This window comes from Ranitomeya variabilis, chromosome 3 (assembly GCF_051348905.1).
Source record: "Ranitomeya variabilis isolate aRanVar5 chromosome 3, aRanVar5.hap1, whole genome shotgun sequence".
Taxonomy (NCBI): domain Eukaryota; kingdom Metazoa; phylum Chordata; class Amphibia; order Anura; family Dendrobatidae; genus Ranitomeya; species Ranitomeya variabilis.
In genome coordinates this window covers 271,728,132-272,881,564 of record NC_135234.1, presented here as the reverse complement: position 1 = coordinate 272,881,564, position 1,153,433 = coordinate 271,728,132, and the positions used below count along the sequence as shown (strand labels likewise).

At 45.6% G+C, this 1,153,433-nt stretch overlaps 1 protein-coding gene and 1 long non-coding RNA gene across 2 annotated transcripts; both read right to left on the bottom strand.

The window, feature by feature from the left end:
- Positions 1-442,696: 442,696 nt before the first annotated feature.
- Positions 442,697-446,965, bottom strand: LOC143818162 (uncharacterized). Its single transcript, XR_013224350.1, has 4 exons — positions 446,857-446,965; positions 444,493-444,542; positions 443,013-443,085; positions 442,697-442,712 (listed from the first exon to the last, which is right to left on the bottom strand). It is a non-coding gene; the product is annotated as an uncharacterized LOC143818162 (long non-coding RNA).
- A 23,874-nt stretch (positions 446,966-470,839) lies between these two features.
- GRM4 (glutamate metabotropic receptor 4) lies at positions 470,840-1,060,901 on the bottom strand. The gene is made up of 11 exons (XM_077295492.1): positions 1,060,206-1,060,901; positions 970,523-971,157; positions 744,173-744,389; positions 743,699-743,834; positions 737,531-737,685; positions 737,283-737,423; positions 734,803-735,003; positions 715,622-715,758; positions 712,130-713,083; positions 504,956-505,202; positions 470,840-474,733 (listed from the first exon to the last, which is right to left on the bottom strand). The coding sequence occupies exons 2-11, from the start codon at positions 971,012-971,014 to the stop codon at positions 474,684-474,686; spliced, it is 2,730 nt and encodes a 909-aa protein (XP_077151607.1). The 5' UTR covers positions 971,015-971,157; positions 1,060,206-1,060,901; the 3' UTR covers positions 470,840-474,683.
- Positions 1,060,902-1,153,433: the final 92,532 nt, after the last annotated feature.

The following is a 1,153,433-nucleotide window of genomic DNA, read 5'->3' as shown; positions in this document are numbered from 1 at the left end:
GCATTTGCAGGGCTCCTGCTTGTAAATTATTTTAACCCCTTCAGATGGATAACCTCGTGGGACATGACGGTTCAACAGAGGGTATGTATCTTGTGCATTTATTGTTTTGCCAAGCGAGGGTCTGCAAATGGATTGAGAGAGCAATAAAATATTAAAACAACCACTGTGTTTATTTCATTAAAATACTTTTAAATCATGTGTGTGTGTGTTTTTTAACCCTTTCAAACAATTGGATTAATAATGGATAGTTGTCATAATTGACGCCTCTCCATTAGTAATCTGGCTTAATGTCACCTTACAATAGCAGAGTGACATTAACCCTTCATTACCCCATATCCCACCGCTACACGGGAGTGGGAAGAGAGTGGCCAAGTGCCAGAATAGGCACATCTTCCAGATGTGCCTTTTCTGGGGTGGCTGGGGGCAGATGTTTGTAGCCAGGGGGGGCCAATAACTATGGACCCTCTTCTGGCTATTAATATCTGCCCTCAGTCACTGGCTTTACCATTCTGGCGGAGAAAATTGTGCGGGAGCCCACGCCAATTTTTTCCGCCATTTAACCCTTTATTTTAGCAGCTACAGCGCCCAAATTTTGCATACACACACTACTAACATTAGTAGTGTGGAATATGCAAAAAAAATGGGGATATGAGATGGTTTACTGTATGTAATCATGTCTCATATCCTGTCGGGTTTGGGAAGGAGAAATTAAAAGCCGGCAATTGAATTACCGGCTTTTCACAGATATCGCGCTGAAGTAAATATAAATACAGAATATATATATATGTGTCTCAATGACATATATATATATATATATATATATATATATATATATATATATATATACTGTATATATGTTTTCCCGAACATTTGAGCACATAAATCCATTAGATGTCGGTTTTGCAAGCCTGCGAGAAAATCTCGCAGTACGGATGCCATACGGATTACATACGGAGGCTGCCATGCGCAAAATACGCTGACACACCCTGCCTACGGATCACTATTTTGGGAACATTTCTCCGTATACGGCCGTTTTACGGCCGTACAATACGGACCGTATTGTCTTACGCCAAGTGTGACGCCGGCCTAAAAATACAAAAATTATTGCTTGGAAATTCGGAGACGTTGTCAGAAGTTTATAGAATAAATGAACAATTTACATTTTACTCAAAAATCTAATATATAAAGTTGAGTGTATGTGTGTGCGTGTGTCTGTGTATTGGCCACATCCACTCCACATAGCCCCAACCAATCACTAAGCATCTTTCATTTCAGCAGAGCTGTTAAACGAAGCTGAGCTGTGATTGGTAGCTATGAGCAACAGTTCTCCTTGTAGACAGTTGTGGTAGCTGATGCCTATTAATCGTATCATTTCTATGCTGTTATAGTCCTTCTGTAGAGCTGGAAATAACACAATTTAAAAAAAAAAAGAAAAAATTGAGTCCGCACCAACAGCACGCTAGATAATCAGCACATACTGATCACAGCTGACTTTGCGTTATATTGCCAATAGCGGAATTCGGGTGCTCATTCAAGTAAAAAGTAAGTCCAATCAATTATACTGGTATAGAAGAAGAAGAGCACTCACCCTACGCAAACTTTTTTTAGTCTTTATTCTGGCATCATATAAATAGCAGGACCATATAGGGAGAGCAGTGGATCCAAAAGATAACGGCCATTTCGCGCTGCCACGCTTCTATGGGTCTAGATGGCAATTAACAGAGGGGGGGGGTTACTGTCCAACTTTTTGGACGTGGACTCCTATTTTTCAGAAGTTGAACAACGAGATGAGATCTATTCCCTCAGCACAAAGATTTGGAGCACAAATTATTCAACTTAGCCGAAAGAGAGGTTAACCTCTTCTGGACCAATAACTCCCTGAAGTCCTATTCAGATTGTGGAAGAGTTCCACGGGGACTGAGAGTATACAAGGAAATATCCCAATTCAAGGATAATGTACAATTCGTCAAAGAGTGGGAGACAATTCTATTAAAATGTTCTCAGGACCTCTTACAGTTGGTTTTGCAACAAAACATTAAGAATTATGAAATGGTTAATTCTGAACTGATAAAAACTAAAGAAGAGATTAAAACACGTTTGACGGATAATCAATGGACATTATTGGATAAAAAGTTGGCCATTTGAATGGTTGTTATCCAGTCTGATATAAATAAAAAAAAAGTGACAAATTCATATGTGGCAAAACTGACTTTGATTTAGGACAAGTGTTTTCATGGAACAAAAACAAGAATGCACATACTTTTTGTAAATTCTCAAGACCCAGGTATTATAATAAGAATAGGAATCCCAGAAGGCAGTTTAAGAAAGATTATCTTACTACAGACTCTGACTCTAGTAACAATGAAGATTCCATACCTACAGCCAGCATGCCAACATGTGATCCTTCTTCAGACAGTGCAGTCCCTTTAGGAGGAGGACTCGCCGAGGCGGCAGGAGGAACAGAGCCTGACAATCAGCGGAAAAGGAAGCAAGTGTCCTGGAAACGGACTCCCCAGGAGATGCGCCGATAACTACAATCATTTATCTTTCCTCCCATGAACTGAGCGCGGCGCATCGATCGGTTCTGTCAAAGGGATTGAATTTTGGTTTACCAGAAGACGTTGATCTTGTTGACTTCAAAATAGATTTGTTTAAAGCAGTGAGAAAGATTCACTTGTATAATTCTTTTTCTTCCTTTGCAGGTACCGATACAGGTAAATGTCCAGGTGAGATCCCTTACACAATAGGTCCTCTTGGTTTCTTGGTTGATCATGACAGTGATTCTGATATGCATGACGAGGTCCTATTATTACTTGGCCTCACAAACCCTGAAGGCACTCACAAAGTACCTCATGCTCCACCTGTTGCGCCTTTCACGAGGGGTGTGCAATCGACATATATGCCTCCTGTCACTCCACTTAACCTTATAGATGTGTTTGAGAACCAAGTTATTAAGGATGTGGAAGCATTATTATATCGGAAATTACCGCCTAATTTATCAATGGTAGAGAAATGAGCATTGTTGGAGATAAAAAGTTGGCCCAATGTCATAATTCGCACTGGAGATAAAGGTGGTAATACGGTTTTGTTATCTAAAGATTTTTATATGTCGGAAGCCAATAGGCAAAGACAGAAACATATTTGGAATTAAAATCGGATCCCACAACCAAGTATAAAAATGAATTGCATTCGCTATTAAGATCATATGTAGAAGGTGGGGTTCTATCAATAAAACAGGCAGAAAAATTATTTCCAAGTTTCCCGAAAAAAAACGTATTGGTACCATGTACCAAAGGTCCATAAGTCATTAACAGAGCCACCGGGCCGCCCCATTGTTTCGGGGGTGGGATCACTAACAGAACCGTTGTCCTGCTACCTTGACTGGTTACTGCATCCTTTGCTCCCTGACATTCCCTCCTATATACAGGACACAAAAAACTTTTTGGAAGTTCTTAAGGGGTTTACATGGCAGGAGACTTTCTCTTTAACTTCAGTAGATGTAGAGAGTTTATATACTCGCATCCCGCAGCAGTTAGGAGTGGAAGCAGTAAGAGAAATCCTGTCCTATACACAAATGGACAGGAACACCATTAGTTTCATTTGTGACGGTTTAAAATTTGTGCTCACACATAATGCTTTCCGTTTTGCATCTTCGTGGTTCCTACAAACGGAGGGAACCGCCATGGGTACACCGGTCTCTTGTACCCTGGCTAATCTTTATTTGGCGGTCTTTAAAAATCGATATATATATATATATATATGCTGACAATAATTCCTTCATGAAACACATAAAATTATACATCAGATTTGTGGACGTTGTTTTTATGGTTTGGGATGGCGACCAAGAAACGTTCCGACTTTTTGTTGAATATTTGGGACAGATCAATACCATGAATATGAGCTTCACGTCAGTTTTTGGTGGGTCAAGTTTAGAATTTTTAGATGTCAAGGTATGGATCAGTAATGGGTCAATACAAACGGAGGTGTTTCGAAAATTTTCCACCACCAATTCCTTACTGCATTCCAACAGCGCACATCCACAGTACACTAAAAACTCTCTTCCCTATAGCCAATTTTTAAGAGTTAAAAGGATCAACAGTAGCCAAGAGGGCTGTCAGAGACAATCTCAAGAACTATATAATAGATTTAGGGCAAGAGATTATCCTTGCACTGTATTGGACAATGCCCTGGCTAGGGCGGGGAATCAGTAGAGGTGGATCAAGGGGTTGGAGCATTGAGTAAAGAATCAGCGCAAAAAAGGTTCACGTTTAGTTTTACATTCGGACCCGTGGACAGTTATATAAGATCGGCCATTAGGAAAAGTTGGCAAATCTTGGAAAAGGACCCGGCCTTATCAGAGGCCACTAGCAGGGGCCCGCTGTTTGCTTGCCACAGAGGTAAAAATCTAAAAGATGTTTTGGTGCGTAACAGAGTAGACACTAAGTGCAGCAACTGGCTACAAACGGGGTTACCACAAGGGAATTTCAAGTGGGTCACTGTAATTATTGCACGTACCACATAACGGACAAGGTAATTACAATTGGCCCCGTTCAACATAAAGTCCGGGATTTTATATCTTTTAGGACCACTTATATAGTATACGTATTATTTTGCCCGGGTGGTTTCTACTATGTTGGTAAAACCATCCACCCCTTGTTCGTCAGGTTCAGGGAGCATTTTGAATCAATCAGTACGGGTAAAGGAGTTCCCCACCTCATTAGTCACATGCGGGCATATCATGAAGGTAATGCGTCACTGTTGTGAAAACAATGTAGGTAGAGGGCACCATCAACAGCAAAATTCGATGTGTTCAACCTGCAGCATGTCACATTTTAAACAGTACAAAAAGGACTAAGAAGACATGCAAAAACGCAGGGATCAACAAGAAAAATTATCAAATTTTATTTATCCAATGTCATTAAACCACACACCGCACACAAATTTTTTTAAAAATATTTAAAACCACAAATCCCATAATAAACCCAAGAAAAGAATAAGGCTACTTTCACACTATCGTCGGGCCGAGGTCACCGACGCTAGCGTTGTCTCCGCCGCACAACGGGGGCAGCGGAGGCATTTTTCTAGCGCATCCGCTGCCCCATTGTGAGGTGCGGGGAAGTGCGGGGAGGTGGGGGCGGAGTTCCGGCTGCGCATGCGCGGTCGGAAAAAGCGGACCGTCGGGAGCAAAAAACCTGACATGTAACGTTTTTTGCTCCCGGCGGACCGCCACAACACGGCGCAACCGTCTCACGACGGTTGCGACGTGTGGCAATCCGTCGCAATGCGTCGCTAATGTTAGTCAATGGAGAAAAAACGCATCCTGCAAGCACTTTTGCAGGATGCGTTTCTTCTGCAAAACGACGCATTGTGACGGATTGCAGTTAACGCTAGTGTGAAAGTAGCCTTAGGGAAAAAGGGGAATAGGGAGCATGGGTCCAGTCCAACAACATATTACAACAAAAGCAATATAGTATCTTGTTGCTTAATTTCCTTTCACACTGTAAAGGAGAAAAATAATAACACTCCTATTATAACAGATTGGTACCCAATATAGATAGAAAGTGCAGAGTGCAATCTCTATAGCAGCCTATAAGGATTAAATATCCTACATGCACCAAGAGTAATCAATGCTCCAAAAATAGAGACATTTCAACAATAGTATTTACAATTGGTAAATGAGCCAAATATTTGTCAAGCAAAGGGTATCACAATAAATACCTAATGAACAAGCTCACAGTGTGCATTTCTGCTAAAGAGGAGTACACAAGGAAGGTCAGGAACCAGCTCCCATATCACCCACCCACTGTTGTGGTTTGCTGGGTTGGAAAGAGTTAATCTTTCAGAGAAAGGAGGGGATCACAATAGAATGCTGTTGAGAAGAGAAGGCAGGTGGATCTTAAGGGTTAACACCATGGGACCCATGGGATTGAATGAAAGAATTGACATGTCAGTGTTTTTGTGATGTTAATCAGTTATCACAGTGCAGAGTGTTTTATTGTTATTCTTGTTGTTCACACATTGTTGTTACATTGCAATGTTTTTACCATTATTTTTATCTGATTAGTAGGATGTTTTATTATGTGGATGATGCAGATAGAGGGGTGGTAACTTTGGGGCAGATATGTTTAAAAGCCCCCCCCCCCTCTGTTAATTGCCATCTAGACCCGTAGAAGCGTGGCAGCGCGAAACAGCCGTCGTCTTTTGGATCCACTGTTCTCCCTAAATGGTCCTGCTATTTATATGATGCCAGAATAAAGACTAAAAAAGTTCACGGAGGGTGAGTGCTCTTCTTCTTCTATACCAGTATATTTGATAACACAATTTATTCCTGTGCCGACACAGACCACCCTCTGCCACAAACTGCAGGGGAGCCCAGAATTAGGAACTTCTCTTTGTCTGGCATGACGCATGCTAATTAACTTAAAACTTCAAACACAGATTAAAAAAAGAAACGCAAGACGAATTTCTCCAACCCAGGTATCATTTTAATCGGTGTAACAGCGCCAACCTGATAATGTTGGCTCTGATGGGATGATGTGGGATATTAGGGGTAGTAGTCCGGTGGCTCTGGCAGGTGGGATGATGTGGAATATTAGGGGTAGCAATGCCGTGGCTCTGACGGGATGATGTGGGATATTAGTGGTAGTAATCCAGAGGCTCTGACGGGATGATGTGGGATATTAGGGGTAGTAATCCGGTGGCTCTGACGGGATGATGTGGGATATTAGGGGTAGTAGTCCAGTGGCTCTGGCTGACTGGATGATGTGGGAAATCTGTTCATCTTTGCATCGGAAGGAAAAACCAAAAATGTTGTTTACCAAAAGGCTCTTGAATGAGATGAAAATAAAATACTATCAATGTTTGGGTAATCATTTAGTTCATTGGTTCATTTGTGTTGCAAAAATTAAGAGATAACCACATCAAAACCCTGTCATGGGCAGCCCAATCTCCAGCCCTGAACCCCATTGAAAACCTCTGGAATATAATCAAGAGTATGATGGATAGTCACAAGCCATCAAACAAAGAAGAACTGCTTAAATTTTTGCGCCAGAAGCCGTGTGAAAGACTGGTGGAAACCATGCCAAGACATATGAAAGTTGTGATTAAAAATCATGGTTATTCCACAAAATATTGATTTCTGAAGTCTTCCTGAGTTAAAACATTAGTATTGTTGTTTCTAAATGATTATGAACTTATCTTCTCTCACTATTTGAGGTCTGAAAGCACTGTTTTTTTTTCTTGTTTTTTTTCTTTTGACCATTTTTCTTTGTCAGAAAAAAATACAAAAATTATTGCTTGGAAATTCGGAGACGTTGTCAGAAGTTTATAGAATAAATGAACAATTTACATTTTACTCAAAAATCTAATATATAAAGTTGAGTGTGTGTGTGTGTGTGTGTGTATTGGCCACGTCCACTCCACATAGCCCCAACCAATCACTAAGCATCTTTCATTTCAGCAGGGCTGTTTAAACGAAGCTGAGCTGTGATTGGTAGCTATGAGCAACAGTTCTCCTTGTAGACAGTTGTGGTAGCTGAGGCCTATTATTCGTATCATTTCTATGGTGTTATAGTCCTTCTGTAAAGCTGGAAATAACACAATTTATTCCTGTGTAGTGTTGAGCATTCCGATACCGCAAGTATCGGGTATCGGCCGATACTTGCGGTATCGGAATTCCGATACCAGGATTCCGATACTTGCCGCGTATCGGATACCGGAATCGGAAGTTCCAAGATTCAAAATGCAGAAATTCAGCCAATGAGAATGATTCCAAGTGTGGGCACATCCTGTTTAGCATGGAGGGCATGAAACTACTGGCAAGGCTGTGATTGGCTGCTGAAATGATGTCATGATGCAGTTTAAAAGTCGCTGGCGCCATTTTGCGCTCACTCTGCTGTGAATTCAGTTAGTGACAGGACGCTGTTTGCTGACTGAGGGACAGTTTAGAGATAGCGATTAGCTTCTTTGTGCTTTCCAAAGGCTAATTTAGCAACCGCTGTGTTCACCTACTATTCACCTTGCTTTTGCCTTGTAGCGCTGTTTTCACAGCGATCTGCAAGGTCTGTGTGTGTGTGTGTGTGAGTGCAGCCCACTCTCTAGTCTGAGTGCAGCCACATAGGCCATCCATAGCTGGTTGTATTCAGTTCAGGGAGGGTGGTTCATTGCCTCATACTGTTCTTTTTTTTTTTTTTTTTCAAGTAGTGTAGTCTGCTGCTAATTTATTCAAAAAAATCCTATTAGTGTCTTTCCACCCGTCTCCAGCTAATTTGTGGAAAAACACTACATAGGATAACGTAGAGGAGGGTTTTTGGGCCTTGCAGCGCCATTTACGGCTGTCTGCACGGTCTCCGTGTGACTGCAGCTCGCCCTGTAGTCTGTGAGCAGCCGTAGCCTGGTTGTCTCCAGCTCAGGGTTGTTCACTGCGTCATACCGAAAAATCAATTTTCATTTTGTTTTAAGTAGTGCAGGCTGCTGCACATTTTTTCAAAAAATTCCTATTAGTGTCTTTCCACCCGTCTCCAGCTAATTTGTGGAAAAACACTACATAGGATAACGTAGAGGAGGGTTTTTGGGCCTTGCAGCGCCGTTTACGGCTGTCTGCACGGTCTCCGTGTGACTGCAGCTCGCCCTGTAGTCTGTGAGCAGCCGTAGCCTGGTTGTCTCCAGCTAAGGGTTGTTCACTGCGTCATACCGAAAAATCAATTTTCATTTTGTTTTAAGTAGTGCAGGCTGCTGCACATTTTTTCCAAAAATTCCTATTAGTGTCTTTCCACCCGTCTCCAGCTAATTTGTGGAAAAACACTACATAGGATAACGTAGAGGAGGGTTTTTGGGCCTTGCAGCGCCGTTTACGGCTGTCTGCACGGTCTCCGTGTGACTGCAGCTCGCCCTGTAGTCTGTGAGCAGCCGTAGCCTGGTTGTCTCCAGCTCAGGGTTGTTCACTGCGTCATACCGCCAAATCAATTTTAATTTTGTTTTAAGTAGTGCAGGCTGCTGCACATTTTTTAAAAAAATTCCTATTAGTGTCTTTCCACCCGTCTCCAGCTAACTTGTGGAAAAACACTACATAGGATAACGTAGAGGAGGGTTTTTGGGCCTTGCAGCGCCGTTTACGTCTGTCTGCACGGTCTCCGTGTGACTGCAGCTCTATCCGTTGTCAGTTCAGCCCCCAAAAAATAAATAAATAATAAAGTTCACCAAACACACCAGTTACACCACTTTACATTTGTGTAGGCCACATTAGCTCATATTAAAGTCTAGTCCACACTTTAGAAAATTAGTGTTTCTTATACCTGTTAGGAGGAGTTGCTCAGGAATAAGCGCACAAAGCCGTTAGTACTTTTCTGCTTATCTTTATCAGTCAACCAAGATGAAGAAGGCAGTGAGTAAGGCACGTGGGCGTGGGCACGGAGCAGGGAGGGGACGTGGGGATTCTGTGCCTGCTGCGGGCACCGGTGACTCATCAGCACCCACATTCACCAGGCAACAGTCGTTCATGCGCAGCTTTGTGTCAGAGCGCCGTACACCGCTGCTGCGTGAAGAACAAATTGAAGCCGTTGTCGGATGGATGGCAGCTAATGCATCAACTTCAATTAGTGCCACATCCTCTCAGACACAGAGCACTGGAGAGCAGCCATCTGTCTCTTCACCACCTGCCAAATTGCCCAGGCAGACAGAGAGCCCAGGACAGGAGCCGTCTCTACTTCTGTTCTCTGAATCTCTTGGCTTGGAAACAGGGGGCCAGCCAAGCAGCATTGGAGAAATGGAAGAAGAGGCAGGGTGCAGTGATGCCCAACAGCTTTTTCTCTCTTCCTCTGAAGAGGCGGGTGGGCCAGTGGCTCCGGTCACCACATCGCAGGCCGCATCAGCTGATGATGACACTCAGGTGCCACTTACTGGTGCGTGCTCTGCTGCTGAGACTACCCAGGAGGAGCAGTTGGGGGCAGAGGGTAGTGTAGATGATGAGGTCCTTGACCCATCTTGGCGTGAGGGACAGGAAGGTGGTGGGAGCAGCTCTGAGGAAGAGATTCCCCGTACGGCCCAAAGAGGGAGAGGGAGGGGGAAGACTGCGGATCCTGCAGCCTCCGCTTTGGCACCCGTTAGGAGCATGTCTCTTCCAAAAGCCAAAAAGGGCGCTCCCAAGACTTGCAGTGCCTGGTCCTTTTTTGACACAGTTGCAGATGACATTTGCTATGTCAGATGCAAGGTGTGTCATCAAAAAGTCAAAAGAGGGAAAAATGTCAGCAACCTCAATACCTCCAACATGTGGAAACATGTGCGCAACAGGCACCCGGCGGAGTTAGAAAAACACACTGAAGAGCTAGGCCAACCAACAGCGGCAGCTACCACCTCTTCAGCTCGTGTTGCCTCTTCCTCTAGCTCACACGCAGCTGGTTCGGCTTCCTCCCAGGATCGCCGTGGAAGAACCTCTGGCCCTGTTGTCCAGAGACCCGCTGTAATTCCACCCGCAGCACCACTTTCCCAGTCATCCACACACTCCCAGCCCAGTCTACAGCCATCGGTAGTACAGGCATGGGAGAAAAGGCGGCCTTTCTCGTCAAACCACCCACGAGCACAGGCTCTGACTGCAGGCATTGCCAAACTTCTTTCACTGGAAATGCTGTCATTCAGGCTGGTGGAGACTGACAGCTTCCGTGACTTGATGTCATTGGCAGTCCCACAGTACAATGTGCCTAGCCGCTTTTACTTCAGCAGGCAAGCCGTCCCTGCCCTGCACAAGCATGTGGAGGGACACATAAAACACGCGCTACTGAATGCCGTCAGTAGCAAGGTCCACCTCACCACCGATGCGTGGACCAGTCAACATGGACAGGGGCGATACCTTTCCCTCACTGCCCATTGGGTTAATGTCGTTGAGCCGGGTACAGACCGTGCGAGTGGCGCAGGACGTGTCCTGCCCACTCCAAGGATTGCAGGAATCCATTCTGTACGCATTGACTCCTCCTCTTACACCAGTTCCTCAGAATCATCGCTGCAGGAGCCGTCACAGTCCACCTCCACATGGACCCGTGATGAACGTGTACCTGTTACGACCGACATGAGCACAGCCGTGGCCAAACGTCAACAGGCCGTCTTGAAATTAATTTTTTTGGGGAATCGTAGCCACACAGCGCAGGAGCTCTGGAATGCCATCAAGCAGGAGAGCGATGTGTGGTTTGTGCCAGCGAATCTCCAGCCAGGCATGGTAGTGTGTGATAATGGCCGAAATCTGGTGGCAGCTCTGGGCCTCGGCAACCTCACTCACATCCCATGTCTGGCACATGTGCTCAATTTGGTCGTGCAGAGCTTTTTGAGGGACTATCCGGATCTTGATGCACTGCTGCACAAGGTCCGCCTAGAGTGTGCTCACTTGCGGCGTTCCAGCACGGCAAAAGCGCGCATTGCGGCTCTGCAGCGCCGACACCGCCTGCCGGAACATCGCATCATATGTGACCTACCTACCAGGTGGAATTCCACGTTACATATGTTGGAGCGGTTGTGTGAGCAGCAGCAAGCTGTAATGGAGTACCAGCTGCTTCAGGCGCAAAGAAGTCGCAGTCAGCGCCGTACAGACTTCACAACCACAGAGTGGGCCACTATGAATGACGTCTGCCAGGTTTTGCGTCCCTTTGATTATTCCACGCGGATGGCGAGTGCAGATGATGCACTAGTCAGCATGACTGTCCCCCTTATCTGCCTGCTTGAAAAATCACTGCAAGCGCTAAGGGATGATGTTGTGGAAGAGGTGGAGGATGAGGATTCACCATTTCCATCATCTTCTGGACAGTCAGCGCCACGTGGTTCCTCACAAACGCATAGGCAGGGGACAGTTTGTGAGGAGGATGAGGAGGAGTCAATGGAGGAGTAAGACATCCGTCCAGAGGAGGGAGTTACCGAATTGTCCAGTACTCAGTGTGTACAGCGAGGGTGGGGTGATGACGAGCGGGCAGAGACCACGCCTCCAGCAGGGGACAGCGTTTCTTGGGCAGTTGGCAGTCTGCAGCACATGGTGGATTACATGCTGCAGTGCCTGAGAAACGACCGCCGCATTGCCCACATTCTCAACATGTCTGATTATTGGGTGTTCACCCTCCTCGATCCTCGCTACCGGGACAACGTAGAAAGCCTCATCACACCGTTGAACCGGGAGCGAAAAATGCGGGAGTACCAAGACACACTGGTCAATTCCATCATCTTCTCCATTCCAACTGAGAGAAGTGCTGCTAGTGCATTCCAAAGCAGCTCAGTGCGTCCAGGCAGTGGTGGAGGCTCTGCACAAAGAGGGAGCAGAAGCAGTGCCTCTGCCCAAGGCAAGACCAGTATGGCCCAACTGTGGCACAGTTTTCTGTGCCCCCCACAAAAGTCTACACCATCACAGACGGCTCCAGTCAGCAGGAGGCAACGGTTCCGTCAGATGGTGACAGACTACATGTCTTGCCCTCTTGCTGTACTCCCAGACGGCTCTTCCCCTTTCAAGTTTTGGGTCTCAAAGCTGGATACATGGCCAGAGCTAAGCCAGTATGCATTGGAGGTGCTGTCTTGCCCTGCGGCCAGTGTATTATCGGAACGTGTCTTTAGTGCTGCAGGTGGTGTACTAACTGACCGTCGCATGCGACTATCCTCCGATAACGTTGACCGGCTTACTTTCCTGAAAATGAACAAGGCCTGGATCTCGCAGGAATTTGCCACTCCTCCTCCTGATTAAATAATTAGGTCACTGTATACGTTATCCAGGTCTCCTGTTGTGTTCATCTTTCTACCACCTGAACTTAAATTCCTGGGCTCCAACACCGCCAGTTGAGGCTCAGAAGTGCCGTCTGCACAGTCAAAACATACGACCCAGTGTTATTGGGTTTCAGTAACGTCAGCTGATCCCCAGCTGTGTAGCCGGCAATGTGTCATGCGACCGCCACGCTGACACAACAACTGAAATGTAAGGGAATCTGTCCCCCCCCCCCCCCAAGGCGTTTGTTACTGAAAGAGCCACCTTGTGCAGCAGTAATGCTGCACAAGGAAAAGGTAGCTATTTTGGTTTAGCTCCTTGCACACGCAGAACTTAACACTTATAAAATGTGTCCACTGATACCGTAAAACCGTCCCGGAGGTGGGACTTTCCTTCGTAATATGACGCAGCACAGCCGTCATTCCTACCCCCCCGGCGCTGCGCCCCGGCTCCTCAGCGTTGTTTTATTCCGTCCCGGAGCCTGCGCTGTTATGTTATCCCGTGGCCAGGCACACTTAGCGCTGCCCGTCTTCTGGCATCATTTGGTGTCAGGATGGCTGCGCCTGTGCGGCCGCGCTGGCCGAGAGCCCGCCTCGCAGTGTCTTCTGATTTAATCCCACTGGGGGCCTGGGATCCATGGACATGCGCATTGCATATCTGAACCTCCACCTCTCACTCATCTCCCTATGGCTTCTTCAGACTGTTCGGTGTCAGCTGGTCCCTAATAGCATGCCACGGTCGTGACACCGCACAGTCTTAAGAAGCCGTAGGGAGGGGAGTGAGAGGCGAGGATATGCACTGCGCATGGCCATGGATCCCTACGGCTTATTCAAACTGTGCGGTGTCAGCTGGTCCCTAATAGCATGCCACGGCCGTGACACCGCACAGTCAGAAGAAGCCGTAGGGAGATGAGTGAGAGGTGGAGGTTCAGATATGCACTGCGCATGTCCATGGATCTCAGGCCCCCAGTGGGATTAAATCAGAAGACAGTACGAGGCGGGCTCTCTGCCAGCGCGGCCGCACAGGCGCAGCCAGCCTGACACCAAATGATGTCAGAAGACGGGCAGCGCAAAATGTGTGCATGGCCAAGGGCTAACCTAACAGCGCAGGCTCCGGGACTGATTCAAACAACGCTGAGGAGGCGGCGCACGGCGCCAAGGGGGTAAGAATGACGGCTGTGCTGCGTCACATCACAAAGGAAAGTTCCACCAACCGGACGGTATCACGGTAGGAGGGGACACTTTTTATAAGTGTTAGGTTCAGCATGTGCAAGGACCATAATTAAAAGAGCTAAGTTTACCTTTTCCAGCATTAGTGCTGTACACAATGGCTCTTTCAGCTACAAACGCCTGGGGGGGGGTTAAAGTTTCCCTTTCAACTTGCTCCAGTGCAGGCTTCGGCCTACACTCTGCTCCCTCTCCTCCTCCTGCTGACCCTGGGCTCTAACACCGCCAGTTGGGGCCCAAATGTGCTAGCTGCACAGAGCCAAACACCAGCCAATGTGTCAGTGGGGTTCAGCACCGCCAGCTGTTCCCCTGCTGTGCAGCCGGCAACGTGTCCTGCAACAGCCACGCAGGCACAACAGACCCAAAGCTGCCGCCAGTGCAGGCTTCGGCCTACACTCTGCTCCATCTCCTCCTCCTGCTGACCCCAGGCTCTAACACCGCCAGTTGGGGCCCGGTACTGCCAGCTGCACAGAAAAAAACACCAGCCAATGTGTCAGTGGGGTTCAGCACCGCCAGCTGTTCCCCTGCTGTGCAGCCGGCATCGTGTCCTGCAAAAGCCACGCAGACACAAGAACTGAAATTGAAGGGAACCTGTCCCCCCTCCCCCAGGCGTTTGTACGTTTTTAAGGCCACCTTGTACAGCGGTAATGCTGCATGTGTGCAAGGTGGCTCATAAACGTATTCTCCTCGCACATGTGGAACTGAAAACACGTCTGAAATGTGTCCTCTGTGTGACCATTTAACCGTCCCGGTGGTGTGACTTTCCTTTGTAATGACACGCTGCAACCCCCTTGGTAGCGCTGCCCGTCTTCTGGCATCATTGTTTGGCTGCCTGCGCCTCTGCGGCCGCCCTGACCCACACAACGCCCCTCGGTGTCTTATTTCTTGGGACTGCGAGGGTGTGATTGATGGGCATGAGCAGTGCATCAGTTCGCCTGTCCCTCATCTCCTTCCGCCTTCTTCAGACTGTGCGGCTTCATGGCCGTGGCATGCGATAAGGGATCAGCTGACGCCGCACAGTCTGCAGCGGGTGTAAGGACCCGAGTGCGAGAGGCGAACATATGTGCTGCGCCAGGCCATGAATCACAGCCCCGCAGTGTTTTAACAATGTTAAGACACCGCGGGGCTGGGATTCATGGTCATCGCGAACCGCAGCGGCCGACATTAAATGAGGTCAGAAGATGGGCAGCGCTAACAGCGCTAGGCCAGGGGATAACACGACAGCGCAGACTCCTGTACAGCAAATAACAACGCTCAGGAGGCTGCACCCAGCACCAAGGTGGGATTCTTGACATCTGTGCTGCGTCTCATTACAAAGGGAACTCGCGCCTCCAACACAGTTTGACTGTATAAAGGGCTAAATGTTATACGTGTTTCATTCAGCGTGTGCAAGGAGCAAAATTAAAAGAGCAACCTTTGACTTGTGCAGCACTACTGCTGCATAAGCTGTGGCTCTTCTACTTTGTAACCCCTGAGGGGGGGTTAAAGGTTACCTTTGAAATTGGTTCAAGTAGGCTTCGGCCTACACTCTGCTCCCCCTGCAGAGCCCGGGCTCCAACACCGCCAGTTGGGGCCCGGTACTGCTAGCTGCACAGAGCCAAACACCAGCCAATGTGTCAGTGGGGTTCAGCACCGCCAGCTGTTCCCCTGCTGTGCAGCCGGCAACGTGTCCTGCAACAGCCACGCAGGCACAACAGACCCAAAGCTGCCGCCAGTGCAGGCTTCGGCCTACACTCTGCTCCATCTCCTCCTCCTGCTGACCCCGGGCTCTAACACCGCCAGTTGGGGCCCGGTACTGCCAGCTGCACAGAGAAAAACACCAGCCAATGTGTCAGTGGGGTTCAGCACCGCCAGCTGTTCCCCTGCTGTGCAGCCGGCATCGTGTCCTGCAAAAGCCACGCAGACACAAGAACTGAAATTGAAGGGAACCTGTCCCCCCTCCCCCAGGCGTTTGTACGTTTTTAAGGCCACCTTGTACAGCGGTAATGCTGCATGTGTGCAAGGTGGCTCATAAACGTATTCTCCTCGCACATGTGGAACTGAAAACACGTCTGAAATGTGTCCTCTGTGTGACCATTTAACCGTCCCGGTGGTGTGACTTTCCTTTGTAATGACACGCTGCAACCCCCTTGGTAGCGCTGCCCGTCTTCTGGCATCATTGTTTGGCTGCCTGCGCCTCTGCGGCCGCCCTGACCCACACAACGCCCCTCGGTGTCTTATTTCTTGGGACTGCGAGGGTGTGATTGATGGGCATGAGCAGTGCATCAGTTCGCCTGTCCCTCATCTCCTTCCGCCTTCTTCAGACTGTGCGGCTTCATGGCCGTGGCATGCGATAAGGGATCAGCTGACGCCGCACAGTCTGCAGCGGGTGTAAGGACCCGAGTGCGAGAGGCGAACATATGTGCTGCGCCAGGCCATGAATCACAGCCCCGCAGTGTTTTAACAATGTTAAGACACCGCGGGGCTGGGATTCATGGTCATCGCGAACCGCAGCGGCCGACATTAAATGAGGTCAGAAGATGGGCAGCGCTAACAGCGCTAGGCCAGGGGATAACACGACAGCGCAGACTCCTGTACAGCAAATAACAACGCTCAGGAGGCTGCACCCAGCACCAAGGTGGGATTCTTGACATCTGTGCTGCGTCTCATTACAAAGGGAACTCGCGCCTCCAACACAGTTTGACTGTATAAAGGGCTAAATGTTATACGTGTTTCATTCAGCGTGTGCAAGGAGCAAAATTAAAAGAGCAACCTTTGACTTGTGCAGCACTACTGCTGCATAAGCTGTGGCTCTTCTACTTTGTAACCCCTGAGGGGGGGTTAAAGGTTACCTTTGAAATTGGTTCAAGTAGGCTTCGGCCTACACTCTGCTCCCCCTGCAGAGCCCGGGCTCCAACACCGCCAGTTGGGGCCCGGTACTGCTAGCTGCACAGAGCCAAACACCAGCCAATGTGTCAGTGGGGTTCAGCACCGCCAGCTGTTCCCCTGCTGTGCAGCCGGCAACGTGTCCTGCAACAGCCACGCAGGCACAACAGACCCAAAGCTGCCGCCAGTGCAGGCTTCGGCCTACACTCTGCTCCATCTCCTCCTCCTGCTGACCCCGGGCTCTAACACCGCCAGTTGGGGCCCGGTACTGCCAGCTGCACAGAGAAAAACACCAGCCAATGTGTCAGTGGGGTTCAGCACCGCCAGCTGTTCCCCTGCTGTGCAGCCGGCATCGTGTCCTGCAAAAGCCACGCAGACACTTGCTCTTGTACCTTCTGCTCCCCATCCTGGTTCCAGTACCGTCAGCTGGTTCCGGGCAGAGCCTTTGGCTTAGGTGCCTCCCTCTGGGTATCCGAGTTCCACCAACGTCAGGTGGTCCTTGGTAGTGCTTTCAGGCACGGGTACCTCCTGCTTAGTAACCGGGTTCCAGTAACGTCAGCTGGTCCTCGGTAGTTCCATTGGCTCTTGGACCTTCGGGTAGCCATCCGAGTTCCAGTTCCATCAGCTGGTTCTCGGCATTTTCTCAGCCTTCTTGTACCTTCTGCTACATTTCCAAGTTCAAGAGACTAAACACGATGACCCGGAAGACCACCCCTAAGATGACGACGACACCAGAGACGACAACCACCGTGAGGACGACGACCCTGGAGACGATGACCCCGAAGACCACCCCGATGACGACGACCCCGGAGACGACGACCCTGAAGACCACCCCGATGACGACGACCCCGGAGACGACGACCCTGGAGACGACGACGACCTGGAAGACCGAGAAGCAGAAGAACAAGAGGCTGCAGAACAAAGAGCAGAAGAACATTAAGCATAACACTAAATATCAGAGCAAAAAATATTATCTAAATTATAAGCAGAAGAAGACTAAGCAGTGTATGGGGGTGAGTCCGTTCCTCCTCGTGGTGCCCCTGGATAAAGCCTGATGCTGCAGGCCAAACTGAACGCGGACAAATGTAACTGTTTTGTGACAGGCAGAACGGAAGGTGTAATCTTCAAACTTTTATAGATAACAACTACGGGAATGCCTGTCACAAATAAGAATATGATGAAGAAGTAGAATATGATGAAGATAATAGTAAAATAAAAAGAATATGAACAATGTAAGAAAAAAAATAATAGGTAGAAGATGAAGAAGAAGATGAATAAGGTGAAGAAGTTGATGTCAAAGAAGCTGATGATGAGGATAACGAAGAAGAAAGTGTGGGAGAAGTAAAAAAGAAGGTGAAGGGCGTGGAAGTAGTGAAACATCAATATCTGACAAAATAAAAAAAAATTAACATAGTCAAAATCTTTCTACCGCCGAACGTCATAAAAAAAAACAAAAAACCTGCTATTCTATTACATTGGGCTAAACCTCTGTGCCTTTAATGTCTCCGCCACGTCCCCCAATACATCCTACATTATTCTTACTTGTTTTCCTTCATGTAGAATGAACCTACAAGTTTATAAAGGGTTTATTTTAATTCCGATATTTTCGTCCCATTGACTTGCATTGGGATCGGGTATCGGTATCGGATTAGATCCGATATTTTTACGGTATCGGCCGATACTTTCCGATACCGATACTTTCCGATATCGGAAAGTATCGCTCAACACTATTCCTGTGCCGACACAGACCTCCCTCTGCCACAAACTGCAGGGGAGCCCAGAATCAGGAACTTCTCTTTGTCTGGCATGACGCATCCTAATTAACTTCAAACTTCAAACACAGATTGAAAAAAGAAACACAAGATGAATTTCTCCAACCCAGGTATCATTTTAATTGGTGTAACAGAGCCAACCTGATAATGTTGGCTCTGATGGGATGATGTGGGATATTAGGGGTAGTAGTCCGGTGGCTCTGGCTGGTGGGATGATGTGGGATAATAGGGGTAGTTATCCAGTGGCTCTGGCTGATGGGATGATGTGGAATATTAGGAGTAGCAATGCCGTGGCTCTGACGGGATGATGTGGGATATTAGTGGTAGTAGTTCGGTGGCTCTGGCTGACGGGATGATGTGGGATATTAGGGGTAGTAATCCGGAGGCTCTGATGGAATGATGTGGGATATTAGGGGTAATAGTTCAGTGGCTCTGGCTGATAGGTTGATGTGGGATATTAGGGGTAGCAGTCCAGTGGCTCTGGCTGACTGGATGATGTGGGAAATCTGTTCATCTTTGCACCGGAAGGAAAAATAAAAAATGTTGTTTACAAAAAGGCTCTTGAATGAGTTGAAAATAAATTACTAAAATACTATCAATATTTGGGTAATCATTTAGTTCATTGGTTCATTTGCGTTGCAAATCTGTAGTGTTGAATATATGATGTGAAATTTGTTTATGTGCAATATAATCATTATAATTTGTTATAACTAGTGTTGAGCATTCCGATACTGCAAGTATTGGGTATCGGCCGATACTTGCTGTATCGGAATTCCGATACCGAGATCCGATACTTTTGTGGTATCGGGTATCGGGTATCGAAACAACATTAATGTAATAATGTGTAAAAGAGAGAATTAAAATAAAAAATATTGCTATACTCACCTCTCCGACGCAGCCCGGACCTCAGCGAGGGAACCGGCAGCATTGTTTGTTTAAAATTCGCGCGTTTACTTGGTTACGTGAAGTCCCGGCTTGTGATTGGTCGCGGCGGCCATGTTGCCGGGACGCGGACCAATCACAGCAAGCCGTGACGTAATTTCAGGTCCTTGCAGGATTTTAAAATTACGTTCCGGTGTTGTGATTGGGCGCGTCGTGGTCACATGGGCGACGTAACCAATCACAAGCCGGGACGTCACGGGAGGCTGGACACGCGCACATTTTAAAATGCGCGCGTGTCCAGCCTCCCGTGACGTCCCGGCTTGTGATTGGTCGCGGCGGCCATGTTGCCGGGACGCGGACCAATCACAACGCCGGAACGTAATTTTAAAATCCTGCAGGACCTGAAATTACGTCACGGCTTGCTGTGATTGGTCCGCGTCCCGGCAACATGGCCGCCGCGACCAATCACAAGCCGTGACGTCACGGGAGGCTGGACACACGCACATTTTAAAATGCGCGCGTCCAGCCTCCCGGCTTGTGATTGGTTGACCGCGATGCAACCAATCACAAGCCGGGACGTCACGGGAGGCTGGACAAGCGCGCATTTTAAAATGCGCGCGTCCAGCCTCCCGGCTTGTGATTGGTTGACCGCGATGCAACCAATCACAAGCCGGGACGTCACGGGAGGCTGGACAAGCGCGCATTTTAAAATGCGCGCGTCCAGCCTCCCGGCTTGTGATTGGTTGACCGCGATGCAACCAATCACAAGCCGTGACGTCACGGGAGGCTGGACAAGCGCGCATTTTAAAATACGCGCGTGTCCAGCCTCCCGTGACGTCACGGCTTGTGATTGGTTGCGTCGCCCATGTGACTGCGGCGCAACCAATCACAACGCCGGGACGTAATTTTAAAATCCTGCAGGACCTGATATTACGTCACGGCTTGCTGTGATTGGTCCGCGTCCCGGCAACATGGCCGCCGTGACCAATCACAAGCCGGGACTTCACGTAACCAAGTAAACGCGCGAATTTTAAACAAAGAACGCTGCCGCTTCCCTCGGTAAGGTGCAGGCTGCGTCGGAGAGGTGAGTATAGCAATATTTTTTATTTTAATTCTTTCTTTTACACATTAATATGGTTCCCAGGGCCTGAAGGAGAGTTTCCTCTCCTTCAGACCCTGGGAACCATCAGGGATACCGTCCGATACTTGAGTCCCATTGACTTGTATTGGTATCGGGTATCGGTATCGGATTGGATCCGATACTTTGCCGGTATCGGCCGATACTTTCAAGTATCGGACGGTATCGCTCAACACTAGTTATAACTAATCACAGTTTATTACTATGCCCAGGCAACGCCGGGCTCTTCAGCTAGTATACATATAAAGAGAAAAATCAGACAAACTGAACATTTTGCAGTGGTCTCTTAACTTTTGCCAGAGCTGTATATCCTTCTCAAATCCTCATTGTTCGAATCTGTTTAGTTTGTGACTATCCGTCATTTTCTTGTGGAGTTCTGGCTGCTGGTCTTTTTCCTCTGGTGCTGGGTTTGTCTTGGTTTAGGTGTTTGTATCACTCTATATTAACCAGCACCTGCCTCCCAGTCCTTGCAGGACAACAGTGTTAATCTGCTTGAGCTCTAGCTTGGTGCTTTGAGTTGTGTTCTGTGTGTGTTATTTGTGCAGTGCTGGTACCACTGGTTCTACTAGCCTTAGTTTCTGTTTTCTATTGGTTTCTGCAGCTTTCTCTGTGTTTTCTATTAGGAGGTGACCCGTTTTTGTACCCAGTCCTTAGTTCTTTTAGGGAACCTCTTCCCCTTATCTATAGGTCTTCGCTTGAGATTAACTTAGGATTGTCGGTGGGTCTATTCGCAAGGAATGGGTTGCCCACTCCATCGTAGGATTTCAGCCTAGTCATAGTGAAGGGTCAGTTTCCCCCCTTCTACCTTAGTCCTGTGTTGCAGGTCCGTAACACTCATAGCAGTACACTATCTCTGACTCTTGCAACAAATAAAATTTAAGGACAAATTCAATGAAACCGCAAATTTAAATTTCAAATGATCCACTCATCTCTAGTTACGACACATACAACACATTCTAAAGTCAGAATGTAAAACTGAATTGCTCTAGTGTTATGAAGAACTCTTGATATAGGTAATGCTATTTTTTCCTTATAAAAATGTTTCATTTATTATGACAGATATATCTAAAGCTTTTTCTCACTATGAGAATCCAGATTAAAAACCTTACTTTTTAGAAAATATGAACAACTCAGCTCATAATTTCTCCTTTAATGGTGTCAGCATCCTTTAAATAGAGATTTATCTTTTATTAAGCAAGTGCCTGCGGCCCTATGAAAAAGCAAGCACATACTCTTCTATATATAAGATATTTATAGGATTCCCATTGGATTATTTCCTTTGAAATGCTAAGAGGTGTAAGGAAACAGGAAAGGTTTTCATTTAAGTGTCAAATCTAAAAGTGCAAAGTGGGATATGTTATGGAATTTTTTCTACATGTGCTACATATTGGATTTGGAAATAACTTCAACTGCAATTGACAAATGCATTTATTTCTTGTTACTTATAAAGTGTGAACATATTCCACAGCAGTGCACTGTGAAGAAATAGTAAAAACTCAGTCCCAATGGGAATCACAAGCTTCAGATACGCTCACTCACAATTTCGAGGGAAGACAATTAACCTGCCTGTATGTATCTAGAGCATTAAAGAAAATAGTATTGCCTGGAGAAAACTCACAGAAGCATAGGAAGAACATACAAGTTCTATAAAGAAGACACCATTGGCCATATTCAAACCTAGAACCATCTTTTTCTTAGTAACACTGAATCCAGCAATAGGAAAATTTAAAAGCTGTTTCTGTAAGGTAAAAAAAAATGAGAAAAAAAACCTGAAAGAGAGAAAATGCAGCCATACTTGCAATACCATGTCCAGGCACAAATGCACAGCAGGATGCAGCAGGTCCCCGTGATAAAGGTGGGGGCAGCACTTTTGCAAAATACTGAAAACAACCTCTTGATAACAGATTAAACATCCGTGGGGTGGCTGCCTAGTATTCTAATTATACATTGACTTAGTGGTTGTTTTCAGTATTTTTCACCTGTGCTGCCCCCCCCTTTATCATGGGCAACCTGTTGCATCATGTTAGTGCATTTGCATCTGGACATCCAAGCAAGTATGGCTGCTGTTTCTCTCTTTCAGTGATATTTTTATTGAGACAATAATCAGAACTACATAAGTGTTACAGCTTCAACACGTTATTTGCAGATTTTTTAATTCTCGCACGCAAGCTCGAGTCCCCGCCCTGCATATTTAGCGCTTTTTAGACAACCAATAAACATGCGAAATTGCCTGCCAGTCACTGTAATGCCATAACCATCTTGGTTGTGGCATTACTGTGATTGGCTGGCTGCATAGTGTCACTAGGTCTGTTTAAGACCCATGGTGCCATACTCTGCACAGTGTACCAACGGACACAGGCAGAGTAGGGAGAGGTGCTGCAATGCTGAGCAAGGGACAGAGTTGTAGCTGCGCATAGGCAGGGAATAAACATGAGTAATATTTCTTTAAACTGCAACAACAGCCCTTATTAGGGCTAATTATAATCAAAATTCATACTGCTGACAGCAGCATGTAGGGAGAGATTGTGCAGAAGGGATATTCTGGCACAGGATAGGGTTAACTGCATGTCCTTTCTGCTGTAACTCATACCAAAAGCTCTTGAACTTCTCAGGGCTAATATTATTCTTTTTGCTCTTAATCCTGCAATTTGTTCTCTTCACGAATATATTATATGTAATTTATACTGCACCAGTTGTGCAACAAAAGCATACAGCCAGACTTGATTGGTTACTAATAGCATCACTATATTGCTCTTGCACTGTAACAAGTCCATCTGAGGTAGGAACATTTTCCTGTGATAGTATTCCTGCAAAGTTTTTTTCAGCAGGGAAATATTGTAAGACATTTATACTACACCAGTTTTGCATCACAGGCATACAGCCAGACTTGGTTGGTTCGCAATAGCATCGCTATATTGCTTGGGCACTGTAACAAGTCCATCTGAGGTGGGCAAACTTTCCTGTGATAATATTCTTTCAAAGTTTTTTCAGCAGGGAAATATTATATACCATTTATACTATACTAGTTGTTCATCAAAAGCATACAGACAACCTTGGTTGGTTAGCAATACATCGCTATATTGTTCCTGCAGTGTAAGAAGTCCCTCGGAGGTGGGCAAATTTTCCTGCCATAGTAACAGGCTCGGACTGGCCCACCGGGGAATCGGTGGATCCCCCGGTGGGCCCAGGCACTGACACCTGCTGGCAGGGCTCCCACTGCTCCAGGGGCCCCCACTGCTCCGGGGGCCCCCCTGGCCGCCCCCCACCCACCCACCCTCCTTGACGATACTTACCCTGCTCCAGCGATGGTCTCGGCGTCTGCTCTGCACTGCATCTTCTTCCTGCTTGTGCGGTCACGTGGTACCGCTTCATTAAGGCCATGAATATGCGCATATTCATGACTTTAATCAGTATCACATGACTGCACAAGCACAAGCAGGAAGAAGATGCAGTGCAGAGCAGACGCCGAGACCATCGCTGGAGCAGGCAGCAGGGTGAGTATCGTCTTCAAGGAGGGTGGGAGGGTGGCGGCCGGGGGGCCCCCAGAGCGGCCCCCGGAGCGGCGGGTGCCCCTGGAGCAGTGGGGGACACTGGAGGGGGGGGGGGGCAGAATGCTGGACACCCACTGGGGGCAGATTGCTGGAGACACACTGGGACAGAACGCTGGACAGACTGGGGGCAGAACGCTGGACAGACTGGGGGCAGAACGCTGGACAGACTGGGGGCAGAACCCTGGACAGACTGGGGGCAGAACGCTGGACAGACTGGGGGCAGAACCCTGGACAGACTGGGGGCAGAACGCTGGACAGATTGGGGGCAGAACCCTGGACAGACTGGGGGCAGAACGCTGGACAGACTGGGGGCAGAACGCTGGACAGACTGGGGGCAGAACGCTGGACAGACTGGGGGCAGAACGCTGGACAGACTGGGGGCAGAACGCTGGACAGACTGGGGGCAGAACGCTGGACAGACTGGGGGCAGAACGCTGGACAGACTGGGGGCAGAACGCTGGACAGACTGGGGGCAGAACGCTGGACACACGGGGGTAATATGCTGGACACACTGGGGCAGATTGCCGGACACACTGGGGCAGATTGCCAGACATACTGGGGCAGATTCCTGGACACACTGTCTGGGGGCAATGCTGGACATACTGGGACAGATTGCTGGACACTGGGGCAGATTGCCGGACATACTGGGGCAGATTGCTGGATACACTGTCTGGAGGCAATGCTGGACACACTGGGGCAGATTGCTGGACACACTGAGGGCAGGACTGGAGGCATGGGCAGAATGTAGATATGGGGCATGATTGGAGACACGGGGCAGAATGAAAGACATGGGGCAGGATTGGATCATGGGGCAGGATGGATACGATGGAGACAGATGGGGCAGGATGGGGAGATCATATGGGGTAGAATGGATACTCATGAGGGCAGGATGGGAGAACATATGGCTGGAGCCAGGAATGAGATAAACGGGGCCAGGGTGGGGAATATTATTACCATAGGGGCTAATTAAGGGATATTATTACTGCAGTGATGTATTTATTTTATTTTTTGAGTATACTGTTTTAATTGGGGGGGGCGGTCCTGTTACTGTGTAGAGTGACACTATGTCGCCTCTTTTTCTTCATGTGGTGTAATGCAGAAGTTGTGAAAAATTAAGTAATGTGTTCTGCAAGTGGAGCTCGAGATAACTGTGTTATTTCCTGCAGAAATGAGTCCTGGCTGGAAGAAATGATGGCGGTCTGTGCGGGATGAAAGACGAAGGACTTCACCTAGAGACGTCACTGGTGAGTCAGTGTTACCTATACACTGACACTATACACTGTATACTATATACAGAGCTCCTGTGTATAATGTCACCAGTGATCACTGTATTACCTATACACTATATACAGAGCTCCTGTGTATAATGTCACCAGTGATCACTGTATTACCTATACATTATATACCGAGCTCCTGTGTATAATACCACCAGTGATCTCTGTATTATCTCTACACAGACACTGCATACTAAGTACAGATCTCCTGTGTATAATGTCACTTAGGCTGCCGTCACACATTCAGTATTTGGTCAGTATTTTACATCAGTATTTGTAATCACACGTAATTGCTCTATGTTTTTACAAAGACAAATCCCTTCAAAACGAAGGGTATATGTACCACCCAGCAAAACTTCCACATATAGTGGGATCTATGCAATAAAGCGATCTCCACTATGGTACTAATATAAAATAAATTTTATTGAACATAATGTTAAAAACACAAATAGGATAAAATTACTACATGTAAGAAAGGTACACAGTCCAATAAAAGGGACTATACTGCCATGGGAGATTGCAAGATGGCTCAGGCTGAATGCAGTATATATATAATGAGAAATACCTATGCTATGATATGAGAGTCCATGGATGGAAAGCTGCCTCTATCAACGATACCTAGCTTAATAATATGGTGTCCTAAATCAGACCCCTCAAAAATACATGGCATATGCTAGAGGGACGCCGGGGTCATTGCAGCAGGCGAACAGTAAGGTAATATCCTTTTACTACCTCTAGCATATGCCATGTATTTTTGAGGGGTCTGATTTAGGACACCATATTATTAAGCTAGGTATCGTTGATAGAGGCAGCTTTCCATCCATGGACTCTCATATCATAGCATAGGTATTTCTCATTGTATATATACTGCATTCAGCCTGAGCCATCTTGCAATCTCCCATGGCAGTATAGTCCCTTTTATTGGATTGTGTACCTTTCTTACATGTAGTAATTTTATCCTATTTGTGTTTTTAACATTATGTTCAATAAAATTTATTTTATATTAGTACCATAGTGGAGATCGCTTTATTGCATAGATCCCACTATATGTGGAAATCAGTATTTGTAAGCCAAAACCAGGAGTGGGTGATAAATGCAGAAGTGGTGCACATGTTTCTATTATACTTTTCCTCAAATTGTTCCACTCCTGGTTTTGGCTTACAAATACTGATGTAAAATACTGACCAAATACTGCTAGTGTGACAGCAGCCTTATGATGATAGTATTGTGTTTTTTTTTGTTTTTTTTATTTCTGATCAGTATTGTAGTATTCAGTCACTATGTGGTGGTAATATGTGGTCTGGAAATGGTGTTGTGGTATTTGTCCCTTGTATGTGCTATTTGGTCACCAAGTGGTGGTAATATGTGGTGTTGACACGGTGCGGTGGTATTTCTCCCTTGTATGTAGTATTATTCGGTCACTATGTAGTCTGGTCATGGTGTGGTGGTATTTCTTCCTGTATGTGGTAATATTGGTCTTGGTATAGTGGATGGTGTTGTGTATGGCGGTCATTTGTTCTCTCTGATATTAATTAGGAGAAGATTCTTTATTTCCATTAGAGTTTTAATGCTTTGTACACAGCGGCGGAGATGCACTTACAGGGGTTTCCTGTGGAAAAAAGTAATCACCTCTCCACAGGATAAGTGATAACATATTGATTGGTGGGGGTCTGACTGCTTGGACCCACTCAGCAAAATGTGGAACTTTTCATCCCCATTAGACTGGAGTGGCATGTCCGACTAGATCACTGATCCATTCATTCCCTCAGTGGCTGCTCTTGTTTTTTTCTGGAAGCCCCAAAGAGAATGAATGGAGCTGCGGTCAGAAATCCCACCTGCCGCTGCATTTTAAAATAGTGATAAAAGTGTCCTGTCAGGGATAAAACTTCCCCAGTTTCTAATGGTCGGATCTAAGCGATCACCTATCCTGTGGAGCCCATGGATCAGTGATAACTTGTTTTACCTAGAACCACATTAATGTAAACTACCGTAATTATACATCCCAGTTATTGGGGCACACGGTAGATGTGCAGCAGCCGCCGGTGTTTTACAGCCGATGCTCCACTATAATGACAGATATTTGCATATAGCTGTAGGGTGGGCCCCTAGAGTCCATTCCTCTGGTGGGCCCCAGACACCCCAGTCCGACGCTGCATAGTAATCCTACAATTTTTTTTCAGCAGGGAAATATTATGTGCCATTTATACTGCACCAGTTGTGCATCAAAAGCATAAAGACAGACTTAGTTGATTAGCAATGGCATAGCTATATTGCTCCTGCACTGTAACTGTGCATCTTGGAGGAGGAAATCTTTTTTTCTTCTCTAGAAAGATGGCTCCGCTAGTGCCTGCACAATAGCAGCTATTGGATCTCCATACACACCAATAGCTTCTACTGCACAGGCGCCATGTACAAATTGCCTTTTTTTGTTTTCCTTGCTCAATTAAATAAGCAAAAGGGATTAAGTGCACAGTAAACATGCGATTATGCTGCAGTGCAGGTGCCACAGCTGGCTCCTGCCTGCAGAAGCATTTTTTTTTTCATTCAGTACGTGCTGCTGGTACTCATTATGCAAACTAAGGGGCAGGTCACTGAGGGATTAGTGACCTGTCAGAAATCTGAATTATGAATATATAATCAGAGCACCACATACACCAACCCCGCCACAAGGGCACGAGAATATCATTAACACAAAACTGAAAATAAAGATTAACCCCTTTCTGACATCTGACGTACTATCCCGTCGAGGTGACCCAGCCAGTATGACCATCGATGGGATAGTACGTCATATGCGATCAGCCGCGCTCACGGGGGATCGTGGCCTGGTGTCAGCTGATTATCACAGTTGACATCCGGCACTATGTGCCAGGCACATTAACCCCCGGAACACTGCGATCAAACATGATTGCAGCGTTTCGGTGGCATAGGGAAGCACTGCGCAGGGAGGGTGCTCCTTGCGTGCTTTCCTGAGACTCTCAGAACCACACGATGTGATCACGTTGTTCCGAGGGTCTCCTCCGTTCTCCTCCCTGCAGGCCCTGGATCCAAGATGGCTGTGGGGTCCTTCTGGGTCCTGCAGGGAAGTGGCTTCTCAGTGCCTGCAGAGAGCAGGCGCCGGCAAGCCTCCTGCACTGCCTGTCAGATCACTGATCTGACACATTGCTCTGCAAAGTGTCAGATCAGCGATCTGACAATATATAGTGATGTCCCACCCTGGGACAATGTAAAAAAGTTTAAAAAAAATTACACTGTGTAAAAATAGTTAAAAAAATCCTAAATAAAGAAAAAATAAATATAAATATTTTCCAATAAATACATTTCTGTATGTAAATAAAAAAACAATAAAAGTACACATATTTAGTATTGCTGCATCCGTAACGACCCGATCTATAAAAAAATTTCACTAGTTAACCCCTTCAGTGAACACCGTAAAAATAATAAATAAAAAACGAGACAAAAAAACAATGCCTTATCATCATACCGCTGAATAAAAAGTGGAATAACACGCGATCAAAAATACGGATATAAATAAACATGGTACCGCTGAAAACGTCATCTTATCCCCCAAAAACGAGCTTCCAAATAGCATCATCAGCAAAAAAAAAAGTTATAGCCCTCAGAATAAAGTGATGGAAAAATAATTATTTTTTACATAAAATAGTTTTTACTGTATAAAAGCGCCAAAACATAAAAAAATGATATAAATGAGGTATTGCTGTAATCATACTAACCCGAAGAATAAAACTGCTTTATCAATTTTACCACATGCAGAACGGTATAAATGCCCCCCCCCAAAAGAAATTCATGAATTGCTGGTTTTTGGTCATTCTGCCTCACAAAAATCGGAATAAAAAGCGATCAAAAAATGTCATGTGCCCCAAAATGATACCAATAAAAACATGAACTTGTCCCGCAAAAAACAGGACCTCACATGACTCTGTGGACCAAAATATTGAAAAATTATAGCTCTCAGTTTGGCATCAAAAGCATACTACTACATAATTAACTAAGCAAAAGGGATTAGGAGCACAGTAAACTCGCGATTATGCTGCAGTGCAGGTGCCACGGCTGGCTCCTGCCTGCAGAAGCTTTTTTTTATTCATTCAGTACGTGAAGCAGCATGGGCAGCATGGTGGCTCAGTGGATAGCACTACAGCCTTGCAGCGCTGTGGTCCTGTTCAAATCCCATTAAGGACAACATCTGCAAGGAGTTTGCATGTTCTCCCCATGTTTGCATGGGTTTCCTTCGGGTTCTCCGGTTTCCTCCCACATTCCAAAAACATACTGATAGGGATTCTAGATTGTGAGCCCCATCGGGGACAGCAATGACAATGTATGCAAACTGTAAAGCGCTGCGGAATATGTTAGCGCTATTTTAATAAATATGTTAAAAAGAAGAGGGTCCAATACTGACCCCTGTGGTACCCCACTGCTAACCGCGACCCAGTCCGAGTGTGCTCCATTAATAATCACCCTTTGTTTCCTATCCCTGAGCCAGCTCTTAACCCACCTACACATATTTTCCCCTATCCCCATTATTCTCATTTTATGTATCAACCTTTTGTGTGGCACCGTATCAAAAGCTTTTGAAAAGTTACAGGATGCAATAACATGAATAACAGAGATTACAGAGGTAACACAGAACACAGCATGAGGGCTGTCCCACACGTCCAGATAATTCCGGTACCGGAAAAAATCGGTACCGGAGTTATCCGTGTCCGTGTGCCCGTGAGCTCATGTAAGCCATACGTGCGGCACACGTGTGCTGCCCGTGTGCCGAGTGGGTACCACACGGAGCGTGTGGTACCCACGCGTGTGGTACACTGCATCATGCTGAAGCCGCGATTCATATCTTCTGTGCAGCAGCGTTTGCTGCATAGAAGATATGAATAATAGTGTTTAAAAGAAAGATCTATCTGTCCGCCGCCCTCCCACCCCCTGTGCGCCCCCCCGCTGTTCTGAAAATACTCACCCGCTTCCCTCGTTGGCTGTCGATGCTTCCTGTGCTGGCCGCCCCTTCTACTGTATGCGGTCACGTGGGGCCGCTCATTTACAGTCATGAATAGGCGGCTCCACCCCTATGGGAGGTGGAGCCACATATTCATGACTCTAATCGGCGGCCCCACGTGACCGCATACAGGAGAAGCTGAAGCCAGGACAGGACACTGCGAGGGAGGCGGGTGAGTATTTTCAGAACAGCTGGGGGGGCGCACAGGGGGTGGGAGGGCGGCGGACAGATAGATCTTTCTTTTAAACACTATTATTCATATCTTCTATGCAGCAAACGCTGCTGCACAGAAGATATGAATCGCGGCTTCAGCACCATGTGGGGGGGACAGCGCTTACTGTAGCGCTGTCTCCAGCACGCCACACGGACTGCACATGGAGAAGGTCCGTGTGTGGTCCATGTTTTACACAGACCCATTGACTTTAATGGGTCCGTGTAATACGTGCGCTCCCACGAACACTGACATGTCTCCGTGTTTGGCACACGGAGACACAGTCCGCAAAAAATCAATGACATCTGCACAGATGCATTGATTTTAATGGGTCTACATGTGTCAGTGTCTCCGGTACGTGAGGAAACTGTCACCTCACGTACCGGAGCCACTGACGTGTGAAACCGGCCTAAGACAGATACACTGTTATCATGGCTATCTTAGGGCAAGTTCAGGTTGCCCATTGTACTACTTTATACAGGCAAGCATCTATCTGCATACAGAGAAACACCAATATGAAACAAAGCACAACATGCCTAACTACACACTCTGCTACACAGTGGCTGCCTAACTGTTCTAACACAAACATGAAGATACATTTGTGCCTCACCGGAATCTGCTTATCAAGAGCAATGATCTGCAGGAAGAGAGTGCCAGGAACATGTGTGTAAGGCTACTTTCACACTAGCGTTGTTTTGCCTACGTCGCAATGCGTCGTTTAGGAGAAAAAACGCATCCTGCAAAGTTGTCTGCAGGATGCGTTTTTTCCCCATAGACTTACATTAGCGACGCATTGCGACGTATGGCCACACGTCGCATCAATCGTGCGATGGATGCGTTGTGTTTTGACGGACCGTCGGCACAAAAAAAGTTACATTTAAGGTTTTTTTGTGCGTCGTATCCGCCATTTCCGACCGCCCATGCGCGGCCAAAACTCCGCCCCCTCCTCCCCGGACATTACAATGGGGCAGCGGATGTGTTGAAAAACTGCATCCGCTGCCCCCGTTGTGCTTTTATTTCACAGCATGCGTCGGTACATCGGGCCGACGCATGGCGACGGCCCCCTACCGACGCTAGTGTGAAAGTAGCCTTAGACTCAAAGGTCCGGCGGAAAATGGCTACAACCTTCTTGCCTGGGAAGCTAAGGAGGCCGTTCTAATCAGAACACAAGGCTTAAAGCAAAATGCGCCTGAATAAAGGAACAGGATAAATGTGTACCTAATGACCTCTATTGGTGACAACTGGTACTACATTGTGAATTAACTTGCTGCACATTAATGGGCAGAACAAGTATTATAACTTATAGGCGCACTCATCTGTCAACTGAAAATGCAGGCAGGGTGACTCATCAAAATGAACAAGGGCTGGATTAGCCCAGACTTCTCAACACCAGTGGAACATAAACTCAAATCCAGTGTTTGTTCATTTATTTTCTGGTCTATTTGCATGCACCCCTTCCCACCCAAACATGGGTGTATGCTTCAGGATTCCATAATTTTTGTCTTGTCCTCCTCCATCGCTGTAATATCAACAGGGTGATCATGCTATCCTTGCTATACATTTTTTAAGGGTGTTTAAGAATTTTCAGAGGCCTACCTCTAACATTCTTTGTTATATATATGTATACCCCCTAGGGGTAAATGTTTTCCAGCCCATGCACTTAGTGCATGTGCATTACTAATCTACGATACCGACTCCTTAATAATGGGGAAAAAGTGTATTCTGAGGCCCTCTACTACGTCTCTTCAAAGGGGTATTGGAGTGACTCCTTCTAATTTTTATAATAATAATAATAATATTTTTTGGTATGCCTTGCACTTAGTGCATACACTTTACCAGTATAGGAGACCCACTCCTTAGTAATGGAAAAAATGCTTTTCTGGGGCTCAACCTTCTAGTTGAGGGAACATTTCTGAAAACCAAAAGAGCTGGTGGAATCTATTAGTACATGATCCAGTGCCTTGTTGTGGACAGGCAGGTGGTTATTACAAAGGGAGCTCTCACACTGCATACAGGATTTCACAGTCATGACATGAGTAGAGATGAGCGGTGTCCAAGTCGAACTGTTCGCCAATTTCAAATTCGAGCTGTTTTGGGCGGTGTTCGAGTCATTCGACGAACCCGAACAATTTGCTTAAAATTTGGCTGTTCGCGTTTCTGTTCGATAACTGTTCGTTCACCAAAAGCCTAGCTTGATTTGCACATTAAAACTGTTTATCATTGTTAATGGACTGTTTCAGTGTATAGTGGGGGGGGGGGATAGATCTGTGCTGAAATAACACCGATCTCCTTTTTTTTTTCTTTACCGCATTTACAGAGGGGCGGTGCAGTCTCTCAGCCTATCAGCAGTGCACACACACACAGAGCAATGTGCATGTGATGCACACAAGCAAGGGCATGTGTCATTGGCTGTGTATGTCACATGTCCTTGCCCTATAAGAACCAGCCATTTGCCCCATCGCCACCATTTCCTCACTGCTGCAGCTTAGTGTTAGACGGCACCGCTGCTGCTGTGGGCGCTATACAGACTAAGAGTGTTTTTTTGGAGCGAATTGTCAGAGAGATAGGTTTAGGAAGTCGGGAGGAGTCGGGACTAGTTGTAATATCAGCCCTTTTCAGGGTAGGTTACAGCAGTTCATAGCACTGTTTGCCAGGCAGGTCTGAGCCAATGATGTACAAGTGTTAAGGTACCTTCACACGAAGCGACGCTGCAGCGATAGCGACAACGATGTCGATCGCTGCAGCGTCGCTGTTTGGTCGCTGGAGAGCTGTCACACAGACCGCTCTCCAGCGATCAACGATGCCGAGGTCCCCTGGTAACCAGGGTAAACATCGGGTAACTAAGCGCAGGGCCGCGCTTAGTAACCCGATGTTTACCCTGGTTACCAGCGTAAAATGTAAAAAAAACAAACAGCACATACTTACATTCACGTCCCCCTGCGTCCACTTCCTGACTGACTGAGCGCCGTACAGTGAGAGCAGAGCGGTGACGTCACCGCTGTGCTGCTTTCACTTTCACTTTGCGGTGCTGAGTCAGAGGAGGAAGCAGACTGCAGGGGACGCAATGTGAGTATGTGCTGTTTGTTTTTTTTACATTTTACGCTAGTAACCAGGGTAAACATCGGGTTACTAAGCGCGGCCCCGCGCTTAGTTACCCGATGTTTACCCTGGTTACCAGTGTAAAATATCGCTGGTATCGTTGCTTTTGGTGTCAAACACAACGATACACAGCGATCGGACGACCAAATAAAGTACTGGACTTTATTCAGCGACCAGCGACATCACAGCAGGATCCTGATCGCTGCTGCGTGTCAAACTAAACGATATCGCTAGCGAGGACGCTGCAACGTCACGGATCGCTAGCGATATCGTTATAATGTCGTTTCGTGTGAAGGTACCTTTAGTCACAGCATTTGGTGTAATCTAGCTCAGCCAATCCTTTTGGGCTAGTAGCATTGTCTGATAGTCATCTGAGTAGCCCGCCTGTGAAGCTAGCTACACCGCCTGTGTATCTCAAATTTTACTGCATCTAACCCAGTAAATCGTTTTGGGGTTTTGGGGTTTTGGGCTTAGTAGCAGTGTCTACACGTCAGCAGAGTAGTCCACCTGTGAAGCTAGTTACACCGCCTGTGTATCTCAATTTTTACTGCATCTAACCCAGTAAATCGTTTTGGGGTTTTGGGCTTAGTAGCAGTGTCTGCACGTCAGCAGAGTAGCCCGCCTGTGAAGCTAGCTACACCGCCTGTGTATCTCAATTTTTACTGCATCTAACCCAGTAAATCGTTTTGGGGTTTTGGGCTTAGTAGCAGCGTCTGCATGTCAGCAGAGTAGCCCACCTGTGAAGCTAGCTACACCTCCTGTGTATCTCTATTTTTACTGCATCTAACCCTGTAAATCGTTTTGGTGTTTTGGGCTTAGTAGCAGTGTCTGCACGTCAGCAGAGTAGCCCGCCTGTGAAGCTAGCTACACCGCCTGTGTATCTCAAATTTTACTGCATCTAACCCAGTAAATCGTTTGGGGGTTTTGGGGTTTTGGGCTTAGTAGCAGTGTCTACACGTCAGCAGAGTAGTCCACCTGTGAAGCTAGTTACACCGCCTGTGTATCTCAATTTTTACTGCATCTAACCCAGTAAATCGTTTTGGGGTTTTGGGCTTAGTAGCAGTGTCTGCACGTCAGCAGAGTAGCCCGCCTGTGAAGCTAGCTACACCGCCTGTGTATCTCAATTTTTACTGCATCTAACCCAGTAAATCGTTTTGGGGTTTTGGGCTTAGTAGCAGCGTCTGCATGTCAGCAGAGTAGCCCGCCTGTGAAGCTAGCTACACCTCCTGTGTAGCTAGCTACACCTCCTGTGTATCTCTATTTTTACTGCATCTAACCCTGTAAATCGTTTTGGTGTTTTGGGCTTAGTAGCAGTGTCTGCACGTCAGCAGAGTAGCCCGCCTGTGAAGCTAGCTACACCGCCTGTGTATCTCAATTTTTACTGCATCTAACCCAGTAAATCGTTTTTGGGTTTGGGGCTTAGTAGCAGTGTTTGCACGTCAGCAGAGTAGCCCGCCTGTGAAACTAACTACACCGCCTGTGTATCTCTATTTTCACTGCATCTAATCCAGTTAATAGTTTTGGGCCTAGGAGCAGTGTCTGCAGGTCAGAAGAGTAGCCTGCCTGTGAAACTAACTACACCGCCTGTGTATCTCTATTTTCACTGCATCTAATCCAGTTAACAGTTTTGGGCCTAGGAGCAGTGTCTGCACGTCAGCAGAGTAGCCCGCCTGTGAAACTAACTAGACCGCCTGTGTATCTCTATTTTCACTGCATCTAATCCAGTTTATAGTTGTGGGCCTAGGAGCAGTGTCTGCACGTCAGCAGAGTAGCCCACCTGTGAAATTAACTACACCACCTGTGTATCTCTATTTTTACTGCATCTAATCCAGTTAATAGTTTAGGGCCTAGGAGTAGGGTTGAGCGAAACGGATCGGTCATTTTCATAAGTCACCGAATTTTGGCAAAGTCGGGTTTCATGAAACCCGACCCGATCCCAGCGTGGGATCGGCCATGCGGTACACGATCTTTGCGCCAAAGTCGCATTTCATATGGCGCTTAAAGCGCCATTTTTCAGCCAATGAAGGTGCACGCAGAGTGTGGGCAGCGTGATGACATAGGTCCTGGTCCCCACCATCTTAGAGAAGGGCATGGCAGTGATTGGCTTGCTTTCTGCGGCGTCACAGGGGCTATAAAGGGGCGTTCCCGCCGACCGCCATCTTACTGCTGCTGATCTGAGCATAGGGAGAGGATGCTGTCGCTTCGTCAGAAGCAGGGATAGCGTTAGGCAGGGTAAATTGACCCCAAAACCGCTTGTGCTGTAGCGATTTCCACTGTCCAACACCACCTTTTCTTTGCAGGGACAGTGGAGGCTAGATTTCTCTTCATCAGCTCTGTAGGTTATAAGGCTCCCTGATAGCTGCGTTGCTGTGTGTACGCCACTGTGCAAACCAACTGCTTTTTTCAAAGCACAAATCCTGTTGCTCCTTCCTTTCTGCACAGCTATCTTGTTTGTTTGTCCACACTTTTGACTTTTGTGTGCAGCACTCCTTTTTATTGCTGCCTGCCACACTTTTCTGAGATTACTGTAGGGAGATAGTAATTGTAGTACTTTTTTTTTTTTTTTGTTATATCTCTTCAAGCCACTTTCTGCCACAGAAAACCAACTGTATAACAGTGTGCCTGATTTCTTCCTAATTCTCCCATAAAACGAAAAAAAAGGGGGGAGATTAAGACTGGCAAATTTGCATTAGTGCCAGTCCTGTGTGTGGCATCTGTCTTTTTTTTCTGCCACAGAAAACCTACTGTATAACAGTGTGCCTGATTTCTTCCTAATTCTCCCATAAAACAAAAAAAAAATGTGGGAGATTAAGACTGGCAAATCTGCATTAGTGCCAGTCCTGTGTGTGGCATCTGTATTTTTTTTCTGCCACAGAAAACCTACTGTGTAGCACTGGGCCTGATTTCTTCACAATTCTCCCAGAAAAAAAAATAAGAGTGGGAGATTAAGATTGGCAAATCTGCATTAGTGCCAGTCCTGTGTGTGGCATTTAATTTTTTTTTCTGCCACAGAAAACTTACTGTGTAACAGTGGGCCAGATTAAATCACTTGTCTCACATATCCCCCCAAAAAATTAAAATAAAGGGAGAATAATCATGCCAAACCTGTGCATGTGTGCGAGTGCTGTCTGTGGTATCTGTCAGTCATTTTGTGCCACAGGAACTATACCGTGATATAGTGGGCCTGATTCAATCCCTTGTCTCCCATATAAAAAAAGAGGGACATTTCTATTGCCAGTGTGTGCATCTGCGTCAGTCCGGCTAGTGCCATATCTGCCAGCCTCTTTCTGCCAATCAAACTGTCTAGTGTAATACAGTGGGCCTCATTTTTCCCTGCATTCTCCAACACATAAAGAGGGACATTTCTATTGCCAGTGTTTTTATCTGCGTCAATCCTGTTAGTGCCATATCTGCCAGCCTCTTTCTGCCAATCAAACTGTCTAGTGTAATACAGTGGGCCTCATTTTTCACTGCATTCTCCCACACAGAAAAAAGGGAGATTTACATTCCCAACAAGTTCACGCACACCTTGTACCTGGTTTTACAGGACCACATAACGGTTGTTAGTTTGGTAACATTTTTCCAAGAATGAGGAAGTCTGGTGAAAGAGGTCGTGGCCGTGGGCGGTCATTGGCAGCTGGTAATGATGGTAGTGGTGGTGGTCATGGGAAAAGCAGTATAGCCCCTAAGTCTCGAGTTGTTGAGCCAGCGTCATCGTCTGGCTGCACAAGGCCTCGAAGGCTCCCTTTTCTGGGAGTAGGAAAACCGCTTTTGAAGCCGGGGCAGCAGGAACAAGTTTTGGCTTTCCTTGCTGACTCAGCCTCTAGCTCTTTCGCCTCCTCTTCAGAAAGTTCCAAATTTAAAAGCAGCGAGTCGTCAGTGGATGCTCCCGGTCAGGAACAAGTCGCTCCCTTGTGTCCTTCACCCAGAACAACAGTGAAGGATGCGTCAGGCGACACAACTGGTTACTCCATGGAGCTCTTTACACATACCGTGCCTGGGTTAGAAAGGGAAATTGTTAACAGGCCATGCCCATTACAAGATGAATCGGACATGGAGTGCACAGATGCACAGCCACAGCCAGATTATTATGCTGTTCCTTTGACTCAGATCAGAACATTGCCCTCGCAGTGTACTGATCCAGAATCTGACCCCGATGAGACTATGGAGCCCCGTCACGAACGCTATAGCACCGGCTTACACGGTGACCCAGAGGAAGGTGCACAGAACATAGAAGAGGAGGTCATAGATGACCCAGTTGTTGACCCCGATTGGCAGCCATTGGGGGAACAGGGTGCAGGCTGCAGTAGCTCTGAAGCGGAGGAGGAGGAGCCGCAGCAGGCATCAACATCGCAACAGGTTCCATCTGGCAGGCCCATATCTGGCCAAAAACGTGTGGCAAAACCAAAACCAGTTGTAGGACAGCGTGGCCATCAGGTTAAGGTAGCTCAGTGTGCAATGCCTGAAAAGGTATCCGATAGGAAGAGTGCAGTCTGGAATTTTTTTTAACCAAGATCCCAATGATCAGCGCAAAGTCATCTGTAAGAAATGCTCAAGGACCTTCAGCAGAGGTCAGAATGTTAAAAATTTAAATACAAGTTGCATGCATAGACATTTAACCACCATGCACTTGCAAGCCTGGACAAACTACCAAACGTCCCTTAACGTTGTAGCACCCTCTCACAATGAAGCTAATCAGCAAGGCGACATCCCTTCCCTCACTGTAAGCCCACCGTTTACCACACCACCTGCAGGTAATGTTGCGGTTTCGTCGCAAGGCCAAAGCATTCAGGGAATCACCATGTTCGTGGTCGGAAAAACTGTATGTACGGCACCATCAAGAATACCATCACCAACCCTCTCTCAGTCACCCATGTCCACCGCCACCCCCGCTAGTTCCACCGTATGCAGCTCTCCAGTCCAGCTCACCCTACATGAGACTCTCGTTAGGAAAAGGAAGTACTCATCCTCGCATCCGCGTACACAGGGTTTGAACGCCCACATTGCTAGACTAATCTCGTTAGTGATGATGCCCTACCGGTTTGTTGAAACCAAAGCTTTCAAAGCCCTGATGGACTACGCTGTACCACGCTACGAGCTACCCAGTCGACACTTCTTTTCGAGAAAAGCCATCCCAGCCCTCCACCAGCATGTAAAAGACCGCATTGTCCATGCGCTCAGGCAATCTGTGAGTAGAAAGGTGCACCTGACAAAAGATGCATGGACCAGTAGGCATGGCCAGGGGCGTTACGTCTCCATCACGGCACACTGGGTTAATGTGGTGGATGCAGGGTCCACAGGGGACAGTAATATTGGGACAGTTCTGCCTAGCCGATGGTCTAGGAAACAGTTGGCTGTAGGTGTTCGTCCCCCCTCCTCCTCGTCCTCCACCAGAAGCGAGAGCTCGTCCACAGACTGCAGTCGCACGACCACTCCATCCGCAGCTGCCACTGTTGCACACGAGGTGTCCAATTATGGAACAGCTAGTGGCAAGCGTCAGCAGGCTGTATTGGCAATGAAGTGTTTGGGCGACAACAGACACACCGCGGAAGTTCTGTCCGAGTTCTTGCAGCAAGAAACTCGGTCATGGCTGGGCACTGTACATCTTGAGGCAGGCAAGGTAGTGAGTGATAACGGAAGGAATTTTATGGCTGCCATAGCCCTTTCACAACTGAAACACATTCCTTGCCTGGCTCACACCTTAAACCTGGTGGTGCAGTGCTTCCTGAAAAGTTATCCGGGGTTACCCGACCTGCTGCTGAATGTGCGCAGACTTTGCTCTCACATCCGCCGTTCGCCCGTACACTCCAGCCGTATGCAGAACCATCAGCAGTCTTTGAACCTTCCCCAGCATTGCCTAATCATCGACGTTGCAACAAGGTGGAACTCCACACTGCACATGCTTCATAGACTGTGTGAACAGAGGCGTGTTGTTATGTATTTGTGGGAGGATACGCATACACGGGCAGGCAGTTGGATGGCAGACATGGAGTTGACAGCTGTGCAGTGGTCGAAGCTCCAAGACCTGTGTCAAGTCCTTCAGTGTTTTGAGGAATGCACACGGCTGGTTAGTGCAAACAACGCCGTAATAAGCATGAGCATCCCCCTAATGCATCTGCTGATGCAAAGTTTGACGCACATAAAGAAACAGGCGTCTGCAGCCGAGGAGGAGGGAAGCCTTGATGACAGTCAGCCATTGTCTGCTCAGGGAAGTCTACAGGACGAGGTGGCGGGTGAAGAGGAGGAGGACGAGGAGGATGATGGGGATGACTATTTTTTGGATGAGGAAGCTTCTCAGGGGGCAATAGAAACTGCTGACGGTGCAAGGCCAGGTTCAGGGTTTTTGAGGGAGACAAGTGACGTTGATTTGCCAGAAAGTGCTCCTCAACCCAGCATATGCACTGACTTGACAACTGGAACATTGGCCCACATGGCGCATTATGCCTTGCGTATCCTCAAAAGGGACCCACGCATTATAAAAATGAAGACAGATGACGATTACTGGTTGGCCTGCCTCCTTGATCCTCGCTATAAAGGCAAATTGCAAAATATCATGCCACATGAGAACCTCGAACAGATATTGGCAACCAAACAAGCTACTCTTGTAGATCGTTTGATTCAGGCATTCCCAGCACACAGCGCCAGTGATGGTTCTCACACGAGCTGCAGGGGGCAACAGGGCAGAGGTGTTAGAGGTGCACAGATCAGAAGTGGCGTAGGACAGAGGGGTTTTTTGACCAGGTTGTGGAGTGATTTTGCAATGACCGCAGACACGACAGGTACAGCAGCATCCATTCAAAGTGACAGGAGACAACATTTGTCCAGTATGGTTACTAACTATTTTTCCTCCATTACCGATGTTCTCCCTCAACCGTCATTCCCCTTTGATTACTGGGCATCCAAAATAGACACCTGGCCTGAATTGGCTGAATATGCATTGCAGGAGCTTGCTTGCCCAGCAGCTAGTGTGCTTTCAGAAAGAGTATTCAGTGCTGCTGGTTCAATACTGACCGAAAAAAGGACTCGTCTGGCTACCCAAAATGTGGATGATCTAACCTTCATTAAAATGAACCACTCATTGATTTCAAAATATTTTGCCCCACCTTTCCCGGCTGACACCTAGCTTTCCTGTAAAAAGGTCTTGCTTTGGGACTGGTGTTACTGACTGTTCTAATCTCTTAATTATAGTGCTTTGGAACAAAGCACTATACTGTTATTCCACCGTGGTAAACTTCTTATTCTTATTATTATTATTCAGTCCGCACGTAATGCGGCCCGAACCGCTAAACTCACAGACTCCAGTGAGGTGTCATTTCGAAGCCAGCGTTCCTGAGAGGTGTGCTAAGTATTTTTCGTGTCGATTGGATTTGTAGTTTTGGCGCAATTTGCGTTTGAAAAAAGTGTCTCAATGCATTTCAATAGGGAAATTTTCCAATACGTTTATAATGGGCCTGATTTCTGAGGCAATTTCTAAAAATAACTGCCACCTGGCTGATTACCTCATTGATATGCGCAGTGAGACCCAGTTACTATGCCAACGCCTATAAACTCTACCAGCCCACCAGGTCACAAGTTTTGTCAGATAATATCAGCTCTTAAAGTGACAGTACAGCACAATTACAAAGCACTATCTGTAGTCTTATCATTATTGCCCCGCTCACCAAATCGGACCCAGCCCACCAAATCGGACCCAGAGTGGCGCCGCCCGCCAAATCGGACCCAGAGTGGCGCCGCCCGCCAAATCGGACCCAGAGTGGCGCCGCCCGCCAAATCGGACCCAGAGTGGCGCCGCCCGCCAAATCGGACCCAGAGTTGCACCGCCTGCCAAATCGGACCCAGAGAGGCGCCGCCCGCCAAATCGGACCCAGAGTGGCGCCGCCCGCCAAATCGGACCCAGAGTGGCGCCGCCCGCCAAATCGGACCCAGAGTGACCCGGGCCACCAAATCGGACCCAGAGTGACCCGGGCCGCCAAATCGGACCCAGAGTGACCCGGGCCACCAAATCGGACTCAGAGTGACCCGGGCCACCAAATCGGACCCAGTGACCCGGGCCACCAAATCGGACCCAGAGTGACCCGGGCCACCAAATCGGACCCAGAGTGACCCGGCCCACCAAATCGGACCCAGAGTGACCCGGGCCACCAAATCGGACCCAGAGTGACCCGGGCCACCAAATCGGACCCAGAGTGACCCGGGCCACCAAATCGGGCCCAGAGTGACCCGGGCCACCAAATCGGGCCCAGAGTGACCCGGGCCACCAAATCGGGCCCAGAGTGACCCGGGTTGACCAAATCGGGCCCAGAGTGACCCGGGCCACCAAATCGGGCCCAGAGTGACCCGGGCCGCCAAATGGGACCCAGAGTGACCCGGCCCACCAAATGGGACCCAGAGTGACCCGGCCCACCAAATGGGACCCAGAGTGACCCGGCCCACCAAATGGGACCCAGAGTGACCCGGCCCACCAAATGGGACCCAGAGTGACCCGGCCCACCAAATGGGACCCAGAGTGACCCGGCCCACCAAATGGGACCCAGAGTGACCCGGCCCACCAAATCGGACCCAGAGTGACCCGGCCCACCAAATGGGACCCAGAGTGACCCGGCCCACCAAATCGGACCCAGAGTGACCCGGCCCACCAAATGGGACCCAGAGTGACCCGGCCCACCAAATCGGACCCAGAGTGACCCGGCCCACCAAGCCTCAACCCTGAGGGGCTACAACTACCAAACCAGCGCCTGAGGGGCACCCAAGTGTGAAAGTCTTGCAGGGGCAGCCCGGGCACCATTCCAAAGCACTATCTGTAGTTCCTTCAGGAAATACCCATCTAGTTCTCTCTGTTATCAGCCAATGCCCGTCCTGCTGTCAGTCTATTTCTCTCTGTTATCAGCCATTCCCTTGTCCTGCTGTCAGTCAGAGTGACCCGGGCCACCAAATCGGACCCAGAGTGACCCGGGCCACCAAATCGGACCCAGAGTGACCCGGGCCACCAAATCGGACCCAGAGTGACCCGGGCCACCAAATCGGACCAGAGTGACCCGGCCCACCAAATCGGACCCAGAGTGACCCGGCCCACCAAATCGGACCCAGAGTGACCCGGCCCACCAAATCGGACCCAGAGTGACCCGGCCCACCAAATCGGACCCAGAGGGACCCGGCCCACCAAATCGGACCCAGAGTGACCCGGCCCACCAAATCGGACCCAGAGTGACCCGGGCCACCAAATCGGACCCAGAGTGACCCGGACCACCAAATCGGACCCAGAGTGACCCGGGCCACCAAATCGGACCCAGAGTGACCCGGGCCACCAAATCGGACCCAGAGTGACCCGGGCCACCAAATCGGACCCAGAGTGACCCGGGCCACCAAATCGAACCCAGAGTGACCCGGGCCACCAAATTGGACCCAGAGTGACCCGGGCCACAAAATCGGACCCAGAGTGACCCGGGCCACCAAATCGGACCCAGAGTGACCCGGCCCACCAAATCGGACCCAGAGTGACCCGGGCCACCAAATCGGACCCAGAGTGACCCGGGCCACCAAATCGGACCCAGAGTGACCCGGGCCACCAAATCGGACCCAGAGTGATCCGGGCCACCAAATCGGACCCAGAGTGACCCGGGCCACCAAATCGGACCCAGAGTGACCCGGGCCACCAAATCGGACCCAGAGTGACGCGGCCCACCAAATCGGACCCATAGTGGCCCGGCCCACCAAATCGGACCCAGAGTGACCCAGCCCACCAAATCGGACCCAGAGTGGCTCCACCCCCCAAATCGGACCCAGAGTGGCCCCGCCCACCAAATCCTCAACCCTGAGGGGCTACAACTACCAAACCAGCATCTGAGGGGCATCCAAGTGTGAAAGTCTTGCAGGGGCAGCCCGGGCACCATTCCAAAGCACTATCTGTAGTTCCTTCAGGAAATACCCATCTAGTTATAGTGCTTTGGAACAAAGGACTATACTGTTATTCCACCGTGGTAAACTTCTTATTATAGTGCTTTGGAACAAAGCACTATACTGTTATTCCATCGTGGTAAACTTCTTATTATTATTTTTCTTATTATTAGGCTTTTTTTCGCAGTTAATGCGGCCCGAACCGCTGAACGCACAGACTGCAGTGAGGTGTCATTTCGAAGCCAGCGTCCACGAGAGGTGTGCTAAGTATTTTTCATGTCGATCGGATTTGTAGTTTTGGCGCAATTTGCATTTGAAAATTGTTTCCCCCTCATTGGAAAGCATTGTTTCAATGCATTTCAATAGGGAAATTTTCCTATACGTTTTATAATGGGCTGGTTTCTGAGGCAATTTCTAAAAATAACTGCAAACTGCCACCTGGCTGATTAGCTCATTGATATGCGCAGTCAGACACAGTTACTATGCCAACGCCTACCAGGCCACAGTTTTGTCAGATAATATCAGCTCTTAAAGTGACAGCACAGCACAATTCGAAAGCACTATCTGTAGTCATATTATAATTATTGCCCCGCTCACCAATTGGGACCCCGAGTGGCGCCGCCCGCCAAATCGGACCCAGAGTGGCGCCGCCCGCCAAATCGGACCCAGAGTGGCGCCGCCCGCCAAATCGGACCCAGAGTGGCGCCGCCCGCCAAATCGGACCCAGAGTGGCGCCGCCCGCCAAATCGGACCCAGAGTGGCGCCGCCCGCCAAATCGGACCCAGAGTGGCGCCGCTCGCCAAATCGGACCCAGAGTGGCGCCGCTCGCCAAATCGGACCCATAGTGACCCGGGCCGCCAAATCGGACCCAGAGTGACCCGGGCCACCAAATCGGACCCAGAGTGACCCGGGCCACCAAATCGGACCCAGAGTGACCCGGGCCACCAAATCGGACCCAGAGTGACCCGGGCCACCAAATCGGACCCAGAGTGACCCGGCCCACCAAATCGGACCCAGAGTGACCCGGCCCACCAAATCGGACCCAGAGTGACCCGGCCCACCAAATCGGACCCAGAGTGACCCGGCCCACCAAATCGGACCCAGAGTGACCCGGCCCACAAAATCGGACCCAGAGTGACCCGGGCCACCAAATCGGACCCAGAGTGACCCGGCCCACCAAATCGGACCCAGAGTGACCCGGGCCACCAAATCGGACCCAGAGTGACCCGGCCCACCAAATCGGACCCAGAGTGACCCGGGCCACCAAATCGGACCCAGAGTGACCCGGGCCACCAAATCGGACCCAGAGTGACCCGGGCCACCAAATCGGACCCAGAGTGACCCGGCCCACCAAATCGGACCCAGAGTGACCCGGCCCACCAAATCGGACCCAGAGTGACCCGGCCCACCAAATCGGACCCAGAGTGACCCGGCCCACCAAATCGGACCCAGAGTGACCCGGGCCACCAAATCGGACCCAGAGTGACCCGGGCCACCAAATCGGACCCAGAGTGACCCGGCCCACCAAATCGGACCCAGAGTGACCCGGCCCACCAAATCGGACCCAGAGTGACCCGGGCCACCAAATCGGACCCAGAGTGACCCGGGCCACCAAATCGGACCCAGAGTGACCCGGGCCACCAAATCGGACCCAGAGTGACCCGGGCCACCAAATCGGACCCAGAGTGACCCGGGCCACCAAATCGGACCCAGAGTGACCCGGGCCACCAAATCGGACCCAGAGTGACCCGGGCCACCAAATCGGACCCAGAGTGACCCGGCCCACCAAATGGGACCCAGAGTGACCCGGCCCACCAAATGGGACCCAGAGTGACCCGGCCCACCAAATGGGACCCAGAGTGACCCGGCCCACCAAATGGGACCCAGAGTGACCCGGCCCACCAAATGGGACCCAGAGTGACCCGTCCCACCAAATGGGACCCAGAGTGACCCGGCCCACCAAATGGGACCCAGAGTGACCCGGCCCACCAAATGGGACCCAGAGTGACCCGGCCCACCAAATGGGACCCAGAGTGACCCGGCCCACCAATTGGGACCCAGAGTGGCCTCAACCCTGAGGGGCTACAACTACCAAACCACCGCCTGAGGGGCACCCAAGTGTGAAAGTCTTGCAGGGGCAGCCCGGGCACCATTCCAAAGCACTATCTGTAGTTCCTTCAGGAAATACCCATCTAGTTCTTCTTATTATTCTTATTATTATTAGGCTTTTTTCCGCAATTAATGCGGCCCAAACCGTAAAACGCACAGACTCCAGTGAGGTGTCATTTCGAAGCCAGCGTCCACGAGAGGTGTGCTAAGTTATTTTCATGTCGATCGGATTTGTAGTTTTGGTGCAATTTGCATTTGAAAATTGTTTACCCCTCATTGGAAAGCATTGTTTTCAATGCATTTCAATAGGGAAATTTTCCTATACGTTTAAAATGGGCTGGTTTCTGAGGCAATTTCTAAAAATTACTTAACTGCCAAATGCCACCTGGCTGATTAGCTCATTGATATGCGCAGTCAGACACAGTTACTATGCCAACGCCTATCAACTCCACCAGGTCACCGTTTTGTCAGATAATATCAGCTCTTAAAGTGACAGCACAGCACAATTTCAAAGCACTATCTGTAGTCTTATTATTATTACAGTATACAGCGCAGAGCCCCGCAGCATACAGCGCATGGCCCCGCAGTATACAGCGCAGAGCCCCGCAGTATACAGCGCAGAGCCGAGCAGTGTACAGCGCAGAGACGCGCATTATACAGCACGGAGCCGCGCAGCATACAGCGCAGAGCCGCGCAGCATACAGCGCAGAGCCGCGCAGCATACAGCGCAGAGCCCCGCAGCATACAGCGCAGAGCCCCGCAGCATACAGCGCAGAGCCGCGCAGCATACAGCGCAGAGCCGCGCATTATACAGCGTGGAGCCGCGCAGCATACAGCGCAGAGCCCCACAGCATGCAGCGCAGAGCCGCGCAGCATACAGCGCAGAGCCCCGCAGCATACAGCGCAGAGCCGCGCAGAATACAGCGCAGAGCCCCGCAGCATACAGCGCAGAGCCGCGCAGCATACAGCGCAGAGCCCCGCAGCATACAGCGCAGAGCCCCGCAGCATACAGCGAGAGCCGCGCATTATACAGCGCAGAGCCGCGCAGCATACAGCGCAGAGCCGCGCAGCATACAGTGCAGAGCCGCGCAGCATACAGCGCAGAGCCCCGCAGCATACAGCGCAGAGCCCTGCAGCATACAGCGCAGAGCCCCGCAGTATACAGCGCGGAGCCGCGCATTATACAGCGCAGAGCCGCGCAGCATACAGCGGGGAGCCGCGCAGCATACAGCGCAGAGCCACGCAGAGCCACGCAGCATACAGCGCAGAGCCCCGCAGTATACAGCGCAGAGCCTTGCAGTATACAGCGCAGATCCACGCAGTATACAGCGCAGAGCCGCGCAGTATACAGCGCAGAGCCGCACAGTATACAGCGCAGTCAGACCCAGTTACTATGCCAACGCCTATGAACTCTACATGAGTCCAGCACACAAGTGTTGTCAGATAATATCAGCTCTTAAAGTGACAGCACAGCACAATTCCAAAGCACTATCTGTAGTCATATTATAATTATTGCCCTGCCCGCCAAATCGGACCCAGAGTGGCGCCGCCCGCCAAATCGGACCCAGAGTGGCGCCGCCCACCAAATCGGCCCCAGAGTGGCGCCGCCCGCCAAATCGGACCCAGAGTGGCGCCGCCCGCCAAATCGGACCCAGAGTGGTGCCGCCCGCCAAATCGGACCCAGAGTGGCGCCGCCCGCCAAATCGGACCCAGAGTGGCGCCGCCCGCCAAATCGGACCCAGAGTGGCGCCGCCCGCCAAATCGGACCCAGAGTGGCGCCGCCCGCCAAATCGAACCCAGAGTGACCCGGGCCACCAACTCGGACCCAGAGTGACCCGGGCCTCCAAATCGGACCCAGAGTGACCCGGGCCACCAAATCGGACCCAGAGTGACCCGGGCCACCAAATCGGACCCAGAGTGACCCGGGCCACCAAATCGGACCCAGAGTGACCCGGCCCCCTAAATCGGACCCAGAGTGACCCGGCCCACCAAATCGGACCCAGAGTGACCCGGCCCACCAAATCGGACCCAGAGTGACCCGGCCCACCAAATCGGACCCAGAGTGACCCGGCCCACCAAATCGGACCCAGAGTGACCCGGGCCACCAAATCGGACCCAGAGTGACCCGGGCCACCAAATCGGACCCAGAGTGACCCGGGCCACCAAATCGGACCCAGAGTGACCCGGCCCACCAAATCGGACCCAGAGTGGCCTCAACCCTGAGGGGCTACAACTACCAAACCAGCGCCTGAGGGGCACCCAAGTGTGAAAGTCTTGCAGGGGCAGCCCGGGCATCATTCCAAAGCACTATCTGTAGTTCCTTCAGGAAATACCCATCTAGTTTGCAGCTGCTGTTTGTCCGGCATACGACATGTTTACACCTCCCTAAATGGCCTAACTCCCCCCACGGGGCCGTGGTCTCGCCACTTGTCGCAAGCACCCGTCAGAGTGACGTTTGTCTGAAGAGGTGGGTGTGCCCACTTTTGGTCGACGGCACTGGCACTGGGTCCCTCATAGTACAACGAAGGGTCTCTGGCGGTGGTGGCGCGCACCCAACGTCAGACACACCGTTGTAACATAAGGGGCCCTGGGCTTGTACCGCCGGCCAGGAGAGAGTGTCCCCCCCAAGGTAAAACAGTGCTCTACCACTTGCAAAATTATCTGTCGCTGCTCCACCACTGTTTAGTCTATGCGCTGAAATCCTTCCATGCCTGGCACAGACAATAACAATTTGTTGACATGTATGATGCTAGTTAAAATAGTCAGGGGCCCTGTCCTACATTTACACCAGTAAATACTTTGCGCCAAATTACAATGTCTGAAAGTCAGCATAGGAGCACACCCCTGTACCTAAGTATACCACCCTTTTTTTTTGGGGGGGGGGTTTGGTTTTGTTTGGGATACAGTAACATCAATTTAGGTTTTGGGACTCGGAGTACTTACTGTGTCAGACACTCCTTCCAATTGTCCTCCGCTGACCACACCAATGCTGCCTGTTTACCTCGGTTACCAATTTAAAACTGCATTGAGCCTATTTTAGTATTTTAGGCCTAGGAAGTCTGTCTGCGGTCCCTCCTTCCAATTGTCCTCCACTGACCACACCAATGCTGCCTGTGTACCTCGGTTACCAATTTAAAACTGCATAGAGCCTATTTTATTATTTTAGGCCTAGGAAGTTTGTCTGCGGTCCCTCCTTCCAATTGTCCTCCACTGACCACACCAATGCTGCCTGTGTACCTCAGTTACCAATTTAAAACTGCATAGAGCCTATTTTATTATTTTAGGCCTAGGAAGTCTGTCTGCGGTCCCTCCTTCCAATTGTTCTCCACTGACCACACCAATGCTTCTTGTGTACCTCGGTTACCAATTTATAACTGCATAGAGCCTATTTTATTATTTTAGGCCTAGGAAGTCTGTCTGCGGTCCCTCCTTCCAATTGTCCTCCACTGACCACACCAATGCTGCCTGTGTACCCCTGCCACCTAATGGAAGCTGCATAGAGCCTATTTTACTATTTTAGGCCTAGGAAGTCTGTCTGCGGTCCCTCCTTCCAATTGTCCTCCACTGACCACACCAATGCTGCCTGTGTACCTCTGTTACCAATTTAAAACTGCATTGAGCCTATTTTACTATTTTAGGCCTAGGAAGTCTGTCTGCGGTCCCTCCTTCCAATTGTCCTCCACTGACCACACCAATGCTGCCTGTGTACCCCTGCCACCTAGTGGAAGCTGCATTGAGCCTATTTTATTATTTTAGGCCTACGAAGTCTGTCTGCGGTCCGTCCTTCCAATTGTCCTCCACTGACCACACCAATGCTGCCTGTGTACCTCTGTTACCAATTTAAAACTGCATTGAGCCTACTTTATTATTTTAGGCCTAGGAAGTCTGTCTGCAGTCCCTCCTTCCAATTGTCCTCCACTGACCACACCAATGCTGCCTGTGTACCTCTGTTACCAATTTAAAACTGCATTGAGCCTATTTTATTATTTTAGGCCTAGGAAGTCTGTCTGCGGTCCCTCCTTCCAATTGTCCTCCACTGACCACACCAATGCTGCCTGTGTACCTCGGTTACCAAATTAAAACTGCATAGAGCCTATTTTATTATTTTAGGCATAGGAAGTCTGTCTGCGGTCCCTCCTTCCAATTGTCCTCCACTGACCACACCAATGCTGCCTGTGTACCTCGGTTACCAATTTAAAACTGCATAGAGCCTATTTTATTATTTTAGGCCTAGGAAGTCTGTCTGCGGTCCCTCCTTCCAATTGTCCTCCACTGACCACACCAATGCTGCCTGTGTACCTCTGTTACCAATTTAAAACTGCATTGAGCCTATTTTATTATTTTAGGCCTAGGAAGTCTGTCTGCGGTCCCTCCTTCCAATTGTCCTCCACTGACCACACCAATGCTGCCTGTGTACCTCTGTTACCAATTTAAAACTGCATAGAGCCTATTTTATTATTTTAGGCATAGGAAGTCTGTCTGCGGTCCCTCCTTCCAATTGTCCTCCACTGACCACACCAATGCTGCCTGTGTACCTCGGTTACCAATTTAAAACTGCATAGAGCCTATTTTATAATTTTAGGCCTAGGAAGTCTGTCTGCGGTCCTTCCTTCCAATTGTCCTCCACTGACCACACCAATGCTGCCTGTGTACCTCTGTTACCAATTTAAAACTGCATTGAGCCTATTTTATTATTTTAGGCCTAGGAAGTCTGTCTGCGGTCCCTCCTTCCAATTGTCCTCCACTGACCACACCAATGCTGCTTGTGTACCTCGGTTACCAATTTAAAACTGCATAGAGCCTATTTTATTATTTTAGGCCTAGGAAGTCTGTCTGCGGTCCCTCCTTCCAATTGTCCTCCACTGACCACACCAATGCTGCCTGTGTACCCCTGCCACCTAATGGAAGCTTCATAGAGCCTCTTTTATTATTTTAGGCCTAGGAAGTCTGTCTGCGGTCCCTCCTTCCAATTGTCCTCCACTGACCACACCAATGCTGCCTGTGTACCCCTGCCACCTAATGGAAGCTGCATAGAGCCTATTTTATTATTTTAGGCCTAGGAAGTCAGTCTGCGGTCCCTCCTTCCATTTGTCCTCCACTGACCACACCAATGCTGCCTGTGTACCTCTGTTACCAATTTAAAACTGCATAGAGCCTATTTTATTATTTTAGGCCTAGGAAGTCTGTCTGCGGTCCCTCCTTCCAATTGTCCTCCACTGACCACACCAATGCTGCCTGTGTACCCCTGCCACCTAATGGAAGCTGCATAGAGCCTATTTTATTATTTTAGGCCTAGGAAGTCTGTCTGCAGTCCCTCCTTCCAATTGTCCTCCACTGACCACACCAATGCTGCCTGTGTACCTCTGTTACCAATTTAAAACTGCATTGAGCCTATTTTATTATTTTAGGCCTAGGACGTCTGTCTGCGGTCCCTCCTTCCAATTGTCCTCCACTGACCACACCAATGCTGCCTGTGTACCTCTGTTACCAATTTAAAACTGCATAGAGCCTATTTTATTATTTTAGGCCTAGGAAGTCTGTCTGCGGTCCCTCCTTCCAATTGTCCTCCACTGACCACACCAATGCTGCCTGTGTACCTCGGTTACCAATTTAAAACTGCATAGAGCCTATTTTATTATTTTAGGCCTAGGAAGTCTGTCTGCGGTCCCTCCTTCCAATTGTCCTCCACTGACCACACCAATGCTGCCTGTGTACCCCTGTAGCCAAATTTAAGCTGCATAGAGCCTATTTTAATATTTTGGGCCTAGGAAGTCTGTCTGCGGTACCTCCTTCCAATTGTCCTCCACTGACCACTCCAATGCTACCTGTGTACCCCTGCCACCTAATGGAAGCTGCATAGAGCCTATTTTATTATTTTAGGCCTTGGAAGTCTGTCTGCGGTCCCTCCTTCCAATTGTCCTCCACTGACCACACCAATGCTGCCTGTGTACCCCTGCCACCTAGTGGAAGCTACATAGAGCCTATTTTATTATTTTAGGCCTAGGAAGTCTGTCTGCGGTCCCTCCTTCCAATTGTCCTCCACTGACCACACCAATGCTGCCTGTGTACCCCTGCCACCTAATGGAAGCTGCATACAGCCTATTTTATTACTTTAGGCCTAGGAAGTCTGTCTGCGGTCCCTCCTTCCAATTGTCCTCCACTGACCACACCAATGCTGCCTGTGTACCTCGGTTACCAATTTAAAACTGCATAGAGCCTATTTTATTATTTTAGGCCTAGGAAGTCTGTCTTGCGGTCCCTCCTTCCAATTGTCCTCCACTGACCACACCAATGCTGCCTGTGTACCCCTGTAACCAATTTAATACTGCATAGAGCCAACTTTTTTAGTTAACACATACTACCTTTGTCTGTCTGCGCCACTAAATCACGCTGTCCTCCACTGAAAAAACTGAGCTTCAACCTTCAGGCTCTCATTAAGTATTTTTAACTGTAACACTTTTGTTGCCCTACTACTTGGGTTGGGGCCTAGTAACGGTGTCTGCCGCTCCTTGGTGTTCTCCTCCTCCTTGGTGTTCTCCTCCAAGTTTCCTTGTCTGAGCTTCAACCTTCTGGCTCTCATTAAGTATTTTTAACTGTAACACTTTTGTTGCCCTACTACTTGGGTTGGGGCCTAGTAACGGTGTCTGCCGCTCCTTGGTGTTCTCCTCCTCCTTGGTGTTCTCCTCCAGGTTTCCTTGTCTGAGCTTCAACCTTCTGGCTCTCATTAAGTATTTTTAACTGGAACACTTTTGTTGCCCTACTACTTGGGTTGGGCCTAGTAACGGTGTCTGCCGCTGCTTGGTGTTCTCCTCCACTGAACAAAGCAGTGCCGCCTGTTTCCTACTGTTAGCAATTTAGAACTGCATTTAGCCTAGTTACTTATTTGGGCCTACTCACTGTGTCAGCCTCTCATTACAGTTGTCCTCCACTGAACAAAGCAATGCCGCCCGGTTAGTCCTGTTACCAATTTTGGACTGCATTTAGGCCACTTTATTATTTGGGCCTAGATCTGTGTTTCCTCCTCATCCTGCCCATTGCCCAGCCACTGCTAGATTAGCCCGCTGGTACATTGACCCAGACCACTACATTCCCCTTGCACTCTACACAGCTTGAATCTGATCCTGCTGAAAGTCTGGTTCCTGTTCCTGCATACTATACCACCTTACACGGGGACAAAGAGGAAGGTGCAGGTGAAAGTGCAGGTTCCTTCATCAGGTGGGGGGGCCCACTCGTTGGCGACATCACTGGCACAGGGCCTCTCATAGTACGCAAAAGTGTCGCTGCCGGTGGGAGGCGCCCCCGCCGTGCAAACACACCGCCGTACTGTGAGGGGCCCTGTGCCAGTGCCAATGCGAACGAGTGGGACCCCCTGCTTGCTCAGGATCACAGCACTTGCAACGTTGCAATACTTACCTCTAACTGCTCCACCGCCGTGACGTAGTCCACGTTTTCTGGGCCCACTAAAAACTTGAACCAGCCCTACCCCCCACAACTTTAGCCAAATGACCCCCCAATTTTCAATGACTACCTATTATTGTAAGGTAAATTAAGATTGACAAGCTTAAGTAACAAGAATTTATGTTTTTGGCATTAAAATGGGCACTGTAGGTTTTTTCCGTGGCCTCCACTCACTGCCGACTATGCTTCCCCATTGAGTCACATTGGGTTTCGTGTTTCGGCCGAACAACGACCGCGACTTTTCAAGAAGATCGGCCGATTTCACTCGACTCGACTTTTGACAAAGTCGGGTTTCGCAAAACCCGACTCGACCCCAAAAAAGTAAAAGTCGCTTAACCCTACCTAGGAGCAGTGTCTGCACGTCAGCAGAGTAGCCAGCCTGTGAAACAAACTATACCGCCTGTGTATCTCAATTTTTACTGCATCTAATCCAGTTAATAGTTTTGGGCCTAGGAGCAATGTCTGCACTGTCCGACGAGCCCTGGTGCAATACGTTATGACTAGGGTTGAGCGACCTTTACTTTTATAGGATCGGGTCGGGTTTCACGAAACCCGACTTTTTCAAAAGTCGGGTCGAGTGAAATCGGCCGATTCTATAAAAAAGTCGGGGTCGGGGTCGGCCGAAACTCGAAACCCAATGCAGCGCATTGGGTTTCCAATGGTTCCCAGGGTCTGAAGGAGCGGAAACTCTCCTTCAGGCCCTGGGATCCATATTTAAGTGTAAAATAAAGAATTAAAATAAAAAATGTCGCTATACTTACCCTCTGACGGGCCCTGGTACTAACCGGGAACCTTCCTTCCTTAGAATCAGCCTTCCAGGACCTGGCGGTGACGTCGCGGTGACGTCGCGGCTTGTGATTGTGGCCGCCCATGTGACCGCTCGCGCGACCAATCACAAGCCGCGACGTCACCGTGACGTCACCGAAGGTCCTGGAAGGGCTGATTCTTAGGAAGGAAGGGTGCCGGAACGAAGCCGAGGGTGAGTATATTCCTATTAGGTATATACTCACCCTCGGACACGCCCTGCTTCTTTCCGGCAGCCTTCCATCCTAAGAATCAGCCCTTCCAGGACCTTCGGTGACGTCACGGTGACGTCGCGGCTTGTGATTGGTCGCGCGAGCGGTCACATGGGCGGCCGCGCGACCAATCACAAGCCGCGACGTCACCGTGACGTCACCGAAGGTCCTGGAAGGGCTGATTCTTAGGAAGGAAGGCTGCCGGAATGAAGCCGAGGGTGAGTATATTCCTATTAGGTATATACTCACCCTCGGACACGCCCTGCTTCGTTCCGGCAGCCTTCCTTCCTAAGAATCAGCCCTTCCAGGACCTTCGGTGACGTCACGGTGACGTCGCGGCTTGTGATTGGTCGCGCGGCCGCCCATGTGACCGCTCGCGCGACCAATCACAAGCCGCGACGTCACCGCGACGTCACCGCAAGGTCCTGGAAGGCTGATTCTAAGGAAGAAAGGTTCCCGGTTAGTACCAGGGCCCGTCAGAGGGTAAGTATAGCGATATTTTTTATTTTAATTCTTTATTTTACACTTAAATCTGAATTCCGATACCAATTCCCGATATTTTAAACATATCGGGAATCGGTATTGGAATTCCAATTCCAGATTCAGAAGATCGCCGACTTCATGGCCGACCCCACACAGGGGTCGGGTCGGGTTTCATGAAACCCGACTTTGCCAAAAGTCGGCGACTTCTGAAAATTGCCGACCCGTTTCGCTCAACCCTAGTTATGACATATAGCCTGGGCCCACGAGCTCAAGAGGTGGGGAAAATCACACTGCAGGAGTGGTCTTAGATCAGGGACCTTTGCACCCTTCTGCACAGTTTTGAAATAGCAACGAAGATGTTTAGTGCGTGATCATTCAGGTGATTTACATGCTGGAGCACACCTTACAGAGTGTTCGGAGTCAGGTGGTGGAACAAGAGGGGGAGGAGGAACAGGAGGAGTCATATGCGGAAGGGATAATATCTCCAAGGTCAAGAAGGTTGGCAGCACCAAGGGGGCTGGCATTGGAGGCTGGGGGAGAGGGATTACCGAGGGCGCATGGTAGCAGCCAAACTGTTGAGGAAGGTGCAGGAGGCGAGGACGAGGAAGAAGTGGAGGACGAACTGGCGCTGGGCATGGAAGACTCATCAGATGAGGGAGACCTTGATCAAATTTCTGTTGTGCAAGGTTGGGGGGAGTGGGCAGACGAAGGAAGCATGATTCTCACCTCACCACCACAAAGACAACAAGGACTTGGTCCTCCTGGATGCGCAAGACACATGAGTGCCTTCTTGCTGAACTACCTGCAACATGACCCTCGGATTGTCAGAATCCAAAGTAATGCCGACTACTGGGTTGCCACACTCTTAGATTCCCGGTACAAAAGCAAATTTGGCGAAATAATTCCTACCATAGAAAGGGATTCACGCATGCAGGAGTATCAGCAGAGACTGTTACAGAATCTAACATCTGCTTTTCCACAAAACACCAATGGTGCACGTAGTCAATCTCTGAGTTCTAACTTGCCAACCGTGGGACTATCGAGTCATCACTCTAACCGTAACAGTAACATTGTATCTGGTGGTAACAGCAATTTTTTAAAATTGTTTCAAGATTTTTTTAGACCATCCTTTGCAAGGCCACAGGAGACAAGAAGTCTGACGCACAGCCAATGCCTAGAGAGGATGGTACAAGAGTATCTATAAGTTAACATCGATGCCATGACTGTGGAACTGGACTCTTGCTCATTTTGGGCTTCCAATCTTCAAAAATGGCCTAAGCTCGCTACTCACGCCTTGGAGATCTTGTCGTGCCCCGCAGCCAGCGTTCTCTCTGAACGTGTGTTCAGCACTGCTGGTGGTGTGCTGACAGATAAGCGCACGTGGCTGTCCAGAGACAATGTAGACAGACTAATGTTCCTCAAGATGAACAAATCCTGGATCCACAAGGACTTTTCTACCCCTGTGTCATCTTGGGGAGACAAAAAGCTTGATGATTTTTGAAAATCACCTCACCAACCGTTTTAAAAAACTCTGGCATAATTGATGCCACTTTAGTGGTGTCTGTGGCCGAATTTTTTGAAAAAAATGGAGACTCTTTTATTTAGTCCCCTTGCTGAGTTTTACATGACGTTGCCATCGTCAATTCCAGGTGGGTGGGGTCATCTGCAGAGTGGTTTACTCATACTATGGCCTGGGATTCAGAGGTCTGCTCCAAAGCTTCAGTGTCTGCTAGTCAGCAGAGTAGCCCAACCACCCACCGCCTGTTTACCTAACTACTATTTTTAACGGCATCTGGCGCAGGAAATGCTTTTGGGCCTACTTGAATTTAGTGCTACTCAGCAGCGTACCCCACCCATGAAGCAAGCTACACCGCCTGTTTACCTATCTACTATTTGTTAATGGCATCTAGCCCGGGCAATCCTTTTGGGTCTAGTAGAATTTAGTGCTACTCAGCAGCGTACCCCACCCATGAAGCAAGCTACACCGCCTGTTTACCTAACTACTATTTTGTAACGGCATCTAGCCCAGGAAATCTTTTTGGGCCTAGTAGAATTTGGCGCTACTCAGCAGCGTACCCCACCCATGAAGCAAGCTACACCACCTGTTTTCCTAACTACTATTTTGTAATGGCATCTGGCCCAGGAAATCCTTTTGGGCCTAGTAGCAATTTCTGCTACTCAGCAGAGTACCCCACCCATGAAGCAAGCTACACCGCCTTCTTTCTTTCTCAATCTAACCTCTCGGCTCTGGGGTGTCAACTCTCCCTCCAGCTCTCTCCTTCTCACAGGTGGACTACCACGTGTTTTCACACTGTGGCGAATCTTTTGGGCCCAGGCATAAGAAGTCGTCGAGGTAATGGATAATATGTGCCGCCTTACAAACGTCCATGACGACACATTTGAGGAAGCAACTAAACGCCTCAAATAGTGAGCAGGATATAGAGCACCCCATGGGCAAACAGCGATCTATGTAGTATGCTCCTTCACAGAAGCAGCCCAATGGGAGGACACTATTCGGAGGCACAGGTAGTAACCGGAACGCCCTCTCAATGTCTGTTTTGGCCATTAGGGTGGCCCTTCCCAACTTCTTGACCCGCCTGATTGCCTCGTCAAAGGAGGTGCAGTACATAGCACTGTACTTGGTTCCGCGTCGATGTTGTCGTTTACTGACCTGCCCCTTGGATATGACAAATGGTGGATTAGTCTGAATGTATTAGGTTCATTTTTTGGCATAACTCCCAAAGGAGGTACCACTATGTCGTCTAAGGAAAGTGTTCTGAATGAATCCGCCTCCATTCTACCTAAAGATATATATATTTTTTTTTTTTTTCGTCAAGACGTCTGGGTGTTGGTAGAGTGAGTTTAGATTTTTACTCCAGCCTTTCTTGATTTTAGAAGGGCATGACATGCCTATATCTGTCTCCTCCTCCTTTTACTCCTCCACCTCTTTTCTTTTCTCATGACTATATGTAGTTGTGACTTTTCCATGTGTTTGTTGTGTCCTCTGAGCAGTTTGTCAGCTTTTGGACACCTTTTAAGGTGTTTTCTATGTGTTTTCCATGTGTTTGTATGTGTTTGTGTTTGCCTGCCATTGGTTTCAATGGGGTTCGACGGTGTTCATCGAATGTTCGATGAACAGTTCGTCGAACATGTCCCTGTTCGACGAACAGACCCCGAACACTAGGGAGGTGGCTCATCTCTAGTCATGAGAGGAAGCTTTTGTACAGTAAGTACAGAAGATGCTGGTCTCCTCCATATCTGGCTGAATAGATGCGAAATGCTCTACTATATTTCCCAGCAGCATTAATGAATTAACAGTCCTCGATGCTGCTATGTTAAACAAATAGCTTTTTTTCAGGGCTAATTCAAATTGATTCTATTCTCTTACAATCCCTCTCTTATCTGCAATTTGTGTAGAGTGAGCTGTTGCAGTAGGGATAGTGAATTACAGGCATCTAGTTAGGGTTTATAGCCTTAGAAAGAAATTGTATTCCTTGCTGCTGCTATTTCCATACACTCTTAGACAGAGCTTTTTACGGTAATCTGTACTCAGAAATTCATCAAAGCTGGCAGTGTTGCTTGTGTCCCCCCATGGCAGTGTTGCTTGCGTCCCCCCAAAGTTTATTACTGTCACGTACAAGAAAACAATCATTTCAGGCCAGTTCAAATCCCTTCTATATTCTAAAATAATACCACTCTTATCTGCAATTCGTCGAGGTTGAGCTGTCGTAGTAGGCAGGGCCGTATTTGCCACTAGGCACGCGAGGGCACCTGAGCAAGGTTTTTTTTTTTGTTTGTTTTTTTAGTCCCGGGTCACAAACACGACCGACCGCCCCGCCCCCCCCACCTCCCGCCCCCGCCCGCCTCCGAGTCCCACCCTCCCTCCTTGAAGACGATACTCACCCTGCTCCAGCGATGCCTGGTCTCAGCATCTGTAGCGCGTCCTGAGTGAGCGGTCACTTGGTACCGCTCATTAAAGGTCATGAATATGCGCATATTCATGACCTTAATCAGACCGCTCACTCAGGAAGAAGGCACTGCGTCGGGACAGAGCCAGAGGGAGGATGTTGGCGCAGCCTCGCGGTGTGTGGGACAGCTGACAGGTGAGTATGGGGGATGGGGGATGGGGGACAGGGGGCGGGAGAATGAAGGAGGGAGGTAAGCCGCCCGAGCCATGCAAGATGGGAGGAGGAGCGGGGGAGGGGGTGGAGAGATGAGCCATGCATACCGGGGAGTATGAGCCATCAGCCATGCATATGGGGGGGAAATTATGAGCCATGCATACAGGGGAATATGAGCCATCAGCCATGCATATGGGGGGGAATTATGAGCCATCAGCCATGCATACAGGGGGGGGTGGAGAGATGAGCCATGCATACAGGGGGGGTGGAGAGATGAGCCATGCATACAGGGGGGAGGTAGAATATGTGCCATGCATACAGGGGGGAGTGAATATGAGCCATGCATACGGGGGGGGGGAGTATGAGCCATGCATACGGGGGGGAATATGAGCCATGCATACAGGAGGGGGGGTCATTATACAGTATGGAGAACTGTGTGTGGCCATTATACAGTATGGAGCATCATGTGTGGCCGTTATACAGTATTGAGCATCATGTGTGGCCATTATACAGTATGGAGCATCATGTGTGGCCGTTATACAGTATTGAGCATCATGTGTGGCCATTATACAGTATGGAGCATCATGTGTGGCCATTATACAGTATTGAGCATCATGTGTGGCCGTTATACAGTATGGAGCATCATGTGTGGCCATTATACAGTATTGAGCATCATGTGTGGCCATTATACAGTATGGAGCATCATGTGTGGTCATTATACAGTATGGAGCATCATGTGTGGCCAATGGCCATTATACAGTATTGAGCATCATTTGTGGTCATTATACAGTATGGAGCATCATGTGTTGCCGTTATACAGTATGGAGCATCATGTGTGGCCATTATACAGTATGGAGCACTGTGGCCATATTGTTTCGTTTATAATTATTGTATATAAAACAGTGTGATCAGCAGTGCTAAATGGCTGTGGTTGGGACGTGGATATGGGTGTGACTAGTTGTGAAATGGGTGTGGTCAGAGGCGTGGCCTAAAACTTGCCACTGCGCGCGTAGCGCGCCGCGCACTTTGTACCTCCTTCCCTTCTTCAAAAGTTGGGAGGTATGATACCGCATTTGCCAGATCATGGCAAGTGCCTCAAATCCCATAGGGAATGAATGAGGCCGAACGCAGTGTTGCTGTAAGTGATCCGTTACACGTCACATGCAGAAAAACTGACGGATCTGCTGCAAAAGGCGACTTTCACATCAGCGATTCTTGCTAAAGTCACTGCCGATAGTGTCATACTCACCAAAGGGGGAGGCAGCACTAAAAGTGCCTAGGGCAGCAGAAACCCTAAATACGGCCCTTGTAGTAGGCGTAGTGTATTACAGGCATATAGTGATGGATTATTGCCCTATATAATATAATCCTTGCTGTTGCAACCTAAAAAAAGAAATATTAAGGTAATGTATTCTATTCCCTATTAATGCCACTGTTAGCTGTGTTTAGTGTAGGGATAGGTGCTAGGTATCATTTGCTTGACTGTGTACGGCCAATATGGCTCCTTCTTACCCATAAAAACATCACCCACCACCCCGTGCGCTCAGAAACCCAAACTGCAAATAAAAACGAAACACAATAGCTTCTTTTGGATAATTTTGGCCACAGCGGCCAGTTTATTAACAAACAATAACAAACATTTTCTTTAAGCATTAACATACATTTTATGCAAAATTTGAGGGGAGGGTTCTTGGAGCCCACCGGGAAAAAATTCTGGCTTAAAATATTTTGGCAAAACCAAAAACAGAACTTAAACACCTCAAATTGCCCTCAGCCATACCACCAGCTCGAGGGCACCATAATTCCCATTCCGGGAACAAATTAACCACCACCAGCTCCCAGGGTAAAAACCCCGTCCAGAGCCTGTAACCAAAATGCCAGAACAACCAACCCATTTAACTGTCCGGAATTTCCTTCAAATACCTTCCCCGCTTAATCCGCATCAACTCCAAGAACCCCACCCCCTGCCACAAGCCACTGTGACAAATCAATCACAAGCCTTTACAAAATTGTCCGCCACCATCCGTTCCTAAAAAACAACCCATGTTACCACTACCAACTAAATATGTGTTTCAATATATACATATATATACACTACAACCTGTCTAAAGGGAGGGTGGGTGGGTCTCTTTACTCCGGCTTGTTCCGGTGTCAAGTGACACCTTTTCTGCACTTTTCCCCTTTTATACCCACGCCCCCCCACTACCAAACCCCTCCCTATGCTCCCCTTTTACCCAATCATCCTACTCAGGCCCAATTTCAAATAATGCCTTATGTCCAAGCACAGTAATGGGGGGCCTACATTGAGCTGTGCCTATTCCTGCCCCCTCCTTGACCGTGTATGGCCAATATGGCTCCTTCTTACCCATAAAAACATCACCCACCACCCCGTGCGCTCAGAAACCCAAACTTCAAATAAAAACGAAACACAATAGCTTCTTTTGGATAATTTTGGCCACAGCGGCCAGTTTATTAACAAACAATAACAAACATTTTCTTTAAGCATTAACATACATTTTATGCAAAATTTGAGGGGAGGGTTCTTGGAGCCCACCGGGAAAAAATTCTGGCTTAAAATATTTTGGCAAAACCAAAAAGAGAACTTAAACACCTCAAATTACCTTCAGCCGTACCACCAGCTCGAGGGCACTATAATTCCCATTCCGGGAACAAATTAACCACCACCAGCTCCCAGGGTAAAAACCCTGTCCAGAGCCTGTAACCAAAATGCCAGAACAACCAACCCATTTAACTGTCCGGAATTTCCTTCAAATTCCTTCCCTGCTTAATCTGCATCAACTCCAAGAACCCCACCCCCGCCACAAACTCACAGCCCTGAACACCTCAGGTCTGTGAGTGCCCCAACGCCATCATAGCTCTCTCAATTCCTTCCTGTATTGACAGGGCCCACAAATCAACACCAATCTCATTCAGGTGAACACCGTCTTCCCTCCAAAAATTACCAACACCCACCTCCAAATCAAAGTGCCGCACACTTGTACCCCCATTCCTGGATACAAATTTTGCTACTGCCCTGTTCAACGTCACCCTAACCCTATTGATCCCCTTAAAAGATCGAGCTAACCTCCACTTCTTACAAGGAACAATATCCGACCCGACTGTTAACACCCTCGGGAATGCCTTCCACACCCGGAGAAAATCAAAACGAATGTCTCTTATCAAGTCTCTGACCGGTTTGGAGTCGTTCCCTCACAAATGAACCAGCAAAATATCGGGTGCTCTATCCAAACGGGCAGCCCGTGAAAAATAAGAAATCACCCTGCTCCAAACCATTCCCCGAAAACCAAGCCACCGAACAACAACTTGTTCCCTACTGAAACCCAACTGCCTACCGTCCGGCCTGGCATCCGCACGAAGCACCCCCCAATAGACAAACGAATGTCCAAAAATCCAGGCAAAGTATGGGCCCCGACCTGAAATATAATAACAACAATAACCGTTAAGCAAGGACCAGTACACTGCAAAGCTACTGCAATTAGTGCCGTACATAAGACAAATAATGGCCTGAGCTCCAGCGCCCAATCCGCTTGATCACTTCTGACCCCAGGCCAAGGCTATCAGCCTCCGACGCTGCCCCGATCCTGAACGAATGCGATCCGAACTCATCCCGTGGAAAACCCAAAACCCTTAAACTTTTGTGAAGAATCGCAATAAACTGAAAACAGGACAGGAAAACTCCGTCTTGATGGCACAACAATGGGCCCGCCCGACTGGACCACAAACTCCAATAAGCCTTTAAACATCGTTCAGGGCACATCAATGACCCAGCAACTCTGCCCAACACTACCCGTTTCCCCACCCCGGCTTGATCCATCTTGGAACGCCGGATCCAAAACACGATACCACCAGTCCAAAAATCAATGTCTTGAGCCAATAATCCCCCCGCACTAACTCTGCTACGAGACACCAACTCCCCTATTCGTAAAGCCCCGAAAAAGGCCAAAGAAAAAGCCAAACGAAACAATACCATTTCAAAATGAGAGCAGCAAATACCTTCCAATATGCCGCCTAAACGCTCAAGGATATTGAACGATATAGGCCAGGCGTCCGTCAACGCTCCTACTACCCCTCCGAAAACGTTTTAATGCTTGCCGCACCAAAATTTTTTTGTCACATCCACTGAGCCCTCTAGCTTAAAACCAAAAGCTAAGCCAGCCACCAATTTGTTCACCTTAGAGATAGACCATCCGGAATCCGCCGCCCTACCAACCAAAACACAAAACGGCTAACAACTTGTCTTCCTCAGACCCTAACACACCCCACTGCAACACCGAACTCTGCCAAATATTCCATGATGCTTCATATGCCGCCCAAGTCTGACTCGTAACTGAGGCCCAAACCAACCGTCAAGCTCCTCCGTAGGAATCTCCCACAAGTGCGAAGGGCATACCGCTCCTGCTGCATCCGCTTCTGGTGCCAGCTCCCGGAAACGCTCTCACTGTAAACGAGATAAGGCATCTGCTAACGAATTTTGCACGCCAGGTACATGCACCGCTGAAATCCAAGCATTGATCTCCAAACATCGCAAAACAAGTTCTCTCACCAACTTTATCAAGGGAGGCGACGATGCTGACAGCGTGTTGATCACTGACACCACGCTCATATTGTCGCAATGAAACCTAATTCTGTATGAAATAGAAAAAGGAAAAGGAGCACTCACCATCCATGCAAAATCCTTTATTCGAGTGGCATTACATTAAAATAGCGGAGCATTGCAGGGAGGAGATGTGGAAGAGGACGACGGCCGTTTCACGCTCACTGCGCTTCTTCGGACCCGTAGAAGCGCAGTGAGCGTGAAACGGCCGTCGTCCTCTTCCACATCTCCTCCCTGCAATGCTCCGCTATTTTAATGTAATGCCACTCGAATAAAGGATTTTGCATGGACGGTGAGTGCTCCTTTTCCTTTTTCTATTTCATTTTGGACACTGTTTTTCTAAGTGAGCACCCAAGCCTGCAGTGACGCAAACACGCTTCTTATCTGTGAAGGGGTGAAACAGGAAGATCAGGCTGGTTGTGCGCCCTTCTGTCTTTGTGATTGTGAAACCTAATTCTGTGATTTGCAAAAACGTCACCCCAAATTAAAACTGCCACCACAATGGGAAACAACTCCAACAAAGCGAGATTTTTTGTGAGACCACTCTCATGCCAAACGTCCGGCCACGTTCCAATGCTCCATCGGCCTGCGCAATAGGCCCCGTAACCGAAGCTGCCTGCTGCATCTGTGTAGATCTCACAATCAAAATTGTTCACCAACTGCTGCTGTATCAGAGAGCGACCATTATAGTGCATCAAAAAACTCTGCCACACCAACAAATCGTCCCTATGTTCTTGACGCAGTCGAATGAAATGATGCAGGGCCCGTACCCCCGCCGTCGCCCTGGACATCCTATGGCAAAAAATTCGTCCCATGGGCATAATCCTACATGCAAAATTCAAGCGACCGAGCAAAGACTGCAACTCTTTCAAAGTCACCTTTTTGAGCCTGACAATGCGACCGACCTCCTGTTTCAAAAACAACAATTTTTCCTCTTGCAACCGACATTCCATTTTTTCTGAGTCTATCAGAATACCCAGAAAACTCAAAACAGTGCAAGGGCCAAGCGGACACCAAAAAGCTCCGCCACCCACTCCGTGGTGGCCAAAGTATTGCTACACACATTAGAATCGGGAGGACCTATAAACAAAAAATCATCCAAGTAATGAATGACAGACAGAACACCAGCCACCTCCCTGACCCCCCATTCTAGAAAGGTACTAAACGTCTCGAACAAGGAACATGAAATGGCACAACCCATCGGCAGACATCTGTCTAGATAATAACTGTCATTCCAAAAACAACCCAACAGCGGAATACTGTCCTGGTGAATCGGAAGTAATCTAAAGGCCGACTCCACATCCGTCTTCGCCAACAAAGCTCCCGTGCCGTAACTGCACACCCAGTGCACCGCCATATCAAAAGATGTATAAACCACCGAACATAACTCTTGCGAAATGCCATCGTTAACAGACAACCCCTTCGGGTACGACAAATGCTGTATTAGGCTAAATGTATTCGGTTACTTTTTTGGGACCACCTCCAATGGTGAAACAATCATCCCTTCGACAGGTAAACCGGAAAAAGGACCAGCCATTCTCCCTAACTCCACCTCCTTTTTTAACTTTTCACTAACCACTGCTGCATGTAACGCGGCCGACCTCAAATTCTTAACTGAAAAAGGAACCGAATGGTCCGGGGGGGGATGCGAAAACCTTCCGCAAAACCCATACTAATAACTCCCGCCTTCTCCCGGTCAGGGTACCTACTTAGAAAGGGGGCCATCTTTTGAAGCCTCACCGGCGTCTCCCCCTTGACCGGCACCCACTGCCGGCTTACCTCTCGCTTTCTTAAAGCATTTAGAGGCCCCATGGGAACTTCCATTACAGTGGGAGCACACATGTTTGAACTTGCAGATATTTCCGTACTTGCACTGGCCCTCGTTAAATTGCCAGCACGTTCCTGATTTTTCTTTTGCTCCCTGTGACCCCTGACCACTACTGCCATGTCCTGCCTGCTGGGTGCCACTCCCCCCACTCCCGTGAAAGGACTGCCCGTACCTGACTGGCGCCATCACTTTTAACCAAAGTCCTATGTCTTTCTGGTCCCACCGTATCTCAGGCCTGACCGCCTTCCTCTGCCTGCCTAAACTGTTCATCATAACGCAACCAGGCCTGCTTGCCATAAGTACGGTGCACTTCCCCAATCGCATCAAGATAACAGAATAAGCCGGAACAATTTTCAGGAGACTTCTCGCCTATTACACTCGCTAAGAACGCAAACGCTTGCTACCAATTAGTAAACGTCTGTGGGATAAGTCTCCACCTCCTCTTTTCTTCATCCTCCTTCTTACTGTCATCCTTTTTTCCCTTGTCCAAATTAAACTTCTCTAATGGGAGTAGGGAAAAAATCTCCACATAGTCGTCTCGCCAAATTTTCTCCTTAACCTCCTTCTTCAAATGAGCCCCTAACGGCCCTTCAAAACACACATACACCTCACCCTTAGCCCTATCATCCAACTTCACCGTGTCTCCTTTATCTTTTTCCGTTTGCACGGATACGGACACACCGGACACCGACGGCGACTGTTCAAGCACTACCGGTCCACCTTCATCAGTTATCTGCTGCACCGCAACCCCCGCCCCCGGGAGCCATGCCCCGACCGGTGGTGCCACCGCCTCCCTCGCTGCCCCTCTCTGCAATCTGCTCAAAAGTTGCGACACGCTAACCAAGACGTCTCGCCGCCTGGGCTCGGCCGAACCGCCGTTACCTCCTAACTCCGTCACCCTCCCACTCGAAGCCTGATGACCCCTAACCTCCGCTGCTAAAACCCCTATGGGCAACAAACTGGACATGGATTGATACTCACTGAGCTGCGCAGGTGCTGTGTCCCTGCCAGCCGTACGTCCCGAATCCCGCCGCTCCCCATCGACCTCTGGATCATTGTCAGAAGAAGAGTCTTCAATGCAGCTGCGCTGCTCCCGGCCCGCGCCCCTGGCCTCCACATCACCAGGGGGGACCGGAGCGTCTGCCGTGCCTCGTCCGACCGACCTCCTCCTGGATCTGGATCGCGCTTGCTCTGCAGGCCGTGGATCCCAAACTGGCCCTCGTCCTCTGCATCTGCCAGGCAGTGGGGCCCCACTGCCAGCCGCGCCCCCCATCCGGTGCCCATCCTCTAAGCCTTGCTGCCGGGACGTCCCCTGTGCCACTGTAGCCGCCGGAGTCCTCCTGCCCACGTTCCTGCTGACAGGCCCTGATGCTGCGGCCACGCTGCTGGTGCCCGCCGCTCTGGTGCCAATGCGCCCGGTATCCGCCGCTCCAGCCCTGCTCCTGCCTGACCGCTGTGCAGCGGTGACACTCCTGGAGTCCAGTCTCCTCCCAGCACCTCCCCGGGTCCTCGGTGCGGCCTGCTGAGGTGCCGCAGGCCTCACTTCTGGTGCGGCCCTTGTTTCCTGCGCAGCCCTCTCCACCGCTGCGCTCCTGGGACCTGCGCTAGCTGGCCGGCGAGGAGGATTCCTGCCGAAGGGGGCACAGCGGGGGGACGCCGCGCCGTGCACCCAGCCTCCGCAGGGTCCCTGGAGGGGCTCCTAGGCCTGCGCCTGCCGCGCGTGCTCACCTCCGGTGAGAGTCTCTGAGGGGGCCTCGTCGGTCTGCTGCGCCTGCTGCTGGTGCCCTGGCCTCCTGCGTTACCGAGCAGCGAGTCGAGCTGCTCCTCCAACCATCCTCCCCTTCTGGACCTGGCGACTTCTCTCAGGCGCCCCACCGAGTCATCCACCGACTCCATCACCGAAAAGCAGGTAATCCGACAGGCTGTGCGGTCAGGGGGGAAGGGGCTTCTCTCTCTCTCTCTTTACTCCGGCTTGTTCCGGTGTCAAGTGACACCTTTCCCGCACTTTTCCCCTTTTATACCCATGCCCCCCCACTACCAAACCCCTCCCTATGCTCCCCTTTTACCCAATCATCCTACTCAGGCCCAATTTCAAAAAATGCCTTATGTCCAAGCACAGTAATGGGGGGCCTACATTGAGCTGTGCCCCCTCCTGGAAATGAGTGTTCATCCTGGTCACACACATCTCTTCCACAGTCCATAACTTTATTGCTTTTTTTCCATACACTGTGATCTGTACTCCAAAAGTCATCAAAGCAGACAAAATTAACTGATTCAAAGTGTCCATTCACAGTTTTAGTGTAGCAGCTCTATGTAAGAGGTAGTGGTGAGAGACTTTACACTACTAAAGCTGCAATTGCCACTTCTGAACTCTCCAGTGCTTTGTTTCCATCCATTTCTGAGTGCTTCTTGAAGTATGTTTGGGGTTATTGTCCTGCTGCTAGATCCATGACCTAGGATGCAAATCCAGCTGACACTAGACACTACATTGTGACCCTAATTCCTTTTGGAATCTTCACATTTCTTGATGATTTTCACACAGTCAAGGCACCCTGGGCACAGGCAGCAAAAGAACCCAAAAATATCTTTGAATCTTATTTGTAGGCCTCATCCCATTTACAGTAAAAGTCTGGCAGAGGAGGCTCATCACTGCCAACTAATAGAAACTGCTTGTGTCATAGCAGTATCCCAAACTGATTGAAAGCCTTCTTCTATCCAAAGAAGTACAATACAGAAGCATATTTCTCCTAATTAGGGTTGAGCGAAACGGATAGGACAAATTCAAAAATCGCCGACTTTCGGCAAAGTCGGATTTCATGAAACCCGACCCAATCCTAGTGTGGGATTGGCCATGCGGTCGGCGATCTTTGCGCCAAAGTCGCGTTTCATATGACGCGTTCAGCACCATTTTTCAGCCAATGAAGGAGGACACAAAGTGTGGGCAGCGTGATGACATAGGTCTCGGTCCCCACCATCTTAGAGAAGGGCATGACAGTGATTGTGTGACGCTGCACGAGGAAAATAACGTAAAGTGGACCCTCTGGACCGTGATGACGAACCCCTCATGGACGAGCTGACCTGGTGGACCGCCCCCTATACAAGGAGAGTTAGGGGCAGGCCCGTGAGGGACTATCGCCACGGAAGCTGGGAAGGGCTATACAGAAAAGGACCAACAGACGTAGTGGAACTAAAAGGAAAACCTGGAGAGACACTGAGTGAGTTAGGTAGAGACAAGGAAGAGAGGGCAGGGGTGAGGAGATGCAGAACTGTATAGACAGAGGCTACTGGGACTCAGGACCATAAAGGAGCCAGACTACAATGATAGATGGAAAACAGGGAAGGACTAACAGAGACCCAGAGAGGCACTGGACAGGGAGTACAGGACGGAAGGAGACCAGGTACGGAGGAACCCAGGGGGGAGGAAAAGACACAGGTATGGCGCCAAAGGCAGAGGAACAAGATCAGGAGGAGGAAGGGCTACACGGAAGAAGCGGGGACCAGGGGCACATGTGAAACACAAATGATCTACTGGCACAGAGGAAAGGAGGAGAGCTGCTTAAGTATCAACGCGAAGCAGCACTTCCAGGTGAAGATCCTCCAGGACAATCGAGAGGAGGAGAAGGAGCGCCGGCAGTGAAGATCAACGGTGCGCACACGCAGTGCAGAAACTGGTGTGCGCGCGCGCCCGACGGGCAGGAGCGGCCGGGAGCGAGCACAGAGAAGAGGACACCGCAGGAGAGGAGGTGTGCCGGAACGCCGAAGACTGGTGAGTAAGGAGAGGCGGCGGCGACAGCGGCGTGACAGTACCCCCGTCCTTACGTCCCCCTCCCTTCTTAAGGCTGGAAAAAAACCTAGCTAAAATACGAGGAGCCTGAATGTTCTCCAGAGGCTCCCAGGACCTCTCCTCAGGACCAAAACCCCTCCAGTCCACCAAAACCAAAGTTTTACCCCTATGTTTCTTCATAGCCAAAATATCCTTTATGTCGAAGACATTATCCGTAGATACAGGGGAAGGAGAAGACAAGGTCGAGGCATGAAATTGATTGAAAACTACAGGTTTGAGGAGGGAGACATGAAAGGAATTGGGAATACGAAGAGAGACTGGTAACTTTAGCTTGTAAGACACATCATTAATACGAGCCAGAACTTCGAAAGGACCAATGTAGCGAGGACCCAATTTGTGCGAAGGGATTTTAAGGCGAATAAATTTCGACGAAAGCCAGACCTTATCCCCTGGAAGGAATTTAGGAAAATCAAGGCGCCTTTTATCTGCATGTCTCTTCATCCTAAGCTGAGCTGATTCGAGTGCAGACTTGGTCTCCTGCCAGATCCTGGAGAATTCCCTAGACAGAAGATCCGCCGCTAGCACAGAAGAGACAGGAGGAACAGGTAGAGGAAGTCCAGGATGTTGTCCGTAAACGATGAAAAAAGGAGACTTGGTAGAAGCTTCGCTTGTATGATTATTATAGGAAAATTCGGCCCACGGTAGTAAGTCGGACCAATCATTTTGATGAGCGTTGGAGAAGTGCCGAAGATAAGTCACCAGAATTTGGTTAGTACGTTCCACTTGACCGTTGGACTGAGGGTGATAGGCCGAAGAAAAGTCTAGCGAGATGTTCATGGACTTGCAGAGAGACCTCCAGAATCGAGCGGTGAACTGAACTCCTCGATCAGAAACGATATGCAGAGGCAGACCATGAATGCAAAAGATATTTTGAACAAAAATCTTCCGCAACACCGGAGCCGAAGGTAAACCTGAGAGAGCCATTTTGGAAAAACGATCTACGACCACGAGGATGACGGTGCAACTGGAAGAACTGGGAAGATCAGTGATAAAATCTATTGCAATATGTTGCCATGGAGTAGAAGGCACAGGAAGAGGATGCAGAAGACCAGAAGGCAACTGCCTTGGTACCTTGTTCTTAGCACATGAAGGACATGACTCAATAAATCCTCGGACATCCTTAGAAAGAGTTGGCCACCAGTAATAGCGGGATAAGAGATTGAAGGTCTTCTTGACACCGACATGACCCGCCAGCTTAGAGGCATGTCCCCAAGATAGAACACGACTCCTGTTCCTCTCAGAAACAAAGGTCTTACCCGGCAGTAACGAGGACAAAGCGATTGGAGCAACCGTGATGACTCTGGTTGGGTCAATGATGTGCGCGGTCTCCTCCACAGTATCCACCAGCGAGAAGGACCTGGATAGAGCGTCGGCCTTGAAGTTTCTCTCTCCCGGCAGAAAGCGAAGTTTGAAATCGAACCAAGCGAAGAATAAAGCCCACCTGGCTTGTCGAGGGTTTAATCGGTGCGCCGAATGGATGTACTCCAAATTCTTGTGGTCCGTATAAATTACAAAGGAATGTAGGGCTCCCTCCAGCAGATACCTCCACTCCTCCAATGCCAGTTTGATGGCCAAAAGTTCTCTGTCGCCTATGGAATAATTCCTTTCTGAAGAAGAGAAGATCTTAGAGAAGAAACCACAAGGCACAAGATGACCAGAAGAGGACTTTTGAGAAAGCACGGCTCCAGCTCCGATTGCAGAAGCGTCGACCTCTAGGAAGAAGGGTTTACTTGCTTCAGGATGATGAAGTACAGGAGCCGAGGCAAAAGCTTTATTGAGAGAGAGGAAAGCCTCTTCAGCCTCAGTTGGCCAATGATGAGGGTCGGCACCCTTCTTAGTCAGAGAGGAGATAGGAGCCGACAGGGAGGAGAAGTGAGGAATGAACTGCCGATAATAGTTCGCGAATCCAAGAAAACGCTGGATTGCCCTCACTCCGAGTGGACGTGGCCAATTGAGCACGGCAGAGACTTTATCAGGATCCATACACAGCCCAGAATCAGAGATGACGAAACCCAAGAACGACAGAGAGGATTGTTCGAAGGCACATTTTTCAAGCTTTGCATACAGACGATTTTCTCTTAGACATGGAAGAACTTGCTTGACATCTCTACGATGAGAAAGTAGATCAGGTGAAAACAAAAGAATGTCGTCCAAATATACCACAACACAGGTGTAAAGAAGATCCCGAAAAACGTCGTTCACCAACTCTTGAAAGACTGCAGGAGCATTACATAGGCCAAAAGGCATTACCAAATACTCATAATGGCCGTCACGAGTGTTAAATGCAGTCTTCCATTCGTCTCCCGTGCGGATTCGGATCAAATTATATGCGCCTCTGAGATCCAATTTAGTGAAGACGCGTGCTCCCCGTAGACGGTCGAAGAGTTCCGGGATGAGAGGAAGTGGATACTTATTTTTAATTGTGATGTTATTGAGGCCTCGATAATCAATGCAGGGTCGAAGGGAACCATCCTTCTTCTTAACAAAAAAGAAACCAGTCCCCGCAGGTGAGGAAGACTTTCGAATAAAGCCTCTGGCCAAATTTTCTTGGACATACTCAGACATGGCTAAAGTCTCGGAGGGTGACAGAGGATATATACGACCTCTGGGAGGAGTGGAACCAGGAACGAGGTCAATCGGGCAGTCATAAGGACGATGCGGTGGTAAAACCTCAGCCTCTTTCTTGTCGACGACGTCCGAAAATGAAGAATAGACCGAGGGCAGATTCGCCAGTCCTGGAGCTGATGGAGGGGTACTAGTAGGCTTGACGGGAAGAAGGCATCTGTTCAGACAAGACTGTCTCCAGGTAAGAACTTCTCCAGATCGCCAGTTGAGGGTTGGTTCATGATTCCTAAGCCAAGGAAGTCCTAAAAGAAACGGATGGGACAAAGAAGGTAGAACATAAAAAGCCAACTTCTCATGATGAAGAGCTCCAGTTTGAATCTCAACTTCCTCGGTGACTAAATTAACGGACTCCCGCAAAGGCTGACCATCGACAGAAGCTATTTGTTTAGGAATCTCCAAGGACCTGACAGGAATTCTAAGTCTCTTAACAGTCTCAAGTTGAACAAAATTCTCAGCCGCCCCAGAATCTATGTAAGCCTCCAGAGAGAAGCGACTAGAGCCTAAGTGTAAAATAACAGACAAAATTAGAGGGGGAGAGGAATCATCACTACCTAGGAAGACCTCCCTTACCTGTCCTAGGCGGAGGCGTTTCCCGGCTTCAGAGGACAGGAACGCAGAAGATGAGAGGCACTACCACAATAGAAGCATAAGCCCTGTGCAAGTCTCTCCTTACGGCGAAGCTCGGAGGACTTAAGGCGATCCCCCTGCATGGGCTCTGGAGATGAAGAGGAAGAAGCAGTAGTGGTTTGAGGAAAAGGAGTACCCCGAGTAGCAGAGACCAGACGGCGAGACCTCCTCTCTCTGACAGCCTCACGAGAGCGCTCTTGGAACCGCAAATCAATGCGAGTAGTCAAAAAAATAAGGTCATCCAAAGTAGTAGGAGTATCACGCCCCGCCAGCTCATCTTTAATTCGAGAAGCTAGACCTCGCCAAAACGCCCCAACCAATGCTTCATTGTTCCACCCTAAATCAGAAGACAGAGTCCGGAAACGGATGGCGTACTGAGCCACAGTAAGGGTACCCTGGTGAAGGTTGAAAAGAGACTCTGTGGTAGAAACCAGATGACCGGGTTCATCAAATACCTTGCGAAAAGGTATCTAAAAAAAGTTTGAGTTGGGAAACCACCGGATCATCCCTCTCCCAGAGGGGGTTTACCCAGGCCAAAGCCTCGCCTTCTAAATGGGAAACCACAAAAGCTACCTTTGCTCGATCTGTAGGGTATAGCAGCGGAGACAACTCAAAGTGTAATTGACATTGATTGAGAAACCCACGACAAAATTTAGGATCTCCACTATAGCGGGGGGGGTCTGGCCAAACGAGGTGAGGGCTGCGGAGCGGAGACCTGGGTAGGAGCCAAAGCGGCACGCTGAAGGGAGAGAAGTCGATTGTCGACAGAGGCCATAAAATTCAGGATATGAGCCTGAGTGTCCCGTTGTTGGCTAAGCTCCTGCTGCAGAGCCGCCAGCTGAGAGGAGTTAGAAGGGTCAGAGGACTGTAAGGCCACGAGACGAGACTCCATATTCTTTAAGAAGGACATGATCCTAGTCTGGTTCTCTCGCAAAAAAAGTAACTCCTTTTGGGTAGCGGAGACACCAGCGGGGTCCATGGCCAGTAGATACTGTGACGCTGCACGAGGAAAATAACGTAAAGTGGACCCTCTGGACCGTGACGACGAACCCCTCACGGACGAGCTGACCTGGTGGACCACCCCCTATACAGGGAGAGTTAGGGGCAGGCCCGTGAGGGACTATTGCCACGGAAGCTGGGAAGGGCTATACAGAAAAGGACCAAAAGACGTAGTGGAACTAAAAGGAAAACCTGGAGAGACACTGAGCGAGTTAGGTAGAGACAAGGAAGAGAGGGTGCAGGGGTGAGGAGATGCAGAACTGTATAGACAGAGGCTACTGGGACTCAGGACCATAAAGGAGCCGGACTACAATGATAGATGGAAAATGGGGAAGGACTAACAGAGACCCAGAGAGGCACTGGACAGGGAGTACAGGACGGAAGGAGACCAGGTACGGAGGAACCCAGGGGGGAGGAAGAGACACAGGTATGGCGCCGAAGGCAGAGGAACAAGATCAGGAGGAGGAAGGGCTACACGGAAGAAGCGGGGGACCAGGGGCACATGTGAAACACAAATGATCTACTGGCACAGAGGAAAAGAGGAGAGTTGCTTACGTATCGACGCGAAGCAGCACTTCCGGGTGAAGATCCTCCAGGACGATCGAGAGGAGGAGAAGGAGCGCCGGCAGTGAAGATCAACGGTGCGCACGCACAGTGCAGAAACTGGTGTGCGCACACGCCCGACGGGCAGGAGCGGCCGGGAGAGAGCGCAGAGAAGAGGACACCGCAGGAGAGGAGGCGTGCCGGAACGCCGAAGACTGGTGAGTATGGAGAGGCGGCGGCGACAGTGGCGTGACAGATTGGCTTGCTTTCTGCGGGGTCACAGGGGGTATAAAGGGGCATGCACGGCCTACCGCCATGTTACTTCTGCCGATCTTAGCATAGGGAGAGGTTGCTGCAGCTTCATCAGAGGAAGGGATATAGTTAGGGAGGGAAGATTAACCCCCAAACCGCTTGTGCTGTAGCGATTTCCAATGTCCAACACCACCTTTTTTTTGCAGGGACAGTGGAGGGTATATTTTTGTGCATCAGCTCTGTAGCTTATTAGGCTGCCTTATAAGGCTCTCTGATAGCTGCATTGCTGTTTGCACGCTGCTGTGCAAACCAACTGCTTTTTTAAAAGCAAAAATCCTGTTGCTCCTTTCTGCACAGTTATCTTGTTTATTTGTCCACACTTTTGTGTGCAGCAGTCCTTTGTATTGCTGCCATACTTGTCCTGAGATCATTGTAGGGAGATTGAAATTGTACTACAGTCCTTGTATTTTTTCATATATCTTCCAGTCACTTTCTGCCAGGAAAGTCTGAGGAAGTCTGGTGGAAGAGGCCATGGGCGGTCGTTGTCACCTGGTACTGACGGTGGTGGTGGTGGTGGAGCATCTGGTGGTAGTGGGAAGAGGAAAATAGCACCTAAGACTGGAGGTGTTGAGCCAGCGTCATCATCTGGCTACACAAGGCCTTGAAGGCTCCCTTATCTTGGAGTAGGAAAACTGCTTTTAAAGCCGGAGCAGCAAGAAAAGTTTTGGCTTTCCTTGCTGACTCAGCCTCTAGCTCTTTCGTCTCCTCTTCAGAAAGTTCCAAATATAAAAGCAGCGAGTCGTCAGTGGATGCTCCCGGTCAGGAACAAGACGTTTCCTTGTGTCCTTCACCCAAACCAAAAGTGAAGGATGCGTCAGGCGACACTACAGGTTACTCCATGAAGCTCTTTTCACATACCGTGCCTGGGTTAGAAAGGGAAATTGTTAACTGCCCATTACAAGATGAATCGGACATGGAGTGCACTGATGCACAGCCACAGCTAGATTATTATGCTGTTCCATTGACTCAAATCACTACATTGCCCTCACAGTGTACTCAGCCAGAATCTGACCCTGATGAGACTATGGTGCCCCGTCCCGAACGCTATAGCACCTTATAAATTCATATGAAACAGCCGCACTGCAGCCGCTATAGCACCTTACACGGTGACACAGAGGAAGGTGCACATGATTTTGAAGAGGAGGTGATAGATGACCCAGTTGTTGACCCAGATTGGCAGCCATTGGGGGAAGAGGGTGCCGCTGCCAGTAGCTCAGAAGCGGAGGTGGATGATCCGCAGCAGCCATCTACATCGCAACAGCTGTCATCTGGCAGGCCCGCATCAGGCCAAAAACGTGTATCAAAAACAAAAACAGTTTTAAGACAGTGTGGCCATCCAGTGAAAGTAGCACAGCATGCAATGCCTGAAAAGGTATTCGATAGTAGGAAGAGTGCAGTGTGGCAATTTTTTAACCAAGATCCGAATGATCAGTCAAAACTTGTCTGTAAGAAATGCTCAAAGAAACTTTAGAAGAGGGAAGAATCTTCAAAATTTAAATACAACGTGCATGCGTAGACATTTAACCAGCATGCACTTGCAAGCCTGGACCAACTACCAAACGTCACGTACCATTGGTGCACCTGCTCAGAATGAAGGTAGTCAGCAACGCTACATTGCTTCCTTCACTATAAGCCCACCGGTTAGGACACCACCAGCAGCAAATGTGGAGGTATCGTCGCAAGGCCAAAGCAGTCAGGGAATCACAAGGTTATTGGTAGGAAACACTGTATGTAGGCCAACATCAAGAATACCATCACCAACCCTCTCTCAATCCGCCATGTCCACCACCACCACCACCGCTAGTTCCACCATATGCAGCTCTCCAGTCCAGCTCACCCTACAAGAGACTCTCGAAAGGAAAAGAAAGTACTCATCCTCACATCCGCATACACAGGGTTTGATCGCCCACATTGCTAGACTAATCTCGTTAGAGATGATGCCCTACCGGTTGGTTGAAAGCGAACCTTTCAAAGACCTGATTACCTATGCAGTACCACGCTATGACCTACCCAGTCGGCACTTCTTTGCGAGAAAAGCCATCCCAGCCCTCCACCAGCATGTCAAAGACCACATTGTCCAAGCACTGAGGCAATCAGTCAGTGGAAAGGTGCACCTCACAACAGATGCATGGACCAGTAGGCATGGCCAGGGACGTTACATGTCCATCACGGCGCACTGGTTTATTGTGGTGGATGCAGCGTCCACAGGAGACAGCCATAGTGGGACAGTTGTGCCCAGCCCACGGTCTAGGAAACAGTTGGCTGTAGGCGTTCGCCACCCCTCCTCCTCCTCCTACTACAGAAGCGAAAGCTTGTCCACAGAGCACAGTAGCACGACCACTCCATCCGCAGCTGCCAGTGTTGCACACGAGGTGTCCCATTATCGAACAGCTAGTGGTAAGCGTCAGCAGCCTGTGTTACACATGAAGTGTTTGGGCGACAACAGACACACCGCGGATGTACTGGCCGAGTACTTGCAGCAACAAACGCAGTCATGGCTGGGCAGTGTACAACTTGAGGCAGGCAAGGTAGTCAGTGATAACGGAAGGAATTTTATGGCTGCCATAGCCCTTTCTGAACTGAAACACATACCTTGCCTGGCTCACACCTTGAACCTGGTGGTGCAGAGCTTCCTCAAAAATTATCTGGAGTTACCAGCCCTGCTCCTGAAGGTGCGAAGACTTTGCTCGCACATCCACCGGTCGCCCTTACACTCCAGCCGTATGCAGAACCATCAGCGATCGCTGAATCTTCCCCAGCACCGCCTAATAATCGACGTTGCAACAAGGTGGAACTCCACACTGCACTTGGTTCAGAGGCTGTGCGAACAGAGGCGTGCTGTAATTAATTTGTGGGAGGATAACATACACGGGCAGGCACTTGGATGGCAGATATGGAGTTGTCTGGTGTGCAGTGGTCGAAGCTACAAGACCTCTGTCAAGTCCTTCAGTGTTTTGAGGAATGCACACAGCTGGTAAGTGCAGACGACACCATCATAAGCATGAGCATCCCATTAATGCGTCTGCTGATGCAAAGTTTGACGCACATTAAGGAGCAGGCGTCTGCAGCCGAGGAGGAGGGAAGCTTTGATGACAGTCAGCCATTGTCTGCTCAGGGAACTCTCCTGGACGAGGTGGCGGACGAAGAGGAGGAGGAGGAGGATGATGGGGATGAATATTTATGGGAGGAGGATGCTTCTCAGGGGGCAATAGAAACTGGTGGCGTTGCAAGGTCAGGTACAGGGTTTTTGCGGGACACAAGTGATGTTGATGTGCAAGAAAGTGCTCCTCAACCCAGCACAAGCAGTGAATTGACACCTGGAACATTGGCCCACATGGCTGAGTATGCCTTGCGTATCCTAAAAAGGGACCCCCGCATTATCAAAATGATGACGATTACTGGTTGGCCTGCCTCCTGGATCCACGATATAAAGGAAAATTACAAAATATCATACCACATGAGAACATTGAGCAAATACCAAACAAGCAACTCTTGTAGACCGTTTGGTTCAGGCATTTCCAGCACACAACGGCGGTGATGGTTCTCACACGAGCCATAGAGGGCAACATGGCAGAGGTGTTAGAGGTGCACAAATCCGAAGTGGCGTTGGACAGAGGGGTTTTATGACCAGGTTGTGGAGTGATTTCGCATTGACCGCTGACACGACAGGTACTGCTGCATCGATTCAAAGTGACAGGAGACAGCATTTCTCCAGTATGGTTATGAACTACTTTTCCTCCCTTATCGATGTTCTCCCTCACAGGTCATTCCCCTTTGATTACTGGGCATCTAAAATAGACACCTGGCCTGAATTGGCAGAATATGCATTACAGGAGCTCGCTTGCCCTGCTGCTAGTGTGCTATCAGAAAGAGTCTTCAGTGCTGCTGGTTCAATACTGACCTAAAAAAGGACACGTCTGGCTACCCGAAATGTTGATGATCTAACCTTCATTAAAATGAACCAATCATGGATGTCAAATTATTTGGCCCCACCTTCCCCTGCTGACACGTAGCTTGCCTGAAAAATGTCTTGCTTTTGGCCTCCTCTTACTGACTGCTCCAATTCCTCTATTTGCAGCTGCTGAATGTCCACCATAGACCATTTTTATACCTCACTAAATGGGCTGACTCCCCCCACAGGGCCGTGGTCACCACCTGGCGCAAGCACCCATGCGAGTGGCGTTTGCCTGGACAGGTGGGTGTGCAGTCTTGGGCGACCGCCCTGGAACAGGTTCCCTCATAGTACAATGAAGTGTCTCTGATGGTGGTGGTGCACAACCAACGTCAGACACATCGTCGTAATATGAGGGGCCCTGTGCCAGTACTGCCGCCCACGAGAGAGTGTTCCCCCCCAGCTCAAACAGTGCTCTACCACTTGCAATACTTACCACTCCCTGCTCCACCACTGTGTAGTCTGGGCTGTTAAATCTTTCAATGGCACTGCCAATACAAATTTGTTGAAATGGTAGTTAAAATATACAGGGGCCCTGGCCTCCATTTAGACCAGTTAATACTTTGCGCCTACTACCACTGTCTGCTATGTTGTGAACTATACTTATTGGCTCCCTCTTGTGGTCACTAGTGATTTGGCTTTTGGATTGTCTTTTACCAGGTTGGTGCTCACCTGCTTCGTTATGCCTGGGGTGTTGCTAATTAGACTTCCTGGATTCTCAGTCCAGTGCCTGGCATCGTTGTAATCAGTTCATTTCTGTTTGCTCCTGTCTTCAGGTCCTGGTTCTTTGCAAGATAAGCTAAGTCCTGCTTTCTTATTTTTTGTTATTTTGCTTGTTCATATTTTTGTCCAGCTTGTACAAAATGTGATTCCTGATATTGCTGGAAGCTCTAGGGGGCTGATATTCTCCCCCCTCACCGTTAGTCGGTTTGGGGGTTTTTGGATATTCAGCGTGGATATTTTGCAGGGTTTTTTGCTGACCATATAAGTCATCTTACTATTTTCTGCTATTAGTCAGTGGGCCTCTCTTTGCTAAAATCTAGTTCATTCTTACGTTTGTCTTTTCTTCTTACCTCACCGTTATTATTTGTTGGGGGCTTGTATTACTTTGGGGTCTTTTCTCTGGAGGCAAGAAAGGTCTTATTTTCCCTGATAGGGTTAGTTAGTTCTCCGGCTGGCGCGAGACGTCTAGGATCAACGTAGGCACGTTCCCCGGCTACTGTTAGTGTTTGTGCTAGGATCAGGTATATGGTCAGCCTAGTTACCACGTCCCTATGAGCTGGTATTTATGTTTGCAGACTTTTGCTGTAATCTCTGAGATCCTTGCCATTGGGATCATAACAGTATGCCAGGCCATGAATAGTTAATGCATTGCAGAAGTGGGATTAAAAGAAAAGGAGTTCTGAGTTTTGTTTTTTTTTCTCCTCTTTCTTCCTTCCCCTTTTTCTCAGAGTGGCTGTAAGCTTTGCTGCAGACATGAATGTTCAGACCTTGATTACTAGTGTGGATCAGCTTGCTGCACAAGTGCAGAGCATTCAGGATTTTGTTGTTAGCAGTCCTATGTCTGAGCCTAAGATACCTATTCCTGAGCTGTTCTCTGGAGATCGATTTAAATTTAGGAATTTTAGGAATAATTGTAAATTGTTTCTATCTTTGAAACCTCGTTCGTCTGGAGATTCAGCTCAGCAAGTGAAAATTGTTATCTCCTTTTTGCGTGGCGACCCTCAGGATTGGGCTTTCTCGTTAGCGCCAGGAGATCCGGCATTGGCGGATGTTGATGCGTTTTTTCTGGCGCTCGGATTGCTTTATGAGGAGCCTAATCTTGAAATTCAGGCAGAAAAAGCTCTACTGGCTATCTCTCAGGGCCAGGATGAAGCCGAAGTGTACTGCCAAAAATTTCGGAAATGGTCCGTGCTTACTCAATGGAATGAATGTGCTCTGGCCGCAGGTTTCAGAGATGGCCTTTCTGAAGCCATTAAGAATGTGATGGTGGGTTTCACTATTCCTACAAGTCTGAATGATTCTATGGCGCTGGCTATTCAGATTGATCGGCGTTTGCGGGAGTGCAAATCCGCTAATCCTCTGGCGGTGTTGTCTGAACAGACACCTGTTTCAATGCAATGTGATAGAAACCCCGATCCAGCAATGCAATGTGATAGAATCCTGACTAGAACCGAACGACAAAATTATAGACGACAGAATGGGCTGTGTTTTTACTGTGGTGATTCTACACATGTTATATCAGCATGCTCTAGACGCCTAACCAAGGTTGTCAGTCCTGTCTCCATTGGTAATTTGCAGCCTAAATTTATTTTGTCTGTGACTTTAATTTGTTCATTGTCTTCCTACCCTGTTATGGCGTTTGTGGATTCAGGTGCTGCCCTGAGTCTTATGGACTTTTCGTTTGCCAAGCGCTGCGGTTTTGTCCTGGAGCCTTTAAAGATTCCTATTCCTCTCAGAGGAATTGATGCTACGCCACTGGCGGAAAATAAACCGCAGTTTTGGACAGAAGTGACCATGTGCATGACTCCTGAACATCGGGAGGTGATTCGTTTTCTTGTTCTGCATAAAATGAATGATTTGGTCGTGTTAGGTCTGCCATGGTTGCAGACCCATAATCCTGTTTTGGATTGGAAGGCAATGTCCGTGTCGAGTTGGGGTTGTCAGGGAATTCATTGCGATTCTCCGCCGGTGTCTATTGCTACTTCTACTCCTTCAGAGGTTCCTGAGTATTTGTGTGACTATCAGGATGTATTCAGTGAGTCCAGGTCCAGTGATCTTCCTCCTCATAGGGACTGTGACTGCGCTATGGATTTGATTCCTGGCAGTAAGTTTCCTAGGGGACGATTATTTAATTTGTCTGTACCCGAGCATGCCGCAATGCGTTCTTATGTCAAGGAGTCTTTGGAGAAGGGGCATATTCGTCCATCCTCTTCCCCTCTTGGTGCGGGATTCTTTTTTGTGGCCAAGAAGGACGGGTCTTTGAGACCTTGAATAGACCATCGGCTTCTGAATAAAATCACTGTTAAGTTTCAGTATCCCTTGCCACTATTGTCAGACTTGTTTGCTCGGATTAAGGGTGCCAAGTGGTTCACCAAGATAGATCTTCGTGGTGCATACAACCTTGTGCGCATTAGGCAGGGAGATGAATGGAAAACTGCATTCAATATGCCCGAAGGTCATTTTGAATACTTGGTGATGCCCTTTGGGCTCTCTAATGCTCCTTCAGTGTTTCGGTCCTTTATGCATGATATCTTCCGGAAGTATCTGGATAAATTTATGATTGTTTATCTGGATGATGTTCTGGTTTTCTCGGATGATTGGGATTCTCATGTGAGGCGGGTCAGGATGGTGTTTCAGGTTTTGCGTGATAGTGCTTTGTTTGTGGGGGGCTCAGGGTGTCTCTTTGGAGTGCAGAAGGTTTCCTTTTTGGGTTTTATTTTCTCCCCTTCTGCTGTGGAGATAGACCCAGTCAAGGTCCGAGCTATTCATGATTGGACTCAGCCCACGTCTGTTAAGAGTCTTCAGAAGTTCTTGGGGTTTGCTAATTTCTACCGTCGCTTTATCGCTAATTTTTCTAGCGTTGTTAAACCTTTGACGGATATGACCAAGAAGGGTTCTGATGTGGCTGGTTGGGCCCCTGCAGCCGTGGAGGCCTTCCAGGAGCTGAGGCGCCGGTTTACTTCGGCGCCTGTTTTGTGCCAGCCTGATGTTTCACTTCCCTTTCAGGTTGAAGTGGATGCTTCTGAGATCGGTGCTGGGGCTGTTTTGTCGCAGAGAGGCTCTGGTTGCTCTGTGATGAGACCATGTGCCTTTTTCTCTAGGAAGTTTTCGCCTGCTGAGCGGAACTATGATGTTGGTAATCGGGAGTTGTTGGCCATGAAGTGGGCATTTGAGGAGTGGCGTCATTGGCTCGAGGGTGCTAAGCATCGTGTGGTGGTCTTGACTGATCACAAGAATCTGATGTATCTCGAGTCTGCTAAGCGCCTGAATCCTAGACAGGCTCGTTGGTCATTGTTTTTCTCTCGTTTTGACTTTGTGGTCTCGTACCTGCCTGGTTCGAAGAATGTTAAGGCTGATGCTCTTTCTAGGAGCTTTGTGCCTGACTCTCCTGGAGTCTCAGAGCCAGCTGGTATTCTTAAAGAGGGAGTAATCGTGTCGGCCATATCTCCTGATTTGCGACGTGTGTTGCAGAGATTTCAGGTTGGTAGACCTGACTCTTGTCCACCTGACAGACTGTTTGTTCCTGATAAATGGACCAGCAGAGTCATTTCCGAGGTTCATTCCTCGGTGTTGGCAGGGCATCCGGGAATTTTTGGTACCCGAGATTTGGTGGCTAGGTCCTTTTGGTGGCCTTCCTTGTCACGGGATGTGCGGTCATTTGTGCGGTCCTGTGGGACTTGTGCTCGGGCTAAGCCTTGTTGTTCTCGTGCTAGCGGGTTGCTTCTGCCCTTGCCTGTCCCGAAGAGGCCTTGGACACACATTTCCATGGATTTCATTTCTGATCTTCCGGTGTCTCAAGGAATGTCTGTCATCTGGGTGGAGTGATCATTTTTCCAAGATGGTCCATTTGGTACCCTTGCCTAGGTTGCCTTCCTCTTCCGATCTGGTTCCTTTGTTTTTTCGGAATGTGGTTAGTTTACACGGCATTCCGGAGAATATCGTGTCCGACAGAGGATCCCAGTTTGTGTCCAGATTCTGGCGATCTTTTTGTGCTAAAATGGGCATTGATTTGTCGTTTTCATCTGCCTTCCATCCTCAGACTAATGGTCAAACGGAGCGAACTAATCAGACACTGGAGGCTTATTTGAGATGTTTTGTTTCTGCGGACCAGGATGATTGGGTGACCTTCTTGCCATTGGCGGAGTTTGCCCTTGGTGATCGGGCTAGTTCCGCTACTTTGGTTTCGCCATTCTTCTGCAACTCTGGTTTTCATCCTCGTTTCTCCTCGGGTCATGTTGAGTCTTCTGACTGTCCTGGGGTGGATTCCGTGGTGGATGGGTTGCAGCGGATTTGGAATCATGTGGTGGACAACTTGAAGTTGTCACGGGAGAAGGCTCAGCATTTTGCCAACCGCCGCCGGTGGGCCCCCGACTTCGTGTTGGGGATTTGGTTTGGTTGTCTTTTCGGTATGTCCCTCTGAAGGTTTCCTCTCCTAAGTTTAAGCCTCGCTTTGTTGGTCCTTATAGAATTTTGGAAGTTCTTAACCCGGTTTCTTTTCATTTGGATCTTCCGGTGTCGTTTGCCATTCACAACGTGTTCCATAGGTCTTTGTTGCGGCGGTACGTTGTGCCTGTGGTTCCTGCTGTTGAGCCTCCTGCTCCGGTGTTGGTTGAGGGCGAGTTGGAGTACGTGGTAGAGAAGATCTTGGATTCTCGTCTCTCTAGACGGAGGCTTCAGTATTTGGTCAAATGGAAGGGCTATGGTCAGGAGGATAATTCCTGGGTGGCCGCCTCTGATGTTCATGCGGCCGATTTGGTTCGTGCCTTCCACGCTGCTCATCCTGGTCGCCCTGGTGGTCTTGGTGAGGGTTCGGTGACCCCTCCTTAAAGGGGGGGTACTGTTGTGAACTATACTTATTGGCTCCCTCTTGTGGTCACTAGTGATTTGGCACTTGGATTGTCTTTTACCAGGTTGGTGCTCACCTGCTTCGTTATGCCTGGGGTGTTGCTATTTAGACTTCCTGGATTCTCAGTCCAGTGCCTGGCATCGTTGTAATCAGTTCATTTCTGTTTGCTCCTGTCTTCAGGTCCTGGTTCTTTGCAAGATAAGCTAAGTCCTGCTTTCTTATTTTTTGTTATTTTGCTTGTTCATATTTTTGTCCAGCTTGTACAAAATGTGATTCCTGATATTGCTGGAAGCTCTAGGGGGCTGATATTCTCCCCCCTCACCGTTAGTCGGTTTGGGGGTTCTTGGATATTCAGCGTGGATATTTTGCAGGGTTTTTTGCTGACCATATAAGTCATCTTACTATTTTCTGCTATTAGTCAGTGGGCCTCTCTTTGCTAAAATCTAGTTCATTCTTACGTTTGTCTTTTCTTCTTACCTCACCGTTATTATTTGTTGGGGGCTTGTATTACTTTGGGGTCTTTTCTCTGGAGGCAAGAAAGGTCTTATTTTCCCTGATAGGGTTAGTTAGTTCTCCGGCTGGCGCGAGACGTCTAGGATCAACGTAGGCACGTTCCCCGGCTACTGTTAGTGTTTGTGCTAGGATCAGGTATATGGTCAGCCTAGTTACCATGTCCCTATGAGCTGGTATTTATGTTTGCAGACTTTTGCTGTAATCTCTGAGATCCTTGCCATTGGGATCATAACACTGCTACTCAGCAGAGGAGCCCACCCCTGTACCTAGCTATGCCACCTGTTTATTTTTTGGCAGACATTTAGCCCACTTTATTATTTGGGCCTACTAACTGTGTCTGCCCCTCATTACAGTTGTCCTCCACTGAACAAAGCAATGCCGCCTGTTTAGTTCTGTTACCAATTTTGAACTGCATTTAGCCTACTTAATTATTTGGGCCTACTAACTGTGTCTGCCACTCCTTACAGTTGTCCTCCGCTGAACAAAGCAATGCCGCCTGTTTAGTCCTGTTACCAATTTTGAACTGCATTTAGCCTACATAATTATTTGGGCCTACTAACTGTGCCTGCTCCTCATTACAATTGTCCTCCACTGAACAAAGCAATGCCGCCTGTTTAGTCCTGTTACCAATTTTGAACTGCATTTAGCCTACTTAATTATTTGGGCCTACTAACTGTGCCTGCTCCTCATTACAATTGTCCTCCACTGAACGAAGCAATGCCGCCTGTTTAGTCCTGTTACCAATTTTGAACTGTATTTAGCCTACTTAATTATTTGGGCCTACTAACTGTGTTTGCCACTCTTTATAGTTGTCCTCCGCTGTACAAAGCAATGCCGCCAGTTTAGTCCTGTTACCAATTTTGAACTGCATTTAGCCTACTTAAGGATTTGGGCCTACTAACTGTGTCTGCCCCTCATTACAGTTGTCCTCCGCTGAACAAAGCAATGCCACCTGTTTAGTCCTGTTACCAATTTTGAACTGCATTTAGCCCACTTTATTATTTGGGCCTATATCTGGGTTTCCTCCTCATCTTGCCCATTGCCCAGCCACTGCTAGATAAGTCTGCTGGTACATTGACCCAGACCACTACATTCCCCTTGCACTCTTCACAGCCAGAATCTGACCCTGCTAAAAGTCAGGTTCCCCTTCCCGCATACTATACCACCTTACACGGGGACAAAGAGGAAGGTGCAGATGAAAGTACAGGTTCCTTCATCAGGTGGGGGGGGCATACTCGTTGGCAATGTCACTGGCACAGGGCCCCTCATAGTATGCAAAAGTGTCTCTGCCGGTGGGAGGCGCCACCCGCCATCAAACACACCGCCGTACTATGAGGGGCCCTGTGCCAGTGCCAATGCCAACGAGTGGGCCCCCCCTGCTTGCTCAGGATCACAGCACAAGCAAAATTGAAATACTTACCTCTCCCTGCTCCACCGCCGTGACGTATTCCACGTTTCCTGGGCCCACGAAAATCTTGAGCCAGCCCTACCCCCCCACAACTTTAGCCAAATGACCCCCAGTTTTCAATGCCTAACTATAATTATAAAGTAAATTAAGATTGACAAGCTTCAGTAATAAGAATTGATGTTTTTGGCATTAAAATGGGCACTGTAGGTGTTTTCCTGTCCTCCACTCACTGCCGACTTTGATTCCCCATTGACTTGCATTGGGTTTCGTGTTTCAGTCGGCCCCCGACTTTACGCAATAATCGCCCGATTTCATCTGACCCGACTTTTGACAAAGTCGAGTTTCGCGAAACCCGACTCGATCCGAAAAAAGTAAAAGTCGCTCAACTCTACTCCTAATAATGCCGCAATAGTGAGATATCAATAGCAAAGGAAATAATAAACCCTGATCTATAGAAATGTGAAACTAAAGTGAATCATCAATTATCTCAGGAACAAACTGTGCCAAGCATCCAGAATGGGGTTTCAATGCATAAAACTAACCCGGTGGTATTTATGAAGAACAAAGACAGGTCCATGTTGTATATACAATTGCCATGGCAGTCTTTGTGTGCCTCTGACAGACAACTGGTAGGAATGGTAGTGGTTACGTTGACTCTGGTTCTCTGCTATTTGTCAATTTTCCGAGAACCTTGATTGGTCTGAATCAGGTATGTTTGCTGTGACTTAGTGAAGCAGTTTAATGGATGATACTTGATACCTTTACAATTTACACATTCACATAGGAAATTGAATTGCTTGATGCAGTGAGAGAAGCTGGATTGTCCAGCCTTTATATGTTGCGGGTTTGGCCGCTGAACGCAGCCAGCAATTTTGCCAATATCATCATGTATTACAAATTATCACTATAATCATGAAATACTCCTATGAATCAAAGCAGTAATCATAGTTTGAGTAAATGCGTAGGACTATCTCTGCATTCATAGGGCTATGATTTTTTAAGACTGGTGCTGTTAGATGTCAAGTAGTTCCTTTACTAATGAGGCATAAATGGTTGTTAATTGTGCAACAACCATGTGGATGGAGCACCGGCCAGGGCCTAAGGGTACTCGGTTCCAGGTTCGGTGGTCATTAAAGGGGAAGTCACAGTGGCAGCGACACATCCATGGCCCTTGGAGTCTAAACTATAGGAAATATCTTTAAAGGGGTTATTGAAACGATGATTCCATTCATTCATGATGCCACCTGTGGTATTCGGTCAGGGGTGACCGACGCTGCTTAAAGGGGTCCTCTGGGGAGTGGTGGCACTGCAGCAAGGATGGTATGGCTTCCCTCAGGTGAAGCTGGGTCTCTAGGGCTCCCGGTGTATTTGGTAAAGATAGTGTGGTGCCAGAAATAAACAGAGGACACAAGGTTGCAGTCTCTTTACCTGGTTTACTGATGGTTTATGGCCACAGTTTAGGGTACCAGCAACAAGTAACGGTGGAGTCCAGGCAGCCTGAAAACGAGTTGAACTCCCCTTGTCAGGTCAGATTGGGAGCCTTCCACTATGCACTGTATAATAGTCCCTTGCTGCCTATGACCTTTTCCAAGGTCCTCTCTCACTCACTGTCCTGAGACCATTCCTGCATGGTAGGCGACACAAGCCATTTTATAGGGGTCTTTTTCCACGGTGACTCTGGGCTCTGTATGTCGCTGTACTTCAGGGTGTAGATGTGGACAAGTTATTTTTAATATCCTGCCCTCTGGTTTTTGCTTATGCATACAGTCCCTCACAGCCTCGGGCTCCCAGTGCCGGGTTCCTGCGCTTCAGTTTGGAAAGGAGCCCAGTCACAGCTCCCTTCCAGCTCCTCACTTCTCCTGTGCTCCTTCCTCTTTCATGGTCTCTACAGACTAACTAACTCCTCCTCCAAGCCAGAATATATATATATATATATATATATATATATATATATATATATATATATATATGTAAGCTCCCCTGAAACTGGGTCCAGAGATCCCCCTTCTGGCCTGGAGTCAGAATGTTTTGCATGTACAGATTACCTGTCAAAGGGATCCGCCTCATTTACAGGCATGGCATCACCCTCCCTGAGAGGAAGGCAGTACCACTGTGGTACCCGAACTCCTGGGGTGCCACATTCCCCCCCCCCCCTGTTAAATCCAGTACTTCTGGACTGGGAAAAGAAACAAAAACAGTACGGGTTAGATATGTGCAACATTTTTTAAATACATTTCAACAGGTTAAGCAGGTATTACACTTTTTCTTCCCTTTACAGGGGGCAATTTTCTTTAAACGTTACATAACATATTTACAAGATCGCAACAGGGAGTTCTTGTTCATCAACAACAGCACTGATGAAGGGGACCCATTCTAAACCCTCAACGTAGGATTGGGCGGGCTGCAAGGCATAACATCCAGACCTTGTCTTTGGCCACTCCAAATGGTTTTTCTTCGGTCTTTGAAAACAAACAGGGTTCTACTCACGCTGCCAGGGCGTGGTAAAAACAATAGATGCACCTTAGGAGGTGCCAACTATTTACAGGGAAAGTTAAACGTTCAACACAGAAAGATCAACATTTTTAAACAGGTAACAACAATTTTTAATCCCTGTAATGGGCTGGTATCTGACCTCTGGTACTACGGGTAGATCGACACAGTACAGGGATTGATAGTGACTTGACAAGATTCTCGATTCTTGCTACCACTGGTGTAGTGCACTCTCTTATGGCTATGCTACTGGTGATTCTACGTAGCACAGGTATACCGGATTTTCTACTAGTACTTCTGCTCACTGTGGGCATGACAGATTTGCCGTTAGCAGCGGGTGGATTCTCTTGTTCCACTGCTGGTGTGACATCTCCTGCTTGAGCCTGCTGGTGTAGTCTCTTCTGGTTCAGATTGATTTTGAGTCACATCTCTTTCTGGTATTTCCAACTGGGGAAAGGTCAAAACAGGCACCACTATGGCTTGATTTACTTGAGTCCATGACTGGGGAAAATCTCTAAGAACGGTATGGATTCTCTTTTCCTCTTCCTTCATGGGTTGAGAAGTACCTGGGTCTTTCTCTCTGTCTCTCAGTTGGTCAGGGCATACCTTAAGATGATCTCTAGATAGTGCAGTTGAGATTTCTCCTCCATCTTTGCTTATTAAACACACCTTGGTGTTGTCAAAGTTTGACTGGTGTATGGTGTATGGTTCTGCCTCCCACTGATCATCAAGATTGTGCATTCTTCTTTTCTGCTTTAGAACTTGTTCACCTGGTGACAATTGAATTGGAGGGGTGTGCTGGTTATAGTTTCTTTCCTGCCTCTGTCTTGCCTGGGACAAACGTCTTTCCACGCATTCTTGTACTTGTCGTTATTTCTGCTGCTGCTCTGTATCCCAATCTGCATCTGGTGAAGTTGCTTCTGGTGTTAGGACTCCCATATCAAGGTCAACAGGCAATTTGCTAGATCTTCCTCCCATTAAGTAGGCTGGAGTGCAGTTGGTGGAATTCACTGGGATATGATTGTACAGATCTACCAGATCCGGCAACTTCTCTGGCCACAGGTTTCTCTATTCCAAAGGCAAGGTCTTCAGTAAGTCAATTACTGCCTGGTTCATCTTCTCACACAAGCCATTTGTCTGTGGGTGGTACGGCTTTGATCTGAATTTCTTGCATCCATACAGGTTACAGAACTCCTGGAACACTTCTGCATCAAAGGCTGGGCCTTGGTCGGTAAGTACCTTTTCAGGGTAACCATGTGGTCGACAAAAGTGTTGTTGGAATGCCTTGGCTGCCGTCTTTGGTGTTTGGTCCTTGACAGGCATGACTACCAGGAACCTTGAGTAATGGTCCACTATGGTGAGGGCGTAGACATAGCCTGATCGGTTTGGGGTTAGCTTCACATGATCCAAAGCTACCAGTTCAAGTGGCTCTTTGGTGACTATGGGCTGTAGGGGTGCCCTCTGGCTGTCATGGTCCTTTCTGCACAGGTTGCATGGGCCACACTCTCGGCACCACTTTTCAATGGCTCTTCTCATGCCAATCCAGTAGAACCTCCCATGAAGTAGGACTTCCAACTTCTTCCATATGAAGTGTCCTGCTCCATCGTGATACCCTTCCAAAACCATTGGCGCATCTTGTCTTGGGACTACCACTTGGCAGACCAGCTCGTGAGTACATGGGTCGATATTCCTCTGACACAGCTTACTGTCATAGATAAACAATTTGCCCTTCTCCTTCCACAACTGTTGAGTCTCTTGTGGAGCATCTGGATCAGGGTGTGAATCGGCTTGTGTCAGCAGCTCTTTTACCAGATGGACTGCTGGGTTGCTATCCTGCGTTTCTGCCCATCAATGGTGGGGCAATGGGTTCAGCGTGGCTTCTTGCCTGTCATTGCACTTGTTCTTCACATAATGGGAGTACTGGGTCGCCTCAGGGTGGTGGAAGGCTGGTAACTCAATCTCTTCAAGTGCTTCTGGATCTTCTCCCACTTCATTTAAATGGGGCATCCTGGAAAACGTATCGGCATTTGCGTTCTTGTGCCCTGCACTGTACTTGATGGTAAACTCGTAGTTGGACAACTTGGCCATCCATCGCTGCTCCAATGCACCTAGTTTTGCCATCTCCAGGTGAGTCAGTGGATTGTTGTCTGTGTAAACGGTGAACTTTGCCAAAGCCACATAGTGCTTGAATCGCTCTGTTACCGCCCAGACTATGGCGAGGAACACCAGCTTGAAGAAATATAGTTTTCGGGGTTCCTTTCAGTGGGACAAAGCTTCCTACTGGCTTAGGCAATTACTAGTGTTGAGCGATACCTTCCGATATCGGAAAGCATCGGTATCGGATTGGATTGGCCGATATTCCAAAAATATCGGATACCGCTGATACCGATACCCGATACCAATGCAAGTCAATGGGACCAAAATATTGGAATTAAAATAAACCCTTTCTTTCCTTGTAGGTTAATTCTACATGAAGGAAAACAACTAAGAATAATGTAGGATGTATTGGGGGAGGTGGCGGAGACATTAAAGGCATAGAGGTTTAGCCCAATCAAATAGAATAGCAGGAATTTTTTTTTTTTTTTAAGACGTTCGGAGTTACAAAGATATTGACAATGTTAATATTTTTTTATTTTGTCAGATATTGATGTTTCACTACTTCCATGCCCTTCACCTTCTTTTTTACTTCTCCGACACTTTCTTCATCATCCTCAGCAGCAGCATCTTTGACATTAACTTCTTCTTCACCTTATTCATCTTCTTCTTCATCTTCTACCTATTATTTTTTTTGTTACATTCTTCATATTCTTTTTATTAAACTATTGTTCTTCTTCATATTCTACTTCTTCATCATATTCTTATTTGTGACAGGCATTCCTGTTGTTGTTATGTATAACAGTTTGAAGATTACACCTTCCATTCTGCCTGTCACAAAAGAGTTACAACAGGATTTCTCCGCGTTCAGCAGCAGGCTTTTTCCAGGGGCACCACGAGGAGGAACGGACTCACCCCCATACACTGCTTAGTCTTCTTCTGCTTATAATTTAGATAATATCTTTTGCTCTAATGTTTAGTCTTATGCTTAATGTTCTTCTGCTCTTTGTTCTGCAGCCTCTTGTTCTTCTCTTCTCGGTCTTCCGGGTCGTCGTCTTTAGGGTTTTGAACTTGGAAATCTAGCAGAAGGTTCAAGAAGGCTGAGAAAATGCCGAGAACCAGCTGATGGAACTGGAACTTGGATGGCTACCCGAAGGTCCAAGAGCCAATGGAACTACCGAGGACCAGCTGACATTACTGGAACCCGGTTACTAAGCAGGAGGTACCAGTGCCAGAAAGCACTACCAAGGACCACCTGACATTGGTGGAACTCAGATACCCAAAAGGAGGCACCTAAGCCAAAGGCTCTGCCCGGAACCAGCTGACGGTACTGGAACCAGGATGGGGAGCAGAAGGTACAAGAGCAAAAGACACTGCCGAGAACCAGCTGACGGTACTGGAACTCAGATGGGTAGCCGAAGGTCCAAGAGCCAATGGAACTACTGAGGACCAGCTGACGTTACTGGAACCCGGTTACTAAGCAGGAGGTACCCATGCCAGAAAGCACTACCAAGGACCACCTGACGTTGGTGGAACTCGGATACCCAGAAGGAGGCACCTAAGCCAAAGGCTCTGCCCGGAACCAGCTGATGGTACTGGAACCAGGATGGGGAGCAGAAGGTCCAAGAGCCAATGGAACTACAGAGGACCAGCTGACGTTACTGGAATCCGGTTACTAAGCAGGAGGTACCCATGCCTGAAAGCACTACCAAGGACCACCTGACGTTGGTGGAACTCAGATACCCAGAAGGAGGCACCTAAGCCAAAGGCTCTACCCGGAACCAGCTGACGGTACCAGAACCAGGATGGGGACCTATTCAAGATTGTCTTCCTAGAGCCCCAACTAGCGGTGTTGGAGCAAAGGGACAGCAGGGGGAGCAGAGTGTAGGCCGAAGCCTGCACTGGAGGCAGCTTAGTGTCTGTTGTGTCTGCGTGGCGTTTGGAGGACACGTTGCCGGCTACACAGCAGGGGAACAGCAGGCGGTACTGAACCCCACTGACACAGTGGCGAGTGTTTTTCTCTGTGCAGCTAGCACTTCTGAGCACCAACTGGCGGTGTTAGAGCCCAGGGAATCAAGGAGGAGCAGAGTGTAGGCCGAAGCCTGCACTGGAGGCAGCTTTGTGTCTGTTGTGTCTGCGTGGCGTTTGCAGGACACTTTTCTGGCTACACAGTAGGGGAACAGCTGCCGTTACTGAACCCCACTGACACATTGGCAGGTGTTTTTCTCTGTGCAGCTAGCACTTCCGGGCACCAACTGGCGGTGTTAGAGCCCAGGGAATCAAGGAGGAGCAGAGGAGCAGAGTGTAGGCCGAAGCCAGCACTGGAGGCAGCTTTGTGTCTGCGTGGCGTTTGCAGGACACGTTGCCGGCTACACAGCAGGGGAACAGCTGGAGTTACTGAACCCCACTGACACATTGGCGAGTGTTTTTCTCTGTGCAGCTAGCACTTCCGAGCACAAACTGGCGGTGTTAGAGCCCAGGGAATCAAGGAGGAGCAGAGTGTAGGCCGAAGCCTGCACTGGAGGCAGCTTTGTGTCTGTTGTGTCTGCGTGGCGATTTCAGGACACTTTGCCGGCTACACAGCAGGGGAACAGCTGGCGTTACTGAACCCCACTGACACATTGGCGAGTGTTTTTCTCTGTGCAGCTAGCACTTCCGAGCACCAACTGGCGGTGTTAGAGCCCAGGGAATCAAGGAGGTGCAGAGGAGCAGAGTGTAGGCCGAAGCCAGCACTGGAGGCAGCTTTGTGTCTGCGTGGCGTTTGCAGGACACGTTGCCAGCTACACAGCAGGGGTAAAGCTGGCGTTACTAAACCCCACTGACACATTGGCGAGTGTTTTTCTCTGTGCAGCTAGCACTTCCGAGCACCAACTGGCGGCGTTAAAGCCCAGGGAATCAAGGAGGAGCAGAGTGTAGGCCGAAGCCTGCAGTGGAACAAGTTGAAAGGGAACCTTTAACCCCCCCCCCCAGGCGTTTGTTGCTGAAAGAGCCATCTTGTGCAGCAGTAATGCTGCAAAAGGAAAAGGTGGCTCTTTTAATTATGCTCCTTGCAAACGCTGAACTAGACACTTATGAAATGTGTCCCCTTACATCGTTAAACCGTCCCGTAGGTGGGACTTTCCTTTGTAATGTGACGCAGCACAGCCATCATTCCTACCCCCTTGGTGCCGTGTGCCGCCTCCTCAGCGTTGTTTGATTCTGTCACGGAGCCTGCGCTGTTATGTTATCCCTTGGCCATGCACACTTAGCGCTGCCCGTCTTCTGACATCATTTGGTGTCAGGCTGGCTGCGCCTGTGCGGCCGCGCTGACCGAGATCCCGCCTCGCAGTGTCGTGTAATGCAATCCCACTTCTTCAGACTGTGCGGCGTCACGGCCGTGGCATGCTATTAGGGATCAGCTGATGGCGCACAGTGTGAAGAATGTGGAGGGAGATGAGTGAGAGGCTGAGGTGAAGATATGCACTGCGCATGCCCATGGATCCCAGGCCCGGAGTGTGATTAAATCAGAAGACACTGCAAGGCGGGATCTCGGGCAGCGCAGCCGCACAGGCGCAGCCAGCCTGACACCTAAATAATGTCAGAAGACGGGCAGCGCTAAGTGCGCATGGCCAAGGGATAACATAACAGCGCAGGCTTCGTGACAGAATCAAACAACTCTGAGGAGGCGGCGCACGGCGCCAAGGGGGTAGGAATGACGGCTGTGCTGCGTCACATTACAAAGGAAAGTCCCACCTACGGGACAGTTTAACGGTGTGAGGGGACACATTTCATAAGTGTTAGGTTCAGCGAGTGCAAGAGCACAATGAAAAGAGGCAACTTTTCCTTGTGCAGCATTACTGCTGCACAAGGTGGCTCTTTCAGTAACAAACGCCCGGGGGGGGGGACAGGTTCCCTTAAATTTCAGTTGTTGTGTCAGCGTGGCGGTCGCAGGACACATTGCCGGCTACACAGCTGGGGATCAGCTGACGTTACTGAAACCCAATAACACTGGGTCATGTGTTTTGACTGTGCAGCCTGCATTTCTGAGCCTCAACTGGTGGTGTTGGAGCCCAGGGATTACAGTTCAGGTGGTAGAAACATGAACGCAACAGGAGACCTGGATACTGTAGCCAACCAATTATTTAATCTGGAAGAGGAGTGGCAAATTCCTGCGAGATCCAGGCCTTGTTCATTTTCCGAAAAGTAAGGCTGGTTTCACACTTTTTTGTTGTTTTTGTCTGCAGCGTTTTTTGCACAAAAAACGCATGCGTTTTTTTCCCTATATTTAACATTGAAAACGCATGCGTTTTTTTGTACGCGTTTGGTCGCGTTTGTAAACGCATGCGTTTTTTTCCTGCATGCGTTCATTTTCAAAAATGCAACCTGTAGCATTTTCTTGCGCGTTTTTTTTGCCGCGAAAAAATGCATGCGTTTTTTCGCGGCAAAAAAATGCATTGCTGTCTATGTAAACGCATGCGTTTTTAAGCACATTCGTTTGTTTACATTAAAAACGCATGCGTTTTACCGCGTTTACATGCGTTTTTTCACACATGCGTTTTTTAAAAAACGCATGCAGATAAAAACGCAAGTGTGAAACCAGCCTAAGCCAGTCAACGTTATCGGAGGATAGTCGCATGCGACGGTCTGTTAGTACACCGCCTGCGGCACTAAAGACGCGTTCCGATAATACACTAGCAGCAGGGCAAGCCAGCACCTCCAATGCATACTGGCTTAGCTCTGGCCATGTATCCAGCTTAGAGACCCAAAATTTGAAGGGGGAAGAGCCGTCTGGGAGTACAGTAAGAGGGCAAGACATGTAGTCTGTCACCATCTGACGGAAATGTTGCCTCTTGCTGACTGGAGCCATCTGTGATGGTGTAGACATGTGTGGCGGGCACACAAAACTGTGCCACAGTTGGGCCATACTGGTCTTGCCTTGTGCTGAGGCACTGCTTCTGCTCCCTCTGTGTGCAGAGCTTCCTCCACTGCCTCGGCGCACTGATCTGCTTTGTAAAGCACTAGCAGCACTGCTCTCACTTGGACTGGAGAAGATGATGGAATTCACCAGTGTGTCTTGGTACTCCCGCATTTTATGCTCCCGGTTCAACGGTGTTATGAGGCTTTGTAAGTTGTCCCGGTAGCGAGGATCTAGGAGGGTGTACACCCAATAATCAGCTGTGTTGAGAATGTGGGCGATGCGGCGGTCATTTCTCAGGCACTGCAGCATGTAATCAGCCATGTGCTGCAGACTGCCAACTGGCCAAGAAACGCTGTCCCCTGCTTGAGGTGTGATCTCTGCCCACTCAGCATCACCCCACCCTCGCTCTACACACTGACTACTGGAGAATTGTGTAACTCCCCCCTCTGGACCGATGTCTTCCTCCTCCATTGACTCCTCCTCATCCTCCTCACAAAGTGTCCCCTGCCTAGGCCTTTGTGAGGAACCACGTAGCGCTGACTGTCCAGAAGCTAATGGAATTGGTGACTCCTCATTCTCCACCTCTTCCACAACATCAACCCTTAGCGCTTGCAGTGTTTGTTGAAGCAGGCAGATAAGGGGGACAGTCATGCTGACTAGTGCATCATCTGCACTCGCCATCTGCGTGGAATCATCGAAGGAACGCAAAACCTGGCAGACGTCCTTCATAGTGGCCCACTCAGTGGTTGTGAAGTCTGAACAGCGCAGAGTGCGACTTCTTTGCACCTGATGCAGCTGGTACTCCATTTCTGCTGGCTGCTGCTCACACAACCGCTCCAACATATGTAACGTGGAATTCCACCTGGTGGGTAGGTCACATATGATGCGATGTTCCGGAAGGCGGAATCGGTGCTGCTGAGCTGCAGTGCGTGATCTTGCCATGCTGGAACGCCGCAAGTGAGCACACTCTAGGCGGACCTTGTGCACAGTGCATCAAGATCCGGTTAGTCCCTCAAAAATCTCTGCACGACCAAGTTGAGCACATGTGCCAGACATGGGATGTGAGTGAGGTTGCCTAGGGCCAGAGCTGCCACCAGATTTCGGCCACTGTCACACACTACCATGCCTGGCTGGAGATTCAATGGCACAAACCACACATCGCTCTCCTGCTTGATGGCATTCCAGAGCTCCTGTGCTGTGTGGCTTCAATTCCCCAAAGAAATTAATTTCAAGAAGGCCTGTTGACGTTTGGCCATGGCTGTGCTCATGTCGGTCGTAACAGGTAAACGTTCACGGGTCCATGTGGGGGTGGACTGTGACGGCTCCTGCAGCAATGATTCTGAGGAACTTGTGTATGAGGAGGAGTCAATGCGTACAGACTGGATTCCTGCAATCCTTGGAGTGGGCAGGACACGTCCTGCGCCACTCGCACAATCTGTACCCGGCTCAACAACATTAACCCAATGGGCAGTGAGGGAAAGGTATCACCCCTGTCCATGGTGACTGGTCCATGCATCGGTGGTGAGGTGGACCTTGCTACTGACGGTGTTCAGTAGCGCGTGTTTTATGTGTCCCTCCACATGCTTGTGCAGGGCAGGGACGGCTTGCCTGCTGAAATAAAAGCGGCTGGGCACATTGCACTGTGGGACTGCCAATGCCATCAAGTTACAGAAGCTGTCAGTCTCCACCAGCCTGAATGACAGCATTTCAAGGGACAGTAGTTTTGCAATGCCAGCATTCAGAGCCTGTGCTTGGGGGTGATTTGCCGAGAACGGCCACCTTTTCTCCCATGCCTGTGCTACCGATGGCTGTAGACTGGTCTGGGAGTGTGAGGATGACTGGGAACGTGTTGCTGCGGGTGGAATTACTGTGGGTCTCTGGACAACAGTGCCAGAGGTTCTTCCATGGCGATCCTGGGAGGAAGCCGAACCAGCTGTGTGTGAGCTGGAGGAAGAGGCAACAACACGAGCTGAAGAGGTGGTAGGTGGCGCTGTTGGTTGGCCTAGATCTTCAGTGTGTTTTTGTAACTCCACCGCGTGCTTGGTCCGCACATGTTTCCACATGTTTGAGGTATTGAGGTTGCTGACATTTCTCCCTCTTTTGACTTTCTGATGACACACCTTGCATTTGACAAAGCAAATGTCAGCTGCAACTGTGTCAAAAAAGGACCAGGCACTGCAAGTCTTGGGAGCGCCCTTTTTGGCTTTTGTAAGAGGCATGCTCCTAACGGGTGCCGAAGTGGAGGCTACAGGCTTCGCAGTCTTCCCCCTCCCTCTCCCTCTTTGGCCCGTTCGGGGAATCTCTTACTCAGAGTTGCTCCCACCACCTTCCTGTACCTCACGCCACGATGGGTCAAGTGTTATGATCCTAGTGGCAAGGATCGCAAGTAGGACTAGCTAAGTAACTAAACCGACTACAAACTCTGAGGAAGTGGTAACTGAATTGACCGCAACCTGATCCTATCCGCAAACAACTATAGGCAGCCGTGGAACGTTACCTGAAAATCCTAGACGTCTCTTCACGGCCTGAGAAACTGACTATTCCTAGAGGGAACGAAAGTCCTCACTTGCCTCAGTGAAATGACCCCAAAGATATAGAATAGCCCCCCACAAATATTAACGGTGAGTTAAGGGGAAAGCACTAACGCAGAGATGAAATTAGATTTAGCAAATGAGGCCCGCTAACACTAGAAAGCAGAAAATAGAAAGGGAACTGTGCAGTCAATTAAAAACCTTATTCAAAATATCCACGCAGAGATCGCTCGAGCCCCCGCACCAACTAACGGTGCGGGGAAAGCAACTCTGTACCCCAGAGCAAACCAGCAGAAGAAATCACATATTAGCAAGCTGGACTAAACTCATCATACACAGAAATCATATTGCAGACTGATGAGCAAAAAATAATTAAACAGAACTTAGCTTCTCCTGAAGAGACTGAAACCGAAGATAATCAGGAGTAATCAGAATAGCACTGAGTACATTGACAGCCGGCAACAAGTGGAAGTGAAACAGAGCTAAATAGGAAACTCCCAAGTGAATAATGAGGCAGCTGATCAGCCACAGACCCGCAGGATAACAAACAAAGCCACCAGAGGGAGCCCAAAACAAAAGTCACACAATACCACCTGTGACCACAAGAGGGAGCCTGAAAACAGAGTTCACAACAGTACCCCCCCCCTTGAGGAGGGGTCACCGAACCCTCATCAAAACCCCCAGGGCGATCAGGGTGAGCCACATGGAAGGCACAAACCAAATCGGCCGCATGAACATCAGAGGCGACAACCCAGGAATTATCCTCCTGACCATAGCCCTTCCATTTAACCAAATACTGAAGCCTCCGTCTAGAAATACGAGAATCCAAGATCTTCTCCACCACGTATTCCAATTCTCCCTCAACCAGCACAGGGGCAGGAGGCTCAACCGGAGGACCCACAGGCACCACATACCTCCGCAACAACGACCAATGAAACACATTATGAATAGCAAACGATGCTGGGAGGTCCAAACGAAATGACACAGGGTTAAGGACTTCCAAAATCTTATAAGGACCGATAAACCGAGGCTTGAACTTAGGAGAGGAGACCTTCATAGGAACAAAGCGAGAAGACAACCACACCAAGTCCCCAACATGAAGTCGGGGACCCACACAGCGACGGCGGTTGGCAAAGCGCTGAGCCTTCTCTTGTGACAGCTTCAAATTGTCCACAACATGATTCCAAATCTGATGCAACCTATCCACCACAACATCCACTCCAGGACAGTCAGAAGGCTCCACCTGACCCGAGGAAAAACGAGGATGAAACCCCGAATTACAAAAAAAAGGAGAAACCAAAGTAGCAGAACTAGCCCGATTATTAAGGGCAAACTCGGCCAACGGCAAAAAAGTCACCCAGTCGTCCTGATCAGCAGAAACAAAACATCTCAAATAGGTTTCCAAGGTCTGATTAGTTCGTTCGGTTTGGCCATTCGTCTGAGGATGGAAGGCCGACGAAAAAGACAAATCAATGCCCATCTTAGCGCAAAAGATCCGCCAAAATCTAGACACAAACTGGGATCCTCTGTCGGAAACAATATTTTCAGGGATCCCATGCAAATGAACCACATTTTGAAAAAACAGCGGAACCAACTCGGAGGAGGAAGGCAACTTAGGCAAGGGCACCAAATGGACCATCTTAGAAAAACGATCACACACCACCCAGATGACAGACATTCTCTGAGAGACAGGGAGATCTGAAATAAAATCCATGGAAATGTGTGTCCAAGGCCTCTCCGGGACAGGCAAAGGTAACAGCAAACCACTGGCATGAGAACAGCAAGGCTTAGCCCGAGCACAAATTCCACAAGACTGCACAAAGGAACGCACATCCCACGACAAGGAAGGCCACCAAAAGGACCTGGCCACCAAATCTCTGGTACCAAATATTCCAGGATGGCCCGCCAACACCGAAGAATGAACCTCGGAAATAACTCTGCTGGTCCATCTATCCGGGACAAACAGTCTCTCCGGTGGACAATGGTCAAGTCTATCTGCCTGAAACTCCTGCAGCACTCGTCGCAAATCTGGGGAGATGGCAGACAAAATCACCCCTTCTCTGAGAATACCAGCCGGCTCTGAATCTCCAGGAGAGTCAGGCACAAAACTCCTAGAAAGAGCATCAGCCTTTACATTCTTCGAACCAGGCAGGTACGAGACCACGAAATCAAAACGAGAGAAAAACAACGACCAACGAGCCTGTCTAGGATTCAGCCGCTTGGCCGACTCGAGATAAATCAGATTCTTGTGATCAGTCAAGACCACCACACGATGCTTAGCTCCCTCGAGCCAATGTCGCCACTCCTCAAATGCCCACTTCATAGCCAACAACTCCCGATTACCGACATCATAATTCCGCTCGGCAGGCGAAAACTTTCTTGAAAAGAAAGCACATGGCTTCATCACAGAGCCATCGGCACTTCCCTGCGACAAAACAGCTCCCGCTCCATTCTCGGAAGCATCAACCTCAACCTGGAAAGGAAGAGAGACATCTGGCTGACATAAGACTGGAGCCGAAGAAAACCGGCGCTTCAGCTCCCGAAAGGCCTCCACAGCCGCAGGAGACCAGTTAGTAACATCAGAACCTTTCTTGGTCAAATCCGTCAAAGGCTTAACAACACCAGAAAAATTAGCGATGAAGCGACGGTAAAAATTAGCAAAACCCAAGAACTTCTGAAGACTTAACAGATGTAGGCTGCGTCCAGTCATGAAAAGCCTGAACCTTGACTGGGTCCATCTCAATAGTAAAAGGAGGAAAAATGAAACCCAAAAAAGAAACCTTCTGGACTCCAAAAAGACATTTTGAGCCCTTCACAAATAAAGCATTGGCACGCAGGAACTGAAACACCATCCTGACCTGCTTAACATGGGACTCCCAATCATCAGAAAAATACAGAATATCATCCAGATACACAATCATAAATTTATCCAGATATTCGCGGAAGATGTCGTGCATAAAAGACTGAAAGACAGAAGGAGCGTTAGAAAGTCCAAAAGGCATCACCAAGTACTCAAAATGGCCTTCGGGCGTATTTAATGCAGTTTTCCATTCATCACCCTGCTTAATACGCACAAGGTTATACGCACCACAAAGATCTATCTTGGTGAACCAACTAGACCCCTTAATGCGAGCAAACAGATCAGATACTGTAACAATGGCAAAGGATACTGAAATTTGACCGTGATTTTATTTAGAAGGCGATAATCAATACAAGGTCTCAGAGAACCATCCTTCTTAGCCACAAAAAAGAACCCCACACCAAGAGGGGAGGAGGAGGGGCGAATACGTCCTTTCTCCAAAGACTCCTTTATATAACTCCGCATGGCAGCATGCTCCGGCACTGACAAATTGAAAAGTCGTCCCTTAGGAAACTTACTACCAGGAATCAAATTTATAGCACAATCACAATCCCTATGAGGAGGTAGAGAACTCAGTTTGGGCTCATCAAATACATCCTGGTAGTCTGACAAAAACGCAGGGACTTCAGAAGGAGTGGATGAAGCAATTGACACCACAGGAGCGTCGCCATGAATTCCCTGACAACCCCAACTTGACACAGACATTGCTTTCCAATCCTGGACTGGATTATGAGTCTGCAACCATGGCAGACCCAACACGACAACATCATGCAAATTATGCAGCACAAGAAAGCGAATCACCTCCTGATGAACAGGAGTCATGCACATGGTCACTTGTGTCCAGTACTGAGGTTTATTCGTAGCCAATGGTGTAGCATCAATTCCCCTTAGTGGAATAGGGAATTTTAAAGGCTCCAAAACAAAACCACAGCGCCTGGCAAATGACAAGTCCATCATACTCAGGGCAGCTCCTGAATCTACAAAAGCCATAACCGGGTAAGATGACAAGGAACAAATCAGGGTAACAGACAAAATGAACTTAGGCTGTAAAGTACCAATGGTGACAGATTTATCAACCTTTTTTTTGCGCTTAGAGCATGCTGAGATAACATGAGCTGAGTCACCACAGTAAAAGCACAACCCATTTTGCCATCTATAATTTTGCCGTTCACTTCTGGTCAGAATTCTATCACATTGCATAGACTCAGGTGTCTGTTCAGAAGACACCGCCAAATAGTGCGCAGGTTTGCGCTCCCGCAAACGCCGATCAATCTGAATGGCCAGAGTCATTGACTCATTCAGACCTGCAGGCGTAGGGAACCCCACCATGACATTCTTAATGGCCTCAGAAAGACCTTTTCTGAAATTTGCAGCCAGGGCACACTCATTCCACTGAGTAAGCACCGACCATTTCCGAAATTTCTGGCAGTACACCTCTGCTTCATCTTGCCCCTGAGAGAGGGCCAACAACGCTTTTTCAGCCTGGTTCTCAAGATTAGGTTCCTCATAGAGCAATCCAAGGGCCAGAAAAAAAGCATCAACACTGAGAAATGCCGGATCCCCTGGTGCCAATGCGAAGGCCCAATCTTGAGGGTCACCACGCAAGAAAGAAATTATAATTTTAACTTGCTGAACGGAATCACCAGAGGAACGAGGTTTCAAAGAAAGAAACAATTTACAATTGTTCTTAAAATTCAGGAACCTAGATCTATCTCCAGAAAACAACTCCGGAATAGGATTCTAGGCTCTGACATAGGACCGTGAACAACAAAATCCTGAATACTTTGTACCCTTGCAGCAAGATGATCTACACTGGAGGCCAAACTCTGAATATCCATATCAGCAGCTGAGTTCAGAGCCACACCAAGATTAAGAGGAGGAGAGAAGCTAGACACACAGCAAAAAAAAAAAAAAAATTCTCAAGGCTTCTTTTCTCCTGCTTCTGCCATGCAATTAACACTTTACCGGCCGGCTGTACTGTTATGATCCTAGTGGCAAGGATCGCAAGTAGGACTAGCTAAGTAACTAAACCGACTACAAACTCTGGGGAAGTGGTAACTGAATTGACCGCAACCTGATCCTATCCGCAAACAACTATAGGCAGCCGTGGAACGTTACCTGAAAATCCTAGATGTCTCTTCACGGCCTGAGAAACTGACTATTCCTAGAGGGAACGAAAGTCCTCACTTGCCTCAGTGAAATGACCCCAAAGATATAGAATAGCCCCCCACAAATATTAACGGTGAGTTAAGGGGAAAGCACTAACGCAGAGATGAAATTAGATTTAGCAAATGAGGCCCGCTAACACTAGAAAGCAGAAAATAGAAAGGGAACTGTGCAGTCAATTAAAAACCCTATTCAAAATATCCACGCAGAGATCCCTCGAGCCCCCGCACCAACTAACGGTGCGGGGAAAGCAACTCTGTACCCCAGAGCAAACCAGCAGAAGAAATCACATATTAGCAAGCTGGACTAAACTCATCATACACAGAAATCATATTGCAGACTGATGAGCAAAAAATAATTAAACAGAACTTAGCTTCTCCTGAAGAGACTGAAACCGAAGATAATCAGGAGTAATCAGAATAGCACTGAGTACATTGACAGCTGGCAACAAGTGGAAGTGAAACAGAGCTAAATAGGAAACTCCCAAGTGAATAACGAGGCAGCTGATCAGCCACAGACCCGCAGGATAACAAACAAAGCCACCAGAGGGAGCCCAAAACAAAAGTCACACAATACCACCTGTGACCACAAGAGGGAGCCTGAAAACAGAGTTCACAACAGTCAAGGACCTCATCATCTACACTACCCTCTGCCACCAACTGCTCCTCCTGGTTAGTCTCGGCAGCACAGTACGCACCAGGAAGTGGCACCTGAGTCTCATCATCAGATGCGTACTGCGGTGTGGTGACCAGAGGCACTGGCCCACCCGCCTCTTCACAGTCAGAGAGACTGCACACTGCCTCTTCTTCCATTTCTCCAATGCTGCTTGGCTGGCCCCCTGTTTCCAAGCCAAGAGATTCAGAGAACAGAAGTAGAGATGGCTCCTGTCCTGCGCTCTCTGACTGCCTGGGCAATTTGACAGGTGGTGAAGAGACAGATGGGTGCTCTCCAGTGCTCTGTGCCTGAGAGGATATGGCACTAATTCAAGTCGATGCGTTAGCTGCCATCCATCCGACAACAGCTTCAATTTGTTCTTCACGCAGCAGCGGTGTACGGCGATCTCCTACAAAGCTGCGCATGAAGGACTGTTCCCTGCTGAAACTGGGTGATGATGAGTCACCGGTGCCCGCAGCAGGCACAGAATCCCCACGTCCTCTCCCTGCTCCACGCCCATGCCCACGTGCCTTACTCCCTGCCTTCTTCATCTTGGTTGACTGATAAAGATAAGCAGAAAAGTACTAAGGGCTTAGTGTGCTTATTCTTGAACAGCTCCTAAGAGGTATAAGAAACACTAATTTTCTAAAGTGTGGACTAGACTTTAATATGAGCTAATGTGGCCAACACAACTGTAAAGTGGTGTGTTGGGTGAACTTTATTATTATTTTTTTTTTTTACTTTTTTGCAGAACTGACTACATGAGTGAGCTGCACTCACACGGAGACCGTGCAGACAGCCGTAAATGGCTGGCCAAAAAAAGCTCCTCTATGTAATCCTATGTAGTGTTTTTCCACAATTTAGCTGGATACAGGTGGAAAGCCACTAATAGGAAATATTTGAATAAAAGTGCAGCAGGCTGCACTAATAGCAAAAAAGGACAATGGATAGAACGGTATGAGACAGTGACGCACCCTGAGCTGAATACAACTGGCTGTGGCTGCACACAGACTGCAGAGCGATGTGCACTCACACGGAGACCGTGCAGACAGCCGTAAACGGCGCTGCAAGGCCGAAAAAAGCTCCTCTATGTAATCCTATGTAGTGTTTTTCCACAATTTAGCTGGATACGGGTGGAAAACCACTAATAGTAAATATTTGAATAAATATGCAGCAGGCTGCACTAATAGCAAAAAAGGACAATGGATAGAACGGTATGAGGCAGTGACGCACCCTGAGCTGAATACAACCGGCTGTGGCTGCGCACAGACTGCAGAGCAATGTGCACTCACACGGAGACCATGCAGACAGCCGTAAATGGCGATGCAAGGCCAAAAAAACCTCCTCTATGTTATCCTATGTAGTGTTTTTCCACAATTTAGATGGATACGGGTGGAAAGCCACTAATAGGAAATTTTTGAAAAAACAGTGCAGCAGGCTGCACTAATAGCAAAAAAGGACAATGGATAAAACAGTATGAGGCAGTGAATCACCCTGAGCTGAATACAACTGGCTGTGGCTGCACACAGACTACAGAGTGAGCTGCACTCACACACACAGAGACCTTGCAGACAGCTGTGAACAGTGCTGCAAGGCAATAGCAAGGTTCTCACACAGCGGTTGCTAAATTAGCCTGGGTAAAGCACAATGAAGCAAATCGCTATCTCTAAACTGGCCCTCAGTCAGAACACAGCGTCCTGTCCCTAACTGAATTCACAGCAGAGTGAGCCCTAAATGGCGGCAGCGACTTTTATAGTGCATCATGACATCATTTCAGCAGCCAATCACAGCCATGCCAGTAGTTACATGCCCACCATGCAGAACAGGATGTGCCCACACTTCTAATCAGTCCTCATTGGCTGAATTCGTGCAGTTTGAATTCTGGGAACTTCTGATTCCGGTATCCGATATGCGGTAAATATCGGAACTCGGTATCGGAATTCCGATAACGCAAATATCGGCCGATACCCGATACTTGCGGTATCGGAATGCTCAACACTAGCAATTACTCTTTTTCTGCCTTTTTGCACCTGGAACAATACTGCTCCCAATCCCACATTGCTGGCATCTGTGCAGAGTACAAACGGTTGGTCATAGTCAGGGTAGGCCAGTACTTCATCTCCCGTGAGAGCCAACTTTATCCGAGCGAAGGTTCCCTCCATCCTGTCATTCCACTCAAACGGAGGACCCTTATTCTTGGTCTTCTTGAATTGGCCTATTAACAGGTCTTGCAACGGTGTGGCTATCTTAGTGAAATCCTTGATGAATCTTCGGTAGTAGCCTACCAACCCGAGGAACTGCCGCACTTCATAAATGTTGCTGGGTTTCGGCCAGTCCCTGATAATGGTGACTTTGTCAGGGTCTGGTGCCACACCTTCGGCGCTTACCACATGGCCCAGGTACTGCACTTTGGGCTTCAACAGGTGGCACTTGGACAGGCTGACTCTGATGAAATTTAACAAGGACTGGATTTTGCCACAGTTTTTAAGCCCAACCTAAAGTCACACAAAATGTTCTTTTATGCTACTTATGATCACGTCCATCCCTTCCCATACAAACCCCTTTCCTTCTTCTTACATGTGTATCCTACTCCTGCTTCTGCCACATGTACCTCATGGTCAACAAGCTAGAAACAATGTTCCATTCATTAATATTTCACATGGGAGGCACTTGTAATGAGACCTCCATCCTGCCTCAATACAGCCATGATACAGCCACTTAGGCTAATTTTTTGAGACACTATGCCTATGCCTACACATTGGGCACTGGAACTACTGTGCTAGTAGTCCTAGCTTCATAATTGACTTTGCCATTAAGGCCTCCTTCCTGCGTCAACCATGATACAGCCCCTAGGGCTAATTTTTGGGAGACACTATGCCTACACATTGTGCAGTGGCAGTGGAGCAACAAGGATTGCAGTCCAACCTTTATAATTGTGAAGCCCTTGTGATGATGATGATGGGTGACATCTTCCTGCATTAACCAACACACAGCTTTTTACCACCTGCTTTTAAACAATCATGCACCCATTTCAGCTTTTTCCTCAGGCCCCCAGACCACTTTGTAGGGTCTAGCAGAAAATTACTTGCATTTCCCATTGATTTGCATTGGACTCGCTACTCGTTACGAATACCCAAGTATTTGGATCTATTTGTTACGAGTATACCGAGTCCGAACATTTGACTACTCGCTCATCCCTTGGAGTGATAGGTCTTCCACTACACTCAATCCAGCAGATGGACACCCAATCAGGAGTGCTCACATTTAAACAAATGAGGGCCATACACCACAGGAGTGGCATCAATTTCATGAGAGTAGAAATAGTATAAAAGTGACCGATAGGTCATCCACTACACCCAATACAGCAGATGTACACTGAACCAGGAGTGTTCACGTTTCCAAGAATTATTGGCAGACACCACCAATGTGGCATCAATTTCACCACAGTAGAAATAGTATAATAGAGACCGATGTAATGGGCTGGGTAGTGGAACCACTGTGCCAAAGCCCAAGGAAGACCTGGAGGGGCGTGACTAGGAGCCTCACCCACTCCGACCATGGAGACGTAGCAGATAATCTTACTGCAGTCCATGGAGAGACAGGTGCAACTCCAAGACTGACCTTCGTAGATGGCGGCTGAACCCTCGGAGCAGATAGCTGGAATGGCCCAGGTTAATGTCCAACAGATGCATGCTGGCAGGTAAGATGGCAGGAACCACAGGTGCAGACAGGACAGTCAGATGGAGAGATAAGCACTGCTGGGTGCAGCTGGCTCGGCTGCCGATGAAGTGAGCACTGGCGGGTGCAGCTGGCTCTATTGCCATTGAGACGAGCATTGGCGGATGTAGCTCGCTCTGCTGCCGTTAAGGTGAGCACTGGCGGGTGCAGCTGGCTCTGCTGTCTTTGAGGTGAACACTGGTGGTCGGTGGGTGCATCTGGCTCTGCCTTCGTTAAGGTGAGCACTTGTGGATGCAGCAGATTCGGATATAAGTACAGGGACCTGAGAACTGACAAGCGTGTTAGGTACAAACTTAACATTGCACAGGCACCTCCATGTTGGAGGAGGTGTTTTAAATAGAAAGATCTCCAGCTATTGGCTGGGGACACTTTAGAGGAATGTGCGGAGACTCTTTAAGAAAGTGAAAGGGTGTGCGTGTGTGCTCTAAGCATAGTACCTGGAGACCTGCTAGGAGTGCGTGCACCCAGGGCAGCAGCACACCCAGAAGGGGCAGGACAGGAGCCTTGGTGGTGAGGTACACTGATTTCTCTGCAGGGAGAGAGGTACTGCAGTAAGGCTAAGTTCACACTAGCGTTGTGCGCCGCTGCGTCGGCGACGCAACGCACAACGCACTCAAAAACGCAGCAAAACGCACGCAAAAACGCTGGTCCGACGCTTGCGGCAAAAAAGACGCATGTGTGGCACAACGCAACAAAAAAAAACGCATGCGTCCCCCATGTTAAGTATAGGGGGCGCATGACGCATGCGTCGCCGCTGCGTCGCCGACGCAAACCCGACGCACATTAGCTTAACGCTAATGTGAACGTAGCCGAAGCGATATGGGCGCTACAACAAATGGGTTTTCCACTACACCCAATCCAGCAAATGGACACCCAACCAGGAGTGTTCACATTTAAACAAATGTGAGACTTACACCACAAAAGTGGCATCAGTTTCATCACAGTACAAATAGTATAATAGGGACCGACAGGTCTTCCACTAACACTCATTCCAGCAGATGGACACCCAACCAGGAGTGTTCACATTTTAAAAAATAAGCGCCTGACATCATTGAAGTGGAATAACTGTCAAGAGAATAGAAATAGAATAATTGGGACCGAGACATCTTCCACGACAGCTAACCCAGCAGATGTAGACCAACCATGACCGTTCACATTTCCACAAATTTGTGTTAACATCAGCAGCAGCAGGCACAGAAGTCGCAATAAAGATATCACAGAGTGCAGTTATGTGACATTAATGCATCACAGTAAAGAATGCAATATCACCTAGTCTGTATAGTCTGTGATTGGGGTGCAAAAGTCCTTGGAAATCCATGACTTGTTCATCTTGATGAAAGTTTGGTGGTCTACACTTTCAGGGGACAGCTGGCTGCGCTTATCCTTCACAACACCACCAGCAGCACTGAAGACATGTTCTGAGAGAACACTGGCTGCCGGGCATGATAAAATCTCCAAGGCGTGTGAGGCGAGCTCAGGCCACCCATCCATTTTGGAAGACCAAAATGTGAAAGGGTTCAAACCCTCCCTGACAGTATTTATATTCAGTTTTTAGAAACTCCTGCACCATCCTGCCTATTCGTTCACCTCATGTATGACTTGGACTTTGTTGTGCTGGTGCATGAGTTGGTCTATAAAAGTGTCAAAGGACTCACAGATATTGCTTCTTCCACTTCCACCACTGCTGCTGCTGCTAATGTTTTGGCGTTGATGAATTAATGGGCCGGAGGAAGGAAGTGTAGAGCTGCGATGCGAACTGTGTGCTTTACTGCTCTCTTGAGGAAAAGATCTCTTAAGGTTGTTTTAAAGCGTGTTTCGGTACTCCAGCATTCGTGTGTCCCTTTCTAGGGTGGCAATCATCTGGCAAAATTTGTTTTTTTAATGTGCATCTAACAGAGTAGTCCACATTATTCCTAATCATAACTATACGTGGATCATGTTGCAGACTGTGCAGCAAGAAGGCACTCATATATCGGGCTCTACCATGAGGTCCAAGCCCATGCTGTGTTGGTAGATGGGTAACAATGAGGCTCAACAACAGAGAGGGGAGGATTATCCTCTTCATCTGACGGCTCATCCTCCATTTGTTCTTCAGATCTTGCACCTTCGATAACAGTTTTTTAATTGCAGTAATCCACCCTCCCTTGGCACCCGCCTGTGTGACAACAGTCTTGAACTTAGAAACAATGTTAACCCTTCCGCATCCTCCTCTGCTTCCTCCTCTTTTTCTGGGACCACCATCTCCTCCAGCAGGCTATTCAAAGTCTGCTCCAGCATATAGATGACTGTAATAAGTGATGCTGATGATGGCGTCGTCAGCGCTAATCATCTTAGTAGCCCACGCTGTAAACGTGCTATGCGCCATGTCCGTGCTGCATTGGCTCAGGCTATATGACATGACATACTGTGTAAGGGCTTGTTGCTGCTGCCACAGTCTCTGCAACATGTGCAGAGGGGAATTCCACCATGCCGGCACATCAAATATCAACCTGTTAAATGGCATGGACAAAGACCTCTGTATCGATGCAGGTCGATAAGCAGAGGGGTGCGAATAGCGGAAATTAGCACACAGCTTACGTGCTTTCTGGAGCAGCTCACCCAGGCCAGGATAGTGGAGGACAAAACACTGTACCACCAGGTTGAGGACGTGAGCCATGCAAGGCACATGTGTGAGCTTGCCTGGCTGTAGGGAAGCCAACTGGTTTGCACCATTATTGGACAAGGCCTTCTCTGGATTCAGGTTCAGCAGAGACAACCATTGATCAAACTCAGCCTGGAGAGCTGTCCACAACTCTTCAGCTGTATGACTGCGATCTCCAAGGCTTATCAATTTTAATACTGCCTGATTTTTGTGAGCTCTGGCTGCGCAGTACGGAGGTGGTGGGGATTCGTTCTGCACTGTTGGAATGCGTGTCTCGTTAAGGCAGAGATTGAGGGCGCAGGTGGAGCCCCTAGAGGAGAAAGAGAAGGCAGAAGCAGTGGAGGAAGTATTAAATGTAAAGGTTTGTCCTGCATGCCTTGAGATATCCAAGACAAGTGGAGCAGTGCCTGTCCCCACAGACACCAGCGTCACCCAGTGCCCAGTCAGTGCCTTGGACATGCTTATTCATCCAAGTATCTCTGGTGAAATGCACCCTGGCAGACAGAGATTTAGTCAAGGAATGGTTGATGTTTTCTACATCATGCTGGTGTAGCGCAGGCACAGATTTCTTAGAAAAGTAATGGTGACTGGGTACTTGTTACTGGGGGACAGCTTTCAGAAACCATCTGTATCTACCAGGCAGAAAGGTAGCATTTCCGTGGCCAACAGATTGGAGATGGTGGAGTTCAACCTCTTAGCTTTGTCATGTGTAGGAAGAAACAATGTTTTACGCGACCACTAGTGTTGAGCGATACCTTCCGATATCGGAAAGTATCGGTATCGGAAAGTATCGGCCGATACCGTCAAAGTATCGGATCTAATCCGATACCGATACCCGATCCCAATGCAAGTCAATGGGACGAAAATATCGGAATTAAAATAAACCCTTTATACACTTGTAGGTTCATTCTACATGAAGGAAAACAACTAAGAATAATGTAGGATGTATTGGGGGACGTGGCGGAGATATTAAAGGCACAGAGGTTTAGCCCAATGTAATAGAATAGCAGGATTTTGCGTTTTTTTTTATGACGTTCGGCGTTAGAAAGAATTTGACTATGTTAATTTTTTTTTTAATGTCAGATATTGATGTTTCACTGCTTCCACGCCCTTCACCTTTTTTTTTACTTCTCCCACGCTTTCTTCTTAATTATCCTCATCATCAGCTTCTTTGACATCAACTTCTTCACCTTATTCATCTTCTTCTTCATCTTCTACCTATTATTTTTTGGGTTACATTGTTCATATTGTTTTTAGTTTACTATTATCTTCATCATATTCTACTTCTTCATCATATTCTTATTTGTGACAGGCATTCCCGTAGTTGTTATCTATAAAAGTTTGAAGATTACACCTTCCGTTCTGCCTGTCACAAAACAGTTACATTTGTCCGCGTTCAGTTTGGCCTGCAGCATCAGGCTTTATCCAGGGGCACCACGAGGAGGAACGGACTCACCCCCATACACTGCTTAGTCTTCTTCTGCTTATAATTTACATAATATTTTTTGCTCTGATATTTTGTGTTATGCTTAATGTCCTTCTGCTCTTTGTTCTGCAGCCTCTTGTTCTTCTGCTTCTCGGTCTTCCAGGTCGTCGTCGTCTCCAGGGTCGTCGTCTCCGGGGTCGTCGTCATCGGGGTGGTCTCCGGGGTCGTCGTCATCGGGGTGGTCTTCAGGGTCATCGTCTCCAGGGTCGTCGTCATCACGGTGGTTGTCGTCTCTGGTGTCGTCGTCATCTTAGGGGTGGTCTTCCGGGTCATCGTGTTTAGTCTCTTGAACTTGGAAATGTAGCAGAAGGTACAAGAAGGCTGAGAAAATGCCGAGAACCAGCTGATGGAACTGGAACTCGGATGGCTACCCGAAGGTCCAAGAGCCAATGGAACGACCGAGGACCAGCTGACGTTACTGGAACCCGGTTACTAAGCAGGAGGTACCTGTGCTGAAAGCACTACCAAGGACCACCTGACGTTGGTGGAACTCAGATACCCAGAGGGAGGCACCTAAGCCAAAGGCTCTGCCCGGAACCAGCTGACGGTACTGGAACCAGGATGGGGAGCAGAAGGTACAAGAGCAAAAGACACTGCCGAGAACCAGCTGACGGTGCTGGAACCCGGATGGGTAGCCGAAGGTCCAAGAGCCAATGGAACTACCGAGGACCAGCTGACGTTACTGGAACCCGGTTACTAAGCAGGAGGTACCCGTGCCTGAAAGCACTACCAAGGACCACCTGACGTTGGTGGAACTCGGATACCAAAGGGAGGCACCTAAGCCAAAGGCTCTGCCCAGAACCAGCTGACGGTACTGGAACCAGGATGGGGAGCAGAAGGTCCAAGAGCAAGTGTCTGCGTGGCTTTTGCAGGACACGTTGCCGGCTGCACAGCAGGGGAACAGCTGGCGGTGCTGGACCCCACTGACACATTGGCTGGTGTTTTTCTCTGTGCAGCTAGCACATCTGGGCCCCAACTGGCGGTTTGTTAGAGCCCAGGGTCAGCAGGAGGAGGAGGAGCAGGAGCAGGGGGAGGGGAGTGTAGGCCGAAGCCTGCACTGGCGGCAGCTTTGGGTCTGTTGTGTCTGCGTGGCGGTCGCAGGACACGTTGCCGGCTACACAGCAGGGGAACAGCTGGCGGTGCTGGACCCCACTGACACATTGGCGAGGTGTTTGGCTCTGTGCAGCCAGCACTTCCGGACAGCAACTAGCGGTGTTGGAGCCCGGGCTCTGCAGGGGGAGCAGAGTGTAGGCCGAAGCCTACTTGAACCAATTTCAAAGGTAACCTTTAACCCCCCCTCAGGGGTTAGAAAGTAGAAGAGCCACAGCTTATGCAGCAGTAGTGCTGCACAAGTCAAAGGTTGCTCTTTTAATTTGGCTCCTTGCACACGCTGAATGGAACACGTATAACATTTAGCCCTTTATACAGTCAAACTGTGTTGGAGGCGCGAGTTCCCTTTGTAATGAGACGCAGCACAGATGTCAAGAATCCCACCTTGGTGCTGGGTGCAGCCTCCTGAGCGTTGTTATTTGCTGTACAGGAGTCTGCGCTGTCGTGTTATCCCCTGGCCTAGCGCTGTTAGCGCTGCCCATCTTCTGACATCATTTAATGTCGGCCGGTGCGGTTCGCGATGACCATGAATCCCAGCCCCGCAGTGTCTTAACATTGTAAAAACACTGCGGGGCTGGGATTCAGGGCCTGGCGCAGCACATATGTTGGCCTCTCACACTCGGGTCCTTACACCCGCTTCAGACTGTGCGGCGTCATCTGATCCCTTATCGCATGCCACGGCCATGAAGCCGCACAGTCCGAAGAAGGCGGAAGGAGAGGAGGGACAGGCGAACTGATGCACTGATCCTGCCCATCAATCACACCCTCGCAGTCCCAATAAATAAGACACCGAGGGGCGTTGTGTGGGTCAGGGCGGCCGCAGAGGCGCAGCCAGCCAAACAATGATGCCAGAAGACGGGCAGCGCTACCAAGGGGGTTGCAGCGTGTCATTACAAAGGAAAGTCACACCACCGGGACGGTTAAATGGTCACACAGAGGACACATTGCAGACGTGTTTTCAGTTCCACATGTGCGAGGAGAATACGTTTCTGAGCCACCTTGCACACATGCAGCATTACCGCTGTACAAGGTGGCTGGATAACGTAAAAACGCCTGGGGGAGGGGGGACAGGTTCCCTTCAATTTCAGTTCTTGTGTCTGCGTGGCTTTTGCAGGACACGTTGCCGGCTGCACAGCAGGGGAACAGCTGGCGGTGCTGGACCCCACTGACACATTGGCTGGTGTTTTTCTCTGTGCAGCTAGCACATCTGGGCCCCAACTGGCGGTTTGTTAGAGCCCAGGGTCAGCAGGAGGAGGAGGAGCAGGAGCAGGGGGAGGGGAGTGTAGGCCGAAGCCTGCACTGGCGGCAGCTTTGGGTCTGTTGTGTCTGCGTGGCGGTCGCAGGACACGTTGCCGGCTACACAGCAGGGGAACAGCTGGCGGTGCTGGACCCCACTGACACATTGGCGAGGTGTTTGGCTCTGTGCAGCCAGCACTTCCGGACAGCAACTAGCGGTGTTGGAGCCCGGGCTCTGCAGGGGGAGCAGAGTGTAGGCCGAAGCCTACTTGAACCAATTTCAAAGGTAACCTTTAACCCCCCCTCAGGGGTTAGAAAGTAGAAGAGCCACAGCTTATGCAGCAGTAGTGCTGCACAAGTCAAAGGTTGCTCTTTTAATTTGGCTCCTTGCACACGCTGAATGGAACACGTATAACATTTAGCCCTTTATACAGTCAAACTGTGTTGGAGGCGCGAGTTCCCTTTGTAATGAGACGCAGCACAGATGTCAAGAATCCCACCTTGGTGCTGGGTGCAGCCTCCTGAGCGTTGTTATTTGCTGTACAGGAGTCTGCGCTGTCGTGTTATCCCCTGGCCTAGCGCTGTTAGCGCTGCCCATCTTCTGACCTCATTTAATGTTGGCTGGTGCGGTTCGCGATGCCCATGAATCACAGCCCCGCAGTGTATTGACATAGTTAAAACACTGCGGGGCTGGGATTCATGGCCTGGCGCAGTACATATGTTCGCCTCTCGCTTGGGTTCTTACACCTGCTTCAGACTATGTGGCTTCAGCTGATCCCTTATCGCATGCCACGGCCATGAAGCCGCACAGTCCGAAGAAGGCGGAAGGAGAGGAGGGACAGGCGAACTGATGCACTGATCCTGCCCATCAATCACACCCTCGCAGTCCCAATAAATAAGACACCGAGGGGCGTTGTGTGGGTCAGGGCGGCCGCAGAGGCGCAGCCAGCCAAACAATGATGCCAGAAGACGGGCAGCGCTACCAAGGGGGTTGCAGCGTGTCATTACAAAGGAAAGTCACACCACCGGGACGGTTAAATGGTCACACAGAGGACACATTGCAGACGTGTTTTCAGTTCCACATGTGCGAGGAGAATACGTTTCTGAGCCACCTTGCACACATGCAGCATTACCGCTGTACAAGGTGGCTGGATAACGTAAAAACGCCTGGGGGAGGGGGGACAGGTTCCCTTCAATTTCAGTTCTTGTGTCTGCGTGGCTTTTGCAGGACACGTTGCCGGCTGCACAGCAGGGGAACAGCTGGCGGTGCTGGACCCCACTGACACATTGGCTGGTGTTTTTCTCTGTGCAGCTAGCACATCTGGGCTCCAACTGGCGGTTTGTTAGAGCCCAGGGTCAGCAGGAGGAGGAGGAGCAGGAGCAGGGGGAGGGGAGTGTAGGCCGAAGCCTGCACTGGCGGCAGCTTTGGGTCTGTTGTGTCTGCGTGGCGGTCGCAGGACACGTTGCCGGCTACACAGCAGGGGAACAGCTGGCGGTGCTGGACCCCACTGACACATTGGCGAGGTGTTTGGCTCTGTGCAGCCAGCACTTCCGGACAGCAACTAGCGGTGTTGGAGCCCGGGCTCTGCAGGGGGAGCAGAGTGTAGGCCGAAGCCTACTTGAACCAATTTCAAAGGTAACCTTTAACCCCCCCCTCAGGGGTTAGAAAGTAGAAGAGCCACAGCTTATGCAGCAGTAGTGCTGCACAAGTCAAAGGTTGCTCTTTTAATTTGGCTCCTTGCACACGCTGAATGGAACACGTATAACATTTAGCCCTTTATACAGTCAAACTGTGTTGGAGGCGCGAGTTCCCTTTGTAATGAGACGCAGCACAGATGTCAAGAATCCCACCTTGGTGCTGGGTGCAGCCTCCTGAGCGTTGTTATTTGCTGTACAGGAGTCTGCGCTGTCGTGTTATCCCCTGGCCTAGCGCTGTTAGCGCTGCCCATCTTCTGACCTCATTTAATGTTGGCTGGTGCGGTTCGCGATGCCCATGAATCACAGCCCCGCAGTGTATTGACATAGTTAAAACACTGCGGGGCTGGGATTCATGGCCTGGCGCAGTACATATGTTCGCCTCTCGCTTGGGTTCTTACACCTGCTTCAGACTATGTGGCGTCAGCTGATCCCTTATCGCATGCCACGGCCATGAAGCCGCACAGTCTGAAGAAGGCGGAAGGAGATGAGGGACAGGCGAACTGATGCACTGCTCATGCCCATCCAACACACCCTCGCAGTCCCAAGAAATAAGACACCGAGGGGCGTTGTGTGGGTCAGGGCGGCCGCAGAGGCGCAGGCAGCCAAACAATGATGCCAGAAGACGGGCAGCGCTACCAAGGGGGTTGCAGCGTGTCATTACAAAGGAAAGTCACACCACCGGGACGGTTAAATGGTCACACAGAGGACACATTTTAGACTTGTTTTCAGTTCCACATGTGCGAGGAGAATACGTTTATGAGCCACCTTGCACACATGCAGCATTACCGCTGTACAAGGTGGCCTTTAAAACGTACAAACGCCTGGGGGAGGGGGGACAGGTTCCCTTCAATTTCAGTTCTTGTGTCTGCGTGGCTTTTGCAGGACACGATGCCGGCTGCACAGCAGGGGAACAGCTGGCGGTGCTGAACCCCACTGACACATTGGCTGGTGTTTTTCTCTGTGCAGCTAGCAGTACCGGGCCCCAACTGGCGGTGTTGGAGCCCGGGGTCAGCAGGAGGAGGAGATGGAGCAGAGCGTAGGCCGAAGCCTGCACTGGCGGCAGCTTTTGGGTCTGTTGTGCCTGCGTGGCAGTTGCAGGACACGATGCCGGCTGCACAGCAGGGGAACAGCTGGCGGTGCTGAACCCCACTGACACATTGGCTGGTGTTTTTCTCTGTGCAGCTAGCAGTACCGGGCCCCAACTGGCGGTGTTGGAGCCCAGGGCTCTGCAGGGGGAGCAGAGTGTAGGCCGAAGCCTAATTGAACCAATTTCAAAGGTAACCTTTAACCCCCCCTCAGGGGTTACAAAGTAGAAGAGCCACAGCTTATGCAGCAGTAGTGCTGCACAAGTCAAAGGTTGCTCTTTTAATTTCGCTCCTTGCACACGCTGAGTGAAACACGTATAACATTTAGCCCTTTATACAGTCAAACTGTGTTGGGAGGCGCGAGTTCCCTTTGTAATGAGACGCAGCACAGATGTCAAGAATCCCACCTTGGTGCTGGGTGCAGCCTCCTGAGCGTTGTTATTTGCTGTACAGGAGTCTGCGCTGTCGTGTTATCCCCTGGCCTAGCGCTGTTAGCGCTGCCCATGTTCTGGCATCATTTAATGTCGGCCGGTGCGTTTCGCGATGACCATGAATCCCAGCCCCGCAGTGTCTTAACATTGTTAAAACACTGCGGGGCTGGGATTCAGGGCCTGGCGCAGCACATATGTTCGCCTCTCGCACTCGGGTCCTTACACCCGCTTCAGACTGTGCGGCGTCATCTGGTCCCTTAACGCATGCCACGGCCATGAAGCCGCACAGTCCGCAGAAGGCGGAAGGAGATGAGGGACAGGCGAACTGATGCACTGATCATGCCCATCAATCACACCCTCGCAGTCCCAATAACTAAGACAACGAGGGGCGTTGTGTGGGTCAGGGCGGCCGCAGAGGCGCAGGCAGCCAAACCATGATGCCAGAAGACGGGCAGCGCTACCAAGGGGGTTGCAGCGTGTCATTACAAAGGAAAGTCACACCACCGGGACGGTTAAATGGTCACACAGAGGACACATTTTAGACGTGTTTTCAGTTCCACATGTGCGAGGAGAATACGTTTATGAGCCACCTTGCACACATGCAGCATTACCGCTGTACAAGGTGGCCTTTAAAACGTACAAACGCCTGGGTGAGGGGGGACAGGTTCCCTTCAATTTCAGTTCTTGTGTCTGCGTGGCAGTTGCAGGACACGATGCCGGCTGCACAGCAGGGGAACAGCTGGCGGTGCTGAACCCCACTGACACATTGGCTGGTGTTTTTCTCTGTGCAGCTAGCAGTACCGGGCCCCAACTGGCGGTGTTAGAGCCCAGGGTCAGCAGGAGGAGCAGGGGGAGCGGAGTGTAGGCCGAAGCCTGCACTCGAGCAAGTTGAAAGGAAACCTTTAACCCCCCCCCCCCCCCAGGCGTTTGTAGCTGAAAGAGCCATTGTGTACAGCACTAATGCTGGAAAAGGTAAACTTAGCTCTTTTAATTATGGTCCTTGCACATGCGGAACCTAACAGTTATGAAATGTGTCCCCTCACAGCGTAAAACCGTCCGGTAGGTGGAACTTTCCTTTGTCGTGTGACGCAGCACAGCCATCATTTTTACCCCCTTGGCGCCGTGCGCCGCCTCCTCAGCGTTGTTTGAATCTGTCCCGGAGCCTGCGCTGTTAGGTTAGCCCTTGGCCATGCACACATGTTGCGGTGCCCGTCTTCTGACATCATTTGGTGTCAGGCTGGCTGCGCCTGTGCGGGTGCGCTGGCCGAGATCCCGCCTCGCAGTGTCGTCTAATGTAATCCCACCGCGGGCCTGTGATCCGTGCCCGTGCGCAGTGCATATCCTCGCCTCTCACTCCCCTCCCTACGGCTTTTTCAGACTGTGCGGTGTCACGGCCGTGGCATGCTATTAGGGACCAGCTGACATCGCACAGTCTGAAGAAGCCGTAGGGAGGGGAGTGAGAGGCGAGGATATGCACTGCGCACGGGCACGGATCACAGGCCCGCGGTGGGATTACATTAGACGACACTGCGAGGCGGGATCTCGGCCAGCGCACCCGCACAGGCGCAGCCAGCCTGACACCAAATGATGTCAGAAGACGGGCACCGCAACATGTGTGCATGGCCAAGGGCTAACCTAACAGCGCAGGCTCCGGGACAGATTCAAACAACGCTGAGGAGGCGGCGCACGGCGCCAAGGGGGTAAAAATGATGGCTGTGCTGCGTCACACGACAAAGGAAAGTTCCACCTACCGGACGGTTTTACGCTGTGAGGGGACACATTTCATAACTGTTAGGTTCCGCATGTGCAAGGAGCACCACGAAAAGAGGCACTTTTTCCCTTTGCATCATTACTGCTGCACAAGGTGGCTCCTTCAGTAACAAACGCCTGGGGGGGGGGGGGGGGACAGGTTCCCTTAAAGTAAACTTGTTGTGACTGCGTGGCGGTCGCAGTACACGTTGCCGTATACACAGCAGGGGAACAGCTGGCGGTGCTGAACCCCACTAACACATTGGCGAGGTGTTTGGCTCTGTGCGTACAGCACTTCTGGACGGCAACTGGCGGTGTTGGAGCCCAGGGACAGGTGGAGGAGGAGGAGGTTGGAGGAGGTAGGAGGGATTGCCACACACACAGCAGGGGAACAGCTGACGTTACTGAACCCCAATAACAGAGGAGGGACTGTTGACTGTGCGTACAGCACTTCTGGACGGCAACTGGCGGTGTTGGAGCCCAGGGACAGGTGGAGGAGGAGGAGGAGGTTGGAGGAGGTTGGAGGAGGTAGGAGGGATTGCCACACACACAGCAGGGGAACAGCTGACGTTACTGAACCCCAATAACAGAGGAGGGACTGTTGACTGTGCGTACAGCACTTCTGGACGGCAACTGGCGGTGTTGGAGCCCAGGGACAGGTGGAGGAGGAGGTTGGAGGAGGTTGGAGGAGGTAGGAGGGACTGCCACACACACAGCAGGGGAACAGCTGACGTTACTGAACCCCAATAACAGAGGAGGGACTGTTGACTGTGCGTACAGCACTTCTGGACGGCAACTGGCGGTGTTGGAGCCCAGGGACAGGTGGAGGAGGAGGAGGAGGTTGGAGGAGGTAGGAGGGATTGCCACACACACAGCAGGGGAACAGCTGACGTTACTGAACCCCAATAACAGAGGAGGGACTGTTGACTGTGCGTACAGCACTTCTGGACGGCAAATGGCGGTGTTGGAGCCCAGGGACAGGTGGAGGAGGAGGAGGAGGTTGGAGGAGGTTGGAGGAGGTAGGAGGGATTGCCACACACACAGCAGGGGAACAGCTGACGTTACTGAACCCCAATAACAGAGGAGGGACTGTTGACTGTGCGTACAGCACTTCTGGACGGCAACTGGCGGTGTTGGAGCCCAGGGACAGGTGGAGGAGGAGGAGGTTGGAGGAGGTTGGAGGAGGTAGGAGGGATTGCCACACACACAGCAGGGGAACAGCTGACGTTACTGAACCCCAATAACAGAGGAGCGACTGTTGACTGTGCGTACAGCACTTCTGGACGGCAACTGGCGGTGTTGGAGCCCAGGGACAGGTGGAGGAGGAGGAGGAGGAGGTTGGAGGAGGTTGGAGGAGGTAGGAGGGATTGCCACACACACAGCAGGGGAACAGCTGACGTTACTGAACCCCAATAACAGAGGAGGGACTGTTGACTGTGCGTACAGCACTTCTGGACGGCAACTGGCGGTGTTGGAGCCCAGGGACAGGTGGAGGAGGAGGAGGAGGTTGGAGGAGGTTGGAGGAGGTAGGAGGGATTGCCACACACACAGCAGGGGAACAGCTGACGTTACTGAACCCCAATAACAGAGGAGGGACTGTTGACTGTGCGTACAGCACTTCTGGACGGCAACTGGCGGTGTTGGAGCCCAGGGACAGGTGGAAAAGCAGAGGAACACAATGTAGGCCGAAGCCTGAGAAAGTCGAAAGGGAACCTTTAACCCCCCCCAAGGCGTTTGTAGCTGAAAGAGCCAGCTTGTGCAGCACAAAAGATGCAAAAGGAAAAGGTGGCTCTTTTCATCATGCTCCTTGCACACGCAGAACTAAACACTTATAAAATGTGTCCCCTGCAACCGTAAAACCGTCCCGGAGGTGGGACTTTCCTTCGTAATGTGACGCAGCACAGCCGTCATTCCTACCCCCCCGGCGCCGCGCACCGGCTCCTCAGCGTTGTTTTATTCCGTCCCGGAGCCTGCGCTGTTATGTTATCCCGTGGCCAGGCACACTTAGCGCTGCCCATCTTCTGACATCATTTGGTGTCAGGCTGGCTGCGCCTGTGCGGCCGCGCTGGCAGAGAGCCCACCTCGCAGTGTCTTCTGATTTAATCCCACTGGGGGCCTGGGATCCATGGCCATGCGCAGTGCATATCCTCGCCTCTCACTCCCCTCCCTACGGCTTCTTAAGACTGTGCGGTGTCACGGCCGTGGCATGCTATTAGGGACCAGCTGACACCGAACAGTCTGAAGAAGCCATAGGGAAATGAGTGAGAGGTGGAGGTTCAGATATGCACTGCGCATGTCCATGGATCCCAGGCCCCCAGTGGGATTAAATCAGAAGACACTGCGAGGCGGGCTCTCTGCCAGCGCGGCCGCACAGGCGCAGCCATCCTGACACCAAATGATGCCAGAAGACGGGCAGCGCTAAGTGTGCCTGGCCACGGGATAACATAACAGCGCAGGCTCCGGGACGGAATAAAACAACGCTGAGGAGCCGGTGCGCGGCGCCGGGGGGGTAGGAATGACGGCTGTGCTGCGTCACATTACGAAGGAAAGTCCCACCTCCGGGACGGTTTTACGGTTGCAGGGGACACATTTTATAAGTGTTAAGTTCTGCGTGTGCAAGGAGCTAAACAAAAATAGCTACCTTTTCCTTGTGCAGCATTACTGCTGCACAAGGTGGCTCTTTCAGTAACAAACGCCTTGGGGGGGGGGGGACAGATTCCCTTACATTTCAGTTGTTGTGTCAGCGTGGCGGTCGCATGACACATTGCCGGCTACACAGCTGGGGATCAGCTGACGTTACTGAAACCCAATAACACTGGGTCGTATGTTTTGACTGTGCAGACGGCACTTCTGAGCCTCAACTGGCGGTGTTGGAGCACAGGAATTTAAGTTCAGGTGGTAGAAAGATGAACACAACAGGAGACCTGGATAACGTATACAGTGACCTAATTATTTAATCAGGAGGAGGAGTGGCAAATTCCTGCGAGATCCAGGCCTTGTTCATTTTCAGGAAAGTAAGCCGGTCAACGTTATCGGAGGATAGTCGCATGCGACGGTCAGTTAGTACACCACCTGCAGCACTAAAGACACGTTCCGATAATACACTGGCCGCAGGGCAAGACAGCACCTCCAATGCATACTGGCTTAGCTCTGGCCATGTATCCAGCTTTGAGACCCAAAACTTGAAAGGGGAAGAGCCGTCTGGGAGTACAGCAAGAGGGCAAGACATGTAGTCTGTCACCATCTGACGGAACCGTTGCCTCCTGCTGACTGGAGCCGTCTGTGATGGTGTAGACTTTTGTGGGGGGCACAGAAAACTGTGCCACAGTTGGGCCATACTGGTCTTGCCTTGGGCAGAGGCACTGCTTCTGCTCCCTCTTTGTGCAGAGCCTCCACCACTGCCTGGACGCACTGAGCTGCTTTGGAATGCACTAGCAGCACTTCTCTCAGTTGGAATGGAGAAGATGATGGAATTGACCAGTGTGTCTTGGTACTCCCGCATTTTTCGCTCACGGTTCAACGGTGTGATGAGGCTTTCTACGTTGTCCCGGTAGCGAGGATCGAGGAGGGTGAACACCCAATAATCAGACATGTTGAGAATGTGGGCGATGCGGCGGTCGTTTCTCAGGCACTGCAGCATGTAATCCACCATGTGCTGCAGACTGCCAACTGCCCAAGAAACGCTGTCCCCTGCTGGAGGCGTGATCTCTGCCCGCTCGTCATCACCCCACCCTCGCTGTACACACTGAGTACTGGACAATTCGGTAACTCCCTCCTCTGGACGGACGTCTTCCTCCTCCATTGACTCCTCCTCATCCTCCTCACAAACTGTCCCCTGCCTAAGCGTTTGTGAGGAACCACGTGGCGCTGACTGTCCAGAAGATGATGGAAATGGTGAATCCTCATCCTCCACCTCTTCCACAACATCATCCCTTAGCGCTTGCAGTGATTTTTCAAGCAGGCAGATAAGGGGGACAGTCATGCTGACTAGTGCATCATCTGCACTCGCCATCCGCGTGGAATAATCAAAGGGACGCAAAACCTGGCAGACGTCATTCATAGTGGCCCACTCTGTGGTTGTGAAGTCTGTACGGCGCTGAGTGCGACTTCTTTGCGCCTGAAGCAGCTGGTACTCCATTACAGCTTGCTGCTGCTCACACAACCGCTCCAACATATGTAACGTGGAATTCCACCTGGTAGGTAGGTCACATATGATGCGATGTTCCGGCAGGCGGTGTCGGCGCTGCAGAGCCGCAATGCGCGCTTTTGCCGTGCTGGAACGCCGCAAGTGAGCACACTCTAGGCGGACCTTGTGCAGCAGTGCATCAAGATCCGGATAGTCCCTCAAAAAGCTCTGCATGACCAAATTGAGCACATGTGCCAGACATGGGATGTGAGTGAGGTTGCCGAGGCCCAGAGCTGCCACCAGATTTCGGCCATTATCACACACTACCATGCCTGGCTGGAGATTCGCTGGCACAAACCACACATCGCTCTCCTGCTTGATGGCATTCCAGAGCTCCTGCGCTGTGTGGCTACGATTCCCCAAAAAAATTAATTTCAACACGGCCTGTTGACGTTTGGCCACAGCTGTGCTCATGTCGGTCGTAACAGGTACACGTTCATCACGGGTCCATGTGGAGGTGGACTGTGACGGCTCCTGCAGCGATGATTCTGAGGAACTGGTGTAAGAGGAGGAGTCAATGCGTACAGAATGGATTCCTGCAATCCTTGGAGTGGGCAGGACACGTCCTGCGCCACTCGCACGGTCTGTACCCGGCTCAATGACATTAACCCAATGGGCAGTGAGGGAAAGGTATCGCCCCTGTCCATGTTGACTGGTCCACGCATCGGTGGTGAGGTGGACCTTGCTACTGACGGCGTTCAGTAGCGCGTGTTTTATGTGTCCCTCCACATGCTTGTGCAGGGCAGGGACGGCTTGCCTGCTGAAGTAAAAGCGGCTGGGCACATTGTACTGTGGGACTGCCAATGACATCAAGTCACGGAAGCTGTCAGTCTCCACCAGCCTGAATTACAGCATTTCCAGTGACAGAAGTTTGGCAATGCCTGCAGTCAGAGCCTGTGCTCGTGGGTGGTTTGACGAGAAAGGCCGCCTTTTCTCCCATGCCTGTACTACCGATGGCTGTAGACTGGGCTGGGAGTGTGTGGATGACTGGGAAAGTGGTGCTGCGGGTGGAATTACAGCGGGTCTCTGGACAACAGGGCCAGAGGTTCTTCCACGGCGATCCTGGGAGGAAGCCGAACCAGCTGCGTGTGAGCTAGAGGAAGAGGCAACACGAGCTGAAGAGGTGGTAGCTGCCGCTGTTGGTTGGCCTACCTCTTCAGTGTGTTTTTCTAACAACGCCGGGTGCCTGGTGCGCACATGTTTCCACATGTTGGAGGTATTGAGGCTGCTGACATTTCGACCTCTTTTGACTTTGTGATGACACACGTTGCATCTGACATAGCAAATGTCATCTGCAACTGTGTCAAAAAAGGACCAGGCACTGCAAGTCTTGGGAGCGCCCTTTTTGGCTTTTGGAAGAGACATGCTCCTAACGGGTGCCAAAGCGGAGGCTGCAGGATCCGCAGTCTTCCCCCTCCCTCTCCCTCTTTGGGCCGTACGGGGAATCTCTTCCTCAGAGCTGCTCCCACCACCTTCCTGTCCCTCACGCCAAGATGGGTCGAGGACCTCATCATCTACACTACCCTCTGCCCCCAACTGCTCCTCCTGGGTAGTCTCAGCAGCAGAGCACGCACCAGTAAGTGGCACCTGAGTGTCATCATCAGCTGATGCGGCCTGCGATGTGGTGACCGGAGCCACTGGCCCACCCGCCTCTTCAGAGGAAGACAGAAAAAGCTGTTGGGCATCACTGCACCCTGCCTCTTCTTCCATTTCTCCAATGCTGCTTGGCTGGCCCCCTGTTTCCAAGCCAAGAGATTCAGAGAACAGAAGTAGAGACGGCTCCTGTCCTGGGCTCTCTGTCTGCCTGGGCAATTTGGCAGGTGGTGAAGAGACAGATGGCTGCTCTCCAGTGCTCTGTGTCTGAGAGGATGTGGCACTAATGGAAGTTGATGCATTAGCTGCCATCCATCCGACAACGGCTTCAATTTGGTCTTCACGCAGCAGCGGTGTACGGCGCTCTGACACAAAGCTGCGCATGAACGACTGTTGCCTGGTGAAAGTGGGTGCTGATGAGTCACCGATGCCCGCAGCAGGCACAGAATCCCCACGTCCCCTCCCTGCTCCGCGCCCACGCCCACGTGCCTTACTCACTGCCTTCTTCATCTTGGTTGACTGATAAAGATAAGCAGAAAAGTACTAACGGATTTGTGTGCTTATTCCTGAGCAACTCCTCCTAACAGGTATAAGAAACACTAATTTTCTAAAGTGTGGACTAGACTTTAATATGAGCTAATGTGGCCTACACAAATGTAAAGTGGTGTAACTGGTGTGTTTGGTGAACTTTATTATTTATTTCTTTTTTGGGGGCTGAACTGACAACAGATAGAGCTGCAGTCACACAGAGACCGTGCAGACAGCCGTAAACGGCGCTGCAAGGCCCAAAAACCCTCCTCTACTTTATCCTATGTAGTGTTTTTCCACAAATTAGCTGGAGACGGGTGGAAAGACACTAATAGGATTTTTTTAAATTAATTAGCAGCAGACTACACTACTTGAAAAAAAATTAAAATTGATTTGGCGGTATGACGCAGTGAACAACCCTGAGCTGCAGACAACCAGGCTACGGCTGCTCACAGACTACAGGGCGAGCTGCAGTCACACGGAGACCGTGCAGACAGCCGTAAACGGCGCTGCAAGGCCCAAAAACCCTCCTCTACTTTATCCTATGTAGTGTTTTTCCACAAATTAGCTGGAGACGGGTGGAAAGACACTAATAGGATTTTTTTAAATTAATTAGCAGCAGACTACACTACTTGAAAAAAAATTAAAATTGATTTGGCGGTATGACGCAGTGAACAACCCTGAGCTGCAGACAACCAGGCTACGGCTGCTCACAGACTACAGGGCGAGCTGCAGTCACACGGAGACCATGCAGACAGCCGTAAACGGCGCTGCAAGGCCCAAAAACCCTCCTCTACTTTATCCTATGTAGTGTTTTTCCACAAATTAGCTGGAGACGGGTGGAAAGACACTAATAGGATTTTTTTAAATTAATTAGCAGCAGACTACACTACTTGAAAAAAAATTAAAATTGATTTGGCGGTATGACGCAGTGAACAACCCTGAGCTGCAGACAACCAGGCTACGGCTGCTCACAGACTACAGGGCGAGCTGCAGTCACACGGAGACCGTGCAGACAGCCGTAAACGGCGCTGCAAGGCCCAAAAACCCTCCTCTACTTTATCCTATGTAGTGTTTTTCCACAAATTAGCTGGAGACGGGTGGAAAGACACTAATAGGATTTTTTTAAATTAATTAGCAGCAGACTACACTACTTGAAAAAAAATTAAAATTGATTTGGCGGTATGACGCAGTGAACAACCCTGAGCTGCAGACAACCAGGCTACGGCTGCTCACAGACTACAGGGCGAGCTGCAGTCACACGGAGACCGTGCAGACAGCCGTAAACGGCGCTGCAAGGCCCAAAAACCCTCCTCTACTTTATCCTATGTAGTGTTTTTCCACAAATTAGCTGGAGACGGGTGGAAAGACACTAATAGGATTTTTTTAAATTAATTAGCAGCAGACTACACTACTTGAAAAAAAATTAAAATTGATTTGGCGGTATGACGCAGTGAACAACCCTGAGCTGCAGACAACCAGGCTACGGCTGCTCACAGACTACAGGGCGAGCTGCAGTCACACGGAGACCGTGCAGACAGCCGTAAACGGCGCTGCAAGGCCCAAAAACCCTCCTCTACTTTATCCTATGTAGTGTTTTTCCACAAATTAGCTGGAGACGGGTGGAAAGACACTAATAGGATTTTTTTAAATTAATTAGCAGCAGACTACACTACTTGAAAAAAAATTAAAATTGATTTGGCGGTATGACGCAGTGAACAACCCTGAGCTGCAGACAACCAGGCTACGGCTGCTCACAGACTACAGGGCGAGCTGCAGTCACACGGAGACCGTGCAGACAGCCGTAAACGGCGCTGCAAGGCCCAAAAACCCTCCTCTACTTTATCCTATGTAGTGTTTTTCCACAAATTAGCTGGAGACGGGTGGAAAGACACTAATAGGATTTTTTTGAATAAATTAGCAGCAGACTACACTACTTGAAAAAAAAAAAAAAAAAAGAACAGTATGAGGCAATGAACCACCCTCCCTGAACTGAATACAACCAGCTATGGATGGCCTATGTGGCTGCACTCAGACTAGAGAGTGGGCTGCACTCACACACACACACACACACAGACCTTGCAGATCGCTGTGAAAACAGCGCTACAAGGCAAAAGCAAGGTGAATAGTAGGTGAACACAGCGGTTGCTAAATTAGCCTTTGGAAAGCACAAAGAAGCAAATCGCTATCTCTAAACTGTCCCTCAGTCAGCAAACAGCGTCCTGTCACTAACTGAATTCACAGCAGAGTGATCGGAAAATGGCGCCAGCGACTTTTAAACTGCATCATGACATCATTTCAGCAGCCAATCACAGCCTTGCCAGTAGTTTCATGCCCTCCATGCTAAACAGGATGTGCCCACACTTGGAATCATTCTCATTGGCTGAATTTCTGAATTTTGAATCTTGGAACTTCCGATTCCGGTATCCGATACGCGGCAAGTATCGGAATACCGGTATCGGAATTCCGATACCGCAAGTATCGGCCGATACCCGATACTTGCGGTATTGGAATGCTCAACACTAGTGACCACGAATGTGAAACCGCGGGCTGGTAGCAATGCTGAAAGAGGGTGGAGTACAGTGAACCACACAAACTACTGGACTGTGAGAGAGATGCAGGCGGAGATGTTACGGTGGATTGAGAAACTTGTGGTGTGCTCGTTCTCTGAGATTAGTCAAAAACAGCAAGCATGTCCACTTACATTACAGCTGAAAGTGGGCTCTAAAGTCAGCGGGTAAAGACTGGAGTGGGTAAAGAACCCGAGGTTATGCGGTTGAAGACCTGGTTCTCAATAGTTGGCACAGTAACAGAGAAGGAGGAAGAAGCAGCAGATACGATTGACGGGGTGGCTGATGGTTGATGAAGTCCGCTGGTCCGCATTTTTGCTCAATGGGATTCCCAAAGTAAAGCATGTTGCTTGCACATGTGAAGGTTCATACATGTAGAAGTAAAAAAAAATTGCACTTTTTACGTCGACTCAGTTTTTTTGCAAAGTTGGCAGATTACGTGAGGTGGCTCATCCTTTGCAGTGTCAAAAAGGCCCAGGATAGGTAACCTTTGCCACTCCTGTGAGCTGCAGACCTGCAGATGCTGCTGGTCACACTCACAGTTGTGGCTAAGGATGCATTGCTCGTCGTGGCTGTATCACTACGTGTCTGTGACATATGGCGCAGCATAACCTCCTCGTCTTCCTTCTCAGATGACCTACTGTCATGGGAGACCTAGGCAGGAAAGAGCAAAAACCCGGGCCCCTGCGATTTCCCTCAGACTAGGGAAACCCTGACTGACCCTCTCTCAGAGTTTACACTAATGGTGTGCATGTCTGAGCCTCCACCCTCGCCCTATCTCCTGTTTCAACCCTAGGCTGAAACTACCACCCACCACCCAGTGAAGAGTCCACACTCCAATACCCACAGTTAGCACAGACAAGGTTAACGGAAAAGTAAGCACCACGCCGCAGTCACTCAGGAATACACTATAAATGCAAAGGGCAAAACAAATACAAATATAGGAAGGAGCAAATAAGACAAAGGGAAATACACCACCAGCAACGATACTCCAACTACTAGCTCACCACTCCAGACCGAGATAATCACGCACAAGACAGAAGCTATAATCGGTGACGCCCAATGTTCAGGAGAACTATTTAAAGGCAGTGGGCATGGCCCAGCTTCCAATCTGAGCACCAGGTAAATTAACCCCGGACCATCTAGATAAAACCTAGCCGACGCCAATGAGCGCATAGTGGTCAAAAGCGGAATTACCGCTGTCTGTCGAACGACCTGGTCTGAACAGCGTCCGACATGACACCTACTCAGTTGTGTGCCTCTATGTTCATGCCAACTGGGATCTAACACCTCATCATCATCATCATCTGTGTTATCACATTCCTTGCCCTTGGAGTCACCCTCCTCCTCTTCTTGCCCTGAGAGCACAGTACAAGCCGCGTGAGCCTCAGATATCTGAATTCCCCCAGGGGTTAACTTCTGATGACGATGGTAAGGATGTTGTTTGGACCATACTTCGTCCTGCCCCAGATCCATGCTAAAAATATTTGGTACAGGAAAGAAATATATCTTGGTACCGTGTTAGCCAGTAGATAGAAAAATATTTAGAATTGAGAGTCCTCAGTGGTTGATACCTTTTAATGGCTAACTGAAAAGATGGTAACAAATTGCAAGCTTTCGAGACTACATACGTCTCTTCATCAGGCAAAGACTAAAACAAATTCTGAAGAATCACATATTTATGCACAACATAGTATAGGGGAAAAAAAAAGGGGGAAAAAAACCATGGATAAGCCGGGTGACATGAAGCAGAATTACCATGGGTGATAAACAGTTATGTCCATAAATATTGGGCCAATTCTTAGATAAGGATTGTTTTATTGTCCTGTGATTAGGGTCTCTGTTCTGATGACCCCACATGGTCTGATGGGCAAGTTCATTAGTTGATGTAAAAAGACATAAATCCATAAATCCATGTGACACATTCATTCCTGCAGTTAGAGTGTCAAATGTCGCCATCAGTTTATATTCCCAGACTCTCCTGTCTTTCTGCGATTTGAAGTTACCTTTTAGTACAAGTAATTTCATGTCCATAATGTTATGATTTGGGAGACAAAAATGTATTGCCACAGGTAGATCCATTCTTTTTTCTCTTATTGTATGGCGGTGAGAGTTCATCCTTGTTCTCAGTTTCTGCCCTGTCTCCCCCACATACAGACCCCCAGTTGGACATTTAGTACAAATAATTAGGTACACCACATTAGAAGTGACGCAGCTGAATGTACCTGGTATCTTGTAGTCCTGATGTGAGTTGGGAATCTTTATCTTGTCCGTGGTCATTATAAATGGACAGGTTTTACATTTTTTCTGGTTGCAAGGGAAGGTACCTGCAGCTGCTGGAGAGGACAGGGAGCTCTTGACAATGCTGCTTCTTAGATTTGGGGGCTGCCTAAAACACAGTAGTGGGGGGTCTGGAAAAATGGATTGTAAGCGGGCATCTTTTTGCAGTAAACGTTGTAATTTCCGTGCAGCTCCCCTTAGCGCCTCCAGATATGGATTGTAGGTAACTACTAGAGGTACCCGGTTATTTTCTTCTTTAGTTTTGTAATGTAGCAGGTGATTCCTTGATATTCTGGTGGCTCTTGTGATCTGATTTTCAATTGTTCTTGGATGGTAGCCCTGATTCAAAAAGGTCTTTCTGAGGCAACCCAGATTATAAACCCAACAAAGTGGAGCTGGCCGTGCTTTCCAGAGGACTCTCATTTTGTCCTACTAAGGCCCTGGATAAAACTGAACTCTGCAGTGATATAGAACATTTTTTCAGGAGACTGCGTCTGAGGGAATATTTCAATGATACAGAAGATTCAGAACCCACCTGGACTGAAGGAAAAGGGATCCTAACAACAAAGAAGAGGTCAGACTGGACACCTCCACCGGGACGCAACCCTCATTTGTATAACTATATAGACTCCTTCAGACATTTGATAACATCCACCATCATAGATACTAACAGGACACAAGCATCCAACATCAGTGCCCAGGAGAGAAAGGCCATATAGTCTCTGAAAACCAACAAAGAAATCATCATCAAACCTGCTGACAAGGGTGGTGCAATAGTCATGATGAACACATCAGACTATATGAGGGAAGCAAACAGACAACTTATGGACACACTCTACTATAAAAAATTGGAGTCGGATCCTACACAGGATTATTACAAGGAACTAAACAAGTTGGTATCTTGTCTGCCCGACGTATCCATAAAAGCCAATGACTTGATACCAGAAAGTCCAAGAACAGGGACATTCTACATGCTTCCCAAAATCCACAAATCTGGAAATCCAGGAAGACCAATTATTTCATGTGTGGGCACTAGTGTTGAGCGATACCGTCCGATACTTGAAAGTATTGGTATCGGAAAGTATCGGCCGATACCGGCAAAGTATCGGATCTGATCCGATACCGATACCCGATAACAATACAAGTGAATGGGACTCAAGTATTGGAAGGTATCCCTGATGGTTCCCAGGGTCTGAAGGAGAGGAAACTCTCCTTCAGGCCCTGGGATCCATATTAATGTGTAAAATAAAGAATTAGAATAAAAAATATTGATATACTCACCTCTCCGACGCAGCCTGGACCTAACCGCTGTGAACCGGCAGCCTTCTTTGCTTAAAATAAGCGCGTTTATGGCCTTCCATGACGTCACGGCTTCTGATTGGTCGCGTGCCACTCATGTGACCGCCACGCGACCAATCACAAGCCGCGACGTAATTCTCAGGTCCTAAATTCCTAGAATTAGGAATTTAGGACCTGAGAATTACGTCACGGCTTGTGATTGGTCGCGTGGCGTCACATGAGCGGCACGCGACCAATCAGAAACCGTGACGTCATGAAAGGCCATAAACGCGCTCATTTTAAGCAAAGAAGGCTGCCGGTTATCAGCGGTGATGTCCAGGGGCCTCTGTTGTGAATTCCGTTCTCGAACTCCCTCCTGTGGTCATGAATGGTACTTCGGCGAGTTCTGTCCGTGGACTCCCTCTGGTGGCTGTGAGTGGAACTGCTGGTTCTGAGGTTGTTTCCTCAGCTGCCCTCGTTTGCGGTTAGGCTGGCTTCTCTATTTAACTCCACTCAGATCGTTACTCCATGCCAGCTGTCAATGTATTAGTACTGGTTCAGATCTCTCTTGGATCTTTCTGATGACCTGTCTACTCCAGCAAAAGCTAAGTCCCTGCTAGTTCATTTGTTGTTCATTTTGTACTGAATATGTTTCTTAGTGCTTGCTAAGTTCTAGTCCAGCTTGCTAACATGATATTGCCTTGCTAGCTGGAAGCTCTGGGTTGCAGAGTGGCACCTCCGCACCGTTTTTGCACACTCTGCGTGGCTTTTTGTAGTTTTTTGTGCTGACCGCATAGATCCCTTTCCTATCCTCAGTCTATCTGGTAAGTCTGGCCTCCTTTGCTGAAACCTGATTCATCCCTGTGTTTGTGACTTTCCTCTTAACTCACAGTTAATATATGTGGGGGGCTGCCTTTACCTTTGGGGAAATTTCTCTGAGGCAAGGTAAGGCTTATTTTCCTATCTTTAGGGGTAGTTAGCTCTTAGGCTGTGAAGAGGCGTCTAGGGAGAGTTAGGTACGCTCCACAGCTATTTCTAGTGTGTGTGTTATAGGATCAGGATTGCGGTCAGCAGAGTTCCCACTTCCCAGAGCTTGTCCTGTCTTTTAGTTTAACCATCAGGTCATTCCAGGTGCACCTAACCACCAGGTCTATAACAGCTGGCCCACAAAGTGTTAATGCATTTCAATAGAGGGATAAGAGAAGTTCTGAGACCATTTTTTTTTCTCTGCAGTGTGTTTTGTCTTTCTTTTCCCCTTAACCTCTGGGTGGTTCAGGACTCAGGTGTAGGTATGGACATTCAAGGTCTGTCCTCTTGTGTTGATCACCTCACTGCGAGGGTACAAAGCATTCAAGATTATGTAGTTCAGAATCCTATGTTAGAACCTAGAATTCCAATTCCTGATTTGTTTTTTGGAGATAGATCTAAATTTCTGAATTTCAAAAATAATTGTAAACTGTTTCTTGCTTTGAAACCCCGCTCCTCTGGTGACCCCATTCAGCAAGTAAAAATCATTATTTCTTTGTTACGTGGCGACCCTCAAGACTGGGCATTCTCCCTTGCGCCAGGAGATCCTGCATTGCTAAATGTAGATGCATTTTTTCTGGTGCTTGGATTGCTTTATGACGAACCTAACTCTGTGGATCAGGCAGAGAAAATCCTGCTGGCTTTGTGTCAAGGTCAGGATGAAGCGGAGGTATATTGCCAGAAGTTTAGAAAGTGGTCTGTGCTTACTCAATGGAATGAGTGTGCCCTTGCAGCAATTTTCAGAAAAGGTCTTTCTGAAGCCCTTAAGGATGTTATGGTGGGGTTTCCCACGCCTGCTGGTCTGAGTGAATCAATGTCCTTGGCCATTCAGATCGATCGGCGCTTGCGTGAATGCAAGGTTGTGCGCCATTTGGCGGTGTCCTCTGAGCAGAGTCCTGAGCCTATGCAATGTGATAGGACTTTGACCAGAGCTGAACGGCAAGAACACAGACGTCAGATTGGGCTGTGTTTTTACTGTGGTGACTCCACTCATGCTATCTCTGATTGTCCTAAGCGCTCTAAGCGGTTCGCTAGGTCTGTCACCATTGGTACTGTACAGCCTAAATTTCTTTTGTCCGTTACTCTGATTTGCTCTTTGTCGTCCTACTCTGTTATGGCATTTGTGGACTCAGGCACTGCCCTGAATTTGATGGACTTGGAGTTTGCCAGGCGCTGTGGTTTTTTCTTGGAGCCCTTGCAGTATCCTATTCCATTAAGGGGAATTGATGCTACGCCTTTGGCCAAGAATAAACCTTAGTACTGGACTGAGTTGACCATGTGCATGGCTCCTGCACATCAGGAAGATGTTCGCTTTTTGGTGTTGCATAATTTGCATGATGTGGTCGTGTTGGGTTTGCCATGGCTACAGGTCCATAATCCAGTATTGGATTGGAAATCAATGTCTGTGTCCAGTTGGGGTTGTCAAGGGGTACATGGTGACGTTCCTGTTATGGTTCTCAATGGCAAGAGAACATAGCCCAGCATACATAAGAACTAGCTCTTGGAAGGATGGAAACTAAACTGACCATGAACTAAACCTGCCGCACAACTGATAGTAGCCGGGTAGCGTGCCTACGTTTTATCCCTAGACGCCCATCGCCAGCCGGAGGACTAACTAATCCTGGCAGAGGAAAATACAGTCCTGGCTCACCTCTAGAGAAATTTCCCCGAAAGGCAGACAGAGGCCCCCACATATATTGGCGGTGATTTTAGATGAAAATGACAAACGTAGTATGAAAATAGGTTTAGCAAAATTGAGGTCCGCTTACTAGATAGCAGGAAGACAGAAAGGGCACTTTCATGGTCAGCTGAAAAACCCTATCAAAACACCATCCTGAAATTACTTTAAGACTCTAGTATTAACTCATAACATCAGAGTGGCAATTTCAGATCACAAGAGCTTTCCAGACACAGAAACGAAACAACAGCTGTGAACTGGAACAAAATGCAAAAACAAACAAGGACAAAAGTCCACTTAGCTGGGAGTTGTCTAGAAGCAGGAACATGCACAGAAAGGCTTCTGATTACAATGTTGACCGGCATGGAAGAGACAGAGGAGCAAGGTTAAATAGCGACTCCCACATCCTGATGGGAACAGGTGAACAGAGGGGATGATGCACACAAGTTCAATTCCACCAGTGGCCACCGGGGGAGCCCAGAATCCAATTTCACAACAGTACCCCCCCCTCAAGGAGGGGGCACCGAACCCTCACCAGGACCACCAGGGCGATCAGGATGAGCCCTATGAAAGGCACGGACCAGATCGGAGGCATGAACATCAGAGGCAGTAACCCAAGAATTATCCTCCTGACCGTATCCCTTCCATTTGACCAGATACTGGAGTTTCCGTCTGGAAACACGGGAGTCCAAGATTTTTTCCACAACGTACTCCAACTCGCCCTCAACCAACACCGGAGCAGGAGGCTCCACGGAAGGCACAACCGGTACCTCATACCTGCGCAATAATGACCGATGAAAAACATTATGAATAGAAAAAGATGCAGGGAGGTCCAAACGGAAGGACACAGGGTTAAGAATCTCCAATATCTTGTACGGGCCGATGAACCGAGGCTTAAACTTAGGAGAAGAAACCCTCATAGGGACAAAACGAGAAGACAACCACACCAAGTCCCCAACACAAAGCCGAGGACCAACCCGACGCCGGCGGTTGGCAAAAAGCTGAGTCTTCTCCTGGGACAACTTCAAATTGTCCACTACCTGCCCCCAAATCCGATGCAACCTCTCCACCACAGCATCCACTCCAGGACAATCCGAAGATTCCACCTGACCGGAGGAAAATCGAGGATGAAACCCCGAATTACAGTAAAAAGGAGACACCAAGGTGGCAGAGCTCGCCCGATTATTGAGGGCAAACTCCGCTAAAGGCAAAAAAACAACCCAATCATCCTGATCTGCAGACACAAAACACCTCAAATATGTCTCCAAGGTCTGATTCGTCCGCTCGGTCTGGCCATTAGTCTGAGGATGGAAAGCAGACGAGAAAGACAAATCTATGCCCATCCTAGCACAGAATGCCCGCCAAAATCTAGACACGAATTGGGTTCCTCTGTCAGAAACGATATTCTCCGGAATACCGTGCAAACGAACCACATTTTGAAAAAACAGAAGAACCAACTCGGAAGAAGAAGGCAACTTAGGCAGGGGAACCAAATGGACCATCTTAGAGAAACGGTCACACACCACCCAGATGACAGACATCTTCTGAGAAACAGGAAGATCCGAAATAAAATCCATCGAGATGTGCGTCCAAGGCCTCTTCGGGATAGGCAAGGGCAACAACAATCCACTAGCCCGAGAACAACAAGGCTTGGCCCGAGCACAAACGTCACAAGACTGCACAAAGCCTCGCACATCTCGTGACAGGGAAGGCCACCAGAAGGACCTTGCCACCAAATCCCTGGTACCAAAGATTCCAGGATGACCTGCCAACGCAGAAGAATGAACCTCAGAAATGACTTTACTGGTCCAATCATCAGGAACAAACAGTCTACCAGGTGGGCAACGATCAGGTCTATCCGCCTGAAACTCCTGCAAGGCCCGCCGCAGGTCTGGAGAAACGGCAGACAATATCACTCCATCCTTAAGGATACCTGTAGGTTCAGAATTACCAGGGGAGTCAGGCTCAAAACTCCTAGAAAGGGCATCCGCCTTAACATTCTTAGAACCCGGTAGGTATGACACCACAAAATTAAACCGAGAGAAAAACAACGACCAGCGCGCCTGTCTAGGATTCAGGCGTCTGGCGGACTCAAGATAAATTAAATTTTTGTGGTCGGTCAATACCACCACCTGATGTCTAGCCCCCTCAAGCCAATGACGCCACTCCTCAAAAGCCCACTTCATGGCCAAAAGCTCCCGATTCCCAACATCATAATTCCGCTCGGCGGGCGAAAATTTACGAGAAAAAAAAGCACAAGGTCTCATCACGGAGCAGTCGGAACTTCTCTGCGACAAAACCGCCCCAGCTCCGATTTCAGAAGCGTCGACCTCAACCTGAAAAGGAAGAGCAACATCAGGCTGACGCAACACAGGGGCGGAAGAAAAGCGGCGCTTAAGCTCCCGAAAGGCCTCCACAGCAGCAGGGGACCAATCAGCAACATCAGCACCCTTCTTAGTCAAATCGGTCAATGGTTTAACAACATCAGAAAAACCAGCAATAAATCGACGATAAAAGTTAGCAAAGCCCAAAAATTTCTGAAGACTCTTAAGAGAAGAGGGTTGCGTCCAATCACAAATAGCCTGAACCTTGACAGGATCCATCTCGATGGAAGAGGGGGAAAAAATGTATCCCAAGAAGGAAATCCTTTGAACCCCAAAAACGCACTTAGAACCCTTCACACACAAGGAATTAGACCGCAAAACCTGAAACACCCTCCTAACCTGCTGGACATGAGAGTCCCAGTCATCCGAAAAAATCAGAATATCATCCAGATACACAATCATAAATTTATCCAAATAATCCCGGAAAATGTCATGCATAAAGGACTGAAAGACTGAAGGGGCATTTGAAAGACCAAAAGGCATCACCAAATACTCAAAGTGGCCCTCGGGCGTATTAAATGCGGTTTTCCACTCATCCCCCTGCTTAATTCGCACCAAATTATACGCCCCACGGAGATCTATCTTAGAGAACCACTTGGCCCCCTTTATGCGAGCAAACAAATCAGTCAGCAGTGGCAACGGATATTGATATTTAACCGTGATTTTATTCAAAAGCCGATAATCAATACACGGCCTCAAAGAGCCATCTTTCTTAGACACAAAGAAAAAAACGGCTCCTAAGGGAGATGACGAAGGACGAATATGTCCCTTTTCCAAGGACTCCTTTATATATTCTCGCATAGCAGCATGTTCAGGCACAGACAGATTAAATAAACGACCCTTAGGGTATTTACTACCCGGAATCAAATCTATGGCACAATCGCACTCCCGGTGCGGAGGCAGTGAACCAAGCTTAGGTTCTTCAAAAACGTCACGATAGTCAGACAAGAATTCAGGAATCTCAGAGGGAATAGATGATGAAATGGAAACCAAAGGTACGTCCCCATGCATCCCCTTACATCCCCAGCTTAACACAGACATAGCTTTCCAGTCGAGGACTGGGTTATGAGATTGCAGCCATGGCAATCCAAGCACCAACACATCATGTAGATTATACAGCACAAGAAAGCGAATAATCTCCTGGTGATCCGGATTAATCTGCATAGTTACTTGTGTCCAGTATTGTGGTTTATTACTAGCCAATGGGGTGGAGTCAATCCCCTTCAGAGGTATAGGAGTTTCAAGAGGCTCTAAATCATACCCACAGCGTTTGGCAAAGGACCAATCCATAAGACTCAAAGCGGCGCCAGAGTCGACATAGGCGTCCGCGGTAATAGATGATAAAGAACAAATCAGGGTCACAGATAGAATAAACTTAGACTGTAAAGTGCCAATTGAAACCGACTTATCAAGCTTCTTAGTACGCTTAGAGCATGCTGATATAACATGAGTTGAATCACCACAATAAAAGCACAACCCATTTTTTCGTCTAAAATTCTGCCGTTCGCTTCTGGACAGAATTCTATCACATTGCATATTCTCTGGCGTCTTCTCAGTAGACACCGCCAAATGGTGCACAGGTTTGCGCTCCCGCAGACGCCTATCGATCTGGATAGCCATTGTCATGGACTCATCCAGACCCGCAGGCACAGGGAACCCCACCATAACATCCTTAATGGCATCAGAGAGACCCTCTCTGAAATTCGCCGCCAGGGCGCACTCATTCCACTGAGTAAGCACAGCCCATTTACGGAATTTTTGGCAGTATATTTCAGCTTCATCTTGCCCCTGAGATAGGGACATCAAGGCTTTTTCCGCCTGAAGCTCTAAATGAGGTTCCTCATAAAGCAACCCCAAGGCCAGAAAAAACGCATCCACATTGAGCAACGCAGGATCCCCTGGAGCCAATGCAAAAGCCCAATCTTGAGGGTCGCCCCGGAGCAAGGAAATCACAATCCGGACCTGCTGTGCAGGATCTCCAGCAGAGCGAGATTTAAGGGACAAAAACAACTTGCAATTATTTTTGAAATTTTGAAAGCAAGATCTATTCCCCGAGAAAAATTCAGGCAAAGGAATTCTTGGTTCAGATATAGGAACATGAACAACAAAATCTTGTAAATTTTGAACTTTCGTGGTGAGATTATTCAAACCTGCAGCTAAACTCTGAATATCCATTTTAAACAGGTGGACACAGAGCCATTCCAGGATTAGAAGGAGAGAGAGAGAGAAAGGCTGCAATATAGGCAGACTTGCAAGTGATTCAATTAAGCACACTCAGAACTGAAGGAAAAAAAAAAAAAAAAAAAAAAAATTTCAGCAGACTTCTCTTTTCTCTCCTTTCTCTGCCAATTAATTTAACCCTTTGTGGGCCGGTCAAAACTGTTATGGTTCTCAATGGCAAGAGAACATAGCCCAGCATACATAAGAACTAGCTCTTGGAAGGATGGAAACTAAACTGACCATGAACTAAACCTGCCGCACAACTGATAGTAGCCGGGTAGCGTGCCTACGTTTTATCCCTAGACGCCCATCGCCAGCCGGGGGACTAACTAATCCTGGCAGAGGAAAATACAGTCCTGGCTCACCTCTAGAGAAATTTCCCCGAAAGGCAGACAGAGGCCCCCACATATATTGGCGGTGATTTTAGATGAAAATGACAAACGTAGTATGAAAATAGGTTTAGCAAAATTGAGGTCCGCTTACTAGATAGCAGGAAGACAGAAAGGGCACTTTCATGGTCAGCTGAAAAACCCTATCAAAACACCATCCTGAAATTACTTTAAGACTCTAGTATTAACTCATAACATCAGAGTGGCAATTTCAGATCACAAGAGCTTTCCAGACACAGAAACGAAACAACAGCTGTGAACTGGAACAAAATGCAAAAACAAACAAGGACAAAAGTCCACTTAGCTGAGAGTTGTCTAGAAGCAGGAACATGCACAGAAAGGCTTCTGATTACAATGTTGACCGGCATGGAAGTGACAGAGGAGCAAGGTTAAATAGCGACTCCCACATCCTGATGGGAACAGGTGAACAGAGGGGATGATGCACACAAGTTCAATTCCACCAGTGGCCACCGGGGGAGCCCAGAATCCAATTTCACAACACGTTCCGTTGTTGTCAATTTCTCCTTCTACTCCTTCTGAAGTCCCTGAGTTTTTGTCGGATTACCGAGATGTATTTGATGAGCCCAAATCCAGTGCCCTACCTCCTCATAGGGATTGTGATTGTGCTATTAATTTGATTCCTGGTAGTAAATTTCCTAAGGGACGGCTTTTCAATTTATCTGTGCCGGAACACGCCGCTATGCAGAGTTATATAAAGGAGTCCTTGGAGAAAGGGCATATTTGCCCGTCGTCGTCACCGTTGGAAGCAGGGTTCTTTTTTGTGGCCAAGAAGGATGGTTCTCTGAGACCTTGTATAGATTACCGCCTTCTCAATAAAATCACGGTCAAATTTCAGTACCCTTTGCCTCTACTGTCTGATTTGTTTGCTCGGATTAAGGGGGCTAGTTGGTTCACCAAGATAGATCTTCGAGGGGCGTATAATCTCGTGCGTATTAAACAAGGCGATGAATGGAAAACAGCATTTAATACGCCCGAGGGCCATTTTGAGTACCTGGTGATGCCATTCGGGCTTTCTAATGCTCCATCTGTGTTTCAGTCCTTTATGCATGACATCTTCCGAAAGTATTTGGATAGATTTATTATTGTATATTTGGATGATATTTTGGTCTTTTCGGATGATTGGGAGTCTCATGTGAAGCAGGTCAGAATGGTGTTCCAGGTTCTTCGTGCTAATTCTTTGTTTGTGAAGGGGTCTAAATGTCTCTTCGGGGTTCAGAAGGTTTCCTTTTTGGGCTTCATTTATTCCCCTTCTACTATCGAGATGGATCCTGTTAAAGTTCAGGCCATTTATGATTGGACTCAGCCTACATCTGTGAAGAGCCTTCAGAAATTCCTGGGCTTTGCTAATTTTTACCGTCGCTTCATCGCTAATTTTTCTAGTGTTGTTAAACCATTGACTGATTTGACCAAGAAAGGTGCTGATGTGGTGAATTGGCCCTCTCCGGCCGTTGAGGCTTTTCGGGAGTTGAAACGTCGTTTCTCTTCGGCCCCTGTGTTGTGTCAGCCAGATGTTTCGCTCCCTTTTCAGGTCAAGGTTGATGCTTCTGAGATTGGAGCAGGGGCTGTTTTGTCTCAAAGATCTTCTGATGGCTCTGTGATGAAGCCATGTGCTTTCTTTTCTAGAAAGTTTTCGCCTGCTGAGCGTAATTATGATGTTGGCAATCGGGAGTTGTTGGCTATGAAGTGGGCGTTCGAGGAGTGGCGACATTGGCTCGAGGGAGCCAAGCATCACGTAGTGGTCTTAACGGATCACAAGAATCTGACTTATCTCGAGTCTGCTAAGCGGTTGAATCCTAGACAGGCTCGATGGTCGCTGTTTTTCTCCCGTTTCAATTTTGTGGTTTCTTACCTTCCAGGTTCTAAGAATGTGAAGGCCGATGCCCTTTCAAGGAGTTTTGTGCCTGATTCCCTGGGAGTTCCTGAGCCGGATGGTATTCTCAAAGAGGGGGTAATTCTGTCTGCCATCTCACCTGATTTGCGGCGGGCGCTGCAGGAGTTTCAGGCTGATAGACCTGACCGTTGTCCAGCAGAGAAACTGTTTGTCCCTGATAGATGGACTAGTAGAGTTATCTCTGAGGTTCATTGTTCGGTGTTGGCTGGTCATCCTGAGATTTTTGGTACCAGATATTTGGTGGCTAGGTCCTTTTGGTGGCCTTCCTTGTCACGGGATGTGCGTTCTTTTGTGCAGTCCTGTGGGACTTGTGCTCGGGCCAAATCCTGCTGTTCTCGTGCCAGTGGGTTACTTTTGCCCTTGCCAGTCCCGAAAAGGGCTTGGACGCATGTTTCCATGGATTTTATTTCAGATCTCCCTGTCTCTCAAAGGATGTCAGTCATCTGGGTGGTTTGTGATCGCTTCTCTAAGATGGTCCATTTGGTACCCTTGCCTAAATTACCTTCCTCCTCTGATTTGGTTCCACTGTTTTTCCAGCATGTGGTTCGTTTGCATAGCATTCCAGAGAACATCGTGTCGGACAGAGGTTCTCAGTTTGTTTCAAGGTTTTGGCGGTCTTTTTGTGCTAAGATGGGCATTGATTTGTCTTTCTCTTCGGCTTTCCATCCTCAGACAAATGGCCAAACCGAACGAACTAATCAGACTTTGGAGACCTATCTGAGATGCTTTGTTTCTGCTGATCAGGATGATTGGGTGACCTTCTTGCCATTGGCTGAGTTCGCCCTTAATAATCGGGCCAGTTCGGCTACTTTGGTTTCGCCTTTTTTTTGTAATTCTGGTTTTCATCCTCGTTTTTCTTCAGGGCAGGTTGAGCCTTCGGACTGTCCTGGTGTGGATTCTGTGGTGGACAGGTTGCAGCAAATTTGGACTCATGTAGTGGACAATTTGACATTGTCCCAGGAGAAAGCTCAACGTTTCGCCAACCGCCGTCGCTGTGTTGGTCCCCGACTTCGTGTTGGGGATTTGGTTTGGTTGTCGTCTCGTCATGTCCCTATGAAGGTTTCTTCTCCTAAGTTTAAGCCTCGTTTCATTGGTCCTTATAAGATTTCTGAAATTCTCAATCCTGTGTCGTTTCGTTTGGCCCTTCCAGCTTCTTTTGCCATACATAATGTGTTCCATAGGTCGTTGTTGCGGAGATATGTGGCGCCTATGGTTCCCTCCGTTGACCCTCCTGCTCCGGTGTTGGTCGAGGGGGAGTTGGAGTATGTGGTGGAGAAGATTTTAGATTCTCGTATTTCGAGATGGAAACTTCAGTACCTGGTCAAATGGAAGGGCTATGGTCAGGAGGATAATTCCTGGGTTGTTGCCTATGATGTCCATGCGGCCGAGTTGGTTCGTGCCTTTCATTTGGCTCGTCCTGATCGGCCAGGGGGCTCTGGTGAGGGTTCGGTGACCCCTCCTCAAGGGGGGGGTACTGTTGTGAATTCCGTTCTCGAACTCCCTCCTGTGGTCATGAATGGTACTTTGGCGAGTTCTGTCTGTGGACTCCCTCTGGTGGCTGTGAGTGGAACTGCTGGTTCTGAGGTTGATTCCTCAGCTGCCCTCGTTTGCGGTTAGGCTGGCTTCTCTATTTAACTCCACTCAGATCGTTACTCCATGCCAGCTGTCAATGTATTAGTACTGGTTCAGATCTCTCTCGGATCTTTCTGATGACCTGTCTACTCCAGCAAAAGCTAAGTCCCTGCTAGTTCATTTGTTGTTCATTTAGTACTGAATATGTTTCTTAGTGCTTGCTAAGTTCTAGTCCAGCTTGCTAACATGATATTGCCTTGCTAGCTGGAAGCTCTGGGTTGCAGAGTGGCACCTCCGCACCGTGAGTCGGTGCGGGGGTCTTTTTGCACACTCTGCGTGGCTTTTTGTAGTTTTTTGTGCTGACCGCATAGATCCCTTTCCTATCCTCAGTCTATCTAGTAAGTCTGGCCTCCTTTGCTGAAACCTGATTCATCCCTGTGTTTGTGACTTTCCTCTTAACTCACAGTTAATATATGTGGGGGGCTGCCTTTACCTTTGGGGAAATTTCTCTGAGGCAAGGTAAGGCTTATTTTCCAATCTTTAGGGGTAGTTAGCTCTTAGGCTGCGAAGAGGCGTCTAGGGAGAGTTAGGTACGCTCCACAGCTATTTCTAGTGTGTGTGTTATAGGATCAGGATTGCGGTCAGCAGAGTTCCCACTTCCCAGAGCTTGTCCTGTCTTTTAGTTTAACCATCAGGTCATTCCAGGTGCACCTAACCACCAGGTCTATAACAGGCCTCCGGACAGGTGAGTATATCAATATTTTTTATTTTAATTCTTTATTTTACACATTAATGTTGTTTCGATACCGATTCCCGATACCACAAAAGTATCGGATCTCGGTATCGGAATTCCGATACTGCAAGTATGCTCAACACTAGTGGGCACCCTTACTGAGCAGGTATCTGGATGGGTAGAGGGTATTCTTAAACCCCTGGTAAAAGATACACCCAGCTTCATTCAGGACACAACTGAACTGAATATTGAATAAACTATCAGGAATAGGTCCTCTACCAGAAGGAACCATCCTGGCCACCATGGATGTGGATTCTTTGTACTCCAATATCCCACACCAGGATGGATTAAATGCCTGCAAATTCTTCCTGGAAAACACAGGGACTGATGCAAATTCTGTGGTGAAACTTATAAAATTCATCCTCACCCACAATTACTTTGAGTTTGACAAGAAGATCTATCTACAGGAGACTGGCACAGCAATGGGAAGTAAAATGGCCCCACAGTATGCAAATCTTTTCATGGCAAAGCTTGAAAGCGACTTTTCGTCCTCATGTCCCATCAGGCCTCTGGCGTACTACAGCTACATTGATGACATTTTAATTATCTGGACGGAGTCTGAGCCACAGCCAAAGTCGTTCCATAAACAGTTTAATCAATTTCATCCTACCATCAACTTGACACTCAACTACTCCTGCACTGAAATTAACTTTTTGGACACCATCATTAAGCTGCAGAACAATAAAATAGAGTCATCCCTGTATCAGAAGCCAATCGACCGTCCAACATACTGTACCTTAAATGGGACAGTTTCCATCTAAAACACATAAAAAACTCTATTGTCTACAGCCAAGCCATCAGATACAATCGTATATGTTCCAACCCAATGGATAGAGATGAAGACCTGGGTTGCCTCAGAAAGACCTTTTTGAATCAGGGCTACCATCCAAGAACAATTGAAAATCAGATCACAAGAGCCACTAGAATATCAAGGAATCACCTGCTACATTACAAAACTAAAGAAGAAAATAACCGGGTACCTCTAGTAGTTACCTACAATCCAAATCTGGAGGCGCTAAGGGGAGCTGCACGGAAATTACAACGTTTACTGCAAAAAGATGCCCGCTTACAATCCATTTTTCCAGACCCCCCACTACTGTGTTTTAGGCAGCCCCCAAATCTAAGAAGCATCATTGTCAAGAGCTCCCTGTCCTCTCCAACAGCTGCAGGTACCTTCCCTTGCAACCAGAAAAAATGTAAAGCCTGTCCATTTATAATGACCACGGACAAGATAAAGATTCCCAACTCACATCAGGACTACAAGATACCAGGTACATTCAGCTGCGTCACTTCTAATGTGGTGTACCTAATTATTTGTACTAAATGTCCAACTGGGGGTCTGTATGTGGGGGAGACAGGGCAGAAACTGAGAACAAGGATGAACTCTCACCGCCATACAATAAGAGAAAAAAGAATGGATCTACCTGTGGCAATACATTTTTGTCTCCCAAATCATAACATTATGGACATGAAATTACTTGTACTAAAAGGTAACTTCAAATCGCAGAAAGACAGGAGAGTCTGGGAATATAAACTGATGGCGACCTTTGACACTAACTGCAGGAATGAATGTGTCACATGGATTTATGTCTTTTTACATCAACTAATGAACTTGCCCATCAGACCATGTGGGGTCATCACAACAGAGACCCTAATCACAGGACAATAAAACAATCCTTATCTAAGAATTGGCCCAATATTTATGGACATAACTGTTTATCACCCATGGTAATTCTGCTTCATGTCACCTGGCTTATCCATGTTTTTTTTCCCCCCTTTTTTTTTTTGTCCCCTATACTATGTTGTGCATAAATTTGTGATTCTTCAGAATTTGTTTTAGTCTTTGCCTGATGAAGAGACGTATGTAGTCTCGAAAGCTTGCAATTTGTTACCATCTTTTCAGTTAGCCATTAAAAGGTATCAACCACTGAGGACTCTCAATTCTAAAAAAATTTGGGGCATCAGTGCATAGTTCCTCCTCTTGACTCTGCAAAGCTTTTGAGTACACTTCTGATGAACATGGCATGTGTGAATGTGTGAACAGCTCATCAGACTCACCCATCTGTGGTTCCGTACAGTCAGTTGAGTGGTTGGATAGTTGGGACACAGTGGAAAGCAAGAGGAATTTGGGTGCCAGTGGAATATACTGGGTGTGATGTTGAGGTGTTGGAAGAGAAGGCGAGGCCACTTGAAGCTGTGCATGCCATCCACTCGAGTAGATGCTCTTTCTTGGCATCATCGACAAGGCGTACTGCTGTGCATCTGCCAAAGAAAGGTAGTGGTGTAGCCTATCCAGTAACATAAGTTGTCAGTTGTCTTTGATTAGGACATGACGTTGCTTCACTAGTGCTTTCACAAATATTACCATCTACCCCACGTACACCTTAAACACGAAGCCTAACTCCCCTTCCACCTCAGCCTCACTTTTTCTCAGTCATGTTACTCAGATAGTGTGGTAGGAGCACAGTATTAGTAACACAAAATTAGATTTTAAACGCTGCACCGCCTCTGCAAACAGCTGAATTTCAGCAACAGTAAATTAAAAGTTGAAATATGGCGTGCTGTACCATGTCAGTTACACAGAAAAAAAAATTGTTTGAGTGTGGATGAGGTATATGACTTAGAAGTTATGCTACAAACAACTTGAAAGTCAGGTCCCCTACTGTATGACACTAGGAACAAAATAATTTTTTGTGGCCTCTGGATTAAGCCTCTATAACAGACTAGATGCTACAAACTATTTTAAAGTCTGGTCCCTTACTGTATAATGTTAATAAAATACATTTTTGTAGCCTTTGGATCAGGCCTCTATAACACACACTAAGGCTGGTTTCACATTTGCGGTTGTGGCCGCAGCGTTTTTTGTTCGCGTTTTGCCGCGTTTGACGACGCGTGTGGAGCGCCCCCAGACGCAGGGCCGCGGGGTACTCAATACCGGGCCTGTTGTCCGGGTTGTCACGGTGGCTAGACCCGGTCCGTGACCCTGCTAAGGGGCGTCCAATGAAAGGTGTGATGGTGGTGCGTGGTGCAAGTCACGGTGAATAACGAAGACACAGGGTTGCAGTCTCTTTACCTCTTTACTGAAGGCTTCAGGATCCACAATCCAGAGTACTGATAACAGGGCTGGCTGAGACCGGCCGGTCCGAAGGCACATCCAGAGTTTCCTTTGCAGGTGGAAATCAGTGCCTACCTTCTAGCACCTGTGTTTTGTGGTACCTCCCTGCTGAGCACCACGGGATAGTCCTCCCAACTGTTGTGTCTGTTTCTGATGTTCTTCTCTCACAACTCGTATCTATTCTGATGTTCTTTCTCCGTCCCCCAGATGATATGGATAGGACGCACCCGTATGACGGGTAGGCCTGGAGTTCTTCCGGGACCCTAGCGTCGCCCCTCTCCCACAATTGCCCCCTATGTCTGCTTAGGTGATTTAGGTGAGGCTGCCAACCTATAATTAACTGCCCTGCCACTGTTTGAAGTAATGCTTGGAGCCAAATACTTCCTCGGCGTTCCGGCCACCGGCTACGCGCCTCAGTAGGATGTTGCCACGATCTTAAGGCACGACTCCTACTGGCTTTATCTCCTTTTTGCTGCGATCTCGTTTCTCACTTCTCCACAGTAAACCTCGCTTCGTTTCCTTCCTTAGGATGCCACCGCATTCAAGTGCAGGCGCGGCTCCGTAACGTTCTGTTCTGTTCGCTAGGCCACTGTCAGGATTCCACCCCTGACAGAGACCCCCCTGAATCTTCCCCTGCAACACCCTCTGCCACAGTATGTTGCCTGGATCCAACCCAGTCAGCTTCTGACTAACTTCCTATCCGGCCCCCAGTTTTACCAGATTGTGAGGAGTGGCCTAATACATAGAACCCTTTGCTCCCCATGGTGGCCAGAATGTGATGTGTAATGTGTGACTGTGATACCTGGTCAGGTGAACTCCTTAAGTGCCATCAGACATACCATCACTCGCTTTAGTGGCGGAGCGTCAGTACTACAACGACCACGACTCTGGGGCGCTGCACATGCTTCGTCTCGTCGTTTGCGGCTTGGCCCGGAAATGCAACATGTAGTAATTTTTAGAGGCGTCTATTTGCCGCCTGGAAACACATGTGGTCGATTGCGCAAGAATTGCGAAAAAAAAAAGCATTGCTGTCTGTGTAAACTCATGCGTTTACAAGCACATGCGTTTGGTTGCGTTCTTGAACGCATGCGTTTCAATAGAGAAAAACATGTCTAGACACTGATAAGCCACCCCCCACCATCAAGGTGATAAAGGGAGGGTGTGGACAGTTGCAGGTCACTTCTCACCAGACTCTGAAGCAGACAAGACACAGGCTACATCTTGGAGGAAAACAAGACCCTGAACAATGTGAGTATATCCTAGCCAATGCCTTTATTTTCTATTTTCTGTCTCTACATGTCCTAATTTCTGCCATTTCTTTCTTTCTACATGCATCAGAATGTCTTCTTCGGATTCTTCATCTGGTGAGGTGTTGTGAATTTGGATTCTGGGCTCCCCCGGTGGCTACTGGTGGAATTGAACTTGTGACATCATCTTCCCTGTTCACCTGTTCTGATTAGATCTGGGTGTCGCTATATAACCTGGCTTCTCTGTTAGATGCTTGCCGGTCAACAATGTTATCAGAAGCCTCTCTGTGCTTGTTCCTGCTCCCAGACATCTACTAGATAAGTTGGACATTCGTCCATGTTTTGTTTTTGTATTTTGGTTCCAGTTCACAGCTGCAGTTTCGTTACTGTGTCTGGAAAGCTCTTGTTGATCAGGAATTGCCACTCTGGTATTATGAGTTAATGCCAGAGTCCTAAAGTAATTTCTGGATGTGTTTTGTTAGGGTTTTCTACTGACCATGAAAGTATGCTTTCTGTCTTCTGCTATCTAGAAAGCGGACCTCAAATTTGCTAAAACTATTTTCCTGCTGCGTTTGTTGTTTCATCTCATATCACCGCCAATATATGTGGGGGGCCTCTGTCTCCTTTTTGGGCATTTCTCTAGAGGTGAGTCAGGTCTTATATTTCCCTCTGCTAGCATTATTTAGTTCTCCGGCCGGCGCTGGGCATATAGGGATAAAAAGTAGGACATGCTACCTGGCTACTTCTAGATGATGCGGTAGGTTTAGTTCATGGTCAGTATAGTTACATCTTCCAAGAGCTTGTTCCTATAGAGGCTTATGCTAGTTCTCTGGCCATGGAGATCATGACAGTTTGACCGGCCCACTAAAGGGTTAAAATCCTTGGCTGAGAAAGGAGAGAAATAAGAAGTCTGCTGAGAGTTTTTTTTTTTTTTTTTTTTTTTTTCTCTGTGCTCTTAATTGGATCACTTGCCAGTCTGTCTATGCTGCAGTCTTTCTTTTTTTTCTCTCTCCTTATAATCTTTGAATGGCTTTGTGTTCACCTGTTAATAATGGATCTTCAGAGTGTAACTGCAGGTTTGAATAATCTCACCACGAAAGTACAAAATTTGCAAGATTTTATTATTCATGCTCCGGTATCTGAGCCGAGAATTCCTTTGCCGGAATTCTTCTCAGGGAATAGATCTAGCTTTCAGAATTTTAGAAATAATTGTAAGCTATTTTTGTCCCTGAAATCTCGTTCTGCTGGAGACCCTGCACAGCAGGTTGGGATTGTGATTTCCTTGCTCCGCGGCGACCCTCAAGACTGGGCTTTTGCATTGGCACCAGGGGATCCTGCGTTGCGCAATGTGGATGCGTTTTTTTTGGCCTTGGGCTTGCTGTATGAGGAACCTCATTTGGAACTTCAGGCAGAAAAAACTTTGATGTCCCTATCGCAGGGGCAAGATGAAGCTGAAATTTACTGCCAAAGATTCCGTAAATGGTCTGTGCTTACTCAGTGGAATGAGTGTGCCTTGGCGGCTACTTTCAGAGAGGGTCTCTCTGATGCCATTAAGGATGTTATGGTGGGGTTCCCTGTGCCTGCGGGTCTGAATGAGTCCATGACAATGGCCATTCAGATCGATAGGCGTCTGCGGGAGCGCAAACCAGTGCACCATCTGGCGGTGTCCACTGAGAAGACGCCAGAAAGCATGCAGTGTGATAGAATTCTGTCCAGAAGCGAGCGGCAGAATTTTAGACGGAAAAATGGGTTGTGTTTCTATTGTGGGGATTCTACTCATGTTATATCAGCATGCTCTAAGCGTACTAAAAAGCTTGATAAATCCGTTTCCATTGGCACTTTACAGTCTAAATTTATTTTGTCTGTGACCCTGATTTGCTCTTTGTCATCTATTACTACTGACGCCTATATCGACTCTGGCGCCGCTTTGAGTCTTATGGATTGGTCCTTTGCCAATCGTTGTGGGTATGATTTAGAGCCTTTGGAAACTCTTATTCCTCTGAAGGGGATTGACTCCACCCCATTGGCTAATAATAAACCACAATACTGGACACAAGTGACTATGTGTATTAATCCGGATCACCAGGAGACTATTCGTTTTCTAGTGCTGTATAATCTACATGAGGATTTGGTGCTGGGATTGCCATGGCTGCAGTCTCACAACCCAGTCCTTGACTGGAGAGCTATGTCTGTGTTGAGCTGGGGATGTAAGGGGACTCATGGGGACGTACCTTTGGTGTCCATTTCATCATCTATCCCCTCTGAAATCCCTGAGTTCCTGTCTGACTATCGTGACGTCTTTGAAGAACCCAAGCTTGGTTCACTACCTCCGCACCGTGAGTGCGATTGTGCTATAGATTTAATTCCGGGTAGTAAATACCCAAAGGGTCGTTTATTTAATCTGTCTGTGCCTGAACATACTGCTATGCGAGAATATATAAAGGAGTCCTTGGAAAAGGGACATATTCGTCCATCGTCATCTCCCTTAGGAGCCGGTTTTTTCTTTGTGTCAAAAAAAGACGGCTCTTTGAGACCATGTATTGATTATCGGCTTTTGAATAAAATCACGGTTAAATATCAATACCCATTGCCGTTGCTGACTGATTTGTTTGCTCGCATAAAGGGGGCCAAGTGGTTCTCTAAGATTGATCTCCGTGGGGCGTATAATTTGGTGCGGATCAGGCAGGGGGATGAGTGGAAAACCGCATTTAATACGCCCGAGGGCCACTTTGAGTATTTGGTGATGCCTTTTGGTCTTTCTAATGCCCCTTCAGTCTTCCAGTCCTTTATGCATGATATTTTCCGCGATTTTTTGGATAAATTTATGATAGTGTATCTGGATGATATTCTGATTTTTTCGGATGACTGGGACTCTCATGTCCGGCAAGTTAAGAGGGTTTTTCAGGTTTTGCGGTCTAATTCTCTGTGTGTCAAGGGTTCTAAGTGCGTTTTTGGGGTTCAGAGAATTTCCTTTTTGGGATATATTTTTTCTCCCTCTTCCATTGAGATGGATCCTGTCAAGGTTCAAGCTATTTGTGATTGGACGCAGCCCTCTTCTCTTAAAAGTCTTCAGAAATTTTTGGGCTTTGCCAACTTTTATCGTCGATTTATTTCTGGTTTTTCGGATGTCGTTAAGCCATTGACCGATTTGACTAGACAGGGTGCTGATGTTGCTAATTGGTCCCCTGATGCTGTGGAGGCCTTTCAGGAGCTTAAGCGCTGTTTTTCTTCTGCCCCTGTGTTGCGTCAGCCTGATGTGACTCTTCCTTTTCAGGTTGAGGTCGACGCTTCTGAGATCGGAGCTGGGGCAGTGTTGTCGCAGAAAAGTTCTGACTGCGCCGTGATGAGCCCTTGTGCCTTCTTTTCCCGTAAATTTTCGCCCGCTGAGCGGAATTATGATGTTGGGAATCGGGAGCTTTTGGCCATGAAGTGGGCGTTTGAGGAGTGGCGCCATTGGCTCGAGGGGGCCAGACATCAGGTGGTGGTATTGACTGACCACAAAAATTTGATTTATCTTGAGACCGCCAGGCGCCTGAATCCTAGACAGGCGCGCTGGTCATTATTTTTTTCTCGGTTTAATTTTGTGGTATCGTACCTACCAGGTTCTAAGAATGTTAAGGCGGATGCCCTTTCTAGGAGTTTTGAGCCTGATTCACCTGGCAACTCTGACCCCACAGGTATTCTTAAGGAGGGAGTTATCTTGTCAGCCGTTTCTCCAGACCTGCGGCGGGCCTTGCAGGAGTTTCAGGCGGATAGACCGGATCGTTGTCCGCCTGATAGGCTGTTTGTTCCTGATGATTGGACCAGTAAAGTCATCTCTGAGGTGCATTCTTCTGCGTTGGCAGGTCATCCTGGAATTTTTGGTACCAGGGATTTGGTGGCAAGATCCTTCTGGTGGCCTTCCCTGTCACGAGATGTGCGAGGCTTTGTGCAGTCTTGTGACGTTTGTGCTCGGGCCAAGCCTTGTTGTTCTCGGGCTAGTGGATTATTGTTGCCCTTGCCTATTCCTAAGAGGCCTTGGACACACATCTCGATGGATTTTATTTCAGATCTGCCTGTTTCTCAGAAGATGTCTGTCATCTGGGTGGTGTGTGACCGTTTTTCTAAGATGGTTCATTTGGTTCCCCTGCCCAAATTGCCTTCTTCTTCCGAGTTGGTGCCCCTGTTTTTTCAAAATGTTGTTCGTTTGCATGGTATTCCTGAGAATATCGTTTCTGACAGAGGAACCCAATTTGTGTCTAGATTTTGGCGGGCATTTTGTGCTAGGATGGGCATAGATTTGTCTTTTTCGTCTGCTTTTCACCCTCAGACTAATGGCCAGACCGAGCGGACTAATCAGACCCTGGAGACATATCTGAGGTGTTTTGTGTCTGCTGACCAGGATGATTGGGTTGCTTTTTTGCCATTGGCGGAGTTCGCCCTCAATAATCGGGCCAGCTCTGCCACCTTGGTTTCCCCGTTTTTCTGTAATTCGGGGTTCCATCCTCGATTTTCCTCCGGTCAGATGGAATCCTCGGATTGTCCTGGAGTGGATGCGGTGGTGGAGAGATTGCATCATATCTGGGGGCAGGTGATGGACAATTTAAAGTTGTCCCAGGAGAAGACTCAGCTTTTTGCCAACCGTCACCGTCGTGTTGGTCCTCGGCTTTGTGTTGGAGATTTGGTGTGGTTGTCTTCTCGTTTTGTCCCTATGAGGGTCTCATCTCCTAAGTTTAAGCCTCGGTTCATCGGTCCGTATAAAATATTGGAGATTCTTAACCCTGTTTCCTTCCGTTTGGACCTCCCTGCATCCTTTTCTATTCATAACGTTTTTCATCGGTCGTTATTGCGCAGGTATGAGGCACCGGTTGTGCCTTCCGTTGAGCCTCCTGCTCCGGTGTTGGTTGAGGGTGAGTTGGAGTACGTTGTGGAAAAAATCCTAGACTCCCGTGTTTCCAGACGGAGACTCCAGTATCTGGTCAAGTGGAAGGGATATGGCCAGGAGGATAATTCTTGGGTCACTGCATCTGATGTTCATGCCTCTGATCTGGTTCGTGCCTTTCATAGGGCCCATCCTGATCGCCCTGGTGGTTCTGGTGAGGGTTCGGTGCCCCCTCCTTGAGGGGGGGGTACTGTTGTGAATTTGGATTCTGGGCTCCCCCGGTGGCTACTGGTGGAATTGAACTTGTGACATCATCTTCCCTGTTCACCTGTTCTGATTAGATCTGGGTGTCGCTATATAACCTGGCTTCTCTGTTAGATGCTTGCCGGTCAACAATGTTATCAGAAGCCTCTCTGTGCTTGTTCCTGCTCCCAGACATCTACTAGATAAGTTGGACATTCGTCCATGTTTTGTTTTTGTATTTTGGTTCCAGTTCACAGCTGCAGTTTCGTTACTGTGTCTGGAAAGCTCTTGTTGATCAGGAATTGCCACTCTGGTATTATGAGTTAATGCCAGAGTCCTAAAGTAATTTCTGGATGTGTTTTGTTAGGGTTTTCTACTGACCATGAAAGTATGCTTTCTGTCTTCTGCTATCTAGAAAGCGGACCTCAAATTTGCTAAAACTATTTTCCTGCTGCGTTTGTTGTTTCATCTCATATCACCGCCAATATATGTGGGGGGCCTCTGTCTCCTTTTTGGGCATTTCTCTAGAGGTGAGTCAGGTCTTATATTTCCCTCTGCTAGCATTATTTAGTTCTCCGGCCGGCGCTGGGCATATAGGGATAAAAAGTAGGACATGCTACCTGGCTACTTCTAGACGATGCGGTAGGTTTAGTTCATGGTCAGTATAGTTACATCTTCCAAGAGCTTGTTCCTATAGAGGCTTATGCTAGTTCTCTGGCCATGGAGATCATGACAGTGAGGAGTTTCGCCCAGGACAGTCAGAAGTGGAGCATGTCAGTGAGGTGAGTACTTGCCTCGTCAGATTGGTAAGTATTCACTGTCACATCGACACATGTGACAATTTGATTTTTTCTTTTTTTTAGAGCTCTTCTACTGCGGCAGAGACAGGGCAGGAGCAGCGGAGTCAAGGTCCGGTGGGAAGACGGCAGCGGGTACGTATACAAGGCTGACAGTCCTCAGTGTAATATTCTTGAATCTTCCTTTCTTTCCACTCGCATTTCTTTACTTTTTTCTTCTGGAATCCTTTTGTATGCTGACTTTCCTATTCATGCCATTTCTCAGCATCTTTTTTCTTTCTTTTTAATTGAGCAAACTTTAATGATTTTCTTTAATTTTTAGGTTTCACAACAAGAGGATGACCTAATCGAGAATGACCTCCTTATCACCCTGGTCCAGGAGCGAGTCCCGTTGTGGGACACCCGGGATCCACTGCACTCGAACAACATCACGATCCGGCGGTTATGGAATGAGGTGGCCCAAGCGATGTGGGATGGCTGGGACAACCCCTGACACGGGTCCGAACTGCATTTGGTAAGTATTGCACTGCAGTGTGAAGCAGCAGAGACCTTGGCCGTGCTCACTCAACTGTGTGTGATGAAAGAAACTCTCAGGAGTTTCTCTAATCACACACAGTTGTGTGAGCACGGCCAAAAGTCCTTTTTCCGACCACAATTTTTTTTTAACAGTATCCAAAGTCAAAACACATTGGCGTTCGATGAAGGACCGCTTCAACAAGGACCTGCGTCAAGAGAGCTGTGTTCCCAGTGGTTCAGGAGCAAGGATCAGACGCTACAAACACCATCGAGTACTGTCATTTTTTAAGACCGGTCCTTGCACAGAGAACATAAGTATTTATCACGTGCATTAGGTTGTATTGTATTGCCATAATCTGTATTTTTACATTCCACAGGATTTTGCGTCTGGTAAATTTTTTATAGTAATTTTCTTTTTCCTTTTTTCACAGCACATACAGCACTACTGTTGGCCCAGGTTCTGGAGCGGTCCTTCATCCGACAGCCACGGACCTGTCCCAGCCATCAAGCAGCGCAGCAGCAAGTGGGCCTTCCACACTAACTGGAGACCAGGGAGCTGGTCTATCAGGTCTTCCCCTTTCGCAGTCCTCTTCCACTGCCTCCTTTTTTTGGGGCTCCTCCCGGCAGCGGCAGAGGGCTTCGGACAGGTCACTCATGCCCGAGTTTTTGCACTTGAGCTCGATTTTACACGACGCAATCAAGGCTTTGGGTGACCGAATGGATGTTTCACATAACCTCTTGAATGCACGTATCCAGGAGGTCAGCAAAAGCCTTGATCAAATGATGAAATCAGATGAAAGCTGACCTCCAGAGGCCAGCACATCATTTTTTTGATCAAATTGAGCAGGGCATGTCGGAACACCTTACTCCTGATCTCCAGCTGAGTGTCATGCAGGCCTGCAATGCTGCTTACGTGTAGGCTATGCAGCAGAGTCGGTATTTCCAGCAGACAGTGGGGGCATATCCACCTGTGCCTTCACTGTCATGATTGTCCTCAATGCTGACCTCTGCTGCATCCCACTGCATGGCCACCTCAATTCCTTCCACAGCCGGACACCACTACAGCACCACCACCATGCCGAGTGCAGTTGGACATCCCACCGCCACCACCATGACATCCGCTGCTCTTGCTTGGACCTCCTCCACTGACACCACGATGCAGCAGGACCCTGGCATGGCCTTCCGTACTGCCACCTCCACGATGCAGCAGGACCCTGGCATGGCCTTCCGTACCGCCACCTCCACGATGCAGAAGGACCCTGGCATGGCCTTCCGTACCGCCACCTCCATGATGCTGCAGGACCCTGGCATGGCCTTCTGTACTGCCACCTCCACGATGCAGCAGGACCCTGGCATGGCCTTCCGCTCTACAAGCGCTATGGACTCTGGCATGACTTTCCACTCTACAAGCGCTATGGACTCTGGCATGGCTGCACGATCTACGAGCACTATGGACTCTGACACAGTGCAGCCGGACCCTGACAGGTCACCCGCCACCACGCCACATGAGCCCACCAAGACCTCCCACAACCAGGCAAACCAAAAAAAAAACACAGAAAAAAAAACAGAGGACTCTTAGCATTCCTCCCCCTTCACCTCCCAATGTGTCTGTAATGTCAGGTTTGTCTCACCCTTCCAGTGCATCTCAAGCCTCTCATGTGTCAAGCCCCATCCCCGAACTTCCAGACCCTTCTAGTTTCATTGCTCCTTCTCCTGCCACCTCTGCGTCTTCCACGGTTAGCCAGGCCTCAGTTCTTCACACACCACGTTTACATTACTCTACCCCAAGCCGGCACAGTAAATACATTTTTTAGTTGTTTACAAAATAAAAAAAGTTTGATTTGCCACAATTATGTTTGGTTTATTGTGACTTCCGCCGCCGGCAACACACACCGTGCGCCAAGAAACTTCGCCACACACTTAATTTTTGGGCCACATCATATCTCCATTAGTTAAAAATAAAAAGACTGCAGCTTTGTGTGTCTTTAGTATACAGATATGAGGTTGGCCAAAAAATATTACACGTATCTCCATAATCTCTTTTTGTCTGTGCCTAGTGTGGCAGTCTGAAGAGAAAATGGTGGAAATACAGTGCAGACCTCTACTGAACAGGTCAGGTGTCAAAAAACTCATTAGTTATGACACCTGACCTGTTGAGTAGAGAACTGCCTTGTATAACCACCATTTTCTCTTCTTTATACATAATCTATTACACACAAATTGAGGGACAATGGTGGTCACACACTACATATCTATGCTCACCTGCACAGGTGTCAGAAATAGTGAATTCATGAGCCTGTATATGTTTATCATTAATTCATTATTTCTGACACCTGACTTGATGAGTATAGATAGTGTGACAGTCATTGTCTCTTCAGTTTGTGTCCAATGGATACAGGAGAAGAGAATCATGACACAATGACGTCAAAAAGCTTACCAATAAAGCAACATGGCTGTCATTACTAGCAGTATGTGGCCAGTGTTTTATATCAGTATTTGTAAGTCAAAACAAGGAGTGGAACAATTAGAGGTAAATTATGATATTAACATAATAACTAGCACCTCTGCTTTTATCACCCACTCCTGGTTTTGGATTACAAAAACTGATATTAAATACAGATCAAATATTGCCAGTTTTAGGACAGCCTTGGTTTGGAGAGGAAAAAGATAGGAGACACGGTCAACATAACCAAAACTAAAGTTTATTAATGAGAAATATTATTATCATTGTAGAAAATTACTGGTACAGATGTAATTACAACAGGACATTTACACAACATTGTCCTGCCATGATACACGTCCAATATCTGAATAAAAAAAGGCAGCAAATTGGTCCCGCATGTGACTAACGGCTGCAGTTGACCGCATCGGGTGATGATGGAAATCGGGTAGTGGGTGTGCAACTGGTTCATCCAGTTCAATGTTGGGTTGCTCCTTAACCATTATATAATTGTGCAGAACCACACAGGCTTTGACCACCTCGTCGACTGTTTCCACGTTTAGATTAATGGCTGATGCAAGAATGCGCCATTTAGCGACCAGAATGCCAAAGGTACACTCAACTGTTCTTCGGGCCCTGGTCAGTCTGTAGTTAAAGATCCTTCTAGTGTGGTTCAAGTCCCGACTGGAATAGGGCTTCAGTAGGTTTTCACACATCTGAAAGGCCTCATCCCCAACCATAACAAATGGCATCGGTGGACCTTGAGTGTTGGGGAGAGGTTGTGGTGGGGGAAAATTGAAATTTTTGCCATACACACGGCATCCCATATCCGAGTTCTTGAAAGTCTGGGAATCGTTGCCACGGCCAAAAGCTCCAATGTCCACGGCGATGAAGCGACAGTTCGCATCGGCTATTGCCATGAGCACAACAGAAAAATATTTTTTGTAATTGAAGTACTCCGATCCTGTTCTGGCTGGTTTGATAATGCGAATGTGCTTTCCATCCACCGCTCCTAAACAGTTGGGGAAATCACACACACTCCAGAATTTTTCTGCAATTTCAAGCCACATGTCCAAGGTGGGTAGGGGTATAAACTCATCCCGGAGTACATTCCATAAAGCCCGGCAGGTGTCCACAACTATTCCGGACAGGGTGGATATTCCAAGACGGTATTGGAAGAGGAGGGATGATAAACTCTCTCCGGTTGCCAGAAATCTGGAAGAAAAACAAACACAAAAAACATTACAATCTATTCTTTTTATGGTGTGGTTACGCTGAAGAAAGAAAGGAAAATACCCAAAAAATACATGTCAGAAAACACTAAATTTGGACTGTCATTGGTTTAGATTTTGAACGTACCTTAATGTAACCAGCAGACTTCCTCCGGTGGAATCGCTCTACGGAGCTGGGTGTCCTGTCGCCGTATGGCTCCTTAGACACGAGAAAGCAAGTCCCGGAACAAGTCTTGCGACATCCTGGTGTATTCCTGGAATTTCTCCGGGTTGGCATTAAGCTCGGCATAGAGCGTGTGATAGGCTCCACAGCTCTCACGTAGTTCGATAATGGGGTGCCTCCAAAAACGCCTACGTTGTCTCCTTCTCCATCTTTCGCGATTTCTGTCTTGCTCCCAAGCAAAAGCACAGGCAAGAAACATTTTGAAGCTGAAATCCAGGTTGAAATAAAAGCTATCCATGCGAAGATCCATCATGACACAGGATACAGTAGCAAACTGTTAAAATTTCAGTAGCCCTAGGGTCTATATATAGAGATCCCATAATACACGCCCTCTGTATTCCCATTGGCGGTGTCTGGTTATCTTGATTTTTCTCTTGTGAAATTTCTCATCATGCACACCAAAAACGCAAACGCAGGAAAAAACGCATATAAACGCGTACAAACGCGGCGTTTTTTAAAACGCATGCGACAACGCATGGGTCTAAAAAACACCGCATTTGTATGCGTTTATATGCGTTTTTTCCACCACTTGCGGATGCGTTTTAAATGCTGCGGATTTAAACGCTAATGTGAAACAAGCCTAAATGCTACAAACTATTTTAAAGTCAGGTACCTTAGGCTAGTTTCACATTAGCGATACCTTCCGATACTTGAAAGTATCGGTATCGCATAGTATCGGCCGATACCCGAAAGATATCGGATATCGCCGATACCGATACCCGATACCAATACAAGTCAATGGGACACAAGTATCGGAAGCTATCCTGTATGGTTCCCAGGGTCTGAAGGAGAGGAAACTCTCCTTCAGGCCCTGGGATCCATATTCATGTAAAAAATAAAGAATTAAAATAAAAAATATGGATATACTCACCCGTCCGGCGGCCCCTGGACTTTACCGATTGTAACCGGCAGCCTCCGTTCCTAAGAATGAGGAGTTTAGGACCCTCGATGACGTCGCGGCTTGTGATTGGTCACGTGAGCGGTCACATGAGCGGCACGCGACCAATCACAAGCCGCGACATCATCGAGGGTCCTAAACTCCTCATTCTTAGGAACGGAGGCTGCCGGTAAGGTCCAGGGGCCGCCGGACGGGTGAGTATATCCATATTTTTTATTTTAATTCTTTATTTTTTACATGAATATGGATCCCAGGGCCTGAAGGAGAGTCTCCTCTCCTCCAGACCCTGGGAACCATACACTGGGAACTTCCGATTCCGATTTCCGATACCACAAAAATATCGGAACTCGGTACCGCAAGTATCGGCCGATATGTGGAAGAAAGATGCGGCCGCACTCTCCGGTCTTGAAAAACAGGTTATTTTATTGTACGAACATACCTTCACGGCACGGGGGTGTATCTACAAGAAAGGTACAGGCAGAACGACGGCCGTTTCGCGCCCGTATGGCGCTTCAACGGGTTCTCGTGAACCCGTTGAAGCACCATACGGGTGCGAAACGGCCGTCGTTCTGCCTGTACCTTTCTTGTAGATACACCCCCGTGCCGTGAAGGTATGTTCGTACAATAAAGTAACCTGTTTTTCAAGACCGGAGAGTGCGGCCGCATCTTTCTTCCACATAACTGCAAGTGAGTCTTTATTCACGGCCTGAGCACCCGACGTCAGCGGACCAGCTGGAGTGAACTCAATCAGGAGGCTTACACCAAACCATACCGGTAGTGCAGGTACCTGGTTTTTTTTTGTTTTTTTTTTTCTTTTTTCGCATAGTATCGGCCGATACCCCGATACTTGCGGTATCGGAATGCTCAACACGAATTATGTATAAAGAAGAGAAAATGGTGGTTATACAAGGCAGTTCTCTACTCAACAGGTCAGGTGTCATCATAACTAATGAGTTTTTTGACACCTGACCTGTTCAGTAGAGGTCTGCACTGTATTTCCACCATTTTCTCTTCAGACTGCCACACTAGGCACAGACAAAAAGAGATTATGGAGATATATGTAATATTTTTTGGCCAACCTCATATCTGTATACTAAAGACACACAAAGCTGCAGTCTTTTTATTTTTAACTACTGGAGATATGATGTGGCCCAAAAAGTAAGTGTGTGGCGAAGTTTCTTGGCGCACGGTGTGTGTTGCCGGCGGTGGAAGACACAATGAACCAAACATAATTGTGGCAAATCAAACTTTTTTTATTTTGTAAACAACTAAAAAATGTATTTACTGCGCCGGCTTGGGGTAGAGTGATGTAAATGGGGGATGTGAAGAACTGAGGTCTGGCTAACTGTGGAAGATGCAGAGGTGGCAGGAGAAGGGGCAATGAAACTAGAAGGGTCTGGAAGTTCGGGGATGGGGCTTGACACATGAGAGGCTTGAGACGCACTGGAAGGGTGAGACAAACCTGACATTACAGACACATTGGGAGGTGAAGGGGGAGGAATGCTAAGAGTCCTCTGTTTTTTTTTTCTGTGTTTTTTTTGGGGTTTGACTGGTTGTGGGAGGTCTTGGTGGGCTCATATGGCATGGCGTGGTGGCGGGTGACCTGTCAGGGTCCGGCTGCACTGTGTCAGAGTCCATAGTGCTCGTAGATCGTGCAGCCATGCCAGAGTCCATAGTGCTCGTAGAGCATGCAGCCATGCCAGAGTCCATAGCGCTCGTAGAGCGTGCAGCCATGCCAGAGTCCATAGTGCTCATAGAGCGTGCAGCCATGCCAGAGTACATAGCACTTGTAGAGCGGAAGGCCATGCCAGAGTCCATGGCGCTTGTAGAGCAGAAGGCCATGCCAGGGTCCTGCTGCATCGTGGTGGTGGTGGCGGTACGGAAGGCCATGCCAGGGTCCTGCTGCATCGTGGTGGTGGCGGTACGGAAGGCCATGCCAGGGTCCTGCTGCATCATGGAGGTGGCGGTACGGAAGGCCATGCCAGGGTCCTGCTGCATCGTGGAGGTGGCGGTACGGAAGGCCATGCCAGGGTCCTGCTGCATCGTGGTGTCAATGGAGGAGGTCCAAGCAGGAGCAGCGGATGTCATGGTGGTGGCGGTGGGATGTCCAACTGCACTCGGCATGGTGGTGGTGCTGTAGTCGTGTCCAGCTGTGGAAGGAATTGAGGTGGCCGTGCAGTGGGATGCAGCAGAGGTCGGCATTGAGGACAATCGTGACAGTGAAGGCACAGGTGGATATGCCCCCATTGTCTGCTGGAAATACCGACTCTGTTGCATAGCCTGCACGTAAGCAGCATTGCAGGCCTGCATGACACTCAGCTGGAGATCAGGAGTAAGGTGTTCCGACATGCCCTGCTCAATTTGATTAAAAAAATGATGTGCTGGCCTCTGGAGGTCGGCTTTCACTTGATCAAGGCTTTTGCTGACCTCCTGGATATGTGCATTCAAGAGGTTATGTGAAACATCCATTCGGTCACCCAAAGCCTTGATTGCGTCGTGTAAAACCGACCTCAAGTGCAAAAACTTGGGCATGAGTGACCTGTCCAAAGCCATCTGCCGCTGCCGAGAGAAGCCCAAAAAAAAAGGGGCAGTGGAAGAGGACTGCGAAAGGGGAAGACCTGATGGACCAGCTCCCTAGTCTCCAGTTAGTGTGGAAGGCCCACTTGCTGCTGCGCTGCTTGATGGCTGGGACGGGTCCATGGCTGTCGGATGAAGGACCGCTCCAGAACCTGGGCCAACAGTAGTGCTGTATGTGCTGTGAAAAGAGGAAAAAGAAAATTACTATAAAAAATTTACCAGACGCAAAATCCTGTGGAATGTAAAAATACAGATTATGGCAATACAATACAACCTAATGCACGTGATAAATACTTACGTTCTCTGGGCAAGGACTGGTCTTAAAAATGACAGTACTCGATGGTATTTGTAGCGTCTGATCCTTGCTCCTGAACCACTGGGAACACGGCTCTCTTGATGCAGGTCCTTGTTGAAGTGGTCCTTTATCGAACGCCAACGTGTTTTGACTTTGGATACTGTTAAAAAAAAAATGTGGTCAGAAAAAGGACTTTTGGCCATGCTCACACAACTGTGTGTGATGAGAGAAACTCCTGAGAGTTTCTTTCATCACACACAGTCGAGTGAGCACGGCCAAGGTCTCTGCTGCTTCACACTGCAGTGCAATACTTACCAAATGCAGTTCGGACCCGTGTTGGGGCGTTGTCCCAGCCATCCCACATCGCTTGGGCCACCTCATTCCATAACCGCCGGATCGTGATGTTGTTCGAGTGCAGTGGATCCCGGGTGTCCCACAACGGGACTCGCTCCTGGACCAGGGTGATAAGGAGGTCATTCTCGATTAGGTCATCCTCCCGTTGTGAAACCTAAAAATTAAATAAAATCATTAAAGTTTGCTCCATTAAAAAAAAGAAAAAAGATGCTGAGAAATGGCATGAATAGGAAAGTCAGCACACAAAAGGATTCCAGAAGAAAAAAGTAAAGAAATATGAGTGGAAAGAAAGGAAGATTCAAGAATATTACACTGAGGACTGTCAGCCTTGTATACGTACCCGCTGCCGTCTTCCCACCGGACCTTGACTCCGCTGCTCCTGCCCTGTCTCTGCCGCAGTAGAAGAGCTCTAAAAAAAAGAGAAAATCAAAGTGTCACATGTGTCGATGTGACAGTGAATACTTACCAATCTGACGAGGCAAGTACTCACCTCACTGACAGGCTCCACTTCCGACTGTCCTGGGCGAAACTCCTCACCAGATGAAGAATCCGAAGAAGACATTCTGATGCATGTAGAAAGAAAGAAATGGCAGAAATTAGGACATGTAGAGACAGAAAATAGAAAATAAAGGCATTGGCTAGGATATTCTCACATTGTTCAGGGTCTTGTTTTCCTCCAAGATGTGGCCTGTGTCTCGTCTGCTTCAGAGTGTGGTGAGAAGTGACCTGCAACTGTCCACACCCTCCCTTTATCACCTTGATGGTGGGGGGTGGCTTATCAGTAGTGTTGAGCATTCCGATACTGCAAATATTGGGTATCGGCCGATATTCGCTGTATCAGAATTCCGATACCGAGTTCCGATATTTTTGCGTTATCGGAAATCGGAATCGGGATCCATATTCATGTAGAAAATAAAGAATAAAAATAAAAAATATGGATATACTCATCCACCGACGGCCCCTGGCTCTCAGCGGTGCAACCAGCAACCTCCGTTCCTAGGAATGCAGTGAGTGTAGGACCTGCGATGACGTCGCGGTCTTGTGATTGGTCGCGTGACCGCTCATGTGACCGCTCACGTGACCGCGACGTCATCGAAGGTCCTTCACTCAGCATTCTTAGGAACGGAGGCAGACGCTTGCAGCGGTGACAGCCATGGGCTGTCCGAGGGTGAGTATATCCATATTTTTTATTTTTATTCTTTATTTTTTACATGAATATGGATCCCAGGGCCTGAAGGAGAGTTTCCTCTCCTTCACACCCTGGGAACCATCCAGGATCGCTCCCTATTACGTTCCGATATTTGTGTCCCATTGACTTGTATTGGTATCGGTATCGGCGATATCCGATATTTTTTTGATATCGGCCGATCCAATCTGATACCGATACTTTCAAATATCAGAAGGTATCGCTCAACACTACTTATCAGTGTCTAGACATGTTTTTCTATATTGAAACGCATGCGTTCAAGAACGCAACCAAACGCATGTGCTTGTAAACGCATGCATTTACATAGACAGCAATGCGTTTTTTTTGTCGCAATTCTTGCGCAATCGACCACATGCGTTTCCAGGCGGCAAATAGACGCCTCTAAAAATTACTACATGTTGCATTTCCGCGCCAAGCCGCAAACGACGAGACAACGCATGCGTTGTCAAACGCGGCAAAACGCGAACAAAAAAAACCGCATGCGTCGCTAATGTTAAATATAGGAATACACAACGCATGCGTTTATATGTGGTCCAAACGCTGCGGTCACAACCGCAAATGTGAAACCAGCCTTACTATATGACGTTAAGAAAAGAATAATTTTTTGTGGCATATGGATCAGGCCTCTATAACACACTAGATGCTATTTTAACGCCAGGTCCCTTACTATATGACGTTAATAACAAAATAATTTTTGTGGCCTCTCCACCAGGCCTCTGCAGCTTAATTTCAACCCAACCAAATGACAAAGTGTGATACGGCGGGTTGTCTAATTTTTTGCAACTGAAATATTATATATTTTTTTAATGTGCCTTAGGGTACTGTCACACAGTGCCATTTTGATCGCTACGACGGCACGATCCGTGACGTCGCAGCGATCGTATGATTATCGCTCCAGCGTCGTAGACTGCGGTCACACGTTGCAATCACGGCGCTGGAGCGATGCCGAAGTCCCCGGGTAACCAGGGTAAACATCGGGTTACTAAGCGCAGGGCCGCGCTTAGTAACCCGATGTTTACCGTGGTTACCAGCGTAAAAGTAAAAAACAACAAACCGTACATACTCACCATCTGATGTCCGTCAGGTCCCTTGCAGTCTGCTTCCCGCTGTGACTGTCTGCCGGCCGGAAAGTGAGAGCAGATCACAGCGGTGACGTCACCGCTGCGCTCTGCTCTCACTGTACGGCCGGATCTCAGTCAGAGCAGGAAGCAGACGGCAAAGGGACCTGACGGACATCAGATGGTGAGTATGTATGGTTTTTTTTTTTTTACTTTTACGCTGGTAACCACGGTAAACATCGGGTTACTAAGCGCGGCCCTGCGCTTAGTTACCCGATGTTTACCCTGGTTACCAGCGAACGCATCGCTGGATCGCTGTCACACACAACGATCCAGCGATGACAGCGGGAGATCCAGCGACGAAAGAAAGTTTCAAACGATGTGCTACGACGTACGATTCTCAGCTGGGTGCCTGATCGCAGTAGCGTGTCAGACACTGCGAGATCGTAACGATATCGCTACAACGTCACGAATCGGGCCGTCGTAGCGATAAAAATGCCACTGTGTGACGGTACCGTTAGGTCTGAAGACAGTTTTATATCACCACAGCACTAAATGGTGGGATACAGCAGGCTGTTTCACATTTAGCTAGTGAAGAAATATTAATTAGAATGCTATACTCGTGCACTGCTTCTATTGTGCTCCATGCACAACACGTGCCCTGCTGGCATTCTTAGTGGACCTCAGTAATATCCAAAAAAGAAAAGAAAAGTGCTGGAAGATAAATTTGACAGCCACATTTTACAATAGCTAGCTACACTATCTAACTGATATACACCCACCTAACTAACTAGCTAAAATCTTGATGTTTAACAGTGCTAGCGTCAGGAGCAGCCTCTCTGCGCTGTTGCAGTGTCGAAATGGCGCTAAAACAAGATGTCCGCTATTTATATGGAGAATGACATGTGATTTTAGCAGCCAATGACAAAAGTGTCAGGACATTGTGGGTGTTTCCTGTGCCCTGATTGGCTAGCCGCAAAGTGCGCACCTAAAGTTAGTAAAAAAAAATGACTGTTTTACAAGAACACCGTGCCTCTGAGCTTTGCAAGCTCCCTCCCCTCATCAAACACGTGCCAAACACTCATGATACACCAAAGTTATCGTTGCTAAAGTTCTAAAAATACTTTTGTATACACTAAAACTATTATTGCTAAAGTGCTGAAAATACTTTTGTGGCAACACAAATATTTTCTAACACTTTTACCGAATATTACCGATTTTTTTCCGATTTTATAAAATTTTGCTCGTGTTTCTGATCACGAATCCGAATATGCCGTATTTGTGCCGAATTTATGTTTGGGTATCATTTTCTGATCAAATTAGCTCATCAGTACTAGTGACACCTTGGTTTCTAGTGCTTTAGTTCTCCATCCCCTGGTGTGTGCTAGTTTATTTCTCCAACCCAAGCTGTTTTGTAGTTTAGTTCTCCAACCCCTGTTGTCTATTATTTTAGTTATCCATTGTATGGCTTATAGTGGTTTAGTTCTACAACCCTTGCTGTTTAGTAGTTTAGTTCTCCAACCCTGTTGTCTGTTTAGTTATCCATCGTATGGTGTGTTGTGGTTAATTTCTCCATCCCCAAGCACCCTGCAAGCCTTGGGGATTGCAAGACTTGTGGAGCAGCCCCTTCCCCAACTGTCCCTACAGCCACCAGAGTCACCTAGTGCCCAGTCATCTAGATGTAACTACCCTGTCCGTGCTTGCTCGTCTAGGTGTCATTGTTGAAATGCACCCTGGCAGACATAGAATTTTTTAGGGAATGGGTGATGTTGTCTGTGACTTGTTGCTGTAGTGCAGGTACATTTTTCTTAGAGAAGTAATGGTGACTGGGCAACTGGTACTGGGGGGCTGCGACGGCATTCAGCTTTTGGAAACCATCAGTATCCATATGGCATAAAGGCTGCATTTCTGAGGCCAACAGATTGGAATGGCCATGCAATAATCACAGAGATCACAGGTCATGAGTCATACAGAAACAAGCTCTGTGATCTTTATAGTGAATAGCTCTCAGCTGGCCCCTATCGTCCACACAATAATATGACTGGGCGACGAACTATCCGAGGAGGCCGCAGGCTGTTCACAATAATTATTTCTCAGAAAAGTAATAGTGAGCGTACGGCTTATTCACATCCAAATTAGAACACATGGAATATGTGTCTATCCCGCCGTACAATCACTGCTAACTTCACGATAACCATACACACCTCTCTGCCAACAACAATCCTCTTTTTAACTCACTAAATAAATACAGGCCAATTGGATGCCATTCTTTTTTTGAGGTTCACACCATCAGGGTGTTCCATCCCCTCTCCCTCAGAGTAGCAGTCATATACCGGCCCCTAGGCTCACCCACCCACTTCCTTGACCACTTTTATGCATTGCAGCCACACTTCCTGTCCTCAGAATTGTCAACCCTTATCCTAGGAGACTTCAACAGCTCCACCTCCCCAGCTGCATTCCAGCTTCTATCTCTAGCCAATTCTCGCAGAATCTCACAACTTTCAAACTCTGAGACACACAAAGACGGTAACACCCCTGATCTGGACTTTGTCCGGGTCAGTTCAATCTCGTACCTAGATGACTCACCTTTTAAACTTTGTTCGTCATTCAATTAGGAGTATAACCACAACTTAGACATTTTTAGGTGCTCCCTAAAAGCATCTGTTTAGGGAGGCCTATCACATTCCCTAATCAAAGTCCTTTTTGTATATATAGCATATTCTCTACTTCTCTGAACATAATTCACCATCAAACTCAATTGTACCCAAAAGGCTCATGGAGCCTTTATCTACCCCCTATTTCCTCAAGATGGTTGTACCATCATTGTAAATAAGCACCTGTGGTGGGTGTCACGGCCACTTCAAACTTGGTAACTTTTGACTACTTTATATGACTTGCTGACTTGTAAAGCTATGCGGAATGTGTTTGCGGTATATAAATAAAGGTTATTATTATTAGTAGCTTGAACTTGGTGAAATTCAAGCTGTTAACTTTGGCATGTGTAGGATTATAGAATCTTTTACATGTTCACAACTGCACAAACGAGGGTTTGCTGCTGTGATGACCAAGGGTGGAGTAGGGTGAATATGACAAGCTGCTCGACTGTGAGAGAGGTGCAGGCGGAGCTGTTACAGTGGATGAGAAAGATGGGGCGTGCTTGGTATGTAAGATCGGTCAAAAACAGCAGGCATGTCCAATTCCATAGCAGCTGACAGGCTCTCAGTCATCACAACTGTAGGGGAGAAACAAGTGGAGGTTCTTCGGCCAGAGACCTGTGTGATAGCACTTGCCACTGTGAGGGAGGAGGAAGAACCAGAAGATGCAGTTGATGGGGTGGACGGTGGTTGGCGAGACCCGCTAGTCTGCATTGACATTACCAGATTAACGCATGTTGATCGCGCAGGTGCCAGGTATGAAGTACTGAAATTAGTTTATTTTTTAAAAAGTTGACAGATAGCATATCATACCTGTCTCACAACCCTAAACAGCTATTCAGTACTTTCAATTCTTTCCTGCGTCCACCAGTTCCCCCTCCCTCTCCTCTCATATCACTGAATACTTTGCCTCACCACCTGTGAACTTGACAAAATAACGTCCCACCTCATTCCAACCTTACCACAGTCTTCACCACAAGCTTAACCCACCTCTTCATCCTGTCACTAACAAATGGTGTCTTCCACCCTGATTGAAACATACCTCAATCACACCCATCCTAAAAAACCCACCCTTGACCCATCCTCTGTGTCTACCTATCGCCCAATATCATTTCTCCCCTATGCCTCCAAACTACTGGAACAACACATCCATTTTGAACTGTCCCCCACTTCTCCTCTTGCCCCCTCTTTGACCGCTTACAATCAGACTTTACACTGCACCATTCCACTGAAACTGCCCTAACTAAAGTCACCAACGACCTACTAATCGCCAAATGAAAGTGACTCAAGTTTGTCCTCCTCCTTCCCCTGGACCTGGCATCTGTTTTTGACACAGTGGACCATTCCCTCATACTACAGGCTTTCTGATCGGTTGATATTACAGACATGGCCCTTTGTTGGATTGCCTTGTACCTAACAGACAGGACATTCAGTGTCTCCGACTCACACACCACCTTCTCATCTTGCCCCCTATATGTCGGTGTCCATCAAGATTCAGTTGTAGGATCAGCAACTTTGCTTAGAGGGCGCACTGAAAAGATGGTAACAAATTGCAAGCTTTTGAGACTACTCAGGTCTAGTGTTGAGCGATACTTTCCGATATCGGAAAGTATCGGTATCGGAAAGTATCGGCCGATACCGTCAAAATATCGGATCCAATCCGATACCGATACCCGATCCCAATGCAAGTCAATGGGACGAAAATATCGGAATTAAAATAAACCCTTTATACACTTGTAGGTTCATTCTACATGAAGGAAAACAACTAAGAATAATGTAGGATGTATTGGGGGACGTGGCGGAGACATTAAAGGCACAGAGGTTTAGCCCAATGTAATAGAATAGCAGGATTTTTTTTTTTTTTGATGACGTTCGGCGTTAGAAAGAATTTGACTATGTTAATTTTTTTTTTTTTTTGATGTCACATATTGATGTTTCACTACTTCAACGCCCTTCACCTTCTTTTTTACTTCTCCCACGCTTTCTTCTTCATTATCCTCATCATCAGCTTCTTTGACATCAACTTCTTCACCTTATTCATCTTCTTCTTCATCTTCTACCTATTATTTTTTGGGTTACATTGTTCATATTCTTTTTATTTTACTATTATCTTCATCATATTCTACTTCTTCATCATATTCTTATTTGTGACAGGCATTCCTGTAGTTGTTATCTATAAAAGTTTGAAGATTACACCTTCCGTTCTGCCTGTCACAAAACAGTTACATTTGTCCGCGTTCAGTTTGGCCTGCAGCATCAGGCTTTATCCAGGGGCACCACGAGGAGGAACGGACTCACCCCCATACACTGCTTAGTCTTCTTCTGCTTATAATTTAGATAATATTTTTTGCTCTGATATTTAGTGTTATGCTTAATGTTCTTCTGCTCTTTGTTCTGCAGCCTCTTGTTCTTCTGCTTCTCGGTCTTCCAGGTCGTCGTCGTCTCCAGGGTCGTCGTCTCCGGGGTCGTCGTCATCGGGGTGGTCTTCAGGGTCGTCGTCTCCGGGGTCGTCGTCATCACGGTGGTCTTCAGGGTCATCGTCTCCAGGGTCGTCGTCATCACGGTGGTTGTCGTCTCTGGTGTCGTCGTCATCTTAGGGGTGTTCTTCCAGGTCATCGTGTTTAGTCTCTTGAACTTGGAAATGTAGCAGAAGGTACAAGAAGGCTGAGAAAATGCCGAGAACCAGCTGATGGAACTGGAACTCGGATGGCTACCCGAAGGTCCAAGAGCCAATGGAACTACCGAGGACCAGCTGACGTTACTGGAACCCGGTTACTAAGCAGGAGGTACCCGTGCCTGAAAGCACTACCAAGGACCACTTGACGTTGGTGGAACTCGGATACCCAGAGGGAGGCACCTAAGCCAAAGGCTCTGCCCGGAACCAGCTGACGGTACTGGAACCAGGATGGGGAGCAGAAGGTACAAGAGCAAAAGACACTGCCGAGAACCAGCTGACGGTGCTGGAACCCGGATGGGTAGCCGAAGGTCCAAGAGCCAATGGAACTACCGAGGACCAGCTGACGTTACTGGAACCCGGTTACTAAGCAGGAGGTACCCGTGCCTGAAAGCACTACCAAGGACCACCTGACGTTGGTGGAACTCGGATACCCAGAGGGAGGCACCTAAGCCAAAGGCTCTGCCCGGAACCAGCTGACGGTACTGGAACCAGGATGGGGAGCAGAAGGTACAAGAGCAAGTGTCTGCATGGCTTTTGCAGGACACGATGCCGGCTGCACAGCAGGGGAACAGCTGGCGGTGCTGAACCCCACTGACACATTGGCTGGTGTTTTTCTCTGTGCAGCTAGCAGTACCGGGCCCGAACTGGCGGTGTTGGAGCCCGGGGTCAGCAGGAGGAGGAGAGGGAGCAGAGTGTAGGCCGAAGCCTGCACTGGCGGCAGCTTTGGGTCTGTTGTGCCTGCGTGGCTGTTGCAGGACACGTTGCCGGCTGCACAGCAGGGGAACAGCTGGCGGTGCTGAACCCCACTGACACATTGGCTGGTGTTTTTCTCTGTGCAGCTAGCAGTACCGGGCCCCAACTGGCGGTGTTGGAGCCCGGGCTCTGCAGGGGGAGCAGAGTGTAGGCCGAAGCCTAATCGAACCAATTTCAAAGGTAACCTTTAACCCCCCCTCAGGGGTTACAAAGTAGAAGAGCCACAGCTTATGCAGCAGTAGTGCTGCACAAGTCAAAGGTTGCTCTTTTAATTTGGCTCCTTGCACACGCTGAATGGAACACGTATAACATTTAGCCCTTTATACAGTCAAACTGTGTTGGAGGCGCGAGTTCCCTTTGTAATGAGACGCAGCACAGATGTCAAGAATCCCACCTTGGTGCTGGGTGCAGCCTCCTGAGCGTTGTTATTTGCTGTACAGGAGTCTGCGCTGTCGTGTTATCCCCTGGCCTAGCGCTGTTAGCGCTGCCCATCTTCTGACCTCATTTAATGTTGGCTGGTGCGGTTCGCGATGACCATGAATACCAGCCCCGCAGTGTCTTAACATTGTTAAAACACTGCTGGGCTGGGATTCATGGCCTGGTGCAGCACATATGTTCGCCTCTCACACTCGGGTCCTTACACCCGCTTCAGACTGTGCGGCGTCAGCTGATCCCTTATCGCATGCCACGGCCATGAAGCCGCACAGTCTGAAGAAGGCGGAAGGAGATGAGGGACAGGTGAACTGATGCACTGCTCATGCCCATCAAACACACCCTCGCAGTCCCAAGAAATAAGACACCGAGGGGCGTTGTGTGGGTCAGGGCGGCCGCAGAGGCGCAGGCAGCCAAACAATGATGCCAGAAGACGGGCAGCGCTACCAAGGGGGTTGCAGCGTGTCATTACAAAGGAAAGTCACACCACCGGGACGGTTAAATGGTCACACAGAGGACACATTTTAGACGTGTTTTCCGTTCCACATGTGCGAGGAGAATACGTTTATGAGCCACCTTGCACACATGCAGCATTACCGCTGTACAAGGTGGCCTTAAAAACGTACAAACGCCTGGGGGAGGGGGGACAGGTTCCCTTCAATTTCAGTTCTGGTGTCTGCGTGGCTTTTGCAGGACACGATGCCGGCTGCACAGCAGGGGAACAGCTGGCGGTGCTGAACCCCACTGACACATTGGCTGGTGTTTTTCTCTGTGCAGCTAGCAGTACCGGGCCCGAACTGGCGGTGTTGGAGCCCGGGGTCAGCAGGAGGAGGAGAGGGAGCAGAGTGTAGGCCGAAGCCTGCACTGGCGGCAGCTTTGGGTCTGTTGTGCCTGCGTGGCTGTTGCAGGAGACGTTGCCGGCTGCACAGCAGGGGAACAGCTGGCGGTGCTGAACCCCACTGACACATTGGCTGGTGTTTTTCTCTGTGCAGCTAGCAGTACCGGGCCCCAACTGGCGGTGTTAGAGCCCAGGGTCAGCAGGAGGAGCAGGGGGAGCGGAGTGTAGGCCGAAGCCTGCACTGGAGCAAGTTGAAAGGAAACCTTTAACCCCCCCCCCAGGCGTTTGTAGCTGGAAGAGCCATCGTGTACAGCACTAATGCTGGAAAAGGTAAACTTAGCTCTTTTAATTATGGTCCTTGCAGATGCTGAACCTAACACTTATGAAATGTGTCCCCTCACAGCGTTCAACCGTCCGGTAGGTGGAACTTTCCTTTGTCATGTGACGCAGCACAGCCGTCATTTTTACCCCCTTGGCGCCGTGCGCCGCCTCCTCAGCGTTGTTTGAATCTGTCCCGGAGCCTGCGCTGTTAGGTTACCCCTTGGCCATGCACACATTTTGCGCTGCCCGTCTTCTGACATCATTTGCTGTCAGGCTGGCTGCGCCTGTGCGGGTGCGCTGTCCGAGATTCAGCCTCGCGGTGTCGTCTAATGTAATCCCACCGCGGGCCTGGGATCCGTGTCCATGCGCAGTGCATATCCTCGCCTCTCACTCCCCTCCCTACGGCTTCTTAAGACTGTGCGGTGTCACGGCCGTGGCATGCTATTAGGGATCAGCTGACACCAAACAGTCTTTAGAAGCCGTAGGGAGGGGAGTGAGAGGCGAGGATATGCACTGCGCATGGACACGGATCCCAGGCCCGCGGTGGGATTACATTAGACGACACCGCGAGGCTGAATCTCGGACAGCGCACCCGCACAGGCGCAGCCAGCCTGACAGCAAATGATGTCAGAAGACGGGCAGCGCAAAATGTGTGCATGGCCAAGGGGTAACCTAACAGCGCAGGCTCCGGGACAGATTCAAACAACGCTGAGGAGGTGGCGCACGGCGACAAGGGGGTAAAAATGACGGCTGTGCTGCGTCACATGACAAAGGAAAGTTCCACCTACCGGACGGTTGAACGCTGTGAGGATACACATTTCATAAGTGTTAGGTTCAGCATCTGCAAGGAGCACCACGAAAAGAGGCACTTTTTCCCTTTGCATCATTACTGCTGCACAAGGTGGCTCCTTCAGTAACAAACGCCTGGGGGGGGGGGACAGGTTCCCTTAAATTTAACTTGTTGTGCCTGCGTGGCGGTCGCAGTACACGTTGCCGTATACACAGCAGGGGAACAGCTGGCGGTGCTGAACCCCACTAACACATTGGTGAGGTGTTTGGCTCTGTGCGTACAGCACTTCTGGACGGCAACTGGCGGTGTTGGAGCCCAGGGACAGGTGGAGGAGGAGGAGGTAGGAGGAGGTAGGAGGGATTGCCACACACACAGCAGGGGAACAGCTGACGTTACTGAACCCCAATAACAGAGGAGCGACTGTTGACTGTGCGTACAGCACTTCTGGACGGCAACTGGCGGTGTTGGAGCCCAGGGACAGGTGGAGGAGGAGGAGGTTGGAGGAGGTAGGAGGGATTGCCACACACACAGCAGGGGAACAGCTGACGTTACTGAACCCCAATAACAGAGGAGCGACTGTTGACTGTGCGTACAGCACTTCTGGACGGCAACTGGCGGTGTTGGAGCCCAGGGACAGGTGGAGGAGGAGGAGGTTGGAGGAGGTAGGAGGGATTGCCACACACACAGCAGGGGAACAGCTGACGTTACTGAACCCCAATAACAGAGGAGCGACTGTTGACTGTGCGTACAGCACTTCTGGACGGCAACTGGCGGTGTTGGAGCCCAGGGACAGGTGGAGGAGGAGGAGGTTGGAGGAGGTAGGAGGGATTGCCACACACACAGCAGGGGAACAGCTGACGTTACTGAACCCCAATAACAGAGGAGCGACTGTTGACTGTGCGTACAGCACTTCTGGACGGCAACTGGCGGTGTTGGAGCCCAGGGACAGGTGGAGGAGGAGGAGGTTGGAGGAGGTAGGAGGGATTGCCACACACACAGCAGGGGAACAGCTGACGTTACTGAACCCCAATAACAGAGGAGGGACTGTTGACTGTGCGTACAGCACTTCTGGACGGCAACTGGCGGTGTTGGAGCCCAGGGACAGGTGGAGGAGGAGGAGGTTGGAGGAGGTAGGAGGGATTGCCACACACACAGCAGGGGAACAGCTGACGTTACTGAACCCCAATAACAGAGGAGGGACTGTTGACTGTGCGTACAGAACTTCTGGACGGCAACTGGCGGTGTTGGAGCCCAGGGACAGGTGGAGGAGGAGGAGGTTGGAGGAGGTAGGAGGGATTGCCACACACACAGCAGGGGAACAGCTGACGTTACTGAACCCCAATAACAGAGGAGCGACTGTTGACTGTGCGTACAGCACTTCTGGACGGCAACTGGCGGTGTTGGAGCCCAGGGACAGGTGGAGGAGGAGGAGGTTGGAGGAGGTAGGAGGGATTGCCACACACACAGCAGGGGAACAGCTGACGTTACTGAACCCCAATAACAGAGGAGCGACTGTTGACTGTGCGTACAGCACTTCTGGACGGCAACTGGCGGTGTTGGAGCCCAGGGACAGGTGGAGGAGGAGGAGGTTGGAGGAGGTAGGAGGGATTGCCACACACACAGCAGGGGAACAGCTGACGTTACTGAACCCCAATAACAGAGGAGCGACTGTTGACTGTGCGTACAGCACTTCTGGACGGCAACTGGCGGTGTTGGAGCCCAGGGACAGGTGGAGGAGGAGGAGGTTGGAGGAGGTAGGAGGGATTGCCACACACACAGCAGGGGAACAGCTGACGTTACTGAACCCCAATAACAGAGGAGCGACTGTTGACTGTGCGTACAGCACTTCTGGACGGCAACTGGCGGTGTTGGAGCCCAGGGACAGGTGGAGGAGGAGGAGGTTGGAGGAGGTAGGAGGGATTGCCACACACACAGCAGGGGAACAGCTGACGTTACTGAACCCCAATAACAGAGGAGTGACTGTTGACTGTGCGTACAGCACTTCTGGACGGCAACTGGCGGTGTTGGAGCCCAGGGACAGGTGGAAAAGCAGAGGAACACAATGTAGGCCGAAGCCTGAGAAAGTCGAAAGGGAACCTTTAACCCCCCCCCAAGGCGTTTGTAGCTGAAAGAGCCAGCTTGTGCAGCACAAAAGATGCAAAAGGAAAAGGTGGCTCTTTTCATCATGCTCCTTGCAAACACAGAACTAAACACTTATAAAATGTGTCCCCTGCAACCGTAAAACCGTCCCGGAGGTGGGACTTTCCTTCGTAATGTGACGCAGCACAGCCGTCATTCCTACCCCCCGGCGCCGCGCACCGGCTCCTCAGCGTTGTTTTATTCCGTCCCGGAGCCTGCGCTGTTATGTTATCCCGTGGCCAGGCACACTTAGCGCTGCCCGTCTTCTGGCATCATTTGGTGTCAGGATGGCTGCGCCTGTGCGGCCGCGCTGGCCGAGAGCCCGCCTCGCAGTGTCTTCTGATTTAATCCCACTGGGGGCCTGGGATCCATGGACATGCGCAGTGCATATCCTCGCCTCTCACTCCCCTCCCTACGGCTTCTTTAGACTGTGCGGTGTCACGGCCGTGGCATGCTATTAGGGACCAGCTGACACCGAACAGTCTGAAGAAGCCATAGGGAGATGAGTGAGAGGTGGAGGTTCAGATATGCACTGCGCATGTCCATGGATCCCAGGCCCCCAGTGGGATTAAATCAGAAGACACTGCGAGGCGGGCTCTCGGCCAGCGCGGCCGCACAGGCGCAGCCATCCTGACACCAAATGATGCCAGAAGACGGGCAGCGCTAAGTGTGCCTGGCCACGGGATAACATAACAGCGCAGGCTCCGGGACGGAATAAAACAACGCTGAGGAGCCGGTGCGCGGCGCCGGGGGGGTAGGAATGACGGCTGTGCTGCGTCACATTACGAAGGAAAGTCCCTCCTCCGGGACGGTTTTACGGTATCAGTGGACACATTTTATAAGTGTTAAGTTCTGCGTGTGCAAGGAGCTAAACAAAAATAGCTACCTTTTCCTTGTGCAGCATTACTGCTGCACAAGGTGGCTCTTTCAGTAACAAACGCCTTGGGGGGGGGGGGACAGATTCCCTTACATTTCAGTTGTTGTGTCAGCGTGGCGGTCGCATGACACATTGCCGGCTACACAGCTGGGGATCAGCTGACGTTACTGAAACCCAATAACACTGGGTCGTATGTTTTGACTGTGCAGACGGCACTTCTGAGCCTCAACTGGCGGTGTTGGAGCCCAGGAATTTAAGTTCAGGTGGTAGAAAGATGAACACAACAGGAGACCTGGATAACGTATACAGTGACCTAATTATTTAATCAGGAGGAGGAGTGGCAAATTCCTGCGAGATCCAGGCCTTGTTCATTTTCAGGAAAGTAAGCCGGTCAACGTTATCGGAGGATAGTCGCATGCGACGGTCAGTTAGTACACCACCTGCAGCACTAAAGACACGTTCCGATAATACACTGGCCGCAGGGCAAGACAGCACCTCCAATGCATACTGGCTTAGCTCTGGCCATGTATCCAGCTTTGAGACCCAAAACTTGAAAGGGGAAGAGCCGTCTGGGAGTACAGCAAGAGGGCAAGACATGTAGTCTGTCACCATCTGACGGAACCGTTGCCTCCTGCTGACTGGAGCCGTCTGTGATGGTGTAGACTTTTGTGGGGGGCACAGAAAACTGTGCCACAGTTGGGCCATACTGGTCTTGCCTTGGGCAGAGGCACTGCTTCTGCTCCCTCTTTGTGCAGAGCCTCCACCACTGCCTGGACGCACTGAGCTGCTTTGGAATGCACTAGCAGCACTTCTCTCAGTTGGAATGGAGAAGATGATGGAATTGACCAGTGTGTCTTGGTACTCCCGCATTTTTCGCTCCCGGTTCAACGGTGTGATGAGGCTTTCTACGTTGTCCCGGTAGCGAGGATCGAGGAGGGTGAACACCCAATAATCAGACATGTTGAGAATGTGGGCGATGCGGCGGTCGTTTCTCAGGCACTGCAGCATGTAATCCACCATGTGCTGCAGACTGCCAACTGCCCAAGAAACGCTGTCCCCTGCTGGAGGCGTGATCTCTGCCCGCTCGTCATCACCCCACCCTCGCTGTGCACACTGAGTACTGGACAATTCGGTAACTCCCTCCTCTGGACGGACGTCTTCCTCCTCCATTGACTCCTCCTCATCCTCCTCACAAACTGTCCCCTGCCTACGCGTTTGTGAGGAACCACGTGGCGCTGACTGTCCAGAAGATGATGGAAATGGTGAATCCTCATCCTCCACCTCTTCCACAACATCATCCCTTAGCGCTTGCAGTGATTTTTCAAGCAGGCAGATAAGGGGGACAGTCATGCTGACTAGTGCATCATCTGCACTCGCCATCCGCGTGGAATAATCAAAGGGACGCAAAACCTGGCAGACGTCATTCATAGTGGCCCACTCTGTGGTTGTGAAGTCTGTACGGCGCTGACTGCGACTTTTTTGCGCCTGAAGCAGCTGGTACTCCATTACAGCTTGCTGCTGCTCACACAACCGCTCCAACATATGTAACGTGGAATTCCACCTGGTAGGTAGGTCACATATGATGCGATGTTCCGGCAGGCGGTGTCGGCGCTGCAGAGCCGCAATGCGCGCTTTTGCCGTGCTGGAACGCCGCAAGTGAGCACACTCTAGGCGGACCTTGTGCAGCAGTGCATCAAGATCCGGATAGTCCCTCAAAAAGCTCTGCACGACCAAATTGAGCACATGTGCCAGACATGGGATGTGAGTGAGGTTGCCGAGGCCCAGAGCTGCCACCAGATTTCGGCCATTATCACACACTACCATGCCTGGCTGGAGATTCGCTGGCACAAACCACACATCGCTCTCCTGCTTGATGGCATTCCAGAGCTCCTGCGCTGTGTGGCTACGATTCCCCAAAAAAATTAATTTCAAGACGGCCTGTTGACGTTTGGCCACGGCTGTGCTCATGTCGGTCGTAACAGGTACACGTTCATCACGGGTCCATGTGGAGGTGGACTGTGACGGCTCCTGCAGCGATGATTCTGAGGAACTGGTGTAAGAGGAGGAGTCAATGCGTACAGAATGGATTCCTGCAATCCTTGGAGTGGGCAGGACACGTCCTGCGCCACTCGCACGGTCTGTACCTGGCTCAACGACATTAACCCAATGGGCAGTGAGGGAAAGGTATCGCCCCTGTCCATGTTGACTGGTCCACGCATCGGTGGTGAGGTGGACCTTGCTACTGACGGCGTTCAGTAGCGCGTGTTTTATGTGTCCCTCCACATGCTTGTGCAGGGCAGGGACGGCTTGCCTGCTGAAGTAAAAGCGGCTGGGCACATTGTACTGTGGGACTGCCAATGACATCAAGTCACGGAAGCTGTCAGTCTCCACCAGCCTGAATGACAGCATTTCCAGTGACAGCAGTTTGGCAATGCCTGCAGTCAGAGCCTGTGCTCGTGGGTGGTTTGACGAGAAAGGCCGCCTTTTCTCCCATGCCTGTACTACCGATGGCTGTAGACTGGGCTGGGAGTGTGTGGATGACTGGGAAAGTGGTGCTGCGGGTGGAATTACAGCGGGTCTCTGGACAACAGGGCCAGAGGTTCGTCCACGGCGATCCTGGGAGGAAGCCGAACCAGCTGCGTGTGAGCTAGAGGAAGAGGCAACACGAGCTGAAGAGGTGGTAGCTGCCGCTGTTGGTTGGCCTACCTCTTCAGTGTGTTTTTCTAACTCCGCCGGGTGCCTGTTGCGCACATGTTTCCACATGTTGGAGGTATTGAGGTTGCTGACATTTTTCCCTCTTTTGACTTTTTGATGACACACGTTGCATCTGACATAGCAAATGTCATCTGCAACTGTGTCAAAAAAGGACCAGGCACTGCAAGTCTTGGGAGCGCCCTTTTTGGCTTTTGGAAGAGACATGCTCCTAACGGGTGCCAAAGCGGAGGCTGCAGGATCCGCAGTCTTCCCCCTCCCTCTCCCTCTTTGGGCCGTACGGGGAATCTCTTCCTCAGAGCTGCTCCCACCACCTTCCTGTCCCTCACGCCAAGATGGGTCAAGGACCTCATCATCTACACTACCCTCTGCCCCCAACTGCTCCTCCTGGGTAGTCTCAGCAGCAGAGCACGCACCAGTAAGTGGCACCTGAGTGTCATCATCAGCTGATGCGGCCTGCGATGTGGTGACCGGAGCCACTGGCCCACCCGCCTCTTCAGAGGAAGACAGAAAAAGCTGTTGGGCATCACTGCACCCTGCCTCTTCTTCCATTTCTCCAATGCTGCTTGGCTGGCCCCCTGTTTCCAAGCCAAGAGATTCAGAGAACAGAAGTAGAGACGGCTCCTGTCCTGGGCTCTCTGTCTGCCTGGGCAATTTGGCAGGTGGTGAAGAGACAGATGGCTGCTCTCCAGTGCTCTGTGTCTGAGAGGATGTGGCACTAATGGAAGTTGATGCATTAGCTGCCATCCATCCGACAACAGCTTCAATTTGTTCTTGACGCAGCAGCGGTGTACGGCGCTCTGACACAAAGCTGCGCATGAACGACTGTTGCCTGGTGAAAGTGGGTGCTGATGAGTCACCGGTGCCCGCAGCAGGTACAGAATCCCCACGTCCCCTCCCTGCTCCGCGCCCACGCCTACGCCCACGTGCCTTACTCACTGCCTTCTTCATCTTGTTTGACTGATAAAGATAAGCAGAAAAGTACTAACGGATTTGTGTGCTTATTCCTGAGCAACTCCTCCTAACAGGTATAAGAAACACTAATTTTCTAAAGTGTGGACTAGACTTTAATATGAGCTAATGTGGCCTACACAAATGTAAAGTGGTGTAACTGGTGTGTTTGGTGAACTTTATTATTTATTTCTTTTTTGGGGGCTGAACTGACAACAGATAGAGCTGCAGTCACACAGAGACCGTGCAGACAGACGTAAACGGCGCTGCAAGGCCCAAAAACCCTCCTCTACTTTATCCTATGTAGTGTTTTTCCACAAATTAGCTGGAGACGGGTGGAAAGACACTAATAGGATTTTTTTAAATTAATTAGCAGCAGACTACACTACTTGAAAAAAAATTAAAATTGATTTGGCGGTATGACGCAGTGAACAACCCTGAGCTGGAGACAACCAGGCTACGGCTGCTCACAGACTACAGGGCGAGCTGCAGTCACACGGAGACCGTGCAGACAGCCGTAAACGGCGCTGCAAGGCCCAAAAACCCTCCTCTACTTTATCCTATGTAGTGTTTTTCCACAAATTAGCTGGAGACGGGTGGAAAGACACTAATAGGATTTTTTTAAATTAATTAGCAGCAGACTACACTACTTGAAAAAAAATGAAAATTGATTTGGCGGTATGACGCAGTGAACAACCCTGAGCTGGAGACAACCAGGCTATGGCTGCTCACAGACTACAGGGCGAGCTGCAGTCACACGGAGACCGTGCAGACAGCCGTAAACGGCGCTGCAAGGCCCAAAAACCCTCCTCTACTTTATCCTATGTAGTGTTTTTCCACAAATTAGCTGGAGACGGGTGGAAAGACACTAATAGGATTTTTTTAAATTAATTAGCAGCAGACTACACTACTTGAAAAAAAATTAAAATTGATTTGGCGGTATGACGCAGTGAACAACCCTGAGCTGGAGACAACCAGGCTACGGCTGCTCACAGACTACAGGGCGAGCTGCAGTCAAACGGAGACCGTGCAGACAGCCGTAAATGGCGCTGCAAGGCCCAAAAACCCTCCTCTACTTTATCCTATGTAGTGTTTTTCCACAAATTAGCTGGAGACGGGTGGAAAGACACTAATAGGATTTTTTTGAATAAATTAGCAGCAGACTACACTACTTGAAAAAAAAAAAAAAAAAAAAAAAGAACAGTATGAGGCAATGAACCACCCTCCCTGAACTGAATACAACCAGCTATGGATGGCCTATGTGGCTGCACTCAGACTAGAGAGTGGGCTGCACTCACACACACACACACACAGACCTTGCAGATCGCTGTGAAAACAGCGCTACAAGGCAAAAGCAAGGTGAATAGTAGGTGAACACAGCGGTTGCTAAATTAGCCTTTGGAAAGCACAAAGAAGCAAATCGCTATCTCTAAACTGTCCCTCAGTCAGCAAACAGCGTCCTGTCACTAACTGAATTCACAGCAGAGTGATCGCAAAATGGCGCCAGCGAATTTTAAACTGCAGCATGACATCATTTCAGCAGCCAATCACAGCCTTGCCAGTAGTTTCATGCCCTCCATGCTAAACAGGATGTGCCCACACTTGGAATCATTGTCATTGGCTGAATTTGTGCAGTTTGAATCTGGGAACTTCCGATTCCGGTATCCGATACGCGGCAAGTATCGGAATCCCGGTATCGGAATTCCGATACCGCAAGTATCGGCCGATACCCGATACTTGCGGTATCGGAATGCTCAACACTACTCAGGTCTCATCATCAGTTAGCCATTAAAAGGCATCAACCACTGAGGACTCTTAATTCTAAATATTTTTCTATCCACTTGCTAACATGGTACCAAGATATACAGTGCCTACAAGTAGTATTCCACCCCCTGCAGATTTAGCAGGTTTACACATTTGGAATTAACTTGGCATTGTGACATTTGGACTGTAGATCAGCCTGGAAGTGTGAAATGCACTGCAGCAAAAAAGAATGTTATTTCTTTGTTTCTTTTTTTTTTAAATTGTGAAAAGTTTTTTCAGAGGGTCATTTATTATTCAACCCCTCAACCCCCCAGAATTCTGTTTGGTTCCCCTAAAGTATTAAGAAGTAGTTCAGGCACAAAGAACAATGAGCTTCACATGTTTGGATTAATTATCTCTTTTTCCAGCCTTTTCTGACTATTTAAGACCCTCCCCAAACTTGTGAACAGCACTCAAACATGGTCAACATGGGAAAGACAAAGGAGCATTCCAAGGCCATCAGAGACAAGATCGTGGAGGGTCACAAGGCTGGCAAGGGGTACAAAACCCTTTCCAAGGAGTTGGGCCTACCTGTTTCCACTGTTGGGAGCATCATCTGGAAGTGGAAGGCTTATGGAACTACTGTTAGCCTTCCACGGCCTGGACAGCCTTTGAAAGTTTCCTCCCGTGCCGAGGCCAGGCTTGTCCGAAGAGTCAAGGCTAACCCAAGGACAACAAGGAAGGAGCTCCGGGAAGATCTCATGGCAGTGGGGACATTGATTTCAGTCAATACCATAAGTAACGTACTCCACCGCAATGGTCTCCGTTCCAGACGAGCCTGTAAGGTACCTTTACTTTCAAAGCGTCATGTCAAGGCTCGTCTACAGTTTGCTCATGATCACTTGGAGGACTCTGAGACTGACTGGTTCAAGGTTCTCTGGTCTGATGAGACCAAGATCGAGATCTTTGGTGCCAACCACACACGTGACGTTTGGAGACTGGATGGCACTGCATACGACCCCAAGAATACCATCCCTACAGTCAAGCATGGTGGTGGCAGCATCATGCTGTGGGGCTGTTTCTCAGCCAAGGGGCCTGGCCATCTGGTCCGCATCCATGGGAAGATGGATAGCACGGCCTACCTGGAGATTTTGGCCAAGAACCTCCGCTCCTCCATCAAGGATCTTAAGATGGGTCGTCATTTCATCTTCCAACAAGACAACGACCCAAAGCACACAGCCACGAAAACCAAGGCCTGGTTCAAGAGGCAAAAAATCAAGGTGTTGCAGTGGCCTAGTCAGTCTCCTGACCTTAACCCAATTGAAAACTTGTGGAAGGAGCTCAAGATTAAAGTCCACATGAGACACCCAAAGAACCTAGATAACTTGGAGAAGATCTGCATGGAGGAGTGGGCCAAGATAACTCCAGAGACCTGTGCCGGCCTGATCAGGTCTTATAAAAGACGATTATTAGCTGTAATTGCAAACAAAGGTTATTCCACAAAATATTAAACCTAGGGTTGAATAATAATTGACCCACACTTTTATGTTTAAAATTTATAAAAATTTAACTGAGCAACAAAACTTTTTGGTTTGTAAGATTTATGCATCTGTTAATAAATCCTGCTCTTGTTTGAAGTTTGAAGGCTCTAACTTATTTGCATCTTATTAAACCTTTTAAATCTGCAGGGGGTTGAATACTACTTGTAGGCACTGTATATCTTTCCTGTAGAAAAGAGTCAGGAATAGTGTTGAGCATTCCGATACCGCAAGTATCGGGTATCGGCCGATACTTGCGGTATCGGAATTCCGATACCGGGATTCCGATACTTGCCGCGTATCGGATACCGGAATCGGAAGTTCCCAGATTCAAACTGCACAAATTCAGCCAATGACAATGATTCCAAGTGTGGGCACATCCTGTTTAGCATGGAGGGCATGAAACTACTGGCAAGGCTGTGATTGGCTGCTGAAATGATGTCATGCTGCAGTTTAAAATTCGCTGGCGCCATTTTGCGATCACTCTGCTGTGAATTCAGTTAGTGACAGGACGCTGTTTGCTGACTGAGGGACAGTTTAGAGATAGCGATTTGCTTCTTTGTGCTTTCCAAAGGCTAATTTAGCAACCGCTGTGTTCACCTACTATTCACCTTGCTTTTGCCTTGTAGCGCTGTTTTCACAGCGATCTGCAAGGTCTGTGTGTGTGTGTGTGTGAGTGCAGCCCACTCTCTAGTCTGAGTGCAGCCACATAGGCCATCCATAGCTGGTTGTATTCAGTTCAGGGAGGGTGGTTCATTGCCTCATACTGTTCTTTTTTTTTTTTTTTTTTTTTTCAAGTAGTGTAGTCTGCTGCTAATTTATTCAAAAAAATCCTATTAGTGTCTTTCCACCCGTCTCCAGCTAATTTGTGGAAAAACACTACATAGGATAAAGTAGAGGAGGGTTTTTGGGCCTTGCAGCGCCGTTTACGGCTGTCTGCACGGTCTCCGTGTGACTGCAGCTCGCCCTGTAGTCTGTGAGCAGCCGTAGCCTGGTTGTCTCCAGCTCAGGGTTGTTCACTGCGTCATACCGCCAAATCAATTTTCATTTTTTTTCAAGTAGTGTAGTCTGCTGCTAATTAATTTAAAAAAATCCTATTAGTGTCTTTCCACCCGTCTCCAGCTAATTTGTGGAAAAACACTACATAGGATAAAGTAGAGGAGGGTTTTTGGGCCTTGCAGCGCCGTTTACGGCTGTCTGCACGGTCTCCGTGTGACTGCAGCTCGCCCTGTAGTCTGTGAGCAGCCATAGCCTGGTTGTCTCCAGCTCAGGGTTGTTCACTGCGTCATACCGCCAAATCAATTTTCATTTTTTTTCAAGTAGTGTAGTCTGCTGCTAATTAATTTAAAAAAATCCTATTAGTGTCTTTCCACCCGTCTCCAGCTAATTTGTGGAAAAACACTACATAGGATAAAGTAGAGGAGGGTTTTTGGGCCTTGCAGCGCCGTTTACGGCTGTCTGCACGGTCTCCGTGTGACTGCAGCTCGCCCTGTAGTCTGTGAGCAGCCGTAGCCTGGTTGTCTCCAGCTCAGGGTTGTTCACTGCGTCATACCGCCAAATCAATTTTCATTTTTTTTCAAGTAGTGTAGTCTGCTGCTAATTAATTTAAAAAAATCCTATTAGTGTCTTTCCACCCGTCTCCAGCTAATTTGTGGAAAAACACTACATAGGATAAAGTAGAGGAGGGTTTTTGGGCCTTGCAGCGCCATTTACGGCTGTCTGCACGGTCTCCGTGTGACTGCAGCTCGCCCTGTAGTCTGTGAGCAGCCGTAGCCTGGTTGTCTCCAGCTCAGGGTTGTTCACTGCGTCATACCGCCAAATCAATTTTAATTTTTTTTCAAGTAGTGTAGTCTGCTGCTAATTAATTTAAAAAAATCCTATTAGTGTCTTTCCACCCGTCTCCAGCTAATTTGTGGAAAAACACTACATAGGATAAAGTAGAGGAGGGTTTTTGGGCCTTGCAGCGCCGTTTACGTCTGTCTGCACGGTCTCTGTGTGACTGCAGCTCTATCTGTTGTCAGTTCAGCCCCCAAAAAAGAAATAAATAATAAAGTTCACCAAACACACCAGTTACACCACTTTACATTTGTGTAGGCCACATTAGCTCATATTAAAGTCTAGTCCTCACTTTAGAAAATTAGTGTTTCTTATACCTGTTAGGAGGAGTTGCTCAGGAATAAGCACACAAATCCGTTAGTACTTTTCTGCTTATCTTTATCAGTCAAACAAGATGAAGAAGGCAGTGAGTAAGGCACGTGGGCGTGGGCGTGGGCGCAGAGCAGGGAGGGGACGTGGGGATTCTGTGCCTGCTGCGGGCACCGGTGACTCATCAGCACCCACTTTCACCAGGCAACAGTCGTTCATGCGCAGCTTTGTGTCAGAGTGCCGTACACCGCTGCTGCGTCAAGAACAAATTGAAGCTGTTGTCGGATGGATGGCAGCTAATGCATCAACTTCCATTAGTGCCACATCCTCTCAGACACAGAGCACTGGAGAGCAGCCATCTGTCTCTTCACCACCTGCCAAATTGCCCAGGCAGACAGAGAGCCCAGGACAGGAGCCGTCTCTACTTCTGTTCTCTGAATCTCTTGGCTTGGAAACAGGGGGCCAGCCAAGCAGCATTGGAGAAATGGAAGAAGAGGCAGGGTGCAGTGATGCCCAACAGCTTTTTCTGTCTTCCTCTGAAGAGGCGGGTGGGCCAGTGGCTCCGGTCACCACATCGCAGGCCGCATCAGCTGATGATGACACTCAGGTGCCACTTACTGGTGCGTGCTCTGCTGCTGAGACTACCCAGGAGGAGCAGTTGGGGGCAGAGGGTAGTGTAGATGATGAGGTCCTCGACCCATCTTGGCGTGAGGGACAGGAAGGTGGTGGGAGCAGCTCTGAGGAAGAGATTCCCCGTACGGCCCAAAGAGGGAGAGGGAGGGGGAAGACTGCGGATCCTGCAGCCTCCGCTTTGGCACCCGTTAGGAGCATGTCTCTTCCAAAAGCCAAAAAGGGCGCTCCCAAGACTTGCAGTGCCTGGTCCTTTTTTGACACAGTTGCAGATGACATTTGCTATGTCAGATGCAACGTGTGTCATCAAAAAGTCAAAAGAGGGAAAAATGTCAGCAACCTCAATACCTCCAACATGTGGAAACATGTGCGCAACAGGCACCCGGCGGAGTTAGAAAAACACACTGAAGAGGTAGGCCAACCAACAGCGGCAGCTACCACCTCTTCAGCTCGTGTTGCCTCTTCCTCTAGCTCACACGCAGCTGGTTCGGCTTCCTCCCAGGATCGCCGTGGACGAACCTCTGGCCCTGTTGTCCAGAGACCCGCTGTAATTCCACCCGCAGCACCACTTTCCCAGTCATCCACACACTCCCAGCCCAGTCTACAGCCATCGGTAGTACAGGCATGGGAGAAAAGGCGGCCTTTCTCGTCAAACCACCCACGAGCACAGGCTCTGACTGCAGGCATTGCCAAACTGCTGTCACTGGAAATGCTGTCATTCAGGCTGGTGGAGACTGACAGCTTCCGTGACTTGATGTCATTGGCAGTCCCACAGTACAATGTGCCCAGCCGCTTTTACTTCAGCAGGCAAGCCGTCCCTGCCCTGCCCAAGCATGTGGAGGGACACATAAAACACGCGCTACTGAACGCCGTCAGTAGCAAGGTCCACCTCACCACCGATGCGTGGACCAGTCAACATGGACAGGGGCGATACCTTTCCCTCACTGCCCATTGGGTTAATGTCGTTGAGCCAGGTACAGACCGTGCGAGTGGCGCAGGACGTGTCCTGCCCACTCTGTCATGATCTCAATGGCAAGAGAACATAGCATAAGCATATATAGGAACTAGCTCTTGGAAGATGGGAACTGAGCTGACCATGAACTAAACCTAACGCACAACTAGCAGTGGCCGGGTAGCATGCCTACGTTGATTCTAGATGCCCAGCACCAGCCGGAGGACTAAATAAAGCTAGCAGAGGAAAATATTAGTCCTAGCTCACCTCTAGAGAAATACCCCGAAAGGAGACAGAGGCCCCCCACATGTATTGGCGGTGAGTTGAGATGAAATAACAAACGTAGTATGAAAATAGGTTTAGCAAATTTGAGGTCCACTTACCACATAGCAGAAGACAGAAAGGACACTTTCATGGTCAGCTGAAAACCCTATCAAAAACACCATCCAGAAATTACTTTAAAACTCTGGCATTAACTCATAACACCAGAGTGGCAATTCCTGTTCACAAGAGCTTTCCAGACACAGTAACGAAACTACAGCTGTGAACTGGAACAAAATGCAAAAACAAACATGGACAAGAGTCCAACTTATCTAGTAGTTGTCTAGGAGCAGGAACAAGCACAGAGAGGCTTCTGATAACATTGTTGACCGGCAAGCAACTAACAGAGAAGCAAGGTTATATAGCGACTCCCACATCTTGATGGGAACAGGTGAACAGAGAAGATGATGACACAAGTTCAATTCCACCAGTAGCCACCGGGGGAGCCCAGAATCCAAATTCACAACAGTACCCCCCCCCTCAAGGAGGGGGCACCGAACCCTCACCAGAACCACCAGGGCGATCAGGATGGGCCCTATGAAAGGCACGAACCAGATCGGAGGCATGAACATCAGATGCATTCACCCAAGAATTATCCTCCTGGCCGTATCCCTTCCACTTGACCAGATACTGGAGTCTCCGTCTGGAAACACGAGAGTCCAAGATTTTCTCCACAACGTACTCCAACTCACCCTCAACCAACACCGGAGCAGGAGGCTCAACGGAAGGCACAACCGGTACCTCATACCTGCGCAATAATGACCGATGAAAAACGTTATGAATAGAAAAGGATGCAGGGAGGTCCAAACGGAAGGAAACAGGGTTAAGAATCTCCAATATCTTATACGGGCCGATAAACCGAGGCTTAAACTTAGGAGAAGAGACCCTCATAGGGACAAAACGAGAAGACAACCACACCAAATCCCCAACAGAAAGCCGAGGACCAACACGACGGTGGCGGTTGGCAAAAAGCTGAGTCTTCTCCTGGGACAACCTCAAATTGTCCACCACCTGCCCCCAGATCTGATGCAATCTCTCCACCACAGCATCCACTCCAGGACAATCCGAAGATTCCACCTGACCAGAGGAAAATCGAGGATGAAACCCCGAATTACAGAAAAACGGGGACACCAAAGTGGCAGAGCTGGCCCGATTATTGAGAGCGAACTCCGCCAATGGCAAAAAAGCAACCCAATCATCCTGGTCAGCAGACACAAAACACCTCAGATATGTCTCCAGGGTCTGATTAATCCGCTCGGTCTGGCCATTAGTCTGAGGATGGAAAGCAGACGAAAAAGATAAATCTATGCCCATCCTAGCACAGAATGCCCGCCAAAATCTAGACACAAATTGGGTTCCTCTGTCAGAAACGATATTCTCAGGAATACCATGCAAACGAACAACATTTTGAAAAAACAGAGGAACCAACTCGGAAGAAGAAGGCAACTTGGGCAGGGGGACCAAATGGACCATCTTAGAGAAACGGTCACACACCACCCAGATGACAGACATCTTCTGAGAAACAGGCAGATCTGAAATAAAATCCATCGAGATGTGCGTCCAAGGCCTCTTAGGAATAGGCAAGGGCAACAATAATCCACTAGCCCGAGAACAACAAGGCTTGGCCCGAGCACAAACGTCACAAGACTGCACAAAGCCTCGCACATCTCGTGACAGGGAAGGCCACCAGAAGGACCCTGCCACCAAATCCCTGGTACCAAAAATTCCAGGATGACCTGCCAACGCAGAAGAATGAACCTCAGAGATGACTCTACTGGTCCAATCATCAGGAACAAACAGTTTATCAGGTGGGCAACGATCAGGTCTCTCCGCCTGAAACTCCTGCAAGGCCCGCCGCAGGTCTGGAGAAACGGCTGACAATACCACTCCATCCTTAAGGATACCTGTGGGCTCAGAGTTACCAGGCGAGTCAGGCTCAAAACTCCTAGAAAGGGCATCCGCCTTAACATTCTTAGAACCCGGTAGGTATGACACCACAAAATTAAACCGAGAGAAAAATAATGACCAGCGCGCCTGTCTAGGATTCAGGCGCCTGGCGGTCTCAAGATAAATCAAATTTTTGTGGTCAGTCAATACCACCACCTGATGTCTGGCCCCCTCAAGCCAATGGCGCCACTCCTCAAAAGCCCACTTCATGGCCAAAAGCTCCCGATTCCCAACATCATAATTCCGCTCAGCAGGCGAAAATTTACGGGAAAAGAAGGCACAAGGCCTCATCACGGAGCAGTCAGAACTTTTCTGCGACAACACTGCCCCAGCTCCGATCTCAGAAGCGTCGACCTCAACCTGAAAAGGTAGAGCAACATCAGGCTGACGCAACACAGGGGCAGAGGAAAAACGGCGCTTAAGCTCCCGAAAGGCCTCCACAGCATCAGGGGACCAATCAGCAACATCAGCACCCTTCTTAGTCAAATCGGTCAATGGCTTAGCAATATCCGAAAAACCAGCAATAAATCGACGATAAAAGTTAGCAAAGCCCAAAAATTTCTGAAGACTCTTAAGAGAAGAGGGCTGCGTCCAATCACAAATAGCTTGAACCTTGACAGGATCCATTTCAATGGAAGAGGGGGAAAAAATATATCCCAAAAAGGAAATCCTCTGTACCCCAAAAACACACTTAGAACCCTTCACACACAAAGAATTAGACCGCAAAACCTGAAAAACCCTCCTGACTTGCTGGACATGAGAGTCCCAGTCATCCGAAAAAATCAGAATATCATCCAGATACACAATCATAAATTTATCCAAATAATCGCGAAAAATATCATGCATAAAGGACTGGAAAACTGACGGAGCATTAGAAAGACCAAAAGGCATCACTAAATACTCAAAGTGGCCCTCGGGCGTATTAAATGCGGTTTTCCACTCATCCCCCTGCCTGATTCGCACCAAATTATACGCCCCACGAAGGTCAATCTTAGAGAACCACTTGGCCCCCTTTATGCGAGCAAACAAATCAGTCAGCAACGGCAATGGGTATTGATATTTAACAGTGATTTTATTCAAAAGCCGATAATCAATACATGGTCTCAAAGAGCCGTCTTTTTTTGACACAAAGAAAAAACCGGCTCCTAAGGGAGATGACGATGGACGAATATGTCCCTTTTCCAAGGACTCCTTTATATATTCTCGCATAGCAGCATGTTCAGGCACAGACAGATTAAATAAACGACCCTTTGGGTATTTACTACCCGGGATTAAATCTATGGCACAATCGCACTCTCGGTGCGGAGGTAACGAACCAAGCTTGGATTCTTCAAAGACGTCACGATAGTCAGACAGGAACTCAGGAATTTCAGAGGGAATGGATGATGAAATGGAAACCACAGGTACATCCCCATGAGCCCCCTTACATCCCCAGCTCAACACAGACATAGCTCTCCAGTCGAGGACTGGGTTGTGAGATTGCAGCCAAGGCAATCCTAGCACCAAATCATCATGTAGATTATACAGCACCAGAAAGCGAATAATCTCCTGGTGATCCGGATTAATACGCATAGTTACTTGTGTCCAGTATTGTGGTTTATTATTAGCCAATGGGGTGGAGTCAATCCCCTTCAGAGGAATAGGAGTCTCCAAAGGCTCTAAATCATACCCACAGCGTTTGGCAAAGGACCAATCCATAAGACTCAAAGCGGCGCCAGAGTCGACATAGGCGTCCGTGGTAATAGATGACAAAGAGCAAATCAGGGTCACAGATAGAATAAATTTAGACGGTAAGGTGCAAATGGAAACAGATTTACCAAGCTTTTTAGTGCGCTTAGAGCATGCTGATATAACATGAGTAGAATCACCACAATAGAAACACAACCCATTTTTCCGTCTAAAATTCTGCCGCTCGCTTCGGGACAGAATTCTATCACACTGCATACTCTCTGGCGACTTCTCAGTGGACACCGCCAGATGGTGCACTGGTTTGCGCTCCCGCAAACGCCTATCGATCTGAATAGCCATTGTCATGGACTCATTCAGACCCGCAGGCACAGGGAACCCCACCATAACATCCTTAATGGCATCAGAGAGACCCTCTCTGAAAGTCGCCGCCAGGGCGCACTCATTCCACTGAGTAAGCACAGACCATTTACGGAATCTTTGGCAGTAAATTTCCGCTTCATCTTGCCCCTGAGATAGGGACATCAAAGTTTTTTCTGCCTGAAGCTCCAAATGAGGTTCGTCATAAAGCAACCCCAAGGCCAGAAAAAACGCATCCACATTGAGCAACGCAGGATTCCCTGGTGTCAATGAAAAAGCCCAGTCTTGAGGGTCGCCCCGGAGCAAGGAAATCACAATCCTGACCTGCTGTGCAGGGTCTCCGGCAGAGCGAGATTTCAGAGACAAAAATAATTTGCAATTATTTCGAAAATTCTGAAACCCGGATCTATTCCCCGAGAAAAATTCCGGCAAAGGAATTCTCGGCTCAGATACAGGTGCATGACAAACAAAATCTTGCAAATTTTGTACCTTCGTGGCGAGATTATTCAAACCTGCAGTTACACTCTGAAGATCCATTACAAACAGGTGGACACAGAGCCATTCAAGGGTTAAGAGGAGGTAAGAAGCAGCTAGACAGCAATTAAGGGCTAGGCAGCAAAACTCTGAGGGGGAAAAAAAAAAAAAAAATTTCCCTTCAACACTTCTTTTTCTCCTGCTTCAGCCCAAACAATTAACACTTTGCGGGCCGGTCAAACTGTCATGATCTCAATGGCAAGAGAACATAGCATAAGCATATATAGGAACTAGCTCTTGGAAGATGGGAACTGAGCTGACCATGAACTAAACCTAACGCACAACTAGCAGTGGCCGGGTAGCATGCCTACGTTGATTCTAGATGCCCAGCACCAGCCGGAGGACTAAAAGCTAGCAGAGGAAAATATTAGTCCTAGCTCACCTCTAGAGAAATACCCCGAAAGGAGACAGAGGCCCCCCACATGTATTGGCGGTGAGTTGAGATGAAATAACAAACGTAGTATGAAAATAGGTTTAGCAAATTTGAGGTCCACTTACCACATAGCAGAAGACAGAAAGGACACTTTCATGGTCAGCTGAAAACCCTATCAAAAACACCATCCAGAAATTACTTTAAAACTCTGGCATTAACTCATAACACCAGAGTGGCAATTCCTGTTCACAAGAGCTTTCCAGACACAGTAACGAAACTACAGCTGTGAACTGGAACAAAATGCAAAAACAAACATGGACAAGAGTCCAACTTATCTAGTAGTTGTCTAGGAGCAGGAACAAGCACAGAGAGGCTTCTGATAACATTGTTGACCGGCAAGCAACTAACAGAGAAGCAAGGTTATATAGCGACTCCCACATCTTGATGGGAACAGGTGAACAGAGAAGATGATGACACAAGTTCAATTCCACCAGTAGCCACCGGGGGAGCCCAGAATCCAAATTCACAACACCACTCCAAGGATTGCAGGAATCCATTCTGTACGCATTGACTCCTCCTCTTACACCAGTTCCTCAGAATCATCGCTGCAGGAGCCGTCACAGTCCACCTCCACATGGACCCGTGATGAACGTGTACCTGTTACGACCGACATGAGCACAGCCGTGGCCAAACATCAACAGGCCGTCTTGAAATTAATTTTTTTGGGGAATCGTAGCCACACAGCGCAGGAGCTCTGGAATGCCATCAAGCAGGAGAGCGATGTGTGGTTTGTGCCAGCGAATCTCCAGCCAGGCATGGTAGTGTGTGATAATGGCCGAAATCTGGTGGCAGCTCTGGGCCTCGGCAACCTCACTCACATCCCATGTCTGGCACATGTGCTCAATTTGGTCGTGCAGAGCTTTTTGAGGGACTATCCGGATCTTGATGCACTGCTGCACAAGGTCCGCCTAGAGTGTGCTCACTTGCGGCGTTCCAGCACGGCAAAAGCGCGCATTGCGGCTCTGCAGCGCCGACACCGCCTGCCGGAACATCGCATCATATGTGACCTACCTACCAGGTGGAATTCCACGTTACATATGTTGGAGCGGTTGTGTGAGCAGCAGCAAGCTGTAATGGAGTACCAGCTGCTTCAGGCGCAAAAAAGTCGCAGTCAGCGCCGTACAGACTTCACAACCACAGAGTGGGCCACTATGAATGACGTCTGCCAGGTTTTGCGTCCCTTTGATTATTCCACGCGGATGGCGAGTGCAGATGATGCACTAGTCAGCATGACTGTCCCCCTTATCTGCCTGCTTGAAAAATCACTGCAAGCGCTAAGGGATGATGTTGTGGAAGAGGTGGAGGATGAGGATTCACCATTTCCATCATCTTCTGGACAGTCAGCGCCACGTGGTTCCTCACAAACGCGTAGGCAGGGGACAGTTTGTGAGGAGGATGAGGAGGAGTCAATGGAGGAGGAAGACGTCCGTCCAGAGGAGGGAGTTACCGAATTGTCCAGTACTCAGTGTGTACAGCGAGGGTGGGGTGATGACGAGCGGGCAGAGATCACGCCTCCAGCAGGGGACAGCGTTTCTTGGGCAGTTGGCAGTCTGCAGCACATGGTGGATTACATGCTGCAGTGCCTGAGAAACGACCGCCGTATCACCCACATTCTCAACATGTCTGATTATTGGGTGTTCACCCTCCTCGATCCTCGCTACCGGGACAACGTAGAAAGCCTCATCACACCGTTGAACCGGGAGCGAAAAATGCGGGAGTACCAAGACACACTGGTCAATTCCATCATCTTCTCCATTCCAACTGAGAGAAGTGCTGCTAGTGCATTCCAAAGCAGCTCAGTGCGTCCAGGCAGTGGTGGAGGCTCTGCACAAAGAGGGAGCAGAAGCAGTGCCTCTGCCCAAGGCAAGACCAGTATGGCCCAACTGTGGCACAGTTTTCTGTGCCCCCCACAAAAGTCTACACCATCACAGACGGCTCCAGTCAGCAGGAGGCAACGGTTCCGTCAGATGGTGACAGACTACATGTCTTGCCCTCTTGCTGTACTCCCAGACGGCTCTTCCCCTTTCAAGTTTTGGGTCTCAAAGCTGGATACATGGCCAGAGCTAAGCCAGTATGCATTGGAGGTGCTGTCTTGCCCTGCGGCCAGTGTATTATCGGAACGTGTCTTTAGTGCTGCAGGTGGTGTACTAACTGACCGTCGCATGCGACTATCCTCCGATAACGTTGACCGGCTTACTTTCCTGAAAATGAACAAGGCCTGGATCTCGCAGGAATTTGCCACTCCTCCTCCTGATTAAATAATTAGGTCACTGTATACGTTATCCAGGTCTCCTGTTGTGTTCATCTTTCTACCACCTGAACTTAAATTCCTGGGCTCCAACACCGCCAGTTGAGGCTCAGAAGTGCCGTCTGCACAGTCAAAACATACGACCCAGTGTTATTGGGTTTCAGTAACGTCAGCTGATCCCCAGCTGTGTAGCCGGCAATGTGTCATGCGACCGCCACGCTGACACAACAACTGAAATGTAAGGGAATCTGTCCCCCCCCCCCAAGGCGTTTGTTACTGAAAGAGCCACCTTGTGCAGCAGTAATGCTGCACAAGGAAAAGGTAGCTATTTTTGTTTAGCTCCTTGCACACGCAGAACTTAACACTTATAAAATGTGTCCACTGATACCGTAAAACCGTCCCGGAGGAGGGACTTTCCTTCGTAATGTGACGCAGCACAGCCGTCATTCCTACCCCCCCGGCGCCGCGCACCGGCTCCTCAGCGTTGTTTTATTCCGACCCGGAGCCTGCGCTGTTATGTTATCCCGTGGCCAGGCACACTTAGCGCTGCCCGTCTTCTGGCATCATTTGGTGTCAGGATGGCTGCGCCTGTGCGGCCGCGCTGGCCGAGAGCCCGCCTCGCAGTGTCTTCTGATTTAATCCCACTGGGGGCCTGGGATCCATGGACATGCGCAGTGCATATCTGAACCTCCACCTCTCACTCATCTCCCTATGGCTTCTTCAGACTGTTCGGTGTCAGCTGGTCCCTAATAGCATGCCACGGCCGTGACACCGCACAGTCTTAAGAAGCCGTAGGGAGGGGAGTGAGAGGCGAGGATATGCACTGCGCATGTCCATGGATCCCAGGCCCCCAGTGGGATTAAATCAGAAGACACTGCGAGGCGGGCTCTCGGCCAGCGCGGCCGCACAGGCGCAGCCATCCTGACACCAAATGATGCCAGAAGACGGGCAGCGCTAAGTGTGCCTGGCCACGGGATAACATAACAGCGCAGGCTCCGGGACGGAATAAAACAATGCTGAGGAGCCGGTGCGCGGCGCCGGGGGGGTAGGAATGACGGCTGTGCTGCGTCACATTACGAAGGAAAGTCCCACCTCCGGGACGGTTTTACGGTTGCAGGGGACACATTTTATAAGTGTTTAGTTCTGTGTTTGCAAGGAGCATGATGAAAAGAGCCACCTTTTCCTTTTGCATCTTTTGTGCTGCACAAGCTGGCTCTTTCAGCTACAAACGCCTTGGGGGGGGGGTTAAAGGTTCCCTTTCGACTTTCTCAGGCTTCGGCCTACATTGTGTTCCTCTGCTTTTCCACCTGTCCCTGGGCTCCAACACCGCCAGTTGCCGTCCAGAAGTGCTGTACGCACAGTCAACAGTCGCTCCTCTGTTATTGGGGTTCAGTAACGTCAGCTGTTCCCCTGCTGTGTGTGTGGCAATCCCTCCTACCTCCTCCAACCTCCTCCTCCTCCACCTGTCCCTGGGCTCCAACACCGCCAGTTGCCGTCCAGAAGTGCTGTACGCACAGTCAACAGTCGCTCCTCTGTTATTGGGGTTCAGTAACGTCAGCTGTTCCCCTGCTGTGTGTGTGGCAATCCCTCCTACCTCCTCCAACCTCCTCCTCCTCCACCTGTCCCTGGACTCCAACACCGCCAGTTGCCGTCCAGAAGTGCTGTACGCACAGTCAACAGTCGCTCCTCTGTTATTGGGGTTCAGTAACGTCAGCTGTTCCCCTGCTGTGTGTGTGGCAATCCCTCCTACCTCCTCCAACCTCCTCCTCCTCCACCTGTCCCTGGGCTCCAACACCGCCAGTTGCCGTCCAGAAGTGCTGTACGCACAGTCAACAGTCCCTCCTCTGTTATTGGGGTTCAGTAACGTCAGCTGTTCCCCTGCTGTGTGTGTGGCAATCCCTCCTACCTCCTCCAACCTCCTCCTCCTCCACCTGTCCCTGGGCTCCAACACCGCCAGTTGCCGTCCAGAAGTGCTGTACGCACAGTCAACAGTCCCTCCTCTGTTATTGGGGTTCAGTAACGTCAGCTGTTCCCCTGCTGTGTATGTGGCAATCCCTCCTACCTCCTCCAACCTCCTCCTCCTCCACCTGTCCCTGGGCTCCAACACCGCCAGTTGCCGTCCAGAAGTGCTGTACGCACAGTCAACAGTCGCTCCTCTGTTATTGGGGTTCAGTAACGTCAGCTGTTCCCCTGCTGTGTGTGTGGCAATCCCTCCTACCTCCTCCAACCTCCTCCTCCTCCACCTGTCCCTGGGCTCCAACACCGCCAGTTGCCGTCCAGAAGTGCTGTACGCACAGTCAACAGTCGCTCCTCTGTTATTGGGGTTCAGTAACGTCAGCTGTTCCCCTGCTGTGTGTGTGGCAATCCCTCCTACCTCCTCCAACCTCCTCCTCCTCCACCTGTCCCTGGGCTCCAACACCGCCAGTTGCCGTCCAGAAGTGCTGTACGCACAGTCAACAGTCGCTCCTCTGTTATTGAGGTTCAGTAACGTCAGCTGTTCCCCTGCTGTGTGTGTGGCAATCCCTCCTACCTCCTCCAACCTCCTCCTCCTCCACCTGTCCCTGGGCTCCAACACCGCCAGTTGCCGTCCAGAAGTGCTGTACGCACAGTCAACAGTCGCTCCTCTGTTATTGGGGTTCAGTAACGTCAGCTGTTCCCCTGCTGTGTGTGTGGCAATCCCTCCTACCTCCTCCAACCTCCTCCTCCTCCACCTGTCCCTGGGCTCCAACACCGCCAGTTGCCGTCCAGAAGTGCTGTACGCACAGTCAACAGTTGCTCCTCTGTTATTGGGGTTCAGTGACGTCAGCTGTTCCCCTGCTGTGTGTGTGGCAATCCCTCCTACCTCCTCCTACCTCCTCCTCCTCCACCTGTCCCTGGGCTCCAACACCGCCAGTTGCCGTCCAGAAGTGCTGTACGCACAGAGCCAAACACCTCGCCAATGTGTTAGTGGGGTTCAGCACCGCCAGCTGTTCCCCTGCTGTGTATACGGCAACATGTACTGAGACCGCCACGCAGGCACAACAAGTTAAATTTAAGGGAACCTGTCCCCCCCCCCCCAGGCGTTTGTTACTGAAGGAGCCACCTTGTGCAGCAGTAATGATGCAAAGGGAAAAAGTGCCTCTTTTCGTGGTGCTCCTTGCAGATGCTGAACCTAACACTTATGAAATGTGTATCCTCACAGCGTTCAACCGTCCGGTAGGTGGAACTTTCCTTTGTCATGTGACGCAGCACAGCCGTCATTTTTACCCCCTTGTCGCCGTGCGCCACCTCCTCAGCGTTGTTTGAATCTGTCCCGGAGCCTGCGCTGTTAGGTTACCCCTTGGCCATGCACACATTTTGCGCTGCCCGTCTTCTGACATCATTTGCTGTCAGGCTGGCTGCGCCTGTGCGGGTGCGCTGTCCGAGATTCAGCCTCGCGGTGTCGTCTAATGTAATCCCACCGCGGGCCTGGGATCCGTGTCCATGCGCAGTGCATATCCTCGCCTCTCACTCCCCTCCCTACGGCTTCTAAAGACTGTTTGGTGTCAGCTGATCCCTAATAGCATGCCACGGCCGTGACACCGCACAGTCTTAAGAAGCCGTAGGGAGGGGAGTGAGAGGCGAGGATATGCACTGCGCATGGACACGGATCCCAGGCCCGCGGTGGGATTACATTACACGACACCGCGAGGCTGAATCTCGGACAGCGCACCCGCACAGGCGCAGCCAGCCTGACAGCAAATGATGTCAGAAGACGGGCAGCGCAAAATGTGTGCATGGCCAAGGGGTAACCTAACAGCGCAGGCTCCGGGACAGATTCAAACAACGCTGAGGAGGCGGCGCACGGCGCCAAGGGGGTAAAAATGACGGCTGTGCTGCGTCACATGACAAAGGAAAGTTCCACCTACCGGACGGTTGAACGCTGTGAGGGGACACATTTCATAAGTGTTAGGTTCAGCATCTGCAAGGACCATAATTAAAAGAGCTAAGTTTACCTTTTCCAGCATTAGTGCTGTACACGATGGCTCTTCCAGCTACAAACGCCTGGGGGGGGGGTTAAAGGTTTCCTTTCAACTTGCTCCAGTGCAGGCTTCGGCCTACACTCCGCTCCCCCTGCTCCTCCTGCTGACCCTGGGCTCTAACACCGCCAGTTGGGGCCCGGTACTGCTAGCTGCACAGAGAAAAACACCAGCCAATGTGTCAGTGGGGTTCAGCACCGCCAGCTGTTCCCCTGCTGTGCAGCCGGCAACGTGTCCTGCAACAGCCACGCAGGCACAACAGACCCAAAGCTGCCGCCAGTGCAGGCTTCGGCCTACACTCTGCTCCCTCTCCTCCTCCTGCTGACCCCGGGCTCCAACACCGCCAGTTCGGGCCCGGTACTGCTAGCTGCACAGAGAAAAACACCAGCCAATGTGTCAGTGGGGTTCAGCACCGCCAGCTGTTCCCCTGCTGTGCAGCCGGCATCGTGTCCTGCAAAAGCCACGCAGACACCAGAACTGAAATTGAAGGGAACCTGTCCCCCCTCCCCCAGGCGTTTGTACGTTTTTAAGGCCACCTTGTACAGCGGTAATGCTGCATGTGTGCAAGGTGGCTCATAAACGTATTCTCCTCGCACATGTGGAACGGAAAACACGTCTAAAATGTGTCCTCTGTGTGACCATTTAACCGTCCCGGTGGTGTGACTTTCCTTTGTAATGACACGCTGCAACCCCCTTGGTAGCGCTGCCCGTCTTCTGGCATCATTGTTTGGCTGCCTGCGCCTCTGCGGCCGCCCTGACCCACACAACGCCCCTCGGTGTCTTATTTCTTGGGACTGCGAGGGTGTGTTTGATGGGCATGAGCAGTGCATCAGTTCGCCTGTCCCTCATCTCCTTCCGCCTTCTTCAGACTGTGCGGCTTCATGGCCGTGGCATGCGATAAGGGATCAGCTGACGCCGCACAGTCTGAAGCAGGTGTAAGGACCCGAGTGTGAGAGGCGAACATATGTGCTGCGCCAGGCCATGAATCCCAGCCCAGCAGTGTTTTAACAATGTTAAGACACTGCGGGGCTGGGATTCATGGTCATCGCGAACCGCACCAGCCAACATTAAATGAGGTCAGAAGATGGGCAGCGCTAACAGCGCTAGGCCAGGGGATAACACGACAGCGCAGACTCCTGTACAGCAAATAACAACGCTCAGGAGGCTGCACCCAGCACCAAGGTGGGATTCTTGACATCTGTGCTGCGTCTCATTACAAAGGGAACTCGCGCCTCCAACACAGTTTGACTGTATAAAGGGCTAAATGTTATACGTGTTCCATTCAGCGTGTGCAAGGAGCCAAATTAAAAGAGCAACCTTTGACTTGTGCAGCACTACTGCTGCATAAGCTGTGGCTCTTCTACTTTGTAACCCCTGAGGGGGGGTTAAAGGTTACCTTTGAAATTGGTTCGATTAGGCTTCGGCCTACACTCTGCTCCCCCTGCAGAGCCCGGGCTCCAACACCGCCAGTTGGGGCCTGGTACTGCTAGCTGCACAGAGAAAAACACCAGCCAATGTGTCAGTGGGGTTCAGCACCGCCAGCTGTTCCCCTGCTGTGCAGCCGGCAACGTGTCCTGCAACAGCCACGCAGGCACAACAGACCCAAAGCTGCCGCCAGTGCAGGCTTCGGCCTACACTCTGCTCCCTCTCCTCCTCCTGCTGACCCCGGGCTCCAACACCGCCAGTTCGGGCCCGGTACTGCTAGCTGCACAGAGAAAAACACCAGCCAATGTGTCAGTGGGGTTCAGCACCGCCAGCTGTTCCCCTGCTGTGCAGCCGGCATCGTGTCCTGCAAAAGCCACGCAGACACTTGCTCTTGTACCTTCTGCTCCCCATCCTGGTTCCAGTACCGTCAGCTGGTTCCGGGCAGAGCCTTTGGCTTAGGTGCCTCCCTCTGGGTATCCGAGTTCCACCAACGTCAGGTGGTCCTTGGTAGTGCTTTCAGGCACGGGTACCTCCTGCTTAGTAACCGGGTTCCAGTAACGTCAGCTGGTCCTCGGTAGTTCCATTGGCTCTTGGACCTTCGGGTAGCCATCCGAGTTCCAGTTCCATCAGCTGGTTCTCGGCATTTTCTCAGCCTTCTTGTACCTTCTGCTACATTTCCAAGTTCAAGAGACTAAACACGATGACCCGGAAGAACACCCCTAAGATGACGACGACACCAGAGACGACAACCACCGTGATGACGACGACCCTGGAGACGATGACCCTGAAGACCACCGTGATGACGACGACCCCGGAGACGACGACCCTGAAGACCACCCCGATGACGACGACCCCGGAGACGACGACCCTGGAGACGACGACGACCTGGAAGACCGAGAAGCAGAAGAACAAGAGGCTGCAGAACAAAGAGCAGAAGAACATTAAGCATAACACTAAATATCAGAGCAAAAAATATTATCTAAATTATAAGCAGAAGAAGACTAAGCAGTGTATGGGGGTGAGTCCGTTCCTCCTCGTGGTGCCCCTGGATAAAGCCTGATGCTGCAGGCCAAACTGAACGCGGACAAATGTAACTGTTTTGTGACAGGCAGAACGGAAGGTGTAATCTTCAAACTTTTATAGATAACAACTACAGGAATGCCTGTCACAAATAAGAATATGATGAAGAAGTAGAATATGATGAAGATAATAGTAAAATAAAAAGAATATGAACAATGTAACCCAAAAAATAATAGGTAGAAGATGAAGAAGAAGATGAATAAGGTGAAGAAGTTGATGTCAAAGAAGCTGATGATGAGGATAATGAAGAAGAAAGCGTGGGAGAAGTAAAAAAGAAGGTGAAGGGCGTTGAAGTAGTGAAACATCAATATGTGACATAAAAAAAAAAAAAAATTAACATAGTCAAATTCTTTCTAACGCCGAACGTCATAAAAAAAAAAAAAAATCCTGCTATTCTATTACATTGGGCTAAACCTCTGTGCCTTTAATGTCTCCGCCACGTCCCCCAATACATCCTACATTATTCTTAGTTGTTTTCCTTCATGTAGAATGAACCTACAAGTGTATAAAGGGTTTATTTTAATTCCGATATTTTCGTCCCATTGACTTGCATTGGGATCGGGTATCGGTATCGGATTGGATCCGATATTTTGACGGTATCGGCCGATACTTTCCGATACCGATACTTTCCGATATCGGAAAGTATCGCTCAACACTAGTCAGGAAGCAGTGCAGAGTCCAGAAAAAGTCAAATAAACTGGCACCGGATACCAAACAAGATAAGCTGTAGCAAGCAGAAGAATTCAGAGAAATGCAGGCAAAACAGCTTGTAGCAGGAGCACCACTGCAAGCTGGGAAGGTTTGCTTTAAAGACGGAGCCGGAGTATCTGAAGAGGGAAAAGCCAACTGCAGCACAAGGCAGGAATTCTAGCAGAATATACAAGCAAGGACTGGGAGGGGAACCAGGGTTATAAACACAAGGAAGGCGGATTACATGAGCAGAAGTGAGGCAGCAGACGCCATCTTGGAAAAGGGCAAAATGTACCACAGGTGAAACAGGGAATCCAGAGTCCCGCATGGTGCCACCTCTTTGTACCTCCTTGGGTCACAGTTTTCACCTGCTGCCAGTTATGCCCCTTCCAGGCTTTCAGAGCGATATGGAACAATGATTCCATCACCTTGCCTGTTACAGTCTCCATCTGCTGGGTTGGTTGTAGTGGAATCTGTTTCGGTCCCCGCTATACTAATTCTAATTTATTGAAATTGATGCCACTTTGTGTCTGAACTAATTTTTGTAAATGTGTAGACTCCTGATTGGGTCTCCTTCTTGCGTGTTGCCTGTAGCAGTAGGCCTCCAAGACTCCAAAAGTAGTCTACGAAAATTATATGATATGTGTGGCTGAGTATGAAAGCAGGTTGAGCTATTGCATATGGTATCAGGGCTCCCAGCACAGGAGGCCTACAGCGTTCCCTCACCCACCTCGTCTTACTGTGACGTTCAATTGAAAGCTGAAAATGCTGTCCCAGAACCCGATACCGCATGCCTGGCTGATTGCTGCAATGCCATGCTAAAATCTGTACTGTGAGTGATGTGAGGCCACTTTCCTGGAGTCTGCCCCTAATTTGATTTGTTTTGGCAGCATTTGGGGCCATTATGAGGTGTTGTGCATGCGTTTGTTTTTGCCTCCCATTGACCTGAATGGCGGCTGGTTAAGTTCGGCGAATTTTCAACTAATTAATTGGCAAATATTGCAAATCCGGAGATCATAATCCAAACCAAACATTGAAATATTTGCTCATCTCTGGTCATGACATCAACTGCTCCTTAGCTGACTGCAGCTGACTGACTGTAGACTGTAGACTGACTGTAGACTGACTGTAGATCTTCCCCTAAAAGATCTGCTGGCAGGACATCGGCATTTATCTCCAATACCAATTCCTTTTCCACTGATGGCATGACCTTCTTAGTACACTGTTCTGATTTCCAATTAACATCAACTTTATGCATGACAGTTTTCTTAGTGTCTGAATTCCTTACCCCCACCATTACCTCGTGTTTTATGCTTTCAGATTTGCACTGGTTCAGAGAGCCATTACCACTGCCAGAGCCCCAATCACCACGGCTTGCAGCATCAACAAGATAGCCATGCATTTGATTCCTCTCCTCCATCTCCAGTGGCCTCATGTCAATTGAATACAAAGGTTTTCTTCCAACAAGTTTAAAAGGTCCATCTCATCCAATCAATCAAAGACAGAAGTTTTAATGAAATATCTTCCTTAGCAGTCAATGTTGTGTTGGTTAAGAGATTAATGGGTTGATTTAAAAGTGGTGTCACTGATAGAAATAAAAGTCTGCTATGTAAAAGATTAAGTATTTTAGTGTCAAAACACGTTAAGTGTACAGAACGCATACTCAAACTGACTGTGTCGCTGTCAGAGGTATTATCATACTGCTGTCACTTCGAAACCAAGTGGTGTATTTATTCCATTATGCCCTCTACTTTCTCCTTAGTAATTCACTTGCCAAGGTCAAAGTAGGCTGTTTGTGACTTCCATTTGGTTCTACTGCTGCAAGGACAGCGGCTGCCAAAAGTGTTCCTGGTTCAACTGCTGCTTCTAGCGGCTCCACATTTTTTGCTGCAGTATTTTATTTCCTTAATACTACTGCGGCGCCCCCACACCGCCGCAGGGCCGAGGGGTACCCGGAGCCGGGCCTCTGAGATCTCAGTCCTGGGGTTGTCACGGTGGCTAGACCCGGTCCGTGGCCCTGTTCGTCAGTGGGGGACGTCCGGTGAAATAAGTGGTGCTAATGGTGGTGTAGCGGTGCAGTTGTGGGGTGCAGGTCGCGGTAAATAACGAGGACACCAGGTTGCAGTCTCTTTACCTCTTTACTGGAGATCTCTGAGTCCTCAGTCCAGAATACGGTTCACCAGGCTGCGCAAGTCCGGCCGGTCCAATGGCACTTCCAGAGTTCTCCTCTCAGGTGGAAATCTGTGCCTTCCTTCTTAGCGCTTTGTGTTGTAGTCCTTCCCTGCTGTGCTTACGGAAAGTACCCCACAACTGTTGTGTCTGTTTCTTAAGTTCCCTCACAACTCGATTAACTGGTCTTCTGCTAATCTTCCGTCCCTTCCTGATGTTACAGTAAGAACGGCACCCGTTTGTCAGGTAGGCCTGGAGTTCTTCCGGGACCCTAGAGACGCCCCTCTCCCGCAATTGCCCCCCAAGACTTCATAGGTGATATGTGGTAGACAGCCCGCCTGAGACTGACTCTCCTGCCGCTGTTTGGAGTATGGCTTAAAGCTGTATATTATTCCACTCCCTCGGCGTTCCGGCCACCGGTAATGCGCCTCAGCAAGGTGCTGCCTCTTTCAACAAAACCCCTGCTGGTATTCTCCTTCTGCTTGATCTCGTTTCTCACTCAGCACAATCTGTCTCGCTTCTAGTCCCTTTCTTGGGCACCGCCGCTATGCTGAGCAGGCACGGTCCCGTTACGTTCTTTCAATGCCAAGCCTCTGCCAGGATCCCACCCCTGGCAGAGACCCTACCGTCTCTCCCTTCACAACACCCTCTGCCACCAGGTGTTGCTCCGTTCAATCCCGTCAGCGTTCTCTCTAACTTCCTGCCTGACCCCCAGTTTACCCACTATGGTGGGGAGTGGCCTAATGAATAGCACCCTTAGCTCCCCCCGGAGGCCCTGCTGTGAAACATATTGGTGTCTGTGATACCTGATTGGAGGAACTCCTTCAGTGCCATCGAACGTACCATGGCTCCCCTTAGTGGCGGAGCCACAGTACTGCAACGACCAGGACTCTGGGGCGCTGCACTACTATGTCTGTTCCCAGTGTAACTTTTTAATTTACCAAAAAAATAGAAAAAACAGCACAGTTATGAGGTAGGGTGCAGACCAGTGATGAGCGAGCACTAAAATGCTCAGGTGCTCGTTGCTCGGGTCAAGCAGATTGGTATACTCGGGTACTCGGCCAGAACAATGAGCCCAATGTAAGTCTAAGGGAAACCCGAATATTTTTACCGCAATTCCCCCCGGGGCTCCTTTTAAGATCTAAAAACGTTGGAAAATCATGGAAACACTGCTCAAATAACACAGGAACATCATGGGGATCGCCCCTGGAAGCATTCCTGACTCTTAGTTCACAGCTTTAAACTATTTTTTCCGAGATTCATGCCATTTTTCCCGGTCCCACAAAAAACACACTAAAACGAAACCATAACGGATTTTGCTGGAAAATAATATGTTAAGGTACATCCTTTGCAGGTTAATGACTTGCCTGTAAGGCCAAATAATTAACCCCAGACCTAAAATTTCCTTCCCCACTTAGGCTTAGTTCAGACGCAGGGTTTTTGAAGCGTTTTTCTACTTTAACATTGCTTTCAACCACTACAAATGCATTCACTGGGAAATGTCATTGTAACATTTAACAACCCTAGCTGGCCATGTGGTGTGTGACACATAAGCAGACTCATCTTGTTTCATTTATGAAGGAGGGACTCTTAAAGTCACAGAGCCTATTTTTACTGGTGCATCAGGCGGCATTAATCTTCTTAAAGGGCCATTATTAAACACTGGGTCTCCTAAACTGTTGTAGCCTATGCTGTGAGTAGATGGGCAGCCAAGAATTATGACGCACCACAAGACCCCTTTCATAAGATGTCCAGGAGGGCCTCCTGAAAAAATGTTGCATTGAATGGAAGGCCTGCCCTGCTACCTATTCATATGCACCCCATTACATAGTTACATAGTTATTAAGGTTGAAGGAAGACTGTAAGTCCATCTAGTTCAACCCATAGCCTAACCTAACATGCCCTAACATGTTGATCCAGAGGAAGGCAAAAAAAACCCATGTGGCAAAGAGTAACTCCACCATGGGGAAAAAAATTCCTTCCCGACTCCACATACGGCAATCAGACTAGTTCCCTGGATCAACGCCTTATCAAGGAATCTAGTGTATATACCCTGTAACATTATACTTTTCCAGAAAGGTATCCAGTCCCCTCTTAAATTTAATTAATGAATCACTCATTACTAGGGTTGAGCGAAACGGGTCGATCATTTTCAAAAGTCGCCGACTTTTGGCTAAGTCGGCGTCTCATGAAACCCGATCCGACCCCTGTGCTTGTCGGCCATGCGGTACGCGACTTTCGCGCCAAAGTCGCGTTTCAATGACGCGAAAAGCGCCATTTCTCAGCCAATGAAGGTGAACGCAGAGTGTGGGCAGCGTGATGACATAGATCCTGGTCCCCACCATCTTAGAGAAGGGCATTGCAGTGATTGGCTTGCTGTCTGCGGCGTCACAGGGGCTATAAAGGGGCGTTCCCGCCGACCGCCATCTTACTGCTGCTGATCTGAGCTTAGGGAGAGGTTGCTGCCGCTTCGTCAGAAGCAGGGAGAGCGTTAGGCAGGGTCCACTAACCACCAAACCGCTTGTGCTGTAGCGATTTCCACTGTCCAACACCACCTTCGGTGTGCAGGAACAGTGGAAGCTATTTTTTTTTTTTTTTCCTCAGCGCTGTAGCTCATTGGGCTGCCCTAGAAGGCTCCGTGATAGCTGTATTGCTGTGTGTACGCCACTGTGGAAACCAACTGCTTTTTTCAAAGCACATATCCTCTTGTTCCTTTCTGCACAGCTATCTTTTTTGTTTGTCCACACTTTTTATTTAATTTGTGCATCAGTCCACTCCTATTGCTGCCTGCCATACCTGGCTTAGATTACTGCAGGGAGATAGTAATTGTAGGACAGTCCCTGTTTTTTTTTGTTTTTTTTTTGTGGGAGATTAAGATTGGCATTTCTGCTACAGTGCCATCCCTGTGTGTGCCATCTCTCACTGAGTGGGCCATAGAAAGCCTATTTATTTTTTCCGTGATTTGTGTTCTAAATTCTACCTCAACACAAAAACACTACATCAATCAGTGGTAGAAAAATATTGGCCTCAGTCAGGGCTTGTGTGCCACTGCTGTGTGTGCTATCTCTTATTCAGTGGGCTATAGAAAGCCTATTTATTTATTTATTTTTTTTCTTATTATTTGGTTTCTAAAGTCTCCCTGAAAAAAAAAAAAAATAAATAAAAAAACAGTGGGAGAGTAATATTGCCCTTTCAGCTTGTGTGCCAGTCTTGACTCCTGGGTGTGCCACCTCTCTCCCTCTCATTCAGTGGGCCATAGAAAGGCTATTTATTTTTTTGGTTTTTTTAATATTATTTGGTTTCTAAAGTCTCCCTGAAAAAAAAAAAAAAACATAAAAAAACAGTGGGAGAGTAATATTGCCCTTTCAGCTTGTGTGCCAGTCTTGACTCCTGGGTGTGCCACCTCTCTCTCTAATTGTGGGCCATAGAAAGCCTTTTTTTTTTTTTTTTAATATTATTGGGTTTCTAAAGTCTCCCTTAAAAAACAAAACATACATAAAAAAACAGTGGGAGAGTAATATTGCCCTTTCAGCTTGTGTGCCAGTCTTGACTCCTGGGTGTGCCACCTCTCTCTCTCATTCAGTGGGCCATAGAAAGGCTATTTATTTTTTTGGTTTTTTTAATATTATTTGGTTTCTAAAGTCTCCCTGAAAAAAAAATAAATAAATAAAAAAACAGTGGGAGAGTAATATTGCCCTTTCAGCTTGTGTGCCAGTCTTGACTCCTGGGTGTGCCACCTCTCTCTCTAATTGTGGGCCATAGAAAGCCTTTTTTTTTTTTTTTTTTTTTTTTTAATATTATTGGGTTTCTAAAGTCTCCCTTAAAAAACAAAACATACATAAAAAAACAGTGGGAGAGTAATATTGCCCTTTCAGCTTGTGTGCCAGTCTTGACTCCTGGGTGTGCCACCTCTCTCCCTCTCATTCAGTGGGCCATAGAAAGCCTATTTATTTATTTTTTTTAAATATTATTGGGTTTCTAAAGTCTCCCTTAAAAAACAAAAAATACATAAAAAAACAGTGGGAGAGTAATATTGCCCTTTCAGCTTGTGCGCCAATCTTGACTCCTGGGTGTGCCACCTCTCTCTCTCTAATTGTGGGCCATAGAAAGCCTTTTTTTTTTTTTTTTTTTTTTTAATATTATTTGGTTTCTAAAGTCTCCCTGAGAAAAAAAAAAAAAAAAAATTAGGTGGGAGATTAAAATAGACATTAGTGCTTGAGTGACAGTCCTGCGTGTGTGTCATCTCTGTGATTTTGTGCCACAGAAAACAGAGTGTGTAACATTGTGCCTGATTTTCCTTGTGGTCTCACCAACCTGTTAAGGGATATTGAAATCATACTGAAGTTATAGCTCACCGTGTAAGTTGTTTGACAGCAACAAATAAAGTTACTTTGGTTAAGATTTTAAAACAATGAGGAAGTCTGGTGCAAGAGGTCGTCGTGGGCGTTCATTGTCAGCTGTTAATGATGGTAGTGGTAGTGGAGCATCAGGTGGTCGTGGGGATAAAAATATTCCACGTAAGTCTGGAGCTGTGGAGCCAGTTTCGTCGTCAGGCTACACAAGGCCTCGAACGCTCTCTTTTCTGGGAGTAGGAAAACCGCTTTTAAAGGCGGAGCAGCAACAGCAAGTTTTGGCTTACATTGCAGACTCAGCCTCTAGCTCTTTTGCCTCCTCTTCAGAAACTGGTAAATGTAAAAGCAGCGCGTCGCTTGTGGATGTTCACGGTCAGGGACAAGTCGCTTCCTTGTCCTCCTCAGCAAAAACTACAACAAGAGAGAAGGATGCAGCAGGCGACACAACGGGTCACTCCATGGAGCTCTTTACACATACCGTCCCTGGCTTAGAAAGTGAAACATTTAACAGGCCATGCACATTACAAGTAGATTCTGACATGGAGTGCACTGATGCACAGCCACAGCCAGAGTACTATGCTGCTCCTTTGACTCAGACCACCACATTGCCCTCTCAGGGTACAGATCCACAATCAGACCCTGATGAGACTATGTTGCCCCGCCACGAACGCTATACCACCGACCGACACAGTGACACAGACGAAGTTGCACACGAGCTCGAAGAGGAGGTAATAGATGACCCAGTTATTGACCCCGATTGGCAGCCATTGGGGGAACAGGGTGCAGGCGGCAGTAGTTCAGAAGCGGAGGTGGAGGAGGGGCCGCAGCAGGCATCAACATCGCAACAGGTTCCATCTGCCGGGCCCGTATCTGGCCCAAAACGCGTGTCAAAGCCAAAACCTGTTGGAGGACAGCGTGGCCATCCGGTTAAAGCTCAGTCTGCAATCCCTGAAAAGGGATCCGAGTCTAGGAAGAGTGCAGTCTGGCATTTTTTTAAACAACATCCAACTGATCAGCGCAAAGTCATCTGTCAAAAATGTTCAACTAGCTTAAGCAGAGGTCAGAATCTGAAAAGTCTAAATACTAGTTGCATGCATAGACACTTAACCACCATGCATTTTCAAGCCTGGACTAACTACCAAACGTCCCTTAAGGTTGTAGCACCCTCGGCCAATGAAGCTAGTCAGCAACGCAACATCCCTTCCGTCACTGTAAGGCCACCATTTTCCGCACCACCGGCAGTATCTGTGCAGGTTTCTTTGCCAGCCAAAAGCAGTCAGGGTCAGGGAATCACCAGTTTTGTAGGAGGAAATATTGCATCTAGGGCACCGGCGGAAACAATACCGTCTCCAACCGTCTCTCAGTCTGCCATGTACACCGGCACACCCGAAAGTTCCACGATCTCCAGCTCTCCAGTCCAGCTCACCCTACATGAGACTCTGGTTAGAAAAAGGAAGTACTTATCCTCGCATCCGCGTACACAGGGTTTTAACACCCACATAGCTAGACTAATCTCGTTAGAGATGATGCCCTACCGGTTAGTTGAAAGCAAAGCTTTCAAAGCCCTGATGGAGTACGCTGAACCACGATACGAGCTACCCAGTCGACACTTTTTTTCCAGAAAAGCCATCCCAGCCCTGCACCAGCATGTTAAACAGCGCATCGTCCATGCACTCAGGCAATCTGTGAGTACAAAGGTGCACCTGACTACAGATGCATGGACCAGTAGGCATGGCCAGGGACGTTATGTGTCCATCACGGCACACTGGGTGAATGTGGTGGATGCAGGGTCCACAGGCGACATCAATTTAGGGACAGTTGTGCCTAGCCCACGGTCTAGGAAACAGTTGGCTGTAGGCGTTCGCACCCCCTCCTCCTCCTCCTCCTCGTCCTCCTGCAGAAGCTACAGCTCTTCCACAGAACGCAGTCTGCCAACCACTCCATCGGCAGATGACACTGTTGCACACCAGTTGTCCCATTATGGGCCAGCTACTGCCAAGCGTCAGCAGGCTGTATTGGCTATGAAGTGTTTGGGCGACAACAGACACACCGCGGAAGTTCTGTCCGAGTTCTTGCAACAAGAAACGCAGTCGTGGCTGGGCACAGTAGATCTTGAGGCAGGCAAGGTAGTGAGTGATAACGGAAGGAATTTCATGGCTGCCATCTCCCTTTCCCAACTGAAACACATTCCTTGCCTGGCTCACACCTTAAACCTGGTGGTGCAGTGCTTATTGAAAACTTATCCTGGGTTCTCCGACCTGCTCCTCAAAGTGCGTGCACTTTGCTCACATATCCGACGTTCGCCTGTACACGCCAGCCGTATGCAGACCTATCAGCGGTCTTTGAACCTTCCCCAGCATCACCTAATCATAGACGTTGCAACAAGGTGGAACTCAACACTGCACATGCTTCAGAGACTGTGCGAACAGAGGCGTGCTGTTATTTATTTGTGGGAGGATACACGGGCAGGCAGTAGGATGGCAGACATGGAGTTGTCAGGTGTGCAGTGGTCTAAGATACAAGACATGTGTCAAGTCCTTCAGTGTTTTGAGGAATGCACACGGCTGGTTAGTGCAGACAACGCCGTAATAAGCATGAGCATCCCCCTAATGCGTCTGCTGATGCAAAGTTTGACGCACATAAAGGAGCAGGCGTCTGCACCAGAGGAAGAGGAAAGCCTTGATGACAGTCAGCCATTGTCTGGTCAGGGCAGTGTACAGGACGAGGTAGCGGGCGAAGAGGAGGTGGAGGACGAGGAGGATGATGGGGATGAGTATATTTTTAATGCCGAACCTTTCCCGGGGGCACAGGAAATTGGTTGCGTGTCACGGCCGGGTTCTGGTTTTTTGAGGGACACAAGTGACGTAGATTTGCCTGCAACTGCCCCTCAACCAATCACAACCGGAGATTTGACAACTGGAACTTTGGCCCACATGGCGGATTATGCCTTACGTATCCTAAAAAGGGACACACGCATTACGAAAATGATGAACGATGACGATTACTGGTTGGCCTGCCTCCTTGATCCACGCTATAAAGGCAAATTGCAAAATATTATGCCACATGAGAACTTGGAACTAATATTAGCAACCAAACAATCAACTCTTGTTGACCGTTTGCTTCAGGCATTCCCAGCACACAGCGCACGTGATCGTTCTCACACGAGCTCCAGGGGGCAGCAGACTAGGAGTGTTAGGGGTGCACACATCAGAAGTGGCGTTGGACAGAGGGGTTTTCTGACCAGGTTGTGGAGTGATTTTGCTATGACCGCAGACAGGACAGGTACTGCTGCATCAATTGAAAGTGACAGGAGACAACATTTGTCCAGTATGGTTACTAACTATTTTTCATCCCTTATCGATGTTCTCCCTCAACCGTCATTCCCATTTGATTACTGGGCCTCCAAATTAGACACCTGGCCAGAATTGGCAGAATAAGCATTGCAGGAGCTTGCTTGCCCGGCAGCAAGTGTCCTATCAGAAAGAGTATTCAGTGCTGCAGGTTCAATATTAACCGAAAAAAGGACTCGTCTGGCTACCCAAAATGTTGACGATCTAACATTCATTAAAATGAACCACAACTGGATTTCGAAATCTTTTGCCCCACCTTGCCCGGCCGACACCTAGCTTTCCTATGAAAAGCTCTTGCCTGTGAATTACTTTTCTAATGTCTAATTTGCTGCAGCTGATTGTACAGCATACGACATGTTTACACCTCCCTGAATGGCCAAACTCCCCACACGGGGCCGTGGTATCGCGACTTGGCGCAAGCACCCGTGAGACTGCTGTTTGTCTGAAGAGGTGGGTGTGCTCGCTTTTGGTTGACGGCATTGCTACTGGGTCCCTCATAGTACAATGTAGTGTCTCTGGCGGTGGTGGTGCGCACCCAACGTCAGACACACCGTTGTAACATGAGGGGCCCTGGGGCGGTCCCGCCGGCCTCAAGAGAGTTCCCCCCTACCCCAGCTCAAAATGTGCTCTACCACGTGCAAAATTATGTCGCACAGCTCCACCAATCTTTAGTCTATTCGCTGACATCATTCAATGTCTGGCACTGACAATACAAATTTGTAGACATCTATGATGCAACTTAAAGTAGTCTGTGTCTGTGTCCTATATTGGCACCATTAAATAGTTACTGCCAAATTACTATGTCAGAAACTCAGTAGATGAGACCACCCCTGTACCTAAGTATGCCACCTTTTTTTTTGTTTTGGTTGTTTTGCGAGACATTAACATCTATTTATATTTTGGGAGTACTGGGACAGACACTCCTTGCACTACTCCTCCACTCACCACCAAGCTGCCTGTGTATCCATGTAACCGCTGTAAAACTGCCATGAGCCTATTGTTTGTTATTTTAGGCCTTTGATAGCCTGTCTGCGGTCCCTACTTTAAATACTCCTCCACTCACCACCAAGCTGCCTGTGTATCCATGTAACCGCTGTAAAACTGCCATGAGCCTATTGTTTGTTATTTTAGGCCTTTGATAGCCTGTCTGCGGTCCCTACTTTAAATACTCCTCCACTCACCACCAAGCTGCCTGCCCGTGTATCCATGTAACCGCTGTAAAACTGCCATGAGCCTATTGTTTGTTATTTTAGGCCTTTGATAGCCTGTCTGCGGTCCCTACTTTAAATACTCCTCCACTCACCACCAAGCTGCCTGCCCGTGTATCCATGTAACCGCTGTAAAACTGCCATGAGCCTATTGTTTGTTATTTTAGGCCTTTGATAGCCTGTCTGCGGTCCCTACTTTAAATACTCCTCCACTCACCACCAAGCTGCCTGCCCGTGTATCCATGTAACCGCTGTAAAACTGCCATGAGCCTATTGTTTGTTATTTTAGGCCTTTGATAGCCTGTCTGCGGTCCCTACTTTAAATACTCCTCCACTCACCACCAAGCTGCCTGTGTATCCATGTAACCGCTGTAAAACTGCCATGAGCCTATTGTTTGTTATTTTAGGCCTTTGATAGCCTGTCTGCGGTCCCTACTTTAAATACTCCTCCACTCACCACCAAGCTGCCTGCCCGTGTATCCATGTAACCGCTGTAAAACTGCCATGAGCCTATTGTTTGTTATTTTAGGCCTTTGATAGCCTGTCTGCGGTCCCTACTTTAAATACTCCTCCACTCACCACCAAGCTGCCTGTGTATCCATGTAACCACTGTAAAACTGCCATGAGCCTATTGTTTGTTATTTTAGGCCTTTGATAGCCTGTCTGCGGTCCCTACTTTAAATACTCCTCCACTCACCACCAAGCTGCCTGCCCGTGTATCCATGTAACCGCTGTAAAACTGCCATGAGCCTATTGTTTGTTATTTTAGGCCTTTGATAGCCTGTCTGCGGTCCCTACTTTAAATACTCCTCCACTCACCACCAAGCTGCCTGCCCGTGTATCCATGTAACCGCTGTAAAACTGCCATGAGCCTATTGTTTGTTATTTTAGGCCTTTGATAGCCTGTCTGCGGTCCCTACTTTAAATACTCCTCCACTCACCACCAAGCTGCCTGTGTATCCATGTAACCGCTGTAAAACTGCCATGAGCCTATTGTTTGTTATTTTAGGCCTTTGATAGCCTGTCTGCGGTCCCTACTTTAAATACTCCTCCACTCACCACCAAGCTGCCTGCCCGTGTATCCATGTAACCGCTGTAAAACTGCCATGAGCCTATTGTTTGTTATTTTAGGCCTTTGATAGCCTGTCTGCGGTCCCTACTTTAAATACTCCTCCACTCACCACCAAGCTGCCTGTGTATCCATGTAACCGCTGTAAAACTGCCATGAGCCTATTGTTTGTTATTTTAGGCCTTTGGTAGCCTGTCTGCGGTCCCTACTTTAAATACTCCTCCACTCACCACCAAGCTGCCTGCCCGTGTATCCATGTAACCGCTGTAAAACTGCCATGAGCCTATTGTTTGTTATTTTAGGCCTTCGAAGCCTGTCTGCGGTCCCTCCTTCCAGTAGGCCTCCACTGACCAGACCACTGCTGCCCGTGTACCCCTGGAACCAATTTTAAAGTGCCTACAGCCAGCCCATTTTATTGTGTTAGGCCTTCGAAGCCTGTCTGCGGTCCCTCCTTCCACTAGGCCTCCACTGACCAGACCACTGCTGCCCGTGTACCCCTGGAACCAATTTTAAAGTGCCTACAGCCAGCCCATTTTATTGTGTTAGGCCTTCGAAGCCTGTCTGCGGTCCCTCCTTCCACTAGGCCTCCACTGACCAGACCACTGCTGCCCGTGTACCCCTGGAACCAATTTTAAAGTGCCTACAGCCAGCCCATTTTATTGTGTTAGGCCTTCGAAGCCTGTCTGCGGTCCCTCCTTCCACTAGGCCTCCACTGACCAGACCACTGCTGCCCGTGTACCCCTGGAACCAATTTTAAAGTGCCTACAGCCAGCCCATTTTATTGTGTTAGGCCTTCGAAGCCTGTCTGCGGTCCCTCCTTCCACTAGGCCTCCACTGACCAGACCACTGCTGCCCGTGTACCCCTGGAACCAATTTTAAAGTGCCTACAGCCAGCCCATTTTATTGTGTTAGGCCTTCGAAGCCTGTCTGTGGTCCCTCCTTCCACTAGGCCTCCACTGACCAGACCACTGCTGCCCGTGTACCCCTGGAACCAATTTTAAAGTGCCTACAGCCAGCCCATTTTATTGTGTTAGGCCTTCGAAGCCTGTCTGCGGTCCCTCCTTCCACTAGGCCTCCACTGACCAGACCACTGCTGCCCGTGTACCCCTGGAACCAATTTTAAAGTGCCTACAGCCAGCCCATTTTATTGTGTTAGGCCTTCGAAGCCTGTCTGCGGTCCCTCCTTCCACTAGGCCTCCACTGACCAGACCACTGCTGCCCGTGTACCCCTGGAACCAATTTTAAAGTGCCTACAGCCAGCCCATTTTATTGTGTTAGGCCTTCGAAGCCTGTCTGCGGTCCCTCCTTCCACTAGGCCTCCACTGACCAGACCACTGCTGCCCGTGTACCCCTGGAACCAATTTTAAAGTGCCTACAGCCAGCCCATTTTATTGTGTTAGGCCTTCGAAGCCTGTCTGCGGTCCCTCCTTCCACTAGGCCTCCACTGACCAGACCACTGCTGCCCGTGTACCCCTGGAACCAATTTTAAAGTGCCTACAGCCAGCCCATTTTATTGTGTTAGGCCTTCGAAGCCTGTCTGCGGTCCCTCCTTCCACTAGGCCTCCAATGACCAGACCACTGCTGCCCGTGTACCCCTGGAACCAATTTTAAAGTGCCTACAGCCAGCCCATTTTATTGTGTTAGGCCTTCGAAGCCTGTCTGCGGTCCCTCCTTCCAATAGGCCTACACTGACAAAGGTACACCTGACAACAGACACATGGACCTGTAGGCATGGCCACGGAAGGTTACGTGTCCTTTGTGGCTCAATGGGTTAATGTATTGGATGCATGGTCCACACAGGGGACAGCCTGCTAAGTCTGTCTGCAGTCCCTAATTCAAGTTGTCCTCAACTGAATAAAGCTGAGCTTCTACCTTCCGGCTCTGATTAACTGCTGTTTTTAAACACATTGGTGGTCCCGGCCTACTAACGGTGTCTGCCCCTGCCTGGTGTTGCCCTCAACTGAATAAAGCTGAGCTTCAACCTTCTGGCTCTCATTAAGTGTTTTTTAAAAAACAAAATGGTGGTTAGGGCCTACTAACGGCTTCTGCCCCTCCCTGGTGTTGCCCTCAACTGAATAAAGCTGAGCTTCTACCTTCCGGCTCTGATTAACTGCTGTTTTTAAACACATTGGTGGTTCCGGCCTACTAACGGTGTCTGCCCCTGCCTGGTGTTGCCCTCAACTGAATAAAGCTGAGCTTCAACCTTCTGGCTCTCATTAAGTGTTTTTTAAAAAACAAAATGGTGGTTAGGGCCTACTAACGGTGTCTGCCCCTCCCTGGTGTTGCCCTCAACTGAATAAAGCTGAGCTTCAACCTTCTGGCTCTCATTAAGTGTTTTTTAAAAAACAAAATGGTGGTTAGGGCCTACTAACGGCTTCTGCCCCTCCCTGGTGTTGCCCTCAACTGAATAAAGCTGAGCTTCTACCTTCCGGCTCTGATTAACTGCTGTTTTTAAACACATTGGTGGTTCCGGCCTACTAACGGTGTCTGCCCCTGCCTGGTGTTGCCCTCAACTGAATAAAGCTGAGCTTCAACCTTCTGGCTCTCATTAAGTGTTTTTTAAAAAACAAAATGGTGGTTAGGGCCTACTAACGGCTTGTGCCCCTCCCTGGTGTTGCCCTCAACTGAATAAAGCTGAGCTTCAACCTTCTGGCTCTCATTAAGTGTTTTTTAAAAAACAAAATGGTGGTTAGGGCCTACTAACGGCTTCTGCCCCTCCCTGGTGTTGCCCTCAACTGAATAAAGCTGAGCTTCTACCTTCCGGCTCTCATTAAGTGTTTTTTAAAAAACAAAATGGTGGTTAGGGCCTACTAACGGTGTCTGCCCCTCCCTGGTGTTGTCCTCAACTGAACAAAGCTGAGCTTCCACATTCTGGCTTTCGGCCTATACTATCAGATATTAAACTGCATTTGGCCTACTAGTGTGGTTAGGCCCTTGAAACAGTGTCTGCTGCTCTTGGGTTTGCTACTCCACTGAACAAAGCAATGCCGCCTGTTTAGTCCTGTTACCAATTTTGATCTGCATTTAGCCTACTTTATTCTTTGGCCCTATATCTGTTTCCTCATCATCCTGCCCATTGCCCAGCCACTGCTAGATGAGTCTGCTGGTACATTGACCTAGACCACTACATTCCCCTTGTACTCTACACAGCCAGAATCTGACCCTGCTGAAAGTAAGGTTCCCCTTCCCGCATATTATACCACCTTACACAGGGACAAAGAGGAAGGTGCAGATGAAAGTGCAGGTTCCTTCATCAGGTGGGGGGGCATACTCGTTGGCGACGTCACTGGCACAGGGCCACTCAGAGTACGCAAAAGTGTCGCTGCTGGTGGGAGGCGCCCCCGCCATGCAAACACACCGCCGTACTTTGAGGGGCCCTGTGCCAGTGCCAATGCGAACGAGTGGGCCCCCCCTGCTTGCTCAGGATCACAGCACTTGCAACGTTGAAATACTTACCTCTCCCTGCTCCACCGCCATGACATAGTCCATGTTTCCTGGGCCCACTAAAACCTTGAACCAGCCCTACCCCCACAACTTTTGCCAAATGACCCCCAATTTCCAGTGCCCAACTATTATTATAAAGTTAATTAAGATTGACAAGCTTCAGAAAACAAGAATGGATGTTTTTGGCAGTAAAATGTGCACTGTAGGTGTTTTCCTGGCCTCCACTCACTGCCGGCTATGCTTCCCCATTGACTTGCATTGGGTTTCGTGTTTCGGTCGATCCTCGACTTTTAGCGATAATCGGCCAACTTCACTCGACTCGACTCTGGACTAAATCGGGTTTCACAAAACCAGACTCGATCTTAAAAAAATGAAAGTCGCTCAACCCTACTCATTACAACATCATACGGCAGAGAGTTCCATAGTCTCACTGCTCTTACAGTAAAGAATCTGCGTCTGTTATTATGCTTAAACCTTCTTTCCTCCAGACGTAGAGGATGCCCCCTTGTCCCTGTCTCAGGTCTATGATTAAAAAGATCATCAGAAAGGTCTTTGTACTGTCCCCTCATATATTTATACATTAAAATAAGATCACCCCTTAGTCTTCGTTTTTCCAAACTAAATAGCCCCAAGTGTAATAACCTATCTTGGTATTGCAGACCCCCCAGTCCTCTAATAACCTTGGTCGCTCTTCTCTGCACCCGCTCCAGTTCAGCTATGTCTTTCTTATACACCGGAGACCAGAACTGTGCACAGTATTCTAAGTGTGGTCGAACTAGTGACTTGTATAGAGGTAAAATTATGTTCTCCTCATGAGCATCTATGCCTCTTTTAATACATCCCATTATTTTATTTGCCTTTGTAGCAGCTGCCTGACACTGGCCACTGAATATGAGTTTGTCATCCACCCATATACCCAAGTCTTTTTCATTGACGGTTTTGCCCAGAGTTTTAGAATTAAGCACATAGTTATACATCTTATTACTTCTACCCAAGTGCATGACCTTACATTTATCCCCATTAAAGCTCATTTGCCATTTATCAGCCCAAGCTTCTAGTTTACATAAATCATCCTGTAATATAAAATTGTCCTCCCCTGTATTGATTACCCTGCAGAGTTTAGTGTCATCTGCAAATATTGAAATTCTACTCTGAATGCCCCCTACAAGGTCATTAATAAATATGTTAAAAAGAAGAGGGCCCAATACTGACCCCTGTGGTACCCCACTGCTAACCGCAACCCAGTCCGAGTGTGCTCCATTAATAACCACCCTTTGTTTCCTATCCCTGAGCCAGCTCTCAACCCACTTACACATATTTTCCCCTATCCCCATTACTCTCATTTTATGTAACAACCTTTTGTGTAGCACCGTATCAAAAGCTTTGGAAAAGTCCATATACACTACGTCCACTGGGTTCCCTTGGTCCAGTCCGGAACTTACCTCTTCATAGAAGCTGATCAAATTAGTCTGACATGAACGGTCCCTAGTAAACCCGTGCTGATACTGGGTCATAAGGTTATTCCTCTTCAGATACTCCAGTATAGTATCCCTTAGAATGCCCTCCAGGATTTTACCCACAGTAGAGGTTAAGCTTACTGGCCTATGATTACCGAGTTCAGTTTTTGCCCCTTTTTGGAATATTGGCACCACATTTGCTATACGCCAGTCCTGTGGTACAGACCCTGTTATTATGGAGTCTTTAAAGAGTAAAAATAATGGTCTATCAATGACTGTACTTAGTTCCTGCAGTACTCGGGGGTGTATCCCATCCGGGCCCGGAGATTTGTCAATTTTAGTTATTTTTAGACGCCGCTGTACTTCCTGCTGGGTTAAGCAGGTGACATTTAATGGGGAATTTTTATCACTAGTCATTTTGTCTGCCATGGGATTTTCTTTTGTAAATACTGATGAAAAAAAGTCATTTAGCATATTGGCTTTTTCCTCATCCTCATCCACCATTTCCCCCAGATTATTTTTAAGGGGGCCAACACTGTCATTTTTTAGTTTCTTACTATTTATATAGTTAAAGAATATTTTGGGATTATTTTTACTCTCTCTGGCAATGAGTCTCTCTGTCTCAATCTTTGCTGCCTTGATTTGCTTTTTACAGAATTTATTTAATTTTCTGTATTTATTTAATGCCTCCTCACTACCTACTTCCTTTAATTCTCTAAATGCTTTCTTTTTGTCCCTTATTGCGCCCCTTACAGCTCTATTTAGCCATATTGGTTTCCTCCTATTTCTAGTATGTTTATTCCCATACGGTATATACTGTGCACAGGTCCTATCCAGGATGCTAATAAACGTCTCCCATTTTCTTTGTGTATTTTTGTGTCTCAGGATATCGTCCCAGTTAATTGCACCAAGATCCTCTCTCATCCGTTGGAAATTTGCCCTCCTGAAGTTTAGTGTCCTTGTCACCCCCCCTACTACCCATCTTATTAAAGGTTACATGAAAACTTATTATTTTGTGATCACTATTCCCCAAGTGACCCCCAACCCTTATATTTGATATGCGGTCTGGCCTGTTGGTTAATATTAGGTCTAGCAGTGCCCCCCTCCTTGTTGGGTCCTGAACCAGTTGTGAAAGGTAATTGTCTCTCATAGTTGTCAAAAACCGATTACCTTTGCTGGAACTGCAGGTTTCTGTTCCCCAATCTATTTCAGGGTAGTTGAAGTCCCCCATAATAATGACTTCTCCTTGAGTCCCAGCTTCATCTATTTGCTTTACGAGGATATTCTCCATTGCTTCCATTATTTTTGGAGATTTATAACAAATCCCTATCAGTAATTTATTATTTTTTCCCCCTCCCCTTATCTCCACCCACAGGGACTCTACATTTTCATTAAATTCACCTATATTATCACGCATGATGGGTTTTAAGGAAGATTTTACATATAGACACACCCCTCCCCCTCGCTTATCTGTACGGTCATTTCTGAACAGGCTATAGCCCTGCAAGTTAACAGCCCAGTCATGGCTCTCATCCAGCCATGTCTCAGATATCCCCACCATGTCATAATTATGCTCCAACAACATTAGTTCTAATTCATCCATTTTGTTGGCGAGGCTTCTGGCATTAGTATACATGCACTTGATGTTACTCTCTGTACCTCTATTCTTTCTTAAATTACTAACTGTTCTAACCCCACCCCCCATGCCACCGCCACCCCCAACTTCCTTATTTGTGCCCAGGTCTCTATCTGCACTATCTTCCCCTCCTATAAAATGAATACCCTCCCCCCCAATCCCTAGTTTAAACACTCCTCCAACCTTCTAACCATTTTCTCCCCCAGCACAGCTGCCCCTTCCCCATTGAGGTGCAGCCCGTCCCTAGCGTAGAGCCTGTAGCCAACTGAGAAGTCGGCCCAGTTCTGCAGGAACCCAAACCCCTCCTTCCTACACCAATTCTTGAGCCACTTATTAACCTCCCTAATCTCCCGTTGCCTCTCTGGCGTGGCACGTGGTACAGGCAGTATTTCGGAAAATACCACGTTGGAGGTCCTTGCTTTCAGCTTGCAGCCTAATTCCCTGAAATCATCTTTAAGGACCTTCCACCTACCTCTAACTTTGTCATTTGTGCCAATGTGCACCATGACCGCTGGGTCCTCACCAGCCCCTCCCAGTAATCTGTCCACCCGATCAGCGATGTGTCGGACTCGAGCGCCAGGTAGGCAGCACACCGTCCGATGATCCCTGTCTTTGTGACAGATTGCCCTATCTGTTCCCCTAATAATTGAGTCCCCCACTACCAGCACCTGTCTGGCCTGCCCTGCTCTCCTATTTCCCTCCTTAATGGAGCAGTCACTCCTCCGGCTTTCAGAGGACATGCCTGGCTGCAGCAGTGCTACCCCTGTACTGGCACCTCCCTCATCTGCCAACTTAGCAAACTTATTGGGGTGTGCCAGATCAGGACTAGCCTCCCTGGCACTCTTCCCTCTACCCCGCCTTCTATCTGTCACCCAGCTAACTGCCACACTGTCCTGCAGCTCCATCCTACCATCCCGCTCCTCATCTATCCCATTGAGCGTCTGCTCTGTGAGCAGAAGACTCCTCTCCATATTGTCTATGGATCTCAGTGTTGCCAGCTGCACATTTAGATCCAGTATCTGGGTTTCCAAATGCACAATGTGCTCACATCTCGCATGACGGAAGGAGCGCACACGTATGACTCAACATTACGCCTTGGAACCCACATACTGATGGGCCCATGCAAATCCATTTCACAATATTCATTTTGAACGCCCGTACTCCTTTGTTTTACATATTGGCAGGAAGGCCAGCCCTGCTGCATAGTCAGTCATATGCACCCCATTACACCTTGTAACCCACATACTGGATGGGCCCATGAAAATCCACTTCACAATATTCATTTTGTACTCCCGTACTCCTTTGTTTTACATATTGGCAGCAAGGCCAACCCTGCTGTATAGGCACCCCATTACGCCTTGAAACCCACATACTGGATGGGCCCATGAAAATCCACTTGTATTTTTTAATGGTATGATGGTTCCCTCTTTGCAGAATTATTTACAGGAGAATTTGGCAAATTTTATTTGCCATGTTTTTAACACTAAGGTTCAGATTTGGCTTTAAATAAGGCTAATACTTGCAATGCAACACAATTTTATTGCAAACTACAAAATTCAAAGAATACTATGATTGAATAGTGTGAGTGCGTACACTTTTGTATATGTTAACATACAAAGGTTAATAAGTACACATAAGGATTAAATACATATAGTGGTTACATATATATATAAAGATTAACTACATACAGTATACTTACATCATTCACAAGAGGCTTTTAAACATCATCCATCTGGAATATCAGAGAAGCAACAACAAGACAGAGAACCCCTGGGAGATTACCTACACTGCATGGGCATCCCCAATTATTCAGGTATCAGCACACTGTACATGTACAGGTACCCCAGTTTTGGCATCTGTCTTAGTCATGTTTCTCTGGTCTTATATAGTGATTTACACTATGTAGTAACCCTAGTTTCACCCAGACTTTCAAGTGGCCACTTTTCAAGGTTGGAGGAAATTGAGATATCATGGAGTCATCAGACGAGGGGACATAAACCCCTAGAAAATAAAAGTCACAAGGATTTAGATCAAACCACTACAGGCAGAGTTTCAGTAAACCTTAATGTTTTACATTGACAAACAGCAAACATGTAGAGGCTTAGAACTGTTTTTGAAATGAATAAACAAACATTTCTCAAGATTTTGTCACTATGAGCATTGTCTGTCACATCTGTAAATCCATTTCCTATACAGTATTTTAATCTGGATTCCAAATCGCCATTTGTACATTCGCCATTTGTACATTTGATGCAGCCAAGTTATGGCTCTCAAGGAGAGAAACTAATCTAGTGGACATAGAAATATTTGTAATGAACTACTGAGCCAAACTAACAGCATTGCTTTATCAAATTTATATGAAGTGTATTGTGTCCAATGTGTGCAACCAGGCAACACAAAAAGGAGCTTTTCAAGTGAGCTCTTTAAGGTAAACAGATGTCATGAAGTCTTTGCCAACAAGGATGTGGTTTCACCAATGGGGGGTACTTTTGTAAAAAAATATATTGTTGCCATCACAGCCCCCCTTGCCCAAAATTCTGTGGCCTATAAAAGTACAGAACACGTTCATCCAGGTCATGTCGTCCGAGAAAAGGAAGAGACATTGCAGGAAACAGAGTTAAGAAGTAGGCCCAATGTAGGGGTGTGTCTCTGAGACTTGTAATGGAGGGCATGAGCTGACAAACAATTCCCCAATGTGGGGTTATCTTTTTACTAAATAAAATAGTGCCATCACAGCCCCTGTACAGTGCACGTTCACCCTGGTCATCTAGTGGCAGTTAAAGAACACATTGCAGGAGACAGAGTTAAGAAGTAGGGAGCTGACAAACAATTCCACAATAGGGGGTCCTTTTTTAAAAAATAAACTAGTGCCATCACAGCCCCCTTGCCCAAAATTCACCGTACAGAGCACATTCACCCTGGTCATCTAGTGGCAGTTAAAGGACACATTGCAGGAGACAGTTAAGAAGAAGGGAGCTGGCAAACAATTCCCCAATGGGGGGGGTCCTTTTTTTAATAAATAAACTTGAGCCATCACAACCCCCCTGCCCAAAATTCAGTGGCCTATAACAGTACAGAGCACATTAACCCTGGTGATCTAGTGGCAGTTAAAGGAAACATTGCAGGAGACAGAGTTAAGAAGTAAGCCCAATGTAATATACTGCATAATTCCCCATTGTGGGTCCTTTTTTTACTAAATAAAATAGTGCCACCACAGCCCCCTTGCCTAAAATTCACCGTACAGAGCACTTTCACCCTGGTCATCTAGTGGCAGTCAAAGGACACATTGCAGGAGACAGAGTTAAGAAGCAAGGAGCTGACAAACAATTCCCCAATGGGGGGGTCATCTTTTTACAAAATAAAATAGTGCCATCACAGCCCTCTTGCCCAAAATTCACCGTACAGAGCACGTTCACCCTGGTCATTTAATGGCAGTTAAAGGACATATTGCAGGAGACAGAGTTCAGAAGAAGGGAGCTGACAAACAACTCCCCAATGGGGGTCCTTTTTTTAATAAATAAACTTGGGCCATCACAACCCCCTTGCCCAAAATTCAGTGGCCTATAACACTACAGAGCACATTAACCCTGGTGATCTAGTGGCAGTTAAAGGAGAGATTGCAGGAGACAGAGTTAAGAAGTAGGCCCAATGTAATTTAATGCCCAATTCCCCAATGTGGGGTCCATTTTTTACTAAATAAAATAGTGCCATCACAGCCCCCTTGCCCAAAATTCACTGTACAGAGCACTTTCACCCTGGTCATCTAGTGGCAGTCAAAGGACACATTGCAGGAGACAGAGTTAAGAAGCAAGGAGCTGACAAACAATTCCCCAATGGGGGGTCTTTTTTTAATAAATAAAATAGTGCCATCACAGCCTCCTTGCCCAAAATTCACCAGCCCATAACAGTAAAGAGCATGTTCACCCTGGTAATCTAGTGTTTTTGGATGATGAGGATAAGGAGGAGGATAAGAACAAACAGACCAAATCTGGGAGCTTATACCCATGTGTGGTTGTGAAGAGGTGCATGAGAATACACCTCCCCAAAACAGAGAATGTATTTGAGGTTATGTTTCGCTTTTTTTACTTGGTGGTGTACAGAAGTCTTTCCCAGTCCAGCCCTTGTTCATTTTTATAAGAGTCAGCCTGTCAGCATTTTCAGTTTGCAGGCAGATGCACTTATCTATTATAATTCCACCAGCATCACTAAAAACCCGCTCTGACAGAATGCTAGCAGCAGGGCACGCCAGAATCTACAAGGCATAGAGAGCCAGTTCATGCCACGTGTCCAGCTTGGATACCCAATAAGTAAAAGGCACAGAGGAATCACGGAGGACGTTTGTATGATCTGCAAGGTACTCCCTCACCATCTTCCCAAACATTGCACTTCTTGTGACAGCACCCCTTGCCTCTGTGCCTTCACGATGAGAGGGTCTGAGAAAACTGTCCGAGAACTTTGCCATTGTTCCCCTGCTTGAGCTGGATTGTACTTCTGCCTCTCTCACTTGGACTCCTTGGTTGTATAACAAACTCTGACGTCTGCTGCCAGCGTTCTCACATGAGAATTTTCTAAGTAATTCTGCTACAAGGGCCCTCTGGTACTGCAACATTTTAGTACACCTCTCTGCCTCTGGCAGAAGAGATTGAAAGTTCTCCTTGTAGTGTGGGTCTAGAAGTGTCACCAACAAGTAAAGAGTGTCACCCAAAATTTTTATAATGCGAGGGTCACGTGAAACGCAGCACAACATATAGTCAGCCATGCGTGCCAGACTGCTAACAGGCAACAATTCCGTGCCCTCACCAGCGGACGGCTGACCATGCTGTCCTCCTCCTCCTCATCCTTCTCCTCCCTGTCCTCAGGCCATCCACGCTGAACAGACGGTATGACAGCTGTGGTTGTAGTACTGTTTATAGCCCATTAAAATAGTTTCTGTTCTTCCTCCTCCTCATTACCTACCAATCCACGTTGAGAAGACATGAGGCTGGGCTGAGTGTAATCCCCCTGTATGGTTTCTTGCTCCATGTCCTCGTGCTCTGCCTGCAATGCATCCTCCTTAATTGTGAGCAGAGAGGTTTTCAGAATGCTGAGAAGCGGGATGGTGAAGTTAATTATGGCGCCGTCGCCGCTCACCATCTTGGTGCAGTTCTCAAAGTTTTGGAGGAAGGTACATATGTCTGTCATCCATGTCCACTCCTGAGGTCTTATGTGTTTTGTCTGAACTGAATATTGATGGCCTTGTTGATGTTGGTAGTCAACAACTGCCCTCTTCTGCTCACAAATCCTTTCCAACATATGCAGAGTAGAGTTCCAAAATGTGGGGACATCACACACCAGTCGGTGAGCTGAAAGCTGCATATGCTGATGAAGCACGGCAAGGGTGACTGAAGCTGTAGCTGACTTTCTAAAATGGGCAGACAGACAGCACACTTTCACTAGCAGATGCGGCAGCTCCGGGTAGCTTTTCAGAAAATGTTGAACCACGAGGTTAAGCACATGGGCCAAGCAAGGTACGTGTGTGAGCTCACCTTGCCTCAGAGCTGCCACCAGGTTACAGCCATTGTCACACACGACCATGCCTGGCTGTATGTTCAGTGGTGTCATCCAAATATCTGACTGCTCTTTCAGCGCTGTCCACAACTCTTCTGCATTGTGCGGTTTGTCACCTATGCAGATTAGCTTCAGCACATCCTGTTGCCGCTTGGCTGAGGCAGTGCTGCAGTGTTTCCAGCTTCTGACTGATGTGTTGATTTCAGACTGATTTCAGACATGGAGGAGGAAGAGGAGGAGGAGGAGGTGCAGGAGCTGTAGACAATGGGGGCAACTCTGATTGACGTAGGGCCAGCAATCTTCGGCGTGAGGAGGATGTGTTCCATCCCAAGGTCCGACTGGGTCCCGGCATCCACTATGTCAAGACAGTGTGCTGTTAGTGAGATGTACCATCACTACCCACAAGCACTTGTCCATGTGTCCATGGTTAGGTGGACTTTCCCTGTAACAGCATTGCTGAGGGCACGGGTAATGTTGTGGGACACATGCTGGTGTAAAGCCAGTACGGCACACCGTGAGAAATAGTGGTGACTGGGGACCGAGTTCCTTGGGACGGCTGCCGCCTTCAGGTTGCGGAAAGCTTCCGTCTCAACGAGCCTAAAAGGCAACATTTCGAGCGCGAGCAGAAGAGAAATGTTTGAATTTAGGACTGTGGCCTGTGGGGCATTGGATGGGTATTTCCACTTCCATTCCAAAGACTGGGGTATAGACAACTGAAGACTGTGCTGGGACAAGGATGTGGACGGGCTTGATGATGGTGCTGCTTGACTGTGGGCAACAACAGGTGCAGGGCAGGAGGCATCTTCACATGCATGGTGCACTGAGGATTGGCTTCTACGCAAAACAGTGGAGAATCAGTGGTGTGACCTGCAGACAGTGGTCCTGGAGCCTGGGGTTCAGTCCACAAAGTCAGGTGCTTTGCTGCCATGTGCTTGATCATGCTGGTGGTGGTCAGGCTAGTTGTTTTGCTACCCCTGCTGATGCAGGCATGGCAGGTGCTGCAAATGGCCTGTTTCGGGTTATTGGCAGAGTCTTTAAAAAATAATCATACTCAGGAAGATTTAACAGTTGGGATGACAACTCATGTTGGTGTTATGGGGAAAGGATGCACGCCTCCTCTCTGTGGCCACCACACTGCTTCTTCCTGCCTGTTGTGGTCATATGCCTCCTTCCCCATGTGTGCTGCTGCCCTCACTCTGCATGTCCTCCTGCCAGGTTGGGTCAGTCACATAGTCATCCAACACCTCGTCTTCCACATCCGCACCCTGCTCCTCCTCCTGACTTTCTGGCAATTGTATCTCATCATCGTCCACCTCTTCTGACACTTTCCCACCATTGCCTTCATGTGAACGGGGCTGGTCAAAGCTTTGGGCCTCTCTACATGCAATCTCAGCTGTCACCACTTCAAGTTGACCGGCCGAGAGTCCGGAATCTTGAAATGGTGGGAGGAAGGAGGATCAGGGTGGGGAATATCCGGGCCACACCCTCGGCTACTCAGACTTGACCATGTGGAAGACATGGTGGTGGTGGTGGCGGCTAAGTGACTGGAAGCATTATCCACTATCCAACCAACAACCATTTCACAATGCTCTGGCTTCAATAGTGGTGTGCTGCGGTCCTCTAGAAACTGGGACAGGAAGGTCGAGCAGGAAGATTTGGGTCTTGGTTGTGGCTCACTTTCACCTTGGCCTCTGCCTCGTCCTCTGCATGCACCATAAGCATCACATCCACTTTCCCGTCCCTTGGCCCTTGCTTTGCCCATTTTAAATGCACTACTGCACTTTTTCAAAAGCTCAACACAAATGTATTTATTAGGAGTAGTGTTGAGCGATACCGTCCGATACTTGAAAGTATCGGTATCGGAAAGTATCGGCCGATACCGGCAAAGTATCGGATCCAATCCGATACCGATACCCGATACCAATACAAGTCAATGGGACTCAAGTATCAGATGGTATCCCTGATGGTTCCCAGGGTCTGAAGGAGAGGAAACTCTCCTTCAGGCCCTGGGATCCATATAAATGTGTAAAAGAAAGAATTAAAATAAAAAATATCGCTATACTCACCTCTCCGACGCAGCCTGGACCTCAGTGAGGGAACCGGCAGCGTTGTTTGTTTAAAATTTGCGCTTTTACTTGGTTACGTGAAGTCCCGGCTTGTGATTGGTCAGGGCGGCCATGTTGCCGGGACGCGGACCAATCACAGCAAGCCGTGACGAGATTACGTCACGGCTTGCTGTGATTGGTCCGCGTCCCGGCAACATGGCCGCCATTAACCAATCACAAGCCGTGACGTCACGGGAGGCTGGACACGCGCGCTTTTTAAAAAGCGCGCGTGTCCAGCCTCCAGTGACGTCCCGGCTTATGATTGGTCACGGCGCCATGTTGCCGGGACGCGGACCAATCACAGCAAGCCGTGACGTAATCTCGTCACGGCTTGCTGTGATTGGTCCGCGTCCCGGCAACATGGCCGCCATTAACCAATCACAAGCCGTGACGTCACGGGAGGCTGGACACGCGCGCTTTTTAAAATGGGCGCGTGTCCAGCCTCCCGTGACGTCCCGGCTTGTGATTGGTTGCGCCGCGGTCAACCAATCACAAGCCGGGAGGCTGGACACGCGCGCATTTTAAAATTTTAAAATGGGCGCGTGTCCAGCCTCCCGTGACGTCCCGGCTTGTGATTGGTTGCGCCGCGGTCAACCAATCACAAGCCGGGAGGCTGGACACGCGCGCATTTTAAAATTTTAAAATGGGCGCGTGTCCAGCCTCCCGTGACGTCACGGCTTGTGATTGGTTGCGTCTCCCATGTGACTGCGACGCAACCAATCACAAAGCCGGGACGTAATTTTAAAATCCTTAAGGACCTGAAATTACGTCACGGCTTGCTGTGATTGGTTGCGTCGCCCATGTGACTGCGACGCAACCAATCACAACGCCGGAACGTAATTTTAAAATCCTGAAGGACCTGAAATTATGTCACGGCTTGCTGTGATTGGTTGCGTCCCGGTCACATGGGCGGCACGCAACCAATCACAAGCCGGGACTCACGTAAAGGAAAGAAAAGCGCGAATTTTAAACAAAGAACGCTGCCGCTTCCCTCGGTAAGGTGCAGGCTGCGTCGGAGAGGTGAGTATAGCAATATTTTTTATTTTAATTCTCTCTTTTACACATTTTTACATTAATGTTGTTTCGATACCGATACCCGATATCACAAAAATATCGGATCTCGGTATCGGAATTCCGATACAGCAAGTATCAGCCGATACCCGATACTTGCAGTATCGGAATGCTCAACACTAATTAGGAGCGAAATAATATCTGATCAGTATGCCTGCAAATCTACGATTTTTCATACACAAGCACCAGGCAGGCCTCAGCCTGACATAACAGACTGTATTACATTTTTGGGGGCTTCTTTGTGAAGTTAATTTATGCAAAATAGTGCTTTATATACAGTAAGTAGAGTAACAGTCAGCAAAAACATTGGCAAAATGCTCCACAATGCCCAAACTTGGAGCACGCAGATATATGAGGCCTGTCAAGGAAATTCCACACTGCCAAATATGAGGCCTGTTTTTTTGAAAATGCAAAACAGTGCTGTATATAATTAGAGTAACAGAAAAAAAAGTGGGAAACCGGCCTGCAATGCCCAAACTTGGAGCATGCAGATATAAGAGGCCTGTCACGGAAATACCACACTGCCAAATATGTGGCCTGTTTTTTTTTTAAATGCAAAATAGTGCTGTATATAATTAGAGTAACAGACAGCAAAAAAAGTTTCAAAACGGGCTAAAATGCCCAGTCTTGGAGCATGCAGGTATATGAGGCCTGTCACGGAAATATCACACTGACAAATATGGGGCCTGTATTTTTTTAATGCAAAATAGTGCTGTTTATCAGTTGAGTAACAGACAGGAAAAAAAGTGGGAAACAGGCCTACAATGCAAAACTTGAAGCACGCAGATATAAAAGGTCTGTCACGAAAATACCACACTGAAAAATATGTGGCCTGTTTTTTTTAAATGCAAAATAGTGCTGTATATAATTAGAGTAACAGACATCAAAAAAAGTGGGAAACCGGCCTACAATGCCCAAACTTGGAGCACTCAGATATATGAGGCCTTTTTTGGTGAATTTAAAACACACAAAAAAAAACAGTGGCACAAGGCTAACACACAACTATGCTATGTATGCCTGACAAACTATGATTTTTAAACAGGCCTCCGTCTGACAGAACAGACTGTATATTTTTTGGGGGGGATGAAATTTTGGGGAAAAAAAATGCAACTAGGTATATAGTAAAGAAGCTGCACCAGCAGCAGCAGACAGTTACGGAGCTTTGGGAGGGATGCAGTGGGAGCAATGTATGCACATACAGTGCCTGCAGGCCTTGCACTGATGTGGATATGCTGTGCCCTGCCTACCTAGTGCTGCAATATCGGGACCCACGAATTAGCCCTAAAAAGGACTGTTGGTTTTTCAGGAGTTGTGGATTTAACAGTTGCAGACCTACACTAACTATAAAAACCACGATTCTGACCCTATCTCGGCAGCAGCTTTCCCTACTCTCGCTGAATCTGGAGCTGAATGCGGCGAGCAGGGTGGCGCCAGGTCTCTTATACTTGGGATCAGCGTCAGACTGGAGCACCTTGGGCCCACCAGAGAAAATCATTATTGGGGCACACTGTGTGGCTACATAGAAATAGATACAAGACCACCAATTGTGCGGTAAAAAGCGCTAATATCAGGGTATAATATAAGGTAGTTCACGTCTTAATTATGTAGCAAGGGTTGGGGTAGCCCCCTCACAGAATATAATGTAGCACCCTCATAGGGTATAATGCAGCCCCCCTCATATAGTATAATGCAGCCCCACCACAGAATATAATGCAGCTCCCCGATAGAGTATACTGTAGCCCCCTCATATAGTATGATGTAACCCCCATAATATAATGTAGTACCCTGAGAATAATGCAGTCCCCCACAGAATATAATGTAGCCCCCTCATAAAGTATAATGCAGCCCCTCTCCACCCCCATCATTGTCCTCATTACCACCTCCATCATTGCCTTCTCCCCCTCCACCCCTATCATTCTCCCCCACCACCTCCATCACTGCCCATTCCACCACCTGCATCATTGCCTCCCCCCACCACCATCATTGCCCATTTCATCACCTACATCATTGCCTCCCACCACCACCATTGCCCATCACCTCCATCATTGTCTCCCCACCATCATTGCCTATCACCTCCATTGCCAATCACCTCCATCATTGCCCATCACCTCCATCATTGCCTCCCCCACCACCATCATGGCCCATCACCTTCATCAATGCCTCCCCACCATCATTGCCTATCACCTCCATTGCCTATCACCTCCATCATTGCCCATCACCTCCATCATTGTCTCCCCCCACCACATCATTGCTCATCCCCTCCATCATTGTCTCCCCCACCACCATCATTGCCCATCAGCTCCATCATTGTCTATCCCCACCACCATCATTGCCCATCACCTCCATCATTGTCTCCCCCCACCAATATCCTTGTCCTTCAGCACCACACACACACACACACCTCACCGCAGCAGCAGCTCATCACACACACACACACGCAGGCACACACACACTCTCACAGCTGCTCTGTGTGAGTCTGTGTGCCTGCATGTGTGTATGTGTGCGGTGCTGTGTGTGTGCGTGTGGTGGTGGGGCTTTACATGCGGGCAGTGTCAGCTGCAGCCTGCAGCTAACACTGCCCGCTATTAAAGAGAAATGGTATTCACACCTCTCCATGCCCATAGATCCTGTCTCCAGCTGCTGATACTGGCACAGGGCAGGCTCCCTTGACTCAAGGGCCCCATAGCCACTGGCTGGGGGCCCCTGAAGCAGTGGGAGCCCTAGGCAATGGCTGGCCAGTATGCCAGCAGGTGTCAGTGCCTGGGCTCACCGGAGAATACTCCGGTTCTCCGGTGGGCCAGTCCAAGACTGCTCGGGATGATGCTATGCAGCCAAGCCAATCACTGCATGAAGACAACAAAGATGGCAGTGGCATTTCATGGCCTGGCAGACAATCCCTGCAGCGTGATTGGGTCTCTAAAGTCCGCCAAAAATGCTGAGTGGAGACACCAGTTAGCGCTGAATAATCCCAGAAATACTCGGTGCTCGGCGAGTACACCGAGTACACTGATACTCGGGTGAGTAACGAGTAGTGGCGAGCACGTTCGCTCATCACTAGTGCAGATGCCTCATAGGTACATACCAGTCCTAGTAAATGCTTATCCAAACAATTTGAGGCAGCACGCCAAATCCAAAGTTATAAAGTGCTTTTTAAGAGCCCATGTGGCAATGTTTTGGTCCAGAAAGGTCTGTACCCAGGGCCGAAACGTCGCCACATGGGCTATGAAAAAGCACTTTATAACTTTGGATTTGATGTGCTGCCTCAACTTTTTTGGAAAAGTTTTTAATTTACCATATATGAACACAAATATAAAATTTACAATGTGTGCAAAAAACAATATTACCACACAGCAAACAATGTAAAAATATGAAATCAACCAGAAATGTTAGGTAGTGTGTACATGTGATAAAATAGGAAGTCAAATACAACAGTCTGTTCATCATATTGATGTGGCATTTACCGGTCTCCAATTTTACAACTTAAAGAGGTCTGCCAAAACAGATCTGTCTGAATTTAGTATGATAATATATTTTAAGATTTTTGATTATGCAGATTAATTACTCATCACCAAAAAGGAAGCATACAATAGGTGAAAAAATATATTGTAGCATTTGTTAACATACATGCATACATAAAACAGAACAATAAAAAATGCATCCAATGCATAAGAAAAAGGTTAGAGAAAGGATAATAAACCAATAGCCCAAAACCTCTTACTACCATGCATTCAAATAGATTTCCTGAAATAAGTGGTCCTAAAGTGTTGTAAAGAGATCAAATATCCACAATAAAACAGCAAATATGTTTATGATCACAAGTGTGACATGATTCAAAAAATGTAATAAAGTGAATGTGCTATTTATAATGGTCAGTTGACAAAAAGGAGAGTGGAATCATCAATACCAAAGATATAGAGATACAGTGGGTACGGAAAGTATTCAGACTTTGTTTCATTGGAGCCATTTGGCAAATTCAAAAAAGTTCATTTTTTCTCATTAACCCCTTAACCCCCAAGGAGAGTGGAATTATTATTATTTATTATTATTATTATTATTATTATTTATTTATTTATATAGCACCATTAATTCCATAGTGCTGTACATGAGAAGGTGTTACATCAAAATACAAATATCACTTACAGTAAACAAAACTAACAATGACAGACTGGTACAGAGGGAAGAGGACCCTGCCTGTCAGGCTGCTGCAGTGCAGTACAGTGCAACCTCCACCAGGGGAAGTCTGAGAGGAAAGAGACTGCACACACAGGACAGCAGAACAGATGCCACCTAGTGACGAGAGAGTGGTCAGGCAAGCCGAGTCAAAAGCACGAGATTGAACGACAGTATTTATAGAATAAGACAGATGGATAGTCAGAACGTAGCCAGAGATCAGTAAACCAGAACGGGCAATATACGGTACAAAAGGGACAAACAGCAACAGCGTAAAAAAAACAAGCCAGGGGATCAGAACCGGAGAATCAAGCTGACAGACAGAGGAACACTGGGAAAAGGGGAGACAGAGGGAGTTAACAGACACAGGACCAGTCAGGGCTCACAGCAGGGCAAATCAAGAGCTACCAGCAAGGTCAGGTTAACACGCCGAAGGCAGACATATAGCTGACACTGCCAGCAAGATTCATGGGAGCTAAATAGCAAACCTGAACCCAGAATGAGGCAGAGCACAGTTAACCCTTGACATGATCCATCCAGAAAAAAGGGCAGACACTAATAAACCCTGGAATGGATCATGACAGTACCCTCCTCTCAAGGGGGGGCCCCCGGACCTCCAGGTTTCCCAGGATAACGTGCATGAAATGCCCGGACCAATCGATCAGCATGGACAGATCGCGCCAGGACCCAAGATCGATCCTCAGGACCATAACCCCTACAATGGACCAAATACTGAAGAGAACTACGGACCATGCGAGAATCCACGATCCTTTCTACTTCAAACTCGGTCTGACCATCCACAGAGACAGGAGGCGGAGGGGATGGAGGCCCAGCGGAAAATGGTATAAAGGACTTAAGGAGGGATTTATGGAACACATTGGGGATCCGAAGCGACTAAGGAAGGCGTAAACAAAAGGCAACTGGATTGACCACCTCAATGATCTCATAAGGACCAATAAACCTGGGACCCAGCTTAGCAGAAGGAATCTTTAGACGAATGTTCTTGGTAGACAACCACACTTTATCTCCCACCAGGAACTTAGGTCCTACAGACCGTCGCTTATCAGCAAAAAGTTTATGTTTGCTCTGAACCTTCCCAATGCTCTTCTGGACCTCCCTCCACACCTCCCCCAACCGTTGCACTGCTATATCAGCCCCTGGACATCCTGAATCCAGCCTAGAAAATTCACCAAAATGGGGATGAAAACCGTAGTTACAGAAGAATGGAGAGTTGCCGGTGGACTGGTTAATCCGATTATTAAATGCAAATTCAGCCACGGGCAACAAAGAACACCAATCATCCTGCTGAGATGTAGCAAGACACCTCAAAATCTGTTCAAGTGACTGATTGGTCCTCTCCGTCTGCCCATTGGTCTCAGGATGGTAAGCAGAGGAGAAGGTCAAACTAATACCCAATCTTTTCCAAAATGCCCTCCAAAATTTGGACACAAATTGTACTCCTCTATCAGAAACCATACTCAAAGGCACACCATGCAGCCGTACAACGTGTTCAACAAACAATCTAGATAGTGTCTCAGCATTAGGCAATCCTGCCAGAGGTACAAAATGCGCTTGCTTACTGAATCTGTCAACCACTACCCAGATTACAGTTTTGCCATTGGAAGAAGGGAGATCAGTGATAAAATCCATGGACAAATGAGTCCAAGGTCTATCTGGAATTGGCAATGGCACCAATTCCCCGGCCGGCCGGTTATGGGAGCTCTTTGCACGGGCACAGATATCACAAGCAGACACAAACTCAATGATATCAGAGTTCATGGAGGGCCACCAAAACAGCCTAGCAATAGCTTTCTGGGTGGCAGAGATCCCCGGGTGACCACTAAGAGCAGAATCGTGGAACTCCCGGAGAATCCTCAATCGGTACTGAACTGGGACAAAAAGCTTATTGTCAGGCAAAGAGGGAGGAGCAAGAGACTGAGCCTTTCGAATCTCCTGCTCCAATTCAGAGGATACCCCCGCAACAACCACCCCGTGCTGAAGAATGGAGGAAGGAGGTTCGGGGGGTGATACCGGATCAAAACTGCGAGATAAGGCATCAGCCTTGACATTCTTGGAACCAGGCCGAAAAGTGATTGAAAAATGAAAACGAGAGAAAAAAAGCAACCACCTAGCCTGTCTAGGAGTTAACCGTTTGGCGGTTTCAATATAAGACAAATTCTTGTGGTCAGTAATCACCGTGATCCGATGAACCGCCCTCCATTCTTCAATAGCCAATTTTATGGCCAATAACTCCCGGTTCCCAACATCATAGTTTCTCTCAGCAGAAGAAAACTTACGGGAGAAAAAGGCACATGGTCTCAAGTTGGTCAAAGTAACGGGTCCCTGGGACAACATCGCCCCTACTCCCACCTCTGATGCGTCCACCTCTACAATGAATGGTCTAGATGGATCGGGCTGAACTAATACAGGAGCAGACATAAAACATTTTTTTAGTGTAATAAATGCTTCAACTGCCAAGGATGACCAAACTTTGAGATCAGCCCCTTTGCAAGTGAGATCAGTGAGTGGCTTGACAACCTGAGAAAACCCTTTGATGAATTTCCGGTAATAATTGGCAAAACCCAGAAAACGCTGCAACCCCTTGAGGTCTCTGGGTTGCACCCAATCAACAATGGCCTGTACCTTTCCGGGATCCATCCGAAACCCATTTGCAGAAAGGATGATCCCCAGAAAAGAAAGCTCCTGGACACAAAACAAACATTTCTCTGGTTTAGCAAACAAAGAATTTCCCCGTAACCGGTGAAGAACAGCACGTAAATGACCAATGTGAGATTCCTTGTCAGGCGAAAAAACAAGGATATCATCCAGGTATAAAATCATAAAGCGCCCGATAAAATCAGAAAAAACATCATTCATGAAGTTGTGAAACACTGCGGGCGTGTTTGTGAGACCAAAGGGCATGACCAAATTTTCAAACAGGCCCTCGGAGGTGAGAAATGCCATTTTCCACTCATCCCCTTCCTGAATGCGGATAAGGTTATATGCTCCCCTAAGATCGAGTTTGGAAAACCACTTAGCCCCAGACAATTGGTTATAGAGATCAGAAATGAGTGGGAGAGGGTAGGTATTTCTCACCGTAATTTTATTTAGTTCCTGGAAATCGAGGCATGGGCGTAAACCATTATCTTTTTTCTTGACAAAAAAAAAACCGCGGCCACAGGTGAGACAGAGGAACGGATGTGACCTTTGCGTAGACTATCAGAGATATAGTTTTTCATAGCAGTAGATTCCGGGCCAGAAAGATTGTGCAAACGGGCTTTGGGCAATTTAGAACCCGGAATAAGGTTGATGGTACAATCATAAGGACGATGGGGTGGTAAGACCTCAGCCTCTTTTTCGGAGAACACGTCCCCAAAGTCCTGTAGGTACTCCGGAATACCCTCCGGACTAATAGTGGACACAAACACAGCAGAAAGACAACCATTGGAACAATTAGGACCCCATTTAACAATATCACGAGATCCCCAGTCTATAACAGGATTATGCCTCTGCAACCAGGGGAACCCCTACACCAGTCCCGCAGGAAGATTATTCATAACATAACATGAAATTCGTTCCTGGTGCAAAGAACCCACCTTGAGGAGGAACTTCTCAGAGACAAATTTAAGGACATTTTGAGCCAACGGTGTCTTGTCAATGGCAACGATATGGATGGGAGTCTCTAGCCTAACTGTCCCTAACTTTAACTTGGACACCAGACTATAGTCAATGAAGTTCATGGAAGATCCACAGTCCACAAACGCTGAAGTGGATGCAAAAACACCTCCATAACAAAGTTCCACCTCTAACAAAACTTTTTGAAATGACGAAAATGGTACCTGTGAGTCTGGATGACCTCCAAAACCATCACCCAGACTCGGCAGCTTGTTACTCGATGGACAAGAGGGGCAGTCCTTCTTCCAATGTCCCGGATCTCCACAGTAAAAACATAATTTCCCATCACATAGCCCTTTCCTCTCCTTCTCCTTGAAATTGATGGCACCAACTTCCATAGTCTCCTTGAATGACATAACCTCAGACTTGGCAGGCAAAACAGGAATCTCACGCTGGATAATTCTCTCCCATAATCTCCGGTCCATACGAATGGCCTGAGTCATGGCCTCCACCAGGGAACTGGGAGGCGTGTGAAGGGCCAGTGCGTCTTTGAGATGATCAGAAAGTCCTCTCTCAAACAAGTGCCTCAGAGCAGAGTCACCCCAAGACACCTCAACGGACCACCGCCTAAACTCAGAACAATACTGTTCAGCTGTGAGTTCATTCTGGGAGAGACTCATGATCATGTCCTCTGCAACCCTGACCCGGTCCGGTTCGTCATAAATAAGTCCCAGAGCCTCAAAGAATCTATCCACAGACACACGTTCAGGGGCAGAAGCAGGTAAAGAGAAAGCCCATGATTGAGGTCCCTCCCGCAGTAAGGAAATAATTATCCCCACCCGCTGACTCTCATCTCCAGAAGATCGAGGTCTAAGAGAAAAAAAAAGCTTGCAACTCTCCTTAAAAGTATGAAATCTCTCCCTTTCCCCAGAGAAGGTATCTGGGAGTTTGACAGTAGGTTCAGGAGAGTGCAAAGAGACATCAACAGTATCAGAGTGCTTACAGTCAGTCTGCAAAAATTTAACTGTGTCAGAAAGCTCCCTTTGCAGGTGGTTATGAGACGAGGACAAGGCCCTCTGTTCCACAAACAGGTCTTGTATCATAATCGTCAAACTATCCACTTGATCCACCAAGCTATGGAGCGGATCCATAGCAAACAGAGCAGGGGAAAAAAAAATGCAGAAATCCCTTTAAATGTATTGGTCAGCTATAATGTCAGGCTGCTGCAGTGCAGTACAGTGCAACCTCCACCGGGGGAAGTCTGAGAGGAAAGTAAGACTGCACACACAGGACAGCAGAACAGACGTCACCTAGTGACGAGAGAGTGGTCAGGCAAGCCGAGTCAAAAGCACGAGATAGCACGACAGTATTTATAGGATAAGACAGATGGATAGTCAGAACGTAGCCAGAGATAAGTAAACCAGAACGGGCAATATACGGTACAAAAGGGACAAACAGCAACAGCGTAAAAAAAACAAGCCAGGGGATCAGAACCGGAGAATCAAGCAGACAAACAGACAGAGGAACACTGGGAAAAGGGGAGACAGAGGGAGTTAACAGACACAGGACAAGTCAGGGCTCACAGCAGGGCAAATCAAGAGCTACAAGCAAGGTCAAGTTAACACGCCAAAGGCAGAACTATAGCTGACACTGCCGGCAAGATTCATGGGAGCTAAATAGCAAACCTGAACCCAGAATGAGGCAGAGAACAGTTGACCCTTGACATGATCCATCCAGAAAAAAGGGCAGACACTAATAAACCCTGGAACGGATGATGACACTGCCCTTGCGGGCCTGCATTCTACAGGATTATGGGGAAGGAGACAGTAGGTCAAAGGATACAGTAGCTCCGATGCTGTTGAGGTGGCCGTGTGGTCATTACAGGCTGTAAGCTTCTTTGAAGAGGTGAGTTTTCAGGTTTCTTTTGAATGATCCAAATGTGGTGGATAACAAGATGTGTTGGGGCACATAATTCCAGAGAATGGGGGATATTCGGGAGAAGTCTTGGAGGCGATTGAGTGAGGAGCGAATAAGCGTGGAGGAGAGTAGGAGGTCTTGAGAGGACTGGAGATTATGTGAGGGGAGATAGTGAGAAATTAGTTTGGAAATATATGGAGGAGAAAGATTATGGATGGCTTTGTAGGTCAGTATTAGTAGTTTAAACTAGATACGCTGGGAAATTGGGAGCCAGGGAAGGGATTTGCAAAGAGGGGAAGCAGGAGTGTAGCGAGGAGAAAGATTATTTAGGTGGGCAGCAGAGTTAAGGATGGACTGAAGGGGTGTGAGAGTGTTAGAAGGTAGGCCACAGAGGAGGATGTTGCAGTAGTTGAGGCGGGAGATGATTAGGGCATGCACAATCATTTTGGTAGAGTGAGGGTTGAGGTAAGGACGGATTCTGGGAATATTTTTGAGCTGGAAGTGACAGGAGGTGGCGAGAGCTTGGATGTGAGGTTTGAAGGAAAGGGCAGAGTCAAGGGTTACTCTGAGGCAGTGGATTTTGGGGACAGGGGAACGTGTGATTTCATTTATTTTGATAGATAGATCAGGTAGGGAAGATATGCAAAATGGAGGAAAGATAATTAGTTCAGATTTGTCCACATTGAGCTTGAGGAAGCGAGAGGAGAAGAAGGAGGATATGGCTGATAGACGCTCTGGGATTCTGGAGAGTAGAGAGGTGACATCTGGGCCAGAGAGGTAGATCTGAGTGACATTAGCATATAGATGGTACTGGAAGCCATAAGACCATATGAGTTGTCCCAGGCCGAGTGTATAGATTGAGAAGAGTAAGGGCCCTAGGACAGAGCCTTGAGGGACACCAACAGAGAGGGGGCGAGATGAAGAGGTAGTATGGGAGTAGGAAACGCTAAATGTGGGGTTGGTAAGGTATGAGGATATCCAAGATAGGGCAAGGTCTTTGACACCAAAGGAAGAGAGGATCTGTAGTGGGAGGCAGTCATCAACTGTGTTGACAACAGAGGACAGGTCTAGAAGGAAGAGTATAGAGAATTGTCTGTTAGCTTTGGCTGTAAGTAAGTCTTTAGTAATTTTGGTCAGGGCAGTCTCAATGGAATGGTGGGGACCGAAGCCAGATTGTAGGTTTTTGAAGAGAGAGTTATAAGCAAAGTGAGAGGAAAGTTCAGCATGGACATGCTGCTCAAGGAGTTTGGAAGCAAATGGGAGCAAAGATATGGGGCAATAGCTGGACATAGTGCTTGGGTCAAGGGATGGCTTTTTGAGGATAGGTGTGATGGTGGCATGTTTGAAAGCAGTGGGGAAGATATCAGAAGTTAGTGATAGGTTGAAGAGATGGGTTAGGGATGGGATTAGTGTGGTGTTGAGGTCGGGGAGGAGGTGGGATAGGATGGGGTCAAGTGCACAAGTGGTGAGGTGTGATTTGGAGAGAAGATAAGCAAGCTTCCCTTCAGTGATTTTGGAGAGAGAAGTTATGGGGTTTGGGCACTGGTCTGGTATGCAAAGGGGTTGTGATGGTTTGACAACAAAGATTTGCCTTGTTTGGTCTATCTTATTTTTGAAGTGCGTGGCAAAGTCCTCAGCAACGATTAGGGAACTCAGATGGGCATTGGTGGACGGAGGAGGGAGTTAAAAGTGTTGAACAACTGTTTGTGATCATGGGATAAAGAAGATATGAGGGATGTAAAATAGGCCTGTTTAGCAGAGGTGAGAGCTGATTTGAATGCGAATGTTGCTTGTTTGAGTGCAGTGAAATCATCTTCAAACGCCGTTCTGCAATTCTGGATACTTGCCGATGCTTTTTAGTGATGTCATTGTGCCAGGGTTGTCTATTGATTTGTCGCACTCTGCTATGCATGACAGGGGCGACCGTGTCAATAGCTGATGCAAGAGTGGCATTGTAGAAAGCAGTGGCAGTGTCTGTGTCGTGGAGTGAGGATATGGATGCTAGTGGTAGGATAGAGTCAGAGAGTGTGTGGGTGTCTAGGTGTGCGAAGTTCCTGCATGAGTGCACATGTTGCTGGTCATGGGTGACAGGTGAGGAGGACAGGGATGAGAAGGTGAGTAGATGGTGGTCAGATAGAGGGAGAGGGGAGGTTGTGAAGTTAGATAAGGAGTAGAAACGGGTGAAGACCAGGTCTAATGTGTGTCCCTCTGTGTGGGTGGCTGAGGAGGACCACTGAGTAAGTCCAAAAGATGAAGTAAGGGACAGAAGTTTGGAGGCTGCTGTCTAGTGGGTGTCAATGGGGATGTTGAAGACACCCAAGATGATGGTGGGAAGGCCAGCAGAGAGAGAGAGTGAAGGAGCCAGGTGGAGAATTGGTCAATAAAGGCAGTGGTCAGGCCCGGAGGTTGGTTTATGACGGCCTTTTGGAGGCTGTAGGGGAAGTATAACTTTGGATTTGGTGTGCTGCCTCAACTTTTTTGGAAAAGTTTTTAATTTACCATATATGAACACAAATATAAAATTTACCTTGTGTGCAAAACAAATATTACCACACTTAGCAAACAATGTAAAAATATGGAATCAACCAGAAATGTTAGGTAGTGTACATGTGATGAAATAAGAAGTCAAATACAACAACAGTCTGTCCATCATATTGATGTGACATTTACCTGTCTCCAATTTAGCAACTTAAAGAGGTCTGCCAAACAGATCTGTCTAAATTTAGTATGATAACAAATTTTAAGATTTTTGATTATGCAGATTAATTACTCATGACCAAAAAGGACAACATAACAATAATAGCCAGGTGGTAGGTGCATACAATAGGTGAAAAATTATATTGTAACATTTGTTAACATACATGCATACATAAAACAGAACAATAAAAAATGCATCAGAAAAAGGTTAAAGAAAGGATAATAAATAGTGTTGAGCGATACCGTCCGATACTTGAAAGTATCGGTATCGGATAGTATCGGCCAATACCCGAAAAATATCGGATATCGCCGATACCGATACCTGATACCAATGCATTTCAATGGGACGCAAAGTATCGGAATGGTTCCCAGGGTCTGAAGGAGAGGAAACTCTCCTTCAGGCCCTGGGATCCATATTCATGTGTAAAATAAAGAATTAAAATAAAAAATATGGATATACTCACCTCTCCGGTGGCCCCTGGATCTTACCGCTGTAACCGGGAGCCTCCGTTCCTAAGAATGAGCGCGTGAAGGGCCTTCGATGACGTCGCGGCTTCTGATTGGTTGCGTGACCGCTCATGTGACCGCTCACGCGACCAATCAGAAGCCGCGACGTCAGCCGCGACGTCATCGAAGGTCCTTCTCGGGCTCATTCTTAGGAACGGAGGCTCCCGGTTGCAGCGGTAAGGTCCAGGGGCCACCGGAGAGGTGAGTATATGGATATATATGGATATACTCACCTCTCCGGCGGCCCCTGGACCTTACCGCTGTAACCGGGAGCCTCCGTTCCTAAGAATGAGCCCGTGAAGGACCTTCGATGACGTCACGGCTGACGTCGCGGCTTCTGATTGTTCGTGTGAGCGGTCACATGAGCGGTCACGCGACCAATCAGAAGCCGCGACGTCATCGAAGGCCCTTCACGCGCTCATTCTTAGGACCGGAAGCTCCCGGTTACAGTGGTAAGATCCAGGGGCCACCGGAGAGGTGAGTATATCCATATTTTTTTATTTTAATTCTTTATTTTACACATGAATATGGTTCCGATACCGATTCCCGATACCACAAAAGTATCGGAACTCGGTATCGGAATTCCGATACCGCAAGTATCAGCCGATACCCGATACTTGCGGTATCAGAATGCTCAACACTAATAATAAGCCAATAGCCCAAAACCTCTTACTACAATGCATTCAAATAGATTTCCTGAAATAAATGGCCCTAAAATGATGTAAAGAGATCAAACATCCACAATAAAACAGCAAATATGTTTATGATCACAAGTGTGACATGATTAAAAAAATTTAATAAAGTGCCTGTGCTATTTATAATGGTCAGTTGACCAAAAAGAAGAGTAGAATCATCAATACCAAAGATATAGAGATACAGGGGGTACGAAAAGTATTCAGACCCCTGTAAATATTTCACTTTGTTTCAATGGAGCCATTTGGCAAATTCAAAAAGTTCATTTTTTCTCATTAACCCCCAAGGATGGTTTGCATGTTAATGACCGGGCCAATTTTTACAATTCTGACCACTGTCCCTTTATGGGGTTATAACTCTGGAACGCTTCAACGGATCCTGATGATTTTCCAAATTTGAATATTTATGCCCTTAAATCGCAGAGATATGTCACACAAAATACTTAATAAGTAACATTTCCCACATGTCTACTTTACATCAGCAGAATTTTTGAACCAAATTTTTTTTTTGTTAGGGAGTTATAAGGGTTAAAAGTTGACCAGCAATTTCTCATTTTAACAACACCATTTTTTTTTAGGGACCACATCACATTTGAAGTCACTTTGAGGGGTCTATATGATAGAAAATACCCAAGTGTGACACCATTCTGAAAACTGCACTCCTCGAGGTGCTCAAAATGACATTCAATAAGCTTATTAACCCTTCAGGTGTTTCACAGGAATTTTTGGAATGTTTAAAAAAAAATGAACATTTAACTTTTTTTCACAAAAAATTTACTTCAGCTCCAATTTGTTTTATTTTACCAAGGATAACAGGAGAAATTGGACCCCAAAAGTTCTTGTAGAATTTGTCTTGAGTACACTCAGGGCTGGCCCGAGAGATTACGGCGCCCTAGGCGAAACTATTTTGTTGCGCCCCTACTACTTTTAACATATCTCCCAACTTTTGAAGATGGGAAAGAGGGACAAAGTTTGCGTCGCGCAAAGCGGCAAATTTTAGGCCACGCCTCTGACCACACCCATTCATAACTAGCCACACCCATATCCACGTCCCAACCACACCCATTTAGCACTGCTGATCACACTGTTTCATAAAGAATAATTATAAACAAAAAAATATGGCCACACAGTGCTCCATACTGTATAATGGCCACACATGATGCTCCATACTGTATAATGGCCACACATGATGCTCCATACTGTATAATGGCCACACATGATGCTCCATACTGTATAATGGCCACACATGATGCTCCATACTGTATAATGGCCACACATGATGCTCTATACTGTATAATGACCACACATAGCTACTCCTACACACGCGGCTGCGCTCCGTACACCTCGTACACATTTAGCTCCGCTCCATACACCTCATACACACACGACTCCGCTCCATACACCTCATACACATGGCTCCACTCCGTACACCTCATACACACACGGCTCCGCTCCGTACACCTCATACACATTCAGCTCCGCTCCATACACTTTTTGCCTTTTGAAAAGATTTTTTATAATTTTTTCTATTTTTTCTCTGGCGCCCCATTAGCGTCGGTGCCCTAGGCGGCCGCCTAGTTCGCCTATACGTTCGGGCCGGCCCTGTGTACACTGATACCCCATATGTGGGGGTAAACCACTATTTGGGCGCATTGAAGAGCTCGGAAGGGAAGGAGCGCCGTTTGACTTTTCAATGCAAAATTGACTGGAATAGAGATAGGACACCATGTCGCGTTTGGAGAGCCCCTGATGTGCCTAAACATTGAAACCCCCACAAGTGACACCATTTTGGAAAGTAGACCCCCTAAGGAACTTATCTAGATGTATGGTGAGCACTTTAACCCACCAAGTATGCAGCACCCCAGAGTCCTGGTCGTTGCAGTAATGTCGTTCTTCCACCAGGGGGAGTGATATTACGTCTGATGGCAATAAAGGAGATCTTCCAACCAGGTATCACAAACCATACACCACACTTCACACTCCAGTCCACCAGGGAAAGCCTTGCTCCTATCTACTAGGGCACTCCTCACAATAGAGTAAAACTGGTGGGCTGGATAGAAAGTTAGTCAGAAGCTGACTGGGCTTTGCCCAGGCAACACCTGTCAGGCAGACAGGGAAAGGAGGAACATCTGAACTGCAGACAGAGGGTCCCTGACAGGGGTGGGATCCTGTCAGAGGCCTAGACAGAAAGCTACGGAGCTGCGCCTGCCCCACGTGCGGCAGCATCCTAAGAAAGGACACGAAGGGATTGTATTGTAACGGATGAGAAACGAAGTCATAGCACAAGTTGATAAAATCAGAAGGAGTTCTGCCCTGTAGAAGGCTGCCTCCTTCTGAGGCGCAGAAGCCAGTGGCCGGAATACCAAGGGAGCAACCGTCTCCAAGCCTTGCTCCAGAGACTGGCAGGACAGTCAATTCCACGTTGGCTGCCCGATCTTATACCCAGGAGGCACAGTGGCAACTTGTGGGGGCCGGGGCATCTCTAGGGTCCCTGTAAAATGCCTCAGGCTATCAGTCATACGGGTTTGTCCTATCCATACAATCTGGAGGACAGAGAGGAAGACATAACATCCAGAACATCTACAAGAGTTGTGAGGACTTTACCGAGAAGCTCAGCAGGGAGGTACTACAACACACAGGCGCTAGAGGAAGGCTACTGATTTCCACCTGGATAAGTGGACTCTGGATTTGCCTTCAGACCGGCTGGACTCTGCCTACCCTGCGGTCTGTACCCTGGACTGTGGATGCTGAAGCCTTCAGTAAAGGTAAAGAGACTGCAACCTTGTGTCCTTGTTATTCACTGCGCCTCTTACCATCCACCATCTACACTCTGGGAAGCCCTAGGGACACACTTCACCTGTGGGAAGGTATACCATCTTGCTGCCATAACATCACCCCAGCGGACCCCTAAGCGGCGTCGGTCACCCTAACCGAATACCACAGGTGGCGTCACGAACATTTCCCCTTTAAAGACCTTTCCCAAAACCATAAAAACTCTTTTCCTTATTGGACGTCCCTCAAAGGGAAATGGACCGGGTCGGGCCACCGTGACATCCCCAGAACCGAAGGACCCAGTACCGAGTACCCCATTGCCCTTCTGTGGGGGCGATCCAAGTACTTCACAGAAGTTTATAATGTAGAGCCGTAAAAATAAAAAATCATATTTTTTCATAAAACTGATATTTTCGCCCAAATTTTTTATTTTTCCAAGGGTAACAGGTGGCAGAGCTCAGAAGGGAAGGAGCACCATTTGGAATGCAGACTTAGATGGAATAGTCTGCAGTAGGGTTGAGCGAAACGGATCGGACATTTTCAAAAATCGCCGACTTTTGGCAAAGTCGGGTTTCATGAAACCCGACCCGATCCCAGCGTGGGATCGGCCATGCTGTCGGCGATCTTCGTGCCAAAGTCGCGTTTCATATAACGCTTTCAGCAGCATTTCTCAGCCAATGAAGGTGGATGCCGAGTGTGGGCAGTGTGATGACATAGGTCTCGGTCCCCACCATCTTAGAGAAGGGCATGACAGTGATTGGCTTGCTTTCTGCGGCGTCACAGGGGCTATAAAGGGGCGTGCACGCCGACCGCCATCTTACTTCTGAGCATAGGGAGAGGTTGCTGCAGCTTCATCAGAAGCAGGGATATTGTTAGGGAGGAAATATTAACCCCCAAACCGCTTATGCTGTAGCGATTTCCATTGTCGAACACCACCTTTTCTTTGCAGGGACAGTGGAGGCTAGATTTCTGTGCATCAGCTCTGTAGCTTATAAGGCTCCCTGATAGCTGCACTGCTGTTTGTACGCCGCTGTGCAAACCAACTGCTATTTCAAAAGCAAAAGTCCTGTTGCTCCTTTCTGCACAGTTCTATTGTTTATTTGTCCACACTTTTGTGTGCAGCAGTCCTTTTTATTGCTGGCTGCCATACTTGTCCTGAGATCATTGTAGGGAGATTGTTATTGTAGTACAGTCCCTTTTTTTAATATATTTCCAGCCACTTTCTGCCACTTATACTGTGTAGTGTAATACAGTGGGCCTGAATTTTGCAGCAGTATCCCACACATAAAAAGGGAGATTTATATTGCCACTAAGTGCATCTGCGTCCGTTCTGTTTGGCACATATCTGCCAGCCACTTTCAGCCACTTATACTGTGTAGTGTAATACTGTGGGCCTGAATTTTGCAGCAGTCTCCCACACATAAAAAGGAGATTTATATTGCCACTAAGTGCATCTGCATCAGTTCTGTTTGGCGTATATCTGCCGGCCACTTTCTGCCACTTATACTGTGAAGAGTAATACAGTGGGCCTGAATTTTGCAGCAGTCTCCCACACATAAAAAGGGAGATTTATATTGCCACTAAGTGCATCTGCGTCCGTTCTGTTTGGCGTATATCTGTCAGCCACTTTCTGCCACTTATACTGTGTAGGGTAATACAGTGGGCCTGTTTTTTTTTGCTGCAGTGTCCCACACATAAAAAGGGAGATTTATATTGCCACTAAGTGCATCTGCGTCCGTTCTGTTTGGCGTATATCAGCCAGCTACTTTCTGCCACTTATACTGTGTAGTGTAATACAGTGGGCCTGAATCTTGCAGCAGTCTCCCACACATAAAAAGGGAGATTAATATTGCCACTAAGTGCATCTGCGTCAGTTCTGTTTGGCGTATATCTGCCAGCCACTTTCTGCCACTTATACTGTGTAGTGTAATGCAGTGGGCCTGTTTTTTTTGTAGCAACAGTCTCCCACACATAAAAAGGGAGATTTATATTGCCACTAAATGCATCTGCGTCAGTTCTGTTTGGCATATATCTGCCAGCCACTTTCTGCCACTTGTAACGTGTAGTGTAATACAGTGGGCCTGAATTTTGCAGCAGTCTCCCACACATAAAAAGGAGATTAATATTGCCACTAAGTGCATCTGTGTCAGTTCTGTTTGCCGTATATCTGCCAGCCACTTTCTGCCACTTATACCGTGTAGTGTAATACAGTGGGCCTGAATTTTGCAGCAGTCACCCACACATAAAAAGGGAGATTTATATTGCCACTAAGTGCATCTGCGTCCGTTCTGTTTGGCACATATCTGCCAGCCACTTTCTGCCACTTGTAACGTGTAGTGTAATACAGTGGGCCTGAATTTTGCAGCAGTCTCCCACACATAAAAAGGAGATTAATATTGCCACTAAGTGCATCTGTGTCAGTTCTGTTTGCCGTATATCTGCCAGCCACTTTCTGCCACTTATACCGTGTAGTGTAATACAGTGGGCCTGAATTTTGCAGCTGTCACCCACACATAAAAAGGGAGATTTATATTGCCACTAAGTGCATCTGCGTCCGTTCTGTTTGGCACATATCTGCCAGCCACTTTCTGCCACATATACTGTGTAGTGTAATACAGTGGGCCTGAATTTTGCAGCAGTCTCCCACACATAAAAAGGAGATTAATATTGCCACTAAGTGCATCTGCGTCCGTTCTGTTTGGCGTATATCTGCCAGCCACTTTCTGCCACTTATACTGTGTAGTGTAATACAGTGGGCCTGTTTTTTTTTGCTGCAGTGTCCCACACATAAAAAGGGAGATTTATATTGCCACTAAGTGCATCTGCGTCCGTTCTGTTTGGCGTATATCTGCCAGCCACTTTCTGCCACTTATACTGTGTAGTGTAATACAGTGGGCCTGAATTTTGCAGCAGTCTCCCACACATAAAAAGGGAGATTAATATTGCCACTAAGTGCATCTGCGTCAGTTCTGTTTGGCGTATATCTGCCAGCCACTTTCTGCCACTTATACCGTGTAATGTAATACAGTGGGCCTGAATTTTGCAGCAGTCTCCCACACATAAAAAGGGAGATTTATATTGCCACTAAGTGCATCTGCGTCAGTTCTGTTTGGCGTATATCTGCCAGCCACTTTCTGCCACTTATACTGTGTAGTGTAATACAGTGGGCCTGGTTTTTTTTTGCTGCAGTGTCCCACACATAAAAAGGGAGACTTATATTGCCACTAAATGCATCTGTGTCAGTTCTGTTTGGCATATATCTGCCAGCCACTTTCTGCCACTTATACTGTGTAGTGTAATACAGTGGGCCTGAATTTTGCAGCAGTCTCCCACACATAAAAAGGGAGATTTATATTGCCACTAAGTGCATCTGCATCAGTTCTGTTTGGCATATATCTGCCAGCCACTTTCTGCCACTTACACCATGTAGTCTAATACAGTGGGCCTGAATTTTTCAGCAGTTTCCCACACATAAAAAGAGAGATTTATATTGCCACTAAGTGCATCTGCGTCCGTTCTGTTTGGCGTATATCTGCCAGCCACTTTCTGCCACTTATACTGTGTAGTGTAATACAGTGGGCCTGATTTTTGCAGCAGTCTCCACACATAAAGAAAGGGAGATTTAAATTCACAACAAGTTTACATACACATTCTACCTTGTTTTACAATACCATATAATGGTTGTTAGTTTGGTTACATTTTCCCAAGAATGAGGAAGTCTGGTGGAAGAGGTCGTGGCCGTGGGCGGTCATTGCCAGCTGGTAATGATGGTGGTGATGGTGGTGGAGCATCTGGTGGTAGTGGGAAAAGCAAAATAGCACCTAAGGCTCGAGTTGTTGAGCCAGCGTCATCGTCTGGCTACACAAGGCCTCGAACGCTCCCTTTTCTGGGAGTAGGAAAACCGCTTTTAAAGCCGGAGCAGCAGGAAAAAGTTTTGGCTTTCCTTGCTGACTCAGCCTCTAGCTCTTTCGCCTCCTCTTCAGAAAGTTCAAAATTTAAAAGAAGCGAGTCATCAGTGGATGCTCCCGGTCAGGAACAAGTCGCTTCCTTGTGTCCTTCACCCAGAACAACAGTGAAGGATGCGTCAGGTGACACAATAGGTTACTCCATGGAGCTCTTTACACATACCGTGCCTGGGTTAGAAAGGGAAATTGTTAACAAGCCATTACAAGATGAATCGGACATGGAGTGCACACATGCACAGCCACAGCTAGATTATTATGCTGTTCCATTGACTCAGATCACAACATTGCCATCGCAGTGTACTGAGCCAGAATCTGACCCTGATGAGACTATGGTGCCCCGTCCCGAACGCTATAGCACCTTACACGGTGACACAGAGGAAGATGCACAGGACAATGAAGAGGAGGTGATAGATGACCCAGTTGTTGACCCCGATTGGCAGCCATTGGGGGAACAGGGTGCCGCTGGCAGTAGCTCTGAAGCGGAGGAGTATGAGCCGCAGCAGGCATCAACATCGCAACAGCTTTCATCTGGCAGGCCAGGATCTGGCCAAAACCGTGTGTCAAAACCAAAAACAGTTTTAGGACAGCGTGGCCATCCGGTGAAAGTAGCACAGCGTGCAATGCCTGAAAAGGTATTCGATAGTAGGAAAAGTGCAGTCTGGCAATTTTTTAACCAAGATCCGAATGATCAGTGCAAAGTTATCTGTAAGAAATGCTCAAGGACCTTTAGCAGAGGGCAGAATGTCAAAAATTTAAATACAACGTGCATGCGTAGACATTTAACCAGCATGCACTTGCAAGCCTGGACTAACTACCAAATGTCCCATAACGTAGGTGCACCCGCTCAGAATGAAGCTAGTCAGCAACGCTACATTGCTTCCCTCACTGTAAGCCCACCGTTTAGGACACCACCTGCAGCAAATGTGGAGGTATCGTCGCAAGGCCAAAGCAGTCAGGGAATCACCAGGTTGTTGGTAGGAAACACTGTATGTAGGCCAACAGCAAGAATACCCTCACCAACCCTCTCTCAATCTGCCATGTCCACCACCACCCCCGCTAGTTCCACCATATGCAGCTCTCCAGTCCAGCTCACCCTACAAGAGACTCTCGTTAGGAAAAGGAAGTACTCATCCTCTCATCCGCGTACACAGGGTTTGAATGCCCACATTGCTAGACTAATCTCGTTAGAGATGATGCCCTACCGGTTGGTTGAAAGCGAAGCTTTCAAAGCCCTGATGGCCAACGCAGTAACACGCTATGACCTACCCAGTCGACACTTCTTTGTGAGAAAAGCCATCCCAGCCCTTCACCAGCATGTCAATGACTGCATTGTCCATGCACTCAGGCAATCAGTCAGTAGAAAGGTGCACCTCACAACAGATGCATGGACCAGTAGGCGTGGCCAGGGACATTACGTGTCCATCACAGCACACTGGGTTAATGTGATGGATGCAGGGTCCACAGAGGACAGCCATAGTGGGACAGTTCTGCCTAGCCCACTGTCTAGGAAACAGTTGGCTGTAGGCATTTGCCACCCGTCCTCCTCCTCCAGCAGAATCGAAAAGTCATCCACAGAACGCAGTCGCACGACCACTCGATCTGCAGCTGCCAGTGTTGCACACGAGGTGTCCCATTATGGAACAGCTAGTGGTAAGCCTCAGCAGGTTGTGTTGGAAATGAAGTGTTTGGGCGACAACAGACACACCGCGGAAAATCTGGCCGAGTTCTTGCAGCAAGAAACTCATTCATGGCTGGGCAGTGTACATCTTGAGGCAGGCAAGGTAGTCAGTGATAACGGAAGGAATTTTATGGCTGCCATAGCCCTTTCACAACTGAAACACATACCTTGCCTGGCTCACACCTTGAACCTGGTGGTGCAGTGCTTCCTGAAAAGTTATCTGGGGAGACCAGCCCTGCTCCTGAAGGTGCGAAGACTTTGCTCGCACATCCGCTGGTCGCCCGTACACTCCAGCCGTATGCACAACCATCAGCGATCGTTGAAGCTTCCCCAGCACCGCCTAATAATCGACAAGGTGGAACTCCACACTGCACATGATTCAGAGGCTTTGCGAACAGAGGCGTGCTTTAATGTATTTGTGGGAGGATACACATACATGGGCAGGCAGTTGGATGGCAGACATGGAGTTGTCAGGTGTGCAGTGGTCGAAGCTACAAGACCTCTGTCAAGTCCTTCAGTGTTTTGAGGAATGCACATGGCTGGTAAGTGCAGACAACACCATTATAAGCATGAGCATCCCACTAATGCGTCTGCTGATGCAAAGTTTGACGCACATTAAGAAGCAGGCATCTGCAGCCGAGGAGGAGGGAAGCCTTGATGACAGTCAGCCATTGTCTGCTCAGAGAACTCTCCTGGACGAGGTGGTGGACGAAGAGGAGGAGGAGGAGGAGGATGAGGATGATGGGGATGAATATTTATGGGAGGAAGAAGCTTCTCAGGGGGCAATAGAAACTGGTGGCGTTGCAAGGTCAGGTACAGGGTTTTTGCGGGAGACAAGTGATGTTGATTTGCCAGAAAGTGCTCCTCAACCCAGCACAAGCAGTGATTTGACACCTGGAATATTGGCCCACATGGCTGATTATGCCTTGCGTATCCTAAAAAGGGACCCCCGCATTATCAAAATGATGACCGATGACGATTACTAGTTGGCCTGCCTCCTGGATCCACGCTATAAAGGGAAATTGCAAAATATCATGCCACATGAGAACCTTGAACAAATATTGGCTACCAAACAAGCAACTCTTGTAGACCGTTTGGTTCAGGCATTCCCAGCACACAGCGGCGGTGATGCTTCTCACACGAGCTGCAGGGGGCAACATGGCAGAGGTGTTAGAGGTGCACAAATCAGAAGTGGCGTTGGACAGAGGGGTTTTATAACCAGGTTGTGGAGTGATTTCGCAATGACCGCTGACACGACAGGTACTGCTGCATCAATTCAAAGTGACAGGAGACAACATTTGTCCAGTATGGTTACAAACTATTTTTCCTCCCTTATCAATGCTCTCCCTCTCACGTCATTCCCCTTTGATTACTGGGCATCTAAAATAGACACCTGGCCTGAATTGGCAGAATATGCATTACAGGAGCTCGCTTGCCCAGCTGCTAGTGTGCTATCAGAAAGAGTCTTCAGTGCTGCTGGTTCAATACTGACTGAAAAAAGGACTCGTCTGGCTACCCAAAATGATGATGATATAACCTTCATTAAAATGAACCAATCATGGATTTCTAATTATTTTGCCCCACCTTCCCCTGCTGACACGTAGCTTTCTTGTAAAAAGGTCTTGCTTGTGGACTCCTCTTACTGACTGCTCCAATTCCTCCATTTGCTGCTGCTGAATGTCCACCATAGGCCATTTTTACACCTCCCTAAATGGGCTGACTCCCCCCATGGGGCCGTGGTCACCACTTGGCACAAGCACCTGTGCGAGTTCCGTTTGCCTGGACAGGTGGGTGTGCCCACTTTTGGCCGATGGCACTGGCACAGGGTCCCTCATAGTACAATGAAGTGTCTCTGGCGGTGGTGGTGCACACCCAACGTCAGACACACCGTCGTAATATGAGGGGCCCTGGGCCAGTACCGCCGCCCACGAGAGAGTGTTCCCCCCAGCTCAAACAGTGCTCTACCACTTGCAAAACTTACCTCTCACTGCTCCACCACTGTTTAGTCTGTGCTGTTAAATCCTTCAATGGCACTGCCAATACAAATTTGTTGAAAGGATTGATGATAGTAAAAATACAAGGGCCCTGCCCTCCATTTAGACCTGTGAATACTGTGCGCGAACTACCACTGTCTGCTTCTCAGCAGAGGAACCCACCCCTGTACCTAGCTTTGCCACCTGTTTATTTAGGAACATTTTTTTTGCAGACATTTAGCCCACTTTACTATTTTGGCCAACTTACTGTGTCAGCCACTTCTTCCAGTTGTCCTCCACCGAACAAAGCAGTGCCACCAGTTTTCTCCTGTTACCAGTTTAGAACTGCATAGAGCCTACTTTTTTATTTTAAGCTGCATTGAGCCTACTTTTCTATTTTAGGCCTAGTAAGTCTGCGCCACTACTTGCAATCGTCCTCCGCTGACCAAACCAATGCTGCCTGTGTACCCCTGTAACCCATTTTAAACTGCATTGAGCCTACTTTTTTATTTTAAATTCCAAATGGTTGACATGTCACTCCTTATGTAGATATGGTGCACAGAGAAGGGTTGCCAGTCCCAATATTCAAATAATTACAAAAAATCACAAAAAATTAAAAAAAATTACAAAAAATCCAGCACTCAAAAGAGAATTTCTTTATCCATTATTTTATTTAATCATGTGTTCCCAGTATATTTTAATGTAAAGTTTTGGTCTTTACGACCTTCATCAGACTAGGGTACAAACAAAGAAAAAAACTTAATATCATAACAGCCATATATAATCCATTATAAACATATTAATACATAATCTTCATCTCAACATAAACAAAAGAATGTTATTATTTTATCTCTCCAGATCAAAGACATTTTTATTATAATTAAATCTGTTTATTTTTATGTACTCATTTATTTAAGAGATCAACCTCACATGAGAAGTCTTCCATGTATAATCGCCTTCATAGAAAAAGAAAAATCACATACACCTAATTAATCATGTAGTCAATATTGTGCGCCTAAACACCCATCCGTACACCATAGAAAAATTTATAAACCTAATGCCAAATGCCTGAGGGATCGTCCCATACTACATATCTAAAAATATTATAAGTATATTGTCAAAAAAATAGAGAAAAACTCGCTTACCAGATAAATGTGAAAACTGTGAATAACGCTGTAGCTGGAATAGACCCACCTATAAGGTAAATAACTCCTATAGGAGTACTGAAACAAAGGACCAAAATACAGATATGACACTGATACACGGATGACACGACTAAGAAAAACTCCCCGCTACACATAAAGTGAGCTTACCGATATAAACTCCGGTGATAGGTAACACAGCTGTGACTGGAATCGACCCACCTATCAGGCAAATGACTCCTATCGGAGTACTGAAACAAAGAGCCAAAATAAAAATATGACGCTGACAAACAGATGGCACTACTGAAAAAAGTCCCCGCTACACAAAAAGTGAGCTTACCAGTATAAAGTCCTGTGGTAAATAGTACAGCTGACCGCACGCAGAGCACTGGGAAGTCTCCTGCATGTTTGCTGCAAACCGCGCTCCCATTTATGGTTGCCCGCCCGGAAATAACCTGTAAACAAAAGTGCCTGGAACGCTCGGTGAGACGCAAGAGGAGCCGGCGCAACCGGAAGTACGTCACCCTGATGTGTCCGAGTTTAATGCACCTCGGTGGAACGCAGCGGTGGAACGCGGAAGTGCGCTGTCCATATGTATGTATGTGAATGTATGCAGTGAGGATATTCAGCGCTGGAGCGTGCGGATCAGGTGAAGTGTGGTGTAAAGGAAAGGAGGAGCGTTCAATTGGCTGCCTGAAAGAATGAAAAAGAAAATCCATAAAGTACAAACATCATCTCACTATGCTGCCGTTATATCTTATGAAGAACCAACAGTATTAGTTGATCTATTATTATTATATATCCCATGGATGGAATATAAGGGATATCCTCAGGAAAAACGCTACCCACCACAATATAATTGATCTACAACAAATAATGGTTATACATATACCGTATATACTCGAGTATAAGCCGAGAAAGTGCCCCTCTCGGCTTATACTCGAGTCATGATCGGCAGTGGGGTCGGCGGGTGAGGGGGAGAGAGGACTGTAGCATACTCACCTAGTCCTGGCGCTCCTGGCGCTCCCCCTGCCCGTCCCACGGTCTTCGGTGCCGCAGCTCTTCCCCTGTTCAGCGGTCACGTGGGACCGCTCATTAAAGTTATGAATATGGACTCCACTCCCATAGGGGTGGAGCCGCATATTCATTTCTCTAATGAGCGGTAATGGTGACCGCTGACAGAGAAAGAGGCTGCGGCACCCGGAGACCAGCTGTCCGGGAGAAGGAGCCAGGGACGCCGGGAGCAGGTAAGTATGTCATAGTTACCTGTCCGCGTTCCACACGCCGGGCGCCGCTCTGACTTCCGCGTCCTCTTGCAGTGACTGTTCAGGTCAGAGGGCGCGATGACGTACTAGTGTGCGCGCCGCCCTCTGCCTGAACAGTCAGTGCGGAGAGACGCCGAGACGGGACGCTGAGGAGCTGCGGGCAACAAGAGAGGTGAGTATGTGTTTTGTTTTTTTTATTGCAGCAGCAGCATTATATATTGCACAGATTTATATGGAGCATCTATGGGGCAACAATGAACGGTGCAGAGCATTGTATATGGGGCACAGCTTTCTATGGCACATCTATGGGGCAACAATGAACGGTGCAGAGCATTATATATGGGGCACAGCTTTCTATGGCACATCTATGGGGCAACAATGAATGGTGCAGAACATTCTATATGGCACAGCTTTATGTGGAGCATCTATGGGGCCATAATGAACGGTGCAGAGCATTATATGTGGCACAGCTTTATGTGGAGCATCTATGGGGCCATAATGAACAGTGCAGAGCATTATATGTGGCACAGCTTTATGTGGAGCATCTATGGGGCCATAATGAACGGTGCAGAGCATTATATGTGGCACAGCTTTATGTGGAGCATCTATGGGGCCATAATGAACGGTGCAGAGCATTATATGTGGCACAGCTTTATGTGTAGCATCTATGGGGCCATAATGAACGGTGCAGAGCATTATATGTGGCACAGCTTTATGTGGAGCATCTATGGGGCCATAATGAACTGTATGGGGCATTATATGTGGCACAGCTTTATGTGGAGCATCTATGGGGCCATAATGAATGGTGCAGAGCATTATATATGGCACAGCTTTATGTGGAGCATCTATGGGGCCATAATGAACGGTGCAGAGCATTATATGTGGCACAGCTTTATGTGGAGCATCTATGGGGCCATAATGAATGGTGCAGAGCATTATATGTGGCACAGCTTTATGTGGAGCATCTATGGGGCCATAATGAACGGTGCAGAGCATTATATGTGGCACAGCTTTATATGGAGCATCTATGGGGCCATAATGAATGGTATGGAGCATCTATTTTTATTTTTTAAATTCACTGGTAGCTGCTGCATTTTCCACCCTAGGCTTATACTCGAGTCAATAAGTTTTCCCAGTTTTTTGTGGCAAAATTAGGGGGGTCGGCTTATACTCGGGTCGGCTTATACTCAAGTATATACGGTAATAATAATCCCAATAATAATAGTTATATAATACCATTTGATATTTATGAGTCATATAGTAATGGTCCTAAAATACCGGACTCAGTACAGGGAGAACAATCAATATATAGTCTTAATACGTATCTATTACTCTATTTTCTCACCAAAGTATACCTCACGTACTTAGTGGAAGAGACCTGTCAGGTTATAATCCCTGTTTAACCCTTTGGGTTCTAGACTCTGCAAAAAGTGTATCCAATACACCTCCCTAAGTAAAAGTTATTTGTTTATATCACCTCCTCTCCTACTCAGAAAAACTTGTTCAAGAACCAAGAACCTCAATTGTGTAACTGAATGCCCTGCTTCGTGGATGTGATACGGAATGGGTAGATGGTATTTTCCACAACGTATATCCGATTTATGATGTGAAATGCGGTCTTTTATAGCCTGGGTAGTTTCCCCAACATAAGTCTTACCGCAAGGGCATTTTATCGCATATATTACTTGTTTGGAATTACATGTGAAAAAACCCCATATCGGGATGTCGGCCCCTGTTTGAGGATGGGAGATTTTTGGGCCCTTTAGTACGTTCGCACACTGTGCACATTGTAGGCAGGGGAAGGTACCTTTCTTTTGTGTTTGTAAAAAGGTCTGCTGGGGCATAATTAACCGAGAGCAAATATCCGCTCTCACAACCTTATTCCTCAAGTTACTTGGCTGTCTAAAACATGGCAAAAAAGGTACTTGAAACTCTGATATCTCAGGAAAACTATACCGTAAAATGTGCCAATGTTTACGGACCTTATTGTGAAACTTATACATAAATGGATGGAAAGTGTGTACCAGGGGAATTCTTGAAGGAGATCTAGAATCTCTGTTAGAGTTAGTAACATTCCGGCATTGCCGCAACATGCGTGGTGGATAGCCCCTCAGTGTAAATTTCTCTTCCATCTCATTTAGACGTTGAGAACGTACTATAGGGTCGCTAACAATTCTACGTACTCTCTCAAACTGTGAGCAGGGAATTGATTTCTTTACTGCTCTCGGGTGACAACTCTGATAGAGTAGGAAGTTATTCCGGTCAGTCTCTTTCACATAGAGATCCACCGTTAATGTACCGTCCGACTGTTGAATGACCATAGTGTCCAAAAAATTAATTTTTGAAGTACTGTAATTTAATGTAAAGGAAAGTTCAGGCCAAACTGAGTTAATATATTCCAAAAATCTAATCAAAGTATCCTGTGAACCCCTCCACAAACAAAATACATCGTCGATATATCGATGCCACAATAAGCAATGTGATTGATATAGCTAATTATTGTATATGTAATCGGATTCAAAGGTGGACATATAGCAATTGGCTTAGGGTGGGGCCACTTTGGACCCCATTGCCGAACCCTGTACCTGAACATAAAAAGTGTCTTCAAATAAGAAAAAATTCTCCGTTAGTACCAATTGTAACAAATTTAATAGGAAAGATACTACTTTAGGATCTTTTTGGGAGTCTTTAAGTAGACGTTCAGTTGCCCTTATCCCCTTCTCGTGCTGGATAGAAGTATATAAATTATTAACATCTAAGGTCACCAAGAGTGTGCCCTCTGGGAGTTTGCCTAAGTCCCTAATGATTTTTAAGAAAGCCCCTGTATCTAATAGGAAGGCCTGTGTATCCTTGATCAAAGGTGTCAGTACTTTTTCTAATAGAATCGACAACGGCGACAAAATAGAATCCGTTGACGCTACTATCGGCCTACCTGGGTTTTTTTTTAATTCTTGTGTATCTTAGGCAACACATAAAAAACAGGAATAATTGGATATTCCTTAGTCAAAAATTCTTTGGTCTTTTTATCAATGATTTGTGATGATATGGCTTCCTCCAGAACTAATGTTATCTTTTCCTTAATGGATGATGTGGGATTATTACTATTTTAGGCCTAGTAAGTCTGCGCCACTCCTTGCAATCGTCCTCCGCTGACCAAACCAATGCTGCCTGTGTACCCCTGTAACCTATTTTAAACTGCATTGAGCCTACTTTTTTATTTTAGGCCTACTACCTGTGTCTGTCTGCGCCACTCAATACAGCTGTCCTCCACTGAACAAAGCTGAGCTTCAATCTTCAGGCTTTCGGCCTATGGGAAATTTTAAACTGCATTTGGCCTACTTGTTTGGTTGGGCCCTACTAACGGTGTCTGCCGCACCTTGCTTTTCTCCTCCACTGAACAAAGCTGAGCTTCAATCTTCAGGCTTTCGGCCTATAGGAAATTTTAAACTGCATTTGGCCTACTAGTTTGGTTGGGCCCTAATAACGGTGTCTGCCGCTGCTTGTTGTTGTCCTCCACTGAAAAAAGCTGAGCTTCAATTTCAGGCTTTCGGCCTAGATCAGATATTAAACTGCATTTGGCCTACTTGTTTGGTTGGGCCCTACTAACGGTGTCTGCCGCTCCTTGCTTTTCACCTCCACTGAACAAAGCTGAGCTTCAATCTTCAGGCTTTTGGACTATAGGAAATTTTAAACTGCATTTGGCCTACTAGTTTGGTTGGGCCTACTAACGGTGTCCGCCGCTCCTTGCTTTTCTCCTCCACTGAACAAAGCAGTGCCGACTGTTTACTCCTGTTACCAATTTTGAACTTCATTTGGCCCACTTTATTATTTGGGCCTACTAACTGTGTCTGCCACTCATTACAGTTGTCCTCCACTGAACAAAGCAATACCGCCTGGTTAGTCCTGTTACCAATTTTGAACTGCATTTAGCCTAGTTACTTATTTGGGCCTACTCACTGTGTCAGCCTCTCATTACAGTTGTCCTCCACTGAACAAAGCAATGCCGCCTGGTTAGTCCTGTTACCAATTTTGGACTGCTTTTAGCCTAGTTATTTATTTGGGCCTACTCACTGTGTCAGCCTCTTATTACATTTGTCCTCCACTGAACAAAGCAATGCCGCCTGTTTAGTCCTGTTACCAATTTTAAACTGCATTTAGCCTACTTTATTCTTTGGGCCTATATCTGTGTTTCCTCCTCATCCTGCCCATTGCCCAGCCACTGCTAGATGAGTCTGCTGGTACATTGACCCAGACCACTACATTCCCCTTGCACTCTACACAGCCAGTATCTGACCCTACTGAAAGTCTGGTTCCCCTTCCCGCATACTATACCACCTTACACCGGGACAAAGAGGAAGGTGCAGATGAAAGTGCAGGTTCCTTCATCAGGTGTGGGGGCATACTCGTTGGCAACGTCACTGGCACAGGGCCCCTCATAGTACGCAAAAGTGTCTCTGCCGGTGGGAGGCGCCCCCGCCGTCAAACACACCGCCGTACTTTGAGGGGCCCTGTGCCAGTGCCAATGCGAACGAGTGTGCCCCCGCTGCTTGCTCAGGATCACAGCACTTGCAAAGTTGAAATACTTACCTCTCCCTGCTCCATCGCCGTGACGTAGTCCGCGTTTCCTGGGCCCACAAAAAACTTGAGCCAGCCCTCCCCCCCCCCCGCCCACAACTTTAGCCAAATGACCCCCAATTTTCAATGCCTAACTATTATTATAAGGTAAATTAACCCTGCTATTCTCCTGGTTACCACTATACACTTGTTATCTTCCGGTCATTTTTGACCGGACCTAATAAAGTCTTGATTTTTAGCTAATTTAAGTGTTTTAATTGAATAATTTTTGCAGTATTATATTGTATGTGAACCTGGTTGTTTATAAACAAATGAAAAATGGAAAGAAAAACATATTTTTTTTTTTTGTCAAAACATTTAACATGGCTTTATTGGAATATTTATGCATATTGCACATTTGCACATACAAAAATAATGATTCACGTGTAAATCTGCATGGACCAAAAGAACCTAAATAAATTAATAAATAGTAGTAGATGTAATATATAGTCCAAAATGAGATTATAGCTCCTTTATTTTACTCATAAAATGGCTGGAGATCACTATAAAAGGCTATCAGTCATTTTTTACCTAAGAGTACAAGTGTATAAAAAATTGTGGAGCAAAAAGTAAACATAAAAAAATATATATAAAAATATGCACAGTAAGAACCCCTCAAATGAGGAAAAGTCAATCAACCACAAGTTTCAGAACCGCATCTTGAATTTTTTAAAAAATATTAAAGTTCAAAATCGTTCGTTTTTGACCGAAGCCAACAGCAAGGGTTAAGATTGACAAACTTAAGTAACAAGAATTGAAGTTTTTGGCATTAAAATGAGCACTGTAGGTGTTTTCCTGTCCTCCACTCACTGCCGACTTTGCTTCCCCATTGACATGCATTGGGTTTTGTGTTTCAGTCGGATCCCCGACTTTTCAAAATAATAGGCCGATTTCAACCGACCCGACTTTTTACAAAGTCGGGTTTCGCGAAACCCGACTCGATCCTAAAAAAGTAAAAGTCGCTCAACCCTAGTCTTCAGACTTCACACTGCGTTTGCAGAGCCCCTGATGTACCTAAACAGTAGAAACCCCACAAGTGACGCCATATTGGAAACTAGACCCCCCAAGGAACTTATCTAGATGTCTTGTGAGAACTTTGAACCCACAAGTGTTTCACTACAATTTATAACGCAGAGCCGTGAAAATAAAAAAATCCTTTTTTTTCCACAAAAATTATTTTTAGTCCCAGTTTTGTATTTTCCCAAGGGTAACAGGACAAATTGGACCCCAAAGTTGTTGTCCATTTTGTCCTGAGTACGCTGATACCACATATGTGAGGGGGAACCACCGTTTGGGTGCATGGCAGAGCTCGGAAGGTAAAGAGCGCCGTTTGCAATGCAGACTTAGATGGAATGGTCTGCAGGCGTCACATTGCGTTTGCAGAGCCCCTAATGTACCTAAACAGTAGAAACCCCCGACAAGTGACCACATATTGAAAACTAGACCCCCCAAGGAGCTTATCTAGATGTGATGTGAGAACTTTGAACCCACAAGTGTTTCACTACAGTTTATATAGCAGAGCCAAAAAATAAAAAATCCTTTTTTTTGCCACAAAAATGATTTTTTAGCCCCCCCAAGTTTTACTTTTCCAAGGGTAACAAGAGAAATTAGACCCCAAAAGTTGTTGTCCAATTTGTCCTGAGTACACTGATACCCCATATATTGGGGTAAACCCCTGTTTGGGCGCACAGGAGAGCTCAGAAGGGAAGGAGCAAGGTTTTACTTTTTCAACGCAGAATTGGCTGGAATTGCGATCGGACGCCATGTCGCGTTTGGAGAGCCCCCGATGTGCCTAAACAGTGGAAACCCCCCAATTCTAACTGAAACCCTAACCCAATCACAACTCTAACCCTAATCCCTACCCTAACCATAACCCTAACCACACCCCTAACCCGAACACGCCCCTAACCCTAATCCCAACCTTACCCCTAACCCCAACACACCCCTAACCTGAATCCCAACCCTAACCACACCCCTAACTCCAACACACCCCTAACCTTATTTCCAACTATAACCCTAACCATGACACACCCCTAACCCTAATCACAACCCTAATCCCAACCATAATAGTAATCCAAACCCTACCTAATTACACCTGCAACCAAGCGCTGCATACATCTCTGATCTCTGATGTGAATCATACACACAGAATTTCCCATATGCCTCCTGAGGAACTACATCATGGGAGGGAAACGCGTTGAGGCGAGACTACTGTTATCATGATATGAATAAAGATAAGTTTACCAGTGTTTACTGGACTTTTTCACCATATGTGGACTTATGTCTGGTTTGGGCATGGTGCAATAAGTGTTTACAATTTTGGGACACATATTTTATAGAGGACATGTTGCGATAATTATATATCTGGTATGTGCCTTTTTTTCGGGGGTCTATGTTTTTGCTAAGAACATAAGGATGAATGACCTCGGGGAGATCAAAACATCCAACACTGCGGAGACACCATCACGTGTTTCTCAACGCAGTGATCCAGAACACTGCCCCTATCACTAAAGGGAATAATAATAATAATAATCTTTATTTATATAGCGCCAACATATTCCGCAACGCTTTACAGTTTAACAGTTTCAAACAACAATCATAGGTAACAATGTTAGCAATACAATAATAATGCAAAATAAGACGACCCTGCTCATGAGAGCTTACAATCTACAATGAGGTGGGGGAGATACAAAGTACAGGTATGTATTTACAATTATGTATTTACAATGATGGTCCAGCCATCTTCAGGGGGTGGGGGATAGATGGAGATAGTGAAAGGGCTGCACACACACAAACATAAAATGACGCAGCTCTGAACAAATGTGTTTTGAGGGAGCGCCTAAAACTATGCAAGTTGTGGATGGTCCTAATGTCTTGTGGTAGAGCATTCCAGAGGATTGGCACAGTACAGGAGAAGTCTTGGAGTCGGGAGTGGGAGGTACGGATTAATGCCGAGGTTAGTCGAAAGTCATTTGCAGAGCGCAGAGGTTAGGCCGATGGACCGAAATGAGGGAGGAGATGTATGGGGGTGCCGCACTGTGGAGAGCTTTGTGGGTGAGAGCAAGAACTTTGAATTGTATCCTGTAATGAATGGGCAGCCAGTGTACTGACTGGCAAAGAGCGGATGAATCTGAGTAACGATTAGCCAGATGGACAACTCTGGCTGCTGCATTAAGGATGGACTGGAGAGGGGAAAGTCGAGTAAGGGGGAGGCCAATTAATAGAGCATTGCAGTAGTCCAGGCGGGAGTGGATCAGGGCGACAGTGAGGGTTTTTGTTGCCTCCATGGTAAGAAAAGGGCAGATTCTAGAGATGTTCTTTAGGTGTAAGTGTAAGGAGTTAAAAGCACTAGAAGAGTCTGGGGGCGGTTACCTTCTCGGCTCTGTGCCCGGAACCTTTGAGCTGTGCCGCAGGTTCCCTAGGGGAGAGACTTGTAGACTGGGACAGGAGGGAAGCAGCCAGAGAGCGGGAAAGGGATGCATGCAGGAGAGAGAGCAGCTTGCAGAGCAGCGTGCAGAGCTGGGTGCAGCTGCGCTCCAGAAGAGAGAGAGAAAGAGACTGCCCAGAAAGACTGCATCTTGTAGAGACTGCCCAGAAAGACTGCATCTTGTAGAGACTGCCCAGAAAGACTGCATCCAGTGAGTACTTAAAGCAGACTCTGCTGTGACTTTAGGGGGGCACTTTGAGACCCATTGAGAGACTACTACACCCTGGCCCCTGACTCCTGGTACAGAGACTTAACAGTGCAGAGCCCCCTTGTTTTCCTGGTACTGAGACAACCGTGCGGAGCCCTGATTTTCTGGCTGTGCTATAAAAGTTAAAGACTCAGAGCCTGTGCATACCACATTAACTCCTGAAACCCCAGGCAGCAGGCTCTCAGAGACTACTCTGCTCACGGACCACAGAGGGACGACAAGTGCCGCTGATTCTCGGCGCCTACGTTGGAGAAGACGACCCTCCAAGCAAGTCCTCATGAGACTGATAAGTGTTCTTTTCTCAAGAAATCCTGCTTAATTCTGTTTTATTGTTTAACTTCCGTATTTTTGCATTGTTTTATTGCTAGTTATTTTCCATTGCTTCCTTCCTGCAAGGAGAACCTAATTCCTGTTATTAAACCCCTTAACTGTTGGTCTGCCTGTTCCGTGGTGACATACTCAGTACCTGCATGCTATTACATAAGCGGCACGAGCGGGCCAGAGATTGTATATGGGATGTGAAGGAGAAATCGGAGTCAAACAAAACACCCAGAAAGCGTGCCTGCTGCCAGGGTGTTATTATGGTGCCACCCACGGAGAGGGAAATGTCAGATTTAGGGAGGTTAGAAGATGGCGGGAGCAGAAGTAGTTCAGTTTTGGAGAGGTTGAGTTTCAGATAGAGAGCGGACATGATGTTGGAGACTGCGGACAGACAGTCAGTGGCGTTCTGTAGTACAGCAGGGGTAAGGTCATGGGATGACGTGTATTGTTATGGACCTGGTGGTTAGGTGCACCAGGAATGACCTGATAGTTAAACACGGAATCGGGACGAGCTCTGGGGAAATGGGAACTCTGCTGACCGCAAACCCTACTCCTATCAACACAACTAGAAATAGCCGTGGAGCGTGCCTGACTCTGCCTAGACGCCTCTTCACAGCCTAAGAGCTAACTACCCCTAAAGAAAGGAAACAAAGCCTCACTTGCCTCAGAGAAATTTCCCCAAAGGTAAAAGCAGCCCCCCACAAGTATTGACTGTGAGTTAAGAGGAAATCACAAACACAGGATGAAATAGGCTTTAGCAAAGAGAGGCCAGTCTAACTAAACAGATTGAGGATAGAAAAGGGATCTTTGCGGTCAACACAACAAACTACAAAAACCACGCAGAGTGTGCAAAAAATACCCCCGCACCGACTCACGGTGCGGTGGTGCCACTCTGCACCCCCAGAGCTTCCAGCTAGCCAGGCAGTTTCATGATAGCAAGCTGGACTAGAACTTAGCAAGAAAAACCATAAGTAACAAATGAACAAGCCGGAACTTAGCTTTTGCTGGAGTAGACAGGTCCTCAGAAAGATCCAGGAGAGATCTGAACCAGTACTAGAACATTGACAGCTGGCATGGAGTAACGATCTGAGTAGAGTTAAATAGAGAATCCTAGCCTAGCCCTAAACGAGGGCAGCTGGGGAAGGAATCTCAGAACCAGCAGCTCCCCTCACAGCCACCAGAGGGAGTCCAAGGACAGAAATCACCGAATTACCATTCATGACCACAGGAGGGAGTTCGAGAACGGAATTCACAACAGTACCCCCCCCCCTTGAGGAGGGGTCACCGAACCCTCACCAGAGCCCCCAGGCCGATCAGGACGAGCCAAATGAAAGGCACGAACTAAATCGGCAGCATGGACATCAGAGGCAACAACCCAGGAATTATACTCCTGACCATAGCCCTTCCATTTGACCAAGTACTGAAGTTTTCGTCTCGAAATACGAGAATCCAAAATCTTCTCCACCACATACTCCAACTCCCCCTCGACCAACACCGGAGCAGGAGGATCAATGGAGGGAACCATAGGTGCCACATATCTCTGCAGCAACGACCTATGGAACACATTATGGATGGCAAAAGAAGCAGGAAGGGCCAAACGAAATGATACAGGATTAAGAATTTCAGAAATCTTATAAGGACCAATGAAACGAGGCTTAAACTTAGGAGATGAAACCTTCATAGGAACATAACGAGATGATAACCAAACCAAATCCCCAACACGAAGTCGGGGACCAACACGGCGACGGCGGTTAGCGAAACGTTGAGCCTTCTCTTGGGACAAGGTCAAATTGTCCACCACATGAGTCCAAATTTGTTGCAACCTGTCCACCACAGAATCCACACCAGGACAGTCCGAAGGCTCAACCTGCCCTGAAGAAAAACGAGGATGAAAACCAGAATTACAAAAAAAAGGCGAAACCAAAGTAGCCGAACTGGCCCGATTATTAAGGGCGAACTCAGCCAATGGCAAGAAGGTCACCCAATCATCCTGATCCGCAGAAACAAAACATCTCAGATAAGTTTCCAAAGTCTGATTGGTTTGTTGGGTTTGGCCATTTGTCTGAGGATGGAAAGCTGAAGAAAAAGACAAATCAATGCCCATCTTAGCACAAAAGGACCGCCAAAACCTTGAAATAAACTGGGAACCTCTGTCAGACACGATGTTCTCCGGAATGCCATGCAAACGAACCACATGTTGGAAAAATAATGGAACCAAATCAGAGGAAGAAGGCAATTTAGGCAAGGGTACAAAATGGACCATTTTAGAGAAGCGATTATAAACCACCCAGATGACCGACATCCTTTGAGAAACAGGAAGATCTGAAATAAAATCCATGGAAACATGCGTCCAGGGCCTTTTCGGGACCGGCAAGGCCAAAAGTAACCCACTGGCACGAGAACAGCAGGGCTTAGCCCGAGCACAAGTCTCACAAGACTGCACAAAAGAACGCACATCCCACGACAAGGAAGGCCACCAAATGGACCTAGCCACCAAATCTCTGGTACCAAAAATCCCAGGATGACCAGCCAACACCGAACAATGAACCTCAGAGATAACTCTATTAGTCCATCTATCAGGGACAAAGTTTCTCCGCTGGACAACGGTCAGGTCTATCAGCCTGGAACTCCTGCAGCACCCGCCGCAAATCAGGGGAGATGGCAGACAGAACTACCCCCTCTCTGAGAATACCAGCCGGCCCAGGAACCCCAGGAGAATCAGGCACAAAACTCCTTGATAGGGCATCAGCCTTCACATTCTTAGAACCTGGAAGGTACGAAACCACAAAATTGAAACGGGAGAAAAACAGCAACCAACGAGCTTGTCTAGGATTCAACCGCTTGGCAGACTCGAGATAAGTCAGATTCTTGTGATCTGTAAAGACCACCACGCGATGCTTGGCTCCTTCAAGCCAATGTCGCCACTCCTCGAATGCCCACTTCATAGCCAACAACTCCCGATTGTCAACATCATAATTACGCTCAGCAGGCGAAAACTTTCTCGAAAAGAAAGCACATGGCTTCATTACAGAGCAATCAGAACTTCTCTGAGACAAAACAGTCCCTGCTCCAATTTCAGAAGCATCAACCTCGACCTGAAAAGGGAGCGAAACATCTGGCTGACACAACACAGGAGCCGAAGAGAAACGACGTTTCAACTCCTGAAAAGCCTCAACGGCCGCAGAGGACCAATTCACCACATCAGCACCCTTCTTGGTCAAATCAGTCAACGGTTTAACAACACTAGAAAAATTAGCGATGAAGCGACGGTAAAAATTGGCAAAGCCCAGAAATTTCTGAAGGCTCTTCACAGATGTAGGCCGAGTCCAATCATAAATAGCTTGGACTTTAACAGGATCCATCTCGATAGTAGAAGGAGAAAAAATGAAGCCCAAAAAGGAAACCTTCTGAACTCCAAAGAGACACTTAGATCCCTTCACAAACAAGGAATTAGCACGAAGGACCTGGAACACCATTCTGACCTGCTTCACATGGGACTCCCAATCATCCGAAAAGACCAAAATATCATCCAAATATATGATCATGAATCTATCCAGATTAGTGTTGAGCATTCCGATGCTGCAAGTATCGGGTATCGGCCGATACTTGCTGTATCGGAATTCCGATACCGGGATTCCGATACTCTTGTGGTATCGGGTATCGGGTATCGCAACAACATTAATGTTAAAATGTGTAAAAGAGAGAATTAAAATAAAAAATATCGCTATACTCACCTCTCCGACGCAGCCGGGACTTCAGCGAGGGAACCGGCAGCGTTGTTTGTTTAAAATTCGCGCTATTACTTGGTTACGTGAATTCCCGGCTTGTGATTGGTCAGGTCGGCCACGTTGCCGGGACGCGGACCAATCACAGCAAGCCGTGACGAAATTACGTCACGGCTTGCTGTGATTGGTCCGCGTCCCGGCAATATGGCCGCCCTGACCAATCACAAGCCGTGACGTCACGGGAGGCTGGACACGCGCCCATTTTAAAATGAGCGCGTCCAGCCTCCCGGCTTGTGATTGGTTGACCGCGGCGCAACCAATCACAAGCCGTGACGTCACGGGAGGCTGGACACGCGCCCATTTTAAAATGAGCGCGTGTCCAGCCTCCCGTGACGTCACGGCTTTTGATTGGTCAGGGCGGCCATATTGCCGGGACGCGGACCAATCACAGCAAGCCGTGACGTAATTTCGTCACGGCTTGCTGTGATTGGTCCGCGTCCCGGCAACATGGCCGACCTGACCAATCACAAGCCGGGAATTCACGTAACCAAGTAATAGCGCAAATTTTAAACAAACAACGCTGCCGGTTCCCTCGCTGAAGTCCCGGCTGCGTCGGACAGGTGAGTATAGCGATATTTTTTATTTTAATTCTTTCTTTTACACATTTATATGGTTCCCAGGGCCTGAAGGAGAGTTTCCTCTCCTTCAGACCCTGGGAACCATCAGGAATACCGTCCGATACATGAGTCCCATTGACTTGTATTGGTATCGGGTATCGGTATCGGATTGGATCCGATATTTTGCCGGTATCGGCCGATACTTTCCGATACCGATACTTTCAAGTATCGGACGGTATCGCTCAACACTAATCCAGATACTTTCGGAAGATGTCATGCATAAAGGACTGAAACACAGAGGGAGCATTAGAAAGGCCGAATGGCATCACCAGGTACTCAAAATGGCCCTCGGGCATATTAAATGCTGTTTTCCATTCATCACCCTGTTTAATACGCACGAGATTATACGCCCCTCGAAGGTCTATCTTGGTGAACCAACTAGCCCCCTTAATCCGAGCAAATAAATCAGACAGTAGAGGCAAAGGGTACTGAAATTTGACCGTGATTTTGATAAGAAGGCGGTAATCTATACAAGGTCTCAGAGAACCATCCTTCTTGGCCACAAAAAAGAACCCTGCTCCCAATGGTGATGACGACGGGCGGATATGCCCTTTCTCAAAGGACTCCTTTATATAACTCTGCATAGCGGCGTGTTCTGGCACAGACAAATTGAAAAGTTGTCCCTTAAGGAACTTGCTACCAGGAATCAAATTAATAGCACAATCACAATCCCTATGAGGAGGTAGGGTACTAGACTTGGGCTCATCAAATACATCCCGGAAATCCGACAAAAACTCAGGGACTTCAGAAGGAGTGGAGGAAGAAATTGACAACAATGAAACATCCCCATGTACCCCTTGACAGCCCCAACTGGACACCGACATTGATTTCCAATCCAATACTGGATTATGGACCTGCAGCCATGGCAAACCCAACACGACCACATCATGCAGATTATGCAACACCAAAAAGCGAATATCCTCCTGATGCGCAGGAGCCATGCACATGGTCAACTGGGTCCAGTACTGAGGCTTATTCTTGGCCAAAGGTGTAGCATCAATTCCCCTCAAAGGAATGGGATGCTGCAAGGGCTCCAAGAAAAAACCACATCGCCTGGCAAACTCTAAGTCCATCAAATTCAGGGCAGCGCCTGAATCCACAAATGCCATAACAGAATAGGATGACAAAGAGCAAATCAGAGTAACGGACAAAAGAAATTTAGGCTGTACAGTACCAATGGTGACAGACCTAGCGAACCGCTTAGTGCGCTTAGGACAATCAGAGATAGCATGAGTGGAGTCACCACAGTAAAAACACAGCCCATTCTGACGTCTATGTTCTTGCCGTTCAGCTCTGGTCAAAGTCCTATCACATTGCATAGGCTCAGGCCTCTGCTCAGAGGATACCGCCAAATGGTGCACAGTTTTGTGCTCACGTAAGCACCGATCGATCTGTATGGCCAAGGACATTGATTCATTCAGACCAGCAGGCGTGGGGAACCCTACCATAACATCCTTAAGGGCTTCAGAAAGACCCTTTCTGAAAATTGCTGCCAGGGCACACTCATTCCACTGAGTAAGCACAGACCACTTTCTGAACTTCTGGCAATATACCTCCGCTTCATCCTGACCCTGACACAAAGCCAGCAAAATTTTCTCTGCCTGATCCACAGAATTCGGTTCATCATAAAGCAATCCCAGCGCCAGAAAAAACGCATCTACATTACGCAATGCAGGATCTCCTGGCGCCAGGGCGAATGCCCAGTCTTGAGGGTCGCCACGCAACAAAGAAATAATGATTCTCACTTGCTGAATAGGGTCACCAGAAGAGCAGGGTTTCAGAGCAAGAAACAGTTTACAATTGTTTTTGAAATTCAGAAATTTAGATCTATCCCCAGAAAACAAATCAGGAATTGGAATTCTAGGCTCCAACATAGGATTCTGAACTACATAATCTTGAATGTTTTGTACCCTTGCAGCGAGTTGATCTACACTAGAGGACAGACCTTGAATGTCCATATCCACACCTGAGTTCTGAACCACCCAGAGTTTAAGGGGAAAAGAAAGGCAAAACACACTGCAGAGAAAAAAAAATGGTCTCAATGCATCTCAATAGAGGGAAAAGAGAAGTTCTAACACTTTGTGGGCCAGCTGTACTGTTATGGACCTGGTGGTTAGGTGCACCAGGAATGACCTGATAGTTAAACACGGAATCGGGACGAGCTCTGGGGAAATGGGAACTCTGCTGACCGCAAACCCTACTCCTATCAACACAACTAGAAATAGCCGTGGAGCGTGCCTGACTCTGCCTAGACGCCTCTTCACAGCCTAAGAGCTAATTACCCCTAAAGAAAGGAAACAAAGCCTCACTTGCCTCAGAGAAATTTCCCCAAAGGTAAAAGCAGCCCCCCACAAGTATTGACTGTGAGTTAAGAGGAAATCACAAACACAGGATGAAATAGGCTTTAGCAAAGAGAGGCCAGTCTAACTAAACAGATTGAGGATAGAAAAGGGATCTTTGCGGTCAACACAACAAACTACAAAAACCACGCAGAGTGTGCAAAAAATACCCCCGCACCGACTCACGGTGCGGTGGTGCCACTCTGCACCCCCAGAGCTTCCAGCTAGCCAGGCAGTTTCATGATAGCAAGCTGGACTAGAACTTAGCAAGAAAAACCATAAGTAACAAATGAACAAGCTGGAACTTAGCTTTTGCTGGAGTAGACCGGTCCTCAGAAAGATCCAGGAGAGATCTGAACCAGTACTAGAACATTGACAGCTGGCATGGAGTAACGATCTGAGTGGAGTTAAATAGAGAATCCTAGCCTAGCCCTAAACGAGGGCAGCTGGGGAAGGAATCTCAGAACCAGCAGCTCCCCTCACAGCCACCAGAGGGAGTCCAAGGACAGAACTCACCGAAGTACCATTCATGACCACAGGAGGGAGTTCGAGAACGGAATTCACAACAGTGTATAGTTGTGTGTCATCAGCATAAAGATGGTACTGAAAGCCAAATCTGCTGATGGTCTGTCCAATTGGGGCTGTGTAGAGGGAGAAGAGAAGGGGACCAAGGACTGAGCCCTGGGGTACCCCGGCAGTGAGAGGAAGAGGAGATGAAGTGGAACCAGAGAACAGAACACTGAAGGAGTAATCAGAAAGATAGGAGGAGAACCAGGTGAGAGCAGTGTTCTTAATGCCTAGTGACTGGAGCCTAGAGAGTAGGAGAGGGTGGTCAACAGTGTCAAAAGCTGCAGAAAGGTCGAGAAGAATGAGCAGAGAGTGGTCACCATTACATTTTGCTGTTGGAAGGTCATTGGTCACCTTGATGAGTGCAGTTTCTGTCGAATGTAGGGGCGGAAAACGGACTGTGAAGGGTCTAGGAGGGAATGAGTGGAGAGGTAACGGGTAAGGCGGGAGTAGATCAGGCGCTCCAAGAGTTTAGAGATGAAGGGGAGATTGGAGACCGGTCTGTAGTTGTTTGTGCAGGATGGGTCGAGGGTGGGTTTTTTAGTAATGGAGTAATGATAGAGTGTTTGAAGGAGGAGGGGAAAATGCCAGAGGAGAGGGAGAGATTAAAGATTGTGGTTAGGTGAGCTGTGACAACTGGAGAAAGAGACTGGAGGAGGTGTGAGGGAATGGGGTCGGTAGTGCATGTAGTCGGACGAGAAGAGGAGAGGAGCTTGGAGACTTCTTCTTCTGTGATGGGATCGAATGTGGAGAGTGAGCCAAGGGAGATGTAGGGAGGGATGGGAGTCATTGCAGTTGGTGTCTGGGAGCGGATTTCCTGATGGATATTGTCTATTTTCTCTATAAAGTGGGAGGCCAGGTCATCAGCACAAATGTCTGTGATAGGATCTTGTGCTTTTGGCCTGAGGAGGGAGTGAAAGGTGTTAAAACGTTTCTTGGGGTTGCTGGATAGTGAGGAGATCAGGGTGGTGTAGTAGGTCTGTTTGGCAAGGTGAAGGGCAGAGTTATAGGTTCTTAACATAAATTTGAGGTGTGTGAAGTCTTCTGGTGTGCATGTTTTCCTCCATAAGCGTTCAGCACTCCTAGAGCATCGCTGAAGAAATCGGGTTTGCGTTGTGAGCCAGGGCTGTTTCACTCTGTGTTTGGAGGTTCTGAGGGTGAGGGGAGCTACTTGTTCAAGGGTGCTTCTAAGAGTGTCGTTGTAGTGATGTACCGCCAGATCAGGACATGAAAAAGAAGAGATTGGGGACAATGATGAGTGTAGGGAGTCTGAAAGTGTATGAGGGTTAATGGCATGTAGATTTCTGAATGTGTTGTAGGTAGGAGAGTGCTGGGGTGGGGGAGGAATTGTGAGTGTGAAGGAGAGAATGTTGTGGTCAGAGAGGGGAAGCGGTGAGTTATCTAGGTAGGAGATTGAACAGAGCCGGACAAAGACCAGGTCCAGGGTATTACCGTCTTTGTGTGTTTCAGAGGTTGAGAGCTGTGAGAGGCCTAGAGAAGTGGTTAATGATAGAAGCTGGGATGCAGATGTGGAAGTGGGGCTGTTAATGGGGATGTTGAAGTCTCCCAGGATAAGGGTTGGAAGGTCTGAGGACATGAAGTGCGGCAGCCAGGCTGAGAAGTGGTCCAGGAAGTGGGTGGGTGAGCCTGGGGGCCGGTATATGACCGCTACTCTGAGGGAGAGGGGACGAAAGAGCCTGATGGTGTGGACCTCAAAAGAAGGGAATGAGAGTGATGGAACTGGGGGGATGACCTGGAATGTGCATTGTGGGGACAGGAGTATGCCGACTCCACCACCAGGTCTGTTTGTGGGTCTCAGGGAATGGGAGAATTGTAAGCCACCATGAGAAATGGCAGTGGGGGAGACAGTGTCAGAGTCCTGGATCCAGGTTTCAGTGAGGGCCAACAGATTTAGAGAGTTGTTCAGATAGTAGTTGTGCAGGAAAGGAAGCTTGTTACATACAGACCGTGGATTCCAAATGGCACAATTGAAAGAGAGAGGCGAGGGAGTGCAAGTAATATTAGTAAGGTTAGTATGGTTTTGATATGAGGTAGGGTAGCGGTTGAAGTTGGGGGATGAGGGACCGGGGTTGGGGGAGATGTCCCCCAAAATCAGTAGGAGTAAGAAGATATAAACCAAGTAGTTTTTGGAAGTGTATGAAGTTTTTTTGTGCGGTGTGTTTGGGCAAGATCGGCTGAGGTTTTGAAGGAAGGTGAGAAGTGCATGGGAGCTGTACATGGGAGAGGGAAGGAGAGAGGAGCTGATGTATACGAGTTGTGGTGGAGGGGGGATTGGGTGGTGAAAGTGGATTGCAAGGGAACACAGGAGGATAGGAATTAAGCACATGGATAGACAGGAGTGCAGAGTGTGGGTTACCTGACTCCTGCCCTGACTAACTGCCATGGAATAACTGCTGTATCACGATGCTTATCTTCGTGACGCTTTCCTTCTGGGACGCTTGCGTGCACCCCTAAGGATGGTTCTTAATATATAGTCCAGACTGCTGGGTCAGGAGAGATGGATTGTGGGACCAGGGTGGGGATAATTTGTCAGCTGGGGCCAGCACACCAGGGGGTTGTTAAATGATCAAACACATTGTGGCTGGCAACATGCTATAACACCTTCACCTGATAGTATCTAGAGTGGCCACAGTAATGGATATACTGTACATCAAACAGTGAGTAAATCGTACAATGCAACAAATGAAGTATAACAATCATTAAGCAGGCACATTAAAATATGTTGCTAGATGGTAGAGTGGCAGATGACAGACAGCAGACAGAAAGCAGAGGGACTTTATACCATTAGAGTCTATAGCAGCAGATGAGACAGCAATCAGAGGTAGGAAGTTGCACCATTTGAATATGTTGCAGGAGACAGCAAGCAGAGGGACTTTATACCATTAGAGTCTATAGAAGCAGATGAGACAGTAATCAGAGGTAGGAAGTTGCACCATTTGAATATGTTGCAGGAGACAGCAAGCAGAGGGACTTTATACCTGTATAAAGGGAAATATGCAAAGTGATATCATAAGTGATTGAGAAACATGTGATGGTGTCTCCGTGGCTTTTCTACATGCATTTGCATATTTCCCTTTAGGGATGGGGCAGTGTTCTGGATCACCGCGTTGAGAAACACGTGATGGTGTGTCCGCAGTGTTGGATGTTTTGATCTCCCCGAGGTCATTAATCCTTATGTTTATAGTCTTTTCACTAGACACTGCTCCTAATAGCCAGTTTCCTACTCCACAATGATGAGGGGCAAATACCCCGAAACAGCTGTCTGTGGATGGATGCCATGTTTTGGCATAGGTGGTTTTCCTTTATTGGATGCTGCCCTTTCCGTGGTTGTTCCTTCCCGGTGAAAGACCTGGCTATCCATTGCTTGCGTTGAGAAACACGTGATGGTGTCTCCGTGGCTTTTCTACAAGCATTTGCATATTTCCCTTTAGGGATGGGGGCAGTGTTCTGGATCACTGTGTTGAGAAACACATGATGGTGTCTCCGCAGTGTTGGATGTTTTGATCTCCCCGAGGTCATTCATCCTTATGTTTATAGTCTTTTCACTAGGCACTGCTCCTAATAGCCAGTTTCATACTCCACACTGATGAGGGGCAAATACCCCGAAACAGCTGTCTGTGGATGGATACCATGTTTTGGCTTAGGTGGTTTTCCTTTATTGGATGCTGCCCTTCCCGTGGTTGTTCCTTCCCGGTGAAAGACCTGGCTATTCATTGCTTGCATTGAGAAACATGTGATGGTGCCTCCGTGGCTTTTCTACATGCATTTGCAAATTTCCCTTTAGGGATCGGGGGAGTGTTCTGGATCACTGCGTTGAGAAACACGTGATGGTGTCTCCGCAGTGTTGGATGTTTTGATCTCCCCGAGGTCATTCATCCTTATGTTTATAGTCTTTTCACTAGGCACTGCTCCTAATAGCCAGTTTCCTACTCCACACTGATGAGGGGAAAATACCCCGAAACAGCTGTCATGAGTAAGGTTTTCTGGAGGAATCCAGACTCTTTTGCAGAGAATTCAGTTTTTTTTTTTTTCTTTGGTAGTTTGTACCGACAGCTTTAAAGATGAGTTACGTGAAGAACACCATCTGAGTGACGTTTTAGCCATCTATCCGGGCAAGGAACAGCGTGGCTTTTATCGTTCGTGACCTTATTGAGGAAAAGGCTGGAGGAAAATGGGAGAACATCTATAGTATCAATGAGTTCCCTAATCAAGGTAACTACGACGTTACTTTTATGTCGAAGCATTATTTTGGAATCATGCCGGAGATCCCTGTTTGAAGGGAGTCAAATGTGAACCACTGTTTGGTCTTCAGGAAAGGCAGGTGACTATCACTGTCTATAACCCCTATACTGAACCTGCATTGTTGGAGAGCTTCCTCTCACAGTACTGTGACTTTGTTTCAAAGGGAGAGAAGCAAGTGAACTGTTTAGGAATCTTCAATTGTCGATACAAGTATCGTGTAAGGTTCAGAAGAGATCCTGGCAGTGTGGGTGGGTTCAGACACCCTCCGGTGAACTTTTCTGTGGTAGGGCATAGGGGTTTCCTCACATACCCTGGGCAGCCTCTGTTTTGCAGGAGATGTTTCTCTTTTGGACTTATTCAGGCAGACTGCCAGAAGGGGCAGTGTTGCTGAAACTGCAAGAAAGAGGGGCATATGGCTGGTGATTGCCCGATACCTAAGACCTATGACGTGTGTGGTAGTGGTGACCACATGTATAAGGATTGTCCGCGGAGGGCGCCTAGATGCTCAGAGAGTGAATGGAGAGAGGAGGAGGAAAGAAGGAGGAGGTTGGCAATTATCAGAAAGGAATCTGAAAGAATGGAGAGAGAGGAAAGGAGGGAGAGGGAGAGGGAAAGGCGCTCTGTGACTCCAGATGACATTGTGCTAGCACCCCGAGGTTCTATGAGTGATGCACAGAAGGAAGATAAGGAGTTTTGGTCGGCGGCAAAAAAAGTAGAGAGGGGGTTTAATAAGGAAGAAGATCAGGAAGAAGATGAGGAAGAGGATGATAACTCTACTGTGCCTGAAATGTTTTCTCTTGAGGAAGCAATGGATGCAACAGAGTAAGACGTGCACATTTCTGAAGCTGAGAGCCCTGTGCACTCCTCAGATCCTCAGAATATTGGAGGGTTTTCTTCAGATGAGGACAGGGGTGGGAAGAAGTGTCAGAGGGCGGAGGATGGGGAAAGTGATGAGGCATGCAGTAGTATGCCTCAGAGGAAAATTGGGCCAGCTAAAAAAAAATGGAGTGTGCACGAAGGGGTTTGTGATTCAGAGGCTAGTTGTTCAGTCCAAATGGCGGAGGAGGGCAATGGTGATACTGGGTAGAATGAAAGCTCAGTGGATCTGTTTTTTTTTTTTTTTCCCTTTCTGTGAGTCTTGACCTTTGTCAAGGGCTTTTTGTGTAATGTGTGTAGTTTTGTGGTAATTTTTGCATTGTGTTTTTTGTTTTTATAGTATGGGCTTTTCTATAGTTTCTCAAAATGTGAGAGTTTTTTAGAAAGCGAGTAGGAGAGCAGCAATTTTGGATTTTTTAGCTATACAGAGTGCATCTATTTTTTGTTTGCAAGAATGTGGGATTGTGGATGGTGTGAAAGGGGATGAGTGGTCTTATGGTGCGTCTGTATGGTCTGGTAGTGCAAATAATAGAAATGATGGTGTGGGTATTTTAGTTAAGGGGCAGGAGGTTGTTTTGAATAATTATTTGGTGATGGAGGTGGGGAGGTGTATCTTAGCAAATTTTGAATATAAAAATGCTAAGTTTTGTGTTATCAATATTTATGCGCCAGTAGAAAAAAATGAGCGCAAGTTATTATTTGAAAAAGTGAAGCTTTTTGTTCCAGGAAGAGTGCCTGTGGTGATTGTGGGTGATATGAATTGTGATGTGGGGGGAGTGAATGTGAATGTGTCTGGAAAAGTTTTGCTGGAGTTAAGGTACCTTCACACTAAGCGACGCTGCAGCGATACAGACAACGATGCCGATCGCTGCAGCGTCGCTGTTTAGTCGTTGTGTGGTCGCTGGAGAGCTGTCACACAGACGGCTCTCCAGCGACCAACGATGCCGAAGTCCCCTGGTAACCAGGGTAAACATCGTGTTACTAAGCGCAGGGCCGCGCTTAGTAACCCGATGTTTACCCTGGTTACCATTGTAAAAGTAAAAAAAAAAAACACATACTCACATTCCGGTGCCCGGCGTCCGCTTCCCTGCACTCTGGCATCTCCCACAGAGCAGAGCGGTGACGTCACCGCTCTGCTTTACGGCCGGCACTTACACAGGATGCAGGAGGAGTGCAGGGAAGCGGACGCCGGGCACCGGAATGTGAGTATGGTTTTTTTTTTTAACTTTTACAATGGTAACCAGGGTAAATATCGGGTTACTAAGCGCGGCCCTGCGCTTAGTAACCCGATGTTTACCCTGGTTACCAGTGAAGACATCGCTGGATCGGTGTCACACACACCGATTCAGCGATGTCAGCGGGAGATCCAGCGACTAAATAAAGTTCTGGACTTTCAGCAACGACCAGCGATCTCACAGCAGGATCCTGATCGCTGCTGCCTGTCAAACACAACGATATCGCTATCCAGGACGCTGCAACGTCACGGATCGCTAGCGATATCGTTTAGTGTGAAGGTACCTTTAGTTACTGACTTTGATTTGAGAGATATGCAGCGTGTGTGTAAGGTTAACCCTTTGTTAGATACCTTTTTTTCTGATAGTGGAAGAGCACAGTCCGGGTTGGATTATTGTTTTATTTCTAAAAATATTATTCCTGTTGGATGTAAGCAGGATAGGGTCGTTTTTTCAGACCATGTTTGTGTGTTGTGCGAGTTAGATATTAATGTTAGTGGTGTGTTTGGAAAGGGTTTGTGGAAATTAAATGTGAAATTGTTGGAAAATGAAGCTGTGAGGAAGGAGTATGTGAGAAAGTATGAACAGTGGTGTAAGAGGAAAATTTTGGGAATGTTTGTGAGTGGTGGGATTGGGTTAAGAGGCAGACAAAAAAGTTCTTTAAAAGTTTGGGGTATGAATTTGCGGCAATTAAGAGGGAAAAATTTGTTAACCCCTTCACCCCAAAGCCTGTTTTCACCTAAGTGACACGGCCAATTTTTAGAATTCTGACCACTGTCATTTTATGAGGTCAGAACTCTGAAACGATTCAACGGATCCTGGTGATTCTGACATTGTTTTCTCGTGACATATTGTACTTCATGATAGTGGTAAAACTTCTTCGATATGACTTGCATTTATTTGTGAAAAAAACAAAAATTTAGCAATTTTCAAACTTTTAGTTTTTATGCCCTTAAATTAGAGAGTTATATCTCTAATAAACAACATTTCCCACATGTCTGCTTTACATCAGCACAATTTTGGAAACATAATTTTTTTTTTTGTTAGGGAGTTATAAGGGTTAAAAGTTGACCAGCGATTTCTCATTTATGCAAGAAAATTTGCAAAACCATTTTTTTTACGGACCACCTCACACTTGAAGTGACTGAGGGGTCTATATGACAGAAAATGCCCAAAAGTGACACCATTCTAAAAACTGCACCCCTCAAGGTACTCAAAACCATATTCAAAAAGTTTATTAACCCTTCAGGTGCTTCACAGGAATTTTTGGAATGTTTAAAAAAAATTGAACATTCAACTTTTTTTTCACAAAATTTTTACTTCAGATCCAATTTGTTTTATTTTACCAAGGGTAACAGGAGAAATTGGACCAAAAAAGTTGTTGTGCAATTTGTCCTGAGTACGCTGATATTTCATATATGGGGATAAACCACTGTTTGGGCGCATGGCAGAGCTCGGAAGGGAAGGAGCGCCATTTGACTTTTCAATGCAAGATTTGCTGGAATTGAGATCGGAACCCATGTCGCAATTGGAGAGCCCCTGATGTGCCTAAACAGTGGAAACCCCCACAATTGACACCATTTTGGAAAGTAGACCCTCTAAGGAACTAATCTAGATGTGTGGTGAGCACTTTGAACCTCCAAGTGCTTCACAGAAGTTTATAATGTAGAGCCGTAAAAAAAAAATTCATATTAATTTTCACAAAAAATGATCTTTTTGCCCCAAATTTTTTATTTTCCCAAGGGTAACAGGATAAATTGGACCTCAAAAGTTGTTGTGCAATTTGTCCTGAGTACGCTGATACTTCATATATGGGGATAAACCACTGTTTGGGCGCATGGCAGAGCTCGGAAGGGAAGGAGCGCCATTTGACTTTTCAATGCAAAATTGGCTGGAATTGAGATCGGAACCCATGTCGTGTTTGGAGAGCCCCTGACATGCCTAAACAGTGGAAACCCCCACAAGTGACACCATTTTGGAAAGAAAACCCCCTAAGGAACTTATCTAGATGTGTGGTAAGCACTTTTAACCCCCAATTGTTTCACTAAAGTTTAGAATGTAGCGCTGTGAAAATTAAAAAATCATTTTTTCTTTCCACAAAATGAAGTTTTAGCCCGCAATTTTTTTTTCCCAAGGGTAACAGGAGAAATTGGACCACAAAAGTTATTGTCCAATTTGTCTTGAGTACGCTGATACCCCATACATTGGGGAGAACCACTGTTTGGGCACACGGCAGAGCTCAGAAGGGAAGGAGCGCCGTTTGAAATGCAGACTTAGATGGATTGGTCTGCAGGTGTCATGTTGCATTTTCAGAGCCCCTGATGTACCTAAACAGTAGAAACCCCCCACAAGTGACCCCATATTGGAAACTAGACCCCCGGAGGAACTTATCTAGATGTGTTGTGAGAACTTTGAACCAACTAGTGTTTCACTACAGTTTATCACGCAGAGCCGCGACAATAAAAAATATTTTATTTTCCACGAAAATGATATTTTAGCCCCCACGTTTTTATTTTCCCAAGGGTAACAGGAGAAATTGGACAACAAAAGTTGTTGTCCAATTTGTCCTGAATACGCTGATACCCCATACATGGGGGGGAACCACTGTTTGGGTGCACGGCAGAGCTCGGAAGGGAAGGAGCGCCGTTTGAATTGCAGACTTAGATGGATTGGTCTGCAGGTGTCATGTTGCATTGGCAGAGCCCCTGATGTACCTAAACAGTAGAAACCCCCCACAAGTGACCCCATATTGGAAACTAGACCCCCCGAGGAACTTATCTAGATGTGTTGTGAGAACTTTGAACCAACTAGTGTTTCACTACAGTTTATCACGCAGAGCCGCAAAAATAAAAAATATTTTTTTTCCACGAAAATGATATTTTAGCCCCCACTTTTTTATTTTCCCAAGGGTAACAGGACAAATTGGACCCCAAAAGTTGTTGTCCAACTTGTCCTGAGAACGCTGATACCCCATATGTTGGGGGGAACCACTGTTTGGGCGCACAGGAGAACTCGGAAGAGAAGGAGCACTGTTTTAGTTTTTCAAAGCAGAATTGGCTGGAATTGAGATCGGAAGCCATGACGCGTTTGGAGAGCCCCTGACATGCCTAAACAGTGGAAACCCCCACAAGTGACACCATTTTGGAAAGAAAACCCCCTAAGGAACTTATCTAGATGTGTGGTAAGCACTTTTAACCCCCAATTGTTTCACTAAAGTTTAGAATGTAGCGCTGTGAAAATTAAAAAATCATTTTTTCTTTCCACAAAATGAAGTTTTAGCCCGCAATTTTTTTTTCCCAAGGGTAACAGGAGAAATTGGACCACAAAAGTTATTGTCCAATTTGTCTTGAGTACGCTGATACCCCATACATTGGGGAGAACCACTGTTTGGGCACACGGCAGAGCTCAGAAGGGAAGGAGCGCCGTTTGAAATGCAGACTTAGATGGATTGGTCTGCAGGTGTCATGTTGCATTTTCAGAGCCCCTGATGTACCTAAACAGTAGAAACCCCCCACAAGTGACCCCATATTGGAAACTAGACCCCCGGAGGAACTTATCTAGATGTGTTGTGAGAACTTTGAACCAACTAGTGTTTCACTACAGTTTATCACGCAGAGCCGCGACAATAAAAAATATTTTATTTTCCACGAAAATGATATTTTAGCCCCCACGTTTTTATTTTCCCAAGGGTAACAGGAGAAATTGGACAACAAAAGTTGTTGTCCAATTTGTCCTGAATACGCTGATACCCCATACATGGGGGGGAACCACTGTTTGGGTGCACGGCAGAGCTCGGAAGGGAAGGAGCGCCGTTTGAATTGCAGACTTAGATGGATTGGTCTGCAGGTGTCATGTTGCATTGGCAGAGCCCCTGATGTACCTAAACAGTAGAAACCCCCCACAAGTGACCCCATATTGGAAACTAGACCCCCCGAGGAACTTATCTAGATGTGTTGTGAGAACTTTGAACCAACTAGTGTTTCACTACAGTTTATCACGCAGAGCCGCAAAAATAAAAAATATTTTTTTTCCACGAAAATGATATTTTAGCCCCCACTTTTTTATTTTCCCAAGGGTAACAGGACAAATTGGACCCCAAAAGTTGTTGTCCAACTTGTCCTGAGAACGCTGATACCCCATATGTTGGGGGGAACCACTGTTTGGGCGCACAGGAGAACTCGGAAGAGAAGGAGCACTGTTTTAGTTTTTCAAAGCAGAATTGGCTGGAATTGAGATCGGAAGCCATGACGCGTTTGGAGAGCCCCTGATGTGCCTAAACAGTGAAAACTCCCCAATTCTAACTGAAACCCTAACCCCAACCCTAACCCCAGCCCTAACCCTAGCCCTAACCCCAACCCTAGCCCTAACCCTAGTCCTAACACTAGCGCTACTTTCACACTAGCGTTTTTTTGCATACGTCGCAATGCGTCGTTTTGGCGAAAAAACGCATCCTGCAAAGTCATCTGCAGGATGCGTTTTTTCCCCATAGACTAACATTAGCGACGCATTGCGACGTATTGACACACGTCGCAACCATCGTGCGACAGTTGCGTCATGTTGTGGCGGACCGCCGGCAGCAAAAAACGTTACATGTAACTTTTTTTGTGCCGACGGTCCACCATTTCCGACCGCGCATGCGCGGCTGGAACTCCGCCCCCACCTCCCCGCACCTCACAATGGGGCAGCGGATGCGTGGAAAAACAGCATCCGCTGCCCCCGTTGTGCGGCGCTTGCACAGCATGCGTCGGTACATCGGGCCGACGCAGCGCGACGGCCCCTTACCGACGCTAGTGTGAAAGTAGCCTAACGGGAAAATGGAAATAAATATATTTTTTAAAATTTTATTATTTTTCCCTAACTAAGGGGGTGATGAAGGGGGATTTGATTTACTTTTATAGCGTTTTTTAGCGGATTTTTATGGTTGGCAGCCATCACACACTAAAATACGCTTTTTATTGCAAAAAATAGTTTTTGCATCACCACATTTTGAGAGCTATAATTTTTCCATATTTTGGTCCACAGAGTCATGTGAGATCTTGTTTTTTGCGGGACGAGTTGACGTTTTTATTGGTACTATTTTCGGGCACATGACATTTTTTGACCGCTTTTTATTCTGATTTTTGAGAGGCGGAATGAACAAAAACCAGCAATTCCTGAAATTCTTTTAGGGGGGGCGTTTATACCGTTCCGCGTTTGGTAAAAAGGATAAAGTAGTTTTATTCTTCGGATCAGTACGATTACAGTGATACCTCATTTATGTAATTTTTTAATGTTTTGGCGCTTTTACACAATAAAAACTATTTTATATAAAAAAATAATTGTTTTTGCATCGCTTTATTCTGAGAGCTATAACTTTTTTATTTTTCTGCTGATGATACTGTATGGTGGCTTTTTTTTTGCGGGACAAGATGACGTTTTCAGCGGTACCATGGTTATTTATATCCGTCTTTTTGATCGCGTGTTATTCCACTTTTTGTTTGGCGGTATGAGAATAAAGCGTTGTTTTTTGCCTCGTTTTTTTTTTTTTTTTTTTTTACGGTGTTCACTGAAGGGGTTAACTAGTGATATAGTTTTATAGGTGGGGTCGTTACAGATGCGGCAATACCAAATATGTGTACTTTTATTGTGTGATTTTTTTTTTATTTAGATAAAGAAATGTATTTATGGGAATATTTTTTTTTTTTTTCTTTATTTAGGATTTTTTTTTTCTTTTTTTTTTTTTACACATGTGGAAATTTTTTTTTTTACTTTTTTACTTTGTCCCAGGGGGGGACATCACAGATCGGTGATCTGACAGTGTGCACAGCACTCTGTCAGATCACCGATCTGAGAGGCACGTTCCAGAGGCTTGCCGGCGCCTGCTATTAGGAACTCTCTGCAGGCGCCGGCAAGCTAGGGCATCTCATGACCCGGAAGGAGTTCCGCGGCCATCTTGGATCCGGGGACTCCTTCCAGGTCACCGGAGCAGCGCGATCTCATCGCGCTGCTCCGGTGGGAGAGCGCAGGGAGCCCCCGTCCCTGCGCGATCCCCCTCTTTGCCGCTGTCACTATTGACAGCGGCATCAGAGGGGTTAAATGCCCGCGATCGGCGATAGCGCCGATCGTGGGCATTGCTGCGGGGTGTCAGCTGTCATATACAGCTGACACCCGCACCCGATCACCGCGGCGCTCAGCGTGAGACCGCGGTGATCGGGGTGCCGTACTAGTACTGCGGCTGGCACTAATGCAGTGCCGGCAGCGCAGTACTAGTACGGCGCATGTCGGGAAGGGGTTAAGTTGAATGCCCGTTTATGTTTATTGTATAAATTGAGGGAAGGATGAATGGAGGTGGAGGAGGGGATAAAAAAGGTTAAAAAAGAAATTAATGAGTTTTTGGAGGAGAAAGGGAAGAGTATTATTTTTAGGGCAAAAATTGATAGAATGGAGCAAGGTGAAAGGTGTTCGAGGTTTTTCTTTAAAAAGGTTTTTTGGAAAAAGCAGAGTATGGGTGTTTTGAATGCAATGGATGGAAGAGAGGTAAGTGGGGAGGATATGTGTGAACAGGTGGCTAAGTTTTATGAGGAGCTGTATGCAGTGAAGTGAAGGGATGAGGCTTTGGAGGAGGATGTACTAAGTGTATTAGAAAATAAATTGAGTGAAATGGAGAGAGAGAGAGTGATGGGTGAGGTGACAGGTGATGAAGTATGGAAGGTAATGAATAGCATGGCGTTAAATAAGACTCCAGGAGAGGATGGTCTTCCTATAGAGTTTTATAGGGTGATGTGGCATGTGATTGGTAAGGATTTTGTGGATGTGTGTAAGTATATGTGGTCTAGTATGGAGGTGGCTGAGAGTATGCGTGCAGGGATGGTTGTGTTAATACATAAAAAACGAGATTCGAAGAGTTTAAAAAATTGGAGACCGATAACGTTGTTGAATTGCGATTATAAGATCTATGCGAAAGTAATGGCGAATAGGATGCGTGATGTGATAGAGAGTGTGATTGGGGATGAACAGTGTTGTGCGGTGCCTGGGAGACGTATACATGAGTGTGTGTGTATGTTGAGAGATTGTTTGTGGGACTGTATGAGTCGGAAGAAGAGTGTATTTGTTTTGAGTTTGGACTTTGAGAAGGCGTATGATCGGTTAGCACAGGGTTTTCTGTTCCGGGTATTATTGAGAATGGGGTTTTCACCTGATTTTGTTTGGAGGGTGAAGAGCTTATATAAGGACATTTAGGCTAAGTTCACACGTTGCAGAATTGCCATGGAAATTTCCGCAGCAATTCTGCGCCTCCTGCCGCGGGTATATCGCATGCAGAATTAGCATGCATATACCCGCAGAAAACTAGCGTTTTGAAAGCATAATTAGCTTGCAGAATGCTAGAGTTTTCCAAGCGATCTGTAGCATCGCTTGGAAAACTGACTGACAGGTTGGTCACACTTGTCAAACATAGTGTTTGACAAGTGTGACCAACTTTTTACTATAGATGCAGCCTATGCAGCATCTATAGTAAAAGATCGAATGTTTAAAAATAATAAAAAAAATAAAAAACCTGGTTATACTCACCTGCAGACCTCTGCGGCGTCTGTTCCTATAGCTGGAGTGCAGTGAAGGGCCTGCGATGATGTCACTGTCTTGTGATTGGTCGCGTGAGTCACATGAGCGGTCACGCGACCAATCACAAGACAGTGACGTCATCACAGGTCCTGAACCACATCATCTATAGGAACGGAAGAGAGATCATGCACCGGAGAGGCGGGAACACTTCGGGGGCCATCAGAGGGTGAGTATAGGACTATTTTTTATTTTAATTCTTTATTTTGTACCAATTATATGGTGCCCAGTCCGTGGAGGAGAGTCTCCTCTCCTCCACCCTGGGTACCAACCGTACATGATCTGCTTGCTTCCCGCATGGTGTGCACAGCCCCGTGCGGGAAGTAAGCAGATCAATGCACTCCTATGGGTGCAGAATCGCCGCGATTCCACAATTTTAATGAACATGCTGCGTTTTTTTCTGGAATGCGATTCCGCTCAGGAAAAAAATGCAGCATGTGCACAAAAAATGCGGATTGCATTCTATTACATAGGATGCTTAATGTAAGCATTTTTTTTGCGGTTTTATAACGTTTTTATAGCGAAAAACCACGAAAAAAACTCGAAAAATATGCTACGTGTGCACACAGCCTCAGGGTATGTGTCCACGTTCAGGATTGCATCAGGATTTGGTCAGGATTTTTCATCAGTATTTGTAAGCCAAAATCAGGAGTGGAACAATTAGAGGAAAAGTATAACAGAAACATATGGTCCACTTCTGCATTTATCACCCACTCCTGGTTTTGGCTTACAAATACTGATGAAAAATCCTGACCAAATCCTGATGCAATCCTGAACGGGGACACATACCCTCATAGTTGTGTTTTGATGAATGGTTATGTGGGTAGAAGAGTGAATGTTTTTTCAGGTGTGTGACAAGGTTGTCCTTTGTCTCCTGTGGTTTGTATCTGTGCGATTGAACCACTGCTTTGTATGTTGAGGAAAGATAAAGTGATTAGAGGTGTACAAGTGCCTGGAGGTGGGGGGAGGGAATGGAAGGTTAGTGGTTATAGGGATGACGTGTGTGTGTGTGTGTGTGTGTGTGTGTGTGTGTGTGTGTGTGTGTGTGTGTTGTGTGGATTCAGAGTATTCTGTGAGGCGGGTGATGTTATTAGTGTCTATGTTTTGTGGTGCGTCAGCATTTAAGGTGAATTGGGAGAAGAGTGAGTGTAAGGTTTTTGGGGGAGGGGTTTTAAGTAAGGATGTAGGAGTGAATGAGGTGACTGGGTCTATTAAGGTTTTGGGAGTGAAATTTTCAGAGAGTTTGGATGGAAAAGAAAGTTGGGATGATGCGAAAGGAAAGGTTGAGGTTGTTTTTGGAAGATGAGAAGTCTTTTGTTTTTTGGAAAAATCTTATTTATTAAAAGTGCGATTTTGCCTATTTTCTTATATATTGCAGTGGTCTTTCCACCGGGGTGTATGTGTATGAGGGGGTTAAATAGGATTCGGTTTGTGTTTTTGTGGAATTCTAGAATGGAGAGGGCTAGGAGGGAGGTTTCGGTGAAACATTTAGAAAAAAGGTGGGTTGGATTTTCCAAACCTTGAGGTGTTTTTTGGTGTAAATATTGTGGTTTTTGTGTTGAGGGTGATTAGGATGGATGGGAAGTTTTCTTGTCTGTGTAGGTTTTTTTGGGGGGCGTATTTATTTCGTTTGAGGTAGCGAGAGAGGGATCTGAGGTATCCGGTTGCTTTTGACGTGCCTAGATGGTATGTGTGGGTTTATAAATTTTTGGTGAAGTATGAGTTGTGTGATGTGGATGTTAGGTTGTTGAGTAATAAGAAGGCTGTGTATAGGATGATTGAATGTAGAGAGACAGAGTGTGGAATAAACATGGTTAGAGGGAATGATATAGAAAAAGTATGGAAGAAAGTGCGGTTGGACGGTATGACGAATAGGCAGAGTGAGATTGTGTGGCAGTCTTTGCATGGAGTGTTACCAGTTAGAGAATTTCAGAGGAATAGTGGGTTGGTAAGAAGTGATATGTGTCCGAGAGGTGGGTGTGGTGGAAGGGAAAGTGTAATACATGTGTTTTGGAATTGTCATTATGCTAGGGAGGTGATTGGAAGAATGGGACCGTCGTGTAAAGAATTGTGTGGTGTGAGCTTGTTATCGTTCGAGTTGTTCATGTTTGGCTTGGGAATGTGTGATGGAGTGAAGGAGAGAGTGTTGTGGTTAATGGTTGCATGTATAAAGGAAGTATTATGGGATGTGAGGAATGTGTATGTTTTTAAGAGGAAGGAAATTGTAGTAAAGAATAGTCTAAAAGTGATTTGGGGGAAGATGTATGTGTGTTTTCTATGGGATAAAAGGAGAAGGGGGGAGGTGGATGCCGAAGGGATTTGGAAGGTGAAGAAGTGGAGATACCTTGTAAATATGTCTTGATTTGTTTTTTCTGATGTTGTATTAAACTGAAATTTTCCGATGATGATGGGAACAGCTTTTGTGTTTTGGATTTGACGCAGCTGTCTGGGATTTTTCTTTGGTCTTGGATTTCTGGACCGTGGATTTTCCCATCTAAGAAGAAAAAAAAAAAGAAACAGCTGTCTGTGGATTGATACCATGTTTTGGCATAGGTGGTTTTCCTGTATTGGATGCTGCCCTTCCCGTGGTTGTTCCTTCCCGGTTAAAGACCTTGCTATTCATTGCTTGCGTTGAGAAACACGTGATGGTGTCTTTGCGGCTTTTCTACTTGCATTTGCATATTTCCCTTTAGGGATGGGGGCAGTGTTCTGGATCACTGCGTTGAGAAACACGTGATGGTGTCTCCGCAGTGTTGGATGTTTTGATCTCCCCGAGGTCATTCATTCTTATGTTTATAGTCTTTTCACTAGGCACTGCTCCTAATAGCCAGTTTCCTACTCCACAATGATGAGGGGCAAATACCCCAAAACAGCTGTCTCTGGATGGATACCATGTTTTGGCGTAGGTGGTTTTCCTTTATTGGATGCTGCCCTTCCCGTGGTTATTCCTTCCCGGTGAAAGACCTGGCTATTCATTTGCTTGCGTTGAGAAACACATGATGGTGTCTCCGCGGCTTTTCTACATGCATATGTTTTTGCTAAGAACCTCTATTGAGCATCTTTGAATGATCTCAGGATTGATTCCTCTGCAGACGATATGTGGTAAATATTTATAGACCTTCCATATGCTTCGCTGAGGGATCTCTATTAAGCATTTTTTAATGTGTTGCACCGCCCTTTGTTTCTTTTTTGTTATGGTCTGACTGAAACTAGGGGCCTGCAATAACCACCCACTATTGGTAGTCCCTAAGGCACTTCCCCTGGCAGTGCCCCTGTGTAATTAAGGGATTTATTAGAGCCACCAGGGTAAGCCGCCGAGGAGTGGGGGCGCCATATTGGGTCCAAGAGGGTGCCAACCTCCACTGGTAGGCAGGGACGTTTCTTAGGGACCAAATAGGGTGAAATAACCATTAGAGTAGGACTGACTGATAGGACTGTCAGATCATAAAAGATTGTTCAAAGATTGGCGATTGATACCTAGTATTGACTTATGTTGGTCACGCTTATATAATTACTAAGGGTCTTGGTTTATAACCACAGAGTGTTTTCCTAGAGTTTAGGATAAGACTTTTTAGTAAGGGACTCCTAGGGCTGGCAGGGCAAGCCATCGAGGAGCGGGGGCGCCACATTGCGTCCAAGAGTGTGCCAACCTCTGTTGATAGGTAGGGTGTAAGAAGGGATAAATAGGGTGAAAGTATCTTTATATGCCCCAGCCCTGCTTTGTACAAATGTCTGGCTAGGTTAAATAGACCGATGTTTCATTCCAGTTGTTGGGTGTTGCGGATGCTTTTAAAACCTGTAAATGTTTATGTTTGATTTTTGGAAATATTTTGATTTTTTATGGTATTAGTTTTTTTGGTTAGCTTTTGTGTCGATACTAATCCTAATGATGTTAGTATACTTTCTAATCCAAACCCTAACCCTAACTTTAGCACCAACCCTAACCCTAACTTTAGCCCCAGCCCTAACTATAGCCCCAACCCTAACTGTAGCCCTAACCCTAACTTTAGCCCCAACCCTAACCCTAATGGAAAAATGGAAATAAATACATTTTTCCCTAACTAAGGGGGTGATGAAGGGGGGTTTGATTTACTATTATACTATTTAGCGGGTTTATTAGCGGATTTTTATGATTGGCAGCTGTCACACACTAAAAGACGCTTTTTATTGCAAAAAAATAGTTTTTGCGTCTCCACATTTTGAGAGCTATAGTTTTTCCATATTTTGGTCCACAGAGTCATGTGAGGTCTTGTTTTTTGCGGGATGTATTGATGTTTTTATTGGTATCATTTTCGGGCACGTGACATTTTTGATTGCTTTTTATTCCGATTTTTGTGAGGCAGAATGACCAAAAACCAGCAATTCATGAATTGCTTTTTGGGGAGGGCGTTTATACCGTTCCACGTTTGGTAAAATTGATAAAGCAGTTTTATTCTTCGGGTCAATACGATTACAGCGATACCTCATTTATATTATTTTTTATGTTTTGGCGCATTTATACGATAAAAACTATTTTATATAAAAAAAATATATTTTTGCATTGCTTTATTCTGAGGAGGACTATAACTTTCTTATTTATTCACTGATGACCCTGTTTTTGCAGAACAAGCTGACATTATCAGCGGTACCATGTTTACTTATATATGTCTTTTTGATCGCGTGGTATTCCACTTTTTGTTTGGCTGTATGATAAATGTTGTTTTTTGCCTCTTTTTTTTTTTACGGTGTTCACTGAAGGGGTTAACTAGTGGGACTGTTTTATAGGTCGGGTCGTTACGGACGCGGCAATACTAAATATGTGTACTTTTGTTGTTTTTTTTTCTTTTACTTAAATGTAAATTTAAATAAAATGTAGATAAAGAAATGTATTTATTTGAACTATATATATATTTTTTTTTCTATTTAGGAATTTAGATTTTTTATTTTTTTTAAACATGTAAATATTTTTTTTTTACTTTTTTACATTGTCCCAGGGTGGAACATCACTATATATTGTCAGATCGCTGATCTGACACTTTACAAAGCACTGTGTCACAGGCAGTGCTACAGGCTTGCCGGCGCCTGCTCTCAGCAGGAGCTTGCAAGACACCTCCCTGCAGGACCCGGAAGGAGCCCCATCTTGGATCCGGGGCCTGCAGGGAGGAGGAAGAAGATCACATCGCGTTGTTCTGAGGGTCTCAGGGAAGCACGCAGGGAGCCCCCTCCTTGCGCGATGCTTCTCTATGCCGCTGGAACGCTGCGATCATGTTTGATCGCAGTGTTCCTTGGGTTAATGTGCCGGGAATGGTCCGTGACCACTCCTGGCACATAGTTCCAGATGTCAGCTATAATAATCAGCTGACACCCGGCAGTGATCAGCCGCGCTTCCCCCTGTGCGTGCGGCTGATCGCATATGACATACTATCCCGTCCCTGGGAATTAAGTCCCAGGTCACCTTGATGGGATAGTACGTCAGATGACAGAAAGGGGTTATTGTACACTCTGCACCCCATCTTGACTGAAAAAAACAGAAATGTAGACATTTTTGCATATTTATTAAAAAAGAAAAATTGAAATATCGCATGGTCATAAGCATTCAGACCCTTTGCTCAGACACTCATATTTAAGTCACATGCTGTCCATTTCCTTGTGATCCTCCTTGAGATGGTTCTACTACTTCATTGGAGTCCAGCTGTGTTTAAACTGATAGGACTTGATTTGGAAAGACAGACACCTGTCTATATAAGACCTCACAGTCCATAGTGCATATCAGACCAAATGAGAATCATGAGGTAAAAGAAACTGGCCAAGGAACTCATAGACAGAGTTGTGGCAAGGCACAGATCTGACCAATGTTCCAACAGAATTTCTGCAGTACTCAAGGTTCCTAAGAGCACCGTGGCCTCTGTAATCCTTAAATGGAAGAAGTTTGGAACCACCAGAAGTCTTCCTAGACCTGGCCATCCAGCCAAACTGAGCAATCGTGGGAGAAGAGCCTTGATGAGAAAGGTAAAGAAGAACCCCAAGATCACTGTGGCTTAGCTCCAGAGATGCAGTAGGGAGATGGGAGAAAGTTCCACAAAGTCAGCTATCACTGCAACCCTCCACCAGTCGGGCCTTTATGGCAGAGTGGCCAGATGGAAGCCTCTAATCAGTGGAAGACATATGAAAGCCCGCGTAGAATTTGCTAAAAAACACATGAAGGACTCCCAGACTATGAGAAATAAGATTCTCTGGTCGAATGAGATGAATATAGACCTTTTTGGTGATAATTCTAAGCAGTATGTGCTGAGAAAACCAGGCACTGCTTATTACCTGTCCAATACAATGCCAACAGTGAAACATGGTGGTGGCAACATCAGCTGCAGGGACAGGACGACTGGTTGCCATCGGAGGAAACATGAATGTGGCCAAGTACAGAGATACAGTCATGGCCAAAAGTATTGACACCCCTGCAATTCTATCAGATAATACTCAGTTTCTTCCTGAAAATGATTGCAAACACAAATTCTTTGGTATTATTATCTTCATTTAATTTGTCTTAAATGAAAAAACACAAAATAATTGTCCTAAAGCCAAATTGGATATAATTCCACACCAAACATAAAAAAGGGGGTGGACAAAAGTATTGGCACTGTTCGAAAAATCATGTGATGTTTCTCTAATTTGTGTAATTAACAACAACTGTAACTTACCTGTGGCACCTAACAGGTGTTGGCAATAACTAAATCACACTTGCAGCCAGTTGACATGGATTAAAGTTGACTCAACCTCTGTCCTGTGTCCTTGTGTGTACCACATTGAGCATGGAGAAGAGAAAGAAGACCAAAGAACTGTCTGAGGACTTGAGAAACCAAATTGTGAGGAAGCACGAGCAATCTCAAGGCTACAAGTCCATCTCCAAAGACCTGAATGTTCCTGTTTCTACCGTGCGCAGTGTAATCAAGAAGTTTAAAGCCCATGGCACTGTGGCTAACATCCCTAGATGTGGACGGAAAAGAAAAATTGACAAGAGATTTCAACGCAAGATTATGCGGATGTTGGATAAAGAACCTCGACTAATATCCAAACAAGTTCAAGCTGCCCTGCAGTCTGAGGGTACAACAGTGTCAACCCGTACTATCCATCGGCGTCTGAATGAAAAGGGACTGTATGGTAGGAGACCCAAGAAAAACCCCACTTCTTACCCCGAGACATAAAAAAGCCAGGCTGGAGTTTGCCAAAACTTACCTGAAAAAGCCTAAAACGTTTTGGAAGAATGTTCTCTGGTCAGATGAGACAAAAGTAGAGCTTTTTTGGCAAAGTCATCAACATAGAGTTTACAGGAGAAAAAAGGAGGCATTCAAAGAAAAGAACAAGGTCCCTACAGTCAAACATGGCGGAGGTTCCCTGATGTTTTGGGGTTGCTTTGCTGCCTCTGGCACTGGACCGCTTGACCGTGTGCATGGCGTTATGAAGTCTGAAGACTACCAACAAATTTTGCAGCATAATGTAGGGCCCAGTGTGAGAAAGCTGGGTCTCCCTCAGAGGTCATGGGTCTTCCAGCAGGACAATGACCCAAAACACACTTCAAAAAGCACTAGAAAATGGTTTGAGAGAAAGCACTGGAGACTTCTAAGGTGGCCAGCAATGAGTCCAGACCTGAATCCCAAAGAACACCTGTGGAGAGATCTAAAAATGGCAGTTTGGAGAAGGCACCCTTCAAATTTCAGGGACCTGGAGCAGTTTGCCAAAGAAGAATGGTCTAAAATTCCAACAGAGCATTGTAAGAAACTCATTGATGTTTACCGGAAGCGGTTGGTCGCAGTTATTTTGGCTAAAGGTTGTGCAATCAAGTATTAGGCTGAGGGTGCCAATACTTTTGTCTCGCCCATTTTTGGAGTTTTGTGTGAAATGATCAATGTTTTGCTTTTTGCTTCATTCTCTTTTGTGTTTTTTCATTTAAGACAAATTAAATGAAGATAATAATACAAAAGAATTTGTGATTGCAATCATTTTCAGGAAGAAACTGAGTATTATCTGACAGAATTGCAGGGGTGTCAATACTTTTGGCCACAACTGTATCCAGAGTGCTCTAGACCTAAGACTTGGCTGAAGGTTCACCTTTAGTGTTGAGCATTCCGATACCGCAAGTATCGGGTATCGGCCTATACTTGCGGGTATCGGAATTCCGATACCGAGATCCGATACTTTTGTGGTATCGGGTATCGGTATCGAAACAACATTAATGTGTAAAAGAAAGAATTAAAATAAAAAATATTTCTATACTCACCTCTCCGACGCAGCCTGGACCCTACCGAGGGAACCGGCAGCGTTCTTTGCTTAAAATGCGCACGTTTACTGCCTTCCGTGACGTCACGGCTTGTGATTGGTCGCGTGCCGCCCATGTGGCCGCGATGCGACCAATCACAGCAAGCCGTGACGTAATTTTCAGGTCCTGAATGCCTAATTCTAGGCATGCAGGATTTTAAAATTACGTTACGGCTTGTGATTGGTCGCGTCGCGGTCACATGGGCGACGCGACCAATCACAAGCCGTGACGTCACGGGAGGCAGGAAACGCGCGCATTTTAAAATTACGTCACGGCTTGTGATTGGTTGCGTGCCGCCCATGTGACCGCGACGCGACCAATCACAGCAAGCCGTGACGTAATTTCAGGTCCTGAATGCCTAATTCTGCATTCAGGACCTGAAAATTACGTCACGGCTTGCTGTGATTGGTCGCGTCGCGGTCACATGGGCGGCACGCAACCAATCACAAGCCGTGACGTAATTTTAAAATGCGCGCGTTTCCTGCCTCCCGTGACGTCACGGCTTGTGATTGGTCGCGTCGCCCATGTGACCGCGACGCGACCAATCACAAGCCGTAACGTAATTTTCAAATCCTGAATGCCTAGAATTAGGCATTCAGGACCTGAAAATTACGTCACGGCTTGCTGTGATTGGTCGCGTCGCAGCCACATGGGCGGCACGCGACCAATCACAAGCCGTGACGTCACGGAAGGCAGTAAACGCGCGCATTTTAAGCAAAGAACGCTGCCGGTTCCCTCGGTAAGGTCAAGGCTGCGTCGGAGAGGTGAGTATAGCAATATTTTTTATTTTAATTCTTTCTTTTACACATTAATATGGATCCCAGGGCCTGAAGGAGAGTTTCCTCTCCTTCAGACCCTGGGAACCATCAAGGATACCGTCCGATACTTGAGTCCCATTGACTTGTATTGGTATCGGGTATCGGTATCGGATTAGATCCGATACTTTGCCGGTATCGGCCGATACTTTCCGATACCGATACTTTCAAGTATCGGACGGTCTCGCTCAACACTATTCACCTTCCAACAAGACAATGACCCTATGCACACAGCTAAAATAAAGGAGTGGCTTCAGAAGAACTCTGTGACCATTCTTGACTGGCCCTGCCCTCTGATCTAAACCCAATTGAGCATCTCTGGAGAGACCTGAAAATGGCTGTCCACCAATGTTCACCATCCATCCTGATGGAACTGGAGAGGATCTGCAAGGAAGAATGGCAGAGGATCCCCAAATCCAGGTGTGAAAAACTTGTTGTATCATTCCCAAGAAGACTCATGGCTGTACTAGCTCAAAAGTGTACTTCTACCCAATACTGAGAAAAGGGGCTGAATACTTATGACTATGTGATATTTTAGTTTTTATTTTCTAATAAATTTCCAAAAAATTCTACATTTCTGTTTTTTTCAGTCAAGATGGGGTGCAGACTGTACATTAATGAGAAAAAAAATGAACTTTTTTGAATTTACCAAATGGCTGCAGTGAAACAAACAGTGACAAATTTAAAGGGGTCTGAATACTTTCTGGACCTACTGTATGTCATTAACAAGTAAAGCAGGTGGAAAAAATCTACAAATTGTGTGAACAAATGAGTGTTATGTGCACATAACTTAGGCCAACGGTGATTAGGCAGGAAGAGGAAGAAAAACGCATAACACCACACATTAGTGGCATCCTCCGTAAATAAAAATGATGCAATGCCTACACTATAGTAACCAAATTGGAATATTATTCCCTTACCGAAATCCTCTGTACATGTACAACACAAGTCAGTAGTGGGTGTATAAAGCAGACTGACTGGGTGAGCGTGTCCAATAGCTGGCAGATGATGTCTATTGCATACATTCAGCTCTGCCCATGACTGTTAATCTGACAGTAGCATTAACAGAATGCTGGCATGAGGCATGTCATTGTATGTGATCATAGGACACTGATGGGTTCCTATGGAAACCGGCGTCTTTTGTAGACTGGCTATCATCATGGACTTCTTTGAAGCCCTACCTATGATATTTACTATATGCTATAATACAAGTAATTTTGATTAAATGATCACAGTTTCAAGTTCCCTTTAAAGGACTAATACAGTAAGAAGTTTAAAAAAAGCTATAAAAAAAAAATAAACATTCCGATCATCTCACTTTTCCCCCATTAAAAATAAAGATAACTAAAATAAAAAGAATATATATATGGCATTGCTGAGTCCATAAAAGTCCAGTCTAACAGAATAGAAAAATAATTACCATATTTTTTGGATTAAAAAGACGCACTTTTATGATCCCCAAAATTAGGGGGAAAATGGAGGTGCGTCATATAATCCGAACACTGTTCTTACTGAGAGGTCAATGCTGCGGGCCCAGAGCTATAGCTGTTGCGGTGGTGGTGCGGTGTGTGGCGGTTGTGTGGTGGTGGTACGGTAGCGAGCGGCGGCCACCATTCTTCTTCCAGGGTTCTGCGTCCAGCTTCCAGCTTCTCACTCAGCGCAGGCACAGATGGAGGAAAGCTGAGATCTCAATCCACGCCTTCATCTGCATGATGTCTGTAGGAAAATGGCCACGGATGCGGTGCAGGTGTAAATGGAGCTCTTGGCCCGGCCTCGATGATTTCACCGCTGGTCAATGATACTGTGCTCGCAGCAGCTCATTCACCAGAGGTTTTCAGCCTGGATGGTCGCATCTTAGCACCGTCCAGGTTGAAAACGGTTTCTCCCCCAGACTTGGATTATGGCGTGGTACAGAACAACAGACAGGCATGATATATTGTTCTTTTTATTTTATTTTTATTACAGGAGATCGAGGGCTTCAGTGAAATAGGTGTTAGATGAGTATAACTATTTGTTTTTGTTTGTTTTTTTAAAAAAAGGAAAAGTGTTTTTTGCTTTATTTGTAATTAAGGACTTTATTCTGGCTGTGTCTTTATTTACAATACAACTATAGGATTAGTAATGTCTTAAAGACGCTTCTCCATTACTAAGCCATGGACTTGATGTCACCTGACAATACAAAGGTGATATCAACCCGACAAATTTGAACCCCACTTGCCACCGCTAAAGGGCAAGTGGGAATAGCTGGGCAAAGTGCCAGAATTGGCGCATCTATTAGATGCATCTTTCTGAGCAGCTGGGGGGGGACCTATACTAATGGCCTCTTAGCAGCCTGAAAATACCAGCCCCCAACTGTCTGCTTTAGCAAGGCTAGTTGTCAAAAATAGGGGGGACCCCATGCCATTTTTTTTTAAATTATTTATTTAAATAATTAAATATAAGGTGTGGGGGCCCCTCTATTTTTGATAACCAACCTTGCTGAAGCTGACAACTGAGGGTTGTATAGCAAATATGGGGGAACCCACGCTGGGTTTTTCATTCATTTATTTAGTTATATTGTAGGCGGCGAGTGACTAATACCCCCATCATCCGCTCCTGCTGTCACTGTTATTAGCGGCAGCAGGTGTAGTTTGATGGGAGTAATAGTCCAAAAATCCCCCACTTGCTGTCATTGTTCTGAATTGAATATAACTCATCATTCTCTTCTGCTTGCGCCGATTGCTGGCAGAGCAGGGGAGAATGATGAGAGCCGTCTTCAGCACCTGCCACCGGGGAACATCGCTTACTGTAGTGCTTCTTCCCCGGCGCCGATGCATGTTACATGGATGACATCCATGTGTGTTCTCCATGTGCACGTGTGGGATGTTTTGCCACCTGTGCTGATGGTAAAAAACGGACATGTTTACTTGTGGGGCACACGGTCCGCGGAAACACACTGACATGTGCACAGACCCATTCATTTGAATGGGTCTACATGTGTCAGTGTCTCTGGTACATGTGAAAACTGTCATCACACGTACTGTCACCACACGGATGTGTGAAAGAGGCCTAAAGCTGAGGAGGGAGACAACAGCGATTCTCTTCCTTCTCTGCAGGGATGGATGGTGATTGGTGGAGGGAACTGTTGTTGAGCTGCCTACACCAATCACATATCGGTCCCTGCACACTATTTAATGTTGTGCAGCGCCCCAGGGTCCTGGTTGTTGCAGTAATATCATTCTCCTCTAGGGGGGAGTGATGTTACTTTAAAGGCAATAAAGGAGATCTCTTTACCAGGTATCACAAACCATGCAACACACTTCACACTCCAGTCCACTATTTATTAGGGCACTCTTCACAATTAGGTAAAACTGGTGGCCTGGATAGCAAGTTAGTCAGTTCCTCTCAGGCAGACAGAGAGGAAGGAGGAACACCGAGTAGTTGCTGACAGAGTGGTCCCTGACAGGGGTGGGATCCTGTCAGAGGCCTAGACAGAAGGCCACGGAGCTGCGCCTGCCCCACGTGCGGCAGCATCCTAAGAAAGAGACACGAACAGCGAATTGTATTGTAGAGGGTGAGAAACGAAGTCATAGCAAAAGGAGAGGAAACCAGAAGGAGTTCTGCCCTGCAAAGGCTGCCTCTTTCTGAGGCGCAGGATCCGGTAGCCGGAACACCGAGGGAGCAACAGTCTCTATGCCTTGCTCCAGAGACCGGCAGGACAGCTAATTCCAAGTTACTGATCCGCCCTATACCCAGGAGGCATGGTGGCAACTTGTGGGGGCCGGGGCATGCTAGAGTCCCTGTAAAAAGCCTCAGGCCATCAGTCATACGGGTTTGTTCCTATCCATCTGGGGGACAGAGAGAGACATAACATCTAAAACAGTTGTGAGGACCTTATGAGGGGCTCAGCAGTAAGGTACTACAACACCCAGGCGCTAGAAGAAGGCTACTGATTTCCACCTGGTTAAGGGGACTCTGGATTTGCCTTCAGACCGGCCGGATTCTGCCTGCCCTGTGATCCGGTGCTCTGGACTGTGGATGCTGAAGCCTTCAGTAAAGGTAAAGAGACTGCAACCTTGTGTCCTCGTTCTTCACTGCGCCTCACACCATCCACAATCTACACACTGGGAAGCTGTTGTGTATCCGCTTTTTGGGCTCCCCTGGTGGTTGCAGGTGGTACTGGTGACTTGTTTGCACTTTGCTGCTTCTGTTCACCTGCTTCCATCAGTGTTTGGGAGTTTCCTATTTAGCCTTGCTCTCCAGTCATTTCCTTGCCGGTCATCATTGTAACCAGAGTCTTTCGGTTGCATGTTCCTGCTACTAGTCTGCTGATCAGCTAAGTGGACTTATTGTCCTTATCGTTTTTGTATTTTTGTCCAGTGTACAGTTTTGTCATTTTCTGTTGCTGGAGGCTCTTGTGGTCTGATATTGCCACTCCTGTGTGATGAGTTGACACAGGAGTCTTAAAGTAATTTCAGGATGGTTTTTTGAAAGGGTTTTCAGTTGACCGTGAAGTCCTCTTTTGTATCCTTCTGCTATCTAGTAAGTGGACCTCTCTTTGCTAAATCTACTTTCATACTGTGTATGTCTTTTCCCCTGAAATCACCGTTAATATATGTGGGGGCTGCTATCATCTTTGGGGAATTTCACTAGAGGTAAGCCAGGTCTGTTTCTTCCTCTACCAGGCGTAGTTAGTCCTCCGGCTGGCGTGTGGCATTTAGGAAGCCGTAGGTATGCTCCCTGGCTACTATTAGTTGTGTGGTAGATTTAGCTCACGGTCAACTCGAGTTTCCATCACCCGAGAGCTCGTTCGTTATTTATATGTTTCTTACGTTCCCTTGCCATTGGGAACCATGACAGTATGACCGGCCCGTGTTAAACTTATTGGCAGAAGAAAGGAGAGAAAAAAGAAGTCTGTAAATTTTTTTTTTTTTCTTTCTTTTTCCCTATGCTTGCTCCATAGTTGGATCAGTTGTATTTCAGCTCTAATTACAGCCTTTGCCTTTCTCTCCTTATAATCCTTGAATGGCTCTGAGCTCACCTGTTTAAAGATGGATCCCCAGAGTTTGGCTGCAGGTTTAAATAATCTTGCTATGAAGGTTCAAAATTTACAAGATTTTGTTATGCATACTCCTATTTCTGACCAAAATTAGAAGAAAAAAGCAAAGTGGCACCACTCCTTAGTCCGAGGGTAAATCAGACATATGTGCTGAATCAGGCGTGTCTAGCCGCGGAGGTGCTAGCGTGTGGAAATTAGCGATATAGCCGTCAATAGTTAGAAAGAAACGCAGCACTCACCGGAGCTGTAGATGAATCTTCTTTATTTACAAGTTGCGGCAATGCATCTTCACGGCACGGGGGAGTGGGAGGTGAGGAGCGTGCAAGGCAGAACGGACGACGGCCGTTTCGCGCTAAACGGTAGCGCTTCTACGGGTCCATGATCCGGAGGAAGTTACGCCGGGAGAAATAAGGTAGAAACCCCTCCTCTCCGGCGTCATCGACCTCCAGATGAACAAAAGTGCTAATTAACAAGGTGCAAATTAAAACCAAGATAGCAAGGATAAAATGCAGATAAACACAAGTTATCAAAAGCTCAATACAGAAAGCGATCTTAAACCAACATTTATGGTAATATATGCTATAGACTCAAGGTTCCACATATACGCAGGATTTTAATTTTAAAGACGTGAGATCTACCTTTTCATTGTATATGAATCCTAACCTATGAGTGAAGTGATCCAATTCTAAATAAGCAAAGTAAAATAGCAACAAAAGAAACGAAAAATTGTACTTTTAGCAATTATTGATCATAATTTTTTAATTTTTTAATCTTTTAATCTATTTGGCTGTTCTATTCAAGCCTGTAGTTTTAATGAAAGAAGTCACCAAAAAAGTACCTATTAATGGTAGTAAATTCATACCGGCAAGGGGGAGTACTAATGAGACAAGGGTCGATAACGAAGAATTAAATAAATATTACAGGAAGATGGACATATCTGTCCTGTCATTAAAGCCAGAGGGGCCCGTAGCTCGTGTCCTCATAATCCATTTTGCTTCTTGTTGCAAAAGGATTTTTCCCAAATCTCCTCCCTTAGAGGTGAGGCTTACTTTCTCTAAACCTACAAAGGTGAGAACTGTCGGATCGCCCTGGTGACATTCCCTGATGTGGCTTATGAGTCTAGGTACTCCTTTACCCGTAGATACGGATTTAAAATGTTCCCTAAATCTGACATATAATTTGCGTATTGTTTTGCCAATGTAAAATCGTTTACACGGGCAAAACAACGCATATACAACAAATTCCGTTTTGCATGAAATAAAATGACTTATGTTATGTGAAATTGGACCAATTTCTACCACCTGCCCTGTCATATGGTATTGACAAAAAGGGCAATTTCCACACCGGAAATTGCCTTGTGGAATGGTTTGGTTTAACCAAGTGCTTTTTTTGTCCTTTGTCACTCTGTTACGGACCAGGATGTCCCTGACTCTGGTGCTGCGCCTGTTGGAAATGAGGGGACCTGCTGTGGTTCTGGCAGAGAGATCGCTATCTCTCTCCAATACGTGCCAATGTCTGCGGATGGTGGAACGTATCGCATCATCCATTGGTCCGTATTGGAAACAGAAGGCGAATCTCTGTTGAGGATTCTTGACAGGGGTTACATTTTTAGATTCAACACGTTGGATGGTGGATTTTAGTAAATCTTCGGGGTACCCCCTTTCTCGGAACCTATGGAATAATTCATTAGATTGTGTTTGGAAGCCACTGGATGTATTATTTAGTCTTTGGACTCTAAGAAACTGCCCATAAGGTAAAGAATTTTTAACATGATTGGGATGATAGCTGTTATAATGTAGCAGAGAGTTACTAGCAGTAGATTTGCGATAGACAGAAGTCCGTATGGTATCATGTTCTATTTGAACAGACACATCCAAAAAGTCTATGGTTTGGCCTCCGAAATGAGAGGTAAAGGACATCCCCATTAAGTTGTTCTCATTAAGGTAAATAACAAATGATTCGAACTCTGTTTTCGTGCCGTCCCATACCATGATCACGTCATCAACGTACCTCATATATAATTTGATATGTTTAAGATAGATGTTTTTGTGAGAATAAATGTAGTCCTCTTCAAATACCGCCATGTATAGATTGGCAAACGTACATGCAACCGGGGTCCCCATGGCAGTCCCTGTGGTCTGCCTGTACCATACATCCAAGAACATGAAGGCATTGTGGGTGAGTATGAATTGGAGACTCTCACACACAAATTGGACATATTCAGAACTTTTTGTAGTGGTGAGCAAAATTCTCCTAATCATGTCCACGCCCATATCTTGAGGGATGCTAGTGTACAGGCTGACCACATCTAGGGACACCAATGAGAACCCCGGCTGCCAGACGAAATTTTGAATGTGTCTGAGAAAAGAGTTGGTATCTTTTAAGTATGAGGGAACATCCATAAGAATCGGGCGTAAGAGCCAATCGATGTACTGGGATAGGGGCTCAGTGAGTGACCCTATCCCAGACACGATGGGTCTGCCTGGGGGACAGGTCACGGACTTATGAATTTTTGGTAAATAATACCAATGGGGTTTGGTAGGATAATTGGGGAGCAATTTCTCTGCCTTCTTTTGGGTCAATACCCTATTTTCTACAGCCTTCCTAAGAAACGTACAAAGTTTAGACTTATATTTTAGCGTTGGGTCACCTGGTAATTTAACATAGATTTTAGTATCTGATAGCTGTCTATCCGCCTCCGCTAGATAAGCTTCTTTAGGTAATAATACTGTTTTGCCCCCCTTGTCGGCGGGGCGAATGATAACATCTGACCAACCAGCTAATTCTGATAGGGCTTTTTTCTCATCAATCATTAAATTAGGTTGCGGTTTCTTATAAATTAGGGCTTCAATGTCTTTTAAGACTAACGTCTCAAATAAATCAATTGTGTTTCCTGGGGATATAGGTGGCATGTACGTGGAGGGGACCCCTCCCAAGAAGGGGGTAATAGCTCGAGAGTTAGCTGTCTCTAAAATGGTAGGATCCATATCAGTTAGGCTTAACAGTTGTTGTGCATCATGTTGGTATTCTGCCAAGGCTTCTTCTCCCGGCCCCACCATAAAACCCAATGGGCCCACGAAGCAGGGTTGTTCTCCCTCCATGCTGGTATTATTGGTGGAGCTGGTTAGAAAGGACTTATATAAGTGTATTTTTCTGGTGGCTTTAAAAAGGTCTATCTGGAATGAAACAAAATCAAAGTCACCAGGGATACAATAGTTTAGACCTTTGGATAATAGAGATAGATGAGCCGGGGTTAACATCCGATTTGTAAGATTAAGGACATGGTCATCAGAGCGGGACACTAGCGACGCTCCTGTCTCCAGGACACAAATTTTCTTTTCTGATATCGGTGGGGGCCTAGATTTTCGTTTGCCCCTCCTTGTCTTCCTCCTAAAGGGGGTGATGTATTTGTCGGTAAATCAGATGTCGCATTTCCTGCAAATTCCGGATTGCTGCTCGGACCCTCACTTAAACTAGAGTCGGATTCTGTGGTTAAGTAATCTTTCTTGTTTGGCTGGCTGCGTCTTTTTTTGTTATTAAAACTCCGTTTTCTCTGTCTGAAATTATTTCCATTAAAACTTCGATTCTCTTTATTAAATTTATTCCAATTAAAAATATGGCCAGAGTCATAGTCATTTTTATCGCGGAGAAATTTATCCCTTTTCCTCTGCTTAATTTCTGCCTGTATAGGGATAAGCTTAATGTCTAGTTTTTTATTAAAGGTGGTCCATTGGCTTTCCGTCAGTCTGCTCTGTAGTTCAGCTTGAGTCTTGGTAATTTCAGAACTGACCATCTCGTAATTTTTCATATTAGATTTTAGAACTAGCAAGAGTAATTCCTGGGAGCACCGTAGCATAACTTGCTCCCATTCTGTTTTTAACATATCGTCACTGCTAAAGTGGGACATCTCTTTCCACACTCTTAAACCTCTTGGGACACGTCCATTGTCTATGTATGACTGTAATGAATTATTGGTCCAAAATAGTCTGATCTCTCGCTCTGAGAGGTTGGTCAGCTTATATTCCAATGATCTTGTACTGAGCATCTGCAATTCATCCGCCTGTTCACACTCCTTAAAATATTGTGCAACGTCCTCCCGGCCGGCTTGTAAGCTAGAACGCACAGATCCAGCGTCTGGATCCATTCTGTTGCTATCCGCAATACAATTTAACAATCCAGAAACGTCTGCCTCTGTATATGGGTGTGCACACTAAAGACCAAGCATTGTCCAACCAAAATTAGAAGAAAAAAGCAAAGTGGCACCACTCCTTAGTCCGAGGGTAAATCAGACATATGTGCTGAATCAGGCGTGTCTAGCCGCGGAGGTGCTAGCGTGTGGAAATTAGCGATATAGCCGTCAATAGTTAGAAAGAAACGCAGCACTCACCGGAGCTGTAGATTAATCTTCTTTATTTACAAGTTGCGGCAATGCATCTTCACGGCACGGGGGAGTGGGAGGTGAGGAGCGTGCAAGGCAGAACGGACGACGGCCGTTTCGCGCTAAACGGTAGCGCTTCTACGGGTCCATGATCCGGAGGAAGTTACGCCGGGAGAAATAAGGTAGAAACCCCTCCTCTCCGGCGTCATCGACCTCCAGATGAACAAGAGTGCTAATTAACAAGGTGCAAATTAAAACCAAGATAGCAAGGATAAAATGCAGATAAACACAAGTTATCAAAAGCTCAATACAGAAAGCGATCTTAAACCAACATTTATGGTAATATATGCTATAGACTCAAGGTTCCACATATACGCAGGATTTTAATTTTAAAGACGTGAGATCTACCTTTTCATTGTATATGAATCCTAACCTATGAGTGAAGTGATCCAATTCTAAATAAGCAAAGTAAAATAGCAACAAAAGAAACGAAAAATTGTACTTTTAGCAATTATTGATCATAATTTTTTAATTTTTTAATCTTTTAATCTATTTGGCTGTTCTATTCAAGCCTGTAGTTTTAATGAAAGAAGTCACCAAAAAAGTACCTAAGTAGCTTATCCCTATACAGGCAGAAATTAAGCAGAGGAAAAGGGATAAATTTCTCCGCGATAAAAATGACTATGACTCTGGCCATATTTTTAATTGGAATAAATTTAATAAAGAGAATCGAAGTTTTAATGGAAATAATTTCAGACAGAGAAAACGGAGTTTTAATAACAAAAAAAGACGCAGCCAGCCAAACAAGAAAGATTACTTAACCACAGAATCCGACTCTAGTTTAAGTGAGGGTCCGAGCAGCAATCCGGAATTTGCAGGAAATGCGACATCTGATTTACCGACAAATACATCACCCCCTTTAGGAGGAAGACAAGGAGGGGCAAACGAAAATCTAGGCCCCCACCGATATCAGAAAAGAAAATTTGTGTCCTGGAGACAGGAGCGTCGCTAGTGTCCCGCTCTGATGACCATGTCCTTAATCTTACAAATCGGATGTTAACCCCGGCTCATCTATCTCTATTATCCAAAGGTCTAAACTATTGTATCCCTGGTGACTTTGATTTTGTTTCATTCCAGATAGACCTTTTTAAAGCCACCAGAAAAATACACTTATATAAGTCCTTTCTAACCAGCTCCACCAATAATACCAGCATGGAGGGAGAACAACCCTGCTTCGTGGGCCCATTGGGTTTTATGGTGGGGCCGGGAGAAGAAGCCTTGGCAGAATACCAACATGATGCACAACAACTGTTAAGCCTAACTGATATGGATCCTACCATTTTAGAGACAGCTAACTCTCGAGCTATTACCCCCTTCTTGGGAGGGGTCCCCTCCACGTACATGCCACCTATATCCCCAGGAAACACAATTGATTTATTTGAGACGTTAGTCTTAAAAGACATTGAAGCCCTAATTTATAAGAAACCGCAACCTAATTTAATGATTGATGAGAAAAAAGCCCTATCAGAATTAGCTGGTTGGTCAGATGTTATCATTCGCCCCGCCGACAAGGGGGGCAAAACAGTATTATTACCTAAAGAAGCTTATCTAGCGGAGGCGGATAGACAGCTATCAGATACTAAAATCTATGTTAAATTACCAGGTGACCCAACGCTAAAATATAAGTCTAAACTTTGTACGTTTCTTAGGAAGGCTGTAGAAAATAGGGTATTGACCCAAAAGAAGGCAGAGAAATTGCTCCCCAATTATCCTACCAAACCCCATTGGTATTATTTACCAAAAATTCATAAGTCCGTGACCTGTCCCCCAGGCAGACCCATCGTGTCTGGGATAGGGTCACTCACTGAGCCCCTATCCCAGTACATCGATTGGCTCTTACGCCCGATTCTTATGGATGTTCCCTCATACTTAAAAGATACCAACTCTTTTCTCAGACACATTCAAAATTTCGTCTGGCAGCCGGGGTTCTCATTGGTGTCCCTAGATGTGGTCAGCCTGTACACTAGCATCCCTCAAGATATGGGCGTGGACATGATTAGGAGAATTTTGCTCACCACTACAAAAAGTTCTGAATATGTCCAATTTGTGTGTGAGAGTCTCCAATTCATACTCACCCACAATGCCTTCATGTTCTTGGATGTATGGTACAGGCAGACCACAGGGACTGCCATGGGGACCCCGGTTGCATGTACGTTTGCCAATCTATACATGGCGGTATTTGAAGAGGACTACATTTATTCTCACAAAAACATCTATCTTAAACATATCAAATTATATATGAGGTACGTTGATGACGTGATCATGGTATGGGACGGCACGAAAACAGAGTTCGAATCATTTGTTATTTACCTTAATGAGAACAACTTAATGGGGATGTCCTTTACCTCTCATTTCGGAGGCCAAACCATAGACTTTTTGGATGTGTCTGTTCAAATAGAACATGATACCATACGGACTTCTGTCTATCGCAAATCTACTGCTAGTAACTCTCTGCTACATTATAACAGCTATCATCCCAATCATGTTAAAAATTCTTTACCTTATGGGCAGTTTCTTAGAGTCCAAAGACTAAATAATACATCCAGTGGCTTCCAAACACAATCTAATGAATTATTCCATAGGTTCCGAGAAAGGGGGTACCCCGAAGATTTACTAAAATCCACCATCCAACGTGTTGAATCTAAAAATGTAACCCCTGTCAAGAATCCTCAACAGAGATTCGCCTTCTGTTTCCAATACGGACCAATGGATGATGCGATACGTTCCACCATCCGCAGACATTGGCACGTATTGGAGAGAGATAGCGATCTCTCTGCCAGAACCACAGCAGGTCCCCTCATTTCCAACAGGCGCAGCACCAGAGTCAGGGACATCCTGGTCCGTAACAGAGTGACAAAGGACAAAAAAAGCACTTGGTTAAACCAAACCATTCCACAAGGCAATTTCCGGTGTGGAAATTGCCCTTTTTGTCAATACCATATGACAGGGCAGGTGGTAGAAATTGGTCCAATTTCACATAACATAAGTCATTTTATTTCATGCAAAACGGAATTTGTTGTATATGCGTTGTTTTGCCCGTGTAAACGATTTTACATTGGCAAAACAATACGCAAATTATATGTCAGATTTAGGGAACATTTTAAATCCGTATCTACGGGTAAAGGAGTACCTAGACTCATAAGCCACATCAGGGAATGTCACCAGGGCGATCCGACAGTTCTCACCTTTGTAGGTTTAGAGAAAGTAAGCCTCACCTCTAAGGGAGGAGATTTGGGAAAAATCCTTTTGCAACAAGAAGCAAAATGGATTATGAGGACACGAGCTACGGGCCCCTCTGGCTTTAATGACAGGACAGATATGTCCATCTTCCTGTAATATTTATTTAATTCTTCGTTATCGACCCTTGTCTCATTAGTACTCCCCCTTGCCGGTATGAATTTACTACCATTAATAGGTACTTTTTTGGTGACTTCTTTCATTAAAACTACAGGCTTGAATAGAACAGCCAAATAGATTAAAAGATTAAAAAATTTAAAAATTATGATCAATAATTGCTAAAAGTACAATTTTTCGTTTCTTTTGTTGCTATTTTACTTTGCTTATTTAGAATTGGATCACTTCACTCATAGGTTAGGATTCATATACAATGAAAAGGTAGATCTCACGTCTTTAAAATTAAAATCCTGCGTATATGTGGAACCTTGAGTCTATAGCATATATTACCATAAATGTTGGTTTAAGATCGCTTTCTGTATTGAGCTTTTGATAACTTGTGTTTATCTGCATTTTATCCTTGCTATCTTGGTTTTAATTTGCACCTTGTTAATTAGCACTTTTGTTCATCTGGAGGTCGATGACGCCGGAGAGGAGGGGTTTCTACCTTATTTCTCCCGGCGTAACTTCCTCCGGATCATGGACCCGTAGAAGCGCTACCGTTTAGCGCGAAACGGCCGTCGTCCGTTCTGCCTTGCACGCTCCTCACCTCCCACTCCCCCGTGCCGTGAAGATGCATTGCCGCAACTTGTAAATAAAGAAGATTCATCTACAGCTCCGGTGAGTGCTGCGTTTCTTTCTAACTATTGACTCCTATTTCTGAACCTAAAATCCCTACACCAGAGGTGTTTTCCGGAGATAGATCTCGGTTTCTGAATTTCAAATATAATTGTAAATTATTCCTTTCTCTCAGACCTCACTCCTCAGGAGATCCTGTTCAGCAGGTTAAGATTGTAATTTCTTTGCTGCGAGGTGACCCTCAAAATTGGGCATTTTCATTGGCACCAGGGGATCCTGCGTTGCTCAATGTGGATGCGTTTTTCCTGGCTTTAGGGTTGCTTTATGAGGAACCTAATTTAGAGATTCAAGCTGAAAAAGCTTTGATAGCCCTATCTCAAGGGCAAGATGAAGCTGAGATATACTGCCAAAAATTTCGTAAATGGTCTGTGCTTACTCAGTGGAATGAGTGCGCCTTAGCGGCAAATTTCAGAGAGGGCCTTTCTGATGCCGTTAAAGATGTTATGGTCGGGTTCCCTGCGCCTACGGGTCTGAATGAGTCCATGACAATGGCAATTCAGATTGATCGGCGTTTGCGGGAGCGCAAACCCGTGCACCATTTGGCGGTATCTTCTGAAGAGACGCCAGAGAAAATGCAATGTGACAGAATTATGTCCAGAAGCGAGCGGCAGAATTATAGGCGTAAAAATGGGTTATGCTTCTATTGTGGTGATTCTGCTCATGTTATATCAGCATGCTCTAAACGTACAAGGAAGGTTGACAAGTCTATTTCAATTGGCACTTTACAGTCTAAATTTATTCTGTCTGTAACCTTGATTTGTTCATTATCAGTTATTACCGTGGATGCCTATGTGGACTCTGGCGCCGCTCTGAGTCTTATGGACTGGTCCTTTGCCAGGCGCTGTGGGTTTGATTTAGAGCCTCTGGAAGTCCCTGTACCTCTGAAGGGTATGGATTCTACACCTTTGGCTTGTAATAAACCACAGTTCTGGACGCAAGTGACTATGCGTATGACTCCAGACCATCAGGAGGTGATTCGCTTCCTTGTGTTGTACAATTTACATGATGTTTTGGTGCTTGGATTACCATGGTTACAGTCTCATACCCAGTCCTTGACTGGAAAGCTATGTCTGTGTTAAGCTGGGGATGTCGGGGGGCTCATGGGGACACTCCTTTGGTGTCCATTTTGTCATCTATTCCATCTGAGATTCCGGCATTTTTGTCTGATTATCGTGATATTTTTGAAGAGCCTAAAATTGGTTCACTCCCTCCTCACAGGGATTGTGATTGCGCCATAGATCTGATTCCTGGCAGTAAATTTCCAAAGGGTCGTTTGTTTAACCTATCTGTACCTGAACATGCTGCTATGCGCGAGTATATTAAGGAGTCCCTGGAAAAGGGACATATTCGTCCTTCTTCATCACCTTTAGGAGCCCGTTTTTTCTTTGTCTCTAAAAAGGATGGCTCTCTGAGGCCTTGTATTGATTATCGACTCCTGAATAAAATTACAGTCAAATATCAGTATCCGTTGCCTTTGCTGACTGATTTGTTTGCTCGCATAAGGGGGGCTAAATGGTTCTCTAAGATTGATCTTCGTGGGGCGTATAATTTGGTGCGAATTAAGCAGGGGGATGAGTGGAAAACCGCATTTAATATGCCTGAGGGCCAATTTGAGTATTTGGTAATGCCTTTCGGCCTTTCTAATGCACCTTCGGTCTTTCAGTCCTTAATGCATGATATTTTCCGTGAATATTTGGATAAATTTATGATTGTGTACTTGGATGATATTTTAATTTTTTCTGATGACTGGGAGTCTCATGTTCAGCAGGTCAGGAGAGTTTTTCAGGTTTTGCGGGAGAATTCTTTGTGTGTAAAGGGTTCAAAGTGTGTTTTTGGGGTTCAAAAAATTTCCTTTTTGGGGTACATTTTTTCCCCTTCTTCTATTGAGATGGACCCTGTCAAGGTTCGGGCTATTTACGACTGGACGCAGCCTACTTCTCTGAAGAGTCTTCAGAAATTCTTGGGCTTTGCTAATTTTTATCGTCGATTTATAGCTGGTTTTTCTGGCATTGCTAAACCTCTGACGGATTTGACTAAAAAGGGTGCTGATGTTGCCAATTGGTCCCCTGCTGCTGTGGAGGCCTTTCGGGAGCTTAAGCGCCGCTTTTTGTCTGCCCCTGTGTTGCGCCAGCCTGATGTTTCTCTTCCCTTTCAGGTTGAGGTCGATGCTTCCGAGATCGGAGCGGGGGCGGTTTTGTCGCAGAAAAGTTCCGACTGCTCAGTGATGAGACCTTGTGCATTCTTTTCGCGAAAATTTTCGGCCGCCGAGCGAAACTATGATGTGGGTAATCGGGAGCTTTTGGCCATGAAGTGGGCATTTGAGGAGTGGCGTCATTGGCTTGAGGGTGCCAGACATCAGGTGGTAGTTTTGACTGATCACAAGAATTTAATTTATTTGGAGTCTGCCAGGCTCCTGAATCCTAGACAGGCACGTTGGTCGTTGTTCTTTTCCCGGTTTGATTTTGTGGTCTCGTACTTACCGGGTTCTAGGAATGTGAAGGCAGATGCTCTTTCTAGGAGTTTTGAGCCTGACTCTCCTGGGAATTCTGAACCTGCTGGTGTCCTTAAGGATGGGGTGGTTTTGTCTGCTGTCTCTCCAGATCTGCGACGTGCTTTGCAAGAATTTCAGGCGGATAGACCTGATTGTTGTCCGTCTGGTAGACTGTTTGTTCCTGACGATTGGACCACTAGAGTCATCTCGGAAGTTCATTCTTCTACTCTGGCAGGTCATCCGGGAATTTTTGGCACCAGAGATTTGGTGGCTAGATCCTTCTGGTGGCCTTCCCTGTCTCGAGATGTGCGTGTTTTTGTGCAGTCTTGCGATGTGTGTGCTCGGGCCAAGCCTTGTTGTTCTAGGGCTAGTGGGTTGTTGTTGCCCTTGCCTATTCCTAAGAGGCCTTGGACGCACATCTCTATGGACTTTATCTCGGATCTCCCTGTTTCTCAGAAGATGTCTGTCATCTGGGTGGTGTGTGACCGTTTTTCTAAAATGGTTCATTTGGTGCCATTGCCTAAGTTGCCTTCCTCATCTGAGTTGGTCCCTCTGTTTTTTCAAAATGTGGTTCGCTTGCATGGTATTCCGGAAAACATCGTTTCTGACAGGGGTACCCAGTTCGTGTCTAGATTTTGGCGGGCAGTCTGTGCCAGGTTGGGCATTGATTTGTCCTTTTCGTCTGCATTCCATCCTCAGACCAATGGCCAGACGGAGCGAACTAATCAAACTTTGGAGACTTATTTGAGGTGTTTTGTGTCTGCGGATCAGGATGATTGGGTTGCCTTTCTGCCATTGGCGGAGTTTGCTCTTAATAATCGGGCTAGTTCTGCCACTTTGGTTTCTCCTTTCTTTTGCAATTCAGGGTTTCATCCGCGTTTTTCATCTGGTCAGGTTGAATCTTCGGATTGTCCTGGAGTGGATGCGGTAGTGGATCGGTTGCATCGGATTTGGGGACAAGTGGTGGATAATTTGGAATTGTCCCAGGAGAGGACTCAGCAGTTTGCTAACCGTCGTCGTCGTGTTGGTCCCCACCTTCGCGTTGGGGACTTGGTGTGGTTGTCTTCCCGTTTTGTCCCTATGAGGGTTTCTTCTCCCAAATTTAAGCCTCGGTTCATCGGTCCTTATAGGATTTTGGAGATTCTTAACCCTGTTTCCTTTCGTTTGGACCTCCCGGCATCTTTCGCTATCCATAATGTGTTCCATCGGTCGTTGTTGCGGAGATATGAGGTACCGGTGGTTCCTTCTACTGAACCTCCTGCTCCTGTGCTGGTGGAGGGTGAATTGGAGTACGTCGTAGAGAAGATCTTGGACTCCCGTATTTCCAGACGGAGACTTCAATATCTGGTTAAATGGAAAGGCTATGGTCAGGAAGATAATTCTTGGGTAACTGCCTCTGATGTTCATGCCTCGGATTTGGTTCGTGCCTTTCATAGGGCTCATCCAGATCGCCCTGGCGGTTCTTGTGAGGGTTCGGTGCCCCCTCCTTAAGGGGAGGGTACTGTTGTGTATCCGCTTTTTGGGCTCCCCTGGTGGTTGCTGGTGGTACTGGTGACTTGTTTGCACTTTGCTGCTTCTGTTCACCTGCTTCCATCAGTGTTTGGGAGTTTCCTATTTAGCCTTGCTCTCCAGTCATTTCCTTGCCGGTCATCATTGTAACCAGAGTCTTTCGGTTGCATGTTCCTGCTACTAGTCTGCTGATCAGCTAAGTGGACTTATTGTCCTTATCGTTTTTGTATTTTTGTCCAGTGTACAGTTTTGTCATTTTCTGTTGCTGGAAGCTCTTGTGGTCTGATATTGCCACTCCTGTGTGATGAGTTGACACAGGAGTCTTAAAGTAATTTCAGGATGGTTTTTTGAAAGGGTTTTCAGTTGACCGTGAAGTCCTCTTTTGTATCCTTCTGCTATCTAGTAAGTGGACCTCTCTTTGCTAAATCTACTTTCATACTGTGTATGTCTTTTCCCCTGAAATCACCGTTAATATATGTGGGGGCTGCTATCATCTTTGGGGAATTTCACTAGAGGTAAGCCAGGTCTGTTTCTTCCTCTACCAGGCGTAGTTAGTCCTCCGGCTGGCGCGTGGCATTTAGGAAGCCGTAGGTATGCTCCCTGGCTACTATTAGTTGTGTGGTAGATTTAGCTCACGGTCAACTCGAGTTTCCATCACCCGAGAGCTCGTTCGTTATTTATATGTTTCTTACGTTCCCTTGCCATTGGGAACCATGACAGGAAGCCCTGGGGACATACTTCACCTGTGGGAAGGTATACCATCTAGGTGCCATAACATCACCCCAGCGGATCCCTTAAAGCAACGTCAGTCACCCTGATCGAATACCACAGGTGGCGTCACGAACATATCCCTTTAAAGATCTTTCCCCCCTTTAAACACTGACGTCCCACGGGCCACGGACTGGGTCAGCCACCATGACGTCCCCCTTGAGAACCGAAGGGCCCGTTACAGAGTACCCCATTGCCTGCGGGGGCGCTCCAGTTGCAACTACAGTACTTACAATTCCGAGATCCTTTCCGGAAATGTGAGCAAGCAACCTCCATCATCCTTCAGAATATACTGTATCAATGGGTATATTATGAAGGATGATGGGGGTTCTAGCCATATTTAACGTAAATATACACTGTAATGTAGTGTCCAAAGTGTTCATGTAAATGTGACTAAAACCTCCCTTAGCTTTCAGAATACATCCATGTATACAGTAAGTGGTTGTATTCCTGAGGATGAGGGGGGTGGTAGTCACAATATACAGTACTGCAGGCACTGTACTTTATTTCTCATATCCCCCATAACAGAGTGTCATCCACAGATAATATTTTTGTATTATATTAAAGGCTTTTGCACACCATTTGGCTCAAATATTTTTTTAAATTTTCTTCTCTAAAATCTAGGTGCGTCTTATATTCAGGTGATTCTTAGAAAGCGAAAATGCGGTAACCCGATCAATAAGCACTGTAAAGAAAAAAATTCAAAACAATAAAATTGCGTATTTTAGGCAGCCTGCAATACCACAAAAATCTATATATGTCACGTCTATCCCATTATGATCTCAATAAAAACATTGTTTTGCACCACAAAAAATAAGCTCTCACTCAGCTCTATTGACTGGAAAATGAAAATGTTATGGGTCTCAGAAAATGGCAACACCATTAAATAATATTTTCTTGTTACAAATTACTAATTATTTTTTTTGGCCACTAAAACAAAAAAAAGCACGTGTTTGGTATCATCTGATGGGGAAAATCATATTGCCAGGTCATTTTTACCACACCATGTACAACGCGAAAACAATTCCCAAAAAGGACTATCAAAACTTGTGAATATTTTTTAGGTCATTTTTGCGAACTTTGAGAGCAAAATTGCAAATTGTTTCAATTCACTGAAATCTACAAATTACAGGACATTCAACTTGAAGTCGATCTGCTCGGGTCTTCCAGAAAGATTTTAGGCTTCAATCTGTCAACATACCCATTGGGGAATATGCTCCAGTCACCTTTTAAAACATTGTGGCAAAGCTATATAAGAAAAAGAAAAACACAAACAGTGATTTATAGAGTGACTCAGTTGGGGAAAAGCAGGGATTCGGAATTTCTGGCTTGTGGACCATAAACACGATACGTCCATCTCTCAAGCCACCGCCCCCCCCCCCCCCCCCCCCCGGGCAAATCCCCGGGGATTGCAATGTTCAGCAGGGGCCAGTCCATTAATTGCTCCTGAGTCCTGACGCTAAATGTTGCTACTGAATGCTGCACTAAGTATAATAAGGGATTTCGTTCTGTTGGGACTTCTTTTGCGGGTGCAGTGAGCGCATTCTGCACTACTTGCTCTAGTTCCATTGATGGTAACAGCAGCAGCAGCCCTGTCCCCTCCTGTAATGTACTTATGCTCCTTGCCTCTCCTGTGATGTATATATGCCCCCAGTGTTTCCTAACATGTATATATGCCCCCAGTGTTTCCCGCAATGTATATATGCCCGCAACCCCTCCTGTAATGTATTATGCTCATAGCCCCTTCTGGGATGTACAGTATGTGCTCACAGCCCCCCTAATGATGTATATATGCCGCCATATCCTCCTGTCATATATATATGCCCCAAACCACTCCTGTAATGCATATATGCCCCCGGCATCTCCTATGATGTATGTGCTCCCAGTTTCTTCTGTGATGTAAATGCCCCCAGGTCCTTCTGTGTCATAAATGACTAATGCCCCACCTGTGACTTATATGCCCCAGCCCCTCCTGTGATGCATATTCCCATAGCGCATCCTGTAATGTATATATGCTTAAAGCCCTTGCTGTGAGGTAAGTACCCTCACATCTCCTGTGATGTACAGAGTGGGCCATTTATATGGATACACCTAAATAAAATGGGAATGGTTGGTGATATCAACTTCCTGTTTGTGGCACATTAGTATATGGGAGGGGGGAAACTTTTCAAGATGGGTGGTGACCATGGTGACCATTTTGAAGTCAGCCATTTTGGATCCAATTGTATTTTTTCCAATGGGAAGAGGGTCATATGACACATGAAACTCATTGAGAATGTCGCAAGAAAAACAATGGTGTGCTTAGTTTTAGTGTAACATAATTCTTTCATGAGTTATTTACAAGTTTCTGACCACTTATAAATTGTGTTCAAAGTGCTGCCCATTGTGTTGGATTCTCAATGCAACCTTCTTCTCCCACTCTTGACACACTGATAGCAACACCGCAGAAGAAATGCTAGCACAGGCTTCCAGTATCCATTGTTTCAGATGCTGCACCAACACATTATGGGTGTCAGGTCCGAGCATTCCTACACGAACAGTTTCCTGGAAAGCGGATAGGTCGTTGTGGGCCTGTTGAATGGTCACCATGGTCTCCCAATCTGACCTCCTTAGACTTTTATCTTTTGGGTCATCTGAAGGCAATTTTCTATGCTGTGAGGATACGAGATGTGCAGTATCTGAAACAACGGATACTGGAAGCCTGTGCTAGCATTTCTTCTGCGGTGCTGCTATCAGTGTGTCAAGAGTGGGAGAAGAGGGTTGTATTGACAATCCAACACAATGGGCAGCACTTTGAACACATTTTATAAGTGGTCATAAACTTGTAAATAACTCATGAAAGAATAAAGTTACGTTAAAACCAAGCACACCATTGTTTTTCTTGTGAAATTCTCAATATGTTTGATGTGTCACATGACCCTCTTCCCATTAAATTTGGATCCAAAATGGCCTACTTCAAAATGGCCACCATGGTTACCACCCATCTTGAAAAAATTTTCCCCTCCCATATACTAATGTGACATAAACAGGAAGTTGATATCACCAACCATTCCCGTTTTATTTAGGTGTATCCATATAAATGGCCCACCCTATACGTACAGTAAGCTACACAAACACTGTACTCATATATGTGACTGACATCTTTATATCTTTCTATTCCATGTATATATCTATTCCATCTATTCTATTATGTCGGGTCACACTGTGATTGTACTGTACGTACCTGATGAATTGCCGGGTTTTCAAAGGACATTAGTGTGTAAAAATTGGACAGCACTTGCATGGTCCAAGTACCGTTGGCGAATCTCGTCTGAGATGCAATAACGATTGCAGCATGCTGTGATTTTTTTTCTCATCCCGATCTGAGCTGAGAAAAAAACTTGCAGATGAGCAATGACTCAAAGATTAACATTGGTCAGTGTGCAGTCCAAATTTGTTATCGGATTGCATTCATCCGTTTTCCTCACAGATGAGTACAAACCCTTTGCATTATCATCTTGTGAACATGTTCAAAGATAGTTTTCATTAAAAATATCAATAAAATTTGCCACCCTCAGCTAGCAGTTACATGAACAACTGGGAGCGTATTTTGTACAATTTGCTCTGTAAACATTTATTAGTTGCCAACCAGTAAAAGTGACACTTCAAACATACAATCCAACCTAGCTTAGTAGCATGCTCAGAAGGGATACTGACAATTGCTTTTTGGCCAAACATGCTACAGAAGTCTGGGTCAAAGCCTGTGACCCTCCAGCAGCCAATGTCATTACCTCAGTAGCCACTTGACCAGCTGCTCTGCTGCCATTTAAAAGGTGACTGAACAGCCATACTGACACTATCACACTCCTCCTCCCTAATTTGCTCTTCTCCCAATATAGCCTTTCCTCCTCCCTTCCACTCACAGCGTCAAGTAACATTATCAGATTACTAATTTATGAACATGTCCTACAGAACAATAAAGCCTAAAGCTTGCAACTGCTGGGCCAATTCTTCCATGTGGACTGTTAGTGTTGCGGGACAAGGAATGTTGTCACTGCTGTTTCTGACAAATATTGAAAACTTATTGTACTGTTGTATACAATAAAAATGAAAAACAAAAAAGTCATAATTACAAATTACAACACTGATTGTCACAAGTTAACACACCATAAATACATACAGTAGAACTAAATACGACCATACTATTACTACTAAATAAGCTGTAACAAGGTAACAGGACCACAGTAGCAAGGTACCGTAAGTAAAATTGCAAGTGAGAGCAGTTATAACAAGAAGTAGAATTGATGACTACATCAACTTACACCTTTTAGCCAGTATTTTTATGACTAGCAATACATGCAAGCTGCTGACCATTTCATTGAGTGTGCATTTTATTTACATTTGTTTCTGTTTTGTCATTGATCATCAAAGGATCTTTTCAGAATGATGGCAGAAATCCATGACCCCTGCATCCTTGCTCAGCAAACCATCCCAGGTTCAAAGACATCTGTTCCTTTCGGAGTGTCACAGCACAGATGCTCAGTATTCCTTGCAGGTAAGCAGACTCCTGCATCTATGTATAGCTTCAGTGTCTCTGGCCTTGCATTTCCTCTCTATCCCTGAGCTTTGAACACAATTTTTGCTCCTTTTCCCTCATTTCAGCTCCTTCTGTTTCCCACTCTGTGCTCCGGCTTAACCTCCATCTTTCAATCCTCTCCTATCCACCTTCTCATTCGCTCCCCCCTTCACTTTGTTCTTCAGCTGTGTAATTTGTGCCATTCTGAATAGTGTTAATTGCGACAGCAACATGTCTCTGTGCCCTAAGATAGAAGGGGAAAATGGGAGGGGGAGTTACAGCTGAGTCAACAATCCCTCCCCCACCAGACACACCAGAAATTATGCATGAAATTTACATAATCTGTCTTTGCCTGGTCATTCTCTAGTTATGAGTGCTTCATTGCTCAAAGAAATTATCAATGCGTATTCCATGAAACAAGGGTATGTGCACACCTTGTCTTTTTCAAGCAGGTGTGTTCCGTAACCTACCCAAAATAGCGCAAAAGGCGTAGTAAAAAGAATGGACATGTGCACTGCAATGTTAAAAGGACTTGCTGCGCATATGTTTGAGCTTTTTAGCTTCTTTCAGCTGCTTCACACTTCCGCAGCAGAGAAGCAGTTAATACAAGTAACCTGACCATTCTTCAGGTGGTTTCCGCTATTTTAAACATACAAGCAAAAAATGGAAGCGAATGCAAAAAATGACCGTAAACATGGGAAAAAAAAGCTTCAGGAGATACATTGCCAGCATTTTCCAGAAGCTTCTGTATGAAAAACTTGATGTGTTCTCCCCACTTTGAAAGATGTAATCTGCACATACCCTTACTGCTACTCAGCATATAAGTGTGAATTTAATATGTCTGTCAGCACAATTTTGTAATGTAATGATGACTAGTGATGAGCGAATATACTCGTTGCTCGGGTTTTCCGGAGCACGCTCGGGTGACCTCCAAGTATTTGTTATTGCTCGGAGATATAGTTTTCATCGCCTCAGTTGCATGATTTACAGCTTCCAGAAACGCTGAATACATGTGAGAATTCCCTAACAAACAGGCATTCCTCACATGTATTCAGGGTATCTGGAAGCTGTAAATCATGCAACTGAGGCGATGAAAACTATATCTCCGAGCAATAACAAATCCTCGGAGATCACCCGAGCATGCTTTGGAAAACCCAAGCACCGAGTACACTCGCTCATCACTAGTAATGACATTTTTGTAATAACTCCTTAACACAGATTAAATTGATACCTTTGGTGAAAAAAATCCACTTTGCTGTTCTTCATTAAAGGAAATTTTTCAGCTGGTTTTTGCTATTTAATCTGAGAGCAGAATGATTTATGAGGCAATGAAGCAGAGACCCAAATTCCAGGAATGTGTCACTTACTAGGCTGTGTGTTAACGATTCAATACAATCAGTGTTTTATCAGCAAGATATTATTGTAGCGCCCGCTAGGGCCGTGGGGTACTCGGTACCGAGTCTGACACCGTCCTTAAAGAGGAAGGTCATGGCAGCAGTGACCTGGTTCATGGCCCTGGGCGTACAATAAAAGAGTCAGTGAATAAAATGTGGGAATAAAGTTTACAGGGAAAAAGGGGAAATGTTCGTGACGCCACCGGTGGTATTCGGCAATGAGATGGTGGCCGACGCTGCAATTCAGATCCTCTGCGGCAGATGGTGATGCTGCAGAGTTGGTGCAGCTCCCCACAGGTAGAGATAACCCTGAGTAGATGTAGTGTTAAGCGTTCAGATGGCGGTTGTGGTTATGCCGGGCAGGTGACGCAGCAATTACTCAAATGACACAGCAAGGTGCAGTTTCCACTTTTACTCACAGTTCTCCAGTCCACAAACACCAGCCGGATGCGGTGTTCTCTGGGCAGGGCTGGACTGGGACTAAAATTCAGTCCTGGTATTTGAAGTAACACATGCGCGCTTGTCACATGGTGACTGTATAATATCTTTGTACACTTTGTAGGTTACAAGAAGAAGTGAGGGGAGAGTAACACGACTATATAACATATAATTACAGCTGTATCCAGCATTACAGCTCAGTCCTATTTATTGCTTTTCGTTGCAGTACCAAGAAAAGCCGCTACTTTACCTACATAACTGGATCTCGTAGATAATGAAGGGATGAGACGACCAAAGGCTATAGAACCTCATTCTGATGCTCCATAAAGTTTGCCTACAGCCACTTTTGGTTCCGCTGCGCAGCACGAGACCCGGAGACTCTGAAGAACGGTGACATCAGTAACGTCACCGCTCTTCAGATATTCCGGGTCTTGCGCTGAGCTCGGCGACTGTGAAGAGCGGTATTGTTACTACCGTCACCGCTCTTCAGAGTTGCTGGGTCTCGCCAGGTCTGGGCTAGTAGTGGGAGTGTCTGATAGACACCTCTCCATTACTTACACCAGGGATTGATGGCAGCTGACATTGTGCAGCTGACATCAACCCTAAAAATCATTACACATACCAGAATTAAATGCTTTGGAGGCTGGGAAAAGCAGTAGAGTTAGCGCTATTCCCAGGCGCCGGGTGCTAACTACAACTGTCTTCATTCTTGCCTGGTCTCCCTGCAAAGTATTTCTGCTGTATTTACATGCGCTGATCTCAGGCCACTAAATGAGTGTGATTGACAATACTGAAGTCGTTCGCTTGTTTCCCGGCCTCTTTACACCAACTGAGAAAGACTTAAGGGAACAGAACAATCACAATTAGTTCAATCTGTCCCCATACAGTATCATGTTATCAGCAGCACATCTGCAGTTTACACCGGCAATGTCCTGCTGAGAACAGGGATTTCTGTTCCCACATAAACAATCCAATCTGTCGATGAATAGGCAGAATTTTGCTTGTTTAGTATAATACACCCCATAGTCCTCCACATAGTATAATGTGCACCACAGTCCTCCATATAGTATAATACACTCCTCAGTCTTCCATATAGTATAATACACTCCTCAGTTCTCCATATAGTATAATACACTCCTCAGTCATCCATATAGTATAATATACTCCTCAGTCCTCCATATAGTATAATGTACTGCCACAGTCCTCAATATAGTATAATACACTCCTCAGTCCTCCATATAGTATAATACACTTCTCATAGTCCTCCATATAGTATAATACACTCCTCATAGTCCTCCATATATTAAAATACACTGCTCAGTCCTCCATATAGTATATTACACTCCTCAGTCCTCCATATAGTATAATGTACTGCCACAGTCCTCCAAATAGTATAATACACTCCTCATAGTGCTCCATATAGTATAATGCACCGCCATTGTCATCTATGTAGTACAATTCACTTCCCATTGTATAATGCACCCCATAGTTCTTCATATAGTATAATGTAGTCCCCATAGTCCTCAATACAGTATAATGCAGCCCACATATAGTATAATGATGCCACTCCAGAGTATAATGCAGCCACCCCACAGATTATATTGTAGCCCCCTGAGTATAATGTAACCCCCCAGAAAATATAATGTAGCCCCCTCATAGTATAATGCAGCCCCTGCATATATATGGTAGCCCCCTTATAGAGCATAATGCAGCCCCCCATAGATTATAATGTAAACCCTCCATAGAATACAATGCATCTCTCCTCATATAGTATAATGCAGCTCCCCATAGAATATAATGTAGCCCCCTCATAGAGTATGATGCAATCACCCCTCATAGAATATAATACATCCCCCCATAGAATATAATGTAGCCCCCATAGAATGTAATACAGCCCCCCATAGAATGTAATACAGCCCCCATAGAATGTAGTACAGCACAGCCCCCATAGAATGTAATACAGCCCAGCCCCCATAGAATGTAATACAGCAGAGCCCCCATAGAATCTAATGCAGCCAGCCCCCATAGAATGTAATAAAGCCCCCCCAATTGAATGTAATGCAGCCAGCCCCCATAATGATATATTAAAAAAACACTCTCCTCGTGCCCCGCGCTGCTCCCGGCTCCGGTCTCAGCAGCTGCAGTCTACCCGGCCACACAGCAGGTGCGCGATGATATGACATCATTGCACACCCGCAGTGTCAGCGCGAGGCAGAGCGGGGAATGATGGGAGAGGGAGCAACAGCGGACACTCTCTCCTCCATCATTGCATTAAACTGTACCGGCATCATAGACGCCGGTATAGTTGAATTCGGGGCGGGATGGGCGATCGGGGAGGGTGAGTCGGCGCTGGTGGGAGGAGTCGGCCATGGCACCGCTGATAGCGGCAGCAGCCAACTCCTGGCACCCGCCCCTCTGGCATTTGCCAGAAGTGCCCGATGGACAGTCCGGCCCTGTCTCCAGGTCAGTGGTCCAGGAAACTCCCAGGTTGATTTTGATGCACTTTTCCAAGACTCCTTTCTTATGCCTTTCTCTGACCATCTCACTATGCTTGCTTCCACTTCTCCTGCCCAGCGCCTTACCCACAGTGTCCCGAGCCAGGAGCCCCGAACCTGGTCAGGCAACGTACTCTCAGTCCCCTTGATTCTATGTGGCTGCCTTTTTGGCGAAGTATGGATGGATGTGGCTGTGACTTTTGCAAAAGCCACAGCCTTGGATTTCTTAGCTGAACTTGAAATTTTCCACTAAGTTGGGGCTGGTCCCCTAACTGCGACCTGGTCCCTCCACGTCTGCATGCGGGCCCCACGGGTGGCTTCTGCACTTCTTGTTCCCCTATGACCCCTTCTGTCCTCCCGGGAGATTCCTTCTGTCTCTCCCTCATTAGCTCTGTTCTTTTACTCTTTCTTCTTTGGTCTCACAGGACCAGTTGCTCTAGCACACGGTGTTTGCAATCTCTCTCTAGCTCCCTCTGACTGGGAGCTCCTTCTCAGTATGTCTGCTCCCCTCAGCTCCTCTCACCAACTCCCGCTCTCTAAGCTCCTCCCCTATTTCCCACCTACCCCACCCACTCCCACCACCCATTCCTATCCAGCTGGGGATGAGGCCTTCCTCCCCAAGGGTACGCCCAGGTGCCCTGACTGAACTGGTGTGTGTTGGATATGAGTGTTAGAGTCCTGGGTAGTGCTCTCTCCTCACCTGAGATTGGGATACCACATCTTTGGATGAGGTGCAGTACGTCTGTGGCAACTGGACCCCAGGGGCGCCACATACTCCCCCATTAAACACAGCACGTCCACGGGCTGGAACATAGTAAAAACAAGTGTTACAAGGAAACTTGAAATTAATTTTTAGACATGTCTGTCAACAGGTAAAAACATGTGAAAAACATTTTTCCCTTTATGGGAGGCACTCCAAATTTAAACGTTGCAATTTAAATAACAATACTATCAAGCAGAGCATAAAACATTGTCATTCTCCATTAAAACTTTAGCACGTTTGCAATAAACATTAATACTGTTTTCACTGAACTATTCTTCCTTGAGCTCACCAGGTCAGTCGTAATTTAAGGCAGTAAAACATTAGTAAAACATTTTCCTATTAAAGGGTACCTGTCACCCCCAAAATGGAAGATGAGGAAACGTCAGGGTCTAGTGGTAGTAGGTGGAGGTACACTAGACATGGCGACGTTTGCCTCTAAATTGTCCTTTAAGGGGACAATTACAATAGGCTAATTCACTCACTCGGTAGAGCTCTGCGTGGCTTCTGGGAGAAGGGCAATTTTATGTCTTCTGCCTTTGCCCAACGTCATGCAATACCCCTGGTAATGTTAGCTCAACCAGTAACTGTACGAGTGGTGAATGGGTCGACACTGCCCTCACAGATAACACACCAGACCATCCCTTTCACTCTGTCCTTGTCACCATCTCATCAGGAGATTATATCTCTGCTCATCATTCCTGAGGGAATTGATGAGGTCCTGTTAGGAATCCCTTGGCTATGGTATCACTCTCCTCATATCGAGTGGGCCACAGGCAGAATTTTAGGATGGGGTGAATCTTGTGGGGGTAGATGTCAGAGGGAAAGCTTTAAGGTTGCTACAACTGAGGTACCCGCAGATCTATCCTCTCTCCCCAGGCAATATTGGCCCTATGCGGATGTGTTCTCCAAAAGGGCTGCGGAGACCCTTCCGCCTCACCGCCCCTATGACTGTCTTATTGACCTCTTGCCTGGTGCTGAGCCTCCCTGGGGTTGAGTCTATCCATTGTCTCTCCCGGAGATGGAGGCAATGTCACAGTATATCCGAGAGAATCTGGCAACAGGATTCATTAGGAAGTCAGAGTCACCTGCAGGGGCTGGGTTCTTCTTCATACAGAAGAAGAGTGGAGAACTGCATCCATGCATAGACTACAGGGGTCACCTTTAAGAATAAGTACCCACTACCCCTGATATCTGAGCTTTTTGATAGGCTACGGGGAGCAAGGGTATTTACTAAATTAGATCTGCGGGGTGCTTACAACCTGATTCGCATCCGTGAGGTGGACGAATGAAAGAAGGCTTTTAACACCAGTGATGGGCACTAAGAATATCTGGTGATGCCCTTCGGGCTCTGTAATGCCCCAGCCGTTTTCCAAGACTTTGTAAATAACATCTCCCGGGATATGCTTTCCACCTCGGTCGTAGTTTATCTGGATGATATTCTCATCTACTCTCCAGATATTGACTCCCACTGGAGAGAGGTTTGCAAGGTCTTCGACCTCCTACGGGCTAACTCCCTCTATACCAAGTTGGAGAAGTGTGTGTTTGAGCCGGAGTCCTTGCCTTTCCTTGGCTATATCATCTCTGCCCAGGGATTGGCTATTGATCCTACCAAGCTACAGGCTGTGATGGACTGGCAGGAACCCCAATCTCTCAAAGCGGTTTATGGGGTTCATTAATTACTATCATCAGTTCATTCCCCACTTCTCAACTTTGGTAGAACCCTTGGTTGCCCTCACCAAGTAGGGAGCAAATCCCAAGTTGTGGTCGGAGGAGGTCTCCAAGGCCTTTCTCTCGATTAAGTCACACTTCGCTAGCGCTCCCATCCTACATCGCCATGATGTAGATAAGCCATTTATTATGGAGGTGAATGCCTCATCTGTTGGTGCTGGAGCAGTCCTCTTCCAAAAGGATGCTCAAGGTCGGAAGCATCCTTGCTTCTTCTTCTCCAAGACCTTTTCACCAGCGGAGAGGAATTATTCCATTGGGTACAGGGAGTTGCTACTATGAAGTTGGCTTTCTCAGAGTGGAGACACCTCCTGGAAGGGGCTCGCTTTCCCTTTTCATTTGTTCATAGACCACAAGAACTTGGTGTATTTACAGAGAGCCCAGCGGCTAAATTCTCGCCAGGCTAGATGGTCCCTGTTCTTCTCCCGGTTCCATTTCACCCTCCATTTTCTTTCTGGGGAGAAGAATGTTTATGCCGAGGCTCTTTCGCTCTGTAGTGTCATCAGAGGAGGAGGAGCCTCGGCTTATTGTCTCTTCAGAGAGCCTGAGAACTGTGGCTCCAGTTTCGCTAGAGTCTGTTCCCCCCAGGCAAGACTTTCCAAAAACCAAGAAAAGATCATGCCCATACAGATGGGAACACCTCACAATATGTATAAAAAATTCAATGCTTTGTTGGTAGAAAATAACACACAGCACAAAGAACATTAAAAACATTAAAAATACAAAGAAGATACCTGTACAAAGACCATGCCCTATTATGGGGGCAAATCCCCCAAAATATCTAAATACAAATGACGTATATAATATGCGATAAATAAGCAAAGAATATATTCAAAAATGGATCCCAAAATGTTCAATTTTAGTATGAATAAGTCTGCACCACAATGGGCAGCTTGTACCCCAAATCACAGTACCATATGAGTTTAAAGAGATCCTACTGGTATACTGGTATACTAGCAGAAAATTGCAATGAAAGAATAAAGAAGCATCCTAACTTCCATGGTCCTGAGGTTAAGAAGCGGAGCCAACATTGATAATAGGTGACAAGAGGTGTGGGATAGGATCCCACGCGTATCGCTGCAGAAAAAGCAGCTTCCTCAGGGAAGGATAGCATAATGTGCTGCATGTATAGCAGATATATATACGTACTCACATTGATTGTAGAGGGCATTCACCTTTGTGAGACACCGCCACTGATCAGGCGCATGGAGCGATGCAAAGCCGCGGCCATCTTGTCCATGCTCCAGGCCGGCAGACGGTGATAAAATTGAGTGAAAAAACAGGGAAAGAGCGCGGCGCATGCGCATAGTACAATGTACCGAAAATGGCCACGCACAAGGCAAAAAAGCTGGGCATGCACAGTATATGCGAACTGAAGAAGCTTCTGCATGAGGAGCAGTTCAATTAGCGCAGGCGCAGGGGCGAGCAAACCAAATATAGCACAGCAGGAGAAACAACCAGTCACATGCCCATATGTGAAACACAGGCGCAAGTGCTGCCGATCGACACCAAATGTACAGCCAACTCTAAATGTGGCCGCATATCAACCATAATAAGTAAAGAAGGGACCACACAAACAGAAGCTACATGGTGACACCATAAACAAGCACTTGTGTGTGCATATAAACAGCCTGCGAAAACAAAGGAACACGAAAAGACAAGAAACAAAAAACATAAAGGATATGTGACAATAGATAACTGACAAAACAAAAGACAACAACAAGACAATGGACTAGGGTGGTGACGTAAAACAAAAAATACAACAACAAACATTAAAAGAGCAATAACAAATGAGCCAATGAACTATAGCCAAAAATCAATTGAAAATGTCCAATGTTCAGTGTTGGAACAATGCACAGACCACTGACCAAAAGGCCATCAAGTTCAGGCCACTTTGTACGTAAAGTAGTATCACAAACTTAATGTGTGTATTATTTTTATTTTTAAGTATAAAAAATGTGTAACAGACAATGAAGAAAGTGAACCCCATATATAAAATACATTCAAATGATTTCTTCATTCTTTATTGTATCATATTCAACATTGAAGAAAAATGCAAAGGAGCATAAAGCCAAAATAAGTAATGGCGCCAATTGAACACTCAATATGGTACTGTGATGAAAAACAGTCAATAGGTAAGAGCTCAGGGAAAGATCTCAACATATGGTACTGGATGTTCTATGATTTTAAGGTACACAAGATCTAACACACTCCCAAAAATGTAAAAAGTCCACGAATCATATAGGGTTAAACCAGTTTATGGATACTCAAAAGAGGTTGGTCAAAAAAAATGCCAAAATTATTATTATTATTATTATTATTATTTATTTATTGATTTATATAGCACCATTGATTCTATGGTGCTGTACATGAGAAGGGGTTACATCAAAATACAAATATCTCTTACAGTAAACAAAACTAACAATGACAGACTGGTACAGAGGGAAGAGGACCCTGCCCTTGCAAGCTTACATTCTACAGGATTAAGGAGACAGTAGGTCGAGGGTTGCAGTAGCTCCAATGGTGTTGAGGTGGCCGTGTGGCCTTTACAGGCTGTAAGCTTCTTTGAAGAGGTGGGTTTTCAGGTTTCTTTTGAAGGATCCAAAAGTAGTGGATAACCGGACGTGCTGGGGCACTGAATTCCAGAGGATGGGTGATATTCGGGAGAAGTCTTGGAGGTGATTGGGTGAGGAGCGAATAAGCGTGGAGGAGAGGAGGAGGTCTTGGGAGGACCGGAGATTACGTGAGGGAAGATATTGAGAGATTAGTGTGGAAATATACGGAGGAGAAAGGTTATGGATGGCTTTGTATGTGTTAGTAATTTAAACTGGATACGCTGGGAAATTGGGAGCCAGTGAAGGGATTTACAAAGAGGGGAAGCAGGAGTGTAGTGAGAAGATCAAATGTTGCCTGGTGGATATGGCAAGACACTTGGTTCTGATGACCAATGCAGGAGTACTATCTTCGGTTCCAAAAGACCATAAATGATACAAGACTCTACAAAGAAAAGAACAAAGAATAATAATAAAGATGTGGAGCACCCCCACTGCCGCAGGGCCGAGGGGTACCCGGTACCGGGCCTCTGAGTCTCTGCTCTGGGGTTGTCACAGTGGCTGGACCCGGTCCGTGACCCTGCTGAGGGGCGTCCAATGAAAGGATTGTGGATGGTGGTGCTGTTGTCGTGTGGTGCCGGCCGCAGTGAATAACGAGGACACCAGGTTGCAGTCTCTTTACCTCTTTACTGAAGGCTTCAGGATCCTTAGTCCGGAATACGGTTAACCGGGCTGCGTGAGTCCGGCCGGTCCAATGGCACCTCCAGAGTTCCCTTTGCAGGTGGAAATCTGTGCTTACCTTCTAGCGCTTGTGTGTTGTGGTCCTCCCCTGCTGTGCTTACGGGATAGTCCACACAACTGTTGTGTCTTTCTCGTGTTCTCTCACAACTCGATTATGATGTTCTTCTTCGTCCCCCAGATGATATGGCTAGGATGCACCCGTATGACGGGTAGGCTCGGAGGTCTTCCGGGACCCTAGAGTCGCCCCTCTCCAAATGTTGCCCCCTATGTCTTCTTAGGTGATTTGAGTGAGACAGCCCACCTATAACTGACTGTCCTGCCGTAGGTTTGAAGTAAGGCCTGGAGCTCAATACTTCCTCGGCGTTCCGGCCAACGGCTACGCGCCTCAGTAGGATGTTGCCTCGTCTTACAGCACGACTCCTACTGGTGATTCTCCTTGTTGCGTTGATCTTGTTTCTCACTCAGCACAATAAACCTCGCTTCTTGTCCTTTCTTGGAGTACTGCCGCGATGAAGTGCAGGCGCGGTCCCGTAACGTTCTCTCTGTTCGCTAGGCCTCTGTCAGGATCCCACCCCTGACAGGGACCCCCCTGAATCTTCCCCTGCAACACCCTCTGCCACAGGATGTTGCCTGGTTCCAACCCAGTCAGCTTTCTGTCTAACTTCCTATCTAACACCCAGTTTTACCAGATTGTATTAAGCCACTCCTCACATAGTACCCTTAGCTCCCCCTGGAGGCCAGGCTGTGAAGTGTATTGGTGTCTGTGATACCTGGTCAGGTGAACTCCTTCAGTGCCATCAGACGTACCATAGTCCCCCTTAGCGGCGGAGCATCAGTACTGCAACGACCAGGACTCTGGGGCGCTGCAGATGCATATAGATAACATAGAGCAAAAGAAGCCCATTGATAGAGGACTACGCTAAGGCTAACCATAAAAACCGGAGAACAAGAGCTCCTCATTAAGACCATTTAGTGATGTACTCCTTAAATTAAAGATCCAACGTGACTTACGTTGAAGGATTTCCTTTGTTTGATCGCCACCACGTATGCTACGCACGACCTGATCCACAATCATGACCCGTAAATTACGATGTCTGCCGTCATGGTGCTCCAAAAAAATGGGATGCAACTGATGAGATGGGCTTACCCTTTCTCTGTCTCCTTTTGCCTTGCCAATGTTCGATATGAGTTGTTGGATCCTTCTTCTGACCTCTTGACTAGTCTGTCTAACATATACTTTCAGACAGGGGCAGATCAACAGATAGACTACATTTCTGGATCGACATTTGGTATATAATTTTGTTTCAATCCTTCCCGGAAAAACTGGAAGAATAAGAGTATCAGTGGCAGTCATAAATGGACAGATGTTGCAATTGCCACAAGGAAAAGATCCCCTTATACGGCTCCCTGTCCCTGTTTTTACGGTTGGTCTTCTGAAGTAGCTGGTTGTGAGATGATCCTTTATGCTGGTAATATTAGTATTGTGTTTTTTTTATTAATGATCAGTATTGTATTATTAGATCACTATATGGTGGTAATCTATGGTCTGGTCTTGGTGTGGTGGTATTTCTTCCTTGTATGTGGTATTATTTGATCTGGTGGTAATATATGTTCTGGTCATGGTGTGGCAGTATATGTTCCTTGTAGGTGGTATTATTAGGTCACTGTTGTGGTAATATGTGGTCTGGTCATTGTGTGGTGATTTTTGACTCATGTATGTGATATTTTTGGTCATTTTAAAAATAGAAAAATAAATAAAAATATACCTAAAGGGTATTGGATATTTTAACACATGTTTAAGGTCAGAGTAGAGTAGGGCCCAGTCAAAAGAGTCTACCTTGTCATGGTGGTGGGTTACATTTTTTTTTGGGAACTATTAATGTGTGCTTGGTGAGGATGTGGTGCAGAAGTGGAGTTCCAAGAGTAGGCGGTGGGACTGTTGAAGGTTCAAGAGGTGGAGTCTGGGTGGAGTCTCAAGGACACCCAAAAATGTTGCCTGTATGTGGCCCTGAAATTCCTGGTGGCAGACCTGCAGAGAAGTATAGTGAAGTGAAGTGCACATATCTCACATCTTACATGGATGAGCTTACCTGTAAAATGAGTAAAAGAGCTTGGCAATAATTATTTATATACTAACATATGGCAGATAACCGTAAACAATAAAGCTGAGGAAAAAAGTGGACTATAAAAAAATTTAAGCTACAGTATATAGTCTGATAACTGCTACAAAGAAAAATATCAAATGAAGAAGGAATTTTTGTACACAGTGTACACAGAAAGATCCTTTACATTCACAGTGGGGAATTTGTAATCTCATCTATAATGAAATGACTGTAGCATGTAAAGAACTGCATCTGCAGATTCTTCTTCCACTTATTATGCTGGGATCATTATGTGTATGATTTTCATCATACACACATGTACCTTACCTTCATAGTTATATTATAATACTTCTGAATGACAGAAACAGGTCACTGCTCATAAATGAGTATGCCTGTTCTCTCCCAATTGTAACCACACTTTTTCTCCATTACATCTCTGGAATAATGATTTGTCCAGATACTATAATTCAGCAGACTATCAAGAACACAGAAACCAGAGGATAAGGCTATCATACAGTATGTATAGTTGTGCTCAAAAGTTTACATTCCCCCTCAGAATTTTTGCTTTCTTGGCCTTTTTTCAGAGAATATGATGAATGATAACACCAAAACATTTTCTGCACTTCATGGATAGTGGTTGGATGAAGCCTTTTATTGTCAACTTGTCAAGGCTTCCGGGTGTACATACTGCTGGGAGGCTACTCGCTGCAGTAAGGGAGCCCACTGCAGCATAATGGAGAACTCACCGTGTAGGAAGCAGAACCTGAATCATGTGGCCGAGCAGGAGTGGCCAGGGGAGGAACCAGGCACCAGGGTGCAAGGAGGCGAATGGCGCTGGAGAGTAGTCAATCATGCCGAGGTCAATAATCAGGGAATAAGCGAGGTACCGGATGGTGAGACAGAAGGATAGTCACGTGGAAGCCTGAGGTCAGAAAGTCGAGTAAGCGAATGGATAGAAACACAAAGTAGGGAATCCAAGAGGATTAAATAGATCAGATAAGGCACGGAGAGGAAACAAACAACACAGAATGCACACGCACACCAGGGAGTCAGACACACAGCCAGAACGGACTTATAACTGACAGAGAATCCAAGTCCACTGGGGGTATAAATATCCCTTCCAGATCCAAAAGGAGGTCACAAAAATTGATCCTAAGAGGTCAGGACATTAACCCTGTCCAAACCATGACAAAACTACTGTGTTTTCTCTTTTTAAATCATAATGACAACCAAAAACATGCAAATGACCCTGATCGAAAGTTCACATACCCTAATTCTTAATACTATGTATTACCCACTCTAACATTAATGACAGCTTGAAGTCTTTTGTGGTAGTTGTGGATGAGATTCTTTATTTTCTCAGATCATAAAGCTGCCCATTCTTCTTGGCTAAAAGCCTCCAGTTCCTATAAATTGCTGGGCTGTCAAGCGTGAACTGCGCGCTTGAGATCTCCCCAAAGTGGCTCAGTGATATTGAGGTCAGGAGACTGAGATGGCCACTCCAGAACCTTCACTTTGTTCTGCTATAGCCAATGACAGGTCGACTTGGGCTTGTGTTTTGGATCGTTGTCATGTTGGAATGTCCAAGTACATCCCATGCGGAGCTTCCGGGCTGATGAATGCAAATTTGCCTCCAGCATTTGCTGATAACATGCTGCATTCATCTTTCCTTCAACTTTGACCAAGTTTCCTGTGCCTTTGTAGCTCACACATCCCTGAAACATCAGTGATCCACCACCATGCTTTACAGTAGGAATGGTCTTCCTTTCACCATAGGCCTTGTTGACCTCTCTCCAAATGTAACGCTTATGGTTGTGGTAAAAAAGTTAAATTTTGGTCTCATCACTCCAAACTACCATGTTCCAGAAGTTTTGAGGATTGTCTCTGTGCTGTTTTGTGTATTGTAGGAGAGATACTTTGTAGCATTTGTGTAGTAATGACTTTCTTCTGGCGACTCGACCATGCAGCCCATTTTTCTTCATGTGCCTCCTTATTGTGCATCTTGAAACAGCAACACCACTAGTTTTCAGAGTCCTGCATTTTAGCTGCTATTTTTGGATTTTTCTTTACATCCTGAACAATTTTCCTGGCAGTTGGGGACAACATTTTTGTTGGTGTACCTGACCGTGATTTTGTTTTTACAGAGCCCCTAATTTTCCATTTGTTAATCATAGTTTGAACGCTGATGACTGCTGTTATTAATTCCTGGAATATCTTTTTGTATCCCTTTACTGTTTCATACAGTTCAGCTACCTTTTCCCGTAGATCTGTTGACAATTCTTTCACTTTCCCAATGACTCACAATCCAGAAACGTCAGTGGCTGGATAAAAGATGCAAGAGTCTGTCTGGATCCCAGGAACTCACTCAGCTTTTATACAATCTCACTGATTACAAGCAAACAGGTCACAGGTAAGGATGTTACCTTTAGTAGCCATTAAAACCCATTTGCATCAACTTTTGTGCATGTTATCATGCTAAAATCACCAGAGTATGTGAACTTTTTGATCAAGGTCATTTGGACGTTTTGGGTTGTCATTATGATTTAAAAACACAGTAGTTTAACAATTAATGGCTTCACCCAACCACTAACCATGAGTGGAGAAAAAGGTTTGGTGTTATCATTCATATTCTCTGAAAAATGGCCAAGTAAGCAAAAATTCTGCAGGGGTATGTAAACTTTTGAACACATCTGTGTTAATGATGTATTGTTACCTAGAAAATAAAAATAGCAAAAATATGGTTAAATATGGATTACATTATTGTTCATTTAATATTAATGATAATTTTGATTATTGATTACAATATATTTTTTATATTATTTAAGAGGTAATAAAGTTTACATATTCAGTCTTGTAAAAATTCTATACCTTTCAAGTGCACAATAATTAGGCTAGGATCACACAGGCATCCAGAAAAGTGGGGCTATCTTCTCTCACTTGTAACTTGTCATTTGTGTGCTGTGTGTTTGCTCCCCGGATACAATCTTTTTTTTACTCATCAGCTATTAATCATTTACAGTGTCATTTACAGTTTTCAATGCTATGGAATTGCAATGTATCCATAAAATTTTAATGCAACTCTGGTGGTCTATATGACATCCAAGTTTTTATCGCCCCCATATCATTTTGAGGTGATATCGCAGCATGCTGCAATGTGAGAGTAATATATATATATAATAAAGGGAAGCACAACAGCTAAAATTACATTTAGTTGACAAACGGATGAAACTGGATATTCCAGTTGTAAAGAATATTGGAGATATAATTCAATTTCAATCATCTGTTTCCTATTTATCATCTGATTATAAAAACCCTTTCAGCATGTGTTGTGGTAACAGCTGTGGTGACATGACACCTGGCCAGCTTCAAACAAAGGATTCTATGCAACCTTCTACAGGAAGAACCCCTGTGATGCCAAGCCATGAGGTCAGAAAATACTATACGTCCAAGCTGTACAACGTATAGATTTCCGAGATCCCCAGATTAGCCAAAGCGCCTGCCTTGGTCTCGAGTCATTCTAACATGCACGGGAAGGGAGATACATAGAACAGCCACTAGCTGGATGTGAGTATAGAAGCTATGAAAATATTTGTCTGTCTCTTTCACTGCAGTCTGTACTCTGTCTCTTTGTGTTTGTCATGTTATGCAGTGTGTACTCTTTCTCTCTTGAAGCCTTCTATTCCAACATATCCTCGAGAGAAGACCTGAATGCTCCCAAAAGTGGACAAGACACAGATGAAGTGAGTACATTTGCTATACTGATTGGTATGTATTGACTGTCAATATGACACATAAATCGTATATCAAAATCATGTATTTTCTTTACAGGACACTTCCGGTGCTGAACAGCCGAAGCCGTTGAGTGATGATTCTTCCCAGGGTCGTCAGGCCCGCATTTCTGAGGTGGAAAGACGGTGTGTAAGTAGTCTTGATTGTTTTTGGTTTAAGTGTTTTGTCGGGACCACACTCAGTCGGAGCAGCCTTTGGAAGTGGGGAATCACCAGAAATAATACACAAGACACGTCTCGTATAGTATATCACTGGGAAGCCTCTGAGACACGCCTGCCTTCAAGGTGCTATCCCCTCTTTATATAGTTGTACAGGTAGTTTCAGTGGTTATACAAGTTTTGCTTGTTTAAACAAAGAGAGAAAAGAGAAGACAAAAAAAAACAGTTTCGGCTATGTGATAGTTTCACAACAAACAAAACAGTACAGTTTCGCCTAAGTGGCAGTTTCACAGACAAAAAATAGGATTTCACACTATAGCTAAAATGTCCTTGAATGGACAGGTCAATATTGATCACAAATTCTTTTTGGTTCATTGAGATAACCATTTTTGTTCCGCTCTTCACAATCCCCCCTTTGACATATTCCATTCAAAACCTTGTCATATAGACGATTATTTTAGTCATTCTTTTTGTGATATTACAAAAAAAAAACTTTATATTCTCGCATCCATTACACAAAATTTACTTGTGCATACCGAGATACCCTTGAGTACAACCTTGAATAATACATATATAATTACAATAACTATAACTGTATGTATTAGGCTTTGCATAATCCCGGTAACCCACCCACCGATCCCCCTGAACCAATTGGCCGGGTTAAGAAAAGAAAAGGTATCTGACCACCAGCTATCCTTATTTTGGTCATTGTCTTTGTCATACTGATCCCTGAGTCGTTGTACGTCTTCTAATTTAAATCTCATACTCATAGTACTATTCGGGTCTATATAATGACAGCAGGTGGGTCCGATGATTTGACACATACCCCCTTGTGAGGCAGTTAGGTAATCCAATACCAGGGTATGTTGGTTAGTGACTATTATAAGCTGATTCTGTACAGCTATACTAGTATTTAATATGTCCAATATATATCCCAAATCTGGTCATCTAGATAATCCGTGGCTCTAACTAATTTATCCCACATCTGTGTTAACATAGGATAAATAAAAATGGTACTAGCAATTTTGTTGGGAATTCCCATTTGTACTATATGTGGCCTCCCCGAGGGACGTGGTGAGTTATCTGCAGCTCTTTTATACAGTGTGTGCTTGGGCACGGCTTGCATATTCACTTGTTTGTTCGAAATTATGAAAGTAGCCGGGGTTAGGCGTCCTAATGTACAAGTACCCTTTATATCTACGGGAAGCCATTTATATGCTCCTTCTCCGCATATCCAAAATGTACCCTCAGGCAGATCCCACAAAGCTGAGTGCTGCAATACCAATCTGTGAGCCAAATCCACAAAACTAGATACATTCTGAAGCATACACCAAGAGGGTTTTTGTCCCAAGGGGCTACAGTACCCGGCTGCGGGATTCCCACATACATGCATTCCGTTGACATACTCATCGGATTCATTACAAACCAGGTTCCCCGGCTTACTTGTACAACTGTTTGCATCACCTTGGGGGAACAACTCGGAATGTTCCCATTTTCTATTATGTATGTACCTTTCCAATACTGTAGGTTTGAAAGCATCAGAGGAAGGGGTGGTTGTACTGAAACTGAGCTGTAGATTTTCAGTGGGGACCTGTCCTAAATCAGTTAATCCAGTCTTATTCCTAGGTACCCATGCTCCTCCTCTGAGTGCTAAATATTGTAAGTTGCCTATTTTTCCTGTAAGATTGCCCTGCCACCAAGGAAATTCTACCCATCCCACAACTGGTATGGCGATTGTAGTATTCCATAGTCTAGTATTGCCAGGTTGGTTGTTGGCCAGGTTGTCTGAACAATTAGGCCAAGCGAATATTTCTTCAGCTGACACGGGAACTGCTAGAAAAGGTATACTTGTGGCTGATACTGGTGAATGGGTACAGATCCAACAATCTGCCAGGGGTTGCGTATTATTTAACAAATCATGCACTAATTTTCTATGATGTTGTACGAATCTATTGTTCAAAGGGGCTAGAGAATTCAATCTTTCCCATGCCTCCGTTGAGGTTAACATTATTAACATCAATATCATGAGTCTTATACTGCTTTTTTGCAATGGCTTGCATGTATCCATGATGCCTTTCCTTCAAGCTTGACTGCTGTTGGAGTTGTTAACAGGACTTGGAAAGGTCCGTCAAATCTCGGTTCCAGAGTCTTTCTGGTGTGTCTTTTCACGTAGATTTGATCACCAGGTTCCAACTTGTGGCCTCCTTCGAGATTTTCTGGATCTGGAAGGGAAGCAAAAACTTGCGAATGCACTTTAGTTAAACGTTTTTGTAATTCTTGTACATAAGCAGTTAAAGTCTCAGTATTCAACATCAGTTGTTGTGGAAAATAACAACCCAAATTTGCTGCTCTACCAAAAAGAATCTCATGTGGTGACAGCTTAGCCTTCCCCCTTGGGGCGTTTCAGATGGAATACAGGGCAAGTGGTAGACACTCGGTCCAAGGCTTTCCTGTTTCTGCCATGGCCTTCTGGATTTTTAATTTTATTGTTCCATTTAATCTTTCCACTTTACCTGAACTCTGTGGGTGATAAGGAGTGTGAAACTGGTTTTCTACTCCCAACATTTTCATAACATTCTGGAATATTTCTCCAGTAAAATGGGTACCCCTATCTGACTCGATCACCTCAGGCATGCCGTAACGGGGTATCAGTTCATGTGCTATTTTAATGGCAGTAGTTTTTGCTGAGGCTTTACGAACTGGATAAGCCTCTGGCCACCCTGAGAACATGTCCACACACACAAGCACATATTCGTATCCATTGTACCAAGGAAGCTGGATGTAGTCGATCTGGAGTCTTTGAAAGGGATACAGTGGTCTTACATGATGCTTGGTTGGGGTTTTAATGGTCTGACCTGGATTGTGTGCCAGGCATATAGCGCATGCAGCACACATGTTCCGAGCGAAATTACCAAAGCCTGGAGCCAACCACCTTTCTTTTACCTTGAGAGTCATACCGTTTGCCGATACATGCGTAGGTAGGTGGAGGTCACTCGCCACTGCGGGGTACCAGGCTCTGGGTAAACACAACAAAGTTCCTTTTTTCCATAATCCTTGCTGATCTTCTGCCCCTTTTTTCTGCCACTGCCCTCGTTCTTCGTCGTCTACCTGTTTCTGAGCTTCCTTCAATCTCTCCTCATCATCTTCAGAGCTATCTAGTGTGTGGGCATGATGTAAGGGTTTACGTGCTGCCTGTTTTGCTGCTTTGTCGGCTTTATCGTTACCCCTGGCTTCCTCGGTGTCAAGTCTCACATGTGCAGCTACCTTTATCACCGCTATTTCTTTAGTTTCTTGTGCTGCCTCCAGAATCTGTCTAATGAGGGAGGCATGTTTAACAGGTTGGCCTGAAGCAGTCATATAACCTCTGGCTCTCCATATTACGCCAAAATCGAAAATAATGCCATGTGCATATCTAGAATCAGTGTATATGTTTGCTGTCTGATCTTTGGCTATTTTTAGAGCTTCAACTAATGCCGTAAGTTCTGCTTCTTGTGCAGACTGATTAGCAGGGAGAGGTTCTGCTTTCAGCACTTCATGCTGAGTTACTACCGCATAACCTGTATGAAATTGTCCATTCATATCTGCATATCTACTGCCATCTATGAAAAGTTCAAATGTAGCATTACAGAGTGGCTTGTCACGTACATTACGTAAGCCCTGAGTCTCTTGTTCCATTAATTGTACACAATCATGCATTGACTCTGATGGGTCAAAGGAGTTGGAGAGTGCAGTTTCCTCAGGTATGGTACCCCCCTCAGACTCTAAAGGGAGCAAAGACGCGAGATTAAGAGTCTGAACCCTGGCAAAGGAAATGTTGGGCGGCAGTAGTAGGGAACATTGGAGACGGAGGTGTCTGGCCATTGAAATATGTTTAGGTTGGACCTGGTTAAGAATGCCATGTACATCATGAGTGGTCTGCCTGAATTTTACCATCATACCCTTCTGCATATGTTACCTTTGAGGATATATTGTCAGGATATGGTAAAAAGTCTTGATTTAAAATGGAGGATGTTGCTCCCGTATCTATCAGAAAAGGTACATTTTTACCCTCAACCTCAACTTGTATTATTGGTCTTCTAGAAGGAAGAGAGACCTGCATAACCTTCAGTCATTCTGAGCTGTCTGTTTGATCAGGCGCTGGGTTATTTATCCTATTTTTGGGTACAAAGGTTCCTGAATCTATATCTGCTTTTCTCTTCCTACATTCCCTTTGGAAATGTCCTGGCTTCTTACAATAATGACAAGTAAACTTTTGATTAGCAGAGCCAGTATTAGCCTGTGCAATTCTTACTGGCTTAGAATTTTCTCTTAAGTCCATTTCTATCCCTACAGCTTTCTGTCTAGCCAGGTGTGGGTCTTCCAAGGTTCTCCAATCAGGGGTTGCGGCCTTAAGCTTTTCCTTCACTTTTGGAGACAATCCATCTATAAAGGTTTTTGTAACGAACCTCATCATTCCTGAAGCGGTTAGATCCATGCCTTCATCTCTGAAATTATTTTCTACACTTAGATAATATTCGTCTACTGATTGTCCAGATTTCTGAGCCACCACTCCCGTTGTTCCTCTCTGCCTCGGTTTTTCCCTCATGAAAACCATTAAGTGATCTACAAATTGCGTACCTGATTCTATCGTTTGTAAGGCACCATCTCCTGCCTGGGGCCTATGTACCTGTAGATTTGCTAATAGCTCCTGGAAGAGTCCAGGAGTCATTTTCATTCTACATAATTCTTCTCCATCTGCCCAAACTCCAGCGTGAGTCTGCATAATTTGCTGTATATATTGTGCAAATCTAACTGGACACTGGGTGGGATCTGGTGCGTTATGCAAGAGAGACATGCCTTCAGCGGGGGACCAAGGGAAATATTGTCGAGTTTGGTGATATCTAGTTCCCATTACTCCGTCAGCACCAGGTTCCCTAAAGGGTCTTGGTACTACCCTAACAGGGGCAAGTACAGCGCCATGTCTAGGTGTACCACAGGCTAGGCAATCATTTCTCCAGTCTGGATTTTGTTGTCCACAGTGCGGACATACCCATCCTCCTGGTCCGGCTAAACTTTGAGGTGGTGTTTGGAGAAAAGATGGGGCATGTGGGTTAAGGTATGGGGGTGGGGTGTTCTTATATTCCACATTTTGTTTTTCTCCATAGCCTGCGGGTCTAATACACCACTTTTTATTCTGTTGATTATATGTCAATCCCTCTTTTTCTGCTACCCTAGAGACATCAATCAACGCTTGGATCTGATCTATCCATTTCTTGTCTCTGATTATGCCTTTTTTTTTTTTTTCCTGAATTCCTTCCCATTTTTTTCTACTAAAGGCTTCTGCATTAGTAACTCCAAACTTACTAAAAATCTTTCTCAGCCCCTTAGTGGCATCTTCACCACTTCTCTCCTTTATGATAGTATAGATATCTAATTCTTCTGGTTCCGACTTTGTTTGCTTATTCCCCATTTTCTTATCCTGAGCTTTTTTCTTTTCTTGCCCTAGGTGGCGTTTGGGTATGAGAATACCTCGTTACCTTCTTCCTAAGGAGCTAGGATGTTTAACGGCTTCTGCGTACCGTGTTGATGTAAGAAAATCCTGATTCCTACACCTATAGCAAACAACACAAATGCAACCAGACAGAGGATCAAAATACAACGTATCTTGTCCCAGGCTAATTTATCTGTCCTGGGCTCATACTATCATACACTTATCCGTCACCAGGTTTTCGTCAAACACAGGATCAGAGATTGAACATAGGCACGGAGGTCTCCCCGAAAGGACGCAACCACGTTGCCCAGTGGGACAGTCACTTCTTCTGTTTCAACACCCTGGGCGGCTTATAGGGCTATTCCCAACTTCCACACACCTTCTATTCACATTCACTCTCATTCAATGCCGTACTCCGTGAGGTGGTCAATTCCTAAGTAGTTCAAGAACCCGAGCTATAGGTATCCTCCTCTACTAGAACTACCCGCTAAAGGACACGACACAGAAAATCTTACGGACAGTGCAGGGCAGATATAAGAGATCTAACAGTGCCTCTTACCTGACCAGGTTTTTATTCATCTGCCGTCCATTATCCCAGATTCTCTTTTCGTTCGTATTCTGCCGGTGTTCTTGAAGGAGTACACAGACCTCGGGTCCCTGTTCAGGAGCCAGGAAATGTCGGGACCACACTCAGTCGGAGCAGCCTTTGGAAGTGGGGAATCACCAGAAATAATACACAAGACACGTCTCGTATAGTATATCACTGGGAAGCCTCTGAGACACGCCTGCCTTCAAGGTGCTATCCCCTCTTTATATAGTTGTACAGGTAGTTTCAGTGGTTATACAAGTTTTGCTTGTTTAAACAAAGAGAGAAAAGAGAAGACAAAAAAAAACAGTTTCGGCTATGTGATAGTTTCACAACAAACAAAACAGTACAGTTTCGCCTAAGTGGCAGTTTCACAGACAAAAAATAGGATTTCACACTATAGCTAAAATGTCCTTGAATGGACAGGTCAATATTGATCACAAATTCTTTTTGGTTCATTGAGATAACCATTTTTGTTCCGCTCTTCACAGTTTCATCTTTAAAACTATGGCAATTTTTTTTGTGTTTCTTTGATGTCTAGGTTCCACAGCGTGAGGAAGCCAATAACATCATTGACAATGATCAACTGATTCATCTTATGCAAGAGCGAAAAGATTTGTGGGACACCGGTGATCGTCAACATTCTGACTCGGTAGTGATTTGACGACTCTGGGAAGAAGTTGCCTGATCACTCATGGCTATTTGGGACCATGCACCCCACAAGTCAGAAAGGATTTTTGTAAGTATTGCAATGTGGTCTGATGCAGCAGTGAACCTGTAAATGTAGGTGCATTGTTTTACAATTTATTTATTTTTTTTTCCCCCTTCACAGTGAAGAGAGTAAAAGTCCGTTGGAGTTCGATGAAGGATCACTTCAAAAAAGATATGAGAGAGGAGATTCAGGTTCGAAGTGGTGGTGTTCCAAAGATATCGAAATACAAATACTATCGCATGGCTGGATTTCCTGAGGCTTCTGAGGGAAGTGTCAGGGCTTCTGCGGGGGGGCCAACTGCCAGAGCGGGCAAAAAACAGCAGAGGCTAAAAGCTGTTAACAGAGACTGCCGACAATGACGTACCTGGTCCCCCCTGACATCGCTGTCCGTGAGTGACAGGACGCCCAGTCAGGACATAAGCCTGCACACGTACCGACGAGAGAATTGGCACACCCACTGTAAGAGGTTTCCCTTTGTACCTGAATCCAGTAGCTCATTGTTCTTGTACACTGACAGTGGGTAAGTCTGTGCTCTGTCCAGATCATCGCTTCCTGACACACTGATTACCAACTGGACTAGAAGGAATCACCATCGCCTCCAGTAGCCAAGACGTCATCTTTTCCAGGACTACACTGGACCACGGGGAATCACCATCGCCAACAGGATCCAGGACGCCATCTTTTCCAGGACCATACTGGACCCCTTATGCGTCACTGCTTTGGCGCCAATGTCTACATCCTGAACTAACCACATTCTGAAGTTGTCAGACTGATAAGTTTGCTATCCTTGAACTTCCTACCCTATGCTTCACACGCGCTTCCCCTGAGTTACATGCCCTGTGTTCCTTTAGGCCGGCCTCACACTAGCGAGTTTTATGGACGTATGAGCGCAGAAAATACACCCGTAAAATACGCATAACACACGGCCCAATGATTCCCTATGGCCCAGCTCCTATCAGCTGTATTTTACTGATCCGTATTATACGGTCTTGTGCGGCCGTAGAAAATCGCAGCATGCTGCGTTTATCACCGTATTGCGCAAAAAAAAAAAAAAAAATCGCAAATGTAAGTCTATGGGGGCGAGAAAAATATGGATTACACACGGACCAGCAGTGTGACTTGCGAGAAATACGCACCGGTGTTAGAGAAAAGCCGGTAATTCAATTGCCGGCTTTTCATTTCTCCTTCCCAAACCCGACATGATATGAGACATGGTTTACATACAGTAAACCATCTCATATCCCTTATTTTTTGCATATTCCACACTATTAATGTTAGTAGTGTGTATGTGCAAAATTTGGGTGCTGTAGCTTGTAAAATAAAGGGTTAAATCGCAGAAAAAAATTGGCATGGGCTCCCGCGCAATTTTCTCCACCAGAGTGGTAAAGCCAGTGACTGAGGGCAGATATTAATAGCCTAGAGAGGGTCCATGGTTATTGGCCTCCCCTGGCTACAAACATCTGCCCCCAGCCACCCCAGAAACGGCACATCTGGAAGATGCGCCTATTCTGGCACTTGGCCACTCTCTTCCCACTCCCTGTAGTGGTGGGATATGGGGTAATGAAGGGTTAATGTCACCTTGCTATTGTAAGGTGACATTAAGCCAGATTAATAATGGAGAGGCGTCAATTATGACACCTATCCATTATTAATCCAATAGTACTAAAAGGTTAATAAAACACACACACACATGATTACAAAGTATTTTAATGAAGTAAAGACACATGTTGTTGTAATATTTTATTAGACTCTTAATCCACCTGAAGACCCTTGTCACCTGGAACAAAGTTACAAAAAAACAAACAACAATATTCCATACCTTCCGTCGTTATGTCCCACGATGTAAATCCATCTGAAGGGGTTAAATCATTTTACAGCCAGGAACTGTGCTAATGCACTCGCTCGTGCCTGTAAAACCCCGGGTACTGAATGGAAAGCTGGGTGATCTGTAGTTACCTTGAGTTGCGGTGATGTGCACTCTGCTGGATGTGCTCATATGAACTCGAGTGTGGGAACTTTTCCAAGGCTCCAGTTCATGAGGACATCCAGCAGAGGGCGCATCACCGCGACTGAAGGTAACTATAGGTCACTGACCTACATTTCCTTCATTCCCCGGGGTTTACAGGCAGCGAGCACAGCTGCATTAGCAGAGCTCCTGCCTGTAAAATATTTTAACCCTTTCAGATGGATTTACATCGTGGGACGTTACAGATCTACAGATGGTATGTATATTGTTGGTTTATTATGTTTCCTTTGTTACAGAGCGAGGGTCTTCAGGTGGATTGAGAGAACAATAAAATATTACAACAACCTGTGTGTTTATTTCATTAAAATACTTTGTAATATTGTGTGTGTGTTTTTTTTAACCATTTCATACAATTGGATTAATAATGGATAGGTGTCATAATTGACGCCTCTCCATTATTAATCTGGCTTAATGTCACCTTACAATAGAAAGGTGGCATTAACCCTTCATTACCCCATATCCCACCGCTACACGGGAGTGGGAAGAGAGTGGCCAAGTGCCAGAATAGGCGCATCTTACAGATGTGCCTTTTCTGGGGTGGCTGGGGGCAGATGTTTGTAGCCAGGGGGGGGCCAATAACCATGGACCCTCTCTAGGCTATTAATATCTGCCCTCAGACACTGGCTTTACCACTCTGGCGGAGAAAATTGCGCGGGAGCCCACGCCAATTTTTTCCGCGATTTATCCCTTAAATTTAATAGCTACAGCGCCAAAATTTTGCACATACACACTACTAACATTAGTAGTGTGGAATATGCAAAAAAAAGGGGGATATGACATGGTTTACTGTATGTAAACCATGTCTCATATCATGTCGGGTTTAGGCAGGAGAAATGAAAAGCCGGCAATGGAATTACCGGCTTTTCACATGTATCGCGCTGAAGTAAATATAAAAATATATAGATTTTCCATTACCTTGCATTGGGTTTCATGTTTTGGCCGATCCCCGACCCCGACTTTTCAAGAAGATTGGCCGATTTCACTCGACTCGACTTTTGAGAAAGTCGGGTTTCGTGAAACCCGACTCTACCTCAAAAAAGGAAAAGTCGCTCAACCCTAGGTGGAAGATATCTGAAAAAAATCCAAGGACTGTAGTACAATTTCTATCTCCCTACAATGATCTCAGGACAAGTATGGCAGCAACAAAAAGGACTGCTGCACACAAAAGTGTGGACAAATAAACAAGATAACTGCAGAAAGGAGCAACAGGATTTTTGCTTTTAAAAAAGCAGTTGGTTTGCACAGCAGCGGTGCAAACAGCAATGCAGCCATCAGGGAGCCTTATAAGGCAGCCTAATAAGCTACAGAGCTGATGCACAAAGATATAGCCTCCACTGTCCCTGCAAAACAAAGGTGGTGTTGGACAGTGGAAATCGCTACAGCACAAGCGGTTTGAGGGTTAATCTTCCCTCCCTAACTATAGCCCTTCTTCTGACGAAGCTGCAGCAATCTCTTCCTATACTAAGATGGGCAGAAGTGAGATGGTGGTCGGCGTGCACGCCCCTTTATAGCCCCTGTGACTCCGCAGAAAGCAAGCCAATCACTGTCATGCCCTTCTCTAAGATGGTGGGGACCGAGACCTATGTCATCACGCTGCTCACATTCTGCTTCCTCCTTCATTGGCTGAGAAATGGCGCTGAACGCGTCATACGAAACGCGACTTTGGTGTGAAGATCGCCGACCGCATGGCCGATCCCACACTGGGATCAGGTCGGGTTTTATGAAACCCAACTTTGCCGAAAGTCGGCGATTTTTGCATTTGTCCTATCCGTTTCGCTCAACACTTGTCTTTAGGGGAAATGTAACTGGGACTTCCCACAGCTCCTTGAGCCTGTCTCACAATATTATGGATTGCAGTACGTCCGACTAATGTAGGATTACTGTCCCAAAAAACTCAGTCACTCAAACGCTTGGAGGAAGACTGTGCCATTGCTGTTTAGATGTTAGCAAACTAAAAGAAAAAAACAATGAACACAATCAGGGTTGTCCACTCTTTGCTTGTGTGTGACACACTGTAAGTGTAAAGTGCCCGCTCCCTCCGCTCACCTTCAGCACCTCTTATCTTTTATACTTTCTGTAAAGGTGTTGTACAATTCTCTGGATGTCTGTAGCTCAATAGATTTACCCTATGCAGACTTCTTAGGGTACCGTCACACATTGAAATTTTCATCGCTGCGACGGCACGATTCGTGACGTCGCAGCGTCGTATGATCATCGCTCCAGCGTCGTAGACTGCGGTCACACGTTGCAATCACGGCGCTGGAGCGATGCCGAAGTCCCCGGGTAACCAGGGTAAACATCGGGTAACTAAGCGCAGGGCCGCGCTTAGTAACCCGATGTTTACCCTGGTTACCAGCGTAAACGTAAAAAAACAAACAGTACATACTCACCCGTCGGTGTCCTTCAGGTCCCTTGCCGTCTGCTTCCTGCTCTGAGTGCAGCCGTACAGTGAGAGCAGAGCGCAGCACCGCTGTGATCTGCTCTCACTTTCCGGCCGGCACTCAGAGCAGGAAGCAGACGGCAAGGGACCTGAAGGACACCGACTGGTGAGTATGTACGGTTTGTTTTTTTACGTTTACGCTTGTAACCAGGGTAAACATCGGGTTACTAAGCGCGGCCCTGCGCTTAGTTACCCGATGTTTACCTTGGTTACAAGCGAAGACATCGCTGGATCGCTGTCACACACAACGATCCAGCGATGTCAGCGGGTGATCAAGCGACGAAAGAAAGTTCCAAACGATCTGCTACGACGTACGATTCTCAGCAGGGTGTCTGATCGCAGTAGCGTGTCAGACACAGCGATATCGTAACGATATCGCTAGAACGTCACTAATCGTAACGTCGTAGCGATGGAAATTTCAATGTGTGACGGTACCCTTAGAATCAGAGAAACTGAATCAGACTTCCTCTCAACATCTTATCTTATCTCAGGCTCTTCACAATTAGCTCACAGTGTATACTGTCCTCATTACTCTCTACACAGCTCATTACAGTGTTCAGAAGGACCTGAGATGATATCATGGCCTTATCTCTCCCTCCAAAAATCACATGACATCCTCATATGGCATTATCCACACCCTGGCCCCTCCACCAGCATTACTGAGTACAAATAAAGTAACTTGAGACAGAAACAATACTGAGAACATAATAGAAAAAACATAGGGGGCCTAAGTTTTTTCTATAATAAAAAATACGTGGGGGCCTAAAAGGCCCCCAATCCGTACAGATGTGGTTTTCACCAAAAAACCATTGTTACACCGAAAAGCCTATGAAAAAAATTAAATGAGCAACTGGATATTACCAACAACGACATACTTGAGAATTACCTGGAGTTTCAAAATTCTAACTTAAGTAATTTTGCAGATAATAGAAAAAAAGTAAGCATGGTGCCTAAAAGGCTCCCAATATGCATGCTAGGGATAAGATTTTTCTGTATTTTCATGACTATGGAAATTATACATTCACACTGAAGGCATCAAAACTATGAATTAACACATGTGCAATTATATACTTAACAAAAAAGTGTGAAACAACTGAAATTATGTCTTATATTCTAGGTTCTTCAAAGTAGCCACCTTTTGCTTTGATAACTGCTTTGCACACTCTTGGCATTCTCTTGATGAGCTTCAAGAGGTAGTCACCGGGAATGGTTTTCACTTCACAGGTGTGCCCTGTCCGGTTTAATAAGTGGGATTTCTTGCCTTATAAATGGGGTTGGGACCATCAGTTGTGTTGTACAGAAGTCTGGTAGATACACAGCTGATAGTCCTACTGAATAGACTGTTAGAATTTGTATTATGGCAAGAAAAAAGCAGCTAAGTAAAGAAAAACGAGTGGCCATCATTACTTTAAGAAATGAAGGTCAGTCAGTCCGAAAAATTGGGAAAACTTTGAAAGTGTCCCCAAGTTCAGTGGCAAAAATCATCAAGCACTACAAAGAAACTGGCTCACATGAGGACCACCCCAGGAAAGGAAGACCAGTCACCTCTGCTTCTGAGGATAAGTTTATCTGAGTCGGAAATTGCAGGTTAACAGCAGCTCAGATTAGAGACCAGATCAATGCCACACAGAGTTCTAGCAGCAGACACATCTCTACAACAACTGTTAAGAGGAGACTTTGTGCAGCAGGCCTTCATGGTAAAATAGCAGTGGTTTCCTAGCAGCTAAGGACAGGCAACAAGCAGAAGAGACTTGTTTGGGCTAAAGGACACAAGGAATGGACATTAGACCAGTGGAAATCTGTGCTTTGGTCTAATGAGTCCAAATTTGAGATCTTTGGTTCCAACCACCGTGTCTTTGTGCAGCACAGAAAAAGTGAACGGATGGACTCTACATGCCTGGTTCCCACCGTGAAGTATGGAGGAGGAGTGTGATGGTGTGGGGGTGCTTTGCTGGTGACACTCTTGGGGATTTATTCAAAATTGAAGGCATACTGAACCAGCATGGCTACCACAGCATCTTGCAGCGGCATGCTATTCCATCCGGTTTGCGTTTAGTTGGACCATCATTTATTTTTCAACAGGACAATGACCCCAAACACTCGCCAGAGGTAGCCTGACTGCCACTAGGTACCGAGATGAGCTCCTCAGACACATTTTGAGACCATATGCTGGTGCGTTGGGTTCCTCCTAATGCAGGACAATGCCAGACCTCATGTGGCTGGAGGGTGTCAGCAGTTCTATCACTGACAAATGCTGCCAGAAATGGCATCAATAAATAGCCACCCACAAACCAAAGAGAGGCAGGAAAGGTTAACCCCATAATAACCAGGCTGGGGAAAGAAAAGCAAATAACAAAGACTGACCTGAATGACAACTACTAACACTATACTGCCTACCTCAATAAAGATGAGAGTGTCACGAACAAAGAGTCATGCCGGCTCGGACGTCGCACGGATTAAAAAGATCTGTGTCATGTGTTTTGGAACCATGACAATGTGATGATAAATGGGCTACTGGAGCAAATCGTACATGGACGAGGCAAGAGAACCTGGATCTGATAAAAACCTAGTATATACACAGCTCTGGCAAAAATTAAGAGACCATCACATCAAAACTCTGTCATGGGCAGCCCAATCTCCAGACCTGAACCCCATTGAAAATCTCTAGAATGTAATCAAGAGGATGATGTATAGTCACAAGCCATCAAACAAAGAACTGCTTACATTTTTGCGCCAGAAGCAGTGTGAAAAACTGGTGGAAAGCATGCTAAGACGCATGAAAGCTGTGATCAGAAATCAGTATTTTGAGGAATAACCGTGATTTTTAAACTCTTCCTGAGTTAAAACATTAGTATTGTTGTTTCTAAATAATTATGAACTTGTTTTCTTTGCATTATTTGAGGTCTGAAAGCATAGTTTTTTTTTTTTATTTTGACCATTTCTCCTTTTCAGAAAAAGCAAACAAAATCTATTGCTTGGAAATTCTGAGACATGTTGTCAGAAGTTTATAGAATAAATGAACAATTAACATTTTACTCAAAAATATACCTATAAAGAGAAAAATCAGACGAACTGAGCATTTTGCAGTGGTCTCTTAATTTTTGCCAGAGCAATAAATAAATATATATATATATATATATATATATATATATATATATATATATATATATATATATATATATATATATATATATATATCCTTCAGGCCCTGGGATCCATATTCATGTATAATATAAAGAATAAAAAATATTGATATACTCACCCCTCCGACGGCCCCGGCTCTCACCGGTCCAAGCGTTTGCCTCCGTTCCTAAGAATGCAGAGTGAAGGACCTTCGATGACGTCGCGGCTTGTGATCGGTCACGCGACCAATCACAAGCCGCGACGTCATCGAAGGTCCTTCACTCCCTGCATTCTTAGGTACGGAGGCACCGCTAAGAGCCAGGGTCCGCCGGAGGGGTGAGTATATCAATATTTTTTTTTTATTATTATTTATTTTTTACATGAATATGGATCCCAGGGCCTGAAGGAGAGTCTCCTCTTCTCCAGACCCTGGGAACCATACGCACTGCACACTTCCGATTCCGATTTCCGATATCGCAAAAATATCGGCCGATACCTGATATTTGCAGTATCGGAATGCTCAACACTAGTCAGCAGTCTTCCTCAGGATTGTGGAGCCTACTGAAACAGACTAAGGGAACTTTTTAAATGCTTAGGATGCACTATATTCAGGAGGAGAGGACATACAGGTACACACTATATACAGGAGGAGATGACATACCGGTATATACTATATACAGGTGGAGATGACATACAGGTACATTCTATATACAGGAGCAGGTGACACATAGGTACATACTATATACAGGAGGAGACGACACACCGGTATATACTATATACAGGAGGAGATGACACACAGGTATATACTATATACAGGAGGAGATGACACAGTTATATACTATATATAGGAGGAGATGACACACAGGTATATACTATATACAGGAGGTGTTGACATATGGGTACATCCTATTTACAGGGGAGATTACATATTTTACCTCAGTATTTATAAGCCAAAGCAATGAGTGGGAGAAAAAAACAGAAGTGATGACGTGTTTCTAATAAACTTTTCCTCTGAATGTTTTACTCCAAGTTTTAGCTGACAAATACTGAGGTAAAAATACTGACCAAATAACGTGTGAACGAGGTCTAATACAGGAGGAGACGACACAAAGGTATATACTATATACAGCGGAGATGACATACAGGTATATGCTATATACAAGAGGAGATGACACACAGGTACACCGCTAGACGTCGAGCAGATCCCAGAGGGCTTCCTCATTATGTCAGTAGCATACTGACAGGCCTATCGGTTTCACCAGATAAGTACCCTTACATTCTATCTATCTCATATCAGCTATTCATAACATATATCTTACATTGCCACACTGTTTGATAATTAAATACGCAGGGGCGTCGCAACCTTTAGAGTACCTTTGAAAGCACTGCCAATCCTGGACTCCAGACTTGTACAGGTCAGATGCTATCTATGCCTCACTAGAGCACGGCATCTACATGACACGTCCTCATCATTATAATTCTCCACAGGCTTTGGGTACGTGACCTGGACAGCCATCTATTATCCTAAGGAGCAATCCTTCAGCCCCAACCACTTGGGTTTCTATGGAAACTACATGGTAATAATTTACAGTACTATTCAGCAGAGCCTAACATTAGCAGTCACACTCACCCCATTGCCTTTACTCTTCATTCCAACAGGACATAACCTCTTATCAGCACCTGTTCAACCCTGAATGGAGACTTTATTCTACATACTAGGTGGGCCTCCCCTCTCCTGCTCTCATTGCGTGCACTTCTAGATTTTAATAGCATCCATTACCCCTCTTGGATCATAGTATACATGTAATACTTGAGTGGCATATACTATTCAATGTTAACCTATGTCGTCCCATCATGGAATTTCTTCTTTCACTCCTTTGTTCTAGAGATAACCCTTGGTTACAAATGACTTCAACTCTAGTATATTTCGTTACACAGTCCTACAGAGCCATCTCTCTGTACATGAATTGCACCTAGAAACCATGTATATTATGTACATTATATGATTTTAATTTTTATTGTTAATATTATATTGTAAATAGTTGTATCTTTATGTTTTTTGCAGCGACGTTGTGACCAAGGCTATGTATTAGCCGAAACGTTAATTTACCAGTCGCTTGATTTCACAACCACTATAAATAAACTTTCACCTGCAAGCATAATTTTTTTCTTGTACGTGTGCAGTGATCTTTACATTCAGACACACAGGTATATACTGTATACAGAAGGAGATGATACGCAGGTACATACTATATACATGAGGCGATGACACATATGTATATACTATATACAGGGGAGATGACAAACAGGTATACTGTATATTGAGGGGAAATTGACAGGTGTGAGGTCAAAATAACAGGTGTTAGGGAGGAAAATGAGAGGAGTGAGGGGAAAATGAGAGGAGTGAGGGGGAAAATGAGAGGCGTGATGGGAAAATGAAAGAAGTGAGGTGCTATAACTAACCACAGTTGGTTACTATGTTTGGGCAACACCGGGCTCTTCAGCTAGTTATTTATATTTGCCAAATGCCAGAAGAATAAGAGAGAGGTTTTTAAGGCATTTTTATTACTTGCTGCAAAGTCAAAAGTTTACATATACTAAGATTTCTATGGCTTTAAACAACTCTGGACTGCCCATATGATGATGTCATCTGTTTGGGAGCTTCTGATATAAAAGAAAAGAACATTGTGTGACAATACTGAAGCAACATGTAAGTACATCAGCCAAGAAGTTAAATCTTGTGGGAAATGGGTCTTCCAAACAGATAATGACCTGATTCATACTGCCAAACTGGTAACAAAGTGGCTTCAGGATAGCTAAGTCAATGTTTTGTAGTGGCCATCACAAAGCCCTAATCTCAACCCAATTAAAAATGTCTGGGCAAAGCTGAAAAGGCAGGTGTGAGCAAGGCAACCTACAAACCTGGATCAGTTACTCCAGTTTTGGCAACAGGAATGGGCTCAAATTCTGACCAACTATTGTGAGAAGCTTGTGGAAGGATATCCCAAAGGTTTGACACAAGACATTCAGTGAAATTGTACCAAATACTAATGAAATGTATGTAAGCTTTTGTCTTTGCAGTAAGAAATAAAAAATGCCTTAAAACATTCTCTCTCTTTCTCTCTCGGCATATGGTAAATATTAACCCCTGTCCGACATCGGGCGGAATAGTACACCGATGTCAGACTCCCTCCCTTAGATGTGGGCACCAGCTGTGAGCCCACATCTTTTCCAGCACATGTCAGCTGTTTTGAAAAGCTGACGTGTGCATGGAACATCCGAGGGTAGAATCGCGATCCACCCGCGGCTATTAACCCATTTAATGCTGCTGTCAAATGCTTACAGCAGCATTTAAAGGGAATCTGTCACCCCAAAATTGGCCTATAAGCTAAGGCCACCGGAATCAGGGTCTTATCTACGGCATTCTGTAATGCTGTATATAAGCCCCCGATGTAACCTGCAAGTGAAGAAAAAGAAGTTAGATTATACTCACCCAGGGGCGGTCCCAGTGTGGTCAAGTCCGATGGGCGTCGCGGTCTGGGTCCAGCGCTTCCCATCTTTATGTGATGACGTCTTCTTTGCTGCCTGCTGAGGCTCTTGCACAGGCATACTTTATCTGCCCTGCTGAGGGCAGAGGAAAGTACTGCAGTGCGCTGGTGCCGGGAAAGGTCAGAGAGGCCCGGCGCCTGCGCACTGCAGTACTTTGCTCTGCCATCAACAGGGCAGATAAAGTACTCCTGTGCAGGAGCCATGGCAGGAAGTAGAGGAAGAAGGAAGGACATCATCGTATGAAGATGGGAGGCGCTGGACCCGGACCATGATGCCCATCGGACTGGACCACATTGGGACTGCCCCTGGGTGAGTATAATTAACTTCTTTTCTTATCTTGCAGGTTACATCAGGGGCTTATATACAGCAATGCAGAATGCTGTAGATAAGCCCCTGATGCCGGTGGCCTTAGCTTATAGGCCAATTTTGGGGTGACAGATTCCCTTTAACATGAACTTCTGCTACATACATGCGATCTGTTCATTGCCTGTATGTAGCAGAACCGATCGAGTTATGGCAGCTTCTAGTCTCCCAAGGAGACTATTGAAGCATGCCAAAAGTGAAAACAAATGTTTTAAAAATATAAAAAAATACATATAAACGTTCAAATTAACCCCTTTCTGACCTCGGACGAGATAGTACGTCCGAGGTCAGAACCCCCGCTTTGATGAGGGCTCCGGCGGTGAGCCCGCATCAAAGCCAGGACATGTCAGCTGTTTTGAATCGCGATTCACCCGCCACTATTAACTAGTTAAATGCTGCTGTCAAACGCTGACAGCGGCATGTAACCGGCACTCCCGGCCGGGTGGCCGGAAATGAGCGCATCGTTGACCCCGTCACATGATCGGGGGTCAGTGATGCTTCTGCAGAGTAACCATAGAGGTCCTTGAGACCTCTATAGTTACTGATGCCGGCCTGCTGTGAGCGCCCCCTGTGGTCGGCGCTCATAGCACACCTGCATTTCTGCTGCATAGCAGCGATCTGATGATCGCTGCTATGTAGCAGAGCCGATCGAGTGGTGCCAGCTTCTAGCCTCCCATGGAGGCTATTGAAGCATGGTAAAAGTAAAAAAAAGTGAAAAAAATAAAAAAAAAATATAAAAGTTTAAATCACCCCCTTTCGCCCCATTCAAAATAAATCAATAAAAAAAATAAAACCTATACATTTTTGGTATCGCCGCATTCAGAATCACCCGTTCTATCAATTAAAAAAAAGCATTAACCTGATCGCTAAACAGCGTAGGGAGAAAAAAAATTTGAAACGCCAGAATTAAGTTTTTTTGGTCGCCACGACATTGCATTAAAATGCAATAACGGGCGAGCAAAAGAACGTATTTACACCGAAATGATATCATTAAAAACGCCAGCTCGGCACGCAAAAAATAAGCCCTCACCGACCCCAGATCATGAAAAAAATGGAGACACTACGGGTATCGGAAAATGTCGCAATTTTTTTTTTTTAGCAAAGTTTGGAACTTTTTTTCACCACTTAGATAAAAAATAACCTAGTCATGTTAGGAGTCTATGAACTCGTGATGACCTGGAGAATCATAATGGCAGGTCAGTTTTAGCATTTAGTGAACCTAGCAAAAAATCCAAACAATAAACAAGTGTGGGATTGCACTTTTTTTGCAATTCCACCGCATTTGGAATTTTTTTCCCATTTTCTAGTACACGACATGCTAAAACCAATGATGTCGTTCAAAAGTACAACTTGTTTCGCAAAAAAAAGCCCTCACATGGCCATATTGATGGAAAAATAAAAAAAGTTATGGCTCTGGGATGGAGGTAAGTGAAAAACGAACACGGAAAAATGGAAAATCACAGGGTCATGAAGGGGTTAAACCCCTTTTGCCCCATTCAAAATAAAACAATAAAAAAATCAAACATTCACATATATAGCATCACCGCATTCAGAATCATCTGATCTATAAATTTAAAAAAGGATTAATCTGATTGCTAAATGGCGCGTAGCGAGAAAAACGTCAAAATGGCAGAATTAAGTTTTTTTGGTCGCCGCGACACTGCATTAAAATGCAATAATGGGCGAATAAAAGATCCTATCTGCACCAAAATGGTAACTTTAAAAACATCAGCTTGGCACGCAAAAAGTAAGCCTTCACCCAACCAGAGATCACAAAATATGTAGACGCTACGGGTATCGGAAAATGGCACAATTTTTTTTGCTTAACAAAGTTTGGAATTTTTTTCAACACTTACATATAAAAGAACATAGACATGTTTTGTGTCTATGAGCTTGTAATGACCTGGAAAATCATAATGACAGGTCAGTTTTAGCATTTAGCGAACCTAGTAAAAAAAAAACAAACAAACTGTAGAATTGCACATTTTTTGCAATTTTACCGCACTTGGAATTTTTTTCCCATTTTCCAGTACATGATATGATAAAATCAATGGTGTCATTCAAGAGTACAACTCGTCCCACAAAAAACAAGCTCTTGCGTGGCCATATTGATGAAAAAAATTAAAAAGTTATGGCTCTGGGAAAGAGCAAAAAACGATAATGTAAAACCGAAAATACCTTCGGTCATGAAGGGGTTGATAAATTGGGTAATTCTAAATTACCTAAAAAAAGGTTTATTCTGATTTCTTGTCAGATATTGAGAAAACATGCATATGTGTCTTTTTATATAGTGCATGTAAGTTTCTGGTTTCAACTGTGTGGGTGTATACAGTTGTGATCAAAAGTTTACATACCACAGTAGAATTTTTGCTTTCTTGGGCCTTTTCTCAGAGAATATGAATGATAACACCAAACCTTTTTCTCCACTCGTAGTTAGTGGTTGGGTGAAGCAATTTATCAAACTTCTGTGTTTTATCTTTTAAAATCATCATGGCAGCCCAAAACATCCAAAATACCCTGATCAAAAGTTTACATACCGCATTTTCGAATATCTTTTATTGTCCCCTCTAACATCAGTGAGGTTCTATATTTTCTCAGAAGGTAAAGCTGCCCACTCTTCTTGGCAAAAAGCCTCCAGTTCCTGTAAATTCATGGGCTGTCTAGCATGAACTGCTCGCTTGAGATTTCTCCAGAGAGGCTCAATGATATTGAGTTCAGGAGGCGGAGATGGCCACTTCAGAACCTTCACTTTGTTCTGATGCAGCCAATGACAGGCCGACTTGGCCATGTGTTTTTGGATCATTGTCATGCTGGAATGTCCAAGTACATTGCATGCGCAGCTTCCAGGCTGATGATTGCAAATTTGTCTCCAGTATTTGCTGATAACATGCTGCATTCATCTTTCCTTCAACTTTGACCAAGTTCCCTGTGCCTTTGCAGCTCACACATCCCCAAAACATCAGCAATCCACCTCCGTGCTTTACAGTAGGAATGGTTATCCTTTCATCATAGGCCTTGTTGACGACTTCTCTCCAAATGTAACGTTTATGGTTGAGGCCAAAAAGTTCAGTTTTGTTCTTATCACTTTTTTGTAGGTGAGATATTTTGTGGCATTTATGCAGTAATGGCAACTAGACCATGCAGTTCATTTTTCTTCAAGTGCCTGCTTATTGTTCTTTTTGAAGCAGCCACTCTGCTAGTTTTCAGAGAGTCCTGTATTTCACCTGATGTTATTTGTGGGTTTTTCTTTGAATCCCGAACAATTTTCCTGGCAGTAGTGGATGACATTTTTGTTGGTCTACCTGACCATTGTTTTGTTTTTACAGAGACCCTGATTTTCCATTTGTTAATCACAGTTTGAACGCTGTTAATTGGCATCATCAATTCCTTGGATATCTTTTTGTATCCCTTTCCTGTTTTATACAGTTCAACTACCTTTTCCCATAGATCCGTTGACAATCCTTTTGCTTTCACCATGACTCAAAATCCAGAAATGTCAGTGACTGGATAAAAGTTTCAAGAGTCTGTCTGGATCCCACAAACTCACTCAGCTTTTATGCACACACTGATTACAAGCAAACAGGTGAGGATGTTAACTTTAACCCCTTAATCCCATTGGACATACTATCCCATCAAGGTGACCTGGGACTCAATTCCCAGTGACGGGATAGTATGTCCAGCGCGATCACCTGCACTCACGGGGGGAGCACGGCCGATCGCGGCCGGGTGTCACCTTGTACCAAGCGTCTCCTCCCTGCATTCCCTGGATCCAAAATGGCCGCTGGGCTGCATCCGGGTCCTGCAGGGAGGTGGCTTACAAGCGCCTGCTCAGAGCAAGCGCTGATAAGCCTGCAGCCCAGCTTGTCAGATCGCTGATCTGACACAGTGCTCTGCAAAGTGTCAGATCAGCGATCTGACTCTATAACATGAAGCCCCCCTTGGGCAATGTTATAATGTAAAAAAATATATATATTCACATGTGTAAAAAAAAAAAAAAAAAATTCCTAAATAAAGAAAAAAATTAATATATATTGTTCCCATAAATACATTCCTTTATCTAAATAATAAAAAAAACAATAAAAGTCCACATATTTAGTATTGCTGCATCCGTAATGACCCGACCTATAAAACTGTCCCACTAGTTAACCCCTTCAGTGAACACCGTAAAAAAAATGTAAAAAAGAGGCAAAAAACAATCCTTTATTATCATACCGCCAAACAAAGTGGAATAGCACGCGATCAAAAAGACAGATATAAAAAACCATGGTACTGCTGAAAACGTCATCTTGTCCCGCAAAAAATGAGCCACCATACAGCATCATCAGTGAAAAAATAAAAAAAAGTTATAGTCCTCAGAATAAAGCAATGCAAAAATAATTATTTTTTCTATAAAATAGGTTTTATCATATAAAAGTGCCAAAACATAAAAAAATAATCTAAATGAGGTATCGCTGTAATCGTACTGACTCGAAGAATAAAACTGCTTTATCCATTTTACCAAACACAGAACTGTATAAATGCCCCCGCCAAAAGAGATTCATGAATAGCTGGTTTTTGGCCATACTGCCTCACAAAAATCGGAATAAAAAGCGATCAAAAAATGTCACGAGCCCAAAAATGTTACCAATAAAAACGTCAGCTCATCCAGCAAAAAACAATACCTCACATGTGGACCAAAATATGGAAAAATTATAGCTCTCAAAATGTGGTAATGCAAAAAAATATTTTTTGCAATAAAAAGCGTCTTTTAGTGTGTGACAGCTGCCAATCATAAAAATCCGCTAAAGAACCCACTATAAAAGTAAATCAAACCCCCCTTCATCACCCCCTTAGTTAGGGGTAAAAAAAAATTAAAACATGTATTTATTTCCATTTTCCCGTTAGGGTTAGGTCTAGGGTTAGGTCTAGGGCTAGGTCTAGGGCTAGGTTTAGGGTTGGGGCTAGGGTTGGGGCTAGGGTTAGGTCTAGGGCTAGGATTAGGGTTAGGTTTAGGGTTGGGGCTAGAGCTAGGGTTAGGTTTAGGGCTAGGGTTGGGGCTAGGGTTAGGTTTAGGGCTAGGGTTAGGGTTGGGGTTGGGGCTAGGGTTAGGGCAAGGGTTAGAGTTTGGATTACTTTTATGGTTGGGATTAGGGTTAGGGGTGTGTCAGGGTTAGGGGTATGGTTGGGATTAGGGTTACGGGTGTGTTGAAGTTAGGGTTGTGGCTAAGGTTGGGGTTAGGGGTGTGGTTGGGATTGGGGTGTGTTTGGATTAGGGTTTCAGTTAGAATTGGGGGTTTCCACTGTTTAGGCACATCAGGGCTCTTCAAACGCGACATGGCGTCTGATCTCAATTCCAGCCAATACTTGGAAAAGTAAAACAGTGCTCCTTCCTTTCCGAGCTCTCCCGTGCGCCCAACATATGGGGTATCAGCGTACTCAGGACAAATTGAACAATAACTTCTTGGGTCCAATTTCTCTTGATACCCTTGGGAAAATAAAAATTTGGGGGGCTAGAAAAACATTTTTGTGGGACAAAAATGATTTTTTATTTTCATGTCTCTGCGTTATAAACTGTAGTGAATTACTTGGGAGTTCAAAGTTCTAACAACACATCTAGATAAGTTCCTTGGGGGGTCTAGGTTCCAATATCGGGTCACCTGTGGGGGGTTTCTACTGTTTAGGTACATCAGGGGCTCTGCAAATGCAATGTGACGCCTGCAGACCAATCCATCTAAGTCTGCATTCCAAATGGCGCTTCTTCCCTTCTGAGCTCTGCCATGCACCCAAAACAGTGGTTCCCCCCACATTTAGGGTATCAGCGTACTCAGGACAAATTGGAAAACAACTTTTGGTGACAAATTTCTCCTGTTACTCTTGGGAAAATATATAATTTTTGTGGAAAAAAAATGATTTTTTATTTTCACGGCTCTGCGTTATAAACTGTAATGAAAAACTTGGGGGTTCAAAGTTCTCACAACACATCTAGATAAGTTCCTTGGGGGGTCTAGTTTCCAATATGGGGTCAATTGTGGGGGGTTTCTACTGTTTAGGTACATTAGGTGCTCTGCAAACGCAATGTGACGCCTGCAGACCATTCCATCTAAGTCTGATTCCAAATGGCACTCCTTCCCTTCTGAGCTCTGCCATGTGCCCAAACGGTGGCTACCCCCGACATGTGGGGTATCAGCGTACTTAGGACAAATTGCACAGCAACTTTTAGGGTCCAATTTCTCCTGTTACCCTGGGGAAAATATAAAACTGGGGGCTAAAAATAATTCTTTGGGAAATAAAAAAGATTTTTTCTTTTCACGGCTCTGCGTTATAAACTGTAATGAAACACTTGGGGGTTCAAAGCTCTCACAACACATCTAGATAAGATCCTTAGGGGGTCTACTTTCCAAAATGGTGTCACTTGTGGGGGGTTTCAATATTTAGGCACATCAGGGGCTCCCCAATGCAGCATGGCATCCCATCTCAATTCCAGCCAATTTTGCATTGAAAAGTCAAACTGCGCTCCTTCCTTTCCGAGCTCTGCCATGCACCCAAACAGTGGTTTACCCCCACATATGGGGTATCAGCGTACTCAGGACAAATTGCACAACAACTTTTGTGGTACAATTTCTTCTGGTACCCTTGGGAAAATAAAAAATTGGGGGCGAAAATTTCATTTCTATGAAAAAATATTACTTTTTATTTTTACGGCTCTACATTATAAACTTCTGTGAAGCACTTGGTGGGTCAAAGTGCTCACCACACATCTAGATAAGTTCCTTAGGGGCTCTACTTTCCAAAATGGTGTCACTTGTGGGGGGTTTCAATATTTAGGCACATCAGTGGCTCCCCAGCACAACATGTCGTCTCATCTCAATTCCAGCCAATTTTGCATTGAAAAGTCAAATGGCGCTCCTTCCGTTCTGAGCTCTGCCATGCGCCCAAACAGTGGTTTACCCCCACATATGGGGTATCTAGGTACTCAGGATAAATTGTACAACAACTTTTGGGGTCCATTTTCTCCTGTTACCCTTGGTAAAATAAAACAAACTGGTAATTTTTTTGTGAAAAAAAAATTAAATGTTCATTTTTTTTTTTAAAACATTCCAAAAATTCCTGTGAACCACCTGAAGTGTTAATAAACTTCTTGAATGTGGTTTTGAGCACCTTGAGGGGTGCCATTTTTAGAATGGTGTCATACTTGGGTATTTTCTATCATGTAGACCACTCAAAATGACTTCAAATGTGATGTGGTCCCTAAAAAAAATGGTGTAAAAATTAGAAATTACTGGTCAACTTTTAACCCTTATACGCCCTAACAAAATAAATTTTGTTTCCAAAATTGTGCTGATGTAAAGTAGACATATGGGAAATGTTACTTATTAAGTATTTTATGTGACATATCTCTGTGATTTAAGGGCATAAAAATAAAAAATTTGGAAAATTTTAAAAACTTTCACCAAATTTCCATTTTTTTCACAAATAAATGCAGGTAATATTAAATAAATTTTACCACTGTCATGAAGTACAATATGTCTCGAGAAAAAAATGTCAGAATCACCGGGATCTGTTGAAGCGTTCCAGAGTTATAACCTCATAAAGGGACAGTGGTCAGAATTTTAAAAATTGGCCCGGTCATTAACGTGCAAACCACCCTCAGGGCTTAAGGGGTTAATAGCCATTCATACCCATTTGTGTCAACTTCTGTGCATGTTATCAGGCAGAAATCACCAGAGTATGTGAACTTTTGATCAGGGTCATTTGGAAGCTTTGGGTTGTCATTATGATTTAAAAAAAGAGAAAAAACACATCAGTTTTGCAATAAATGGCTTCATCCAACCACCAACCATGAGTGGAGAAAAAGGTTTAGTGTTATCATTCATATTCTCTGAAAACAGGCCAAGAAAGCAAAAAAAATTCTGCCGCTGTATGTAAACTTGTGAGTACAAGTGTGTGTGTGTGTGTGTGTGTGTGTGTGTGTGTGTGTGTGTGTGTATACACAGTACACTGCTCAAAAAAATGAAGGGAACACTAAAATCCCACATCCTAGATATCACTGAATGAAACATTCCAATTGTAAATCTTTATTCATTACATAGTGGAATGTGTTGAGAACAATAAAATCTAAAAATGATCAACGTAAATCACAAATAATATCCCACGGAGGTCTGGAGTTGGAATGATGCTCAAAATCAAAGTAGAAAATTAAGTTACAAGCTGATCCAACTTCAGTGGAAATGTCTCAAGACAAGGAAATGATGCTCAGTAGTGTACATGGCCTCCACATGCCTGTATGACCTCCCTTCAACACCTGGGCATGCTCCTGATGAGGCAGCGGATGGTCTCCTGATGGATCTCCTCCCAGACCTGGACTAAAGAATCAGCCAACTCCTGGACAGTCTTTGGTGCAATGTGACGTTGGTGGATGGTGCGAGACATGATGTCCCAGATGTGTTCAATCGGATTCAGGTCTGGGGAATGGGAGGGCCAGTCCATAGCTTCAATGCCTTCATGAAGCAGGAACTGCTGACACACTCCAGCCACATGAGGTCTGGCATTGTCTTGCATTCGGAGGAACCCAGTCCAACCGGACCAGCATATGGTCTCACAAGGGGTCTGAGGATCTCATCTTGGTAACTAATGGCAGTCAGGCTACCTCTAGCGAGCACATGGAGGGCTGTGCGGCCCTCCAAAGAAATGCCACACCACACCATTACTGACCCACTGGCAAACCGGTCATGCTGAAGGATGTTGCAGGCAGCAGATCACTCTCCATGGCGTCTCCAAACTCTGTCACATGTGCTCAGTGTGAACCTGCTTTCATCTGTGAAGAGCATAGGGCGCCAGTGACGAATTTGCCAATCCTGGTGTTCTGTGGCAAATGCCAAGCATCCTGCATGTGTGTTGGGCTGTGAGCACAACCCCCATCTGTGGACGTCAGGCACACAGACTATCCTCATGGAGTCGGTTTCAAACCATTTGTGCAGACACATGTGTGGCACCCCAGGAGTTTGGGTACCACAGTGGTGCTGCCATCCTCTTGGGGAGGGTAAGGCCATGCCTGGAGAAAGGAGGGATCCCTTTGGCAGGTAATCTCACATTCAACACATTCTGACTCTAGGCCAGAAGGGGGAGCTCAAAACCCGGTTTTAGGGGAAATTCCCTGTTATACCTCCTGGTCTAGAGGAGGAGTTAGTTAGTCTGGTAGAGACAAGAGACAGGGAAGGAGCAGAGGATTGATTAGGAGCTAGAGGAAGCTACGATTGGGCCTCTCAAAGCTGAGCGCAGAAATCGGGCCTTTTGGAAGTGCATTGAACAGCAGGGTGAATTGCTGCTGAGGGAAAAAAAAAATCTTTAACCCCTTTGTGCCACCTGACGTACTATCCCATTGAGGTGACCTGGGACCTAATTCCCAGGAACAGGATAGTACGTCATAGGTGATCAGCTGCTCTCACGGGGGGAGCACAGCTGAATGCGGCCAGGTGTCAGTTGATTATTACAGCTGACATCCGGCACTATGTACCAGGAGCGGTCATGGACTGCTCCTGGCACATTTACCCCAGAACAAGGTGATCAAACATGATCGCAGCGTTCCGTCGGCATAAGGAAGCATCACATAGGAAGGGGGCTCTCTGCGTGCTTTCCTGAGATCCTCGGAACAAAGCTATGTGATCGCGTTGTTCTGAGCGTCTCCTCCGTCCTCCTCCCTGCAGGCCCTGGATCCAAGATGGCCACAGGGGGCCTTCCGGGGCCTGCAGGGAAGTGGCTTGCAAGCCTCCTGCACTGCCTGTAAGATCGCTGATCTGACACAGTGCTTTGCAAAGTGTCAGATCAGCGATCTGACACTATACAGTGATGTCCCGCCCTTGGACAAAGTAAAAAAGTAAAAAAAAAAAAAAAAAAGTGTAAAAAAAAAAATACGACATGGCGTCTGATCTCAATTCCAGCCAATTCTGCGTTGAAAAAAGTAAAACAGTGCTCCTTCCCTTCCAAGCTCTCCTGTACGCCCAAACAGGGGTTTACCTCAACATATGGAGTATCAGCGTACTCAGGACAAATTGGACAACAACTTTTGGGGTCCAATTTCTCTTGTTACTCTTGGGAAAATAAACATTTGGGGGCTAAAAATCATTTTTGTGGAAAAAAAAGATTTTTTATTTTCATGGCTCTGCGTTATAAACTGTAATGAAACACTTGGGGGTTCAATGTTATCACAACACATCTAGTTACGTTTCTTTGGGGACCTAGTTTCCAATATGGGGTCACTTGTGTGGGGTTCTACTGTTTAGGTACATCAGGAGCTCTGCAAACGCAACGTGATGCCTGCAGACCATTCCATCTAAGTCTGCATTCCAGTGCTCCTTCCCTTCCGAGCTCTGCCATGCACCCAAATGGTGGTTCCCCTCACATATTGGGTATCAGCATACTCAGGACAAATTGAAAAACATCTTTTAGCGTCCAATTTCTCCTGTTACACTTGGGAAAATACAAAACTGGGGGCTAAATATATTTTTTGTGGAAAAAAAAGATTTTTTATTTTCACGGCTCTGCGTTATAACTGTAGTGAAACACTTGGGGGTTCAAAGTTCTCACAACATCTAGTTGAGTTCCTTGGGTGGTCTAGTTTCCAATATGGGTCACTTGTTGGGGGTTTCTACTGTTTAGGTGCATTAAATGCTCTGCAAACGCATCATGACTCCCGCAGACCATTCCATCTATGTCTGCATTCCAAACGGCACTCCTTCCCTTCCGAGCTCTGCCATGCGTCCGAACGGTGGTTCCCTCCCACATATGGGGTACCAGAATACTCAAGACAAATTGGACAACAACTTTTGGGGTCCAATTTCTTTTATTACCCTTGGGAAAATACAAAACTGGGGCTAAAAAAATCATTTTTGTGGGAAAAAAAAGGATTTTTATTTTCATGACTCTGCGTTATAAACTGTAGTGAAACACTTGGGGGATCAAAATTCTCGCAACACTTCTAGATAAGTTCCTTAGGGTTTCTTCTTTCCAAAATGGTGTCACATGTGGGGGGTTTCCACTGTTTTAGGCACATCAGGGGCTCTCCAAACGCGACATGGCATCCTATCTCAATTCCAGTCAATTTTGCATTGAAAAGTCCAATGGCGCTCCTTCCCTTCCGAGCTCTGCCATGTGCCCAAACAGTGGTTCCCCCCCACATATGGGGTATCTGCGTACTCAGGACAAATTGTACAACAACTTTTGGGGTCCAATTTCTCCGGTTACTCTTGGTAAAATAAAACAAATTGGATCTGAAGCAAATTTTTGGTGAAAAAAAGTTAAATGTTCATTTTTTTTAAAGATTCCAAAAATTCCTGTGAAACACCTGAAGGGTTAATAAACTTTTTGAATGTGATTTTGAGCACCTTGAGGGGTGCAGTTTTTAGAATAGTTTCACACTTGGGTATTTTCTATCATATAAACCCCTCAAAGTGACTTCAAATGTGACGTGGTCCCTAAAACAAAATGGTGTTGTAAAAATGAGAAATTACTGGTCAACTTTTAACCCTTATAACGCCCTAACAAAAAAAATGTGCTTCCAACATTGTGTTGATGTAAAGTAGACATGTGGTAAATGATACTTATCAAGTATTTTGTGTGACATATTTCTGTGATTTAAGGGCATGAAAATTCAAATTTGGAATATTGCAAACTTTTCAAAATTTAAACCAAATATCCGTTTCTTTACAAATAAACGCAAGTAATGTCAAAGAAATTTTACCACTGTCATGAAGTACAATATGTCACAAAAAAATGTTGTCAGAATCACTGGGATCCATGCAAGTGTTTCAGAGTTATAACCTCATAAAGGGACAGTGGTCAGAATTGTAAAAATTGGCCTGGTCATTAACCTGCAAACCACCCTTGGGGGTTAAGGGGTTAAATCTTCTGCTTAGCAAGTGTGAACGAGCTGAGTGTGACCAGAGCGCAAGAGCGAACGGTGGTAACTAGTGTTGAGCGATACCGTCCGATACTTGAAAGTATCGGTATCGGAAAGTATCGGCCGATACCGGCAAAGTATCGGATCCAATCCGATACCGATACCCGATACCAATACAAGTCAATGGGACTCAAGTATCGGACGGTATTCCTGATGGTTCTCAGGGTCTGAAGGAGAGGAAACTCTCCTTCAGGCCCTGGGATCCATATTAATGTGTAAAAGAAAGAATTAAAATAAAAAATATTGCTATACTCACCTCTCCGACGCAGCCTGCACCTAACCGAGGGAAGCGGCAGCGTTCTTTGTTTAAAATTTGCGCTTTTCTTTCCTTACGTGAAGTCCCGGCTTGTGATTGGTCGCATGCCGCCCATGTGGCGGCGACGCAACCAATCACAGCAAGCCGTGACGTAATTTCAGGTCCTTAAGGATTTTAAAATTACGTCCCGGCTTTGTGATTGGTTGCGTCGCAGTCACATGGGCGCCGCAACCAATCACAAGCCGTGACGTCACGGGAGGCTGGACACGCGCGCATTTTAAAATGGGCGCGTGTCCAGCCTCCCGTGACGTCCCGGCTTGTGATTGGTTGACCGCGCCGCAACCAATCACAAGCCGGGACGTCACGGGAGGCTGGACACGCGCCCATTTTAAAATGCGCGCGTGTCCAGCCTCCCGGCTTGTGATTGGTTGACCGCGCCGCAACCAATCACAAGCCGGGACGTCACGGGAGGCTGGACACGCGCCCATTTTAAAATGCGCGCGTGTCCAGCCTCCCGGCTTGTGATTGGTTGACAGCGCCGCAACCAATCACAAGCCGGGACGTCACGGGAGGCTGGACACGCGCCCATTTTAAAATGCGCGCGTGTCCAGCCTCCCGGCTTGTGATTGGTTGACCGCGCCGCAACCAATCACAAGCCGGGACGTCACGGGAGGCTGGACACGCGCCCATTTTAAAATGCGCGCGTGTCCAGCCTCCCGTGACGTCACGGCTTGTGATTGGTTGCGGCACCCATGTGACTGCGACGCAACCAATCACAAAGCCGGGACGTAATTTTAAAATCCTTAAGGACCTGAAATTACGTCACGGCTTGCTGTGATTGGTTGCGGCGCCCATGTGACTGCGACGCAACCAATCACAAAGCCAGAGCGTAATTTTAAAATACTGAATGACCTGAAATTACGTCACGGCTTGCTGTGATTGGTTGCGTCGCCGCCACATGGGCGGCATGCGACCAATCACAAGCCGGGACTTCACGTAAGGAAAGAAAAGCGCGAATTTTAAACAAAGAACGCTGCCGCTTCCCTCGGTAAGGTGCAGGCTGCGTCGGAGAGGTGAGTATAGCAATATTTTTTATTTTAATTCTCTCTTTTACACATTTTTACATTAATGTTGTTTCGATACCGATACCCGATACCACAAAAGTATCGGATCTCGGTATCGGAATTCCGATACCCGCAAGTATCGGCCGATACCCGATACTTGCGGTATCGGAATGCTCAACACTAGTGGTAACGTGTGTGACTTGGGATTCAGTGAAGAGGTATTTGGAAAACTCTTAGCAAATACCTGTGTGAATTGGTGTGAGTTGCTGAATTGTTTATTGCTGAGTGCTTTTATACCTGTTTCTACGTTTCAATTTTTGGGGGGTTTTCTTAACCTATTTTCCTACTTTAACCTATTTCTCTCTACAGGATTAATAATTTATTTTAAATCTTGAGGTGTAGCTATATTCACAAGGGGTTAATTTAGGGTGGAGGTTCATAATTAAGGGTTTATAAGGGGCAGTTGGGGCTCAAGTCCTTTTGGAAGTGCATTGAACAACAGGGTGGATTGCTGCTGAGGGAAAAAAAAATCTCTTTAAGGCCGGCGTCACACTCAGCGTATGTAAATACGGTCCGTTTATTACGGCCATAATACGCAGAAATGTTCCCAAAATAGTGATCCGTATGTCATCGGTAGGCAGGGTGTGGCAGCGTATTTTGCGCATGGCATCCTCCGTATGTAATCCGTACTGCAATATTTTCTCGCAGGCTTGCAAAACCGACATCTAATGGACTTATGTGCTCAAATGTTCGTTAAAACATATATACTGTATGTATATATATATATATATATATATATATATATATATATATATATATACACACACACACACACACATACACACACACACTGTATTTATATTTAATTCAGCGCGAGATATGTGAAAAGCCGGTAATTCAATTGCCGGCTTTTCATTTCTCCTTCCCAAACCCGACAGGATATGAGACATGGTTTACATACAGTAAACCATCTCATATCCCTTTTTTTTTTGCATATTCCACACTACTATTGTTAGTAGTGTGTATGTGCAAAATTTGGGCGCTGTAGCTTGTAAAATAAAGGGTTAAATGGTGGAAAAAATTGGCGTGGGCTCCCGCGAAATTTTCTCCACCAGAGCGGTAAAGCCAGTGACTGAGGACAGATATTAATAGCCTAGAGAGGGTGCATGGTTATTGGCTCCCCCTGGCTACAAACATCTGCCCCCAGCCACCCCAGAAAAGGCACATCTGGAAGATGCGCCTATTCTGGCACTTGGCCACTCTCTTCCCACTCCCCTGTAGCCGTGGGATATGGGGTAATGAAAGGTTAATGTCACCTTGCTATTGTAAGGTGACATTAAGCCAGATTAATAATGGAGAGGCATCAATTATGACACCTATCCATTATTAATCCAATAGTACAAAATGGTTAAGAAAACACACACATTATTTAAAAGTATTTTAATGAAATAAAGACACAGGTTGTTGTAATATTTTATTATTCTCTTAATCCACCTGAAGATTCTCATTCTGTAACAAAGAAAAAATAAACAAACAATATCTCATACCTTCCGTCGCTCAGATCAAGTCCCACGAAGTAAATCCATCTGAAGGGGTTAAATCATTTTACAGCCAGGAGCTCTGCTAAAGCAGTGCTCATGCCTGTAAAACCCACGGGGAATGAATGGAAAGTGAGGTGACCTTTAGTTACCTTGAGTCACGGTGAGGCGCCCTCTGCTGGATGTCCTCATATGAACTCGAGCGTGGGAAATTTTCCAAGGCTCCAGTTCATGAGGACATCCAGCAGAGGGCGCCTCACCGCAACTCAAGGTAACTACAGGTCATTCCCCTGCAATCCATTCATTCACGGGGGTTTTACAGGCACGAGCACTGCTTTAGCACAGCTCCTGGCTGTAAAATGAATTAACCCCTTCAGATGGATTTACTTCGTGGGACTTGATCTGAGCGATGGAAGGTATGAGATATTGTTGTTTTTTTAATTTTCCCTTGTTACAGAACGAGGGTCTTCAGGTGGATTACCAGTATAATAAAATATTACAACACCCTGTGTCTTTATTTCATTAAAATACTTTTAAATAATGTGTGTGTGTGTTTTCTTAACCATTTCGTACTATTGGATTAATAATGGATAGGTGTCATAATTGACGCCTCTCCATTATTAATCTGGCTTAATGTCACCTTACAATAGCAAGGTGACATTAACCCTTCATTACCCCATATCCCACGGCTACACGGGAGTGGGAAGAGAGAGGCCAAGTGCCAGAATAGGCGCATCTTGAAGATGTGCCTTTTCTGGGGTGGCTGGGGGCAGATGTTTGTAGCCAGGGGGGGCCAATAACCATGGACCCTCTCTAGGCTATTAATATCTGCCCTCAGTCACTGGCTTTACCACTCTGGGGGAGAAAATTGTGCGGGAGCCCACGCCAATTTTTTCCGTGATTTAACCCTTTATTTTACAAGCTACAGCGCCCAAATTTTGCACATACACACTACTAACATTAGTAGTGTGGAATATGCAAAAAAAAAAAAAGAGATGTGAGATGGTTTACTGTATGTAAACCATGTCTCATATCCTGTCGGGTTTGTGAAGGAGAAATGAAAAGCCGGCAATTGAATTACCGGCTTTTCTATAGAACACCGCTGCGTATTTCTCGCAAGTCACACTGCTAGTCCGTGTGTAATCCGTATTTTTCTCGCCCCCATAGACTTTCATTGGCGATTTTTTTGCGCAATACGGTGACAAACGCAGTATGCTGCGATTTTGTACGGCCGTAGAAGACCGTATAATACGGATCCGTAAAATACGGCTGATAGGAGCTGGGACATAGAGAATCATTGGGCCGTGTGTAATGCGTATTTTACGGATGTATTTTCTGCGCTCATACATCCGTAAAAATCGCTAGTGTGACGCCGGCCTAAATCTCCAGCTTAGCGAGTCTGAACGAGCTGAGTGTGACCTGAACGTAAGTGCGAATGGCGATAAGTGTGTGACTTGGGATTCAGTGACTTTGGATTCAGGGAGTTTCCAAGGGAGGAATTACTGAATTGCTGTCTGTATTTTATTGATACTTTGCATTTATTTTTTAGTTAACATTTCTGTCCATTTCAATCCCCATTAGGAAATGTGCTCCACTATTGTTAATGCCATCCAGTGTACATCTTGCCACATGTATGCAATTCTTGAGCAGCCGGTCGAGGGTGCATACTGCTGTGCGAGATATGAGCACTAGGGTTGAGCGACTTTTCATTTTTTGAGATCGAGTCGGGTTTCACGAAACCCGACTTTCTCAAAAGTCGGATCGAGTGAAATCGGACGATCTTATTGAAAAGTCGGGGTCGGGGATCGGCCAAAACACGAAACCCAATGCAAGTCAATGGTGAAGCATACTTTTTTTATATTTGCTTCAGCGCGATACTGTTGAAAAGCTGGTGATTCAATTGCCAGCTTTTCATTTCTCCTGCCTAAACCCGGCATGATATGAGACATGGTTTACATACAGTAAACCATGTCATATCCCCCTTTTTTTGCATATTACACACTACTAATGTTAGTAGTGTGTATGTGCAAAATTTCGGCTCTCTAGCTATTAAATTTAAGGGTTAAATCGCGGAAAAAATTGGCGTGGGCTCCCGCACAATTTTCTCCCCCAGAGTGGTAAAGCCAGTGACTGAGGGCAGATATTAATAGCCTAGAGAGGGTCCATGGTTATTGGCCCCCCCTGGCTACAAACATCTGCCCCCAGCCAACCCAGAAGAGGCACATCTGGAAGATGCGCCTATTCTGGCACTTGGCCACTCTCTTCCCACTCCCGTGTAGCGGTGGGATATGGGGTAATGAAGGGTTAATGCCACCTTGCTATTGTAAGGTGACATTAAGCCAGATTAATAATGGAGAGGCGTCAATTATGACACCTATCCATTATTAATCCAATTGTATGAAAGGGTTAAAACACACATACACACACACATTATTAAAAAGTATTTTAATGAAATAAACACACCGGTTGTTTTAATATTTTATTGCTCTCTCAATCCACCTGAAGACCCTCGCTTTGCAAAATAATAAACCAACAATATACATACCTTCTGATGAACTGTCACGTCCCACGAAGTAAATCCATCTGAAGGGGTTAAAATATTTTACAGGCAGGAGCTGTGCTAATGCACTCGCTGCTGCCTGTAAACCCCAGCGAATGAATGAAGGTAATGTAGGTCAATTACCTATAGTTACCTTCAGTCGCGGTGATGCGCCCTCTGCTGGATGTCCTCATATGACGTCGAGCGTGGGAAAAAGTTCCCAGGCTGCAGTTCATGAGGACATCCAGCAGAGGGCGCATCACTGCGACTGAAGGTAACTATAGGTCATTGACCTACATTTCCTTCATTCCCCGGGGTTTACAGGCACGAGCACAGCTGCATTATAGCAGAGCTTTACCACTCTGGCAGAGAAAATTGCGCGGGAGCCCACGCCAATTTTTTCCGCGATTTAACCCTTAAATTTAATAGCTACAGCGCCGAAATTTTGCACATGCACACTACTAACATTAGTAGTGTGGAATATGCAAAAAAAAGGGGGGATATGACATGGTTTACTGTATGTAAACCATGTCTCATATCATGTCGGGTTTAGGCAGGAGAAATGAAAAGCCGGCAATTGAATTACCGGCTTTTCAACATTATCGCGCTGAAGTAAATGTATATATATATATATATATATATATATATATATATATATATATATATATATATATATATATATATATATATATATATATATACACAAAAGAAGAAAAAACGCTGCACTCACCGTTGTTAGTAATCAAGTCTTCTTTATTGCGACATACAGTTGTACATCTTCACGGCACGGGGGAGTTTAGTGGAAAAAGGACATGTGAGGCGGGACGACGGCCGTTTCGCGCTAGGTAATTGCGCTTCTACGGGTCCCGTAGACCCGTAGAAGCGCAATTACCTAGCGCGAAACGGCCGTCGTCCCGCCTCACATGTCCTTTTTCCACTAAACTCCCCCATGCCGTGAAGATGTACAACTGTATGTCGCAATAAAGAAGACTTGATTACTGACAACGGTGAGTGCAGCGTTTTTTCTTATTTTGTGTTCAGTACTTGAAACTACTTTCTCACGCTAGCACCGCCGTCTTGAATACGTCTATGGGTGTGTAATCTGCAAGAAACTCCGAAGCTGAGTTGTGCCACTTCACTTTTTTCTACTATTGTATTGATATATAGATATATAACGAAACCCGACTTTGGATTACAGATCGTGTACCGCCGACCCGATCCCAGAGTGGGATCGGGTCGGGTTTCACGAAACCCGACTTTGCTAAAAGTCGGCGACTTTTGAAAAGTGCCAATCTGTTTCGCTCAACCCTAATGAGCACGTTGTGCATTTGGAAGCCCAGATACTGGATCTAAATGTGCACCTGGCAACACCGATATGCATTGACAACATGGAAAGGAGTCTTCTGCTCACCGAGCAGACTCTCAATGGGATAGAAGGGGGGGGAATGGTAGGATGGAGCTGCAAGCTGGGTGACAGTTAGAAAGCGGAGTAAAGGGAAGAGAGCCAGGGAGGCTAGTCCTGATCTGGCAGACCCCAATAAGTTTGCCAAGTTGCAGATGAGGGGGGTGCCAGTGCAGGGGTAGCACTGCTGCAGCAAGGCATGTTCTCTGAAAGCTGGAGGAGTGACTGCTCCAGCAAGGGGGGCAATAGGAGAGCAGGGCAGGCCAGACAGGTGCTGGTAGTGGGGGACTCTATTAGGGGAACAGATAGGGATCGTCGAACTGTGTGCTGCCTACCTGGCGCTCGAGTCTGAAACATTGCTGATTGGGTTGACAGATTACTGGGAGGTGCTGGTGAGGACCCATCGGTCATGGTGCACATTGGCACAAATGACAAAGTTAGAGGTAGGTGGAAGGTCCTTAAAAACAATTTCAGGGAATTAGGCTGCAAGCTGAAAGCAATGACCTCCAACATGGTATTTTCAGAAATACTGCCTGTACCACGTGCCACGCCAGAGAGGCAACGGGAGATTAGGGAGGTTAATAAGTGGCTCAAGAATTGGTGCAGGAAGGAGGGGTTTGGGTTCCTGCAGAACTGGGCCAACTTCTCAGTGGGCTACAGGCTCTACGCTAGGGATGGGCTGCACCTCAATGGGGAAGGTGCAGCTGTGCTGGGGGAGAAAATGGCTAGAAGGTTGGAGGAGTGTTTAAACTAGGTATTGGGGGGGAGGGTATTCATTTTATAGCAGGGGAAGATAGGACAGATAGATAACTGGCCACAAATAATGAAATTGGGGGTGGCATGGGGGGTGGGGTTAGAACAGTTAATAATTTAAGAAAGAATAGAGGTACATAAAGTGTATGTACAGTATACTAATGCCAGAAGCCTCGCCAACAAAATGGAGGAATTATAATTAATTTTGTTAGAGCATTATTATGACATTGTGGGGATATCTGAGACATGGCTAAATGAGAGCCATGACTGGGCTGTTAACTTGCAGGGCTATGGTCTGTTCAGAAATTACCGTACGGATAAGCGAGGGGGAGGTGTGTGTCTGTATGTAAAATCTTCCTTAAAACCCATTCTGCATGATAATATAGGTGAATCTAATGAAAATGTAGAGTCCCTGTGGGTGGAGATAAGGGGAGGGGGAAAAATAATAAATTACTGATAGGGGTTTGTTATAAGTCCCCAAAAATAATGGAAGCAACAGAGAATATCCTCAAAGCAAATAGATGAAGCTGCGACTCAAGGAGAAGTCATTATTATGGGGGACTTCAACTACCCTGAAATAGATTGGGGAACAGAACCCTGCAGTTCCAGTAAAGGTAATCGGTTTTTGACAACTATGAGAGACAATTACCTTTCACAACTGGTTCAGGACGCAACAAGGGGGGCACTGCTAGACCTAATATTAACCAACAGGCCAGACCGCATATCAAATATAAGGGTTGGGGGTCACTTGGGTAATAGTGATCACAAAATAATAATTTTTCAGTATCCTTTCATAAGATGTGTAGTAGATGGGTTACAAGGACACTAAACTTTAGGAAGGCAAATTTCCAACTGATAAGAGAGGATCTTGCTGCAATTAACTGGGACGATATCCTGAGACATAAAAATACACAACAAAAATGGGAGACGTTTATTAGCATCCTGGATAGGACTTGTACACAATATATACCCCATGGGAATAAACATACTAGAAATAGGAGGAAACCAATATGGCTAAATAGAGCTGTAAGGGCGCAATAAGTGACAAAAAGAAAGCATTTAGAGAATTAAGGGAAGTAGGTAGTGATGAGGCATTAAGTAAATATAGAAAGTTAAATAAATTCTGTAGAAAGCAAATCAAGGCAGCAAAGATTGAGACAGAGAGACTCATTGCCAGAGAAAGCAAAAATAATCCCAAATTATTATTTAACTACATAAATAGTAAAAAATTATAGTGTTGGCCCCCTTAAAAATAGCCTGGGTGAAATGGTGGATGAGGATGAGGAAAAAGCCAATATGCTAAATGACTTTTTTTCAACAGTATTTACACAAGAAAATCCGATGGCAGACAATATGATCAGTGATAAAAAAAATTCCCCATTAAATGTCACCTGCTTAACCCAGCAGGAAGTACGGCGGCATCTAAAAATCACTAAAATTGACAAATCTCTGGGCCCAGATGGGATACACCCCCGAGTACTGCAGGAATTAAGTACAGTCATTGATAAACCATTATTTTTACTCTTTAAAGATTCCATAATAACAGGGTCTGTACAACAGGACTGGCATATAGCAAATGTGGTGCCAATATTCAAAAAAGGGGACAAAAACTGAACTTGGAAATTATAGACCAGTCAGCTTAACCTCTACTGTGGGTTAAATCCTGGAGGGTACTCTAAGAGATACTGTGCTGGAGTATCTGAAGAAGAATAACCTCACGACCCAATATCAGCATGAGTTTACTAGGGACCATTCCTGTCAGACTAAACTGATCAGTTTCTGTGAAGAGGTAAGTTCAGGACTGGACCAAGGACACGCAGTGGATGTGGTATATATGGACTTTTCAAAAGCTTTTGGTGGGGTGCCACACAAAAGGTTGATACATAAAATGAGAACAATGGGCATAGGGGAAAATATGTGTAAGTGAGTTAAGGGCTGGCTCAGGGATAGGAGACAAAGGGTGGTAATTAATGGAGAACACTCGGACTGGATCACAGTTATCAGTGGGGTACACAGGGGTCAGTATTGGGCCCTCTTCTTTTTAACATATTTATTAATGACCTTGTAGGGGGCATACAGAGTAGAATTTCAATATTTGCAGATGACACTAAACTCTGCAGGGTAATCAATACAGAGGAGGACATTTTTATATTACAGGAGGATTTATATAAACTAGAAGCTTGGGTTGATAAATGGCAAATGAGCTTTAATGGGGATAAATGTAAGGTCATGCACTTGGGTAGAGCAAATAAGATGTATAATTATGTGCTTAATTGGAAAACACTGGGCAAAACCGTCAATGAAAAAGACCTGGGTGTATGGGTGGACGACAAACTCATATTTAGTGGCCAGTGTCAGGCAGCTGCTACAAAGGCAAATAAAATAATGGGATGCATTAAAAGAAGCCTAGATGCTCATGAGGAGAACATCATTTTACCTCTATACAAGTCACTTGTGCGACCACACTTAGAATACTGTGCACAGTTCTGGTCTCTGGTGTACAAGAAAGACATAGCTGAACTAAAATCAGAGGACTGTGGAGTCTGCAATATCAAGACAGGTTATTACACTTGGGGTTATTTAGTTTAGAAAAACGAAGGCTGAGGGGTGATCTTATTTTAATGCATAAATATGAGGGGACAGTACAGAGACCTTTCTAATGACCTTTTTACTCGTAGACCTGAGACGGGGACAAAGAGGCATCCTCTATGTCTGTAGGAAAACGGTAATTAGTTCTTACCGGTAATTGTATTTCCAGGAATCCACCTGACAGCACCATTGGAGGACATCCTTCTTATCCGCAGTGGGACAGGAACCACAAGTTAAAAGGATCCTCCCCACTCCACCCACCAGTGATTTTCTAAGTACCACATCTGGATGGATGCAAAAAAGAGAGTTTATTTACAATTACACACCAATGTTACATCACATTAGTCAGTAGTAAAAGTTTGCAGTGGGAGGGAACTAGTAGTGCTGTCAGGTGGATTCCTGGAAATACAATTACCGGTAAGAACTAATTACCGTTTTCCAGTCCACCACCTGACAGCACCATTGGAGAATACCAAAGGATGTTAACTAGGGTGGGACTACTGCATGTAAGACTTTTCTACCAAAGGCTAATTGGTCTGATACGACATCTAATTTATAGTGTCTAGCAAAGGTAGAAAGACTAGTCCAAGTCGCCGCCCTACAAATTTGCTCAGCTGAGGCACCCCCTTTCTCTGCCCATGATGTAGAAATGGCTCGTGTTGAGTGGGCCCTAAGAGTGTCCGGGGGATCTTTCCCTTGGTTTGTATATGCTAGGCTAATCATGTGTTTAATCCACCTAGCAATGGTTGATTTTGCTGCCTTGCAACCCCTATTTGGACCACCGTATTGAATAAATAAGTTAGTGTCCCGTCTCCAGCTTTCTGTCGCCCCCAGGTATTTTAGAACAGTCTCCCTAACGTCAAGGTTATGGTAGACCCCTTCTTTTGCGTTTTTAGGGTGTTGGCAGAAAGAAGGAAGGATTATTTCCTGATTTATATTGGTAGATGATACTACTTTGGGGAGGAAAGCTGGGTTATGTTTGAAGACTAATCTGTCGTCAAAGATTTGAAGATATGGGTTCTGGATAGAAAGAGCCTGCATCTCCCCTAGCCTTTTAGCCGATGTGATGGCAATCAGGAAGGCGGTTTTAAAGGAGAGATTGGCTATGTCCATATCTTCTGACAGTAAGTAAGGGGTTTTACACAAAGTGTTAAGGAACAGGTTTAGGTCCCAAGGAGGAGTTGATTTCCTCACAAGTGGCCTCATTCTCTGTGTGGCCCTGGAAAATCTGGCTATCCAGGGATGGGAGGCTAGTGATGTATCAAAAAATACACTAAGTGCTGCAATCTGTACTTTTAGAGTACTAGGCCGAAGGCCCTTGTCAAATCCGAGTTGCAGGAAATCGAGGATCTTGGGGATATCTGGTTTTGAAGTATCCACATGACCTTCTCCCAGAAAGGAACAATACCGCTTCCAGATCTTGTTGTAAATCGCCGAAGTCACCGGCTTTCTGCTTGCCTGGAGTGTGGTAATGACCTCTTCTGACAGGCCTCTGGATCTTAGGGTTTGCCGTTCAGGATCCAAGCAGATAGGTGCAGAGAGTCTGGATTCTTGTGGAACACCGGACCCTGAAGCAGAAGGTCCTGCCTGTTTGGTAGAAAGACTGGTTCTTCTGTTGACATCCTGGACAGTAGAGAAAACCAGCTTCTTTTCGGCCAGAAGGGAACCACCAGGATTACAGTTGCTCTCTCGTCTCGTATCTTCCTGAGTGTCTTCGATATCAGAGGAAGAGGCGGAAATGCATACAGGAGACCTTCTCCCCAATACTGAGACAAGGCGTCTACTCCTGTGGCTCCATCTAGAGGATTCAGAGAAAAAAATGCTCTGACCTTTGCGTTTGACCTGGCGGCAAAGAGGTCCACCTGAGGTGTGCCCCATTTCTGGCATAGACCGCTGAATACTTCCGGGTTCAGTTCCCACTCTCCGGGATGTACCGACTTTCGGCTCAAGAAATCTGCTAGTTGATTCTTGGCCCCTTCCAGGTGAACTGCCGAGATGGATTTGACAGATCTTTCTGCCCACCTGAAAATCTGGTCTGCTAAGTGTTGCAGTGGTGGATGTCTCGGACCTCCCTGGTGTCTCAGAAATGCCACTGCTGTGACATTGTCGGACAGTATTCTCACGTGTCTGTCTCGGACCAGTGACTGGGCCTGGCTCAACACTTTCCAGATCGCATACAGCTCTCTGAAATTCGATGATCTTGCCGCAATCTGAGGAGTCCATTCTCTCTGGTAGTATGTTCTTCCTATATGACCGCCCCATCCATATTGACTGGCATCTGTGGTAACCGTAACACAGGGATCGAGTACCCACGGTACTCCCTCTCTCAGGTTCCTCGGTCTGGTCCACCAGGTTAGGGATCTCTTCACTGACGGAGACACAAGCATCTTCCTGTCTAGGGAACTCTGTTTCCTGTTCCAGGATCCTAGGACTTCTCTTTGCAACTCCCGTGAGTGGAATTGGCTCCATTTCACACAGGGTATGCATGCTGTCATGAAGCCGAGTATCCTCATTGCATCTCTTATGGAGGGGGTACTTCTGAATTGATGGATGTGTCTGATCAAGGCCTATTGTCTGTCTTCTGGTAAGAAAGATGTTCTTAGATTGGAATCCAAGATCACCCCCAAAAATTTTATTCTGGAATTTGGGACCAGGCAGGACTTTTTCCAGTTCACAATCCACCCCAGCTCTTGTAGGATGGAAAGGGTGAAAGTGCAGTCTATCTTGAGGAGTTTCTGTGATTTCACCATTATCAGGAAGTCGTCCAGGTATGGGACTATGGTCACATTCTGATTCCTCAGATAGGCCACCACTTCCGACATCAGCTTGGTAAAGATCTTGGGCGCTGAAGCAAGCCCGAAGGGGAGACATCTGAACTGAAAGTGATGTACAATCCCCCTGTTCATTATGGCAAACCTCAGGAATTTTTGGTAGGAGAGGTGTATCGGGACATGATAGTATGCGTTGCTTAGATCTAGGGTACACATTACCATGTCTTTGTCTATTAGAGGCGTCGTGGATCTTATAGATTCCATCCGGAATCTTTTGTACCGGACCCATTTGTTTAATGGTTTTAAGTTTATAATCGTCCGGGAGTCCCCGGACGGTTTCTTTATTGAAAATAAATGGGAATAATGGCCTTCGCCCCTTTCTGAGATGGGAACTGGCACAATCGCTTCTAATTCTAACAGCTCCTGGATGTTTGTCCACATGGAGGAGTCGGAGAGCGGGCAAGGTCGGGTTACTACAAATCTTTCTGGGGGACTGCCGGAGAATTCTAATTTGTATCCCTGTGCAATTACTTGTAGAATCCAAGGATTCTGGGACACCTTCTCCCAACCCCCTAGAAATTTCTGTAATCGACCTCCCACCTTTATGTCATTTATTTGACTTTGGTGTACCTGCAGTAGGGAAGATGGAGTCTCTACCTTTTCCACCCTTGGGATAAGACCACCTCCCAGTCTTCCCTTTCCCCTTGTAGTCTGTCCTCTGACCAGGTCGGGACCTACGAAAGGGCTGATATTTTTTGGTATTCTCCTCAGGGAAACCCTTCTTTTTATCTGAGGCCTTTTCTAGAATATCGTCTAGAATTGGCTCAAATACTTTATTTCCTGAGAATGGGATTCCACACAATTTGTTTTTTGACTGGAGATCCCCCGACCAGGTTTTTAGCCATATGGCTCTTCTGGCCGCATTAGACAGGGATTCGCTTCTAGCCGCAAACCTTACAGATTCGGCAGAAGCGTCTGCCATAAAGCCTGTTGCGAGTTTGAGCAATGGTAATGATTTAAGGATAACCTCTCTGGAAGTCTTGGCTTTGAGGTGATCCTGTAAATCGTCAATCCATAAGTGCATTGACCGGGCTACGGAGGTTGCCGCTATATTGGCCCATATTATTGCCGCGGAGGACTCCCAAGTTCTCCTTAGCAAACCATCTGCTTTACGATCCATAGGATCTTTTAATGTGGAAGAGTCCTCAAATGGAATTGAGGTCTTCTTCGCCACCTTTGCTAGTGGGACATCGATCTTGGGAACTTCATCCCACACTTTAATGTCTTCAGGGTTGTAGGGCAGACGAAGTCTAAAGTCCCTGGGAATCACTAGCTTCTTCTCCGCTTCCTGCCACTCTTCCAGGATCATGGAACGAATGTGGTTGTTGACGGGGAAGACTTTTGTCACCTGGGCATGTAATCCGCCAAACATCTCGTCCTGGATCGAGGTCTCCTCTGGTGTATCTTGTAGCTGCATGGTGTTACGCACAGCATAAAGAAGCTCATCCGTGTCTGTTGCGGAGAAGAGATATCTCTTCCCTCTGCCCACAGATCCGTCTCTTTCTTCCTGTTCAGAATCCCCCGAAACCTCACCCTCGGAAGAGGGGCTAGATTCCCTCGGCCTCTTCCGTGAAGTCTGCGGTTCTGACTGAGTAGCCTGGGGAAGATTCAAGCTTGAGATAGAAGCCTGAACCTCCTGTCGAATCATGGTCCTCATACTGGATAGTAGTGCTGTCTGCTCATCACCCAAAATTTTGGATGTGCACGATTTGCACAATGGTTTCCGCCAGTTTTCCGGAAACTTAGTGGAACATATCGGGCATTTATTTTTCCTCGATTTTTTCCTTTCGGCTGTGGGGATGGAAGGCTCAGCCTAGGGTAAAATAGAGATACGTGGCACCGTAAGTAGGGAGCAGGGGGAGGGGTGAGCTTTGTGGTATGGCTTTGCATGGCCCACTCACGTGCCCCTGAAGCTGGTCAGTCCCCTCAGGTCTGGCAGTTTCCTCCATTAGTGCAGATGACAATATGTACGTATAGCCGAGTGCTCCCTTTGTCAGGATGGCCGGCGGTATACAGACCCCCCTGGTGAGATTATATAGGTTTTACCTGGTTGATCCTGCCCTCCTTACCGCCGCTGCGGTGACCGCGCTGAGCCCCTCACCGAGGCCGGCGCTGCTGCCGGCGTCATCCTCCATGCTGGCCGCACCGGAAGTGACGCGGTCGTCGCGACCGGAAGTGACGCGGCCGCTGGACCCGGAAACCGCGGCCGCACGCTGGAGCCGGCCGCTGCTGGAAGCGGTCGCCACACACACCTCCCGGCATGCAGGCACCCGGGCCGAGAGCCCCCCAAGGAGGAAGCAGACCCGACCCCAGGAGCAGCGCTACACTGGGGAGGCTGAGGGACCCCCCATGGCAGGTATCAGCCGCAGATATCTTGCGGCGGGGAAGGGAAAGGCTGGGCCCCCCGATCCCCACCATCTGCACAGCACCGTCGGAGGCGTCTTGCAGTTCCTATCCGCAGTGGGACAGGAAAAAACACTGGTGGGTGGAGTGGGGAGGGTCCCTTTAACTTGTGGTTCCTGTCCCACTGCGGATAAGAAGGACGTCCTCCAATGGTGCTGTCAGGTGGTGGACTGGAAAGAAGGTTTAAGCATAATCACAAATGCGGATTCTTTACTGTAAGAGCAACGAGACTATAGAACTCTCTGCCGTATGATGTTGTAATGAGTGATTCATTACTAAAATTTAAGAGGGGACTAGATGCCTTTCTTGAAAAGCATAATGTTGCAGGTTATATACACTAGTTTCCTTGATAGGGCTTTGATCCAGGGAACCAGTCTGATTGCCTTATGTGGAGTTGGGAAGGAATCTTTTTCTCAAATGTGGAGCAGCTTGTTTGCCACATGGGATTTTTTTTGCCTTCCTCTGGATCAGCATGTTAGGGCATGTTAGGTTAGGCCATGGGTTGAACTAGATAGACTTAAAGTCTTCCTTCAACCTTAATAACTATGTTACTATGTTACTGTGTGGAACTGCAAGTCCCACAGCAGAACCGGAGGGCAGAGAGCTCAAAGTAACCTGCCCAAATAAAACCTGAGGTACAGCACCATTCCAGAGCCCGGAGTCACCACATAAAGAGACCCCAGAGAAACGGCTCAAGCTGCCTACCGTGCAGGTACTGTCCCAGGACAGGAGAGAACGAGGACCTTGTCAGGACATTACAGGCAGCAAGGGACTAATAGTCAGCGCAAAGTGGAAGGCTCCAAAACTGACCTGTCAAAGGGGTTTCCACCTGTCTTCAGGCTGCCTGGACTCCATATACACCTGTTGCCGGTACCCTGGACTGAAGCTGACTACAACAACAGTTAACCGGGTAAAGACTGCAACCCTATGTCCTCTGTTTATTTACTGGCAACCAACCATCCTTGTCCACTACACTGGGAGCCCTGGGGACCCCGCTTCACCTGTGGGAAGTGTCACCATCTATACTGCAGTAACATCACCCCAGAGGACGCCTTTAAGCAGCGTCGGTCCCCTCTGACCGAGAACCACAGGTGGCGTCACTAACACAAACTTTATTACTACTCCCTTTAAAAGACATTTCCTCTTCAATTGGGTGCCCTGGGCCACAGACCGGGTCGCAGACACCGTGACATCCCATGTAATTGTGACCGGACCCGGTACCGGAGTACCACATGACCCTGGCGGGCGACTCAACCTGGTGTCACGAACAGGATTTCGTGCCCTGGCATCGCCGGGTACTGTGTGCCAGAGACTGTGCTAATTTGCCTGTAAGCTGCCATTGCCGCGCCACGTGGAACGCGAGGGGAAGGAGGCGTACCTTCGTGGGCAGAGACAGAAAAATAGTGTGAAGAGGAAGTGGGTGCCGCGCTGACAGGAGAGCCGCAAGTGAGGACGCCATGCAGGAGTGCCGTGAGTGAGGACGTCGGGAGCCCCGGATGGAGGACGGAGAGGAGTGCCCGACCGCACGCAGGAGGAACCACTACAGACTCCGGTGGCAAGACTTCAGCCCTGCAAAGTTAGCAAGGAGGAGGGGACATGTCATGGTTCCCAATGGCAAGGGAACGTCAGGACACATAAAAAACGAACGAGCTCTTGGGTGATGGAATCTCGAGCTGACCGTGAGCTAAACCTACCACACAACTAATAGTGGCCGGGGGGCGTGCCTAAGTTTTATCCCTAGACGTCTCTCGCCAGCCGGAGAACTAACTTACCCTAGTAGAGGAAGAAAACAGACCTGGCTTACCTCTAGGGAAATTCCCCCAAAAAGGAGACACAAGCCCCCCACATATATTGACGGTGAGTTCAGAGGAAAAGACATACGCAGTATGAAGGTAGGTTCAGCAAAGCGAGGTCCGCTTACTAGATAGTAGAAAGATACAAAAGGGAACTGCACGGTCAGCTGAAAACCCTTTTAAAATACCATCCTGAAATTACTTTAAAACTCATGTGTCAACTCATGACACCGGAGTGGTAATTTCAGCCCACAAGAGCTTCCAGCTACAAAGAAAGACTTAACTGTAAACTGGAACAAAAAATGCAAACAAACTTAGGACTAAGAGTCCAACTTAGCTGATCAGTAGTCTAGGAGCAGGAACATGCAACAGAAAGGCTCTGGTTACATTGATGGTCGGCAAGGCAATGACTGAAGAGCAGGATTAAATAGGAACACCCCACTACTGATGAAAACAGGTGAACTGAGAAAGAAAACAGACCCGAGTCACCAGTACCACTAGCCACCACCAGAAGGAGCCCAAAAGCAGATTCACAACAGGGACATGTCTGACCCAGGAGGAGAATTGGCAGCTGTCGCAGCTGCAGGCCCCATGATGCCCCCAGGTCCCGCGGTGGACGCAGCCGCAGGTCCCATAATGCCACCAGGCCCCGCAGTGCCCACAGCTCCTGCAAGCCGGCCAGACCCCGCCGCAGTAACAGCTCCAATAATGCCGCTATCCATGCCCTATATACCTGGAGAGGCCTGGCTGCCACAATATTCGGGGGGAGTCCCATACGTTGAGTGACTTTAAGGAAAGGCTCTGAAGCCTATTTGAAGTATAACTCCTGACAGAACATCAAAAGGTCAGCATCCTAACTGGCCAACTAATTGGCACAGCCCTAAGAGAAGTAAAATCCTGGCCGGATATAGAAAAAGGAACTGTTAAGCAGATATTTTCCAAACTTAAAACCACTTTTGACACCCGCACTGCTGCAGAAATCAAAATGAGGTTTTTCGAGTGCAAATAACGAGCACAGGTTAGCATACAGGACTATGCCCTTAATCTCCAGGAGCCATCAAACAGGTTGACCCTAACAGTGTGCAGGATAGGGACAAGCTATTAAAGGAGCAGTTCATCGAGGGACTTCTGTCCAGTACCCACAGGAGATAGCTGCGCATCCTGGCCTTGCAAAACCTTGACCTGGACTTTGCACATTTTAAAGACAGGGCCATCCGGGTGCTGCATGAACCACCGCCCAGCCGCACAGTGCTCCCTAGGCATTCAGCCATCACGTAACACCAGGAGGTGGCATCCTTTCATCAGGTCCCCGTTGAGGCCGACGCACAAATCCTGGATGATGAACCCTCCACAGGACTACACCTCCAGGTCCAGGAACTGACTAAAAGCATAGCTGCACTAGCCAAAACTGTGCAGTCCCTGCAGGAATCCCCAAAGGAGTAAATCCAGCTGGCTTCTGGTCCGGAGGATGTCCCCTGGCGATGACAGAAGAAGATCCCACCGATCAGAGGAAGAGACAACGACCACTATCATCAGGACAGACGACCCATCTGCCACAGGTGCAATCAGGCAGAGCACATTGCAAGTTTCTGCCATTTAAATGAGTGACCCCTGGGGAAGAGGGCCAACCCCCAGGAATAGGATGACCAGGCCTACAAAACTGGCAAGCCAAGTACGTCAAAGGACGACCGGTCCTTCCCATTGTGATCGATGGCATCCCGATGAACGCTTTACTGGACACCGGCTCTCAGGTGACGACTATACCTTACATTCTCTATAAACGGCATTGGGCTGACTCAGACATTACCCGTGGCCCAGATAGTGATTTGACAATAGTCGCCAGTAATGGTCAGGCTTTGCCACAGGTGGGGTACAAGGAGGTAACAATTAAGGTGAGGCGGGTAGAATTGAAAGCCCAGGGACTGGTGATTGTTGATATTGATGGCAAGAATGTAACCCCATGATGTCCTTAGGTACTAATGTCATAGAAAATTGTCTTGCCGAGGTTATTTTCTTCTAAAAACAGGAGGCTGAAACTGCTGGTTCCAGTGAGTAGTGAGTCCTGCAAAAAGAAATCAGAGCCCTGATGCAGAGACAACAGGTAGCATTGTCTGGTGGAGAAGATGGACGTGTCACAGTGAGTGAACCGATCCCCATTGCAATAAGGTGTTGGGCAGCAATAGGCCTCAGAGGAAAGGACTACCAGGTTCTGGTAAAACCTGTGTATTCAGATAGTGGGCCCACAATCCTGACAGCCAGAGGGGTGGTTGATGTCCGCAAGGGGAGAGTACCAGTATATGTCTTTAACTGTGGATAGAAAGAGGTACACTTACTCAGATATGCCACACTTGCTAAACTGTTTACTGTTAATAATAATGCAATACAGGCAACAGAACCCTTGGTCCCGTCTGACCAGGCAGAGGATAATGGCTCTGCAGGACAGTTAGATGATTGGTGTCAGAAATTACACATGGGCACTGACTCTACCCCTACACACCAAAAACATGGGGTTTACCGGGTGATCCATGAGTATGAGCCTGTATTCAGCAAACACCCACTAGATTTTGGGCAGGTAAAAGGGGTACAACATCATATCCCCACTGGAGGTCATCCGCCCATTAAAGAGAGGTACCAGCTCACTACCAATTTGCCAAAAGTATGTTACGAGAGGTGAAGGAGGCTGGGGTAATCAGAGATAGTTGTAGCCCCTGGGCAACTTCATTAGTCCTCGTCAGGAAAAAGGATGGCACAATGAGGATGTGTGTTGGTTACAGGCAGATAAACCACATTCCACACAAGGATGCCTACCTGTTGCCCAGAATCAAAGAGTCATTAGATGCTTTAAAATCTGCTATTTATCGGTCCTCCATGACAGCACCACAGAGAGGTGATCCGTCCTTCAGGAACAGGAAACCTACAGATACATAAGGGTGGCACCTCACCTCTCCCACGCATCAGTTGATTTCCTGTTCCTGGAGGACATGATGCCCTACAGATATCCATATTTCATCTGAGATACCCAGGCCGGCTGTCCGACTCAGGTAGCGAGGGGGTCTCCGACCTCGTTCAGTGCGGGTCCCTGGAAGCACCACGGTGGGTCCAGGTGGGGCTCCACGGCAGTGAGCGGAGCAGGTGGAGCGGAGTATGGAAGATGTCCATCTCCGGGTGCCAGCGACAAAGGTGAGTATTTCCCCCCCTGGGGTCCACACAGTTTTCCCGGTGCCTCTGCAGCTCCTGCGTCCCGTCGGCCATCATGTCTGTGGCGCTTGGCGTGGCAGTGTGCGGTGGGGTCGTCCAGCAGCGCCATGCCTCTGCCTCTCTGCGTGTCCTTGTGCGCTCTTTCCGGCACCGGAAGTGACACGGTGAGGGGTGGGGCCAGGACCGGAAGTCGGACGCCAGCCGACTTCTGCTGCAGACGCCGCTATGCTGTTGTCACGTGAAGCAATGGCGGTGTGGGGGGGACAGTCGGAGGCTATGGGGGGACTGGCGGTGATCTGCACGGAGAGGGGACGGAACCCCTGGCCACACCCCTGCTGACAATCCGGATCCGGGGAAAGGCCTATATAAAGCCGCATAGAAGGCTGCAGGGCTGCTTGTGAGCCCATCTGCAGGAATCGATGAGCCAAAAGCTCCCGTCAGTCTGCTGGAGCAGGAGCAGGACAGAGCCTCGGAGAGGTCCCATGCAAACCCCCAGCCGAAGACCCGCAGACGCAGTGATCAGACCAGTCGCAGGACTTCATCTAGACTGAAGGATCCGGTTCGCTCCCCCAGTAATCTGGTACTGCTGCTGCCTGGGTAAGAGACCTTCGTGAATGTGCCCTGATGCAGTCTTTTCCTATGTTTTTCCTTAGGGGAAAAAATGCGCTGGTAAAGTAAAGAATAAGGAGTGTGCACTATGTGGTTGCCCTTTGCCAGACGCCTACCCTAAAATTATGTCAGTCGTGTGTGCGACAGACGGTATGGAGAAAAGGAAATCTATACTGTATATACACTCACCGGCCACTTTATTAGGTACACCTGTCCAACTTCTTGTTAACACTTAATTTCTAATCAGCCAATCACATGGCGGCAACTCAGTGCATTTAGGCATGTAGACATGGTCAAGACAATCTCCTGCAGTTCAAACCGAGCATCAGTATGGGGAAGAAAGGTGATTTGAGTGCCTTTGAACGTGGCATGGTTGTTGGTGCCAGAAGGGCTGGTCTGAGTATTTCAGAAACTGCTGATCTACTGGGATTTTCACGCACAACCATCTCTAGGGTTTACAGAGAATGGTCCGAAAAAGAAAAAAAATCCAGTGAGCGGCAGTTCTGTGGGCGGAAATGCCTTGTTGATGCCAGAGGTCAGAGGAGAATGGGCAGACTGGTTCGAGCTGATAGAAAGGCAACAGTGACTCAAATCGCCACCCATTACAACCAAGGTAGGCCTAAGAGCATCTCTGAACGCACAGTGCGTCGAACTTTGAGGCAGATGGGCTACAGCAGCAGAAGACCACACCGGGTACCACTCCTTTCAGCTAAGAACAGGAAACGGAGGCTACAATTTGTACAAGCTCATCGAAATTGGACAGTAGAAGATTGGAAAAACGTTGCTTGGTCTGATGAGTCTCGATTTCTGCTGCGACATTCGGATGGTAGGGTCAGAATTTGGCGTAAACAACATGAAAGCATGGATCCATCCTGCCTTGTATGGAGCATCTTTGGGATGTGCAGCCGACAAATCTGCGGCAACTGTGTGATGCCATCATGTCAATATGGACCAAAATCTCTGAGGAATGCTTCCAGCACCTTGTTGAATCTATGCCACGAAGAATTGAGGCAGTTCTGAAGGCAAAAGGGGGTCCAACCCGTTACTAGCATGGTGTACCTAATAAAGTGGCCGGTGAGTGTACATTTTATAGCGGTAGTACTAGTTAAATTACATAGGGTTCTTTCTGCTCCCATAGGTGGCGGAAGAGTCTCCTGATTTTACTTCAAGCCTTAGAGAAATCATCAGGAGAGAAGTAAAAAGATTCCCTAAAATCCTTGTCCCAAGGGGAGCCTTCCAGGAGAAGAAGGGAACCTAGCATTTCAGATTCAAATTAGTCTACTGCCCCTAGGAAAGAACATGGTTCGGAAGCCTCTGTCTCCTCTGCATCCTCTTCAGAGGAGGATTCTAATCGATTTTGCTTCCCACTAGACCAGATGGACAGGCTGATTAAATCAGTCAGATCCACCATGGGGGTGGCTGATGAAAAACCAGAACTTTCGGCACAAGACCTAATGTTTGGTGGTCTAGACCCAAGAAAGCGTAAATCATTTCCACTTAATGACAAAGTTCAGAGAGTGGAAAAAGCCAGAAAAAAAGGGCTCCATACCACCGGCCTTTAAACGGAGATATCCCTTTGACGACCCCTTGGTGAACACGTGGGATAAGGCACCAAAATTAGACGCAACGGTGGCTAAGGCTTCTAAAAAATCCTCTAGTCCCTTTGATGACATGGCTTCTTTAAAAGATCTTCTTGATAAGAAGGCAGATTCGTTTCTTAAAGGGACTTGGGAGATGTCGGCTGGTACTCTAAGACCTGCAGTACCTGCGACATGCGCAGCCAGATCGATGATGGTCTGACTGGACCAACTAGAATCTAAGCTAGAAGATGGAACCTCTAGGGAATCCATATTAAAATCCCTGCCGACAATCCAGAATGCTGCTGCTTTTCTCGCTGACGCATCCGCAGATTCTGCAAGGATGGCAGCTAGGGCTGCAGGGTTATCAAATGCGGCACGCAGGGCCCTATGGCTGAAGTGTTGGCCCGGCGACCTTCAGGCCAGATCCCGTCTTTGCTCTATTCCATGCGAAAGAGAATACCTGTTCGGTCTGGTTCTAGACGAACTGTTGGAGAAGGCCGGAGACGAGAAAAATAAATTTCCCAGTCTATCGACCACTTCTTATAGGCGTCCTTTCACAGGGAAAAGGTTATTTCGCAGAAGGCCGGCCAGGGACCAATGCAGATGGGACGATAAAATTAAAAAAGGTACTGGATTCATGTTTGAGGTGGGGGATGTCAGGAACCATCCCGTGAGATCAAAAAGCCACCCCAATGACTAGTCGCCCCGGTGGGAGGTAGACTATCTGCCTCCTACCCAGCCTGGTCCAAAATTTCCAGTAGCAATTGGATTTTGGGAATAATAGCTACGGGTCTACGGCTAGAATTCTCCTCTATCCCTCATAATTTCTTCAGAGTTACCCCGCTCAGGTCCTCTCCAGCAGAACAGGTGGCCCTGGAGATGGAAATTCATGACCTGCTCAGTAAGAAGGTCCTATCAGAGGTTCCGGAAGGAGAATGGGGTAGAGAATTCTACTCTCCTCTGTTCCTAATACGTAAACCAGACGGCTCCTTCAGAACTATTATCAACCTTAGGGCTCTTCACAATTTTCTAACCATACAACCGTTTAAAATGGAGACTGTTAATACCGCAATAAAATTACTGTTTAAAAACTACTTTATGGTGGTGTTGGATTTAAAGGATGCCCATTATCATATCCCCATTTATGCAGGCCACCAACGATTCCTGAGGGTAGCAGTCCAGTTAGAAGGGGTGGTCAGACATTTCCAGTATAGGGCCCTCCCTTTTGGTATATCGGCCGCCCCCCCGGGTATTTACTAAGGTCATGGCTGAGGTCATGGCCCACCTACATGAGTCTGACATTCTGGTAATCCCCTATCTTGACGATCTCCTTATCGTGGGTAAAACAGTGGATCACTGTTTAGAACAATTACAAAAAGTAATGTCTGCCCTGGGTTACAGCCCATGAAAGTGCAGCGATTTTTAGGCCTGACCTTGGATTCCCAGGATCAGGAATGCCGTATACCTCACGAAAAAATAGATCGCCTACACCTTCAAATGCTAAAAGCCTCCAAAAACACCACCATGTCTCTTAGAAAAGTGATGTCTCTGTTAGGCTCTCTTGTCCTGCATTCCAGCGGTCCGATGGGCCCAGTATCATACAAGGATACATCAGGGTGAGGTATTATTACAACAAAAAATTTTGGGGAGTCACCTAGAGAGCCAGCCGACCTTGTCCCAAAACACTATTCCATCCCTCGAATGATGGCTAGACCGAAATAACCTATCCACGGGGGTCCACTGGGAATATAACGTAACCCGTATAATCACCTCAGAAGCTAGCCCTTCTGGTTGGGGGGCTCACATGGGTGAAATTATAATCGAGGGACTTTGGGACCAGCTTCAGACGAAAATGTTCTCTAACCTGAAGGAGTTAACGGCGGTAGAGCAGGCAGTTAAAAGACTCCTTGTCTATCTACAGGGCCACCATGTGCGGATATTCTCCGACAATCGGGTCACCGTGGCATATATCAATCATCAAGGCGAAACCCGTTCCAATTCCCTGATGAACGTGGCAGATCGTCTGTTCCAGCTAGCAGAACAACACTTTCTCTCATTGACGGCTCTTCATATAAGAGGAGTAGAAAATACTACAGCGGATTACTTAAGCCGTAACACCTTGAGGCAGGGAGAATGGTCCCCAAAAGACTCCATCTTCAACCTCATTGTGGAAAGGTGGGGTCCACCGGAGGTAGATCTTTTCGCCACAAAGGAAAGCAGGAAAGTGAGACAATTCTGCTCTCTGATTCCCAGAGAAAATCCTCTGTCAGTAGACGTCCTCCTCACAGACTGGAACTTCAGGCTAGCTTACACCTTTCCTCCCATGTCTCTACTTCCTCTGGTGGTGAGGAAAATCAGGAAGGACAAGGCCACAGTTATAGTAATTGCCCCCTTCTGGCCCAGAAGGACATGGTTTTCATGCCTCAGGACCATGTCAATATCCGACCTATGGGTCTTGCCAGACATCCCAGATCTCCTATCCCAGGGCCCAGTCTACCATCCTCGGGTGGTTGGCCTTCGTCTGACGGCGTGGATTTTAAGCGGTCGCTTTTTAAGAGATAGAGGTTTCTCTCTGGGCCTAATTAACACTCTGCTAAAGAGCAGAAAAATAATCACCACAAAAATTTATGTCAGGATCTGGAAAAGATTTCTTCAAAACTCGGGGGTAGTAGCTGGTCAATCAACTCCAATAGACCAGATTTTGGAGTTCTTGCAAAAGGGGTTGGATATGGGGTTATCCCCAAATACTCTTAAAGTACAGGTGTCAGCCTTAGGGGCCCTGTTTGGCTGCAACATTTCTGAAAATTACTGGATCAGTAGATTCATCAAGGCGACAAAACGGTGTAGGTCAATGGTGAAGAATAGGGTTATGCCGTGGGACTTAAACTTAGTCCTCTCGGCCATGACAGAAGCCCCATACGAGCCAATTTCTTCAGCCTCTATTAAAAACCTGTCTCTTAAAGTAGCCTTCCTGGTGGCCCTAATGTCAGCTCGTAGGGTAGGCGACATCCAGGCATTATCCAGGCTTCCCCCTTACATGCAACTTAGGGATGATAGAGTGATACTTTCCCCTGATCCAGCATATCTTCCTAAAGTAGTGTCCAGATTCCATAAAACACAGGAGATAGTTCTTCCATTTTTCCTCCCTAATCCTACTAATGATAAAGAAAGGAAACTACACACTTTAGACGTAAGAAGATGTATCCTAGAGTATCTAGCAGTGACTGATCCTTGGAAGATAGATAATGCCCTATTTGTGTCCTATCAGGGTAGTAGAAAAGGTCATAAAGCATCAAAATCTATGATAGCTAGGTGGATCAGGGAGGCTATTTCGCTGGCATACATCTCAGAGGGCAAGCCAACACCTGAAGGTCTAAGAGCGCATTCCACTAGAGCTATGGCTGCCTCGTGGGTGGAGAGGTTAGAGGTGTCGATCAACCAAGTATGTAAGGCTGCTACTTGGTCTTCTCCAAACACATTCTATAACCATTTTAGATTAAACCTGGGTGCTTCCTCGGACCTCTCTTTTGGAGTAAAAGTGATGCAAGCCGTAGTCCCTCCCTAAACAGTTTACTCTCTGCAATTCTCTCTGTGGTGCTGTCATGGACGACCGATAAAGTCTTAGCTACTGACCGGTTAACGGTGTTTTTCGGAGTCTATGACAGCACTCGTTCATACTCTCCCATCTTCTTAAGTTCTGGGTATACACCTCTTCCCTTTTTTATATAGTCCACTCGTGGTGAATAGTTAGCAGTAGTATCGTTGTACATAAATTATGCTGTTAACCTTGGTGGTCCTCTTGTGCTCTGTAAACCAACTGATGAGTGGGAGAGGTGCCGCCCTTATGTATCTGTAGGTTTCCTGTTCCTGAAGGGCGGATCCCCTCTCTGTGGTGCTGTCATGGACTCAGTTACTCACCGGTTAATGGTGTTTTTCAAAGACTTTCTCCATCTTGGATCTCACTAGTGGGTATTGGCAGGTTCCTGTGGCAGAGGCGGCTAAGGAAAAGCCTGCCTTCACGACATTGATGGACCTCTCTGACTTCCACTACATGCCGTTCGGACTGTGCAAAGCACCAGGAACATTCCAGAGGATGATGGAGTGCTGTCTCTGGCACAAGAATTTTGAGACCGTCCTGTTGTACCTGGATGATGTCATTGTTTTCTCCAAGACATATGAAGACCACCTGAAACACCTGGCCGAAGTGTTTGAAGCTCTGTCTAACTTTGGCCTGAAGTTAAAACCATCTAAGTGTCACCTGTTAAAGCCCAAAGTGCAGTACCTGAGCCATGTGGTAAGCGCCAAAGGAATGGCACCAGACCCTGACAAGGTCACCGTGATCAGGGATTGGCTGAAACCCAGCAACATCCACGAAGTCTGGCAGTTCCTCGGTTTGGTAGGCTACTACCGAAGGTTCATTAAAGACTTCCCTAAGATAGCTGAACCCCTGCAAGACCTGTTGGTGGGCTAATTCAAGAAGATCAAGAGCACGGGCACTCCGTTTGAGTGGAACAAAAGGCTGGAAGGATCCTTCACTGGGTTGAAGTTTGCTCTCACGGGAGATGAGGTACTGGCCTACCCTGATTATGACCAACCGTTTGTGCTCTACACAGATGTCAGCAAGGTGGGATTGGGGCAGTGCTGTCCCAGGTGCAGAAAGGCAAATAAATAGTAATTGCCTACGCCAGCAGGAAGCTTTGTCTCACTGAAAGGAACCCTGAAAACTACAGTTCCTTCAAGCTGGAGTTCCTCACCATAGTCTGGGTGGTAACAGAGCTGTTCAAACACTACCTGGCTACAGAAAGATTCACCGTTTTCACAGACAACAACCCACTGACCCACCTGGAACTGCAAAACTAGGTGCATTAGAGCAGCGAGGGATGGCCCGGTTGTCCAACTATGAATTCACCATCAAGTACCATGCAGGGCACAAGAATGCAAATGCCGATGCGCTGTCCAGGATGCCCAATTATTAGAGGTGGAAGAAGATCCGGAAGCACTTGAAGAGATTGAGTTACCAGCTTTCCATTGCCGCGGGGCGACTCAGTACTCCCATTATATGAGGAACAAGTGCAATAACAAGCAAGAAGCCATTCTGAACCCATTGCCCCACCATGGATGGGCAGAGACGCAGGATAGTGACCCAGCAGTCCATCTGGTAAAAGAGCTGCTGACAAGCCGATTCGCACCCTGGTCCAGATGCTCCACAAGAGACTCAACAACTGTGGAAAGAGAAGGGCAAATTGTTTATCTACAACAGTAAACTGTGTCGGAGGAATATTGACCCACACACTCACGAGTTGGTATGGCAGATGGTAGTCCCGAGGCAAGATGCGCCAATGATCTTGGAAGCATACCACGATGGAGCAGAACACTTTGGATGGAAGAAGTTAAAGATCCTACTTCGTGGAAGGTTCTACTGGATTGGCATGAGAAAAGCCATTGAAAAGTGGTGCCAAGAGTGTGGCCCATGCAATCTATGCAGAAAGGACTGTGACAGCCAGATGGCTCCCCTACAACCCATAGTCACCAAACAGCCACTTGAACTTGTGGCCTTATACCACATGAAGCTAACTCCAAGCTGGTAGGGCTATGTCTATGCTTTGACCATTGTGGACTATTACTCCAGATTCCTGTGAGTCTTGCCTGTCAAGGACCAGACAGCGAAGATGGCAGCCAAGGCCTTCCAAACAACACTTTTGTCAACCAAGTACAAGAATGTGTTTAAAGAAGCTTGTCCCAGGCAAGACAAAAACAAGAGAAACTACAATCAATGTGCCCCTGCAATTCCCTTGTCATCACAAAGCACAAAAGGAGAATGCACAAACTTGATGACCAGTGGGAAGCAGAACCATATACCATCTTACCTTCGAACTTTGACAATACTAAAGTGTGTCTAATAAGCAAAGATGGAGGAGAAACCTCAAATGCGGCATCAAGGGATCATCTTAAATTATTCCCTGACAAACAGAGACAAGCAAAAAGATCCAGGTACTTCTCAACCTACGGAAGAAAAGGAAAAGAGAATCCATACTGTTCTTGGAGATTTTCCCCAGTCTTGGACTCAAGTACATCAAGCTATAGTGGTGCCTGTTTTGACTTTTCCCCAGCTGAAAATACCAGAACAAGACATGATTCAAAACCATCCTGAACCAGAAGAGACTGTACACCAGCGGGCTCAAGCAGCAAACATCACACCAGCAGTGGAACCAGAGAATCCACCCTCTGCTATCTGTGAATCTGTCAGACCAATGGTAAGTCTAAGAAGTCGCAGGCAGTTACCAATACAATGCAGGCCTACAAGTAACACAGACACTAGTGGGTTCACAACCGCAGCAGCAGACATGTTAGACCAAGCTAGATCATCAGAAGCACTGAGTAGGTCTACCCATAGTACCAGAGGTCAAATCCCAGCCCGTTACAGGGACTAAAGTATGAGATGTCAATAATTGCTGCTACCCGTTTTAAAATGTTTGCTTATGCTTATTACAGGTTTAAAATGGACAGTAGGGTAATGGATGGAGAATTGCCCAAAAACTGTGACTGTAAATATTTGGCACACTCAAGGTGCACCCTGGTTCTACCCACATTGCCAGCGTTGGTAGGGCCTTGTTTGTTCACAGACCTGAAGCAGAAAACATTCTGTCGTGGCTAAACACAGGGTCTGAATATGCGCCTCGTAGCCCACCTAAGCCTATGTTGGGGTTTTATGACGGATCCCTCGCATCAGTACTGTTATTTATGAGCAAAGACACCCTGGTATAAGACCAGTTGTACTTTGATAAATTCTGTTTTTGCAACGTTTAAGCAAAAAGGTCATCCCGTAAGGGAAGAGAAAAAAAAAAAAAAAGTATATGTACCCTGTTTGTATGCCTTTGTCAAAAATGTTTTGCATCCTTTCTAACCTGTTTGTTTATGTTTTCTTTTCCCAGTCCAGGAGTGCTGGATTTAACAGAATGGAATGTGGCACCCCAGGAGTTCGGGTACCACAGTGGTGCTGCCTTCCTCTCGCGGAGGGTAATGCCATGCCTGGAGACAGGAGGGATCCCTTTGGCAGGTAATCTCACATTCAACACATTCTGACTCCAGGCCTGAAAGGGGAGCTCAAAACCCCATTTTGGGGGAACTTCCCTGTTATACATCCTGGTCTGGAGTAGGAGTTAGTTAGTCTGGTAGAGACAAGAGACAGGGAAGGAGCAGAGGAGTGATCAGGAGCTTGAGGAGGCTATGATTGGGCCCCTCAAAGCTGAGCGCAGAATCCGGGCACCAGGATCCCAAGGTTGTGTGGAACTGCAAGTCCCACAGCAGAATCAGAGGGCAGAGAGCTCAAAGTAACCTGCCCGTATAAAACCTGAGGTACAGCAGCATTCCAGAGCCCGGAGTCATTGTATAAAGAGACCCCAGAGAAACGGCTCAAGTTGCCTACCGTGCAGGTACTATCCCTGGACAGGAGAGATCGAGGACCTTGCCAGGACACTACAGGCAGCAACAGACTAATAGTCAACAAAAAGTGGAAGGCTCCCAAACTGACCTGTCAAAGAGGTTTCCACCTTTCTTCAGGCTGCCTGGACTCCATCTACACCTGTTGCCGATACCTTGGACTGAGGCTGACTACAGCAACAGTAAACTAGGTAAAGACTGCAACCCTGTGTCCTCTGTTTATTTACTGGCAACCCACCATCCTTGCCCACTACACTGGGAGCCCTGGGGATTCCGCTTCACCTGTGGAAAGCGTCACCATCTATGCTGCAGTAACATTACCCCAGAGGACCCCTTTAAGCAGCATTGGTCCCCTCTGACCGAGAACCACAGGTGGCGTTACGAACACAAACTTTATTACTACTCACTTTAAAAGACCTTTCCCTTTATTTGGGTGCCCAGGGCCACGTACCGGGTTGCAGCCACCGTGACATCCCCTTTAATTGCGACCGGACCTAGTACCGAGTACCCTATGGTCCTGGTGGATGATGCACATGCACATTTATGGCCTGCTGGAGGTCATTATGCAGGGCTCTGGCAATGCTCCTCCTGCTCCTCCTTGCACAAAGGCTGAGGTAGCCATCCTGCTGCAGGGTTGTTGCCCTCCTACGGCCCCCTCCACATCTCCTGATGTACTGGCCTGTCTCCTGGTAGCGCCTCCAGCCTCTGGACACTATGCTGACAGACACAGCAAATCTTCTTGCCACAGCTCGCATTGATGTGCCATCCTGGATTAGCTGCACTACCTGAGCCATTTGTCTCAGTTGTAGAGTCCGTCTCATGCTACCATGAGTGTGAAAGCACAACCAGCATTCAAAAGTACCCAAAACATCAGCCAGAAAGCATTGGTACTGAGATGTAGTATGTGGTCCCCACCTGCAGAACCACTCCTTTACTGAGTGTGTCTTGATAATTGCCAATAATTTCCATCTGTTGTCTATTCCAGTTGCACAACAGCATGTGAGATTGATTGTCAGACAGTGTTGCTTCCTAAGTGGACAGTTTGATTCCACAGAAGTTTGGTTTTCTTTGGGTTATACACTCCCTGACAGAAGTTATGTCGCTTATCCATGTTATGTAAATAAAAGCTTATAACCGGACATTAAATTCATCTATTGGTTGTATAAATTATTCTTTTGAAAGCTAAAACCTTCCGAAATGTGGTTTAGGTTAGGAAAATAAATTGGCATTAATGGAGAAATATTGATCAGTTAATGGACACAGAATGGTCAGATTTTGGCAAGACAAAAGTTGTCACCAACAGAAAGTAATGTGATATTCAAACAAATAATTAACTTAAAATACAAATATATGTTGCAGAACATTGGTGAATGAAGTTGTGGTGCTATTAGAGTCATATTTAATATTTTGTGTGACTTCCATGAGCTTGAAGGACTGCATCCATGCGGTTCAACACTGATTCATTGTTGTGAATTAGACTTTTTGGCTCCCTCTTGTGGCTACTAGTGATATGACTCTGGGATTGTCTTTCCTCAGTTTGGCACCCACCTGGGTCGTTAGTCCAGGGGAGTTGCTATATAAGCTTCCTGGATCCTTAGTCCAGTGCCTGGCATCGTTGTAATCAGATCCTTTCTGTTTGCTCCTGTCTGCTGGTCCGGGTTTGTGAAAAATTAAGCTAAGTCCTGCTTCTTTGTTTTTTTGGTTATTTGCTTGCTCTCATTTTTGTCCAGCTTGTACTAAATGTGATTCCTGACCTTGCTGGAAGCTCTAGGGGGCTGGTGTTCTCCCCCCGGGCCGTTAGACGGTTCGGGGGTTCTTGAATATCCAGCGTGGATATTTTGATAGGGTTTTTGCTGACCATATAAGTCATCTTACTATATTCTGCTATTAGCTAGTGGGCCTCTCTTTGCTAAATACCTAGCTCATTCTTACGTTTGTCTTTTCCTCTTACCTCACCGTTATTATTTGTTGGGGGCTTGTATCCTACTTTTGGGGTCTTTTCTCTGGAGGCAAGAAAGGTCTTTCTTTTCCCTTCTAGGGTTAGTTAGTTCTCCGGCTGGCGCGAGACGTCTAGAACCAACGTAGGCACGTTCCCCGGCTGCTGCTATTTGTGGTGCTAGGATTAGATATATGGTCAGCTCAGTTACCACTGCCCTATGAGCTGGTTTTTTGTGTTTGCAGACTTAGTAATTATTTCTGAGACCCTCTGCCATTGGGGTCATAACAGTATGCCAGGACCTCATTGAATGTTTAATGCATTGCTGAAGTGGGATTGTAAGAAATGAAATTCTGAGTTTTTTTTTTTTTTTTTTTTCCTCTCTTCCTCCCCTTTACCTCTGAGTGGCTTGTGCTTGCTGCAGACATGAATGTCCAGACCTTGATTACAAGTGTAGACCAGCTTGCTGCTCGTGTGCAGGGCATACAAGATTTTGTTACCAGTAGTCCAATGTCTGAACCTAAAATACCTATTCCTGAACTGTTTTCTGGAGACCGATTTAAGTTTAGGAATTTCAGGAATAATTGTAAATTGTTTCTATCTCTGAGACCCCGTTCATCTGGAGATTCAGCTCAGCAAGTTAAAATTGTTATCTCTTTTTTACGGGACGACCCTGAGGATTGGGCTTTCTCGCTAGCGCCAGGAGATCCGGCATTGGCAAATATTGATGCGTTTTTTCTGGCACTCGGATTGCTTTACGAGGAACCCAATCTTGAAGTTCAGGCAGAAAAAGCCTTGCTGGCTATTTCTCAGGGCCAGGATGAAGCTGAAGTGTATTGCCAAAAATTTCGGAAATGGTCCGTGCTTACTCAGTGGAATGAGTGTGCTCTGGCCGCAAATTTCAGAAATGGCCTTTCTGAAGCCATTAAGAATGTGATGGTGGGTTTCCCCATTCCTACAAGTCTGAATGATTCCATGGCGCTGGCTATTCAAATTGACCGGCGTTTGCGGGAGCGCAAAACCGCTAATCCTCTGGTGGTGTTGTCTGAACAAACACCTGATTTAATGCAATGTGATAGAATTCAGACTAGAAATGAGCGGAAAAATCATAGACGTCAGAATGGGTTGTGTTTTTACTGTGGTGATTCTACACATGTTATATCAGCATGCTCTAAACGCCTTACAAGGGTTGTTAGTCCTGTCGCCATTGGTAATTTGCAACCTAAATTTATTTTGTCTGTGACTTTAATTTGCTCATTGTCTTCTTACCCTGTTATGGCGTTTGTGGATTCAGGTGCTGCCCTGAGTCTTATGGATCTGTCATTTGCCAAGCGCTGTGGTTTTGTTCTTGAACCGTTGGTAAATCCTATTCCTCTTAGAGGTATTGATGCTACGCCATTGGCGGAAAATAAACCGCAGTTTTGGACGCAGGTAACCATGTGCATGACTCCTGAACATCGGGAGGTGATTCGTTTTCTTGTTCTGCATAAAATGCATGATTTGGTCATTTTGGGTCTGCCATGGTTACAGACCCACAATCCAGTCTTGGATTGGAAGGCAATGTCTGTGTCAAGTTGGGGCTGTCAGGGAATTCATGCTGATTCCCCGCCGGTGTCTATTGCTTCCTCTACTCCTTCGGAAGTTCCTGAGTATTTGTCTGATTATCAGGATGTATTCAGCGAGTCCAGGTCCAGTGCTCTGCCTCCTCATAGGGACTGTGACTGCACCATAAATTTGATTCCAGGTAGTAAATTTCCTAAGGGAAGACTATTTAATCTGTCTGTACCTGAGCATGCCGCAATGCGTTCGTATATCAAGGAGTCTCTGGAGAAGGGGCATATCCGTCCATCCTCTTCCCCTCTTGGTGCGGGATTCTTTTTTGTGGCCAAGAAGGATGGATCTTTGAGACCTTGTATTGACTATCGGCTTCTGAATAAAATCACTGTTAAATTTCAGTATCCTTTGCCGCTGTTGTCAGATTTGTTTGCCCGGATTAAAGGTGCCAAGTGGTTCACCAAGATAGATCTTCGTGGTGCGTACAACCTTGTGCGCATTAAGCAAGGAGATGAATGGAAGACAGCATTTAATACGCCCGAAGGTCATTTTGAGTACTTGGTGATGCCTTTTGGGCTCTCTAATGCTCCCTCAGTGTTTCAGTCCTTTATGCATGATATTTTCCGGAAGTATCTGGATAAATTTATGATTGTTTATCTGGATGATATTCTGGTTTTCTCTGAAGATTGGGACTCACATGTGGAGCAGGTCAGGATGGTGTTTCAGGTTTTGCGTGAGAATGCTTTGCTTGTTAAGGGCTCAAAGTGTCTCTTTGGAGTACAGAAGGTTCCCTTTTTGGGGTTTATTTTTTCCCCTTCTGCTGTGGAGATGGACCCAGTCAAGGTCTGAGCTATTCATGATTGGACTCAACCCACGTCAGTTAAGAGTCTTCAGAAGTTCTTGGGTTTTGCTAACTTCTACCGTCGTTTTATCGCTAATTTTTCTAGCGTTGTTAAACCTTTGACGGATATGACCAAGAAAGGTTCTGATGTTGCTAACTGGGCTCCTGCAGCCGTGGAGGCGTTCCAAGAGTTGAAGCGCCGGTTTACCTCGGCGCCTGTTTTGTGCCAGCCTGATGTCTCACTTCCCTTTCAGGTCGAAGTGGATGCTTCTGAGATTGGGGCAGGGGCCGTTTTGTCGCAGAGAGGCCCTGGTTGCTCGGTAATGAGACCATGTGCTTTCTTCTCTAGGAAGTTTTCGCCTGCTGAGCGGAATTATGATGTTGGCAATCGGGAGTTGTTGGCCATGAAGTGGGCATTTGAGGAGTGGCATCATTGGCTCGAGGGTCCAAAGCATCGTGTGGTGGTCTTGACTGATCACAAAAATTTGATGTATCTCGAGTCTGCTAAACGCCTGAATCCTAGACAGGCCCGCTGGTCATTGTTTTTCTCCCGTTTTGACTTTGTGGTCTCGTATTTACCAGGTTCAAAGAATGTGAAGGCTGATGCTCTTTCAAGGAGCTTTGTGCCTGACTCTCCGGGAGTCGCAGAACCAGTTGGTATTCTTAAAGAGGGAGTTATCTTGTCAGCCATTTCTCCGGATTTGCGACGTGTGTTGCAGAGATTTCAGGCTGGGAGACCTGATTCTTGTCCACCTGACAGACTGTTTGTTCCTGATAAGTGGACCAGCAGAGTCATTTCCGAGGTTCATTCCTCGGTGTTGGCAGGGCATCCGGGAATTTTTGGCACCAGAGATCTGGTGGCTAGGTCCTTTTGGTGGCCTTCCTTGTCACGGGATGTGCGGTCATTTGTGCAGTCCTGTGGGACTTGTGCTCGAGCTAAGCCTTGCTGTTCTCGTGCCAGCGGGTTGCTCTTGCCCTTGCCTGTCCCGAAGAGGCCTTGGACACACATTTTCATGGATTTCATTTCAGATCTCCCGGTGTCTCAGGGCATGTCTGTCATCTGGGTGGTGTGTGATCGCTTTTCTAAAATGGTCCATTTGGTGCCTTTGCCTAAGCTGCCTTCCTCTTCCAATCTGGTTCCTGTGTTCTTTCAGAATGTGGTTCGTTTACATGGCATTCCTGAGAATATTGTGTCTGACAGAGGATCCCAGTTTGTTTCCAGGTTCTGGCGATCCTTTTGTGCTAGGATGGGCATTGATTTGTAGTTTTCATCTGCCTTTCATCCTCAGACTAATGGACAAACGGAGCGAACTAATCAGACTCTGGAGGCTTATTTGAGGTGTTTTGTTTCGGCAGATCAGGATGATTGGGTGACCTTCTTGCCGTTGGCTGAGTTTGCCCTTAATAATCGGGCTAGTTCCGCTACTTTGGTTTCGCCATTTTTCTGCAACTCTGGTTTCCACCCTCGTTTTTCCTCGGGACATGTGGAGCCTTCTGACTGTCCTGGGGTAGATTCTGTGGTGGATAGGTTGCAGCAGATCTGGAATCATGTGGTGGACAACTTGAAGTTGTCACAGGAGAAGGCTCAGCGTTTTGCCAACCGCCGCCGCGGTGTGGGTCCCCGACTTCGTGTTGGGGATTTGGTATGGCTGTCTTCTCGATTTGTTCCGATGAAGGTCTCCTCTCCTAAATTTAAGCCTCGCTTCATCGGTCCTTACAAGATATTGGAAATCCTTAATCCTGTGTCCTTTCGCTTGGATCTTCCGGTGTCGTTTGCCATTCACAACGTATTCCATAGGTCTTTGTTGCGGCGGTACGTTGTACCTGTGGTTCCTTCTGTTGAGCCTCCTGCTCCGGTGTTGGTTGAGGGCGAGTTGGAGTACGTGGTGGAGAAGATCTTGGATTCTCGTCTCTCCAGACGGAGGCTTCAGTATCTGGTCAAGTGGAAGGGCTATGGTCAGGAGGATAATTCCTGGGTGGTTGCCTCTGATGTGCATGCGGCCGATTTAGTTCGTGCCTTTCACGCTGCTCATCCTGATCGCCCTGGTGGTCTTGGTGAGGGTTCGGTGACCCCTCCTTAAGGGGGGGGTACTGTTGTGAATTAGACTTTTTGGCTCCCTCTTGTGGTTACAAGTGATATGACTCTGGGATTGTCTTTCCTCAGTTTGGCACCCACCTGGGTCGTTAGTCCAGGGGAGTTGCTATATAAGCTTCCTGGATCCTTAGTCCAGTGCCTGGCATCGTTGTAATCAGATCCTTTCTGTTTGCTCCTGTCTGCTGGTCCGGGTTCGTGCAAAATTAAGCTAAGTCCTGCTTCTTTGTTTTTTTTGTTATTTGCTTGCTCTCATTTTTGTCCAGCTTGTACTAAATGTGATTCCTGACCTTGCTGGAAGCTCTAGGGGGCTGGTGTTCTCCCCCCGGGCCGTTAGACGGTTCGGGGGTTCTTGAATATCCAGCGTGGATATTTTGATAGGGTTTTTGCTGACCATATAAGTCATCTTACTATATTCTGCTATTAGCTAGTGGGCCTCTCTTTGCTAAATACCTAGCTCATTCTTACGTTTGTCTTTTCCTCTTACCTCACCGTTATTATTTGTTGGGGGCTTGTGTCCAACTTTTGGGGTCTTTTCTCTGGAGGCAAGAAAGGTCTTTCTTTTTCCCTTATAGGGTTAGTTAGTTCTCCGGCTGGCGCGAGACGTCTAGAACAAACGTAGGCACGTTCCCCGGCTGCTGCTATTTGTGGTGCTAGGATTAGATATATGGTCAGCTCAGTTACCACTGCCCTATGAGCTGGTTTTTTGTGTTTGCAGACTTAGTAATTATTTCTGAGACCCTCTGCCATTGGGGTCATAACATTCATACAATTTATAAATGAAGTCATCAGGAATAGCAAAGAATGCAGTCTTACATGCCTCCCAGAGTTCATCTAGATTCTTTGGTTTTGTCTTCCAAGCTTCCTCTTTCATCCTACCCCAAACATGCTCAATGATGTTCATGTCGGGTGACTGGGCTGGCCAGTCCTTGAAGCACCTTGATCTTTTTTGCCTGGAGGAACTTTGTTGCAGAGATGGATGTATGAGATGGAGCACCATCCTGCTGCAGAGTTTGACCCCTTTTATTATTTGGAATATAAGAGCTAGCTAATACTTCTTGATATTTTAGGCTACTGATATTGCCTTCCACCCCTATACTGAATGTAACCCCAGACCATGATCTTTCTACCACCAAATTTAACTGTTTTCTGGGTGTATTTTGGATCCATACGGGCTCCAGTAGGTCTCTTGCAGTGTTTGTGGCGGCTGTGGTGTAATTCTACTGAAGATTCATAATAGAAATCCACCTTCTGTCACTTTTCCAGCATCCATCTGTTTAGCAGGCTGTGCGACTTTGCAAATGCCACCTGGTTTTTTATTCGCCTTTTGTTTAGTGCTGGCTTCTGGGCACTGATTCGACCATGGAGGCCATTTCAAGACAGAATCCTACAAACTGTTCTAGTTGACACAGGGACTTGAGGTGACCAGGCCTGTTGGAGCTCTGCTGCAGTGGAAGAGGGGCTTGCTTTGGATTTTCTAACCAACAAATGTTTCTCCTGAGCAGTTGTCTTGTGTTGTCTGCCGGACCTGGGCTTGTCAAACACATCTCCAGTCTCTTCAAATCTATTTTTAATTCTTTGTGCTTGACAATGAGACACATTAAAAGTGCCAGCCGCCTCTGCAGTGGATCTGGTCTTCAGCCTCTTGATAATCCAGGCTTTGGTCGCAGGGTGGATTTTTGGCATGTTGTCAGAGCTCAAGTTGACGTTCAATTGAAGGTCCGGGATGCTGGTTTCTTTTCATACACACACTAATTAACCGATCATTTACTGAGCACAGGTGAGGATGTAAACTAGGATTGAGTGCATTATATGACCAGGCGACAAAACTTTTGTCTTGCCAAAAGCTGACCATTCTGTGTCCATTTACTGATCAATATTTCTGCATTGATGCCAATTTATTTTCTTAACCTAAACCACATTTCGGAGGGTTTCAGCTTTCAAAAGAATAAATTTATACAACCAATGGATGAATTTAACATCAGGTTATAAGCTTTTATCTACATAACATGGATAAGTGACATAACTTCTGTCAGGGAGTATATTCTGTTGTTTAAGTGTTCCCTTTTATTTTTTGAGCAGTGTATGTATGTATGTATGTATGTATATATACACTCACCGGCCACTTTATTAGGTACACCTGTCCAACTTCTTGTTAACACTTAATTTCTAATCAGCCAATCACATGGCGGCAACTCAGTGCATTTAGGCATGTAGACATGGTCAAGACAATCTCCTGCAGTTCAAACCGAGCATCAGTATGGGGAAGAAAGGTGATTTGAGTGCCTTTGAACGTGGCATGGTTGTTGGTGCCAGAAGGGCTGGTCTGAGTATTTCAGAAACTGCTGATCTACTGGGATTTTCAAGCACAACCATCTCTAGGGTTTACAGAGAATGGTCCGAAAAAGAAAAAAAATCCAGTGAGCGGCAGTGCTGTGGGCGGAAATGCCTTGTTGATGCCAGAGGTCAGAGGAGAATGGGCAGACTGGTTCGAGCTGATAGAAAGGCAACAGTGACTCAAATCGCCACCCGTTACAACCAAGGTAGGCCTAAGAGCATCTCTGAACGCACAGTGCGTCGAACTTTGAGGCAGATGGGCAACAGCAGCAGAAGACCACACCGGGTACCACTCCTTTCAGCTAAGAACAGGAAACTGAGGCTACAATTTGTACAAGCTCATCGAAATTGGACAGTAGAAGATTGGAAAAACGTTGCTTGGTCTGATGAGTCTCAATTTCTGCTGCGACATTCGGATGGTAGGGTCAGAATTTGGCGTAAACAACATGAAAGCATGGATCCATCCTGCCTTGTATGGAGCATCTTTGGGATGTGCAGCCGACAAATCTGCGGCAACTGTGTGATGCCATCATGTCAATATGGACCAAAATCTCTGAGGAATGCTTCCAGCACCTTGTTGAATCTATGCCACGAAGAATTGAGGCAGTTCTGAAGGCAAAAGGGGGTCCAACCCGTTACTAGCATGGTGTACCTAATAAAGTGGCCGGTGAGTGTATATCTGGTCTTTTTTTTCCCTTTCTCATTTTCTAGTCCGCTACCAGAGGCCTGTGAGTTTGAGGGTTCTGTGCAGGGTCTTAGTTGTTCCCAACATTGCACTTTTCTGGACAGAGATCCGATGTTGCTCCTGGGATCTGTTGTAGCTATTTTCCCAACTTAGGGGTCACTGCTCCAAGTGCTCCTATCACCAATGGAATCAATGTTGCCTTCACCTTCCACATCTTCACCGTTTCTAAGGTTTATTTGCATAGTCTGCACCTTGGGTCTATAATACCTACCTTAGGTGGCTGTTATAGCATAGTGGTTAAAGTGCACAATCACCAACTTGGGAGTCTGCGGTTCAAATCCTGGCTCTGCGCTGTTGGAAATAATATACCAGTAGTGGTCCTTGGGCAAGACTACCTCAATAAACATGAGAGTGTCACACACAAAGAGAGTCATGCCAGCTCGGACATTGCCTGGATTAACAAGGTCCACGTCAGATGTCCAGGAACCCGGACAATCTGATGGTAAATGGGCTACTGGAACAAACTATACATGGACAAGACAAGAGAACCTGTATCTGAAAAATATAGTGATGGGTGGTGCAGCCAGTAATGATATATTTTTTTCAATCAACACCTAATGGTAACTGACTTCTTATTAAAACCATAATAATAAAACAAATGTTGTAGATTTACATAAAACCACATGAAAAGATTGTTAATTCACAGGTCCCTTAACCATGTCATCATGAAAAAGCTTTCCTGATTGTGAGGGCTAAATTATCGTACATATTATAATTGTAAATGGTGAGCAATTCACTCTAATTAATGTACAGAGTCCCCAACAAGGCAAAGATTAATAACATCTTATTTTAAGTGAAACATACGAGTGAGGAGAATAAAGATGAAGGCTTATAAGTTATCAGTTAGGAAGGGCGCTTATTCTACTGTGCACTGATTATTTTTCTTGTTAGGACATGCTTGCAGGCCATATTAAATAGTCCTTCATAAGTCTTTTAAAGTAGGAAATACAATGTAACTCTTTAAATTCTCTGTTTATTTTAATAATTGCATATCTTTCTACCCATCAAAGTCACCAATGGATCAACTTCATGCAGAAGTGGTCATATGATGTGCTGATTATACCTATACCATATGAATAATTTTGCATGTTTATATTTATCTATTTTCCACTAAGTAACCTAGAAAACCTGGATCACACATGCGTATAAAAATTGTCAGCTTCATTCAGAAAACTTGGACAATTGTTTTCTTATCCATGTGCAATCCATCCTTTTCTTTTACAGCAGCAGTTATCAATAATTTACAAGACTATTTAGTTCCTTTGATTACATCACCCAAGCCTGTTTTCACCTTCATGACTAGGCCAAATTTTAGAGATGTGCCCAGTTTCACTTTATGAGGTAATAACTCAAAATTGTAATTATGATGCCCTTAAACCAGAGAGTTATCTCACACAAAATAATTAATAAAAAAACAATTCCCATGTCTACTTTGCATCTACATCCTTTTTTCATTTTTTAAACATTTTTTGGTTAGGAAGCTAAAAGGGATACAACTTTAGCAAAAAAAATTTCAACAAAATTTACAAAGCAATTTTTTTGGGGTTCACATCATATTTGAAGTGACTTTGGGGGCCTATATGACAGAAAATACCCAAAAGTAACACCATTCTAAAAGCTGGAACCCTCAAAGTTCTCAAAACCACATTAAAGAAGTTTATTAACCCTTGAGGAGCTTCACAAGAATTAATAGAAAGTGGAAGGCAAAAATTTAAATTTTACTTTCTTTCACATGTAAATTGTCTTTCTTCAGAGAGGAACAGAACTGGTATCATCTATTGGAATTAGCAATCCTATATGTCAATATCAACCCTTTAATGAGCCTTGTAATATGGCTTAGGATAAAAGCCAAATCAGAATCTCAATTTGCAGACAGTGTTTCAAGGGTATTGCCCTTTATCAGTACAAAGCATAAAATCTCTTTTGGCTGGGTGAGAGGCTAAAGGTACCGTCACACTAAGCGACGCTGCAGCGATAGCGACAGCAATGCCGATCGCTGCAGCGTCGCTGTGTGGTCGCAGGAGAGCTGTCACACAGACCGCTCTCCAGCGACCAGCGATGCCGAGGTCCCCGGGTAACCAGGGTAAACATCGGGTTGCTAAGCGCAGGGCCGCGCTTAGTAACCCGATGTTTACCCTGGTTACCAGCGTAAAAGTTAAAAAAACAAACAGTACATGCTCACCTGCGCGTCCCCCAGCCTCTGCATCCTGACGCTGACTGAGCTCCGGCCCTAACAGCAGAGCGGTGACGTCACCGCTGTTGCTTTCACTTTCAGTTTAGGGCCGGCGCTTTAGTGTCAGGAAGCAGAGGCTGGGGGACGCGCAGGTGAGTATGTACTGTTTGTTTTTTTAACTTTTACGCTGGTAACCAGGGTAAACATCGGGTTACTAAGCGCGGCCCTGCGCTTAGTAACCCGATGTTTACCCTGGTTACCAGTGTAAAATATCGCTGGTATCGTCGCTTTTGCTGTCAAACACGGCGATACACGGCGACCTAGCGACCAAATAATGTGCAGACCTTCTAGCAGCGACCAGCAATTTCACAGCGGGATCCAGATCGCTGCTGCGTGTCAAATACAGCGATATCGCCATCCAGGTCGCTGCAACGTCACGGATTGCTGGCGATATCGCCTAGTGTGACGGTACCTTAAGGGTACTGTCACACAGTGGCACTTTGATTGCTACGACGGTACGATCCGTGACGTTCCAGCGATATCCATACGATATCGCTGTGTCTGACACGCAGCAGCGATCAGGGACCCTGCTGAGAATCGTACGTCGTAGCAGATTGTTTGGAACTTTCTTTCGTCGCTGGATCTCCCGCTGTCATCGTTGGATCGGTGTGTGTGACACCGATCCAGCGATGCGTTCGCTTGTAACCAGGGTAAACATCGGGTTACTAATCGCAGGGCCGCGCTTAGTAACCCGATGTTTACCGTGGTTACCAGCGTAAAAGTAAAAAAAACCAAACCGTACATACTCACATTCCGGTGTCCTTCAGGTCCCTTGCCGTCTGCTTCCCGCTCTGACTGACTGCCGGCCGGAGCAGAGCACAGCGGTGACGTCACCGCTGTGATCTGCTTTCACATTACGGCGGCACTCAGTCAGAGCGGAAGCAGACGGCAAGGGACCTGAAGGACACCGGAATGTGAGTATGTACGGTTTGTTTTTTTTACTTTTACGCTGGTAACCAGGGTAAACATCGGGTTACTAAGCGCGGCCCTGCGCTTAGTAACCCGATGTTTACCCTGGTTACCCGGGACCTCGGCATCGTTGGTCGCTGGAGAGCGGTCTGTGTGACAGCTCTCCAGCGACCACACAACGACTTTCCAACGATCACGGCCAGGTCGTATCGCTGGTCGTGATCGTTGGAAAGTTGCACTGTGTGACAGTACCCTAAGACTGGGAACTAAGGGGTAAGTGTTCTCATTATGGAGAGTGACCTGCCAGGTCTAGCACGCATGTATGAAGATCCTTGAATGCCTTGCATGCTTGTCAGGGAAAATAATTATGCAAATTGTTTCTTCAAATAGGAAGAGGACTTGAACTCTATTGTCACCTATTCAAAGTAGCAATCGTAAAAGTCAATGTCAACCCTTTAATTTAGCCCCAATCTTTTTAATCTTTACAAGAGAAAAATACGTCATACAAATTGAGTGCGCTGATACACAATATGTGGGGTAAAACTACTATTTGGTCGCCTGGTAGGGCAGAATCATTAGTGTACACCATGTCACTTTTGGAGAGCCTCTGATGTGCTTAACCCCTTTCTGACCTCGGACGGGATAGTACGTCCGAGGTCAGAAGCCCCTCTTTGATGCGGGCTCCGGCAGTGAGCCCGCATCAAAGCCGGGACATGTCAGCTGTTTTGAACAGCTGACATGTGCCCGCAATAGGAACGGGCAGAATCGCGATCTGCCCGCGCCTATTAACTAGTTAAATGCCGCTGTCAAACGCAGACAGCGGCATTTAACTACCGCATCCGGCCGGAAATGACGGCATCGCCGACCCCCGTCACATGATTGGGGGTCGGCGATGCTTCTGAATGGTAACCATAGAGGTCTTTCAGACCTCTATGGTTACAGATCCCCGGCAGCTGTGAGCGCCACCCTGTGGTCGGCGCTCACAGCACACCTGATTTTCTGCTACATAGCAGCGAACAGCAGATCGCTGCTAAGTAGCAGAGCCGATCGTGCTGTGCCTGCTTCTAGCCTCCCATGGAGGCTATTGAAGCATGGCAAAAGTAAAAAAAATAAAATAAAAAAAATATATAAAAGTTTAAATCACCCCCCTTTCGCCCCAATCAAAATAAATCAATAAAAAAAAAAATCAAACCTACACATTTGGTATCGCCGCGTTCAGAATTGCCCGATCTATCAATAAAAAAAAGCATTAACCTGATCGCTAAACAGCGTAGCAAGAAAAAAATTTGAAACGCCAGAATTACGTCTTTTTGGTCGCCGCGACATTGCATTAACCCCTTCACCCCCAAGGGTGGTTTGCACGTTAATGACCGGGCCAATTTTTACAATTCTGACCACTGTCCCTTTATGAGGTTATAACTCTGGAATGCTTCAACGGATCTTGGCGATTCTGACATTGTTTTCTCGTGATATATTGTACTTCATGATAGTGGTAAAATTTCTTTGATATTACCTGCAATTATTTGCAAAAAAAATGGAAATTTGGCGAAAATTTTGAAAATTTTGCAATTTTCCAACTTTGAATTTTTATGCCCTTAAATCACAGAGATATGTCACACAAAATACTTAATAAGTAACATTTCCCACATGTCTACTTTACATCAGCACAATTTTGGAACCAAAATTTTTTTTTGTTAGGGAGTTATAAGGGTTAAAAGTTGACCAGCAATTTCTCATTTTTACAACACCATTTTTTTTTAGGGACCACATCTCATTTGAAGTCATTTTGAGGGGTCTATATGATAGAAAATACCCATGTGTGACACCATTCTAAAAACTGCACCCCTCAAGGTGCTCAAAACCATATTCAAGAAGTTTATTAACCCTTCTGGTGCTTCACAGGAATTTTTGGAATGTTTAAATAAAAATGAACATTTAACTTTTTTTCACAAAAAATTTACTTCAGCTCCAATTTGTTTTATTTTACCAAGGGTAACAGGAGAAAATGGACCCCAAACGTTGTTGTACAATTTGTCCTGAGTACGCCGATACCCCATATGTGGGGGTAAACCACTGTTTGGGCGCATGACAGAGCTCGGAAGCGAAGGAGCGCCATTTGACTTTTTAATGCAAAATTGACTGGAATTGAGATGGGACGCCATGTTGCGTTTGGGGAGCCCCTGATGTGCCTAAAAATTGAAAAACCCCACAAGTGACACCATTTTGGAAAGTAGACCCCCTAAGGAACTTATCTAGAGGTGTGGTGAGCACTTTGACCCACCAAGTACTTCACAGAAGTTTATAATGCAGAACCGTAAAAGTAAAAAATCATATTTTTTCACAAAAATTATTTTTCGCCCCCAATTTTTTATTTTCCCAAGGGTAAGAGAAGAAATTGGACAACAAAAGTTGTTGTACAATTTGTCCTGAGTATGCTGATACCCCATATGTGGCGATAAACCACTGTTTGGGCGCATGGGAGAGCTCGGAAGGGAAGTAGCACCGTTTGACTTTTCAATGCAAAATTGACAGGAATTGAGATGGGACGCCATGTTGCGTTTGGAGAGCCACTGATGTGCCTAAACATTGAAACCCCCCACAAGTGACACCATTTTGAAAAGTAGACCCCCTAAGGAACTTATCTAGATGTGTTTTGAGCGCTTTGACCCACCAAGGGCTTCACAGAAGTTAATAATGCAGAGCCGTAAAAATAAAACAAAATTTTTTTCCCACAAAAATTATTTTTCAGCCCCCAGTTTTGTATTTTCCCGAGGGTAACAGGAGAAATTGGACCCCAAAAGTTGTTGTCCAATTTGTCCTGAGTGCGCTGATACCCCATATGTGGGGGGAACCACCGTTTGGATGCATGGGAGGGCTCGGAAGGGAAGGAGCGCCATTTGGAATGCAGACTTAGATGGAATCGTCTGCAGGCGTCACATTGCGTTTGCAGAGCCCCTAATGTACCTAAACAGTAGAAGCCCCGCACAAGTGACCCCATTTTGGAAACTAGACCCCCCAAGGAACTTATCTAGATGTGTTGTAAGAACTTTTATCCCCCAAGTGTTTCACTGCAGTTTATAACGCAGAGCCGTGAAAATAAAAAATCTTTTTTTTCCCACAAAAATTATTTTTTAGCCCCCAGTTTTGTATTTTCCCAGGGGTAACAGGAGAAATTGGACCCCAAAGGTTGATGTCCTATTTGTCCTGAGTACGCTGATACCCCATATGTTGGGGTAAACCCCTGTTTGGGCACACGGGAGAGCTCGGAAGGGAAGCAGCACTGTTTTACTTTTTCAACGCAGAATTGGCTGGAATTGAGATCGGATGCCATGTCGCGTTTGGAGAGCCCCTGATGTGCCGAAACAGTGGAAACCCCCCAATTATAACTGAAACCCTAATCCAAACACACCCCTAACCCTAATCCCAACAGTAACCCTGACACACCCCTAACCCTAATCCCAACCCTATTCCCAACCGTAAATGTAATCTAAACCCTAACCGTAACTTTAGCCCCAACCCTAACCCTAACTTTAGCCCCAACCCTAACTGTAGCCTTAACCCTAGCCCCAACCCTAGCCCTAATGGGAAAATGGAAATAAATACATTTTTTTTATTTTTCCCTAACTAAGGGGGTGATGAAGGGGGGTTTGATTTACTTTTATAGCGAGTTTTTTAGCGGATTTTTATGATTGGCAGCCGTCACACACTGAAAGACGCTTTTTATTGCAAAAAATATTTTTTGCGTTACCACATTTTGAGAGCTATAAATTTTCCATATTTTGGTCCACAGAGTCATGTGAGGTCTTGTTTTTTGCAGGACGAGTTGACGTTTTTATTGGTAACATTTTTGGGCATGTCACATTTTTTGATCGCTTTTTATTCCGATTTTTGTGAGGCAGAATGACCAAAAACCAGCTATTCATGAATTTCTTTTGGGGGAGGCGTTTATACCGTTCCGCGTTTAGTAAAATTGATAAAGCAGTTTTATTCTTCGGGTCAGTATGATTACAGCGATCTCATTTATATCATTTTTTTATGTTTTGGCGCTTTTATACGATAAAAACTATTTTATGGAAAAAATAATTATTTTTGCATCGCTTTATTCTCAGGACTATAACTTTTTTATTTTTTTGCTGATCATGCTGTATGGTGGCTCGTTATTTGCGGGACAAGATGACGCTTTCAGCGGTACCATGGTTATTTATATCTGTCTTTTTGATCGCGTGTTATTCCACTTTTTGTTCGGCAGTATGATAATAAAGCGCTGTTTTTTGCCTCGTTTTTTTTTTTTTTTTCTTACGGTGTTTACTGAAGGGGTTAACTAGTGGGCCAGTTTTATAGGTCGGGTCGTTACGGACGCGGCGATACTAAATATGTGTACTTTTATTGTTTTTTTTTTATTTAGGTAAAGAAATGTTTTTATGGGAATATTATATATTTTTTTTTTTTTTCATTATTTTGGAATATTTTTTTTTATTTTTTTTTTACACATTTGGAAACATTTTTTTTTACTTTTTTACTTTGCCCCAGGGGAGGACAATACAGATCGGTGATCTGCCAGTTTGCATAGCACTCTGACAGATCACCGATCTGCGAGAAGTGCAGGCTGCTTCACAGTGCCTGCTCTGAGCAGGCTTCTGTGAAGCCACCTCCCTCCCTGCAGGACCCGGATCCGCGGCCATCTTGGATCCGGGTCTGGAGCAGGCAGGGAGGGAGGTAAGACCCTCGCAGCAACGCGATCACATCGCCTTGCTGCGGGGGGCTCAGGGAAGCCCGCAGGGAGCCCCCTCCCTGCGCGATGCTTCCCTGCACCGCCGGCACATCGTGATCATGTTTGATCGCGGTGTGCCGGGGGTTAATGTGCCGGGGGCGGTCCGTGACCGCTCCTGGCACATAGTGCCGGATGTCAGCTGCGATAGGCAGCTGACACCCGGCCGCGATCGGCCGCGCTCCCCCCGTGAGCGCGGCCGATCGGCTATGACGTACTATCCCGTCGAGGGTCAGATAGGCCCAGGTCACCTCGACAGGATAGTACGTCTAAGGTCACAGAGGGGTTAAAATGCAATAACGGGCGATCAAAAGAACGTATCTGCACCAAAATGCTATAATTAAAAACGCCAGCTCAGCACACAAAAAATAAGGCCTCAAACGACCCCAGATCACGAAAAATGGAGACGCTACGAGTATCGGAAAATGTCGCTTTTTTTTTTTTTTTTTTTTTTTTAGCAAAGTTTGGAATTTTTTTTCACCACTTAGGTAAAAAATAACCTAGTCATGTTAGGTGTCTATGAGCTCGTAGTGACCTGGAGAATCATAATGGCAGGTCAGTTTTAGCATTTAGTGAACCTAGCAAAAAAGCCAAACAAAAAACTAGTGTGGAACTGCACTTTTTTTGCAATTTCACTGCACTTGGAATTTTTTTCCCGTTTTCTAGTACACGACATGCTAAAACCAATGATGTTGTTAAAAAGTACAACTCGTCCCGCAAAAAATAAGCCCTCACATGGCCAAATTGATGGAAAAATAAAAAAAGTTATGGCTCTGGGAAGGAGGAGAGTAAAAAACGAACACGGAAAAACGAAAAATCCCAAGGTCATGAAGGGGTTAACCAGTGGAAACCCCCATAAATGACCCCATTTTTCAAAATAGACCGCTCAATGGACATATCTAAAAGTGTGGTGAGCACTTTGAACTCCCATGTGCTTCACAGAAGTTTATAACATAGAGCCACGAAAATAGAAAATCAAATACTTTTTCCCACAAAGATGTTTTTTAACCACAAATTTTGCATTTTCACACAGGTAACAGGAGAAAATGCAAAATACAATTTGTTGTGCAATTTCTCTTCCTGAGCATGCCGATACTTCATACGTAGAGGAAGGGTTGGACTGGGGTTGCTAGGGCCCACCAGGGGAATTGATTCTATGGACCCAGCCTACACCTATATAAACGGTTTTATTGCTTGTTCATTTTTCTGCCTCTCTCATTAAAATGCGTGCCTTTTAGCAAACTACACAGTATACAAAAGAACTGCAGTGTACACTGCACGATATCAAAGAGTTTTTTGTCAAAATGGAAGAAACACAAGATTACTGTCAATCTTCCTTTTTCTGGGGCTCCATGCAAGATTTCGCCTAGTAGGGTAAGGATGTTTCTGAGAAACGTCAGGCATCAGCCCAGAACTAGAAAAACAGAAAAACTTTTCAGCTCACCCAGTAGAAACCTTCATCTGTAGTCCACATAATATCCAAGCAAGGAAAAAACATCTCTGTTTGACGTTGAAACTTTTGCACATGGAAAGAAAAATCAAGCTCCAGGAATAAAAAGTATCAAAAATGGATTTAAACATATTAAAATTTGGAAAACTGCTGGCAAACGATAAATTACATCATTTGGATGGAAGCAACCATATAGTCGCTGGAAGCGTTTCAAGCACAAACAGTGCTCTTAGACTTCAGCATAAGACTAAACAAACAAACCCAATATATGACCACTAAAAACAGGTGAAAATAATTCAGCTAATTACTTTGGGTCAATACCATGCCGACTTTGCGGGAGGGAGAGAACCAAAGCAAAGCTGCGATAACAACAAGGCATGTAAAATGTTAATGAAAAAACAAACAGAATGAAAAAAAAATAAACAAAAATAAATGACTGAACATAAAATGTTGAATAAACACAAAAAACACAAGTGTGAGTTAATAATGCAACATGGCTTCTTTTCTGAGATTTAACCCTGATGGAACACGAGTATTTAGCAAATAGACCCAGAATGCTTCTCTGTCACGTAGTCTTTTCTCTCCATCTCCCCCCCTGATATCTTGGTATATCTGTTCAATTGCAAGGACTCTTAAATAAGTTGTTTGTCTGTTATGTATTCTGATAAAGTGATTCGAAATATTAGAAACGTGTCTGACTGATGGTTGCAATATGTCAGGCCGGCGTCACACTAGCGAGTTTAACGGACATATGAGAGCAGAAAATACGTCCAGAAAATACGCATTGCACACGGCCCAATGATTCTCTATGGGGCAGCTCCTATCTGCTGTATATTACGTATCTGTATTATACGGTCTTGTACGGCCATAGAAAATCGCAGCATGCTGCGTTTGTCAGCATATTGCGCAAAAAATCTGCCAATGAAAATCTATGGGGGCGAGAAAGTTACGGATTACACATGGACCATGCATGTGACTTGCGAGAAATACGCACCGGTGTTCTATAGAAAAGCAGGCAATTCAATGCGGTGTACAGTAAAATCACACTGACAGAATAGAATAGAATAGGTAGAATAAATGTGTACACACAGAATAGGTATATATATATATATATATATATATATATATATATATATATATATATATATATATATATATATATATATATATATAGCAGTGAGACACATATATACTGTATATATTTATATATACCTATATTTAATTCAGCGCTAGATAGCAGAAAAGCCGGTAATTCAATTGCCGGCTTTTCCTGTCTCCTTCACAAACCCGACAGGATATGAGACATGGTTTGCATACAGTAAACCATCTCATATCCCTTCTTTTATTACATATTCCTCTTTACTAATGTAACAAGTGTCTCTGTGTAAAATTTTTGGGCTCTAGCTATTAAAGGGTTAAATCGTGGAAAACACTGGCGTGCTCCCACGCAATTTTCTCTGCCAGAGTGGGAAAGCCAGTGACTGAGGGCAGATATTAATAGCCTAGAGAGGGACCATGGTTATAGGATCCCCCCCTGACTAAAAACATCTGCCCCCAGCCACCCTAGAAAAGGCACATCTGTAAGATGCACCTATTCTGGCACTTAGCCTCTCTCTTCCCACTCCGTGTAGCGGTGGGATATGGGGTAATGAAGGGTTAATGTCACCTTGCTATTGTAAGGTGACATTAAGCCAGGTTAATAATGGAGAGGCGTCAATTATGACACCAATCCATTATTAATCCAATAGTACGAAATGGTTAATAAAACACACACACATTATTAAAAAGTATTTTAATGAAATAAAGACACATGGTGTTTTAATATTTTGTTATACTCTCAATCCACCTGAAGACCCTTGTCACCTGAAACAAAGTTAAAAAAAACAAACAACAATATTCCATACCTTCTGTTGTTCAGTTTTGTCCCACGCTGTAAATCCATCTGAAGGGGTTAAATCATTTTACACCCAGGAGCTCTGCTAATGCAGCTGTGCTCCTGTCTGTAAAACTTGGTGAATGAATGGAATGCAGGGGAATGTACTGTAGTTACCTCGAGTCGCGGTGATGCGCCCTCTGCTGGATAAACTCATATGAACTTGAGCGTGAGAAAATATTCTGAAAAGTTCCCAGTAGTAAAGAGGAATATGTAATAAAAGAAGGGATATGAGATGGTTTACTGTATGTAAACCATGTCTCATATCCCGTCGGGTTTGTGAAGGAGATAGGAAAAGCCGGCAATTGAATTACCGGCTTTTCTGCTATCTAGCGCTGAATAAATATAAATATATATGTGTCTCACTGACATATATATATATATATATATATATATATATATATATATATATATATATATATATATATATATATATATATATATATATATAGACTGTATATATGTTTTTTAGAATATTTGAGCCGATGGATCCATGATATGTCCATTTTGCAAGCCTGCGAGAAAAAAACGCCGCAAGGAAGCCATACGGATGCCATACAGATGACACAGATAAATTTGTGCGTAAAAATCGCATCCTCGCATCCTGAATACGGAACAGTGTTTTGGGACAATTACTGCTGCGTATTACGGCCGTAAAAAACAGACCGTATTTTCATACGCCTAGTGTGACGCCGGCCTCATAAAGATGTTCACGAAAACGATCTTTTAATCTTCTTATAGTGGATCCAACATAAAAAAGTTTGCAATCTGTGCACTAAATAATATAAATTATGTAATTTGTATTGCAATTCAAAAAACTCTTAATAAAAAAATTCTTCTGATTTTCAAAACAGGAGAAATTAGAAGTTTTTTTAGTATAGGGACAGGTTTTACAAGGGTGTAACCCGCATTTAAAAAACCCTTTAGTAGATAACCATCCGGTTGGATTCCTGGCATTCATAGAATCTAAATAGCTGGGGGATAAAGCATTACCCAAAGTGGGAGCACGTCTTGATACTATTTTTATACCATCCTGGAGAATTGTATCCATAATATGGTCGTCCCTTAATATATTAAGATTTTCATGAACAATATTAGAAACAGATTTGAAGAACGTACTATAGGTTAATACCAAAACTGGTTGATCACTAGAATTTTTATTAGTGATATTTTGTTTTTCAGAAATGGCATTAATATTAATAAGGTCCGATCTGTGTTTGGTGTCAGCAATATCAAAAGCACGTTTAATGCTCCAATTGGGATAATGTCTGGTAGTCAGACGTTTTTTAATGATGGTTTTTTCACGATTAAAAGCTGAGTTATTGCTGCAGTTTCTCTTGGCTCTGAGTGCTTCACCCAATGGAATAGATTGTATAGTATGAGGCAGGTGGAAGCTCTGAGCATGTAAGATTGTATTGCGTGCCCCGCAGGACTTTAATCCATGACAGCATAGTGTGTTACTAACAGTAATGTTTGAGACTATGGTCCCAGCTCTCCACCGGCCATTGACCAGGTCCTTCCGTGTAGTTCTGGGCTGATAGCAGCGCCGTATTCCATTCTCAAGCAGCGACGGCCAATGTGTAAAACAAAGGAGTACGGAGTACAAAATGCATATTGAGAAGTGGATTTTCATGGGCCCACCCAGTATGTGGGTTCCAAGGCGTAATGAGCTGCATATGACTGACTATGCGACCGGTCACACTTCTCTGTTTACTCACAAGAATAGCTTTCTTGAAATCACACAGTCCCAAAACAGGAATGCCTCAAGATCTGGATTTCCCACTCTCCATCACCGCGCTGCTTCTTCTCAAACATCCGAAAACTCTCTCTGAGGTAACTGTCCTGTTTCCAGAATCTTCTTGTCTGTAACTCAAGGGTGACCTCCGGTGGCTGAACAAAATTACTGCAACAACATTGTAATTACCTTGTCTATTACTCAAGGGTGACCTCCGGTGGCTGAACACAGTTACTGCATCAATACTGTTTATGACAGAAAAAACATCACCGTATTACACTCCACCCCACTTTCAATTTGGCATCCCGACAAATGGCTTCTCACAACTCACACACAACACATACTCTTCAGAATTATATTATATCAGAGGAATTCCGGCTGTGCTCCTGTCTGATCTCCGTAAGCCAGTACCTGTCAGGTTCAACAAAACATTTGTCGTATCTGGTGAAACAGTAACATCAGTGGGCATATCTGGAGTTTGCACTGTCAGACTCTGCATTTCTGGGAGGTCGCCATCACAGTCATCCCAACAGTAACACTCAACATTGCTTGGTTGCACCATCGTTGGATCAGATGACTCAGGGGAACAGAGAGGTGCATTGGATATACACCACTTTAGCCAATTCCGATGCATCGTGCAACGAGGTCCGATACACACCTCAGAGACCACCATGTACACACTTCCCCCTGGGAACACCATTCCCACTACTGTGTAAGGTGTATCCTCCCACCTGTCACTCAACTTCCCTTCTGGACGTGTAACCCACACTAGCACCCTGTCACCCACGTGGAACTCATCCCTGTGTACTGGTTCTCGATCTCGGTGTGGATGATCCCGTACACGTTCTTTCACTATCTGATGGATCTCTCGCAGTTTTCTTCGGTGATCCTGGACCCACTCACTGGCTGTACGATACTGCGGCTCATCCGGTACCGTCAGACTCAGCTCCCCGATTTCTCATCCTGGCCGGCCGATCATCATCGCATAAGGCGTAAACCCTGTAGTATTATGGATTCTGTTGTTATAAGCCCACATAAGTTCAGGGAGAAACTCAGGCCATCTCCCCTTTTGACTTTGTTCCAACATTCTCAGCATCTGGAGCAGCGTTCGATTGAATCTCTCACAAGCTCCATTTCCCTGCGGGTGATAGGGCGTCGTTTGTGATTGCTCAATCAAATAGACCTGCAGCAACTCAGTCATGAGCTGACCCTGAAAACAAGTACCTTGGTCTGAATGCACTCTTTGGGGGCACCCATATACCGGAATGAAATATTTACAGATCGCCTCTGCTGCGGACTTAGCAGTCTGATCTTTAGTGGGAACGGCCACAGCAAATTTTGTGAAATGATCGGTCATGACCAGGCATGAATGATGACTGCTGCTGGAGTACCCAATGGACAGATAATCCACCATTAATACTTCCAGCGGGGCAGACGTCGCGATTGTCTGAACAGGAGCTCACTGTTCTGGGGACTTATTCAATTCACTTGAAGCACACACCTCTCTCACGACTTCTTCCAAGTCCGGTGTGTACACAAATCGTTGCATCAATCTATAAGTCTTTTCAGGTCCAAAATGTGCACCCTGTGTATGAGCCTCTTGGGCAATGTCTGGAGCCATTGAGGCTGGGATCACCACCTGCCAACGGTACCCCAGCTCTGCCACTATGTAGATCCAGCAATACAGTAACCCTTCCGTTATGGCCAATCACTCCCACTGCCGTAGTAGTTTCTGCCCCTCTGCACCCAGCCGAGCTCTCGCCTTTCCATCAGGCCAGGACTTTTGACTCAGCCACTTTTTTACTCTTGACAGCTCGGAGTCCGCATCCTGTAAATCGGCCCACTCCTGATAAGTCTTTCCCAGCAACGTGGTGACCCGTGTCACCACCCCACTTAACCGTGCCACATCCACGAACACAGGTAATCGTCTCAGGTCAGGAATCTCAGTATCCTCAAGGTCTTCATCCACAACATGCCTGGGAGTACCACAAGTCACTTGAGATAGTGCATCGGCATTGGAGTTCTCTTTACCAGAACGGAACCGAATCCGGTAATTAAACTTGGACATCCACGCTACCCACCTCTGCTCTAGGGCTCCTAGCCTGGCATTCTCCAGGTGTGCCAGTGGGTTATTGTCAGTCAAACAAGCTATAATTATCTGAGTTTTGTTTGGTGTCTCGTAGAGACCAACTGGCATATGCAATAAACCTTTCACGCTCCTTCTGCTCTTGGGCTAACACAGCTCCCAGGCCATGGAGGCTCCCATCAGTGTACAGAATGAAAGGTCAGTCAAAACGTGCATACACCAACAAAGGTGCCTGCACAAGGGCATCCCAGATCCGATCGAATGCCTGTTGTTGTCGATCTGTCCACTGGATGGGTTGGTTTTAGGGCCCTCGCGCTCTCCCTCTCAACAGCTCGTTCAGTGTCTCAGCCACTTTAGCAAAGTCTTTTACAAATCGGCGATAGTACCTGGCTAGATCGAGAAATGCCTGTACTTCTCTCTGGGTCTTGGGTCTGTGCCACCCTTGAATGACCTCAATTTTACTCAGTGCCAGACGCACACCCTCAGCCGACACTACATGCCCCAGATACTCAATCTGCATCCCGGAACAGTTGACATTTTTTTGGTTTGATCTTAAGTCCATTGTCTCTCAATCAGTGCAACAGTTGCAAGAGCTTTTTCAGGTGATCAGTGAATGAATTTCCGAATACGGTTACATCATCCAGATAGATCAACACAGATTTGAAATTGTAATCACCCAAGCAATACTCCATCAATCGCTGAAACGTTCCTGGGGCATTACTCAGTTCAAAGGGCATTCAGTTAAACTCGAACAGACCAAACGGCAAGATGATTGCTGTCTTCTGCCGATCTCGAGCCGCCACGGGCACCTGCCAGTAGCCACTGGCTAAGTCAAGCATAGAGAAATACTTCGCCTTCCCAGTGTGGACAAGTATTCTTCGATTCTTGGTAGCAGATAAGAATCATGTACAGTATGTGCATTCAGCTTGCGGTAATCAACACCACCGTATGGACTCATCCTTCTTCAGTACCAACACGACTGGTACGGCCCAAGGACTCTGACTCTGGCAGATCACCCCATTGTCTAGCATTTGCGCTATCATCCCCTTAACCTTTTGTTAGAGGTTCGGTGGGATCTGACGATATCTCTCTCGAATCAGAGGGGTATCTCCTGTGGGTATTTCATGTTCCACTGCCTTTGTGCAACCAAAGTCTTCATCATCCCTGGAGAAAGCAGCCTGATATTCCCACAGTGTATCCTCCAGCCTGTACGCCTGTGCGAATGTTAACTGGGACTTATCCACCCCCATAATCTCCATGATCTTCCTGCCATTCCATGCAGGTGTGGGGGACTCTTCGGTTGTCCTCTGCATTGACAGGGTCCAGGCAGTCCTGCTGTCTGCTCTCAGTGTAAACTGACTTTTGGGAATGACTCTCTCGCCACACACATATACATCAGCCAGCTTGGTTCCTGCCACCAGAGTCATCTCATGATCTTGCAGATTCAAGCACCTTATCGGTACACTTCCATCTCGTACAACGACCACCGTTCGGGCTACCATTAGACTATCCGTGTCTTCTGACCGACTGGTCGATTCCAGAATCACCTCCACACCATTCAGTTTTCTGTGTGTCCCTAGCAGCATCAATACAAGCTTCTCTTGACCCAGACCAATCATGAAAGCAGACCCGCTTGGGACATGCACCGCTCCCACTACTCTTCCTTCTGCCGAACTCTTCTGAATGACGCACAAATGGACAACCTGCTGCAGGACTCTCTGAGTGATGCTGTGGGGCGTCGCCCGCTTCCAATAATGCGGACCATTTCGTTCAAACAGATGGGAATCCAGCTCTCTCAGGATGTTCATTCCCAGAACCACAGGAAGGTTTGGTCTCTCCTGCGTCTTCACGAACACCACTCCCTTGGTCCCCAACTCCTGACCACACAGCTGTACCTTCATCCATGCAATGCCCGCCACTGGGATTTCCTCATTATTGGCGGCCTTCAGTCTTAATGGATGTCCTGACTCTGGTTTGACAGTCCCTTCAAAGTGCGCCTTAAAAAACATAATTGACATCGTAGTCAACTCTGACCCAGTATCCACCAGGCATGCCACCTTCTTGCCTGCAAACTGCACCTCCAAAGTGGGGCTGTCCTCAATCAGATCCTCGGAACAGACATTGGGCACTGATTTTCGTTCCTGCCCTGCCGTATGCCCAACTACAGCGAGGGCCTCTCTTTTACTGACCATGAGGCTTCAGCTGCCAGCATCCTCTGGCAGTCTGGATGCAAATGACCAAATTCCCGGCAGCGCCAGCATTGCACTGGTCTTCTTGCCCGACCTCTGGATGGCCTGGGTCTTAAAGCAGTCGACATTTCCCTTGAGGTATAGGGTAATCGCTCATATAGCGGAATAGAGGGGTTAGGCGGCGCCGGGTATATCAGAGGCGATTCCCGCACCTGCATCTGCTGCATTTGCATTTTCCACAATTTTCTGTAAAGCCGCCAGCTGTGTCTGGATGGGATCTAGCCCCGGTCCTCGTGCATCAGCCACCTGCAGTTTACTCCACTGCAGAACGTGCTACTGCTTCTTCCTGTATTTCAGCATATGTAATACCAGGAATACTTCGTGCTTTCAGAAACAATTCACTCCTTAGTGTCTCACTTTGGATCCCCTCAATGAACTGATCCCAAAAAAAGCTGTCAACCTCGGCCTCAGTACCCACAGTCACAAGTGACTTCTTTTTAACCTCCTGATGCAGCTCCTCCAATGCTATAGCATACTGAATCAGACTCTCTCCGTCTCTCTGGGTCCGAGCGAAAAACTGTACTCACAGTTGCTCTGCCACCGCCAAGTGATCAAATACTTTTTTCAATATCCGAATTATGTCATCAACTGTTCTTCGCTTATCTTCGGATTTCAACAAGACAACTTTGTGGGCATCCCCCTCCAAAGCATTCAGCGCGACTTCTGGCTGCAGTCGGGGGCTAACACCGAGCAAGGCAATGGCATTCTTTAACTTGCCTACCCAATCACTGAGCAGCAGATTGTATCCATCAAACTTGGCCAGGTGTTTAAGCAGTGCTCCCGTGGCAGAGCAACCCACTAATTGATCTCTACCAGAAACAATGGGGGAAGGGTGGTGAATAACTACAGCAGGCAGACAGCACCTTCTGTTCCGTCAGTAACATCCATAGTGAGCACCGTATCCTGCCGACTATGCCAAAATGTAATGACCGATATGCCAGTCGCTGCTCGAGAATAGAATACGCTGCTGCTATGAGTGACTAAGAGCACAATATGATATTAAACCAACTTTTCATTATAACTTGTGCAAAGAATGGCAGAATTTTCTCTCCCAACACAATATTGGCCACAACAGCCACAACTCACAGAATACAAGCTATGCCACCTGAGAGACCCCAAGTGCTAGCTTCACAGACAGGAATCAGACTACCCCAAGACTATACCACTCCCTCCCTTAACTGTAATGGGCCTACACGGGGTTATTCTGTGCCTATGACACGTGGTCCTCTCAGGAATAAGTAAAAAAGGGGGAGGAGCCAGCGCTGCTTGTGGCCAGAATGCAAAACATAAAGTGCACATGCACATATTGATTTCTAACTGAGTTTCAAAAATGAGACATTTAGCAAACAATTGATCAATTCTTTGAGCCACCCCGCCACTTCACAGCATTCTCATAATGGGGCAGTCCTACTCTACGTTTCTTATATTTGCTGTGCCATTACGGCCTCTAAAAAGCAAGACCACATTAAATGCAAGCTGTTCTGACCACAAGCAGTGCTGGCTTCTCCCCTTTTTTACTTTGGTCCTCTCAGGAATACAATCTTACACCAGCTTCCCGCCTAATTTACAATAAATCACGGGTACCCAAGTTTTTCCCAACATATATATATATATATATCACAGTATATACTCAATGTATATGCAGTGCACTGTCTTATTGTTGAGCACTCAGAGTGTACTCTTTCACAAAATATGCACAACGGTAAATAACTGAATTTGTTATACAGACGTCCAGCAGCGGATTAAATAGATATTTGAGCCATCAAATCTTCTGATGCAAATCCAGAAAAAGTTCACAAATAATTCCAGGAATATCCCACAGCCATAATCTTGAAGCACAGTAATCCACACGGTCTCTATTAGTTCGCATGCAATTCTTAATACAAGAATGTCTTTAAATAGGCTGTGATTCCTATCTAGCTATCCCTAGCTAACTACACAGTCGGTGACCGGTCACACTTCTCTATTTACTCACAAGAATAGCTTTCTTGAAATCACACAGTCCCAAAACAGGAATGCCTCAAGATCTGGATTCCCCACTCTCCATAACCACGCTGCTTCTTCTCAAACGTCCGGAAACTCTCTCTGAGGTAACTTTCCTGTTTCCAGAATCTGTACAGAGCACGTTCACCTTGTTGACTTAGAGTCAGTTAAGGGAAACATTGCAGGAGACAGAGATAAGAAGTAGGCCCAATGTAATGTAATGCCCAATTCCCCAATGTGGGGTCCTTTTTTTACTAAATAACATAGTGCCATCACAGCCCCCTTGCCCAAAATTCACTGTACAGAGCACGTTCACCCTGGTGATCTAGTGTCAGTTAAAGGACACATTGCAGGGGACAGAGTTAAGAAATAGGCCTAATGTAATGTAATGCCCAATTCCCCAATGTGGGGTCCTTTTTTTTTACTAAATAAAATAGTGCCATCACAGCCCCCTTGCCCAAAGTTCACCGTACCGAGCACATTCACCCTGGTGATCTATTGTCAGTTAAATGACACAATGCAGGAGACAGAGATAAGAAGTAGGCCAAATGTAATGTAATGCCCAGTTCTCTAATGTGGGGTCCTTTTTTTACTAAATAATATAGTGCCATCACAGCCCCCTTGCCCAAAATTCACCGTACAGAGCACGTTCACCCAGATGATCTAGTGTCAGTTAAAGGACACATTGCAGGAGACAGAGTTAAGAAGTAGGCCCAATGTAATGTAATGCCCAATTCCTCAATGTGGGGACCTTTTTTTACTAAATAAAATAGTGCCATCACAGCCCCCTTGCCCAAAATTCACCGTACAGAGCACGTTCACCCTGGTGATCTAGTGTCAGTTAAAGGACACATTGCAGGAGACAGAGTTAAGAAATAGGCCCAATGTAATGTAATGCCCAATTCCCCAATGTGGGGTCCTTTTTTTACTAAATAAAATAGTGCCATCACAGCCCCCTTCCCCAAAATGCACCGGCCTATAACAGTACAGAGCACGTTCACCCTGGTCATCTAGTGGTTCTGGATGATGAGGATGAGGATAAGGAGGAGGATAACAACAACAAACAGACCAAATCTGGAAGCGTATACCCATGTGTGGTTGTGAAGAGGTGCATGAGAATACACCTCCCCAAAGAGAAAATGTATTTGAGGTTATGTTTCGCTGTTTTCACTTGGTGGTGTACAGAAGTCTTTCCCAATCCAGCCCTTGTTCATTTTTATAAGAGTCAGCATGTCAGCATTGTCAGTTGGCAGGCGGATGCGCTTATCTGTTATAATTCTACCAGCGACACTAAAAACCCGATCTGACAGAATGCTAGTAGCAGGGCAGGCCAGGACTTCCAAGGCATAGAGAGCCAGTTCATGCCACGTGTCCAGCTTGGATACCCAATAAGTAAAAGGCACAGAAGAATCATGGAAGATGTTTGTATGATCTGCAAGGTACTCCCTCACCCTCTTCCCAAACATTGCACTTCTTGTGACAGCACCCCTTGCCTCTGGGCCGTCACGATGGGAGAGTCTGAGAAAACTGTCCCAGTCGGTGAGCCGGAAGCTGCAAACGCTGCTGAAGCACGGCAAGGGTGGCTGAAGCTGTAGCTAACTTTCTAAAATGGGCAGACAGACATCGCACTTTCAATAGCAGATCCGGCAGCTTCGGGGAGCTTTTAAGAAAACGTTGAACCACGAGGTTAAGCACATGGGCCCTGCAAGGTACGTGTGTGAGCTCACCTTGTCTCAGAGCCGCCACCAGGTTCCGGCCATTGTCACACACGTCCATGCCTGGCTCTAGGTTCAGCGGTGTCATCCAAATATCTGACTGCTCTTTCAGCGCTGTCAACAACTCTTCTGCATTGTGCGGTTTGTCATCTATGCAGATTAGCTTTAGCACAGCCTGTTGCCGCTTGTCTGAGGCAGTGCTGCAGTGCTTCCAGCTTCTGACTGATGTGTTGATTTCAGAGATGGAGGATGAACAGGAGGAGGAGGAGGTTCAGGAGCTGTAGACTGTGGGGGCAACCCTGATTGATGTAGGGCCCGCAATCCTCGGCGTGGGGAGGTTGTGTTCCATCCCAAGGTCCGACTGGGTCCCGTCTTCCACTATTTTAACCCAGTGTGCCGTCAGTGAGATGTACCGTCCATGCCCACAAGCAATGGTCCACGTGTCCGTGGTTAGGTGGACTTTCCCAGTAACAGCAGTTTTGAGGGCACGGGTAATGTTGTGGGACACGTGCTAGTGCAATGCCGGTACCGCACACCAGGAGACATAGTGGCGACTAGAGACTGAGTACCTTGGGATGGCTGCCGCCATCAGGTTGGGGAAAGCTTCGGTCTCAACTAGCTTAAAAGGCAACATTTCGAGTGCAAGCAAAAGAGAAATGTTAGAATTTAGTACTGTGGCCTGTGGGGCGTTGGCTGGGTATTTCCACTTGCATCCCAAGGGTTATAGACAACTGAAGGCTGTGCTGGGACAAGGACATGGATGGGCTTGATGATGGTGCTACTTGACTGTGGGCAACAACAGGTGCAGGGCTAGCGGTATCTTCACATTCACAGTGGACTGGGGATTGGCTTCTGCGCAAAACAGTGGAAGAAGCAGTGGTGTCACCTGCAGACTGTGTACCTGGAGCCTGGGGTTCGGCCCACAAAGTTGGGTGCTTTGCTGCCATGTGCCTGATCATGCTGGTGGTGGTCAGGCTGGTTGTTTTGCTACCCTTGCTGATGCGGTCATGGCAAGTGCTGCAAATGGCCTGTTTGGGGTTATCGGTAGAGTCTTTAAAAAATAACCAGACTCGGGAAAGTCTAACAGTTGGAATGGCTACTTCTCTCATGCTTTCACACCCCACTTTTCAGTTTTTGAATTTCCACAAAAATTTAAAATAACCAATAAATTTTGTTCAACTTCACAATAGTGTTCCACTTGTTGTTGATTCTTCACCAAAAATTTACATTTGGTATCTTTATGTTTGAAGCATGATATGTGGGAAAAGGTTGAAAAGTTCCAGGGGGCCGAATACGTTCGCAAGGCACTGTATGTACCATCCGCCAAAACTTTGAGGACTCCACCAAGATGGTGAGCGGCAATGACGCCATAATTAGAGTCACCATCCCTGTGTTCTGAAACGCTCTCTGCTCACAATCAAAGAGGATACATTGCAGGCATAGCATGATGAGATGGAGCAAGGAACCATACAGGGTGATTACACACAGCCCAGCCTCATCTCATCCCAATGTGGATTGGGTGACAATGAGAAAAAGAAGGAGGAGAAAGAACAGGAGCTAGTTTCATGCGCTATAGACGGTACCACAAGCACAACTGTTATACGGTCTGTTCAGCGTGGATGGCCTGAGGACAGGGAGGAGGAGGAGAGCATTGTCAGCCTTCCTCTTGGTGGGGACACAGAAGTCTTGCCTATTAGCAGTCTGGCACTCATAGCTGAGTTTATGTTACACTGCCTTTCCCGTGACCCTTGCATTTTGAAAATTTTGGGTGACAGTCATTACTGGTTAGTGAAACTTCTAGACCCACACTACAAGGAGAACTTTCTATTTCATAGTTCGTTGGACAACCAAGGAGTACAGGCAAGAGAGATACAACTCCAATCCAGCAGAGGCAGGGAAACACTGGCAAAGTTCTGGGAGAGTTTTTTCAGACACTCCCATCGCACAGGCCTTGAGGTGCGGGGTACTCTCACAAGGAGTGCAATGTTTTGGATGATGCTGAGGGAGTACCTTCCTGACTGTACCAACGTCCTCCATGATTGCCCTTTGCCTTATAATTATTGGGTTGGGTTGTTTTAAAGGGTGTTTATGATGCCCGTAAACACATTTTTTTGACAGTTTGTTTCTGTATACCCCCAGGGGGAAATGTTTGCCAGCCCATACACTTACTGCATTGGCATTACAAGTATAGGGGAACTGCTCCTTTGCAATGGGAACAGATTTTTAGGAGGCCCTCCTCCACATCTCTTCCAAGTGGTATTGGGGTGCGTCCAAATTTGGGGCAGGCATTGCATTCACTGCATAGGCAAACAGTATGGGAGACCCACTTCCTAATAATGTGAACTTTGTTGGTTGGTCAGCTTCGACAACGCAATTCTCCACTGCCAGTTCTTCATCCTCAACACTGCAATTCTTCACTGCTAGTTCTTCAGGGTCAACAATGACATGCTCCACTGCTGGCTGTTTAGCCTCAACACTGCTATGCTACAATGCAGGTTCTTGGGGCTCAAACTTGCAAAGCTCCACTGCCGGGTCTTCATCCCCAACACTGCAATTCTCCAGTGCTGATTCTTCAGCCTCAACACTGCAATTGCCCACTGCAGGTTCTTCAGGCTCACCACTGCAATTCACCAATGTAGGTTCTTCAGTCTCAACACTACAATTCTCCACTGCAGTTTCTTCAAGCTCAACACTGAAATTCTCCACTGCAGGTTTTCCAGCCTCAACACTGACATTCTCCACTGCTGGGTCTTCACTGTCAACACGTCAATTCTCCAATGCAGGTTCTTCAGGCTTAACACTGAATTGCTCCACTGCCGGGTGTTTAGCCTCAACACTGCAATGCTCCAATGCCGGGTCTTCATCCTCAACACTGACATTCTCCAATGCAGGTTCTTCAGGCTCAACAATTCACTGCATAGCCAAACAGTATGGGAGTACCAAATAATAATTTGAACAATGCTTTCAGGTGACCATCCAGGATGTCTGTTCAAAGGGTTATTGGGATGCGTGCAAATATGGAGCAGGACTTGCATTCGCTTCATGAGCAAACAGTATGGGAGTACAAAATTAATAAAAATGGGAACTTTGGTTTCATGTGGCAATCAGACGCACAAAGAGGACTTAAAAATCCTCCAGAAAATTGACAAAAAAATCACAGAGAAAAAAGCAGAGATGGTTACCTGCTGAAGCCTCCAAACAAATGCACCAGCAGGGCGCATCGGACCCGATTAATGATGGCAACAACACAGGTGCAAAAAATACCGATGAAACAACCACTTTCAATCCAGTATTGGTTGTTTGGAATTAGTGCACAAAAAGATAAGCGATAATAGTCTGTATGTGGCATTGTTCACACAAGCAATGCAGAGCATCTGGTCTACAGCCTATTACTAACGCACATACAGGCGGGCTGCCCAGTGCTACAAAATGCATGCTGTGTGAATAGAGGCCTACAGTTTACAGAGCCATCTTGAAATCGTCCACCCGATCAATTGCAAAACAACAGCAGTGATATATCATCTAACGTGCCCGTGAGGTTTAATGTCAAGACAATTGCGGGTACGTGTATTAGAACATATGAAGGACATTCGCACAGCAAGATTACCGGTCCTAACGCTAAACATTGATTAAAAGCTCAGACGCACAAAGAGGACTTAAAAATCCTCCAGAAAATTGACAAAAAAATTATGGAGAAAAAAGCAGAGATGGTACCTGCTGAAGCCTGGTAACCATCTCTGCTTTTTTCTCGGTGATTTTTTTGTCAATTTTCTGGAGGATTTTTAAGTCCTCTTTGTGCGTCTGTGAGCTTTTACTGAATGTTTAGCGTTAGGACCGACAAAAATGTAAGGACCCTTGACGTGGGTTGCCGGCTTACGTATAGAGGCCCCAATATAAACTAATACCTTACATACATTGATATGTGGTTTTTTTGCACTTTATCTTGCAGGGCGCAGTCGGACCAAGATGGCTCTGTAAACTGTAGGCCTCTATTCACACAGCATGCATTTTGTAGCACTGGGCAGCCCGCCTGTATGTGCGTTAGTAATAGGCTGTAGACCAGATGCTCTGCATTGCTTGTGTGAACAATGCCACATACAGACTATTATCGCTTATCTTTTTGTGCACTAATGCCAAACAACCAATACTGGATTGAAAGTGGTTGTTTCATCGGAATTTTTTGCACCTGTGTTGTTGCCATCATTAATCGGGTCCGATGCGCCCTGCTGGTGCATTTGTTTGGAGGCTTCAGCAGGTAACCATCTCTGCTTTTTTCTCTGTGATTTTTTTGTTCATGTGGCAATCCATTACGTCTGTTCAAAGGGGTATTGGGGTGCTTCCAAATATGGAGCAGGACTTTCATTCACTTCATGGGCAAACCATATGGGAGTACCAAATTTCTTACAATGGGAGCAATGCTTTCTAGTGGCCGTCTAGGACGTCTGTTCAAATGGTTATTGGCGTGCATGTAACTTTGGGGCAGGGCTTGCAATCAATGCATTGGCAAACAGTATGGGAGTGCAAAATTACTAATAATGGGAACATTTCTTTTAGGTGGCCATCCTGCATGTGACTTCAAAGGGGTTTTGGGGTGCGTCTAAATTTCATGCAGGGCAGGCCTTGCATGCAATGCATAAGCAAACAGTATGGGAGTACCAAATTACTAATAATGGGAACAATGCTTTCAGGTGGCCATTCAGGACGTCTATTCAAAAGGTTATTGGGGTGCGTTCAAATTTGGAGTAGGACTTGCATTCGCTTCATGGGCAAACAGTGTGGGAGTACAAAATGAATAATAATGGGAACTTTGATTTCATGTGGCCATCCAGTACCTCGGTTCAAAAGGGTTTTTGGGGTGTGTGTGACTTTGCGGCAGGGCAGGCCTTGCATTCGCTGTATAGGCAAACAGTATGGGAGTACCAACTTCCTAATAATGGGAAAATTGCTTTCAGGTAGCCCTCCTGTAAGTCTCGTCAAAGGGATATTGGGGCACATCCAAATTTTGGACAGCCCTGCCACTCACTGCATATGTAATAACATGATAGGAGACCCACTGTTTAATAATGGGAGCAACAAAGCATAGCTGGCTGATGACTCTCTAAGAATAGTGAGGACCAACTGTTGTCCCTTTAAGAATATTACAGTCCGCATGATGGCCCTATAAAAATTTGTGACTTTGAGTCCCTCCTTCATAAATTAAATAGAATGTATCACACACCTCATGGCCAGCTAAGGTTGTAAAATGTTAAAATGACATTTCCCAGTGAATGCATTTGTCTTGGTTGAAAGCAATGCAAAAGTTGAAAAGCGCATCAAAAACGCTACATATCAACATAGCCCAAGGTGTGGAGGAGCATTTTTGTTTTTGTTTATTTATTTTGCCTTATATGAAGTCATAACCCCGGAAAAGATGTCCCTTAACATATTTCCCAGGAAAATCCATTACGGTTTTGTTTTTGTATGTTTTTTGGTGAGTCTGTAAAAGTGGCGTAAGACTCTGACAACATTGTTCACAGCAGAGATCTGGGAATCAGAAATGCTTCCAGGGCTCTTCCCCATGCTGTTCCCATGTCATTTGAGCACTGTTCCCATCGATTTCCGCAATTTCTAGTCCCGAGCATTCCAGTTTGCTCGACCCGAACAACGAGCACTCGAGCATTTTAGTGCTCACCCATCACTACATATGACTATGTGATATTTCAGATTTTCTTTTTTAATAAATTTGCAAAAATTACTACATTTCTATTTTTTTTTCAGTCAAGATGGGGTGCAGAGTTTACATTAATGAGAAAAAAATGAACATTTTTTAATTTACCAAATGGCTGCAATGAAACAAAGAGTGAACAATTTAAAGGGGTCTGAACAGAGGCGTAGCTAGGGTTTTGGTTCGGGGGGGTGAAACTTCTGAGTGGGCCCCCTAACCAGGTAACCCTGATTACAACTCGGTGACGCACCCTAACAGTGGAGGAGAACCTCAGCAGATGACCGTGCTGTTACTGAAGATAATCTCTATTTCAAGACCAACATTGATATTACTGCCATATGGTCAGTGGTAAATACCAGCCCTACAGAACATATAAGAGATCACAGCAGAGTTACAGATAGTGACTTACTGCTGACATCCTTTCTGATGGAATCGCTCACTTTTCTTGTCTTTTCCATCTGGCCCAGACCGACATGACAACTTCTTCCAGCAATGACTCACCTGCAGAGAATACAACAATGACACATTTCACATCTCATATTCCAGCCCCATCACCATCTATTCCCAACCTGCACAAACTCCTCCTCCTGCTGATACCCCAATACTGAGCCACTGCTGCCGTATGTGTCTCTATTACTGCACCTGATACCCCAATACTAAGCCACTGCTGCCGTATGTGTCCCTATTACTGCACCTAAAACCCCAATACTGAACTGCTGGCGCCGTATGTGTCCCTATTAGGGCTGAGCGACTTTTATTTTTATAGGATCGGGTCGGGTTTCACGAAACCCGACTTTCTCAAAAGTCGGGTCGAGTGAAATCGGCCGATCCTATAAAAAAGTCGGGGTCGGGGTCGGCCGAAACACGAAACCCAATGCAGTGCAATGGGATACTATGGTTCCCAGGGTCTGAAGGAGAGGAAACTCCTTCAGGCCCTGGGATCCATATTAATGTGTAAAATAAAGAATCAAAATAAAAAATATTGATATACTCACCCTCGGACGCGCCCTGGTACTAATCGGCAGGCTTTCTTCCTAAGAGTGAGCGCGTGAATGACCTGCGGTGACGTCGCGGCAAGTGATTGGTCGCGAGCGGTCACATGGACAAGCCGCGACATCATCTAAGGTCCTTCACGCGCTCATTCTTAGGAAGGAAGGCTGCCGGAAAGAAGCAGGGCACGTCCGAGGGTGAGTATATTCCTATTAGGTATCACTAGTCAAGGTAACCTGAGTTCCCCTATAACAATAAGTGCCCATTGCCCATTTCACATTGAATAATGTCCCGAGTCTGCCCCCCTGTACAGCTTCCCTATACACAGCATGATGCTCTCTTATACATACCATGATGCCTCCTCACTGTAATGCACCCCCACACAATATACTGACCCCTTAGTAGCCCCCAAACTGTTTGATGGCTACAGCACTGTATGACGGCCCCTTCACTGTAATCCCCACACTGTACGATGGCCCCCTCACTGTAATCTCCACACTGTATGATGGCCCACTAGATGGCCTCCATATAGTATAATGCACCAGATAGTCCTCAATATAGTATAATGCACTCCCCATAGGCAGACTCTATAGCACAAGGCAGCACCCATATGCAGACACTATAGCACATGGCAGCACCCCATAGGCAGACTCTATAGTATATGACAGCATTGCCATAAGCAGACCCTGTAGTATAAGACATCACCCAATAGGTAGACTCTAGTATAAGGCAGCACCCCATAGGCAGATCCTGTAGTATAAGATAGCACCCCATAGACAGACCTTGTAATAAAAGACAGCACCCCATAAGCAGACCCTGTAGTATAAGGCAGCACACCCATAAGCAGACCCTGTAGTATAAGGCAGCATCCCAATAGGCAGACCCTGTAGTATAAGACAGCACCCCCCTAGGCAGATCCTGTCGTATAAGGCAGCACCCCATAGGCATACCCTGTAGTATAAGGCAGTACCACATAGGCAGATCTTGTAGTACAAGACAGTACCCCTATATGCAGACCCTGTAAGTATAAGATAGTACCCCCATAGGCAGCCCGCATAAAAAAGTAAATACTCACCTCTCTTCCTCCTTGTTCCAGCGGTACTCCGAGCTCCCGCTCATCTCCTGACAGCGGGCGCCGGGTTGGTGACATCACCACGCCCACTGTCAGTGTCAGCATTGGTGATGTCAGACGCTGACAGGGGGGTGATGGGAGAAGGAGAGCGCATCAATGCGGTCAGCTGTATCGGCTAAATGCCGATACAGCTGACCTTGCGGTGATGGGTGTGGGGCCCAGTGCTGGCACAGGGCCCCCCCCTCTGCCTGCTCAGTGGCCCCATAGCGGCCAGGCGGCAGAGCAGGGAGACCAATTCTCCCAAGTTCTGCCGCAGAATATAACTGTATTAGCGCGATGCGCGCGCCGATACAGTTACAGTAGTGTAGCCCTGGGTGGGCCCCCCTGAGCTCTTGTCCCGGGGCGCTTGCACCCTCTGCCCCCCTGGTAGCTACGGTACTGGGTCTGAATACTTTCCGCACCCACTGTATATCTTCATGGTTGGGAAGTCCATCCCAATCTGGATGTATGTGTACGTCTAAGGGGTTAAGTAATTACAATGTAGTAAAAAACGGATGCTATATGGATGTTCTGTATGGAATCCATTTTTTCTGCATATGAATAGACTTGAATGTACTGCATGCTGTACAGATTAGCTCCACAAAAAGAATCACTTCATCTACACTGCCCCTTAGAATAACATTGGTCCAAGTGCTGTCAATGTGCTGTTTTTTCATGAAGAGCATTTGGAACACAAATACACTCATGTGAATCTTCCCTGACTTAAAGAGAATTTTCCAGATGGTCTGCATGAATAAAAAGATATGTACTACTTTGGTCTATTGTGTAGACAGAACTAGTCCATTTACTGTCATTGTCCAAAGTGTTCTCATCCTTGAAATTGTTCCAGAAAATGAAGTATTTCTCCCACAAAATAACTGCAATTACAACTTTTGTTATATACATGTTTTTTTCTTTGGTTGTATTGGAAGAACACAAAAAACTGAGGAAAAAAAAGACAAATTGCACATAGTTTCAAACAAAACCCCCAAAATGGGCAGGCCAAAATTGTTGGCACTTTTCCAAAATTGTAGGTAAACAACTTTGTTTCAAGCATGTGATGCTTGTTCAAATTCACCTGTGGATAGTAACAGGTGTGGGCAATATGAAAATCACACCGGAAACCAGATACAAAGTAGAGAAGATGACAAGATATTTGCTTTGTATGACTGTGTGTGCCACACTAAGAAAGAGGAGAGGTGTATAAGGACCTGAGAATTAAAATTGTTGAGCAATGTCAACAATCTCAAGGTTACAAGTCCATCTCCAGAGATCTAGATGTTTTCTTATCCACAGTGTGTAACATATTCAAGACGTTTACAACCCATGTCAATGAAGCTAATCTATCCGGAAATGGATGGCATAGAAAAATTAATGAAAGGTGGCAACGCAGATTAGTCTGGATAATGGATAAGCAGCCCCAATCAAGTTACAAGGAAATTCAAGGTGTCCTGCAGGCTTAGGGTGCATCAGTGTCAGCCCAAGCTATCTGTCAACATTTGAATAAAATGAAACTCTATAGCAGGAGTCCAGAGAAGACCCCACTGCGGACACAGCGACATAAAAAAGAGAAACTGCAGTTTGCCAAAATGTATGTGTATAAGATAGAATCTTTCTGGGAAAGCAGACATGAGACCAAGAGACATGTGGACACATGAGACCAAGAGAGCTTTTTAGTAACTCACATCATTCTACTGTTTGCCAAAAAGGGAATGAGGACTACAAGGAAAAGAACACAGTACCTACAGTCAGATATGGTGGAGGTTCAAAGATGTTTTGGGGTTGTTTTGCTGCCTCTGTCACTGGGTGTTTTGACTGTGTGCAATGCATCATGAAATCTGAAGATTACCAATGCCCAGAAAGCTGGGTTTGCATCCTATGTCATGGGTCTCACAGCAGGACAAAGACCCCAAACATACTTCAAGAAGCACAGAGAAATGGATGAAAACAACGAGCTGGATAGTTCTGAAGTCATCAGCAATGAGTCAGGGAATAAACCCATTGAACACCTGTGAAGAGATCTTAAAATTGCTGTTGGGAGACGGTAGCCTTCAAATATTAGAGACCTGGAGCAGTTTGCAAAAGAAGAGTGGTCCAAAATTACAGTTGAGTGGTGTAAGAATCTTGTTGATGTTTGTAGAAAGTGATTGATTACTGTTATTTATTTCAAAGGGTGTGCAATCAAAGATTAGGTTGAGAGTGTCAACAACTTTGTTCTGCCTATTTTCGAGATTTTGTGTGAAGTTATGACCAATTTGCCTTTTTTCTCTGTTTTTTATGTTGGTCCAATACAAACAAAGGAAATAAACATGTGCATAAGAAAACGTGGAATTGCAAAGATTTTTTTAGAGAAATACTTATTTTTCTGAAACAAGGGTGTCAACATTTTGGACTATGACTGTAAGTGAATGGGTCAGTAAAACAAAATAGACAGCACATGGATGGCATCCACATTCTGTCAATTTTCCACTAGCTGGTTGATAAGAGGTATCGGAGACCTCCATCAGTTTTTTTTTCGTTTACAAGAAAAAATAATTTCATCTAGACGGTAGAAATGGACACAAAAAATAACACATACAGAATGTTTGAATGGGGTGTTGGGCACAGGAAAATATACAACAGTGATTACAAATTTTGCCCAATTCAGCATCTTTGATATCACCAGCTGTGACCGCATGACTTCAATGAGAACAGTAGCCAATTAACATCTATAGAAAACAGGAAGAGATTTATTGACAACAGCTCAGGATCAACACATGCAGGCTACACAGATTTGCCGTTGTCAATTAGAGCATTTGTGGATTTTTACAATCACAATATGACATTGGTACAATCAACCATATGCATTATTATCCAGAAATCTACAAGAGATAGCAGAGATATTACACATCATGTTTGCAGATGAGAATTCACATGAAAATGTATGTTTTTTCACCAGTTTCCTATTATTCAATGATAATAAAAAATGATGATTAAAACCCATCATTAGGTGGAATTTTAAGCCGATATATCACATAATAAGATCTCACATTTCAATGTCACGATCTGCAAAGGAAGACTCCATATTCTCCTAATGTGAAAAATGACTGAATGAATGAATGTATGGTGAGATTATAATTAGAGATGAATGAATATTTCAATATTCAATTCGGATTATGTTCGCCGAATTTGCAATATTCGCCGATTAATTCATCGATAGAGTTGAGCATTGCGATACTGCAAATATCGGGTATCGGCCGATATTCGCTGTATCGGAATTCCGATACCGAGTTCCGACATTTTTGTGATATCGGAAATCCAAATTGGAAGTTCCTATAAGTTCCTAGGCGTGTGCGGTGCGTATGGTTCCCAGGGTCTGGAGGAGAGGAGACTCTCCTTCAGGCCCTGGGATCCATATTCATGTAAAAAATAAAGAATAAAAATAAAAAATATGGATATACTCACCCCTCCGACGGCCCCCGGCTCTCAGCGGTGCAACCGGCAGCCTCCATTCCTAAGAATGCAGTGTAGGACCTGCGATGACGTCGCGGTCTTGTGATTGGTCGCGTGACCGCTCATGTGACGGCGACGTCATCGAAGGTCCTTCACTCACTGCATTCTTAGGAACGGAGGCAGACGCTTGCACCGCTCAGGTCCAGGGTCCGTCGGAGGGGTGAGTATATCCATATTTTTTATTTTTATTCTTTATTTTTTACATGAATATGGATCCCAGGGCCTGAAGGAGAGTTTCCTCTCCTTCAGACCCTGGGAACCATCCAGGATAGCTTCCGATATTTGCGTCTCATTGACTTGTATTGGTATCGGGTATCGGTATCGGCGGTATCTGATATTTTTGGGATATCGGCCGATCCAATCCGATACCGATACTTTTGAATATCGGAAGGTATCGCTCAACACTATTCATCGAATATTCACCAAACATAGCCGAACACCATTATAGTCAATAGGAGGCAAAAACAAACGCATGCACAACACCTTAGAATGGCCCCAAATGCTACCAAAATACATCAAATGTGGGACAGGCACCAGGAAAGTGGCCTCGATTCACCCACAGTACAAATTGCAGCATGGAACTGCAGCAATCAGCCAGGCATGAGGTAACGGGGTCTGGGACAGCATTTACAGCTTTCCAATAAACATCAGAGTAAAATGAGGTGGGTGAGTGATCGGGGTAGGGCACCTCTGCTGGGAGCCCTGATAACATATGCAACACCTCTACCTGCTTTCATGCTGAGCCACACTAAGGTGGCAGAAATATCAGTTTTCTAGACAACCATTGTCAGAAAATATAAGGATAGTAACACGGATAGTTGAGTACAAGGAACTGGAGGCATGACTGTCTCCGAGGCCTACTGCTACAGGCAACATGCATGAAGGAGACCTAACCAGGAGTGGTCACATTTTGAAAAATTATTGGCAGACACCACAAAAGTGGCATCAATTTTACCACAGTAGAAATAGTCTAATAGGGACCAACAGGTCTTTCTCCACACCAATCAAGCAGATGAACACCCTACAAGGTGTGTTCACATTTAAAGAAATGAGGGCCTTACGCCACAGCAGTGGCATCAATTTCACCACAGTAGAAATAGTCTAATAGGGACAAACAGGTCTTTGTCTATACCCAATCCAGCAGATGGAAACTCAACCATGAGTGTTCACATTTCCAAAAATTATTTGCAGATACCACCAAAGTGGCAACAATTTCACCACAGTAAAAATAGTAAAATAGGGACCGACAGGTCTTTCACTACACTCAGTCCAGCAGATGGACACCCAGCATGGAGTGTTCACATTTTAAAAAATGAGGGCCTGCCACCACCAAAGTGGATTAACTGTCACGAGAATAGAAATAGTATAATTGGGACCAACACGTCTTCCACTACATCACACAGCAAAACAGCAGATGTAGACCAACCATGACTGTTCACAATTCCACAAATTTGTGTTAACATCATCAGCAGCCACAGAAGCGACACTAAAGATATCACGGAGTGCAGATATGTGACATTAAAGGGAACCTGTCACCACGTTTTTGGAAGATGGGATAAAAATAGCGTTAAATAGGGGCAGAGGTGGGCGTTACATTAGTGTGTTTGTTATGCGTTTATTACCCACCTAAGTTGCCGAAATACCTTTGCAAAGTCTCCGTTTTCGCCTGTCAATCAGGCTGGTCTGGTCAAAAGGGCGTGTTGTCTTCCCCCAGATTTTGCGTCGTTTTCCGTTGGTGGCGTAGTGGTGTGCGCATGCCCAAGGTCCCGAATCCTCTGCCAGGGGATTTAAAAGAGCGCACTGTTCGTTATTTCATTGGTGATCAGTGGGCGCGGCCATCTTCCTTTGGCCGCGCGTGCGCAGAAGCGGCGCTCTGCTGGCCGCGGCTTCAGGAAAATGGCCGCCGTGATATCCATCTGCGCACGCGCGGCATCCCGCGGCCATTTTCCTGAAGCTGCGGCCAGCAGAGCGCCGCTTCTGCGCACGCGCGGCCAAAGGAAGATGGCCGCGCCCACCGATCACCAATGAAATAACGAACAGCACGCTCTTTTAAATCCCCTGGCAGAGGATTCGGGACCTTGGGCATGCACACACCACTACGCCACCAACGGAAAACTACGCAAAATCTGGGGGAAGACAACACGCCCTTTTGACCAGACCAGCCTGATTGACAGGCGAAAACGGAGACTTTGCAAAGGTATTTCGGCAACTTAGGTGGGTAATAAACGCATAACAAACACACTAATGTAACGCCCATCTCTGCCCCTATTTAACGCTATTTTTATCCCATCTTCCAAAAACGTGGTGACAGGTTCCCTTTAATGCATCACACTAAAAAATGCAATATCACTTAGTCTGTACAGTCTGCGATTGGGATGCAAAAGTCCTTGGAGATCCATGACTTGTTCATCTTAATTAATGTTAGGCGGTCAACACTTTCAAGGGACAACCATATGCGCTTATCCGTCAGGACACCACCAGCAGCGCTGAAGAGTCATTTTGAGAGAATGCTGGCTGCCAGGCACGATAAAATGTCCAAGGCATGTGAGACGAGCTCAGGCCACTCCTCCATTTTGGAAGACCAAAATGGGAAAGGTTCCAAACCCTTCCTGATGCTATTGATATTTAGTTCTAGATAATCCTGTGCCAAACTCTCCATTCATTAAACACGTGTAAGACTTGGCCTCTGTTGTGCTGATGCACGAGTTGGTCTAAAAAAGTGTCAAAGGACTCACACAAATTGCATCTTTCACGTCCACCACTACTGCAGGTGCTGCTGCTAATGTTTTGGCATTGACGAATTGACGGGCCGGAGGTTTGAAGTCTACAGCTGTGATGCGAACTGTTTGCTTCACTGCTGTCTTGGGGAAAAGCTCTCTTAAGGTTGTATGTAAAGCGTTTCGATAAATACTACAGCATTTGTGGGTCCCTTACTAGGGCAGGAATAATCTGGCAAAATTTGGTTTTATAACATGGATCTAATAAAGGGGCAACTCAGTAGTCAGCATTTCTTTATAATCATTACTATGCGGGGATAATGTTGCAGATAGTGCAGCAAGAAGGCTCTCATATATCAATCTCTACCATGAGGTCTGAGCCCATGCTGTGTTGGTAGCTGGGGAACAATGAGGTGCATTTCCTCCGTCCCCTTCCACTAACCCCAAACAACAGAGAGGGGATGATTATCCTCTTCATTCGACAGTTGCTCACCCATCACCCTTTCCTCCTCCATTTGTTCCTCGGATCCTGCACCTTCAATAACAGTTTGTCTGTTAACATCACCAGGCCCTCTCGATCGCAGTACTCCACCATCCCTTGGCACCTGCTTCTGTGACGACAGTCTTGAACTTCAAGATAAGTTATCCCTGATGCAGCCTCCTTTGCTTCCTCCTCTCCTTCTGGGACCACCATCACCTCCTGCAGGCTTTTCAAAGTCTGCTCCAGCATATAAATGACTGGAGCAGTGAAGCTGATGATGGCATCACCAGCGCTAACCATTTTAGTAGCCATTTCAAAACTGTGCAGAAGGGTGCAGAGGTCCTTAATCTGTGCACACACTGTAAAAGTGATGTGTGCCACCTCTGTACTGCGTTGATCCAGGCTATGCGACATGACATACTGCAGAAAAGATGTCCCTTAACATATTTCCCAGGAAAATCCATTACGGTTTTGTTTTTGTATGTTTTTTGGTGAGTCTGTAAAAGTGGCGTAAGACTCTGACAACATTGTTCACAGCAGAGATCTGGGAATCAGAAATGCTTCCAGGGATCTTCCCCATGCTGTTCCCATGTCATTTGAGCACTGTTCCTATCGATTTCCGCAATTTCTAGTCCTTTTGCAGACTGCCGCAAAAATGCTTGAGTTTTCCATAGACTTACATTGGGCTCATTGCTCGGGTTGAGAACCCGAGCATTCCAGTTTGCTCGACCCGAACAACGAGCACTCGAGCATTTTAGTGCTCACCCATCACTACATATGACTATGTGATATTTCAGATTTTCTTTTTTAATAAATTTGCAAAAATTACTACATTTCTATTTTTTTTTCAGTCAAGATGGGGTGCAGAGTTTACATTAATGAGAAAAAAATGAACATTTTTTAATTTACCAAATGGCTGCAATGAAACAAAGAGTGAACAATTTAAAGGGGTCTGAACAGAGGCGTAGCTAGGGTTTTGGTTCGGGGGGGTGAAAATTCTGAGTGGGCCCCTAACCAAGTAACCTTGATTACAACTCGGTGACGCACCCTAACAGTGGAGGAGAACCTCAGCAGATGACCGTGCTGTTACTGAAGATAATCTCTATTTCAAGACCAACATTGATATTACCGCCATATGGTCAGTGGTAAATACAAGCCCTACAGAACATATAAGAGATCACAGCAGAGTTACAGATAGTGACTTACTGCTGACGTCCTTTCTGATGGAATCGCTCACTTTTCTTGTCTTTTCCATCTGGCCCAGACCGACATCACAACTTCTTCCAGCAATGACTCACCTGCAGAGAATACAACAATGACACATTTCACATCTCATATTCCAGCCCCATCACCATCTATTCCCAACCTGCACAAACTCCTCCTCCTGCTGATACCCCAATACTGAGCCACTGCTGCCGTATGTGTCTCTATTACTGCACCTGATACCCCAATACTAAGCCACTGCTGCCGTATGTGTCCCTATTACTGCACCTAAAACCCCAATACTGAACTGCTGGCGCCGTATGTGTCCCTATTACTACACTTGATACCCCAATACTGAGCCGCTGGCGCCATATGTGTCCCTATTACTGCACCAACTGTGTGTTTCTCTGAGCCTTCTAAATTCAAAAGCATCTCTCTATAATATAGTAATGCCGGGTGCAAGTGCCCTAGAAAACAGTGCCCACATTTTGCCCCCTAGAAAGTAGTATTGCCCTGTGTGCCCCATTAATAGTCAAGGTAACCTGAGTTCCCCTATAACAATAAGTGCCCATTGCCCATTTCACATTGAATAATGTCCCGAGTCTGCCCCCCTGTACAGCTTCCCTATACAGAGCATGATGCTCTCTTATACATACCATGATGCCTCCTCACTGTAATGCACCCCCACACAATATACTGACCCCTTAGTAGCCCCCAAACTGTTTGAAAAATTATTGGCAGACACCACAAAAGTGGCATCAATTTTACCACAGTAGAAATAGTCTAATAGGGACCAACAGGTCTTTCTCCACACCAATCAAGCAGATGAACACCCTACAAGGTGTGTTCACATTTAAAGAAATGAGGGCCTTACGCCACAGCAGTGGCATCAATTTCACCACAGTAGAAATAGTCTAATAGGGACCAACAGGTCTTTGTCTATACCCAATCCAGCAGATGGAAACTCAACCATGAGTGTTCACATTTCCAAAAATTATTTGCAGATACCACCAAAGTGGCAACAATTTCACCACAGTAAAAATAGTAAAATAGGGACCGACAGGTCTTTCACTACACTCAATCCAGCAGATGGACACCCAGCTTGGAGTGTTCACATTTTAAAAAATGAGGGCCTGCCACCACCAAAGTGGATTAACTGTCACGAGAATAGAAATAGTATAATTGGGACCAATACGTCTTCCACTACAGCACACAGCAACACAGCAGATGTAGACCAACCATGACTGTTCACAATTCCACAAATTTGTGTTAACATCATCAGCAGCCACAGAAGCGACACTAAAGATATCACGGAGTGCAGATATGTGACATTAATGCATCACACTAAAAGATGCAATATCACTTAGTCTGTACAGTCTGCGATTGGGATGCAAAAGTCCTTGGAGATCCATGACTTGTTCATCTTAATTAATGTTAGGCGGTCAACACTTTCAAGGGACAACCATATGCGCTTATCCGTCAGGACATCACCAGCAGCGCTGAAGAGTCATTTTGAGAGAATGCTGGCTGCCAGGCACGATAAAACGTCCAAGGCATGTGAGACGAGCTCAGGCCACTCCTCCATTTTGGAAGACCAAAATGGGAAAGGTTCCAAACCCTTCCTGATGCTATTGATATTTAGTTCTAGATAATCCTGTGCCAAACTCTCCATTCATTAAACACGTGTAAGTCTTGGCCTCTGTTGTGCTGGTGCACGAGTTGGTCTAAAAAAGTGTCAAAGGACTCACACAAATTGCATCTTTCACGTCCACCACTACTGCAGGTGCTGCTGCTAATGTTTTGGCATTGACGAATTGACGGGCCGGAGGTTTGAAGTCTACAGCTGTGATGCGAACTGTTTGCTTCTCTGCTGTCTTGGGGAAAAGCTCTCTTAAGGTTGTATGTAAAGCGTTTCGATAAATACTACAGCATTTGTGGGTCCCTTACTAGGGCAGGAATAATCTGGCAAAATTTGGTTTTATAACATGGATCTAATAAAGGGGCAACTCAGTAGTCAGCATTTTTTATAATCATTACTATGCGGGGAACATGTTGCAGATAGTGCAGCAAGAAGGCTCTCATATATCAGGCTCTACCATGAGGTCTGATCCCATGCTGTGTTGGTGGCTGGGGAACAATGAGGCGCATTTCCTCTGTCCCCTTCCACTAACCCCAAACAACAGAGAGGGGATGATTATCCTCTTCATTCGACAGTTGCTCGCCCATCACCCTTTCCTCCTCCATTTGTTCCTCGGATCCTGCACCTTCAATAACAGTTTGTCTGTTATCATCACCAGGCCCTCTCGATCGCAGTACTCCACCATCCCTTGGCACCTGCTTCTGTGACGACAGTCTCGAACTTCAGGATAAGTTATCCCTGATGCAGCCTCCTTTGCTTCCTCCTCTCCTTCTGGGACCACCATCACCTCCTGCAGGCTTTTCAAAGTCTGCTCCAGCATATAAATGACTGGAGCAGTGAAGCTGATGATGGCGTCACCAGTGCTAACCATTTTAGTAGCCATTTCAAAACTGTGCAGAAGGGTGCAGAGGTCCTTAATCTGTGCACACACTGTAAAAGTGATGTGTGCCACCTCCGTACTGCGTTGATCCAGGCTATGCGACATGACATACTGCGTCAGGGCTCGATACTGCTGCCACAGTCGCTGCAACATGTGCAGAGTGGAATTCCATTGTGTCAGCACATCGCATATCACCCTGTTAACTGGCATGGACAAAGACCTCTGTATCGATGCAAGTCAATGAGCAGAGAAGTGCGAACGGTGGAAATGAGCACACGGCTTACGTGCTTTCTGGAGCAGGTCACCCAGTCCAGGATAATGGCTGAAAAAATGTTGCACCACCAGTTGAGGAAGTGAGCCATGCAAGGCACGTGTGTGAGCTTGCTTCACCGTAGGGCCACCACCAGGTTCACACCATTATCAGACATGGCTTTCCTGGATGCTTGATTAGCGGAGACAGCCATTGATCAAATTCAGCCTGGAGAGCTGTCCACAAATCTTCAGCTGTATGAATGCGGTCTCCAAGGCATATCAATTTTAAGACTGCCTGATTGCGGTGAGCCTGGGCTGCGCAGTACGGAGGTGGTGAGGGTTCGCTATGCACTGTTAGATCTCGGGTCTCATGAAGGCAGAGGTTGAGGGTGCAGGTGAAGGCCCTAAAGGAGACAGAGGAGGAACAAGCAGTGGAGGAAGTATTAAGTTTAGAGGTATGGTCTGAAAGCCTTGGGGATTCCAAGATTTGTGGAGCAGCGCCTTTCCCCACTGCCGCCAGAGTCACCCAGTGCCCAATCAGCGAGATGTAATGCCCTTGGCCATGCTTACTCGTCCACGTGTCTGTGGTGAAATGCACCCTCAAGTATAGAGATGGCTAGCACACGACTGAGGGAAGTAAGGTGCTAGTGAACGAGAAATAATCCCATCAATATGTACAAGTCTATAATCACTGCACACTTTGCGACAAAATTTATGCTTCAAGAAAAATTGCGTTTATTGCACGTGAAAAGGCGACAAGTACGACGTTTCGGCCACTCTGTGGCCTTGATCACTGTGTCGCTAGAAAAAATGAAAACAGATATACATAAGATTTACATTATATACACTATATACAATATTTACAAAAGCAGCCCTATATGGCATAATAGGCATAATAAGGGATTGAAGCCATGTCAGAAAGACTAGTGACTTGGGGTATAGCCTATATGGGGACCCTTGAACCAGTATGGGACACCAGCTAGAGACACAAGAGAGAGATGGATGTTGTTTCAAGGAGACCAGTTAAAGTATTAAGGTCTATCTAGATCTAGATGGTAAGACAGGAGCTACAGAACAATAGAGAGTGATATGGGGACATACCGTAGTAGAGGTGCTTCACTAAGTTATGCTCGTACGTCCAGGATAGGCATGGGCCAGTTATGGCACGTATAACCTGGTAAGGGTGATGGATGCAAATTACAATCAAATAACCGCAGTCTGATATATTTTCTAAATGTGCGGAGGCAGTATCCAGTACTTGTGGTGAGTTACAGTCCAATGTTATGGGGATAAGGTGTACTAGAGTACTGTGATAAGAGTAATGTGAGTAATGACCACAGTTTAAAGTCCAGCTCGTGCTGAGGCCACAGTGGGGATGTTGAAAACTATATACTAATGTATATAGATGGTGCGTTATGTGGTAAGCGCAAGTTGGAGGATATAGTTACCCTTAGGTTAGGGCTGCACAGACCTAGATAGTGAGTGCGCCCCCTTTGGTTAGACGTGGTAGCAGGGCTGCATGAGCCTGGAATATATTTGTGTGCCACTGCAATAAAGTAAAGCGCATGGTGATCAATATAGTGAGATCTTGGGCAATGGTTAATTGTGACATCAACCAGTACTTACATGGTGGCCGGATCCGGAATCGTACGTGAGTAGTGGAGTGGAAGGGCTGGCACAACCGTTCCTTAGCAGTGGGAAGCCTGGGAGGACACAGGCTGAGCGCTCATTTATAGCGCTCATAGGTCCGGTGACCGGAAGTGGGTAAACAGCAGGCACCTGCGCTGTGGAGTCATATCCACGCTGGTGTATCAGGTGTTGCCAGGAAACGCCGGCGCTTGCGCAATGAGACATAAAGCTCAAACCGAGCTATAGAGATGAAGAGCGTAGGCGCATGCGCAGTGTGCGGTAGGCGTGCCTGCTTATGTTGTGGTGACCATGGTAATGTTAGTACTACGCAGAGAAGAGAGGAGGGAAAGAAAGAGAAACCTAGAACTTGTTGAGGAGGTGGCCCTAAAGATTAGGGGACTAACATTGAATACCTCTTTATAAGAGTAAACATGTGTACACAGGACACAGCAAAAGCATGGATACATATCTGGGGCATGGTCAATTGAGTCATTTGTACATCAAGCATTCAAATGCAGCAATAAAAGAACATAATACATCAATGACAGTCGTTGGGGTAATTCAAATGGAGGTTACGGATAAATGAAACAAAAATAAATGCAGTAAGTTAAATCATAAATGTAATATACACTCCAATGAAAAAATAAATTGACATAAATAAAAAGAAGAATAAGCAAATAATAAATGAAAAAGCAGTTGGACTAATTTCAATGGTAAACATGGATGAAACACTGAGTAAATGAAACCAAATGTAATAAATCATAAAAGTAATATAATAATTTGGATGAAATACTGAGTAAATGAAACAAATTAGATGAAATAAATCATAAAAGTAATATAATAATGTAGGAGTCCAAACCATAAAACGAGAAGGGGGGAGAGAAAGAAAAATGAAAAATGAAAGGAAAAAAGAAGGGGGGAGGTGAAAAGGTGTTCTGAAGTTCAATCTTACCCAATCATAGTGTGTCACAGAGATACGTAGATTAAGAAGAATTAGTTCATCTATGGAGAAAAGACAAGGTATTATACTAACCAATCTATATCACGGTTAAGGCCTTTGGGGTGAAGTGTGTCAAGGGTGTAGATCCAATATGTTTCCCGCTGTTTCAACATTTGGATATGGTTACCACCCCTTCTTGGTCTAGGGACCCTTTCTAACACCTGAAATCTGAGTTGGGCTACATTATGTCTGGCCTCTTTAAAATGTGCTGGTAGGGGCAACCATGTTTTTTTGCACCTGATTGTGGATTTGTGAGCATAAATCCTGTCCCTGATGGCCTGGGTCGTCTCGCCCACATACAGCAGGCCACAGGGACACTTAATGATGTAGATCACGAAGTTAGATTCACAGGTGTAATAATCCCTTATCTGGTAAGATTTGCCCGTTCTTGGGTGGACCACCTCGTTGCCTTTAATTATATTGGAGCAACACATACAGCTGAGACAAGGGAATGTACCTGTCCTTCTCTGGCCACTCAAAGTTCTAGTGCCTATTGGTTTTCCTGATCCCAGGTCAGCCCGGACCACCCTGTCTTTGATGTTTTTGGGACGTCTTGTCATCAGTGGAGGATTCCTGAAGATGTTAATGTTAGGGTATGCCCTATGTAAGAGAGGCCAGTGCCTTCGGATCAGATTATGGACCCTGAGCATGGAGGGGTGATGATAGTGGACGAACGGTACCCTAGCAGTTTTATTGGTCATGATTGGACAGGTCGTATTTTCATTGAGTGCCCTCATGGACTCTGTCTCAAGAAGCTGTGCTGGATAGTCCCGGGCCCTGAACCTCATAGACATTTCATTTATTCTTGTTTCCCTTGTGGTGGGATTGGAAACTATCCTTGAAACCCTTCTAAATTGAGATCTTGGGAGACTGTTTTTAGTGGCCCGGGGATGACAGCTGCTATATAGAAGTAGGCTATTACAGTCTGTGGGTTTGGTATAGATGTCCGTACTTAATATGCCCATCTGGTCCTTAATGACCCTGGTGTCCAGAAATGTGACCATATCCACTTGGTACATAATTGTGAATGACAATTCTGGTCTGATGGTATTTATATGGTTGCAGAATTCAAGAAGACTTGTTTGGTCTCCTTGCCAAATGCAGAAAATGTCATCGATGTACCTATACCAGGCAAGTGCCTGGTCTTGGAAGGTGGTATTACAGTAAATATGGTCTCTTTCAAAACGATCCATGTAAAGATTGGCATAAGCTGGCGCTACATTAGACCCCATGGCGGTCCCGCATGTCTGTACATAGAAATCGTCTTCAAAGAGGAAATAGTTTTCCCTTTAAGACCAGGTCAAGTAGATCCAGGCACAACTGTTGTGATCCACTGTCAATATTGGCTTCCTGTAAAGTAAGCCATACCGCATCAATCCCCTTGTCATGGGCGATAGATGTATACAGACTGTTTACGTCCAGGGTACATAGAATACTATCAGGTGGAACCTGCTTGATCGCGTGTAGTTTTTGCAAAAAGTCTCCTGTGTCTAAGAGGAAAGATTTGGTACCTCGAGTATATGGTGTGAGAATTTTCTCAAGAAAAATTGAGAGAGGATTGAGGATAGAATCCGTGGATGCTACAATCGGGCGGCCCGGTGGGTTTTGAAGGTTTTTGTGTATCTTCGGAAGTATGTATATCACAGGTGTGACCGGATGGTGATTTAGTAAATACGTCCTAGTTTTGTTATCGATGGTCTTAAGATCAAGGTGTCTATCCAGAACCGACGTGATTTTATGCCGAATTGAGAATGTGGGATCATTCTGTACCTTTCTGTATGTGTTGATATCGGAAAGTTGTCTCTTAATTTCTGATATGTAGTAGCTCCTGTTCATAATCACGATGGCGCCCCCCTTGTCCGCCGGTTTTATGACAATGTTTTTATTGTCTGAGAGTTTCTAGGGCTCGTTTCTCTACAGAATTGAGGTTATGGCGGACAGGGAGGAAGCCAAGGCGATGGTCGTGGATAGTTTGTTTAATGTCCCTATCGAGGAGATTGATGAAGGTTTCAACCGCGTGATTGGTTTTTGGTGGCATAAAATTGCTAGGGGTACGCAGTCCCAGAGTCTCAATAGAGATTTTGGGATCTACGTCACGATTTGGTATTGTGCCTACTGTGTTGGTATTGAGTTGGGAGGTGGCATCAAAGTGAACCTTAAGTCTAATGTTTCTATAGAAACGATGGAGGTCTTTCTCAAGTTGGAAAGAGTCCCACCTGGGTGTGGGGCAAAAGGATAAGCCCATATTTAACACCTTGAGTTCAGTAGGGGAAAGAGAATAGTCAGAAATATTAACTACTTTGTTTGGACTCCTACCTTCGACCGGAGCGTCATCTGGTGGTCCGCGTACTTTTTTCTTTGCCCTCCGTATTGGCGTGTGTTTGTTCCTAAAAAAACCGAAGGTCTCGTGGTGTGAAGGCCGCCAGTATCGCTTCCAGAGCCCGGTGAAGAGTCCCTCCGCAGCCGAGGAGCCCCCTGAGGGGTGATTGCCTCCTGCTGGTCGGCGAAATCTTGCCCGTTGTCATCTGAAATGCACCCTGGCAGACAGATTTTGTCAAGGAATGGGTGATGTTTTCTGCGACATGCTGGTGTGGCGCAAGCATAGCTTTCTTAGAAAAATAATGGCGATTGGGTAATTGGTACTGGGGGACTGCGACGGCCATCAGCTTTCGGATACCATCGGCATCCACCAGCCAGAAAGGCAGCATTTCTGTGCCAGCAAATTGGAGATGGTGGAGTTCAACCTCTTAGCTTTGTCATGCACAGGAGGAAACAATCTTTTCCGTAACCACAACTGCAGAACCATGGGCTGGCTGCAATGCTGTGAGAGGTGAGTATGGTGCTGGACTGTGAGAAAGGTACAGGCGGAAATGTTACTGTAGATTGTGAAACTTGTGGTGTGATCATTCTCTAAGATCGGTCAAAAACAGCAGGCATGTCCACTTTCGTTAGAGCTTTAGGTAGCCTCTCAGTCAGCGTGACTTGATCGGGTGAAGAACCCGAGGTTAAGTGGTCAAAAACCTGTGTCTCAATAGTTGGCACGGTAACAGAGGAGGAGGAAGAAGCAGCAGATGTGATTCATGGGGCTGATGGTGGTTGATGTCCACTGGTCTGCATTTTTGCACAATGGGATTCCCACACTAAAGCATGTTGATTGCTCATGTGAAGGTTCATTCACGTAGTAATCAAATTATTGCAGTTTTTACCTCAACTCAGTTTTTTTGCAAAGTTGGAAGATTAGGTAAGTTGGCTCATCCTTTGCAGTGTTAAAAAAGGCCCAGGCTTTGCAACCCTTGCCACCCCTGAGAGCTGCAGACTAGCGGATGCTGCTGGTCAGAGGCACAGTTGTGGCTGAGAATGCATCCCTCGTCGTGGCTACATCACTACGTGTCTGCGACAGATGACGCAATGTAACCTCCTCATCTTCCTCCTCAGATGACCTACTGAGCTGTGTGCTTCTATGTTCACGCCAACTGGGATCTAACACTTCATCATCATCCTCAGTGTTATCACATTCCTGGCCATTGGCGTCACTCTCCTCCTCTTCTTGCCCTGACAGCGCAGTACAATGTGCATGAGCCTCAGGTATCTGAGTCTCATCAGGATCACCTCCCCCAGGGGTTAACATCTGATGACGAGGGTCAGGATGCTGTTGGGACTGTACTTCTTCCTGCCCCGGATCCAAGCAAAAAAAAATTTGGGTGTTGGTGCAGATTTCCTCATCTTGACTCTGTAAAGCTTTTGAGTACACTTCTGATGAACATGGCATAGAATGTGTGAACAGCTCTTCAGAATCACCCATCTGTGGTACAGTCAGTTGAACATTTGGATAGTTGGGATGCAGGGGGGAAGCAAGGGGAATATGGGTGTCACATCTGTGGACTGTACTAGCTGTGATGTTGAGGTGGAGGAAGATGAGGAGAGGCCACTTAAAGCTGCACTTGCCATCCACTCGAATACATGCGCTTTCTGGACATCATTGATAAGGTGTACCACTGTGCGTCTGCCAAAGAAAGGTAGTGGTGTAGCCTGTCCAGTAACATAAGTTATCAGTTGTCTTGTCGCGTTTGGAGAGCCCCTGATGTGCCTAAGCATTGAAACCCCCCACAAGTGACACCATTTTGGAAAGTAGACCCCCTAAGGAACTTATTTTGTGTGGTGAGCACTTTAACCCATAAAGTGCTTCACAGAAGATTATAATGTAGAGCTGTGAAAATAAAAAATTATATTTTTTCACAAAAATGATTTTTTCGCCCCCAATTTTTTATTTTCCCAAGGGTAACAGAAGAAACTTGAACCACAAAAGTTGTTGTGCAATTTGTCCTGAGTACGCTGATACCCCATATGTGGGGGTAAACCACTGTTTGGGCGCATGGCAGAGCTCGGAAGGGAAGGAGCGTCATTTAACTTTTCAATGCAAACTTGACTGGAATTGAGATGGGACGCCATTTCGCGTTTGGACATCCCCTGCTGTGTCTAAACATTGAAACCCCCACAAGTGACACCATTTTGGAAAGAAGACCACCTAAGGAACTTATCTAGATGTGTTGTGAAAACTTTGAACGTCCAAGTGTTTCACTACAGTTTATAACGCAGAGCCGTGAAAATAAAAATTCTTTTTTTTCCACCAAAATTATTTTTTATCCCCCAGTTTTGTATTTTCCCAAGGGTAATAAGAGAAATTGGACAGCAAAAGTTGTTGTGCAATTTGTCCTGAGTACACTGATACCCCATATGTAGGGGGGAACCACCGTTTGGGCGCATGGCAGAGCTTGGAAGAGAAGGAGCTCCGTTTGGAATGCAGACTTAGATGGAATGGTCTGCAGGCGTCACATTGCAATTGCAGAGCCCCTGATGTACCTAAACAGTAGAAACCCCCCACAAGTGACCCCATGTTGGAAACTAGACCCCCAAGGAACTTATCTGGATGTGTTGTGAGAACTTTGAACCCCCAAGTGTTTCACTACAGTTCATAACGCCGAGCCGTGAAAATAAAAAATATTTTTTTTCCACACAAATTATTTTTTAGCCCCCAGTTTTGTATTTTCCCAGGGGTAAAAGGAGAAATTGGACCCCAAAAGTTGTTGTCCAATTTGTCCTGAGTACGCTGATACCCCATATGTTGGGGAAAACCCGTTTGGGCACACAGGAGAGCTCGGAAGGGAAGGAGCAGTTTTACTTTATCAACGCAGAATTGGCTGGAATTGTGATCGGATGCCATGTTGCGTTTGGAGAGCCCCTGATGTGCCTAAACAGTGGAAACCCCCCAATTCTAACTGAAACCCTAGCCCAAACACACCCCTAACCCTAATCCCAACCCTAATACCAACTGTAAATGTAATCCAAACCCTAACTTTAGCTCCAACCCTAACCCTAACTTTAGCCCCAACCCTGACTTTAGCCCCAACCCTAACCCTAACTTTAGCCCCAACTCTAACCCTAACTTTAGCCCCAACCCTAACCCCAACCCTAACCCCAACCCTAACTTTAGCCCCAACCCTAACCCTAACTTTAGCACCAACCCTAACCCTAACTTTAGCCCAAACCTTAACCCTAACTTTAGCCCCAACTCTAACCTTAACCCTAACCCCAACTCTAACTTTAGCCCTAACCCTAACTTTAGCCCTAACCCTAACCTCAACTTTAGCCCCAACCCTAACACTAACTTTAGCCCCAACGCTAACCCTTACTTTAGCCCCAACCCTAACCCTAACTTTAGCCACAACCCTAACTTTAGCCACAACCCTAACCTTAGCCCCAACCCTAACCCTAACTTTAGCCCCAACCCTAACTCCAACTTTAGCCCCAACCATAACCCTAACCCTAATGGGAAAATGGAAATAAATACATTTTTGTAAAAAATTTATTTTTCCCTAACTAAGGGCGCGATGAAGGGGGGGTTTGATTTACTTTTATAGTGCGTTTTTATGATTGGCAGCCGTCACACACTAAAAGACGCTTTTTATTGCAAAAAATAGTTTTTGCGTCTCCACATTTTGAGAGCTATAATTTTTCCATATTTTGGTCCAAAGAGTTATATGAGGTCTTGTTTTTGCGGTATGAGTTGATGTTTTTATTGGTACCATTTTCGGGCACTTGACATTTTTTGATCGTTTTTTATTCCGATTTTTGTGAGGTAGAATGAACAAAAACCAGCTATTCATTAATTTCTTTTGAGGGGGACGCTTATACCATTCCACATTTGGTAAAATTGATAAAGCAGTTTTATTCTTCGGGTCAGAACAATTACAGCAATACCTCATTTATATCATTTTTTTATGTTTTGGCGGTTTTACACGATAAAAACTATTTTATACAAAAATATATATATTTTTGCATCGCTTTATTCTGAGGACTATAACTTTCTTATTTTTTCATTGATGATGCTGTCTGGTGGCTCATCTTTTGTGGGACAAGATGATGTTTTCAGCAGTACCATGGTTATTTTTATCCGTCTTTTTGATCGCGTGTTATTCCACTTTTTGTTTGGCGGTATGATAATAAGGCGTCGTTTTTTGCCTTGTTTTTTTTTTTTTTTTTTTTTAACGGTGTTCACTGAAGGGGTTAACTAGTGGGACAATTTTATAGGTCGGGTCGTTATAGATGCGGCGATACTAAATATGTGTACTTTTATTGTTTCTTTTATTTAGATAAAGAAATTTATTTCATGGAACAATATATTTTTTTTTTTTTCTTTATTTAGGAAATGTTTTTTTTTTTTACACATGTAAATATTTTTTTTTTACTTTTTTGCATTGCCCCAGAGGGGACATCACATTATAGTGACAGATCACTGATGTGACACTTTGCAGTGCAGTGTGTCAGATCAGCGATCACACAGGAACTGAAGCAGGCTTGCCGGCACCTGCTCTGAGCAGGCGCTTGCAAGCCACATCCCTGCAGGACCCGGAAGGCCCCCGTGGCCATTTTGGATCTGGGCCTGCAGGGAGGAGGAGGTAGGAGACCCTCAGAGCAACGCGATCACATCGCGTTGCTCTGAGGATCTCAGGGAAGCACGCATGGAGCCCCCTCCCTGCGCGATGCTTCTCTGTGCCGCTGGAACACTGCGATCATCTTTGATTGCAGTGTGCTAGGGTTAATGTGAGAGGAGCAGTCCGTGACTGCTCCTGGCACATAGTGCTGGATGTCAGCTGCGATAGTCAGCTGACACCCGGCCCCGATCGGCCACGCTCCCCCCCCATGAGCACGGCTGATCAGTGATGACATACTATCCCATCGGTGGTTATACGGGCCCATACAACCTCGATGGGATAGTACGTCAGATGTCAGAAAGGGGTTTATGTGCCTTAGGTCTGCAGACAGGTTCATATCACCGCCACAAATTGACTAACTGGGATACAGCAGGCTGTTTCACATTTAGCAACAGAAAAAATTATAACTTTTTTAATGGGCGTTATGTCTGCAGACAGTTTTATTTCACATTGGCACTAAATTACAAGGTGGGATACAGCAGGCTGTTTTATATTTTTTCACTAGCTACTTGTGAATTAGAATGCTATGCTCATGCATGGATCACAATAGAAGCAGTGCACAACACGTGCCCTGCTGAATTTGTTTGTGCACCTTAGTATAGCCAAAAAAGAAAAAAGTGCTGGAAGGTAAATTTAACACCCACACTAGACACTAGCTACTGTACCTACAGTATCTGACTGATATATAACCACCTATCTAACTAGCTACAAGGTTGGATACAGCAGGCTTTTCCACATTTAGCTACTGAAAAAATATCATTTAGAATGCTATACTTGTGCATGCAGCACTACAGAAGCAGTGCAGAACACACTTGTAGGACTTGTGCTCTGCTGGCTTTGTCTGAGAACCTCAGTTATGCACCCCCCCAAAAAAAAAAAAATATGGAAGGTAAATTTTACAGCCACACTAGACACTAGCTACCTACAGTATCTGTAGTATGCACACATAAAGTTAGGAAAAAAAATGACTGCTGTGCTTACAAGAACGCTGCGACTCTGGGCTCTGCAAACCCCCTTCCCTCATCAAACACGTGCCAAACGCTCATGATGCACTATCGTTGCTAAAGTGCAGGAAATATTTTGGTGGTAACGCAAATATTTTCCCACACTTTTACTGAATGTTACTGATTTTGTACCGATTTTATGAAATTTTGCTCGGATTTACGATTACAAATCTAAATGTGCCATATTTGTGCTGAATTTATGTTTGGCGATCGTTTTCCAAACAAATTCACTCATCTCTAATTACAATCATTGAAAAAAGTACAGTAATCCACATAAACTGGCTTCTGGATATTAATACTTCACAGTTAAACGAACTGCACATGAGAATATAAAGAAACAAAAATTGACAAACAGGCAGACTTGTTTGGTGACTTTTTTGTCATAAGGTTACTGGTTTATATCTATGACTATGACAGAAGAAACAGACACCAGTTTTAAGTCAACTTTTGGGTAAAAAAAATTTTTTTTTCAAATTATTGTAAAATTATGATTACAGTTTACATTTACTGCAACCATATTCCATATCACACACATTAACATTGTGTTCTCATTTGTATAGATGTGATATTTGGAAGTTAAACTTCACTTATTTGACTTTACACTCAGCGTAAACTTACAGAACTTACAGAATTAATTTCAATATTTTTGAATGAGAAAAAGATGGCATATCAAATCAGAATAGTTGAAACTATTTCTATCTGATACCATTGTGGGTGTAACTCTATGACACCTAATTTGGTTGGAACAGAGCTGTTATGCCATTCCACCCTGTAAATTAGAAATGTGAATCATAGAAATATAAATATTAATGTTAAATTATGGCATATTGGAAATAGTCAGGCATTCAACTTTACAGAATGCCTTAAAGCAAAATTGTAACAGCATTGAAACAAAAGTAACTTTTTCACAAAAACTTCTTTGTGGAAATTATTTTATATCAGCTTTAAATATCATAATATTTCTGGCCACACACAATCTATCACAGCCACGCTGCATTGTAAAGAGCTCAATGACCATATAGCATTCAATAAGCAGGAGAACAGACCATTGTTAATGAATCCATCAGTACAATCCCAAGAGCCGTTTTGATTTATTGATCAGTTAAGTTACTGTAGTTATATGGTTGAAAAAAGACAAAGGTCCATTAAACCCAACCTGATATGAAATGAATTGTGCTATATTGATCTAAAGAAAAGAAAACCAAATTCTCAGTAAGCCATATGCTAAGCTAGATTTAAAAAGGGGTTGGAGAAATGTCCATCCCAACTTGACAAATGACACAGGTCAGACTAGCTCCCTGGATCAACAGTTCAAAGAACTGAGTGTTACAGCTATTGTGAGGAAGGTGAACATCCTGGCATTGTTTGTGATTGTACCTGCATTTGTCATATAACATCTGTAGGTGATACAACAGCTTGGTTTTTTTTCAGGGAGGTGTCTGTACTATTCTCCTAATTTTCATGTTCATACTTTGATGTATATATGGACATTTATACAAAATAGTTATAAAAGGTGTTGTGAAATAAAGTTTTACATAGGTCCCTCACTACTTCCCTACAGCAAAAAGGAACTAATTATTATTATTATTATGTATTTTTATAGCGCCATTTATTCCATGGCGCTTTACATGTGAAGAGGGTGCAAATATACACAAATACATTAAACATGAGCAAAAACAAGGCACACAGGTAAATAAGGAGGGAGGACCCTGTTCACGAGGGCTCACAGTCTGCAGGGGATGGGTAAGGATACACTAGGAGAGGGTAGAGCAGGTTGTGCGGTGGTTCAGTAGGTTGAGGATCACTGCAGGCTGTATGCTTGTTGGAAGAGGTGAGTCTTCAGGTTCTTTTTGAAGGTTTCTATGGTAGGCGAGAGTCTGATGTGTTGAGGTAGAGAGTTCCAGAGTATGGGGGAAGCACGGGAGAAGTCTTGGATGCGGTTATGGGAAGAAGAGATGAGAGGGGAGTAGAGAAGGAGATCTTGAGAGGATCGGAGGTTGCGTGTTGGTAAGTACCGGGAGACCATGTCACAGATGTATGGAGGAGACAGGTTGTGGATGGCTTTGTATGTCGTTGTAAGGGTTTTTGAACTGGGGTCTCTGGGCGATAGGAAGCCAGTGAAGGGCTTGGCATGGAGGAGAGGCTGGGGAATAGAAGGGAGATAGGTAGATTCGTCAGGCAGCAGAGTGTAGGATGGATTGGAGTGGTGCCAGAGTGCTAGAGGGGAGGCCAGAGAGTAGGAGGTTTCAGTAGTCAAGGCGAGAGATGATAAGGGCATGCACTAGTGCTTTTGTGTTGCCGCGAACAAGGAATGCGCGGATCTGGGAAATATTTTTGAGTTTGAGTCAGCAGGAGGAGGCAAGGGCTTGGCTGTGTGGCTTGAAAGAGAGGGCAGCATCGAAGATCACCCCGAGGCACCGGGCGTGTGGGACTGGGGAAAGTGCACAGCCATTGACATTGATAGGCAGAGTGAGGGGCCGAGTGAGATGGGCAAAGATGATGAATTCTGTTTTGTCCATATTCGGTTTTAGAAAGCGAGCAGAAAAGAAGGCTGAGATAGCAGACAGACAGTGTGGGATTTTGGTAAGTAAGGAGGTGAGGCCAGGTCCAGATAGGTAGATCTGCATGTCATCGGCGTAGAGATGTTACTGCATACTGTGGGATTCTATGAGCTTATACAAAGAAAAAAAGCAGCGCAATTGAAGTGCACACACAGCCTTTATAATTAGTGTAAACAATGCTTTATTGAGACAAAATAAGTGCTGTTAAACATAAAAACATTTAAAAAGCATGTAAAACATACCCAAACATGCATGATCAATATCCCCTTTATGTGAAGATATGAGTATAGCGGGCTCACCAGGGAAAAAGAATCTCAGAAATTTTCCCAGTGAGTAACAATAAATAGTTAACATAACAGTATGAAAATATGCATGTGCATCTGCCTTAGGCTCCAGTGTCGATTCTCCCCTCCAGCGTCCCACTTGCATTACAATATAACTATATAAACATGCTGAAATAGCAGTACTACCATGTGAAGCAAGGGATAAATACAATATTGTTTAACAATAATTGCTAAACATGTACACATGAAACTAATAGTATGGCCATGTGAAACACAGGAATAGTACAGCGCTGTCTAACAAGCGTTAATGCTGTACCCATGCCACTGTGGAATGCCTGTGAGGATATTCCACACCGGAGTCACAACCAGCAATGCACAGCCCATAGCACATGGTTGAATATAAGAATAGTGATACTCACTGGGAGTGGTTTAGCCAGCATTAACCCTTGTTTGGGTATGTTTTACATGCTTTATAAATGTTTTTATGTTTAACAGCACTTATTTTGTCTCAATAAAGCATTGTTTACACTAATTATAAAGGCTGTGTGTGCACTTCAATTGCGCTGCTTTTTTCTTTTTCTTTGTATATGCATGGTTTTGGCGTATTAGTAGTACCCGCCTTTTATTATAGGCTACACTTTAGTGGTACCCCCTCGATTTCTTTGTCTCATCGGGATTCTATGAGCTGTCCCAGGCCAAAGGTGTAGATGGAGAAGAGTAGGGGCCCTAGAAAAGAGCCTTGAGGAACACCGACAGACAAGAAGCGAAGTGAGGAGGTGGTGTGGAGGAGGGAGACACTGAATGTTTAATCTGTCAGATATGACGATATCCAGGATAGGGCCAAGTCTGTGATGCCAAGAGATGAGAGGATATGTAGCAGAAGGGAGTGGTTCACAGTGTCAAAGGTAGAAGACAGGTCCAGGAGAAGAAGGACAGAGTTGAGCAGCTAAGAGGGGCATTGGGCGCTTGAGGCCAAAGCTTTCTCTGATCATATTGATCTTCTATTTAAAGAAAGAGGCAATGTCTTCAGCAGAAATGAGAGGGGAGGGAGGGGGTGCGGGTAGAGAATTGAAAGTGTTGAAAAGCTGTTTAGGGTTGAGAGACTGGGAGGATATAAGAGATGAAAAGTAAGTTTGTTTTGCAGCAGTGAGCATGGACTTGAAGCTGGCGAGGGACTGCTTGTATGCAGTGAAATGGTTGGTGGAGAGGGATCGTTTCCATCTCCGCTCAACGATCCTGGATGCCCGTATCAGTTCTTTGGTCAGGCTGGTCAGCCAGGGCTGCCTGTTGAGTGTACGAGTTTTGCTATGCATGAACGGGGCGGCCGAATTGAATGTTGCTGTTATGTTATTGTGGTGTTATAAAAAGTGGTAGCAGAATATGTGTCATGAAGGGAGGCTATGTCTGTAAGAGGGAGAAAGGACTCAGAGTGATTGTAATTTGAGGTGTTTGAGATTTCTGCGAGGGTGAGTGAGTTTGTGGAGTGGGGGTTGCACACTAGGAGAGGAGAGGAAAGAGAATGTCAGTAGGTTGTGGTCAGACAGGGGGAGGGGTGAGTTAATGAGATTAGTAAGGGAGCAGAGGCGGGTGAAGATGAGGTCCAGCGTGTGGCCATCTTTGTGAGTGGCCTCAGAGGACCATTAAGTGAGGCCAAAGGAGGCAGTCAGTGATGAAAATTTAGAGGCAGGTAAGGTGGAAGTGTCAATGGGGATATTGAAGTCACCCATGATGATAGTGGGGATGTCAGCAGAGAGGAAATGAAGTAGCCAGGTGGTGAAGTGGTCGAGAAAAGTGGAGATGGCTAGTTCTGATGGGCGGTAGATGACAGCCAGCTGGAGGTTGGAGGGGGAATAGATGCGGATGGAGTGCACCTCGAATGAAGGAAGAGTAGCGGAGGGCGTGTAGCGGGATTGGCGTAAAGGAGTAGGTGTCAGACAGGAGCAAGCCAACCCCTCCACCACATTTGTTGCTGGGGTGAGGGGTGTGAGAGAGGTGGAATCCGCCATAGGAAAGTGCAGCTGGAGAGGCTGAGTCAGAGGGAGTGAGCCAGGTTTCAATGATGCCGAGGAAGGAGAGTTTGTTGGTGATGAAGAGGTCATGGACAAATGGCAGTTTGTTGCAGACGGAGCGTGCATTCCATAGTGCACCAGGTAGGGGGACTGGGGGAGTGGGGGCTGGTTGAATGGATATGAGGTTATCATGGTTGGGAAAACGAGTAGAGGATCGGGGCAGGAGGTTAGAAATGAGTGTGGGGATGTGTTGAGGAGGACCGGGATCAAAATAAAAATCATTGAATGTGAATATTCAAGCAGAAGGATTTATAAATATCTGGCGAAACCCCATTGGTCATTAAGACTATTGAGCTCTATGGTCTTAAGAGTAGTTATCCAACTGCATTCTCTCTGGGTCAATTTTTGATAGTCTCCCATGATCAGCTGCACTAGACCATGTGATGTAGTAGCTGCAATGTATTAAGGGGAAGTCCACATTGCTGCTCCTGACTTCAGGATGATACAATCGCAATGTGTGAAATTGTACAATACTTTTTTATCCATTTGCACTAATCGAATTGCAAATTGCCTGAATTTCATGCTATTCGACTCAGTCGATTTGCAGTAGAAAAATTCAATCATCTCTAATGTTTCCCCATACTGCAGAAAGAGCTTCCTGGTTACATGTTTTTCTTCTGAAATATATTAAAATTTCAGATCTAAACATTGACCACTGATATTGCACCTCCATAAAAGTTTTTCCTCATAATTTCAATTTACATCTTGTTTTTCATTTATAATCGTTTTAAAGTACTCTTTTACACTTAACTTTATCTATCATAGCCAGTGCCTGCTACAATCACAACAGAAATTGACGAGGCAAACAGAACTTATATTAAATTTAGTGCACATGTCAGCAACAGTTTGAAGAGTCAGGGAGAAGCCAAGGTAATAGTGCACCAAAAGTTATAGAAAGTGGTGGCACCAGTTTAGCAATGGTCAGCAGCAGACATAAGATTAGGATATGTATTACTGCAAGAGTAAAAATTAAGCTGACCATACTCTTTAGATATTTGTTGGTCACTTTTGGTAAGATAAACTATTAAACTAATTTGTAGACACTTGCACGCGCAACTGTGGCACCCCAGAGTCCGGTTGCCACGGTGACATTGCCTCCCTCGAAGGGGTGATGTCATGCCTGAAGGCAAGAAGGAAGGTCCCCATGCCAGGTAACACAATGTATATGTCAATTCCTGCTCCAGGCCAGAAATGGGAGCTTCCTTATAAATTCTGGCCAGCAGGTGGGGTTAGTGAGTCAGAAAGAAGTCAGCTGAGAGAGTAAACAGGAGAGTTGTCATAGAAAAAGGAGCCAGCTAGAGCTCGTGACAGGACAGTGAGAGAGGAGAGTTGGCAGTTGGTCTGTGGAGAGGGAAGGGACAGGAGCAGAGACAAGAGCTCAGGAGAATAAAAACTGTGTATAGCGGAGCCCAGAGCAAAGCGCTGATAAAAAGGGATGCTAGAGTGCTTGGCTGGGTGGGTGCTGTACGCCCTGACTGCCTAATCTGGAGGGCAGGGGACTGCAAGTTTCCTGGCCTCACCGAACACCTGAAGGCATGGTTACAGACCTAGAGCCCGGGGATGACAGTGAAAAGGACAATGCCCATGACATAGGCTCACGCTGTCTGCCACAAAGGTAAGAAATCATCACGCAGGAGAGGGCCGCAGCTTAGCTACAAGAACCCTAAAAGAGAGCGCAGAGGGAAAGTCCCCAACCCCACCTGGCAGGGTGGATCCCCTGAAAGCCTCCAGGCAAGCCGGACTCAATCCATCATCTGTAATTGATGCCCCAGATTGCATCTACTTTCAAGTAAAAGGTAAAGAAAACTGCACCTCTCTGTGTCCTTCACTTATTCTGTGCACCCCAATGTTCTCCTCCATCTGAACAATCAAATATATTTGCCCTGGGGCCCCGCTCTACCCATGGGGAGTAGGACACCAATAAAGGAACTTTCAAACAAATCTTGGCCAGACTGAAGGACACCTTTGACACCAGCACTGTAGCAGAGATAAAAATGAAATTCTTTGGATTCAAACAAAGGGTGCAGGACAGTATATGGGATTATGCTATTAACCTTCAGGAGGCACTACTGGCTGTAAAGCAGGTTGACCCTGACAGCATGCAAGATAAAGATAGATTACTAATGGAGCAGTTTATAGAGGGACTCCAGCCTAACAATCAAAGGACACAGCTGCACATAATGGCCCTACAAAATCCTGACCTGGACTTTGCACACTTTAAGAATAGGGCCATACGGGTGCTGCGTAGTGTTGAGCGATACCGTCCGATACTTGAAAGTATCGGTATCGGAAAGTATCGGCCGATACCGGCAAAGTATCAGATCTAATCCGATACCGATACCCGATACCAATACAAGTCAATGGGACTCATGTATCGGACGGTATTCCTGATGGTTCCCAGGGTCTGAAGGAGAGGAAACTCTCCTTCAGGCCCTGGGAACCATATTAATGTGTAAAATAAAGAATTAAAATAAAAAATATTGCTATACTCACCTCTCCGACGCAGCCTGGACCTCACCGAGGGAACCGGCAGCGTTGTTTGCTTAAAATTCGTGCTTTTCCTTCCTTACGTGAAGTCCCGGCTTGTGATTGGTCGCGTGCCGCCCATGTGGCCGCGACGCGACCAATCACAGCAAGCCGTGACGTAATTTTAGGTCCTTCAGGATTTTAAAATTACGTTCCGGCTTTGTGATTGGTCGCGTCGCGGTCACATGGGCGACGTGACCAATAACAAGCCGCGACGTCACGGGAGGCTGAACACGCGCGCATTTTAAAATGCGCGCGTGTCCTGCCTCCCGTGACGTCACGGCTTGTGATTGGTCGCGTCGCCCATGTGACCGCGACGCGACCAATCACAAGCCGGAACATAATTTTAAAATCCTGAAGGACCTAAAATTACGTCACGGCTTGCTGTGATTGGTCGCGTCGCGGCCACATGGGCGACGCGACCAATCACAAGCCGGGACGTCACGGGAGGCAGGACACGCGCGCATTTTAAAATGCGCGCGTGTCCAGCCTCCCGTGACGTCACGGCTTGTGATTGGTCGCGTCGCCCATGTGACCGCGACGCGACCAATCACAAAGCCGGAACGTAATTTTAAAATCCTGAAGGACCTAAAATTAAGTCACGGCTTGCTGTGATTGGTCGCGTCGCGGCCACATGGGCGGCACGCGACCAATCACAAGCCGGGACTTCACGTAAGGAAGGAAAAGCGCGAATTTTAAGCAAACAACGCTGCCGGTTCCCTCGGTGAGGTCCAGGCTGCGTCGGACAGGTGAGTATAGCAATATTTTTTATTTTAATTCTTTATTTTACACATTAATGTTGTTTCGATACCGATACCCGATACCACAAAAGTATCGGATCTCGGTATCGGAATTCCGATGCAGCAAATATCGGCCGATACCAGATACTTGCGGTATCGGAATGCTCAACACTAGTGCTGCATGAACCTAATCCTAGCGGCACAGAGCCCTCTAGGCAACCAGAAATTACATACCAGCAGGAGGCAGCATCCTTTCCCCAGACCCCTATTGAGACCCACATGCCAGCCCAAGATGATGACTCTGCTGTAGACTTACATCTCCAGGTCAACAAACAAGAAAAAGAAGCGCACATAGAGTAATACCTTCAAGTATCGCAATCACCTGGACCCCCACAAAACAGACTCACCTGGTCTGGTTGTGATAGGTCACAACTCCCTTGGATAAGCACGTATGGTCGCAGCAGGCTCCCAGCAAACAGTATGGATCCACATGGAAAAAGATAGAACCGGAGGATAGAAGCCGCGCAGACCACAATAAAGGTAACAGAGTTACACACACACTCTGTTTATTAGCCTACGCGTTTCGTGGCAAACAGGCCACTTCATCAGGGCATCAAGATTCATCAGTAAAACCAGGTATATATACCCACAAATACAATCAAAAAAACACAAAACATGTATAAGCCCCACCCTCTTACGACATCACTTCTGGTGGGAACGCCCACTTTAGATCAAAAATTTGTAAATACACCCATAATATTGGATACAAAACATTAAAATACATTGAAACACAATGATCGATCTTTAAAACCATATATATTCATCAATAAATAATAAAAACAAATGTAAACATTTCTGGTATCCAGATAAACCAGGAGTAGAACTCACGCTGGAAGAAACCTAAAAACTATCCTCCAGAGATTAAACCTCCGTCTTATGCCACTAAACCACCAAGTGGTCTTAGGTGAGGGCAACTATTTATCTTGATTCACCAGTTTAACCCATTCAAAACACTTAAAATATCATATATTGACCCATAGCAAAGGAAACCAAGGGCCAATATGAGATAACTAACACTACAGCGTGTCTGTAGTGTACTTCAATATCAATAGGATTATTGGAACAAGAATCACATGAAGTAAAAGAAGTAAGGGGGAGGGCAAATTCCCATATACTCAATTTCAACGGCTCATTCAGGAATTGAACCCATTTGATCTAGAGGTCTACAAACACTGCAAAGAAATAAGCAGCACCCTAGACCAGTCAGCCACCTGGATTCATGGAAAATGGGGGCCACTATAGTCAATAGTCTCTCGCCACATCGTCACACAGAGGAACTCCATCCATCAAAAAAATCCATCACAGAGGAATGTCAATGTGATGAAAATTCATGATATTAGTTATTGGTTTCTAGAAGAGGTCACTTACCTCATTCAATCCACCAGGGCTTAAAGTGCCCAACTTAAATATCCAATATGTTTCTTTTTTAGCCAGGATCTCCAATCTCCTAGGTGTATTCACAGGCACATGGTCAATGGGGGTAACAGATAATTTAACATTACCATGATGAACTATGGTACAATGTCGCGACAATCCATGTTTAGAAAAACCTCTAAGGATATTAAACCTATGGGAGTTGACACATTTGTGAAGAGGTTGAGAAGTCCTTCCTACGTACTGTTTACCACAGTTGCACTGAATTAAATAGATTACATAATCTGTCTGGCACGTCATTCTAGAATTGATATTAAAAGCCTTCCCTTTCTTTACAAACGACATGAAACTGTCAACATTGTTATTAATAGATCTACAACATTTACACCCACGTCCATTACATCGGTAAGACCCATTGCGGCCGATCCATTCATTACCTACTAAAGTGCATCCAGAGGTGGAAATCTTTACTACACTGGGTGCCAAGACGTTTTTGATGGTGGGGGCCCTTTTAAATGTTACTGTTGGTTTCCTAGGAACCACCTTGTTAAGGATAGGATCATTTAAGATCACACTCCAATGTTTTTCTAATATATTCCGTATTTGTACATTTTGTGACGAAAAAGTAGTGATAAATTTTGTTTCAAAAAGGTTTTTCTTAGCGCCCTTATTTTTGTCAAGATGTATAAGCTCATTTTGGGAACAACCCTTAACAGAGTTATAAGCCTTTTTGACAAGCTTCACAGGATATTCTTTTTCTTGAAATCTCTCCCTCAGAATTTTACTTTGTTCCCTGAATGCTGCATCAGAAGTACAGTTTTTTCTAATCCTATAATACTGGTTCCTTGGGATGTTTCTAAGCCATGGTCTGTGATGGTTACTATCATAATGAACATACCCATTGGCATCCACATTTTTAAAATGGTTTTTGGTCATGATCTCTCCAGCGTCATCAATATAGATGTTCAAGTCTAAAAAGGTGACATTTTTACTTTCCACACAGGGAGTGAGCTCTATACCCCAATGATTATCCCTTATAGCATCAAGGAAATCAAAAACCGTATTATCTGCATTATCATAGATGATAAATATATCATCTATAAAACGTTTGTATAGGACCAGATTCTGTTTGTGTTTGCAATGGAGGACATACCAGGACTCAAAGGCAGCCATGAATAAGTTAGCATACGTAGGCGCTGCCTTCGAGCCCATGGCGGTCCCCCGTATCTGGTGATAAATGGTCTCCCCGAATGTGAAAAAGTTGTTCTCTAGAATAAAAGTCATACTTTTCATCAAAAACTCTCTTTGGGCCATGGTCACATTAGATAGTCTATCAATATAAAGTTTGAAACATTGAAGGCCAATAGTGTGGTCAATATTAGAATATAAACCAGTCACGTCAATAGATATAAACAAAAAATCACCACCCCATGTAATTTTCTGCAATTCCTGTATTAAGTGGGTGGAGTCCCTGAGATAAGAACCCAAATTTCTGACAGACTCATTCATAAAGGAGTCCACAAATGCTGCTAGATTTGATGTTAAAGAATTAATCCCCGCTATGATGGGTCGTCCAGGTGGGTTAAACTCATCCTTATGAACCTTAGGAAGATGGTAATATACTGCCATCTTTGGGTTTTTTACCCCAAGGAATTCTTTCTCGCTCTTATTCAGAATTCCCATCTCATCGGCTGTTTTAACTAACTCTTTATATTTTGTTACCGCATTCTCGTATTCAGCCCTATTAGAGATATTATAAGTCCCCTCATCTGACAAAATCCTATTGGCCTCTAAGATATAAGCATCTAAATCTTGTAATACCACTCCTCCACCCTTATCAGCAGATTTTATTACCAAATTTGCATCATTTTTGAGAGTCTTAATGCCCTCAATTTCAATTGTCGTCAGATTATTAATCAACCCTCGCTTAAAATTCAAGGACTCGAAGTCATTCAAAACCAAATCTATGTAGGTTTTTAGATGGTGGCCCTGACTATAGATGGGGTAGAATTTAGATTTGTCCTTTAGTTGACAATGTTTGATGTTATCACCATCCATCTCGACCGTCTCTTTTCTATCATCTTTTATGCAGAAATGTCTTTTTAAAGTTAATTTCCGGATGAAATGTTGAAGGTCCATAGTAGGCTAATAAACAGAGTGTGTGTGTAACTCTGTTACCTTTATTGTGGTCTGCGCGGCTTCTATCCTCCGGTTCTATCTTTTTCCATGTGGATCTCCAGGTCAAGGAACTTATCAAAAGTGTCCTGCTCTTATCCCCATTTAGCTACCTTTTGCAGCCCCCTAGCCCTTGCTATGACCATTTTACAGCCATTTAAAGCAACGATGTTAGGGTTTTCATTGATTTCTATTGGGTTCAGGGGTCAAGTGTGAGGTCAAAATGGACAGTTTCTTAGCTAATTTTTCCTGAACACAGCAATACTCTATATGTCTATATGTGTTTGAAAACTAGTGCATGGACACACATCAGGGCTTGGAAGGCAGGAAATACTATTTGCCTTTTGGAGCACAAATTTGGCTGGAACAGTTTTCAGAAACCATTTGCAGAGCCCCTGAGGTGCTAGAACATCAGAAATTTCACAAATATGACCACATTGCGGAAACTACCCCTCTTATGGACCTCATCGAGTTATGAGCATGTTTACCCTTCAGGTTTTTCACTGATTTCTTTATCTATGGGCTGTCTGAATATTAAAAATTACAATTGTTACAATAATAAGTATATTTAGCTTTTTTTTTTCATTTTTACCATGGCTTGTTAAAATAATTCATTACTCTTTGAGCATACAACAGGTTTAGGGTTCCTGGAAGGAAACAAAAAAATTCACTTTGGAGCGCAAAATCATATTTGTAGAAGGCGAGCGTGGAGGCTCTACTTGATACGTTCAGAGAGTGTTGGAGGAACAGCAAACTGAATTCAGTTTAGCAGCATCCAGAATTTTTGCTGTAAATAAAAAATTGAGACAAAATATACTCCTTACTGACATGCGCTGTACATGTATTGCTCTGTGGGAGCTGCGTTCCCACAAAGAGAAGTACATAAACAGTGCCACGATTACGCGGGCTCACACTGAGCCAAGCGGCAATCAGGTGCAGGTGTCAGCTCTATGAGGGAGTTGACAACGTACAACATCACCTACAATCAGTGCTAGCACCAATTGTGGGTGTTTAACCCCTCTGACGCCGCTGTCAATAGTGACAGCGACATTGAGGAGCATCGCACAGGGAGCAAGCTCCTTGTCTGCTCCCATCAGCACAACGCGATCACGTTACACTAATGGCCTCCACGGTTACTCAGACTGCAAGATGCTAGTTGGGTCCTTCAGGGTCCTGCAGGGAAGGTGGCTTGTGAGCACCTGCTAAGAGCAGGAGCTGACACGCCTCCTTCCCTGCCTGTCAGACGCTGATCTGATGTTATGCAGTGCAGAACCATTACAGAGTATCAGATCAGCAATCAGTTGATACAGAGTGATGTCCCATCCTGGGACAATGTAAAAAAGTAAAAAAAGTTATTACAAAGTGTAAAAATATGCAATTTTTACCTATTTCCCAGTTTGAAAATGTAAAATTTGGGGCTAACACACAATCTTGGTGTTAAAAATGGAAAATATTTTTTCTTCATTTCCCAATGGTATAAAATTCTGTGACACACCTGTGGTGTCAATATGATCACTCTACCCCTGGATGAATTCATTGAGAGGTGTAGTTTGTAAAATAGGGTCACTTACGTTGGTTCTGCTGTTCTGGCATCTCTATAGCTCTGCCAATGTGACAAAATCTGCACTGTAATATGGCACTTCTTCCCTTCTGAGCTTTGCACTGTGCCTCCAAAGTAGTTTTTGATCACATATGGGGTATAGGTGAATTCAGGAGAAATTGCACAACAAATTTTGGGGTCCATTTTCTCCTATTAACCTTCTGAAAATACCAAATTTAGGGCTATAAAACATTTTTGTTGGAAAAAATGTGATTTTTTTATTTTCACGGCTCAACGGTATAAACTTCTGAGAAGCATCTGGGGTTTCAAGGTGCTCATCGCAAATCTAGCTAAGTTCCCTGAGGGGTTTAGTTTAAAAAATGGTGTCAATTGTGGGGGGTTTCTACTGTTTAGGCATATCAGGGGCTCTCCAAACCCGACATGGCGTCTGTAACGCTGGTGTCTCAGCGCTCCCTCCCCTGGCAGAGACACCGACACTCTCATCGTCACTGCCCTGCACCTCCTTCTCCTTTTCCTGTCATTCCTGACCCATCTCTGACGCCTCTGTTCTCCACCTCCCTCCCCCAGCAGAGACACGGCATACTCACTGCCTGGTCCTGTGCCCCATTTCTTTCCCATGTGGCTACCTGGGGTCTGCGCACTGCCTGCAGATCTCTAGGCACAGTACTTAATACACATGTGCAGTCATAGCTTCTTAAAGGGACAGCGCGCACCATCCTAAAGTGTCATCAGCCAATGGCTGGGGAGCACTTGCTGTTTAAGGCACATCTACCAAGTAAGAGGTGCCTGTGCAGTGTTGTAAGTGTATTCCTAAATATCCTTGTCAGTTCTTAGGTCCCACTGCTCTCCAGCCTGTCTGTCAGCCGTGCCCACCTGCTTCGCTATGATCTGATCCAGCCTGCACCTGCCAGTGCCCTTCTTCTCACCAGCCGGTTCTGTCTGCATTTCAGATTGGGTGAGGTTCCTAAACACTTCCTTCCATGTCTTCCTTGAGCTACGACACAGTGGTTCCACCACCCAGCCCTCTAAATATACCACCAAATTTTATATTCAAAAAGTCAAATGGCACGCTTTCCCTTCCAAGCCCTGCCGTGTGACCAAGTAGTGGTTTTCCTCCACATATGGGTTATCGGCATGCTCAGAAGAAATTGCACAACTTTGGAGCTAAAAACATTTTTGTGCAAAAAATGTGATTTTTTTTATCACGGCTCAACGTTATAAACTTCTGTGAAGCATGTGGGGGGTTAATGGTGCTTAATTCACATCTAGATAAGTTCCCTGTAGTTTCCAAAATGATGTCACTTGTTGGAGGTTTCCACTGTTTTGGCACATCAGAGGCTCTCCAAATGTGACATAGTGTCCGCTAATTTTGCCAGCAAATTTTACATTCAAATAGTCAAATGGTGCTCCTTTCCTTCCAAGACCTGCTGTGTACCCAAACAGTGTTTTTTTTTTCAGCATGCTCAGGGGAAACTGCACAACAAGTTGTATGGTCCATTTTCTCCTGATACCCTTATGAAAGTTAAAAAAAAAATTGGGTCTAAAGGAAAATTTTGGTGAAAAAAAGGTAAATGTCTATTTTTTCCTTCCACATTCAATTAATTCCTATGAAACACCTAAAAGGTTAATAAACTTCTTGAATGTCATTTTGAGCATCTTGAGGGGTGCAGTTTTTAGAATGGTGTCACTTTTGGGTATTTTCTTAGGTCACTTCAAATGTAATGTGGGCCCTAAAAAAATTGTTTTGTAAATTTTGTTGTAAAAATGAGAAATCGCTGGTCAACGTTTTAACCTTTATAACCTCCTAATAAAAAACATCTTGGTGCCGAGATCTCCATCTGTGCATGCACCAGCCATTTTCCAGGAGTCCACTACACAGGAAATCATGGAACTGCGGGGCTTTGGCCTTTCATAAAATGTCAGCAGAGCCCCTGCAGCACAGCCGGAGACACCCGCAGCACCGCGCTGCACATCGAAACCCCCCCCTCATCCCAGCCTGTGGCCTGCAGCATCACCCGACTCCAGCCTCCTTCAGCAGCTACCCTGGGACCCTGCTTTACCGCAGCCACCACCCCTGGTAAGCAATAAGAAGCATGGATTGTAAAAAGCACCACCATTTTATTAAAAAAAATCCTATTTTTCTCCTCAAAATTTGTGGTGCGTCTTATAATCCGAAGCGTCTTATAATCCGAAATATATGGTAAATAGAAAAATGTCTAACTTATCTCTTCTATAAAGGATTTTTAAATCATTGCATTATTGTTTTCTTTACATTTTACACACCAGCCTACCTTTTTGGGAAATGAGGTTGCAGATGTGATATGTGGTGGTTGAAGGGAAGGTTGAATACATTCACCTTAACCCTTTCACGACATGCGCCGTACATGTACTGCGCATGCCGTGAATCCCCCTTTGATGTGGGCTCCGGCGCTGAGCACACATCAAAGTCGCGACATGTCAGCTGTTTTGTACAGCTGACATGTGCCCGCAATAGCGGCGGGTGAAATCGCTATTCACCCGCCGCTATTAACCTGTTAAATGCCACTGTCAAATGCAGACAGCGGCATTTAACTAAAGCTTCAGGCCGGGCGGCCGGAAATGACGTCATCGCCGACCCCTGTCACATGATCGGGGGTCGGCGATGTGTCAGGACAGTAACCATAGAGGTCCTTGAGACCTCTATGGTTACTGATGCCGGCCTGCTGTGAGCGCCTCCTGTGGTCGGCGCTCACAGCACACCTGCATTTCAGCTACATAGCAGCGATCTGATGATCGCTGCTATGTAGCTGAGCTGATCGAGTTGTGCCAGCTTCTAGCCTCCCATGGAGGCTATTGAAGCATGGCACAGGTAAAAAAAAATGTTTTTAAAAATATGAAAAAAATGTAAAAAACATAAAAGTTTAAATCACCCCCCTTTCGCCCCATCCTAAATAAAACAATAAAAAAAAAAATCAAACCTACACGTATTTGGTATCGCCGCGTTCAGAATCGCCCGATCTATCAAAAAAAAAGCATTAACCTGATCGCTAAACAGGGTAGCGAGAAAAAAATTCAAAATGCCAGATTTACATTTTTTTGGTCGCCGCGACATTGCATTAAAATGTAATAACGGGCGATCAAAAGAACGTATCTGCGCAAAAGTGATATTATTAAAAACTTCAGCTCGGCACGCAAAAAATAAGCCCTCACCCGACCCCAGATCACGAAAAATGGAGACGCTTCGGGTATCGGAAAATGGCACTTTTTTTTCTTTTTTTTTTTTAAAGCAAAGTTTTCAATTTTTTTTCACCACTTGGATAAAAAATAACCTAGACATATTAGGTGTCTATGAACTCGTAATGACCTAGAGAATCACAATGGCAGGTCAGTTTTAGCATTTAGTGAACCTAGCAAAAAAGCCAAACAAAAAACAAGTGTGGGATTGCACTTTTTTGCAATTTTACCGCACTTGGAATTTTTTTTCCCGTTTTCTAGTGAAAGACATGGTAAAACCAATAGTGTCGTTCAAAAGTACAACTTGTCCCGCAAAAAATAAGCCCTCACATGGCCATATTGACGGAAAAATAAAAAAGTTATGGCTCTGGGAAGGAGGGGAGTGAAAAATGAAAACGAAAAAGGGCCGCGACTTGAAGGGGTTAAAATGTTCGCTTTACCTTCAAAGTAAAATTCAAAGGGTTTTGCTGGCTTAACCAAAATACCTACACTCATTCTATGTGACTGAAGATGGTAAAATCCTGCCAGTATGCAATATAGAAAAACAGAAAAACTTTTCAGCTCACCCAGTAGAAACATTCGTCTGTATTCCACATAATGTCCGAGCAAGGAAAAAACATCTCTGTCTGACATTGAAACTTGTGCACATGGAAAGAAAAATCCAGCTCCAGGAATAAAAAGTATCAAAAATTTATTTAAACATATTAAAATTTGGAAAACTGCTGACAAGCGAAAAATTACATCATTTGGATGGAAGCTACCATGTAGTCGCTGGACGCATTTCGAGCACAAACGGCGCTCTTAGCTTTGTGAATCCGCAACTACGGAGTGACTCCAAAAGAAGTATTTCAAGGTCCTGGAGTGGCCTAGGCAGTCTCCAGACCTGAAGCCAATAGAAAATCTCAATGTTGCCCAGCATCAGCCCCGAAATCTGAAATATCTGGAGTAGATGTGTATGGAGATGCTGGTCAAAATCCCTGCTGCAGTGTGTGCGAACTTGGTGAAGACCTACAGGAAATGTATGACCTCTCTAATTGCAAATAAACGTTTCTGTACCAAATATTGATTTCTGTTTTTCTGTTGTATAGGATACTTATTTCATGCAATAAAATGAAAATTAATTATTTGATAAATCATACAATTTTATTTTCTGAATTTAGTTGTAAGATTCTGTCTCTCACACTTGAACTGTACCTACCATAAAAATTACAGACCTCACCATTCTTTGTAGGTGTGAAAACTTGCAAAATCGGCAGTGTATCGAATATACTTTAGTTAGATGCTAACTAGAAACGTTTCTAGCATGTCTCAATGTTCTACTGAGAGAAGTTGATAAGAAGCCAGTCAGCCTTGACCACAATACCCCGACCTTTTATGATTCAACTCAATTAAATGCAGAATCCTTATGAGTCAGTTGCATATTTGTGATATGTGTAGCAGTGTATTATTGAGGATTGTACATTTTCAGATGGTTTGAATGAAGCTTATTACTTCATATCTTTATTTGTACTTTGCATTGTATGAATAAACTGCAGTTTTATGTCTATTATGAATACATACATCAATTGAACTGGCCCATCTCTGGAGCAAAGAGAGTGGCACTAAATGGCAGCAGACTTGTCCCTTCTCTGATGTATAAGCTATATCGGAGGAATGGTTACAGACACAAACAAATCACAGTGCAATGAAACATCCAGTTGCTTGAAATAATAACACACCACCAGTACTTTATGCATTTCCTTTTTTTTTTTTAGTTTTATTAGAAACACTCAGGTAGAAAAGAAAGAAAAGACATTATCAAGACTCTCTGTGATTTTCATGCACACACAATTTTGCATAAACGCAGGCACCGCGCAAGTTTTGCATGGGAGGAAGGGTGGAGGATCATTTTCAGACTCTCATAATAAATACATTGCAAACTGACCATGGGAGGTCAACTTTTTGGGACAAACACCAAGTAAAAACCAATAAGACATTTGTTTTTGTCAGTCAGCTTTGCAGCATAATATTTTTTAGTAACGGATGTAGAGGTACCATCATACCGCAAAGTTGTTTAGTTCAAACAATATTACCATGCAGTTCTCCAAGAGGAGTCCAAGTGCTTGTGCCATTGTAACATTTTCACAATGGAGTAATTGTAGTAGGCTGGATTGACTCGCAAATGTTGCCTCTGCATTTAGCTGCTGAACTTTGTAAATTTTGGGGATGACTATTCATGTAATTGAATACTGTTGAGACACTGAATTGTTACTGATGGAACAAGAAAAATAGCAATGTTGCTTGCAGATTATGTTAGGAAAATGGTGGTTTTCTTAAAGGGGTTGTCCACTACACTCCCTGACAGAAGTTATGTCGCTTATCTATGTTATGTAAATAAAAGCTTATAACCTGACGTTAAATTCATCCATTGGTTGTATAAATTATTCTATTGAAAGCTGAAACCCTCCAAAATGTGGTTTAGGTTAAGAAAATAAATTGGCATCAATGCAGAAATATTGATCAGTTAATGGACACAGAATGGTGAGATTTTGGCAAGACAAAAGTTTTGTCGCCCACAGAATGTAATGTGATATTCAAACAAATAGTTAACTTAAAATACAAATATATGTTGCAGAACATTGGTGAATGAAGTTGTAGTGCTATTAGAGTCATATTTAATATTTTGTGTGACTTCCATGAGCTTGAAGGACTGCATCCATGCTGTTCAACAATGATTTATACAATTTATTAATGAAGTCATCAGGAATAGCAAAGAATGCAGTCTTACATGCCTCCCAGAGTTCATCTAGATTCTTTGGTTTTGTCTTCCAAGCTTCCTCTTTCATCCTACCCCAAACATGCTCAATGATGTTCATGTCGGGTGACTGGGCTGGCCAGTCCTTGAAGCACCTTGATCTTTTTTGCCTGGAGGAACTTTGTTGTAGAGATGGATGTATAAGATGGAGCACCATCCTGCTGCAGAATTTGATCCCTTTTATGATTTGGAATATAAGAGGTAGCTAATACTTCTTGATATTTTAGGCTACTGATATTGCCTTCCACCTTCCAAATGTTTTGCACACCCCCATACTGAATGTAACCCCAGACCATGATCTTTCCACCACCAAATGTAACTGTTTTCTGGGTGTATTTTGGATCCATACGGGCCCCAGTAGGTCTCCTGCCATATTTGTGGCAGCTGTGGTGTAATTCTACTGAAGATTCATCAGAGAAATCCACCTTCTGCCACTTTTCCAGCGTCCATCTGTTTAGCAGGCTGTGGGACTTTGCAAATGCCACACGGTTTTTTATTTGCCTTTTGTTTATTGCTGGCTTCTGGGCACTGATTCGACCATGGAGGCCATTTCAAGACAGAATCCTACAAACTGTTCTAGTTGACACAGGGACTTGAGGTGACCAGGCCTGTTGGAGCTCTGCTGCAGTGAAAGAGGGGCTTGCTTTGGATTTTCTAACCAACAAATGTTCCTCCTGAGCAGTTGTCTTGCGGGGTCTGCCGGACCTGGGCTTGTCAAACACATCTCCAGTCTCTTCAAATCAACCACATTTCGAAGGTTTTCAGCTTTCAAAAGAATAATTTATACAATGGATGAATTTAACATCAGGTTATAAGCTTTTATCCACATAACATGGATAAGTGACATAACTTCTGTCAGGGAGTGTATTTTGTTATTACTAATGACCTATCTATAGGAAAGGTCTGACATTTGGTACCCCCCTGATCAGCTTTTATCGGCGACCAGATGTAAACAGCTTTAGAAGCATAAGACCAACACTCCATGACACTTAAGTAGTCTGAATACTCAAGATCAGCTCCTATTCAGAAGAACATGGAGCTGAGCTGCAGTACCTAACAGCAGCCACTAAAAACAGTGGAGTAGTGGTGCTCTTTTCCTACACTTTATATCAGAGCAGTGGGGTCCCACTTCACACACTGATTTCTTCAGGTTGCTGATTTGTGGGGTTACTGGATGTTGGACTCTGACCAATCTGATCCTAAGGACAGGTCATCAATATCATAGTTAAGTGGAAAACCTCTATAATAGAATTGCTATCTAATTTTGATTTTACATCCATTAGTTTTCCAGCAGAAAGTTCACCTTGGTGATCACGACAAAGCTGCAGAAGTTAGTATGGCACAAGCATTCAGGCTCCATATGGGGCCATTTAATCTATAAAGGCCCTAATTGGTCCTCAGCAGTCTTCAAATTTGCTGTAGCAGAATTTCTCTAGTTTTCAATGAAAAAATGTATTACAAAATATAATTTTAATGGAGTCAACCATAATCTTGCCTGTTTTTTAATATCTCCTTTATTCACATATCACATGCCAAATTAAGCAAGCACATCTGGTTCAGATTAAAAAATACCTTCCTGTAAAATTACTTCTTAAAATTTTCAAGAACAAACAAATCTTTAGATTTTCAAAAATACAAAATTTAATTTCTTGGCTATTTCATGAGGCTGGGGTAAAAATAATATATATTTTAATATATATTTTAAGCAAAACAGATCAATCAGATCAGTTCTGATATTTGAAATATACGGCATATGGCATGTAATGTAAGATTTGAATGCATAGAAGGCAACTTTATCATATAGGATTCAAAGTTTAAAGCAGAATATTTCAGACTTACTGTATTTCAGTCCAATCATTTTACAATGAGGCAAACGATCTATCTTGATAATGATCTCTCCCTGAGAGACCAAGTTACGTTTGATTCTTAAATAAGACAATTACATTTACTGTAGATCTATTTTGGCATTATATCATTCTTTCTATATTGTTTTGGATTTAATAATCATGATTTCTGCAAAAGTGTTACAATCATCTTCATAAATGTGCTCTAATTAGTCAGTTACATTATATTGACTTTAGAAATTTTTTTAGGTTTTACAGCAGCAAATAAAATTGCATTTCAAATGAAATTATGGAACTAGAAAACATCAGCTTTTTAATTTGAAATGGGGAATTTGATCAGCTTTGGAAAATTCTGGTAAAAACTTAGTCAAATAAACCAGTACAATTAACAAGGATGCAGGCAAGATGAAAGGGTACAACATAACTGTGAGGAAGTACAAGAATATTTTCATCTTTAAATTAATGAGGGCACAAGTGAAAACCCTGACTTCAACAGCACAGTAAGGAACAAAAATAACTTGTTTTATTTGTATCAAGAAGTAAAAAATACTGAAATGCAATAAAATTAGCACACCCAAAATAGATGTGCTCCTGTGAAATATAAGACACAAGAAAATATTCAATTAATGTCTAAATCTGAACATAAAATGAAAAAATATTTAGAAAACAATGTCTTAAACCAAAAAAAATAATTTTATCTGGATCAAAGTAACAAGTTATGATTTGTTCCTGATCCATTGCATGGAAGGGAAGTTTATGTGCCCAGGTCTGTGGCTTTTATGCCATTATGCCATGTGCTTTCTCCTGTCTGCGCCAGACGCGCCTTTCCGCCCCAAGACGGGTTATCTAGTCATTCTGACTGATCTCATTTTTTTCAATGGTGAGCGGAATTTGACCACTGGTTTGGCCCCTCGCATTGTTCAAGGACAATCTCAATCAGTGCTGTCTATATAGCGTGGTTGCTGTAGCTGACATACGTAGGTTTACTGGCCAGAGCTGTAAGAGAAACATAAGATAATTGCTTTTAATTAGTAAAACCATTGAGGATCACTTAAAAATGTCATGCAATAGCATAAATTCAATCTCGGTAATTGGTTTCACAAACATTCAAATGTCATCCAATTTATGATTCGATTCTAATATTAAATAAAGTGTGTAAACCATAAATAATTATATATGTATGTGTCTTTACATATGTGTATATATATATATATATATATATATATATACACTCACTGGCCACTTTATTAGGTACACCATGCTAGTAACGGGTTGGACCCCTTTTGCCTTCAGAACTGCCTCAATTCTTCGTGGCATAGATTCAACAAGGTGCTGGAAGCATTCCTCAGAGATTTTGGTCCATATTGACATGATGGCATCACACAGTTGCCGCAGATTTGTCGGCTGCACATCCCTGATGCGAATCTCCCGTTCCACCACATCCCAAAGATTTCATGTTGTTTACGCCAAATTCTGACCCTACCATCCGAATGTCGCAGCAGAAATCGAGACTCATCAGACCAAGCAACGTTTTTCCAATCTTCTACTGTCCAATTTCGATGAGCTTGTGCAAATTGTAGCCTCAGTTTCCTGTTCTTAGCTGAAAGGAGTGGTACCCGGTGTGGTCTTCTGCTGCTGTAGCCCATCTGCCTCAAAGTTCGACGCACTGTGCGTTCAGAGATGCTCTTAGGCCTACCTTGGTTGTAACGGGTGGCGATTTGAGTCACTGTTGCCTTTCTATCAGCTCGAACCAGTCTGCCCATTCTCCTCTGACCTCTGGCATCAACAAGGCATTTCCGCCCACAGAACTGCTGCTCACTGGATTTTTTTTCTTTTTCGGACCATTCTCTGTAAACCCTAGAGATGGTTGTGCGTGAAAATCCCAGTAGATCAGCAGTTTCAGAAATACTCAGACCAGCCCTTCTGGCACCAACAACCATGCCACGTTCAAAGGCACTCAAATCACCTTTCTTCCCCATACTGATGCTCGGTTTGAACTGCAGGAGATTGTCTTGACCATGTCTACATGCCTAAATGCACTGAGTTGCCGCCATGTGATTGGCTGATTAGAAATTAAGTGTTAACAAGAAGTTGGACAGGTGTACCTAATAAAGTGGCCAGTGAGTGTATATATATATATAGCTCTAGCAAAAATTAAGAGACCACGGCAAAATGTTCAGTTTGTCTGATTTTTCTCTTTATAGGTTTATTTTTGAGTAAAATGTAAATTTTTCATTCATTCTATAAACTACTGACAACATGTCTCCGAAGTTCCAAGCAATATATTTTCGGTTCTTTTTCTGAAAAGGAGAAGTGGTTTAAATTACAAAAAAAACCCAGTGCTTTCAGACCTCAAATAATGCAAAGAAAACAAGTTCATAATCATTTAGAAACAACAATACTAATGTTTTAACTCAGGAAGAGTTCAGAAGTCAATATTTTGTGGAATAACCATGATTTTTACTCGCAGCTTTCATGCGTCTTGGCATGCTTTCCACCAGTCTTTTACACTGCTTCTGGCGCAAAAATTTAATAAGTTCTTCTACATTCCAGAGGTTTTCAATGGGGTTCAGGTCTGGAGATCGGGATGCCCATGACAGGGTTTTGATGTGATGGTCTGTTAATTTTTGCCAGAGCTGTATATATCCGAGCATGCTCGGGCTTTGTCCAAGTATCTTGGGCGTGCTCAAGTAACATGTTCAAGTCCTCGCAGCTGCGTGTTTTTCGGGTGTTAGACAGCCTTTATACATGCGGGGATTGCCTGTTTCTTAGGCAATCCCCACATGAGTTGTGGCTTTCTAACATGCAGCCTCGGGGATTTTAACATAGAACTCGAGCATGCCCGGGATACTCAGATAACACGCTTGCTCATCACACATTTATATATGTATATATATTTATATATAAATACAGCTCTGGCAAAAATGTAAAAAGCATATAAAAATGTATATAAAAATCAGCTTCTCTACATGTCTGACAGCCATTCCATTCCAGTGTCAGTTGAATTCCAACCAGAGTACACCTCATTCTACTTAATGTGCTTCTGATTAGGAGATCACCTGAACCAAATCTTATTTAACAAAGGAAAGTATAAAAAAACTGCTGTGGTGTTCACAATCCCCTTGCAGTAGGAAAAGCTGGATGGCAAAACAAGTGCTAGTAATAGGAATGAAAAAAAAAAGTTTTAACCATGCCAAAGGAGTTAAAAAGAAAAGTCTTGAGTGAGGAAAAAAAGGGCTCAATTCTGGCTTTACTAGCAGAGAGGCACAGTGAGCGTCATGTTGCCTCCATCCTTAAAATTTCTAAGACGGCAGTTCATTACAACAAGGTCAAGAAGCAGACATTGGGGACAACAAGCTACAGACCGGCAGAGGGTGAAAACGACTCTCCACTGACTGGGATGACCGTCATATCAAATGTCACTCAGCAGCCACAGGATGACATCAAGTGACCTACAAAAGGAATGGCAAATGGCAATTGGGGTGAAGGTTATAGCAAGAACAGTTAGTAACAGGCTCACAGAGGCAGGACTCAAGTCATGTAAAGCTAGAAAAAAGCCTTTCATCAATGAGAAGTAAAGGAGAGCCAGACTGAAGTTTTCCAAAGACCATAAGGATTGGACTGTAACAATTATAGTGGTACACTCAAGAATCTCTTAGCTTTAGACAAATAAGGCAGCAGAACCAAAGTAAAGTGTAAAGTCTGTATAATTCAATAAACACAGGTGCAAGATGTGAGCAAATACAAAACACAGCAAACAAGGTGATATCAGGAGAAGATACTTTGCAGCTCTGCTGCAGGCAGAGTCAATGTTTATTTGCACAAACGTAGGTGCAGCATGTGCACATAAGTTCAAGTGAATGGCAAACAAGGTCCTTCTTAGCAGTAGTTCATTTGCAGCTCCGCTGCGGGCAAAGTCTTATGGGCGTAGCACTTTCTGGAGTAAAGCAGATCATAGAACACAGTTCATACCAGGGTTCGCAGTCACTAGAAAAGAGCCCTGAAGCAGAGCAGAGCTTCGAGTCCAGAAACAGTCAAATAAACTGGCAACTGATACCAAACTAGATAGCTGCAGCAGGCAGAGCTTACATGTCCACGCAGGCAGGAGAAATGCAGAGAAACACAAGCAAAACAGCTTGCAGCACAAACACCTCTGAGAGCTGCAAAGGTTTGCTGAGGAGGCGGAGCCGGAGTATCTGAAGCAGGAAAATCTCTTGCAGCACAAGCCAGGAGTACTAGCAGAATACACAAGCAAGGAGTGGGATGTGAACCAGGGTTATAAAGACAGGGAAGGCGGATCACATGGGCAGAAGTGAAGCAGCAGATGCCATCTTGGAAAAAGGCAAACAGTACCACAAATGAAACAGGGAATCCAGAATCCTGACATGGACCATAGAGGAGTGGAGTAGGGTAATCTTCTCTGATGAATCTAATTTTCAGCTTTACCCAACACCTGGTCGCCTAATGGTTGGATGGAAACCTTGAGAGTCGTACAAGCCACAGGGTCTTGCACGCGCTGTGAAATTTGGTGGAGGATCGGTGAGGCTTGGGGATGCTTCATCAAGGTTGGAATAGGGCAGGTTAATATTTGGACGTATTAATCAAGCCACATACAAGGTTATCCTGGAAAAACAGTTGATTCTTTCTGCTCAGGCAATGTTCCCCAACTCTGATGACTGTTTTTTCCAGCAGGACAATGCACCATGCCACACAGCTAGGTAAATCAAGGCGGGGATGAAGGACCACCACATCAAATCCCTTTCATGTCCAGTCCAACCTCCAGATGATCTGAACTCCACTGAAAACCTCTGGAATGTAATCAAGAGGAAGATGGATAGTCAAGAGCCATCAAACAAAGAACTGCTTAAATTATTGTTCCAAGAGTGGCATAAGGTCACCCAAAAGCAGTGTGAAAGACTGGTGGAAGGCATGCCAAGACGCATGAAAGCTGTGATTAAAAATCATGGTTATTCCACAAAATATTGATTTCTGAACTCTTCCTAAATTAAAACATTCATATTGTTGCTTCTAAATGATTATGAACTTGTTGTTTTTTTGCATTATTTGAGGTCTGCAAGCAATGCATTTTTTTTTTGTTATTTTGACCATTTCTCATTTTCAGAAAATAAATACAAAATGTATTGCTTGGAACTTCGGAGATATGTTGTCAGTAGTTTATAGAATAAAAGAACAATTTACATTTTACTCAAAAATATACCTATAAAGAGAAAGATCAGACAAACTGAAAATTTTGCAGTGGTCTCTTAATTTTTGCCAGAGCTGTATATACATACGCGATCCTCAACATTTAAATTGCAAAAACTAGTCGAAAAAGAAGAACGGGTTGATGAATTATGGAAATCACAGGACTGATTGACATATTAATGATAGGAAACTAATGAAAAAAAATTAATCTCAATTTATTCAGTGTAAACTATGAGTGCCACATACATAAGTGCACACACGCTACTTGGCAATGTTATCAATGAGGTTATTAATGGCTTGACTGAGGAATTTCCTGCCATGCTAAATGCACTTGGGAACACAAATTATCAAGATTTCCCTTCACAAGTGCCAACCAGTGAAATATCAGATGTCTTCTATGGAAGACAAGTTAAAAAATGAAAAAATGCAATAGGCCATAGTACTATGTTTACACCACACAAGCTGCATGTGTTGTGTTGAAAAATCGCTCCTGGGACACTCTAAAGAAATAGATGTTCCATTGGTTCCACCACCAAATCAATGTATGCTGATCTATTACTGTACCTGGAATGAAGACAAGAGGAGATCAGCTACTCTACATTATGACACCCCACATCATACTCCATGGTGCAGAATTAGTGTGACATTTCCTTGTGAAGGCCTGTTCTTGGCAATCATAAATGTCAGGAATCTAACAAGCAAAATGGAGGAGCTTGAGGCCGAAAGGCATGACGAGCTTGTGGTCTAAATCACTGAAGGAACATGAAGTGATGTTGCAGAGAGGTGGACTGTGCTGTAAATCTTCCTGGTTTTATGCTATTTAGGAAAGACAGGACAACTTGTAAAGAAGGAGGAGTAAGTCTGTTTGCTAGGAGTAATATGACAGGAGCATCACAGAGGCAATAGTGGAGGAACCTTGTGAGAAAGTAGAAACCTTACGGGTGGAACCACAAAGAGAGGTAACCACTGAAAATTTTATGAAACAGTCATCAGCCAGTATCTATCGAAGTACAGTTATAAAGTGCAATTGGGTGCATGGAAAATGTGGAGACAGATGAATAAGTGGGATCAGATTCTGAGGAAAAATTAGAAGGGGAAACAGGGTAGAGTTAGATTAGAGAAGTGAGGGGAGAAGCCTGTTAATAGGGATGTGTTTTTAAATCACGCTTAAAAATGTGGGGGCTAGGTAATAATAGGATCTTCATGGACAGTGCATTTCAGAAAACTGGTGCAGCATGAAAGAAATCTTGTTAGACAAACGTGGGAGGTTCGGATTATGGAGGATGTTAGTCTTAGATAAGTTGCAGAATGGAAAGCACAGGTATGGTAATAGGCAAAAATGAGGAAGGAAATATATGGTGGTGTGGAACTGTGGAGAGCCTTGTGGGGGAGAGTGATGAGTTTATATTGTACTCTGTAGCAAATGGGTAATCAGTAGTGTTGAGCATTCCGATACCGCAAGTATCGGGTATCGGCCGATACTTGCGGGTATCGGAATTCCGATACCAAGATCCGATACTTTCGTGGTATCGGGTATCGGTATCGAAACAACATTAATGTGTAAAAGAAAGAATTAAAATAAAAAATATTGCTATACTCACCTCTCCGACGCAGCCTGGACCTTACCGAGGGAACCGGCAGCGTTCTTTGCTTAAAATGCGCGCATTTACTGCCTTCCGTGACGTCACGGCTTGTGATTGGTCGCGTGCCGCCCATGTGACCGCGACGCAACCAATCACAGCAAGCCGTGACGTAATTTTCAGGTCCTGAATGCCTAATTCTAGGCATTCAGGATTTGAAAATTACGTTACGGCTTGTGATTGGTCGCGTCGCGGTCACATGGGCGACGCGACCAATCACAAGCCGTGATGTCACGGGAGGCAGGAAACGCGCGCATTTTAAAATTACGTCACGGCTTGTGATTGGTTGCGTGCCGCCCATGTGACCGCGACGCGACCAATCACAGCAAGCCGTGACGTAATTTCAGGTCCTGAATGCCTAATTCTGCATTCAGGACCTGAAAATTACATCACGGTTTGCTGTGATTGGTCGCGTCGCGGCCACATGGGCGGCACGCGACCAATCACAAGCCGTGACGTCACGGAAGGCAGTAAACGCACGCATTTTAAGCAAAGAACGCTGCCGGTTCCCTCGGTAAGGTCCAGGCTGCGTCGGAGAGGTGAGTATAGCAATATTTTTTATTTTAATTCTTTCTTTTACACATTAATATGGATCCCAGGGCCTGAAGGAGAGTTTCCTCTCCTTCAGACCCTGGGAACCATCAGGGATACCATCCGATACTTGAGTCCCATTGACTTGTATTGGTATCGGGTATCGGTATCGGATTAGATCCGATACTTTGCCGGTATCGGCCGATACTTTCCGATACCGATACTTTCAAGTATCGGACGGTATCGCTCAACACTAGTAATCAGTGCAATGACTTCCACAAGGTGGAGGAATCGGTGTAGCGGCTGGACAGACATACGATTCTGGCTTACCACATTCAGGACGGATTGGAGAGGAGAAAGTTTGGCAAGAGGGTGGCCAATCTATAGACAAGTAGCTACAAACATAAAAAGTGAACAGCACATCCAAATTGGTGTGAACAGGTGCTAACTAACACAACAATTCTAAGAAAAAACAAAGCTGCATTCTGGAATGCTAAGAACAGTAAGTGTATGTGCACACATTGCGGAACGGTGTGCGGATTTGTCCGCACTGATTTTTGTAACTCTGCAGGAAATCCTCACTGTGGATTTACTGCGGAATCACTGCGGATTTACCATGGGTTTTCTGCGGTTTTTGTGCGTATTCCACCTGCGGTTTTACACCTGCGGATTCCTATTGATGAGCAGATGTAAACCGCTGTGGAATCCACACAAAGAATTGACAGGCTGCCTAATAAACAACACAGCGTTTCCACACGTTTTTTTCCGCAGCATGTGCACTGTGGATTTTGTTTTCCATAGGTTTACATGGTACTGTAAACTCATGGAAAACTACTGTTAATACACAGCGGCTAATCCGCTGTGGATCCCCAGCAAAATATCTGCAGCATGGGCACATACCCTAAATCCAGAAAATTGTAACTGCATTACTGCCATAGAAAGTAGGTAGGTGCTACATTATCTACATATGGAATTTTGGAAAATTGGAACTGCAATATTGCTACTGAAAAATTTACACTAAAAAGAATATACTTAGCACATAAATTGGAAAATGTATATGTGCCCAACAGCCACCGACAAGTCGTACCTTATTCTTGGGTCGCTGTCCTGATAAGACATCTCTCTTGGACTAAAATGCTTTCAATTTTGGGGGCAGAAAGGAACCAGCTAATTAAAACCACCTAAGGCTGGTGGGAGTAGGAGTGCACATATCAAAGGATTTTTCTACAAACAAAAACAAAATTGTAGGCTTTTTAGCTCTGGTAAACTCACTGAGCTCAGCACTGCACCATAAGACTTTTTCTCACTGTGCTAGCGGTGATCTCACTGAGGCCACTGCAGTTCATCAGCCCAGCTCAGCCTTAGGGACCTGTGGTAACCTTGATGACATCATCACTAGTCACAGACTCTGCTCTCAAAGATCATTCTCCCATGGTTTTCAGCTTGGACGGTCACATCTTGGCACGATTCTGGTTGAAAACCAATTATCGCAGACATAGATTACGGCGTGGGACAGTATGTTGGAAAGGCGAAGAATAGGTTGTTTTTTATCCTTATTTTTTTTACAGGAGACCAGGGCTTCAATGGAATGGGCGTAATGTGTGTATAACTCTGTTTATTATTTTTAAATAAATTTGTACAAAGGGGTGTATTTTTTATTTCAAATAAAGGACTTTATTCTGGCTGTGTTTATTTACAATATGACTATGAAGCTAGTAATGGAAAGGCGTTTTATAGATGCCTCTCCATTACTAACTGCTGGGATTCGTGTCACCTGAAAATACAAATTTGATATTAACCCCATAAATATGAACCCCACTTGCTACCACCACAGGGCAAGTGGGAAGAGCCAGGCAAAGAGCCAGAATTGGTGCATCTAATAGATGCGCTTTTCTGGTCCAGCTGCAGACTATTATATTTAGGCTGGGTGGGCAATATCCATGGCTCCTCAAAAACCTGAGAATATAAACCTCAGCTGTCTGCTTCAGCTTGGCTGGTTGTAAAAAATGGAATGGACCCCATGCCAATTTTTTAAATGATTTACTTAAATAATTTTAAAAAACAGCTTCTGGACCCTTAAAGCTGATGATTGCTAGTTCCCGCCACTGCACAGGGGGAATCTCAAACCATGTACACTGCGGTCTCCCATTCTCCTCCAGCCGCAGTGGAGCCTGCTCAGCAGAGACGTTGGTCCCAGCGTCTGGCTCAAGCTGATACTGTGCAGCTTGTTACTGCTGTCCTTCCAGGCTCAGTCATCGTAACCAGTACCAATCAGCGGCGAGCAGCTGCTCCTGGGACTAAGTCCTGCTTTTCTTCCTCTGAGCATGCCCAAGGGACCACCTCTCATTGGAGGTCAGGGGTCACATGCTCAGGTCCTGTAGCAGCTCCTATTGGACCACTAGGAAGGTCCTGGAGAACTTTCGCTATAAATGGATTGCCTGGCCACACGGCCATGTGCTAGTATAAATCAGTTATTGTGAGTGTCTGGATGTATGCCTGTTCTGGTGAAAGCTCCGAATTATACCCATCCCTAGTGTTGATGACTGCTTGCGAATGTTGGCGCTATCTAGTGCCAGTTAGTGCCATCCAGCACCAGGCACAATCTATAGCGGCTATCTGCAGTGTTAGCCAGGGCGGCACCATGCGCAACCGTTGCGCTTACCTGTCCCTACTTGGGTGGTTAGTGGTGTCTGCCAGAGCGGCGGTGCCTGCGCTCCCAGTGTGCTAACTCTATTTTATATTTTCCCTGGCACCGCAGTTCCAGTGCCGAATGCAAGTGGTCTAGAGGGACTCTAACCCCGCGTCTTGGGGCAGAGTTCTGTGATTCAATACTTGTGTTTCCTCTGTGGTATTGCAGTCCTCTGACGTAACAGGGTTCACTTCATTCATATCGGGTGTAGCTAACCCGTGTGTGTTTTCATTATATCGCCATTTACTGTCTGCCATTACCTAGCAGCAGGTATCATCCCTGCAGGGTGGACCCCGGGCTGTGAACGCACCTTATTCCATCTTTATAATTATTTGGTGCGTTCCGCCAGCCCTAACATTATACTAGCGCTAGGGTCTGGATAGTAATGGCGGATGAACAGCGACTTCAGCGGTACATCCAGCAGCTGGAGGGCAGGTTGGCGGCTCTCGAGCGCACAACTTCAGCTGTGGATGTTACCGCAGTAGCTGTTCAGGCTGCTAGCGTGGCTGCAGCTAGTTTGTCCACTGCCCCCCCTTCCGACCTTATCCCGCCTCCCTTTGCCAAAAAAGTTTAATGGCGACAGTAAGCTGTGTAGGGGATTCGTGAGCCAGTGCACAATACACCTTTGGCTCCTGGCTGCACGTTTTCCCACAGAGCGAGCAAAGGTGGGATTCATTATATCCCTCCTGTCGGACAGGGCGTTGGAGTGGGCTATGCTGCTGTGGGAGCGCGACGATCATGTGGCGCAGAGTTCTCCTCGGTTACTGAGCACTCTGAAACAGGTCTTTTTCGGACCTCGAGTCACCAATGATACGGCGCTCCAACTGCTGGCATTGACACAGGGCTCATCAATGGTTAGCCATTTCATCATCCACTTCCGGACTTTAGCATCAGAGCTGGAGTGGTCGGATAAAGCCCTCATCCCTGTATTTTGGAGGGGGCTGGCTGACCATGTGAAGGATGCTTTGGCCACCAGAGAGATTCCCACCACACTGGAGGAGCTAATAGCTGTATCAACTCGCATGGACCTTCGCTTTAACCAGCGAATGAGCCCAGTGTAGGCAGAGGTTTCAGCTGGCTCCCACCTTCACCAAACCTCTGGAATCTCCAGTCCAGGCGTCCAAGCCACGTGAGGCCATGGAGGTGTCACGAGCAGGATCTAAGTCACGGACCGCTCGTGCACTCCAGGTCTGTCATGTCTGCCGGCAATCAGGACATCTTGCCTCCAGATTTTCCCAGTGGTTGGAAAAGGTCAGCGTCTAGTGGTTGTAGGAGGAGGTACACTAGACACGGCGACGTTTTCCTCCAAACTATCCTTCAAAGGGACAATCACCTTAAGCCCATCCACTCTTACAGTCGAGCTTTGTGTGGATTCTGGGGCGGAGGGAAATTTTATGTCCTTTGCCTTTGCCCAACGCCACGCTATACCCCTGGTGATGCTCGCCAAGCCGGTAACTGTACGAATGGTGAATGGGTCGACTCTTCCCTCACAAATAACACACAAGACCATCCCATTTACTTTATCCATGTCTCCATCCCATCAGGAGATTATCTCCCTGCTAGTCATTCCCGAGGAAATTGATGAGGTCCTCTTAGGGATACCATGGCTACTGTTGTGAATTTGGATTCTGGGCTCCCCCGGTGGCCGCTTGTGGAATTGGACTTGTCATCCTCTTTCCTGTTTCACCTGGTTCCATCAGTAGTGGGTGTCGCTATTTAAGCTCATTTCTCTGGTGGTTTCTTGCCGGTCAACAATGTTATCTGATGCCTCTCAGTGCTTGTTCCTGCTTCTAGACAACTACTAGATAAGTTGGACTTTTGTCCATGTTTTGTTTTGCCTATTTGTTCCAGTTCACAGCTGAAGTTTTGTTACTGTGTCTGGAAAGCTCTCGTTGATCAGGGATTGCTACTCTGGCGTTATGAGTTAATGCCAGAGTTTAAGGTAATCTCTGGATGGTGTTTTGTTAGTGTTTTTCTGCTGACCATGAAAGTATACTATCTGTCTTCTGCTATCTAGTAAGCGGACCTCAAATTTGCTAAGACTATTTTCCTGCTGCGTTTGTTGTTTCATCTGAACTCACCGTCATTATATGTGGGGGGCTACTGTCTTCTTTGGAATATTTCTCTAGAGGTGAGCCAGGTCTTATATTTCCCTCTGCTAGCTATTTAGGTCTTAGGCCAGAGCTGGGCATCTAGCGATAAATAGGAAATGCTACCTGGCTATTTCTAGTTGCGCGGCAGGCTTAGTTCATGGTCAGTATAGTTCCATCTTCCGAGAGCTTGTCCCTCTATAGGCTTGCTATGATCTCTGCCTGCAGAGATCATGACAGTTTGACCGGCCAGTAAAGTGTTAAAGACCCAGGTTGAGAAAGGAGAGTTATAAGAAGTCTGCTGGAATTTTTTTTTTTTTTTTTCCTCCAGTCTGCCTTGCTGCAGTCTTTTTTCTCTCTCTCCTCCTAATCTCTGTATGCTCTGTGTGCACCTGACAATAATGGATCTCCAGAGTGTAACTGCGGGTTTGAATAATCTCATCACGAAAGTACAAAATTTACAAGATTTTGTGGTACATGCTCCGGTATCTGAGCCGAGAATTCCTTTGCCGGAGTTCTTCACAGGGAATAGAGCTAGCTTCCAGAATTTCCGAAATAATTGTAAGCTTTATTTGTCCCTGAAGTCTCGTTCAGCTGGAGACCCTGCTCAGCAGGTTAGGATTGTGATTTCCTTGCTCAGGGGTGACCCTCAAGATTGGGCCTTCTCATTGCCAGCAGGGGATCCTGCGTTACGCGATGTGGATGCGTTTTTTCTGGCCTTGGGCTTGCTTTATGAGGAACCTCATTTGGAACTTCAGGCAGAAAAAACTTTGATGGCACTATCTCAGGGGCAAGACGAAGCTGAAGTTTTCTGCCAAAAATTCCGTAAATGGTCTGTGCTTACTCAGTGGAATGAGTGCGCCTTGGCGGCAACTTTCAGGGAAGGTCTCTCTGATGCCGTTAAGGATGTTATGGTGGGGTTCCCTTTGCCTGCAGGTCTGAATGAGTCCATGACAATGGCTATTCAGATTGATAGGCGTCTGCGGGAGCGCAAACCGGTGCACCATCTGGCGGTGTCTATGGAAAAGACGCCAGAAAGTATGCAGTGTGATAGAATTCTGTCCAGGAGCGAGCGACAGAATTTTAGACGGAAGAATGGATTGTGTTTCTATTGTGGGGATTCTACTCATGTTATATCAGCATGCTCTAGGCGTACAAAGAAGCTTGATAAGTCTGTTTCTATTGGCACCATTCAGTCTAAGTTTATTTTGTCTGTAACCCTGATTTGTTCTTTGTCATCCATTGCCACGGACGCCTATGTTGACTCTGGCGCCGCTCTGAGTCTTATGGATTGGTCCTTTGCCAATCGTTGTGGTTTTGATTTAGAGCCTTTGGAGACTCTTATTCCTCTGAAGGGGATTGACTCCACCCCATTGGCTAATAATAAACCACAATACTGGACACAAGTAACCATGCGTATCAATCCGGATCACCAGGAGATTATTCGTTTCCTGGTGCTGTATAATTTACATGACGATTTGGTACTGGGATTGCCATGGTTGCAGTCTCACAACCCAGTCTTGGACTGGAGAGCAATGTCTGTGTTGAGCTGGGGATGTAAGGGTATTCATGGGGACGTACCTTTGGTTTCTATTTCGTCGTCCATTCCCTCTGAAGTCCCTGAGTTCCTCTCTGATTATCAAGACGTCTTTGACGAACCCAAGCTTGGGTCGTTACCTCCGCACCGTGAGTGCGATTGTGCCATAGATTTGATACCGGGTTGTAAATATCCAAAGGGTCGTTTGTTTAATTTGTCTGTGCCGGAACATGCTGCTATGCGGGAATATATAAAGGAGTCTTTGGAAAAGGGACATATTCGTCCATCTTCTTCTCCCTTGGGAGCTGGGTTTTTCTTTGTCTCAAAAAAAGACGGCTCTTTGAGACCATGTATTGATTATCGGCTTCTGAATAAGATCACTGTTAAGTATCAATACCCATTGCCATTGCTTACTGATTTGTTTGCTCGTATAGAGGGTGCTAAGTGGTTCTCTAAAATTGATCTTCGTGGGGCGTATAATTTGGTGCGGATCAGGCAGGGGGATGAGTGGAAGACCGCATTTAATACGCCCGAGGGCCACTTTGAGTATTTGGTCATGCCTTTTGGTCTTTCTAATGCCCCTTCAGTTTTCCAGTCTTTTATGCATGATATTTTCCGCGATTTTCTGGATAAATTTATGATAATATATCTGGATGATATTCTGATTTTTTCTGATGACTGGGACTCTCATGTCCAGCAGGTCAGGAGAGTTTTTCAGGTTATGCGGTCTAATTCTTTATGTGTGAAGGGGTCTAAGTGCGTTTTTGGGGTCCAGAAAATTTCCTTTTTGGGGTATATTTTTTCTCCCTCTTCCATTGAGATGGATCCCGTCAAGGTGCAAGCTATTTGTGACTGGACTCAGCCCTCCTCTCTTAAGGGTCTTCAGAGATTTTTGGGCTTTGCCAACTTTTACCGCCGATTTATTGCTGGTTTTTCGGATGTCGTTAAACCACTGACTGATTTGACCAGACAAGGCGCTGATGTTGCTAATTGGTCCCCTCATGCTGTAGAGGCCTTTCAGGAGCTTAAGCGCCGTTTTGCCTCTGCCCCTGTGTTGCGTCAGCCTGATGTGAATCTGCCTTTTCAGGTTGAGGTTGACGCTTCGGAGATCGGAGCTGGGGCAGTGTTGTCGCAGAAAGGTTCCGACTGCTCCGTCATTAGGCCTTGTGCCTTCTTTTCTCGCAAATTTTCGCCCGCAGAGCGGAATTATGATGTTGGGAATCGGGAGCTTTTGGCCATGAAGTGGGCGTTTGAGGAGTGGCGCCATTGGCTCGAGGGGGCTAGGCATCAGGTGGTGGTATTGACTGACCACAAAAATTTGGTTTATCTTGAGACTGCCAGACGCCTGAATCCTAGACAGGCGCGCTGGTCTTTATTTTTTTCTCGCTTTAATTTTGTGGTGTCATACCTACCGGGTTCTAAGAATGTTAAGGCAGATGCCCTTTCTAGGAGTTTTGACCCGGACTCTCCTGGTAATTCTGAACCCACAGGTATCCTTAGGGAGGGAGTAATTTTGTCGGCCGTTTCTCCTGATCTGCGGCGGTCCTTGCAAGAGTTTCAGGCGGATAGACCGGATCGTTGTCCGCCTGATAGACTGTTTGTTCCGGATGATTGGACCAGCAGAGTCATCTCTGAGGTACATTCTTCTGCATTGGCAGGTCATCCCGGAATTTTTGGTACCAGGGATTTGGTGGCAAGATCCTTCTGGTGGCCTTCCCTGTCACGAGATGTGCGAGTCTTTGTGCAGTCATGTGACGTTTGTGCTCGGGCCAAGTCTTGTAGTTCTCGGGCTAGCGGACTGCTGTTGCCCTTGCCTATTCCTAAGAGGCCTTGGACACACATCTCGATGGATTTTATTTCAGATCTGCCTGTTTCCCAGAAGATGTCTGTCATCTGGGTGGTCTGTGACCGTTTCTCTAAAATGGTCCATTTGGTTCCTCTGCCCAAGTTGCCTTCTTCTTCTGAGTTGGTTCCTCTGTTTTTTCAGAATGTTGTCCGATTGCACGGTATTCCTGAGAATATTGTTTCTGACAGAGGTACCCAATTTGTGTCTAGATTTTGGCGGGCATTCTGTGCTAGGATGGGCATAGATTTGTCTTTTTCATCTGCTTTTCACCCTCAGACTAATGGCCAGACCGAGCGGACTAATCAGACCCTTGAGACATATCTGAGGTGTTTTGTCTCTGCTGACCAGGATGATTGGGTTGCTTTTTTGCCATTGGCAGAGTTCGCCCTCAATAATCGGGCCAGTTCTTCCACCTTGGTGTCCCCGTTTTTCTGTAATTCGGGGTTTCACCCTCGATTTTCCTCCGGTCAGGTGGAATCCTCGGATTGTCCTGGAGTGGATGCGGTGGTGGAGAGATTGCATCACATCTGGGGGCAGGTTATGGACAATTTGAAGTTGTCCCAGGAGAAGACTCAGCGTTTTGCCAACCGTCATCGTCGTGTTGGTTCTCGGCTTTGTGTTGGAGATTTAGTGTGGTTGTCTTCTCGTTTTGTCCCTATGAGGGTCTCTTCTCCTAAGTTTAAACCTCGGTTCATCGGCCCTTATAGAATATTGGAGATTCTTAATCCTGTTTCTTTCCGTTTGGACCTCCCTGCGTCCTTTTCCATTCATAACGTTTTTCATCGGTCGTTATTGCGCAGGTATGAGGTACCTGTTGTACCTTCAGTTGAGCCTCCTGCTCCGGTGTTGGTTGAGGGTGAGTTGGAGTACGTTGTGGAGAAAATTTTGGACTCTCGTGTTTCCAGACGGAAACTCCAGTATCTGGTCAACTGGAAGGGTTACGGCCAGGAGGATAATTCTTGGGTCAATGCATCTGATGTTCATGCTTCTGATCTTGTTCGTGCCTTCCATAGGGCTCATCCTGGTCGCCCTGGTGGATCTGGTGAGGGTTCGGTGCCCCCTCCTTGAGGGGGGGGTACTGTTGTGAATTTGGATTCTGGGCTCCCCCGGTGGCCGCTTGTGGAATTGGACTTGTCATCCTCTTTCCTGTTTCACCTGGTTCCATCAGTAGTGGGTGTCGCTATTTAAGCTCATTTCTCTGGTGGTTTCTTGCCGGTCAACAATGTTATCTGATGCCTCTCAGTGCTTGTTCCTGCTTCTAGACAACTACTAGATAAGTTGGACTTTTGTCCATGTTTTGTTTTGCCTATTTGTTCCAGTTCACAGCTGAAGTTTTGTTACTGTGTCTGGAAAGCTCTCGTTGATCAGGGATTGCTACTCTGGCGTTATGAGTTAATGCCAGAGTTTAAGGTAATCTCTGGATGGTGTTTTGTTAGTGTTTTTCTGCTGACCATGAAAGTATACTATCTGTCTTCTGCTATCTAGTAAGCGGACCTCAAATTTGCTAAGACTATTTTCCTGCTGCGTTTGTTGTTTCATCTGAACTCACCGTCATTATATGTGGGGGGCTACTGTCTTCTTTGGAATATTTCTCTAGAGGTGAGCCAGGTCTTATATTTCCCTCTGCTAGCTATTTAGGTCTTAGGCCAGAGCTGGGCATCTAGCGATAAATAGGAAATGCTACCTGGCTATTTCTAGTTGCGCGGCAGGCTTAGTTCATGGTCAGTATAGTTCCATCTTCCGAGAGCTTGTCCCTCTATAGGCTTGCTATGATCTCTGCCTGCAGAGATCATGACAGGCTACGCTACCACTTTCCTCATATAGAGTGGTCCTAAGGGAGAATTCTGGGATGGAGTAAATCTTGTGAGGGTAGATGTCTGAGGTAGTGCGTTCAGGTTGCTACTACTGAAGTACCCGCAGATTTTTCTTCTCTCCCCAAGCACTATTGGCCCTATGTGGACGTGTTTTCCAAGAGGGCTGTGGAGACCCCCCCACCCCTATGACTGTCCTATTGACCTCTTGCCTGGTGCAGAGCCTCCCCATGGTCGAGTCTATCCCCTATCTCTCCTGGAGATGGAGGCCATGACCCAATACATCCGGGAGAATCTGGCAAGAGGATTCATTAGGAAGTCAGTATCACCTGCAGGGGCGGGGTTCTTCTTCATACAGAAGAAGAACAGAGAACTATATCGATGCATAGATTACAGGGGTCTTAACGCTATCACCGTTAAGAACAAATACCCTCTGCCTCTGATATCTGAGCTATTCGATAGGTTGTGGGGAGCAAAGGTATTTACTAAGCTTGATCTGTGGGGTGCTTACAACCTAATTCGTATCCGTGAGTGGGATGAATGGAAGACGGCATTTAAAAACCAGGGATGGGCATTATGAATACCTGGTGATATCCTCCGGGCTCTGTAATGCTCCTGCCATTTTACAAGAATTTGTGAATGATATCTTCTGGGATATGCTCACCCCCTTGGTCGTAGTGTACCTGGATGATATTCTCATCTACTCTCCAGATATATGCTCCAATTGGAGAAATGTTTGCAAAGCCTTTGACCTCCTACGGGCAAACTCCCTCTATGCCAAGTTGGAGAAGTGTGTGTTTGAGCATGAGTCCTTGCCTTTCCTGGGCTATATCATCTCTGCCCGGGGATTGGCCATGGATCCTGCCAAGCTACAGGCTGTGATGGACTGGCAGGAACTCCATTCTCTTAAAGCGGTGCAGCTCTTTGTGGGGTTCATTAATTATTATCGCCAGTTCATTCCCCACTTCTCAACTTTGGTAGCTCCCTTGGCTGCCCTCACCAAGAAGGGAGCAAATCCCAAATTGTGGTCAGAGGAGGTATCCAAGGCCTTTCAATTAAGTCACACTTCGCTAGCACTCCCATGTTACATCGCCCTGATGTAGATAAACCATTTATCATGGAGGTTGATGCCTCTTCTGTCGGTGCTGGAGCAGTCCTCTTCCAGAAGGATGCTCAAGGTCGGAAGCATCCTTGCTTCTTCTTCTCCAAGACATTCTCACCAGCAGAGAGGACAGGGAGTTGCTAGCCATGAAGTTGGCCTTTTCGGAGTGGAGACACCTCCTGGAGGGGGTTCGCTATCCCTTCCAAGTATTCACCGACCACAAAAAATTGGTATATTTACAAACTGCCCAGCGGCTAAACTCTCGCCAGGCCAGATGGTCCCTGTTCTTCTCCCTGTTCTACTTCACCCTCAATTTTTCTCTCGAGGAAGAACACCCTTGCCGATGCTCTTTCCTGCTCCTTAGTGTCATCGGAGGAGGAGGAAGAACCTAGGCTAATTGTCCCATGTCCGTGTGTTCCACTGACTCCAGGGAGGCAGACTGGGATGTGGAGGCATGTGTCATTTGGGACCGCAAACAGGATGCCATCCTGGCCTCCAAGGAGAGAATGAGGGTCTCCGCTGATGCACTTTGGCGCCCCGCTCCGACCTTTGCTCCTGGCGACTTAGTGTGGCTCTCCATCCGTAATATCGTGCTACGAGTTGAGTCCACTATGTTTGCGCCTCACTACTTAGGCCCCTTCAAGGTTCTGGAACAGGTTAACCCTGTCGTCTAATGTCTGGCCCTTCCTCTATGCCTGGGCATCACCGACACCTTTCATGTCTCCCTCCTAAAGCCCGTTCACATGTCCCGGTTTTCTGAGTCGTCTGCCGGGACATGGGGTTCGACCACGGACGATTAAGAGGTGAACGATATTATGAGGTGTTAGGTGGTACGTGGCAAAAAATTCTATTTGGTGGATTGGAACGGTCATGGCCCAGAGGAGAGGTCCTGGGAGCCTGTTGAGCACATTCGGGCTCCGCAGCTCATTGCTGCCTTCATTGCTCATTGCTGCCCATGGGGAATCTCAAACCTTGTCTGCTGCAGCCTCCCATTCTCCTCCAGCCACAGTGGAGCCTGCTCAGCAGGAATGTCGGTCCCAGCTTCTGGCTCAAGCTGATACTGTGCGGCTTGTTACTGCTGTCCTTCCAGGCTCAGTCATCATAACCAGTAGTGATCAGCAGCGAGCAGGTGCTCCTGGGACTAAGTCCTGCTTTTCTTCTTCAGAGCATGCCCAAGGGACGACCTCTCATTGGAGGTCAGGGGTCACATGTTCAGGTCTTGTAGCAGCTCCTATTGGACCACTAGGAAGTTCCTGGAGAACTTCCGCTATAAAAGGTTCGCATGGCCGTGCGGTCATGCGGTAGTATAAATAAGTTATTGTGTGTGTGTGGATGTATGCCTGTTCTGGTGAAAGCTCCGAATCATACCCATCCCTAGTGTTAGAAGAAAAAAGTGTATGCAACAAACCTGTTTTCTGACCAAAGGGGGATATATATATATATATATATATACAGTTAGGTCCATATATATTTGGACAGAGACAACATTTTTCTCATTTTGGTTATAGACATTACCACAATTTAATTTTAAACAAAACAATTCAGATGCAGTTGAAGTTCAGACTTTTAGCTTTCATTTGAGGGTATCCATATTAAAATTGGATGAAGAGTTTAGGAGTTTCAGCTCCTTAACCTGTGCCACCCTGTTTTTTAAAGGGACCAAAAGTAATTGGACAATTGACTCCAAGGCTATTTCATGGACAGGTGTGGGCAATCCCTTCATTATGTCATTCTCAACTAAGCAGATAAAAGGCCTGGAGTTGATTTGAGGTGTGGTGCTTGCATTTGGAAGGTTTTCCTATGAAGTAAACATGCGGTCAAAAGTGCTCTCCATGAAGGTGAAACAAGCCATTCTTAAGCTGTGAAAACAGAGAAAAAACCCATCCGAGAAATTGCTACAATATTAGGAGTGGCAAAATGTACATCCTGAGAAGGAAAGAAAGCACTGGTGATCTCATCAATGCAAAAAGACCTGGGCACCCACGGAAGACAACAGTGGTGGGTGATCGCAGAATAATCTCCATGGTGAAGAGAAACCCCTTCACAACAGCCAACCAAGTGACCAACACTCTCCCGGAGGTCGGCGTATCAATATCCAAATCTATCATAAAGAGAAGACTGCATGAAAGCAAATACAGAGGGTTCACTGCACGGTGCAAGCCACTCATAAGTGTCAAGAATAAAAAGGCTAGACTGGACTTTGCTAAAAAACATCTAAAAAAGCCAGCACAGTTCAGGAAGAACAGATGAAACCAAGATCAACCTCTACCAGAATGATGGAAAGAGAAAAGTATGGCGAAGGCTTGGTACAGCTCATGATCCAAAGCATACCACATCATCTGTAAAACACGGCGGAGGCAGTGTGATGGCTTGGGCATGCATGGCTGCCAGTGGCACTGGGTCACTAGTGTTTATTGATGATGTGACACAGGACAGAAGCAGCCAAATGAATTCTGAGGTATTCAGAGCCATACTGTGTGCTCAGATCCAGCCAAATGCAGCAAAACTGATTGGTCATCGTTTCATACTATAGATGGACAATGACCCAAAACATGAAGCCAAAGCAACCCAGGAGTCTATTAAAGCAAAGAAGTGGAATATTCTTGAATGGCCAAGTCAGTCACCTGATCTCAACCCAATTGAGCATGCATTTCACTTGTTAAAGACTAAACTTCAGACAGAAAGGCCCACAAACAAACAGCAACTGAAAACCACCGCAGTGAAGGCCTGGCAGAGCATCAAAAAGGAGGAAACACAGCGTCTGGTGATGTCCATGAGTTCAAGACTTCAGGCAGTCATTGCCAACAAAGGGTTTTCAACCAAGTACTAGAAATGAACATTTTATTTAAAATTATTGAATCTGTCCAATTACTTTTGGTCCCTTTAAAAACAGGGTGGCACATGTTAAGGAGCTGAAACTCCTAAACCCTTCATCCAATTTTAATGTGGATACCCTCAAATGAAAGCTGAAAGTCTGAACTTCAACTGCATCTGAATTGTTTTGTTTAAAATTCATTGTGGTAATGTCTATAACCAAAATGAGAAAAATGTTGGCTCTGTCCAAATATATATGGACCTAACTGTATATATATATATACAGTATTTGTATATATATATATATATATATATATATATATATATATATATATACACTCACCGGCCACTTTATTAGGTGCACCTGTCCAACTTCTTGTTAACACTTAATTTCTAATCAGCCAATCACATGGCGGCAACTCAGTGCATTTAGGCATGTAGACATGGTCAAGACAATCTCCTGCAGTTCAAATCGAGCATCAGTATGGGGAAGAAAGGTGATTTGAGTGTCTTTGAACGTGGCATGGTTGTTGGTGCCAGAAGGGCTGGTCTGAGTATTTCAGAAACTGCTGATCTACTGGGATTTTCATGCACAACCATCTCTAGGGTTTACAGAGAATGGTCCGAAAAAGAAAAAAAATCCAGTGAGCAGCAGTTCTGTGGGCGGAAATGCCTTGTTGATGCCAGAGGTCAGAGGGGAATGGGCAGACTGGTTCGAGCTGATAGAAAGGCAACAGTGACTCAAATCGCCACCCGTTACAACCAAGGTAGGCCTAAGAGCATCTCTGAACGCACAGTGCGTCGAACTTTGAGGCAGATGGGCTACAGCAGCAGAAGACCACACCGGGTACCACTCCTTTCAGCTAAGAACAGGAAACTGAGGCTACAATTTGTACAAGCTCATCGAAATTGGACAGTAGAAGATTGGAAAAACGTTGCTTGGTCTGATGAGTCTCGATTTCTGCTGCGACATTCGGATGGTAGGGTCAGAATTTGGCGTAAACAACATGAAAGCATGGATCCATCCTGCCTTGTATGGAGCATCTTTGGGATGTGCAGCCGACAAATCTGCGGCAACTGTGTGATGCCATCATGTCAATATGGACCAAAATCTCTGAGGAATGCTTCCAGCACCTTGTTGAATCTATGCCACGAAGAATTGAGGCAGTTCTGAAGGCAAAAGGGGGTCCAACCCGTTACTAGCATGGTGTACCTAATAAAGTGGCCGGTGAGTGTATACTTAACCTATATATTGTAAATAAGTAAATATAAGAAAAAAGGTCACTGCTACACATGGAAATGAATGGCAGACCATACAGGGTACTACTAGTATAAAACACCATATTTGGAAAACAAAACGAAAAAATGTATATAAAGTATATTCAAATTAAAGCCAAGACATACAATGTATATAAAAGAATGCCTGTATTTATTTTTTGGCAAATGGCACTTCATAATGTGCCTGTACTTGGAACAATTGAAAAATATATATATGTATTTCAACAATGAATTAATAAAAATTATTATTAATTCATTGTTGAAATGCATATATATATTTCTCTGGTGTTTTATACTAGCCATCCCTAGTGTTGATGACTACTCGCAAATGTTGAAGCTATCTAGATAGTGCCATCCAGCACCAGGCACAATCTATAGAATCTATCTGCAGCGCTAGCCAGTGCGGCACCATGCGCAACCAGTGCGCTTACCTATCCCTACTTGGGCAGTTAGTGGTGTCCGCCCGAGTGGCGCTGCGCGTTCCCAGTGCGCTAAGTCTATTTTGTGTTTTCCCTGGCACCGCAGTTCTGGTGCCGAACGCACATGGTCTAGAGGGACTCTAACCCCGCATCTTGGGGCAGAGTTCTGTGACTCAATACTTGCATTTCCTCTGCGATATTGTGGTCCTATATTTATATCGAGTGTAGCTAACCTGTGTGTGTTTTCATTATACCGCCATTTACTGTCCGGCATTTCCTAGCAGCAGTTATCACCCCTGCACGGTGGACCCCGGGCTATGAACGCACCTTATTCCATCTTTATAATTATTTGGTGTGTTCCGCCAGCCCTAACAGTTGCAGTGTGCGGCTGTCAGTTTTGCAATGCTGGTTATCAAAAATAGAACAGTCCCCATGTAATTTTTTAAAACGTTATTTCTTTATAGCGCAGGCACTGGCTGATAAATATTCCCATCAGCCATGCCTGCTTTTGCTGTTATTAGCAGCAGCAAGCATATGCTGATGGGATTTATACTCCCATCAGCCAACGCCTCTGTGACCGGAGGCCATGCAGATGACAGCATGGGAAACACCCAATGTTCAGGGTGCCAAACCTGAACAGTAACACAGACTTCCCGGAAAAGTCCATGTTCGGGTCCGTGCTCGCACAGTAGGTGTTCGGTACAGACCCCAAACTTTACTATTCAGGTTCGCCCATCACTATCCAGCACTGCAAGATTAAAGCGTTAACCACTGAGCCTTCATATGTAACTAATAACCTCATTGATAGCCTATTAAGACTTGTAAGTGCATGTATTTCTGCATGTGACGTGAATACTTGATACTGAATAAATCAGCAAGTTTTGAAACTTTTGTTTCCATCTTATTATAATTTGCATATCATAAACATGTAAACTTATCAAGCAGTCCTGTTATTTACTTAAATACACTACTTTTCCTTTCTTGGTGTTGCAATTTGAATGTTAAAAGTTTGATATATAAATATACATACACTGGGGAAAAAAATTATTTAGTCAGCCACAAATTGTGCAAGTTCTCCCACTTAAAAAGATGAGAGAGCCCTGTAATTGACATCATAGGTAGACCACAACTGTGAGAGTCAAGAGGAGAAAACAAATCCAGAAAATCACCTTGTCTGATTTGGCAATATTTATTTTGCAAAATATGGTGGAAAATAAGTATTTGGTCATTAACAAAAGTTCATCTCAATATTTTGTTATACTCTATATTCTTTGTTGGCAATGACAGAGGTCAAACGTTTTCTGTAAGTCTTCACAAGGTTAGCACACACTGTTGGTGATATGTTGGCCCATTCCTCCATGCAGATCTCCTCTAGAGCAGTGACACACTATGTCGCCAGGGACTCAGATCCTGTAGAGCCAGACATGTCCCCCTGCTTAACCCAGTACATGTCCGGGGCTGTCTGAATTTTGCTCGAGAGCATTTGGATTATCCAGAAGAATATTGGGAGAATGCCATATGGTCTGATGAAACCAAAGTAGAACTGTTTGGTAGAAACAAAACTCGTCATGTTTGGAGGAGACAGAATGCTGAGTTGCATAGAACACCATACCTACTGTGAAGCATGGGGGTGAAAACATCATTCTTTGGGGCTGTTTCTCTGCAAAGGGACCATAATGACTGATCCCTGTACATAAAAGAATGAATGGGGCCATGTATTGTGAGATTTTGAGTGCAAACCTCCTTCCATCAGCAATGGCATTGAAGATGAAACGTGGATAGGTCTTTCAGCATGATAATGATCCCAAACACACTGCCATGGCAATGAAGGAGTGGCTTCATAAGAAGCATATGAAGGTCCTGGAGTGGCCTAGCCAGTCTCCAGATCTTAATCCCATAGCAAACCTTTGGAGGGAGTTGAAAATCCGTGTTGCCAAGAGAGAGGCCCAAAACATCACTGCTCTAGAGGAGAAGTGAAACTGATATACTGTATAATATAGAATCAATACAAACAGAGTGATCTATTTCATGTGTTTATATCTGTTAATGTTGATGTTAGGCTTTGGGATTCTCCTGCTGCACAGGGATTGATCCCAAGCATTATCTGCTTCTGCAGTCTCCCATTCATGTCCAGCTGCTGCGATTGCTGCTCAGAACAGACGTTGATCCCAGCGTCTTGCTCGGGCTCATAGTATATGTTTGGTTGCTGCTGGGTCTTCAGTCAAGTCTATGGTGACCAGTGATGTGCAGGTGCAGCCTTGCGCTCTGGAGTCTAAGTCCAGAGATCACCTTACTGAGCATGTCTGTGAAGCAGCGGCTCCTCATTTTTGGTGGTTAAAAGTTAGCTGCTCTTATGATGTGGCAGCCCCGGATTGGCCCACGGGCAATGTCTCGTCCGACTGGGCATGAATGTTTGGGGTGGAGCCTAGCGTATAAAAGTCTCTCAGTGGTGCACGCAGGCGCGCTAGTGTCATTTATGTTTGGTATGTATGGGAGGCTACTCTACCACTCTGTCTGCACCTTTGCATGTGTGTCTTTGCTCAAAGACTGTACATGTTGGCAGGCTGGTTGCACACTTATGCGGTTTCATACCCTTGGCTCAATGCCTGAGTCTCTGTCTGCTACATGCTTAGGGTGCCGATTAGGCACAGGTTCAGTAGTGCCAGGACTGGGGTAACTAGCCGCTTGCCTTAGCATCTGTTTAGTTCATGTGCATGATTGGCACAGTTCAGTTACAGAGCAAGCTCAACCCTTATGCTCTACTTCTCGGTGAAAGTGACAGGGTATTGTACCTAGCCTCAAAGAGCTTTCTCTCTTGGCTCAGCATCTGCTTCATTCGTGTGTGCGGTTAGCACCGTTTAGCTGCAGAGCTAGCTCAATCCACTTGCTATTATCACAGTGACATTAACAGGGTATAGCACTTCGCATACTTGTGCCGTACCTCTTGGTGAAGTAACTGAGCTTGGTACTCAGAGTTCCGTTCATACTGAGTGGTGTTAACTCAGTGTGTTCAAGCTAAAGCTTCCTGTTGTGTTCTGTCATTGTTAACACTAACAACAGGGTTGATCTCTGCATGGTAGACCCTGGGTTGTGATTGCACATTATTTTATATTTTATTTAGTGCAATTCACCAACCCTAACAAGAGATAATTATGGATTATGGCCAATAAAAACCGAAAAGTCATTATGTCAGTACATTAGAATACTTTATAACACCAGCTTGAAAAATGATTTTAAAATCCAAAATGTTGGCCTATGTAAATGTATGTTCAGTAAATGTGCTCAATACTTGGTCAGGGCTGTTTTTGCATCAATTACTGCATCAATGAGGCGTGGTATGGAGGCGATCAGCCTGTGGCACTGCTGAGGTGTTTTGGAAGCCCATGTTGCTTTGATAGCAGCCTTCAGCTCATCTGCATTGTTGGATCTGGTGTTTCTCATCTTCCTTCTTGACAATACCCCATAGATTCTCTATGTGGTTAAGGTCAGGCGAGTTTGCTGGGCAATCAAGAACAGTGATACTGTTCAGGTATTGGTACTTTTGGTAGTGTGGACAGGTGCCACGTCCCGCTGGAGAATGAAATTTCCATCTCCAAAAAATTTAAGTGCTCTAAAATGTCCTGGTAGACGGCAGCTCTGACTTTGGTCTTGATAAAACACAGTGGACCAACAACAGCAGATGACATGGATCTCCAAACCATCACTGATTGTGGAAACTTCACACTAGACCTCAGGCAGCTTGGATTGTGTGGCTCCCTACTCTTCCTCCAGACTCTGGGACCTTGATTTCGAAACAAAATGCAAAATTTACTTTCATCTGTAAACACCTTGGACCACTGAGCAACAGTCCAATTATTTTTCTCCTTGGCCCACATAAGATGCTTCTGTCATTGTCTATTGGTGATGAGTGGCTTGACATAAGGTATGCGACATTTGCAACCCATGTCCTGGATACATCCATGTGTGGTGGCTATTGAAGCAATGACTGCAGCAGCAGTCCGCTCCTTGTGAATCTCCCCCAAATTTTTGAATTCACCTTTTCTTAAAAATCCTTTCAAGGCTGCAGTTATACCGATTGCTTGTGCACCTTTTTCTAGCACACTTTTTCCTTCCACTCAACTTTCCATTAATATGCTTGGATACAGTACTCTGTAATACAGCCAGCTTCTTTAGCAATGACCTTTTGTGGCTTACCCTCCTTGTGGAGTGTGTCAATGACTGCCTTCTGGACATCTGTCAAGTCAGCAGTCTTCCCGATGATCGTGAAGCCTACTGAAACAGATTAAGGGACCTTTTTAAATGCTTAGGAAGCCTTTACAGGAGTTTTTGCTAATTATTCTAATTTACTGAGATAATGACTTTTGGGTTTTAATTGGCGGTAAGCCATAATTATCAACATTAACAGAAATAAACACTTGCAATAGATCCCTCTGTTTGTAATAACTCTATGTAACATGAGTTTCACTTTTTGTATTAAAGAACTGAAATAAATTAACTTTTTGATGATATTCTAATTTTGTGAGACCACTGTATATACACTTGTATAAGGCTAGGTTCACATTGTGTTAGGGCAATCCGTTTAGCGCCAGCGCTAGCGGATTGCGCTAACGCAATGTCTTTTTCGGGGCCGCGTTTAGGGGTCGCGTTAACGTCCCCGCTAGTGCAGATCCCCGATCTGACACAGCGGGGAACGGACCTCGGGCGCGCCGCGGACGCTGCAAGCAGCGTCTGAGGTGCGTCACAAAAGAACGGCACATCGCTAGCGTGTGCCGAAACTGGCACGCGCTAGCAATGCGCTACAGGCGAAATTTACATTGCTGTCAATGGGTGTGCTAACAGACCCATTGCACGGCGTTAATTGCGACATTTTCACCGTGCAACGCTGTCCGTTAGCGATCACCCAATAACGCAACGTGAACCTAGCCTAAAGAAAAACATGTTGTTTATGGCATTTTTACTTCTGATTTTTTATAATGGCAAGTATCTATGTGTCATGTTTCAATACAGCTTTAATGCCTTAGAAGTATGTAATAATTTGCCTATTTGAATTATTCAAAATTTCTCCCTTTTTACCTCTAGAATGCATACAACAAAACAGATTCAGGATGCAAACTTGACATCCTGAAATTAACTCTCAAATATAAAGACTTGCCTTTAATGTAAGACCTACTTCAATCAGACACATATATAATACATAAGCTTTTATGCAAAGTCAAGTGGGGTAGCAGAGAAAGCTGAAATTGCAAAACAGAAAATATACTGTATGCACAGAAGTGAAGTGACCATAAATAAGTAAGTAACATGATAGCTTCCACAAAGGTGGCTTTTTAGATTCATTTGTGTGAGACACAAATTTAAAAGGGTTCTCTTGATACAGAATAGGATGACAAACCATGGAAACATGTCATGTGAGTCCTGTGGGTAACTCTGCACCAGGAATTCTTAAAGTAACCTCCACCCTTGGACTGAAAAGTCACTAAACATTTTTCATGAAGAAGCTGATGATAAAAGCGGCATATTATGGGTGCTACCAAGAAGAGTTTCAAACTGAACGTGCATCAATGTAGATAATTTATTCATACAGCGTGTTTCGGAGACTTTTCGACTTCTTCGTCAGGCCTTCCTTGGCAGCCTGGGATTCACTGCTTTTTTCATCAGCTTTTCTATCACAGTGTTGGTCAACCACTCTTACCCTTTTTTTAAACATTTTCATGTATAGTTACCTTCAGATGGGCCAACATTCCCTTTGCTTCCAAAATGGACACCAAAAAGGTATACGAAAGGCAGAAGCTAAGGTGCAAATCCTCCCTTATTCCACGGCACAGGAGTGGAGAGGTGAGGATTACCGTAACGTTATTGCAACACTCCACAGTAAAAAAAAAAGTTTCTGTACTCACCGCATATATTACGATCTCTGCACTATTGAATGAATGGGTGCCATCCACTGCTAGCTGGCAGTACATAGGAAAGGACGAAGAAAAAGAGCTGGCACTTCCAAGAACTTTAAAAAATTGTTTTCCTTCTTTACAATTAAGTGTGTTTGTTATGACGGAAACGCATCTGAGGTGCAATATGGAGCAATCCATGTAACTTTTTAAACGAATGCATGAATGAAGAAAACCAAATTTGTAATGTTTTTGGAAGTGCCAAGCTCTTTTTCTTTGCCCTTTCTTATTGCTACACTCTCTTTGCTACTGTAGCACCATGAAGCAGGGGAAATGGAATGCTAACCTGACCGGAGGAAGCAAAAAGAAGGCACCGAGTAGTGTGAATACATGAGAAATGTTTAGAGAGTTTTCAGTCCCAGGGTGAAGGGCCGCTTTATCCTTTTAGCACTTATACCTATAATGGGATCCATTTGATTTTTCCATTCAGAGGGCCATCATTTGCTGAGCTTGTTTTCTGGTTAAAGTGACAGAATTTGCCTTAGAGCCTTTTAAAAGGGGATCTGACAATAGTTAAGCGTAGCATTATTACTCACATTGTTACTCTAGATTAACAAATAAGAATATTGATTGCAGACTGCTATGTAATAATAACATAATAACGGTGAGAAAAATGGATGTTTTGCTAATCTTGTTTATTAGCATTAACTTGGCAACTTTATGATTTTTACTTGTTTGGCACAGTGATTACAACATTTACCAACCTTCTTACCATGTCGGCCCCCTCAAACAAATGTGCCACTTCTGGAAAAATCTTTATTTTCATTGCTCCCTCAGGAAAGCTTGCTGTATGGACAGGTGAAGCATTTTGCAATTGTTGCCCAGCGCTGTGGTATGGCTGAGATGTGCTGGTGATTGATTGACCAAACATCTGAAATTGGTTTGCTAACTTTACTGTACAAATCACATTTCCTTTTGGAGAACCCTTCTTGGGAACCCTGGTCAGCAAACGTCATGCAGAGAATGGTATGATGATGGCAGAATATATAATACTGTAGTCATTTTTCTCTTTTAACTGGTCCCCATTTAATCCCTTAGTATAGGTATGAATCCTTTCAACTGACAGACAGGTCACTACATTCCATAACTATTGTTTTTATTTCATAGGTGAGTTCTCATTGTTATTTTCTCTTCCAGTTTGGCATTATTGTCCATGACCATGATTCTTGGGTCTATAATGAAACTTGGTCAATGAGACATTAAGTGATAATTTTTGACTGACAGGTGCAGACAGAAGGACATCATTTGCATCATAATGGGGCATACACAGGAAAATGACTGCAGCTTTGTAACAGACTCAGTACATTATGTTGTGTAACACAAGTAACGTTTTGTAATGTCACCTATACATCACCACTGGTTTATGTTCTACCTTGCAACTGTTTCCATCTCAACTGAAGATCCCAGTCATAGGTGAATAATATGCATGGGATATCAACAAACACAAGGGCTACACAAGATGGTGCTGAATTATAAAATTATAAATCGTTAAACCATGGTGGAGGACAGAGAGAAAGTAAAAGTGCAGCCTTTGCATTATTATTATTGTGTCAGGAGTGAAAATGTTTTATGCATGTACCATACTTACCCTTTTCACACAATGCACCTGCATATATAGAAATGTGCTGGCACTATTTGCATCACTGCATTATGTTGCTTGGTAACATATACATTACGCACATTATGGTTATGAATAAATATAATACATTTCTGTACAATGATGATGATAATGAGCCTACAGCATGGTGATAGAAATTGTGTTGAAGCTATAGAGGTTTCGCATTCTGCTTGATGAAGCTTTGAAATGTGGAAATGTGCAGAGTATGTGGAATACATGCAGAGTACACCCCCAGGTTACTGCAGGCTGTCTAAGGCTGCAGCCTGTGGGAGATGTCGCTTGACATTGAACCTGTGAATGAAAAGATGAATTCTGACAGCGTCATTAGCTGTATGCTGTGTTTTCTGAGCGTTGGCACCAGGAGGGGTTGGGAGAGCTATTGATATACAGCTGTTTATAACTACGTGGCCCAGACTGACTAACAAATCAGTGGCTAGGCTAATCCTCTTTACCATTTTAGTCACAGATCTAGCTTTAGCTTTGTTGATTTAACGTCTTGGAGCCATATTTCTCATTTCTTTAACAAAGCGGCAGATTTTTGATTGACTATTCTTTGACTTTCATGGATAAGATAATGTTTAGAATCCTTAATTACTTGTCATCCTGTAATGAATTGCTTTTGATTAAATAAATAAGTCTGATGCAGACGATAATTGGTGTAGACATGTTAGTTCTGTTCAAAATATTACTTGCCTTGCGTCTCCATGCTATCACATAGCTCGGTCTTGGCCTCGCCATTTGGTCTATAGCCTCCTTTTTGTGTGAATTTGTTGCTCATTGTCGCTGCAGTGACAACAGCCTTCAGGCTTCTTTTGCGCTTGGGGACATTCAGTTCTGGGTGGAAAAGGATAACATAGACCTTGGGCATGTAGAGCATACCTAAGGACACTGAGGCACTCAAACTCACTGAAATGGTCAGAGTTGTGGTCTGGATATGCATCTGAGGACAAAATTTAGAGAAAAATGAGTCAGACTCAGAACTTTAGGACACAAACAGCACACATTTTCATTTAGTAAAACATTATAAGCTATCTCAATACACATGCAAATAGGCCTCATTCAGATGTCCGTGACCCCCTTTATGGTCTAAGGATCTTCACATAATTGTGGGTTTTTATGTAGACCAAATGGTCTGCAAAAAATCACAGGGATAGTAGCCATTCAAGTCTATGAGTCCTTGAAAATCATGGACAGCACATTGATGTAGTACATGTGCAGTCTGTGCACTGTCAGTGATTAACATTGCAATGTATGGGAGAAGCTTGACAATTTATTTTTCTTAGCATTGAAAATCTCTAATAAAACACTGATGATAAAATTTGACCATCAGAAACTGGGATCCAAAATACTGATAAACAGTCTGTGTTTTTAAGTACAAGAAAAATCACAGATGTCTCAAATAGGCCTAAATCTTACTTTGAGAGATATAAAACACACACAACGTTATGTCATGCCTAGGAAGCTAACTATAGACATTATTAAAATGGAGAAAAGGATGGATGAATTTGTCAGCCATTCATTGATCACCTCTGTTTGTACAAATAATCATTGTAAATGTTTGTAATGTACATTAACACCTTATCTCAGTTAAGGGATAAGTTGTAACCAAAACTTGATAGCAAGTATGGCTCACAATTAATCCCGGGACAACAAAAGACAAGAAAACTCAGAACAGGCATCTCATTTCTAAATAATCTGTAACCAGTATGTCTACCATCTAAAATAGTGAAATAGCAAAGCTATCACTTTAAAACACTGAAGTAATCAGAGGCGGACATACAGCCGGTTCAGCTGCATCGGGGCCCGGAGGTGGAGGGGGCCCATGCAGGGTGGCTACTAATGAGGGAAATTTGGCCTCTTTCTCGCAGCCCATGGCCAGATTGACCTCAACACGTGCATCTGGCAGGGAGCGATCTCCGCAGCGCCACTGCCTACAGTAGAAAATGGCAGCAGAACTGCAGGAATCCGTCGTCCTCTGCTTCCTGCCCGGCAATTTCTCTCTGAGACAGGTGCATGGCTTGATGACATCAGCATGCAGCATGCGCCTGTGTCAGAGAAATGGTTGCTGACGACAACTATGCTGTGGGGGAGCAGAAGGAGAGGTAAGTGTGAGAACAATGATGGGGTTGGTGGTGAGGACAATGATGGAGGTGGGGGAGAGTACAATGATGGATGTCGGAGAGAGGACGATCAGGGGTGATGGAGCGGTCAATGATTGAAGTGGGAGAGAGGATAATGATGGAGATAGGGAGAGGACAATGAGGGGGATGGGAAAAGGACAACGATGGGGGTGTGAGTGAAGACAATGATGGATGTTTGGGAGAGGACTATGAGGGAGTAGGCGAGATGACAATGAGGGATCTGAAGGAGAGGACAATGAGGGATGTGGGGGAGATGGCAATGTTGGGGTTGGGCAATTAGAATGGGAGTATGGAGGAATGGAGAACTTATAATGGACTTATGAACATGGGGAGGAGAGGAGGACATAAGATGTTGATGTTAAATTAATTGGGTGGTGGAAGGGGTGCTAAGTCCTTGATAGCATCCTCCCCTTCTCACAATTCATTATGACACTATCAGAGACTTAACATTTATTTTGGAGAGGAGGATGCATAGGCCACTTCATAATGAATTGAAAGGTGGGAGAATAGGCTATCAAGGACTTGTAATGAATTGGGAGGTGGCGGATGCTCGGTACCTGATAATGTCTTTTTCCATCCCAAATTCATTATGATGCTAGCAAGTACTTTTAATGATGAGGGAGACACAGGACAGGGACTAAGGCTATGTGCACATGTTCAGGATTTGCAGGAGTAAATTCTGCTGGATATCCTAATGTGTTAGCAGGAAGAACTCTGCATAAAATACATTTTTTGCCATGTTTTTTACTTATTTTTGTTGCTTATTTTCCCCACTCATTAGTATGGGTGAAATATGCAGCAATAATTGTCATTATGCAGATTTAAATCTACTCCAAATCTGCAATTAAAAAATATGCAATGTGTGCATGAGACTTCAAGGATCTCATTCACTTTGTACTGTAAAACCTTGCTTATTTTCCATGTGCACATAGCCTTAGGGTATGTGCACACGTCAGGATTTCTTGCAGAAATTTCCTGAAGAAAACCGGAAATTTTCTGCAAGAAATCCGCATTTTTTTTTTTTTGCGTTTTTTTCCCGTTTTTTTCGCGTTTTTTTTAGCATTTTGCAAGCGTAATTAGCTTGCAGAATGCTAAAGTTTTTCAAGCGATCTGTAGCATCGCTTGGAAAACTGACTGACAGGTTGGTCACACTTGTCAAACATAGTGTTTGACAAGTGTGACCAACTTTTTACTATAGATGCTGCTTATGCAGCATCTATAGTAAAAGATAGAATGTTTAAAAATAATAATAAAAAAAAAAAATGGTTATATTCACCCTCTGTAGACAGCCGATATCCTCAGCGGCGTCCGTTCCTATAGATGGTGTGGTTCAGGACCTTCGATGACGTCGCGGTCACGTGAGCGGTCACATGACCGGTCTCGCGACCAATCACAAGACAGCGACGTCATCGCAGGTCCTGAACCACACCATCTTTAGGAACCGAAGCGGCAGCATGCAGCGGTGAGAGGCGGGAACACTCCGGGGGACATCAAAGGTGAGTATATGACTATTTTTTATTTTAATTCTTTTTTTTGGACCAATTATATGGTGCCCAGTCCGTGGAGGAGAGTCTCCTCTCCTTCACCCTGGGTACCAACCGCATATAATCTGCTTACTTCCCGCATGGTGTGCACAGCCCCGTGCGGGAAGTAAGCAGATCAATGCACTCCTAGGTGTGCGAAATCCCCGCAATTCCGCATTTTTAATGAACATGTTGCTTTTTTTTCCGCGATGCGATTTTTTCACGGAAAAAAATGCAACATTTGCACAAAAAATGCGGAATACACTGTAAATAATAGGAGGCATATGTTAGCGTTTTTTTCGCGTTTTTATCACGTTTTTATAGCGAAAAAAACGCGAAAAAAACGCGAAAAATACTGAACGTGTGCACATGGCCTTACAGTTAATTGGGGGGAGTCACAGAGACTGAATAATTTATATTATGGGGGCACAGTGCTGCTTATCACTTTATATTTTGATTGGTGGGGTACATATCTGTATTCTGGGCCTGAACAGATGGAGAACAAACAGCTTAAAATGACTGTAATCAGACAAGGTGTTAGTGGTAAATGCCTGGATGTAGATATTATTCTGTATCTGCACTGTGTGACGTGGAGGGATAATGCTATCTGTAAAATTCCTTAGGCTACATTCTTACATTTGTGTGAAATGTCCGTGTGCTTCCAGATTTGTTTTCAGACAGGACATGTGCTTGTAGAGTTTCATAGGTCACATCCATAAAAATCATGGATTTGAGAATGAGATCCATGAGGGTCAGAGAATGTCCTGTTCTGATCCAATTTTGAGGATGAGAATAGGACATGCTCAATGCATCTGTAAAAGCGGGCAGCACACAGACACTGCACTCGGATACATTGACTTATTATGTATATCACAGTCCCTTAGTATATAGTGTACTCACTTAGTATGAATAGCACAGTCCTTTAGTATTTAGTGTACTCACTTATCATGTATAGCACAGTCCCTTAGTATATTGTGTACTCACTTATTATGTATAACACCATCCTTAGCTACATATTAATGTATAACACCGTCCCTTATTACGTATTATCTTCTGTAGTTATATATGGTGCCGTCCCTTATTATATAGCTTCTGCTGCTGTTATGTACAGTGCTGTCCCTTACATTGTGTATTCTTGTTATTCTCGTTATTCACAGCACCCTCTCTTACTGCATAATCCTCTGTTGTTAGATATAAAATGACTGCTGATGGAGCAGCTTCTGATCAGAAAACCAAACAATTTGCCTCCTCCGTTAGAAAAGAAGCTTTCCCATGCTCCATCAGCCTTCATTTCATTATATATCTCACAAGAGAGAAAGACGGTAATATACATAGTAAAGGAGACTATGTAATATATAGATATACTAGATGGAGGCCTGATGCGAGGGCAGTAATGTCGCGATGGGGGCAGGCTTTGCAGCGCTGAGAATTTCTCTTCCCCCTGTGCTCACCCACCCATCCACTCTCTCTTCCCCATGTGCTGACTTCTACTGTCTGTACTCTCTTCTTTGACCTGTCTACTCCATGTGCTATCCCCTCTGTCTCTCTCTTTCCTGTGCTGTGTTCTCCCCTCAAAGACAATACTGGCATTACAGCAGGAGATGACCGAGGATACATTTTGTGAGGTAAAATATTTTTTAAAAACAGTCAGTAAAATATTTTACCTCACAAAATGATCTCATGCTGTAATGTAAGTATTGTCTTTTGCTTCCTCCCCTGCCCAGGAGATGTGGTATGCTTCGTACACGGTCAGACACAGTCACCCCTGTGTCTGACCGTGTACAGTCAATTTTTAAAATGAACTTTCGTTCATGGGAAAACACCTTTAATGTGATGGCTTCCTCTGCCTGTAGACACGTCGCATATCTGCCACCGGGATCAGCCGAATGATTCACTGCACCTGCGTGTAATTCGCGCAGGTGCAGTAAATCAGACCGCCACCATCTTTGTGCACACAGATAGCAGCGGTCACATTAAAATTGCGCATGTGCTCCTCCTGTACAAAGATGACGGCAGTCAGTGAATCATTCGACTGATCCCGGTGGCGGCATGTTCACGACGGTGTTCCACTGGTGGTACCATGCAAGAGGCTGCGTGAGTGTGTGACTGTGAGTGTATGAGTGTGTGAGTGTGAGTGTCTGAGTGTGAGTGTCTGAGTGTGTGTAAATGTGAGTGTATGTGAGTGTGAGTGTGTGAGTGAGTGTGAGTGTATGTGAGTGTGTGAGCGTGAGTTAGTGTGTGTGAGTGTGAATGTGGGTGTGTGTAAGTGTGTGTGTGTAAATGTGAGTGTGTGTGTGAGAGTGTGTGAGTGTGTGAGTGTGTGTGTGAGTGTGTGTGTGGTGCGTATGGTGTATAGAGTGTGTGAGTGTGGTACGATGGTGTTCCGCTGGTGGTACCGCGCAATAGGTTGGTACCAGCAGCAGGTTCCATATTGAGTCACCCATCACTTGGGTGTCCCAATATGGCGGTCGGTCAACTTCCTCCGCTTGGAATTCTGGGATCTGGACACATCTGGACAGAACAGGAAATGAAAACATTACAAGGCAATTATATAAATAGATATGTGTGTGTGTGTACCTATATCTGTAGCTTTACAAACAAAAAAGGCAGCACTCTGTAGCACCATAGCATGCAAATATGAAATATGAAAATGGAATTGCATTACTGCACTAGTAATATGAAAAATTGAGAAAGCTTAGAGCATAAATTGGCCAATTCATGTGTACCTGGTAGCCACGGTAAAGCGTTTCTCTTTTACCAGGACCTAACACTGCCATTCCTCTTTTAGAATAAAGTCTTCATCTGAATGGGAATCTAATGTGAGTCCTTCTGACTGAGCACTCAGCCTTTTAGCCACAGGTGTTTTAATTACAGCAGGACCATCACCCCTCCACAGAGAGAGATTTTAGTTTAAGAGAGGACTCACATTAGGTTCCCTGTTATGACCCCAATGGCAGAGGGTCTCTGCAATAAATACCAAGTCTGCAAACACAAAAAAAACAGCTCATAGGGCAGTGGTAACTGGGCTGACCGTATAGCTAATCCTAGCACCACAAATAGCAGCAGCCGGGGAATGTGCCTACGTTGGTTCTAGACGTCTCGCGCCAGCCGGAGAACTAACTAACCCTAGAAGAGAAAAGATAGACCTTTCTTGCCTCCAGAGAAAAGACCCCAAAAGTTGGATACAAGCCCCCAACAAATAATAACGGTGAGGTAAGAAGAAAAGACAAACGTAAGAATGAACTAGGTATTTAGCAAAGAGAGGCCCACTGACTAATAGCAGAATATACTAAGATGACTTATACGGTCAGCAAAAACCCTATCAAAAATATCCACGCTGGATATTCAAGAACCCCCGAACCGTCTAACGGCCCGGGGGGAGAATACCAGCCCCCTAGAGCTTCCAGCAAAATCAGGAATCACATTTAGTACAAGCTGGACAAAAAATAAGAGCAATACAAATAACCAAAAAAACAAGGAAGCAGGACTTAGCTCAATTTTGCATGAACCAGAACCAGCAGACAGGAGCAAACAGAAAGGACTGATTACGATGCCAGGCACCAGACTAAGAATTCAGGAAGTTCATATAGCAACACCCCTGGACTAACGACCCAGGTGGGTGCCAAACTAGGGAAAGACAATCTCAGAGTCATACCACTAGTGACCACAAGAGGGAGCCAAAAAAGTCTAATTCACAACAGTACCCCCCCTTTAAGGAGGGGTCACCGAACCCTCACCAAGACCACCAGGGCGATCAGGATGAGCAGCGTGAAAGGCACGAACTAAATCGGCCGCATGCACATCAGAGGCAACCACCCAGGAATTATCCTCCTGACCATAGCCCTTCCACTTGACCAGATACTGAAGCCTCCGTCTGGAGAGACGAGAATCCAAGATTTTCTCCACCACGTACTCCAACTCGCCCTCAACCAACACCGGAGCAGGAGGCTCAACAGAAGGAACCACAGGTACAACGTACCGCCGCAACAAAGACCTATGGAACACGTTGTGAATGGCAAACGACACCGGAAGATCCAAGCGAAAGGACACAGGATTAAGGATTTCCAATATCTTGTAAGGACCGATGAAGCGAGGCTTGAATTTAGGAGGGGAGACCTTCATAGGAACAAATCGAGAAGACAGCCATACCAAATCCCCAACACGAAGTCGGGGACCCACACCGCGGCGGCGGTTGGCAAAACGCTGAGCCTTCTCCTGTGACAACTTCAAGTTGTCCACCACATGATTCCAAATCTGCTGCCACCTATCCACCACAGAATCTACCCCAGGACAGTCAGAAGGCTCCACATGTCCCGAGGAAAAACGAGGATGGAAACCAGAGTTGCAGAAAAATGGCGAGACCAAAGTAGCGGAACTAGCCCGATTATTAAGGGCAAACTCAGCCAACGGCAAGAAGGTCACCCAATCATCCTGATCCGCAGAAACAAAACACCTCAAATAAGCCTCCAAAGTTTGATTAGTTCGCTCCGTTTGTCCATTAGTCTGAGGATGAAAGGCAGACGAAAACGACAAATCAATGCCCATCTTAGCACAAAAGGATCGCCAGAACCTGGAAACAAACTGGGATCCTCTGTCAGACACGATATTCTCAGGAATGCCGTGTAAACGAACCACATTCTGAAAGAACAAAGGAACCAGATCGGAAGAGGAATGCAGCTTAGGCAAAGATACCAAATGGACCATCTTGGAAAAGCGATCACATACCACCCAGATGACAGACATGCCCTGAGACACCGGAAGATCTGAAATGAAATCCATGGAAATGTGTGTCCAAGGCCTCTTCGGGACAGGCAAGGGCAAGAGCAACCCGCTGGCACGAGAACAGCAAGGCTTAGCTCGAGCACAAGTCCCACAGGACTGCACAAATGACCGCACATCCCGCGACAAGGAAGGCCACCAAAAGGACCTAGCCACCAAATCTCTGGTGCCAAAAATTCCCGGATGCCCTGCCAACACTGAGGAATGAACCTCGGAAATGACTCTGCTGGTCCATTTAACAGGAACAAACAGTCTGTCAGGTGGACAAGAGTCAGGTCTACCAGCCTGAAATCTCTGCAACACACGTCGCAAATCCGGAGAAATGGCTGACAAGATTACTCCCTCTTTAAGAATACCAACTGGTTCTGCGACTCCAGGAGAGTCAGGCACAAAGCTCCTTGACAGCATCAGCCTTCACATTCTTTGAACCTGGTAAATACGAGACCACAAAGTCAAAACGGGAGAAAAACAATGACCAACGGGCCTGTCTAGGATTCAGGCGTTTAGCAGATTCGAGATACATCAGATTTTTGTGATCAGTCAAGACCACCACACGATGCTTAGCACCCTCGAGCCAATGACGCCACTCCTCAATTGCCCACTTCATGGCCAGCAACTCCCGATTGGCAACATCATAATTCCGCTCAGCAGGTGAAAACTTCCTAGAGAAAAAAGCACATGGTGTCATTACAGAGCAACCAGGGCCTCTCTGCGACAAAACGGCCCCTGCCCAAATCTTAGAAGCATCCACTTCAACCTGAAAGGGAAGTGAGACATCAGGATGGCACAAAACAGGCGCTGAAGTAAACCGGCGCTTCAACTCTTGGAAAGCCTCCACGGCTGCAGGAGCCCAGTTAGCAACATCAGAACCTTTCTTGGTCATATCCGTCAAAGGTTTAACAACGCTAGAAAAATTAGCGATAAAACGACGGTAGAAGTTAGCAAAGCCCAAGAACTTCTGAAGACTCTTAACTGACGTGGGTTGAGTCCAGTCATGAATAGCTCGGACCTTGACTGGGTCCATCTCCACCGCAGAAGGGGAGAAAATAAAACCCAAAAAGGGAACCTTCTGTACTCCAAAGAGACACTTTGAGCCCTTAACAAACAAAGCATTCTCACGCAAAACCTGAAACACCATCCTGACCTGCTCTACATGCAAGTCCCAATCATCAGAAAAAAACAGAATATCATCCAGATCAACAATCATAAATTTATCCAGATACTTCCGGAAAATATCATGCATAAAGGACTGAAACACTGAAGGAGCATTAGAGAGCTCAAAAGGCATCACCAAGTACTCAAAATGACCTTCGGGCGTATTAAATGCAGTTTTCCATTCATCTCCTTGCTTAATGCGCACAAGGTTGTACACACCACGAAGATCTATCTTGGTGAACCACTTGGCACCTTTAATCCGGGCAAACAAGTCCGACAACAGAGGCAAAGGATACTGAAACTTAACAGTGATTTTATTCAGAAGCCGATAGTCAATACAAGGTCTCAAAGATCCGTCCTTCTTGGCCACAAAAAAGAATCCCGCACCAAGAGGGGAAGAGGATGGACGGATATGCCCCTTCTCCAGAGATTCCTTGATATACGAACGCATTGCGGTATGCTCAGGTACAGACAGATTAAATAATCTTCCCTTAGGAAATTTACTACCCGGAATCAAATCTATAGCGCAGTCACAGTCCCTATGAGGAGGAAGAGCACTGGACCTGGACTCGCTGAATACATCCTGATAATCAGACAAATACTCAGGAACTTCCGAAGGAGTAGAGGAAGCAATAGACACCGGTGGGGAATCACCATGAATTCCCTGACAGCCCCAACTTGACACAGACATTGCCTTCCAATCCAAGACTGGATTATGGGTCTGTAACCATGGCAGACCCAAAACGACCAAATCATGCATTTTATGCAGAACAAGAAAACGAATCACCTCCCGATGTTCAGGAGTCATGCACATGGTTACCTGTGTCCAAAACTGCGGTTTATTTTCCGCCAATGGCGTAGCATCAATACCTCTAAGAGGGATAGGATTTACCAATGGCTCAAGAACAAAACCACAGCGCTTGGCAAACGACAGATCCATAAGACTCAGGGCAGCACCTGAATCCACAAACGCCATAACAGGGTAGGAAGACAATGAGCAAATTAAAGTCACAGACAAAATAAATTTAGGTTGCAAATTACCAATGGCGACAGGGCTAACAACCCTTGTAAGGCGTTTAAAGCATGCTGATATAACATGTGTAGAATCACCACAGTAAAAACACAACCCATTCTGACGTCTATGATTTTTCCGTTCATTTCTAGTCTGAATTCTACCACATTGCGTTAAATCAGGTGTTTGTTCAGACAACACCACCAGAGGATTAGCAGTTTTGCGCTCCCGCAAACGCCGGTCAATTTGAATAGCCAGCGCCATGGAATCATTCAGACTTGTAGGAATGGAGAAACCCACCATCACATTCTTAATGGCTTCAGAAAGGCCATTTCTGAAATTTGCGGCCAGAGCACACTCATTCCACTGAGTAAGCACGGACCATTTCCGAAATGTTTGGCAATACACTTCAGCTTCATCCTGGCCCTGAGAAATAGCCAGCAAGGCTTTTTCTGCCTGGATTTCAAGATTGGGTTCCTCGTAAAGCAATCCGAGCGCCAGAAAAAACGCATCAATATTCGCCAATGCCGGATCTCCTGGCGCTAGCGAGAAAGCCCAATCCTGAGGGTCGCCCCGCAAGAAAGAGATAACAATTTTAACTTGCTGAGCTGAGTCTCCAGACGAACGGGGTCTCAGAGAAAGAAACAATTTACAATTATTCCTGAAATTCCTAAACTTAAATCGATCTCCAGAGAACAGTTCAGGAATAGGTATTTTAGGTTCAGACATAGGACTACTGGTAACAAAATCTTGTATGCCCTGCACACGAGCAGCAAGCTGATCCACACTTGTAATCAGAGTCTGGACATTCATGTCTGCAGCAAGCTTAAGCCACTCAGAGGTAAAGGGGAGGAAGAAAGTGAGGAAAAAAAAAAAAAAAAAAACTCAGAATTTCCTTTCTTATTATCCCACTTCTGCAATGCATTAAACATTCAACTTGGGCCTGGCATACTGTTATGACCCCAATGGCAGAGGGTCTCTGCAATAAATACCAGGTCTGCAAACACAAAAAACCAGCTTATAGGGCAGTGGTAACTGGGCTGACCGTATAGCTAATCCTAGCACCACAAATAGCAGCAGCCGGGGAACGTGCCTATGTTGGTTCTAGACGTCTCGCGCCAGCCGGAGAACTAACTAACCCTAGAAGGGAAAAGATAGACCTTTCTTGCCTCCAGAGAAAAGACCCCAAAAGTTGGATACAAGCCCCCAACAAATAATAACGGTGAGGTAAGAAGAAAAGACAAACGTAAGAATGAACTAGGTATTTAGCAAAGAGAGGCCCACTGACTAATAGCAGAATATAGTAAGATGACTTATACGGTCAGCAAAAACCCTATCAAAAATATCCACGCTGGATATTCAAGAACCCCCGAACCGTCTAACGGCCCGGGGGGAGAATACCAGCCCCCTAGAGCTTCCAGCAAAATCAGGAATCACATTTAGTACAAGCTGGACAAAAAATAAGAGCAATACAAATAACCAAAAAAACAAGGAAGCAGGACTTAGCTTAATTTTGCATGAACCAGAACCAGCAGACAGGAGCAAACAGAAAGGACTGATTACAACGATGCCAGGCACCAGGCTAAGAATTCAGGAAGTTCATATAGCAACACCCCTGGACTAACGACCCAGGTGGGTGCCAAACTAGGGAAAGACAATCTCAGAGTCATACCACTAGTGACCACAAGAGGGAGCCAAAAAAGTCTAATTCACAACAGTTCCCATTCAGATGAAGACTTACCGTGGCTACCAGATACACATGAATTGGCCAATTTATGCCCTAAGTTTTCTCAATTTTTCATATTTCTAGTGCAGTAATGCAAATCAATTTTCATATTTCATATATGCATGCTATGGAGCTACATAGTGCTGCCTTTTTTGTTTGTATGTATATGAGTTGGAGACTCTAGGTTCAGCACCCGTTCACACTTAGTCTATGTTTGGATGTAGCGGTCAGTTTTTTGAAATTTATATCTGTAGCTTTGTCACCATAAAGGAAGGGTGGTCCGGATACATTACTTGCACAGGGGCCCCATGCTGTCAGTGTCCTACCCTGGAAATAATAATTTGCCCCCTGCTATTGACAATGTGATAGGAGTGACCCTCAGTAGATAGATATGTGGCATGCCTAGATGTGCTGGCATACAAGATTGCAACATATGATTCAACTGAGGGTCTGAAACCTGTCTGCCTATCATCTCCCCAAGCCGGGGCTGTAACTAACATGCTGTTGTCTTATTTTTAATTTACCTAATAAATTTGATACTTTTATACACATCGGATTTCTGAAGCTGGATTTACTGTTTTCTACTATCGATATGATCCAACTCAGTGCAGTACATTCCTAGAGGCACAAAAATGATGCACGTCTAGATGCAAAATTGTATTCTGCATCCTATGTCTCCACTTACATAGGCACAAAAGGTTTTTTGAGTGTTTGATAAGCATGGAAAGATTGAAAATACTTTAGGTTGCAATGGATATTTTATAGGGAACATCTGTAGATGATTTTACTACTGAAACTAATGGTATCACCATATAGGTCCTAGAATAGCAATAAAATGTATATCTGTCTTGTAGCAATTCAATGTGGCTGCTTTATAGCATCAAACTATGAAGATACATGCAAAAAAGCTTGAAAGTGTATTGATGGTGTGTGGATGCACTCAGACATCATTGACAGGCCCCCATTATACTTCTAAACTAATCTTCATGTGGCGTCGAAGCTGGATTTTATAGCATTTGCACATTGGATTATTACAAAACAGATATCATTTTTATTACTATTGTTGGAACTAAGCAGCCATACCACTAGTTACTGTTGTAAGATCATGCTGACAACATGGAAATTTAGCTGCTGAAAACCCAATGCAGTATTTTTCTGTATTTGGGCTCATGTGGACTTACAAGCAGTTTACACTATGTAGAATATGCGTGATTGCTGCATTATGAAACTTTATTTTAGGATACTTTTGACATATTCACTTATTTGCTGATAATTATATGAAAGTATTTGAATATGAAAAGCATTTAGTGGATTCTTGTTTGGTGGTCTCTTTGTGCTACTTATGGTTTCAAATTCAGGCTTGATGCATGTCCCCTTGTCAGACATAAGGCAAAAAAGTAAGGTATCTAACTGGTATTCAACGGCATACTTCTTCATAAATATCATTTTTAAGGTTCGTTTCACAAACCGCTTTTGGAATGTACTAAAACTACATGTTTTTATAGTGTTTTTAGTAACATGTTTTGGAATAGTTTGATATTGAAACAGATGTAAATGGATAGGTTTTAAATGAAGGATATTCTTTTTTTAACACACATGTTGCGCCCATTTGCAAACATTTTTATATAAAACAAACTGATCTTTTTTTAGAATGGGTAAGAGCATGGTAAGCAGATCTTGTGACTGTCTTTTGGAAAAAAAATGGATTAGAAAATAGGCTCTTTAATATATGCTAATGTCTGGAAATATGTAAAATATGTTTTCCACAGACTATAATGTTAAATAATGTATACCTCTAGCTTTCATTTTTAAAGGAATTTAATAGGAATGAAAATACTAAGAAGAAGATAAATAGATAGATATCTAATCAAATATTATATGCTCTGTGTTACTTTAATAACTTTAACATTCAAGACAACTATGGACCTCTAAAGACCTTTCAGCAATCCTACGAAGACCAGGAGGGTAAAATCTGTGGATCTAGATGAATGCCACTCTCTCTTTATGGGCTCATACCCATATGTTGTTGTTCCTGAAAAGTCACATAAGTGTCATGCGAACACAACATGATTTTTCTCACTTCACATCCGTATGACATTAGCTTGTCATTTAAAGAAAGTTTTCAAAGTAAATACTCTTCAATACATATAAAGATAGATACAAATAAGTGAGTGATATATAAATAGTACAGTGCGTGTGTAGTTTACTGTACATGTATTTAGTTAATAAATCAATAAATTACTGAAAAAAATGTCATGGTACCCCCCAAATTTTAATAACCAACTGAGGGAAAGCAAACATGGAGCTACTCAGGCTATTAATATCAGCTCACAGCTGTATACAGCCTTTACTGGTTATTAAAAAAAAAAAAGCTGAAATAAAGACACTGACATCTTTAATTTAAATAAAAATAAAAAACAAAGTTATACTCACCTTTATGACTAATCCACTGAAGACCATGTACCCTGTAAAAGACAAAAAATAATAAACAGCCATATCACTCAAATGTCCAACGTGAAGATAATCCTCCGATGCCCATGACTAGGGTTGAGCGAAACGGATCGTTCATTTTCATAAGTCGCCGACTTTTGGCAAAGTCGGCGTCTCATGAAACCGAGCCGATCCCTGTGTGGGGTCTGCCATGCGGTACGCGACTTTCGCGCCAAAGTCGCGTTTCAATGACGCTAAAAGCGCCATTTCTCAGCCAATGAAGGTGGACGCAGAGTGTGGGCAGCGTGATGACATAGATCTCAGTCCCCACCATCTTAGAGAAGGGCATTGCAGTGATTGGCTTGCTTTCTGCGGCGTCACAGGGGCTATAAAGGGGCATTTCCGCCGACAGCCATCTTACTGCTGCTGATCTGAGCGTAGGGAGAGGTTGCTGCAGCTTCTTCGGAAGCAGGGATAGTGATAGTCAGGGTACATAAAGCTACAAACCGCTTGTGCTGTAGCGATTTCCACTGTCCAACACCACCTTTTGATTGCAGGGACAGTGGAAGCTACATTTTTTTTTCCTCAGCGCTGTAGCTCATTGGGCTGCACTAGAAGGCTCCCTGACCCTGATAGCTGCGTTGCTGTACCTGTGTGTACGCCGCTGTGCAAACCAACTGCTTTTTTCAAAGCACAAATCCTGTTTTTCCTTCCTTTCTGCACAGCTATCTTGTGTGTTTGTCCACACTTTTGTGTGCAGCAGTCCTTTTTATAGCTGCCTGCCATACTTTTCTGAGATAACTGCAGGGAGATAAATATTGGCAAGTCTGCCTCCGTGCCATTGCTGTGTGTGGCATCTGTCTCTCATTGTGTGGCACCGAAAACACTGTGTAATACTTGGCCATTTTTTTTTTTTTTGCTAAATTCTCCCTTTTCCAAAAAAAAAATTAGTGGGAGATAAATATTGGCAAGTCTGCCTCTGTGCCATTGCTGTGTGTGGTATCTGTCTCTCATTGTGTGCCACCGAAAACACTGTGTAATACTTGGCCTTTTTTTTTTTTTTTTGCTAAATTCTCCCTTTTCCAAAAAAAAAATTAGTGGGAGATAAATATTGGCAAGTCTGCCTCCGTGCCATTGCTGTGTGTGGCATCTGTCTCTCATTGTGTGGCACCGAAAACACTGTGTAATACTTGGCCATTTTTTTTGGGGGGGGGTACATTCTCCCTTTTCCCAAAAAAAAATTAGTGGGAGATAAATATTGGCAAGTCTGCCTCCGTGCCATTGCTGTGTGTGGTATCTGTCTCTCATTGTGTGCCACCGAAAACACTGTGTAATACTTGGCCATTTTTTTGGGGGGGGCTAAATTCTCCCTTTTCAAAAAAAAAAAATTAGTGGGAGATAAATATTGGCAAGTCTGCCTCCGTGCCATTGCTGTGTGTGGTATCTGTCTCTCATTGTGTGCCACCGAAAACACTGTGTAATACTTGGCCTTTTTTTTTTTGGCTAAATTCTCCCTTTTCAAAAAAAAAAATTAGTGGCAAGTCTGCCTCCGTGCCATTGCTGTGTGTGGTATCTGTCTCTCATTGTGTGCCACCGAAAACACTGTGTAATACTTGGCCATTTTTTTTGGGGGGGTACATTCTCCCTTTTCCCAAAAAAAAATTAGTGGGAAATAAATATTGGCAAGTCTGCCTCCGTGCCATTGCTGTGTGTGGCATCTGTCTCTCATTGTGTGGCACCGAAAACACTGTGTAATACTTGGCCATTTTTTTTTTTTTTGGGTACATTCTCCCTTTTCCAAAAAAAAAATTAGTGGGAAATAAATATTGGCAAGTCTGCCTCCGTGCCATTGCTGTGTGTGGCATCTGTCTCTCATTGTGTGCCACCGAAAACCACTGTGTAATACTGGGCCTTTTTTTTTTTTTTTTAGGGTAAATTCTCACAGAAAAAAAAAAAATAGTGGGAGATTAAGATTGGCATTTCTGCTTGAGTGCTGGTCCTGTGTGTGCCATCTGTCTCAAATTATTGGGGCACAGAAAACCTAGTGTGTAACATTGGGCCTGATTTTCCTTTCAGTGTCAGCCCCCTATAAAGGTATATATAAATCCTACAGAAGTTTGAGTTCACCTGATAAGTTGTTTTACAGTAACAAATAGCGTTACTTTGGTTACGTTTTGCAAACAATGAGGAAGTCTAGTGGAAGAGGTCGTGGCCGTGGGCGGTCATTGTCAGCTGGTAATGATGGTAGTGGTGGTGGAGCATCAGGTGGTCGTGGTAAAAGCAGTACAGCACCTAAGTCTCGAGTTGTTGAGCCAGGTTCGTTGTCTGGCTACACAAGGCCTCGAACGCTCTCTTTTCTGGGAGTAGGAAAACCACTTCTGAAGCCGGAGAGGAACAAGTATTGGCTTTCATTGCTGACTCTGCCTCTAACTCTTTCGCCTCCTCCTCGGAAAGTGCCAAATGTCAGAGCAGTGCATCGTCAGTGGATGCTCCCGGTCAGGAACAAGTCGCTTCCTTGTGTCCTTCACTAAAAACAACATTTAAGGATGCGTCAGTCGACACAACAGGTTACTCCATGGAGCTCTTTACACATACCGTTCCTGGGTTAGACAGTGAAACAGTTAACAGGCCATGCCCATTAGAAGTTGAATCGGACATGGAGTGCACAGATGCACAGCCACAGCCAGATTACTATGCTGTTCCTTTGACTCAGACCAGAACATTGCCCTCGCAGTGTACTGAGGCAGAATCAAACCCAGCGGAGACTATGGTGCGCCGTCACGAACGCTATACCACCGGCTTACACGGTGACACAGACGAAATTGCACACAACATAGAAGAGGAGGTCATAGATGACCCAGTTGTGGACCCCGATTGGCAGCCATTGGGGGAACAGGGTGCAGGCGGCAGTAGTTCTGAAGCGGAGGAGGAGGAGCCGCAGCAGGCATCAACATCACAACAGGTTCCATCTACCGGGCCCGTATCTGGCCAAAAACGCGTGGCAAAAACAAAACCAGTTGGAGGACAGCATGGCCATCCGGTTAAAGAAGCTCAGTCTGCAATGCCTGAAAAGGTATCCGATAGTAGAAAGAGTGCAGTCTGGCATTTTTTTAAACAACATCCAAATGATCAGCGCAAAGTCATCTGTCAAAAATGTTCAACTACCTTAAGCAGAGGTCAGAATCTTAAAAGTCTAAATACAAGTTGCATGCATAGACATTTATCCACCATGCATTTGCAAGCCTGGACTAACTACCAAACGTCCCTAAAGGTTGCAGCACCCTCGGCCAATGAAGCTAGTCAGCAACGCTACATCCCTTCCCTCCCTGTAAGCCCACCATTTCCCGCGCCACCTGCAGTATCTGTGCAGCTTTCGTCGCCAGGCCAAAGCAGTCAGGGAATCACCAGGTTAGTAGTAGGAAACACTGCATGTAGGGCACCGGCAAGAATACCATCTCCAACACTCTCTCACTCACCCATGTCCACCGGCACCACCGCTAGTTCCACGATCTCCAGCTCTCCAGTCCAGCTCACCCTACATGAGACTCTTGTTAGGAAAAGGAAGTACTCATCCTCGCATCCGCGTACACAGGGTTTGAACGCCCACATTGCTAGACTAATCTCATTAGAGATGATGCCCTACCGGTTAGTTGAAAGCGAAGCTTTCAAAGCGCTGATGGACTACGCTGTACCACGCTACGAGCTACCCAGTCGGCACTTCTTTTCTAGAAAAGCCATCCCAGCCCTCCAACAGCATGTTAAAGACCGCATCGTCCATGCACTCAGGCAGTCTGTGACTACAAAGATGCACCTGACAACAGATGCATGGACCAGTAGGCATGGCCAGGGATGTTACGTGTCCATCACGGCACACTGGGTGAATGTGGTAGATGCAGGGTCCACAGGGGACAGCAATATTGGGACACTTCTGCCTAGCCCACGGTCAAGGAAAGAGTTGGCTGTAGGCGTTCGCCCCCCCTCCTCCTCTTCCTCCTCCTTCTCCTGCAGAAGCGAGAGCTCGTCCACAGACCGCAGTCGCACATCCACTCCATCCGCAGCTGCCACTGTTGCACACCAGGTGTGCCATTATGGGACAGCTAGTGGCAAGCGTCAGCAGGCTGTATTGGCAATGAAGTGTTTGGGTGACAACAGACACACCGCGGAAGTTCTGTCCGAGTTCTTGCAGAAAGAAACTCAGTCATGGCTGGGCACTGTACATCTTGAGGCAGGCAAGGTAGTGAGTGATAACGGAAGGAATTTCATGGCTGCCATAGCCCTTTCCTGTTATGACCCCAATGGCGAGGGTCTCAGAGGTACGTGGAAGTCTGCAGAATACAAAAATCCAGCTCATAGGGCAGTGGTAACTGGGTTGACCATATATCTACTCCTAACGCCAACACTAGAAGTAGCCGGGGATCATTCCTACGTTGATTCTAGATGACACGCTCCAGCCGGAGAATCTAGCTACCCCTAGTAGAGGAAAACAAAAGACCTTTCTTGCCTCCAGAGAAGGGGACCCCAAAGCTGGATAGAAGCCCCCCACAAATAATAACGGTGAGGTAAGAGGAAATGACAAACACAGAAATGAACCAGGTTTAGCACAGAGAGGCCCGCTTACTGATAGCAGAATAAAGAAAGGTAACTTATATGGTCAACAAAAACCCTATCAAAATCCACACTGGAAATTCAAGAACCCCCGAACCGTCTAACGGTCCGGGGGGAGAACACCAGCCCCCTAGAGCTTCCAGCAAAGGTCAGGATATAGATTTGGAACAAGCTGGACAAAAATACAAAACCAAAACAAATAGCAAAAAGCAAAAGGCAGACTTAGCTGATATAACTGGAACCAGGATCAGTAGACAAGAGCACAGCAGACTAGCTCTGATAACTACGTTGCCAGGCATTGAACTGAAGGTCTAGGGAGCTTATATAGCAACACCCCTAACTAACGACCCAGGTGCGGATAAAAGGAATGACAGAAAAACCAGAGTCAAAAAACTAGTAACCACTAGAGGGAGCAAAAAGCAAATTCACAACAGTACCCCCCCCTTAGTGAGGGGTCACCGAACCCTCACCACGACCACCAGGGCGATCAGGATGAGCGGCATGAAAGGCACGAACTAAATCGGCCGCATGAGCATCAGAGGCGACCACCCAGGAATTATCCTCCTGACCATAGCCCTTCCACTTGACCAGGTACTGAAGCCTCCGCCTGGAGAGGCGAGAATCCAAGATCTTCTCCACCACGTACTCCAACTCGCCCTCAACCAACACCGGAGCAGGAGGCTCAGCAGAAGGAACTACAGGCACAATGTACCGCCGCAACAAGGACCTATGAAATACATTGTGAATAGCAAACGACACAGGAAGATCCAGACGAAAAGATACAGGATTAAGGATTTCCAATATCTTGTAAGGCCCAATAAAACGAGGTTTAAATTTGGGAGAGGAGACCTTCATAGGAACAAAGCGGGAAGAAAGCCATACCAAATCCCCAACGCGTAGTCGGGGACCCACACCGCGGCGGCGGTTGGCAAAGCGCTGAGCCCTCTCCTGTGACAACTTCAAGTTGTCCACCACATGATTCCAGATCCGCTGCAACCTATCTACCACAGAATCCACCCCAGGACAGTCAGAAGGCTCCACATGACCCGAAGAAAAGCGAGGATGGAAACCAGAGTTGCAGAAAAAAGGCGAAACCAAGGTGGCGGAACTAGCCCGATTATTAAGGGCAAACTCAGCCAACGGCAAGAATGTCACCCAATCGTCCTGATCAGCAGAGACAAAACACCTCAAATAAGCCTCCAAAGTCTGATTGGTTCGCTCCGTCTGTCCATTAGTCTGAGGATGGAAAGCAGACGAAAACGACAAATCAATGCCCATCCTACTACAAAAGGATCGCCAGAACCTAGAAACGAACTGGGATCCTCTGTCTGACACAATATTCTCAGGGATGCCGTGCAAACGAACCACGTTCTGGAAAAACACAGGAACCAGATCGGAAGAGGAAGGCAGCTTAGGCAAAGGAACCAAATGGACCATCTTGGAGAAGCGATCACATATCACCCAGATAACGGACATGCCCTGAGATAGCGGAAGATCAGAAATGAAATCCATGGAGATATGTGTCCAAGGTCTCTTCGGGACAGGCAAGGGCAAGAGCAAACCGCTGGCACGAGAACAGCAAGGCTTAGCTCGAGCACAAGTCCCACAGGACTGCACAAATGACCGCACATCCCTTGACAAGGAAGGCCACCAAAAGGACCTGGCCACCAGATCTCTGGTGCCAAAAATTCCCGGGTGACCTGCCAACACCGAGGAATGAACCTCGGAAATGACTCTGCTGGTCCATTTATCCGGGACAAACAGTCTGTCAGGTGGACAAGACTCAGGCCTATCAGCCTGAAATCTCTGCAACACACGTCGCAGATCCGGAGAAATAGCTGACAAGATAACTCCATCTTTAAGAATACCAACAGGATCAGCGACTCCAGGAGCATCAGGCACAAAGCTCCTAGAAAGAGCATCGGCCTTCACATTCTTTGAACCTGGTAAATACGAGACAACAAAATCAAAGCGGGAGAAAAACAATGACCAGCGGGCCTGTCTCGGATTAAGGCGTTTAGCAGACTCGAGATACATCAGATTTTTGTGATCAGTCAAGACCACCACACGATGCTTAGCACCCTCGAGCCAATGACGCCACTCCTCAAATGCCCATTTCATGGCCAACAACTCCCGATTGCCCACATCATAATTTCGCTCGGCAGGCGAAAACTTCCTGGAGAAAAAGGCACAAGGTTTCATAACAGAGCAACCAGGGCCTCTCTGAGACAAAACGGCCCCTGCTCCAATCTCTGAAGCATCCACCTCAACCTGAAAGGGAAGTGAGACATCGGGCTGGCACAAAACAGGCGCCGAAGTAAACCGGCGCTTCAACTCCTGGAAAGCCTCCACGGCAGCAGGAGCCCAGTAAGCTACATCGGAGCCCTTCTTGGTCATATCCGTCAACGGTTTCACAATGCTAGAAAAATTAGCGATAAAACGACGGTAGAAGTTAGCGAAACCCAAGAACTTCTGAAGACTCTTAACCGACGAGGGCTGAGTCCAATCAAGAATAGCTCGGACCTTGACTGGGTCCATCTCCACAGCAGAAGGGGAAAAAATGAACCCCAAAAAGGGAACCTTCTGTACACCAAAGAGACACTTTGAGCCCTTGACAAACAAAGAATTTTCACGCAAAATTTTAAAGACCAACCTGACCTGCTCCACATGCGAATCCCAATCATCAGAAAAAACCAAAATATCATCCAGATAAACAATCAAAAATTTATCCAGATACTTCCGGAAAATGTCATGCATAAAGGACTGAAAAACTGAAGGCGCATTGGAGAGCCCAAAAGGCATCACCAAGTACTCAAAATGACCTTCGGGCGTATTGAATGCGGTTTTCCATTCATCACCTTGCTTAATGCGCACAAGGTTGTACGCACCACGAAGGTCTATCTTGGTGAACCACTTGGCACCTTTAATCCGGGCAAACAAGTCAGACAACAGCGGTAAAGGATACTGAAATTTGACAGTGATCTTATTTAAAAGCCGATAATCAATACAAGGTCTCAAAGATCCGTCCTTTTTTGCCACAAAAAAGAATCCCGCACCAAGGGGGGAAGAAGACGGACGAATATGTCCTTTCTCCAGAGACTCCCTGATATATGAACGCATAGCGGTATGTTCAGGTACCGACAGATTAAACAGTCTTCCCTTAGGAAATTTACTGCCTGGGATCAAATCTATAGCACAGTCACAGTCCCTATGAGGAGGCAGTGCACTGGACTCAGACTCACTGAAGACATCCTGATAATCAGACAAATACTCCGGAACTTCCGAAGGCGTAGAAGAAGCAATAGACACAGGCAGGGAATCCCCATGAATACCACGACAGCCCCAACTTGAGACTGACATAGCCTTCCAGTCCAGGACTGGATTATGGGTCTGTAACCATGGCAGCCCTAAAACAACCAAATCATGCATTTTATGTAAAACCAGGAAACGTATCACCTCGCGGTGTTCAGGAGTCATGCACATGATAACCTGTGTCCAATACTGCGGTTTATTTGCTGCCAATGGCGTAGCATCAATACCCCTAAGAGGAATAGGATTTTCTAATGGTTCAAGAGTAAAACCACAGTGCTTAGCAAATGACAGATCCATAAGACTCAGGGCAGCACCTGAATCTACAAACGCCATGACAGGATAAGACGACAGTGAGCAAATCAAAGTTACAGACAGAATAAATTTAGGTTGCAAATTACCAACGGTGACAGGACTGACAACCTTAGCTATACGTTTAGAGCATGCTGAGATAACATGTGTAGAATCACCACAGTAGTAGCACAAGCCATTCCGGCGTCTATGAATTTTCCGCTCATTTCTAGTCAGGATTCTATCACATTGCATTAAATCAGGTGTCTGTTCAGACAACACCATGAGGGAATTTGCGGTTTTTCTATCACATTGCACCGAATTAGGTGTCTGTTCAGACAACACCATGAGGGAATTTGCGGTTTTGTGCTCCCGCAACCGCCGGTCAATTTGAATAGCCAGTGCCATAGTATCATTGAGACCTGTGGGAATGGGAAAACCCACCATAACATTCTTAATGGCTTCAGATAGGCCATTTCTAAAATTAGCGGCCAGTGCACACTCGTTCCAATGTGTCAGCACGGACCATTTCCGAAATTTTTGGCAATACACTTCAGCCTCGTCCTGCCCCTGAGACATAGCCAGCAAGGCCTTTTCTGCCTGAATCTCAAGATTGGGTTCCTCATAAAGTAAACCGAGCGCCAGAAAAAACGCATCAATATCAGCCAATGCCGGATCTCCTGGCGCCAGCGAAAAAGCCCAATCCTGAGGGTCGCCCCGTAAGAACGAAATAACTATTTTTACTTGCTGAGCAGAGTCTCCAGATGAACAGGGTCTCAGGGACAAAAACAATTTACAATTATTCACAAAATTCCTAAACTTAAACCTGTCTCCGGAAAACAGTTCAGGAATCGGTATTTTAGGTTCTGACCTAGGATTTCTGATAACATAGTCTTGTATGCCCTGCACACGAGTAGCCAGCTGGTCCACACTTGTAATCAAGGTCTGGACATTCATGTCTGCAGCAAGCATAGCCACTCTGAGGTAAAGGGGAAGAAGAAAGAAAAAAAAAACAAACTCAGAATCTTCTTTCTTATAATCCCTCTTCTGCAACGCATTAAACATTTAATACTGGCCTGGCAAACTGTTATGACCCCAATGGCGAGGGTCTCAGAGGTACGTGGAAGTCTGCAGAATACAAAAATCCAGCTCATAGGGCAGTGGTAACTGGGTTGACCATATATCTACTCCTAACGCCAACACTAGAAGTAGCCGGGAATCATTCCTACGTTGATTCTAGATGACACGCTCCAGCCGGAGAATCTAGCTACCCCTAGTAGAGGAAAACAAAAGACCTTTCTTGCCTCCAGAGAAGGGGACCCCAAAGCTGGATAGAAGCCCCCCACAAATAATAACGGTGAGGTAAGAGGAAATGACAAACACAGAAATGAACCAGGTTTAGCACAGAGAGGCCCGCTTACTGATAGCAGAATAAAGAAAGGTAACTTATATGGTCAACAAAAAACCCTATCAAAATCCACACTGGAAATTCAAGAACCCCCGAACCGTCTAACGGTCCGGGGGGAGAACACCAGCCCCCTAGAGCTTCCAGCAAAGGTCAGGATATAGATTTGGAACAAGCTGGACAAAAATACAAAACCAAAACAAATAGCAAAAAGCAAAAGGCAGACTTAGCTGATATAACTGGAACCAGGATCAGTAGACAAGAGCACAGCAGACTAGCTCTGATAACTACGTTGCCAGGCATTGAACTGAAGGTCTAGGGAGCTTATATAGCAACACCCCTAACTAACGACCCAGGTGCGGATAAAAGGAATGACAGAAAAACCAGAGTCAAAAAACTAGTAACCACTAGAGGGAGCAAAAAGCAAATTCACAACACTTTCCCAACTGAAACACATTCCTTGCCTGGCTCACACCTTAAACCTGGTGGTGCAGTGCTTCCTGAAAAGTTATCCGGGGTTACCCGACCTGCTCCTCAAAGTGCGCAGACTTTGCTCGCATATCCGCCGTTCGCCTGTACACTCCAGCCGTATGCAGAACTATTAGCGTTCTTTGAACCTTCCTCAGCATCGCCTAATCATCGACGTTGCAACGAGGTGGAACTCCACACTGCACATGCTTCAGAGAGTGTGCGAACAGAGGCGTGCTGTTATGTATTTGTGGGAGGATACACGGGCAGGCAGTTGGATGGCAGACATGGAGTTGTCAGGTGTGCAGTGGTCAAAGCTGCAAGACCTGTGTCAAGTCCTTCAGTGTTTTGAGGAATGCACACGGCTGGTTAGTGCAGACAACGCCATAATAAGCATGAGCATCCCCCTAATGCGTCTGCTGATGCAAAGTTTGACGCACATAAAGGAGCAGGCGTCTGCAGCCGAGGAAGAGGAAAGCCTTGATGACAGTCAGCCATTGTCTGGTCAGGGCCGTGTAGAGGACGCGGTAGCGGGCGAAGAGGAGGAGGAGGACGAGGAGGATGATGGGGATGAGTACTTTTTTAATGAGGAAGCTTCTCCTGGGCCAACAGAAATTAGTGGCGTTGCAAGGCCGGGTTCTGTTTTTGTAAGGGAGACAAGTGACGTAGATTTGCCTGTAACTGCCCCTCAAACCAGCACCACCGCAGATTTGCCAACTGGAACTTTGGCCCACATGGCGGATTATGCCTTACGTATCCTCAAAAAGGACCCACGCATTATTAAAATGATGAGCGATGACGATTACTGGTTGGCCTGCATCCTTGACCCTCGCTATAAAGGCAAATTGCAAAATATTATGCCACATGAGAACCTCGAACAAATATTAGCAACCAAACAAGCTACTCTGGTAGACCGTTTGATTCAGGCATTCCCAGCACACAGCGCCGGTGATGGTTCTCACACGAGCTGCAGGGGGCTACAGGGCAGAGGTGTTAGAGGTGCACAGATCAGAAGTGGCGTTGGACAGAGGGGTTTTCTGACCAGGTTGTGGAGTGATTTCGCAATGACCGCAGACAGGACAGGTACTGCAGCATCTATTCAAAGTGACAGGAGACAACATTTGTCCAGTATGGTTACTAACTATTTTTCAGCCCTTATTGATGTTCTCCCTCAACCGTCATTCCCATTTGATTACTGGGCATCCAAATTAGACATCTGGCCTGAATTGGCAGAATATGCGTTGCAGGAGCTTGCTTGCCTAGCAGCTAGTGTGCTATCAGAAAGAGTATTCAGTGCTGCTGGTTCAATATTAATCGAAAAAAGGACTCGTCTGGCTACCCAAAATGTGGATGATCTCACCTTCATTAAAATGAACCACTCCTGGATTTCAAATTATTTTGCCCCACCTTTCCCGGCTGACACCTAGCTTTCCTATAAAAAGGTCTTGCTTGTGGACTGGTCTTACTGAGTGTTCAAATCTCTTAATTTGCAGCAGCTGTTTGACCAGCATACGACATGTTTACACATCCCCCAATGGGAAAACTCCCCCCACGGGGCCGTTGTCTCACTCTCGACACTTGGCGCAAGCACCCGTTAGTTACAGTGCTGTTTGTCAGAAGAAGTGGGTGTGCTCGCTTTTGGTCGACGGCACTGCCACTGGGTCCCTCATAGTACAATGTAGTGTCTCTGGCGGTGGTGGTGCGCACCCAACGTCAGACACACCGTTGTAACATGAGGGGCCCTGGGGCGGTACCGCCGGCTACAAGAGAGTTCCCCCCCCCAAGCTCAAACTGTGCTCTACCACGTGCAAAATTATCTCGCACAGCTCCACCAATGTTTAGTCTATGCGCTGACATCATTCAATGCCTGGCACTGACAAACAATACCAATTTGTTGACATCTATGATGCTAGTTAAAGTAGTCTGGGTCAGTGTCCTATATTGACACCAGTAAATACTAATTTACTGCCAAATTACTTTGTCATAATCTCTGCAGATGAGCCCACCCCTGTACCTAAGCATGCCACCCTTTTTTTTATTTATAGTTGTTTTGCGAGACATTAACATCTATTTATTTTTTGGGAGTACTAACTGTGTCAGACACTTCTTGCAATACTCCTCCACTGACCACAATGCTGCCTGCCTGTGTATCCATGTAACCGATTTAAAACTGCCATGCCTGCCTATTGTTTGTTATTTTAGGCCTTTGTTAGCCTGTCTGCGGCCCCTACTTGCAATACTCCTCCACTGACCACAATGCTGCCTGCCTGTGTATTCATGTAACTGATTTAAAACTGCCATGCCTGACTATTGTTTGTTATTTTAGGCCTTTGATAGCCTGTCTGCGGCCCCTACTTGCAATACTCCTCCACTGACCACAATGCTGCCTGCCTGTGTATCCATGTAACCGATTTAAAAATGCCATGCCTGCCTATTGTTTGTTATTTTAGGCCTTTGTTAGCCTGTCTGCGGCCCCTACTTGCAATACTCCTCCACTGACCACAATGCTGCCTGCCTGTGTATCCATGTAACCGATTTAAAACTGCCATGCCTGCCTATTGTTTGTTATTTTAGGCCTTTGTTAGCCTGTCTGCGGCCCCTACTTGCAATACTCCTCCACTGACCACAATGCTGCCTGCCTGTGTATCCATGTAACCGATTTAAAACTGCCATGCCTGACTATTGTTTGTTATTTTAGGCCTTTGATAGCCTGTCTGCGGCCCCTACTTGCAATACTCCTCCACTGACCACAATGCTGCCTGCCTGTGTATCCATGTAACCGATTTAAAACTGCCATGCCTGCCTATTGTTTGTTATTATAGGCCTTTGTTAGCCTGTCTGCGGCCCCTACTTGCAATACTCCTCCACTGACCACAATGCTGCCTGCCTGTGTATCCATGTAACCGATTTAAAACTGCCATGCCTGACTATTGTTTGTTATTTTAGGCCTTTGATAGCCTGTCAGCGGCCCCTACTTGCAATACTCCTCCACTGACCACAATGCTGCCTGCCTGTGTATCCATGTAACCGATTTAAAACTGCCATGCCTGACTATTGTTTGTTATTTTAGGCCTTTGATAGCCTGTCTGCGGCCCCTACTTGCAATACTCCTCCACTGACCACAATGCTGCCTGGAGTGCCTGCCTGTGTATCCATGTAACCGATTTAAAACTGCCATGCCTGCCTATTGTTTGTTATTTTAGGCCTTTGATATCCTGTCTGTGGCCCCTACTTGCAATACTCCTCCACTGACCACAATGCTGCCTGTAGTGCCTGCCTGTGTATCCATGTAACTGATTTAAAACTGCCATGCCTGCCTATTGTTTGTTATTTTAGGCCTTTGATAGCCTGTCTGCGGCCCCTACTTGCAATACTCCTCCACTGACCACAATGCTGCCTGGAGTGCCTGCCTGTGTATCCATGTAACCGATTTAAAACTGCCATGCCTGCCTATTGTTTGTTATTTTAGGCCTTTGTTAGCCTGTCTGCGGCCCCTGCTTGCAATACTCCTCCACTGACCACAATGCTGCCTGGAGTGCCTGCCTGTGTATCCATGTAACCGATTTAAAACTGCCATGCCTGACTATTGTTTGTTATTTTAGGCCTTTGATAGCCTGTCTGCGGCCCCTACTTGCAATACTCCTCCACTGACCACAATGCTGCCTGGAGTGCCTGCCTGTGTATCCATGTAACCGATTTAAAACTGCCATGCCTGACTATTGTTTGTTACTTTAGGCCTTTGTTAGCCTGTCTGCGGCCCCTACTTGCAATACTCCTCCACTGACCACACCAATGCTGCCCGTGTACCCCTGGAACCTATTTAAAAGTTCATAGAGCCTAGTTATATATTTTATTTACTATTAATAAGGCCATGATGGACTACGCTGTACCACGCTACAACCAGTCGACACTTCTTTTGCAAGAAAAGCCATCCCAACCCTCCACCAGCATGTAAAAGACCGCATTGTCCATGCACTCTGGCAATCTGTGAGTACAAAGGTGCACCTGACAACAGACGCATGGACCTGTAGGCATGGCCACGGAAGATTACGTGTCCATTACGGTGCAATGGGTTAATGTGGTGGATGCATGGTCCACAGGGGACAGCCTACTAAGTCTGTCTGCAGTCCCTAATTCAAATTGTCCTCCACTGTCTAAATCGGAGCTTCCACCTTCTGGCTTTCGGCCTATAGTATCTGAAATTAAACTGCATTTGGCCTTCAACTTTGGTTACGGCCTACTAACGGTGTCTGCCCCTGCCTGGTGTTTGTCCTCAACTGAATAAAGCTGAGCTTCAACCTTCTGGCTCTAATTTTTTTTTTTTTTTTAAGTGCTGGTTGGGGCATAATACCTCTGTTTGCTGCTCCCTGGTGTTGACCTCAACTGAATAAAGCTGAGCTTCCACCTTCTGGCTTTTGGCCTATAGTATCAGATATTAAATTGCATTTGGCCTTCAACTTTGGTTACGGCCTACTAACGGTGTCTGCCCCTCCCTGGTGTTTGTCCTCAACTGAATAAAGCTGAGCTTCAACCTTCTGGCTCTAATTTTTTTTTTTTTTTTAAGTGCTGGTTGGGGCATAATACCTCTGTTTGCTGCTCCCTGGTGTTGACCTCAACTGAATAAAGCTGAGCTTCCACCTTCTGGCTTTCGGCCTATAGTATCACATATTAAACTGCATTTGGCCTTCAACTTTGGTTACAGCCTACTAACGGTGTCTGCCCCTGCCTGGTGTTTTTCCTCAACTGAATAAAGCTGAGCTTCAACCTTCTGGCTCTCATTAAGTGCTGTGTTTTTAAAAATTGGTGGTTAGGGCCTACTAACGGTGTCTGCCCCTCCCTGGTGTTTGCCCTCAACTGAATAAAGCTGAGCTTCCACCTTCTGGCTTTCGGCCTATAGTATCAGATATTAAACTGCATTTGGCCTTCAACTTTGGTTACGGCCTACTAACGGTGTCTGCCCCTGCCTGGTGTTTTTCCTCAACTGAATAAAGCTGAGCTTCAACCTTCTGGCTCTCATTAAGTGCTGTGTTTTTAAAAATTGGTGGTTAGGGCCTACTAACGGTGTCTGCCCCTCCCTGGTGTTTGCCCTCAACTGAATAAAGCTGAGCTTCCACCTTCTGGCTTTCGGCCTTTAGTATCAGATATTAAACTGCATTTGGCCTTCAACTTTGGTTACGGCCTACTAACGGTGTCTGCCCCTGCCTGGTGTTTTTCCTCAACTGAATAAAGCTGAGCTTCAACCTTCTGGCTCTCATTAAGTGCTGTGTTTTTAAAAATTGGTGGTTAGGGCCTACTAACGGTGTCTGCCCCTCCCTGGTGTTTGCCCTCAACTGAATAAAGCTGAGCTTCCACCTTCTGGCTTTCGGCCTATAGTATCAGATATTAAACTGCATTTGGCCTTCAACTTTGGTTATGGCCTACTAACGGTGTCTGCCCCTGCCTGGTGTTTTTCCTCAACTGAATAAAGCTGAGCTTCAACCTTCTGGCTCTCATTAAGTGCTGTGTTTTTAAAAATTGGTGGTTAGGGCCTACTAACGGTGTCTGCCCCTCCCTGGTGTTTGCCCTCAACTGAATAAAGCTGAGCTTCAGTCTTTAGTAGTGTTGAGCATTCCGATACCGCAAGTATCGGGTATCGGCCGATACTTGCGGTATCGGAATTCCGATACCGGGATTCCGATACTTGCCGCGTATCGGATACCGGAATCGGAAGTTCTAAGATTCAAAAAGCAGAAATTCAGCCAATGAGATTGATTCCAAGTGTGGGCACATCCTGTTTAGCATGGAGGGCATGAAACTACTGGCAAGGCTGTGATTGGCTGGTGTAATGATGTCATGATGCAGTTTAAAAGTCGCTGGCGCCATTTTGCGATCACTCTGCTGTGAATTCAGTTAGTGACAGGACGCTGTTTGCTGACTGAGGGACAGTTTAGAGATAGCGATTTGCTTCTTTGTGCTTTCCAAAGGCTAATTTAGCAACCGCTGTGTTCACCTACTATTCACCTTGCTTTTGCCTTGTAGCGCTGTTTTCACAGCGATCTGCAGGGTCTGTGTGTGTGTGTGTGTGTGAGTGCAGCCCAGTCTCCAGTCTGAGTGCAGCCACATAGGCCATCCATAGTTGGTTGTATTCAGTTCAGGGATTGTGGTTCATTGCCTCATACTGTTCCTTTTTTTTTTTTTTTTCCCAAGTAGTGTAGTCTGCTGCTAATTTATTCAAAAAAATCCTATTAGTGTCTTTCCACCCGTCTCCAGCTAATTTGTGGAAAAACACTACATAGGATAAAGTAGAGGAGGGTTTTTGGGCCTTGCAGCGCCGTTTACGGCTGTCTGCACGGTCTCCGTGTGACTGCAGCTCGCCCTGTAATCTGTGAGCAGCTATAGCCTGGTTGTCTCCAGCTCAGGGTTTTTCACTGCGTCATACCGCCAAATCAATTTTCTTTTTTTTCAAAGTAGTGTAGTCTGCTGCTAATTTATTTTAAAAAATCCTATTAGTGTCTTTCCACCCGTCTCCAGCTAATTTGTGGAAAAACACTACATAGGATAAAGTAGAGGAGGGTTTTTGGGCCTTGCAGCGCCGTTTACGGCTGTCTGCACGGTCTCCGTGTGACTGCAGCTCGCCCTGTAATCTGTGAGCAGCTATAGCCTGGTTGTCTCCAGCTCAGGGTTTTTCACTGCGTCATACTGCCAAATCAATTTTCTTTTTTTTCAAAGTAGTGTAGTCTGCTGCTAATTAATTTAAAAACATCCTATTAGTGTCTTTCCACCCGTCTCCAGCTAATTTGTGGAAAAACACTACATAGGATAAAGTAGAGGAGGGTTTTTGGGCCTTGCAGCGCCGTTTACGGCTGTCTGCACGGTCTCCGTGTGACTGCAGCTCGCCCTGTAATCTGTGAGCAGCTATAGCCTGGTTGTCTCCAGCTCAGGGTTTTTCACTGCGTCATACCGCCAAATCAATTTTCTTTTTTTTCCAAATAGTGTAGTCTGCTGCTAATTTATTCAAAAAAATCCTATTAGTGTCTTTCCACCCGTCTCCAGCTAATTTGTGGAAAAACACTACATAGGATAAAGTAGAGGAGGGTTTTTGGGCCTTGTAGCGCCGTTTACGTCTGTCTGCACGGTCTCCGTGTGACTGCAGCTCTATCTGTTGTCAGTTCAGCCCCCAAAAAATAAATAAATAATAAAGTTCACCAAACACACCAGTTACACCACTTTACATTTCTGTAGGCCACATTAGCTCATATTAAAGTCTAGTCCACACTTTAGATAATTAGTGCTTCTTATACCTGTTAGGAGGAGTTGCTCAGGAATAAGCACACAAATCCGTTAGTACTTTTCTGCTTATCTTTATCAGTCAACCAAGATGAAGAAGGCAGTGAGTAAGGCACGGGGGCGTGGGAGCCGTCGCGGAGCAGGGAGGGGACGTGGGGATTCTGTGCCTGCTGCGGGCACCGGTGACTCATCAGCACCCACTTTCACCAGGCAACAGTCGTTCATGCGAAGCTTTGTGTCCGAGCGCCGTACACCGCTGCTGCGTGAAGAACAAATTGAAGCTGTTGTCGGATGGATGGCAGCTAATGCATCAACTTCCATTAGTGCCACATCCTCTCAGACACAGAGCACTGGAGAGCAGCCATCTGTCTCTTCACCACCTGCCAAATTGCCCAGGCAGACAGAGAGCCCAGGACAGGAGCCGTCTCTACTTCTGTTCTCTGAATCTCTTGGCTTGGAAACAGGGGGCCAGCCAAGCAGCATTGGAGAAATGGAAGAAGAGGCAGGGTGCAGTGATGCCCAACAGCTTTTTCTGTCTTCCTCTGAAGAGGCGGGTGGGCCAGTGGCTCCGGTCACCACATCGCAGGCCGCATCAGCTGATGATGACACTCAGGTGCCACTTACTGGTGCGTGCTCTGCTGCTGAGACTACCCAGGAGGAGCAGTTGGGGGCAGAGGGTAGTGTAGATGATGAGGTCCTCGACCCATCTTGGCGTGAGGGACAGGAAGGTGGTGGGAGCAGCTCTGAGGAAGAGATTCCCCGTACGGCCCAAAGAGGGAGAGGGAGGGGGAAGACTGCGGATCCTGCAGCCTCCGCTTTGGCACCCGTTAGGAGCATGTCTCTTCCAAAAGCCAAAAAGGGCGCTCCCAAGACTTGCAGTGCCTGGTCCTTTTTTGACACAGTTGCAGATGACATTTGCTATGTCAGATGCAACGTGTGTCATCAAAAAGTCAAAAGAGGGAAAAATGTCAGCAACCTCAATACCTCCAACATGTGGAAACATGTGCGCAACAGGCACCCGGCGGAGTTAGAAAAACACACTGAAGAGGTAGGCCAACCAACAGCGGCAGCTACCACCTCTTCAGCTCGTGTTGCCTCTTCCTCTAGCTCACACGCAGCTGGTTCGGCTTCCTCCCAGGATCGCCGTGGACGAACCTCTGGCCCTGTTGTCCAGAGACCCGCTGTAATTCCACCCGCAGCGCCACTTTCCCAGTCATCCACACACTCCCAGCCCAGTCTACAGCCATCGGTAGTACAGGCATGGGAGAAAAGGCGGCCTTTCTCGTCAAACCACCCACGAGCACAGGCTCTGACTGCAGGCATTGCCAAACTGCTGTCACTGGAAATGCTGTCATTCAGGCTGGTGGAGACTGACAGCTTCCGTGACTTGATGTCATTGGCAGTCCCACAGTACAATGTGCCCAGCCGCTTTTACTTCAGCAGGCAAGCCGTCCCTGCCCTGCCCAAGCATGTGGAGGGACACATAAAACACGCGCTACTGAACGCCGTCAGTAGCAAGGTCCACCTCACCACCGATGCGTGGACCAGTCAACATGGACAGGGGCGATACCTTTCCCTCACTGCCCATTGGGTTAATGTCGTTGAGCCGGGTACAGACCGTGCGAGTGGCGCAGGACGTGTCCTGCCCACTCCAAGGATTGCAGGAATCCATTCTGTACGCATTGACTCCTCCTCTTACACCAGTTCCTCAGAATCATCGCTGCAGGAGCCGTCACAGTCCACCTCCACATGGACCCGTGATGAACGTGTACCTGTTACGACCGACATGAGCACAGCCGTGGCCAAACGTCAACAGGCCGTCTTGAAATTAATTTTCTTGGGGAATCGTAGCCACACAGCGCAGGAGCTCTGGAATGCCATCAAGCAGGAGAGCGATGTGTGGTTTGTGCCAGCGAATCTCCAGCCAGGCATGGTAGTGTGTGATAATGGCCGAAATCTGGTGGCAGCTCTGGGCCTCGGCAACCTCACTCACATCCCATGTCTGGCACATGTGCTCAATTTGGTCGTGCAGAGCTTTTTGAGGGACTATCCGGATCTTGATGCACTGCTGCACAAGGTCCGCCTAGAGTGTGCTCACTTGCGGCGTTCCAGCACGGCAACAGCGCGCATTGCGGCTCTGCAGCGCCGACACCGCCTGCCGGAACATCGCATCATATGTGACCTACCTACCAGGTGGAATTCCACGTTACATATGTTGGAGCGGTTGTGTGAGCAGCAGCAAGCTGTAATGGAGTACCAGCTGCTTCAGGCGCAAAAAAGTCGCAGTCAGCGCCGTACAGACTTCACAACCACAGAGTGGGCCACTATGAATGACGTCTGCCAGGTTTTGCGTCCCTTTGATTATTCCACGCGGATGGCGAGTGCAGATGATGCACTAGTCAGCATGACTGTCCCCCTTATCTGCCTGCTTGAAAAATCACTGCAAGCGCTAAGGGATGATGTTGTGGAAGAGGTGGAGGATGAGGATTCACCATTTCCATCATCTTCTGGACAGTCAGCGCCACGTGGTTCCTCACAAACGCGTAGGCAGGGGACCGTTTGTGAGGAGGATGAGGAGGAGTCAATGGAGGAGGAAGACATCCGTCCAGAGGAGGGAGTTACACAATTGTCCAGTACTCAGTGTGTACAGCGAGGGTGGGGTGATGACGAGCGGGCAGAGATCACGCCTCCAGCAGGGGACAGCGTTTCTTGGGCAGTTGGCAGTCTGCAGCACATGGTGGATTACATGCTGCAGTGCCTGAGAAACGACCGCCGCATCGCCCACATTCTCAACATGTCTGATTATTGGGTGTTCACCCTCCTCGATCCTCGCTACCGGGACAACGTAGAAAGCCTCATCACACCGTTGAACCGGGAGCGAAAAATGCGGGAGTACCAAGACACACTGGTCAATTCCATCATCTTCTCCATTCCAACTGAGAGAAGTGCTGCTAGTGCATTCCAAAGCAGCTCAGTGCGTCCAGGCCGTGGTGGAGGCTCTGCACAAAGAGGGAGCAGAAGCAGTGCCTCTGCCCAAGGCAAGACCAGTATGGCCGAACTGTGGCACAGTTTTCTGTGCCCGCCACAAAAGTCTACACCATCACAGACGGCTCCAGTCAGCAGGAGGCAACGGTTCCGTCAGATGGTGACAGACTACATGTCTTGCCCTCTTGCTGTACTCCCAGACGGCTCTTCCCCTTTCAAGTTTTGGGTCTCAAAGCTGGATACATGGCCAGAGCTAAGCCAGTATGCATTGGAGGTGCTGTCTTGCCCTGCGGCCAGTGTATTATCGGAACGTGTCTTTAGTGCTGCAGGTGGTGTACTAACTGACCGTCGCATGCGACTATCCTCCGATAACGTTGACCGGCTTACTTTCCTGAAAATGAACAAGGCCTGGATCTCGCCGGAATTTGCCACTCCTCCTCCTGATTGAATAATTAGGTCACTGTATACGTTATCCAGGTCTCCTGTTGTGTTCATCTTTCTACCACCTGAACTTAAATTCCTGGGCTCCAACACCGCCAGTTGAGGCTCAGACGTGCCGTCTGCACAGTCAAAACATACGACCCAGTGTTATTGGGTTTCAGTAACGTCAGCTGATCCCCAGCTGTGTAGCCGGCAATGTGTCATGCGACCGCCACGCTGACACAACAACTGAAATGTAAGGGAATCTGTCCCCCCCCCCCAAGGCGTTTGTTACTGAAAGAGCCACCTTGTGCAGCAGTAATGCTGCCCAAGGAAAAGGTAGCTATTTTTGTTTAGCTCCTTGCACACGCAGAACTTAACACTTATAAAATGTGTCCACTGATACCGTAAAACCGTCCCGGAGGTGGGACTTTCCTTCGTAATGTGACGCAGCCCAGCCGTCATTCCTACCCCCCCGGCGCCGCGCACCGGCTCCTCAGCGTTGTTTTATTCCGTCCAGGAGCCTGCGCTGTTATGTTATCCCGTGGCCAGGCACACTTAGCGCTGCCCGTCTTCTGGCATCATTTGGTGTCTGGATGGCTGCGCCTGTGCGGCCGCGCTGGCAGAGAGCCCGCCTCGCAGTGTCTTCTGATTTAATCCCACTGGGGGCCTGGGATCCATGGACATGCGCAGTGCATATCTGAACCTCCACCTCTCACTCATTTCCCTATGGCTTCTTCAGACTGTTCGGTGTCAGCTGGTCCCTAACAGCATGCCACGGCCGTGACACCGCACAGTCTGAAGAAGCCATAGGGAGATGAGTGAGAGGTGGAGGTTCAGATATGCACTGCGCATGTCCATGGATCCCAGGCCCCCAGTGGGATTAAATCAGAAGACACTGCGAGGCGGGCTCTCTGCCAGCGCGGCCGCACAGGCGCAGCCATCCAGACACCAAATGATGCCAGAAGACGGGCAGCGCTAAGTGTGCCTGGCCACGGGATAACATAACAGCGCAGGCTCCTTGACGGAATAAAACAACGCTGAGGAGCCGGTGCGCGGCGCCGGGGGGGTAGGAATGACGGCTGGGCTGCGTCACATTACGAAGGAAAGTCCCACCTCCGGGACGGTTTTACGGTTGCAGGGGACACATTTTATAAGTGTTTAGTTCTGTGTTTGCAAGGAGCATGATGAAAAGAGCCACCTTTTCCTTTTGCATCTTTTGTGCTGCACAAGCTGGCTCTTTCAGCTACAAACGCCTTGGGGGGGGGGTTAAAGGTTCCCTTTCGACTTTCTCAGGCTTCGGCCTACATTGTGTTCCTCTGCTTTTCCACCTGTCCCTGGGCTCCAACACCGCCAGTTGCCGTCCAGAAGTGCTGTACGCACAGTCAACAGTCCCTCCTCTGTTATTGGGGTTCAGTAACGTCAGCTGTTCCCCAGCTGTGTGTGTGGCAATCCCTCCTACCTCCTCCTACCTCCTCCAACCTCCTCCTCCTCCACCTGTCCCTGGGCTCCAACACCGCCAGTTGCCGTCCAGAAGTGCTGTACGCACAGTCAACAGTCCCTCCTCTGTTATTGGGGTTCAGTAACGTCAGCTGTTCCCCTGCTGTGTGTGTGGCAATCCCTCCTACCTCCTCCAACCTCCTCCTCCTCCACCTGTCCCTGGGCTCCAACACCGCCAGTTGCCGTCCAGAAGTGCTGTACGCACAGTCAACAGTCGCTCCTCTGTTATTGGGGTTCAGTAACATCAGCTGTTCCCCTGCTGTGTGTGTGGCAATCCCTCCTACCTCCTCCAACCTCCTCCTCCTCCACCCGTCCCTGGGCTCCAACACCGCCAGTTGCCGTCCAGAAGTGCTGTACGCACAGTCAACAGTCCCTCCTCTGTTATTGGGGTTCAGTAACGTCAGCTGTTCCCCTGCTGTGTGTGTGGCAATCCCTCCTACCTCCTCCTACCTCCTCCAACCTCCTCCTCCTCCACCCGTCCCTGGGCTCCAACACCGCCAGTTGCCGTCCAGAAGTGCTGTACGCACAGTCAACAGTCCCTCCTCTGTTATTGGGGTTCAGTAACGTCAGCTGTTCCCCTGCTGTGTGTGTGGCAATCCCTCCTACCTCCTCCTACCTCCTCCAACCTCCTCCTCCTCCACCCGTCCCTGGGCTCCAACACCGCCAGTTGCCGTCCAGAAGTGCTGTACGCACAGTCAACAGTCCCTCCTCTGTTATTGGGGTTCAGTAACGTCAGCTGTTCCCCTGCTGTGTGTGTGGCAATCCCTCCTACCTCCTCCTACCTCCTCCAACCTCCTCCTCCTCCACCCGTCCCTGGGCTCCAACACCGCCAGTTGCCGTCCAGAAGTGCTGTACGCACAGTCAACAGTCCCTCCTCTGTTATTGGGGTTCAGTAACGTCAGCTGTTCCCCTGCTGTGTGTGTGGCAATCCCTCCTACCTCCTCCTACCTCCTCCAACCTCCTCCTCCTCCACCCGTCCCTGGGCTCCAACACCGCCAGTTGCCGTCCAGAAGTGCTGTACGCACAGTCAACAGTCCCTCCTCTGTTATTGGGGTTCAGTAACGTCAGCTGTTCCCCTGCTGTGTGTGTGGCAATCCCTCCTACCTCCTCCAACCTCCTCCTCCTCCACCTGTCCCTGGGCTCCAACACCGCCAGTTGCCGTCCAGAAGTGCTGTACGCACAGTCAACAGTCCCTCCTCTGTTATTGGGGTTCAGTAACGTCAGCTGTTCCCCTGCTGTGTGTGTGGCAATCCCTCCTACCTCCTCCTACCTCCTCCAACCTCCTCCTCCTCCACCTGTCCCTGGGCTCCAACACCGCCAGTTGCCGTCCAGAAGTGCTGTACGCACAGTCAACAGTCCCTCCTCTGTTATTGGGGTTCAGTAACGTCAGCTGTTCCCCTGCTGTGTGTGTGGCAATCCCTCCTACCTCCTCCTACCTCCTCCAACCTCCTCCTCCTCCACCTGTCCCTGGGCTCCAACACCGCCAGTTGCCGTCCAGAAGTGCTGTACGCACAGTCAACAGTCCCTCCTCTGTTATTGGGGTTCAGTAACGTCAGCTGTTCCCCTGCTGTGTGTGTGGCAATCCCTCCTACCTCCTCCAACCTCCTCCAACCTCCTCCTCCTCCACCCGTCCCTGGGCTCCAACACCGCCAGTTGCCGTCCAGAAGTGCTGTACGCACAGTCAACAGTCCCTCCTCTGTTATTGGGGTTCAGTAACGTCAGCTGTTCCCCTGCTGTGTGTGTGGCAATCCCTCCTACCTCCTCCTACCTCCTCCAACCTCCTCCTCCTCCACCCGTCCCTGGGCTCCAACACCGCCAGTTGCCGTCCAGAAGTGCTGTACGCACAGTCAACAGTCCCTCCTCTGTTATTGGGGTTCAGTAACGTCAGCTGTTCCCCTGCTGTGTGTGTGGCAATCCCTCCTACCTCCTCCAACCTCCTCCTCCTCCACCTGTCCCTGGGCTCCAACACCGCCAGTTGCCGTCCAGAAGTGCTGTACGCACAGTCAACAGTCCCTCCTCTGTTATTGGGGTTCAGTAACGTCAGCTGTTCCCCTGCTGTGTGTGTGGCAATCCCTCCTACCTCCTCCTACCTCCTCCAACCTCCTCCTCCTCCACCTGTCCCTGGGCTCCAACACCGCCAGTTGCCGTCCAGAAGTGCTGTACGCACAGTCAACAGTCCCTCCTCTGTTATTGGGGTTCAGTAACGTCAGCTGTTCCCCTGCTGTGTGTGTGGCAATCCCTCCTACCTCCTCCTACCTCCTCCAACCTCCTCCTCCTCCACCTGTCCCTGGGCTCCAACACCGCCAGTTGCCGTCCAGAAGTGCTGTACGCACAGTCAACAGTCCCTCCTCTGTTATTGGGGTTCAGTAACGTCAGCTGTTCGCCTGCTGTGTGTGTGGCAATCCCTCCTACCTCCTCCAACCTCCTCCAACCTCCTCCTCCTCCACCCGTCCCTGGGCTCCAACACCGCCAGTTGCCGTCCAGAAGTGCTGTACGCACAGTCAACAGTCCCTCCTCTGTTATTGGGGTTCAGTAACGTCAGCTGTTCCCCTGCTGTGTGTGTGGCAATCCCTCCTACCTCCTCCTACCTCCTCCAACCTCCTCCTCCTCCACCCGTCCCTGGGCTCCAACACCGCCAGTTGCCGTCCAGAAGTGCTGTACGCACAGTCAACAGTCCCTCCTCTGTTATTGGGGTTCAGTAACGTCAGCTGTTCCCCTGCTGTGTGTGTGGCAATCCCTCCTACCTCCTCCTACCTCCTCCAACCTCCTCCTCCTCCACCCGTCCCTGGGCTCCAACACCGCCAGTTGCCGTCCAGAAGTGCTGTACGCACAGTCAACAGTCCCTCCTCTGTTATTGGGGTTCAGTAACGTCAGCTGTTCCCCTGCTGTGTGTGTGGCAATCCCTCCTACCTCCTCCAACCTCCTCCTCCTCCACCTGTCCCTGGGCTCCAACACCGCCAGTTGCCGTCCAGAAGTGCTGTACGCACAGTCAACAGTCCCTCCTCTGTTATTGGGGTTCAGTAACGTCAGCTGTTCCCCTGCTGTGTATACGGCAACGTGTACTGCGACCGCCACGCAGGCACAACAAGTTAAATGTAAGGGAACCTGACCCCCCCCCCCAGGCGTTTGTTACTGAAGGAGCCACCTTGTGCAGCAGTAATGATGCAAAGGGAAAAAGTGCCTCTTTTCGTGATGCTCCTTGCACATGCTGAACCAAACACTTATGAAATGTGTCCCCACACAGCGTTAAACCGTCCGGTAGGTGGAACTTTCCTTTGTCGTGTGACGCAGCACAGCCATCATTTTTACCCCCTTGGCGCCGTGCGCCCCCTCCTCAGCGTTGTTTGAATCTGTCCCGGAGCCTGCGCTGTTAGGTTAGCCCTTGGCCATGCACACATGTTGCGCTGCCCGTCTTCTGACCTCATTTGGTGTCAGGCTGGCTGCGCCTGTGCGGGTGCGCTGGCCGAGATCCCGCCTCGCAGTGTCGTCTAATGTAATCCCACCGCGGGCCTGTGATCCGTGCCCGTGCGCAGTGCATATCCTCTCCTCTCACTCCCCTCCCTACGGCTTCTTCAGACTGTGCGATGTCAGCTGGTCCCTAATAGCATGCCACGGCCGTGACACCGCACAGTCTGAAAAAGCCGTAGGGAGGGGAGTGAGAGGAGAGGATATGCACTGCGCACGGGCACGGATCACAGGCCCGCGGTGTGATTACATTAGACGACACTGCGAGGCGGGATCTCGGCCAGCGCACCCGCACAGGCGCAGCCAGCCTGACACCAAATGAGGTCAGAAGACGGGCAGCGCAACATGTGTGCATGGCCATGGGCTAACCTAACAGCGCAGGCTCCGGGACAGATTCAAACAACGCTGAGGAGGGGGCGAACGGCGACAAGGGGGTAAAAATGATGGCTGTGCTGCGTCACACGACAAAGGAAAGTTCCACCTACCGGACGGTTTAACGCTGTGTGGGGACACATTTCATAAATGTTAGGTTCCGCATGTACAAGGACCATAATTAAAAGAGCTAAGTTTACCTTTTCCAGCATTAGTGCTGTACACAATGGCTCTTTCAGCTACAAACGCCTGGGGGGGGGGGGGTTAAAGGTTTCCTTTCAACTTGCTCGAGTGCAGGCTTCGGCCTACACTCCGCTCCCCCTGCTCCTCCTGCTGACCCTGGGCTCTAACACCGCCAGTTTTTGCCCAGATGTGCTAGCTGCACAGAGAAAAACACCAGCCAATGTGTCAGTGGGGTCCAGCACCGCCAGCTGTTCCCCTGCTGTGTAGCCGGCAACGTGTCCTGCGACCGCCACGCAGACACAAGAACTGAAATTGAAGGGAACCTGTCCCCCCTCCCCCAGGTGTTTCTATGTTTTACAGCTACCTTGAACAGCAGTAATGCTGCATGTGTTCAAGGTGGCTCAGAAACTTATTCTCCTTGCCCATGTTGAAGTGAACACGTCTAAAATGTGTCCTCTGTGACCATTAAAACGTCCCTCAGGTGTGATTTGACTTTGTATTGACACACGCAACAAGCTCCTTGGTAACGCTGCCCGTCTTCTGGCATCATTGTTTGGCTGGCTGCGCTTCTGCGGCCGCCCTGACCCACACAACAGCCCTCGTTGTCTTATTTAATGGGACTGCGAGGGTGTGATTGATGGGCAGGATCAGTGCATCAGTTCGCCTGTCCCTCCTCTCCTTCCGCCTTCTTCGGACTGTGCGGCTTCATGGCCGTGGCATGCGATAAGGGATCAGATGACGCCGCACAGTCTGAAGCGGGTGTAAGGACCCGAGTGTGAGAGGCGAACATATGTGCTGCGCCAGGCCCTGAATCCCAGCCCCGCAGTGTTTTAACAATGTTAAGACACTGCGGGGCTGGGATTCATGGGCATCGCGAACCGCACCGGCCGACATTACATGATGCCAGAAGATGGGCAGCGCTAACGGCGCTAGGCCAGGGGATAACACGACAGCGCAGACTCCTGTACAGCAAATAACAACGCTCGGGAGGCTGCACCCAGCACCAAGGTGGGATTCTTGACACCTGTGCTGCGTCTCATTACAAAGGGAACTCTCGCCTCCATTACACAGTTTGACTGTATAAAGGGCTAAATGTTATACGTGTTCCATTCAGCGTGTGCAAGGAGAAAAATTACAAGAGCAACCTTTGACTTGCGCAGCACTGCTGCTGCATAAGCTGTGGCTCTTCTACTTTGTAACCCCTGAGGGGGGGTTAAAGGTGACTTTTGAAATCGGTTCAATTAGGCTTCGGCCTACACTCTGCTCCACCTGCAGAGCCCGGGCTCCAACAACGCTAGTTGCTGTCCGGAAGTGCTGGCTGCACAGAGCCAAACACCTCGCCAATGTGTCAGTGGGGTCCAGCACCGCCAGCTGTTCCCCTGCTGTGTAGCCGGCAACGTGTCCTGCAAAAGCCACGCAGACACAACACACCCAAAGCTGCCGCCTGTGCAGGCTTCGGCCTACACTCCCCTCCCCCTGCTCCTCCTCCTCCTGCTCCTCCTCCTGCTGTCCCTGGGCTCTAACACACCGCCAGTTTTTGCCCAGATGTGCTAGCTGCACAGAGAAAAACACCAGCCAATGTGTCAGTGGGGTCCAGCACCGCCAGCTGTTCCCCTGCTGTGCAGCCGGCAACGTGTCCTGCAAAAGCCACGCAGACACAAGAACTGAAATTGAAGGGAACCTGTCCCCCCTCCCCCAGGCGTTTTTACGTTATCCAGCCACCTTGTACAGCGGTAATGCTGCATGTGTGCAAGGTGGCTCAGAAACGTATTCTCCTCGCACATGTGGAACTGAAAACACGTCTGCAATGTGTCCTCTGTGTGACCATTTAACCGTCCCGGTGGTGTGACTTTCCTTTGTAATGACACGCTGCAACCCCCTTGGTAGCGCTGCCCGTCTTCTGGCATCATTGTTTGGCTGCCTGCGCCTCTGCGGCCGCCCTGACCCACACAACGCCCCTCGGTGTCTTATTTATTGGGACTGCGAGGGTGTGATTGATGGGCAGGATCAGTGCATCAGTTCGCCTGTCCCTCCTCTCCTTCCGCCTTCTTCGGACTGTGCGGCTTCATGGCCGTGGCATGCGATAAGGGATCAGATGACGCCGCACAGTCTGAAGCGGGTGTAAGGACCCGAGTGTGAGAGGCGAACATATGTGCTGCGCCAGGCCCTGAATCCCAGCCCCGCAGTGTTTTAACAATGTTAAGACACTGCGGGGCTGGGATTCATGGGCATCGCGAACCGCACCGGCCGACATTACATGATGCCAGAAGATGGGCAGCGCTAACGGCGCTAGGCCAGGGGATAACACGACAGCGCAGACTCCTGTACAGCAAATAACAACGCTCGGGAGGCTGCACCCAGCACCAAGGTGGGATTCTTGACACCTGTGCTGCGTCTCATTACAAAGGGAACTCTCGCCTCCATTACACAGTTTGACTGTATAAAGGGCTAAATGTTATACGTGTTCCATTCAGCGTGTGCAAGGAGAAAAATTACAAGAGCAACCTTTGACTTGCGCAGCACTGCTGCTGCATAAGCTGTGGCTCTTCTACTTTGTAACCCCTGAGGGGGGGTTAAAGGTGACTTTTGAAATCGGTTCAATTAGGCTTCGGCCTACACTCTGCTCCACCTGCAGAGCCCGGGCTCCAACAACGCTAGTTGCTGTCCGGAAGTGCTGGCTGCACAGAGCCAAACACCTCGCCAATGTGTCAGTGGGGTCCAGCACCGCCAGCTGTTCCCCTGCTGTGTAGCCGGCAACGTGTCCTGCAAAAGCCACGCAGACACAACACACCCAAAGCTGCCGCCTGTGCAGGCTTCGGCCTACACTCCCCTCCCCCTGCTCCTCCTCCTCCTGCTCCTCCTCCTGCTGTCCCTGGGCTCTAACACACCGCCAGTTTTTGCCCAGATGTGCTAGCTGCACAGAGAAAAACACCAGCCAATGTGTCAGTGGGGTCCAGCACCGCCAGCTGTTCCCCTGCTGTGCAGCCGGCAACGTGTCCTGCAAAAGCCACGCAGACACAAGAACTGAAATTGAAGGGAACCTGTCCCCCCTCCCCCAGGCGTTTTTACGTTATCCAGCCACCTTGTACAGCGGTAATGCTGCATGTGTGCAAGGTGGCTCAGAAACGTATTCTCCTCGCACATGTGGAACTGAAAACACGTCTGCAATGTGTCCTCTGTGTGACCATTTAACCGTCCCGGTGGTGTGACTTTCCTTTGTAATGACACGCTGCAACCCCCTTGGTAGCGCTGCCCGTCTTCTGGCATCATTGTTTGGCTGCCTGCGCCTCTGCGGCCGCCCTGACCCACACAACGCCCCTCGGTGTCTTATTTATTGGGACTGCGAGGGTGTGATTGATGGGCAGGATCAGTGCATCAGTTCGCCTGTCCCTCCTCTCCTTCCGCCTTCTTCGGACTGTGCGGCTTCATGGCCGTGGCATGCGATAAGGGATCAGATGACGCCGCACAGTCTGAAGCGGGTGTAAGGACCCGAGTGTGAGAGGCGAACATATGTGCTGCGCCAGGCCCTGAATCCCAGCCCCGCAGTGTTTTAACAATGTTAAGACACTGCGGGGCTGGGATTCATGGGCATCGCGAACCGCACCGGCCGACATTACATGATGCCAGAAGATGGGCAGCGCTAACGGCGCTAGGCCAGGGGATAACACGACAGCGCAGACTCCTGTACAGCAAATAACAACGCTCGGGAGGCTGCACCCAGCACCAAGGTGGGATTCTTGACACCTGTGCTGCGTCTCATTACAAAGGGAACTCTCGCCTCCATTACACAGTTTGACTGTATAAAGGGCTAAATGTTATACGTGTTCCATTCAGCGTGTGCAAGGAGAAAAATTACAAGAGCAACCTTTGACTTGCGCAGCACTGCTGCTGCATAAGCTGTGGCTCTTCTACTTTGTAACCCCTGAGGGGGGGTTAAAGGTGACTTTTGAAATCGGTTCAATTAGGCTTCGGCCTACACTCTGCTCCACCTGCAGAGCCCGGGCTCCAACAACGCTAGTTGCTGTCCGGAAGTGCTGGCTGCACAGAGCCAAACACCTCGCCAATGTGTCAGTGGGGTCCAGCACCGCCAGCTGTTCCCCTGCTGTGTAGCCGGCAACGTGTCCTGCAAAAGCCACGCAGACACAACACACCCAAAGCTGCCGCCTGTGCAGGCTTCGGCCTACACTCCCCTCCCCCTGCTCCTCCTCCTCCTGCTCCTCCTCCTGCTGTCCCTGGGCTCTAACACACCGCCAGTTTTTGCCCAGATGTGCTAGCTGCACAGAGAAAAACACCAGCCAATGTGTCAGTGGGGTCCAGCACCGCCAGCTGTTCCCCTGCTGTGCAGCCGGCAACGTGTCCTGCAAAAGCCACGCAGACACAAGAACTGAAATTGAAGGGAACCTGTCCCCCCTCCCCCAGGCGTTTTTACGTTATCCAGCCACCTTGTACAGCGGTAATGCTGCATGTGTGCAAGGTGGCTCAGAAACGTATTCTCCTCGCACATGTGGAACTGAAAACACGTCTGCAATGTGTCCTCTGTGTGACCATTTAACCGTCCCGGTGGTGTGACTTTCCTTTGTAATGACACGCTGCAACCCCCTTGGTAGCGCTGCCCGTCTTCTGGCATCATTGTTTGGCTGCCTGCGCCTCTGCGGCCGCCCTGACCCACACAACGCCCCTCGGTGTCTTATTTATTGGGACTGCGAGGGTGTGATTGATGGGCAGGATCAGTGCATCAGTTCGCCTGTCCCTCCTCTCCTTCCGCCTTCTTCGGACTGTGCGGCTTCATGGCCGTGGCATGCGATAAGGGATCAGATGACGCCGCACAGTCTGAAGCGGGTGTAAGGACCCGAGTGTGAGAGGCGAACATATGTGCTGCGCCAGGCCCTGAATCCCAGCCCCGCAGTGTTTTAACAATGTTAAGACACTGCGGGGCTGGGATTCATGGGCATCGCGAACCGCACCGGCCGACATTACATGATGCCAGAAGATGGGCAGCGCTAACGGCGCTAGGCCAGGGGATAACACGACAGCGCAGACTCCTGTACAGCAAATAACAACGCTCGGGAGGCTGCACCCAGCACCAAGGTGGGATTCTTGACACCTGTGCTGCGTCTCATTACAAAGGGAACTCTCGCCTCCATTACACAGTTTGACTGTATAAAGGGCTAAATGTTATACGTGTTCCATTCAGCGTGTGCAAGGAGAAAAATTACAAGAGCAACCTTTGACTTGCGCAGCACTGCTGCTGCATAAGCTGTGGCTCTTCTACTTTGTAACCCCTGAGGGGGGGTTAAAGGTGACTTTTGAAATCGGTTCAATTAGGCTTCGGCCTACACTCTGCTCCACCTGCAGAGCCCGGGCTCCAACAACGCTAGTTGCTGTCCGGAAGTGCTGGCTGCACAGAGCCAAACACCTCGCCAATGTGTCAGTGGGGTCCAGCACCGCCAGCTGTTCCCCTGCTGTGTAGCCGGCAACGTGTCCTGCAAAAGCCACGCAGACACAACACACCCAAAGCTGCCGCCTGTGCAGGCTTCGGCCTACACTCCCCTCCCCCTGCTCCTCCTTCTCCTGCTCCTCCTCCTGCTGTCCCTGGGCTCTAACACACCGCCAGTTTTTGCCCAGATGTGCTAGCTGCACAGAGAAAAACACCAGCCAATGTGTCAGTGGGGTCCAGCACCGCCAGCTGTTCCCCTGCTGTGCAGCCGGCAACGTGTCCTGCAAAAGCCACGCAGACACAAGAACTGAAATTGAAGGGAACCTGTCCCCCCTCCCCCAGGCGTTTTTACGTTATCCAGCCACCTTGTACAGCGGTAATGCTGCATGTGTGCAAGGTGGCTCAGAAACGTATTCTCCTCGCACATGTGGAACTGAAAACACGTCTGCAATGTGTCCTCTGTGTGACCATTTAACCGTCCCGGTGGTGTGACTTTCCTTTGTAATGACACGCTGCAACCCCCTTGGTAGCGCTGCCCGTCTTCTGGCATCATTGTTTGGCTGCCTGCGCCTCTGCGGCCGCCCTGACCCACACAACGCCCCTCGGTGTCTTATTTATTGGGACTGCGAGGGTGTGTTTGATGGGCAGGAGCAGTGCATCACTTCGCCTGTCCCTCCTCTCCTTCCGCCTTCTTCGGACTGTGCGGCTTCATGGCCGTGGCATGCGATAAGGGATCAGCTGACGCCACATAGTCTGAAGCAGGTGTAAGAACCCAAGCGAGAGGCGAACATATGTACTGCGCCAGGCCATGAATCCCAGCCCCGCAGTGTTTAAACTATGTCAATACACTGCGGGGCTGGGATTCATGGGCATCGCGAACCGCACCGGCCAACATTAAATGAGGTCAGAAGATGGGCAGCGCTAACAGCGCTAGGCCAGGGGATAACACGACAGCGCAGACTCCTGTACAGCAAATAACAACGCTCAGGAGGCTGCACCCAGCACCAAGGTGGGATTCTTGACATCTGTGCTGCGTCTCATTACAAAGGGAACTCGCGCCTCCAACACAGTTTGACTGTATAAAGGGCTAAATGTTATACGTGTTTCATTCAGCGTGTGCAAGGAGCGAAATTAAAAGAGCAACCTTTGACTTGTGCAGCACTACTGCTGCATAAGCTGTGGCTCTTCTACTTTCTAACCCCTGAGGGGGGGTTAAAGGTTACCTTTGAAATTGGTTCAAGTAGGCTTCGGCCTACACTCTGCTCCCCCTGCAGAGCCCGGGCTACAACACCGCTCGTTGCTGTCCGGAAGTGCTGGCTGCACAGAGCCAAACACCTCGCCAATGTGTCAGTGGGGTCCAGCACCGCCAGCTGTTCCCCTGCTGTGCAGCCGGCAACGTGTCCTGCAAAAGCCACGCAGACACTTGCTCTTGTACCTTCTGCTCCACATCCTGGTTCCAGTACCGTCAGCTGGTTCCGGGCAGAGCCTTTGGCTTAGGTGCCTCCCTCTGGGTATCCGAGTTCCACCAACGTCAGGTGGTCCTTGGTAGTGCTTTCAGGCACGGGTACCTCCTGCTTAGTAACCGGGTTCCAGTAACGTCAGCTGGTCCTCGGTAGTTCCATTGGCTCTTGGACCTTCGGCTACCCATCCGGGTTCCAGCACCGTCAGCTGGTTCTCGGCAGTGTCTTTTGCTCTTGTACCTTCTGCTCCCCATCCTGGTTCCAGTACCGTCAGCTGGTTCCGGGCAGAGCCTTTGGCTTAGGTGCCTCCCTCTGGGTATCCGAGTTCCACCAACGTCAGGTGGTCCTTGGTAGTGCTTTCAGGCACGGGTACCTCCTGCTTAGTAACCGGGTTCCAGTAACGTCAGCTGGTCCTCGGTAGTTCCATTGGCTCTTGGACCTTCGGGTAGCCATCCGAGTTCCAGTTCCATCAGCTGGTTCTCGGCATTTTCTCAGCCTTCTTGTACCTTCTGCTACATTTCCAAGTTCAAGAGACTAAACACGATGACCCGGAAGAACACCCCTAAGATGACGACGACACCAGAGACGACAACCACCGTGATGACGACGACCCTGGAGACGATGACCCTGAAGACCACCCCGATGACGACGACCCCGGAGACCACCCCGATGACGACGACCCCGGAGACGACGACCCTGGAGACGACGACGACCTGGAAGACCGAGAAGCAGAAGAACAAGAGGCTGCAGAACAAAGAGCAGAAGGACATTAAGCATAACACAAAATATCAGAGCAAAAAAATATTATGTAAATTATAAGCAGAAGAAGACTAAGCAGTGTATGGGGGTGAGTCCGTTCCTCCTCGTGGTGCCCCTGGATAAAGCCTGATGCTGCAGGCCAAACTGAACGCGGACAAATGTAACTGGTTTGTGACAGGCAGAACGGAAGGTGTAATCTTCAAACTTTTATAGATAACAACTACGGGAATGCCTGTCACAAATAAGAATATGATGAAGAAGTTGAATATGATGAAGATAATAGTAAAATAAAAAGAATATGAACAATGTAACCCAAAAAATAATAGGTAGAAGATGAAGAAGAAGATGAATAAGGTGAAGAAGTTGATGTCAAAGAAGCTGATGATGAGGATAATTAAGAAGAAAGCGTGGGAGAAGTAAAAAAGAAGGTGAAGGGCGTGGAAGTAGTGAAACATCAATATCTGACATAAAAAAAAAAAAAAATAACATAGTCAAATTCTTTCTAACGCCGAACTTCATAAAAAAAATTAAAAATCCTGCTATTCTATTACATTGGGCTAAACCTCTGTCCCTTTAATATCTCCGCCACGTCCCCCAATACATCCTACATTATTCTTAGTTGTTTTCCTTCATGTAGAATGAACCTACAAGTTTATAAAGGGTTTATTTTAATTCCGATATTTTCGTCCCATTGACTTGCATTGGGATCGGGTATCGGTATCGGATTGGATCCGATATTTTGACGGTATCGGCCGATACTTTCCGATACCGATACTTTCCGATATCGGAAAGTATCGCTCAACACTAGTCTTTAGGCTTCTGGCCTAAAGTATCAGATATTAAACTGCATTTGGCCTATTAGTGTGTTTGGGCCCTTAAAACAGTGTCTGCTGCTCCTGTGTTTGCTACTCCACTGAACAAAGCAATGCCGCCTGTTTAGTCCTGTTACCAATTTTGAACTGCATTTAGCCTACTTTATTCTTTGGCCCTATATCTGTTTCCTCCTCATCCTGCCCATTGCCCAGCCACTGCTAGATGAGTCTGCTGGTACATTGACCTAGACCACTACATTCCCCTTGCACTCTACACAGCCAGAATCTGACCCTGCTGAAAGTAAGGTTCCCCTTCCCGCATGTTATACCACCATACACAGGGACAAAGAGGAAGGTGCAGATGAAAGTGCAGGTTCCTTCATCAGGTGGGGGGGGTATACTCGTTGGCGACGTCACTGGCACAGGGCCCCTCAGAGTACGCAAAAGTGTCGCTGCTGGTGGGAGGCGCCCCCGCCGTGCAAACACACCGCTGTACTTTGAGGGGCCCTGTGCCAGTGCCAATGCGAACGAGTGTGCCCCACTGCTTGCTTAGGATCACAGCACTTGCAACGTTGAAATACTTACCTCTCCCTGCTCCACCGCCGTGACGTAGTCCACGATTCCTGGGCCCACTAAAACCTTGAACCAGCCCTACCCCCCACAACTTTTGCCAAATGACCCCCAAGTTCCATTGAAAAACTATTATTATAAAGTTAATTAAGATTGACAAGCTTCAGAAACAAGAATGGATGTTTTTGGCATTAAAATGGGCACTGTAGGTGTTTTCCAGGCCTCCACTCACTGCCGACTATGCTTCCCCATTGACTTGCATTGGGTTTCGTGTTTCGGTCGATCCCCGACTTTTAGCGATAATCGGCCGACTGCACTCGACTCGACTCTGGACAAAGTCGAGTTTCACAAAACCCGACTCGATCTTTAAAAAATGAAAGTCGCTCAACCCTACCCATGACGTCTGTAAAAAAAAAAAAAAAAAAAAAGGTTCTCATGCTCGCCCTATTGTCTGTCATGAATCCCAATGGCTAGGGATAGCACAGGACAAGCAAAGTACAAATATATAACGGACGAGCTCTAGGGTGATGGAATCTGGGCTGACCGCTGCCCTACGCCTGACAAATGCAACTAGAGATAGCCAGGGAGCGTGCCTACGTTGGTTCTAGACGCCACGCACCAGCCTAAGAGCTAACTAGCACTGCAGAGAAAATAAAGACCTCACTTGCCTCCAGAGGAATGAACCCCAAAAGGTATAGTTGCCCCCCACATGTATTGACGGTGAAATGAGAGGAAGGCACACACATAGAGATGATATATATAGGTTTAGCAACTTGAGGCCCGCTGTAAACTAGAAAGCAGAACGATACAAAAGGGGTCTGAGCGGTCAGCAAAAAACCCTAATCAAAAAACCATCCTGAGATTACAAGAACCCATGTGCCAACTCATGGCACATGGGGAGAACCTCAGTCCACTAGAGCTACCAGCTAGCATAGAGACATCATTAGCAAGCTGGACAAAAAACCAAACAACTGAAAATCAGCACTTAGCTTATCCTGAAAGATCTGGGAGCAGGTAGGCAGGAACCAAACAGAGCACATCTGAATACATTGATAGCCGGCAAGGGAATGACAGAAAGGCCAGGTAAAATAGGAAACACCCAGCCTCTGATGGACAGGTGGAAACCAGAGGCCGCAACCCACCAAAGTCACCCAGTACCAGCAGTAACCACCAGAGGGAGCCCACAAACAGAATCCACAACAGTACCCCCCCCTTGAGGAGGGGTCACCGAACCCTCACGAGAACCCCCAGGGCGATCAGGGTGAGCTCTATGGAAGGCGCGGACCAAATCAGTCGCATGAACATCGGAGGCGACCACCCAGGAATTATCCTCCTGACCATAACCCTTCCACTTAACCAAATACTGGAGTTTGCGTCTGGAAACACGAGAATCCAAGATCTTCTCAACAACATACTCCAATTCTCCCTCCACCAGCACCGGAGCAGGAGGCTCAACCGAAGGAACAACGGGCACCTCATACCTCCGCAACAACGACCGATGGAACACATTATGAATAGCAAACGATGCTGGGAGATCCAAACGAAAAGATACAGGGTTAAGAATCTCCGAGATCCTATAAGGACCGATGAACCGAGGCTTGAACTTCGGAGAAGAGACCTTCATAGGGACAAAACGAGAAGACAACCACACCAAATCCCCAACAAGAAGTCGGGGACCCACGCGGCGACGGCGATTAGCAAACTGCTGAGTCTTCTCCTGAGATAACTTCAAATTGTCCACCACCTGATTCCAAATCTGATGTAGCCTGTCCACCACCACGTCCACTCCAGGACAATCCGAAGACTCCACCTGACCAGAGGAAAAACGAGGATGAAACCCCGAATTACAAAAAAAAGGAGAGACCAACGTGGCAGAACTAGCCCGATTATTAAGAGCAAATTCGGCCAGTGGCAAAAAAGCAACCCAGTCATCTTGATCAGCAGAAACAAAACACCTCAAATAAGTTTCCAAGGTCTGATTAGTTCGCTCCGTCTGGCCATTCGTCTGAGGATGGAATGCAGACGAGAAAGACAAATCAATGCCCATCTTGGCACAAAACGTCCGCCAAAATCTAGACACAAACTGGGATCCCCTGTCAGAAACGATATTCTCCGGAATCCCATGCAAACGAACCACGTTCTGAAAAAATAAAGGGACCAACTCAGAGGAGGAAGGCAACTTAGGCAAGGGCACCAAATGAACCATCTTAGAAAATCGGTCACACACAACCCAGATAACGGACATTTTCTGTGAAACCGGGAGATCAGAAATAAAATCCATGGAAATGTGCGTCCAAGGCCTCTTCGGGATGGGCAAGGATAACAACAACCCACTGGCCCGAGAACAGCAAGGCTTAGCTCGAGCACACACTTCACAAGACTGCACAAAGGTGCGCACATCCCTAGACAAGGAAGGCCACCAAAAAGACCTGGCCACCAAGTCTCTAGTACCAAATATTCCAGGATGACCAGCCAACACAGAAGAATGGACCTCGGAGATGACTCTACTGGTCCAATCATCCGGAACAAACAGTCTTTCTGGTGGACAACGATCAGGTTTATCCACCTGAAACTCCTGCAATACACGTCGCAAGTCTGGGGATACGGCGGACAATATTACCCCATCCCTAAGGATACCAGTAGGCCCAGAGTCTCCAGGAGAGTCGGGCACAAAACTCCTGGAAAGAGCATCTGCCTTCACATTCTTTGAACCTGGCAGGTATGAAACCACGAAATTGAAACGAGAAAAAAACAACGACCAACGAGCCTGTCTAGGATTCAAACGCCTGGCAGACTCAAGGTAAATGAGATTCTTGTGATCAGTCAAGACCACCACACGATGTTTAGCACCCTCAAGCCAATGACGCCACTCCTCAAATGCCCACTTCATGGCCAAAAGCTCCCGATTACCCACATCATAATTGCGCTCGGCGGGCGAGAATTTTCTAGAGAAGAATGCACATGGCTTCATCACCGAGCCATTAGAACTTCTCTGTGACAAAACCGCCCCCGCTCCAATCTCGGAAGCATCAACCTCAACCTGAAAAGGAAGTGAAACATCTGGTTGACACAACACAGGAGCAGAAGAAAACCGGCGCTTAAGTTCCTGAAAGGCCTCCACGGCCGCAGGAGACCAATCAGCAACATCAGCACCCTTTTTAGTCAAATCAGTCAAAGGTTTAACAATACTGGAAAAATTAGCAATGAACCGACGATAAAAATTAGCAAACCCCAAGAACTTCTGAAGGCTCTTAACAGATGTAGGTTGTGTCCAGTCACAAATCGCCTGAACCTTGACGGGATCCATCTCAATAGTAGAAGGAGAAAAAATGTACCCCAAAAAAGAAATCTTCTGGACTCCGAAGAGACACTTTGAGCCCTTCACAAACAGAGAATTGGCCCGCAGAACCTGAAACACCTTCCTGACCTGTAGAACATAAGACTCCCAGTCATCAGAAAACACCAAAATATCATCCAAATACACAATCATAAACTTATCCAGATATTCACGGAAAATATTGTGCATAAAGGACTGAAAGACTGACGGAGCATTGGAGAGTCCAAAAGGCATTACCAAATACTCAAAATGGCCCTCAGGCGTATTAAATGCGGTTTTCCACTCATCACCCTGTTTTATCCGCACCAGATTATACGCACCGCGAAGATCTATCTTAGTGAACCACCTAGCCCCCTTAATGCGAGCAAACAAATCAGTCAATAATGGCAATGGATACTGATATTTGACTGTAATCTTATTCAGAAGGCGATAATCTATACAAGGCCTCAGGGAACCATCTTTCTTTGCCACGAAAAAAAACCCTGCTCCCAGAGGGGACGAAGATGGACGAATATGTCCCTTTTCCAAGGACTCCTTAATATAATTCCGCATAGCAGTATGCTCTGGCAGTGACAGATTAAATAAACGACCCTTAGGGAACTTACTGCCAGGAATCAATTCTATAGCACAGTCACAATCTCTATGAGGAGGGAGCGAATTGAGCTTAGGCTCCTCAAAAACATCCCTATAGTCAGACAAAAACGCAGGGATCTCAGAAGGAGTAGATGAAGTGATAGAAATCGGAGGTGCATTATCATGAACCCCCTGACATCCCCAGCTTAACACAGACATTGTTTTCCAGTCCAGGACAGGATTATGAGTTTGTAACCATGGCAGACCAAGCACTAGTACATCATGTAAATTATACAGTACAAGGAAGCGAATCACCTCCTGATGAACGGGAGGTCATGCGCATGGTCACTTGTGTCCAATACTGCGGTTTATTCATAGCCAATGGTGTAGAGTCAATTCCCTTCAGAGGAATAGGAACTTCCAGAGGCTCCAGACTAAAACCGCAGCGTTTAGCAAATGACCAATCCATAAGACTCAGGGCAGCGCCCGAATCCACATAGGCATCGACGGAAATGGAAGACAGTGAAAAAATCAGAGTCACAGACAAAATGAACTTAGGCTGCAGAGTACCTATGGCAAAAGATTTATCAACCCTTTTTGTGCGTTTAGAGCATGCTGATATAACATGAGCTGAATCACCACAATAAAAACACAATCCATTTTTCCGCCTATAATTTTGCCGTTCACTTCTGGACTGAATTCTATCACATTGCATAGTCTCAGGTGCCTGTTCAGAAGACACCGCCAACTGGTGCACGGGTTTGCGCTCCCGTAAACACCGATCAATCTGAATGGCCATAGCCATAGACTCATTCAGACCTGTAGGCGTAGGGAACCCCACCATAATATCCTTAATGGCCTCAGAAAGACCATTTCTGAAGTTTGCAGCCAGGGCGCACTCATTCCACTGAGTAAGCACCGACCATTTCCGAAATTTTTGACAATATATTTCCGCTTCATCATGCCCCTGAGAGAGGGCTAATAAAGCCTTTTCAGCAGCCTAAATCTCCAGGTTAGGTTCCTCATAGAGCAATCCCAATGCCAGAAAAAACGCATCCACACTGAGCAATGCAGGATCCCCTGGTGCCAATGCAAATGCCCAATTCTGAGGGTCGCCCCGCAGGAAAGATATTACAATCTTGACCTGTTGAGCAGGGTCTCCAGAGGAGCGAGATTTTAAAGAAAGAAACAATTTACAATTGTTCCTGAAATTCAGGAAGGTAGATCTATCTCCAGAAAAGAACTCTGGAATAGGAATTCTAGGTTCAAACATGGGAGTGTGAACAACAAAATCCTGTATGTTTTGAACTTTTACCGCGAGATTACTCAGGCTGGAAGCCAAACTCTGGACATCCATGTTAAACAGCTAAGATCAGAGCCATTCAAGGGTTAAGAGGAGGTAAGAAGCAGCTAGACAGCAATTAAGGGCTAGGCAGCAAAACTCTGAAGGGAAAAAAAAAAAATTCCCTTAAACACTTCTTTTTCTCCTGCTTCAGCCCAAACAATTAACACTTTGTGGGCCGGCTATACTGTCATGAATCCCAATGGCTAGGGATAGCACAGGACAAGCAAAGTACAAATATATAACGGACGAGCTCTAGGGTGATGGAACCTGGGCTGACCGCTGCCCTACGCCTGACAAACGCAACTAGAGATAGCCAGGGAGCGTGCCTACGTTGGTTCTAGACGCCACGCACCAGCCTAAGAGCTAACTAGCACTGCAGAGAAAATAAAGACCTCACTTGCCTCCAGAGGAATGAACCCCAAAAGGTATAGTTGCCCCCCACATGTATTGACGGTGAAATGAGAGGAAGGCACACACATAGAGATGATATATATAGGTTTAGCAAATTGAGGCCCGCTGTAAACTAGAAAGCAGAACGATACAAAAGGGGTCTGAGCGGTCAGCAAAAAACCCTAATCAAAAAACCATCCTGAGATTACAAGAACCCATGTGCCAACTCATGGCACATGGGGAGAACCTCAGTCCACTAGAGCTACCAGCTAGCATAGAGACATCATAAGCAAGCTGGACAAAAAACCAAACAACTGAAAATCAGCACTTAGCTTATCTTGAAAGATCTGGGAGCAGGTAGGCAGGAACCAAACAGAGCACATCTGAATACATTGATAGCCGGCAAGGGAATGACAGAAAGGCCAGGTAAAATAGGAAACACCCAGCCTCTGATGGACAGGTGGAAACCAGAGGCCGCAACCCACCAAAGTCACCCAGTACCAGCAGTAACCACCAGAGGGAGCCCACAAACAGAATCCACAACAATTGTCAATGAGATAAACAGACTTCATTGGCTATGAATTTTACCCATCTTTCTCATGACACGGCAAGGAACTGATGCTGCGCTACCACACGCAGCTCAGTGCCTCTGCTTGATGCCAGGCTGAATGCTTGACGTCGGGAAGATGTGAACAAGAGTGGACCCTCTGGGTCAGGGCACTGAGGCTCCAACGGACGAGCGAACCTGGGAACAACCCCTATACAGGGACCGTGAGGAGCACGCCCGAGGGAGTCAGATGCCGCAACAGCTGGAACCAAGAGGGACGGCTCAGGAGAGAAAAAGCACAGGACAGGGTAACAGCGATGCTAGAGTCAGAGAGGAACAGGAATACAAGCACTGCCAAATAAACAGGACGGGACAGGGAACGGGCCAGAAGCACGAATGGAATGCACGCGATAATCAGGCGCCGCCATAAAGGCGGAACTGCCTGATATATCCTGTGCTGAAGGCTGATTGGAAGGCAAGGGCTGCTGGGATGAAACTGAAGAGGTTAACTGCAGGGAAGAGTGCGCACCAGTGACCTAAGGGGTTTGCAAGGAGCAGACACAGGTCGGGAGAAAGATGGGGACGTGCATCATGCTGAGGCCCCCTAGTGGCTGCAAAGGAGGATGGTGGAAGAGCATGGCGCTGGAAGGAAGGAGGCGGAGCAGAACCCCCGGGGACAGCGGCGGCAGAGACTGCAGCAGCGGAGATGGCGGCGAGGCATCCAGAGCTGTGAGGAGGAAGCAGGAGAGCAGACCCCGGAGGAGAAGGAGCGACCACGACAGGAGCGAGGACAGCGTGACGCCTGGAGAGGTAAGTAGCGGCAGAAGCGGAGGGAGCAGCGGCCATGACAGCTTGCATCATGCTAATGTTCAGCATGGCATGTAGATTTAAGAAAGCTAGACTCATCAAGGAACAAATGGATTATCTTCTTGTCACTTGGTCTTTTACAGGGGACAAGGGCTTCAGTGGATTAGACGTCAAGCTGAGTATAATTTTGTTTTTTTATTTTTCCTTAAAATAAAGGTGTCAGTGTCTTTATTTCAATTAAAGGACATTATTTTGGGTGCTTTTTTAGTTACAATATGGCTATGAGGTTGGTAATGGGGTCGTCTTATAGACAAACCTATCCATTACTAACCCCAGGGCTTGGTTACAGGTGCAAATACAAAACTGACATCAACCCTATTACCCCACTTGCCACCACACCAAGGCAAGTGGAAAGAGTGGAGGCTAAGCAACAAAATTGTCGCATCTAATGGACACGTAATTTCTGGGGTAGCTGAGAGCTGACATTTTTAGTCTGGGAGGGGGCTAATATTCATGCCCCCTTCCTAGCTTATTTATATCAGCCCGCAGCTACTTGCCTAGCCTTTGCTTGTTATTAATGTCATCCAGTGTACATCTTGCCACATGTATGCAGTCCTTAAACAGCCGGTCGAGGGTGCATTCTGCTGTGCGAGATGTGAGCACGTTGTGCATTTGGAAACCCAGATTCTGAATCTAAATGTGCAGCTGGCAACACTGAGATCCATAGACAATATGGAGAGGAGTCTTCTGCTCACTGAGCAGATGCTCAATGGGATAGATGAGGGGGGATGGTAGGATGGAGCTGCAGGACAATGAAGTAGCTAGCTGGGTGACAGTTAGAAAGAGGGGTAGAGGGAAGAGTGCCAGGGAGGCTAGTCCTGATCTGGCACACCCCAATAAGTTTGCTAAGTTGGCAGATGAGGGGGGTGCCAGTACAGGGGTAGCACTGCTGCAGCCAGGCATGTCCTCTGAAAGCTGGAGGAGTGACTGCTCCAGTAAGGAGGGAAATAGGAGAGCAGGGCAGGCCCGACAGGTGCTGGTAGTGGGGGACTCAATTATTAGGGGAACAGATAGGGCAATCTGTCACAAAGACAGGGATTGTCGAATGGTGTGCTGCCTACCTGGCGCTCGAGTCCGACACATCGCTGATTGGGTGGACAGATTACTGGGAGGGACTGGTGAGGACCCAGCGGTCATGGTGCACATTGGCACAAATGACAAAGTTAGAGGTAGGTGGAAGGTCCTTAAAAACAATTTCAGGGAATTAGGCTGCAAGCTGAAAGCAAGGACCTCCAACGTGGTATTTTCCGAAATACTGCCTGTACCACATGCCACGCCAGAGAGGCAACGGGAGATTAGGGAGGTTAATAAGTGGCTCAAGAATTGGTGTAGGAAGGAGGGGTTTGGGTTCCTGCAGAACTGGGACGACTTCTCAGTTGGCTACAGGCTCTACACTAGGGACAGGCTGCACCTCAATGGGGAAGGTGCAGCTGTACTGGGGGAGAAAATGGCTAGAAGGTTGGAGGAGTGTTTAAACTAGGGATTGAGGGGAGAGTATTCAATTTATAGGAGGGGGAATATAGTGCAGAGAGACCTTGGCACAAATAAGGAAGTTGGGGGTGGCGGTGGCATGGGGGGTGGGGTTAGAACAGTTAATAATTTAAGAAATAGAGGTACAGAGAGGAACATCAAGTGCATGTATACTAATGCCAGAAGCCTCGCCAACAAAATGGACAAATTAGAATTATTGTTGTTGGAGCATAATTATGACATGGTGGGGATATCTGAAACATGGCTGGATGAGAGCCATGACTGGGCTGTTAACTTGCAGGGCTCCAGCCTTTTTAGAAATGACCTTACAGATAAGCAAGGGGGAGGGGTGTGTCTGTATGTAAAATCGTCCTTAAAACCCATCCGGCGTGATAATATAGGTGAATTTAATGAAAATGTAGAGTCCCTGTGGGTGGAGATAAGGGGAGGGGGAAAAAATAATAAATTACTGATAGGGGTTTGTTATAAATCTCCAAAAATAATGGAAGCAATGGAAAATATCCTCGTAAAGCAAATAGATGAAGCTGCGACTCAAGGAGAAGTCATTATTATGGGGGACTTCAACTACCCTGAAATAGATTGGGGAACAGAAACCTGCAGTTCCAGCAAAGGTAATCGGTTTTTGACAACTACGAGAGACAATTACCTTTCACAACTGGTTCAGGACCCAACAAGAAAATACACAAAGAAAATCGGAGACGTTTATTAGCATCCTGGATAGGACCTGTGCACGGTATATACCGTATGGGAATAAACATACTCGAAATAGGAGAAAACCAATATGGCTAAATAGATCTGTAAGGGGCGCAATAAGTGACAAAAAGAATGCATTTAGAGAATTCGAAGGAAGTAGGTAGAGATGAGGCATTAAATAAATACAAAAAAATAAATAGATTCTGCAAAAAGCAAATCAAGGCTGCAAAAATTGAGACAGAGAGACTCATTGCCAGAGAAAGTAAAAATAATCCCAAAATATTCTTTAACTACATAAATAGTAAGAAACTAAAAAATGATAGTGTTGGCCCCCTTAAAAATAGTCTGGGTGAAATGGTGGATGAGGATGAGGAAAAAGCCAATATGCTAAATGACTTTTTTTCATCAGTATTTACAAAAGAAAATCCCATGTCAGACAATATGATCAGTGATAACAAAAATTCCCCATTAAGTGTCACCTGCTTAACCCAGCAGGAAGTACGGCGGCATCTAAAAATCACTAAAATTTACAAATCTCCGGGCCCGGATGGGATACTCCCCCGAGTACTGCAGGAATTAAATACAGTCATTGATAGACCATTATTTTTAATCTTTAAAGAGTCCATAATAACAGGGTCTGTACCACAGGACTGGCTTATAGCAAATGTGGTGCCAATATTCAAAAAGGGGACAAAAACTGAACTCGGTAATTATAGGCCAGTAAGCTTAACCTCTACTGTGGGTAAAATCCTGGAGGTTTTCTAAGAGATGCTATACTGGAGTATCTGAAGAGGAATAACCTCATAACCTAATATCAACATGGGTTTACTAGGGACCGTTCCTGTCAGACTAATCTGATCGATTTCTATGAAGAGGTAAGTTCTGGACTGGACCAAGGGAACCCAGTAGATGTAGTGTAAATGTACTTTTCAAAAGCTTTTGATATGATGCCACACAAAAGGTTGATACATAAAATGAGAATAATGGGGATAGGGGAAAATATGTGTAAGTGGGTTGAGAGCTGGCTCAGGGATAGGAAACAAAGGGTGGTTATTAATGGAGCACACTCGGACTGGGTCGTGGTTAGCAGTGGGGTACCACAGGGGTCAGTATTGGGCCCTCTTCTTTTTAACATATTTATTAATGACCTTGTAGAGGGCATTCAGAGTAGAATTTCAATATTTGCAGATGACACTAAACTCTGCAGGGTAATCAATACAGGGGAGGACAGTTTTATATAACAGGATGATTTATGTAAACTAGAAGCTTGGGCTGATAAATGGCAAATGAGCTTTAATGGGGATAAATGTAAGGTCATGCACTTGGGTAGAAGTAATAAGATGTAGAACTATGTGCTTAATTCTAAAACTCTGGGCAAAACCATCAATGAAAAAGACCTGGGTGAATGGGTGGATGACAAACTCATATTCGGTGACCAGTGTCAGGCAGCTGCTACAAAGGCAAATAAAATAATGGGATGTATTAAAAGAGGCATAGATGCTCATGAGGAGAACATAATTTTACCTCTATACAAGTCACTAGTTCGACCACACTTAGAATACTGTGCACAGTTCTGGTCTCCGGTGTATAAGAAAGACATAGCTGAACTAGAGCGGGTGCAGAGAAGAGCGACCAAGGTTATTAGAGGACTGGGGGTCTGCAATACCAAGATAGGTTAGTACACTTGGGGCTATTTAGTTTGGAAAAACGAAGACTAAGGGGTGATCTTATTTTAATGTATAAATATATGAGGGAACAGTACAAAGACCTTACGGATGATCTTTTTTAATCATAGACCTGAGACAGGGACAAGGGGGCATCCTCTACGTCTGGAGGAAAGGTTTAGGCATAATAACAGATGCAGATTCTTTACTGTAAGAGCAGTGAGACTATGGAACTCTTGGCCGTATGATGTTGTAATGAGTGATTCATTACTTAAATTTAAGAGGGGACTGGATGCCTTTCTGGAAAAGTATAATGTTACAGGGTATATACAGTAGGTTCCTTGATAGGGCGTTGATCCAGGGAACTAGTCTGATTGCCGTATGTGGAGTTGGGAAGGATTTTTTTTTTCCCAATGTGGAGCTTACTCTTTGCCACATGGGTTTTTTTTTGCCTTCCTCTGGATCAACATGTTAGGGCATGTTAGGTTAGGCTATGGGTTGAACTAGATGGACTTAAAGTCTTCCTTCAACCTTAAAAATAATAATAATAACTATGTAACTATGTAATTATAGGGGGACCCTACATAATATTTTTGTGTCCTCCATTCTAATAACCAGTAAAGAATAAGTATAAAGGTGTGAGCTGATATTAATAGCCTGGAAAGCTCCATGCTTATTACCCCCTTTCCGGGCTATAATCATAAGCTCCCAGCTGTCCACTTTCTCTCTGCTGGTTAGCAAACTTTCAGGGGATCCCATGACATTTTTTTCTATAATTTATTGATTTATTAATTAAATGCATGTACAGTAAGCGGCAAGTACTGTTCTATGTTACTTGTATATTTGTAGCTATCTATTGTATTCTGACTTATCACGCTGTGATTTTTCTGTACTCAGCTCATGAAAGGTCGAGTTTTCTAGGAGGTGGGTGGGTAAAAATCAGACGACACGCATCGTCCGTGTGTTGTGCGATTTTTTTTCTCTCACCCATTGACTTACCAATCTGAGCTGAGAAAAAAAATCACATATGAGCAGGGAATCATGGAATAAGGGTACCGTCACACAGTGCAATTTTGATCACTACGACGGTACGATTCGTGACGTTCTAGCGATATCGTTACGATATCGCAGTGTCTGACACGCAGCAGCGATCAGGGATCCTGCTGAGAATCGTACGTCGTAGCAGATCGTTTGGAACTTTCTTTCGTCGCTTGATCACCTGCTGACATCGCTGGATCGTTGTGTGTGACAGCTGGTAACCAGTGCGTTCGCTGGTAACCAGGGTAAACATCGGGTAACTAAGCGCAGGGCCGCGCTTAGTAACCCGATGTTTACCGTGGTTACCAGCGTAAAAGTTAAAAAAAACAAACTGTACATGCTCACCATCTGATGTCCGTCCGGTCCCTTGCCGTCCGCTTCCCGCTCTGACTGTCTGCCGGCCGGAAAGTGAGAGCAGATCACAGCGGTGACGTCACCGCTGCACTCTGCTCTCACTGTACGGCCGGATCTGTCAGAGCAGGAAGCGGACGGCAAGGGACCGGACGGACATCAGATGGTGAGCATGTACGGTTTTTTTTTTTTTACTTTTACGCTGGTAACCACGGTAAACATCGGGTTACTAAGCGCGGCCCTGCGCTTAGTTACCCGATGTTTACCCTGGTTACCCGGGGACTTCGGCATCGCTCCAGCGCCGTGATTGCAACGTGTGACCGCAGTCTACGACGCTGGAGCGATAATCATACGATCGCTGCGACGTCACGGATCGTGCCGTCGTAGCGATCAAAATTGCACTGTGTGACGGTACCCTAACATTAGGCAGCGTGTAATCCAATTTCTTATCAGATCGCACTTGTCCGTTATTCTCGCAAATGAGTATGAGCTCTAAAAGAGAACCTGACATGTTTTCAAATGCTATTAACCTGCAGATACAGGCAGGGTTAATCTGAAGGTTAAAAATGTATCCAGCAGCCTTACTGAATACTCAGCTACCGGATAAAATGAACTGTATTCCTTCTGGGAGTCTCCAGCTTTCAGTCATAGGGACGTGCCTGGAGGAGCTTCAGCCACTGTTCATAGTATTGTGAGCGGCTGCTGCAAGCATACTCGGCACTTTAAAAATGTAAAATAGGGGGGAAATCCAGCACAACTAGGAGACCTCATAATGAGACACGGGACATACACTTGTCGTTGGTGCTCAACTTGAAAAAGTCCCAGCACTGGGACCTGTGGAAGTGTAGTGTCATGCAAAACTGCTGTCATCCAGGATGCTCCCTGCTTTCTCCCATTCATGTTTTAATGCTGTCGCAATAAAGAAAGATTTTATGAATGCTGAGCGTCACTTGAGTTTTCCACACTTGAAGCCATGCCTTGCACTTTGACAGTTAGTCCTGCACAGATGCACTGCAGAGTGAATTCAAATTCAAAGTACCGGGGTATGCTTACACCGCCGCTCACTGTGTACTAAGGGGTGACAGTATCCGCTTCATTCATGCCCCTCTAACTGGAAACGGGCAGGTCCCAAGAGTTCTAGCAGCACATTCATTAAGGTGGCCAGACAGCTGTATAACACTTTTATCCTGCAGATTAGCCCTATATATGCAGGTTAATAGCATTTTTGGACTTGTCAGGTTACCTTTAAAGCTTAAAAGAGTCAATGGCTTAACTGTCTCCATAATGCAAAGAGTAACTATAAGGTTGTGTGCACACGTTCATGATTTTTCTCTTTTTTTCCGCATTTTTTCACGATAAAAACGCATAAAAATGCATACATATGCATCCCATCAATTATAATGCATTCTGCAATTTTTGTGCACATGATGCATTTTTTTCCGCGAAAAAAAACGCATTGCGGTAAAAAATGCATCATGTTCACTAATTTTGCTGATTTTCCGCATTTTTCCTGCTATTTAATGCATTGGGAAGCTCTGGAAAAAAACGCTCAAAAAACGTGTCAAAAACGCGCAAAAAACGAGGGAAAAATGCGAAAAAAACGCATGCAGATTTCTTGCAGAAAATGTCCGGTTTTGTTCAGGAAATTTCTGCCGGAAATTCTGACGTGTGCACATAGCCTAATAGTGTAATATAAACAAAATAAACTCAAGATCGGAACAAAAGAGAACTTATATTGATAATGATAAGATATATTACAAAGATGCTTATTTTCATGTATACTATTGGTTTGTTAAATAAAAATTACTCATTAAAATTTCACAAGGGTTTAGTGAATAAGGGAACCCATATGCATAAACATCTTTCCTATAGTATCCCAAATGGTGATATGTGGTTTCCTGGCATTTTTTTTGTCCAAGAGCTTCCACTAATCTGCCTATAAAAAATAGCATGCAGTAATGGTTCTCTTTTGTTCCGATCTTGAGTTTATTTTATTTATATTACTGTATTATAGTCAAAGCAGCAGGCATTGAAGCAATTATTATGCTAAGCATACTGTGTTAGTGGTTTAAACTATCCACACTAACTTCCTTCTGCTGCCAAATGGAGGAATATGTGGCAGCATCTCAGTAAAGTACAAACAGCCAGCGCTTGCATTTATGATTATAATACAATGATAAATGGCCAATAAATTTACAACAATATTTGCTCCCCACCATCCTTTGGTATAATACACAGAAACCAGGTGCTTTTTGGTTTCTATTGTAGGCACAATGATCAGATTTCTCCAGCTTTGAAAAGTATTTTTCTCTACTTTGGTAAAATTTTAAGGCAACACTGTTTTTGTATCAGGCTATGGACATATTTGCATAGTCAGGGGGAGTTATAATACCAAAGACATGCCATACATTGTTAAAACATTAGAGATAAAGGTAAATATTTATAAACCATTGGGGACAACATTTATTAGATATTTTGTTCTTAGCAGCAGCATATTTGGTGGGTGGGGAGGGGGGCTGGCAGGGCATTTGCCTGATGCAGCAGTCCAAGGTGTGTCCCATGCGGCAGCAGATTGCTGCTTCCCTAGAGTGGGAGTCACCTGTTCTTTAAGACAGCTGTCAAACTGACAGATGGCCTAGAGAACATGTAAAATACCAGCTCCAGCAATCAATTGTACTAAAGCCTTTCAGGTGTGACTAGAACTGAAGCTTTGTCCACTTGAACTTCCAAGGTCAGGGCAACATCAGCAGATATAATCACCCGAACACAATGCAGATGTCACTTCTGCACCGCAGAGGAGGTCAGTTGGTGATAAGGTAAGAATGCTAATGGAGATGAAGATACAGAGGCGTTTTGGCGAAGAATTGGGAAACAGTATGGGGCAGAAAAGTTTGAGAGGACAGTAGGACAGGGAGAAAAGTGTGAGGGTACAGTATGTGAGAAAAATGTGTTGGACAGTAGGGTGAGAAAAGTGTGAGGAGACAGTATATAAGGGGAATGTGAGTGGAATAGTATAGAGACTGGGCAGTATAAGAGGACATAGAGTGAGGGGACAGTGTGAAGAAAATGCCCAATATTTAAAATGGGGGAGCAGAGTGGGGGATACTTAAGGTAGTGACAAAGTATTGCATGTACCATAAGAGATACAGAGTGAGGGAGATATTTTATGCAGGAAGCACAGTGAGGGGTAATTATTTATTCAGGGTTACAGCATAGGACAGGTATCCTAATTCAGCAGGAAATGGGTAACACTAATGCTGGCACTCCAGCATGGTTCTCCTTCCCCCTCCATGCTAGGACGTCGACATACTCACCACCCTGGCCAAGCAGAGTGGTCCCTATCATGTCTCCCTGCTCCCTGCATTTGTCTGTGCACTTCCCGGTGGCACGTAGTGTGTGTGCACTCCCCTGTTCTTAATGGCTGGGAGGCATTTTGTATAAAATGGCACCCTTCCCAAAAGGGAAGTGTCTAAGCAACATTGATTCATTAGCAAGTTAGTTTGGAACTAGTGAGTTACCAGTGTCAAAACCTGCTTCCCTGGTCTGGGTGTGGCCAGGGCCTGAACCCGAACTCCTGGTCCTTGTGTGGACAGCGCCTGAACCTGCTCCCTTGGTCTGTGTGTGGCCAGTTCCTAAACCTGCTCCACTGGTCCATGTGTGGCTAGAGCCTGAACCTGTACACCTTGTCCGTGTGTTTCCAGTTCCTGAACCTGCTCCCCTGGTCCATATGTGGCCAGTATCTGAATTTTAGTGATAGGAAGTATGTACAATTTTGCCCAACAATAAATGAGCTCTTTCTATTACAAGTATTACAGTGTCTTCAGGATTGATTGCTGTTTCTAATCTCAATCAGTCAACTTTCACACTGCATTTTGCAGTGTCTGCTTGTCATATGTACATTGAATGATCCCAGGGTATACACCAAGTTTGCCCATAGGTTGCCATACATCCGACATGCTTTTGGCCTCTATTAAGCCCTCATATAGAATGATGCTAATATATTTTATTAATGTGAGGAATAAAACAACAGACTGAGCTATTCCATACAGAGATATATCCATTAAAAACTGAATGCCAGTGGCAGTTCTAAATCACCACCAGAACAAGAGGAACAACATGTAAGCATTGGTTAAACTACTGGCATTGCAATAATATGAAGATAGTGAATTGTTGATAAAGGGAAATAACACTGGGTTCAAACTAGACCACAAAAGAATAAGCTTTAGGGCTTGTCCAGAGGCTAAATTCACATAACCATTATTTTCTGACTGAGTGCTGTCCATAGAAAAACTGACAGCACTCAGATCAATGGTATTCAAATGAGCTGTTCAGTTTATTTACATGGATTGAATATCTGTGTGACAAAAAATGAAAAAAAATTACTGCTGAAGTATAGAAATGAATGCTATATGGAGGAGAATATAGAAAAAAATTGTCTTTTTTTTTAGATGAAAATCGGCGAATGTTGTATACATTCGTGAACTCAGATAAGCGTATTATTATACGTGTACTGTCAGTGTTAAAAAACAGAGCACAATGACCAATGTTATTCAATAGGACTGTTCAGAAGACAGGTTTTCTACATGTACTGAATGTCCACAGGACAAAGAATAGCACCATGTGGTATTCTCTCCTGTATTTCACATGAGACTTACCAAATTTAGTCAATGAGTGTGCAAAAAAAATTGGATGATGATCATCCGTATAGATTCCGATTTTTATGGATACAATTCATAACACTGAATTGCATTTGATCATGCACATCTTAAACTATTAATATATACATTACAGACCAAAAGTTTGGACACATCTTCTCATTTAAAGATTTTTCTGTGTTTTCATGACTATGGAAATTGTACATTCACACTGAAGGCATCAAAACTATGAATTAACACATGTGGAATTATATACTTAAAAAAGTGTGAAACAACTGAAATTATGTCTTATATTCTAGGCTCTTCAAAGTAGCCACCATTTGCTTTGATGACTGCTTTGCACACTCTTGGCATTCTCTTGATGAGCTTTAAGAGGTAGTCACCGGGAATGGTTTTCACTTCAAAGGTGTGCCCTGTCAGGTTTAATAAGTGGGATTTCTTGCCTTATAAATGGGTTTGGGACCATCAGTTGTGTTGTGCAGAAGTCTGGTGGATACACAGCTGATAGTCCTACTGAATAGACTGTTAGAATTTGTATTATGGCAATAAAAAAGCAGCTAAGTAAAGAAAAATGAGTAGCCATCATTACTTTAAGAAATGAAGGTCAGTCAGTCCGAAAAATTGGGAAAACTTTGAAAGTGTCCCCAAGTGCAGTGGCAAAAATCATCAGGTGCTACAAAGAAACATGAGAACCGCCCCAGGAAAGGAAGACCAAGAGTCACCTCTGCTTCTGAGGATAAGTTTATCCTAGTCACCAGCCTCAGAAATCGCAGGTTAACAGCAGCTGAGATTAGAGAACAGGTCAATGCCACACAGAGTTCTAGCAGCAGACACATCTGTACAACAGCTGTTAGGCCGGCGTCACACTAGTGAGTTTTACGGACGTATGAGCGCAGAAAATATGTCCGAAAATACGCATTGCACACGGCACAATGATTCCCTATAGGGCAGCTCCTATCTGCCGTATATTATGCATCCATAATATACGGTATGTTACGGGCGTAGAAAATCACAGCATGCTGCGTTTGTCAGCGTATTGCGCAAAAAATATGCCAATGAAAGTCTATGGGGGCGAGAAAAATACGGATTACACACGGACCAGCAGTGTGACTTGCGAGAAATACGCCAGACATCTCCAAGTGCCAGGAAATGTGCCAAACCCTCAATCAGGAAGCTCAGACATGCTAATTAGCTGAAAAAGCCAGACAGACATCCCGGAAGTCTAGTGCTCGCCTCCACGGAGTTGCAAGTAGCATGGCAAACATAATAAATGTTGATATGCTACTGGTCCTGGTCCAGGAAAGGCCCAAAATTTGGGACCAACGGGATGCCAATTATGCCAACCGGGCTAGGAAGGAGGCTGCTTGGAGGAGCATTTGTGGGATCCTTTTCCCAGAATATGAGCAGCGGCCACGTGAGGTCCAGACTCAAATGAGTAAGTACATTCATGTTTATCTATTCATTAATAGCTAAAACTGCATTACCTCCATGATTTGGTGACTATTGTACTGTACATTAACATTTTTTTTTTTTGGCACCATTAATTACATGGTGCTGGATATGAGAAAGGGTTTAAGTTCAGAGTCTGATAGATATCGTTTACATTATCCAAATTTACAATTACATACTGCTACAGAGGGAAGAGGACCCTGTCCTTATGTGCTGAAATTCTTGGTATTTAGCATTAGATCAGATTGTGCTGTTTGTGTTGACAATATTTATATTGATGATCTTTTTTAAGAAAAGTAGGTTACTAGGTCACATGAAAATCTGTAAAATCACTGTCGCCTTGTGTTACCACTGTGTACAATGACCTTATCTATTTTTTTTCCCTTTCATTGCAGTGGAAAATGTTATGAGATGATGGCGCAGCATACGCGACCAATACAGGCGCGAAAGACAGCAGCGGGCCAGGAGTGGGTCCTCAGCGCCTTCCAAAAAAGAGAAAATATATTATAATAGACTTTCATTTTTGAATCCCAGTATGGATCTGAGACCGTAAGTAAAAACATTAAAACACATTACACATATATTTTTTTAATGTGAAAGATAATTTTTTAATTATGTATTATCATACTTTAATAACAGAACACAGTCCAACCTCACTGAGAGGGAGACCGGCTCTGACTCTGAGCCCATAATCGATCCGGTTGGGGAAGGAGAAGAGGTGGCTGGACCATCATCACATTCTTCAAGCAACATCCCTCCTGCAACATCTTCTGTGGACCCGCAAGATCCGGCAACAACTGGACAAGAATCTTCACCACCACCCACATCAGCACCACATCCAGTAAGGCAGGAGGAAGCAGGAAACAGTAGCAGCCCTACTGTTCCTCTGGAGACATGCCCCACAGGCTGCTGTCATTTCCCGCCGTGGCCGCAGGAGGAGAGAGCTACAAGAAAGTCGCAGGAATGTGGACACAGGGGTCCTTAATTATTTGGCCAGGGCTGCACAGGATGATGGTGAGGAGGCCTTTGCAAGGATCCTGGCTCGGTACCTCCGTCCCATACCCAGTGTAGGCTACGTGTGGGAGGGTGTTTTCAAATACTTGATTCATGCACCCCACAAATGATCCCTACAAATTGTTTGAGATAATTGAGAGATGGCAGCTCTCATCACGTAACCTCCTGCGCATTCCATCATCTCACCAGGTGCATGATCAACAAGTATTTGAAGCACCCCCTCCATGTGTGCCTACACCTCTACCCCTTCCCACCCCAAACCCATCAAGGCCAGCGACCATACCATATGCCAGCCTACAACCAGTCTTCCCAATATGGCCACTTGTCCAGACCCAGTGATGGAGGCTGTTCCCAACCTTGGGTTTGGACGACATGGCCACATTGGGGGTGGCTATGAGTCATGGCCATATTTGCAGCAGCATGAGGGCCAGAGTCAAAACCCTTATGGCCAATACCCAACTGGCCAATATGCTCAAGGCCTGTATTTTGAACAGCCACACACAGTATCCACACAGGGTGAAGGACAATTGGGCCAACAAAGGCCACCTGAGCAGGACCCTGAGCTTCCCCCATCACCTCCACCAACTTACAGGAATCTGTAAAACCTTTTTTCTTGTGTTTGGCTGTTTTGCACCTAACAATGTTTTTGTTACGTTTGTGCTGTAAGAGCACTTGATGTTGATGTTACAAAAAAAAAAAAATAGAAAAAAAATTTGGTATACAAAGCCATATGACCAAAATATGGTTTGACGTTAAGAACAAAAGGCTTTTGCTATAAATAAAAAATATAGTCAAAAGCCAATTGACGTTTGTTGTCAAAACATTATTACATCACACACATATGCTATTTATGAAAACATCTGGTAATTAAGTAAATATAACACACAGAGTGCAGTCTTTTAAGATAAATGATATTTATGGCAGAGAATATAGTTATAAAGTTAACAAATCACAACTGAGAAACAGCATAATCTTGCCTGGGAGTAGCACCCTGAGGAGAAACAAAATAATTTGAAAAAATATCTCTCACTTTTAGTCCAGAAAGGGGACGGCGCGGAGGAGGGCCATGTGGTGTAAGGCTACTCACATTTGGCAACATTTCTTCACCAATAGCAGCTGAGGAGCAATCATGAAGTCTAGTAAAATTGTGCAAAACAACACAAGCTTTAATAACTTCATTAATAGTAGCCTCACTCAGCTGAATGGTAGACTGGAGAACACGCCATTTGGCACACAGAATCCCAAAGGCACACTCCACCAGTCTATGCGCCCTGGAAAGCCTCAAATTAAATACACGCTGGCGGTGGTCCAGGTTGCACCTGGGATAAGGCCTGATGACATGCCTTGTCAATTGGAATGCCTCATCTCCAACAAGAACATATGGCACTGCTTCAGCATTGGAGCCTGGGAGTTGTTGTGGTGGTGGGAGGTCTAATTGGTTTTCACGTAGCCGCCGACCCATTATAGACGAATTGAACACCCTTGAGTCTCCTGTTCGCCCATATGCCCCAATGTCTACAATTATAAACCTGTAGTTACTGTCAACTACAGCTAACAGAACTACAGAGAAAAACTGCTTATAATTGAAGAATTGGGACCCAGAGTTCGTCGGCTTACGCACCCTGATATGTTTCCCATCCAGGGCTCCAATGCAGTGTGGGAAGTCACAAGTGTCATTGAATCCACGGGCTATTTTGAGCCAATCATCCATTTTTGGTTCAGGCATGTAAAGTTCCTGTAGCTTAGGCCATATTTGACTACATGTTGAGCGCACAATGCCAGAAATCGTAGACCGCCCAATGAGAAACTCCAGGTGTAGTCCCACATAAGACAATCCAGTTGACAGGAGGCTGAAAGGACAGAATCAAAAAATTAGCTAGGGAACAATAGTTTACACAAAACCAGAAGAAGCACAAGTATGTTGTAGATGTTTAAAATCAGGAATAACAATTAAATTAAGCAAAATATACTTAGGGTACATAAGTTTAACATTACAAATACATATTTTGTATGTGCGTTTGCCATAATTTACACATATATTTTGAAAGACCTGCTAGCCAAAAATTTTTTTACAAAAAATTAACAACATACAGTATGTGAGGATGTTGCATACATACCGTAAGGTAAGGAGAAGATGCTCCTCTGCGGATATGCTTTTTCGCATCCTGGTGTCCTGATACGTGAGTCCTGGACGTACTGTCTCCAACAAGATATCAAATGTGGGTATTGTCATTCGACAGTATAGGTAGAACTTATCAGGATGTGCACGCAGACCTGTATATAGCCTCTGAAAATGGCCTTTAGTGAGGCGTTGGGTCAAAAGAGGATGCACCCACAATCTTCTTCTCCTCCTTCGCGGATCAACAATCACAGGGTATGGCTGACCAAACCGACGCGACAAGACCCAGTGAAATAAGACCCGCTGAGTTGAGGTGAAGTGCAGTAGGTCAGACATGGTGCAAACGTTACCACAACACAACAACAGATGCACAACCACAAAATGGCCATATGTGAGGTTGACACCTGTTGCAGAGGCCTTAAATAGGGTTGGTGATGCTGATTTAAATTAATTTCAGCCTACAAAACCGTTAAATGTCCATTTTGTGAGGTTGCGTGGAAAAAATGCAGTACGGATGTCATACGGATTACATACGCAACATTACATGCGCAAAATACGCGGCCACACCTTGCCAACGGATTACATACGGAACACTATTTCGGGATTTTTTCGGCGTATTACAGCCGTAAAAACTGGACCGTATTTACTTACGCCTAGTGTGACACCGGCCTTAAGAGGAGACTTTGTGCAGCAGGCCTTCATGGTAAAATAGCTGCTAGGAAACCACTGCTAAGGACAGGCAACAAGCAGAAGAGACTTGTTTGGGCTAAAGACCACAAGAAATGGACATTAGACACGTGGAAATCTGTGCTTTGGTCTGATTAGTCCAAATTTGAGATCTTTGGTTCCAACCACCGTGTCTTTGTGCGATGCAGAAAAGGTGAACGGATGGACTCTACATGCCTGGTTCCCACCGTGAAGCATGGAGGAAGAGGTGTGATGATGTGGGGGTGCTTTGCTGGTGACACTGTTGGGGATTTATTCAAAATTGAAGGCATACTGAACCAGCATGGCTACCACAGCATCTTGCAGTGGCATGCTATTCCATCCGGTTTGCATTTAGTTTGACCATCATTTATTTTTCAACAGGACAATGACCCCAAACACACCTCCAGGCTGTGTAAGGGCTATTTGACCAAGAGGGAGAGTGATGGGGTGCTACGCCAGATGACCTGGCCTCCACAGTCACCAGACCTGAACCCAATCAAGATGGTTTGGGGTGAGCTGGACCGCAGAGTGAAGGCAAAAGGGCCAACAAGTGCTAAGCATCTCTGGGGACTCCTTCAAGATTGTTGGAAGACCATTCCTGGTGACTACCTCTTGAAGCTCATCAAGGGAATGCCAAGAGTGTGCAAAGCAGTCATCAAAGCAAAAGGTGGCTACTTTGATGAACCTAGAATATAAGACATAGTTTTGGTTCTTTCCCACTTTTTTGTTAAGTATTAGTGATGAGCGAACGTGCTCGCCACTACTCGTTACTCGCCCGAGTATAACTATGCTCGCTCGGGGTACTCGGCGAGCAGCGAGCATTTCCGGGATTATTCGGCGGTAACTGGTGTCTCCACCCAGCGTTTTTGGCCAACTTTAGAGACCAAATCACGGTGCAGGGATTGTCTGCAAGGCCATGAAACGCCACAGCCATCTTTGTTGTGGTCGTGCAGTGATTGGCTGGGCCTTACAGCATTATCCCAAGTATAAGAGACCTGGCGCCGCCCTGCTCGCCGCATTCTGTTCCTGTTTCAGCGAGAGTAGGGAGAGCTGGTGCCGAAATAGGGTCATAATCGTAGTTTTTAGGGGTAGTGTAGGTCTGCAACTCTTACATCCACCACTCCTGAGAAATGAACAGTCCTTTTTAGGGCTAATTCGTAGGTCCCGATATTGCATCGCTAGGCAGGCAGGGCACAGCATATCCACATCAGTGCAAGGGCTGCAGGCACTGTATGTGCGTCCATTGGTCCCACTGCATCCTTCCCAAAGCTCCATAACTGCCTGCTGCTGCAGCTTATTTACTGTCTACATGTCTATTTTCTTTTCCCCAAAATTCCCCCCCCCCAAAAAAAAAAAAGATACGGTCTGTTCTGTCAGACTGAGGCCTGTTGAAAAGTTATAGTTTGTCAGGCATACGTAGCATAGTTGTGTGTGCTACTCTTTTTTTGTTGTTGTTTTAAATTCACCGAAAAAGGCCTCATATATTTAACCTAAACTCAGCCATGCGTCATAGACTGCAAACAGTAGATACTTCTGTGTCCTCACCAAAAGCACAACTGACCATGGTCTCCCCCTGCTCCTTGTCCTCAGGTCTCCATTACTTTTGACAAACATCAGTAATATCATTGTAAATACATTCCCCTGTAGTTTTTATTTCCACACCTCATTGTAGATTTTAAGTTGTCAGTGTTGTCACCCTTTGTTTTTTTTTGTTTTAATTATTGTTATCGTTATAAGTTACTGTAGATTCTAAGCTGTCACGAGCAGGGTAGTTTTATTTCTGTTTAATTATTGTATTATTGTTATCGTTGTTACTTAGGACTGTTGTGTTTGAAACTGTAAATATGTTTATGCTATATAAATAACTATAAATAATAATATTAGAACACAGAGAAGCAGGATGGAGATGTTAATTATAGCGTGATTGACGCTCACCATCTTGGTGAATTCCTCAAAGTTTTGGAGGATGGTACATATGTCTGACATCCATGTTCACTCATGAGATTTTATGTCTGAATTCAGAACTGAACACCGACTGCCTTGTTGAAGCTGGTAGTCAACAACTGCCCTCTTTCGCTCACAAATCCTTTCCAAAATATGCAGGGTAGAGTTCCAATGCATGGGGAGGACATAACACACCAGTCAGTGACCCAAAAGCTGCAAGCGCTGCAGAAGCATGGCAAGGGCAGATGAAACTCTAGCTGACTTTCTAAAATGTGTACGCAGAGCCTTGTACTTTTCCTAGCAGATCTGGCACCTCCGTGTCGCTTTTCATAAAATGTTGAACAATGAGTATAAGCACATGGGCCAGGCTTGGCACGTGTGTGAGCTCGCCTCAACACAGAGCAGACACCAGGTTCCAGCCATTGTCCCACACGACCATGGCTGGCTGTAGATTCAGTTGTGTCAGCCACAGATCGGCCTGCTCTTTCAGAGCTGTCCAGTGTCCACAAATCTTCATCATTGTGTGGGTTGTCACATAAGCATATTAGCTTCAGCACAGCCTGTTGCCGCTTGGCTGAGGCAATGCTGCAGTGCTTCCAGCTTGTGACTGATGTGCTACTTGCGGAAATGGAGGCTGAAGAGGAGGAGGTGGAGTAGCTAAAGACTGTGGGGGCAACCCAGATTGACTAAGGGCCCGCAATACTCGTGGTTGGTCGGACGTGCCCCATCCCAAGGTCTGACTGGATCCCGGCTTCCATAGTGTTAACCCAGTGTGCTGTTAGTGTGATGTACCACAACCACTTGTCCACGTGTCTGTGGTTAGGTTGACTTTGCCAATAACAGCATCTTGGAGGGCACGGGTAATGTTTTAGGACACGTGCCAGTGTAATGCCAGGACGACACACCAGCACAAAAAGTCCCGCATGTTCGTGGCCTCGGGGTGATCCTCATTTCTGCCCTCTCTTTCAATATACATATCCAAGCCCTTGCCTCCTCCTGCCCACTACAACTCAAAAACAGTTCTAGGATCCGTACATTCCAAGAAACTGCAAAAAAGTTTGTGCACACCCTCATGATCTCCTGCCTCCACTATTGCAACCTTCTACTGTCTGGCCTCCCCTCTAGTACTCTTGCACCACTACAATCTATCCTAAAGTCTGATGCACGAGTAATCCAACTGTCCCTCGGTTATTCCCCGGCCTCTCCTCTCTGCTAGGCCCTTCACTAACTTCCAATTGCCCAGAGACTACAGTTCAAAATCAAAACCCTAACTATGACATGCAAAGCCTTCCACAACCTGTCTCCATACATCTGTAACATGGTCTCCCAATGACCAACTGGGTCATGGCTTCCTCTACGCTAACCCAGAGTGCCGTCAGCGAGATGTACCATCCCTGCCCACAAGCACTTGTCCACATGTCCGTGGTTAGGTGCACTTTCCCTGTAACAGCATTGTTGCTTGTGCAATGTCGTGACGGCAGACCGGGCAAAATTGTGGCAGCTGGGTAGCGAGTACCTTGCGATGGTCACCGCGCTCAGGTTGCTGAAAGCTTAGGCCTCACACAGGCCTAAAATGCAACATTTTGAGTGCCTGCTGAATAGAAATGTGTGAATTTAGTACTGTGGCGTTGCCTGCGTATTTCCACTTGCGTTCCAAGGACTGGGGTATGGACAACTGAACGGTGCACTGGGACAAGGACATGGACATGGACGTGCTTGTTGATGGTGGTAGTTGAGTTTGTCTGCAACTGCAGATGCAGGGCATGAGGCATGTTTGCATGCAGCATAAACAGGGGAATGGCTTGCACGCACAACATCGGAAGAAGCAGTGGCATCACCCGCACCCGTTGTTCATGGAGCCTTGTGTTCAACCCACAAAGTTGGGTGCTTTCCTGCCATGTGCCTGATCATGCTTGTGGTGGTTATGATGGGAGTTTTTCTACCCCTGCTGATGCGGGCATGGCTAGTGGTGCAAATGGCCTTTTTGGGGTTATCGGCAGAGTCTTTAAAAAACAACCAGACTGTTACGTGGACATTCAGTGTCTCCCTCTCCCACACCACCTCACCTCGACCCCGGTCTTTTGATGTTACCCAATGCACAGTTCTAGGACCCATACTCTTCTCCATCTACACCTTCAGCCTGGGCCAGCTGATGTAATGGCATGGTTTGCAATTTCATCAGTACGTCGATGACACGCGTATCTACCTATCTGTATCTGACATCACCTCCTTACCATCCAAATTCACACGTCTTCCCACTAATTCATCCTTCTTTTGTGCTCGCTTTCAAAAAGTGGACATGGACCAAACAGACTACATCATCTTTCAACCATCTCAGGCTAAATAGACATGAGAGCTGTGTATGCATCATTCGGTACCACTTTAGTAAGAGGGAAAGTTTGCCCAAGAGAAAATAATTTCCCACGGTCTTTTTTGCACATTTTTTGCAGCTGTTATCTTCTCTTCTTAGTGTGGATGTAGTAAATTTCAAAGTGTTCATCAATACCATAATCGTCCATATCTCGGAAAGAGGAAATCTGGCGTTTCCCAGAGTTGTGGTTATGTACAGTATGTGGCATTCCTTTCACCCCTTAAGCCCCAAGGGTGATTTGCACGTTAATGACGGGCCAATTTTTACAATTCTGACCACTTTCCCTTTATGAGGTTATAAGTCTGGAACGCTTCAACGGATCCCGGTGATTCTGACATTGTTTTCTCGAGACATATTGTACTTCATGATAGTGGTAAAATTTCTTTGACATTACCTGCGTTTATTTGTGAAAAAAATGGAAATTTGGCAAAAATTTTAAAAACATTTCCCACATGTCTACTTTACATCAGCACAATTTTGGAAACAATTTTTTTTTTTGTTAGGGAGTTATAAGGGTTAAAAGTTGACCAGCAATTTCTCATTTTTACAACACCATTTTTTTTAGGAACCACATGACATTTGAAGTCATTTTGAGGGGTCTATATGATAGAAAATTACCAAGTGTGACACTATTCTAAAAACTGCACATCTCAAGGTGCTCAAAACCACATTCAAGAAGTTTATTAACCCTTCTGGTGCTTCACAGGAATTTTTGGAATGTTTAAAAAAAAATGAACATTTAATTTTTTTTCATAAAAAATTTAATTCAGCTCCAATTTGTTTTATTTTATCAAGGGTAACAGGAGAAATTGGACCCCAAAAGTTGTTGTACAATTTGTCCTGAGTACCCAGATACCCCATATGTGGAGGTAAACCTCTGTTTGGGCGCATGGCAGAGCTCGGAACGGAAGGAGCGCCATTTGACTTTCCAATGCAAAATTGGCTGGAATTGAGATAGGACGCCATGTTGCTTTTGGGGAGCCACTAATGTGCCTAAACATTGAACCCCCCCACAAGTGACACCATTTTGGAAAGTAGACCCCTTAAAGATGACTCGGAGCACCACTGACAAGTGCAATTTAGACCATGCCCCTACTTTTTGCCTTAAGAACCCCCAACACGGGAGTCAAATTCTTATGCAAGTAATCTGTATTTGGCAGAGAGATTCATATCCCCAAATCCCCAATGCTCTAAATCTTTCAATGAGCTGAATAGCATTTCCCAATGAAATCGGTCTCGTCCCTCTATGTAACTAAATCGTATGAGAAAACTCTCCATTCACCCTAAATCTAGCCACTGGCTGCGCATACAGCAGTTTGACCCAGGACGCAAATTGTTGACCAAAACCCAAACAGTGTAACACCTGCCACAAATACCCCCATTCTACACTGTCGAAAGCCTTATGGGCATCTAAGGTGCAATAAATCTCTGGCCACAGTTATCAGCACCCAGCACCCATTCATAAAAAGCCTTCTTAAGTTAATTGCCGTAGACCTGTCAGGCATAAAGCTCAGCTGATCCGGATGTATTAATTTAGAGATAACACCTGACAGTCTGGTTGCCAACACCCCAGCCAGAAGCTTGACATCTGTTGTAAGCAAAGAAATTGGTCGGTATGACTCAGGATATCGTAAGTCTTTATCCTCCTTCGGGATTACCACTATTGTGGCTTCTCTCATGGAGGCTGGCAAGATTCCCCTACTCTTAGCCTCCACCAAGACCACTCTTAATCTGGGCATCAACACTTCCTCCATATCTTTGTAAATTTTGTTTGGTAGTCCATCTGCTCCTGGCGCCTTACCCCTTGCCATTGACCTTAATGCCCGGCTCAATTCCTCATCCGTAATAGGTGCCTCCAAACTTTCCCTGTCATCCTCACTCAGCTTAGGCAACTCAAGTCCCCCTAAAAAAGCCCCAGTGTCTCCCATCAATGCATCCACCCGTGAGGAGTACAAATCCGCATAGATGTCCATAAAGACCTCCAAGATCTCAGAAGTCTCCAGCACCTTCGCAGCGTTTGCCGAAACCAATGAATGCACAAATGATGTACTCCTCTGAGCAGAGGCCACCAGCGACAGCATATGACCCACCGCCTCCCCCTCCTGATAAAAAGCTAGTTTCTGAAACTCTTTCTTTCTCTCCGCCCTCTCCAAAAGAATTTTATAGTGTTGTGACTTTAAAACACAAATAGCCAGCCCACACAAAAATCAATTGCAAGACTGCTGGGAAAAGGTAGGTAAGGTCTATACCTGTATTTCACTTAACCTAATGGATGCGGTGAAGTCCCTCTTCCCTGACGCGCATTTCGCTCTGCTTCTTCGGGAGGCGTTTTTTTACAAGGTATGCTTTTTTTAAACAATAATTTTTTTTTATTGAATTTTACAAATAGGGTGAAGAAAACCTCAATACAGACATATGTTTACAGCATAACGTATAAGAAGGCATATAAACATTTAACAAACAAAGAACAGGGTAGGAGGCAAGGTAGGGGGGAGGGAAGCCCGAGGAGGGGGGTACATTGTGTCCAATTCCAGTTAAGTGATTCAACCAGAATCAGGGGGATCTGGATTGGTTAGATGAAATACAGGTGTGGCAAAGGGGGTGTGGTTGGCATACTCCGCCCAGGGTAGGCACAAGGTATGCTTTTAAAGCAGCCATTGTTAACAGATTATTTGTATATCAGCTGGCTATTTTGATGGTCCACACGCTTATAGTGTAACTATTGGTAATTGACTATTTGTGATTATTTGAATTTGATATATTTGGCTTTTCATGTATTGAACTTCACACAGTGACCCCTTTTTCACTTCAATTGTCCATTTTTTGGCATTTATTTTTGATTCTATTATATTTATTCAGATATCTTCAGGGCATGTTGCTGTGGCCTGGGAATATATTGACAATACCATTATTGTTGACAGTTGTTTGGCCAATTAATGTGGAAAGTGATGTATATGAGACCCCTTTGAGTTGTATTGAATATTTGTCCCTCTTTTTATTCCAGCACCTTCCTTTGTAATTGCGTGTCTTTTTGACAAAAAATACATTTTTTACTATTATTAAATAAAATATTTATGTTTTATCTTTTATTCTTGTACTTCATTTTTTTTTACCAATGGTTATATCCTAGTGGTAATTTTTGTGTGAAGTGTGTGTTCCTTTGATGTACTAAACTCAATTTTTGTTATGGGTACATTATTTGTGGACTTTGAGCTATAAAATATTATATGTCAGAAAGCCAATCAGCAAAATGGGTGGAGCTATTTAAAATTCATAAAGTTCTAATTGATTCCTTTTATCTCTGATCGTGATCTCTCTGCCTACACCATGCATAAGAAAGCTGTGAATCAATGAGACAGTGCAAGACATCAACTGGGAGTTAATCTAGTTGTACCTTGCTGGGTTAACAGTAGTATTTGCAGAGAGCTTTTCATCTGTATTGTCTTCCGTTTGCCATCCATGTGCCATCTGTGTGTCTGTTTTTTTTACAACCATAAGGCATATGTACATACAGTACAGACCAAAAGTTTGGACACACCTTCTCATTTAAAGATTTTTCTGTATTTTCATGACTATGAAAATTGTACATTCACACTGAAGGCATCAAAACTATGAATTAACACATATGGAATTATATACTTAATAGTGACGGGCGAGCGCTAAAATGCTCAGGTGCTCGTTGCTCTGGTCGAGCAGATTGGAATACTCGGGTACTCGGCCAGAACAACGAGCCCAATGTAAGTCTATGGGAGACCCGAGTATTTTTACCGCGACCCCCCAGGGGTCCTTTTATGGTCTAAAAAAGTCTGAAAATGATGGACACACTGCTCAAATGACACAGGAACCTCATGGGGATCGCCCCTGGAAGCATTCCTGACTCCTAGTTCACAGCTTTACTCATTTTTTTCCAAGATTCATGCCATTTTTCCCGGTGCCACAAAAGACACATTAACCCCTTCACCCCCAAGGGTGGTTTGCACGTTAATGACCAGGCCAATTTTTACAATTCTGACCACTGTCCCTTTATGAGGTTATAACTCTGGAACGCTTCAACGGATCCTGGTGATTCTGACAATGTTTTCTCATGACATATTGTACTTCATGAAAGTGGTAACATTTCTTTGATATTACCTGCGTTTATTTGTGAAAAAAACGGAAATTTGGCGAAAATTTTGAAAATTTCGCAATTTTCCAACTTTGAATTTTTATGCAATTAAATCACAGTGATATGTCACACAAAATACTTAATAAGTAACATTTCCCACATGTCTACTTTACATCAGCACAATTTTGGAACCAAAATTTTTTTTTGTTTGGGAGTTATAAGGGTTAAAAGTTGACCAGCAATTTCTCATTTTTACAACACCATTTTTTTTAGGGACCACATCTCATTTGAAGTAGTTTTGAGGGGTCTATATGATAGAAAATAACCAAGTGTGACAACATTCTAAAAACTGCACCCCTCAAGGTGCTCAAAACCACATTCAAGAAGTTTATTAACCCTTCAGGTGTTTCACAGGAATTTTTGGAATGTTTAAAAAAAAATGAACATTTAATTTTTTTTCATAAAAAATTTAATTCAGCTCCAATTTGTTTTATTTTATCAAGGGTAACAGGAGAAATTGGACCCCAAAAGTTGTTGTACAATTTGTCCTGAGTACGCCTATACCCCATATGTGGGGGTAAACCACTGTTTGGGCGCATGACAAAGCTCGGAAGCGAAGGAGCGCCATTTGACTTTTCAATGCAAAATTGACTGGAATTGAGATAGGACGCCATGTTGCGTTTGGAGAGCCCCTGATGTGCCTAAACATTGAAACCCCCACAAGTGACACCATTTTGGAAAGTAGACCCCCTAAGGAACTTATCTAGAGGTGTGGTGAGCACTTTTACCCACCAAGTGCTTCACAGAAGTTTATAATGCAGAACCGTAAAAATAAAAAATCATGTTTTTTCACAAAAATTATCTTTTCGCCCCCAATTTTTTATTTTCCCAAGGGTAAGAGAAGAAATTGGACCCCAAAAGTTGTTGTACAATTTGTCCTGAGTACGCTGATACCCCATATGTGGGGGTAAACCACTGTTTGGGCGCCATGGGAGAGCTCGGAAGGGAAGGAGCGCCATTTGACTTTTCAATGCAAAATTGACAGGAATTGAGATGGGACGCCATGTTGCGTTTGGAGAGCCACTGATGTGCCTAAACATTGAAACCCCCCACAAGTGACACCATTTTGGAAAGTAGACCCACTAAGGAACTTATCTAGATGTGTGGTGAGCACTTTGACACACCAAGTGCTTCACAGAAGTTTACAATGCAGAGCCGTAAAAATGAAACAAACATTTTTTCCCACAAAAATTATTTTTTAGCCCCCAGTTTTGTATTTTCCCAAGGGTAACAGGAGAAATTGGACCCCAAAAGTTGTTGTCCAATTTGTCTTGAGTATGCTGATACCCTATATGTGGGGGGGAACCACCGTTTGGGCGCATGGGAGGGCTCAGAAGGGAAGGAGCGCCATTTGGAATGCAGACTTAGATGGAATGGTCGGCAGGCGTCACATTGCGTTTGCAGAGCCCCTAATGTACCTAAACAGTAGAAACCCCCCACAAGTGACCCAATATTGGAAACTAGACCCCCCAAGGAACTTATCTAGTTGTGTTGTGAGAACTTTGAACCCCCAAGTGTTTCAGTACAGTTTATAACGCAGAGCCATGCAAATAAAAAATATTTTTTTTTCCACAAAAATTATTTTTTAGCCCCCAGTTTTGTATTTTCCCAAGGGTAACAGGAGAAATTGGACCCCAAAAGTTGTTCTCCAATGTGTTCTGAGTACGCTGATACCCCATATGTTGGGGTAAACCCCTGTTTGGGCGCACGGGAGAGCTTGGAAGGGAAGGAGCACTGTTTTACTTTTTCAACGCAGAATTGGCTGGAATTGAGATCGGACGCCATGTCGCTTTTGGAGAGCCCCTGATGTGCCTAAACAGTGGAAACCCCCCAATTATAACTGAAACCCTAATCCAAACACACACCCTAACCCTAATCCCAACGGTAACCCTAACCACACCTCTAACCCAGACACACCCCTAACCCTAATCCCAACCCTATTCCCAACCGTAAATGTAATCCAAACCCTAACCCTAACTTTAGCCCCAACCCTAACTGTAGCCTTAACCCTAGCCCCTACCCTAGCCCCAACCCTAACCCTAGCCCTAACCCTAGCCCTAACCCTAGCCCTAACCCTAGCCCTAACCCTAGCCCTAGCCCTAACCCTAGCCCTAATGGGAAAATGGAAATAAATACATTTTAAACTTTTTTTAATTTTTCCCTAACTAAGCGGGTGATGAAGGGGGGTTTGATTTACTTTTATAGTGGGTTTTTTAGCAGATTTTTATTATTGGCAGCCGTCACACACTGAAAGACACTTTTTATTGCAAAAAATATTTTTTGTGTTACCACATTTTGAGAGCTATAATTTTTCCATATTTGAGTCCACAGAGTGATGTGAGGTCTTGTTTTTTGCGGGACGAGCTGACATTTTTATTGGTAACATGTTCGGGCACAGGAGATTTTTTGATCGCTTTTTATTCCAATTTTTGTGAGGCAGAATGACCAAAAACCAGCTATTCATGAATTTCTTTTAGGGGAGGCGTTTATACCGTTCCACGTTTGGTAAAATTGATAAAGCAGTTTTATTCTTCGGGTCAGTATGATTACAGCGATACCTCATTTCTATCATTTTTTTATGTTTTGGCGCTTTTATACGATGAAAACTATATTATAGAAAAAATAATTATTTTGTCATCGCTTTATTCTGAGGACTATAACTTTTTTTTTTTTTTCACTGATGATGCTGTATGGCAGCTCTTTTTTTGCGGGACAAGATGACGTTTTCAGCTGTACCATGGTTATTTATATCCGTCTTTTTGATCGCGTGTTATTCCACTTTTTGTTTGGCGGAATGAGAATAAAGCGTTGTTTTTTGCCTCGGGTTTTTTTTTTTTTTTTTTACGGTGTTCACTGAAGGGGTTAACTAGTGATATAGTTTTATAGGTGGGGTCGTTACGGACGCGGCAATACTAAATATGTGTACTTTTATTGTTTGATTCTTTTTATTTAGATAAAGAAATGTAATTATGGGAATAATTTTTTTTTTCTTTATTTAGGATTTTTTTTTCTTTTTTTTTACACATATGGAAAACATTTTTTTTTACTTTTTTACTTTGTCCCGGGGGGGACATCACAGATCGCTGATCTGACAGTTTGCCCAGCACTCTGTCAGATCACCGATCTGAGTTCCAGCGCTGCAGGCTTACCAGAGCCTGGTCTGCACCCGGAAGTAATCCTTGCTGGACCCGGATGCAGCCCCGCGGCCATTTTGGATCCGGGGCCTGCAGGGATAGGAGGTAAGAGACCCTCGCAGCAACACGATCACATCGCGTTGCTCCGGGGGTCTCAGGGAAGCACGCAGGGAGCCCCCTCCCTGCGCGATGCTTCCCTGTACCGCCGGCACACCGCGATCATGTTTGATCGCGGTGTGCCGGGGGTTAGTGTGCCGAGGGTGGTCTGTGACCGCTCCTGGCACATAGTGCCGGATGTCAGCTGCGATAGGCAGCTGACACCCGGCCGCGATCGGCCGCGTTCCCCCCGTGAGCACGGCCGATCGCGCTGGACGTACTATTCCGTCCTTGGGAATTAGGGCCCACCCTGTTATGATCCTGGTGGTAGGATCTCAAACTGACCTGACAAATATACCCTGAGTATATAGGACAAGTTCTGGGGATGTGGAAGCTATACTGACCGCAATCCTGATCCTATCCAAACACACTAAAGGCAGCTGTGGAACGTTACCTAAAAACCTAGACGTCTCGTCACAGCCTGAGAAACTGACTACCCCTAGAAAGAAAGCAAAGACCTCACTTGCCTCAGAGAAATATACCCCAAAGTTTTAGATAGCCACCACAAATAATAACGGTGAGTCAAGGGGAAAACACAAACGTAGAGATGAAACAGATTTAGCAAATGAGGCCCGCTAATACTAGATAGGCAGAAAATAGATAGGTGTCTGTGCGGTCAGTACAAAACTATCAAAAGTAAACTACGCAGAGAATACAAGAACCCCCACACCGACTCACGATGTGAGGGGCGCACTCTGCACCCCAGAACTAACCAGCAAGCAAAAAATCACATAAAAGCAAGCTGGGCTGAACTCATAATATAATGAGAAACGTTTTCAAGGAAATAATGAGAAACTGAACAAGCAAACTTAGCTTCTCATAGCAGGAGACTGGTCACAAGGAATATTCAGGAGAGCACAGGATCAGGACTGAATACACCGACAGCAGGCGACAAGTAAAGGTCCAGGTGAGTTAAATAGGCCCAGCCTAGCAGGAGATGAAACAGCTGAGCCCAGCCAAGACCAGCCATATCGCTAAAGGCCACCAGAGGGAGCCCAAGACCAAACTCACACAGTACCACTCATGACCACAGGAGGGAGCCCGAGAACGGAATTCACAACACCACCCCACATGGATGAAATAGTACGTCCAATGGCAGAAAGGGGTTAAAACAAAACCAAAATGGGTTTTGCTTGGAAATATATCACGGTACATCCTTTGCAGGTCAATGACTTGCCTGTAAGGCCAAATATTTAACCCCAGACCGAAAATTTCCTCTCCCACTTATGCTTAGTTCAGACGCTGCATTTTTGAAATTTTTTTCAACTTCAACATTGCTTTCAACCACTACAAATGCATTCACTGGGAAATGTCATTGTAACATTTAACACCCCTAGCTGGCCATGTGGTGTGTGACACATAAGCAGACCCATCTTGTTTCATTTATGAAGGAGGAACTCTTAAAGTCGCAGAGCCTATTTGTACTGGTGCATCAGGCGGCATTAATCTTCTTAAAGGGCCATTATTAAACAGTGGGTCTCCTAAGCTGTTGTAGCCTATGCTGTGAGTGGATGGGCTGCCAAGAATTACGACGCACCACAATACCCCTGTCATAAGATGTCCAGGGGGGACTCCTGAAAAAGTGTTGCATTGAATTCAAGTTCTGCACTGCTACCAATTCATATGCACCCCAATAAGCCTTGGAACCCACATACTGGATGGGCCCATGAAAATCCACTTCACAATATGCATTTTGTACTCTCATACTCCTTTGTTTTACACACTGGCTGGAAAGCGAGCCCTGCTGCATAGTCAGTCATATGCACCCCATTAGGCCTTGGAATCCACATACTGGATGGGCCCATGAAAATACACTTTACAATATGCATTTTGTACTCCCGTACTCCTTGGTTTTACACATTGGCGGCAAGGCAAGCCCTGCTGCATAGACATATGCACCCCATTAGGCCTTTGAACCCACATACTGGATGGGCCCATGAAAATTCACTTCACAATATGCATTTTGTACTCCGTACTCCTTTGTTTTATACATTGGCAGGAAGGCAAGCCCTGCTGCATAGTCAGTCATATGCACCCCATTAGGCATTTGAAACCCACATACTGGATGGGCCCATGAAAATTCACTTCACAATCTGCATTTTGTGCTCCAGACTCCTTTGTTTCACACATTGGCAGCAAGGCCAGCCCTGCTGCACAGTCATATTCACCACATTAGGCCTTGGAACCCACATAGCCCATGAAAATCCACTCTTATTTTGTAATGGTATGATGGTTCCCTCTTTGCACAATTATTTACAGGAGAATTTGGCAATTTTATTTGCCATGTTGTTAACACTAAGGTTCAGATACGGCTTTAAAAAAGGCTAATACTTGCAATACAATGCAATTTTATTGCTAACAACAAAATTCAAGGAATAGTATGATTGAATAGTGTGAGTGTGTACACGTTTGTATATGTTAACCTACAAAGGTTAATAAGTACATATAAGGATTAAATAAATATAGTGATTACATATATATGAAGATTAACTACATACAGTATAGTTAGATCATCACCAAGAGGCTTGTAAACATCATCCATCTGGAATATCAGAGAAGCAACACCAAGACAGAGACCCCCTGCGGACTTCCCTGAGACCCTCGGAGCAGCGCGATGTGCTCGCGTTGCTCCGAGGGTCTCCTACCTTCCTCTCCCTGCAGGCCCCAAATCCAAAATGTCCGCGTGGCTGCATCCGGGTTCTGCAGGGAGGTGGCTTACCAGCGCCTGCTCAGAGCAGGTGCCGGGAAGCCTCCCTGCTGTGCATGTCAGATCGCTGATCTGACACAGTGCACAGCAAAGTGTCAGATCAGCGATCTGTCACTTTACTGTGATGTCCCTCTCTGGTGCAAAGTAAAAAAGTAAAAAAAAAAAAATTTACATGTGTAAAAAAAAAAAAAAAAAAAAAAATCCTAAATAAATAATAATAAAAAAAAATATTGTTCCAATAAATACATTCCTTTATGTAAATTAAAAAAAAACAATAAAAGTACACATATTTAGTATTGCCGCGTCCGTAACGACCCGACCTATAAAACTGTCCCACTTGTTAACCCCTTCAGTGAACACCGTAAAAAAAAAAAAACTAGGCAAAAAACAACGCTTTATCATACCACCGAACAAAAAGTGGAATTGCACACGATCAAAAAGTCGGATATAAATAACCATGGTACCACTGAAAACGTCATCTTGTCCCGCAAAAAAGGAGCTGCCATACAGCATCATCAGCGGAAAAATAAAATCGTTATAGTCCTCAGAATAAAGCGATGCAAAAATTATTATTTTTTCTATAAAATAGTTTTTATCGTATAAAAGTGCTAAAACATAAAAAAAGATATAAATGAGGTATCGCTGTAATCGTACTGACCCGAAGAATAAAACTGTTTTATCCATTTTACCAAACGCAGAACGCCCCCCCAAAAGAAATTCATGAATAGCTGTTTTTTGGTCATACTGCCTCACAAAAATCGGAATAAAAAGCGATTAAAAAATGTCACATGCCCGAAAATGTTACCAGTAAAAACGTCAACTCGTCCCGCAAAAAACAAGACCTCACGTGACTCTGCGGACCAAAATATGGAAAAATTATAGCTCTCAAAATGTGGTAATGCCCAAAAATATTTTTTGCAATAAAAAGCGTCTTTTAGTGTGTGACGGCTGCCAATCATAAAAATCAGCTAAAAAACCCGCTATAAATTAAATCAAACCCCCTTCCATCACCCCCTTAGTTAGGGAAAAATAAAAAAAATAAAAAATGTATTTATTTCCATTTTCCCATTAGAGTTAGGGCTAGGGTCAGGGCTAGGGTTAGGGATAGGGTTAGGGTTAGGGCTAGGGTTTGGGTTAGGGCTAGGGTTAGGGCCAGGGTTAGGGCTAGGGTTAGGGCTAGGGTTTGGATTACATTTACGGTTGGGATTAGGGTTAGGGATGTGTCAGGGTTAGGGGTGTGGTTAGGGTTATGGTTGGGATTAGGGTTAGGGGTGTGTTGGAGTTGGGGTTAGGGGTGTGTTTGGGTTAGGGTTTCAGTTAGAATTGGGGGTTTCCGCTGTTTAGGCACATCAGGGCTCTCCAAACGCGACATGGCGTCCGATCTCAATTCCAGCCAATTCTGAGTTGAAAAAGTAAAACAGTGCTCCTTCCCTTCCGAGCTCTCCCCTGCACCCAATCAGGGGTTTACCCCAACATATGGGGTATCAGTGTACTCAGGACAAATTGCACAACAAGTTCATGGGTCCAATTTCTCTTGTTAACCTTGGGAAAATAAAAATTCTGGGGCCTAAAAAAACATTTTTGTGGGAAAAATACCGGATTACTTACTGGTAATGCTCTTTTATAGAGCCCACGACAGCACCCACTAAAGAGAGGGGATCCTCCCCTAGAAACAGGAAACCTACAGAGATATAAAAGGGGTGGTCCCCTCTTACTCCTCAGTTGTATTACAGAGAATAGGAGGTTTTAGTTAATAGGCTCTGTAATATGTACATATTTACAAACTTATATTATATCATCCTACTATTAGCAGCTCACCACCAAGGCACCTCGTGCTACTATAAAAAGAGAGGGATGTGAGTGGGTGCTGTCGTGGGCTCTATGAAAGAGCATTACCGGTAAGTAATCTGGTATTTGCAATTCGCCACGACAGCACCCACTAGAGAGATTTACAGAGACTATAATTTGGGTGGGTTCACCGTGTCAAGGACCGATATTCCAAAGGTTAGATCAGAGGTAGGGTTGAGCGACCTTTAGTTTTTTAGGGTCGAGTCGGGTTTTGTGAAACCCGACTGTCTTAAAAGTCGAGTCGAGTGAAATCGGCCGACCACCGTGAAAAGTTGGGTTTTGGCCGAAACACGAAACTGTTGTGTATCCGCTTTTTGGGCTCCCCTGGTGGTTGCTGGTGGTACTGGTGACTTGTTTGCACTTTGCTGCTTCTGTTCACCTGCTTCCATCAGTGTTTGGGAGTTTCCTATTTAGCTTTGCTCTCCAGTCATTTCCTTGCCGGTCATCATTGTAACCAGAGCCTTCGGTTGCATGTTCCTGCTACTAGTCTGCTGATCAGCTAAGTGGACTTTGTCCTTTTGTTTTGTACCTTTTGTCCAGTTTGCAGTTTTTGTAATTCTCTGTAGCTGGAAGCTCTTGCGGGCTGAAATTGCCACTCCTGTGTCATGAGTTGACACAGGAGTCTTAAAGTAATTTCAGGATGGTTTTTGAAAGGGTTTTCAGTTGACCGTGAAGTCCTCTTTTGTATCCTTCTGCTATCTAGTAAGTGGACCTCTCTTTGCTAAATCTACTTTCATACTGTGTATGTCTTTTCCTCTTAATTCACCGTTATTACATGTGGGGGGCTGCTATCATCTTTTGGGGTATTTCCCTAGAGGTAAGCCAGGTCTGTTTCTTCCTCTACCAGGCGTAGTTAGTCCTCCGGCTGGCGCGTGGCATTTAGGAAGCCGTAGGTATGCTCCCTGGCTACTGTTAGTTGTGTGGTAGATTTAGCTCACGGTCAACTCGAGTTTCCATCACCCGAGAGCTCGTTCGTTACTTATATGTTTCTTACGTTCCCTTGCTATTGGGAACCATGACACGAAACCCAATGAAGGAAATTTTTTTTTTTTTTTTTTATTTTTTTTTTTCTCTCTCTCTCTCTCTCCCCCTCCGTCCCAGCACAGAAAATTTCGTATTGCACGTTCCAAATCCCTACTGCGCACAAGCGATAACATGACGATAGGCGTTTACTCCCCTAAGACCTATGTCATCACTCTGCCCACGCTCATTCATTGGCTGAAAAAATGGCGCTAAACGCGTCATACAAAATGCGACTTTGGCGCCAAGATCGCGTACCGCTTGGCCGACGCCGCACAGGGATCGGGTCGGGTCTCATTAGACGCCGACTTTGTCAAAAGTCGGCGACTTATGAAAATGAACGACCCGTTTCGCTCAACCCTAATCAGAGGAAGAAGACAGGTCTAATCTATAGTGCTTATAAAAAGTACTAGGTAAAGACCAGGTTGCGGCCTTACATATAAGGTCTATCGGTACGTCTGCCTTCTCTGCCAAGGAAGCCGACAAAGCCCTTGTAGAGTGTGCTCCCACATGCAGTGGAGGATCTCTTCCTTAAGCTTTATATGCCAGCATTATGGCATCTCTGATCCAGCGTGATAATGTATTCTTTGTGACTTTGGAGCCCTTGTTCTTACCCTGAAAAGACACAAAGAGAGCCCTACTCTTCCTCCAGTCCCTAGTCCTTTCTAAGTAGGCCAGGACAGACCTCTTAACATCTAGGGTATTAAGTTTCTCCTCCTCTGGAGTTGAGTGATCTTCATAAAAGGTAGGCAGGAAGATCTCTTGGGATCTATGAAACTTAGAAGCAACTTTAGGAAGATAGGATGGGTCCGTCTTTAGAATTATTCTGTCAGATGTCACTGACAAAAACGGAGGGTCTATTGACAAGGCTTGAAGATAGCTCACCCTCCTAGTAGATACCAATGCTACTATCAATACTGTCTTTAATGAGATATTTTTTAATGAGGCTGTATGAAGGGGTTCGAAAGGGCTCTCTGTTAGTGCGTCCAAGACCGAACCCAGATCCCACTGTGGAACCTGAGGTATACGGCTTAGTTTTGACCGTTCACATCCCGAAATAAAGCGGGATATCCACCTATCGCCTGCAATATCATAATTGAAGAGAGCTCCTAGAGCTGAAATTTGAACCTTTAGAGTAGTTACAGAGAGACCTAACTCAAGTCCCTTCTGTAGAAACTCCAGAATTGGAAAAATAGGAATTTCAGAAGAAAATTGTGCTGTGTGGAACTCGAGGAATTTTCTCCAGACTCTGACATAAATTTTGGTAGTAGCTGGTTTTCTACTTTTCATGAGGGTATCTATCAACCCTTTAGAGAATCCTCTAAGACTTAATAACTGCCTTTCAAATTCCAGACTGTTAAGTTCATGCCCTTTACTTGAGGGAGGGAAAAAGGCCCTTGAGACAGCAGGTCCTTGGTCTGAGGAAGAATCCACGGGTCTGTAATCAACATTGCCCTGAGCCATGAAAACCATGGCCTCTTGGGCCAAAATGGAGCCATAAACAGCACTCTTGCCCCTCTTCTCTTATTTTTTTGATAACTATGGGTTGAAGATTCCATGGGGGAAAGGCATAAGCCAGACTGAATGTCCATGGAACCTGCAGGGCATCGAATACATCCGGATTGTCCTGTCTGCACAGCGAGGCGAATGTTCTGACCTGTCGGTTGGATCTTGTTGAAAATAAGTCTATCTGAGGCACCCCCCATTGGGCAGTTATCAGTTTGAAAATTCTTTTGTTGAGCATCCACTCTCCTTGATGAAGGGTGTGGCGGCTGAGAAAATCGGCACGAAAATTGTCTATACTCCTGATGTGTACTGCCGATAGGGACAACAGATGATTTTCCACTAAATTCATGATGTCTGATGAGACTGTGTGACCGCGTACCTCCTTGATGGTTTAGGTAGGCCACCGCGGTGGTGTTGTCGGAAAGGACCCTTGTGTGAGAGCCTCACAGCTGAGGAAGAAAGTGGAGTATGGAATAATATATTGCTCTTAACTCTTTTACACTAGAAGAATTGTGAGATTCTGATCTGGACCAAAGACCCTGAACAATCTGCTCCTTAAAATGTGCACCCCAGCCTTCTGGACTAACATCTGTGGTCACTATGTTTGAAGGAGATTAGGGTTGAGCGAAACAGATCAGCCAATTTCAAAAGTCGCCGACTTTTGGGAAAGTCGGGTTTCATGAAACCCGACCCGATCTCACTGTATATATATATATATATAAATATGTCATTGAGACACATATATATATATATATATATATATATATATATATATATATATATATATATATATATATATATATATATACAGGTCCTTCTCAAAAAATTAGCATATAGTGTTAAATTTCATTAATTACCATAATGTAATGATTACAATTAAACTTTCATATATTATAGATTCATTATCCACCAACTGAAATTTGTCAGGTCTTTTATTGTTTTAATACTGATGATTTTGGCATACAACTCCTGATAACCCAAAAAACCTGTCTCAATAAATTAGCATATTTCACCCGTCCAATCAAATAAGTGTTTTTTAATAACAAACAAAAAAACCATCAAATAATAATGTTCAGTTATGCACTCAATACTTGGTCGGGAATCCTTTGGCAGAAATGACTGCTTCAATGCGGCGTGGCATGGAGGCAATCAGCCTGTGACACTGCTGAGATGTTATGGAGGCCCAGGATGCTTCAATAGCGGCCTTAAGCTCATCCAGAGTGTTGGGTCTTGCGTCTCTCAACTTTCTCTTCACAATATCCCACAGATTCTCTATGGGGTTCAGGTCAGGAGAGTTGGCAGGCCAATTGAGCACAGTAATACCATGGTCAGTAAACCATTTACCAGTGGTTTTGGCACTGTGAGCAGGTGCCAGGTCGTGCTGAAAAATGAAATCTTCATCTCCATAAAGCATTTCAGCCGATGGAAGCATGAAGTGCTCCAAAATCTCCTGATAGCTAGCTGCATTGACCCTGCCCTTGATGAAACACAGTGGACCAACACCAGCAGCTGACATGACACCCCACACCATCACTGACTGTGGGTACTTGACACTGGACTTCAGGCATTTTGGCATTTCCTTCTCCCCAGTCTTCCTCCAGACTCTGGCACCTTGATTTCCGAATGACATGCAAAATTTGCTTTCATCAGAAAAAAGTACTTGGGACCACTTAGCAACAGTCCAGTGCTGCTTCTCTGTAGCCCAGGTCAGGCGCTTCTGCCGCTGTTTATGGTTCAAGTGGCTTTACCTGGGGAATGCGGCACCTGTAGCCCATTTCCTGCACACGCCTGTGCACGGTGGCTCTGGATGTTTCCACACCAGACTTAGTCCACTGCTTCCTCAGGTTCCCCAAGGTCTGGAATCGGTCCTTCTCCACAATCTTCCTCAGGGTCCGGTCACCTCTTCTCGTTGTACAGCGTTTTCTGCCACATTGTTTCCTTCCAACAGACTTACCATTGAGGTGCCTTGATACAGCACTCTGGGAACAGCCTATTTGTTGAGAAATTTCTTTCTGGGTCTTACCCTCTTGCTTGAGGGTGTCAATGATGGCCTTCTTGACATCTGTCAGGTCGCTAGTCTTACCCATGATGGGGGTTTTGAGTAATGAACCAGGCAGGGAGTTTTTAAAAGCCTCAGGTATCTTTTGCATGTGTTTAGAGTTAATTAGTTGATTCATAAGATTAGGGTAATAGGTCGTTTAGAGAACCTTTTCTTGATATGCTAATTTATTGAGACAGGTTTTTTGGGTTATCAGGAGTTGTATGCCAAAATCATCAGTATTAAAACAATAAAAGACCTGACAAATTTCAGTTGGTGGATAATGAATCTATAATATATGAAAGTTTAATTGTAATCATTACATTATGGTAAATAATGAAATTTAACACTATATGCTAATTTTTTGAGAAGGACCTGTATATTTATATTTATATTTACTTCAGCGCGATATATGTGAAAAGCCGGTAATTCAATTGCCGGCTTTTCATTTCTCCTGCCTAAACCCAACATGATATGAGACATGGTTTACATACAGTAAACCATGTCATATCCCCCTTTTTTTTGCATATTCCACACAATTAATAATAGTAGTGTGTATGTGCAAAATTTTGGCGCTGTAGCTATTAAATTTAAGGGTTAAATGGCGGAAAAAATTGGCGTGGGCTCCCGCGCAATTTTCTCCGCCAGAGTGGTAAAGCCAGTGACTGAGGGCAGATATTAATAGCCTAGAGAGGGTCCATGGTTATTGGCCTCCCCTGGCTACAAACATCTGCCCCCAGCCACCCCAGAAAAGGCACATCTGGAAGATGCGCCTATTCTGGCACTTGGCCTCTCTCTTCCCACTCCCGTGTAGCGGTGGGATATGGGGTAATGAAGGGTTAATGCCACCTTGCTATGCGCCCTCTGCTGGATGTCCTCATGAACTGCAGCCTGGGAACTTTTTCCCACGCTCGACGTCATATGAGGACATCCAGCAGAGGGCGCCTCACCGCGACTGAAGGTAACTATAGGTCATTGACCTACATTTCCTTCATTCCCCGGTGTTTACAGGCACGAGCACAGCTGCATTAGCAGATCTCCTGCCTCTAAAATATTTTAACCCCTTCAGATGGATTTACCTCGTGGGACGTTACAGATCATCGGAGGGTATGTATATTGTTGGTTTATTATTTTGCAAAGCGAGGGTCTTCAGGTGGATTGAGAGAGCATTAAAATATTAAAACAACCGGTGTGTTTATTTCATTAAAATACTTTTTAATAATGTGTGTGTGTGTTTTTTTTAACCATTTCATACAATTGGATTAATAATGGATAGGTGTCATAATTGACGCTCCATTATTAATAAGGCTTAATGTCACCTTACAATAGCAAGGTGGCATTAGCCCTTCATTACCCCATATCCCACCGCTACACGGGAGTGGGAAGAGAGTGGCTAAGTGCCAGAATTGGCGCATCTTCCAGATGTGCCTTTTCTGGGGTGGCTGGAGGCAGATGTTTTTTAGCCAGGGGGGCCAATAACCATGGACCCTCTCTAGGCTATTAATATCTGCCCTCAGTCACTGGCTTTACCACTCTGGCAGAGAAAATTGCGCGGGAGCCCACGCCAATTTTTTCCGCGATTTAACCCTTAAATTTAATAGCTACAGCGCCGAAATTTTGCACATACACACTACTAACATTAGTAGTGTGGAATATGCAAAAAAAGGGGGATATGACATGGTTTACTGTATGTAAACCATGTCTCATATGATGTCGGGTTTAGGCAGGAGAAATGAAAAGCCGGCAATTGAATTACCGGCTTTTCACATATATCGCGCTGAAGTAAATATAAAAATATATAGATTTTCCATTACCTTGCATTGGGTTTCGTGTTTCAGCCGATCCCCAACCCCGACTTTTCAAGAAGATCGGCCGATTTCACTCGGCTCGACTTTTGAGAAAGTCGGGTTTCATGAAACCCGACTCGACCTCAAAAAAGGAAAAGTCGCTCAACCCTAAAGGAGATATTACCCAAAGAACTCCCTTCGAGAGATTTTCCCAGTCCAACCACTATGTAAGGGAGTGAACCACATTTAAAGGTAGCAAAACTGTCTGATCTAAATGTCCCCGCTTTTTAATGTCCTCTCCTAATACAAAATCCTGCAGTTGTCTAGAAAGAAATTGTGCCCACTGAACCACAGGAATACATGAAGTTAATGAACCTAGCAAGGACATGGCACTTCTTAATGACATACTACATTTTTCAATCGCTAGGTTCACCTTATAAATTATGGAGGTCTTCTTATCCTCAGGAAGCAAACATTCCTGGCTCACTGAGTCTAGAAGAAGTCCAAGAAATTTTTGACATGTTACCGGCTGGAGCCTGGATTTTTTCCAATTGATAATCCAGCCAAGTTTTTGTAAAGAAAACACAACTTCCTCCATCCTCTGTTCACACTGAAGGGGGGATTTCCCTACAATTAGTAGGTTGTCTAGGTACGGAATGACCAGAGTATCTTTTACTCGTAGAAAGGACATCACCTCTAATAACAATTTGGTAAACACTCTCGGGGCCATAGACAACCCAAAGGGCATTGCCCTGAAATGCAGATGACAGACCTGACCATTCATTATTACCGCCACCCTGAGAAATTGCTGGTGTGATTGGTGTATGGGAAGATGATAATAAGCATCTTTAAGATCCAAGACTACCATATAACAGCCTGGAAACAGATTTTTTTTTAGCTGAATGAATGGACTCCATCTTAAATGTCTTGGATCTTAAAAAGGTGTTCAAGCTTTTTAAATTTATTATAGTTCTGAAAGATCCATCAGGTTTACTAATCAAAAATAAGGGAGAGTAAAATCCTCTCCCTATTTGAGATGACAGAACTTCCACTAAAACCTGTTTGGTCAAGAGAGATTTAATTTCAAGCTCGAGGGCATCCTGCTGTAGTTTAGATTTTAAGGAAGTCAGAAGGAAAGAATCCGGAGGTGTCCGGATAAAGTCTAAGGTCAGGCCTGAAGATACTAGATTTATGGCCCAAGAATTAGCAGTTATTTCTTTCCACTGATTAGCAAATGTTAACAATCTATCTCCTACAGGTAGAATATTATTAACGGGATCTATCGGTCGATTTGAAGGGACGCTTATTGAATAAGTTCCCTTTTTGTCTGAACTCCTTGTTATTCCAGGGGTCCTTAAAGTCTCCTTTCTTGCCAAATGGTGGCTTTCTGAATGCCCTTCTGTAAGAAGGAATAATGGGATTAGGGAACCCTTTCTTCCTCTCACCCACCTTGGTCAGTATATCATCAAGAACAGCTCCAAAAAGGTACTCACCCTGACAGGGTATGGCACACAGCTTAGACCTAGACAGGGCATCCCCCTTCCAATTCTTTAACCACAACGCTCGCCGAGCTGTATTGGTTAGATTAGCTGTTCTGGCCACTAAGCGGAGCAATTCTATTGAGGCATCTGATAAAAAGGCCGCAGCACCCTTAATCAAGGGAATAGAGGTACACAGTTTTTCTCTGGACATACCATTCTTAATGTTCTGATCCAGCTGGTCCAGCCAAACCAGCATACACCTGCCAGTGCACGTAGCTGAGATCGCTGGTTTAAATGCGGTGACACAAGCTTCCCATGATCTTTTTAGAAGCGCATCTGATTTCCTATCCATTGGATCAGACAGAGAACCTGCATCTTCTACAGGCAAAGAGGAACGACGAGAAGTGGATGCTACTGCCGCATCTACTTTAGGCACCTTAGTCCAGGTGGCCAAGTCCTCATCATCAAAGGGGTAATGCCTCTAAGAAGATATTGGTACAAACCCCTTCCGTCCCTGCTTACTCCATTCCTTTTTGACAAGGTCCTTAATGGTCTGGATTACAGGAAACACATGACCCTTTCGCTGGGAGAGACCTGCAAACATAACCTCTTGCGGCGTCTGAGGTTCCCTGGATTCTGATAAACCCATCGTGTTCCTTACTGATTTTACCAAATTATTTATACCGTCAGTAGGAAAACACACATAGTCCTCCTCCTCTGAAGAACTCTGACACAATCTCTTTATATAGGAGTCAGGCAGGGGTTCGGTACATATTGCACATTCCCTATGTTTAGACTTCCCCGTATTTTTTGCCTATAAGAAAATAAGCAGAAGATACTACCATGAGCTTCAATGAAGCTGTCTTTAAACTCACCCGGAGTTATAATCATATACTGGCTGTAGGGTGGTTTGGCTGGCCTGGGTTGTAGCACGGGTTCTATTTCTTCCCGATTTCTCAGTGGAATCACACACTTTCGAGTGTCCACTACTTTTCTTTCTAGTATCACCAATACGTAATATTAACTCCTCCAGTGGGCGCTCGCCCATATCCTCCTGAGACGACATGATTGCGCACACTCCAACCTGCCGACATGCTCTTTATAGTGTAGGCACCATCCTCAAACACACCCTTTCCTGCCATTCCCCTTTCTTTTTTTTATTTTACCTTTCCATCCGGATCAAGGCTTTGCCAGAGTGGACCGGACCGCACAGGAAAACAAACATGGCGTCTCCACCGGAAATAGCATTCTAACCTCGCGACCCCGGAAGTTCAACCAACCACTTCCGGGACACCGATGCTGCTGCGCATGCCCCGCGTCTCGGTAAGCGCTGCACCTTGAGCTATCTCGCGTCGCCCAATGCCGGCTCCTTCCCACTGCGGAAGGTTTATTACAGAGGGGTAAGCGCTGTGGGCGGAGGAGATGACAGGCATCACAGCGGCCATGCACGGCGGCTCACACGACAGGAGCACACAACCTGCACTGATAATCCAGCCAAGCACTTACTTGTGCCCAGTCAGGGCCGGCCGAGGTAGGTGCCGCTCTGTATTCCTTCAGCGGTGGCCTTGCAAAACAGTGTCCCAGCAGGGAGACTGTTGAGAACCTCCAGGCATTGCAGTAACATCACCAGATGAAAAGGGAGCCAGCAGGATCATTCCCCCGACTCTGTTTACCCGCTGTGGAGCCCCTGCCGCTCAGCAGAGTTGCACAGGCGGCAGTCCAGGCGGGTTTTCCTTTTCATTAGCCAACTTCCACTAGAGTCTTCTCTGTGGGTTCCCATCTAGGAACTGGAAACCAACTGAGGAGCGAGGGGGGACCGCCCCTTTTATCTCTCTTTAGGTTTCCTGTTCCTAGGGGTGGATCCCCTCTCTCTAGTGGGTGCTGTCGTGGTGAATAGAAAAAATGATTTTTTATTTTCACGGCTCTGCGTTATAAACTGTAGTTAAATACTTGGGGGTTCAAAGTTCTCACAACACATCTAGATAAGTTCCTTGGGGGTCTAGGTTCCAATATGGGGTCACTTGTGGGGGGTTTCTACTGTTTAGGTACTGTTTAGGGGCTCTGCAAATGCAACGTGATGCCTGCAGACCAATCCATCTAAGTCTGCATTCCAAATGGCGCTCCTTCCCTTCCGAGCTCTGCCATGCGCATAAACGGTGGTTCCCCCACATATGGGGTACCAGCGTACTCAGGACAAATTGGACAACAATTTTTGGGGTCCGATTTCTCCTGTTACCCTTGGGAAAATACAAAACTGGGGGCTAAAAAATAATTTTTGTAAAAAAAAAGATTTTTTATTTTCACAGCTCTGCGTCATAAACTGTAGTGAAACACTTGGGGGTTCAAAGCTCCCACAGCACATCTAGATAAGATTACTCTAGAAAAGGGGGTTTATCAGAAAAGAGGGAAAGTGGAGTTTCATGACAAACTGTGGACGCCTTGGCTGGAATTGGGGTACAGGAGGGATGAGGGAAGAACATTCTGTGAAGTTTTTTCCTGTTGGAATGTTTGTTTATAAGGGGACAGTAGGAGTCATCACATAATACTAAAGTATATGCCGGTATACGATATGCTAAGGGAAGAGCATGAACTGTCTAAATGGGGAGAAAGGGGGGGGGGGTTTGGTAATGTTGGGATTAGGGTTGAGCAACTTTGACTTTTTTAGGGTCGAGTCGGGTTTCGCGGAACTCGACTATCTCAACAGTCGGGTCGAGTGAAATCGGCCGATTATCTCGTAAAGTCGGGATCGGCCGAAACACGAAACCCAATGCAAGTCAATGGGGCAGCATAGTCGGCAGTGAGTGGGGGCCAGGAAAACACCTAGAGTGGCCATTTTAATGCCAAAAACAACCATTCTTGTTAATGAAGCTTGTCAATCTTAATTTCCCTTATAATAATAGTTAGGCATTGGAAATTGGGGGTCATTTGGCTAAAGTTTTTGGGGGTAGGGCTGGTTCAAGTATTTTGTGGGCCCAGGAAATCTGGACCACGTCACGGCAGTGGCGCAGGGAGAGGTAAGTATTTCAACTTTGCAAGTGCTGTGATCCTGAGCAAGCAGGGGGGGCCCACTCTTTGGCATTGGCACTGGCACAGGGCCCCTCAAAGTACGGCGGTGTGTTTGCACGGCGGGGGCGCCTCCCACCGGCAGCGACACTTTTGCGTACTATGAGGGGCCCTGTGCCAGTGACGTCGCCAATGAGTATTCCCCCCCACCTGATGAAGGAACCAGCACTTTCATCTGCACCTTCCTCTTTGTCCCAGTGTAAGGTGGTATAGTATGCGGGAAGGGGAACCTGACTTTCAGCAGGGACACATTCTGGCTGTGTAGCATGCAAGGGGAATGTAGTGGTCTGGGTCAATGTACCAGCAGACTCATCTAGCAGTGGCTGGGCAATGGGCAGGATGAGGAGGAAACACAGATATAGGGCCAAAGAATAAAGTAGGCTAAATGCAGTTCAAAATTGGTAACAGGACTAAACAGGTGGCATTGCTTTTTTCAGTGGAGGAGCAAACCCAGGAGCAGCAGACACCGTTTTAAGGGCCCAACCACACTAGTAGGCCAAATGCAGTTTAATATCTGCTACTATAGGCCGAAAGCCTAAAGACTGAAGCTCAGATTTATACAGTGGAGGACAACACCAGGGAGCGGCACACACCGTTAGTAGGGCCCAACCAAAGTTGAAGGCCAAATGCAGTTTAATATCTGCTACTATAGGCCGAAAGCCTAAAGACTGAAGCTCAGCTTTATACAGTGGGGACAACACCAGGGAGCGGCACACACCGTTAGTAGGGGCCAACCAAAGTTGAAGGCCAAATGCAGTTTAATATCTGATACTATAGGCCGAAAGCCTAAAAACTGAAGCTCAGCTTTATATAGTGGAGGACAACATCAGGGAGCGGCACACACCGTTACTAGGCCCCAACCAAAGTAGTAGGGCAACTGCAGTGTTACATTTAAAAACACTTTATGAGAGCCTGAAGGTTGAAGCTCAGACAAGGAAACCTGGAGGAGAACACCAAGGAGGAGGAGAACACCAAGGAGCGGCAGACACCGTTACTAGGCCCCAACCCAGGTAGCAGGGCAACTGCAGTGTTACATTTAAAAATACCTAATGAGACCCTGAAGGTTGAAGCTCAGACAAGGAAACCAGGAGGAGAACACCAAGGAGGAGGAGAACACCAAGGAGCGGCAGACACCGTTACTAGGCCCCAACCAAAGTAGTAGGGCAACTGCAGTGTGACATTAAAAAATACTCAATGAGAGCCTGAAGGTTGAAGCTCAGCTTTTTCAGTGGAGGACAACACCAGGGAGTGGCAGACACCGTTACTAGGCCCCAACCCAGGTAGCAGGGCAACTGCAGTGTTACATTTAAAAATACTTTATAAGAGCCAGAAGGTTGAAGTTCAGACAAGGAAACCAGGAGGAGAACACCAAGGAGCGGCAGACACCGTTACTAGGCCCCAACCCAGGTAGCAGGGCAACTGCAGTGTTACATTTAAAAATACTTTATGAGAGCCTGAAGGTTGAAGCTCAGACAAGGAAACCAGGAGGAGAACACCAAGGAGGAGGAGAACACCAAGGAGCGGCAGACACCGTTACTAGGCCCCAACCAAAGTAGTAGGGCAACTGCAGTGTGACATTAAAAAATACTCAATGAGAGCCTGAAGGTTGAAGCTCAGCTTTTTCAAAGGAGGACAACACCAGGGAGCGGCAGACACCGTTACTAGGCCCCAACCCATGTAGCAGGGCAACTGCAGTGTTACATTTAAAAATACTTTATGAGAGCCTGAAGGTTGAAGCTCAGACAAGGAAACCAGGAGGAGAACACCAAGAAGGAGGAGAACACCAAGGAGCGGCAGACACCGTTACTAGGCCCCAACCCAGGTAGCAGGGCAACTGCAGTGTTACATTTAAAAATACTTAATGAGAGCCTGAAGGTTGAAGCTCAGACAAGGAAACCTGGAGGAGAACACCAAGGAGGAGGAGAACACCAAAGAGCGGCAGACACCGTTACTAGGCCCCAACCCAGGTAGCAGGGCAACTGCAGTGTTACATTTAAAAATTCTTCATGAGAGCCTGAAGGTTGAAGCTCAGCTTTTTCAGTGGAGGACAACACCAGGGAGCGGCAGACACCGTTACTAGGCCCCAAAGCAGGTAGCAGGGCAACTGCAGTGTTACATTTAAAAATACTTTATGAGAGCCTAAAGGTTGAAGCTCAGACAAGGAAACCAGGAGGAGAACACCAAGGAGGAGGAGAACACCAAGGAGCGGCAGACACCATTACTAGGCCCCAACCCAGGTAGCAGGGCAACTGCAGTGTTACATTTAAAAATACTTAATGAGAGCCTGAAGGTTGAAGCTCAGACAAGGAAACCAGGAGGAGAACACCAAGGAGGAGGAGAACACCAAGGAGCGGCAGACACCGTTACTAGGCCCCAACCAAAGTAGTAGGGCAACTGCAATGTGACATTAAAAAATACTCAGTGAGAGCCTGAAGGTTGAAGCTCAGCTTTTTCAGTGGAGGACAACACCAGGGAGCGGCAGACACCGTTACTAGGCCCCAACCCAGGTAGCAGGGCAACTGCAGTGTTACATTTAAAAATACTTAATGAGAGCCTGAAGGTTGAAGCTCAGACAAGGAAACCTGGAGGAGAACACCAATGAGGAGGAGAACACCAAGGAGCGGCAGACACCGTTACTAGGCCCCAACCCAGGTAGCAGGGCAACTGCAGTGTTACATTTAAAAATACTTAATGAGAGCCTGAAGGTTGAAGCTCAGCTTTTTCAGTGGAGGACAACACCAGGGAGCGGCAGACACCGTTACTAGGCCCCAACCCAGGTAGCAGGGCAACTGCAGTGTTACATTTAAAAATACTTTATGAGAGCCTGAAGGTTGAAGCTCAGACAAGGAAACCAGGAGGAGAACACCAAGGAGGAGAAGAACACCAAGGAGCGGCAGACACCGTTACTAGGCCCCAACCCAGGTAGCAGGGCAACTGCAGTGTTACATTTAAAAATACTTAATGAGAGCCTGAAGGTTGAAGCTCAGACAAGGAAACCAGGAGGAGAACACCAAGGAGGAGGAGAACACCAAGGAGCGGCAGACACCGTTACTAGGCCCCAACCCAGGTAGCAGGGCAACTGCAGTGTTACATTTAAAAATACTTAATGAGAGCCTGAAGGTTGAAGCTCAGACAAGGAAACCAGGAGGAGAACACCAAGGAGGAGGAGAACACCAAGGAGCGGCAGACACCATTACTAGGCCCCAACCCAGGTAGCAGGGCAACTGCAGTGTTACATTTAAAAATACTTAATGAGAGCCTGAAGGTTGAAGCTCAGACAAGGAAACCAGGAGGAGAACACCAAGGAGGAGGAGAACACCAAGGAGCGGCAGACACCATTACTAGGCCCCAACCCAGGTAGCAGGGCAACTGCAGTGTTACATTTAAAAATACTTTATGAGAGCCTGAAGGTTGAAGCTCAGACAAGGAAACCAGGAGGAGAACACCAAGGAGCGGCAGACACCGTTACTAGGCCCCAACCAAAGTAGTAGGGCAACTGCAGTGTTACATTTAAAAATACTTAATGAGAGCCTGAAGGTTGAAGCTCAGACAAGGAAACCAGGAGGAGAACACCAAGGAGGAGGAGAACACCAAGGAGCGGCAGATACCGTTACTAGGCCCCAACCCAGGTAGCAGGGCAACTGCAGTGTTACATTTAAAAATACTTTATGAGAGCCTGAAGGTTGAAGCTCAGACAAGGAAACCTGGAGGAGAACACCAAGGAGGAGGAGAACACCCAGGAGGAGGAGAACACCCAGGAGGAGGAGAACACCCAGGAGCGGCAGACATCACTAGTAGGCCCCAACCACACTAGTAGCCCAAATGCAGTTTCCTATTTTTTAAAAAAGCCCGAAAACCTGAATTGAGGACAATTTGAATTAGGGACTGCAGACAGACTTAGTAGGCTGTCCCCCGTGGACCATGCATCCACCACATTAACCCATTGCGCCGTAATGGACACGTAACCTTCCGTGGCCATGCCTACAGGTCCATGCGTCTGTTGTCAGGTGCACCTTTGTACTCACAGATTGCCAGAGTGCATGGACAATGCGGTCTTTTACATGTTGGTGGAGGGTTGGGATGGCTTTTCTCGCAAAAGAAGTGTCAACTGGGTAACTCGTAGCGTGGTACAGAGTAGTCCATCATGGCTTTATTAATATTAAATAAAATAAAAAAATAGGCTCTATGCACTTTAAAATAGGTTCCAGGGGTACACGGGCAGCATTGGTGTGGTCAGCGGAGGACGATTGCAAGGAGGGACCGCAGACAGACTTACTAGGCCTAAAATAAATAAAAATAGGTTCAAGGCACTTAGAGTTATCTCGCAGGGGTACACAGGCAGCATTGGTGTGGTCAGTGGAGGACGATTGCAAGGAGGGACCGCAGACAGACTTACTAGGCCTAAAATAAATAAAAATAGGCTCAAGACACTTAGAGTTATCTCGCAGGGGTACACAGGCAGCATTGGTGTGGTCAGCGGAGGACGATTGGAAGGAGTGTCTGACACAGTTAGTACTCCCAAAAAATAAATAAATGTTAATGTCTCGCAAAACAACAAAACAAAAAACAAAAGTGTGGCATACTTAGGTACAGGGGTGGGCTCCTCTGCTGAGTTTCAGACATAGTAATTTGGCACTAAGTATTTACTGGTGTCATATAGGACACTGACCCTGACTATTTTAACTAGCATCATACATGTCAACAAATTGGTATTGTCAGTGCCAGGCAGTGAAGGATGTCAGCGCATAGACTAAACATTGTTGGAGCTGTGAGAGATAATTTTGCACGTGGTAGAGCACAGTTTGAGCTGGGGGGGAACTCTCTTGTGGCCGGCGGTACAGGCCCAGGGCCCCTCATGTTACAACGGTGTGTCTGACGTTGGTTGCGCGCCACCACCGCCAGAGACACTTTATTGTACTATGAGGGACCCAGTGGCAGTGTCGTCGACCAAAAGCGGGCACACCCACCTCTTCAGACAAACGGCACTCTAACGGGTGCTTGCGCCAAGTGGCGAGACCACGGCCCCGTGGGGGGAGTTTTCCCATTTAGGGAGGTGTAAACATGTCGTATGCAGGACAAATAGCTGCTGCAAATTAAGAGATTGGAACACTCAGTAAGACCAGTCCACAAGCAAGACCTTTTTATAGGAAAGCTAGGTGTCAGCCGGGAAAGGTGGGGCAAAATAATTCGAAATCCAGGAGTGGTTCATTTTAATGAAGGTTAGATCATCAACATTTTGGGTAGCCAGACAAGTTCTTTTTTCGGTTAATATTGAGCCAGCAGCACTGAATACTCTTTCAGATAGCACACTAGCTGCTGGCCAAGCAAGCTCCTGCAATGCATATTCTGCCAATTCAGGCCAGGTGTCTAATTTGGATGCCCAGTAATCAAATGGGAATGACGGTTGAGGGAGAACATCGATACAGGATGAAAAATAGTTAGTAACCATACTGGACAAATGTTGTCTCCTGTCACTTTGAATAGATGCTGCAGTACCTGTCCTGTCTGCGGTCATTGCGAAATCACTCCACAACCTGGTCAGAAAACCCCTCTGTCCAACGCCACTTCTGATTTGTGCACCTCTAACACCTCTGCCCTGTTGCCACCTGCAGCTCGTGTGAGAATAATCACCGGCGCTGTGTGCTGGGAATGCCTGAATCAAACGTTCTACAAGAGTTGCTTGTTTGGTTGCTAATATTTGTTCGAGGTTCTCATGTGGCATGATATTTTGCAATTTGCCTTTATAGCGAGAATCAAGGAGGCAGGCCAACCAGTAATCGTCATTGGTCATCATTTTAATAATGCGTGGGTCCCTTGAGGATACGTAAGGCATAATCCGCCATGTGGGCCAAAGTTCCAGTTGTCAAATCTGCGGTTGTGCTGGTTTGAGGGGCAGTTACAGGCAAATCTACGTCACTTGTCTCCCTCAAAAAACCTGAACCCGGCCTTGCCATGCCACCAATTTCAATTGGCCCCGGAGAAGCTTCCTCATTTAAAAAATAGTCATCCCCATCATCCTCCTCGTCCTCCTCCTCTTCGCCCGCTACCTCGTCCTGTAGACTGCCCTGACCAGACAATGGCTGACTGTCATCAAGGCTTTCCTCTTCCTCGGCTGCAGACGCCTGCTCCTTTATGTGCGTCAAACTTTGCAGCAGCAGACGCATTAGGGGGATGCTAATGCTTATTATGGCGTTGTCTGCACTAACCAGCCGTGTGCATTCCTCAAAACACTGAAGGACTTGACACAGGTCTTGTACCTTCGACCACTGCACACCTGACAACTCAATGTCTGCCATCCAACTGCCTGCCCGTGTATGTGTATCCTCCCACAAATACATAACAGCACGCCTCTGTTCGCACAGTCTCTGAAGCATGTGCAGTGTTGAGTTCCACCTTGTTGCAACATCGATGATTAAGCGATGCTGGGGAAGGTTTAAAGACCGCTGATAGTTCTGCATACGGCTGGAGTGTACGGGCGAACGGCGGATATGCGAGCAAAGTCTGCGCACTTTGAGGATAACTTTTCAGGAAGCACTGCACCACCAGGTTTAAGGTGTGAGCCAGGCAAGGAATGTGTTTCAGTTGGGAAAGGGCTATGGCAGCCATGAAATTCCTTCCGTTGTCACTCACTACCTTGCCTGCCTCAAGATGTACAGTGCCCAGCCATGACTGAGTTTCTTTCTGCAAGAACTCGGTCAGAACTTCCGCGGTGTGTCTGTTGTCGCCCAAACACTTCATTGCCAATACAGCCTGCTGACGCTTGCCACTAGCTGTCCCATAATGGGACACCTGGTGTGCAACAGTGGCAGCTGCGGATGGAGTGGTTGTGCGACTGCGGTCTGTGGACGAGCTCTCGCTTCTGCAGGAGGACGAGGAGGAGGAGGAGGGGGGCGAACGCCTACAGCCAACTGTTTCCTAGACCGTGGACTAGGCAGAACTGTCCCAATATTGCTGTCCCCTGTGGACCCTGCATCCACCACATTCACCCAGTGTGCCGTGATGGACACGTAACATCCCTGGCCATGCCTACTGGTCCATGCATCTGTTGTCAGGTGCACCTTTGTAGTCACAGATTGCCTGAGTGCATAGACGATGCGCTCTTTAACATGGTGGTGGAGGGCTGGGATGGCTTTTCTCGAAAAGAAGTGTCGACTGGGTAGCTCGTAGCGTGGTACAGCGTAGTCCATCAGCGCTTTGAAAGCTTCGCTTTCAACTAACCGGTAGGGCATCATCTCTAATGAGATTAGTCTAGCAATGTGGGCGTTCAAACCCTGTGTACGCGGATGCGAGGATGAGTACTTCCTTTTCCTAACAAGAGTCTCATGTAGGGTGAGCTGTACTGGAGAGCTGGAGATCGTGGAACTAGCGGTGGTGCCGGTGGACATGGCAGACTGAGAGAGGGTTGGAGATGGTATTCTTGCTGGTGCCCTACATGCAGTGTTTCCTACTACGAACCTGGTGATTCCCTGACTGCTTTGGCCTGGCGACGAAAGCTGCACAGATACTGCAGGTGGTGCGGGAAATGGTGGGCTTACAGTGAGGGAAGGGATGTAGCGTTGCTGACTAGCTTCATTGGCCGAGGGTGCTGAAACCTTTAGGGACTTTGGTAGTTAGTCCAGGCTTGCAAATGCATGGTGGTTAAATGTCTATGCATGCAACTTGTATTTAGACTTTTAAGATTCTGACCTCTGCTTAAGGTAGTTGAACATTTTTGACAGATGACTTTGCGCTGATCATTTGGATGTTGTTTAAAAAAATGCCAGACTGCACTCTTTCTACTATCGGATACCTTTTCAGGCATTGCAGACTGAGCTTCTTTAACCGGATGGCCACGCTGTCCTCCAACTGGTTTTGGTTTTGCCACGCGTTTTTGGCCAGATACGGGCCCGGCATATGGAACCTGTTGTGATGTTGATGCCTGCTGCGGCTCCTCCTCCTCCGCTTCAGAACTACTGCCGCCTGCACCCTGTTCCCCCAATGGTTACCAATCGGGGACAACAACTGGGTCATCTATGACCTCCTCTTCTATCTCGTGTGCAACTTTGTCTGCGTCACCGTGTAAGCCGGTGGTATAGTGGTCGTGACGGGGCACCATAGTCTCAGCTGGGTTTGATTCTGGCTCAGTACACTGCGAGGGCAATGTTCTGGTCTGAGTAAAAGGAACAGCATAGTAATCTGGCTGTGGCTGTGCATCTGTGCACTCCATGTCAGATTCAACTTCTAATGGGCATGGCCTGTTAACTGTTTCACTGTCTAGCCCAGGAATGGTATGTGTAAAGAGCTCCATGGAGTAACCCGTTGTGTCGCCTGACGCATCCTTCTCTCTTGTTCTGGGTGAAGAAGACAAGGAAGTGACTTGTCCCTGACCGTGAACATCCACTAACGACGCGCTGCTTTTACATTTAGCACTTTCAGAAGAGGAGGCAAAAGAGCTAGAGGCTGAGTCAGCAAGGAAAGCCAAAACTTGTTCTTGCTGCTCCGGCTTTAAAAGCGGTTTTCCTACTCCCAGAAAAGGGAGCGTTCGAGGCCTTGTGTAGACAAATGACGAACCTGGCTCAACAACTCGAGACTTAGGTGCTGTACTGCTTTTACCACGACCACCTGATGCTCCACCACCACTACCATCATTACCAGCTGACAATGACCGCCCACGGCCACGACCTCTTCCACCAGACTTCCTCATTGTTTGCAAAACGTAACCAAAGTAACGGTATTTGTTACTGTAAAACAACTTATAAGGTGAACTCAAACTTCTGTAGGATTTATATATACCTTTATAGGGGGCTGACACTGAAAGGAAAATCAGGCCCAATGTTACACACTAGGTTTTCTGTGCCCCAATAATTTGAGACAGATGGCACACACAGGACCGGCACTCAAGCTGAAATGCCAATCTTAATCTCCCACTATTTCTTTGTTTTCAGGGAGAATTTAAAAAAAAAAAAAATTCCCAGTATGACACACTAGGTTTTCTGTGCCCCAATAATTTGAGACAGATGGCACACACAGGACCGGCACTCAAGCAGAAATGCCAATCTTAATCTCCCACTATTTTTTTTGTTTTCAGGGAGAATTTAAAAAAAAAAAATCCCAGTATGACACACTAGGTTTTCTGTGCCCCAATAATTTGAGACAGATGGCACACACAGGACCGGCACTCAAGCAGAAATGCCAATCTTAATCTCCCACTATTTTTTTGGTTTTCAGGGAGAATTTAAAAAAAAAAAATCCCAGTATGACACACTAGGTTTTCTGTGCCCCAATAATTTGAGACAGATGGCACACACAGGACCGGCACTCAAGCAGAAATGCCAATCTTAATCTCCCACTATTTTTTTGGTTTTCAGGGAGAATTTAAAAAAAAAAAATCCCAGTATGACACACTAGGTTTTCTGTGCCCCAATAATTTGAGACAGATGGCACACACAGGACCGGCACTCAAGCAGAAATGCCAATCTTAATCTCCCACTATTTTTTTTGTTTTCAGGGAGAATTAAAAAAAAAAAAAAAAAAAAAAAATCCCAGTATGACACACTAGGTTTTCTGTGCCCCAATAATTTGAGACAGATGGCACACACAGGACCGGCCCTCAAGCAGAAATGCCAATCTTAATCTCCCACTATTATTTTTGTTTTCAGGGAGAATTTAAAAAAAAAATTAAAAATTCCCAGTATGACACACTAGGTTTTCTGTGCCCCAATAATTTGAGACAGATGGCACACAGGACCGGCACTCAAGCAGAAATGCCAATCTTAGGCCACGTTCACACTTTGCGGCGTCCCTCTGCGTGTTCTCCCGCAGCGGAATTGATAAATCTGCAGGGCAAAACCGCTGCGGTTATCCCTGCAGATTTATCGCGGTTTGTTCCACGGTTTCCGCTGCGGGATTACTCCTATACTATTGATGCTGCATATGCAGCAATATGCAGCATCAATAGTAATGTTAAAAATAATAAAAATTGGTTATACTCACCCTCTGATGTCCAGATCTCCTCGGCGCTGCACCCGGCGCTCCGGTTCCAAAGATGCTGTGCCGAGAAGGACCTTCGTGACGTCACGGTCATGTGACCGCGGCGTCATCACGGTCATGTGACCGCGACATCACCGCAGGTCCTGTTCGCACAGCAACTCTGACCGGCCGGCCGCGTTCAGCGCTGAGAGGTGAGTATAGCATCATTTTTTATTTTAATTCTTTTTTTTTTACACTATTTATGCTTCCCAGGGCCTGGAGGAGAGTCTCCTCTCCTCCACCCCGGGTAGCAACCGCACATTAGCCGCTTACTTCCCGCAACGTGGGCACAGCCCCATGCGGGAAGTAAGCGGTTCAATGCATTCCTATGGGTGCAGAATCGCAGTGATTCTGCACAAAGAAGTGACATGCTGCGGGTTTTAAACCGCTGCGTTTCTGCACGGTTTTTCCTGCAGCATGTGCACTGCGGTTTGCGGTTTCCATAGGGTTTACATGTTAATGTAAACGCTATGGAAACTGCTGCGGACCCGCAGCATCAAAATCGCCGCGGATCCGCGGGAAAAACCGCAAAGTGTGAACGTGGCCTTAATCTCCAACTATTTTTTTTTTTTCAGGGTGAATTAAAAAAAAAAAAAAAAAAATCCCAGTATGACACACTAGGTTTTCTGTGCCCCAATAATTTGAGACAGATGGCACACACAGGATCGGCACTCAAGCAGAAATGCCAATCTTAATCTCCCACTATTTTTTTTGTTTTCAGGGAGAATTTAAAAGAAAAAAAAAAAGGGACTGTCCTACAATTACTATCTCCCTGCAGTAATCTCAGCAAGGTATGGCAGGCAGCAATAACAAGCAGTGGACAGCTGCACAAAAAAAACAAAAGTGTGGACAAAAAAACAAGATAGCTGTGCAGAAAGGAAAGAACAACAGGATTTGTGCTTTGAAAAAAGCAGTTGGTTTGCACAGCGGCGTACACACACAGCAACGCAGTGTCCCTGCAAACAAAAGGTGGTGTTGGACAGTGGAAATCGCTACAGCACAAGCGGTTTGGGGGTGAATGTACCCTGCCTAACACTATCCCTGCTTCTGACGAAGCGGCACCTCTCCCTACGCTCAGATCAGCAGCAGTAAGATGGCGGTTGGCGGGAACGCCCCTTTATAGCCCCTGTGATGCCGCAGAAAGCAAGCCAATCACTGCAATGCCCTTCTCTAACGGTATGTGTCCACGTTCAGGATTGCATCAGGATTTGGTCAGGATTTTTCATCAGTATTTGTAAGCCAAAACCAGGAGTGGGTGATAAATGCAGAAGTGGTGCATATGTTTCTGTTATACTTTTCCTCTATTTGTTCCACTCCTGGTTTTGGCTTACAAATACTGATGAAAAATCCTGACCAAATCCTGATGCAATCCTGAACGTGGACACATACCCTAAGGGTACGTCTCCACGGTCCGTTTCGCCGGCGGGATCGCCGCAGCGGCGAAGCCGCTCGGCGCTAAGCCCCGCCCCCTTAATGGGATGCGATGGTGCCGGATGTGTACAGTACACATCCGGGATCATCGCACCCCTCGCCATAGGGCCCTGTGATATGCCTTGCGGGGACGCTGCGTCCCTGTGATATGCCTTGCGGGGACGCTGCGTCCCCGCAAGGTGTACGGACATGCTGCGTTCTGAAAAGACGCGCAGCATGTCCGGAGTCGCAGGGCCTCCGAGTGCGGGTTTCCACGCATAGTGGAGACGGGATTTCATAAAATCCCCTCCACTATGCTGGAACATCTGGACGCTGCTTGTTTGACGCTGCAGCGTCAAACAAGCAGCGTTTACGTACCGTGGAAACATACCCTAAGGGTATGTGTCCACGTTCAGGATTGCTTCAGGCTTTGGTCAGGATTTTATGCAGGTAAAATCCTGACCAAAACTGCACCGGAGGTCACTGGCAGGTCACCTGCGGTGTGCCTGCGTGTTTTGCTCATTGTAGCAACATGCTGCGTTTGGAAAAAATGCACCGCATGTGCGTTTTCGCGGCAAAAACGCATGCGTTTTTTAACGCATAGTGGAGTCGGGCTTTCATTAAATCCCCTCCACTATGCTGTAACATCTGGACGCTGCGTTTTTGACGCTGCGGCTCAGTGCTGCGTCAAAAACGCAGCGTTTCCTGAACGTGGACACATACCCTAAGATGGTGGGGACTGAGATCTATGTCATCACGCTGCCCACACTCTGCGTCTACCTTCATTGGCTGAGAAATGGCGCTTTTAGCGTCATTGAAACGCGACTTTGGTGCGAAAGTCGCGTACCGCGTGGCCGACCCCACACAGGGATCGGGTCGGGTTTCATGAAACCCGACTTTTCAAAAAGTCGGCGACTTATGAAAATGACCGATCCGTTTTGCTCAACCCTAGTTGGGATATATTGCGGGGGGGGGGGGGTGTAATCTTTTAAAAATCCCTGTATTGTTGTGAAATGTCATTGTGATTTTATACTTAATAAAAATCTATTTGAGTTAAAAAAAAAGTCACAACACTATATTAGTGCAATATTGGCACATTTTATATAGAGATTGCTATAGTGAGTGTGTCAGTTCTTATTGTGATACCCAGCTGATGTTCATGCTTTTTTTTACAAGGTATGCTTTTAAAGCAGCCATTTTTAACAGATTATTTGTATATCAGCTGGCTATTTTGATGGCCCACATGCTTATAGTGTAACTATTGGTAATTGACTATTTGTGATTATATGAATTTGATATATTTGGCTACTTTTCATGTATTGTACTTCACGCAGTGACCCCTTTTTCACTTCAATTGTCCATTTTTTGGCATTTATTTTTGATTCTATTATCTTTATCCATATATCTTCAGGGCTTGTTATTGTGGCCTGGGAATATATTGGCAATACCATTTTTGTGGACAATTGTTTGGCCAATTAATGATTAGTGGAAAGTGATGTCACTATATATGAGACCCCTTTGAGATGTATTGAATATTTGACTTGCCTTTTATTCCAGCACCTTCCTTTGTAATTGTGTGTCTCTTTGACAGAAAATAAATTTCTTCTTATTAAATAAAATATTTATGTTTTATCTTTTATTCATATACTTTGTTTTTTTTAACCAATGGTTATACCCTAGTGGTAATTTTTGTGTGAAGTGCACATATAACATTTACAGAAAGCTGACAATCGTGACTATCAAGACCAAAAAAGCACCAGCTCACCATTAAATTAGATCTGTCACCAGCACATGGCATACATTATTAAATAGACCCAACAAGACTGGTTTACAAACTTAGAAAATCCATGTCAGAATGACTGTATGATCCAAATATTAAGATGAGCATTTTATAAGTCCAAATATACAATGGAATAGCTCATGAGACTAAGTATATTCAATGTCCACCCATCAACCCAGCCTGAATGATACAGATTGGTAAAGGGAATCTGTCAGCAGGTTTCTACTATGTATGCTGAAAACAGCAGTAGATAGAGGCTGAAACACAGATTTCAACGATGTGCCACTTTTTTGGCTGTGTGCAGTTGTTTACTCATAGTACAATGAACATTTATCACTTGAAGATTCTCACCGCCTGGACTAGGTCTCGGGCACTTGCTAGACTGACCACACCCTCTCCTCTGATAAGCAGCTCACTGTCAATAGACAATGTACACAGACAGCTGTGATGTGAGCAAGGTTAGGTTTTGAGCTCGGGTTCATGTTATATCTAAAAGCTGTGATTGTATCACAACTGCTGCACTCAGTAAACTAAGTGATACATACTACTAAGGTCTCTTTTCCTATATTATGCTGCTCTCATATAAGAATTAACCAGAAGCACAACAAACCACAGCATGATACAACCAAATGTATATTAAGATGTCACTAGAACCACATAAGTAGATCATAAGCTGAACCCAAAAAAAGGGGGACAATATGAAGAAACTGGTCGCTAATAAACATAGGACGAAGCATGAGCCACAAGGGCCCGAAAAAACGACCTCAAAGTCCATATAAAGTATTACATATCAAAAAATCTTTATTAATCATTAAAACTATATTTTAGGACAATACAGAACAGGTAAGGTGGAATACCACATGGTGTACACAAACACCTCACCGACGTGTGATCCACCACAGGCGCACGGAGCCAAGGAAAGAAAACACCTGCATATATATAAAAACAGCCTACCGTAACGGTGCTGAAGCTTACCACAACCAAATACCAAAATAGCATATAATCTGTATAAGTAGCAATGCCGATCTTTTAACTGAGGCAAAGGTGCATAATGCCTAAATATAACACTGGTCAACAGCATTTTTGGTGCCAAAGATATTTCATCGAATTTAGGGTATTTTTGGGGTGCTGATTCTGAATATGTCATCAGTTTTGCCAGATTGGCTCAAGTTTTTGAGATTTTTGGTATCTTATTTATAACACTTGTTGGTAAATGCGACGCATCATCTCATTAATTTCTTTGGATTAGTACTTGAACTGAGCAGTTCTCAATATAGTTTTGTGTTAATTAGTGTTCTAAAAGTTTGTTCATAGCTTGATTTTTGCACTAACTTTATGTTGTTGTCTGTTTTCCAGTGAAAAGCATGAACTCATCAAGAAGAAGTTGTCTTAACGATCCAGACTCATTCTGTTACATTTGTGGTGAATACACACTGCCAAAACATAGAAGAAACATAACAGGCTTCGTAAAAAAAAGTGTATTTTGCCTATTTTGGGGTTATGCTTGGGGACCAAGACAAGTTTTGGGCACCACACATAGTGTGCAAAGCATGTATCGAATTATTACGAAAATGGAGCAAAGGACAAAGAAAAAGCTTCAAATTTGGTGTTCCAATGGTGTGGAGAGAGCCAAAAAATCATCATGATGACTGTTATTTATGGTAAACACAGGTACAGGCACATCTTCACAATGAGGGACAGGCCTTCTTGCAGATTCCATGTTACTCCCATTTTCGTTTCTTATGCTTATTGAATCCTTGCACTTGCACTGCACAGAAATAACAGTCATCATGATGATTTTTTGGCTCTCTCCACACCATTGGAACACCAAATTTGAAGCTTTTTCTTTGTCCTTTGCTCCATTTTCGTAATAATTCGATACATGCTTTGCACACTATGTGTGGTGCCCAAAACTTGTCTTGGTCCCCAAGCATAACCCCAAAATAGGCAAAATACACTTTTTTTACGAAGTCTGTTATGTTTCTTCTATGTTTTGGCAGTGTGTATTCACCACAAATGTAACAGAATGAGTCTGGATCGTTAAGACAACTTCTTCTTGATGAGTTCATGCTTTTCACTGGAAAACAGACAACAACATAAAGTTAGTGCAAAAATCAAGCTATGAACAAACTTTTAGAACACTAATTAACACAAAACTATATTGAGAACTGCTCAGTTCAAGTACTAATCCAAAGAAATTAATGAGATGATGCGTCGCATTTACCAACAAGTGCTATAAATAAGATACCAAAAATGTCAAAAACTTGAGCCAATCTGGCAAAACTGATAGCATATTCAGAATCAGCACCCCAAAAATACCCCAAATTCATTAAAATATTTTGGACACCAGAAAAAATTTTTTTTTTTGTTGACCTGTGTAATTAACCGTAGCCCTGCATGTAATATGGCAATAAAGCTACATAACCTGTACACCTATGGACATTTAGAATGGACCTTACCTCTTAGTAGAGAGCAATGTGTTAACTTCCCACGGGTCCGTGCGCCCACCCCGACGCTCTCTACTAAGAGGTAAGGTCCATGCTAAATGTCTATAGGTGTACAGGTTATGTAGCTTTATTGCCATATTACATGCAGGGCTACGGTTAATTATATTTAGGCATTATGCACCTTTGCTTCTGTTAAAAGATCGGCATTGCTACTTATACAGATTATATGCTATTTTGGTCTTTGGTTGTGGTAAGCTTCAGCATCGTTACGGTAGGCTGTTTTTATATATATGCAGGTGTTTTCTTTCCTTGGCTACGTGCGCCTGTGGTGGATCACACGTCGGTGAGGTGTTTGTGTACACCATGTGGTATTCCACCTTACCTGTTCTGTATTGTCCTAAAATATAGTTTTAATGATTAAGGCTGGTTTCACACTTGCGTTTTGATCTGCAGCATTTTAGCGCTAAAAAACGCATGCGGTTTTTTTTCTATACTTAACATTAAAAACGCATGCGTTTTTAGCATGCGTTTTGACGCGTTTTCGGCAACGCATGTGTTTTTTGACGCGTGCGTTTAGTTGCAGAAATGCAACCTGTAGTAATTTCTAGCAGCATTTTTTTGCCGCAAAAAAACGCATGCGTGTATTCGCGGCAAAAAAATGTATTGCTGTCTATGTAAACGCATGCATTTTTAAGCACATGCGTTTGCTTGCGTTAAAAACGCATGCGTTTTTATAGAAAAACACAAGAAAACACACAAAAAAAACAAGAAAACCCTAACCCTAACCCTTGGGTTACTAGGGATCCTAACCCTAACCCTAACCCTAATCCTAAGGTTAGGAGCCCTAGTAACCCTAGGGATCCTAACCCTAACCCTAGGGATCCTAGCCCTAACCCTTAGGGTTATGGTTAGATTCCTAACCCTTAGGGTTAGGGTTAGGATCCCTAGGGTAACGGTTAGGGTTAGAATCCCTAGTAACCCTAGGAATCCTAACCCTAACCCTAGGGATCCTAACCCTAACCCTTAGGGTTAGGGTTAGGATCCTAACCTTTAGGGTTAGGATCCTAAGGGTTAGGGATAGGATCCCTAGGGTTATGGTTAGGGTTAGGATCCCAAGGGTTATGGTTAGGGTTAGGATCCCAAGGGTTATGGTTAGGGTTAGGGTTAGGGTTAGGATCACAAGGGTTATGGTTAGGGTTAGGGTTAGGGGTAGAGTTAGGGGTAGGGTTAGGGTTTGGATCCCTAGGGTTAGGGTTAGGGGTAGGGTTAGGGTTTGGATCCCTTTATCACCTTGATGGTGGGGGGTGGCATATCAGTGACCTGGTGACCAGGACATTCTTCTAATAAAAAGCTACCCCTAACCCTAACCCTAGGGATCCTAACGCTAACCCTAACCCTAGCTAATTCTATTAATAGTGGGTTTTCTAGTTGATTTTGATGATTGGCAGCTGTCACACACTTCTCAGCATGCGTTTCAAAAACGCAAACACAGGAAAAAACGCATGTAAACGCGTCAAAACGCTGCTTTTTTTTCTGCATGCAAAAACGCATGCGTCTAAAAAACGCAGCATTTGCATGCGTTTACATGCGTTTTTTCACCACCTGCGTTTTTTTTCAAAACGCTGCAGATCAAAACGCAAGTGTGAAACCAGCCTGATAAAGATTTTTTGATATGTAATACTTTATATGGACTTTGAGGTCGTTTTTTCGGGCCCTTGTGGCTCATGCTTTGTCCTATGCTCTTATATAAGGTATATATCACACAGAGAAAATAGGAGTCATTAGGTATAAAAATAGTAAATTTATTTGTACTTCAAAAAAATCAACATACTAAATCCATTACATCAAAAAACAAGTATCTGCAGGAAATTGAAACAGAAAAGAAGGAACCCTGCTGATTACCCCTGCCCACTCTGTGCAAACATCGCATTAGATAAGGTGCAAGTGCAGTAATATATTGCACATAGAAGGTAAGCAAAAAAAAAAAATAAGCCAGCCAGGATTCTAAGATCACTCTATCAGTATATCGGCCAGAGAGTAACAAAATGCTTACCAAAGGCAGGGAGGTTCCAAACCCGGTCGTGGATGCCCCAAAAAACTCTGACACACGTTTTGCGTGTCTATAACACCGCTTTCTCATATAAGGTAGCAAAAACCTGGTGACAACTTGCCTTTAAAGCATTATAGAGGCACAATAATTGAAGAATCTTCATAATTTATTTGATAAAATTCAGCTCTGTTCCTGAGTGGTCACATATGGCCATGTGACCTCCTGCTCCCTACTACCTGCTGCAGTCCATTCAAAGCTCAGAGTACAGTTTTTATGTCTCTGTTTTGAACTGAATGTAGCCTGTCAGTCAAGCACAGTGCTGCATGCAGAATGCAGCACTTAGCCTATAGTTTTCAGAGCAGTGAGCTTTGAAAGGTTATCTCATGAATCTAATGGTCATAGTTATGATTCTTTAGCGCCTGGTGATGCATATTTAAAGGTAGACCTTCTTGTCCAAGGGCACAGTTCATTGTCCCTATCAATTTTTAGGACAGTGACTGTTATGAGCTGGTGGTTTAGGAGCAACATTGGACAAGCTCTGGAGGAGGTGGTACCTGTACTGACCGCAGTTCCTGAGCTTAACACAACACTAGAAGTAGCCGTGGGATGTTCCTGTCACTCCCTAGACACCCAAAGGATAGGACAGCCCCCCACAAATATTGACTGTGAGTGGAGAGGGAAATGACATACGCAGAATGAAACCAGGATGTAGCAAAGGAGGCCAGTCTAACTAGATAAATAGAACAGGAAAGAATACTGTGCGGTCAGTATTAAAAACTAGAAAAATCCACCACAGAGTTTACAAAAATCTCCACACCTGACTAAAGGTGTGGAGGGTAAATCTGCTTCCCAGAGCTACCAGCTTAACTGAACAAATCCATACTGACAAGCTGGACTAGAAAAAACATAGAAAGTGCAGAAAGATTAAGTCCACAACAAGTGGACTGCAAAAGAACAAAGCAAGGACTTATCTTTGCTGAACTGGTCAGAATATCAGGGAAATCCAAGCAGAGATGTGAATCCAACCAGGAACCATTGAGTACTGGCAAAGGCTGAAGGATAGAACCAGGCTAAATAGTCGAGCCAGAAAGACAATCAGTGGAAGCAGCTGCTGACTACTAAATCCAAGGAGCAGCAGTACCACTTAAAACCACCGGAGGGAGCCCAAGAGCAGAACTCGCAAAAATGCCACTTACAACCACCGGAGGGAGCCCAAGAGCGGAATTCACAACAGTACCCCCCCCTTGAGGAGGGGTCACCGAACCCTCACCAGAGCCCCCAGGCCGATCAGGACGAGCCAAGTGAAAAGCACGAACCAAATCGGCGGCATGGACATCGGAGGCAACAACCCAAGAATTATCCTCCTGGCCATAACCCTTCCACTTGACAAGATACTGAAGCCTCCGCCTCGAAAAACAAGAATCCAAAATTTTCTCCACCACATATTCCAACTCCCCATCAACCAACACCGGGGCAGGAGGATCAACAGATGGAACAACGGGCACCACATATCTCCACAACAAAGATCTATGGAAAACATTATGGATGGCAAAAGAGGCTGGAAGGGCCAAACGAAAAGATACCGGATTGATAATCTCATAAATCTTATAAGGACCAATAAACCGAGGCTTGAACTTAGGGGAAGAAACCTTCATAGGAACATGACGAGAAGATAACCAGACTAAATCCCCCACCTGAAGCCCGACCAACACACCAACGGCGGTTAGCAAAACGTTGAGCCTTTTCCTGAGACAACGTCAAATTGTCTACCACATGAGTCCAAATCTGCTGTAACCTGTCCATTACAGAATCCACAACAGGACAATCAGACAGCTCAACTTGCCCCGAAGAAAAACGAGGATGAAAACCAAAATTACAAAAGAAAGGCGAAACCAAAGTAGCCAAACTGGCCCGATTATTAAGGGCAAACTCGGCCAACGGCAAGAAAGCCACCCAATCATCCTGATCAGCAGACACAAAGCATCTCAAATAGGCTTCCAAGGTCTGATTAGTTCGCTCAGTTTGGCCATTTGTCTGAGGATGAAATGCCGAAGAAAAAGACAAATCAATGCCCATCCTAGCACAAAAGGCCCGCCAAAACCTAGAAACAAACTGGGAACCTCTGTCAGACACAATATTCCCCAGAATGCCATGCAAACGAACCACATGCTGAAAAAACAATGGAACCAAGTCAGAGGAGGAAGGCAATTTAGGCAAAGGCACCAAATGGACCATTTTAGAGAACCGGTCAAAAACCACCCAGATAACAGACATCTTCTGGGAAACAGGAAGATCCGAAATAAAATCCATGGAAATATGCGTCCAGGGCCTCTCAGGGACCGGCAAAGGCAAAAGCAACCCAGTAGCGCGGGAACAGCAAGGCTTGGCCCGGGCACAAGTCCCACAGGACTGCACAAAAGAACGCACATCCCGCGACAAGGAAGGCCACCAAAAGGACCTAGCAACCAAATCTCTGGTACCAAAAATCCCAGGATGACCAGCCAACACCGAACAATGAACCTCAGAAATTACCTTACTTGTCCATCTATCAGGAACAAACAGCTTCCCCACAGGACAGCGGTCAGGTTTATCAGCCTGAAATTTCTGAAGCACCCGCCGTAAATCAGGGGAGATGGCAGAAAGAATCACCCCTTCCTTAAGAATGCCAACCGGCTCAAGGACTCCAGGAGAATCAGGCAAAAAACTCCTAGAGAGGGCATCAGCCTTAACATTCTTAGATCCCGGAAGATACGAGACCACAAAATCAAAACTGGAGAAAAACAGGGACCATCGAGCCTGTCTAGGGTTCAGCCGCTTGGCCGACTCGAGGTAAAACAGATTCTTATGATCGGTCAAGACCACAACGCGGTGCTTGGCTCCCTCAAGCCAATGTCGCCACTCCTCAAATGCCCACTTCATGGCCAACAACTCCTGATTGCCGACATCATAATTGCGGCTGACGCAACACAGGGGCAGAAGTAAATCGGCATTTAAGCTCCTGAAAGGCCTCAACAGCCGCAGAGGACCAATTCGTCACATCAGCGCTTTTCTTCGTCAAATCGGTCAGGGGCTTAACCACACTGGAAAAGTTGGCAATGAAACGGCGATAAAAATTAGCAAAGCCCAAAACTTTCTGAAGACTCTTCACAGATGTGGGTTGAATCCAGTCATGAATGGCTTGGACCTTAACAGGATCCATTTCTATAGACAAGGGAGAAAAAATAAAACCCAAAAAAGAGACCTTCTGAACTCCAAATAGGCACTTAGACCCCTTCACAAATAAAGCATTATCACGAAGGATCTGGAATACCATCCTGACCTGCTTCACATGAGACTTCCAATCATCGGAAAAAATCAAAATATCATCCAAATACACAATCATGAATTTATCAAGATAATTGCGGAAAATATCATGCATGAAGGACTGAAATACAGAAGGAGCATTAGAGAGCCCGAAAGGCATCACAAGGTATTCAAAATGGCCTTCGGGCGTATTAAATGCAGTTTTCCATTCGTCACCCTGTTTAATACAAACAAGATTATATGCCCCTCGAAGGTCAATCTTAGTAAACCAACTAGCCCCCTTGATCCGAGCAAACAAATCAGAAAGCAAAGGTAAAGGGTATTGGAATTTGACCGTGATCTTATTAAGAAGGCGATAATCAATACAGGGTCTCAAGGAGCCATCCTTCTTGGCAACAAAAAAGAATCCCGCTCCCAATGGTGACGAAGACGGCCAAATATGCCCTTCTCTAAAGACTCCTTAACATAACTCCGCATAGCGGTATGCTCTGGCACAGACAGATTGAAAAGTCGGCCCTTAGGGAACTTACAGCCAGGAATCAAGTTAATAGCACAATCACAGTCCCTATGTGGAGGAAGGGAACTGGACTTGAGCTCATCAAATACATCCTGGAAATCCGACAAAAACTCAGGAACTTCAGAAGAGGGGGAAGAGGAAATTGACATCAAAGGAACGTCACTATGTACCCCTTGACAACCCCAACTAGTCACAGACATAGATTTCCAATCCAGCACAGGATTATGTCCCTGTAACCATGGAAAACCCAGTACAACAACATCATGCAAATTATGCAACACCAGAAAACGGCAATCTTCCTGATGTGCTGGAGCCATGCACATGGTCAGCTGAGTCCAATACTGAGGTTTATCCTTGGCCAACAGCGTAGCATCAATGCCCCTCAAAGGAATAGGGCTCTGCAAAGGCTGCAAGGAAAAACCACAGCGCCTGGCGAATTCCAAGTCCATCAAGTTCAGGGCAGCGCCTGAATCCACAAATGCCATGATAGAAAAGGACGATAATGAGCAAATCAAGGTCACAGATAAGAGAAATTTAGGCTGTACAGTACTGATGGTAACAGACCTAGCGACCCTCTTAGTACGCTTAGGGCAATCAGAAATAACATGAGCAGAATCGCCACATTAAAAACACAGCCTATTCTGGCGTCTGAATCCCTGCCGTTCTGCTCTAGTCAAAATCCTATCACATTGCATAGGCTCAGGACTCTGCTCAGAGGACACTGCCATATGGTGCACAACTTTACGCTCGCGCAGGCGCCGATCAATCTGAATGGCTAGAGACATAGATTCGCTCAAACCAGCAGGCGTGGGGAACCCCACCATAACATCTTTAAGGGCTTCAGAAAGACCCTTTCTGAAAATTGCTGCCAGAGCATCCTCATTCCATTTAGTGAGCATAGACCATTTTCTAAATTTCTGGCAGTATACTTCTGCCGATTCCTGACCCTGACACAGGGCCAACAAGGTCTTTTCTGCATGATCCAAAGAATTAGGTCCGTCATACAATAATCCGAGCGCTTGAAAAAATGCATCTACATTAAGCAATGCCAGATCCCCTGATTCAAGGGAGAATGCCCAGTCCTGAGGGTCACCACGCAGCAGAGAGATGACAATTTTAACCTGCTGAATGGAATCACCAGAGGAACGGGGTTTCAAGGCAAAAAACAATTTGCAGTTATTTTTAAAGTTCAAAAACTTGGATCTGTCCTCAAAAAACAAATCAGGGGTTGGAATTCTAGGCTCTAAAACCGGAGTCTGGAGAACATAATCTTGGATATTCTGTACTCTTGCAGCAAGTTGATCCACACGAGAAAATAAACCCTGAACATACATGCCAGCGCCAAAATCCTGAACCACCCAGAGATTAAGAGGAAAAAAAAGACAAAACAGACTGCAGAAAAAAAAATGGCTCAGAACTTCCTTTTCCTTCTTTTGAGATGCATTTAATTCATTTTTGTCCAGTTGTACTGTTATGAGCTGGTGGTTTAGGAGCAACATGGGACGTGCTCTGGAGGAGGTGGTACCTGTACTGACCGCAGTTCCTGAGCTTAACACAACACTAGAAGTAGCCGTGGGATGTTCCTGTCACTCCCTAGACACCTCGTCACAGCCGGAGGACTAACTACCCCTAAAGATAGAAACAGGAAAGCTATCTTGCCTCAGAGAAAATCCCCAAAGGATAGGACAGCCCCCCACAAATATTGACTGTGAGTGGAGAGGGAAATGACATACGCAGAATGAAACCAGGATGTAGCAAAGGAGGCCAGTCTAACTAGATAAATAGAACAGGAAAGAATACTGTGCGGTCAGTATTAAAAACTAGAAAAATCCACCACAGAGTTTACAAAAATCTCCACACCTGACTAAAGGTGTGGAGGGTAAATCTGCTTCCCAGAGCTACCAGCTTAACTGAATAAATCCATACTGACAAGCTGGACTAGAAAAAACATAGAAAGTGCAGAAAGATTAAGTCCACAACAAGTGGACTGCAAAAGAACAAAGCAAGGACTTATCTTTGCTGAACTGGTCAGAATATCAGGGAAATCCAAGCAGAGATGTGAATCCAACCAGGAACCATTGAGTACTGGCAAAGGCTGAAGGATAGAACCAGGCTAAATAGTCGAGCCAGAAAGACAATCAGTGGAAGCAGCTGCTGACTACTAAATCCAAGGAGCAGCAGTACCACTTAAAACCACCGGAGGGAGCCCAAGAGCAGAACTCACAAAAATGCCACTTACAACCACCGGAGGGAGCCCAAGAGCGGAATTCATAACAAGGGACACAATCAATTAGAGGTAAAATCAGAGTCCCAGATGCATGTGGGTCCTAGATATGGTGAACCATGGACCTCTGGAACCTTGAATTGTTCTGGCTATTGAGTGCAACTAAAACAATGCATCCTTTTCCAGCTTCTGACGTTTTCCTCACGGGTGCTTTTTTGACCTTTGCGATACACTGGCGTTAGGGTTCTCCTCCATCAGAGGTGGGGACTGCTCTTAGGGTGGGTGGAGAACTCACCGGCGTCTGTGCCCGTAAGGCCTCCAAGCGCTCGGCCCTATCATGGGCTGTGAACCAGGCCATCATGAAAGGCTCCAGCTCTTATACAACCTCCATCTTCTCCATCAGGCCTGGTCTCGCCTATCTTCTCCTAATGCACCACACTCTGCACTAGTAGCATCTCCCATTCCACCATCTTCCTCTCACCCAAGTCTGGGTGGTTAGTGGCGTCCACCAGAGCGGCACTGCATGCACTCTTGTGCAGAAAATTATTAGTTCTGTTAATCTCTGACACCGCAGTAGAGGTGTCGAGCACAAGTGGTCTAGTGGAACTCTTTCCCTGAGTCTTGGGATAGAGTTCTTTGACTCTTTGCTTGCGCTCTTTGTGCGGTACCGTGGCCCTGTGACGCAACAGGGTTCGCTTCCTTCATACCGGGTAAAGCAAACCCGTGTGTGTATCCACATTATACCGCCATATAGTCCATCATTACTCAGCAGCAGGTTCCATCTGTGCACGGTGGACCCCGGGCTGCGAACGCACCTTATACCATCCTTATAATTATTTGGTGCGTTCCACTAGCCCTAACAAGGACTTTGCTGTGATTTATCTTTTCATTTGACGTTATGCCAGAATGGCCATGTTTACTTTACTGAACCCTGCTGTGGTTTATGCTGTTCCATAATAAACCAGTAGGTGAGTTACCTAAGAAGTGTTCCTGTGTCTACTTCTGAAAGCAGCTGAGTGAGTCAACCCTTCACAACAGCTGTTGCAAGGCAACTGTGTACACAGGATAGCAGGTATACAACTTCACGCATGTTTCTTCATTAATACAGAGCATCTCAATAAACAGTCTTGCTATTTCCTCAGCCATACACAATCCTGCCTCTACTGGTCTCATTTCTTTTACCCAGCATAACACTAGAAATGAGCGAACCTTTCAAGGTTTGGTTCGATCCAGATTCGGCGAATGTTCCGATGTTTTCTGAACAGTTTGTTGAACGGTCCAAAGAACAAATTTGAACTACATTGAATTCAATGGGAGGCAAAACAAAATGCATAGACAACACCTTCAGAGGGGCCAAAAGCTGGCAAAACAACTCAAATTAGGGGAAGACACCAGGAAAAGTGGCATCAATTGACCCACAGAAGAAATTTAATAATGGCACAGCAGCAGTCAGACATCGTCCATGCATGAGGTATCAGGGTCTGAGCCAGCATTTAGAGCTTTGAGTTTAAGTTTCTATTAAGATGAGATAGGTGAGGGACATGTGTAAGCCTGCTTTTCTAGGAGCCCTGATACCTCATGCAACAGCTCAAACTGAATTATTGAACAGCCACACTCAGGTGCCACAAACATCAGTTTTGTAGACCTCCTCGCAGTAGGTACATGATTATTCCCACCCGCTGGAACACACTTGCCAAAGACCATGGTCGCAATGAAAAAAATAACCTACAGTTTTCTCTAAATGCCTTGAACTGATCTTTTTCCCCTGAAAATTTATCAGGAAGATCCACTGTCCATCAGAAAACATTGCTGTCAGTTACTGCTGGCAGCCAAGGGTTTTGGGTAGCATCCATCGTTCTAGTAAACTGACCCTGCAGCTGAGACTGTGACACTTCTAATCTCTGGTGTTTCCTGGCCAGATCCTGAACCACCTGAGTCAGATTTGTCAATTGTTTTCAAAGTGTGCAAATTGATTCTATACTGGCAAGAGGAGAGAAAAAAATGTATATGGCAAATTGTAATCTGTCTGGATCAGCATATACAGCTTTGAAATTTGGTTGAAATTAAGAGGTGGTTGAAGGACAGGTGCAGGGCTGCTGTGCTGGGAGCCCTGCCAAGTTCAGGCAACACACATGATGAAGTAGAACCAACTTGGAGTACAAACATTTCCCATAATTTTTGCCACACACCACTAAAAAGTATCATCAATTTCCCAAGAGTAGAAATAGTATAATTGTGCATTTTTTGAAAATGTCTGTTATTGTATGTCTACTCGACTCCCTTTCTTTGGCAACTGCACAGTGGTATTATTAATATTTATTGTTATAGCGCCGTTTATTCCATGGCAATATACATGTAAAAAGGGGTAAACATAATAAAAACAGGGACAATAATCTTAAACAGTGCAAGCTGTTTCCGACTGGTACTAGAGGAAAGAAGACCCTGCTTGTGATTGTGGGAAGAGGGGGTCAAGGGGGAATAGAGAAGGAGATCTTGTAAAGATTCTAGGTTGCGTTCAGGTACTGTAAGTACTGGGAGACTACGTCACAGATTTATGGAGGAGACAGGTCGTGGATGGCTTTGTATGCCAAAGTTAATGTTTTTGAAAATGAATAGAGAGCCAGTGCAGGGATTGACAGAGGGGAGAATCCAGAGAATAGCGGGGTGACAGGTGTATTACTCGGGGGAGTTTAGGATAGTTTGGATGGGTGTTAGAGTGTTAGAAGGGAGGCCACAGAGCAGGAGGTTGGAGTAGGTGAGGCGGGAAATGATGAGGGCATGCACTAGTGTTTTCGCAGATTCATGGTTGAGGAATGTGCGGATCTGGAAGTTCTATTTTAGTTGGAGTCGGCAGGAAGTGGAAAGGGCTTGGATCTCAGATTTGAAGGAGAGATGAGAGTGAAGCTCGATGAATTTGATTTTATCCATATTAAGTGTATCAACAGCTTTTGAAAAGTCCATATACACCACGTCCACTGCTTTCCTTGGTCCAGTCCGGAACTTACCTCTTCATAGAAGCTGATCAGATTAGTCTGACAGGAACAGACCCTAGTAAACCCATGTTGATATTGGGTCATGAGGTTTTTCTTCTTCAGATACTCCAGTATAGCATCTCTTACAATACCCTCCAGAATTTTACCCACAGTAGAGGTTAAGCTTACTAGCCTATAATTTCCGAGTTCAGTTTTTGTCCCCTTTTTGAATATTGACACCACATTCGCTATATGCCAGTCCTGTGGTACAGACCCTGTTATTATGGAATCTTTAAAGATTAAAAATAATGGTCAATCAATTACTGTACTTAATTCCTGCAGTACTCAGGGGTGTATCACATCCGGGCCTGGGAATTTGTCAACTTTAGTGATTTTTAAATGCCGCCGTACTTCCTGCTCGGTTAAGCAGCTGACATTTAAAGGAGAATTTTTGTTCTCTCTGATCATGTTGTCCGTCATGGGATCTTCTTGAGTAAATACTGTTGAAAAAAGTTATTTAGCATATTGGCTTTTTCCTCATCCTCATCCACCATTTCACCCAGACTATTTTTAAGAGGGCCAACACTATCATTTTTTAGTTTCTTACTATTTATGTAGTTAAATAATAGTTTGGGATTTTTTTTACTCTCTCTGGCAATGAGTCTCCCATCTCAATCTTCGCTGCCTTGATTAGCTTTTTACAGAAGTTATTTAATTTTCTGTTTTTATTTAATGCCTCATCACTATCTATTTGCTTTAATTCTTTAAATGCTTTCTTTTTGTCACTTATTGCGCTACTTACACCTCTATTTAGCCATATTGGTTTCCTCCTATTTCAAGCATATTATTTACATACGGTATTTACTGTGCACAGGATGCTAATAAACGTCTCCCATTTTCATTGTGTATTTTTATGTTTCAGGATATCGTCCAGGTTTATTGCACTAAGATCATCTCTCATCCGTTGGAAATTTGCCCTTCTGAAGTTTAGTGTCCTTGTAACCCCTCTACTACACATCTTAATAGGATAAATGAAAACTTATTATTTTGTGATCACTAGAGTTGAGCAACTTTTACTTTTTTAGGATCGAATCGGGTTTCGTGAAACCCGACTTTGTCAAAAGTCGGGTCGGGTGAAATCGGCCGATTATTGCGAAAAGTCGGGGATCCGACTGAAACACGAAACCCAATGCAAGTCAATTGGGAAGCAAAGTCGGCAGTGAGTGGAGGACAGGAAAACACCTACAGTGCCCATTTTAATGCCAAAAACATCAATTCTTGTTACTTAAGTTTGTCAATCTTAATTTGCCTTATAATAATAGTTAGGCATTGAAAATTGGGGGTCATTTGGCTAAAGTTGAGGGGGGGGAGGGCTGGTTCAAGTTTTTTGTGGGCCCAGGAAACGCGGACTACGTAACGGCGGTGGAGCAGGGAGGGTAAGTATTTAAACTTTGCAAGTGCTGTGATCCTGAGCAAGCAGGGGGGGCCCACTCGTTTGCATTGGCACTGGCACAGGGCCCCTCAAAGTATGGCGGTGTGTGTGACGGCGGGGGTGCCTCCCACCGGCAGAGACACTTTTGCGTACTATGAGGGGTCCTGTGCCAGTGACGTCGCCAACGAGTATGCCCCCCCCACCTGATGAAGGAACCTGCACTTTCATCTGCACCTTCCTCTTTGTCCCCGTGTAAGGTGGTATAGTATGCGGGAAGAGGAACCTGACTCTCAGGTGGTATAGTATGCGGGAAGGGGAACCTGACTCTCAGCAGGGTCAGATTCTGGCTCTGTAGAGTGCAAGGGGAATGTAGTGGTCTGGGTCAATGTACCAGCAAACTCATCTAGCAGTGGCTGGGCAATGGGCAGGATGAGGAGGAAACACAGATATAGGCCCAAATAATAAAGTGGGCTAAATGCAGTTCAAAATTGGTAACAGGAGAAAACTGGCGGCATAGCTTTGTTCAGCGGAGGACAATTGTAAAAAGTGGCAGACACAGTTAGTAGGCCCAAAAAAGTACGTAGGCTAAATGCAGTTCAAAATTGGTAACAGGAGTAAACAGGTGGCACTGCTTTGTTCAGTGGAGGAAAACAACAAGCAGCGGCAGACACCGTTAGTAGGCCCAACCAAACAAGTAGGCCAAATGCAGTTTCATATCTGATATAGGCTGAAAGCCTGAAAATTGAAGCTCAGCTTTGTTCAGTGGAGGAGAACAACAAGCAGCGGCAGACACCGTTAGTAGGCCCAAACAAACAAGTAGGCCAAATGCAGTTTCATATCTGATATAGGCTGAAAGCCTGAAAATTGAAGCTCAGCTTTGTTCAGTGGAGGAGAAAAGCAAGGAGCGGCAGACACCGTTAGTAGGCCCAAACAAACAAGTAGGCCAAATGAAGTTTCATATCTGATATAGGCTGAAAGCCTGAAAATTGAAGCTCAGCTTTGTTCAGTGGAGGAGAAAAGCATGGAGCGGCAGACTTCGTTAGTAGGCCCAACCAAACAAGTCGGGCAAATGCAGTTTAAAATTGGTTACAGGGGTACACAGGCGGCATAGGTTTGTTCACTGGAGGTCAACTGTAAGGAGTGGCGCAGACAGACTTAGTAGGCCTAAAATAAAAAAGTAGGCTCAATGCAGTTTAACCCCTTCCCGACCTTTGACGCCACGTAGGCGTCATGAAAACCCGTGCCAATCCGACCCATGACGCCTATGTGACGTCATGGAATGATCGCGTCGCTGCAGAGCGGGTGAAAGGGTTAACTCCGATTTCACCCATTCTGCAGGGACAGGGGGAGTGGTACTTCAGCCCAGGGGGGGTGGCTTCACCCCCCCGTGGCTACGATCGCTCTGATTGGCTGTTGAAAGTGAAACTGCCAATCAGAGCGATTTGTAATATTTCACCTAAAAAACTGGTGAAATATTACAATCCAGCCATGGCCGATGCTGCAATATCATCGGCCATGGCTGGAAATACTGAAGTGACCCCCCCCACCCCACCGATCGCCCCCCCAAGCCACCGATCTGTCCCGTAGTCCCCTCCGTCCTGTGCTCCGCTCCCCCGTCCTCCTGTCCGCTCCCCCCGTGCTCCTATGTCACCCCCCCGTGCTCCGACGCCCCCCCCCGTGCCCCGATCTCCCCCCCCCTTATACTTACCGAGGCTCCCCGTGCCCGTCCGCCTCCTCCATGGGCGCCGCCATCTTCCAAAATGGCGGGCGCATGCTCAGTGCGCCCGCCAAATCTGCCGGCCGGCAGATTCATTACAAAGTACATTTTGATCGCTGTGGTAGGTTCTATCACAGCGATCAAAATAAAAAAAATAATAAATAAACCCCCCCCTTTATCACCCCCATAGGTAGGGACAATAATAAAATAAAGAAAATATTTTTTTTTCTTTTTCCACTAGGGTTAGGGTTAGAACTAGGGTTAGGGTTAGGGGTAGGGTTAGGGTTACGGGTAGGGTTAGGGTTAGGGGTAGGGTTAGGGTTATGGCATGTGCACACAGTGCGGATTTGGCTGCGGATCCGCAGCGGATTGGCCACGGATCCGCAGCGGATTGGCCGCGGATCTGCAGCGGATTGGCCGCAGCATGTCAATTCTTTGTGCGGATTCCGCAGCATTTTACACCTGTTCCTCAATAGGAATCCGCAGGTGAAATCCGCACAAAAAAACACTGGAAATCTGCTGTAAATCAGCAGGTAAAACGCAGTGCCTTTTACCTGCAGATTTTTCAAAAATCGTGCGGAAAAATCTCACACGAATCCGCAACGTGGGCACATAGCCTTAGGGTTAGGGTTGGAATTAGAGTTAGGGTTGGAATTAGGGCTAGGGTTGGAAATAGGGTTAAGATTAGGCTTGTGGTTAGGGTTACGGATAGGGTTAGGGGTGCGTTGGGGTTACAGTTGTGGTTAGGGTTGGGATTAGGGTTAGGGTTGGGATTAGGGTTAGGATTAGGGTTGGAATTAGGGTTACGGGTGTGTTGCGGTTAGGGTTGTTAGGGGTGTGTTGGGGTTAGGGTTGTGATTAGGGTTATGGCTACAGTTGGGATTAGGATAAGGGGTGTGTTGAAGTTAGAATTGAGGGGTTTCCACTGTTTAGGCACATCAGGGGTCTCCAAACACAACATGGCTCCACCATTGATTCCAGCCAATCTTGCGTTCAAAAAGTCAAATGGTGCTCCCTCCCTTCCAAGCCCCGACGTGCGCCCAAACAGTGGTTTACCCCCACATTTAGGGTACCAGCGTACTCAGGACAAACTGGGCAACAACTGTTGGGGTCCAATTTCTCCTGTTACCCTTGCAAAAATAAAAAAATACTTGCTAAAACATAATTTTTGAGGAAAGAACAATTATTTTTTATTTTCACGGCTCTGCGTTATAAACTTCTGTGAAGCACTTGGGGGTTGAAAGTGCTCACCACACATCTAGATAAGTTCCTTCGGGGGTCTAGTTTCCAAAATGGGGTGACTTGTGGGGTGTTTCTACTGTTTAGGCACATCAGGGGCTCTGCAAATGCAACGTGATGCCCGCAGACCATTCCATCAAAGTCTGCATTTCAAATGTCACTACTTCCCTTCCGAGCCCTGACGTGTGCCCAAACCAGTGGCGTAGGAAGGGGGGTGCGGGGGGGGCGGGCCGCCCCGGGCGGCACAATGCGGGGGGCGGCACAATGCGGGGGTGAGGTCGTCAGTCTGGCGTACCTAGGGGGGGGGGGCAGCCGGGGCATGTGCCCCGGCCGGGCGCAGCCGGCAGGGGGGCGCAGTCGGGCCGCCTAAAGTGGCGGTCCGCAGTGTCCCCCCCGGCGGCTGCAATCTGCCGCCCCCGCACTGGGAGTCAGCTGTTCGCTGTGCCGACTGTCAAGCTGACAGCCGGCACAGAGAAGCTGCGGCGCGCCGGCTCCCAGTGTTCAATTGTACTGCTTCTGAGATGCGAGTAGTACAATTGAGCTCTGACTGCCGGGTCAGAGCGACGCCAGCAACGTGATCAGGTCATGTGATCACGCTGCTGACGTCACTCACCTGTGCGGCAGAAGCAGAGCAGGAGACACAGAGCGGTGCTAAGTGCTCCAGTGGAGCTAAAGACACCGAAGGTGCAGGGGGGGATTTACTGTGAGGGGGGATTTACTGTGAGTGGGGATGGGGGGGATATATTGTGGGGGGATTTACTGTGAGTGGGGATGGGGGGGATTTACTGTGAGTGGGGATGGGGGGGATATATTGTGGGGGGGATTTTATGTGAGTGGGGATGGGGGGCATATATTGTGGGGGAATTTACTGTGAGTGGGAATGGGGGGGATATATTGTGGGGGGATTTACTGTGAGTGGGGATGGGGGGGATTTACTGTGAGTGGGGATGGGGGGGATATATTGTGGGGGGATTTACTGTGAGTGGGGATGGGGGGATTTACTGTGAGTGGGAATGGGGGGGGATATATTGTGGGGGGATTTACTGTGAGTGGGGATGGGGGGATTTACTGTGAGTGGGGATGGGGGGGATATATTGTGGGGGGATTTTATGTGAGTGGGGATGGGGGGCATATATTGTGGGGGGGATTTACTGTGAGTGGGAATGGGGGGGATATATTGTGTGGGGGATTTACTGTGAGTGGGGATGGAGGGCATATATTGTGGGGGGATTTACTGTGAGTGGGGATGGGGGCATATATTGTGGGGGGATTTACTGTGAGTGGGGATGGGGGGCATATATTGTGGGAGGGATTTAATGTGAGTGGGGATGGGGGGCATATATTGTGGGGGGATTTAATGTGAGTGGGGGTGGGGGGATTTAATGTGAGTGGGGGGATTTAATGTGAGTGGGGATGGTGGGATATATTATTGGATGGGGGATATTTAATATGGGTGGAGATGGGATTTATTGTGGGGGGAGATTTAATGTGAGTAGGGAGGGGGGATTTATTGTGGGGGGGGATTTAATGTGAGTGGAGATGGGGGTATTTATTGTGTGTGGGGAGAATTGGAGTGGAGATGGGGGATTGGATGTGTGTGGGAGGAGATTTGTCATGGGGATGGGGGGATTTAATGTGTGGGGGAGATCTAAGGACACAAAATGAAGAGCAAAGGGGGAGATGGGGGGGCATATATGAGGAAACAGTATGGGGGATGGGTGCAGACAGTTTGGGGTCAAACGGGGGAATGTATGCGGACACAGTATGAGTAGCGATGTGAAAAACTTATGTGGACAGAGTACGGGGAGTGAGGGTGTTGGGATGTGTGCATGCGTAGCATGGGGGACAGTGTAAGGGCACAGCCAGGAGGGGACCGTATACCAAGGAGGGGGAGTGTGATGAGAGAGTACAGTTTAAATACTGGGCCCTATAGGGGGGACTCAGTGTGAGAGGACAGTGTGAAGAGGGGTCCGGTATAGAAAGGGGAGGTCAGTGTGAAGAGCATGTACCATAAGAGGGACAGTGTGGGGGTCATATTTTATGCAGACAATATAGTGAGGGGCAATTTTTTATTCAGGAGCATTATAATGATACTTGTATCTTTAAGGGCGTCATGTGGAGATTTTCTGCAAAAGAGCGGAGAAGATGGAAGTCTGCAGAGACTGCTGTGGAGGAGAAAACTCATCATGGGATCTGGACAAGATGAAGAAATGAAGGAGAACGACTCCAGAGACGACGTCATCTATAAGGTACCTGGATGTAAATGTTATGTGTGATACTGACTAACTCTCATGTTTTTATTTATGCTAGGAGCATTAAAGGGGATGTCCAGGTTTGTGATGAGTCTGCAGTCATTCTTTGTGACTGCAGACTTCTGAATTCTCCCAGTGCGCCCTGCACACTGTCAGGATCCTCTCATGCCGGCGATTTACATACATGCAGTCACGTGCTGACTAGACATGTGTGGCCTCACTCAATGAAAACGAACTGAGCGAGGCCGGGCACGTCTAGTCGGAATGTGGTCAGAAGTATACAAATCACATACTTGTGCTGACATGACCGTCCACCGGCAAGGGAGAATCCTAAAAGTGTGCAGTGCATTCGATGTGAGAATTCAGAAGCTGCGATGTCAGGATTCAGCTCTGCAGGTTCCAGTAGTCGACACATGGACACTTCACTCATATGCGGCTTTCATACTCATGGTCCTGTAACAACAAGCTTCTCTTCTGCTTCTCTCAGTTTTTACTGAACATTGGGAGCTTAAGGGAGAGGAGCTCGTCGGTACATGACTAAGGCTACTTTCACACTAGCGTTGGGAAAGACCCGTCGCTGTGCGTCGGGCCGACGTTCCCGACGCTAGCGTGGTCTCCGCCGCACAACGGGGGCAGCGGATGTATTTTTCCAACGCATCCGCTGCCCCATTGTGAGGTGCGGGGAAGTGCGGGGAGGTGGGGGCGGAGTTCCGGCCGCGCATGCGCGGTCGGAAAAAGCGGACCGTCGTGAGCAAAAAACGTTACATGTAACGTTTTTTTTCTCACGACGGTCCGCTACCACACGCCCAAGCGTCGCAAAACGGACGCGATGTTTGGCAATGCGTCGCAAATGCGTCGCTAATGTTAGTCTATGACGAAAAAACGTATCCAGCAAGAACTTTTGCTGGATGCCTATTTTCGGCAAAACGACGCATTTGCGACGTATTGCAGTTAACGCTAGTGTGAAAGTAGCCTAAGTGTGCAAATCGCATACATTCGGGGGGGGGGGCGCCAAACTCGGGAACAGCCCCGGGCGGCAAAAGCTCTAGCTACGCCCCTGGCCCAAACAGTGGTTTACCCCCACATATGGGGTACCAGCACACTCACAACAAACTGGGCAACAAATATTGGGGCCCAATTTCTCCTATTACCCTTGTGAAAATAAAAAATTGCTTGCTAAAACATCTTTTTTGAGGAAAGAAAAATGACTTTTTATTTTCACGGCTCTGCGTTGTAAACTTTTGTGAAGCACTTGGGGGTTGAACGTGCTCATCACACATCTAGATAAGTTCCTTGGGGGGGTCTAGTTTGCAAAATGGGGTCACTTGTGGGGTGTTTCTACTGTTTCGGCACATCAGGGGCTCTGCAAATGCAATGTGACGCCCACAGACCATTCCATCAAAGTCTGCATTTCAAATGTCACTACTTCCCTTCCGAGCCCTGACGTGTGCCCAAACAGTGGTTTACCCCCACATATGGGGTACCAGCACACTCACAACAAACTGGGCAACAAATATTGGGGCCCAATTTCTCCTGTTACCCTTGTGAAAATAAAAAATTGCTTGCTAAAACATCTTTTTTGAGGAAAGAAAAATGATTTTTTATTTTCACGGCTCTGCGTTGTAAACTTCTGTGAAGCACTTGGGGGTTGAACGTGCTCACCACACATCTAGATAAGTTCCTTGGGGGGTCTAGTTTCCAAAATGGGGTCACTTGTGGGGGGTTTCTACTGTTTAGGCATATCAGGGGCTCTGCAAACGTAACATGATGCCCGCAGACCATTCCATCAAAGTCTGCATTCCAAAACGTCACTACTTCCCTTCCAAGCCCCGGCATGTGCCCAAACAGTGGTTTACACCCATATTTGGGGTATCAACGTACTCAGGAGAAACTGGACAACAACTTTTGGGGTCCAATTTCTCCTGTTACCCTTGGGAAAATAAAAAATTGTGGGCTAAAAAATCATTTTTGAGAAAAGAAAAATTATTTTTTATTTTCATGGCTCTGTGTTATAAACTTCTGTGAAGCACTTGGGGGTTCAAAGTGCTCACCACACATCTAGGTTAGTTCCTTGGGAGGTCTAGTTTCCAAAATGGGGTCACTTGTGCGGGAGCTCCAATGTTTAGGCACACAGGGGCTCTCCAAACGCGACATGGTGTCCGCTAATGATTGGAGCTAATTTTCCATTCAAAAAGCCAAATGGCGTGCCTTCCCTTCCGAGCCCTGCCGTGCGCCCAAACAGTGGTTTACCCCCACATATGGGGTATAATCGTACTCAGGACAAACTGGACAACAACATTTGGGGTCCAATTTCTCCTATTACCCTTGGGAAAATAAAATATTCTGGGCTAAAAATCATTTTTGAGAAAATAAAAATTATTTTTTATTTTCACGGCTCTGCGTTATAAACTTCTGTGAAGCACCTGGGGGTTATAAGTGCTCACTATGCATCTAGATAAGTTCCTTGGGGGGTCTAGTTTCCAAAATGGGGTCACTTGTAGGGGATCTCCAATGTTTAGGCACACAGGGGCTCTCCAAACGCGACATGGTGTCCGCTAACGATTGGAGCTAATTTTCCATTCAAAAAGTCAAATGGCACGCCTCCCCTTCCGAGCCTTGCCGTGCACCCAAACAGTGGTTTACCCCCACATATGAGGTATCGGCGTACTCAGGAGAAATTGCCCAACAAATTTTAGGATCCATTTTATCCTGTTGCCCATGTGAAAATGAAAGAATTGAGGCTAAAAGAAATTTTGTGTGAAAAAAAAGTACTTTTTCATTTTCGCGGATCAATTTGTGAAGCACCTGGGGTTTTAAAGTGCTCACTATGCCTCTAGATAAGTTCCTTGGGGGGTCTAGTTTCCAAAATGGGGTCACTTGTGGAGGAGCTCCAATGTTTAGGCACACAGGGGCATTCCAAAAGCGACATGGTGTCCGCTAACGATGGAGATAATTTTTCATTCAAAAAGTCAAATGGCGCTCCTTCCCTTCCGAGCCTTACCATGTGCCCAAACAGTGGTTTACCCCCACATGTGAGGTATCGGTGTACTCAGGAGAAATTGCCCAACAAAATTTAGGATCCATTTTATCCTGTTTCCCATGTAAAAATGAAAAAATTGAGGCTAAAATAATTTTTTGTGGAAAAAAAAGTACTTTTTCATTTTTACGGATCAATTTGTGAAGCACCTGGGGGTTTAAAGTGCTCACTATGCTTCTAGATAAGTTCCTTTGGGGGTCTAGTTTCCAAAATGGGGTCACTTGTGGAAGAGCTCCAATGTTTAGGCACACAGGGGCTCTCCAAACGCGACATGGTGTCCGCTAAAGATTGGAGCCAATTTTTCATTCAAAAAGTCAAATGGCGCTCCTTCCCTTCCGAGCCCTGCCGTGCGCCCAAACAGTGGTTTACCCCCACATATCAGGGTACTCAGGACAAATTGTACAACAAGGTCCGTGGTCCAGTTTCTTCTTTTACCCTTGGGAAAATAAAAAAATTGTTGCTAAAAGATCATTTTTGTGACTAAAAAGTTAGATGTTCATTTTTTACTTCCATGTTGCTTCTGCTGCTGTGAAACACCTGAAGGGTTAATAAACTTCTTGAATGTGGTTTTGAGCACCTTGAGGGGTGCAGTTTTTAGAATGGTGTCACTTTTGGGTATTTTCAGCCATATAGAACCCTCAAAATTACTTCAAATGTGAGGTGGTCCCTAAAAAAAATGGTTTTGTAAATTTTGTTGTAAAAATGAGAAATCACTGGTCAAATTTTAACCCTTATAACTCCCTAGCAAAAAAAAAAATTGTTTCCAAAATTGTGCTGATGTAAAGTAGACATGTGGGAAACGTTATTTATTAACTATTTTGTGTCACATAACTCTCTGGTTTAACAGAATAAAAATTCAAAATGTGAAAATTGCAAAATTTTCAAAATTTTCGCCAAATTTCCGTTTTTTTCACAAATAAACTCAGAAATTATCGACCTAAGTTTACCACTAACATGAAGCCCAATATGTCACGAAAAAACAGTCTCAGAATCGCTAAGATCCGTTGAAGCGTTCCTGAGTTATTACCTCATAAAGTGACACTGGTCAGAATTGCAAAAAACGGCAAGGTCATTAAGGCCACAATAGGCTGGGTCATGAAGGGGTTAAAATTGGTTACAGGGGTACACAGGCAGCATAGGTTTGTTCACCGGAGGTCAACTGTAAGGAGTGGCGCAGACAGACTTAGTAGGCCTAAAATAAAAAAGTACGCTCAATGCAGTTTAAAATTGGTTACAGGGGTACACAGGCGGCATAGGTTTGTTCAGTGGAGGTCAACTGTAAGGAGTGGTGCAGACAGACTTAGTAGGCCTAAAATAAAAAAGTAGGCTCAATGCAGTTTAAAATTGGTTACAGGGGTACACAGGCGGCATAGCGTTGTTCAGCGGAGGACGATTGTAAGGAGTGGCAGACACTAGGGTTGAGCGACTTTCATTTTTTTAAGATCGAGTCGGGTTTTGCGAAACCCGACTTTGTCCAGAGTCGAGTCGAGTGCAGTCGGCCGATTATCGCTAAAAGTCGGGGATCGACCGAAACACGAAACCCAATGCAAGTCAATGGGGAAGCATAGTCGGCAGTGAGTGGAGGCCAGGAAACCACCTACAGTGCCCATTTTAATGCCAAAAACATCCATTCTTGTTTCTGAAGCTTGTCAATCTTACTTAACTTTATAATAATAGTTGGGCATAGGAAATTGGGGGTCATTTGGCAAAAGTTGTGGGGGGAGTAGGGCTGGCTCAAGTTTTTCGTTGGCCCAGGAAATGCGGACTACGTCACGGCGGTGTTGCAGGGAGAGGTAAGTATTTCAACGTTGCAAGTGCTGTGATCCTGAGCAAGCAGGGGGGGCCCACTCGTTCGCATTGGCACTGGCACAGGGCCCCTCAAAGTACGGCGGTGTGTTTGCATGGCGGGGGCGCCTCCCACCAGCAGTGACACTTTTGCATACTCTGAGGGGCCCTGTGCCAGTGACGTCGCCAACGAGTATGCCCCCCCACCTGATGAAGGAACCTGCACTTTCATCTGCACCTTCCTCTTTGTCCCTGTGTAAGGTGGTATAACATGCGGGAAGGGGAACCTTACTTTCAGCAGGGTCAGATTCTGGCTGTGTAGAGTACAAGGGGAATGTAGTGGTCTAGGTCAATGTACCAGCAGACTCATCTAGCAGTGGCTGGGCAAAGGGCAGGATGAGGAGAAAACAGATATAGGGCCAAAGAATAAAGTAGGCTAAATGCAGTTCAAAATTGGTAACAGGACTAAACAGGCGGCATTGCTTTGTTCAGTGGAGTAGCAAACCCAAGAGCAGCAGACACTGTTTCAAGGGCCTAACCACACTAGTAGGCCAAATGCAGTTTAATATCTGATAGTATAGGCCGAAAGCCAGAATGTGGAAGCTCCGCTTTGTTCAGTTGAGGACAACACCAGGGAGGGGCAGACACCGTTAGTAGGCCGTAACAGCCAATTTTTTTAAAAAACAGCAGTTAATAAGAGGCAGAAGGTAGAAGCTCAGCTTTATTCAGTTGAGGACAACACCAGGCAGGAGCAGACACCTTTAGTAGGCCGGAACAGCCAATTTCATTTTTAAAAATCGTAATTTGGAACAGAAGGTTGAAGCACAGCATTATTCAGTTGAGGACAACACCAGGCAGGGGCAGACACCTTTAGTAGGCCGGAACAGCCAATTTCATTTTTAAAAATCGTAATTTGGAACAGAAGGTTGAAGCACAGCTTTATTCAGTTGCAGCTTCTTGGCAATAATATAAAGAAGACGCGACAGGACAACACTCGGTGGATGCCATATCTGTGTTTTCAATGGAAAAAAACCTTTCAGTTAACTACTTGCAGGAGAAAGTTTTTGTAGCTGGTGGCCAATTTTTGTACTGTACCAGTTTTTTGTTGTATGTTTGGAACAGAAGGTTGAAGCACAGCTTTATTCAGTTGAGGACAACACCAGGCAGGGGCAGACACCTTTAGTAGGCCGGAACAGCCAATTTTTTAAAAAAACAGCAGTTAATAAGAGGCAGAAAGTAGAAGCTCAGCTTTATTCAGTTGAGGACAACACCAGGCAGGGGCAGACACCTTTAGTAGGCCGGAACAGCCAATTTTTTAAAAAAACAGCAGTTAATAAGAGGCAGAAGGTAGAAGCTCAGCTTTATTCAGTTGAGGACAACACCAGGCAGGGGCAGACACCTTTAGTAGGCCGTAACAGCCAATTTCATTTTTAAAAATCGTAATTTGGAACAGAAGGTTGAAGCACAGCTTTATTCAGTTGCAGCTTCTTGGCAATAATATAAAGAAGACGCGACAGGACAACACTCGGTGGATGCCATATCTGTGTTTTCAATGGAAAAAAACCTTTCAGTTAACTACTTGCAGAAGAAAGTTTTTGTAGCTGGTGGCCAATTTTTGTACTGTACCAGTTTTTTGTTGTATGTTTGGAACAGAAGGTTGAAGCACAGCTTTATTCAGTTGAGGACAACACCAGGCAGGGGCAGACACCTTTAGTAGGCCGGAACAGCCAATTTTTTTAAAAAACAGCAGTTAATAAGAGGCAGAAAGTAGAAGCTCAGCTTTATTCAGTTGAGGACAACACCAGGCAGGGGCAGACACCTTTAGTAGGCCGGAACAGCCAATTTAAAAAAAAAACAGCAGTTAATAGGAGGCAGAAGGTAGAAGCTCAGCTTTATTCAGTTGAGGACAACACCAGGGAGGGGCAGACACCTTTAGTAGGCCGGAACCACCATTTTTTTTAAAAAACAGCAGTTAATAAGAGGCAGAAGGTAGAAGCTCAGCTTTATTCAGTTGAGGACAACACCAGGCAGGGGCAGACACCGTTAGTAGGCCGGAACCACCATTTTTTTTTAAAAACAGCAGTTAATCAGAACCAGAAGGTAGAAGCTCAGCTTTATTCAGTTGAGGACAACACCAGGCAGGGGCAGACACCGTTAGTAGGCCGTAACAGCCAATTTTTTTAAAAAACAGCAGTTAATCAGAACCAGAAGGTAGAAGCTCAGCTTTATTCAGTTGAGGACAACACCAGGCAGGGGCAGACACCGTTAGTAGGCCGGAACCACCATTTTTTTTAAAAACAGCAGTTAATAAGAGGCAGAAGGTAGAAGCTCAGCTTTATTCAGTTGAGGACAACACCAGGCAGGGGCAGACACCATTAGTAGGCCGGAACCACCATTTTTTTTTAAAAACAGCAGTTAATCAGAGCCAGAAGGTAGAAGCTCAGCTTTATTCAGTTGAGGACAACACCAGGCAGGGGCAGACACCGTTAGTAGGCCGGAACCACCATTTTTTTTTAAAAACAGCAGTTAATCAGAGCCAGAAGGTAGAAGCTCAGCTTTATTCAGTTGAGGACAACACCAGGCAGGGGCAGACACCTTTAGTAGGCCGGAACAGCCAATTTTTAAAAAAAACAGCAGTTAATAAGAGGCAGAAGGTAGAAGCTCAGCTTTATTCAGTTGAGGACAACACCAGGCAGGGGCAGACACCTTTAGTAGGCCGGAACAGCCAATTTCATTTTTAAAAATCGTAATTTGGAACAGAAGGTTGAAGCACAGCTTTATTCAGTTGCAGCTTCTTGGCAATAATATAAAGAAGACGCGACAGGACAACACTCGGTGGATGCCATATCTGTGTTTTCAATGGAAAAAAACCTTTCAGTTAACTACTTGCAGGAGAAAGTTTTTGTAGCTGGTGGCCAGTTTTTGTACTGTACCAGTTTTTTGTTGTATGTTTGGAACAGAAGGTTGAAGCACAGCTTTATTCAGTTGAGGACAACACCAGGCAGGGGCAGACACCTTTAGTAGGCCGGAACAGCCAATTTTTTAAAAAAACAGCAGTTAATAAGAGGCAGAAGGTAGAAGCTCAGCTTTACTCAGTTGAGGACAACACCAGGCAGGGGCAGACACCGTTAGTAGGCCGGAACCACCATTTTTTTTAAAAAAACAGCAGTTAATCAGAGCCAAAAGGTAGAAGCTCAGCTTTATTCAGTTGAGGACAACATGAATTAGGGACTGCAGACAGACTTAGCAGGCTGTCCCCTGTGTGGACCATGCATCCAATACATTAACCCATTGAGCCACAAAGGACACGTAACCTTCCGTGACCATGCCTACAGGTCCATGTGTCTGTTGTCAGGTGTACCTTTGGACTCACAGATTTACAGAATGCAAGGACAATGCGGTCTTTAACATGCTGGTGGAGGGGTGGGATGGCTTTTCTCGCAAAAGAATTGTCAACTGGGTAGCTCATAGCGTGGTACATCGTAGTCCATCCTGGCTTTATTAATATTAAATAAAATAAAAAAATAGGCTCTATGCACTGTAAAATAGGTTCCAGGGGTACACGGGCAGCAGTGGTCTGGTCAGTGGAGGCCTAGTGGAAGGAGGGACCGCAGACAGGCTTCGAAGGCCTAACATAATAAAATGGGCTGGCTGTAGGCACTTTATAATTGGTTCCAGGGGTACACGGGCAGCAGTGGTCTGGTCAGTGGAGGCCTAGTGGAAGGAGGGACCGCAGACAGGCTTCGAAGGCCTAACATAATAAAATGGGCTGGCTGTAGGCACTGTAAAATAGGTTCCAGGGGTACACGGGCAGCAGTGGTCTGGTCAGTGGAGGCCCAGTGGAAGGAGGGACCGCAGACAGGCTTCGAAGGCCTAACATAATAAAATGGGCTGGCTGTAGGCACTGTAAAATAGGTTCCAGGGGTACACGGGCAGCAGTGGTCTGGTCAGTGGAGGCCTAGTGGAAGGAGGGACCGCAGACAGGCTTCGAAGGCCTAACATAATAAAATGGGCTGGCTGTAGGCACTTTATAATTGGTTCCAGGGGTACACGGGCAGCAGTGGTCTGGTCAGTGGAGGCCTAGTGGAAGGAGGGACCGCAGACAGGCTTCGAAGGCCTAACATAATAAAATGGGCTGGCTGTAGGCACTGTAAAATAGGTTCCAGGGGTACACGGGCAGCATTGGTCTGGTCAGTGGAGGCCTAGTGGAAGGAGGGACCGCAGACAGGCTTCGAAGGCCTAACATAAAAAAATGAGCTGGCTGTAGGCACTTTATAATTGGTTCCAGGGGTACACGGGCAGCATTGGTCTGGTCAGTGGAGGCCTAGTGGAAGGAGGGACCGCAGACAGGCTTCGAAGGCCTAACATAAAAAAATGAGCTGGCTGTAGGCACTTTATAATTGGTTCCAGGGGTACACGGGCAGCAGTGGTCTGGTCAGTGGAGGCCTAGTGGAAGGAGGGACCGCAGACAGGCTTCGAAGGCCTAACATAAAAAAATGAGCTGGCTGTAGGCACTTTATAATTGGTTCCAGGGGTACACGGGCAGCAGTGGTCTGGTCAGTGGAGGCCTAGTGGAAGGAGGGACCGCAGACAGGCTTCGGAGGCCTAACATAAAAAAATGAGCTGGCTGTAGGCACTTTATAATTGGTTCCAGGGGTACTCGGGCAGCAGTGGTCTGGTCAGTGGAGGCCTAGTGGAAGGAGGGACCGCAGACAGGCTTCGAAGGCCTAACATAATAAAATGGGCTGGCTGTAGGCACTTTATAATTGGTTCCAGGGGTACACGGGCAGCAGTGGTCTGGTCAGTGGAGGCCTAGTGGAAGGAGGGACCGCAGACAGGCTTCGAAGGCCTAACATAAAAAATGAGCTGGCTGTAGGCACTTTATAATTGGTTCCAGGGGTACACGGGCAGCAGTGGTCTGGTCAGTGGAGGCCTAGTGGAAGGAGGGACCGCAGACAGGCTTCGAAGGCCTAACATAAAAAAATGAACTGGCTGTAGGCACTTTATAATTGGTTCCAGGGGTACACGGGCAGCAGTGGTCTGGTCAGTGGAGGCCCAGTGGAAGGAGGGACCGCAGACAGGCTTCGAAGGCCTAACATAATAAAATGGGCTGGCTGTAGGCACTGTAAAATAGGTTCCAGGGGTACACGGGCAGCAGTGGTCTGGTCAGTGGAGGCCTAGTGGAAGGAGGGACCGCAGACAGGCTTCGAAGGCCTAACATAATAAAATGGGCTGGCTGTAGGCACTTTATAATTGGTTCCAGGGGTACACGGGCAGCAGTGGTCTGGTCAGTGGAGGCCTAGTGGAAGGAGGGACCGCAGACAGGCTTCGAAGGCCTAACATAATAAAATGGGCTGGCTGTAGGCACTGTAAAATAGGTTCCAGGGGTACACGGGCAGCAGTGGTCTGGTCAGTGGAGGCCTAGTGGAAGGAGGGACCGCAGACAGGCTTCGAAGGCCTAACATAAAAAAATGAGCTGGCTGTAGGCACTTTATAATTGGTTCCAGGGGTACACGGGCAGCAGTGGTCTGGTCAGTGGAGGCCTAGTGGAAGGAGGGACCGCAGACAGGCTTCGAAGGCCTAACATAATAAAATGGGCTGGTTGTAGGCACTGTAAAATAGGTTCCAGGGGTACACGGGCAGCAGTGGTCTGGTCAGTGGAGGCCTAGTGGAAGGAGGGACCGCAGACAGGCTTCGAAGGCCTAACATAAAAAAATGAGCTGGCTGTAGGCACTTTATAATTGGTTCCAGGGGTACACGGGCAGCAGTGGTCTGGTCAGTGGAGGCCTAGTGGAAGGAGGGACCGCAGACAGGCTTCGAAGGCCTAACATAATAAAATGGGCTGGCTGTAGGCACTTTATAATTGGTTCCAGGGGTACACGGGCAGCAGTGGTCTGGTCAACGGAGGCCGATTGTAATGAGTGTCTGCCAGTTAGTAGTCCAAAACAACAAATAAATGTGAATGTCTCGCATTAAAACACAACAAAAACACTAAACGGTGCAATCATTAGGTTCAGGGGTGGGATCCTCTGCGTTGTTTCAGACCTAATAATTTAGCGCAAAGTATTTACTGTGGTAAATAGAGGACACTGCCCCTGACTATGTTAAGTACCATCATACATGTTAACACAATGGTATTGTCAGTGGCAGGTATGGAAGGATGTCCGCGCATAGACTAAACATTGGTGGAAGTGTGAGAGATAACTGTGGAAGTGGTAGAGCAATGTTTGACCTGGGGGTGGGTGAACTCTCTTGTGGCCGGCGGTACAGGCCCAGGGCCCCTCATGTTACAACAGTGTGTCTGACGTTGGGTGCGCACCACCACCGCCAGAGACACTTTATTGTACTATGAGGGACCCAGTAGCAATGCCGTCGACCAAAAGCGAGCACACCCACCTCTTCAGACAAACAGCAGTCTCACGGGTGCTTGCGCCAAGTCGCGATACCACGGCCCCGTGTGGGGAGTTTGGCCATTTAGTGAGGTGTAAACATGTCGTAGGCTGGACAATCAGCTGCAGAAAATTAGACATTAGAAAAGTAATTCACAGTAGTCCACAGGTAAGAGCTTTTCATAGGAAAGCTAGTTGTCGGCCGGGCAAGGTGGGGCAAAAGATTTCGAAATCCAGTTGTGGTTCATTTTAATGAATGTTAGATCGTCAACATTTTGGGTAGCCAGACGAGTCCTTTTTTCGGTTAATATTGAACCTGCAGCACTGAATACTCTTTCTGATAGGACACTTGCTGCCGGGCAAGCAAGCTCCTGCAATGCATATTCTGCCAATTCTGGCCAGGTGTCTAATTTTGATGCCCAGTAATCAAATGGTAATGACGGTTGAGGGAGAACATCGATAAGGGATGAAAAATAGTTAGTAACCATACTGGACAAATGTTGTCTCCTGTCACTTTCAATTGATGCAGCAGTACCTGTCCTGTCTGCGGTCATAGCAAAATCACTCCACAACCTGGTCAGAAAACCCCTCTGTCCAACGCCACTTCTGATGTGTGCACCCCTAACACTCCTAGTCTGCTGCCCCCTGGAGCTCGTGTGAGAACGATCACGTGCGCTGTGTGCTGGGAATGCCTGAAGCAAACGGTCAACAAGAGTTGATTGTTTGGTTGCTAATATTAGTTCCAAGTTCTCATGTGGCATAATATTTTGCAATTTGCCTTTATAGCGTGGATCAAGGAGGCAGGCCAACCAGTAATCGTCATCGTTCATCATTTTCGTAATGCGTGTGTCCCTTTTTAGGATACATAAGGCATAATCCGCCATGTGGGCCAAAGTTCCAGTTGTCAAATCTCCGGTTGTGATTGGTTGAGGGGCAGTTTCAGGCAAATCTACGTCACTTGTGTCCCTCAAAAAAACAGAACCCGGCCTTGCCACGCAACCAATTTCCAGTGCCCCCGGGAAAGCTTCCGCATTAAAAATATACTCATCCCCATCATCCTCCTCGTCCTCCACCTCCTCTTCGCCCGCTACCTCGTCCTGTACACTGCCCTGACCAGACAATGGCTGACTGTCATCAAGGCTTTCCTCTTCCTCTGGTGCAGACGCCTGCTCCTTTATGTGCGTCAAACTTTGCATCAGCAGACGCATTAGGGGGATGCTCATGCTTATTACGGCGTTGTCTGCACTAACCAGCCGTGTGCATTCCTCAAAACACTGAAGGACTTGACACATGTCTTGTATCTTGGACCACTGCACACCTGACAACTCCATGTCTGCCATCCTACTGCCTGCCCGTGTATGTGTATCCTCCCACAAAAACATAACAGCCCGCCTCTGTTGGCACAGTCTCTGAAGCATGTGCAGTGTTGAGTTCCACCTTGTTGCAACGTCTATGATTAGGCGATGCTGGGGAAGGTTCAAAGACCGCTGATAGGTCTGCATACGGCTGGCGTGTACAGGCGAACGTCGGATATGTGAGCAAAGTCCACGCACTTTGAGGAGCAGGTCGGAGAACCCAGGATAAGTTTTCAATAAGCACTGCACCACCAGGTTTAAGGTGTGAGCCAGGCAAGGAATGTGTTTCAGTTGGGAAAGGGAGATGGCAGCCATGAAATTCCTTCCGTTATCACTCACTACCTTGCCTGCCTCAAGATCTACTGTGCCCAGTCACGACTGCGTTTCTTGTTGCAAGAACTCAGACAGAACTTCCGCGGTGTCTGTTGTCGCCCAAACACTTCATAGCCATTACAGCCTGCTGACGCTTGCCAGTAGCTGGCCCATAATGGGACAACTGGTGTGCAACAGTGTCATCTGCCGATGGAGTGGTTGGTCGACTGCGGTCTGTGGAAGAGCTGTAGCTTCTGCAGGAGGACGAGGAGGAGGAGGAGGAGGAGGGGGTGCGAACGCCTACAGCCAACTGTTTCCTAGACCGTGGGCTAGGCACAACTGTCCCGAAATTGATGTCCCCTGTGGACCCTGCATCCACCACATTCACCCAGTGTGCCGTGATGGACACATAACGTCCCTGGCCATGCCTACTGGTCCATGCATCTGTAGTCAGGTGCACCTTTGTACTCACAGATTGCCTGAGTGCATGGACGATGCGCTGTTTAACATGCTGGTGCAGGGCCGGGATGGCTTTTCTTGAAAAAAAGTGTCGACTGGGTAGCTCGTATCGTGGTTCAGCGTACTCCATCAGGGCTTTGAAAGCTTAGCTTTCAACTAACCGGTAGGGCATCATCTCTAACGAGATTAGTCTAGCTATGTGGGCGTTAAAACCCTGTGTACGCGGATGCGAGGATAAGTACTTCCTTTTTCTAACCAGAGTCTCATGTAGTGTGAGCTGAACTGGAGAGATGGAGATCGTGGAACTTGCGGGTGTGCCGGTGGACATGGCAGACTGAGAGACGGTTGGAGACGGAATTGTTTCCGCCGGTGCCCTAGATGCAATATTTCCTCCTACAAAACTGGTGATTCCCTGACCCTGACTGCTTTTGGATGTCAAAGAAACCTGCACAGATACTGCCGGTGGTGCGGAAAATGGTGGCCTTACAGTGACGGAAGGGATGTTGCGTTGCTGACTAGCTTCATTGGCCGAGGGTGCTACAACCTTAAGGGACGTTTGGTAGTTAGTCCAGGCTTGAAAATGCATGGTGGTTAAGTGTCTATGCATGCAACTAGTATTGAGACTTTTCAGATTCTGACCTCTGCTTAAGCTAGTTGAACATTTTTGACAGATGACTTTGCGCTGATCAATTGGATGTTGTTTAAAAAAATGCCAGACTGCACTCTTCCTAGCATCGGATCCCTTTTCAGGGATTGCAGACTGAGCTTTAACCGGATGGCCACGCTGTCGTCCAACAGGTTTTGGCTTTGACACGCGTTTTGGGCCAGATAGGGGCCCGGCAGATGGAACCTGTTGCGATGTTGATGCCTGCTGCGGCCCCTCCTCCACCTCCGCTTCTGAACTACTGCCGCCTGCACCCTGTTCCCCCAATGGCTGCCAATCGGGGTCAACAACCGGGTCATCTATTACCTCCTCTTCGAGCTCGTGTTCAACTTCGTCTGTGTCACTGTGTCGGTCGGTGGTATAGCGTTCGTGGCGGGGCAACATAGTCTCATCAGGGTCTGATTGTGGATCAGTACCCTGAGAGGGCAATGTGGTGGTCTGAGTCAAAGGAGCAGCATAGTACTCTGGCTGTGGCTGTGCATCAGTGCACTCCATGTCAGAATCTACTTGTAATGGGCATGGCCTGTTAAGTGTTTCACTTTCTAAGCCAGGGACGGTATGTGTAAAGAGCTCCATGGAGTAACCCGTTGTGTCGCCTGCTGCATCCTTCTCTCTTGTTGTAGTTTTTGCTGAGGAGGACAAGGAAGCGACTTGTCCCTGACCGTGAACATCCACAAGCGACACTCTGCTTTTACATTTACCAGTTTCAGAAGAGGAGGCAAAAGAGCTAGAGGCTGAGTCTGCAATGTAAGCCAAAACTTGCTGTTGCTGCTCCGGCTTTAAAAGCGGTTTTCTTACTCCCAGAAAAGAAAGCTTTCGAGGCCTTGTGTAGCCAGACGACGAAACTGGCTCCACAGCTCCAGACTTAGGTGGAATATTTTTATCCCCACGACCACCTGATGCCCACTACCACTACCATCATTACCAGCTGACAATGAACGCCCACGGCCACGACCTCTTGCACCAGACTTCCTCATTGTTTTAAAAACTTAACCAAAGTAACTTTATTTGTTGCTGTCAAACAACTTACACGGTGAGCTATAACTTCAGTATGATTTCTATATCCCTTAACAGGTTGGTGAGACCACAAGGAAAATCAGGCACAATGTTACACACTCTGTTTTCTGTGGCACCAAATCACAGAGATGACACACACGCAGGACTGTCACTCAAGCACAAATGTCAATATTAATCTCCCACCTATTTTTATTTTTTTTTTCTCAGGGAGACTTTAGAAACCAAATAAGATAAAATGTTTTTTTCAGGGACAATTTAGAAACCAAATAATAAAAAAAATAAATAGGCTTTCTATGGCCCACAATTTGAGAGAGAGAGGTGGCACACCCTGGAGTCAAGACTGGCACACAAGCTGAAAGGGCAATATTAATCTCCCACTGTCTTTTTATTTATTTTTATTTTTTTCAGGGAGACTTTAGAAACCAAATAATAATAGAAAAAAAAAAAAAAAGGCTTTCTATGGCCCACTGAATGAGAGATGGCACACACAGGAGTGGCACACAAGCCCTGACTGAGGCCAATATTTTTCTCCCACTGATTGATGTAGTGTTTTTTTGTTAAGGTAGATTTTCGAACCCAAATCAAGGAAAAAAATAAATAGGCTTTCTATGGCCCACTAAGTGAGAGATGGCACACACAGGAGTGGCACACAAGCCCTGACTGAGGCCAATATTTTTCTCCCACTGATTGATGTAGTGTTTTTTTTTAAGGTAGATTTTCGAACCCAAATCAAGGAAAAAAATAAATAGGCTTTCTATGGCCCACTAAGTGAGAGATGGCACACACAGGAGTGGCACACAAGCCCTGACTGAGGCCAATATTTTTCTCCCACTGATAGATGTAGTGTTTTTTTGTTAAGGTAGATTTTCGAACCCAAATCAAGGAAAAAAATAAATAGGCTTTCTATGGCCCACTAAGTGAGAGATGGCACACACAGGAGTGGCACACAAGCCCTGACTGAGGCCAATATTTTTCTCCCACTGATTGATGTAGTGTTTTTTTGTTAAGGTAGATTTTCGAACCCAAATCAAGGAAAAAAATAAATAGGCTTTCTATGGCCCACTAAGTGAGAGATGGCACACACAGGAGTGGCACACAAGCCCTGACTGAGGCCAATATTTTTCTCCCACTGATTGATGTAGTGTTTTTTTGTTGAGGTAGATTTTAGAACCCAAATCAAGGAAAAAAATAAATAGGGTTTCTATGGCCCACACTTTGAGAGAGAGAGGTGGCACACCCAGGAGTCAAGACTGGCACACAAGCTGAAAGGGCAATATTAATCTCCCACTGTTTTTTTATTTATTTTTATTTTTTTCAGGGAGACTTTACAAACCAAATAATAAAAAAAAAAAAAAAAAAAAAGGCTTTCTATGGCCCACTGAATGAGAGATGGCACACACAGGAGTGGCACACAAGCCCTGACTGAGGCCAATATTTTTCTCCCACTGATTGATGTAGTGTTTTTTTGGTGAGGTAGATTTTAGAACCCAAATCAAGGGAAAAAATAAATAGACTTTCTATGGCCCACTAAGTGAGAGATGGCACACACAGGAGTGGCACACAAGCCCTGGCTGAGGCCAATATTTTTCTCCCACTGATTGATGTAGTGTTTTTTTTTAAGGTAGATTTTCGAACCCAAATCAAGGAAAAAAATAAATAGGCTTTATATGGCCCACTGAGTGAGAAAGAGAGGTGGCACACCCAGGAGTCAAGACTGGCACACAAGCTGAAAGGGCAATATTAATCTCCCACTGTTTTTTTATTATTTTTATTTTTTTTCAGGGAGACTTTAGAAACCAAATAATAATAAAAAAAAAGGCTTTCTATGGCCCACTGAATGAGAGATGGCACACACAGGAGTGGCACACAAGCCCTGACTGAGGCCAATATTTTTCTCCCACTGATTGATGTAGTGTTTTTTTGTTGAGGTAGATTTTAGAACCCAAATCAAGGAAAAAAATAAATAGGCTTTCTATGGCCCACAATTTGAGAGAGAGAGGTGGCACACCCAGGAGTCAAGACTGGCACACAAGCTGAAAGGGCAATATTAATCTCCCACTGTTTTTTTATTTATTTTTATTTTTTTCAGGGAGACTTTAGAAACCAAATAATAATAATAAAAAAAAAGGCTTTCTATGGCCCACTGAATGAGAGATGGCACACACAGGAGTGGCACACAAGCCCTGACTGAGGCCAATATTTTTCTCCCACTGATTGATGTAGTGTTTTTTTGGTGAGGTAGATTTTAGAACCCAAATCAAGGAAAAAAATAAATAGGCTTTCTATGGCCCACTCAGTGAGAGATGGCACACACAGGGATGGCACTCTAGCAGAAATGCAAATCTTAATCTCCCACAAAAAAAAAAAAAAAAACAGGGACTGTCCTACAATTACTATCTCCCTGCAGTAATCTCAGCCAGGTATGGCAGGCAGCAATAGGAGTGGACTGATGCACAAATTAAATAAAAAGTGTGGACAAACAAAAAAGATAGCTGTGCAGAAAGGAAGGAACAAGAGGATATGTGCTTTGAAAAAAGCAGTTGGTTTCCACAGTGGCGTACACACAGCAATACAGCTATCACGGAGCCTTCTAGGGCAGCCCAATGAGCTACAGTGCTGAGAGAAAAAAAAAATAAAAAAATGTAGCTTCCACTGTCCCTGCACACCGAAGGTGGTGTTGGACAGTGGAAATCGCTACAGCACAAGCGGTTTGGTGGTTAGTGGACCCTGCCTAACGCTATCCCTGCTTCTGACAAAGCGGCAGCAAGTTCTCCCTAAGCTCAGATCAGCAGCAGTGAGATGGCGGTCGGCGGGAACGCCCCTTTATAGCCCCTGTGACGCCGCAGACAGCAAGCCAATCACTGCAATGCCCTTCTCTAAGATGGTGGGGACCAGGACCTATGTCATCATGCTGCCCACACTCTGCGTTCACCTTCATTGGCTGAGAAATGGCGCTCATTGAAACGCGACTTTGGCGCGAAAGTCGCATACCGCATGGCCGACAAACACAGGGGTCGGATCGGGTTTCATGAGACGCCGACTTAGCCAAAAGTCGGCGACTTTTGAAAATTAACAACCCGTTTCGCTCAACCCTAGCAGACACAGTTAGTAGGCCAAAAAAAGTAATAGGCTAAATGCAGTTCAAAATTGGTAACAGCAGTAAACTGGCGGCATAGCTTTGTTCAGTGGAGGACAACTGTAAGGAGTGGCTGACACAGTTAGTAGGCCAAAATAATAAAGTGCGTTAAATGTCTGCCAAAACAATTTTCAAAAATAACCAGTTGGCATAGCTACGTACAGGGTTGGGCTCCTCTGCTGAGTAGCAGACAGTGGTAGTTGGCGCAAAGTATTAAATGGTCTAAATGGAGGCCAGGGCCCCTGTATATTTTAACTATCATCTATCATTTCAACAAATGTGTATTGGCAGTGCCATTGAAGAATTTATCAGCACATACTACACTGTGGTGGAGCAGGGAGAGGTAAGTATTGCAAGTGGTAGAGCACTGTTCGACCTGGGGGAACACTCTCGTGGGCGGCGGTCCTGGCACAGGGCCCCTCATATTACGACGGTGTGTCTGACGTTGGTTTTGCACCACCACCATCAGAGACACTTCATTGTACTATGAGGGACCCTATGCCAGTGCCGTTGCCCAAGAGTGGGCACACCCACCTGTCCAGGCAAACGGCACTCGCACGGGTGCTTGCGCCAGGTGGTGACCACGGCCCTGTGGGGGGAGTCAGCCCATTTAGGAAGGTAAAAAAATGGCCTATGGTGAACATTCAGCAGCTGCCAATGGAGGAATTAGAGCAGTCAGTAAGAGGAGGCCAAAAGCAAGACATTTTTCAGGCAAGCTACGTGTCAGCATGGGAAGGTGGGGCAAAATAATTAGAAATCCATGATTGGTTAATTTTAATGAAGGTTAGATCATCAACATTTTGGGTCAGTATATACTGACCTTTTTTCGGTCAGTATTGAACCAGCAGCACTGAAGACTCTTTCTGATAGCACACTAGCAGCTAGGCAAGCGAGCTCCTGTAATGCATATTCTGCCAATTCAAGCCAGGTGTCTATTTTAGATGCCCAGTAATCAAAGGGGAATGACGTGTGAGGGAGAACATCGATAAGGGAGGAAAAATAGTTCGTAACCATACTGGACAAATGTTGTCTCCTGTCACTTTGAATTAATGCAGCAGTACCTGTCGTGTCTGCGGTCATTGCAAAATCACTCCACAACCTGGTCATAAAACCCCTCTGTCCAACGCCACTTCTGATTTGTGCACCTCTAACACCTCTGCCATGTTGCCCCCTGCAGCTCGTGTGAGAACCATCACCGACGCTGTGTGCTGGGAATGCCTGAACCAAACGGTCTACAAGAGTTGCTTGTTTGGTAGCCAATATTTGCTCAAGGTTCTCATGTGGCATGATATTTTGTAATTTCCCTTTGTAGCGTGGATCCAGGAGGCAGGCCAACCAGTAATCGTCATCGGTCATCATTTTTATAATGCGGGGGTCCCTTTTTAGGATACACAAGGCATAATCAGCCATGTGGGCCAATGTTCCAGGTGTCAATTCACTGGTTGTGCTGAGCTGAGGAGCACTTTCTTGCAAATCAACATCACTTGTCTCCCGCAAAAAACCTGTACCTGACCTTGCAACGCCACCAGTTTCTATTGCCCCCTAAGAAGCATCCTCCTCCCATAAATATTCATCCCCATCATCCTCCTCTTCCTCTTCATCCGCCACCTCGTCCAGGAGAGTTCCCTGAGCAGACAATGGCTTACTGTCATCAAGGCTTCCCTCCTCCTCGGCTGCAGACGCCTGCTCCTTAATGTGCGTCAAACTTTGCATCAGCAGACGCATTAGTGGGATGCTCATGCTTATGATGGCGTCGTCTGCACTTACCAGCCGTGTGCATTCCTCAAAACACTGAAGGACTTGACAGAGGTCTTGTAGCTTCGACCACTGCACACCTGACAACTCCATGTCTGCCATCCAACTGCCTGCCCGTGTATGTGTATCCTCCCACAAATACATTACAGCACGCCTCTGTTCGCACAGCCTCTGAAGCATGTGCAGTGTGGAGTTCCACCTTGTTGCAACATCGATTATTAGGCGGTGCTGGAAAAGCTTCAGCGATCGCTGATGGTTCTGCATACGGCTGGAGTGTACGGGCAACCGGCGGATGTGCGAGCAAAGTCTTCGCACCTTCAGGAGCAGGGCTGGTAAGCCCGGATAACTTTTCAGGAAGCACTGCACCACCAGGTTCAAGGTGTGAGCCAGGCAAGGTATGTGTTTCTGTTCTGAAAGGGCTATGGCAGCCATAAAATTCCTTCCGTTATCACTGACTACCTTGCCTGCCTCAAGATGTACACTGCCCAGCCATAACTGAGTTTCTTGCTGCAAGTACTCTGCCAGTACTTCCGCTGTGTGTCTGTTGTTGCCCAAACACTTCATTTCCAACACAGCCTGTTGACGCTTACCACTAGCTGTTCCATAATGGGACACCTCGTGTGCAACACTGGCAGCTGCGGATGGAGTGGTAGGGCGACTGCGCTCTGTGGATGACCTTTCGCTTCTGGAGGAGGAGGAGGGGGAGGAGGGGTGTCGAACGTCTACTGCCAACTATTTCCTAGACCGTGGGCTAAGCAGAACTGTCCCACTATGGCTGTTGTCATGATTCCCAATGGCAGGGAAACATCAAAACACAAAGATAAAGGACGAGCTCTGGGTGATGGAATCTCGAGCTGACCGTGAGCTAAATCTACCACACAACTAATAGTAGCCAGGGAGCATACCTGATTAACCCTAGATGCCACGCGCCAGCCGGAGCACTAACTACCCCTGGTAGAGGAAGGAACAGACCTGGCTTACCTCTAGGGAAATACCCCAAAAGATGATAGCAGCCCCCCACATGTAATGACGGTGAGTTTAGAGGAAAAGACATACACAGTATGAAGGTAGATTTAGCAAAGAGAGGTCCACTTACTAGATAGCAGAAGGATACAAAAGAGGACATCACGGTCAACTGAAAACCCTATCAAAAAACCATCCTGAAATTACTTTAAGACTCCTGTGTCAACTCATGACACAGGAGTGGCAATTTCAGCCCACAAGAGCTTCCAGCTACAGAGAATAACAAAACTGCAAACTGGACAAAAGATACAAAACAAAAGGACAAAGTCCACTTAGCTGATCAGCAGACTAGTAGCAGGAACATGCAACCGAAGGCTCTGGTTACAATGATGACCGGCAAGGAAATGACTGGAGAGCAAGGCTAAATAGGAAACTCCCAAACACTGATGGGAGCAGGTGAACTGAGACAGCAAAGACACACAAGTCACCAGTACCACCAGCAACCACCAGGGGAGCCCAAAAGCGGATTCACAACAGTACCCCCCCCTTAAGGAGGGGGCACCGAACCCTCACGAGAACCACCAGGATGATCTGGAAGAGCCCTATGAAAGGCACGAACCAAATCCGAGGCATGAACATCAGAGGCAGTTACCCAAGAATTATCTTCTTGACCATAGCCCTTCCATTTAACCAGATACTGAAGTCTCAGTCTGGAAATACGGGAGTCCAGGATCTTCTCCACAACGTACTCCAATTCACCCCCTACCAGCACAGGAGCAGGAGGTTCAGTAGAAGGAACCACCGGTACCTCATACCTCCGCAACAACGACCGATGGAATACATTATGGATAGCGAAAGATGCCGGGAGGTCCAAACGAAAGGACACAGGGTTAAGAATCTCCAAAATCCTATAAGGACCGATGAACCGGGGCTTAAACTTAGGAGAAGAAACCCTCATAGGGACAAAACGGGAAGACAACCACACCAAGTCCCCAACACGAAGGCGAGGACCAACACGATGCCGGCGGTTAGCAAACTGCTGAGTCCTCTCCTGGGACAACTTCAAATTGTCCACCACTTGTCCCCAAATCCGATGCAACCGATCCACCACAGCATCAACTCCCGGACAATCCGAAGATTCCACCTGACCAGATGAAAAACGAGGGTGAAACCCTGAATTGCAAAAGAAAGGGGAAACCAAAGTGGCAGAACTAGCCCGATTATTAAGAGCAAACTCTGCCAACGGCAAAAAGGCAACCCAGTCATCCTGATCCGCAGACACAAAACACCTCAAATAAGTCTCCAAAGTTTGATTAGCTCGCTCCGTCTGGCCATTAGTCTGAGGATGGAATGCAGACGAAAAAGACAAATCAATTCCCAACCTGGAACAGAATGTCCGCCAAAATCTAGACACGAACTGGGTTCCCCTGTCAGAAACGATGTTTTCCGGAATCCCATGCAGGCGAACCACATTTTGAAAAAACAGAGGGACCAATTCAGATGAGGAAGGCAACTTAGGCAATGGCACCAAATGAACCATTTTAGAAAAACGGTCACACACCACCCAGATGACAGACATCTTCTGAGAAACAGGGAGATCAGAAATAAAGTCCATAGAGATGTGCGTCCAAGGCCTCTTCGGAATAGGCAAGGGCAACAATAACCCACTAGCCCTAGAACAACAAGGCTTGGCCCGAGCACAAACATCACAAGACTGCACAAAAACACGCACATCTCGAGACAGGGAAGGCCACCAGAAGGACCTAGCCACCAAATCTCTAGTACCAAAAATTCCAGGATGACCTGCCAGAGTAGAAGAATGAACTTCCGAGATGACTCTACTGGTCCAATCATCAGGAACAAACAGTCTACCAGGTGGACAACGATCAGGTCTATCTGCCTGAAATTCTTGCAAAGCACGTCGCAAGTCTGGGGAGACAGCAGACAAAACCACCCCATCCTTAAGGATACCAGCAGGTTCAGAATCCCCAGGAGAGTCAGGCTCAAAACTCCTAGAAAGAGCATCTGCCTTCACATTTTTAGAACCCGGTAAGTATGAGACCACAAAATTAAACCGAGAAAAAAACAACGACCAGCGTGCCTGTCTAGGATTCAGGCGCCTGGCAGACTCCAGATAAATCAGATTCTTGTGATCAGTCAAAACCACCACCTGATGTCTGGCACCCTCAAGCCAATGACGCCACTCCTCAAACGCCCACTTCATGGCCAAAAGCTCCCGATTACCAACATCATAGTTTCGCTCGGCGGCCGAAAATTTACGAGAAAAGAACGCACAAGGTCTCATCACTGAGCAATCGGAACTTTTCTGCGACAAAACCGCCCCTGCTCCGATCTCGGAAGCATCGACCTCAACCTGAAAGGGAAGAGAAACATCAGGCTGGCGCAACACAGGAGCAGACAAAAAGCGGCACTTAAGCTCCCGAAAGGCCTCCACAGCAGCAGGGGACCAATCGGCAACATCAGCACCCTTTCTAGTCAAATCAGTCAAAGGTTTAGCAACGCCAGAAAACCCAGTTATAAATCGACGATAGAAATTAGCAAAGCCCAAGAATTTCTGAAGACTCTTAAGAGAAGTAGGCTGCGTCCAGTCACAAATAGCCCGAACCTTAACAGGGTCCATCTCAACAGAAGAAGGGGAAAAAATGTACCCCAAAAAAGAAATCTTTTGAACCCCAAAAACAAACTTTGAACCCTTTACACACAAAGAACTAGTCCGCAAAACCTAAAAAACCCTCCTGACCTGTTGAACATGAGACTCCCAGTCATCAGAAAAAATCAAAATATCGTCCAAATACACAATCATAAATTTATCCAAATATTCACGGAAAATATCATGCATAAAGGACTGAAAGACAGAAGGTGCATTTGAAAGGCCGAAAGGCATTACTAAATACTCAAAATGGCCCTCAGGCGTATTAAATGCGGTTTTCCACTCATCCCCCTGCTTAATTCACACCAAATTATACGCCCCACGAAGATCAATCTTAGAGAACCACTTAGCCCCTCTTATGCGAGCAAACAAATCAGTCAACAAAGGCAACGGATACTGATATTTGACTGTAATTTTATTCAGGAGTCGATAATCAATACAAGGCCTCAGAGAGCCATCCTTCTTAGACACAAAGAAAAAACCAGCTCCTAAAGGAGATGAAGAAGGACGAATATGTCCCTTTTCCAGGGACTCCTTAATATACTCTCGCATAGCAGCATGTTCAGGCACAGATAAATTAAACAAACGACCCTTTGGAAATTTACTGCCAGGAATCAGATCTATGGCGCAATCACAATCTCTGTGGGGAGGGAGAGAACCAATCTTAGGCTCTTCAAAAACATCACGATAATCAGACAAAAATGCTGGAATCTCAGAGGGAGTAGATGACGAAATGGAAACCAAAGGTACATCCCCATGAGCCCCCCGACATCCCCAGCTTATCACAGACATTGTTTTCCAGTCAAGGACTGGGTTATGAGATTGTAACCATGGTAATCCAAGCACTAAAACATCATGTAAATTGTACAACACAAGGAAGCGAATCACCTCCTGATGGTCTGGAGTCATACGCATAGTCACTTGCGTCCAGAATTGTGGTTTATTACTAGCCAAAGGGGTAGAATCAATACCCTTCAGAGGTATAGGGACTTCCAGTGGCTCTAAATCAAACCCACAGCGCCTGGCAAAGGACCAATCCATAAGACTCAGTGCGGCGCCAGAGTCCACATAGGCATCCACAGTAATAACTGATAATGAACAAATCAAGGTTACAGACAGAATAAATTTAGACTGTAAAGTGCAAATAGACTTGTCAGCCTTCTTTGTGCGTTTAGAGCATGCTGATATAACATGAGCAGAATCACCACAATAGAAACATAACCCATTTTTACGCCTGTAATTCTGCCACTCGCTTCTGGACAGAGTTCTGTCACATTGCATATTCTCTGGCGACTTTTCAGAAGATACCGCCAAATGGTGCACAGGCTTGCGCTCCCGCAAACGCCGATCAATCTGAATAGCCATTGTCATGGACTCATTCAGACCTGTAGGCGCAGGGAACCCGACCATAACATCCTTAACGGCATCAGAGAGGCCCTCTCTGAAATTTGCCGCTAGGGCGCACTCATTCCACTGAGTAAGCACAGACCATTTACGAAATTTTTGGCAGTATATCTCAGCTTCATCTTGCCCTTGAGATAGGGCTATCAAAGCTTTTTCAGCTTGAATCTCCAAATTAGGTTCCTCATAAAGCAAGCCTAAAGCCAGAAAAAAGGCATCCACATTGAGCAACGCAGGATCCCCTGGTGTCAATGAAAATGCCCAGTTTTGAGGGTCACCTCGCAGCAAAGAAATCACAATCTTAACCTGCTGGACAGGATCTCCAGAGGAGTGAGGTCTGAGAGAAAGGAATAATTTACAATTATATTTGAAATTCAGAAACCGAGATCTATCTCCGGAAAACACCTCTGGTGTAGGAATCTTAGGTTCAGACATCGGAGTATGTATAACAAATTCTTGTAAATTTTGAACCTTAGTAGCAAGATTATTTAAACCTGCAGCCAAGCTCTGAGGATCCATCTTTAAACAGGTGAGATCAGAGCCATTCAAGGATTAGAAGGAGAGAAAGGCAAAGGCTGTAATTAGAGCTGAAATACAACTGATCCAACTATGGAGCAAACATAGGAAAAAAAAAAAAAAACTCTACAGACTTCTTTTTCTCTCCTTTCTTCTGCCAGTAACTTTAACACGGGCCGGTCATACTGTCATGATTCCCAATGGCAGGGAAACATCAAAACACAAAGATAACGGACGAGCTCTGGGTGATGGAATCTCGAGCTGACCGTGAGCTAAATCTACCACACAACTAATAGTAGCCAGGGAGCATACCTGATTAACCCTAGATGCCACGCGCCAGCCGGAGGACTAACTACCCCTGGTAGAGGAAGGAACAGACCTGGCTTACCTCTAGGGAAATACCCCAAAAGATGATAGCAGCCCCCCACATGTAATGACGGTGAGTTTAGAGGAAAAGACATACACAGTATGAAGGTAGATTTAGCAAAGAGAGGTCCACTTACTAGATAGCAGAAGGATACAAAAGAGGACTTCACGGTCAACTGAAAACCCTATCAAAAAACCATCCTGAAATTACTTTAAGACTCCTGTGTCAACTCATGACACAGGAGTGGCAATTTCAGCCCACAAGAGCTTCCAGCTACAGAGAATAACAAAACTGCAAACTGGACAAAAGATACAAAACAAAAGGACAAAGTCCACTTAGCTGATCAGCAGACTAGTAGCAGGAACATGCAACCGAAGGCTCTGGTTACAATGATGACCGGCAAGGAAATGACTGGAGAGCAAGGCTAAATAGGAAACTCCCAAACACTGATGGGAGCAGGTGAACTGAGACAGCAAAGACACACAAGTCACCAGTACCACCAGCAACCACCAGGGGAGCCCAAAAGCGGATTCACAACAGGCTGTCCCCTGTGGACCCTGCATCCACCACATTAACCCAGTGCGCCGTGATGGACACGTAACGTCCCTGGCCATGCCTACTGGTCCATGCATCTGTTGTGAGGTGCACCTTTCTACTGACTGATTGCCTGAGTGCATGGACAATGCGGTCTTTGACATGCTAGTGGAGGGCTGGGATGGCTTTTCTCACAAAGAAGTGTCGACTGGGTAGGTAACAGTGTGGTACTGCGTAGGCCATCAGGGCTTTGAAAGCTTTGCTTTCAACCAACCAGTAGGGCATCATCTCTAATGAGATTAGTCTAGAAATGAGGGCATTCAAACCCTGTGTACGTGGATGAGAGGATGAGTACTTCCTTTTTTCCTAACGAGAGTCTCTTGTAGGATGAGCTGGATTGGAGAGCTGCATATGGTGGAACTAGCGGGGGTGGTGGTGGACATGGCAGTTTGAGAGAGGGTTGGTGATGGTATTCTTGATGTTGGCCTACATGCAGTGTTTCCGCCCAAGAACCTGGTGATTCCCTGACTGCCTTAGCCTTGCGACGATACCTCCACATTTGCTGCAGGTGGTGTCCTAAACGGTGGTCTTACAGTGAGGGAAGCAATGTAGCATTGCTGACTACCTTCATTCTGAGCGGGTGCACCAGTGTTACGGGACGTTTGATAGTTAGTCCAGGCTTGCAAGTGCATGCTGGTTAAATGTCTACGCATGCACGTTGTATTTAAATTTAGGGGATTCTTCCCTCTGCTAAAGGTCTTTGAGCATTTCTTACAGATAACTTTGAACTGATCATTCGGATCTTGGTTAAAAAATTGCCACACTGCACTCTTCCTACTATCGAATACCTTTTCAGGCATTGCACGCTGTGCTACTTTCACCAGATGGCCACGCTGCCCTAAAACTGTTTTTGTTTTAGACACACGTTTTGGGCCTGATACGGGCCTGCCAGATGAAAGCTGTTGCGATGTTGATGCCTGCTGTGGATCATCCTCCTCCGCTTCAGAGCTACTGCCAGCGGCACCCTGTTCCCCAAATGGCTGCCAATCTGGGTCAACAACTGGGTCATCTATCACCTCCTCTTCAATGTCCTGTGCACCGTCCTCTGTGTCACCGTGTAAGGTGCTATAGCGTTCGGGACGGGGCACCATAGTCTCATCAGGGTCACATTCTGGCTCAGTACACTGTGAGGGCAATGTAGTGATCTGAGTCAATGGAACAGCATAATAATCTAGCTGTGGCTGTGCATCTGTGCACTCCATGTCCGATTCATCTTGTAATGGGCTGTTAACTATTTCCCTTTCTAACCCTGGCACAGTATGTGTAAAGAGCTCCATAGAGTAAACTGTAGTGTCGCCTGCCGCATCCTTCACTTTTGCTTTGGGTGAAGGACACAAGGAAGCGACTTGTTCCTGACCGGGAGCATCCACTGATGACTCGCTGCTTTTATATTTCAAACTTTCTGAAGAGGAGGTAAAACAGCTAGAGGCTGAGTCAGCAATGAAAGCCAAAACTTGTTCCTGTTGCTCCGGCTTTAAAAGTGGTTTTCCTACTCCCAGATAAGGGAGCCTTTGAGGCCTTGTGTAGCCAGACGATGACGCTGTCTTAACAACTGGAGCCTTAGGTGCTATTTTGCTTTTCCCACTACCACCAGATGCTCCACCACCACCACCACCACCATCATTACCAGCTGGCAATGACCGCCCACGGCCTCTTCCACCAGATTTCCTCATATTTGGGAAAATGTAACCAAACTAAGAACCGTTATATGGTACTATAAAACAAGGTAGAAGGTGTATATAAACTTGTTGAGAATTTAAATCTCCCTTTTTTTGTGTGGGAGACTGCTGCAAAAAACCAGGCCCGCTGTATTACACTACTCAATGTAAGTGGCAGAAAGTGGCAGGCAGATATACGACAAACAGAACTGACTCAGATCCAGTTAGTGACAATTTAAATCTCCCTTTTTTTCTGTGGGAGACTGCTGCAAAAAACCAGGCCCGCTGTATTACACTACTCAATGTAACTGGCAGAAAGTGTCTGGCAGATATATGACAAACAGAACTGACGCAGATCCACTTAGTGGCAATTTAAATCTCCCTTTTTTGTGTGGGAGACTGCTGCAAAAAACCAGGCCCGCTGTATTGTACTACACAATGTAAGTGGCAGAACGTGGCTGGCAGATATATGACAAACAGAACTGACGCAGATCCACTTAGTGGCAATTTAAATCTCCCTTTTTTGTGTGGGAGACTGCTGCAAAAAACCAGGCCCGGTGTATTACACTACTCAATGTAAGTGGCAGGAAGTGGTGGGCAGATATACGACAAACAGAAATGATGCAGATCCACTTAGTGGCAATTTAAATCTCCCTTTTTTGTGTGGGAGACTGCTGCAAAAAAACATGCCTGCTGTATTACACTACTCAATGTAAGTGGCAGGAAGTGGCAGGCAGATATATGACAAACAGAACTGACGCAGATCCACTTAGCGGCAATTTAAATCTCCCTTTTTTGTGTGGGAGACTGCTGCAAAAAACCAGGCCCGGTGTATTACACTACTCAATGTAAGTGGCAGGAAGTGGCTGGAAGATATATATAAAAAAAGGGACCATTCTACAATAACAATCTTCCTACAATGATCTCAGGACAAGTATGGCAGCCAGCAATAAAATGGACTGCTGCACACAAAAGTGTGGACAAATAAACAATAGAACTGTGCAGAAAAGAGCAACAGGATTTTTGCTTTTAAAAAAGCAGTTGGTTTGCACAGCGGCGTACAAACAGCAATGCAGCTATCAGGGAGCCTTATAAGCTACAGAGCTGATTCACAAAAAACTAGCCTCCACTGTCACTGCAAAGAAAAGGTGGTGTTGGACAGTGGAAATCGCTACAGTACAACCGGTTTGGGGGTTAATCTTTCCTCCCTAACAATATCCCTGCTTCTGACGAAGCTGCAGCAACCTCTCCCTATGGTCAGATTGGCAGAAGTAAGATGGCGATTGGCGTGCACGCCCCTTTATAGCCCCTGTGACGCCACAGAAAGCAAGCCAATCACTGTCATGCCCTTCTCTAAGATGGTGGGGACCGAGACCTATGTCATCACGCTGCCCACACTCTGCGTCCTCCTTCATTGGCTGAGAATTGGTGCTGAAAGCGTCATACGAAATGCAACATTGGCGCGAAGATCGCCGACAGCATGGCCGATCCCACAGTGGGATCGGGTCGGGTATCACAAAACCCGACTTTGCCAAAAGTCGGCGATTTTTCAATTTGTCCGATCCGTTTCGCTCAACCCTAGTGATTAGGGTTGAGCGACTTTTGCTTTTTTAGGATCGAGTCGGGTCTCGTGAAACCCGACTGTCTCGAAAGTCGGATCGCGTGAAATCGGCCGATTATTGTGAAAAGTCGGGGGCCAACCGAAACACGAAACCCAATGCAGGTCAATGGGGATATTTGTTTTGTCTCTCTCTCTCTCTCTCTCTGTTGTGAACTGTGTTTCTGGGCTCCCTCTGGTGGTCACTAACGGTATTGTGTTAGGCATGTCTTGTTGCAGGCCTGAGCTCCAGCTGTGTCGTTAAGCAGCGGGTGTTCCCTATTTAAGTCTCCTCTGGACTCAGTCTCTTGCCTGGCATCGTTGTATCCAGACCTATATGGTCTCCTCCGGATTCCTTTCAGTCTGTCTCATGCAAGAAAAGCTAAGTCTGTTTTGAATAATTTGGATCGTTTGCATTTTTCTGTGTTTTTGTCCAGCTTGCTTAATATTGGATTTTCTGGCTCGCTGGAAGCTCTAGGGGGCTGATATTCTCCCTCCGCACCGTCAGTCGGTGTGGGGGTTCTTGAATGTTCAGCGTGGATGTTTTTGTAGGGTTTTCTGCTGACCGCATAGTCCACTATCTATTTTCTGCCTATCTAGACTAGTGGGCCTCACTTTGCTGAATCTAGTTCATCTCTACGTTTGTGTTTTCCTCTTGCCTCACCGTTATTATTTGTTGGGGGCTTTCTTTATCTTTGGGGTTCAACTTCTCTGGAGGCAAGTGAGGTCTTATTTTCCCTCTAGGGGTAGTCAGTTCTCTGGCTGGCTCGAGACGTCTAGAACCAATGTAGGCACGTTCACCCGCTGCTTCTAGTTGTTTGTGTTAGGATCAGGTATGCGGTTAGCCCAGTTTCCACCTCCCTAGAGCAGTATTTATGCTTTTGCTATCTTGCCGGAATATCAGAGATCCTCTACCACTGGGATCATAACAGTATGCCAGGACCAAAGAAAATGTTTATTGCATCGCAGAAGCGGGATTAAAAAGAAGTTCTGAGGTTTTTTTTGTTTTTTTTTGTTGCTGCAGTTTGCCTAGCTTCTTCCATCCCCTTTTTCTCTGAGTGGCTGGAACTCTGCTGCAGATATGAATGTCCAGACTCTGACTTCTAGTGTGGATCAGCTTGCTGCTAGGGTGCAAAGCATTCAGGATTTTGTTATCCATAGCCCTATGTCTGAACCAAAAATACCTATTCCTGAGCCGTTTTTTGGAGATAGATCTAAGTTCCTGAATTTTAGGAATAATTGCAAATTGTTTCTGTCTCTGAAACCTCGTTCCTCTGGTGATTCCGCTCAGCAAGTTAAGATTGTTATTTCCTTCTTGCGCGGCGACCCTCAAGATTGGGCCTTCTCTCTGGCGCCAGGAGATCCTGCATTGGTGAATGTTGATGCGTTTTTCCTGGCACTTGGTTTGCTTTATGAGGAGCCTAATCTTGAAAATCAGGCTGAAAAGATGTTGCTGGCTATCTCTCAGGGTCAGGACGAAGCTGAGGTATATTGTCAAAAATTTCGGAAATGGTCCGTGCTTACTCAATGGAATGAGTGTGCACTGGCCGCAAATTTCAGAAATGGTCTTTCTGAAGCCATTAAAGATGTGATGGTGGGGTTTCCTATTCCTACAGGTCTGAATGATTCAATGGCTCTGGCCATTCAAATTGATCGACGTTTGCGGGAGCGCAAATCTGTTAATCCTTTGGCGGTGCTGTCTGAACGGTCACCTGATTCTATGCAATGTGACAGAATTCTGACCAGAGCCGAGCGACAAAATCATAGACGTCAAAATGGGTTGTGTTTCTACTGTGGTGATTCAACACATGTTATCTCAGCATGCTCTAAACGCTTAAAAAAAAATGTTAATCCTGTCGCCATTGGTACTTTTCAGCCTAAGTTTATTTTGTCTGTGATTTTAATTTGTTCATTATCTTCTTACTCAGTTATGGCTTTTGTGGATTCTGGTGCTGCTTTAAGTCTGATGGATTTGTCATTTGCCAAGCGCTGCGGTTTTGTCCTGGAGCCTTTGGAAAATCCTATTCCTCTTAGAGGAATTGTTTCTACGCCATTGGCAGAGAATAAACCTCAGTATTGGACGCAAGTGACCATGTGCATGACTCCTGTACATCAGGAGGTGATTCGTTTTCTGGTACTGCATAAAATGCATGATGTTGTCGTTTTGGGTCTGCCATGGTTACAGGCCCATAATCCAGTTTTAGATTGGAAAGCTATGACTGTGTCTAGTTGGGGGTGTCAGGGGATTCATGGCGATTCTCCATTAGTGTCTATTGCTTCTTCTACTCTTTCTGAGATCCCTGAGTTTTTGTCAGACTTTCAGGATGTATTTGATGAGGCCAGGTCCAGTGCCCTTCCTCCTCATAGGGACTGTGATTGTGCTATAGATTTGATTCCTGGTAGTAAATTTCCGAAGGGACGACTCTTTAATTTATCTGTGCCAGAGCATGCCGCGATGCGGAGTTATATAAAGGAGTCTTTGGAGAAGGGACATATTCGCCCATCCTCTTCTCCTCTTGGTGCAGGATTCTTTTTTGTGGGTCCCCGACTTCGTGTTGGGGATTTGGTTTGGTTGTCTTCTCGGCATGTTCCTTTGAAAGTCTCCTCTCCTAAGTTCAAGCCTCACTTTATCGGTCCTTATAAGATTTTGGAAATCCTTAACCCGGTGTCTTTTCGCTTGGACCTTCCAGCGTCATTTGCTATTCATAATGTGTTCCATAGGTCCTTGTTGTGGCGGTACGTGGTGCCTATGGTTCCTGCTGTTGAGCCTCCTGCCCCGGTTTTGGTTGAGGGCGAGTTGGAGTACGTGGTGGAGAAGATTCTGGATTCTCGTATCTCTAGACGGAGACTCCAGTATTTAGTTAAGTGGAAAGGCTATGGTCAGGAGGATAATTCCTGGGTTGTCGCCTCTGATGTTCATGCGGCTGATTTGGTTCATGCCTTTCACGCTGCTCATCCTGATCGCCCTGGGGGTCTTGGTGAGGGTTCGGTGACCCCTCCTCAAGGGGGGGGTACTGTTGTGAACTGTGTTTCTGGGCTCCCTCTGGTGGTCACTAACGGTATTGTGTTAGGCATGTCTTGTTGCAGGCCTGAGCTCCAGCTGTGTCGTTAAGCAGCGGGTGTTCCCTATTTAAGTCTCCTCTGGACTCAGTCTCTTGCCTGGCATCGTTGTATCCAGACCTATATGGTCTCCTCCGGATTCCTTTCAGTCTGTCTCATGCAAGAAAAGCTAAGTCCGTTTTGAATAATTTGGAGCGTTTGCATTTTTCTGTGTTTTTGTCCAGCTTGCTTAATATTGGATTTTCTGGCTCGCTGGAAGCTCTAGGGGGCTGATATTCTCCCTCCGCACCATCAGTCGGTGTGGGGGTTCTTGAATGTTCAGCGTGGATGTTTTTGTAGGGTTTTCTGCTGACCGCATAGTCCACTATCTATTTTCTGCCTATCTAGACTAGTGGGCCTCACTTTGCTGAATCTAGTTCATCTCTACGTTTGTGTTTTCCTCTTGCCTCACCGTTATTATTTGTTGGGGGCTTTCTTTATCTTTGGGGTTCAATTTCTCTGGAGGCAAGTGAGGTCTTATTTTCCCTCTAGGGGTAGTCAGTTCTCCGGCTGGCTCGAGACGTCTAGAACCAACGTAGGCACGTTCACCGGCTGCTTCTAGTTGTTTGTGTTAGGATCAGGTATACGGTTAGCCCAGTTTCCACCTTCCTAGAGCAGTATTTATGTTTTTGCTATCTTGCCGGAATATCAGAGATCCTCTACCACTGGGATCATAACACTCTCTCTCTCTCTCTCTCCCCCCCGTCCCTGCAAAGTTTGTGTTTCACTGTGCAAATCGCTATATCCCAAACGTTAAGATGGCGGTTTTACCCCCTGTGACGCCGCACAAAGCAAGCCGGAACCTATGTCATCACGCTGCCCACACTCCTTCATTGGCTGAAAAAATGGCGGGGAAAACGTCATATGAAACGCGACTTTGGCGCGAAGATCGCCGACTGCATGGCCGATCCCACAGTGGGATCGGGTCGGGTTTCATGAATCCCGACTTTGCTGAAAGTCGGCGACTTTTGAAAATGTCCGACCCATTTCGCTCAACCCTACTAGTGATCACTATTACCCAAGTGACCCCCAACCCATATATCTGATATGCGGTCTGGCCTGTTGGTTAATATTAGGTCTAGCAGTGCCCCCCTTCTTGTTGGGTCCTGAATCAGTTGTGAAAGGTAGTTGTCTCTCATAGTTGTCAAAAAACTATTACATTTGCTGGAACTACAGGTTTCTGTTCCCCAATGTATTTCAGGGTAGTTGAAGTCCCCCACAATAATGACTTCGCCTTGAGTCGCTGCTTCATATATTTGCTTTGCGAGGATATTCTCCGTTGTTTCCATTATTCCACTATCTTCTCCAGTGAATGACTGGAGTAGATAGTGCAGGAGTATTTTGAGCTCAATATCAATACTATCAGGAGTTTGGCCCCTCTTGCATTTTGGTCTTCTAAAATGGAAGAGTGGCCTGAGCTTGCTTGTCATGCTTTAGAGGTTTTGCCATGCAAGGCAGCCAGCATTCTCTCAGAACGTATCTTCAGCACTGCTGGTGGTGTCCTGTTGGCTGTCCCCTGAAAGTGTAGACCGCCTAACTTTCATAAAGATGAATAAATCATGGATCTCCAATGACTTCTGTACCCCAGTCACAGACTGGGCAGACTAGGCGATGGTGTCGCTTTTAATGTTCTTCACTAATCTCACTTTTCCAGTCTGTCACACCTTTGTTGTGGCTTCCATGACCGCTGTTGCTAATGCTGCTGATGTTACTAACAATTTTATGAAATGTGGACACTACAGTTTGGGTCTCCATCTGGTTGGCTGCCTGTAATGAAAGGGGGGTCAGAGCCCCATTATACTATTTCTGCTCTGGGGAAATTGATAATGTCTGTACAGCACTGTGTGTAATTAATGTCGCTATATCAGTGAGTAAAATAAATAAAATAAACTGATTACACTTTTGTGGTGTCTGCCCCTAATTTTTGGACATGCTTGTACTCTAAGTTGAATCTCCTTCATGTGTATTGCCTCAATTTAGCAGGGCTCTGAGAACTCATGGCATACACCTGACTCACCCACCTGTTAGTAATCAATGTTTAACCACTTTGAGACCTAGCTTGTTTTCACCTAAATGACCAGGCCAATTTTTACAATTCTGATCACTGTCACTTTGTGAGCTCATAACTCTGGAAGGCTTCAACGGATCCCAGTGATTCTGAGATTGTTTTCTTGTGACATGATGTACTTTATCATAGCCTTAAAATGTCTTCGATATGCCTTGCATTTATTTGTGAAAAAAACTGAAATTTGGCGAAAATTTTGCAATTTTCAAACTTTTAATTTTTATGCCCTTAAATCAGAGTCATATAGCACTAAATAGTTAATACATAACATTTCCCAAATGTCCACTTTACATCAGCACAATTTTGGAAACATTTTTTTATTTTGTTAGGATGTTATAAGGGTTAAAATTTAACCAGAGATTTCTCATTTTTACAACAAAATTTGCAAAACCATTTTTTTAAGGACCACCTCCCATTTGAAGTGACTTTGAAGGGCCTATATGACAGAAAATACCCCAAAGTCACACCATTCTAAAAACTGCACCCCTCAAAGGTACTCAAAACCACATTCAAGAAGTTTATTAACCCTTCAGGTGCCTTACAGGAATTTTTGGAATGTGGAAGGAAAACATAAACATTTACTTATCTTTCACTAAAATTTTAAATTAGACCAATTTTTTTTTACTTAAGGGTAACAGCAGAAAATGGACCATACATTTTGTTGTGAAATTTCTCCTGAGCATGCTGATACCCCATAATAATTAGCGGACACCATGTCATGTTTGAAGATCCCCTAATGTGCCTGAACAGTGGAATCCCCCGACAAGTGACACCATTTTGGCAAATAGACCCCTTTTGGAACTTATCTAGTTGTGTATTGAGCACCTTGAGCCCACAGGTGCTTCAGAGAAGTTTATAGCGTAGAGCCGTGAAAATAAAAAAAAAATCACATTTTTAAAAAAAAAAAATCTTTTTTAGCTACAAATTTAGTTTTTTTCACAAGGGCAAAAGGAGAAAATGGACCCCAAAGTTTGTTTTTAAATTTCTCCTGAGTTCACCGATACCCCATATGTGGTCAAAAACTACTTTTGAAGCACAGTGCAAAGCACAGAAGGGAAGTAATGCCATATTGCAGTGCAGATGTACCACCCATAAGGAACCAAATTTTGGATATGATAACCCTTTGGGAATTTATCTACAGATGTAGTGACGATTTTGACTCCATGGGTGTTTTCCTGAAACAGGCAGCAGGGGATATTGCCGTTGTAGTGACCAGTATGCTGTAGTGACCAGCACAAAACGTCCAGCTCATGCTTCTGTAGACACACTGTTAGGACTGGCGGAACGCATCAAATAATAATTAGAGATGAAATAAGGTGTGCTTGCAGTCAGGGGTCCACCGTTCAGCTAAGACACCTGCTGCTTGGTAATGACGGACTATATGGCAGTATAATGTGAGTACACACACGGGTTAGCTTCACCCGGTATGAAGGAAGTAAACCCTGTTGTGTCACAGGGTTGAGGTACTGCACAAAGAGCGCAAGCAAAGAGTCACAGAACTCTGACTCAAGACTCTGGGAAAGAGTTCCTCTAGACCACTTGCGCTCAACACCACTACTGGGGTGTCAGAGACTAATCTGAACTTTAGAATTAACTGCACAGGAGTGCGTGCAGTGTCTCTCTGGCGGACGCCACTAACCACCCAAACTTGGGCCAGGAAAATGCACTATATGCACACGGCGCCGCACTGGCAGTCGCTGCTAAATAGATACAGGAACTTGTGGTAAATGTGCAGCACTGTCAGGCGCTAGGTAGTTCCACCATTCGCGAACAGTCAACAACACTAGGGATGGGAATGATTCAAAGCTTTCATGCATCGACAGGCACACATTCACACACACACACACACACACACACACACACTCTCTCACACACACACACACACACACACACACACACACACACACACACACACGTTAACAAGTTTATACTAGCACATGGCAGTGCGGCCATGCAAACCTTTTATAACTGTAGCTCCCCAGGACCTTCCTAGTGATGCAATTGGAGCCACTACAGGACCTGAGAGTGACCCTGACCTCCAATGAGAGGTCGACCAGTAGGCATGCCCAGTAGGGGAAAAGCAGGACATAGTCCCTGGAATGTCTGCTCGCCACTGATCAGTGCTGGTTACAAGGGCTGAGCCTGGAAAGGCAGCAGTAACCAAGTGAGGAGTATCAGCTTGAGCCAGACGCTGGGATCGACTTCTCTGCTGAGCAGGTTCCACTGCGGCTGGAGGAGAATGGGAGACCACAGCGGACATGGTTTGAGATTCCCCCTGTGCAGCGGCGGGAACTCAACACCTAACATGGCCCCCCTCCTTGGGCCTCGCTACGCTCAAAGGCAGCAATGAGCTGCGGAGCCCGAATGTGCTCAACAGACTCCAAGGACCTGCCCTCTGGGTCATGGCTCTTCCAGTTCACCTACTAGAATTTTTTTCCACGTACCACCTTACACCCCATGATAGCGTTCACCTCATACTTGTCCGTAGATGAACCCGATGTCCCGGCAGATGACTCAGAAAACCGGGACAAGTGAACCGGCTTTAGGAGGGAGACATGAAAGGTGTCGGTGATACCCAGGCGTGGAGGAAGGGCCAGACGATAGACCACAGGGGTAACCTGTTCCAGAACCTTGAAGGGGCCTAACTAGTGAGGTGCAAACTTAGTGGACTCAACTCGCAGCCTGATATTACGGGTGGAGAGCCACACTAAGTCGCCAGGAGCAAAGGTTGGAGCGGGGCGCCGATGTGGATCGGAAGAGACCCATATTCTCTCCTTTGAGGCCAGGATGGCATCCTGTGTGCTCTCAAATGTCACATGCCTCCACATCCCAGTCTGGTCTGCCACCCTGGAGTAGGCGGAAGACATGGACAAGGGAACCGGAATCCGCAGATGCTGGCCGTAGTTAAGGAGGAATAGGGTCTGCCCAGTGGAGTCGGCTATGGCATTGTTCAGCATGAACTCCACCCACAGTAGCAAGGATGCCCAGTCATCCTGCCTGGCTGAAACAAAATGTTGCAGGTATGTGACCAAGGTCTGGTTGGCCCTCTCTACCAACCCATTTGTCTCGAGATGGTATGCTGAAGAGAGATTCAGCTCGATGCTGAGTAGACGACAAAGCTCTCTCCAGAACCGAGATGCAAACTGAGAACCCCGGTCACTGACAATTATGTCTGGCATACTGTGTAGGCGGAAAACATGTTTAATAAACAATGCCATCAAGGCCCGCGCAGAAGGTAGCCGTGGAAGAGGCACCAAGTGCACCATTTTGGAAAAATGGTCGGTGACTACCCAAATAATGGTGCAGCTACGGGACTTGGGTAAACTCACCACAAAGTCCTTCTTGACCATTTCCCAGGGCCTGTCCGCCACCGGCAGTGGGTAAAGTAACCCAGCAGGCCATTGTCGAGGAGACTTCTACTTGGCGCAGGAGACACATGCCCGAATATAGTCTTCGACGTCACAGGCCATATGCGGCCACCAGTACGTTCTCGCCAGGAGCTCAGATGTCCGCTTAGTCCCAAAATGTCCACCCACCCTGAAGGAGTGGGCCCAAGAGAGAACCTCCAGTTGCAAATTAGGTGGAACAAAAGTGTTGCCTGGAGGCACAGACTCTAGCGAAACCGGGGCCACAGTTCTCAGGCTCTCACAAGGGACAAAAAGCCAAGGCTCCTCCTCCTCTGATGACACTAAGGAGTGGAAGAGAGCATCGGCACGAGTGCTCTTCTCCCTGGAGAGAAACTGGAGGGTGAAGTGGAACCGGGAGAAGAACAGGGACCATCTGGCCTGGTGAGAGTTTAGCCGCTGGACGGTTTGTAAATATACCAATTTTTGTGGTCGGTGAATACTTGGAAGGGATAGTGAGACCCCTGCAGGAGGTGTCTCCACTCCAAAAAGGCCAACTTCATGGCTGTCAAATCCTTTCCCCAATGGAATAATTCCTCTCTGCCGGTGAGAAGGTCTTGGAGAAGAAGAAGCAAGGATGCTTCCGACCTTGAGCATCCTTCTGGAAGAGGACTGCTCCAGCACTGACAGAGGAGGCATCCACCTCTATGATAAATGGTTTATCAACATCGGGGCGATGTAAAATGGGAGCGCTAGCGAATTGTGACTTGATAGAGATTAAGGCCTTGGAGACCTCCTCCGACCACAATTTGGGATTAGCTCCCTTCTTGGTAAGGGCAACCAGGGGAGCTACCAAGGTTTAGAAGTGGGGAATGAACTGGTGATAATAGTTAATGAACCCCATAAAGCAGTGAACTGCTTTGAGAGAACGGGGTTCCTGCCAGTCCATCACAGCCTGTAGTTTGGCAGGATCCATGGCCAACCCCTGGGCGGAGATAATATAGCCCAGGAAAGGCAAGGACTCCTGCTCAAACACACACTTCTCCAACTTGGCATAGAGGGAGTTAGCCTGTAAGAGGTTGAAGACTTTGCAAACATCTCTCCGGTGGGAGTGTATATCTGGAGAGTAGATGAGAATATCATCAGATAGACTACGACCGAGGTGGTGAGCATATCCAGGAAGATATCATTCGCAAGGTCTTGAAAAATGGCAGGAGCATTACAGAGCCCGAAGGGCATCACCAGTTATTCATAGTGCCTGTCCCTGGTGTTAAATCCCATCTTCCATTCGTCCCCCTCATGGATGCGAATCAGGTTGTAAGCACCCCGCAGATCAAGCTTAGTATATAACCTCTCCTCCGCAACCTATCGAATAGCTCAGATATAAGTGGCAGAGGGTACTTATTCTTAATGGTTATGGCATTAAGACCCCTGTAGTCTATGCAGGGATGTAATTCTCCGTTCTTCTTCTGCACGAAGAATAACCCATCCCCTGCGGGTGACACTGACTTCCTAATGAATCCTCTTGCCAGATTCTCCTGGATGTACTGAGACATTGCCTCCATCTCTGGGAGAGATAACGGATCGACTCGACCCCGGGGAGGCTCAGCACTAGGCAAGAAGTCAATAGGACAGTCATAGAGGCAGTGAGGCAGAAGAGTCTCCATAGCCCTCTTGGAGAACACGTCTGCATAGGGCCAATAGTGCTTGGGGAGAGATGAAAGATCTGCGGGTACCTCAGTAGTAGCAACAGGAACGCACTTCCTCTCACATCTACCCTCACAAGATTCACTCCCAAAATTCTCACTGTGGACCACTCAATATGAGGGGAGTGGTACCGTAGCCAAGGTATCCCTAACAGGACCTCATCTATTCCCTCGGGAATAACCACTAAAGAGATAATCTCCTGATGGGATGGCAACATAGAAAGAGTAAATGGGATGGTCTGGTGTGTTATCTGTGAGGGCAGTGTCGACCCATTCACCACTCATACGGTCACTGGTATGGCGAGCATCACCAGGGGTATTGCATGCCATTGAGCGAAGGCAGACAACATGAAGTTGCCCTCTGCCCCAGAATCCACACAAAGCTCTACCGTAAGAGTGGATGGGCCCATGGTAATTGTACCCTTTTTGGAGGAAAACGTCGCCGTGTCTAGTGTACCTCCTCCTACAACCACTAGATGCTGACGTTTTCCCGACTGCTGGGGACATTTTCTGGCATAATGTCCTGACCTTGAGTACACAAGCGGTCCGAGACTTAGACCCTGCTCGTGTCACCTCCATGGTCTCTTGTGGCTCAGACGCCTGGGCCGGAGATTCCAGAGGTTTGGTGAAGGTGGGAGCCAGCTGAAACCTCTGCCTACACTGGGCTCTCTCCAACCTTTGCTCGTTATTGCTATTAGCTCCTCCAGTGTGGCAGGAATCTCCCTAGTGGCCATGGCGTCCTTCACATGGTCAGCTAGTCCCCTCCAGAATACAGGGATGGGGACTTTATCTGGCCACTCCAGCTTTCATGCCAAAGTCCAGAAGTGGACAGCAAAATGGTTGACCATGGACGAACCCTGTGTCAATGCCAGCAGTTGAAGCGCCGTATCATGGGTGACACGAGGTCCCAAAAAGACCTGCTTCAGAGTGCTCAAGAACCGCGAAGCACTCTGCACCACATGATCGTCGTGCTCCCTCAGCGGCATTGCCCACTCCAACGCCCTGTCCGACAGGAGTGATATTGTAAATCCCACCATAGCCTGCTCCATGGGAAAACGTGCATCCAGGAGCTCAAGATGTATAACACATTAGCTCACGAATCCCCTACACAGCTTACTGTCACCAGCAAACTTGTCTGGCAATGTTAAACGGGATAATGTCCGAGCAGGGGTGGCAGTGGACAAACTAGCTGCAGCCACGCTAGCAGCCTGAACAGCAACTGCGGTAACATCCACCGCTGAGGTTGTGCGCTTGAGAGCCGCCAACCTGCCCTCCAGCTGCTGGATGTACCGCTGTAGTCGCTGTTCGTCCGCCATTACTGTTCAGACCCTGGCACTAGTATAATTTTTGGACTAGCGGAATGCACCAAATAATAATTAGAGATGAAATAAGTTGCGTTCGCAGTCCGGGGTCCACCGTGCAGCTAAGACACCTGCTGCTTGGTAATGACGGACTACTGTATATGGCGGTATAATCTGAGTACACACACGGGTTAGCTTCACCCGGTATGAAGGAAGCAAACCCTGTTGCGTCACAGGGCTGCAGTACCGCACAAAGAGTGCAAGCAAAGAGTCACAGAACTCTGACCCAAGACTCTGGGAAAGAGTTCCTCTAGACCACTTGCGCTCAACACCGCTACTGGGGTGTCAGAGACTAATCTGAACTTTAGAATTAACTGCACAGGAGTGCGAGCAGCGCCGCTCTGGCGGACGCCACTAACCACCCAAACTTGGTCCAGGAAAGCGCACTATATGCGCACGGCGCCGCACTTGTGGTCGCTGCTAATTAGATGCAGGATCTTGTACTAAATGTGCAGGATAGCACTGTCAGGCGCTAGGTAGTTCCACCATTCGCGAACAGTCAACAACACTAGGGATGGGAATGATTCGGAGCTTTCATCCATCGACAGACATACATCCACACACACAAGTTTATACTAGCGCATGACCGTGCGGCCATGCGAACCTTTTATAGCTGTAGCTCTCCAGGACCTTCCTAGTGATACAATAAGAGCCGCTACAGGACCTGAGCATGTGACCCCCGACCTCCAATGAGAGGTCGACCCGTGGGCATTCCCAGTAAGGGAAAAGCAGGACATAGTCCCTGGAACGTCTGCTTGTCACTGATCAATGCTGACTACAAGGGCTGAGTCTGGAAAGACAGCAGTAACCAAGTGCACATTATCAGCTTGAGCCAGATGCTGGGATCAACGTCTCTGTTAAGCAGGTTCCACTGCGGCTGGAGGAGAATGGGAGACTGCAGTCAACATGGTTTGAGATTCCCCTGTGCAGCGGTGGGAACCTAACACACACCTGTAAATTAGGTGGGCTCTCATCACTACAGAAATGCCAAACATGTGGGCGCTAAATATTGTGTAGGCACATTGGGGCTCAGAAGGGAGGGGGTATTTGGGAGCGGAGAATTTGCTGAATTTCTTTTGGTGGGTGAGGAGCCATTTTGCTTTTCCAGAGCCTTTGTGCTACTAGTAACATGGAAGCCCCCTATATTTCCATGAAAAGATGGCAGATCTGAGTGGGGACTTGCTTTTTTTGTGGATTGAGCTGTACCATTTTTATTCGCATCTGTCTTTTTGATCGCGTTTTATTGCACTTTTTGTTCGTCAGTATAATGATAAAGCATTGTGTTTTGCCTTGTTTTTTATTTATTTGTTTACAGTGTTCACTGAAGAGGTCAACTAGTGGGACAATTTTATAGAGCAGGATCGTTTCAGATGCAGCGATACCAAATATGTGTACTTTTATTGTTTTTTTATTTACATAAACAAATGTGTTTATTGGGAAAATATGTATTTTTTATTTGTTTATTTTTGGGGGGATTTTTTAAGAAACATATTTTTGCACATTATTATATATTTTTTTACTTTATTACATTGTCCCAGTATGGGACATCACTATATAATGTCAGATCGCTGATCTGACAGGTAGCACTTCTGAGTATCAGACCGGTAATCTGACAGGCAGGGAAGGAGGCATCACAGGTCCTGCTCTCAGCAGGCGCTGACAAGCCACCTCCCTGCAGGACCTGGAAGGAGTCTGAAGCCATCTTGGTGCCGGGGGTCTCCATGGAGACCATCAGAACAACGCGATCTCGCCTTGTTTTGAGGGAAGCGTGCACGAAGCACCCTCCCTGCGCAATGCTTCTCTATGCCGCTAACAGCTCTCTATGACAATTGACAGCGGCATCAGAGGGGTGATCGCGGCGCCGTTGCAGAGCAGTACTAGTACGCTGATGGTCACGAAGGAGTTAAACTAGAAATGCTGTTTCAAGACATGTCCTATGCTAAAATGTGGCCTGCTGGCTGGATCACAAAATTAGCACAAAGGATTTATTAGATTAAAATGTAGCCTGCTCTCTGTAGCACGATATTAGTACAAACAGTTAAGATTTTGAAAAGTGGACTCCAGGCTGGAGAAAAAATAGTAGCACTAAATGTTTATATACTGAAATGTGACCTTGTTTCATGACCACGTTATTTGTACAAAGAACTAATAATTTCACCAGCGCATACTGTCAACTTTTACAATTTCTTGTTGAGCAATAATGTATTTAATTTCACCGCTACTATGTGTTCCCTTAGCAGCATCTGCCTAGTCTATGGTGCAGTGACTCGGCAACACATGTATCCACTCTCATCATTAAATATGTGAATCTTCTTGGCATCTATCCTTGTATGTAATGTACAATTGTACATTAGATTTTTTACCACCAAAATATACAGCTCTAGCAAAAATTAAGAGACCACTGCAAAATGTTCAGTTTGTCAGATATTTTTGAGTAAAATGTAAGTTGTTCTTTTATTCTATAAACTTCTGACAGCATGACTCCGAATTTCCAAGCAATACATTTTGTATTTTTTTCTGACAAAGAAAAATAGTAAAATTTTTTAAAAAATAGGGCTTTCAGACCTCAAATAATGCAAAGAAAACAAGTTCATAATCATTTAAGAAACAACAATACTAATGTTTTAATTCAGTATGAGTTCAGAAATCAATATTTTGTGGAATAACCATGATTTTTAATTACAGCTTTCATGCGTCTTAGGCCGGGATCACACACAGTGAGATACGGCTTAGTTTCGCAGGATAAAACCAAGCTCTGGCACCGGCACTCCAGAGCGGAGCGTGCGGCCGCATAGCAATACATGGAGCCGCACGCTCCGCTCTGGGGTGCCAGTGCCGGAGCTTGGTTTTAACCTGCGAGACTTGGCCATATCTCGCTGTAGTGTGACTCCGGCCTTAGCATGCTTTCCACCAGTCTTTCACACTGCTTCTGGCACAAAAATTTAAGCAGTTCTTTGTTTGATGGCTTGTGACTAACCATCATCCTCTTGATTACATTCCAAAGGTTTTCAATTAAATTCAGGTCTGGAGATTGGGCTGCCCATGACAGGGTTTTGATGTGATTGTCTCTTAATTTTTGCCAGAGCTATATATTCATATGACTTGGACCTCACATATGATGAATGTACAGTGTTCCTGATAGCTCCCCTCCTGGTAATTAGCTTTCTGCAATCCATAATGATTTATATTGGACTTTTGAGGCATACAAAGATATATATGCATATCTGCACTATCATTTAATGCTAACTGCCTGCTTGTGCTGTCACATTTTGTGTCTTCACCATTCTCCTGATACTGGTTACTGTGTTTTCAAGTTATCTTTATGTGATTATTACAATTTTTAAATATGCTCAATAAAATGTATGCTTTTTATAAGAAGTTTTAGACTTTTTGGGCTTTACGTAGGCTCCAGTCTGTCGTCTTACATTGTCCACATTGTGTTGGGATCTCCCCCTATGGACTATGGTCCTTACTCATGGCTCTGGCACAGACTCCTTGACAGAAGTTATGTCGCTTATCCATGCTATGTATATAAAAGCTTATAACCTGATGTTAAATTCATCCATTGGTTGTATAAATTATTCTTTTGAAAGCTGAAACCCTCCGAAATGTGGTTTAGGTTAAGAAAATAAATTGGTATCAATGCAGAAATATTGATCAGTTAATGGACACAGAATGGTAAGATTTTGGCAAGACAAACGTTTTGTCGCCTGGTCATATAATGCACCCAATCCTAGTTTACATCCTCACCTGTGCTCGGTAAATGATCAGTTAATTAGTGTGTGTGTATAAAAAGAAACCCAGCACCCCAGACCTTCACTTCAACTGCAACTTGAGCTCTGACAACATGCCAAAAATCCACACTGGACCAAAGCCTGGATTATCAAGAGGCTGAAGACCAGATACACTGCAGAGGTGGCTGGCACCCAGGGGTGAACCTAGCCTTTCTGCTGCCTGAGGCGAACTGCAAAACGGTGCGCCCCCCGTGTAGTAAAATCAGTACAATTAAATCTGATTTACTCTTTACTCGCCCAACCTGACGCACATGTAAAATATGGAGCCGACTCCTTTGATTCACAGCAGCAGGGATCTGGCTCTATCAGCTCCTTCATGGAACGACACTCACTAGCATGTGGGGGGAGGGGGTGGGGAATGATGTTTTTTATAGTTACTACTAGCCTGCCTGCCGCCGGTTACTGCTATAAGCACAGCAGCCAGCAGGTCAGGAGACAGGGCACCGCTTCTGACTGCACCTCAGCCCGGCCAGGTGGTAACAGTGAGTCACCTCACCTGCTGCTGGGTACGCCGCACCGCACATTACCTTGCTTCAGTTGTTTGTGACACTGCACTGTCAGCAAGTGTCAGAGAGAGCAGGGATTGCATTTGCAGGGAGAGTCGGCACCACGTGTTCTAACTTCTGACTGCCGCTCTGCCGCCCCCTGTCTTTAGGAATACTCTGCCGCTTGAGGTAAAGTATTCAACTCGCCTCATGATAGCAGAGTCGGTGCTGGCACCTTTAATGTGTCTCAGTGTCAAGTACAAAGAATTAAAAAAAGATTTGAAGAGACTGGAGATGTGTTTGACAAGCCCAGGTCTGGAAGACCCCGCAAGGCAACTGCTCAGTGGGAACGTTAGTTGGTTAGAAAATCCAAAGCAAGCCCCTCTTCACTGCAGCAGAGCTCCAACAGGCCTAGTCACCTCAAGTCCCTGTGTCAACTAGAACAGTTTGTAGGATTCTGTCGCGAAATGGCATACATGGTCGAATCAGTACCCAGAAGCCAGCACTAAACAAAAGGCAAATAAAAAACCGTGTGGTATTTGCAAAGTCCCAGAGCCTGCTAAACAGATGGACTCTGGAAAAGTGGCAGAATCTTCAGTAGAGTTATACCACAGCCACCGCAAATACTGCAGGAGACCTACTGGAGCCAGTATGGATCTAAAATATACCCAGACAGCAGTTAAATTTGGTGGTGGAAAGATCATGGTCTGGGGTTACATTCAGTATAGGGGTGTGCAAAACATTTGCAAGGAGGAAGGCCAGCTCAGTCACCAGACATGAAAAACCAAAGAATCTAGATGAACTCTGGGAGGCATGTAAGACTGCATTCTTTGCTACTCCTGATGACTTCATTAATAAATTTAATGAATCATTGTTGAACCGCATGGATGCAGTCCTTCAAGCTCATGGAAGTCACACAAAATATTAAATATGACTCTAATAGCACCACAACTTCATTCACCAATGTTATGCAACATATATTTGTATTTTAAGTTAATTATTTGTTTGAATATCACATTACTTTCTGTGGGTGACAAAACTTTTGTCTTGCCAAAATCTGACCATTCTGTGTCCATTAACTGATCAATATTTCTGCATTGATGCCAATTTATTTTCTTAGCCTAAACCACATTTTGGAGGGTTTCAGCTTTCAAAAGAATAATTTATACAACCAATTGATGAATTTAACTTCAGGTTATAAGCTTTTATTTACATAACATGGATAAGCAACATAACTTCTGTCAGGGAATGTATTTAGTACAAATGTGGAATCCAGCCTAGACCAAAATATTACCAGCCCCCAAATTTGTTTTTCTGCACAAATGTGGACTTGATTCAGGGCCACGGTATTAGCACGAAGAATTGATATTTTAAAATGTGGACTTCTTCCTACCCCTAAATATTACCAGCACAAAATATTTTTCGGCATAAATGTGACCATGTTTCAGGAACACAGAATTCGCACAATTTAGATTCTCAAATGTGAACTCATGGATGGAGCAAAAACATGAGCGCAAAATTATTAGCTACTGAAATGTCCCCTGCTTTCAGGAGCATGGTATTAGAACAAACAATTTTGATTCTCACATGTGGACTCCTGGCTCAAGCACAATATTAGCAGTACAAAAGAGCTGCATGCTGAAATGTGCCCTGGTGTCACTGACCAAAAATGATTGATTTACTGGAAGGTCAATTTCCCAGCCACAAAGAATAACTTTCTGACTATCCAGTAGCAGTACCAGGAGCGGCCTCTCTACACCGCTACACTGACAAAATGGCACAAAAAAATCTTTGCATAGCAAACACCTGGCACACCAGTGAGGGCGATCAACGCGTTTCAACTATGGAGTCTTACTCATGATCTCAGATCATGAGTAAAACTCCATAGTTGAAACGCATTGATCGTCCTCACTAGTGTGCCAGGTGTTACTATGCAAAGATTTTTTTGAAGTACGTTATACTGTTTCAGTTGTCCAATAAAGTTTCACAAAGTTTAAACCGCCTCCGCCTTCAGCTGGATCATTTTTCCTTTTGTTTCCATTTGGCAAGGGTGCTCACCCCGATCCATGCTGGGCGTTGGCAGGTCTGTGGATTTCTCTGAAGACTGGTAAGCTAACTATATTTTTCTTTCTACTACCAGAAAGTCCTTGCTCATCCTACTACATAGCCCCTACCTCTCTGGTCTAGTCCCAACACTTAACTATGTCTTGCCCTACTTATTGTCTGGTGCTGTGCAGAACTAAGCTTCCTAACAATACAGCGCAAAACATTACAATACAGCACATCACAATCCATATTACACTTTACATTATACACAGCACTAATGTCATCAAGGGGGAACAGGGCAATATGTCCATCTGATTACATACAGTATACAGGGAGGAAGGAAGAGCAAAAGCCATAGAGCTCCACAGAGATTAATTAAATTTATGAACTTGTAAGAGTTGTGCTAGGTGTTCCAGAGTGCTTAATTACAATAAAATAATTAAATGTAGTATATGACTTCATGCTCCTCCACATTCCACTGAGTCTGTGTGGTGCCATTGTCAGCAATTGAAACAATAACTTTTGAAGAAACATGAAGTCTCTTGCCCCTAAATTTATCATGCCCTTATTCAACTCCTTGCATGTAGAAAAGCCGCGGAGACACCATCACATGTTTCTCAACGCAAGCAATGAATAGCCAGGTCTTTCTCCGGGAAGGAACAACCACGGGAAGGGCAGCATCCAATAAAGGAAAACCACCTATGCCAAAACATGGTATCCATCCACAGACAGCTGTTTTGGGGTATTTGCTCCTCATCAGTGTGGAGTAGGAAACTGGCTATTAGGAGCAGTGCCTAGTGAAAAGACTATAAACATAAGGATGAATGACCTCGGGGAGATCAAAACATCCAACACCGCGGAGACACCATCACGTGTTTCTCAACGCAGTGATCCAGAACACTGCCCCATCCCTAAAGAGAAATATGCAAATGCATGTAGAAAAGCTGCGGAGACACCATCACGTGTTTCTCAATGCAATCAATGAATAGCCAGGTCTTTCACCGAGAAGGAACAACCATGGGAAGGGCAGCATCCAATAAAGGAAAACCATCTATGCCAAAACATGGTATCCATCCACAGACTGCTGTTTCGGGGTATTTTCCTTTCATAAGTGTGGAGTAGGAAACTGGCTATTAGGAGCAGTGCCTAGTGAAAAGACTATAAACATAAGGATGAATGACCTCGGGGAGATCAAAACATCCAACACTGCGGAGACACATCACGTGTTTCTCAAAGCAGTGATCCAGAACACTGCCCCCATCCCTAAAGGGAAATATGCAAATGCATGTAGAAAAGCTGCGGAGACACCATCACGTGTTTCTCAACGCAAGCAATGAATAGCCAGTTCTTTCACCGGGAAGGAACAACCACGGGAAGGGCAGCATCCAATAAAGGAAAACCACCTATGCCAAAACATGGTATCCATCCACAGACAGCTGTTTCGGGGTATTTGCTCCTCATCAGTGTGGAGTAGGAAACTGGCTATTAGGAGCAGTGCCTAGTGAAAAGACTATAAACATAAGGATGAATGACCTCGGGGAGATCAAAACATCCAACACCGCGGAGACACCATCACGTGTTTCTCAACGCAGTGATCCAGAACACTGCCCCCATCCCTAAAGGGAAATATGCAAATGCATGTAGAAAAGCTGCGGAGACACCATCACGTGTTTCTCAACGCAAGCAATGAATAGCCAGGTCTTTCACCGAGAAGGAACAACCATGGGAAGGGCAGCATCCAATAAAGGAAAACCATCTATGCCAAAACATGGTATCCATCCACAGACTGCTGTTTCGGGGTATTTTCCTTTCATAAGTGTGGAGTAGGAAACTGGCTATTAGGAGCAGTGCCTAGTGAAAAGACTATAAACATAAGGATGAATGACCTCGGGGAGATCAAAACATCCAACACTGCAGAGACACATCACGTGTTTCTCAACGCAGTGATCCAGAACACTGCCCCCATCCCTAAAGGGGAAATATGCAAATGCATGTAGAAAAGCTGTGGAGACACCATCACGTGTTTCTCAACGCAAGCAATGAATAGCCAGTTCTTTCTTTCTTTCATGGTATCCATCCACAGACAGCTTCTTCTTTTTTTTTCCTTCAGATGGGACGTTCCACAGTCAGGTAACCAAAACTATAAGGAACTCATCTCCCAAAACAGCGTGCCACATACTTAGTGCACCCGCTATTCCCATCATCATTGGAAAACACAACAAAATTTTTATTTACAACCAAAAAACACCTCAAGATACATTAACAAAATGTTTCCACTTTTTAGTCTTCCAAATTCCCTCTGAATCCACCTCCCCTCTCCTCCTCTGATCACACACAAAACAAAAATACAATTTTCCCAAAATAATTTTTATACAATTTTTAACCTCAATATCCTTCCTTTTAAACACATACACATTCCTCACATCCCACAAAACCTCTTTTATACATGCCATCATCAACCACAATACTCTCTCCTTTTCCCCACACATACCCAATCCAAACATAAAAAGCTCAAAAGACAACAGATTCACCTCACACAGCTCCTTACACAAACGACCCAGATCTCCAATCACACTTCTAGCATACTGACAATTCCAAAACAAATGCACCACAATCTCACTCCCACCACATCCACTCCTCGGACACCTCTCACTCCTCACTAAACCCCGATTTTTCAGAAACTCCCTCACCGGCAACAGCTCATGCAATGACTGCCATACAATCTCACGCTGTCTATTTGTCATACCATTCACACGTACCTTCTTCCATACTTTCTGCACATCATCCCTTCTTACCAATTTAAGATCTGGCAAGGACAGCCTATGGGCTCGTCCAGCAATAATGTCACATTCCACCTCTCTACACTCAATCATCTTATATACAGCTTTCTTCTTTTCTAACAATCTCACATCCACATCACACAGTTCATACTTCCCTAAAAATTTGTAAACCCACACATACCACACAGGAACCTCAAAAGCCACTGGGCTTCTAAGATCTCTTTCACGCCATTTCAAACGAAACAAGAAATTTCCAAACAAAAACCTGCACATACATGCATACTTCCCATCCATCCTAATCAAACCTAGTACAAACACCATAATATTCACGCCGAAAAAAACATTCAAATTTGGGAAACCCAGTCCAACCTTATCCAAACGCACTTTCCCTTAGACGAAGCAATACGCGAAATGCGCGTCGGGCTGCTGCTACCACCACAGAGGTAATATCCCAGGCTATTTATTTTTTATATGTCACTTGGCAAATCCCTTTACATATGAATTAGCTGCATGTTAAAGCTGCTTTATTATTCAGGTCACTATTTGCACTTTAAGCCTAAAATGTTTTGGCATGAGATGAACTCATTATATATGAAGGATTATATCCTCTTTATGTAGGTAAATCCCTTTACATGTGAATTGGCCGTATTTTAAGCTGCTCTATTATTAGGGTCACTATTTGCACTTTAAGTCTAATATTTTTGGCATTAGATGGACTCATTGTATATGAATGATTATATCCTCTTTATGTAGGCTATCATATTATATTATACAGGTTGTTAGAGTATTTAGGATTATTGTATGCACTTTGAACCAGCAGCAAGCCATTGCATTGTGCAGGCTGCCTTATTGCTTAGACTTAGTGGATACACTTTAATTATGCTGGTGTCTTGCACAAACATTTTGAGGAATTTTTCCATTTTTTACATCTATTGTAGCCTTTATATAAAACCATACGGTGATACGTTTTTTGAGTCTGCCTTTTGTTGGTAGGCCTTATTATTATCAATATGCTTGGGTATATATATTTATGCGTATAGTACCCCTCACTAATTTTGATGAAGGGAAGTACCTGTTTTGGACTTAATTATAATTGAATCTTACGCATTTTTTTGAATTGGACACTTGTTTAATAACCCACTGTATATTTATAACAACAGTGTATCATATTGCCTCTTGGTGGTTTCTTTTGCATACTTTTCACCTCCATTTTTTAATTTTAGTTTATTGTGTATTTTTGTATGTTTTCAATAAAATTCTGTTATTTTATGGTTATATAGCTTCCGTTTTCCTTTTTGATAGTTATATTGATTTGAAGCTTTGCCATTTATCTAGGCAGGTTTTTTCCTTTTTGATGTCTTCATAACAATTTCTCTCCTCGCATGCTCCATACATGAACCCCAAAAAAAGACAAACAAAACCCTATTTAATCTATTTAATCTTCTAATACACATGTAGCTTGGTGGAAAAACCATCGCAACATACAAAAAAAATAGGTAACACAACACTCTTAATAACTAAAATTTTACCAAAAAACGTAAGATCCCTCAAACTCCAAAAATTTAACTTACGCTCCACTCTCTCTTTCACATCCACCCAACTTTCCTCTCCATCCAATTTCTCTGAAAATTTCACACCCAAAATCTTTATCGATCCACTCACCACATTCACTCCAACATCATCGCTCAGACTCCTTCCCCCAAAATTCTTACACTCACTCTTCTCCCAATTCACTTTAAAAGCAGATGCTGCACAAAAAATAGAAACCAACAACTTCATACGCCATACCGAACACTCTGAATCACACAGCACACACACATCATCCATATAAACACTCATCTTCCACTCTCTCCCCCCACCCCCGGGTACTTGCACACCCCAAATCACCTTATCTTTTCTTAACAGACATAACAAAGGCTCAATTGCACAAATAAAAATGATAGGGGACAAAGAACACCCCTGCCGAACACCCGAAAATACATTTACTCTCCTCCCCACATTTCCATTCAACAACACACAACTATAAATATTCTTATACAAACTTCTCACTCTCTCAACAAACTCAGAAGGAAACCCCATCTTCACCAACACACTAAACAAAAAACCATGCGCCAATCTATCATACGCCTTCTCAAAATCCAAACTCAACACATACACCCCTTTCTTACTATTCATGCAGTCCCACAAACAATCTCTCAACATACACAAACTTCCATGTATTCGTCTTCCAGGTACCGCACAACATTGCTCCTCACCAACCACACTCCCAACCACGCCACACATCCTGTTAGCCAAAAGTTTCACATAAATCTTATAATCACAATTTAGCAATGTGATCGGTCTCCAATTTTTTAGATTTTTCAAATCACCTTTTTTTGGCAATAACACAACCACCCCTGCACGCATACCATTTGCCACCTCTGCATTCGCCCACATATACTTACATACATCCACAAAATCCTTCCCAATCACCTCCCACATCACATGATAAAATTCCACCAGTAGACCATCCTCCCCCGGCGTTTTATTCAATGCCATGCTACACATCACCTTCCATACTTCTTCACCCGTCACATCACCCATCAAACTTTCCCTTTCTATCCTATTCAAACTATTTTCCAAAACACTCAACACCTCACCCTCCAAACCTTCATCCCTCAATTTTACAGCATGCAAATCATCATAAAACTTTGCCACTTCCTCACACAAGTCCGCGCCACTCACTTCATTTCCATCCATCCCATTCAAAACACCAATACACTGTCTCTTCCCAAAAACTTTTTAAAAGAAAAAACGCAAACACTTCTCATTCTTCTCCAAATTCTCTAATTTGGCCCTATACACAATACTCCTCCCTCTTTTTAACAAAAAATCATTCACTTCTTTTTTCACTTTCACTAAATCTTCACTCACATCTATCCCTCCCGCCCTCAACTTATACAACACACTCAGTCTTGCATTTAAAAAAACAAACCTTTCTCTCTTTGCAGCTGCACACTTGTACCCGAGTTTTTTTAAAAAAACTCTTGGTTTTCCATTTAACCCAATCCCACCATTCACACACATTTCTGAAATCACTCCTGCACCCACACCACTCTGCATAATGTCTTTAATACTCCTTTCTCACCCCCCCTCCTTCCAGCAAACTCACATTCAACTTCCACACACCTTTCCCAGCCACCTCATTAACATGCAAATCCAATTCACACTTCATACACACATGATCCGAAAAAACCACCCTCTCCTGTGCATAATTAACAGGAATCAGATTTTTGGAAACAAAACAATAGTCCAATCTAGACTCCACCCTCCCACTGTCAGAAAAAAATGTATTTAACAAAGGAGTTATCTTGCATGCCCGCTGCATATCTTTTAAACCAAAATCACTCACCATATCCATTAACACTTTGCTTGACGCATCAACATTCACACTTCCCACATCACAGTTCATATCACCCAATATCACAACAGGCACTCTTCCTGGAATAAAAAACTTAATTTTTTCAAATAAAACTCTACGCTCCTGTTTTTCCACAGGCGCATATACATTAATAACGCAAAAACGAACATTTCTAAACTCAAAATTAGCCAACACACACCGTCCAACCTCAATCACCATATAGTCACACAAACTCACATCATTTCCCTTCACCAAAAAACCCACACCATCATTTTTTTTACAGGCACTCCCTGACCACACAGACGCACCATGAGGCCACTCACTCCCCTTCACACCATCCACAATCCCACACTCCTGCAGACAAAAAATTCCTGCATTTTGGGTTGCAAAAAAATCCAAAATAGCCACCCGCCGCAACCTACTTTTAAAGACCCTCACATTTTGTGATATGACTACAAAACCCATCACATACACAAAAAAATACTAAAAAAACCAACCTACGAACATACCATTACTCAACTTACATGAAAAACACACACAAAAAAAAACATTTTTAAAAGCAAATGCTATATACAAAACCACCTAGTGTCATGTCGGACGCTGTTCAGACCAGGTCGTTCGACAGACAGCGGTAATTCCGCTTTTGACCACTATGTGCTCATTGGCATCGGCTAGATTTTATCTAGCTGTTCCGTGGTTAATTTTCCTGATCCTCGGATTGGAAGCTGGGCCATGCCCATTGCCTTTAAATAGTTCTCCTGATCATTGGGTGTCGCCGATTATAGCTTCTGTCTTGTGCGTTGTTATCTCGGTCTGGAGTGGAGAGCTGGTTGTTGGAGATTCGTTGCTGGTGGTGTATTTTCCTTTGTCTTATTTACTCCTACCTATATTTGTATTTATTTTGCCCTGCACATTTATAGTGTATTCCTGAGTGACTGCGGCGTGGTGTATATTTTCCTTTATCCTTGTCTGTGCTAACTGTGGGTATTGGTGTATTACCTCTTCACTGGGTGGTGGGCGGAGGTTTCAGCCTAGGGTTGAAACAGGAGACAGGGTGAGGTTCGAGGCCTGGACCTGCACACCATCAGTGTAAACTCCAGGTAGAGGGTCAGTCAGGATTTCCCTAGTCTGAGGGAAATTGCAGGGGCCCGGGTTATTAGCTCTCGCTCACCTAGTCTCCCCGTGACACCTAGCTACTGAAATAATAGCACATAACTACACATCACCGCCACTGTCCTCCTTCACCATCTGTGCTGAGCAGCTTTCAGAGCCGCTGACCTCCATACACTCCTCCACATGTGTCTTCTTCTGCCCAGCCTTCCTCTGGGGCCCTCCAACTTCACGAACCTCAGAGTCACAGATTTCCCCACCACCCTCCCTGGGACACTTTCAACCTCCAGGCTCCTCTTCTGAGGAAAAAACGACAATGCTTCCTGGATCAGAATCAAGAATCAACGACGCAGCCATCTCCTTCGCCCCAGAAGTGTCAAAATTCATCAAAACACCCAACTCCTCAGCTTTGGTAACTGGGGCCTCCTTTTTTTTATTTTTAACTATAGCACGCTCTTCACGCTTTGCAGCTCTCCAGAATAACTTGTCCACCAGCTCCTCCTTCCTCCTTTCAGCCTTCTTGTCCTCCTGCCATTTATCCCGCTGTCTCTCAATCATAGAGGGCAGATTTACCTCAGCGCTTTGCTGCACAGATGCCTCGCTTTCCTCCCGCTTCCTCTCCTCCTCCCGTTTCTTGACCTCCTCCTCTCTCTTTTTTTTCTCCTCCTGCCTCTGCTCCTCCTCACGTTTCTTTTCTTCCTCCTCCCGCCTCTTCTTCTCTCTAGTTGGCCTCCCTGGCCAACCATATGGACAGTCCTTATACAGGTGCCCTGTATTACCACACTGGTCACATTCAGGTGGCATCGGACACTGAGCCGCCGCATGGCGTTCTTGCTTACAGTTACGACAAACCATGCTCTTCTCACACGTGTTCTGTAAGTGCCCAAATTGGAAACACTTCCTGCAGTATAGAGGCTGCATACATCAGAAAGCCCCTATGACCCGCCACTGAAAAGTTCGCCGGGGGATGGGTAAAACCTCCCAAACAACTTGGGTTTTTCCTCAGTTTCACACGAAACACATATTTACAATTAAAAATGCCCAAACATTTTCTCTGTTTCTCTCCACCCTTCACATATTCGAAGTACCGAGCAAGGAACTGCTCCAGCAGACTTAGTTCTGTGTAAGGATTGTACACAGTAACAGTCAACAGTCACTACTTTCTCCATGAGCCCAAACAGAGACTCCACTCGCACTCCCTCCAGGCATGGGTCACCATCATGGCTTCTGAACTCAAAAACAGTTAGACAGCAAGGCTCACTCACAAAGGTAACATCATAATGTAACCTGGTTGTGAAACTCCACTTGTGAACTTATGAAAACTTGTGAAATAGCCAGTTTCCTACTCCACACTGATGAGGGGCAAATACCCCGAAACAGCTGTCTGTGGATGGATACCATGTTTTGGCATAGGTGGTTTTCCTTTATTGGTTGCTGCCCTTCCCGTGGTTGTTCCTTCCCGGTGAAAGACCTGGCTATTCATTGCTTGCATTGAGAAACATGTGATGGTGTCTCCACGGCTTTTCTACATGCATTTGCATATTTCCCTTTAAGGATGGGGGCAGTGTTCTGGATCGCTGAGTTGAGAAACACGTGATGGTGTCTCCGAGGTGTTGGATGTTTTGATCTCCCCAAGGTCATTCATCCTTGTTTACAGTCTTATTCAACTCCTGACCCAACTGGTCCCTCCTCCTCTCTGCCAAAGAAATTTGCAGTGTCTCATGCAGTAAAAATAGACTTCCTGTTTCTACAGAGAGTTTAGGCTACGTGCAGGGCCGGTTTTAGACAAAATGGGGCCCTGGGCAAAATTCAAAGTGGGGCCCCCAATCCTGAAATATTCCACCAACAACACTGTTAGGCCCCCTTCATATGTCCATATAAAACATGTACGTGTTACACCTATATCGGTGTCACCAGTGTTTTCAATCAGTGTGTCGTCCATGTGCCATCCGTGTTTTTCCAGTATGGATACTGGAAATTAAATTACAAAGCTTCTCACATATTTTCTATGTTAAATGCAGACAGCACACGTACAGCACACTTATGGCACACGGACGGCATGTTTATACGGACCCATAGACTTGTATTGGCCCTTGTCATCTGTGCTTCTGGGAAAACATAGACATGAGTGCAGCATCGTAGGTTAAATAGGGCACACGTGGCATCCGTGAAAATCATGATACATGTTCGTGTGAAGTGGGCGTACAGTCATATAATGAAATACATTAGTAGAATTGCCATCTTTTTCTACATCCTACTTAACAAACAGCAGAATAAAAAGCGATAAAAAAGTCACCCCAATCTACTCTGCTAAGTTCCCTCTGTCTTCGAGGGTCCCTGGTGGTTATTATTCACTTTGCCGCTATAAGGTGCAGCCAAAGACCACTGCAGCCCAGTGATAAGACTAGCGGAGACCCCCGGAGCATCGGTGCTGGAGCCGCAGGGGATTTATCATTTCATGCTAATAATTTTTACATTCTCAGAAAACCCCTGTAGACACTGTTCACACCCAACATTTTGCTGCAAATTGATCTACAATGTTGGCAGGAAATATTCTGCTTTTTTGCAGCCTTTTCACTAGCATTTTTGTTTCCCATTCATTTGAATAGGGAAAAAAACACTGCAGAAATGCTGAAAGATGACAGCAACAGTTTTTTTTTTAAAAAAAGTGTCTTGTGGCCAGTGTCCGTGTCTTGCCGCTGAACTGGGACAATGCGGAATAGTACAATCCCTGGCTAAAATTATGGAATCACCGTCCTTGGAGGATGTTCATTCAGTTGTTTCACTTTGCAGAAAAAAAGCAGATCACAGACATGGCACAAAACTAAAGTCATTTCAAATGGCAACTTTCTGGCTTTAAGAAACACTAAAAGAAATCAAGAACAAAAAATGTGGTAGTCAGTAATGGTTACTTTTTTTAAACCAAGCATAGGAAAAATTATGGAATCACTCAATTTTGAGAAAAAAATAATGGAATCACTATTTAAATTTTCATACCCAAAAATAACACCTGCATCACATTAGATCTGCTCATTAGTCTGCATCTAAAAAGGCGTGATCACACCTTGGAGAGCTGTTGCACCAAGTGGACTGACATGAATCATGGCTCAAACACAAGAGATGTCAATTGAAACAAAGGAGAGGATTATCAAAGTCTTAAAAGAGGGTAAATCATCAAGCAATGTTGCAAAAGATGTTTGTTGTTCACAGTCAGCTGTGTCTAAAATCAGGACCAAATACAAACAACATGGGAAGGTTGTTAAAGGCAAACATACTGGTAGACCAAGGAAGACATCAAAGCATCAAGACCGGAAACTTAAAGCAATATATCTCCAAAGCAGGAAATGCACAACAAAACAAATGAGGAACGAATGGGTGGAAATTGGAGTCAACGTCTGTGACCGAACTGTAAGAATTGGGATTTACATACAGAAAAGCTAAGCGAAACATCATTAACACCTAAACTGAAAAAAAAAGGTTACAATGGCCTAAGGAAAAGCAATCATGGACTGTGGGTGACTGGATGAAAGTCATAATCAGTGATGAATCGCGAATCTCCATTGGGCAAGGTGATGATGCTGGAACTTTTGTTTGGTGCCGTTCCAATGAGGTTTATAAAGATGACTGCCTGAAAAGAACATGCAAATTTCCACAGTCATTGATGATATGGGGCTGCATGTCAGGTAAAGGCACTGGGGAGATGGCTGTCATTACATCTTCAATAAATGCACAAGTTTATGTTGATATTTTGGACACTTTTCTTATCCCATCAATTGAAAGGATGTTTGGGAATGATGAAAACATTTTTCAAGATGATAATGCATGCTGCCATAGAGCAAAAACTGTGAAAACATTCCTTGAAAAAAGACACATAAGGTCAATGTCGTGGCCTGCAAATAGTCCGGATCTCAATCCAATTGAAAATCTTTGGTGGAAGTTGAAGAAAATGGTCCCTGACAAGGCTCCAACCTGCAAAGCTGATCTGGCAACTGCAATCAGAGAAAGTTGGAGCCAGATTGATGAAGAGTACTGTTTGACACTCATTAAGTCCATGCCTCAGAGACTGCAAGCTGTTATAAAAGCCAGAGGTGGTGCAAGAAAATACTAGTGACATTTTGGAGTGTTTTTTTGTTTGTTTGTTTTCCATGATTCCATAATTTTTTCCTCAGAAATGAGTAATTCCATAATTTTTTCCCTATGTTTTGTTAAAAAAGTAACCATTACTGACTACCACATTTTTTGTTCTTGATTTCTTGTAGTGTTCATATTAAGCCCTGTTCACACTGCGCTTCTGCAGTCCATCCAGAGGCTTTGCCTGAATCCCCCTAAAATAGGATTCACATAAATCCCTAATGGGGCCACAGACTGCACTGACACAAGCAGAGGTCAAATTAATTTGTTTTTTTTTCTGAAATGGTCTGATTTATTTTCTTTGGGTATTTGCACGCAGCCAGGATTTGGCAGCGCTTTGGACGCAGCACATGTCCACTGCGGCTATTGAACGCAGGTGTTTCCTCTGTGATCACTGAACTGTGTGGAATCACTGCATCCAATACAGTGTACAGGTGATATTTATTTTGCATCTCCGCAAGATCAATAGACATGCTGCGATCTGGAAAGATGTGCCGCATGTCTGTCTCGTCGGGTGAGCTGCGGGCGTCTGTGCACACATAGTGGACATGGGGTTTCTTAAAATCCCATCTACTATGCGGAAACATCTGGATGCTGCCCAAGTATGGAGCGCCCGCTAATGCCATGGGGTGCTCGGTACCGGGCCAGTTCTTAAAGGGGACTTGTCACGGCAGCAGTGACCTGGTCTGTGGCCCTGGGCATCCAATAAAAGGGATGAGTAAATGGGAATAAAGTTTATAAAGTTTGTTTGTGATGCCACCTGTGGTATTCAGGTAAGGGTGGCCAACGCTGCTTAAAGGGGACCTCTGGGGCTGATGGTTTTGCAGCTTAGATGGTATAGCTACCCACAGGTGGAGCTTAGTCCCCAGTGCTCCCGATGTAGCTGGTAAGAGGGATGATTGATGGTGGAGTGCAAGACTGAGGGTGCAGGAAGTAACTGCAGGGCATTCTTATGTTCCGCATGGTACTTGATGGTAAACTCATAGTTGGACAACCGGGCCATGCATCGCTATTCCAAGGCACCTAGTTTCCAGGTGGGTCAGCGGATTGTTGTCCATGTAGATGGTAAACTTTGCTGATGCCAAGTAGTGCTTGAAGCGCTCTGTTACAGCCCAGACTATGGCGAGAAACTCTTACTTAAAGGAACTATAGTTGTCAGGGTTCCTTTCGGTGGGATGAAGCTTCCTGCTGGCATAGGCAATCACTCTCTCTCTCTGCCTTTCTGCACCTGTGACAGCACTGCTCCCAATCGCATGTTGCTGGCGTCTGTGTAGAGTACAAACGGTTGGTCATAGTCAGGATAGGCCAGGACTAAATCTCCTGTGAGAGCCAGCTTCAACCGAGTGAAGGATTCCTCTAGTCCGTTGTTCCACTTAAACGGAGGACCCTTGTTCTTAGTCTTCTTGGATTGTCTCACTAGCAAGTCTTGCAGGGGTGCGGCTATCTTGGTGAAATCTTTAATGAATCTTTGGTAGTAGCCTACCAACCCAATGAACTGTTGTACTTCAGGAATGGTGCTGGGGATTTGGCCAGTCCTTGATAACAGTGACTTTGTCACTGTCTGGTGCCATACCTTCTGTCCTTACCACTTGACCTAGGTACTGCACCTTGGGCTTCAGCAGGTGGCATTTGGACTGCTTCACCTTCAGGCCAAAGTTGGACAGGGCTTCAAACCCCTTGGCCAGGTGCTTCAAATGGTCTTCATAGGTCTTGGAGAAGACAATGATGTCATCCAGGTACAACAGAACGGTCTCAAAGTTATTGTGCCCGAGGCAACACTCCATCATCCTATGGAACGTCCCTGGCGCGTTGCAAAGCCTGAATGGCATGTAGTTGTAAAAATTATAGGGGATAACTCAGGAGACTCTTTGCGTGGAACAAGACAACTACAGGACACAGTTTTATAAATGATAAAGTCTATATTATCACACGGTGATTCAAACAGGTGCAGAGAGAAACTCAAGTCCACAACACTTGGTGTAAATATTAAACGCAGCTTAGCAGTCTATAGGGAACTTCAGAGGAAAATGCGATCACGCAGAAAGTCTATGAAGCACAGTTATTCTTGAGGATATTTGACACAAATAAGTCCTTGTTTTAGTCGAAACACAGATAGATATGCTTATAAGGCAGTTCAAATAATATCTTAGCTCAACCAGGGAGGCCTGGGTAATAGTCTCAGGTTTTTGCAGAGCAGCAACAGCTTACATGTCCAGCAAATGCAGATGGAAGTAAACACGAGCAGCAGATGAAGCAGGATTACTGGAAACTGGTGTATGCAGCAGGAACTCAGAGCAGAGTAGCAGGATCACCACACAGGTTCACAGGAGCAGGTATATAGCCAGGGAGTCATCAGAGTCAGGAGCTGGATGCAAGGCAGAATACTCTAGCACAGACTGAAGGCTGGGGTGGAGTTTTATAGCAGGAAGACACAGTGCGCATGAGACCAAAGATGCCATCTTGGAAAAGGGCAGTAATGCAAAAAAGTTAAAAAAATGTTCAGAGTCCTGACAGTAGTTGAACTCGGAGAGGCCCATTGGTGTCGTGAAGGCGGTCGACTCTTTGTCCACCTCTGCCATGGGAACCTGCCAATACCCACTGGTGAGATCTAAGGTGGAGAAATAGTGAGCGGATTTCAGTGCAGCTAGTGACTCCTCAATTCTAGGTAATGGGTAGGCATTCTTGCTGTTATTTCACCTGTATTCAACACACATTCTCATGGTGCTATCTTTCTTTCTAACGAGGACTAACGGAGCTTCTCAGGGGCTACAACTACCTCTGATCTCCCCAGCCTCCTTCATCTCCCGTAACATATTTTTGGCACATTGATAGTGAGCTGGGGGGTACAGGCCGATAGCTCTCTTTAATGGGCGGATGAACTCCAGTGTGGATAAGATGTTGGACCACTTTTACCTGCCCAAAGTCTACTGGGTGTTTGCTGAATACCCGCTCATACTCATGGACCACCCGGTAGGCCACGTTTTTGGTGCATAGGCATGGAATCAGTGCCTACGTGCACCTGCTGACACCAATCCTCCAACTGTCCTGCAGAGCCATTGACCTCTGCCTGGTCAGATGGGACTAAGGGTTCTGTTGCTTGTATTGTATTGTTACTGACAGTAAACAATTTAGCAAAGGTAGCATACCTGGGTAAATGGACCTCTTTCTCCCCACAATTCAGGATGCCTATTGGAACGCTCCCCTTGCAGACATCAACTACCCCTCTGGCTGTCAGGATGGTGGGCCTACTATCAGAATACTCAGGTTCTACCATGGCCTGGTAGTGTTGACCCCTAAGGCCTATTGCTGCTTGACACCAGATTTACATTTCACTCCTGGGGGGTATTGCAACGAGGATTGGATCACTCACTCTGGCATTGCTGACTTCTCCACCAGACAGTTCTACATGTTGTCTCTGCATCAGTGCTTTGATCTCTTTTTGCAGGACACGCTGCTCACTGGAACCAGCAGTTTCAGCCATCTGTTGAAACAACACAATAGCCTTGCAAAGACAGTTTTTTATTACATTAGTACGTAAGGTCATCATTGGGTTACATTCGCACCGATCAATATCTACAATTACCAGACCTTGGGCTTTCAATTCTACCCGCCCCACCTTAATGGCCAACTCCTTGTACCCGACTTGTGGCAAAGGCTGACCATTGCTGGCAACTGTTGTTCGATCATTATCTGGGCTCCAGGTAATATCAGAGTCAGCCCAGTAGTTTGTAAAGAATATATGGCAAAGTTGTCACCTGAGAGCCGGTGTCCAGTAAAGCGTTCATTGGGATGCCATCAATCACAATTGGGAGGACCGGTCGCCCTCCAATGTACTTGGCTCTCCAGCTTTGTGGGCCTGGTTATCTTACTAATGGGGGTTGGCCCTCTGCCCCAGGGGTTGCTCGTTTAAATTGCAGAATCTTGTGATATGATGCGCCTTGCTGTAGCGGTGACAAATGGGTTGTCCGTTTTGGTCGTAGCGGTCATTGTCTCTCCCTCTGGTCCGTGGGATCCTCTTCTGCCATCGCCATGGGAGGTCATCTGGACTGGAGGCTAGCTGGATCTTCTCCTTTGGGTACTCTTGCAGGGACTGCACGGTTTTGGCTAGTGCAGCTACACTTTTGGTCAGCTCCTGGACCTGGAGATGCAGTTCTGCAGGGGGGTCATTATCTAGGGTCTGCGTGTTGGCCTCAACTGGGGCCTGATGAAAGGATGCCACTTCTTGATGCTAAGTAATTGCTGGGTGCCTAGGTGGCACTGTGCGGTTGGAATTTGGTTCATGCAGCACCCAGATGGTCCTATCTTTAAAGAGTGCAAAGTCCAGGTCAGGGTTTTACAGGGCCAGGATGTGCACCTGTGTCCTGTGGGTGCTGGACAGGAGTCCCTCAATAAACTACTCATTTAACAATCTGTTCCCATCTTGCATGCTATCAGGGTCAATCTGCTTAATGGCCAGCAGTGCCTTATGGAGATTAAGGGCATAGTCCCGTACACCGTCTTGCACCCTGTTACGCCGCTTCCTCATACTCACCTGTCCGGCCGGCGCGCTCCCGATGCTCCCTCCTGCTCTCTGTCTTCCAGCTTTTCCGGCGCTCGTCCATTCTGTGCTTCGCGCATGCGCAGACGCGCTCCTTTCGTCGCTGGGGCTTCTGGGAGGTCGTGACCCGGCGGCTCTCCGCCTCCAATATGGCGGCGCCCGTCGGGTACTTCTTCCCAGCGCCTGCCCTGCTTAGACGCCTTTGCGTCTATTGCGTTCGCTGGCTTGCCAGCATCCCCTTAGGTTCCTAGGCTCAGATCCGTGTTATCTTTGCTGTGTCTCTCTTACTGTCTCTGTTTGCCGTGTCCTGCCAGTCCTGTGTTCCTGCCGTGTCCTGCCAGTCCTGTGTTCCTGCCTTGTCCTGCCAGTCCTGTGTTCCTGCCGTCACCTGCCAGTCCTGCGTTCCTGCCATCTCCTGCCAACTGTGCGTTCCTGCCATATCTTGCCAGTCCTGTGTTCCTGCCGTACCCTGCCAGTCCAGAGTATCCGTAGTCTCCATCTGTCGAGTGCTAGCATCTTACCGGTCAGTACTCAGTCTTTTCTGCCTCCATCTGTCCAGTGCCTCCACCATTCTAGTGACTTCACTAGTTCCGTCCTCCCTCCATCTGCCGTTCTCTCTGTGTTCTAACTCCAGTCGTCCCTTTGGCTCCGGCAGTTGCGGCTTCACCCTCCTTGGGCCTGTCCCTAACTCTCCCTGTACAGGGGATGACATCATCTGGTCTACTCGTCCTCGGGGGCTCTGAAGCCGTGACCCAGAGGGTCCACTTCCTTAGACCTGATACACCCTTTGTTTACATCCAAAGAATCTCATTTTATTTTCTGCTGCGAGTGTCAAAAGTGTCCTCCTACCCAGCCAAGATTTGTTTGACAGTCCTTTTATCAGTGTTCAGCCAGAACTTTACTTCTCTCTGGGCCGCACCAGTTAACTGATCAATGAGGATTTTGACTTTTTTCTCCTCAGACAGGGGGTACACTTTAAACAAACTGCAGAGTCTCTCCTTAAAATCACTCAGGGTGTGTGACTCTCCTGAATACTGTGGTAACCAGGCTGCTCCCGGTATGTACGGCATTGATAGCGGCATTATGGGGACTGCTGTGGCGGTTGCCAGATCTTGCTGCACTCTGGAGGCTGCGGCTGCATCTGCCGCCAGATTCTGCTGTACTATGGGGGCTGCGGCTGTGTCTACCACTGAATCTTGTGGTACTATGGGGGCTGCAGCTGCATCTGCCACTGGCACTGCCTCTCCACCTGGGCTGAACATGTTCCTTCTTCCTCCTAGTTAACCTAAGCCAGGCCCGTGTTCCGCTACCGGTGTGAGTGGCTGCTCCACCGGTGATCTGGATGGTGCTCCTTCCAGTTCTCAAGTCCGGAGTCTCCTTCTTTTCACCCACACACCACAAAGCACAAAGCGCAGCTTCCTTTTGTGCTCTTTTCTCTGGCTCCGCTTATGAAGACAAACCTTCTCTGTTCCTCATGCACCACACAGCGCAGCAATGGCAGTTATCACTCAGTGTAACAAAGTCTAAGGCACACAGCACCCGGCAATGACGGGGTACGAATCCTGTTTGTGACCCCAAGTTGGAGCGCAAGCTAGGGCTATGGGGTACTCAGTACCGGACCAGTTCTTAAAGGGGATGTGTCACGGCAGCAGTGACCCAGTCCGTAGCCCTGGGCATCCAATTAAAAGGGATGAGTAAATGGGAATAAAGTTTATAAAGTTTGTTCATGATGCCACCTGTGGCTGATGCTGCTTAAAGGGGTCCTCTGGGGATGATGGTTTTTTCAGCTTAGATGGTATAGCTCCCCACAGATAGAGTGTCAGGACTCTGAACATTTTTTATTACCTTTTTGTGCATTACTGCCCTTTTCCAAGATGGCATCTTTGGTCTTATGTGCACTGTGTCTTCCTGCTATAAAACTCCACCCTAGCCTTCAGTCTGTTCTATAGTATTCTGCCTTGCATCCAGCTCCTGACCTCTGGTTACTCCCTGGCTATATACCTGCTCATGTGAACCTGTGGGGTTATCCTGCTACTCTGCTCTGAGTTCCTGCTGCATACACCAGTTCCAGTAATCCTCCTTCATCTGCTGCTCGTGTTTAGTTCCATCTGCATTTGCTGGACATGTAAGCTGTTGCTGCTCTGCAAGAACCTGAGACTATTACCCAGACCTCCCTGGTTGAGCTAAGATATTATTTGAACTGCCTTATAAGCATATCTATCTGTGTTTTGGACTAAGCAAGGACTTATTCGTGCCAAGTATCCTCAAGAATAATTGTGCTTCATAGACTTTCTGCGTGATTGCATTTTCGTCTGAAGTTTCCTATAGACTGCTGAGCTGCATTTGATATTTGCACCAAGTGTTGTGGACTTGAGTTTCTCTCTGCACCTGTTTGAATCACCGTGTGATAATATAGACTTTACCACTTATAAAACTGTGTCCTGTAGTTGTCTTGTTCCACGCAAAGAGTCTCCTGAGTTATCCCCTATAATTATTACATAGAGCTTAGTCCCCGGGTCTCCCGGTGTAGCTGGTAAGAGGGATGATTGACGGTGGGGTGCAGGACTGAGGGTGCAGGAAATAATTACAGGACACAGAGATAGCAGTTTCCTTTACCTTTTACTGGTAGAATTCAGGTACAGTCCAGGGTACAGGTATCAAGTGATGATGCGGTCTGGGCAGCCTGGAAACAGCTTGGGATCCACTTAGCCAGGTGGGTTTGGAGGCCTTCCCTTTGCGCTGAATATCTGACCCTTGCTGCCGGAAGCTCTGCACAAGTCCTCTCAGTGTCAGTATTCTCAACCTGTATGGCGCTGTCCTCTCTCTAGCAGCCCCAGGCTCCCCACTTGCTGTGGTACCTGCAGGTGTTAGATGGGACAGGAGACTTGCAATCTCCTGCCCTCCGGGTTCAGTGGCTGGGTCTGCAACTCCCACACCACCACAAACCCCGGTGTCCGGTCTCTTGTCACTTTCCTCTGGGGTGAGCCCACTCGCAGCTCCAGACCCTAAGCTCCTCTCCTTTTGCCTGCTCTCCTCTCACTGTCTCTAGCAGACTCCCTAAATCCTCCCCAGGCCAGAATTTTATAGGGAAGTTCCCCTGAAACCGGGTTTAGAGCTCCCCCTTCTGGTATGGAGTCAGGGTGGTGTTGCATGTCAGTATTACCTGATTAAGGGATCCCTACTTGTTTCCAGGCATGACATCACCTCCCCGTGAGGAAGGCAATACCATTGTGGCGTCTGGACTCCACAAGTACGCAGCTTCCAACGCGCAGCGATTACTGATCATGTGCACCTACCCTCAGAGTCTGTTTCTGTTTTTTCATCTAAAAGTGTCCACGTTTCTTTAGCTGATGGAAAACACGGACATGTTCAGAAAAAAAACATCACTTGTGGAATTCCTGTGAACTCCATTCCTGCAATTGCAATCTATGGTTCTATAGGGAATTCAGGTTAGAACCCACCGGGTGCAGTAAAGAAAGGGTGAGAAGGCCCTAATGTAAAACACAGGCATTGGACATAAACTGCTGATCCCTATTATGTCAACACTAGAGTTACAGAACTATATATGCAGCACATATATGTAGATATACTCTACATATGTACACACATTATATATACTTTATAAATATAGAAACATACACTACATATTGTATATACAGTATACAGATACAGCGTGTACAAGGACAAATATAAGGTACAAGGTATATACGCACAGAAACATTCAGCTTATATACAGTATATACAGTATGCTCACATACATATAAACTTTATACATACTGTATATTTACACAATTTTCGGCACACATGCAGTATACATATATAATATACACAGACACTCATACTATACACTGTATGTACATGCATATATACAGCTCTGGCAAAAATTAGCAGACCACCACATCAAAACCCTGTCATGGGCAGCCCAATCTCCAGACCTAAACCCCATTGAAAATCTCTGAAATGTAATCAAGAGGATGATGGATAGTCACAAGCCATCAAACAAAGAAGAACTGCTTAAATTTTTGCACCAGAAGCAGTGTGAAAGACTGGTGGAAAGCATGCCAAGACACATGAAAGTTGTGATTAAAAATCATGGTTATTCCACAAATTATTGATTTCTGAACTCTTCCTGAGTTAAAACATTAGTATTGTTGTTTCTAATGATTATGAACTTGTTTTCTTTGCATTATTTGAGGTCTGAAAGCACTGTTTTTTTTACAATTTTGACCATTTTTCTTTGTCAGAAAAAAAATCCAAAATTTATTGCTTGGACATTCGGAGACATGTTGTCAGAAGCTTATAGAATAAAAGAACAACTTACATTTTTTTCTCAAAAACATACCTATAACGAGAAAAATGAGAAAAACTGAACATTCTGCAGTGATCTTTTATTTTTTGTCAGAGCTGTATATACACACCCAAATGCACCACAGATATACACACTCATATAGTATATAGTATTCACACACATACTATATACACATATACAGACACACACACTGTATACTACCCATGTACACACACAGATATACCTATATATGTATACTTACAGTTCCTGCTGATTCACTTGTGCAAGATCTCAGGATAGTGATGTAGGAGCAGCCATGATGAGGAGGAGGTGCAACACACACAGGGCTGCAGTCATTTTCCTGCCCCAGGTCTGCTGTGCTGTGCCCTTCCACCTCACTCTCAATTTCTAACCTGACATTGCAGGGGAGAGAGAGAAGGGGGATTGGAGGGGGTTTGGGTGAGACGATCAAGGACTGCAGAGGATGCACAGCGTTATTCACTGTAAGTAATGATGTACACACTCTGGCACTTCATAATGGGGCTGCAGACACAGTGAGCCCCCTTTGTGGGTGGGGGGCCCAGGCAGCTGCCTTGTCTGCCTGCCCCAAATGCCGGCCCTGGCTACATGCACACGTTGAGTCTTTGCTTGCAGAAATTTCTGGAAGGTTTCTGCATCTCTTGGCAGGAAAAAAGCTGTGGGAAAAACATGTTTTTGTATGCGTTTTTTTGTATGTGTTTTTGTACAGCAATTAATGCTTTTTTTAGCTAAATAAAGATATTTAAAAGTGTTGTGATGTAACATCTTGGTTCAACACAAAATTTTTCATGCTGATGCTGTGTGGCATCAGAGTAATGGGATTAGGGCTTGGTGTCAGCAGCTGTCATTGACAGCACTTTGTAAACACAAACACACACACACAAACACACACACACAAGCACACACACATTGTCACCAGCCTATATAGGAGCGTTAACAGAACAAATGTACATAGGCTGTATCCAGACAGCAACTGTTAGTTTTAAAGAAAAAAAGGTAAGCAGATGGAAAGCCCATGGCTGAAGGCTGATGTTAACATTATGAGAAGGGGCCAGTCATAAAGGTTCCCAGGTTATTAATATCACCTCACAGCTGCCTGCTTAGTTTTTGCTGGCTAGTTTACAGGGGGGACTCCAGAAAAAAATGACATATGGTACCCCTACAAAATTTAACAAGCACAGTCTAGGCAGACAACTGCAGGCTGATATTAATAACCTAGGAAGGGGCCATAGATATTGGCCCCTCCCAGACTATAAGATGCACCAAATCTGGTGCTTAGCCTCACTCTTCCCACTTGCCCTGTAGTGGTGGCAAGAAGGGTTGATATTTGTGGGGTTGATGTCACATTTGTAGTTTCAGGTGACATCAAGCCCACAGGTAGTAATGGAGAGGCATCCAAAATAGACCTATCCATTAGTAACCCCATAGTGATATTGCATAAAAACACAGACACCCAGAAAAGTTTTTTATTTTAAATAATGACACAGACTCCTTTAATGAATCTTAATTAAACCATACTATCCGAACGCCTAATCCACAAAAATAAACATCCCCACTGCTGCGTGAGAAAGTTATCATGCAGCGGTACCGTAAGTGAGTAAGTGAGAGCACTGGAGCTGATTGAAATCCGGTGAATTCTCATGACAGCTCAGTGATACACTGCGGGAGCGATTACCTCCTGTCAGTGTATCGCCTTCAGCCTGGTAGAGCAGTCACATCTCCTAATGTGACTGTTCTATACGTGAGATCGCCACGGGACACAGGGGATTATGTGGACTGCTGCGGACAGGTGAGTATACGGTGGTTCATTATTTTACATTATTTCTAGGAGATGAGGGCATCAGAGATTTGGCATTAAGTGAGTAGAATGGGTTTTTATTTTTAGGTGAATATGTATGTAATTATTTTACTTTTTCTTTTCAAGTATGAGCACAAATGCTGGCAGATCAGCGGCACCTGCTATCACTGTTATCAGTGACAGCAGATGTAGCCCGATGGGAGCAGTAGTCTCATCAGCCCATGTCTGCTGACCTGCGGTAAGCTTTTTATAGCAGGTCACCGCTGTGAGTCACAGTCACAGCTGCAGGGTCATGCTGACATCTGACAGCATGACCCCTGCAGCGCTCTGACCAACAGTCTGTGGTAGTGTTACCATGGGCCACAGTCACAGTTGCGGGGTCACGCTGACATCTGAAAGCATGACACTGCAGCACTCTGAACGATGGTCTTACCAGCGGTTGCACCACCGTGCCAGTGTTTCCCATTCTGTCACAAAGATGACAGTGTGGGAAACGCCATAGGAAGCCGGTAAAATGCAAAAAAAAACCTCTGCAAATCAGCAGCAAAACCGCAAACATTTTTTGTCATAGAAAATATTAGAAATCCTTGAGGTCCTCATGTCTCCTCCTTTCTCTTTCATCTATGAATTAAAAAGCAAGGATTCCTCTTTATGTCCAGATGACTGACGTGGATTTGTATTGTCCACCGAGAGAGACAGGAAAGGTCTTATTAGGGTCTGGAATGGATCAAAGAACATCTGACACCCTTTACAACTATACAGTATGGCTCCAGGGCTCCAGGAGAAAATATGGAATATTGGATTATCTATACATCCCCCAGAAGAAGGCACTACGTCAAAACGAGCGTTGGGGAGGGTGGGATCACGGTCCTTCAGGTAATCCCTCAGGCTTATATGCACTTTATGCTAATGGTCTTTGGCTCTGCACCTCTTCCTTGTTTATGGCTGTTAGCTTCTATGAATTTTTTGTACTTTAGGTGTATCCTTAGTTTTGGGTCTATTTTGTAATTATCCTATCTACAGTACATTGATATACTCTGCTGCACAATGCACATGTACTTTTGAGCTGACCTACTTGTTTACAATAGTTTACTTTGCCTGAGGTCCCTTTTTTGCATGTTTTACTATCGTGGTCCAATCATTTCTTTGGCTTACTATTGTCATTTCCCGGTTAATTTTTAAATGCGCTCATACTGTGTGTTTTATTGTTACCTCAATAAAGTTTTTTACTTTTAGTATTTTTGGTTCTATTAGTGCTTTCTTTCTGATATGATATCCAATATTAATGAGACGTACATTGTTGGCACCGGGATAACTAGGCCAAAAATACAGATATTTTCTCATAATTATAACCCCCACCAAAAGCCCCAAATCCATAGGGCCATATAACCACCAACAGATAAGCCATGTTTGGTCTCTAAGAGTAGCTAAAATCCCAATACAAAAGATGACATTAGTCTCAACCCTCTGTGATCGCTCTATGAGGAGTTATTACATAAATTGGGATTTCCTAAAATAATGAACGGCTGAGTCCAGACCACAACTGCGCCCTTGTGAGGTCATCATAGAGGGGTATGTGGGTGGGACTCAGACTCTGATAAAATATCAATCCCAATTATCATCAATGTTCGTGCAGAGAGCTACATATCGTGTATGTATGCAGGGGCCCTGTTTATCAGCAGCCAAATCGAAGCGCTCCCCTTTAGCTAAACTGAATTGTCTCTACGATCGGTGTAGTAAGTTCTCCTGTTAATCCCTTTTACTTCATGCAACTGTTTATGTTGTATTGTTTTGTCCCTCTTGTAACATTTTTCTATATTTTTCATAAACACTGCCTCCCTTTGGGTTAAATATAAAATGTAATAGTTTTGTTCATTCTGTTCATTGATAGCTCAGAATGCTGCATATCAGCCCTGAAAGGAGATGGCTGCATCTATTATCGGCCAAAACTGGTGACAGGTTCCCTTTAAGGAAATTTACTGATTATGTGCACTACACTTATCCAGATTCCATAGCATTTTTTGGCCCATTTCCACGTGAAAATAATGCTGCAAAAATACATAAAAAATGCACTGTGAGCACATAGCCTTAGAAGGATTAGGCTAGTCCATTTTTAATTATGTGATGTGATAGACCTAATGGAAAACAGAAGAATTAACTGTGTAGTAGCAAAATCTAAGTCCATCTAGTTCAACCCATAGCCTAACATGCCCTAACATGTTGATCCAGAGGAAGGCAAAAAAAAACCATGTGGCAAAGAGTAACTCCACCATGGGGAAAAAAATTCCTTCCCGACCCCACATACGGCAATCAGACTAGTTCCCTGGATCAACGCCTTATCAAGGAATCTAATATGTATACCCTGTAACATTATACTTTTCCAGAAAGGTATCCAGTCCCCTCTTAAATTTAATTAATGAATCACTCATTACAACATCATACGGCAGAGAGTTCCATAGTCTCACTGCTCTTACAGTAAAGAATCCGCGTCTGTTATTATGCTTAAACCTTCTTTCCTCCAGACGTAGATGATGCCCCCTTGTCCCTGTCTCAGGTTTATGATTAAAAAGATCATCAGAAAGGTCTTTGTACTGTCCCCTCATATATTTATACATTAACATAAGATCACCCCTTAGTCTTCGTTTTTCCAAACTAAATAGCCCCAAGTGTAATAACCTATCTTGGTATTGCAGACCCCCCAGTCCTCTAATAACCTTGGTCGCTCTTCTCTGCACCCGCTCCAGTTCAGCTATGTCTTTCTTATATACCGGAGACCAGAACTGTGCACAGTATTCTAAGTGTGGTCGAACTAGTGACTTGTATAGAGGTAAAATTATGTTCTCCTCATGAGCATCTATGCCTCTTTTAATACATCCCATTATTTTATTTGCCTTTGTAGCAGCTGCCTGACACTGGCCACTGAATATGAGTTTGTCATCCACCCATATACCCAGGTCTTTTTCATTGACGGTTTTGCCCAGAGTTTTAGAATTAAGCACATAGTTCTACATCTTATTACTTCTACCCAAGTGCATGACCTTACATTTATCCCCATTAAAGCTCATTTGCCATTTATCAGCCCAAGCTTCTAGTTTACATAAATCATCCTGTAATATAAAATTGTCCTCCCCTGTATTGATTACCCTGCAGAGTTTAGTGTCATCTGCAAATATTGAAATTCTACTCTGAATGCCCCCTACAAGGTCATTAATAAATATGTTAAAAAGAAGAGGGCCCAATACTGACCCCTGTGGTACCCCACTGCTAACCGCAACCCAGTCCGAGTGTGCTCCATTAATAACCACCCTTTGTTTCCTATCCCTGAGCCAGCTCTCAACCCACTTACACATATTTTCCCCTATCGCCATTACTCTCATTTTATGTAACAACCTTTTGTGTGGCACCGTATCAAAAGCTTTGGAAAAGTCCATATACACTACGTCCACTGGGTTCCCTTGGTCCAGTCCGGAACTTACCTCTTCATAGAAGCTGATCAAATTAGTCTGACATGAACGGTCCCTAGTAAACCCGTGCTGATACTGGGTCATAAGGTTATTCCTCATATGATGATTGCAATATATTAAGATGATACAAATTTTGATGGGAGCAGTGCTTCTTTAAGGTGTCTCTTCAAATCCACAGTAGTTCCATTTATTATGGGACATTTTATATACGTTATATCTGTCATTGCAGATCTATCTATAAATCTATCACTCAAGTTAAGTAATGCTACATAGACAAGTGGATGAAGAAAAACGTTATTACTGTGTTGTATATTGGTAATTGCCACAGTATTTGAACCTGGGAAGGTTACATCAGGGATTCCATTCATGAAGGTGAAATGGGAGGAGTGTTAGAAGGAAGAAACTGGGGGGACCAATTTATCAACATTGACACTGTATAGGATGGGCTCTTTATACAGTAGGTGGAATACACATCACTGAGGATGTCAATGAGGGAGCTGAACAACTTTGGCCATGAAGCCAGAGCACACTGCCTTTTGGGAAATGTACCTACATATGAATACCAAGGTATTCACTGAACTAGTCACACATAGTAAAATACAAAATACATTTTATTTACCATAATTAAAAGTGTTTTAAACATACAGTACATACAGTACTTCACAAACATGAGTTTCAAAGACCGAGGGAGCGGTCATGTTGGTCCTCACATTATATTATTGGTAAGTAGTGACACTTTACTTTTCTAATAAAGTGAATACTGACCCCTTTTATTTGGATTTACATCACATTTACTTGATCCTTCCTCTTTGAACCTCATGTTTGTGAAGTATGTTTAAAAATGCTTTTAATTACGGTATGTTCAATAAAATGTATTTTATATTTTATTATGTGTGAATAGTTCAGTGAATGCATATGTAGGTATAAATATTGGAGTAACTCTCCTCACTTTTCCACATACTGATGGAGAGACTGATATCAATAAGTCTCTAGCCAAAGTGAATATTTATGTGTTTTTTGAATAGTTTTGGGAAATGTAGCCTGGAGGCACAGAAGAAGAGCTGGCAGAAAATTCAGAAAAACATTAACAGACCACATGTATTGCCTCAGGGTACTGAAAAGAATATAACAAAGGGGTGGGAAATATCGGTGAGTTTGAGAAATCATTGCCGGCATTGCCAGATACAAATAAATATTTTATTGTATTTTTTTATATACATATTTTTTTTAAATGCCCCAAAGAACTTCTTTAAGATTGGCCGGCATATACCTTGTGACAACCTCCAAGTAAGTGTAGTGGTTCAACAGGACTGAAAATCAAAAAATGTCTGACTGCCAAAAAAAGTCACTCATGGCCATGTTATGTCAAGTAAAAATCCTTCCTTGAACTGGCATGGCCTGCAATACCAAACTATTCCAACAGACAAGAGTAACACTGTAACTACAAAAAGGAATACCTTATATTCTTATCCCCAACAACCACTTTATGTTCACTCGGCAACATTCAATCATTCAAAATGTAAGATGGCATCCTTATCCTTGCTCGCGGTCTTTATCAAATTGCATTCTTTAAAACAACGTAGTGAACATTACCCCATGCATAATACTCAAAGACATAGATTACAAAAAAGTCTGAAGAAAATGTCTGAGGACTTCATGAGCTAAATGATATATTTCTGAATCTCCAAGCCTATTAGATAAAGAAACTATGAGATTATTTTCTACTCCAATATAAGTCACAATAAATGCCAAAAATGAATCCTCACAACCAACACCAAAATTACATTGCGTCATGCTTGTTATGTGCATGCATCACTATTATAAAATGAAAGGCATGCAATAAAGTGTGCCTTCTTTACCTTCTCAGCAGACTGAGCAGTGCCAAAGAAAATTGGAATGAAGGCCAGCCAAACAATGCAGGTGGTATACATGGTGAAGCCAATAGGCTTTGCCTCGTTAAATGTCTCAGGAACTCCACGGGTTTTGATAGCATAAACAGTGCAGGTTACCATAAGAAGCATGCTGTAGCCCAAAAGACAAATGAGGGAAAGGTCCGAAATGTCACATTTGAGCACTCCTCTTGCAAGTTGTGGGTCTGGTGTACGTTGGTTCTCATAATCCACTATAGGTCGAGATGGGTCCACAAAAAACCACACAAGCACACCCAGTAATTGGACAGAAGAAAGGCTAGCAGTGATAACCAGCTGTGAAGATGGGCTGATATATTTTGGTGCACTAACTGATCTTTTACCCTGTTCAAAAATACGATATATTCGGTTAGTTTTTGTGAGCAATGCAGCATAGCTAATGCTCATTCCCAGGCCCAAAAATACCCTTCTCAGTGAGCAAGTTCCATAGCCAGGTTGGGCCACCATAATAAAAGTGTTGACATAACATAAGAAAATACCAGTTAGAAGGACGTAACTTAGTTCTCGACCAGACGCCTTAACAATTGGAGTATCGTTGTATCTCATGAAAGTGCCCACTACAATTAGAGTTGCTAAAATGCCAAGCACAGCAAGAAGTAAGGGCACTACAGCCCATGGAGAACTCCACTCAAGCTTGATCACTGGAATGGCAGTGCAGAATGTGTGGTTCTCATTTGGTCTCATATGGATAGGGCATCTCTTGCAGGTGTAGGCATCAAGTTGGTACTGATAACCTTCACATTTTTCACAATGCCAACAGCAGGGCATTCCTTTTACCACCTTCTTCCGCTCACCTGGAAGGCAAGGCTGGCTGCAAACGGAAGGGGGGATCTGGAGGAATTGGTAAGAAGCAGAATGTGTACCAGGCCAATGCATACGGTCAATCTTGACAACAATTAATTGGTAAAGAAAGAGAAAAGAAGAGGAAAGCATAAATTAGTTTAGTGCATGCATGTTTAAAATAAAATGACAATGATACAAAAGTTAAAATAATAAGATATAAGCATTACAGGTGATTCTCACAAAATTAGAGTATCATCAAAATGTTAATTTATTTCAGTTCTTCAAACCAAAAAGTGAAACTCATATATTATATAGAATCATTACATATATAGTGATCTATTTCAAGTGTTTATTTCTGGTAATGTTGATGATTATGGTAATGATAAGTGATTATCTCAGAAAATTTGAATAATTAACAAAAAACACCTGCATGGTCTTCCTAAGCATTTAAAAAGGTCCCTTAGTCTGTTTCAGTAGGCTCCACAATCATGGGGAAGACTACTGACTTGACAAATGTCCAGAAGGCAGTCACTGACACACTCCACAATGAGAGTAAGCCACAAAAGGTCTTTGCTAAAAAAAAAGCTGTCTGTTCACAGAGTGCTGTATACAAGCATATTAATGGAAAGTTGAGCGGAAGGAAAAAATGTGGTAGAAAAAGGTGCACAAGGAACTGGGATAACTGCAGCCTTGAAAGGATTTTTAAGAAAAGGCTAATTAAAAAATTTGGGGGTGATCCACAAGCAGAGGACTGCTGCTGGAGTAATTTCTTCAAAAGCACCACACACAGACGTATCCAGGACATAGGCTACAGGTGTCACATTCCTTGTGTCAAGTCACTCATGACCAATGGACAACGCTAGATGCGTCTAACCTGGGCCAAGGAGAAAATGGACTGGACTGTTGATCAGTGGTCCAAAGTGTTGTTTTCAGATGAAAGAAAATTACCATTTAATTTGGAAATCAAGGTCCCAGAGTCTGGAGGAAGAGTGGAGAGGCACACAATCCAAGCTGCTTGAGGTCTAGTGTGAAGTTTCCACAATCAGTGATTGTTTGGGGAGCCATGCCATCTGCTGGTGTAGGTCCACTGTGTTTTATCAAGACCAAAGTTAGCACAGCTGTCTACCAGGAAATTTTAGAGCACTTCATGCTTCCCTCTGCCAACAAGCTTTTTGAAGATAGAAATTTAATTCTCCAGCAGGACTTGGCACCTGTCCACACTGCCAAAAGTAACAATACCTGGTTTAAAAACAACAGTATCACTGTGCCAGATTGGCCAGCAAACTCACTTGTAATGACTCTATATAATATGAGTTTCACTTTTTTGAATTGAAGAACTGAAAAGTATTAACTTTTTGATGATCTTCTAATTTTGTGAGAAGCACCTGTAGATCACATTGCAATATTTCCAAGACAGTAACATTTTCTTTATTCTTTCTCTGTATATTAATATTTTTTTTGCTACTTCATCCCTTTGCTCTTTAAATGTTTTCCACCTTTAAAAAAGTGGCTCACAAAATACAGAACTCTTGAAAAAAAATGTAATTTATAAAGCTAGTGTAAAACCAAAAAATAGGATGAAGACTTTGTGAGCTAAATGGTACACTTCTAAAACATCAAAATAATTAATTTAAGAAACCATAAGATGATTTTCCACTCCATTATAATAAGTCATAATAAATGTCAAAAATGAATCCTCATGACCCACCAGAAAACCGCAATGTTACATGCTTGTTGTTTGTATTGACCACTACTATAAATTAAAGGGAATGCTTTTAAACCTTCAGATATGGGGATAATCTTCAGGTTAATAACGTTATTAACCTGCCTAGAGGCTACTCTTACCCGAACGCTGCAGGGAGAAAATGACCTTTATTCTTCCAGGCAGCATTCAGGTTTCAGTCACGGAGGCGGCATAGGCATGGGTTCAGTCACTGTTCTGACAATGCAGAGCAGTTGTAACAACGGCTCCGACCCAGAATGACACTGGCTCTGACTTGGGGATGGCTGTAAGTCAGCACCAAAGGCACGGTTACCACAGCCGCTCTGTATACTCAAAGTGGTGACTGAACCCGCCGCCCTGTGACTGAAACCCGATTGCTGCCAGAGAGAATAAAGCTCATTTTCTCCTTTCCAGTGTTTAGCTTCGTGCAAGTGCTGGGCAGGTTAGTAAGGCTATTAACCTGCAGGTTAATAGCAATTTTTCTGGGGACAGGTTCCCTTTAAAGGCAAGCAATAAAAGTTTGCCTTCTTTACCTATTCAGCACGCTGAGCAGTGAAGATTGGAATGAAGGACGACCAAACAACACAGGTGCAATATATGGGGAAACCAAAAAGTTTTGCCTTGTTAAATGTCTAAGGAGTAAGGAACTCAGGATTTTGATATTACTTATTCACACTACTAATGTAGATGGCATGGGACATTTAGCTCAGTGATTGGTGGCAGTGGTGATGTGCACTATCAACATGTCAATACCACCGCAGCCAAAACACTGAGATGGAAGCTGCGACAGAGAGCTGGCGCTGGTCCCGAGGAGGGTTAGTACTATTTGATTCTCTTATTTTACAAGTACTTAGAGATCCATTTTTTTAAGTTGGAAAACTCATTTTATTTAGACAATTCCTTGATTCTTATCTTACTTTGAGATGAAGATGATCAGCCCATTGTCCAATCACTTTGTATTCAGGGGTTCCATTGTAGATCTGGTACTGATAAATTTCATAGCGACCTGGAGCATCACCATTCTCATTAAAGGTCACTGGTGTGCCAGCAATTCCTAAAAAGTGATATCTGCTTGAGTTACAAGTAGTATATACAACAGAACAAGAAAAAAGTGGGCCTGATTCATAAAGAGTGGGCCTTCAAGAGGGGGCGTGCTGGAGTCAGAGACTCCTAATTCATAAAGAGGTGTGCCATGCCAGAAATCTTACTGCAGTCAGGTATTGGAGTAAGATACCTGGTGTAGGGAATGCCACAGCTTGTCATGAATTGGACAGATTGTGGCGCTGCGCCCTCGCCACACCCCTGTCCCATTTTGTCAGAGCTGGGAGAAAATGGCCAAAGTTGCAAAAATGTCGTGCAACTCTGAATTGTGCATACATTTTGCAACTTTTCAAAGCTTTTATGACATAATTCTGTTGTGAAAACTTTGATAAATTGGGCCCAGTGTGTTATGTTATTGCTAGGGTTACATAGCAACTTTGGCAGCGACACAGATTGCACAGCCAAAGATTGCTACCTGTCACTGCCACATAGCTGCACAATGTAGGTGAATGGGGTTGTATTGTCACCCTTTGTGCACTGCGACTGCAAAAAGCAAGTTGCAAAAAGAAGACTGGGTTTGACTTTTGGCAACTTGCTTGTCAAGGTCAGGGTACACTAGAGGTCATAATGCGACTCCATTCACCTGTATTATGCTGCAATGTAGCCAAAGTGCATAGCGATCTTTGGCCACGTGACCTGTGTTGCAACCAAAGACGCCGTGTACCTCCAGCTCTATAGAGACTGCAATAAACAAAATTCCAGTACTCATGCTATGTACATATTTTTAGGATATATCATCATTTTTAATTACAATTACATCAGTAAACATCAGATGAAATTGCGGTGGCACAATTGATGGGATACAGCAATTGCAGGTTGCTAGAGTTTTTTTCCTTTTGTATATAAACATGATTAATTTCATAGGTGTCCTACTACATTTCTCAACATGAAATTTTAGCACCAAAAAGAAAAACTTATGGATAGTGTTGAGCGATACCTTCCGATATGCAAAGGTATCGGTATTGGATTGGATCGGCCAATATCCAAAAAATATCAGATATCGCCGATACCGATACCCGATATCAATGGGACACAAAATATCGGAATGGTTCCCAGGGTCTGAAGGAGAGGAAACTCTCCTTCAGGCCCTGGGATCCATATTCATGTATAAAATAAAGAATAAAAATAAAAAATATTGATATACTCACCCCTCCGGCAGCCCCTGCTCTTAGCGGTGCCTCCGTTCCTAAGAATGCCGAGTTAAGGACCTTTGATGACGTCGCGGCTTGTGATTGGTCACGTGACCGCTCATGTGACCGCTCACACGACCAATCACAAGCCGCGACGTCATCGCAGGTTTTAAACTCGGCATTCTTAGGAACGGAGGCACGTGAATATGGATCCCAGGGCCTGAAGGAGAGTCTCCTCTCCTCCAGACACTGGGAACCATACGCACCACACACTTCCGATTCCGATTTCCGATACCGCAAAAATATCGGAACTCGGTATCGGAATTCCGATACAGCAAATATCGGCCGATACCCGATATTTGCAGTATCGGAATGCTCAACACTAGTTATGGAGTTTATGGAAATCACAGGATTGACAGACATGTTAATGATATACAAACGTGAAAAAAATGGAAACAAAAATTTTAAAACATCCTATTTTATTCAGCATCCAGTATGAGCACAACACACAAAAATATACAAACTTACACACCTGGCATGCTTTTAAAGGGAATCTGTCACCACATTTGACCTATCTAATGGTGATAATGTGTGCAAAACTGTAAAGCGCTGCGGAATATGTTAGCGCTATATAAAAAAATAAAGATTATTTATTTATTTATTATTTATCTAAAATATTAATAAGACCATACAGGCTATAAACTGCTGGAAAAAGTCCTATTTGTTTGTCTCATGCCAGCTGTGTTTTTGCTGAGAAATCATCTTTTATCACTTTATATAAGTGACCTATTCCAAGCTCTGGGGTGAATGGTATCAGGAGACAACTCTGCCCCCAGAGCTTATTTTATATGAAGGGGTAGTTACCAGTGTGACATATAATGGCCACTCTCTGGTCTCCTGATCTCACTGCAGAGCTGTGTGTGATTATACCTAACATCTGCAGGTCCCTCTCAGCTTCAGCTTCCAGCTCACAGGCAGACAGGGTTGCAATATTCTGACAATACAGCAGAGCTGAAAGATAACCAAAAATGTGTTTGCAAGAAGACAAATTTCATTTCTCCTGTTCCGTGTTGGTTACTTGTCTCACACTGGGACCACCTCCATGTAAAATAGTCTCTGGAGGCAGAGTTATCTCTCGGCACGATCTGCTCTGACGCCTGGAAGGGGTCACTTACATTAAGTTATAAAAGATGGTTTCTCAGCAACTAGACATCTGATATGAGACACACAGGGAGGACTGTTTTCAGCCGTCTATAGCCTGTATGACCATATTAATTGTTTAGATAGGTTAAATGTGGTGATAGATTCTCTTTAGTGAGTTTAATAATGTTATGCCATGCTAAATCCAGTTGTGCACACAATCATCAAGATTCGCTGCTGGCAGCTCCCTTTGCAATAGCTGAATAATGACGTCGAATAATGACGTCTGAGATGTGCTCAATGGCAGATAAGTCAAATCATAGTAGCACATCTAGGCCATGCAGGTGCTCACAGTAGCATGAGCAACATTCGACCCGGTGTTGTCTAGTTAAAAAATGGCTTGTGGGATACTTTTACGCTCCCTCATGAAGGCTTCTTCAAGGCGTTGCCCACATAGTCTCCAGACAAATCTTTAACTATCTTTGTGTCCAAGACAAAAGCAGGATTCATTGCTGAAGAGGATAAACCTCCATTTTAGTCTTAGTTGCCAACTTTCTATGCACCACACCATTTGAGAGCAGTGGCATAAGGTCAATGGAACTTCTGTCAGAATTTGGCTGAGAAGATGATATCCAGAGTGTCAGGGGTAATTGTACAAGTCTTATAAAAAGGGGTCAACATTGTAAACAATGAGTCTTTGCATTAATTTAAAGTTTAAAAATATTTAAAATGCAAAAGCATTTACATTTGTAACCAATGGAAAAGCTTACTAAAAGATTTAAAAACATTGATGTAGAATCATTATAAAAAACAAAATTGGTCTGAGTCTCAAACTTTTTGGCCATGAATGTACATGGAATTAAGACTGGTCACAGTGGAAGCAGTAGTTCAGCCATTTCTCCAGTGTTCCAGGAGCCATTTCTCAACACTACTTAGCTCTGCTAAGTTACACATGGTACTGTAAGCAGTCTCTTTTGCTCAAAACGTGCTACCATGGCCTGCATGCAGCATCTCTGCACTTGTCTCCCATCAAGCACATCTGGGACGTCATTAATTGGCAATTGGAAAGGAAGCTGCCAGAAGCAGATCTCGATGACTGGTCTGCCCAAGTGCTTTTAATGTGTCAGAAAATTCCTAAGACAACCATTAACAAAGTCATTGATAGCATGTCAACACATGTAAGTGCGTACTGTATAAAATGAGATGTTTTAAAAATTTTGTTTCCAATTGTGCATCATTTGCATATTACTATCATGTCTATTGATCTTGTGATTTCCAAAATGCCTTTGTAGTGATGCAATTTCAACAATCAGGAGTTTAAATATATTAAAAGATCATAATGCGGACATGATAACTTCTTGACTGGTGAGGGATCTTTTTTGTCTTGAATTGAAGATTCTAGGGAACTTGAGGGACTTTTCTTAGGAAGTCAAATTTGTTATTGTTTGTCTTATGGTCTGTTTACACGAACTGACCAATGCCACAATATGACTGTCAAACCTATTATGATCAGCGGTCATTTTATAACCTGTTTACACAGGTAGAACAATGTATTTAATTTGCATTGAGCAATTTGTAATAGCTCAATCAGTGCGCAAAGGCTGCCAATGTTCTCAGCAATGTGAGTCTCATTTACATAGGACATTGCACTGCAGACAATCATGATATTTTGTGCTGCAGAGGCCATGCAAGTCTCATTGAAATCTCTAAGTTTAAAGAGAAATCCTCCTTTAAGTTTTTATTTCATTAATCAGTACCACACATGAAAATAACCAAAATTGGAATATATATTATCCCACAACCCCAAACAGTCGTTCAACACTTTTAACTCCCTCCTCTGCCCACCACTGCCCCCTCCGACTTCCCTAATCGTCTTCCCTAATCGGCAAGTCTTTGTTGTCCAACTACTACAACCCCTTTGTATGAGAGACCAATGCCCAAACCCCATAACTTCACTCTCCAAAATCTCTGGAGGGGAGCTTGCTCATCTTCTCTCCAAATCACACCTCAAAACTTGTGTACTTGACCCCATCCCATCCCACCTCCTCCTCAATCTCACCACCACACTAATCCCATCCCTAACCCATCTCTTCAACCTTTCACTAACATCTGGTACCTTCCCCTCTGCCTTCAAACATGCCACAATCACACCTACCCTCAAAAAGCCATCCCTTGACCCAAGCGGTATGTCCAGCTATCACCCCATATCTTTGCTCCCATTTGCATCCAAACTCCTTGAGCAGCACGTCCATGCTGAACTTTCCTCTCACTTTGCATCTAAGTCTCTCTTCGACAACCTACAATCTGGCTTCCGTCCCCACCATTCCACTGAGACTGCCCTGACCAAAATTACTAACGACTTACTTACAGCCAAAGCTAACAGACAATTCTCTATACTCCTCCTCCTAGACCTGTCCTCTGCCTTCGACACAGTTGACCACTGCCTCCTACTACAGGTCCTCTCTTCCTTTGGGGTCAAAGACCTTGCCCTATCTTGGATCTCCTCATACCTTGCCAACCGCACATTTAGCGTTTCCTACTCCCATACTACCTCTTCATCTCGCCCTCTCTCTGTTGGTGTCCCTCAAGGCTCTGTCCTAGGACCCTTACTCTTCTAAATCTATACACTCGGCCTGGGACAACTCATAAGGTCCTATGGCTTCCAGTACCATCTATATGTCGATAACGTTCAGATCCACCTCTCTGGCCCAGATGTCACCTCTCTGCTCTCCAGAATCCCAGAGTATCTATCAGCCATATCCTCCTTCTTCTCCTCTCGCTTCCTCAAACTCAATGTGGACAAATCTGAACTAATTATCTTTCCTCCATCTTGCGTGTCTTCCCTACCTGATCTATCTATCAAAATAAATGAAATCACACTTTCCCCTGTCCCCAAAATATGCTGCCTCGGAGTAACCCTTGACTCTGCCCTGTCCTTCAAACAGCACATCCAAGCTCTCGCCACCTCCTGTCGCCTCCAGCTCAAAAATATTTCCAGAATCCATCCTTTCCTCAACCCACATTCTACCAAAATGCTCGTGCATGCCCTAATCATCTCCCGCCTCGACTACTGCAACATACTCCACTGTGGCCTACCTTCTAACACTCTCACACCCCTCCAGTCCATCCTTAACTCTGCTGCCCGACTAATTAATCTCTCTCCTCGACACACTCCTACTTCCCCTCTTTGCAAATCCCTTCACTGGCTCCCAATTTCTCAGCATATCCAGTTTAAATTACTAACACTGACCTACAAAGCCATCCATAATCTTTCTCCTCCGTATATTTCCACACTAATCTCTCAATATCTTCCCTCACGTAATCTCTGGTCCTCCCAAGACCTCCTCCTCTCCTCCACGCTTATTCGCTCCTCACCCAATCGCCTCCAAGACTTCTCCCGAATATCACCCATCTGTTATGAACTGGTGGTTTAGGAGCAACATGGGACGTGCTCTGGAGGAGGTGGTACCTGTACTAACCGCAGTTCCTGAGCTTAACACAACACTAGAAGTAGCCGTGGGATGTTCCTTTCACTCCCTAGACACCTCGTTACAGCCGGAGGACTAACTACCCCTAAAGATGGAAACAGGATAGCTATCTTGCCTCAGAGAAAATCCCCAAAGGAAAGGCAGCCCCCCACAAATATTGACTGTGAGTGGAGAGGGAAATGACATACGCAGAATGAAATCAGAATGTAGCAAAGGAGGCCAGTCTAGCCAGATAGATAGAACAGGACAGAATACTGTGCGGTCAGTATAAAAACCTAGAAAAATCCACCACAGAGTATACAAAAATCTCCACACCTGACTAAAGGTGTGGAGGGTAAATCTGCTTCCCAGAGCTTCCAGCTTAACTGAATAAATCCATATTGACAAGCTGGACAAGAAAAAACATAGAAAGAGCTGAACGATTAAGTCCACAATATGTGGACAGCAAAAGAACAAGCAAGGACTTATCTTTGCTGAACTGGTCAGAATATCAGGGAAATCCAAGCAGAGATGTGAATCCAAGCAGGAACCATTGACAACTGGCCCAGGCTGAAGGATAGAGCCAGGATAAATAGCCGAGCCAGAAAGACGATCAGTGGAAGCAGCTGCTGACTGCTAAATCCAAGGAGCAGCAGTTCCACTCAAAACCACCGGAGGGAGCCCAAGAGCAGAACTCACAAAAGTGCCACTTACAACCACCGGAGGGAGCCCAAGAGCGGAATTCACAACAGTACCCCCCCCCCTTGAGGAGGGGTCACCGAACCCTCACCAGAGCCCCCAGGCCGATCAGGGCGAGCCAAGTGAAAGGCACGAACCAAATCGGCGGCATGGACATCAGAGGCAACAACCCAAGAATTATCCTCCTGGCCATAACCCTTCCACTTGACAAGATACTGAAGCCTCCGCCTCGAAAAACGAGAATCCAAAATTTTCACCACATATTCCAACTCCCCCTCAACCAACACCGGGGCAGGAGGATCAACCGAGGGAACAACGGGCACCACATATCTCCGCAACAAAGATCTATGGAAAACATTATGGATGGCAAAAGAGGCTGGAAGGGCCAAATGAAAAGACACCGGATTGATAATCTCAGAAATCTTATAAGGACCAATAAACCGAGGCTTGAACTTAGGGGAAGAAACCTTCATAGGAACATGACGAGAAGATAACCAGACTAAATCCCCCACCCAAAGCCGGGGACCAACACACCGACGACGGTTAGAAAAACGTTGAGCCTTTTCCTGAGACAACGTCAAATTGTCTACCACATAAGTCCAAATCTGCTGTAACCTGTCCACCACAGAATCCACACCAGGACAATCAGAAGGCTCAACCTGCCCCGAAGAAAAACGAGGATGAAAACCAAAATTACAAAAGAAAGGCGAAACCAAAGTAGCCGAACTAGCCCGATTATTAAGGGCAAACTCAGCCAACGGCAAGAAAGCCACCCAATCATCCTGATCAGCAGACACAAAGCATCTCAAATAGGTTTCCAAGGTCTGATTAGTTCGCACAGTTTGGCCATTTGTCTGAGGATGGAACGCCGAAGAAAAAGACAAATCAGTGCCCATCCTAGCACAAAAGGCCCGCCAAAACCTAGAAACAAACTGGGAACCTCTGTCAGACACAATATTCTCCGGAATGCCATGCAAACGAAAAACATGCTGAAAAAACAATGGAACCAAATCAGAGGAGGAAGGCAATTTAGGCAAAGGTACCAAATGTACCATTTTAGAGAACCGGTCACAAACCACCCAGATAACAGACATCTTCTGGGAAACAGGAAGATCCGAAATAAAATCCATGGAAATATGCGTCCAGGGCCTCTCAGGAACCGGCAAAGGCTAAGCAACCCACTAGCGCGGGAACAGCAAGGCTTGGCCCGGGCACAAGTCCCACAGGACTGCACAAAAGAACGCACATCCCGCGACAAGGAAGGCCACCAAAAGGACCTAGCAACCAAATCTCTGGTACCAAAAATCCCAGGATGACCAGCCAACACTGAAGAATGAACCTCAGAAATTACCTTACTAGTCCATCTATCAGGGACAAACAGCTTCCCCACTGGACAGCGGTCAGGTTTATCAGCCTGAAATTCCTGAAGCACCCGCCGCAAATCAGGGGAGATGGCAGAAAGAATCACCCCTTCCCTAAGGATGCCAACCGGCTCAAGGACTCCAGGAGAATCAGGCAAAAAACTCCTAGAGAGGGCATCAGCCTTAACATTCTTAGATCCCGGAAGATACGAGACCACAAAATCAAAACGGGAGAAAAACAGGGATCATCGAGCCTGTCTAGGGTTCAGTCGCTTGGCTGACTCGAGGTAAATCAGATTCTTATGATCGGTCAAGACCACAACGCGGTGCTTGGCTGCCTCAAGCCAATGTCGCCACTCCTCAAATGCCCACTTCATGGCCAACAACTCCCGATTGTCAACGTCATAATTGCGCTCCGCAGGCGAAAACTTTCTGGAAAAAAAGGAACACGGTTTCATCAAAGAACCATCAGAATTCCTCTGAGACAAAACGGCCCCTGCCCCAATCTCAGAAGCGTCAACCTCAACCTGAAAAGGAAAAGAAACATCCGGCTGACGCAACACAGGGGCAGAAGTAAATCGGCGTTTAAGCTCCTGAAAGGCCTCAACCGCCGCAGAGGACCAATTCGTCACATCAGCGCCTTTCTTCGTCAAATCGGTCAGGGGCTTAACCACACTGGAAAAGTTGGCAATGAAACGGCGATAAAAATTAGCAAAGCCCAAAAATTTCTGAAGGCTCTTCACTGATGTGGGTTGAATCCAGTCATGAATGGCTTGGACCTTAACAGGATCCATTTCTATAGACGAGAGAGAAAAAATAAAACCCAAAAAAGAGACCTTCTAAACTCCAAATAGGCACTTAGACCCCTTCACAAATAAAGCATTATCACGAAGGATCTGGAATACCATCCTGACCTGCTTCACATGAGACTCCCAATCATCGGAAAAAATCAAAATATCATCCAAATACACAATCATGAATTTATCAAGATAATTGCGGAAAATATCAGGCATGAAGGACTGAAATACAGAAGGAACATTAGAAAGCCCGAAAGGCATCACAAGATATTCAAAATGGCCTTCGGGCGTATTAAATGCAGTTTTCCATTCGTCACCCTGTTTAATACGAACAAGATTATATGCCCCTCGAAGGTCAATCTTAGTAAACCAACTAGCCCCCTTAATCCGAGCAAACAAATCAGAAAGCAAAGGTAAAGGGTATTGGAATTTGACCGTGATCTTATTAAGAAGGCGATAATCAATACAGGGTCTCAATGAGCCATCCTTCTTGGCAACAAAAAAGAATCCCGCTCCCAATGGTGACGAAGACAGCCGAATATGCCCCTTTTCCAAAGACTCCTTGACAAAACTCCGCATGGCGGCATGCTCTGGCACAGACAGATTTTCTAAATTTCTAGCAGTATAATTCTGCCGCTTCCTGACCCTGACATAGGGCCAACAAGGTTTTTTCTGCATGATCCACAGAATTAGGTTCGTCATACAATAATCCGAGCTCTTGAAAAAATGCATCTACATTAAGCAATGCCGGATTCCCTGATTCAAGGGAGAATGCCCAGTCCTGAGGGTCACCACGCAGCAGAGAGATGACAATCTTAACCTGCTGAATGGGATCACCAGAGGAACGGGGTTTCAAAGCAAAAAACAATTTGCAGTTATTTTTAAAGTTCAAAAACTTAGATCTGTCCCCAAAAAACAAATCAGGAGTAGGAATTTTAGGCTCTAAAGCTGGAGTCTGGACAACATAATCTTGGATACTCTGTACTCTTGCAGCAAGTTGATCCACATGAGAAAACAAACCCTGTACATCCATGCCAGCACCAAAATCCTGAACCACCCAGAGATTAAGAGGAAAAAAAAGACAAAACAGACTGCAAAAAAAAAATGGCTCAGAACTTTTTTTTCCTTCTTTTGAGATGCATTTAAATCATATTTGGCCAGTTGTACTGTTATGAACTGGTGGTTTAGGAGCAACATGGGACGTGCTCTGGAGGAGGTGGTACCTGTACTAACCGCAGTTCCTGAGCTTAACACAACACTAGAAGTAGCCGTGGGATGTTCCTGTCACTCCCTAGACACCTCGTCACAGCCGGAGGACTAACTACCCCTAAAGATGGAAACAGGAAAGCTATCTTGCCTCAGAGAAAATCCCCAAAGGAAAGGCAGCCCCCCACAAATATTGACTGTGAGTGGAGAGGGAAATGACATACGCAGAATGAAATCAGAATGTAGCAAAGGAGGCCAGTCTAGCTAGATAGATAGAACAGGACAGAATACTGTGCGGTCAGTATAAAAACCTAGAAAAATCCACCACAGAGTATACAAAAATCTCCACACCTGACTAAAGGTGTTGAGGGTAAATCTGCTTCCCAGAGCTTCCAGCTTAACTGAATAAATCCATATTGTCAAGCTGGACAAGAAAAAACATAGAAAGAGCTGAATGATTAAGTCCACAATATGTGGACAGCAAAAGAACAAGCAAGGACTTATCTTTGCTGAACTGGTCAGAATATCAGGGAAATCCAAGCAGAGATGTGAATCCAAGCAGGAACCATTGACAACTGGCCCAGGCTGAAGGATAGAGCCAGGATAAATAGCCGAGCCAGAAAGACGATCAGTGGAAGCAGCTGCTGACTGCTAAATCCAAGGAGCAGCAGTTCCACTCAAAACCACCGGAGGGAGCCCAAGAGCAGAACTCACAAAAGTGCCACTTACAACCACCGGAGAGAGCCCAAGAGCGGAATTCACAACACCCATCCTCTGGAATTCAGTGCCCCAACACATCCGGTTATCCACTACTTTTGGATCCTTCAAAAGAAACCTGAAAACCCATCTCTTCAAAGAAGCTTACAGCCTGTAAAGACCACACAGCCAACTCAACACCATTGGAGCTACTGCAACCCTTGACCTACTGTCTCCTTCCCCATAATCCTGTAGAATGTAAGCCCGCAAGGGCTGGGTCCTCTTCCCTCTGTACCAGTCTGTCATTGTTAGTTTTGTTTACTGTAAGTGATATTTGTATTTTGATGTAACCCCTTCTCATGTACAGCACCATGGAATTAATGGTGCTATATAAATAAATAATAATAATAATATATCTTATCATGGAAATATGATTCCCTCTCTTTCTGGATTGACCTTTTATTCTCAGTTCATGGGTAAAATCTGTACTCTGTGAACAGATTTTCCCATTACTGAGATAAGAAAATTACAGTTGGTGCTTTCAAAATTCTATGTTAAGACAAATTCTGAAAATACAATTCACCTAAAAACTTTATGAACACCACAAATAATTTCCTATCTCAGTATTGAGAATTGAGAATTTTGTTAATGAATGGAGGAGAAAAAAGCGGGTTTCTTTAACAGGAAAAATTACAAAGTTTCTTATTTTCACGTGCACTATTGATTACTGAAAAAGAAAAGTAAAATGATGGTTACTCTTTAAATTGGACTTTTTAATCAAATTTTTCTGGATAAAATTCAAAATTTGAACTGGATAAAGGATGTAATAAAGCTGTAGAACGAAATAAACTTTTTATTTATTTTGTCTCTGATGTGGAAATATTAGTAATCAAAATATTAGGAAACTAATGAAAACTTTTGTTAAGTCCTAAGTGGGTTTTATTAGATAGATTTCACTGGGGGATGTACGTCTTCCCTCTATACGAGCTGCCTGTAACACAATGGAGAAAGAACATAGCATTGGTTTCTCAATGTGTGAGATGTAATCATAGAGCTCTGATCTCCTGGTATAACCTTCTGAATGATTAGAAAATGCAGTTGAGTTTAGTTGTGTCACATTACAAACCCTTCTATCAGCTTTTGTCCTCTAATGACACTGTCAGCTCTACTGTACTGCATCTCTCCCCACTGCCTGTCCAGAGATGCGTCACACTTACAGTTGTGTGAAAGTGTTTACCCCTTCTGGATTCCCTATTCTTTTGCATGTTTGTCACACCTAAGTATTTCAGATCACTAAACATATTTAAATATTAGTAAAAGATAACACAAGTAAACACATAATGTGGCTTTTAAATGGAGGTCTTTAATCATAAGGGAAAAAGAAATCTAAACCTACAGGCCCCTGTGTGAAAAAGTGGTTGACTCCCTCCAAACACCTCTTAAAACATAAATTAACAGTGGTTTATCACATCTTTGGGAAGCTTAGTTCAAATTCCCTAGTCACACCCAAGCCTGATTACTGCCACACCTGTTCTCAATAAAGAAATCACTTAAAAAGGACCTGCCTGACAAAGTGAAGCAGACCAAAAGTTCCTCAAAAGCTAGACATCATGCTAAGATTCAAGGAAATTCTGGGTATAAATGAGAAACAAAGTAATTGAGATCTATCAGTATGGAAAAGGTTATAAAGCCATTTCAAAAGCTTTGAGACTCCAGCAAGCCACAGTGAGAGCCATTATCCACAAATGGCGAAAACATGGAATATTGGTGAACCTTCCCAGGAGTGGCCAGCTGACCAGAATTACCTCAAGAGCGCAGCAACAACTAATCCAAGAGGTCTCAAAAAACCCCACAACAACATCCAAAGGTCTGCAATCCTCACTTGCCTCAGTGAAGGTCAGTGTTCATGATCTCACTATAAGAAAGGGATGGACAATAATGGCCTGCATAGCAGAGTTCCGAGACAAAAACCATTGCTCAGCAATAAGAACATAAAGGATCATCTCAGTTTTGCCCCAAAACATCTTGATAATCCCATAGATTTTTGGGAGAATAAACTGTGAATTGATGAGACAAAAGCTGAAAATTTTGGAAGGTGTTTGTCCCATTACATCTGGCATAGAACTAACACAGCATTTCAGAAAAGGAACATCATACTAAAACAGCAAAATATGATGGTGGTAGTGTGATGTCTGGGGCTGGTTTGCTGCTTCAGGACCGGAAAGACTTCTGTTTACCAAAAAATCCTGAAGGAGAATGTCTGACTATCTGTTTGTAACCTCAAGCTAAAGCACCACTTGGGTTATGCAGCAGGATAGTGATCCAAAACACACCAGCAATCCCACCTCTGAATGGCTTAAGAAAAGCAAAATTAAGTGGAGTGGTCTAGTCAAAGTCCTGACCTTAATCCAACTGAGATGCTGTGACATGACCTTGGAAAGGTGGTTCATGCTTTGAAACCCTCCAATGTGGCTGAATTACAACAATTTTGCAAAGATGAGTGGGTCAAAATTCCTCTAGAGCATTGTAAAAGACTTATTGCCAGTTATCGCAAACGCTAAGGGTGGTCCAACCAGTTATTAGATTTAGGGGGCAATCGCTTCCACACAGGGCCCTGTAGGTTTATAATTTTTTTCCGTTAATAATAAAGAACTTCATTTAAAAGCTGCATTTTGTGTTTACTTGTATTATCTTTGCCTAATATTTAAATTTGGTTGGTGATCTGAAACATATAAGCAATGCATGACAAACAAACATGCAAATGGATTTGAAATCAGGAAGGGGGCAAACATTTTTTTCACACAATTGTATGTCACATCATCTTGTAATCTCTCTGCAATGAGAGAAGAGCTGGGTGTAATTACATATCATACTGGATCAGCTAGCTCTTTTCTCACTGCAAAGTGATTACAAGTCTCCCTTTGCATAACAAACATAAGTTTAACTCATCTCCAGACAGTTGGTCAGTCTGTATTTTTTGATTATTGATTGTTAATTACTGTCTAAATAAAATGTATAAAGTTTTTTAATATTTTCTTCATATGATCTTTTATGTATCAATCCTTTATATGATCCACTCATCTCCAGACAGGCAGAGTGAGAAAAGGTGTAGTACAGCAGAGCTGACAGTGACGTAGTGGTGGAGAACTTACAGAAGAGTTTGTAATTTGACACAGCTATACTTAGCTGTGCTGCCTCTCTCCCACATTGACCTTAACATACAAAAAAACCCTGTTTGGGAGAGAAGAACAGACAAATTGCGGCGCCCTAAGTGCGTAAACACAATATTATAGTCTTTAAAGGGTGCACAATTTTATGCACTCACCTGATAAAAGACTGAAATGGCTTTAGATTATGTATCCTCAAAATTCCCTCTGAGATACTTTTCAATATACAGGGCTTGCAGCTTGCCTCGGGTGGATCCAAGTGAAAGAGCCAGAGTAGGGCTCACACAGGATGAGTTATTCAAGAAAAGCACATCCAGCCCATGAATGGCAGCGCTTCCCAGGACTCGCATCCAAAGATTATATTTTATATTTTTTTATTTCATAACTTTTATCCCAGCCACACCCCAAATCAAGTTTCTGAGGCTGGGATAAAAGTTATGAAATAAAAAAATATAAAATATCATCTTTGGATGCGAGTCCTGGGAAGCGCTGCCATTCATGGGCTGGATGTGCTTTTCTTGAATTACATTGACCTTAACGGAAAGGTATTAGTCATCCATCCTCTAATCTCCCTGCACTTTCTAATTATGCAGGAAGTTAAACTGGACATAAGAGCTGTATTATAACATCTCACACACTGAGAAAGCTAAGCTATTGTGGGGCGTTTTCTATTGTGTTACTGCCTGCTTATGGTTTGTCAGCATTATACAGGGAGAAAAAGTACATGTCCCAGACAAAAGATTTAGCACAGCTAGGCACTCACCAAGCCAATTAAAAGTAAAGTCCTGTATTCCATTCCAAAAATGTGGATCCGTTAAAGCGTTGGACTAATGCAAAATGGCAATTGTCCACATTTTTCCTCCCTGCACTCCTTTGATTCCCTGTAAACCCTGTCCATGTCTCAAATAATGGAATAAAGTACTTTACTTTTAATGGACTTGGTGATTGACGCTCTCTTTAATCTTCTAGCTGTATTCCATTATAGTTATAAAGCCACTTGGATCCAAAGAAGCGTTGGACTAACGCGAAACAGCCGTCGTCCACATTATTTCTCCCTGCACTCCTCTTTTTCCCTGCAAACCCTGTCCATGTCCCATAGAATGGAATAAAGTACTTTACTTTTAATCGATTTGGTGAATGCCGCTCTCTTTAGGCTATGTGCACACGATGCGGATTTAGTGCGATTCCGCAGCGAATTCTTCCGCACAGAAACGCTGCAGATCCGCACTGTGATTTACAGTACAATGTAAATCAATGTGAAAAAAAAAAGCTGTGCAGATGGTGCGGAAAATTCCGCAAGGAAACGCTGCGGATTTAAAAGAAGTGCATGTCACTTATTTTGTGCAGATCTGCCTTGTTTCTGCACTCTTTAATTATAGAAATCCGCAGTGGTAAAAACTGCTGAAAATCCACACAAAATCCGCATCAATTCCGCATAAAAACCGCACAAAATCCGCATAAAATCCGCGGCAAATCTGCACCTGCGGATTCTGCCAGGAGATGCGGATTTTGTGCAGAAAATCCTGAACCCCATTCCGCAACGTGTGCACATTACTCTTTTTCTAGCTGTATTCCACTATTATTATTATTATTTATATAGCACCATTAATTCCATGGTGCTGTACATGAGAAAGGGGTTACATACAGGGTTATAAATATTGTTTACAGTAATCAAGTTTACAGTGACAGACTGGTACAGAGGGGAGAAGACCCTGTCCTTGCGGACTTACATTCTATGGGATAGTGGGGAAGAGACAGAAGGTCAGAGGTGCAGCAGCTCTGGCGGTGGTGAGGGGGCTGCTCTGGCAATGGCGAAGCGGCAGAATGGTTATTGCAGGCTGTAGGCTTTCTTGAAGAGATGGGTTTTCAGGTTCCGTCTGAAGGATCCGAGGGTGGTGGATAGTCGGACGTGTTGAGGCATGGAATTCCAGAGGATGGGAGATATTCGGGAGAAATCTTGGAGGCGGTTGTGTGAGGACCGAATAAGTGTGGTGGAGAGTAGGAGGTCTTGGGAGGATTGGAGATTACGTGAGGGAAGGTATTGGGAGATTAGTTCAGAGATATAGGGAGGGGACAGGTTGTGGATGGCTTTGTAGATCAGTGTTAGTAGTTTCAACTGGATTCGTTGGGGAATTGGGAGCCAGTGGAGGGATTTGCAAAGGGGAGAAGCAGAGGAGTAGCGAGGAGAGAGGTGGATTAGCAGGGCAGCAGAGTTGAGGACAGACTGGAGTGGTGCAAGAGAGTTAGCGGGGAGGCCACAGAGTAGTAGAGTAGTGCAGTAGTCGAGGCGGGAGATGATAAGGGCATGCACAAGAGTCTTAGTAGATTGTGGGGTGAGGAAGGGACGGATTCTGGCAATATTTTTGAGTTGGAGGCAACAGGAGGTGGCAAGAGTTTGAATGTGCGGTTTGAAGGACAAGGCAGAGTCGAGAGTTACCCCGAGTCAGCGGATTTCAGGTGCGGGAGAGAATGTGATGCCGTTTACCATAATAGATAGATCAGGTAGGGGAGATACGTGAGATGGGGGAAATATGATGAGTTCGGTTTTGTCTACATTGAGTTTTAGGAAGCGAGAGGTGAAGAAGGAGGATATGGCTGACAGAAACTCCGGGATTCTGGACAGAAGAGAGGCGACATCTGAGCCAGAGAGGTAGATCTGAGTGTCGTCCGCACTCAGGTGGTACTGGAAGCCATGGGACTTTATGAGTTGACCTAGGCCAAGGGTATAGATGGATAAAAGTAGGGGCCCTAGGACAGAGCCTTGAGGGACTCCAACAGAGAGAGGGCGGGATGAGGAGGTAGTGTGGGAGTGGGAAACGCTAAATGTGCGGTAGGAAAGGTTTGAGGCAATCCATGACAGGGCAAGGTCTTTGATGCCAAGGGAAGAAAGAATCTGTAGCAGTAGGCAGTGATCGACTGTGTCAAAAGCAAAAGACAGGTCAAGAAGGAGGAGGATGGAGAACTGTCTGTTAGCTTTGGCTGTGAGTAAGTCATTAGTAATTTTTGTCAGGGCAGTTTCGGTGGAGTGGTTGGGGTGGAAGCCAGATTGGATGTTGTCAAGGAGAGAGTTAGATGAGAGGTGGGAGGAAATTTGAGCATGGACATGCTGCTCAAGGAGTTTTGAAGCAAACGGGAGCAGTGATATGGGGTGGTAGCTGGGCATAACAGTTGGGTCAAAGTTAGTTTTTTTGAGGATGGGTGTGATGGTGGCATGTTTGAAGGCAGAGAGGAAGGTACCAGAAGATAGCGATAGGTTGAAGAGATGGGTTAGGGCTGGAATGAGCATGATAGTGAGGTTGGGGAGCAAGTGGGAGGGGATGGGGTCAAGTGCACAGGTGGTGAGGAGTGATTTGGAGAAGAGGCGAGTAAGCTCTCCTTCAGTGATGTTGGAGAGGGAGGTTATTAGGGAAGGGCAGAGGTCTGATATATGAAGTGGTTGGGGACGTAGAACAGTTAGGGTTTGCCTTGTTTGGTCGATCTTGTTTTTGAAGTAGGTGGCAAAGTCCTCGGAGGAGATGAGGGGAGTTGGGGGTGGCAGTGGTGGGCGGAGGAGGGAGTTAAATGTGCTGAACAGTTGTTTTGGGTTGTAGGATTGTTATATGCTGAGCAACGCATACCAGTCGGCATGCCGATAATTCATTAACCTGGCTGCAACATAAATGCATGAATACCAGAGTTACTAGTGCCATGATACTTCTTCCATTTTCATCAAAATGATTTAATAACACCAACTTGGACTTAACAATAGTCAAATACGGTACTTTGATTGCTAATATCTCCACAACGGAGAGGCGAAATTTTAAAAAAAAGTTTTATTTCACTCTGCAGCCATTATTACATCACATGTCCATTTCAACATGAAAAATTTAGTGAAATTAGCTTAAAGTCATATTTTAAATCAACCTTTTCTTTTTACCTTCATAGTTTGTCTGCATAACAGGTTATACATTTTATACATTTTGCAACACTTAATATAGAATTGTAGAAATAAGAATAATATTTACTAGTGCAATTGTGTGCTATCGTGTGCTTCATATTGGCTACATATACCAACATTGTTAAAAACAAAAGTGAACAATACTGCTTGAAGGAACTGTCATTTAAATTTAACCAGGTCATACCCACTTGTACCCATCACAAAGCAGACTTAAAGTGGTGAATCTTACATGTCAAGTTTAATAGGCTCTACTAAGCTGAAATGTATTTCTCGTTACCAATTTATTTTTGTGCTTGACTATATACGTGGTATATTATGGACTTTCTACCAGCCTTTACACTTTATCGCTCGAGTCCTTTGGAAAATCTGCATACGTATTTTCTGTAGTATTTGTAATGTACTTAAGTAATTTAGTATGTGTGTCCTGTTTACCTGTCTGTGTATTTGTCTGACTGACCCATTTATGTCTATTTAAGTATGCATCATAAGTGCCTGCCTGTCCACATTTATGTCTTGGTCCAAATTATTTATCCACTTTTCTATGAATACATCTGTATTTCTAGTGCATACATTCGCCTCAGGTGTAACATTAACAAGAACAATATTTGGATCAGGCATAGTAAGTGAGTTCTTTTTTTTTCTTAATAAGAACTATTTTGACTTTTTTTTACGATTTTACAAGTTGGTATTCATAATAAAGCTTTACACTCCAGAACATACAATGTATTTTGTATTAAACACTGATCAATACACTCGTACAAAACGTTTCCACTAATATGCCATTTATATGTTTTCTTATAGAAATGTTACTTAAAGGAATATTCTATTCTATATACTATTTCCTTAGTATAGAGATACTTTTCCAATAGCCAGATGCCTAACTGCTGGGACACCCACCGATTCAGAGTGTGAATAAAGCGGTGGTCGATCATGCGCACTGTCCAGTGTAGCGCTTGGCTTGACTAATTCTAGTAGTCCCATTGAAAATGATGAATGGAGAAGCAGTGCACGTGATTGACCACCACTCCATTAATACAGGGTTCTTCAGAACACTGGTTCTTGGGATTGCTGAGGGTTCCATCAGTTGTGTACTCAATGATCAGGAAGCTATAACCCATCCTATGGATAAGAAATAACTTCCAAACTTGAGAATACTCCTTTAAGGTGTATTTAGAGAAGCTAAGAATTGCAAATAGTTCTCAGCCTGAATATTGACTCAAGTAAATATGGCAGCAATCACCCAACGAACAAAAAGCTTATTCTTAGGGTGACTGGATCACTTAAGTTAGTGTAAAAAATCACTGTTTTCGGTAGCACATCACTCAATGTAATCAGAGGATGTGCTGCCAATTTCATGATGCTATATGGGACAGAATAATCATGTTAATTGTTTTTACCTGTGAAATTGACATTACGAATATACTTCAATAGTTCAGCTCCATCAACTGGGTCCATGCGGCTGCACAATCCAACACTCCCAGGACATACAGCTTTGTGTATGTTATGAAGGGCATGGGCCATTGCATACACTGCATCAATAACAAATTGTACCTTGCCTTCCTGTTCATAAGCAGATCCCACACCAATCCTCTCCTGATCTGTGTAAAATAGAAATGCAGATAAGTATACATTATATATATATATAATATATGGATTGTAACACACTTGGGCGCTAGAGAGCGCCATGGCAGTGATATAGGCAGACACAGTCCATATAAGGAAAACGTGGGGCTTTATTTTCAGCCAAAATTTAGCAACTAAAGCAACCGAAAAACAGTAAAGACTTGCCCGGCTAGGCGTTAACTAATACACCATACCTGATACAGGAAAGATATATATCTTGGTACCTTGGTATCTCGAAAGCTTGCAATTTGTTACCATCTTTTCAGTTAGCCATTAAAAGGTATCAACCACTGAGGACTCTCAATTCTAAATATTTTTCTACACCATACCTGTAACTCATGCTACTAGGGATGTATGCAGGGCTTCGTTCTCCGGCAGCTCAGCGTCTAGCACAATTAACCGATGTGCATATCCTTCTCATTACAATACACCATATCAGCTCGGAGGCTGTGTCTCGTTGAAGCTTTCTCCAGCCTTTTCTGTGTCTTTAATGAGGCGACATCTCTCAGCTGAGCTAACTAAGCCTCCTGTACTACCCATACTACAGTAGGAGTGGGAGTGATTAATCCCATTACAAAATCCTCCTCATCACTCCAATAAAACCCTGCCTGGAACTACCAGAAATAAAATGGCACACCACCTAAGCTGCTGCACCAACCAGTACTACCCGGTTTTAATATTTCACCCAGCTTATACAGCTCTGGAAAAAATTAAGAGACCACCACATCGAAACCCTGTCATGGGCATCCCAATCTCCAGACCTGAACCCCATTGAAAACCTATGTAATCAAGAGGATGATGGATAGTAACAAGCCATCAAATAAAGAAGAACTGCTTACATTTTTGTGTGAAAGACTGGTGGAAAGCATGCCAAGACACATGAAAGCTGTGATTAAAAATCATGGTTATTCCACAATATACTGATTTTTCAACTCTTCCTGAGTTAAAACATTAGTATTGTTGTTTCTAAATGATTATGATTGTTTTCTTTGCATTATTTGAGGTCAGCAAGCACTGTTTTTTTGTTTTGTTTTGTTTTGGTTTTTTTTACAATTTTTCTTTGTCAGAAAAAAATACAAAATGTATTGCTTGGAAATTCAGAGACCTGTTGTCAGAAGTTTATAGAATAAAATAACAATTTACATTTTACTCAAAAACATACCTATAAAGAGAAAAATCAGACAAACTGAACATTTTGCAGTGGTCTCTTAATTTTTTCAGAGCTGTATATATATATGTCTTTTAATAGGGTAAATGAAAAATTGATCTGGTGCCTTAGTCTATAAAATACCATGATTTTTGCAATTTGTGTTTAGATGGTAGCAACATATAGTGCTAAAGCCCTTTCAAACTGCTGTTAGGGTGCCACAAATGGGACCTTAGCTGATCATATATTGATAACCTATCTTAAGAGAAAGTAACTTGCATTTCAAGTGGAGCCCTGCACTTTTTGTGAAACAATATGAAGGTTCCGCTATATATGTGGATGCCCTGTGTACTGTTCTGTTATTTTAGACCGGACAACTCCTTTAACTTCATTACAAGAGAGTGTAGAAACAGCTGTGAGTAGCCATGTATTATAATTAACATGAAGACTATGATGAGGTGTCAGAAAACAGCAAAACAGGGTGCATAACATTTTGTTTGGGCACCTGACTGGACTACGGATTCATCTGCAACATAATTGACTTTCTGAGGTTTAAAAAAAATCCACAACATGCTCTTTTTTCTGTACAGATTTTTTTCAAAACCCCATCCAGATGAATTGTACTGTTAGTTGCTGCAGATATGTGGTGCAGATTCCATTTAAATTAAAGGATTTGTCCACTACAAATATTTACACTAAAATTGGGCAAAAGGAAGTGTCAATTATTGGTCATCGACTGCTTGAAGCGGTCATGTGATGTGCCTCGCCAGAAGAAGAAATGAGGAGACCACAGACGACAAGACATGTAGGAGTAGTGGGGATCCAGTAAGTGGCTTTCTGCTTTTTTTCTGCTTATTATACATTTCTCATAACAAACTTGCTTGTTTTTCCAAGTTTTGGAAGTTAATTGATTTTGGTAAAATTGTAGAAAGTTAACTATGGTTATTACAAATTCATGTAGATTTAGATTACAGATTTATGATACAATTAATTCAAAAAGTTTTTACTCCTGCATAGTTGCTCACATACTTTATTGTAAATCAAACACTAAGAGTATGATAAAACAAATGTATGCTGCAAGACCAAACTCTATAGTTGTTGACTTACTGGTACATTTCTTTCCATGACCACCTCTACGTAATGCATTTCTGCTCAGTCTGCAATGAAAATTGTCTTCCCAGAATTCAGCAAACCAGACATTCCTCCTATTATTGTCTAGTGTCCGACTAGTAAAGTAACGGTCAAACCCTAAGTAAGAGAAAAATCAAAATATAACTTCACATTGGAGGATAAAGGAAACTTGAAGAAAAAGATGTTTAGAAGAAAAAACGAAATGTATGCTTATGTGAATAAACCTCTGACTGAAGCCCGCCTTGGTAGTATAGTGACTGCTCCTTCTGCCACTTCCTCCTGCTGAAGTACTGGAGAAATCTTTGAACCCCAACTGTCGGAGCCAACCCATATGAAATGTCTGGTTTGATTTGCCCTCTTTGCTGCTGCAAGTACTCGCCTGTAGAAAATTACAGTAAAAATAAAAGTAAGATTTCTAAGTAAATCTCAGCCACAAGGACCAAAGTTTATCAAACTTTGCATGTATAACACAAGCAACAGACTTTCTGCTTAGTTGTGAAAATATGTTCACATCTGCAATGTAGAATAACACAGGCTTTTCTGAAATCTTTTTTTCACTGATCAAAACAAATAACAAGGTGAAATTAATTCTGTAAATGACAACTCTCGACTATAATTTAATTTAGACACTTTTCAGTTAGTAGAAAACCTTAAAAACTAATCTAATATGTCATGAACACTGCCCTATTCAGAATCCATATGAAATGATCCCAAAAAACAGTGCTAATTTATGCCTACAATTCTTTATCATGGAGCAAAAGAAAAACGAAGAGAAATAAAAAGTAGCTTGCTCTAAAGCATTCCATAATACTGAGCTATTCTCACTAAAATACATTGCTAGTCGGGGAAACTATGATGACCCACAGAGGCAGCAAGAGCCAGCAAACAGTGCAAACTGTACGGTCAGATGAGTCATGAAAATTGCATAAACTGCTGTAAAAAATATGACTATAGTAGTAGCATAGCTACCAGGGAGGGGGGCAGAGGGGGAGGTTGCCCTGGCCCCATGCTCAGAGGAGCCCACGCAGAGTTACCACTGCCCTTAACTGTATCGGTGTGCACAGCATGCCAATATAGTTAAGCTGGGAGACATGGCGTGACCAACTCGGCGTCGAATATCCTGTGCATGGGCCGGTGACTAATATCAGTGGCTAATGTTTTGGTGGCTAATGTGAGGGCCGTTATACAATTTGGTGGCTAATATAAGGGCCATTATACAATGTGTGGGGGTTCATTGTACTAGGTTATGGGGGAGCGGTGGGGACATCTTGCTGTGTATAGGGGCCCTGTGAGGGTGTCACACTGTGTACAGGGGAGTTGTAGGCCCATCATAATGTGTATAGGGGAGCTGAGGGCCCATCATACTGTGTATAGGTGAGCTTTTGTAACATCATACTGTGCAGAGGGATGCTTTGAGGACATCATACTGTGTATAGGGGAGCTGTAGGGGTATCATACTGTGTATAACAGAGCTGTGGTCCCATTATACTGAGTATATGCAGCGCCCCAGAGTCCTGGTCGTTGCAGTAATGTCATTCTTCCACCAGGGGGAGTGATATTACGTCTGAAGTTAACAAAGGAGATCTTCCTACCAGGTATCACAAACCATACACTACACTTCACACTCCAGTCCACCAGGGGGAGCCTTGCTCCTATCTACTAGGGCACTCCTCACAGAAGGGTAAAACTGGTGGGCTGGATGGAAAGTTAGAGAGACGCTGGCTGGGCTTTGCCCAGGCAACACCTGTCAGGCAGACAGAGGGAAAGGAGGAACATCGGAGCTGCAGACAGAGGGTCCCTGTCAGGGGTGGGATCCTGACAGAGACCTAGCGAGACAGAAAGCTACGGAGCTGCGTCTGCCCCATGTGCGGCAGCATCCTAAGAAAGGACACAAAGAGAACTGTATTGTAGAGAGTGAGAAACGAAGTCACAGCACAAGGAGAAAACACCAGGAGGAGTTCTGCCCTGAAATAGGCTGCCTCCTTCTGAGGCGCGTAGCCGGTGGCCGGAACACCGAGGGAGTAATTGACTCTACGCATTACTTCAGAGACCGGCAGGACAGTCAATTCCAAGTTGGCTGCTCGACCTTAATACCTAAGAAGATACAGTAGCAAATTGTGGGGGTCGGGGTGCCTCTAGGGTCCCTATAAACAAGCCTCAGGCCATCAGTCATACGGGTTTGTCCTATCCACACCATCTGTGGAACAGAGAGGAAGAAATAACATCTAGAACATCTACAAGAGTTGTGAGGACTTTACCGAGTTGCTCAGCAGGGAGGGACTACAACACACAGGCGCTAGAAGGAAGGCTACTGATTTCCACCTGGAGAAGGGGACTCTGGATTTGCCTTCAGACCGGCCGGACTCTACCTACCCTGTGGCCTGTGCCCTGGACTGTGGATGCTGAGGTCTTCAGTGGAGGATGGAGAGACTGCAACCTTGTGTCCTCGTTGTTCCCTGCGCCTTGCATTGTCCGCCAACACCATCTACACTTCTGGGAAGCCCTGGGGACACACTTCACCTGTGGGAAGGTATACCATCTAGCTGCCATAACATCACCCCAGCGGACCCCTCACCGCAGCGTCGGTCACCCTGACCGAATACCACAGGTGGCATCACGAACTTTATACAAACTATCCTCCCTTTCATTGGATGCCCCTCTAAGGGCCACGGTACCGGGTCAGGCCACCGTCACATCCCTACCGTACCGAAGGACCCGGTGCCGAGTACCCCATTGCCCTTAACATGGGGGAGCTCCATCTCTTGGCGTCACGAACAGGATCTACTTAAGCCTGAAAATCGGGTCATGTGCGCCTAAGAACTGTGCCAGAACTGTATTTGAACTGTGATTTGCTTAAGGACTGTGTATTGCCATCTACCGCCAAAATTCCCGCCAAAACCGCCGCCATTACAGCGCCACAAGGAGCGCAGGAGAAGAAGAAAGGTGTGGAGTTGTGGGCGTGAACGAACTGCGAAGCGGGAAAAATAATGGCCGCCCAGTCTAAATATCTCTGTACTTTGAGGACGTGTCCGTCAGCAGCCGAGATCCGCCTCCTGATCCTCAATGGTGGGCGGAGACAAAGAAAACAAAACCACCCACGAAGGAGGGAGCGGGAAAAAGACCAGGAAGAAGGAAGCCATGAGAACGCCATGGCCAGCTGCCCAGAACCAGAGCGTGGGGTCGGAGCGGAGGACTCCCCCAGCTACCCGGAAGGGCACCGGAACCAGGCCTCCATCGCTGACGCTGACTCCCTGCAGGCCGGAATGGAGGAGTGGATTGACCAGCTCCTGCAGATGCGGGTAAACACCAAGGCCGCATACCGGACGACACCTGCGGAGAATTCCTCGACACCGCCGCCGCTCCCTGCACCGCCCCAGGAGCCGCTGCCAGCACCGTCGCAGATGACACCGCCAACAGAACCAGTCAACACCGGAGACACCGCTGCGGCCGGTAAGCATGCCGACCCCGCCCCAGAGACAGAGGGACTGCTGATAGGCCCCGACGCAGTGCCACCTCCTCGTGGTACCCACCGCCTGCAGCGTCTAGCACTATGGGACCAGGCCACGGGCATGGAACACTTTCTGAAGGCCCCAATTGCCCCCACCACTCTGCCGGGTGAGGTGTACGTGAAGCGGACTGTGTACCGCTGGGTGAATCCCGGTCCGGACTTCATGGGGTTCCCCGGGGCGGAACAACATAAAGGAGAGACGGTAGAAGTCCTAAGTTGCGAGGACTACCAGATCCAACTCGCCCGTAAGTTGGAGGAGAAGGAAGAGAGACACCAGGCCCAACGCCAGATCCATGACCAACGCAACCTAGCAGTGAAGGCCAAGGCCCACAAGGACCGCACCACCCACCAGGCCCCGCGTAAGCAGGGCACAGTTGTAACCTTCAAGCTCCGAGGGGGATGGGGCTTCATCAAGGAGTAGGGACTGTATGCGGAGGTCTTCGTCAACCGCAGAGATGTGGAGGCCCTCCTCTGGGAAGGCCACCCAGACCGAGACTTTTACCCGGGAGACACCGTTACTTATACCAGACATATCAGTGAAAAGGGCTGGTTCGCCTTAAATGTGCACAAAAAGAGAGACCCTGTGGCACATTCTACCAAAGCTCCAGTTAAATTGTCTCCTGTGGCAACGGCGCCCCCTGGCATCCAAACTACTGCTACCACAAAGACCACAACTGTTACTCCGACGTGCACCATCATCAGGACAACTACATGTACTGTCGCAACTACTACCACTGTTGTGGCTATAGAGTTGACTCCAGTGATGGCTTGTGCTTTGGCTGCTCCTGAACGAAAAACTGTGGGTACTCAGACCCCAAAGTGGAACGAGGGACCCCCTTATGGAGTACCAGGCGGTAGCCAATACCCAAAAGGGCTACCCCCGCCGGTACTACCTCCAGAGTGGTTTAAATAAACCTCGAAACCACGGCTTGTAAATAGTTAAAAAACTGCTTTTTTTCTTTGCTGCTTGAACCCGTAGGGGTTAGAGAGTCCTCTAGTGAGCTTTAGAAAGTTTGTTAGAAGACTTTGCACTTAGAGAAGAATAACGGTTTTATGCTTGAATAAAGAAAATGTTAATTTATTGTTTTGAAATTACACTTAGTAGTTAATAGATAGTGTACCTGTATGGGTAATAGTACTTCATAGTTAGTTAGCAAAGCAGCTGGCAATGTAAAAATGTTCTTGTTTGTAACGTTCAAGTGTTCTCACCTCCCATAAAGGGAAGCACTGTTATATTAACTTGTTTTATAGCATTTTCAAAAATTTTGTATGTCTTTTTGCTAATCTATTGTTGTTTTCTTTTCCCAGCCCGGGAGTACTGGATTTAACGGGGGAGGGAGTGCAGCGCCCCAGAGTCCTGGTCGTTGCAGTAATGTCATTCTTCCACCAGGGGGAGTGATATTACGTCTGAAGATAACAAAGGAGATCTTCCTACCAGGTATCACAAACCATACACTACACTTCACACTCCAGTCCACCAGGGGGAGCCTTGCTCCTATCTACTAGGGCACTCCTCACAGAAGGGTAAAACTGGTGGGCTGGATAGAAAGTTAGAGAGACGCTGGCTGGGCTTTGCCCAGGCAACACCTGTCAGGCAGACAGGGGGAAAGGAGGAACATCGGAGCTGCAGACAGAGGGTCCCTGTCAGGGGTGGGATCCTGACAGAGGCCTAGCGAGACAGAAAGCTACGGAGCTGCGCCTGCCTCACATGTGGCAACAGCCTAAGAAAGGACACGAAGAGAATTGTATTGTAGAGAGTGAGAAACGAAGTCACAGCACAAGGAGAAAACACCAGGAGGAGTTATGCCCTAAAATAGGCTGCCTCCTTCTGAGGCGCATAGCCGGTGGCTGGAACACCGAGGGAGTAATTGACTCTACGAATTACTTCAGAGACCGGCAGGACAGTCAATTGCAAGTTAGCTGCCCGACTTTAATACCTAAGATGAAACAGTGGCAAATTGTGGGGGTCGGGGCGTCTCTAGGGTCCCTATAAACAAGCCTCAGGCCATCAGTCATACGGGTTTGTCCTATCCACACCATCTGGGGGACAGAGAGGAAGAAATAACATCTAGAACATCTACAAGAGTTGTGAGGACCTTACCGAGGTCAGCAGGGAGGGACTACAACACACAGGCGCTAGTAGGAAGGCTACTGATTTCCACCTGGAGAAGGGGACTCTGGATTTGCCTTCGGACCGCCCGGACTCTACCTACCCTGTGGTCTGTGCCCTGGACTGTGGATGCTGAGGTCTTCAGTGGAGGGTGGAGAGACTGCAACCTTATGTCCTCGTTGTTCCCTGCGCCTTGCATCATCTGCCATCACCATCTACACTTCTGGGAAGCCCTGGGGACACACTTCACCTGTGGGAAGGTATACCATCTAGCTGCCATAACATCACCCCAGCGGACCCCTCACCGCAGCGTCAGTCACCCTGACCGAATACCACAGGTGGCATAACGAAATTTATACAAACTATCCTCCCTTTCATTGGATGCCCCTGTAAGGGCCACGGTACCGGGTCAGGCCACCATGACATCCCTACCGAATCGAAGGACCCGGTGCCAAGTACCCCATTGCCCTTAACGTGGGGGTGCTCCATATAGGGGATGCTGTGGGGACATTATGCTGTGCGCCAGGGAGACATTGGCCCATTATGCTGTGCATAGGGGAGCTGTGGGCCCATCATAATGTGTACAGTGGAGCTATAGGCCCACTATACTGTGTATAGGGGAGTTGTAATATTATACATGCATATTAACGTATTTGGCTCCATATTTGTCCAGATAATTAGTAAAGTAAGGAATATTTCATATATACTTATTTATATTGTCAACAGATGCATTTGGTAAAAGGTTGATACAAGAAATAAGTCACAATTTTTCACCTGATATCATCTTCACTTGCAAAGATGATGACAGCTCGGGCATTGGATGTCTCCAGAAGTCTTCTTATTATCTTATCATATTCTCCTGCCTTTGGCTCCCGAGGAATTTTAACTGATTGTGCTACACACAAACTTCCTGCAAATACAAGGCAAAAATCCTATTTTATTGTGGTTTTAGAATTCGCTAACAAAAATTAAACACACAGTTTACATGAACCACAGTTGAACACTAATAGTAATTTTTATTTTCCCTTGAATATACACGCTACATAATTAATAAAGCTGTTTTTTTAAGCAATGTTTATTACAAGAACCACAAATGACTATGCAATGTTGCAAAAGAGCCGATAAATTGTCTTAGTCAGTAAAGTGAGTTATGGATATGATAAAATAATACGTCATCATTTTTTTTAAAAAACTGCTTCTTCTACTATCACCACAGGTTAATTTCAAGAGCTAATTTTTGTCCCTTACCATCTTCCCTGGATTTCTGGATAAATGCCTCTACTCCACTTTCACCATAGCTGCCTTCAGAAGCAAGTGTTGACACATAACTCCACCTTAAGGCCTTGACAATATCCACCATGGCCTGAGCCTGATAGGTGTCAGATGGAACCACTCGAGAAAAAAAGTCATATCGACTGTTGTCACTAAGGTCAGGAGCAGTGGAAGCATAGCTCACTTGTGGAATCTAAGGAGATAGAAAATTAGGGAAGTGAGTTCAATAGAACAATAATGATAGAAGACAGGAGAAGGAAAGACTTTGATAAATGGGTCATATACAGAAACACTTTTATTATTGTCAATAATAATTGAATTTACCTCCAAACTGCATTACCATCAAATGTGTGGAGGTACTTCATGTGGATTAAGCATGCTTTATATAAATTATAAAAGTAACAACGATTTACACATCTAAAAGAGCAGTTCTACAGTATGTGGTCTTTTGCGTAGAACAAATATAAAGGAAATGTAGCAATTTTAAGTATGGCTGCTCTTTAATGTTTCAGATGACTTTTAGAAGAGAGAATTGCAATGATTTTTATTTAAAAAGAACACAACTAGTTCCTGTAAGTTGGAAATAAGCATAATATACAGTGACATTTAAAAGTTTGGGCACTGCTGGTCAAAATTATTGTTATTGTGAATAGTTAAACAAGTTGAAGATCAAATGATCTCTGAAAGGCCTAAAGTTAAAGATGACATATTTCCTTTGTATTTTAGGCAAAAAAATATATATTTTGTTTCATCTTATACATTTTAAAAATTACAAAAAGGAAAATGGGCTGATGTAAAAGTTTGGGCACCCTTGGAGATTTGCATGCTCAAATAACTTTAACGGCTTCGTGACCGCCGATAGTAAATAAACGTCGGTGCTAGCAGGGCTTTGTGCAGCACCGACGTTTGTCTACGGTCAGCGGTTTTGTGCTGATCGGGACCCACACGTACTTTATAACGAGGGGATCCTGTTGCAAAATGCTTCCTATGACCCCCGACCTCATCGAGACCTGATTGGCTCAGGTCCTGATGATGTCAGTGTCACACCAGCCAATGAGACAAATCGCTAGGAAAGTTTGTTGTAGCAACAAACTTTCCCGGGCGATCTGCTTCATAAAAACGCAGTTTCTCCTTAGATCTCCTGTCAGTGAGAGATTTGAGGAGAAACAGTGTTACAAGTGCTGCTGGCAACATCTGTGTCAGTCAGCGCTATTGCTATAAAGTTAAAAAGACAGATAAGGCAGGCTAGGGTTTAGTGCTATAGTTAGGGTCAGTGATAGGGTAAAGTTAGGGTTACTGTTAGGGTTACGGTTATGGTTAGGGTTACTGTTAGGCTAAAGTTAGAGTTACTGTTAGGCTAAAGTTAGGGTTAGGGTTTATTCTAAAGTTAGGGTTAGGCTAAAGAATTAGGCTTTTCTCAATTGTCTCCCCAATAATTTGGTCACTTCAGTCACGTCACGTCAGTCACATCAGTCACGTCACTCAGTTACATCACTTCAGTCAGTCACGTCACGTCAGAGTTTTCTATTTCTGGAAAAAAAAAAACAACAAATAAAATGGCCCATCAGTATTAAAGTGCAGAGGAGGCTTTTGCACTTTAATGTTCTGACAGTGAAGAAAGTGCAGTGTCAGCTGGTGATGTGGATTTCGTGGGCTTTAGTAGCAGCGACAGTGATAGCTAAGTAACGAGCAGTGGTTCTTGTCCATCCTAACACACAAGGACCAGTAATAATAATAATAATCTTTATTTTTATATAGCCCTAATATATTCCGCAGTGCTTTACAGTTTGCATACATTATCATCGCTGTCCCTGATGGGGCTCACAATCTAAATTCTCTAGCAGTATGTTTTTGGAATGTGGGAGGAAACAGGAGTACCCGGAGGAACCCACGCAAACACGAGGAGAACATACAGACTCTTGCAGATGTTGTCTTTGGTGGGATTTGAAGCCAGGACCCCAGCACTGCAAGGCTGCAGTGCTATCCACTGAGAAACCGTGCTGCCCAAGAAGGGCAAATAGCGCTTCTGGAGAAATGTCTCCAACTCAGGAAACAATGCCCAGTACTAGCACTGCCCCTAGTGCTCGTGAATTGGCGCTCACCAATGTCCAAGGGGCTTTGCCTCTTGATGTAGCATTTCCCAGATGGGAGGCTTCGGATTTGGCTACTCCATTCATCCCTAGTTTTAATGCTATTCCTGATATAAATGTGGAGGTGGAAAATTTTGGACCAACTAATTTTTTTAATTTGTTTATGACAGATAGCTTGCTAGAGCATATTGTCCTACAAACAAATATATATGCGTCCTAATTCATCAGCCAGAATCCACAATCCTATTATGCAAGGTCAAATTTATGGACACCAACTAATGTCCTAGAAATAAAAACATTTTTAGGACTTACATTTGCTATGGGGCTTGTTAAAAAAACAAGCTTTCGGTCCTATTGGATCAGCTGCCCTGTTGAAGCCACCCCTATGTTTCCTGCCATTCTTCCTAGGACCCGTTATGAAATGCTCATGAGGTTTTGGCATTTTAACGACAATAGTCAATCCCTGCCCAGAGATGCCGATGCCCCAGAACATGACAGACTATTCAAAATCAGACCCATCATCAAAGACTTGACAGAAAAGTTCTTAAAGCTCTACACTAGTGTTGAGCATTCCGATACCGCAAGTATCGGGTATCGGCCAATATTTGTGGCATCGGAATTCCGTTACCGAGTTCTGATATTTTTGTGATATCGGAAATCGGAATTGGAAGTGTGCGGTGCGTTTGGTTTCCAGGGTCTGGAGGAGAGGAGACTCTCCTTCAGGCCCTGGGATCCATATTCATGTAAAAAATAAATAATAAAAATAAAAAATATTGATATACTCACCCCTCCGGCGGCCCCAGCTCTAGCGGTGCCTCCGTTCCTAAGAATGCAGGGAGTGTAGGACCTGCGATGACGTCGCGGCTTGTGATTGGTCGCGTGAGCGGTCACATGAGCGGTCACGCGACCAATCACAAGCCGCGACGTCATCGAAGGTCCTTAACTCTGCATTCTTAGGAACGAAGGCTGCCGGTTACAGCGCTAAGGTCCAGGGGCCGCCGGAGGGGTGAGTATATCCATATTTTTTATTTTTATTCTTTATTTTTTACATGAATATGGATCCCAGGGCCTGAAGGAGAGTTTCCTCTCCTTCAGACCCTGGGAACCATCCAGGATACCTTCCGATACTGGTGTCCCATTGACTTGCATTGGTATCGGGTATCGGTATCGGCGATATCCGATATTTTTTGGATATCGGCCGATCCCATCCAATACCGATACCTTTGAGTATCGGAAGGTATCGCTCAACACTACTCTACACCCCAACAGAAAACATTTCCATTGTAAAATTCAAAGGAAGACTGCACCTCAAGCAATTTATTCCTTGCGCTGGCGTGTACTCCGGAGCACAGAGAATGAACTTCAATCCAATATTGCGGCCAGCATGCAGCCAGCGGGTAAGGAAAGGGTGAATCAAACACCCGCCCATATGACCCAAAACTGGTCCTGCCAAATTCAGGTGACAGGTTCCCTTTAAGTACCCTGTTAGGGTTATGACTTGTTCACTATCATTGTTAGCAAAGGCCAGGTGATGCAAATTCCCCAGCTTTATAAAAACCTAGCCTTCTCTAATCTTGTGCCAAGAAACAGCAGGAATGGGTTCTTCTAAGCAGCTGCCTAGCACTCTGAAAATGTTGGAAGCCCACAAAGCAGGAGAAGGCTATAAGAAAATAGTAAAGTTTTTTCAAGTTGCCCTTTTTTCATTTCAAAATGTAATGAAGAAATGGCAGCTAACAGGAATGGTAGAGATCAACATAAGGTCTGGAAGACCAAGCAAAACTTTAGTAAGAGATGCTCATAGGATTGCTAAAGAGTCAAATCAGAATCTCTGCTTGACTGTAAAAGACATTCAGAAAGATTTAGCAGACTCTGGAGTTGTGGTACATTATTTTATTGTTCAGAGACACCTGCACAAAGAGGCATCAGAAGAAAATCTCTCCTGCGTCCTCACCATAAAATTTAGTATCAAAATTATGCAAAAGAGCATCTAAACAAGCCTAATGCATTTTGGAAACAAGTCCTGTAGACCAATAAGTTAAAATAGAACTCTTTGGCCACAATGATCAAAGATATGTGGAGAAAAAAGGGCACCGAATATCAGGAAAAGAACATCTTGTCAATCATTAAGCTTGGAAGTGCACAAATCAGGCTTTGGGGTTCTGTTGCAGCCAATAGCAAGGGAAGCATTTCACAGGTAGAGGGAAGAATATATTCCATGAAATTTCAACAAGTTCTTAATGCAACCATCACACCATCTGAAAAAGCTGAATTTGAAAAGAGGATGGCTTCTACAAATTTGATAAGGAAGATAAACACATCTGAAAATCCACAATAAACTGCCCCAAAAGGCGCAAGCTGAAGGTTTCACAATGGCCCTCACAGTACCCTAATCTAATCTGAACATCACTGAAAATCTGTGGCTAGGCCTCAAAATAGCAGTACATGCAAGACGACCCAGTAATCTCACTGAACTGGAAGAATTTTCCAAGGAAGAATGGATGAAAATACCTCAAACAAGAATTGAAAGACTCTTGGCTGGATACAAAAAGCGTTCACAAGTTGTGATACTTTCAAAAGGGGATGTTACTAGGTACTAACCATGCAAGGTGCCCAAACTTTTGCACCAGTCCATTTTCTTCTTTTCTAATTTTTAAAATGTAAAAGATGAATATAATAAACAGTAATTGATGTAAACAATAATGTCATAATCTGATTAGCTTAAGGGGAAATTAGTGCTGGGACATGAGCATTATAATACAATCATGAAAGAAATCCGTATACACACCCAAATCAAAAGTGGCACAAGCTGCATTAAGGCTAAACTGCTGGAATAATTCATTATCACAAAATGCTTAAGCTGGACACGGATGAAACTGAAATGGCAGCAAATAAAGCATAACCTTGGGTGCTTACACATAAAGTGCATAGTGATGTGAGATCCTCCCAACCCTTATGCGCATTTTGCATTATAAGGCTATGTGCACACGTTGCGGATTAGGCTTAGGAATTTCTGGTGTGGATTCTGTCTCTCCTGGCAGAAAACGCACCTGCGGTTTTTTGTGCGGTTCCGCAGCATTTTTTTGTGCGTTTTTGCTGCGGTACAAAAACGCTGCAGATTCACAAAAAATAATTGACATGCTATTTCTTTTAAACCGCAGCGTATTTTCCGTAAAGTGTGCCCGTTTTTTTTTTTTTTTTCATTGATTTACATTGTACTGTAAATCAATTGCGGATCTGTAGCGTTTCTGCACCTCAAAAAACGCTGCGGATCCGCAGCAAATCCGCAACGTGTGCACATACCCTTACTTCTTCTAGCGGTTCATAGTGTTATGTCCTATTCTCTTTTAAAAGGCCCTCACAGGTGAAATTATGTGCCGAGAATTTGGGGTATTTTCAGTGGGACCCAAGTTAAAAAAGAAATCATCCATGATTCTGGCAATCACTATAGTGCCTGCTAGTGTTGAGCATTCCGATGCTGCAAGTATCGGGTATCGGCCGATACTTGCTGTATCGGAATTCCGATACCGGGATTCCGATACTCTTGTGGTATCGGGTATCGGGTATCGGAACAACATTAATGTTAAAATGTGTAAAATAGAGAATTAAAATAAAAAATATCGCTATACTCACCTGTCCGACGCAGCCGGGACCTCAGCGCAGGAACCGGCAGCGTTGTTTGTTTAAAATTCCCGCTTTTACATGGTTACGCGAAGTCCCGGCTTGTGATTGGTCAGGGCGGCCATGTTGCCGGGCCGCGGACCAATCACAGCAAGCCGTGACGAAAATACGTCACGGCTTGCTGTGATTGGTCCGCGTCCCGGCAACATGGCCGCCATTAACCAATCACAAGCCGTGACGTCACGGGAGGCTGGAAACGCGCTCATTTTAAAAAGGGCGCGTGTCCAGCCTCCCGTGACGTCACGGCTTGTGATTGGTTGCGTCGCGGTCAACCAATCACAAGCCGGGAGGCTGGACACGCGCCCATTTCAAAATGAGCGCGTCCAGCCTCCCGGCTTGTGATTGGTTGATCGCGGCGCAACCAATCACAAGCCGTGACGTCACGGGAGGCTGGACACGCGCCCATTTCAAAATGAGCGCGTCCAGCCTCCCGGCTTGTGATTGGTTGATCGCGGCGCAACCAATCACAAGCCGTGACGTCACGGGAGGCTGGACACGCGCCCATTTTAAAATGAGCGCGTGTCCAGCCTCCCGTGACGTCCCGGCTTGTGATTGGTCAGGGCGGCCATATTGCCGGGACGCGGACCAATCACAGCAAGCCGTGACGTAATTTCGTCACGGCTTGCTGTGATTGGTCCGCGTCCCGGCAACATGGCCGACCTGACCAATCACAAGCCGGGAATTCACGTAACCAAGTAATAGCGCGATTTTTAAACAAACAACGCTGCCGGTTCCCTCGCTGAAGTCCCGGCTGCGTCGGACAGGTGAGTATAGCGATATTTTTTATTTTAATTCTTTCTTTTACACATTTATATGGTTCCCAGGGCCTGAAGGAGAGTTTCCTCTCCTTCAGACCCTGGGAACCATCAGGGATACCGTCCGATACATGAGTCCCATTGACTTGTATTGGTATCGGGTATCGGTATCGGATTGGATTCCGATACTGTGACGGTATCGGCCGATACTTTCCGATACCGATACTTTCAAGTATCGGACGGTATCGCTCAACACTAGTGCCTGCATGTTGGAGGAAAGCACAGTTCCTCTTGCCACTACAGACCCATGTGCACCCTGCATATATAGCCTTTAGTGGCATCTCATCAATCTGATGTGATGCAGACTGTGGTAGCTTTATTAGGGAAATCCATAGAGCTCGCCATATTTGGTTGCCCTCATTATATTATACCACTAATATGGAATGTAAGGGGGGTGGAAAAGTGACTTGTGCAAAAGTGAACAATGTGACAGGAAATAAAAATACTTATAAAAAAAGATTATTTGAAGTGGCATATGACTTAAAACAGAGAACAAAGACTAGAGAATATTAATAAATGCATAAATCTTTACAATAAAAATGAATAAATGCTAAAATGAAAGTGAAAATTTAATAACAACTAAAATTGTATTCACACAATTAAGCTAAAAAATTTTGACCCATGGATCTTCATCTGTTTCTAGATATCTGTGGTCTATCTATGAGTTTGGGAAGAAACTCATACATCTTTTACTCCCTCACCACATCCCTCGTACATGTACGAAGCTGCAGAAAGTGCGTGCCCATAACCACCGTACATGTATGGGGCAGCTATGAGCAAGTGACCAAATTAAGTTGGCTGCTGCCTCTGACAGCAGACCATCACTGCATGTTGCCCTGGGGGGCTGCACCGCTCCCCGTATTGGCGATCGCTGTGATTTGCCAATCAATTCAGACCAGCCAATCACAGCGATGTGACAATAAAGTTGAAAAGAAAATCAATATGACACGCTATGATTGGTGGTGTCTGAGACATCCATTTTTCTTTTGCAAAAAAAAAAAGGTTAGTGCTGAGTAACTTTATAGTTAGCACATTAAGAGAATGCACATTGCATTTTTAGTGACATCCGTTTTTCTCTCAAAAAAAAAAAATAGCACTGGGTAAGGTAACTTCTAATCTAGCGTATTGGGGGAGGTCACAGTGTTAGTGACATCCATTTTTATTTTACAAAAAAAGAATAGTTAGTGTTCAGTAACTTTATAGCTAGAGCACTAGGGGAGGGTACATCACAGTGTTAGTGACATCCATCTTTCTTTTGCAAAAAAAAGGTTAGCAACAAGTAACTTCATAGCTAGCACATTAGGAAAGTGTATGTCGCAATTATAGGGACATCCATTTTTCTTTAAAAAATAGAATAGTTAGCATTGGGTAACTTCATAGCTAGCGTATTAGGGAAGCATATGACGCAGTGTTAGTGATGTCCGTTTTTCTTTTGCAGAGAAAAAAGAATGGCTATCGCCGAGTTAGTATGGTGAACGTTACTGTATTTTTTTTTAATACAAACTTTTGTTTACTTCTGATTTTTCTTTTCTTTTTTTTTCATCTTAGTGTTTCTTACATTTTTTCCTTTTTTTTCCCTACTTCTTTTTTCTCTGCTCCTTTTTTCTCTACTTTTTTCTCTCTATATTTTTTCTCTGTACTTTTAATAATAAATAGTACCGTTTACACACGCCTCGCACAATGCAAGTGTAAAAGCACAGATTACACACACACATTCCAGTGTTTTGAAGAATAAAATACAAATGGTCCATTTTTGAAGAAGATACTATTCACCAGAGAAGACAAATTCTTTCCTTGCCTCTGAAACGGATTTAGGCAGTGAGGAAGATCCAATATTCTTCTATTTTTCTTCTTTCTCCTCCTTCTCATCTAGTGAGAAGGAACACCCAGCAAGGCACCCCAGGGCTTGATTTTATGCGGGACGAGTTGTACTTTTGAACGACATCATTGGTTTTAGCATGTCATGTGCTAGAAAACAGGAAATAAATTCCAAGTGCAATCCCACACTTGTTTTTTGTTTGGCTTTTTTTGCTAGGTTCACTAAATGCTAAAACTGACCTGCCATTTTGATTCTCCAGGTCATTACGAGTTCATAGACATTAAATATGTCTAGGTTATTTTTTATCTAAGTGGTGAAAAAAAATTCCAAACTTTGCTAAAAAAAAACTGTGCCATTTTCCGATACCCATAGCGTCTCCATTTTTCGTGATCTGGGGTCGGGTGAGGGCTTATTTTTTGCGTGCCGAGCTGTTGTTTTTGGTGCAGATACCTTCTTTTGTTCGCCCATTATTGCATTTTAATGCAATGTCATGGCGACCAAAAAAACGTAATTCTGGTGTTTCAATTTTTTTTCTCGCTACGCCGTTTAGCGATCAGGTTAATCCTTTTTTTTATTGATAGATCGGGTGATTCTGAACTCGGTGATACCAAATATGTGCATATTTGATTTTTTTTTTATTGTTTTATTTTGAATGGGGCGAAAGGGGGGTGATTTAAACTTGGATATATTTTTTTCATATTTTTTAAAACATTTTTTTTTACTTTTGCCATGCTTCAATAGTCTCCATGGGAGACTAGAAGCTTGTGCAACTCGATCTGCTCAGCTACATAGGAGCAAAGTTCAGATCGCCCCTATGTAGCTGAATTCCTGCATTGCTATGAGCGCCGTCCACAGGGTGACGCTCATAGCAATCCGGCATCAACAACCATAGAGGTCTCAAGGAGACCTCTGGTTGTTATGCCGATGCATCGCTGACCCCAGATCATGCGACAGGGGTCAGCGATGCGCTCATTTCCGGTAGTTAAATGCCGCTGTCAGCGTTTGACCTAGGACGTACTATCCTGTCCAAGGTCAGAAAGGGGTTAAGCGAGGATATAATAAATTGTTTGGTGCCCCAGACAAATTTGTGTGCACATCAATTTTGTCCAACAAAATCCAACGTCATCATATGCCAGATGGACCCCTGTAAATTCAGCAGAAATTATGTCATTTCAGGGCATTGTGTTTCATTTGGGCATAGTAAAAAAAAAAAAAAAGCTTTAAAAATACTGGAGTACTGATACAGTGGCTTGCAAAAGTATTAACCTTTTGGCATTTTTTCATGTTTTGCTACCTTACAACGTGGCAGGTTTGTGCCATTTAGTCTAGTGTTAGCTTTCTGTTACTCTTTCTTATGTTAATGGGTTGGTTTTGACCCGTGTCTTAAATCACCCCTAGGATACCCTAAAAACAGTTATTTATGATCCAATTTGTTTCTTACCTCTTAGTTATCTTGTTAGGGTTTCTCATCCATGGAAGGATTGATCTTAATATTTTTGTTGTGGCCCCCTGGGCCTTTCATTTGAGAGCATACCCTTCATTTTCAATATAAAAATATTGTCAAATGAACCTCAAGAGAATAATATAAACTTAAAAAAGTTTGTTATATTACCTGACTATTACTGAAGGGTTTTAGAACACATTTCTTAAATGTAAAAAAAATATACATATATATATTTTATATTATTAACTCTAGTAACATCTATGGTGTTACGGGTCAATTTTGACCCATATCTAACTACTTTATGAAAAATGCAAAAAACAGATTTTTTTTTTATAGAACTTTAATACAAATAAAAGATGAAAATTATATTAACATTAATAGCAATAATAATAAAAAGTAGCTTTTCTAGGTCAAACAAACAAACAACAATCAATCAAGCAAATCAAATCAACAGAAATCAAGTACTAGTTTTTAGATGCATTAGTATTTAGATGCATGTGTGGCAAAAAGTGACACTTTTTGTGTGTTCTTTGCAGAGGTATTTTTTGCAGGCGAAGCACGATGTGTTTGTCTTTCTGTCCTTATTGCTAGGGCAGACCTGACATCTCTTTCTTTTAGAATCAGGTGGTCTCACTGGGGTTGTGGCTGTTGTGGTTGATGTTGAGGCAGGCCTGGTTGAGGAGGATGCTGGTGATGATGCTCTTTGTGTTGCTGTGGGTGTGGTCGAAGCACTTGTTGAGCTCTGGAGTTGTCAGACCAAGGCTGCAGCGGCTGGGTCTCGGGGCACTCGTTCCCTTTGGTCAATGTGCGCCTTGACAAGGGATCTTCCTACTTCCTCAAGAAACATCCTCCACTTGTTTTTTCTCTTTGAATTCCATCCTTGGTGAATGTGGGTCCACAACACAAATGAATTGCATGCTGACACATCAAGGATGTTGTAAAATACAACCATTGGCCATCTCCTAGTCATTCGCTGGCAAGTGTAGGTGGCAGTCAGCTTGTCCACTCCTCCTTTGTTTTTGTTATAGTCCAGGATGATTCTGGGCTTTTTGTCACTTCCTGATGACACAGCTGCATCTTTGTGAAGTGTGGACATCAGTACCACATTACGTCATTTTTTGGGGCAGTATAAAACAGCAGTGGTGGTGTCTGTAAAAACAAACTTTGAGGAAAGTGGAGCCCTGTCCTTCATCTGCAACAATTCAGCGGGCAGCTCAGGTTTGGTTTTTTTCACTGTGCCCACCATGGTGATTTTCCTCCTGAGAAGTTCTTGTCCAAGGTCATAGCTGGTAAAAAAATTGTCACAAGTAATGTTGTGACCCTGCAGTCCAGTAGTCATATTGAGGACTACACGTTTTCCTTGTTTTTTTCAGGGATGCCGCTTGCAGACTTGCCTGTGTAAATCTGTAGATTATATGCCTAGCTAGTTTTTGCATCACAGGCTGCCCAGATTTTTATGCCGTATTTGCATGGCTTACTTGGCATGTATTGCCGGAAGGGGCATTTTCCGTGAAAAGGGAGAAAACGTTCGTCTACTGTCACCTCTGGCCCTGGGTTGAACATCAGTGGAAGGAGCTGCACCCATTTCTCCCAAACATCCCTGATGGGAGCAAGTTTGTCAGATTTTGTTCTGGTGTCTCTGTTGTCAAATCTGAGGACTCTTGATATCATTTGAAAATTTTGAAGTGACATTGTTGCCCGGAAAATATTCCTGCCTGTCGATGTGTCCCAGTCAGTGGCCTCATTGCAGGATTTGTACACTCCAGCAAGGAGAAGAACACCAATGTAGGCATCCAGGACATCATCATGAAGGTCATTCCACATGTTGCCGTGGACTTTTTTTCCTTCAAGGTTTGTCATAGCAATAATGACTTTTTTTATTGACAATGGCATAAACAGATCAAAACATGTCTTGATGTCACTTACTCTTGTCACAGCAAACCTTGTGATCCCAGGGGTCATTTTTATGACATTTGCAGCATCTGCCCTGCCATGTACATCTGGAGGTACTGAGCTCCAACTGATCTTGCCACTTTTGGATTTGAATCTTTCAGCGGGAGCAGCTTCAGCACCAGTGAGCTCCTCATCAGACTGATCAGAACTGTCTGTGTCTTCCGGTTGATACTCCACATCATCTTCCACCTCAGAAACCTGTTCATCTGTATCAGTTTGCTGCTGTGTGTCCTCTGATTCATTATCATCTAAGATATAATCCAGAATTTGGCTTACATCAAATCTTCCCCTCATTGTTGCATGTGTAAACTGGAGATGTATACTCTGCAAAGTACCAACTCTAAGCTGATTTGGCCATACATGCCTGGACATGTTCCTAACTCAAGTTGTTGGAGGTAGAGCTGGCTGTGGACTGTTGGTTTATATTGTGTTTATGAGTTCAGTTTTGGGACTTATTATTGTTTTTTTACTCTTATATTAGACCTGGGTCGAAATTGACCCCAACAACACAAATGTTATAATTTTAATAAGAGCATTTTACAATTTAGTAAAATAGTTTTATTAATTGTATTTTGTTTAAAAATAAGTTCCTGAAAAAGTCAAAAGTCTTGATAAACAAATGTATGTAGAATTTGTATGCATTTAAAACCTAAAACGGGTCGGTCACGACCCTAACACAACAGGAAGGTTTGGTTACATCATCTCTCTGGTGGTCTTTGGTATCCAGACAGAGTTTCCTCCATATTGGATTGGTTACAGCCAGTCTTTCTGAAGGCTCTCTAAAGATTCCTTGGTTTTACTTATTAGTAACGTCAGTTTATTACAAACTACTCTCAAGCCCCACTGAAGGAACTCACTTGGAATGGTGGTTCCTGGAACTTATCAGAATCTGCTGTTTGAGCTTTTAAAGAACTCAAGCCTTGTTTTTCTAGTGCCTCCATCTTGTACAGTCCTATTGTAAACATTCAATTCTTCCTTCAATTGGATGCCTCCACTATTGGTGTAGGAGTAGTTCTCTCTCAAAATTCCTCTAGCGCAAGAAATCATCCCTCTGGATTCTTCTGCAGGAAATTTCCTCCAGCAGAGTGGAATTATTCCATTGGTGATGGTGAAGTCTTAGCCATAACATTGGGCCTTGAGGAATGGTGACATCTTTTTGAAGGAGCGACGTTCCCAGTGACTATCTATACTGACCACAAAAACCTGGAGTATCTATAATCTGTTCATTTGATTTTATCCTCACCTATCACAGAGCTGGGAAAAACCATAGAGCTGACACCATATCCAGGTCCTTTGATCAATTTGATGCTCCTGATGATCCGCCTTCACATGACTTTACATGCAATTAAACCGAAACGTATGGTTGCTGTCATCTCTTCCTCCAGTTCACCATATAAGGAAAGTTCTCGTTTGTCAAAGGCACTCAGCCGGAATATCTTATCCTGGACTCACTCATCTCTTCTCTCTCGTCATCCACGAGTCAAACTTCTCTCACATTTGTATTGGTAGCACAAATAGAGACAAGACATCAGGGGGTTCTTAGCATCCCGCCCTCAGTGTGCGCAGTTCAAACCTTCTAATCCATCACTTCTCAATTCTCTTCAGCCTCTTCCAATGCAATCTTTGGGTTGAGATCTCTATGGACTTTGTTACTGATCTTCCTAAAGCGCAGGCATTCACTACTATCTGTGTTGATGGGGATTAATTCTCTAGATGTCTCGTTTTGCACCTCTACTTTTTCTTTCATCTGCTCCAAAGTTGGCTCAAGTGTTTTTTAAAGAAATTTTCCAATTTTCCAAAAAGTCCATGGTCTTCCAGCTCATATAGTCTCTGACTGTGGGGTGCAATTTGAGATCTCCATTTGTCACAGTGTTCGGCCAATAACCTTGTCTCCCAGTGCCTATTCCAACTAAATGCCTACTTCTACTGCTGTAGACAACGTCTGCCAGTACATCCATAACATCTGGACTGTGGTACAAGCTAATGTGGCTGCAGCAACAGCAAGAACTGAAAAGAATGCTGATAGACACCGTTGACTTTTTCCCAATATTGCTCCATGATATAAGGCATGGCTTTCCACTAAAAACATTTGATTGAAGACTCATTGCAAAAAAAAATGGCCCCAAGTTCTTGGCCCATTTCAAATTATTGAGCAAGTAAACTCTGTTACCTTCTGTCTTAAACTATCTCCTACTCTGAGAATCCCTAATGCCTTTCATGTCTCCCTTCTACACCCTCTGGTCATTGATAGGGTCTCTCCTGTGGTCAAGACTGTCCTTGCTCCCACTTCTGATTCTGACATGGTAAATACATAAAGGTAAATACAATTCTGGACTATAAGGAGGTTTGTGGTAATCTCCTCTACTTGACTGACTGGAATGGAATTGGTCCTGATGAGAGATGTTGGGTACCAAAAAGGACTTAAATTCTACAATGTTGCTTAAAAACGTAATGTATCTTCCATTACAAATTTATCTGGGAGGGACCATGCGAGGGGGAGGTACTGTTACGCACCTGTCCCAAATCCAAGTTTTGCTCACCTGTCCACTGAACCCTGTGGTGCTCCACACTGGGCCTTGCAGATGGCTCAGCTTGATCCCATGTGATCATCTACTTGGACCTATATAAGACCTACCAAGAAACACACCTGTTTCTTAGTATTAAGACTTCTAAGTGATTCAGAGTCCTGTGTGCCTGCAGCCTCCAGTACCTCGGCTAGTTGTTCCCAGTCTCTTCTCCACCTGCGGTCTCCAAGACCTCTGCTACCTGTTCCCTGCCTACTGTCTGACCGTGGTCTCCAAGACTTCTGCTACCTGTTCCCAGTCTCCTGTCCACTTGCGGTCTCCAGAACCTCTGCTAACTGTCTGCGGTTTCTAAGATGTCTTCAACCTGTCTTTAGTCTCCAGGACCTCTGCTACCTGTGTGCGGTCTCCAGGACCACTGCTACTTGTCAGCAGTCTCCAATACCACTGCTACCTGTCTGTTGTGTCAAAGACCTATGCTAGCTGTCTGCAGTCTCCAGGACCTCTGCCACTTGTCTGTGGTCTCCAGGATCTCTGCTACCTGTTCTTGTTCTCCTGTTTGTCTATGGTCTTCAGTACCTCTGCTACTTGTTTCCCACTTGCCTCAACTGACTGGTGCACTGAACATATTCACCTCAAATTAAGGAACTGACCAACTGTAATGTGTCTTATCATGGATTTTGTTTGATCAGTGGATGTATGCAAGTGAGTTGACTGACATTTCTTTTCTATATCCTTCTCCATATTATCAGTAGGTTGTCGATATACCTGAACTGCACATGTGAAGTGGAACTTGAAATGTTGTCATGAAAAACCTGCCTCTCCCAATAGATAAGACATGGGTTTGCAAGCGAGGGCATGCATGCCGCAGCCATCGCAGTGTCTTGTTTCTACAAAAACATTATGTTGTGAATACAAAATATATGCATCAAGATGAACTGTAATAGTTTCAATATTAGATTACACATTGGGCCGACACAGTTGCTCATCGTCAGGAAGAAGCAAACTGCTTCAAACACATCATTGTTGTGTATTTGACAGTTATGTTTATTTCATATCATCTTCATTTTTCATAACAAGAGCATTCAAAAACTAAACAGAATTTCAGAAGACCACAAAAAGCATTAACAAAAGTAAATTCACAGTGATGGGATCAGAACCAAAGCCAAATATGGGATCATGCCCATTGTGCATGAGTATGTGTGCATGTTGTACAACACACAGGCCAGTCTGTGAAAATGCCTTGAGCACCAGTGCTATGATAAAACCGAGCCAAGCACATTTTCAATTATTGTATTTATATAGGTAACACATAGGTAACACACATGCTGCCAGGATCATATTCCTCACCAACCGTTACACCGATGCCTCTACCTTGTGCCAGTCATTACACTGGCTACCCATCCACTCCAGAATCCAGTACAAAACTACTACCCTCATCCACAAAGCACTCCATGGCTCAGCACCACCCTACATCTCCTCTCTGGTCTCAGTCTACCACCCTACCCGTGCCCTCCGCTCCGCTAATGACCTCAGGTTAGCATCCTCAATAATAAGAACCTCCCATTCTCGTCTCCAAGACTTTACACGTGCTGCGCCGATTCTTTGGAATGCACTACCTAGGTTAATACGATTAATCCCCAATCCCCACAGTTTTAAGCGTGCCCTAAAAACTCATTTGTTCAGACTGGCCTACCGCCTCAACGCATTAACCTAACTATCCCTGTGTGGCCTATTAAAAATAGAAAAAAACAAAACACATAATCAGGTTCCTCGCATCGTGTTCTCATACACTTTATGCAGTTAATAGCACTCTGTGTCTGTACTGCTACATACTTAGGCAGTTAACTGGTTCATGCAGCTTTACATGAACACCCGAGTCTTACACTATGGCTGGTCTGAATAACTAAAGCAATTGTTACCATCCACCTCTCGTGTCTCCCCTTTTCCTCATAGTTTGTAAGCAGGGCCCTCATTCCTCCTGGTATCTATTTTGAACTGTGATTTCTGTTATGCTGTAATGTCTATTGTCTGTACAAGTCCCCTCTATAAGTTGTAAAGTGCTGCGGAATATGTTGGCGCTATATAAATAAAAATTATTATTATTATTATTATTATTATCAAAGACTGGAAGACATTAATTAGACTTCTTTATGGTGCATATTTTATATAAGCTCACTTCTATTAGCTGGAGACGATTGTTCATTAATGCTATTAAGCTTTGTAACAGAAGTTACTGAAACATTTGAATTTAATACACTGTACATAAGGCAATATTTCCTCACAACAGTTTTTCAGGCTCAAGAGAAATTTCTGCAGTTATATGTGGCTGCATATTGCCAAAAATGTAACAGTGATCAATTTGCACACTATGAAAATTTCCCTTTCTTTCCATCATGACTGGGTGGTCATGTGATTGCATGTATTCATAGTGGAAATAGAAGGAAATTGTACACTGTCACGATTTGGCAATTTGCAGTAGCACAAAGTGACTGCAGAAATTTCTTTTGAGCCTAAAAAAAACCCCTTTAAAATTATTTATGTCCTTAATTTTATACATTTACGTCATATCCTATCAATGTTGAGTTTAAAATACAATTTGCCAGCTAGAGACTTACACATTACATCCATTTTTATCCAATACCTATTAACCTACATGGATGTTTCCTTGAGCTGCTTATGCCTTAAGGTTTTTTAGACATTTCCCAGATAATGTGATGGTGCTAACATCTTACTAGATCTTTGTTCAGCAATTTTTTTATTATTACCAGCAAATACATCTGTAGTACATCCCTTCATATATTTCAGGAGTATACACAGTGTGCCATTTACCTACTTAATGCACTGGCTGAGAAGTGAGCGCAGATATCATGTATTCCCTTTGGCTTTGCACAGCATCTTAATAGGTTACTGTAATAGAACTCCCCAGCCATGCTTTAAGCTACCTCATATAGAGTACTGTTTATGGGCGCTAAATCCCTAAAAATAACGTCATCTTACATGAAATCTATAAAAGAATAAGGAGATACATGAAGAAACTAAAGACCCTGCAAATCACGTATTAGTAACAGTTTTCTCACAGCAGTCTACCTGATGGATTATTATCCGTGCTTATATTTCTTCTATATTTCTCTGTGTAGTTAAAGACTAATTAAGGCAGAATAGCAAATGTTATCCATAAAGTAGTAGAAATATGGGACTTCAATGCAAAGAATAACAAAAGAGACGTAATTATCATCAATTTTATAAGTTATCCGTATAAAAAAGCAAGTAAGTAACATAAAGATGAAAGCAGTTCTATTAATTACAGCTACAGTATATCAGTGTATGTTGCCAGGAAAAAGCAAATACAAATTTGAATAGAAGAACACTGATCTATTTGCAAATTGCTATCAGATCACGATTCCTATCCACCGTGCTTCTGCATCTCCTTGCAGAATACAAAAGTAGCAAATAATGGCTGAATTCAAGTGATTGTGTGCAGAGAACTGCCATTTGATTTTCTCATTGCTGCTTTTCTCTATTAACAAACCATACACTCTTGTGAGGCCTCCTTCACACACAGGTTTTATTTCTAATTAAAATACATATAAGAATGACACATTTATTCAGTTTTATAGGATCACTCCAGTGTTTTTTTATTGCAGCTCCAGAGTGACATTTCTAATCCAAAGTCCCTGACCTTAGTCTTATACTTAACTACCGTCGTCTTCACCTTCTATTGGCACTCTATCGGTCAGTCTTTAGCAGGTTGTGTCACCTGCTGGATCGCTGTAATGTTGGCTGGAGTGAGCCCAAGGTCACTTTTCAATGTATGTCTATGAGAACCTCATTCTGGCTGTCAGAGACTTTCATTTAGAGCTTGTGACGGTTACTGCTGACTTCCTATCAGTCGGAAGTGTCGATCACAAAATGATGCCGTGGGACCGGATAGGTGCCGATTAAAGGTGAAGAAGGCGGCTGTTAAGTATAAGTTTATGGGCAGGGATCTTTGATTAGAAGCATCACACCAGTGCTGAAAAAAATACAGAGGTGGCACATTAGTGGCCTTTTTTTAAATGCCTTTTGGCACTATTTTTTGTTTTGTGACATTTTGTATAGCCAGGTTTTCTATCTTTTATGAGCAAATTTATGGAGACAAATTCTCAAAAAAGAGACAATTCAAAATAATGTATTTATAATTTATAAGTATTTACTATTCACTTTATTATTCGGGCATACTATTTTGAACCTAAAAAGTGCAAAAAAAAGACCATCTTAAATGCTATAAGAGAAGCTACCCTAAAGGGAGTGGTCAATATAACGTGTGCATATTGGAGAACTGACAACAATGTCATTCTGGCAACCATGTCAACCATGTCATACTTTCACACATCAGGCTTTTGCAGTCAGGCCGAATCCGACGAATTTAGAAAAAAACTGATCCGTTTTTTTTAACTGAGCATGCTCCGATACAATTGGCCAGCCCCCAGGAAACAGATACAAACACTGCCAGTGAGCCTTTCACTCATCCATTTACCAGCCAGCCAGCAAGCCATCCACAGAGCTAAAACCTGCCAGCAACAGAGCTAAACCTTCCAGCCACAGAGCTAACCTGCCAGCCACAGAGCCAGGCCAGCCAGCCAGCAGAAACCAGCCAGCCACAGAGCCAGGCAAGCCAGCAGCAGCCAGTCAGCCACAGAGCCAGGCCAGCCAGCGGAAGCGAGCTAGCCACAGAGCCAGGCCAGCCAATCACAGAGCCAGGCCAGCCAGCGGAAGCCAGCCACAGAGCCAGGCCAGATAGCCAGCGGAAGCCAGCCAGCGACAGAGCAAGACCAGCCAGCGGAAGCAAGCCAGCCAGCTACAGAGCCAGGCCAGCCAGCCAGTGGAAGCCAGCCACAGCTTGCCAGCAGCAGGTCGTAGCCATGTCTTCTTCTGGGAGCCCTCCCCAGCATAATCAGCGCTAAGAGGTAAATATTGTTTTTTTCTTTTTGGTGATGTTCACATAATATATATATATATATATATATATATATATATATATATATATATACAGTGGGGCAAAAAAGTATTTAGTCAGTCAGCAATAGTGCAAGTTCCACCACTTAAAAAGATGAGAGGCGTCTGTAATTTACATCATAGGTAAACCTCAACTATGGGAGACAAACTGAGTAAAAAAAATCCAGAAAATCACATTGTCTGTTTTTTTAACATTTAATTTGCATATTATGGTGGAAAATAAGTATTTGGTCAGAAACAAACAATCAAGATTTCTGGCTCTCACAGACCTGTAACTTCTTCTTTAAGAGTCTCCTCTTTCCTCCCCTCATTACCTGTAGTAATGGCACCTGTTTAAACTTGTTATCAGTATAAAAAGACACCTGTGCACACCCTCAAACAGTCTGACTCCAAACTCCACTATGGTGAAGACCAAAGAGCTGTCAAAGGACACCAGAAACAAAATTGTAGCCCTGCACCAGGCTGGGAAGACTGAATCTGCAATAGCCAACCAGCTTGGAGTGAAGAAATCAACAGTGGGAGCAATAATTAGAAAATGGAAGACATACAAGACCACTGATAATCTCCCTCGATCTGGGGCTCCACGCAAAATCCCACCCCGTGAGGTCAGAATGATCACAAGAACGGTGAGCAAAAATCCCAGAACCACGCGGGGGGACCTAGTGAATGAACTGCAGAGAGCTGGGACCAATGTAACAAGGCCTACCATAAGTAACACACTAAGCCACCATGGACTCAGATTCTGCAGTGCCAGACGTGTCCCACTGCTTAAGCCAGTACATGTCCGGGCCCTTCTGAAGTTTGCTAGAGAGCATTTGGATGATCCAGAGGAGTTTTGGGAGAATGTCCTATGGTCTGATGAAACCAAACTGGAACTGTTTGGTAGAAACACAACTTGTCGTGTTTGGAGGAAAAAGAATACTGAGTTGCATCCATCAAACACCATACCTACTGTAAAGCATGGTGGTGGAAACATCATGCTTTGGGGATGTTTCTCTGCAAAGGGGCCAGGACGACTGATCCGGGTACATGAAAGAATGAATGGGGCCATGTATCGTGAGATTTTGAGTGCAAACCTCCTTCCATCAGCAAGGGCATTGAAGATGAAACGTGGCTGGGTCATTCAATATGCCAATGATCCAAAGCACACCGCCAGGGCAACGAAGGAGTGGCTTCGTAAGAAGCATTTCAAGGTCATGGAGTGGCCTAGCCAGTCTCCAGATCTCAACCCTATAGAAAACCTTTGGAGGGAGTTGAAAGTCCGTGTTGCCAAGCGAAAAGCCAAAAACATCACTGCTCTAGAGGAGATCTGCATGGAGGAAAGGGCCAACATACCAACAACAGTGTGTGGCAACCTTGTGAAGACTTACAGAAAACGTTTGACCTCTGTCATTGCCAACAAAGGATATTTTACAAAGTATTGAGATGAAATTTTGTTTCTGACCAAATACTTATTTTCCACCATAATATGCAAATTAAATGTTAAAAAAACAGACAATGTGATTTTCTGGATTTTTTTTGCTCAGTTTGTCTCCCATAGTTGAGGTCTACCTATGATGTAAATTACAGACGCCTCTCATCTTTTTAAGTGGTGGAACTTGCACTATTGCTGACTGACTAAATACTTTTTTGCCCCACTGTATATATTCATAAATATATAATTTTTGCATAACAGGAAGCTGCAGCATCTGAGGTGCTTCCAGAAGGACACAAAAGGGGTGGAGAGATACCTGGAGTGGGCTCTTAATTGGTGAGTTTCTTACATGCATCGCAGAACCACACCATCACAGACATCACAGTACACACAACACATAAGCCTACATCCAAGTACATAATGTTTTTTCTTTTTTTTAATAGTTTTCTGATTCTGGGGCTCGATCCAGAGGTCCTCAAAGCGCCTCCCAGGGTCGTCGGCGTGAGCGTCAGAGTGTTCGCCATCGAGTAAATTCTTTTTTTTACTATTTTTTTTTCAACTTTATGTTGTTGTTTTGATTCTAATGTCTTTGTTTTTTATTCTTTTTTAACAGGCTTTACAGCATGCTCATGACTCAGACGGTGAGGAGGTCAGCCTAAAATCGACCTCCTCATCGATCTAATTCTAGAGTGGGAGCTGTTGTGGAACATGGGGCACTGCCTCCACGCCGATATCGTTGTGACCCGTCGACTCTGGGAGCAAGTGTGCCATGACGTTGTGGACAACTGGGAGGAACTCGATGTTCGGGCCCAGAATCAAGTGCGTAAGTATTCACAGTTAAGTTATGTTGCATGTAATGTGTTGTATACTAACCAATTTGTGCTTTAACTTTTTAGGCACGAGAATTGTCAAGCGGTGGCGGTCAATCAGGGATCGCTTCAAGAAGGAGTTTAACAAAGAGATGCCAGCCCCGAGTGGATCAGGAGGACGCAGGAGCAAGTACAAATATGCAAGGGCCCTGTCGTTCCTCCGGTCAACGATGGTGAGCAGAAGGTAAATATTAACCACCCCATTTAATAAAAATTTTTACATGTCTAACACTTTTTTGGGTTTCAGCCAGGGCCATGCAATATCAATATATTAATTATATATTTTTTTCTTTATTCCACAGCACCATCTGCAGCACTCGGGAGCCTGCAGTGTTGGTCCTTTCTGGGGCGATCCCTCAGGAGTCTGCCACCGAGGGACAATTCGACAGTCCCGGCCCATCTGCACCTTCCCAGACTTCCCTCATATCTGATCCCTCGGTCCCATTCACCAGCGCTGGAGCATTGTGGCTGACTGCATTACATGAAGCTGCTGGTAAGGATACAGCTTTTCCTTTACCCCACCCCTCTGATGCTGCCACCTCTAGAACACCTGTGTGTTCTGGGCGGCAGCGCCAGAGGGGACAGGAAAAGAGCTATGCGCCCGAGTTCTTGCATCTGAATGCAGCATTCCAGAACTGTCTCAAACTGTTGTCTGAGCAAATGACCACAGGATTTAATTTGCTCGGCAACAGTATTCTTGAGTTGCACACATGCCTGGATAGGATGCATTCAAATGCAAGTAAATCACCAAACCACTCCTTTATCCAGGCAGTACTCGAGCGCACGGACAAGCTATCTCCTGATGAGCAGATGCATGTAATGCAATCGTGCCAGTCTGCTCTAGCACATTTTAGCTCCCAAGCCCCTCCACCCACCCCGGTATTTCCTCCCGCACCTGCCCCCCCTCCTATACAATACCAGCATCATGGCCTGTATAAGCATCCTGCCCCATGCCAGCATCCTGGCCCATGCCAGCATTCTGCTCTGTACCGGCACCATACCCCATACCAGTTCCCAACTACATTATCCGTGCCTCCACTCCCTGCCCGACCTCTGCTCACTAGCCACTACCACCAGTCTCCTACAACACCCATCATGCCCCAAACACAACCCTCTTCTCCACCCACCACCTCTTCTGCCTCCTAATCCCTCTACTCCACCCCTCCAACCTTCCAAATTCTCAACACTACTCCCGGTTTCATGTTCTTTCTCTACCACTTCACCTGTTTTACCTACTGATCCGTCACCACCACCACCACCACATTCCTCTCTCCACACTCCCAATGTCGAAGTGTTCCAATCTGACAGCCCCTCCAGTCTTATCTCCACCCCACACTATTTAAATTTGTAAAAAAAAATTTGGTTCAATAATTACATTAAAAAAACAGTTTTTTGGTTTAAAAATGTTGTCTTTCATTTATTTATAAAGGTTAAATATGTTGGTTAAAACAAGGTAACATACTGTGGGTAAAGATGGTAAAATACTTTGGGAAAAACCCAACCAGGTACACAACTTTGGGTAAACAAGGTAAAATACTTTGGGGAAAACCCAACCAGGTACACAACTTTGGATAAACAAGGTAAAATACTCTGTGGAAAACCCAACCAGGTACACAACTTTGGGTAAAGAAGGTAAAATACTTTGGGGAAAACCCAACCAGGTACACAACTTTGGGTTAAAAAGGTAAAATACTTGGGTAAAGAAGTTCAATGACTTTGGGTAACAAGGTCCAAGACAAATTTTTCAAACTCTCTCATCCTGACAGTTTACTCTTCCTTGAGGTGAAATAAAGTATTCAGGAAATTTGTCCCTCATTCTAGAAACTAACACAGAAATTCTATAAGTAATGTTCTGATAATCATGCACGGTGGTTTCTTCAGAGTGGTCATCAATAGAAATCTGTTCCTTGCATATCACAAAATTGTGCAGGACCACACAATACCACCTCGTCCACAGTATCAGTCTTCAGGTTGATAGTGGTCAATAGAACTCTCCATTTGGCTGTCAGAATCCCAAAAGCGCACTCCACCATTCTTTGTGCTCGTGTGAGGCGGTAATTAAAAATTATTTTAGTTGCCATCCATCCACAACTGGAGTATGGTTTCAGCAGGTGTTCCGATAGTTGGAAGGCTTCATCCCCAACACAAACAACTGGCATTGGTGGCCCAGAGGTTTCAGGCAACGGTCTTGGGGGTGGAAATTGGAAGGTGCTTCCATAGAGATGACGCCCCATTGCAGACAATTTAAAAACTTGGAAATCAGTGGAGCAGCCATAGGCCTCTACATCGACCGCTATAAACTTGTATTCAGCGTCAGCGATGGCCATGAGCACAATGGAGAAATATTTTTTATAGTTAAAATATTTCGATCCAATTCCAGCAGGTTTGACGATGCGGATATGTTTCCCGTCCACTGCACCCAAGCAATTGGGAAACTGACAGATTTGTTGCTATTTCCGCTATTTCCTACCAACTCTCCATTGTGGGATGTGGTATAAACTTGCCATGTAAAGAGTCCCACAATGCACGGCAGGTGTGCTTCACAATTCCGGAGATGGTGGAAATCCCAAGTCTGAACTGGAAATGGAGTGATGAAAGGGATTCTCCAGTTGCAAGGAATCTGTGCAAAAAAAGGGTAAAATGAGTACAAAATACCAGCATTAAAATTACAGCTATAAGTCAGCTTTAACAGTTGGACATACAATAAAAAAGTAATTAGTAAAAACTACCAGCAACAACATTAAAGTTCTAAGTGTGCTTTAACAGGAGGAGGTACAATAAAAATGGCTTACCGAAAAGTCACGATCAGACGCTCCGCTGGTGAAATGGAGAAGCGGCAATATGTGTCACTTCTTCTGATGAGTTGTCCAATTCATTCCACCAATAAATCAAAGTTCTCCACTTTCATCCGCACATATAAGAAAAATGTCTCTGGGTTTCCTTGTAGCTCCATGTATAGTGTAAAATACACACCATGCGTCATTCTCTTTGCAGTGATGGGGTGGATCCACAAATGTCGTCGGCGCAGATACATGATGCGCTGTCTCTCTCGCTCCTTCTCCAGAACAATCGCTTTCAAACAATTCGCCTCAACAGTAAAATCCACATTAATCTTCAGAGTGTTTGCAAACACGCCTTCCATCTTCGCCACTTGCTCCTCTACAACCTGTGAAAGATGGGCTGTAGGAACACTGTATATACAGGTTTTCAGTAGCCAATCACGCTTGGGAGCCTCCCATGGGTGTGTTTAACCCCTTAATCCCATATGACGTACTATCATGTCAAGGTGACCTGGGACTTAATTCCCAGTGACGGGATAGTATGTCATATGCGATCGGCCGCGCTCACGGGGGAGCGCGGCCGATCGCGGCCGAGTGTCAGCTGATTATCGCAGCTGACATCTGGCACTATGTGCCAGGAGCAGTCACGGACCGCCCCCGGCACATTAACCCCCGGCACACTGCGATCAAACATGATCGCAGTGTACCGGCGGTACAGGGAAGCATCGCGCAGGGAGGGGGCTCCCTGCGTGCTTCCCTGAGACGATCGGTACAAGGCGGTGTATTCACCTTGTACCGAGCGTCTCCTCCCTGCAGTTCCCGGATCCAAAATGGCCACGAGGCTGCATCCGGGTAGTGCAGGGAGTACTTCCGGGTCCTCAGCAGGCGCTGGTAAGCCTGCAGCCCTGTCATTCAGATCGCTGATCTGACAGAGTGCTGTGCAAACTGTCAGATCAGCAATCTGTGATGTCCCCCCTGGGACAAAGTAAAAAAGTAAAAAAAAAAAATTCCACATGTGTAAAAAAAAATTAAAAAAAAATTCCTAAATAAAGAAAAAATATATACATTATTCCCATAAATACATTTCTTTATATAAATAAAAAAAAACAATAAAAGTACACATATTTAGTATCGCCGCGTCCGTAACGACCCAACCTATAAAACTGTCCCACTAAAAACAATGCTTTATTATCATACCGCTGAACAAAAGGTGGAATAACACGCGATCAAAAAGATGGATATAAATAACCATCATACCACTGAAAACGTCATCTTGTCCCGCAAAAAGCAAGCTGCCATACAGCATTGTAAGCAAAAAATAAAAAAGTTATAGTCCTCAGAATAAAGCGATGCCACAATAATTATTTTTTGTATAAAATAGCTTTTATCGTATAAAAGCGCCAAAACATTAAAAAATGATATAAATGAGATATCGCTGTAATCGTACTGACCCAATGAATAAAACTGCTTTATCAATTTTACCAAACGTGGAACGGTATAAACGCCGCCCCCAAAAGAAATTCATGAATAGCTGGTTTTTGGTCATTCTGCCTCACAAAAATCGGAATAAAAAGCGATCAAAAAATGTCATGTGCCTGAAAATGTTACCAAAAAAAATGTCAACTCGTCCCGCAAAAAACAACACCTCACATGACTCTGTGGACCAAAATATAGAAAAATTATAGGTCTCAAAATGTGGAGATGCAAAAACTTCTTTGCTATAACAAGCGTCTTTTAGTGTGTGACAGCTGCCAATCATAAAAATCCAAAATAAAAAAACGCTATAAAAGTAAATCAAACCCCCCTTCATCACCCCCTTAGTTAGGGAAAAATAATAAAATTAAAAAAATTTATTTATTTCCATTTTCCCATTAGGATTAGGGCTAGGGTTAGGGTTAGGGTTAGGGCTAGTGATAGAGTTAGGGCTAGGGTTAGGCCTAGGGTTAGGGTTAGGGCTAGGGTTAGGGCTAGGGTTAGGGCTAGGGCTAGGGTTAGGGCTAGGGTTAGGGCTAGGGTTAGGGTTAGAGCTAGGGTTAGGGCTAGGGTTAGGGCTAGGGTTGGAGCTAAAGTTAGGGTTGGGGCTAAAGTTAGGGTTAGGGTTGGGGCTAAAGTTAGGGTTAAGGTTGGGGATATAGTTAGGGTTAGGGTTTGGATTACATTTACGGTTGGGATTAGGGTTAGGGGTGTGTCAGGGTTAGGGGTGTGGTTAGGGTTACCGTTGGGATTAGGGTTAGGGGTGTGTTTGGATTAGGGTTTCAGGTAGAATTGGGGAGTTTTCACTGTTCAGGCACATCAGGGGCTCTCCAAACATGACATGGCGTCTGATCTCAATTCCAGCCAATTCTGCGTTGAAAAAGTAAAACAGTGCTCCTTCCCTTCCGAGCTCTCCCGTGCGCCCAAACAGGGGTTTACCCCAACATATGGGGTATCAGCGTACTCGGGACAAATTGGACAACAACTTTTGGAGTCCAAGTTCTCTTGTTATCCTTGGGAAAATAAATATTTGGGGGGCTAAAAATCATTTTTGTGGGAAAAAAAGATTTTTTATTTTCACGGCTCTACGTTGTAAACTGTAGTGAAACACTTGGGGGTTCAAAGTTCTCACAACATATCTAGATAAGTTCCTTGGGAGGTCTAGTTTCCAATATGGGGTCACTTGGGGGTTTCTACTGTTTGGGTACATTAGGGGCTCTACAAATGCAACGTGACACCTGCAGACCAATCCATGTAAGTCTGCATTCCAAATGGCGCTCCTTCCCTTTCCGAGCTCTGCCATGCACCCAAACAGTGGTTCCCCCCCACATACAGGGTATCAAAGTACTCAGGAAAAATTGGACAACAACTTTTGGGTTCAATTTCTCCTGTTACTCTTGGGAAAATACAAAACTGGGGGCTAATAAATCATTTTTGTGAAAAAAAAAAGAATTTTTATTTTCACGGCTCTGCGTTATAAACTGTAGTGAAACACTTGGGGGTTCAAAGCTCTCAAAACACATCTAGATAAGTTCCTTAGGGGGTCTACTTTCCAAAATGGTGTCACTTGTGGGGGTTTTTAATGTTTAGGCACATCAGGGGCTCTCCAAATGTGACATGGTGTCCCATCTCAATTCCAGTTAATTTTGCATTGAAAAGTCAAACGGCGCTCCTTCCCTTCCGAGCTCTGCCATGCGCCCAAACAGTAGTTTACCCCCACATATGGGATATCAGCGTACTCAGGACAAATTGTACAACAACTTTTGGGGTCCATTTTCTCCTGTTACCCTTGGTAAAATAAGACAAATTGGAGCTGAAATAAATTTTGTGTGAAAAAAAGTTAAATGTTCATTTTTATTTAAACATTCCAAAATTTCCTGTGAAACACCTGAAGGGTTCATAAACTTCTTGAATGTGGTTTTGAGCACCTTGAGGGGTGCAGTTTTTAGAATGGTGTCACACTTGGGTATTTTCTATCATATAGACCCCTCAAAATGACTTCAAATGAGATGTGGTCCCTAAAAAAAAATGGTGTTGTAAAAATGAGAAATTGCTGGTCAACTTTTAACCCTCATAACTCCCTAACACAAAAAAAAATTTTGGTTCCAAAATTGTGCTGATGTAAAGTAGACATGTGGGAAATGTCACTTATTAAGTATTTTGCATGACATATCTCTGTGATTTAAGGGCATAAAAATTCAAATTTGGAAAATTGCGAAATTTTCAAAATTTTCACCAAATTTCCATTTTTTTCACAAATAAACGCAAGTTATATCAAATAAATTTTACCACTATCATGAAGTACAATATGTCACGAGAAAACATTGTCAGAATCGCCAAGATCTGTTGAAGCGTTCCAGAGTTATAACCTCATAAAGGGACAGTGGTCAGAATTGTAAAAATTGGCCCGGTCAATAACGTGTAAACCACCCTCGGGGCTTAAGGAGTTAAAAACCGGATCCGTCGAAAAACGGATAAAAAATGGATGCAAAATGGATGGATCTTTTTTTTGCTGGTTCCGCTAGTCAGATCTGGCGGAAAAACGGATCCATTTCATCAGTTTTTCGCATTTTACGCCGGATCCGTTGCTACGTCAGATCCAGCCTGACGGAAAAAACCTGATGTGTGAAAGTAGCCTAAGAGCCACCTATTAGCAACCTCAAGTTGATATGCACTTTTTATCATGGTATGCCCCCTAACGAATGTGCCATCCGAAACGCGCGTTGGGGTGGGCAGGTGGATCCTCTGGGCCACCACTGAAATACTTCTGACAGGTAATAGTGCGTACTTTACAATTAATTTACTATTCTGTGATTATACACCTTAGCACATTTGCACTTTACCTTCCTATGCTGGAGGCAGGATTATTTGGTCCTTGAATTTATAGGTCCCCATGATGTTAGATTGTCTACTACATGGTGCTTGATTTGTTTGAGGCACTCGATACTATATATAGGTGCCTTTTTGCAAGGATATTATCTTTGTGTTTTCCAGTCTCCAGCTATATAAGCATTTACTATTGAATTGGATTTACAGGAATATTGGCTCATTTGGGTACTGCCTGTCCTTGAGCATTTTTTATGTGTGTTTCACAGTCGTTGTAAAATTCCCTTCACTATGTATTCATTTATAAAGAATATTTTTTTTTATATTTACAATGCTTTGGACTTTTTGATCGAGAGGTTCGTTTCCTTTTGTTTTGCTTGTCTAATTGACGATTTGTCCATATTTGGTCCATATTATTTGGTTGGTTACCGTCTTGGAATTTATTGGAATATTCATACTTTATATCTAACCAATGCTTTTCATAAGTTATTGTCCTCTGCAACCTGTGAAAGATGGGCTGTAGGAACACTGTATATATAGGTTTTCAGTAGCCAATCATGCTTGGGAGCCTCCCATAGGCGTGTTTAAAAACCGGATCCGTCGAAAAACGGATAAAAAAATGGATGCAAAAGGGATGGGATGGATCGTTTTTTTTGTCGGTTCTGCTAGTCGGATCTAGCGGAAAAACGGATCCGTTTTTCGCATTTTATGCCGGATCCGTCGCTCCGGCGCGACATCAGATCCAGCCTGACGGAAAAAAATCTGATATGTGAAAGTAGCCTAAGAGCCACATATTAGCAACCTCAAGTTTATATGCACTTTTTATGAGAATACTGTATGGTGCCAAAAATGGTTCTCAATTATCATAAAATGTGCGTGTAACAGCAGTTTTATTTGCAAAACAAAGTGCTCTGAAGAACTTGTCCTGCCGTGAATTACCCAGACAACCTATTGATTAGAATGAGCAATAAATAATACTTTTTTGCTTCTGTAGCAGCAATGCCAGGGAGATCATTTGTAATCATCATATTGTCAAAAGACGCATCTAACAAGTACATATTGTCCAAAGAGGACAGCTCTTTTGGTTTGGTTCATTAGAATAAATATTTGGGAATCAAATGTGCTGAATTGTGCAGCCAAGGTAAACTGACATTTAATTTATAATTTGGACATTAGATGAAAACTTTTTGGTTTTCAAAGCATTAAAGATACAGCTCTGGCAAAAATTAAGAGACCACTGCAAAATGTTCAGTTTGTCTGATTTTTCTTTTTATAGGTACATTTTTAAGTAAAATGTAAATTGTTATTTTATTCTATAATCTTCTGACAACATGTCTCGGAAGTTCCAAGCAATAAATTTAGTATTTTTTTCTGACCAAGAAAAATGGTCAAAATTAAAAAAAACAACCCAGTGCTTTCAGACCTCAAATAATGCAAAGAAAACAAGTTCATATTCATTTAGAAACATAGCGCTCACATGTTTGGCATTTCTGTAGTGATGAGAGCCCACCTAATTTATAGGTGCGTGTCTCCAGAAGCATGAGCTGGGCATAATGTACTGGTCACTACAATTTACTGGTCACTACAGCGTACTAGTCACTACAATGGCAGTTTGGAATTCTCACACAGCAACATTCACTACCGCTTGTTTCTGGAAAACACACTCGGAGTCAAAATCGTCACTACATCTGTAGATAAATTCCTAAAGGGTAATAATTTCCAAAATGGTCACTTGAGGGGGGGATTCTGCTTTTCTAGTACTTAGGGGCTTTGTATAAGGCCAGTTTCACACGTCAGTGATTCCAGTACGTGAGGTGTCAGTTTCCTCACGTACCGGAGCCACTGACACACGTAGACACATTGAAATAAATGCATCTGTGCAGCTGTGATTGATTTTTTGCGGACTGTGTCTCCGTGTGCCAAACACGGAGACATGTCAGTGTTCGTGGGAGCGCACGGATTACATGGACCCATTACACGGTCAATGGGTCCGTGTAAAACACGTACCGCACACGGACGTTGTCCGTGTGCAGTCCGTGTGCCGTGCAGGAGAATGCGCTACAGTAAGAGCTGTCCCCCCCACATGGTGCTGAAGCCGCCATTCATATCTTCTCTGCAGCAGCGTTTGCTGTAGAGAAGAAATGAATAATCCTTTTTTTTTGTTTGTTTCTCGTGTTTAACATAAAGATCCATGTCCCCACCCCCTGTGCGCCCGCCCGCTGTTATTAAAATACTCACCCGGCTCCCTTGCAGTGTCCTGTCCTGGCCGCATCTTCTCCTGTATGCGGTCACGTGGGGCCGCCCATTACAGAAATGAATATGCGGCTCCACCCCTATGGGAGGTGGAGCCGCATATTCATGACTGTAATCGGCGGCCCCACGTGACCGCTCATACAGTAGAAGGTGCGGCCAGGACAGGACACTGCGAGGGAGCCGGGTGAGTATTTTAATAACAGCGGGCGGGCGCACAGGGGGTGGGAGGGGGGTGGGGACAGGGATCTTTATGTTAAACACGAGAAACAAACAAAAAAAAGGATTATTCATATCTTCTCTACAGCAAACGCTGCTGCAGAGAAGATATGAATGGCGGCCTCAGCACCAGATGCAGGGGACAGCGCTTATCTCTAGCGCTGTCTCCTGCACGGTGCGTGTGGTACCCAGTCGGCACACGGGCAGCACACGTGTGCCGCACGTGTGCCACACTGATGTGCCACAGAAACGCACGGGCACATGGACATGGATAATTCCGGTACCGATTTTTCCGGTACTGGAATTATCTGGACGTGTGGGACAGGCCTAAGGAGTCCGCAAACTATTCTAAGAAAAACTGCGCTCCAGGAGGCAAATAGTGCTAAGTCCCTCCCGGGTCACTCCGTATGGCAAAGTAGTATTGTACAGCCACATATGGAGTATTTCTACATTCAGCAAAAATTGTCGGACAAATTTTGTGGACATTTTTACCAATTTCCCAGTGTGAAAATTTAAAAAATGAGGCTAACACACAATCATGGTAGTAAAAATGTAAATTGTTTTTTTCTTCACTGCCCAATGGTATAAAATTTTGTGACACACCTGTGGTGTTAATATAATCAGTGCACCCCTAGATGATTTAATTGAGAGGTTTAATTGGTAAAATGGGGTCACTTATGGGGGTTCTGTTGTTCTGGCACCTCAGGGGCTCTGCCAATGCAACATGGCACCCTCAAACAAGTGCAGCAATATCTCCACTGTAATATGGCGCTACTTCCCTTCTGAGCTTTGTACTGTGCCTCAAAAGCAGTTTTCGACCACATATGGGGTATTGATGAACTCAGGAGAAATTGCACAACAAACTTTGAGGTCCATTTTCTCCTTTTGCACTTGTAAAAATATAACATTTGTAGCCAAAATAGATTTTTGTGGGAAAAATGTGATTTTTTTATTTTATTTTCAGGACTTAACGTTATAAACTTCTGTGAAACACCTGGAGGTTCAAAGTGCTCAATACTAGTGTTGAGCGACACCGTCCGATACTTGAAAGTATCGGTATCGGATAGTATCGGCCGATACCCGAAAAGTATCGGATATCGCCGATACCGATACCCGATACCAATACAAGTCAATGGGACACCAAGTATCGGAAGGTATCCTGTATGGTTCCCAGGGTCTGAAGGAGAGGAAACTCTCCTTCAGGCCCTGGGATCCATATTAATGTGTAAAATAAAGAATAAAAATAAAAAATATTGATATACTCACCTCTCCGACGCAGCCTAGACCTTACTGATGTAACCGGCAGCTTCCGTTCCTAAGAATGAGCGCTTGAAAGACCTTAGATGACGTCACGGCCTGTGATTGGTCGCGTGAGCGGTCACGTGACCGCCACGCGACCAATCACAAGCCGTGACGTCATCTAAGCGCTTGAAAGGTCCAGGCTGCGTCGGAGAGGTGAGTATATCAATATTTTTTATTTTTATTCTTTCTTTTACACATTAATATCGATCCCGATACCGATTCCCGATATCACAAAAGTATCGGATCTCGGTATCGGAATTCCGATACAGCAAATATCGGCCGATACCCGATACTTGCGGTATCGGAATGCTCAACACTACTCAATACACATATAGATAAGGTCTCAAAGAGGTCTGGTATCCAAAATGGTGTCATTTGTGGGGGTTTCCACTGTTTAGGCACATCAGGGGCTCTTCAAATGCAACATGGCATCTGCTAATTACTCCATCAAATTTTGCATTCAAAAAGTCAAATGGCGATCCTTCCATTCTAAGCCCTGCCGTGCGCCCAAACAGTACTATTCCCCCACATATGGGGTATCAGCGTACTCAGGTGAAAATGCACAACAAATTGTATGGAGCAATTTCTCCTGTTACCCTTATGAAAATGCAAAATATTGAGCTAAAACAAATTATTTGGAAAAAAAGTGATTTTTTTTTTATTTCCATGGCTCTATGTTGTAAACTTCTGTGAAGCACCTGTGGGTTCAAGGTGCTCAATACGCATCTAGATAAGTTCCCTAAGGGGTCTAGTATTCAAAATGGTGTCACTTGTGAGTAGTGTTGAGCCACCCCCTAGTGTTCGAGTTTGGTTCGTCGAATTGGGGCATATTCGACGAATGTTCGTCGAATGTTCGACGAACACCGTCGAACCCCATTGAAACCAATGGCAGGCAAACACAAACACATACAAACGCATAGAAAACACATAGAAAAAACCTTAAAACGTGTCCAAAAGCTGGCAAACTGCTCAGAAGACACAACAAACACATGGAAAAGTCACAAGTACATATAGTCATGCGAAAAGAAAAGAGGTGAAGGAGTAAAAGGAGGAGGAGAGGCAGATATAGGCATGTCATGCCCTTCTAAAATCAAGAAAGGCATGAGTAAAAATCTAAAATCAGCCTACCAACACCCAGACGTCGTGACAAAAAATTTTAAAAAAGAAATATCTTTAGGTAGAATGGCGGGTCCATTCAGAACACTTTTCTTAGAAGATGTAGTGGTATCCCCGATGGGAGTCATGCCAAAAAAGGAACCCAATACATTCAGAAAAATCCACCATTTGTCATATCCAAGGGACAGGTCACTAAACAACTTCGATGCAGAACCAAGTACAGTACTCTATTCTGTACCTCCTTTGACGAGGCAATCAGACGGGTCAAGAAGTTGGGAAAGGGCACCCTAATGGCCAAAACAGACATTAAGGGGGCGTTCCGGTTACTACCTGTGCCTCCGAATAGTGTCCGCCTATTGGGCTGCTTCTGTGAAGGAGCATACAGTTATATGAAAAAGTTTGGGCACCTCTATTAATCTTAAGCTTAATGTTTTATAAAAATTGTTATTTTTGCAACAGCTATTTCAGTTTCATATCTACTATATAATTGTCTAAGGGTACTTCTGTATTTCTGTCGCGGTTATTCGTTCGCTGATTGGTCTCGGCAGCTGCTGCTGCGACCAATCAGCGACGCGCACAGTCCGGAAGAAAGTGGCCGCTCCTTACTCCCCGCACTCATTGCCCGGCGCCCGCATACACCCCTCCGCTCACCGCTCACACAGGGTTAATGCCGGCGGTAACGGACCGCGTTATGCCGCGGGTAACGCACTCCGTTACCGCTGCTATTAACCCTGTGTGACCACCTTTTTACTATTCATGCTGCCTATGCGGCATGAATAGTAAAACGATCTAATGTTAAAAATAATAAAAAAAATAAAAAATCGTTATATACTCACCGTCCGTCGGCCCCTTGATCGACAACACGCCTGCCCGATGCTCCGGTGACCGCTCCATGCTGTGATCTCGCGAGATGATGACGTAGCGGTCTCGCGAGATCGCACATCATCATCTTGCTAGACCACAATGCACTCCTGGGACCGGAGCACACGATGAGCGTCGGTAAAGGTCTCGCGTCGGTAAAGCCATCGCTTGGATCCAGGAGCTACGGAAGGTGAGTATATAACTCTTTTTTATTTATTTATTTTTTTTAACAGGGGTAAGATGCCCACATTGCTATATACTGCGTGGGCTGGGCAATATACTACATGGGCTGTGCTATATACTACATGGGCTGGGCAATATACTCTGTGCGCTGGGCAATGTACTACATAGGCTGTGCAATATACTACGTGCGCTGGGCAATATACTACATGGGCTGTGCAATATACTCTGTGCGCTGGGCAATATACTACATGGGCTGTGCAATATACTCCGTGCGCTGGGCAATATACTACATGGGCTGGGCAATGTACTCCGTGCGCTGGGCAATATACTACATGGGCTGGGCAATATACTCCGTGTGCTGGGCAATATACTACTGGGCTGGGCAATATACTCCGTGCGCTGGGCAATATAGTACATGGGCTGGGCAATATACTCCGTGCACTTGGCAATATACTACATGGGCGCAATATACTACGTGGGCTGCGCAATATACTACATGGGCTGCGCAATATACAACGTGGGCTGCGCAATATACAACGTGAGCTGCGCAATATAGAACGTGGGCTGCGCAATGTACAACGTGGGCTGCGCAATGTACAACGTGGGCTGCACAATATACATGGGCTGCGCAATTTACTACGTTGGCTGCGCAACATACTACGTGGGCTGCGCAATCTACAACGTGGGCTGCACAACATACATGGGCTGCACAATTTACTACATGGGCTGCGCAATATACTATGTGGGCTGCGCAATGTACAACGTGGGTTGCGCAATGTACTGTGTGCTCTGCGCAATGTACTGCATGGTCTGCGCAATGTACTGCGTGGGCTGCGCAATGTACTGCGTGGCCTGCGCAATATACTACGTGGCCTGTGCTATACACTACGCATACATATTCTAGAATGCCCGATGCGTTAGAATCGGGCCACCTTCTAGAATCTAATAACTGTTGGACACTGCCTTGAAATGAGGTTTATTGTACTAACAGAAAATGTGCAATCTGCATTCAAACAAAATTTGACAGGTGCATAAGTATGGGCACCCTTATCATTTTCTTGTTTTAAATACTCCTACCTACTTTTTACTGACTTACTAAAGCACTTTTTTTGGTTTTGTAACCTCATTGAGCTTTGAACTTCATAGCCAGGTGTATGCAATCATGAGGAAAGCTTAAAGTGGCCACTTGCAAGTTGTTCTCCTGTTTGAATCTCCTCTGAAGAGTGGCATCATGGGCTCCTCAAAACAACTGTCAAATGATCTGAAAACAAAGATTATGCAACATAGTTGTTCAGGGGAAGGATACAAAAAGCTGTCTCAGAGATTTAACCTGTCAATTTCCACTGTGAGGAACATAGTAAGGAAATGGAAGAACACAGGTACCGTTCTTGTTAAGGCCAGAAGTGGCAAGCCAAGAAAAACATCAGAAAGGTGTAATGGTTTACTGTCCTCTCGGGTCAGGTAGTTGCAGGGTTAACTTGGATGGCCTCTTTCTGGGTCCTGGGAGGCTTTTTATAGCCTCACTCTGAGGTCAGTCCTTGTCGTTTATACTCTGACCTTGGCTGAGTGTGTCTGACCCTGGTGTGCTTCTGCTTTGTGCAAGTACTAGTCTGTCTGTTTGGTTTCTGATCGGATTCTGTCCCTGTTGTGATTCTTGCCTGCTGTTTCTGTACCGTCTATTGCCCATTCTGGTTTTTCTGATCTCTTGCTACGTCCTGACTATTCTTCTGATTGCCCCTGTGTACTGCGCCGCCCTCTCCGTGTATGACCCCAGCCTGTCCTACCTGAGTTCCCCTCTCCTTAGTTCAGTTTCCCTGTAAAATCTTACACTCTTCCCCAGCAGCAGGACGCTAAGCCCCGCCCCCTGTGGTCACATGACCATAGGTCCTTCTGCTCTCTACCATATTCAGCAAGCTGTGCAGGTCCCGTCTGTCTGAGTTTTCCTTGTGGTATTTGATCCCGGGTCCTCCTGTAGAGTGGGTGAGTCACCCTGTTCAGCCGTTACAGTGTTTCGGTGCTGACAGGATCTTGACATTATAAACGACCGTCACAGTTTTTTTTTTTTTTTTTTTTTTTGGGTGTGTTATCTGCATGGATCCTATGCAGGCATTAGCGGATCAGGTGAAACACCTAACGCAAATGTTCCAGAAACTGAATGTGGCGCAGCGCACAATGGCTCAGACCCAGCAGCAGCTGGTAGATACCGTACAGGGGGCTGTCGCTGCGGGGTCTTTTGGTACTGGTAGTAGAGATGTGTCATTGGTATCTCCTGAATCTCCAGTAAAACTGCCCGACCCCTTCTCAGGGGATAAAAAGGAGTTCAGAGCCTTCAGGGAGGGATGTAAACTTTTTTTTTTCCCTGAGGCCTCGTTCTTCTGGGGATGAGTTCCAGAGGGTGGGGGTCATTATTTCTTTACTTCGAGGGGCTCCACAAGCCTGGGCCTTTTCTCTATCTCCTTCTGCTCCTGAGAGGATGACTGTTGATGCCTTTTTTGGTGCCCTGGGCCGCATCTATGATGAGCCTGACAGGGTCCGTATGGCTGAGGACATGGTAATGAGTGTTCGGCAGGGCAAACATTCAGCTGAGTGGTTCTGTTCAGAGTTCCGATGGTGGGCTGTAGAGGTGTCCTGGAATGATGCCGCCCTTCGAGGGCTATTCCGCAGAGGCCTGTCTGAACGCCTCCAGGACGCTTTGGCCCTTCATCCTCCACCTGACACTCTGGAAGACGCCATAACCCAGGCCGTACGAATGGCCCGCAGGTTACGCGCCAGGGGTGTTAGGCAGTGTGAAACTTCCCTGTTTGCTGGCAGTAAAGAGATTGGGACTGCTCCTGAGCCCATGGAAATCGGGGTCACCTCACTAAAAGAGAAGGAGAGAAGATGCCGCCGGGAGAAACAACTCTGTTTCTATTGTGGAGAACCCGGACACTGGAGAAAAGATTGCCCCTCCTGTCCATCATCCTCTAAGATGACGGAAAACGACTAGGTCTGGGTAGCGGTCGAGGAAACTGCCCAGACCTTCAGGTACTGTCTTCCTCGTGTACTAAAGTCTTGTTAAAGGTGGAACTATGGGTAGACAATTATTATTTTTTCTCTACAGCATTGGTGGACAGTGGTTCATCTCTCAACCTGGTCAGTTCCTGTGTCGTCTCCCAACACAAGATAGGGACAGTCAGGCTGGAAATGCCACTTAAAATTGTGGCCATCGACACTTCCCCTCTTACACGTACAGGGATTCTTTATGTTTCCAAAAGTTTTTCTTTACAGATCGGTTCTTCCCACAAGGAAGAGATGGAATGTTTTGTTATGGACAAATTGCCTGCAGGGCTAGTGCTGGGCATGCCATGGCTTCAACGCCACAACCCGGTGATTGACTGGGAAACAGGGGAGATTATTAAATGGGGATCCAAATGTGTCGATTGTTGCCATAAACCGGTTTGTTGTTTGAAACCTGCAAAACCTGTCTCGGTGTCTTCTGTTAGTCTGGAGGGTATTCCGGAGTACCTAAAAGACTTTGAGGACGTGTTCTCTGAAAGTGAGGCTGAGGCGCTGCCCCCGCATAGGTCATTTGACTGTGCTATTGATCTTATTCCTGGAGCCAAATTGCCCAAAGCCCGTCTATTTAATTTGTCAGGCCCGGAGCGCCTGGCTATGAAGCAATACATTGCTGAAAGTCTTCGTAAAGGGCATATAAGACCTTCTGTGTCCCCAGTAGCTGCAGGGTTTTTCTTTGTTAAAAAGAAGGATGGCGGCCTACGTCCCTGCCTCGACTTTCGAGAACTTAATAAAATCACAGTCAGGAAAACATACCCCCTGCCTCTGATCCCTGATCTCTGTAATCAGCTCTCTGGGGCCAAGTGGTTTTCAAAATTGGACCTCAGAGGAGCTTATAATCTGATAAGAATGCGGGAAGGTGATGAATGGAAAACTGCATTTCTTACATCAGAGGGGTTATTTGAAAATCTGGTGATGCCGTTTGGTCTCACCAATGCCCCAGCTGTGTTTCAAAATTTCATTAATGTTGTTTTTTTGGACCTCATTGGTCGCTTTGTTGTTATCTGCTTGGATGATATCCTGATATATTCCTCTGACAGACATTCTCATTTATCACATGTTAAAACAGTGTTTCAAAGACTCAGGGAAAATCAATTATTTGTTAAACTAGAGAAATGTTCTTTTTTCGTTCAGGAGCTATCATTTTTGCGTCTCATAATCTCTCCACAGGGGTTTCGTATGGATCCCAAGAAGGTGCAAGCCATTATGGAGTGGGTCCAGCCTTGGGACCTTAGGGGACTCCAGCACTTTTTGGGATTCGCGAATTACTATCGCAGGTTTATCAAAGGTTTTTCTCCGATTGTAAAACCCCTTACTGATCTCACATGTAAAGGGGCAGATGTCAGGAATTGGTCCTTGTCAGCCAAACAATCTTTTCTAACTTTGAAAAACTGTTTCACATCTGCTCCTGTTCTTGTGCAACCTGACTCATCCAAGCCGTTTGTAGTCAAAGTTGATGCTTCGGAGGTAGGGGTGGGGGCAGTGTTGTCACAGGGACCTGCTTCTCTGACTAATCTAATCTCAAACCTTGTGCCTATTTCTCGAAAAAATTTTCTCAGGCTGAGAGGAATTATGACGTTGGTAATAGAGAACTCTTAGCAATTAAGTTGGCGTTCGAGGAATGGAGGCATTTTTTGGAGGAGGCGGCTCACCCCATCATGGTCATCACCGACCACAAAAACCTAGAGTATATCAAATCTGCTAAAAGACTGACTCCCAGGCAGGCCCGTTGGTCACTTTTTTTTTCCCGATTTCAATTCTCAATAACGTTCCGTCCAGGGTCTAAAAATGTGAAAGCTGATGCTTTATCACGTAGTTTTGAGCCGCTATCCACCCCTGATCCGCCATCCCCCATTCTTCAACCCAATATCATTATAGCCAAAGTGTCATCGGAATTGGAGAGGGAGATTGTGGGGGCTCAATCTTTAGCTCCAAGGTCCAAACCTGAAAACAAATTTTGTTCCTCAGCAATTACGTTCCAAGCTCCTGCGAGAGTTCCATGATTCGAAACTGAGTGCTCACCCAGGCATTTCTGCCACACGAGAGTTAGTAGCTAGAGTCTTTTGGTGGCCTTTAATGGCTTCGGATATTAAGAAGTATGTCGCTGCGTGAGGGGTATGCGCCCGTTCTAAGAGCTCTCATTGCCGGCCTGCCGTGGAATTGATGCCTTTATCAATTCCAGGAAGACCATGGACTCACTTGTCCATGGACTTCATTACCAACCTTCCTGTGTCCCGAGGTAACACGGTAAGCTGGGTAGTCATAGACAGGTTTTCTACGTTAGCGCATTTTGTACCTATGGCAAGTCTACCTTCAGCAGAGACTCTCGCTAAGCATTTCCTTGCACAAATTGTACAGTTACAATGTTCATAGGAACCCCATGTATCGGATAGAGGGGCACAATTTGTGGCTAAGTTCTGGTGGGCTTTTTGCAAAAGGTTGGGGATATCTTTGTCTTTTTCCTCAGCTTACCACCCAGAGAGTAATGGGCAGATGGAGCGCACCAACCAGTCGCTTGAACAAATTCTTCGATGTTTGACTTCTGCTCTGCAAAGCGACTGGTGTGATGCCCTACCGTTAGCAGAGTTTGCTTTCAACAACCGTACCAATCAATCAACCGGTGGGTCACCATTTTTTGTTAATTATGGTCTTAACCCCCATTTTGGTGAATTCTCATGATTAGATTCGGGCTGTCCAGGAGCTGAGGACTGTGTCAACCGAATCAGGGAGTTGTGGTCAAAAGTCCGGCTAAATAATTCCAGGGCTCAGGAGAATTATAAGCGTTTTGCGGATAAAAAAAGGAACTCTGCTCAGGTTTTGCAGTGTGGGGACAAGGTGTGGCTCTCTACGCGAAATATAAGTCTCCGTTTGCCCTCCGCCAAACTGGGACCTAAGTTCATCGGACCCTACGAGATCGTTGAGGTAGTTAACCCGGTGGCGTATCGTCTTCGCCTCCCTCCCTCGTTGAAACTTCATAACATATTCCATAGATCCTTGCTTAAACCCTTGGGATCGGTGGTGGAAGATCCAGGTGCTGTTCCCTCCCCAGTCTTGGTCGAGGGGCATATGGAATTCGAGGTTCAACATATTGTAGATTCCCGGCGGGTTCAGGGGTCTTTACAATACCTGGTGCATTGGAGGGGGTACGGGCCGGAGGACCGGTCTTGGGTGCCAGCCAGGTCGGTAAATGCTGATCGTCTGATTCGGGCATTCCATGCTCGGAATCCTGAGAAACCTGGGGGTCCAGAGGCCCCCCATTAAGTAGGGGGTACTGTCATGGTTTACTGTCCTCTCGGGTCAGGTAGTTGCAGGGTTAACTCGGATGGCCTCTTTCTGGGTCCTGGGAGGCTTTTTATAGCCTCACTCTGAGGTCAGTCCTTGTCGTTTATACTCTGACCTTGGCTGAGTGTGTCTGACCCTGGTGTGCCTCTGCTTTGTGCAAGTACTAGTCTGTCTGTTTGGTTTCAGATCTGATTCTGTCCCTGTTGTGATTCTTGCCTGCTGTTTCTGTACCGTCTATTGCCCGTTCTGGTTTTTCTGATCTCTTGCTACGTCCTGACTATTCTTCTGATTGCCCCTGTGTACTGCGCCGCCCTCTCCGTGTATGACCCCTGCCTGTCCGACCTGAGTTCCCCTCTCCTTACTTCAGTTTCCCTGTAAAATCTTATGGTACCGTCACATTAAGCGACGCTGCAGCGATAGCGACAACGATGCCGATCGCTGCAGCGTCGCTGTTTGATCGCTGGAGAGCTGTCACACAGACCGCTCTCCAGCGACCAACGATGCCGAGGTCCCCGGGTAACCAGGGTAAACATCGGGTTGCTAAGCGCAGGGCCGCGCTTAGTAACCCGATGTTTACCCTGGTTACCAGCGTAAAAGTAAAAAAAACAAACAGTACATGCTCACCTGCGCGTCCCTCAGCTTCTGCTTCCTGACACTGACTGAGCTCCGGCCCTAACAGCACACCGCTGTGCTTTCACTTTCACTTTTTAGGGCCGGCGCTCAGTCAGTGTCAGGAAGCAGACGCTGGGGGAGGTATGACGCTGGGTGAGTATGTACCGTTTGTTTTTTTTACTTTTACGCTGGTAACCAGGGTAAACATTGGGTTACTAAGCGCGGCCCTGCGCTTGGTAACCCGATGTTTACCCTGGTTACCAGTGTAAAACATCGCTGGTATCGTTGCTTTTGGTGTCAAACACGATACACGGCGATCGGACGACCAAATAAAGTTCTGGACTTTATTCAGCGACCAGCAACATCACAGCAGGATCCTGATCGCTGCTGCGTGTCAAACTAAACGATATCGCTAGCCAGGATGCTGCAACGTCACGGATCGCTAGCGATATCGTTTAGTGTGACGGTACCTTTACACTCTTCCCCAGCAGCAGGACGCTAAGCCCCGCCCCCTGTGGTCACATGACCATAGGTCCTTCTGCTCTCTACCATATTCAGCAAGCTGTGCAGGTCCCGTCTGTCTGAGTTTTCCTTGTGGTATTTGATCCCGGGTCCTCTTGTAGAGTGGGTGAGTCACCCTGTTCAGCCGTTACAGTGGTTCGGTGCTGACAGGATCTTGACAAAAGGCAGAGACGAAGAATGGTGAGATCAGTCAAGGACAATCCTCAGACCAGCTCCAGAGAGCTGCAGCATCAACTTGCTGCACATGGTGTCACTGTGCATCGGTCAACTATACAACACACTTTGCACAAGGAGAAGTTGTATGGGAGAGTGATGCAAAAGAAGCTGTTTCTGCAAGCACGCCACAAACAGAGTCGGCTGAGGTATGCAAAAGCACATTTGGAGAAGCCAATTTTTTGGGGGAAGAAGGTCCTGTGGACTGATGAAACCAAGATTGAGTTGTTTGGTCATACAAAAAGGCGTTATGCGTGGCGGCAAAAAAACACAGCATTCCAAGAAAAACACTTGCTACCCACAGTAAAATTTGGTGGAGGTTCCATCATGCTTTGGGGCTGTGTGGCCAATGCCGGCAACGGGAATCTTGTTAAAGTTGAGGGATGCATGGATTCCTCTCAGTATCAGCAGATTCTTGACAATAATGTTCATGAATCAGTGACAAAGTTGAAGTTACGCAGGGGCTGGATCTTTCAGCAAGACAATGATCAAAAAAAAAACCGCTCCAAATCTACTCAGGCATTCATGCAGAGGAACAATTACACTGTTCTGGAATGGCCATCCCAGTCCCCAGACCTGAATATCATTGAACATCTGTGGGATCATTTGGAGAGGTCTGTCCATGCTCGGTGACCATCAAACTTAACTGAACTGTAATTGTTCTGTAAAGGGGAATGGTCAAAATTCCTTCATCCAGGATCCAGGAACTCATTAAAAGCTACAGGAAGCGACTAGAGGCTGTTATTTTTGCAAAAGGAGGATCTACTAAATATTAATGCCACTTTTCTGGTGAGGTTCCCATACTTATGCACCTGTCAAATTTTGTTTGAATGCAGATTGCACATTTTCTGTTAGTACAATAAACCTCATTTCAAGGCAGAAACATTACTGTGTCCAACAGTTATTAGATATATGAAACTGAAATAGCTGTTGCAAAAAAAACAATTTTTATAAAACATTAAGCTTAAGATTAATAGGGGTGCCCAAACATTTTCATATAACTGTACAACACAGATCGCTGTTTGCCGATGGGGTGCTCCATATCCTGCTCACTATTTGAGGCGTTTAGTTGCTTCCTCGAATTGGTCGTCAGGGACGTTTCTAAGGGGGCACATATTATCCATTACCTCGACGACTTCTTATGCCTGGGCCCAAAAGATTCGCCACAGTGTGAATACACGCAGTAGTCCACCTGTGAGCAGGAGACAGCTGGAGGGAGAGCGGACACCCCAGAGCCGAGGGGTTAGATTGAGAAAGGAAGCAGGTGGTGTAGCTTGCTTCATGGGTGGGGTACTCTGCTGAGTAGCAGACACTGTTACTAGGCCCAAAAGGATTTCCTGGGCTAGATGCAGTTAAAAATTAGTACTTAGATAAACAGGCGGTGTAGCTTGCTTCATGGGTGGGGTACTCTGCTGAGTAGCAGACACTGCTACTAGGCCCAAAGTATTGCCTGGACTAGATGCAGTTAAAAATTAGTACTTAGATAAACAGGCGGTGTAGCTTGCTTCATGGGTGGGGTACTCTGCTGAGTAGCAGACACTGCTACTAGGCCCAAAGTATTGCATGGGCTAGATGCAGTTAAAAATCAGTATTTAGATAAAAAGGCGGTGTAGCCTGCTTCATGGGTGGGCTACTCTGCTGACTAGCAGACACTGAAGCTTTGCAGCAGACCTCTGAATCCCAGGCCATAGTATGAGTAAACAGCTCTGCAGACTCAACCATCTGTGTTACCCCAAGCCATAGTGTATGTAGTTTCTAAAGGTTAAAAAGGAGGGGGGGGAGCGCGACCCCACCCATCTGGAATTGATGATGCCAACGTCATGTAAAACACCGCAAGGGGACTCCAAAAAGAGTCTCAATTTTTTCCAAAAATTGGGCCACAGACACAACTTAAGTGGCATCAATTTCCCCGGAGTTTCTTAAAATGGTTGGTGAGGTGATTTTCAAAAATCATCAAGCTTTTAGTCTCCCCAGGATGACACAGGGGTAGAAAAGTCCTTGAGGCTCCAGGATTTGTTCATCTTGATGAACGTTAGTCTGTCTACATTCTCACTGGACAGCCGCGTGCGCTTATCTGTCAGCACACCCCCAGCAGCGCTGAACACACGTTCAGAGAGAACGCTGGCTGCGGGGCACGACAAGATCTCCAAGGCGTGAGTGGCGAGCTCAGGCCAATTTTCCAGATTGGAAGCCCAAAATGAGCAAGGGTCCAGTTCCACAGTCATGGCATCGATGTTAACTTGGAAATACTCCTGTACCATCCTCTCTAGGCGTTGGCTATGCGTCAGACTCCTTGTCTCCTGTGGCCTTGCAAAGGATGGTTTAAAAAATTGTTGAAACGATTGGAAAAAATTGCTGTTACCACCAGATATGATATTACTGTTACGGTTTGAGTGATGACTCGACAGTCCCACGGTTGGCAAGTTAGAACTCAGAGATTCACTGCGTGCACCACTGGTGTTTTGTGGAAAAGCAGATGTATGATTCTGTAACAGTCTCTGCTGATACTGCATGCGTGAATCCCTTTCTATGGCAGGAATTATTTCGCCAAATTTACTTTTGTACCGAGGATCTAAAAGTGTGGCAACCCAGTAGTCTGCATTACATTGGATTCTGACAATCCGAGGGTCATGTTGCGGGTAGTGCAGCAAGAAGGCACTCATGTGTCTTGCGCATCTAGGAGGACCAAGTCCTTGTTGTCTTGGTGGTGGCGAGGTGAGAATCATGCTTCCTTCCTCTGCCCTCTCCCTCCAACCTCGCACAACAGAAATTTGATCAAGGTCTCCCTCATCTGATGAGTCTTCCATGCCCAGTGCCAGTTCGTCCTCCACTTCTTCCTCGGCTCCTGCACCTTCCTCAACAGTTTGGCTGCTACCATGTACCCTCAGTAATCCCTCTCCCCCACCCTCCAATGCCAGCCGCCTTGCTGCCGACCATCTGGTCCTTGGAGATATTATCCCTTCCGCATACGACTCCTCCTGTTCCTCCTCCTCCTCTTGTCCCACCACCTGACTCCGAATACTGTTTAAGGTGTGCTCCAGCATGTAAATGACTGGAATAGTCATGCTGATAATGGCATCGTCAGCACTAAACATCTTCGTCGCTATTTCAAAACTGTGCAGAAGGGTGCATAGGTCTCTGATCTGAGACTACTCCTGCAGCGTGATTTGCCCCACCTCTGGATCTCGTTGGCCCAGGCTATACGTCATAATGTATTGCACCAGGGCTCATCAGTGCTGCAACATGTGCAGAGTTGAATTCCACCGTGTGGGCACATCGCATTTCAGCCGGTGAACTGGCAGGCCCAACGACTTCTATAGAGATGTAAGTCATTGAGCTGCGTGATGCGAACGGCGGAAGTGAGCACACAGCGACCGGTGCCCTCTGCAGAAGCCCATCTAGTCCGGGATAGTGGGATAAAAATTGCTGGACAACCAGGTTCAAAACGTGAGCCATACAAGGCACGTGTGTGACATTGCCCCGGCGAAAGGCCACACCCAGGTTTTCAGCATTGTCGCACACAGCCTTCCCTGGCTGCATGTTGAGTGGAGACAACCATTGATGGAACTCGGTCTCCAGAGCTGACCACAACTCCTCAGCTGTGCGACTCACATTTCCCAGACATTTCAATGTAAACACTGCCTGATGCCATTGAGCCCTGGTGACAGCATAGTGAGGAGGTGTGCAGGATTCCTTCTGCACAGTTACAATGCAGGTGGCATTACATTGGCTTTGGGTGCAGGTGCAGGACCGAGAGGAGGTTGAGGAGGCAGAAGCAGTGGAGGAACTTCTAGATGCATAGGATCGACGAGCAACTCGTGGGGACGGCAAGACTTCGACAGCAGTCCCTTCTACTGATGTCGCCGTAGTTACCCAGTGCCCAGTCACCGACATGTAACGCCCCTGTCCATGTCTACTCGTCCAAGTGTCTGTGGTGAAATGCACCCTGCCACACACAGAGTTTCTCAAGGAAGCGGTGATGTTGTGTGCGACATGATGGTGTAGCGCAGGCACAGCTTTCTTTGAGAAGTAGTGGCGACTGGGCATCTGGTATTGGGGCACTGCGACGGGCATAAGGTCTCGAAAATCCTCTGTGTCCACCAGGCGGAAAGGCAGCATTTCTGTAGCCAACAGCTTGCAGATGGTGAAATTCAACCTCTTAGCTTTGTCATGGCTAGGAGGAAATGGTCTTTTACTTGTCTACATCTGAGGGACCGAGGGCTAGCTGCCGTGCTTAGACGGAGTTGAGTAGGGTGTCCCCGGCAAACTGCTGGTCTGTGAGGAAGGTGCAGGCTGAGATATTATGTTGCCTTGATCAAAATGTGGTGGTCTCGATGTCGGAGAGACTCAACACCAGCAGGTGTTTCCACTTGCAAATGTACTGACGACCTACCAATCACACTGGATGTTGCGGGTAAAGAGGTGGAAGTTCTGCATCCAAAACCATGTGCGACTGCTCTCCCCACAGTCACAGAGGATGAAGAGGCCACGGATGCACTTGATGGGGCAGATGGTGGTTGGCCCGGCCCACTATGCCGCATTGTAGCACAGTGAGCTTCCCACTGCAACTTATGCCTCATATCCATGTGACGGTTCATGCATGAAGTACTGAAACTATTCATTTTTTGGCCTCTACTGAGATTTTGGTGACAAATCTTACAGACAACATGAGTTGGGTCATCCTTTGCGATCTCAAAAAATGCCCAGGCTATGCAAGTCTTAGAGCCCGTGCGACCTGAAAAGCCACCACGACTTGTGCTCAGAGGCACAGTTGTGGTTGAGGATGCAGTTGTTGACGTGCTTCCAGTACTCCGTCTCTGCCCAGGAAGGTGCAACCTAACCTCGTCGTCACTAGCATCCTCCTCCACCTCCTCTGCTGACCTCACGGACTTGCGGACTGTGGGTTGACAGTAAGTGGGGTCTCCAACATTGTCATCATCACCTTGTGTGTTCTCACACCCGTCGTCCTCAGAGCCAACCTCTTCCTGCCCTGACCGAAAAGTCAAGTTTTCATTCCAATCAGGTATCTCAGTCTCATCATCATCTTCCTCATTGTCTCCACCAACAGGAGTTACAGTTTGGGAGCAAGGGTCTACATTATGCTCAGAACCTTCTTCATCTGGGCCTGGATCCGACTCACAAAGATTCTGGGCATCAGTGCAGATCATTTCCTCATCTGGATTCACAGAAGCTCTGGAGCAGACCTCTGATTCCCAGGCTATAGTATGAGTAATCAGCTCTGCAGACTCAACCATCTGTGTTACCCCATACTCAGATGGGCGGCTGGAGACTTGGGAGCTGTGAGGAAGCAAGTGCGATTGGGGTGACACCTCTGAGGACTGGAGTATTTGTGATGTTGAAGTTGAGGTGGAGGAGAGCCCATTTGAAGGAGCACTTGATATCCGTTCAAGCACCTGCTCTTTTTGTGCCTCATCTGGAATTTGTAGCGATGCTTGTAAGAAAGGGATCATATCAGATTGTCCACAAAAAGAAGTAGACATCTTACTTTGGCTGGAAGATGGTCTTTCTTCTGCAGATGTTACTGTTGCTTTACCACCTACCCCACGGACACAACCTTTTTTACCCTTTCCAACATGCCTATTCCCCTTTCCACCAGCAGCAGGCCTTTTGCCACTCATTTTGGTGCTTTACTAATTGGCAACTCTGTAGTTGTTGGCACAAAAAACGATGGCTGGAAACCGAGCAAAGCTGAGTGGCCAAATTGTCGTACAAGCCCAAAACGATTTACTGGGTTAGATGCAGTAAAAAATTTTAGATACACAGGTGGTGTAGCTAGCTTCACAGGCGGGCTACTCCGCTGACGTGCAGACACTGCCACTAAGCCCAAAACGATTTACTGGGATAGATGCAGTAAAAAAATATTAGATACACAGGCGGTGTAGCTTGCTTCACAGGCGGGCTACTCCGCTGGCGTGCAGACACTGCTACTAAGCCCAAAACGATTTACTGGGTTAGATGCAGTAACAATTTAGACACACAGGCGGTGTAGCTAGCTTAACAGGCGGGCTACACCGCTGACGTTTAGACACTGCTACTAAGCCCAAAAGGATTTACCGGGTTAGATGCAGTAAAAAATTATTAGATACACAGGTGGTGTAGCTAGCTTCACAGGCGGGCTACTCAGATGACTACCAGACAATGGTACTAGCCCAAAAGGATTGGCTGAGCTAGATTACACCAAATGCTGTGAAAAACACTTGCACAGCACTGGCACAGACCTGCCTGGCAAAAAGTGCTATGAACTGCTGTAACCTACCCTGGAAATGGCTGATATTACAACTAGTCCCGACTCCCTAAACCTATCTCTCTAACTGCAAATTCGCTCGCAATTCACACTCTTAGGCTGCCATCACACTAGCAGTATTTGGTCAGTATTTTACATCAGTATTTGTAAGCCAAAACCAGGAGTGGAACAAATAGAGGAAAATTATAATAGAAACATATGCACCACTTCTGCATTTATCACCCACTCCTGGTTTTGGCTTACAAATACTGATGTAAAATACTGACCTAATACTGCTAGTGTGACGGCAGCCTTATACTGTATAGTGCCCACAGCAGCAGCGGTGCCATCTAACACTAAGCTGCAGCAGTGAAGAAATGGTGGCGATGGGGAAAATGGCTGGTTCTTATAGGGAAAAGACATGTGACATACACAGCCATTGACACATGCCCTTGCTTGTGTGCATGTGTGCATCACATGCAATTTGCTGTGTGTGTGTGTGCACTGCTTGTAGGCTGAGACTGCACCGCCCCACTGTAAATGCGGGAAAGAAAAAAAAACAGGAGATCGGCATTATTTCAGCACAGATCTATCCACCCCCCAGGGGCTCTCCAAACATGACATGGCATCATCTAATTATGCCAGCAAACTTTACATTCAAAAAGTGAAATGGCGCTCCTTCCTTTCCCAGCCTTGCCATGTGCCCAAACAGTAGATTTCTCCCCACATATGGAGTATTTGCATGCTCAGGAGAAATTGCGCAACAAAATGCATTGTCCATTTTTTCATGTTACCCTTGCGAAAGTAAAAAAAAATTAGGACTAAATGAAAACATTTGTGAAAGAAAAGTAAATGTTTATTTTTTATTTCCACATTCCAAAAATTCCTGTAAAGCACCTGAAGGGTTAATAAACTTCTTGATTGTAGTTTTGAGTACCTTGAGGGGGTGCAGTTTTTTGAATGGTGTCATTTTGGGGGTTTTCTATCACGTAGGCCCCTCAAGGTCACTTCAAATGTGATCCCGAACAAAAAATGTTTTGCAAATTTTGTTGCAAAAATTAGAAACCGCTAGCCAATTTTAACCCTTATAACTTCCTAACAAACAAAAATTATGTTTCCAAAATTGTACTGCTGTAAATGAGACATGTGGGAAATGTTATTTATTAGCTATTTTGTGTGATATGCGTCTCAGATTTAAGGGCAAAAAAATTAAGTTTGAAAATTGCAAAATGTTTGCCAAATTTCTGTTTTTTCACAAAAAAAACGCAAGTCATATCAAATAAATTTTACCACTAAGGCTGGTTTCATATGTCCTGATATTTCCAGTACCGGAAAACACGGTAACGGAGATATCCGTGTCCGTGGGTCCATGTGACACATCTGTGTGGCACACGTGTGGCAACCGTGTGCCGCCCGTGTGCCGCATCAGTACCACACGGACGGCTGGTGGGGAAGAAGCGCAACAGTAAGCTCTGTTCCCCTGTGTGTGGTGCTGAACACGGCTGTCATTCTTCCCTGCTCAGGCGGTGAGCAGGGGAGAATGAATGAATGAAAAACCTGACGTCCCCCTGTTTTTCAACCAACCCGGCAAAACTCACAGGTGTAGGCTGCCATTCTCAGGCTCGTAAGGGGCCATGTATATGGACCCCCAGCCTAAAAACAGCAGCCCGCAGCTGGCCAGAAAAGGCAAATCTATTAGATGTGCCAATTCTGGAGCATTGCTTGATTCTTCCCACTTGCCCTGTAGTGGTGGCAAGTGAGGTAATGAAGGGTTAATGTCTTCTTCCTATTGTAAGGTGACATTAAGACCGCTTAGTAATGGAGAGGTGTCAATAAGACACCTCTCCATTACTAATCCTATAGTTGTTAAAGGGGGTAATAAAACAACACAATAAGAGTATGTGTCCACGTTCAGGAAACGCTGCGTTTTTGACGCAGCATTGAGCCGCAGCATCAAAAACGCAGCGTCCAGATGTTACAGCATAGTGGAGGGGATTTAATAAAATCCCGTTTCCACTGTGCATTAAAAAACCAATGCGTTTTTCCCGCAAAAACGCACATGCGGTGCGTTTTTTCAGAACGCAGCATGTTGCTACAATGAGCAAAACACGCAGGAACACCGCAGGTGACCTGCCAGTGACCTCAGGTGCAGTTTTGGTCAGGATTTTACCTGCATAAAATCCTGACCAAAGCCTGAAGCAAACCTGAAAGTGGACACATACCCTTAGAATAAAGTCTTTTAATGAAATTACGACCGCCCACTGCTGTAAACTACTGGGGAATGAATGAGAAGCAGCGAGCACAGACTTAGTGACGTCACCGCTAGCTACTCAGCCTGTCCCCGCATGTAATAGTAGAACAAAAATTATTTAGAATAGAAATAATTTTCTAAATTACAATAACATAACTCTACTTACACAAACTAATAAATCATTAATAAGCTATCCAATTATGTAGTTTGCAGAAAATTTTGAAAATCGGGGTAATTATGTCTGTGAAACTGTGATGTTTGCATAAGGCCGGCGTCACACTGGCGTACTGCATCCGATGCGAGATCATCGGATGCGATATGCTAATGACACTCGGCTCCTGCTTGCAGCAGAGCAGGAGCCGAGTGTCATGCGTCTGTGCTCCGATTCTCTCGCACAGGGAGGATCGGAGCTCAGCTGCGGAGGAGGCGGAGAAATGAATTTCTCCATCTCCTCCATTGCTGGCGTCCGCTTATAACGCACAGCACTCGGATGATATCTGAGTGGTGTGCGCTGTCTCACTCGCACCCATAGGCTTATATGGGTATGAGTGAGCCGAGAGTTTTCCTCGGTCCGAGGCAATCGCAGCATGCTGCGATTGTCTCGGACCGAGGAAAACGGCCAACAAAAAGTTGGCTGGTGGGAGCTGCCCCATAGCTGAACATTGGTCCGAGTGCAATGCGATTTTTTTATCGCATTGCACTCAGCCGTTTAAAACGCCAGTGTGATGCCGGCCTAAGACTATTGGTTGGGCCAGAGGAACCACAGTAGTCATGATACACAGTGATACCAAAGACAGAGTAAAGGGGAATGGAAGGTCCTTAACCCCTTCACAACATTCGCCGTACATGAACTGCGTATGTCATGTCTCTCCCTTTGATGTGGGCTCCGGCGCTGAGCCCAGATCTTTCCTGGCACATGTCAGCTGTTCAAATCAGTGTGACCCTAACAGCCACAAGAGGAATCGCTATCCACCCATAGCTGCTAACCTGTTAAATGGTGCTGTCGATCTCTGACAGTGGCATTTAATGTGATCGCGCCGGAAGCGGGTCACTAATCCTGACCATCTACCCCTTGTGTCACATGACCGCTGGTCACCGATAGGTTAGCATGACAATGCAGGGTCTGCAGCAGATGCCTGTGGTTGTCATTGCCGGATTGCTATGAGTGCCTTTCTGTGGTCGGAACTCATAGCAAGTGAGCATTTCTGCTGCAGGCCCTGTTCTATATAGCACAAGCGATCATATGATTGCAGCTTCTAGTCTCCCATGGAGACTATTGAAGCAAGTGTAAAGTAAAAAAAATGTTTTGAAAAATATAAAAAAAATATATTCAAATCCCCCCCATCCCCCCCCATTCAATTTAAAACAATTTTAAAAATACACATATTCAGTATTGCTGCTTTTAGAATTGCCAGATCTATCAAGATATAAAAAGCATGAATCTGATTGGTGTAGCAAAAAAAAAAATCCAATGTCAGATTTAAATTTTTTAGTGGCCACAACAATGCATTAAAAGAATGGATCTACATCAAAATGGTATCAATAAAAACATAAGCTCGGCGTGCAAAAAATAAGCCCTCACCCAGCCCCAGATGACAAAAAATGAAGACGCTTCAAGTCTTGGAAAATGACGTTTTTTGTTTTTTTAACAAACTTTGGATTTTTCTTTCACCACTTAAATAAAAAACAACCTATACATGTTTGGTATCTACAAACTCATAATGGCTTGGAGACTCATAATGGCAGGTCAGTTTAAGCATTTGATGAACATGATAAAAAAAACAAACAACAAAACATCTTTTTCTAAGACTCAAAGAATTTTTTTCTTGTTTTTCAGTGCACGATTTGGTAAAACCAATGGTATCCTTCAAAAGTGCAACTTGCCCCACAAAAAACAAGCCCTCACATGGACATATTGACAAAAAAATAAAAAAAAGCTATGGCTCTGGGAAGCAGGAAAGCAAAAATACAGAAATGCAAAGATGAAAATGGGCTGCGGTGTGAAGGGAAAGGCAACTGACAGGTCCCCCATGCCCTCCAAACCACCAGAATTTCTCTATTCTAACAATCCCTTTATTACAGATCTTTAAAATAAAGTATTTCTAATGTATGTTTTAAATATACAAAGTAACCTTTTGACTAGCCAATGTGGTGTTTGTCTTCCCTGACTAACTATCCCACTCAACATGTTATTACGCCCTTTGATTCACAAAACCGTCTTTCTGCAAAACTCGCACAACTTTCTTTCCCATAGGTCATTGCGTCTTTGAAGCCGGATGTACATTGATGTCAGGCTTCTTCTTTGCTGCCAGAAATGTGCAATGCACCTTTGACCCAGGGAATTGTACCCCCCAGCTTGAGAGGTGCAACGACCTGTGGGAAAGTTTTGCAGAGAGCCCGCGATGATGCTGGCTCTTGCAAATTATCAACATGTTATTAACATGCTAAGTGGGATGACTAGTCTGGGAAAACAATCAATCGACTAGTCAAAAAGTTAATTTGCATATTGAAAATGGACTTAAGAAATATTTTTTTTTCTAAAGATCTGTTAATGTGTAAAACACTATAAATGAACTGTTCAGTAGGGAATTTATATAGAATATACAAATGATAGTGATTTGGGGGCTATGGGGACATTTTTGGTTCCTTTTATCCTCATCCCGACATTGAACATACCAATACGTTCTATTTTCCAAGCTGCTAACACAAATGGACGGTACATGCAAATGATCCATCAGGAAATCATAGAAACTGTGACTGTTGCAATCACCATGGGAGCCAAACAGCAGAGCACCTAGAGGAACAGCAAGGGCCAATGCTGCAACTATTCCTGACTATTTAATCACTAGTGACTGTGGTATTTAGATAGTAGAGAGAAGGGGCCGCTTCTCTTACCTCGTCACACCCCACAGATTTTCAAAGATGTTCACATCAGAGGACTGTGTGGACCATTGTAAAATCTTTAGCTTGCACCTTTTGAGGCAGTCTATTGTGGATTTTGATGTGTGTTTAGGATCATTCATTATCCATTTGTAGAAGCCATCTTCTTTTCAGCTTTAGCTTTTTTACAGATTGTGTTATGTTTGCATCAAGAATTTGTTGAAATTTAATTCAATACGTTCTTCACTCTACCCGTGAAATGTTTAACGTGCTATTGGCTGCAACTTAACCCCAAAGCATGATTGATCCACACCCATGCTTAACGATTGGCAAGATGTTCTTTTACTGAAATTCTGTGCCTTTTTTCTCCACACATACCTTTGACCATTGTAAAGTTCTATTTTAACCTCATCCACAGAACTTGTTTCCAAAATGCATCAGGCTTGTTTAGATGTTCGTCTGCATACTTCTTACACTGAATTCTATGGTGAGGACACAGGAGAGGTTTTCTTCTGATGACTCTTGCATGAAGGCCATATTTGTGCAGGTGTCTCTGAACAGTAGAACAATGTACCACAACTTCAGAGTCTGCTACTTTATATATGTTAGGCCTGCTTATAGCTGAGTCTAACAAGCAATGGTACGTTTCAGACTGGAAGGTCATTCTTTTACCTCCTGTTGCCCTGATGAGCTTCGGTACCCCACAATTCGCAGAGATAGGGGGCTATACCTCAACATAACAGTGCATGTAAGATCACAAAGGAATCTCCCAGAACTGGAAGGATTTTGAAAACGTATAATTTACAAGAGGGGTAATAGGAGACAATGTACCCCATAATTTGTTATGCAAGTTTTACTGAATGTGGCAATACCCCATATGTGATTGTCCATTTTGAGCATATGGCAGGGGCCAAATTGGAAAGAGCGCTACTTGGATTTTAGAAAGCAAATTCCATTTGAATGGATTGTGGGCTCCATTAGCCGAGCCCCTGAGGTACCAGAAACCAGCACTTTTAACCACATTTGGGAAAATTCACTGATTAAGGAACTCATCTGTGGGGGCAGTGAGTATCTTTAACCCACAGGTTCTTCACACAATACAGAATTTTAGTGGAAAAAAAAAATTTGTTAGCTGCAAATTTGTCAGTTACACAAAGCTTAATAAGTGAAACTGGGCCTCACAATTATTGCGCAATGTCTCTCAAACACAATGATGCCCCATATGTCATCAGAAGATAATGTTTGCAACACATCAGCGCCGAGAAGGATGGAGCACTATTTGGATAATGGAGCCCTAGAATAGTTTAAGGGTGACATTTGCAAAAAAAATGTATAAATTTGTATAAATCTCTGTATAAATCCCTTTGTATAAATCTGAATTAATTAATTTACAGCTGCAGTGTCTATTTTGTAACATCCACACCATGATGTTTCTGGAGAATTGTAAATATGCCAGTTTAGTACATTGTGCCTCCATACAGTGTAGTGCCTCATATATTGTAGTGCTCCATACATTGTGCCAAGCTTGTGTTTCTCGAGACATGCACCCTGTATTTGTTAAGTGTGCCCTCCCCACTACAATAATGCCATACATGTAGTCACTTACTGTGGTTTAGGCACGGGGGGCATTTGGATTTGAGAGTGCAGATTTCACTGGATTTTATTTGAGGATGTAGGAGCCATGTCGCTTTTCCAGAGCTTTTGTTCTACCAGTAAAGTGGGAACAGCTACCCAATGACAGATGACGGACCTGAGTGGGGGTGGTTTTGTGTGGAATAACTTAGGATTTTTATTGGTAAAATTTTGAGGCACATAACAATATTTGATCGCTTTCACTATAAGGATGGTATGACATTCTTTTGTTCTACTCTGAGCGCTTACACAGGCCTTCTGTGTAAATCCCACAAAAATGCAATTCAGACGTAACCCCCTGTTGAGACACGAGGGTCAGTGGGTACTCTCATCCTCTGGACTGGCTGTCTTTAGAAAGACCGCACGAGCCAGAGCTCATGTCACTAAACACTTACACTCCTTCATCTTAAGCAGAATACCACTCAGACAACACAGGGTGAGGATAACACACTGGGGTAATACTATTGGATCACCAACAATCAACAACATTTAGTACATTCCCAGCAAGTACATAAGATGGTGCAAACAAGTCTCACCCTTCCGCTGGTTTATTCGGGAATAGCTCCTCTGTGATTTTGGAGCATTAAGGGTGAATTACCGCTACACCAATAGCACCCTGCTTTTGGCAGGCACCCACATAGAGGAGGTAGCGGCAGGCTTAGGAAGCTAACCAAGTAGACTTCCCCCTGCTCCTTACTTTCCCATGGTATGCCTTTCAGCTAACCCCAACTTACCCTGTGATATTTATGACGTTGTTTACTCAGGCTTCATTGTATGCATCTGGTCCACCCTTAATTATCTGACCAAGATGAGCAGAGACCACTCCTCTCTGCTTCATACCTGAACGCACTTAGTTTTCCATATATTGCATAGCAAAAGTCTGCATGACTTTAGTCTGCAGTGTGATCCCTAGAAATGTGTCCTAAAAGTGTGGATTACATTAGAATTAAAACCTGAATTGAACCTGAAGGGAACTGAAGGTAACTGGCCAGTCACTGTAAACAATGTTTCAGTTTGTTTTCACTTTTACCCCTATAATCTTTCACTTTCTGCTACCTCCCCCAATCCCCACACCAAGTAAGGAACTGTTCATCTCCTCTTCAATCCTCCCCATCCATCTCACCTCCTCCTCAGAACTGTTCCTTAACATACAATCCTCTGTCTCAAAGCACAGGCAGCCCCCTCATGCCCTCTCCTGCTTCCACCTGCTAACACTATCTCTGCTCCTTCTCACTGCTGGTGATATCTCTCCAAATCCTGGTCCTCCTCACCATATTCCCACAGTCATTTCTACCTCCCATCCACGCTCTATCACAAACTTCCGTAACCTCTCTAACCTTATACCATTCACCCAGCCCCCGCTTCCCCAGTCCCACTAACAGGAGCTCTGTGGAACGCTCACTCTGTCTGTAACAAGCTTTCCTACATCCATGATCTTTTGTTACTACCAAACTTTCCTTCCTCGCCATCACCGAAACCTGGCTCACCCCTTCTGACACAGCCTCCCCTGCTGCACCCTCTTATGGTGGCTTCCACCTTTCTCACACACCCGGCCCCAGCAGCAAGCATGGTGGAGGAGTTGGTTTTCTCCTGTCAGATAACTGCTCCTTCACCGCAATCCCACTTCAACCCTCTGTTACACTCCCTTCCTTTGAGGTGCACTCTGTGTGCATCTACTCCCCCTCCAACCTCCAACTGGCTGCCATTTACCGCCCCCCAGGGCCAGCCACCACCTTCTTTGACCACTTCACCACCTGGCTACTTCATTTCCTTTCTGCGGACATCCCCACTATCATCATGGGCGATTTCAACATCCCCATTGACACTTCCCTCTCAGCTGCCACTAAACTTCTATCTCTCACTTCCTCCTTCGGCCTCATTCAATGGTCTTCTGCAGCCACTCACAAAGATGGTCACACACTGGACCTCATCTTCACCCGCCTCTGCTCCCTATCTAACCTCTCTAACTCAACTCTTCCTCTCTCTGACCACAACCTTCTCACATTCTCATCTCTCTCCACTCCATGTCTACAATCCCCACCCCACAAACTTTCACACCCTCGCAGAAATCTTAAACATCTTGACCTACATTCATTCTCTGAATCCCTCCTCCCTCTCACAGACATAAGTTCCATACACAATGCGGATGACGCTGCCACTCTATATAACACCACAATAGCTGTAGCTTTGGAATCTGCTGCCCCACTTACACATACCAAAGCTCGCAAAATCAACAGACAGCCCTGGCAAACCAGCCTGACCAAAGAACTGAGGCGAGCTTCCAGGGCTGCTGAGCGCAGATGGAAAAGATCCCACTCCAACGACCACTTCATCGCATTCAAACAGTCCCTCACTACTTTCAAGACCACACTCGCCACAGCTAAACAAACCTACTTCTCATCTCTCATATCCTCCCTGTCTCACAACCCTAAACAGTTATTCAACACCTTCAATTCTCTCCTCCGTCCCCCAGCACCTCCTCCCTCCCCACTTATCTCCGCTGATGACTTTTCCTCATTTTTCAAGCAGAAGATTGATAGCATCAGAGACAGTTTTTTGGTCAACAAGCCCCAAAGCCCTTCCTCCCGACTTCCCAGCCCTCCACCTCCAAAACCAACTTCTCCACCATTACAGAAGATCAACTCTCCACTCTACTCTCAAGATCGCATCTCACCACCTGTGCACTTGACCCGCTCCCATCCCACCTCATCCCAAACCTCACCACAGTCTTCATCCCAACCCTAACCCATCTCTTCAACCTATCACTAACAACTGGTGTTTTCCCCTCAAGCTTTAAACATGCCTCCATCACACCTATCCTCAAAAAGCCCTCTCTTGACTCATCCTCTGTATCTAGCTATCGCCCTATATCACTTCTCCCTTATGCCTCCAAACTACTGGAACAATACGTCTACCTTGAACTGTCTTCCCATCTCTCTTCTTGCTCCCTCTTTGACCGCTTACAATCTGGCTTCCGGTCACACCATTCCACTGAAACTGCCCTAACTAAGGTCACCAACGACCTCTTAACCGCCAAGAGCAAGCGACACTACTCTGTTCTCCTCCTCCTCGACCTGTCGGCTGCCTTTGACACAGTGGACCATTCCCTATTATGACAGACCCTGTCATCCCTTGGCATCACAGACTTGGCCCTATCCTGGATCTCATCATACCTAACAGACCGGACATTCAGCGTCTCCCACTCACACCAACTCCTCACCTCGCCCCCTATCTGTCGGAGTCCCACAAGGTTCAGTCCTTGGGCCCCTGCTCTTCTCCATTTACACCTTTGGCCTAGGACAGCTCATAGAATCTCATGGCTTTCAGTATCACCTCTATGCTGATGACACACAGATCTACATCTCTGGACCAGTTATCACCTCCCTACTAACCAGAATCCCTCAATGTCTGTCCACTATTTCATCCTTCTTCTCCGCTAGATTTCTGAAACTTAACATGGACAAAACAGAATTCATCATCTTTCCCCCATCTCATGCGACCCCCCCCCAACGAACCTAACCATTACAGTAAATGGCTGCCCACTCTCCCCAGTCCCACAAGCTCGCTGCCTCGGGGTAATCTTTGACGCTGATCTCTCCTTCAAACCACATATCCAAGCCCTTTCCACTTCCTGCCGACTTCAACTCAAAAATATTTCACAAATCCGTTCATTCCTCTACCAAGAATCTGCAAAAACCCTAGTCCATGCCCTCATCATCTCTCACCTTGACTACTGCAAGCTCCTGCTCTGTGGCCTCCCCTCGAACACTCTCGCACCCCTCCAATCTATTCTAAACTCTGCTCCCGACTAATCCACCTGTCCCCCCGCTATTCCCCTGCCTCTCCCCTCTGTCAATCCCTTCACTGGCTCCCCATTGCCCAGAGACTCCAGTACAAAACCCTAACCATGACATACAAAGCCATCCACAACCTGTCTCCTCCATACATCTGTGACCTCGTCTCCCGGTACTTACCTACACGCAACCTCCGATCCTCACAAGATCTCCTTCTCTACTCCCCTCTTATCTCCTCTTCCCACAATCGTATACAAGATTTCTCTCGCGTATCACCCCTACTCTGGAACCCTCTACCACAACACATCAGACTCTCGCCTACCATCGAAATCTTCAAAAAGAACCTGAAGACCCACCTCTTCCGACAAGCCTACAACCTGCAGTAACCACCGATCAACCAAACTGCTGCATGACCAGCTCTATCCTCACCTACTGTATTCTCACCCATCCCTTGTAGATTGTGAGCCTTCGCGGGCAGGGTCCTCACTCCTCCTGTACCAGTTATGACTTTTATTGTTTAAGATTATTGTACTTGTTTTTATTATGTATACCCCAGTCCTCACATGTAAAGCGCCATGGAATAAATGGCGCTATAACAATAAATAATATTATTATTATTATTATTAAGTACAATGAGGTATTGTCAGGACTCTGGATTCCCTGATCATCTTTAGTGCTTTATAGCCTTTTTTCAAGATGGCGTCTGCTGCCTTGCTCCTGCTCATGTGATCCACCTTCCCTGTCGTTATAACCCTAGATTTCCTTCCAGCCCATGCTTGTGTATTCTGCTTGAATCCCTGGATCTGTGCTGCAAGAGACTGCTCCTCTCCAAAAGATCTGCTTCAGCCCTTCCAGCAAACCTCTCCAGCTCTCAGTGGTGCACCTGCAACAAGCTGTGTATTGTGTTTCTCTGCATCTGCCTCAGCCTGCCTGCTTTGGACACGTAAGCTCGGCCTGCTTCAGCTAATCTTATTTGTATGCAGTGGCAGTATATTTGACAGTTCTGGACTTCCAAAGAGGCTCACAGCTCTGCACTGTTTTCAAGACCCTTATTCAGAGACTGCTAGCCCTGTTTTGAACTGTCTTCTGATCAGCATTTCCTAGTGTGTGCCTCTCCCAAGAGACTTTGCTTGCAGCAGTACTGCATATTAACTACTTCTAGTATCTCCCTGTTTGCTGTTTTTCCTTGAACTGTTGCTGACTTGCTGCACCTACGTCTATTTGAGTAATACAGACTTGTTAACCGTACTCTTGTTCAGTTGACTCATTTGCCTCAAGTCAAGAGGTTCCTGAGTGTTCCACTATAATTATTACGGACACACAAGCCACATAAGAAATCTGCTCAGACAATGGCTGCTGAGCCTAAAATTGAACATTTTTTTGCCATGATTAGATCTCTGCAAGAAGATGTGGACAGTCTGCAGAGCAAGTTTGGAGGCTTGGAACGTAATGAGCAGGTGTTTGGACAGACTCTGCAGTATCTAAGTACTTGAATGGCCACTCAGGAAAACAAATTTAAAAGCATGGAATCCCAGTATGGACAGGCCTTTCTGGACTTAAGTGCTCAGATGACGACATGAGTGGCCTTACCCTCTGGGCAACTGCAGGCAGTCAGTCCACCTAAGCTGCCACCATTCCGATACAATGGCGATCACGACATGGAGAGCCTGAGTGTTGGGCTCTCCATGTATGTGCTATGACTGTGACACAGCCGTGACACAAGCTGCTGCACTGATCAGCTGATCGTCAGGCATGATCCAGGAAGCCGGCTTCCCTCTGCAGCTTATTCAGCAAGCAATATAGTTGCTGAATAAGAGGGAACCCAAACAAATTCGCTCAACTCTACTCCAAGCATCTTCCTATGTTCAGTGTTGGGCAGCTGAACAGATATCTATTCCACCAGTTGGAACCATGATTATTTGGCTACTGTCTTTGGCTACTGTCTTTTAGAGTCTTACTCTAGACAGAATGAGGCTCCCTTATTCCCACAGCTGTCATTTAGGGCATTACACACAGGATTGATGAAAGGTAAGCGTAGTTAATACATAATTGTTCTATTGTTAAATTAACCTTCATGTCTATTCACTAATAAACTGCTGGGGCAGCAGGCATTCAACAAATTAACAAACAATGATTGGTTAATTAACCTGCATATTCAACCTCGAAGGTCTGTAAGCTAGTAAACTGCAGGAACTGATACAATATGTAATCAGCAAGCATTTCACAGATTAATAAACAACAAGAGTCATCGTACTGACTCATATGAACAATGGCCCTTTGATCTACTGAACATTACTTCTGGCATAATTAAGAATAAACGGTGTGTCGTCACACCCTCAAAGGAGCCACTCACTATGATGTGGCAAATGGAGACACTTTGCACTCCGTTTGCCATCTGTTCCAGTGGTATACATCTTTTTTAGATTTGCATGCACAGAACAGTGGTCAACCATATTTGTATGCTAAAAAGACAATTAAACTAACATGAGACAGCCAGAACAAAGACCAGATGGAGTCCAAAATGACTCCATCTGCCTCATTATAGCGAGGAGGTTTTGTCTTCATCTTGGTTTTTTGAGATTTACATGCAAACCCTGACACAAGTACTCAGCGGAGAGCACAGGATAAATGTGAACTTATCACTATTTTGGGAGGTAGAATGAATAAACAGACAACAGTACAACAATAGTTCTTTTTTGGCACGGTTTATCGTGCAGTATTATTGACAACACCAATTTATTCTTGAGATCGGTGTGGTTACAGTGATACCAGATTTATATTTTTTATGCTTTCCAACTATCACACAGTAAAAATGCTTTTCTGTAAAAAAAAAATAATAATAATTTTTCATTGCCATATTCTGAAAGCTGTAACTTTTTAATTTTTTTATTATTTTTATTAATTGCACGACAAGTTGAAAATTTTTCTGGTATCATTTCGGGGACCATAATATTTTTGTATCGCTTTTTTTCAGCTTTGCAGATGCAGAATTAACAAAAAACAGCAATTTTTTTTCCACATGTGGTAAAAGTGATAAAAACTGATAAAACCAATTTCTTTGGGTCATTGGGTCAATACAATTTACAGCAATACCAGATTTACATGTTTTATGCTACTTTTACACACTAAAAACAATATTTTATAAAAATGAATATTTTTACATCCTCATATTCTGAGAACTGTAACTTTTTATTCTTTGCTTTGCATTAGGGCTTCTTTTTACCCGGACAATGTGTTGTTTTCATTTATACAATTTTTTACATACGACTTTTTGATCGCTTTTTTTTTTGTGTGCCATAATGATGAAAAAGCTACATGTTGGCCTGCTTTTTATTTTTATGTTCGCCGTACGAAATAAGTAACATGATCATTTTATAGTTTGCTTCGTTCCAGACACGTCAATACCAATTATGTGTACTTTTTTGTTTGCTTTTGTTTTAACACAAAGGCACCGTTTTTCACGGCAAAATGGTTTTGTGATTTGTTTGCTCTCTTTTGTGTTTTTTTTACTTTTATATACATTTTATTTTACTTTATTTCTCTTTTTCACTTCGCTCCACTGTGACACATGAATATTTTTTACTTTGATCACAGGTCACATGCATTTCAGTACTTGTGCACTGCAGTGCCTGAGACTTGTCAATGTCTCACTGACTTTGCCAATTAGACCCTGCTTATAGCATGATCTAACAGGCAACTGTACTCTGGGGTGTACTCTGGTGACCTCGGGGTACCATGGCAATCATCAGCAACTGCGATTATAGTCTTTGTACCCCTTTTGAACCACTTAGATTCCACTGTCACAAATGACAGCAGAATCTAAGGGGTTAATTGGCCCTGATCATTTCCAAAATTTAACAATGCTGCAGAATGTCAGCTGTCATATACATCAGTGACCCGTTGAAGTTTCAACCGCTATACATTTATTACTGAATGACGTTTTAAAATGGCAATCAGGAATAAGGCCTCTTAACAATCACCATTTTAATGGATATCAATGGTCATTAAGAGGTAAATTACACATTAGATAACTGTCAGCCAAACATTTGGTTGTTTGACAACTATCTTTCCTATCTCCCACAAGCACAAGTGCTCCTATGTTCTCTATGAGAGAACAGCTGCCACAACTCACAGAAATTCAGCAGCCCAGATTCTTCTCTTCCTTGACATCATCTACTGGGGCAAAGTAGGCTGATTCTGCAGACCTTAGACTAAAGTGTATAAAGCAACTGAGTTTAAAAATAAAAAGTCATTCCTTTATTGAGAAATTCCCTCCAATTACAATAAAGGACCACATAGTATTTTAATGGGTTTGCAATGGGGTCATTTAAATGTCATAGGGAAAAAAAACAGCTTTTGGGGGGTCTATGGAACTGGACCAGCTCACATCCTTTGCACAACAAGCTTTCAGCATGCAGATTGTAAGACAATTAGGGCATGTGCATACGTTGATGGAACCTCTGCGGATTTTTCCTCACCTGTTTTTGTAAATCCGCAGGTAATCCGCACTGCGGATTACCTGGGGAATTACCGTGTTTTCTTTGCAGATTCTTTTACGGATTTCACATGCGGTTTTACACCTGTGGATTTCTATTATGGAGCAGGTGTTAACCACTGCAGAATCCGCACAAAGAATTGACATGCTGTGGAATAAACAACGCAATGTTTACGCCCTTTTTATTCCGCAGCATGGGCACAGTGGATTTTGTTTTCCATAGGTTTACATTGTACTGTAAACGCATGGAAAGCTGCTGCGAATCCGCAGGGACCAATCCGCTGTGGATCTGCAGCAAAATCCGCAGCGTGTGCACATACCCTCAAGCTTCCAGCTCTCCAGTACACATTACATGCTATCATTTCTAAAGTTCTGGTGGGAGATTCGGTAAGCATTAGTACTTGAGTACCCTGAGTGTGATTAAAGAAACCTTCTGGTAAGGTACATATTCAAACTCATGTCACGCTTAGTTTCTTTGTAGATATCATTGTAAATCTGTATAAGGCCGGAGTCACACTACCGTTGAATACAGACGAGTGCTATGCGAGAAAAAAATCGCATAGCACTAGGACCAGTACTAATCAATGGGGCAGCTCCTGTTGTGGATTCTGTTTGTGGGCTCCCTCTGGTGGTTACTGCTGGTACTGGGTGACTTTGGTGGGTTGCGGCCTTTGGTTTCCACCTGTCCATCAGAGGCTGGGTGTTTCCTATTTTACCTGGCCTTTCTGTCATTTCCCTTGCCGGCTATCAATGTGTTCAGATGTGCTCTGTTTGGTTCCTGCCTACCTGCTCCCAGATCTTTCAGGATAAGCTAAGTGCTGATTTTCAGTTGTTTGGTTTTTGGTCCAGCTTGCTTAGAATGTCTCTATGCTAGCTGGTTGCTCTAGTGGACTGAGGTTCTCCCCATGTGCCATGAGTTGGCACATGGGTTCTTGTAATCTCAGGATGGTTTTTTTGATTAGGGTTTTTTGCTGACCGCTCAGTCCCCTTTTGTATCGCTCTGCTTTCTAGTTTACAGCGGGCCTCAATTTGCTAAAGCTATATACATCATCTCTATGTGTGTGCCTTCCTCTCATTTCACCGTCAATACATGTGGGGGGCAACTATACCTTTTGGGGTTAATTCCTCTGGAGGCAAGTGAGGTCTTTGTTTTCTCTGCAGTACTAGTTAGCTCTTAGGCTGGTGCGTGGCGTCTAGAACCAACGTAGGCACGCTCCCTGGCTATCTCTAGTTGCGTTTGTCAGGCGTAGGGCAGCGGTCAGCCCAGGTTCCATCACCCTAGAGCTCGTCCGATATTTGTTATACTTTGCTTGTCCTGTGCTATCCCTAGCCATTGGGGATTCATGACAAGCTCCCATCATCTGATTTTTTTCTCGGGCATATTTAGTGTGCGGGTGAAATCACAGCATGATTCAATTGCCGGCTTTTCCTATCTCCTTCACAAACCCGACAGGTTATGAGGTTATGAGACATGGTTTACATACAGTAAACCATCTCATATCCCTTCTTTTATTACATATTCCTCTTTACTAATGTAAGAATTGTCTCTGTGTAAAATTTGGGGGCTCTAGCTATTAAATTAAAGGGTTAAATCCCGGGAAAAAATTGGCGTGGGCTCCCGCGCAATTTTCTCCGCCAGAGTGCGAAAGCCAGTGACTGAGGGCAGATATTAATAGCCTAGAGAGGGACCATGGTTATTGGCCCCCCTGGCTAAAAACATCTGCCCCCAGCCACCCCAGAAAAGGCACATCTGGAAGATGCGCCTATTCTGGCACTTAGCCTCTCTCTTCCCACTCCCGTGTTGCAGTGGGATATGGGGTAATGAAGGGTTAATGTCACCTTGCTATTGTAAGGTAACATTAAGCCAGGTTAATAATGGAGAGGCGTCAATTATGACACCTATCCATTATTAATTCAATAGTACGAAATGGTTAATAAAACACACACACATTGTTAAAAAGTATTTTAATGAAATAAAGACACATGGTGTTTTAATATTTTATTATACTATTAAGCCACCTGAAGACCCTTGTCACCTGAAATTTAAGTTAAACAAAACAAACAACAATATTCCATACCTTCCGTCGTTCAGTCTTGTCCCACGCTGTAAATCCATCTGAAGGGGTTAAATCATTTTACTCCCAGGAGCTCTGCTAATGCAGCTGTGCTCCTGTCTGTAAAACTTGGTGAATGAATGGAATGCAGAGGAATGTACTGTAGTTACCTCGAGTCGAGGTGATGCGCCCTCTGCTGGATGAACTCATATGAACTCGAGCGTGAGAAAATATTCTAAAGTTCCCAGGCTCGAGTTCATATGAGTTCATCCAGCAGGGGGCGCATATATGTCTCACTGATATATATATATATATATATATATATATATATATATATATATATATATCTCTTTTTAAGAATATTTGAGCCCATGGATCCATGATATGTCCATTTTGCAAGCCTGCGAGAAAAAAATCGCCGTACGGAAGCCATACGGGTGCCATACGGATGACACACGGATCAATTTGTGCGTAAAAATCGCATCCTCGCATTGAATACGGAACAGTGTTTTGGGACAATTACTGTGTATTACGGTCGTAAAAAACGGACCGTATTTTCATACGCCTAGTGTGACACCGGCCTTAGTGTGACCCTGGCCTTAAGGGAACCTGTCAGCAGGCAGCATAACTCAGAACCTTGTTGCACAATTGCACCCAGGAATATTTTTCTCTGAAACACTTCAACTCTGCAGCAAAATGAAATATAGACACATATTTCCTATGTTTCTTTATACAGTAAGGTCCAGAAATATTTGGACAGTGAGCGAATCTTCATGATTTGGGTTCTCCATACCACTATTTCTTATTCAAAATTAAACAACTGAGATGCAATTGAAATGTAGACTTTCAGGTTTAATTAAATTAGTTGACCAAAAATATTCTGTGAAACATACAGGAATTGTAACCATTTTACTAAAAAGCCTCCTAACATCAGGGGCTCTAAAGTAATTGGGCAAATTACCATAAATAAAATGTTCATTTTTAATACTTTGTAGAGAATCCTTGGCAGGCAATGACTGGCTGACATCTAGAAGCCAGGGAAGTCACCGAACGCTGGGTTTCCCCATTCATGATGCTTTTCCAGGTGTTTACTGCATCTGACTTCAGTTGTTGCTTGTGTGTACAAAAAGATTAACCAGCTCACCCCAGCTAGGCATCCCAGGAGGCACGGATCTGCAAGGAACCACTTGTTGAAATTAAAAAGATGATCCAGCGTCCAAGCTTGCAAAAATTTATTGGATTAAAAAAAATTTACCCCTTAGTGACGGGGCCAATTTTTTTTAAATCTGACCAATGTCACTTTATAAAAACGTAAGAAAAACGTAATAGCAACTGTATTTCCAGTAGATAGATAATCAGGATTCTATATAAAGTCAGATATAATATAATACGTAGTATACCGAAATCCTGTTGCTAAAAGAAGTGGCAGAGAACTTGGAACTTATATAATAACCAAAAAGCCGTCACCTGGACACTAAAGATTAACAAATATATAAGAAGCCAAGATTATCAATGATAAAAAATCAGCCTTTATTGTATTTATATGGCAATAACTGCACAACAGTGCACGTACTTGGGAATTTATAAATTAAAATGCATAAGGAATAGACAGGATAAAATACAATATAATAAAAATAAAATAAACAATCCCATGATCTTATAAAAACTCATAGTGGTGTGCTCTGTACTTGGGTACACAGGACTGACAGGTATATATATTATCTATCCTGAATCCCTCTCTATCATTGGTGTGCATATGCAATCTTGAGTTGCACGTGAGGACACGTCTATGTATGGCGTGATTCCTCTTTGTTTATGTATTTTGGCACATTTTTTGGCATTACCTTTAACATTTTATATTTACAGCACAGGCACTTTAAATTTATTCCTTGGATTTGATTTTTGCACATTTTATACCCACCTTTACTTCACTATTTATCTCATTTACACATGTATAAATTTCCATGAAATGCACACCACTATGAGTTTTTTATAAGATCATGGGATTGTTTATTTTATTTTTATTATATTGTATTTTATCCTGTCTATTCCTTATGTATTTTAATTTATAAATTCCCTAGTACGTGCACTGTTGTGCCGTTACATGGGGCTCATTATTCTGTATGGAGCAATATATGTTGCTCATTATACTGTATGGAGCACTATATGAGGTCTATTATTCTGTATGGATAAATATTTGGGGCTCATTATTCTGAATGGGGCCTATTATTCTGAATGGAGCAATATATGGTGCCCATAATACTGTACGGAGCAATATATGTGGCTCATTGTACTGTATGGAGCATTGAATGGGGTCCATTATTCTGTATGGAGCAATATGTGGGGCTCATTATTATGTATGGAGCACTATGTGGTGCCCATAACACTGTAAGGAGCAATATATGGGGCACATTATTCTGCATGGAGCATTATGTGATGGCCATAATACTGTATGGAGGACTAAACTTTCCGGTTTCTGACCTATTGAAGAATTTACAATAGATATCACTCATGTAATGTAAGAAGTGAAATCTTTGGCGATGTACTATACCTATATTTCTCTGCTGTAACGGTGCATTATGAATTGTGGCAGGTGTTAAAGGGGCCCACTGAGACTCTTTCGCCCGAGGCCCACGAAAACCTGGTGCCGGCCCTGTATATTGTGATGAGTTCCCTCTAGAAAGAGATCCAAAAATGAAAATATTGTGTTGTTTGAATGTATAAGTGAAAGATTGTATGGATTATTGTTGAAGTACTGGATGAAATTCAGTATGGTAGACACATCACTCCTCCAGATGAGGAGGTCACTGATGTATCTGCCATACCAAAAGACTTCCAGCAAAAAGGGATTATTGATACTGCATGGATAACTAATTTCCCAAAAGGACATAAGTTTTGCAAGGGAAGGCAAATATTATGCACCCATTGCTTGTATGTGCATCTTTCTGCCTTAAGTTTTGCCTTACGAACGTCTAAATCATGCCTGATGGCATTTAGAGGTGACTTACTTGGTCACTGCAGAATATTCCACTTCTTTGCCTTAAACTCCAGGGTTGTTTTCGCAGTATGTTTTGAGTCATTGTCCATCTGTACTATAGAAAGCTGTCCAACTAACCTTGCTGCATTTGGTTGAATCTGAGCAGAAAGTATCGCCCTGTACATTTTAGAACATTCTAAATGTACATTCTAGAACCAGTGGAAATAATAGGATTGCTTTGGGACTTCTTATATGTGTAGTAAAACTTTAACTTGCAACAGATCTGTTTCTTTTTATGCAGTAGTCAGCAGATATATGCCCCACTTGTAAATGCCATCCAGTTGGCCAATGACCTAATTCTAGCATGAGTAATATGATGAAACTATGTACGTAGCTTCTGAACCTTAAGACATAAAAATATAAAAGTAGTTAATATCTTGGTGGTGAAAGATTATGTAGACTTGTTTGTTTTTGGCAGCAGCACTTACTATTTTAGCAGTTAACTCTGTATTCAAATGAAGTATAGCGGTTCTAATATATGCAAATTACTGCTATTATATAATAATTTGACATGGCATACTATACAACATATTATGCAGCACTTTAAAGAGAATGTATTAATCCCTTGTCCCATCAGAGCTTAGATTCTGTTTCCTTTAATGAATATGAGAAATCACTGACTGCAGTTCGTGGTGCTATATAGAAGATCCACAGTTAAAGTATTATCTTTGTATTGACTTAATAGCAGAAGAAATGAGTTTGCATCTGTGATATACTGAAAAAGAATATTTCTGCTAATACCAAAAGCATCATGACATTTAGCCTAGTCAGTAGTGTTGAGCGATACCGTCCGATACTTGAAAGTATCGGTATCGGAAAGTATCGGCCGATACCGGCAAAGTATCGGATCTAATCCGATACCGATACCCGATACCAATACAAGTCAATGGGACACCAAGTATCGGACGGTATCCTGTATGGTTCCCAGGGTCTGAAGGAAAGGAAACTCTCCTTCAGGCCCTGGGATCCATATCAATGTGTAAAAGAGAGAATTAAAATAAAAAATAGGGATATACTCACCCTCTGAAACGCCCTGGACTTTACCGCCGTAACCGGGAGCCGTTGTACCTAAGAATGCGCGCTTGAAGGGCCTTAGATGACGTCACGGCGCTCTGATTGGTCCATAGTGGTCGCGTGATCGCTACGCGACCAATCACAAAGCCGTGACGTCACCTAAGGTATTTCAAGTACAACGGCTCCCGGTTACGGCGGTAAAGTCCAGGGGCCGCCGGAAAGGTGAGTATATCCCTATTTTTTATTTTAATTCTTTCTTTTACACATTGATATTAATCCCGATACCGATTCCCGATACCACAAAAGTATCGGATCTCGGTATCGGAATTCCGATACCGCAAGTATCGGCCGATACCCGATACTTGCGGTATCGGAATGCTCAACACTACTAGTCAGTGATAATAAATGTTTTACATTTGGTAGCACATTTATTTCTACTGCTTTTAGGGTATGTGCACACATTACAGAATTTTCTGAGCAGATTCTTCCTCTCTTGGCAGAAAACGCAGTTGAAAATCCACGCATTTTTGATGCAGATTTGATGCAGATTTCAATGCGTTTTTTTCATGTGGATTTGTATGAGTTTTTGTAAGCTAAATAAAGATATATTATTTAAAAAAAAAATAGATAAATTGTGATGCCATTTCCTTGTCCAACCTCTTCTTTCACATACTCCATTGAAGACCATAATATCATTACATGTCATGTTCACATATAATGATTACACACACAAAACAAATATAAGTGAATATTATATATACAGCTCTAGCAAAAATTTAGAGACCACTGCAAAATGTTCAGTTTGTCTGATTTTTCTCTTCATAAGTATATTTTTGAGTAAAATGTAAATTGTTCTTTTATTCTATAAACTTCTGACATGTCTCCGAATTTTCCAAGCAATACATTTTGTATTTTTTTCCAGGATCCAAGAAGTATTGTTTCTCCTTACGGAGCGCGACATTGTAGCATGTCGAGGTGAGGAGACTTAAAGCTGCAATGCTCCTCTGGGAAATATGCAAATTGTCTCTTTAGAGAGTAGGAGGACTAGAACTCTAGTGCCACCTGAAGCAAGTAGCAATCCTAACAGTCAATGTCGACTCTTTAACGAGCCTTGTCACATGACTGGAACAGGGAATATACTGTTGGTTTTTTATCTTCCTTTTTTTGTAGGAGATCGAGGGCATCAGGAATTAGCTGTTTGGTGAGTATGAGTGTTTGTTTTTTTTACTATTGAACACAGTAGCCGGATGATGGGACTACTATCTCATCATCGGCAAATACTGTCCTTGTTATATGTGACAGCAGACATAGCCAGATGGGACTAGTAGTCCCAACAGATGATGCACACACCCGCAGACCCCTGAAGACACACACAGACACCCACAGACAGAGAAGCACATCTTCTTCTCCGCCCACACACTGTTCCTCCTTCCTTTCTTTAGCGTTTTTCGCACGCACATCCGCAGCAGTTTTGCTATGGATTTGACTGACGTCAATGGGTGGAGAAACACTGCAGATCCGCAAAAAATTGACATGCTGTGGAAAATAAAATGCTGCAAATCCGCATGGATTTTTCCGCAGCATGTGCACACCAATTCTGGATTCCCATTGATTAACATTGGTTGTGCTCCACACTGCGGATTTGGTGTAATTCTGCGAGCCCTAAAATGTTGTGGATCCACAACAAAATCCGCAACGTGTGCAGATAGCCTTAGAGACTTTCTGACTTTTCCTAGTATTGCAATGGACCAGAGGACTCTGAACTTAATAAAATTATTTTGCTTATCTCTGCTCTCATGCGAAATCTGAAATATATAATCTTTTGTGAAGTCTAAATCTCATTTAAAATAATTTCTTATTCTGAAAATATTAATTTTGTCCAATGATTAAACCTTTAAAATGTATTTTCGTTCCACTCATAGCTTTACGGTCATAAGCAACCAAATATAGGAAACACATTCCAAACAAGAAGATTTAATGTGATGTACTTTATTGTTTACTAGCTATAGTGCTGATATTAAAAATTGACAGGCATTATGTTTAATCATTTAATAATTTTAGTTTCTGTGAGCTTTAAGAGGTTCTTAAAATGTCAGAATATAAATGCATAGTATTCTATGATAGAAATGTATCAAGAGAAAAATGAAAGTACATGGTGAAAGAACAAAAACACTCATTTAAATAATACCATTAGTCCTGAATTCAGGGTTTCAATTTAATTCCCTGTGGAACAGATTATAAATGGTAAAATAGAATTAAAGTCAAAACTTTTCTCCTGTAGGCTTTCTACCAGCAGAATGTATGAAACTTATGAATTACATGTTTTAACCCCTTCCTGACATTTGGTGCAAGTTTATGTCATGGTCGAAATGCCATAAATTTACATCATGGTGACCATGCCAGGCACAGGAGCAATTTCCCCAGATCCCCACCAGGAGTTCAGGAGTTCAGCTTAAGTGAAAGCTGAACCTCAGCTGTCCCTACTAGGAGCATTTCCTGGACTGCCCTGGCCTATTTAACCCCCTAAATGCCACAATTGCAGCATTTAGAAGGCCCGGAGAGAGAGTGAAATCCTTCTCCCTTCAGATCAGCACCCTGCAACTTCATCACGAGGGATCAATACTTGCCATAACGACCTCCAGGTCAGTCAAGTATGGCAAGCCTCTTAGACCATGCTCAGAGCATTGTGTAAGAGGCTTCTGTCAATGCAACACTGAAAGGTATAATGCATTGCAATGCATTATACTAACGATCAGACTAATAAAAGTTAAAGTCCCATAGAGGGACTAAGTGAAAAAAGGTTAAAAAAAAAATGTTTAAATATTTTTTAAAAAAATCATAAAATAAATAAACAAAAAACTGAAAAAATACCAGTAAATAGGTATGTTTAAGTAAAATAAAGTTAACAAAAAAATACACTTATTTGGTATTGTTGCGTCCGAAACAACCCAATCTATAAAATGTTACACTATTTAACCCCTTCTGTCTACTCCGTAAAAATTTTTTAAAAATGTGGCAAGAAAACTATGCTTTCATGATGCCACCCAAAAAAAGTGTAAAAAAAAAAGCGATCAAAAAGTCAAATTGTTAATGCTAAAAATGTCTTCTTGTCCCTAAAAACTAGCCACCATACAGCTCAATCAGTGGAAAAATAAAAAAAATGTATAGCTCTCAGAATACAGCGATGCGAAACAATTCTGTTTATCTATAAAATTATTTTGTTGTATAAAAGCAGCAAAACATTAAAAAAATCTATCTATAAATGTGGTATTGCTGTAATCAACCTGACACAAGGAATAAAGTTGTTTACTTTTACCATATGGTGAGTGGCATAAAAAAAACTCAAAAAATAGTACCTAAATTGCTTGTTTTTATTCCTCCTGCCTACCAAAAATTGAAATAGAAAGCAATCAAAAAAGATTATGTTATGTGACCGAAAATAGCATAAATAAAAACGTCAAGTCGTCCTGCAGACCTCAAACCATCAAGTGACTCTGTAGGCAGAAATATAGAAAAATTATATCTCTCAAAATATGGCAATGCAAAAACTTTTTGTTTTGCAAACTAAAAGTGTCTTTTAGTGTGTGACAGTAGCCAAACATAAAAAATCGATATAAATGTGCTGTCGCTGTAATTACACAGACCCAAAAATAAAGTCGTCTAATCACTTTAACTTTTAAAATAAATAAAAACAATTTTTGACCTGCTGTTGATTTATTCATTTTGTCTCCCAAAGATCGCAGTAAGGCTCAGGTTAAACTTATTTTGCGCTCTTTGCTGAGCGCTTACAACGGGATTTCTGTGTAAATCTCTGAAATATGTGATTCAGATGGAACCACAGATGGAAGATTCCCTACAATGAAGGAGATGGAGACACTGTGGACTCTGTCTGGCCTATGATGTGGCAACATCGCATTTAATCTGAATTATCCAGACATTATTTCAGTAGGCCATGTATCTCTACACATGTGTCTCTATTTTTAAGTGTGCATAAACACACACTTATGTAAGAAAAAAGGATCATCACCATGCTGCCGCAAGAAGAATTCCAAAAATTGTAAAGGTTTCAACGTGGTTTATTATACGCGTTTCAGGGTTCAGGTGACCCCTTCATCAGGACTTACCACAAATATTGTACCAAATATTGAACAGAGGCCAGACGGAGAAGAGAGTATCTCTGCTGCTTCCTTATAGTGAATTTATAGCTCTTTGTTCCATCTCAATCATGTAATTTGTAAATTTAAATAGAAACGCCCATGTAAGTGCTCAGCGTAAAGCAAATTATAAAAATTATCCAAAATGTTATGTATAATGTTTCCAATAAAAGCTTCTACTCAATCCACAAAAAAAGCAAGTCCCCACTCGAGTCCATCATCTGTCAATAAAAATATAGGATGCTTCCACATTGCTGGTAATACAAATGCTCTGGAAAAGCGCTTTGGCTCCTTGCCCCCAAAAGAAATCCAGCAAATTCTGCACTCCCAAACTGAAATGCACTCTCCTTTCTGAGCCCCAGAGTATACCTAAACCACAGTTAGCTCCACGATTGGCATTTTTACAGCATTGAAAGCGGTCCTGTCCGATGGGCATCGCTGTCCGGTCAGGGGCCTCCCATCTTCATAGGATGACGTCCTCTTCTTGTCTTCATGCTGCGGCTATGGCTTCGGCGTACTTTGTCTGCCCTGTTGAGGGCAGAGCAAAGCGTCGAGCCTCTCTGACCTTTCCCGGTGCCTGCGCACTGCAGTACTTTGCTCTGCCCTCAACAGTTTTTTTTAAATGTATTTCTCTAAGGCTGTGTGCACACGTAGCAGACTTTTCACGTTTTTTTCACGGTTTTTCGCTATAAAAACGCTATAAAACCGCAAAAAAAATGCTCACATTAAGCATCCTATTTAATAGAATGCAATCCCCTTTTTTTGTGCACATGCTGCATTTTTTCCCTGAGCGGAATCACATTCCAGAAAAAAACGCAGCATGTTCATTAAATTTCAGGAATCGCGGGGATTCCGCACACCTAGGAATGCATTGATCTGCTTACTTCCCGCATGGGGCTATGCCCACCATGCGGGAAGTAAGCAGATCATGTGCGGTTGGTACCCAGGGTGGAGGAGAAGAGACTCTCCTCCACGGACTGGGCACCATATAATTGGTAATAAAAAAGAATTAAAATAAAAAATCATGAAATACTCACCTTTGATGGCCCCCGGAAGTCTTCCCGTCTCTCAGCGGTGCACGCGGTTGCTTCCATTCCCAGTGATGCTGTGTGTGTGAGGGACCTGCGATGACGTCGCGGTCACATGACCGCGACGTCATCGAAGGTCCTGCACACAAGGCATCTATAGGAACGGAAGCGGCTGAGGAGGTCGGCTGTCTGCGGAAGGTGAGAATAACCATTTTTTTAATTATTTTTAACATTCTATCTTTTACTATTGATGCTGCATAGGCTGCATCAATAGTAAAAAGTTGGTCACACTTGTCAAGCACTATGTTTGACAAGTGTGACCAACCTGTCAATCAGTTTTCCAAGTGATGCTACAGATCACATGGAAAATGCTAGCATTCTACAAGCTAATCATGCTTGCAAAACGCTAGTTTTTAGCGGGAATATGCATGCCAATTCCGCATGCGATATACCCGCGGCAGGAGTTGCAGAATTGCCGCAGAAATTTCCGTGGCAATTCTGCAAAGTGTGCACTTAGCCTTACGGTGTTTGTTGCAGGGGTTAACTAGTTTGGCAGTTTTATAGATAGGGTTGTTTTTGCTTTTTTAATAGTTTTTCAATCTTCTTAACTTTTTTTACTTAGTCCCTCTATGGAACTGTAATTTTTATTAGCCTGATCACTGGTCTGATGAACTGCAATGCACCACCACTGCAATGTATGAGACGTGTGAGATGACACAGGCAAAATGCCTGCTAGACCCTGCCAATGGCTGGATCGCAAAGGCCACCACACCTGACACAACAGGAGGTCATTGTTTGAGCTCCAGGTGACATGACAACAATCGTCACCCCAAAATTTTGATGTAGGGGTGTAGATGGGGTTGAAAGAGGGAGCTTCCTAGCTATCATAGCCTAATAAATGCTGCTATTGCGGCATCTGGAGAGTTGATTAGCCAGAGGCATTGTGGGCATTGGCCCTGGCTGTTGCCACAGGATCTTGGCTGTCACCAAAGCCAGGCTCAAAGTGGTGATCGGGCAGGGAAGTGCTGATATTTCAGCACCTCCTGCTGAACAAAGGCTGGGATGGGTCAGCCAAACTGATTGACCGATCACAGCAATTAGAGATCGGGAACTGCTGCAATGGGTCCCCACGTCTCTAGGCGTGCCGTCAGCAGTCTGTGACCACTGTTGGCATGGAGCTGCCACTGTGTGTTTTCACATACACATCATTGGTTGTTAAGGGGTTAACCCTGTGTATCTAAAGCTGAAGCTTATTGGATTCCTATAGTTGTCATTTATTTTACAGTGTTCATAAAAATGTCTTATTAAATATTTAGGGTATATAAAAGCATAAATTTAATCTATATATAACAAACAGGTCATTACTCCAATGTAGACCATATTGACTCCTGGCACAGAGCAACGTTATCCATTGTGCTTCTTTAATACGTACTTTTTTCCCCAATCAACACCTCTATATAGTTTTGGTAATGTGTTCTATGACAAAGAAACAAATATCTAATTTTCTATTACGTCCATCTATGAAATGTCTGGCTGCTCCTGATTTTCCAGTGTTTTAGTAATCTCTATAAAAGGAAAAGTGCAGTATTCACCGCTGCATAAAGAGAGTCCTCTCTTTATGCAGCAGTGGATACCAAGCTATTCCCGAGGTGCTGTATAAACAATGCTTCTGAGCAATCATCATATACTAATGAAGGTCGACTTTATAAACTGAAAAGTATTGTGTTGTTTGGATTGTTGCCATCATTAAAAAAATAATCTTTTGCATCATATACGAGTGCCAATTATATGTTTACTGAATAACGGGATAGGATTCTATTTGAGCACTCACCTACTGGAAGTGCCATATTTTGTAATTTTTCCACAAGGAGGACTTGGGTATTCTGGTTACAAGTAAGCAGAGCAGCAGTACTCAATGTCAAGCAGCAGCCGCAAAAGCAAACAAGATTTTGAGGTTTATCAGAAGAGAGAGAAAATCCTGTGATCCCAACGTATTATTACCCCTTTATAAATCACTTGTGAGGTCACATCTAGAATATGGGATCCAGTTTTGGGCTCCAATTTTTAAAAAGAATATTCAGAAAGTAGAGTCTGTTCAAACACAGTCAACTAGATATGATGAGAGGTTGGAAAAGTTGGGCTTGTTTAGCCTAGAAAAAAGACACCTCAGAGTGGATCTCATTTACATGTGTGTGTGTGTGTGTGTGTGTGTGTGTGTGTGTGTGTATATATATATGTATATATATATATATATATATATATATATATATATATATATATATATATATATATATATATATATATATACACACATACATATACAGGTCCTTCTCAAAAAATTAGCATATAGTGTTAAATTTCATTATTTACCATAATGTAATGATTACAATTAAACTTTCATATATTATAGATTCATTATCCACCAACTGAAATTTGTCAGGTCTTTTATTGTTTTAATACTGATGATTTTGGCATACAACTCCTGATAACCCAAAAAACCTGTCTCAATAAATTAGCATATTTCACCCGTCCAATCAAATAAAAGTGTTTTTTAATAACAAACAAAAAACCATCAAATAATAATGTTCAGTTATGCACTCAATACTTGGTCGGGAATCCTTTGGCAGAAATGACTGCTTCAATGCGGCGTGGCATGGAGGCAATCAGCCTGTGACACTGCTGAGATGTTATGGAGGCCCCGGATGCTTCAATAGCGGCCTTAAGCTCATCCAGAGTGTTGGGTCTTGCGTCTCTCAACTTTCTCTTCACAATATCCCACAGATTCTCTATGGGGTTCAGGTCAGGAGAGTTGGCAGGCCAATTGAGCACAGTAATACCATGGTCAGTAAACCATTTACCAGTGGTTTTGGCACTGTGAGCAGGTGCCAGGTCGTGCTGAAAAATGAAATCTTCATCTCCATAAAGCATTTCAGCCGATGGAAGCATGAAGTGCTCCAAAATCTCCTGATAGCTAGCTGCATTGACCCTGCCCTTGATGAAACACAGTGGACCAACACCAGCAGCTGACATGGCACCCCACACCATCACTGACTGTGGGTACTTGACACTGGACTTCAGGCATTTTGGCATTTCCTTCTCCCCAGTCTTCCTCCAGACTCTGGCACCTTGATTTCCGAATGACATGCAAAATTTGCTTTCATCAGAAAAAAGTACTTGGGACCACTTAGCAACAGTCCAGTGCTGCTTCTCTGTAGCCCAGGTCAGGCGCTTCTGCCGCTGTTTATGGTTCAAAAGTGGCTTTACCTGGGGAATGCGGCACCTGTAGCCCATTTCCTTCCACACCAGACTCAGTCCACTGCTTCCTCAGGTTCCCCAAGGTCTGGAATTGGTCCTTCTCCACAATCTTCCTCAGGGTCCGGTCACCTCTTCTCGTTGTACAGCGTTTTCTGCCACATTGTTTCCTTCCAACAGACTTACCATTGAGGTGCCTTGATACAGCACTCTGGGAACAGCCTATTTGTTGAGAAATTTCTTTCTGGGTCTTACCCTCTTGCTTGAGGGTGTCAATGATGGCCTTCTTGACATCTGTCAGGTTGCTAGTCTTACCCATGATGGGGGTTTTGAGTAATGAACCAGGCAGGGAGTTTTTATAAGCCTCAGGTATCTTTTGCATGTGTTTAGAGTTAATTAGTTGATTCAGAAGATTAGGGTAATAGGTCATTTAGAGAACCTTTTCTTGATATGCTAATTTATTGAGACAGGTTTTTTGGGTTATCAGGAGTTGTATGCCAAAATCATCAGTATTAAAACAATAAAAGACCTGACAAATTTCAGTTGGTGGATAATGAATCTATAATATATGAAAGTGTAATTGTAATCATTACATTATGGTAAATAATGAAATTTAACACTATATGCTAATTTTTTGAGAAGGACCTGTATGTATATATATATATGTATGTATATATATATATATATATATATATATATATATATATATATATATATATATATATATTAGCTGTACTACCCGGCTTCGCCCGGGTTAATAACTGCTGTTAGCTAAATAGAATGTGTTAACAAAAATGTATTCTGCACAAAAAAAACACAAAACAAATAGATAGAAATGTAATTATTAAAAGGCAAAAACTAAGCTAATAGAAGCATTTTACAACATATATTTCAACACCAGAGATATTCCACACAGATTTAACTAAATTGGCCAAGTAATGTGAAGTAATCTTCTACTACTTATTCGAGAGCCTTTTGATAAACGACATTCTTAGTTTTTCCTTCAGGTGCAAAGACAAACAGATTTTTGGCTGTTCCAACTCTTGAACAGGCCACATAAAGTTGACCATGAGAAAAGCATGGAGATTGTAAATCGATTCCAACTACTTTCAAGGACTGTCCCTGAGCCTTGTTGATGGACATAGCAAATGCCAGTCGAACAGGAAACTGGAGGCATTTAAAATCAAAAGGCAAATCAGATGGAATGAGAGGAATTGTTGGAATGAAAACATCTTCTCCTGTGGCACATCCTGTCAAAATGGTTGCCTCAATTACATGTGGAAACAGGTTGTTAATCAAGAGTCTTGTTCCATTACACAGCTTTGGCGGATCCAAATTTCTCAAAAGCAGAATAGGTGCTCCAGGTTTTAGAAAGAGGTTGTGAGGAGGAAGTCCTTGTGGCTCCAAGGAATTGAGGAACTCAGTTGGATAAAATAATGCTTGAGCAGGGTCTATTACTGTATCTACTGACTTGTAAGTTGTGCACACACCTGGAAGGAGATTTAGAATTTGAAGATTGATCTTGTTGACGCTGTCATTTTTGGGAGCTAGAATAGCCCTTTCACACAGCCAGCCAGAATTTTTGAAGTGGAGTTGAATGTTTGGAAAAACCTTTGCTTTCAACTCCTCAATGGAAGTCACAATGCAACAAAAGTTGCTTGGGAAGGTGATCTGTCCAGTGGTTGAGTTTACTGGTGCCTTGCCATCTCCAATATTCAACAGCTGGCTCGAAAACAGTCCAGCAGAAACATCGCCTGTCATGTAGACCCTCATGTTTGTGTTCAGTGAAATTTTCTTTACTTTTCTCCAAAGGTACGATGCTTTGAGACAGGCATTGAGTTCGTCTGCAGGGGTTGATCTTGGAATAACAGGTAGTGTTTGGCGGAAGTCACCTGCCAAAACAACAACTACTCCTCCCATGATATATTTGTTGCTACGCAGGTCTTGCAGCAGTCTGTCCACTGCTTCCAGAGCCCTTTTGTGTGACATGGTGCATTCATCCCAAATGATGGCACTGCATTTTTTAAGCAATTTGGCCAGTCCTGATCCCTTGGCAATATTACACACAGGGCTGTCACTATGAGACAGGTTAAGTGGTAGTTTGAATGTCGAATGTGCTGTCCTGCCACCGTTTAAAAGCGTAGCTGCAATTCCAGAAGATGCCACTGCAAGTGCAATCTTTTTTTGTTGTCGAAATTTTGCCAGGAGCAAGTTGATTACAAATGTCTTTCCTGTTCCACCTGGAGCATCAAGGAAGACAATCCCACCTTTGTTGGTTTCACTGAAACTTAAAATATAATTATAGGCGTCCCTTTGATCTGGTACCAATATTGGCTCGTTCTGAGACACACATGCTGTCAGTTCATCAATATTGTAGTTTGTTTCTATGAAAATCTCCCTACACGTTTGGATGCCTTCAGGATTTCTTTTTGGAGCAGGCAAACCAAGCAACTGTAAGGCTTTTCCTGACATCGCTATGCACTGATCTTCAAGGAGCATTAAAGTTTCATTGAACATTTCCTCAGTGAAGTTGATGAGTTGCTGAGGATTTTCCCTTCTAATCTGCATGAGGATGTCCTCACTGAGATCAGTTTTGTACTTTGTCCAAATCTCAAGAGGATTTGAAATGCTACAGGTTGTTAGAATAATAGCAAAGAGGTGTCTTAGTCGCTTTGGGGTTTGTGTGGCTGCTGCTTCACTGAGGGTCATGTCCCAGTGTCCATCATTTTCCAGAAGTCCTTTTCTTTGGCAAGCTTCCCTGAATGTTTCACACACATGACCTCCGATGGTCTTTAAGTCAGAAAACGATGTAGGGCCTTTGACAACATGAAGTAACATGCGCAGGTAGAAGCACTCTGCATTTGACGGATGAACAGTGTAGACGCGACCAAGCGTATCAGTTGCTTTCACCCCTGGATAGCCTTCAATATCAAGCCCCCGTTTCCTCCGTTCCAGTGTTTTTCTGGAGGCATTCCAAGTGTAGTACTTTGGTAAATCACAGTAGAGAATTGTTTTTGCAAAAGGGTCTTGTTGACACAGCTCAAAAAATGCCAAGAGGGTGGTCTTAGGTGGTGTTAGGAGCTGCTGCTGCAAGTTTGCTGGGTTAAAATAAATTCTCTGTCCATTTTCCAAGTGCACACTCAGATGCACAACTGGTTGGTAGCGCTCATGAATGGAGAATCCTAGTATTCTCCAAACAGCTTCATTGCTGATTATGTACCTGCCCATCTGGAATGCCTCCACTTCATCAATAATAGGTCCATTTTTCTAGAGTTCAAAAACTGCTTGATCACTTCCTTTGTGGACATATTTGCAGATATACTTGATTGATTTCACAGAGTGGCAAGATTCGACATTTATGTGGGCCTGGAAAATTTTTGAGAGCAAAGGGTTGTAAGGCACTACCCACCTGTTGTCAATTTCTATCTCTTGGAGTGATGATCCAACACGCATTTTAAGCTTTGCTGTGAAACCACCATCCCCTGGCTTTCTTCTTCGGTAGACTGGATATCCATCTTGTCCTGTTTGGGTTTCTTGGACCAGGGATCGTGGGTAATGCTTTGAACACCTGCCATCGATCATACAAGGAGAATTTTTGTTGAGACTCCCACACGGACCATGGATCATGTTTTTTGTGATGGTGTCAAACAGCAATGGGTCAATCTGAAGGTCTGGCAATTCGGCACTGATGATATTGTCAATTTCGGTAGGCTGTATTTTTTGCTTCAGCCAGATCAAGATGTGGGCGTGAGGAAGGCCTCTTTTTTGCCATTCAACTGAATACATCCAGCACTGCGTCTCACCATAAATATGTGATTTTGTGATGAGACTAATCATTTTTGAAAGTTTCTGTTTGAAAACCCGAGCAATAAGGTCATGGCGATTCACTGTTTTTTGGCCCGGCAACAGGTGCCCTCCAATTTCCTCCCAGGCAGGATTGCAAGTAAAGGTGATGAAAAGATCTGGATGGCCATGCTTTCTCACATAAGTCATTGCATCCTGTGTGTATTCATGCATGTGTCGTGGGCTTCCAGTGACAGTTGATGGAAGAATAACCATTTTCCCCAACTCTTTTGGATCAGCATCATTTGCAACAGCATCTCTAAGGTGAATATATTCCTCTGCCCTGAGCTTCTTTTGATTTAGTCGGATATATAAAAGACGTTCACTCTCAATCTTTGCATACATGTCAACAATAAATTGGTGGAAGAGGTGTTTGCATTTCAAGATGTGATTTTCCTCTGCAAATCTTGTCATGATCCTATATGCATAGAAGTCCATGGCAGACACTTTTTTTCCTGAAGGGTTGCCTGTTGTAGGATCTGTCTGAGGTATTCCAAAGTGATAGCCATCCTGTCCCTGCCAAAAGATGATTGGATATTGCAGTGCATCATAGGACCTGTGAGTTTCTGCTACTCGTTGCAAACTATTGTTCCTTTTCTGAAGCACAATGTCACGGCTTTGAAAATCATTGCCTACAGTCAAGATTGCTACATCATCAAATGTGGGAGGATTGAAATGTCGCTGATGCTCACCTTGTGGTGTTTTGTCAGCTCGAATGACAACCTTGTAATCGTCATTTGGCATGCATTCAAGTGCAGTCTTGAAAAGTTGAACATATGGATTGTTGGAGTGAAGGAACTGCTGCAAATTAGTGACAATATCAAGGCGAGTGTTAGGAATTAAAGAGCATCTCCGCTGAGCCTCTGCTTCTGCATTTCCCATGAAGAAGAGTTGAAGAAATTGAGGTTCTTCTCCTTGTAATGGAAGCAGTGAGCCAATTGAGTGGTAAACCTGTCCTTGAACTTTAAATGTCGGCATAAATCCTGTTGTAAACATTTCTTTTGTTGCACCAAATGATGTCATTTGGAAGCAGGAGTTGTACTTCCTGATGTTGTCCAAGAAATGCTTTGATATTGTACTGGTACCCGTCATCAGAGACATTAAGGGATCTGGTGGTGACAGGAGAGGTGGAAGTTTTATCTTGCCATTTGCACAGCATAAACCTGGCGGTTCATCTTTCCATTTTAGGGCACTGCAGTACATGCAGACCACATCCATTTTTCCTATCTGAACTTTAGGATTATCCTGATAGTTTATTTCTGACTGGTAACAAAAGGCAGCATGTTTCAAATCTCCAACCATTTCCTGTGCCCTGGCGGAAGAAATAGCAATTCTCTTAGCGGCAAGTCTGCCTTCTCTCTGCTGAGATGACTCATTGGCCCTTGAGGAAGCAGCTCTTGTTTTCATGTCTGCAAGCCTCGCTTCCCTCTCCTCATAAAATTCATTGGCTCTTGAGGAAGCAGTTCTTGTTCTCTTGTCTGCAAGCCTTGCTTCCCTCTCCTCAGAAAGTTAATTGGCTCTTGAGGAAGCAGCTCTTGTTTTCATGTCTGCAAGCCTTGCTTCCCTCTCCTCAGAAAGTTCATTGGCTCTTGAGGAAGCAGCTCTTGTTTTCATGTCTGCAAGCCTTGCTTCCCTCTTCTCAGAAAGTTCATTGGCTCTTGAGGAAGCAGCTCTTATTCTCTTGTCTGCAAGCCTTGCTTCCCTCTGCTCAGAAAGTTCATTGGCTCTTGAGAAAGCAGCTGCTGTTCTCATGTGTGTCAGCCTTGTTTCTCGGTCTTCACATTTTTCATTGGCCCGTAATGCAGCTTTTCTTTTCGCATCAGCTGACATTCGTGCCATGGAATTCCTTTTCTTATGAGGCATTATTGTGGTAAAAATAGTCTGTAACTGGCAGTTTCTATATCCTCTCACATAGAGGTAATGTGACTGACATCAGCCTTTCCACCAACACATCCTAACAACATGCTATTACCTCACACAAGCTTTGTTATACTGAGAATGTCCTGCCTATATTAACCAATCAGAGCTCAGATTAATTAACTATAGCAAAGTAGAAGCTGAGCTGTGATTTGTTGCTATTAGCAGCCTGATAAATCCCCAGCCAACAGGAAGCCCTCCCCCCTGGCAGTATATATTAGCTCACACATGGACATAATAGACAGGTCATGTGACTGACAGCTGCTGTATTTCCTATATGGTACATTTGTTGCTCTTGTAGTTTTTCTGCTTATTAATCAGATTTTTATTTTTGAAGGATAATACCAGACTTGTGTGTGTTTTAGGGCGAGTTTCATGTGTCAATTTGTTTGTGTTGATTTGCGTGTGGTGACATGCATGTAGCGACTTTTGTGAGATGAGTTTTGTGTGGCGATATGCGTGTAGCAACATTTTGTGTGTCAAGTTGCATGTGACAGGTTAGTGTGTTTTGTGCGTCGAGTTTTATGTGTGGTGCGTTTTGAGTATGTGCAAGTTTTGTGTGAGGCAACTTTTGCATGTGTTGCAACTTTTGTGCATGTGGCAATTTTTCTGCGTGTGCAAGTTTTGCGTGTGGCGAGTTTTCCATGAGGTGAGTTTTGCACGTGTGGCGAGTTTTGCGTGAGCCTAGTTTTGCATGTGGCGAATTTGGTGAGTGGCGAGTTTTGAGCGGCGACTTTTGTGTTTCGACTTTTATGTGGCGAGGTTGGTGTATGTGTGGTGAAATGTGTGCTGAGGGTGGTATATGTGTTCAAGCATGTGGTAGTGTGTGGCGCATTTTGTGTGTGTGTTCATATCCCCATGTGTGGCGAGTATCCCATGTCGGGGCCCCACCTTAGCAACTGTACGGTATATACTCTTTGCCGCCATCGCTCTTGTTCTTTAAGTCCCCTTCATTCACATCTGGCAGCTGCCTTTTTCCCCTATATGTAGATAGGGGCCAAATTGTTTGGTGAATTGGAATGCGCGGGGTTAAAATTTCGCCTCACAACATAGCCTATGACGCTTTCGGGGTCCAGACGTGTGACTGTGCAAAATTTTGTGCCTGTAGCTGTGATGGTGCAGATGCCAATCCCAGACATACACACACACACACACACACACACACACACACACACACACATACATACATACATACATACATACATACATACACACATTCAGCTATATATATATATATATATATATATATATATATATATATATGTATATATGTATGTATATATATATACTATATTTAGTCAGTACAAAGGACTTGCACATGACTTATTCCCTCCAAGGACCATAAGGACCAGGGAGAATTAATTACGGGTGTAAGAAATGTGATTCCGCTAGCTAAATAGGAAAGGGTTCTTTACAGATAAAGCAGTCAGAATGTAGAATGACCTACCACAAGAGGTAGTAGTGACAGACACTATACAGCTTTTAAAAAAGGATGGATAATTTCCCCAATACACATAAAATTGCGAGATATAGTTAAATTAGTGACAAACAATTGGTGTAGAAAATTTTAACTTGATGGACCTAGATCTTTTTTCAACCATTTTAACTACGTAACTATGTAACTATGAGAAACAGCCAGTCAGGAGCCTCTCATCTAGCCAAATCAGATCCCTGGCTTTGCAGAAAATCATGTCTACAAATGGAGTTTCTGGTTTGGCTTCTTATCCTAAGTCATGTGGCAAGGCTCGTTAAAAGGTTGATATTGACTTTTTAGGACTGTTACATCCAATAGATGTGCCAAAGTTCAAATTCTCTTCCTTCTGAAAAGACTATTTGCATATTTAATTTCCCAGAAGAGTAATGTATGGCCTATAAGTCTCCTTATATCGGCATGTCAAGCATGTCAGTCTCCACAAAGGCCTCACATCTAGCCAAATCAGATATCTTGCTTTGCACTGAGGAAGGTCAAGAGCCCAATATACATGTCTGCAAATGGGATTTTTGGTTTGGTGTCTTATCCTAAGACGTGACAAGGCTCATTAAAGGGTCAATATTAACTTTTAGGATAGTTACATCCAATAGATGGTGTCAGAGATGAAATCCTCTTCCTTCTTTAAAGGCTATTTGCATATCCCATGTTCCTGTGACACAATACAGCATATACTGCAGAGGGGCAGGTATGCATGGGTGCTGTCCATGAAGCACATGCGCAAAAAAGCCAACCTATAATTTCACAGGGACCATGCTGAAAAATATGAAGATGACTGAGACTCTGTTCTCTGGAGTGATGAGATCAAGATAAATACTTTTGTAAGTAATGGCTTCAAAGAAAAATGAATGGGTACCTACAGTGAAACAGGGTGATGGCAGTATCTTTATGTGGGGCTGCATAAGTGCTGATGGTGTCGGGGGGCTACATTTCATTGATGGTATTAAGAATTCACAGATGTATTAATCTATGTTGAAAGAGAAGGTGCTACCACCACTCCATGTCCTTGGTAGACATGCTTAAAGAATGGAAAGAGAAAGATGTTGTAATATGTTGCCAACTTTTTCATTCAATTTCATGCTGTCTGTTGGTCATACAACTTACTATATTCATATTAAGGGTTAACAATTTTTGTTATGAAAGTCTTCTCGATATTTTGGAAATTGTTCTTGTGTTCAGTGAGATATTGGTTAAAATTTTACTTTTCAAAGAGGTGTACTCATTTATGCTGAGAACTGTAGAAGTGGTAGAATTGACTAGTAAAATGGTGTGCTAAAACAGACATGCACAATTAAATGTCTGTTATTTTGTTTCATATATTTTGCTAAAATATACTTACTCTTGCAAAAATAAACTTAACAATAAATGCTAGATAAGTACATAGGTAAAAAGCAAGTGCCTGCAATTAACTGTTATATTTGCATGGAAGCTGCATCCCCTGGTGGCATAAACTCATTTGAACTGTAGCGTGGGAATTTTTCTGAATATTTTCTCACGCTACAGTTCATATGAGTTATGCCACTAGAGGGTGCAGCTTCGGTTATGGCACCACAAGTTCCCGAAGCTGCGTTACCATCATTTCATTCATTCCCCAGTCTTTTACAACTGGGAGTGGTCGCATTAGCGGCACTCCCTGTTGTAGATTTATTTAACCCCTTCAGATGGATTTATAGCGTGGGACATGACTGTATGGCGGACAGGTATGGGATATTGTTGCTTTTTTATTTTCTTTTTTTACAGGCGAGCGAGGGTCTTCAGTTGGATTGAGCGTACAATACAGATAATAAAACCCATATGTTTATTTCATTAAAATACTTTATTCTTAATGTGGGTGTATTTTTAACCCTTTACTAATATTGGATTAATAATGGATAGGTGTCTTATTGAGAACTCTCCATTATTAGCCAGGCTTAATCTCACCTTACAATAGCAAGGTGACATTAACCCCTTATTACCCCATGTCCCACCGCTACAGGGGAGTGACAAGAGAGTGGCTAAGTGCCAGAATAGGTGCATCTTACAAATGTGCCTTTTCTGGGATGGCTGGGGGCAGATGTTTTTAGCCAGGGGGGCAATAACCATGGTCCCGCTCTAGGTTATTAATATCTGCCCTCAGTCACTGGCTTTCCCACTCTGGGGGAGAAAATTGCGCTGGAGCCCACGTCAGTTTTTTCTGTAATTTAACCCTTTATTTTAATACCTAGAACTCCAAAACTTTGCACACACATACTGCTAACATTATTAGTGAGGAATATGTAAAAATCTAACGGATATGAAATGGTTTACTGTATGTAAACCATGTCTCATATCCTGTCGGGTCTGGTAAGGAGTTGGCAAAAGCCGGCAATTTAATTACCGGCTTTTATGCTATCTAGCTCTGTATTAAATATAATTATATATATATATATATGCTTCTCACTGATATATATATATATATATATATATATATATATATATATATATATATATATATAGATATATATATAGTGCCTTGCGAAAGTATTCAGCCCCCTGGAACTTTTCAACCATTTCCCACATATCATGCTTCAAACATAAAGATGCCAAATGTAAATTTTTGGTGAAGAATAAACACAAGTGGAACACAATTGTGAAGTTGAATGAAATGTATTGGTTATTTTAAATTTTTGTGGAAATTCAAAAACTGAAAAGTGGGGCATGCAATATTATTCGGCCCCTTTACTTTTAGTGCAGCAAACTCACTCCAGAAGTTTGTTGTGGATCTCTGAATGATCCACTGTTGTCCTAAATACCTAATGATGATAAATCTAATCCACCTGTGTGTAATCAAGTCTCCGTATAAATGCACCTGCTCTGTGATAGTCTCAGGGTTCTGTTTGAAGCACAGAGAGCATCATGAAGACCAAGGAACACAACAGGCATGTTCATGATACTGTTGTGGAGAAGTTTAAAGTCAGATTTGGATACAAAATGATTTCCAAAACTTTAAACATCCCAAGGAGCACTGTGCAAGTGATCATATTGAAATGGAAGGAGTATCATAACACTGCAAATCTACCAAGACCCAGCCGTCCCTCTAAACTTTCATCTCAAACAAGGAGAAGACTGATCAGAGATGCAGCCAAAAGGCCCATGATCATTCTGGATGAACTGCAGAGATCTAGAGCTGAGGTGGGACAGTCTGTCCATAGGACAACAATCAGTCGTACACTGCACAAATCTGGCATTTATGGAAGAGTGGCAAGAAGAAAGCCATTTCTCAAAGATATCCATAAAAAGTGTTGTTTAAAGTTTGCAACAAGCCACCTGTGAGACACACCAAACATGTGGAAGAAGGTGCTCTGGTCAGATGAAACCAAAATCGAAATTTTTGCCAACAATGACAAACGATATGTTTGGCGTAAAGACAACACAGATCATCACCCTCAACACACCATTCCCACTGTCAAACACGGTGGTGGCAGCATCATGGTTTGGACCTGCTTTTTTTCAGCAGGGGCAGGGAAGATGGTTCAAATTGATAGGAAGATGGATGGAGCCAAATACAGGACCATTCTTGAAGAAAACCTGTTGGAGTCTGCAAAAGCCCTGAGACTTTGTCTTCCAACAAGACAATGATCCCAAACATAAAGCAAAATCTACAATGGAATGGTTCACAAATAAACGTATCCAGGTGTTAGAATGGCCAAGTCAAAGGCCAGACCTCAATTCAATCAAGAATCTGTGAAAAGAGCTGAAAACTGCTGTTCACAAACAATCTCCATAAAACCTCACTGAGCTCGAGCTGTTTGCCAAGGAAGAATGGGCAAGAATTTCAGTCTCTCGATGTACAAAACTGATAGAGACACAAACCAAGCGACTTGCAGCTGTAATCACAGCAAAAGGTGGCGCAAAAAAGTATTAAGTTAAAGGGGCCGAATAATATTGCACGCCCCACTTTTCAGTTTTTGAATTTTCACAAAAATGTAAAATAACCAATAAGTTTCGTTCAACTTCACAATTGTGTTCCACTTGTTGTTGATTCTTCACCAAAAATTTACATTTGGTATCTTTATGTTTAAAGCATGATATGTGGGAAAAGGTTGAAAAGTTCCAGGGGGCCGAATACTTTCGCAAGGCACTGTGTATATATATATATATATATATATATATAATATATATAGACTGCATATATGTTTTCACGAATATTTGAGCCCATGGAGCCATTATATGTCCATTTTGCAAGCCAGAGAGAAAATCTCGCCGTACGGATGCCATACGGATGACACACGGATACTTTTTGGAGAAAAAAATCGCATCCTCAAATTGAATACTGATCACTGTTCAGAAACTTTTCTGCATATCTCGGCTGAAAAAAAACGGACCGTATTTTTATACGTTAGGTCTGACCCTGGCCTATAACGCAGATGAGTGCAATCCGATAAACTCGGATTGCACTTGGGCCAATGTTATTCAGTGAGGGAGTGCGGAAGTGCATATTTTTTCTCAGCTGTTTTCAGCATTAGAAAAAAATTGCAGCATGTTGCAATTTCATTCCAAAATTGGATGGATGTGAGAAAAAAATTGCCGTACGGAGCATCAGTGTGGCATGCAATTTCTACAGATACAATACAATTCTGTAGCATAGGAAACTGTAAATGGCACTGTAAAAGAGTAAGAGCTGCTGGGTAAAAAAAAAAATGATTGCATACGGACAGCACATAGATGACAAGTGAGTAAAAATCGTCCCACTTTTCTGGTTGAGAATGGGACCGATTGTTTATATGCTAGTGTGAGTATACCCTATATACTATACCCTATAACAATAAAACCGGAAAAAACAATACCAGTGTCAACAGTGTTTTGGATCAGTGTGCGATCCGTGTTTTTCCAGGATGGAAAAAGAAAGAATAAAATTGCAAAGCTTCTCCTATACTTTGCAATGATAAACAAGTACAGCACAGGGACGGCACATGGATGGCACATGGATGCGTGCGTGTGCTGTATGTGTATTTCACAGACGTATAGACTTGTATTGGTCCTCGTCATCTGTCGGAAAAAAAATGGACATGTTTCCATGTGGTTCATGGACATGTCAAGAGTCAAGACCACCATAGGTTATAATGTGCCCCTTGAGGAAGGACACGTTTCCGAAATGCACGTCGGGGTGGGCTGCGGATGGCACGAGGTGTTGAATTTTAATTTGTGGTATGTACTCCATTAATCTTTGTATCTATTGACTTCTGTTAATATTGGCTAGCGCACATGCTATGTACAACAGATATATTTAACAGTTGTGATGCATATTGACCCAATTCAGCTTGTGATACGATTGGTGGGTTTGCCTTAATACCTCTTACTAAACACCAACTCCTTGTGTTGTTGACCGGCCCCTATTCTTATGTGCTGCTGTGTTGCATGATCAACTCCCACTATGCCTTTTACCTGTTTGATGTTTAATAAAGATTATTTGTATTCACTTATTTGGACTATAGAACGCTTTTAGGTGCTTTGCTTGTCTGTAATGTGTACATGTGTCATCTGTGAAAAACGGATGAGACGTGTACTGCAAACACAAACATGTGAAGAGGGCCTAACACTGAGTACGGCACTGCTGCTGGCACCTCTGCTATCTCTCTCTACTCCTATCATATGAATCTCTGTATAATACCACGTTCACGTGTTCACTATTTGGTCAGAAATTATTAGTAATTGTAAAGCCAAAATCAGGAGTGGGTGAAAAATCAGAAGTGGTGACGTGTTTCTATTATACTTTTCTTCCGATTGTTCCATTCTTGGTTTTGGCTTACAAATACTGATGTAAAATACTCACCAAATACTGAATGTGTGAAAGTGGTCTTATTCAAAGACTACTACCCTTATCTTCTTCAGTGCTGCAGTTTTATAGAATATTACTGTCTTAAGTATTTGTCCAATGCTTCAGGTTTTTCTCTCCCTATTTCTATTGTTGAGCTGAGCTAAGAATTCTGATGTACTCTCACCATCCTAAATCACCCTAGAATAGCTGCTGCATTCCCTGTCTTGGTTTTCATACAGGATCTGATAGTCCATACTAATTATCTGCGCTATACCATGTGATGTAATATCTGCAAGGCATTATGAGGAAGCCCACTTGGCTAAGCTGGAAGTGATCCTGAGACTTCTGTAACTTATACAATCTTCTATAAAGTGTAAAATGGTAGTGATCATTTTTTTATGATTTATGCAAATTAAATAAAAATAAACATAATTGAATGCACATTGAATTAATTTGCTAATCTCTAATCCTTTAATTAATGGCACCAACCAATCAAATTCTAACTGTAAATGTAATTAGATTATCAGAAATTAGATTAATCAAATAGGCAATTAAGGTGGTTAAACAATGGACTTAAACAAATTAACTGAAGGGTCTGATATTAGATAAAGTCTGTATTCAAAGATGTTTGTATAACTTCATTAAACACATATTCCAATATTAAACCCAGGGGTAAGTTTCAGAAATTAAAGGATCTGTGTCAACTCATAAAAAATTACATCTGAAACTGAATATAAATGACATTTTCAGCAATATGTAAATTGTTACCAGTTTATCAAAATGCATGACCATTGTTGGGTGATTATCATATGTTCAAAGGGAATATGTCTGCTGATTTAGGCTGCCTTAATCATGGGCAGTATGATATCTTCATACAGAATTCACTCAGCCAGGTGGCCATCCAGTGTTTTTTCCCCACCCCTTCATTTTGATTGACATGCCTCTTACAATAGACAAATATGAAAAGACCTGTCAAGCTGAGCCAGGTGGGAAGACAATGGAGAGGATAGCTTTAATGGACACTTTCCCTAACTTTGGAACTTTTTTTTTTTAGTAAGAGAGTCTATTTGATAGGCCCACTCTACACAGAAGGACATGTGTGGACCCTGTGAAACTCTAGGGGTTAAAATAAAAATGACCATACTCGAGTATAAGCTGACCCGAGTATAAGCCGAGACCGCTAATTTTGCCACAAAAAACTGGGAAAACTTATTGACTCGAGTATAAGCTTAGGGTGGGAAATGCAGCAGCTACTGGTAAATTTCAAAAATAAAAATAGATACCAATAAAAGTAAAATTAATTGAGACATCAGTAGGTTAAGTGTTTTTGAATATCCATATTGAATCAGGAGCCCCATATAATGCTCCATAAAGTTGGGCCCCATAAGATGCTCCATATTAAGGCTATATGCACACGTTGCGGATTGTATGCGCTTTTGCCTTGGTTTTTCGCCGCAAAAACGCGGTGAAAACGCTGCAAAAACGCATACACAACACAACCCATTGAATTCAGTGGGATTCCGCAATGCTGTGCTAATGCTGCATATTTTTCAGCAGCAGAATCGCATCACGGAAAAATATGCAGCATGCTCATTCTTTGTGTGGAATCGCGGCAATTCCGCACACCTAGGAATGCATTGATCCACTTACTTTCCGCATGAGGCTATGCCCACCATGCGGAAAGTAACCAGATCATGTGCGGATGGTACCCAGGGTGGAGGAGAGGAGACTCCTCCATGCCCTAAAAAAAGAATTAAAATAAAAAATAGTTATATACTCACCTTCTGGCAGTCCCAAGATCCAGCCTAGGCCTTAGTGATGCTCCCAGCAGCTCCCATTCCCAGTGATGCCTTGCAACAATAACCTGTGATGATGTAGCGGTCTCGCGTGATGCTACGTCATCTGGGGTTATTGTTGCAAGGCATCACTGGGAACGGGAGTTGCTGGGAGCATTGCGAGGATAGAGAAGGCTGCGGGTGTTAGCGATGGCGGAACGCACCAAATATATTTATAAGGTGAGATAGGTGCGTTCGCAACCCGGGATCCACCGTACAGGAAAGAACCTGCTGCTAAGTAAGGCGGTGAAGTAAATTAGTATAAACAGACTCTGTTACTTCACAGAGCCTGTAGTAAAGAGAACGCTGTGCCCTGTTTAGCTCACAGGGGGCACAGCTACTGAGTAGAGCCGACAGTGGTCATGCAGTCCAAACCAAACACGCAGCTCCTTTCTGGTGGAGCCGGAATACTAATGGCTATTAGCCAGCCTTGAATTCACACATAAGAAACTCCTCGCCGGAGGTGCCAGCATTCTAGGGGCTTATTTCAGCTGGGTCCCTGACTGCATACACACAAAACTCCTCGCCAGAGGTGACAGCATTCTATGGGCTTATTTCAGCTGGGTCCCTGACCACACCCACACCACACTGGCGCTGAGCTTGTACATATTTGATAATAGCGCATGGCCACAGACTGCCACAGAACTTGATCAGGTACAGGACCTTCCTGGAGGACCAATGGAAGTTGCTGCAGTACCTGAGCATGTGACCCTTGATCTCCATTGAGAGATCTTACCCTGGGCATGCTCAGTGTGTGCAAAGCAGGACTTAGTCCCAGAAAAGTCTGCTCGCCGCAGACCAGTGCAGGGTACAATAGAAGATGCATGCAAATTCCGCATGCATAGTTCCCGCGGCAGGGCGTTGCGGAAGTGCCGCAGAAATTTCCACAGCAATTCCGCAATGTGTGCACATAGCTTAAAATATGCCCCATATAATTGTCACGATCCATTTTTGGATTTGTGGCAGATCTGGTTTCTCTCAGATTAAAACTTTTTTCCTTTCAGGTCATCGGGGGTTAATGCAGTTTCTCCCGGTGGCCTGATGGTATAATTGCATTGCTGCTGGGTCAGCTGATGTGGGTGGTGTCCACTCCCACCATCCTTCAAGAGGTCACCTGATGCATCAGCTGACTGTTGGTGTTAGTTCATTCTGCAGCAACCAAGCGCAGAGAAGGAGCTTGCTGGGAGCAGTTGTTCTTCAGCTGAGTCTGGTGAATCTGGTGTTTCATTCCTGCTGTGCTTTGCAGCAGTGAGCTAAGTGTTGTTTTCCTTTACCTTGTCTGTCCTACCTTCCCTTTGTGTTGTATTAGTAGAGCGGGGGGACCAGTGCTCTCGCTTGTCAATTCCCTACCTAGGGATAGGTGGAGGGCAAGCAAGGGCTTAGGTATCCTGCTCGTTGACAGGTTGAAAAAACCTGTATAGGGACGTCATGGAGATCAGGGCACATCTTTAGGAGAGTGGAGGAGGTGTCCATTTCCCCATTCCCTATCGCAGGGCCCACAGTTGTAATTGTGTCCCCGGTGTTCCATTGTTTGTTGTGCTATTGGTGACCGACCTATGGTTGGGGCATTTCATACTGGGTCAGTCACATCGTGAGTGACAATAATGCTGCGTAAAAGGTTAATGATGGTCCCATAAGATGCCTACAAGAATATTATGCCCCATAAGATGTTCCATAGAATAATATACCCCATATAATGCTGCACAAAGGTTGATGGCCCCATAAGATGCTCTATAGCATATTATGCCCCATGTGCTGCTCCATAAAGGTTGTTGGCCCCATAACATGCTTTATAGAATAATATGCCCCATATGCTTCTGCTGCGATTAAAAAAATGACATAATCACCTCTCATCGCTGGGCGCCGTGTGCTGGGGCCTGACCAGGTGGGAACACCGGTGCGCTATGGGGGCCAGGTGCCAGAGTCGCCGCTGGCTCAGAACACTGGCACTTGCGATATTCACCTGTCCCTGTTCCACCGCCATGTGCAGCTGTGTCTGCCGTCTCTCTGCAGTGACTGTTCAGGCAGAGGGCACGCACTAACCACGTCATCGCGCTCTCTGACCTGAACGTCACAGCCAGAGAACGCGGAAGACACAGCGCGGGGGTGGAACGGAGACAGCTGAATATCGCATGGCTCACCATCCCCCATCATACTCACCCCCTCCTGGCACGGTCCCTGCTTCTCCGATGGTCTCCGGCGTGCGCCAGCAGCTTGTTTCTGTGTTCAGCAGAATTAAAGTAATTAATATGCGCACCACGCCAATGGGAGAGGAGTCGCGTCCATATTCATTACTTTAATGAGCAGTACCATGTGACTGCTGAACATAGGAAGAGATGCAGGCGCCAGAGACCATCTGAGAAGCAGGGACGTGCAGAGACCGCATCAGGAAGGGGTAAGTAGGATGTGACAGCCGCCACTCCTGCCACTCCCCCTCCCCTGCCGACCCCCTGGGACAATGACTCGAGAATAAGCCGAGAAGGGCACTTTTAGTCTAAAAAAATGGTCTGAAAATCTCAGCTTATACTCGTTATATACATTTTAGGATTACCGTATATACTCAAGTGCTGATGTCCACATGAAGCTAAAAATGGATACATAATGACCATAATTAATAGACAGAATTAAATAAGAAAAACATTCGTTCTCCAAGTGTATACCCTTAAATAGGCACTAGAAAATTCCCCACTGGCTTGGTAAGGGTGCATTGTAAACCAGTTTTGTAGTTCACTCACTGGGGTTGCATTAAGTGAGTGTCCCAGCAATAGAGTCCTAAGTTGATAATCCAGAGGAATAGATCTTTAAAAACTTTTTAAACTAGTAAGAGTTCAAGAGTTCAGGACAAAGGAAACCAACGTTTTCTGAAACGTGTAGGAAAGTAATAGCATTCTGACCACCAGAGGTCACTCTCATCCTGTTCAGTGTGACATCACATGCCGGGCCTCCTTTGTCCCCATTCTATGCTCAGTGAGCCTTACTACCGGCCGGAGCATAGCCACCTGCATGAAGATTTCTCCTGAACAGTGGGGGATTTACCAGTGCCTATTCAGAGATATGCAATTGGGGGAACCAATGTTTTTCTTGTTTTATTAAAACCTGTGCTCAATAAAGACATTGGGGGGAGTTACATCAATGTAGAGTCACTATGAGTAAATGTACATGGGGATGGGAATAATGGAGAGATGCTAATTGGAGTTTTCTACAAGCTTCCTAATTTTGCTGAACAGGTAGAGGATGAAATGCTACAACAAATTAAAAAGGCAGCAAACAGTAAATGGATTCTTATAATGGGGGATTCTAACTATCCAGACATTCAATGGGACATAGAATCTTCTGGTTGTGTTAAAAGCTACAATCTCTTATCCACCATTCAGGACAATTACATCTCTCAACTGGTAGATGAACCAACCAGGGGAGGTAATCTGCTGGATCTGGTACTGTCAAATTGACCTGTAGATTTGAAATTGTGTCTGGTCTGAGAGCATTTGAAAAGCAGTGACCATAACATGGTAAGTTTCAATGTAATTTTCAATCAAGCATTCACAAGAGGAAATGCCAAAACCTGTAACTTTAAGAAAGCTGATTTTAACAAATTAAAGGAAGAGCTTAATCGTATAGACGGTGACAACATCATGGTAACTGGGGATACCAAACATAAATGGGTCATTTTTAAGGAAATACTACTAGAATCCTGCAGAAAACATATACCCTCTGGTAATAAAATGTCAGGGAATAAAAATAAACCATTATGGATGATCAGGACAGTACAAAGTTCAATAAGACAAAAACAAAGGGCATTCAAAATCTTGAAAGCCGAGAATACTGAAATAGCATTTCAGGAGTATATAGATCTAAATAAGAAATGTAAAAAAGAAATCAAGCTAGCAAAGATATCTACAGAGAAACAAATCGCCAACGACATTAAAATAAATCCCAACATTTTTTATAAGTACATCAATGCCAAAAAGAACAAAAAATAGATGTTTTCGGCCCCTTAAAAGATCACAATAACAAGATAATCACAGAAGACAAAGAAAAGGCTGAGATATTAAACAGGCACTTTTCATCCGTGTTCACCAATCAAATGTTTGTTACAGGGATCATTCAACAAGGCAAAAATCAAAATTCACAACCTGATATAACTATTTTAACACAACAAGAAGTGCATTTATGTCTGAGCAATTTAAACATTGACAAATCCCCCCGCCCAGATGCCATTCATCCACGGATGCTGAGGGAATTGAGCTCAATAATTGAAAGACCACTGTATCTCATATTCTTAGACTCTTTGTGCCAAAGGATTGGAGGATGGCTCACATGGTACCAATATTATTTAAGAAAGGTAAGAAGGAGGATCCAGGCAACTACCTTTCATTAAGCCTGACATCAGTAGTGTGCAAAATTTTTGAGGTGATTATAAGAGATGACCTGCAGAAATATATTGCAGAGAATAATATAACTGACAACCAGCATGGATTCATTAAGAATAAGTCATGTCTGACTAACATGTTGGGTTTCTATGAGGAGGTGAGTGCAAATCTGAATGTAGGTAATGCAGCTGATGTGATTTATCTGGAGTTTGCAAAGGCATTTGATACAGTTCCACATAACAGACTAATACTTAAGCTACAGAAGCAAGGACCAGGGGAAACTATATGCAGATGGGTAAGGAATTGGCTAAATGACCAGAAACAAAGAGTTGTCATAAATAGTACGTTCTCTAAATGGGATATAATCAGCAGAGGGGTACCACAGGGATCTGTGCTAGGACCAATTCTTTTTAACCTCTTTATTAATAACCTTGTGGATGGGATTGAGAGTAACGTGTCAGTCTTTTATAGGTCGGGTCGTTACGGAGGCGGCGATACTAAATATGTGTACTTTTATTGTTTTTTTATTTAGATAAAGAAATGTATTTATTGGAACAATATTTTTTTTTCTTTATTTAGAATTTTTTTTTTTTACACATGTAATTATTATTTTTTTTACTTTTTTACATTGCCCCAGTGGGGGACATCACATTATAGTGATAGATCGCTGATCTGACCCTTTGCAGTGCACTGAGTCAGATCAGCGATCACACAGGAACTGCAGGGAGGCTTCCCGGCACCTGCTCTGAGGGAGGAGGAGGTAGGAGACCCTCGGAGCAACGCAATCACATCGCATTGCTCCGAGGGTCTCAGGGAAGCACGCAAGGAGCCCCCTCCCTGAGCGATGCTTCCCTATGCCACCGGAACGCTGTGATTATGTTTAATCGCAGTGTTCCGGGGTTTAATGTGCTGGGAGCGGTCCGTGATGCTCGGCTCACTGACACCATTGCACAGCCTTGTGACAGTTGTTATTGGAGGGTGAGATTTATTGTCCAGGCGTATGCGTGCACAGTTTAACAAATCAAAGTCCTATAGTGTTGATATTGGTGCAGAAGCTGAACTATCAAATTAACAGTCCTTCTAAAGGCTAATCTTGTGCTTTGCTGTTTGTATCAGATACATTCTACATTTAGCTTAAGGAGAGAGAGAGTTGCAGGAACAGGGAGCGAGGCTGAATACAATCTCTAGGCAGGGACTAGGCTTTTGCAATCCGTTATCAAATACATAGCTTTGGCAATTTGGCAATAAATTTTTCATTTATTTAATTTTAAAGTTCTGCACCAGCGCCATCATTCTGTGAGCGTTGTGTGTGCAGTTTAAGTCTGCTTCCTGTGTGATGGACTTCAATAAAATGGCGCTAGAGGCAGTGTATGCACAGATCGAGATTTCAGCTCAGTGAATTTTATTGAAGTCCTGCACACAGGGCACAGACTCAGGCATCACAGCACCATTATATCCATGCCCTTACTTTATAGGGCTAAATTCTGCTGACAGGTTCTCTTTAACAATTATGAAATTATAAGTAACTGCCAGGCACCACAAAGCAGGTATGGACTGGGACTGAAATTCAGTCCTGGCATTTGAACTCACACAGGCCCATGCTGTCCCCATCTCCAAGCACAAGATAGGGATATATTACTAATATTACCATCCATGGAGGAAAGCAAGATTTACTACCAGACCGATATTTCTAAAGATACCTCTGTCACAACTCTTAACAGAGAACACCGATTCTGTTAATAACGTAGCAGACAAAGAGGCCCACAACCAGACAGGCCATTCTGGCAATTGCCAGAATTGCCAGATGGCCAGTCCGGCCCTGCCACAAAGTATATCGCAATGCTGTTACTAACGTTAGACTCATAGGGTAAGAATGAGGCACATAAGGTTACTAATGGATAGACATGGAGTTATTTCTTGACCTAAAGCACATCCTATTACTCTTAACTCATTGAGTCTCACATTTATACTAACACCCTGCATGAAATTATGGAGGTACTCTGACTATTCATTGGCTGTGGGCACTTTGGTTATTGTCATTCGAGGTAATGCTTGTGAGACATGGGCTTGTACATAAAATAACATTTTCTCCCAGATCCCTTTTCATAAAACTAAGTACTAAATATAAGTGAAACCTCATTGACAACACACACCTAAAGAGACAAACATATGCATTAAAAAGAATGCACAAAACTTGGCCCCCATCCCAAAACTTTAGCTTCCATGAGCCATTTGTTTATGGGAATGCTTGTACTACAATACCTCACCTTTTTATAATTAGACCTCCTCCTCAAAACATCCTTTCATATGTAGAGCTATTATAGTACAGATTCCTCACTGCCTTGGCTTTGCCCACAGATAATACAGTGAAGATGACTGATAACAAGCATAATTGCAAGGTTTTTGGTTATAAACAAAATGTATTGCATCATGTTAAAGCAAAGTAGCAAACCTCTGACCACTGATGAATATAAATCACCTTCTCTGCAACAAATCACAGACCCATAGCTAAATTTCTCCCACTTGCAACTTTTCTGTATGTGACTTGCATCTATATACTGGTATGTTGGCTTATCCTGAACTCGATTGGCACAGATAGCATATAGCCACAGAACAACCTACCCAAAATTTAGCTCAAGCAGAAACAGGGTTGATGGAGCCACCTCCAACCTGATGGAACGCTACAAGGTCTTGTCCTACCTCTTCCCCATTCGCTTTACTCCAAATCAGTTCCCTCCTGTTTATTTCCCATTTCTCTTTTACTAAACATGAGGCAAATAGCATCTCAGTCTGGATTCAGACCACAGAATTTTTGTCCACTCCTCTATGCAGATTATCTCTAAATCATAAAGATTTTGAGGCTGTCGCTTGGCAACTCGGAGCTTCAACTCCTTCTGTAAGTTTTCTATGGGATAGAGGTCTGGAGACTGGCTAGGCCACTCCGTGACCTTAAACACTTCATGACGGATTCCTTTTTTAGTTTTTGTGTTTCTGTTTTTCACGCCCCTTAATAATAATAATAATAATAATAATAATAATTTTTATTTATATAGCGCCAACATATTCCGCAGCACGTTACATTTTAGAGGGTCTTGTACAGACAATAGACATCACAGCATAACAATAACCACAGATCAAAACAGATACCAAGAGGAGTTAGGGCCCTGCTCGCAAGCTTACAATCTATGAGGAAAAAGGGAGACATGAGAGGTGGATGGTAACATTTGCTTTCATTGTTCGGACCAGCCATAGTGTAAGGATCGGGTGTTCATGTAAAGCTGCATGAACCGGTTATCAGCCAGAATATGTAACCGTACAGACAGAGTGCTATTAAATGCATAAAGCGTATGAGAACATGATACGAGGAACCTGGTTATGGTTTAAGTTTTTTGAATGGGCAACACAGGGTTAGGTTAATGCGTTGAGATGGTTATTCCCAGAGCTACATCTTTTTTATTTTTCCGTCACTATGGCCATGTGAGGGCTTGTTATTTATTTGTAGGAAAAGTTTCACTTTTGAATGACACCATTGGTTTTACCATATTGTATACTCAAAAATGGGAAAACAATTCCAAGTGCGGTGAAATTGCAAAAAAAAAAGTGCAATTCCACAACTGGTTTTTGGATTTTTTTTTACCATGTTCACCAAATGCTAAAACTGACGTGCCATTATGATTCTAAAGGTCATTATGAGTTCATAAATAAAAAAGAACCTAAACATGTTTGGTGTCTAAGTGGTGAAAAAAAAATTGAAAGTTTGTTAAAAAAAAAAATTGCGGCATTTTCCGAGACTTGTAGCGTCTCCATTTTTCGTGATCTCGGGTTTGGTGAGAGCTTATTTTTTTGCGTGCCAAGCTGACATTTTTAATGATACCATTTTGATGCCAGATACAATCTTTTGATTGCCCGTTATTGCATTTTAATGCAATGTTGCAGTAACCAATAAAATCATAATTCTGGAGTTTTGAATTTTTTTCTCGTTATGCCATTTAGCGATCAGGTTAAACCTTATTTTTATTGATAGATCGGTCGATTCTGAATGCGGTGATGCCAAATATGTGTATGTTTGATTTTTTTATTGTTTTATTTTGAATGGGGTCAAAGGGGGGTGATTTCAACTTTTATTTCTTTTTATTTTTTAAGAATTTTTAAAAACATTTTTTTTACATTTGGCATACTTCAATAGTTTCCATGGGAGACTAGAAGCTGCCATAACCCGATCGCCTCTGCTACATACAGGCGATGATCTGATCACCTGTATGTAGCAGAATTCCTCACTTGCTATGAACGTCGACCACCGGGCGGCGCTCATAGCAATCCGGCATTGTCAAACATAGAGGTCTCCAGATGGAAGCCGGAAGCGTGCGTTATATGCCGCTGTCAGAGTTTGACAGTGGCATTTAACAGGTTAAGAGCCACGGGTGGATCGCGATTCCGAGCATATGTCAGCTGTTCAAAATTACTACTTGTCTTGCAAAACGCAAGCCCTCACATGGCCATATTGACAGGAAAATAAAAAAGTTATGACTCTGGGAAGTAGGGGAGCAAAAATTAGAAAAGCAAAAACGAAAAGGGGCTGTAGCGCAAAGGGCTTAAACCTTTATGGCATAATGTGTTAGCAATGGTTTCTTGGTGACTGTGGTCCCAGCTGCCTTGATATCATTATCAAGTTCCCCTTGTAGTTTTAGGCTGATCTCTCATGATCAAGGAAACAACATAAGGTGAGATTTTGCATGGTGCCCCAGACTGATGTCAATTGATAGTCATTTTGTATTTCTTCAATTGTCTTACTATTGCACCAACAGTTGTCTCCTTCTCACCCAGCCAAGCAGTAGCAAGGGTGTGTGACAATCAGTCCTACTCTCTAAATATGGCTATAGCCAGGGTATTGGCACCAGTCACTATTATGGTTGTGCACACATATATAATTGATATAAAAATTAACCTTTATTCTATATGTTTAAAATGAGTTTTTGAGACCAACATGAATTAAACCCTATTGGGCTAAAGTGCTAAAAACAGTGCAGACACAAACTAATTATGCTTTTGTACAAGACTACCATGGTAGATAAATGTTGCTTCCCTTAGTATGTGTGTCAGTGCTTGCAACCCCTTAATTGACCATATGTATATGACAAAAAAAGCCCCCCCCCCCTTGCCTACTGGTGAGAATTATTAAAACAAAAGAAAAAACGAAGAGCACTCACCATCCATAAAAATTCCAATCCTTTATTTTGACATACAAGTCCTCAGCAGGAGAGCAAGGGAGAATGTGAACTGTGAACGGACGATGTCCGTTTTTTGGGGAAAAAAATGCAACATGTGCACAAAAATTGTGGATTGCATTCTAATAATAGGATGCTTAATGTAAGCATTTTTTAGCATTTTTATCTCATTTTATAGTGAAAAAACGTGAAAAATCCCAAACGTGTGCACACAGCCTAAACCTCACAAAGAGAGGACAGATGGTCTTAACAATATAAAAAAAGCCACAAAAAATGACGTAAACTACATGTGTGGTTCTACAAGAAATGAAATCCCGGACAAGATGGTGCATAGGGCCAATAGTAATCATTTTTCCTGTTGTGTGGAAAGAGCAAAAATTGCAATGACCATACTTAAAATTTCCTTTAGGAATCCCTGCCCTTAACCAATTCTCTTGTTCATTGGTCTCCCGGCTAAGACTAAGAGGTCTTTTAGATTTTTGCTACAGCGACAGGCAAATAAAGGGCCCCAATTAACTACCTCTGTTAAATCAGTGTCTTTTTCCAGAATGTGCCAGTTTTTTCTAATTACCGATCTAACATAGCCATCCATAGGACCAAATTTAAAACAAAAAACAAATCTTTTTTTCTGTGTTCTTTTTGTTAATTTTATCCACAACAGAATTCTCAGCACTGCACGTCTCAGCCCTCTTAAGGGCAACGTCCAGTACAGAATGGGGATATCCATGGCTCTCAAATCACCTGAACAAATCTTGAGATTGCTTTTTAAAACCACTAGAGCTGCTGATTACTCTTTTCACCCTCAAAAATTGACTATAGGGAAGACAAAGTTTTGTATAGTGGGGGTGAGCGCTGTTGTAATGCAACAAAGAGTTAGTGGCAGAAGGTTTGCGGAAAACCTCAGTGTGAATAATGCCTTGTTCCACTTATAATCTCGCATCTAGAAACTCCAACTCCAGGCCCCAACTTGGATAGCCCCAGGTGCTCTACAAAAAGAGTGAAAGTCTCCTGGGGGCCATCCCACACCTTGAAGATGCTGTCCACATATCTGATGAACAGTTTAATGTGTTTGAGGAAGGGGTTACTGATAGAGTACAAATATTTCTCCTCAAAAACCACAAGAAATAGATTTGCCAGGGTACAAGCTAAGGGCATACCCATAGCAGTCCCTTCCGTTTGTAAATGCCATGCTGTATCAAATTTGAAAGCATTATGTTTTAAAATGAAAGTTAGACCATCACAAATAAATCCTATTGTGCTCATGTCTGTGTCTGTGTTACCAAGGACCTCTCTGACTGCTTCAACACCAATATTATATGGCATCCAGGTATATAAACTCTCTACATCAATAGAGGTCAAGGAAAAACCATCTTGCCAAACAAAATCCTTCAGCACACGCAGAAAGTCCTTAGTATCCTGAACATATGAGGGTAAGTCAGGTAACAATGGATGCAACATCCAATCCAGATAGCGGGAAAGGGGCTCCGTGAATGACCCGATCCCTGACGCAATAGGGCGGCCTGGTAGCCTGGTCAAAGACTTATGCACTTTTGGAATATGATACCAGCAAGGTTTTTTGGGGAAATTGGGAAAAAGTTTTTCAGCCTGTTATTTACACATAACCCCATACTCCACCTGTTTCCTAAGGAAAGAATGCAACTCGTTTTTAAACTTGGTAGTGGGGTCTGACCCTAATTTTAAATAAGTGTCATTCTCAGACAATTGCCTGTAGGCCTCAGACAGGTAATAATCTTTAGATAAAAGTACAGTATTACCGCCTTTGTCAGAAGCCTGAACAATGGTGTCGGACCAGCCCCGAATTTCCATATGGGCTCGTTTTTCATCAAGTGCCAAATTTGGGGGTGATTTGCTATAAATTAGGGCCTCTACATCCTTAATAACCTGTCCCTCAAAAATGCCAATGAGGTTACCTGGGGATACAGGAGGCATGTATGTGGACTTAACCCCCCTATAAATGGTACAAAGGGTGGAACCGTATTATTGACTGCAGCAGCTGTGGGATCAATGAGACTAAGCAGAAGCTGGGCATCATCCTGTACATCTGCTGTGGAATCATCGCCGACCATGAAACCTAAAGTCCCCATCCCACAAGGGACCTCACCTGGACATTTTACAGTATCTAATTCTTTAGAGAATTTAAACGATTTATGTAGGTTAATTTTTCTAACTGCTTTACATAAATCGATTTTAAAACCTACTAGTTCAAAATCCTCGGGTAAACAATAATTCAGGCCCTTTGATAGTACAGAAAAATGTGCCGTGTTAAGGTCATGATGGGTCAAATTGATGACTGCATTCATTGGTTCGTCTGTTGCGGAGTCGGTCTCCAGGAAACCTGCTTCCTCTTGCGATGATTGCCTAGCTCTATGTCTCCTATCCCCTCTGCGTGTCCTGCGTCTAAAGGGGCCGATGTTCCTGTGGAAAGAAGAGAAGAAGTGGACTGGCCAGCTGTAGCCATAGTATCCTGTTGTGATCCGCTTTTTGGCTCCCCTGGTGGTGGCTGGTGGTACTGGAGACTTGTGTGTGCTTTTCTGCCTCAGCTCACCTGCTTCCATCAGTTTTGGGAGTTCCCTATTTAGCCTTGCTCTCCAGTCACTTCCTTGCCGGTCATCATTGTAACCTGAGTCATTCAGTTGCATGTTCCTGCTACTAGTCTGCTGATCAGCTAAGTGGACTCTTGTCCTTATTGTTTTGTTTTTCTTGCCCAGTTTACAGTTTTGTCATTTCCTGTTACTGGAAGCTCTTGTGGACTGAAATTGCCACTCCTGTGTCATGAGTTGACACAGGAGTCTTAAAGTAATTTCAGGATGGGTTTTTTGAAAGGGTTTTTCAGCTGACCGTGAAGTCCTCTTTTGTATCCTTCCTCTATCTAGTAAGTGGACCTCGCTTTGCTAAATCTACCTTCATACTGTGTATGTCTTTTCCTCTGAACTCACCATTAATATACGTGGGGGCTACTATCATCTTTGGGGAATTTCTCTAGAGGTAAGCCAGGTCTGTTCCTTCCTCTTCGAGGCGTAGTTAGTTCTCTGGCTGGCGCATGGCATCTAGGCAGCTGTAGGAATGCTTCCTGGCTACTGTTAGTTGTGTGGTAGATTTAGGTCACGGTCAGCTTGAGTTTCCATCACCCGAGAGCTAGTCTGTTATTTTTGTGTTTCTGATGTTCCCATGCCATTGGGGAATCATGACAGTATCCTCATTAGCACTTAAGTCCGAATTGGTGGTCAGATAATCCTTTTTATTTTTCCTTGTAGGATTCCTATTCCTGTTGTTTTTCATTCTGAATTGTCTGCGGTTTCCTTGTCCATACTTGTGCTTATTCCAACAAAAGATGTTACCAGATTCAAAATCACCCTTATCACGAATAAATTTATTACATTTTTTTGTTTTATATCAGTTTGATTAGCAACCATTCTACTGTCCAGTTTCTTGTCAAGCATTAACCACTGACTTTCGGTCAGTCTAGATTTAAGTTCAACTTTTGTCTCACCAAGTTCAGATTTAACCATATTGTAGTTACTCATATTGTGCTGTAACACCAACTGAAGTAAATCTTGGGAACATTTCAACAAGATCTTTTCCCAATCCATGACAAACTGTTTGTTGTCCTTGAACTGGGACATGTATTTGTAAACCCTTAGTCCGGTAAGGGTGTCCCCCAGTCTTATTAACCATATGAAGGAGTGCCATGAAGGTAATGCTGGAACACTTTGCTTTGCTGGTTTAGAGAGGGTTAACTTATCACAACCAGGAGGCGATTTGAATAGGCTCCTTCTCATGAGGGAGGCCAGATGGATCCAGCGCACATGCGCGACGGGGCCAATGGGTCTGAATGAAAGAATCGACATGTCTGTGTTTCTGTCAGCATCTCATCTGGTTGTTAAAAAGTTGTCATGTTTTGTTTGTTTGTTTGCTTTTTAATCTGTTATTTACATGTTTTTGTACTCTGGCAAATAGGTGGTTTTGACAATGTGATGATGGTGGGTTGTGGGAGGTAACCTCATTGCCGTACTGGTATAGGGGCCTTTCCACTCCCCCTCATCAGTAGGACCCGTGGAAGCGCGGTAGCGCGAAACGGCCATCGTTCGTTCACAGTTCACATTTTCCCTTGCTCTCCTGCTGAGGACTTGTATGTCGAAATAAAGGATTTGAATTTTTATGGACGGTGAGTGCTCTTCATTTTTTCTTTTGTTTGGACATGTGCAACTTTATATCCAGGAATGAGCACCCGGTTTCCTTCTGGGCGTTGTGTGTGACTCTTTGGTCCTAGAAGTGCAGTGGTGCCGAAAACCTTTTTCTTTGACATACTGTATCTTCAAGAATTATTAAAACATTTCATATCAAATCAGAACACTCTCACCATATTTAGAGGTGGATCTTGTCTGACAGGTACCGTTGGCATGGGTCCAGTACTTAGCGTCTGGTCCAGGATAAGGCTTTGGTGCGTTATCTGCTCTCAACGTGTTTCATCTAATCACGACTCATCAAGAGAGTTTAGTAGAACAAAGAGTCAAGTATCCCTCTATAGCACCTTCTCACCGCTGTCATCTGGTTGTGTGGTGATGAAAACTTGCGCTGCCCGTGTTTTAAAGCTCCCGCGTCTTGGATCACTCAGCGTGTCACTTCCAGTCCTGTAGACATCACTGGAACGCATCGGCCAGCGGTGACATGCATATTCAAATCTGGATTCCTCTCACTTTTCTCAGGGTTTCTGGTATGTGGAATGCATCGGACGGGATGACAGCATTATGTCATCTCCGCTCCGTGCGTGCTTCTGCACAGAATCTATAAAGGTATGATTATACGTAACGACATATTATTGGGACACATTCTGATCCGCATAGTGCCTCCCCTGCCTCCCCTAGTTGATTCTTACAATCTTTGTATATATGTTTGTTTCTCTCTGCAGGCAACAACTTACCAGCTCAAATCAGCTGTATATGTATGTGTCAGTGGGGGACCTTTTCTACCCCATCCATTCAAAATCCCCTAAGGGAATAAACAAGATAACCCAACACCAATCATTTTCAGCAAACCACCTAGGATAACGCTAAATTAAGTAGATATCTATGACCACGTTCACACTTATTCAAGTACACTTGGAAAGGTCCCCCACTGATCTTGTCTGTGACATCCCTATAAAGCTCTTTGGTCTTGCCCATGTTGTTGAGGTTAGAGTCTGAATGATTAATTGAGTCTGTGGACAGGAGTCTTTTATAAAGGTGACTATGTAAGACAGCTGTCTTTAATGCAGTTAATGAGTTGATTAGGTACAATAAATTATTTATATCAATGAATATGATTTCCACCATGAAAATATATCATCCAAACATCAGAGTATAACAGTGTCATGCTAGTGTAGTCAGTAATACACCATGTGAATTTCCCCAAGTGTATCGCCGCTGAACTGCGGATGTGCTGCTGAACAATTGATGATCTTAAAGAATGTGAAAAAATTATGAGTATTTTGTGGTTTGATTATTGGGTGTTTTACACTGGACAAAGAACAAGATAGAACAGTCAGTTGAATATGCATTTGGGCAATCATCAACTGGTGTAAACGGCTCTTTGTCAGGGACGCTTCATTGTATGGAAAAAAAATGCAAACTTAGAATTATAATTTGAAAGGTTAAGGAAGGCTTGTGGTATTTAGTATGCTGCAAAAAATAATATACATGCATCTGCCTATACTGATATGACAGCTAAAGCATTACACTTGCCTCTAATCAATAATATATGTGCGTAGCCCATGCATCTGCTATTATGAAGATAGCAGATAACCTAACTTTCATCTAGTTCCCATTATTTGCTGCTAAAGTTCATCCAGATGCAAGAGAAAGGCAAGAGGAGGGAGAGATAAAAGGGTTTGACTAATGGTGTACACAGAATAGAGTAAAAGAGGGAGATGGTGTGGAAGGAGAGATAAGCAAATCAATACTTGTAGTAATATACCCAGAGCATAAACATTTACATTTTACACCGGTTCTTAGACCCTCCAACATCTTACACCGTCTGATTGCACAGCTAAATACTGGTTAGTCCCTCTGTCCAATATCCTACAATATTTTACACAGACCTCTGTCAGAGACAGTCTTTGCAGCTTAAGAAATAAAGGAAAACTGCTTCAAAAAATGCTTTATAATTGAATATGAAATGTCTATAACCTGATTGTTTTTCTGCTATGTCATTTAACCCTTTAAATTCCCATCAATAAGCAAATACTTGTACACTGGTATATGCAGAAAGATCATATTTAGCCAAATTTCCACTTCATTCAGAACATTATTGCTAAAGTAGATTCAGCCACAATTATGTGATGTCACAAACGCACTCATATATATATATTTAGTAAGTTTCTGTTTTTCTGTTTTTAAATTTTCAATTTTCCATAGACACCTTAACATTTCTAGGGTCCAACAGTAATGTATTTATGGGCAACACAATAACCATTTTATCCCAAAGAAACCATCAGGGAAGGACACTGACAGCAGAGAGCCCGTTTTCAAGAACAGATCCTTATTTATTTATTGCTTTCCAAATCGAAAAATCCAGCAGAATGGTGAGCCATTATGTTTATCATTTATATGCAATCTAATAGGAAGATTATGTTAAGATGACAGTGCCCCCATTTATGCGCAGAATGACCAGGATGCACTGTTATATGTCTATATCTAGGAAAACTTAGATTTTAGTTCTCATAATCCATAACTTTAGAAAAGAGAAGGAATCCTAACTTATGGCAATATTCAACTTTCCCACCTTTTCTTTGAAATAATTTGTAAAACTTATGTGTTAGAGGGTCCTTTAGACCCTTTCAAGCAAGAAGGCCTAGGTGTGGCCACTAACTCTAGATTGGCTAGCGGGTGAAACAGAAGAAGCAATGGGGGTCCTTAAAGCGAGCTCCACTCTTGAGTGTATTGGCAAAGAACCATAGTCTCCCTTCCCTAATAGTCTCTGTTCTGTCGACTGCAGATATTTTTAGATATGTGACATACAGAATGGAGAGGGGCTCTCACAGGACGTCAGAGACCTGGGGCAGGTGGCGCAATGACGTCAGTGTGGCTCCACTTGCTCTAGGACCCTGACTGTGCTGACAGCCTCTAATATCCAAGGTTAGGTGAATATATTTATGTGTGTATTTTTTATTTTAGGATTTGTAGTGGGTTGTGGGGTCATCTTGCTATGTGTTGGGGATGTGAAGGGATCATATTATATGTGAGGTGCTGTGGTGGAATCATATCTTGTTGAGGAGCTGTAGGGCCATCATACTGCTCAATAGGTGCTTCAATAGGGGCAAGATTACTTCAGATATGCTTTTAAAAGTTGACAGATATGAAATGTTTTCACCTACCAGCAGTAACACTCCTACTTCTACTAGTTTTTTGGCGCGCTATTATTTTTAATGGCAGAACTCAGGGCTTATTATTAGTATATATGGGTGAGACTCCGAGAACATTATTACTATATGTGGGAGGAATCTGGGGATATTATTACTGTATGTGTGGTGAACCTGGAGCCATTATTTTTGCATACTGAAGGCCTCAGGGGACATTAATACTATATGGGAGAAGACTAAGGAAACATTATTATTGTATGGGGGGAACTAAGGGGCAATTATTATTGTAAGTAGTAAGGATTCAGAGGGCTTACAACTATATATACAAGAACTCTAGCCATTATTACATTATGTAGAGGGACTCTGGGAATAATTACTATATGGCAGGGCCCACTCGGATGTGTTTCTCCCTCCCACCTCAAGCTGAATCCCTAACTACACGTCTGCTATCTCTCCATCCAATACAGTTTCATTCTTGTTTGACTTGGACAACACAAAAATGGTAAATCAAAAGCTACGTCTATCAAGATTGTACAACCGATAAGCAATGGAAGCAAAACACCCAAAATTATATATATATATATATATATATATATATATATATATATATATATATATATATATACGTATATTTTTTTTTTATCTATTTTAGTCTGTTTTTAGATTGTTGATAATTTATTAATAAGGATTATCCATATATATAGTATTAATAAGTTATCAACAATCAAAAAATAGACTAAAAAATAGGATTGTATAACAAAGAAATCCCCACTTCCGCAAGAGGCAAATATTCACAATATAAAGGAACACATACATGTACGGTTACATATTGCAGTATAAATCCATTACATATAAACTGCAGCCACAAGCTTGGCAATAATGATGTGGAACAAAGCCCTACAAGAAAACTAGCACAAAGTAGACACAGAATCATGAATATGTCTACGGTAATAAATACTAAAACATGCAAATAACAAATGTAAAAGTATACAGATGACAAATATACATATAAGTGAATTCAGCCTCGGGGAGATGGGGTACAAAAACCCCAATGAGCTTCTTCAGGGGGCATCAACTATCAAGACTATAAAATTGTAATGACTATTATAGTTATTTTAAAAAATGGTAAAGGTGTCACCGTACACCAAACCCCAGCTTCGCCAACCAATTAATATTTAGCAAGATAGTCCTCCTGGCTGCAGCCTTTGTGGGAGTCAGATCTGCACTACAAGGTGTTCAGAAGATACCTAGACAATCGCAGAAATTAGACAAATATGACCTGTAGAACTATTCACATACACAGCATGTTTCAAATACTGTTGTATGATGACTTCTCCCCTTGTACAGTAATTTAGTGAAAAATCCATAATACAGATCCATACACTGTGTGAATTAGACATTGCCAGACGCTACCTCTCATGCTGTGAGAGTGCAGGAACAAGACTGGATACTCTAATGTTCTCATTTAAGTAATTGACAAGGAAAAGACATTAAGTATTAGAATACTACTGAGCAAAAATAAATAGAAAAAAAACAAAGCAATATCCCAAAATAGAATTGTAACTTAAATTCCACAAAATGAGCAGGAAATAACAAGAATAAGCGAGATTGCAGAACAGAAATCAAAGTGTGGAGAAATGAGAGGTGGAGACAGCAGACTGAGAGGGTGAAAATAGCTGACAGTGAATCACAAGAAATCACAGGATTTATTTTTGCCTTAATACACATTCAGATAAAGAATGATTAGAATGTTGGGTATTGAGAGCTTTGCATCAGAAATTATGAAGGACTTATTCACTCCATCTCTAAATTTAACTTCTGTGCACACTTTGACTTGGCTAGAAACATTAAAGAGGTTTTCCTAAAGATACATAATTGGATTAATAGATAATGCCATAAATATCTATCCTGGGGGTCTATAATGTGCTGACGTTATTTCTTGGAGGTCAAGTGAGGAGAATCTTATGGTGCATTCCGCTCAGGAGAGGATCTTAACCATTGTTTTAGCAATCACAGTGATTCTTGTACTCAGACTAATTCATATTGAAATATCAAGTTCCATATATACAGTATACTATACATTTATATGATTATAATACTGTTTCTTTATTATATAATACAAAAAATATGTAACCCATGATTAGAGATGGGCAAACGCAAACAGGAAGTCTGTGTTATTGTTTGGGTTCGGCACCCCGAACATCGCTTGTTTCCCACGCTGTCATGCACAGCGGCTCTGATCGGTGGTAAGATTATTACCACCGGTCAGAGAGCTGTGGTTCTCACGCTGCATGGGCCAGCAGCTGTGAGAGGCGATAAAGAGTTTACCGCTGTTCACAGGTGTTGGCTGATGAGAGAGTACTACTCCCATCAGCCTATGCCTGCTGCCTCTTTTAATGGCGAGAGCAGGCGCCACTGATGGGAGCATTCATCAGCAGGCACCTGTACTATAAATGAAAAAAAAAGAATTAGGACTGCTCAATTTTTGATAACCAGCACTGGCAAAACTGACAACTGTGGGCTGCAACCCTCAGCTATTAGCTTTATTATGACTGGTTATCAAGAATAGAAGAGTCCCCACACCATATTTTAAATGGCAAACAACGGATGTTCGGCCCCCCCATTCGCTTGAATGAGGTTCAGGTTCAGGTACCTTTCTCGTACTCGAACCAAACTTTTTTAAATGTTCGGCCAAAACGGCCAGACGCCAACATCCAGGGGTTCACTCATCACTATGCATGATCAATTCATTTATATTCTTTTGATATAATAAATATACTAAACTAAAACCTTAAACTCATCCATATTATTTGTATGTATTAATTTATTTAACTGGCTTATATAGTGCCATTAAGTCAACAGCATTTTAAAGACATCATCATCATCACTGTGCCTATTGGGACTCACAATCTAAATTCTCTATTAGTATGTCTGTGGAGTGTGGGAGAAAACCACAGAACACCAATGCAAACACAGGGAGAACCCCATCACTGGAAAGCAACACTGCTAACTAGTGTTGAGCGATACCGTCCGATACTTGAAAGTATCGGTATCGGAAAGTATCGGCCGATACCGGCAAAGTATCGGATCTAATCCGATACCGATACCCGATACCAATACAAGTCAATGGGACTCATGTATCGGACGGTATTCCTGATGGTTCCCAGGGTCTGAAGGAGAGGAAACTCTCCTTCAGGCCCTGGGAACCATATTAATGTGTAAAATAAAGAATTAAAATAAAAAATATTGCTATTCTCACCTCTCCGACGCAGCCTGGACTTCAGCGAGGGAACCGGCAGCGTTGTTTGCTTAAAATTTGCGCTTTAACTTCCTTACTTGCTTACTTACTTACTTTTAAAATGCGCGCGTCTCCTGCCTCCCGTGACGTCACGGCTTGTCATTGGTCGCGTCGCCCATGTGACCGCGACGCAACCAATCACAATGCCGGAACGTAATTTTAAAATCCTGAAGGACCTAAAATTACGTCACGGCTTGCTGTGATTGGTCGCGTCGCGGTCACATGGGCGGCGCGCGACCAATCACAAGCCGGGACTTCAAGTAAGGAAGTTAAAGCGTGAATTTTAAGCAAACAACGCTGCCGGTTCCCTCGGTAAGGTGCAGGCTGCGTCGGAGAGGTGAGTATAGCAATATTTTTTATTTTAATTCTTTATTTTACACATTAATGTTGTTTCGATACCGATACCCGATACCACAAAAGTATCGGATCTCGGTATCGGAATTCCGATACAGCAAATATCGGCCGATACCCGATACTTGCGGTATCGGAATGCTCAACACTACTGCTAACCACTGAGCCACCATACTGCCATTATAGGGTACCTGTGTGCCTACCCTTTGCACAATACCTCTAGAGAAGCATAGTCTTGCTTTTAAACTGCTTTTGATGCATATACCAGTATAATATGTCCAGCAAACGTCATAAATTAAATTTTAACATACACTGTTTTTAAATGGGCAATACTTCATTTTTCTACCAGCACTATAACTGTTAATATCTTTAAGCTCACTTTCCATCATGCATTGCCTTGCATGTCCTGACCTGAAGATCTACCTCTCCGCGATGCCTGTATGCAGTTTGACAGGCAGGACAGCAGGAGCAGAGGGACAAAGAGCTAGCTCCACTTCCTATAATCCATCTGCTGCTATGGACAGATCACACAACAACAGTGAGCAGCAAGTTAGACAGGAGGTAGACACAAAGGCTCTGATTCTGAGCTCTCAGGACTAGAATGAGAAGTGTGCAGTCACTCTGTGTTATTGCATACTTATGAATCCTCCCAGCCCACCGCCGTTCCAGGCGCAAACACTGGCGAATCCTTGCAGAGTACAATGTTGGTACTAGGAGGATTCGCAAGTCTGAAGTCACACAAAGTGTCTACAGATTTTACATTCTAGACCCAGATAACCCCTTCAGGTGTGACATTTCATACTACTGTACGTGATGGGTGTGCAGGAATAAGATGGGCCTAATTTATTAAAATCGCTACTTACTGAATTAGGTGCATCCTATTAGTGATATGTGCCACCATGGGGCTCACCAGAAATGTTATTCCAGACTGGGATTGGAGTAACATTTCTCTAGTAAAGAATGCAACCACTGTTATTGAAATTATGGCCACATCCCATCCTGCCCCATCTCCTCAACTGCAACGTCCATTTGCCACAGCTGCCTAAATGTCAAAAATGTACAAATTTTGGTTCAATTATGTGTTGTGTGAAAATTCGGCTACTTTTGAAGGTGTTTTACAACAGAATTCTGGCATCTAGACAATGATGTATTGCCTACAACCTTTTGTAGTGACCTTTTGGCATAGGACAACATTATCTTTATAGAAAGTGATTTACAGATTATTTATTCAGCACATTATCATATCATTAGCTGCCTGTACTGTGCTTATTTCACACGGTCTCTAAAGTGCATAGAATGATAGTCATGTGAAGTCTAATAGAAAAATCTTTTGTATGTTCCCTTATGATATAGGAGTTATAGTATAACAAAAGATACTTCTGTGGATGCATTATTATGTCTCTGGAAGTTGTAAACACATTACTAGGGAGGATTCTACCTAACAAGGGACAGTAAGAGGAAACCATATAATTAAGGATGGAGCTATATACACCATATTCCAAATTATTATGCAAATTGGATTTAAGTGTCATAAAGATTTAATTGTTTTGTTTTTCAAATAAACTCGCGGATAGTATTGTGTCTCAGGGCTCAATGGATCACTGAAATCAATCTTAAACACATGTGATAATTGGTTTTCCAGGTGATTCTAATGAAAGGAAAACTACTTAAAAATGATCTTCCACATTATTAAGCAGGGTTTCAAGCAATATGGGAAGTAAAAAGGATCTCTCTGCAGCTGAAATGCTTTTCATTTTTAAAGGGGACACGCTTGCACTTTATACTTGATATTCATATCATCTTTATATATGCAATTTGTTTCCAGTTGGATATATCCTACAAATGGTGCATTTATTGCTTACAGCTTTTTTTTTACTTTAGCCTCTATTTATAATTATATGTAAACACTATTTATACAGTTTTCGCCTTGGCTATATTTATTGCTACACATGTGTATATATACAGTATATTTTTTAATTTTTCCATTATCTTCATATATTTTATCATTTTTTCACTGATGTGTCGCCTTGCTTGCACTTGCTATTATAGAGATTCTTTGCATGTTTCCTGATTTATGCCAGTTACCATTGGTCAGCTGTGTACTTGGCAGGTATACACTATATGTTGTTAGTACTGTTTGATAACCCCTTTCTTTTTTTGTCTCAATAAATTTTGTGTATTATTACTTACTGTATAATGATTGGTCTTTACTATCATTTATTTGATCATACAGTTCGGTTGTTCCTCAATAGCTATGCATATGTTTCCGAATGGTCTGCTATTTAATCCTTAAGCAAGCTCTTTAGTACACCCATATCATTTTGGTTAAACACCACACAGGATATACGTTACTTTTCTTTGCTTAGTGTGTTATTTTTCTCTTGAATGCTGGGCATAGATTTACCCTGATGACAGGTAAACCATACCCCCCCAAAACCCATTTATTTGATCATTATTGGGGTACTGGTAGGGTTTGGTACGAATTATTATTGTTCTATTTCTTGAATTTATCTAGAGTTTGGTTATTTGTAATGGTATTAATTATGGTGCTCCACATTTGAAATGACTAACTAATGATATATCATTCTTATTTATGATGCTTAAAGTCTTGATGGTATCTATGGAGGGGCAGACGAGGCTAGGCGATTGCTATACTTTTGCATGCCTCTATTAGAATGTTTGTAGCCTTTTGTCTTTTTAAATGTTTTTAAATCGTGTCTCCAAGTGTTCTTTTGTTGTTAAATTGAAATTCTCGAATGATCCCAAACTGCCTATGCATACTACATTTCTTCTCATTAAACTGGTCTTTTCAATAGCCGGCGCATGAAGTCTACGTGCTGCAGTACATTCACCTCCACCTCTGGGCCCAGTGTGACTGCACCATCGGCATGTCCGCCCCTGAGCAGGCTGCTATGCACAGAATTTGTGAATATGTGACAGACACTTTCCTTAGGTAACCACAACTCCCAACTTGGTTCATATAGAAATTATTTTTTATTTTTCATAACAATATTCTTACAAAGTTTCCACAAAATTGCATTTCTGCCCATTCTGTCAGACTTGTTCAGTCATCTCCTGCTGCAGAATCCAGCTCCAATCTGCATCTTCAGGGCACAGAAGACACTAGCAAATCATCCCCTGTCAGCCAATCACAAATGTGTTTATGAAGCAAAGTCTGTGATTGACAGACAGGCATTGAGGCACAAATGTCATTGTGGGCAGTGCCTAGAAGTTTATAAGGCTGTACCTGGAGGCATCTGCAGATCCTCTTCCCCCTGTATTTTGTTAATTATGCCTTAGTTAAGTAATCTTTCTCTCCCTCCCAGTGTCGTCCCCTTTTTATACCCTTCAGTGGGTATCCAAGAAAAGAGTGTGCACAGCACAGGCAGCAGTAGACTGAGCAGAGGGAAACATACGCTGAGGCTCAGCATGAGTGACTCCCTCTCTGCAGTGCAATGCATCTCAAAAGATATGACTAGCGGAAGCATCAACATTAATAGGTGAGGAAAGAGGCCTGTTTCAGCATAATCATATGTGTGCAGCAGAGCAGGTCGCCTGCTCCTCCTGTTAGTGCTCACAGCTAATGTTATTTGTGGGTTTTTCTTTGCATCCTGAACAATTTTCCTGGCAGTTGTGGACAAAAGTTTTGTTGGTCTACCTGACCGTGGTTTTTAAAGAGCCCCTGATTTTCCATTTGTTTATCACAGTTTGAACACTGCTAACTGGCATTATCAATCACTTGGATATCTTTTTGTATCCCTTTCCTGTTTTATGCATTTCAACTACCTTTACCTGTAGATCCGTTGACAATTCTTTTGCTTTCCACATGACTCCTAATTCAGAAATGTCAGTGGCTGGATGAAAGATGCAAGAGTCTGTTTGGATCCATGAAACTCACTTAGCTTTTATGCACACACAGATTACAAGCAAACAGGTCACAGGTGAGGATGTTACCTTTAGTAGCCATTGAAACACATTTGTGTCAACTTCTGTGCATGTTATTATGCCAAAATCACCAGGGTATGTGAACTTTCGATCCATGTCATTTGGATGTTTTGGGTTGTCATTATGATTTAAAAAGAGTACAAAGTAGTTTGACAATAAATGGCTTCACCCAACTACTAACCATGAGTGGAGAAAAAGTTTTGGTGTTATCATTCATATTCTCTAAAAAAAAGTCCAAGAAAGCAAAAATTCTGCCGGGGTATTATTATTATTATTATTTATTGTTATAGCGCCATTTATTCCATGGCGCTTTACATGTGAGGAAGGGTATACATAATAAAAACAAGTACAATAATCTTAAACAATACAAGCAATATGGGTATGTAAACTATTGAGCACAACTGTAGATGTCGCTGAATCTATTGTTGTAGATATGTGTTAAAAACAGTGGGGAAAAAAAGTATTTCGTCAGCCACCAATTGTGCAAGTTCTACTTAAAAAGATGAGTGAGGCTTGTAATTGACATCATAGGTAGACCACAACTATGAGAGTTAAAATGAAAAAACAAATCCAGAAAATGACCTTGACTGATTTGGCAAGATTTATTTTGCAAATTATGGTGGAAAATAAGTATTTGGTCACCTAAAAACATGCAAGCTTTCTGGCTCTGACAGACCTTTAACTTCTTCTGTAAGAGGCTCCTCTTTCCTCCACTCATTTACCTTTAGTAATGACATCTGTTTGAACTTGTTATCAGTATAAAAGACACCTGTACACAACCTCAAACAGTCACACTCCAAACTCCACTATGGTGAAGCCCAAAGAGCTGTTGAAGGACACCCAAAACAAAATTGTAGACCTGCACCAGGCTGGGAAGACAGAATCTACAATAAGCAAGCAGCCTGGTGTATTGAAGTCAACTGTGGGAGCAATAATAAGAAAATGGAGGACATACAAGACCACTGATAATCTCCCTCGATCTGGGGCTCCATGCAAGATCTCACCAAATGGGGCCAACATGATCACAAGAACAGTGAGTCAAGATCCTAGAACCACAGGGGAGGACCTAGTGAATGACCTGCATGAGCTGGGAACACCGTAACAAAGGCTACCATCAATAACACACCATGCCGCCAGGGACTCAGATCCTTCAGTGCCAGATGTGTCCCCTTGCTTAAGCCAATACACGCCCGGGCCCATCTGAAGTTTTATAGAGAGCATTTGGATTATCCAGAAGAGTATTGGGAGAATATCATATGGTCTGATGAAATCAAAGTAGAACTGTTTGATAGAAACAAAACTCGTTGTGTTTAGAGGAGACGGAATGCTGAGTTGCATCCAAAGAACAACATACCTACTGTGAAGCATGGGGGTGGCAACACCATGCTTTGGGTCTGTTTCTCTGCAAAGGGACCAAGACGACTGATCCGTGTACATGAAAGAATGAATGGGGCCATGTACTGTGAGATTTTGAGTGCAAACCTCCTTCCATCAGCAAGGGCATTGAAGATGAAACGTGGATGGATCTTTTAGCATGATAATGATCCCAATCACACCGCCAGGGCAACGAAGGAGTGACTTGGTAAGAAGCACATGAAGGTCCTGGAGTGGCGCAGCCAATCTCCAGATCTCAACTCAATAGAAAACCTTTGGAGGGAGTTGAAAGTCCGTGTTGCTCAGCAGCAGGCCCAAAGCATCACTGCTGTACAGGAGATTTGCATGGAGGAATGGGCCAACATACCATCAACAGTGTGTGCCAACCTTGCGAAGACTTACAGAAAATGTTTGACCTCTGTCACTGCCAACAAAGGATATACAACAAAATATTGAAATTAACTTTTGTTAACCCCTTTACCCCCAAGGGTGGTTTGCACGTTAATGACCGGGCCAATTTTTACAATTCTGACCACTGTCCCTTTATGAGGTTATAACTCTGGAACGCTTCAACGGATCCTAATGATTCTGACACTGTTTTCTCATGACATATTGTACTTCATGATAGTGGTAAAATTTTGTTGATATTTCCTTCGTTTATTTGTGAAAAAAATGAAAATTCGGCAAACATTTTGCAATTTTACAAATTTTAATTTTTATGCCCTTAAATCACAGAGATATATCACACAAAAACCTTAATTCTGGAATTTCAAATTTTTTCTCCCTACGCTGTTTAGCGATCAGGTTAATCCTTTTTTTTCATTGATAGATCGGGCAATTCTGAGCGATACCAAATATGTGTAGGTTTGATTTTTTTTATTATTGTTTTATTTTGAATGGGGCAAAAGGAGGGTGATTTAAACTTTTATATTTTTTTTATTTTTTTCATATTTTTTAAACTTTTTTTTTTTACTTTTGCCATAATTCAATAGCCTCCATGGGAGGCTAGAAGCTGGCATAGCCTAATCGGCTCTGCTACATAGCAGCGACCATCAGATCGCTCTTATGTAGCTGAATTACAGGCTTGCTATGAGCGCCGACCACAGGGTGGCGCTCACAGCAAGCAGGCATCAGCAACCATAGAGGTCTCGAGGAAACCTGGAAACCACTGTTTGGGTGCATCGCAGAGCTCGGAAGGGAAGGAGCACCATTTGACTTTTCAATGCAAAATTGACTAGAATTGAGCTAGGATGCCATGTCGCGTTTGGAGAGCCCCTGATGTGCCTAAACATTGAAACCCCCCACAAGTGACACCATTTTGGAAAATAGACCCCCTAAGGAACTTATCTAGATGTGTGGTGAGCACTTTGACCCTCCAAGTGCTTCACAGAAGTTTATAATATAGAGCCGTAAAAATAAAAAATCATATTTTTTCACAAAAATGATTTTTGCGCCCCCAATTTTTTATTTTCTTAAGGGTAACAGAAGAAATTGGTCCCCAAAAGTTGTTGTGCAATTTGTTCTGAGTACGCAGATATCCTATATGTGGGGGTAAACCACTGTTTGGCACATGGCAGAGCTCAGAAGGGAAGGAGCGCCGTTTGACTTTTCAATGCAAAAGTGTCTAATTCTAACTGAAACCCTAACCCAAACACACACCTAACCCTAATTCCAACCCTAACCCCAACACACCCCTGTTACAGAACCCCTCAGCACCCAGAATATGTTGCACAGTTATATGTATGTATAATAGTTTCCATGTGAGAGGCATGTCCCTAATGCATCAGCCCACAGGCTGGGCCCCTGGGCAGAGGGGACAAGATATCTACCTTCTGACCTCTCCCACCTTTGTAATTCCCACAGTAAATATCGGCAGGCTCCGGCCCCCTGCGGCTATTGTAATGTATGTCTGGCCTGCCGCTTTTCAATAGGCCTGCCCTCTGTACCTGTGTGATATATATTCTGTGTCCTATGAGTAAAGTGGGGGGATACTGGAAATACGGGGAGAAGCAGTGATATTTTATATGTGCCCATGTAATCAAGGAATTCCAGCCAGCATACTTCATTCAGACTCCAGCTAAAGCAGAGTGGACCTCCTGAAACACAGGGTGGTACTAAAGAGGTACTGTAGCACGGAAGACCCCGTTACACTGGTGGCAGACAGCGGGATGTGATACCCTGTCTACAGGAGGAAAGGAATGAATGGAAAACAACTACCAGAAGTAAAAGAGGACTACATTAATAGATCTGGTGGAAGCCCGAGGGTTAATCGCCAGCAACAAAACAAAAGCGGATTTGAAAGCAGCCATCATGGAACACGACAGTGCAGCACCCTCCAATGTGAACATGGAGGAGACTGAATTCCAGAGGGAGGTAAAGAACAGACTGGCGTTCTATGGCCCAAACCCTGCAGTAGAGATCATACGAGAGGTGATGGCTGATGTGCCTACTGATCTGAAGGAATAGATGGCGGAGCGGACCAGGATAGAGCTAGCCAAGATGGAGATAGCAGAGTGGACCAAAGTGGAGCTGGCCAAGATGGAGATGGCAGAGCGAAGAGAGGAGTGTCAGCGAGCAGGGGGAGCTCTGGCCTCTGCCCAGGTACCTTCAACAGTAAGCCACAAAAAGATCCAGTATAATGCCTTCCGACAGTTGGGGGAGGCGGAGGAAGACATTGATGGCTTTCTGCAGGACTTTGAGCGGCAGTGTGCCCTTCATCAAGTGAAGCCGGAGGAACGAGTTCAAATTCTGGCCAGCAAGCTGACCGGCCGGGCAGCCGATGCATATCGCACGGTACCTGATGAGGACTGTATGGACTATGAGCGGATCAAAGAAGTGATCTTGGCCCGGTATGCACTGACATCAGAGGCATACCGCCAAAAGTTCCGCGGACTTATAAAACGCGTAACCGATACCCATGCTGAATGGGCCTGTAAATTACGGCGGTCACTGCTACAGTGGGTACAAGGGAGCCAAGCAACCACTAAGGAGGACGTCCTCCAGCTCTTCTTGTTAGAACGATTATTTAATGGACTAACCCCCCGAGACACAGGAATGGCTTCGAGACAGGCGGCCAACGACTCTTGAGGAGGCCGCTCGTCTGGCCGATGAACATCATGATGCCAGGAGGCCTCAGTTGTCCGGATCAAAGATGGTCACTAGGGGTCCGCCCATGGACCTGGAGGCCCCCAAACCACCAAAAATTGTAGGGGGACCAGCTAAAAACCCGGCCTACTACAGTCCCCCTGGGGTGCGATGCCACACATATCCTGTGACCACCCAGAGACAGGCTCATGCTGCGGAGGCGGAATCACACTTAGAGAAGGCCAAGGTAAGACATCCCAGCCCTACACGTATTCCCATAGCCAGACACATTTCTTGGGCCACCCCAGCTGAATTTAAGAGGGAGTTACTTGAGGATCCTTCATTGGAGGGATATCGTGGGAAGGCACAGGAGGGGAGAGGGGTACTGGAAGGGGAACAGTTTGTATGGAAGCAGGGACTCCTCTACCGGATCACAGAGCAGCACCACACAGGGACAATCCCCACTATAAAACGACAGCTGGTAGTTCCCAAGAAGTATAGGCAGAAGTGACTGCGAATCTCTCATGACATACCCTTGGCCGGGCACTTCGGCGTCAGTCGCGCCAAGCATCGTCTGACACAAAACTTCTTTTGGCCGGGGGTAACCTATGATGTTCGTCAGTACTGCCAGACCTGTGACAGTTGCCAGCGCATTGGCAAGAGGGGAGATCGATGCAAGGCCAAATTACGCCCCCTCCCCATTGTGGAGGAACCATTTAGCCGAGTAGCGGTCAATCTGATAGGGCCGTTAGCCAAACCCAGTCCATCAGGGAAAAGGTAAATATTGACAGTGGTAGATTATGCCACACGGTATCCAGAGGTGGTTGCGTTACCTAACATACTGGCAGAGATGGTGGCGGCTGCCCTGCTCCAGGTTTTCTCACGAGTTGGATTTCCCTGGGAGATTATCTCGGACCAGGGTACCCAGTTTACAGCAGAGGTGACCAACCAACTGTGGAAGCTGTGCGGCGTAAAGTCCATTAGAAGCGCCCCGTACCACCCGCAAACCAATGGGTTGTGTGAACACTTTAACGGGACGTTAAAACAACTCATTGGGACTTTTACCAGGACCTACAGGGACTGGGAGAAATTCTTGCCACACCTCCTGTTTGCCTATCGGGAGGTGCCCCAAGAATCCACGGGGTTCTCCCCGTTCGAACTGGTATACGGGAGGTGGGTAAGGGGAGGGACCCCTAGACTTAGTGCTAGAACACTGGGAAGGGGAGGGCATCATAGAAGGGGTATCTATTGTACCCTATGTGCTGGAATTCCGGGACCGCCTACAGGAGCTGACCCAGGCTGTACGTGGGAACATGCAGGTGGCCCAGCGGCGCCAGCGCGTATGGTACGATTGGAGGGCCAGAGAACGCACCTTGGAAATAGGACAGAAGGTCCTGGTGTTAGAGCCCACTAGGCAGAACAAGTTCCAAGCTGCATGACAGGGGCCCTACCAAGTAGTGGGGAAAATAGCCGACACCACCTATAATGTCGCCAATTGTGACGACCCCAGGGTTATCCGCATGTTCCACGTGAATATGCTGAAGCCCTACCGGGAGTGCCCTGAAGAGGTAGTGGCCATCTGTGCAGAGGATTTAGCCGGACTTTCCTTGCCAGATGTCTTAGGGGAAAGGACTCAGTCTAAAACATGGGACCAGGTACACTGGGGTGAAGACCTAGGTCCCCGGGAGAGACAGCAGGTGGAGGCATTGTTGAAGCAGCGACAGAGGATGTTTTCGGGGAGACCAGGGTACACTCACCTGGCACAACACAAGGTTGAGACCCAGGATCAGACCCCCCTGTGACAACACCCCTTCCGCATCCCTGAGTCTGTACGAGAAGGGATGCGACAAGAGATACAAGAGATGTTGCATTTAGGGGTCATTGAAAAGTCAGATAGTCCCTGGGCACCCCCAGTAGTGTTAGTGCCCAAGAAGGATGGGACTACACGGTTATGTGTAGACTATCGTAAGCTCAATGAGAAAACGGTGATGGATGTGTATCCCATGCCGCGTGTTGATGAGTTGTTAGACCGGCTGGCAGGGGCAAAGTATTTGACTACCATCGATCTATGCAAAGGCTACTGGCAGATTCCCCTTAGTCCTGACGCTATTTCCAAGTCGCCATTTGTCACCCTGTTCGGCTTAATCCGGTTTCGAGTTATGCCATTCGGGATGAAGACTGCCCCGGCGACCTTCCAGAGGCTGGCTGACCGGCTTCTGGATGGTCTCCAGGACTATGCTTGTGCCTACCTGGATGACATCGCCATCTACAGCGCGACATGGGAAGAGCATCTAAATCACCTAGAGACAGTATTGGACAGGATCCACAAGGCCGGATTCACCCTGAAACCAAACAAGTGTCATGTAGGCAAAGCAGAGGTTCAGTATTTAGGGCATTGGGTGGGAAGTGGGAAAAAGCAACCAGAACCAGCCAAGATTGAGGCCATAGCCAAATGGCCCACCCCACGCACTAAAACCCAGGTCATGGCGTTTCTAGGGACAGCGGGGTATTACAGGAAATTTGTTCCCAATTACAGCAGCATAGCCAAGCCCCTCACTGATCTGACCCGTCAGAACCAACCCCGCCAGGTAACCTGGACCCCAGAGTGTGAGGAAGCCTTCTGCCAGCTATAGGACGCCCTCACCAATACCCCTGTATTGGCCGCACCCGATCCAACTAAGCGTTTTCTTGTTCACACAGACACTTCTATGTTTGGATTGGGGGCAGTACTGAGCCAAGTCGGGCCGGATGGCCAAGAACACTCGGTAGCTTACCTGAGTCGGAAACTACTGCCCCGTGAAGTAAGCTATGCGGCCATCGAGAAGGAGTGCCTGGCGGTAGTATGGGCACTCAAAAAGTTGCAACCATATTTGTATGGACAACAGTTTTCCCTCCTAACGGACCATAATCGCCTAGTCTGGCTTAATTGGGTCTCCAGAGACAACGCCAGATTACTGCGGTGGAGTTTAGCCCTACAACCTCTGGACTTCACCATCCACTACAGACCCGGCAAACAAAACGGTAACGCCGATGGACTAAGTCGACAAACGGAACTTGTACCAACCCCATAAACTTCGGTCATCCCCAAACCGATCCGTTAAGGATCAGACTGTGTATGCCGACTGCGTCGCTGAAAAGGGGGAGCCATGTTACAGAACCCCTCAGTACCGAGAATATGTTGTGCAGTTATATGTATGTATAATAGTTTCCATGTGAGAGGCATGTCCCTAATGCATCAGCCCACAGGCTGCGCCCCTTCTGACCTCTCCCACCTTTGTAATTCCCACAGTAAATATCAGCAGGCTCGAGCCCCCTGCGGCTATTGTAATGTATGTCTGGCCTGCCGCTTTTCAATAGGCCTGCCCTCTGTACCTGTGTTATATTCTGTGTTTTGTGAGTAAAGTGGGGGGATACTGGAAATACGTGGAGAAGCAGTGATATTTTATATGTGCCCATGTAATCAAGAAATTCCAGCCAGCGTCCTTCATTCAGACTCCAGCTAAAGCAGAGTGGACCTCCTGAAACACGGGGTGGTACTAAAGAGGTACTCCAGCATGGAAGACCCCATTACAACCCCTAATCCCATCCCTAACCACACCCCTAACTCCAACACACCCCTAACCCTAACCACACCCCTAACCCTGACACACCCCTAACCCTAATCACAACCGTAAATGTAATCCAAACCCTATCCCTAACTTTAGCCCCATCCCTAAGTTTAGCCCCAACCCTAACTTTAGCCCTAACCCTAACTTTAGCACAACCCTAACCCAACCCTAACTTTAGCCCCAACCCTAGCCCTAACTTTAGCTCCAACCCTAACCCTAACCCTAATGGAAAAATGGAAATAAATACATTTTTTTTTATTTTATTATTTTTTCCTTACTAAGGGGGTGACAAAGGGGGGTTTGATTTACTATTTTTACCGGGTTTTTAGCGGATTTTTATGATTGGCAGCTGTCACACACTAAAAGACGCTTTTTATTGCAAAAAATAGTTTTTGCGTCTCCACATTTTGAGAGCTATAATTTTTCCATATTTTGGTCCACAGAGTCATGTGAGGTCTTGTTTTTTGCGGGATGAGATGACGTTTTTATTGGTACCATTTTGGCACGTGACATTTTTTGATCGCTTTTTATTCCGATTTTTGTGAGGCAGAATGACCAAAAACCAGCAATTCATGAATTTGTTTTGGAGGAGTGTTTATACCGTTCCATGTTTTTAAAGCAGTTTTATTTTTCGGGTCAGTAAGACTACAGCGATACTTCATTTATATCATTTTTTTATGTTTTGGCACTTTTATACGATAAAAACTATTTTATATAACAAATAATTATTTTTGCATCGCTTTATTCTGAGGACTATAACTTTTTAATTTTTTCGCTGATGACGCTGTTTGGTGGCTCATTTTTTGCGGAACAAGATGACGTTTTCAGCGGTACCATGTTTTTTATATCCCTCTTTGTGATCGCGTGTTATTCCACATTTTGTTCGACAGTATGATAATAAAGCGTTGTTTTTTGCCTCTTTTTTTTACGGTGTTTACTGAAGGGGTTAACTAGTGTGACAGTTTTATAGGTCAGGTCGTTACGGATGCGTCGATACTAAATATATGTCCTTTTATTGTTTTTTTTTTATTTAGATAAAGAAATGTATTTATTGGAACAATATATATATTTTTTTATTTAGGATTTTTTTTTTTTTTTTTTACTTTTTACATTGTCCCACTATATAGTGTCTGATCGCTGTTCTGACACTTTGCAGTGCACTGTGTCAGATCAGCGATCTGACGGGCACTGCAGGGAGGCTTGCAAGCCACCTCCCTGCAGTACCCGGAAGGTCCCCTGCGGCCATTTGGATCCGGGGCCAGCAGGGAGGAGGAGGTAGGAGATGTGATCGCGTTGCTCTGAGGGTCTCAGGGAAGCACGCAGGGAGCCCCCTCTCTGCGCGATGTTTCCCTATGTCGCCGGAATGCTGCAATCATGTTTGATCGCAGTGTTCCGGGGGTTAATGTGCCAGGAGCTGTCCGTGACCGCTCCTGGCACATAGTGCCGGATGTCAGCTACGATAGTCAACTGACACCAGGCCCCGATTGGCCGCGCTTCCCCCGTGAGCGCGGCTGATCGGTGATGACTTACTATCCCGTCGGTGGTCATACGGGCCCATACCACCTTGACTGGATAGTACGTCATATGTCAGAAAGGGGTTAATGACCAAATACTTATTTTCCACCATAATTTTCAAAATAAATCTTGCCAAATCAAACAAGGTGATTTTCTGGATTTGTTTTCTCATTTTGACTCTCGTAGTTGTGTTCTACCTATGATGTCAATTACAGACCTCGCTCATCTTTTTAGTGGGAGAACTTGCACAATTGGTGGCTGGCTAAATACTTTTTTTCCCCACTGTAATTAAGCTATCTATTCTGGCATTGGCGGCACGAAGGTGACTGATCAATAGTGAAAGAACCCCTAATGGTCAAAATCCAGTTTTCCCATTTAATTTATTAAATGGAGACAAGGAATTTATTAATGGTAAAATGAATGTTCACAGTTCTCCTGATGACAGCGTAGCACAGTTAAGAAAGTAATAAGCCCAACATCACAGATAGTAATTTATGCACCGCAAAAGTGGAAAGTAGAACACACATGCTCAGAGGTCTATATTTGTGCAGGTGCTCTTAATTTTAAAATGCAAAGTATCCATGCAGGTACCAGATGTTTCTATGATTAAGGCTACTTTCACACATCAGGTTTTTGCCATCAGGCACAATTTGGCGAGTTTTGAAAAAAACGGATCAGTTTTTTTGTCATAGAGTTGTATTAGCGCCGGATTGCACCTGATGGCCACACGTTTCATCCGTTTTTTACTGGATCCATCTAAGATTAGTTTTCCATCGGCCGGAGAAAACATTCATAGGAATGTTTTTTCAATCCGGCGAAGAAACGCCAAGCGATGGTTCCAGCGATAAATGGATTAAACTGAAATGTGAAATGTTGGATGATTTAATTGGAAATATGTTTATTTGTTTATTTAGTGAATCTCAGGTGTAAATAAAATAGATAGTGTGGTGCAGTGACCAATGTTACAGCCAGGGGGCGCTGTGTGTGCACTTCAAGATGCACTTGGAGGCATAGTTGTGATGAAACAGTGATTGGCAGTGTTGTGAATGGCCGATATGTATCGCAGAGGTGGGTGGCCCTGTGATGGAAGCCTGGGTATGTTTTGCTCAAGCAGGTCTACTGCTGAGGGTTTTGTTTACATTGGGAAGTCTTCCAGGTGATTGGAGAGATGGGTGGGTCCAGTCACCTACAAACCCACCCAAAGAGGTGTATCTGAACACCTAAGATGGTTTTGTGTTTAAGGACCTGTGGTGATGTCACGCTCACCTGACTGGCCATGTGACAGGTACCTGGGTGTGGTTACACCTATGTAAAGGAGGTGTGTGTAGCACATGGTGTGAGTGTTTTTGGGAGTCTGTCAGGGTGGACACACTTCCATGTGTCCTGGCTGGACACTGCAGAGTGGCCTGTGTGCTATAGGTCCTGGATGGTCAGTGTTGGAGGCTCCTGGGAGTGGAGTCGTCCTGGAAGCACCTAGAGACCGTAGACCTGGACGGTCAGTGTTGGAGACTCCTGGGAGTGGAGTCATCCTGGAAGCACCTGGAGACCGTAGACCTGGACGATCAGTGTTGGAGATTCCTGGGAGTGGAGTCGTCCTGGAAGCACATGGAGACCGTAGACCTGGACGGTCTGTGTTGAGGACCTGGGACTGACGTGAAATCAGCATGAGGAGTGGAACTCCTGAGAGGTAACCCCTGACAAGGGGATTATAATATACAGCAGAGAAGCCTATCTGCTGCATGAACAGTCTGGGGGTCGTGATAAGTTGATGAAATATAACGCAATGGACTCTACGTCATGTGGTTTATGATGTGTAATAAACCAAATAAGACTGATATGTGTGAGATATCCTGCCTGAAGTGTTTATCCTGCTGCCAAGCGAGTGTTCCCCAACACACTCAGGTAGCGTATCACATTTGGTGTTTCGAATGCGGGCAACGATCCAGGATGCACGTGCGGAGTTAATGCCTGTAACTCGGCGGGGTTACGAAGGTGACAAGCATCTTGCTGTGGATCAGTGAGTCCATGAAGGTGACAAGCGGATTGCTTGCTGTGGATCGGCGGGTCCACGAAGTTTGCGGTGGAACGTGCAGAGCCTTGTGGAGTGTAGCTGCAGTTGCAGCAAGAGGTTCGGCAGCAGCGGCTTGTGATTGCCAGCAGGAGCTGGTGAAGAGGTTGAAGGGGAAAAAAAAAAACACATTTTTTTTTTTGTTTGCAGACTCTTAAAGGGCCAGTGCAAGGCCAGAGTCACAGTGGTGTACTGTGCGAACTGGGGCCTAAAAGTACTGTGGGGAGTCCACGGGGTGTACCCCAGGGAAGGGGTGGTGTCCCTAATAGGGTGGTGTCCCCAAAAAAGGGGGCGGTGACCCAAACAGGGATGGTTGCCCAAAAGGGGGCGGAGTCCCAAAAAGGGGCAGCATTCAAAAAGGGAGTTGGTGTCCAAAAGGGGGTGGAGTCCCTTAAGGGGGCGGTGACTCTAAAGGGGGCAGAGGCCCAAAAGGGGGCAGAGCCTCCTGAAACTAAAGGGGTGGCACAAACGGACTGTTGCCAAACACAATGGTACTATGTGTGTCCAATTTGCCATGTGAACTACCCTCCTGGTAAGAAGCTGCATGGGTGTGTTCTAGAGTTGAACGCAGATGTAGAGGATGTTTTTGGTTTGGTTGATTTGGGGAGCCCGGTGACCCTGGTAAGGGCTGTAGAAGATAAATTTATAATGTCTGAAAGGAAGATTGAGGTCACATGCATCCATGGGGACACTAAGGTTTATCCAGTGGCCTTGGTGCAACTCGAGACGGTCATGAGCCATACAAGTCTGGAGGCCGCCATAGTCCCTAACCTATCTTGTCCGGTGATAGTAGGCCAGGACTGTAAGTTATTCTCAGACTTGTGGGAGGAGGGCGTTCCTCTGCAGCATGAGGATGGAAGTCTCATTACTGTTGCAGGGGCATACTTTAAGTCAGTAATACATCCCAGAATTGACGGGTCAGACATCGGGGTGACCAGTGTGAAGGGTTTGTCTGCCCAACTTACTGACATGATGTCACCTGACATGTACCCCAAGATGACTGGTAGTGGTGTGTTAAATTAAACCTGTGTAGCTGACACCTGATTAGAAAGCAACTTGAGCATTCACCATGTTGTGGGGCGTGACACAGACTCTGGGGGTGACTGTGACATTTCATTACCAGTAGCAACCACTAGAGCTGAGTATGAGGTTGTGCGGACAGAAACACTGACACAGGGGAACAACAGTGCTCCCCATGGTAAAGTCAGGATGGCAGGGGCAGCCATAACAAAAATTATGACCTGTGTAAGGGGCGACTGCGGGTTCCAGGATGACCGATTTGGGTGGTGGTGACTCCCATTCAGATGAGGACGCCAGCGGAAAAGAGTGCAGTATGGCTGACTCAAGTGCAAGTGGCAAGTCTTCCTCCCATCGCCAGAGACGTAAAAGAGGCAAAGGGGCTGAACAAATTGCACCCTCTGAGAAGGTTGATAAAGAGGAGGTCCAGGATCTTGCTAATGAGTTGTCTCATGAGAAGCAAAAGGTGGCAGATTTACAGGCCGAGTTAAGGCATCTGAGACAAGCAGCTGAGCACAGGGTGGATGAGCTGGAGAAGGAAGTCTCTGAGCTCCGAGGTCACCTGTCAACATGGCAAAGTGTGAATAAAGCCTTAAGGGAAGATGTGGAAGTGCTCAGGGAAGCATTAAGTGGTCTTCTGCAAGATAAGGAGATGCTGGTCGAAGGCTCACAGCGGCGGTACCAGAATGGTAACGAGGTAAAGATGCCAGTGCCCATCCTGGCCAGGGATCTGGAAGAGTGTAAAGCGGAGGAAGAATTGGTGGTAAAAGCAGAACAAGACAGTCACCCGGTCATGGCAGATGTCTTAATGGAAAGGTCCATGGCAAATCGGGAGCCGTCCATAACTGAAGAGAGTGAGACCCCGCTCTTCAAGTGTGTGATTGATGTACCCGAAGAAGTGCAAGAAGCCTGTACCAGTGAGGGTGTGCATGAGGCCTTTAAAAAGGCAGTAGAAGCGTGTAGTGGGCACTGGGCACCAGAGACAAAACAGTTGGTGATACTGTCCACTAAGGAAGTCACAGTAAAGCGGGTAGCTATCCTGAAGGATATGCACCTACAATGTCTTCGCACAAAACAAATGATCCTGTTGAGGAACAACGAAGCAGCTCGACGTTTGGAGCATGCCAGGAAAACGCAGAGTCGGCTGGGCTTTGTGGAAGACATCATTCGAGTACCCAGAAATCTGGTGGGGAAAGTCATTGGTAGATTTGGAAAAGTGATGCAGGACCTGATGAATAGATCTGGTGTGGCAAGAGTGAAGATTCCAGATGTTGGCGAAGTCCAGGTAACTGGTGAAGATGAGATGGTTCCATTTGTTGTAATTGGCTCAGTAGATAGCCTTAGGAACATTCGAGTGCTTCTTGAATACCGGGTGACGTATCTAAAGGAGATAGAGCAGCTAAGACTGGAACGTCTGAAGATTAATAAACAGCTGCAGAGTGTAAGATGGCGACCACTTCCAACCCAGGGTATGGAGATACGAAAAGATACCCTAAAGAATAGAAGAGTCCAAAGAAGTGACTTCTCTGTTAGCTCAGGGCTGAGTGACCGAGGTAGGAGACCCGATAGCAGATGTAGTAGCGAAGGGTCAGACGCAGACCAGACAGTGAGCGTGACTACAAGTGAGACTTATGACCGTGTCAAACGGGGAAGTCGACTATGGAAAGAAAGCTCACGTGAAAGGGTACATGTGGAAAGTGGGTTGACCAAAAAGGGTCTGATGACACAGACGGATGGTAACTCAAGGATTGAAGCCCAAGGCCGACAAACTGACCGCTGGGGGCAGGGAAGGCCTATCAAAGGTGACGTGGGTTCCCGGTTTCGGAACCCCGGGTTTGTCATGTGTCCACCCCAATAGGGTTGAACAAAGGAAGGAGGTATGTGGTGCAGTGACCAATGTTACAGCCAGCGGGCGCTGTGTGTGCACTTCAAGATGCACTTGGAGGCATAGTTGTGATGAAACAGTGACTGGCAGTGTTGTGAATGGCCGATATGTATCGCAGAGGTGGGTGGCCCTGTGATGGAAGCCTGGGTATGTTTTGCTCAAGCAGGTCTACTGCTAAGGGTTTTGTTTACATTGGAAAGGCTTCCAGGTGATTGGAGAGATTGGTGGGTCCAGTCACCTACAAACCCACCCAAAGAGGTGTATCTGAACACCTAAGATGGTTTTGTGTTTAAGGACCTGTGGTGATGTCACGCTCACCTGACTGGCCATGTGACAGGTACCTGGGTGTGGTTACACCTATGTAAAGGAGGTGTGTGTAGCACATGGTGTGAGTGTTTTTGGGAGTCTGTCAGGGTGGACACACTTCCATGTGTCCTGGCTGGACACTGCAGAGTGGCCTGTGTGCTATAGGTCCTGGATGGTCAGTGTTGGAGGCTCCTAGGAGTGGAGTCGTCCTGGAAGCACCTAGAGACCGTAGACCTGGATGGTCAGTGTTGGAGACTCCTGGGAGTGGAGTCGTCCTGGAAGCACATGGAGACCATAGACCTGGACGGTCAGTGTTGGAGACTCCTGGGAGTGGAGTCGTCCTGAAAGCACATGGAGACCGTAGACCTGAACGGTCTGTGTTGAGGACCTGGGACTCACGTGAAATCAGCATGAGTGGAACTCCTGAGAGGTAACCCCGGACAAGGGGATTATAATATACAGCAGAGAAGCCTATCTGCTGAATGAACTGTCTGGGGGTCGTGATAAGTTCATGAAATATAACGCAATGGACTGTACGTCATGTGGTTTATGATGTGTAATAAACCAAATAAGACTGATATGTGTGAGATATCGTGCCTGAAGTGTTTATCCTGCTGCCAAGCGAGTGTTCCCCAACACACTCAGGTAGCATATCACCACAATAGATAAAGAAAGACATTGTTATAATAGCAGAGAATAAAAAATCAATGTCAAATCAAGCCAAAAAAAAATAAAATATGAGTACTGATACAGTTCAATAATCCTTTAGACCCCAGTGGTGACCAGACTGTGTGAACATAAGAGTGCTTTTATGGCAGACAGCTATTCCTCTTGACCCTCCACCACCACATACACCTGTTATGTTAAATGATGGGAGTGGTGGGGGAGAAAACAATGATGGGGTGGGGAGAAGGCAATGTTGGGTGTGGTGGGGCAGGAGGCAATGATGGAGGTTGTGGAATAGGCAATGATGTGGGTGGTGGGAGAGAACACAATCATAGAGATGGTGGAAAGGGCAATGATGGGGTGGTGGGGGAGAAGGCAATGATGGAGGTGGTGGAATGGGCAATGATGTGGGTGGTGGGTAAGAAAAAAATCATAGAGGTGGTGGGGGAGAAGGCAATGATGGTGTTGGTAGGGAGGGGGCAATGATGGGGTAGTGGGTAAGAATTCAATGATGGAGGTGGAGGAAGGGCAATGATGGGGGTGGTGGGAGAGAAGGCAATGATAGAGGTGATGGAGAGGGTAATGAGGGGGGCTATATTATATTCTATGAGGGGGCTACATTATATTCTATGAGAGGGGCTACATTATACTATATAAGGGTTATTATTATTATACATTTTTATAGCGCCATTTATTTCATGGCGCTTTACACGTGAAAGGGGCAAATACAGACAAGTACAATAAACATGAGCAAAACAAGGCACACACAAGAATAGGAGAGAGGACCCTGCCCATGAGGGCTCACAGTCTACAGGGGATGGGTGAGGATATACTAGGAAAGGGTAGAGCTGGTCTAGCGGCTGTTCAGCAGACTAAGGATCACTGCAGGTTGTAGGCTTGACGAAAGAGGTGGGTCTTCAGGTTCTTTTTGAAGGTTTCTGAGGTAGGCAAGTGTCTGATGTGTTGGGGTAGAGAGTTCCAGAGTATGGGGGAAGCACGGGAGAAGTCTTGTATGTGGCAGTGGGAAGAAGAGATAAGAGGGGAGAAGAGAAGGAGATCTTGAGAGGATCAAAGTTTGCATGTGGGTAAGTACCGGGAGACCATATCACAGATGTATGGAGGAGTCAGGTTGTGGATGGCTTTGTATGTCATAGGGTTTTGAACTGGAGCCTCTGGACAATAGGAAACTAGTGAAGGGCTTGGCTGAGAGGAGAGGCTGGGGAATAACGTGGAGACAGTTGGATAAGTTGGGCAGCAGAGTGTAGGATGGATTGAAGTGGTGCCAGAGTGCTAGAGGGGAGGCCAGAGAGTAGGAGATTGCAGTAGTTGAGGCGGGAGATAAGGGCGTGCATTAGCGTATTTGTGGTTTCGTGGTCAAGGAATGCACGGATCCGGGAAATATTTTTGAATTTGAGTCAGCAGGAGGAGGCAAGGGCTTGGTTATGTGGCTTGAAAGAGAGGGCAGAGTCGAAGATCGCCTCGAGGCACCAAGCGTGTGGGACTGTGGAAAGTGCACAGCCATTGACATTGATGGGCAGAGTGAGGGGCAGAGTGAGATGGGGAAAGATGATGATTTCTGTTTTGTCCATGTTCAGTTTTAGAAAGTGAGCAGAAAAGAAAGCTGAAATAGCAGGCAGACATTGTGGGATTTTGGCCAGTAAGGAAGTGAGGTCAGGTCCATAGAGGTAGATCTGCGTGTCGGTGGCATAGAGATGATACTGCAAACCGTGGGATTCTATGAGCTGTCCCAGTCCAAAGGTGTAGATGGAGAAGAGCAGGGGCCCTAGGACTGAGCCTTGGGGTTGCATTATATTCTAAGAGGAGGCTACATTATATTCTATGAGGAAACTACCCCAACCCCTGCTACATAATTAAGACTTATACTACCTTATACAGGTCCTTCTCAAAAAATTAGCATATAGTGTTAAATTTCATTATTTACCATAATGTAATGATTACAATTAAACTTTCATATATTATAGATTCATTATCCACCAACTGAAATTTGTCAGGTCTTTTATTGTTTTAATACTGATGATTTTGGCATACAACTCCTGATAACCCAAAAAACCTGTCTCAATAAATTAGCATATTTCACCCGTCCAATCAAATAAAAGTGTTTTTTAATAACAAACAAAAAAACCATCAAATAATAATGTTCAGTTATGCACTCAATACTTGGTCGGGAATCCTTTGGCAGAAATGACTGCTTCAATGCGGCGTGGCATGGAGGCAATCAGCCTGTGACACTGCTGAGATGTTATGGAGGCCCAGGATGCTTCAATAGCGGCCTTAAGCTCATCCAGAGTGTTGGGTCTTGCGTCTCTCAACTTTCTCTTCACAATATCCCACAGATTCTCTATGGGGTTCAGGTCAGGAGAGTTGGCAGGCCAATTGAGCACAGTAATACCATGGTCAGTAAACCATTTACCAGTGGTTTTGGCAATGTGAGCAGGTGCCAGGTCGTGCTGAAAAATGAAATCTTCATCTCCATAAAGCATTTCAGCCGATGGAAGCATGAAGTGCTCCAAAATCTCCTGATAGCTAGCTGCATTGACCCTGCCCTTGATGAAACACAGTGGACCAACACCAGCAGCTGACATGGCACCCCACACCATCACTGACTGTGGGTACTTGACACTGGACTTCAGGCATTTTTGCATTTCCTTCTCCCCAGTCTTCCTCCAGACTCTGGCACCTTGATTTCCGAATGACATGCAAAATTTGCTTTCATCAGAAAAAAGTACTTGGGACCACTTAGCAACAGTCCAGTGCTGCTTCTCTGTAGCCCAGGTCAGGCACTTCTGCCGCTGTTTATGGTTCAAAAGTGGCTTTACCTGGGGAATGCGGCACCTGTAGCCCATTTCCTGCACACGCCTGTGCACGGTGGCTCTGGATGTTTCCACACCAGACTCAGTCCACTGCTTCCTCAGGTTCCCCAAGGTCTGGAATCGGTCCTTCTCCACAATCTTCCTCAGGGTCCGGTCACCTCTTCTCGTTGTACAGCGTTTTCTGCCACATTTTTGCCTTCCAACAGACTTACCATTGAGGTGCCTTGATACAGCACTCTGGGAACAGCCTATTTGTTGAGAAATTTCTTTCTGGGTCTTACCCTCTTGCTTGAGGGTGTCAATGATGGCCTTCTTGACATCTGTCAGGTCGCTAGTCTTACCCATGATGGGGGTTTTGAGTAATGAACCAGGCAGGGAGTTTTTAAAAGCCTCAGGTATCTTTTGCATGTGTTTAGAGTTAATTAGTTGATTCAGAAGATTAGGGTAATAGGTCGTTTAGAGAACCTTTTCTTGATATGCTAATTTATTGAGACAGGTTTTTTGGGTTATCAGGAGTTGTATGCCAAAATCATCAGTATTAAAACAATAAAAGACCTGACAAATTTCAGTTGGTGGATAATGAATCTATAATATATGAAAGTTTAATTGTAATCATTACATTATGGTAAATAATGAAATTTAACACTATATGCTAATTTTTTGAGAAGGACCTGTATTATACCCTGATATTAGCGTGTTTTACCGCACAATCAGTGGTTTTGTATTTATATCTATGTAGCTACATAGTGGGCCCGAAAAATGATTTGCTCTGTTGGGTCCAAGGTGCTCCATTCCGATGCTGGAGAAATGTCAGTTTTTTCCAGCAGCATGGATGACAAGGGCCAATACAAGTCTGCAGGACGAGTTGACATTTTTATTTGTACCATTTTCGGTCACATTAAATTTTTTAATGAAATGTCCAAAAAATGTACCACATTCAATTGTACATCTGAAGTAAATCTTAAAATCATGTAATTGTTATTTAAATAACTGACAAAATACACCTCTCAATGAACTCATCTAGGAGATACTGCTGTACATCCTGCATTGTTACAGGTATAGAAAAAATTAAGAAACCTTTGAGAGGAGGAGATTTACATAGGATACTTTTAAATCGAGGAGCTTGGTAGATATTTGAATGAAATACTAGAATCAGGCAAATATTAAATATTAAACATGATTTAATATATCATTATTAATATTGCAAACTAAAATTGTGATAATTATTTGTATAAATTATTTCTATATAATATTTTTTTAAAAAAATTTTTCCTTCCAACTGATATGTTTGGGTAATTGATTTCTATTGAGCCCTACAGCATTAATTAAATTCCAAGAGCTTGAATTGAGAATGGAGAAAAGGAATAAACTGTCATGCGAAGGATAGAAAAATACATGGATCATGTAAATGTTTTTATAATTTTCAATGGATTAATTTGACTATAATGAATTTGTACCATGCATTATATAGATCTTCAAAGTTTCATTTGTATAAGTAAGAACTTGATGACGTGATTGGTAGTTCTACTGTATACCTAATGACTGCACAAGATGTGACATAAAAAGCTATTCATTGTTAAAATAGTATGTAATCAATAAGGATTACATTCCAAAATGAATAAGCGAGATTTGCACATTTTTTCTGCCCATGAACGTTATCGTTCAAAAGTTTAGGGTTACTTAGAAATGTCCTCATTTTTTAAAGAAAAGCATAGTTTTTTCCAATGAAGCTAACATTAATTGATTCAGAAATAGAGTATACATTGTTAATGCGGTAAATGACTATTCTAGCTGCAAACGTCTGATTTGTAATGCAATATCTTCATAGGTGTATAGAATCCCATTTCCAACAACCATCACTCCAGTGTTCTTATGGTACTTTGTGTTTGCTAACTGTGTAAGAAGGCTAATGGATGGTTAGAATATCCTTTAAAACCGTTGTGCAAGTATGTTAGCACAGCTAAAAACAGTTTGGCTGATTAGAGAACCTATAAACCTGACCTCCCTTTGAGCTAGTTGAGAATCAGGAGCATTAAATTTGTTGGTTCCATTAAACTCTCAAAATGGCCAGAAAAAAAGAACTTTCAAGTGGAACCCGACTGTCTATTCTTGTTCATTTCTATTAAGACTATTCCATGTGAGAAATTGCCAAGAAACTGATGATTTCCTACAACGGTGTGCACTACTCCCTTCAGAGGAGAGCACAAACAGGATCTAACCTGAGTAGAAAGAGAGGGAGGCCCCGCTGCACAACTGAGCAACAAGACAAGTACATTAGAGTCTGTAGTTTGAGAAATCGATGCCTCACAGGTCCTCAACTGGCAGCTTCATTAAATGGTACACACAAAACGCCAGTGTCAACGTCTACAGTGAAGAGGTGACTCCGGGATGCTTGCCTTCAGGGCAGAGTGGCAAAGAAAAAGCCATATCTGTGACTGACTAATAAAAGGAAAAAGATTAATATGGGCAAAAGAACACAGACATTGGACAGAGGAAGATTGGAAAAAAGTGTTATGGACAGACGAATCCAAGTTTGAGGTGTTTGCATCAGACAGAAGAACATTTGTGAGATGCAGAACAACTGAAAAGAAGCTGGAAGAGTGCGTGACGCCATCTGTCAAGCATGGTGGAGGTATTGTGATGGTCAGGGGTTACTTTGGTGCTGGAAAAGTGGGAGATTTGTACAAGGTAAAAGGGATTTTGAATAAGGAAGGCTATCACTACATTTTGCAATGCCATGCCATACCCTATGGACAGCGCTTGATTGGAGCCAATTTCATCCTACAACAGGACAATGACCCAAAGAACACCTCCAAATTATGCCATAACTACTTAGGGAAGAAGTAGGCAGCTGGTATTCTATCTGTAATGGAGTGGCCAGCACAGTCACCAGAAGCTCAATGGGGTTGAGATCTGTGGAAGCAGCTTGACCGTATGGTACGCAAAAAGTGCCCATCAAGCAAAACTAACTTGTGGGAGTGGCTTCTGGAAGCATGGGGTAAAATTTCTCCAGATTACCTCAGCAAATTAACTGCTCATTTGATTAATAAAAGCATGAGTTTTCACGGAAAACTCAAAATTGTCTGGGTGACCCTAAACTTTTGAGCCAAGGATGAACCAGACTTGTGCAAGTCCACAATTCTCTTCCGGATATCTTCGCTGATTTATTTAGACTTTCCCATGATGATCAACAAAGAAACAGTGTGTTTCAGGTAAGCATTAAAATACATTCACAGGTGTGTCTCTAATTAACTCAGAAGCTTCCAAACACACAACATCATATGGGCAGTCCAGAATTGTTTAAAGGCATAATAATCTTACTGTATGTAAACTTTTGACTTTGCAGGCAGAAAGTACGAAAAATGCCTTAAAACATTCTCTCATTATTCTGGCATTTGGCAAATAATAATAATTATGGTAATCCTAATTGACCTAAAATGGGAAAGGTTTATTCTGATTTCAAGTCAGATATTCAGAAAAACATGCATGTGTGTCTTTTTATATACACTGTGTGCAGAATTATTAGGCAAGTTGTATTTTATAGGATTATTTTTATTATTGATCAACAACTATGTTCTCAATCAACCCAAAAGACTCATAAATATCAAAGATAAATATTTTTGGAAGTTGGGGTGGGTTTTTTTTAGATTTGGCTATCTTAGGAGGATATCTGTTTGTGCAGGTTACTGTGCAGAATTATTAGGCAACTTAATAAAAACCAAATACAGTACAGACCAAAAGTTTAGACAAATATTCTCATTTAAAGATTTTTCTGTTTTTTCATGACTATGAAAATTGTACATTCACACTGAAGACATCAAAACTATAAATTAACACGTGGAATTATATACTTAACAACAAAAGTGTGAAACAACTGAAATTACTGTATGTCTTATATTCTGTGTTCTTCATAGTAGCAACCTTTTGCTTTGATGATTGCTTTGCACACTCTTGGCATTCTCTTGATGAGCTAAAATAATATCAGCTCCTACAGACATCACATTGACCTAAGGAGGTCATGTTAGCCTCTACATGCATATACAAAGGAAATATCAGTCCCTTGTGTTACCACTGATATGAGCCTTGTAGAAGTTAATTTAAACAGACTGGTTGAGCTAACTGTAATGCTGACGCGTACTTAAATTAGTCAAAAATAACAAAATCGTTGATACATGGTTGCAATCAGTGTTTATGCAGGATGTTATTAGGTTGCCTTGGGACTCTTAGTTGTTTTAAATCACTTATATGTTCTTACAGTGATGAGTAGAATTTGCCTATGTAGGACGGGGGAGCCAGGGCAGTAGTCATGGCCGACAGCAGTCCCTGTATCACTCCCTGGGCCCCTTCCCGCATAGGATCACATCTTTCTGTTGCAGTACCTTGTAGCTGGCTCTCTGCACCATCTGGACTTGACCGGTATGGGGATATATTCCTCACAGATGGTTCCGCAACAAAGGAGACACACTCCGGCTTAACTTCAATGTTAACTCTTTTACTCAGCACAGCATGTTAAAATACAGGCACTCCAAGTATCACAGTTGATTTATTCCTTTCTGTCCCTTCTCTGTCCATTCCTTCACTATGTTCAGCCCCGGGTTGGACTGAATCTTCCTGACCCACAGAATCTGTTCCATCCGGAATTCTTGCCTCACATGGGGGAGTCTAACACTGCTTCACCCCAGTTCTAAGAACTGCCACCCAGGCAAAGATCTGCCACATCTTGTGTGTACTGACCAGACTTCTCTCTTTGTGGGGACAGACTTCTGTCAGCCGCATCTGCAACGCTTCTGTGCTTCTTCCTCCTAGAGGAGCCTTTAGTGTAGCTGTACTATGCTGGGCCCCTTTCTTTACTGGTGCGGGAGCACAGTGACTCCTGGCCAAGCAGCCCAGTGAGCTGCACGGGCGCCCAGGCCCTGACTGACTAAACCAGGAAGCTTAACTATTCTTATCCCCACCGTGCCCCCTCCTATTCTAACTATATCCTACAGTGTCCCCCTCTAATGGCTAATTATGGGCACTACGCCCCTATCACTATACTGTGGCTGGGGACTTACTTTCCCTATAAACTATATGTGCATAGCAAACAATGGCATTACATTAAATATACAGAGCAATATACGGAAGGTATAGCAATGCTCTTGTACACGGTGGTAATACACTTTAGGTGTAGCAGTACCACCGTGTACGAACTCATTAATACTATGCAATATTTGCATTCTTAAAGGGGTTGGGGAGAAGAGGGAACAACAAAAACATTTCCCATCCCCTACATCTGTTTGGTTTTTTTTCGATATGCTGAGAAGTTATTTTCCACTAATTTATTGTCACTTATAAAGGTCTGGGTTCTCTGTAGACCGCAGAGCATTAGAAATGTAAGCTGATGAAAATAAAAAATCCGCATCCTAGCGACCAAGGCCTAGGGATTTCACTGCTGTTGACACTGATCCCAAGATGTGATGAGTACTGTGATGAGTACTGGACAGGTGGTGTGAGGATTAGAGGAGCCAGAGAGGTAAGTATTAGTTTTTTTTATTTTGTTACCATTTTGATGGCCTTTTATGGTTTAGAAAAATGACAAAGCAGCTGCTATCTTAAAAAAATTGGCACTTTGTCAGATGCTGATTTATTGTAGAATTCAATTCCACTCAATTTATTGGCTCATCTCTAGTGATGAGACCTGTGATTTATTTTTTGCATTAATTTTATTAGAAAATCTGCATCAACTTCTTGATTTACATAGTGCCTCCGTCTTATATAGTCCTCTCTGCATTACTGACTGTACACCATTCCAGTCCCAGCATTTTTGCTTATAGAGCAGCTTGTGACCATATCTGTCTATCAGCGACATCTATAAAATTAGATTGTGCATGGTGCTGTACATGTACTGGTATTTTCAAATATTGTATGCTATAAACTGCAACGCTTTACCCATTTTGTACCTTTGTATACACTTAGCAGTCAAATGGTTAAATATTCCCACACTGTCTCCTATCTCGGCCTTCTTTTCTGCTTGCTTTCTAAAACTGAACATAGACAAAACAGAATTCATCCTCTTTTTTTCCCCATCTCACTCCACCCCTCCACCAGACCTATCCATCAAGGTCAATGGCTGCTCACTTTCCCCAGTCCCGCATGCTCGGTGCCTCGGGGTGATCCTCAACTCTGCCCTCTCTTTCAAGCCACATATCCAAGCCCTTGCCTCCTCCTGCCATCACAAACTCAAAAATATTTCCTGGATCCGCGTATTCCTCGACAACAAAACCACAAAAACACTAGTGCACGCCCCTTATTATCTCCCGCCTTGACTACTGCAACCTCCTACTCTCTGGCCTCCCCTCTAGCTCTCTGGCACCACTTCAATCCATCCTACACTCTGCTGCCTGACTATCCTACCTGTCTCCCCGCTACTCCCCAGCCTCTCCCCTATGCCAAGCCTTTCACTGGCTTCCTATCGTCCAGAGACTCCGGTTCAAAACACTTACTATAACATACAAAGCCTTCCACAACCTGTCTCCGCCATACATCTGTGACATTGTCTCCCAAAACCTACCTACATGCAACTTTCGTTCCTCAGAAGATCTCCTTCTCTACTCCACTCTTCTCTCTTCTTCCCACAACCACATCCAAGACTTCTCCCGTGCTTCCCCCATACTCTGGAACTCTCTACCCCAACACATCAGACTCTCGCCTGCCATAGAAACCTTCAAAAAGATCCTGAAGACTCACCTCTTCCGACAAGCCTACACCTGCAGTGATCCTCAACCTACTGAACCGCCGCACAACCAGCTCTACCCTCTCCTAGTCCTCCCTCCTTCTGTACCTGTTAGTGCCTCGTTTTCTGCTCATGTTTATTGTATTTGTCTATATTTGCCTCTTTTCACAAGTAAAGCGCCATGGAATAAATGGCGCTAAAAAAAATGTATAATAATAATAATTCCGTGACAAAATCTGAAAAAAACAAACAGCACAGTAACACACCAGGTTTTAAATAACACTTTGTTTACTGATATGGCATTAAAAATTTGCAGCTATGAATAAAATTGCAATCTACTTCATTAAAAGGTTATTCTCATGTTCTTCCATAGATAGATCATATATCATATAGATCATAGATCATATAGCATTAGAGAGCCGCTGGTCCAAACTTTCTATCAGGAGAAGGAAAAGAAAAAAATGGATGGTATCGGCCGCTTAAAAGATGACAACAACAAGATAATCACAGAGGATATAGAAAAGGCTGAGATATTAAACAGGCACTTTTCATCTGTGTTCACCAATAAAGTGCCTGTTACAGGGATCATTCAACAAGGCAAAAATCAAAACTCACAACCTGATATATCCAGTTTAACACAAAAAGTAGTGCATCTATGTCTGAGTAATTTAAACATGGACAAATCCCCTGGCCCAGATGGCATTCATCCACGGATACTGAGGGAATTGAGCTCAATAATTGACAGACCACTGTACTGTATGTTCTGAGACTCTCTTGTAACAGGGGTGGTGCCACAGGATTGGAGGATGGCTCACGTGGTACCGATATTTAAGAAAGGTAAGGTAGATCCAGGCAACTACTGTCCGGTAAGCCTGACATCCGTAGTGTGAAAAAGTTTTGAGGGCATTATAAGAGATGACCTGCAGAAATATATTGCATTCAATAATATAATAACTGACAACCAGAATGGATTCATGAATAATAAGTCGTGTCTATCTAACATGTTGGATTTCTATGAGGAGGTGAGTGCAAGTCTGGATGTACGTAATGCGGCTGATGTGATTTATCTGGACTTTGCAAAGGCATTTGATACTATTCCACATAACAGCCTTATACTTAAGCTACAGAAGCAGGGACTGGGGAAACTATATACAGATGGGTAAGGAATTTGGCTAAATGACAGGAAACAAAGAGTTGTCATAAATGGTACGTTCTCTAAATGTCATATTGTCAGCAGTGGGGTACCACAGGGACCTGTGCTAGCACCAATTCTTTTTTACCTCTTTATTGATGACCTTTTGGATGGGATTGAGACTAAAGTGTCAGTCTTTGCTGATGGCACCAACCTATGTAGGATATTAAAATCTGACCTTGACATTACAATATTGCCAAACGATATGAATATGATGACGGAATTTGGAAACTCTTGGCAAATGAGATTTAATGTAGATAAATGTAAAGTAATGCACCTAGGATGGAGTAATCCTATTGCTGCATATATATTAAATGGGAGTATACTTGGAATACAGAACAGGAGAATGACTTGGATGTTCTGGTTACAAGTGAGCTGAGCAGCAGTACTAAATGTCATGCAGCAGCCGCAAAAGTAAACACGATTTTAGGATGTATAAAAACAGAGATAAAATCCTGCGATTCTAACGTATTATTACCCTTTTATAAATCATTGGTGAGGCCACATCTAGAGTATAGGATCCAGTTTTGGGCTCCAAATTTTAAATAGGATATTCAGAAGCTAGAATCAGTTCAAAGATGGGCAACTAGATTATTACAAGCGATGGAAGGTCTCTCATATGAGGAGAGGTTAGGAAAGTTCGGCTTATTTAGCTTAGAAAAAAGACGCCTCAGAGGGGATCTCATTTATACGTATAATTATACGTATGTGTGGCAAGTACAAAACACTGACACATGACTTATTCCATCCAAAGACCATACTGAGGACTAGAGGGCACTCATTATGGGTGGAAGAAAGAAAGATAAACAGATAAGGGTCCTTTACCGTTAAGGTACCTTCACACTAAGCGACTTTGCAGCGAGAACGACGACGATCCGTGACGTTGCAGCGTCCTGGATAGCGTTCTCGTTGTGTTTGACATGCAGCAGCGATCTGGATCCCGCTGTGATATCGCTGGTCGGAGCTAGAAGTCCAGAACTTTATTTCGTCACTGATCACCCGCTGTCATCGCTGGATCAGCGTGTGTGACGCCGATCCAGCGATGTGTTCACTTGTAACCAGGGTAAATATCGGGTTACTAAGCGCAGGGCCGCGCTTAGTAACCTGATATTTACCCTGGTTACCATTGTAAAAGTTAAAAAAAAAACAGTACATACATTCTGATGTCTGTCATGTCCCCCAGCGTCCACAGGGTTACGCGCTGCTGCCGAGAGCTTCCTGCACTGACGGTCAGCGCTGGCCGTAAAGCAGAGCACAGCAGTGACGTCACCGCTGTTCTCTGCTTTACTGCCGGCACTGACACATTCAGTGCAGGAAGCTCTGAGCAGCAGCGCGTAACCCTGTGGACGCCGGGGGACGTGACAGACATCAGAATGTGAGCATGTACTGTTTTTTTTTTTAACTTTTACAATGGTAACCAGGGTAAATATCGGGTTACTAAGCGCGGCCCTGCACTTAGTAACCCAATGTTTACCCTGGTTACCCGGGTGCTGCAGGGGGACTTCGGCATTGTTGAAGACAGTTTCAACGATGCCAAAGTCGTTCCCCGATCGTTGGTCGCTGGAGAGAGTTGTCTGTGTGACAGCTCCCCAGCGACCACACAACGACTTACCAACGATCACGGCCAGGTCGTATCGCTGGTCGTGATCGTTGGTAAGTCGTTTAGTGTAACGGTGGTACCTTTAGAGCAGTCAGATTGTGGAACGCCGACCACAAGAGGTAGTAATAGCAGATACTATAACATATTTTAAAAAGAGCTGGACGATTTCCTTGATACACATAAGATTGTGGGTTATTGTTAAATTAGTGGTAAAATGTACATTTGGTAGAGAAAGGTTGAACTTGATGGACCTAGGTCTTTTTTCAAGCTACATAACTAAGTAACCATGAGCACACCACCACACAAGCAAAAAGCTAGCAGGATATTTGCTCCGGATTGTGAACATGGAACAACCCCTCTAAGACACACAAGTATCTTTACAAACTAGAAAATTGTTAAATAGTAATTATATAAGATTCTTGCTTTTCAGTGTGAAATATTTAATTATAGTAAGGCTAAAAAACCTGTGTTATTATGGTAGATTTTGAGTTTAACAAGGATGTAAATATGTATCTATATCTTGTTCCCTGTCCCCAAAGTTATCATGGTACAACAATAAATAGGTAGGGACAAACCCTCAGGCTCACTGGTTTAATGTGCATAAGTACATTGAGCAGACTAGTAAGCTGAAAGACCAAGACAACACCAGTGATATCATAACAGCTCAGAGGATTGCAGCTTCATGTTTTTGACATGTACCAAATCCTATTGGGTCATATTCCAAAAAATGTGAGATCTTCGGTGTTTGAAATGATTTCACCGCTATTTACCTTCAAAACAGCATTCATTCTTTTGGGTATACTTGCATACGATTTTTGAAAGAGCATAGTAGGGAGGTTGTTCCAAACACCTTGGAAAACTAACCACAGATCTGTAGATGAATCCTACTGTCTCTTCATGTAATCCTAGGCAGAATGGATGATGCTGATATCAGGGCTCTGTGAGGGCCATATCATCACTCCTCATTCTTCTTGACTCTCAAGTTATCTATTAAAGGAGTGTGCCATTTCATCTTTACTTTAACAGATTTTATTAGAACATAATTTTGCTTACTTTCCATCATATAGGCATGACAGGTTCTCCTATTGCTCTGTTAGTGCATATTTCCTCACAGACAGCACAGCTCTCCAGTCCATAAAAAGGCTAGAGGTGGAGGAGCATGGAACCAGTTCTGTTCAGTCCATTCACCACCTTCAATAGAATAGTAGTTTTTCACATGTGACTATGCTAATGGACAGGTCTGCTCACATATTCCTACACTAGAAGTCATTTTATGGACTGGATATCTGTGCATTCTGCAAGGAAAACTGCACTGACAAGTACAGCAGAAGAACCTGCCTTACCTGTATTATAGTAAGTGTGCATAAAATTATATCCCTAACACATCTAATACAATAAGAATTAAAACAGTGCAAAATCTTTGATTAAACCCAACTGCAAAAAAAATATTTTTAACCCCAGTTGCATTTAGGAAAGAAAAAAAAAATTGTCCCCAAAGGTGGACAACCCGTTTAACCACTCTTAAAATCTTCACCCTTGAGCTTATTGTCACCTTCCTGACCAGGCCAAATTTTGCAAATTTGATCAGTGTAATTTTATCAGGTTATAATGCTATACCATATCCCAGTGAGTCTGAGCTTGATTTTCATAACACAGTGTACTTTGTTATTGGTACATTTAGGTAGAAATGCTTAGTGTTTATTTGTGAAAATATCAGAATTTTAGTGAAAATTTTGATGATTTTGCAAGTTTCACAATGTCAGTTTTTATATCTTTAAACTAATTAGTCATGCTGTACAAAATAAAAAGCTGATCAGCAATTTCTAATTTTACCAACTAAATTTACAATACAGCTTTTCTTTGGGACCACTGTTATGACCCCAGTGGACAGGGTCTCAGAGGAACGTGTAAGTCTGCGAGATACAAAAATCCAGCTCATAGGGCTGTGGTAACTGGGTTGACCAAATAGCTACTCCTAACGCCAACACTAGAAGTAGCCGGGGATCATGCCTACGGTGATCGCTAGATGACTCGCGCCAGCTGGAGAATCTAACTACCCCTAGGAGAAGAAAACAAAGACCTCTCTTGCCTCCAGAGAAAGGGACCCCAAAGCAAGATACAAGCCCCCCACAAATAATAACGGTGAGGTAAGAGGAAATGACAAACACAGAAATGAACCAGGTTCAGCAAAGAGAGGCCAGCTTACTAATAGCAGAATAAAGCAAGATAACTTATCTGGTCAACAAAAACCCTATAAAAATCCACGCTGGAGATTCAAGAACCCCCGAACCGTCTAACGGTCCGGGGGGAGAACACCAGCCCCCTAGAGCTTCCAGCAAAGGTCAGGATACAGATAGGAACAAGCTGGACAAAAATACAAAACAAAACCAAAGCAAAAAGCAAAGAAGCAGACTTGGCTTTGAAATACAGGAACCAGGATCAAAGGACAAGAGCACAACAGATTAGCTCTGAATTCAACGATGCCAGGCATAGAACTGAAGGTCCAGAGAGCTTATATAGCAACGCCCCTGAACTAACGGCCCAGGTGAGCATATAGGAGAAGACAGAAGCTCCAGTGTCAAATCACTAATGACCACTAGAGGGAGCAAAACGCAAATTCACAACAGTACCCCCCCCTTAGTGAGGGGTCACCGAACCCTCACCACGACCACCAGGGCGATCAGGATGAGCGGCGTGAAAGGCACGAACTAAATCGGCCGCATGAACATCAGAGGCGACCACCCAGGAATTATCTTCCTGACCATAGCCCTTCCACTTGACCAGGTACTGAAGCCTCCGCCTGGAGAGACGAGAATCCAAGATCTTCTCCACCACGTACTCCAACTCGCCCTCAACCAACACCGGAGCAGGAGGCTCAGCAGAAGGAACTACAGGCACAACGTACCGCCGCAACAAGGACCTATGAAACACGTTGTGGATAGCAAACGACACAGGAAGATCCAGACGAAAGGATACAGGATTAAGGATTTCCAATATCTTGTAAGGACCAATAAAACGAGGTTTAAATTTGGGAGAGGAAACCTTCATAGGAACAAAGCGGGAAGAAAGCCACACCAAATCCCCAACACGTAGTCGGGGACCCACACCGCGGCGGCGGTTGGCAAAGCGCTGAGCCCTCTCCTGTGACAACTTCAAGTTGTCCACCACAAGATTCCAGATCCGCTGCAACCTATCCACCACAGAATCCACCCCAGGACAGTCAGAAGGTTCCACATGACCCGAAGAAAAACGAGGGTGGAAACCAGAGTTGCAGAAAAACGGCGAAACCAAAGTGGCGGAACTAGCCCGATTATTAAGGGCAAACTCAGCCAACGGCAAGAAGGTCACCCAATCGTCCTGATCAGCAGAGACAAAACACCTCAAATAAGCCTCCAAAGTCTGATTAGTTCGCTCCGTCTGTCCATTAGTCTGAGGATGGAAAGCAGACGAAAACAACAAATCAATGCCCATCCTACTACAAAAGGATCGCCAGAATCTGGAAACGAACTGGGATCCTCTGTCTGACACAATATTCTCAGGGATGCCGTGCAAACGAACCACGTTCTGGAAAAACACAGGAACCAGATCGGAAGAGGAAGGCAGCTTAGGCAAAGGAACCAAATGGACCATCTTGGAGAAGCGATCACATATCACCCAGATAACAGACATGCCTTGAGACACCGGAAGATCAGAAATGAAATCCATGGAGATATGTGTCCAAGGTCTCTTAGGGACAGGCAAGGGCAAGAGCAACCCGCTGGCACGAGAACAGCAAGGCTTAGCTCGAGCACAAGTCCCACAGGACTGTACAAAAGACCGCACATCCCTTGACAAGGAAAGCCACCAAAAGGATCTGGCCACCAGATCTCTGGTGCCAAAAATTCCTGGGTGACCTGCCAACACCGAGGAATGAACCTCGGAAATGACTCTGCTGGTCCACTTATCAGGCACAAACAGTCGGTCAGGTGGACAAGAATCAGGCCTATCAGCCTGAAATCTCTGCAACACACGTCGCAGATCTGGAGAAATAGCTGACAAGATAACTCCATCCTTAAGAATACCAACCGGTTCAGCGACTCCAGGAGCATCAGGCACAAAGCTCCTGGAAAGAGCATCGGCCTTCACATTCTTTGAACCTGGTAAATACGAGACAACGAAGTCAAAACGGGAGAAAAACAATGACCAGCGGGCCTGTCTAGGATTCAGGCGTTTAGCAGACTCGAGATACATCAGATTTTTGTGATCAGTCAAGACCACCACACGATGCTTAGCACCCTCGAGCCAATGACGCCACTCCTCAAATGCCCATTTCATGGCCAACAACTCCCGATTGCCCACATCATAATTTCGCTCAGCAGGCGAAAACTTCCTAGAGAAAAAGGCGCAAGGTCTCATAACAGAGCAACCAGGGCCTCTCTGCGACAAAACGGCCCCTGCTCCAATCTCTGAAGCATCCACCTCAACCTGAAAGGGAAGCGAGACATCAGGCTGGCACAAAACAGGCGCCGAAGTAAACCGACGTTTCAACTCCTGGAAAGCCTCCACGGCAGCAGGAGCCCAATTAGCCACATCGGAGCCCTTCTTGGTCATATCCGTCAAAGGTTTCACAATGCTAGAAAAATTAGCGATAAAACGACGGTAGAAGTTAGCGAAACCTAAGAACTTCTGAAGACTCTTAACTGACGAGGGCTGAGTCCAATCAAGAATAGCTCGGACCTTGACTGGGTCCATCTCCACAGCAGAAGGGGAAAAAATGAACCCCAAAAAGGGAACCTTCTGTACACCAAAAAGACACTTTGAGCCCTTGACAAACAAAGAATTTTCACGCAAAATTTTAAAGACCATCCTGACCTGCTCCACATGCGAGTCCCAATTATCAGAAAAAACCAGAATATCATCCAGATAAATGATCAAAAATTTATCCAGATAGTTCCGAAAAATGTCATGCATAAAGGACTGAAAAACTGAAGGGGCATTAGAGAGCCCAAAAGGCATCACCAAGTACTCAAAATGACCTTCGGGCGTATTGAATGCGGTTTTCCATTCATCACCTTGCTTAATGCGCACAAGGTTGTACGCACCACGAAGGTCTATCTTGGTGAACCACTTGGCACCTTTAATCCGGGCAAACAAGTCAGACAACAGCGGCAAAGGATACTGAAATTTGACAGTGATCTTATTTAAAAGCCGATAGTCAATACAAGGCCTCAAAGATCCGTCCTTTTTAGCCACAAAAAAGAATCCCGCACCAAGAGGGGAAGAAGACGGACGGATGTGTCCTTTCTCCAGAGACTCCTTGATATATGAACGCATAGCGGTATGTTCAGGTATCGACAGATTAAACAGTCTTCCCTTAGGAAACTTACTGCCTGGAATCAAATCTATTGCACAGTCACATTCCCTATGAGGAGGCAATGCACTGGACCTGGACTCGCTAAAGACATCCTGATAATCAGACAAATACTCCGGAACTTCCGAAGGCGTAGAAGAAGCAATAGACACAGGCAGGGAATCCTCATGAATACCACGACAGCCCCAACTTGACACTGACATAGCCTTCCAGTCCAGGACTGGATTATGGGTCTGTAACCATGGCAGCCCCAAAACAACCACATCATGCATTTTATGCAAAACAAGAAAACGTATCCCCTCGCGGTGTTCAGGAGTCATGCACATGGTAACCTGTGTCCAATACTGTGGCTTATTTTCTGCCAATGGCGTAGCATCAATACCCCTAAGAGGTATAGGATTTTCTAATGGTTCAAGAATAAAACCACAGCGGTTAGCAAATGAGAGATCCATAAGACTCAGGGCAGCACCTGAATCTACAAACGCCGTGACAGGATAAGATGACAGTGAGCAAATCAAAGTTACAGACAGAATAAACTTAGGATGCAAATTACCAACGGTGACAGGACTAACAACCTTAGATATACGTTTAGAGCATGCTGAGATAACATGTGTAGAATCACCACAGTAGTAGCACAAGCCATTCTGGCGTCTATGAATTTTCCTCTCATTTCTAGTCAGGATTCTATCACATTGCATCAAATCAGGTGTCCGTTCAGACAACACCATGAGGGAATTTGCGGTTTTTCTATCACATTGCATCAAATCAGGTGTCCGTTCAGACAACACCATGAGGGAATTTGCGGTTTTGCGCTCCCGCAATCGCCGGTCAATTTGAATAGCCAGGGCCATGGTATCATTCAGACCTGTGGGAATAGGAAAACCCACCATAACATTCTTAATGGCTTCAGAAAGGCCATTTCTAAAATTAGCAGCCAGTGCACACTCGTTCCAATGTGTCAGCACGGACCATTTCCGAAATTTTTGGCAATACACTTCAGCCTCGTCCTGGCCCTGAGACATAGCCAGCAAGGCTTTTTCAGCCTGAATCTCAAGATTGGGTTCCTCATAAAGTAAACCGAGCGCCAGAAAAAACGCATCAATATCAGCCAATGCCGGATCTCCTGGCGCCAACGAAAAAGCCCAATCCTGAGGGTCACCCCGTAAGAATGAAATAACAATTTTTACTTGTTGAGCAGAGTCTCCAGACGAACAAGGTTTCAGGGACAAAAATAATTTACAATTATTCCTGAAATTCCTAAACTTAAATCGGTCTCCTGAAAACAGTTCAGGAATCGGAATCTTGGGTTCAGACCTAGGATTTCTGGTAACATAATCTTGTATACCCTGCACACGAGCGGCAAGCTGGTCCACACTTGTAATCAAGGTCTGGACATTCATGTCTGCAGCAAGCCTAAGCCACTCTGAGGTAAAGGGGAAAAGAAAAAAAAAAAAAAAAAGAGAGAGGGAAAAAAAAAAAACTCAAAATTTTCTTTCTTATAATCCCACTTCTGCAATGCATTAAACATTTAATACTGGCCTGGCATACTGTTATGACCCCAGTGGACAGGGTCTCAGAGGAACGTGTAAGTCTGCGAGATACAAAAATCCAGCTCATAGGGCTGTGGTAACTGGGTTGACCAAATAGCTACTCCTAACGCCAACACTAGAAGTAGCCGGGGATCATGCCTACGGTGATCGCTAGATGACTCGCGCCAGCCGGAGAATCTAACTACCCCTAGGAGAAGAAAACAAAGACCTCTCTTGCCTCCAGAGAAAGGGACCCCAAAGCAAGATACAAGCCCCCCACAAATAATAACGGTGAGGTAAGAGGAAATGACAAACACAGAAATGAACCAGGTTCAGCAAAGAGAGGCCAGCTTACTAATAGCAGAATAAAGCAAGATAACTTATCTGGTCAACAAAAACCCTATAAAAATCCACGCTGGAGATTCAAGAACCCCCGAACCGTCTAACGGTCCGGGGGGAGAACACCAGCCCCCTAGAGCTTCCAGCAAAGGTCAGGATACAGATAGGAACAAGCTGGACAAAAATACAAAACAAAACCAAAGCAAAAAGCAAAGAAGCAGACTTAGCTTTGAAATACAGGAACCAGGATCAAAGGACAAGAGCACAACAGATTAGCTCTGAATTCAACGATGCCAGGCATAGAACTGAAGGTCCAGAGAGCTTATATAGCAACGCCCCTGAACTAACGGCCCAGGTGAGCATATAGGAGAAGACAGAAGCTCCAGTGTCAAATCACTAATGACCACTAGAGGGAGCAAAACGCAAATTCACAACAGACCACATCACGTTTAAAGTAATTTTGAGTGGCCCATATGACAGAAAATATCCAAGTGTGATACCATTTTAAAAACTGTACACTTCAAAGTGCTTAAAACCATATTCAAGAAGTCCACTAACCTTTTAGGTGCTTCACAGGAATTAAAGCAATTTAGAAGTAAAAAATTTAACATTTTAATTTTTCCCACAAAAATGTTCATTTAGCACCAAATTTTGCATTATTACAAGGGTAATAGGACAATTTGTTGTGCGATTTCTCTCTTTCTCTTGCATACGCCGATACCCCAAATGAGGAGAAAAAGTACTGTCTTGGTGCATGGCAAGGCTCAAAAGGGAAGGAGCGCCATTTGAGTTTTGGAGTGCAAAATTGGTTGGAATAAATAGTGGACACCATGTCAGGTTTGCAGAGCACCTGATGTACCTGAACAGTGGAAACCCCCTATAAGTGACCCCATTTTGCAAACTACATCCTTCAAGGAATTTATCTAGATGTGTGGTGAGCATCTTGCTTCACAGAATTCACAATGTTGAACCATGAAAATGAAAAATACAATTTTTTCCCACAAACATGTCACAAATTTTTTATTTTCACTTGGGTAACAGAAAAAAATTGACAATACAATTTGTTGTGCGATTTCTCCTGAGAACAGAGATACCTTACATATGGTGGAAAACTACTGTTTGGGTGCATGGCAGGGCACGCAACGTCATGTCGCATTTGCAGAGCCCCTGATGTGCCTAAACAGTGGAAATCTTCCACAAGTGACCCCATTTTGGAAACTACACCCCTCAAGGAGCTTATCTAGAGGTGTGATAAGAACCTTGAAGCACAAGTGTTTCACAAAATGTTATAATGTTGACCTGTGAAAATGAAAAAAATAAATTTTTCCAGTAAAAATGTTGCTTCAGCACCAACTTTTTCATTTTCATAAGAGTAAGGCTACTTTCACACTTGCGTTTTTTGCAATCCATCGCAATCCGTTGTTTTGGGCAAAAAACGGATCCTGCAAATGTGCTCGCAGGATGCGTTTTTTTGCCCATAGACTTGTATTAGCGACGGATCGCTACGGATGGCCACACGTCGCGTCCGTCGTGCGACGGATCCATCGTGCTTTGGTGGACCGTCACAAAAAATGTTCAATGTAACTTTTTTGTCCGTTGCATCTGCCATTTTCTACCACACATGAGCGGCCAAAACTCCGCCCCCTCCTCTCCGGAACTTCATAATGGGCAGCGGATGCATTGAAAAACTGCATCCGCTGCCCACATCGTGCACAAATTTTACAACGTGCGTCGGTAAGTGTGAAAGTAGCCTAACAGGAGAAAATGAACCATACAAGTTGCAGAACAATTTGTCCTGAGTACATGTATATGTACTCAGGATAAATTGTACATGTATATGTGGTGGAAAACTACTGTTTGGACACATGGCAGGGTACGGAAGGGAAGGAGCACAAAATGAATTCTAGAGCGCAGTTATGGCTGGAACAGATTGTGGATGCGATGTCACATTTGAAGAGCCCCTAATATGTCAAAATAGCAGAATCCCCTCAAGTAACCCCATTTTAGAAACTACATCTCTTGAGGAATTCCAGTAGCATTGTAGTGAGCATTTTTAACCCTCAATTGGGTCACAAAATTGCACAACATTGGGCTGAGTCAAAGGAAAAAAAATGTTTTCACTAAAATATTAACTTGGCTTCAAGTTTTTAATTTTCAAAACAGGTAATAGAAGAAAATGCAACACAAAGTATGTTACACAATTTCTACTGATTATGCCAATATCTCTTACGTGGTCAAAAACTAACTTAGAGGCACAATACAAAGCTCAGAAAGGAAGGCGTGCCATATTGTAGTGCATATTTTGCTGGAATGGTTTGGGGGTGCCATGTCACATTGGCAAAGCCCTTGATATGCTAGAACAGCAGAACACGTCTTAAGTTAAACTACACCTCTTAATAAATTTATCTAGGGGTGCAGTGAACATATTGACACCATGAGTGTGACAAAATGTTATGCCATTGTGTGGTGAAGAAAAAATAATTAGTTTTACCACAAAAATGTTGTTTTATCTCCAGATTTTAAATTGTCACATGGGGATATGGGTAAAACTGACACCAAAATTTGTCAAACAATTTCTGCTGAACATGGCAATACCTCAAATGTGGCTGTACAGTACTGCTTAGCCTCAAGGCCAGACTCAAAACGGAAGGAGCACAATTTAACTCTTGGAGACAAATTATTGTAGAATAGTTTGCCGGCTCCATATACAAAGCCCCCCTCAAATTATCCCATTTTAGGAATTACACCCCTCTGGTAATTTATCTACAGGTGCAATGACGATTTTGACTCCATGGGTGTTTTTGAGGAAACACACAGCAATGAATGTTACAGAGTGAAAAGTGCAAACCTGCCAGTGTAGTGCCCAACTGCCTATACATTGTAGTGTGCAGTACGTTGTAGTAGAACTGGAGACATGGACCCTGTAAATTAAGCAGGCTCTCATTGATACAGAAATGCCAAACATATAAGCTAACTGCTGATCTTAATAGGCTGGCAAAGGTCCATGGATAATGGTCTCCTCCTAGAATAATAACATCAGCTCTCAGCTGCCCCCGAAATGGCGCATCCATTAGATGAGCCAATTCTGGTGCTTAGCCTCGGCTCTTCCCACTTGCCCTGGAGTGTTGGCAAGTGGGTAATGATTTGGGGGCTGATGTTAGTTGTGTAATGTCCACTGACATCAAGCACATGGGTTAGTAATGGAGAGGCATTTGTCAGACACCCTCATTACTAGCCGCGTAGTCGAAAGTAATACACACAGAGAGAAAAGTCCTATAATTGTAAAAATCACTCCCACACAATTACCCTTATTTACCCATTTAATACCACAGAAATAAAAGTAATCCATAATAATGAGATCCCACAACAATCAACAACTCTACTAAATCTGGATGCTGTGGTGACATCAGTAACATGACCCCTCAGCATGGCCACCGAAACACAATGAGAGTAGTGTGAGAAAGCGACTGCAGTGACAAGCGGTGATGTCATTAAGGTTACCTCAGGTCATAGGCTAAGTAATCTCTATGTGAGATGCCATTTCTGAGGTGGCAGTGGGCTGGTGTTTTTAGTCTGAGAGCAGGAAAATATCCATGACCCCTTCTCAGCCTATTAAGATCAGCCCGCAGCTGTCTGATTAGCGTTTGCTGATTACTAAAAATAGGGGGGCCCTCATATCATTTTAATAACCAGTATAGGCTACGCAGACTGCTGTGAGCTGTTATCAATAGACTGGGAACCTTTATGGATATTGGCCCCTTCATAGAAAAATAACACCAGACCCCAGCTGTCTGCTTTCCATCAGCTGGTTAGTAAAAATAAAGGGGGATCCCACGCAATTTTTGTATTTATTTAATGTGCATTATTTTCAAACGGCGGTGCTGACTACAAATGTCATCAGTGTTGCCTGGCCTTGCTGATCACAGGGAGACCAGGAAAGGATGATAACAGTTGTAGTTAGCGATATTTCCAGATGGCGGGCACTGACTACAACTGTCATCTGTGTCGGATGGTCTCCTTGATCGCAGGGAGACAAGGCGAAGATGATGACAGTTGTAGTCAGCAACTGTCGGCTGAGAAAAACACTAACTGTACTGCTAAGGCTGGTTTCACATTTGCGGTTGTGTCCGCAGCGTTTGTACCGCATATATCCGCATGCCTTTTGTATTCCTATATTTGACATTAGGGACGCATGCGCTTTTGCTTATTCGCGTTTTGCCGCGTTTGACGATGCATGCGTCGTTTCGTTGTTTGCGGCTTGGCGCGGAAATGCAATATATAGTAATTTTTAGAGGCGTCAATTTACCGCCTGGAAACGCATGCGGTCGATTGCACAAGGATTGCGACAAAAAAACGCATTGCTGTCTATATGAACACATGCTTTTACAAGCACATGTGTTTGGTTGCGTTCATGAAAGCATGCGTTCCACAAGAGAAAAACATGTCTAGACACTGATAAGCCACCCCCCACATACAAGGTGATAAAGGGAGGGTGTGGACAGTTCCAGGTCACTTCTCAGCAGACAGCCAAGCAGAGCACACAGACCACAGCACCTTGGAGAAAACAAGCCTCTGAACAATGTGAGTATATCGACCTAGCCAATGCCTTAATTTTCTATTTTCTTTCTCTACATGTCCTATTTTCTGCCATCTCTTTCTTTCTACATGCATCAGAATGTCTTCTTCTTCTGATGAGGAGTTTCGTCCTGGGCAGTCGGAAGTCGAGCATATCAGTGAGGTGAGTACTTGCCTCGTCAGATTGGTAAGTATTCACTGTCACATCTACACATGTGACAATTTGAATTTTTCATTTTTTTAGAGCTCTTCTTCAACTGCGGCACAAACTGGGCAGGAGCAGCGGACTCAAGGTCGGGTGGAAAGACTGCAGCGGGTACGTATACAAGGCTGACTGTTTACTGTATAATCAGTCTAATATTCTTGAATCTTCTTTTCTTTCCATTCCTATTTCTTAACTTTTTTCTTCTGGAATCTTTTTGTATGTTGACTTTCCTAGTCATGCCATTTCTCAGCATCTTTTTTCTTTCTTTTCCTTATGTTAATTGAGCAAACTTTAATGACTTTATTTAATTTTTAGGTTTCACAATGGGAGGATGATCTTATTGAGAATGACCTCCTCATCTCGCTGGTCCAGTAGCGAGTCCCGTTGTGGGACACCCGGGATCCACTGCACTCAAACAACGTCACGATCCAGCGCTTATGGAATGAGGTGGCCAAAGAGATGTGGGATGGCTGGGACAATGCCCTTACACGGGTCCGGAATGCATTTGGTAAGTATTGCACTGCAGTGTGAAGCAGCAGAGACCTTGGCCGTGCTCACTCGACTGTGTGTGATGAAAGAAACTCTCAGGAGTTTCTGTCATCACACACAGTTGTGTGAGCACGGCCAAAAGTCCTTTTTCTGACCAAAATTTTTTTTTAACAGTGGCCAAAGTCAAAACACGTTGGTGTTCGATGAAGGACCGCTTCAACAAGGACCTGCGTCAAGAGAGCCGTGTTCCCAGTGGTTCAGGAGCAAGGATCAGAAGATACAAATATCATCGAGTTCTGGCATTTTTAAGACCGGTCCCTGCCCAGAGAACGTAACGTGCATTAGGTTGTATTGTATTGCCATAATCTGTATTTTTATATTCCACAGGATTTTGCATCTGGTTAATACTTGGTATTAATTTTCTTTTTCCTTTTTTCACAGCACATACAGCACTACTGTTGGCCCAGGTTCTGGAGCGGTCCTTCATCCGACAGCCACGGACCCATCCCAGCCATCCAGCAGCGCAGCAGCAAGTGGGCCTTCCACACTAACTGGAGACCAGGGAGCTGGTCCATCAGGTCTTCCCCTTTCGCAGTCCTCTTCCACTGCCCCTTTTTTTGGGCTCCTCCTGGCAGCGGCAGAGGGCTTCGGACAGGTCACTCATGTCCGAGTTTTTGCACTTGAGCTTGGTTTTACACAAAGCAATCAAGGCTTTGGGTAACCGAATGGATGTTTCACATAGCCTCTTGAATGCACGTATCCAGGAGGTCAGCAAAAGCCTTGACCAAGTGAAAGCTGACCTCCAGAGGCCAGCACATCATTTTTTCAAACAAATTGAGCAGGGCATGTCGGAACACCTTACTCCTGATCTCCAGCTAAGTGTCATGCAGGCCTGCAATGCTGCTTACATGCAGGCTATGCAGCAGAGTCGGTATTTCCAGCAGACAGTGTCGGCATATCCACTTGTGCCTTCACTGTCACGATTGACCTCAATGCCGACCTCTGCTGCATACCACTGCACGGCCACCTCAATTCCTTCCACAGCCGGACACCACTACAGCACCACCACCATGCCAAGTGCAGTTGGACATCCCACCGCCACCACCATGACAACCGCTGCTCCTGCTTGGACCTCCTCCACTGACACTACGATGCAGCAGGACCCTGGCATGGCCTTCTGTACCGCCACCAACACGATGCAGCAGGATGCTGGCATGGCCTTCCGTACTGCCACCACCACGATGCAGCAGGACCCTGGCATGGCCTTCCGTACCGCCACCACCACGATGCAGCAGGACCCTGGCATGGCCCTCCGTACTGCCACCACCACGATGCAGCAGGACCCTGGCATGGCCTTCAGCTGTACAAGCGCTATGGGCTCTGGCATGGCCTTCCGCTCTACGAGCACTATGGACTCTAGCATGGCTGCACACTCTTCAAGCACTATAGATTCTGGCATGGCTGCATGCTCTACGAGCGCTATGGACTCTAGCATGGCTGCACACTCTTCAAGCACTATAGATTCTGGCATGGCTGCATGCTCTACGAGCGCTATGGACTCTGGCATGGCTGCACACTCTACGAGCGCTATGGACTCTGGCATGGCTGCACGCTCTACAAGCGCTATGGACTCTGGCATGGCTGCACACTCTACGGCCGCTATGGACTCTGGCATGGCTGCATGCTCTACGAGCGCTATGGACTCTGGCATGGCTGCACGCTCTACGAGCGCTATGGACTCTGGCATGGCTGCACACTCTATGAGCACTATGGACTCTAGCATGGCTGTACGATCTACGAGCACAATGGACTCTGACACAGTGCAGCCGGACCCTGAAAGGTCACCCACCACCACGCCACGCCATATGAGCCCACCAAGACCTCCCACAACCAGGCAAACAAAAAAAAACACACAAAAAAAAACCAGAGGACTCTTAGCATTCCTCCCCCTTCACCTCCCAATGTGTTTGTAATGTTAGGTTTGTCTCACCCTTCCAGTACGTCTCAAGCCTCTCATGTGTCAAGCCCCATCCCCGAACTACCAGACCCCAGTAGTTTCATTGCCCCTTCTCCTGCCACCTCTGTGTTATCCACGGTTAGCCAGGCCTCAGTGCTTCATACTCCACGTTTACATCACTCTTCCCCAAGCCGGCGCAGTTAAATACAGTTTTTTGGTTGTAAAAAAATAAATACAATTTGATTTGCCCAAATTAGGTTTGGTTTATTGTGTCTATCGCCGCCAGCAACACACACCGTGCGCCAACTAAGAAACTTCGCCACACACTTAGTTTTTGGGCCACATATCTCGAGTAGTTATAAAAAAAAAAGACTGCAGCTTTGTGTGTCTTTAGTATACAGATATAAGGTGGGCCCAAAAATGTTAGATGTATTATCTCCATAATCTCTTCTTTCTGCTTAGTCTGTGACTAGTGTGGCAGCCTGAAGAGAAAATGGTGCAAAATACAGTGCAGACCTGTACTGAACAGGTCAGGTGTCAAAAAACTCATTAGTTGGGACACCTGACCTGGTGAGTATAGAACTGCCTTGTATAACCACCATTTTCTCTTCTTTGTACATAATCCATTACACACAAATTGATGGTGGTCACACACTGCATATCTATGCTCACCTGCACAGGTGTCAGAAGTAGTGAATTCATGAAGCTTATATGTCCATCATGAATTCATTATTTCTGACACCTGACTTGATGAGTATAAATCTCTTTAGTGTGACAGTCATTGTCTCTTCAGTCTGTGTCCAATGGATACAGCAGAACAGAATCAGGACGCAATGACGTCAACAAGCTTACCAATAAAGCAACATGGCTGCCATTACTAGCAATATGTGGCCAGTGTTTTATATCAGTATTTGTAAGCCAAAACAAGGAGTGGAACAATTAGAAGTAAATTCTGATATTAATATAATAACTATCACCTCTGCCTCTATCACCCACTCCTGGTTTTGGATTACAAATACTGATATTAAATACAGACCAAATACTGCTAGTTTTAGGACAGCCTTGGTTTGTAGAGGAAATAGATAGGAGACACGGTCAACACAACGAAAAATAAAGTTTATTAATGAGAAATATTATTATCATTTCCGAAAATTACTGGTACAGATCTAATTACAACAGGACATTTACACAACATTGTCCTGCCATTGTACACGTCCAATATCTGAATCAAAAAAGGCAGCAAATTGGTCCCGCATGTGAACAACTGCTGCAGTTGACCGCAGCGGGTGATGCTGGAAATCGGGCAGTTGGTGTGCAACTGGTTCATCCAGTTCAATGTTGGGTTGCTCCTTAGCAATTATATAATTGTGTAGAACCACACAGGCTTTGACCACCTCGTCGACTGTTTCCACTTTTAGATTTATGGCTGATGCAAGAATGCGCCATTTAGAGACCAGAATGCCAAAGGTACACTCTACTGTTCTTCGGGCCCTGGTCAGTCTGTAGTTAAAGATCCTTCTAGTGTGGTTCAAGTCCCGACTGGAATAGGGCTTCAGTAGGTTTTCACACATCTGAAAGGCCTCATCCCCAACCATAACAAATGGCATCGGTGGACCTTGAGTGTTGGGGGGAGGTTGTGGGGGTGGAAAATTGAAATTTTTGCCATACACATGGCGGCCCATATCCGAGTTCTTGAAAGTCAGTGAATCGTTGCCACGGCCAAAAGCTCCAATGCCCACGGCGATGAAGTGACAGTTCGCATCGGCTATTGCCATGAGCACAACAGAAAAATATTTTTTGTAGTTGAAATACTCCAATCCTGTTCTGGCAGGTTTGATAATGCGGATGTGCTTTCCATCCACCGCTCCTAAACAGTTGGGGAAATCACACACACTCCAGAATTTTTCCGCAATTTCAAGCCACATGTCCAAGGTGGGTAGGGGCATAAACTCATCCTGGAGTACATTCCACAAAGCCCGGCAGGTGTCCGCAACTATTCCGGACAGGGTGGATATTCCAAGCCGGTATTGGAAGTGGAGGGATGATAAACTCTCTCCGGTTGCCAGAAATCTGTAATAAAAACAAACCAAAAAATTACAATCTATTCTATTTATGGTGTGATTACGCTAAAGAAAGAAAGGAAAATACCAAAAACATACATGTCAGAAAACACAAAATTTGGACTGTCATTGGTTTTGATTTATAACGTACCTTAATGTAACCAGCAGATGTTCCTCTGGTGGAATCGCTCTACGGAGCTGGGTGTCCTGTCTCCGTATGGCTCCTTGGACACGAGCAAGCACATCCTGGAACGAGTCTTGCGACATCCTTGTATATTCATGGAATTTCTCCGGGTTGGCATTAAGCTCGGCATACAGCGTGATAGGCTCCAGGGCTCTCACGTAGTTCGATAATGGGGTGTCTCCAAAAACGCCTACGTTGTCTCCTTCTCCATCTTTTGCGATTTCTGTCTTGCTCCCAAGCAAACGCACAGGCAAGAAACAGCTTGATGCTTAAATCCAGGTTGAAATAAAAGCTCTCCATGTGAAGATCCATTATGACACTGCATACAGGAGCAAAATCTGAACATTTCAGCTGTTCAAGGGTCTATATATAGAGATTCCATAATACACGCCCTCTGTAGTCCCATTGGCGGTGTCTGGTTATCTAGATTTTTCTCTTGTGAAATTTCACATCATGCGTCTAAAAAATGCCGCGTTTGTACGCGTTTATATGCATTTTTTCCACCACTTGCGGATGCGTTTTAAACGCTGCGGATTTAAACGCAAATGTGAAACTAGACTTACTGCAGTCACTGGGGAATTTAATTGTAAGTGTCACACGGATGTCATCCGCGTGTCACGTGTGCAACACGCATTTCCCCTTTGGTGCCGGAAAAAAAGGATGTGGGTGTTTCACACGGATACACAGTCGGTGTGGAAAAGCCTGACATGTGTGCAATGTGAAATAGTGCATACTGCATGTGTTGAGGGACACTCGCTTAGCAACGGGATTCAGTCACACAGGCACGTTTTTCTCACAAAAACAGTCCATGCGGATTATTTAGGCATCATAAATCGCACCATAGGCCATGTTGTACATCACAGACCTAACACATAGTTCATTATATACATTTTAACTCTGACACTTAGCACAACATTAGGTTGCAGGCACTATACATGCTGGACCTTACTCCGTCCAGTTACCATGGGTGACCACACAGTTCATTATCTGACCCCCTGTCAGTGCACACAGTTCCCCATACTCAGGGTTACCTTCCAGGAGCTCCTGCTCCACACGATGACTCCGGTCAGTACTCTCTCTCCCAGGGAAGCTGCCGAACTGGGATCACCATCCCGGACAATGCCTTGCTTACTAGGCCACCCGGCAGTCCAGATCCTCAGATGGGCTGTAGCTCCCCCAATGCAGTGCCATCACAGATTCTGCACACATTCCTTTCCATGTGATCTTCATCAAGTTCTACTCCCAGGATCTTCCAACACACAAGTCTCTCAGTGCGCTATTCAGGGATCCGATCCTACTCCCAGGATCTCCCAACACACAAGTCTCTCAGTGCATTATTAAGGGATCCAATCCTACTCCTAGGATCTCCCAACACACAAGTCTTCAGGTCCATGGCTTCTCAGTGCGCTATTCAGGGATCTGGTCCACACACAGGAACTCCCAACACACAAGCTGTCAAGGACCTACACGCAGACCATTCAGCACCATATACTCTCTGCTACAGAGAATAGGTGACCACACTATGGTCACACTATGTACCTATAACCACTCCCATAGGTGGGAGGTGTGTGTGATTAGCCAAACCCACCCAGCTCTCTGACTAACCCTGCAAGCCTCCCTTTTAGTAAACAAACAAAAATACTTGTGGGACTACAAGTCCCAGAACAACCTTACTTCAGGCTTACAGCGCAGACTCCCTCTGCGACACATACCAGCCATTTACAATCCTGCTGGTCACTGTTTTACCATCATAATCACAGATATGCCTCCATGTCCATCCCGAGGAGCACCTACAGCACTCCCTAGCTATAACAGGGGTCACTGCATCACAGCACCAACATTGAAAATAATGGTTTTGCGTGTGTCCGGATATAAAAAATGTACGTGTGCAAAAGACCTTAATTCTCCTTGGCTGACCACTGTATCTATGATTCTCAATGTTGGCCATTTTTTTGTGCTTCTTCTAAAAAGCGGCACATCTTGTAAACCCAATTTGCTTTGAAATGTTTGCCTGAGAGAGATATTTCTGATTCAGTACAAATACCTTTTGTCCTTCTGCTATGCTCAGTCTTGCCATAGTGTATGACTTTAGACATGAAACAGTATTGCACAACTTCACGTCTGTCGCAGAGTTTGGCTGTTTCTTGCCCAGTACTAAGCCTCATACACAGCCCAATTAAAGTGAACCTGTTACCAGGTTTGAACGATATAAGATACGGCCACCACCTTTCAGGGCTTATCTACAGCATTCTATAATGCTATAGATAAGCCCCCAATCCGACCTTAAAGATAAGAAAAAAAAGTTTTATCATACTCACCCGGGGGCAGTCCCATCTGATGGATATTACAGGTCCGGGTCCGGAGCCTCCCATCTTCTTGTGATGCTTGCTTCATGGCTCCATGGCATCGCACTCCTGCGCAGGTGTACTTATCAGCCCTGTTTAGGGCAAAGCAAAGTACTGCAGTGCGCACGCACCGGGAAAGGTCAGAGAGGCTCAGTGCCTGCACACTGCAATACTTTGCTCTGCCCTCAACAGGGCAATAAGTGTGCCTGCGCAGGAGCGCGATACCAGGGAGCCATGAAGCACACAGGAGGGCGGCGATCATAAGTAGATGGGAGGCGCCGGACCCAGACCTGCGACACCCAACGGAACATATAGCCCCCTGGGTTGAGTATAATAAAACTTTTTATTATATCTTAGGTCTGATTGGGAGGTTATCTACAGCATTATAGAATGTTGTAGATAAGCCATGAAAGGTGGTGGCCATATCTTATATTGGCCAAACCTGATGACAGGTTCCCTTTAATGACTGTGTTTCAATCTAAATATATAAATGATGATCATTATCATCTATTTGGTATATGTAGATTCTCACACATCTGCCTGAGTAAAATCCTAAGAAATCCATGATTTTCTGCATGTTACACATTTGTCTCGGGTCCGGGCTTTTCTCCTTTTGCCTCACTTTGCTGAACTCTGTTATACAATGGGGAGAAAAGTATTTAGTCAGCCAATTGTGCAAGTTCTCTCACTTAAAAAGATGAGAGGCCTGTAATTGACATCATAGGCGGACCACAACTACGAGAGTCAAAATTGAGAAAACAAATCCAGAAAATCACCTTGTCTGATTTGGCAAGATCATTCTTTCATGTACACGGATTAGTCATCCTGGTCCCTTTGTAGACAACAGCCCCAAAAGCATGATGTTGCCACCCCATGTATCACAGTAGGTATGGTGTTCTTTGGATGCAACTCAGCATTCTGTCTCCGCCAAATACAATGAGTTTTGTTTCTACCAAACAGTTCTTCTTTGCTTTCATCAGACCATATGACATTTTCCCAATTCTCTTCTAAATAATCCAAGTGCTCACTTGCAAACTTCAGACGGGCCTGGACATGTACTGGCTTAAGCGGGAGGACACGTCCGGCACTGCAGGGTCTGAGTCCTACTGATGGTAGCCTTTGTTATATTGGTCCCAGCTCTATGCAGGTCATTCACTAGGTCCCCCCATGTGGTTCTGGGATGTTTGCTCACCCTTCTTGTGATTATTTTGACCCCACCGGGTGAGATCTTGCGTGGAGCCCCAGATCGAGAGAGATTATCAGTGGTCTTGTATGCCTTCTATTTTCTTATTATTGCCCCCACAGTTGATTTCATCATACCAAGCTGCTATTTCAGCTTCAGTCTTCCCAGCCTGGTGCAGGGCTACAAATTTGTTTCTGGTGTCCTTCGACAGCTTTTTGGTCTTCACCATAGTGGAGTTTGGAGTGTGACTGTTTGAGGTTGTGCACAGGTGTCTTTTATAATTATAACAAGTTCAAACGGGTGCCATTACTACAGGTAATGAGTTGAGGACAGAGAAGTTACAGGTCTGTGAGAGCCAGAAATATTGCATGTTTTTAGGTGACCAAATCCTTATTTTCCACCATAATATGCAAAATAAATGTTGCCAAATCAGACAAGGTGATTTTCTGGATTTATTTTCTCAATTTTGACTCTCATAGTTGTGGTCTACCTATGATGTCAATTACAGGCCTCTCTCATGTTTTTAAGTGGGAGAACTTGTACAATTGGTGGCTGACTAAATACTTTTTTCCCCACTGTATTTTACATCAGGCTTTGCTGGCTGCCCGGCGTGTGACATCACCTTCCCAGACCTACTTAAGTCCCATTAGGACACACACTTGTGTGTTTGGATTGTTGTTCAAGACCTCAATGTGTTTTCTCTCCTATTCCTGTGCACACTGTGCTTTTTGATGCTATTTCTTCTGCCATGAGTTTGCTGCCTCTATTCATCTCACTGTCCCGCAGACTCCTGAGTGTGCCTTGTCGCTGCTCCCCAAGTGCCATCCTACCAGCTGCACTGGCACCCAGGGACCGTGTACCCTTCTGGATTCGGGTTTAGTAGGTCCACTTCACATAGTGAGCCTAACAGTGCAAGGGAACCGAGGAGAATTGAAAGACTAAGGGTAGTCACACAAAATGTTGATTTGATTTAGATTTTTCTTTTGCTCATTCATTTTGCATTGTGTTAATTGATAAAAATAAGACCTCCCTAAAACTTTAGCATAGTACTGTATATTTTTCACACTTCAAACCAATATACAGAATGCACATGCAGCACAAAGTACCAAAACTGTTCCACAACTTCATAAGAATCTATTAGGGGTTGTTGTTTTTTTTTTTAAGAATTGGACCATTATAAGAGCCAAGGGAAGTTATTGGTGATGAATTATAGCAAATTCTTTGCATACCCATATTCACCTATCTGTCTCTAATTCAGCTTCCAAGACCCATCAGATATTGCTGAACAAAGGGAAAGTGAGTAAACTTCTGATGGACACTTAACATTAACCCCTGTCCCCTACTACTGTAGACCATTAAACCCCAAAGGCACATATTTACCCCAAACAACACTAATAGAATATCCAAGTATATTTTGGTATATTTTTTTTTTCAATATGTCTTAAAGGACAAACATATAAACACGGTGTGAACACTTACTTGTGCTCATTTGTTATTCTCCTTGGCTTAACTGCATATAATCCTCATGTAGCTGACCTCAAGAAACCGGCTGATAGTAACAGCAGACATCTTGGTATTGAACGCTAATGGCCTTCTGTTATATTGTCAGGATTCAGGCTAGAAATTACTAGATTCCATAGTAGAAAAATATTTAGAATTGAGAGTCCTCAGTGGTTGATACCTTTTAATGGCTAACTGAAAAGATGGTAACAAATTGCAAGCTTTCGAGACTACTCAGGTCTCTTCATCAGGCATAGGCTTGAGTAGTCTCGAAAACTTGCAATTTGTTACCATCTTTTCAGCTAGCCATTAAAAGGTATCAACCACTGAGGACTCTCAATTCTAAACATTTTTCTATCTACTGGCTTTCACGGTACCAAGATATATATCTTTCCTAGATTCCATAGTAGAAACTATCAATGTGGGAAGTTTTTTGGCTTACTTACCAACTGCAAAAAACTTGCTCAACCAGATATTAGTGCAGCTTTATCAGCAAAATATGTCCCCTAAATATCTGTTGAATATGGCATACTGAATAACACCTCAAAATGTATATTCTATCCTAATGCCTAGCTCAATAAGTATATATATATATATATATATATATATATGTATATATATATAACACAAGGTAAACACAGTTAACATTAGAGATCTTTCAAATAACAGAGTTTATTTAATTTTAGCATCATTGCTTATTACACATGGTCAAAATTGTTGGTACCCCTCGTTTAATGACAGAAAAACCCACAATGGTCACAGAAATAACTTGAATCTGACAAAAGTAATAATAAATAAAAGATCTATGGAAGTGAGCAAATGAAAGTCAGACATTGCTTTTCAACCATGCTTCCACAGAATTAAAAAAAAATAAAACTCATGAAATAGGCCTGGACAGAAATGATGGCACCCTTAACTTAATATTTTGTTGCACAACCTTTTGAGGTAATCACTGCAATCAAACAATTCCTGTAACTGTCAATGAGACTTCTGCACCTCTCGACAGGTATTTTGGCACACTCCTCAAGAGCAAACTGCTCCAGTTGTCTCGTGTTTGAAGGTTGCCTTTTCCAGATGGCATGTTTCATCTCTTTCCAAAGATGCTCAATAGGATGTAGGTCAAGGCTCAAAGAAGGCCACTTCAGAATAGTCCAATGTTTTCCTCTTAGCCATTCTTGGGTGTTTTTAGTTGTGTGTTTTGGGTCTTTATCCTGTTGCAAGACCCATGACCTGCGACTGAGACCAAGCTTTCTGACACTGGGCAGCACATTTCTCTCTAGAATCCTTTGATAGCCTTGAGATTTCATTGTGCCCTGCAGAAATTCTAGACACCCTGTGCCAGATGCAGCAAAGCAGCCCCAGAACATAACAGAGCCTTCCTCCATGTTTCACAGTAGGGATGGTGTTCTTTTCTTGAAATGCTTCATTTTTCCATCTGTAAACATAGAGCTGACGTACCTTGCTAAAAAGTTAGATTTTTGTCTCATCTGTCCATAAGGACATTCTCCAAGAAGCTTTGTAGCTTGTGTACATGTATTTTGGAAAATTCCAGTCTGGCTTTTTTATTATTACAATGGTGTCCTCCTTAGGCTACGTTCACATTAGCATCTTTGGGCGCAGCGTCGTCGACGGATACCGACGCATGTGTCATGCGCCCCTATCTTTAACATGGGGGCGCATGGACATGCACCGGTATGCGTTGTCAAGCGTTGTACGACGCATGCGTCATTTGGGCGCACCAGACAGGGTGCGGCCGATGCTACATGTTGCATTTTTCCTGTGCCAAATTTCTGGTAAACAACGCATGCAACGCACTTGCATCGTAAATGCGCCAAAAAACCACATTACTGTCTATGTACAACGCATAGGGCGCAGGTGCCTGCGTTGACCTGCGTTGTTCGACGCATGCGCCTTTTGAGTAAAAAACAAGTGATGAAGTGTCTAGACAGTGACAAGACCACCCCATAGATATAAAAAAGGGTGATTGCATTGTATTTCACTTGCCTGCACGTCTGGAAACAGAGAGTACATGAGACACAGCTCTGCCTTCAAGAGTTGTAAGTATATAATTTCTGTGCCCATTTTTCTTTATTCTTTGCAATGTTTGTTGTTTGTTTGTTTTTTATGTGTGACTTTTTTTTTTTCTTGCAATTTATGGTGGTTTATTTAATTTTTATTGGGTTGTTCTGCGTTGACCGCATGCATCAAAAAACGCTACGTTGTGTATTGCGTTTTGGGTTGCATCAGCGACGCTGCGCCCAAAGATGCTAATGTGAACGTAGCCTTAGTTGTCTTCCCTGAAGTCCGCTTTGGATCATACAACGACGGATGGTGCTATCTGACACTGATGTTCCTTGAGCTTGAAGTCCATCTTTAATCTGTTTAGAAGTTTTTCTGGGTTCTTTGTCATCAATTTTCCTCCTGCGGCCACGTCCAGGGAGGTTGGCTACAGTCCCATGGATCTTAAATTTCTGAATAATATGTGCAACTGTAATCACAGGGACATCAAGTTGCCTGGAGATGGTCATAACTTTTACCTTTAACATGTGAGACAACTCTTTCCTTCTCTTCCTCTGGTCCATGTTGATTGTGATAAAACCATGTCACCAAACAGCACAGTGAGTATCTGTTGCCCTATATACAGGCCCACTGAGTGATTCCAAGATTGTAGACACCTGTGATGCTAGTTAGTGGACACACCTTGATTTAACATGTCCCTTTTGTCACATTATTTTCAAGGGTACCATCATTTCTGTCCAGGTTTATTTCATGAGTTATACTTTTTTTTAATTCTGTGAAAGCATGGTTGAAAAGCAATGTCTGACTTTTATTTGTTCATTTTCATAGATCTTTTATTTGTTATTACTTTTGTCAGATTCAAGTTATTTCTGTGACCATTGTGGGTTTTTCTGTCATTAAACGAGGGGTACCAACAATTTTGACCACGTGTGTATATTTGAATCTCAGCTGAACATGTGATTTGATGTGGTGATATGATACATACCGACCATGTATATCATATACAGAAGTCCCCATTGTACACAAATGCCTGTATCATGCCATACAATGAGAACTTATCTCTATGTGATACTTACAGTAATGATCAAAAGTTTTTGCTTTTTTTTTTTAAAGTGTGATTACTGCTGTCTGGTTGTTGTGATGCCATTTTCCTGGTGATTTTAGTAAACCGGAAACAAATGATTGAAAGCTATAAAGATGAAAATTGTGTTTGACATTGTTTCATCCCTTTATGTGTTAATTTTCAACATTTGCTGGGCCAAATGTTATGCATATTTTGTCATGGGTGGTCGAATTTTGCCTAAAATTATATTTTATTTGTGTGAATTAGGCATTGGGATAGAATAAATATTAATGAGAACTTCAGGAGTGGAATGGCACTCGGAACATGACTCTCAGCCCGGGATCTTTACATTAACTTTGCTCCTTTGCGTGTCAAGATAGGAAAGCAACTGGCTTTATGGTGCACAACTTAATCCGAATCAAGTAAGTCGAAATCCCATAAGCAAAGTAAGAAGATAGTGGCACTCACCAGTTTGCTGTATCAAAATCTTTAATCCATGTGCCGATTTAACACAGTCTCATGCTGAGAAGTTACAGGGGTGCGGGGAGTCCAAGCGGGCGATGGCCGTTTTGTGCAATTAGCACTTCTACGGGACCCGTAGAAGTGCTAGTTGCACGAAACGGCTGTCGTCCGCCTGCACTCCCCGCACCCCTGTAACTTCTCAGCATGAGACTGTGTTAAATCGGCACATGGATTAAAGATTTTGATACAGCAAACTGGTGAGTGCCACTATCTTCTTACTTTGCTTATAGAATAAATATTAGTGCAGCAGTTGGCAATCTCAAACAAATAGTTAATGTCTTCAAACCACTGTAAAAATGTGAATGCAGAATACAGTCTTCCTTTATACTAACAAAAGATTCCATTTTCTTACCAGTTCATAAAACTGGAGAAAAAGATCTAACAAGAAGGATATTCTCATTATCTGTGGTAGGTCAGCTGATATTTAATATTTTTTAGCACTGCAGATCTACTGTAATGGCTGTGAAACTTTGGAGTAATCTTCCTCACTAAAACAGTTTATTGAAAAATGACAACCAACTAGTTCAGTCTATTCTCCTGCAATGTGATCCAGAAGAAAGCAAAAAAAAAAAAACACATTATGCAGAAGCTAGTTTTCCTCCTCATGAATCAATTCCTTCTCTAAATCTCCAGGGACCTAAATTTCTAATATTATTAGACTGAAGAAAAGGCCCCTTTTAAACTCTATAAATTAATAAGTCAAGGCAATTTCCTCTGACAAAGAGTTGCATAGTCTCTTTGCTCTTTCAGTAAAGAACTCCACTTCTATGGCTTTAGATGTTTTCTTAAAGTGAACCTGTCACCAAGTTTGTCCCCTATGAGATAAGACCACCACCTTTCAGTGGTCATATACAGCATACTGATATATTATATACACCCCAAATCCAGCCTGCAACAAAAGAAAAACACCATTCATTATACTTACCTATGGGGTGGTCAGACCCGATGGGTGTCATTGGTCTTGGTCCAGTGCCTCCCTTCTTCTTGCGATGCCGTCCTCATTAGGGTTGAGCGACTTTTATTTTTATAGGATCGGGTCGGGTTTCACGAAACCCGACTTTCTCAATAGTCAGGTCGAGTGAAATCGGCCGATCCTATAAAAAAGTCGGGGTCGGGGTCGGCCGAAACACGAAACCCAATGCAGTGCAATGGGATACTATGGTTCCAAGGGTCTGAAGGAGAGGAAACTCTCCTTCAGGCCCTGAGATCCATATTAATATGTAAAATAAAGAATTAAAATAAAAATATTGATATACTCACCTCTCCGACGCAGCCTGGACCTTACCGCTGGTAACCGGCAGCCTTCTTTGCTTAAAATGAGCGCGTTCAGGGCCTTCCATGACGTCACGGCTTCTGATTGGTCGCGGCCGCCCATGTGACCGCCACGCGACCAATCACAAGCCGTGACGTAATTCTCAGGTCCTAAATTCCTAATTCTAGGAATTTAGGACCTGAGAATTACGTCACGGCTTGTGATTGGTCGTGTGGCGGTCACATGGGCGGCCTCGACCAATCACAAGCCGTGACATCATCAAAGGCCCTGAACGCGCTCATTCTTAGGAAGGAAGGCTGCCGGAAAGAAGCCGAGGGTGAGTATATTCCTATTAGGTATATACTCACCCTCGGACGCGCCCTGCTTCTTTCCGGCAGCCTTCCTTCTTAAGAAAGAGCGCGTTCAGGGCCTTAGATGACGTCACGGCTTGTGATTGGTCGCGACCGCCCATGTACCCGCCACGCGACCAATCACAAGCTGTGACGTAATTCTCAGGTCCTAAATTCCTAGAATTAGGAATTTAGGACCTGAGAATTACGTCACGGCTTGTGATTGGTCGCGTGGCAGTCACATGGGCAGCCGCGACCAATCAGAAGCCGTGACGTCATGGAAGGCCCTGAACGCGCTCATTTTAAGCAAAGAAGGCTGCCGGTTACCAGCGGCAATGTCCAGGGGCCTCCGGAGAGGTGAGTATATCAATATTTTTTATTTTAATTCTTTATTTTACACTTAAATGTGGATTCCGTTACCGATTTCCGATATCGCAAACATATCGGAACTCGGTATCGGAATTCCGATACCAGATTCAGAAGATCGCCGACCTCATGGCCGACCCCACACAGGGGTCGGGTTTCATGAAACCCGACTTTGCCAAAAGTCGGCGACTTCTGAAAATGGCCGACCCGTTTCGCTCAACCCTAGTCCTCATTCTATGCTTTGTGTGAATGATGCGTATCAGGTCATCCAGGCAGTGTCCCCAGCATCACGCTCCTATGCAGGTGTCCTTCTCTGCCCTGACCAGGGCAGAGCAAAGTACTGCAATGCACATGTGATGGGTGTCTTTGACCATTTCTGTCACCTGCGCACTGCAGTACTTTGCTCTGCCTTCAACAGGGCAGGAGCGCCATGCTGGGAACATTGTGTGGATAATGTAATTTGCTAAGCAGAATGCTTTAAGAGCAGAAAAGCTCACTAGTGTAGTATTTCTCAATGCTGTTGCATTTATATGCAGCTCCAGTGGTGCTTAAAAGTTTGTAAAACCTTGAGAATTTGTCATATTTCTGCACAAATTTGTCCAAGAACTACATCACATTTTCACACAAGTCCTAAAATGAAATAAAAAGAGATGCGTAAAACATATTAATCATTTTTTTAATGAGGAAAATGATGCAATATCACGTCTGTGAGTGGCAAGAATTTGAAAACTTTTAGGGTTAGCAGATAGTTTGAAGGTTAAATCAGAGTCTAGTGTTTTCTATCAATGGGATAATAAATAGGTTACAGTGGGCCACTAGTGTTGAGCGATACCTTCCGATATGCAAAGGTATCGGTATCGGATTGGATCGGCCGATACCGGCAAAATATCGGATCTCGCCGATACCGATACCCGATACCAATGCATATCTATGGGATACAAAATATCGGAATGGTTCCCAGGGTCTGAAGGAGAGGAAACTCTCCTTCAGGCCCTGGGATCCATGTTCATGTATAAAATAAAGAATAAAAATAAAAAATATTGATATACTCACCCCTCCGGCAGCCCCTGCTCTTAGCGGTGCCTCCGTTCCTAAGAATGCCGAGTTAAGGACCTTCGATGACGTCACGGCTTGTGATTGGTCGTGTGACCGCTCATGTGACCGCTCATGCGACCAATCACAAGCCGCGACGTCATCGCAGGTCCTTCACTCGCTCATTCTTAGGAACGGAGGCTGCCGGTTGCAGCGGTTACAACCAGGGCACGTCAGAGGGTGAGTATATCCCTATTTTTCATTTTTATTCTTTATTTTACACATGAATATGGATCCCAGGGCCTGAAGGAGAGTTTCCTCTCCTCCAGACCCTGGGAACCATACACTGGGAACTTCCGATTCCGATTTCCAATCACAAAAATATCGGAACTCGGTATCGGAATTCCGATACCGCAAATATCGACCGATGCCCGATACTTGCGGTATCGGAATGCTCAACACTATGGGCCACCTAATGTATTTAAAGAACAGGGATCGATGAAATTCTGATCTATACAGCATGTTGTGGAAGGGTATCAAGAAATAAACAAAGAGTTCTGATGACTTCAGAAAGAGAGTTGATGTTCTTCAGGTTGGAATATGTTACAAAACTATCTCTAAATAAATTGGACTCCACCAATCCAAATTCAGAAAAATTGTGTTCAAATGGAGGAAATTCAAGACTAGGGTTGAGCGAAATGGATCGGTCATTTTCATAAGTCGCCGACTTTTGGCAAAGTCGGGTTTCATGAAACCCGACCCGATCCCTGTGTGAGGTCGGCCATGCGGTACGCGACTTTCGCACCAAAGTTGCGTTTCAATGACGCTAAAAGCACCATTTCTCAGCCAATGAAGGTGGACGCAGAGTGTGGGCAGCGTGATGACATAGATCTCAGTCCCCACCATCTTAGAGAAGGGCATTGCAGTGATTGGCTTGCTTTCTGCGGCGTCACAGGGGCTATAAAGGGGCGTTCCCGCCGACCGCCATCTTACTGCTGCTGATCTGAGCGTAGGGAGAGGTTGCTGCCGCTTCGTCAGAAGCAGGGATAGTGTTAGGCAGGGTACATTCACCCCCAAACCGCTTGTGCTGTAGCGATTTCCACTGTCCAACACCACCTTTTGTTTGCAGGGACAGTGGAAGCTACATTTTTTTTCCTCAGCGCTGTAGCTCATTGGGCTGCCCTAGAAGGCTCCCTGATAGCTGCGTTGCTGTGTGTGTACGCCGCTGTGCAAACCAACTGCTTTTTTCAAAGCACAAATCCTGTTGTTCCTTCCTTTCTGCACAGCTATCTTGTTTGTTTGTCCACACTTTTGTGTGCAGCAGTCCTTTTTATAGCTGCCTGCCATACTTTTCTGAGATTACTGCAGGGAGATAAAGATTGGCAAGTCTGCCTCTGTGCCAGTGCTGTGTGTGGCATCTGTCTCTCATTGTGTGCCACAGAAAACCTAGTGTGTAATACTGGGCCATTTTTTATTTTTATTTTTAATTCTCCCTGAAAAAAAAAAAATAGTGGGAGATAAAGATTGGCAAGTCTGCCTCTGTGCCAGTGCTGTGTGTGGCATCTGTCTCTCATTGTGTGCCACAGAAAACCTAGTGTGTAATACTGGGCCATTTTTTATTTTTATTTTTAATTCTCCCTGAAAAAAAAAAAAATAAATAGTGGGAGATAAAGATTGGCAAGTCTGCCTCTGTGCCAGTGCTGTGTGTGGCATCTGTCTCTCATTGTGTGCCACAGAAAACCTAGTGTGTAATACTGGGCAATTTTTTTTTTTTTTAATTCTCCCTGAAAAAAAAAAAATAAATAGTGGGAGATAAAGATTGGCAAGTCTGCCTCTGTGCCGGTGCTGTGTGTGGCATCTGTCTCTCATTGTGTGCCACAGAAAACCTAGTGTGTAATAATGGGCCATTTTTATTTTTTTTTTAATTCTCCCTGAAAAAAAATAAATAAATAGTGGGAGATAAAGATTGGCAAGTCTGCCTCTGTGCCGGTGCTGTGTGTGGCATCTGTCTCTCATTGTGTGCCACAGAAAACCTAGTGTGTAATAATGGGCCATTTTTATTTTTTTTTTAATTCTCCCTGAAAAAAAAAAAATAGTGGGAGATTAAGATTGGCATTTCTGCTTGAGTGCCGGTCCTGTGTGTGCCATCTGTCTCAAATTATTGGGGCACAGAAAACCTAGTGTGTCATACTGGGCCATTTTTTATTTTTATTTTTAATTCTCCCTGAAAAAAAAAAAAATAAATAGTGGGAGATAAAGATTGGCAAGTCTGCCTCTGTGCCAGTGCTGTGTGTGGCATCTGTCTCTCATTGTGTGCCACAGAAAACCTAGTGTGTAATACTGGGCCATTTTTTATTTTTATTTTTAATTCTCCCTGAAAAAAAAAAAAATAAATAGTGGGAGATAAAGATTGGCAAGTCTGCCTCTGTGCCAGTGCTGTGTGTGGCATCTGTCTCTCATTGTGTGCCACAGAAAACCTAGTGTGTAATACTGGGCAATTTTTTTTTTTTTTAATTCTCCCTGAAAAAAAATAAATAAATAGTGGGAGATAAAGATTGGCAAGTCTGCCTCTGTGCCGGTGCTGTGTGTGGCATCTGTCTCTCATTGTGTGCCACAGAAAACCTAGTGTGTAATAATGGGCCATTTTTATTTTTTTTTTAATTCTCCCTGAAAAAAAAAAAATAGTGGGAGATTAAGATTGGCATTTCTGCTTGAGTGCCGGTCCTGTGTGTGCCATCTGTCTCAAATTATTGGGGCACAGAAAACCTAGTGTGTCATACTGGGAATTTTTTTTTTTTTTAAATTCTCCCTGAAAAAAAAAAATTGTGGGAGATTAAGATTGGCATTTCTGCTTGAGTGCCGGTCCTGTGTGTGCCATCTGTCTCAAATTATTGGGGCACAGAAAACCTAGTGTGTAACATTGGGCCTGATTTTCCTTTCAGTGTCAGCCACCTATAAAGGTATATATAAATCCTACAGAAGTTAGAGTTCACCTTATAAGTTGTTTTACAGTAACAAATACCATTACTTTGGTTACGTTTTGCAAACAATGAGGAAGTCTGGTGGAAGAGGTCGTGGCCGTGGGCGGTCATTGTCAGCTGGTAATGATGGTAGTGGTGGTGGAGCATCAGGTGGTCGTGGTAAAAGCAGTACAGCACCTAAGTCTCGAGATGTTCAGCCAGGTTCGTCGTCTGGCTACACAAGGCCTCGAACGCTCCCTTTTCTGGGAGTAGGAAAACCGCTTTTAAAGCCGGAGCAGCAAGAACAAGTTTTGGCTTTCCTTGCTGACTCAGCCTCTAGCTCTTTTGCCTCCTCTTCTGAAAGTGCTAAATGTAAAAGCAGCGCATCATTAGTTGATGTTTACGGTCAGGGACAAGTTGCTTCCTTGTCTTCTTCACCCAGAACAAGAGAGAAGGATGCGTCAGGCGACACAACGGGTTACTCCAAGGAGCTCTTTACACATACCGTTCCTGGGTTAGACAGTGAAACAGTTAACAGGCCATGCCCATTAGAAGTTGAATCGGACATGGAATGCACAGATGCACAGCCACAGCCAGATTACTATGCTGTTCATTTGACTCAGACCAGAACATTGCCCTTGCAGTGTACTGAGCCAGAATCAAACCCAGCGGAGACTATGGTGCCCCGTCACAAACGCTATACCACCGGCTTACACGGTGACACAGACGAAGTTGCACACGACATAGAAGAGGAGGTCATAGATGACCCAGTTGTTGACCCCGATTGGCAGCCATTGGGGGAACAGGGTGCAGGCGGCAGTAGTTCTGAAGCGGAGGAGGAGCCGCAGCAGGCATCAACATCACAACAGGTTCCATCTGCCGGGCCCGTATCTGGCCAAAAACGCATGGCAAAACCAAAACCAGTTGGAGGACAGCGTGGCCATCCGGTTAAAGAAGCTCAGTCTGCAATGCCTGAAAAGGTATCCTATAGTAGAAAGAGTGCAGTCTGGCATTTTTTTAAACAACATCCAAATGATCAGCGCAAAGTCATCTGTCAAAAATGTTCAACTACCTTAAGCAGAGGTCAGAATCTTAAAAGTCTAAATACAAGTTGCATGCATAGACATTTAACCACCATGCATTTGCAAGCCTGGACTAACTACCAAACGTCCCTAAAGGTTGCAGCACCCTCGGCCAATGAAGCTAGTCAGCAACGCTACATCCCTTCCCTCTCTGTAAGCCCACAATTTCCCGCACCACCTGCAGTATCTGTGCAGCTTTCGTCGCCAGGCCAAAGCAGTCAGGGAATCACCAGGTTAGTAGTAGGAAACACTGCATGTAGGGCACTGGCAAGAATACCATCTCCAACCCTTTCTCAGTCACCCATGTCCACCGGCACCCCCGCTAGTTCCACCGTATGCAGCTCTCCAGTCCAGCTCACCCTTCATGAGACTCTCGTTAGGAAAAGGAAGTACTCATCCTCGCATCCGCGTACACAGGGTTTGAACGCCCACATTGCTAGACTAATCTCATTAGAGATGATGCTCTACTGGTTAGTTGAAAGCGAAGCTTTCAAAGCGCTGATGGACTACGCTGTACTACGCTACCCAGTCGACACTTCTTTTCGAGAAAAGCCATCCCAGCCCTCTACCACCATGTTAAAGAGCATCGTCCATGCACTCAGGCAATCTGTGACTACAAAGGTGCACCTGACAACAGATGCATGGACCAGTAGGCATGGCCAGGGACGTTACGTGTCCATCACGGCACACTGGGTGAATGTGGTGGATGCAGGGTCCACAGGGGACAGCAATATTGGGACAGTTTTGCCTAGCCCACGGTCTAGGAAACAGTTGGCTGTAGGTGTTCGCCCCCCCTCCTCCTCGTCCTCCTGCAAAAGCGAGAGCTTGTCCACAGACCGCAGTCGCACATCCACTCCATCCGCAGCTGCCACTGTTGCACACCAGGTGTGCCATTATGGGACAGCTAGTGGCAAGCGTCAGCAGGCTGTATTGGCAATGAAGTGTTTGGGCGACAACAGACACACCGCGGAAGTTCTGTCCGAGTTCTTGCAGAAAGAAACCCAGTCATGGCTGGGCACTGTACATCTTGAGGCAGGCAAGGTAGTGAGTGATAACGGTAGGAATTTCATGGCTGCCATAGCCCTTTCCCAACTGAAACACATTCCTTGCCTGGCTCACACCTTAAACCTGGTGGTGCAGTGCTTCCTGAAAAGTTATCCGGGGTTACCCGACCTGTTCCTCAAAGTGCGCAGACTTTGCTTGCATATCCGCCGTTCGCCCGTACACTCCAGCCGTATGCAGAACTATCAGCGGTCTTTGAACCTTCCCCAGCATCGCTTAATCATCGATGTTGCAACAAGGTGGAACTCAACACTGCACATGCTTCAGAGACTGTGCGGACAGAGGCATGCTGTTATGTATTTGTGGGAGAATACACATACACGGGCAGGCAGTTGGATGGCAGACATGGAGTTGTCAGGTGTGCAGTGGTCGAAGGTACAAGACCTGTGTCAAGTCCTTCAGTGTTTTGAGGAATGCACACGGCTGGTTAGTGCAGACAACGCCATAATAAGCATGAGCATCCCCCTAATGCGTCTGCTGATGCAAAGTTTGACGCACATAAAGGAGCAGGCGTCTGCAGCCGAGGAAGAGGAAAGCCTTGATGACAGTCAGCCATTGTCTGGTCAGGGCAGTCTACAGGATGAGGTAGCGGGCGAAGAGGAGGAGGACGAGGAGGATGATGGGGATGAGTATTTTTTAAATGAGGAAGCTTCTCCGGGGCCAATGGAAATTGCTGGTGTGGCAAGGCCGGGTTCAGGTTTTTTGAGGGAGACAAGTGACGTAGATTTGCCTGTGACTGCCCCTCAAACCAGCACAACCGCAGATTTGCCTACTGGAACTTTGGCCCACATGGCGGATTATTCCTTACGTATCCTCAAAAGGGACCCACGCATTATTAAAATGATGACCGATGACGATTACTGGTTGGCCTGCCTCCTTGATCCTCACTATAAAGGCAAATTGCAAAATATTATGCCACATGAGAACCTCGAACAAATATTAGCAACCAAACAAGCAACTCTTGTAGACCGTTTGATTGAGGCATTCCCAGCACACAGCGCCGGTGATGGTTCTCACACGAGCTGCAGGGGGCTACAGGGCAGAGGTGTTAGAGGTGCACAAATCAGAAGTGGCGTTGGACAGAGGGGTTTTCTGGCCAGGTTGTGGAGTGATTTCGCAATGACCGCAGACAGGACAGGTACTGCAGCATCTATTCAAAGTGACAGGAGACAACATTTGTCCAGTATGGTTACTAACTATTTTTCAGCCCTTATCGATGTTCTCCCTCAAGCGTCATTCCCACTTGATTACTGAGCATCCAAATTAGACACCTGGCCTGAATTGGCAGAATATGCATTGCAGGAGCTTGCTTGCCCAGCAGCTAGAGTGCTATCAGAAAGAGTATTCAGTGCTGCTGGTTCAATATTAACCGAAAAAAGGACTCGTCTGGCTACCCAAAATGTTGATGATCTAACCTTCATTAAAATGAACCACTCCTGGATTTCAAATTATTTTGCCCCACCTTTCCCGGCTGACACCTAGCTTTCTTATAAAAAGGTCTTGCTTGTGGACTGGTCTTACTGAGTGTTCCAATCTCTTAATTTGCAGCAGCTGTTTGTCCAGCATACGACATGTTTACACCTCCCTAAATGGGAAAACTCCCCCCACGGGGCCGTGGTCTCGCCACTTGGCGCAAGCACCCGTTAGAGTGCCGTTTGTCTGAAGAGGTGGGTGTGCCCGCTTTTGGTCGATGGCACTGCCACTGGGTCCCTCATAGTACAATAAAGTGTCTCTGGTGGTGGTGGCGTGCAACCAACGTCAGACACACCGATGTAACATGAGGGGCCCTGGGCCTGTACCGCCGGCCACAAGAGAGTCCCCCCCCAGCTCAAACTGGGCTCTACCACGTGCAAAATTATCTCACAGCTCCAACAATGTTTAGTCTATGCGCTGACATCCTTCAATGCCTGGCACTGACAATACCAATTTGTTGACATGTATGATGCTAGTTAAAATAGTCAGGGTCAGTGTCCTATATTGACACCAGTAAATACGTAGTGCAAAATTACTATGTCTGAAACTCAGTAGAGGCGCCCACCCCTGTACCTAAGTATGCCACACTTTTTTTGTTTTGTTTTGTTGTTTTGCGAGACATTAACATCTATTTATTTTTTGGGGGTACTAACTGTGTCAGACACTCCTTGCAATCATCCTCCGCTGACCACACCAATGCTGCCTGTGTACCCCTGCGAGATAACTCTAACTGCCTTGAGCCTATTTTTATTTATTTTAGGCCTAGTAAGCCTGTCTGCGGTCCCTCCTTGCAATCCTCCTCCGCTGACCACACCAATGCTGCCTGTGTACCCATGTAACCTATTTAAAACTGCATATAGCCTATTTTTATTTATTTTAGGCCTAGTAAGTCTGTCTGCGGTCCCTCCTTGCAATCGCCCTCCGCTGACCACACCAATGCTGCCTGTGTACCCATGTAACCTATTTAAAACTGCATAGAGCCTATTTTTATTTATTTTAGGCCTAGTAAGTCTGTCTGCGGTCCCTCCTTGCAATCGTCCTCCGCTGACCACACCAATGCTGCCCGTGTACCCCTGGAACCTATTTTAAAGTGCATAGAGCCTATTTTTTTATTTTATTTAATATTAATAAAGCATGATGGACTACGCTGTACCACGCTATGAGCTACCCAGTTGACACTTCTTTTGCGAGAAAAGCCATCCCAACCCTCCACCAGCATGTAAAAGACCGCATTGTCCATGCACTCTGGCAATCTGTGAGTACAAAGGTGCACCTGACAACAGACGCATGGACCTGTAGGCATGGCCACGGAAGGTTACGTGTCCATTACGGCGCAATGGGTTAATGTGGTGGATGCATGGTCCACAGGGGACAGCCTACTAAGTCTGTCTGCAGTCCCTAATTCAAATTGTTCTCAATTCAGGTTTTCGGGCTTTTTTAAAAAATAGGAAACTGCATTTGGGCTACTAGTTTGGTTGGGGCCTACTGTTGATGTCTGACGCTCCTGGGTGTTGTCCTCCTCCTGGGTGTTCTCCTCCTCCTGGGTGTTCTCCTCCTCCTTGGTGTTCTCCTCCAGGTTTCCTTGTCTGAGCTTCAACCTTCTGGCTCTCATTAAGTATTTGTTGGTAAAAATTGGTGGTTGGGCCCTACTAATGGTGTGTGCCGCTCCCTGGTGTTGTCCTCCACTGTATAAAGCTGAGCTGCAGTCTTTAGGCTTTCGGCCTATAGTAGCAGATATTAAACTGCATTTGGCCTTCAACTTTGGTTGGGCCCTACTAACGGTGTGTGCCGCTCCCTGGTGTTGTCCTCCACTGTATAAAGCTGAGCTTCAACCTTCAGGCTCTCATTAAGTAGTTGTTTTTAAAAATTGGTGGTTGGGGCCTACTAACGGTGTCTGCCGCTCCCTGGTGTTCTCCTCCTCCTTGGTGTTCTCCTCCAGGTTTCCTTGTCTGAGCTTCAACCTTCAGGCTCTCATTAAGTATTTTTAAATGTAACACTGCAGTTGCACTGCTACTTGGGTTGGGGCCTAGTAACGGTGTCTGCCGCTCCCTGGTGTTCTCCTCCTCCTTGGTGTTCTCCTCCAGGTTTCCTTGTCTGAGCTTCAACCTTCTGTCTCTCATTAAGTATTTGTTGGTAAAAATTGGTGGTTGGGGCCTACTAACGGTGTGTGCCGCTCCCTGGTGTTGTCCTCCACTGTATAAAGCTGAGCTGCAGTCTTTAGGCTTTCGGCCTATAGTAGCAGATATTAAACTGCATTTGGCCTTCAACTTTGGTTGGGCATTACTAACGGTGTGTGCCGCTCCCTGGTGTTGTCCTCCACTGTATAGAGCTGAGCTTCAACCTTATGGCTCTCATTAAGTAGTTGTTTTTAAAAATTAGTGGTTGGGGCCTACTAACGGTGTGTGCCGCTCCATGGTGTTGTCCTCCACTGTATAAAGCTGAGTTTCAATCTTAAGGCTCTCGTTAAGTAGTTGTTTTTAAAATGTGTGTTTGGGCCCTTAAAACGGTGTCTGACGCTACTGGGTTTTCTCCTGTTTTGTTGTCCCGACCTTCAATGTTCAGGCTTTCGGCTTACATTTTAAATAATTAAACTGCAGTTGGCCTACTACTTTGGTTGGGCCTAGTAAAGGTGTGTGCCGCACCTTGGTGTTGTCCTGTGTTATTTTCCTGACCTTTAATCTTCAGGCTTTCGTAATATTAAACTGCATAGGGCCTACTAGTGTGGTTCGACCCTACTAACTGTCGCTCCTGGGTTTTCTACTCCACTGAACTAAGCAATGCCACCTGGTTAGTCCTGTTACACAATTTTGAACTGCATTTTACCCACTTTATTATTTGGGCCTATATCAGTGTTTCGTCCTCATCCTGCCCATTGCCCAGCCGGTGCTAGATGAGTCTTGTGGTACTTTGACCCAGACCACTACATTCCCCTTGCACGCTACACAGCCACAATCTGACCCTGCTGAAAGTCAGGTTCCCCTTTCCACATACTATACCACCTTACACAGGGACAAAGAGGAAGGTGCAGATGAAAGTGCAGGTTTCTTCAACAGGTAGGGGGGCATACTCGTTGGCGACGTCACAGGCACAGGGCCCCTCAGAGTACGCAAAAGTGTCGCTGCCGGTGGGAGGCGCCCCAGCCGTGCAAACACACCGCCGTACTTTGAGGGGCCCTGTGCCAGTGCCAATGCGAACGAGTGGGCCTCCCTGCTTGCTCAGGATCACAGCACTTGCAAAGTTGAAATACTTACCTCTCACTGCTTCACCGCCGTGACGTAGTCCACATTTCCTGGGCCCACTAAAACCTTGAACCAGCCCTACCCCCCCACAACTTTTGCCAAATGACCCCCAATTTCCAATGCCCAACTATTATTATAAAGTTAATTAAGATTGACAAGCTTCAGAAACAAGAATGGATGTTTTTGGCATTAAAATGGGCACTGCAGGTGTTTTCCTGGCCTCCACTCACTGCCGACTATGCTTCCCCATTGACTTGCATTGGGTTTCATGTTTCGGTCGATCCCCGACTTTTCGCGATAATCGGCCGACTTCACTCGACTCGACTTTGGACAAAGTCGGGTTTCGCAAAACCCGACTCGATCTTAAAAAAATGAAAGTTGCTCAACCCTATTCAAGACCATTACTACCCTCCTCAGAAGTATTTGACTAATAAAAATCACTTCAAGAGCAAGGAGTATAATAGTCTGCAAGGTCACAGAGGAACCCAAGATAAACTCTATGCCACTAAAGGCCTCTATCACATTAGCTAATCTTAATGTATGTTCACGAGTCCACTATGAAGAACACACTGAATGACAGAAGTGTACATTGCTGTATTGCAATGAGAAAGCCACCACTCTCTAAAATTAACATTACTGCCTGTCTGCAGTTTGCTGCCATAAGGCTATTTCAACAATGTTTTATGGACACATGAAACCAAAATAGATAGCTTTTGTTTAAATAAGAAGTCTTATATTTGGAGAAAGTAAAACACTGTATTACAGCATAAAAACCTTACAGATCTGTGAAACATGGTTGTGTTAATATCGCTGTGGCTGTTTTTTTTGGCATTTGGGCCAGGACAGCTTGCCATCATTAATGAAACAATGAATTCAAATTTGTTCAGCAAATTTCAGAAGAACATGTCCAGCCTTGCACATATTCTCAAGGAGACATGAATCCTGCAGTAAAACAATTAAATTAATTGGTTAAAGAAGAATAAAGTTAACGTTTTGGAATGGCCAAGTCAAAGTCCTGACCTTAATCCTATAGAAGCACTGTACAAGGGTCTCAAGTCAGAAATTTGTGGGATTCAACTCACCACAGAGTTAAAACTGTTTTGTAGGTTGGAATGGGCTAAAATTCCTCCAAACTAATGTGCAGGACTAATCAACATTGATTGGAAATATTTAGATGCAGCTATTACTATACAAGGGGGTCACACCAGATACTGATAGAAAGGTTCTCATACTATTGCCACTTACAGGCAATCACATTTTCCATATTAAAAAGTGACAGTCTAATATTTTTGACTTGTTTGATTTGGCAGCAGCCATATGCACTCCATCTACTTTCATAATACAGGTTACAATGGAACTTTGCATAATCTGTTTTCCTGGATCCATATGAATTCACCTAGAAAAAATACTGTATACCGCTGTATGACGCCGACGCATGTGATGCTATGGTCATACCTCAGTGACTTCCAAGACATTAGAAGGGGCATGTGGCACTGAAACAGTTTATAGTTTCTGTCCTAAGACTCATCAATAGAGATGAGCGGTGTCCAAGTCGAACTGTTCGCCAATTTCAAATTCAAGCTGTTTTGGGCGGTGTTCGAGTCGTTCGACGAATCCGAACAATTTGCTTAAAATTCAGCTGTTCGAGTTTCTGTTCGATAACTGTTCGTTCACCAAAAGCTTGGTTTGATTTGCACATTAAAACTGTTTATCATTGTTAATGGACTGTTTCAGTGTATGGGGGGCGAGGATAGATCTGTGCTGAAATAACGCCGATCTCCATTTTTTTTTTCTTTCCCGCATTTACAGAGGGGCGGTGCAGTCTCTCAGCCTATCAGCAGTGCACACACACACAGCAATGTGCATGTGATGCACACAAGCAAGGGCATGTGTCATTGGCTGTGTATGTCACATGCCCTCCCTTGCCCTATAAGAACCAGCCATTTGCCCCGTCGCCACCAGTTCCTCACTGATACAGCTTAGTGTTAGACGGCACCGCTGCTGCTGTGGGCGCTATGCAGACTGAGTGTTTTTTTGGAGCGAATTGTCAGAGAGATAGGTTTAGGGAGTCGGGACTAGTTGAAATATCTGCCCTTTTCAGGGTAGGTTACAGCAGTTTATAGCAGTGTTTGCCAAGCAGGTCTGTGCCAGTGCTATGCAAGTGTTAGTCACAGCATTTGGTGTAATCTAGCTCAGCCAATTCTTTTGGGCTAGTAGCATTGTCTGATAGTCATCTGAGTAGCCCGCCTGTGAAGCTAGCTACACCGCCTGTGTATCTCAATTTTTACTGCATCTAACCCAGTAAATTGTTTTGGGGTTTTGGGCTTAGTAGCAGTGTCTGCACGTCAGCAGAGTAGCCCGCCTGTGAAGCTAGCTACACCGCCTGGGTATCTCAATTTTTACTGCATCTAACCAAGTAAATCGTTTAGGGGTTTTGGGCTTAGCAGCAGTTTCTGCACGTCAGCAGAGTAGCCCGCCCGTGAAACTAACTAACTACACCGCCTGTGTATCTCTATTTTCACTGCATCTAATCCAGTTAATAGTTTTGGGCCTAGGAGCAGGGTCTGCATGTCAGCAGAGTAGCCCGCCTGTGAAACTAACTATACCGCCTGTGTATCTCTATTTTTACTGCATCTAATCCAGTTAACAATTTAGGGCCTAGGAGCAGTGTCTGCACGTCAGCAGAGTAGCCCACCTGTGAAACAAACTATACCACTTGTGTATCTCTATTTTCACTGCATCTAATACAGTTAATAGTTTTGGGCCTAGGAGCAGTGTCTGCACGTCAGCAGAGTAGCCCGCCTGTGAAACAAACTATACCACCTGTGTATCTCAATTTTTACTGCATCTAATCTAGTTAATAGTTTTGGACCTAGGAGCAGTGTCTGCATGTCAGCAGAGTAGCCCGCCTGTGAAACTAACTATACCGCCTGTGTATCTCAATTTTTACTGCATCTAATCCAGTAAATAGTTTTGGGCCTAGGAGCAGTGTCTGCACTGCACAGGTGGGGCAAATCACGCTGCAGGAATGGTCTCAGATCAGGGACCTATGCACCCTTCTGCACAGTTTTGAAATAGCAATGAAGATGTTTAGTGCTGACGATGCCATTATCAGCATGACCATTCCGGTGATTTACATGCTGGAGCACACCTTACAGAGTGTTCAGAGTCAGGTGGTGGAACAAGAGGAGGAGAAACAGGAGGAGTCGTATGTGGAAGGGATCATATCTCCAAGGACAAGAAGGTTGGTAGCACCAAGGCGGCTGGCATTGGAGGCTGGGGGAGAGGGATTACGAGGGTGCATGGTAGCAGCCAAACTGTTGAGGAAGGTGCAGGAGGCGAGGAAGAAGTGGAGGACGAACTGGCGCTGGGCATGGAAGACTCATCAGATGAGGGAGACCTTGATCAAATTTCTGTTGTGTGAGGTTGGGGGAGAGGGCAGACGAAAGAAGCATGATTCTCATCTCGCCACCACCAAGACAACAAGGACTTGGTCCTCCTGGATGCGCAAGACACATGAGTGCCTTCTTGCTGCACTACCTGCAACATGACCTTCGGATTGTCAGAATCCGAAGTAATGCCGACTACTGGGTTGCCATACTCTTAGATCCCCGGTACAAAAGCAAATTTGGCGAAATAATTCCTGCCATAGAAAGGTATTCACGCATGCAGGAGTATCAGCAGAGACTGTTACAGAATCTAACATCTGCTTTTCCACAAAACACCATTGGTGCACGTAGTCAATCTCTGAGTTCTAACTTGCCAACCGTGGGACTATCGAGTCATCACTCTAACCGTAACAGTAACATCGTATCTGGTAATAACAGCAATTTTTTCCAATCGTTTCAAGATTTTTTTAGACCATCCTTTGCAAGGCCAGAGGAGACAAGAAGTCTGACGCACAGCCAACGCCTAGAGAGGATGGTACAAGAGTATCTCCAAATTAACATCGATGCCATGACTGTGGAACTGGACCCTTGCTCATTTTGGGCTTCCAATCTTGAAAAATGGCCTGAGCTCACCACTCATGCCTTGGAGATCTTGTCGTGCCCCGCAGCCAGCGTTCTCTCTGAACGTGTTCAGTGCTGCTGGTGGTGTGCTGACAGATAAGCGCACGCGGCTGTCCAGTGACAATGTAGACAGACTAATGTTCATCAAGATGAACAAATCCTGGATCCGCAAGGACTTTTCTACCCCTGTGTCATCTTGGGGAGACTTAAAGCTTGATGATTTTTGAAAACCACCTCACCAACCGTTTTAAAAAACTCTGTCAAAATTGATGCCACTTAAGTGGTGTCTGTGCCTGAATTTTTTGAAAAAATGGAGACTCTTTTATTTAGTCCCCTTGCTGAGTTTTACATGACGTTGCCATCGTTAATTCCAGATGGTGGGGTCATCTGCAGAGATGTTTACTCATACTATGGCCTGGGATTCAGAGGTCTGCTCCAAAGCTTCAGTGTCTGCTAGTCAGCAGAGTAGCCCAGCCACCCACCGCCTGTTTACCTAAGTACTATTTTTACCGGCATCTGGCCCAGGAAATCCTTTTGGGCCTAGTAGAATTTAGTGCTACTCAGCAGCGTACCCCACCCATGAAGCAAGCTGCACCGCCTGTTTACCTAACTATTATCTTGTAACGGCATCTAGCCCGGGAAATCCTTTTGGGCCTAGTAGAATTTAGTGCTACTCAGCAGAGTACCCCACCCATGAAGCAAGCTACACCGCCTTCTTTCTTTCTCAATCTAACCCCTCGGCTCTGGGGTGTCCACTCTCCCTCCAGCTCTCTCCTTTTCACAGGTGGACTACTGTGTTGTGAATTCTGTTTGTGGGCTCCCCCGGTGGTGTTTTATGGTAGTGCCACTTATTTGCCTTCTTCTATCCTTGATCACCTGTTGCCACCCATTAGGGGAGTTTCCTATTTAAGGCTGCTTGGCTGCTGGTCCTATGCCGGCCAACAATGTATCAGTAGCATTCTGTTGCATTCTCCTGCCTCAAGCTCCTGTTCAGCTAAGTTGAATTTTGTTTCTTGTTTATGCTATTTTTGTCCAGCTATCTGCAATGTGACTCTCTGTAGCTGGAAGCTCTCGTGGACTGAAATTGCCACTCCAGTGGCATGAGTTGTCACTGGAGTTTTAAAGTAATTTCAGGATGGTGTTTTTGAGTAGTGTTTTGAAGTTGACCGTGAAGTAACTCTTTCCTGTACTTCTGCTATCTAGAAAGCGGACCTCACTGTGCTAAATCTGCTGTTCATCCTACGTATGTCTTTCCCTCTTGACTCACCGTCAATATTTGTGGGGGGCTGCTATCTCCTTTTGGGGTTCATCTCTGGAGGTAAGGCAGGCCTGTATATTCCTCTGATAGGGGTAGTTAGATCTCCGGCTGGCGCGTGGTGTCTAGGGCATCGTAGGAAACACTCCCCGGCTACTTCCAGTGTTGTGTCAGGTTCAGGTCACGGTCACTTTAGTTCCCATCACCCGAGAGCTAGTCCGTTCGTTATTTTGATTTCCCTGCCATTGGGGAAATCATGACAGTTTGGCCGGCCCAATGTGTTAAAACTATGCACTAAAGCAGGAAAGGATGTGAAAAGGTTTTTTTTTTTCCTTCTGTGTTTGGAATGTGCTCATTTGTACTCCTTGCTTAAACTGCAGTCTTCAGCCTTTTTTTTTTCCTCTCCTCTTAATCTCTGAATGGCTTTGGTTACACCTGTTTGAATCATGGATCCACAGAGTTTGGTTGCAGGTTTGAATAACCTGGCTACAAAGGTCCAGAACTTACAAGATTTTGTTATACGTGCTCCAATGTCTGAACCTAAGATCCCTATGCCTGAATTTTTTACCGGAGACAGATCCCGTTTTTTGAATTTCAGAGAGAATTGTAAATTGTTTTTGTCTCTGAGATCTCACTCTGCTGGTGATCCTGCACAACAGGTTAAAATTGTTATTTCTCTATTACGGGGTGACCCACAAAGTTGGGCATTTGCATTGTCGCCAGGGGATCCTGCGTTATTAAATGTAGATGCGTTTTTTCTGGCTCTGGGGTTGCTTTATGAAGAACCTAATTTAGAGATTTTGGCTGAGAAAGCCTTGATAGCTCTTTCCCAAGGGCAAGATGAAGCTGAGATATACTGCCAAAAATTTCGTAAATGGTCGGTGCTTACTAAATGGAATGAGTGCGCACTAGCAGCTAATTTCAGAGAAGGTCTCTCTGATGCCGTGAAGGATGTCATGGTGGGGTTCCCTGTGCCTACAGGTCTGAATGATGCCATGAAATTGGCTATCCAGATTGATCGGCGTTTACGGGAGCGCAAAGCTGTGCACCATATGGCGGTATCTTCTGAGCAAAAGCCTGTGCACCATATGGCGGTGTCTTCTGAGCAAAAACCTGTGCACCATATGGCGGTATCTTCTGAGCAAAAACCTGTGCACCATTTGGCGGTGACCTCTGAAAAGGCACCAGAGCATATGCAATGTGATAGTGTTTTGTCTAGAGGCGAACGACAGAATTACAGGCGCAAAAATGGGTTGTGCTTCTATTGTGGAGATCCAGCTCATGTTATATCAGCATGCTCTAAACGCATAAAGAAGGTTGATAAAAAGGTTGATAAATCTTTTTCTATGGGTACCTTGCAGTCTAAATTTCTTTTGTCCGTGACATTGATTTGTACTTTATCATCTGTTACTGTGGATGCTTATGTGGATTCTGGCGCCGCTCTGAGTCTCATGGATTGGTCCTTTGCCAAGCGTTGTGGGTTTGATTTAGAGCCTCTGGAGGTTTCTATTCCCTTAAAGGGTATTGATTCTACACCTTTGGCTAGCAATAAACCACAATATTGGACACAAGTGACTATGCATCTTACCCCAGACCATCAGGAGATTATTCGTTTCCTTGTGTTATATAATCTACATGACGTGTTAGTACTTGGATTACCATGGTTACAAATTCATAATCCAGTCTTGGACTGGAGATCAATGTCTGTGCTGAGCTGGGGATGTCGGGGGATTCATGGGGATGCACCTTTGGTTCCCATTTCTTCATCTACTCCCTCTGAGATCCCAGCATTTCTGTCAGATTTTTATGATGTCTTTCAGGAGCCTAAAATTGATTCTCTCCCTCCTCACAGAGAGTGTGACTGCGCTATTGAGTTGATTCCCGGTAGTAAATTTCCTAAGGGTCGCTTGTTTAATTTGTCTGTACCTGAACATACTGCTATGCGGGAGTATATCAGAGAATCTTTGGAAAAGGGTCATATTCGCCCCTCTTTGTCTCCACTGGGGGCAGGGTTTTTCTTTGTGGGCAAAAAGGATGGTTCATTGAGACCTTGTATCGACTATCGACTTCTGAATAAGATTACAGTTAAATACCAGTATCCGTTACCTTTACTGACTGATCTGTTTGCTCGCATAAAGGGGGCGAAATGGTTCACTAAGATCGATCTACGTGGTGCGTATAATTTGGTGCGGATTAAGCAGGGGGATGAGTGGAAGACCGCATTTAATACGCCTGAAGGCCATTTTGAGTATTTGGTAATGCCTTTCGGTCTCGCGAATGCCCCTTCCGTTTTTCAGTCCTTTATGCACGATATTTTCCGTGAATATCTGGATAAATTTATGATTGTGTATTTGGACGATATTTTGATTTTTTCGGAGGACTGGGAATCTCATGTTCAACAGGTCAGGAGAGTTTTTCAGGTTTTACGAGCTAATTCTCTTTTTGTGAAGGGCTCAAAGTGTATTTTTGGGGTTCAGAGAATTTCCTTTCTGGGATATATTTTTTCCCCTTCATCTATGGAGATGGACCCTGTTAAGGTTCAGGCTATTTGTGATTGGATACAACCTACTTCTCTAAAGAGTCTTCAGAAATTCTTGGGATTTGCTAATTTCTATCGCCGATTCATAGCGGGTTTTTCTGCCATTGCTAAACCTTTGACTGATTTGACCAAGAAGGGTGCTGATGTTGCTAATTGGTCCTCTGCGGCTGTGGAGGCCTTTCGGGAGCTTAAGCGCCGCTTTTCTTCTGCTCCTGTGTTGCGCCAGCCTGATGTGTCGCTCCCGTTCCAGGTTGAAGTAGATGCTTCCGAGATCGGAGCAGGTGCAGTTTTGTCGCAGAAAGGTCCTGACTGCTCAGTGATGAGACCATGTGCGTTTTTCTCTCGAAAGTTTTCGCCCGCTGAGCGAAATTATGATGTTGGAAATCGGGAGCTCTTGGCCATGAAGTGGGCATTTGAGGAGTGGCGTCATTGGCTTGAGGGTGCTAGACACCAGGTGGTGGTCTTGACTGACCACAAGAATCTAATTTATCTTGAGTCAGCCAGGCGTCTGAATCCTAGACAGGCGCGCTGGTCGTTGTTTTTCTCTCGATTTAACTTTGTGGTTTCATATCTGCCTGGGTCTAAGAATGTGAGGGCGGATGCCCTCTCTAGGAGTTTTGAGCCTGACTCGCCTGGTGATTCCGAACCTACTGGCATCCTGAAGGATGGGGTGATATTGTCAGCTGTCTCCCCAGACCTGCGGCGCTCTTTGCAGGAGTTTCAGGTGGATAGGCCTGATCGCTGTCCGCCTGGTAGACTGTTTGTCCCTGATGACTGGACCAGTAGAGTTATTTCGGAGGTTCACTCTTCCGCGTTGGCGGGTCATCCTGGAATTTTTGGCACCAGGGATCTGGTGTCTAGGTCCTTCTGGTGGCCTTCCTTGTCTCGAGATGTGCGTATTTTTGTGCAGTCTTGTGATGTTTGTGCTCGGGCTAAGCCCTGCTGTTCCCGGGCCAGCGGGTTGTTGTTGCCCTTGCCTATTCCTAAGAGGCCTTGGACGCACATCTCTATGGACTTTATTTCTGACCTTCCTGTTTCTCGTAGGATGTCCGTCATCTGGGTGGTGTGTGACCGTTTTTCCAAGATGGTTCACTTGGTACCTTTGCCCAAATTGCCCTCCTCCTCTGAGCTGGTCCCTCTATTTTTTCAGAATGTGGTGCGTTTGCATGGTATTCCTGAGAATATAGTGTCTGACAGGGGCACTCAGTTTGTGTCTAGATTTTGGCGGGCGTTCTGTGCCAGGATGGGCATCGACTTGTCTTTTTCGTCTGCATTCCATCCTCAGACTAATGGCCAGACTGAGCGTACTAATCAGACCTTGGAGACTTACTTGAGGTGTTTTGTGTCCGCTGATCAGGACGATTGGCTTGATTTTTTGCCATTGGCAGAGTTTGCCCTTAACAATCGGGCTAGTTCTGCCACTTTGGTTTCTCCATTTTTTTGTAATTCAGGGTTTCACCCTCGCTTTTCGTCCGGTCAATTGGAGTCTTCGGATTGTCCTGGAGTAGATGCTGTGGTTGATAGAATACATCAGATTTGGGGACAGGTTGTGGACAATCTGAAGTTGTCCCAGGAGAAGACTCAACAGTTCACTAATCGTCATCGGCGTGTCGGTCCTCGTCTTTGTGTTGGGGACCTGGTTTGGTTGTCTTCTCGATTTGTTCCTATGAAGGTCTCGTCTCCTAAGTTTAAGCCTCGGTTTATCGGCCCTTATAGGATTCTGGAGGTTCTCAATCCTGTGTCCTTTCGTTTGGACCTCCCAGCATCTTTTACTATTCATAATGTTTTTCATCGGTCATTATTGCGGAGGTATGAGGTGCCGGTTGTTCCTTCTGCTGATCCTCCTGCTCCTGTGCTGGTTGAGGGTGAATTGGAGTATGTGGTGGAAAAGATCTTGGACTCCCGTGTTTCCAGACGGAAACTTCAGTATCTGGTTAAGTGGAAAGGCTATGGTCAGGAGGATAATTCTTGGGTGACAGCATCTGATGTTCATGCTCCTGATTTGGTTCGTGCATTTCATAGTGCTCATCCAGATCGCCCTGGTGGTTCTGGTGAGGGTTCGGTGCCCCCTCCTTAAGGGGGGGGTACTGTTGTGAATTCTGTTTGTGGGCTCCCCCGGTGGTGTTTTATGGTAGTGCCACTTATTTGCCTTCTTCTATCCTTGATCACCTGTTGCCACCCATTAGGGGAGTTTCCTATTTAAGGCTGCTTGGCTGCTGGTCCTATGCCGGCCAACAATGTATCAGTAGCATTCTGTTGCATTCTCCTGCCTCAAGCTCCTGTTCAGCTAAGTTGAATTTTGTTTCTTGTTTATGCTATTTTTGTCCAGCTATCTGCAATGTGACTCTCTGTAGCTGGAAGCTCTCGTGGACTGAAATTGCCACTCCAGTGGCATGAGTTGTCACTGGAGTTTTAAAGTAATTTCAGGATGGTGTTTTTGAGTAGTGTTTTGAAGTTGACCGTGAAGTAACTCTTTCCTGTACTTCTGCTATCTAGAAAGCGGACCTCACTGTGCTAAATCTGCTGTTCATCCTACGTATGTCTTTCCCTCTTGACTCACCGTCAATATTTGTGGGGGGCTGCTATCTCCTTTTGGGGTTCATCTCTGGAGGTAAGGCAGGCCTGTATATTCCTCTGATAGGGGTAGTTAGATCTCCGGCTGGCGCGTGGTGTCTAGGGCATCGTAGGAAACACTCCCCGGCTACTTCCAGTGTTGTGTCAGGTTCAGGTCACGGTCACTTTAGTTCCCATCACCCGAGAGCTAGTCCGTTCGTTATTTTGATTTCCCTGCCATTGGGGAAATCATGACACTACTGCATGTTTTCACACTGTGGCAAATCTTTTGGGCCCAGGCATAAGAAGTCGTCGAGGTAATGGATAATATGTGCCGCCTTACAAACGTCCATGACGACACATTCGAGGAAGCAACTAAATGCCTCAAATTGTGAGCAGGATATGGAGCACCCCATGGGCAAACAGAGATCTATGTAGTATGCTCCTTCACAGAAGCAGCCCAATGGGAGGACACTATTCGGAGGCACAGGTAGTAACCGGAGCGCCCCCTCAATGTCTGTTTTGGCCATTAGGGTGCCCCTTACCAACTTCTTGACCCGCCTGATTGCCTTGACAAAGGAGGTACAGTACATAGTACTGTACTTGGTTCTGCGTCGATGTTGTCGTTTACTGACCTGTCCTTTGGATATGACAAATGGTGGATTAGTCTGAAAGTATTGGGTTCATTTTTTGGCACAACTCCCAACGGGGGTACCACTACATCTTCTAAGGAAAGTGTTCTGAATGGACCCGCCGTGATTCTACCTAAAGATATTTCTTTTTTTCTTTTTTTGTCAAGAAGTCTGGGTGTTGGTAGAGTGAGTTTAGATTTTTACTCCAGTCTTTCTTGATTTTAGAAGGGCATGACATGCCTATATCTGTGTCTCCTCCTCCTTTTACTCCTCCACCTCTTTTCTTTTCACATGACTATATGTATTTGTGACTTTTCCATGTGTTTGTTGTGTCTTCTGAGCAGTTTGTCAGCTTTTGAACACCTTTTAAGGTGTTTTCTATGTGTTTTCCATGTGTTTGTATGTGTTTGTGTTGGCCTGCCATTGGTTTCAATGGGGTTCGACGGTGTTCGTCGAATGTTCGTCGAACAGTTCGTCGAACACGTCCCTGTTTGAAGAACCGAACCGAAACCGAACACTAGGGAGGTGGCTCATCTCTACTAATCAACTCACCAATGCATAAATAAACAGCTTCCAAAAATATGTCAATGAAAATACAGTGCATAATGAATATGTAAACAAATTACATCTCACATTTTCTCATCTCATTTTTTTGTTTAATTTTTCTTTTTCATACTTAAGTAATATTGTTATGACACATTTTCCTTCATCACTGCAGACATCTTGTCTGCTCAGTGTTTGTATGTATTTATTGAGGCTTTTCTCTCTCCTCTGTTAGCTCACAGATAAATATAACATTACTTTTTATCTTAAAGGGAATCGCTTACATTAAAAAACGCAATTAACCTACCAATATGGGGTTAATCTGCAGGTTAGTAGAGCTCTGATTCTGCCCAGCGTCTGCACATAGAGCCCCACTGTTGGGAGGAAACTCACTTTATTCCTCCCGGCAGTATTTGGCATTCAGTCATGGAGGCGGCGCCGGCACAGGTTCAGTAACGCTTTGTGTACAGAGAGTGATGGCTGTCTCCATGCCCTCTGCACTGACTGGCAGCAGACTCATCATTAAAGTCGTCTGTCCGTTAGTGTCAGGGGTGCAATTGCAGAAGTCTCTCACTGTACAAATAGCGGTGACTGAAACCGTGCTGGCACCGCCTCGATGACTGAATGATGAACGCTGATTAAGGCCTCTTTCACACGTCAGTGTCTCCGGTACGTGTAGTGAGTTTTCTCACGTATCGGAGACACTGACACACGTAGACACATTAGAATCTATGTGTTTCTGCACATGTGCGTGTTTTCACACGGACCGTGTGTCCGTGTGCAAAACACGTAGACATGTCCGTTTTTTTCCGGCATCACGGACCACAATACGGACAGCACACGTGCATACGGATGAGCATCCGTGTGCTGTCCGTGTGCGTTTTTGCAAACATTGTATCATTATTATAGACAGGTGTCCTGAATTTCATGTGAAATTAAGAAATAAACTCAGTCTGGCCTTTTCTTTGCTGAGGTGAAGTAGTTGTGTGTGCAGGCACATTTGTGTATTACTTCTCCTGTATTTTGATGATATAATGGCCCCTCGTGTTGATACTGAGCGCCTAATAGGTCTTGTGGAACAACACCCAGAACTTTGGGACACTCGTGTGGAGGGATACCACGACCAGCTGAATATAGAGCGTGGATGGCGTGCAGTAGCAGAAGCATTGTTTGCATGTAGTGGTTGGTCAACATATTCCCCATCCAAGCAAGCGAAGTATGGTGAGTGGACCCATGGATGTTCCTATGTCATAACAAACTGTACTTACTTAATTCATATTTCAAATATTGCTTACAGTGCTGATGTGTTAGTGATTCTGTTTGTAGGCCATCAAAATGGCATGTAATGTGGTAATCCTTAGCACTATTATAGTCACTAGACTTCTGAATGTGGTTGTTGAAAGGCAAACAAACTTCATGATGTACCTTGGAATACTGTTTGTCCAATCCCCCCAAAAAAACATGGTCAAATTGATGTTTCACAATGTTAGCAAACATTACTGTTGTGCCTCGTCTGGACAACCATGCTTCTGCAAGGCCTAAAGTAGACTGTCCCATGTTCAGTGTTGGTCTGAGGTTTTTTGTTTTTTTTACCGCCACTTTTTTCCTCTTCACTTGTTTATTTCAGTATTAGTTAGTTATTTTAAGGTTGTGACCTTAAATCCCCTATTTGTAGGTTTGAGAATTTTTTCAAGGCTATTATTTGAAGTTTTTATAAAAACATGTTTACGTTACAACTTTAACGACAATGTCCTTTTCTTTACTCCTAGGACTGTGGACAACTTGGATGATTCTGATGAGTCACCAACAGCGGCTGCCTCAGCACCTTGTACGTCAGCATCAGAGACGGATCACACAGCTGAGGCCAGTCAAACAACACAGCCACAACAGCCATCTGCTGCTGGGGAAACAAGCACTGAGGGTATGATTGGAAGCAGCCAAAATCAAACAGAACAACCATCACAGGCATCAAGCGTACCAGCACCCCAGGCATCACAAGCAGCATCAAACATTCCACCGCGGTACATACCACCTAGCGTGAGAGGAAGACAGAGCAGGCGACATGAGGAGATCAGGATGTTGCCAGAAGCAATTGATGCAAGAGTCCTGCATATACTGAACTCAATTACACCAGAATCAGATGTTGATCGTTTTTGCCGCTCACTGTCTCCCTGTCTGGCAAAAGTACCCACACAACATCAAGAACGTGTCTGGGCAGCTATGCTCACCCTCCTTGCTACCAGCCAGGGAAAGAATGAGCCCAACCAGGTGCTTTCACCCATAGAACAGTGGCGTACTGACCAAAATCAGACCCAGTTGACCACTACAGTGTCAACACACCAGGAGCAACAGGTGCCTGCAACCTCTTATGGGCAACCATCAACCAGCCAACAATTCACACAAATGGCAGTACCATATTATGTGCATGAACCACCCCCTGCATCAAGCCAACATATACAACTGTTGTGAATCCGCTTTTTGGGCTCCCCTGGTGGTTGCTGGTGGTACTGGTGACTTGTGTGTGCTTTGCTGTCTCAGTTCACCTGCTCCCATCAGTGTTTGGGAGTTTCCTATTTAGCCTTGCTCTCCAGTCATTTCCTTGCCGGTCATCATTGTAACCAGAGCCTTCGGTTGCATGTTCCTGCTACTAGTCTGCTGATCAGCTAAGTGGACTTTGTCCTTTTGTTTTGTATCTTTTGTCCAGTTTGCAGTTTTTGTTATGCTCTGTAGCTGGAAGCTCTTGCGGGCTGAAATTGCCACTCCTGTGTCATGAGTTGACACAGGAGTCTTAAAGTAATTTCAGGATGGTTTTTTGAAAGGGTTTTCAGTTGACCGTGAAGTCCTCTTTTGTATCCTTCTGCTATCTAGTAAGTGGACCTCTCTTTGCTAAATCTACTTTCATACTGTGTATGTCTTTTCCTCTTAACTCACCATTATTACATGTGGGGGGCTGCTATCATCTTTTGGGGTATTTCCCTAGAGGTAAGCCAGGTCTGTTCCTTCCTCTACCAGGCGTAGTTAGTCCTCCGGCTGGCGTGTGGCATCTAGGAAGTCGTAGGTATGCTCCCTGGCTACTATTAGTTGTGTGGTAGATTTAGCTCACGGTCAGCTTGAGATTCCATCACCCAGAGCTTGTCCGTTATTTTTGTGTTCTGATGTTTCCTTGCCATTGGGAATCATGACAGTATGACCGGCCAATGTTAAAGTTATTGGCAGACGAAAGGAGAGAAAAAAGAAGTCTGTAGATTTTTTTTTTTTTGTTTTCCCCCCTATGCTTGCTCCATAGTTGGGTTGGATCAGTTGTATTTCAGCTCTAATTACAGCCTTTGCCTTTCTCTCCTTCTAATCCTTGAATGGCTCTGATCTCACCTGTTTAAAGATGGACCCTCAGAGTTTGGCTGTAGGTTTAAATAATCTTGCTACCAAGGTTCAAAATTTACAAGATTTTGTTATACATACTCCGATGTCTGAACCTAAAATTCCTACACCAGAGGTGTTTTCCGGAGATAGATCTCGGTTCCTGAATTTCAAATATAATTGTAAATTGTTCCTTTCTCTCAGACCTCACTCCTCTGGAGATCCTGTCCAGCAGGTTAAGATTGTAATTTCTTTGCTGCGAGGGGACCCTCAAAATTGGGCATTTTCATTGACACCAGGGGATCCTGCGTTGCTCAATGTGGATGCGTTTTTTCTGGCTTTAGGGTTGCTTTATGAGGAACCTAATTTGGAGATTCAAGCTGAAAAAGCTTTGATAGCCCTATCTCAAGGGCAAGATGAAGCTGAGATATACTGCCAAAAATTTCGTAGATGGTCTGTGCTTACTCAGTGGAATGAGTGCGCCCTAGCGGCAAATTTCAGAGAGGGCCTTTCTGATGCCGTTAAAGATGTTATGGTCGGGTTCCCTGCGCCCACAGGTCTGAATGAGTCCATGACAATGGCTATTCAGATTGATCGGCGTTTGCGGGAGCGCAAACCCGTGCACCATTTGGCGGTATCTTCTGAAGAGACGCCAGAGAAAATGCAATGTGACAGAATTCTGTCCAGAAGCGAGCGGCAGAATTATAGGCGTAAAAATGGGTTATGCTTCTATTGTGGTGATTCTGCTCATGTTATATCAGCATGCTCTAAACGTACAAGGAAGGTTGACAAGTCTATTTCAATTGGCACTTTACAGTCTAAATTTATTCTGTCTGTAACCTTGATTTGTTCATTATCAGTTATTACCGTGGATGCCTATGTGGACTCTGGCGCCGCTCTGAGTCTTATGGATTGGTCCTTTGCCAGGCGCTGTGGGTTTGATTTAGAGCCTCTGGAAGTCCCTATACCTCTGAAGGGTATTGATTCTACGCCTTTGGCTTGTAATAAACCACAATTCTGGACGCAAGTGACTATGCGTATGACTCCAGACCATCAGGAGGTGATTCGCTTCCTTGTGTTGTACAATTTGCATGATGTTTTGGTGCTTGGATTACCATGGTTACAATCTCATAACCCAGTCCTTGACTGGAAAACAATGTCTGTGTTAAGCTGGGGATGTCGGGGGGCTCATGGGGACATACCTTTGGTTTCCATTTCGTCATCTATTCCCTCTGAGATTCCGGCATTTTTGTCTGATTATCGTGATATTTTTGAGGAGCCAAAAATTGGTTCACTCCCTCCCCACAGAGATTGTGATTGCGCCATAAATCTGATTCCTGGCAGTAAATTTCCAAAGGGTCGTTTGTTTAACTTATCTGTACCTGAACATGCTGCTATGCGAGAGTATATTAAGGAGTCCCTGGAAAAGGGACATATTCGTCCTTCTTCATCTCCTTTAGGAGCTGGTTTTTTCTTTGTATCTAAAAAGGATGGCTCTCTGAGGCCTTGTATTGATTATCGACTCCTGAATAAAATTACAGTCAAATATCAGTATCCGTTGCCTTTGCTGACTGACTTGTTTGCTTGCATAAGGGGGGCTAAGTGGTTCTCTAAGATTGATCTTTGTGGGGCGTATAATTTGGTGCGAATTAAGCAGGGGGATGAGTGGAAAACCGCATTTAATACGCCTGAGGGCCATTTTGAGTATTTAGTAATGCCTTTCGGCCTTTCTAATGCACCTTCAGTCTTTCAGTCCTTAATGCATGATATTTTCCGTGAATATTTGGATAAATTTATGATTGTGTATTTGGATGATATTTTGATTTTTTCTGATGACTGGGAGTCTCATGTTCAACAGGTCAGAAGGGTTTTTCAGGTTTTGCGGGAGAATTCTTTGTGTGTAAAGGGTTCAAAGTGTGTTTTTGGGGTTCAAAAGATTTCCTTTTTGGGGTACATTTTTTCCCCTTCTTCTGTTGAGATGGACCCTGTCAAGGTTCGGGCTATTTGTGACTGGACGCAGCCTGCTTCTCTTAAGAGTCTTCAGAAATTCTTGGGCTTTGCTAATTTTTATCGTCGATTTATAACTGGTTTTTCTGGCGTTGCTAAACCTTTGACGGATTTGACCAAAAAGGGTGCTGATGTTGCCAATTGGTCCCCTGCTGCTGTGGAGGCCTTTCGGGAGCTTAAGCGCCGCTTTTTGTCTGCCCCTGTGTTGCGCCAGCCTGATGTTTCTCTTCCCTTTCAGGTTGAGGTCGATGCTTCCGAGATCGGAGCGGGGGCGGTTTTGTCGCAGAAAAGTTCAGACTGCTCAGTGATGAGACCTTGTGCGTTCTTTTCTCGAAAATTTTTGGCCGCCGAGCGAAACTATGATGTTGGTAATCGGGAGCTTTTGGCCATGAAGTGGGCATTTGAGGAGTGGCGTCATTGGCTGGAGGGTGCCAGACATCAGGTGGTAGTTTTGACTGATCACAAGAATCTGATTTATCTAGAGTCTGCCAGGCGCCTGAATCCTAGACAGGCACGATGGTCGTTGTTTTTTTCTCGGTTTAATTTTGTGGTTTCATACTTACCGGGTTCTAAAAATGTTAAGGCAGATGCTCTTTCTAGGAGTTTTGAGCCTGACTCTCCTGGGGATTCTGAACCTGCTGGTGTCCTTAAGGATGGTGTGGTTTTGTCTGCTGTCTCCCCAGATCTGCGACGTGCTTTGCAAGAATTTCAGGCGGATAGACCTGATCGTTGTCCGCCTGGTACACTGTTTGTTCCTGATGATTGGACCAGTAGAGTCATCTCGGAAGTTCATTCTTCTTCGCTGGCAGGTCATCCTCGAATTTTTGGTACCAGAGATTTGGTGGCTAGATCCTTCTGGTGGCCTTCCCTGTCTCGGGATGTGCGTGTTTTTGTGCAGTCTTGTGATGTGTGTGCTCGGGCCAAGCCTTGTTGTTCTAGGGCTAGTGGGTTGTTGTTGCCCTTGCCTGTTCCGAAGAGGCCTTGGACGCACATTTCTATGGACTTTATTTCTGATCTCCCTGTTTCTCAGAAGATGTCTGTCATCTGGGTGGTGTGTGACCGTTTTTCTAAAATGGTTCATTTGGTACCATTGCCTAAGTTGCCTTCCTCATCTGAGTTGGTCCCTCTATTTTTTCAGAATGTGGTTCGCTTGCATGGTATTCCGGAAAACATCGTTTCTGACAGGGGAACCCAGTTCGTGTCTAGATTTTGGCGGACATTCTGTGCCAGGTTGGGCATTGATTTGTCTTTTTCGTCTGCATTCCATCCTCAGACTAATGGCCAGACGGAGCGAACTAATCAAACTTTGGAGACTTATTTGAGGTGTTTTGTGTCTGCGGATCAGGATGACTGGGTTGCCTTTTTGCCGTTGGCGGAATTTGCTCTTAATAATCGGGCTAGTTCTGCCACTTTGGTTTCTCCTTTCTTTTGCAATTCAGGGTTTCATCCTCGTTTTTCATCTGGTCAGGTGGAATCTTCGGATTGTCCTGGAGTGGATGCGGTGGTGGATCGGTTGCATCAGATTTGGGGACAAGTGGTGGACAATTTGAAGTTGTCCCAGGAGAGGACTCAGCAGTTTGCTAACCGCCGTCGTCGTGTTGGTCCTCGCCTTCGTGTTGGGGACTTGGTGTGGTTGTCTTCCCGTTTTGTCCCTATGAGGGTTTCTTCTCCTAAGTTTAAGCCTCGGTTCATCGGTCCTTATAGGATTTTGGAGATACCTAACCCTGTGTCCTTTCGTTTGGACCTCCCGGCATCTTTCGCTATCCATAATGTATTCCATCGGTCGTTGTTGCGGAGATATGAGGTACCGGTGGTTCCTTCTACTGAACCTCCTGCTCCTGTGCTGGTGGAGGGTGAATTGGAGTACGTTGTAGAGAAGATCTTGGATTCCCGTATTTCCAGACGGAGACTTCAATATCTGGTTAAATGGAAGGGCTATGGTCAGGAAGATAATTCTTGGGTAACTGCCTCTGATGTTCATGCCTCGGATTTGGTTCGTGCCTTTCATAGGGCTCATCCAGATCGCCCTGGCGGTTCTCGTGAGGGTTCGGTGCCCCCTCCTTAAGGGGGGGGTACTGTTGTGAATCCGCTTTTTGGGCTCCCCTGGTGGTTGCTGGTGGTACTGGTGACTTGTGTGTGCTTTGCTGTCTCAGTTCACCTGCTCCCATCAGTGTTTGGGAGTTTCCTATTTAGCCTTGCTCTCCAGTCATTTCCTTGCCGGTCATCATTGTAACCAGAGCCTTCGGTTGCATGTTCCTGCTACTAGTCTGCTGATCAGCTAAGTGGACTTTGTCCTTTTGTTTTGTATCTTTTGTCCAGTTTGCAGTTTTTGTTATGCTCTGTAGCTGGAAGCTCTTGCGGGCTGAAATTGCCACTCCTGTGTCATGAGTTGACACAGGAGTCTTAAAGTAATTTCAGGATGGTTTTTTGAAAGGGTTTTCAGTTGACCGTGAAGTCCTCTTTTGTATCCTTCTGCTATCTAGTAAGTGGACCTCTCTTTGCTAAATCTACTTTCATACTGTGTATGTATTTTCCTCTTAACTCACCATTATTACATGTGGGGGGCTGCTATCATCTTTTGGGGTATTTCCCTAGAGGTAAGCCAGGTCTGTTCCTTCCTCTACCAGGCGTAGTTAGTCCTCCGGCTGGCGCGTGGCAGCTAGGAAGTCGTAGGTATGCTCCCTGGCTACTATTAGTTGTGTGGTAGATTTAGCTCACGGTCAGCTCGAGATTCCATCACCCAGAGCTCGTCCGTTATTTTTGTGTTCTGATGTTTCCTTGCCATTGGGAATCATGACATACAACATAGGCAACTGGGTGAAGTTGCTCAGAGATTTCAAGTGCAATAGCAGTACACCAGGCCACGAAGGCAAATCACGCCTGGCCTAACTAGATTTGGGCCACCGAACCCTCAGCCAACAACACAACAAACAACTGGCCAAACATATCAAGGTTACATTTCACGTCCACAAAGCCATATGCAACCTGTTGCTCAGGTTGGACAATACTCAGTCTGTGCAAACTACCAGCAACAACACTTTTATGGCCCCTCCTTAGAAACCCAAAGCTACAACACTACTACCTCTGGATACCAACAAATGTATGTTGGAACATCTGTCGATAATCCACCACTGCAGACACAAATTTCACAAGCTCAAATGCCCCCACAATCCGCCATCACGGAAGGTGTAGGCCCAGAAAACACTACAGAAGAATTAGTGTCTACTCAGGATGATTTCCAAAATGTTTAAAGTTTCACCATGTTAAAATAATTGTTTTTCAAATATGTGGCATGATACAATGGCATTAATGCACATTATTGCTCATATGTTGTTTGTAAATGTTAAAATGGGTTTTTGTGCCTACGATTATAAAAAGTTTGGGTTAACAACAAATGTATGTAAATGTAGTGTTTATTTGGATCAACATTACTAACTATTTGTAGGCTAGGTAGCACCAAGTGATCAAATGCACAATATAGTTTGCAAATAAAAAATAATTAACAAGTACTGAAGGTGGAAACGTGTGTTTAGAATGCCAAATTGCTAATTAGTGCACCTTTCCCTCATCTAACCCTTTAATTACAGGCCCAAGCCTTTAATTGCAGACTTAAAAAAATCTCTGAGGTACATGTCCACACGGATGGGCTCACGGATGGCTCACGGATGACATACGGATGACATACGTAACTTCAACACGGACACACGGATGACACACGGAGTACACACACGGACACACGGACATACGGACACCGATATCTCCGGTACCGTTTTTTCTGGTACCGGAAATATCAGGACGTGTGAAAGAGGCCTAATAGAATTTTGTCAAGTAACAGGTTCCCTTTGTGTTGTGCTTGAAAGAACCTCTGCTGGTTGTTGATAACATGGCCTGCACAAAGCACATAATCTTTCACTATTTTCTGAGAAATTGTACATCACAACTCTGATGAGACAGAATGACAAGTGTGGGCTACACTTCTGCAGAAAGGGACTGGAGCTGTGAGTCACTTTATCTTTTTGTCTATTAGCAGTGCAGGTGATCTGTTGGGAATTAGAAGTGACACTTTGTTGCCAGCATTAAGATACTTTCTGTTTCAGATTCTAATAATGCAAAATCGTTGTCTAACTGGACTAATTTCAATGAAAAACTAAATGGCAGCTATTATAGTATCTGCAAAAAAATGTAGCATGTGTGTTACATGCAGCTGCCATTCTGCATCTCTATTTCATTTTAGCCTGCCTTTCTTTCGCTGTCTTTCTTCTCTCAATTAATTATTTAATATAGGCTTCTCATGCTGCATTACTGCTCGTTAAGAGCTTCCCTAGAAAATCTAATTCTATCAGCACTTCAGGGGAATTCAGAGAGGAGACTACTGAACAAGAAAGAAGAAAATGGAGGTTGAGGAGAGAAGTAAAAATATGAAGCATGCCAGAAAGTGTGAGCAATAAAGCATTACAACAACGCAATAGATCAGCATTTAGCAGGCAGAAAACAGGTACAACATTGTTCACATTGCTAAAAAAACTAAGATTATCATGCAGTACATAGTATTGGAATAACATAACAATAGATTGTAGGATTATAGAAATCCTAGAAATATCAAAAATGCAAAAATAGACAGATCAAAAATAATAAGACAGATAGAGAAGAATGTTTTGGAAAAGCATGAAAATGCAGAAAAAAGATGTAGGAAGATCACCCACCTACTGTGTTCACATTATTAAGATCACCATTAAAATCCGATTCACCCTTTTTGAGGCTTCAGGAAATGTCCTGAATTGGTTTTATTTTTCTTATTATTCTGAGCATACGAGGTTAGCTCACTGCAGATGATATAACTGACATATACACAGCACCCATAAAAGTGTATTACATCCTGCGACTGCTCCAAGGCACACCTTGTCCCATATAACTACCCAAGAACAAGTCTCTGCAGTTATTTATTGCTGATGTAAACCTCAGTTAAGTCCTGATATAAATGTTTAGCCATTTGGGATAGTTTAATATTGTACCAGCGCTGTTCTGTGCTATAAAATGGAACTGTCTGTCAATAGGGACCAGAACAAATCATAAAGCTTTACAATATAATACCATAAATGACTTTTTACAATTTTATTGTCAATTACAGATAGTTGCTGGAACGTGATAATATTGTGTATGTCAATGTGTCAACTACTTACATAACAGATACCATCACAAAATCAAGTTGTTAAAATACATTACAAGAAGTTAGAAAGTGGCAAGCACAATAATAGCATGATCAAGACACTATTGGCTCAATGTACATATTAGCCACATACATTTTATATTTTGTGTTTTTTTTATGTATTTATTTTCTTTTCTTACCATTATATTCCACAGCACTTCACAGACATCATCTCATCACTGTCCTCATAGGGGCTCACAATCTAAATTCTCTATTAGCATATCTTTGTCATGTCAGAGAGATCGAGAGGAAACCCACGCAAACACGGGGAGAAAATATAAACGTCTTACAAATGTTGTCCTTGGTAGGATTGTTCTAACCTGCCATTGGATTAGGACTAGGGATGGGCGAACCTGAACTGTAAAGTCCGGGACCGTACTTAACACATAGTGTTCGGCCACATGGTCCCGAACACGGGTTTCCTTGGGAAACCCATGTTACAGTTCGGGTTCAGTTCGGACTGTAAAAGAAAGCAGAAAATGAATAATCTAATATATAATTGCCTAGAATACTACTTCCTGCAATTTGTGCCAACTTCCGTGGCTTTGTCCGAAGCTAATGTCCGGAGATAATGTCCGGAGCTAATGTCCGGAGCTAATGTCCGGAGCTAATGTCCGGAGATAAGTGACGTCACCAGTGTCCTACACCCAGGCAGAGCACAGTGGCCCCAGGCAGAGCACAGGGGCCCCAGGCAGAGCACGGGGCCCCAGGCAGAGCACAGGGGCCCCAGGCAGAGCACAGGGGCCCCAGGCAGAGCACAGGGGTCCCAGGCAGCATATGGGGCCCCAGGCAGAGCACAGGGGCCCCAGGCAGCATATGGGGCCCCAGGCAGAGCACAGTGGCCCCAGGCAGAGCACACACCAAATCGGAGGCCGAGGGGCCCCGCCAACCAAATCGGAGGCCGAGGGGCCCCGCCAACCAAATCGGAGGCCGAGGAGCCCCGCCCACCAAATCGAAGGCCGAGCGGCCCCGCCCACCAAAGCGGAGGCCGAGGGGCCCGGCCCCGCTCACCAAAGCGGAGGACGAGGGGCCCCGACCACCACATCGGAGGCCGAGGGAACCCGCCCACCAAATCGGAGTCCGAGGGTCCCCGCCCACCAAATCGGAGGCCGAGGGTCCCCGCCCACCAAATCGGAGGCCGAGGGTCCCCGCCCACCAAATCGGAGGCCAAGGGGCCTCGCCCACCAAATCGAAGGTCGAGGGGCCCCGCCCACGAAAGCGGAGGCCGAGGGTCCCCGCACACCAAATCGGAGGCCGAGGGTCCCCGCCCACCAAATCGGAGGCCGAGGGTCCCCGCCCACCAAATCGGAGGCCGAGGGTCCCCGCCCACCAAATCGGAGGTCGAGAGTCCCCGCCCACCAAATCGGAGGCCGAGGGGCCCCGCCCACCAAATCGGAGGCCGAGGGGCCCCGCCCACCACATCGGAGGCCGAGGGGCCACGCCTACCAAATCGGAGGCCGAGGGTCCCCGCCCACCAAATCGGAGGCCGAGGGTCCCCGCCCACCAAATCGGAGGCCGAGGGGCCCCGCCCACCAAATCGGAGGCCGGGGGTCCCCGCCCACCACATCGGAGGCCGAGGGGCCCCGCCCACCACATCGGAGGCCGAGGGGCCCCGCCCACCAAATCGGAGGCCGAGGGTCCCCGCCCACCAAATCGGAGGCCGAGGGTCACCGCCCACCAAATCGGAGGCCGAGGGTCCACACCATCCAAATCGAAGGCCGAGGGGCCCCGCCCACCAAATCGGAGGCCGACGGGCCCCACCCACTAAAGCGGAGGCCGAGGGTCCCCGCCCACCAAATCGGAGGCCGAGGGTCCCCGCCCACCAAATCGGAGGCCGAGGGTCCCCGCCCACCAAATCAGAGGCCGAGGGGCCCCACCCACCAAATCGGAGGCCGGGGGTCCCCGCCCACCACATCGGAGGCCGAGGGGCCCCGCCCACCACATCGGAGGCCGAGGGGCCCCGCCCACCAAATCGGAGGCCGAGGGTCACCGCCCACCAAATCGGAGGCCGAGGGTCCACACCATCCAAATCGAAGGCCGAGGGGCCCCGCCCACCAAATCGGAGGCCAACAGGCCCCACCCACTAAAGCGGAGGCCGAGGGTCCCCGCCCACCACATCGGAGGCCGAGGGGCCCCGCCCACCACATCGGAGGCCGAGGGTCCCCGCCCACCACATCGGAGGCCGAGGGTCACCGCCCACCAAATCGGAGGCCGAGGGTCCACACCATCCAAATCGAAGGCCGAGGGGCCCCGCCCACCAAATCGGAGGCCGAGGGTCCCCGCCCACCAAATCGGAGGCCGAGGGTCCCCGCCCACCAAATTGGAGGCCGAGGGGCCCCACCAACCAAATCGGAGGCCAAGGGGCCTCGCCCACCAAATCGAAGGTCGAGGGGCCCTGCCCACGAAAGCGGAGGCCGAGGGTCCCCGCACACCAAATCGGAGGCCGAGGGACCCCGCCCACCAAATCGGAGGCCGAGGGTCCCCGCCCACCAAAGCGGAGGCCGAGGGTCCCCGACCACCAAATCGGAGGCCGAGGGTCCCCGCCCACCAAATCGGAGGCCGAGGGTCCCCGCCCACCAAATCGGAGGCCGAGGGTCCCCGCCCACCAAATCGGAGGTCGAGAGTCCCCGCCCACCAAATCGGAGGCCGAGGGGCCCCGCCCACCAAATCGGAGGCCGAGGGGCTTCGCCAACCAAATCGGAGGCCGAGGAGCCCCGCCCACCAAATCGAAGGCCGAGTGGCCCCGCCCACCAAAGCGGAGGCCGAGGGGCCTGGCCCCGCCCACCAAAGCGGAGGCCGAGGGGCCCCGCCCACCACATTGGAGGCCGAGGGGCCCCGCCCACCAAATCGGAGGCCGAGGGGCCCCGCATACCAAATCGGAGGCCGAGGGTCCCCGCCCACCAAATCGGAGGCCGAGGGTCCCCGCCCACCAAATCGGAGGCCGAGGGGCCCCGCCCACCAAATCGGAGGCCGGGGGTCCCCGCCCACAAAATCGGAGGCCGAGGGGCCCCGCCCACCACATCGGAGGCTGATGGGCCCCGCCCACCAAATCGGAGGCCGAGGGTCCCCGCCCACCAAATCGGAGGCCGAGGTTCCCCGCCCACCAAATCGGAGGCCGAGGGTCCCCGCCCACCAAATCGGAGGCCGAGGGTCCACACCAACCAAATCGGAGGCCGAGGGGCCCCGCCCACCAAATCGAAGGCCGAGGGGCCCCGCCCACCAAAGCGGAGGCCGAGGGTCCCCGCACACCAAATCAGAGGCAGAGGGACCCCGCCCACCAAATCGGAGGCCGAGGGGCCCCGCCCACCAAAGCGGAGGCCGAGGGTCCCCGATTACCAAATCGGAGGCCGAGGGTCCCCGCCCACCAAATCGGAGGCTGAGGGTCCCCGCCCATCAAATCGGAGGCCGAGGGTCCCCGCCCACCAAATCGGAGGCCGAGGGTCCCCGCCCACCAAATCGGAGGCCGAGGGTCCCCGCCCACCAAATCGGAGGCCGAGGGGCCCCGCCAATCAAATCGGAGGCCGAGGGGCCCCACCAACCAAATCGGAGGCCGAGGGGCCCCGCCCACCAAATCGAAGGCCGAGCGGCCCCGCCCACCAAAGCGGAGGCCGAGGGGCCCGGCCCCGCCCACCAAAGCGGAGGCTGAGGGGCCCCGCCCACCACATCGGAGGCCGAGGGGCCCGCCCACCACATCGCAGGCCGAGGGGCCCCGCCCACCACATCGCAGGCCGAGGGGCCCCGCCCACCAAATCGGAGGCCGAGGGTCCCCGCCCACCAAATCGGAGGCCGAGGGTCCCCGCCCACCAAATCGGAGGCCGAGGGTCCCCGCCCACCAAATCGGAGGCCGAGGGTCCCAGCCCACCAAATCGGAGGCCGAGGGTCCCCGCCCACCAAATCGGAGGCCGAGGGGCCCCGCCCACCAAATTGGAGGCCGAGGGTCCCCGCCCACCAAATCGGAGGCCGAGGGTCCCCGCCCACCAAATCGGAGGCCGAGGGGCCCCGCCAACCAAATCGGAGGCCGAGGGGCCCCGCCCACCAAATCGGAGGCCGAGGGGCCCCGCCCACCAAATCGGAGGCCGAGGGTCCCTGCCCACCAAATCGGAGGCCGAGGGGCCCCGCCAACCAAATCGGAGGCCGAGGGGCCCCGCCCACCAAATCGGAGGCCGAGGGGCCCCGCCCACCAAATCGGAGGCCGAGGGGCCCCGCCCACCAAATCGGAGGCCGAGGGGCCCCGCCCACCAAATCGGAGGCCGAGGGACCTCGCCCACCAAATCGGAGGCCAAGGGTCCCCGCCCACCAAATCGGAGGCCGGTCCCCGCCCACCAAATCGGAGGCCGAGGGTCCCCACCCACCAAATCGGAGGACGAGGGGCCCCACCAACCAAATCGGAGGCCGAGGAGCCCCGCCCACCAAAAGTAAGTGCGGCCCCAAAAGTAAGTGCGCCCCCGGGTGCAAAAGTAAGTGCGCCCCCGGGTGCAAAAGTAAGTGCGCCCCCGGGTGCAAAAGTAAGTGCGCCCCCGGGTGCAAAAGTAAGTGCGCCCCCGGGTGCAAAAGTAAGTGCGCCCCCGGGTGCAAAAGTAAGCGCGCCCCCCAGTCCCGTGTGTGAAAAGTGCTGCTGTAAAGCTGGTAGCGCTGTTCAAGCACCATGTATTTCCTTCAGGAAATGCCCATCTAATATATAATTGCCTAGAATACTACTTCCTGCAATTTGTGCCAACTTCCGTGGCTTTGTCCGGAGCTAATGTCCGGAGATAATGTCCGGAGCTAATGTCCGGAGCTAATGTCCGGAGATAAGTGACGTCACCAGTGTCCTACACCCAGGCAGAGCACAGGGGCCCCAGGCAGCATATGGGGCCCCAGGCAGAGCACAGTGGCCCCAGGCAGAGCACAGGGGCCCCAGGCAGCATATGGGGCCCCAGGCAGAGCACAGTGGTCCCAGGCAGAGCACAGGGGCCCCAGGCAGCCTATGGGGCCCCAGGCAGAGCACAGTGGCCCCAGGCAGAGCACAGGGGCCCCAGGCAGCATATGGGGCCCCAGGCAGAGCACAGTGGCCCCAGGCAGAGCACAGGGGCCCCAGGCAGCATATGGGGCCCCAGGCAGAGCACAGTGGCCCCAGGCAGAGCACAGTGGCCCCAGGCAGAGCACAGTGGCCCCAGGCAGCATATGGGGCCCCAGGCAGAGCACAGTGGTCCCAGGCAGCTTATGGGGCCCCAGGCAGAGCACGTGGCCCCAGGCAGAACATGGGGCCCCAGGCAGAGCACAGTGGCCCCAGGCAGAGCACAGGGGCCCCAGGCAGAACATGGGGCCCCAGGCAGAGCACAGGGGCCCCAGGCAGAGCACAGGGGCCCCAGGCAGCATATGGGGCCCCAGGCAGAGCACAGGGGCCCCAGGCAGCATATGGGGCCCCAGGCAGAGCACAGGGGCCCCAGGCAGAGCACAGGGGCCCCAGGCAGCATATGGGGCCCCAGGCAGAGCACAGTGGTCCCAGGCAGAGCACAGGGGCCCCAGGCAGCCTATGGGGCCCCAGGCAGAGCACAGTGGCCCCAGGCAGAACATGGGGCCCCAGGCAGAGCACAGGGGCCCCAGGCAGAGCACAGGGGCCCCAGGCAGCATATGGGGCCCCAGGCAGAGCACAGTGGTCCCAGGTAGAGCACAGGGGCCCCAGGCAGCCTATGGGGCCCCAGGCAGAGCACAGGGGCCCCAGGCAGCATATGGGGCCCCAGGCAGAGCACAGGGGCCCCAGGCAGCATATGGGGCCCCAGGCAGAGCACAGTGGCCCCAGGCAGAGCACAGGGGCCCCAGGCAGAACATGGGGCCCCAGGCAGAGCACAGGGGCCCCAGGCAGAGCACAGGGGCCCCAGGCAGCATATGGGGCCCCAGGCAGAGCACAGGGGCCCCAGGCAGCATATGGGGCCCCAGGCAGAGCACAGCGATATTTTGGACCACTGTGCGGTGTTTCAGACCCCCTGTGTGATGTCTGGGGCCCTGTTCTTAAGTATATTAAAGATTAAAGTAACATATATTAAAGTATATTATAGATCAAATTTGACACGTTTATGAGCACCATTGAGTGATATACTCAAGAATGACATAATTTTTCAACATTTTATGGTTTCAAACTGTAAACACTCAGAGTTTTTTTTACTTCAACCAGAAAACCTTAACGGTTCATAAAAAACTTGACTGTTCAGGATATGATAAAAGTCATAGTATTCTGAATCTTTAACTTATAAAGATACCTTTACATGGGGTGATTATTGGTTCCAGAGAGGCTTTTGGCCGATAATCGTACACATGGCTGGTGACAGGACAATACAATATAAACGTTCAAAGGTAAACACTGATAACATTAAAATCTAATATATAATTGCCTAGAATACTACTTCCGGCAATTTGTGCCAACTTCCGTGGCTTTGTCCGGAGATAATGTCCGGAGATAAGTGACGTCACCAGCGTCCTACACCCGCTCAGGGTGGACAAAGATATATGCCTTCGTGGTGCGTGGCACTTTTCTGATTGGTTGCCGCCTGCTGCGAGCGACCAATCAGAAATGTGCCGTACTGTCAAGAATTGTCAAGAGCTGGTGAGTGCAGCCATTTTTTGTTCTTTCTTACTATTATTTATTAATTGTATTATTCTTACATTTGAATAAATAAAGTATATATGGATTCTAGACTCCCGATTCTTTAGAATCGGGCTGCCATCTAGTAAACATTATAATTATACTGTCCAGTAACGCATCCTCGCTTCCCGCTGTCTCCCGGCCGCATCTGCTTCCGGGGCCGCTCATTACCTTCAGCCGGTATTCACTGCACTCGGCAGTCTTCGGCTTTTTCCGGCAGTGTTCATGCAGGGATGTCACCGCACGAACACTGCCGAAAAAGCCGAAGACTGCGGAGTGCAGTGAATACTGCCAGCAGTTAATGAGCAGACCCGGAAGCAGAAGTGGCCGGGAGACATCAGGACGGGATAACATGTCGCTGTACACTGTGTTTCAAATTATTATGCAAATGATATTTTCCTCGGATTATCCTAAATGGTCGGTGCAAATGACAGTCAGTCTAATAAAAGTCATCACCCGTTAGATTATACATCAAATTTTATTATAGAAACCTCCCAATGATAACAGTATAATCTCCAAAATGAATAAAACCTCAAAATGCACTGTTCCAAATTATTAGGCACAGTAGAATTTCTAAACTTTTGATATGTTTTAAAGAACTGAAAATGCTCATTTGTGGAATTTGCAGCATTAGGAGGTCACCTTCACTGAACAAAAAAGCTATTTAACTCCAAAACATCCTAACAGGCCAAGTTACATGTTAACATAGGAACCCTTCTTTAATATCACCTTCACAATTCTTGCATCTATTGAACTTTCGAGTTTTTGGAGACTTTCTGCTTGTATTTCTTTGCATGAAGTCAGAATAGCCTCCCAGAGCTGCTGTTTTGATGACAACTGCCTCCCACCCTCATAGATCTTTTGCTTGATGATACTCCAAAGGTTCTCTATAGGGTTGAGGTCAGGGAAAGATGGTGGCCACACCATGAGTTTATCTCCTTTTTATGCCCATAGCAGCCAATGACTCAGAGGTTTTCTGAGCATGAGATGGTGCATTGTCATGCATGAAGATGATTTTGCTCCTGAAGGCACGTTTCTGCTTTTTAGACCATGGAAGAAAGTTGTCAGTCAGAAACTATATATACTTTGCAGAGGTCATTTTCACACCTTTAGGAACCTTAAAGGGCTCTACCAGTTGTTTTCCCATGATTCTGGCCCAAAACATGACTCCTCCACCTCCTTGCTAACGTTGCAGCCTTGCTGGGACATGGTGGCCAACCACAAACCATCCACTGCTCCATCCATCTGGACCATCCAGGTTTGCTCGACATTCATCAGTAAACAAGACTCTTTGGAAATTAGTCTTCATGGATGTCTGGGCCCACTGCAACCGTTTCTGCTTGTGAACACTGTTGGGATGGCCGAATAGTAGGTTTATGTACCACAGCAAGCCTTTGAAGGATCCTACACCTTGAGTTTCGAGGGACTCCAGAGGCACCAGCAGCTTCAAATATCTGTTTGCTGCTTTGTAATGGTATTTTGGCAGCTGCTCTCTTAATCCAATGAATTTGTCTGGCAGAAACCTTCCTCATTATGCCTTTATCTGCATGAGCTCTGTGCTCTGTTTCAGTCACAAATCTCTTCACAGTATGATGATCACTCTTAAGTTTTCAAGAAATATCTAATGTTTTCATACCTTGTCCAAGGCATTGCACTATTTAATGCTTTTCAGCAGCAGAGAGATCCTTTTTAGTTCCCATATTGCTTGAAACCTGTGGCCTGCTTAATAATGTGGAACATCATTTTTAAGTAGTTTTACTTTAATTAAAATCACTTGGAAAACTAATTATCACATGTATTTAAGATTGATTTCAGTGATCCATTGAGCCCTGAGATACAATACCATCCATGAGTTTATTTGAAAAACACAATTAAATTTTTATGACACTTAAATCCAATATGAATAATAATTTGGAACACGGTGTACAGGTAAGTATAATCAGGGCTGGCCCGAACGTATAGGCGAACTAGGCGGCCGCCTAGGGCGCCAACCCTAAGGGGGCGCCAGAGAAAAAATAGAAAAAATTATAAAAAATCTTTTCAAAAGGCAAAAGGTGTATGGAGCGGAGCTGAATGTGTATGAGGTGTATGGAGCTGAGCCGTGTGTATGAGGTGTATGGAGCGGAGCCATGTGTATGAGGTGTACGGAAACGGAGTCATGTGTGTATGAGGTGTATGGAGCAGAGCGCGTGTGTACAGAGCGCAGCCATGTGTGTAGGAGTAGCTATGTGTGGCCATTATACGGTACGAAGTATCATGTGCGGCCAATATACAGTATGGAGCATCATGTGTGGTCATTATACAGTATGGAGCATCATGTGTGGCCATTATACAGTATGGAGCATCATGTGTGGCTATTATACAGTATGGAGCATCATGTGTGGCCATTATACAGTATGGAGCACTGTGTGGCCATATTTTTTTGTTTATAATTATTCTTTATGAAACAGTGTGATCAGCAGTGCTAAATGGGTGTGGTTGGGACGTAGATATGGGTGTGGCTAGTTATGAATGGGTGTGGTCAGAGGCGTGGCCTAAAATTTGCCGTGGCGCGCTTTGTGCGCCGCAAACTTTGTCCCTCTTTCCCATCTTCAAAAGTTGGGAGGTATGTTAAAAGTAGTAGGGGCGCAACAAAATAGTTTCGCCTAGGGCGCGAAAATCTCTCGGGCCGGCCCTGAGTATAATTAAAATGTTTATTAATTTTATGCTTTTTTTTTCTATAGCTCCCCCTCCCCAACCCATATATGCAAAGGCCGAGTTCGGAGTTAGGACGCAAGTTCGTGTCATCTCTGGCGAACTCGAACTTTGCCCATCACTAATTAGGACCCCTGTGTTGCACAGGGAGAACATACAAACCCCTTACAAATAGTGTCCTTTGTAGGATTGGTCTAACCTGCCATTAGATTAGGACCCCTGTGTGGCACAGGGAGAACATACAAACCCCTTGCAAAATATTGTCATTGGTGGGATTGTTCTTACCTGCCATTGGATTAGGACCCCTGTGTTGTAAAGCAAAAGCAGTAATCACTGAGCCTGCTTTTAAATGAGCCATGCAGCAACCTTCAGTCACAGAAGGTCTAAAACAACAGTTTTTCCTGAATATTTCCTTTAAAAAAATTTCTATAAAAATTGACCTGTCACTAGGTCAAAAGTAGACTGTTTTTGAACTCACATTGTCCTGCTGCTCCCTTGTGTTTTCTGAGGTTTTTGTTTCATAATCCAGAGTGTTCTGTCCAGCCATATAATTGCTGTCTAGAAAGTTTAGTCATTTTTTTATGTCTCCGTTATTACAAACATTGTATTGTTGTGTGTATTAATCCTTCCTATATTTCACATTGTAAGGTAACAGCACCACCTGCTGGCCGTTTAATGCAAAGATTCTAGTTTAATTTGAAATGTCTTGTGGGAAGTTCCTAGGAAATTGTGGGATTGTTCCTGTTGCATTATGGTCTTATTATGACACTGTGAAGGGAACAGCAGCCATTATTCCTCCATGCGTCTTAGGAGAAACTGCACCATTCGTGTTCTTCATGCTCCTTAATCAGCCTGCTCTAAGCATAGTTGGTAAGCCACTATCTGTGTTACAGTCCTGTGTTTATCTATACGTTTGTTGTACTAAGTAGGCAATCATCAGTTTGTATATTACCTCATGTTACCTGTGTATTGCAGACTATTTGTGTTTCATGCTCTGTGCAGTTATATATTCTGAAATGCTCCTGTTATTGCATCCTATAGTTTCACCCTTTCCTGTCACATCTGCAATCAATAAAAGAAGGTTACAATTTTACAGCCTCTTTTCTTAAAGAAGACAGGGGGTATAGCTACATGTCTCATTGCACACCCTGCTAATGTGTATGAGGACAGCATACAGAGATATGTTTTTTTCTGTAAGTACTAATTTTTATGGGGGAGATTGCAAACAGGGTAATTAAGCAAAGTGGAAAACAGGCCATGCCATACAGAAAATACCCTGAACAACTCGCTGTTATGCACGTAATACACTCACACCCGAGTAAAGGGAGCAAGCGCTGGCGAATCTCCTGCACTGCCTGTCAGATCGCTGATCTGACACAGTGCTTTGCAAAGTGTCAGATCAGCGATCTGACACTATACAGTGATGTCCCATCCTGGGACAAAGTAAAAAAGTTTAAAAAAAAAATATTAAGATGTGTAGAAAAATAAACAAAAAAAAATCCTGAAGAAAAAAAAAAATATATTTCTCCAATAAATACATTTCTTTATGTAAATAAAAAAAAATAAAAGTTCACATATTTAGTATCGCCGTGTCCATAATGACCCAACCTATAAAAACTAGTTAACCCTTCAGTGAACACCATAAAAAAAAAATAAAAAACGAGGCAAAAAAACAATGCTTTATCATCATACAGCCGAACAAAAAGTGGAATAACACGCGATCAAAAACACAGATATAAATAACCATGATACCGCTGAAAACATCATCTTGTCCCGCAAAATAAGAGATGCCATATAGCGTCATCAGCGAAAAAAAAAAAGTTATCACCTTCAGAATAAAGCGATGCAAAAATAATTATTTTTTCTATAAAATAGTTTTTATTGTATAAAAGAGCCAAAACATAAAAAAATTATATAAATGAGGTATCGCTGTAATCGTACTGACCCGAAGAATAACACGGCTTTATCAATTTTATCACACGTGGAACGGTATAAACGCCCCCCCAAAAGATATTCATGAATTGCTGGTTTTTGGTCATTCTGCCTCACAAAAATAGGAATAAAAAGCGATCAAAAAATGTCATGTGCCCGAAAATGATACCAATAAAAACGTCAACTTGTCCCGCAAAAAATAAGACCTCACATGACTCTGTGGGCCAAAATATGGAAAAATTATAGCTCTCAAAATGTGGTGATGCAAAAAATATTTTTTGCAATAAAAAGTGTCTTTTAGTGTATGACAGCTGCCAAACATAAAAACCCGCTATAAAAAACAGCTATAAATAGTAAATAAAACTCCCCTTTATCACCGCCTTAGTTAGGGAAAAATAATAAAATAAAAAAAAGTATTTATTTCCAATTTCCCATTAGGGTTAGAGTTAGGATTGGGGGCTAAAGTTAGGGTTAGGGTTTGGATTACGTTTACGGTTGGGTTAGGGGTGTGTCAGAGTTATGGGTTTGGTTAGGGTTATGGTTAGGGTTAGGGGTGTGTTCGGGTTATGGTTGTGGTTAGGGTTGGGATTAGGGTTAGGGGTGTGTTGGGGTTAGGGTTGGAGTTAGGATTGGGGGGTTTCCACTGTTTAGGCACATCAGGGGCTCTGCAAATGCAACATGACGTCCGATCTCAATTCCATCCAATTCTGCGTTGAAAAAGTAAAACGGCGCACCTTCCCTTCTGAGCTCTGCTGTGCGCCCAAACAGTGGTTTACCCCACATATGGGGTGTCAGCGTACTCAGGACAAATTGTACAACAACTTTTGCTGTCCAATTTCTCCTGTTACCCTTGAGAAAATAAAAATGTGGGGGCTAAAAAATCATTTTTGGGGGGAAAAATGATTTTTTATGTTCACGGCTCTGCATTATAAACTTTAGTGAAACACTTGGGGTTCAAAGTTCTCACCACACATCTAGATAAGTTCCTTGAGGGGTCTAGTTTCCAATATGGGGTCACTTGTGGGGGGTTTCTACTGTTTAGGTACATCAGGGGCTCTGCAAACGCAACATGACACTCGCAGACCATTCCAAAACGCCACTTCTTCCCTTCCGAGCCCCGACGTGAGCCCAAATAGTAATTTTCTCCCACATATGGGGTATCGGCGTACTCATGACAAATTGGACAACAACTTTTGGGGTCCAATTTCTCCTGTTACCCTTGGGAAATTACAAAACTGAGGGCGAAAAGATAATTTTGGTACAAAAATATGTTTCTTATTTTTATGGCTCTACACTATAAATTTCTGTGAAGCACTTGGGGGTTCAAAGTGCTTACCAAATATCTAGATAAGTTCCTTAGGGGGGTCTACATTCCAAAATGGTGTCACTTGTGGGGGGTTTCCACTGTTTAGGCACATTAGGGGCTCTCCAAACGCGACATGGCATCTGATTTCAATTCCAGTCAATTTTGCATTGAAAAGTCAAACGGTGCTCCTTCCCTTCCGAGCTTTGCCATGCGGCCAAACAGTGGTTTACCCCCACATATGGGGTATCAGTGTACTTAGGACAAATTGTACAACTTTTGGAGTCCAATTTCTCCTGTTACCCTTGGTAAAATAGAACAAATTGGATCTGAAGTAATTTTTTTTTTTAAAGTTTAATGTTTATTTTTTTTTAAACATTCCAAAAATTCCTTTGAAGCACCTGAGGGGTTAATAAACTTCTTAAATGTGGTTTTGAGCACCTTGAGGGGTGCAGTTTTTAAAATGGTGTCACTTTTTGCTATCACATAGACCCCCTCAAAGTGACTTCAAATGTGATGTGGTCCCTAAAAAATGTTGTTGTAAAAATGAGAAATCGATGGTCAACTTAGCCCTTATAACTCCCTAACAAAAACAAAATTTTGCTGATGTAAAGTAGACATGTGGGAAATGTTACTTATTAAGTATTTTGTGTAACATATCTCTGTGATTTAAGGGCATGAAAATTCAAAGTTGTAAAATTTCGAAATTTTCAGCAAATTTCCATTTTTTCGCAAATAAATTCAAGCAATATCAAAGAAATTTTACCACTACCATGAAGAACAATATGTCATGAGAAAACATTGTCAGAATCATTGGGATCCGTTGAAGCATTCTAGAGTTGTAACCTCATAAAGGTACAGTGGTCATCAGAATTGTAAAAATTGGCATTAACGTGCAAACCACACTTGGGGGTAGAGGGGTTAAAAGGCTGTTGAGGGGTTTCTCGTGCCTCCTGAGGAACCAAAGTGGGGGTCCATAACAGTCAACAAGGGGAGAAAGGTGTACAGGTGGACATGAAGACCAGGATTTTTCATCAGTATTTGTAAGCCAAAACCAGGAGTGGGTGATAAATACAGAAGTGGTGCATATGTTTCTATTATACTTTTCCTCTAATTGTTCCACTCCTGGTTTTGGCTTACAAATACTGATGAAAAATCCTGACCAAATCCTGATGCAATCCTGAACGTGGACACATACCCTCATGCCATTGTGAAGCAGCTGTGCCAAAATTGGTGGTGCTGGAGAAGAGCTGGTGCTAGACTATGTGGCTGCACTGACCATCAAATTTGTTATAAGTGCCAGCCTTTCTTAAGTCAGGAATGCTGCTTCAGTCCGGAACTGGAGTGGCACATCTGGTTAGGCGCATCATGCCAAACACCACAGAGAAGATGTGCAAAATTGTTTAAGTGGCTGGTGCATCTTAATAATGAATTTGGCCCATTTTACTCCAGAGACTCTTTCATTAGGATTGGCGTGTGCAATACCAGTCTTGCTGAATCGGCCCCGTAGACTACATAATAATGTAAGGGGTAATGGTCACATACAGAAAATACGTTTTTGCTTGTAAGTTATACATAAAATGGGTAATGTTAGAATAACGGCAATGAGTTCATAATATCACAGAAAATTCTCCAATTGTTGATCTTAACTAAATGATTTCCTGTGACAATTAAAGTTATGTTCTAAAATAGAAAAACAAGGCATACTCACCTTACTGAACCTATGCTGCCCCAGTTCTGATGCTTCCAGGATCCCCCAACAGTTTCTACTTCCAACCCTAGCGAAAGAAGTCCCAGAAATGGACATCTGACCACTGCTGTTATTTTAAAAAATGTTTAGCTTGGCTGAATAGCTCTTTTAACCTTTACATATGTAATCATAACATTTATCTGTAGTGTAATTTCTAGGAAAGGCTTTCCATTTGTGGAGTGTATAGGAAGTGTGATATGTTAAACCTCCTATGTTTTTCCATATAGAATTGCTTTAATTGGTTATTTAGTCTATTGTGATTAATTATTGAATACATTTTTTGGATTACAGGATATATTTTTACATTTATCAGCATGAAAAATATTTTTCTATTTCTCTGCCAAACCTCCAACTTCACCAAATTCCACTATAACATTAAATTATCCTCATTAGTATTAATACCCTAACAGAGCTTAGCATTATCTGCAAATATCAAAATTATTCTCTATGAGCTATGAAAAATGTAATTAATCCTGTAATGAACAGGCCAAAAAAGCCCTCAATGACCAGCCAATTTTTTGCAGGTTCGCCTCTCTGCTTTTCAGGAGCCATACGTTTTTTTTTTTATACTGACATGGCGGCATTAAGCTTTGTTTTATGTGGAAGAAATTGTATTCCTTTCTAGAATACAATTTCCAGAATACACACTGCTTCCCATGCCGGGACTATGAGCGTGTGGAATAGTGAATATTCATTTCACTTTAACAGCGGACACAGTAACATCAGCTGCAGCAGCAGGCTGGGCAATCACGTGTGCCCGCTACTAAAATGAATATATATTCGCTGCTCCTCACTCCCATGGCCATGGAGAGCAGTGAATATTCAGTCTCCTTAATAGCGGGCACATATGATTGCCTGGCTGCTGCAGAAAGCCAGCAGCTGCGACTACTGTGCCCGCTATTAAAGATCAATGAAAGTCTGAGCAACACCTAAAGACGTTCCACAAACACTTTAAGAATTTTCATCCTACCATCAACTTAACTCTCAGCTACTCCTGTACTGACATTAACTTTTTGGAAAACAGCATTAAGCAGAACAATGAAATAGCAAGGTCCCTGTACCAGAAGCCAAATGACCATCCAACATACCTTAAATGTGACAGTTTCCATCCAAAACACATAAAAAACTCTGCTGACTACAGCCAAGCCATTAGATACTATCAGACATGTTCCAAACCAATGAACAGAAACCAACACCTTGGTGGTCTCAAAACAACTTTTTGATCCAGGTCTACCACCCAAGAACAATTGAAAACTAGATTGCAAGAGCCACAAGAATATCAAGGAATCATTTTCTATATCACAAAACTAAACAAGAACACAACCGGGTGCCTCTAGTGGTCATCTACAATCGAAATCTGGGGGTGCTAAGAGGAGCTGCATGGAATCTACAACCTTTATTACAAAAAGATGCTTGATTACAATCCATATTTCCAGACCCCCCACTTCTGTGTTTTAGAAAGCCCCCACATCTAAGAAGCACTATTGTCAGAAGCTCTATGTCCTCTCCAACAGCTACAGGAAACTTTCCCTGCAACCAGAAAAATGTAAAACCTGTCCATTTATAATGACCATGGACAAGATAAAGATCCCCAATTCACATCAGGACTACAAATTATAGATAAAAGTGTGTTATAAACAAATCAAGGCAGCAAAGACTGATAAAGACTGATTTATTCCTAAAGAAAGTAATAATAATAATAACAATAAATATTCTTTAATTACAGTACTGTGCAAACATTTTAGACAGATATGGAAAAAATTGGCAAATTAAGAATGCTTGCAAAAATAGAAGTGTTAATAATTTTTTTTTTATCAATATACAAAACGCTAAGTGAATGATCAAAAGAGAAATCTAAATCAAATCAATCAAAATCAAGTCTGGCCTTAAGGTTCGAAACAGCATCAACTATTTTACGTGCACTTGCAAAAAAAGTCAGAGATTTTGTAGAATTACTGTAAGTTATATAAGTAAACAATTATACCAAACAGGTAATAATTGTCATTAATTTCATATGTAGGTTGATACACATAATAATATGAGGCTTAAAAATAGGTGAGGAACAGCCAAAATCTGCTGCTAAAGCTAAGTTGTCAAAGACAGTTTCATGTCACACATCTTACACAATGGCAACAAGACATGAGGTAGTTAAAGTGCATCAGCAAAGTCTCTCCCAGGTAAATATTTCAAGGTAGACTGGGTTTTCAAGAAATGCACCAAGAAATGGCCAATGTTGAGGACACAATGGTCAGTCAAGGAAACTTAGTACAGCGTATGAAAGACACGTCATGCTTACTTCCCTTTGAAATTGGAAGATATCGGCTCAGAGGAACCCAGCTATACCCATTTGGAGATGTCTGGTAACAAATGGTCTTCATTGAAGAACTACAGTAAAAAAAAACATATGAAAATAAAGGAACTGAGGTACAGAAAAGTGTTAGCAGGTGCTTAGGACTGATGAGTCAAAATTTGAAATATTTGGCTGCAACAGAAGGCATCAGCTTACTGAAGAATTAGAGAGTGCATAATAATGAGTGCATGCAGGCAAAGGTGAAGCATGGTGGAGGTTCCTTGCAGGTTTAGGGCTACATTACTGCAAATTAAGTTGGGGATTTTGTCTGGATTAATGGTGTTTGCAATGCAGAGAGATACAGGCAGACACTAATCCTTCATCTGATTGGCTTCAAATCTATTCTGCAGCAGGACAATGACCCCAGTCTTTAAGAACTGTCTTCAGTGTGAAGAAGAGTAAAGATTCTTGGGAGTGATATTCCCCTCCCTCCTGATATCAATATCATTGAGTCTGTCTGGTATTACATGAAGAGACAGAAATATTTGCACAAGCCTACATCAACAGGAGATCTGTTTTTAGTTTTCCAAGATGTTTGGAACAACCTCTCTGCCGAGTTCCTTTAAAAATTATGTGCAAGTGTATCTAGAAGAATTAATGCTGCTTTGAAGGTAAAAGGTGGTTAAGCCAATGTTTTATTTTAACTTAGATCTATCTTTTTCATTCACTGTCCATTTTGCTAATTGGTAAAATAAACTATTAACATGTCTAATGTAAAAAGCAATCTTACTGGCATCTTTTCCACACATGCCTAAAACATTTGCATAGTAATGTACACAGATAGTAAAACGCTCAAAAATGATAGTGTTGATCTCACCTCTGGGTGAAAAGGTGGAGGAGAATGAGGGCAAGGTATTAAACTCCTTCACTAGAGTATTTTTCACAAGAAATATCATGACATGACATGGTGAAGGATACCGTACATTCTCCATTAAATATCACCTACTTGCAGCAGGAATTACAAAACCACCTCAAAAAACACTAAAATTGACAAATCACAGGACCCAGATAACATTAACCCCTGAGTACTGCGAGAATTAAACACCATGACAGACTGACAATTATTTGTAATATTCAAGGAATCTTTATTAACAGCATCTATTCTTGAGGACTGGCACATTTTAAAACATTTTTACGCTTTTTTAATCAAAACAGTGTTAACTAAGTACCTTATGTTATTTACATGTATTATTACTATTTATTTACTTATGTTATAAATACATCATTGTAAAACAACAGATGGTATTGGCCCCTTAAAAGATGATAACAACAGAATAATTAGAAGACAAATAAAAGGTTATTAAACAGGCACTTTTCATCCATGTTCCAGGGATCTTTCAACAAGGCAAAACTCAAAATTCACCACCTGAAATACCTAGTTTAAACCAAAAAGAAGTATGCTTGCATTTGAGCAATTTAAACATTGACAAATCCCCTGGCCCAGATGGCATTCATCCACGGATACTGAGGGAATTGAGCTCAGTAATTGACAAACCACTGTATCTCATATTTTTAGACTCTCTTGTAACAGGTGTGGTGCCGTAGGATGGCTGATGTAGAACCAATATTTAAGAAAGGTAAGAAGGTGGATCCAGGTAACTACAGTCCGGTAAGCCTGACATCTGTAGTGTACAAAGTTTTAGGGTATTATAAGAGATGACCTGCAGAAATACATTGCAGAAAATAGTATAATAACTGCCAGCCAGCATGGATTCATGAATAATAAGTCGTGTGTAACTAACATGTTGGGTTTCTATGAGGAGGTGAATGCAAATCTGGATGTTGGTTATGTGGCAGATGTGATTTATCTGGACTTTGCAAAGGCATTTGATACTGTTCCACATAACAGCCTTATACTGAAGCTCCATAAGCAGGGACTGGGGAAACTATATACAGATGGGTAAGGCATTGGCTAAATGACAGGAAACAAAGAGTCATCATAAATGGTACATTCTCTAAATGGGATATAGTCAGCAGTGGGGACCGCAGGGATCTATGCTAGGATGTATAAAAAGAGAAACAAAATTCCTCGATCCCAATGTATTTTTACCTTTTTATAAATCACTGGTGAGGCCACTTCTAGAATATTTGGGCTCCACATTTTAAAAAGGATATTCAGAAATTAGTCAGTTCAAAGGTGGCAACTAGATTATTACAAGGGATGGAAGATCTCTCATGCAGCAGCCGCAAAAGCAAACACGATTTTAGGATGTATAAAAACAGAGAGAAAATCCTGCCATTCCAACGTATTATTACCCCTTTATAAATCATTGGTGAGGCCACATCTAGAGTATAGGATCCAGTTTTGGGCTCCAAATTTTAAATAGGATATTCAGAAGCTAGAATCAGATCAAAGATGGGCAACTAGATTATTACAAGCGATGGAAGGTCTCTCATATGATGAGAGGTTGGAAAAGTTGCCCCAGTTTAGCTTAGAAAAAAAACGCCTCAGAGGGGATCTCATTTACATGTATAAATATATGTGTGGCCAGTACAAAACACTGACACATGACTTATTCAATCCAAAGACCATACTGAGGAAAAGGCGATTCCGACAACTAAATAGGAAAGGGTTCTTTACAGTTAGAGCAGTCAGACTGTGGAATGCCCTCCCACAGGAAGTAGTAATGGCTGACACTATAACAGCTTTTAAAAAAGGGCTGGATGATTTCCTCGATACACATAACATTGTGGGTTATAGCTAGATTAGTGACAAAATGTACAATTGGTGCAGAAAGATTGAACTTGATGGACTTAGGTCTTTTTTCAACCTACAGTATGTAACTATGTAACAGGATATTTGCCCATTTTTCTTTATCTTACTTTCCATTTGTTAAATGGCTACATGGTGAATGCACACCTATGCATTGCCTTGAAACTATAGCCATGTAAGTTTAACCTCTGTTGTGTGAAATAATGCTCAGGGCTTTCTAAGAGTTGCTATCCTTGAGTATCACAATAAAAATGAACCCATAGCCCTGCATCAACATCAGTTTATGAGGGATTAATCCTGTTAATTTTCAGACTTGACCAGGCTAAGGTGGTGGATGGTTTCAAAGGCCAAAGAAAAGGTTGGTACATAAAATGAGAACAAATGGACTAGGGGAAGAAAACATGTTTTTTGGTCCTGAAGAAGTATTTTAACTTTAAAAAGCGTCAACAAATAAAAAACAGCACATTATTCCTGTGTGTACCTGGATTTGCTATTCCACCCACCAGCAGAGTAGGTGGAATAACAATTTCCCTTCCTTAAATTCATATCTGGTCTCAAGACCCAAGGACCTGCAGCAACTGGGATCATATGCTCCAAAATTGTTGTGTAATCACAACCTAACCAGGTTAGCATAACCTTTATATTTCTTTAAAAAAAATAACTGGATAAGACCCTATTGCTCTTCTTTTTCCTGCTTTCTAGCCCTTTACTATACAATGTACACAGAAAACTGCTAACGAGGGTGTTGGCGGGGTTATACAAGTTGAATATCTTATCTCTGCTGGATATGCAACAGAGAAAACTGTGATTCTATCATAACTACTGCACCCAGTAAATTAAGTAATCCATCACTGGAACTAGGGTCTCTGTGCCCACCTAATGCTGCTGTCAGATTACATAGCGAAAACCTGCTTATATGTTTCCTTTAAGTGCATGAGGAGAACCAGCAATACTTATCAGCTTAGTAAATAAGATAAATATGTTCTAAAAGACACAGTGGACAATTCTTTAACTATAGTAAAAATATTGGTCTGTCTATTATTATAGTTAATTTTTTTTTTAGAAATCAAGTTTGAACGACATAACAAGCAATGAAAGCGATGTGTTTCCAGTTATGAGCTTCTGAATGTATTTTTTTATTTTAGGAATCTCTACAACATGGATAATATTTAGGGTAATGATTGGAAACCTTTGTAGTAATGTCAGGTAATTTCAATTATAAAATGACATGCCAATTACCTAACATATAGCTAACTATCCATTAAACAATACAAGTTTTTAAACAAAAGTTCTTCATGAAATCAAAAATCATGTATTAAAAAGTACTTACCTTAAAAAGTCTCAATATATTGGCCACCATGATGGAGACAGAGCTAGAAGATGCTCCTATCACTCCAACCACCCTCTCCGGTTGAGCAATTATAGGGTTTCCACCACTCAGACACCTAACTTCTGCCCTATCCTTGTCTATAAGAGGCTGCACAAAGCTCAGAGATTGCTCTAGAGCATGTGTATCTCGAGAACAGGTATCCAGAATTCTTGCACCCAAGGTAATATTGGGCAAAAGGTCGGGATCAGCATTGATACGATCAAGGGCATACAGCATAGCTTCTAAACGATGTATTCCTTTCTCTTTCTTGAGTTCGCCACATGCTCTGCCATCACTTCCTCTTCCATGGACAGGGAAAAGACCTCCTAAAATGAGGTCGCCATCTATCCTTACAGAATTCATATGTGGTGAACCTTTTGGTTTGGACCAACAAGTCCATGAACCTAGAAGTACCAACGTGCATACCATTACTGTAACCTTTGGCATATCCATAATGCAGGATTTTGGTAAAACAAAAAGTGTCCTTTTTCTTTCAGATTCCAATCCAAAGTCAAATTGTCCAGTGGTCTCTTTGACAATTTAAGATGTCGAGGCCATGATGTCATGCAGTTATTGGTCATGAGGCATCAGATATTCTGAAAGAAAAGATGAGTAAAATATAGATATTAAAAAGTCATAATTCCATAAAACTTTTAACTTCAGATGCATGACAGATATATAGAACATCTTATTTGAATGTGGATCTTTATGTGTTCCCATGTGTAGCATTTTCCCTTACTCATATAGTATTAATAATTAATTATTTTACCTGCATATCGGAAATAAATGGTGACTTATTTAATATTTCATATGACAATATTAAAGAAATACAAATAGGATCTTATGATAAGGCATATACAGTAAATCAGCAATAGTGATGAGCGAGTATACTCGTTGATCGAGATTTCCCGAGCATGCTCGGGGTGGTCTCCGAGTATTTGTAAGTGCTCGGAGATTTAGTTTTTGTTGATGCAGCTGCATGATTTACAGCTGCTAGCCAGCATAAGTACATGTGGAGTTTGCCTGGTTGCTAGAGAATCCCCACATGTAATCAAGCTGGTTAACAGATGTAAATCATTCAGCTGCGGTTATGAAAACTAAATCTTTGAGCACTAAAAAATACTCGGAGGACACCCGAGCATGCTCGGGAAATCTCGAGTAACGAGTATACTCACTTATCACTAATCAGCAATTAAGAATTAGTAAGGGAAATAAGTGTACTGTTCTGCCAAGAAAGTGGCATATATTTGACACATCCTGTGTAATTAGCCACCTCATAATGTAAACACATGAATACTGCAAATGTTGATTTTTAATTATATGCTGCCATTTGCTGCTAAATGTATGTTGAGCCATCACAATAAATAAGCTTTTATTGACTTTTCCAAAAATTAGCCTAAAAATTATATTTTACCATATACAGGAGATGTAATATAGTTGTTGCTACTCAGTGGCGTAACTACAAAGTTATGGGCCCCGGTGCGAACTTCCAAATGGGGCCCCCCCCCTACCTCCGTGACGCCCCCCCACCCCCTTCCCCTAGATACGCCTCGGACTGTTGCAGGAATCTCCTGCACTGCAACATGGTGTTGGGTGCCAGCACAGCCCGCACAGTGGTATATCCAGCACAGCCCGCACAGTGGTATATCCAGCACAGCCCGCACAGTGGTATATCCAGCACAGCCCGCACAGTGGTATATCCAGCACAGCCCGCACAGTGGTATATCCAGCACAGCCCGCACAGTGGTATATCCAGCACAGCCCGCACAGTGGTATATCCAGCACAGCCCGCACAGTGGTATATCCAGCACAGCCCGCACAGTGGTATATCCAGCACAGCCCGCACAGTGGTATATACAGCACAGCCCGCACAGTGGTATATACAGCACAGCCCGCACAGTGGTATATACAGCACAGCCCGCACAGTGGTATGTACAGCACAGCCCGCACAGTGGTATATACAGCACAGCCCGCACAGTGGTATATACAGCACAGCCCGCACAGGGGTAAATACAGCACAGCCCGCACAGGGGTATATACAGCACAGCCCGCACAGGGGTATATACAGCACAGCCCGCACAGGGGTATATACAGCACAGCCCGCACAGGGGTATATACAGCACAGCCCGCACAGGGGTATATACAGCACAGCCCGCACAGGGGTATATACAGCACAGCCCGCACAGGGGTATATACAGCACAGCCCGCACAGGGGTATATACAGCACAGCCCGCACAGTGGTATATACAGCACAGCCCGCACAGTGGTATATACAGCACAGCCCGCACAGGTGTATATAGAGCACAGCCCGCACAGGGGTATATAGAGCACAGCCCGCACAGGGGTATATACAGCACAGCCCGCACAGTGGTATATACAGCAGAGCCAGCACAGGGGTATATAGAGCACAGCCCGCACAGGGGTATATACAGCACAGCCCGCACAGGGGTATATGCAGCACAGCCAGCACAGGGGTATATAGAGCACAGCCAGCACAGGGGTATATAGAGCACAGCCAGCACAGGGGTATATAGAGCACAGCCAGCACAGGGGTATATAGAGCACAGCCAGCACAGGGGTATATAGAGCACAGCCCGCATCTCATCCCCCCCCCCCGATAATGGCCCCACAGTCCGGTGAAAAAGAAAAAAAAAACTCTCCTCACCTTTCCTTTTGCCCGCGCTGCTCCTGGTGGCTGCAGTCTGCCCAGGACACTGCAGGTGCGCGATGATATGACATCATCGCGCACCCGCAGTGTACTGTCAGAGGCAGAGCGGGGAATGATGGGAGAGGGAGCGTCAGGTGACGCTCTCCTCCATCATTGCATTGAACTATACCGGTGTCATAGACGCCGGTATAGTTAAATGCGGCGGCGGCGGCGGCGGCGGGGGAGGAACAGTGCAGCGGCCCACTACTGGCATCGGCTCTTCTGGCATTTGCCAGAAGTGCCCGATGTCCAGCCCGGCCCTGCCCTGACCTGCCGGCCCGGGGCCCCTGACCTGCGGGGCCCGGTCGCAATGGCGACCGCTGCGACCGCGGTCGTTACGCCCCTGTTGCTACTGCACCACATTGTCATAAAAAAACAAAAAATTGACATGGTGCCTCCAAACTATAACACCACAAGACCAATTACCAATGGAATCCTGGGCCTGATAAATCAATAATCCTTATTTCTGAAAAATAGGCAGACATAATTAAAATACACACAAAGTTAAAATCACAGACAATGTAACATAAGAAACAATCTGAACCGCAACATACACCAAAATGATATGCTGTTCACCAGTACCTGTAATATAAATAGAGCCTCATGAATAAGTAAAGTGAGATAAATAAAACAATAACTCAAATAATGCATACACCTCAATCAAACATCAATTTTTACTGAGATGATAAAGTGATGCTTGGCAGTTTGTAAGCCTGTCAAGATTCTACCACTCACAGTGTTTGAATGACTCTATAAGTGAAAGCTCAGCCGCCCTATAGGATTAAAGGCATGCTGGGCTGTCAGTATTGTGAAAGGCAGCCCAGCTGTCTAATCTGGCCTGTGGGTTTCCTCAATGTGTCACTTGTTCGGGTGACTACCTCGCTATTTTGCTTGCTGGCAATGATCACAGCATTGCCAGTTGTAGCCTTGCTCTGTAATGTGTTTGCTCTGTGCTCTATGTTCTGATTTTCTGATCTTGGATTGCTGGATCTTGGATTTGCTTTTTGACTGCTCGTTTGTATTATCCCTTTGGACTTTGACGCAATATGTCCTACTACCTGACCCCGGACTTTGCCTCTGACTATCCGCTTGTCTTAACCCCTTGTCTTTGACGTACCCTCCAGGCTTTTGACCTCAGTCTCCTTGACTTCCCTGCCTCACAGCTGGTTCATGAGAAAAGACTCAGAATCACAAAACCCTTCAGAATTATGCATAAATTTGACCTAAAACTAGGTCAGATTATCACATAAGTTCTAAAAGTATATATAAAAAAAATTAAACAAATGAGTCAAAAATATTAGACTTTGTCAATTTTTAGGGATTTAAGTAAATTATACAATATCATATGTATGTGAGTGGAAAATTATTTGAGCATTTAGTCTTAGCAATAGTGATGAGCGAGTGTACTCTTGCTCCGGTTTTCCCCTAGCACGCTCGGGTGGTCTCCGAGTATTTATGACTGTTCGGAGATTAAGTTTTCATCGCCTCAGCAGTATGATTTACAGCTATTAGCCAGCTTGATTACATGTGGGGATTACCTAGCATCCAGGCAACCCTCACATGTACTCAGCCTGGCTAATAGCTGTAAATCATTCAGCTGCCGTGATGAAAACTAAATCTCCAAACACTAACGAATACTCGGAGGTCACCCGAGCGTGCTTGGGAAAACCCGAGCAATGAATACACTCGCTCATCACTAATTAGCAAATAGTTTGAAGGCAAAATTGAGGTCCGAGGTTTTCAATCAATGGGATGACAATCAGGCAGGCAGGTGTGAGCAGACAACCTGCTTTATATATATATATATATATATATATATATATATATATATATATATATATATATATATATATATATATATATATAACAAAACAGGGTTCTATGAAAGTCTCTTTGGCTCCAGAGTTGACACTAGAGTCTCTCTGTGAAAAGGCTATTTGCATCACTAGAGTCTAGTCTCTTTCTCTGTAAAGAGTGTGTTTATATTTTTAATTATTCAGGGGATCATTGCATGGACTATAAGCCTCCTTTGCCAACTTGTTGCTTTCTACTTGTAGCTTTAACTTTTAGGCCTCCAGAGGAATTCCAAACATAAAAAGGTTTCTACAGCACAAAGAGTTATAACTAGGCACTATCACTCCAAATAAAACCAAGTCTAGGTATCTTCAATAACATTAAAATATTTATTTCAATAAGAACAAATAATATGTTTCACGGTTGGGCTGACCTCCTATTCAGGTTTCTTGGTGCATTAAATAACAAATAAAGTAGCATTCTGTAACGCTATAGCATGTAACATGGAATATATGCTATCTGAGTTGCATTACTGCTCTAGAAAATAGGAAAAAACAGAGATGCTTAGCACATAATTTGGTCAATTCATGCATGCCCAGCAGCCAACGACAAGGTGATCTTCTTTTGCTGGGAACCTATTCTCCTGGGCTGATAGTCTACACTTATTCGGTTAGGTAGGATCCTGCTGTAATTAAATCCACCACGGGCTGATGGGTGGAGTGCTCAGTTAGAAGGTCTATATATAAAAATATCAAAACACTGATTGTAACTTCCAAACAGAATATTGGTCTGAACAGGTGCATATTAAGAGTAGCCATCTCAATAAATAGTTATGCTGCGGCTACTGGGCATGCATGAATTGGCCAAATATTGTGCTAAGTATCTTCATTTTATCCTATTTTCTAGTGCAGTAATGCAATTCAAATTTCATGTATTTCATGTTTACATGCTATAGCGCTACAGAGTGCTACTTTATTTGTTAGTTACGTAAGGAGAAGGTTACTCCTACTATGCACCTGTTCCGGCCAGTATTCTGTTTGAAAGTAACGGTCATTGTCAAGGATGACATGAAGGTATTTTATTCAGCTTTCTATGACTTACAAGCCCATATAGACCACTTAGGAGGGTTGATCCTTCTGACAGATTCACTTTAATTATGTCAAATTTAAAAGAAATTGTAATTCTAGATTGGGTATTTCTTTTATTTTTTTAGCTGTATGAGAGTGTAAGCAAATGTAAAATGTTTACCTATTAAATTATATGAATGTTAATTGAAAAATATTTCATAGTTCATGAATTGTCAAAAACTTTCTGTAGTGTGTTATGATTTCTAATACTTAAATGAAGCAGATTATTTTTTCACTGTATTAAAATAATATTCTTCAAAGCTAAACCATGTTGAAATACAGGAAGTAATTAATTAAGGTTGGTGCTTTTTACACCAGTCTTAATAATGGGAGCTCCGGAGTAAGATGTGGCTAATTCATTAAGAGGCGTGCACACTGTAATGAATTTGATGCATCTTTCAACTGCCATGTGGCACTACCAGAAATGTACACTAGGCAGGGGCTGGCATACAATTTTGGTGTAATTTACACAACTTTTGTAGTATATATTATGATGAATTTATTGAGTGAGCACGAGTCCAACCCATGTCGGCTGAGCTTCGCCCACTTTTCAAACATGTTGTAGAGATGGTGAGGAAAGTCGTAACATTTTTACCCGAATTCGAGTTGAGCAAAAGTTTAGAAAAAATTTCAAGATTGAAGAAAGAGTTGGGATCTTAACCTCTTATTGACATATGACTTCCAGGGTACCATATAAGCCAGCTCCCTGCCTTTGGTGTAGGCTCCCAAGCTAAGCCTACATCTTTGCCCGCAGATGATTAGCTATCACCTGCCTGAAACACCTGCAGGTGGAGCAGCATTTACAGTGCACCAGCAAGAGGGCCCACTGTTCTATGTGCCAATTGGCACACCCATGACATGACCATGGGGCACCGATGGGTTGCTGTGATGATGAGGGGTCTGCTGAAAATCCCTGTGTCTATCATAACAGCACACCTTTGAAAGACAGCCTATGGCTGGCGTTCATAGGAAACAGCAACTTTTGCTATTGTGACAAAGTCACTGGCAAAGTACTGGAGGGGAGATATGTTTCACTGAGGCTACTAGCTTCAGGGATTTGAAACCTGGAAGTTTGCTTCAGTATACTAAGTGCTGAGAGAGGTTAATCGGCCATCTTAAGGGCTAATTACTGAACCCTGTTGTTTTTCCTGAGTCAGTTGATCGCCGCAGCCATATGGACGGTCCTATAAGGCTATATGCACACATTGCAGATTTGACTGTGGAATTTTCTGTGCAGATTCTGCATTTCTTGGCAGAAAACGCAGGTCAGAATCTGCGCCTTTTTTTGGCATGTGCACACGTTGCAGATTTTTGTGCAGATTTCTTCTTTTTCACCCCTGCTGATTTCTATTATGGAATGGGTGCAGAAACGCAGCAGATCTGCACAAAGAATTGACATGGTCCTTTTTTGAATCTGCTGCAGATTTTTGCGCACCATTAACACAGCATTTTTTTTGCCATTGATTTACATTGTACTGTAAATCACTTGCAGATCTGCAGCGTTTGAGCGGAAAAAAAGCTACAGATCTGCAGGAAATCTGCAACGTGTGCACATACCCTTAGTTATATTTTGTTTTCCGGTTATGCCAGAAAGGCCATGTTTATTTTGTTGAAACATGCACTAGTTTATGCCGTATATTAATTAAAGCAGCAAAAGAAACATTCCTGTGTCTACCTCTGTGGGAAGCTGAGTGAGTTTATTTACCACGTTTGGTGGAGAATGCACGAAATTTCCCCAGGAGGCATGTGTGATGGCTGTGGGCAAACCGCATGTGCAGGGTGAAGGAGGCCATAAGCCAGGAATCTACGTCAGACAGCATGCAGGACCTGATCAAACACCTCATCCAAGTCCAAAAACAGCACCAACATAAGCATCAACATCAGCAGCAAGTACAACAGCAGCAACAGCTGGCACAACAGGAAACATATACATTGTTGGCGCAGCAGCTCCAACAGCAGCAGCACAACAGCGACAGCAACAGGAGGTGCTTACGTGGCAAATGAAAGTCCACACAGAGGCTGTTGGTGGGAGACTGGCAGCCCCTGCCCAAATCCTCGTGATGACTCATACGTTAGGAAAATGGAAAGACAAGCCATGCATAAGATGACCTCATGGGATGACGTGGAGGTATTTTTGACTGTATTTGAATGGGTAGCAGAGCTGGAGAGGCTGCCGCCAGAGCAGTGGGTGAAGGTGCTGGTCCCCTATCTAACTGTTGAGTCCCAAAAGGCTTATTATGACCTGGTTTTACAGGACACATAGGACTATGCCAAGTTACAAATGGAAATACTGGCATGCTAAAGAGTGACTGAGTTCTATGGGTCCAGACCTGTGTTGCCTAAGGGGAACCCTAAAAAGCGGACAACATGGTTGACCTTGTGGAAATGTACTGGGTGGTCGAGAGGTCATTAAGTAAGTTGGGAGTTGTTGCATCCCTTTACTGGGGTACCCAGAAAGAGCCCGAATCTCAAAAGAGGGGTAATAGAACCACAACTGGGGGAAATCTGAGGTGGCAAGGGGTTTCGGGGGGGTTGCCAAAAGCTGCTGATAAAAGCTTAATCTGTTGGAGATGTTATGTTCCTGGACACATAGCCGTCCATTGCCCTATGTCCCAACAAACAGATGTACTGGAGCATGTGGAGGCACTGTTCGTACTATGCCTATCCAGTCTGCAGTGTGGACTATCAGCCCAGTGAGGGGCCCCAGGCATGTCCAGTGACCATAAATGGGGTACTGGTGTCTGGACTCTAGGACTCGGGGAGCATGATGATGATCGTAAGGGCCACACTCCCCAACCAGTTAATCCCCGGAAAGCTTCTGGGTGTCCACTGCATCAAAGGCTACCCCATTGCCAGAGTGACTATGAAAACAAACCATGGCACTGAGTCCCATGAGTTTGGGGTAGTCAAAGACATGGTACACCCAGCGATAATTGGGTGGGACTTTAGCCTGTTCTGAGACTTACGGGGAAAGGCGGGGCTGCCCACTAACTCAGACAGGAACCAGTTCACCCATGAAGAATCTCCATTGCAGTCGGAGGTGAATGAGTTCCCCTGTGTGTCCTTGCTGGCGACGAGGACAAGACGATGACCCATGAGGACAAGATTACAGAGTTGGAGGTTTCTGGGGGGAATTTTGGGACTGCTCAAATGGATGACCTTACATTAAAAGGGGCATGGGACAATGTGACTGTGATAAATGAGGTTGCTTAAGAGCCGAGGACTGACACAAGGTTTCCTTATTTTGCAGTCAATGAGGATTTGCTTTAATGGGTCACAAAACAGAGAGGGGAAATATTAAAGCAGCTGTTGGTGCCAGGACCCTATAAGTGGATGGTACTAGACCTGGCCGATTCTTATGTCTTGGATGGGCATTATTGCATAGACAAAACTCATGAGGGGGTCATGACCTGGGTGTAACCGAGAGATTGTTAACTATTGTTGATCCTGTACTACATGTCAGCTAACTACTCCTGTCTCCCACCTCTGTAGTCCCCTAGTCTTGTTACCCATAATAGAGGTTCCATTTAACCGAATATCCATGGACCTTGTCGTGCCCCTAGTTAAGTCCGCTAGAGGGCACAATACATCTTGGTGGTCATGTACTATGCAACACAGTACCCAGAGGCGGTACCACTGAAAAACTCCACCAGGGGTATAGCCCAACAGCTAGTCAATATTTTCTCCCGTATGGTCCTGCAAATATAGATCCTGACTGATCAAGTAACACCGTTCATATCCAAAGTAATGAGAGAGTTATGTAAGGCTCTTAAGATAACACAACTCAGGACATCGGTGCACTATCCAAAGACAGAAGGCCTGGTGAAGAGGTTCAACAAGACCCTAAAGTCCATGCTTAAGAAGGTCGTGGAGCAGGATGGTGAGACTGGGATAGCTTCCTTCTGTACCTGTTATTAGAGAACTTCCATAGGCCTCTATGGGATTCTGACAATTCGAGCTGTAATATGGACGACAACCCGGGGATTTCTGGACATTTCGAAGAAGACCTGGGAAGCAGAGGTTAAACCCTATCGGAGTATGATCGGACATGTAGCTCAGATGCAAGACAGGATCGCGAAGGTGATGCCGATTGTGAGGGAGCGCCTCTTTCAAGCACTAGATGCCCAGGCAAGTGCCTACAATCGGTTGGCGCAACTGAGACAGTTTAACCCTGGAGACGGGGTGTTGGTGCTGATCCTAATGGTTGAAAGTAACTTTATATCAAGCAGCAAGGGCAATAAGAGGTCATCAAACAGCTGAGTGATGTCAACCACAAGGTCCACCAGATATGGAGCCATACCAGGTGTACCACATCAATCTGCTTAAACCGTGGCAAGACAGGGAAGTGGTAGAAGCTATGTGCCAGGGGGGTCCGTCCTGAAGCCAAGGTTGAGAATGTTATAGTGGCAGAGACACTGTCATCGGCCCAGAAACAGTGCTGAGAACTGCTTCAGCTAAACAGAGACCTGTTTTTGGAGTTGCCAGGCCAGAAACAGTGCCGAGAACTGCTTCCGTTAAACAGAGACCTGTTTTTGGAGTTTGGATGTAAACAGGTTTTTGAGCAAGAGATCTTGACGGAACCGCATGTGTGGGTGAACCAAAAGCCATATCGAATCCCGGAACCCACCGCAAGTTGATTTCAAAGGAGATGAAGATACAGAAGATACAGATCACCCTGGACTTAACAAAATAGTACTGGCATACTCTCCTGTCCCAAAGTACCAAGGAGAAGATGGCCTTCTCTACACCTGACAGGTGCTTCCAGTGTACCAGGATGACGTTCGGGCTATAGTGAGCCCCAGCTACCTTCCAGAGGGCCAAATGGTCTACTGAAGCAGAGATGGCGTTCCAAATTGAAGCTCGTCCTATGTAAACAGCCAGTCTTGATCGCACCTGACTTCAGTAAGGAATTCATGGTCCAGACAAACGCCTCAGACGTCGAGTTAGGAGCCATGTTGTCCCAAGAAGTAAATGGGAAGGAACATCCCATCCTGCATCTAAGCAGAAAACTCTCCTGTGAAAAAAAAAACTATGCCATTGTGGAAAAAGAGTGCTTGGCCATCAAATGGGCAATTGATATTCTGAGGTAGTATCTGTTAGGCTGGAGGTTCAAGCTAGTGTCAGATCATGTACCACTGAGATGGATGAGGGAAAGGAAGGGGAAGAATGCCCAGGTGGATTCTAGGAGTCCATGACTTCAACTTCCATGTGGAGCACAGGCCTGGGAAACTACACGATAATGCAGATATCCTGTATAGACTTCCCTGTTTGGTGACTGAAGGTGCCAAAACCCCCAGTTTTGGGCAGAGGGGAAAGGATATGTGACAAAGTCACTGGCAAAGTACTGTAAGGGAGATATGTTTCACTGAGGCTATTAGCTTTAGTGATTTGAAACCTGGAAATTTGCTACAGTGTACTAAGTGCTGATAGGGGTTAATCGGCTATTTTAAGGGTTAGGTTTTTATGTGAACAGCTGAATAGTGGGTGGGGGGCTGTTCACCATATATCCTCCCCAAGGTGGGGTATTGAAGGTAAATAGTCGGCCTTCTGAGTCAATTGATGTTCGGTGCGCCTGGAGGCAAGAACTCCAGAGCTTTGTTTATAGTAAAGTCTAATTACTGAACCCTGTTGTTTTTCCTGAGCGGGTTGATCCCCATAGCCATATGAATGCTATATGTTATCTTTTGTTTTCCCATTATGCCAGGAAGGCTATGTTTAATGTTTATTTTGTTGAACCATGTACTAGTTTATGACATATATTAAATAAACCAGCAAAAGAAACTTGTCTACCTCTGTGACCAGCTGAGTGAACTAATCTACCACACTATACATACACTAAGGGGACTAAGAAATACAGTAAAATTTTAAATCTACAACATAGAAGGAAATCTTATGACATCACATTTTGTCTTTAACAGAAAGTAGGATATTGTTTGTCTATATCTACATAGCAAATAGAAAACAGGCTATTATTTAAAGGGAATTTGTCAACGGGCAGTAGCATAGCTACCGAGGGGGACAGAGGGGGCAGTTGCCCCGGGCCCGGCGCTCTGAAGGGACCCACCTGGAGCTAAGCTACTGTAACTGTATCGGCGTGCACAGCGCACCGATACAGTTACACTGCGGTAGAGCAGAGAGACACGATCTAGATGGTAGATGCCAATACATTTGACCACACTGATGAGAGGAGTGTTGCACTCCCTCTCCCATCATCCCCCTCTCAGCGCCTGACGTCACCAACGCCGACACTGACAGGAGTCGTGATGATGTCACTACTCGGCGCCTGCGGTCTGGAGATGTGCGGGTGCTCGGAGCAACGGAGGAACCAGGAGGAAGAGAGGTGAGTGTTTATTGTTTTTATTGGGCTGCATTATACTATAAAGTCAGGGTGGGTGGGGGGGTTTGCATTATGGAGTCTGCCTTCTATAGTCTACCTACGGTGGGGGGTTGTATTATACTATAGAGTCTGTTTGTGGGGGGTATATTGCAGAGTCTGCCTACTATAGAGTCTATAAATACACAATACTCAAGAAAGACAACAGCAACCACATGGTATAGATCTATGTACCAATTTTCTTTTATACTTTAACCCCTTTCTGACATCTGACGTACTATCCCGTCGAGGTGGGGTGGGCCCGTATGACCACCGACGGGATAGTACGTCATATGCGATCGGCCGCGCTCACGGGGGGAAAAAGCCTTGATGGCCCTGTCTCAAGGGCAAGATGAGGCTGAAATATACTGCCAAAAATTTCGTAAGTGGTCTGTGCTTACTCAGTGGAATGAGTGCGCCCTGGCGGCGAATTTCAGAGAGGGTCTCTCTGATGCCATTAAAGATGTTATGGTGGGGTTCCCTGTGCCTACAGGTCTGAATGAGTCCATGACAATGGCTATTCAGATTGATCGGCGTTTGCGGGAGCGCAAACCTGTGCACCATTTGGCGGTGTCTACTGAGAAGGCGCCAGAGATTATGCAATGTGATAGAATTCTGTCCAGAAGCGAACGACAGAATTTTAGGCGAAAAAATGGGTTGTGCTTCTATTGTGGTGATTCAACTCATGTTATATCAGCATGCTCTAAACGTACTAAGAAGGTTGATAAGTCTGTTTCAATTGGCACTTTACAGTCTAAGTTTATTCTATCTGTGACCCTGATTTGTTCTTTATCGTCTATTACCGCGGACGCCTATGTCGACTCTGGCGCCGCTTTGAGTCTTATGGATTGGTCCTTTGCCAAACGCTGTGGGTTTAATTTAGAGCCTCTGGAAGTTCCTATACCTCTGAAGGGTATTGACTCCACGCCATTGGCTAGTAATAAACCACAATACTGGACACAAGTAACTATGCGTATTAATCCGGATCACCAGGAGATTATTCGCTTCCTTGTGTTGTATAATCTACATGATGTGTTGGTGCTTGGATTGCCATGGCTGCAATCTCATAACCCAGTCCTCAACTGGAAAGCAATGTCTGTGTTAAGCTGGGGATGTCAGGGGACTCATGGGGACGTACCTTTGGTTTCCATTTCGTCATCTATTCCCTCTGAGATTCCGGAATTTTTATCTGATTATCGTGACGTTTTTGAGGAGCCTAAACTTGGTTCACTACCTCCGCACAGAGATTGCGATTGTACTATAGATCTGATTCCGGGCAGTAAGTTTCCAAAGGGTCGTTTATTTAATCTATCTGTGCCTGAACATGCTGCTATGCGGGAATATATTAAGGAGTCCTTGGAAAAGGGACATATTCGTCCTTCGTCATCTCCCTTAGGAGCCGGTTTTTTCTTTGTATCTAAAAAAGATGGCTCTTTGAGGCCGTGTATTGATTATCAGCTTTTGAATAAAATCACGGTTAAATATCAGTATCCTTTGCCACTGCTTACTGATATGTTTGCTCGAATAAAGGGGGCCAAGTGGTTCTCTAAGATTGATCTTCGTGGGGCGTATAATTTAGTGCGAATTAAGCAGGGGGATGAGTGGAAAACCGCATTTAATACGCCTGAGGGCCATTTTGAGTATTTAGTAATGCCTTTTGGTCTTTCAAATGCCCCTTCAGTCTTTCAGTCTTTTATGCATGACATTTTCCGTGAATATTTGGATAAATTTATGATTGTGTATCTGGATGATATTTTGATTTTTTCGGATGACTGGGACTCTCATGTCCAACAGGTCAGGAGAGTTTTTCAGGTTTTGCGCTCTAATTCCTTGTGTGTGAAGGGTTCTAAGTGCGTTTTTGGGGTTCAAAAGATTTCGTTTTTGGGGTACATTTTTTCCCCCTCTTCCATTGAGATGGACCCTGTCAAGGTTCAGGCTATTTGTGATTGGACGCAACCCTCTTCTCTTAAGAGCCTTCAGAAGTTTTTGGGCTTTGCTAATTTTTATCGTCGACTTATAACTGGTTTTTCTGATGTTGCTAAACCGTTGACTGATTTGACTAAGAAGGGTGCTGATGTTGCTGATTCGTCCCCTGCTGCTGTGGAGGCCTTTCGGGAGCTTAAGCGCCGCTTTTCTTCCGCCCCTGTATTGCGTCAGCCTGATGTTACTCTTCCTTTTCAGGTTGAGGTCGACGCTTCAGAAATCGGAGCTGGGGCGGTTTTGTCGCAGAAAAGTTCCGACTGCTCCGTGATGAGACCTTGCGCGTTCTTTTCTCGTAAATTTTCGCCCGCTGAGCGAAATTATGATATTGGTAATCGGGAGCTCTTGGCTATGAAGTGGGCTTTTGAGGAGTGGCGTCATTGGCTTGAGGGGGCTAGACATCAGGTGGTGGTATTGACCGACCACAAGAATTTGATTTATCTTGAGTCTGCCAGGCGCCTGAATCCTAGACAGGCGCGCTGGTCGTTATTTTTCTCTCGGTTTAATTTTGTGGTTTCTTACCTACCGGGTTCTAAAAATGTGAAGGCGGATGCCCTTTCTAGGAGTTTTGAGCCTGATTCCCCTGGTAATTCTGAACCTACAGGTATCCTTAAGGATGGAGTGATATTATCTGCTGTTTCCCCAGACTTGCGACGGGTCTTGCAGGAGTTTCAGGCGGATAGACCTGATCGTTGCCCGCCTGGTAGAATGTTTGTTCCTGATGATTGGACCAGTAGAGTCATCTCGGAGGTCCATTCTTCTGCGTTAGCTGGTCATCCTGGAATCTTTGGTACCAGGGATTTGGTGGCTAGGTCCTTCTGGTGGCCTTCCCTGTCGCGAGATGTGCGAGGTTTTGTGCAGTCTTGTGATGTTTGTGCTCGGGCCAAGCCTTGTTGTTCTCGGGCTAGTGGATTGTTGTTATCTTTGCCTATTCCGAAGAGGCCTTGGACTCACATCTCCATGGATTTTATTTCTGATCTCCCTGTTTCTCAGAAGATGTCTGTCATCTGGGTGGTGTGTGACCGTTTCTCTAAGATGGTCCATTTGGTCCCCTTGCCTAAATTGCCTTCCTCATCCGAGCTGGTTCCTCTGTTTTTTCAAAATGTGGTTCGCTTGCATGGTATTCCGGAGAATATCGTTTCTGACAGGGGAACCCAATTCGTGTCTAGATTTTGGCGAGCGTTCTGTGCTAGGATGGGCATTGATTTGTCTTTTTCGTCTGCTTTCCATCCTCAGACTAATGGCCAGACCGAGCGAACTAATCAGACCTTGGAGACTTATTTGAGGTGTTTTGTGTCTGCGGATCAGGATGATTGGGTTGCCTTTTTGCCCTTGGCGGAGTTTGCCCTCAATAATCGGGCTAGTTCTGCCACCTTGGTTTCTCCTTTCTTCTGTAATTCGGGGTTTCATCCTCGTTTCTCTTCCGGTCAGGTGGAGTCTTCGGATTGTCCTGGAGTGGATGCTGTGGTGGAGAGGTTGCATCAGATTTGGGGGCATGTGGTGGACAATTTGAAGTTGTCCCAGGAGAAGACTCAGCATTTTGCCAACCGCCGTCGTCGTGTTGGTCCTCGTCTTTGTGTTGGGGACTTGGTGTGGTTGTCTTCTCGTTTTGTCCCTATGAAGGTTTCTTCTCCTAAGTTTAAGCCTCGGTTCATCGGCCCGTACAAGATATTGGAGATTCTTAACCCTGTGTCCTTTCGTTTGGACCTCCCTGCATCTTTTTCTATTCATAATGTCTTCCATCGGTCATTGTTGCGCAGGTATGAGGTACCGGTTGTGCCTTCCGTTGAGCCTCCTGCTCCGGTGTTGGTTGAGGGTGAGTTGGAGTACGTTGTCGAGAAGATCTTGGACTCCCGTGTTTCCAGATGGAGACTTCAGTATCTGGTCAAGTGGAAGGGCTACGGTCAGGAGGATAATTCTTGGGTGACAGCCTCTGATGTTCATGCCTCCGATTTGGTCCGTGCCTTTCATAGGGCTCATCCTGATCGCCCTGGTGGTTCTGGTGAGGGTTCGGTGCCCCCTCCTTGAGGGGGGGTACTGTTGTGAGTTTGGTTTCTGGGCTCCCCCGGTGGTCACTGGTGGTACTGAACTTGTGTGCTTCATCTCCTCTGTTCACCTGTTTCCATCAGGATGTGGGAGTTTTCTATTTAGCCTTGCTCCTCAGTCATTTCTATGCCGGCCAACAATGTTACCAGAAGCCTTTCTGTTGCATGTTCCTGCTCCTAGACTACTATCAGCTAAGTTGGACTTGTAGTCCTAAGTTTGTTTTGCATTTTTGTTCCAGTTCTCTGTGATTGAATATTTCTGAGGCTGGAAGCTCTTGTGAACTGAAATTGCCACTCTGGTGTCATGAGTTGATATTAGAGTCTTAAAGTAATTTCAGGATGGTGTTTTGAAAGGGTTTTCAGCTGACTGTGAAGTTCCCTTTTCTGTCTTCCTACTATCTAGTAAGCGGACCTCAATTTGCTAAACCTATCTTCATACTTCGTATGTCAATTTCCTCTGAAATCACCGACAATATATGTGGGGGCTACTGTCTGCCTTTTGGGGAAAATTTCTCTAGAGGTAAGCCAGGTCTGTATTTTCCTCTGCTAGGGTCAGTCAGTCCTCCGGCTGGCGCTGGGCGTCTAGGGATAAAACGTAGGCACGCTACCCGGCCACTGTTAGTTGTGCGGTAGGTTTAGCTCACAGTCAGCTCGAGTTCCTATCTTCCAAGAGCTAGTCCTTTTGTATGCTTTACTACGTTCTCTTGCCATTGAGAACCATGACAGCGTCCCATCTCAATTCCAGTCTATTTTGCATTGAAAAGTAAAATGGTGCTCCTTCCCTTCCGAGCTCTGCTATGCGCTCAAACAGTGGTTTACCCCCACATATGGGGTATCATCGTACTCAGGACAAATTTCACAACAACTTCTGTGGTCTAATTTCTTCTCTTACTCTTGGGAAAATAAAAAATTGGGGGCAAAAAGTCACTTTTGTGAAAAAATATGATTTTTTATTTTTACGGCTCTGCATTATAAACTTCTGCGAAGCACTTGTTGGGTCAAAGTGCTCACCACATATCTAAATAAGTTCCTTAAGGGGTCTACTTTCCAAAATGGTGTCACTTGTGGGGGGTTTCAATGTGCCTAAGCACATGAGGGGCTCTCCAAACCCAACATGGCGTCCCATCTCAATTCCAGTCAATTTTGCATTGAAAAGTCAAATGGCGCTCCTTCCCTTCCGAGCTCTGCCATGCGCCCAAACAATGGTTTACACCCACATATGGGGTATCAGCGTACTCAGGACAAATTGGACAACAACTTTTAGGGTCCAATTTATCATGTTACCCTTGTGAAAATAAAAAATTGGGGGCGAAAAGATCAGTTTTGTGAAAAAAATATGATTTTTTTATTTTTACGGCTCTGCATTATAAACTTCTGTGAAGCACTTGGTGGGTCAAAGTGCTCACTACACATCTAGATAAGTTCCTTAGGGGGTCTACTTTCCAAAATGGTGTCACTTGTGGGGGGTTTCAATGTTTAGGCACATCAGGGGCTCTCCAAACGCAACATGGCGTCCCATCTCAATTCCAGTCAATTTTGCATTGAAAAGTAAAATGGCACTCCTTTCCTTCCGAGCTCTGCCATGCGCCCAAACAGTGGTTTACTCCCACATATTGGGTATCAGCGTACTCAGGACAAATTGTACAACAACTTTTGGGGTCCATTTTCTCCTGTTACCCTTGGTAAAATAAAACAAATTGGAGCTGAAATAAATTTTGTGTGAAAAAAAGTTAAATGTTCATTTTTATTTAAACATTCCAAAAATTCCTGTGAACCACCTGAAGGGTTAATAAACTTCTTGAATGTGGTTTTGAGCACCTTGAGGGGTGCAGTTTTTAGAATGGTGTCACACTTGGTTAGTTTCTATCATATTGACCCCTCAAAATGACTTCAAATGAGATGTGGTCCCTAAAAAAAAATGGTGTTGTAAAAATGAGAAATTGCTGGTCAATTTTTAACCCTTATAACTCCCTAACAAAAAAAAAAATTAGTTTCCCAAATTGTGCTGATGTAAAGTAGACATGTGGGGAATGTTACTTATTAAGCATTTTGCGTGACATATCTCTGTGATTTAAGCGCATAAAAATTCAAATTTGGAAAATTGCGAAATTTTCTAAATTTTCGCCAAATTTCCGTTTTTTTCACAAATAAACGCAAGTTACATCGAATAAATTTTACCACTATCATGAAGTAAAATATGTCACGAGAAAACAATGTCAGAATCGCCAAGATCCGTTGAAGATTTCCAGAGTTATAACCTCATAAAGGGACGGTCAGAATTGTAAAAATTGGCCTGGTCATTAACGTGCAAACCACCCTTGGGGGTGAAGGGGTTAATCACTTGCTGTTATAGTAAAAAACTCAGATCAAAACTCCCAGACTAGTTGAAAATGAGCCTAGACAAAGGGGGGGGGGGATTTGGAAACCACAAACAAAAATTGCAGCTCAACACATCCATAATAAATACAAAACTTTTTTTAGAATCTCAAAAAATAGACAAGTAGATGACGGTGACAAGAAGCATAAAATGCAGCCATTAAACCCACATGCAACTTATATAATCAAATATGGCTTTCATTGACCCATCCCATACTGTGTATCTATCTTATTTGTTCACCAATATATATTGCAGTACAAAATTACGTTGAATAAAACCAGTATGGTTACTTGTATGAGATAAGACAAGGAAGGTGCCTTATTGTAAATAACAAATGACAAGTACCAAGTGCCAAGATATAAATAATCACCTCGAGTGAGTGGCACACGTATGTTCAATCAGGCTGGCGCATCACCCCGACACACGTTTCAGATGTCCTTTGTCAGGGGACATCCTGACGAAGGACATCCGAAACGCACGTCGGGGTGACGTGCCAGCCTGAATGAACATACGTGTGCCACTCACTCGAGGTAATTATTTATATCTTGGCACTCATTACTTGGTACTTGTCATTTGGTATTTACAATGAGGCACCTTCCTTGTCTTATCTCATACAAGTGCAGCAGGTCCCCTATAATTTGGACGCTCATGACCGCTTACAGAACACCCCTTCACATCTAGTTCATGTTAAAGAATGTTCTGATGAAGGTCCTGTGACGGACCGAAAATGTTCATAACCATTTTTGTCTGGATGCACAAATAAAAGGAAGCTCTTTTTTGTTCAAATACTGAGTGCCATTTTTATTATTATACTATAGAGTCTGCCCACGAGGTTGCTGTATTATATTATAGAGTCTGCCTATGGGGGCTGCATTATACTCTGCAGAGTCTGCTTATTGGGGCTGCATGATACTATAGAGTCTGCCAATGGGGGGATGCATTACACTATATAGTCTGCCGATGAGGGTCTGTATTATACTAGAGTCTACCAGTGGGAGGGGTGCATTATGGAGTCTGCCTACTATAGTCTGCCTACGGGGGGCTGTATTATACTATAGAGTCTGCCTATGGTGGGGCTGTATTATACTCTATAGAATCTGCTTATGGGGATGCATTATACTCTATAAAGTCTGCCCATTGGGGGCTGCATTATACTATATAGTCTGCCTATGGGGGTCTGTATTATATTATAGAGTCTGCCTATGGGGGTGCATTATGGAGTCTGCCTACTATAGAGTCTGCCTACGGGGGGCTGTATTATACTATAGAGTCTGCCTGTGGGGGGATTCATTATGGAGTCTGCCTACTGTAGAGTCTGCCCACGGGGGACTGTATTATACTATATAGTCTGCCTATGGGGGCTGTATTATACTATAGAGTCTGCCTATGAGGGATGTGCATTATACTATTGAGTCTGCTTATGGGGGGAGTGCAGTATACTATAGAGTCTGCCTATGGAGGGGTGCATTATACTATACAGTCTGCCTGTGTATGGGGGGAGGTGTTGCATGATACTAAAGAGTCTGCCTATGGGGGGCTGCATTATGTTATATAGAGTGTTATGGGGGTACATTATACTATATAGAGTCTGCCTAGGGGGAGTGCAGAATACTATAGAGTCTGCCTATGGGGAGTGCATTATACTAAATAGAGTATGCCCATGGGGAATGCGTTATACTATATAGGTCTATTGGGAGTACTTTATACTATATGGAGGCCTATGGGGAGTGCATTATAAAATATTTAGAATTATCTGGTGCATTACACTATATGGAGGCTATCTAGGGAGTCATCATACAACGTGGAGATTACAGTGAGGGGGCCATCATACAGTGTTGCAGCCATTAAACAGTTTTGTGTCTACTAAGGGGTCAGAATACTGTGTGGGTGGTACTATACAGTGAGGGGTGATTATACTGTGTATAAGGGAGCTGTATAGGGAGAAGACTATTAAATGTAAAGTGGGCACATATTGTTATAGGGGAACTCGGGTTATTGTGACTGTCAAAGGGGCACAAGACGGCATTATTACTTTCTAGGGGATAAAATGTGGGCACCATTTTCTAGGGCACTTGCACCCAACATTACTATATTCTAAAGGGTTGCTTTAGAATTTAGAGGGCACTCAGAACCACACAGTAGGTGCAGTAATAAGGACACATACGGCAGCAGTGGCTCAGCATTGGGATATCAGCAGGATAAGCAGTTTGTGCAGGTTGGGAATGATTGGTGATGGCTGGAATATGAGAAGTGAAATGTATCTTTGTTGTAATCTCTGCAGCTCAGTCCTCACTGGAAGAATTTGTCATGTCGGTCTGGGCCAGATGGAAAAGACGGGAAAAGTGGACAATTCCATCAGAAAGAACGACCTCTGTATGTCACCATGTGCTGTAATCACATTTTGGATTATGAATTCAGTCCCCATAGATTATCCAGAGATCTTCCTCCACTCCTGAAATGGCCCTCCCCCATGGGAAAAGTACACAGATCCCCACAAGAGCAGAACTTTTGCCAAATGGCAAGAGAATTAGATGCCACGTGTTAATGAAGGCAAGTAGAGCTAGACCCCCTGCTGTCTTTTGTGCATGTCTGCCTACTTCAAGAGAAAACCCCAGACTCCGCATCACCGACATCTAGAGATTAATTATGAGCATACCGTGCAATCCTGAGAGCCCTCTGCACACACCCATGCATCTCATATTTCTTTAGCTGTCCCGGATTCCAAGTTATCAAGACTGGCCCTCCAGAACCTCTTAGGCGACCCAAGTTTGGACTCTCTGTATCAGTCCAGCCCCAATGAACCATTGAGATGTCAGTCGTACCGTTTGGAGCTCCCCTAGGAAGTTATGACCCATCCTAGATATTGGGTATTATTTCAGCTAGGAGGTCAAGGGAGGATAATTCAGTACAACCCAGAGGGGAGGTGGCAAATATGGGAGGGGGCAAGCTAGGGGTTGAAGGCTAGCTACACACTTTCAGCCTCGTCTCTGTTCTGCCATGGAAGTCACGTCCCGTCGCGTATGGAGACGGACCAGGAACTAAGAAGGTGTCTGGATACGAGAGCTTCCCTCATCCACAAGTGATAAGAACTGGTAACGTGAAACATACAGCTAACTGCTATACTCAACCTATACCCTACTTTTATCTGTACTTCTGACCGTAATATCTGTATATTACCCTAAGCATATGTTTATGAATAAGCGGGCACCGTCAATCAATACAAGAATACTGGGATCACCCAATGCATACATAACAGAGCACAAATCAAAGGAAAAGTGTATGCATAAAAAAGAAGGGGATCACCAAGATAATTTTTTTGAAGTGTTCTATAAGAATGCTTTTTATTGAAAACCACAACATACAAAAACCATTAAAAAATACACAACTCCGATTAGAATCAAAAGAGTATGGGTCATACAAATGATGTGTACAATACACCAGAGCCCTACATGCCATAATATTTGATAGCTAACAAACCTCTAAATAGTATCCTGATGCAAAGATTTGCAGATAAGAATAAATAAATGCAGGCTGGTAGCAATCATGAAATATATACAAAATATACCTGCTGCTATTATATAGTAAGTTTTAGATATTCAAATCATCCTCTTGTGAGAGGGTTATATGAAACCAGTCAGCTGCAAGGACTTCATTAAGCATAGATTTAAATTAATGAAGCTAACAAGTAATGTATAAACCGCTGACACAAAAGCAACATAATACCCTTATCACAATTACCAGATAATAGTTTAGACCCATATGGGTATAATGGTCCAGAAAAAGTGCAAAAAAAGGCAAAAGGCAAAATGAGGAATAAAGATAGAGAAACTGCCACTTGAGATACCAAAGAACCAGTAAGACCAAATACTTTACCCTATTCTAAGGTCATGGTTGCCCCCCATGTGGCAGAACAGTCAGGCAGAGTAGGTGCCAGACCCATGCGTATCGACACAACAGGGTGTCTTTCTCAAGGTCAGATGTTCTGTGGTGATAACAATGTGCAATATATACAGGTTGTAATTAAACAAAAGCTTACCAGGTGTGCGGCAGCTGCGGTCCAAAAAAAAAACACACCATAGTGAGACGGCGTCCCGTCGTTTGCATTGCGCAAGCGCAAGTCAGGAATCCGGAAATTGTATCCGAGCTTACTGCGCCTGCGCCGATGATAGAGACACACAGTTACGTGTGTGAGAGAACAATTGCTAATGCGCAGGTGCGAAAATTGTAGCTGAGCTCAGAGTGCGTGCGCAAATAATAGCGGCACATACGAGAGGATAACCGCTAGTGCGCAAGCGCTAATCACGGCACAACCAAACAATGGCCATACATCCAAATACGTAATTCCCACATCTATACATTCCATCCGGGAATCCTCCCCTGTTTCCATTGTATGTCAGATCTCCAGGTATCAGACCACATGCAAGTACATAGGGCCAGTATAGACTTCAAGCTCAAGTAAATAAGTACACAAAAATCGTACTGTATATATAAAAAAGGTAAATATATACCGCCATATTTAGAGCCATATTTTAGTACAGAAAAATAAATATGCATAAATACAAAGTATACGATAGCAGCAAGCATACCAAGAAGACAGATATTTAAAAAGGGTTAGTCCACAACATAAAGTATGGTGGTAGGAGGGATGTAGAAATTTGATGGCCTAGGAAGTCCATGCAAAAGAAGCTCTTCTTATTTTCTTTTTCTATATATTCGACAAGATGTTAATCCTCACTCATCTGTAGCCTAGGAGGTGAACAAAGCAAAGGGAAGAAAATGAGTCAAGAGCAAATAAAGAGCTACTAACTGCACACTGTGTGAACAAGGAGCAAATCAATAGGATTGTTAGGACCTCTTGTAGAGCCCAGTGTACAGTAACTCCTCATTAAAGGGCCACTGTCACCCCCTCCAGCCGTTATAAACTAAAAGAGCCACCTTGTGCAGCAGTAATGCTGCATTCTAACAAGGTGGCTCTTTTAGTTTTTGCTTCTGTTATTCCCTCAATAAAGCGTTTTATAATTTTCCCCAAATACCTGTCTTTGTACCTGGAGGCGGGTCTGAAGCCTCCTCTGTGAAGCACCCAACTGCCATCACTCATCTCTTCTGGGGCGCTGGTCGCCGCCCCCTGAGCACTGTTATCTTCTGAAATCCGGCACCTGCGCTGTGCGTGCCTGCCTGGGGCAGGCGCATTGAGAATTGCCCGTCATAGCTCAGATGCCGGGTTCCGTTCTGCGCCTGTGCGGGCAGTGCGGCCAGCCTGTTGCTGAATCCCCGCCCCGCACTGTGTTATGCATTATGCACAGTGCTGGGCTGGTATTCCTGGGCATGCGCACTGCGCTGTTCAGACGCTCCCCCGGTCCCCCGCCTTCCAGCATTGTTCTGTGCGGCTGTTCCAAACGCCGGCAAGGAAACCTGTATATTACGGCAACGCTGGAAGGTGGGGGACCGGAGGAGCGTCTGAACAGCGCAGTGCGCATGCCCAGGAATTCCAGCCCAGCACTGTGCATAATGCATAACACAGTGCGGGGCGGGGATTCAGCAACAGGCTGGCCGCACTGCCCGCACAGGCGCAGAATGGAACCCGGCATCTGAGCTATGACGGGCAATTCTCAATGCGCCTGCGCAAGGCAGAAGAGCAGAGCGCAGGCGCTGGATTTCAGAAGATATCAGCGCTCAGGGGGCGGAGACCAGCGCCCCAGAAGAGATGAGTGACGGCAGTTGGGCGCTTCACAGAGGAGGCTTCAGACCCGCCTCCAGGTACAAATACAGGTATTTGGGGAAAATTATAAAACGCTTTATTGAGGGAATAACAGAAGCAAAAACTAAAAGAGCCACCTTGTTAGACTGCAGCATTACTGCTGCACAAGGTGGCTCTTTTAGTTTATAACGGCTGGAGGGGGTGACAGTGGCCCTTTAAGGCCTTCAGGTGCTAGGCTTTTAAGGTCAAAGATCCACCTGGCCTCCCATCTCAGTAGTTCATCCGTAACACAACCTCCCCTGATGTTGGTAAGGACCCCCTCCAATCCCATCACCCAGGGAGTAGCTGGAGAGCCATTATGATGGTCCAAAAAGTGTGCTGCTACTGAGGTAATCTGCTTACCCTTAGCTTTGTCCTTCCTGGCTGTAGCTATGTTAGATGTATGATGCTGTACCCTCAGGCGAAGCTCTTGAGTGGTTTGCCCTACATATACAGTATTTTATCACACCCACAAATGAGTGCATAAACCTAATTGCATGACCGACAATTAAAGAAAGCTCTTGACGAAATCTGTGTAGATAAACAAGGGTATATTACCCTGTATATATTTGTAGTTTCTAGTGCGCCTTTCGGCAATTAAGATATGAATTAATTTTGTGCTGCTCTTTTATCTTGAAACCCAATTTCCCATGTCTGTGAGCTCTGCTAGTACTTATACGCTACCTGAGGTTGGTTTCTGACCCAATATAAGCTTGTTAACGGACTAACGGACTGGGCTTATATCTAACGAGGAACTGGTGGCAGCATACCGTTCTGATGTTATTGGGGATCCTGGCAGTGACAGATCGGAGATATATATATATATATATATATATATATATATATATATATATATATACTGTATATTACCGGCCTGGGACTGGTGATATATACAGTATATTGCCCTCACTGCTGAGTGTCACAGTAACCAGTACGTGACAGCGCAGCCTCTCTGGCGACTACTTAGCCTAGGTGCAGTTCCCTGACTGACCTGAGGGTATGGGTAGCGCCAGAGAGCTGTGACTGTGTAGCTCCATCACAGATTGGTGATGGTGGGGGAATATCTGTATCCCCCGACTCCTCTCGTATGTGGTTTTCCCTTACAAGTGGTGGCAGCAGTGGGATCGAGATAATAGTGTGTGTGGGACACCTACTCCCATACACTACCAGTGGTAGCTTTTGCCGCTGGGGTCTTAAGATCAACCCTGCACTAGACTGTCAATGTGCAAATAATATAAGGTGTGTGGGTACAGAGGTCGCAGCTCTGTGTCAGTAACCAAAGAGTGCAAGGATGGCCAGTGGCACCACATCCCAAACCCAGGCAATTTCCAATGCTAAGGGCGATGGAGTCAAGGTGGATGTTTGTGCTGTTTAAGATGATGGAGAGTCCAGCCAAGGCTCCCTAATGAGCCTGCCACCTGTGCTCAGTCCTGCAGTGGGCTGCCCCTCATCTGCCCACCCCAGCCGAGCAGGATCAGATGCCCTTCTGCAATCAGCTATGGCCAGTCTCAACACTCAGGATCAGGCCACCTGTGACAAGCTCCTGGCAGTGTGTGAACGCCAGGCACAGCGTGAAGCTGTAGAGTGTGAACACCAGCAACAAATGCTTCAGCTCCAACTCCAGATGCAGACCCTAGCCGTCATCAGTCCCTGGAGATCCGGATCCCGAAGCTATGGGCAGAGGACTTCCCTCTGCTGGACCAAGGAGGGGACTTGGAAACGTTCTTGCTGGCATTTGAAAAAACCTGCCATCAGTACCATCTACCTGAGGACCAGTGGGTCTGGTTCTTAACCCCTTGTCTCAGGAGTAAGGCCCTGGAAAGCTTTGGCTTCCTGCCCAGTGAAACAACTCTGAGCTATGAGGACATCAAGCAGGCTCTGGTCCGGCAGTACAATTTGACCCCTGAGACCTACCAGAAGAAGCTCTGGAGAATGCAGCGGGGCCTGCATAAAACTGGGCCAACCACATGCGGGCCTTACTGAGAGCAGTGGACCACAGGACTGGAGATCACAACCGTCCAGCAGCTGAAGGAGCTTATTGCAACTGAGCAGTTTTTGTGGAACTGCCTGGAGGACCTCCAGCTGTTAATACATGACCGGAAACCAAAGGGGGCCTCTGCTACAGCCGGCCTGGCATATGAATACACCAATAATAGGACACCATGGCCCCTAGAATGCAAGGGGTGCTCTGCTCCACTCTCCAGGTCAGGGGTGGAACCCCGACGATGTCATCATTGCAACCAACCAGGACACTTCAAGGCCATGTGTCCCCAGCGCCATAAGGCCCCATCCCCATCCCAGAAACCGTTCACTGTTTTGTATGTGGGAAGGGGTGGTGGTAGGTCCTTTGACAATTACCAACTCGTCACCATCGGCTGCCAAGCGGTCATGGGACTGCGGGACACCGGGTCTCAGGTGACCCTTGTATGGCCTGAGGTTGTGTTTCCCCAGGATTTAGCACCCAGAAAAACCCTTTCTGTCTCCGGTATTGGAGGCGTCGAACCGGCGATGCCAATTGCCAAAGTGTTTTTGGACTGGGGCGCCGGGACGGGAATGTGGGAGGTGGGGGTATCATCAAATATTCCTGCCAATGTTTTGCATGGGACCCGATTTGGGGTGGATAGTGTCCCAGTATGTGGCAACTGAACCCCCAAGTTTGGCTCCCATAGACTGTGTTGAAATGTCCACTGCTAACGATGTTGATGTATTGAATGTACCACCTGCAGTGGAGGGGGAAGCGAAATCTGAAACTTCCCCATACACTGACACTACATGCACAGGGAAGGCAGCTGTGACAAGCAAGAGGTGTAAAGATGCCCTCAGGTGTGATCAGCCTGTGTGCTGGGATCTATAGTCCTCTAGTGGGAGAGACAGGGGCATGAAGCTGCAGAGGACGGAAACTCAGAGTTGGAGGGGGGGCTGATACGGAAAGTGTAGGGCCCCTAGATGAGTCGAGACTGCTGAGTTCAGAACTGCTGCAGGCAGAGGAACAGACCCTGGGGATTGGGGGTGTTACAGGAACCATCAGGTAAGGCCCCAGTACAGGAGTTCCCCACGTCAGAGATGTCAGGAGGCCAGGTTAGTCTGCCTGACCCGGTGACTTGGTCAGGAGCTGAGGAGAATTGGGCACTACTCATGGTTGAAGCGGTTGTAACCGCTGTCACCAGGAGTGGGAGCGCCAGAGCCTAAGTAACCTCAAGTAGGTCCGGCGGTTTCCCAACATCCAGCCAAGTGGCTGACGAGACAGAGAGAGGCCAGGAGACAGGTCCCGAGGAACTGATGGAAGACACAACAGTTTCATCCATTCTGACCACATCTAGTCAGGGGTTTCAGGCAGTGTTAGAAGCTGACGACAGCCTGAAAGCTCTCAAAGAGCAGGTTGCACAGCCTCCCATGGAGTCAGACTGCAAGCATGTGGTCTAGGACCAGGGACGGCTGTACCAGGTAATGGACCAGCAAGGTTGACCGGATGCAGGGCCCAGGGACCGACAGTTAGTGGTACCCTATCAGTTCAGAGCAGAATTGTTGTGGATCGCACAAGAGATTCCGATGGCCGGACACCTAGGGATTGCTAAAACCAAGGCCAGGCCAGCACAGTATTTCTACTGGCCTTAAATGGGGGCTGATGTGGCTCCCTACTGCTGTTCATGTGACAGCTGTCAGAGGGTGGGGAAGGCAGGGCTGCACCCCAAAGCCCACTGGTAACTCTGAACATCACTGAAAAGCCTTTCAAGAGGGTAGCTGTGGATCTCACTGGACCGCTGTCCATTCCTAGCTGCTCCGGGAAATGCTTCATACTGACGGAAGTAGATTATGCTACCCAGTACCCGGAAGTGGTAGCTTTGTCATCCTTTCAGGACAAGGTGGCTACCGCCTTACTGGAGATTTTCTCCCGAGTGGCATTTCCCCATGAAATGCTCACCGACCGAGGGACCCAGTTCAAGTCACAGCTGATGGAGTCCCTTTGTAAGCAAATACATGTGCAACATCTGGTGGCCAGCCCGTACCACCACAGACTAATGGTCTGTGCGAGTTCAATGGCACCTTGAAGCAGATGCTTAAGATGTTGGTCGACTCCCATGGGAGAGATTGGGAGCGGTACCTCCCACACCTGTTATTTGCCTACCGGGAGGTGCCACAGGCCTCAACGGGGTTCTCCCCTTTGAGCTCCTGTATGGACGACGTGTGCAGGGGCCACTGACTCTGGTAAAAGAGGCATGGGAAGGGGACTTGGTCATCCCTGGAGTGTCGGTTATCGAGTATGTTGTGTGCTTCCGGGACAAGATGATGGCCTTGATGCAGCTAGTGCATGACAATATGGCCCAAGCCCAGACTGACCAGAAGCATTGGTATGACCAGAATGCTTGTGAGAACCTACCAGTTGGATCAAAATGTGTGGGTACTCACCCCTGTACCAAAGAACAAGCTTCAGGCGGCCTGGGAGGGCCCAAACCTCGTGCACCAGCAGCTCAGTGATATCACGTACGTGGGCACCCTGGACCACGCCTATGGAAGGAGGAAGGCCATGTGAACATGATGAAGACCCATCATGAGCAGGAGGCCTGCACCTTCCCGTGTGCAATCTTCCCGAGGAAGGAATGGCAGAAACCCTCCTGGATCTGCTCACCCAGGCCAAGGTGGGTGGATCCATTGAGGATGTGAAGGTTGGCCAACCAGCTCTCAGAGGACCAACGATCCCAGCTGGGAGTCACCCTACACACCTTCTGGGAGATGCTCAGCAGCGTGCCCGGAAGGACAGAGACAGTCGTCCATGACGTGAACACCAGAAATCAACACCCAAACCGGTGTTCAGCATATCGGGTCTCTCTCGAGGTGCAGCAGCACATGTGCCAAGAGAATGACGAAATGCTGAAGCTTGGTGTTACAGCACCCCCCAGCACCCAGAATATGTTGTGCAGTCATAGGTATGTATAATAGGTTCCATGTGAAATGCATCAGTCCACAGGCTGCACCCCTGGGCAGAGGGGACAAGATATTCTCCTTCTGACCTCCTTCACCTTTCTAATTCCCACAGTAAATATCGTCAGGCTCCGGCCACCTGCGGCTATTGTAATGTATGTCTGGCCTGCCACTTTTGAATTGGCCTGCCCTCTGTATCTGTTGTGATATATATTCTGTGTCCGGTGAGTAAAGAGTTGTCACACTGGAAATACGTAGAGAAGCAGTGATATTTTATATGCGCCCATGCAATGAAGCCATTCCAGTCAGCGTCCTTCATTCAGAATCCAGCCAAAGCAGAGTGGACCCCCTGAAACACGGGGTGGTACTAAAGAGGTACTCCAGCACAGCAGACCCCGTTACACTGGTGGCAGACAGTGGAATGTGATACCCCATCTACAGGAGGAAAGGAATGAATGGAAAACAACTACCAGAAGTTAAAGATGACTACATTAAAAGACCCGGTGGAAGCTCGAGGGTTAATCGCCAGCAACAAAACAAAAGTGGATTTGATAGCAGCCATCATGGAACACGACAGTGCAACGCCCCCAATGTGAACGTTGAAACAACTCATTGGGACTTTTACCAGGACCTATAGGGACTGGGAGAAATTCTTGCCACACCTCCTGTTTGCCTATCAGGAGGTACCCAAAGAATCCACGGGGTTCCCCCGTTTGATCTGGTATACGGGAGGCGGGTAAGGGGACCCCTAGACTCAGTGCTAGAACACTGGGAAGGGGAGAGCACCATAGAAGGGGTACCTATTGTACCCTTTGTGCTGGAATTCCGGGACCGCCTACAGGAGCTGACCCAGGCTGTACGTGGGAACCTGCAGGTGGCCCAATGGCACCAGCGCGTATGGTACGATCCGAGGACCAGAGAACGCACCTTTGAGACAGGACAGAAGGTCCTGGTGCTAGAACCCACTAGGCAGAACAAGTTCCAAGCTGAATGGCAGGAGCCCTACCAGGTAGTAGGGAAAATAGCCGACACCACCTATAATGTCACCGATTGTGACGACCCCAGGGTTATCCACATGTTCCACGTGAACATGCTGAAGCCCTACCGGGACCGTCCTGAAGAGGTAGTGGCCATCTGTGCACCTGAAGCAGAGGATTTAGCTGGACTCCCGTCACAGGAGACCTAGGCAGGAAAGAGCTAATAACCCGGGCCCCTGCGATTTCCCTCAGACTAGGGAAACCCTGACTGACCCTCTCTCAGAGTTTACACTAATGGTGTGCATGTCTGAGCCTCCGCCCTCGCCCTATCTCCTGTTTCAACCCTAGGCTGAAAACACCACCCACCAACCAGTGAAGAGCCCAAACTCCAATACCCACAGTTAGCACAGACAAGGATAACAGAAAAATAAGCAACACGCCGCAGTCACTCAGGAATACACTATAAATGCAAAGGGCAAAACAAATACAAATATAGGAAGGAGCAAATAAGACAAAGGGAAATACACCACCAGCAACGATAATCGGCGACGCCCAATGTTCAGGAGAACTATTTAAAGGCAGTGGGCATGGCCCAGCTTCCAATCCGAGCACCAGGTAAATTAACCCCGGACCAGCTAGATAAAATCTAGCCGACGCCAATGAGCGCATAGTGGTCAAAAGCGGAATTACCGCTGTCTGTCGAACGACCTGGTCTGAACAGTGTCCGACATGACAGTACCCCGCCTTCTACGAGGGACCCCAGGGCCCTCACAGCTTATAGGACCCGGCTTGTCCGGATGGCGGCGGTGAAAAAACCTGACCAGCCGATCCGCATGAACGTCCGTAGCTGGTACCCAGGACCTCTCCTCAGGCCCATAACCACGCCAGTGTACCAAGTACTGTAAAGTGCGGCGCACTACACGAGAGTCAACAACCTTGGAGACTTCAAATTCCAAATTACCATCCACCAAGACTGGAGGTGGCATAGGCGCCGCGTCCACGGAACCCACCACCTTCTTTAACAGAGACCTGTGAAACACGTTGTGTATCTTATACACCGTAGGAAGCTCCAATCGGTACGCTACTGGGTTAATGACGGCGGTGACCCTAAATGGTCCAATAAACCGTGGACCCAATTTAAGGGATGGTATTTTGAGTCTTATGTTTTTTGTGGATAACCAAACCCAGTCATCCACACTCAGGTCCGGACCTGGCACACGCCTACTGTCAGCCACACGTTTGTACCTGGCACCCACACTCAACAGACACTGTTTAACTCTCCTCCAGACTGATAATTGTGCTCCTAACTGGTCTTCCTCCGGGACGCCGGAAGAGCCCCTCTGACTCAAAGTACAAAATTGAGGATGAAGCCCGTAAACACAAAAAAACGGAGACTCCCCAGACGACTCCTGGCGGTGATTATTGATGGCAAACTCAGCCAAAGGAAGAAACTTCGACCACTCCTCCTGGTTATCCGAAACAAAGCAGCGTAAGTACTGTTCCAAATTTTGGTTCATACGCTCGGTCTGACTATTAGACTGAGGGTGAAACGCCGAAGAATGAGACAACTTGATCCCCAGCCGTGAACAAAATGCTTTCCAAAATTTTGCCACAAACTGAGACCCCCTATCAGAAACGATGTCAGACGGAACCCCATGAAGTCTGACCACTTCCTGCACAAATACCTGAGCCAAAGTCTTAGCGTTAGGCAACGAAGATAAAGACACAAAGTGCGACATTTTTGAGAACCGATCAACAATCACCAAGATGACCGTGTTCCCAGCTGAGGAGGGCAAGTCAGTGATAAAATCCATGGAGATTTCCGTCCATGGCTTACTAGGTACCTCGAGAGGAAGTAGTGTGCCAACAGGACGGGAGCGGGCGTCAGTCCTAGCGCACGTGGTGCAAGCTGACACGTATGAGACCACGTCCTGTCGGATCTTGGGCCACCAAAACCGACGTGACACCAACTCCAAGGTACCCCTAACCCCAGGATGGCCAGCCAGGACAGCATCATGATGCTCCGCCAAAACGTTTAAGCGGAGATGGAGTGGTACAAACGTTTTGTTGACGGGAAGCTCAGATGGTACCTCCTCCTGGGCATCGGCAATCTCAGCCTCAACCTCGGTAGTGAGAGCCGAAACCACAACACCCTTTTGGAGGATGGGTACTGGATCTTCCCGAGGCTCTCCCCCCGGAAAACACCGGGACAAAGCATCCGCCTTAGTGTTTTTAGAACCAGGTCTGTAAGTGACAACAAAGTTGAACCGCGTGAAAAACAATGCCCAGCGAGCCTGCCTGGGAGACAGACGCTTGGCAGACTCCAAATAAAGCAAATTCTTATGGTCGGTAATAACAGTAACCTGATGAACCGACCCCTCCAAGAAGTGACGCCATTCCTCAAAGACCAATTTGATTGCCAACAACTCTCTGTTGCCGATATCGTAGTTACGTCCTGCGGGCGACAGTTTCTTGGAAAAATAGGCACACGGACGCAAACCGCTCAAGGATGAGCCTTGTGACAACACCGCCCCCACACCAACCTCAGACGCATCGACTTCTACAACAAAAGGTTTCAATACATCTGGCTGCACCAGAATGGGAGCCGAAACAAACCTGTTTTTAAGAGATTCAAACGTGCACACAGCAGCCTCAGGCCAAACGGAGAAATTGGTACCCTTTTTAGTCATGTCAGTTAGCGGTTTAGCAATGATGGAAAAATCCTTGATAAACTTCCTATAGTAGTTAGAAAACCCAAGGAACCGCTGAAGTGCTTTTAGGTTATCAGGCCGTTCCCAATGCAACACCGCTTGCACCTTAGTGGCGTCCATCTTAAAACCCGAAGCAGACACAATATAGCCCAAGAAAGGCAACTCCTGTACCGAAAATACACATTTCTCCAGTTTTGCATATAGCTTATTCTCTCTGAGAAGCTGTAACACCTGCCTGACATGATCTAAATGAGTATCATGGTCGCATGAATATATGAGGATGTCATCTAGGTACACAATAACGAATTTCCCCAAAACATGCGAGAACACATCATTTATGAAATGTTGAAATACTGCAGGTGCGTTTGTCAACCCAAATGGCATCACCAAATTTTCAAAATGACCCTCAGGGGGGTATTAAAAGCCGTCTTCTACTCATCACCTTGACGGACTCTTATGAGGTTGTACGCCCCCCTGAGTTCAAGCTTGGTAAACCACTTAGCACCTGCCACCTGGTTGAACAAATCCGGAATCAATGGCATAGGGTATGGATCACGAACCGTAATCTGGTTTAACTCCCTGAACTCCAGACATGGCCGTAGTCCACCATCTTTCTTCTTAACGAAGAAGAACCCTGCTGCCACTGGTGAGGATGAAGGCCTGATGTGCCCTTTGCTCAAACTTTCAGCAATGTAATCCTTTAGCGCTTGTCTCTCCGGACCGGAGATGTTAAACATCCTTGCTTTAGGCAACTTGGCCCCTGGTTTAAACCTGATAGAACAGTCATAGGAGCGATGTGGTGGCAACTCTGAACAACCCTTCTCAGAGAACACATCCACAAAATCCAGAAGTGACTCAGGAACACTTGGAGTCACAGCAGAAACACATGTGGCCAAGCAATTCTCCTGACAGAAATCACTCCACTGAATTATGTCCTGAGTTTTCCAGTCAATAACCGGGTTGTGTGTAGACAACCATGGAAAACCCAGAACCAATTGTGCCGGAAGACTCTTGAGCACCTTACATGTAACCTGCTCGAAATGAAGAACCCCAATGTGGAGTTTAATCTCAGCCGCAAACTCAGTAATCTCCCCCTGTGGGAGAGGAGCAGAATTGATGGTGACCATGCGGATAGGATGAGGCAGTTTTTCGATCCTAAACCAGCAGTGCGCGCAAACTCCTCATCAATAAGATTTGTGGCAGAACCACTATCCACAAAAACAGTGATTGGCAGCTCTCTGCCAGCGACAACAACTTTGGCAGGGAGCATACACTGAGAAACCATCATGGAGGATATACATAAGCTCAGATTGGACTCCTCCACACCCTCTGAGCTTAGAAGTTTTTCCGCCGTTGCGTTTTTCTTTGACAGCAGAGGACAGATATTAATAAAATGACCAGTTTTACCGCAGTAAAAACAGGCTCCCTGATTCCTGAGTACAGGGGCTCGATTCTTAACATGTGATACCCCTGCGACTTGCATAGATTCCGTGGGCTCACCTGCAGCAACCTCACGTGAACCTAAACCTTCACCCACAGGCGGCGTCTCCTGATCCCCCTGATGCAAACGGCGATCAATGCGGACAACAAGACTCATAGCAAAATCTAGTGAAGCAGGAGTCTCGTACATCAGGAGGGCTTTTTTAACCCTATCAGAAACTCCATGAATAAAGTTACTCTGCAGCGCTGAATCATTCCACTGTGTGTCGACCGCCCAGCGGCGAAATTCAGAACAGTAATCCTCTGCAACTCGCTCCCCCTGGCGAATACTGCGTATCTTAGAATCTGCTAGAGCCATTCTGTCAGGCTCATCGTAAATGTTTCCAAGAGAAGAAAAAAAACTCTCCACAGAGTCAAATGCAGCAGAATCAGATGGCAAAGAAAACGCCCATGCTTGGGGATCCCCGTTTAATAAAGACAACACCAGACCCACACGCTGAGCCTCATTACCGGAGGAGATCGGGCGCATACGGAAATACAGTTTGCAAGCTTCACTAAAAGAAAAAAATTTAATGCGTTCCCCAGCAAATTTTTCAGGCAAAGGAAACTTAGGCTCAGCAACTTTACCTGTAAATCCGGCTTGCACATTAGACACTGCTAGTCCCTGTTGCTGCACTGCCCCCCTTAACTCAGTGACCTGTAGGGACAGCGCCTTCAACTGTCCGGTTATGGAAATCATGGGATTCATGGAAATGTTGGCCGATTATAATGTCACGGGAGACCTAGGCAGGAAAGAGCTAATAACCTGGGCCCCTGCGATTTCCCTCAGACTAGGGAAACCCTGACTGACCCTCTCTCAGAGTTTACACTAATGGTGTGCATGTCTGAGCCTCCGCCCTCGCCCTATCTCCTGTTTCAACCCTAGGCTGAAACCACCACCCACCAACCAGTGAAGAGCCCACACTCCAATACCCACAGTTAGCACAGACAAGGATAACAGAAAAATAAGCAACACGCCGCAGTCACTCAGGAATACATTATAAATGCAAAGGGCAAAACAAATACAAATATAGGAAGGAGCAAATAAGACAAAGGGAAATACACCACCAGCAACGATACTCCAACTACTAGCTCACCACTCCAGACCGAGATAACCACGCACAAGACAGAAGCTATAATCGACGACGCCCAATGTTCAGGAGAACTATTTAAAGGCAGTGGGCATGGCCCAGCTTCCAATCCGAGCACCAGGTAAATTAACCCCGGACCAGCTAGATAAAATCTAGCCGACGCCAATGAGCGCATAGTGGTCAAAAGCGGAATTACCGCTGTCTGTCGAACGACCTGGTCTGAACAGTGTCCAACATGACATCCCCTTGCCTGATGTCTTAGGGGAGAGGACTCAGTCTAAAACATGGGACCAGGTACACTGGGGTGAAGACCTAGGTCCCCGGGAGAGACAGAAGACAGAGGCATTGTTGAGGCAGCGACAGAGGATGTTTTAAGGGAGACCTGGGTACACCCACCTGGCACAACACAAGGTTGAGACCCAGGATCAGACCCCCCTGAGACAACCCCCCTTCCACGTCCCTGAGTCTGTACGAGAAGGGATGCGACAAGAGATACGAGAGATGTTGCGCTTAGGGGTCATTGAAGAATCAGATAGTCCCTGGGAATCCCCCGTAGTGTTAGTGCCCAAGAAGGATGGGACTACACGGTTTTGTGTAGACTATCGCAGGCTCAATGAGAAAATGGTGACGGATGCATATCCCATGCCGCGCGTGGATGAGCTGTTAGACCGGCTGGCGGGGGCAAAGTATTTGACCACCATCGATCTATGCAAAGGCTACTGGCAGATTCCCCTTAGTCCTGACGCTATTCCCAATTTGGCATTTGTCACCCCGTTCGGCTTATTCCAGTTTCGAGTTATGCCATTCGGGATGAAGAATGCCCCTGCGACCTTCCAGAGGCTGGCTGACCGGCTTCTGGATGGTCTTCAGGACTATGCGTGTGCCTACCTGGATGACATCGCCATCTACAGCACGACATGGGAAGAGCATCTAAATCACCTAGAGACAGTATTAGACAGGATGCACAAGGCCGGAATCACCCTGAACCCAAACAAGTGTCACGTGGGCAAAGCAGAGGTTCAGTATTTAGAGCATTGGGTGGGAAGTGGGAAACAGCGACCAGAACCAGCCAAGATTGAGGCCATAGCCAAATGGCCCACCCCACGCACGAAAACCCAGGTCATGGCTTTTCTAGGGACAGCAGGGTATTACAGGAAATTTGTCCCCAATTACAGCAGTGTAGCCAAGCCCCTCACTGATCTGACCCGTAAGAACCAACCCTGCCAGGTAACCTGGACCCCAGAGTGTGAGGAAGCCTTCCGCCAGCTAAAGGACACCCTCACCAATACCCCTGTATTGGCCGCACCCGCTCCAACTAAACGTTTCCTGTTTCACACAGACGCTTCTATGTTTGGATTGGGGGCAGTACTGAGCCAAGTCGAGCCGGACGGCCAAGAACACCCGGTAGCTTACCTGAGTCGGAAACTACTGCCCCGTGAAGTAAGCTATGCGGCCATCGAGAAGGAGTGCCTGGCAGTAGTATGGGCACTCAAAAAGTTACAACCATATTTGTATGGACGACAGTTTTCCCTCCTAACGGACCATAATCCCCTAGTGTGGCTTAATCGGGTCTCCGGAGACAACGCCAGATTACTGCGGTGGAGTTTAGACCTACAACCTCTGGACTTCACCATCCACTACAGACCCGGCAAACAAAACGGTAACGCCGATGGACTAAGTCGACAAACGGAACTTGTACCAACCCCATAAACTTCGGTCATCCCCAAACCGATCCGTTAAGGATCAGACTGTGTATGCCGATCGCGTCGCTGAAAGGGGGAGCCGTGTTACAGCACCCCCCAGCACCCAGAATATGTTGTGCAGTCATATGTATGTATAATAGGTTCCATGTGAAATGCATCAGTCCACAGGCTGCGCCCCTGGGCAGAGGGGACAAGATATTCTCCTTCTGACCTCCCCCACCTTTCTAATTCCCACAGTAAATATCGGCAGGCTCCGGCCACCTGCGGCTATTGTAACGTATGTCTGGCCTGCCACTTTTGAATTGGCCTGCCCTCTGTATCTGTTGTGATATATATTCTGTGTTCTGTGAGTAAAGAGTTGTCACACTGGAAATACGTGGAGAAGCAGTGATATTTTATATGCGTCCATGTAATGAAGCCATTCCAGTCAGCGTCCTTCATTCAGAATCCAGCCAAAGCAGAGTGGACCTCCTGAAACACGGGGTGGTACTAAAGAGGTACTCCAGCACAGCAGACCCCGTTACACTTGGGATGATACAAGCGTCCAGCCACACGTGGGCTTCGCCTGTAGTCCTCTCTCCCAAAAAGGACTGAACAACAAGGTTCTGCGTGGACTACAGGGGGATCAATGCTGTGACAGTCACCGATGTGTTTCCCATACCACGCATCGATGACCTGCTCAACCAGTTGGGCAGGGCTAAGTACCTGACTATCAGGGATCTGAGCCGGGGATATTGGAAGATTCCCCTGACCCGTGAAGCATGGGAACACTCTGCCTTTATTACTCCTTTTGAACTGTACGAGTACACTGTGATGCCGTTTGGCATGAAGAATGCCCCTGCCACTTTTCAGTGGATGGTCAACACACTGCTCAAGGGACTTGAAAGGTATGCAGCAGCGTACCTGGATGATATTGCCTTCTTCAGTCCGACCTCGGAGGATCACCTAGAGCATTTGGCGCAGGTGTTTGGGTGGATCCAACGGGCTGGTTTGACCATCAAGCTGGAAAAATGCAAATGAGGTCCTATACCTGAGTCACTGGGTAGGCTGGGGGGTTCTGAAGTCAGAACCTGGGAAAGTGGATGCCATAGCATCCTGGCCCACCCCCAGGAGCAAGAAGCAGGTGTCCTCCTTGGGGACTGCTGGGTACTATAGGAGATTCATCCCACACTATAGTACCCTGGCAAAGCCCTTGACGGACCTCACCAAGAAGAAGCTGCCCATCACAGTTGACTGGACAGTCCCCTGTGAGACAGTTTTCCAGGTGCTCAAGACCTCTCTCTCTAGCTTCCCAGTACTATGAGCTGCTGACTATGAACGGTTGTTTGTAGTACAGACCAACGCCAATTACTTTGGCCTCGGTGCTGTGCTCAGTCAGGTTAACTCGAAGGGCCAGGAACATCCTTTCTTATACCTGAGCAGGAAGCTATTGCCAAGAGAGGTGGCATACTCCACGATGGAAAAGGAATGCCTGGCAATTGTATAGGCCCTGCAGCATCTGCAGCCCTACTTATATGGGCGCCACTTCACCGAGATGAACCACAACCCCCTCAGCTGGTTAAACACGGTCTCCAGGACGAATGGGAGGTTGCTACGCTGAAGCCTCACGCTCCAGCAATACCACATCACCATTTGCCACAAAAGGGGGTGTGACCACGGGAATGCTGATGGGTTATCCCGGCAAGGGGAGATTGCGGAAGGGCGCGCGGCAGAATACAGGAATGTGATACCCCCTAGCACATTCAAGCGGGGAGGTGTGAGGGACGAGGGAGACTCCATTTTGGATTTATGAATTCAGGCCCCATAAATTATCCAGAGATCTTCCTCCACTCCTGAAGTGGCCCCACCCTTTGGAAAAGTACACAGATCCCCACAAGAGCATATCTTATGCCAAATGGCCAGAGAATTAGAGGCTACGTGTTAATGAAGGCAAGGAGAAGCACAGCTAGACCCCCTGCTGTCTTTTGTGCAAGTCTGCCGACTTCAAGGGAAAACCCCAGACCCAGGGTCACCGACATCTAGAGATTTATTATGGGTGTACCGTGCATCTCAGGGTTATATACGATATACCATCAGAATCCTGGGAGCCCCCCCTGCACACAAACCTGCATTTCATATTTCTCTACCTGTCCCAGATTCCAAGTTATCGAGACTGGCCCTCCCATCTCTGGCCTGGCCAGAAACTCTTAGCCGACCCAAGTTTGGACTCTCTGTATCGGTCCAGCCCCAACAAACCTGTTGAGACATGAGTCGTCCCGTATGGATTTACCGCTAGGAAGTTATGACCCATCCTAGATATTGGGAATTATTTCAGCTACGAGGTCAAGGGAGGAAAATTCAGTACAACCCAGAGGGGTGGTGGCAAATATGGGAGGGTGAAAGCAAGGGGTTAAAGGCTAGCTACACACTTTCAGCCCCGTCTTTGTTCTGCCATGCAAGCCAAGTCCCGTCGCGTGTGGAGACGGACCAGGATCTAAGAAGGTGCCTGTGGATAGAGAGTTTCCCTCATCCACAAGTGATAAGAACCGGTAATGTGACACATACAGCTATCTGCTATCCTCAACCTGTGCACTACTTTTATCTGTACTTCTGACTGTAATATCTGTATATTACCCTGTATATATTTGTAGTTTCTAGTGCGCCTTTCAGGTAATTAAAATATCAATTAATTTTGGGCTGATCTTTTATCTTGAAACCCAATTTACCATGTCCATGAGCTCGGCTAGTACTTATACACTTCCTGGGGTTGGTTTCTGACCCAATATAAGCTTGTTAACGGACCGGGCTTATATCTAATGAGGAACTGGTGGCTGTATATCGTTCTGGTGTTATTGGGGGTTCTGGCAGTGACTGATCGGAGGTTTATATATATTCCCAGCCTTGGACTAGTGACATATATACCGCCCTCACTGCTGAGTGCCCCGATAACCAGTATGTGACAGGGCAGCCTCTCCTGTGACTACTTAGCTTAGGTAGGCACAGTTCCCTGACTGACCTGAGGGTAACGGGGTGCCAGAGAGCTGTGACTGTCACAGATTGGTGATGGTGGGGGCATATCCATATCCCCGGCTCCTCTCGTGTGTGGTTTACCCTTACACTGTAGGACTGGTATTTACCACTGACCATATGGCGGTAATATCAGTGTTGGTTTTTGCATAGAGATTATTTTCAGCAACAGTAAAGTCATCTGTTGAGGTTCTCCTACATCCACTATTAGTGTGCGTCACCGGATTGCAATTAAGGTTACCTGGTTAAGGGTTTGTGGCACCCCTGAGGTCCAGTCACTACAGAGATACAGCACCTCATCTAGAGGGCTGGTATTCCGCTCTCAGGTAAGGAGGGGGCACTGCACAGAACCCTAACACCAGCATCCAGTACTAGACACTTCAGTCAGGGCTTCTGGGTGTACGCTAAGGGAGGTTGGCCTCATCCCAGTCTGGAGAGGGTTAATGTTACACCTATACTCACCTCCGCCGATCCTGGCTCTGTCTCCGCCAGCGCCGTGCCAGCCGCTTCTTCCTCTTCTTCGGACGGTGCTCCCGTGTCGCTCCCTGCTCCTTCCTGGTCTGGGTTCCGGTGCGTGTCTCTTCGGGCGCATCGGCATGCCTCCCCTCCTTTGCCTGTTACGCGTTTGGTCTCCTCCCATCTTCTCCTTTGGGGACCGGGCGTGCGCACACTCCTCCTCTTCACTCCAGGCTGCGACCTGACCCGGCAGCATTGCTGGGCCAATGGGAGGCAGCCACTTAGTATTTCAGGCTGCCCTTCCTTTGTGAAGGCGCCTGATTGTTTAGTTAAGCTCTGAGTCTCTCTTTGTTTGGCTCTTCATCAAGGCCCTCCTTATTGCTTTTCTCATCTAGTCCTGTTTCTCTGTGCTTCTACCCTGTGACCCTTATCTCTTCATCCTTGGAGCTCATTGTCCTGCTTCTTCTGTTTCCGTGGCCCATCTCCACGTTTCCCTGTATTCATTCCTGTGGTTTTCTATCTTCTCCTCTGGAGCCGATCCCTGGTCCTGGCATCTGTAGTACTAGAGACCTCCGAGCTTGCTCCCTAACTATTCCTGTATAGGGGTTGGTCCATCTGGTTCCCTCGCTCAGGGGAGGTTCGGTATTACGGTCCAGTGGGTCCACTCTTGTCTCTCACCCCTCTTGGTGTAACAGTACAATCAGGCCATGGATCCCACTGGGACCTCAGCTCAGAAGGAGCTGGTTTTTCTAAGAGAAAACCAGACTCGCATTATGTCTTTTATGAAGACAATGGACTCCCTTTTGTCCGCCTTACAGGCCGCGGATCCCAGTAACGCCACTCAGTTAGCGGGTGTCCAGCAAGAGTTGGTCCAGCAACGCAATACCCAAGCTCACATTTTGTCTTATATGGCCTCAGTAGATGACCGTTTGCTTGCTTTGCAAGCCTCCTCTCGCATTTCTGACCCCGTGTCAGTCTCTTCTCCTCGTCTTGCCAAACCTCCTCGCTATGGCGGAGACCCCAAGCTTTGCTGAGGTTTTCTCAATCAATGTCATCTCCATTTTGAGCTGCTGCCTCGACAGTACCCTACAGATTGGGCCAATGTGGCTTTTATCGTGTCCCACTTGGAGGGAGAGGCCCTATCCTGGGTAAATCCTCTTTGGGAACGAGACGATCCTGTGGTATCTAGTATAGCCATCTTTTTGGACACCTTCCGGAAGGTTTTTGATGAACCTGGCCACCTCGCTTCAACCACGGAATCTCTCTTTAATCTACAGCAGGGCACCCTCACTGTCGGGCAATACGCAATCTGGTTCCGCACATTGTCTTCAGAACTGGGGTGGAACAATGAGGCTTTGGTTGGGGCATTTTGGAGAGGATTGTCCGGCAAGATCAAGGATGAACTTGCTGGATGAGATACTCCGAACACGTTGGAGGTTCTCATCTCTCTTGCCACGTGTATTGATTTGCGCTTTCAGGAGCGCTCTCGAGAGGCTGCCAGGGAAAGGAGACTCATTAGGCCTTTATCTTCTTCTTCTGTCTCTAGACCACCTAGTTCTCGATCTTCTGGTTCTGCCTGCAGTACCATCCCGGAGCCTATGCAAGTTGACCGGGGAAAGTTGGCTGAACATCGTCATAGAGAGAGGTTGGCACAGGGCTTGTGCTTATACTGTGGGGGAACGTTGCATTTTCTACGTTCTTGTCCTGAGAGGCCGGGAAATGCCTCCACCTAGGTCAGGTAGGAGAGGCCTCCTTAGGTGTATCTGTTTCCTCTCCACCCCTTACCCTTTCTGTTTTGATTATCCAAGGTCAGAGGCGTGGTTCAGAGGTAGCGTATGTGGATTCAGGTGCGGCAGGCAACTTCATCCGGTTACAGGAGATGAAGACGTATCGGATTCCCGTGATCTTCCTTGAACATCCTCATATGATTGCCTCCGTAGATGGAAGACTCATGCAAGAGACTGTCGTCATGGTCACTGAGGAACTGGTTCTTCAATAGGGGCCTTACATCAAGGGAAGATTGCCTTTTATGTCTTGCCCAACCTGTCCCATGCGTTGCTCCTCGGTCTTCCATGGCTTCGGACACATGAACCCGTTTTGGATTGGCACTCTGGCGAGGTTCTCCGATGGGGACATCCATGTCAAGAGAGATGCTTAGGGACTGTTTGTCCGATCACTCCTTCTCAACCTTCTTCTGGTCCTGCCAGACTGCCTTCCGTCTATTGGTCTTTTGCGGATGTACAGTACAGACCAAAAGTTTGGACACACCTTCTCATTTAATATTTTTTCTGTATTTACATGACTAAGAAAATTGTACATTCACACTGAAGGCATCAAAACTATGAATTAACACATGTGGAATTATATACTTAACAAAAAAGTGTGAAACAACTGAAATTATGTCTTATATTCTAGGTTCTTCAGAGTAGCCACCTTTTGCATTGATGACTGCTTTGAACACTCTTGGCATTCTCTTGATAAGCTTCAAGAGGTAGTCACCGGGAATGGTTTTCACTTCACAGGTGTGCCCTGTCAAGTTTAATAAGTGGGATTTCTTGCCTTATAAATGGGGTTAGGATCATCAGTTGTGTTGTGCAGAAGTCTGGTGGATACACAGCTGATAGTCCTACTGAATAGACTGTTAGAATTTGTATTATGGGAAGAAAAAAGCAGCTAAGTAAAGAAAAACGAGTGGCCATCATTACTTTAAGAAATGAAGGTCAGTCAGTCCGAAAAATTGGGAAAACTTTGAAAGTGTCCCCAAGTGCAGTGGCAAAAACCATCAAGTGCTACAAAGAAACTGGCTCACATGAGGACCGTCCCAGGAAAGGAAGACCAAGAGTCACCTCTGCTTCTGAGGATAAGTTTATCCAAGTCACCAGCCTCAAAAATCGCAGGTTAACAGCAGCTCAGAGACCAGGTCAATGCTACACAGAGTTCTAGCAGCAGACATATCTTTACAACAACTGTTAAGAGGAGACTTTTGTGCAGGCCTTCATGGTAAAATAGCTGCTAGGAAACCACTGCTAAGGACAGGAAACAAGCAGAAGAGACTTGTTGGGGCTAAAGAACACAAGGAATGGACAATAGACCAGTGGAAATCTGTGCTTTGGTCTGATGAGTCCAAATTTGAGATATTTGGTTCCAACCACCGTATCTTTGTGCGACACAAAAAAGGTGAACGGATGGACTCTACATGCCTGGTTCCCACCGTGAAGCATGGAGGAGGAGGTGTGATAGTGTGGGGGTGCTTTGTTGGTGACACTGTTGGGGATTTATTAAAAATTGAAGGCATACTGAACTAGCATGGCTACCACAGCATCTTGCAGCGGCATGCTATTCCATCCGGTTTGCGTTTAGTTGGACCATCATTTATTTTTCAACATGACAATGACCCCAAACACACCTCCAAGCTGTGTAAGGGCTATTTGACCAAGAAGGAGAGTGATGGGGTGCTACTCCAGATGACCTGGCCTCCACAGTCACCAGACCTGAACCTAATCGAGATGGTTTGGGGTGAGCTGGACCGCAGAGTGATGGCAAAAGGGCCAACAAGTGCTAAGCATCTCTGGGAATTCCTTCAAGATTGTTGAAAACCATTCCCGGCGACTACCTCTTGAAGCTCATCAAGAGAATTCCAAGAGTGTGCAAAGCAGTCATCAAAGGAAAAGATGGCTACTTTGAAGAACCTAGAATATAAGACATATTTTCAGTTGTTTCACACTTTTTTGTTAAGTATATAATTCCACATGTGTTAATTCATAGTTTTGATGCCTTCAGTGTGAATGTACAATTTTCATAGTCCTGAAAATACATAAAAAATCTTTAAATGAGAAGGTGTGTCCAAACTTTTGGTCTGTACTGTATTTAATAAAAAGGAGGCTGAGACCTTGACACCTCACCGTCCCTATCACTGCCCAGTGGAACTACGACCGGGGACCATCCCGCCAAGAGGTCAAATCTACCTGCTCTCTCCGGCTGAGACATCTGCCATGTCTGAGTATATCCGTGAGAATCTCGCCAAGGGGTTTATACGTAAATCCTCTTCACCCGCAGGTGCCGGCTTCTTCATAAAAAAGAAAGGTGGTTCTCTTCGGCCATGCATAGATTACCGGGGTCTGAATGAGATTACCATAAAAAATAAGTATCCTCTACCGCTCATTCCCGAGCTCTTCGACCGCCTGAGAGGGGCCCGTGTATTTTCTAAATTATATTTACGTGGAGCCTATAACCTCATTCGAATCCGACCTGGTGATGAGTGGAAGACCGCGTATAATACCCGGGACGGTCATTACGAGTACCTCGTCATGCCGTGTTTGGTCTGTGTAACGCACCTGCGGTATTTCAAGAGTTTGTCAATGACATCTTCCGGGATATGCTTTACTCCTGCGTTGTGGTCTACTGAGACGATATCCTCATTTTCTCTCCAGATTTATCCTCCCACCGGAGGAGCGTTCGTCTGGTGCTGCAGCGACTGCATGAGAACCGGCTTTACGCTAAGATGGAGAAGTGCATCTTTGAGTAATCCTCTTTGCCCTTCCTAGGGTATATCGTCTCTGAATCTGGCCTGGAGATAGATCCTGAAAAACTTTCGGCAATCCTCCAGTGGCCTCGGCCAGTTGTAGTAAAGGTGATCCAACGCTTCCTCGGGATTGCCAACTACTATCATCAGTTTATTCTGCATTTTTCTTCTGTAACCAAGCCTATCTCGTCTATTGGTGGCCTTCTATCCGTCAGTATGTGATCGATTTCCCAGACGTTTACCATCGGGGCTTCTGATTCCGTTACCAGTTCCATCGTCCAAGTGGAAACATATCGCTTTGGATTTTATCACTGTTCTGCCTCGCTCCTCCGGGTATTCTACCATTCTGGTGGTAGTGGACCGGTTTTTTAAAATGGCGCACTTTGTTCCGCTGCCTGGACTGCCTTCTGCTCCCGAATTAGCTAAGCTCTTTGTCCAGCACATCTTTCGACTTCACGGTTTTCCTCTACATATAGTATCTGATCACGGAGTCCAATTTACATCTCGATTTTGGAGGGCTTTGTGTGGTCTCTTGGAGGTAAAGTTAGACTCCTCTTCTGCATACCATCCACAAACCAACGGCCAAGTGGAACTACTATCAAGTGTTGTCTTCTTATCTGTGTCACTTCTCCAACTCTCATCAAGATGACTGGTCTGGACTTCTTCCGTGGGCTGAGTTCGCCTATAATAACCAGCCCAACGAATCTTCTGGCAAGTTTCCATTCTTTGTTGTTTTCGGCATGCATCCCAGCATTCCTTTACCGATTGCTGTCTCTTCCGGAGTTCCGGCAGCTGATTCCGAGGTCATAGAATTTTCCAGAGTCTGGCTTGAGACTAAAGAGGCACTTGGGAGAGCCAGTGAACGCATGAAAAAACATGCCGACAAGAGGCGCCTAGATGCTCCAACTTATCTTCCGCGCGAGAGGGTTTGGTTTTCATCTAAATATATCAGACTGAAGATACCTTCCTACAAGTTGGGTTTTCGTTACATTGGTCCTTTTGAAGCCCTCCGCCGCATCAACGATGTGTCCTACAAGCTGAGGTTGCCTGCTTCGCTCCGCATTCCCAACGTTTTCCAAGTTTCTCTCCTAAAACCAGTCATTCTTAATCTTTTCCATCCTGCTTCCGACTCTTCTCCTCTCCCGGTCAGTGCTGATAATATTTTTGAAGTGAAAGATATTTTAGCTTCCAAAAAGGTCAGGGGCAAAACCTTCTTTTTAATTGATTGGAAAGAGTTTGGGCCCGAGGAGAGTTCTTGGGAACATTGGGAGCACATTAATGCGCCTCATATTCTTAAGAGATTTTTATCCAAAAGGGGAGGAGAGGGGTCTAAGAGAGGGGGTACTGTTACACCTATACTCACCTCCTCCGATCCTGGCTCTGTCTCCGCAGGCGCCACGCCCGCCGCTTCTTCCTCCTTTTCGGTCGGCGCTCCCGTGTCGCTCCCTGCTCCTTTCTGGTCTGGGTCCTGGCGCGTGTCTCTTCAGGCATGTCAGCATGCCTCCCCTCCGCTGCCTGTCATGCATTCGGTCTCCTACCATCTTCTCCTTAGGGACTGGGTGCTGGTACACTCCTCCTCTTCACTCCAGGCTGCGACCTGACCCGGCAGCATTGCTGGGCCAATAGGAGGCAGCCACTTAGTATTTCAGGCCGCCCTTCCTTTGTGAAGGCGCCTGATTGTTTAGTTAAGCTCTGAGTCTCTCTGTGTTTGGCTCTTCATCCAGGCCCTCCTTATTGCTTTTCTCACCTAGTCCTGTTTCTCTGTGCTTCAACATCTTCATCTTTTACAACCGAAGTGCCCTGGGACTAAAGCTCTACCTGTGGTGAGCTGTACCAACTCTGCTGCATCACCATCAGCCCCAGCGGTCTCTTTAAGCAGCGTCAGCTAACATTACCTTTATTCCCAAATACCACAGGTGGCCCGGTTCCGAGTAACCCCATGGCCCTAGCGGGCGCTCCATGTTCACTCAGAAGTTTTGGAACCCCTGAACCAAACCCCTAGCTATGCCTCTGTCAACAGGTTTTTGGTAACCCATCTCAGAGTAGCCTGATGTAGGCAAAGAGAAGCTGAATCCAATGATGTATTATTTACTGGTTGCATCTGTTCTGGCAGAGTTTTTTAGATTTAGCATGAAGCAGAGCTCAGAATCTAACTCTGCTCACACCCGTTTCTCCTTGTACAATGATAAGCTCCTGATGCTAAAGCAATCATTGTGAGCATTGCTGAAATCCATGTTTTAGGCTATGTGCACACGTTGCAGATTTACTGCGGATCCGCAGTGTTTTTTTCCATGCCGAAAAGCTGCAGATACGCAAGTGATTTACAGTACAATGTAAATCAATGGGAAAAAAAAATGCTGTGCTAATGGTGCGGAAAATTCCACACGAAAAACGCTGCGGATTTGAAGGAGCATGTCATTTATTTGTGTGGATCTGCAGTGTTTTTGTACCCATTCCATTATAGAAATCCGCAGGGGTAAAAACGCATCAAATCCGCACAAAATCCGCATTGAAAACGCATCAAATCCGCACCTGCGTTTTCTGCCAAGAGATGCAGAATCTGCACAAAAAATTCCAGAGGCTAATCCGAAACGTGTGCACGTAGCCTTACTCCCTACCTCATGCTAGCTTTAGATAACATAGCAAAAACCTGCTGACACATTCCCTTTAAGGGCACAGGATGCTAGAAACAACATCAAACTAATAAACTGAATTAGAAATAAGACCTTTTATCAGTTGCTATTGTTTATATATTAGATCCACACTAATCTCTAACATGTTTGCACAAGAAACTAAGAAGAAGATAATTGAGTCATGGAGCCATTTAAAAGTATTATTATAACAAATATTTTAAACAACAGGGGTTTTATTGACGGGGTTGTTTCAACAGGAGCACCATGTCCATACATGCCATGTGTGTCAAGGCTAGGATCCGATAGGCCACAGAAAGAGCTAGTCCTTGTTACTGGCTCCTGTTCTTACCATAAAGGGGGCTCTTAAGGCCCCGTCTCACTAAGCGATTTACCAACGATCACGACCAGCGATATGACCTGGCCGTGATCGTTGGTAAGTCGCTGTGTGGTCGCTGGAGAGCTGTCACACAGACAGCTCTCTCCAGCGACCAACGATCAGGGGAACGACTTCGGCATCGTTGAAACTGTCTTCAACGATGCCGAAGTCCCCCTGCAGCACCCGGGTAACCAGGGTAAACATCGGGTTACTAAGCGCAGGGCCGCGCTTAGTAACCCGATGTTTACCCTGGTTACCAAAAAAAACAAACACTACATACTCGCCTTTCGGTGTCCAGGTCCCTTGCCGTCTGCTTCCTGCTCTGACTGACTGAGCCGCCGTACACTGAGAGCAGAGCGCAGCGGTGACGTCACTGCTGTGCTCTCACTTCTCACTGTACGGCCGGGAGTCAGTGAGAGCAGGAAGCAGACGGCAAGGGACCTGACGGACATCAGAAGGCGAGTATGTACTGTTTGTTTTTTTTACATTTACGCTGGTAACCAGGGTAAACATCGGGTTACTAAGCGCGGCCCTGCGCTTAGTAACCCGATGTTTACCCTGGTTACCAGTGAAGACATCGCTGGATCGGTGTCACACACACCGATTCAGCAATGTCAGCGGGGCCTCAACGACCAAAAAAAGGTCCAGGCCATTCCGACACGACCAGCGATCTCACAGCAGGGGCCTGATCGCTGGTACGTGTCACACATAGCGAGATCGCTATGGAGGTCGCTGTTGCGTCACAAAACTTGTGACTCAGCAGCGATCTCGCTAGCGATCTCGCTATGTGAGACGGGGCCTTTAAGCACCCCATTTGTGATGGACTGCAAACAACTCCTTTATAAATGTGAAAACAGATGCAGACGTCAAGCCAACTAGGATGTGATAAGAATTTCTTCACTTTCAGCTCATCCATTCAGTTTACGTGAATCATTCTCTTTAATTACAAACTTTTTGAACTTTTTCGCTGTGTGCGTGACTTTAGTTCTTCTGCTTCTATTTTGTTACAGGGTATATTCATTGCAATCTCGCCCTTTTACTCCCCTTTGCCTGGATCCATTATTACCAAGCTTTCCCTTTTCATTATCTGTCTCCTCTTTTGCTTTTTCCCTCTGGCTCTCATTACAGATAATATTTCTCCTCTTTGCGCGCAGGGAGGGGCAGCTGAAGCTTTTGCCCTGTGGCCCCTGATTTACACACAGAGGCTATAGACCATGCAGTTTAGCTTACAATCTGCTGCTGACAGTACTCAGGACAAGATAAAGGTGCTGTGATAGCATGATGTGTTTAAGGGAGGGATGCTTCCATTTTTCAGATCTGGAATAACTCCATGGAAGGAAATAGCTGACAGTGCCATGAACATGAATACAATATAGGCACTGGCTGGGACATTGCAGAAAGTGACAAAAAATGCAATGTATTCAGTTTATTTGTATTGAGGTTATTAACTATGACAAATTCCAGAGGCTACAGTTCCAGAAGTTACATTTCCCTTTTCTTGTCCCGAAGATCAATGTCCACTAATAGAAATTAATGTCACTCATTCAGCACCATTTTGTTATTGTATAAATTCTTCTATGAAATTGACTTGTACAATACTGAGCATCAATTCAGAGGCGACATACTGTATGTGCATCTGGTTTAGGGGTTATCAAGACAAATATCTGCAGCCACTATGTGCACAGTGTGGGGATTTTCCTGTATTCCCAGAATGCGTGGGGGGCCACTGGACTACAAATATACCATTTGTATACTTACAATCACATGCCAACTAGATTCTCATCCTTATGTTAGGGTACTGTCTCACAGTGGCACTTTTGTCGCTACGACGGTACGATCCGTGACGTTCCAGCGATATCCATACGATATCGCTGTGTCTGACACGCAGCAGCGATCAGGGACCCTGCTGAGAATCGTACGTCGTAGCAGATCGTTTGGAACTTTCTTTCGTCACTGGATCTCCTGCTGTCATCGTTGGATCGGTGTGTGTGACAGCGATCCAGCGATGCGTTCGCTTGTAACCAGGGTAAACATCGGGTTACTAAGCGCAGGGCCGCGCTTAGTAACCCGATGTTTACCCTGGTTACCATCGTAAAAGTAAAAAAAACCAAACCGTACATACTCACATTCCGGTGTCCGTCAGGGTCCCTCGCAGTCTGCTTCCCGCTCTGACTGACTGCCGGCCGGAAAGTAAGCAGAGCACAGCGGTGACGTCACCGCTGTGATCTGCTTTCACTATACGGCGGCACTCAGTCAGAGCGGGAAGCAGACTGCGAGGGACCCTGACGGACACCGGAATGTGAGTATGTACGGTTTGTTTTTTTTTACTTTTACGATGGTAACCAGGGTAAACATCGGGTTACTAAGCGCGGCCCTGCGCTTAGTAACCCGATGTTTACCCTGGTTACCCGGGGCCCTCGGCATCGTTTGTCGCTGGAGAGCTGTCTGTGTGACAGCTCCCCAGCGACCACACAACGACTTTCCAACGATCACGGCCAGGTCGTATCGCTGGTCGTGATCGTTGGAAAGTTGCAGAGTGTGACAGTACCCTTAGGGTCAGACGGCCATAAATTCTCTCATTGGAGAGAATCAGGCCAATTATGCTAAATACATGCTGATCAACCTCTGATCCGAGTGTCCGCATATTGTGATCTGATTCTCTCAGATGAGAGAATCGTAGCACACTATGAGAAGATGGAGAACAAAATATCTCCATGTTCTCCATTGTGTGAGTCCACGGAAATCACACTGCACTCAGATGTCATCCGAGTGCAGTCAGATGTTTTCCACACATCCATAGACTTCAATGGGTGAGTGGCATCTGATTTCAAGTCAAATCGCTGCATGCTGTGATTATTTTCACTGACAGATTCTGCTAGATTACCCCATTGAATAACATTGATCCCAAGTAACTCGTCTGATGTATATGCTGGTGTGAGCGAGTCCATACTCTCAATATTCTGTTGAGAGAAGCGGATGAGAATCTAGTCAGCACATTTACCACTACTATGCCAATGTAACCTTCCACTCACGCTGAGAGTACAAGGGAATCGTGACAATATGCACATAGAGCGACTGCAGAAATGTATCTAAATCACACTAATACATTTTCTATAAAATAAAAGTCACAAAGCAGAAAATACATAGTATTTCTGTACATGTAATACAGTAGACAATTTATTTACAATGACTGATAAATGGCATGAAAAAACTGCATGACTGTTTTTCATCTATATTAAACCCATAAAAGGTGATACAAATGTAACGCTTACACATATCTGGCAAACAAGACCTCATGTAGAGAAGCTTACAGAAAAAATAAGTTGGGGAGCTTTTAATGAATTAAGCAAAAATTGCCTGGTCATCTGAACATGTGCAGCACAAAAATGTCATTGCGTGCATGCATGTGTTTTCTATATATTTGTCTAAATGCATGTATTAATCTATATATGTGTGCCTAATGTGAAGATGCATGTAAATGTACAGTGTATATGCAGGAGGGATAGTGTACGGACCAGGCACTAGTCTTGCTTAGGGGCCCTTCACTAGTAGTGTCTGTGCCAAAATCAAGAGCAACAGGGGGAGGGGGGAATAAATCAAAATGTTAGGTTGACTAAAGTATTTTTCCAAACTTGAAGTCATGCTTAGATATTAATATTGCAAATACTTGTACCTAGTGACTACATAAGGGTTAAAATGCCTGTGCTTCAGCTTCCAGGAAATCACATTGAAACTCTGTCTTTTTGAGCTCTCAGGGGGATCAGAAAATAGGCTTTCCCAGGGGGTGTCGACTTTATAGGCTCTATCTATCTATCCACCCATCTATCCATCATCCATCCATCTATCCATCCATCTATCCATCCATTCATCTACCCATCTATCCATCATCCATCCATCTATCCATCCATCTATCCATCCATTCATCTACCCATCTATCCATCATCCATCCATCTCGTATCTATCTATCCATCCATCTATCCATCTACCCATTCATCCATCTCGTATCTATCTATCTATCCATCATCCATCCATCTATCCATCCATCTCGTATCTATCCACCCATCTATCCATCATCCATCCAGTATCAATCAATCTATCTATCTATCTATCTATCTATCTATCTATCTATCTATCTATCTATCTATCACATGGTCATTTATATATTTATATGTATTTATATGTGTGTTTTTGTGAACCAAGGGTTCGCAAAAGCGAAAATAGAAGCATGTCAGTTTTTGATCATATGTACTGTAAATATGTGACATGGCACAACCTGTTAGAGGTGCTCCAGTAGGGTTTCAGACCTTTATACTTAACTGAATAAAACTTGCCACACAAAGGATTAATGATCAATAATTTTCATGTAATCCAGGATGGGAGTAATATCCAAAAGAAGTACAGTGATACAGACGTTTCGGTCAAATAATAGCGACCTTCATCAGTGTACCGACTGCAATCAGGACCAGAGTATTCAGGATGTCAGGAGGATATTATGGCTCATAATGTCCGGAGAGAGATAAAGTGAGTGTCCACTCTATTTTGCAGCAAGTCGGTGTGTCATTTATGCGTGGGTATCACCTTGGACTGCACCATGGTGGTTTTTGATCATAGTCACAGATCAAACTCGCCCATTCAAATAACTGGAAAATAAAGGACCGCACTTGGATTCCATTAGTGTGCCATCTGAGTGTTTTTCATTTTTTGCTATTTAATGGGTAGTAGAAGCTTGTAAATTGATTTATTTTCTCTGCAAAAAAGAAATGATGTCACATCAATGGTCACACAGACCAAAAATGTTTAAATATAGCATCCAGCACACTGATGAAAAATATGCTGTTTTTTCCCTTATGAAGAAAAAAAAGCATCTGAATAGGGCCTCAAAAAGGACCTGTCACTGGATCAATAAAAAATCAATTAAATACCTCGTAAAAAAAAAATAACTAAAACATGAGCTTCCTGCTGCTTTTTTGCACTGCATCACTCCATTAGTGAGATATTTACATTTATTGCTTTTAGGTGCCGTATGTGAAATCTCTGATTGCAGAGCAACTGGGCTTTTCTTGAAATCTTTTCTGGGGTCATGTGCTTTCATCCCTCCCAGATGTTACCACTCACAGGTCGGCAGCTGATCTAACAGTATAGCAGCATTTGGGAGAGGGGGGTGAAAGCACGTTAGTCTTAGGATCTTAGTCATTATAAAAATGTATCTGCACTACTCAGAAATGTGTCAAACTGCAAGGGCACAGTCAGAAGGTTGTATAACACTGGCAATGATAGCATAGCAATGCTCGGACTGGCAGGCAGCTCTCCTGACCTGAGCATGACAGCATATATTTTTATACAGCTGTTACGCTCCAGTTAGGAGAACCGCCGGCCAGTCCATTCACTGCAATGCAATTGTCATTTGTGTTATACTGCCATCTGACTGTGCCCAAAAAATGAAAATGAAATTAAATTGTACCCTACAAAACAATCATAGAATTATTTTTTTAATGAATGTTTAGCAATTGTACATTTTTCAAAATGTCTTTAGTAAATGTCTATCTTACACTTGAAACTCTTGGCCAACATAGTTGTTGTGATCATTAGTTGGTGAATAAGAGGTGTGATTTGTAGACATTGGCTAGACAACTTAAATTTAAACTGACAGTTTTTGCTTTCCTCAATACCTTAAAAGGGTTCTCTGAGAAATGTAATAAAATAAATAAATAAAATGTAAATATTACAAATGTTACTAAATATTATTATTATTACATATTTATATAGCACCATTTATTCCATGGTGCTATACATGAGAAGGGGTTATGTACAGAATACAGATATCACATACAGTAAGTGCAGCGCCCCAGAGTCCTGGTCGTTGCAGTACTGATGCTCCGCCGCTAAGGGGAGTGATGGTACGTCTGATGGCACTTAAGGAGTTCACCTGACCAGGTATCACAGACACCAATACACTTCATAGTCTGGCCTCCAGGGGGAGCTAAGGGTGCTATGCATTAGGCCACTCCTCACAATCTGGTAAAACTGGGGGTTGGATAAAAAGTTAGACAGAAGCTGACTGGGTTGGAACCAGGCAACATCCTGTGGCAGAGGGTGTTGCAGGGGAAGATTCAGGGGGGTCCCTGTCAGGGGTGGATCCTGACAGAGGCCTAGCGAACAAGACAGAATGTTAAGGAACCGCGCCTGCACTACATCGCGGCGGTATCTCAAGAAAGGACAAGAAGCGAGGTTTATTGTGAAGAGTGAGAAACGAGATCATAGCAAAAAGGAGATAACACCAGTAGGAGTCGTGCCGTAAGATCGAGGCAACATCCTACTGAGGCGCGTAGCTGGTGGCTGGAATGCCGAGGAAGTATTGGGCTCCAAGCATTACTTCAAACCAACGGCAGGACAGTTAATTATAGGCTGGCTGTCTCACCTAAATCAACAAGAACATCAGAACAGACATAAGTTGTGGGAAAGAACATTAGAAACAGACACAACAGTTGTGAGGACTATCCCGTGGTGCTCAGCAGGGAAGTACTACAACACACAGGCGCTAGAAGGTAGGCACAGATTTCCACCTGCAAAGGGAACTCTGGAGGTGCCATCGGACCGGCCGGTCTCAGCCAGCCCTGTTAACTGTACTCTGGATTGAGGATCTTGAAGCCTTCAGTAAAGAGGTAAAGAGACTGCAACCCTGTGTCCTCGTTATTCACCGCGACCTGCACCACGCACCCACCACCTACACCTTTCATTGGACGCCGCTTAGCAGGGTCACGGACCGGGTCTAGCCACCGTGACAACCCCAGAACTGAGACAGAGAGGCCCGGTACCGAGTACCCCACGGCCCTGCATCTGGGGGCTCTTCAAACTTGGCGTCACGAACAGGATCTACTTAAGCCTGAAGAATCAGGTCATGTGTGCCTTGGAACTGTGATTTATTGTGCTTGAACTGTGACTTATTGTAAAGACTGTGGATTGCCACTTGCCGCCAAAAGTTCCCGCCAAAACCGCCACCATTACAGCGCAACAAGGAGCGCAGGAAAAGAAGAGGGGCGTGGAAGTGGGCGTAGACAAGTTGGAGAGTGCGAAAGACAATGGCCGCCCAATCTAATTATTGCTGTATCCTGAGGACGTGTCCGTCAGCTGCGGCGCTCCGCCTCCTCATCCTCTATGGAGGGTGGGGACCATGGAGACGGGGCCGCCCCCGAAAAAGAGCGCGGGAAGAGGACTCAGAAGAGGGGACAAATATGGCGACGTCCGAAGTACCGCATGGGGAAGACCCGACCCAGCGTGAGGCTGCTTCACCCGTAGCAGCCCTGGAGTCGCCATCGGTGCAAGAACTGGCCCTCACGGAGCTACCGATGGGAAGACCTAGCTGGCAGCTATCTGAGGAATGGGTGGCTGCGGCTGAGGCCCGGCGGTTAGCACACTACCGGGAGGCCGACGACCGTGTGATCTCCCGGCTGGGCCAGCCTACGGAGGTCCGCCTGTCTCCAGTGTCCCCCGGCCTATCCATCCCGACCGTGGCAGAGCGTGAGCTGCAGACGCCGGACCTGAGGATCCTGCCGGCGGCGGAACATCTACGGCGCCTGGTAGCAGCGTGGAAGGACAGGCCCCAACCTGCGGCCCTGGTCGACCTGACGGGTGCTGTGGAGGTCCCACCGTCACACTGGGGTGTAGTGGTTTTCTTCAACTCCCGGGAAGGAAGGGGAGTTATTCAGGAGATCGGAGAGCCGCTGCAGGTCCGCGTCGACCGGAGGGAAGTGGAGCCTTGCGGTGGAAAGTATGATGTGGGCCGCGACTTGAAACCCGGAGATGCCGTGACCTATACCCGGTGGCGGAGGGAGGTCGGCTGGACGGCCCGGCGCGTTCAACGGTGAGCCACTCTCCAGGTTGCTGCTGGGACTCCGGAGGCCGAACCCGCTGCAGAAAAGGTTGCGGAACCCTCCACTGCGGATCACCAGGATATCCCGACCCATCGTGTACCTATGGGTCACGCCCATTCTTGGCTGAGAAGAGTGGCTCAAAGAGGGGTGCTGCTGTTGCCTGGACGAGGATCGGGCCTTCCCAGACCACCGGGGGCCGCTTGCCAGGTAAGGCCCGGAAGGGGGCCACCTCCTGATCAGTCAGAATGAAGCCCTGAAGTTCTACAAACTGTAAATAGTTAACTGTTCGTCTTCTGTGTCTTATGCTGCTAGTACCTGACCAGGGTTGTTCTTAAAGGGATCCCTTTGTTTACCCGGGATCCCTATTACTTTTTATTTTTGCTTTTGTTTTCCTTTTTGCTCCGTTACACCCCCTATTTTGAAAAGACTGCCGAATCATGGATGGTGAATGGTTCACAAACTGTGTTGTAAATAGTTTGCACCCTATTAAGGGTGCCCCCTACTGGTTTTACAAGAAAAAAACTCTTTGCGAAGAAACTGTTCCTGGAAACAGTACAAGAGTTCCTGCCTTACACGGACTTGCAACTTGAGCAGTTGCACTACCTCAAAGAGACTTGGTCCCCTCTTAAAGGGGAAGTTCACCAGTTGCACTTAATATACAATGTTGCCTTAAAAGAAAGTGAACAGTAATAATGTTTTAGATAACAAGTTATATGTGGCCAGCTAGTTAGTTATAGAAAATGTTTGATAATGTTGATAGAAATTGAGGACAGGAAGTGAACCCGTAGGGGTTAGTGGGTGAGTCCTCCTAGGAGCCATAGAGAGATGGCTCAGTGGTCCTGTGCTAAGAAAAGAGGCAGTAGGCCTGGGCAGATAGACAGGTGGTCCTGCATAAAACAAATCCGAAATTAAGAAGAAGGTGTTGCACTTAGAAGAGAGAAATGATGAAAGGTTCATTTATATTTTAGGAGTTTTATAGTAAGCCTTTAGTGGATCCAGCTTATACGTCCTTAGAGGCAAAGTTAAATTATTGTTCAGAACTTGCACTTAGTAGAATACCCGGTTGGGTGATAAAAGTTATTTATAGTGTGGTATTTAAAATATTTAACCATGTTTTGTTTGTAACGTTTAAGAGTCCTCACCTCCCATAAAGGGAAGCACTGTTATTATTTCTTATTACTTGTTTACTGCATTTCAAAAATTTGTATGTCTTTTGCTGACATGTATTGCTGTTTTCTTCCCAGTCCGGGAGTACTGGATTTAACCGGGGGGGGAGTGCAGCGCCCCAGAGTCCTGGTCGTTGCAGTACTGATGCTCCGCCGCTAAGGGGAGTGATGGTACGTCTGATGGCACTTAAGGAGTTCACCTGACCAGGTATCACAGACATCAATACACTTCATAGTCTGGCCTCCAGGGGGAGCAAAGGGCACTATGCTTTAGGCCACTCCTCACAATCTGGTAAAACTGGGGGTTGGATAGAAAGTTAGACAGAAGCTGACTGGGTTGGAACCAGGCAACATCCTGTGGCAGAGGGTGTTGCAGGGGAAGATTCAGGGGGGTCCCTGTCAGGGGTGGGATCCTGACAGAGGCCTAGCGAACAAGACAGAACGTTAAGGAACCGTGCCTGCACTACATCGCGGCGGTATCTCAAGAAAGGACAAGAAGCGAGGTTTATTGTGAAGAGTGAGAAACGAGATCATAGCAAAAAGGAGATAACACCAGTAGAAGTTGTGCCGTAAGATCGAGGCAACATCCTACTGAGGCGCGTAGCCGGTGGCTGGAACGCCGAGGAAGTATTGGGCTCCAAGAATTACTTCAAACCAACGGCAGGACAGTTAATTATAGGTTGGCTGTCTCACCTAAATCACCTAAGCAGACATAGGGGGCAACTGTGGGAGAGGGGCGTCACTAGGGTCCCGGAAGAACTCCAGGCCTACCCGTCATACGGGTGCGTCCTAGCCATATCATCTGGGGGACGGAGAAGAACATCAGAACAGACATAAGTTGTGGGAAAGAACATCAGAAACAGACACAACAGTTGTGAGGACTATCCCGTGGTGCTCAGCAGGGAAGTACTACAACACACAGGCGCTAGAAGGTAGGCACAGATTTCCACCTGCAAAGGGAACTCTGGAGGTGCCATCGGACCGGCCGGTCTCAGCCAACCCTGTTAACCGTACTCTGGATTGAGGATCTTGAAGCCTTCAGTAAAGAGGTAAAGAGACTGCAACCCTGTGTCCTCGTTATTCACCGCAACCTGCACCACGCACCCACCACCTACACCTTTCATTGGACGTCCCTTAGCAGGGTCATGGACCGGGTCTAGCCACCGTGACAACCCCAGAACTGAGACAGAGAGGCCCGGTACCGAGTACCCCACGGCCCTGCATCTGGGGGCGCTCCATAAACATACCAACAATGACCGACTGGTTCATAGAGGAGAGTGCCTTTCCCTGGCTTACATTCTACAGTATGATGGGATAATCGGACATGTTGGGGCACAGAATTCCAGAGGATGGGGCATATTCAAGAGAAGTCTAGGAGGCAATTGTGTGACGAACAAATAAGTGACGAGGAGAGAAGGAGGTACTGGGAGGACCAGAGATTATGTGAGGCAAGTAACATGGAGTAGCAGGAATAAAACAGGAGCAACAACTGGTCATTTATGATCTGGTGACAAGATCCTCCTTGACAATGGAGAATATAACTCCTACATTACATGTACTGATGCAGCACAAAACTACTGTGGGTGCAACGGACACACCAGAGTTGATGTGCAAGGCCGGATTAGAGGTGTTGTGATGAACGAGCATAAGATCCCACTTTAATTAAATACGGGTGGAGTTTATATACATCTCTGGTAGAAATGGCTTTATGCCAACAAGCAAGAAACTGTTTTGCGGGATTCAGAAATAGTTTGCATGGACTGATCTAAGTTGGAATAGTGATATTGCAACCAATAGGGGCAGCACAAGCAGGTAGCAAAGTCAGGGAATCACCAGAAGTCGGTACATGGAGCAAGAGTGTAGTGGGAAGGATAAGCAGGAATCGTAGTCAGGAAATAGCCAGAGGTAGCAGCAGTAGAATCTTGAGGATAATCACCAGGTGGAAAGAAGCTAGACTAAAGGCTGGGAGCTCCATAATCTCGCAAGGAAGTAGAGCTCCTTCCTGGTGCACAAGAGCTGCTGGGTTCCAGTCCTGACAGTACACCTCTCCTTCTTGGATGGCCTCTGGACATCTCAGGCGCTGACTTCTCTGGATGTCTCTGGCGAAAGGCTCTTATAAGCCTGGTGCATGGACGTTGCCCTCTGGCTCCCATGAATTATCTACTGGTCCAGGATCCTTCCATTGCATCAAATGTTGTAATCTTCCTGTAAATCTTCTAGAGTCCAGAATTTTATCCACACCTACTCTCTGCGATAAAACTGCTCCCACCGCAGAGTCTGAGACGTTTTCTTCGACAACAAACGACAGTTCAGGATTTGGATGGACTATTAATGGTGTGGAAGTGAAAAGTGTATTTAGTTTATCGAAATCCACTTGTGCCTCTGGAGACCAAGAAAACACTTTGGTTTTCTTTGTGAGTGAAGTAATTGGTCAAATGTTTTTTGAAAAGTTTGCAATGAATCTTCTGTTGAAATCTGCAACTCCTATAAGGCGCTGGATGTCTTTTAGAATTATTGGGGTAGACCAGCTAACTACAGCTCTGATTTTATTGGGATCCATGCTCAGACCTTCTAGGGAGATGATATATCCCAGAAATTGAGTCCTGCTTTGTTCAAATTCATATTTTTCGACTTTGATATAAAGCTGACTCTCCAGTAGATGTTTCAGGACTAACTGGACATGCCTGCAATGCTCCTCCAAGGTATCTGAAAACATAAGTATGTCATCGAGATAAACAACAACAAATTAACTGAAGAAATCTCCAAATACATCATTTATGAAGTTCTGAAAGGTGGCAGGGGCGTTGCTAAGGCAGAAAGGCAAAACCAGGTATTCAAAATCTACATATCTAGTTCTAAAGGTGGTTTTCCACTCATCTCCTGGTTGAATTCGTATGAGATTATAAGCCCCTCTTAGATTGAGTTTGGTAAAATTCTTGGCAGAATACAGTCTCTCCAGGAACTCAGGAATTTAGGGGAGTGGGGAATGATGATTTTTAATGGTAATCTTAACTATTTCCCTGTAATCAATACATGGCCGCAGGGTTGAGTACTACAAAAAACAAGGGTGCTCCAGCTGGCAAAGGAGAAGGTTGAATGAAGCCTTTCTCTAAATTTTCATTTAAGTATTCTTTAGTTCTTTCAATTCCGGTTCAGAAAGATTGTAAATTCGCCCAAACAGAATGGATGCTCCAGGAAGCAATTCAATGGGACAGTCGAAAGAACGATGAGAAGGCAGTTGATCGGCTTTCTTTTAACTGCAGACCTGACTGAACTGCTGGTACTGAGGTGGTAGTTTATCATTCTGATGAGAGATCTCAGATACTTGAATTTGTTTGATAACAGATAAATCAGCCTGGCAATTGTTCTTACAGTACTCAGAGGTAAAGGCAATGGTCCTTGATGCTCAGTTGATCGACAGGTTATGGATTGAAAAACAGGGAATTCCTAGAATAACTGGAAATTTTGGTGAGGACATAACATGGAACTAATAGCTTCATGATGATTCAGTTCAATACAGATTTCAAGTTCAACTGTCTCGTGAGTAACAGGTCCAGAAGATAAAGGTGATTTATCCAAAGTTGCCATATTGATTGGCATGGATTTAGTCCCACTTGCAATGTTATTATCAAGTGTAAATTGTAAGTCTATAAAATTTCCTCCTGCTCCAGAATCTAACATGGCAGAGCATTGTATTTTTTGGCTCCCAGTTATGTCGTGTATGGGAGGAACAAAATGAGAAGTTGGCAATTGATCTTTGCCTTTATCCTGCATTACAGATGAAGTGGTCTGCATAACTGGATCTGGCCATTCAAAAAGGTCTAAATCACTTGCAGTTTTGGCATTTGTGAAGGCAATAGTTCTTTTATTAGGACAGTTAATGGCAAAATGTCCAGAGTCCCCACAATAGAGGCATACATTTTCTGTATGTCGCCTCTCCTTCTCTACTTCAGTGAGAGGTTTAGGAATTACATCAATTTGCATAGGTTCAGGCACACTTTCCATTTCCTGTTGGTGTTTTAAGGCTGATTGAGTGAAAGAGTAGTTATGGTTGTTTCCAAATACTCGCAGTTTTTCCTTTCTTCGTTCAGCGAGTCTCTGATCAATTCGGATGCATACAGTGAAGGACATAATTATTTGATCCCTTGCTGATTTTGTAAGTTTGCCCACTGATAAACACATGCAAAGTCTATAATTTTAAGGCTACGTTAATTTTAACATTGAGAGATAGAATGTCAAAACTAAAATCCAGAAAATCACATTGTATAAATTATAAAAATTTATTTGCATTTTGCAGTGAGAAATAAGTATTTGATCCCCTACCAAGCATTAAGAGTTCTGGTTCCTACAGACCAGTTAGACGCTCCTAACCAACTCGTTACCTGTATTAAAGACAGCTGTCTTACATAGTCACCTTTATAAAAGACTCCTTTCCATTTTCTATTAATCAGTCAGACTCTAACCTTTACAACATAGGCAAGACCAAAGAGCTTTCTAAGGATGTCAGGGACAAGATCATAGACCTGCGCAAAGCTAGAATGGGCTACAAAACCATACATAAGACGCTGGGTGAGAAGGAGACAACTCTTGGCGCAATGCTAATAAAATGGAAGAAATACAAAATGACTGTTAATCGACATCGATCTGGGGCACAGTGCAAAATCTCACCTCGTGGGGCATCCTTGATCATGAGGAAGGTCAGAGAAAAAACAAAAACTACATGGGGGAACTTGTTAATGATCTCAAAGCAGCTGGGACCACAGTCACCAAGAAAACCATTGCTAACACATTACGACGTAAAGGTTTAAAATCATGCAGTGCCCACAAGGTCTCCCAGCTCAAGAAAGCACATGTGCAGGCCCATAAGTTTGCCAATGAGCACCTGGATGATTCTGTGAGTGATTGGGAGAAGGTGCTGTAGTCAGATGAGACAAAAATTGAGCTCTTTGACATTAACTCAACTCGCTGTGTTTGGAGGAAGAGAAATGCGGCTTATGAGCCAAAGAACACTGTCCCCTCTGTCAAGCATGGAGGTTGAAACCATAGTTTGTAAGCTTGCGAGCAGGGCCCTCATTCCTCCTGGTATCTATTTTGAACTGTGATTTCTGTTATGCTGTAATGTCTATTGTCTGTACAAGTCCCCTCTATAATTTGTAAAGCGCTGCGGAATATGTTGGCGCTATATAAATAAAAATTATTATTATTATTATTAAATTATTATTATTATTGAAACATTATGTTTTGGAGGTGTTTCTCTGCTAATGGCACAGGACTACTTCACTGCATCAATGGGAGAATGGATGGAGCCACCTACCGTAAAATCCTGAGTGACAACCTCCTTCCCTCCACCAGGACATTAAAAATGGGTCGTGGCTGGGTCTTCCAGCAAGACAATGACCCAAAACATACAGCCAGGGCAACAAAGGAGTGGCTCAAAAAGAAGAACATTAAGGTCATGGCGTTGCCTAGCTAGCCAGTCTCCAGACCTTAATCCAATAGTAATCTTATGGAGGGAGTTGAAGCTCCGAGTTGCCAAGTGACAGCCTCAAAATCTTAATGATTTAGAGATGATCTGCAAAGAGGAGTAGACCAAAATATCTCCGGACATGTGCGCAAACCTCATTAACAACTACAAAAAACGTTTGACTGCTGTGCTTGCCAACAAGGGTTTTTCCACCAAGTATTAAGTTTTGTTTGCCAGAGGAATCAAATACTTATTTCTCACTGCAAAATGCAAATAAATCTATATAATTTACACAATGTGATTTTCTGGATTTTATTTTTGATATTCTATCTCTCAATGTTAACATTAACCTACTCTTAAAATTATAGACTGTTCATGTCAGTGGGCAAACTTACAAAATCAGCAAGGGATCAAATAATTATTTCCTTCACTGTAGATGAATAAAGTCCTCTAAATTATCAGGGGTCTTGACCCTTGCAAGCTCATCCTTAATTAGCTATGATAATCCTTGTTGAAATTGACTCCTTTGGGCAGCTAAATTCCATGTAATAGACTAGAGAAGTAGATGGCTAGCACTCAACTCAAATTGGTATATCGGTGCTAGTGAAAGGAGCCAATGGTCCCGTAGACAATAGTTCATGTAATCACTGCACATGTACCAGTTGAAAAATATGCTTCAAGTGAGAGTTTATTTCTAGTGATTTTTTGAAGTGACAGGCAAATGATGTTTCAGCCAGTTAATGGCCTTGATCACATAGTCTCTCTTTTAGTTGTGCATCATATGTCAAAACAGTTGTGTCCCTGTAGTGTGGTTGTTGAGGTCGATTATACGATAAGATATATCATCCGTTGGTGGCACAGTGGTTGGTGCTGACATAGCAGTGTCTTAGCATGGAGTGGCACTGCAGCGGAATTCAAAGGTACATTCAGCTACAGAGCACCACCTTTGACGTAAGCTATGCAACTTGGTTTCAGCTGTAGCTCAACAATTCGGGTCATCAAACAGCTGATCCATAGCTGTGATGAAGGAAACTAAGTCATTCAGGATGTCAGAATTCTTTTCCACATAAGGTGAAGTTCATGCAAGAGCCTCATCAGTCAGGAGATTAATGATGAAAATAAGCTTTTTCCTGTCACTGGTAAATGGAGAAGGTTGCATCTGGAAATAGATACGACACTGATTAAAAAATCCATGATAATGATAATGAACCCCGCTGAACTTTGCAGGATTCTGGACCTGAGTTATGCAAATCCAAAAGTTGCCTCTGTAACTCAATAATTTCCTTTCGCTGACCAAACATCTGTGTTTGCAACTTAGAAAATATTTCTTGGTATGTAGCACAATTTTGTGCACAAGATTATTCTGTTATGGACTGACCTGAGTTGGAGCAGTGATATTGCAACCAATAGGAGGAGCACCAGCAGGCAGTGTAGTCAGGGAATCGCCAGAGGTTGGTACAAGGAATAGAAGTGTAGTTGGGAGGATAAGCAGGAATTATAGTCAGGAAGTAGCCAGAGGTTGGTACAAGAAGCAGCAGTGTAGTTGGGAGGATAAGCAGGAATCAGAGTCAGGAAATAACCAGAGGTCAGTACACGGTAGCAGTAGTAGAATCTTGAGGATAAGCAACAGATTTAAAGAAGCTAGACTAATGGCTGGGAGCTCATTAATCTCGCAAGGAAGGAAGTGCAGGTTTAATTAGGGTGTTCAATCAGGAGATCACAGGTTTGAGCCAATCAGGAACTCAGGGTGGAGACCATCAGGAACAACACAGGCACTGGCATCTGGTTTAGCAAGGAACTGTCCAGCGAACTGAATAGCTCAGAGGGAAAAGCTGCCGCCTGGTACACAAGAGATGCTGAGTTTGAGTCCTGACATAGTTGTGTCTGGTCTGTGTCTGATTTGATCCAGAATCTCAGGGACCTGGAATGTGTAGGTTTCTGTGTAAGGCTATGTGCACACGTATTCTTGAGGTCTGCGGGTTTTTCCGCAGCGGATTTAAGAAATCAGCAGGTAAAAGGCACTGCAATTTACTGCGGATTCCACCTGTGGTTTTACACCTGCGAATTCCTATAGAGGAGCAGGTGTAATCCGCTGAGGAATCTGCACAAAGAATTGACATGCTGTGGAATGTAATCCGCAGCATTTCCGCACGTTTTTTTCCGCAGCATGGGCACGCCAGTTTCTGTTTTCCATAGGTTTACATGGTACTGTAAAGTCATGGAAAACTGCTGTGGACCCGCAGCAAAATCTGCAACATGTGCACATAGCCTCAAAGTTCTGCATGATAAATCTACAGCATAAAATGCGGATTGAGAAGACAAAATGGACCCTGATTTCTCAGAGTTCCCTCCTTTTGTGATTCTTGAAGACTGAAAATGTTCCTGTGCCCGTACTTCCGGGGCTAATCCATCCTGCTGGACTCATTAACTCTTCATTATTTCATTTTTTTGGAGGACAGGTCTGAGATCCGATTTAAGTTTAAGAGTCTTGTCTGGGTGGCTAATTAATTTGAAGAGTCTGGTGTCTGAATTAACTTTAACGGCCTGGGATTTTAATTGCAAAAGCTGGTCTGCGTGCTAAATAAATTGTAGGGGCTAGGCTGGGATCCAAATGAACTGTAGGGGTCTCATATGAGGTCAAATGAGTTCAGGGGTTTGGTGCCTAAATGAGTTTAGGGTAATGAGTTCGGAATAAGTTTAGGCATCTGACTTGAATGAATTTAGGGGTCTGAGCTTTTTATCTATTAAAAATTCTTGATGTAAATACAGTTGCTTTCCAAATTTTGTGAAAACAATACCTGCATACTTGGTGTTCAGCTCAGACCTTCAGAAAATTACAGAATCATTTTTAAATATTTTATGTGCAGGTCATTCAATACAACTGTAATTAGCCTGAAACTGTAACATGTTCCCAGTTTCTCAATTGCATATACTTTATATTGAGGGGTCCAGGCCGTCCAGGATTGTATAAGCATATCTGTAGTGTTCCAGAAATGGTGCAATATCTGTCATCTATGTGATCGATTAAAGATCCACAAAATTTGATATTTTTATTGTTTATGATTGATCTTTTCTGCATTCAGATAGAGCAATTAAGATTATGCTTGGTAAAATACTAAGGAATATAAACAATAACTAAAGAATGTAAACTACTCTTAAAATGAAGGTCCACTTTTTAATATCATGTGGTTTATACAACAATATTTCTCAGAGCTCTCTTTTTCCAATTTTAGTTCTGATTCAGAATCCAAATCGTATGCATTAATATAGAGTTAAGGGATGAGTTATCATTGAGTTTGATGTATAAATAGTGTGCACTGAACTGATTTCTCTGCAAGTAGACTGAACTTCATCATTAACTCTATACTATGCCCATACAGAGGAGTGGAGAAAAGCAGACGTTTATAAAGTTCTCTTCAAGTGAGTCTCCACCTTGCTTATACTTCACTGCTATTGTAAGGGTGGTGGACTGTGCTGTCGCTTTCCTATCCCTGAACACACCAATCGCGTTATGTGTCATATTGCAATGTGAATAATGCCTAGCATCTTTTGTATATATTGACTCAAGTGAATTGTAATTTATTGTGATACAGAGTTTGGTAAGTCTTATTAGTATAATGCAATTCATATAGTGTGTAAAAATGTAAGATAAGTCATGTTCTGTAATGCATAATGTAAGGTATAGTGTTATAAGATAGGCAGTGCTGTGATAGATACAGTATGTAGATAGCTTACAATAGGGTAAGTTAGGAGATAATGATTGGAACTAGCCCACAATGGGAGAGGCTAGTGGTTGGCAAAGTGACTGTTTCCTGATAGTTAAGGAAATAGGGTTTGGTGTTATGACCCCAGTGGACAGGGTCTCAGAGGAACGTGTAAGTCTGCAAGATACAAAAATCCAGCTCATAGGGCTGTGGTAACTGGGTTGACCAAATAGCTACTCCTAACGCCAACACTAGAAGTAGCCGGGGATCATGCCTACGGTGATCGCTAGATGACTCGCGCCAGCCGGAGAATCTAACTACCCCTAGGAGAAGAAAACAAAGACCTCTCTTGCCTCCAGAGAAAGGGACCCCAAAGCAAGATACAAGCCCCCCACAAATAATAACGGTGAGGTAAGAGGAAATGACAAACACAGAAATGAACCAGGTTCAGCAAAGAGAGGCCAGCTTACTAATAGCAGAATAAAGCAAGATAACTTATCTGGTCAACAAAAACCCTATAAAAATCCACGCTGGAGATTCAAGAACCCCCGAACCGTCTAACGGTCCGGGGGGAGAACACCAGCCCCCTAGAGCTTCCAGCAAAGGTCAGGATACAGATAGGAACAAGCTGGACAAAAATACCAAACAAAACAAAAGCAAAAAGCAAAGAAGCAGACTTAGCTTGAAAAACAGGAACCAGGATCAGAGGACAAGAGCACAACAGATTAGCTCTGATTTCAACGATGCCAGGCATTGAACTGAAGGTCCAGGGAGCTTATATAGCAACGCCCCTGAACTAACGGCCCAGGTGAGGATATAGGAAAAGACAGACGCTCCAGAGTCAAATCACTAATGACCACTAGAGGGAGCAAAAAGCAAAATCACAACAGTACCCCCCCTTAGTGAGGGGTCACCGAACCCTCACCACGACCACCAGGGCGATCAGGATGAGCGGCGTGAAAGGCACGAACTAAATCGGCCGCATGAACATCAGAGGCGACCACCCAGGAATTATCTTCCTGACCATAGCCCTTCCACTTGACCAGGTACTGAAGCCTCCGCCTGGAGAGACGAGAATCCAAGATCTTCTCCACCACGTACTCCAACTCGCCCTCAACCAACACCGGAGCAGGAGGCTCAGCAGAAGGAACCACAGGCACAACGTACTGCCGCAACAAGGACCTATGAAACACGTTGTGGATAGCAAACGACACAGGAAGATCCAGGCGAAAGGACACAGGATTAAGAATTTCCAATATCTTGTAAGGACCAATAAAACGAGGTTTAAATTTGGGAGAGGAAACCTTCATAGGAACAAAGCGGGAAGAAAGCCACACCAAATCCCCAACACGTAGTCGGGGACCCACACCGCGGCGGCGGTTGGCAAAGCGCTGAGCCCTCTCCTGTGACAACTTCAAGTTGTCCACCACAAGATTCCAGATCCGCTGCAACCTATCCACCACAGAATCCACCCCAGGGCAGTCAGAAGGTTCCACATGACCCGAAGAAAAACGAGGGTGGAAACCAGAGTTGCAGAAAAACGGTGAAACCAAGGTGGCGGAACTAGCCCGATTATTACGGGCAAACTCAGCTAACGGCAAGAAGGTCACCCAATCGTCCTGATCAGCAGAGACAAAACACCTCAAATAAGCCTCCAAAGTCTGATTAGTTCGCTCCGTCTGTCCATTAGTCTGAGGATGGAAAGCAGACGAAAACGACAAGTCAATGCCCATCCTACTACAAAAGGATCGCCAGAATCTGGAAACGAACTGGGATCCTCTGTCTGACACAATATTCTCAGGGATGCCGTGCAAACGAACCACGTTCTGGAAAAACACAGGAACCAGATCGGAAGAGGAAGGCAGTTTAGGCAAAGGAACCAAATGGACCATCTTGGAGAAGCGATCACATATCACCCAGATAACAGACATGCCCTGAGACACCGGAAGATCAGAAATGAAATCCATGGAGATATGTGTCCAAGGTCTCTTAGGGACAGGCAAGGGCAAGAGCAACCCGCTGGCACGAGAACAGCAAGGCTTAGCTCGAGCACAAGTCCCACAGGACTGTACAAATGACCGCACATCCCTAGACAAGGAAGGCCACCAAAAGGATCTGGCCACCAGATCTCTGGTGCCAAAAATTCCTGGGTGACCTGCCAACACCGAGGAATGAACCTCGGAAATGACTCTGCTGGTCCACTTATCAGGCACAAACAGTCTGTCAGGTGGACAAGAATCAGGCCTATCAGCCTGAAATCTCTGCAACACACGTCGCAGATCTGGAGAAATAGCTGACAAGATAATACCATCCTTAAGAATACCAACAGGTTCAGCGACTCCAGGAGCATCAGGCACAAAGCTCCTGGAAAGAGCATCGGCCTTCACATTCTTTGAACCTGGTAAATACGAGACAACAAAGTCAAAACGGGAGAAAAACAATGACCAGCGGGCCTGTCTAGGATTCAGGCGTTTAGCAGACTCGAGATACATCAGATTTTTGTGATCAGTCAAGACCACCACACGATGCTTAGCACCCTCGAGCCAATGACGCCACTCCTCAAATGCCCATTTCATGGCCAACAACTCCCGATTGCCCACATCATAATTTCGCTCCGCAGGCGAAAACTTCCTAGAGAAAAAGGCGCAAGGTCTCATAACAGAGCAACCAGGGCCTCTCTGCGACAAAACGGCCCCTGCTCCAATCTCCGAAGCATCCACCTCAACCTGAAAGGGAAGCGAGACATCAGGCTGGCACAAAACAGGCGCCGAAGTAAACCGATGTTTCAACTCCTGGAAAGCCTCCACGGCAGCAGGAGCCCAATTAACCACATCGGAGCTCTTCTTGGTCATATCCGTCAAAGGTTTCACAATGCTAGAAAAGTTAGCGATAAAACGACGGTAGAAGTTAGCGAAACCCAAGAACTTCTGAAGACTCTTAACTGACGAGGGCTGAGTCCAATCAAGAATAGCTCGGACCTTGACTGGGTCCATCTCCACAGCAGAAGGGGAAAAAATGAACCCCAAAAAGGGAACCTTCTGTACACCAAAAAGACACTTTGAGCCCTTGACAAACAAAGAATTTTCACGCAAAATTTTAAAGACCATCCTGACCTGCTCCACATGCGAGTCCCAATTATCAGAAAAAACCAGAATATCATCCAGATAAACGATCAGAAATTTATCCAGATAGTTCCGGAAAATGTCATGCATAAAGGACTGAAAAACTGAAGGGGCATTAGAGAGCCCAAAAGGCATCACCAAGTACTCAAAATGACCTTCGGGCGTATTGAATGCGGTTTTCCATTCATCCCCTTGCTTAATGCGCACAAGGTTGTACGCACCACGAAGGTCTATCTTGGTAAACCACTTGGCACCTTTAATCCGGGCAAACAAGTCAGACAACAGCGGCAAAGGATACTGAAATTTGACAGTGATCTTATTTAAAAGCCGATAGTCAATACAAGGCCTCAAAGATCCGTCCTTTTTAGCCACAAAAAAGAATCCCGCACCAAGAGGGGAAGAAGACGGACGGATGTGTCCTTTCTCCAGAGACTCCTTGATATATGAACGCATAGCGGTATGTTCAGGTATCGACAGATTAAACAGTCTTCCCTTAGGAAACTTGCTGCCTGGAATCAAATCTATTGCACAGTCACATTCCCTATGAGGAGGCAATGCACTGGACCTGGACTCGCTAAAGACATCCTGATAATCAGACAAGTACTCCGGAACTTCCGAAGGCGTAGAAGAAGCAATAGACACAGGCAGGGAATCCTCATGAATACCACGACAGCCCCAACTAGACACTGACATAGCCTTCCAGTCAAGGACTGGATTATGGGTCTGTAACCATGGCAGCCCCAAAACAACCAAATCATGCATTTTATGTAGAACGAGAAAACGTATCACCTCGCGGTGTTCAGGAGTCATGCACATGGTAACCTGTGTCCAATACTGTGGCTTATTTTCTGCCAATGGCGTAGCATCAATACCCCTAAGAGGGATAGGATTTTCTAATGGTTCAAGAATAAAACCACAGCGCTTAGCAAATGAGAGATCCATAAGACTCAGGGCAGCACCTGAATCTACAAACGCCATGACAGGATAAGATGACAGTGAGCAAATCAAAGTTACAGACAGAATAAACTTAGGATGCAAATTACCAACGGTGACAGGACTAACAACCTTAGATATACGTTTAGAGCATGCTGAGATAACATGTGTAGAATCACCACAGTAGTAGCACAAGCCATTCCGGCGTCTATGAATTTTCCTCTCATTTCTAGTCAGGATTCTATCACATTGCATCAAATCAGGTGTCCGTTCAGACAACACCATGAGGGAATTTGCGGTTTTTCTATCACATTGCATCACATCAGGTGTCTGTTCAGACAACAACATGAGGGAATTTGCGGTTTTGCGCTCCCGCAACCGCCGGTCAATTTGAATAGCCAGGGACATGGTATCATTCAGACCTGTGGGAATGGGAAAACCCACCATAACATTCTTAATGGCCTCAGAAAGGCCATTTCTAAAATTAGCGGCCAGTGCACACTCGTTCCAATGTGTCAGCACGGACCATTTCCGAAATTTTTGGCAATACACCTCTGCCTCGTCCTGGCCCTGAGACATAGCCAGCAAGGCTTTCTCTGCCTGAATCTCAAGATTGGGTTCCTCATAAAGTAAACCGAGCACCAGAAAAAACGCATCAATATCAGCCAATGCCGGATCTCCTGGCGCCAACGAAAAAGCCCAATCCTGAGGGTCACCCCGTAAGAATGAAATAACAATTTTTACTTGTTGAGCAGAGTCTCCAGACGAACAAGGTTTCAGGGACAAAAATAATTTACAATTATTCCTGAAATTCCTAAACTTAAATCGGTCTCCTGAAAACAGTTCAGGAATCGGAATCTTGGGTTCAGACCTAGGATTTCTGGTAACATAATCTTGTATACCCTGCACACGAGTGGCAAGCTGGTCCACACTTGTAATCAAGGTCTGGACATTCATGTCTGCAGCAAGCTTAAGCCACTCTGAGGTAAAGGGGAAAAGAAAAAAAAAAAATGAGAGAGGGAAAAAAAAACCTCAAAATTTTCTTTCTTATAATCCCACTTCTGCAATGCATTAAACATTTAATACTGGCCTGGCATACTGTTATGACCCCAGTGGACAGGGTCTCAGAGGAACGTGTAAGTCTGCAAGATACAAAAATCCAGCTCATAGGGCTGTGGTAACTGGGTTGACCAAATAGCTACTCCTAACGCCAACACTAGAAGTAGCCGGGGATCATGCCTACGGTGATCGCTAGATGACTCGCGCCAGCCGGAGAATCTAACTACCCCTAGGAGAAGAAAACAAAGACCTCTCTTGCCTCCAGAGAAAGGGACCCCAAAGCAAGATACAAGCCCCCCACAAATAATAACGGTGAGGTAAGAGGAAATGACAAACACAGAAATGAACCAGGTTCAGCAAAGAGAGGCCAGCTTACTAATAGCAGAATAAAGCAAGATAACTTATCTGGTCAACAAAAACCCTATAAAAATCCACGCTGGAGATTCAAGAACCCCCGAACCGTCTAACGGTCCGGGGGGAGAATACCAGCCCCCTAGAGCTTCCAGCAAAGGTCAGGATACAGATAGGAACAAGCTGGACAAAAATACCAAACAAAACAAAAGCAAAAAGCAAAGAAGCAGACTTAGCTTGAAAAACAGGAACCAGGATCAGAGGACAAGAGCACAACAGATTAGCTCTGATTTCAACGATGCCAGGCATTGAACTGAAGGTCCAGGGAGCTTATATAGCAACGCCCCTGAACTAACGGCCCAGGTGAGGATATAGGAAAAGACAGACGCTCCAGAGTCAAATCACTAATGACCACTAGAGGGAGCAAAAAGCAAAATCACAACAGTACCCCCCCTTAGTGAGGGGTCACCGAACCCTCACCACGACCACCAGGGCGATCAGGATGAGCGGCGTGAAAGGCACGAACTAAATCGGCCGCATGAACATCAGAGGCGACCACCCAGGAATTATCTTCCTGACCATAGCCCTTCCACTTGACCAGGTACTGAAGCCTCCGCCTGGAGAGACGAGAATCCAAGATCTTCTCCACCACGTACTCCAACTCGCCCTCAACCAACACCGGAGCAGGAGGCTCAGCAGAAGGAACCACAGGCACAACGTACTGCCGCAACAAGGACCTATGAAACACGTTGTGGATAGCAAACGACACAGGAAGATCCAGGCGAAAGGACACAGGATTAAGAATTTCCAATATCTTGTAAGGACCAATAAAACGAGGTTTAAATTTGGGAGAGGAAACCTTCATAGGAACAAAGCGGGAAGAAAGCCACACCAAATCCCCAACACGTAGTCGGGGACCCACACCGCGGCGGCGGTTGGCAAAGCGCTGAGCCCTCTCCTGTGACAACTTCAAGTTGTCCACCACAAGATTCCAGATCCGCTGCAACCTATCCACCACAGAATCCACCCCAGGGCAGTCAGAAGGTTCCACATGACCCGAAGAAAAACGAGGGTGGAAACCAGAGTTGCAGAAAAACGGTGAAACCAAGGTGGCGGAACTAGCCCGATTATTACGGGCAAACTCAGCTAACGGCAAGAAGGTCACCCAATCGTCCTGATCAGCAGAGACAAAACACCTCAAATAAGCCTCCAAAGTCTGATTAGTTCGCTCCGTCTGTCCATTAGTCTGAGGATGGAAAGCAGACGAAAACGACAAGTCAATGCCCATCCTACTACAAAAGGATCGCCAGAATCTGGAAACGAACTGGGATCCTCTGTCTGACACAATATTCTCAGGGATGCCGTGCAAACGAACCACGTTCTGGAAAAACACAGGAACCAGATCGGAAGAGGAAGGCAGTTTAGGCAAAGGAACCAAATGGACCATCTTGGAGAAGCGATCACATATCACCCAGATAACAGACATGCCCTGAGACACCGGAAGATCAGAAATGAAATCCATGGAGATATGTGTCCAAGGTCTCTTAGGGACAGGCAAGGGCAAGAGCAACCCGCTGGCACGAGAACAGCAAGGCTTAGCTCGAGCACAAGTCCCACAGGACTGTACAAATGACCGCACATCCCTAGACAAGGAAGGCCACCAAAAGGATCTGGCCACCAGATCTCTGGTGCCAAAAATTCCTGGGTGACCTGCCAACACCGAGGAATGAACCTCGGAAATGACTCTGCTGGTCCACTTATCAGGCACAAACAGTCTGTCAGGTGGACAAGAATCAGGCCTATCAGCCTGAAATCTCTGCAACACACGTCGCAGATCTGGAGAAATAGCTGACAAGATAATACCATCCTTAAGAATACCAACAGGTTCAGCGACTCCAGGAGCATCAGGCACAAAGCTCCTGGAAAGAGCATCGGCCTTCACATTCTTTGAACCTGGTAAATACGAGACAACAAAGTCAAAACGGGAGAAAAACAATGACCAGCGGGCCTGTCTAGGATTCAGGCGTTTAGCAGACTCGAGATACATCAGATTTTTGTGATCAGTCAAGACCACCACACGATGCTTAGCACCCTCGAGCCAATGACGCCACTCCTCAAATGCCCATTTCATGGCCAACAACTCCCGATTGCCCACATCATAATTTCGCTCCGCAGGCGAAAACTTCCTAGAGAAAAAGGCGCAAGGTCTCATAACAGAGCAACCAGGGCCTCTCTGCGACAAAATGGCCCCTGCTCCAATCTCCGAAGCATCCACCTCAACCTGAAAGGGAAGCGAGACATCAGGCTGGCACAAAACAGGCGCCGAAGTAAACCGATGTTTCAACTCCTGGAAAGCCTCCACGGCAGCAGGAGCCCAATTAACCACATCGGAGCTCTTCTTGGTCATATCCGTCAAAGGTTTCACAATGCTAGAAAAGTTAGCGATAAAACGACGGTAGAAGTTAGCGAAACCCAAGAACTTCTGAAGACTCTTAACTGACGAGGGCTGAGTCCAATCAAGAATAGCTCGGACCTTGACTGGGTCCATCTCCACAGCAGAAGGGGAAAAAATGAACCCCAAAAAGGGAACCTTCTGTACACCAAAAAGACACTTTGAGCCCTTGACAAACAAAGAATTTTCACGCAAAATTTTAAAGACCATCCTGACCTGCTCCACATGCGAGTCCCAATTATCAGAAAAAACCAGAATATCATCCAGATAAACGATCAGAAATTTATCCAGATAGTTCCGGAAAATGTCATGCATAAAGGACTGAAAAACTGAAGGGGCATTAGAGAGCCCAAAAGGCATCACCAAGTACTCAAAATGACCTTCGGGCGTATTGAATGCGGTTTTCCATTCATCCCCTTGCTTAATGCGCACAAGGTTGTACGCACCACGAAGGTCTATCTTGGTAAACCACTTGGCACCTTTAATCCGGGCAAACAAGTCAGACAACAGCGGCAAAGGATACTGAAATTTGACAGTGATCTTATTTAAAAGCCGATAGTCAATACAAGGCCTCAAAGATCCGTCCTTTTTAGCCACAAAAAAGAATCCCGCACCAAGAGGGGAAGAAGACGGACGGATGTGTCCTTTCTCCAGAGACTCCTTGATATATGAACGCATAGCGGTATGTTCAGGTATCGACAGATTAAACAGTCTTCCCTTAGGAAACTTACTGCCTGGAATCAAATCTATTGCACAGTCACATTCCCTATGAGGAGGCAATGCACTGGACCTGGACTCGCTAAAGACATCCTGATAATCAGACAAGTACTCCGGAACTTCCGAAGGCGTAGAAGAAGCAATAGACACAGGCAGGGAATCCTCATGAATACCACGACAGCCCCAACTAGACACTGACATAGCCTTCCAGTCAAGGACTGGATTATGGGTCTGTAACCATGGCAGCCCCAAAACAACCAAATCATGCATTTTATGTAGAACGAGAAAACGTATCACCTCGCGGTGTTCAGGAGTCATGCACATGGTAACCTGTGTCCAATACTGTGGCTTATTTTCTGCCAATGGCGTAGCATCAATACCCCTAAGAGGGATAGGATTTTCTAATGGTTCAAGAATAAAACCACAGCGCTTAGCAAATGAGAGATCCATAAGACTCAGGGCAGCACCTGAATCTACAAACGCCATGACAGGATAAGATGACAGTGAGCAAATCAAAGTTACAGACAGAATAAACTTAGGATGCAAATTACCAACGGTGACAGGACTAACAACCTTAGATATACGTTTAGAGCATGCTGAGATAACATGTGTAGAATCACCACAGTAGTAGCACAAGCCATTCCGGCGTCTATGAATTTTCCTCTCATTTCTAGTCAGGATTCTATCACATTGCATCAAATCAGGTGTCCGTTCAGACAACACCATGAGGGAATTTGCGGTTTTTCTATCACATTGCATCACATCAGGTGTCTGTTCAGACAACAACATGAGGGAATTTGCGGTTTTGCGCTCCCGCAACCGCCGGTCAATTTGAATAGCCAGGGACATGGTATCATTCAGACCTGTGGGAATGGGAAAACCCACCATAACATTCTTAATGGCCTCAGAAAGGCCATTTCTAAAATTAGCGGCCAGTGCACACTCGTTCCAATGTGTCAGCACGGACCATTTCCGAAATTTTTGGCAATACACCTCTGCCTCGTCCTGGCCCTGAGACATAGCCAGCAAGGCTTTCTCTGCCTGAATCTCAAGATTGGGTTCCTCATAAAGTAAACCGAGCACCAGAAAAAACGCATCAATATCAGCCAATGCCGGATCTCCTGGCGCCAACGAAAAAGCCCAATCCTGAGGGTCACCCCGTAAGAATGAAATAACAATTTTTACTTGTTGAGCAGAGTCTCCAGACGAACAAGGTTTCAGGGACAAAAATAATTTACAATTATTCCTGAAATTCCTAAACTTAAATCGGTCTCCTGAAAACAGTTCAGGAATCGGAATCTTGGGTTCAGACCTAGGATTTCTGGTAACATAATCTTGTATACCCTGCACACGAGTGGCAAGCTGGTCCACACTTGTAATCAAGGTCTGGACATTCATGTCTGCAGCAAGCTTAAGCCACTCTGAGGTAAAGGGGAAAAGAAAAAAAAAAAATGAGAGAGGGAAAAAAAAAACTCAAAATTTTCTTTCTTATAATCCCACTTCTGCAATGCATTAAACATTTAATACTGGCCTGGCATACTGTTATGACCCCAGTGGACAGGGTCTCAGAGGAACGTGTAAGTCTGCAAGATACAAAAATCCAGCTCATAGGGCTGTGGTAACTGGGTTGACCAAATAGCTACTCCTAACGCCAACACTAGAAGTAGCCGGGGATCATGCCTACGGTGATCGCTAGATGACTCGCGCCAGCCGGAGAATCTAACTACCCCTAGGAGAAGAAAACAAAGACCTCTCTTGCCTCCAGAGAAAGGGACCCCAAAGCAAGATACAAGCCCCCCACAAATAATAACGGTGAGGTAAGAGGAAATGACAAACACAGAAATGAACCAGGTTCAGCAAAGAGAGGCCAGCTTACTAATAGCAGAATAAAGCAAGATAACTTATCTGGTCAACAAAAACCCTATAAAAATCCACGCTGGAGATTCAAGAACCCCCGAACCGTCTAACGGTCCGGGGGGAGAATACCAGCCCCCTAGAGCTTCCAGCAAAGGTCAGGATACAGATAGGAACAAGCTGGACAAAAATACCAAACAAAACAAAAGCAAAAAGCAAAGAAGCAGACTTAGCTTGAAAAACAGGAACCAGGATCAGAGGACAAGAGCACAACAGATTAGCTCTGATTTCAACGATGCCAGGCATTGAACTGAAGGTCCAGGGAGCTTATATAGCAACGCCCCTGAACTAACGGCCCAGGTGAGGATATAGGAAAAGACAGACGCTCCAGAGTCAAATCACTAATGACCACTAGAGGGAGCAAAAAGCAAAATCACAACAGTTTGGAGTGCGAAGTGAGCAGTGCTGCATTAAAGGGTGACTCTGAGTGAGAGGAGATGGAAGAAGGAAGGATAGCATGGTCCTTAAGAAAAGTGACAGAGTGGCCTTCTGAAGACTGGTCCTAGGAGTGGATGCCTAGCCATGAGACATTGAGGTTGTGACGCAGAAGGCAATGGGCCTTAGCATTACTGAGAAACAGGACTATTGAAGGGTCCCGAGAGGGAGATCTGGGGTGCCAGTAGGGGAAGATAAGGGATGTGGAACTGTTGTGCAAGTAAAGGAGACTTTGGAATAAGGACTGTAGCGTTACAGTTGGATTGCGGCACAGTAGGGAGAAACAAACCCTGGAGTATACTACAGAGAAAGGATACTGTGTGGAAAAATACTTCACACTGTATAGTAAACATCCAGAAGACTTTGTACCCACTATCCCTTCTATATAACCCTTACCAAGGTACCATTCATTAAAGAGTTTATTTTCGAATGATGTTCTCCCTCATTGGCAAGCCCACATCAGCGGTTACATGTGGCCTCCATGAGCGCAAGGTCCTCACAGCACAAGTCCACACACTTTCATGTAACATGCGCTGAAGACAAGTGCCTTTCCCACAGCTACTACCTTGCGCCACATTACACTATCCTGTGGTTAAGTCCCAGTTTGCATGCATTGCTGCTATTAACCAATACCTTGTACTAAGATACCTGACTGCATTTACTCATTTATCACTCATGTGATTAACTGCATCCTTTTTGTAAGATACCAGTTTTCCTATACAGTTACAGTTCTCGTGTGTATCTGCACATTTGGCTCCACTTCATCTGATGCTACATGCTATGCTTGTTTGTCTGCCATCCTGCATTACCTGCTGTCGAGGTCCCTGCCGATCCGCGTGTCATCTGTCAATATTATCTCTGCTACTCACCCAGATCTAAGAGAATCCACCTCACCAAGTCAGTCATAACATTCACTTTATTGTTTAGCGCTCTATCACATTATCATATTAGTAGAACCAGCCTGATGCTGTGCACCTTTCAAGAAAATCTAAGTTGTTTGATGTTGATTAACGTTGAGAAAAATAGTTGTCTTGTATGAAAAGTCTTCATATCATTTCATCACTAATAGGTGCAGTTTAAGTGGCTAAGTATAAGTGATTTATGGCAAAATATTGGATGTACACTGATCAAAAAAATAAAGGGAACACTTAAAACAACAGAATATAACTCCAAGTAAATCAAACTTCTGTGAAATGAAACTGTCCACTTAGGAAGCAACACTGTTTGACAATCGATTTCACATGCTGTTGTGCAAATGGAATAGACAATAGGTGAAAATTATTGGCAATTATCAAGACACACTCAATAAAGGAGTGGTTCTTCAGGTGGGGACCACAGACCACATCTCAGTACCAATGATTTCTGGCTGATGTTTTGGTCACTTTTGAATGTTGGTTGTGCTTTCACACTTGTGGTAGCATGAGATGGACTCTACAACCCACACAAGTGGCTCAGGTAGTGCAGCTCATCCAGGATAGCACATCAATGTGAGCTGTGACAAGAAGGCTTGCTGTGTCTGTCAGTGCAGTGTCCAGAGGCTTGAGGCGGAACCAGGAGACAGGCCAGCACAACAGGAGACATGGAGGGGGGCCATAGGAGGTCAACAACCCAGCAGCAGAACCGCTACCTCAGCCTTTGTGCAAGGAGGAACAGGAGGAGCACTCCAGAGCCCTGCAAAATGACCTCCAGCTGGCCACAAATGTGCATGTGTCTGCACAAATGGTTAGAAACCGACTCCATGAGGATGGTCTGAGTGCCCGACGTCCACAGATGGGGGTTGTGCTCACAGCCCAACACCGTGCAGGATGCTTTGCATTTGCCACAGAACACCAGGATTGGCAAATTCGCCACTGGTGCCCTGTGCTCTTCACAGATGAAAGCAGGTTCACACTGAGCACATGTGACAGACGTTACAGAGTCTGGAGATGCCGTGGATGAGCGATCTGCTGCCTGCAACATCCTTCAGTATGACCGGTTTGGCAGTGGTAATGGTGTGGGGTGGCATTTCTTTGGAGGGCTGCACAGCCCTCCATGTGCTCGCCAGAGGTAGCCTGACTGCCATTAGGTACCGAGATGAGATCCTCAGACCTCTTGTGAGACCATATGCTGGTGCAGTTGGCCCTGGGTTCCTCCTAATGCAGGACAATGCCAGACCTCATTTGACTGGAGTATGTCAGCAGTAGAAAAAAGAAAAAAATATATACCAGCTCACCTGTCGGCATGTGTTGTGGGGAAGCACGGATATCGTGTAGTCATCACGTGAGCAAAGTAATGCAAAAAAGAGAAAAAAATCCAGCTTCCAAAAACTTACAAATTTATTAAGGATAAAAGGCAAAGTCCAGTCCAATCCAACTCTTGCTACTCTTCACTATGTAATTTATTGGATTGGACTGGACTTTGCCTTTTATCCTTAATAAATTTGTAAGTTTTTGGAAGCTGGATTTTTTTCTCTTTTTTGGATTACTTTGCTCACGGTATTTCAGCAGTTCCTGCAAGATGAAGGCATTGAAGCTATGGACTGGCCTGCCGGTTCCCCAGACCTGAATCCGATTGAACACATCTGGGACATCATGTCTCTCACCATCCACCAACATCACGTTGCACCACAGACTGTCCAGGAGTTGGCGGATGCTTTAGTCCAGGTCTGGGAGGAGATCCCTCGGGAGACCATCCCCTGCCCTGCCTCATCACGAGCATGTCCAGGCGTTATAGGGAGGTCATACAGGGACGTGGAGGCCACACACACTAATGAGCATCATTTTCTTGTTTTGTGGCATTTCCACTGAAGTTGGATCAGCCTGTAATTTGATTTTCCACTTTGATTTTGAGTATCGTTCCAAATCCAGGCCTCCGTGAGATATTAATTTTGATTTACATTGATAATTTTTATGTTTTATTGTTCTCAACGCATTCCACTATGTAATGAATAAAGATTTACAAGTGGAATATTTTATTCAGTGATATCTAGGATGTGGTATTTTAGTGTTCCCTTTATTTTTTTGAGCAGTGTATTTTTTATACACTAGTTACAGGTTTTGCAAACTATCCTTATTGTTCTAGATACCAGGCACTTACGTATGCTATGGCTGCACAGTGACATCTGGGCATGTGACATAAGAGTGCAATACTGTATAGCCACATCATGAGTAAAGTTGGACCTTGAAAGTGGCTGCAACCTAACTGCTATCAGAAATCCAACCCTGCTGGATTATTGTGCAACCCCCTCCACCTTTATTATTCACAACAGTGACAGTGGATCAGTGGATTTTATGTTGTGTGGCCACAAGTCTCTGTTAAGCCCTAGCCTAGGACACAAAATCACTAGCACATTATCATTGCTGTGACTATCTGGCACGCGATCACTAGTACGACATTGCCCCCTTTAGTGATAAACACCTCACTGTCTATAAACAATGTACATACAGATGAACCAACAAACAAGGCAATGGATCAGTAAAATAATATATTAGGAAATGCAAATATATTCACAGTATAATTGTGCACAAAATCCATGCCAGGCTGCTCTCAGACGAGGCAGTGAAAACCTTCTGACAGATTCCCTTTAACAGTAACAAAACTCACATCGCATGTACAGCTCAGGAAAAAAAACTACAAACTGTTATCTAAGGCTACGTTCACATTTGCGTTGTTGGGCGCAGCGTCGGCGACGCAACGCAAAACGCATGCACAACGCAGTGTTTTGTGACGCATGCGTCCAACGTTACAAAAATTGACACCACTTTTTTTTTTTATCAAAAGATGCATGCGTCGAACAACGCAGGACGACGCAGGCACTTGCGCCCTATGCGTTTTCTATAGACACTAATGTTTTTTTTTGGCACATTTAAGATGCAAGTGCGACGCATACGTTTTTAAAAAAAATTAGGACGGAGGAAAACTGCAACATGTAGCGTCCCCTGCGCCCTTTCTTGTGCGTCTATATGATGTATGGGTAGTAAAACGCTAGAAAACGCATACCGACGCATGTCCATGCGCCCCCCATGTTAAAGATAGGGGCGCATGACGCATGCGTCGGTATGCGTCGCCGACGCTGCGCCCAACAACGCAAATGTGAACGTAGCCTTAGTGGTACAGATATCGTACATTTCTCCATAAACTATACCAATTGGTAACAGAAGAATGCTGGAGAATTGGTTCCAAGAGAGGGGCTATGCTGCACATAAGGTGGGACTGTTCAAAACTTAAACCCTCATGGAACACTGTCTTCTTAATTTGTGAGATGAGTGGTCAAATACCAGAAACTCCTAGACCACAATACTTTCTCTACCACTAAAATGTCTTAGTTTTGTCATTAAAGCATATACATTTATTCCTAGACATTGGAAAAAATACAAACCCCAGCAGTAGTAGTTGTGGTTTCAGAAGTTTAACCTTGTGATGACGTAGTATGGAATAGCTGGTAGAAAAGTGGCATGCAAAAGTTTGTGCACCTCTGGTCAAAATTACTGTTATTGTGAACAGTTAAGCAAGCTGAAGATGAAATGATCTCTGAAAGGCCTACAGATAAAGAGGACACATTTCCTTTGTATTTTAGGCAAACAATATACAGCTCTGGCAAAAATTTAGAAACCACTACATCAAAACCTTGTCATGGGCAGCCCAATCTCCAGACCTGACCCCCAATGAAAACCTCTGGAATCTAATCAAGAGGCTGATGGATAATCACAAGCCATTAAACAAAGAACTGCTTTAATTTTTGTGCCAGGAGCAGGGTGGAAAGCATGCCAAGACGCATGAAAGCTGTGATTAAAAATCATGGTTATGCCACAAAATATTGATTTCTGAGCTCTTCCCTAGTTAAAATATTAGTATTGTTGTTTCTAAATGATTATGAACTTGTTTTCTTTGCAATATTTGAGGTCTGAAAGCACTGTTTTTTTTGTAATTTTGACCATTTCTCCTTTTCAGAAAAAAAATACAAAATGTATTGCTTGGAAAATTCAGAGACGTTGTCAGAAGTTTATAGAATAAATTAAAAATTTACATTTTACTCTGAGAAAAATCAGACAAACTGAACATTTTGCAGTGGTCTCTTAATTTTTGCCAGAGCTGTATATATTGTCATTTTTTTCATGTAAAAAAGTACAAAAAAGAAAATGGGCTGATGCAAAAGTTTGGGCACTCTTGGAGTGTGCTTAGTTTGTGTGCTCAGAAAACTCTGACCAAGATTTCAGATCTTAATCAGCCGGTTCGGGTTATGGCTTGTTCACTATAATTGCTAGGAAAGGTCAGGTGATGCAAATTTCTGAGCTTTATAAAAACCCAGCCTCCTCTAACCTTGTGCAAAAAAACAGCAGCCATGGGTTCTTCTAAGCAACTGCCTAGGACTCTGAAAATGAAAATGGTGGAGGCCCACAAATCAGGGGAGGGCTAAAAGAAGATTGCAAAGCATTTTCAAATTACCCTTTCCTCAGTCCAAAATATAATTAAGACATGGCAGTTAACAGGAAAGTAGAAGTCAAGATAACTTCTGGGAGCCCAAGTAAAAATTTTAGTGAGAGCTACTCATAGGATTGTTAGAGAGGCAAATCAGAATCCTTGCTTGACTGCAAAAGGCCTTCAGAAAAATTTAGCAGACTCTGGAGACTTGGTACATTGTTTTACGGCTGTGACATCTGCACAAACATGGCCTTAATGGAAGAGTCATCAGAAGAAAACCTCTCCTGCATCCTCACCATAAAATTAAGAGTCAGAAGTATGCAAAAGAACATCAATTAAAAATACCATACAAAAAAAGCAAAATACCATCAAGGGACACCAAGCAGAAAAAGAAGGGGAAATATTGCACCAAAATAGATTTAAGTAACAAAAAATATGCAAATCATGGGCCATCATATGTAAAACAAGAATTATACTAGTAAATGAGACTATACATAAGCTGTATCTCAATGTAGTTACCCTTTATAAGTTCAACTAATGACCAATGTAAAATAACATGAAGAATATCCTCATACAGTTTCCTCTCATAAGAAATTACTGGTAAGTAAATAGGACATAAGGCAGTACCTATCCCAAAATTTCAAGATACCCAAACATCAGATGCAATAATCATGCTATAATAGCTGTAAAAGAAATAGTTAATACTACGCAAGATATATACCTGAAAATAGAGGTAGCATTACCAGTAGCTAAAGGTCCTGTAGATCTGCTCGGTGTCCCATCACCCCGACGCGTGTTTCGCCGCCAGCTTCTTCTGGGGTGAAGCCAGAACAGCATGTACAGAGACCATCAAGGAACTTGATATCATTGGTAGTAAAGCAGCAGGGAATAAGTAAGCTCAAAATACTTTATTTCACTATACTTTTTGTAGAGCATCCTGAATGGTTTTTAAATACAATTTTTGGGTGGACAAGCCCTTTACGATATGTGCTGCTACCACAGCTACACAACACACTTATGAATGAATCATTTGTAAGCATGCAACTGACTGGCAAACTTACATTTTAATGATATGTAAGAGTGACGAGTAGCTGCACCATTTATTATCTTAAAGGGAACCTGTCACCCCAAAAATCGAAGAATAGCTGCGGCCACCGGCATCAGGGGCTTATCTACAGCATTCTGTAATGCTGTAGATAAGCCCCTGATGTATCCTGAAAGATGAGAAAAAGAGGTTAGATTATACTCACCCAGGGGTGTCGCGGTCCGGCGCCTCCCATCTTCATACGATGACTTCCTCTTCTTGTCTTCCTGCCCCGACTCTGGCGCAGGCGTACTTTGTCTGCCCAGTTGAGGGCAGAGCAAAGTACTGCAGTGCGCAGGTGCCGGGAAAGGTCAGAGAGGCCCAGCGCCTGCGCACTGCAGTACTTTGCTCTGCCCTCAACAGGACAGAAAAAGTACGCCTGCGCCGCAGCTGCAGCGTGAAGAAGAGGACGTCATCCTATGAAGATGGGAGGCTCCGGATCGGACCGCGAAGCCCATTGGACCCGGACCGCAGCGGGACCACCCCTGGGTGAGTATAGTATAACCTCTTTTTCTCATCTTTCAGGATACATCGGGGGCTTATCTACAGCATTACAGAATGCTGTAGATAAGCCCCTGATGCTGGTGGGCTTAGCCCATCTTCGATTTTTGGGGTGACAGGTTCCCTTTAAACTGATAACATAGTGGATTAAAAAACTTTTCCTTACCCTAATTGAACCCGGGTCAGCCCACACCATTACATCTCCATGGCAACAGACTGCAAGCAAATTCTGTGTAGTCTGATTCAGCAACCTCTCTTCCATCTGCACTTACCTCCTTGCTAATTCGGGAAATGTTCATGAATGAAAAATGAAAGGGTAATATTACATCAAGGATAACTATGATAACAATATGAAATAAAAATATTTGGTTTGTAAATATGTACAGAACCATATATTTTAAAGTTATTTTTTTTATTTTCCATTCAATGACCCACCACTTTCCAATGCTGATGAATTTAAAACTTTGTGCATTTTACACACAGAAGATAATAGGAAAACACTAACATTAATTAAAAAAATAAAGAGATACAGTCTTCTCCTGGGTGTACCATGTCGATGGGGGGTTCAAGCCAGACAACGGCGATATGAGGAGGAGTAAAATCTCCTGCCTTTTGCCTGGGATCAGCAAGGCAGCCAACTAGCAAACAAAAGAGGGAGGCATGTTCTATGGTAGACATTCATTAGTTGCTCTGGATGGGATGAAGGACTTAACACTTCGAATGCATACTTATAAAATTGTGGTCAACAAACAGACAATAAATATAAAGTTATCAATGCATTTATTTTTCTATTACCTACATGTGTATGTAAATGATAAAGAGGGGTTACATTTGCTGACAGATTTGCTTTAGAGGAAAACTTTCTATTCCAGGAGCAAAATACTGAGAAGACAAAGCATTTTTTGAAATGATTCTACTTTCAAACATGGCCACATAATTTACAACTTTCTTTTCTAATCACATTACTAAGGATTTAATGGTAAGCATATCCTCATTCTGTTTTTTTTACAATTTCCTCCTACATTTTGAAATACTAGTGAACATAATAACTGGGAGTCTAAATGGTGAAAATCATCTTGCAGTATAGATTATGTAAGAAGACCACATGGGGTACGTCTTCTTACCAGACCACCACTGATTTCCAGAACTAAAAGGCTCTGTAAAGAGGCCACACCCCTTTGGCATTCCACAGAGATTTGCCATTTCAAATCTGACACGCCATTCAAAACTAGACTTCGTAAATGTAATTTTCTTACACTGATGGATCTGAGACAAGAAAGTTTCCAGCATTCTACTGACTTAACATTACTGTGTACTTGATACAATCTCAGCAATAGCGTTGCAGTAAAAGCGCTGTTGCTGAAGAATGCTCCCAGCATGCAATCTGCAGACATTTGCATTCCTTGCCCGTTCACAGCACTAAACAAAGCTCCCATGCAAATATTCCCATATAAGCACATCAGAACCTATCATCTCATAATCTGCAGTCTAGAGGATCCATCAGTTGTACATTAACTGTGGCATCTGAGCGTCCGTGCAACCTGCCTATACCAAGGGTTTAAGGAATGAATGCATCTGTACACCAGAGCGTGTAATGATACAGGAAAGAAGAAACAAAATGTGTCGCCCATTCTCTTCTAATGGTGAATAAAAGTCGGTAACGTCTACTGTGTATGCATGATGCTTCACAAGCCCTGTGTGGGTAAGGTCCTAGAAGGTGATTTGCTACATACTTTCTCTAAAACACTTATTCTCTCATTTAGAAATAATTGCAAGCAGCTCATCCTATTCAAGATGTTGTCTGATGGCATCACTTGAAAATCAGACATCAGATGTTATATTCCAGCAATAAATCATGCATAGGTTAACATGACTAAATCTAGAATTGTTTGACAGTTCTACAGAACCCTTCAGTCTCCAAATTGCCCATCTCCACCTGCTCCTTAATGAAAGTAGGACATCACTTAGCGTAACCTAGTAAGTAAAGTAAAAATATATGGCCATACTATCCTATCTGCAGCACTGTAATCTACACCCTTCCTCCCCCAACTGAAATGGATTTTTAATTGCCCACTGTATTCCAGCTACTATAAATCTCTTTCCTGCAAGAGAACAGGTCTGATTTTAATCATGACTTCTCACTGCCAACCACAGACTGGAGCAGTCTGCCCTAAAGATGTTAAATGGGTGCAATTCAGAGGAGCAGATGAAAATATTTAACGCACAGGAAAACATAGGGGGGTGGAGGGTGTATAGGAGATGAGAGGGAGAGCTACATGGGGAGCTTGAGAGAGGTATAGAACATGGACAGGGAGTGCATGGGATAAATAGGAAACGGGGAGTGAAGGCAGAAAGCTGAAATGGAGATCCAGGGCACAACCGAGGAGCAAGCAGGTGACCACAAGCAGATTTCCTAAATGACAAATGGGAGCTTGAAGTCCAGTTATACCAGGTCACAATGCAGATAAGTAGGGCAGAAATGAGACTGAGACTCAGTGATAGGCATAATGAGACAGCAGTCAGGAAGCATTGATTCCTAGTGATAGGGGATTGTGCGGAGATCATAGGATACATAGGATGGATAGACAGACAATGCCGCACAAGACAGAGGTAAGTATCTCAGGCAGCCGCCTGTCTGGCATGAGCCATCCAGAACCATGGGAAATAGGTACATGGAGCCATTTCCCAGACCCGAGCACATCTACAGGTCCCAATCACAGCACTGAGAAGCCACACTCATTTCTTGGGAAGATTCCATCTCTTTTTCTCCTTGTAATTCCACCTGACTTTCCAGGTTCTCTCTCCTTACTTCTCACTTTCCAGGCAGTAAGGAAGGATGCTGCGATCATGGGCTCTGAGCAGCAGATTAGGACCCAGATACAATGCTGGAATTCAGGATATTTAACTGCCATCAAGTTACAACACAGATGTTTCTCCAAGTGTTACACTGAGTGATATATACCAAGGATTACACTGAGTGATGTATACCAAGGATTACACAGAGTGGTGTATACCAAGGATTACACTGAGTGGTATATGCCAAGGATTACACTGAGTGGTATATACCAAGGATTACACTGAGTGATATATACCAAGGATTACACTGAGTGGTGTATACCAAGGATTACACTGAGTGATATATACCAAGGATTACACTGAGTGATATATACCAAGGATTACACTGAGTGGTATATGCCAAGGATTACACTGAGTGGTATATACCAAGGATTACACTGAGTGGTATATACCAAGGATTACACTGAGTGGTGTATACCAAGGATTACACTGAGTGATATATACCAAGGATTACACAGAGTGGTGTATACCAAGGATTACACTGAGTGGTGTATACCAAGGATTACACTGAGTGGTATATGCCAAGGATTACACTGAGTGGTATATACCAAGGATTACACTGAGTGATATATACCAAGGATTACACTGAGTGATATATACCAAGGATTACACTGAGTGGTATATACCAAGGATTACACTGAGTGGTGTATACCAAGGATTACACTGAGTGATATATACCAAGGATTACACAGAGTGGTGTATACCAAGGATTACACTGAGTGGTGTATACCAAGGATTACACTGAGTGGTATATGCCAAGGATTACACTGAGTGGTATATACCAAGGATTACACTGAGTGGTATATACCAAGGATTACACTGAGTGATATATACCAAGGATTACACTGAGTGGTATATGCCAAGGATTACACTGAGTGGTGTATACCAAGGATTACACTGAGTGGTGTATACCAAGGATTACACTGAGTGGTATATGCCAAGGATTACACTGAGTGGTGTATACCAAGGATTACACTGAGTGGTGTATACCAAGGATTACACTGAGTAGTGTATACCAAGGATTACACTGAGTGGTATATACCAAGGATTACACTGAGTGGTGTATACCAAGGATTACACTGAGTGGTGTATACCAAGGATTACACTGAGTGGTATATACCAAGGATTACACTGAGTGGTGTATACCAAGGATTACACTGAGTGGTGTATACCAAGGATTACACTGAGTGGTGTATACCAAGGATTACACTGAGTGGTGTATACCAAGGATTACACTGAGTGGTATATGCCAAGGATTACACTGAGTGGTATATGCCAAGGATTACACTGAGTGGTATATGCCAAGGATTACACTGAGTGGTATATGCCAAGGATTACACTGAGTGGTATATGCCAAGGATTACACTGAGTGGTATATGCCAAGGATTACACTGAGTGGTATATGCCAAGGATTACACTGAGTGGTATATGCCAAGGATTACACTGAGTGGTATATGCCAAGGATTACACTGAGTGGTATATACCAAGGATTACACTGAGTGGTATATACCAAAGATTACACTGAGTGGTGTATGCCAAGGATTACACTGAGTGGCGTATGCCAAGGATTACACTGAGTGGCGTATACCAAGGATTACACTGAGTGGTGTATACCAAGGATTACACTGAGTGGTGTATACCAAGGATTACACTGAGTGGTATATACCAAGGATTACACTGAGTGGTGTATACCAAGGATTACACTGAGTGGTGTATACCAAGGATTACACTGAGTGGTATATACCAAGGATTACACTGAGTGGTGTATACCAAGGATTACACTGAGTGGTGTATACCAAGGATTACACTGAGTGGTGTATACCAAGGATTACACTGAGTGGTGTATACCAAGGATTACACTGAGTGGTGTATGCCAAGGATTACACTGAGTGGTGTATGCCAAGGATTACACTGAGTGGTATATGCCAAGGATTACACTGAGTGGTATATGCCAAGGATTACACTGAGTGGTATATGCCAAGGATTACACTGAGTGGTATATGCCAAGGATTACACTGAGTGGTATATGCCAAGGATTACACTGAGTGATATATACCAAGGATTACACTGAGTGATGTATACCAAGGATTACGCTGAGTGGTATATGCCAAGGATTACACTGAGTGGTATATACCAAGGATTACACTGAGTGGTATATACCAAAGATTACACTGAGTGGTATATGCCAAGGATTACACTGAGTGGTATATGCCAAGGATTACACTGAGTGGTATATACCAAGGATTACACTGAGTGGTATATACCAAGGATTACACGGAGTGGTATATACCAAGGATTACACTGAGTGGTATATGCTAAGGATTACACTGAGTGGTATATGCCAAGGATTACACTGAGTGGTATATGCCAAGGATTACACTGAGTGGTATATGCCAAGGATTACACTGAGTGGTATATACCAAATATTACACTGAGTGATATATACCAATTATTACACTGAGTGATATATACCAAGGATTACACTGAGTGGTATATACCAAATATTACACTGAGTGATATATACCAATTATTACACTGAGTAATATATACCAAGGATTACACTGAGTGCTATATACCAAGTATTCCAAGCACACAACTCACCAGCATTAGACTTTACAGACCATACTGCTCGGTGGGCATCTGTAGGAGGGGCTGGAGACACAGATGGGTTTCCCCCTTTCCTGCAGCACTTTAGGGGTTCTGCATCCCCAGGAAGTGTGTGAATGCCCTGTGAGGATGCATAGCAGTCCAATCAGTGCAAGGCTGGACCAACAAATATAGAGAAGAGATGGAAGTGACAACAGCTCCCCTCGGGTCCCAGAGAGAAAAGCGTCTTCTTCTTATTGCTCTGGAGGAAGGTGGCGAGCCTGGAGCCCCGGAGCCGGCAGGGAGCCCGGAGGAGCAGGCAGGGAGCCCGGAGGAGCAGTCCCCGGAGCCGGCAGGGAGCCCGGAGGAGCAGGCAGGGAGCCCGGAGGAGCAGGCAGGGAGCCCGGAGGAGCAGGCAGGGAGCCCGGAGGAGCAGGCAGGGAGCCCGGAGGAGCAGGCAGGGAGCCCGGAGGAGCCGTCCCCGGAGCCGGCAGGGAGCCCGGAGGAGCTGTCCAGCGCGGAGTCCTGAATGAAGCTGTGGTGGAGCCGGCACTGAGCGCTCAGCACCGCCTCAGACGCTGTGATCAGTGTCCTGCTACTCACACTGTACTCCGTCCTCTGATCTGTGGAGCTCCTGCACAGCTTACTGGTGTAGAACGGTAAAGGTCTTCTCCAGCTCCCCCACCCCCAGGAGAAGAAGGTGGTCTACAATCCAACGTTGCTCCTTCTGTGATCTGGCAGCACCCTCCCTCCATCCCCTCCTCTTAGCAGGCAGGTCCTTCCCTTGCAAGCTTTACATTCCAGGACTTACACGCACAGGCTTTGTCACCCCCTCCTCCCCAAACCCTTTTCTCTACCTCTATAATGGGATTTGGGGGATGTGTTCGTGAATTGTCCCATCTTCATGTTGTTGCCAGCTGCTGCCAAAATCTGACTGTCCTGTGCCCCAGTGAATGCAAGTATGTGTGAGATTTCCGTCTTGCACTAGAATGAGCATCAGTACACCCAGTGAGGGGCTTCCTGCAGGCTATAGTGACCCAGTGAGGGGCTTCCTGCAGGCTATAGTGACCCAGTGAGGGGCTTCCTGCAGGCTATAGTGACCCAGTGAGGGGCTTCCTGCAGGCTATAGCGACCCAGTGAGGGGCTTCCTGCAGGCTTCAGTGACCCAGTGAGGGGCTTCCTGCAGGCTATAGCGACCCAGTGAGGGGCTTCCTGCAGGCTATAGCGACCCAGTGAGGGGCTTCCTGCAGGCTTCAGTGACCCAGTGAGGGGCTTCCTGCAGGCTATAGTGACCCAGTGAGGGGCTTCCTGCAGGCTACAGTGACCCAATGAGGGGCTTCCTGCAGGCTTCAGTGACCCAGTGAGGGGCTTCCTGCAGGCTATAGTGACCTACTGAGGGGCTTCCTGCAAGCTATAGTGACCCAGTTTGGGGCTTCCTACAGGCTATTGTGACCCAGTGAGGGGCTTCCTGCAGGCTATAGTGACCCAGTGAGGGGCTTCCTGCAGGCTATAGTGACCTACTGAAGGGCTTCCTGCAGGCTATAGCGACCCAGTGAGGGGCTTCCTGCAGGCTACAGCGACCCAGTGAAGGGCTTCCTGCAGGCTACAGCGACCCAGTGAGGGGCTTCCTGCAGGCTATAATGACCCAGTGAGGGGCTTCCTGCAGGCTACAGCGACCCAGTGAGGGGCTTCCTGCAGGCTATAGTCACCCAGTGAGGGACTTCCTGCAGGCTATTGTAATAATTATAGGGGATAACTCAGGAGACTCTTTGCGTGGAACAAGACAACTACAGGACACAGTGTTATAAGTGGTAAAGTCTATATTATCTGTTGTGAATTCCGCTCTTGGGCTCCCTCCAGTGGTTGTATGTGGCATTTTTGCGAGTTCTGCTCTTGGGCTCCCTCCGGTGGTTTTAAGTGGTACTGCTGCTCCTTGGATTTAGTAGTCAGCAGCTGCTTCCACTGATTGTCTTTCTGGCTCGACTATTTAGCCTGTTTCTATCCTTCAGCGTGTGCCAGTTGTCAATGGTTCCTGGTTGGATTCACATCTCTGCTTGGATTTCCCTGATATTCTGACCAGTTCAGCAAAGATAAGTCCTTGCTTTGTTCTTTTGCAGTCCACTTGTTGTGGACTTAATCTTTCTGCACATTCTATGTTTTTTCTAGTCCAGCTTGTCAGTATGGATTTATTCAGTTAAGCTGGAAGCTCTGGGAAGCAGATTTACCCTCCACACCTTTAGTCAGGTGTGGAGATTTTTGTAAACTCTGTGGTGGATTTTTCTAGTTTTTAATACTGACCGCACAGTATTCTTTCCTGTTCTATTTATCTAGTTAGACTGGCCTCCTTTGCTACATCCTGGTTTCATTCTGCGTATGTCATTTCCCTCTCCACTCACAGTCAATATTTGTGGGGGGCTGTCCTATCCTTTGGGTGTCTAGGGAGTGACAGGAACATCCCACGGCTACTTCTAGTGTTGTGTTAAGCTCAGTGACTGTGGTCAGTACAGGTACCACCTCCTCCAGAGCACGTCCCATGTTGCTCCTAAACCACCAGCTCATAACAGTACAACTGGCCCCCCACAAATAAATGAATCTCAAAAGAAGGAAAAGGGAGGGAGTTCTGAGCCATTTTTTTTTTCTGCAGTCTGTTTTGTCTTTTTTTTCCTCTTAATCTCTGGGTGGTTCAGGATTTTGGCGCTGGCATGGATGTTCAGGGTTTGTTTTCTCGTGTGGATCAACTTGCTGCAAGAGTACAGAGTATCCAAGATTATGTTGTCCAGACTCCGGCTTTAGAGCCTAGAATTCCAACCCCTGATTTGTTTTTTGGGGACAGATCCAAGTTTTTGAACTTTAAAAATAACTGCAAATTGTTTTTTGCCTTGAAACCCCGTTCCTCTGGTGATTCCATTCAGCAGGTTAAAATTGTCATCTCTCTGCTGCGTGGTGACCCTCAGGACTGGGCATTCTCCCTTGAATCAGGGGATCCGGCATTGCTTAATGTAGATGCATTTTTTCAAGCGCTCGGATTATTGTATGATGAACCTAATTCTGTGGATCATGCAGAAAAGACCTTGTTGGCCCTGTGTCAGGGTCAGGAAGCGGCAGAAGTATACTGCCAGAAATTTAGAAAATGGTCTGTGCTCACTAAATGGAATGAGGAGGCACTGGCAGCAATTTTCAGAAAGGGTCTTTCTGAAGCCCTTAAAGATGTTATGGTGGGGTTCCCCACACCTGCTGGTTTGAGCGAATCTATGTCTCTAGCCATTCAGATTGATCGGCGCCTGCGCGAGCGCAAAGTTGTGCACCATATGGCAGTGTCCTCTGAGCAGAGTCCTGAGCCTATGCAATGTGATGAGATTTTGACTAGAGCAGAACGGCAGGGATTCAGACGCCAGAATAGGCTGTGTTTTTACTGTGGTGATACTGCTCATGTTATTTCTGATTGCCCTAAGCGTACTAAGAGGGTCGCTAGGTCTGTTACCATCAGTACTGTACAGCCTAAATTTCTTTTATCTGTGACCTTGATTTGCTCATTATCGTCCTTTTCTGTCATGGCATTTGTGGATTCAGGCGCTGCCCTGAACTTGATGGACTTGGAATTCGCCAGAAGCTGTGGTTTTTCCTTGCAGCCTTTGCAGAGCCCTATTCCTTTGAGGGGCATTGATGCTACGCCGTTGTCCAAGGATAAACCTCAGTATTGGACTCAGCTGACCATGTGCATGGCTCCAGCACATCAGGAAGATTGCCGTTTTCTGGTGTTGCATAATTTGCATGATGTTGTTGTACTGGGTTTTCCATGGTTACAGGGACATAATCCTGTGCTGGATTGGAAATCTATGTCTGTGACTAGTTGGGGTTGTCAAGGGGTACATAATGACGTTCCTTTGATGTCAATTTCCTCTTCCCCCTCTTCTGAAGTTCCTGAGTTTTTTTCGGATTTCCAGGATGTATTTGATGAGCCCAAGTCCAGTTCACTTCCTCCACATAGGGACTGTGATTGTGCTATTAACTTGATTCCTGGCTGTAAGTTCCCTAAGGGCCGACTTTTCAATCTGTCTGTGCCAGAGCATGCCGCTATGTGGAGTTATGTTAAGGAGTCTTTAGAGAAGGGGCATATTCGGCCGTCTTCGTCACCATTGGGAGCGGGATTCTTTTTTGTTGCCAAGAAGGATGGCTCCTTGAGACCCTGTATTGATTATCGCCTTCTTAATAAGATCACGGTCAAATTCCAATACCCTTTACCTTTGCTTTCTGATTTGTTTGCTCGGATCAAGAGGGCTAGTTGGTTTACTAAGATTGACCTTCGAGGGGCATATAATCTTGTTCGTATTAAACAGGGTGACGAATGGAAAACTGCATTTAATATGCCCGAAGGCCATTTTGAATACCTTGTGATGCCTTTCGGGCTCTCTAATGCTCCTTCTGTATTTCAGTCCTTCATGCATGATATTTTCCGCAATTATCTTGATAAATTCATGATTGTGTATTTGGATGATATTTTGATTTTTTCCGATGATTGGGAGTCTCATGTGAAGCAGGTCAGGATGGTATTCCAGATCCTTCGTGATAATGCTTTATTTGTGAAGGGGTCTAAGTGCCTATTTGGAGTTCAGAAAGTCTCTTTTTTGGGTTTTATTTTTTCTCCCTCGTCTATAGAAATGGTTCCTGTTAAGGTCCAAGCCATTCATGACTGGATTCAACCCACATCTGTGAAGAGTCTTCAGAAATTTTTGGGCTTTGCTAATTTTTATCGCCGTTTCATTGCCAACTTTTCCAGTGTGGTTAAGCCCCTGACCGATTTGACGAAGAAAGGCGCTGATGTGACGAATTGGTCCTCTGCGGCTGTTGAGGCCTTTCAGGAGCTTAAACGCCGATTTACTTCTGCCCCTGTGTTGCGTCAGCTGGATGTTTCTCTTCCTTTTCAGGTTGAGGTTGACGCTTCTGAGATTGGGGCAGGGGCCGTTTTGTCTCAGAGGAGTTCTGATGGTTCTTTGATGAAACCGTGTGCCTTTTTTTCCAGAAAGTTTTCGCCTGCGGAGCGCAATTATGATGTCGGCAATCGGGATTTGTTGGCCATGAAGTGGGCATTTGAGGAGTGGCGACATTGGCTTGAGGGAGCCAAGCACCGCGTTGTGGTCTTGACCGATCATAAGAATCTGATTTACCTCGAGTCAGCCAAGCGGCTGAACCCTAGACAGGCTCGATGGTCCCTGTTTTTCTCCCGTTTTGATTTTGTGGTCTCGTATCTTCCGGGATCTAAGAATGTTAAGGCTGATGCCCTCTCTAGGAGTTTTTTGCCTGATTCTCCTGGAGTCCTTGAGCTGGTTGGCAATCTTAAGGAAGGGGTGATTCTTTCTGCCATCTCCCCTGATTTACGGCGGGTGCTTCAGGAATTTCAGGCTGATAAACCTGACCGCTGTCCTGTGGGGAAGCTGTTTGTTCCTGATAGATAGACAAGTAAGGTAATTTCTGAGGTTCATTGTTCGGTGTTGGCTGGTCATCCTGGGATTTTTGGTACCAGAGATTTGGTTGCTAGGTCCTTTTGGTGGCCTTCCTTGTCGCGGGATGTGCATTCTTTTGTGCAGTCCTGTGGGACTTGTGCCCGGGCCAAGCCTTGCTGTTCCCGCGCTAGTGGGTTGCTTTTGCCTTTGCCGGTCCCTGAGAGGCCCTGGACGCATATTTCCATGGATTTTATTTCGGATCTTCCTGTTTCCCAGAAGATGTCTGTTATCTGGGTGGTTTGTGACCAGTTCTCTAAAATGGTCCATTTGGTACCTTTGCCTAAATTGCCTTCCTCCTCTGACTTGGTTCCATTGTTTTTTCAGCATGTGGTTCGTTTGCATGGTATTCCGGAGAATATTGTGTCTGACAGAGGTTCCCAGTTTGTTTCTAGGTTTTGGCGGGCCTTTTGTGCTAGGATGGGCATTGATTTGTCTTTTTCTTCGGCATTTCATCCTCAGACAAATGGCCAAACTGAGCGAACTAATCAGACCTTGGAAACCTATTTGAGATGCTTTGTGTCTGCTGACCAGAATGATTGGGTGGCTTTCTTGCCGTTGGCCGAGTTTGCCCTTAATAATCGGGCTAGTTCGGCTACTTTGGTTTCGCCTTTCTTTTGTAATTTTGGTTTTCATCCTCGTTTTTCTTCTGGGCAAGTTGAGCCGTCTGATTGTCCTGGTGTGGATTCTGTAATGGACAGGTTACAGCAGATTTGGACTCATGTGGTAGACAATTTGACGTTGTCTCAACAAAAGGCTCAACGTTTTGCTAACCGCCGTCGGTGTGTTGGTCCCCGGCTTCGGGTGGGGGATTTAGTCTGGTTATCTTCTCGTCATGTTCCTATGAAGGTTTCTTCCCCTAAGTTCAAGCCTCGGTTTATTGGTCCTTATAAGATTTCTGAGATTATCAATCCGGTATCTCTTCGTTTGGCCCTTCCAGCCTCTTTTGCCATCCATAATGTTTTCCATAGATCTTTGTTGCGGAGATATGTGGTGCCCGTTGTTCCCTCTGTTGATCCTCCTGCCCCGGTGTTGGTTGAGAGGGAGTTGGAATATGTGGTGGAGAAAATTTTGGATTCTCGTTTTTCGAGGCGGAGGCTTCAGTATCTTGTCAAGTGGAAGGGTTATGGCCAGGAGGATAATTTTTGGGTTGTTGCCTCCGATGTCCATGCCGCCGATTTGGTTCGTGCTTTTCACTTGGCTCGTCCTGATCGGCCTGGGGGCTCTGGTGAGGGTTTGGTGACCCCTCCTCAAGGGGGGGGGTACTGTTGTGAATTCCGCTCTTGGGCTCCCTCCGGTGGTTGTAAGTGGCATTTTTGCGAGTTCTACTCTTGGGCTCCCTCCGGTGGTTTTAAGTGGTACTGCTGCTCCTTGGATTTAGTTGTCAGCAGCTGCTTCCACTGATTGTCTTTCTGGCTCGACTATTTAACCTGGTTCTATCCTTCAGCCTGTGCCAGTTGTCAATGGTTCCTGGTTGGATTCACATCTCTGCTTGGATTTCCCTGATATTCTGACCAGTTCAGCAAAGATAAGTCCTTGCTTTGTTCTTTTGCAGTCCACTTGTTGTGGACTTAATCTTTCTGCACTTTCTAAGTTTTTTTCTATTCCAGCTTGTCAGTATGGATTTATTCAGTTAAGCTGGAAGCTCTGGGAAGCAGATTTACCCTCCACACCTTTAGTCAGGTGTGGAGATTTTTGTAAACTCTGTGGTGGATTTTTCTAGTTTTTAATACTGACCGCACAGTATTCTTTCCTGTTCTATTTATCTAGTTAGACTGGCCTCCTTTGCTACATCCTGGTTTCATTCTGCGTATGTCATTTCCCTCTCCACTCACAGTCAATATTTGTGGGGGGCTGTCCTATCCTTTGGGGATTTTCTCTGAGGCAAGATAGCTTTCCTGTTTCTATCTTTAGGGGTAGTTAGTCCTCCGGCTGTGACGAGGTGTCTAGGGAGTGACAGGAACATCCCACGGCTACTTCTAGTGTTGTGTTAAGCTCAGGAACTGCGGTCAGTACAGGTACCACCTCCTCCAGAGCACGTCCCATGTTGCTCCTAAACCACCAGCTCATAACAATTATCACATGGTGATTCAAACAGGTGCAGAGAGAAACTCAAGTCCACAACACTTGGTGCAAATAATAAACGCAGATTAGCAGTCTATGGGGAACTTCAGAAGAAAATGCAATCAAGCAGAAAGTCTATGAAGAACAGTTATTCTTGAGGATACTTGACACGAAGAAATCCTTGTCTTAGTCCAGACACAGATAGATATGCTTATTAGGCAGTTCAAATCATATCTTAGCTCAACCAGGGAGGCCTGGTTAATAGTCTCAGGTTATAGCAAAGCAGCAACAGCTTACATGTCCAGCCAATGCAGTTGGAAGTAAACACAAGCAGCAGATGAAGGAGGATTACTGGAAACTTGTGTATGCAGCAGGAACTCAGAGCAGAGTAGCTGGATCACCACACAGGATCACAGGAGCAGGTATATAGCCGGGGAGTAATCAGACGTCAGGAGCTGGATGCAAGGCAGAATACTCTAGCACAGACTGAAGGCTGGGGTGGAGTTTTATAGCAGGAAGACTCAGCGCACATGAGACCAAAGACGCCATCTTGGAAAAGGGCAGTAATGCACAAAAGGTAAAAAATGTTCAGAGTCCTAACTAGGGTTGAGCGAAACGGATCGTTCATTTTCATAAGTCGCCGACTTTTGGCAAAATCGGCGTCTCATGAAACCGAGCCGATCCCTGTGTGGGGTCTGCCATGCGGTACGCGACTTTCGCATTTCAATGACGCTAAAAGCGCCATTTCTCAGCCAATGAAGGTGGACGCAGAGTGTGGGCAGCGTGATGACATAGATCTCAGTCCCCACCATCTTAGAGAAGGGCATTGCAGTGATTGGCTTGCTTTCTGCGGCGTCACAGGGGCTATAAAGGGGCGTTCCCGCCGACCGCCATCTTACTGCTGCTGGTCTGAGCATAGGGAGAGGTTGCTGCAGCTTCTTCGGAAGCAGGGATAGTGATAGGCAGGGTACATAAAGCTACAAACCGCTTGTGCTGTAGCGATTTCCACTGTCCAACACCACCTTTTGATTGCAGGGACAGTGGAAGCTACATTTTTTTTTCCTCAGCGCTGTAGCTCATTGGGCTGCACTAGAAGGCTCCCTGACCCTGATAGCTGCGTTGCTGTGCCTGTGTGTACGCCGCTATGCAAACCAACTGCTTTTTTCAAAGCACAAATCCTGTTTTTCCTTCCTTTCTGCACAGCTATCTTGTGTGTTTGTCCACACTTTTGTGTGCAGCAGTCCTTTTTATAGCTGCCTGCCATACTTTTCTGAGATAACTGCAGGGAGATAAATATTGGCAAGTCTGCCTCCGTGCCATTGCTGTGTGTGGCATCTGTCTCTCATTGTGTGGCACCGAAAACACTGTGTAATACTTGGCCATTTTTTTTTTTTTTTGCATACATTCTCCCTTTTCAAAAAAAAAAAATTAGTGGGAGATAAATATTGGCAAGTCTGCCTCCATGCCATTGCTGTGTGTGGTATCTGTCTCTCATTGTGTGCCACCGAAAACACTGTGTAATACTTGGCCATTTTTTTTTTTTTGCTAAATTCTCCCTTTTCCAAAAAAAAAATTAGTGGGAGATAAATATTGGCAAGTCTGCCTCTGTGCCATTGCTGTGTGTGGCATCTGTCTCTCATTGTGTGGCAACGAAAACACTGTGTAATACTTGGCCATTTTTTTTTGGGGGGGGGTACATTCTCCCTTTTCCCAAAAAAAAATTAGTGGGAGATAAATATTGGCAAGTCTGCCTCCGTGCCATTGCTGTGTGTGGTATCTGTCTCTCATTGTGTGCCACCGAAAACACTGTGTAATACTTGGCCATTTTTTTTTTTTTGCTAAATTCTCCCTTTTCCCAAAAAAAAATTAGTGTGAGATAAATATTGGCAAGTCTGCCTCTGTGCCATTGCTGTGTGTGGCATCTGTCTCTCATTGTGTGGCACCGAAAACACTGTGTAATACTTGGCCATTTTTTTTTTTTTGCTAAATTCTCCCTTTTCCCAAAAAAAAATTAGTGGGAGATAAATATTGGCAAGTCTGCCTCCGTGCCATTGCTGTGTATGGCATCTGTCTCTCATTGTGTGGCACCGAAAACACTGTGTAATACTTGGCCATTTTTTTTTGGGGTACATTCTCCCTTTTCCAAAAAAAAAATTAGTGGGAGATAAATACAGGCAAGTCTGCCTCCGTGCCATTGCTGTGTGTGGCATCTGTCTCTCATTGTGTGGCACCGAAAACACTGTGTAATACTTGGCCATTTTTTTTTTTTTTGGGTACATTCTCCCTTTTCCAAAAAAAAAATTAGTGGGAGATAAATATTGGCAAGTCTGCCTCCGTGCCATTGCTGTGTGTGGTATCTGTCTCTCATTGTGTGCCACCGAAAACACTGTGTAATACTTGGCCATTTTTTTTTTTTTGCTAAATTCTCCCTTTTCCCCAAAAAAAATTAGTGGGAGATAAATATTGGCAAGTCTGCCTCCGTGCCATTGCTGTGTGTGGTATCTGTCTCTCATTGTGTGCCACCGAAAACACTGTGTAATACTTGGCCATTTTTTTTTTTTTGCTAAATTCTCCCTTTTCCCAAAAAAAAATTAGTGGGAGATAAATATTGGCAAGTCTGCCTCCGTGCCATTGCTGTGTATGGCATCTGTCTCTCATTGTGTGCCACCGAAAACACTGTGTAATACTTGGCCATTTTTTTTTTTTTGCTAAATTCTCCCTTTTCCCAAAAAAAAATTAGTGTGAGATAAATATTGGCAAGTCTGCCTCTGTGCCATTGCTGTGTGTGGCATCTGTCTCTCATTGTGTGGCACCGAAAACACTGTGTAATACTTGGCCATTTTTTTTTTTTTGCTAAATTCTCCCTTTTCCCAAAAAAAAATTAGTGGGAGATAAATATTGGCAAGTCTGCCTCCGTGCCATTGCTGTGTATGGCATCTGTCTCTCATTGTGTGGCACCGAAAACACTGTGTAATACTTGGCCATTTTTTGGGGGGGTACATTCTCCCTTTTCCAAAAAAAAAATTAGTGGGAGATAAATATTGGCAAGTCTGCCTCCGTGCCATTGCTGTGTGTGGCATCTGTCTCTCATTGTGTGGCACCGAAAACACTGTGTAATACTTGGCCATTTTTTTTTTTTGCTAAATTCTCCCTTTTCCCAAAAAAAATTAGTGGGAGATAAATATTGGCAAGTCTGCCTCCGTGCCATTGCTGTGTGTGGCATCTGTCTCTCATTGTGTGGCACCGAAAACACTGTGTAATACTTGGCCATTTTTTTTTGGGGGGGGTACATTCTCCCTTTTCCAAAAAAAAAATTAGTGGGAGATAAATATTGGCAAGTCTGCCTCCGTGCCATTGCTGTGTGTGGCATCTGTCTCTCATTGTGTGCCACCGAAAACCACTGTGTAATACTGGGCCTTTTTTTTTTTTAGGGTAAATTCTCACAGAAAAAAAAAAAAAATAGTGGGAGATTAAGATTGGCATTTCTGCTTGAGTGCTGGTCCTGTGTGTGCCATCTGTCTCAAATTATTGGGGCACAGAAAACCTAGTGTGTAACATTGGGCCTGATTTTCCTTTCAGTGTCAGGCACCTATAAAGGTATATATAAATCCTACAGAAGTTTGAGTTCACCTGATAAGTTGTTTTACAGTAACAAATAGCGTTACTTTGGTTATGTTTTGCAAACAATGAGGAAGTCTAGTGGAAGAGGTCGTGGCCGTGGGCGGTCATTGTCAGCTGGTAATGATGGTAGTGGTGGTGGAGCATCAGGTGGTCGTGGTAAAAGCAGTACAGCACCTAAGTCTCGAGTTGTTGAGCCAGGTTCGTTGTCTGGCTACACAAGGCCTCGAACGCTCTCTTTTCTGGGAGTAGGAAAACCACTTTTGAAGCCGGAGCAGGAGGAACAAGTATTGGCTTTCATTGCTGACTCTGCCTCTAACTCTTTCGCCTCCTCCTCGGAAAGTGCCAAATGTCAGAGCAGTGCATCGTCAGTGGATGCTCCCGGTCAGGAACAAGTCGCTTCCTTGTGTCCTTCACTAAAAACAACAGTTAAGGATGCGTCAGTCGACACAACAGGTTACTCCATGGAGCTCTTTACACATACCGTTCCTGGGTTAGACAGTGAAACAGTTAACAGGCCATGCCCATTAGAAGTTGAATCGGACATGGAGTGCACAGATGCACAGCCACAGCCAGATTACTATGCTGTTCCTTTGACTCAGACCAGAACATTGCCCTCGCAGTGTACTGAGGCAGATTCAAACCCAGCGGAGACTATGGTGCCCCGTCACGAACGCTATACCACCGGCTTACACGGTGACACAGACGAAATTGCACACAACATAGAAGAGGAGGTCATAGATGACCCAGTTGTGGACCCCGATTGGCAGCCATTGGGGGAACAGGGTGCAGGCGGCAGTAGTTCTGAAGCGGAGGAGGAGGAGCCACAGCAGGCATCAACATCACAACAGGTTCCATCTACCGGGCCCGTATCTGGCCAAAAACGCGTGGCAAAAACAGAACCAGTTGTAGGACAGCGTGGCCATCCGGTTAAAGAAGCTCAGTCTGCAATGCCTGAAAAGGTATCTGATAGTAGAAAGAGTGCAGTCTGGCATTTTTTTTAAACAACATCCAAATGATCAGCGCAAAGTCATCTGTCAAAAATGTTCAACTACCTTAAGCAGAGGTCAGAATCTTAAAAGTCTAAATACAAGTTGCATGCATAGACATTTATCCACCATGCATTTGCAAGCCTGGACTAACTACCAAACGTCCCTAAAGGTTGCAGCACCCTCGGCCAATGAAGCTAGTCAGCAACGCTACATCCCTTCCCTCCCTCTAAGCCCACCATTTCCCGCGCCACCTGCAGTATCTGTGCAGCTTTCGTTGCCAGGCCAAAGCAGTAAGGGAATCACCAGGTTAGTAGTAGGAAACACTGCATGTAGGGCACCGGCAAGAATACCATCTCCAACCCTCTCTCACTCACCCATGTCCACCGGCACCACCGCTAGTTCCACGATCTCCAGCTCTCCAGTCCAGCTCACCCTACATGAGACTCTTGTTATGAAAAGGAAGTACTCATCCTCGCATCCGCGTACACAGGGTTTGAACACCCACATTGCTAGACTAATCTCATTAGAGATGATGCCCTACCGGTTAGTTGAAAGCGAAGCTTTCAAAGCGCTGATGGACTACGCTGTACCACGCTACGAGCTACCCAGTCGGCACTTCTTTTCTAGAAAAGCCATCCCAGCCCTCCAACAGCATGTTAAAGACCGCATCGTCCATGCACTCAGGCAGTCTGTGACTACAAAGGTGCACCAGACAACAGATGCATGGACCAGTAGGCATGGCCAGGGACGTTACGTGTCCATCACGGCACACTGGGTGAATGTGGTAGATGCAGGGTCCACAGGAGACAGCAATATCGGGACAGTTCTGCCTAGCCCACGGTCAAGGAAAGAGTTGGCTGTAGGCATTCGCCCCCCTCCTCCTCTTCCTCCTCCTTCTCCTGCAGAAGCGAGAGCTCGTCCACAGACCGCAGTCGCACATCCACTCCATCCGCAGCTGCCACTGTTGCACACCAGGTGTGCCATTATGGGACAGCTAGTGGCAAGCGTCAGCAGGCTGTATTGGCAATGAAGTGTTTGGGCGACAACAGACACACCGCGGAAGTTCTGTCCGAGTTCTTGCAGAAAGAAACTCAGTCATGGCTGGGCACTGTACATCTTGAGGCAGGCAAGGTAGTGAGTGATAACGGAAGGAATTTCATGGCTGCCATAGCCCTTTCCCAACTGAAACACATTCCTTGCCTGGCTCACACCTTAAACCTGGTGGTGCAGTGCTTCCTGAAAAGTTATCCGGGGTTACCCGACCTGCTCCTCAAAGTGCGCAGACTTTGCTCGCATATCCGCCGTTAGCCTGTACACTCCAGCCGTATGCAGAACTATCAGCGTTCTTTGAACCTTCCTCAGCATCGCCTAATCATCGACGTTGCAACAAGGTGGAACTCCACACTGCACATGCTTCAGAGAGTGTGCGAACAGAGGCGTGCTGTTATGTATTTGTGGGAGGATACACGGGCAGGCAGTTGGATGGCAGACATGGAGTTTTCAGGTATGCAGTGGTCGAAGCTACAAGACCTGTGTCAAGTCCTTCAGTGTTTTGAGGAATGCACACAGCTGGTTAGTGCAGACAACGCAATAATAAGCATGAGCATCCCCCTAATGCGTCTGCTGATGCAAAGTTTGACGCACATAAAGGAGCAGGCGTCTGCAGCCGAGGAAGAGGAAAGCCTTGATGACAGTCAGCCATTGTCTGGTCAGGGCCGTGTAGAGGACGCGGTAGCGGGCGAAGAGAAGGAGGAGGACGAGGAGGATGATGGGGATGAGTACTTTTTTAATGAGGAAGCTTCTCCTGGGCCAACAGAAATTAGTGGCGTTGCAAGGCCGGGTTCTGTTTTTGTAAGGGAGACAAGTGACGTAGATTTGCCTGTAACTGCCCCTCAAACCAGCACAACCGCAGATTTGCCAACTGGAACTTTGGCCCACATGGCGGATTATGCCTTACGTATCCTCAAAAAGGACCCACGCATTATTAAAATGATGAGCGATGACGATTACTGGTTGGCCTGCATCCTTGACCCTCGCTATAAAGGCAAATTGCAAAATATTATGCCACATGAGAACCTCGAACAAATATTAGCAACCAAACAAGCTACTCTTGTAGACCGTTTGATTCAGGCATTCCCAGCACACAGCGCCGGTGATGGTTCTCACACGAGCTGCAGGGGGCTACAGGGCAGAGGTGTTAGAGATGCACAGATCAGAAGTGGCGTTGAACAGAGGGGTTTTCTGACCAGGTTGTGGAGTGATTTCGCAATGACCGCAGACAGGACAGGTACTGCAGCATCTATTCAAAGTGACAGGAGACAACATTTGTCCAGTATGGTTACTAACTATTTTTCAGCCCTTATTGATGTTCTCCCTCAACCGTCATTCCCATTTGATTACTGGGCATCCAAATTAGACACCTGGCCTGAATTGGCAGAATATGCGTTGCAGGAGCTTGCTTGCCCAGCAGCTAGTGTGCTATCAGAAAGAGTATTCAGTGCTGCTGGTTCAATATTAACCGAAAAAAGGACTCGTCTGGCTACCCAAAATGTGGATGATCTCACCTTCATTAAAATGAACCACTCCTGGATTTCAAATTATTTTGCCCCACCTTTCCCGGCTGACACCTAGCTTTCCTATAAAAAGGTCTTGCTTGTGGACTGGTCTTACTGAGTGTTCAAATCTCAGACTGGTCTTACTGAGTGTTCAAATCTCTTAATTTGCAGCAGCTGTTTGACCAGCATACGACATTTTTACACATCCCCTAATGGGAAAACTCCCCCCACGGGGCCGTTGTCTCACTCTCGACACTTGGCGCAAGCACCCGTTAGTTACAGTGCTATTTGTCAGAAGAGGTGGGTGTGCTCGCTTTTGGTCGACGGCACTGCCACTGGGTCCCACATAGTACAATGTAGTGTCTCTGGCGGTGGTGGTGCGCACCCAACGTCAGACACACCGTTGTAACATGAGGGGCCCTGGGGCGGTACCGCCGGCCACAAGAGAGTTCCCCCCCCAGCTCAAACTGTGCTCTACCACGTGCAAAATTATCTCGCACAGCTCCACCAATGTTTACTCTATGCGCTGACATCATTCAATGCCTGGCACTGACAAACAATACCAATTTGTTGACATCTATGATGCTAGTTAAAGTAGTCTGGGTCAGTGTCCTATACTGACACCAGTAAATACTAATTTACTGCCAAATTACTTTGTCATAAACTCTGCAGATGAGCCCACCCCTGTACCTAAGCATGCCACCCTTTTTTTTATTTATAGTTGTTTTGCGACACATTAACATCTATTTATTTTTTGGGAGTACTAACTGTGTCAGACACTTCTTGCAATACTCCTCCACTGACCACAATGCTGCCTGCCTGTGTATCCATGTAACCGATTTAAAACTGCCATGCCTGCCTATTGTTTGTTATTTTAGGCCTTTGATAGCCTGTCTGCGGCCCCTACTTGCAATACTCCTCCACTGACCACAATGCTGCCTGGAGTGCCTGCCTGTGTATCCATGTAATCGATTTAAAACTGCCATGCCTGCCTATTGTTTGTTATTTAAGGCCTTTGATAGCCTGTCTGCGGCCCCTACTTGCAATACTCCTCCACTGACCACAATGCTGCCTGCCTGTGTATCCATGTAACCGATTTAAAACTGCCATGCCTGCCTATTGTTTGTTATTTTAGGCCATTGATAGCCTGTCTGCGGCCCCTACATGCAATACTCCTCCACTGACCACAATGCTGCCTGGAGTACCTGCCTGTGTATCCATGTAATCGATTTAAAACTGCCATGCCTGCCTATTGTTTGTTATTTAAGGCCTTTGATAGCCTGTCTGCGGCCCCTACTTGCAATACTCCTCCACTGACCACAATGCTGCCTGCCTGTGTATCCATGTAACCGATTTAAAACTGCCATGCCTGACTATTGTTTGTTATTTTAGGCCTTTGTTAGCCTGTCTGCGGCCCCTACTTGCAATACTCCTCCACTGACCACAATGCTGCCTGCCTGTGTATCCATGTAACCGATTTAAAACTGCCATGCCTGCCTATTGTTTGTTATTTAAGGCCTTTGATAGCCTGTCTGCGGCCCCTACTTGCAATACTCCTCCACTGACCACAATGCTGCCTGGAGTGCCTGCCTCTATATCCATGTAACTGATTTAAAACTGCCATGCCTGCCTATTGTTTGTTATTTAAGGCCTTTGATAGCCTGTCTGCGGCCCCTACTTGCAATACTCCTCCACTGACCACAATGCTGCCTGCCTGTGTATCCATGTAACCGATTTAAAACTGCCATGCCTGACTATTGTTTGTTATTTTAGGCCTTTGTTAGCCTGTCTGCGGCCCCTACTTGCAATACTCCTCCACTGACTACAATGCTGCCTGCCTGTGTATCCATGTAACCGATTTAAAACTGCCATGCCTGCCTATTGTTTGTTATTTTAGGCCTTTGATAGCCTGTCTGCGGCCCCTACTTGCAATACTCCTCCACTGACCACAATGCTGCCTGGAGTACCTGCCTGTGTATCCATGTAACCGATTTAAAACTGCCATGCCTGACTATTGTTTGTTATTTTAGGCCTTTGTTAGCCTGTCTGCGGCCCCTACTTGCAATACTCCTCCACTGACCACAATGCTGCCTGCCTGTGTATCCATGTAACCGATTTAAAACTGCCATGCCTGCCTATTGTTTGTTATTTTAGGCCTTTGATAGCCTGTCTGCGGCCTCTACTTGCAATACTCCTCCACTGACCACAATGCTGCCTGGAGTGCCTGCCTGTGTATCCATGTAACCAATTTAAAACTGCCATGCCTGCCTATTGTTTGTTATTTTAGGCCTTTGATAGCCTGTCTGCTGCCCCTACTTGCAATACTCCTCCACTGACCACAATGCTGCCTGGAGTACCTGCCTGTGTATCCATGTAACCGATTTAAAACTGCCATGCCTGCCTATTGTTTGTTATTTAAGGCCTTTGATAGCCTGTCTGCGGCCCCTACTTGCATTACTCCTCCACTGACCACAATGCTGCCTGCCTGTGTATCCATGTAACCGATTTAAAACTGCCATGCCTGACTATTGTTTGTTATTTTAGGCCTTTGATAGCCTGTCTGCAGCCCCTACTTGCAATACTCCTCCACTGACTACAATGCTGCCTGGAGTGCCTGCCTGTGTATCCATGTAACCGATTTAAAACTGCCATGCCTGCCTATTGTTTGTTATTTAAGGCCTTTGATAGCCTGTCTGCGGCCCCTACTTGCAATACTCCTCCACTGACCACAATGCTGCCTGGAGTGCCTGCCTGTGTATCCATGTAACCGATTTAAAACTGCCATGCCTGCCTATTGTTTGTTATTTTAGGCCTTTGATAGCCTGTCTGCGGCCCCTACTTGCAATACTCCTCCACTGACCACAATGCTGCCTGCCTGTGTATCCATGTAACCGATTTAAAACTGCCATGCCTGACTATTGTTTGTTATTTTAGGCCTTTGTTAGCCTGTCTGCGGCCCCTACTTGCAATATTCCTCCACTGACCACAATGCTGCCTGCCTGTGTATCCATGTAACCGATTTAAAACTGCCATGCCTGCCTATTGTTTGTTATTTTAGGCCTTTGATAGCCTGTCTGCGGCCCCTACTTGCAATACTCCTCCACTGACCACAATGCTGCCTGGAGTGCCTGCCTGTGTATCCATGTAACCGATTTAAAACTGCCATGCCTGCCTATTGTTTGTTATTTAAGGCCTTTGATAGCCTGTCTGCGGCCCCTACTTGCAATTCTCCTCCACTGACCACAATGCTGCCTGGAGTGCCTGCCTGTGTATCCATGTAACCGATTTAAAACTGCCATGCCTGCCTATTGTTTGTTATTTTAGGCCTTTGATAGCCTGTCTGCGGCACCTACTTGCAATACTCCTCCACTGACCACAATGCTGACTGGAGTGCCTGCCTGTGTATCCATGTAACCGATTTAAAACTGCCATGTCTGCCTATTGTTTGTTATTTAAGGCCTTTGATAGCCTGTCTGCGGCCCCTACTTGCAATACTCCTCCACTGACCACAATGCTACCTGGAGTGCCTGCCTGTATATCCATGTAACCGATTTAAAACTGCCATGCCTGCCTATTGTTTGTTATTTAAGGCCTTTGATAGCCTGTCTGCGGCCCCTACTTGCAATACTCCTCCACTGACCACAATGCTGCCTGGAGTGCCTGCCTGTATATCCATGTAACCGATTTAAAACTGCCATGCTTGCCTATTGTTTGTTATTTAAGGCCTTTGATAGCCTGTCTGCTTCCCCTACCTGCAATACTCCTCCACTGACCACAATGCTGCCTGGAGTACCTGCCTGTGTATCCATGTAACCGATTTAAAACTGCCATGCCTGCCTATTGTTTGTTATTTAAGGCCTTTGATAGCCTGTCTGCGGCCCCTACTTGCAATACTCCTCCACTGACCACAATGCTGCCTGCCTGTGTATCCATGTAACCGATTTAAAACTGCCATGCCTGACTATTGTTTGTTATTTTAGGCCTTTGTTAGCCTGTCTGCGGCCCCTACTTGCAATACTCCTCTACTGACCACAATGCTGCCTGCCTGTGTATCCATGTAACCGATTTAAAACTGCCATGCCTGCCTATTGTTTGTTATTTTAGGCCTTTGATAGCCTGTCTGCGGCCCCTACTTGCAATACTCCTCCACTGACCACAATGCTGCCTGGAGTACCTGCCTGTGTATCCATGTAACCGATTTAAAACTGCCATGCCTGCCTATTGTTTGTTATTTAAGGCCTTTGATAGCCTGTCTGCGGCCCCTACTTGCAATACTCCTCCACTGACCACAATGCTGCCTGCCTGTGTATCCATGTAACCGATTTAAAACTGCCATGCCTGACTATTGTTTGTTATTTTAGGCCTTTGTTAGCCTGTCTGCGGCCCCTACTTGCAATACTCCTCCACTGACCACAATGCTGCCTGCCTGTGTATCCATGTAACCGATTTAAAACTGCCATGCCTGCCTATTGTTTGTTATTTTAGGCCTTTGATAGCCTGTCTGCGGCCCCTACTTGCAATACTCCTCCACTGACTACAATGCTGCCTGGAGTGCCTGCCTGTGTATCCATGTAACCGATTTAAAACTGCCATGCCTGCCTATTGTTTGTTATTTAAGGCCTTTGATAGCCTGTCTGCAGCCCCTACTTGCAATACTCCTCCACTGACCACAATGCTGCCTGGAGTGCCTGCCTGTGTATCCATGTAACCGATTTAAAACTGCCATGCCTGCCTATTGTTTGTTATTTTAGGCCTTTGATAGCCTGTCTGCGGCCTCTACTTGCAATACTCCTCCACTGACCACAATGCTGCCTGGAGTGCCTGCCTGTGTATCCATGTAACCAATTTAAAACTGCCATGCCTGCCTATTGTTTGTTATTTTAGGCCTTTGATAGCCTGTCTGCTGCCCCTACTTGCAATACTCCTCCACTGACCACAATGCTGCCTGGAGTGCCTGCCTGTGTATCCATGTAACCGATTTAAAACTGCCATGCCTGCCTATTGTTTGTTATTTAAGGCCTTTGATAGCCTGTCTGCGGCCCCTACTTGCATTACTCCTCCACTGACCACAATGCTGCCTGCCTGTGTATCCATGTAACCGATTTAAAACTGCCATGCTTGACTATTGTTTGTTATTTTAGGCCTTTGATAGCCTGTCTGCGGCCCCTACTTGCAATACTCCTCCACTGACTACAATGCTGCCTGGAGTGCCTGCCTGTGTATCCATTTAACCGATTTAAAACTGCCATGCCTGCCTATTGTTTGTTATTTAAGGCCTTTGATAGCCTGTCTGCGGCCCCTACTTGCAATACTCCTCCACTGACCACAATGCTGCCTGCCTGTGTATCCATGTAACCGATTTAAAACTGCCATGCCTGACTATTGTTTGTTATTTTAGGCCTTTGTTAGCCTGTCTGCGGCCCCTACTTGCAATACTCCTCCACTGACCACAATGCTGCCTGCCTGTGTATCCATGTAACCGATTTAAAACTGCCATGCCTGCCTATTGTTTGTTATTTTAGGCCTTTGATAGCCTGTCTGCGGCCCCTACTTGCAATACTCCTCCACTGACCACAATGCTGCCTGGAGTGCCTGCCTGTGTATCCATGTAACCGATTTAAAACTGCGATGCCTGCCTATTGTTTGTTATTTAAGGCCTTTGATAGCCTGTCTGCGGCCCCTACTTGCAATTCTCCTCCACTGACCACAATGCTGCCTGGAGTGCCTGCCTGTGTATCCATGTAACCGATTTAAAACTGCCATGCCTGCCTATTGTTTGTTATTTTAGGCCTTTGATAGCCTGTCTGCGGCACCTACTTGCAATACTCCTCCACTGACCACAATGCTGACTGGAGTGCCTGCCTGTGTATCCATGTAACCGATTTAAAACTGCCATGTCTGCCTATTGTTTGTTATTTAAGGCCTTTGATAGCCTGTCTGCGGCCCCTACTTGCAATACTCCTCCACTGACCACAATGCTACCTGGAGTGCCTGCCTGTATATCCATGTAACCGATTTAAAACTGCCATGCCTGCCTATTGTTTGTTATTTAAGGCCTTTGATAGCCTGTCTGCGGCCCCTACTTGCAATACTCCTCCACTGACCACAATGCTGCCTGGAGTGCCTGCCTGTATATCCATGTAACCGATTTAAAACTGCCATGCCTGCCTATTGTTTGTTATTTAAGGCCTTTGATAGCCTGTCTGCGGCCCCTACTTGCAATACTCCTCCACTGACCACAATGCTGCCTGGAGTGCCTGCCTGTATATCCATGTAACCGATTTAAAACTGCCATGCCTGCCTATTGTTTGCTATTTTAGGCCTTTGATAGCCTGTCTGCTTCCCCTACCTGCAATACTCTTCCACTGACCACAATGCTGCCTGGAGTGCCTGCCTGTGTATCCATGTAACCGATTTAAAACTGCCATGCCTGCCTATTGTTTGTTATTTAAGGCCTTTGATAGCCTGTCTGCGGCCCTACTTGCAATACTCCTCCACTGACCACAATGCTGCCTGGAGTGCCTGCCTGTATATCCATGTAACCGATTTAAAACTGCCATGCCTGCCTATTGTTTGTTATTTAAGGCCTTTGATAGCCTGTCTGCGGCCCCTACTTGCAATACTCCTCCACTGACCACAATGCTGCCTGGAGTGCCTGCCTGTATATCCATGTAACCGATTTAAAACTGCCATGCCTGCCTATTGTTTGCAATTTTAGGCCTTTGGTAGCCTGTCTGCTTCCCCTACCTGCAATACTCCTCCACTGACCACAATGCTGCCTGGAGTGCCTGCCTGTGTATCCATGTAACCGATTTAAAACTGCCATGCCTGACTATTGTTTGTTATTTTAGGCCTTTGTTAGCCTGTCTGCGGCCCCTACTTGCAATATTCCTCCACTGACCACAATGCTGCCTGCCTGTGTATCCATGTAACCGATTTAAAACTGCCATGCCTGCCTATTGTTTGTTATTTTAGGCCTTTGATAGCCTGTCTGCGGCCCCTACTTGCAATACTCCTCCACTGACCACAATGCTGCCTGGAGTGCCTGCCTGTGTATCCATGTAACCGATTTAAAACTGCCATGCCTGCCTATTGTTTGTTATTTAAGGCCTTTGATAGCCTGTCTGCGGCCCCTACTTGCAATTCTCCTCCACTGACCACAATGCTGCCTGGAGTGCCTGCCTGTGTATCCATGTAACCGATTTAAAACTGCCATGCCTGCCTATTGTTTGTTATTTTAGGCCTTTGATAGCCTGTCTGCGGCACCTACTTGCAATACTCCTCCACTGACCACAATGCTGACTGGAGTGCCTGCCTGTGTATCCATGTAACCGATTTAAAACTGCCATGTCTGCCTATTGTTTGTTATTTAAGGCCTTTGATAGCCTGTCTGCGGCCCCTACTTGCAATACTCCTCCACTGACCACAATGCTACCTGGAGTGCCTGCCTGTATATCCATGTAACCGATTTAAAACTGCCATGCCTGCCTATTGTTTGTTATTTAAGGCCTTTGATAGCCTGTCTGCGGCCCCTACTTGCAATACTCCTCCACTGACCACAATGCTGCCTGGAGTGCCTGCCTGTATATCCATGTAACCGATTTAAAACTGCCATGCCTGCCTATTGTTTGTTATTTAAGGCCTTTGATAGCCTGTCTGCTTCCCCTACCTGCAATACTCCTCCACTGACCACAATGCTGCCTGGAGTGCCTGCCTGTGTATCCATGTAACCGATTTAAAACTGCCATGCCTGACTATTGTTTGTTATTTTAGGCCTTTGTTAGCCTGTCTGCGGCCCCTACTTGCAATACTCCTCTACTGACCACAATGCTGCCTGCCTGTGTATCCATGTAACCGATTTAAAACTGCCATGCCTGCCTATTGTTTGTTATTTTAGGCCTTTGATAGCCTGTCTGCGGCCCCTACTTGCAATACTCCTCCACTGACCACAATGCTGCCTGGAGTACCTGCCTGTGTATCCATGTAACCGATTTAAAACTGCCATGCCTGCCTATTGTTTGGTATTTAAGGCCTTTGATAGCCTGTCTGCGGCCCCTACTTGCAATACTCCTCCACTGACCACAATGCTGCCTGCCTGTGTATCCATGTAACCGATTTAAAACTGCCATGCCTGACTATTGTTTGTTATTTTAGGCCTTTGTTAGCCTGTCTGCGGCCCCTACTTGCAATACTCCTCCACTGACCACAATGCTGCCTGCCTGTGTATCCATGTAACCGATTTAAAACTGCCATGCCTGCCTATTGTTTGTTATTTTAGGCCTTTGATAGCCTGTCTGCGGCCCCTACTTGCAATACTCCTCCACTGACTACAATGCTGCCTGGAGTGCCTGCCTGTGTATCCATGTAACCGATTTAAAACTGCCATGCCTGCCTATTGTTTGTTATTTAAGGCCTTTGATAGCCTGTCTGCGGCCCCTACTTGCAATACTCCTCCACTGACCACAATGCTGCCTGGAGTGCCTGCCTGTGTATCCATGTAACCGATTTAAAACTGCCATGCCTGCCTATTGTTTGTTATTTTAGGCCTTTGATAGCCTGTCTGCGGCCTCTACTTGCAATACTCCTCCACTGACCACAATGCTGCCTGGAGTGCCTGCCTGTGTATCCATGTAACCAATTTAAAACTGCCATGCCTGCCTATTGTTTGTTATTTTAGGCCTTTGATAGCCTGTCTGCTGCCCCTACTTGCAATACTCCTCCACTGACCACAATGCTGCCTGGAGTGCCTGCCTGTGTATCCATGTAACCGATTTAAAACTGCCATGCCTGCCTATTGTTTGTTATTTAAGGCCTTTGATAGCCTGTCTGCGGCCCCTACTTGCATTACTCCTCCACTGACCACAATGCTGCCTGCCTGTGTATCCATGTAACCGATTTAAAACTGCCATGCTTGACTATTGTTTGTTATTTTAGGCCTTTGATAGCCTGTCTGCGGCCCCTACTTGCAATACTCCTCCACTGACTACAATGCTGCCTGGAGTGCCTGCCTGTGTATCCATGTAACCGATTTAAAACTGCCATGCCTGCCTATTGTTTGTTATTTAAGGCCTTTGATAGCCTGTCTGCGGCCCCTACTTGCAATACTCCTCCACTGACCACAATGCTGCCTGCCTGTGTATCCATGTAACCGATTTAAAACTGCCATGCCTGACTATTGTTTGTTATTTTAGGCCTTTGTTAGCCTGTCTGCGGCCCCTACTTGCAATACTCCTCCACTGACCACAATGCTGCCTGCCTGTGTATCCATGTAACCGATTTAAAACTGCCATGCCTGCCTATTGTTTGTTATTTTAGGCCTTTGATAGCCTGTCTGCGGCCCCTACTTGCAATACTCCTCCACTGACCACAATGCTGCCTGGAGTGCCTGCCTGTGTATCCATGTAACCGATTTAAAACTGCCATGCCTGCCTATTGTTTGTTATTTAAGGCCTTTGATAGCCTGTCTGCGGCCCCTACTTGCAATTCTCCTCCACTGACCACAATGCTGCCTGGAGTGCCTGCCTGTGTATCCATGTAACCGATTTAAAACTGCCATGCCTGCCTATTGTTTGTTATTTTAGGCCTTTGATAGCCTGTCTGCGGCACCTACTTGCAATACTCCTCCACTGACCACAATGCTGACTGGAGTGCCTGCCTGTGTATCCATGTAACCGATTTAAAACTGCCATGTCTGCCTATTGTTTGTTATTTAAGGCCTTTGATAGCCTGTCTGCGGCCCCTACTTGCAATACTCCTCCACTGACCACAATGCTACCTGGAGTGCCTGCCTGTATATCCATGTAACCGATTTAAAACTGCCATGCCTGCCTATTGTTTGTTATTTAAGGCCTTTGATAGCCTGTCTGCGGCCCCTACTTGCAATACTCCTCCACTGACCACAATGCTGCCTGGAGTGCCTGCCTGTATATCCATGTAACCGATTTAAAACTGCCATGCCTGCCTATTGTTTGCTATTTTAGGCCTTTGATAGCCTGTCTGCTTCCCCTACCTGCAATACTCTTCCACTGACCACAATGCTGCCTGGAGTGCCTGCCTGTGTATCCATGTAACCGATTTAAAACTGCCATGCCTGCCTATTGTTTGTTATTTAAGGCCTTTGATAGCCTGTCTGCGGCCCTACTTGCAATACTCCTCCACTGACCACAATGCTGCCTGGAGTGCCTGCCTGTATATCCATGTAACCGATTTAAAACTGCCATGCCTGCCTATTGTTTGTTATTTAAGGCCTTTGATAGCCTGTCTGCGGCCCCTACTTGCAATACTCCTCCACTGACCACAATGCTGCCTGGAGTGCCTGCCTGTATATCCATGTAACCGATTTAAAACTGCCATGCCTGCCTATTGTTTGCTATTTTAGGCCTTTGATAGCCTGTCTGCTTCCCCTACCTGCAATACTCCTCCACTGACCACAATGCTGCCTGGAGTGCCTGCCTGTGTATCCATGTAACCGATTTAAAACTGCCATGCCTGACTATTGTTTGTTATTTTAGGCCTTTGTTAGCCTGTCTGCGGCCCCTACTTGCAATACTCCTCTACTGACCACAATGCTGCCTGCCTGTGTATCCATGTAACCGATTTAAAACTGCCATGCCTGCCTATTGTTTGTTATTTTAGGCCTTTGATAGCCTGTCTGCGGCCCCTACTTGCAATACTCCTCCACTGACCACAATGCTGCCTGGAGTACCTGCCTGTGTATCCATGTAACCGATTTAAAACTGCCATGCCTGCCTATTGTTTGTTATTTAAGGCCTTTGATAGCCTGTCTGCGGCCCCTACTTGCAATACTCCTCCACTGACCACAATGCTGCCTGCCTGTGTATCCATGTAACCGATTTAAAACTGCCATGCCTGACTATTGTTTGTTATTTTAGGCCTTTGTTAGCCTGTCTGCGGCCCCTACTTGCAATGCTCCTCCACTGACCACAATGCTGCCTGCCTGTGTATCCATGTAACCGATTTAAAACTGCCATGCCTGCCTATTGTTTGTTATTTTAGGCCTTTGATAGCCTGTCTGCGGCCCCTACTTGCAATACTCCTCCACTGACCACAATGCTGCCTGGAGTGCCTGCCTGTGTATCCATGTAACCGATTTAAAACTGCCATGCCTGCCTATTGTTTGTTATTTTAGGCCTTTGATAGCCTGTCTGCGGCCCCTACTTGCAATACTCCTCCACTGACCACAATGCTGCCTGGAGTGCCTGCCTGTGTATCCATGTAACCGATTTAAAACTGCCATGCCTGCCTATTGTTTGTTATTTAAGGCCTTTGATAGCCTGTCTGCGGCCCCTACTTGCAATACTCCTCCACTGACCACAATGCTGCCTGCCTGTGTATCCATGTAACCGATTTAAAACTGCCATGCCTGTCAATTGTTTGTTATTTTAGGCCTTTGATAGCCTGTCTGCGGCCCCTACTTGCAATACTCCTCCACTGACCACAATGCTGCCTGGAGTACCTGCCTGTGTATCCATGTAACCGATTTAAAACTGCCATGCCTGCCTATTGTTTGTTATTTAAGGCCTTTGATAGCCTGTCTGCGGCCCCTACTTGCAATACTCCTCCACTGACCACAATGCTGCCTGCCTGTGTATCCATGTAACCGATTTAAAACTGCCATGCCTGACTATTGTTTGTTATTTTAGGCCTTTGTTAGCCTGTCTGCGGCCCCTACTTGCAATACTCCTCCACTGACCACAATGCTGCCTGCCTGTGTATCCATGTAACCGATTTAAAACTGCCATGCCTGCCTATTGTTTGTTATTTTAGGCCTTTGATAGCCTGTCTGTGGCCCCTACTTGCAATACTCCTCCACTGACCACAATGCTGCCTGGAGTGTCTGCCTGTGTATCCATGTAACTGATTTAAAACTGCCATGCCTGCCTATTGTTTGTTATTTTAGGCCTTTGATAGCCTGTCTGCGGCCCCTACTTGCAATACTCCTCCACTGACCACAATGCTGCCTGGAGTGCCTGCCTGTGTATCCATGTAACCGATTTAAAACTGCCATGCCTGCCTATTGTTTGTTATTTAAGGCCTGTGATAGCCTGTCTGCGGCCCCTACTTGCAATACTCCTCCACTGACCACAATGCTGCCTGCCTGTGTATCCATGTAACCGATTTAAAACTGCCATGCCTGCCTATTGTTTGTTATTTAAGGCCTTTGATAGCCTGTCTGTGGCCCCTACTTGCTTTACTCCTCCACTGACCACAATGCTGCCTGCCTGTGTATCCATGTAACCGATTTAAAACTGCCATGCCTGACTATTGTTTGTTATTTTAGGCCTTTGTTAGCCTGTCTGCGGCCCCTACTTGCAATACTCCTCCACTGACCACAATGCTGCCTGGAGTGCCTGCCTGTGTATCCATGTAACCGAATTAAAACTGCCATGCCTGCCTATTGTTTGTTATTTTAGGCCTTTGTTAGCCTGTCTGCGGCCCCTACTTGCAATACTCCTCCACTGACCACAATGCTGCCTGGAGTGCCTGCCTGTGTATCCATGTAACCGATTTAAAACTGCCATGCCTGCCTATTGTTTGTTATTTTAGGCCTTTGATAGCCTGTCTGCGGCCCCTACTTGCAATACTCCTCCACTGACCACAATGCTGACTGGAGTGCCTGCCTGTGTATCCATGTAACCGATTTAAAACTGCCATGTCTGCCTATTGTTTGTTATTTAAGGCCTTTGATAGCCTGTCTGCGGCCCCTACTTGCAATACTCCTCCACTGACCACAATGCTACCTGGAGTGCCTGCCTGTATATCCATGTAACCGATTTAAAACTGCCATGCCTGCCTATTGTTTGTTATTTAAGGCCTTTGATAGCCTGTCTGCGGCCCCTACTTGCAATACTCCTCCACTGACCACAATGCTGCCTGGAGTGCCTGCCTGTATATCCATGTAACCGATTTAAAACTGCCATGCCTGCCTATTGTTTGTTATTTAAGGCCTTTGATAGCCTGTCTGCTTCCCCTACCTGCAATACTCCTCCACTGACCACAGTGCTGCCTGGGGTGCCTACCTGTGTATCCATGTAACCGATTTAAAACTGCCATGCCTGACTATTGTTTGTTATTTTAGGCCTTTGTTAGCCTGTCTGCGGCCCCTACTTGCAATACTCCTCTACTGACCACAATGCTGCCTGCCTGTGTATCCATGTAACCGATTTAAAACTGCCATGCCTGCCTATTGTTTGTTATTTTAGGCCTTTGATAGCCTGTCTGCGGCCCCTACTTGCAATACTCCTCCACTGACCACAATGCTGCCTGGAGTACCTGCCTGTGTATCCATGTAACCGATTTAAAACTGCCATGCCTGCCTATTGTTTGTTATTTAAGGCCTTTGATAGCCTGTCTGCGGCCCCTACTTGCAATACTCCTCCACTGACCACAATGCTGCCTGCCTGTGTATCCATGTAACCGATTTAAAACTGCCATGCCTGACTATTGTTTGTTATTTTAGGCCTTTGTTAGCCTGTCTGCGGCCCCTACTTGCAATACTCCTCCACTGACCACAAGGCTGCCTGCCTGTGTATCCATGTAACCGATTTAAAACTGCCATGCCTGCCTATTGTTTGTTATTTTAGGCCTTTGATAGCCTGTCTGCGGCCCCTACTTGCAATACTCCTCCACTGACCACAATGCTGCCTGGAGTGCCTGCCTGTGTATCCATGTAACCGATTTAAAACTGCCATGCCTGCCTATTGTTTGTTATTTTAGGCCTTTGATAGCCTGTCTTCGGCCCCTACTTGCAATACTCCTCCACTGACCACAATGCTGCCTGGAGTGCCTGCCTGTGTATCCATGTAACCGATTTAAAACTGCCATGCCTGCCTATTGTTTGTTATTTAAGGCCTTTGATAGCCTGTCTGCGGCCCCTACTTGCAATACTCCTCCACTGACCACAATGCTGCCTGCCTGTGTATCCATGTAACCGATTTAAAACTGCCATGCCTGCCTATTGTTTGTTATTTAAGGCCTTTGATAGCCTGTCTGCGGCCCCTACTTGCTTTACTCCTCCACTGACCACAATGCTGCCTGCCTGTGTATCCATGTAACCGATTTAAAACTGCCATGCCTGCCTATTGTTTGTTATTTAAGGCCTTTGATAGCCTGTCTGCGGCCCCTACTTGCAATACTCCTCCACTGACCACAATGCTGCCTGGAGTGCCTGCCTGTGTATCCATGTAACCGATTTAAAACTGCCATGCCTGCCTATTGTTTGTTATTTTAGGCCTTTGATAGCCTGTCTGCGGCCCCTACTTGCAATACTCCTCCACTGACCACAATGCTGCCTGCCTGTGTATCCATGTAACCGATTTAAAACTGCCATGCCTGACTATTGTTTGTTATTTTAGGCCTTTGTTAGCCTGTCTGCGGCCCCTACTTGCAATACTCCTCCACTGACCACAATGCTGCCTGCCTGTGTATCCATGTAACCGATTTAAAACTGCCATGCCTGCCTATTGTTTGTTATTTTAGGCCTTTGATAGCCTGTCTGCGGCTCCTACTTGCAATACTCCTCCACTGACCACAATGCTGCCTGGAGTGCCTGCCTGTGTATCTATGTAACCAATTTAAAACTGCCATGCCTGCCTATTGTTTATTATTTAAGGCCTTTGATAGCCTGTCTGCGGCCCCTACTTGCAATTCTCCTCCACTGACCACAATGCTGCCTGGAGTGCCTGCCTGTGTATCCATGTAACCGATTTAAAACTGCCATGCCTGCCTATTGTTTGTTATTTTAGGCCTTTGATAGCCTGTCTGCGGCCCCTACTTGCAATACTCTTCCACTGACCACAATGCTGCCTGGAGTGCCTGCCTGTGTATCCATGTAACCGATTTAAAACTGCCATGCCTGCCTATTGTTTGTTATTTAAGGCCTTTGATAGCCTGTCTGCGGCCCCTACTTGCAATACTCCTCCACTGACCACAATGCTGCCTGCCTGTGTATCCATGTAACCGATTTAAAACTGCCATGCCTGACTATTGTTTGTTATTTTAGGCCTTTGTTAGCCTGTCTGCGGCCCCTACTTGCAATACTCCTCCACTGACCACAATGCTGCCTGCCTGTGTATCCATGTAACCGATTTAAAACTGCCATGCCTGCCTATTGTTTGTTATTTTAGGACTTTGATAGCCTGTCTGCGGCCCCTACTTGCAATACTCCTCCACTGACCACAATGCTGCCTTGAGTGCCTGCCTGTGTATCCATGTAACCGATTTAAAACTGCCATGCCTGCCTATTGTTTGTTATTTAAGGCCTTTGATAGCCTGTCTGCGGCCCCTACTTGCAATACTCCTCCACTGACCACAATGCTGCCTGCCTGTGTATCCATGTAACCGATTTAAAACTGCCATGCCTGCCTATTGTTTGTTATTTTAGGCCTTTGATAGCCTGTCTGCGGCCCCTACTTGCAATACTCCTCCACTGACCACACCAATGCTGCCCGTGTACCCCTGGAACCTATTTAAAAGTTCATAGAGCCTAGTTATATATTTTATTTACTATTAATAAGGCCATGATGGACTACGCTGTACCACGCTACAAGCTAACCAGTCGACACTTCTTTTGCGAGAAAAGCCATCCCAACCCTCCACCAGCATGTAAAAGACCGCATTGTCCATGCACTCTGGCAATCTGTGAGTACAAAGGTGCACCTGACAACAGACGCATGGACCTGTAGGCATGGCCACGGAAGATTACGTGTCCATTACGGCGCAATGGGTTAATGTGGTGGATGCATGGTCCACAGGGGACAGCCTACTAAGTCTGTCTGCAGTCCCTAATTCAAATTGTCCTCCACTGTCTAAATCGGAGCTTCCACCTTCTGGCTTTCGGCCTAGAGTATCAGAAATTAAACTGCATTTGGCCTTCAACTTTGGTTACGGCCTACAAACGGTGTCTGCCCCTGCCTGGTGTTTTTCCTCAACTGAATAAAGCTGAGCTTCAACCTTCTGGCTCTCATTAAGTGCTGTGTTTTTAAAAATTGGTGGTTAGGGCCTACTAACGGTGTCTGCCCCTCCCTGGTGTTTGCCCTCAACTGATTAAAGCTGAGCTTCCACCTTCTGGCTTTCGGCCTATAGTATCAGATATTAAACTGCATTTGGCCTTCAACTTTGGTTACGGCCTATTAACGGTGTCTGCACCTCCCTGGTGTTTGTCCTAAACTGAATAAAGCTGAGCTTCAACCTTCTGGCTCTAATTTTTTTTTTTTTTTTTTTAAGTGCTGGTTGGGGCATAATACCTCTGTTTGCTGCTCCCTGGTGTTGACCTCAACTGAATAAAGCTGAGCTTCCACCTTCTGGCTTTCGGCCTATAGTATCAGATATTAAACTGCATTTGGCCTTCAACATTGGTTACGGCCTACTAACGGTGTCTGCCCCTGCCTGGTGTTTTTCCTCAACTGAATAAAGCTGAGCTTCAACCTTCTGGCTCTCATTAAGTGCTGTGTTTTAAAAAATTGGTGGTTAGGGCCTACTAACGGTGTCTGCCCCTCCCTGGTGTTTGCCCTCAACTGAATAAAGCTGAGCTTCCACCTTCTGGCTTTCGGCCTATAGTATCAGATATTAAACTGCATTTGGCCTTCAACTTTGGTTACGGCCTACTAACGGTGTCTGCCCCTCCCTGGTGTTTGTACTCAACTGAATAAAGCTGAGCTTCAACCTTCTGGCTCTCATTAAGTGCTGTATATTTAAAAATTGGTGGTTAGGGCCTACTAACGGTGTCTGCCCCTCCCTGGTGTTTGCCCTCAACTGAATAAAGCTGAGCTTCCACCTTCTGGCTTTCGGCCTATAGTATCAGATATTAAACTGCATTTGGCCTTCAACTTTGGTTACGGCCTACTAACGGTGTCTGCCCCTGCCTGGAGTTTTTCCTCAACTGAATAAAGCTGAGCTTCAACCTTCTGGCTTTCATTAAGTGCTGTGTTTTAAAAAATTGGTGGTTAGGGCCTACTAACGGTATCTGCCCCTCCCTGGTGTTTGCCCTCAACTGAATAAAGCTGAGCTTCCACCTTCTGGCTTTCAGCCTATAGTATCAGATATTAAACTGCATTTGGCCTTCAACTTTGGTTACGGCCTACTAACGGTGTCTGCCCCTCTCTGGTGTTTGTCCTCAACTGAATAAAGCTGAGCTTCAACCTTCTGGCTCTCATTAAGTGCTGTGTTTTTAAAAATTGGTGGTTAGGGCCTACTAACGGTATCTGCCCCTGCCTGGTGTTTGCCCTCAACTGAATAAAGCTGAGCTTCCACCTTCTGGCTTTCGGCCTATAGTATCAGATAATAAACTGCATTTGGCCTTCAACTTTGGTTACGGCCTACTAACGGTGTCTGCTCCTGCCTGGTGTTTTTCCTCAACTGAATAAAGCTGAGCTTCAACCTTCTGGCTCTCATTAAGTGCTGTGTTTTTAAAAATTGGTGGTTAGGGCCTACTAACGGTGTCTGCCCCTCCCTGGTGTTTGCCCTCAACTGAATAAAGCTGAGCTTCCACCTTCTGGCTTTCGGCCTATAGTATCAGATATTAAACTGCATTTGGCCTTCAACTTTGGTTACGGCCTACTAACGGTGTCTGCCCCTGCCTGGTGTTTTTCCTCAACTGAATAAAGCTGAGCTTCAACCTTCTGGCTCTCATTAAGTGCTGTGTTTTTAAAAATTGGTGGTTAGGGCCTACTAACGGTGTCTGCCCCTCCCTGGTGTTTGCCCTCAACTGAATAAAGCTGAGCTTCCACCTTCTGGCTTTCGGCCTACAGTATCAGATATTAAACTGCATTTGGCCTTCAACTTTGGTTACGGCCTACTAACGGTGTCTGCCCCTCCCTGGTGTTTGCCCTCAACTGAATAAAGCTGAGCTTCAGTCTTTAGGCTTTTGGCCTAAAGTATCAGATATTAAACTGCATTTGGCCTATTAGTGTGTTTGGGCCCTTAAAACAGTGTCTGCTGCTCCTGGGTTTGCTACTCCACTGAACAAAGCAATGCCGCCTGTTTAGTCCTGTTACCAATTTTGAACTGCATTTAGCCTACTTTATTCTTTGGCCCTATATCTGTTTCCTCCTCATCCTGCCCATTTCCCAGCCACTGCTAGATGAGTCTGCTGGTACATTGACCTAGACCACTACATTCCCCTTGCACTCTACACAGCCAGAATCTGACCCTGCTGAAAGTAAGGTTCCCCTTCCCGCATGTTATACCACCTTACACAGGGACAAAGAGGAAGGTGCAGATGAAAGTGCAGGTTCCTTCATCAGGTGGGGGGGCATACTCGTTGGCGACGTCACTGGCACAGGGCCCCTCAGAGTATGCAAAAGTGTCGCTGCTGGTGGGAGGCGCCCCCGCCGTGCAAACACACCGCTGTACTTTGAGGGGCCCTGTGCCAGTGCCAATGCGAACGAGTGTGCCCCCCTGCTTGCTCAGGATCACAGCACTTGCAACGTTGAAATACTTACCTCTCCCTGCTCCACCGCCGTGACGTAGTCCACGATTCCTGGGCCCACTAAAACCTTGAACCAGCCCTATTCCCCACAACTTTTGCCAAATGACCCCCAAGTTCCATTGAACAACTATTATTATAAAGTTAATTAAGATTGACAAGCTTCAGAAACAAGAATGGATGTTTTTGGCATTAAAATGGGCACTGTAGGTGTTTTCCTGGCCTCCACTCACTGCCGACTAGGCTTCCCCATTGACTTGCATTGGGTTTCGTGTTTCGGTCGATCCCCAACTTTTAGCGATAATCGGCCGACTGCACTCGACTCGACTCTGGACAAAGTCGGGTTTCACAAAACCCGACTCGATCTTTAAAAAATGAAAGTCGCTCAACCCTAGTCCTGACAGCTATAGTGACCCAGTGAGGGGCTTCCTGCAGGCTACAGCGACCCAGTGAGAGGCTTCCTGCAGGCTATAGTGACCTACTGAGGGGCTTCCTGCAGGCTCTAGTGACCCAGTGAGGGGCTTCCTGCAGGCTACAGTGACCCAGTGAGGGGCTTCCTGCAGGCTACAGTGACCCAGTGAGGGGCTTTCTGCAGGCTATAGTGACCTACAGAGGGGCTTCCTGCAGGTGGAGCGCCCCCACTGCCGCAGGGCCGAGGGGTACCCGGTACTGGGCCTCTCTGCCTCAGTTCTGGGGTTGTCACGGTGGCTAGACCCGGTCCGTGACCCTGCTGAGGGGCGTCCAGTGAAGATAGAACGTGATGATGTGGTGGTGTGGTGCAGGTCGCGAGGAATAACGAGGACACAGAGTTGCAGTCTCTTTACCTCTTTACTGAAGGTCTCGAGGTACTCAATCCAGAGCACTGTTAACAGGGCTGTCTGAGACCGGCCGGTCCGATGGCACATCCGGAGTTCCCTTAACAGGTGGGAATCAGTTTCTACCTTCTAGCGCCTGAGTGTTGTAGTCCTTCCCTGCTGAGCACCCCGGGATAGTCCTCACAACTGCTGTGTCTGTCTCTGATATTCGTTCTCTCCGTCCCCCAGGTGATATGATTAGGACGCACCCGTATGACGGGGTAGGCCTGGAGTTCTTCCGGGACCCTATAGTCGCCCCTCTCTCACAGCTGCCTCCGTTGTCTGCTTAGGTGTTTAAGTGAGACAGCCAACCTATAATTGGCTGTCCGGCCATGGTTTGAAGTAATGCTTAGAGTCTCTTACTTGCTCGGCGTTCCGGCCACCGATTGTTTGCGCCTCAGAAGGATGTTGCCTCGATCTTACAGCACGACTCCTTCTGGTTCTCTCGCCTCTTTGCTGTATTCCTGTTTCTTACTTCTTGTCCTTACTTAGGAGTCTGCCAGGATCCCATCCCTGACAGGTCCTCTCTCTAGCTTCTCCCAGTTACTTCGCTCTGTCTTCTTGTCCAACCCCCAGTTTTACCAGAGTGTGAGGAGTGGCCTACTAGATAGAACCGCTCCCCCTGGTGGCCGGAGTGTGACGTGTAGTGTGTGTGATACCTGATCAGGTGAACTCCTTTAGTGCAATCAGACGTACCAACACCCCCCTTAGCGGCGGAGCATCAGTACTGCAACGACCAGGACTCTGGGGCGCTGCACAGGCTATAGCAATCCAGTAAGGGGCTTCCTGCAGGCTATAGTGACCGAGTGAGGGGCTTCCTGCAAGCTATAGTGACCAAGTGAGCAGCTTCCTACAGGCTGTGGTGACCCAGTGTGCAGGCTGTGGTGATCCAGTGAGCAGGCTGTGGTCACCCAATGTACAGGCTGTGGTGACCCAGTGTGCAGGCTGTGGTGACCCAGTGTACAGGCAGTAGTGACCCAGTGTGCAGGCTGTGGTCACCCAGTGTACAGGCTGTGGTGACCCAGTGTGCAGGCTGTGGTGACCCAGTGAGCAGGCTGTGGTAACCCAGTGTGCAGGCTGTGGTGACCCAGTGAGCAGGCTGTGGTGACCCAGTGTACAGGCTGTGGTGACCCAGTGTGCAGGCTGTGGTGACCCAGTGAGCAGACTGTGGTGACCCAGTGAGCAGGCTGTGGTGACCCAGTGTGCAGGCTGTGGTGACCCAGTGTGCAGGCTGTGGTGACATATTGTGCAGGCAGTGGTGACCCAGTGAGCAGACTGTGGTGACCAAGTGTGCAGGCTGTGGTGACCCAGTGAGCAGGCTGTGGTGACCCAGTGAGCAGACTGTGGTGACCCAGTGTACATGCTGTGGTGACCCAGTGAGCAGACTGTGGTGACCCAGTGTACAGGCTGTGGTGACCCAGTATGCAGGCTGTGGTGACCCAGTGTGCAGGTTGTGGTGACCCAGTGAGCAGACTGTGGTGACCCAGTGTGCAGGCTGTGGTGACCCAGTGTGCAGGCTGTTGTGACCCAGTGTGCAGGCTGTGGTGACCCATTGTACAGGCAGTGGTGACCCAGTGAGCAGACTGTGGTGACCCAGTGTGCAGGCTGTGGTGACCCAGTGTGCAGGCTGTGGTGACCCAGTGAGCAGGCTGTGGTGACCAAGTGAGCAGGCTGTGGAGACCCAGTGTACAGGCTGTGGTGACCCAGTGAGCAGACTGTGGTGACCCAGTGTGCAGGCTGTGGTGACCCAGTGTGCAGGCTGTGGTGACCCAGTGTGCAGGCTGTGGTGACCCATTGTACAGGCAGTAGTGACCCAGTGAGCAGACTGTGGTGACCCAGTGTGCAGGCTGTGGTGACCCAGTGTGCAGGCTGTGGTGACCCAGTGAGCAGGCTGTGGTGACCAAGTGAGCAGGCTGTGGAGACCCAGTGTACAGGCTGTGGTGACCCAGTGAGCAGGCTGTGGTGACCCAGTGTTCAGGCAGTGGTGACCCAGTGAGCAGGCTGTGGTGACCCAGTGTGCAGGCTGTGGTGACCCAGTGTGCAGGCTGTGGTGACCCAGTGTACAGGCTGTGGTGTCCCAATGAGCAGGCTGTGGTGACCCAGTGAGCAGAATGTGGTGACCCAGTGTACAGGCTGTGGTGACCCAGTGTGAAGGCTGTGGTGACCCAGTGAGCAGGCTGTGGTGACCCAGTGTGCAGGCTGTGGTGACCCAGTGAGCAGACTGTGGTGACCCAGTGAGCAGACTGTGGTGACCCAGTGTGCAGGCTGTGGTGACCCAGTGTGCAGGCTGTGGTGACCCAGTGTGCAGTCTGTGGGGACCCAGTGTACAGGCTGTGGTGACCCAGTGTTCAGGCAGTGGTGACCCAGTGAGCAGGCTGTGGTGACCCAGTGTACAGGCTGTTGTGACCCAGTGTGCAGGCTGTGGTGACCCAGTGAGCAGGCTGTGGTGAACCAGTGAGCAGGCTGTGGTGACCCAGTGAGCAGGCTGTGGTGACCCAGTGTACAGGCTGTGGTGACCCAGTGTACAGGATGTAGTGACCCAGTGTGCAGGCTGTGGTGACCCAGTGAGCAGGCTGTGATGACCCAGTGAGCAGACTGTGGTGACCCAGTGTACAGGCTGTGGGGACCCAGTGTACAGGCTGTGGTGACCCAGTGAGCAGGCTGTGGTGACCCAGTGTTGAGGCAGTGGTGACCTATTGAGCAGGCTGTGGTGACCCAGTGTACAGGCTGTGGTGACCCAGTGTACAGGCTGTGGGGACCAAGTGAGCAGGCTGTGGTGACCCAGTGTACAGGCTGTGGTGACCCAGTGTGCAGGCTGTGGTGACCCAGTGTGCAGGCTGTGGTGACCCAGTGAGCATGCTGTGGTGACCCAGTGTTCAGGCAGTGGTGACCCAGTGTACAGGCTGTGGGGACCCAGTGAGCAGGCTGTGGTGACCCAGTGTACAGGCTGTGGTGACCCAGTGTACAGGCAGTGGTGACCCAGTGTGCAGGCTGTGGTGACCCAATGAGCAGGATGTGGTGACCCAGTGAGCAGAATGTGGTGACCCAGTGTACAGGCTGTGGTGACCCAGTGTGCAGGCTGTGGTGACCCAGTGAGCAGGCTGTGGTGACCCAGTGTGCAGGCTGTGGTGAGCCAGTGAGCAGACTGTGGTGACCCAGTGAGCAGGCTGTGGTGACCCAGTGTACAGGCTGTGGTGACCCAGTGTACAGGCAGTAGTGACCCAGTGTGCAGGCTGTGGTGACCCATTGAGCAGGCTGTGGTGAACCAGTGAGCAGACTGTGGTGACTCAGTGTGCAGGCTGTGGTGACCCAGTGTGCAGGCTGTGGTGACCCAGTGTGCAGGCTGTGGTGACCCAGTGTACAGGCAGTGGTGACCCAGTGAGCAGACTGTGGTGACCCAGTGTGCAGGCTGTGGTGACCCAGTGTGCAGGCTGTGGTGACCCAGTGAGCAGGCTGTGGTGACCCAGTGAGCAGACTGTGGTGACCCAGTGTACAGGCTGTGGTGACCCAGTGTGCAGACTGTGGTGACCCAGTGTGCAGGCTGTGGTGACCCAGTGAGCAGGCTGTGGTGACCCAGTGTTCAGGCAGTGGTGACCCAGTGAGCAGGCTGTGGTGACCCAGTGTACAGGCGGTGGTGACCCAGTGTGCAGGCTGTGGTGACCCAGTGAGCAGGCTGTGGTGACCCAGTGTACAGGCTGTGGGGACCCAGTGAGCAGTCTGTGGTGACCCAGTGTACAGGCTGTGGTGACCCAGTGTGCAGGCTGTGGTGACCCAATGAGCTGGCTGTGGTGAACCAGTGAGCAGAATGTGGTGACCCAGTGTACAGGCTGTGGTGACCCAGTGTGCAGGCTGTGGTAACCCAGTGAGCAGGCTGTGGTGACCCAGTGTGAAGGCTGTGGTGACCCAGTGAGCAGACTGTGGTGACCCAGTGAGCAGACTGTGGTGACCCAGTGTGCAGGCTGTGGTGACCCAGTGTGCAGGCTGTGGTGACCCAGTGTGCAGTCTGTGGGGACCCAGTGTACAGGCTGTGGTGACCCAGTGAGCAGACTGTGGTGACCCAGTGTTCAGGCAGTGGTGACCCAGTGAGCAGGCTGTGGTGTCCCAGTGTACAGGCTGTGGTGACCCAGTGTGCAGGCTGTGGTGACCCAGTGAGCAGGCTGTGGTGACCCAGTGAGCAGGCTGTGGTGACCCAGTGAGCAGGCTGTGGTGACCCAGTGTACAGGCTGTGGTGACCCAGTGTACAGGATGTAGTGACCCAGTGTGCAGGCTGTGGTGACCCAGTGAGCAGGCTGTGATGACCCAGTGAGCAGACTGTGGTGACCCAGTGTACAGGCTGTGGGGACCCAGTGTACAGGCTGTGGTGACCCAGTGAGCAGGCTGTGGTGACCCAGTGTTGAGGCAGTGGTGACCCATTGAGCAGGCTGTGGTGACCCAGTGTACAGGCTGTGGTGACCCCGTGTACAGGCTGTGGTGACCCAGTGAGCAGGCTGTGGTGACCCAGTGTACAGGCTGTGGGGACCAAGTGAGCAGGCTGTGGTGACCCAGTGTACAGGCTGTGGTGACCCAGTGTGCAGGCTGTGGTGACCCAGTGTGCAGGCTGTGGTGACCCAGTGAGCAGGCTGTGGTGACCCAGTGTTCAGGCAGTGGTGACCCAGTGTACAGGCTGTGGGGACCCAGTGAGCAGGCTGTGGTGACCCAGTGTACAGGCTGTGGTGACCCAGTGTACAGGCTGTGGTGACCCAGTGTGCAGGCTGTGGTGACCCAATGAGCAGGCTGTGGTGAACCAGTGAGCAGAATGTGGTGACCCAGTGTACAGGCTGTGGTGACCCAGTGTGCAGGCTGTGGTGACCCAGTGAGCAGGCTGTGGTGACCCAGTGTGCAGGCTGTGGTGAGCCAGTGAGCAGACTGTGGTGACCCAGTGAGCAGGCTGTGGTGACCCAGTGTACAGGCTGTGGTGACCCAGTGTACAGGCAGTAATGACCCAGTGTGCAGGCTGTGGTGACCCATTGAGCAGGCTGTGGTGAACCAGTGAGCAGACTGTGGTGAGTCAGTGTGCAGGCTGTGGTGACCCAGTGTGCAGGCTGTGGTGACCCAGTGTGCAGGCTGTGGGGACCCAGTGTGCAGGCTGTGGGGACCCAGTAGGCAGGCTGTGGTGACCCAGTGTTCAGGCAGTGGTGACCCAGTGAGCAGGCTGTGGTGACCCAGTGTACAGGCTGTGGTGACCCAGTGTGCAGGCTGTGGTGACCCAGTGTTCAGGCTGTGGTGACCCAGTGAGCAGACTGTGGTGACCCAGTGTACAGGCTGTGGTGACCCAGTGAGCAGACTGTGGTGACCCAGTGTACAGGCTGTGGTGACCCAGTGTGCAGGCTGTGGTGACCCAGTGAGCAGACTGTGGTGACCCAGTGAGCAGGCTGTGGTGACCCAGTGTGCAGGCTGTGGTGACCCAGTGTGCAGGCTGTGGTGACCCAGTGTACAGGCAGTGGTGACCCAGTGAGCAGACTGTGGTGACCCAGTGTGCAGGCTGTGGTGACCCAGTGTGCAGGCTGTGGTGACCCAGTGAGCAGGCTGTGGTGACCCAGTGAGCAGACTGTGGTGACCCAGTGTACAGGCTGTGGTGACCCAGTGTGCAGGCTGTGGTGACCCAGTGTGCAGGCTGTGGTGACCCAGTGAGCAGGCTGTGGTGACCCAGTGTTCAGGCAGTGGTGACCCAGTGAGCAGGCTGTGGTGACCCAGTGTACAGGCGGTGGTGACCCAGTGTGCAGGCTGTGGTGACCCAGTGAGCAGGCTGTGGTGACCCAGTGTACAGGCTGTGGGGACCCAGTGAGCAGTCTGTGGTGACCCAGTGTACAGGCTGTGGTGACCCAGTGTGCAGGCTGTGGTGACCCAATGAGCTGGCTGTGGTGACCCAGTGAGCAGAATGTGGTGACCCAGTGTACAGGCTGTGGTGACCCAGTGTGCAGGCTGTGGTAACCCAGTGAGCAGGCTGCGGTGACCCAGTGTGCAGGCTGTGGTGACCCAGTGAGCAGACTGTGGTGACCCAGTGAGCAGACTATGTTGACCCAGTGTGCAGGCTGTGGTGACCCAGTGTGCAGGCTGTGGTGACCCAGTGTGCAGTCTGTGGGGACCCAGTGTACAGGCTGTGGTGACCCAGTGAGCAGGCTGTGGTGACCCAGTGTTCAAGCAGTGGAGACCCAGTGAGCAGGCTGTGGTGACCCAGTGTACAGGCTGTGTTGACCCAGTGTGCAGGCTGTGGTGACCCAGTGAGCAGGCTGTGGTGACCCAGTGTACAGGCTGTGGGGACCCAGTGAGCAGGCTGTGGTGACCCAGTGTACAGGCTGTGGTGACCCAGTGTGCAGGCTGTGGTTACCTAATGAGCAGGCTGTGGTGACCCAGTGAGCAGAATGTGGTGACCCAGTGAACAGGCTGTGGTGACCCAGTGTACAGGCTGTGGTGACCCAGTGTGCAGGCTGTGGTGACCCAGTGAGCAGGCTGTGGTGACCCAGTGTGCAGGCTGTGGTGACCCAGTGAGCAGACTGGTGACCCAGTGAGCAGGCTGTGGTGACCCAGTGTACAGGCTGTGGTGACCCAGTGTACAGGCAGTAGTGACCCAGTGTGCAGGCTGTGGTGACCCAGTGAGCAGGCTGTGGTGACCCATTGAGCAGACTGTGGTGACTCAGTGTGCAGGCTGTGGTGTCCCAGTGTGCAGGCTGTGGTGACCCAGTGTGCAGGCTGTGGGGACCCAGTGTACAGGCAGTGGTGACCCAGTGAGCAGGCTGTGGTGACCCAGTGTACAGGCTGTGGTGACCCAGTGTTCAGGCTGTGGTGACCCAGTGTGCAGGCTGTGGTGACCCAGTGAGCAGGCTGTGGTGACCCAGTGAGCAGACTGTGGTGAACCAGTGTACAGGCTGTGGTGACCCAGTGAGCAGACTGTGGTGACCCAGTGTACAGGCTGTGGTGACCCAGTGTGCAGGCTGTGGTGACCCGGTGTGCAGGCTGTGGTGACCCCGTGAGCAGACTGTGGTGACCCAGTGAGCAGGCTATGGTGACCCAGTGTGCAGGCTGTGGTGACCCAGTGTGCAGGCTGTGGTGACCCAGTGTACAGGCTGTGGTGACCCAGTGTGCAGGCTGTGGTGACCCGGTGTGCAGGCTGTGGTGACCCAGTGAGCAGACTTTGGTGACCCAGTGAGCAGGCTATGGTGACCCAGTGTGCAGGCTGTGGTGACCCAGTGAGCAGGCTGTGGTGACCCAGTGTGCAGGCAGTGGTGACCCAGTGAGCAGACTGTGGTGACCCAGTGTGCAGGCTGTGGTGACCCAGTGTGCAGGCTGTGGTGACCCAGTGAGCAGGCTGTGGTGACCCAGTGTACAGGCTGTAGTGACCCAGTGTGCAGGCTGTGGTGACCCAGTGAGCAGGCTGTGGTGACCCAGTGAGCAGACTGTGGTGACCCACTGTGCAGGCTGTGGTGACCCAGTGAGCAGGCTGTGGTGACCCAGTGAGCAGGCTGTGGTGACCCAGTGTGCAGGCTGTGGTGACCCAGTGTTCAGGCAGTGGTGACCCAGTGAGCAGGCAGTGGTGACCCAGTGTACAGGCTGTGGTGACCCAGTGTGCAGGGTGTGGTGACCCAGTGAGCAGGCTGTGGTGACCCAGTGTTCAGGCTGTGGTGACCCAGTGTACAGGCTGTGGTGACCCAGTGTGCAGGCTGTGGTGACCCAGTGAGCAGGCTGTGGTGACCCAGTGTGCAGGCTGTGGTGACCCAGTGAGCAGGCTGTGGTGACCCAGTGAGCAGGCTGTGATGACCCAGTGTGCAGGCTGTGGTGACCCAGTGAGCAGGCTGTAGTGACCCAGTGAGCAGGCTGTAGTGACCCAGTGAGCAGGCTGTGGTGACCCAGTGAGCAGGCTGTGGTGACCCAGTGAGCAAACTGTGGTGACCCAGTGTACAGGTTGTGGTGACCCAGTGTGCAGGCTGTGGTGACCCAGGGTGCAGGCTGTGGTGACCCAGTGAGCAGACTGTGGTGACCCAGTGAGCAGGCTGTGGTGACCCAGTGTGCAGGCTGTGGTGACCCAGTGTGCAGGCTGTGGTGACCCAGTGTGCAGGCTGTGGTGACCCAGTGTACAGGCATTGGTGACCCAGTGAGCAGACTGTGGTGACCCAGTGTGCAGGCTGTGGTGACCCAGTGTGCAGGCTGTGGAGACCCAGTGAACAGGCTGTGGTGACCCAGTGTACTGGCTGTGGTGACCCAGTGTACAGGCTGTAGTGACCCAGTGTGCAGGCTGTGGTGACCCAGTGAGCAGGCTGTGGTGACCCAGTGAGCAGACTGTGGTGACGCAGTGTGCAGGCTGTGGTGACCCAGTGTGCTGGCTGTGGTGACCCAGTGTGCAGGCTGTGGTGACCCAGTGAGCAGGCTGTGGTGACCCAGTGTTCAGGCAGTGGTGACCCAGTGAGCAGGCTGTGGTGACCCAGTGTGCAGGCTGTGGTGACCCAGTGAGCATTCTGTGATGACCCAGTGTACAGGCAGTGGTGACCCAGTGAGCAGGCTGTGGTGACCCAGTGTACAGGCTGTGGTGACCCAGTGTACAGGCTGTAGTGACCCAGTGTGCAGGCTGTGGTGACCCAGTGAGCAGGCTGTGGTTACCCAGTGAGCAGACTGTGGTGACCCAGTGTACAGGTTGTGGTGACCCAGTGTGCAGGCTGTGGTGACCCAGTGTGCAGGCTGTGGTGACCCAGTGTGCAGGCTGTGGTGACCCAGTGTGCAGGCTGTGGTGACCCAGTGTACAGGCTGTGGTGACCCAGTGAGCAGGCTGTGGTGACCCAGTGTTCAGGCAGTGGTGACCCAGTGAGCAGGCAGTGGGGACACAGTGTACAGGCTGTGGTGACCCAGTGTGCAGGGTGTGGTGACCCAGTGAGCAGGCTGTGGTGACCCAGTGTGTAGACTGTGGTGACCCAGTGTACAGGCTGTGGTGACCCAGTGTGCAGGCTGTGGTGACCCAGTGAGCAGGCTGTGGTGATCCAGTGAGCAGGCTGTGGTGACCCAGTGAGCAGGCTGTGGTGACCCAGTGAGCAGGCTGTGGTGACCCAGTGAGCAGGCAGTGGGGACCCAGTGTACAGGCTGTGGTGACCCAGTGTGCAGGGTGTGGTGACCCAGTGAGCAGGCTGTGGTGTCCCAGTGTGTAGGCTGTGGTGACCCAGTGTACAGGCTGTGGTGACCCAGTGTGCAGGCTGTGGTGACCCAGTGAGCAGGCTGTGGTGATCCAGTGAGCAGACTGTGGTGACCCAGTGTGCAGGTTGTGGTGACCCAGTGTGCAGGCTGTGGTGACCCAGTGTGCAGGCTGTGGTGACCCAGTGAGCAGACTGGTGACCCAGTGAGCAGGCTGTGGTGACCCAGTGTGCAGGCTGTGGTGACCCAGTGAGCAGGCTGTGGTGATCCAGTGAGCAAACTGTGGTGACCCAGTGTACAGGTTGTGGTGACCCAGTGTGCAGGCTGTGGTGACCCAGTGTGCAGGCTGTGGTGACCCAGTGAGCAGACTGGTGACCCAGTGAGCAGGCTGTGGTGACCCAGTGTGCAGGCTGTGGTGACCCAGTGTACAGGCAGTGGTGACCCAGTGTGCAGGCTGTGGTGACCCAGTGTGCAGACTGTGGTGACCCAGTGAGCACGCTGTGGTGACCCAGTGTACAAGCTGTGGTGACCCAGTGTACAGGCTGTAGTGACCCAGTGTGCAGGTTGTGGTGACCCAGTGAGCAGGCTGTGGTGACCCAGTGTGCAGGCTGTGGTGACCCAGTGTGCAGGCTGTGGTGATCCAGTGTGCAGGCTGTGGTGACCCAGTGTGCATGCTGTGGTGACCCAGTGTCCAGGCTGTGGTGACCCAGTGAGCAGGCTGTGGTGACCCAGTGTACAGGCTGTGGTGACCCAGTGTGCAGGCTGTGGTGACCCAGTGTACAGGCTGTGGTGACCCAGTGAGCAGGCTGTGGTGACCCAGTGTTCAGGCAGTGGTGACCCAGTGAGCAGGCTGTTGTGACCCAGTGTGCAGGTTGTGGTGACCCAGTGAGCATTCTGTGGTGACCCAGTGTACAGGCAGTGATGACCCAGTGAGCAGGCTGTGGTGACCCAGTGTACAGGCTGTGGTGACCCAGTGTACAGGCTGTAGTGACCCAGTGAGCAGGCTGTGGTGACCCAGTGAGCAGGCTGTGGTGACCCAGTGAGCAGGCTGTGGTGACCCAGTGTACAGGCTGTGGTGATCCAGTGTGCAGGCTGTGGTGACCCAGTGTGCAGGCTGTGGTGACCCAGTGTGCAGGCTGTGGTGACCCACTGTACAGGCTGTGGTGACCCAGTGAGCAGGCTGTGGTGACCCAGTGTTCAGGCAGTGGTGACCCAGTGAGCAGGCTGTGGTGACCCAGTGTACAGGCAGTGGTGACCCAGTGAGCAGGCTGTGGTGACCCAGTGTGCAGGCAGTGGTGACCCAGTGAGCAGGCTGTGGTGACCCAGTGTGCAGGCGGCTAGCTCTCCTGTCTGTGCAGAGCTCGCAGCCGCTCCTGTCACCTGCAGTGTGGAGGCAGCCGGGCTCTCTGTAGCATATCACAAGCTATATTTCTCCTCTGGTGACAGACGGGCAGGACCCCTGAGATACAGGTCACAGCCGGATGTGTGGGCGGTAGGGAGAGACAGGTCTTGCCTGGCAGATAGCTCCCAGAGAAGCGGCAGCATCCTAGCAGGATAGCAGCAGATCTGTAATGGTGGTCAGGGGAAAGAAGCGTCATGACTAGTTGTCACTGTAGTCAGCCAGACACGATAATGCAGACACTACACTCGTCCAAGGCTGCTCAAAGGAAGACATTGGAACGAAATTGTGGCAGGTCACCTGGTCACTGCAGCTGCTTTGCTCTCTGCTAGCATTTCCCTGATTTCTCCTGTTTTAGCTGTAGGACCATTTCTCAGACATGCTCTTCTATGGTTATTGCTGGCTCCTGTTGTGTTCCAACAGTTGGTCATGAATGTCCATAATGACATACCTCCCAACTTTTGAAGATGGGAATGAGGGACAAAGTTTGTGGCGCGTGAAGCGCGCCGCGGCAAATTTTAGGCCACACCTCTGACCACACCCATTCATAATTAGTCACACCCATATCCACGTCCCAACCACACCCATTTAGCACTGCTGATCACACTGTTTCATATACAATAGTTATAAACAAAAAAATATGGCCACACAGTGCTCCATACCGTATAATGACCACACATGATGCCCCATACTGTATAATGGCCACACATGACGCTCCATACTGTATAATGGCCACACATGATGCTCCATACTGTATAATGGCCACACATGACGCTCCATACTGTATAATGGCCACACATGATGCTCCAGATTGTATAATGACCGCACATGATGCTCCATACTGTATACTGGCTGCACATGATGCTCCATATTGTATAATGACCGCACATGATGCTCCATACTGTATAATGGCCACACATGATGCTCCATACTGTATAATGGCCACACATGATGCTCCATACTGTATAATGACCGCACATGATGCTCCATATTGTATAATGACCGCACATGATGCTCCATACTGTATAATGGCCACACATGATGCTCCATACTGTATAATGGCCACACATGATGCTCCATACTGTATAATGACCGCACATGATGCCCCATACTGTATAATGACCGCACATGATGCCCCATACTGTATAATGGCCACACATGATGCTCCATACTGTATAATGACCGCACATGATGCTCCATATTGTATAATGACCGCACATGATGCTCCATACTGTATACTGGCTGCACATGATGCTCCATATTGTATAATGACTGCACATGATGCTCCATACTGTATAATGACCGCACATGATGCTCCATACTGTATAATGACCGCACATGATGCCCCATACTGTATAATGGGCACACATGATGCTCCATACTGTATAATGGCCACACATGACGCTCCATACTGTATAATGACGGCATGCATACCGTATAATGGCCGCACATGATGCTCCATACTGTATAATGACTGCACATGATGCTCCATACTGTATAATGGCCGCACATGATGCTCCATACTGTATAATGATGGCATGCATACCGTATAATGGCCGCACATGATGCTCCATACTGTATAATGACTGCACATGATGCTCCATACCGTATAATGGCCGCACATGACGCTCCATACTGTATAATGACTGCACATGATGCTCCATACTGTATGATGACCACACATGATGCTCCATACTGTATGCTGGCTGCACATGATGCTTCATACTGTATAATGACCGCACATGATGCTGCATACTGTATAATGACCGCACATGATGCTCCATACTGTATAATGGCCACAGTTCTCCATACTGTATAATGACATACAGGCACGCAGCTCACACACACGCTCACACACATGCACACAGCTCACACACACGCAGCACACACACAGCTCACACACGCACGCAGCTCACACACACATGCAGCATCACACACACAGTATCACACATACACACGCAGCATCACAAACGCAGCTCACAAACACATGCAGCTTTGACACAAATGCATCACATACGCAGCCATCACACACACACAGCTATCACACACACACGCAGTCATCACACACACACGCAGTCATCACACACACACACGCAGCCATCACACACACACACGCAGCCATCACATACACACACGCAGCCATCACACACACACGCAGCCATCACACACACACACACGCAGCCATCACACACACACACACATGCAGCCATCACACACACGCAGCCATCACACACACACACGCAGCCATCACACACACACACGCAGCCATCACACACACACACATGCAGCCATCACACACACACGCAGCCATCACACACACACACGCAGCCATCACACACACACACGCAGCCATCACACACACACACGCAGCCATCACACACACAGCCATCACACACACACACAGCCATCACACACACACAGCCATCACACACACACACACACACCCAGCCATCACACACACACACCCAGCCATCACACACACCAGATACCTCATACACACATGACACACACACAAATGCAGCATCACACACACACAATGACACACACATGCAGCATCAGACACACACACACATATCACACACACATCACACACACACACAATCTCCTCTGTGTTGCAGGGGCGGCTGATCTGGCCATGTGCACTGCAGCTCTTCAGTTTCTCCGGCTGCTCACAGCTCTGCACTGTCCCGGCACCTCCCCCGTCTCTCCTTCTCTGCCGGGATAGCAGCTAAGAGCAGGAGAAGCCGGAGCTCCGTGCACACACAGGAGGAAGTGAGTCGCTGACCTCTCATCTTGATCGCTGCTGGCTCTCTGCCTCAGCGTGGCAGCGCCGCACACACAGGGGGCGGGGGGGCGGGATCGGTCGGGAGGAGACCCAGCATGTATAAGAAAAAAAAAACAGCCACAAACCTAAGCTACTCAGGTGCCGCCCCCTGCATTGTCCCCGCCCTAGGCACGTAGTGCGGGACATTAGTGTCCCGCCCGGGATCCCGGGGCTGACTGTCAAAATCAGGACAGTCCCGCGGGATCCGGGACGGTTGGGAGGTATGCATAATGAGGCAATGTAAAGTATGGGCTAATAATTGTTTGCTTAATAAATCATTTTCTAAAATACATGAAATGAAGATTTTTTTTGCTTTGCACCCTCTTTGGAATCCTACTTTAGCCAGTTGCTATTACTACAGCCAACAAAAATATCTCTAAAGGCAAGTCATACTGTATGTCCTATATGTATACTGTAGAGGTATACTGTAGGACAGTAGTACCCAATAGTGCATAAGTTTAATGCAGAAACTTAAACGGAACCTGTCACCAGGTCATAAGTGGCCAATATTTGCTTATTACTTTATGGGCTCATACCCATGATCGTTAAAAAAGATGCAATATCAACCCTAAAAAGTAGGATCAGTGTCATGCAATATTCATGTGAGTACAATGCAATTCTTATCACCTGGCATTCGATTGACATGCGAATCTGACCCAATTGCAATTCAATTTTAACATGAGCTTTTACATAGAGTAATTTTCTGTCATTTACACATACTGTAGTTTTCCAAGAAATTACTCTTCACTCTCTCTCTGACTCTCTCTCTCTCTCTCTCTCTCTCTCTCTCTCTTTATATATATATATATATATATATATACAGTGCCTTGCGAAAGTATTCGGCCCCCTGGAACTTTTCAACCCTTCCCCACATATCATGCTTCAAACATTCAAACATAAAGATACCGAATGTTAATTTTTGGTGAAGACTCAACAACAAGTGGAACAAAATTGTGAAGTTGAATGAAATGTATTGGTTATTTTACATTTTTGTGGAAATTCAAAAAGTGGGGCGTGCAATATTATTCAGCACCTTTCCTTTCAGTGCAGAAAACTCACTCCAGAAGTTCATTGTGGATCTCTGAATGATCCGATATTGTCCTAAATGCCTAATGATGATACATATAATCCACCTGTGTATAATGAAGTCTCCGTATAAATGCACCTGCTTTGTGATAGTCTCAGGGTTCTGTTTGAAGGAGAGAGAGCATCATGAAGACCAAAGAACACAACAGGCAGGTCCGTGATACTGTTGGGGAGAAGTTTAAAGCCAGATTTGGATACAAAATGAATTCCAAAACTTTAAACATCCCAAGGAGCACTGTGCAAGCAATCATACTGAAATGGAAGGAGTATCATACCACTGCTAATCTACCAAGACCCGGCCGTCCCTCTAAACTTTCATCTCAAACAAGGAGAAGACTAATCAGAGATGCAGCCAAGAGGCTCATGATTACTCTGGATGAACTGCAGAGATCTACAGCTGAGGTGAGACAGTCTGTCCATAGGACAACAATCAGTCGTACACTGCACAAATCTGGCCTTTATGGAAGAGTGGCAAGAAGAAAGCCATTTCTCAAAAATATCCATAAAAAGTGACATTGAAAGTTTGCAACAAGACACCTGGGAGACACACCAAACATGTGGAAGAAGGTGCTCTGGTCAGATGAAAACAAAATTGAACTTTTTGGCAACAATGCCAAACGATATGTTTGGGGTAAAGGCAACACAGCTTATCACCCTGAACCCACCATCCACACTGTCAAAAATGTTGGTGGCAGCATCATGGTTTGGGCCTGCTTTTCTTCAGCAGGGACAGGGAAGATGGCTAAAATTGATGGGAAGATGGATGGAGCCAAATACAGGACCATTCTTGAAGAAAACCTGTTGGAGTCTGAAAAAGACCTGAGACTGGGACGGAGATTTGTCTTCCAACAAGACAATTATCCCAAACATAAAGCAACATCTACAATTGAATGGTTCACAAATAAATGTATCCAGGTGTTAGAATGGCCAAGTCAAAGTCCAGATCTCAATCCAATTGGGAATCTGTGGAAAGAGCTGAAAACTGCTGTTCACAAACGATCTCCATCAAACCTCACTGAGCTCGAGCTGTTTGCCAAGGAAGAATGGGCAAGAATTTCAGTCTCTTGATGTACAAAACTGATAGAGACACACTCCAAGCGACTTGCAGCTGTAATCACAGCAAAAAGTGGCGCGACAAAGTATTAAGTTAACCCCTTCACCCCGAAGCCTGTTTTCACCTAACTGACACGGCCAATTTTTACAATTCTGACCACTGTCACTTTATGAGGTCATAACTCTGAAACGCTTTAACGGATCCTGGTGATTCTGAGACTGTTTTCTCGTGACATATTGTACTTTATGATAGTAGTAAAACTTCTTCGATATGACTTGCATTTATTTGTGAAAAAAACAAAAATTTGTCGAAAATTATGAAAATTTCGCAATTTTCAAATTTTTTGTTTTTATGCCCTTAAATTAGAGAGTTATATCACATAATATAGTTAATAAACAACATTTCCCACATGTCTGCTTTACATCAGCACAATTTTGGAAACATAATTTTTTTTTGGTAGGGAGTTATAAGGGTTAAAAGTTGACCAGCGATTTCTCATTTTTGCAACAAAATTTGCAAAACCATTTTTTTTACGGACCACCTCACACTTGAAGTGACTTTGAGGGGTCTATCTGACAGAAAATGCCCAAAAGTGACACCATTCTAAAAACTGCACCCCTCAAGGTACTCAAAACCACATTCAAAAAGTTTATTAACCCTTCAGGTGCTTCACAGGAATTTTTGGAATGTTTAAAAAAAATTGAACATTTAACTTTTTTTTCACAAAATTTTTACTTCAGATCCAATTTGTTTTATTTTACCAAGGGTAACAGGAGAAATTGGACCAAAAAAGTCGTTGTACAATTTGTCCTGAGTACGCCGATACCCCAAATGTTGGGGTAAACCATTGATTGGGCAAATGGCAGAGCCCGGAAGGGAAGGAGCGCCATTTGACTTTTCAATGCAAAATTGGCTGGAATTGAGATCGGAACCCATGTCGTGTTTGGAGAGCCCCTGACGAGCCTAAACAGTGGAAACCCCCACAAGTGACACCATTTTGGAAAGTAGACCCTCTAAGGAACTAATCTAGATGTGTGGTGAGCACTTTGAACCTCCAAGTGCTTCACAGAAGTTTATAATGTAGAGCCGTAAAAAAAAAAATAATATTAATTTTCACAAAAAATGATCTTTTTGCCCCAAATTTTTTATTTTCCCAAGGGTAGCAGGATAAATTGGACCCCAAAAGATGTTGTGTAATTTGTCCTGAGTATGCTGATACTTCATATATGGGGATAAACCACTGTTTGGGCGCATGGCAGAGCTCGGAAGGGAAGGAGCGCCATTTGACTTTTCAATGCAAAATTGGCTGGAATTGAGATGGGAACCCATGTCGTGTTTGGAGAGCCCCTGACGTGCCTAAACAGTGGAAACCCCCACAAGTGACATCATTTTGGAAAGAAGACCCCCTAAGGAACTTATCTAGATGTGTGGTGAGCACTTTTAACCCCCAATTGTTTCACTAAAGTTTAGAATGTAGCTCTATGAAAATTAAAAAATCATTTTTTCTTTCCACTAAATGATGTTTTAGCCCGCAATTTTTTTCCCCAAGGGTAACAGGAGAAATTGGACCACAAAAGTTATTGTCCAATTTGTCCTGAGTACGCTGATACCCCATACATTGGGGGGAACCACTGTTTGGGCGCACGGCAGAGCTCGGAAGGGAAGGAGCGCCGTTTGAAATGCAGACTTAGATGGATTGGTCTGCAGGTGTCATGTTGCATTTGCAGAGCCCCTGATGTACCTAAACAGTAGAAACCCCCCACAAGTGACCCCATATTGGAAACTAGACCCCCCACGGAACTTATCTAGATGTGTTGTGAGAACTTTGAACCAACAAGTGTTTCACTACAGTTTATAACGCAGAGCCGTGAAAATAAAAAATATTTTTTTTTCCACGAAAATTATATTTTAGCCCCCACGTTTTTATTTTCCCAAGGGTAACAGGAGAAATTGGACAACAAAAGTTGTTGTCCAATTTGTCCTGAGTATGCTGATTCCCCATATATGGGGGGGAACCACTGTTTGTGCGCACGGCAGAGCTCGGAAGGGAAGGAGCACCGTTTGAAATGCAGACTTAGATGGATTGGTCTGCAGGTGTCATGTTGCATTTGCAGAGCCCCTGATGTACCTAAACAGTAGAAACCCCCCACAAGTGACCCCATATTGGAAACTAGACCCCCCACGGAACTTATCTAGATGTGTTGTGAGAACTTTGAACCCCCAAGTGTTTCACTACAGTTTATAACGCAGAGCCGCGAAAATAAAAAATATATTTTTTCCACGAAAATTATATTTTAGCCCCCACGTTTTTATTTTCCCAAGGGTAAGGCTGGTTTCACACTTGCGTTTTTATCTGCATGCGTTTTTTTAAAAAACGCTTGTGTGAAAAAACGCATGTAAACACGGTAAAACGCATGCGTTTTTTAGACGCATGCGTTTTTATAGAAAAACAAGAACACGAGAAAAAACAAAAAAAACCTAACCCTACCCCTAACCTGAAATACGTGGCACTGAAATACGTGGCACTGAAATACGTTTATATACGTATATACGTATATAAGTGCCACGATATTTCAGTGGCCACGTATATAAGTGCCACGTATATAAGTGCCACGTATTTCACATAAATGCCACAATATTTCAGTGCCACGTATTTCACTGAAATATAGTGGCACTTAAATACGTGGCACTGAAATATCGTGGCACTGAAAGACGTGGCACTGAAATACGTGGTACTGAAATACGTGGCACTGAAAAATCGTGGCACTGAAAAATCGTGGCACTGAAATATCGTGGCACTGAAATACGTGGCACTGAAATATCGTGGCACTGAAATATCGTGGCACTGAAATACGTGGCACTATGACTGTCAGAAAATGTTCATTAAACGGTTAGGGGTGAGTTTAGGGGTAGGGTTAGGGTTTGGATCCCTTTATCACCTTGATGGTGGTGGGTGACTTTTCAGTGTGTGTTCTGGTTTTTTTCTATAAAAACGCATGCGTTTTTAACGCAAACAAACGCGTTGAGATCGGACGCCATGTCGCGTTTGGAGAGCCCCTGATGTGCCTAAACAGTGAAAACTCCCCAATTCTAACTGAAACCCTAACCCCAACCCTAACCCCAGCCCTAACCCTAGCCCTAACCCCAACCCTAACCCTAGCCCTAACCCTAGTCCTAACCCTAGTGCTACTTTCACACTAGCGTTTTTTTGCATACGTCGCAATGCGTCGTTTTGGCGAAAAAACGCATTCTGCAAAGTCATCTGCAGGATGCGTTTTTTCCCCATAGACTAACATTAGCGACATATTGACACACGTCGCAAGCGTCGTGCGACGGTTGCGTCGTGTTGTGGCGGACCGCCAGCAGCAAAAAACATTACATGTAACTTTTTTTGTGCCGACGGTCCACCATTTCCGACCGCTCATGCGCGGCTGGAACTCCGCCCCCACCTCCCCGCACCTCACAATGGGGCAGCGGATGCGTGGAAAAACAGCATCCGCTGCCCCCGTTGTGCGGCGCTTGCACAGTATGCGTCGGGCCGACGCAGCGCGACGGCCCCGTACCGACGCTAGTGTGAAAGTAGCCTAACGGGAAAATGGAAATAAATATATTTTTTTAAATTTTATTATTTTTCCCTAACTAAGGGGGTGATGAAGGGGGGTTTGATTTACTTTTATAGCGTTTTTTGGGCGGATTTTTATGTTTGGCAGCCATCACACACTAAAAGACGCTTTTTATTGCAAAAAATAGTTTTTGCATCACCATATTTTGAGAGCTATAATTTTTCCATATTTTGATCCACAGAGTCATGTGAGATCTTGTTTTTTGCGGGACGAGTTCACGTTTTTATTGGTACCATTTTTGGGTACATGACATTTTTTGATCGCTTTTTATTCCGATTTTTGGGAGGCGGAATGAACAAAAATCAGCAATTCCTGAAATTCTTTTAGGGGGGGCGTTTATACCGTTCCGCGTTTGGTAAACAGGATAAAGCAGTTTTATTCTTCGGGTCAGTACGATTACAACGATACCTCATTTATGTAATTTTTTTATGTTTTGGCGCTTTTACACAATAAAAACTATTTTATATAAAAAAATAATTGTTTTTGCATCGCTTTATTCTGAGAGCTATAACTTTTTTATTTTTCTGCTGATGATACTGTATGGTGGCTTTTTTTTTGCGGGACAAGATGACGTTTTCAGCGGTACCATGATTATTTATATCCGTGTTTTTGATCGCGTGTTATTCCACTTTTTGTTTGGCGGTATGAGAATAAAGCGTTGTTTTTTGCCTCGTTTTTTTTTTTTTTTTTTACGGTGTTCACTGAAGGGGTTAACTAGTGATATAGTCTTATAGGTGGGGTCGTTACGGACGCGGCGATACTAAATATGTGTACTTTTATTGTGTGATTTTTTTTTAATCTAGATAAAGAAATGTATTTATGGGAATTTTTTTTTTTGTTTGTTTATTTAGGAATTTTTTTTTTAATTTTTTTTACACATGTGGAAAAATTTTTTTTTTACTTTTTTACTTTGTCCCTGGAGGGGACATCACAGATCGGTGATCTGACAGTGTGCACAGCACTCTGTCAGATCATCGATCTGACAGGCACATTGCAGAGGCTTGCCGGCGCCTGCTATGAGGAATTCTCAGCAGATGCCGGCAAGCAGGGTCATCTCATGACCCGGAAGGAGTCCCGCGGCCATCTTGGATCCGGGGACTCCTTCCAGGTCACCGGAGCAGCGCGATCTCATCGCGTTGCTCCGGTGGGAGAGCGCAGGGAGCCCCTGTCCCTGCGCGATCCCCCTCTATGCCGCTGTCACTATTGACAGCGGCATCAGAGGTGTTAAATGCCCGCGATCGGCGATAGCGCCGATCGTGGGCATTGCTGCGGGGTGTCAGCTGTCATATACAGCTGACACCCGCACCCGATCACCGCGGCGCTCAGCGCGAGACCGCGGTGATCGGGGCGCCGTACTAGTACTGCGGCTGTCAGTAATGCAGTGCCGGCAGCGCAGTACTAGTACGGCGCATGTCGGGAAGGGGTTAAAGGGGCAGAATAATATTGCACACCCCACTTTTCAGTTTTTGAGTTTCCCAAAAAATTTAAAATAACCAATACATTTAGTTCAACTTCACAATTGTGTTCCACTTGTTGTTGATTCTTCACCAAAAATTTACATTTGGTATCTGTATATTTGAAGAATGATATGTGGGAAAAGGTTGAAAAGTTCCAGGGTGACGAATACTTTCGAAAGGCACAGTATGTATATATATATATATATATATATATATATATATATATATATATACACTAGATGGTGGCCCGATTCTCACGCATCGGGTATTCTAGAATATGTATGTAATAACAAAAAAAGAAAAAAAAAGAAACCTCGCTAAACGCACAAAAAATCAATTATCTATAAAAAATAGACAAAGATAAAGGCGTTCAAAAATAGGACAAAATAAGTCGTTCTACGTCAATAAGCATGAGAACATATACACAATAAGACGTATATAGAACAAAATATAAATTTTATTGTACAGAAAAAAGACAATACACCAAGATAAAAATAGCCACTAGTGTCTGGAAAAAATCAGACTAGATCTGAGTGGCACCACATTGGGTAGGGGGCAAAAATCCAAAATTACAAAAACAAGTAAATGGCAGAAGATAACAATGTTATACTAGGTAAAAACACCCATATATCCAAAAAAGACAGTCTGAAATAATACATTTAACAAAGAAATTTTTTTCACCATAGCTGCATCTATATATTAGAAAAAAGGTCACAGTATAAAGAGACTAATGATGACAAGACCGCCACATACTGCCAATAAATATCAAGGATACTACATAATAATAACAAAGATGCCTTACCAATACCCAGATAATTGTGCCACTTCCCCTACGCGCGTTTCAGCGACATGCCTTCATCAGGGGGAGTCACTGTTTTTACCTAGTTTTTTCCAGACACTAGTGGCTATTTTTATCTTGGTGTATTGTCTTTTTTCTGTACAATAAAATTTATATTTTGTTCTATATACGTCTTATTTAGAATATGTATGTAGTTTAATTATGAAGTTTTCAGAATAATGCAATTTATACACTGGATTCGGCCGGCCGGGCATGACCAATTAGCGAAGCGTGGTTCAAATTCCACATAGTATATAACACAGGCCACATAGTATAGTATAACACAGCCCATGTAGTATGTAACACAGCCACGTAGTATATAGCAGCCATGTAGTATATAGCACAGCCACGTAGTATATTGCCCAGCCACGTATATTGCACAGCTACGTAGTATATAGCACAGCCCACATAGTATATAACACAGCCATGTGGTATATAGCACAGCCCACGTAGTATATAGCACAGCTCACGCAGTATATAACACAGCCACGTAGTATATTGCCCAGCCACAAAATATATTGCACAGCCACGTAGTATATAGCACAGCCCACGTAGTATATAGCACAGCTCATGCAGTGTATAACACAGCCACGTAGTATATTGCCCAGCCATGTAATAAATTGCACAGCCACGTAGTATAAAGCACAGAGACGCAGTATATAACACAGCCAACGTAGTATATAACACAGCCCACGTAGTATATAGCAATGTGGGCACCATATCCCTGATAAAAAAAAAATTAAAATAAAAAATAGTTATATACTCACCTTCCAGCGCCCCCCGGATCCAGGCGAGGCTACTCGCGACACTCCGGTCCCAAGAATGCATTGCTGTCTCGCGAGATGATGACGTAGCTACGTCATCATCTCGCGAGACTGCAATGCATGGCCCGGAGTGTCGCGATGAGCGGGAAAGGCGCCGGAAGGTGAGTATATAATGATTTTTTTTTTTTTAATTATTTTTAACATTAGATCTTTTTACTATTGATGCTGCATAGGCAACATCAATAGTAAAAAAGTTGGTCACACAGGGTTAATAGCAGCGTTAACGGACTGCGTTACACCACGGCGTAACGCGGTGTAGCGCAGCCATTAACCCTGTGTGAGCGCTGACTGGAGGGGAGTATGGAGGGGGCACTGACGGAGAGTAGGAAGGGTCGAATTTGCGGCCAGACTGTGCCCGTCGCTGATTGGTCGCGGCCTGCCGGCCACAACCAATCAGCAACGCGGGATTTCCGTGACAGACAGACAAACAGACAGACGGAAGTGACCCTTAGATGATTATATAGATAGATATATATATATATAAACTCCGAGATAGATAAATAGATAGATACAGAAAGATAGATATACATATGTGAGTGAGATACTGTATATAAGCAGTGCTTTCCGTGTGTAGCTTACTGTAAATGTATTTTATTACTAAATAAATTATTTTCTGAAAAAATTGGCATGGGATCCCCCAAAATTTTATTAATCAGCAGAGGGAAAGTGAACAGCCGGGGCGAGATGTTTATAGCCTGAGAAGAGGGCAAATATCCATGGAGCTTCCACGCTAATAATATCAGCTCCCAGTTGTATACTTAACCTTTACAGGTTATTAAAATGGGGGACCCCCAAAAAATGCGTAGTGTCTCCCTATAACACAGGTCTACAAAAAATATTTTTTGTAATCATCACAGGTGAATTTGTACTTTTCTGAATCATCTTTTTGTCCTGATTTAAAAAATATATATAGTTTTTCTGTATAGTTTCCATGGAGCAGCATCATTATTATAAGATATAGGAAATATACTGGCGGCATTAAGGAAACAGTAATCTGCATATCATGAAAAAATGCTTCACCTTACAAAACAGTTTTTATTGAACCAAAATAATTTCACATGCAAAATAGAAACCAAAATATGAGCAGAAATTAAAAGTGCTTGACATTAGACTGTCATTGATACGATTTTTCAGGTTTGTCCCTAAATAACATCCAACAGTAATCTGCCATCATTGAGTCATTCCAAAAACCCTGGTAGCGGTGTTCCAGTATTCTAAAGTCCTGGTGAAACCGCTCACCTTGTTCATTGCTTACATCCCCAAGATTTTGAAGGAATAAATCTAAATGTGAATGCAAAAAGTGAATTTTCAGAGCATTTTTAGAGACATGCGACATCCAAGACACTGGTATGCATTTAGCAGTTCCTCAACACCTTCAACATATTCCGGAGATTCACACTAAACGATATCGCTAGCGATCCGTGACGTTGCAGCGTCCTGGCTAGCGATATCGTTTAGTTTGACACGCAGCAGCCATCAGGATCCTGCTGTGATATCGCTGGTCGTTGAACAAAGTTCAGAACTTTATTTGGTCGTCAGACCGGCGTGTATCGTCGTGTTTGACACCAAAAGCAACGATACCAGCGATGTTTTACACTGGTAACCAGGGTAAACATCGGGTTACTAAACGCAGGGCCGCGCTTAGTAACCCGATGTTTACCCTGGTTACCAGTGTAAAATGTAAAAAAAAAAAAACAGTACATACTCACCTTCACGTCCCCCGGCGTCCGCTTCCCACACTGACTGAGCGCCGTAAAGTGAAAGTGAAAGTACAGCACAGCGGTGACGTCACCGCTCTGCTGTTAGGGCCGGCGCTCAGTCAGTGCAGGAAGCGGACGCCGGGGGACGCGAATGTAAGTATGTAGTGTTTGGTTTTTTTACATTTTACGCTGGTAACCAGGGTAAACATCGGGTTACTAAGCGCGGCCCTGCGCTTAGTAACCCGATGTTTACCCTGGTTACCCGGGGACCTCGGCATCGTTGGTCGCTGGAGAGTGGTCTGTGTGACAGCTCTCCAGTGATCAAACAGCGACGCTGCAGCGATCGGCATCGTTGTCGCTATCGCTGCAGCGTCGCTTAATGTGAAGGTACCTTTAGTAGTTTTCACAGATCCACTTGAAGCTTTTCCAAGATCTTAAGATCGTTTAGAGTTCCTTCAAACACATCATATCTCATAAGCTTTCTGATCTGAGGACAAACAAATAACCCCGTCCTTCAGTTTTACTGGTGAAATGCTGGAGAATTTCTGTGAAATGTACTGGAACCATTGTGAATTTGTCTTTGCCATGGCTTTCACAAAGTTTTTAATCAGTCTAAACTTTATATGTAGTGGAGGAAGAAAGATTTTTGTTGGAGCAACTAAAGGATTATGCTGAACATTGTCTCTACCTGGAGCATAGATTTTTCTCCCCAATCACAATGAACATAATTCTCTACTGTATTTCTACAGTCCCATAAACACAAGCTGCAACAATGTTTTGTGAAACCTCCTTGCATTCCCATTAGCAGACCAATCACTTTCAAATCTCCGCAGATATTCCAATGATGATGCTTATATTGAATAGCATCCAAAACAACTGACAGATTTTCATAACTTTCCTTTACATGACATGAGTGAGTATTAGGGATTGATAGTTTCATATTTCCATTGTGAAGCAACATTGCTTTCAAACTTCTCTTTGATGACTCAATAAACAATCGCTGATCTGCAACAAAATACTCTTGGCTCAGTTCTTCAAAGATTCCATTCACATTGTTACAGTACATCATTGGTCCATCAACTGTAAAAAATTGTGTTTAACCCCTTTCTGTCATTGGACGTACTATTCCGTTTTTGTGGGGTGGGCCCTACTTCCCAAGGACGGAATAGTACGTCCAGCGCGATCTGCCGCGCTCACGGGGGAAGCGCGGCCGATCGCGGCCGGGTGTCAGCTGCCTATCGCAGCTGACATCCGGCGCTATGTGCCAGGAGTGGTCAAGGACCGCCCCCGGCACATTAACGCCCGGCACAACGCGATCAAACATGATCGCGGTGTGCCGGCGGTATAGGGAAGCATCGCGCAGGGAGGGGGCTCCCTGCGGGCTTCCCTGAGACCCCCGCAGCAATGCGATGTGATCGCGTTGCTCCGAGGGTCTCCTACTTCTTTCCTCGCTGCAGGTCCCGGATCCAAGATGGCCGTGGCATCCGGGTCCTGCAGGGAGGGAGGTGGCTTACCGAGTGCCTGCTCAGAGCAGGCGCTGGTAAGCCTGCAGTGCTCTAAGTCAGATCGGTGATCTGACAGAGTGCTGTGCAAACTGTCAGATCACCGATCTGTGATGTCCCCCCGGGACAAAGTAAAAAAGTTTTTAAAAAAATTTCCACATGTGTAAAAAAATAAATTAAAAAAAAAATCCTAAATAAAGAAAAAATATATATATTATTCCCATAAATACATTTCTTTATCTAAATAAAAAAAAAAAAACAATTAAAGTACACATATTTAGTATCGCTGCGTCCGTAACGACCCCACCTATAAAACTGTCCCACTAGTTAACCCCTTCAGTAAACACGGTAAGAAAAATAAAAAACGAGGCAAAAAACAATGCTTTATTATCATACTGCCGAATAAAAAGTGGAATAAAATGCGATCAAAAAGACAGATATAAATAACCATGGTACCTCTGAAAGCGTCATTTGGTTCCGCAAAAAAAGAGCCACCATACAGCATCATCAGCAAAAAAATAAAAAAGTTATAGTCCTCAGAATAAAGCGATGCCAAAATAATTATTTTTTCTATAAAATAGTTTTTATCGTATAAAAGCGCCAAAACATAAAAAAATGATATAAATGAGATATCGCTGTAAATGTACTGACCCGAAGAATAAAACTGCTTTATAAATTTTACCAAACGCAGAACGTATAAACGCCTCCCCCAAAAGAAATTCATGAATAGCTGGTTTTTGGTCATTCTGCCTCACAAAAATCGGAATAAAAAGCGATCAAAAAATGTCACGTGCCCGAAAATGTTACCAATAAAAATGTCAACTCGTCCCGCAAAAAACAAGACCTCACATGACTCTGTGGTCTCAAATATGGAAAAATTATAGCTCTCAAAATATGGTAACGCAAAAAATATTTTTTGCAATAAAAAGCGTCTTTCAGTGTGTGACGGCTGCCAATCATAAAAATCCACCAAAAAACCCGCTATAAAAGTAAATTAAACCCCCCTTCATCACCCCCTTAGTTAGGGAAAAATTAAAAAATTAAAATAACGTATTTATTTCCATTTTCCCATTAGGGTTAGGATTAGGGTTAGGGTTAGGGCTAGGGTAAGGGCTAGGGTTAGGGCTAGGGTTAGGGCTAGGGCTAGGGTTAGGGTTGGGGCTAGGGTTAGGATTAGGGTTAGGGCTAGGGTTAGGGCTAGGGTTAGGGCTAGGGTTAGGGTTAGGGCTAGGGTTAGGGTTGGGGCTAGGGCTAAGGCTACAGTTAGGGTTGGGGCTAAAGTTAGGGTTGGGGCTAAAGTTAGGGTTAGGATTACATTTATGGTTGGGAATAGGGTTGGGATTAGGGTTAGGGGTGTGTCTGGGTTAGAGGTGTGGTTAGGGTTACCGTTGGGATTAGGGTTAGGGGTGTGTTTGCATTAGGGTTTCAGTTATAATTGGGGGGTTTCCATTGCTTAGGCACATCAGGGGCTTTCCAAACGCGACATGGCGTCCGATCTCAATTCCAGCCAATTCTGCGTTGAAAAAGTAAAACAGTGCTCCTTCCCTTCCGAGCTCTCCCTGTTGTGAATTTGGATTCTGGGCTCCCCCGGTGGCTACTGGTGGAATTGAACTGGTGTCTTCATCTTCTCTGTTCACCTGTTCCCATCAAGATGTGGGAGTCGCTATATAACCTTGCTGCTCTGTTAGTTGCTTGCCGGTCAACAATGTTATCAGAAGCCTCTCTGTGCTTGTTCCTGCTCCTAGACAACTACTAGATAAGTTGGACTCTTGTCCATGTTTGTTTTTGCATTTTTGTTCCAGTTCACAGCTGTAGTTTCGTTACTGTGTCTGGAAAGCTCTTGTGAACAGGAATTGCCACTCTGGTGTTATGAGTTAATGCCAGAGTTTTAAAGTAATTTCTGGATGGTGTTTTTGATAGGGTTTTCAGCTGACCATGAAAGTGTCCTTTCTGTCTTCTGCTATGTAGTAAGTGGACCTCAAATTTGCTAAACCTATTTTCATACTACGTTTGTTATTTCATCTCAACTCACCGCCAATACATGTGGGGGGCCTCTGTCTCCTTTCGGGGTATTTCTCTAGAGGTGAGCTAGGACTAATATTTTCCTCTGCTAGCTTTATTTAGTCCTCCGGCTGGTGCTGGGCATCTAGAATCAACGTAGGCATGCTACCCGGCCACTGCTAGTTGTGCGTTAGGTTTAGTTCATGGTCAGCTCAGTTCCCATCTTCCAAGAGCTAGTTCCTATATATGCTTATGCTATGTGCTCTTGCCATTGAGATCATGACAGTTTGACCGGCCCGCAAAGTGTTAATTGTTTGGGCTGAAGCAGGAGAAAAAGAAGTGTTGAAGGGAAATTTTTTTTTTTTTTTTTTTCCCCTCAGAGTTTTGCTGCCTAGCCCTTAATTGCTGTCTAGCTGCTTCTTACCTCCTCTTAACCCTTGAATGGCTCTGTGTCCACCTGTTTGTAATGGATCTTCAGAGTGTAACTGCAGGTTTGAATAATCTCGCCACGAAGGTACAAAATTTGCAAGATTTTGTTTGTCATGCACCTGTATCTGAGCCGAGAATTCCTTTGCCGGAATTTTTCTCGGGGAATAGATCCGGGTTTCAGAATTTTCGAAATAATTGCAAATTATTTTTGTCCCTGAAATCTCGCTCTGCCGGAGACCCTGCACAGCAGGTCAGGATTGTGATTTCCTTGCTCCGGGGCGACCCTCAAGACTGGGCTTTTTCATTGACACCAGGGGATCCTGCGTTGCTCAATGTGGATGCGTTTTTTCTGGCCTTGGGGTTGCTTTATGACGAACCTCATTTGGAGCTTCAGGCAGAAAAAACTTTGATGTCCCTATCTCAGGGGCAAGATGAAGCGGAAATTTACTGCCAAAGATTCCGTAAATGGTCTGTGCTTACTCAGTGGAATGAGTGCGCCCTGGCGGCGACTTTCAGAGAGGGTCTCTCTGATGCCATTAAGGATGTTATGGTGGGGTTCCCTGTGCCTGCGGGTCTGAATGAGTCCATGACAATGGCTATTCAGATCGATAGGCGTTTGCGGGAGCGCAAACCAGTGCACCATCTGGCGGTGTCCACTGAGAAGTCGCCAGAGAGTATGCAGTGTGATAGAATTCTGTCCCGAAGCGAGCGGCAGAATTTTAGACGGAAAAATGGGTTGTGTTTCTATTGTGGTGATTCTACTCATGTTATATCAGCATGCTCTAAGCGCACTAAAAAGCTTGGTAAATCTGTTTCCATTTGCACCTTACCGTCTAAATTTATTCTATCTGTGACCCTGATTTGCTCTTTGTCATCTATTACCACGGACGCCTATGTCGACTCTGGCGCCGCTTTGAGTCTTATGGATTGGTCCTTTGCTAAACGCTGTGGGTATGATTTAGAGCCTTTGGAGACTCCTATTCCTCTGAAGGGGATTGACTCCACCCCATTGGCTAATAATAAACCACAATACTGGACACAAGTAACTATGCGTATTAATCCGGATCACCAGGAGATTATTCGCTTTCTGGTGCTGAATAATCTACATGATGATTTGGTGCTAGGATTGCCTTGGCTGCAATCTCACAACCCAATCCTCGACTGGAGAGCTATGTCTGTGTTGAGCTGGGGATGTAAGGGGGCTCATGGGGATGTACCTGTGGTTTCCATTTCATCATCCATTCCCTCTGAAATTCCTGAGTTCCTGTCTGACTATCGTGACGTCTTTGAAGAATCCAAGCTTGGTTCGTTACCTCCGCACCGAGAGTGCGATTGTGCCATAGATTTAATTCCGGGTAGTAAATACCCAAAGGGTCGTTTATTTAATCTGTCTGTGCCTGAACATGCTGCTATGCGAGAATATATAAAGGAGTCCTTGGAAAAGGGACATATTCGTCCATCGTCATCTCCCTTAGGAGCCGGTTTTTTCTTTGTGTCAAAAAAAAACGGCTCTTTGAGACCATGTATTGATTATCGGCTTTTGAATAAAATCACTGTTAAATATCAATACCCATTGCCGTTGCTGACTGATTTGTTTGCTCGCATAAAGGGGGCCAAGTGGTTCTCTAAGATTGACCTTCGTGGGGCGTATAATTTGGTGCGAATCAGGCAGGGGGATGAGTGGAAAACCGCATTTAATACGCCCGAGGGCCACTTTGAGTATTTAGTGATGCCTTTTGGTCTTTCTAATGCTCCGTCAGTTTTCCAGTCCTTTATGCATGATATTTTTCGCGATTATTTGGATAAATTTATGATTGTGTATCTGGATGATATTCTGATTTTTTCGGATGACTGGGACTCTCATGTCCAGCAAGTCAGGAGGGTTTTTCAGGTTTTGCGGTCTAATTCTTTGTGTGTGAAGGGTTCTAAGTGTGTTTTTGGGGTACAGAGGATTTCCTTTTTGGGATATATTTTTTCCCCCTCTTCCATTGAAATGGATCCTGTCAAGGTTCAAGCTATTTGTGATTGGACGCAGCCCTCTTCTCTTAAGAGTCTTCAGAAATTTTTGGGCTTTGCTAACTTTTATCGTCGATTTATTGCTGGTTTTTCGGATATTGCTAAGCCATTGACCGATTTGACTAAGAAGGGTGCTGATGTTGCTGATTGGTCCCCTGATGCTGTGGAGGCCTTTCGGGAGCTTAAGCGCCGTTTTTCCTCTGCCCCTGTGTTGCGTCAGCCTGATGTTGCTCTACCTTTTCAGGTTGAGGTCGACGCTTCTGAGATCGGAGCTGGGGCAGTGTTGTCGCAGAAAAGTTCTGACTGCTCCGTGATGAGGCCTTGTGCCTTCTTTTCCCGTAAATTTTCGCCCGCTGAGCGGAATTATGATGTTGGGAATCGGGAGCTTTTGGCCATGAAGTGGGCTTTTGAGGAGTGGCGCCATTGGCTTGAGGGGGCCAGACATCAGGTGGTGGTATTGACTGACCACAAAAATTTGATTTATCTTGAGACCGCCAGGCGCCTGAATCCTAGACAGGCGCGCTGGTCATTATTTTTCTCTCGGTTTAATTTTGTGGTGTCATACCTACCGGGTTCTAAGAATGTTAAGGCGGATGCCCTTTCTAGGAGTTTTGAGCCTGACTCGCCTGGTAACTCTGAGCCCACAGGTATCCTTAAGGATGGAGTGGTATTGTCAGCCGTTTCTCCAGACCTGCGGCGGGCCTTGCAGGAGTTTCAGGCGGATAGACCTGATCGTTGCCCACCTGATAAACTGTTTGTTCCTGATGATTGGACCAGTAGAGTCATCTCTGAGGTTCATTCTTCTGCGTTGGCAGGTCATCCTGGCATTTTTGGTACCAGGGATTTGGTGGCAAGGTCCTTCTGGTGGCCTTCCCTGTCACGAGATGTGCGAGGCTTTGTGCAGTCTTGTGACGTTTGTGCTCGGGCCAAGCCTTGTTGTTCTCGGGCTAGTGGATTATTGTTGCCCTTGCCTATTCCTAAGAGGCCTTGGACGCACATCTCGATGGATTTTATTTCAGATCTGCCTGTTTCTCAGAAGATGTCTGTCATCTGGGTGGTGTGTGACCGTTTTTCTAAGATGGTCCATTTGGTTCCTCTGCCCAAGTTACCTTCTTCTTCCGAGTTGGTTCCTCTGTTTTTTCAAAATGTTGTTCGTTTGCATGGTATTCCTGAGAATATCGTTTCTGACAGAGGGACCCAATTCGTGTCTAGATTTTGGCGGGCATTCTGTGCTAGGATGGGCATAGATTTATCTTTTTCGTCCGCTTTCCATCCTCAGACGAATGGCCAGACCGAGCGGATTAATCAGACCCTGGAGACATATCTGAGGTGTTTTGTGTCTGCTGACCAGGATGATTGGGTTGCTTTTTTGCCATTGGCGGAGTTCGCTCTCAATAATCGGGCCAGCTCTGCCACTTTGGTGTCCCCGTTTTTCTGTAATTCGGGGTTTCATCCTCGATTTTCCTCTGGTCAGGTGGAATCTTCGGATTGTCCTGGAGTGGATGCTGTGGTGGAGAGATTGCATCAGATCTGGGGGCAGGTGGTGGACAATTTGAGGTTGTCCCAGGAGAAGACTCAGCTTTTTGCCAACCGCCACCGTCGTGTTGGTCCTCGGCTTTCTGTTGGGGATTTGGTGTGGTTGTCTTCTCGTTTTGTCCCTATGAGGGTCTCTTCTCCTAAGTTTAAGCCTCGGTTTATCGGCCCGTATAAGATATTGGAGATTCTTAACCCTGTTTCCTTCCGTTTGGACCTCCCTGCATCCTTTTCTATTCATAACGTTTTTCATCGGTCATTATTGCGCAGGTATGAGGTACCGGTTGTGCCTTCCGTTGAGCCTCCTGCTCCGGTGTTGGTTGAGGGTGAGTTGGAGTACGTTGTGGAGAAAATCTTAGACTCTCGTGTTTCCAGACGGAGACTCCAGTATCTGGTCAAGTGGAAGGGATACGGCCAGGAGGATAATTCTTGGGTGAATGCATCTGATGTTCATGCCTCCGATCTGGTTCGTGCCTTTCATAGGGCCCGTCCTGATCGCCCTGGTGGTTCTGGTGAGGGTTCGGTGCCCCCTCCTTGAGGGGGGGGTACTGTTGTGAATTTGGATTCTGGGCTCCCCCGGTGGCTACTGGTGGAATTGAACTGGTGTCTTCATCTTCTCTGTTCACCTGTTCCCATCAAGATGTGGGAGTCGCTATATAACCTTGCTGCTCTGTTAGTTGCTTGCCGGTCAACAATGTTATCAGAAGCCTCTCTGTGCTTGTTCCTGCTCCTAGACAACTACTAGATAAGTTGGACTCTTGTCCATGTTTGTTTTTGCATTTTTGTTCCAGTTCACAGCTGTAGTTTCGTTACTGTGTCTGGAAAGCTCTTGTGAACAGGAATTGCCACTCTGGTGTTATGAGTTAATGCCAGAGTTTTAAAGTAATTTCTGGATGGTGTTTTTGATAGGGTTTTCAGCTGACCATGAAAGTGTCCTTTCTGTCTTCTGCTATGTAGTAAGTGGACCTCAAATTTGCTAAACCTATTTTCATACTACGTTTGTTATTTCATCTCAACTCACCGCCAATACATGTGGGGGGCCTCTGTCTCCTTTCGGGGTATTTCTCTAGAGGTGAGCTAGGACTAATATTTTCCTCTGCTAGCTTTATTTAGTCCTCCGGCTGGTGCTGGGCATCTAGAATCAACGTAGGCATGCTACCCGGCCACTGCTAGTTGTGCGTTAGGTTTAGTTCATGGTCAGCTCAGTTCCCATCTTCCAAGAGCTAGTTCCTATATATGCTTATGCTATGTGCTCTTGCCATTGAGATCATGACATCTCCCGTATGCCCACACAGGGGTTTACCCCAACATATGGGGTATCAGCGTACTCAGGACAAATTGGACAACAACTTTTGGGGTCCAAGTTCTCCTGTTACCCTTGGGAAAATACAAAACTGGGGGCTAAAAAATAATTTTTGTGGGAAAAAAAAAGATTTTTTATTTTCACGGCTCTGCGTTATAAACTGCAGTGAAACACTTGGGGGCTCAAAGTTCTCACAACACATCTAGATAAGTTCCTTGGGGGGTCTAGTTTCCAATATGGGGTCACTTGTAGGGGGTTTCTACTGTTTAGGTACATTAGGGGCTCTGCAAACGCAATGTGACGCCTGCAGACCAATCCATCTAAGTCTGCATTCCAAATGATGCTCCTTCCCTTCTGAGCTCTGCCATGCGCTCAAACGGTGGTTCCCCCCCACATATCAGGTATCAGCTGTGAGGCTGTGGCCTCTGATACAGCTAGGGGGCGCTGTTTGTTCTCCCCAGAATGTGCATGCAGACGGATGAAGTCCACAGGTTTGTGTGTTTAAAAGCCCTGCAGTAAGGGGTATGGGTGTGTCAGGCCGTGGCAGGCCGTGTCTGGTGTCTGGCCAGGTGAGGCCAGGTGTGCGAGGTGCACGTCAGTGTCAGTCTGGTGTGTGCTGGTCTGCATGGAGGCCAGCAGAGCCAGCACCCAGGGCAGCTGAATAGCCTGGCACCCGCAGCGTACACAGAGATACAAGTCGACCATGGTACTGGTCTCGGATGTGGATAGTCCTGTGCCCGGAGGTGGACAGTCCTGTGCCCGGAGGTGGACAGTCCTGTGCCCGGAGGTGGATGTCCTGTGCCCGTAGGAGTCGGATGTGGACAGTCCTGTGCCCGGAGGTGGATGTTCTGTGCCCGGAGGTGGATGTCCTGTGCCCGAAAGAGGACTAGCATGTGCAATGATTGCAAACAGGTGGATATGGTGCCCGGCTGCTATCCGGAGGATATCCTGAACTGTGTACGACTGTGTGAGTAAAGAGTCTGTAAGAGACTGTGTCTTATTTGTACCCGGCTGCACTCCAGAGGATAAAGAGTGCAGTGCGCTGAGTACAGAGACTGTGATACAGCGATGCAGGACACCCACGAGAACTAGTCAGAGGAGGGCTGGAGTGAGTAGTGTCTGCAACATATGAGGCTGTGTGTATGGAGACGTATAGAGACTGAGATGGCGTGCGGTCGCCCAGGGAAACTGGACAAGGGAAGTCTGGCCTGTTTAGGGACCGCAAATCTAAAGCCATGTGAAATGTATTGCATTGAACTGGAGTAAACTGATCACCGAAGTTATGTGCATTTGTGTGTACTGGACTTTAATGCTGTGAAGAAACACATTAAAAGAGACTTTTGTGTTTGAATTTGTGAGTCACTGCTTCTTCACTGCATACGATGCTACTACAGCTTTACACAGCGTACTCAGGACAAATTGGACAACAATATTTAGGGTCCAATTTCTCCTGTTACACTTGGAAAAATACAAAACTGGGGGCTAAAAAATAATTTTTGTAAAAAAAAATTTTTTTATTTGCACGGCTCTGCGTTATAAACTGTAGTGAAACACTTGGGGGTTCAAAGCTCTCACAACACATCTAGATGAGTTCCTTAGGAGGTCTACTTTCCAAAATGGTGTCACTTGTGGGGGGTTTCTACTGTTTAAGTACATTAGGGGCTCTGCAAACGCAATGTGACGCCTGCCGACCATTCCATTTAAGTCTGCATTCCAAATGGCGCTCCTTCCCTTCCGAGCCCTCCCATGCGCCCAAACAGTGGTTCCCCCACATATGGGGTATCAGCGCACTCAGGACAAATTGGACAACAACTTTTGGGGTCCAATTTCTCCTGTTACCCTCGGAAAAATACAAAACTGGGGGCTAAAAAACAATTTTTGTGGGAAAAAATGTTTGTTTTATTTTTACGGCTCTGCATTATACACTCACCGGCCACTTTATTAGGTACACCATGCTAGTAACGGGTTGGACCCCCTTTTGCCTTCAGAACTGCCTCAATTCTTCGTGGCATAGATTCAACAAGGTGCTGGAAGCATTCCTCAGAGATTTTGGTCCATATTGACATGATGGCATCACACAGTTGCCGCAGATTTGTCGGCTGCACATCCCAAAGATGCTCCATACAAGGCAGGATGGATCCATGCTTTCATGTTGTTTACGCCAAATTCTGACCCTACCATCCGAATGTCGCAGCAGAAATCGAGACTCATCAGACCAAGCAACGTTTTTCCAATCTTCTACTGTCCAATTTCGATGAGCTTGTACAAATTGTAGCCTCAGTTTCCTGTTCTTAGCTGAAAGGAGTGGTACCCGGTGTGGTCTTCTGCTGCTGTAGCCCATCTGCCTCAAAGTTCGACGCACTGTGCGTTCAGAGATGCTCTTAGGCCTACCTTGGTTGTAACGGGTGGCGATTTGAGTCACTGTTGCCTTTCCATCAGCTCGAACCAGTCTGCCCATTCTCCTCTGACCTCTGGCATCAACAAGGCATTTCCGCCCACAGAACTGCCGCTCACTGGATTTTTTTTCTTTTTCGGACCATTCTCTGTAAACCCTAGAGATGGTTGTGCGTGAAAATCCCAGTAGATCAGCAGTTTGTGAAATACTCAGACCAGCCCTTCTGGCACCAACAACCATGCCACGTTCAAAGGCACTCAAATCACCTTTCTTCCCCATACTGATGCTCGGTTTGAACTGCAGGAGATTGTCTTGACCATGTCTACATGCCTAAATGCACTGAGTTGCCGCCATGTGATTGGCTGATTAGAAATTAAGTGTTAACAAGAAGTTGGACAGGTGTACCTATTAAAGTGGCCGGTGAGTGTAAACTTCTGTGAAGCCCTTGGTGGGTCAAAGTGCTCACCACACATCTAGATAAGTTCCTTAGGGGGTCTACTTTCCAATATGGTGTCACTTGTGGGGGGTTTCAATATTTAGGCACATCAGTGGCTCTCCAAACGCAACATGGCGTCCCATCTCAATTCCTGTCAATTTTGCATTGAAAAGTCAAACAGCGCTCCTTCCCTTCCGAGCTCTGCCATGCACTCAGACAGTGGTTTACCCCCCACATATGGGGTATCAGCGTAGTCAGGACAAATTGTACAACAACGTTTGGGGTCCATATTCTCCTGTTACCCTTGGTAAAATAAAACAAATTGGAGCTGAAGTAAATTTTTTGTGAAAAAAAGTTAAATGTTCATTTTTATTTAAACATTCCAAAAATTCCTGTGAAACACCTGAAGTGTTAATAAACTTCTTGAATGTGGTTTTGAGCACCTTGAGGGGTGCAGTTTTTAGAATGGTGTCATACTTGGGTATTTTCTATCATATAGACCCCTCAAAATGACTTCAAATGAGATGTGGTCCCTAAAAAAAAAATGGTGTTGTAAAAATGAGAAATTGCTGGTCAACTTTTAACCCTTATATCTCCCTAACAAAAAAAAATTTTGGTTCCAAAATTGTGCTGATGTAAAGTAGACATGTGGGAAATGTTACTTATTAAGTATTTTGTGTGACATATCTCTGTGATTTAATTGCATAAAAATTCAAAGTTGGAAAATTGCGAAATTTTCAAAATCTTTGCCAAATTTCCGTTTTTTTTTCACAAATAAACGCAGGTAATATCAAAGAACTTTTACCACTATCATGAAATACAAAATGTCATGAGAAAACAGTGTCAGAATCCGTTGAAGCGTTCCAGAGTTATAACCTCATAAAGGGACAGTGATCAGAATTGTAAAAATTGGCCCTGTCCATAACGTGCAAACCACCCTTGGGGGTAAAGGGGTTAAAGTATTACTTCTGTTTCGGTAATAACACACTTTGACATCATCATGAAGAAGATTCTTCTGTTTCAACCTAGATAAAAGAAGTGTAGCTTTATCTTTTGACAATGAAAGGTCTCTGATGAGATCATTTAATTCATGTTGAGTAAAGTGTTCTGGCTGCTCCGCTGCTCCATCAAGTACATACTGATCTTGACTTGAGGTCTCTATTAGAGTTGAGCGACTTTTACTTTTTTCGGATGGAGTCGGGTTTCGCGAAACCCTACTTTGTCAAAAGTCGGGTCGGGTGAAATCGGCCGATTATTGCGAAAAGTCGGGGGGCGACTGAAACACAAAACCCAATGCAAGTCAATGTGGAATCAAAGTCGGCAGTGAGTGGAGGACAGAAAAACACCTACAGTGCCCATTTTAATGCCAAAAACATCAATTCTTATTACTGAAGCTTGTCAATCTTAATTTACTTTATAATAATAGTTAGGCATTGAAAACTGGGGGTCATTTGGCTAAAGTTGGGGGGGTAGGGTTGGCTCAAGATTTTCATGGGCCCAGGAAACGCGGAATACGTCATGGCGGTGGAGCAGGGAGAGGTAAGTATTTCAACTTTGCAAGTGCTGTGATCCTGAGCAAGCAGGGGGGGCCCACTCGTTGGCATTGGCACTGGCACAGGGCCCTTCATAGTACGGCGGTGTGTTTGACGGCAGGTGGCGCCTCCCACCAGCAGAGACACTTTTGCGTACTATGAGGGGCCCTGTGCCAGTGACGTCGCCAACGAGTATGCCCCCCTACCTGATGAAGGAACCTGGACTTTCATCTGCACCTTCCTCTTTGTCCCCGTGTAAGGTGGTATAGTATGCGGGAAGGGGAACCTGACTTTCAGCAGGGTCAGATTCTGGCTGTGTAGAGTGCAAGGGGAATGTAGTGGTTTGGGTCAATGTACCAGCAGACTCATCTAGCAGTGGCTGGGCAATGGGCAGGATGAGGAGGAAACACAGATATAGGCCCAAATAATAAAGTGGGCTAAATGCAGTTCAAATGTGATAACAGGACTAAACAGGCGGCATTGCTTTGTTCAGTGGAGGACAACTGTAATGAGTGGCAGACAAAGTTAGTAGGCCCAAATAATAAAGTAGGCTAAATGCAGTTCAAAATTGGTAACAGAACTAAACAGGCGGCATTGCTTTGTTTAGCGGAGGACAAATGTAATGAGTGGCAGTCACAGTTAGTAGGCCCAAATAATAAAGTAGGCTAAATGCAGTTCAAATGTGGTAACATGACTAAACAGGTGGCATTGCTTTGTTCAGTGGAGGAAAACTGTAATAAGTGACAGACACAGTTAGTAGGCTAAATGCAGTTCAAATGTGGTAACAGGACTAAACAGGCGGCATTGCTTTGTTCAGTGGAGGAAAACTGTAATGAGTGGCAGACACAGTTAGTAGCCCCAATTAAAGTAGGCTAAATGAAGTTCAAAATTGGTAACAGGAATAAACAGGCGGCATTGCTTTGTTCAGTGGAGGACAACTGTAATGAGCGGCAGACACAGTTAGTAGGCCCAAATAATAAAGTGGGCTAAATGCAGTTCAAATGTGGTAACAGGACTAAACAGGTGGCATTGCTTTGTTCAGTGGAGGACAACTGTAATGACCGGCAGATACAGTAAGTAGGCCCAAATAATAAAGTGGGCTAAATGCAGTTCAAATGTGGTAACAGGACTAAACAGGCGGCATTGCTTTGTTCAGTGGAGGACAACTGTAATGAGCGGCAGACACAGTTAGTAGGCCCAAATAATAAAGTGGGCTAAATGCAGTTCAAATGTGGTAACAGGACTAAACAGGCGGAATTGCTTTATTCAGTGGAGGACAACTGTAATGACCGGCAGACACAGTTAGTAGGCCCAAATAATAAAGTAGGCTAAATGCAGTTCAACATTAGTAACAGGACTAAACAGGCGGCATTGCTTTGTTCAGTGGAGGACAACTGTAATGAGCGGCAGACACAGTTAGTAGGCTCAAATAGTAAAGTGGGCTAAATGCAGTTCAAATGTGGTAACAGGACTAAACAGGCGGCATTGCTTTGTTCAGTGGAGGACAACTATAATGAGCGGCAGACACAGTTAGTAGGCTCAAATAATAAAGTGGGCTAAATGTCTGCCAAAAACTTGTTCATAAATAAACAGGTTTTATAGCTAGGTACAGGGTTGGGCTCCTCTGCTGAGTAGCAGACAGTGGTAGTAGGCGCAAAGTATTAACTGGTCTAAATGGAGGCCAGGGCCCCCTATCATCTATCATTTCAGCAAATTTGTATTGGCAGTGCCATTAAAGGATTTAACAGCCCAGACTACACAGTGGTGGAGCAGGGAGAGGTAAGTATTGCAAGTGGTAGAGCACTGTTCGAGCTGGGGGGGAACACTTTCTCGTGGGCGGCGGTACTGGCACAGGGCCCCTCATATTACGACGGTGTGTCTGATGTTGGTTGTGCACCACAACCATCAGAGACACTTCATTGTACTATGAGGGACCCTGTGCCAGTGCCGTCACCCAAGAGTGGGCACACCCACCTGTCCAGGCAAACGGCACTCGTACGGGTGCTTGCGCCAGGTCGTGACCACGGCCCTGTGGGGGGAGTCAGCCCATTTAGGGAGGTATAAAAATGGCCTATGGTGGACATTCAGCAGCTGCAAATGGAGGAATTGAAGCAGTCAGTAAGAGGAGGCCAAAAGCAAGACATTTTTCAGGCAAGCTACGTGTTAGCAGGGGAAGGTAGGGCCAAATAATTTGAAATCCATGATTGGTTTGTTCATTTTAATGAAGGTTAGATCATCAACATTTCGGGTAGCCAGACGTGTCTTTTTGTCGGACAGTATTGAACCAACAGCACTGAAGACTCTTTCTGATAGCACACTAGCAGCAGGGCAAGCGAGCTCCTGTAATGCATATTCTGCCAATTCAGGCCAGGTGTCTATTTTAGATGCCCAGTAATAAAAGGGGAATGACCTGTGAGGGAGAACTTCGATAAGGGAGGAAAAGTAGTTCGTAACCATACTGGAGAAATGCTGTCTCCTGTCACTTTGAATCGATGCAGCAGTACCTGTCGTGTCAGCAGTCCTTGCGAAATTACTCCACAACCTGGTCATAAAACCCCTCTGTCCAATGCCACTTCGGATTTGTGCACCTCTAACACCTCTGCCATGTTGCCCCCTACGGCTCATGTGAGAACCGTCACCGCCGCTGTGTGCTGGGAATGCCTGAACCAAATGGTCTACAAGAGTTGCTTGTTTGGTAGCCAATATTTGCTCATGGTTCTCATGTGGCATGATATTTTGTAATTTTCCTTCATATCGTGGATCCAGGAGGCAGGCCAACCAGTAATCGTCATCGGTCATCATTTTCATAATGCGGGGGTCCCTTTTTAGGATATGCAAGGCATACTCAGCCATGTGGGCCAATGTTCCAGGTGTCAAGTCACTGCTTGTGCTGGGTTGAGGAGCACTTTCTTGCAAATCAACATCACTTGTGTCCCGCAAAAACCCAGTAGCTGACCTTGCAACGCCACAAGTTTCTATTGCCCCCTGAGAAGCATCCTCCTCCCATAAATATTCATCCCCATCATCCTCCTCCTCCTCTTCATCCGCCACCTCGTCCAGGACAGTTCCCTGAGCAGACAATGGCTGACTGTCATCAAGGCTTTCCTCCTCCTTGGCTGCAGACGCCTACTCCTTAATGTGTGTCAAACTTTGCATCAGCAGACGCATTAGTGGGATGATCATGCTTATGATGGCGTCGTCTGCACTTACCAGCCATGTGCATTCCTCAAAACACTGAAGGACTTGACAGAGGTCTTGTAGCTTCGACCACTGCACACCAGACAACTCCATGTCTGCCATCCAAGTGCCTGTCTGTGTATGTGTATCCTTCCACAAATAAATTACAGCACGCCTCTGTTCGCACAGCCTCGGAACCATGTGCAGTGTGGAGTTCCACCTTGTTGCAACGTCGATTATTAGGCGGTGCTGGGGAAGATTCAGCGATCGCTGATGGTTCAGCATACGGCTGGAGTGTACGGGCGACCGGCGGATGTGTGAGCAAAGTCTTCGCACCTTCAGGAGCAGGGCTGGTAACCCCAGATAATTTTTCAGGAAGCACTGCACCACCAGGTTCAAGGTGTGAGCCAGGCAAGGTATGTGTTTCAGTTCTGAAAGGGCTATGGCAGCCATAAAATTCCTTCCGTTATCACTGACTACCTTGCCTGCCTCAAGATGTACACTGCCCAGCCGTGACTGAGTTTCTTGCTGCAAGTACTCGGCCAGTACTTCCGAGGTGTGTATGTTGTCGCCCAAACACTTCATTTGTAACACAGCCTGCTGACGCTTACCACTAGCTGTTCGATAATGAGACACCTCGTGTGCAACACTGGCAGCTGCAGATGGAGTGGTCGTGCGACTGCGCTCTGTGGACGAGCTTTCGCTTCTGGAGGAGGAGGAGGAGGGGTGGCGAACGCCTACAGCCAACTGTTTCCTAGACCGTGGGCTAGGCAGAACTGTCCCACTATGGCTGTCCCCTGTGGACCCTGCATCCACCACATTAACCCAGTGCGCCGTGGTGGACACGTAACGTCCCTGGCCATGTCTACTGGTCCATTCATCTGTTGTGAGGTGCACCTTTCCACTGACTGATTGCCTGATTGGTCATAGCGTGGTACTGCGTACGCCATCAGGGCATTCAAACCCTGTGTACGCGGATGAGAGGATGAGTACTTTCTTTTCCTAACGAGAGTCTCTTGTAGGGTGAGCTGGACTGGAGAGCTGCATATGGTGGAATTAGCGGTAGTGGTGGTGGTGGACATGGCGGATTGAGAGAGGGTTGGTGATGGTATTTTTGATATTGGCCTACATACAGTGTTTCCTACCAATAACCTTGTGATTCCCTGACTGCTTTGGCCTTGCGACGATACCTCCACATTTGCTGCTGGTGGTGTCCTAACCGGTGGGCTTACAGTGAGGGAAGCAATGTAGCGTTGCTGACTACCTTCATTCTGAGCAGGTGCAACGGTATGTGACGTTTGGTAGTTAGTCCAGGCTTGCAAGTGCATGCTGGTTAAATGTCTACGCATGCACGTTGTATTTAAATTTTGAAGATTCTTCCCTCTGCTAAAGGTCTTTGAGCATTTCTTACAGATAACTTTTGACTGATCATTCGGATCTTGGTTAAAAAATTGCCACACTGCACTCTTCCTACTATCGAATACCTTTTCAGGCATTGCACGCTGTGCTACTTTCACCGGATGGCCACGCTGTCCTAAAACTTTTTGTTTTTGACACACGTTTTTGGCCTGATACGGCCAGATGACAGCTGTTGACAGCGATGTAGATGGCTGCTGCGGATCATCCTCCTCAGCTTCTGAGCTACTGGCAGCGGCACCCTCTTCCCCCAATGGCTGCCAATCTGGGTCAACAACTGGGTCATCTATCACCTCCTCTTCAAAGTCATGTGCACCTTCCTCTGTGTCACCGTGTAAGGTGCTATAGCGTTCGGGACGGGGCACCATAGTCTCATCAGGGTCAGATTCTGGCTCAGTACACTGTGAGGGCAATGTAGTGATCTGAGTCAATGGAACAGTATAATAATCTAGCTGTGGCTGTGCATCAGTGCACTCCATGTCTGATTCATCTTGTAATGGGCAGTTAACAATTTCCCTTTCTAACCCAGGCACGGTATGTGTAAAGAGCTCCATGGAGTAACCTGTAGTGTCGCCTGACGCATCCTTCACTTTTGGTTTGGGTGAAGGACACAAGGAAACGTCTTGTTCCTGACTGGGAGCATCCACTGACGACTCGCTGCTTTTATATTTGGAACTTTCTGAAGAGGAGGCAAAAGAGCTAGAGGCTGAGTCAGCAAGGAAAGCCAAAACTTTTTCCTGCTGCTCCAGCTTTAAAAGCTGTTTTCCTACTCCCAGATAAGGGAGCCTTCGAGGCCATGTGTAGCCTGACGATGACGCTGGCTCAATACCTCCAGCCTTAGGTGCTATTGTGCTTTTGCCACTACCACCAGATGCACCACCACCACCACCACCATCAGTACCAGCTGGCAACGACCACCCACGGGCTCTTCCACCAGACTTCCTCATTTTTTGGAAAATCTAACCAAAATAACAACCATTATATGGTACTGTAAAACAAGGTAGAAGGTGTATATAAACTTGTTGAGAATTTGAATCCCTCTTTTGTTGTTGGGGAGACTGAACCAAAACTCAGGCCCAGTGTATAAAACAACACAATGTAAGTGGCAGAAAGTGGCTGGCTGATATACGACAAAATAACAGGACTGTAGTATATTCTCTTTGTGAGAATTTGAATCTCCTTTTTTTGCGGGGGAGACTGAACCAAAACTCAAGCCCAGTGTATAAAACAACACAATGTAAGTGGCAGAAAGTGGCTGGAAGATATATGAAAAAATACAAGGACTGTAGTACAATTTTAATCTCCCTACAATGATCTCAGGACAAGTATGGCAGCAATAAAAAGTACTGCTGCACACAAAAGTGCACTGTGGACAAATAAACAAGATAACTGTGCAGAAACAACAGGATTTTTTCTTTTAAAAAAGCAGCTGGTTTGCACTGCACCGTGCAAACAGCAATGCAGCTATCAGGGAGCCTTTTAAGGCAGCCTAATAAGCTACAGAGCTGATGCACAAAAATATAGCCTCCACTGTCCCTGCAAAAAAAAGGTGGTGTTGGACAGTGGAAATCGCTACAGCACAAGCGGTTTGGGGGTTAATCTACCCTCCCTAACTATGTTCCTTATTCTGATGAAGCTGCAGCAACCTCTCCCTATGCTAAGATCGGCAGAAGTAAGATGGCAGTCTGCGTGCACACCCCTTTATACCCCCTGTGACGCCGCAGAAAGCAAGCCAATCACTGTCATGCCCTTCTCTAAGATGGTGGGGACCGAGACCTATGTCATCATACTGCCCACACTCTGCGTCCTCCTTCATTGGCTGAAAAATGGCGCTGAATGCGTCATATGAAACGTGACTTTGGCGCGGAGATCGCCGACCGCATGGCCGATCTCACACTAGGATCGGGTCGGGTTTCATGAAACCCGACTTTGCCGAAAGTCGGCGATTTTTGAATTTGTCTGATCCGTTTCGCTCAACCCTAGTCTCTATGTCTTCAACAGGAGCTTCAGCTCCATAGTCTTCATAGTCTACATCATTTTCATCCAATCCAGACAACGGTGGTACAGGAACTGGCAAGGTACCATCATGTGGAACTGGCTTAATCGAAGATTCAATTTCAGGGTAATTAATCTTATGTTTGTTCTTTGTAGAAAAGCCCTTCAGTTTGATAAAACAAAAGTAGCCGTCATCACTATGATTTTTGGGTTCTCTCCAAATCATGGGAACAGCAAATGGCATAGCCACTTTCCTCATATTCAACCAGTCACGAAGACCATTTGAACAACTTCAGCATATCACATGAGGGGCTCAGCTTTTGTCTTGATCACCAAGTCTACACTTAAAGTGCATCTGGTACATCTTTTTAATATCATGAGTGATTGAAAGTACTTGGCCTCTTGGTGTAAAAGAACCACACACATAGCAGAATCTGTCCAGATGATTGATACACTGTTGGGGCATTTTTCTCCTTTAAATCAGATCTAACAGTAGTGTAAGTTCAGTTCAATGGTGGTGACAAAGAAAAAAAATGGGATGAGCCAACCGACTTTATGTAGATATTTCCCAAAAGATGACAGAGGCAGCTTGTATTTATAACTGATTTTACTGGAGGTAATATCATAGATAACTATATACAGTTGTGAGGTAAACTGGTGAGCCTATTCCTTACAGATGAACATTTGCAGGCAATTTCTCAGTGTGATAGTGGCTGGTTTCAGGTTCTCTCTCTGTGGAGACCCTCACTCAGTTACACCTCAGTGGCTGAGCTTTTTTCTTCCCTTTGATGCAACATTCCCTCCCAGAAATGTAATGAAAATCCTCTCCCAATAGCGGCTGTCCACTGCCTTCCCTTCTATCTCCCTGTGGCAGGGCTCAGATCCCTGTAGAGGCCTGTCTCCTGTCAAAGTCTCACATACCAGTCCTTGCTGCCATCACAACATTTTCTGAGTGACTTAAATCTTACTGCCTCATAACAGTTAGCTCCTGCCCATAACATGTGACGTTCCGAAAAGCAGTCATTGGTTGACTGTGCTGTCAATACTACTTCCCATAAAACTCACTAAAATCTTTACTGATGTTATCCCTGTAAGAAAATTAAGTAAGACAAGCAAACAAATGGGAATAACATAGTAAAAACCACATACATTGAAAATGCAGAAATAACGTAATAACAAAATTACTTCTAACTCAGAAATGTTATGGTATTTACCTAGAGGGTGTGGCTCACAGGATTATAACCAGGCATATTTTTAAACTGCTCTGCATTCTTACCCTGTGAAAAGCACCTCCTTAGCAGGCAGGGATTAATTGTAGCCAAGGCCCTGGTCAGTTTAGAATATGTGGGCCGCCCAGTATCTGATTCATCAGGAATAGTTGTATAGAAAAATACACAAAGTGCATGTATACAAATGCCAGAAAACTCACCAACAAGATGGAAGAATAATATTGTTGGAAGGAAATTATGATATTATGGGGACAGAGGCACATCTGTGGGTTCAGCTCATGAATGGACAAAACACCTGAGTGAGCCCCTAACCAGTAATCCCGGTTACAACTACCATGGCCTGACCTAATGGATATAGGGGAACCTCAGTGGATGACCACACTGTTGCTGGTAAAAAATATCTGCAAAGTCAAAGATCTATATTACCACCATATGGTGATGATGTAGTGGTAGATACCAGTCCGGCAGAACATATAAGACATTACAGTAGAGTTATAGGTAGTGAGAGTGACTTACAGCTGATGTACTTTCTTATGCAGTTTTTCACTTTTCCTGTGTTTTCCATCTGGCCTAGACCAACATGACGACTTCTCCAGCCACGACTCTGCAGAGAATACAACTTTTAGACACACTTGATTTCTTTACTTTCCAGCACTGTCCCCATCTATCCCCAATCTGCACCAACTCCTCATCCTTCTGCTACCCCAGTACTGTCCAGCTGCTGCTGCTATGTGCTTATTACTGAACCTGCTGTGTGGTAAAATAACGCCTCATCTTACTGCCCTATATTACAATGTTCTCAACTGTGCCTCTTACATAGTAATAATGCCTCCTTTAAGCCCCCTAGATAGTAAAATTACCCCATAGAACTGTGCAAGTGCCCTAGAAAACATTGTCCACATTTTGCCAGTAGAAAGTAATAATGCTCCCTGTGCACATTACTCTGCACTGGCAGGTCACCTGCATTTTTCATGCGTTTTTTGATGCATTTTTCATGCGTTTTTTTCATGTTGATTTGTGTGTGTTTTTGTAAGCTCAATAAAGATGTACAAAAAAAAGAATTGTGATGTAATTTCTTGTCCAACCTCTTCATTTACATACTCCATTGAAGAATATACACAGCTAGCTAGCTACCGTGTTTCCCCGAATATAAGCCAGTGTCTTATATTCTTTTTACCCCCAAAAGTCCCACTATGGCTTATTTTCGGGGTATGGCTTATATTAGCCAAAAAAAAGGCGACTTTTTTTTTTTTTAACCAAAAAGTTAGTGCTCTGCACCATTATTGCCCCATAGCTGTGCCATACAGTGCTCTGCACCATTATTGCCCCATAGCTGTGCCATACAGTGCTCTGCACCATTATTGCCCCATAGCTGTGCCATACAGTGCTCTGCACCATTATTGCCCCATAGCTGTGCCATACAGTGCTCTGCACCATTATTGCCCCATAGCTGTGCCATACAGTGCTCTGCACCATTATTGTCCCATAGCTGTGCCATATAGTGCTCTGCACCGTCCATTATTGCCCCATAGCTGTGCTGCTGCAATAAAAATAATAAAACACATACTCACCTGTCTTGCTTGCAGCTCCTCAGCGTCACTGTCATGAATCCCCAATGGCTAGGGATAGCACAGGACAAGCAAAGTATAACAAATATCGGACGAGCTCTAGGGTGATGGAACCTGGGCTGACCGCTGCCCTACGCCTGACAAACGCAACTAGAGATAGCCAGGGAGCGTGCCTACGTTGGTTCTAGACGCCACGCACCAGCCTAAGAGCTAACTAGTACTGCAGAGAAAACAAAGACCTCACTTGCCTCCAGAGGAATTAACCCCAAAAGGTATAGTTGCCCCCCACATGTATTGACGGTGAAATGAGAGGAAGGCACACACATAGAGATGATGTATATAGCTTTAGCAAATAGAGGCCCGCTGAAAACTAGAAAGCAGAATGATACAAAAGGGGACTGAGCGGTCAGCAAAAAACCCTAATCAAAAAAACCATCCTGAGATTACAAGAACCCATGTGCCAACTCATGGCACATGGGGAGAACCTCAGTCCACTAGAGCAACCAGCTAGCATAGAGACATTCTAAGCAAGCTGGACCAAAAACCAAACAACTGAAAATCAGCACTTAGCTTATCCTGAAAGATCTGGGAGCAGGTAGGCAGGAACCAAACAGAGCACATCTGAACACATTGATAGCCGGCAAGGGAAATGACAGAAAGGCCAGGTAAAATAGGAAACACCCAGCCTCTGATGGACAGGTGGAAACCAAAGGCCGCAACCCACCAAAGTCACCCAGTACCAGCAGTAACCACCAGAGGGAGCCCACAAACAGAATCCACAACAGTACCCCCCCCTTGAGGAGGGGTCACCGAACCCTCACGAGAACCCCCAGGGCGATCAGGGTGAGCTCTATGGAAGGCGCGGACCAAATCAGTCGCATGAACATCGGAGGCGACCACCCAGGAATTATCCTCCTGACCATAACCCTTCCACTTAACCAAATACTGGAGTTTGCGTCTGGAAACACGAGAATCCAAGATCTTTTCAACAACATACTCCAATTCTCCCTCCACCAGCACCGGAGCAGGAGGCTCGACCGAAGGAACAACGGGCACCTCATACCTCCGCAACAACGACCGATGGAACACATTATGAATAGCAAACGATGCTGGGAGATCCAAACGAAAAGATACAGGGTTAAGAATCTCCGAGATCCTATAAGGACCGATGAACCGAGGCTTGAACTTAGGAGAAGAGACCTTCATAGGGACAAAACGAGAAGACAACCACACCAAGTCCCCAACAAGAAGTCGGGGACCCACGCGGCGACGGCGATTAGCAAACTGCTGAGTTTTCTCCTGAGATAACTTCAAATTGTCCACCACCTGATTCCAAATCTGATGTAGCCTGTCCACCACCACGTCCACTCCAGGACAATCCGAAGATTCCCCCTGACCAGAGGAAAAACGAGGATGAAACCCCGAATTACAAAAAAAAGGAGAGACCAACGTGGCAGAACTAGCCCGATTATTAAGAGCAAATTCGGCCAGTGGCAAAAAAGCAACCCAGTCATCCTGATCAGCAGAAACAAAACACCTCAAATAAGTTTCCAAGGTCTGATTAGTTCGCTCCGTCTGGCCATTCGTCTGAGGATGGAATGCAGACGAGAAAGACAAATCAATGCCCATCTTGGCACAAAACGTCCGCCAAAATCTAGACACAAACTGGGATCCCCTGTCAGAAACGATATTCTCCGGAATCCCATGCAAACGAACCACGTTCTGAAAAAACAAAGGAACCAACTCAGAGGAGGAGGGCAACTTAGGCAAGGGCACCAAATGAACCATCTTAGAAAAGCGGTCACACACAACCCAGATAACGGACATTTTCTGTGAAACCGGGAGATCAGAAATAAAATCCATGTAAATGTGCGTCCAAGGCCTCTTCGGGATGGGCAATGATAACAACAACCCACTAGCCCGTGAACAGCAAGGCTTAGCTCGAGCACACACTTCACAAGACTGCACAAAGGTACGCACATCCCTAGACAAGGAAGGCCACCAAAAAGACCTGGCCACCAAGTCTCTTGTACCAAATATTCCAGGATGACCAGCCAACACAGAAGAATGGACCTCGGAGATGACTCTACTGGTCCAATCATCCGGAACAAACAGTCTTTCTGGTGGACATCGATCCGGTTTATCCACCTGAAACTCCTGCAATGCGCGTCGCAAGTCTGGGGATACGGCGGACAATATTACCCCATCCCTAAGGATACCAGCAGGCCCAGTGTCTCCAGGAGAGTCAGGCACAAAACTCCTGGAAAGAGCATCTGCCTTCACATTCTTTGAACCTGGCAGGTATGAAACCACGAAATTGAAACGAGAAAAAAATAACGACCAACGAGCCTGTCTAGGATTCAAACGCCTGGCAGACTCAAGGTAAATGAGATTCTTGTGATCAGTCAAGACCACCACGCGATGTTTAGCACCCTCAAGCCAATGACGCCACTCCTCAAATGCCCACTTCATGGCCAAAAGCTCCCGATTACCCACATCATAATTGCGCTCGGCGGGCGAGAATTTTTTAGAGAAGAAAGCACATGGCTTCATCACCGAGCCATTAGAACTTCTCTGTGACAAAACTGCCCCCGCTCCAATCTCGGAAGCATCAACCTCCACCTGAAAAGGAAGTGAGACATCTGGTTGACACAACACAGGAGCAGAAGAAAACCGGCGCTTAAGTTCCCGAAAGGCCTCCACGGCCGCAGGAGACCAATCAGCAACATCAGCACCCTTTTTAGTCAAATCAGTCAAAGGTTTAACAATACTGGAAAAATTAGCAATGAACCGACGATAAAAATTAGCAAACCCCAAGAACTTCTGAAGGCTCTTAACAGATGTAGGTTGTGTCCAGTCACAAATAGCCTGAACCTTAACGGGATCCATCTCAATAGTAGAAGGAGAAAAAATGTACCCCAAAAAAGAAATCTTCTGGACTCCGAAGAGACACTTTGAGCCCTTCACAAACAGAGAATTGGCCCGCAAAACCTGAAACACCTTCCTGACCTGTAGAACATGAGACTCCCAGTCATCAGAAAACACCAAAATATCATCCAAATACACAATCATAAACTTATCCAGATATTCACGGAAAATATTGTGCATAAAGGACTGAAAGACTGACGGAGCATTGGAGAGTCCAAAAGGCATTACCAAATACTCAAAATGGCCCTCAGGCGTATTAAATGCGGTTTTCCACTCATCACCCTGTTTTATCCGCACCAGATTATACGCACCACGAAGATCTATTTTAGTGAACCACCTAGCCCCCTTAATGCGAGCAAACAAATCAGTAAATAATGGCAATGGATACTGGTATTTGACTGTAATCTTATTCAGAAGGCGATAATCAATACAAGGCCTCAGGGAACCATCTTTTTTTGCCACGAAAAAAAAACCTGCTCCCAGAGGGGACGAAGATGGACGAATATGTCCCTTTTCCAAGGACTCCTTAATATAATTCCGCATAGCAGTATGCTCTGGCAGTGACAGATTAAATAAACGACCCTTAGGGAACTTACTGCCAGGAATCAATTCTATAGCACAGTCACACTCTCTATGAGGAGGGAGCGAATTGAGCTTAGGCTCCTCAAAAACATCCCTATAATCCGACAAAAACGCAGGGATCTCCGAAGGAGTAGATGAAGCGATAGAAATCGGAGGTGCATCATCATGAACCCCCTGACATCCCCAGCTTAGCACAGACATTGTTTTCCAGTCCAGGACAGGATTATGAGTTTGTAACCATGGCAGACCAAGCACTAGTACATCATGCAAATTATACAGTACAAGGAAGCGAATCACCTCCTGATGAACGGGAGTCATGCGCATGGTCACTTGTGTCCAATACTGCGGTTTATTCATAGCCAATGGTGTAGAATCAATTCCCTTCAGAGGAATAGGAACTTCCAGAGGCTCTAGACTAAAACCGCAGCGTTTAGCAAATGACCAATCCATAAGACTCAGGGCAGCGCCTGAATCCACATAGGCATCGACGGAAATGGAAGACAGTGAAAAAATCAGTCACAGACAAAATGAACTTAGACTGCAGAGTATCAATGGCAAAAGATTTATCAACCCTTTTTGTGCGTTTAGAGCATGCTGATATAACATGAGCTGAATCACCACAATAAAAACACAAACCATTTTTCCGCCTATAATTTTGCCGTTCACTTCTGGACTGAATTCTATCACATTGCATAGTCTCAGGTGCCTGTTCAGAAGACACCGCCAACTGGTGCACGGGTTTGCGCTCCCGTAAACGCCGATCAATCTGAATGGCCATAGCCATAGACTCATTCAGACCTGTAGGCGCAGGGAACCCCACCATAATATCCTTAATGGCCTCAGAAAGACCATTTCTGAAGTTTGCAGCCAGGGCGCACTCATTCCACTGAGTAAGCACCGACCATTTCCGAAATTTCTGACAATATATTTCCGCTTCATCATGCCCCTGAGAGAGGGCTAATAAAGCCTTTTCAGCCTGAATCTCTAGGTTAGGTTCCTCATAGAGCAATCCCAATGCCAGAAAAAACGCATCCACACTGAGCAATGCAGGATCCCCTGGTGCCAATGCAAATGCCCAATTCTGAGGGTCGCCCCGTAGGAACGATATAACAATCTTGACCTGTTGAGCAGGGTCTCCAGAGGAGCGAGATTTCAAAGAGAGAAACAATTTACAATTGTTCCTGAAATTCAGGAAGGTAGATCTATCTCCAGAAAAAAACTCTGGAATAGGAATTCTAGGTTCAGACATGGGAGTGTGAACAACGAAATCCTGTATGTTTTGAACCTTTGCCGCGAGATTACTCAGGCTGGAAGCCAAACTCTGGACATCCATGATAAACAGCTAAGATCAGAGCCATTCATGGGTTAAGAGGAGGTAAGAAGCAGCTAGACAGCAATTAAGGGCTAGGCAGCAAAACTGAAGGAAAAAAAAAAAAAAAAAATTTCCCTTGAACACTTCTTTTCCTCCTGCTTCAGCCCAAACAATTAACACTTTGTTGGCCGGCTATACTGTCATGAATCCCCAATGGCTAGGGATAGCACAGGACAAGCAAAGTATAACAAATATCGGACGAGCTCTAGGGTGATGGAACCTGGGCTGACCGCTGCCCTACGCCTGACAAACGCAACTAGAGATAGCCAGGGAGCGTGCCTACGTTGGTTCTAGACGCCACGCACCAGCCTAAGAGCTAACTAGTACTGCAGAGAAAACAAAGACCTCACTTGCCTCCAGAGGAATTAACCCCAAAAGGTATAGTTGCCCCCCACATGTATTGACGGTGAAATGAGAGGAAGGCACACACATAGAGATGATGTATATAGCTTTAGCAAATAGAGGCCCGCTGAAAACTAGAAAGCAGAATGATACAAAAGGGGACTGAGCGGTCAGCAAAAAACCCTAATCAAAAAAACCATCCTGAGATTACAAGAACCCATGTGCCAACTCATGGCACATGGGGAGAACCTCAGTCCACTAGAGCAACCAGCTAGCATAGAGACATTCTAAGCAAGCTGGACCAAAAACCAAACAACTGAAAATCAGCACTTAGCTTATCCTGAAAGATCTGGAAGCAGGTAGGCAGGAACCAAACAGAGCACATCTGAACACATTGATAGCCGGCAAGGGAAATGACAGAAAGGCCAGGTAAAATAGGAAACACCCAGCCTCTGATGGACAGGTGGAAACCAAAGGCCGCAACCCACCAAAGTCACCCAGTACCAGCAGTAACCACCAGAGGGAGCCCACAAACAGAATCCACAACACGTCCCGTCCCGGCATCTCTCCGCACTGACTGATCAGGCAGAGGGCGGCGCGCACACTATATGCGTCATCGCGCCCTCTGACCTGAACAGTCAGTGCAGAGAGACGCCGGGAAGATGGCGCGACGCCCGGCGTGTGGAACGAGGACAGGTGAATATGTCATACTTACCTGCTCCCGGCGTCCCGCTCCTTCCCCCGGACAGCTGGTCTTCGGTGCCGCAGCCTCTTCCTCTGTCAGCAGTCACCGGCACTGCTGATTAGAGAAATGAATTATGCGGCTCCGCCCCTATGGGAGGTGGAGCAGCCTATTCATTTCTCTAATGAGCGGTCCCACGTGACCGCTGAACAGGGGAAGAGCTGCGGCACCTGGTGACCGTGGGACGGGGAGGGGGAGCGTCAGGATCGCCGGGACTAGGTAAGTATGCCTCGGCGCCCTCTCCCCCTCACCCGCACACAGAAAGTTAACCCTGCACTCGGGGCCACTAGAGAGAGGACAGAGGGGACCGAGGCAGTCAAAGGGTACCATGGCTTATATTTTCCACGTGTTTCCCACTACGGCTTATTTTCGGGGTATGGCTTATATTAGCTGCCCCTTCTCTACCCCCCACTACGGCTTATTATCGGGGGTGGCTTATTTTCGGGGAAACACGGTAGCTAGATAGATAGATAGATAGATAGATAGATACATTAGATGGATACAATAGATAGATAGATATGATAGATATCTATCGTATCTATCTATCTATCTATGGATCTATCTATCGTATTTATTTATGGTATCTATATATCTATCTATTATCTACCGATATATCTATCTATAAATATATCTATATATAGATGTTTCGATAGATAGATATATTGATAGATAGATAGATAGATAGATAATAGATAAATAAATAGATAGATACGATAGATAGATAGATAGATAGATAGATAGATAGATAGATAGATAGATGGATACAATAGATAGATATGATAGATATCTATCTATCATATCTATCTATTGTATCCATCTATTGTATCCATCTATCGTATCTATCGTATCCATCTATCGTATCTATCTATCGATATATCTATCTATAATTATATCTATAGATAGATAATAGATAAATAGATGATTGATAGAGACGATAGATAGATGATACGATAGATAGATAGATAGATATGATAGATGTTAACACAAGCGAGAAACTCGGACGAGTCTCGCATCTTAATACCCGGCACTGCCGCTGGCACTCGGGAGTGGAGCGTGCAGCTGCATGTATTTCTATGCAGCTGCATGCTCCGCTCCCGAGTGCCGGCGCCAGTGTCGGGTATTAAGATGCGAGACTTGTCCAAGTTTCTCGCATGTGTGATCCCGGCCTTAAATGAAGACACACACACGAAATCTGCATTAGGTCGGGGTCATACTCGCGAGAAACTCACACAAGTCTCTCGGTTCAATACCCGGCACTGCCACCGGCACTCGGGAGCGGAGCGTGCGGCTGCATGTATTTCTATGCAGCTAAATGCTTCGGTCCCGAGTGCCCGCGGCAGTGCCGGGTATTGACCCCGGCCTTAAACGCAATATGTTTAATTTAAAAAAAAAAATTTGAAAAAAAAATGGCGTGGGCTCCCACGTAATTTTCTGTGCAAGAGAGAGAAAGTCAGTGCCTGGGGGACTGATGTTTGTTGCCTGGGAAGGGGTTAATACCCATGGAGCTTCCCAGGCTATGAATATCAGCCCGCAGCTGTCTGCGTAGCCTTTACTGGCTATAAAAATAGGGTAACCTCCAAAAAATGCCGTGGGGTCCCCCTATATTTTGTAGCCAGAAAGGCTATGAAGACAGCTGTGGGCTGATATTCATAGCCTAGAGAGGGGCCATGGATATTGCCTCCCCCCCGGCTACAAATACCAGCCCACAGCCGCTCCAGAAATGGCACATCTGTAAGATGCGCCACTTCTGGCACTTAGCCCCTCTCTTCCCACTCCTCTGTAGCGGTGGGATATGGGGTATTAAGGGGTTAATGTCACCTTGCTAATATAAGGTGACATTAAGCCCGGTTAATAATGGAGCGGCGTCAATAAGATGCCTATCCATTACTAATCCTATTGTAGTGAAAGTGTAAAAAGTATTTTATTATTCTTAATTTCACCATACTTACCATACTTGAGCGCCTGCAAAAAAAAGTAAAAATAATAAACTAACCGTATACTTACTTTCCACCGTAGTCCAATTAATAACAAATGTCCCACGATGATCTCCCCTATAGAACAGTTACATCAGGTGATGTCACTGCTATATAGGCCTCAAGTGACACACTGATAGGAAACAATGGCTCCTGCAGTCTATCACTGAGGTTACCTTAGTTCAGAGTCTCACTTTATGGCAAAGCTGTGTGGGAATTTTCCCACACAGCAGTGCCACAAGTGAGACTAGGGACTATTTTCTCACAGAGGTGGAGGAATACATTGTGGGGAATATATTGTGGAAGGATACCTTCTATCATTGTATTCCTGGAGCCCCGGGAGAGTGGTCACATCAGCTGATGTGGCTGCTCTTCACGGGAGATCATTGTGGGACACTCGTTTTAATTGGATATCTACGGATCAGGGAGTATATTGTTTGTTTATTATTTTATTTGTTACAGGTGACAATGGCTTCGGGGATCAAGGTGACAAGGTGATGGTGAGTATGTACTCTATGTTTAATGTACTGTATGTCTATATGTATGTATTGTATGTACTGTTTGTATGTACTGTATGTATGTTATGAATGTTGCATGTTCTATATGTATGTACAGTATGTTGCATGTTGTATGTAGCATGTTGCATGTCGTATGTTGCATGTCGCATGTGTTATGTTGCATGTCGTAAGTCACATGTCACATGTGGTATGCCGCATGTTGCACGTCACATGCAGCATGTTGTATGTCGCATGACGCATGTGACATGTTGCATGTCGTATGTTGCACGTCACATGTCGCACGTCACATGTTGTATGTTGCATGTCACATATTGTATGTTGGATGTCACATGTCGCATGTTGCATGTCGCATGTTGCATGTCACATGTTGCATGTCGCATGTTGCATGTTGTATGTTGCATGTTGTATGTTGCATGTTGTATGTTGCATGTTGCATTCACACGTTGCATGGCACATGTAGAATGTTGCATGGCACATGTTGTATGTCGCATGCTGCATGTCACATGGTGCATGTTACATGTCGTATGTCGCATGGTGTATGTTGCATGTCGCACGTTGCATAGAGCATGTTGTATGTCGCATGTTGTATGTCGCATGGTGCATGTTGTATGTCACGTGGTGCATGTTGTATGTCGCATGGTGCATGTTGTATGTCGCATGGTGCATGTTGTATGTCGCATGGTGCATGGTGCATGTTGTATGTCGCATGTTGTATGTCACATGTTGCATGTCGTATGTTGCATGGTGTACAGTACAGACCAAAAGTTTGGACACACCTTCTCATTTAATATTTTTTCTGTATTTACATGACTAAGAAAATTGTACATTCACACTGAAGGCATCAAAACTATGAATTAACACATGTGGAATTATATACTTAACAAAAAAGTGTGAAACAACTGAAATTATGTCTTATATTCTAGGTTCTTCAAAGTAGCCACCTTTTGCTTTGATGACTGCTTTGCAAACTCTTGGCATTCTCTTGATAAGCTTCAAGAGGTAGTCACCGGGAATGGTTTTCACTTCACAGGTGTGCCCTGTCAGGTTTAATAAGTGGGATTTCTTGCCTTATAAATGGGGTTAGGACCATCAGTTGTGTTGTGCAGAAGTCTGGTGGATACACAGCTGATAGTCCTACTGAATAGACTGTTAGAATTTGTATTATGGGAAGAAAAAAGCAGCTAAGTAAAGAAAAACGAGTGGCCATCATTACTTTAAGAAATGAAGGTCAGTCAGTCCGAAAAATTGGGAAAACTTTGAAAGTGTCCCCAAGTGCAGTGGCAAAAACCATCAAGTGCTACAAAGAAACTGGCTCACATGAGGACCGTCCCAGGAAAGGAAGACCAAGAGTCACCTCTGCTTCTGAGGATAAGTTTATCCAAGTCACCAGCCTCAAAAATCGCAGGTTAACAGCAGCTCAGAGACCAGGTCAATGTTACACAGAGTTCTAGCAGCAGACATATCTTTACAACAACTGTTAAGAGGAGACTTTTGTGCAGGCCTTCATGGTAAAATAGCTGCTAGGAAACCACTGCTAAGGACAGGGAACAAGCAGAAGAGACTTGTTGGGGCTAAAGAACACAAGGAATGGACATTAGACCAGTGGAAATCTGTGCTTTGGTCTGATGAGTCCAAATTTGAGATATTTGGTTCCAACCACCGTATCTTTGTGCGACACAAAAAAGGTGAACGGATGGACTCTACATGCCTGGTTCCCACCGTGAAGCATGGAGGAGGAGGTGTGATAGTGTGGGGGTGCTTTGTTGGTGACACTGTTGGGGATTTATTAAAAATTGAAGGCATACTGAACCAGCATGGCTACCACAGCATCTTGCAGCGGCATGCTATTCCATCCGGTTTGCGTTTAGTTGGACCATCATTTATTTTTCAACATGACAATGACCCCAAACACACCTCCAAGCTGTGTAAGGGCTATTTGACCAAGAAGGAGAGTGATGGGGTGCTACGCCAGATGACCTGGCCTCCACAGTCACCAGACCTGAACCTAATCGAGATGGTTTGGGGTGAGCTGGACCGCAGAGTGATGGCAAAAGGGCCAACAAGTGCTAAGCATCTCTGGGAATTCCTTCAAGATTGTTGAAGACCATTCCCGGTGACTACCTCTTGAAGCTCATCAAGAGAATTCCAAGAGTGTGCAAAGCAGTCATCAAAGGAAAAGATGGCTACTTTGAAGAACCTAGAATATAAGACATATTTTCAGTTGTTTCACACTTTTTTGTTAAGTATATAATTCCACATCTGTTAATTCATAGTTTTGATGCCTTCAGTGTGAATGTACAATTTTCATAGTCATGAAAATACATAAAAAATCTTTAAATGAGAAGGTGTGTCCAAACTTTTGGTCTGTACTGTATGTAGTATGTGCCCACATTCGAGACGAGTCCGGCTCTGCTACATCTGGATGCCTGACATCCAGATGTAGCAGAGCCTGTAAATGATCGCCGGAGATAACTCTCCAGCGATCACCTACACTGCAGCGTTCTCACAATCAGCTGATCAGCTGTTTGTGAGAACCAGACTAGTGACCGGAGATACAGTGGGGCAAAAAAGTATTTAGTCAGTCAGCAATAGTGCAAGTTCCACCACTTAAAAAGATGAGAGGCGTCTGTAATTTACATCATAGGTAGACCTCAACTATGGGAGACAAACTGAGACAAAAAAATCCAGAAAATCACATTGTCTGTTTTTTTATCATTTTATTTGCATATTATGGTGGAAAATAAGTATTTGGTCAGAAACAAACAATCAAGATTTCTGGCTCTCACAGACCTGTAACTTCTTCTTTAAGAGTCTCCTCTTTCCTCCACTCATTACCTGTAGTAATGGCACCTGTTTAAACTTGTTATCAGTATAAAAAGACACCTGTGCACACCCTCAAACAGTCTGACTCCAAACTCCACTATGGTGAAGACCAAAGAGCTGTCAAAGGACACCAGAAACAAAATTGTAGCCCTGCACCAGGCTGGGAAGACTGAATCTGCAATAGCCAACCAGCTTGGAGTGAAGAAATCAACAGTGGGAGCAATAATTAGAAAATGGAAGACATTCAAGACCACTGATAATCTCCCTCGATCTGGGGCTCCACGCAAAATCCCACCCCGTGGGGTCAGAATGATCACAAGAACGGTGAGCAAAAATCCCAGAACCACGCGGGGGGACCTAGTGAATGAACTGCAGAGAGCTGGGACCAATGTAACAAGGCCTACCATAAGTAACACACTACGCCACCATGGACTCAGATCCTGCAGTGCCAGACGTGTCCCACTGCTTAAGCCAGTACATGTCCGGGCCCGTCTGAAGCTTGCTAGAGAGCATTTGGATGATCCAGAGGAGTTTTGGGAGAATGTCCTATGGTCTGATGAAACCAAACTGGAACTGTTTGGTAGAAACACAACTTGTCGTGTTTGGAGGAAAAAGAATACAGAGTTGCATCCATCAAACACCATACCTACTGTAAAGCATGGGGGTGGAAACATCATGCTTTGGGGCTGTTTCTCTGCAAAGGGGCCAGGACGACTGATCCGGGTACATGAAAGAATGAATGGGGCCATGTATCGTGAGATTTTGAGTGCAAACCTCCTTCCATCAGCAAGGGCATTGAAGATGAAACGTGGCTGGGTCTTTCAACATGACAATGATCCAAAGCACACCGCCAGGGCAACGAAGGAGTGGCTTCGTAAGAAGCATTTCAAGGTCCTGGAGTGGCCTAGCCAGTCTCCAGATCTCAACCCTATAGAAAACCTTTGGAGGGAGTTGAAAGTCCATGTTGCCAAGCGAAAAGCCAAAAACATCACTGCTCTAGAAGAGATCTGCATGGAGGAATGGGCCAACATACCAACAACAGTGTGTGGCAATCTTGTGAAGACTTACAGAAAACATTTGAACTCTGTCATTGCCAACAAAGGATATATTACAAAGTATTGAGATGAAATTTTGTTTCTGACCAAATACTTATTTTCCACCATAATATGCAAATAAAATGATAAAAAAACAGACAATGTGATTTTCTGGATTTTTTTGTCTCAGTTTGTCTCCCATAATTGAGGTCTACCTATGATGTAAATTACAGACGCCTCTCATCTTTTTATGTGGTGGAACTTGCACTATTGCTGACTGACTAAATACTTTTTTGCCCCACTGTAACTCCCGGTCACGTGCACGGCAGTTCTCGCGATAAGATAAGTTATCGCGAGAACTGCAGTGGACGAGGGACTTCCGGCGGCGAGACTGGTGAGCCGGCATGGACATG

Bases quoted from the DNA above. Each gene is read 5' to 3' on its own strand.
- GRM4 (XM_077295492.1), bottom strand. From the start codon at position 971,014: ATGGATATGCCAAAGGTTACAGTAATGGTATGCACGTTGGTACTTCTA. The intron at 743,835-744,172 runs GTAAGGGACAAA...TTGTATTTGCAG, and splicing joins CCAGAAATCCAGGGAAGATG to GAAGTTTGTGTGTAGCACAA. The intron at 737,686-743,698 runs GTGAAAAATTGT...AATTTTCTACAG, and splicing joins GCAAGTGAAGATGATATCAG to GCGAGTACTTGCAGCAGCAA.